Genomic DNA, 1,092,580 nt, shown 5'->3' on the forward strand with positions numbered 1-1,092,580 from the left:
CACACTTGTCCACCAATCTTGATGCCAGTTTACTATATGTCCTTGCCCTATCCCTTCAACCAAATAAGCACTCTAATCTCTCCCAGATTTTGACATTGGTTTCCCTCCCGACTGTACTATCTTCCCTCCACCGTGGCTTTCCAATTCACAAATAACTCTTAAGGAACCACCTTTCCTGGCTTGATTCTTCCCTTAAGACCCAGATTTCCTTTCTTGCAGCCTAAGCAGTGTCTGGCCTAGTCTGTGACAGCCTTAAAGGAAGAATCTAACCACTTAGACCCAAAGTCCGAGACATACCCCAGGAATGACAAACAGAAGGCTTTGCAGGCATATGGCACTCCCACTTCCTGGCCAGCATGCTAGTCGGTGAGAAAGACTTCCTCCAAGCAGAGAACGCCAGCCCAGAAAGCCAGGTGGCAAATATTTAAGGGTGAGATTACCAGCTTTGCAGGCACCCATCTCCCCCGACCCCGACTTAGTCCTAGCAGCTGTCCGCTTCTGAAGGCACTGGCCAGACCCAATGTCTATGCCTAAACTCTTCACAGAGCTGCTGGGATTCCAATTGTGGGGTTAGCCAAATTTATGGCCTAGCAATTTTCAGGTGAAACAAGGTTGATCACCTATCTGGTTTCCTCTCTAACCAAGTGCAGGAATGATCCTCAGGACAAGCCTGAAGCCTGGGTCTATAGAGAAACACTCTCTTAGAAATAAGTCTTTCCTTCATCTCGTCGTAGTCATCTGCTCAGGGATGCATATAGGGTTGTTTTGCACCATTTTCTTCTACTTGGAAAATAGGCAGACACATAGCCAGAGTCGCAAGAGGAGCCAAAACAGTCAGTAGGGAAGGGAGGCCAGGAGAGTATTAAAACAAACAAACAAAAAAATACAAACAAACAAAAATAACTTGAGAATGGCAAAGAGCATCCTCTTGCTACACAGAGGATATCACCCACAGCCAAGACAGGCTACAGAATTTCATTTTACAGAAATGAAAATGCAGGACCACTTGTTAAAAAATTATTAAGAGGGGCCGGCCCGGTGGCGCAAGCGGTTAAGTGCGCGCGCTCCGCTGCGGCGGCCCGGGCTTCGCTGGTTCGGATCCCGGGCGCGCACCGACGCACTGCTTGGTAAGCCATGCTGTGGCGGCGTCCCATATAAAGTGGAGGAAGATAGGCACAGATGTTAGCCCAGGGCCGTCTTCCTCAGCAAAAAAAGAGGAGGATTGGCGGATGTTAGCTCAGGGCTGATCTCCTCACCAGAAAAAAAAAAAAAAAAAATGTTTAAAAAAAAAAAAAAATTATTAAGAATTTCAAGATGGCCACAGGAGATCATTACACCAAGCGCAGGGCCCTTCAGCACAGGGGCCTATTCTACTACACAGCCCACATGCCCATGAAGCCATCCTTGACCGCACCAGTACATTCCCGCAGGGAACTCTGGTGACCTGGGAAACCATACCCCACTTCCAGTTGCTGGCTGTGGCATCTCTTGTTTTATGTACACATCATGCATTTTTCTATCCTTTGGCATTAAAACAGCTCAGAGCTATCAATCCCTCTGCATCAACCACATTCCCATCTCAATGTAACACACTAAGCGAGCAGGAACATGAGCAATCCCATTCATACTGTCAGGGGATGGCCAGTTCTAAGCTTTTATAAGGGTCTTGGAAGAAATGAAGGGCAGACAACTTTCCAGAACTTGACAACACATTGCATCAAGCAAAAGAGAGGCTTTTTTAGGAACCAATCCACAGAATCTTGGCTCCTAGAGCAAGCTAAAGAGTGTTGCCCAGGTTCACTGTTCCCTGTAAAAGCAGGGGGTATGGACCCCGATGATGACAACCTCACCAAACATTGCCCCCACCGCAACTCCCTCAGCAGTGCATTCAGTGGGACAATCAGCTCAACACCAGCATGCACCTGCTCACTGGTCTTGCTGGGGTTCCAGTCCAGTCCACTCCTAGAGTTGATAAAAAGCTCAAATAGCTAGTAGTATTTTTATTGAAAACTAATTTAGAATCAGAGCTATCAGGAAGGAAGCTAAGACATTGCTTCTGAGAGCTACTATGAAAGTCACAGCTTAACTATAATAAGAGTGACCATATAAAATTCATCAACCAAAACTAGGACCCTTTTAGGAGTGAAAGGAGGGACTGCTAATAATTATACCAGGAGAGTAGGCATAATCCAGGACTGTCCTGGCACGCTGAGACATACGGTAACTGCCTCACCGTTTTCTACTATACTCATGCAACAGTCACTGTTCCCTAGCTCATATTTATGCAGTTGGTTTTTCTATCTAAATAATCTGCGTATGTAATTCACATAACCTGTACTTTTGAAATATTACTCTACCTGTGCTTGACTATCCCTCTAACTTCTAAAGTCATTTCAAGTTAGAATCTTAGAATCAAATTCTAGCTGCTAACTCTTCTCTTTCCTTCCTCAATAATAGACCTAACTAGACAGATCATTCAACTGGCTATAATTATATAAAATAAAGCTTCTCTACTCAGTAAAATTCCAACCTCCTCTTTCTAAATGTTTTGTTGTCCATGACAATGATGCCAGTTTCTTACATCAATCACTTCTCAAAGAGAAATTAAAAAATAATGATAAGACAAACTTACAGATGGGCAATCCAAAATTAATTCTTCAACAGTTACTAAGTCCAGGCCAAGCTTTTCAGATAGAATTTCAAATATATATTTGTATAAAGGGTCAATTTTCAGTTTTCGGCTTTCCCTTGCATCTCTAAATCTTGCCTAAAGAAAGAAAACCACATGTAAAAATTGCAATTATGAAGAAAAACCACCAAAATATTTCATTCGAAATAAAAGTGACACATATAAAAAAATCTTATTATAAGCAAAACCTGTCTCTCTTTTAATGTTTCCTGTAGATTTGGAATGCCACTCATGCTTCGGCGATATTTGGAGGATCTGTGGGAAGACTGAGAGAGCATTTCAGAAAGCGCTGATTGCACCATTCGGGGTGCAGGCCTAGGTCGAACTCTATGTGGATCCGGCTCATCATCGTCTGGAAGAATTATCCTTTCATCAGAAGGAATGAGATTCAGATAATCACTTGCAGAAGGCGAAGGACCTTTTTCGGAAAGAGAGATAACATCTTCTGCAGAAGCTGCTTTTCCTGGAGGGGGTGGGGACTTTCCACCCGAAGGAGGAGGACCCTCTTCTCCCAGATCAGGAAGGGCAAAATCTTCTGAAGGAGGGGTTGGCTCCTCCGAAGAGGGAGGAGCTGCTTCTTCTGGAGCAGGAGGGCCAACTTGTCCAGCGCTCATGTTATCCACTCTTTCCTCCTGCAGAGCACTTTAAACTTCAAAACCTAGAATTATAAAATGTTTTCTTTTCAAACTGCACAATAAGGTGAGTGTTATGCGTTAATTTATTGCTCCCCTTGAAGCTAGACAGGTAGCAAAATCATTTATTTCTTCCTTACTACATTATCTAAAGAAGCTAAGTTTATAGGGCTAGAGAAATGATTTTTTTTAAGGGGACAGCACATACACACACAACCTAGGGGCTTTTTCAAACTATAATTGCTCCTCCTGATTATGATATGACCGCAGGGGACTGCGGCTCCACACATATCCCATCCCTGTCATAGTAACCACTGCAGCTGATGGGAGGGCACCTGTCTTCAGGTATATAAGGGCTAAAAAAAGATTGACAGCCACTGTATTAGAGGACCAACGTGATCACCGCTGACATACTCACTTATCCAAGAGAACAAGCAAAGAGCTACACAAACTGAAATGTTCCTTGCTTGGAGGAACTCTGTGATACGATACAATTCACCAATCAGACACTCAACTGTCTAGCCATCTATCTCATCTATATGAGCATAACCAAGAAACCCGCAAAAGCATAAAACATTCTCTCAGCAGCCATAATGAATATCCCAACTCTAAACATAAAATTCATGCTAAAATGTGATTGTGACGGTTTATTGAAGCAATGGTATCATATAAAGTATAAATCTGACCTACCCAATCAGAAAAGCCTAATTATAAAAGAGTGTGGAAGTTATCATGAGCACATAACCAGGAAAATTTGGTGACACCAATGGAACGGGAGAAAACGTCAGTTACAGAAAAAAAATCATATTATAGGACAATAATTAAGCAGCCATTGAAATAAGCTTTCAGGATATGGCTAAGATCCAGAAACCAAAATAATACTAAATTCTTAAGAACAAAAGAATAAATTCCAAAGCAAATAATTCAAAAGAAGAAGACAGAGAAAGAGGCTTTCTAGTGAGAAATTCTGAGGACACTGGAGCAGACCTGGCCTAAGTAAGTGCTTCTTATGGAGGGACACCAGCAGTCCTCTATAAGAGGACAGAGACAGCCTATAACCTGTACCCCACAGCTCCTCTCTCCAGGTTTTCCAATGAACCATAAACAGCTGAAATTGTTTTATTTGATATACTAAGTTGGCCTGCTCAAGAACAGAAATACCCAAACTGACTATCTTTTGGCTGCCAGCTAACCAGTTTACACACCCACCAAGATGTGCAAACAAGAACCACTGTTCCCAAACTGTCTGCAGTCTTTTTTCTCATCCTTCTCTCTTCTCTCTTTTATAAATCCTGAGTTTTGTCTTTGTTCCTTGGCCACAACTGTCTATCATCTTCACATGTAAGTAAATATGCTTGGAAAATAACTAATTAAATGTCCCTGAGTTATTATTGGATACAACGGAGATATACAATACCCAGGAGTTGTGTGTGCATTACATTCTCATACTTGAAATTGGCCTAGAGTTGGTCATGCCATCAAGAACAAGTGTAATGATACATATTAGTGAAGTCATATCAACTGCCTGTCACTCTGCTCAAATTTATGCTTTTAAATTCTGTGAAGCAATTCACTTTAAGAGAATTGTGCCTTCTCTCAAAGGTTTTTGATAGGCATGGTTGTCTGGCTTCTGAAACCAAAGCAAAATTTACTTTAATTTCAATATAATGGTAAAACACATGTACTGATTGAGCTCAGTAGGACTGGAGAGCTTCTCTGTGGGCAACCAGTGCTCTTTCTAGAGCCACACAGTTATTTAATCCACTACAGAGCCACTATTATCTACGCCATCAAGGAATGGTTAAAATTGAATCATGATATTTTGGTTAAGAAATCAGGGAAGTATGCAATAAATCTTAATGAGTTTTCCATCTAAAAATGGCTACTATTATTTAAGTGTTGGCACAAATTAAATTTTCAGAAAATGTTATTATCCAACACAATTCATTCCCTGAGGATTCCAGATAGTTGAGATTCACGGCACATAATTTCAGAACTACGAAAAACCCTTAGAAATCATCTAGTGCAACTCGCCCTTTTTACTGATAATGAAACTCAGATCCAGAGAAGTTACAGGCCTCATTCAATTACACAGCCAAGAATGATCTTTTTAAACTTCAGATCGTATCATATCACTGCCCTATTTGTAAAGTCCTCCTCTGGGTGCCAAATACAAACTCTTGAGTCCTCCAGGGCTTTCCCGACTCAGTTCCAATCTTTCTCTCCAGTTTCTTCTATGGCCTTTGCAGTCTGTGCTGCCTGGAGTCACAACACTTTGGCATTTCCTGAAACAAGCACCGTTCTCTCACCTCTAGGCATTGGCAAGGAGCTCACAGTCTAATGAGGGAGGCAAACATACCGACAAACACTTATAGTTTCACTGGAACCAGCCAAAGTGTGCACAAGAATCTGCAGCATCAGAGGAGAAAGTACAGGAGGGAAATCTCTAAGGAGGAGCTGTCGCTTAGTCTTGGTAAGATACATACAAGTTCCATGGAGAAGACTGGGGAAGTAATATTAACTGTCAACAATTAAATGCCAGATTCTGTGCTTGGTGATATATATAACTCTGCTTGATAAAAAATATATATATATACACACACATATATACAGAATAGAAATAATATATTAATTTTCTATATATTTAATGTTCAATACATTTAATATTCAACATATATATCACATATATTCAATGCATATTTTTTGAGCTTTTTTTTTTTTTTTGGTTAGGAAGATTGGCCCTGAGCTAACATCTGTTGCCAATCTTCCTCTTTTTGGTTGAGGAAGATCGTCGATATGCTAACATCCGTGCCAATCTTCCTCTATTTTGTATGTGGGATGCCACTTCAGCATAGTTTGACAAGCGGTATGTAGCTCCGTGCCCAGGATCCAAACGTGTGAACCCTGGGCCGCCAAAGCAGAGCACACAAACTTAACTACTACACCACCAGGCCAGCACCCTTTGAGCATTTTTTATAACACTAATAAACCCAATGTATTTCAGTCTTTCAACATTTACGTTCTGCTAAGATGATGAGTTTCATTTCTTTTAAAAATAAATGGCCAGTTGGAGGACTCACACTCAACAATTCAAAAACTTACTACAGGCTACAATAATCAAGACAATGTGGTTGGCATAAAGACAGACATATAAACAAATGAAATAGATTTGAGAGGCTAGAAATAAACTCATACATTTATGGTCAATTGATTTTTCACAAGGGTACTAAGATAGTTTGATTGGGAAATAACAGTTTTTTCAACAAATGGTAGTGAGACAACTGGAAAAACATGTGGATACACATGTAAGAGAATGAGTTTCGATCTCTATTTCACATCACATACAAAAATTAACTCAAAATGGATCAAAGACCTGCATGTAAGAACAATAACTAAGAAACTTTTAGAAGGAAGTGTAAGTGAAAATCTGTGTGACCTTAGATTAGGCAGAGTTGCCCAAATCTCGGATTAGAGAACGGTTTTTTAGGTATGACACCAAAAGCCACAAGCAATTGAAGAAAAAAATAAACTTCATCAAAATTAAAAACTTTCATGCATCAAAGACACTATCAAGAAAGTGAAAAGACAAACCACAGAATGGGAGAAAATATTTGCAAATCATATGTTTGATAAGGATCTAGTATTCAGGATATATAAAGAACTCTTACTCAACAATAAAAAAGACAAATAACCCAATATAAAATGCGCAATTTAAAAATGGGCAAAGAACCAAAACAGACATTTCCAAAAGAAGATATACAAATGACCAACAAGCACATGAAAAGATGTTCAACATCATCAGCCATTGGGGAAATGCAAATCAAAACCACAATAAGATAGCACTCTACACCCACTAGGATGGCTATAATTTTTTTTAAAAAGACAATAAAAAGTGTTGGCAAGGATGTAGAGAAATCTAAATCTTCATACATTGCTGGCAGGAATGTAAAATAGTGCAGCCTCTATGGAAAACGGTCTCGCGGTTTCTCAAAAAGCTAAACATAGAATTACCACATAACCCAGTAATTTCACTCCTAGGTGGAATTCTACTAGCAATTCCACCCAATAGAATTGATGACATATGTTCACACAAAAATTTGTACACAAATGTTCATAGCAGCATTATTTATAATAGCCAAAAAATGGAAACAACCCAAGTGTCCAAAGAGGTGATTAAATGGATAAACAAAATGTGGCATATCCACATAATGAAATATTACTCAGTCATAAGAAAGAATGAAGAACTGCTACATGCTACAACGTGGATAAACCTTAAAAACATCACATTAAGTGAAAGAAGCCAGACTCAAAAGGCCACATATTACATGAGTCTATAAAATGCTCAGAAAAGGCAAACCCATAGAGACAGAAAGTAGATTAGCGGTTGCCAGGGGATGGGAGAAGAATTGGGTCTAACTGCTCACAGGCATGGGTTTCCTTTTTGGGTGATGGAAATGTTCTGGAATTAGATAGTGGTTATGGTTGCACAACACAGTGAATATAATAAAAACTACTGAAGTGTACACTTGAACATGGTGAATTTTATGTTATGTGAAGTAGATCTCAATTTTAAAATGCTGTTTAATAAAAAGACAAGAAAACATGTGTCTTGACATGAGTACAGCCATGTTTGGCCACTCCATTGACCTACAGCCACCAGCACAAAAAGAAATATAAAAGCTGCTTTCTGCGTTGTGGGAACTGGCCCTTCTCCCATGGAGATAGTTGCAATGTGTAAAAATTTCAAGGCCTTTTGGGCACCGCAGCCTGGGACAGACTGGCCATCTGTGCTGGGCTGGGATGATAAGCAGGGTAAACAATGCACGTACACAACTACTGGGCTGGGACGATAGCCAGGGGACTCAGTGCACGTACACCACTGATAACCATTTGTGCATGGAAACACTAAGTGCTTGCTCTGTAAACTCTGTAACTGCTTATATAAACTGCTGAAAACCGAGGCCTGGTGAGAGTTCCACCTGTGGAAGGGACGCCTTGCCCAGGACATGTGATCCTTGCCCAGCCGTGTCGATTGACAGGACTCTCCCGGCAGTGGGGCATGGATGTTGTGAGTAATTGATTTATTGTAAAGTAATTGATCTGATGTGTTCTCTTTTCGGTCAACCTGGTGTTTCTCTTTACGGTTAATTTGTATCATTTCCCTTCAGTCGATCTGGTGTTTCCCTTTCCAATGGATCTGATGGTTTTCTCTCTTATTATATGACCTATTCGAATCTGCTGCTATCTCAGCCGATGTGGATGTTTTCCCTTTCTAGTCGAGCTGGTGTTTTTTCCCTCTTATTATTTGACCTATTCAGATCTGTTTGCGGACTATCACCTTTACTAACCTCTATATAATAAAATATACCTTCGGTCCATTTGTTTGGAGTGGAAAGTTTCTTTTACATCTCCGATCGAATCCCCAAACCTCTCATAACATAATTGGCGCTGTGAGCAGGATTCGACTAAGGAGATGGCTTTCCTGTTCAAACAAAAGGTAACTGAAGCCAAGGTGGAAGAAATTCCAGGATGGGAGGACCCTCCCTCTTGCACTCTGGCTGGGGAGTGGACTTATAGGTCAGGATTATGTGAATCTTGGGATGTTCGTCTGCGAGATATGAATCATTGGATGTGACCAAAGCTTTGCAGACGGTGGGGAAAAAGAAAGAAAGAGATGATGTTTCTTTTCTGGCACGGCGAGGTTGGTGTTCATTGACTGCTTATCGTCGGGCTATAGAAGATAGGGATAAAATACAAGGGAGAAGGTACTCTTGGAAAAAGAAGTTTCAGATTTACAGTCCCGGCTGATGTCACCCAAAATAGGAAGTCTCTCCTTGCCATGAGCCTGGCATTCTAGTTTTATTTGGCCCCTCTTATGTGACAAATAGAGAGCCTGAATATGTATCCAATAATAATTTGGCTAGCCAGCCGGGAGGCCCTTTGTCTGTGGCTCGGTGGCCCTGGGCTGGGTAGGATGTCCTGGGAAACAGTCCAGCAGCTGCCTAGGTGATTTGCCCTAGGGACTCCTCCCAGTGCTTTCCATCTGACCCGGCACCGCTGACCCTGGGCATATTTTTCTTATGACAGGGAAACAGGCTCCAGAATTATTTGCTTGTTTGTCTATCTGTTTGTTTTTGCTTACACCGAAAACTCCTTCCCCTCCATCTGGAGTTCTGTCTCTTTAAGAGGCAGGGCTATCCCTACTGGAGTGGGAATAGTTGTAGGACTTTTACCTGGAATCTGTTAGATGCATCTATCTGTTCTGTTTGGGATCCCATTTGACTGTCTGTTCTGTATGCTTGTAATTTTGAAGGGGGGGAGTTCCATCTGTCCCCAAGAAAAGCCCTCTGGGCCACCTCTTTGCTAAATGGGCTATATTCAGCTAGGAGACCACGTCCAAGAAGAAGATAGTTTTTTCTTGTAACACCACATGGCCACAATATTCCATAGACTCCAGAGAAAATGGCCAAAATGGGGCAATTTCAGTTTACCAAAACTGATGTATTTGCTTATGCAATTGAAAAAAGCCAGCTAAAAAGTTAAACAACTAGTGGGAAGCCTATTTTAATCTTTTGAGGTTTTTAAATAAAATCAGAAATACTGTACTGCCTCTTTAAAAAAAATAATTAAGTTAATTAAACATGCCAGCAGCCTAAGCTGAATCTGCTGCTCCTCTCCCCTCTCTTGCTGAGCTTCCCCGCTTCAACTCCCCCGGAATTCCTGATCTGAAATTAAGCAAGTGAAAATAAGTAAACTTTTAAAGTAATTTAAAATTGTGATGGCCATTCTGGAAAACTTCTGTTTCAGATGAGTTCACCTTAAGGGTCACCCTTAAAAGAGAGGATTCAAAACCTCTCACGATGAAATGCAATCCTTAATTAATACACAGAAACTTCTAAAAGACAAAGTTATTTCAAAAACAGCTTCCAAAATCTTTTTGGTAACTTGAAGCTTTAGAGTTTTGCTAAATTAAGTTAATAAAAATGTATTGAGTCACTGGGTCATTTCCACATAAGATAAAACATTAAAAATTGGTTACTAAGCATAGATTTGTCTGCCTTTGGTTTCTTATCTCAGAGAAACTAAAAGATGCGTTTACTGATAAACATGTTCTATACATGTTAAAAAATTTTCTATAAAAAAGTACATATTCCTAAAAAGTCTATATACAAAAAAAACAAAATGTATGTTATCCATTAAAAAGATATAAAAAATAGAGATATTTTTATTTATTTTATTTAAAAAAATAATTTTGTGGGCCAGCCCAGTGGCTTAGCGGTTAAATGCGCGCGCTCCGCTGCTGGCGGCCCGGGTTCAGATCCCGGGCGCGCACCGACGCACCGCTTCTCCGGCCATCCTGTGGCCGCGTCCCACATACAGCACCTAGAAGGATGTGCAACTATGACATACAACTATCTACTGGGGCTTTGGGGAAGAAAAAAAAAGAGGAGGATTGGCAATAGATGTTAGCTCAGAGCAGTCTTCCTCAGCAGAAAGAGGAGAATTAGCACGGATGTTAGCTCAGGGCTGATCTCCCTCACAAAAATAAATAAATAAATAATAAAAAAATAAATTTGTCCTAAAATACTAAAAAGAAAAAACATAAAACAAATTCTAAATATAAAAAATAAATGACAAAAAATTTATAAAAGTAAAGCCCTAAAAACTTTTATACAGGTCAAGTTGGCTAAAGTAAGCTGATAAAAAATTAGGATGTGGCTTTCTCTCTTATAAAGATAATTTTCTTAAACTTTGGGTCTGCTCTTTATATAAAGATTAAAAGATATTCTTTTTAGTAAATCTATATAAAAGACAAAACATCTATGTTTTATTAAAATAATTTCCTATGTTCAAAAGGACCAAAGTCTCTCTATTAAGGTTTTTCTTTTTGTTTTTTGACTGTTTTAACTCTCTGTTTGCCTTTGACTGTTTCTGTTGTCAACTTGATTAAATAAATAACTAGGAATTGTTTCCTAATTGACCAACTGTTTTAAAATCTTTTAATATTCTTGATAAACTTTTGCCAAAATTAAAGTCTTTTTTTTAACTTAAAAAAAAATTATGTAGGGGCCGGCCCCGTGGCTTAGCGGTTAAGTGCGCACCTTCCGCTGCTGGCGGCCAGGGTTTGGATCCTGGGACCGCACTGACACACCGCTGCTGAGGCCACGTCCCACATACAGCAACTAGAAGGATGTGCAGCTATGACAGACAACTATCTACTGGGGCTTTGGGGGAAAAATAAATAAATAAAATCTTTAAAAAAAAAAAAATTATGTAAAGACATGTGGTCATGGTGTCAAAACACAATTGTTACTATATTTCATGTTGATGCTCACAGTTCTTTAATTTCTACAAAACAAAAGTATAATTCTTATGCTGATCAGCTGGTGCAAAGTCATACAACGCACAACCCAGGCTTAACACGATGAGTCCATAAAAAGAGTGGACACTTGGGAGAACAAACTTCATACAGGTGGGCACAACAAAGGGAAATCCTTGTCACCCATGATGATATTCCCACTACAGTACAACAATGTCAGTTATGCCAACAGTTAAACAAACGGGGAGTTCCACACCCCTACCAAGGTCATATCCAAAAGAGATTATTCCTCGCTCATACCTGGCAAATAGATTTTATTGGACCATTGCCAAATTCTTGTGGATATATTTATGCCTACACTGCTGTTGATACATATTCTGGTTATTTATTAGCTATGCCAGCTAAAGTAGCCACCCAACAGAGTGCCATAAAATTATTAGATACAATTAAGTTATATTATAAAACACCAAAACAGATTCAGAGTCACAACGGTTCCCACTTTACAGGTAAGTTAATTCAAACTTATACAAAAAAAAGTCATATGGAATGGATTTATCCTATACCTTATTACCCCAAGCTGCAGGCATCATAGAACGAATGAATGGATTGCTTAAACAACAATGGAGAAAACTCAGTCATGGCTTATTAAAGGGGTGGCACAACCATCTAAGTACTGCTCCTCTGTCAAGGTTATTACCAGCAAAGATTACAGAAGTGGCAGCCGCCACCCATGAGCTTATGACCTTAACCTATTGGCCCTTGACTCAATCTGCTAACCTGCCTTTTCGTGCCACAGCCGAAGCGGCTGGATTGGACTTATCCACTGTTTATTCTATTCAATTGCCCCCTAAGAAGCAGTCTATAGTCCCTACTGGGATAGGGGTACAATTCCCCAAAAACACTTTTGGTTTGTTAAAAGGACACTCTGGACTAGCGACAAAAGGTATTGATATACTAGGAGGAGTCATTAATCCAGATTACCAAAAATAAAATAAAATTTATATTATATAATGGTAGTGACACAATACTAACTATAGAGTCTGGAAAACAAATGAGACAATTATTGGTACTTCCCCTCCTGACTCCCCGTGTGTCACTGGGACAACCTCCAACTAAATTAACTAAAAGAGGAATACAGGATTTGGGTTTACAGATGGATGAAAACCTAAAGCAAAGTGTGGGTGACACACCCACCCAATGTGGCTCCCCATGCCACAAAAGTAGTGGCCCAAGGGCCCGCTGCAACACTCACAGTCATGTATCCAGAAAGTGAACAATTATATCATGTTCCTAAAAATTCTGTTTCTTTACATAAATAGATATTCCTGCTGTGCTCGCTACACTATGCTACAACTCCATGTCTGCTGCAGACCTACACACCAACTAATGTCCCGTAGGACAACCTTTGACCCTGAACTGTTAGACCAACTGCTCTACACCAGTGGGACCTGTAACCTGGACTACAAATGGCCGAGAAGTTTGGTCTCAGAAACATCAAGCAACTTCTCAATATAAGCCTATCTCTGATGCATTACACAAAACTAATTATAATTTCTCTATTACCCTGCCTTCTGCTACCCTCTGTGATGGGAACTAATCTAGACTTCTCCAAGCTAATTTGTTAGGCCTAGATGTCATCTTAACTAATGTTATCTTTGAAAAATCAATTGTTTAATTGATTACCTTGGGGTTTAGGTCCTTTATTACAAAATAATTTTATAATGATTATGATCATTGGATTTTAAATTCTTGGATATGTCTTAAATACTTGTGTACAAAGTTCACTGTCTGTGCATATGGTGTCTTATGGTTAATCGAGACGGCCACGGCCAAAAATGTCTTGACATGAGTACAGCCATGTTTGGCCACTCCATTGACCTACAGCCACCAGCACAAAAAGAAATATAAAAGCTGCTTTCTGCGTGGTGGGAACTGGCCCTTCTCCCATGGAGATAGTTACAATGTGTAAAAATTTCAAGGCCCTTTGGGCACCGCAGCCTGGGACAGACTGGCCATCTGTGCCGGGCTGGGATGATAAGCAGGGTAAACAATGCACGTACACAACTACTGAGCTGGGATGATAGCCAGGAGGCTCAGTGCATGTATGCCACTGATAACCATTTGTGCATGGGAACACTAACTGCTTGCTCTGTAAACTCTGTAACTGCTTATATAAACTGCTGAAAACCGAGGCCTGGTGAGAGTTCCACCTGTGGAAGGGACACCTTGCCCAGGACGTGTGATCCTTGCCCAGCCATGTCAATTGACAAGACTCTCCTGACAATGGGGCATAAATGTTATGAGTAATTGATTTATTATAAAGTAATTAATCTGATATATTCTCTTTCGGTCAACCTAGTGTTTCTCTTTCCGGTTAATTTGTATCATTTCCCTTCAGTTGATCTGATGTTTCCCTTTCCGATGGATCTGATGTTTTTCTCTCTTATTATATGACCTATTCGAATCTGCTGCTATCTCAGCCGATGTGGATGTTTTCCCTTTCTAGTCGAGCTGGTGTTTTTTCCCTCTTATTATTTGACCTATTCAAATCTGTTTGCGGACTATCGCCTTTACTAACCTCTATATAATAAAATATACCTTCGGTCCATTTATTTGGAGTAAAAAGTTTCTTTTACGTCTCCAATCAAATCCCCAAACCTCTCATAACAACATGGTAAACACTGCAGTAAGGAAATGACCAATTTAATGACAGTCTATCAGGAGGTCTTCATTTGGAAAACTTCCTCTCAAACCTACCAGGAAAAAAAGCATTTTGAAACTAAAGAAGAGAGAAAGGTAAAAAAAGATACAATCAGTTAGGCATTGAGGAGCTGTTAACCATCTGTAGGCATCAGTTTCCCCCTTTGCTCAAACAGCTATTTGTAATCTTGCAAAGAAAGGATATTAAAAGCTAAAAATGCTTAAGTTAGTCCTGAATACCACCAGTTAGGTTAAACAATAACTATGGTTACTAAGGTCAGGCTGAATCCGTAGGCTTAGAGAAGGGAAACTGAAAGTAAGTAAAAAGGAAAGGAAAAAAGAAAAGGAAAGAAAGCTAGGAGGAAGACAGAGTAGAATGAGAAGAAAAATATGAAGTCCTCTCCCTCCGTCTCTGTGCCACAGCCACAGCCGCCATATTACGTGCCCAGGGTTATGATATTCACCCTGGGAGACAGAAAACAAGACAAGGCTGTTGTCCTCAAGAATTAATTCACAATCTTATTGGGGAGACAAAGTAATCCTCATGAATCAATCAAGAGTATAAAATTGTGGGGTTCTATTGGAAAAGGAGTTTAGAGAAGGAAGAAATGAGTGTGGAGAAAATAGACAAAGAGGATGATTTCATGGACATAAGTTGGACTTGAAGGATAAGTAGGATTCAGTAAGAAGCAGAGGGAGGATATCTAGAGAGAGAAGCAAAGAGGTAAAGCCATGAAAAGCCATGAAGAGGTCAAGAAGGTCAAGAGGTCAATTTAGTTGGAAAAAAAAAGTTTAGAATTATGCCATATCATATTTGTTCCTCCAAAAGACCACAAATAGCAAGGATTCAGAATCCATTGAAATAAGTAATAAAATGTGGTTTTTCTACAAGCACAGATTCTTAATGTTAACATGTTAGGGAACAGGCTCAGCTCTACTCCGTGCTTTTTGCCCAGCACTCCTAGGTAGTTTTTGAAAATCTCCTAATCGAGAATTTATCAAGTTTATAATAAAATACACTGAAAGAGGTCATTGTGATTTACTCTGCTCATATGGTAATCTAATAAACATAATCTATAGCCTTAATTCAGGTAAACATTTAAATATAACAGACATATACTTTGCACCTGTGTGTGTGTCTTCTTATCTCAGTTTCCTTGGGATTTATGTAAAGTTGTTTAAGGGAAAAAAAAACAGCATTTAATTTCTGAAATTGATTAAAATACTCCTCACAGAATACGTGTTCTATGCAAAGAGTTCAATTTGTGCTCTGTTAATTGAGTGCTGACTTACACATATTTCAAGCCAAGGACAGGATAAGCTCTCATTTTGTGAACATATAAAGAGTCTTTATGTTAGTAGTCTGTTAACACTAAATATAAGGAAACTGATAACCAGGTATTCACTATCATGACTAAGAAACAAATAAGTTCTAAATAATTTGTTATGGTTTAAAATTTTTTAAATAAATCATATATTTAAGACTTTCTAAATAAATAATTTAACCATTGCCATTTTGGAGAGATTTCGCTCAGGGAAGTTGTAGAATTCTTTCTCTGACAAAATAATTTGAGATACATTTTCTACATAGTTTTTAAATGTCAAATCATACTTGGTATGTAATGAACTCTAAATATTAAAATATCAGCTTACCACTTCCAAAGAGTGACGCAACTATTTAAGTTAGAAAATGTCTACAACTAGTTTATACAGAGGAATTCCTAAAAACTGTAGCAATACTTTGAATAGATTACATAGTTAAAATGGAAAAATCTTAGCAAATATAAATGAACTTACTACATATACACACTATATATATACACACACAATATATATGTGTGTCTATATGTACGCATACATACACACAAGGTTGGTTGTTCACTGCAACATGCTTGTAATAGCAAACACAAGCAAGAAAACAAACACACTCTGTGGAAATAACCAAAACGTCCCTTAATAAAGGACCCATTAATTGTACTGTAGGACATTGTTCAATAAAATTTTAATGCAGATATTAGCGATAAAAAGAATGAGGTAGAGCTATATATACAAATATAAAAAGATCTCCAAGACATATTGTTACACGGAAAAAAAAAAACAAACCCCAAGGTAACAGTCTATTGCATAATGATACCAAGTGCATAAATTTTTAAAAGTGTATATACACACATATATGGTATTTCATCTATTCTAAGATGCACACCTTAAAAAGGTTTAATTAGCAACACTTGTTTCTTTCCTCACATTTTTTCTTTATGCAATTACATACATTATGCAATCTGCATTTATATAATTACATAAAACTACAATCAGTAATAGTTTAGATTAGATAAAATACATTGAAAGCTCTCTAGGGAAGATACACAATAAATTATTAACAATGATCGCCTTAAGTGAGAGAGCCTCGAGGAGGGAAGTAGAGGAAGAACTGTACTTTTCAATTTTATACCTTTCTGTATAGCTCTTTAAAAAATATAATCATGTGCATATTTTACTTGTATTATATGTGTGTGTATCATACACAATAACATACACTATGTGTTTATATTTTTTCCCCTGTATATCTTCGGACTTAAAATTTAGAACCTAAAATTCCCTATGAGTTTTAGGATTTCGCAAGATTACTTCTGCAATGAAGAGGCGGGTCCTTACTCCAGGTATTCACACGTCTCTGTCCATAAGAGCACAGAGTGAACGCAGGATAAACACTTGTTCGTCTTCTCCCTCCCCTCCTCCCATCTCTTCCACAGAAGACTTGCTGCTGCATGCAATCATTCTAAATTCCCACCACTCCTGCTCCTCACGCTCAATTTTGGAGGTTCATTGGACGTCTACAAAGTCATCCCTAGTCATTTGCAGGAGCAATAGGATGTTGGACGACTGCATGCATAGAATACTGAAGTAAGAGAGCAAGTTGCACAACTGCGTGCTGAGTGCACAGCCACTTCACACCCCTTTCGCTTGTGCCCATTTCTGAAACCCTTTCCCTTCCTGTATTGGTTCATTGGTGATTACTGAGGGTCTTCTGTGGGCTTGGTTGCTGTGGCTACAGATAAAACTAAGAAGCCCCTCCAAAGCAAAACGCACAAACTGGGGAGACAGACTGTTAAACACACACAGGGTGATCAATGTCCAGAAAAGGTGAATTAACAAAGGTCTGAGAGAGACTGGCAGGAAAAGAAACTTCTGGAAAAGATTTGACACAGAAGATGATATTTGAGTGGCGTCTGAAGAAGAGCTGTCATGAGAGGATGGGAGAGGGGAGTATTCCGGGCAGAAGGTGGGGTTAGTGATAGGCATAGCTTGCTTGGGAAGAGTGGTAAATGCAGCGATGAAACTTTCCAGGTGTAGAGAAGTGAGGAGGAGAGAGGAGCAGAAAATAAGCCTGGAGGGATAGGTATTTTGTCTGTTTTTCTGTTGAATTCTTAAAAGGTGGATTGGGGTCTGATCTAGTGAGAAGACTGGGATTTACAAAGGGCAGTGACTTAGCTGGGGGTTTGCAGCAGGGTGTTAACCAGGCTGGTTGGAAGGATTAGTTGAGGATGGGGAACTTAATTTTAGCAAAGACTCCAGTCCCCCAAAAGGGAGGAAAGCAGGCGCGACCTCAGCGGGCCAGGAGAGCCGCCGCACCTGCGCTCGGAGCCCGTCCCTGCGGCCGCCTTCACCCGCCCTCACCCGCCCCGCCGCCCTCAGCTCACCCAGGCCGGCGGGAGCGCCGCGCTGCCCCGGGGAGCTGATCCCGGCTCTGCGGCCACCGAGGCTCGGCCGTTGGGAGTTCAAGGCCGGTTTGTCCCCGGGCGGCCCGCGCGGGCGCCGCAGGGCGCTGCTCCCCGCGGGGTGCGGCCGAGGGCTGTGTGGCGTTGGCTGGACGCGCACGGGCTCCCCCCACCCCCTGCTCCTGTCCCCTTCCCCCCAACCCCACAGCAAGGCACTTAGCGCGGGGACACTCACTCTACCAGCCAGACAAGTGAAACATTGTTTAGGGGCCCGGGGCCACTGAAGGAGCAGCTGCCCAGACATGGAAATTTGCTGGGGGGGGGGGGGGGGGCTTGAGAGGATTACGAGGTGTGCTTTGCGGGGTTTGGCATGCAAATGCATAAATAAATAAAATAACGTTTTCTATGACCTTTACATTTTCTGAAGTTACTTAGAGTTTTGCTTGAGAACATTAAATGTTTTCTGTTGAATTCGTTTGCTCGGAAACCTATGACTGGTAAGACAGAGAATAGAAAGACTCTGAAGAAAAACTGACTTCTTTTCAAAGCCCACTCCCCTCTCCTTTCCGGTACATTTCCGCTTTTCCTGTAACTCCCTGACATGGTGTGACGTGTCCCTTTTAACTAGGTGTTAAAGTCAATCTTTGAATGTAGAGCAGATCACTCTAAAATGAGGACTGGAAGATCTGCCAACTGAAAAATAATTGACAATGAATATAAAAATTACAAGCAGGGCCCAGCCCCACCGCAGGGTGGTTAAAGTTTAGCAAGCGCTGCTTGGGTGGCCTGGGCTCACTGGTTGGAATCCCAGGCACAGACTTACTCCACGCACCAGCCATGCTGTGGGGTGTCCCACATATAAAGTAGGGGAAGATTGGCACAGATGTTAGCTCAAGGCCAATCTTCCTCAAGCGAAAAAAAAAGAGGAAGATTGGCAACGGATGTTAGCTCAGGGCAAATCTTCTTCAGCAAAAAAAAAAAAAAAAGAATTACAAGCAAAGTTTAATAAACCGTGGTTGACTCATATTAAGAAATACCAGAGGCCGGCCCCAGTGGCCTGGTGGTTAAATTCTGGGGCTCCCTGTCAGTGGCCAGGGTTTGGCCCCCCCGGGGCGGACCTACACCCCCCATCTGGGGCCATGCTGTGGCAGAGACCCACGTACAAAATAGAGGAAGATACGCAGAGATGTTAGCTCAGGGTGAATCTTCCCCAAGCAAAAAGAGGAAGATTGGCAACAAATATTAGCTCAGCGCAAATCTTCCTCACCAAAAAAAAAAAAAAAAATGTGGAAAAGAAAAAGAAATACCATGCAGCAACTATACAGTATGAGGTTATGGGGTGAGGCAGTCCCTGTGGGCCCACTGGCCCCTGCACATCTTGCTGAGCATGCCAAACTGCAAGACCTATCTGTCCTCTGACCCTGAGCCATTTCCTTAGGTAGTGTGTAGGCAATTAAGTAGGTCACAGCGAGCATGGTGTGACTAAGGAGCAACTGCCAGCTTCCCAGGGGAGGAGGAGTCCTTGCTTACTGCTTGTCACAAAAGATGCTGAGCTCTTAGCCCTGGATTCCTCAGCTGCCTCACAAACCACTGTGCATCTGGGCCCAGGCTGTTGCCCAGTGAGGCTTATGGGTAGAACTGGCCTCCTGTGTGATACTCCTGCTGTTTGTTGGGCTGTGAGTAATAAAGGGTCTCTCTCTGGTCCATTTTTGTCTGATCTTCTATTTTTGACACTTATGGCCATGGTTCGTGGCACCGTGATCCATGCAATAGTTTCATTAACTCTGGCAGAAAACTATGCTCATGGAATACTGCCAAATGATATTGTCGACTGGAATAAAGAGTCTGGGTGAAGGTTTATTAAAGGAGTCTATTTAATAATTAAGATGAGGAATTCGAATCTCAGGAAACAGTCCAACAGAGTATTCTGAGGAACCACTCCAAGGTGTGTGAGTTTAAGTGCAGCTTATATCTCTTTTACAAAACAGCGTACATGCAGGGAAGAGGCAAAAAAACTTACAACTAGATTTCATATATGTCAAAAAAGGGATAGGGTACATCTGGTTTTTCTCTAGATTATACATTAAAGGTAACACAAACAAGAATTCCTTGGTTATACATCAAACAAGTTCAGAGATGCTGATGATATCTATGTGAGGAGGGAAGCAAGAGCCAAGGTGGTTATTTCATCCCTCAATCTCCAAGAAATGCAGCTGCGGACGTAGGAGCTAGATACCCTTTATCTTTTCCTGTTGCTGATTTCTCCAGCTGGCGTCTTCCGTCATGAGGTACGAGGTTGCAAGGCCATTTTGACACAGGCTGAAGATGGCCTGCATGGCTGCTTCACAGTACAGCGTGGATTCTTATTGTACTGACTTAAAGCCTATGCAGTTTGCTTGCTAGATTCGCCTGTTAGACCAGAGAGAGGGGTCCCAAAAACCTGTCTGCAATAGCGCTCCTGAGGATGCCTGAGATGTGAGGAAAGTACACCTTCCACAAAGTTCTCTTGAGGCTTAATAGAAAGAAAACATCATGTAGTATATAATCTATATAAAACATTAAGTGGTTAGATTGCTCAAGACCCTAAGAATTAAATATCACTGAAAATACAATGAGAGAATGTATATAAAAACACTTAGTGCAGTCATACATGATAATGGCTTAATCAATGCTAGTTGTTCGTAGTAGTAGTATTAGTACCAGTCTATGAATTAAAGAAAAAAAAATACCGAAGTGGTAACCAGGGGACCTGAGTTTTAGTCCTGGGACTGCTCATTAACTCAACTAATTAGCTGTGAAACTCAGATTGTGAAACCGCTCTAGTACTGGGTGTCCTCCTTTGTAAAAGAAAATGTGGGAGATGAGATGCTATCTAAATTCCCTTCCTGTTCCAAAAATCTATAACTCCATAATGAGTTTGGTTTCAAGCCTCATCAACTGATAGAAAGATGATACTATTGACAGAAATAAAAATGTCAAGACAACCAACTGGAAATGTCTAGATGTTGTAGGGAATATGTAATTAAAGTACACAGATAATCAATATTTGTCATGTTATAATTGTCCTAACATAGCCACATGATCATATTATCAAATAACAATTTAAGTAACCAGTCATTCAAGTAAAATATATATAAATATTGAATAACTATCCACAGTTCATTCTCTCGAGCTTTGCTTTCAGGATTATTGGTTTATGGCTGAAACAGCACATGTATACCCTGTTTAATTGTCCATTCTATTTGGTAAAAAAAGAAAAAGACTGTCAATGCAGAAATCTAAAACACTTGACAATAGGAACCTAGGCAACTAATAAAATGATGTTCATTAAGGAAAGTTAACAACAAAAACGTTTTAAACATACCCTGAATAGATTTCCTAATTTTAATTTTACTAACAAAAAGGAAAAAACATATATATGCCCCTTGCGGTAGGTTGAATTGTGTTCCCCCAAAGTATGTCCAAGTCTTAACTCCTGGTACCTGTGAATGTGACCTTATTTGGAAATAGAGTCTTTGCAGATGTAGTTCAGGATCTCAAAGTGAGAGCATCTTGGATCTACAGTGGGCCCTCAATACTATGACTGGTGTCGTTAGAAGAGAAATGAGAGAGAGATTTCAGACACAGAGAAGAAGGCCATGTGAAGACCGAGGCAGAGATTGGAGTTATGCTGCCACAAACCAAGGAACACCAGGAGCCACCAAAAGCTGAAAGACGCAAGGAAGGATTCTCCCTGTGGACAGATTTTTGGGATGCCTCTCTCTGGTCTAACAGGCGAATCTAGCAAGCAAACTGCATAGGTTTTAAGTCAGTACAATAAAAATCCACGCTGTACTGTGAAGCAGCCATGCAGGCCATCTTCAGCCTGTGTCAAAATGACTTTGCAAGCCCATATCTCATGACTGAAGATGCCAGCTGGAGAAATCAGCAACAAGAAAAGATAAAGGGTATCTAGCTCCTACTTCCACAGCTGCATATTCAAGGGGAAAATAACAACTCTGGTCCTTGCCTCCCTCCACACATAGATGACATCAGCACTCCAAGCACTGTTTGATGTATAACCAAAAAGCTCTTCTTTATGTTATCTTTAAAATAAATGAACATTAGATGTGTGAGCACTTTCCTGCACATACGCTGTTTCGTTAAAAAGTATAAAAGCTGTACTCAGATCTGTAGACCTCGGAGCGGTTCCTCAGAATACTCTGTTGGACTGTTTCCTGAGATTCGAATTTCTCACCTTGATTATCAAATAGACCCCTTTAATTGACCTTTACCCAGACTCTTTATTTCAGTCGATATCCCCTAAAGCCTTTGGAGGGAGTCTAGCCCTGCAGACACCTTGATTTCACACTTCTAGCCTCCAGAATTGTGAGAGAATAAATTTCTGTTGTTTTAAGCCACCAAGTTTTTGGCAATTTGTTACGTCAGCTCTAGGAAACTAATATCCCTTCTACCAAAAAATGAAACACTTCTAAAATCTATTTGGAATTTTTGTCTTCTCAAATAGTGACCATTCTAAACTACTCCCTCCCCACTATTGCTATCTTCTCTTTTGTTTCTATATGTGGTGTTTATTACTTTTAAACTTTTAAGAAGTATATTATACAATATTTAAGATATACAGAGAGGTATAAAGAATAATATAGCAACTGTCCGTTTATTCAACATCCAGTTTACATTATGAAACAACATCAAAACATTTAAGTCTCCAGTATATCCCTCCCCTATCGCTTCCTCCACTGCCCCTTAGAGGAAATCATGCTCCTGAATTTGGAGTTGTTTATTCCCAGGCACTTCCTGATCCCATTGTAAGTGAGCATAAGTAAGGCCATCTTGTTACACTAAATAGCCCCAGCTCCTCCTCTGTGTGACTACTTGCTGCTCTGCACATACTCTAAAAAATTCACATGCTCTCCTGATTTATGGCCTCCATTACGTATGTACTCCCTAATAGCTTGATAAGTTAAAAACTTTGTTCTATGAGTTTCTTTCCAGGAACAGGCTGACCACAGGCAGGGAACACACCGACAAGGTCTCCATCACAGCTGACAGAAGAATAGAACAGTGTGATGCCTGGAGACCATCCTAGACCCCCTCCTTACTGCCCATTTTCCCTGTATAACTGCCTCAAGATTCTGTAATCTTTGAAGATGGGTCTCTGAGACATTAGTCACCTGTCTTCTGATTTGCTGGCTAATCTAGCTAAACTTCGTTTCTCGATCTCTAACTCATTTTGATTAATCACATGGCCCACACTCCACCAGGCCATGTAATTAATTGGCTCATGTTGAAGGTCTATAGTTCCAGTACATTGAGTTTTGATGAAATATCCCTCAACAAGTTAGTACCAGGTATGCACAAAATTTCTGTTGAAATTCTTATCCTGCCCACCTTTTTGCAGTGGACATCTATGGTTCAGTTCACCCAGCAACTCTCTCTTCTTACAAGAGCACTGTCTCTCTTCTTTTGGGGAACTCCTTTGCCTCCCATTCCAACCAAGTGATTCTAATCCAGGCTGCCAGTCACAGTGACCTGACCATAGGAGTAAGCACAGGTGCTAGTCTAGGCAAATCATAGCTCCTCCCTGGATTTTATCAAACTGAAATTCGGGGAAGAGGTTCACTCCCTCTCTGGTGAGAGGCTGAGCAGCTGAGAGCTCCAAGTTTCTAGAGCAAGTATGTCTGACAAAATGAAGCTGAGATGAAGAAAGAAGTGGAGATGAGAGATGGAGACATCTTGGTGGTGGCTGGGTGCTGGTGCTAGATGCCTGGTGCCCTGCCCTGCTTCAGTTTGATTAAGTGAGCCAAAAAACACCCATTTTGCCCAACCCCTTGCACCCAAAATTCCTGACACCCATCTTTCTTGTTGCTAATTTACACAGACCCTCCTATCCACTTAAAAACTCTGTCAAATCTCATTCCTCTTTCATTAACACAAAGTCCTTTTTTAAGTTATGTTTACACCAATCATGATCAGTTAGTCTTCTAACAACAGAAAGGACTTATTGAGCATCTACTATGTACCAGTCATCAAAGAGCACAGTGATGACTAAGTCTTCCAATGAACACAATTAAAACACGTGCCTTGGCAAAATTAACATAAAACACACTGCAAGTCATGGACATTTGGATCACAGGTAGTGAAACCATGACTTAAATCTCATTTGATCCTCACCAAAATCCTGCAAGGAAGCTCAGAGAGGGGCTAGTAATTATTCCAGCTTTAGAACCAATAAATAGTGGACCCAAAACTTGAACCTAAGTTTTTTACTAAGTCAGAGTTGCTTTAGTTGTCCTGTGTTGCTTAAACTGAGAAAATAAATAAAGATTTTGGGATCCTTATAATTTAAAAAGAATAACTCCCAATTTTCTTTCCATCAGATTCCAATTTCTTACCAAGTTTAGGCCTGATGTATATAGATGGTTACCGAATTTTAACAGCTAAACAGAAACAGAATTAGGTCATCAAGCAACACAGACATACCATGCTTTCCGGTCCGCAGGGGTTTTCCCCCCCCCCCCCCCAAGCAGGCCTCCCTTGTGCGCAAGGCACCTTGGGAGTTGTAGTCTTGGGACATAGAGCCCTGTGGCCGGGGCGCTGACTCACTGAGACCCAATCGGCAGAGAGCCAACTTGCTCTCCGCGCAGCGATTGGCTGGAAGTCAGCGGCGGCCCGCCCCCGGCGCCGCGGCGCCGTGGCTAGTCGAGGCAGCCCTGCAGCCCGGCAGCGCGGCGGAGTGTGGGTGGCTGCTGCGTTCCCGGGGAGCAGTCCGTGATTCCGCAGTGCGGCCATGGCAGACCCGCAGCCCGCGTCCAGCGGCCTCAGCGACGAGGGCGCCCTCAGTTGCTGCTCTGACCCGGACCCCAGCACCAAGGTGGGCGCGGAACCCAGTTCTCTCGCGTCAGGGCCCCGCGTGGCGCGGCTGGGGCCCCCGAAGGGAGCAGATCCCCGGACTCAGCCGGGTCCGGTCCGGGCTGGATTCAAACCCCATCCGGCTACCGCTACAGCGCTGCCGGCCTTGGAAGTTGGCAGGGAAGAGAGCTAATGGGGTCTAGTGGGGGTTCCGTGAGAAGATCCATTTCTTCAGGTTGGTTCAAAGACTGTGACCCCACTTGCATTAACTTTTTTATTTTGGGACGGTTACTGGAGGCCACGGCTAACCCAGGGTCAGATACCCTATCAGTGGTGTGCGAGTTCCCCCGGTCAATAGCCATGGCCGATGAGAACAGTTTCAGAATTCCCAGTCCAGGTTCCAAAGTCCTCTCCATGCCGGCCCCTCCCGGGCTGGATCATTTTTCTGCAACTGCCCTGGCTCCAGGCTTAACTACTCCAAACTAATTTGATCTTGCCGAGTATAGCCGCGCCCAGCATTTCGCTTTTGCTTGGGTTTTACGGTTTCTCACGGCCGCACTCCTGCCCTCCCTGTGCCTGGTGGCCCCCAGGAGAGATGACAGAATCATGGAGCTTAGATCCTAAGGGAATCTTAGAAATTCCTTCGCCGACCCTCTCATTGCAGCTGAGACCCAGTGAAAGGAGCGACTTATTGCATATGACGCCTTTCATCCCTCCAGCTTGCTTAACATGTCTCTACTAAGAGTCAGTGTAACTCACTCAGGTGTGGTGCCTCCGTGCTTTGTCAAGATGAGACACAACAGCCACTGGGGTGGGGTTGGGGTTGGGGGTTGTTCCAGTGTACGCGTCAGTGTCAGTAGATGCCTTTGTATTTATTCTTTAGACTGGGGAATCTCTAAATTCCTTGAAGATTGGATATGTGCTTTATGCAGACCTCTAGAGAGGTCAGTGGCTTTGGTTCCTGCTTTTTCTTTGCCTTCAGGATGAAGAGTCAGACACCTCTAATTGCTAAAGCCTTTGACTAGCACCTGGTTCTTAGCTTAGGAAAAAATGTTAGTCACTGCAAAGTTAAGAGAGAATAAATAAATAGATAAATAAATATGTATTTCCTCTCACCCTCATCTTCCCTCTAATAGTATTACCTAGTTATTTCACATAATATAAGTTGAGTCATTCAGTATAAATTAATTTCTCAGATAACTGGGGATTTTATGTACTGGGCAATTAAAAAAAAAGATTTCAGGGAGATCTTTATAAAATATATTAAATACACTTTCTTGCATTCTTAATTTACACTCCACAGTCCAAATTTCTCTTGGTGATTTGGAGTAATTATTTTTTGAGATCAGTAAGTTTTGGCCCTTAGAATATCATCTGGGGGACATAAAATGGAATATGTAATAGCAGCTGGTACATATTGAGTATGCCAGGCCCTGGGTGGTTGTTTTAAGTACATTACTTAATTTAATCCTCACAACAACCCTATGAGGAAGGCATAATTATTATCTCCACTTTACATATAAGGAGACTCTGGCATGGCGGTGTTGAGTAACTTGGCTAGGGAGGAGCCCACACTCCCAGCCTCTGCCCTGCTTCTAGAGTACTGACTCCAGCAGTAATTTTGAAACTTGACATGAAGGAAAGTAAAAATCCTGAATGAATTAAATTCAGCCTGATCACAGATCACCTGCTATGTGTAAAGAATGGTACGTTTTGGGAATACTGGAATGAACAAGATGAGATCCCCTCACCAAACATACACCAACTCTAACCTAGGATGGAACTGGGATTAATGTGCTATTGAAATTACAAAGCACCTTGGGAGCACAAGAGGTGGAGATTTTCAACGGTAACATCTGTGGTATGGTGTATGCACAGGGTGTTTGGAGCCTGAAGACCTGCATTTGAATCCCCAGTTCTGTCATTGGCTTCAGTGATCTTAGCAGGGCGCTTGGGCTGAGTTTGTAAAAGCAGCATAAGGAGAGTTATTATGAGGATAAAATTGTATCCATGTTTTCTAAACTATGAAAAGTGATACAATTCAAGGTTGTATTTCAAGTGTGGGGATCAGGGAGTGCATCAAGCAGAAGGTGGGGGTGGGCCCACGCCTGGAAAGATGGATAGGATTCCAATACCACATGGGAGATGGAGTCATATGGGAGGGCAGTCTAGGCGGAGGAACCATCTAAAAAAATGTGGTGAGATGGCTAAAAGATGCAGTGTGGGGTGTTCTCCAGATGTTCTGGAGAGGTGACCTCTGTGTTTTGGGTTGAAGTTCAGGTTATCTAAGCAGTGGAGCAGTGGTGGAGAAGACTGGAATGGTAGGTTGGAGCCAAGTCATGGAGAGAGCTTTGCAAGTCACATCTAAGAAAGTTGGATTTTATATAGGTAGTGGGGAACCATTCGGAGTTTCAAAACATTCTATAGAGTAGATTGGAGGGATCCAAGCCTGGAGGTGATGAGGACACCTAAAAGGCTCTTCCAGCAGGTGAGATAAGTGATGACGGCCTGGTTTGGAAAGGAGAGAGCAGCAGTGCTGGAAAGTCAACTTGCTTGTTGATCATTTGCATCTTTGTCATAAAAGCAGGCCAAAGAGTGTACGGCTGCACCACCTCCTGGGCAGTCTTACTTGGCTAGCTTTCTCATAAGGCCAAATACTTCTTTTCCCAAGTGGTGACCTCCTGAAATTCATTCTTTTTACTGTCTCTATCAGTGTCCTTTGATAGCATAACTTGGAGTCCCATCCCATCTGAGTGGTAGCTAACAGGATCAGGGAAATCTTTCTGTGTTGCTGACACTTAAGCTGAGTTTTACCAAATACAAAGAGGGTAGCCAGGTAGAGTTGGGTGTGGGGCAGGGATAAGAAAGAATGGAAAGGAGGAAGGAAGAAGGACAATGGCCAGATGAATGAATGACTGTTCTAGGCAGAGAGAATCATAAGATATATATAAAAGCACAATGACATCAGAGAACTGATGCAGCGACCTACAGGTAATACAGTGAGACTCAAGTTATAGGCAGTGGGAGTTGAAGGAAAGGTACACAAATCATTGGGATGCTCAGAGAAAATATGAGCACTTCCCTTATGTTCATTTGTTTTTCTCACCCTATAAAGATTTCTATTTGGTAAATTTATTTTGTAATATGTGTTTTATTATTATATTTGTATGTGTATATAATTAAAATAAATATGCATTTATTGGGAGTGCATGCTCTTTTTTTTTTTTTTTAATTGATAAGGGTGTAAAATCAAAAATGTTTGAGATGACCAGTTAGGGGAGTGGTGGCAAAGATGAAGTTAGAGAAGTATGCAGCAATATGCTTGCTTTTGGGACTTTCTCCTAAAAGCTCTGAGGCATCACTGAAGGACTGATTTTTAACCCGGAAATGACATAGTTGGGTTTTCGTTATAGGAAAATCACTCTGGAGCATTTGGGTAAGCCTGCAAGAAGCAGAGACCAGAGAGGCTATGACAATCGTCCAGGCAGGAAGTAGTGAGGACATGAGCCAAGGTAGTGATCCTTAGAAAGGAAAGGAGAAGGATTCCAGAGGGATTTACACATTCGTGTGGATAGGACACTTGGATTGGATTACAGAGGAGTGGAGAAGGAGGAGTCTAGGAAGAGTCTAGGTGTTTGACTTGGGCTAACAAGGGATTCTAGAGGCATTTCCTGTTGGGAATACAGGAAGGAGTATTTATGTGGGCTGTGATGAATTTGATATTTTGACCCAAGTGGAAATGATGAGTAGGCTGATGGAGATATAAGTCCAGAGCTGAGGTTAGAGGTATGGACTGGGGAATGCAGATTTGGGAATCAAAAGCAGTAGTTGGTAGTGGAAACTCTGAGTGTTTTTTATAATAGTGACAGCAAGAACAATAATAAGCAAAGTAGCTTGATCTGGGCTAGGTGCTATGCTAAGCACTTTCATGCTTTATCCCATTTACTTTTCAGCTCAACTCTAGGAGCTGAGAGCTACAATTATCCCCATTCTAAAGATGTGAAAACTGAGGTTCAAGAAGAGTAATAATTTACTCAAGGTAACAGTGGTAGAGTCAGCATTCAAACCATATCGCCTCTGTGAGAGAATTATTTCTCTCACGCTTGTGTGTTTTTTCTCCCTTTGCGTGAGATTTGAAAGACCTCATGATACTGAGGGCTTCTAGGATTTTCCTGTTTCTCTTATTTATTGTAAGAGTGGTCTGGCAGATGTGTTTACTAATATCACAGGTAACTTTTAAATTTAAAAAATTTTCCTTTTTGTGTCCTAGCTATGTCTGTCTCTCTTATCTATAGGGTAAGTATACTTGAAGTATATTGTTGACTGTTGAGTTACAGAGTAGGAAGGAGAGAACCAATTGTTTTCTAGAACAATTTGTCACATTCTGACATAGGTTGAGTCAGGGAAGTAATATTAGAAGGAGGAAGATAGCAAAGAAAAAAAAAATCACACCATATTGTACATAAACCATGTGCTCCAGCTGTCACGTAGTAAAACAGTCTTGTTCCCCTCAGATACACTTATATTTCCAAAACTATCTTTTATTGAAGGCAATTGTGATTTTTAAAAGTCAGGAAAAAACAAAACTTTCTCCATTTTTGTTTTATAGCAGATATGACGCGTAGGGGTACAGCATTAAGCCCTTTCCTCTTTGGTGAGAATCTGACCTTTGGTTAATTCTAGCTCTGTTTCCCAAGAAACAATTAAAAATGGTGTTTGTTACTTGGCGGTGTTGGTTATGGTAAAAATAACTTGATTGTTAAATTGCATCTGGAGAGGGAAAATTATAAATACCTAATAGGAAACCATGGCTTTGGGCTTTCCTGAATGCAGTAATCTTATAACTGTCCCTTGTAGAGATCCTAGAAGCTATGCCTATGGAGTTGCTAATAGGGATATTGGCTCCTGTGGTGGATGGGGCTTCTACACCAGGGTGATTCCCCCTTCTGCCCAGTATGGATCTTCTCCCTGTACCTGACTGTCTTGTGAGTCTGAATGTTTAGTTGAGCCTTAAGAAGACTCCCTGCTGGGGATGATGCAACACCTTTGAAAATTCACTGGGAGAGAGTTGATGGGTTCCAAAGGGAGTTGGCCTCACTGTTATTAAGGCCAAAACACACACTTTACGCCAAAGAAATTTTAAAATTTCTGAAAATTTGTCTAATGCAAGTTTGAAACTTCTCTTTTCTGAAGACTGAAGGTGATAGAGGCAATAAGATTTTGATTTTGAGTAAGATGTAAAGATGTCTTACAAAGCTCCTTTGTAACAGTTCTAGAGAAATGAGTGTCTTCGTTACTAGAAAGAATTCGAGAGGTAGAAAACACGAAGTCAAGCAACTTTTTTGCCATGGTGGTGGCTTTTTGACAAGTTTTGATTTATTCTGAAAGCAGATATATAGTGACCAAACATATCCCATTGTTGGAGGCAACTGTCTAAAATCCACTTGGAGACTTCTGGGAAGATAGAGTGCACATACTTTTCCCTATTCCTCCTGCTAAGTACAGCTAAAAACTCTACACATTATATATAAAACAAACACAGGAGGACTGAAAAGTGAAGAGATGGCAGATTGGCTAGGGACCTTGGCTTGGAACAACATGGTGGTGAGTTTCCTGGGTTTTCTTTTTGTCTCATATAGCCCAGACGTGGAGCTAAAGAGCTAGCAACCAGGAAATGCCAATGGATGCAGACAAAGCCCATTGCAAGTCTGCTTTCTCTAGCCACAGGACCAGGAAATAGGCAATATTTCCTGACAAAACAGAAAACTTTTAGACAATAATTGCTCTGCTACTACCAAACACCATGGAAAAAACTGGCCACAGCCCCACCAAGGCCAGGAAAATCTGAGTGGAGAGCCTAATCTTCCACCCAACATTCCCATAATGAGGTGCCCACCCTCCCCTGCCAGGGTGGTAGCAGAGAAGGCTGGGTAGGGAGCCACGACTTTAATCTTGCCAGGCAATAACGAGCTTTCCCCCCTTGTTGTATCAGTGGAGAAACATGGGAAACCTGAAATTCCACCCCAACCCAGCAATAGAAATATTTTAAGATAACTGTAAATGGGAGAGAGTAAAGGTATGTAAAGAGAGGTAAGGTTTCTACACTCCCCTCAGACTGACAAAATGATAACACCAAGTGACTGTGGTAAGTTACTTACATATAATGGAACACCTACAGCAACTGCTAAAAAAAGCTATACAAAGAGCACATGCAGGGCCAGCCTCGTGGCTTAGCGGTTAAGTGCACACACTCTGCTACTGGCGGCCCGGGTTCTGATCCCAGGTGCGCACTGACACACCGCTTGTCTGGCCATGCTGAGGCGGCATCTGATGTACAGCTACTAGAAGGATATGCAGCTATGACATACAACTATCTACTGGGGCTTTGGGGAGAAAAAGGGGGGAAAAAAAGGAGGAGGATTGGCAATAGATGTTAGCTCAGGGCCAGTCTTCCTCAGCAAAAAGAGGAGGATTGGCATGGATGTTAGCTCAGGGCTGATCTTCCTCAGAAAAAAAAGATTGCGTGCAAAAACACTGTAGATAAATCAAAATAGAATTATAAAAAAGTGTTCCAGTGACCCATAGGAAGGCAAAAAAACAAAGAACAAACAGAAAACAAAACAAAAATAAAATGGCCAACTTAAGCCCTAACATTTCAATAATTAGACCAATTAAGACAGAGATTGGCAGAGTGGATTTCAAAAGATGTCCCAACTTATCTATATATGAAGTGATGGATGTTAACTAAACTTATTGTGGTAATCATTTCACAACTTCTGTAAGTCAAGTCATTATGCTGTACACTTTAAACTTATACAGTACTGTATGTCAATTATATCTCAATAAAACTGAAAGAAAAAGTAAAAATATGCCCCAACTATATGCTGTCTACATGAAATTCACTTCAAATATAATGATAGAGGCAAGTTAAAAGTAAAAAGATGGAAAAAGATATGTTATGCAAACAATCAAAAGAAAGCAGGAGTGGCTATATAGGCATACCTTGGAGATATTGCAAGTTTGGTTCCAGACCACCACGATAAAGCGAATATCACAATAAAGCAAGTCACACAAATTTTTTGGTTTCCCAGTGCACATAAATGTTATGTTTATACTATACTGTGGTGTATTAAGTGTGCAACAGCATTATGTTTAAAAAAACAACGTACATGGGGCCAGCCCAGTGGCATAGTGGTTAAGTGCACGCACTCTGCTTCGGTGGCCCAGGATTCACAGGTTCAGATCCCAGGCACGCACCAATGCACTGCTTGTCACGCCATGCTGTGGCGGCGTCCCATATAAAGTAGAGGAAGATGGGCATGGATGTTAGCCCAGGGCCAATCTTCCTTGGCAAAAAAGAGGAAGATTGGCAACAGATGTTAGCTCAGGGCTGATCTTCCTCACAAAAAAAAACAAACAAAAACAATTTACATACCTTTATTAAAAAATGTTTTATTGCTAAAAAATGCTAACCATCATCTGAGCCTTCAGCAAGTCATAATCTTTTTGTTGGTGGAGGGTTTTGTAAAAAGCAATACCTGCAGAATGCAATAAAGTGAAGTGCAATAGAATTAGGTATGCCTGTATTCATAGCAAATAAAGTAGATGCCAGAGCAAAGAAAATTATCATAGATAGAGAAGTATGTTATATGAGATAAAAGGGTGAATTAACCAAGAAGACATAGCAATCCTAAACGTATGTGCAACAGACAACATAACTGCAAAAATGTGTGAAGCAAAAACTGATATAGACTAATCCACAGTTATATTTGGAGACTTCAGTACTCCTCTCTCAACAATTGATAGAACTAGACAGAAAATTAGCAAGGATATAGACAAATTCAGCAACACCATACAACAAGCAAGATCTAATCAACATTTATAGAATGCTCCACCCAATGACAACAGAATACACATTTTTTTTTTCAAGAACAAATACCAAGATAGACCATGTCATGGACCCTAAAACCAACTTCAACAAATTTAACATAATTGAAATCTCAGAGTATGTTCTCCAACCACCACAGAATCAAACTAGAAATCAGTAGCAGAAACGTAGCAGGAAAATCTCCAAACACTTGGAAACTAAATAACACATTTCTAAATAATCCATGCATCAAGAGGAAGTCTCAAGGGAAATTTTAAAAAATACTTTGAACTGAATGAAAAAAGAATCTCAGCTAAAACAGTGATGGGGGGAAATTTATAGCACTAAATACATACATTATAAAAGAGGAAAAGTCTCAAATCAGTAATTTCAGTTCCCACCTCAAGAACCTAGAAAAAGAAGAGCCAAATAACCCAAAGGAGCAGAAAGAAGGAAATAATAAAGAGCAGAATTCAATGAAATTGAAAACAAAATGAAAGAAATCAATGAAACAGTTGGTTCTTTGAAAAAAACTGATAGAATTGACAAACTTATAGCAAGACTGACAAAAAAAGAGAGAAGACACAAATTACCAATATCAGGAAAAAAATAGGGGACACTACTACAGACTCTGCAAACATCAGAAAGATAAAGGAATACTAAAAACAACTCTATATACATAAATTTGGCAACTTACATGAAGTAAACCAATTCCTTGAAAAACACAAACTACCATAACTTACCCAATATGATATAAATAATTTCGAATAGCTCTATAACGTAAGGAAATTGAATTCATAGTTAATAATCTTCCAAAAAAGATATCTCCAGGCTCAGGTGATTTCACTAGAGAATTCTTCCAAACAGAAGAATTAACATCAATTCTACACAATTCCTTCAAGAAAATTGAAGAGGAGAGAATACTTCCCATTTTATAAAACTAGTTTTACCCTGATATTAAAACCAGATGAAGACACTAAAAAAAAAGAAAACTACAGACCAATATCCCTCATGAAGATAGATGTAAAAATCCTTGACGAAATGTTAGCAAATAGACTTCAGCAATAAATAAAAAGAATTACACACCATGCCTAAGTGGAGTTTATTCCAGGTATGCAAGGCTGGTTCAATATTCAAAAATCAATCAAAGTAATCTACCTTAAGAGGCTAAAGAAGAAAAATCATGTGATCATATCAATTAATGCAGAAAAAGCATTTCACAAAATTGAACACCATTCATGATTTAAAAAATTTTTTTCAGACAAATAAGAATGGAGGGGAACTTCAACTTGATAAAGAGTATCTCTAAAAAACTTTAAGCTAACATTATACTTAATGGTGATGCTTTCTCCCTAATTTAGAGGAACAAGGCAAGGGTGTCTGTTCTTACTACTCTTATTCAACATAGTGCTGTAAGTTCCAACCAGTGCAGTAAAGCAAGAAAAGGAAATGACAGTCATACAGATTGGAAAGAAGAAATAAAACTGTCCCTTTTTGCAGATGACATGATTGTCTACATAAGAAATCCTACGAAAAAGTCTTGTAAAACTAGTAAGTGACTTCAGCAAGGTCATAGGATACAAGATAAACATAACAGAAACCAATTGTATTTCTATATACTAGCAAAGAACACATGATCACCAAGATTAAAAATACAAACCATTTACAGTCGCTCAACAAAATTAAATACTTAGGTGTAAATCTTAAACATGTACAGGACTTGTATGCTGAAAGTTACACAGTGCTGATAAAAAGAAATCGTGGAAGATCTAAATAAATAGAGAGAGATACTGTGTTCGTGATTGGAAGACAAACCATAGTAAAGATTTCAATTCTCCGTAAGTTGATATATGTGTTTAACACAATCCCTATCAAACCTTTTTTTAGATATAGGCAAGATTATTCTAAAATTTATATGGAAGACAAAAAACTAGAATAACTATATTTTGAAAAGAATAAAGTGGAAGGAATCAGTCTGCCTGATTTTAAGACTTACTATATAGCTATAGTATTCATTACTCTTGGTATTGGCAGAGAGATAGACCCAGATCAGTGGAACAGAGTAGAGAACTCAGAAATAGACCCACACAAATATGCCCAACAGATTTCTGACAAAGATGCGAAAGTAGTTCAATGGAGAAAGGATAGGTAGCCTTTTCAATAAATGGTGCTGGAGCAATTGGACATCCATAGGTAAAAAATGAAGCTTTACCTGAGTCTCTCATCTTATACAAAAAAATCCATTTAGAGGTGCTCGAAGGGACCTTGACCCTTTGGTTCACGTCCATGCCCCATCTTTATAGTTTTATCAGGATTGTGTTGTAGGCACAGAGGACATGCATTGGAAACATCCTTGATTGTACCGTTAAAGTTTTTTCACAGTAGTTTTGAGTTAATTAAATTTGGACAGTGACCCCCAAAAGCCTGATTATTTCTATTACTCTTCCTTTTTATAAGGCAAAGGAGCAAATCTTCGTTACCTCAGTAGCCATCCCAGAAAAGCCAAAGATAGCTTAGGCATAAAAGACATCTCACTTTTATTGTTCCAAATTTAGAGCATGATAAGGGAAAGACAAAGTTAAGAACTGTCTGATAAGACAAGACATGAACATAAGTCTTACTTTTTAAACACAAGATATATTTATTTTAAACAGTATTTTAGAACATAGGAATAAACAGTAATTTTTAGGAACTTTTTAAGAAAGGGACTTTTTCTTAAGATCATTCAAGTGTTTACAAGAAGTACAGAGAGTTAACAGAATATTTTGGTGATAAAAAGAAAACTGTTGTCTGAGCTTAGAACAACTTGATCATTTTATAAAAAGCAAGTCCTGCTTGTTTTTTATATCATCCAAATAACACTTTTGCAGCAAAGGGATTATAAGCCTGTTTTTAATAAATAAATGCAGTCATATTGAATATACTTTTAATTTTTTTGCCATGTATACACTTTTTTTTTAAAGGTTAAAAATGGTATTAGAGTTTATATTACATCTATACATTTACTTGGAAATAATCAATCTGTTCATCATATTGAGTCATCTCAATCAGAAAAATGGTATACCTTTCCAGTTTTTCTTTTTTTTTTAAACTATCTTTTTCCAGCTTTATTGAGGTATAATTGACATATAACATTGTGTAAGTTTAGGGTATACAACATAGTGATTTGATATATCTATATACTGCAAAATGACTACCACAATAAGGTTAGTTAATGCATTCATCACCTCACATAGTTACCTTTTCTATGCGTATGTGGTGACAACTTTAAGATCTACTCTCTTAGTAATTCTCAAGTATACAATATAGTATTGTTAACTACATATAGACTTTTTAAAGTTAATTTTAATATTCTTTTACATGTATTTATTTAGATAGCTATAATACATAGTTATGTTAATAGATAATAAAGACTAACATTACTTTTAGGATTTACTCATTCAGCAAATATTTATTGGTTACCTACTCTGCAGGTTCTGTGCTGAGATACGTCAGCAAACAAAACAAACATCCTTGCCCTCCTGGAGCTTGTATTCTAATGGGGGAAGAAAAACAATAAAAGATAAATATAGTAAATAGCAGATTAAAAGGTGACAAGTGCTATGGGAAAAGAACATGAAAAAATAGGATAAGGTAAGGGGATTGAAGTGGAGAGTTATAATTTAAGGTGGTGAGGTAAGGCCTCATTGAGAGGATGATGTTGAGCAAAGAATTAAAAAGATTAGAAGTGGCTCTGGGGAAAGAGTGTTCCAACAGAGGAACTGTTGGTGCAAAGGTCCTAAGGCTGGAACATGGCAGACAAGTTCAGTGAACTGTTCTGAAGACGGCAGTGAAGCAGAGGGAGTGGGCAGAAGGAGAGGTCAGAGAGGCAACAGGGGCCAGTCATAGTGGGCCATTGTGAGGAGTTTGGGTTTCACTCTGAGTGAAATGGGGCGCCTTCTCAGGGTCTTGGAGCAGAAGAGTGACGTGATCTGAATTAACTTTCTAAAGGATCTCTGACTGAGAGTAGATTGTAGGGGGCAGGGTGAGAGAGAGGAATACCAACCGGTCTGGGTGGGAGGTAGAGTAGCCAGATCAAGGTGCCAGCAGGGGAGGCCGTGAGAAGTGTAGAGTCAAAGAATTTAGGGAAATTAGCTAGAGGCTGTGTGTCCAAGAAAGGAGAATTTTGCTGATAGAATTGGCAATGGTGAGGAAGGAGACTAAAAACTCATTAAAAACTAAAATAAAAACAGGAGTTCCAGGGACAGTTTCAATATAGTGACAAGTAGTACTGAATGTACCAGTACCTCCTGTATTACATTGGAAGAGAGTAATTGGTGTTTGTAGAAATGTCCTTGAATCATCAAAATAAGATTAAATTCTGTACGTTTTTAGGGCAGATAAGTAGATAGCTGAGGTTTTCTTTATGCAGGAGTAACCAACATTTTCAGATAGTTTTTTTTTTTTTTTAAGATTTTATTTATTTATTTTTCCCCCCAAAACCCCAGTAGATAGTTGTGTGTCATAGCTGCACATCCTTCTAGTTGCTGTATGTGGGACGCAGCCTCAGCATGGCCAGAGAAGCAGCGTGTCAGTGCGAGCCCGGGATCCGAACCCGGGTCGCCAGCAGTGGAGCACACTCACTTAACCACTAAGCCACGGGGCCGGCCCACAGATAGTTTTAATCATTTGAAAAAATCTGTATATAGATCACAACCTACGTCACCAAAGTTATGGACTTCTGTTGAGATGTGTTAGTTTTCCGTTGCTGGTAAGTAGCTTAAAACAACATAAATTTATTACCTTGTGGTTCTGTAGGTTAAAAGTCTGACATGGGTCTCCCTGGGCTGAAACAAGGTGTTGACAGGTCTGCATTCCTTACTGGAGGCCCTGGGGGAAAACCCGTTTCCAAACTTATTCAGGTTATTGGCTGAATTCAGTTCCTATCAGTTGTAGGACAGACGTCCCCCACATTCTTTGCTGCTGTTAGGGGGGGGTGCTGCTGTCCTTAACTCCTTGCACATGCGCCCCTACATCTCCAAGCCAGGATGGCAAATTGAATCCTTCTCACACGTGGAATCCCTCTGACTTCCTCTTCTGCCACACCTTTCTTCTACTGCCTTCTTTTGCTGGATCTCTCTGTCTCATCTGCCTTTGTCTTCTGGTTTTGATGTCTCACATGATTACATTGAATCCACCTGGATAATCCAGGCTACTCTTCCTATTTTCAAGTCAGCCGATGAGTAACCTTAATTTCATCTGCAGAGTTCCTCACAGCAGTATGTTTGATAGAATAACCAGGAACTTCATTAGAATTTAGTCCTTGCCTGCAGCTCCTTCCAGAGACCGCAGTGCTTTGGCTGTGCACCAAGTCTGGTGTGAGGAGGGCAGCTGTCCCCCATGAGGCCTGCCAGGTCCAGCCTTTGTAATTAGCTATGGTCAGGTTGGAAGATCACACGTGGGATTTTGGCCTAGAACCGGCCTCCTCAAGCAAATACTGTGACTGGTAGAGAAGCAGCAGTCTCTCACATTAGCCGGGAGAAGGGAATATTTGCTATTTTTGTAGTGTATACCAAGCCTTAAAAACCGTGCCTTGTTTTAATCTGCTTAAAGAAGAATATGAAGTGGAATTTTGTTTGGTGTCACTTCATTGCGGTCACAGAGTGACTTTGTAGCTGTTTTTGCAATTATGTTCCACAGGAGAAAACCAAGGCCAGTTATGAGTGCCACGCCAGTGCCTGATGTCAGGAGCTGCTTGTCCCCTTTTCAGCTGCTTGCTGGAACTAGGACCTTTAGGAGTGTAGCACTTGACTGAGAAAAGCAATCCAAATATTCTAGAAACATGTAACTTCAGAGCCAACTGCCTTGTATATGGTTATAAGCTGTAAATGAAGAGTTAAGTTATTCATTAAGATCAGTTTATTAAGATAGTTTTTAGGCTAGTTTTGTTTTGAATGAGTATTTTAATGCTTAAAATGAGTAGATTTTGGTTACTTAAAACTTTAGCAAAATAGAAAAATATTGTTTCCTAATGATGCTAAGTGAATAAAACATATTTGTATTTTGTATGATGTAAATCATAGTGGGGAGATGTCTGTGTGGCTGCAAAGGGAGAGTTCACAACTTTCAGGCCTGTTCTGTCAAGTCCGTGAGTGTGACAAGAATAAAAATCTGTTAGGAAGCACAAAAGTAGTTAAGACTCATGGTCTGGAAGGTACCTATGATAGAAGGAGACCTGAACTTAGAATCAGAGGGCCGATTAATTTAATCACCCTGAGTGTGTTTCTCGTCTGTAAAATGGGGATAGTAATACCTATAGATAGTAATACCTCATAGTTGTACCTAATGAAGTCAGACTCCTAGACAAAGTATTATTATTAATGCTAATAATAATCTTCACTCCATGAGTTAATATACTCTCTGCCCTTTTACCAGTTAAGTCAAGCCTTCTGTTTCCTGATTTGTAAATTGGACAGTTTCACAATGGTGTTAAGAGACAGTAACATTTTACCCTTTTTGTTACTTAGGAGCCTAGGATCTTGTGAGTAACTCCTTGCTTGCCAATAAAGTTCTGGAAGGGCGTTTATGCAGCCATTCAACAAATTTTACAGTGTTTGAACCCTTTATTTGTAATGTCACTGTCTTAGTTTAGTCACCCAAAAGCAGACTGGAGATAAGAGTTTGGTTGCAAGTAGTTTATTTGGGAGGTAGTCAAAGAAAGCTCTGAGGAGTGGAGAAGGGAGGCCATAAAAAGTGAGACTGGATTACCACTGGGGGCAGCTGGGCTTCAGTCTTGCTAGGAAGCCTCTGAGAGACTGTGTGGAACGTCTCAGAATTGTCCTACTAAGGGGCAAAGAAGCCAGGTTTTTTATCCACTGATGGTTGATCGTCATTCCTGGGGTGTAAACTCCCGGGCACTTTGGACATGCCCCACATGGGGGCCTGCTCTTGTGACCAGAAAACACCCTTGGGCAGAGAGCCGTAGGAAGTTGTAGGTGGTAGGTATGGGAACTGTTTCCAGGTGATTTCCATGGTGGGCTGAGAGGACAGAGTTGCTTTCTTCTTAAATATTGTGTTACAATGGTAGACTGTATTTTGTTACAGAAAGCACTATTAGTGTTGGTAACAAGTGATAAAAGTTAAGTTGTTTAATATATACTGTTTGTCCTTAGGACTTTTTGTTCCAGCAGACCATGCTGCGCATTAAAGATCCCAAGAAGTCATTGGATTTTTATACTAGAGTTCTTGGAATGACGTGAGTAAACTATTTATTGGCACCTGTAATAAATACAGTTTTTGGCACCGGTTTAAATAAATAGCTTTGCAAATACAGAGAATGTTTTCAGATGCATTTAAAAAATGGATTTAAGGTTGGGCGCCGGCCCGGTGGCGCAAGCGGTTAAGTGCACACGTTCCGCTGTGGCGGCCCGGGGTTCGCCGGTTCGGATCCCGGGTGTGCACCGACGCACCGCTTATTAAGCCATGCTGTGGCGGCGTCCCATATAAAGTGGAGGAAGATGGGCATGGATGTTAGCCCAGGGCCAGTCTTCCTCAGCAAAAAAAAGAGGAGGATTGGCATTGGATGTTAGCTCAGGGCTGGTCCTCCTCACAAAAAAAAAAAAATGGATTTAAGGTTGGTCCAGGGCCGGCCCCGTGGCTTAGCGGTCAAGTGCGTGCGCTCCGATGCTGGCCACCCGGGTTCGGATCCCGGGCGCGCACCGACGCACCGCTTCTCCGGCCATGCTGAGGCCGCGTCCCACATACAGCAACTAGAAGGATGTGCAGCTGTGACATACAACTATCTGCTGGGGCTTTGGGGGAAAAGTAAATAAATAAATAAAATTATTTAAAAAAAAAAAAAAAAAAAGGTTGCTCCAAAAGTCCTTTTGGACAGGAGTCTGGGACTGGGCTTGACTGGCCAGGGCTTCTGTCAAGTTCCTCTCTTCCAACATTGGTCATAGCAATGTCTTTTTGAATATCATGTCTCCTCAGGCAAGGGAAACAAAAAAAATAAATAAACAAATGAGACTACATCAAACTAAAAAGTTTCTGCATGTCAAAGGAAGCCATCAACAAAACGAAAAGACAACCTACCAATTGGGAGAGGATATTTGTAAATCATATATCCAATAAGGGGTTAGTATCCAAAATATATAAAGAACTCATACAACTCAGCAACAAAAAAACAAACTACCCAATTAAAAAATAGGCAGAGGATCTGAAGAGATATTTTTCCAAAGAAGATATACAGATAGCCAATAAACACATGAAAAGATGTTCAACATGACTAATTATTAAGGAAATGCAAATCAAATATCACCTCACACCCATCAGAATGGCTATAATTAACAAGACAAGAAATAACAAGTGTTGGAGAGGATGTGGAGAAAAGGGAACCCTCATACGCTGCTGGTGGGAAGGTAAACTGGTACAGCCACTATGGAAAACAGTATGGAGATTTCTCAAAAAGTTAAAAATAGAACTACCATATTATCCGGCAATTCCGCTTCTGGGTATTTATCCAAAGAACACAAAAACACTAATTTGAAGAGGTACATACACTGCTTTGTTCATTGCAGCATTATTCACAATAGCCAAGACTTGGAAACAACCTAAGTGTGCACTGATGGATGAATGGATAAAGAAGATGTGGTGTAGACTCACACACACATACACATGTGTACACACACACACACACACACACAGATACAATGGAATACTACTCAGGCATAAAAAAGATGAAATCTTGCCATTTGCAACAACATGGATGGACCTTGAGGGTATTATGCTAAGCAAAATAAGTCAGACAGAGAAAGGCAAATACTGTATGATTTCACTAATGTGAAAGATAACAACAACAAACAAAATATAGATACAGAGAATATATTGGTGGTTAACAGAGGTGAAGCGGGGAGGGGAAAGGGTAGGTAAAAGTGGTAAAAGGGCACATTTGTATGGTGACAGATGGCATGGAAACTAGACTTTTGGTGGTGAACATGATGTAGTCTATATAGAAGTCAAAATATATGAATGTACACCTGAAATTTATATAATGTTTTAAACCAGTGTTACTTTAATAAAAAAAAAAAATTCTTCTCCTCTATCCCAGCCAGGCTCATTGGACAACAAGATACCAATATTTGCATTTGCTCTGACTCCTTTCTCTCCCGGAGCTGCCAATTAAATCCTTAATGTGTCCAGACACTTTTGATTTTATGGCCACCTTTAGCCTTTTTATTTTTCTTGATTTGTGTCCCTAAATAACATGAGGGTTTTTTGTTTCTGTTTGATAATATAGAAACATAAAGAATAAAATGATCTTTAATGTACTGCCTGGATAACCTCCAGTGATGTTGAGAGAAAAATTCAAGTAATACAGTATATGTTTATGTTTAGAAAATCTAAGCAATTCAGAAAATACAAAATGAAGAATGATAGCCTACCTCTCCAAGACCTTCTCCCCAAAGATTACTGCCAACAGTTTCTTGTAATTCTTTCCAGAAGAAGTAGTTTTGCATATATCTATGGCGTATTTAAAGGACAGAATGAAAACATACGTATTGAACACTTGCTATTTGCCAGGGACTTGACATGTTATTTCATTCTGTCTTCACAGTAGGTTTATGAGGTAGCTTACATTCCCATTTTACAAATGAAGGAAGAAACCAAAGCTCAAAGACATCAAGTTACTGGCCCCAAATCCCACAGTGGGCGTGTGGCAGAGCTGGAATTCAAATCCAGGTCTGATTGACTCCAGTGTTGATCTTGTTTTTAAAGAGCCCCCAAAGAGGATGCAACTTGACACTGTACTGAAAGATGTGCTCAGCTGAGAAAAGCGAGTACAGCAGGTTCATGTGCTCCAGCAAATCTTTTTGTGATAAGTTAAAGCATAGATCTTAGTGGGCCAAGGCGTATGTGATAGCAGTGATAATTAAAAGATTTGGAACAGAACTCTAGAAACTTTCCATTTGCTATGCTTCAGTCATTCACTCTTATTGATTATGAATGAGGTCATCTTTGAGCATTTAATCCTCAGTGACCTAAAGAAACTTTTATTGTACGCATCCTCATTCTACCCTACTCCTCACAAAATCATCTTATACTCTTTAAACTCACTTTATAGTGAGTTTCACTATAATACTCACTTCAATTATCTTTTTTAAAACCTCAAGATTGGTAATTCATTCACTCTTTCTCTCATATCAGTCTCTCCTTTTCCACTGGCTTTTTCCCCTCAACCTTCAAAAAAGCTTAAGTCTTCTCTATTCTAGGGTAGTTCTTACCCTCTGTTCTTGCCCTCCTTCCCGTCATCACCCACCATCTATGTAGGGAGAGCACACTTGCATTTTACTTACTACCTCCCGTTCTCTCCCAATCCAGGGCAGTCCAGCTTCTGCTGCCCCAAGCTACTGAAACTGCCCTCGAAGGACCTTTCCACGTCTAGTGACCAGTTCAGTCGTAATCCTATTTGACCTTTCTGCAGTATTTGATACTGTTAACCACTTTATTGTTGACATTTATGTGTTCTGTGATATTAACCTGCCCTTCCTTCTCTCTTACCATCTATCCTCAGTTTCTTTTCCGAGGAGTTTTGGCATAGTAGAAACTCAATAAATTTACTTTATTTAACTGAATGCCACATATCTGAAAAAACAATAAGGTAATGCATTATATTTTTCACTAAAAATAAACAAAATTTTCTTTTGAAGATACCTTTTGCCATTTATAAACAAATACTATATTTCCAGCTAGATTTCTTCATATTTGAAGAAGTGATGAATTACAAAAGTTTGCTTTTTTAAAAAGTGTTTTATTTCACTGATATTTACAGGTGAATAGGTATTTTTAAAGGGATTTTTTCATTGATTTCCCCCTGATTTTTCTATTAAAATAGCCTCACTGCATACAGCTCCTATTCTTAGTGAAACTTGAATATTGTCATGTTGATTTTTGCTTGAATCAGTCTTTCCTGTTATTAATTGATTCAGACTTCTTGTTGTTTAATTTCAGGCTACTCCAAAAATTAGATTTTCCCACTATGAAATTTTCACTCTTTTTCTTGGCTTATGAGGATAAAAAGGACATCCCAAAAGATAAAGATGAAAAAGTAGCGTGGGTATTTTCCAGAAAAGCTGCACTTGAACTGACACAGTAAGTATGAGTTTTTATCTTTTTATATATTCTGTATTTTTTTTTTTTTTTTTTTGTGAGGAGATCAGCCCTGAGCTAACATCCGCCAATCCTCCTCCTTTTTTGCTGAGGAAGACGGCCCTGGGCTAACATCGGTGCCTATCTTCCTCCACTTTATATGGGACGCCGCCACAGCATGGCTTACCAAGCAGTGCGTCGGTGCGCGCCCGGGATCCGAACCAGCGAACCCCGGGCCGCCGCAGCGGAGCGCGCGCACTTAACCGCTTGCGCCACCGGGCCGGCCCCTATTCTGTATTTTTTTAAAGCTCATTTTTTAAAACTTTTTCCCTTATTTACCAGCTTACTTCAAACCACATCTGCCTAATCACTTTGCATTTGTAACAATACGTTTGAGTGTTTTTTCATGCATCTTTTGGTCTTTGTATTGTTCTTGGCATAGGTAGGGCAAGTGAGATCATTTGCCTTTTAGATAGAGAATATGAGTGAAATAGCAAGGTATTTGCCAAACTAGCTAACGAATGTTTAGGTACTATAACTAAGGTCTGCATAATTTCAACATTTAAAAATGTTGAAATCGGAATTCCCTTTTCTTTTTTATTCTTTATGTTGTTCCTATCCACTCTTTAACAACTAACAAAAGAGCGTTTGTTTCAGGGTGTGAGATTTAGGGTGTGTGATGTCTTGGCTCTGACAATAGCTCTGGGACCCTGAACAAGTTCTAACACCTCCTTAAGTGGCAGTCTCATTTATAAAATGGAGACTCAGATCTAGCCCATGGAACTGTGTTGAGGATTTAATGAAATATAAAGTACTTAGCACAATAAATAATAGTTGGTATTATCTTCATTATTGTTCTTATCCAGATGCCTAGTTTTACCGTCTCCTTAGTCTACTTAAAATCATACTTTGCTCGTTTGCCCTTTCTGTAGTTGAAAACTTAATATTTACAGTAGCAGAGATTAGACCAAGTATATTAAGTAGCATATATACATGGTAAAAATTTCAGACAGCTTGTCACAACTTTCTTTTCAGAATATTTGTTCTACAGGTCACTTGTAATTATGTTTTCCCTTCTTTTGTAGCAATTGGGGCACTGAAAATGATGAGACCCAGAGTTACCACAGTGGCAATTCAGACCCTCGAGGATTTGGTATGTTTGCTTATTTGCGTGTAATGTTTATAGATTTGTGTGATTTTGCATTGTGTACCTATTTATGATTTTAATAAACCTAAAACATTAACTACAATCAATTTATTAGGAGTATGGTTATTTTTATTCTCCACAAATAATTTTATTTAGGAGTTGTTTAATTTTATAGTCTCAGTCTTAACTTGACCTTTACTCTTTCACAATGATTTTACTTTTCAGACTCAGTATTGTATTTCCAGTAGACTTTTTAATTTAAAAAACAAAAGCAAAATCTATGGTTAATAAATAATCCCTATTTCTGCTAGCATGCACTTCTACCTTGATCTAAAATCTCCCAATCAAGGGGCCGCCCCGTGGCATAGTGGTTAAGTGCTCGCGCTCCGCTGCTGGCAGCCTCGGTTTGGATCCGGGGGGCGCACTGATGCACCGCGTGTCAGGCCATGCTGTGGCGGCGTCCCATATAAAGTGGAGGAAGATGCACACAGATGTTAGCCCAGGGCCAGGCTTCCTCAGCAAAAAGAGGAGGATTGGCATGGATGTTAGCTCAGGGCTGATCTTCCTCTCTCTCACACACACACACACACACACACACACACTAAATAAAATAAATAAATAAATTTAAAATCTCCCAATCAAGATAACAGGATTACAGGCTTAAATTGGCTGCTATATAGGCAATGTCAACAATAAGCATGTTGAATATGAGTAAATGATTACTGTTTTTTGATGTAGGTTATTCTTAACAGATTGAACTATGTATGAGCCAATACTGGCTTATTTTAAATAATATATAATTCAGAGCAACTAATTAATTTTACGCAGCCAGTTAGACTTAGATTCTTGTTCTCTAATATACGGTATTATAGGTTTTGAACCTACTTGTTTCAGTCTGCTTTTGAGTGCCTTATGTGTTTTGAAATAAACTAGTTTTGGAAGCTACTTGTGGTGCTTGGAGACCCCGTTATAATTATTTCTTCCTTCTCTCTGCCTTATTTTGTGGGTGGTCACCTAAGGTCACATTGGAATTGCTGTTCCTGATGTACATGCTGCTTGTAAAAGGTTTGAAGAACTAGGAGTCAAGTTTGTGAAGAAACCTGATGATGGTGAGTCTGCTACTTGTTTTCTTCAGGGCTCTTTAGTTACATAACATTTTTAAGCACCCACAGAGGGAACTGTTGTAGTGAAATCCTTTTGGTTGCAAGTAACTTTGAAGAAGTCTACTTCAACCAGCTTAAGGAAAGAGAAATTACTGGAATTGAACCGGGTATCTTAGGGAACTGAAAGACAGCAACGAGGGTGGCTTCACTAGGGACTAGCCACAGGATCTGGAGAGCCACCTAAGACCTGGGCTCCCTCCCACCCTTCAGCCTTACCACACTCTCTCATTGGCCACCAGCTTTCACTATCTCAAGTGTGTCTAGCCACCCCAAAATAAGTTCTTTAAAGTCTGTTTTATCTACTATTAATATAACTACACCAAATCTCTTAAGTTAATAATTGCCTAGTATTTCTTTTTCATCCTTTTACAACCTTTACATGTCCTTATGTTTTAGGTATGTCTCTTGAAATAGTATATACCTGGATTTTGTTGAATTTACATGTATTAAAATTATTTTACTTAGATCTGTTTCTGTCATCATAATTTATCATTTCAGTTTACATTTCACACATTTCACTGTTTCATTTTAATCCTTTCTTTTCTTTTCAATTAGAAGATTTGATATCCAAATCTCCTCCTCAGTAAGAAAACAACTTGCTGCTCTTTACCACTATCGTGTTATTGTTACACAGACTGAGATATTATTTTTCCTTTTTCTTTGGCCTTGGCTTTTTTTTTTTAAAAAAAAGATAATAAATATATCAAGGTATTTGATCCCCTTTTCTCCATATATCTCTTGCAGCATCCTTTGCATTTTTCTGTCCCTTTGTTAAAAAGTACCTCAACCAAAACTGTTTTCAAAGGGTTTGTGAGGCAGAACTTTTGAGGCTTTGTATGCTGAGAGCTATGCCTTTATAAATGAATTGACAGTTGTGTTGAACATAAAATCTTAGGTTTATTTTCCTTCAATCTTGAAAATATAACTTCATTGTCCTATTTTTTTCCATCAGTGTTGCTATTGAAAAATCTGCTCTCTGATTCTTGTGCCTTTGTGTATTATCTTCTGTTTTGTTCTGGAAGCGTTTTATATTTGTTATTTCTTTGTACTTGCATTCGTGCATTCTTTCTGGGATATTTCCTCAAACTGTCATACCAATTAGCTAATTTTTCCTCAAATGTATCTGTTCTGATAGTCATCTTTTGTGTTTTCATCTATTGTGTTGTTATTTTCAGCTATTATATCTTTGATCCCTAATTTTTGCTTGGTTCCTTTAATAGTTTCTTGCTCTTATCTCATACTGGTTATATTTCATATTCTTCATCACTTTTACATGTTTTAGTAGTTCTCGGTCCATTGGTCTAATATTTGTTCTTCTCTTTGAATCTATAATCCATTGTTTGGGTTATGGTTATGTTCCTAAAATTTTTATTTTGGTCTCAGAGGTTTTTTTTTACTGCAGCTATTAGCTATTCTAATCCATCAGGCAATGTGAATGGGGGGAAGGCCAGACCTCAGTCCTTAACAACCCAAATGATCTCAGGAAGATGGGCTGGGCAGAGATCTCTAGGCATCTTTAAATGAGAGTTAATCACTCTTCAGGTCAAATCCTCCGTCTTTGTCCCTCAGGGAAAGGCAGTGTTAGCAGGAAACACTTCTGAGATTGTCATTCCCTAACCCTGGTTGTGTGGAGACTGAAGGCTGGCAGAGATGAGTTGATTCCCACCTGTTTTTCTCAGTCTCTCACAGGCACAAAGCTTCTGCACTGCGCTTATTTACTCCCGAGGACATCTGAACTGGTAGTTTGAACCCCCCACGGTGTGTGGGGAGTAGGTGCTGATGCTCAAGGCACTGGGAGGAGCAAGAGCCAAACTAACAAAGCTTCTGTTTATTCTCCTACAGCTGTGATGGACTGCCTTCTGGTCCAGGCCAAAAGTACCCCCTTCCACACAGACCAGGTTAAAACAGTCACCCATCCCATCCCCACCATTCCTCTCCCTAACCATCACCCCAGGGGTTTCTTGCTTTATTTTTTCTCCCCCATTTTCCATCTGTGTTCCTCTGGAGTTGATCTTGGGGAAAGGAACCAGAGATAGGAGTCAGACTATTCAGCACTTTGGTCCCAAAATAAGTTTCTGAGGTCACATTTTTCCATTTAAGCAAGCAACTCTGCTACTAGACCTACTAGCGTCTCAATCCCAGTTATGAATTCCTGGGAGAACGAGTCTGATTGGCAGAGCTTGGGTTACGTGGAATAGTGTTTAAAGGGTTCGTATGACCCAAGCATTTGGGTCTTTTGGCTGTGGGGGTAAGCCATACCACCTGCTGCCTTGAGCACCTCCCTATTTTCTTTTTCCTCTTTAAAATAGGACAACTGATGTGACTTCTCAGCTGGTAGCATGAAGTGATAGGGTGAAGGTGAAGTAAATACCCGAGATACCTAAAGATGCAGTCAGTCCCACAGTTTGTTTTGGGAGAGTTGGTTTCCAGCTAGGTGTAGAAGATAGACTGTTAGTCATTCTGAAAAACATGCATTTGGGCAACACTGACAACAGAATTTTTTAAAGTTAAAACTGTAAACAAAATATTGTACTTCATTAAAGTGCAAATTAAAATTTGAATTAATAAAAATATTTTTTAAATTTTTAAGTATTTTTTTTAATCTTTTCAATAATGAAAATCATTTTATTTTACAGGTAAAATGAAAGGCCTGGCATTTATTCAAGATCCTGATGGCTACTGGATTGAAATTTTGAATCCTAACAATATGGCAACTATTATTTAGTTCTGTGAGAATACTGTTTTGAGATTTCAGTGAAGACATTATGGGAGGTCAAAAAGGAAACAATGTGATTCAGGATATTCAGATGACAGAAGCATCTAGGGCTGATGGATCATGTCCCAATTCAAATTACTTTTCAGTCCTTTTTCCTTTCCTATTTCAGCTGTTTTTCACCTAACTGTTCAGTCATTCTAGTTTTAAAGCAGTGCTTTGTCTTATGTCCTTGAATGTAGTTGTATAACTTTACTTTTTTAGGTAATAGTTAGAACAGTTCCCTTCAGAAGCTGCATTTGCCTTCTATCTCCTAAATATGACTTCTTTACAAGTCTGCCTTTGAGTCATCATTTTCAAAAATAACATTTAAAATGTTTTTGTTGTAGTTACCTTCTGGGGTTTCAGTTCCTCAGAAATAACTTTGCACAATGGAAAGTAAAGAACACTGAACAAAAATGAAACTTCATGTGTACTTCAAATATTAGAAAGTGTTTATTTTACAGAAGAGAAGGTACTCTTGGGAGCAATTCAGAATCATGCTGACAAGGATGCTGATAGACAAACTAATTTCTTCTTATTTACAAAGTATTTTCAAAGTTCAAAGACTACTAACTTCTTTATTTTGGGATGGGGAGGAGGATGGGAATATTATTTGCTGGGTATGCAGACACTGGAGTAGGCTGTCACATACTTTATCTCATTTAATCCTCCCAACTGGCCTGTGATTTCTCAGGCTAGACATGCAAACTAACTAGAATGAACTGAAGGCAACATAAATAGACTCACGTACTCAAGATCTCATCATCATTTTTAGTATTTAAATTGTACCTCAAAAATTAGCACCTCACAATCCCTCATCTGCTAGTCTTCTGTTGTAAAAACCTTCAGTGAATTTGACCGTTGTCCTCTCAGCTCTCGGGCCTGAATACCACAGTGAGGGGAGAAGCAGTGGAGGAAATCAGTAGCACACGACTGCTCTGGGCTGTCCACTTGTTCCTGCACAAGTGGTGCTTGTTACTTGTGAGGAGCCCGTATCCCAAGGTCTTCCAGATGCCAGTGATCATGTAGGATAAATTACGTTCAGTGATAACATAACTTAGTTATCAGAAATCAGCTCAGTGGTCTTCCCTGCCATGATTGACATTTGATGGGTTTTAAAAAAGCAAACTGATTTTGAAAATGTCTTATGGCCCAGAGAATAAGAATATCCAGTTTGTGGTTTAACTACAGTTAGATTTTCTATAGACTCTAGTGAAAGACCTTTGGGTAGGCCATGCAGACTGTGCTTATACTGCTAGAAGCACTTTACATTTTTGGATGGAATGGATTCATGTGAGCAATTCAAACAAATAGCAGTACTTACAGACTGAAATAAAGTAAAATTTTAAGTAAGACTATGTTTAATTTGTAAACTTCCATCCAGCATGTTCTTTCTTAACAACAAATAAGGCTGCCCTAAGGGAGTAGTGTAAGGATTTGAAGGGGCTTGCAGGCTCATTCTGAACTGGGAATAGTTGTAATTCTGTACACCCTGCAAAGCAGATAATTTCTATGGATAAGGGAAAGGTGGGAAGAAGAAAGTAAATAAGGAATAAAGGATTGTGGTAGAAAAAGTGCAGAGAAGAAAGGCCAAATATCAAAAGGTGAGTTGTGGGAACCAATAAAGACCAACTTCACATGTTGGGTACTAGAATTGTCAAAGGGGATGGTTATTAGATTCATAAATTCAGTCACTTAGACCTTATTTCCATGGAAAGAAGCCTTCTCTTCTTGCTAAGTAAAATTTGCCACAAGACAGCCCTTGCTTATTCCTTAAATTCATCCCTTTATGCATTGAAGAAATACATATTGTATCACCAGGCTTTGCTAGGGATTAGGACAATTCACTTACTTCCAAATTAACTTCCCTGAGAAGTGGTGATATAAAAGGGTGAAGAAGAGCACAAGAAGTTTTCTTGTTTTCCACGATTGGACAGCAATACCGTGTAGCTTGCTGTCGATGTAAAATGATTCACTCTCCCATGAGCCCTGCACAGCTAAGCCTGGGACTCAGTTATAATACAGGTGGTTGGAATTAGGAGCTGATGGCTGAGAGAGAATCACTTGTGGCTTCCCTATACAGCATTCTGACCAGGATTGCATACAGGGTATATAATATTCCTTAGCAACACAACTACTTGTGAAGAGGGTTATATCAGTAAGGATGCTTGCTGCTGACGATAAGAAATGATCCAACGCTATCAGATGTAACAAGCACTTCTGAGTTTTCTGAAATGGGTTGATAGAGGGTTCAGAGATAGCAAGAACCTCTGTTTCCTTCCATCTTTCCCAACTTGTCATTCTCAGTGTTTTCTTTTGGGCTAATAATATTCATGATCAAAGATGCCTATGGTGATTCCATGTGTCATGTATACACCAACAGTGTCCAGTGAAAGAAAATAACCTTTTGTTCCTTGTGTCTCTTTAATGGGTATAAAACCTTTCCCCAAGCTCCTCAGCAGAATTCCCCTCATGTCTCGACCAGAACTGGGTCACTTGCCTGTCTCTAATCACTGGCAAAGGGAGTGAGACCACTCTGACTTAGATGATCTTATTTCCCCAAGTTGCCTGCATGAGGGTGGACGGCTGGATCAAAACCAAGACTGCCAGAATGGAGTAGCAAGCAAGGGCTTCTGAGCAGGCATAAACAGAAACTGCAGCAGGGTGAAATTAAATATTGAGAGCCTAGTTGGTGCCGGGTGCTGTAAGAAATCATAAGACATTTCCTGCCCTCAGAGAGCTTGGTCTAAGATTGTGGTTCTCAACCATATCAGAGTTAGCAGACTCTTTCTATTATAACATGGGAATATTTATAACATCTATCACAGCCACTATCCTAAAATGAAATTCATATGTAGCTCACCTATATAAACAGTTTCAAAAAGGGTCAATTCAATGCCTTTATTGTAATATAAAGGAGAAATGAAATCAATTTGTAATAAGATTATGCATTTCAATATGTAAATGCCAGAGCCTACTGCACTGAAAACAATGGAGGAGTCAGGTGCTTGCTCTTAACTATGGAAGAAGTAAAACTGTTCAGCAGAGTATAGTTAACACTATTTGATATTTTAAAATAAAAACTGAATTCATGATTCATGAAGAGCTATAATGTTAATTTTAAGTGCATACTGATAACAGGTGTGTTTTATTGGTCACTCAAAGAACATGAATGTTACTGTTGGAAACATCATTTTCCAAAATGGTGATCCTTGTTGAAGTTTTGGATAAAAGAGTAATATTCCTTCTGTTTATAGGATAGTTTTGTCCCTACTGAATATTAAAATTATATATACAAATAAGTAAAATAGAAGTTCTAGGCTCAGATAATAAAAAGGCTTTATAAATTTTTTTGAAATATAATTGACATATAACATTGTGTAAGTTGAAGATGTACAGTGTGTTGATTAGATATATATTACAAGATTACCATCATAGTGTTAGCTGACACCTCTATCGTGTCACATAATTATCATTTCTTTTTTTGTGGTGGGAACAATTAAGATTTAGTCTCTTAGCAACTTTGAAGTTTATAATATAGTATTGTCTGTAATCACTATGCTGTACATTATATCTCCAGGACTTATTTATCTACTAGTTACAAGTTTGTACTTCACAACTTTTAAAAAAATTTTAGAATAGTTTTAGATTTAAAGAAATGTTGCAAAGATAGTACAGAGGGTTCCCATATACCCCATACCCAGTTTCCCTTATTTTTAAAATCTTACATCAGTATAGTACATTTGTCACCACTAATGAACCTATATTGATACATTATTATTGACTAAAATCTATACTTTATTCAGATTTCCTTAGTTTTTACCTACTTTCCTTTCTCTGTTACAGGGTCCTATCCAGGATACATTACATTTAGTCATGTCCCCTTAGGCTCCCCTAGAATGTAGTAGTTTTTCAGACTTTTCTTGTTTTTAATAACTTTGACAGTTTGAGGAGTACTAGTCAGATACTTTGTAGAGTATTTCTCAATTGGGATTTTCTGAATTTTTTCTCATGATGAAACTAGTGTTAGGCCTTTTTAGGAGGAAGACTACAGAGGTAAAGTGGCTTTCTCAGTCACTTCTTATCAAGGATACATACTGTCAACATGGTGTATCACTGATGATGTTAACCTTGATCACCTGGCTGAGGTGGTATTTGTCAAGTTTCTCCACTGTAAAATTATTCTCCACTCACCCACTTTCTATACTGTGCCCTTTGGAAGGAAGTTAATATGTGAAGTGCACACCTAAGGTGTGGGGAGTTATGCTCCACCTCCTTGAGGGGAAAAGCAGGCTTTTTTTTTTTTTTGGTGAGGGAGATCAGCCCTGAGCTAACATCCGTGCTAATCCTCCTCTTTTTGCTGAGGAAGACCGGCTCTGAGCTAACATCTATTGCCAGTCCTCCTCCTCCTTTTTTTTTTTTCCTTCCCCAAAGTCCCAGTAGATAGTTGTATGTCATAGTTGCACATCCTTCTAGTTGCTGTATGTGGGACGCGGCCTCAGCATGGCCGGAGAAGCGGTGCGTCGGTGCACGCCCGGGATCCGAACTCAGGCCGTCAGTAGTGGAGCACGTGTGCTTAACCGCTAAGCCATGGGGCCGGCCCCAGGCTTTTTACCTATATGAATACTCAGTGAGACTTTCCAAAGTTGTGCAGGACATTACAGGGTGTCTCACATCCCTGTCCCTCGTCCACTAAAGACCAGTAGTGAAACCCAACCAAAAATGCCCCACAAGTTTCCAGAACAACCCCTAGGGGTCAGTACTGCCCTGTTGAGAACCACTGTTCTAAGATATCCAATTTTAGTTTCTTTAAATTGGAGAGTGAACTTGAAGCATTTACAAAGGAATCTGAGTTCAGAATCCATAGTTTTCTTCCTTATTTACATATTTTTTTGCCTCTAATTCAGCAGCAATTTATTTTAGCTATTTGCCTTTGAGAGTTCTTCAGAACGTTCAACTTTTACATAAATTCATTTTATTGTTTTATATAATATTTCATTAAATTATATGTTTATAATTACAAAGATAACTGGCTTGAACACGTTGGTAGTGGACACAACTGACTTGATAAGCACACAACTCATCGGGGAAGTGGAAATGCCCGGGTGTCCAAGAGAGTGGCTAACTAGATAGTTATTCAGCCTGCCAGGACATCAATTCTTTACTGAGTCAGGTTAATCCAGTGATTAGTGAAGTGGAAACAGGTTAAGAGAGGTTTTACTGTAAATGCATTGATTTGAGTCCTATCAATATTAGCAAAGTTATAGAAGATTTTTAAAATACCAACACCTAGGACTGCTGTAGTTGTAATGAAATAGGCACTTTCATAGATCTCATCCAAACTATTGACACATCAATTTTGCCATAGGTTTCAGGAGTCGTTAAAGACTTTAAAATGTTCAGATCCTTTTAACTGCGTAATATTGTGATATTCTGAGTATTCTGTATCCTAGAAAATCAGAGATTTTAGTTTTTAAAATTATATCCAATTTGTTGCTTCCGTCATTATTCATAATAGCAAAAAATTAGAACCAAATGTCTAAAAATGGGGAAATAGTTAACTATTATAGCACCCACATATGACAGAATATTATCTATTTTAACACCATTAAATTGTGTTTTCAAAGAACAGTTAAAGATGTGGGGAAATGCTCATGAGATATTAAGTGAAAAAAGCAGTATGCAAACTTATGTACATTATGTTGTTGATTTTGTTTAAAAAAGAAACAAACATGCAAAGAAGTGACTAGAAGGAAATGTACCAAATTGTGATACTACTGGAATTACCAATGATTTTATTTCATTCATTATATTTTTCTATATTCAATTTCTTTAAAATGAGCAAGTATCACTTTTATAATCTGGAAAAATAAATAGGAAATATTGCTTATAATTTTATTTATTTTTTCCCCCAAAGCCCCAGTAGATAGTTGTATGTCATAGCTGCACATCCTTCTAGTTGCTGTATGTGGGATGCAGCCTCAGCGTGGCCAGAGAAGCAGTGCGGCAGTGGCGCCGGGATCCGACCCCGGGCCGCCAGAAGCGGAGCGCGCGCACCTAACCGCTAAGCCACGGGGCCTGCCCGGAAATATTGCTTAATTTGCTAACATTTACTTTTCTCACCTTTTGAATAAAGTGAAGTATTTTAACAATATGTTTTTGTCTGCTACCCAAACTTCTATTTAGAAGGGTAACATATTAAAGATTAGAAGGTGCTTTTATATTAAGTTATTTAAAACTCTTTACATGGTTAAAAAGACTTAAAATTCTAAATAAGCAAGTTCAATTCAGTGACATTCAAATTTCTTTAAACATTTATAGATAATGTTTAATTAGGTTTTAAAAACTGAAACAGGTACGTGATAACCCATGAAGGAAATTAGACAGCATTATCTTTATTCACACTGCCTGCTCTTAGCTGACTGATTCCGAATGAACTTTCTTTGATGCTTATATTCGTTTTGTATTTTAAATTAGTCTAAAACTGTACCATAAATCTATAGTACAATTTGGACATGAGCATCACCCTGTGTTTATTTTATTTATTTATTTATTTTGTGAGGAAGATCAGCCCTGAGCTAACATCCATGCTAATCCTCCTCTTTTTTTTTTTGCTGAGGAAGACCGGCTCTGAGCTAACATCCATTGCCAATCCTCTTCCTATTTTTTTTCCCCAAAGCCCCAGTAGATAGTTGTATGTCATAGTTGCACATCCTTCTAGTTGCTGTATGTGGGACGCAGCCTCAGCATGGCCAGAGAAGTGGTGCGTTGATGTGCGCCCGGGATCCGAACCCGGGCCACCAGTAGCGGAGGGCGCGCACTTAACTGCTAAGCCACAGGGCTGGCCCCACCCTGTGTTTATTTAAGAAAGTCCTAGTCAATATTGAAAACCAATGTAGTGTAGTCATCTTACCAGTATTTTGAACAGCTTCACTACTCCAATGGTGGTCCCTATACCAGCAGCAGCAGCAGCATCACTTGAGAAAGAAAAATTAAGACTTTCAGGCTTCACTGCAGACCTACTGAATCAGAATCTTTATTTTCAAAGGATCCCCAAGTGATTTGTGTGCACAATAAAGTTTGAGAAGTGCTGTTGTACAGACTCCGTTTTTTGTTTTTTTCTTCTTTTTTTGGTGAGGAAGATTAGCCCTGAGCTAACATCTGTTGCCAATCATCTTCTTTTTGCTGAGGAAGATTGGCCCTGGGCTAACATCTGTGCCCCTCTTCCTCTACTTTATATGTGGAACACTTGCCACAGCATGGCTTGATAAGCGGTGCATAGGTCCGTGCCCAGGATCCGAACCTGTGAACCCCAGGCTGCAAAGCAGAGTGCACGAACTTAACCACTATGCCACTGGGCCGGCCCCCAGACTCCTTTTTAATGCCACTAATATCAGAGAAGAATATCTCCAAAAATATGAATTCTTTTCTCCCACTATTATAAATATAGTAAAACACTCAGTATTTGTGGTAATGAATATAAGGGATATGTATCTAATCCACAAACTCAGGGGTGTAAGAAGTGAAATTTTTATTTTATTCTAATTACACATAATTTAAAGCCCCCGCCCATATTCTGAGGAGGTAGGTAGAAACTGAGTCTCAGTAAATTCAGGATCTCGCCTGCTGCTTTTCTCTCAGGTAATGTCTTAAGTTCTTGTAATGTCTGGATAGTTGGAGGAAGGTAAGCATCTGATCTTCCATAGGTGAACCATTCTATTAGCATTTGCTAAAACGTCAAGTATCCTATTTGGTCCTTTGTTGTAAATCTATGTTGCTTGCTGTTAGATCATCATTCGTTCTTATTGTTGAGGCTACTTCAGGTCTGGCACCTCCCTTGCTACTTCATTCTGCTATTTCCATGCTATGGCAGCCTACAGGGAAATCTTTGGGGCCAAGACTTCTCCACAACATTGACCCAGGGAGCTTTGGATCATTCCGATGCTTGTACATCACATGAGACCATGAGAAACTAAGTCTATAAGGGTTACATAAGGTCCTATCTAGTAGGCACCTCTCACAGGCATTTCTTCTCAGGGATCCTGTTGACTTCCAGGGCTTCTATCTGGGAGGCCAAATATAGGGGCCCTCTCCTTTTAGATCGCCAGACACCTATATCTCAAGACTCTGATTTCCCTTTATCCTAACCCACAGATACAGAGGAAGGTAGTGCCTCTTTATAGGGACTCACCAGGTCTCAGAACTCTCCCTCCCAACTCCCCACCTCACAACTCAAAGCATGAAGGTTTAGATTTTTGAAAGTCAAAGGCCTTTTTTCTATTGTAACATCCCCCAGCCCATGTTCTAGCTGCCTGAATGGGGAAGGGCCATGGGGTACAGAAATGCAGGGAGAAAAAAGTTAAATTTTTAAAATATGCCACATGAATAGCAGGATATAAGGACTTATATTATTATTACCTTAAAATATTATAGCGGAGTGTGCACAGCATGACTGGGAGCACACAATCATATTTGAGTATTCTCATAGAACAAGGAGGCTGGAAGGAAGTATGAGACAGGGATCCTGTACTGCGAACATTATAATCTGTGGAGGCAAACTGCACAGAAAACTAGAGCACAACAGCAAAGCAAAACATCAAAAAGAGTAAAATAGGTTTAAAAGCAATACTAACTACCCTGTTTGGGGCTATTAGCGGCAAGCATCTGAAGAACTAGTTTGAAGAGTCCACTCCTAAGCAAGTGATTCTCAAAATTTGCTTTGCATCCAAATCACACGGAGGGCTTGTCAAAACACAGGTGTCTGGGCTCCACTCCCAGAATTCTGATTCAGTAGGTCTGAGGTGGGGTTTGGAATTAGCATTTCTGACAAGTTCCCAGATGATGCTGATGCTGCTGGTCGTGGACCACACTTCGAAAACCATCGCCCCAGGGGCCGGCCCCGTGGCTTAGCGGTTAAGTGCGCTCGCTCCGCTGCTGGCGGCCCGGATTCGGAACCCCGGGCGCGCACCGACTCACTGCTTCTCCGGCCATGCTGAGGCCGCGTCCCACATAAAGCAACTAGAAGGACGTGCAGCTATGACGTACAACTATCTACTGGGGCTTTGGGGGGAAATAAATAAATAAAATAAAATAAAAAAAGAAAACCATCGCCCTAAGTGTCAATATCCTCCATGGGTTTGCGGGTTTAATTCTACAAACTCACTATAAAATCTGTCCATTCAGTAGCCTTTCCTGATATCCTTTATCCTTTCACTTGCAGACCCACCTGCCGTAATTAACATGTTTCCCTTGGCTAGTCCCAACCTCCTTTCCAAAAATGACGTAAATGAAATCTCTATTCCCAATAGTCCCTCTTCTGCATTTCTTTAAAGCTCAGAAACATACTCCTTGCTCTGTTTCCCCTCCACACTCCTGTTTGTTCCTCCCAGTGTACTACATGGAAACCCTCTTCCATTGTGAACGTATTCTCCCACATTCTCAGCATTTTGTTTTCACCTGTTTTCCTTGTTCACTAAGATTTCCAGAACCTGCTTCCAGAATCTGAGCGAATATGACACTTGCAAATGGACTGGAGACCAGAGAGTGAGGAATTAATAAGTGAATTTAGCAAGATTGCTTGATATAAACTCAATATACAAAAATCTATTGTGTTTCAATAAAATAGCAGTAAACAATTAGAAAATGAATTTTTAAATGACTTTACTTAAAATAACATCTAAAACATCAAATACCTAGGAATAAATCTGACAAGATATGCAAGACCTCTATATAAAACTATAAAACTTTAATGACAGAAATTAAAGAATACTTAAATAAATGGAAGGATATACCATTTTTATAAATTGGAAGAATCAATAACAAGAGATAAATTCTCTCTAAATTGATCTTTAGATTTGATAAAATCCCAAACTCACAGAAGGATTTTTATGGAAATTGACAAGCTGATTCTGAAATGTATATGGAAATGCAAAGGGCCAAGATAGCAAAATTGAATAACTTTCTCTACTAGACGTCAAGATTTCTTATAATGCTATGATAATTAAGGCAGTGTGGTATTGGTATAATGATAGACAAATAGATCAAAGGAAAAGAATAGAAAGTCCAGAAACAGATCCTCATGTAATGGATACTTGATTTATGACAAAGGTAGCATTGTAGAGCAGTAGGAAAGGGACAATGTTGTAGGTAGGTTCCCAGGAAACAGACTCAGAAATGGAGATTCATGTACAGATGGTTTATTTGGGAGTATGTTCAGGAACAACGTCTGTAAGGAAGCGAAAAAAGCACAACTGGGTAAGAGAGGTTTAACTGTAATGCAGTAGCAACGAAGGCCTCATCCAATTCCATGAGGAGCTCTGAAGCTGGGACAGTCTTTTAGAGATGTCGCACATTGAGGCAAGGGGACCAGGCCTGGCCTTTATACCCCTACACTGACCAGTCATTGGATGCACGCTGCCCCCAAGGAGGGAATCCAACCTTGGGTAAGGCAGCTCCCTTCTGCTAAGGAAAATTACTGGGGAGAGACACTTGTGAGCTATCCAGCAGGTGGAGGAATGAGTATCTTGGTCCTGAAACAGAGCTGTGGGCAGTGCACCATAGCAATATAGTCCACCCCTTGCACCACTTGGATCCACGTACTTTACATAATAAGTTTAATCCATCTAGGAACTATTCCTCTAGGATTCTGATTGGTTCTTTTCCTGGTTCCTGGAGAAACTTATAAGAAAAAGGTTAAGGGGAACCAACTACTCTCCCCACTACTGCAGCTGGTCTTGTGACCACAAATGACAGTCATTATCCTTTTCTTCTACTGCCATTCTAGATTCCCTTCATCCTTGACTAGCACATCTGCTAGTGTAGGTGGCTAACCTTGTCAAGTGACCCAGACTGTCATCCCTGAGGGGTCTGAGCCCCTGCACACCATGTGCTTTTCAGGCCAGCCAGGGTTACTGCACTTGTCCATTTACCATCAAAATCGGGCATGAGAATATCAACAGGCACCCAAGTGGACCACATGGATGCTAAGCATACTCCTAGTTACCCTCCTTGTGTAGCAGCAGCCCTAATTCTTCCTAGTGATCAGCGTCATTACTCCTGCCAGAATGGTGATTCTTTTTCCTGTCCAAAGCAACAGGGCAGCAACCATAGGTTAAAAATTAATGGAAGCCCCCCCACCCAAAGCAATCTACAAATTCAATGAAATCCCTGTCAAAATCCCAATGACTTTTTTTTTTGCTGAAATAGAAAAATTTATACTAAAATTCATATGGAATCTCAAGGGGCCCCAAATAACCAATACAGTCTTGAAAAAGAAGAATAAAAATGGAAGACTCACTCCTTCTGATTTCAAAACTTACTACAAAGCTACAGTAATCAAAACAGTGTGGTATTGGCATAAAGGCAGACATATAGACCAATGGAACAGAATAGAGCCCAGAAACAAACCCTCACATATATGTTCAAATGATTTTTGATAAGGATACCAAGACCATTAAATGGAGAAAAGACATTGTTTTCAATGGTGCCAGGAAATGGTGCCAGGAAAACTGGATATCCACACACAAAAGAATGAAGTTGGACGTTTACCCTATACCATATAGAAAAATTAACTCAAAATGGATCAAAGACCTAAATGTAAAAGCTAAAAGTATAAAACTTTTAGAAGAAAACATAGGGAAAAGCTTCATTACATTGGATTTGGCAATGATTTCTTGGATATGATACCAAAAGCACAGGCAACAAAAGAAAAAATAGATAAATTGAACTTCATCAGAATTTAAAACTTTTGCATTAAAGGACACTATCAATAGAGTGAAAAGGTAACCTACAGAATAGGAAAAAATACTTGCAAATCATATATCTGATAAGAAATCAATATCAAGAATATATAAAGAACTCCTATAACTTAACAGCAATAAAACAACCCAGTAAGAAAATGAGCAAAGGACTTGAACAGACATTTCTCCAAAGAAGATATTCAGATGGCCCATAAGCACATGAAAAAAATGCCCAATATCACTAATCATTAGGGAAACGCAAATCAAGACCACAATGAGATATCGTTTCCACCCATTATGAAGCTATTATAAAATAAAAAACCCTTCCCTTCATCCTTGATTAGCACATCTGCTAGTGTAGGTGGCTAACCTTTCTAAAACAGAAAATAGCAAGTGTTGATGAAGGACGTGACGAAATTGGAACCCTTGTGCGTTGCTGGTGGGAATGTAAAATAGTGCAGCTGCCGTAGAAGACAGTATGGCAGTTCCTCAAAAAGTTAAACAGAGAATTACCATATGATCCAGCATGTCCACTTCTGGGTATTTACCCAAAAGAATTGAAAGCTGAGACTCAAACTGATATTTGTACACCAATATTTGTAGCAGCATTATTCACAATAGCAAAAGGTGGAAACAACCCAATTGATGACTGGATAAACAAAATGTGATATGTACATACAATGGAATGTTATTTGCCCTAAAAGGGAATGAAATCCTGACACATGGATGAGACTTGAAGACATTATGCTAATGAAATAAACTAGACACAAAAGGACAAATATTGTGATTCCACTTATATGGGATACCTAGAGTAGTCAAATTCACAGAAACGGAAAGAATGGTGGTTTGCAGGGGCTGGAGGGAGGAAGAAATGGGGAGTTATTGTTTAATAGGTATAGAGTTTCAATTTGGGGAGATGAAAAAGTTCTGGAGATGGATGGTGGTGATGGTTTCACAACAATGTAAGTGTACTTAATGCCATGAACTGTATACTTAAAAATGGTTAAAATGGTAAAGTTTATATTTTGTTGTTGTTGTTTTTTTTTTCTGAGGAAGATTCGCACTGAGCTAACATCTGTTGCTATTCTTCCTTTTTTTTTTTTTTAATGTGAGCTGCCACCACAGCATGGCCACTGACAGATGAGTGGTGTGCTTCCATGCCTGGGAACCAAACCTGGGCCACAAAAGTGGATCGCGCCGAACTTTAATCACCTGGCCGCCGAATTTGAACCACTAGGCCATCGGGGCTGGCCCATGTTTTGTATATTTTACCACAACAAAAAAAATTAATGGGACTCATACTGTGTCCCCTGGTGAAAGTGTTCCCCTTTGGGGAAGAAGGACTTCTAGATAAGTAGAACTTAGAGTTGTGGGGATAGGAAGCACAAATGCTCCAAATAGATAACTAGGAGCAATGATGATAAGAGGGGCTGCTCATATTTCCCCCTTTGGTAATACCTGTTAATACCCATATACTACCTGTTGGGAGTACAGCACTAATAGTGATAATTGATTTAGTGTATATAATGTGTCCTGGCAGATGGCATCTCATCATTGCAGGGTATCATCTCCAAGCTGGCACCTCAGCTGCACCTGCAGAAGACCATTTCACCACTCTCTCAGACCAGCAGCTTCTGGGTGATGCAGTATGTGATAGGTCCAGTGGGTCCCCCAATCATGTGTCCACTACTACACCTTCTTTGCGGTAAAATAGGTCGCTTGGGCCGCCATCACGAGAACATGCTCCAGGGAGTCATGGCCTTCCAGCCTGGATCCCAGAATGGGACACATGGAGCAGAGCCATCCCAGATGTCCCACAGCCTGAAGCAGAGTGACCTTAGCTGATATGCATGAGCACAAAATAAATGCTTACTGTATGCCACTGACATTTTTGGTTCTTTGTTACAAAACATTTTTGTGGCAATTACTGAATGGCACACGTCTGTATCTTCCCCCTACAAATTTCTTAGTTTATCTTGTTCTTATTTCTGCCTTCTTAAGTGGAATGATTACTTTGCTTATTGACAATATTTTTAAATGTCAAAAGTGCATTTTAAAATATTATTTTTTCGGGCCGGCCCCATGGCTTAGTGGTTAAGTGCGCGTGCTCTGCTGCTGGCAGCCCGGGTTCGGATCCTGGGTGCGCACCTACGCACCGCTTCTACAGCCATGCTGAGGCCACGTCCCACGTACAGCGACTAGAAGGATGTGCAGCTATGGCATACAACTACCTACTGGGGCTTTGGGGGAAAAATAAATAAATAAAATTATTAAAAAAAAAAGAAAAAATTAAAAAAATAAAATAAAATATTATTTTTTCCTCAGAACTGTTTTGGTCACATACTACAGTTTTTAATATGTAGGCTCTCATTGTTATGCTTTTATAAACTTTTTTCTGTAATTTCAGTTTTAATTCCTCCTTAACTCAAGAAGATAAATTTTATTCTATCTTTTTAATGTTAATTGTAGTTTACTGCCTTGTGGCTAGTCAATGTGAACTGCATCATTTCTTCTTTTTGAAATTTACTGTAATTTTCTTTGTGAACAAGCATATGCTTGATTTCTGTGACTGTTCCTTGGACAAGAACAGTATGTATCTTCTGTTATGGGAGACTAAGTTCTATTTAAAACCATTAGATCCAAGTTGCTGAGAGTTTAATTAAAATCTTCCACAGCCACTGCTATCCCCTCCCCCTCTGCCTTCTTCTCATTCTTCTTCTTCTTCCTCTTCTCCTTCTTCCTCTTTTTTTTTTATGTTTTTAAAGATTTATTTATTTATTTATTTATTGTGAGCAAGATCAGCCCTGAACTAACATCTCATGGCCAATCCTCCTCTTTTTGCCGAGGAAGACCAGCCCTGGGCTAACATCCATGCCCATCTTGCTCTACTCTATATGGGACGCCGCCACAGCATGGCTTTGACAAGCAGTGCGTCGGTGCGTGCCTGGGATCTGAACCTGTGAACCCCGGGCCACCGAAGTGGAGCGTGGGCACTTAACTGCTATGCCACCGGGCCACCCCCGTCTTCTTCTTATCATTATTTGTCTACTCAGTGCCTCAATTTCCAAGAAACATATATTACTGTTCCCTAATACAATTGTAGTTTTAAGAAAATCTCCTTATATTCGTTAAAAGTTTTTGCCTTATGTAGTTTGCTTCTATAGTGTTTGCTACATAAAGGTTTATAACAGTTAGATCTTCTTCATTTATTGTGCTTTTATTATACAAAATATCCTTTTTTTCTGTGTAGTGCCATTGGCCTTGAATTCCATTATATCTGAAATTAATATTGCTACCTTTGTTTTCTTTTTGTTTGCATTTACCTGAAATTTTTGCTGTCTTTTTAAAATTTTCTGCTTTATTATTTTTAGCAAGTCAAACAACCAAAGTATATAGAAAAAAACTTAATGGTTTCCCTCTTCTTGGCCAATCACATCCATGTTGAAGAAGCTTACATTAAAAAGTTGGTGTATAAACAAGTGTAAACAGGTTGTGGTAGGCTGAATAATGTCCCCCCAAAATATCCAGGTCCTAATCTCTGGAGCTTGTAGGTGTTACTTTATATGGAAAAAGAGTCATTGTACTGTGATTAAGTTAGGGATCTTGAGATGAAGAGGTTATCCTGGATTATATGAGTGGGCCCTAAATGCAATCATAGGTATCCTTGTAAGAAGAAGACAGAGGGAGATTTGACACAGAGGGGAAAAGATGAGGTGATAATGACAGTAGAGATTAGAGTGATGTGGCCACAAGCCAAGGAATGCTGGCAGCCACCAGAAGGTGGAAAAGATAAGGAACAGATTCTCCTCTAATGACCCTGGAGAGAGTGTGGCCTTACCCACACCTTGATTTCAGCTTAGTGACATTGATTTTGGATTTCTGGCCTCCAGAAGTCTAAGAGAATAAATGTGTGTTGTTTTAAGCCACCAACTTTCTGCTGCTGTAATATGTTACAGCAGCAATTGAAAACTAATATATAAGTCAAAAATTTCCCCCTTATTTATTTTTTACGTGTGACATCATGCTCTTCCAGTGCTCTGCAACTAGGCTTTGTCCTCTTAATAATGTATCAATTACATCTTTATAGGTCAATGTCTATAGATCCCATTCTTTTTAATAGCCAAATAACATTCCATAGTATGGATGTTTCATAATTCATTTAACCATTTCTCTATGGATGGACATTCTCTCTGTTTCCAGTTTCCTATTGCAAACAGCGTGCAGTGAACATCTCTGTGTGTGTTTTATATGTTGGGATTTTTTAAGGGGAGGGGACAGTAGACTCTTATGAGGATCTAGGGGTAAGCACATTTTAAATTTTCGTAGATGCTGTCAGATTACTTTCCAGGAAGGCTGTAACAATTCACACTCTCATCTGATTTGAATTTCCCTCAGTACAAGTGAAGTTGAGCATCTTTTCATATTTTCTGCCATTTTGCATTTTCTATTTTATGCAATGCATGTTTCGTTCCTTTGCTCATTTTTTCTTTGGATTATTTGCCTTAACTCTTTTTCTGTCATAGGTTTTAGAAATATTTCTCTGATCTTTCACCTGGTCTTTGATTTTATTCCCCTCCCATGTTACTGGAACAGAATTCTCCCAATTCTTGCCCACTCACATCTAAAGAAGGCTGAGAATCTAAAATATCCTCCCCTCTATTTCTAAATCAAGAAATCCCACCTGTCAGTTCCTCTAATATAGTATTTTAGAACAGATATTTCTCATTCTAAATCCACCATTGCCTGCCTGTTGGATCTCAGTGGCTTCATCTGCACAGATGCTGAAAGAATGCACGTAGTATCAATTAGTATAGGCTAGGTTGTGCTGCAGTAACAAATGAGCCCCCAAATCTCAGTGGCTTACAACAAAGGTTTATTGCTCCCTCACACCATGTGTACACTGATTGTCTCAGCTACAGCTGAGGATGCAGTCTTTATCTGGAATATTGTTGGTCATTTTGGCAAAGGGACAGAGAGTATAAAAGCTTCAGCTGTGACTGACACACACTGGTTTTGCTAACATTTCACTGGCCAAAATTAGTGACACATGGTCACGCTTGAGTTCACCAGAGCAAGGAAATGAAATTCTTTACAATGTAAGTCACTGAATATCTATGAAGAGTTATCAGTCTATCATACACACACTGATATGTGCAGGCAATGGAAAAAATCACAAGTCATATAGGTGCATTCAATGGCTTCAAGGAAGTAAACCAAGACAAAAAAACAAAAAAAACCCAGGCAACTCCTGGTGTCAGGGGATCAAATGGCTTCTCTCAGAGTTGCTTTTATCCTTCTACTGAGGTACACAAGGGTCAACTTCCTGGGGCCCTTCAAGCAGCCACTGGACTGAATATTCTTCTCTCCAGGTTCAGACAGAGGCAGGACTCCTCTGAGGCTGCTGGCTCCGGAGTCTTGCTCTGGCATAGTAACATCAGTGCACAGATGTGTCCCTGTGCCTGTATCCCTATAATGCCGTATATCATCCTCTCAAGAAAGAACCTGAAGCCTCAGATAAGATCCCTTTTAGGATCAAGCTTCCCTCTAGAAGAGAGAGGCAGTCAAGGATGTTCGTCCAGAAAACAACTCTAACTCAACATTCTGTTCTTGGTCATTTCATCTTGGCTTCTTTCTCCAAGCCAAGAATTTTTCTAAAAGCTCACCCTAATCCTCCATATCTCTGCCATCCACCACCCTACCATGTGTTCCTGGAGGTCTCATCTCTCTTGCAGCATGATTGCCATGTTTTCTTTACCATCACTGGGGTAATCATTAGTGCTGCTCACTGATATCTGGTTCTCTTCTCCTTCTGGACACAGAGTAGGATACACATCCTAGCTCCCTTGAGGTTGGTTCTGTGACTAGTTCTGGCATGAACTGTGAGTAGAAGTGGTGTCTGTCACTTCTGGGATAGAGAATTTGCTAGTGTGTTCACTAGCAGAGTTCTCTCTTTTCCTTCTGGAAAAAGCCACTGATATTTTGGCGTTATTTTTCACTGTTGCATAGCCTAGCCTATCTTGACTGAAACCATCCCATACCTTTTTCAGGTATTTAAAATATACATGACAAATTGACAACACTTGAATTAACAGTTGATAAGTCTTTAGACACATAATGGGTACACAATGCTCCATAACTCTCAAGACAAACATAATCCCAGGACTCGTACTTCTCCACATCAGATTTAAATTGGCTCAAGCACCCAGATGTCATCTAGGCAGGAAGTTCAGAATCACTCTGTTGGGCTATTCCCACTCACCCTACGTTGATTTTTCTCAATGTGCTTTACACACCTTCTGTATCACAATCACAATTTAACAAACAATATTTGTTAAGATCAGACTCCACGGTACCCCTCAAATCAGAATCTTGGGCAGTGGTTCCAACATGCCCCCAAATCATTCTTACCACACTTCACGCATGATCTTTCTTAGTCTGAAATTACCTTGCCCTATCTTGTCTGATTCCCATATGACTTCTAGACCAGCATTATCCAATAGAACTTTCTACAATGATAGAAACGTCCTATACACGTACTGTCCTACACAGTAGCCACTAGTGACACGTGGCTATTGAGCTCTTGAAATGTGACTAGCATGACTGAGGAACTGAATTTTTAATTCAATTAATTTAATTTAAATAGCCACGTGTGGCTAGAGGATACCATATTGGACAGCGCAGTTCTAGACTGTTAGTCCTTGAGAGCAAGAACTCTATCTTCAATCTCTGTATCCCCTCTGTGCCTGAAACAGAGTAACCCAGTAAATAAAAACTGAAATAGGAAATAGGCCTGCACTATTTCCAGTTTTTGAGGTTCCTGGTATACCAAGAAAAGAATAAATGCCAAAACAAGATTACAAAAAGTATTTTCTGGACAAACAGAAAACGTTTTAAATGTTTACCTCACATTTACCAAGCAGCTTTATTGTCCCCTTCTCAAGATAATTACAGGATTGAAATATTAAATCTTATTCACACTGGTGTCTGATGACAATGCCTAATAGTCATGGAGTACTCAGTTAGCTTTCTACCTTTGATTTAGCAAATATAAAAGAGGTATTAAGACAATGATGAATCCTGCTTAGGATCTTTCTATGTACCTTCTGTTAAAGTATATATGTGTGTTTATACGTACCAGTGAATACAAATCAGATCACTAATACATGAGGTAGAAAGGAGTTTAAAGCACAGAATGTGATTTAGATTAGATAAGGAAAGCTAATTTTTAAAATTCTGGCCTAGTAGAAGAATGTACTGAGAAAGGTTGTGAGAAAATTATTTGACTGAAGAATGTGGGACTTGAAGTTTCCCACTTATGCTTAGCAACCATTACTTTACCTATCTATCTCCCTCAGAAGAAAAAAACCAAAGTTAAAAGAATAACATTCTGTAGATTTGCAATAACATTAAAATTTCTTTGAAAATAATTTATTGTTCTGGCTCTATTTAGCCAATGTAAAACCCTGGAGTCTTTATAAACAAGACATTCGTATCAGCATGAGAGGGTGCGTAAGTTTCAACTCTTGCCTGAAGTAAGAGCAAGTGACTGTGTATAAGGTAGTCGTTGTTAAACATATTTATCATTCATTCCCTAGCTTTTCCATAATTAACTTGAGGTGACTACTGCAATCATACATAGAATGTAGATGCTGGCGGCCCGGGTTCGGATCCCGGGCGCGCACCGACGCACCACTTCTCCGGCCACGCTGAGGCCGCGTCCCACATACAGCAACTAGAAGAATGTGCAACTATGACATACAACTATCTACTGGGGCTTTGGGGGAAAAAATAAATAAATAAATAAAAATACATAGAATGTAGAAAATTATAAATAAACATGAGCAAGAGAAAACCCAAATTTAAACAGAGGGTTAGGACCAGGGAACAAACTAGAATGCAAGATATGCAGGCCACAGGTTCCTATGCAAACACTAAAGCTGAGCTAAAATTAGACTCAGAGCTTCATGACAGCCAAAGTGAAAAGGGAAACACACCCAGTTACATAATGTACTTGTCTGTAAGGAAGACACATCTGTTACTCAAGTGTAGCCAAAGATTTCATGACAGTTGGCTCTGAAAGAAAATTCTCTCTTGGAAATTTCCACAGGGGACGTAGAATGACTGAGTGCACAACAGCTCTACGGGCATTGCACTAGCAGGCTCTGTGGAGTTGAATCCTTTAGTGGGATTCAATATTCAAAAGACAAGTCAGTGAAACACTCCTGGTAGGGGGTGAGGAAGGTTTCTGTGTGTATGAGCTCAGGACAACATGGTCAGGTATGCAGTTTTCTCATGGACCAGCTAATATTCTGTGGCTGACTAAAGGTAGATATATACTGTTTAGAATTCAGTAATCTGATTAGCAGATGGTAGGTGGCTGACAGCCTTTCGTGAAGAGTGAGTCATCCCATTGAGATTCTCACCTAAAGAGGAAGATTTCTCTCTACATGATGGTGGACAGAGGGAGCACCTGCAGATAATTCAGGATTTTCCTTAAAAAACAACTCTTCACATAAGAAATATTAATCAGAAATTAAACATAAAGATAAGAAAAATTAAGTGTTTAAGTCTGTAAAGTTCTATCTAATGGAGCAGAGGGTCTGCAAACTCACAGACAAGTAATTTTTTTTTTTTACAAAGTTCACATTAGTTACCCATATTTATTTATTTATTTATTTATTTATTTATTTATTTATTTATTTATTTTGTGAGGAGATCAGCCCTGAGCTAACATCCGCCAATTCTCCTCTTTTTTTGCTGAGGAAGACGGCCCTGGGCTAACATCTGTGCCTATCTTCCTCCACTTTATATGGGACGCCGCCACAGCATGGCTTACCAAGCAGTGCGTCGGTGCGCACCCGGGATCCGAACCAGCGAACCCCGGGCCGCCGCAGCGGAGCGCGCGCACTTAACCGCTTGCGCCACCGGGCCGGCCCCTATTTATTTATTTTTTTAATTTTATTTATTTATTTATTTTTCCCCCAAAGCCCCAGTAGATAGTTGTATGTCATGGTTGCACATCCTTCTAGTTGCTGTATGTGGGACACGGCCTCAGCGTGGCCAGAGAAGCAGTGCCTCGGTGCGTGCCTGGGATCCGAACCCGGGCCCCCAGCAGCGGAGCACGAGCACTTAACCGCTAAGCCACGGGGCCAGCCCTAGTTACCCATATTTAGAGATCAACAGATTTCAAATGTGGCAACCCCAGACGCTCACACCACCACTTGGCAACAATCTCCTGGGCTGAGGGTAGAGCACTTACCCACCCTTTAGGCATTTGAACGCCCTGTCAGAGAATGAAGAATTTGACTGAAAATTTTTCAAAGAAGAAATTATCAGTTGCTCACTCTGGCTATAGAAAATTCTGAATAATGCTCCCGTGAAATGTATGGCTTTTAGCAAAATAACTGGCCAGGAAATCTACCTGTAAGAATTACTTGCAAAACATACCCTTAAGTAAAGAAATGAATCTGGTCTTTAGTTACTGGTTCTAAGCAATTAAATTTGCGGACATGGGCCAGCCCCGTGGCTTAGCGGTTAAGTGCGCTCGCTCCGCTGCTGGCAGCCGGGGGTTTGGATCCCAGGCGCGCATCAATGCACCACTTCTCCGGCCATGCTGAGGCCACATCCCACATACAGCAACTAGAAGGATGTGCAGCTATGACATACAACTATCTACTGGGGCTTTGGGGGAAAAAAATAAATAAATAAAATTATAAATTTGCAGACATGTAGCCACATAATTATTTTAGTTTTAGAACAGGTGATCTTTACCCATTCTTTCTGACAAATGGTAAATCACAAAATCAAATATACGTTAAAGTTCATTACAATAAAATATCATTAGCATTAAGGAAGACAATGGACTTTTTTATCTCTAAAGGAAGGTAGCATATGCCCAAATGATCCAAAAGTGGTTTCAAATTATTTAGATATAGGTTAAAAGCAAGGAGGGCCACAACTTGCCTATTTTATCCTACTTGAATCTGTCTGAACACCAATTCTACTGATCTGGACTTTCAAGGTCATGTAGAAGTCTTCGTTTTACAAGAACTAGGATTCTATATTGAACTCATGGAATTTACCCTTCTTGTCCACAGAGTCAAAGCCTAAGAAATCATGAGAAGCTGCAAACATTCTTTTAAAAACAAAGTTTACTTTTTCTGATTATAAAATAAATGTACACTATCAACAATTTAGAAAATGAAGAAGAATTCAGGTTATTTCTCCCCCCAACTTTTTATTTTGAGAAATTTCAAACCAACAGAATACAGATATGCAGGCCAAGGGTCCTCTCAGTTACTAACGCTGAGCCACAAATTTACTCAGAGCTTCTTGGCAGTCAAAGTGAAAGGAGAAAACAGCCAGTTGTATAGTTCACACTGCCTATAAGGAGAAAACATATCCGTTACTCAAGGGTAGTCAAGTGTTTCAATGACATTCGGCTGAGACAGAAAATTCTCTTGGGTTCATTTAATAAGGACTACAAAGCCCTATCACACACAACCACCACCCTACAGTAACTGCATTGGTGAGTTCTGTAAACTAGGTGGTCCAGAATCCCTCAGTGTTATCGGAGGGTGCGCGGTATGAAGGCAGCAGCCCGGGAGTTAAGAGCATGGACTCTAGAGCCCAGCTACCTGGTTTGAATCCTGGCTCCATCACTTATTGTGTGACCTTGAGTAAATTACTTTACCTTCTACGCCTTAGTTTCCTGACTTATCAAGTATTGTGATTAATAAGATCATCTACCTTAAAGGGCTGTTCTGAGGCTTAAGTGAGTTAATACCCATAACCTGCCTAAAACAGTACCTGGCGCATAGTTAGCATCATCATCATTACAGTAAAAGCTAAAATAAAGGTGTGCACATGACGTAATAGTACAGAAGAAGGGCTTAAACCAACTAAGGGTCTGAGGGTAGGTTTCCTGGAAAGAAGATGCCTGTGCTGGGTCTAAATCTTGGTTTGCTACTTAACTGCTGATAGTATGATCTTGACCACATTACTTTAACTTTCTATCCTCACCTGCTTAAACAGAGATATAATATCAGCTGTTGACACAATAAGCCGATGTTTGCAAAATTAAATGAGATAATATATGAGGATTAGATGAGCAAATGTAACACAGCATGGTATGTATAATAAATAAATGTTTCTTCTTGGATCTGGTGGAAAAGTAAATAAACTACTCGTTTTTTTTTTTTTTTTCTGTAAGGAAGATCAGCCCTGAGCTAACATCCATGCCAGTGCTCCTCTTTTTGCTGAGGAAGACTGGCCCTGAGCTAACATCTATTGCCAATCCTCCTTTTTTTTCCCCCTTTTTCTCCCCAAAGCCCCATAGATAGTTGTATGTCACCGCTGCACCTCCTTCTAGTTGCTGTATGTGGGACGCCGCCTCAGCATGGCTGGACAAGCGCTGTGTCGGTGTGCACCCAGGGTCGGAACCCAGGCCGCCAGTAGCGGAGCACGCGCACTTAACCGCTATGCCGCGGGGCCGACCCCTAAATAAACTACTCTTGCATTCAATTTTTACATGTTGTTATTTTGTCCAATTAAACAGTGTACTTAGTTTAGAAGTAGTTGTACATAAATATTCATTCAGATCACAACAAAACTACCTAGAATAAATGATAAATGAGCAGCATCGGCTTAGCACAACTCCCGTTTTTTGTTTTTTTTCCATCACCATGGAAATGCCTTGGTATAGTTATGTCCATTTTTGAGGCACACTGTGCCAACCTGTGGGAGTTTGTATCATCTGTATCACTTTACATAGCCCTCATTTCACTTTATACAGAATTCTACTTTAGCATGTAGTATATTATAGCTACAGTTCATTCAATTTATACTCACTTGCTTCATTTAAAAAGAACTATGGTAACTAGTTACATACTTATGTGTTTATCTCCTTCCTCAAACTGAAAGTTTCTTGAATAACTGTATCATATCTATAGCATCTGGACAGAAGCTGGCACTTAATATACTGACTCTCAGGGTTTGGTGAAATGCTCTGACTAGGATTTGAAATGATCTGTTATAAACAAATGAGTCTAATATAAAGTTGGGGGGATATTCTAGGAATTTATGTGAAAATTTATGTGAAAAATGATCCTCTCCTTTGGTAAATGAGAAAACCAAAGTCTTAAATAGTTAAGTGATTTGCCCAAGGTTATCTAGCTAGTTAATGGCCAGAACCAAGACTAGAACCTCAAACTCCCATCCACCATGCCAGAGGCCAATCCACTATACTGACTTCCCCTTCACACCCCAGTAATTTGGTGTCTATCTCTACTACCTCACTAAAGCTGCTATTGTTGGTCACCAATCACTTTTGTGTTGCTAAATCCAGTCAATGCTTTTCAGCCCTTGATATACTTGACCTATTTGTTGTCTCTGACTCTGCTGACCCCCTCCCCATCTTGCAATTCTTTCCCACCTTGGCTTCAGACGACTTACTCTCATCTAGTTTTTATCTCTCTGGTCATTCTTCCTCAGACTTCTTTGTGGGCTTCTTGTCATCTACCACTCCCTTTATTTTTTTTTCTATAATTTTTATTTATTTATTTTTCCCCCTCAAAGCCCCAGTAGATGGTTGTATGTCATAGCTGCACATTCTTCTAGTTGCTGTATGTGGCACGCGGCCTCAGCATGGCCAGAGAAACGGTGCGTCGGTGCGTGCCTGGGATCCGAATCTGGGCCGCCAGCATCGGAGCGCGTGCACTTAACCACTAAGCCACGGGGCCGGCCCTGCCACTCCCTTTTAAAGTTAGTCCTTCCCAAGACTCCATCCTTGTTCTCTTTATTGTTTCTTCTATATTTTCTGCCTGATTGATATCATCCATGCCTAGGACCTAAATTACCAATTATAAGTTAATGTCCTCCAAATCTATTTTAACTCAACTTTTCTCTTTATTCATAGACCTCTGTAATTTGACTGCTTATTGAGTATTTCCTTCTGGATGCGGAGGTTCCCTCCATCAAGTCAGTCACAGTCACAATGCAGTAATCTTTGAGGGAGCCTATAAAATTGCACCCTTCTTTTCCAGATAAAGGAGAACGCAGCAGGAGACCAACTATCATCTTTACTACTGACTGTATTAGTTTCCTATTGCTGTTGTAACAAATTACCACAAACTCAGTGGCTTAAAACAACACAAATTTATTATCTTACAGTTCTGGAGATCAGAAATTCTAAAATCAAGGCGTTGGCAGGGCTGTGTTCTTTCTGGGGGCTCTAGGGAAGAATCCATTTCCTTGCTTTTTCCAGCTTCTAGAGGGTTCCTGCATTCCCTGGCTCCATCTTCAAAAGCTAGTAATGCAGATTCTTCAATTCTCTCTTTCTCTCTGACCTCTGCATCCATCATCATAGCTCTCCTTCTCTGAGTCGGACCCTCCTGCCTCCAGGCCAGCAGTATAATCCAAGATAATCTCCCCATCTCAAGATCCCTAACTTAATCACATCTGCAAAGTTCCTTCTGCCCTGTAGGTTAACACATTCACAGGTTCTGGAGGTTAGGACACGACCATCTTTGAGGGGCCATTGTTCTGTATACTACAACCGACAAAGCTGGTAGTGGATATTACCTGTGGACAGAGGGCTTCCTAATGCTAACTATGGAATTAAATAGATTTACTAACTTTGTAGTCCTGGACCAGGCACCCTCAACCCCACCCCCAGGTCCTGCTCCTGGGGAAGCAGAGAATACCAGGACAGGTCCCTGGAGGCAGCTTTCTTTTAAGAGAAAAAAATGGGAGGGGGTACACATGTTCAGTTTCTCCTTTTAAATTCACCAATCAGAAAGTCACTGCTGAGGCCAGCCCCGTGGCTTAGCGGTTAAGTGCGCACACTCCGCTACTGGCGGCCCAGGTTCGGATCCCGGGCGCGCATCAACGCACCGCTTCTCCGGCCATGCTGAGGCCACATCCCACATACAGCCACTAGAAGGATGTGCAACTATGACATACAACTATCTACTGGGGCTTTAGGGAAAAAAAAGGAGGAGGATAGGCAATAGATGTTAGAGCCGGTCTTCCTCAGCAAAAAGAGGAGGATTAGCGTGGATGTTAGCTCAGGGCTGATCTTCCTCACACACACAAAAAATAAATAAATAAAATAGTTTAAAAAAAAAAAAAGAAAGAAAGTCACTGCTGGGGCTGCCCCTTGGCTTATCGGGTAAGTGTGCGTGCTCCGTTACTGGCGGCCCCGGTTCAGATCCCAGGCGCACACCGATGCACCACACTGCTTGTCTGGCCATGCTAAGGCAGTGTCCCATACACGGCAACTAGAAGGATGTGCAACTATGACATACAACTATCTACTGGGGCTTTGGGGAGAAAAAGGGGGGAAAAAAAAAAGGAGGAGGATTGGCAATAGATGTTAGCTCAGGGCCAGTCTTCCTCAGCAAAAAGAGGAAGATTGGCATGGGTGTTAGCTCGGGGCTGATATTCCTCTCACACACACACACACAAACACAAATAAAATAAAATAAAATAAATAAAAAATAAAAAAAAAGAAAGTCACTGCTCCAGCGAGGAGTGAACTGGGGGCAGATACAGTGAGAGGCTGGGAGTATTAATGGCTGTCATTCCATATGGAAAGAGTCATCTTGAGTGGAGAATGCTTCCCCAACAAATATATCCATATTTGAACTCATCATCATATGGCACAAATCTGATCACCCTCCTAGGACTGTTACCACCACTATCTAGTAACTTAGACCAGAAACTTGTGGATAATCCACACTCACCTTTCTTTGCATCTTGCTAAATGTTTCCACCATCTATCCAAGCACCCATACTAGAAACTTGACCTACTCATTTATCTCCCACTCAGTGCAGTCAATTCTACCCCCTTAACAGCACTCACATCTCTCTCTTCCTCTACGTTCCCACTGCTAACGCCTTGGTTAAGGCTCTTATGGCTTCTTATCTGGACTACAGCAGTGGCCTCAAAAGTGGTCTCCCTGCCTCAAGCCTTGCTCTTCCTGACCCTTTTCACTTCCATACCTTTACTCATGAAGCTTCCTCTGCCTGGAACTAACTTTCCAGTACTCTCTGCAAACCCCCACACCCAGGTCAGCGTGCCCCAGGGTCAAGCAGAATTGACTATCCAACATTAGCTAGGATCAGACTTGAACCTAGGTTGCTCTGACTCCAAAATCTATGCTCTCAACTGCTCTTGCTCGACTGCCTTCTCTTACAATAAAGATATTTTCAAGTCTAATGGGCTTTAAACTTCACGATGCACCTTTGTATACATTATTTCCTTTTAGCCTCACAACGCTCCAATGTAGGCAGGATGGGTACTGTTATCCCTATTTATAAAATGAGGAAACTGAGGGTCAGGGGAACTCAAGGCTATACCCTACTGCTGGGTTAACGAGCGTCACTCAGCAGTCTTCCACGTTAACCGCGCACTGGGCCCCTTCTGCTCCCACTCCTTGGAGAACCTTCCTGCACTTCGCAGAAGTAGCCGATGGGGTCCGCGCCAGTCGGGAAGACGCCACTGCTCTCTCCACCACCGGCGCCCTGGCACCTCGCGGCGGCGACCACGGCGGGGACCTTCCTCTCCGCAGTGACGCGATCGGTGACAACATACAGTGACGTGTGCGACGCGCTGACCCGGAGCCAGCTGCCGGCAGGACAGCCACACCCTGGGGGCCCCTGCTCAGAAGGGCGGCAGCTCGGGCGGGCGGGGAAAAGCCCCAAACCCGCCTGGGGCGACCTCTGCGCCGGAAACCGTCGGAGCCCGCGGGCCCGCCGCCGATCGGCTACTAAGTGACGCCAGCGCGCAGAGGCGCGTGCGCGGCCACGGCGGTGTGCGTGGGAGCGGGCGCGCGCCGCGGCGGCGGCGGCGGCGAGGACGGCGGCGACGGCAGCGGCCGAGGGGGCGGTGGCTGCGAGGGGGGTGCGAAGCGGCCGGAAGAGGCGCCTGTGCCGGCAGCTGGGTCGCAGAGGAACATCGTTGGGGTGAGTAGCCGCGGCCTCGCAGGGGAAGCGGGGCCCGGCCGCACCTGCTGCGCGGGCGCGGGGATGCGCGCCCCCACCGTACCCGCGCGCGCCGCTCCACGCCCCTCTGCCGCTTTTCCGGGGGCGGGGAAGGAGCGGGGACGGGGGCTGACGAGGGTCAGTTCCTGGACACGGGCCCTCTGGGGCGCGGCAGCGAGGGGCGGGCGAAGACGCTGTGGTCGTGGAAGGTGTGGGGGGAAGTAGGTGTCTGGGGGCTTCGGGGTGGCTCTGCCAGGCTCCCGAACGGAGGAGTCGGAATCAGGAGAAGCCCGGATTCCCAGAGCAGCCTCGCATCCTGCCTGAGACCGAGAGGACGCGCAACCGGGGCCGCCGGGTTTGGGGTTCGGAAAGTTTGGCACTGCTGGGGCCTTCATCGCCCCTGCCCTGGCCGGGCTCCGAGGAGGAGCCGGTTGTTATGGAGAGAGTTGTGAATCAGTGCCTGCGTGCGGCGTCAGACACACCCACGACCCAGGGAAGGCGAGCTGTCAGTATAGATGGGGGCGGCCAACCTGTTGCCTAGAGTTTCCATCTTCACGTGTATGTGCACGTGCTTAATGCACATATGAAACTTTGTCTGCCCTAGGCATTTTATCACATTGTTGCTACAGATTTTGTTTTCAAGGGGCGGATATCCATTCTCAGGTCTTACTTCTAGTCTCAAACCAGCTGTTGTATTTCCCAGAACCTTGTTGTTCTCTCATTATTAGGGCCAACGACATATGGAGGCACTTTTTTATTTTCCTTAAGAGTAGTACAGACTTGCTATTTACTAGGCAGAAAATACAGATTCTGTTCAACATGTAGAGTAGAAAATGTTGATGGTTGGACATGTCTAACTGTAAGGGTGCAACAAATCATCAGCCCCAGTGCTCTCTTCTCAGTGCGCTGGACTCCCTCATGGGTAGATATGTGGTGGTTGTAGTTAACATCCTCGCGAGAAATGAGTATTAGAGGTAGGGAAGAAGTCAGTCTTTTCTGATGGTTGGCTAAGGCAGTGCCTGGTACTGGTAGAAAGACGGTACTGACATTTAATCATGATTTGTGCAAGAAAACAACTTCTAACTTTTCATTCAGCTTGAAAATTCTGTGATTCAGTTTCATAACTGAGGATCTGTAAGGACGTTGCCTGAGATTCTTACATCTTGGAACCAGTAATAACCCTGCTGTGTAACACTTAGAGTACTCTGAATTCAATGTCTCTTGCTCTCTGGACTATAATAGCTTTTAGGACAGGAATCATGCTTGTTTTCTTCAAGGCCATATCTCCAGCACGTAAACGAGTGCCTGCTGCAGAGGAGGCATGCAGTAGATATTTGTTATACGTATTATCACGCAGTGTGTAAGTGGTGTGTCAATGGATAGCAAGCATTTAGTTAGTCCTTCACGTAGTTAATACATGTGCCCCCTCTGCCCAGTTATACTATGTGTTGGAGGAAGATTGGGGGATTACAAATGACATAGGAGACCTGGCTTTTTGTGTGTGTGTGTGTGTGAGAAAGATTAGCCCTGAGCTAACATCTGTTGCCAATCCTCCTCTTTTTGCTGAGGAAGATTGGCCCTGGGCTAACATCCGTGCCCATCTTCCTCTACTTTATATGGGACCCCGCAGCATGGCTCGACAAGCAGTGCTTTGGTGTGCGCCCGGGGTTCTGAACCTGCGAACCCCAGGCTGTGGAAGGGGAGTGCGTGAACTCAACCGCTCTGCCACTGGGTCTCACCCTGGAGACCTGGCTTTTTTTCCTTTAAGAGCAGACAAACAGTCCAGCTAGGAAAAGAAAGTACATATATATATATATATATATATAAAGTAATTATGAAACCAAATGAGGTAGTCTGTGAACAAGTGCTATATATGACGTGCTATACTTTAAGTGCAGTAGAAATTTAGAAAAGGTAAGACTTGTGGTGGGCTGAGTTAGTGAACTCTTTGGAAGAGGTAAGATTTGATCTGGTCTTTGAAAGAAGTGTAAAATTTGAATTAGAGAAGAGATAATACGTTGAGAAAAGAGTGTGAATTCGTCATTGGGGGATATATTGAGGAGACTTAATGTCTGGTCAGTGGAGCAGAAGGTCTCTGATAGGGGAATATTGGAGAGATAAAGGTTTAGCAGGTTGAGAAGGGAAAGTGTTAAGAGTAAGGTGAGCTTATCAGCATCCCACTGATAACAATATAGATCCTCCTTGCTGAGTGGATGGGAGTTGTGGTATTCAGAGTAGGCTTAGACAAGAATAAGTGTTATCCTCACTTAAAGGATATTATAGTTGAACCAGGTCAGGTTTTTGTATACTTCTGATTTCAATTACTAATTTATGTAAATGCCTCACTAATGTGCGTGTATGTTATATATTTAGTCAGCAGCTCATGTCCCCATTTCTAAAATCTACCTGATGTGCTTGGGCCATTTCACTGGAAATTTACTAAAATAATGAACTCAAAGCATTAATCCAGCTGCTGTCAGTGACACAGTTTTGCTTGGGATTATCTCTTATAGTGGCCTCTGAGGTTTGTAGTTAACTGCTGATCCTATAAAAAATACAAATAATGTAAGCTGGGAAAGGAGTCTGTTTGAAGAAGGATACTCAAAAATATTGACAAAAAGATTTGAGAAAATTAAAGATGCTGCTGCTGAATATTGAACCTTTGGTCTTTATAATATCTTTTGTTGTTATGTGAAAATTCTTTTGAGTGGTACGTAAACCTGAGGTTGAATTACTAACCTGTGTAAAGTTGCAACACCAAGTGTTGCATTATTTAACAACTCAGCAAATATTTATTGGGTGCTGGCTATAGCTAGGCACTGTGTTGGGTGCTGGGAAGAGAAACAATGAGACAGGGTATACCCCCTGAGATACTCAGTGTTCGTCAGAGGAGACAAACCACTAACCATTATATGTTATGATAAGAGTTAATCACTTTTGGAGTGAATAAAATGCTAAGGGAGTAGATCACTTTTGGGGAAAAAATTAATAGAGTCAGGGAAAGCTTTAAAGAAAAGAGGACGGAACTTAGCCCTGAAGATTAAGTAGAATTTTGCCACATGTAAAAGGGAAAACAAGCATTCCAGGCAGAGGGAAGAGCACAAGCGAAGTTGGCCAAGATTAAAATTGAATGGGCCTTTTGGAAAACCTTGACTTGTTTCTTGTAGGCTTCTTGTATGGTAGAAGTGATGAGACAGGAAAGGTATGGTTGGAGCCAAATTATGAGGGGGTCTTCCATTCCATTCTAAGAAGCCTAGACTTCCCCCTTGTACCCCCAGCCCCGTGTTAGGGATGGAGAGCCTTGGCAGATAGAATAATCAGATCAGAAAGTTAACTGGCAGTTCATATGCAGAATTGCATTAGAGTGGAGAGGCAGGGAGACCAGTTAGCATGTAGGTGAGAGGTGCTGGGAGCCTGAAGAGGGACACTGGGAATGGATGGATTGTAGATGTTAAAATCTCTAATGTTATGACCAGCTAGAGGTGAGAGAGAGTGAGAAGTCAAAGATGGCATGTCTGGCTTGAGTAACTGGTGATTATAATGACATTAAATTAGAAAACGCAGGAGGAGAAACAGATTTGCAGTGGAGAGAAGAAATGATGGCATGTTAATTTTAAGGTCCCTGTGTGGAGTTCAGAGAGATCCACTAGGTAATTGAAAGTTCTACTCCAGAGTTTATGAGAGTTTATAAATAACTGTAACATTAGTGACAGCCTTCAAGGCTATGGAAGTAGTACCATTCTAGGAGTTAACACTGTGGACTTGGGAGTCAGGAAAACTGACGGTCAAATCTCTGTTATGCCAATTATTGATTGGGTTGAGTGACCTTGGGCAAGTTATTTAACATCTCTAAGCCTAAATTTCTTCCGAAAAGTGGGGTTAATAATACTTGAAAGAGTTGTTGTGGAGAATAAGTAAGATAGTATGTGTGGAATGGTTAGCACAATGCCTAGCTTATAAATGCTTAATAAATGACAGCTGTTGCTCTTAGTAGTGATAATAGTTACAGTTATAGAGATAGTAGGAGAAGATATAACTACACAAAAAAGTGGAGAGTGAGAACAGGAAAGGGCAAGGAATGGAACTTTTAGAAATCAACATCTGAGCATGCATCAGAAATACCTGCGGCCGGCCCCGTGGCTTGGCAGTTAAGTGCCCCCGCTCTCCGCTGCTGGCGGCCCGGGTTCGGATCCCGGGCGCACCGCTTCTCCTGCCATGCTGAGGCCGCATCCCACGTGCAGCAGCTAGAGGGATGTGCAGCTATGACATGCAACTATCTACTGGGGCTTTGGGGGGAAGAAAAATAAATAAATAAAATCTTAAAAAAAAAAAAAAAGAAATACCTGGAGGCCTTGGTAAAACACATATTTCTGGACCCCACCCCCATAGTTTCTGATTCAGTAGGGCTGAGGGGTGCTCGAGAGTGTGCATTTTGAACTAGTTCTCGGATGATGCCGATGCTCCTATTCCCAGGACCACGCTTTGAGAACTGCTGACACAGAGGGTGGATGAAAGAAGAGGAACCAGCCCAGAAACTAACAGAGATTGAGGTAGATGGAGAACCAGGAGAGAGTTTAGAAAGATAAGGAAGTAACAGCCTGCAGACTCTCTAGATCCACCGTCTGCTTTCCAATTCCATAGACCTCATCTCATTCTTATTTCTGTCTTCTCCAGCATTTGGTATAATACTTGGCATATAGCATTGTTTGAACGAACCTTTGAAGCTTCTTAATACTGTCCTTGGGCATGATGCCATGTACTTCACACACAGATTTCATTCATCCTCTTATGTTTCTGCTGAGCCACAGAGAAGGTGCTGTTTCTAATTTTACGGGCACACACACACACGCACACACGCGCACGTGATAACTACAGGAAATTTCTTTCAAATATCTGATGCATAGCTAGGTGCTTTGACTTTGTGTTAGATGCCCTGCCCCCCTTTTTGTATTTTTATTTATTTTTATTTTATTATTTTTTATTGAAGTATAGTTTACATACCATATTATATTAGTTTCAGGTTACAACATAGTGATTTGACATTTATATACATTGCAAAATGATCACCATGACAAGTCTAGTAACCATCTGTCACCATACAGAGTTATTACAGTGTTATTGACTGTATTCCCTATGCTGTACCCCTGTGATTTATTCATTTTATAACTGGAAGTTTGTACCTCTTAATCCTCTTCTCCTGTTTTGCCCATCCCCTACACTCTTCTCTCTCCGCTTTTTTAATGTCAGAGAGTCCAAGTTGCAAAATAATTGTCAATAACAAGTGTCAAGATTACAATCTGTGTCTTGTATTAGGCGCTTGGCAGCTTTATAAGGTAAGCAAATAATATACTCCCTGTCCCTGAGATGTTCACAGTAGGATGGGCAAAATGGGCAAAACCCAAAAGAAAGGAACAGGAGAAGATAAAATCACAGAAGTTGGATGGAGAGGAAGCTGAATATAAGGACTTACTTCTTGTTTGCTGATATACTTTGGGTCTTCCATGTCTCATATACTGAGGACTTTTGGTGCATAGCACAAATGTTAGTGCTAATTTCTAATTGCAAGTTATAAGGGAGTTCCGCTGTATAAGGAAATCAAACAACGGTTATGCAAAGATATAAGCACATTGTAGAGAGATTTCAGGAATTAAATTGTAGCTTCATGACTGACTGTTTAGCTGCTCACCATGCTTGCTAGGCTGCTGTTCTCTCTCATTTATTCTTTCTGCTAGTGTTCATTAAGTATTTACTGTGTGCCAGAAACTGTGCAAAGTGCTGGGCATAGAGAAATGGTAATTGCTCAGGGCACAGGTAATGTGGTATAGAGAATGTGGCATAGAGAAATGGTAATGGCTCAGGGCTTTAGTTAGGAGGTGTGATACTGTGTGACTGAGTGTGCACACACATTGTCAGGGGGAAGATCTGATGCCTGAATTTTGTAATCTTTTTTTTTTTGGTGAGGAAGATTCACCCTGAGCTATCATCTGTTAGCAACCTTCCTCTTTTTTTTGCTTGAGGAATGTTAGCCCTGAGCCAATGTCTGTGCCAGTCTTCCTCTATTTTGTGTGTGGGGATGCCTCCACAACATGGCTGATGAGTGGAGTAGGTCCATGCCTGGGATCCAAACCCGCAGACCCCAGCCACCGAAGCAGAGTGTGTGGAACTTCAACCACTTGGCCACGGGGCTCGCCCCTGAATTTTATAATCTTAACAATATACTGATATGAGCAGACATCAAGGACTTGAAGTTAAATTCATTCAGTCTTATATATGCAAAGAGCCGTGAAAAAATACAGAGATGAACACTTTTTTTTTTTTGTGAGGAAGATCAGCCCTGAGCTAACATCCAATGCCAATCTTTCTCTTTTTGCTGAGGAAGATAGGCCCTGGGCTAGCATCTGTGCCCGTCTTTCTCTATTTTATATGGGACGCCGCCACAGCATGGCTTGACAAGTGGTGCGTTGGTGAGCGCCCGGGATCCGAACCTGGAACCCTGGGCCACCGAAGTGGAGCTTGCGCACTTAACCACTGCGCCACCGGGCCGGCCCTGAACACATTTTTTTAAGCCATTAAAGAATATATTATTTGGTAGAGGAGAAAAAATGTATTTACAATACTACATAGAATATGGTAAGTGCTGTATAAACATTGATCACCGACTAGGTTCTCCAGTGCTTGATGAGTGCCTGAATGTTCAGTTTTGATTTCAACTCATAAGCTATTATAATGTTCCAGAAATTAAAACATGTCATAAATCCACATTAATCTCCTGGGCTGCCTTTTGCATCTTTGTAAATACAAAAAAATATTGTGGCAGCCTCTATCCTTGTTTCCCTACTGTTTATTGAGTAGCTGCATCATGCTGGGCTTTTTCTATATGTCATTTAATCCTTATAATAACAGCCTTATAAATTGGATATTATCCCCATTGAGATTCAAAGTGGGGAGAACAGTTTGCCTGCCGTTTGTGGCCCGTGAGGTGGGACAGGGCCCATGAGGTGTGGACTCCAGAGCCAGTGCTCTTCACGTCAGCTCCTAGTGTCAGCATGGGGCCCTAGCCTGCAAATGTCCAGGTGGAGAAATCCAGTCTTGTTTCTGCTTATTTGGGAAAAGTTATTGGAGGAAGTTAGAATTTTAATAACTGAATGATTGAAGACAATTTGATAATTTTGTTAAGGATGGTGGGGAAAAGGAGGGGGACATTTAAAGGCCCCAGTGCTACTCTCCTGTGAAGACATGCTATATTTGACCCCAAATTTTTTAGTTGACTGACAAGAGATTTTACATAAACATTCAGATTTCCCAGTTCTCTCTGTATAGGTGCAAAATCTTCTAGAGGAGCAACTGTACTTTTCCAAGCTAATGATATTTAAAGTAAATTCAGAACTTTTTTTTAATTACTTAGTGAAGAATATCTTGCTCCTCCCCCAGACAATGTATAGTTGAGATTTCTCAGCTAGTCTCTCTTCTGTCCACACCCCTTATTCCTCCCATCCACCCAAGTGTTTATTTTTTAATCTATTTGCAAGTTGAGTGCTTGTCTGTATATTCCCTTTATGGTTTGATATTGTTGTTCTGATTTTATTTATCTCTTTTGGGTCCTATTTTTTCCATTCCTGGAAATATCAACTGTAACTATCTTTGTAAAGCATAGTCAATTTCAGCTAATTTCACAATATTTCTATGAAATTATAATTTATACAAATTGATAAATATTAAACCTTGTATTAGTTATCTATTGCTATGTAACAAATTACCCTGAAATTTAGCAGCTTAAAACAACAAACATCTCTTACCTAACAGTTTCCGTGGGTCAGGAATTCGGTTGTAGCTTAGCTCGCTGGTTCTGGCTCAGAGTCCCTCATGAGTTGGGGTCAAGCTGTTGACCAGTGCTGCAGCAGTCATCTGATGGCTTGACTGGGGCTTGAGGATCTGCTTCTAAGTGGCTGTTTCACATCGCTGTTGGTACGAGGCCTTAGGTCGTTCATAGGGCTGTTTGAGTGTCCTCACACCATGTCAGCTGGCTTCACCCAGAGCAAGTGGTGCAAGAGAGAGCAAGGAGGAAATCATATGCCTAATATGTCCTATCTTGAATGCACATACTGCCACTTCTGCTGTAATTCTGTTTGTTATAAATGTCATTAAGTCCAGCCCACACTCAAGGGAAGGCAATTAGGCTCCACCTTTTTTTGAGGGGAGTGAGGGGGCATCAAAGAATTTGTAGACATATTTTAAAATAAGCATAAATCCTTTGTCATACGAAGCCGTTTCCTCAGCTGAAATTGATTGTCTATGTTGTAGCACATGCTGTAATTTTTCTGACTTGTGTATTCACAGTATTTTCTGGAAATGCTGTGAAGAAAAGGTAGTGGTTTTTAAAATCTAAAGCAAGTTTTCATAAATTACAGATTTTTTGATGATTTCTTTAAGTTTTGCTTCTATCTCATTAGCTTCAGTTCTGCTTTCATTTTTATCCTATTTTATGCATTTATTCTTGTATAATTTCATTTACACTTATTTCATAGTTTCCATAATTTATCTTAAATAGAACCAAACATTTCTAAGTAAGATTAACTTATCTTTCAAACTTTTAGAGGAAAAGTACTTGCTTAAGTGTTGTCTGAAGGCATGCATTTCACCTTCCACATAGCACGATGAGTTGGGGTCACATGGCTTAGATGAATCTGTTAACTTATATTAAAGTCCTTTGGGTACTTTAGAAACTCTTCTTTTTGAGTAAGGTCCTAAAGTAGATCCATTTTATTCCAAATCTCATTCTTTAGAAGGTGTATATAGAACATAATTGGTTTAGTCAGGGAACCTTTTCAGAACACATCACAGTTAGGTTTATATTTTGGCACTTCATTTCTTTAGATGTTAGCCAGATGTTGACTTCACCATCCCTACCCCCAAGAAGTATCAATTACCTGCTTACTTTTTCTTGTAAGTTTTTATTTTAACCTAATTTTAGACAGAAAAGAATTCTCATATAACCTTCACCACATTCCCCCACATGTTAACATTTACCACATTTGTTTTATCCTTTTTTCTCTTTCCATATGTATTTTTTCCCTAACTGTTCAAGTGTAAGTTGCAGATATGCCCTTTCACCTCCACGCTTCAGTGTGCATTTCCTAAAAAAAGGAATATTCTCTTACTACCTTCTAATCATCAAAATCAGAAAATTAGTATTAATACAATACTATTATCTGCTCTACAGGCCTTGTCGTCCCAGTTGGCTTATCCATGTATACCCATTATAGCAACGACAAAAACCCAATACGCAAAAATAAAACAAAAAACCACTTATGCAGCGCCTTGTTTGTTTTTTCCTTTGGTTTCCTTTTTCTGGAACAGTTCCTCAACTCTTGTCTTTGTAACATTGACATTTTTGGAGAGTGTAGGCCCCTTTTTTGTTTTGTTTTTAAATAGAATGTCTCTCATTTGAGGTTTGTCTGTTGTTTCCTCAAGATTAGGTTCATGTTAATGCATTTTGGGCAGGCATACGACAGATGTGATGTTGTGTTGTCCTTAGTGCATCATTTCAGGTGGCCAGTGATGTTGATATGTCTCGTTACTGATGATGTTAACTTTATCATTTAGTTAAGAGGATTCTGCTTGGTTTCTCCACTGTAAAATTACTATTTTTTCTTTGTAAGTAATAAGTGTTTTCTGGGGAAATACTTTGAGATATGTAAATATCCTGTTACTCTTCAAAGTTTCACCCACTAGTTTTAGCATCTGTTGATGATTCTTTCCTGAATCAATTTTGCCAAATGAATATTTTCTAATTCTCTCATTCCTTCTACATTTGTTAGTCGACTTCCCCCCATTGATTAATTAATATCACTATGAACTCACAGATTCTTATGTTATTGAATGGGTTATAATTTTTTACTATCATTATTTCTTTACTCAAATTGTCCCAGATTCAACCAATGGGAGCCCTTTCAAGCTGGCTTCTGTCTTTTTGACGTGTCCCTGTTATTCTTCAAGCACTTCCTTATTTTCTGGTACAACAAGATAGTTCAGGTTCATCTTGTATTTTCCCTGCCTGGCAATCAGCTGCAGGGAACCCTTACTGGAAAATGGTATCTAGAAATCGAAATCTCAGTGCTAGGTGTGCTCATGGCTTTTGGGATGTCATTCCTTCTAGGCCCTCTTAGCAAACAGAGGTGTGTGTGTCTGTGTGTGTGTACCCTACACACATCTGTGTCTATTTTCATGTATCTCTATCAGTATTAAACCCATGAGTTCACACTGACACTTCCAATTCTAGTCCTATGCCACACGATTTTTCTACCCATTCCCCTTTTCGTATTCGTAACTCTCTTCTCCAACAGGAAGAGCCTGGTTCCCCTCCTGGACCCCATGTTACTTATTTGTACGCTCCTAATGTACCTAGAAAGTAGGTCAAAATTGCTAACCTGTGCCTCTGTGAAAATGAAACCTACTGACTAGAGTGCAGTATTTAATATTACTTTAAAACAATAGCCTGAAGGCATATGGTACAAATACTTTGTTCAAAACTGACATGGGTTATGTGACCCCTTCAGTGTGGTGGTTATTAGTTTGAAATACAGTTTGGTTCATTTGCTTCTCTGTATTTCATGTTACCCTCTCGCATCCCCATCTTTGTTGATTTTACGTACTGTCCTTTTTTGAGTATGTGAAACATTAACATGGTTGCAAAAGTCAAAAAGGCGTTCTTCGAGAAGTGTCACCCTCATTCCTTCCCTTCTTTCCACCTACCCACCCCCTGTAGATAATCTATTCATTGTCTTGGCTTTCTGCTTCCTGTGCTTCTTTTTGCACAAATAACCAAGTATATGTATACTTTCTTGTTTCCCCTTCTTTCTTACACAAAAGGTGCCGTAGATATTCTTTTGCATTTTGCTTTTTACATTAAGCAATACATCCTGGAAACTACCTCACGTCAGTTCATAGAGAGCTTGTTCTTTTTTACAGCTGCATTAAATTCTTTTGTGAGGCAGTGCTTACTTTTATGGGGTTTCTTATATTTACATAGTACTTTTAGAGCACTTTCCTCTTGGTGCCTCATTCCATTCATGCTTCCCTCTACTTTGCCTCTCTTAGGATTCCTTACTCAAACTCTCCAAGCCATAGATTAATTTCTTATCAGATTGAACTTGCTTTTCCTCCCCCTCAATTCCTTATCCTGATGAATGGTACGTTATTCATCTAAGCTGAAAACCTGAATGTCCTGAACTCCTCTCTTGCACCCTCATATGCTGTCTGTACATCATCCCTCATATCCGTTTTCTCCTCTCCATTCTTGCTGCTTTTACCTTCGTTGAAATCCTTGCAATTTCTCACCTGCATTATTGTATTCGAATCCTTAACTATAGAGCAGTAGTTCTAGGACAGCATTAAAGTCACCTGGGAACTTGTTTGAAATGGAAATTCTGGGGCCTCACTGGAGACCTCCTGAATCAGAAACTCTGGGGCTGGGGCCTGACAATCTGTGTTTTACCATGCCCTCCAGCTGGTTCCGGTACATCTAAAGTTTGAGAACCATTGGGCCGCCCCGTGGCTTAGCAGTTAAGTGCGAGCGCTCCGCTGCTGGCGGCTGGGGTTCGATCCCGGGCGTGCACCAACGCACCGCTTCTCCGGCCATGCTGAGGCCGCATCCCACATACAGCAACTAGAAGGATGTGGAGCTATGACGTACAACTATCTACTGGGGTTTTGGGGGGGGGGGAAAAAAAGGAACCATGTACATACAGTTTGTAAAAGTGTAGAAGGAGCTTTTAAAGAAATTAGTAGATGTCAAAGTGGAGAAGGAAGTGAACAAGCTGGAAAAGCAGGAACAATTGAACCAAGCTGACCCAGGCACGAGGTGCCTCATTCATTTCCCTCCTGGCCTTCCTTTTTTGTTCTGCAGGGCCCATAGTCTTTGGCCTGGGATCCTAGAACCCACACTGAAGCTTTTTCCTTCCTGTGTTCCAGCTTGCATAGAGAATATCTTTATACTTTTAAACTTTTGTTTCCATTGTTGAATATGACACACATATGGAAAGGTACATGGAACACAAATATTCAGCTTAATGAATTATTTTAAAGTAACATCCAAGTTATTGCCACTCGGGTTGAGAAATAAAACACTGCCAATATCCAGAAGCCCCTCAGGTTCTGCTTCCTAGTCATAACCTCTCTCCTAAAGGTAACCAGAGTCCTGACTTTTATAGTATTACTTCCTTGCTTTTTTTAAAGTTTTAGCCCCTAAATATACACTTTAAATACTTACAGGTTACTTGGCCTATTTTTAGACTTTATATAAATGGAATCATATATGTGTAGTCTCAGTGTTTTGCTTTTTTAGCTTAATATTAAATTTGTGATATTTTGTTACATTGTGCAACACCTTGTTGCATACAGTTAATTCTGTCCATTTTCACTGCTATGTAGTATTCCATTTCATGACTATACAATTTATCCATCCTTTCTGCTGCTGATGTGTTTTAGCTATGACATTCCTGTATATGCTCATGAACACATTTTAGCTTTGGGTATACCAGAGTAGAATTTCTGGGTCATATGGTATGCACATCTTCAACTTCGGTAGAGAGTACCAATTAGCCATTTTTCTAAAGTGGCTAAGCCAGTTAAATCTATTTATTTTTGAGCCTTCATATTAACAGCATGAAGCATCACTTATATCAAGCCTGCTAATACTTGAGCTATACTTTTCAGTACTTTGCTAAAGTCCTAGAGGTAGAAGGCAGCTTAATGAAGAAATCCTCTTTGTAACATCTCAGCTAATATCAACTCATTGCCTTTTTTAAAGAAATTACTTTTTAAGGAGGTAGTATATGAACATGGTACAAAATTCAAAAATATGAAAGGGTATACAGTGGAAAGTCTGTCTTCCTTTGATCCTTACCCCACAGACATCCAGTTCCTCCTTCTGGAAGCAGCCACTCTTACCATTAATTCATTAATTTATTCAACAAGTTTTTATTGAGTGCCTCTTAAATTCCAGGTGCTGTTCTAGTATTTGAGGATGGAGGGGTGAACAAAATAGGCAAAGATCCGCTTTCATTCATGGAGGCTTCCATTCCACGAGAGGTGATTAAAAGTAATAAAGTTTCCTGTGTATCTTTTCAGAAATATTCTGTGTGTATACAGCATATTCTCATGTTTATTCTTTGTCACCTGCCATACTTACTTTACTGCATCTTGCTTTTTTCTCGTTATGTCTTCGAGACTATTCCATATCAGTACATGAAAAGGCTGCCTCATTCTCTTTAGCAGCTGCATAGTATTCCGTTGTATGGGTGTTGTCAGAAAAAATTGCAAAAGACTGAAATGGGCCCAAAAGATTGCTAAATGTGCTATCTAGTGCACTCTTCCAGATTATCAGTACCTTTCCTTGACTTTGAGCTATTTTATAACTCTGTAAGTTGTAGAAAATAGTTGTTGATAATAATGCAGATGATTCTCGTCCATAGAAGCACAAATGGATTTTGTCCAGTGTAATGCAATTGAATGTTGTCCTGGGGATATTGAGCAGTTTTGCGTCTATTTATAAAGCAGTTTCATGGGGCCGGCCCAGTGGCTTAGCGGTTAAGTGCGTGCGCTCGGCTGCTGGCGGCCCGGGTTCGGATCCCGCGTGCGCACCGACGCACCACTTCTCCGGCCATGCTGGGGCCGCGTCCCACATACAGCAACTAGAAGGATGTGCAACTATGACATACAACTATCTACTGGGGCTTTGGGGGAAAAAATAAATAAATAAAATTATTATAAAGCAGTTTCAGGATTCCAGGTAGCCCATATATATGTGTGTGTGTTCTTTGAACCCATTATAATATCTTACTGGATGCTGCATTTATTAATGAGTTATTAATGATTCAAATAAAATCTTTGACATGTTTTGTATTTGTATGTGTCATTATTTAACTTTTTAAAAAAAATTACCTTTTAACAGATATGTTATCACAAGTCCCTTTTTGATGGACATTTCATTTCTTTATAAAGCAGCTCATACCAGTTTTAATCACTAGAAAAATCTGTGTTATCATGAAGCAGCACTTTGTGATGCTTTCCAAGGAGAATAATGGATAAAAATTTTGGTCATTCTTCCATCAAACATTGTGACCTAGTCCCTGCCCTCAAGGAGTTTATAGTCTATGAAGTTGATAGTTTACGAAGAATAGCAGGGATACTGGGTAATTTGCTAAGGGAGAGCTAAGTTTAGATTCCCCTAAGGGTAGGAAAGAACTGCCTGGACTTGCTTTCCCCACAGCATCTGCTTTTTCTCATAGGCCCCTGGTCTGTGCTAGCTGAAGCAGAACTGGAATCTCTTTCTTTGGGAAGCTGGGTGCCAGTATTCTTGTTTTTAATGCTAGCTGTAGATCTAGTCAAGTCTTAGAGACTCACATGGAATCCCATGGCTCTAGTTACCAGCACAGTGATTTATCTGTTCTTACAGATGGTGACATTAGCAAGAGAATATAATGGAGTTGTATAGTTGGGATGGGAGTGGGGTTAGTGGTTATGTTCTAAAGTCAGGACAAAATGTAAAAATCAAATACTGTCGAAATTTTCTTTAGAAGATCCTTTAATGCCTGCAAAGTGCCTTGTCATGTTTTTCTTAATACAGGTGTGTCCCAAAATGAGCTAATATGGATTGTGAGAGTTTAGTTTTACTAGAAGTTTTATGTGACACCCCTAATTTGGCTTATCAGCACCTCACTTCATGAGTGCCGCCATTACTAGGCATTTCCTGGCCTGCCTGAAAAGCACCACTATGAAGCTATGAAGCTAGGTTTGCAGTTATCTAATTTGTAGTTTGGTAGAGTTCTCTTAGATACTTGGTTTGCTGTTCTGTGGAAGTGATAATCTTGTGTCCATTTGCATTTTTTCATTGATGTCTTTGCTTTCTCTACTGTTCTATCACCTCTCCAGTAAAGGTTTTATCACTTAAACATTAACATATATACATTTTGTAACTACTGAAGTAATTGTGTACCATTTATTTCACTGGTTATTAAATTCTTTTGATGTGGAGAAATCACTCACTGAGAGTTTTTAAAGGAAGAGTTAATTCTCCTAAGGTGGGATAACTCTGTTTTACCACCTTTTTACATCTCTGTTGTCAGTGTTTCTCTAAAGCCTGCAATTAATTCTTTGCTGCCTCCACTTATTTACTAGTGATTGAGAAACTTCTAAAATCACTCATACCTTTTGTTTCAGACTTGATTACAGCAAAGAGCATATAGTCATTGAGTGGAGTGGTGGGGAGCTCCCGCTATATCTAACTCCTCCTTCCGTGTAAGTAGTTGAATTCACGTACGTTAAATTTGAGTATGATGTGACTCTTTTATGGTAAGAATTGACCTAATTCAGATGGAATTGGGGAGGAGATTCCCAGGCAGCTTCCCTTTCATCCATGCAAACATGTGTTGACCTCCTAGTAGATTATATTAATTGCTCTGGGTACAAAGGAGAATAATTTATATTCTCTGCCCACAAAGAACTTGTAATCTCGTGGGGGAGGTAGATTTAAAGGTAGATGTTTGTAATACAAAGTGGTAAGTGCTGTGATAGAAATATATCCAGAAGACTATTAGCTTAGAACTTACATGCCATGAATATAACTGTCTATCAGTACTTCTGAGGAGACGTCTATAAACTCTGATGTTCAGAGAAAGCTTCCTGATAAAGGTGACACCTCACTAAGCCTGGAGAATAAGACCTTACCTATGCATGCCGTGAAGGGAATGTGTACTTTTGGCAGAGAGATAGCAAAGTGTCTCAGGGTAAGTGGTTACTAAGTTTAGTGTTGCTGAAGCATAAAGTGAGAGGCAGGGCATCCTTAGAGAGGAGGCTAGAGTGGTAAGCAAGGGTCAGTTCGAGGAGGGCTGTGTATGCCCTCTCTGTGAACTTATATACTATCCCAGTGACCATAATACGATCATGATGATTGTATTAATAACATGATCACTAATAACTACCATTTGTTAAGCACTTACTATATGCCAGAAACTGTATTACGTGCTTTATAGTTATTATCTCATTTAATCCTCTGGGACATTCACAAGTGAAAATATGGAGGTGCAGAGAAGTTGAGTAATTTGTTCAAGGCCATGTCTACTGAGTGCATTCCAAAGTGCAGAGGTCTATGTGACACTAGAACCTTTTAATTGGAGAATCATTACAAAAGCATGAGTATCTTCTATATAAGATATAATCTATATTATATTTTTATTTATTTTTATTTATTTATTTTTTTTGTGAGGAAGATCAGCCCTGAGCTAACATCTGTGCTAATCCTCCTCTTTTTGCTGAGGAAGACCGGCTCTGAGCTAACATCTATTGCCAATCCTCCTCCTTTTTTTCCCCCAAAACCCCAGTAGATAGTTGTATGCCATAGTTGCACATCCTTCTAATTGCTGTATGTGGGACGCGGCCTCAGCATGGCGGGAGAAGCGGTGCGTCGGTGCGTGCCCGGGATCCGAACCCAGGCCGCCAGTAGCGGAGCGCGTGCACTTACCACTAAGCCACGGGGCCGGCCCAATATATTATATTTTTAGATTGATTATTCTGCAGGCCGAGTGGAGATGGAGACAGAATGGGAGGCAGGGAGATAGTTGAGAAGCTGCTGAAGTAGTCTAGGTGAGAGGTGATTGCAACCTGAACTAGAATAGAAGTTATTAGATAGGCATAGGAGGGATGAATTGGAGGAATATTAAGGAGGTGAAATTAGAAGATCTAACTAATTATTAGAGGGAGAGGAAGGACTCATGGGAGTCTTACAGGTTTTTAGCATGGATTACTGTGTGGTGATACCATATATTAAGATAAAAGACGTTGGAGGAAGATGTGCATTAAGAGAAGATTAGTTCAGTGTTGAGTATGTGGATTTGAGGTGCCAGTGGGGACAGGCAGTGGAATCATATTGCAGGCATATGATTCTGTACCTATGAATCTGAAATTCAGAAGAGAGGTCTGGGCTAGAGATGGAGATTTGGAAATTAGTACCTGGCGGTTGAAATTAGGAGGATGGATAAATAAACTCACCAGGAAGGTATAACCCTGGGGAACAGGACTCTTAAGGAGATGGTAGTGAAAGAAGAGACACACAGAGGTAAAAGGAGAACCAGGAGAGGAGAGTGTCACAGAGGCTGAAGAAGTAGAGTTTCAAGAAGGGCACGCTCAAGAGTGTCACACGCTGTGGAGAGATCCAGAAGGTAAGGACGGAAAAGCCAATCTTGGGTATTCCAGTTAAGAGGTCATTGATGACCTTCTAGGAGTGGTTTCAGTGAAGTGGTGGGCTGGTTGTGAGACTTCAGGGATTCACGTGAATTGGAGGTTAGAAAGAGGAGGCCAAGGGAATAGATAATCATGAAAAGTTTGAATAAAAACTGGAAAAGCGATTAGAAAGTATGTATGAAGTATAAAGTTAAATAAAATTGTGCTAAACTTATAGTAAACTCTGCGTACTCTCAACGTTGGGGAAGCTGATTTGGGCTCAGTGCAACAGGTTGACAGTCCTTGAAACCTTTGGGGAGTATGGACAACTCCTGAGAGTTGGGGTCAGCTGCTTCCTCTGTAGCCTCCCAGTGAGTCCTTCTATTCCCGGATGAACCATAATTTGCTCTCATTTGTTGTCAATACAGTATAGTTCAGAAAATTATCACCAAAGTGCATCATCCTAAATATTATTTTGACCAAAAAAAAAAAAAAAAGAGAAAAAAACTGATTAGGAGATTGGGGGAGGAAAACCTAGGAAGGAAAATGATGTTATGGAGTGGCTGTTAAGTGTCAGGCACATACTATGTCCTTAATGTGTTTTATATTATTTTATTGCATCCTCAGCCACCCTATCAGGGGTGGGGTTATCCCCATTTTCTAAATGGGGAAATTGAGATCCTATTATCTCTCCTTGTCTTATCCCAGGTTCTGCAGCTGATGACTGTGACCTTGGACAAGTCTCTCAGTTTCCTTATCTGTAAAAAGCTGTGGTTATAATCCCTAAGTCTTTTCTAGCTCTAAGGTCCTAGGAATCTGTGAATATTTATTAATACTGTTGCTGTTTGGGCATGAAAACAAGACTGTTCAGGGAATTTCCCCCCTCTCAGTGAATTAATAACTTAATAGTAACACTGTCAGGTTGTCTGGACTAAATAATTTATTTTCCCAGTCACAAAGTGAGTACTCATTATGCATGTGGCCTTAGAAGGCTACTGTAAAATAAATCAAGTAAATAGGCTTGGTGACAGGCTCTCTATCAATGTTACAAGCCTTGGGCACATGGGCAAATAGCTACCTGCAGGATTGTGTGATGCTGTTAAAGTGTATTATAGGTTAAGTGCTAACTATTTTTTATTAATTTAGGAAGTACTTTTGGCATGTGGCCTTTAAAAATTACAGTATTATATTATCATAAATCTTGATTAAGGCAACAAAATGTATTTACTATGGCCAGCTTCACATCTGGGGTGAAATATTTTATAGCATGTATAATGAGCCACTAGATGATGGTGATTCTCTGTTCACATCTGAAAAATGAGAGTTGGGAAATGAATTAGAAACTTTAAAGGTCTATTTAATTGTGAAAATTAATTTCAAGGAACAGTATCATGTGCCCAGTGAGTACTTAATAATTGAAGAGGAGGAGGGAAAAAAGGAAATTATGAAGCTTTCAAACCTTCTTAATTCCATTTTGGAAAAAGATTAGAATAAAAATATAATGCTAATGTGACTGTGAAAGACATGCTTTACAACATGATGTATTAAGAATCAAAATTAGCAAATACTAGGCATTTTAAGATTAAATATTCTTCCAATTTGGAGCCAGTGTGTTCTAGGTACACTGATTCTCACAAGCCAGAGGTTCTCAATGGATATGGAATCGCCCCTCATAGGGCATTATGAAAATTTATAGGGGCAATTTTGTTTTCTAATGTTGCTTAAATGCATATTATTTTATTACAAGTTATTTTCTTTTGATTTTTCCCTTATAGCTAATGTATTTTTTTTAAAGTATTTATTAGTAGGTTCTAAATCTCTGAATTTTATTACAGAACAGTAGGGGGCGTTACAAGGCATTTGTTACAAAAAGTGGGCATTGGGTGTGATAGGGTTGATGGCTACTGTATTAGTTTTCTATCAGTGCCTAACAACGTGTCACAAACGTACAGTTGAAAATAACAGCCGTTTATTATCTCACATTTCTGGAGGTCAGAAGTCCAGGCATAATATAGCTGTATTTTTTGCTCAGGGCCTCACCAGGCTGAAATCAAGGTGTCTGCAGGGGCTGTGATCTCATCTGAGGCTCAGGGTCCTCTACCAAGCTCATTGGTTGTTGGCAGAATTCGATTCCTTGGGATCATATGACTGAGGTCCTCATTTTCTTGCTGGCTATCAGCGGGGCGTCACTCTCAGCTCCTAGAGGCCACCCTCAGGTCGTAACTCTATGGATGGCTTACAACATGGCAACTTACTTCTTCAAAGCCAGCAGAATAATCTCTCCAATCAGCTATACAGTCTCGTATAAGATAGCCTAATCACATGAGTGACTATCCTATATTCACTGGTACCACCCCCTCGCAAAGGGAGGGGATTATACAGGATGTGTGTACCAGGTGGTAGAAATTGTGGGGGCCATCTTAGAATTTTGCCTACCACTGCCACTAGTATCAGATCTTCATACCTGTATCTCTTATTATGTCAGTGGAGTTCAGTTATTTGGAACAGGACCACACTAGCTACTTTAAGCATTCGTACAGGCATTGAGTACCTACTCTGTGCCAGTTACTTTTCTAGGCACTGAGATGAAAAGGGCAGAGTCCTTGCTCCTGTGGAGGTTATCTTCTAGTGATTAGTGCAGTGAAAAAAAATGGAGTAGAGGGTTAGAAGTGGGGTGAGGGTGGGTGTTCTTTTAGGTAGGGTGGTTGGAGAGCAGAGACCTGAATGGTGAGTAGCCAATAGTGGGGACTCTGGGAACAAAACATTCCGGCAGAGGGAAGGTAATTATAAGGACCCCAAATCAGGGCTAAGCTTGTCTGTTCCTAAGGAGCCATAAGGCCAGTGTGGCTGGAGCAGAATGTACGAGGAGAGGGGTAGGAGATGAGTTCAGGGAGGTGGTTGGGTGACAGCTCATGCAGAGCCCTGTAGGCCTTGGCAAAGAGTATGATTTTTACTTAAAGTGACATAGGAAGGCATTGAAGGGTTTTAAGCAATGGAGTGACTGATCTGATTTACATTTTCAAAAGATTTGTGTTGAGGGGCCGCCCCAGTGGCGCAAGTGGTTAAATGCGCACACTCGGCTTCGGCAGCTCGGGGTTCGCTGGTTTGGATCCCAGGCGCGCACCGACGCACCACTTGTCAAGCCATGCTGTGGCCGCGTCCCATATAGAGTGGAGGAAGATGGGCATGGATGTTAGCCCAGGGCCAGTCTTTCTCAGCAAAAAGAGGAAGATTTGCAGATGTTATCTTGGGGCCGATCTTCCTCAAAAAATAAATGAATAAATAAATAAAATAAAATGAAATAAAAAAAAGGATGAGGAATAAGAAGAGGTACGACTTTAAAAAAAAAAAAAAACCCATAGCCAAGAAGTGGAAGCAACCTAAGTGTCCCTTGACTGACGATTGGATCAAGAAAATGTGGTATATATATATATACAATGGAATACTATGCAGCCATAAAAAAAGACAAAATCGTCCCATTTGCAACAACATGGGTGGGCCTGGAGGGTATTATGTTAAGTGAAGTAAGCCAGAAGGAGAAGGACAAACACTGTATGATCTCACTCATATGTGGAATATAAACCAACACATGGACAGAGAAAACTGTATTGTGGTTACCAGCGGCAATGGGGGTGGGGGGTGGGCACAAGGGGTGAAGGGAGTCATATATATGGTGATGAACAAACAAAAATGTACAACCCAAAATTTCACAATGTGAAAAACTATTAAAACATCAGTAAAAAAATAAATAAATAAATAAAAAGATTTGTGTTGAGAAATGGCATCTAAGGTGGGGGGATAAATACAAAAAGATGAATTCTATGAAGGAAATGAATACAGTTATATGAGTGCAGATGACAAGGGACCCTGCCTAGACTGAGGTCAAGGAAGGCTGCCTGAGGAAATGGCACCTGGAGGGTGGAAGCTGAAAAGAGGAAGGGTGGTCCCAGCAAGGGAACGGCTTATGCCAAGGCCCTGTGTCTTTAAGGGAGCTTGTCAAGTGCCAGAGAATGTTAGGGGAAATGACAGTGGAGTTAGACAGGACCAGATTCTACAAGCCTTGAAGGCCTAGTTAAATGTTTTTCCTGTTGTTCTTTCATGTTAAGAGCCTTGGGAAGCCACTGAAGGGTTTTAAGTGGGAGTGGGAGTTATGGAGGGAGAGGTTGAGGGAACGATTGATAAGCCGTTTTCTAACTTGACAGACTCAGTCTGGCTGCTGTGTGGAGGACAGTTTGGATTGGAAGCAAGGAGATGGGTTAGGAGCTAGTTGATGGTCCATGTGAGAGACAAGGGTGGTGTAGACTAGAATGGTAGTGTCGATGCAAAATGACTAATAACTGTTTTATAGATAAGAGAAATAAAATGAGTTTACTTGAGCAAGAATGAGGATTATAACCCGGGAAGGCCTTAGAAAGCCTTCCGGAGAAGCATGGTTTACAGTCCTGTCTTAAATCTTTTTAGAACAAAGAATATACATTAAACACACCCAGGATACATGTTCATCAAAGTTTCAAAGAGGTATTCAATTGCAAATTAACAGGTCAATGTGACTGTGATGTCCGGAAAGGGACTAATCCGGGCGTTACCAATAGGGCGTAGGAGGAGAAGTGTGCATTCTTATCTTAAGAGAGTGTATTCTTTACTTTAGTGGTTAAGCAGATGTACACTGTATGTTGGATAGGCCGTAAGTCAGGCTTTTTAGTGCAAGCCGAATCAGTTTTGAACCTGAATAGTTACCCCATATACCTCAATATGTGAAAATCTCTTGTCAGTAGCATAGAAGTTGCTAAGAAGTAAATCGATTTATGAGTTCATTTAGGAGGTAAAATCAAAAGATTTGCTGATGAAGGGGCCGGCCTGGTGGCGTAGAGGTTAAGTTCTCTGTGTTCTGCTTCGTTGGCCCAGGGTTCGCCGGTTCGGATCTTGGGCGTGGACCTACTCACCACTCACCAGGCCAAGCAGCATGCCATATAGAAGAGCTACGACTCTACAACTATGATATACAACTATACCCTGGGGCTTTGGGGAGAAAAAAAAGAGGAAGATTGGCAACAGATGTTAGCGCAGGGCCAATCTTCCTCAAAAAAAGATTTGCTGATGGATTAGGTATGGGAGGTGAAGTTGAGGGAGGTGTCATTCTGGTTTCCATAATTGGATTCACTGAGCTGGGGGACATTGCATGAGGACGAGGTTTTTTTAGTGGGAGAGAGGATCTAGAGGTATGAAGTGAGTGTTACCACACCAGGTCCATTTTGCGGCCGCCCAGAAAGCCAATCCCCAAGACGACGAGATTGCAGAGAGAGAGCGTTTATTAATCACAAGGGAGCCGAGTGTAGAAACGGGAGAATGAATCTCAAATCCGCTTCCCCGAAAATAGGGACTCGGGGATATTTATGGGGTAGGGGGCAAAGTGGTCTGAAATGATTGGAGGTGAGGAGAGCTGAGGTAATTGATGATCTGCACAGGCGTAGTCAGGCTTCATGCCTCTTTGTAGGACGTAGGACGCATGTTCACAGATTGGCGGCATTAGCATGCCCTGAGGGTGTTCCAACCTCTTGCCGTCTGAAGGGCCCAGTGATGGGTTGGTTGTCTCAATGCAGCCTGAAGTGGACAATGGGTTCAGTTCCTGAAAAAAATAGCTCAAATACCTATTACCATGGTGACCCCTGGCTCCAGGGTGAACCTAGTGGGAGTCAGATAGCATATCGCCTAAACAGCACAGTTAACAATGGGTAAGTTTATCATGCAGATTTAAGTCCTCACCTTCCGTTCTGATAAGTTTCTAGGTAAGGTCATTCCCCTGGTACAGGGAAGAAGATAACCTTTGCAAATGGAGATTTTCTTTACAAATGTAAATGTGTCTCATAAAGGGCAACCAGGAACTAAGAATGAGCTTAGCACAGACCCAACTAGATACCTGGAGATGTCTGTGGTAATGGCCTGTTCTGGGGGGCAGGCCTCCCATCCCAAACTCCTTTGGTTAGTTAGTTGGGGTGGAGGCCAAAGTGTCATTCAGGCAGAGACATTTTTTTTTTTAAATTTTTTTAATTGATGTCTTAATAGTTTATAACATTGTGAAATTTTGCTTGTACATTATTGTTTGTCAGTCACCGTATAAATGCCTCCCTTCACCCCTTGTGCCCACCCCCCACCTGCCTTGCCCCTGATAACCACCACACAGTTCTCTCTGTCCATGAGTTGGTTTATATTCCATGTGAGTGAAATCATGTGTTGTTTGTCTTTCTCTTTCTGGCTTATTTCACTGAACAAAATACCCTTCAGGTCCATCCATGTTGTTGCAAATGGGACCATTTTGTCTTTTTTTATGGCTGAGTAGTATTCCATTGTATATATATACCACATCTTCTTGATCCAATCATCAGTCGAGGGACACTTGGGTTGCTTCCACTTCTTGGCTATAGTGAGTAATGCTGCACTGAACATAGGGGTGCATAAACTTCTTTGGATTGTTGATTTCAGGTTCGTTGGATAGATTCCCAGTAGTGGGATAGCTGGCTCCTAGGGTATTTCTATTTTTAGTTTTTTGAGGAATCTGTGTACTGTTTTCCATAGAGGTTGCACCAGTTTGCATTCCCACCAGCAGTGAATGAGGGTTCGGTTTCCCACAACCTCTGCAACATTTGTTGTTTTCTGTCTTGGTGATTATAGCCATTCTAATGGGTGTAAGGTGATATCTTAGTGTAGTTTTGATTTGCATTTCCCTAATGGTTAGTGATGTTGAACATCTTTTCATGTGCCTATTGGCCATCTGTATATCTTCTTTGGAGAAGTGTCTGTTCATTTCTTCCAGGCAGAGATATATTTTGAGGTGGGCAATTCCGATCCCCCATAATTGCTAGCTGCTTAATCATCAATGGCAAACTGTTTGCCGATTTCATAAGTTTTGAGGTAACTTTGAAGTAACCAAGTGGAGATGAAAAGTAGGCAGTGGGATATAGGGATCTGGAATTTAGAGAAGAGATCTGTTAATATCTATATGGCCTTTTCTTGTTATTTTTGAGGACTTAAATATGCCAGGCGCTGTATTAGGTTCCGGGGATGTAAAGGTGAGTAAGACATTCATTCAGTCTTTGTTGAATGAATACGGGCACTGTGTTGTGGTTATTGCCCTCTGGGAGTTTACTTACCAACAAGACAGTAACAAAATCACTGTGTGGTATAATGGGGGCAGTGATAGAGGGAAGCAGAAGCTGATTCCAGAGTGTATAAAAGGGGCACCTGACCTAGATTGGCAACATCAGTGAAGGTTCTTGCTGAAGGGCATGAGGCCTATTCTGAGTCTTGAAAGAGGAGGCAGAGTTAGCCAGACAAGGGGAATATAAGAAGTGCCAGCAGTAAAAGCCTTGGATGTATGAGAGAAGATGATGACATCTCAGAGAAGCCAACAACTCCAAATCCCTGGCTTTCATGGTAGGCTGGACCACTGGGAAGGCAATGTCTGTGCTGATGTTTTTATGGTGGTAGTGGAGAGACTCTTCTGTAGCCTTTTGGAAAGAGGGGAGAAGAGTATTCATGGCTGGAAGGGGCTTCAGAGAACATTTAGCCCTTTCTTCTCATTTACAAATAAGGTTACCAGTAGTCAAAGAGGAGAGCTGGCTTGCAGATACCTTATCAGCAAGTCCATGTCTCCCTGAGGCCAGGCTTCTTTAGCCCTTTACAGGAGCAGCGGTGCCCTTTGTGTATTTCCACATTCTCTCTGACATATTTATATGGAGAGAGAATGTCCCGGAAATCCCAGGAGGCTGCCATTGAGTAATGCAGGTCTCCATATGGGCTGTGTCTTTGAAGCTGATGCCAGCCTAGAGTTAGTTTTTTACTTGTGTGGCAGGGTGGACCTGTTCCTTCATGAGTCTACTCCTTTGAATTTAAACGGAGCATTTTCTCTGGACTGCCTATATTTGCACCCTCCCTCCATCTTTCTTTCTAACCACTTGTGTCTTTGTCCTTTTCTTCATCATGTACTGGTAGCGAATAATAATAGTATAGTTGTGGTAGCGGTGCGAGTAGTGGTAAATATTTATTGAGCATTTATGATGTGCCAGGCATCATAGTAATTGCTTTACTTTACCTCATTTAATTCTACCAACAACCCTCTGAGGTAGCATTTTATTATTACCACATTTTACAGAAGAGAAAATGGAGGCTTAGAAAGAGGTTAAGTAATGTGTCAGAGGTTACACAGTAGTAAATGGTGGTGCCAAGGTTTGAACTTAGGCAGTGTGACTTTGGATAAGCTACTGCCTTTCCTAAGACAATCTCTAAAGCAGTGCTGTCTGTTGAAATATAATGTGAGCTACAAATGTAAGCCATGTTTGTAATTCAAACTTTTCTAGTAGCCGTGCTGAAAAAAAAAACCAGGTACAATTAATTTAAAAATATTTTTTAAGCCCAATATACCTAAATTATTATCATTTCAACATCTATTCAATATGAAAAAAATAAATGAGATATCTTACTAAGTCTTTGAAATACAATGTGTATGATACTCTTACAGCACATCTGAATTTGGACTAGCCACATTTCAAGTGCGCAATAGCGACATGTGGTGAGTGGCTACCATTTTGGTGAATGCAGCTCCAAAGGGAACAGGAAAGTGGTGAAAGTTCTGACTACCTTCTACTGCTTAGTCAGCCAGAGAGAGAAAAAACTCTGCTGAAAATCAGCGGATGAAGGAACTGAAGGAGGAGAAGGCAGAGCAGTAATTCCTGGGTCTGACCCAGTGAGCAGTGGTGGGTAGAGAAGGGTTTTCTCTCCTATTGCCCTGAAGCTAGTAAGGTATCTTTTTTCTTGCCAAATTGAGACTCAGCATTTTCCCATATTGTTACTCATCGTAGTTAGTTTCCATGGTGGTCCTTTCCTTAAAGCATTTTGGGAATAAATAGGCATTTGTGATTGGCCATCACATATTGTAACATTATTTCTATGGAAAAGACTTAATTCTAAGGCTTATAAATAACTTGTTTTTAGAATATCATCTGTTGTTAACTGTGGAGGAGGTGAGATTGGAGAGGAAATTGTAGTGATCATTTGCTTTATGATCTCCAAGTTACAACTGTTACAGCACAAGGAGAAGAGTAACTTTTTAGTTCATGTTTATGGATAATGCTCATCACCTGTTACTTCTCCCTATAGGTAGGCTCGTAGTAAGGGTTCCCTAGTTATTTGTTGAGTTGAATATCAGCTGAGGAGCAGATATCCCTAGAACTGCTATTTGAATCGTTTCCTTCATGAACTTCCATTCTTAAACACTTGCTTCCTGTGGGTCCTACCCGTTATAAAAAGCAACAGCCTTATCCTAACAAACCAAATAACGTAGAAGTGTAGAAGGAATGGACAGCCCTGTCCATCCTCTGTTCTGAAAATGCAAACCTGTGCACTGCCTAAAAACACATCAACAGAAGTTTAATATATTTGTGTAATGGAAAAATAGAATAGTGATATATCAGAGATTTTTAAGGGATTGTTAACTCTTAGGATTATACTGTTGTTAATGTTTATATAAATTCCATTGAAGTATTTATAGAATGTACAATTGAAAAAATCATAAATCATTAGCGACTTGGAGAACACCAAGAAAGGTGCTGCTTAATAATTAAGTGGTTTCGTAAGTTTAAAAATATTTGAAAAACATTATGCAAAGTGTGACATGGTAGTATAACCTTGGTTACTAAAGTGGAAATTAGGAAACCGAATACTTGCTGAATATTAGGGGGAGGGAGAACTTCTTCATGAAAACATTTGATTATAACTAGTTGAGAGATATTTTTAAGATAAGCACATATATTTTTATAATCAATTCCTGAGAATGACGTGGAGTCCCACATTTATGTCTACAACCTATGCTTAAATCATTTCATTTCAATGCAATATTTGTTTATTGAATGCTGTCCTTGTGGGACACCAGGGAGAAAGACCTAGTCACTGCTCTCCAGGGATTTGTGTTTTGACTCATTTTTAGCTAATTCTTAAAAATCTCTTATTTACTAAATTTCTTTCGGCATCAGTGTTTGCTCTTTTCTCCTCACATCGCTTCTCAGTGAAGTGCAAAAAGTCAGAGATCATCTATATCAGTGTTTTCATTCTTTCCTTAAAAAAACAAAAACTCCTGGAGCCGGCCTGGTGGTGTAGTGGTTAAGTTGGGCGTGTTCTGCTTCAGCCACCTGGGTTTGCGGGTTCGGATCACAGGCACGAACCTACGCCACTCATCAAGCCATGCTGTGGTGGTGACACACATACAAATTAGAGGAAGATGGGCACAGATGTTAGCTCAGGGCCACTCTTCCTCAAGCAAAAAGAGGAAGATTGACAACAGGTGTTAGCTCAAGCCTAATCTTCCTCACCAAAAAAAAAAAAAGGAGCCACCTCCTTTTGATAAATGTAAATAGCTCATCATCTTTTTTGTTTCCACTTTTTAAAATTTCTTGAAATATCATTTATATAAAAGATAAATTGATTCTTGTTTTACAAGAAGGAAACAGGGGCCAGCCTGTTGGCATAGCGGTTAAGTTCATGTGCTCCACTTCGGCAGCCCTGGGTTCACAGGTTCGGATCCCGGGTGTGGACCTACACACCATTCAAGCCATGCTGTGGTGTCCCACATACAAAAAAAAACAAACAAACAAACAGAGGAAGATTGGCATAGATGCTAGCTCAGGGCCAATCTTCCTCACCAAAAAATAAATAAATAAATAAATAAATAAATAAATAAATAAAAGAAGGAAACACTTCAGAAGTACATTGAGTTTACACATAAAACTTCCTATTCCTTCCCTTTTGTCCCCTCACTCCCACTCCCCTCCCTGGACCTCACTGCTGTTAACAGTGTGATGTGTGTCCTTGCAGTCCTTTTTCCATCTATATATTTACTTAATTGGTTAAGTAGGTATTAAGTGCCTTCTTAAATATATACATACACACATATATATTTTTTCATAAATGAATCCTATTTTACTGAGGCCTACTCTTTTCACTTATTGTGTTTTGGAGTTCCAGTTAGGACATTCAGATTTATTCCATTCTTATTAATGGCTGCATCGTCAGGATGCGTTAAATTTATTTCCACTTGCCGTATCGATGGACTTTTAGTCCCCTAGCTTTTTCCTATTACAAGCAATGCTGAATTAATAACCTTAGAAGTACAGTTGCATGGTTATAGGAAATGTATATTTAAAAATTTGACAGATTCTGCCAAACTGACCTCCAAAAAGCTGAACCAGTGTATAGTTCCAGTATGTAAGAGCATTGTTTCATACATATATGATTTAGTTATAGAGTTTCAGAACTGGAAAGGACCATGGAATGCAGCCCAACCCCTCCCACCCCATTTCCAAGGTAGAAACTGAGTCTTGGGGACTTGAAATGATTTGCCCAGATCTTATCCAGCAAAACTATGAGTACTTCCCAGTCTCTGATCTGTGTTCCCTTGGAGGCATCTTAGTTTAGATACATTTTATATTGCAAGGTTCTACTATACTGTTTATCTGTTTCTATCTCTTCTTCTCTGCTTTTACTCAAACTTCCTTTCAGTCTCTCATTTTCTGATAGTGCCCCAAGACTCCTGCCCTTGCCACCTTGTCTGCATGGAACATCTTTCATTTAATATCCTTAAAAAGCTGCCTTCTTCCACTATTTAAAACCCACCCTATCCATGGGGTGTATGGGTTGCTTTAGATTTACCCATGGGTACCGTGTAGCAAAGGAAGTGTCTTATGAGTCTTGTTTCCTCAGCAGCAGGTGACCCCACCCTGTTGGCCAAGTAAAACATAAGCTTCTTTGTTTACAAACTCAGAGAAGGAAATAGACTGCAGGCATCAAATGATCAAATGTAGCAGCACATTTCTGCCACATTTGATCATTTTATGTTTGTTAGATAATGTGAGGCCATTTCAATTAAATGAAATCCAACTTAACATTAAAAATTTAATAATCACAGTTTAGTTTTTCATTTAGAAATGACCTTCAGAAAGTATTCTGCTTAAAGAATATAAATAGATTCTCTTCCTCTTGTGTCAATATATTTATTCCTAAGGTGCCTGCATTGTAGGCTTGTTTCTCTCATAAAGGCGTGGTCCTAGTATCTGTCTTTTCTTGATGGGCTATGAGAATTTGTGTCGGTGACATCCTAAGTTGGTGCTGTAGCTGAGCTGGTCATGTATTAAGATTATGACTTCAGGTAAAGAATCAACTGATGAAATTCTAAGGAACAGAGATCAGCCTTGATGCATATTTTGATCACGACAAAAGAAATAGAATGCAATATTAGATGTGAATTAAATTTGGTCCATGAATGTTGTTGAAAACTGAGGATAGCAGTCTAATCATAAACTCATCAATTATTCAGTAGCAGCTTGGGGGTATTACTGCACAGAATACAGAAGACCATCCACTACCCTTGAGAGTTCTTGTTCTAAAACAGAAGAAAAAAACAGACATTATTCTCTTTTTTTTATGGGTTTTATTCTTCCACAGCGTAAGTGAAGTTTATATGTGCACCAGAAGAGGGTGAAAGGCAGGCCACATATTTGCTTATTCATGGGGGTTTGTGGAAAATTTGGGGTAAGATTAAGTTTGGAACATGAAAAGGTGACGGTTTTACAGGAAAAGTTTGTTTTCCTAATCTTAAGAGACATAGACTTTTTGAACTTTTTGCCTAAATTTTTCTGTTCCTAAAATGAAAGTTATTTGCTTGGCTATGTACTGTTCATGCCCGTATTCTTACATACACGCTGTAGATTTGGCTTTGGCTGTAGATTTACATCAGTGGCTGTTATTTGGACAGTAACTCCTAGACTACGTAAGGATAATTATGTCTGAGTGAGTTTCATTCTTTTTTTTCCTTTTTCATTGCAGTAGAGAGTGGTGTTGGAGGAATAAAGACAATGCTCATAAAGCTGAAGGAAAGAGATTATATAGGGGAAGAAAACTAGAAGGAAGACTAGTATAATTTGTGAACATTTCCTTTAGATTATGTGCTAGAATGGCCACAAATAAACTTATAAATCAAGATTTTAGGTGGACTAATTTCTCAGATTTGATCTTTTTTTCTATTTCACCATTTCACGGAAGATAGCCAAGATATCGGGGTTTAACAAACTGCTTCAAAGTATGCACAGTAGAACATTTTTATAACATCTACAAATGAAAAGCCAATTTCCTTTACACAGACAATAATGCAAATGTTCACAGTAGCTTTGCTACAAAGGAATTAAATTGTTGCAATTGATGAGTCCACTGCTTTAATGGGGAGTTCATGCTATAATAACCTTTATTAATTAGGAAAATATCATATAATTTAAATCTAGGCAAGAATATTACAGACTCGTAAGTTGCCACTGAAGAAATTAAACAGAAATGGCTTGTCCTATATTTTCAAATATTATTACAACTAATAACCTCTGCATTCATCATGACTTTTTCATTGTTTTTTGGCTCTAGGTGCATATGTTTTTCTGTTCCCAGCATACAGTTCATGCAGTTTTCAGTGGACTTGGGCCCAGTAAGGCTGAGAACCTGAGAAAGGATAGTTATATAAACTCTGAGATCTGTAAGTGATAGCCACTTAGAGTTGCAGTCTGTGACTTGTTCCTAAAAAGTCATCCCATCTTGTAGAAGGTTGTCTTACAGGCAGTTATACAGAGGAACAAAAAAGAGCTGAGAGACCAAGGGAAGGTTGGTGGCTGGATAACGTAGGTCTTTGGGTAAACGTTCAGAATTTAGGTTAATAAAATCTGAGTTTCTGTACCGTATCTGTTTCTGAAGCATAAGCTCAACAAGGTACTTTGTAGGGAAGAAAGAAGAAGAAGCAAGCTTCAGTATTTGGGGAAACTTTAAAACATAATAGAATGAAGCTCGCTTGGGTCATTTTATATTTATTTTCTTCTAGGATATCTGATTTGAATGCTTTTTTTGTTTGCAAATATTTGGGAAATATTGTTTTAATTAAAGATTGGATCTAGAGAAACTGAAGAAGCCTTGAATAGAAAATAAAAGTAATACTGCAAGTTATGTATTGGGCTGTTTTTGCCTTGGGAGTCTTAGATATTTTGTGATTGAATGATAGAGTAGCTTCTCCCAGCCAACACAGAATTAGATATCATTGCCAAACTGAGCCAGAAACATTGCCTAGTCTAGGAGAACACTTCTCAAAAGATGGCCCAACGCCACTGGTGGGCCCTGATCAAAAAATATTGGCAAATTTCAGGTGATCTCATAGTCTTTCATTTATATATATCCTTTGGAAATTACTACTAACTAATCAAGTGAAGCATTAAGGGTATGCAAAATGTGGCATTCATAAGTACACATTAGCATAATACTAGAGAGAAAGGATTCTGATTTAGTATTCTACTAAGAAGTCTGGCTGCTATGCAATCTGTAGCAACGTTGCAAAGCTTGTAGTGCACATATTAACATGCATGCATTGTTCGAGTTATTTTACATTTTTGGAAAGATACATATCGTCAATGTTTGTTGAGTTGATTGTGCTTTTCAGTTGTTTCTATTCTTGTTTTTTTATTATAAATTACTGTTTAGCCTTATCATTATCAATTTAATTTGTTATAGGTTGTTCAGTTAACCCTGTAGCATATATTGATGCATGTTGTATTAACAATATTCTTAGTCTGTAATTTTTCAATAACTAGAGTTTAACTGCATTGCAGTTAAAATATGAATTATTCTCTCCGTATTAGTAAAGCAGATGTGTATGTAATCTCCAAAAGTTGGCTTGGAAAATAACACTTCATTCTTATCACCCATGGCATATTTTACCTGGTCTGAATAAGGATGTGTTAAAAAAGTTTGAGACTTGCTGGTATGAGGAGCTAGTTACTTGCTGGTATGAGGAACTAGTTGGCAGGTCTAGGAGTCAGAGTTAAAATCATTTCTGGTTTCTTCCATGTCACTACAGCATAGCTCTTATAAGTTCAGGACCTTGAAAGACCTTGGTTTGAATCTGCTATTTATTGTCTGTGTCCTTGGACAAGTTGCCTGATCTTGTCTGTCTCAATTTCCCATCTGTAGAATAGGATTAAAAAACAGTATCTACTTAATCCAGTTCTTTGAATATTACATAAGATGTGTGTATAAAATGCCTAGGACTCTGCCTGGCTTATAGTAAATCCTCAATAAATAGTAACCATTATTATTAGATGAGAAGTACTTTCTGTGTCCCGACTGCAAAATGGTTAATTTGCTACTAGATTGTAATTTTGTGTTAAGCTTCTTTTTGTGTTAAAACATTCAACTAATATTTATTTATTCAACATATGTTTTAAAGCCCTCTGTGTGGAGGTTCATTGTTAATAACAGTGTATGTTTCAAATGATCTTCATGATTATTTCAAATTTGGGGGTCACTTTTTAATTGAAATATATTTGACATATAACATTGTAAATTTAAGGTGTACAACATGTTAATTTGCTACATTTATATATTGTAATATGATTGCCATTGTAGCCATAATTAGCACTTCTATAACATTACATAATTATCATTTCTTTTTAGTGATTGGAATAATTAAGTTCTAGTCTCTTAGTAAGTTTGATGATTATTATACAATATTGTTGTCTATATTCATTATACTGTGCATTAGATCTCTAGGACTTACTGGGGAGTCTCCTTCTTATAAAATCTGATTACTAAGAGTAGAGTCGCCATAATGGCCATTTTCTTGTTGTTTGTGTTAGCACGGTTACATTATCTTGAATCAGTGGTTTCCTTGCAGGAACCTTTTTTAATCCACTTGTCATTTTGTGAGCACTAATTTGGAAATTCATATAAGTAGACACAGGTAAACCTGATACTTCCCTTGAACGCATGAGGACACTACCTTCAGCTCTGCCTCTGTGGAATTCCCACTCTTCTCTCAAGACACCCATTTATCTTATGAGACAAGTGACTGTTTTTGACATACAGATCATGAGAGGGAGGCAATGTCCATCCACATATTAAATATTACTAAAGATTAATTTTTTTCTAATTTTTCTAGGTTAATACATATCAGTAGAAGTTTTAAGGTTTTCTTCCCAGATGTGTGTGGTTTGTATTGCACTCTCCCTCGGATGTGAGCACCCTATTTTGGAAAGCAAGTAGCCAGTTATCAGAATAGTAACTCTTATGCTGATACAAGAGTCTAACAGATAATTTTCTGAGTTCCTGTTCATTTAATATTGTGTTTAGCGTAGTTGTAGTTGTTTTGGTATAGTACTTATGGAAAATAACTGTATTTGACTTTCTAAAAATCATAAAATCATGGCCTGCTAGTTCTAGAATTGACATTATTTGTCATCTAGTCCTACCTTGCTCAGTAGATAGTAGACAGAGTTCTTCAAAGGTAGTGACTTTATCTTTTATTAATCTTTGTGTTTCTGTCACCTAGCACTGGACCTGTATGGTACAGAGAGCTCTATAAATTGTTTATCAAATGAATTATATACAGATGCAGAAACTAGTTTGTCCCTTGGCAAAGATATGGAGAATAAATGTGGTAATTGGTAAATGGAGTTACATACACTCTCAATAAGATAATCTTGTCAAATATTTTGTTACGATACAGTTCTGTAGTGTTCCAAGCTGAGCATATCTATAAATATTTATTTATAAACATATAAAATCATAGAGTGACAAGAATTTGGAGCTGGACTGGACGTTGGAAATCATTTAATCTTTTCCAGAGAAAAAAATTTCAGGAATCTTGAAAATAGAAAATGCTCATGAACTCCAGTCATGGTTCTCACTGTAGCACTTTACTGCCCAGGTGATATCACTCTTCTGCAGGATTTTAAATTGCATTTGCAAAATATCACAATCAAGGTTATATCTACCAGTATGGTCAGTCTACACCTGTTTATTCAAACTTTTGGATGACAAGGGTAGAGTATATATCAAAACAAGTGCGGTATCCTTCCCATGAGAATGTGATTTTTTGAGTGTTTAAGATGCAGACAGGACATCATTTATCTCCCCAAGCAATATTAATTTAAAGTTTAAGGAATACTACTTCAAATTACACACCACATGGGTACCAAGAGCAGAAAGAAATTGCTAAACCATATGCTTGTAAATGCCATCTCTTTCCTCAAGAGAAAAATCATTTATATTTTGCAATTAAAGAGCAGAAGGTCTTTTTTCCCATAAAGGCCTTTCAGTCAGGAAATACACGGGGCGGAGAGGGCTTCCCAGGGGACATTTATATAGCATTCAAGGACTCATTGGCATCTCCACCTGGTGGAACTTTGCTCTTTGTCTATTTCCTGATTAAACTCTGGAGAATAAACGTTAATTCTAAAAAATGTGGTAAGCCCTTGTTAAAGAAAAGTTTGTAAACAGTTTTGCTAGAAGTGAGCTTTAGAAATCGATATTTAGGTCGACTTGGTTTTTTCAGACTCCGAAGAGGCAGTTATAACATTACAACGTTATGAATACATATGGTACTCTCACTTTATTGATGGACATTGTTTATTATTTTGGTTAGAACAAATTGGTGTGGGTTTCTTATTGCATAATAAGCAGTCAGTAACCCTGAGAATTTTATTACTGCTGGTTTAGTCATTTTTTTGATTTTTGATGCATTTGAATTCATGAATGTTAACCAATCACAAAAAGAAGTGTAGTTTCTATACCACCATCACTGGTAAATAAATCCATATGAAGTCCCAGAACCCTTAACTAATAATTGTATGTAGTATCATGAACGATACTGTATCCTGGTTGATGTATTCCTGCCCTCTCTTAGAGTCAGTCACTGTTCCCCCTGCCTTCCTGCACTTCTCATTCCTCCCACCTTGAAGGAACAGCTTGAGGGCATAGATTACCCTTGCTCTGTCCTGTGAACATCAGCAAGTTTAGGCTCTGGGGCTGTCAACAGGACCAAATCTCAGAGCACTTTGTTTGCATCTGAGAAAATCTGCCTTAAGTCTAGAAAAAGTCATACTGAAAATTTCTAAGGTGAAGATCGTTAGTTGGGATGTATCAGATAGAGTGTTCTTAATAGGCCATGCTGCCCGGGTATCTGATATTCATTACTTTTTGCCTGTCCTAGTATAATGAACTTTTTGTCCTTGCCTTCAAGTTGTTAATTAATTTTTATCTATGGAGATAATGTATAGTCCCTCTGCTCACCATTCTGTCTTGGTCACTAAGTCAGATACTGCTGGTTGTGGTAAATTAAAACACTAGCTGTCTCGTACACACACTAATTTACTTTGTAATTTTAGTGGCCAAAGTTATTGAAATATTTGTACATGGTTTTATTACAAATAAGAAATGCTTGTTATTAAAATTTTGAACATTACAGAAATATGTAATGCACTGTGTAAAATTTTTCCCACAACCCTGATCCGTTGGGTTAACCCTTGTTACCAGTTTGGTGTTTGCTTTTTATTTAACAAAATAAAATTGTACTGTAATACTGTTTTGTAGCTTGCCTTTTTGCGTGTAAATATATATATTGAGGATTTTTTTTCAGTATCAGGAGTGTCTGACGTTATTCTTTTTAAATCATTGTATAATATTCCATTGTATGGACTTGCTATTATTTGTTTATCCAGTTCCCTTTAAATGGGCGTTGAAGTTTTTTCCAATTTTTTACTGTTACAGAAGGTGCTGAAGTTGACATCCTTATGTATTTAATTTTGTGCTCGTGTGAATATCCAGCTTACTTTTTTCAAAATGGCTAGCCAACATCTTTTATTGAAAAAAATCCATATTTTCTCCCACTAAATTGAAATGTTACATTTATATATGTACTGAATTCCTATGTCTACTTGGGTTTATTTCTGGACTAATATGTTCTAATGATCTATCTAATATAACGTTGTTTAATTGCTTTAATTATGATTTGCTTTCCTGTCTAATAAGCTGGCCCCTCTCGTTGCTCTTCTTTTTCAGCATCTATGCCAGATCACACACTTATTCTTCCAGATGAACGCTCTACTCCAGCTTACTTTAAAAACTCTGTTATGATTCTCATCAGCATTACTTTTAGTTCCTGTGTTAATTAGAACTGTGTCTGAAAGCTTAAAAAACCTCTTGATAAATATAAAATTCTCACTTCTCATTCTCAGTGTTCTAATATGTGTGCCCGTTTATCAATTTTGTTTAACCATATGTCCCTACCAAGAATGTTTTGTTAAATCTTTTCTGTTACTAAAGTATTGTTTTTGTTCACAATATAAAGTACAATAAAATAACAAATACACTTTTTTCACATGGTGGTTTAGAGATGATTGGTCTCTTTACAACATTGGATCTTCCTATCTCCCAACGATCTATGTCTCTTCATTTATTTTTCTTAAATCCCTTAGTAGAGTTTTATAGTTTACATGTTCTGTGAGTTTATTCCTAGGTATTACATGTGTTTTGCAGTTATAAATTGCAAATCTTTTTCCTTATATTTTCTAGCTGGTTGTTTTTGATAAGGAAGAATACTATATATTTTCATATAATAATTTTATGTGGTCACCTTAGTGAACCTCCTTTATTTTCTCTCATATTTTTTCAGTTGATTCTTATGGATTTTTCATGTAGGCAATCAGATTATCTGCAAATAGTGATTATCTTGCCTCTTTGTTTCCTAATCCATTTGCCTTTAACTTGATTTTCTTAATTGCGTTCTCATTTGTTCCTGAAAAATGTTAATAGTGATAAGAGTAGATGTCCTTGTTTTATTTCTGAACTTTCTAGGAAGGTTTCTTGTGTTTTATTAACCAGATGCTTACATCTGTTACAGTTAGGTTGCGTATGTGTGTATCAAGTTAAGGAAGTATCATTTTATTTCTATTCAATTAAAACTTTTTTCTATAAATCTTATTAATGATTGTTTAAAAAGGTATTCTGCTTTTATTGAGCTAATTATATGTTTTTTTCCTCCTTTGACCTTTTAATTTGATGACTTGATTTTTCCTAATATTCATCTGTCCTTGGAATTGACCCACTTTGTCATGAATCCTTCTGTTTAATTCTGTTTTGCAATATTTTACATAGGATTTTTTTTCATTTATACTGGTCTTTGAGAGTGTGGGTGTGGTCACATCTTTGTGTCAGGATTATATTGGCTTTGTAAGAAGCAGCAGAAAACTTTACCTCTTCCCATATGCACAGGAATGCTTTAGATAACGTTGGAATTATCTGATCCTTGAAGTTTTGAAGAAACCTGTCCATAAAACTGTTTGGATCTGGCATACTGGGAGGTCAAGGGTCAGGAATACGTTTGGGCAGAGAGGTGGGTTATATTCTTAGTATCCCTTTCCTTTATCCAAATCTAGGATTAAATAAGCATATCAGATAGGTTTTTAGACTCCTTGTTTTCAGTGCTTTTGGTAAGATTATTAGATCCCCTGGTTGTTTCTGGAGCTATACAGAAAAAAGTTAACATGGCAGGACTGAACTGCTGTCTTAAGAAAGGCCTGCTTGCAAGGTGGCCCGTGTCTGGCATCTGGGGACTTAGATTATAGAAGGCTTCCTGCCATTAATTGATAAGAGTGGCTCACTTAAACTGTTTATACAAACAGTATGGTTTATGTTGAACACAGCTTTCCTTCTGGGAGTCTAGAATTGGGATACGTGCCAGGTAAGGGCTACCTACAAGAACAGCCCTCATTAAACACCCTGGGCATTGAGTCTTTAACAAGCTTCCTGGTTGGCAGCATTTTACGAGTTGCTGTCACAGCTTGCTGGGAGAATTTAAGCCCATCCAGCGTAACTCCGCCAGCCCTGGTGCTCTAGTGGTTAAGATTCTCTCTTGCTCTCACCACTTCAGCCGAGGTTTGTTCCCCGGTCAGGAAACCACATCACCTGTCTGTCAGTTATCGTACTGTGGTGGCTGCATGTTACTGTGATGCTGAAAGCTATGCCACTGGGATTTCAAATACCAGCAGGGTCATCCATGGTGAACAGGTTTCAGTGGAGCTTCCAGACAAGACAGAGTAGGAAGAAGGACCTGGCCACCCACTTCCGAAAAATTGGCCGTGAAAACCCTATGAATAGCAGCAGAACATTGTCTGATAGAGCGCTGGAAGGTGAGAGGATGGTGCAAAAAGATGGGATAGGGTTTTGCTCTGCTGTCCACAGAGTCGCTAGGAGTCAGAATTGACTAGACGGCACTAACAACAACAAGAAAATGCAACTCCATTGGGAGAGGACCCTTTGGAAACTTATGTTTGGTTTCCCCCAGACTTTGCCCCATGTGGTTTTTCAAAACCTTTGCTGATTTTGCTTTGGATTCTCTTGCCGTAATCAATCACAACCATTGAGTACAATCATATGCTGAGTCGCGAGAGTCCGTTTCACATGACAGGCCAAAACAGTGATATTAAAAGGCAGTGGCAGAGTAATACAATATAACTTTAAAAAAACTACTATAACCATGTCATTATAACTGTGGAAACAATCTCATGGAAGTTAGAAAATTTGTCCAAGATCACATATGTCGTTAGTGGCAGAATAAGTTTTGAAGATTAAGAAACAATTCAGTAAACAGTTTTACTCCATGAACTTTAAAATGTTTTTCCAATTTTATTTATCGAATTAAAATTGGTGGTTTAAAAATGAACTTTATTGATATATGGTTTCTAAAACATGCTTTTTAAAATGCAAGTAGGTGGACCAAAACTATCAGTTTGTAGATCGGCCTAGGGCATCGGGTGAAAATATTTTCTGCATACAAACTGTGGCATTGGTAACTTTGTTAGCACCATTTGCCTCTTTGCAATAAGATTCAAAATGGAATCATATCCTAAGTGAATTTTCTCGGCGGATATCTTGTTTGTATGTTTGTGCACCTGAGTAAGGGATGTGAACCTAGAACAACAGAGTCCGAATCAGTGGCTCTTTTCCAGGCTGCTCATTAGAATCATTTTAGAGTAGTGGTTCCACATTCCAGACCAATAAATCAGAACCTCTGATGGGTAGGGCTCAAGCATCTTTTTTCTTTTTTTTTAAGCTCCCATGTTATTCCAAGGTGTGACAAGCTCATTGAGAATTACTGGTCTAATTAAAATTATTTCTATATGCCAATAAAAATTGTGTTTATTCTATACTAAGTGGCTATTTTCTGTACCTGGTAATATTTGCTTTATGTCTCTGGTTGGAAAAGCATAATTAAAATTAAAATTTAGCAAAATGAAATTGTTTTAATGAAGTACAGATCTGGAGAACCTATTAAGAAAGATATTTATATAGTATTAATGTTTATTATGTATCAGTTGAAGAATTATAGATTTACCTTTGAGCTAGTTAACCAGAAATCAATCATTGTCCATCAAAAGTCATTTAGTAGGCCGGTCCCATGGCTTAGTAGTTAAGTGCGCACGCTCCGCTGCTGGCGGCCCTGGTTTGGATCCCGGGTGCGCACCGACGCACCGCTTCTCTGGCCATGCTGAGGCCGCGTCCCACATACAGCAACTAGAAGGATGTGCAACTATGACATACAACTATCTACTGGGGCTTTGGCGGGGGGAAAGGAGGAGGATTAGCAATAGATGTTAGCTCAGAGCCGGTCTTCCTCAGCAAAAAGAGGAGGATTAGCACGGATGTTAGCTCAGGGCTGATCTTCCTCACAAAAAAAAAAAAAAAGAGTCATTTAGTAAATCATCTGAGTCTTACTCATGACCTGGATAAAATTTTAAGAATATTATACTGGGTATATACATTGCATCCTTTCAGCCAGGGAAAGTGTTTTGTTTATCATGCACCGTCATTGAAATACTAGATTAGTGATGTGAGAGTTTGTGTTGAAGAGGAATGGGATTTTGAAATCAGGTACCAGTAGCTTTCAGAATTTCATGACTAACATTGGAGATGACCATGTTATTTTGAACATCGATTGGGTAACCCAGCCAGAAAACAGAACAGTCTAACCCTTTGTCTAGAGTACAGTCAATCCTTGATCATATGTTAGAGCAGGGGTTGGCAAGGTGTAGCCTGAGGGTTAAATCCAGCCCTTTTCTGTAAATAGTTTTATTGGAACATAGCCAGGTTCATTCATTTACTTATTGTCCACTGCTGCTTCTAGGCTCCAAGAGCAGAGTTGAATAGTTGTGACAGAGACAGTATAGCCTGCAAAGCCTAAAATATTTACTTTCTGACCCTTGGCAGAAAGTTTGTCAACTCCTATGTTAGACGGTTGTGTCACACATTAGATGATTGAAACACACATGATTTGCTGATACTCCTAAATAGCTTCTCTTTTTTTTTTAATCATTTTATTTATTTATTTTTTAACTTTTTATTTATTTATTTTTTTCCCCCAAAGCCCCAGTACATAGTTATACATCATAGTTGCACGTCCTTCTAGTTGCTGTATGTGGGACTGGGCCTCAGCATGGCCGGAGAAACGGTGCGTCGGTGTGCGCCCGGGATCCGAACCCGGGCTGCCAGCAGCGGAGCGCGCGCACTCAACCGCTAAGCCACGGGGCCGGCCCTAAATAGCTCCTCTTAAGCTGAATTTGGTCTTTCATACACAGGTGATTGGAGATGATTCAGTTTTTAGGGTTTTCAAAGGGAGGTTGCAGTTGAGGGAGAGGGATTTGCCTTGGCAATGAGGGGAGTATGCTGGTGGTCCTCTGATGCTCCTACTCTAGGGGGCCAGAAGTTTGTTTAATCACCTGAGGAGGGTGTCTTCTTGCCTAATTCACCCTCCATGCTGTTCCACAGCACATTCCTTGCTCTTGCTCCCTCTGCTGGGGGTGGGCATGGAGTAGCAGGTGACTGGAGAACTGGAGAACTTCCACTGCAGTCTCTGGGGATAAAGACGATTTTTCACCCACCTTGATAATAATGGATCTGGATGTTGAAGTTTAAAGATTAGGAATGGCTTAACCTTTTTTTTTTTTGTGAGTACGATCAGCCCTGAGCTAACATCCATGCCAATCCTCCTCTTTTTGCTGAGGAAGACTGGCCCTGGGCTAACATCTGTGCCCATCTTCCTCCACTTTATATGGGACGCCGCCACAGCACAGCCTGACAAGCAGTGCATTGGTGCGTGCCGGGGATCTGAACCCCAGGTCGCCAGCAGCGGAGCGTGCGCACTTAGCTGCTACACCACGGGGCCGGCCCCAGGAATGCCTTAACCTTTAATCCTGGTCCAAATGGAGAGTTCAAGAAGGTGTGGAGGTCTAGTCAAGAGAGCATATCTGGCTCAATTCCCCTAGACTCTGGTGCAGTCGAGGGGTAGCTGCTCACCTTTGAGCTCTCAGCCAAACCTCCACCTCAGGCACCTGATTACTGGGGAAGGCTCTCATCTACTTGCTGGGTTACTTACACCTGAAAAACCAGTACGTGCAAATACAGCAGAGATTTAAGAATATAAGCATTTTTAAGTTTTCGAAGAACATAACCCCCCTTTCTAATATGTAAAGCTCTTAAGTTTTAGCTCTTTGATTTTCAGTTACATTTGTAGAAAGGCATTGCATACAAAAGCAAGGAAGTACCTGTAAATAAGATTAAATGTGTAATGATGTTCTGGTAAACACAGGCAACCTGATCATCAGAGCTGCAAGTTTCTTTTTTATTTAATTTAAAAAAATTTTTTTCCCCCAAAGCCCCAGTAGATAGTTATATGTCATAGCTGCACGTCCTTCTAGTTGCTGTATGTGGGACGCGGCCTCAGCATGGCCAGAGAAGCGGTGCGTCGGTGCGTGCCCAGGATCCGAACCCAGGCCACCAGCAGCGGAGCGCGGGCACTTAACCACTAAGCCACGGGGCCGGCCCCCGGAGCTGCAAGTTTCAACTGAAAGTTATAGTTTTGAGAAAAATATTGGGGTTATTCTTTTTTTGAGGGGGCTTAGGATGCTTACTGTAAACTTTCATTAATAAATGTCAAGCTATTTATGACTTCAGAAGATTATAATTTTTTATAAAATATTTAAGCTGGTTTCAGGCCAAAACCTCTGAAATTATTTGAAATCTGATGATTTAGTTTATTCTCTTTGTGATTTAGGTCTAGATCTGTGCCTGAATGACTTTTCTACTGAGTTTAGTTATACCCAACCTTTAAAAATGTATCGATAGGGGCCAGCCCAGTGGAATAGTGGTTAAGTTCCCACACTCTGCTTCGGTAGCCCAGGGTTCACGGGTTCAGATCCCGGGCATGGACCTATGCACCGCTTATCAAGTCATGCTGTGTGGCAGGAGTCCCATATAAAGTAGAGGAAGATGGGCACGGATGTTAGCCCAGGGCCAATCTTCCTCAGCAAAAAGAGGAGGATTGGCAACAGATGTTAGCTCAGGGCTAATCTTCCTCACCAAAAAACATAAATTAAATAAAAAATAAAAATATATCTATGCTAAAAGAGGAGTTCTGGTTGTTGATTTTCCTTTTCCAGAGGTACTGAGAAATAAGGAACCTGTATTTGGGTGCAGTTTTCTAGATTGTGATGGCCTTAAGTGCTATTGGTGTTTGAAGACTTGCACTTTTTGCTTTTTTTTAAGTATTTTAAGTTTTTACTTAGCTATGTTTATGGTATGTGATTTTCTAAGTATACTCTCCTCCCCCTACTAACTCTCATCCCTTCTTTATGTAATAGATCAGCGACTATCATCTCTTCTACAAGATGAGTAACAGCCACCCTCTTCGCCCCTTTACTGCAGTGGGGGAAATTGATCATGTGCACATTTTGTCTGAACATATTGGTGCCTTGTTGATTGGAGAAGAATATGGCGACGTCACATTTGTTGTGGAAAAGAAACGTTTTCCTGCCCACAGGGTAATTTTAGCAGCGAGGTGCCAATATTTTCGGTAAGTGTGTAATACTTTTTGAAGATTCAAGTCACTTGTAGAAAGCCCTGGTATTTTCTACTCTATGAAAAATATGTAACAAAGCATAACAGTAAATTCTAGGAGTGCTTCAATTCAACATCTATAAGAATTTCATCTTTGTAGACTTTTTGTTATTTTTTGAAAATCCCCTTTTCCTTCAGGAACCGTCTTAGAATTAAGGCGTTAGAAGACTTCCCAGGCTAGACTGTACCTGATCAACCATTTTTCAAGGTCTCAAGAATATTTCTCAGGCTGAGTCTTAATTGCCCTCGCCTTCTCCTTACAGCTGATGACTAATGGAACTTATACTGACTTATTGGCAGATAGGCTTCTGGTTGTATAGGTAGACTGACTCTAGACTTGCTAATGAGCATGTATACCTCTTAGTTTCAGACTACTGAGGTCCAGGACCTGTAGGTAACCCCACTGATCTGTTTCTAAGACATGCAGTTTGACAACCGTAAATTAAAGGAAACTTAAGTATTTGCTGAGACTAAGTTTCATAGTTATATTAGAACTAAAACTAAACAAAATATTTGTGTATTAATTAATGTAAAAATCCTACTAATACTTATATGTAGCTATTGTTTTTTACTCAAACCCTTAATTTCTAGGGTTATAAATGTTAAACTGAACTCTAATTACTCTACATTTTACCTAATGTTAGTTAAAATGGACTCATCACTGAATTATTGACTGAGTGATAATTTATTCTTGATAAGTCCATAGAGTCCATATCCATAAAATCATGGATTTGCCTGGGAAACTTGATCTAAAAATTGAGATGCCAGTGGCTTAGAGAAAATTTCAGTTACCTTCTAGTGAAAACTATAGGCTGATTTTTATAATTAGAATTAACCGAGACAGCAACACAGCAATACCTAGAGTAGTGAACTTCACACATTGCAGTGAAGTTTGTCTCTTGGAAATATTTACTATTTAGCTAGAACTCGTACAGTACTTTATACACATTTTTAGTACGTTCCATCTTGTACATATAAAATGCCACTGTAGTGAAGCTAAGAGCTTAAAAAAGAGAGGAGTCTATTAAGAGTTCTAGCCACCACTCTCCTGTTCCCTTATAGTGCTCACCGCTACCAAGGCAGCTGGCCCTGGTCTAGTCATTATTTGTTACCAGCCTCTGTCCTCTGCACACTTTTTCTTTTCTGTTTCTTTTCTTACTTTTGGTCCATTCATTACTATTAAAGTGTTTTTTAAGAGTCCATTCTTTATTAAGTCAGAACTTTTCAGCCATATGTTTAATATTTGTTAATATTATATACCTTACCCTCTTTCACAAATAATTAGAGACAACTGTATGTAGGTATCTTTTAGGTGATCAGTATATTCTTAAAAGAAACTCAGATATTTTTAGAAATTTGAAGATCACTTTGAGTGAATGGAATATATCCCCCTCACTTATTGACCTTGTTCTTGATGTGTCTTTGTGGATATTGAACCTTTATGATATCTGATGGCTCACTAGGCTAAACTCAGAGCCATTACCAATGCTATCTTAGACAGATTCTCATTGCTGACGCTGTTCGTGTGCAAAGGAAAGTTAACTGTTAGCAGTCAGGAGAGGCCTGCCTAAGTGTCATAGAGCCTGTCAATTCCAGATAAGGACAAGCTAACTGTACAGGAGGGAACTTTCCACAAGTTGGGGGGCTCATATTTAGGGTTCCAAGGCAGCCTCATTAAACCACTTTTAAAGCATTGAGAGAATCTAGGTAAATACCATCGATCACACTGGATTGGGAGTAGATCTTGGCAAGATCTTAAAGTCATGGTTGGATGCTCTGAATTAATGAGAACCTTCAAAGATGTTTTAGGCAGCGTATAACGGTGTGAAGAGATGTGCTCAGAATATTGGTGAATCTTTTGCTGGATGGTTTCATCTATTTCCCTGAAGCAAGCAAGAATACCAGGTCCTGGGGGAGAGTGGGAGGAGTTCCAGGCAGGTATGGAGGGAACCCTTGAAATGCTAGTCCTGCTCTGAGCTCTTAGGAACAGGGGGAATCTTTTTTGCCTCCTTATTCTCTTGCTCTCACTTTTGCACATTTTCTTTATCATTCTTTACTCTTCCTTGTCTGCACTCCTCCCTTGTCCTCCTCTGGCCGCCCTTCCGTCCTGATGGATTGGAGATTTAATTGGCTCATATTATTCCTCCTAGGGTAGTAGAGGTAAAAATTCAAATTCATTACCTGACTGGATTGTCTAGTTCTTATTTTTTAGATGAACAGATAAGCAATAATGTGGGGATTTTTTTCAATCTGAAAAATACTGAGAGACAGAAATAAAAGTCAAATCATCCATAATCCCATCACCAATTTCATTTTTAATTTATAAAGTAACAAATGAAAGTCCTTCTCTCCCAACCGTCTAATCTTATTCCCCAGAGACAACCACTGTTAACATTTTAATATGAATTTCCCCTGATTTTTCTCAATATAGATAGGTATTGTGTATACACATATAAGTATGTGGTATACACTTTTTTCCCTGCACCACTTACAGATCTGCAACTTGACTTACTCACCTACTATATCCTGGACATCTTTCCAAGACAGTATATTGATCTCCCTTGATCTTTCTAATGGCTACATAGAATGTGTATATCACAGTTTTTTCAACCATGTTCCTGTTGATGGACATTTAAGATTTTTTTCCAGTGCTTCCATTGTTGCAGAATATATTGTAATACATTTATTTTTACCTTGCTGAATTATTTCTCTAGAATTGAGTCCTAAAAGTGAGATTACTGAGTTGAAGGGTATGCACATTTTAGATTTGAATAGATATTACTTGAATTGCTTTCCAGAAAAAGGGTCCCCATTTATACTCTCAAAGCAGTGCATGAGAAAACCTGTTTTTCCATTTCTTTTGCAGCACTAAATATTAACAGGCTTTTTAATTTCTGCCAGTCTGACAGGGGAGAATGGCACCTGAGTGTGTTTGTTTTTATCTGATTATATGTTTTCTTGTAGAGTTTTACTTTTCAAACTGCGTTATTGACCTTTAACATGTTTATATTGATTTCACTGTTCCTCTTAAGAGAGCACTTGCATCTTTCTATTTAATGAATGTCTATTACGTATGTTGAGCTCTCAGGATATTTCATTAGTCCAATTGTTTATAGAATTAATTCAAAATAGTTTTAAAATCATTTCTTTAGAGAACTATTTAAAATGATAACTGCATTTCTTCATATGCACTGAATCTTTGTGAGATTAAACAAATTTATGTTTGTATAATGTTCATAACCGTTATTTCATAATTTTGTAGCAAATCTTATTTGAGGTTTTCTTCCTGTGTTTCTTCTCTGATGTGCAGAGCATTACTGTATGGTGGAATGCGAGAATCTCAGCCTGAAGCAGAAATCCCTCTCCAAGACACCACTGCAGAAGCATTTACAATGCTGCTTAAATACATCTACACTGGGCGGGCGACGCTGACAGATGAGAAGGAGGAGGTGCTGCTGGACTTTTTGAGCCTGGCTCATAAATATGGCTTTCCAGAGCTGGAGGATTCTACCTCTGAGTATCTCTGCACCATACTTAACATTCAGAACGTCTGTATGACTTTTGATGTTGCCAGTCTCTACTCACTTCCCAAGTTAACTTGCATGTGCTGCATGTTTATGGACAGAAATGCTCAGGAGGTGCTCTCAAGTGAAGGCTTCCTCTCCCTTTCTAAGGTGTGTCATTGTCTACAAGTAATTTGCAGGCGTGCATTATTTTATTTATACCTCTACAGTAAAAATATAGCAATTCACTAAAAATAAAAAAATAAAAATCATCAGTGTGAAAGAGGCTGTCTATCTAGCCACCTGCCTCTAGCTACTGAGACTCTGGATCGTATAAGAGAGAGGCAGATTGCTTCTGTTTTCTTTGAAGGTTCTTCTAGTAAATTCTCTGTGCAAAAGTGACTATGCTGCTGGTGGTTGTTTTCAGTGTGTTGACAGCAGATAGGCTCCTTTGTGGTGTTGCAAACTATTTTTTGGTTTTGTATTTCTCTGACAGAGAATGCAACTAATAATTCCTTCTAATGAGAGAGAAAATTCATAAAGGAGATCTGATGCATCATTGGATGTCTTTAAGTCACTGCCTTTTTTTTTTCTGGTTCAAAATTCACTGTTATATGGTGTAAAATACGTGTTTTGCACTGTATAATAGCTAGAGTAAAACCATTTTGCTCCAATCTTTCTCTGAACCCTGGTGGTTGTCTCTCCTTTCCTTTTCTGTGTTCCTCTTAGGACCTGAATATTTCAAATGAGAAAAGCTATTTGAAAAGCTACATATCTTGGTTTGAGTGTAAACTATGATTTTTATTATCCTACTTAATTTTTTGAGGCAGGAGTCTTCGAGGGTTGCACCAGTGTGGCTGGAGGTCAGTCTGGAAATCTGAAAACCAAAAATATGGTAGTGCAGTAATACTGTGGAACAAAAGATTTTGAATTTTAAATGCCAGATGTATCTTACTGATTTATAAATGTAAATTCTGAAGGACCTGTAAGGACTAGCAGCGTTTCATGTTGCCTCTTTTCTTCTTCTTTTATTAAAGATGGGGGTGGATGTGTTGGAAAGACTAGATGTTTGATGTAGTGGTACAAGATGCCTATGGCTATTCACACAGCCATAATGGACAGGAGAGTGTGTGGCACAAAGAATAAGGAAAGAAGAAGGTCAAAAAGAGTTAATTGTTTAAATATCAGTTCTGTAAGGTTTTACTGGTTGATCATGCACATGGTTGAGCTCCATAATAACTCAGATTTTTCCTTTTTATCCTTTTCAGACAGCACTTTTAAACATCGTATTAAGAGATTCATTTGCAGCTCCCGAAAAAGATATTTTCCTAGCCTTGTTAAACTGGTGTAAGCACAATTCGAAGGAGAATCATGCTGAAATCATGCAGGCTGTGCGTTTACCTCTGATGAGCCTCACTGAACTTCTGAATGTTGTGAGGCCTTCGGGACTGTTGTCTCCTGATGCCATTCTGGACGCTATTAAGGTTCGATCAGAGAGCCGGGATATGGACCTCAATTACAGAGGCATGCTCAGTGAGTACTTGTTTATCCTAATCTCACCAAGAAGTTTTGTTTGCATCTTATGAGTCTCAGCTACAAAACTATAGTGCAGGTGTACGTGGTGTCTGTGGGTCTAAGAACATAACAGTTCTGCTTCCTATGGGATGCCTTTCCCTGTCCCTTCTGTTAATTCCTCCTGAGATTGCCTAGCCTTTGTAGACCCCAAAATAGGTATTTCTTGCCGTTCCTGGATAAATTTCTTCAGCTGCCCCCTAGAATGTCAGTAATAGACACTTTCCTGAAAAGCTTGTTCTCATGCTGACACCTTTCCTCCCTTCCTCCATCAAATCAATACTGAGTACATGCTATGTACTTATTGTTATTTTAGGTACCATGAATATGGAGATTCTAAATAACAGTAATAATAGCTAACACTTATGTAGCATTTCCAATGCTTGCGTGGTAATTTTTCTTATTAATAAAAATTATAGCAATTAACACTTATAAAGTGCTTATTTGTATCAATAACAGTCCTACATGATCATTTAAATCTCACAACAACCCTTTGAGGTAGGTACATTATGCCTCCATTTTACAAATGAGGAAACTGAAGCACAGAGAGGTTAAATAACTTGCCCAAGGTCACACAGAAAGATGCAGAACTGAGAGTCAGACCTAGGTAGTTAGGCTCCAGAGACTGCATAATTAACTGCTAAACTATGCTGCATAAGTGCAAAATATAGTCTCTGCCTTTGATCCTTTTAATTTCATTGTGGAAATAAGACATACTCCCATGAAAAGTTAAATGCAACAATGGTCGAGATGGGTACATACTGCGGACTTCAGAAGAGGGCGTGGCTTGGAATGATTTTGGGAGATTTCACGGAGCTTGTGAAGCTTGAGGTGAGCCTTGACCTTTGATTTGAGTGGCATCAGGGTGGGGTGCATTTGAGATGGGAGGACTGGTGAGGAAAATAGACCGAGGTTAGAGCATTTGAAGGGCCATGAACAGAAGAGCTTGCCTAGAGTAGAATGTTTATGTTGATTAATAACAAAATCTGTAAAGGTCAGCTCAGGCAAAATCATGGAAGTCTTTGAAACTAGATTGGAATTTTGCTTATGCACAGTGAGAAGCTGATTTTAGAGAGGGGGAGAAGCATGAGGACAGTCGTGGTTTTGAAGTATTGATCCATGGTGCTGGACTTGATGATTTGGAATAGGGGAAAACTGGATTCAGGGAGACCAGTGAGGAGGGTATTTAACTTGTACACTATTGATACAACCTTAAAGTAGGTGGCAGGGAAAATGAAAAATAATAGATGTGTAGAGGAGATACTTTAATTTTTTTTTAAAAAAATTAGAGCTTAGTGATTCTAGGGATTTAAATTTGAGGATTAAGTTTAGGAGGAAGTTATTTTATCAAATCTAAGAAACCAGAAATTCTGAGGCATCATTGTTCTATGTACAACTAAGAAAGCAAACAGGGCCGGCCCTGTGGCTTAGCGGTTAAGTGCGCGTGCTCTGCTACTGGCAGTCCAGAGTTTGGATCCTGGGCTTGCACCGACGCACCGCTTCTCTGGCCATGCTGAGGCCGCGTCCCACATACAGCAACTAGAAGGATGTGCAACTATGACATACAACTATCTACTGGGGATTTGGGGAAAAAAAGGAGGAGGATTGGCAATAGATGTTAGCTCAGAGCTGGTCTTCCTCAGCAAAAAAAAAAGAAAAAAAGAAAGGAAACAATCTTGCCAATTAAACTGTGACACACTAGTATGTCTATATCCCAATTTCAGAAATGTTAAAATTTGAAAAAATGTGTGTCTTAGAATAAATGGAACATGGTAGTTCTTTGAAGAAGATGCTGAACTTGTCTTTAGACTTATTGAGTTGGAGGGTTTCCAGGACATCTAAGTTCTGTCTCACATTAGTCATTTCCCTGAGTGATCTTTTCCTTGACCGTGGCTTCAGACACTCTTCTTGAAATACTGATTGACCTTAAATAGATGTCCTAGGCCTGGACTTCTCTCCTGACTCATCAGATTTATATTTCTTTTCATTGGGCATAGAAGAGAAAGCATAGGTTTTTGGAGCCAGCCAAATTTGACTTCAAATCCTGAATTAGTCACTCCTGGTTGTATGACCTGGTATTAAATTCAATAAGGAATTTTACCTTTAGTTTTATATCTCCTAGTATTGTTATGAGAATTAAATGAAATAATGTGAGCAAATAATATGTGTAAGCTCAATATAGGAAACCATTGTTATATTATTATTTGTGTTCTTCATTTGTGTAGGAATTATCATGTTGTTTTAACCATTTTTGTTTACTTATCTTTGGTCCTTGAAGGCAGAGATGATCTTTGTAAGGCCTATTGATGTTTATGTCCTCAGAATTTTACACACTGAATAGCATACAGTAGACACTTGGTGAGTGAATGCAAGGAGAAATGTCTAATAGCAGTGGAAGCACGTTACTGTGTTTAAAAAGCAGTCAAAGCTGGTGATAAAGGAGTTGAAATCTGGGCTAGAGTACAGAGAAGGAAAGTAACGGTCAAAGTCTGGGTCTTGGAGAAGACCTATAGCCAGGGGGCTGAAGGTAGGGAAGGAAGAATTCGAGAGGTAGGAGAAAACTGGGATAGGGTTACAGAAGTCAACAGAGGAGAGAGCCTTTGTATGGAGAAGGTGGTCGATGGTATCTAGTGATGCTGGGAGGTCAGGAAGAATGAGAACTGAGAAAAAACTTTTGGATATAAATTGTGGTGAGTTGGTAAGTAGTCTGGATAGAAGCTTGGCTAAACAGGGAGTTAGGCCATGAGTTTGAAAAGATAGTAAATACATCTGATGTGGGAATTGAAGTGAAAGGTAGTAGAGAAACAGTAACTAGAGGGATCAGGTTGGGAGAGGTCCGGGAAGAGCTTGGAGGTGCTAGAGAATGGTGCTAGTTGAGGGTCAGCCTTGGATAAATGTGGGAGGATGGAGTGGGGACAGGTAACAAGATGAGTGATATAATTTTAGCCTTTCTAAATCCTCATTGGGCTGGCCCCGTGGCTTAGTGGTTAAGTGCGTGCGCTCCGCTGCTGGAGCCTGGGTTCGGATCACGGGCTCGCACCGACGCACCGCTTGTCAGGCCATGCTGTGGCGGCGTCCTGTATAAAGTGGAGGAAGATAGGCACAGATGTTAGCCCAGGGCCAGTCTTCCTCAGCAAAAAGAGGAGGATTGGCGTGGATATTAGCTCAGGGCTAATCTTCCTCACACACACACACAAAAAAAAAAGAGGACCCAAAGGAGGTTTTTAACTTACCAGTGATGGTTCATCTTTCTGGGAAGATGAACTAGTTTTATATATATTTATATATATTTTGGACTAGTTATATATATATATAATGATGAACATTTGTCTATACACTTGGGGAAAGGGAACTAACCTTTTATGACATTATTTTTTTTCCTTAGGGTATTTGAACTTGTACTCAGATGATTCCCTTACTGTTTAGTTTTGTCTTGGCTGTGGAGATACTTCTGCCTTGAAAGTTAGTGCTTTTTCTTTTCAGGCTGAGTTATACTTTGTTTTGTGTGTCTCGGGTTTTAGACTTTGGGAAAGAGAACAGTAATTTCTTGTTTCTTCGTGTTTATAGCAGGGGCATATCACCACTTCCATCCTCGAGATTTCTTTATTGGATAAAAGTCAGTCTGTTCGTAGGCCTGCTGAGTTAAATTATGGGTTAATATGTAAATGTCTGTGTGTATTTCAGTCTGTGCTGTAGGTACAAGGTACCATGTACCTATTCCCATAGTTTCCAGTACCACAGACCGAGGGAACTTGCCACTGTGATATTAGAATTGTTGCTTTTCTTGCCTAGACTCGTACTAGACTGAGCTTCTTGAAGACTGTAACTGTGTCTTCTCACTTGTATTTTCCAGCATCTAGCACAGTGCCTGAATCTAGACTTTTCAAAATAAATAGGTGACTTAATGAATCCATCCCTTGCTTCTAAACTAGAATTTAAAATTTATCTCACCTATCGTATAAAAACAGTAATAACAACAATGAACCTTTAATCTTTTAAAACTCTTTGACTTCTATTACTATTTGTCTTCCCAACTATAGTTTATGGTATGTTCATCTGTAAACTAGGGGTTCACAAGTCATCTCTACTGAGTCTTCCTCTGTGGAGGCATTTGCTGTCTGCTGTGTATCTTGTTTCCATTGGATGGTGAGCTGTTGGAGCGCTGAGTCCAGCTCAGTGACCAGCACATAGAAGGCAGCTTAGGAATTTTTTCTTCTTTAAGTAAGTAGGGTGAAGGTCCCATTCAGCTCTTATGTGTTTTCATTCTGTGATATTTATAAGTAACTTGCCTAAAGTTAACAAGTGCTGTTGATGCCCACGCTGGAACCAAAGTGCTGATCTCACTCACATGACTAGTGCTTGATAGATTCTCCTGCCTGGGTTATTTTCTATTTCTGTTTTGTGGGTCTTTGAGTACCAGTTCAGTCTGGTATGAAAGGAGGCCTTCAGACAGTGGAGATACAGCAAAGGTAAGGTAAGACAGGAGTTGTCATGACACTCATTGGTAATGGCACAGGTACTGAGGGGAGCATCCGTACATCTTCAGGGAAGTCGAGTTGGGAGTAGAAGATGATTTAGGAGAGAGAATGAGTAAAGAGATTGCAGTGGGCAGAGAACTGAGTGTGGATCCAAAGGATCAGTCAGGGTGAACAACCGTCTCAGCCTAGACGTAACAGCGAGTTCAGGAAGGGATGATTAAGAACGCAAAGCAGGGCCGGCCCCGTGGCTTAGCGGTTAAGTGTGCGCGCTCCGCTGCTGGCGGCCCAGGTTCGGATCCCGGGCGCGCACCGACGCACCGCTTCTCTGGCCATGCTGAGGCCGCGTCCCACATACAGCAACTAGAAGGATGTGCAACTATGACATACAACTCTCTACTGGGGCTTTGGGGGAAAAAATAAATAAATAAAATCATTAAAAAAAAAAAAAGAACGCAAAGCAATTGAAGAAAAACACACGACAATCCGTCTAGCGCCACTCAGATTCTGGCACTGTGTGGCGAGGGCAGGTCTGCTCCATTTCTCTGTAGTTTTTCTTTTTAATAATTGGCTTGTTTCCATCTAGCCTGTAGAACTTCAAAGCTTAATTTTTTTTCTTAATGTTTGTGAAATGCATCAAAAATTACAAATGTGAAGAAAACTATTGTTATTTACTATCTTGTTTAATCCCTACCACCCTAAATATTTTTTTTAATAAATTTATTTATTTATGTATTTATTTTTCCCCCAAAGCCCCAGTAGATAGTTGTATGTCGTAGCTGCACATCCTTCTAGTTGCTGCATGTGGGACGCGGCCTCAGCATGGCCAAGAAGTGGTGCGTCGGTGTATGCCCGGGGTCTGAACCCGGGCCGCCAGTAGCGGAGCACACCTAACCGCCAAGCCACGGGGCCAGCCCAACCACCCTATATTTTTTGAGAGCTCTTGTCTCTACCGATAGACAAATATAAGAAATAAGAATATTTATGGTTTATTTTATTATGACTTGAATTTTCTTATTGCTTTTTCTCTTAAATTCATCATTTAACTATAGATTTTGCAAAAAATACTTGAAGTTGTGTTTTTGTCCTGTGAGATACTCAGATTATAGTTACCATGAGAGAATTTCCACTTGTGTAAATGTTCCCCATTTTGAAGTGAAAGATACTTTCAGGGAGTCTATATCAGGAACAGTGAGAAAAGTTCTCAAGTACTCTTGAAATGAACTTCAAAAGAAGACTTAGACTTGTAGTAGAAGTCTTCCATTTTAGACTTTTAGTTACAGTCACTTGGAACTCTTGTGCCTAGTATGTTATTCCTAGCTTGATAAATTTTAGAGGCGAAGAAGCTTGTATTTAGAGAAAATCAAAGGATAGCAGCAGTTTCTAAATCTGAAAGCTTGAATATTCCCCTTTTTGTCTTGGTCTTGACTGGTGGTGTCAGAACTGGAGGAGGTGGTTCCAGTGGTCAGCTGCAGCAGACTTTGGACCGGCACATTTTATACCTAGCAATCAGGAAACAAATGTTTCTTTGTGTGTGTGTGTGTGTCTTCCTTCACTCCTCCGAGAATCTCTGCCGGCAGGAGGGCTCTGGGCCCCAGGAAGGCACCTGGAGGGAGAACTCAGCCTCCTTGGTTTTTTTTTTTTTTTTGTGAGAAAGATCAGCCCTGAGCTAACATCCGTGCTAATCCTCCTCTTTTTGCTGAGGAAGACTGGCTCTGAGCTAACATCTATTGCCAATCCTCCTCCTTTTTTTTTTTCCCCCAAAGCCCCAGTGGATAGTTGTATGTCATCGTTGCACATCCTTCTAGTTGCTGTATGTGGGATGTGGCCTCAGCACAGCAGGAGAAATGGTGCGTCGGTGCGCGCCCGGTCCGAACCCAGGCTGCCAGCAGCGGAGCACGCGCACTTAACCACTAAGCCACAGGGCCGGCCCTAGCGTATATTACTGTAGTATGATATTTACAGTAAGCCTGTGAGTGGGTTGGGCAAAGTATTATTATTTTTAGATGAGAAAGCAGATTCAGACAGACTAAGAGGCTTCACTCAGGAGTAGTGGGTGGTAGAGCCTGAGTCTCAAACTTAGGTTTTCTCACTTTAAGTCCACCTTTTTTTTTTTCCCCCTGTATCAGACTGTTTCTTTCCTCTGGGACTTAGGTAACCTTAGAAGGAAGGGGTTGGAAAGAGGAGGAAAATATGCTTTTCCCATTAGAAACCCTTCATGAGGGAGGTGGCAGAGCAGAGCCCCTGGAGACGGACTGCCTGGGTTCTAATCACAGCTCTGCTACTTGCTGGCTATATGACCTTGGGCAACAAAGTCCTTTTAGCCTTTCTCTGCCCCCAGTTCCCCATCTGCAAATGGATGTAATAGTAGTACTACACTCAAAGGATTATTATGAGGAGTAAGTCAAAGGAATTAATAAGGTTTGTTAAATAAATGAAAAATAAATATGAAGAATGTGTATGATTACTGTGAGCTAATAGAACTTAGGAAGTTATAAATCTGTAGCACTTAAGCTTCTGGTGGTGAGAAGTTGAGCATGACTAGCGTTTGTTTTGTTTTTTCCTGAGTTGCCTTAGTCTTTTGCAAGTTAACTAACCCACTCCAACCCCCATTCACAGCTGCATTTATTGTCATCTTCTGGAGCCACTCTCTTGTCTTCATTTGAATTTTTTTTTTAAAACCTACGTTTTCCAAGAAATTTGCGATGATGAATTACTTACCTCCTTTCCCTAAGAGCCTAATTATAGTTCATACTCCCTCCTATTCAAATCACATAGCCAAGATGTATGTGTACTATGAGAATACAATATTTGTTTACAGTCTGTAAACTTGCCTAGTTCTCTTTTTATTGTGTGATTTTTAATATATTTTTCATAATAATAATGGCAGTCTTTTTTTAGAGCTTACTATGTGCTTTGCAAACATCATCTCATTTAATCCTTAAAACAAATAAACAAACAAAAACACCTAGGGGATAGATATTGCCCTATTGAGAAATTGAAGTTCAGAGAAGGTAACTTTCCCAAAGTGATACACCTGGTGAAAGGTGGAGCCTCTATTTAAACGCTGACTTTGAAGCTCAAGCTCTTAACATCTACTTGATGCCACCTCTTGTCTTTTCATGGAGAGTGTTGGTTTTAGAATGTTAGTACCTGGAGGACAGGTTCCAGATCTCGGAAGCAAAATTTGCATAGAGGACCTCAGAGTCTCAGGAACATTTGACACTTAATAAATCTCATCTTGCAGAGTGGAGGAGGTTTAATTATAACCATAATATTGATTTTGATGATAGACTGTCTGAATTTTCATTTTTAAAAATACTCAAATGAAGTAAAAATATATCTTCTTTTAAACATATTCTTGTTTTTTAGCTAGATGAATTGATTCAGCGTGTCCATGTATGACCAACAGCTCTGCTATGTTGGAACCTTTCTTTTTCTGTTGTTTTATCAGATGTCTGACCTGTCTGCTTTGCTTTTATACGTTGTGCTCAGTCCAGAAGGCAGGCACAGGTCATCTTACATGTTATTTTTGTGTAGTAGATGTTAAATTAAAGATACTAATAGGGTGAACTCAGCAGAGTTGATTTGTTTGTCCTAGTACATGTTTTTTCTAGTGTTATCAACTTTTTCTTAATAACATTAGTCCCAGGCACTTTGTGGCAGTGATGCTGGCATTAAATTTAAACTGTGAGTAGTGTCTTAATCCTCGTAGACATTTCATATCTTCTAGCTCCATAGACTTGTCTCTGCCATTTTTTTTAAATTTTTATTTAATTTATTTATTTTCCCCCCAAAGCCCCAGTAGATAGTTGTATGTCATAGCTGCACATCCTTCTAGTTGCTGTATGTGGGACACTGCCTCAGCATGGCCGGAGAAGCGGTGCGTCGGTGCGCGCCCGGGATCTGAACCCGGGCCGCCAGTAGCGGAGCGCGCACTCTTAACCGCTAAGCCATGGGGCCGGCCCTCCCATTTTTAAATTAGATGCACATACTAGAATCAGCTGGAATGCTAGAATTTTATCTTTTTCCCCCAAATATAGAATAATTTAATAAGTAACTGTTAACCTTGCTTTTTCTATTTTTAACTATAGTACCAGAAGAAAACATTGCAACTATGAAGTATGGAGCCCAGGTTGTGAAAGGGGAGCTGAAGTCTGCCTTATTAGATGGAGATACTCAGAATTATGATTTGGATCATGGGTTTTCTAGGCACCCAATTGATGATGACTGCCGCTCTGGCATTGAGATTAAGCTCGGTCAGCCATCCATTATCAATCACATACGGATACTCCTGTGGGACCGGGATAGCCGGTAAGTCATTAGCATGACAGGGAGAGAAACTGACATTATGTTTGATTGAGATGGCTTAACTTTGTGGTTATCTACTTTGCTTTTACAGATTTGATGGTTTATTTCTTTGTGATCACTTTGCTATTTCTCTTGAAGTTTAGTTCAGGGGGAAGAGTTACAGAGTATATTCCTTTAAAAAAAATAACATTTTTGGCTTTTTTCTGCTTATAAAAAAAATAAATATATGTTAATTGTGGAAGACGTAGAATATATAGAAAAGCACAAAGAAGAAAATAAAAATTGCTATTAATCTCACCACCAATTAATCTTCGTATATATCTAACTGGTGTTTTTTTTGTTTGTGCATAGTCACGCAAATACACATAAAACAGAAACCTGTAAAACCATACATAGTTTTACAAAATAAAGGTTAGATGTGTAAAAAGCTAACTTCACTTTTTACTGACTACATTGTGAACATTCTACCATTTAAAAAATATTTCTCTAAAAGGTTACTTTTAATGACTGGTGCTCTACCATATGGATTACCATTATTTATTTACTTGATTCTTTGCTAACTTCACTTTTTACTGACTACATTGTGAACATTCTACCATTTAAAAAATATTTCTCTAAAAGGTTACTTTTAATGACTGGTGCTCTACCATATGGATTACCATTATTTATTTACTTGATTCTTTACTTTTGGATACTATAGTAATTTTTTAAATGTATTTTATCCTATGGATAAGGAAGAAAATTGTCTTTTAGTGTGTGGATAAATATCATCTTCAAAACCAAAGAAATTTGTGAAAAAAATTTGGTGGCCTGCAGCCTAGGAACCCATCAAGTTTCGTTTCGCAGTGGCTTCAAGATTCTGCCTCCTTCTAGCCACTCTGATACTTTCACCCGCTGTGGTAATTAGGGTCCAGCCGTGATGGCAGAAGGACCAGAGCAGTGTGGGTGACCAAGAACTGAACTGTCTCTCTTACTCCTGCTTATCATTAACCTAAACTCCACCTCCCCAGAAACTGGCATGCAGGGTCTCCCAGGCCTCACTCATGCCTCTGAGGCTGGGCATGAAGGGCTGAATAGTAATGGTGATGATACCCTGCGAATCTTGCAGGTTAGTTCGATTCTCTTGTTAGCACCACTGGCCACCACCCTGGCCTTTTATGCCATTTGAGCCAAGTATGACGGAAGCTTTATGAAGTGAAATGGGAGTCAGCATTTCCCAAGCGTATGGTGCTGAAGGTCCCCAGGTTATCTCTACCTCTTTCTTTTTTATTAAGAATATATTTCGTGATCTGTATCTTGATGGATAGAATATGATGTTTAGTTGGCAAAATGGAACTAATTCACGTACCATTTCCACCAGTCTCTGATTAATAATAACAGTATAATAATAATAATAATACTTATATAGCACTTTCATTACTTCAGTGTGGTAGGCACTGTTCTGGAAGCTTTATGTATATTCACTCATTTAATTAATAATGAAATTAGAATAAAAATAATAAAAGGTTAGTATGTTTGAAACTGAAAGTAGTTATCGTCGTTTTCATGCTGTTAAATATTTATAGGCCACTTTGTTTTAGTATGTGCGTTACATTCACAGGGGATTTGACTTTACCACATAACAGTTCTTTTCTCACAGGAGTTATCATTCTAAGCAAAGGTGAAAAATTCAGAATCTTAAGCCAAAAAGATTCTGACATGTGTTGTAAAATTATATCCTGCATTACTGATAACCCAGAGAGGTTCAATAAAAGGTTATAACCAGTTTGAGACGGAGCAATAAAATGAATGGGAGTGAGGGGACAGCAGAAAATGAGAGGATGACACAAAATAAGCTGACCTTTTCTGGTCACAATTGTTGGTTGCTGGCTGACATTTATGGTCACCTAAATCTTCTGAGATTGTTCCTGTTGATATTACAGTACAAGTAATAACTGCACCTCAAATTTAAATTTGGCTTATGACAGGGCACTATAGAATTGGTCAGTGTGGGTCCAGCATGTAATGGTCCAGGGTGGCTGACTAGGGGAGGGCGATGGGCTGTTTTCATTACTGCCAGATTATTAGCTGGCAAATTTTAAGTTGTACCCGAAAGAAACACGTATTATCTGTTCACCCATGTCGTTTATGTTTCTGCAGGCTGCATGTATGTGTGGGATGGTAGGAGACAGGAAGGGAGCAGGAGATAAGCTGGCCTCTGTGGGGAACCATTCCGAGTTGGCTGTCCTCCTGACAGAGTAGGGCTGAGCACCCAGGCCAGGGAAGGTGGAGGGAGAAGGCACACCTCCTACTTCTCTATTTTCTGTCTTCCCTCTGTCATGGATTTATTAATCTGCTCATATGGTACAGCAAGGCATCCTGGCCCTATTTGAAAAGGAACAAATGTCTTCATGCTGTTATGTGCCAAGCACTGTGCTCGACTCTGGATATATGAAGATAAATATGGCATAGTCCTTGTTCTTAAGCAGCTTGTGATCTAATAAGGCAGGCAAACATGCTGAGAGATCGTTTCAGTACATTGTGGTGAATGCTACAATGGATGGATCTATACAGATTTCGTCATTATCAGAATGGGATTGTTATGCAGAAAATGTAATTCGTGAATAGTGTATTTTTTGTACCTTTTAATGTTTTATGAAAGTATAACTTTGTGTTGTTCTTTTAATGTGGTGCTTTTTTCCTTTTGATTCACAGGTCTTATTCATACTTTATTGAAGTGTCCATGGATGAACTTGATTGGATCAGAGTGATAGATCATTCGCAATATCTGTGTCGTTCTTGGCAAAAGTTATATTTTCCAGCCCGTGTCTGCAGGTTAGTTCTCATGGCTAACAAATGATTTTGATGTTTATTTTGAGAAACAGGCTACATTTTTCTGTCTTATGGAAGAAGAGTTTTTCAAGGTATCAGCTACCAAACGCATCCCAACTGGAAAACTTAGGGAAACTGTGGAAAACTAAGCATCTTAATATTTAGATGGTACTGTGGAACTATACCAAGGTGTTTTGTACTGTATTTGTGTAGTAGACATGTAAGTGAATAAGCAGGGACAGGGAGCACTGGGAAGTGGAAATGCTGTTTAAACTCCACGCTGTACCTTGAAAGCAGACTTATTGTTAGAGGATACGTTCTTCCCACAAAAGCCATGAATGATATTTCTGGAGGCTTCCCTGGCAGTCCTCAGAACCAGGAGGAGATTTTTTTTTTCTTTCTTTTTTTTTTTTTTTTTTTTGTGTGAGGAGATCAGCCCTGTGCTAACATTTGCCAATCCTCCTCATTTTTTGCTGAGAAAGACTGGCCCTGGGCTAACATCCGTGCCCATCTTCCTCCACTTTATAGGATGCCGCCACAGCATGGCTTGCCGAACAGTGCGTCCGTGCGCACCCGGGATCCGAACCGGCGAACCCCGGGCTGCCGCAGCGGAGCCGAGCACTTAACTGCTTGCGCCACCGGGCCGGCCCCTGGGGGAGGAGATTTTTGGATGCCAGTGTGCATGTTCTAAGTATCTGTGTTCTTTTTCAAGGTCAGTGGACATCAGTGGTGTTTGATAGAGCAGGGGTTTCTAGTGGGGTTGAGTTTGGGGCGAGGGAGGCTGAGATTGTGTGGGTCCAGGCTCAAACCCTCCCTTCAACCAGAGCACCTTAGCTTTTGTTGTTGTTATTTATTGCAGCCCCATGTAAGTTCGTTTTTAAAAAGTACTGATAAGCTACTGTTCTGATATTGCATATTCTTCCTTTAGGTATAAGCCATCTTTTAAATGTTCTTTCTGAAATTCTGTGAAACCTATACGAATAATGAATTTGGGAGTTGAGAAAGGTGGTTAAATTTAGGCCCTCAAAATTCTGTTGTATTTTTTCTGTTGTAATTTTCCCCTTGGAAATTGCCCTCAGATATTCTTTACCTTAAAGTCAAAAGATCAAAGGCAGAAAATGATTGTTTCGTTTAGTCAGGTGTGGCAAGAAAAGAAGAGAAGGGATATGGTGGACGTAAACCAGAGAGAATGTGGACCTGGCCCCTCACCCACTCCCCTCCCCTCCCCACCCTCACCCATGACCCCTACCAACCTCACATTGTGGCTGCATTGGAGCAGATGGAGATGCCCCACAGCACTTAACTCTCTTGGTCAGAAGACACCCTTATATTTATTAAACTCATGGTCTAACAGCATCAGGCTGAATTCTTACCTTCACCTCAGGAACTCCACAAAACCTTTCAGCCTCTGGCACAGTAAAGAATGTTGCCTACATTTTTTTATTCTGAGTACGACCGGACACAATATTGTTGCCCAGGGATCGTCTTGTGTGAAAATGAAGAAAATCAATTTCATTTCCCCAAAGAGGGACTAAAGTGTCTTAGATCTGGCAGTTGCTCTTTTATCAGAGGAGTTTTGAATGGATTAAAATGAGAGGGACAAGAAATTGAGTGAGGATTCCATGTCTCACAGTTGCCTAGGGATACTTTGCAAGTGACAGAGGGGCCCCGATGTGGAGGAGGAGATTGAGTCTGCATCAACTCAGGTTATTACAGTTGTATTAGGATTAAAAAGTAAGCAGCATAACAACCAAAGTGTCTGATGTGGACCGAAAGACTGTGTATTTGTATTTAATTTGAAACAGTAGGAACATGCCTCCCAGAACAAATCGTCATGAATATAATACCAGCCATGACAGAGTCTGTGTGCTTTACCCACCTGAAAACTCCCTTTGTGTGGAGGGAGACGTGTGCCCTCAGTCATGAGCTCTGGATTTTAGAAAAATATACTCGCTGTTATTTGTTAATGGGCATTGTTTATACTCCTCTTTCCTTATCTTGTCTCTCCCATGTGGCCTTGGCTTTGTTGATGTAGCTTTTCTGTGTAGAGCCTAGCTGTATTCATGATGGTGGTTTTCATCTTGGAGTACCCAGCTTCCAACTCTGGTCAAGAAAAATTGAGCAGGGCTGGCCTCGTGGCTTAGCGGTTAAGTGCTTGCGCTCCGCTACTGGCGGCCCGGGTTCGGATCCTGGGCGCGCACCGACGCACCGCTTGTCAGGCCATGCTGAGGCCGCGTCCCACATACAGCAACTAGAAGGATGTGCAGCTATGACATACAACTATCTACTGGGACTTTGGGGGAAAAATAAATAAATAAAATTATAAAAAAAAAGAAAAATTGAGCAAAGCTCATATTAGAGATAGCAAGAATAGTGATAGCAAGAAAAGGAAGGAGTCTTGATATCCATATTAGTAAGAAAAAAAATTTTTAATATTTATAACCACTTTAACTTACTATATATTTTTTTTTTTTTAGTTTTTATTTATTTTCCCCCAAAGCCCCAGTAGGTAGTTGTACATCATAGTTTCACATCCTTCTAGTTGCTGTATGTGGGACGCGGCCTCAGCATGGCCGGAGAAGCAGTGCGTCGGTGCGCGCCCGGGATCCGAACCCGGGCCGCCAGCAGCGGAGTGCGCGCACTTAACCGCTAAGCCAGGGGCCGGCCCCTAACTTACTATATTAATTACTACATTCCTTTGTAAACTCTGCCTATTGTAATAAGTTGGAATTTTGGTAGTGTTTAAAAATGAACCTAAGAATAAGCCCCTATTGATTATCCAAGGATGTCTTATACTTTGTGTTTCTTATCTTAACAATCATTTATTGACTACCTAAACAATGTTCTCAATACACTTCTTCCAGGAACTTCACTGGGCACGTATAAATTCTTTATTTTCCTAGCACATAAGTGTTCAGTTTGCATTATGTTAGTTAATTTGCACATTCTTATATCACCTTTGTTCCTCACTGTCCTTTGCATGTTTGTCTTGCCTCTGATACTAAAATTACAAGCTCTTGGAAGCAAGGAGTATGGATTCTAATCTTTTGGTATTCTTGCATGGTACTCAGGCTATGACCTCGTATGCAGTAGGTACTCTATAAATGTTAGCACAGGTTTCCTGGGGTCAAGGCACTGACTAGATAATGAAGAGAGATTGATTCAACATTAATATGTATATATATTCATTGGTACTTTTAATCCATGTATTTGTTAAAATGTATATCAGTGCTGGAAAACTCTCTGGAGTGGTAAATGGTTCTATACTGTTTGCAAAGGTTACTTTCTGTTTTTTTTCAAGAAACTAAATTTTGAGGTTAATCCTGAAGGATGTATGTGTCATGTATTTATGAAAGATTACATCAAACATATTCCGGGAAAAGGAGAGACTTTGTGAAGTGGGGAGTGTGAGATTTCCCAGCCCTCTCTCTGAGTCTAGGCAGAACTGCAAGTAAATCAGCATTGTGCAGTGCAAAAACCATGGGCTGCGGAATTAGATAGAGCTATTCTCAAGTCCTGGCTTCATCTAATACTGGTGGTGTGATCTTATAGTAAAATTGTGCCTCTCTGAGCCCTCGTTTCTATACCAGTGAAAAACGGGAATGGCAACACCCTTCATGGGGTCTGCGATGGAGGGTTAGATGACATAGCATATAGACAAGTATTGAGCACAGTGCCTGGCCCAAAGCGGAGGCTTGGTAAAGAGTTTTTATTATTTTTATTATTTTTTAAGTTGTTTATATTATTTTTTTCTAATTTCTGAGACTCTCAACTGGTGTTTGACCTTCAGAGAAAGAGAGCCATCCCTGCCACCCTTTTGGCTATGGTGTCTCTCCCGGAGGAAACTTCCTTACCTCGGGCCTAGTCTTCTCCACACTTTCCCATATTGCCAGTCCATACATAGCATCCAAAACATGCCTTAAATGGTTCTCTTTATCTTAATCACTTGGCCATTTGTGTGTTTCCAGCAGTTTTTATATATTGTGGTTTTGGTAAAGCATTGTTTTATTGTGGTAAAATATATATAACATAAAATTTGCCATGTATGTATCTTGTGGAATGTAATTCAGTCAGCATTTCACTTCATCAAGATAGCGGATGATGACTACTGGCAATAAGGATAATGTGAGGCGTCAAAGCCAGAGTGGTTGTTCCAAACATAGTGGTGAACAGAGAGAAATGATCTTTCTGGGTCCTTTTTAGGAATGCATTGTGGGTTAAGTGAGGACTGCTCTCTGTAGCCAAAAGCTTAGACTAATAACTCTTCCCCAGCCCCCAAGTGGGATGGAGAAAAGTGACTTATCAATTTCGGTGCAATCTTTCATATGCACTCAGAACCATGTAATGTCTTATCAGCTTTCTCTTTCTTAGGAAAAGGCAATTTCTGCTTTAGCCATAAATTCTCCCACCTTCAAATTGTCTTCTTGGTTATCTAGTAAGTGCTCTTCGAGTTCTTCCACAGCTTTCTTGGGTGGTGGAGCCTAGGACTGAACAAAAAAACGCTAATAAAGAGTGACAAATATTAAGTGCCCTTGAGGTATTTAAAAAAATTTTCTAGCTGTTTCTCAACACGGTGCTAGTAATTTGGCAGCCATATAATATTGCTGAAATATGAGAAGACTTAAAAACATGCGTGTGAATGGGTAGAGGTAGATTTCAGAGCCTGTACGTGGTTGGTAGCTGGAATTAGAAAAGTGACCTTGATGTAAAACTTGGGAGTTGAGGGAAAGAAAGGAATAGTGGGCCTAAAAACAAAGTCCTCAAAAATACACCTGTTGAGAGGGGGAAGAAAAGAGGAGATGACAGACGTGTTTATTGCAAGGGCTGGTCAGAGAGATTAGAGGAGAATCAGGAGGAGCACGGTTTAATGAAGACAAGACCGGAAAGGGTGTTGAGAAGGAGGTGGCTTGATAATTTAGAACATGGCACAGGAGGTATGAACTCAGTTAACACAAGACTGGGCTTCTTTCTTTCCCTTTGTTTTTAATTATCAACATGGAAATGCTTTTTTTTATGACATTTTCATTATAAAATTATAATGTAGTACACATTTTAAATATGATAAGGCTTGCCCTCTGGAAATGTTTATCCAATTTTTATCAATAGCACATAAAAAGGCCCCTTTCTCTGAACCCTCACCAACTCAGGCATTGTCAACATTTTGCCAATGTGATTTATGATTTATAAAAAGTGTCTTATTTTAATAAGGATTTCTTTTATCATTAGTGAGGTAGAGCGTCTTTTAATACTGGCTGTTATTTCTCATTTATGAAAAGTCTTTTTTTTTGTCTTCTGCATATTTTTCTTCTGGTGTGATTATCTTTTTCTTTTTGGCTTGTGAGAACTTTATTTTGGTATATCAATATATACACATTGATATATATATAAAATGTCATATATACATGTATGACATTATCCTTTTGCCTGTCATGTATTATGCAATTTGTTATTAGATTTTTGTGTTTTATTGGTACTTTTTGCCATATAGAATTTTACTTTTAAAAAAGTGTAATCAAATCTGTCAGGTTGTTTTTATGATTTCTGGTGATCTGGTATCATGTTTAGAAAGATGTTCCTTACTCTAACATTAAAGAATATTATATTTTTATATATTTATATATGTTATATTTTTCTACTACTTATTTTTAAATTAGATTATCTAAATATTTAATCCAACCAAAATATTTTTTTATGTATATTTTCAGGCAGGGATAGTCTGTTGACTAAGACCATTTATTTAATAATCATTCCTTACCACACTCATGTGAACAACCATATTTATCATGTGCTGAATTCTGGCATATACTCTACTCTGTTCCATGGATTTCTTTGACTGTTGCTGAAAATGTTTTAATTACTGTAGTTTCCTTTCCCTCCTTTTTTTCTTTTCTTAGAATGAGAAATTATAACGTGCCAAATGTGTCATGGAAAAAAGAAAGGGTGTTATAGAGCATCTGCCAGCCTGTGTTCTGCTCTCAGTGGTCACATTAGAGGCCATAAGTGATGATAAACATCTCACTACAATGGTTCTACTGTCACTTACAGTAAGAAATTTAGGCATGCTTCACCAGCTAAGGAAATAAATAAATTCTTCATTTATTCACCTGTTTATTCATTCATCACTCACTCGTTCCACAAATAAGTTCCCGCTTTGTGCTATACCTTGTACCTCGTCCTGAGGCCATAATGCTGAAGAATACTGCCAAGGTTTCTGCTCGCGTGGAATTTGGGAGAAACAGATAGAAACAAACAAATAATAAGAGCACATCAAGTAATTATAAGTGTTGTGAAGATGGTACTGTGATAGTGACAGGGGTCTAGGGGACTCGGGGAGGGGGGTGGTTATTTTAAGTAGGAGTCAGGGAAGGCCTGAGAGAGGAGGTGGGTGTTTTAAGCTGAGAAGGGAGCGATATTCTCTGGTCGTTGTTTTAGATATTTAGGCTTTCTTTGGTGTACATTGGATGTTAGTCTACTGTAGGAGGCCTCATTAGATGAATACTGAAACTTTAATCTCTTAAATCACTTTAACTTCTTTTGCTGCTGCCGTACATTCCAGGTCCCCTCTCATTCCTGCCATCAGTAGATGCAGCATAATTTTTTTTTACTCATCTTCATTAGATGATAGTACCTACACAATGGTATATATCTACAAGACATAAAACAAATGAGAAAATAAACATTGCTATTTATGAAGCATTCTTTCCCTCCCCTATTAACGTTGTACAAAAGCATGTATGTCTTCTTTCTTTTCTCTTTTGTTTTCCCCCTGCCCCCATAACTGGGCATTGATATTTATTTACTTTTAAAGGGGGGCACTTTTACATTCTTCAGTGGTTCACCAGGATGCTTTAGAATTGTAGCTCGAATTATGCTGAGCCTTTACTTTCTTTATATGATTGGCATCTTCAGAATTCAAGAAATGCCTTATTCAGATGTAAAGGAAAAAGGGATAGTTTCACTTTTAAAAAGTAATCATTTTAGTTTGTGCTTAGTTTGACTTGTACCTTTACCTACAACTTGGATGTCATAATGGGACTAACAGAGCAACCCTGCATACAGAGAAACATTTTCTTCTGAAAATGCAAAGCAAAATGTAGCCACATGGTGTCACTAAATCATAACAATTTTACTTGGTGCCAAAGAGAGGTTGAAATTGCTTTTTTTTTTATAATGCCATATTTAAATATAAATTGTTCTGAAGTCTGTGATTTGTGAAATGACATGTGAAACTATTTGTCCTGTTTAAGTCTTGCTACTCGTGTGGAGCATTAATTATGCCCCAAGTCCATAGACGGATGTTAAGGTGCTCGCCAGCTCTTGACTCGTCATCTGCAGAGTGGAGCAGATGTGTGGGCTTCTGTAGTACAGTTATTCAGTTCCATACAAATAAACTTTTTAAAAATCTTCCTTTGGAATTTTGAAATAAATAGAAGAGTAACTCAAAGGAGGTAGATCCATTAAATATTTGTAAGGAGTCAGGGAGCAGAAGAAAGGAGGGATGAGGAAAAGTGAGAGAGTTAACAGGCCCTCAGGGAGCCAGGAGGGGAACGAACAGTCTACATTTATTGAGCATCTGCTATTGGCCAGACACATTGTTACCGTATGTAATTCTCACAATAGCTCTATGAGAGAAATACCACTACCTACCTTAATTTTACAAATGAGGAAATTGAGCCTTGAGAAGCTAAATTTGTAGGCCTGTTTGCACAGTTAACGTCACTGTCATACATTGCCTCTGTAGGATATAAGGTGAAGAAATAGCTCTACTTGAGAGTAGGAAGAGGCATGGAGCCCTGAAGAAGCTCTCATTGCCTCTTTGGCAGGAACAGTTTCCAGGAATGCTGGAAGAGAGGGCCCGGATGACCACACTCTGCTCGTGCTGGTCACAACCACCCAGACTACAAGGATACTAATGATGAGGAGGAGGAGGAGGAGGATGAACAATTGGGGAAGTTTTCTCTTTTAAAATGCTCCAGAGTGAGTGTAGCAATCCTTTATCTAGGTATGTTTTGTCGTTTTGTCAATAGAGCTTTGCATTTTCCTATCCCTTAGTTCCCATAAGATCATTTTAGACTTTATTATGAGAGTGAACCTGATGTTCTTAACTCCTGATTTGTTTTGCTTCAGCTGTATTTAGAAATAAATTTCATATATTATGGAATTTCTCTTCACAAGATCTCTTCACATCTTGAATTGACTTTTTTTTTTAGTTAAGAAATTTTTTGTTTATTATTTTCACCCAGAATCCTCTTATTAGGAAAAAAAATCCACTGTGTTTTCTATTCAGTAAGACCTTTGAGACGTGGCTGTTTGTGCTTAAGTTATTCAATCGAATCCAGGCTTTTTTGTGTTATTTTATTTTGTTTAAAGGATAATAACATTTTGAGCTTCTTTTGTGTGTAGTGGAGAAATTGGAACATAAGAAAATAGAACAGGGTTGTCCTTTTCCTTTGCATTTTATTTTATAATTTTAGAATATAAATTAGTGTCTTTTAATAAGCCCATTGCATGAGATGGTAACAACACTAATGACATGTTGTTATTACCACAAACAGCCGTTGTCTATTTTTCGTTCTGGAAGCACAAGAACTATTTTTGGTGGTGCTAACAGTTGCTTCCCAAGTGGTTAGGTCCAGATTAAGTTCAGATAGCGCCTTCCTAATTGATCATCAAACATCCTTTTTCTCATGCTTTCCTTCTCCTCAATACTACTCTGTTACTTATAGGATTTATTTATTTAGACATTCAGCAAACGTTTACCGAACACCTGCTGTATTGTAGGCATTTAGTTTAGGTGCCAGGCGTAAAAGGATGAACAAGACACCGTTCTGCTCTTAAGAATTTCATGATATAGTAGGATTGACAATCTTCTAAAGACTTGTAAAGTAAAATATGATTGGTGCAGTAATAAAGATATATATAGAGTTTGCAGAGGCATTGTTGTGGGAGCTCCTGCTGAAGAGAGGATTTCAACTGAGTCTTAAAGGACCAAGGGATTGAGCAGGCAAAGTAATCTGTATGCCAGATACTTGCCAAAGGCAGAGTCTGCATTGGACTTGGCCAAATGTAAACTCTTCACGCAAAGCTCTCCATCATTGGGTCCTTCTGCTTCTCTAGCTTCATCCTTGGCTCATATTAAAAATGCCCTGTTTTGCCTGGAGGGTATTATGTTAAGCAAAATAAGCCAGAAAGAGAAAGACAAACACTGTATGATCTCACTCATATGTGGAATATAAACCAACACATGGACAGAGAAAACTGTATTGTGGTTACCAGCGGCAGTGGGGGTGGGGGGTGGGCACAAGGGGTGAAGGGAGACATATATATGGTGATGGACAAACAAAAATGTACAACCCAAAATTTCACAATGTTATAAACTATGAAAACATCAATAAAAAAAAAATGCCCTGTTTTGTCTCACCAGTCAAACTCATCTATTTACCATCTACTCATGCCTCCTACCTATGTCCCTAAGCTCAGACACTGTACAAGAATGGCAATCCTTCTCTCTTTATGTGACCTTGTATACCTGTTTCAGGTATCTGGGACTTGGTTTTAGTTAAAGTTATATTTTTTTTAAAAAAACTTCTTTCAACAAGATTAGAAGACTGTCTGTGAAGATCTGTAAATTAGATTAATTTTCACAAATAATATTTAGAGAATAGTAAAAATTCCCAAGAAGTGAAGAAAAAGTCCCTGGTTTTGGAACCAGGATTTGAGTCAGTGTGTCTTTTGCTTAGAAAAATAACACACTTTCATAGGTACTTCATTGTTGGGTACATGCTGCATGTCAGGAAATTGACGTTAGTATATTAGTTTTCCTGTTTGAGATCTTTTGGAATCTGTTTTGGTACTGCAGCTCTCCCAATGCTTATTTATGAAACTTAGGAAATCCGGAACCAGGAAGCCAGGTACTGAGCTATTGGGCGTGGGACTGTGGATTTATCAAGTAGGAAGCAAAGAAGGAATAGAATACAAAGCCACTGGGACTCTAAGCTCCTTAATATGAGCCAAGGGCCTCCAGCATAGGGAACAGAGACAAAGGTGAGCTATGGAACTGAGAACAGGAACCTAGGAATTAATGGAAATGGTGGGGCAGAGTCTCCAGGACCTCCAGCACGGCTCCTGGAGTGAATAAGAAAATGCTATCAGTAGAGTAAAGCCCCACTGTCTTTGCTTTTTGGAAGATGGAGAAGGAAGGACGGCTAGATCTTGGAGGTCAGAAAAAAAACTTGGACACGGATTTATGTGTGAATTAAAAAGTCATTTTCCAATCCTGTTTGGTCTGGAAATGGTAATCTAAAGAAGATATTGGTTAAGTAGTTAATAATTCTCTCAGTGGAGAGTTAGGCCTATGTATATTCAAATTTCACCCCACACTGCCTAGCATTGATTGCTCTGACCTTTCATAACATTTATAGCTTGCTTGCATCACCTAATTTAGCCATTAATTAGATAATATATCTTGTATACCTCTCTAATTATTTTGTGGTTCCTGGACCTTGGTGTATATTCCTTTGGTCGTAGTTGCTCATCAGATATCTTGTTGAATCTCTTTAGCCTTCTTAAATCCCTGAATGCAGGTACCTGGATAATAATCAGTTTTTCTGGAAAAATCTTTTTAACACTGCTATTTTCTTTTCTAGTGTTAGAGGGAGATACTAAGAAACAAGAAGATTTTACAATATTTCTTTCCACAGAAAATACGCTTAAGGAAAACTGTATGTACAAGTCCTATGGTTAATAAAATCATCAGAGCTTTCTCAGTGATCATTATAAACGGTACAAGTCCCTAGATCAGGGTGCTTTCTGCAGATACAAGGTTAGCTTAGGGGAGAGTGGACCAGAAGTGAAACCAGATTGCTTGTCAGCTGCCAGCAATTCTGGGCAGAGTGCCAGACTTGGTTCACCTTCTAAAAATTCATCTCCCAGTATGAAAATAGAGGGCTCGATCCCTGCAAGGAATGATGGTAGCATGAACACTTCGACTTCCTTCAGCCCAAAGTACTTCATTGATTCAAGGAAGGGTGGGGAAACTGATCATTGTGGACTGGCGGCTTTGACCTCATTTAAGAGCTCTAATATTTTCTTTAGCAACCTTACTTCATTATGTTTCAAATTGTAATTTCATAAGTTAATAATTGTTCTTTCAAATAATGTGGGTCATATATACACATGAATATGTTCTGCCTGATAGGAAGCTGTAGGTTTAATTTCTAATAGTCATAGAAATTCTATGCACATTATGAAGCTATTAGGATATAACAGCTGTTTTAGTTCATTTCACCCTGCAAAAGAAATGTGATGCAGACTAAAATGATCAGTAATTGTGTATTTTGAAAGCTAAACCTCCAGTTATAGAAAGAGCTAATTTACACATTAGATACTGATAAAACTACAGTATGCTATGAGTTTCAAAGTTAGTGTCATCTCCTGTGTAAGACTGTGAAAGAGAATCTGTGCCAAAAGACATTTTTCCATCTTCGAAATCCTCTTTTGCATTGCCTATTGTAATTTTGAAGTTGCAAATCAACAGTAATGAAGAACTGCTTGATATTTTTCTAAAGAAAAAAATTAGAAGAATGTTAAGAGGGAGTAGGATTTAGAAGGATTTTATTTTATTTCTGTTGATCAGTGCCTGCCATCTGCCTCCTTTTTAATGTTGTAGAAGCATGCATGCGTTTCCCACTTCTGAACAGATGATGTGCATGGTTTGTTGAGATATATGTGTATTCTGGATGTGTGTGTGTATATATACCTATGGTGCTTAAAATCACACTTGAAGTGTAAAACAGATAATGAGTCTCCATTTTGAGCTAATTTGCATATTTAGCTCTTGTACACAAAACAAAAGACTACAATGACACTGATTTTCTTTTCTACTTTAGAATCGGCACTAACCAGCTGTCAACAAATATTTTGATTAAACACTTTTCTTTATTGGGGAACTTTGGGGCACATTCTTTGTAAAACATATTGTTTTCTTTGATTTCAAGGGACATATTTTCAGTATGATTCATGGATGCCTCACACCGGTAAGCTGTCACGCACAAAAATATATTTTTCTCTGTAAACTTCCTTTTTACCATTGATTTCTCTAGGGCAAAAATATGGCTCAGAACAGAATATTCCAACTCAGGATATTTGCCTGAAATAAAGGTGGTAAATAAACGTATAAGCCTGCTTTAGGTAAACTGAAAAATTTAGAGTACAGATTCATAAGCTGGACTTTCCCAAGAGATTTTTTAAAGAAGATTTAACAGGGGGCCGGCCCCATGGCGCAAGTGGTTAAGTGCACGCACTCCGCTGCGGTGGCCTGGGGTTCGCCGGTTCAGATCCCGGGCTTGCACTGACGCACCGCTTGTCGAGCCATGCTGTGGCGGCGTCCCATATAAAGGGGAGGAAGATGGGCACGGATGTTGGCCCAGGGCCAGTCTTCCTCAGCAAAAAGGGGAGGATTGGCAGATGTTAGCTCAGGGCTGATCTTCCTCACACACAAAAAAATAAAAATAAAAAAAAGAAGATTTAACAGTTCCTCTAATACATTTAAAATATGATTTGAATACAGAAATTTTGTTAATATTTTGACATAAAGTCATCTAGTCTTTCTTCTCTGTGTAACTGTACATAAACATGTTATTGACAAAAATGGTATCATGTAGTACATACTATTTTGAAACCTTACACATATATATTTATATTCATTGTGGCTATCGTTCCATGTCAGTATTTAAATATCTGCTTTATCCTTTTTAACAACAGCACAGTATTCTAAATGTACTGTTGTTTACCTAACTAGTCCCCTTGAGGGACTTTTAGGATGTTTCCAGTTTTGCTACTATAGAACAGTGTTGTCTTTGACAGTTATCTGATGATCTCTTCATATAAGCAGAGTCAGAGGATACAATCATCTTAAAATGTGAAACATATTGGTAAATGCCATCCAAAAGCATTGTACCGGTTTACTTTCACCATATACAGACTTGGAGCTGAAAAAGGAGATCTGGGTTGGAAATAGAAATTTAAGAGTTGTTGTCTCAGAGGATGGTATTTGAAGCCATGGGAGTTGATTAGATCCAAGAGAGACAGAAGGTAGTAGAGCATAGAAGGAGAAGAAAAGAGGACCTAGCACTGAGTCTGAGGTGCTCCAGAGTTTGATCAAGTAGAAGAGAAGCTAACAAAGGAAGTGGGGAGGGAGCAGCCAGCAAGAGAAGGACAAGCAGGAAAGTGTGGTTTTAAGAAGTAGGGACAGGTCAGTAATGCCAGATATTGCTACAGGGTCAAGTAGATGAGGAATAAAAAGCATCCATTGGCCTTGGTAACAGAGTTCACCTTAGTAGCAGTTTTTTGTTTTTTTTGAGGAAGATTGGCCTTGAGCTAACACCTGTTGCCAATCTTCCTCTTTTTCTTTTTTCTCCCCAAAGCCCCACTACATTGTTATATATCCTAGTTGTAGGTCCTTGTAGTTCTGCTGTGTGGGACGCTGCCTCAGCATGGCTTTATGAGCAGTGAATAGGTCTGCGCCCAGGATCCAAACTGGCGAACCCCAGGCTGCTGAAGCGGAATGCGCGAACTTTACCGCTATGCCAACAGGCCGGCCCCTAGTAGCAGTTTTACTGACCTGGTAGGGATGGAAGCCAGATTAGAGTAGGTTAAAGAAAGAAATGTGTAATTTATAGTAAAATTAAAAATGCATGTACCAATTGAGGCAGCAATCCCCCTTTTGGTAAAATTAATTCCAAGGAAATACGTACGTAAGGATGCTTATTGCAGCACTGTTTGTAGTATCAAAGAGGTGTAAGCTACCAAAATGCCCATCAATAAGGGAATTCATTAAAATTTAAAAGAATTAATTATATCCATATGAATTGACCTAGAAGGATTTCCATAAAAATTGTTAGATGAAAAACACATGATGCAGATAGTGTGTTAATTATGATGCTTCTTTTTTCAGCAACCTTATGTATGTATATAAATGTTTGTATGGATTTATAGAGCATAGAGAATGGTGTAGAAGGATACACATGAAACTTGAATATTGGTTACTTCAGGAAAATGAAGATGGGGTAAGGAAAGTAGATAGCACACAATTTTTATCTTTTATTGTACTTGCTATAACATCATTTTTTAAATTAAAAAAGGAGTTGAACTTTAAAAAGAAGCTCTGGGAGTTGAGGAAATGGAGAAAGAAAGAATAGATAACTCTTTTGAGAAACTTTGCTGTGAAGGTGAAGAAAGATACAGACAGAAGCTAGAAGTGGATGTGCTTTTTAAAGATGAGAGGTACTAAAGCATTTTTAAATGCTGATTAAAAAGATCCGAGAGAGAGATCAAAGATGGAAAGAGAAAGACAGCCATTGGAATGAGAGACACCTTCATTTTGTGTAACAGGAGGAAAAAAAGAGAGGACAAATCTGGTTCCAGACTGCAAGTGCCAGTGTGATGGCTTTATTTCTGTTAGGATTTATGGAACAAAATCATCAGCTGAGAGTGAGAGGGAAGTTGGAGGTTTGAGTAGAGTGGAGGAAGGTAGGAAACAGTTGTTGTAGATAGTGAGAGAGTAAGGTTACTAGGGAAACTCTGTAGCATGCCAGGCAGGTTCCACTGTCTATTTGAGATTGTTAAGCATGATCTGCCAGTGGTGATCTGCCTTGTTGTGAGGTTTTCTCTGGTGAAATTCAGTTGCTCAGATTAATGTTCAGAGAAGTCAGTAGTTGAGAGGTGAGTGAGAGTTTGACTGATCCAGTGTAATAGAAGGTGGGAGGGTCAAGAAAGTGGAGAGTATTTCTAAAAACTCAAAAAGAAAAGTCTAGAGATAATTGCTGCTGGGACGATAATAATAATTGCTCAGATCCAGGTACTGTTCTCTAGTTTCTGTTTTTGTTTTATGTTGACACCGCTGCCTTGACCACCACTACCATTTTTAAATGGATGTAAAGAACAGCTCGGGCCGGCCCCATGGCTTAGTGGTTAAGTGCGCGCACTCTGCTACTGGCGGCCCGGGTTTGGATCCCGGGCGCGTACTGACGCACCGCTTCTCCGGCCATGCTGAGGCCACGTCCCACATACAGCAACTAGAAGGATGTGCAACTATGACATACAACTATTTACTGGGACTTTGTGGGGGGGAAAAAAAGGAGGATTGGCAATAGATGTTAGCTCAGAGCTGGTCTTCCTCAGCAAAAAAGAGGAGGATTAGCATGGATGTTAGCTCGGGGCTGATCTTCCTCACAAAAAAAAAAAAAAAAGAACAGCTCTTTTGACCTGACTGTTAACTATGAACAAGATGTTGCTGTTTTCTGGCTTTCTTAGAGCTCTTGAAAGCAGATCTTGGGGCTTATCTTTAAATAGAAAACTTACATAAACCTGTATGTGTGCCCAGAATCTGGAAAGAAAGCAAACTAAGAAAAAGTAGTAGATTTACGAAACTGAGAATATGGTCCAGGTGGTGCTCATTGCCATTGTCTACACCGTACCTGGAAGGATGGTGCAATGTTTACAAACTTTTTGATCTCTTGGTCAATTGAGAGATTATTTTTAGCATTGTCATTGAACAGTAATCATTATTTGGCTATTATTTCATTGGTTTTATCAGTTTGTTATTTATGTTGTCATCTTAGAGAATACATGACCAATAGATATGACATCTTTGGAACAGACCTTAGGAATATGTTTTATTGCTGTCATAGTGTGTTTTAAAATATACCCTACAGAATCCGGGTCTGAAGGACTGAATCAGGTATTGATCTTTACAGGTTTTGGGTTTGCTTTTTTTTTAAATACAAATTGTTGATGTCTTATTTTAAAAATGTGGAGTTTTGGTAATAAGGATGGATGCCTTCTGAATACTAGGTGCTTTAACATAAATTACTTTTTTCAGTTCTTAAAACAACTTGTGGATATAGGTTTGATTATTCTTATTTTACAGGGCCTCAGAAAGGTTAAGTACTTTGCCCAAGATCTCAAAATCGGAAAGGTCTAGGATTCTAACCCAGATATGTCTAGCTGCAAAGATAATTATATCATACAGTGTCACTGAGAGAGAACCCATTCACGTATCTAAATAACTTCTTTCCTCTTATTTGTAAGCCTTAGGAGATATGTGCTTGAGTCTGGGACCTCGCTGTTTTTTGGAAGCTTTGTTTATAATACTGGCTTTACCAAGGAATTCTGACAAGTCCGCATAAGGATATCCTAACATCTTGTTTTTATAGATAGGTAGAGCCTCATCAGACACTTTTGGAGGCTTTTATACTGTCATAATGCCTGGAGAAAGGAGGAAAGTTATTGCTTATTAGCTAAGATATGATTTATAGCACAGGTGATGCCCACAATTTGCCAGACACTTTAAGTATTTCATTTGGTCTTACCTGGGAGCTAAGCATTATTGTCCAACTATTGTATTTCACAGATGAGGAAAGTGAGACTTAGGGAGCATAATGAACTTAAAATCACACAGCTAGAACACAGCATCTGGGATTGAAGCCCAGGTCTGTCTGACTCTAAAAGTCTTTGTTAACACATAGTGCTGTCATTTCCATCTCTGTTTATATCTTGTGACATTATCTTTGGTTTTTTGTGAGGCTTCAAAGATAAAAAAATTTGTTTTATTCTGGACTTCAGGATTCTGAAGTAATAGCTTTTCCTGCAGGGTGATCAAAACACACATACACACACACACCTAAACACACACACGCACATACTTTATAGGACAAGGATGATATCCATATGCTACATATTTTTTAATCTTCTAAAAGCGCTTAATAACCTCAGTAGGTCCAGATTCTGGCAGCTGCCAGATATACATTTGGATGCTTAGATTAATAAGTCAAGATTTTAATTTTGCTGCTATGGTTAGTAGATGGTGTCAGGTTAAAGTCATTTCCATTATCAAAGAGTGAGATGCATACTAGGTATCATTTTATTCAGTGTGTTTATACTATGATGATAGTGCATGCAGACAAGCAGTGTTACCAGGTAGAATGTTAGGATGTGCTTCTAGTCCCTTGAGAAACTTTTCTAGTTCCCGAAGACAGAACATTTCTGTGATGACTGTGGCCTTTATGGGTGCTCTTGTTATCTGAATATTCATTATCTCGTGCCTTGCAGTCACAAAGGTTGCATTGGGAAACAGAAGTCATCATAACATAAAAATGTTCACTGATGAACTGTCCACGTGTAAAATTAGTTCCCACTCAAACATTCATCCCTGATGAATACTATCTCTGCCCATCCTGTTAGTTACAGTGTTTCACTGATTGTTGGGAAGATGTGAAATCTTGTGCTCAATTGCAGAGTCAAATGGCAGATTTTGCAAAAATACAGGAAATAAAGATTAAATGGAAAAAAAAAGTGATGTTGAAGAACTGCCAGACTTGCATGCAAAGCCGTTGGCAAATGAAATTCTGGCAATGTTAGAGCAGCGAATGACCAAAGAAGAGAAAATCCACCAAAATAATGACGTTAGGCGTTTCAAGAGAAGGATCTGACTATTAAAAATTAAGGGAAATTTGGTGATGTCCAGGTATTTTTGGAAGAATCTCTCTCACTATAATTGTGCTAAGAAAGTTAGTTAGGGAATGTCAGAAAAACTATACCAAAAGGTATCTAACCATTGTTTACTACCACTAGTACTACTACTACTACGACTATGACTACGACTACGACTACTACTTTGGTTAGCACATAGTTGCATTTACTATCTAAATTTTGTTAACTAGAAGATAAAATACGCTTATATTTGATCTCTCAATTTTTTAACTGAGTGAAGCCCTTTCTTTCCACATTCACTATGAAATTTTGGTGCCTATTTTAAGTGAACTGATTTTAAATGTCCTTTTTCAGGTAACTGTTGCCCTCAAATAATGAGAACCTCTTGTAATGGGTTATATGGTTGTGTGTATGTATATGTATGTCGTTCCTCTCCAGTTAATGCTGGTAATGAACAGCCACCGCAGACACTGGCCTGGCGAGTTAGAGATACAGGTGACTCATCCTGAGTAAAATTGTCTTTTAACCAGTGAGGCAAAGAAACAGAACCTTGACGAGCGATAGTCACTTGTAGAAGAATGGCTAACCAGCAAATTACACTTCTATCTTGGAGAAAGGACTTCAGGCCACTCATTAAATCAAAAGGCATTCTATAAATACAGATTTCCAGTTTGGGGGTGGGTGAGGGGAATGCAGTAGTCGTATTTTTCAAGTCTTTGTTTCAGTTCTGTAGCATTGCCCATAGCTTTAATGTGACTCACACTCCAAGATGAATACATTTTGGAACTTCCTAATCCATTTGAAAAGAAAAACATGTTTGTAACTTTACCAGCCTTAATTTGGGCCCCTGGTAGACTTGGCAGGCTCAGCTGAAGCAGCAAGAGTGGAGTCTGATGTTTCCTGCTGGCTGCTTTCACTACAGCCAAGGTTCTGGATGCCCCTTATTTCTGAAGATGATGTTCCTTTTCAGATTTTTTTTTTTAAATCTTGGAGTCTGTGGACTACCCCAAGGTAGTGGCAGTGTCAGAAAATTCAGTATTATCTAGGTTGTGAAATATGTGTAAAGAACATATAGCAGTTGGAAACTATAACGTATAGTTGATTTTCTGGTAACTTCCAACAACATGCAAGCCCTGTTCTAAGCAAAATCAGAAGATTGTTTTTTTTTGAGACCTGCGAAGTAATGTATACCTTACAGCCATTCTCCAAATAGAGCTCATTCATTATGGCCCCTATTTACATTTATGCTTCCCTTGAACTTAGGCCAGAATATTTATCTGTGCAATTTAAGTAGCAACACGTTAGTTAAGTGCTTGATTTAAAGTAGCTGGCATTTCAATTTATTTTTCTTTTATTGGAAAAGTTCATCCCTTTGAGAGGGGTTGAATTAGTCATTGTGTGGTTTAGATAAGTGCCTGGATCTGAGGACAAAACATTTGCAGGATTTGTGGAGTTGTCTGTTGTACCTGTGTGAGGGACACATCATGAATCTCTTAATAGTTGTGAGATTGCTTTTCACTGAAAAGTATGACATGTGTGACTGGCTCCTTCTCCTCCATTTTATGGCAAATCATGTAGCTCATATGTCATGCTAACCATAAACCTTAATTTATATTTGTTCAAGGATTTTACTCTGAGATTCACCTTCTCAGAGCTGAGAAGGTTCAATACCATATAGTTTCTTTTTATTAGTATGATTAAGAATGTATTTTCATCAAACTATACCTGTTTGTTATGAGAAGAAAACAGTTAAATACATTGATATATTTACTTCTGTTTTTTTTCTTTTTAGCCTTCCATTTAACTAATAAGTATAAATCTCTTAGATTGGATGATTTAGAAAATATTTTAGAAAATTTAAAAATGTAGGTTTTGAAGCAATAGCTCCTCCAGGGCAGGTGTTAGCCATCTTTTTGTCCCACATATACCTTGCATTATGTCACATAGATAGTAAAATTTCAGAAAATGTGTCAAAGTGAAGTTATCTGTAACTAGGGTGTTTTATGTTATATTATGAAACTACAGAAGTACGTTCTCTGGTTGGAATTACATTTGGCAGACTGAGTAACTGATGGATTCTTACTCCTGGTCCAGTGCTTGGCCCAGAGCTGACATTCAATGACTGTTTCTTGACTTAGCTAATTAATTAATTGATTGATTTGGGGGATAATTTAGTCTGATGACTAAATGAGATTTAAGAATAGTCATGTAACCTTTATTATAATGATGTGTTTTAATAAACTTGCAAAAACAGAAATTGGAAAAAACTTGCTTTGTAGTAACTTTACAGTATGTATAAGGGTATGAAATATTCTCAAAAACATAATTTATTTTTTTCTTGTATTTACTATTTAAACCTCTCTCAAGTTTTGCTTTTTTTTGTTATTCTTTCCATTGAAGCTCATAGGTAATAATCTTCCTGCTTAGATCTCTGGTGTTTTTAAATGAGCCTTCAAGGGTCCAGTTTATATATATATATAAACCCAAGATCACTTGGAGTCTTCCAGTCCGTGCAGTCTAAGTAAGAGTGCCTCAAACCCCCAATTCCATGGTCTTAGAAAGTTCAGAACTTCTCTTAAGGTATCTGAGAAATCCCAGGACTTATTTCATTTCAGCTCTTCTGCCTCTGGTCTCCTTTAGCCTCATGTGCTAAACTTGTGCTGTGTTGTGTTGTCCCAGATATGAAACTCACACAGCTTCCAGTTCCCCCAGAAGAGTCCTCTTCAACAGAAGCATTAGTGACCAATGTAGACTTTTCTGAGGCTTTCACTGAGAGAGATAAGGAAAGGTTTATCATTATTCACCCTGTTATTATTCCTTATAAAATCTGTATTAGACATTATTTTTCATTATTCATTGAAAAATATTTAATGAGTCAGGCAGTGGGTACTCAGGGATGAGCAAAAAGTAGACAAGTCCCCATTTTCATGGAGCTTATAGACCAGCAGGGGAGCCAGGTAGTTAAGTAGGCACACAGATGGATGTAAAATTCTGTGATAAGTACTGCGAAAAAGAAGTGCACAGTACGTTTAATGGAGAGCTTGGACCTTACTGGGGATGGGGGTGGTGAAGATTAAAAGGAATTCTCTGGCCAAGGAGGGCATGGGGGTGGAGAAGTGAGAGGCAAAGTCAAGTTTTTAGAGTCTCTTCCCCATGACTGCTCTCTGTTTTTCCTCTTCAACACTTCTATCTCTCAGTGTCCAATCTTGTTAGCTGCCTTCTCCTCCAAGATTTTCCCTTAGAACTTCCAAGTTCTTCTTCCTCTGTTAGGCAGAACAGTTTGCTATCTCTAGGTCCTATCCAAAAATTAATTAATTTTTATAAAACACTCCATGTTCCTGCCAATATTTTACCCCTAGATCAAGGGAACTATTCTAAACTGCACATTGGCAACATCATTCATTCATTCAACAAATATTTATTGGACACTTGTTCTCTGCAATTTGCCTTGTAGGATCTGGGGATATAATCCTCAAGTAATTTACAGTCCAGTGGGGAGAGCACTAAGTTAAACCTCCTTACAAGACAGTTGGGCTTATGAAAAGCAAAAATATTCTTTTGTGACATACGAAACAGTTACATATATATCATAGATGGATCAGAATGAAACATAACCATGTACACCTGAAATTTATACAATGTTATAAACCAATGTTACTGCAATAAACAAAAAATTAAAAAATAAAATAAAGATAAAAAAGGAAAAAAACAAAACAAAGAATGAAACATAACCAAAAACTGTGACTTTCAAACTAAAATAAAATTAAAAATTTTGAAAGTTGCATATGGTTTAATTTTCCATACTATCAAATCACCAAATTAAGTACTATGTAAATCTTTTTAAATTTATTTATATATAAATATAATTATTTTAAAGTAGAGTTGCCTGTTGTTGTTCCATCATTTCTGCCCAATTGAATTCTACAGGAAATAATGTCGGATATGTAGGTGATTTTTGTCATAATTAGAAGAGTTTTTTACATTCTTGTTTTCTCTGAGTATATATGTTAGCAAATTCTCATTTTGTTTGGTATTATATATATATATTTTTTGTGTGTGTGTGTGTGTGAAGAAGATCAGCCCTGAGCTAACATCCATGCCAATCCTCCTCTTTTTGCTGAGGAAGACCGGCCCTGAGCTAACATCTATTGCCAATCCTCCTCCTTTTTTTCCCCCCAAAGTCCCAGTAGATAGTTGTATGTCATAGTTGCACATCCTGCTAGTTGCTGTATGTGGGACGCCGTCTCAGCATGGCCCGACAAGCGGTGCGTTGGTGCGCGCCCAGGATCCGAACCTGGGCTGCCAGTAGCAGAGGGCGTGCACTTAACCACTAAGCCACGGGGCCGGCCCCCTGTGTTATATATTTTTAAAGACAGGTAGGCTATATTAAAATCATTAACTTTGTTTAACCCAAAGACATACTTCCTTGATAAGACCAATGAGCTTTTCTAGAGGGATCATTTGGTATGAGTGGTGGTGAGGGGTAAGCCTCTGTAGCAGAAAAATTGATATTAAGAAGACTAAGCCATTAAACAGTATATTTTGTTAAATGTCTTCCCTGTGCCCAGTATTAAGAACAGTCTAGAAGTCTACTGGACCCAGAACTTCCTCTTTCCAATGGCTTAGATCCTTTAAGTTGTATCATTTAGCTAGATTACTAATGGGAAGTCTTGCCATCATCTCTGTTTATTCAAGGATGGAAGGATTATGATCTGTTGGCTTTTATGCCAGACAGAATCCTGTAATGTCGAGAATCTTTTAAAAAGACTTTTTGCCCTTGATATTCTAGAGAGGCCATGTGTCCCACCCTCAACTAATATTACGAACTGAGGTGTAAAGTCTATCTAGTTTTTTATTTTCCAACACTCAAAATATCAGCCTTAAAGATGCTAGAATTCAGGTAAGGCTGGCAGAGGTGACAGCTTTTTTCTTGGATCTGTTTCAGTGACCAGCCTGCCCCCTCCAAATCTATTCAATATTGGGTGAAAATTATAGGCTCCTCACCACTGTCTTGGAATTAATTTTACTTTCAGATTGACAGGCCATTCCTTGGTGATCCTGTTTGTGTTTTGCCCCCTTCATTTTCATAGCACTTAAGTGTCTGGTGGCTTTTTCTTTTTTTTTTTTTTGTGAGGAAGTTCGGCCCTGAGCTAACATCTGCCAATCCTCCTCTTTTTGCTGAGGAAGACTGGCCGTGGGCTAACATCCATGCCCATCTTCCTCCACTTTATATGGGATGCCGCCACAGCATGGCTTGCCAAGTGGTGCGTCTGTGTGCGCCTGGGATCCAAACCGGCGAACCCCCAGCCGCCGCAGCGGAGCGCGCGCACTTAACCGCTTGCGCCACCGGGCTGGCCCCGTGGTGGCTTTTTCTAATGTATTAACACATATGCTGTTATAAATGGTTAGAGTCCAGGACATTGGCTAAGTTTACCAGTGAATGAGGCTGGTGGATATTAAGTAATCATGCAGCCATAGAGTCTTCTGTCTTTCATTTCCTTTATCTTTGAGATTGGGCTGGCCTTGCCATCTTGTTCTCCCTCTTGAGCGTTTCCTGCCTATAAGAGGTAGTCCTGCCATCACTTTCTCTTTCTGGACTGCTTTTATACTTCCTCCTTCCATATAGTCAGTGTGGTAAGTTGAACCAGAACACTTCATGTAACCCAGGCATTCATCCCATGGTCATCTCATTCTTGGTCTCTCTGTACATAAGCCTAAGTATGCTGGACAGTGCTTCAGGTTCCTGTACTTGTGGTTGGCCTGAAGATGGGAAAATCCCAAGATATATTGAATTGGACTTAAGGAAATATAGAGGGCCTTAATTGCATCTTGATCCTAAGCCAAATGCTCTGATCCAGCATTACTAGATTCCTGCTTTGTAGTAGTTGGATGCTGTACCAACTAATGACAGAGTGATACTTTGATTTTTATTCAGCTTTTGATTTCTTTTTAATGTACTAAGTATATATGGAGAGAATGGTAAATGGCAGAGCAGGAATTCCTATGTCTTCAGCCACAACACTATCAAAACTCCTAATAATTTTCTACATTCTGAGTGTTTTTAAGATCTATCCTTCCTCCTTTCTACTTCCTGCCCTAAGTTCTCCCTTTAGCATCTCTAGCTTGAGTCTTGCTGTTCTCTTTGCCTTTCTCTAGTCCTTTCTCCATAGTGCTGTCAGAGTCATCTTCCTAAAAGGCAAACTCATCTTGTCATTCCTCAGTGTAAAACCTTTCAGTGGTCCCTCCTTGTTTATACCATGAAATCCAAGATCCTTGGCACAAAGGCAATATAGTGTAATGGTTAAGAGTGCAGTGCTAGAGCTAGTGTGCCTGGCTTTAAATTTGCCTTTCATTTGTTAGCTGAGTGACTTTGTCCAGTCACTTAGTCTCTGTGTCCTCAGTTTGCACACTTGTAAAACAGAGATAACAGTAGCGCCTTCTTTGTCGGAGAAGGATTGCTATGATGATTAAATTGCTTAAAAACAGTGTGCAAACGTTAGAAAAAAGAACTGGAACATAGTAAATGCTTAGTAAGTGTTAGACCTCTGCGTTCTTAGTCTCACTTCGTGCTGAGATCTTAAGCCAACAAAATCAAACTGCTTATAGATTCCAGATGTGTACTATACAAGTTCATTCTTCTGTATCTTTAAACATGATATACCCTTTGTGCAGAATGAACCTTCACCTGTGAAAATTTCCTAGACTAGTCTGAACAACCTGAGTACTATAGGCAGTAAAGATTTAGCAAAGTCCAGATTGCACAAAATGCCTGTCTTCATGGAGATTATGTTCTAATGGGGAGAGACAGACAGTAAAAAATATAAACAAGTAAAGCAGGGAAGAGGGACTAGGATGTTTATGGGGTGGGGTTTGCAACTTCAAATAGGCAAGGCCTCATTTTAAAGGTGACATCTGAGTAACAACCTGAAGATTAGAGAACAAGCCAATGTGGGCAAAGCATGTTCCAGGCTGAAGGAACAGCAACTGGCCCTGATATGGGAACGTGCCTGGTGTGCTCTACAAATGGTAAGGAGGTCACTAGAGCTGGAACAGAAGGGAAAGTAGTAAAAGATAGTGGCAGAGAGGAAAGGGACTAGATTGTGTGGGGCTTGGTTGAGTGCGATGGGGATCCAGTGGAAGGTGTTGAGCAGAGGAATCATAAGATCTGATGGTTCAAACTGCTGGGTGGAGGATAGGCTGGAGAGGGGTAAAAATAGACACAGTCTAGCAAGAATAATTTCGGCAAAAAATGGTGGTGGCTTGGATGAGGGTAGAAGCAGTGGAGCTGGGAAAAATGCTTAGATTCTAATGTATTTTGAAGATAAAGCTAGTGTCATTGGCTGGTAGATTTGATATGCCATAGGAAAGAAAGAAAGGAATCAAGGATGACACCAAGGCTCTTGGCCTGAACAACTGAGAGGATGGAATTGTGGTAAACTGTTACAGAGAGGACTGTGAAGAATAGGTTTTAGAGTAGCTCAGTTTGAACATTTTAGATTTGAGATACTTTTTAGACGTCCAGGTGGAGATGTTGAAGAGGCATTTGAATATCGATCTAAAGTCCAAGTGTGGGCTGGATATACAAATTTGGGAGTTATCAGCATACGATGCTTCCTGAACCTGTGAGACTGGATGAGATCACCAGTGTCAAGAGGTTGAGGACAGAAGAAGGATCCAGCACACAAGACCAAGAAGAAGCTGCTGGTGAGGCAGCAGCGAAGTCAGGTGAGGATGGTGTCGAGGAAGCCGAGGAGTGGAGTGGCCAACTCGGTCGCGCTGCTGAGAGGCCACGCGGGATGAGGACTGAGGACGGATGATTGATGATTGGATTTGCCCTTGTGAAGGAGTTTTAGATGGGTGGTGGGTTGAAAGCCTGATTGGAGTCGGTTTAAACGAGAAGAGAAGAGAGGAATTGGGAACAGCATATGTAGACAATGCTTTTGAGAAAATTAACTGTGGAAGAAAGGAAATAGGTTGGGCGGTGGTTCCTTACTTTCTGGAGGCTTGGCTACACAGTCACTTCTGGTAGCAACTCTCTGGAAAAAGTTATTTTTGCAGAAACCTAGTTATTATTGTTAAGACTTTTTTCTTCTCCTGACAGCTGTCATTTTGGGTTGCTTCCCTTCTTTTCCTCAGACAGTGCTTAAGTTAGGACCTACTGAAATCTCGCTTTCTTTCTGATCCTCCAATAGGACACAAAAATACTGAGCCAGCCTCTGTTTGGGAACAAAGGTACTGTCCTCCAAAGTAGGTTAACAGGAGTGTTAGTTTGGAGACGTGACATTTCCTATGACATTTCCTAAGACTTGGGGCAATGCCGTGTGCACAAAGAAGGATAGCTAATATTTATTGAGTGCTTCCTCTGTGCCAGCACAGTCTAGTGTTTTACATCATTATTCATTTAACTATAATAGCTACTTGGGGTGATAGAGCTGCATAAAGAAAATCTTACAGGTAAATAACTGGGATTTGTGACAACCCTCTTAGCATTGTGTTTTATCTTACCAACTTTGATAGCTCATTAGAATGCCCAAGGATATTTTATGAATGTCTGTGAAGTGCCAGGCGCATTTATGAAACTGGGGACAGAGGTATTAAAAGGAGTCACTTTGTGGGTTACTTTTAAAAAATATTGTGAACTTCTGGTTAAGAAGATAACCTTCATTTTTTTTTTTAAACTGAGAGGCTAGATTTTGGGGAAAATACCACAATCCAATGAAGATCCTCCAAAAGATCTTAAATCCTTAGAATTTACGGGTCCCCTTTACTCATGGGATCTGTTGTCCCTTTCTGCAGTTATTGATTTTTCCTGATGCATTTTCTATAATGTCTGTCTGGCCGTATCCGCTTCTTTATGGATTTACTGCTCATCTTTTTACCTGCTGTCTTTAGAGGAATACTGTGTCAAACTTTTATCCCTTCCATCACGTTACAGCAATTTAAAGGTAGATTGTGCTCCTGGCCAAGCATGTTGACAGTGACCTTTAGTGATATTTAAATCATAGTGTGGTTTTCAGTTAAGCATCTTAGTATACTATTTTCTTCCTATGTATGGACCTCGCTTCTTTACTCATTTACGTATCTCTAGGGAAAGATAAATGCCTCAATTGGGCAAAAAAGAAATTTTGCTTTCAAATTGCTCTATTTTTTTTTAAGGTGCCATCTAGGAATGCACTACTTTAAAATTTTGAACTTTGTAGGCAAATTTTCATTTTAAAAGAAGAGGGAAAAATGACTTTTAAAAATGTGTTGGCAAAACCTGAAAAGAAAGCTCTAAAAAAAGAACTCTAGCCTGACAAGAGAACAGGAAGAAATGATTACTGATGATTTCAATTTTCAGTAAATTACAAAGCATACGTAATAGGCTTCGAAGAGAGATGATTCCTATGGCATACTTCATGCTGCCTTCACAGATAAGTGTGTAAATGAAAGGGAAATGAATTGTTTCAGCCTGGCAAACCTATACTATTTTAGTGGAGTGAAATTGAAATAATTCTAACGCTCCTTACTGAAAATAAAACATATAAATGTTTTTGATGTATTTCTGGAGAAGAGCGTACTTGTAGATTTGCTGCAAAGAAACATAACACTGAATCAGAGGTAACTAAATAAGTATCAGAAATAAGGATATAATAGTGTTGTATATAATTTACACTGCAAAATTGCAAATACTGCTTTGTGGCTAGGAATGATTTTTTAAAACTCCTTAGAACTTAGCAAATTTTTCACAATGGGAAAAAAACTTGATTCATGTATTCATTTAACAAATATTTATTGAAAGCCTACAGTTTGCCAGATAATATTACTAATAAAGCAGAAAAAGTCTCTGCCGTTCAGGAGCTTATATTCTAGAGGAGGAAACAGATAATAAACAGTCATGTAGATAAATTGTGTCATTTCACTTATCACATCATAAGGGCTGTGAAGGAAGAGGTCCTCCCTAGGACATGATGTGTAAGCTCAAACTTGGGGAATGACAAGGAGGTAACCAGGTAAAGGGGAGGGGGAAGAGGTTCAAAGAACTGGGAGAAGCAGAGACTTGGGCAGTGTGGCAAGTGAGTGAACACGAGTAGAGAGGTACAAAGTGAAGCTGGGGTAGTGAGCTGTGGACTGCTCTCATAGAGAGCCTTGTAGGTCATGCTGTGGATTTTGAGCTTCATTCTGAGAGCAAGGAGAAGCTATTAGAGGATTTTTAGCAGGTTTGCATTTTTAGATGATCACCATGGGCGAAGGACTTCAACAGACATTTCTCCAAAGAAGATACACAAATGGCCGGTAAATACATGAAAAAATGCTTCAACATCATTAGTCATTAGAGAAAGACAAATCAAAACCACAGTGAGATAATACTTCACACCTAGTAGAATGGCCATTATCAAAAACAAACAAAAATGGAAAATAGCAAGTGTTGACAAGGATACGGAGAAATTGGAACCCTTGTGCATTGCTAGTGGGAATGTAAAATGATGCAACTGCTGTGGAAAGCAGTTTGGCAGTTCCTAAAAAAAGTTAAATGTGGTTTAAACATATAAAAAATTTTTTGCTTAAGAACTTTTGTTTAAAAATATGCATAAAAAGTTAAACATATAAACAATAAAAAGTTAAACCATATGACCCAGAACTTCTACTCCAAAGTATATATACCCAAAAGAATTGGAAGCAGAGACTCAAATAAAATCTTGTACACTAATGTTCATAGCAGCATTATTCACAATAGCTAAGAGGTGGAAACAACCCAAGTGTCCATTAACAGATGAGTGGATGAACAAAATATAGTCTATGTATGCAATGATATATTCTTAAGCCTTAAGAGGGAATGAAATTCTGATACATGCTGCAGCATGGATGAACTTTGAAAACAAATATTTTGAAGGTAGTAAGGACAAACATGATAATAGAGTGGATATGGAAGATGAAGGAGACGGGGGAGAGGGACGCTTCATCCTTGATGCTGAATTTCTGGCATGAACAACTGAATGAATGGTGGTCCATTTCCTGAAATAGGAAAATCTGAGGAACGGCATATTGTGGGTGCAGGAAGACCAAACATTTAGTATTGAGATTTTATAGGTTTGAGATGCCTGTGAGTCATCTAAATGGAGATTTCTGCAGGGAGTTGGATGTAAAGAACTGGTGCATGGAAAGCAGGTCTTGATTAGAGAGACAAATTGGGAGTTACTGACACATAGTTGAGTTGAAACTTTGGGAGTAGATGAGCTCAACTAGGGTGAAGGGTTGAGAGAGAGTAGAGAAGAGGGCAGACTTAGAGTCATAACTGTATTCTCTTGATAACCATCTCTGCTCTCCCTCTTTCTATACTCCCCCTGTGTAAACTTAAGGGTTAAATGTGTTTAAATTTATACGTTTGCTGCTTGAGAAAATCAATACTGCTTTTATCTTTTTAAAATGTAACAATGATCCTAGGAGCCTCAGGAATTCCAACTTATAAGGAGGAGTTACTCATATACAACTAGAAGAAATGGCTGGTTTTATATTAAACTTGCTAGAAACAGAAGAAGAAAGCAGGACTTTGACTAATTCTGAGTAGAAATTTCAGGGTGCGGGCCAATCCCAGAATAAAAATTTTATAGTTGGCCTCTATGTCCATGTTCCACTTATAAAATTCCTTCCTGTTTGAATTCTTCCCTCCTCATTGTCCTTCCTCCCACCTTCCTCAAATATTTGAGTGCTGTATGCAAAGCATTGTTTAAGCATAGATAACATAATAGTAAAAAAATGAAAACAAAAAACATGAAACTTATTGTCTATTTTCAGTAATAATATATGTTCAAACATTCTATTATTTTGACATCCATTTTGTGATTTTTTTCATGCTTTTTATATGGGAGTGTGTAGTGTGGGAGACCTAAAAATAAAAGTCAGAATAAATACGAATAATATGCATTTCACTTTAGGAGTTTTTCACCTGAGACTATCAAAAACTTGATCATTAAGTTTCTATTTACCATTTCACCTTTGTCCAACGTTAAGACAGCTATTGTGTTTTCTTGACTTGCCGTCCTTCTGATCAAGCTGTGAATGTATGTGAAAGAGAGGGACCCTGCTCAGTACAGACCACGTGAGGGTGGTGCTGTGTGCAGAGTATCGCCTCTCTAGCCTTTGGCCTCACAGAACACAACAGGAGATACATCACAGCTCTGCTTTGCTTTGGAGTTAAATTCAGAGTAGTGATTTTATTTTTTTTAAATTTATGCTTAAACCTTTGGGTATCTTAACACTTGCTTCCAGTGAGGCACCACCGAAGCTCTCCTGCTAGTTGGCCCAAGTCTTTGGTGTTCAGAGATAGCAGTGTTTTCTTGAGATAGACTTTTTATTTTATAAATCTTTATAAAGTTGGCCCTTTAGGTTGACCTTCAGGTATAAGATGTACTGCTTTTGTTTGGTGCTTAAAAAAAAGAACAAAAAGTAAATCTGAACAGAGCCAGGCTTTTCTTTTTGTTAGAATTTTGTATCTGCTTTTATACCGTATGAACACCCAGAGGCATCTTAAGATGGACATGATTTTATAAACCTTAAATAAAAAATAAGTGCTTTATAGCTTGGGGATTTGCAAGTGTGAACATGCTGTAAGTCAGTGAATCTGTTGTAATACAATAAGGTTTATTGTAATACAAACCAATTTATCAAAAATATGACTCATGGGTTACTAACCTGATCCATAAAATGGGCCCCACTATGGAGCATTTCATATTAATTTATCATACCTCCACTACCTGTATTATTACTTAGCACTTATTAAAAGCCAAAAATTTCTTAGGCATTGAACAAAACCAGAAGATGGAACTTGACCCAGACCAAAACGTTGTTTGACGCACTGGCACGGGAGCAAGGTGGAGGAGGAGAAGCCCTGCTCTTCTGTGGGCCTCCTGTTTGGTGCCTGTGCCCCTCCTATCCTATTGATTCCTAAACTATTTCAGTCTTGTTGTTAAGTTTGGAGTATATACAGCAATGCTCGTGATCCATGTGTCCTATTCATTATAAGTATTAATGAAGAACCTTCACTTTTAAGAGGAAAGCACTAATACCGTCAACATCCCTGCCCTTCATTCTGTGAGAAACCTTTAAGACTGGCAATCCAACCACCAAGGGATTTCTAGAAATATTTATTTCCCTTAGCTTGTGACCTCTTAATATAGCACAGAATTTTTCCGTAGTTGCATCACTATGAGTCTAATTCCATGTAGAGCCTAATACAGATTCATTTTTTAAAATATCTTATTTTTTAATGCATGTAGTCAAATCTCATTTATCTCTTAAAAATTGCTCTGCTTTCCATTTTATTTGTGGTGAATTTTTATACCCACGTTGAATTGGTCCAGCTGCAAGTTATGTTCCGATCATTTGGCTTATACCCAGGGACTGCAGGTCATTTTTCACATTATCCTGAAAATAAGGTAATCAAATAAATGTTGTCAAAAAATTCATAGACATTTCAAAGCCAACTAGAAGTGATTTGCAGACTGCTTTTGATCATCTGTGCTTCTGCCTTCAGTTAACATAAATAATCAAAAGTTGGCTGGGGCACAGTGTAATTCTTGAATGGAACAATGGTCATCTGGTTATAAATACTTTCAAGACCAGCCATCTGTCCTAAAGGAATTCGGGCACCAGAGTCTCCAGTCCTGTACTTCACTTCTGCCCATCTTGGAAATTAGTGTTAAGCCTGAGTTCATTTGGTTAGAGAAATAAATGCATTTAAATAAAGCTGATGTTGGTAATATTTGTTTGAACTAAGATAGAACCATTAGTTAATATTACATTAGTTGTTGACGGTAATTGTTGATATTAGTTAAATGTGATACAAGTGATTAAAAACTTGGTAAACAAAAGGCTGTAGACTTAGTAAATTTAGATTAAAAAACTGATGTAGATCATAATTTTGGGTATCAAAGTTACTCCTGCTTATATATAAGAAATATTTAAAGAATGTTATGTAGATAACACCTGTCACTCCTAAAATGTACTTGGATTTCAGAGTTAAAATCACAATGAATACTTTTATCATTTACCTCACTCCTCCCACTCCCATTTCCTTTTTATTGTTAGTGTTGACAATGCGTATGCTCCTCAGAAACCCCCTCATTTCCCCAAAGTAATTGGTAATTTTCTTGTCTTTTGGGTTTAATACTGTGGACTCAACCATTACTTTTTTATCTTAAGAAACTAATGAATTCCTAGGCACCAAGTGTGTAGGAATAGATCATACTAGGTGATTTTCTCTGCCAGACTGGTCCCTCAATACTGTGAATTTGCAGAGTGGTTGTGGGTTCTAACAGCAGTTCTCATGTTTAATTTTATCAATATCTGTATCTGTAAGGGTACAGATTAAGCTATTGCATCAAAGAGACCCAGTGACTTTGATAAAGATAGAAGGTTATTTTTCTCTCCCTTAACAATCTAGGGCTGATAGGCAGGCTCTCCCTCACGACCTCATGGATCTCAGGCTGGCAAGGCGGCTCTGCCATCCTTTAGATGTGACTTCCATGATTCCTCTGGTGAACTCCATAATAGCAGAGGAGCACATGCCCAATGTGTTAAGACCAAGGCTTGAAAGTGTTGTTCATCACTTCCACTCATATTCTCTTGGTGAGAACTTAGTTACTGGCCATACCTAGTGGCAAGAGAAGCTGGGAAATGTAGTCTCAGTTGGGTAGCCATGTGCCAGCTAAAATTTGCTGAACAGGGGAGAGCAAGTTTTGAAGGTCTGCCACTCCATCTTATAGCTAATGTCTTCTTTGTTCATAACATAAAATTCAGTGTCATGTTGTTAGCACATGGTAGCTAAAATGAAGCACTTTTCTTAACTCTCCCCCACCTCCACCTCTCAAAAAGAAATAAAAATGAAAGAGATATGCTTGCCCTTGTGTTAAAATGGAAGATTAACCTGATACATTAGATCTGCAAAATCATCGGAAATTGATAGAATTGCTCTTTGCCCTGCAGGAGTCTTTGATAATCTGTGTGTATTTACATATCCAAAAAAATATGTCAATCAGAAGGCCTGTTGGCCACTTGTGGAAGGATAATAAAAGGAAATTCACTGAAATAAATTCCAAGAGAGCATATCCAAGCACTTCATAGGGGAGTGGTTGCTTCTAGTCCCAATAGTAAGACTGTTGTAGTCTGATGCCTTTGCTCATTTGAATCCTATCTCTCTTTTTGGAAGTACAGACTCATCAAGCCACCTTCCAATGCAGTTTTCTATACACAGAGAAAATATACCAACCTTACAATCTATAAATATTTCTGATTTCTATGAGAGTGATTTCTCATGATTAAAAAAAAAGTAGTTGGAAATCATGGTGATATATTCCCTCCTTCTCTTGGAAATTAGTTTCTTATTTTGACTTCTATTGAAGTGGCTTAAATACAGGGATGGAATTTGCTGGTCATGCCAACATGTATTCTTTCATCCATGTGAAAAAATATTTTTTATTGTAAATTAATAAATCATTCTAGTGCTTACTTCAGTCTTAAGTGAATTTTACTAAGGATGAGTCCATCTCTAAGACTTGATCACCTGGACACTGAAAAGATAGCCGGATTTAGCTGGCTTTCCCTTGTTTGATACTCTGACCCTCTCTAGATAGAGAGACAGGGGAGGAGGATGGGGATGAATTGCTCTGATCTCTGTTGACTCATGTCTTCATCTTGAGTCTTGAAAAACTTAGCTAGAGGGCAGAGACTACCTCTTTGTGGTTTTATTTTATAATGTTTATCAAGTAAGAGTGGTTTAAGAAGTAATTGAAATTTTTCCTAAATACTGCCAAAATGAATATCAGCTATGCCAAAACTAAAACTAGTTTCTGAATCGATAGAACTAAATAACCCTATGTTATTTAGTCAGTGTGTTCATTTTTCAGAAGGCTCATAATGTTGGACTTACTGGAATACAGTTCTGCATAAAAATTGTGTTCTACAGGAGACAACTTAGATAATTTTGTGGTCAAGGTAGCTCATCCACTTGTTAAGTAAACATCGATTTAAGTCTTGCTGTGTGCTCACTATTCTAATAATAATCCTTTTCTCTACTTTCAGGCAAGACTACTCAATGTTTCCTAGGCATTTTTTATTCTTAGGGATCCTGAGGAGGAGAGAAATTCCTTAGCCTGTCTTACAACATTTCATAATATATAAACACTAAAAAGTTTTTCCCTGATATTCCATATTTATGGTTATGTTCTATCATCTGGACATGGAAACTCAGCCAATAACCAGCTTTCTTTTAATAAACCTTTCATACTTGGGTTCGTTTGAAGTCACCTCCCAGATTTTAAAATTTTGGCTACTCTTATTTCTGTCTCTTTCTTTTATTTTTTATTTAATAAATCTATAAACTAATATTTACTGATAGTGATTAGTAACTGGAGAAGTCTAATTAGTGAAGGTTCACCTCTTGCTTTCTAAGTAATTAGTCTAGTTGAGGAGAAAAAAACATAAGTATATCGTGTCACCTCCTAATAGTTGAAGAGATGTCTCAAAGCAGCTTGTTGCCAAATGAACAGTATAGCCAGAAATGCTGAAGAATTCCAGATAGGCAGCAGAACACAACAATTTAAGAACACAAACTTTGGACCCACACTGCCAGGGTGTGAATCGTGGGTCTGCTGCTCACAAGCTATATGTCTGGACAGTTGCTTAGCTTTTCTGTGCCTCAGTTTCCCTGTCAAATACAGATAGTAATACCCACCTTACAGCATTATTGTGAGATTTAAATTAAATTAGTTAATATATGTAAAGTGCTTAGAACAGTGCCTGATACATAGTAAGCATGATGTAATAATAATAAGAAGAAGAGTAAAAAACACTCTGGACCAAAATGCTGTTGGAGGATTGTGTGGTGGATTAAGCTGAGATTTGAAGGACAGATAGAATTTGGATAATCTTAGAGAGGAGAGGCCTGTCCAGGCAAGGCAGGGAGATTATAAGATGCCTAGAGGGCACTGAGTGGACTGATTTGGTTGGGACAGAGTTGTCTGAAACATGAGGCTTTGAATGCTGGGCAGAAAGGAAGACTCAGGCCCAAGTCTCAGAGACTTTCAATGTTATTGTCAGGAGTTTGGATTTAATCTTTGTAGGGGGTAGGGTACAAGCATTATTTTAATTTTGATATGAGGTAGTTTGCTAGATTGGTGGAGATGGGTGGTGAGAGTGGTGGCAGATGACGTTATAGCCATGGCACAGGCCTGAACTGGGATAGGTACAGTAAAAATGGAGAGGAAGACACCTGCAAGAGGCATCGTCATGGAAAATGGAAAGGATTTGCTTGCCTTCATTTTTTGAGCAGTTTTCTCCTGCCTCATATGTGTTCTCCCCTCGTTTGGTGTCTTTAACTACAGAGGGAAAATCAGAATAGGGAGCAGTCTGTGGATAGGATATCGGATTTTTCAGACATGCTGAGATGGAAGGGCTAGTTGGAAATGCCTGATAGGCAGTTGGAAATGAAGGACTGAAACTAAGGAGAGTAGTCAAGGCTGGAGTTAGAAATATGGCAGTCATCTCTGCAGAGCTAATATTGAAGCCATGGGAAAAGTCAAGATCTTCAAGAGAGAGAACAGTAAGAGCTGGGCCTACTCCTTGAGGAACATCTGGTTTAAGGGAATGTGACAAAGCAGCCAAAGAATTGGGAGAAAACCAAGATGGTGTTAACAGTTTACGTTAAAGAAGAGTGTTTGCAGAAAGAGTGCATAGTCAGCAGTGTCAGAGGTGCAGAACAAATAGAATGAGGCCTAAAATAGTTATTGGATCTGGCAACAAGGAGCCCATTAGTAATCTTGGTAAGTGAAGTTTTAGTCGAATACAAGAAACCAGATTTGGGGACTTTTATTTGAGAAGTATAGATGTGAAAGGAAGAAGGAAAACAGGATGACTCTAGTAGGTTCAAATTAAGTTTTTTTTTTTTCAAAAAATGAGAGTTGTGTACATTTCCAGGGAAAGAGAGAGAAACCAGTGGAGAGGGAGAGATTAAAGATAGGAGCAGGAGGTGGAATGAACTGTCAAGGAGCTAGAGCAGATGGGAAGGATAAGGTGGAGCCTGTGAGCTTAGCTTTGGAAAGGAGCAGTCCCATACTCTTGGCCAATGGCATCTTGTGCCTGGGACAGTGCTGGGCACCTAGCAGGTATTTGGAAACAGTATATAAAGGTGTAACTAAAAGGAAGAAGGCAGGCTAGGTGTAAAAATAGATATTCAGAAATAGAAGGTGAAAATGAGTGAGTTAATAAAGGCTGATGAGTTAAATTCTGTTATTAAGATAGGAAACAAGGTCATCAGACGAGGTGTTCGGAGGATGATATTGACAATGGTTAACATCTACTATGTGTTGAGCACATTCTAAGTGTTTTACATGTATTATCTCATTTATTTCTCAAACAGACCTATAAGATAAGTAATATTTCCCCATTTAGTATATGGAGAAATTAAGGCAAGAAATATGAACTAATTTGCCCCAAACCAGACATTTACTAAGGGCATAGTGGGCCTTTGAAGCAAGATAGTCTGACATCACAGGTCATGATCTGAACCATTGGGCTACTGCTTCCCAGGCTTGGGGAATGAGTGGAAGATTTCAAACATTCACGAACATTTGGAACATTTATGGTAGGGAATGGTGCCTAGGAAGCAAGCCATAAGATGTATTTTTTAAAAACTTTATAGCAGTGAATTTCTTAAAAATTACTTCTTTTTTGGTTATTCTAAAAGTAATATATGCTTACTGAAGAAAACTTACAAAATAAAGAAAAGTATACATTTGAAGAAAATAATTCTAAACCCAGAGATAACTAATAGTGACCATTTTGTATATTTTCATGTAACTTTTTTTAAGTTTATTTTTTCTTTTTACAAAATTGTATCATAATTGTGTGTGTGTGTATACACACACGTATATATAGTTTTGTATATAGTTTTGTGGGATATTCATTTAAAATTTTATCAAGAGTATTATTTTATGTCATCAAATATACCATAAAAATTTCACCGTTTCTCTTTTGTTGAACAATTGGGTCATTTCTGTACTTTGTTCTTATAAATAATGCTGTAGTGCCCATCTTTCTTTGTCTATAGTTCTTATTATTACCTTAGGCTGGTATATTAGTCAGAACTCCTAGGTTTGTAAGTGATAGGAACCCACCTTGAACTAGCTTAGGTGAAAACAGAACTTTTTGGCTTAGATAACTGTGAAATGGCAGGGATGCAGCTGGGCCTCAAGGGTCGCTGGAGCTAGGGACAACCCAGACACCTCAGAACCCCCACTCCTTGTCCCTGGTTCTTTCTGCACGTTCGTTATTTGAAGCTGTTTCTCTCCATACCCTGGGAAACATGACCACAGACAGCTCCTGGGCCATATCTCACAGCGTTGCTAGCAGAGTGGGACTGCAACTTGCTTTTTCCCAAAACGTTTTATTGTGAAATTTTTTAAACAAAAAGCTTTACCATGCAAGTATGTTGCTATACTTGCTTTGTCACAAATCTGTCCATCTATCAGTCCTGCTCTCCATCAATGCATCTTTTAAAAATACATTTCAAAGTAAATTGCAGACATCAGTATACTTCCCCTTTCAGCATGCATGTAACTTAGAGTTAAAATTTTTTTTTGCATTTTTTCTTTGGATGTAAAATTTATATACAAAGAAATGCACAAATCTTAAGTTTACATTCGCTGACTTTTGACAAATCCATACACTGGTGTAACTCAAACCCTTATGAGACTCACTTTTTATAATTTTAAGATTAAAAAATCCCAGGAAATTGCTCTGACTAGCCCGCTTTGGGTCTGGCGCCTATCCCTGACCTCAAAGAGTGAGGGAAGCAGCATTTCCCACATGCAAGAGGATGCTGGGCAGATAGAACTATAGATATCTGCAGAAGAGAGCTTCCTGGAAGTTGAATTACACTAATTGAATTTAGACAGCATGCCTTTATGCTGTGCAAAAAGCATGTGTATTGGTTTCATCTCCTTTAGAAAGCTGCCTCTGATGTCCCAGAGTAATGATTTCTTTATTCTGTGTAACTGTGCTTCATCATTTTTCTTTAATTGATATATCCTGTGTTTTGTATGTCTTTTTAAAAAAATAGATTGTAAACTCTTAAGGGCAAAGACCAGTTCTTTTCAAATCTAACTTTATCCCTTGTATGATGGCATGTGACGGTAGATACTCAAATTCTTCTCCAACCAGCCAGATCCTTTAAACATCAGTGAAGGTGCTTTTAGCTGCAAGTAATACGAAATCCTGACTCAAAGAGGCTTAAATAATAAGGAAGTATACTTCCTATGTAAAAGTTCAAAGATTGATTGGCCAGCTTCATGGTTGGTTAATTTGTGGCTTAATGAAATTGTCAAGGACCTAGTCTTTTTCTGTCTTTAGACTCTGCCATCATTGCCTTGTCAGTGTTTGTCCTCAGATTGTATCCTTCCATGGTTGTAGATGGCTGTTACAGGTTCGGGCATCACATCCAGATGCAGTAATATCTCTTCCTTTCTGTCTCTCAAAAGAGCTAAGAAACCTTTTCCAGAAGCCCTCTATCCGACCTCCCTATGCCATTGGCTAGAACTAGTTCAAATTATCAACCCCAAATCATTCACTGGTGAACATAATGGAAGCATGGTGATTTCTGATCAAGATTTACCCCTGGATAGGGCATCCCTCCCGTTTTCACATGGGAAAGAAGTGGACATTGATAGAATGAGTCTGCTAGTAAGAAAGAAAGGAAGGAAGGAAGGAAGGGAGGGAGGGAGGGAGGGAGGGAGGGAGGAAGGAAGGAAGGAAGGAAGGACCTTGTATAGGCAACAGATAGTGCCTGTTACCCAGCATTATTCCTTAATGACAATGCCTGATCTTGTCCTCTGAAGTTGGTGGTAGTGGGGCACATTGAAGAAATTCTGTATTTGACTCTTGCTGCAGCCTGAATGCTTTCTCAGTTGGTGACATTTGATTCTGGATTGTCCCTGGTCTTTTAGGTTTTAGGTGCTTAATATTTTTCTCTACTTATTACTAGGATTTATCAGTGTTCGACTCTTATTGTATTTAAAAAAATGTGCATTTTAATTATGTCCTCTTAATTTCATCTGGAATTAATTCCTATAAGCTTAATGTCTAACCCTGTGTTCTCTAGAAAACAGAGCCTGAGGCAAGGGTGAAAATGTTGACGCTTTCTTTGAGAGGTGCAGGCCCAGATCTGTAAGAGTAAGGGCAGAAGGAGGAGAAGCAGGGAAAGATGCAAAGAAACTGATTTACTGTACCGTAGAGCTGGCTCTTGCTTCACCGCAAGCTGTGAAGAGACATAGCAGGTCACTCAGCAGGCATGTTCACTTGCCAACAGGGTTTCTCTGAAACGGTGGCAGGGAGGAACTATACTTGGAGTAGTGCTTGGAAAAGAGAGGGAAAGGGAGAATTTATCTGCCTGGTTTCCTCCTGTCTCCTGTTCCCAATTGATGGCAGTTTATCTAGTGAGGAGCTAACTCCGCTGCACTCCCAAGCTGCATCATCCAGGCCCTGTGTGGCTACTCAGGGTGCTGGATCCCATGCCCTGCAGTGCGGTATTTCATCCAAGTACAAAAGTAGTTGAATGAGGCACCAACTGAGAGAGAGAAAGAGAGACAGACAGACAGACATGGAGGTAGTTGCAGGTATCTGAGAAGGTACACAGGTTTGTGTCCAGTACACCTAAGAAGGTTGAAATTGAACTTTTTTGCCGTAGCATTACTTTGGTATTTAATTGCTTGGAAACATTAGTTTCAGAAAGTAAGCCAGAGACCGCTTTTGCTATCCGCAGCTATAAAGTTTAAGATAATCACCTTATGAAATATTGTAGTTTTCTCTAGTCTGGGAGTCTTATAAGAAGTGTTGGCAGTGTTCCAGAGCTCACAAATCATGTTGGTTGTCATGGATCTAGGTCAACATCGACTTCTTCATAGTCATCCCAAAATGTGACTGAGGCTGAGTACAGTGGCTCTGGGTACCCTTAGATTGTTCAGTGTTTCCAAGTTTATCAAGATTGATGGGTTTTTTTTGGGACTCCAGACACTTGGACATCCTCTATTGGCTTTGAATTCTGAAAGTTCTTATAAGGCCAGCTTTTTTTCAAGGAGAGCCGTTTTTGCTTTTTTTTTTTTTTTTTTTTTTTTTTTTTTTTTTCGTTTTTGCTTTTTATTCAGAGTGCAGAGAGAAAATTGTGTTAAATTGGTGGCAGAAGAGACACAATCTGATGGAATGAAGGAAAGAATGTCCTTTCTGGGTTGGTTTGGTCTTTGCATTCCTCATAGCTTTCTTCCATTTTCTTGGGTTAAGATCTCTGTTTTTTTTCCCATTAGTGTGCTTTACTCAGATCACTATGACTGCTTAATAGGTATTACAGAGTAATGGTGGCTGTTTTTGTGTGGGAGATTAAAGGACGAGCTTGTCAGAGATGAATGTTAATTGGGTTCATCTAATAAGCCTGAGGAGGCTTCCTGCCTCTGTGTCGTCATAGGAACTGAGGCAGAGCATTTGGACATTCCCGGCATGTCGCTAGCTGATCGCTCTTGACCCATTCTGAATTGTCTGCAGTGGGTGGCACAGATGACATGGGGCCACGTAGCCCTTTGAGCTGCACTGAAAGCATGAGAATTCCTTGCCAGTCTTTGGTTTGTGCTATCCAGATTTTTGAAAGTGTTCTGAAAGGATCTGTGTTCTTTCACCAGACTTTACCATCTGGACTTAACCTAGGGACTTAAAGTCACATTAGGTCTGCAAGTGTTAAAACACAGAGTTCTACGTGTATCTGGTTCGTTGACCCTCTTCTTCCTGTTATTTAAGGTTAATGGAATGACTGACTGTTATTTATTTTATTTAAGATAACTTGGAGAATAAAAAGCCCCCCTCCCATTTTCTAGTCCAATGAAGATGATTGCCTTTCTTTTCCATTCCCCTTGGACACCTGTGACCTGCCTTCAGGTGTGAGGCTACTCGTAGGGCTAATATAAGGTGAGATATTTTCTCCTTTTTGAGGCCCTACTTATGAGCTAGAATCATAAAAATTCAAGAATTGTGCCAAATGTTCTTTTGTTGATGACTGTGATTTAGTCTGTTATGTAACTGTAATGTATAATTTACACATCCTGAAGATCATCAGTCTCTGTACAGAGTGACTATATTTAACCCTCACTTCTTTGGAAAAAGAGAACATTACCAATTATCTTTGAAACTATATTTGTGAGACAATGCACATTGATCCACCCTCTGTCTCCATTTTTATTTTTTGGTGTGTTAAGTAGTACTTTATGATTTATTCTATGCTTTTCATGTGTAAAGGCTCAGAGGAGAAAGAGCTTGGTAGCTGGTGACTATACCTTCAGACCTTTATTGCTTATATTGTCTAAACCAAGAACGGCAGACATAATATCCCTGTCATCTCTATTAATATACAGGTCCAGAGAGAACAAAAGGGTAAATTTCTTTCCACTATTATCTTTTAGTTGCAGAAGGGGAGTGAGGAGAGGATATTGAAATATTTAATGGTGAACAGTTCTACACTCAGAAGCAAGAAAATAACACTTCCTTTTTCCATATTATGATGCCACTAGGGCTTGTGTCATTTGAAGAGTTTTTGAGAAAGAAAATGGTTAATGTTGGTTTTCTTTTATCTTAACCTTTGTAAGTTAAGTCCAGTTTTAAGCTCAAATTCCATTAGGGTGGCTTTTAAACAAATTCGCTTATTTACCACTCAACATTTTGCCTCACTGCCCTGCCACAGGCTCTGTTTATATGAAGTGTCCTGATGTAAGAGGAAATGTTGACTGTGTTCACATAGGACTGTGTTCCCTTAAGAAAGAAAGCTTTGAATAAGAAAATGATGTTCTCATTAAGTCAGCTCTTTAAGAGTAGGTGGGAGGAATTGCTATCGAGCTAATGGATTTAATAGTTCATATACAAAGTCTGTGGAATAGAAGTAATATTCTGCAGCTGAGTAACTCTAGATTAATCCATCTTCAGACAGAATTCTGGAAGCATCTGTAAAACTGGAAAATTACTTTTTCTTTCCTTTTTCAGGCACAACTGGACTAAATGTATTTCCCAAAGACTTTGGAATTAAATTATATCCACATAAGTAGGTCTACTAAAAATTATATGAAAAATTGAAGTAAAATCATAAAATATAAATGTTAGGTTCTTCTTGGCTACATTTGCTCTGGTGCTGGTTTGTTTGGAAGGGCTGCAGTGTTGAAGGGTAACCAGAGGTCACTAGTAGAAATTCTTTCTTTGTTAGGTGGTTCTCTAATAACTAGTGGTGGTCTATTTTAGTTCAGTTGGATGAAGTAGTCCTTTTAAGGTGGGTGGTGAAGTCAGACATTTAAGCTTCTTTTCAAGCTTTCCCTTTCAAAACCTTTTTCTTTTATTACACTCACTGAAAGCACATCACCAAGCCCTCCTTCTTTGTCAGAAAAGTCCAGCCATTCCCTTTCCCCTTCCCGCCCTCACCTTTAATGAGTGGTTGGTTCTGTGAAGATATGGGGCCTCCCAGGACATGTGAGAATTTTGATAGACACTAGTGACATTCTGTGGATGGAAATGAGGTGGGCCTTGTTCATGTTTCATTCTCATATAAACTGCACGTTCCTTTCATGCTTTACACCTACAAGATAGTTTAGGTAGTGTTTACTATTTGAAGGTTCTCAAGGAAATAAAAAGTAAAATAATAACAATAACAAGAATAATATTAACAACTACAACTCTGTTTCTCAGAAATGAAAAAAAGCAGAAGGAATTGGGACTTTTGATAAATTTACAACTAAAAGAAGAATAGACCCATATTAGGAATAACAGCAATACCATGTGTTTCTTTAGAGCACTGCAGTTTATAAATCACTCTTCATCTGAGTTTACGTGGCCTTATATGATAACAGGGGGGTGGATTGGTTGGACTCCTATGGTTTCTTTAGCCTTAAGATCTCCAGATCTAAATCTTCACACCATTCATTTTAATGGGCATTGTTGCCGCATTGTGTTATTAGACTGCTTCAATAGTCAGATCGTCTGCTGTTGGTGGCAGCTGTTCTTCTTCATGTTTAATCCTTTCCCTCTTCTGCTTCCCTCTTCGCTGTCACTTTCCAGTTGGAAAACTAGAGCATATGTAGCCATCTTTATTTACTTTTGTTGTATGCTAGCATTTGCCTTCTACTAAATGAGGTTGTTCTTTATGAGACAGCTGGCAATTTGTTTCTACAGTCAGGGCTCATATACTGCATTTCCGAACCTGGGATATGTTAGTAAGGCTTCAAAAATAAAAATATCATCTGAATGAGCACCACACTGGTGCTGGTGAGCTACAGACAACCCTCCATTGCCCTCCCTACCCCCCAAAAAGCCACCACCTGAGTGTGTCTAGTTGATGGCATTGGTGCTTCTGCTTGTCTGCCCCATCTCTCCTAATAGTTTTACAATCAACAGTATACTGTGAGAATGGCTATAAATAGATAGTATGTGTGTATGTCTTCATATTAATCTCTTTCTCCAAAGCAGAATCATTCCTTGGGTTCATTTTTATGAGCAGTACTCCTAATTTGATTTTAATATCAGTCCAAGGAACATTTTACTCTCTTCCATTTACATTGGGGTTGTTGAAAGCATCATGAAACTTTTAAACCAAGATGGGAGCACTTCTTGTAACATGTTTTTATTAAATCAACCTTATAAGAAAAATTCTGTAAGTGAGGTAAACTCCAGGGTTCCCTGTGCTCTAATGGGGTTCATAAGCATTGGCTTAAGGATGGGGCACCATGAATTCCTCGGAATTTTACTTGGACTGTATGGTCCAATCCAGTCAAGAACCACTGCACTTGTTAATTTATAGCTTTTTGATTGCATCCTTGTTATATCTTTGTTTATTTTGGTGCTTTTAGACTATACATATTTTAAAATCTTGTTATTTTTACATTATATGTATCATAATGTTAAACTTCAGCATTAGCGTACAAGGAAGTACTTAAGTCTCAACCACAAAATTCTATCAGTATAGCAGTTAGTTAAATATATTTATATAAAGAATAGTTTATAATGATATGAGTTCATTTTTTAAATCCACTCCTTTAGAGTTAAAAACTCACTTCTTAAGGGTAATGAAGATATTTCTGAAATTTATGGAACTATTGATGACTGCCTCTAAAAGGATTATTTGTTCGTTTTGGTTTTTTGTGAAGGGGTCAGGCATAGTAGTTTACCTTCCAGCAACACATCTGCTCTGTTATAGAAGCTGGTAAAGATTCTGCAGAACGTGTTATGTAAATTTATTAAAGAAGAATTCATGTCAGTTCAGTAAGCAAGCTCCCACCCGTTGCTTGCCACTGGAGAGACAGTGGAGAATGAGCCCACATCCCTGTTCTTAAACAGCTCACAGTTTACTGGAAGAGTGAGTTTTATGTGGGCCATCTCAATTGATGACACCTAATTGGCAGTCACCATATGGTGTTGGTGTGCACACATTCCACGGGGTTACTCCACAATTAAACAGGTGATGTGAACCATCCCATCCCTCTCCTGTAAAACTTAGTGGTAGTTTTTCATTGCCCTGTGGATCAGATTCACAATCTTGAGCCTTGAAAAGGGCCAAGACCATTTCATTTACCTTTCCTGTACTTGTACACATCTAAGGTTAACTCTTTCCCAGAATTGCACCTTACGCCCTTCCTGTCATTTATCCAAGCAAATCCTCTTCCATGTGAAAAATTTCCAAATGTGAAAAAGTGGATGCTTTCCTTTCATACTTCGAAGTGTGCATAATGAATATGTAGTTAATCATCATAATTCAAACAAGATTCAAATACACTAAATGTATTTACAAAATACTATGGAAGAAGAACACAGGGGAGGAAATGATTGATTATTTCTAGGGAATTCAGAGAATATTTTGTAAAGAAGATAATATTTACCTACGTCTTCAAAGATGAGTAGGAGTTTGCCTGGCGGGAAAGTTATTTTGGGCAGAGGGAATCATATACATGAAAAGTTACAGCATTATGAAAGAACATGGCATGTTTTGGGAACGTGGCTGGACTGTATGGTGTGCACGTTTATTTCGTGGTGCTGGTGCTGAGAGACAGTGCCACTAATAGGATTTGTATGATAAGCCCTGAAATGCAAAAGCCAAGCCCATGTGGTTCTTTTAGAACCACATTACTAGCTGGTTTAGGAACTTGATAAATATTTTTTTGATGAAACACGAGGCTAAGACTTGCTAGCTCTTTGATCGGGGAGGAAAATGTGAGTAATACGTTAAGAACCATGTTCATTCATCATTCATCAGGCATTCATTCAACAAATATATACTGAGGCTGCTGCACTCAGAGCAACAAGGGAGATATCATAAAGATGTTTCTGCCCTGTTTGTGCAATGCCTCTTCCCCAAATTCAGGGTTTTATTAGATTTTTCTTTTGAGAAGTGTTAATTCTATGCCGTTTTATTACGTTTTATGCATGCTTGCTACTAAAGCACTGTATAGTTATTGCTCTCTCTGAAAGGTTCAGAACCATTTTAACCCACTCCACTGCTTTATTTTAGGAGTTCTCACTCTGCATTTTGAGGAGAGTACAGGTGCTCAGATGGCTGACATTTTTCTACGTGTTGTGCCTTTCTAGCCAGTATTTATAAGGTCAAGAAGGCGGAGCATGCGGTGTTACAGATGTGAAAGCTGATTTGTACTGAACATTTTGGGCCTAATGTATCTTAGCTGCCATTCTTTACTTATAGTTGATGCAAAGGAATATAGTTTAACTGTAGTGAAGAAAAACTGAATAACCCTGAAAGCAGAATAGAAACTTTATTCTTAAAGATTGCACTCCTGGTAACATGTCCTTTTATGTGTATATGGGAGAACATTCAAACCGGTCCTTGAGGACTATTTTAAATTCATTCATCTCTTCTCTTTCTTCCTCCCACTGTCCTGTTCCCTTTTTTCCTTCACCACATATTTATCGAGTAACTTCCATGTGTCAGCACTCTCCTGAGTACTGGGTTTAAACAGTAAACATCATGCTCCTTGTCCTCAGGGAGGGTACAGCAGTTATTCTCAACCCTGGCTGTGCATTAGCTATACATGTAAGCCTTAAAAAGTACAGATGCTGGGGTCCCCTGCCCTGGAGATTCTGATTCAGTGGTTCTGAGGTGGGTAGGTTGGATTACTGACAAGTTAATAGGCCATTACAGTTCTCTGAAGTGGGGCTATAGGATAATTAGTACTAGAGAGGATCACCTAGCCTAGTCTTGGAAGATCAGGGTTGGTGGAGGGGCGAGAAGGGTGTGGGTTCAGAGTGGAAGGCAAAAGCTTGTCTTAGGCTTTTGGGAATGACGTGTATGGACTGCAAGAAGAGAAAGCATGAGAAATTGGTATTTTATTGTGGTTGGAGCATAGAAGAGGAGGCACAGAGTAGTGAGAGACGAGACTGGAGAGGCAAGTAGGATCCACATCATTCAGGGCTTTGTCAGCCAGGCTAAGAAATTCGAATTTTATCCTGAAGATAATTGGAGCCGTTGATGAGTTTTAAGTAGTGGAGTGATGTAAAATTTATTGTGTTTTCATATAATCACTCCTGCTGCTCTATGGAGAATGGCTTTGAGGGAGATAAGAATAAAATTTGAAGACTTTTGCAGAAGTCTAGGCATGAAATGCCAGTGGCTTGAATCAAGGCAGTGGCAGTGGAGATGCAGAGAAGTGGACAATTTAAAGAAATATTTAGTTGTTAAAATATACTGACCTTGGTTAAAAGTAGATATGTTGGGTCGGGGGGTGGATAAGAGACATCAGTGTATCAAAGACTAGGTTCCTGGCTTGGGGTCATAGGATGGTTGGAGGAGGTACCATTCACTAAGATGGGAATACAGGAGAAGGGGCAGATTTGGCAGGGAAAAGTGATGAGTTCAGTGTAAACATATTGAGTTTGAGGTGCCAGTTGGACATCCAAGTAGAGATGTCAGCTGGGCATTTAGGCAAATAGTCTGAAGCATGGGAGTAGGATCTGGGCTAAAGATAAAGATTTGGGAGACATTTGCATATAGATAGTAACTGAAACTATCTGAATGCATGCGATGATTCAGTGTGTTTAGAGAGAAAAAGGTCTGGGTTAGAACCCTTAGGAATACCAACATTTTAGGAAAGGAGGAGAAAACGGGCAGCCTTAGAAGGATATTGAGAAGGAGTAGTAAATGTAGGAGGAACATCAAGAGGGTGAACTGTCATATAAGCAAGAGAACTTTTTAAGAAGGAAGGAGTGGTCAGCATGTCATAAAGAGGTCAGTAAGAATTTCCATTTGCTTTAACAAGAATGTTCTTTTAGAAGAAAGAGCAATTGCATGGCATGGAGAGAAGTGGGTTGAAGGGTGTGTGGTAAAATAATCATGAGTAATATCAAGTCATCATATTGTACACCTTGAACTAATACAATGTTATATGTCTATTATATCTCAATAAAACTAGAAAAAATAATCATGAGTGGACAGTTGTTTCAAGAAGTTTGAGACAACAAAGATAGGATGGACGGGTGGTAACTGGAGGCAGAGAGGTTGAAGGAGAATTGTTGAGATATGAGAAATTCGATCATTCTGTTGATTCCCTCCTGGAGTAGTCATTCATTAAAGGTCCTGTGTGAGCCGGTAAAGGCCCTGTGTGAGCCAGACTCAGTGCTCCATGTTGAGACTAGATCCTGGTTCTCATGGATTTTTTTTTTGGTGAGGAAGACAAGCTCTGAGCTGACATCCGTTGCCAATCCTCCTCTTTTTGCTGAGGAAGATTAGCTCTGAGCTAACATCTGTGCCCACCTTCCTCTATTCTGTACGTGGGATGCCTCCACAGTGTGGCTTGATAAGCGGTACGTATGTCCCCAACCCAGATCCAAACCTGCGAAGCAGAGTGCATGAACTTAACCATTACGCTATCGGGCTGGCCCTCTCATGGATCTTAATTCTAATGGAATAACTACTTACTAACTGAATAACAAACAAAAATAATTAGAAGCACTATGAAGGAAATAAGCAGGATGCTGTGGCTAAGAATAATTGTCAGGACCTATTTAAGATTGTGTGGTTGGGAAAGGCCTCTTTGAGGTGGTATCATTTTAAATTGAGATCTGAAGGATAAGAAGGAGACAGGGTGTAAAGAGCCTAGGAAAGAGTATTTCATGCAGAGAGAGCATTAAATGCCTTGGTCCTGGGATGGGAAGGAGCTTGGTGTATTCCAGAAACCAGCAGGAGCGGAAGGTTTTTGTGGCCACAGTGAGATGAGCTGGGATAGTAGTATGAGTTGGGTCGTGGATGCATGGTGTTAGTTTGTATTTTATTCAAGAACAGTGGGAAGCCATTGGACGATTTTAAGCAGAATGACACAATCTGATTTAAGTTCTAAAAAAGTTACAATAGCTGTTTTTTGGAGACTAGATTACAAATGGAAATAGGACAAGAATGGAAGCAGGGAGATCGGTTAGTGGTTACTGAGATTAGGGTGGAGGTAGAGAGGAGAGGATGGCTAGTGAGATATATTGTGAAGATTGAATCGACATGATTTGGCTGATTGAGGGGTCAGGGACAGGGATGAGGGAGCACTTTGGTGTCTGGTTAGTGTCTGCATAAATAGTGACACAATTGACTGAGGGGAGAAAACTGAGAGGACCCTAGGTTTTTAGTGTAAGTTGGGGCTGGGAGGACATGCAGAAGTAAGAGTTCTCATTTTGTAGATGCTAAAATTCAGTTGCATAAGAGAGAGATTTTAACTCAGCTATTGAATGTAGATGGAGGAAAGGTTTGGTCTGTAGATAAACATTTAAAATTTGTTGGTATATGGATGTGTTTCAAGCCATAAGAATGGACAAGATCACCTAAGAAGAGGATATGGGACTAAGCCCTGAGGAATGCCAGAATTTAGAAGTTGAAAAGAGGAGGCAGAGCTTGCAAAGAAAATTGAGAAAGTAGCTAATGAAGTAGGAGGAGACTCAGGAGAAGATGGTATCATGGAAGCTGAGAGAAGAGTGTTTCAGGAATGAGGGGAGTAAGCAACTCTATTGAATCTAATAGGGTCAGAAAAGTGGCTATGGATTTGGCATCATCTAGATTAATGGTTACCCTTGGAAAAGCATGTTCAGTGTTGTGGTGGGGACAGGAGATGAGTGAAAGCAAGTGAGGAGGTAGAGCTTACCAATTGCACTAGATCTATTAGAATCGATCTAATTTATTCTTTTAAGGGCTGTATGATGGTCCATGGTATAGTTCTATCATAATTTCTTCAGCCTTTTACTATTGGCGAGCATTTGCTTTGTTTTCATTTTTGCCGTTAAAAATAAGGCTGTAATAAACATTCTCCTCCCCTCGCCCACCCCTCCCCCCCAGCCCCATGTGTGTGTGTATCCTTCCTTACACATTGGTGTATTTGTATAGGAGGGATTCAAGGAATGGGCTTACTGGGTTGAAGGAGATATGTATTTTATGTAATTTTAGCTGCTATTGCTACTTACGTGCCCAAAGGCTGTAAAAATTTACATTTTCACCAGCAGTTTATGAGAGATTTATGATACGGAGAAAGGGGGTCTAATTGAAGATCAAAAGTCCCTGAATAGGTAAGAGGAGATGTGGTCTAAAGTACCGGGCTTTGGTAGGGAAAGGACACTTTCTCCATTGTAATGGGGTAGGAAAGAGAAGAAGATTTTAGATGCTGTAGTTTTGTATTTTTGGTGCTAGTAACATGAGGAAGTTCTATAGTCTCAGTGAAATAAGATATGAAATCATCAGTTGAAAAGGAGGAACTTGGAAAGCTCAAAGTATGAAATTGTTTCTAGAAAGTCTAAAAGGGTTATAGTAAGATTGCTGGGCCATGATGAATTTAAAATGAAGTCTGATTGTGAGGTTTTTCTCTAGTCGTATACCCTTACTTGGGTTTGTGCTCAGAGAAAGTGGATACTTGCGATCATCTAGGGCAGGAGTTTGCCAGGAAGGTGTGATGGAGAGAGAGGGACAAGGGAAGTAAGGGTACTCTGCTGGGGAATGATTATACATAGACCATAAAATCTAAGCTGAGCAAAGGAGACAGAAAGGGGTCATGAGATTGTGCCAAGATCAGTGGGTTAGAAGGTTCAATGAGGGGGAGAATTTTTAGCAATGGAGATACTAAAGCAAATGAACAGGAAGGATGGGAAGGGGTGTTGGAACGTGGGGTGTTGGAATTTAGAATTTTGGCACGGGTATGGTTTCTGTTGACCAAGTCAAGGAGTTGTCTGTGGATTTGGGTCACTGAGGTACAGTGGAAGAATGGTCCCTGAAAGAGGATTTCAAGGAGCTGGGAGGCCAAGATGTTGTTTGCATAGTGTACATTCTTGTTGACGTGTGAAGGACAGGAGTGGAGTGGAGCCAGGAGTACAAGTCTTCAGTTTGGTGGAGTGAGTGTGCGGTTGGTAGATAATGGTGACAGCAGGGGCGGGAGGGGCTTGAGCTTTGAAAGAACAGGGGGAATTGCAGGCAGAATGGGAAGAGGCGGACTGGGAGTAGTGATGGGGAACAAGGATAGTTGCCTCCCTTACCTCTTGGCCCTGGGATTGATGGGGTATTGAGAGAAAAAAATAGTTACTTCTTGAGAGGGCTGCTGGGGAAGATGTTTAAATGTTGGGATAAGAAATCACCAGCATGTGAGTGAGGCAGAGGTTGGGAGAGACTGGAGAGCAGGGGTTCCTGAGAAGGGAGAACAGAGGGGCTGTAGAATCTTAGTGGAGACATCAGCCTTGGCCTCCTCATAGATGGAAGGGGGAGGGGCAGCAGGCCCAGCTGTGGGATGAGTGGACCAGAGGCTGGTGCTTCTCTCTCTGCTCTGCAGAAGGCGGCAGGAACAGCTGATGAGGGTAGGGCTGTAGGGGATTGGATAGGAGATGTGAGAGGAATGGAGGAGATTTGAAATAGTAGCTGTGAAGAATGGAAAAATGGAAGTGACACATAGAAGGATCATCAGGAGATGGTGAGGGCTCAGCTGAGATTGGAGATTATGAGTTAAGCATCAATATCTCTCTTCCCTCCCTTCCCGTTACATACGTAATGTCTATTTTCCCCTGTTCCCACCAAACTGACTTAATTGCTTTTTCATCTGTTTCCATAATATTAAACACCTACCTTTATGTCTATTATCACATTGTGTTACAATGATTTACCTGTTTTCCCTTGTAGAGTATGAGTTCCTAGACAGTAAGGCTTGTGTCTCGTTTACCTTCTCGTCAGGATCACCTAGAGTAGTGACTGGCGCTCAGTTAATATTCACTGAATTGAATCGAATTACACAAGGATGGTCATTTCATTTTTCTAGTAGTTCTTTTCCTTCATTGATCTGACACCATGTATTCTTTTTTTTTTTTTTGAGGAAGATCAACCCTGAGCTAACATCCATGCTAATCCTCCTCTGTTTGCTGAGGAAGACTAGCTCTGAGCTAACATCCATTGCCAATCCTCCTCCTTTTTTTTTTTCCCCCCCGAAACCTCAGTAGATAGTTGCATGTCATAGCTGCACATCCCTCTAGCTGCTGTATGTGGGACACGGGCCTCAGCATGGCCGGAGAAGCGGCACGTCGGCACGCGCTCGGATCCGAACCCCGGGCCGCCAGCAGCGGAGCGCACGCACTCAACCGCTAAGCCACGGGGCCAGCCCGGACACCGTGTATTCTAAGCAACTTCCTGGTTTCTGAGGGCACAGTATGCTCAATAAGGGTAAGCCATCCTATTTCCATGCTATGCAAGAGCAAGACCTGTGCAGAAGATTAAGATATCCCACTTGTCTCTACAGGTTTGGCGTGAATTTATTTGCCTTCAGAAATTCTTTTAGCAGAATCTTTGTTTGCCTTGCTATTGACCTTACCATTTGGCAATAAGGACATTCTTTGAGAATATAGTGAATGGCCATATTCTTCTGAGTGAATGGTGCAGTGCTAGCATTTCTTCCCTTCAGAGTGAGTGGTACTGTGCTATGTGATTTGAAAGCTGTGGGATGCTTGACACGAGAGAGAGAGCTTTTCTTATAAAAAGAACCCAATAAGCAAAATTAAAAAGTCCCCTTGCTTCCAAAATGTTGTACTGACATGAAGATCATACAACCATGGAAGAATGTTAATTTGCCCATTAACGTGCTCGTATTGTTTTGTGGGTAAGAAAATGAAGGTACATTAAGTATTATTCATATTCCATGTCAGTAGCCACAACTTTGGTATGAGGCTTCCTTAGTTTCCCTCTAAGAAAGAATTACAGAATCTCACGTTATAAAAGACTGTAGAGAGCAGCTGGTCCAGCCACCTAATAGAATATTTTAATCCTCTCTTCACCTCCCCCACCAGGTAGGTGTCCAGCATCTGCTTGTATACCGCAGTAGTTTTCCTGAGAACAGGAACCAGATTCTGCGTCGACACCAGGACGTTGCTGTCTCTGTAACAGTAGTTCTTAAACTTTTGTTCCCAGGGCCCTTTATACACTTAAAAATTATTGAGGACCTCAAAGAGCTTTTGTGTATGCAAAGTATACCTATCAATATTTATTTATTAGTTAATTTAAAAATGCAATAATAAACCTATTACATGTCAATATAAACAGCATTTTAATGAAAAATAACCGTTTTCTAAAACACAATAAATTTAGTGAGGAAAGTGGCCTTGCAAATCTCCTTAATACCTGGTATAATAAATAGAAGACAGCTTAGATTCTCATATCTATTTCTCATTCAGTCTGTTGTGATATCGTAGATCATGTAGCCTCTGCAAAGCTCAGCTGTACATACATGGGAGGCAAATAACTTCGTAGAATTAAGAAGCTTTGACCTCATGGACTTCCCAAAAGGGTCTCAGGGACCCCTAGGAGTCCCCAGACCATACTTTGAGAGCTGCTGCTGTCTAGTACACAAGAGATGGGAGAAATTGATGAAGTAAACTGGTAGGGACCGGAATGAAAGAAAAAACAGATGCCAACGGGACCAAGAAAAATGTACTCACACCTGTGGTCAGCAAATATTGAGTGCCTACTGCGTGCCTGACTGTAAAGCACTGAAGATACTAACACTCATGTCACCTGTTCCCTGTCATCTTCAATATCAAGACTCACTTTCACGTCAAAAAATATTTCAGGATTGTAAATTGGCTGTTTTACTTACTGCATCCGTTAATTGAGAAAATGGCAAAAAGCTACTGTGAATTTAGTTATGGTTTTTAATAAATTTCTATTTTAATCATCACAACAGTATCTGTGGACATTAGAAAATGAATATTGTGTCTGTGTTTTTATACATTATGCAGTTGGTCTGCAGGCAGTGCTTGGTGTCCATGAGGACTTGCAGATAACTCTGTGCCTGGCCTGTGTAGCTGCCCCCACCACACATGATCCACAGTTTGGGAACCATGGTTCTATGTGTGATTTTTTTTTTTTCCCTCAGAAGTCGTTCATCAGTTCTTGTCACCAGCGTTAAAGGTGTTGAGTGATAGAGTTTTGAAGCCATTGTGACTTTTGGTGCCTCAATTAAGATGACTGGGTGTTAAAAAGAAAAGCCAAAGAGAGATAAATGCGTGTGCATCTGGGACTTCCGGTTCTCTTCACTTGGCGTCCTCTTGCCAAGAGCAGTGGGTGGGCACGCAGATTTTGCACGTCTCCCCTGCCCTGTGAAATGTTGCTGAGAGGTAATGGAAGAGAGTTGTGTTGAGAGAGTTAATGCTGAGTGAGAGAAAAGTGAAAGTGTGGTAATAGTGCAAGGGGAGGAGTGAGAAATTAAATGGTATCTTTTTAGAAGTCTGCCTTATTGCAGTCTGCATTGCTCCTTGGGGATTTTTCTACTGAGTACAAGAAAATCAGCAAGCACTTCTTGAAAAACCCAGATGAAATTACTGCCATAAATTTTTATTTTTTTTTTCATAGTATAAAACCCTTAATTTAGATGGGGAGGGTTTATTACCAGTGTTTTCTTGGCATGGGTAAGTTCAATTAATTTCGGATGACAAGCTCACCACCCCCCCTTGCCTTTTTCTTTTTTTTTTTTTTTCCAATATGTGGAAAGTACAATTTGTTATTGGTTTGCCTTTGGCTCTGGAGACCTCATTAAGGGCCTGAGAATGGGATTCTATCTCTCTTTCTTTGACACCTTTCTGTTTTCTGCAGGATTCAGACCATTTGCATTGTCACATGGAAAGTGTGGATGGTGTGTGTGAAGGGAAGGTTAGCAGATAAAACTGGTAGTATTTAGGCCTATTAAATATTGATTTTAAATGACTATTACAAGTTAAGAAATTGTTACCACAGTGTTCAACTCAGATAGGGAGCTCAGCTTAAGATGAAGTCTCTGAAAAGAATGTGGGCACATTTAGACAAGAAAAGTTATTTAGCTGTTCTGACAGTTCATATGTAACATACCTGGTCGTTTGAAAGCAGGAACAAGATGTCAACAGAATATTGTGTTTACCCACACTCCTAAGATGGAGCATGCTGCACCTTCAAGTTCTTGTTCCTCTCAGGATACTGTGAGCATATCTTGCAAACAAGGGAAATAATCTATGGTGTTTTGTTTTGTTTTTCTCAGCATGGTAATATAGAATCTATTGTAGTGTGAATAAAAGGAGTCGCAGGAGATTCATTACTGTTTGTGAAGTGTACTGTCTGTGTCTTTCGGCATGTGGTTCTTTATTTTACTTACAAAGCAGATATAAAAATTAGAATTGAGGTGATAGAGAATATATATTGCATAAATAAGCAATTCAAACAAAAGTTTTACCATTATAACAAATAAATACCCTGCTTCAGAGGTTGGAGATTAGAATCCCGTTACATTAAATGCTTGACAATTAATTAGCTATTGTCTCTAAAGTCCCCAAGATGACAAGTTACTTAAATACTATTATTAGGAGTAGCTGAGTTAGTAATAATAATGTTCAAGTGCCATTGGCAACAATGAGGGGGATTTTAAAAATAAAGCTAAATGTGTGTGATCACGGTCAAAGTGATTTGTGTGCTGAATGCAGAGCAGGGATCCCTGTGCGCGGTGTTTTCTGAGACTGCAGTGTGGAATGTGCAGCACTTGGCACCATGTTCTGAGGAGGATGAGACGAAAGTGCTTCATTTGTTAATATTTTTTCTTTGCTTTTTGTGTATTGCTTAACCCCTTGTCAAAATAGTGTTCACATAGCAAAATTAAAGAGAAAATAAGGAAGCTGACAGAAAGTAGGCTCGGCAGAAGGCCCAGCGTGAAAGATGAACTTCTCGCAGTCGCTGACAGGCACTGTTTAGACTCCAGATACGCTAGATCATTCGTTAGTGTGCTTTTTAAAAAAATATGGTGCATAATTGGTATGGAGAAAAACATGTGGGGATTTAACTTGGTTGTACAGGTTTCTCTTCTGTGGAATATATCCTTAGGGCCCCATCTGTTTTGGATGTAATTTTGTGAGAATATCAACATGGAACCAAGAACTGGCCCAGTATTAGTAGTGGGGGAAATGACCCAAGGAGATGATACACGTGATCCTTATTATGGAGAGAGAAGCTTATAAGAGGATGGTGTGGGGCTTCTTGGTCTTTAGAATCAAAGAATTTTAAAATTGGATGGTGTGCAGAAGCAGTAATGCTCGTCAACTATCTCATATTCCGCTTAACGTTACCCAGCCTCTGTTATTACCCAGCCTCTGTTACTGTCAGGTTTGGGCCATGTGACCAGCTCAGGCCAATGGGCTCTGAGTGGAAGGGGTGCATGGCACTTCCTGGCCAAGACATTTAAAAGACAGCATGCCCCTTCCAATCTTTTCTGGGTAACTTCCTGCTCTGTATTGTTTTAGTACTAGATAACATAACAAAATAGAATGATATACACAGTTTTGAAATATATATATGCCTCTAAATAGACAGAAATTCATCTTATGTTACATATACCTGTTTAGCACAGACTACTATTTAGAAGTATGCATAGCATTCTCTTCTCCATGAACATGCAATGTGGAGACAGACTAGTTCTGGTGTTATGCCTGATCCTTGATACCTCATATGAGGTAGGACTCATATGAGTCCTGGAAAAACCTCACTGTGGAAAAAACTGGGATAGGCTGAATTTGGTTTTAGATGTTATAGACAGGTCCCTTAGACAGCCAGATTCATATAGTAAAGCACTTTTATAAATGATCAGATTTCTGTTTCTTATACTTTGTTGGGAATCACTCAAATATTGATTTTACTAAAGATTTTTATTAATATGAAAGTAACTTTATAGTTAATGTCTCCGTAAAGCCAACAAAATTCAAAAAAAGCAGTGTTGAGACTAAGGGACACCTCAGCCTTAAATCTCTTTGTTTTCAGCATACCTAACACACATTCTTCTCGTTGAATGCCTCTTTCTATAAACCTGGCTGTTGCCACCTTGGTTGGTTGCTTGCAGTTTGACTCTAGCCAAGCTTGTTTAATTAAGACTTTAAAAAACACCTCAGCCCTGCCTGGGACTTGAGAGAATAGCCAGATCTTAAGCCTTTGCTTGCTGTAGTGGTTGCTCGGCTAGTTAGTTGGAGTTTTATAGGAACAAAGTTTGGAAGTCCTGTAGTACATGCTGAGTTTCATTGCGGTAGGTCTAGTTGTGAGGAGTAGTCATCTGTATTGATAATAGTTCTTTCTTACTGAATATTTCATTCTTTTCCTCTTCTCTGCTCTCTCCTTGCCTTCCCTCTCCTCCCTTTCTCTCTCTCTCTTTCTTCTCATATAATGAACTGAGGAACTTGAGGAAAGGAACCCCATACTGCTGCCATGTGTGGGGTCCAGGAATCTTGATCATTTTGAAGAACTAGCTGGTTCTAACTCCATGCTTAAGAAATGTCTTACTGAATGTAGCGTCTTTAGTGATGGATGAAATGATAAAAGAGGGAATGCAATTTGAAAAGAAAATAAAAGAAGAAAAGCATATTCTTGGACCTACGTTAGAGAATATAGATCACAAATCAATATAAAGTTCAGATAATACTTTATCCAGAAATTGTATGTGACAGCAATGGGAGGTGGGAAAAGTTCTCTCCATGTGTACATTTTGAGAAATACAGTGTTTTTATTTGGTACAGTTGCATATTCATTTCTAACAGACTGCATCTTAAAAGGATTGGACTTTTATAGATCCTATGAATATTCAGAGAGTCACCAAAACCAATTCTGTCCTTTACCTAATGCATCTAGACCCATCTGTCATTTGCTTGCTAGATGGTCCTAGCTCTGTATTGTGAGATTTCCCTTTTGAGAAAAAGATAATTCCATGTAGATGGGGGGGTGCATGCTGGTACCTTTGCTGCCCTGGTTGAAAGTTTCTGCCCTCAGGATGGATTTTGGAGTGTGTGTGTGTGTTGTGTCTGTGTGTGTGTGTGTGTGTGTGTCTGTGTGTGTCTGTGTTGCCAGGCCCTGCCCACTTTGGGATCTGTCATCAACTCTCTTAAGCTTTTAGGGCATTGTTTAGGACACTGACACAGCAAGGGAAGGCATAATGGCTGTTGCCACTAGTAAGTCATGACGGTACTTGGCAAGCTGGCAAAAGCTGGAAGCCTCATCTATTTGCATTTTAATTGACGTGACCATTACCCTAAAGCTCAAATTTTGAAAGTTGTCCCTTGAGCCCTTTCTCCCTTTTACCCTCTCATTTTCCTGAAGCTGATTTGCATCTTCAAAAAACAAGTGTTCCTCAACATTTTAAAACTCATGTCCTTTTTGATAAACTCAGAAATTTTACACTTCCTTTAATATTATTTAAAACATCCATTAAAAAGTAAGAATTATAACAAAGAAATCAAGGCAATGACAGTCTTAGAAGGATGCCTTTTTTAACTTCAGTGCCATGAGATCACTGTGAAAGTGAGGTCTGCTTGCTTGCCCACAAGCATTTCTCCTGTTCTTGCTAGTGACGGAGCACAGCATAGGTCACTTTCACATCAAACCTGTTCAACTGCTTTGTTTTCATGGTCACAAAGGGCAGAGAGCCTGCTTTGCAAATATAGTCTATTTTATTATAATTCTGAAAATGCATGTTCAGTTTACACATGCACCCCTCTTCCCCAGAAAAGATTTTGATATGACTCCCATACCATCTCCCACCACCTCACTGCTTTAAATACTTAACTATGAAGAGAGAAACAGATGAAAGTAATTAAGATGGGATAAGTAAGACATTCTTATTCATGAGCACATCGTGTCTCTCAGCCACCATCCCCGAGGGGCTCTGTTATCGCTCCTCCTCTTCGCTGTTCTAACCACCTCCAGATCCACCTGCACGGTCAGTTGAGCCCTGTCCTCCAGTCTTACTTGGGCAAGAATAAGCCAGCATCACTGATTCCCGTCACAATAATTCCGCTGGATAGAGACTTGTGGTGCCTTAAATAATAAGATAATGTATAGAAATGCTTGGTGCAATGAGTAGCATATGAAGCACAGAACAAATGCTAGTTTTGTTCCCTTTCCTTCGCTTCCTGGAATTCCGTGGTTTTGCTTCCAGAATCATCTTTGTGTCTTCTTATATCTGATAGTAAAGGAGGACAGGATTTTCACAGGGGAAATTCTAAATGGATTTTATTGATTCACACATGTGACTCCATATCTCCCAACTCTGTTCCAGTCCTCCTTGTGGGGAGATTAGTTCTTCTGCATTCTTTCAGTGGAAAGAATGGAGAGAAGAAAACTAGCCTTTGAGGATCTTCTATGTGAGTGCAGGCACTGGGCCGAGTATTTTACTTGCATCATTACACTAAACCTCACAACATTCCCATGAGATGGGAATGATTATCTCTGTTTCATAGATGAAGAAACTAAGGCACAGAGATGTTATTTGCCTAAGTAGCTTGCAGCAATGGAGTCAAGTCTAAACCCAAAGCCATTTCTCTTTACATTTTGGTTCCCATGAAATGAATGATCCTTTCAAAAACATGTTCAAACTTTTCTGTTCTTTGGGTAGGCAGAAGAAGAAAAAAAATTTAATTAGATAATCATTATTATTCTTTTGAAAATAACTGCCTTATTCTACCTAGTGACTATTTACTGTAGAGTCGGGGCAATGTTTTCGTACCTTGTGGTTATAGAGTAGAACACCAAGGATATTATAATCATTTCACTATTTTCGATAGTTACTATAAATAGAATTATCTGTGTTCATATGAGGAAATCAGTGTATTTTCAAGAAGAGAAGTATTGTGGTTTGGCCTAAGGGAGCTTTTTTGATCATCTGTAAGGGTGACTGTCTTACTCTGCTTCTTTAGAATAGTATTTGGAGCCCTTAACTTTGGATCCATTTTAATAGGAGTCCTAACGATGAACAATAACATACATACAATGAATCTTTTTTACTGTTGTTAAAAATGTTCACATAGCGAAAAAAACGAGTAAAAGACATTTCTATAATTTTGAACTTGCCATATGTGCTAATTGATTGTGTAACAGGCAAAAGAGAGTTCCATAATTTTTATAATCTCACTCCAGAGTTTAGATTTTAACACATAAAAAGTAGTCAATACCACTCTAGTGCTAACATCTCAGCCATTATTCTAGGCTTATAGAAAATAATTCACTCATCCTTGCAATTGTGTCTGTCCATGTAGGGTTTTGTTTTGTTTTACTTTCGTTTCTGTTTTACTCTCCAGAACATTTCTTAGGAACAAATTAGATTTGAATAAAAAACTTAAATTTACTGAGGGAAATTTAGCACTCGGAAATATGGTCAGATATTGCAAATATGTGCTGAGATAAACCATTGTATTAAAAAGAGGAGGTAAGGTTGTATTATCACCATTCAAAATGAAAAGCTGAGCTACTGAACTTTGGCCTTTAGAAATTGCCTTTTGAGCCTCTGACCACTGGAGGGCGCTGTGCTACTGCAAACTATTCAAGTCAGAAGTCATCAAATCTCTTCCATTTGTTCTTCTCCCTAAAAAGATAAAGGATTTATATTCTTGTAATGCCAAATCAGTTCATACTTAACATTCACCCTTTAGCTGTAGAAACTTGTTTGAATGACAGTAATGGCTTCATTTCAAGTTATTTAAATATTTAATGCTGTGTAATTTACTCCAATGTGTATAATCCTTTATTTAACTAGATGAAAATAATATACTGTTAACATTGTTTTTAGCATTAATTAATGTGACTAATTGAAGTTAAAAACACTAAAACCATTTTCCCTGTTTGGTTGCATGATCAGACTGTAAAGCGGTTTCCCTCTGGCCCAGACTGATCTCTGTTCGGTGCTCGTCCCCCCTCAGCCCTGCTCTCTGCCCCACACACATTCCACCCTCTCCCTGCTATTTCCGTAGTTAATTTGATTTCAGTATACCGACAGCCACAGTTGGTAGCAAACCTGATTAACTCTAGATCGTTTTCCCTCCGAAAACTTGTCTTTGCAATGCATTATGATAGGAGCTTCCTAATGTTATTTTCTTATTCCAAAATGAATGTAGTAATGATTGAAATCACTAAATTACCATAAGCACTCAAAAAGAGGGAGAAAAGATGGAGGTATGTGTTGACATCACTAGTCCTGGCAGTCGGGGAGAACTCATTTTCAGCAGGAAACAGTGGAACCTCAGTATTCCTGCCTGAAGACCCCATCAACACAGCTCTTGGTGCCACTGACTCGCAGTAATAACGAAAAACAAAACCAAAAGCCCCTGCTGTGTACAAAGCTTTAGTTTGGTCTCAGAAATCAGATGAGTATAAGTCAAAGCCAGGTAACACCTTTCTAGCAGCTTGCTTGCACTGCTGTGATGTGTTATATTAAAACTGCCCATTACAGCTCTCTGTTTGTAGGCATAAATAATTCTTCCTCATTAAACGTTGTTCCTCCAGGGTGCTGGAGAAAGGAACATTCTCACCTATTGTAATTGTTGATAAATATCCTTTATTCAAAGTAATTGTTAGGTCACAGCATGCTTTGTTATTATTCTAAACTCCATGGAAGTTTTGTCCATAACCTGGACAATTTTAAGGGTTAAAAATGCGGAAGTATCTCATTATTTTTAGATTCGATTCTAGATTAGAATTGTTGTTTTCGGTTTAAAAAACACCTATAAACAGTATTTGTCAACTCCTTCTCATAGTATTTTATATCATCATGTAATCCTTTATAGGCAGTGGCGCTATTTTATTTTGTGAATAAAATCTTAAATTGAAAGCCTAAATTTAATTTCATGAGCAAAATCAATATTATTTAGCACATTGGCTCTGCTTTGTTTACCAACAATTTTTTGAAAGAATTTATGTGATATTTGTGCCGCACCATAGTTTTCCTTATCATAATTATAAAGATTATATATGTGTTTTATATATATACACATATGTATAAAATATATATATGTTTTAAACATATTATTGTGTGTGTCTGTGTATACACACACACAATAATTGAAACAAACAAAAAAAAACACAAAATAATTGAAACAAAAAATTATGCTTATTCTTTTTTTAAAGATTTTTTTATTTATTCATTTTTTTCCCCCCAAAGCCCCAGTAGATAGTTGTATGTCATAGGTTCACATCCTTCTAGTTGCTGTACGTGGCGCTCGGCCTCGGGTTGGTCGGCACTCGGCCTCGGGTTGGTCGGAGAAGTGGTGCCTTGGGGCGTGCCCGGGATCCGAACCCGGGCCGCCAGCATCAGAGCGTTCGCACTTAACCGCTAAGCCACGGAGCTGGCCCTGCTTATTCTTAAATATATGCCAATATAGCACTTTTAGGAGATGAGCGTATGAAATTCCTTAATGGCAGAGTGATTCAACTTTAGAAATCATTATTTTAGTTGCCTCATTCTTCTCTTTTGAATCCACAATGACAAGAAAGCCCAGCACTTTATAAAGAGCCCTTCCTTCCATCTGATCCTTACCAACACTGTATTAGGGAGTAGATATAAATATTGTCCCCATTTTATAGTGAAGGAAACAGAGCTATCAGAACATTAAAATTACTGTTCCAAGATCATAGCAACAGCATGGCATAAAGCTGGGGCAGACCTCAGTTTCCTGCTCTTTTCTGCACCATCCTCCTTCCTTGGAAGGCTGCTGGGAGCCCTGAAGGGAAGCTGTGGACAGAGATCCCAGGAGAGGCCTTCTGCACAGCAAGGCCAGCATTTGTTTCCCTGTGTATTCTAGACTTGCTTAGACTGTTCTGTGTGTCAACAGTCTCATCTCTGAAATGGGATCTAGGGGCCAGCCTGGTGGCGAAGCGGTTAAGTTGCCACGTTCCGCTTTGGGGGCCTGGGGTTCCCTGGTTCAGATCCTGGGCGCGGACCTGCTCGCCGCTTATCAAGCCGTGCTGAGGCCGTGCCCACGTGGAAGAGCCGCAGCTCCACACCTGTGACGCACAGCTGTGCACTGGGGCTCTGCGGAGAAGAAGGAAACGGGGAAGACTGGCAGCAGAAGTCAGCGCAGGGCCACTCTCCCTCCAAAAAAATAAATAAATAAAATAAAATGGGATCTAGTTACTCTCTTTCCAGTTTTATCCAAGACAGGGTAAACAATAATGAAGTTTTAATTTATTGAGAATTTTGAGCCTGGGGGTAAAAAGCTATTTACAGTGTAGTCTTTACCCTCTGTGTTTTTAGAAGAGGGAAGTGCCTCTTTTCATTTTCTTTACATGAAAGACAAATAAACAAGCTTGAAAAGGAAGGTACTGGAAGTAAACAGATGGATGAGGCATCCTCTATCATTGAAACACAGGGAAGTATCTCTGTAATTATTCTTAATAAACCTCATTGGGCCAGGTGGAGGAGTCAAGGTTTGTTTTTCTTCCTTCATTGCTTCCTAGCTTTGCAGTTTCTTTGCAGTCGTTTTTTTTTGTGTGTGTGAGGAAGACTGGCCCTGGGCTAACATCCGTGCCCATCTTCCTCCACTTTATATGGGACGCCGCCACAGCATGGCTTGATAAGCGGTGCGTCAGTGCGCGCCCAGGATCCGAACCTGCGAACCCCGGGCCACCACAGCGGAGCACGCGAACTTAACTGCTACACCACCGGGCCAGCCCTCCGCCCTTTTTTTTAATGTATTTATTGGTGTGTGATAATAGATAGATTGATTTCTTTAAGAGATGCAGTGTTATTAGTGTTTGACTGCTAAGATTAAATTAAACCATAAATTAGTACATAACACTTGCTAAAGACATTTTATGTTTTAATCAGTGCTAAGGTGAAAAAGATAAAGAACTACTAAAGTAGTCATAAAGTGAAGAAAACAAAGAGGTGTTATTACTTAATATTATGCAAGAAAAAATAAATACTAGTTAGTTAGTTACCAAATAAAGGTAAGGGCATTAATGTGATTTCTTGTGGTCTTGTGTAACCTGGACTCGGGACTGTTTGGTGCTACTGTTATTTAACTAGCGCTTTGTCATTCTTACCAGCATCATAATACTTCAGAGCAGGTATTATTTTTCATAATATTGTATTTGCAGGTACTTCACAGGGACTCACTTTCATTTCTACTACAACCCTGCCAGCCTGTTCTTGAGACCATTTCTTCTCATAAAGTTGAGTGTCACTGTCTTTTGTCTCTTTTTGTCTCTGTGGTGTAATTCATGCCTGCCCTCAAAGAGGTCTCTCTCAACATGATTCTCATAGTACCTTTCCCTTTCACATCAAACTGGCACCACTTTTTCTCATCCAAGTCCCTTTTTGGGTTTTTTTGTTCTGGCTTTTATGCTCATATCCAACGTTCACAGTCCCCCAGCTGTCTCAGAGGAAACCACAGTAAGGTTACCTGGTGCCTTCTCAGGGAAGAATCTACGCGCTAGTGTCAAGCTCTTTTTTCAGCTCCGGTTCTCTCTGCCTTTGACCCTACAGATCATACTGACTTACTTGACATGAATTTCTATAACCTACGTGTTGAGAAGGCTACAAGTTCTCTCCTGTCAGACATTCCCTTTTACCATCTCTCATCTTCTTCATTCTTCCCATCCACAGGTCTCTCTGGGGTGTGGATTCTAACTAGCCTGCAACATCTAGTACTGAGTTCCCTTCTTTCACGTATCAAGTAAAACTGAGCCTTGGAACTGGACGTGTCTTTTGAGATTGTAGTGTCCGTGCCTCTCATTTTATAGGAGAGGTATATGGTGCCAGGAGAGTTTGTGGGATTTGCCTAAGGACATGCAGCAAGTGAGCAGCAAACCCAGAACTAGCGTCCTAGCCCCTGACTCTTAGTCCGTCCAGTAGTGTTTCCACCACACATTCCTTCCATTTGGCCACCATTGAGCAGAACCTCTGCAGGCTGTGCAGACTTGGAAGACTTACTCTGGCTGCTTTCTAAACACTAATTAAAGATCATTGCCAGCTCCAGCAGTTCATCCCTTATATGGCCCCACATCAACATTGGGCTATTACTGATCTCTATCAGAATCACAAAGAACAAAAGCAGGGCATTTGACTAGATAGAAATGCTACAATTTCTGAAGTTATAAACATCAACAAATTTAAAAAGACAAAATTAAAAGGCAAATGGCAAATTGGGAAAAATATAAAATATATGACAGAAAAAAGGTTAAAATCTTTACTATTTGGCTCTTAAAAATAATAAGATGGGGCTGGCCCAGTACATAGTGGTTAAGTTCGTGTGCCCTGCTTCGGCAGCCTGTGGTTTGTGGGTTCAGATCCCGGGCATGGACCCACACCCCGCTCATCAAGTCATGCTGTGGCACCACTCCACATATAAAATGGAGGAAGATTGGCACAGATGTTAGCTCAAGGCCAATCTTTCTCACTAAAAAAAAAAAAAAAAAAAAAGAATAAGGTGAACACTCCAGAAGAAAAATGGGAATAGGACATGTGACAGTGGGAATAAACGAATAGACAGTCACAAAAGAAGCATATAAACAAATGCCCATGTGAAGAAAAGACCAACCTCATTATGAAGCAAAGAAAAACCATTTTATGCTTGTCAAATGGGAAAATATTTTGAATTATTTTCATAGTCATATTGGTGAGGACGAGGTAAAACATTCTCTCATACATGCTGGACCTGGAAGGATTAATTAGTTACAGAAATTATGATACATACATACATACAATAGAATTACAAACCATTAAAAATATTTTAGAATCTTATATGACAAAAATGCTCACAAGTTGACTTGTAACAAGTCAAGTGGAAAAAAAGATACTAAAATAAACAATATTCTAATTTTTTTTAATGACATATGTGTATATGCATTTTTTAAAGCTGTAAGGAAATACACCAAATGTTAAAAGTTTTTCTCATTGAATGCAAGGATTATGAATGATTATTCTCTTTAGATTTTTTATGTTTTCTAAATTTTCTGTAATTAATGTGTACTACTTTTGAAATTAAAAAAAGAAAGAGATTGGGGCCAGCCCGGTGGCGAAAGCGGTTAAGTGCGCGTGCTCCGCTTGGGCAGCCTGGGGTTCGAGGGTTCAGATCCCAGGCGCGGCTGACGCACCAGTTGTCGCGCCATGCTGTGGTGGTGTCCCATATAAAGTAGAGGAAGATAGGCATGGATGTTAGCTCAGGGCTAATCTTCTTTGGCCAAAAAAAAAAGAGGTGGATCAGCATCAGATGTTAGCTCAGGGCTGATCTTCCTCACCAAAAAAAAAAAAAAAAAAATAGAGATTAAACATTTTTTGTAAGAGAGATTGGGATCTCACCTTAGATCACATGTTCTTTGCAGAGCCGCTGGTTCTTGTCTGACCTTTTAAAAAGCTGTCTCCCGCTCCTCAGTTTGCTGAGCGTGTCTCTAGTGAGGGGAAGGCCATGTGGCACAGTGAGAATAGACCCGGCCCGGGAGCCAGACGTACCACTGTGCTCTGCGTGCACACTGTGGCCTGAAGAAGGCACTGCCCCCCTCGGGGAGGTTTCTTCACTTAGGGAGTGAAGGTGTTGGTTCCTAGTTTCTGTAAGACCCCTTACAGCTCTAAACTTGCATCATTCTGATTTTTCCCCAAGCTCTTCAGCCCTCTCTTTTCCTTTTTGTGTCCCCTTATATCATCTCATTGATCCTAGGTTGGGAGGCCAGGCCTCTGTAAAATCTGACTCTGGGAAGTTTTGTTGTCCATGGTGAAAAAATAAACAAACAACCGTAGATACTTGCTAAAACCTGTAGGGAGTCGCTTATTTCTAGGCAGGTATTTTATTCTCTATTATAACTATTTTGTACTTTTTGCATCCATTTTTAAGTTCTAGACCAGGGGTCAGCAAACTTTTTTGGTAAAAGGCCAGATAGTAAGTATTTTAGGCTTTCTGGGCCACACAAAGTCTCTGTTGTATGTTCTTTTAAACAGCTCTTTTAAAAGATATAAAATTCATTCTTAGCTTGCAGGCCATCAGCAGGCCGTGATTTGCTGACCTCTGTTCAAAACCTTAGAGGAACAGAAATTATTTTGTCATGCCTGGTAGTACTTGCAAACTTGTTTTTCTTTTCCCATATTTCTAAGACAGGTCTTCAAACTATAAATAAAGTAATCCTTCAGGATGACAGTGGAGAATTTATATAATGAGTAACCAAAAGCACATTATTTTGCCTAGTTCATCAAATGTCTGTATAACCAAAAGCTCAAAGGTAGAATCTCCGTTAGAGGACTGTTTTAAGTTGTTCTTTATATCATGTTCTTTGTACTATTCCTGAAAATATGTTGGAATCCTACATTTGGATAAAGACTTAAAAAGTTGACCCTCATGCTTTCAGTGGGGCTACATCCAGTGCTTTAAACTCCCTTCTAAACATGGTGGTTAAGAGCACAGATGTTGTAATCAGTGGACCTGGGTTTGGTCCCAGCTTGGTCAGTTATCAATTGTGTGGCTTTTTCAAGTTGATTAGCTGTGCTAAGGCTTAGTCTCCTCATCTCTAAAATGAGGACAACAGTAGTATGTATCTCAGAGGCCTGCTACAAGTGTCAAAGGAGATCGGGAGATCAGGCTTGTAACACAGTCTTGGCACAGCTCTTGGCACATATGTGGCACTCAATTGATATAGGATTATCATTATCCTTTTTTGTTTTAAAAGGATATTCAGTGTTCTTCCTCAGAAGCTGATTGTAATCTCAATCCCAGAAGTGTTTTCATAACTCTAACCCACATCTCATCTACTCTAGAACTTAAACCCAGTCTACTGAACTTGTAGTCCATTTCTTTTTATTTAATCCTCATTAGACATAAAAAAAAAAAAACTAAACTAGTAGTGACCCCCTGAAGAATGAAAATAAAACACTTCCTCATTAATTTTAGTTCTGTTAACCTTTTGCCATAAGTCTGATTTCCCTGTGCAGTAGTTATTTTTATGTTTCAACTTCACCCTTCCTGTGCCCTTCTGCAGTTGAAGAGCAAAGAGCTAAACAAGGATTTAATTGTCATTCCCTTCATCTATTCAGTAGATGTTTACAGAACGTCTTTGGTGTACTAAACACTTATGCCTGGAGCTAGACATACAGCAGTGAATGAGACCAGGTCTCGCCCTTGTGCAGCTTACATTCCAGCAGGAGAGGTAGACAAATGAGACGTGAAGAAATAAACATGATTCTGGCTGGCAGAGTTTTGAAGAAATGGGAATGGGATAATGAGCTAGCAGGTGACTGCGTTTGGGGAAGGGGCAGGTGAGCAGGATGATCAGGATGGCCTCTCTGAGAAAGTCAGTTGAGCTGAGACTTAAAATATCAGAAGTCGGCCATGGAGAGAGCTAAGAGAATAGTGTTCTAGGCTAGTGAACAGCAAGGATAAAGGCCATGAAGTGAGAGCTAGCTTGGGGTATTTGAGGAACAGAAAGAAGGCTGTGTATGTCTGAAATCTGGAGGGAGAGAGTCTGCAGGGTGTTGGGAGAAGTTATGGCTAGAAATGAGGGCAGAGAGCAGGCAGGAACCAGGAACTACAGGGCCTTGGTGGTGTAGAATTTATTCTAAGGATGCTGGGAAGCCATTGGAGGGTTTAAGTCAGAGGAGGAAATAACTTGGTCTATACTTTTGAAAGATCACTCTGGCTACTGTGAGAATGGACTATAAGGAAGACAGGAAGTTAGGCAGGCAAGGAAAAGTGAATAGAGAAAACTGGAAAGGGCTGCCAGTGAGGCAGGAAGAAAGCAAGGAGAGAATTTTCATGGAAGCCTAAAGAAGACAGTCTTTCAGTTTGGGCAGAGGGAAGATGGGAGGGGCAGTAGAGGCTACACAAGACAAATAAGAACAGAAAATTGACTAATGGATCTAGCAAGATGGAGCTTATTGGTGACCTCACTAAGAGCCAATTCAGTGGAGTTGTGGGAGGAGAGAATGGAGGGTAGAGAATAGGGATAGCAATAAATGTAGAAGATGAAAGGAGTATCACTGGGAAGAGAGGCAGAGAAATGACACAGAGGCTAGTGAGGGAATCAAGGTCAAGGGAGGATGATATTAAGGTATGTTTGTATTCGAATGGAATGATCCCACGGGAAGGGAGGATTTGATAATACAGGATGCAGGAGAGTGGGTCTTTGCAGAGGCCAAGTCTCTAATATTAGAGAGGGGCTGGGACCTCTAGCTCAAGTGGAAGATTGGCTGTAGATAGGGATGGGGTTACTTCTTCCCTTGTAATAGAAGGAATGGCAGAGTATGTAGAATGGATGTGCATGGGAAGATTGAATGAGGCAAAAATGGAGGCATTACCTTCACATTCACAATCCTTGCCGTTTGCGGGGTCTCTGTGGTATGTTATGGCCCTCTAGATCTTTTTGTGCTGTTGTGCTGATTTATTTGTGCAATATATTTTTTTCTCCCTCTCCAGGCCATGTATCTCACATACAGATCTGTTTACATGTCTGTCTCTCCCACTAAACTGGCATCTCTTCAATGAGAGTGGTTATCTTTGTATCTCCAGACACAGCTCAGTGTTTGGCAAGAGCGGAGTTGAAGGAATGACAGCTACATCAGTACAAAGGACTCATGGAACAGCCACACAAATGTGCAATGGGAAAGAAAGTAATTCGAGAACACGAATAAAATTAAGTGTTTACGTTACTTAGAAGAATTAATGTGATTTCTTTTTTTTTAAGTTGAATGAATTGTTACTGATTACTCAGTAATCAATGAATCAATGAATTGTTACTGATTACTCAGTAATTGTTACTTTGTTACTCAGAGCTGAGGAGTAGCTGAGAGTAAAAAAAGGATGACCTCAGTAGCACTGGAAGAAGGTGGGATTGTAACAGCCCCTTGAGGAGGGATGCGGTGGCGTCTGGCATACTGTGGTGGGAAGCACAGCTCTAGGTTCAGGAGACAGTGAGACCCAGACCTACATGGGAAAAGCAAATCCCAGAGTGGTCAGCTTGCTTGTGGGGATCTCAGGATAGCGGAGGAAGTCGTGAGTTTAGAACACATGGTAAAGAGATATGACCTCAGCAGATTTGTGCCGCAGTGAGTGAGAACAACTTCATAGAAGGTTTCAGTTTAGCACAGGTAGCTCTTTCCCAAATGCTTTCTACTTGGATTGGGGGAAAAAACACAAGAAAACAAAATAGTTATCTTTCCACTTTGACATTATGCAGCACATCCTAAATGAAACATGGCTTTCTGAGTTACAAGCTGCCCCTGGCAAAGAGGCCGGTTGTAAGAGCATAATCTCACTGTGTGCCCTGAGATTAATGTTCCGTGGGCGCTCCAGATTTGTGTGACGTCCCGTAAGTTATATCCAGCCCAACTGTTCTTTTAACCGCTTGCATTAAGTATCATGAAATGAGTTGCCCTGAAAGGAACCATCTGAATAAAGAAGCTTTTATGCCTTTATTCCTGCTTACTGCATGACCCCAGGTCACCACTGTTGATACTGGGAGCTTTCTCTCCCACTTTTCACTCTCTTGCCTTTAATAGATGGGAGGTCTCCACTCCAGGCTGGCTTTCTCTCTCTCGGCTGCCAGGTGCTGGCAAATGGTGCTGCCATCCCCATTGTAGGGGATGGAGGCAGACACTGGCCTCTCCATCATGTCTGTCCCCTTCCCAGAGTTCTGTGGGATACCAACTGAAGAAAGGTCACAATCAGAGCTGCCCACCCCACAGAGTTATTTTTTCCAGATTCATTAAAATGCTGCCTTTGTCTTTCCCCTGGATTTTTCCTTTTCAAAACACTTTCCTATGTGCGACCTCATTTTATTTTATATTAAGCTGACAACCTAACATCTTACCAAGTATCAACTGGGAATACAATTCTGCCCTCACTATGCTGTGCCATCTTGCTAAGTTTTGTCTTTGTTACTCAGCCCTCATTCAGAAAGGAATTAATTTGAATTACATGACACTATGGTTGTCTCCCCAAAGAAAGCTAGATTCTTGCACACCTTGGGAAAGTATCTATCTGTGAATAGATACTTCTTGAGTCTTACAGATTCTGTGCCATTCTTCTCTTTTCTTTCCCTTTCACATCATCAGGAGTCCCCTCATGTTGGAATTAAATCTTCCTATTTTGCCTCTCCCTACTCAAGGAGATTTTACTCAAGGGGCCCATGGCTTCTGTCTTCATTTCCTTTTACTCAGCAGAAGCTGATACAAGTGGAAAGGCGTTTTTTTAGCCTAAAGATAAGGCTACTACCATAAGAGAAGAGAATTTTTACACTGCTGAAGGTGGCCAGGTGTTAGCTTACTTCCCCAGGAGAATTTTGAACAAGATTGGATTCGGAAGTGCACATTCTTGTTCCGGGGTATGTTGATTGAGCAGTAATGGCAACATCAGTGGCCCAGTCGCACAGATGTGGTTCAGAAAGGGAGTGTTACCTTGTACAGCAGTGATTCAAAAAAATCCCATTTCTTTAAATGGGATTTTTTTCCTCCAAAGATTTTATTAACTTTGCCATTGTACTGTTAACTCAATCACTGCCTCACAGTTGTCATGTAACCAGTTTATGTTTTTACTAACATGAAGGGCAATATTCTTTTCTTTTCTTTCTTTTTTTTTTTTTTTTTTTGTGAGGAAGATAGCCCTGAGCTAACATCCGTGCTAATCCTCCTCTTTTTACTGAGGAAGACCGGCTCTGAGCTAACATCTGGCAATATTCTTTTTATGCTTTCTTCTTTTTCTCTTTCCATTTTCTCCCTTCTACACTGTGGATTATCAGATAAACTTAAGTAGGAAGGTCGATGCTAGGTTAACCAGAGTTTGGATAACACTGAGTGAGTGAGAATGGGGGTGGGGGCGGGGACTGGATGGGTTGTGTGTCTGAACTCTAGTCACTTTGATGTCCTCCACACTGGGCCCCCGTTGGCTTCTCCTTCCCTTTTATTACGTGTTTGTAAACTATCTTATAGCCAGAACAAAGCCCAGGGAAATCTACTCTTACAGTTTGGGTTGTGTTCTTGTGGTTTTCATGTGATAACAACATAGTTTAGGGAGAACTTTTCTAGGTTTTTGAGAACTCCTGAGACTCTTATTTTGTCTTCGCCTGCAGCCAAGATAATTGAAGCATTGTCCATCTATTTCAGGGGCACTTCTTCAGGTAGAATGTGGAATTTGGGATGTTCAGATAGACCAAAGGGAACACAGTTTGTACCTCTTCTTGGAGCTATAATTCTGGTTCCATGTATGGTGAAAACGAAATGGAATTTTAGCCCACAAGACATACCAAGGCAACTTAGTCATTATATGGGGATAGCCTCTCTTGTAATTTCCAAAGTCTGATTGTTAGTCTGGTGATTGTTCATTCCCTTCTTCAAGGAGAAGATTCCTCACCCTTCCCTGTGGTTGCTGAAATAGATTCACAGAGCTTGAGGGTGAATAAAGTAGGGCAGAGCCCATCCAGAAGCCAAGAAGCCATGTTTCTTCCCTTCTTCAATTTTCTGCTTTGTCTGCCTGTCTATATTTCCTCTCAGTGAAGAGAAATGAGAGGTGGTCCTCCAAGGAGAATATGGGAAGAAACAGAGTCAAATTCAATGATGTAGAAAGGGGATAAAATGGTATAAATGAATGATGAGATTTGGCGCCATCCTCACTGCCAGCCTTGTAATTCTCTAAAAAAAAAAATGGGAGACAGGATAGAGATAGTCAAATCATACTAACAGACTATTTATCAAGCGCTCACATGCCTGGAGATGCCTAAAAGACCAGTAAATGGAGGTGTCAGATGATATATGTAGGTAAATTAATATGATATTCAAATCAATACAGTAAAAACAAAATGTTTTAAAGATGGTAAGGCTCATGAAAGCACAGTCCTCACAAATATATAACCTTTCTCTGCACACGCTCCCTCTCGCACACATTTACCCACACAAGCAGGGACTGATGGTAAACGCTTTGAACCTCTGATCCCTCCCTGGACGGCATCTGAGGAAGCAGCACGTTGACCACATGCTGCTTCCTCTTAGGCACCTGCCCATACTTCCGTCTCACCTAATCCCGTACAGCATCCTTGTGCAGCAGGGGTATTCTCATTTTTACAGATGAAGAAATTAAAGTTTAGAGAGATCATACCATTTAAAAAAAAAAAGTAATGAGACCAGATTTCAAAACCAGATCTGCCTGACTCCAAAGACCTTGAGTGGATTCTCTTTCAGCTAAACTGCGCTGCCTCATCCGAAGACTGACTTCTTTACTTGATGTGTTTGTACCATCTTTGCTCGATTAGAGTCAAGTTAGTGATTCTTAAATGACTCCAGGATAAGAGGACCTCCTGTCGAGGCTTCACAGAAAACAAATATGCCCAGTTGGTATTGCTTTCATTTTCACTTTCTTAGCTATAATCAGCATTGATTCTTTCTTATTCCCTGATAGCATTAAGTTATGATAACATTAGGGTGACAGAAAATAAAATCGGCAAATATAGATACTGCTTAGTAGATGTGAGAACTGGCAGCAAAGTAGGTCTTATCTAAAAAGCGTGGACATAAATACAAAGCACAGCCTTGAAAAGCGTTTCAGATAAAGATAACTTTGTTTGCTAAACAAGCTTTTTTTAGGTGTAAAGGAAAATACAATCTTGCTTCTGAGCATCTTGTTATAAGCATGATTTTGCCTCTGGCATGTCTTATAGATGAGAGTTTGCTCTTATAAAAGAAGCCATATCTGTTCAATTTTATTCAGACCTCACATCTAGCACATACTAGGTACTAGGTAAAGGTTATGTTACGGACTGAATATTTGTGTCCTAAAAAGCATACGTTGAAGCCATAACCCTCAATGTGATGGTATTTGGAGGTGGGACCTTTAGAGGTAATTAGATTTAGATGAGGGAATGAGGCTGGGTCCCCCATGATGGGATTAGAAGAGAGACCAGAGTTCTCTCTCCGCCATGTGAGGACACAGCAAGAAGGGGGCCATCTGCAAGCCAGGAAGAGGGCCCTCACCAGGAACCAGATCAGCTAGCACCTTGATCTTAGACTTCCTACTCTGCAGAACTGTGAGAGAGAAATGTTTTTGTTTAAGGCACCCGGTCTGTGGTGTTTTGTTGTGGCAGCCGAGCTGATTTAACACAGGCTCGTTGAAATGAATCGATCTCACTCTCTAATGTTGCCACCTTTCAGCTACTTCATTTTGGTTCTGTTCCTTTCACCCCTAAATTGCTGTACTCTCCTCTGATTTTGACTCTCATCCCCTGTGATTAGAGAAAGAAAGCACAGATTAAGGTTTCCCTTTTGTTTCTCCAAATTCTGCCTCAACGGAGTTCGTGCCGTTTGAGGAGCTCTTCCATTTTAGGAAAGACATCTGTCTTTGTCGTGCATCCCCAGTCCTCAGCCCTTATTAATCATCTTCAAAACCCCACCCATCCCAGGTGTCATCTCACTTAAGCCTGGACGTCATTGGCAGGACCCTTCATAGTGTCGTTGCTGGCCCCACTGCCTGTGTATATTTTAAAAATCAGTTAGCAAAAGTTCCTATTTAAAAGCTCCAAGGGAAAATTAGGCAGAGTAATAACATTTTCTTATGGTTATTTGCCATATTGGCATTGAGGCAGAGAAATCTGTTAGAAAAACTGTTTGCTCTTTTCCCATGTGTCCACATTGAATAATAGAGCTGGATATGCTGTCTCTATTCTGAAGCTGTCATGTGTTGTAATAACTGGGTTGACACTTATTATCTTTTTTAATGCAAAGAGGAAATTGTCAGAGTTCGCAACAGTAAAAGAGATCCTTTGTTATTTGTATTATTTTCTCTTGAAAGTATTTTTTACTGTCTTTGCTTTGATAAAACTGAAGTTTATGTGGTAAAAGACAATGGCATGATATGAAATGCCAGAATTTGGACAGTATCAGAGCAGAACAGGATTCAAATGAATCATTAATTGGTATTTTTTAGAACCAATGTTTATAAGCAAAGCTGTCAACTCAAATCACAGCCTAACCTCATAGGATCTTGGTGCTTTATCAGAATAATTATTCATCAGTGACTTTAATATATCTTCCTGGGGTGATTAAAAGCCAGCCTTTCCACGCCAGTTCCTAAGCACATATCACACACTCGGGCTTCACTCAGGCCTCTGTTCATGCATCGTAGGGGTGTCAGGAGGGAAGATGTAGCCTCACGGGTACACTGAATTATACTTTTAATTTTATATCCTTGGGAGGAATTCGTGATCAGATTATTGTAGTCTTTGTGCTGTGCTGCCTTGAAAACAGTTTCTAAAGTACCTAATGGTTAAGCTTAAAAACTGCTTTCAATGAAACTTTGATATTTAGCAGTTGGATTAAACAGAGTGAAAAACACAATGGCAATATCAAATTATTTTTCACCAGCCTGTCAAATGGACGTTCAAGAGATTGAGTGGACATTTCCAAACTTGCTTGCCAGTTTACATTCCTTGAAGAGTTATAGAGAAGGGCTCTTAGAGTTTGCTGCTGTAAAACAGAATGGGAATAAAACCACTGAATCTGAGCCATTGCATTTCCAGGCGTGGCTCTGCCACTACCAGTGCCACTGCCTCTCCCAAGGACCCACAGAGTCTCTCCATACTTTTAGAACTCAGTGTTCTTTTTTATTAATTTCAGCAGTTGAGCTAGACCCCCATCCCAGGTCTCTTCCCTGCTCTAACCAACTGTGGTTCAAAGTGGGAAGTATGGCAGTAGCTTTTGGCCAAAAAACAGCAGGGACCCGGGAGATCATGGCCATGCTAGTCTTCTGAGAGCCGAATAATGGCTGCTGTATGGAGTAACTTCGTTCTGAGCAATCAGCAAATATTAAATGCCTAAATAGAAGATGCTGCACTTGGTGCTGCAGGGCAGGATGAAAAGCAAAAACAGAGTCAGTTTGACAGAGAAATGAGAGCTAAAGGCACAGACAAGAGATTGATGAGGCAATGCAGCATATGTTATGTCAGATGAGTGCTTTGTGTAGTAAATGTTGAGAGCAGGAACTGAGATACTAAGGGAGGCCTTCTCAGCCTCAGAGCTGCAGAGCAGGAGTATGCCATGTACAGGCAATGGTAGAAGCAGGTCCATGGGAAACAGAATCACAGACTGTTTTTTGTGTGTGTGTGTGTGAGGAAGATCAGCCCTGAGCTAACATCCATGCCAATCCTCCTCTTTTTGCTGAGGAAGACCGGCCCTGAGCTGACATCCGGCCGATCTTCCTCCACTTTATGTGGGACGCCACCACAGCTTGGCCTGATCAGCGGTGCGTCGGTATGCACCCGGGATCTGAACCCCGGGCCGCCAGCAGCGGAGTGTGTGCACTTAACTGCTACGTCACAGGGCCGGCCCCTTTTTTTTCTTTAATAGTTGTTTTGTTTGTTTGTTTTTGCGTTTTTTTGGTGAGGAATATTGGCCCTGAGCTAACATCCATTGCCAGTCTTCCTCTATTTTTGCTTGAGGAAGATGGTCCCTCAGCTAACATCTGTGCCAGTCTTCCTCCACTCTGCCAATGGGACACCACCACAGCGTGGCTTGACGAGCGGTGTGTAGGTCCGTGCCCGGGATCTGAACCATGAACCCTGCACTGGGGAAGCAGAATGTGTGAATTTAACCACTACGCCACCAGGCCAGCCCCAAGAATCACAGACTTTTGAGCAAAGATGTAAGGGTAACACGGAGCCAAGCTGAAGTTTTTTCCTTTTCAGTATAACCATTGTTGGGAGATTTTTCTGAGAACAGAAGTATTACTATTGTAAAAAATTTGGAAACTAGAAAAACATTAAGAAAGTAAAAATCACCCATAACCTCACAATCCATAGATCACTGCTTTGATCTTTGATTCATTTCTTTCTGGTCATGTGTATGTGTATATGTGTGTGTTTTTTAAAAATGAACTTCAGATCATATTATATATGTTTTATGTTTTTTTCATTTAATGTTGTATTGCTTTTTGCCATATTATTAAATGTTCCTTGAAAACTTTTTTTAGGACTGTATATTATTTTATTATGTAGAGGTATCATAATTTGACTTTTTCTGTATTGAAGCACGTATAGATTGTTTCTGTTTTGATAGTATAAATAATGCCTATTTAAGAGATGAATAGTCATATGTAAATTTTTGCTTATTTTTATATATAAATTATCTGATTATTTGAGATTTCAAAAAATTATACTTCTACTTTCACATAGAATTTAATGTGGTAGCTGAGGAGTTTGAATTTTAAATTGCAGACATTAGATACCATCTTTTTTTTTTTTTTTGCTGAGGAAGATTGGCCCTGAGCTAACATCTATTGCCAGTCTTCCTGTTTTTGTTTGAAGAAGATGTGCCCTAAGCTAACATCTGTGCCAGTCTTCTTCTATTTTGTATGTGGGTTGCCACCACAGCATGACTGCCAACAAGTGGTGTAGGTCTGCACCCGGGATCTTGAACCCCATGCTGACGAAGCGGAGCGTGCTGAACTTAACCACTAGGCCACAGGGCTGGCCCCCCATCTAAATTTTTTTTATCATGATTGACTAAAAGTTTGACTCTAGAAAATGTAATTGTGTCTTAGAAAGAGACTGGGGGATGCCTTTACGCTGGGATGGGTAGGAATATCATGAAAGAAGACTGTAAGAACTGATGCTGATATCTAGTTATTGATTCATTCTTTTATATGAACCAGGACCTGTGCCACATCCTGGGAATGAGGGGACGGCTTGGGTTAGTTTAAGTCACTGTCAGCTCTCTGTAGAACTACTGATGTAGTCTCCTAACTAGTTTTCCTGCTTATACTCTTGCTCTCCTCTGTTTTTCATGCAGCATCTACAGAGTTCTTTTTAAGACGTAAATCAAATCATGCACATAACCCTTTAGGCTTCCCGTTATACCAAGGATAAAATCCACTGCCTTAGTCTGGCCACTCTACTGCCCATTTGTTACCTCCAGCCTTACTGGTCTTTTTTGCATTTTCTAAAATGTACTGAGCTCTTCTCTCCCCTTGGGTTTTCCCACACGTTGCCTCTCTTCCCAGCATACTCTTCCCCCAGTCTTCACCTAGGTACCTCATACTTACCCTTTAGTTGCAGCTCAGTTTGCACTACTGGAGAGAATCCTTTTTGAGTACCACCACCCCTTACCTTAATTAAGTCCTCTCGTAGAACCCAGGTCTTTTTCTTTAAAGCCCTTACCACAGTTTGTATTGGTACTTTTATTTGTGCATTTATTTAATGTGTTACTCCCCCACTAGACTGTAAGCTCCATGAGGGTAGGGACCATGACTCTCTTGTTCACTTTCATCCAGTACTTGTCACCATCCTTGTCATATGGTAAAGGTGAAAGAATAAATGAAAGTTGAATAAGACAGACATAGTCCCAGTCTTAGAGTTTATAATCTTACTGAGCTTCCATATTGGTTTTGAGGGTAAGAAAAGAGGAGGAATCAGAAATGGTGAATGCAAGGACTTCAATTTAGATGGTCGGTAGGATAAAGATGTCATTGACAGAAATGGTTAGGCTAAATCAAATTAGGAGAGAAATGATTAATCCAATTGTAAGCATGTGAAATTTAAGGGTGAAAATGGGGTAAGTGGAATAAGCCATTGGAAGAATCCAGCATGCAGACACCAATCTATTGCCTTAATAAAACAAAGCCTTAATCCAAACCTATTGTTGATTTTTTATTTTGGGATATTATTCATGAAACAAAGCTCTTTTTTTTTTATTTTTTTATTGAGGCCCTGAAGCCTTTTTTTTTTTTTTTTTTTTTAAGAATATTGCATTTATCCTAAATTGCAGATGAGGAAATAGAAAGAATAAAGCCATCATTTTGGTGTCACTTGAAGACATGGCAGTCTGCCATCTCTATTACTGAAGCCCTGACATCTCCCCATTTTGTTTGGAGGAGAAAAAAAAAGTTGGAACTTTCTTTCTTCTCTCTTACCCCAGCCGTTACCATCAACTCCCACTTGAATTATTTTGGAAAAATATCTAAATTACAAATTTGGGGAGCTTCTATAGTGTTTCATATACTACCTGGGATCCAACCGTAGTACTAGGCTTGTGGTAATTAGATTTTGAATATAGTGTTTAAAGTCTTGGTATTTTGCAGAATTGCAAAGATAAATTTAAATTGGAAGCTGATTTTTCTCAAGAAATAATAGAAATATTCTTGCCCTGTGAAATGTGAGTAATGCAAGAATGGACTTGATTATGACTTGAGCAGGATTGTAGATCTTAGAAAGCCAAACCTAGATATAAGCTCATCTGTTCACATTATAGACCTAGCATATTTTTAGAAAATGAATGAAAATATGAACCAAAACCCCATCTCATGTAGGTACCTTTTGGCCTTGTGTCTATAGAAGTTATAAAATTTATCTCTGGACTAGTTGGTTATTTTTTACTTGTTTTCAAGACTGAGGCTGCCTTTGAGATGTTAGGTACAATCTGGAGGTCATACATAATTTTTTAAAAGTTGTTTAAAAGACTAGGGTGTTGTCTTTTGCTGCCTGGGCACCTTTCTATGACAGTGCCCAGCTCTCCTTTTCAGTTTCCGACTCAGCCTGACACAGTGGTACTTGCTGCTTAACGCTCTGTAAAATGTTATTTAAATATTTCTAACTTATTGTTTCATGCTGGGTTTTATGGAACATAAATTTCTATTTAGGCTACTAATTTACAGTAGAAGTTTGTTACTAATATCACTGCAGGCTCCATCCATCTAAAAATATTGCTCATAACCTATGCTAAAAATATGTTATATATTTGCACTGTATGTAAACAGTGTTGTGTTTTATTAGTGTGCAGAGCTTTGTCTGTGGAAATGTTGGTATTGCCGCATATATTTAGCGGGGATAGGAACTCAAGCATGGTGGAAAGGCTACAGAAAAGTGAAATCCCTGCAGGATGGGATTTATGGAATTTTCAGAGCACCTTGCAGAAAATCTACATATAGTAGCAACATTTTCTACAAAGACAAAGTAGAATCTTCCAGAATGTTCTGGAAGCTCTGTTATTTCATGTAGTCTCCATATTTCTTAGTGGTTTATAGAGGATTGAAACTGCAAATATATTCATCTCAAAAGAGGCAGTTCTTATTGCTTTAATAACCATTTTTTTAACTTCAAAAATTATTTATTAAATGGACCAGAAATACTGTAAATTGGATATTCTTTCTGGTAATGAAGAAACATAATTCCAAGGAGTGACATTTTGTTTTCTTTCTCTAAGTGTCCTTGAGCTGGAGGAGATGATTTAGGGGATGGAAGGTTTAACACTTTGAGAGATTCTTTGAATCATATTGAGTGACCTTCAGTTACTATGAGTCATTTAGACTGGTTACCTGAAAGTATTCAATTCTGAGCTCTAATCCTGTTCTTCACTAGTAAAAATGAGGGAAAGAAAGTAGATTCATTACGACTAAATCCTAGTTATATGAGTTAGTTTTGTTCCTGACATCCTGATGGGTCTGATTCCCTGGGTGCAGCAGCCCTTGCGCTGACCTCATCGTCTTCGCTTTGATAGCAGCACAGCCACTGAGCATCACCTAGTGAACCCAAAGTTGGTACTTGTTGACTAGTTGAAAAGATGATTGTGTCTCAAAACCAGACTGATTCAAGTGGCCAATTAAGCCACCCAGAGATGAGCTTTTATCACCTTTCAAGGGTATGTTGAGATTTGATAGCCAGATACATAAATGGAAAATCTTATAGCTTGTTTAAAATACATTTGCAAAAAATTAATGCCCCTAAAATAGTGATGCTGTGGTACAACATTTACCATCCTGTATTTGCACGGTTCCCCAGAGCTCCGAAAGCCATCATCTGTGATGAAGATTTTTTACAAACAACTCCCAAAGAGTTTTAATGTAGCAAATGAATCTTGGAAAACTGCTCTCTTTCTAATTTACTACTTCGTTCAATGCATATTAAAGAAGAAGCAGTGAATCATATAATTAAATGTGATTTTTAAGGCCTCTGAGGTGGCACTTTCCAGTTGATACTCACTGGCATTTTACTTGGCCTGTTGGGCTGAGGCAGGAGGTCCTCCAAAGCCCATTGCTCCTGAAGGCAGGCTAGGTGTGAAGGATGCTTTATGAGCAGCGTGCTGCTCGTTGTGCCTTTAGATGGCCCACGCTCTCGTGCTGTCATCACCTCATTCTACACAGGCACAGATTCCACCACCTCTTCTCTTGTTGTCGTCTTTTACTTAGAAAATTAAAAAATGTTTACATTAAAATGATAAAGCATTTTTTAAAAATGACCAGTAGATCATTAAGAAAAAATGGGATAGGATCTGAGTAATAGTTTTTCCAAAAAGGGCCTTTTTTCTAAGTTCACAATAAAATGAGCACTTCCTAATCAGCATTTATATCCACAGACAAGGCATTACCTACAACTTCCTGAGCTATAATCCACCCCATCTTCAACCTATGCTTTTGTTTTCAAGACCAAGACATGCTTTGGCTAGATGGAAATCCTGTGGCCAGGACCATGGTTGCCCTCTCATGTAAGCTTGGCATCCCATCTAAGCTTAGGTCTGTGCTGAGCAGGATGATAAATGTGAAAATTGGACTGCATTTCATGACCAGGCTCTTCACTTTGTCATTTTCTTTCCTCCCCTGGTTATTTCTTCTATTCTTATAGAAAAGAAAACAAAGCCCATTTAACAACTGCAAAGCACACAGTCTGCAGAGGCCTTAAAGATTACTGGCAACAAAACATATTTATGTCTTTAATAAGGAATTGAAATTTACCACTCACTAGATAAATTTTCCCTCTCTGTTCTTTCTCTCTGGAAATTGTTGGTGTTGGGTGAAACAATTTTGTCTACAGGATATTACATTCATATCTTTTGATTTCTGAGGAAATATTTTATAGTATTTCCTGCCAATAATAGAATTTTGAGATAATTCTAAATTCTAGTATACGTGGGCAGTTTTGAGTTAAATATTAAAATATTTTCTATGACTTCCAGGTGTCTGAAGACTGAAAGAGTACATCACATGTAGGGAATGCAGGTGGATATGAGAGTTTATTGAAAGGGCAAAGATGTGGCTGTGGAATACAGGTGATACATTTCAAGATGAAAATTGAGTGATCATTTGTAGAACCCACATTAAAATCACTCAGATGAAATGATCGTGTTGCCTGTGTAAGGGTCTTCTGATGGAGTCTTTCTTAAGAGAGAGGAAAGTTACAATGCCATGATCAGGCAGGGTATTTTAAGAGAGGGCTATGTGATAACTCTTGATCCACCTTGCCCATACTCCTCAGGATACATGGTCAAGCAGGTTTCACAGACTTTATTTGGAAAGGAGGGATCTGGAAGCACTGTTGAAAGTCGGTGGAATGTGGTGAGCTGGGCCATCCACTGCTTTTGCCTCATTCAGAATATTTGCTTGTCATCCAACATTTCTGAATAGGCATTTTTTTTCTTTCTTTGGATGCAACTTTAGATTTCTACAAATATACAAACAAGAATAGTAGGCCTGACAAATTGATATTTTATGTTCTTATTAAGGAATGGAATTCTTTTTTTTTTTTTTAATACTTTGATAATCTTCTGAGTCTCAAATCCATCCTTGGGATTTCTCCTGCACAGTCAGACATGGTTAAATATTTTGGATGGTTATTAGGGAAGTAAGGTTAGGAGAAGTTTTGCTCAGAGAGAAGTAGTCAAATAACCTTTGAGGAGGAATATGGAAACTATATTTCTACCTATAAATTATTCTTTAATTAAAGTTTTTCATACTGAGGTTGTGATATTCATTCATTGGCCATTCTCCAAATGTTTGAGTATCTTCTCTGGGCCTGCAGTGTATACTGCACGTAGTAGAGGGTTCAGTCTCTTTTGAGTTGAATTTTCAAATACTGTCCTAGGGAACCTAGAGAGTTACAGAGGAGAATAAAACATGATTCCTGCCTCCAAGGGGCTAAAGGAAGGAAACCAATATTTGCAGGGATAATCAGGGAAGGCTTCCTAAAAATTATTTATACTAGGCCGTCTGTCTGAAAAATCTTGGGCATCTTTCAAGGCCTAAAATAAATATTTTTCAGGAAACCTTCCGTGATTATCTCTGCAGTGCACTTGCCACTTCCTAAATATGCCCTTTCCCATCCCCTGTAACTCTCTAAATGGAGGAGGATGGAAAGTGAAGATGTAGGAGTCAAAGATGAATCAAGTTGTTAAGCTTGGGTAATTTAGCAAAATTGTGGAGCCAGAACAGAGGGAAGTCAAGAGGAGGGTGGAGAAAGCTTTTTTGGTGAGTTAATGAATCTCTTGGACATTTTGAAGGTGAAGCGTCAGCAAGATATCAATGGGCTTTGTGTGGCAGGCAGGTGAAAATGTGGAGTGGAGTTGCATAGGGCAAGTTAGGTTCTCAGTTGACCCTGCACAAGCTGAAGCTATGGATGTGGATGGAAGAAATTGCCTAGCAAGTTCTTATAACTCTAACTTTCTGTTACCTAAGTTAAACTATCCCTAGTTTTCTTGATTAATATCTAAGTTGGTATTATGGCCTGATATTCTGTTGGTTGGGTGGAGATAATTTCTGAGATTTCTACCTAGGATTCTTAAGTGAGGTATTTGTATACAGAGATGCTAGTAGTTAGAGCTGTATAAATTCAGAAACAGATAAATAGTTTTATGTTTGTCCTTGTGAATATGACAGGCTTCTCTTCCCTAGTTCTAGGAGAAGAAACCTTGAGGAAAAAGAAAGGCCTAACAGTTTCTGGAAGCTAAAGCTGAGAGGGACAAAAATAGAATGAGATCTTTTTCTATAGCATTCTGTCTCTGTGGATTTGGGAAACTGTCTTAATAATTTTTTCTAATTCTGTAATCCCTTTTTTTTTCTTAACTTCAAGACCACAAATAGAAAAAGCCATCACTTGCATTTTGGTTTAATCAACTGTCTCATTAGCTCATTTTACCGTAAGTGTTCCCTGATTTTTTGACTGCAGTTTACTGGATTCTGTATGTATGTTTGGTTATGCACAGATTTATTACTGTTGTTGTTTTTGAATTTTGGTGTTTTTATTTATCAATAATATAGCTCAGTTGGGTGTGAGGAGTGTTCCAGATTTCAAGAATTTTCTAGTTTCTTTAAAATATTGAAAAATGCCCGATTTTTTTTTTTTTTTTTTTTGCGAGGAAGATCAGCCCTGAGCTAACATCCGTGCTAATCCTCTTCTGTTTTTTGCTGAGAAAGACCGGCTCTGAGCTAACATCTACTGCCAATCCTCCTCCTTTTTTTTCCCCCCAAAGCCCCAGTAGATAGTTGTATGTCATAGCTGCACATCTTTCTAGTTGCTGTATGTGGGACGCGACCTCAGCATGGCCGGAGAAGCGGTGCGTCGGTGCGCGCCCGGGATCCGAACCCCGGGCCGCCAGTAGTGTAGAGCGTGCACTTAACCACAAAGCCACGGGACCGGCCTGAAAAATGCCCATTTTTTAAATGAGTGGCGGTTATTTCTTTTTAGCTCTTTCATTCAGTGTGACCTTTCTTTTAGGTCTTAGCACTGCCCTACTACACACCTATGCCTTTGGCTTTTCTACCTTGATTTTTGTGTTTTTGAAATATTGAACCATTTATAGATAAAGTGCATACCCTGATTAAAATATTTTATCTTTTTATAACTGAATTGTACCCATAGAAAAATATTTTGAAATTTTAGTTCAAAACTCCAAACAAACCAACAAAAACAAACCAAAAACCCACCTTACCTTCTTCAAGAAGCAAAAGGAAGTGTGGAGCTCAGACTTTCAGTCAACTTGGAGGAGGGTGACATCACTACACATTCTACAGACATTAAAAGAATAATAAGAGAATATTATGAACAATTTTGTGCTAATCAATTAGATAACTTGGTTGAAATGGACAAATTTGTTGAAAGATAAAATCTACCTAAGTCACTCGGGAAGAGACAGATAACTGGAATAGCCACATATCCGTTAAAGAAATCAAAATTTACAGCTAAAAACCTTCCCACAAAGAAACACCAGGCCCAAGTGGCTTTACTGATGAATTCTGCCACACGTTTCAGAAAGAAATGACACAGATTCCACACAAACTCTTCTAGAAAAATTGGAACAGGAGGGAATATTTCCCCATTCATTCTGTGGGGTCCTAATACCAAAACGGACAAAGATATTACATAAACATAGAAAGAAAAGTACAAACTCATATCTAGTTTTCCCTCATGGAACACAGATAAAAAATTCTTAACATTTTAGCAAAATGAATCTAACAATCCATAAAAAGGACACTACATCATAATCAGGTAAGGTTTGTCCCAAGAATGCAAGGCTAGTTTAATATTCAAAAATCAGTTATAGTCATGCATCACTTCATGATGGGGATACATTTTGAGAAATGCATTGGTAGGCGATTCTGTCATTGTGCAAACATCATAGAGTCTACTTACACAAATCTAGGTGCTATAGCTTACTGCACACCTAGGCTATATGGTACTAATCTTATGGGACCACCGTCGTATATGCGGGCCCATTGTTGACCGAAATGTCATTATACAGCACATGACTGTAAATATAATTCACCATATTAGCAAACTAAAATGGAAAAATGATGTGATCATTTCAATAGAGGCAGAAAAAGAATTTTATTAAATCCAACATCCATTCGTATACTCTTGGCAAATAGGAATAGAAGGGAACTTTCTCACACTGATAAAGGGCTTCTATGAAAAGCCTATAGCTTTTCATAAAGTATTTCATTAAGTATTAAGTCATAATACTTAATGGTGAAAGACTGAATGCTTTCTCCCAACATCAGGAACAAATCAGGGATGTCCACTCTCATGACTGCCGTGTAGCATTGTACTGAAGTTCTTAGCTAGTGCAATAACGTAAGGAAGAGAAATAAAATGTATTCAGATTGGAAAGAAAGAAGTAAAACTTTTTTTATTCTCAGATAACATCATCATCTATGTAGAAAATCCAGTGGAATCTACATAAAAGCTAATAAAAGTAATAAATAAGTTTAGCAAGGGTACAGGATACAAGATCATTGTACAAAAATTAATTGTATTTCTGTATAATGTCTACAAACAATTGGCAATAAAAAATTTTAAAACAATACCATTTACAATAGCATCAAAAAATTTGAAATACTTAGAGGAAAAATCTGACAAAAGATATGCAAGACACTGAAAACTACAAAACAATGCCGAGAGAAATTAAAGAAATAAATAATTTAATTGTTTATTAAAATAAATAGAGAAATATACCGTCATGCACCTCAAAGACAGACTACGTATATAACAGTGGTTCCATAAGATTAGTACCATGTTGTCTAGGTGTGCAGTAGGCTGTACCTAAGTATATTCTATGATGTTCATACAACGGCAAAATTGCGTTAACTACACATTTCTCAGAACGATTCCCCATTGTTAAGCAACACATGACTGTACTGTGTTTATGGGTCAGAAGATGCAATATTGTTAGGATGTTAGTTCTCAAATTGATCACTAGATTCAACACAATCCCAATTAAAATCCCAGCAGGCACTTCTGAGGAAATTCTAAAATTCATATGGAAATGTAAAGAGGCTAGATTATCAAAACAGCTTTGAAAAAGAGGAACAAAATTGGAGACCTAACACTATTTGATTTTAAAACATTATAAATCAAGACAGTATGGTATTGGTGTAAAAGTTAGATAGATCAAGTGGGACAGAAGAGAAAGTCTGGAAGTAGGCTCACATAATTATGGACAACTTCTTTTCTTTTCTTTTTTTTGGTGAGGAAGGTTGGCCTTGAGCTAACATCTGTTGCCAATCTTCCTCTTTTTGCTTGAGGAAGATTGTCACTGAGCTAACATCCGTGCCCATCTTCCTCTAATTTGTATGGGACGCCGCCACAGCATGGCTTGATGAATGGTGTGTAGGTCTGCACCCAGGATCCAAGCTCGTGAACCCCAGGCCGCTGAAACAGAGTGTGCGAACTTAACCACTACACCACCAGGCCAGCCCCTGGACAACTTATTTTCAACAGAGGTGGAAAGGCAGTTCAGCAGAGAAGGGAAAGTCTTTTCAACAAATTATCTGGAACAAATCGTTATCCATATGCAAAAAAAAAGGACTTCAATTCATATCTTGTACAATAGACAAAAATTAATTCAAAGGATCATTGATCTAAATGTAAAAACCTAAAATTAGAAAACTTCTAGAAGAAAACGTGAGAGAAAACCTGTATGACCTTGGCTTAGGCAAAGGTCTTTTAGGTACAACACCAAAAGCATGATTCATTAAAAAAAAATTATTGAATTAGACTTTATCAAATATAAAAACTTTGGCATCCCTAAAGACACTGTTAAGTCAATGAAAAGATGAGCCACAAACTGGGGGGAAATATTTGCAAATCAGATATCTGATAAAGAACTAGCATTCAGAATATATAAAGAATCCTTATGGGGCCAGCCCCGTGGTGTAGCGGTTAAGTGCACGCACTCTGCTGCTGGCGGCCCGGGTTCGGATCCTGGGCGCGCACAGAGGCACTGCTTGTCAGGCCATCCTGTGCTGGCATCCCATATAAAGTGGAGGAAGACAGGCACAGATGTTAGTCCAGGGCCAGTCTTCCCCAGCAAAAAGAGGAGAATTAGCATGGATGTTAGCTCAGGGCAGATCTTCCTCACAAAAAAAAAAAAAGAAGAAGAATCCTTATAAATCAATAATTAAAAGGACAAAAACCCGAGAGTAAAAGGGCAAAAGATTTCAACAGATAGTTCACCAAAGAGGATATATGAATGGCAAAGAAACACATGAAAAAATGCTCACTATCATTAGTCATTGCAGATTAAAACCAAAATGAGATACCACTACTAGAATGGCTCAAATTAAAAAGACCAGCCATACCAAGTGTTAGTGAAGATGTGAAGGAACTGTAACTCTCATACCCTGCTGCTCTGCTGGTGAGAATGTAAGGTGGTATAACTACACTGGAAAACAGTTTGGCAATTCCTAAATTGGCAATTTCCTAAAATGTTAAACATGCACCTACCGTATGATTCAGCCATTCTACAACTAGATATTTACCCAAGAAAAATGAAAGCATATATCCATGCAAAGACTTACACACGGATGTTCACAGCAGCTTCATTTGTAATATCAAAAACTGGAAACGACCCTAATATCCATTAACAGATAAATGGAGTAATAAATTGTAATGCATCCATGTGACAGAATATATGCAGCAATAAAAAAGAATGAACTATTCATACATGTAACAGCATGGGGTGAGCCTCAAAATAATTATGTTGCATGTGTTAAAAGATAAACTGAGATACATTAAATTTTTGAAGAGTTTATTTGAGCAAACATAGATTCCAGTTGGGCAGCCCCAAACCAAAAGTGGTTAGCAGTGGTCCACCAATAAAAGCTAGGGGCAAAATTTTTATAGAGGAGACATAGAAACAAAGCAAGGAAATTATTTGATTGGCTGTAGCTTAAGCATTGTATTATTTGGGAAAGCCTGATTGGCTGTTTGTAACTGGTTATTCTTCTTAGCTTTGAGTGATTTATAGGGGTTAACTCTGGCTTAGGTTTGGTTTACTTACATAGACCACCAAGGTATTAGAGCCATCTCCTTGTTTGATTACTTCAACAAGTAAAGTAAGCCAAACAAAAAAGAGTACATACTGTATGATTCCATTTATAGGAAATTTTAGAAAATTAAAAAATAATCTATAGTGTCAGAAAGCACTATAGATTGGGAACAGGGAAGTGGGAAGTGGGGAGATATGGGAGGGAAGGATTACAAATGGGCCCAAGGAAACTTTTGGAGGTGATGGAAGTGTTCATTATCTTGATTATAGTGATGGTTTCATATATCAAAAATTATCAGCTTGTACACTTCAAATATATGCAGTTTGTTTCAGTTAAACCTCAATGAAGCTGTTAAAAGCAAAAGAAACCACTTTCCTTTCCTTTAAGAAGGGAATGGAATTATGAAGCTCAGAATTTTTACCAACCTGGAAGAGATGTCTAGAACTCGAGTGTGGATCCAACTTGCCTGAGGTATTCCTGATGAGACATCAAGGTATGTGGCTATAAAACCCAGAGAGTGAACAGAATGAGAGTGAAAGTCCTAGTCAGGATGAGGGAGGTGATTTCCTAAAGCACAAAATTTAATTACTTTTATAGTTAAGTGACAAAAATTAAAAATTTCATCAATTATGAAGTTATCCAGCTTAAAAAAAAGCCCTGACTGTGAAATAATTAGTAACAAATTCCAAGAGTTGGCTGAATGTCTATATGGTATATGAAGAAACCTTTCCTTTTTTTTTTGTTATAAATTCACTAGCGATTAGTTTAAAGTGTCCCATTGTTCTTATATTACTCTAGTAAATTCTTTTTTCTTTTCTCTTGGAAGGAGAAATAAATACGCGGCTGCAGTGTGCATAATGATGTTCAGACTAATGTTACCAACCAAAAAACAAATAGCAATGTGTTGTCAGCTTCCTGGGTAGAAATGACATGAGGGGCAGACTGATTTTATCATTTCTCGGATCTGACTGTTTGATGATTGCTGTGATATTGCTAAGTTGGAAGGGAAGAAAACACAAAACTTAAATACGCAGAGAAAGGATGTGGCAATAAGATTGTTTGCATTTTCTTCTTGTATAAAGTTTAGGTGCAGACCCTCAGAAGTTTAGTGTTCTAATGAGAAGTCTGTTAACTTGTGTTCAAGTGTAAGCAAACAGATTATCTCTCTGAAGTAATTATATTAGCATTGACTCCCCACTCAATTAAATAGGCTATTTTGGTAGGATTTTTAGTTGGTATCTGTATCATAAGCTAGCTTGAGATGATCCCCTAAAGATGATGAAACAAATGAGACAACACAAAGCCATAACTCTGTCTATGGAATGCTGCAAACCACAATATACAAATGAATTCAGGAGGTAACAGTAGGAAATAAAATGGCTCTTTTAAGATCAAAGACTGCATGCTGAACTCTACTTTAAAAGAATTAGTCATTGCAAATAATTATACTTGCAAATTAAGTATACGTTTGTGCAGTGTGAAATGGGTTCTTTGACCAAAATTAGTCTCTGAACTTATCTCCTCCAGATTATCCATAATGATAAATGTGATTTTCAACTGTGAAGGTGTATTAATAAGAATAGGCTAAACTGTGTTGAGCAACAACAACAAAATTAAAATCTCGGTAACTTGGGATAGCAAGAGTCTTTTTTGTTGACATTGCATATCTACCATAGGTCAGAGATTCTGTTTCATATAGTCTCTCAGGGACTGAGGCTGATGGAGGCTCCACTATCATAGCTGTGTCGTCTGGAACACGTGGCCTCCTTGGTCGCTGTAGAAGGGCAAGGGGAAGTTGGAGAGTCACATACTAGCCTCTTTCAGCATGGAAGTGACATAATTCTTGTACTCACAGCACTTGGGCCAGAACCAGTAATATGGCTCCACCTAACTGCAAGGTAGCTGGAGAGTTGTGGGGGAGCCCACGGATATTCAGTGATAAGTAAATGTCTTTGCTAAAGAGGGATGGTCAGATTTTCACATAACATTAACTTTGCCTGGCACCTTTGAAATAATACCTTTAATAGAAAGTTTAATTTTAAATAATTAAAGTATCCAACTGGTAAAGATGCTTATAAAATGGCCTTTTTATGGTACACTTGTTTGTGTATTCTCATTTGTTAATAAGGAGAGAAGAGGGAGAAGAGAATCAATATATTCTTTATTTTACTGTTATTCATATAAATAGTAAATTGCCAGTTTCCACTTTCCAAACAATCAAAATCACCTTGCTTGTGACCACAAAGTGAGATTTTTGTGTTGTATGTTTGTATAGAAATATGTGGCTACAGTGAAAACTCAGAATATATTTTGAAAACAGCTGGAGTGATTTCAAGTGTCTTTGATTAGGAGTTTCTCCTTTTAGGGATCTCTCAATTCCAGTTCTTGCTGAGTTATTATGTTGCTTTTCCCTCCATTAAAGATAAACCCTTGAGAAGGAGAATCTCATATCATGACAGAATTATCTTGAACTTTTATTTAGGTTATTTCCTAAGTCTTTTATGGGGGACAAATCAAATGTGGAAGGAATCTAGGGTAGCAGTGGCAGGGGCTATTGGAGTCCCTTTGCCTTCTTAGGAGCGCCAGGGAGATTATTTATATTGAGAACATCAAATCCAAAGATATTCAGTCTCAATTTAGCCTAGTCATCTGAACTATTAACTTGTAAACTTGAATAAAGAGAAAACTCATTATTTTGCAGGTAGGAAACTAAAAAGTAATAGAAAGGAGAATCCTCACAAAAGTTCTAGTTGAAAACCAACTTCTTTTACTTGCAAACAAATAATTTAATCTGCTGTTTTGAAGATCCCCTTTTTGCTTGAGATACTAGTTTCCCATCAGGGACACTGCAAAATCGGGCACTTGAAGCTTCCACTCTGGGACTACGGTTTCCTTAGAGCTGCTCAACCTTACCACTCCAGTACACCTTGGACATCCTGATGTTATCGTCCCTCACATATTATGCCTGTGACAGTTCCACAAGCAGTTATTAAGTATCAGGCACCAAGATTTGTTAAATACAGATGTGAAAAAGACATGATCTGTGCACGAAGAACTTACAGGCTAGTTGGGGGAGAGAGACATATAAACTGATATTTCAATATAATGTTGAAATACTTCAAGGCTTTATCCTGAACTCCCCTCTTTACCTACACCCTCCCTTCTCGTACATATCTATGTTCTAGCTCTCAAATTTCTCTCTTTGGTCCAGCCTCTCCTTTGTGCTCTACCTAATGAGTTGAAATCTCTACTTGAGTATCTCTCAGACATCTCAAACTTAACATGTTTCAAATGGAACTCTTGATTTTCACTGCTCCAATCAGTTATTCTCCATCCTAGTACATGACGCTCTTATCCGCCCCATTTTCTTGATCCTTAAGCCTAGGAGACATCTTTGATGCTTTCAGTTTTCTTATTCTCCACGTTTCAGAGTGGAAAGTCCTGTTGGTTTTACCTCTAAAATACATCTTGAATCCATCTGCTGCAGTCATTCTGAACTGCCACCACTGCAGTTGACACCAACATCATTTCTTACCAGGACTGTAGTGGTCTTCTAACTGGTCTCTTTGCTTGCCCCTCCAATTAATTCTTCATGTGCTAGCCAGATATATCTTAAAGTTAAGGAAGATTGAATTACTTTCTTTGCTTAAAACCCTTCAATGGTATCTCAGCTTCAAACTCCGCTAAGGCCTGTAAGACTTTACATGGTTTATTCCCTGCTTCTCCTTCTTCATCTTCAGCTCATGCTTCTTTCTGCCTCCCTCGCTGAGCTCCAGCCATGATGGCTTACCTTTTTTTTCCTTGAACTTGCCAAGCTCTTTCCCACCAAAAGGTGTTTGCATTGTTCTTCTCTCTGCCTGTCTGTTCTCTTTGGCTTCTCATCATTTGGATCTCAGCTCAAATATCACCTTCTCAGAGAGTCTTTCCTGATAACTCTATCTTTATCATATCACTTTATTTATTTCCTTCAAAGTGATTATTAGAATGCCCTGCCAGAAAACTTAGTGAAAGGCTGTGACAAACTGTCTGAGCCAGAGGAATGATTAAATAAAAAAGCTCATATTTGAGAAGATGTGTAAAAAAGACTACAAGGGGGAGAAAATATTTGCAAGTCACGTGTATGGCACAGGACCTGTATCCAGAATATATAAAGAACACTCAAAACTCAACAATAAGAAAACAGGCAACCCAATTTTTTTTAAGGCAAAAGATTTAAACAGGTGCTTCATCAAAGAAGATATCCTAATGGCAAATAAGCACATGAAAAGATGTTCAACATCATTAGTCACTAAGAAAATGCAAAGTAAAACCACAATGTGATAACAAAAAGCACAATAAGATACCACCACACACCTATTAGAATGACTTTAAAAAATAGCAACCAAAAAAACTGACAATACCAAATCCTGGCAAGGATGGGGAACATATGGAATTCTCATTCATTGCTGGGAGAAATGCAAAGTGGTATAGCCACTTTGGAAAACAGTTTGGCAGTTCCTTATAAAGTTTAACATACATCTACATATGACCCAGCCATTCCACACAAAAACCTGAATAAGAGTGTTTATAGCAACATTATTAATAATTTACAAAAACTAGATATTAACCCAAATACCCCTTCAATTGGTGAATGAGTAAACAAATTGTGGTACATCCAGATTATGGACTACTACTCAGCAGTAAAAAAGGACAGGTTACTGATAGATACAACAGCATGGATAAATCTCACGTGTATTATGTTAAGTGAAAGAAGCAAGATTCAAAAGGCTACATACTGTATGCCTCCATTCGTGTGTCATTCTGTAAAAAGCAAAGCTATAGCAATGGAAAACAGATTGGTAACAGCCAAGATAAGAGGCTGGGGAAGGTTTCACTGCAAAGAGAGAGCAGAAGGGCGTGTTTGGGTGATGGAATGTTCTGTGATTGTGGTGGTGGTAGTTTCTTAAATTCATAGAACAATACACCAAAAAGAGTGAGTTTAACTTCTGTTAATTTTAAAATAAACTTAAAAACAAAAAGATCATGGGATTACTCTGTAAGTATTGGGTAAACCTTAACTTTGGTTGTTTGTTTCATCATGCTGGTTGCTGTACTGCCAAGCCAACAAAATTCAGTTTTTATCTTCTTTCCAGAAAAGAGGTATCTGGTGACAGGAAGTGTTGGTTTCCCTCAGGCAGCCCACATGACAATGACATTCTTTAAGCTGATAATGCTGTATTGATTCTTCTCATTTTTTATTAGCTTTATTTAAATGAATGAGATTTTTATTTTCCTACCATGAATTTGAGTTATTATTTCCAGTATTTAATTTTATAGTAATGATGCTTTTTAAAACTACTTTTGGAAAGATATTTTTTAAACTTGCATTTTCCTAAGAATGAGATGATTTTTTTCAGTGCTTTATGAACTAACATTCCATATATGAACTTTAAACTCTTTAACCTCAAAAGTAATTAAACTTAGAACTTAGGTACATAATACAGTGTTTCCCCCAATTTTTAATACTTTGTGCTTCTCTATAATAAAATAGCTGTGTCCTCTAGAGGATATGAATATTGAGTTAACATTTATCAGACAGTGTTTTGTACGCTAACTTCATTATATTTTGTCGCAATCCATTGTGCAAATGTTAGGTTAATTACTTGAAACCCAGACCTACTTGCTTGAAGAATTTCCATTTTGAAGTACGTCAGAGTCATTATTCACTGCACCTTTTGATCTCCTTTGAAAAACTTCCCAGCATTTATTTTTCAGTTATCTCCCTCAACAAAAGGAAACCACTTTTTGTCCTGCTGATGTGTGACCTGGTGTGGATAGCTCTGTTTCATGAGTCTATAGAATACAAGTTTGGATTTGGAATGTGTTCTCAACGTTTCTGCACCATTTGAAATTTATCCCATTTTCTGATATCTTCTCTTTCCAAAAAGCAACTTGATTTATTTATGTAACAGCTATTGCAGTTGTAGCGTTTTAATTCCCTCCATCATATTCTCTCTCTATTTGGGATGATATGCAATATGCAGGGGGACATTTGATGTTCCGGTAGATAACATAAGAGAATGTTGAAGAGCTAAGTGGGGAATATTCTTCATACAGAATCTATCCAGTTATCAGGCAGTCCTCAATCACTGGGTGGTACGTAGCTACATCCTCACCTTTATCATAGCATTTCTTTTAAAACTTGTCATTTAAAAACTATAAAACCAAATATTTAAAAGCACTCTGGATGTTTACTTTGCTGAGCCTTACTGTTGATTTTGTTGTTTTATGGAATGCCGTAGAGGAGTCCATTGTTAATCATATCCTAAACCTATAAAATATGTAACAAGCTGCTGAACAGAATGATGACAGCAGACAGAGAACAGAGTTTCATTTGAATTCATGCAAATGTAGAGGTTTCTCCAAAAGCCGTTTTTAAAGTATGAGCCACGTTTTGAAAATAAAACAAAGAATAATGCCTTGGAGTAGAAATCTGTAATGAAACCCATAATAGCTGAAAGAGTACAATAAATTCTGCAGGGAGAGCTTTCCATTTTCTGTTCCTTTTCAAATTCTAATACTAAACTCTATTAGTAGTCAGTATAAAATAATGAGACATGAAGCCCTGCTGGTGTAAAACTATTACTAATCTGTTACTTTGCATAAATTTTCACTCAAACGATTGTCTGTGGTCTTCTTATGAAGGACCTGTTATACGCTTTCCAGCTAAACAGATGAGACCTATTAACCATCTCCTTTGAGTGGATGGTATTGGAATTTGTGGGCATTGTACTTCTTACAAGTTGGGAAAAGAAAGGGATTGCGTGCAAGGAACACAAGGGTATTTGCTCCAATCAGAGATCAGTGTTCTTATGTGAATATGTGAATTGAAGTCCTTTTCATTAGTTTTAGCGTCACATTAAGGAAAAGCATTTTTACTCTTATTTTAAAGATAGATATATTCTAAAGTGGTCACCTTTCTACATCTAGGTCACATCATTATTTTACTTTTAATAATTATAACAAGGAATTAATCATTTCCTACCTCACAAACTCTGATCTTGCCCTTATCTATCCTATTTCAGTTCACGTTGTTTCTTGGGTTACACAGACTTATAATTTAAGTCAGCTTTGATTCTTTTTCTCTTACTTCATATGTTTAAGCAGTTGCCAAGTTCTTTTGATTCATCTTTCATAATTTCTCTCATATCCGTCTCATTTTCTGTTCCCATTGCCAGCATCCTTCTGCAGGCCGTTATGGACTCATGCCTAAATTATTACATCTTTAATTGGTTTCCCAACCTCCAGTTAATTTCTTTTCAATCCATCCTGCATATTACCGCTAGATTTATCTTGCTAAAACATGGCTTTTCTTACACTTACCAATTTGAAAGTTTGGAAGTGATTACAAAAATAATTGAAGCTATTGGTGTTATTAAGAGACAGCATAGTATAGTGGTATTTTGGCTTTGGAACCAGATAGACATGGGTTGGAATCTCACATTAATCCCTTAGTGGTGGTATGACCCTGGGGACTGAGTTACTTGCCCTTTTTGGACCTCAAGGTCTTCAAATGAAAATAGGGAAAATAATACCATCGTTATTGTAAGGAGTAACCACAATATGTAAAGTACCTAGCTTAGTGGGCTCAATTAATGATTGTTATTATTAGTAGAAGTATTGTTGCTGGTATTGTTATCTTTAGGACAAAATGGAGAAAAGAAACAGAGATTAGAAGGTGGAACCAGGGGTGATGCCCCCAGTTAGAAAGCGTAAGAGAAAAGAGCCCTTCTGCATTGTCAGGTGCATCTGAAAGAATGAGGATTTTAAAAATTTGTATTTCTTATAATGTTCACATTTTTTGTATATCTAGATCTCTTCTCCTCAAATAGACTACAGTCTGTAATTTTTCAGATACATGAACTAAGACTTCTTGGCAAACCCAAGGATCAAAGCCATTGGTTTTGGTGATTAGAAACTTAATGCTGACTTTCCAGATTGCAGTTTCATATACAGCAATAGGTGCTAGATGGAAGCGAAAAAGAGATGGGTGTAAGAGAAATTATCAAAGATGAATCAAGGGAACTTCACAGCAAATGCCAGGAGTAAATTGTGATAGAAAAGTGGAGGCAGAGAGTGGTAGACCTTTTACCCGACAAGTTTAGAGTGAAAAGAAGGAATGAAATAGCGCACTAGCTGTAAGTGGCAACGGGGATAAGGGGAGGCTTTTCTACCACGGGCTGGTGACATCAAGTATTTAGGAGACTGGAAGGAACGGGTGTTGAGGATCAGTGTAGAAGGAAGGACCTCCATGAGTTGGAAGGGCTAATAATACCGTTTTTACATGACACTTGGGTTGCTCTTGAGCACTGTTGCTGTCTTCATGTGTGGTCACCATCCTTGTACCACAGAAGAAATGGAGCCTGCTACTCTTTTGCCTCTCTTCTGCAACTCATGATCATTCTGATCTTTGAGGAATCTCAGAATGTCTGCCATTTACAAACATGTTTGAGGGACACATTTAAGGGTAGTGGGACTTCTAAGAAGTAGTGGTAGCTACTAGATGAGACAACTATTTGTAAAAATGCCATATTGCCTAAAAACCCAGAAAGAAAATGACTGTTACTCGTCAGTTAGTTTGATTCAAGATTTCTCAGACCTGGCATATTTAAGCACCAGGCTAGGACCACAACGCCTGGAGATGAGCACCTGCCTTCACAGAGCTCATACTTAAGTAAGCATAAAATATCTACAATATAACACATTCATTCAGCGAGTATTTGTTAAATTTATGTTTAAAATAAAGTGTGTGCCAACTTCTGTGCTAGGAAATGAGGATAAAATGAGGAGACACAGATCTTTCCCTCAAAGTATTTGTAGTATATAGATACGTATTATTAACTCTGTTTTGTAGTAACAAGTTCCACTGGTATGGTACAAAGTAGGGATACAGTTTAGAGTAATCAGGGATCACATGTGGTTGGAAAATGAGAAAAGAAATCGTTTATCATTCGTTTAAGCTGAATCTTGAAGGGATGGATAGGCTTTCAATAGATAAAGAGAAAGGGTTAGTGAAACTTGAGTGAGGGTGTTTTTTGACAGAGGTAACAGCAAAAAATGATCAGAGCAGGGAAACTATTTGGACAGCCTGAATGGTATTAGAGGATAAGGGATAGATGAAGCTTCAAAGGTCACCTAGGCTAGTTCTCAATCGGGAGTGCACATTAGAATCAACTGGAGAGCTTGTTAAAATGCAGATTCCCAGACATTTCTCCCTTCTGAGTCATGAAACCTGGAGAGTGGTCCAGGAACTTACATTATTTTCTGAATTCCTATGATTTTCTGTTTAATAAGCATATCAGGTGGTCCTAGTTCAGTTTGTTCTTGAAGTACACTTAGAGAAACACTGATGTGATCCCAAACTCTCAATCAGTGCTTAAACCCCTTTCTAAGCATGTCTGTTAAGTGGTTGTCTACCCTTTTCATGAACTGGGACTCTGTCTTCTGAGGCAGCCTATTCTGTCTTTGAATAGCCCTGCTAAGCAAGTTTTTCCTTTTATTGAGCTGAATTTTCTCTATTCTATCCATTGATTTTAGCTCTCTCCCCTTGAGGCCACAGAAAACAATAATCAGCCTTTTCCCATGTGAGAACCCTTAAGTATTAGAAGCCTCTCTTCTGTAGGCTGAACACATCCAGGTCCTCATTGGTTTTGAGTTCTTTCCCTGTCCTGGACACTTGCCTCTGAATGCATTCCAGTTCTCTGTGACCTTTGTAAAGGGTAGCACCCAGAACTAACCATTATTACTGCATGGTCTCTGAGTTGTGAGTGAATAGTACCCAGTTGGGCCATGTGGTTTTATCAATTATTTCCTCATGTGGTCCTCATAAATATTGTAATAGAAACATGGGGACAAAGGGTTGATTGGAATAACCTTTATTAAGAGTTTATATGCCATCCACAGAAAGAACGGACTGGAACTGGCTTGTGTGCTTGGTACTTGTCAGCTACTAAAGTTGGGAATGAAACAGAATGAGAGAGAATACTGTCCTTAATTTTACTTTGCGTTTTGGCTGATAAAAAAATGCATCTCTCACCTCCTTCTTCCCTCTTATGGCTTTCTTTTCCCCCTCTCCTTCCCTTTTTTGTCTTTTCCTATCCATATCTTATGTGTTAAGAGTTTTGCGTGTGTCAAGTGAGAGAGGTTATCTGTGCTTGCATCTCAGTCCAGGTGCTTTCAGGTAGGGCACAGTGGAATACAAGCCTGGAGAATTTGGGTGGTGGAGGAGGGGCTTCGGCGGTGGGGACAGAGCCAAGTCAGCCATTTCCATCCCTGTTCTTCCTCCAGTGAGGCCCTTGACACACCCTGATTACTATAGAACGTTCTTAGGCTTGGGCTCTGGGGTTAAGTTAACCAGAGCTGCAGCTGAACAAGTTGAATTTAAATCATAAATTGCCTTTTGGAGGGTTATGTAAATGTAGGTCTCGAGGTCTGTTTTAAAGCTATCGAACGAGGACCGAAGAATGTTCACCTGTCTTCCTGCAGGCACCGTTCTCCTGTGGATACAGTTTTAACTCAGTTTTTGTTTGAATTTACCCCCCAAAAAGCTAAATACCCATTGTTTCAAGCTGAGGTGTTTTTCCAACATGGTAAACTGTATCATACGCCTTCTTCTAATAAAGAGGCTGGTGGGTAGGGAAAAGGGGAGGGAGAGGTACAGTATTTTTTTCCTTTTCCTCAGGAAGCACTGTAATAATTTTTCTTCTTTTGTAATCTTACTTATTGAGACAAGATGTCTAGTGATTAGCTCTTTTGTGTCCAAGTTCAGTATGACTGGACAAAATCTGTGCTCTGACATCCTTCAATTTTTCCACTTTCTTGCCCTTTAGCAATATGCTAAATTTGTTGATAACTATTAGAGCTCTTGTTTTTTCTCCTGCTGATATTTTTCTTCTAGAATAAGGATGTGAGTGAGCTTTACATGAACTCAATCACTGTTCCAAATATTACTAATGTTTTAGTTTTTTTTTGACTTCGCTGAATTATTTGCAACATCTTTTGTTGGTTGTTTGTTGTACCAGGTGGTTGGAAAGTCCCTTGAGTCTCTTCCTATCTTTCTGATCCCCAAATTGACAGCCGAATTATAAGAAATTGCTATCTACACTGACCTAAATTCTCTATCTCTAATTGATGGGTCATACATACTTGCATGAGTGTTAACAAAGCAGCAGGATTTTTCTGAGTCTTTACTCTACTGTAGCATTTTCTCTCCTTACTTTTGACTCTATAAAAAGTCAACTTTTATAGAGCTTGATATACTTTCATTTGCTTTAAAAAAAAATCTATCACAGTTAAGTACTCTTGGCAAAAATCCAAGCAATGACAGTTCTTTTGATGAGTTGTAAAATTGCCCTTAATAAAGAAGAAAAATATGAATTACACAGGAAGAGTTAGTGTTGTTGATTTTTTTTTAAACCAAGGATTTTTTAAGGATCATTCAGGCTTTCTAATTAGCCAGGTACGTAGGAATTTTGCCTGCCCCGGTTTAATTTGTCTAGATTTGTGTGCAAGATTTGACTTAGGACTTTGCAGTATGTGTTGGAGAGACCAATTCCACTCTGCCTAACTAGTGTAGTGTAGCGCAGTGAGCATTTGCTTTGGCATTAGACAGACCTGGGTTCAAGTTCAACTGTATAACCTTGGGGAGGCTACTTCTCTAAGCCTCAATTTCTTTATCTGTAAACTATGGCTAATACTAGATCCTACCTCCTAGAGCCCAGGATTCAATGAAATCATGAATGTAAAGATGTACTCAGAGCCTGGCATAGAGTTAGCGCTCAATAAATGGCAGGTATCAGTGATGAACAAGAGTGTTCCATGAACAGAGTCCACCTCACTGTCTGCTGATGGAGACAGACACTAAACAAATCCTTGTAAGAGTAGTTGTTTAATTATGATCAGCTCTGCAACATGGGCAAAGTACAGGGTGTATTTAAAGAGGCTGCTTTTCTGTGCTCAGTCTCTTATGATGGTTATGCTGACTGAATGTGCTGTCTCTTCAGCTAGGCAGATCACCTTTCTGCAGAAAGGAGGCGAGTCCCCAGTTACCTGAGCCATGTAGGAAGAGTCCTCACCACTCAGGTGTCTTGCTTTTTGTTTTGCTGTCATATTTTACCCTTGGGTTCAGTGAGAACTTTCCTGGCAAAACCAGTAAAGCCTCTGTCAGCAGGGAGAGGAATTGCCTTACTGACATTTGATATACTCTTTCAACTACCGTCTAGATTGTGTGCTTCTAGAACTGAGTTTAAAATTTTTTTTTTCTCTTCAACAGTACTTGGCATGGTGTTCCAAGTATAAACTCTCAGTAAATTTTAATAGCCAAGAGAGAAGCATATGGTCCTCCGTTCCTCCTGACATACCCATCTTGCCAGATGATGTGGTAACAGTGTCAATACAAATGTCTCCTGGGATTGTAAATTCCATACATTCATTTCAGGATCTGCTGATGTTATTTTTTTATTTCAATATGTAGTCATTCAGACATTTTTCTTTTTCTGTTCAAGTGTCTGCATTTAATGAAGAAACTGATAATATAGATAACCCAAAAAGAAGATTTTTAAAAAATATATCTATTTTAAGAAGTTTTTTATAGATAGAGAGATAGAATCTCCAGTAGTCTTTGAATGTATAATACTTCAGAGTACTCAAAATGATAATGGTAGAAAGAATAACTTGAAGGAGGGCCTTGCTGGATCACACTAACTCACTATCAGGCTAACACATCTTTAGGTTCATACCTCCTGGTTGGTCAGTGTCTTTCCTGGTAGTCTTTGACTTCCTTTAACCTTTTATTAGACTCTTCAGCTTGACTACTGGACAAATATGAGGGCAGTCAGCAGAAAAGGAGTTAGGACCAAAGAATCCTGTCTAGGTTCCTTCTCCTATGGATCCTAAGAAAATAAAAGCCTTCAGAGATTATTGTGTCAGTCAGAATAGGTGGGGTTATACTAAGGTAACAAACAACTCCAAAATCTTAGTGGTTTGTTTCTGACTCATATAACAAATTCTCTGAGAGTTGGCACGGGGCTTCGTTCACTGTCGTCGCTCAGGGGCTCAGACTGACAGAACTCTATCTCAGTACATGCTTACATGATCACAGAGGCAGGGGAAAGAGGGTTCTGGAGGGTCGCACTCCAGCAGTTAAATCTTCCAGACTCAGGTCACTTCCACTCACAACTCACATGGCCCCACCCAGCCACAGAGAAATAGGAAATTCAGTCTTCCATGTGCTCAGAAGGGGAGGAAAACTGGATATAGATATCAGTGGGTAGAAATAATGAGTACAATTATGAATAAGTTAATGAATCTTCTTTTAGTTAGTGAAAAGTTACCTTGTGTGTGTTGGGATTGAGAGGTTAGTTTTTTAGCACTGTGTTTGATAAGCCAGACTGTTTCTATAAAGCTGTTTTAACATTTACTTTGTGGCATACACATAACAAAAAATATAGTAATAAGGGCCAGCCCTGTGGCGTAGTGGTTAAGTTCGCATGCTCCGCGTCAGTGTCCTGGGGTTCACAGTTTTGGATCCCGGGCACGGACCTATGCACTGCTTATCAAGCCATGCTGTGCAAGTATCCCACATATAAAGTAGAAGAAGATGGGCACGGATGTTAGCCCAGGGCCAGTCTTCCTCAGCAAAAAGAGGAGGATTGGCAACAGATGTTAGCTCAGGGCTAATCTTCCTCACAAAAAAAAAAAAAGAAAAAAAATGTAATAATGATAGTAGTTAACACCAACATAGCACTTACTGTATATCAGGTCCTATTCTAAGCATTTTACATATTTTAGTTCATTTAATCCTTACAACCACCCTATGAAAAAGGTATTATTTTAATCCCCATTTTATAGATGTTTAACCTGAAGCACAGAGAGGTTAAGTAAGAAGTCCAAAGTTGCGTATCTAGTAAGTAACAAAGCCTGGATTTTAACACGAGTAATCTGGCTCTGGAGTCCAAGCTTTTAACCACTAGGATATATAGTACTTGAAAATTTTCACAGCAGACCATTTTCCTCAGAAAATTGATTTCTTAAATAATTATTCTCTATACTGTGATGGAGACTCCTAAGGCTAGAAGAGGAGAATTGAAGTATTGGCAGAGGGCTGGACTAGGTGACCAAGAAATTTCCTTCCAGCCATATGATTCTATTATGATTCTGGAGTAAACTCAAAAAATGTTTGTTGAATGTACCAGGTGCTGAGCCGGGCTCTGGGGACTTACTGTAGTGAATAAGACAGACATGGTCCCTATTCTCACGGAGTTTTTGTTCCTGTGGAATAGACAGCCATTGAAGGAAAGCACAGAAAGTCCAATGGAGGCATATAGGCAGAGGATTTGATGTTCTCTAAGAGGGTTAGGGAAGGCTCCTTGTCACTGGAGCTGAGGCAGACAGGAGGGGAGAAAGGGATGTACAAAGAAGGCCCAGCACTGAGGAGCAGGTGGCCACTTGAGGAAGTAGGAGAGGTCTGCTGTGAACAGAGCACAGAGACCAAAGCAGGGGCATCACATGGATGCAGGCCTGTAGATGCAGGAAACGATTAAACAGGGAAATGACATGACCAGATTTATATGTTTAAAAACCACTCTTTGGAGAGGTATGGAATGGATTGAATGGAAACAGGAGTGGAGCGGGGAGACCAATGAGACTGTTATAGTGATTTTCATGGGTGATGCCAGTTAGGGGACTAGGGTAGTGGGAGATGGTAAATAGATTTGAGAACTTTAGAAGCTAGCTGGTTTAGGACTTGATGATAATCTGGATGTGTATGGGAGTCAGAGATGGTAATGAGAGGGAGGGAGAGAGAGATATTAAGGCCAATTTCCTGATTTCTGGCTTGAGCAGCTCAGAACTTGCTATTCCCTACAATGAGAGAGAATGGTGGAGAAGCCTTTGGAGGGGAAGATGAGAAGGTAACGTTGTATACCCATATAGTAGGAAACAGGAGTAAAAATGCCAAGATAAGGGGAGAGTGAGGCAGTGACAGGGTGTGCATTGTGAAATGAACGTGAAAACACTGCCAGAAACACAAGTGAACAGCTCGGCGTTGACACGTCTAGGTAATGAGACATGGGAAGGTTGAGCCAGGGAAAATCACATTCTCATCCCTTGACATGGACATGAGACCAACCTAGAAAATCTAGCGTGTTTTGTGTACTTACTTTTCTGTTCCTAGAGGACATTTGTCTGTAATATCAGGGTTTCGGTCTTTGTTGGTATCCTTCACAGAGGCCTGAATCTATTTTTCTCTGATTAAATCAGTATGGAAATGTTATCTAGGCTTGTTTGGGAAATTGTCCATGTGGCCCTTTGTGTCACAAGGTCATATCACCACAGTCCATTTGCCTGCTAAGTAAATATTTGCTTGACGTGCAAAAGCAGAAATCAAAATGGTTCTGTCCAGCTTGAGCTCCTTACAATGTTTGGTTTTTTTTTTAAAGCCTTGCTTCTTATATATTCAGTATCACAAGTGAGACTATTCTACGGTACTCCCTGCAACTTTCCTTCTTCATAGGAAAGGGGCATCTATTGCTGAGCAGAGGATGGGGTAAAGCTTCTGATGGCATCATATTAGCATGGGTGTCTTCTTCTCTGGGTACTCAGTACTTTTGTTTATATTTTATACGTAAATACAACAAGATTCTGTTATTATATGAAATCAAGTCTGTTACAGACTAAACCTTGTCCTCACAAAATAATAGTTGAGTCTAACAAAAGCCTGCTTCCCACCACCAGCATTATGAAGGAGCCATGATTTTGTTATATGTCTTTCTATATGTTCTAGTACCAGGGAGCCGTTCTTTCTTGCCATAGTTTTGCCTGGGCCCTTATAATAGGAACTTGTCCTCCCTGAGGGATTTTGGGGAGGAAAGCTTCCTGCTTTAGAGAGTGACTCTGGAACCAGACTGTCTGGGTTCTCTCCCAGCTCTGTGCATTCTAGCTGTGTAACTTTGGGCTATATAACTGTATGACTTTAGCTTTTGTTTGTGCCATATGTAAAACTGGACTGTTGATAACATCTCCTTCACAGGCTGTTGTCAGGAATAATGAGGTACTGTATGTAAAGCCCTTAGAATAGTATCTGGCATGTAGTAAAAGCTCAGTAAGTGTTAGCTACTACGGCCTTCCCTGTATCCTCCTGGATTGCCTCTCTGTAACTCTCTCTGACATCTAATGTAGGACTCTGTATTCACAAACCTCCTGCAACCTCCTTTCCTCCTAAAAAATTGTGGGAGTTAGTAAGAAATGGGGAGGGGCTCAGTACACCCAAAGGAACTATGAGCACCCAAGAGAAATGAAAACCAGCCTGTAAACTGGCCCGTTTTGAGTGGTGGGCAGCACCGCGGCACTGGGGTCTGGGATTGGGTCACCTAGCACTCGGTGCTCCCCAGGAAGTTTCTCTTTTACCTTAGTGTTAACTTTGAGTTCTAGACAATAGTGGTTTTTACACTCGGGGTTATAATTCTCTTTATTGTCTTCATAGGCGGTCACCTAGCTTCTCTACTTCTCCACAGGGTGTCTCTGGGAATAATATGATAAAATCAGCTATAATTTTCTATAGGAAAAATGTAAGTGTAAATTACTTTGCTAACTTAGAACTCAGTATCAAAAAAATTCTAGATTTGGCCAATGCTAAATTGGAAGAGCAAAGATACATCAAGTAAAACATCTTTAGCCCCTTAAAATTGCTAAAAGTCATATGACTTTAAGGTTGCAAAGGACTTACAAATGATCTAGGCTAACCCACTCATTTTAGAGATAATAAAAGAGGCCCAGAGATGCTAACAATTTCTAAAATGTATGCAGCGAGTTAAAAGAAGAACCAGGACTAAAACCCAGATCTCCTGGTTCTCTGATCAATATTCTATGTATAATATCACATTATCTCTCCTTTAAAAGTTTTATAAAATATACGTAAATGTTTAATGGGTGTATGTGGTACAAAAGACCCTAATGTGCTATAAAGTAGACATTAAACACACTAAAAATGTGTCTGTTATCCTATCAATTTGACATTAACCTAAAAGTAATATGTTAGCTATAATACACACTAAACATTTCATGAACACTAATGTTGCTTGCCTTTTTACAATTTGGAAGGGACTTGAAGGGAGGAATTTAGATAGCTTGTCTGAGAATGTTCGACACTTCCCAGAAATATTAAGAAAGTTTTCCAGAAGTTTTCCTAGTCTCTCTCAAACCTGTTGCAAACAGGCTTCGCCTCATGAGACCCCTTCAGCTTGCCCTCATCAGGGTCACCAGTAATTTCGACAGTGCCAAGCCCAGCGATCTGTTCTGGGTCCTTGTCCTCCTTCACTTACCAGCAGCAGTAGATTAACTGATCTTTGAAACACTTCATTTACCTGACTCCGGGACGCCAGTCGCCCCAGGTTTTCCCCCCACCTCACTGGCTGCTCCTACTTTGTGTGTCTCCAGTGCCTCCTTATCGCCCTGACCTCTAAAATTGAAGGGCCCTGGACTCCGTCCGTGGCCCTCTTTTCTTCTCTCTTTATACGCATGCTCACACTCTTGGTGATCTCATCCAGGCTCAAGGGCTTTAAAGCATTCCTAGGCTGAAGACTCCCAAATTTAGATATCCAGCCCAGACTTCTCCCTTGACTCCAGACTCATAAATTCAGCTGCTTGCTTGACATCTTTACTTGAATGTCTAATAACATCTGAAACGTAATATGAACAAAGTCACACTCCTGATCTAGCTTCTGAAATCCCCCTCCTGCAGTCTTCCATATGGTAAATAGCAACTCCATCCTTTGGCTCAGGCCAAAAACCTTGGCATCATCTCGTCCGTCCGTAAGTCCTCTTAGTTCTACCTTCAGAATACTTCCAGAACTTGATCTTTTCTCACCATCTCAACTGCCCTCACCCCTCTTCAACAGCTGCCCCCGTCACCTGCTGGGTTGTTACGACTGCCCAGTGGCCGAGATTCACTCTTGCCCCCTGGAGTCTTTTCTCATCCCAGCAGCCAAATTGATCCTTTTAAAATGTCAGACTGTGTCACTGCTCTTAACACCCTTAGTCGTGTCTACAGTGATTTCCCATCCCACCCTAATTAAAAGCCACACTCCTTACACTAGCCCACAAGGCCCCACACTATGTGGTGCCTCATTCCTTCTTGGACTTTCTTTTTTACTACTCTTTTTCCTGTTTTCTTCCCTGCAGCCACACTGACCCCCTTGCTGTTACGTGAACACACAAGGCATCCCCTTGCCTCAGGACCTTTGACTTTGCTGTTCCTTCTGTTAGGAGCTTTTTCCTCCAGATATCTGCGTGGCTCTTTCCTCACCATCTTCAGGTCTTCAGTCATGTCATTTTCTCAGAAGACCTTCCCTGGTTACCCTAGTTTAAAAATTGCCAAACACCTATCTTCCTTCACTTTTATTTTTCTCCATCACCACATGCCGGATATATGTTACTAATTCATTTTGTCTTATTTAATTTGTTTATTGCCTCTTTCTTCCCCACCAAAATGAAGCTCCCCAGGACCTAGAACTATACCTGGCCCATAGTAGGTGCTCCATAAACATACTTGAAAGATTGAAAGAATGAACTCTCCCTCTTCCTTTGTAGTTTTTAGAGGAAAGAATCTGTTCATCTGGTTGAGGCCTGAATGACCAAAAGGTTTACTTTGTAGGAGTGTTTATATTTGAAAATACTGTCTTACTGGTAGTACCTGGGAGATGTTTTGTATAGTGCTTTTTACTTATTCCCTTCTGAACTCGTGCCCCACCCGTCGCTCCCGTAGCCCTGCCAGAAGAAATGGAGTTACCGTCTTGCCATCTGTTAGCTCCCAGGGTGTACCTTGCATAGTGATCATCATCTCCCCACTTCAACTGTTTCTCTGCTACCCAAGCTTGTATTGAGGGTCCAAAGTATGTGAAAGGAGTTTTCTTATGTACTAGATTGCCATATAGCTGTAAAACAGTGGTAGCATTCTTAAAGCCACATACTTTCTATAAACGTTTCAGAACTTCATAGTCAGAGCTGCCGATGTAGGTGAAGATGTCCTTCCTCCCTTCTCTCCCCAGAGATCGCTGGGTTTTGGAGCCGGGTTGGGGTGGGGGGAGGTGTTTAGATTAGAATTCCAGTTGCAACATTCATCCAGCTCTGCGACCTTGAAAAAGTTGCTTAGAATATGAGACTGCATCTGACATATCACTCTTCAACACAGGTTACTTCTCTTGGCATTTTCTGCTTCCTTTTCCCTCTTCTCTTCCCAACCTCCACTCAGAGAAAGGCTTTATTGCTAGATTTTTCGAATACCGAGATCCCCATCTCGAACATTGTCCCCTGCTTTAAAATGGTATTCTAGGTTAATCTTGTACATTTTGGTGTGATCTTTCCCCCTTAATTATTATTAATGAAACCGTCTTCTCTACGTGAACTATATACTGAGCAGAAAGGCTAGAATCTTCACTTTACCAGCATTGCAAAGTAAGACAGATATGTCTTAGATATGAGATTAAAGATGACTGCATCAGAAAACATGTGGAGAGGATATTACAACTTTCACAGTCCTTCTCAAGATGTCATTCTTTTTCAAAAAAATAACAATAAACCCAGAAAAAGACAGATAGTATTTTCACGCTTCTTTTCAGCGAATGGAGGTAAAAATTAATAATAATGGGAAAAGAACATGAATCCAAATAAGATATTTGCGTCTTCCTATATTTCTTCTTCCTCAAGCTGTGGAAGGTGACAAATCCTGCAGTCGATAAATCTCAGAGCCATGAGGCCAGAGGCAAGTTACTGACTAGGACCCCCTTCCCTCTTATAAGGAGTTGCCAGTTGCTGTCACCCTCCCATGGCTACCCTAGGGCAGTGGGACACATCCAAGGGCGCTTTGTCATTAATGTCCCTGTTCTCCCTCCATCTTTGTGTCACCTTGACCTTTCAATCTTAAAATATATACAGGGAGTCATAGTTGACTTTGCATTTATGTATTATACTCCTTGAACCTTGGATTTGTTGTCATTTGTATTTCTTAACACATTAGTATTACATTAATGGTATACATTATCACCAACCCAGCCCTTTTTGATACCATGTTTGATTCTACATCTTTAGGAGGACAGGGGAAACTGTCCTGCATTAGGTATCGCAGGAAATCAGGGGAAAAGCTGGATGCTCTAAGAGTGGTACACACATACATATTCCTGTGACTATAACTATCCTCATTGTAGACTTGTAATCTATAGCACTTCCTGTGTACCGATTCTGAGAGGGGCTCACTCTGTGACTTGAATAATGCCAACAGCTGACTCAAACAGATAGGGATTTGGGTTCTTGAGGAGGGAAGAAAAACGCAGGACTAGGGAGCAAGGCATCCAAACCTGTCTTGCTCCTTTTTTTTTTTTTTTTTTAATGAAAAACTACATGAATGAGAATGTTGATGTTAACATATATCCAAGTTAGAATTTGGGTGGCTATTATTGCTTCATTAGTTTCATTTATAGAAGATTCTGTAGCCTTTCCTTGTAACGTTAGATAATAAAGTATTTGGAGGGAAGTGCGTGGAGATTGGGATTTAAGATGGGAAATTGCAATGTGTCTTTTTGGATATTCCTCACTTGACTGCTTCCATTAGCTATGGGCAGGAATCTTTAACTCTTAGCCTCATTTTTGACCTTTAATAAATGGCACCTCCTATTTATCTACTTATCAGTACTAGGCAGAGATTCTGTATAACTTTCAGTTTCAAGATACTTGAAGAGATTTATGCCATTTAATGATTTTGCTCCAAATTGTTGACTTTATATCCAGAATGTTAATATTGAACATTCCTTTAGATCTGTGGTTATACCAGAATACTCTTATGCCTCAATGTATTCTTAGAAAGACAGCGATCTATGGGGTGCTTCTGTGGTAAAGGTTAATTATTTTTGTTTTTTAGTGTGTTCTAGATCTTTTTTAAGAACAGATCTTTAATCATTCTTTCTCTAAGATCAAATTTAATAGTCGTCTGTGTCTCATGCTTGTGAAAGGCTGAGAGAAAAACTGTGTATACAACATGAGTTGGTAACGTTTTTCTGGGCTAACAGTGAGCCAAAGGAACATATCCCCTCAGCTATGACAAAACAAGTCAAACCTGTAGTAAGTATTGTATATGTTTCTAGAACTTTGAGGATACAGAATAAAAGCATATTTCCTATTCTCTGAAAGTTTCTACATGAAAAGATATAGATATCGCCCCTGTATCCTTATCTATATATCTATTTTGATATATACACATGTCTGTATCCTTATCTATATCTATATGTTGGCATCTTTGGATATCCATATATATGTTATCTATATCTCTCTATATATATCTATACACACACGCATAAAAACATACATGAAACAACTAAAACAAAATTTAATGTGTAATCACAGACCTTCTAAATGCAGACTAGTACTGAGGAGAGAGCATGAGAGAAAGCTATTTGAATTTGGATGCACTCATTCAACAAATGTTGATTGACTGCCAGGCACTCAGTGTTCCAGTCACTGAGGATACAGCAGTGAACCCAACAGATATGGTCCCTGTTGTTGTGGAGCTTATATTTTATGGTGGAAGAAAGAAAGACAGTAAACAAACAACTAAACGTGACAGTTTCAGATATAATGAATGCTAGAAGAAAATAAAACACAGTAGAGGAATGGGAAACTTTAAATTGGGTGGTCAGAGAAAATAAAATTTGAGTTAAAGCTTAAATCACAGGAAGGAATCAGGTAAGTAAAAAACTCTCAGGGGGAAGCATTCCAGGCAGAAGGAGTACTTTAGAAAAGCCATAGGGTTAGGATGAGCTTGGTGTGTTCCAGGACCAGAAGGAACGCCCGCGTGGCAACATAGAGGTGGTAGTAGGTAAAGCTGGAGATGTGGCTGGGAGCCTGATCATATAGGGCCCTGTGGGCTATGTCAAGGAGTTTGAGTTTATTCCAAGTGAGATGGGATGCCATTGGAAGATTTTAAGCAACTTCTTAAAAATGTCTACTCTTGTTGCAGTAGAGATATAAAACAAGAGTAGAAGCAGAGAGACCATGGCCTGGAGGAAAAGTGATGGGAGCTGGGCCTTGGGTGCTAGTAGTGGAAATAGAGAGCTATGGTCAGATTCAGGACATGTTCAGAATTTGTTGATGGAGTAGATATAAAGAGGGAGGTGAGAAATTTTGGTTTGAGTAAGTGGATGCATGATGGTGAGGAGGATCATGGGGAGGAGAGGGTTTGAGGAATGGGAATCAAAGAGTTTTGTTTTAGCCATGTTAATTTTGAAATACATGGTTCTGACATTTACTAGCAGGGGAATATTGAATGACTTGTTTCAATGTCCTCATCTGTAAAATGCGGGGTGGTAATAATACCTATGCCATTTGTTTGATGTGAAAATTAAATGAATTAATACCCCTGAAGCACTTAAAACAGGATTGGACACACATTAAGTTCTCAGTAAGTGTTAGTTATTGCTATTGCTACTGTTGTTAATATTATTATTATCAATAATAGTAGTAATAGTATATATCCAACTGAGATGTTGAATAGGCAGTAGGCTCAGGACAGAAGTAAAGACTGTAGATAAACTTTGATAGTTATCAGCATAGAGGTAGATAATTAAAATGATGGGACTAAATGAGATTGCCTGTAGAGAGAGAAGAGAAGAGAAACAAAAAGAAGAGAAATGAAAGGGGACAAGAATTGAGGAATGGGGCCCTCCAATTTTTAGAGGTCAAGAAGAAGAGGCAGAGTCAGCACAGAAGAACTGAGAAGGAGCTGTCAAGAGACAGGAGAGAAACCTGACAGATGTGGCATCATAGAAGCAAAGTATAGAAAATGTTAAAAGACAAAAGTTGACCATATCAAATGATGCTGAAAGTAAAGTAAGAGTAAAAAGGAGGACAGACCTGACCATTGGATTTGGCAAAGGGCAAATTGATGGTAACCTTGACAAGAGCCATTTCAGTGGAGAGGTGGGAATGAAATCCCTATTGGAGTGGCTGGAGAGAATGGGGAGTTAAGAAATGGGGCAATAACTAAAGAGGGATGGAGGTTAGGAGATGACTTCAGAAGGTTATTTTAATATGAGAGTATTAAAACATGTTTGTATGCTAACTGGAATGATTCAGTAGAGAGGGAGAATTTTATGATATGAGAGAAAGGGAATAATTATAAGAACAAAGTCCTTGAGTAGTCAAGAAAGGATGTGATCCAAGAGAGACGCTGAAAGGAAACAGATACCTCTTTGTAAATGGAGGCCAGGCAGAGTACGGACACAGCCAGAAGTAAGGTGGTGGATTTGGGGGTGGAATGATGGTAATTTTTGTTTAATTGCATACCTTTTAAAATGAAGTATAAGGTTAAGTCATTAGCGAGTAAGACAGAGCGGGGAGGACTTGAAGTATTCACAATGAGTTGAGGATCTCGACAAATGTTATAGACGACAAAAATCAATTTTAAGAAATTTCAAAGCTACATTCTGAACAATAATGAAAAAATAAGGAAGGGATAGTCCTCACATAGCAAAGATGACCTGATGATATTTGCTACCAATGATAAAACAGAATTATTAAACTCCTGTCTTACTTCCATTTTCTTCAGTAAGGAGTTTGGCCTTCAAACAGGAAAGGAAAACACAAACATAGTTGAGAAGGAATTGAAGCCCAGGGTAGGTGAGAGAGTCAAAGGAGAGCAAAGAAGCATCTGCTGCTTGAGATTAGTCCTAATGTCTAGGTGCTGTTAAATTACGTCTCAGGGGGCTCAGAGAACTTATAGATCTGATTTTGGAATTTTCATTCACCATGATTTCTAGCCAGAAAGCTAATACTATAGGTGATTTTTTTCCCCCCCAAAAGGAGAAATTCCATATACAAATAGCAATAGGCGTGATTTTTATCCCTGGCAAAATTCTAGAACTAGCAATTAACGTGATGGTTTATGAGCCTTTAGGGAAAAATGCATAGTTCTAGTAACCAATTTGCGTTGTCTAAAAATAAGTTATTCCCAAATAAATGAATTTTCTGTTAGAGTTTTTGTTGGAAAATCAGGGCATTGCTGTAGATGCAGTGTACCTTGATTTCAGCGAAGTGTTGGATGGAGTTTATGACATTTTTTTAGATAAGAGGAAGGACGAGCTAACATTTAAGTCTCTATGTGTGCAAGGCACTTGATAAGATGGTGAAATTACATTCAGAGTGTTGGTTCCTGAATCAGTGACCCTCGTAAGGTCTCTAGTGGAGCATCACAGAAATCTGTTCTTGGCTCTGTCCTAACGGTCTTCAGAAACCTATGAAAATGTAATGGGCACGTGGAGAGAACTAATGCAGTAGATGACAGAGTCAAATGAATAAATCATCTCAATTACTGGAGAAACTGTATTATTTAACAGTCATTCGGGAACCATTCATTAGTTCATTCATTATTGGTATTTATTGAGAGTTTTGTGTCAAATACTCTTCTTGGTGTTGGGAATACATGGGAAAACAAAGAGAAATGAGTCATGGTCCCAGCCTTCAAGGACCTTATAGTGTGCTAAAAGAATGCATTAATAGAGCAGTTTTTAACTTAGAGGAGCATACAAAGGTCTTTTAGGGCCTAAGGAAGGGAGTGGTCAATTCAGCCAGGGTGCTGTTCAATGCAGTGCTGCCTTTTCTTTCACGAGCCTAGCTCCTGCAGAAGAGTCATCTCTTCAAGCTCCTCTGCCCCTTTTTAAAAAGTCCTCTATGAAGTACATCTTGATGTTTAAATGTCAGGGGTGTATCTAATTAATCTTTGCAGCCCCATGTTTTCTGCCCCACCCTCACCCCCACCACCCTTGACAAAGCACCCCCAGAACCTCTGACCTTGGGAGTAACTGTTCTTTGTTCCTCATACCTTTGAAGGGACCTGGTTACCTCTTTGTATGCATAGATAGAAAAATACCTTCACTTATGCAAATATTGAACATTAACACTTTCTAGTGCCCACGAGCAATGTTCCCTCAAACATTACACTGTTCTGGAGTAACAAACTATGAAGGTTAAGCGTACAGGAACAGTTTAATCTTGTAATCAAATAAAACTTAGTCTAGTTAACGCAAAACACGTAATAATGTACCTTATCATTATTGTGCTGCATTGTAATTAGTCAAATAGAGAATGGTTGACCTAAGAGAATGCAATTAGCATTTCTTTTATACTCGAAAGGAAATCTTTGTTCGTTTTCTTTTCTTTTTGTTAGTTCTCCGTTACCTATAATTATCTTTACTGTTGACAGTTTTTCTTGAGACCAGTATAATCTAATCGTTTTTGTGCATTCATACACACGCACAGAAATACTTTGACACCCAGGTTAGAAAAACAAAACTCTAGTACTTCCAGCTGCCGGGATTCCCTCTTCTTCCTTGCAGGGAGGTGTCTTTTCTGTGCTTGGTTAATGCCTGCCGTATGGTTGCTCTTACTCCCTGGTGTAGACTTTTCTCAACTCCAGCTGTGCACTGCAATCATTTGGGAGCTTCTACAAAATCCCATTGCCTAGATCCCACCTCATCAAGAGTCTGGCTAAATTGGTCTGAGGTAGGCCTGCCATCAGTATTTTTTTTAAACTCCTCAAGTAATTTTAATATGCAGGTGGGGCTGAGCATCACTGGCCATAAAGGGATAGAGGTACAGTAGTTTCTTGATGTGTCCCAGGAGGGTCAGTGTGAGCATCATGGTCCTGCTGTAGAGGGTAGAGGGGTCATGCCAACCTGGGATATAGGATGCAGAGAGTAGAGAGACTTCACCTGGAAATCTGGGGAAACCAGGAATTGAAGCTTCATTTCAGGCATTTAAGGGAGTGTTGAAGGCTGGATGGTTCTGTCTCCTAGTCCAGACATCGTATCACATCAGACATTCGTCATTATTTCCTGCAACACTTAGGAATAGGCATGTTGCACCTCTAGACAGCCCCTCTTCTCCTGGAGGCCTGTCTTGACCTTCCTTTTTTATAAAGGCACCAAGAATTAGATCTGATTTAGCTTCTGGGCAGGGCTTGCCAATAAATACAGTGTGATTGCAAAAGGCAATCTGGAACTTCCTCTCCCATTCCTCCGCCTTGGATGGCACAAAAATAATGATTTCACATAGAATCTCAGAGCTTGAAAGGAGCTTGAAAGATGATAAGTCATCCTTCTCATTTTTAGGTGAGACATTGAAACCTGTAGAAATTAAATGTACCGCCTAATGTCACACTAATGTTGTAAGTGTTGGAACTAAAATGGAAACCCACTTATTTTGGCCGCAAGTTCATTGCTTCTTCTATTACATCATACTATCTTCTAGTATATTCTTCTGAATATTTCCAGTAGAAAATATCTCTATATTTTGAAGATAGATTAACTTTTGGAAACTTTTGTAACTCATTCAGATTCAAGCCTAGTAGGGTGGGAAATCTACCTAATATTTGCGGTCCATAATTGACAGAAAATTTACAATGAGCTAGAACATTCTCATCAAGCCAATTGGGCAATATTACATTTTTTCTGTATTGCAGAGAATTTTTCAATCGCTTCAGAATTCCTTCCTTATAAACTGAGTATGACCTTGTGGGATGAATTTTGAATGGACTATGCCATCTACTTGCTTATGCTGGAAGTTCCTTTAAAGGAGACAAAGATTTCATTCCATAATTAGAAGTAAAAGCCTTAAGATGCAGATGCCTCTGAGACATAACCCATTGAAACTCACTCACTCATTCACAAGTCAATCAGTGAATATAAAAATAATCCTAGTGGCCATCATTTATTTAGTTCCTCTTAGGTACCTAGGTCCTAGACGCTTTGCATACTCATCTCTAGTAATTCAGAAAAAAGTTAAATGTCAGTATTATTTCTGTTTCACAGATAAGGAAACCAAGCTTCTGAAAGGTCAAGTAACTTGTCCAAGGTCATGCAGCCAGTAAGTGAAAGTGCTGAACATGGCATGGACCCTGTCATGAACTATTTAAAAATATAATCATTTATTCATCTTGGATGAATAGGCCAAGAGATATTGATTAATTTTTTAAGATTCCAAAAACATTCTTTTAACCCATTTTGTTATCTGATTTATCATTTTTTATTATATGATTTAACTACAGAATTCCAATACTTTTATCCTTTGGCCTGATGGATTTCACCTTTTGTTAACCATTTTGACTTTCTTTAGTTGTTCAAGTAAAAATGAGGAGTTTATTTATAATAACTTGTTTGGCATTAGTGTATGTGTCCTTTGGTCATCTTATGGTAATTTATAAAGGAGTTAATGGATTTTGATAAAATCACTTAAAGCCCTAAAGGATATCAAGGCATACTTATGCCCAGAAAACTCTGTGTAAAATAATTGGGTGGGCAAATTATGGCATCTGAGAAAGGTTTTCAAATGGGGATATTCTCAGTGATCGTCTTGAATGAATTTTGTTTTTAACAGAAAATCTAGTCTTAGGATGTTAAATCCCTCTTCAACAGGAGAGAGTACCACATCCTTATTTCATTTAGAACATTGGTTCTTATCTCCATCAGGCCCAACATTCCCTTTTTATAAGAAATATTACGTAATGCCCCTTACCATTCTGAAATAAAATTCGTAGAAAATACAACCTACCCGCAAAAATAAATTGAAGAAAAATCAATATAGCCCCAACTGGTTTTTTGGTGGAATTTAATAGGCTGATTCTAAAATTTATAAAGACTTATAAAGGGTCAAAAATAACACCTATGAAGGAGAAGAATAGGATGGGAAAACCAGCTTTACTGTCTATCGAGACTTAGGAATGGACACATGAGGGGCTTCTGAGGTGCGGGGTAGGGGTTCACTTTACAACTGTTTGCTAAGTTGTACCTTTATACTTTATCCATGTTTTTGTATGGAGGTTATATCACAATGAAAAGGGGGTTTGAGTAAATCAATGTTATGCTCTTGCTGTGGCATAAAGAAGAAATGAAAAGAAAGGATTAGACTGAAAGTTAAAGGTGCTCCCACAGATTTCCAGAGTGCCCCCTAGAGTGCCCCCACTGAAAACCTCTGATTTAGGAAATTAACTCGATAGGGAGGTTTTGCAACTGTATTTGGTGGCACTGTGTTTTTTTAACGAGTTGAAGAGTTCTTTCTTAATTAGTTATCCCTAGTCCCTCATACTTCATTCTAAGCTCATTATCATGGCTGATCCTTAATGAAACAGAGAGCAACTGATCATTATTTTTAGAGGCAAGTGTATTTTTGGTCAAGCTTTCTGTATCTTTTATTTATGCTTCTCATTTCCTTTCTTTGATTCTTTTGCTTTAGTGATGTGCCCTGTACTTGTTATTAATGAACTTATTTATTCCATTGACAGTTTAGCTTTGATCAGAACTTCTAGTGTCTGACTAATGCCTTACTCTTTGGTGTAATCTCAGAATTCAGCAGAGTCTGCTTCTCATCCATTTATCTGGCCATGGATGCAAATGTTAAACATGACTGGCCATATTACTGTGAACCACTTAAATCCTTTGCTCCTTTGCTCCATGTGCCTCTATCCTGAGGCTGACATACAGAAACAGATATCTTTGAGATGGGCTGTCCATCTACAATGCAGCCTAGGACATATATATACGTACAAAGGAAATTGGCTAAAAGATAAGAATCAAATTTAAAACAAAAACAAAAACAAATGAATAAGATAATCTTGCCTTCTAAAACTGTAAATGTTTTCTAAAACATTTTTATTATTAAATATACTTTAAGACATCATAAAAAAGGAAATAAGAACCTTACAAGCTTCATCCAATCTTACCACTAACATTTTAATTTTTTTACCTTATTCAACAGTTGTAAGATCTTTTTAAATTTTTGTGCTTTTCTTTTTCTTCTAGAATGTTATTTCTTTTTATTTTAAAAATTTTTTTAATTGATTTATTTTTTCCCCCAAAGCCCCAGTAGGTAGTTGTATGTCATAGCTGCACATCCTTCTAGTTGCTGTACGCAGGACGTGGCCTCAGCATGGCCAGAGAAGTGGTGCATCTGTGCGCGCCCGGGATCCGAACCCGGGCCGCCAGTAGCGGAGCGCGTGCACTTAACCACTAAGCCACAGGGCCGGCTCGTAGAATGTTATTTCTTAAACCTTTTCCATGTAGCCAGCACAGGTACCAATTTTAATGGCTTCGTGGTATTCTATATTTTTGATAAAAGCCTAACTGTTGACCTTTTGGTAGTCTTGGATTTGACAAGTCAGAAGCATTCACAAAGGTCTATGATCCAGGAATTTTAACGAGGCACAAGTTTGGGTCACTGCTGGTGTTACCTCCCAGGTGCCAGATGAGTTTCTTACCTAGTGAGTGAGCAGAGTCCCCTGCTCAGCATACCATTGGAGTGCCACCTTCTTTTTGACTAGTTCTCGTGGGCACAGTAACTCTTATAAATTGAGTAAAGAAAAATACCCTCACAGAGTCTTATAAGTTCCTGGATATTGTCACCATAGTAATGATGCAGAATAGTGTTCATTTTAGTGGCAAAATTGGCTGTAATTAGTCTTATAAATAGGTATCGTTTTCTACTTATGGAATAATTAAAGGATTAAAAGGATTAATTTTTTTTTCCAGTTTTATTTTTTTTTGTCAGGGAAATGAGATATTGTCAGTCAGTGGTTTTTCGAAATCTGTAGATTTATGAGTATCTTAGGATAAATCAGTTTTGACTATTTCAAGTCTTGTGTAATTTATTTATTTTCCCTTGTTATTGAGCATGTAGTTTGTAGAGACAGATGACTGTTTTGAGCACCATAAAAAGTGTTAAAATGTTTTCTTGTAATATTTCTAAGCCACTATTGTAGTCTTCCAAAATGAGTATTTTTCTGTTCTTTCTGGACTAGATCATACTCTGATTCTTTTTCTTTCTTTCTTTTTTTTTTTTGTGAGGAAGATTAGCCCTGAGCTAACATCCGATGCCAATCCTCTTCTTTTTGCTGAGGAAGACTGGCCCTGGGCTAACATCTGTGCTCATCTTCCTCCACTTTATATGGGCCACTGCCACAGCGTGGCTTGACAAGCAGTGCATCAGTGCACACCCGGGATCTGAACCCTCGGGCCGCCGAAGCCGAGCGCTAGCACTTAACCTCTATGCCAGTGGGCCAGCCTTCTCTGATTGTTTTAATCACCATTAATTTGAAATTTCAGGCCAAATAAAAGGAACTGATCAGAGGGTCTCATAAATGGGATGTCCAAACATTTCTGAATTACAAGCATGACGTTTTTTTTGGCAGCAGCTCTACTGACATATAATTCACATATCGTACAATTCACCCATTTAAAGTGTACAATTCAGTGATTTTAAGTATATTCACAGAGTTATGCGACCGTCACCACAATTAATTTTAGAACATTTTCTTTGCCCCAAAAAGGAACTCCATGCCTTTAGCTATCACTTTCCCTCTTTCCCCATCCCTCCCAGCCTCAGGCAACCACAAATCTTTTGTCTCTATAGATTTGCCTATTCTAAATATTTCATATAAATGGAATCATAAAATATGTGATATTTTGTGGCCGATGTCTTTCATTTAGTGTAATGTTTTCAAGGTTCAACTGTGTTGTAGCATGATACGTGTTCTGATGAGCTCTTCATTCCTTTTTATGTCCGAATAATATTCCATTGTACAGATATGCCACATTTTCTTTATACATTCATCATTTGAAAGTATGATTCTTCAAGAGCTTGAAATCTCTGACCCTAGAACTGATGGGGCTTACTTGGTAATAGGAATGGATGTGGAAAGTTCTGCCCATAACCAGCTTCCAAAAAGGATAATCAGCAAATGGAAATGGTGTCCTGACCTTTTTCTATAGCCCTTCTTAGGAAGAGACTGCAGGCAAAAATTGAATCTGCTCATAACCGGCCCCCCCAAACAGAATCCCCCTGGGGCGTCAGGATGGTGGGAGAGGAAGCAGAGAACATGGGGCTCTATCACATTGGAACTCAACTAGGTATAATGTCAGTAGATCTTAAGTCAAGAGACAGGAATGCCATGCCATCTAAAAAGATTATGAAATATATAGTTTACTAAAAGAGTAAACTAGCAGTATTCCTAAATAAAGGTAAGTTCCGTGCTTGAAATTAATCTCACTTATTTTCCTTAAATGTAAACACATAGTTCTTTTATAAGAATGGGCTTTGTGATCTCTGGGCTACCTTGCTTAGGAACAGTGGTTATCATATTCATATCTTCTAGTCCAGGCATTCTCATCCAGGGGGCTGTCGCCCTAAAGGGGTGAAAATTGGCTCTTGACGTCAAAAAGATCTTAGTCTTTTTATGTATAAAGCACAGATATATATACGGTAAAGAAATATATTGTTGTGCTACTAAAATTTCATGGCCGGGATCGGGATGGGTTGCCAGTTAGGAAAGAAAAGTCTAAAGAAGTTCCTTAGGGGGCCGACCCAGTGGCGTAGTAGTTAAGTTGGCGCGTGCCACTTCAGCAGCCCAGGGTTCATGGTTCAGATCCCCAGTGCAGACCTACACACTGCTCATCAAGCCATGCTTTGGCAGCATCCCACATACAAAATAGAGGAAGATGGGCACAGGTGTTAGCTCAGGGCCAATGTTCCTCAGCAAAAAGAGGAAGATTGGCAACAGGTGTTAGCTCAGGGCCACTCTTCCTCACCAAAAAAAAAAAAAAAAGCCCCTCAGGGGGGATGATAATGAAAAACATGTTGAGAAATACTGCCATAAGGAAGAAAATCATTACTCTGGAAGGACCTGGGAAATTTCAGACTCCATTTGGGGATTTTCCTAAGGATCTTCTGTAACAACCAGGAAACTCACTGGCTCACTCCCTCTACTCGTACACATACACACTCTTTCCTCCTCCTCATCTCATCCCCCGCCTCCTCCGCCCCTGGTTTTAGAGATGGTGGTAGGAGGTGTTGGGAGTGGTAGAGACAGAGAAGAGAAAAGGGCCAGGATACACTTGGGTAGGTAAGTCCAGACTGTCTGATTTGTAAATGGACAGTCTTATATACAATTAGGCCAATTTCTGCATTTGGGTCTTAATACATTTACACGGTAGTTGTGCAACCCTAAACATATTTCTCCCTATGCTTAGAGTTAGAAAGAGTGATTTTGTGTAATTTATTTCCCTTGGAAGGCTCATCTCATACCAACACTTTTGTTTCATCAAGATCCTTTATATTTTTCCCTTAAATTTTCAATGCAGTTAAATCTGACTCTTTATGGGCCATAAGCAAAGACATAAATGATAATAGAAAAAAACATTCTTCAATTATAGCAGGGAAGAGTTCTAGGGTACATTGTTCAGCTGTTTTTTTTTCCCATGGTAAAAAGCTGATAAATGACTTTTAAAAGATTTTCCTTTTTTTTCATTTCCCCTTTGGGAAAAAGATAAGCTGTGATGATCAGTTACCTAAAACAAATGTTACTCATATTATGGGAAAATGAAAAAGTCAACCAAAACTAGTATCGTATACTTATTTGTTTATTCAACAAATGTTTGAATACCAGTTGTTTGTCAACACTTTATTAGGTACTGGGGCACAGAAGTGAATAAGACACAGTCTCACCCTCAAAGAGGTTGCATTCTAGGCAGAGGAAATAGATGAAAAAACAGTCAACCCTTACATCTCAGTGAGATAGGTGCAGCAATAGAGAGTGTCCCAGGCGGTGTAAGAGTCCACGGGGAGCACCTGACTCAGCCGTGGGGGCTAACCCAAGCACTACCTCATGGGAGCTGCCCCTACAGATACAGTGGTGCTTGAGCAAGGGATGGAACCTGGGTGACGTAGGCAGAGCGACAGAATGAGAGAACATAGCTCCCAAGTCTGGGGCAAACCAGTTATTTCAGCACCTTCTCTAGAAATATCCTTTAATAGTACTAGAGATGCTGAGGGCTAGAGAGGAAAAGTGCTGAGCCCTCTGTTGACTGTGTGCCAGATTACAGAGCCTCCCCAGCCATGCTCTGTTGTTAAAGCCATAGCCCTTTCTTAGATGACAGTTCATCTGTGCCACTCAAGAATGGCCCTAGAGGCTTTAACCCATTCCCACCTTCCACACATCCCAGTGTTTTCCTCCAACCGCATAGAGTGCTTGGTATTTTGGAATTCGATTCAGTGTAGTTTTCCTCCATCTCTTTACGTTTCTAGCAATGTTTAGTCCCCAACAATGTTTTAATGCTCCATCTAGCCAATCTGTATTCTGGTAGGGTTTTGTAGGCCCTACTATGGTGTTTGAACTTGTCCCTGAAGTCATTGAGGAGCCATTTGAAGAAAGATGATCAGGAGAGGAATGCTTTTTTTTTTTGCTTTTTTTTTTTGAGGACTCCTCTGGCAGGCAGCAAGTATCATTGAATAGGAATGAAGTTGGATGAGAGTGCCAAACTAAAGACAGAAAACTGGTAGGAAACTGTAATCATAGTCTAGACAAAATGGGATGAGGTTGTGATAATGGAGATGAAGACAAGGAATTGGATTTGAAAGTTATTGAGGTGATAAATGCAGTAATACTTAGGGAGTAATTGACTAGAAGTAAAGGGTAGCTCTCCAGACTGCCTTTGGTGTTGGATTACTTTCCTGTTGCTGCTATAAGAATTTAGCATTGTTTTGGCTCAAAACAACACAAACGTGTCTTACAGCTCTGGAAGTCAGAAGTCTGAAATGGGTCTCACTGGGCTAAAATCAAGGTGTCACCAGTGCTGCGTTCCCTTCTGGAGGCTCTAGGGGAGAAACCATTTTTTTGCCTTTTTCCAGATTCTAAAGGCTGCCCATGTTCCTTGACTCATGGTCCTCTTCCATTTTCAAAGCCAGCAATGGCTGGTCGATTCTTTCTCATATGACATTCCTTTGACTCTGGATCTCTGCCTTCCTCTTCCACATTTAAAGACCTGTGTGATTACACTGGTCTCACCCAGATAATCCAGAATAATCTTCCCATCTCAAGATCAGTTGATTAGCAACTTTAATCCCTCTTTTCCGGTAACCTAATCTATTCACAGGTTCTGGGGATTAGGACATGGACATCTTTGAGAGGGGGCATTGTTCTGCCTGCTACGAGTGCTTATGTCGATAGTGATGCTATTGCTATATCGGAAAGGAAAAAATTTGGAATGGGAGCGTTAGGTTGATGATTTCTATCTTAGATATTTGGGGTTTAAAGTGCCTGTGGAACCTTCCAGGGGAAATGTCCATTAGGCAGGTGGAAGTCTGGGTCTGGAGCTTAGTAATTATTAATTTGGGTATTCTTAATTTAAGGATAGTAGCTGAAGTCATGATTATGGATGAGATTGCTTAGGATGGCCATGTGGAGTAAAAACAGGAGAAGACCAGATGGGACTCTTGGATAACACCTGTGTTTAAGCGACAAAATAGAGGAAGAGGACCTTGCATAAAAGAGAAAGATACTAATGAAGAGCACAGGAAGAGGCAGGAAGAATAAAAGGAAAGAATGGTGCCACAGAAGAATGCACAGCAGTCAGCAGGACTGAAAAATATCTAAACAGGTTCAGTGGAGTGGTGGGGGCAGAAGACCAATAGCAGTGCACTGAGGAATAAATGGGAAGAGGGGAAGCAGAGATTGATGTGAAAGAAAGAAAAGAGAAAGGGCAGTAACCAGAGGGAGGATGTAGATTTGAGAAAAGGTGTTTTTTTTGTTTTTTTTTTTTAAATAATAAATGGTTGGGATAAAATGATGAATTCAGATCAGCAGGGCCCTGTGACTTGCATCCTCTATTATTCAAAGAATTAGTAAAATTTACTGGTAGAGCCACTATTAGCTGTTATTTTTGAGATGCCATGGAACACAAAAGACAGCTGTAAAAAACTAGAGAATAGCTTCTAGATGACCCCGGTAATTATAGATGTCTTCCTATTCCTGATAGCAGGGAGCATATTACAACATATCATCAAACAATCCACTTAAAATAAGCACCTTGACAAACACAAGGCACTGAATAGCAATGACTGTGTTTTTGCAAATGGCCAATTTTTTGTCAGTTGTTAAGTCTCCTTCAGTGATAGACAGGCCATGGACAAAGAAAGAAGATAAATGTAACACCTAAACTTTGGTGAAACTTTTAGAGGTATTCTGTATTGTACGTATGTTAAATGTGCACATAGCTGACATAGTAGCTGCAATCATAATCAGTATTAGTCACTTTGTCTGGTAAGTTTATCTATGTGCCAGCCATTGTGCAGGATGCTTTACACATATCAGATCATCCAGTCTTCATGACAGTCCCATCAAGTAGATACTATATTATTGTTCCCGTTTTAGGGATGGGGAACTTCTCCAAGTTCACTGGCACGGAAGGGCTGAATCAAGCATCAAAGGAGCTGGCTTCCAATCTGAGCTCTGTTTAATAATTAAAAAAAGTAGTTTTGTGACTGTGGGCAAGTTCCAGCATAGGATGGTGTGCTACACCTTTTCTTTTCTTTTTTTCAAAGAATGAGATCCTAGAATGTTTATACAGGAAAATGACATGTAAAACTAAGATGTCACACTGTGCACCAGTCACATCACATTCTTAGAAAATTATGTCTCTTTTTGATCTCTGTATTTTGTCAAGTGATGAGTAACTGGCTGGTCTAGAAAAGAACAACCCAGATGATTAATTGGTTAATAAATAAGCCCCCTGAATAAGAGCTTACAAACTAGAGGTTAACAGCGGCATTTTTGTTTGGCCACTACAGTGTAAAGAAATCTGAATTGGATGTTAGCTTTTAAAAATTGAGGAATTTCCCATAAAAGATCCAAAGCACCAGCTGCTCTTAAAAAATAGGGAACTCGATCAACACCAATCCTCATTCCCTCTTGGCTACAGTGAGTGTAAGTGTATGTTCTCCAGTATGCCCTTGGGCCTCCATGCATGCCTCCTACATGGACGTTTGTTTGCCCTTCCTAGTTTAAGCCCTGTGGCTGGAAAGGAGTCTAACTTTGAGAAAGAATGCTTTTTAAAAGAGAGATATTCTTGTCCTCCCTGAGGGAATAGTTAAGAAAAAGAAAAGAAGGAAGGAAGGAAGGAGGGAGTTGGAGGGAGGGTTAAGGAGGGAAGAAAGAAACTTAATTTGAATCAAAATAAGAGTTTGATAGGAAGAAATGATTTCCTAAGGGTTAGGCAGTTGGTAGCAGGGCCTACACTGAGCAATTCCTGTAGGTACCACTTTTTACCACCCCTGTAAAAGTTGCCCCTTGGGGTTGTACATACCCATCGTATACAACTGTATGCAGTGGCTGGTTGGGGATTTCTAAGGCCGCTTACAGAATTTCCAACTGTGAAATTTTTTATATAGCCCAAATGGCTGCTGGTTTCATGGTGACAGTACCCTGTCACATAGTAGCAAGACCTCATCCCCTCCCTGAAATGTCCCCTCAAATGCAGTTCCTACCTGCAGTGTATGAGAGGGCCTGTTGCCACACAACCTTGCCAACAGAGTGTGTTTCTCAAACTTTTGGAAATCTTGTTGATGAGAGATCTTTATTTCTCTCATCAGGAGGGAAGTTGAGCATATTTTCATGTTTTGGGGATGCTCGGCAATTCTTCTGTGAACTCTGCTCAGTTCTCTCTCCCAGTTTTCTACACAAGTTTTAGTCCTTATTTGTTTTTAAGAGTTCTTTATATGCTAGGAATACTAAACTCTGTGTGTGAGAGGAGTTGCAGATATTTGTTTTCAATTTGTTATTTGTACCTTTGTTTTGCTTATGGAGTTTTTTTTTACTATGTAGAATTTTGTTTTTTATGTAGTCAGATTTACCAGTCTTCTTCCTTTATGCTTCTGGATTTTGAGTCACTTAGGAAACATTTCTCCACTCCCAGAATGTAGAGGAATTTACCCATTTTTTCCCTAGTACTTAATATTTTTTTCATTTTTTATATTTAAATCTCTGATTTATTAGGAATTTATCCTCATGTAATGGTGTGAAGAGTGTTAACTCAACACTACTTACTAAAAAGTCAAATCTTTTCCAACCCTTGATCTGAGATGTTGCCTCTATTGTATAATATGCATATATTTTCATATGCAATTTGGCTCCATATCTTGGATTTTCTGCTCCATTCCACTGAGCTGTGTATTCACGTGTTGATATCACATTATTTATTTATAAAGGCTTTTTAATATGTTTTAGTATCTACTCTTCTTTTTCAAGGTTTTCCTGACTGTTCCTGCTTGGTTGCCCTTCCAAATTAGCCTTAAAAACAACTTGTCAAATTCCAGGGGAGGGTGGAGGGGGTGGTGATGGTGTGGGGATGTTAAGTGAAGAATTAACGAGTAGTGAGATCCATGATTTTGGGTCTTTCTCTCCAAGAACATAGTATGTCTTTCCATTTGTTCAAGTCTACTTTTATCCCGTGTTCTTTCTTATACATTGTTGCCCCTCAATTTGGGCCAGGTTGAATTTGAAGAGCTTAGCTGGCCAACACTGGAATGTGGACAGGAGGTCTCAAAAGAGAGAGAGATTGGGTTGGAGAGATATGCTGGGAACCATTTTCATTAATCATATATGATTTCATGAAATGACATTTTCACTGTTGCTTCTTTAAGTTAGTCATTCGGTAATATTCTCTAAAGAACTTGCTCATTGAAGACATTTAATTCATAGTAGATATATGACCTGGTAGCATTTTAATATTTTCTTATTAATGAAAGAAATGTTTTAGAATTGTTTGTTTTTAAATCCCATGTAGCACAATTTTTCAGTTTCATGGAATAAAAAAATTAAGTTTTTGAGACTATTTCATTGACTAAATTTTTGTTTCTAATTCCAAGATAAAAAGATAAATGTTTTGGACTTTATCAATAACTGTACAAAAATGTTCAAGTAAAAACCCTTGGTATTTTTTAAATCATCGATTTCTTAGAGCAAAGAAAATGACAGTGTTTTTTAATAAAAACTCATTGATGTGCTATAGCCCAGAAAATGTAATAGTTTAGTTTCAGAGCTTAATAACTATGGAATTGGGCCCACTGTAAGGAGATGACTAGATGAATTAGTTTGAGTTATGCCTTGCTTTTTGTTTTATACTCAGGAAATCAAACACACATACAACCACCCATAAAGTCACATACTATAGAGATAGCCTTTTCAAGAAATTCTTAAACAAAATAGAAATACCTTATGATCCAGCTATCCCATTACTGGGTATCTACCCAACGAACCTGAAATCAACAATCCAAAGAGGCTTATGTGCCCCTATGTTCATCTCAGCATTATTCACTATAGCCAAGACATGGAAGCAACCCAAGTGTCCCTCGACTGATGATTGGATAAAGAAGATGTGGTATATATATACCATGGAATACTACTCAGCCATAGAGAAAGACAAATTTGCAACAACATGGATGGACCTGAAGGGTATTATGTTAAGTGAAATAAGCCAGAAAGAGAATGATAAACAAGGCATGATTTCACTCATATGGGGAAGATAAACCAACACATGCACAGATAGAACTGTTTGGTGGTTACCAGGGGCTGGGGGGGTGGGGAGTGGGCACAAGGGGTGGAGAGATGCACTTACATGGTGACTGATAAACAGTAATGTACAACAAAAACTACACATTAAAAAAAAAAAAGAAATTCCTAAACAGAAAAGCAGGAGTTATGAGCATCTGTTTTTCTGTATTTTATAAATATTTTTTAAGATTCAAAATAAGAATTAAAAAAAACTGCTGGCTACTCTATCTTATGCATTATCTTCCATTTCAAAACTAGTTAACACCTATTAAACCTTTACTGACCATCTCAGGAATGCAATGCCCTGGTGCTGCAGATTAAGCTTGCTTAAGGAATTAAGGTAATTCACTTTACATTATCTGCCACCAGACTTTTCTCTATTGGATATTTGTCTCGGTATCTATTTTTTCCTAGCACCAATACCTGCGGTACTACCTAAATCAATGGAGCTTCATATCACTTTCTCTCTCCATATTTGCCTTGGGCTCTGTGTGTGCTGAGAATGGATGGGATGGCTGGGGGGAGGGTGTAAAGATGCTCCTACTTTTAGCCTTAGTTTCAGAGAAAGAGTGGTAGAGACAAAAGTAATTTGGACGTCCTGTTGTCAGCAGGACTTAAGAAATAATAAAACTTGTTGCCTCGTTGCATACATATCTCTTTTCTTTATGGATTCTATATAGAAGCTGATTTCTTTGGAGTATTTATAGCTTGTATGTTAAATTGTTTTTCAGGAATTTTTCATGTTAAGCCAATATGCAGACATAATTACCCTCATGACTATATCTCTTGACACAAGGCTAAGGTGTGAATGTAGAATTATTCACACCTTATTTCTTGTTATCTTAGAATTATTTCAACCCAGGCAGAAGAAAAACAAACTTTGGTGGGCCCATCTCCTTATCCATATTACAAAGCTTTGGATTCTTCAATCTTCCATGCATTTAACCTTTGTGCATTAGAATAGTGGGCAAAAGGAATAAGGGAATGTGAGAACATTAAAAAAAAAAGAAAAAAAGTTGGGGCCGGCCCAGTGGTGTAGTGGCTAAGTTTGTGTACTCCACTTCAATGGCCCAGGGTTCGTAGGCTTGGATCCCTGGTGCAGACGTACGCACCGCTTATCAAACTATGCTGTGGCAGGCATCCCACATATAAAGTAGAGGAAGATGGGCACGGATGTTAGGCCAGGGCCAATCTTCCTCAGCAAAAAGAGGAGGATTGGCAACAGATGTTAGCTCAGGGCTAATCTTCCTCACCAAAAAAAAAAAAAAAAAGGTTGGAAAATATATAGCATGTTGCATTGTCTCTCAGACTACGTAACTTGCAACTAAACAGAGCACCATGTGCTCTGTTTATATGTGGGACTGCCTTTGGAGACAGAGATTCCCAGGCAGCAATGATGGAAATTGGCTTCTATTCCTGTCTGTGGGGCCACCGCAGGGAAGTATGTTGTTCACTTACTACTTAGATGCCATAATTTTAAATCATGGCATTCAAATGTGAATAAGTAAAACAGCTTACTTTTAGGTTATATGTTAGCTGTTTTGTTGGGACTCTTTTTCTGGGGGAAAAAAATCAGTTATTTCCAGAAAGAAAGCAGAAGGTACTTGCCTTTGATCACACATCTCAGAGTGGGCCCATTCAGGTTCCTGAAGGCAGAGATTCTTGAATCGATCCAGATGGCTAGGCAAGCATCATGGATATTGTTAGTCTTCTAATTGAATCCAGTTTTGATATTCGTTTGCATAGTTTCTTCAAGGTTTCCTATTGATTATCTTTGTAGCCATGAACATAGGAAAACATTGGGAAAATATCCTGGGAAAATGAAATATTATTTTGCTTTTTGTTGAAAACAATTCCTTAAGTGGTTTTGTCTTGCATATTTCCTCACATTTAACCATCCAACCTATCTCCCTTTTTCTAAATTAGAACTGAAGTCTAGCACGTTGAGAAAATGACTTTCTAAGTGCATGACTGGAATTCTGCAAAACCCCAGCCAGGGTTCTCAAGGGGATGCTGCAGATTGTACACAGGAAGCACTGTGGCTGGTCTGCTGCTTGTCCTGATTCATCCACAGCCAGGCTTGTGTGCAGGAATCAGAAATGGTAAACATACATGATAATTAATTGGTCTTGAACATAAAATTTCAAAGAACCAGAATTCAAAATTGATCCCCTCCGAAAAGCTTCCTCTCTTATTGCTCAGAAATGATCTTTCAATTTGGGCTGGTTCTGAAAGCTGCCATTTGAATTGGACTGGGAACAAATGTTGAAATTTACTGAAAACAGCTCATTGCTTAATCTCTGGCAATTTTGTTTTATTGTGTGATCAACAGATGTGTTGCAAGTTGGATTCAAAATGAAAATAAAAGTTTAAATAGTTAAAGTGTGGTCATCAAATCATTTTCCAGACCTGTCGGAACATAAAATGAAAATCTGTTTTGAGAAATACTCAGATGCAACACAGATTTTTATTCTGTTCTTTGTTCACTCCTATCTCTACCCCCTTGGTTATGTTTGTGTTTATTTACAAAAGGCAGTCAGGTAGCAGGAACAGAACAAGGAATTTGAACCCTGAAGACTTTGTTTCTGGACCTGGCTCTGCCACTTATTAGCTGTGCGAATCCTTCTCAGACTGGTCACCGAGCTTCCTTGAGCAAGGTGATAAGAGTGCTGTCCTACCTCCCTCACCAGGTGATGATTGATTTCAGATGATATGATGCGTTTAGAAACTTTGATTTCCTGGAGTGTCATTCCTCTTAATGAGATCACACATCCAGGGTCAGTCCTTTAATCTTCTGACATTGTTTTTGAGAGTAGGAGTATCAGAAAATTATTTTCCCAGTCCTTCTGCTTACTACTGAACTCTCTGGAATTGGGAATGCCAAGTCCTTACTGTAAGAAAATTTAAGTCCCTAGTCTATTTATTTATTTATTTTTTTGTGAGGAAGATCAGCCCTGAGCTAACATCCATGCTAATCTCTTTGCTGAGGAAGACTGGCTCTGAGCTAACATCTATTGCCAATCCTCCTTGTTTTTTTTTTCCCCCCAAAGCCCCAGTAGATAGTTGTATGTCATAGCTGCACATCTCTCCAGCCTCTGTATGTGGGACTCGGCCCCAGCACGGCCGGAGAAGCGGTGCGTCGGCGTGCGCCTGGGACCTGAACCCGGGCTCTGAACCCGGGCTGCGAGCACTTAACCGCTAAGCCACGGGGCCGGCCCTAAGTCCCTAGTCTAAGAGGCCTTTCTGTGTGCCATTTCTGACAGGAAACTTAATGGAATGGTAATATATGTATATTCCTATATAGTGTGATGTGGGACTTGCTTAAACTTGCTGATAGTAGAATTTGGAGTTTTTTAAATCAGTTCTTAGACTATAGATCAAAATTTCAACAGTACTTAACAGCTTGGCTAAGAATTTTGCCTTTGGTCTGTGCTGATGCTCCTTATAGTTACTCTTCTCTGGGACTGTAAAAATATTAGAGCTGTGTTGGAGCCAATGATTTGTAAGAAGGTGCTAGATCACCGTCCCACAGAATTACGGAGAATTTCTTTCCTTGTCTTCCCCTGCCCTGTACCTAAGGACCTATGAACACCTGTTGGATCTAAGCTGAAATTCTGGGTTAAGAGGCCTAAAAGTTAGCCCACTTGAAGGGTAGCATACTAATCATCTGTCTGCTGGTCCCATAGCCTTCTGACATTCTCCCCGCTGTTATGAGCTTTGAAACCCTTGTACTTCACCACTGCTCCCCAAAATCTCCTCCAAGCTCTTACTCCCCAGAAGCTTTGTAAGAATGTAATTTGTAACTGTTGCACCCATGTGACATGTAGGATTAGTCTAAATGCTGAATTGTTTAGCATCTTAAAAATCACCAGAATATTTGGGACTATAATATGGAAACTCAAGTAGGCTTTATGACTACTTTTCCTCATTGCACTTACTTCTATTCATTTGAAGATATTCAGTTTTTAGAAATTATAGGACAGATTTGGATAAAATAATTTGAAGGTGCAGTCACAAAACAATATATCAGTTGCACTGGGAAAGCAACACTGTATTTTCTTTTTCTTTTTTTTTTTTTTGCAACAGGACCAATAAAATGATTAATATGTGTTTTTTTTGCAGGAGCTTATTTCTCACTATAGCTTCAATATTAGAACATAGATTAAGCTTCTGAATTCGAATCCGATTTTTCAGACTTCCAACGTCCTATAAGTTTTTATGTGCTGATGCGGGGTTGCTGTTTTTAGGTCATGGCGATTTGGCTTTTCTAAAAGCTATGCTTTTGCTAAGTGACTGACAGGAATCATTAGTCTCTATGGCAAGAAACCAGAAGTTGGCAGGAGCCCTACAACGACTGTCCAATTCGGTTTATTTTTTTAACTGTTGTGCCAGTTTCCAAATTATCTTCAGTTATAGGGCATCTGTTTTCTTAAAAAGCTTCAAAGTGGGTGATACACATGTAGTGACAGCACTGCCCAGGTCAGTTGTGAGGGGACAGGCCCTTCCTCAGACAAAGACTTTCTATGCAGCGCTCTGGACAGAAGCGAGAGATCACAGTGCATTCCTAGAATTGCACAAGTCACAGCCACAGCCATCAGGCAGTTTTGTATTTGTTCCTGAAACTCTCCCATTGTGACTTTGATTCCTTCTGATTGTTTAGAGGTAGGACTCTGACAAGGATCGCTTTGTAAGGATTGACAATAACCACTAAAAGCCTCAGTGATTATAGCAATATTTCCTACCTCAGCCGCTTCCTGGTATGAATTTTAAAACACTGAAAAGGACCAGGGCTCTAATCTGAAGAGGTTTCCGAGTTTGCCTCTTTTCTGAGAGATAATTGAGGTAGAAAGTGTTTCAAGTGAGGGCCACTCTGGAGCCAAGCTCTCCCTTTTCACCTAGAGTTAAACAGTCTCGCTTTATCCCCTGCTTGCTAGCCAGGGCCAATTTGATAATAACAAGCCCAGAATGAAACACATCTGTTTATTTTCCCTTCTCTGCTGGTAACAACTCAAAATGCTTTTGCTTGTTTGAGCTTTGCCCTCCCCAGAATCTTGGTGTTTGTTTTGAATTTGGTTTTTGGCAGAATGAGCTCCCATGCAGGCCAGGCAGGCTCAGGGATATGTGTTTAGTAGTGTGGGGTTTTGTTGTCTTTTTATTGACTTCTTCCGGCCGAAGCTTTCAGTTTTTAAATGTCTGACTCTTCTCCCATTGTCCTAGCTGTGCTGTCAGTAATGAGTGCATCCTCTATTTTGGAACTGTGCTGGATGAGTTGCGAATTTGTCTATCCTGTTTCTTTATCTAGTGAGTTTACCCAACTGGGCCTACTGCTGTTTTAAAATGTTAAAGACTCACAAAAATTGTTCCATTGTAAATGAAGAGTACTTGTTCTCCAAGTCTGCTGAGGGGACAAAATGGGCTAGTGCTCTAAAGGAATAGATTTATATTTGCTACTTTTTTTAAAAATTATTTTTTTATTGAGATATAATTCACATACCATAAAATCCACCGTTTTAAAATGTACAATTAAGTGATTTTTAGTATTTTCAGAAGGTTGTGTAACCATCACCACTATCTAATGTAACATTTCTATCACCTCCAAAGCAAACCTGGTACCCATAAGCAGTCACTTCTCATTACCTCTTCCCCCCACCACCTGGCAACCACTAATCTGCTTTTATATCTCTGTGGATTTGCCTATTCTGGACATTTTATATAAAGGGAATCATGTAATATGTGGCCTTTTGTGTCTAACTTCTTTTACTTAAAATAATGTTTTCAAGGTTCATCTGTGTTGTAGCCTGTTTCAGTTCTCCGTTCTTTTTTATGGCTGAATAATGTTCCATTGTGTGGATATACAATATTTTATTATCCTTTCATCAGTTTTTGGATATTTGAGTTGTTTTCATCTTTTGGCTATTATAAATAATGCTGCTATAAACATTTCTGTACAGCTTTTTGTGTGAACATATGTTTTTAGTTCTCTTGAGTATATACCTACGAGTGGAACTTCTGGGTCATATGCTAACTGTTTAACTTTTTTTTTTTTTTTTGAGAAAGAGTGGCCCTGAGCTAACATCTGTTGCCAATCTTCCTCCTTTTTTCCCTTTTTCTCCCCAAAGTCCCAGAAGTTGTTTGTCGTAGTTATACATCCTTCTAGTTGCTCTGTGTGGGATGCCACCTTAGCAGGCTTGATGAGCAGTGCATAGGTCCGTGCCTGGGATCCGAACCTGCAAACGAACTCCAGGCCGCTGAAGTGGAGCATGCGAACTTAACCGCTACGCCACTGAGCCGGCCCCTCTGTTTAACTTTTTGAGGAACTTACAGACTGTTTTTCACAGCTGCACCATTTTGCATTCCCACCATCGGTGTGTCAGTGTGTGATGGTTCTGATTTCTCAACATCCTCACCAGCACTTGTTTTCAGAATTTTTGATTATCGCCATCCTAGTGGCATGGGTATGATTGGCATCACGTTGTCGTTTGATTTGCATTTATCTGATCACTAATGATGTTGAGCACATTTTCATGTCCTTATTGAGTGTTTGTATACCTTCTTTGGAGAAATGTCTTATTCATATCTTTTGCCCATTTTTAAATTGAGTTATTCATTCTTTGTTTATTTGTTCATTGTTTAATTGGGTGTTTGTCTTTTTACTGTTGAGTTTTAAGAGTTCTTTATATGTTCTATATACTAGACCCTTATCAGATATACGATTTGGAGATATTTTTCTCCCATTCTATAGGTTGTCATTTACTTTCTTGATAATGTCCTTTGAAGCACAAAAGTTTTAGTTTTGATGAAGTCAAATTTATCTATTTTTTTCTTTGGTTGCTTGTGCTTCAGATTTCGTGTCTAAGAAACTATTGCCTAATCCAAGGTCATGAAGATATACACCTATGTTTTTTTCTAAGAGATTTATAGTTATAGCTCTTATGTTTAGGTCTTTGATCCATTTTGGGTTAATTTTTATATGTGGTGTGTGATAGGAGTCTAAATTTTTTCTTTTACATGTGGATATCAAATTGTCCTGGCACTATTTGTTTGTTTTTGTTTGTTTATTTTGTTTTGTTTTATTTATTTACATATTTATTTATTATTACTTTTTAATTTTTTGTTTATTGCAGTAACATTGGTTTATAACATCGTATAAATTTCAGGTGTATGTCATTATACTTCTATTTCTGCATAGATTACATCATGTTCACCACCCAAATACTAATTACAACCCATCACCACACACTTGTGCCGAATTATCCCTTTCGCCCTCTTCCCTCCCCGCTTCCCCTCTGGTAACCACCAATCCAATCTCTGTCTCTATGTGTTTGTTTGTTGTTGTTATTATCTACTACTTAATGAGGGAAATCATATGGTATTTGACCTTGTCCCTCTGACTTATTTCACTTTGCATAATACCCTCAATGTCCATCCATGTTGTCACAAATGGCTGGATTTCATCGTTTCTTAACAGCTGAGTAGTAGTCCATTGTGTATATATACCACATCTTCTTTATCCATTCGTCCCTTGATGGGCACTTAGGTTGCTTCCAAGTCTTGGCTATTGTGAATAACGCTGCAATGAACACAGGGTTGCATGTATCTTTACTCATTGGTGTTTTCAAGTTCTTTGGATAAATACCCAGCAGTGGAATAGCTGGATCATATGGTAGTTCTATCCTTAATTTTTTGAGTAATTTCCATACTGTTTTCCATAGTGGCTGCACCACTTTGCACTCCCACCAGCACTGTATGAGAGTTCCCTTCTCTCCACATCCTCTCCAACACATGTTGTTTCCTGTCTTGTTAATTATAGCCATTCTGACGGGTGTGAGGTGATATCTCACTGTAGTTTTGATTTACATTTCCCTGATAGTTAATGATTTTGAACATCTTTTCATGTGCCTGTTGGCCATCTGTATATCTTCTTTGGAGAAATGTCTGTTCAGGTCTTTTGCCCATTTTTTTATTGGGTTGTTAGTTTTTTTGTTGTTGAGATGCATGAGTTCTTATCCGATGTATGGTTTGCAAATATCTTCTCCAAATTGTTAGGTTGTGTTTTCGTTTTGTTGATGGTTTCCTTTGCTGTGCAGAAGCTTTTTAGTTTGATGTAGTCCCATTTGTTTATTTTTTCTATTGTTTCTCTTTCCTGGTCAGACATGGTGCTTGAAAATATGTTGCTAAGACTGATGTCAAAGAGCATACTTCCTATGTTTTCTTCTAGAAGTTTCATAGTTTCAAGTCTTACAAGTCTTTAATCCATTTGGAGTTAATTTTTGTGTATGGTGTAAGGTAAGGGTCTACTTTCATTTTTTTACATGTGGCTATCCGGTTTTCCCAACACCATTTGTTGAAGAGACTTTCTTTTCTCCATTGTATGTTCTTGGCTCCTTTGTCGAAGATTAGCTGTCCATAGATGTGTGGGTTTATTTCTGGGCTTTCGATTCTATTCTATTGATCTGTGTGTCTGTTTTTGTGCCAGTACCATGCTGTTTTGGTTACTATAGCTTTGTAGTATATTTTGAAATCAGGGAGTGTGATACCTCCAGCTTTGTTCTTTTTTCTCAGGATTCCTTTAGGTATTCGGGGTCTTTTGTTGTTCCATATAAATTTTAGGATTCTTTGTTCTATTTCTGTGAAAAATGTTGTTGGAACTTTGATAGGGATTGCATTGAATCTATAGATTGCTTTAGGAAGTATGGACATCTTAACTATGTTAATTCTTCCAATCCAAGAGCACGGAATATCTTTCCATTTCTTTGTGTCTTCTTCAATTTCTTTGAGCAATGTTTTATAGTTTTCGGTGTACAGATCTTTCACCTCTTTGGTTAAGTTTATTCCTGGGTATTTTTGTTGCAATTGTAAATGGGATTGTATTCTTAATTTCTCTTTCTGCTACGTCGTTGTTAGTGTATGGAAATGCAACTGATGTTTGTATGTCGATTTTGTATCCTGCAACTTTACCACATATTCGTTTATTACTTCTAAAAGTTTTTTGGTGGATTCTTTAGGGTTTTCTATATATAAAATCAGGTCATCTGCAAATAGTGAGAGTTTCACTTCTTCCTTTCCAATTTGGATCCCTTTTATTTCTTTTTCTTGCCTGATTGCTCTGGCTAGGACTTCCAGTACTGTGTTAAATAGGAGTGGTGACAGTGGGCATCCTTGTCTGGTTCCTGTTCTTAGAAGGATAGCTTTCAGTCTTTCACCATTGAGGATGATATTAGCTGTGGGTTTGTCATATGTGGTCTTTATTATGTTGAGGTACTTCCTTCTATACCCATTTTATTCAGAGTTTTTATCATAAATGGATGCTGTATCTTGTCAAATGCTTTCTCTGCATCTATTGAGATGATCATGTGATTTTTTGTTTGTTTGTTTATTGCAGTAACATTGGTTTATGACATTGTAAAAATTTCAGGTGTACATCATTGTACTTCTATTTCTGCATAGATTACATCATGTTCACCACCAAAATACTAATTACAACCCATCACCACACACGTACCGAATTATCCCTTTCACCCTCCTCCCTCCCCCCTTCCCCTCTGGTATAATGCAAAGTGAAATAAGTCAGAGGGAGAAGGTCAAATGCTGTATGATTTCCTTCATTAAGTAGTAGATAATAACAACAATAAACAAACACATAGGGATCATGTGATTTTTATTCATCATTTTATTAATGTGGTGTATCACGTTGATTGATTTGCGAATGTTGAACCATCCCTGCATACCTGGAATAAATCCCACTTGATCATGGTGTATAATGTTTTTAACGTATTGTTGTATGCAATTTGCTAGTATTTTGTTGAGGATTTTTGCGTCAATGTTCATCAGTGATATTGGCCTGTAATTTTCTTTTTTTGTGTTGTCCTTGTCTGGTTTTGGTATCAGGGTAATGTCGGCTTTGTAGAATGAGTTAGGGAGCTTCTCCCCCTCCTCAATTTTTTGGAAGAGTTTGAGAAGGATAGGTATTAAGTCTTCTTTGAATGTTTGGTAGAATTCACCAGGGAAGCCGTCTGGTCCTGGACTTTTATTTTTGGGGAGGTTTTTGATTACTGTTTCGATCTCCTTGCTGGTGATTGGTCTATTCAAATTCTCTACTTCTTCTTGATCCAGTTTTGGAAGGTTGTATGATTCTAAGAATTTATCCATTTCTTCCAGATTGTCGAATTGGTTGGCATATAGCTTTTCATAGTAGTCTCTTATAATCGTTTGTATTTCTGAGGTGTCTGATGTAATTTCTCCTCTTTCATTTCTGATTTTACTTATTTGTGCCTTCTCACTTTTTTTCTTGGTGAGTCTAGCTAAAGATTTGTCAATTTTGTTGATCTTTTCAAAGAACCAGCTCTTGGTTTTATTAATTTTTTCTATTGTTTTTTTGGTCTCTATTTCATTTATTTCTGCTCTGATTTTTATTATTTCCCTTCTTCTACTGATTTGGGGCTTTGTTTGTTCTTCTTTTTCCAGTTCCTTTAGGTGCATTGTTAGATTGTTTATTTGAGATTTTTCTTGTTTGTTGAGATAGGCCTGTATTGCTATAAACTTCCCTCTTAGAGCTGCTTTTGCTGTATCCCATAAATTCTGGCATGTTGTATTTTCATTTTCATTTGTCTCCAGGTATTTTTTGATTTCTCCTTTGATTTCTTCGTTGACCCAATCGTTGTTCAGTAGCATTTTGTTTAATCTCCACGTATTTGTGGCTTTTCTGATTTTCTTCCCATAGTTGATTTCTAGTTTCATACTGTTGTGGTCAGAAAAGATGCTTGGTATTATTTCAGTCTTCTTAAATTTAGGGAGACTTGTTTTGTGGCCTAATATGTGATCAATCCTGGAGAATGTTCCATGTGTATTTGAAAAGAACGTGTATTCTTTGGTTTTTGGATGGAATGCTCTGTGTATATCTACTAGGTCCATCCGTTCCAGTGTGTCATTTAAGGCCAATGTTTCCTTATTGATCTTTTGTTTGGATGATCTATCCATTGGTGTAAGTGGAGTGTTAAAGTCCCCTACTATTATTGTGTTACTCTCTGTTTCTCTTTTTATATCTGTTAATAATTGCTTTATATATTTAGGTGCACCTACATTGGGTGCGTAGATATTTACAAGTGTTATATCCTCTTGTTGGATTGTTCCCTTGATCATTATGTAATGCCCTTCTTTGTCTCTTTTTACAGTTTTTGTTTTAAAGTCTATTTTGTCTGATATGAATATTGCTACCCCAGCTTTCTTTTCATTGCCATTTGCGTGGAGTATCTTTTTCCATCCCTTCACTTTCAGTTTGTGTGTGTGTTTAGGTCTGAAGTGTGTCTCTTGTATGCAGCATATATATGGGTCTTGTTGTTTTATCCAATCAGCCACCCTATGCCTTTTAATTGGAGCATTTAGTCCATTGACGTTTAAAGTAGCTATTGATAAGTATGTACTTACTGCCATTTTTTAACTTTTTTTTTTCTCAGTGTTTTAGTAGTCTTTCTCTGTTCCTTTCTCCTTCTCTCTTTAGTTTGACCTCTGTCTGAAAACTCTACTCTTTAACTCCCCTCCTCCCTCATTTTATGTTTTTGATATCATATCTAACCTCTTTTTTGTGCATTTGTATCCATTACCCTCTTATCATGAAAATAGATAATTTTTCCTATTTGCGGTCTTCTTTTTTCCCCTTAAATCAGTCTCTTTAACATTTCTTGTAGCACTGGTTTTTTGGTGACAGACTCCTGTAATTTTTGCTTGTCTGGGAAATTTTTGATCTCTCTTTCCATTTTGTTTTTTTTTTATAATTTTATTTATTTATTTTTCCCCCAAAGCCCCAGCAGACAACTGCGTGTCACAGCTGCACATCCTTCCAGTTGCTGCACGTAGGACGCGGCCCCAGCATGGCCGGAGAAGCGGTACGCCGGTGTGCGCCCGGGATCCAAACCCGTGCCGCCAGCAGCAGAGCGTGCGCACCTAACCGCCAAGCCACGGGGCCGGCCCTCTCTTTCCATTTTGAATGATTACCTTGCTGGGTAGAGTATTCTTGGCTATAAGTTTTTTCCTTTTAGCACTTTAAATATATGTGCCACTCTGTTCTAGCCTGTAGGGTTTCCACTGATAAGTCAGCTGATAGCCTTATGGGGTTTCCTTTGTATGTAACTTGTCTTTCTCTTGCGGCTTTTAGGATTCTGTCTTTATCTTTAATTCTGGACATTTTGATTATGATGTGTCTTGGTGTGGGCCTCTTTGGGTTTATCTTGTTTGGGGCTCTCTGTGCTTCCTGCACCTGGATGTCTGTTTCCTTCCTTAGGTTAGGGAAGTTTTCATCTATTATTTCTTGAAATAGATTCTCTCCCCTTTGTCTCACTCTTCTCCTTCTGGGACACCTATAATATGGATGTTAGTGTGCTTGATGTTGTCCCAGAGGTCCCTTAGACTGTCCTCACTCTTTTTAATTCTTTTCTCTTTTACCTGTTCAGCTTGGGTAATTTCTTCTAGTCTTTCATCCAGCTCGCAGATCCGTTCTTCTGTATCCTCTACTCTGCTTTTGAGTCCCTCTAGTGAATTTTTCATTTCCAGTATTGTATTCTTCATTTCTGATTGGTTCTTTTTTATATCTTCCATTTCTTTGTTGTCATTCTCACTGGTTCATCTATTCTTCTCCCCAGATCAGTGAGCATCCTTAACACTCTTTGAACTCTCTGTCGGGTAGATTGCTCATTTCTGTTTCACTTAGTTCCTTTTCTGGGGTTTTGTCCTGTTCCCTTACTTGGAATGTATTCCTTTGCCTCCTCATTTTGCCTCTTTCCCTGTGCTTGTGTGTCTACATATTAGGTAGGTCAGCTACGTCTCCTGCTCTTGGATAGGTGACCTTATATAAGTGATGCCTTAGGAGGCCTGCAGTGTGCTTCCCTCAGTTCTCAGTGTTCCGTGGGTGACCCCTATGTGGGCTACGTGTGTCCTTCTGTTGTCGCCTGTTTGCTCTCCCTGTAGGCGCCCAGGGAGGCCGAGTTATGCTCCTGGCCAGCTGTTGTAATGCTCAGCTACTTGTAGTTGTTGTGGGCCCTTCAGTTTCTTTATCAGGTGTGGGGAGCCCCAGCACAGTTGGCTGCAAGTTCTAATACCACATTTGTGTTGCAGTATTTCTTTTAAGTGAGTAGGCCCCCAGCATGGCAGGTTGTTAAGCTCAGGGGCTTACAATTGCTATAAGCCTCTGGCCTTTAGATCTGTTGTCAGCTCTCTGAGGATTGCAGCTGGGTGGGGCTGGCCTCAGGCACGGGAGCACCCAATCGTTTCAGGCTTTGGAAGGTGGGGCAAACCCCTATGTGGGTCTTTGAGAAGCACAAGTCTTCTGCAGCTGACGAGCCCTGCCGCCCACAGGTCCACACATACAGTCAACACAGTCCTGCCCCGTGTGCATGCCCCAACCTCCTGAAGTGGACCTAGTCTCTCCACGATGGGAGCCCCACACACTCCGCCACTGCCCCACACTCTCCACCTGCTCCTTCTGCACATCTGTCCCACTGAAGTTGGCTCAGTTGCCAGGCTGCAGAGAATCCAGTCAACAATCTGTGCAGGCCCACAAGTTGCCTGAGAGCTTGTTGTTGGGTGGGGCCAGTCTCTAGGATGGGCTGCCTGCCCTGGCTGAGCTGGATTAAATCGGTGCTCTAGTGTGTGGGGCATACCTGGTCTAGCAGGCCCCAGGGAGAACTCCAATGGCGTCTGTGTCAGCACGCCCACACCAGGCCACAACAGTGGCTGCCACTAATGTCCCAGTCCCTGGAGAGGTCTCACTTCTCACTGCAACGTACTCAGAGCCTATCAGCTGAGTCTCTTTTCACCAAAGCACTGCACCTTTCTTTCTTGTGATTTTCGGTTGCTTTCTGAAACTGGTGAGTTTGCACGTGGGCCCTTTAAGAGCCGGTTTTAATTTCTTTGTGAACCAGCTTTTCTGGGGGTACTCCCCAATGTTTTAGTAGCAGGCAAAGTCAGATATTATGCCACTCGTCTCGCTTATGCTGGGTCCACAAACTGGCACTATTTGTTGAGAATATTATTCTTCCCCACGTTGAATTGTCTTGGTACCCCTGGCAAAAATCAGTTGACCATAAGGCTAGCTCTGGTGGCCTAGTGGTTAAGTTTGGCACTCTCTGCTTTGGCGGCCTGGGTTCACTTCCCGGACACGGACCTCCACCACTCATCAGTGCCATGCTGTGGCGGCAACGCACGTACAAAATAGAGGAAGATTGGCAACAGATGTTAGCTCAGGGCGAATCTTCCTCACTAAAAAATAAAAAAATCAGTTGACCATAGATGAATGGGTTTATTTCTGGGCTCTCAATTCTATGCCATTGATATATCTGTCTGTCTTTATGCCAGTACCACACTATCTTGATTACTGTGGTTTTGTAGTAAATTTTGAAATCAGGAAGTGTCAGTCCTTCAACTTTTTTCCCCCCAAGATTGTTTTGGCTATTTTGGGTCCTTTCCTTATGAATTTTAGGACTAGGTTGTCAATTTCTACAAAGAAGCCAGGTGGGATTTTGAAAGAGATTGCATTGAATCTATATATTGTTTTGGGGTGTATTGTCATCTTAATGATATTAAATCTTCCAATCCATGAACACAGAATGTCTTTCCATTTATTTAGGTCTTCTTTCATTTCTTTAAACAATATTTTGTAGTTTTCAGTATACACATCTTTCAGTTTTATGAAATTTATTCGTAACTATTTTATTCTTTTTCATGCTATTGTTCGCTTTCATATTGTTCATTGCTCACATATAGAAATGCAGCTGTGCTTTGTATATTAATTATAGTAGCTACTTTTAAGACTATATTCTTGGTATAATTTCAAATATATTGGAACCAATTGATAAAGCCATTTGTAGTCTTTGGGATTCTTTTAAAGGTGAGTATATGTATAGCTAATATTTATTGGCGCTTATGTATCATGCACTAAGGTATGTATGTTACATTGAATTAGTCTCATTTAATGCTAACCTCTGTCTCCATTTTACAATGAAAAATCTTTGTCCGTAGTCCTCCTGTTAATAAATAAGTGGCAGAACTGGGACTTGAACCCAGATCTCTCATCCCCAAACCTGTCTTCTTAACATCTTGACCATATTGCCTTTGAGGAACAATTCATAATAGTTCTACCTTGGAAGCCAGGCAATAGATTAAGTAACATGGAAATATTTTCCAGGTCTCTAATCCTTGTTTCTTGTCAGGGTTGATTGTTTTACTTTTGTAAAATGGTGATTCTCTCCCTCCTTTGGGGAATTTAATTTCAGAGAGATCCTTCAGCAAGAAAGTGTGAGCCATTATAGAGCCTGGAGGCAGAAGGTTTTCTTAACAGGCTGGAGATGATTAAGTAACAGTAGAGAAGGGTCTGGCTTTGAGAGACATTTTGAAAGTAGAATCAAGAAACCAGTTATATATGGGGAATGAAAAAGAAAAAGGAATGAAAGATGACTGAGGTTTTTAGCTTTAATGACTGAATAAATGATGATGGCATTGACTGGAAAGTAGATTAGTTAGATGGGAGAGGATGGTGGGTTCATTGAGCCAGTAGAGGGAAGCTGGTGATGTAAAGGTTGGAATCCTAAAGTATAGTAGAAAGACGACCTGATTCCTATAGGTTCCTAGTAGGTTCCCTTGCAGCTACTTAAAAGCTGAGTTCAGAGAGAGCCTTCTTTATTGCGTGTGAGCGAGGGGCTGTCAGTATGCCATAAAGAGCACTGTTTGAAAAATGTTCTTTGAAGATGTTTCTAATGAGCTGGAAGCAAGACTCTTTCTAGTTCGTCACTTACTACAAGTTATTTAATTTATATAGTCAACAAATATGTTGCTGATTGCATAATGGTAAATAAAACAGACGTGCTCCCTGTCTTCGCGGAACTTACACTCTATTGAAGGAGTCAGACATAGTAAACACAAAATATATAAAAAGCAATTGTGATACATACTGTGGAGGGAAAGAATGGGATGCTGTGAGAGAGTCATATGAGGTCCTGATCTGCAAAGGGGGTCAGGAAGGAAGTGACTCAAGCGCCATGACCTGCCTGAAGTATGGTAGGAATTAGCTTGGCTTAAAGTGGGAAAGAAGCCTTCCAGGCAGAAGGAATAATAGATATCTCTCTCACAGGATTCTGGTGAGGATTAAATAAATAATATACTGAGGATTCCTAGACTGGGCCTGTCACAAAGTAGATGCTTTAAAAAAACTTTTTAAAAGATGGTTACAGTGAGCATGAATACTTTCATAATCAGATAACCAAATAAACTTTATTGTTGAAAAGTAGCTGAAGCTCTGAGAGAGACTGAATTAGCCTTGGAGAGCGTATTTGCTAAAACAAAAGAGGATCTGGGATCATATCCTAGGGAGTGACCATTGGGGTAAACCAAAGAGGAAGTGAGTGCAAAAGAGCCTGAGAAGGAATCGTCAGAGAGGAGGTAGAAGACCCGGGAGAGTGTTGCAAAAGGTGGAGGGAGGGAAGGCTTTTGAGAAGAAAGGATGGTTAATCATACTAGATGTTCCTAAGTGGGATAAAGACTGAAAAGAGGTCATGGGGTTGGCCTTCAGGAGGACATTGGATGACCTTTAGGATCAGTTTTAGGTAGAGCAAGAGAAGAAGAGGGCAGATTAAGAAGCTAAGTCTGAAATAAAGAAGTGAAAGGAGTGTGTATGAACTGTGAGTTCAAGAAGTTTGATGAGAAAGGGAAGCACAGAGGAGGTGATTGCTTACAGAGTGGATAGGGTGAAAACAGGTGTGCTGCTTAAGGATCTGGTCTGAGAGGAAGTGGCTAGTGGAGGGAGACCTGTTAAAGATACTAGAGAGATGGAATAACTGACATGGCAGATGGAGGAAGGAATGGGTGAAGGAAGCAGGACAGGGAGGGGTCAGGAACACAAGTGGAGAGGTATGCATTAGAAAGGAAGAGTGATAGGAAAGGGGAAAAGAAGGAGAGTTGGAAGGCACCATGTCTGATGGCCTCCATTTTCTCCATGAAGTAGGAGGCAGGTCACCTCTGAGAGTGAATGGGGCAGGGGTTGAGTAAGAATGCTTTGGGAGAGAGGTAATGGTTTAGAATGGTCCCCATAATGAAGAGAAGCCTACAGGAAAAAGGAGTTGCTGAACGACTCTAATGGCCTTGCAAAATTTGGTACCATACTAGAAAGTATGGTAATATTTTTTTTCTCGCATGGTATTAATTCACGTTTGTGTAGTACACTTTATAGTTTACACAGTGCTTTTACATATCCTGTCTTATTCTGTCCTCCAATAAAACTATGAAACAGGCAGATGCCTAGATGCATTGATTATCACACCTTCATTTGTCTTTTCTTCCTCCTCCTTTTTCTTACAGGGAAAGTAGTCAATCATTGTACAGGTATGTATTATCTACTATGTGCTAGGCACTGTGGATTCAACAGTAAATGAAATAGACACAGTGCTGCTCTCACCAAAATTAAAGTCTACTTGGGGAAGCAGACAAGTAAACAAGCAATTACAATACAAGCGTGATAAGTATTAAAATGAGGGAAATATATGGTTTTATGAGACCACATAGTAAGGGTACTATATCAGCTAGAATTAGGTTCAGTTGCATATAACAGAAAACCCAAGATAACAATGGCTTAAGCACACAAGAGTATATCCTCATGTGAAAGAAAGTTGAATATAGGCATTCTAGGACTGATATGGTGACTCCATGAAAACATGAAGAACCAGATTCCTTTTATTTTTCTGTTCTGCCGTCATAAGTACTAGCTTCTATTCTCAAGGTTGCCTCCTTGTCCAAGATGGCTGTGGGAACTCCAGCTATCATGACAAAATTCCAGACAGCAAGAAGGAAGAAGGGAAGAAGTGCATAAGAGTGTGTTTCTCAGATGAGTCAGCAGCTGCCAACCCTCCTCTTTTTGCTGAGGAAGATTGGCCCTGGGCTAACATCTGTGCCCATCTTCCTCCACTTTATACGGGGCACCGCCACAGCATGGGCTGACAAACGCGTCGGTGTGCGCCCGGGGATCTGAACCTCGGGCCGCCAGCAGCGGAGCGCGCACTCAACCGCCAGGCCACGGGGCCGGCCCCTGTGTCAGCAACTTTTAAGGAGCCTTTCTGGTTATTTTGCACTACCTTCCTTCTTATATCTCTTTGGTTAGAATGTAGTCAAATGGCTACTCCTAGCTAGCCACAAGGGAGTTTGAGAAATGTAGGTTTTATTCAAGGGCAGCTATGTGCTCAGCTTGATTAAAAAAAAAAAAAAAAGATAAATAAGATTGTCTTACTAAGGAAGAAGAGGAATAGAATCTGGGGTAGGCAGTTCACAGTCTCTGCTGTAGATAACCAAACCCATCTAGGGTGGTTGATGAACATATATAGAGAATTAGAATTATTTACTAGCTTACCAGTAACCTCCTTTTACTGACAAGTAAACTGACACTCAGGAAGGTAGTAAGTTGGCACAGTTCACACAGTGAGTAGGTAGGATAGCAAAACTCAGTCTTTGTTCCTCCCAAATCCAGCATTCTTGCTCTTGCACCATTGCTATTCATGTGATTATATGCGTATAGTATTTGTAGTTCAACTAATAGATACATTTAAGATTTAGAGCTTTACTTCCAAATATTCTAAATATTCTAAATCTAGGTAGTATTATATGCATTATATTAAAGTCTAGAAAGATTAAGAAGTCAGTGGGATTTAGTTGTGGTCCACTGCAAAGCTTTTTATAATGGGTTTAATTTAGTTTTTGTTCAGATACTCATTTGGCGTTTGAGACACAGTCATTTCTCAGTGTTTTGCAAAGTGTTTGCAAATCTTACCACCATAGGACCTGCTATTATATCATAAGGAACACTGGTGAAGGCTATTCCTGAACACCATTTATTTTTAAAACAAACCTTTTCCTAGTAAAAACAAATGTTTCTCCATCTTAGTGTTGTGAAATGTATTTCATCTTAGGAAACCCGTGATGGAATGAAAGTAGTGTGATGACAAAAGGCTCTGAACTGAGGAGCAGGGAGTATGTGACTTTGGGCAAGTCACTTCTCCTAGCCACAAGATAAAGTTATTACTTTTTAAAAAATGAGTATGAGAATAAATTAGGGAAAAAATGGTAAATGCTTAGACTTACACATTTGATAAAAGCAGATAATGTTAAACTGTCTTTCAGCCATTAGCTTAATTTTCTTCTCCTTCATTGTCATAGTTTGTTTGGGGATTTCCTTCGTTTCCTGACCTGTTTGCCTGTGAGGGGAGGATAAGTGTGCAGTGGAATCATTGAGAGCTGAAGAGCAGGTGGATAGAAGATGGTGAAAGGGCCCAGATGAGGCCTCTGCTGGATAATCAGCCTGTGACTTTCATTGTCTCTTTATAGTTTGAATTGTTCAATGACAACCCTCAAGAGGGTATTTACTTCCTTTTTGCTGAGTATTTTGCCTGAATGTGTGATATGCTACTGCAAAGTGAACATGGTTTCCTTGGTATGCCCTAAGATTCCTAACATTCGGGGCTACCATGCATATTATTACCTGAGAGTGTGTAAATTAAGAGGAGGGATGCGGAAGGAGAGAGAGAGACTTGTGAAACTGGCAAGAGTACAATTTTATACTTTTCTCACTAAGCTTTTAACAGTAGACTGTTTAGGGCCGGCCCTGTGGCTTAGCGGTTAAGTGCGCGCGCTCCACTACTGGTGGCCTTCGGATCCCGGGTGCGCACCGACGCACTGCTTCTCCAGCCATGCTGAGGCCGCATCCCACATACAGCAACTAGAAGGATGTGCAACTATGATGTACAACTATCTACTGGGGCTGTGGGGGAAAAAAAAAAGGAGGAGGATTGGCAATAGATGTTAGCTCAGAGCCGGTCTTCCTTAACAAAAGGGGGAGGATTAGCATGGATGTTAGCTCAGGGCTGATCTTCCTCACAAAAAAATAAATAAATAAATAAAACTGTAAATAAACAAAACAGTAGACTGTTTAGATTTTAAGACCCAGAGAAGTCATCTAGTCCAGTGGTTTTCAAATTGTGTTCCATTGAACCCAGTAATGTCAGGGCCAAGTGGATGGGGGCTCCTTGGAGTTAGGAACATGTACCTTAAGGAATGTTGTAAAGATTAAATGAGGCCATGTCACTCCTCCCCTTAAAACTTTTCAGGATCCTTCTTTGCCTACAGAATAAAGTCCAAGATCCTTAGCTTAAAATACAAAGCTCTTCATGATCTGCCCACTCTGTGCCCATGTGGTTTCTTCTGTTCCATTCCTCATACTTTATATTCCAGACTCCTGCTGCTTTCCTGAACTCGTCAGGCTGTTTCACAACTCTCTGCGTTTGCACTTGATGTTTTTTCTACATAGAATGCTCATTTTCTCTTTGTCCAGCATTCTGCCTTGCTCCCATCTCGGTTATCCCCAGATTTAAGTAGCCTCCCAACCCTATCCCATCGCTCACTGTCCTTGGATCCTGCTCTGTTTCTGGTATAACACCCAGCACAATCTAGAACAATATGCGTAATGTGTTGTATTGTTTGTGTTCTCTGCATTCCTCACTCTGCATACTCTCCCCAGGCAATCTCATGGGCTCATGTGGCATCAGTCGATCAAAGATCTTCATCTCCTGCCTAGGTCTCTCTCCTGCACTTTCAGACAGTCCACTGAAATGGCCACTGCCGAACTTCCTCAGAGTGACCGGACAGCGCCTCAGATTCACAACAGAATGCCTCAAGCTAACTAATCCTACCCTCCAACGTGTTCCTCGTCCCGTGTTCTTATCTCAGTGAAAGACATCCAGGTGCCCCATCCAGAAAGCTGGGGATCATCTTTCATTCCTCCCTCTTCCACATCTAATCATTTCACTTTTGGCCATTCTTTCTCCTGAAATTCCTTTCAGTCCATCCTCTTTTCTACATCTCCATTGCAACAACTAGCTGCCCCTTTTTTTGCCCCTGAATTACTCACTGTATCATTCCAGGTCCTCTAGAACATTGCTGTCTGATAGAAATATATGTTATTTTTAATTTTCTAGTAGCCACGTTAAAAAAGCTAAAAAGAAACAAGTGAAATTAATTTTTATAAAGTATTTTATTTAAATCAATATGCCCAAAATATAATCAATTCAACATGTAATCAATATTTAAAATGATTTATTATTTTTTTAAACTGTTTAGGTGGGATTAACAAATAACAAATAACAAAAAGCTGTACACGTTTATTGTGTACCGCTTGATGAGTTTGGAGATAAGTATATACCCATGAAACCACAATCTATGCCACAAACATATCGTCACGTCCAAAACTTTCCTATTGCCCTCTTTATTGATGATGATGATGATGATGATGATGATGATGATGATGATGATGATAAGAACACTTAACATAAGATCTACCCCCTTAGCAAATATTTAAGTATAACAATACAGTATTGTTAACTAGAGTCGCTATGTTCAGTAGATCTCTAGGTCTTATTCATCTTGCACAACTGAAACTTTGTACCCCTTGGTTAATACCTCCCTGTTTCCCCCTCCCCCCACTCTTGGCAACTACCATTCTACTCTCTGCTTCAATGAGTTTGACTGTTTTAGATAACTCATATAAGTGATATCATGTAGTATTTGTCCTTCTGTGTCTGGCTTATTTCACTTAGCATAATATCCTCTAAGTTCATCCATGTTGTCACAAATGGTAGGATTTTCTTCTTTTTTTTTAAGGCTGAATTATTTCCATTGTTTACCACATTTTCCAATATGAAAAATTATTAATGAGGTATTTTAAATTCCCTTTGTTTAAATACTAAGTCTTCAAAAATCAGTGTGTATTTTACCCTTACAGCACATCTCAATTTGGATTGGCTACATTTCTACCTCTAAATAGGCAACTATAGTTAGTGGCTACTTTATTCAATGTCACAGCTATAAAATATAGAGCCTGAAGCAAGGGTTAAAGTGCTGACACTTTGTTTGGTAGATTCCAGCCCAGAGTATTGAGGGTAAAGGAAAAATTGGTGAGGGTAAATGTCAGGTAAGGAAGATGTGATGCAGTGCGTTACCATGCTGTCCACACCTCACATCCACTGCAGAGACACACAGCGGGTTGTTCAGCAGACATAATTCCCTCCCATTTTCTTTCCCATTGATCAGGTTCATCCCATGGGAAGCTAACTTCTCTGCACTTCCTCCAGTCCTTTGACAGCTGTTCAGAAAGCAGTATGACGTTTTATCCAAATCCACAAGTGAAGGGTGACTCAGCGTGGGTTAGAGAGAAAATTGGAGGAGGTTGAGAGCCACTTGAGAGTCAACAATAGGTTTGCATCCAGTACAGTGACTGAGCTTTTTCACTCTGGTTTTCTCTCTCTCCAGTGCATTTTCCAAACTATAGTCAGGTGCTCTTGCTAAATGCCGAGCTGACTCTATCACTTCCGTATTTCAAAACCTCCAGTGACTCTCCATTGTTTTCAAGATAAAGTCCAACATCTGTCTTGTTCAAAGTTGTACTTGATCTGGCCCTGCCTACATTTCTAGCTTTTGGTCTCTGCAGCCTCCCTCCCATCTTGAATGCTAAGTGTGTTGCTTACCTATTGCTGGGTAACAAATCACCCCAAACACAGTGACTTAAAACAACAATAAGCATTTGTTATCTCACAGCTTCTATGTGTTAGCAATTTGAGACTAGCTTAGCTGGGTGATTCTAGCTTGAGGTCTCTTATGGGATTATAGTCAAGATGTCAGCCAGGGCTGTAGTCATCTGAAGGCTTGACAAGGCTTGACGGATTCACTTTTATTTTATTTTATTTTTGTGTGTATATGAGGAAGATTAGCCCTGAGCTAACATCTGTTACCAATCCTCCTTTTTTTTTTTTTTTTTTTTTGGTGAGGAATATAAGCCCTTGGCTAACATCTGAGCCCATCTTCCTCTGCTTTATGTGGGACGCTGCCACAGCATGGCTTGGTAAGTGGTACGTCGGTCCGTGCCTGGGATCCAAACCTGCGAACCCTGGGCTGCTGAAGCAAAGCGCTCGAACTCAACAACTATACCACCTGGCCAGCCCTGGGATTCACTTTTAAAAGTGACCACTTACATGACTGGCAGGTTGACACTGGCTGTTGGCAGAGGCCTTAGTTCATCTCTTTGTTGTCTTCTTTAGAGGGCTGCTGGAGTGTCCTCACTGCATGGTGGCTGACTTCCATCAAAGAAAGTGATTCAAGAAAGAGCAAAGCAGAAGCTGCAAAGCAGAAGCCACAGTGTTTTGTTTTGTTTTTTAACCTAGCCTCGAAAGTCACACATCATCATTTCCATAATATCCTGTTGGTTGGTCAGCTCTGTTGGTATGGGAGGGAACTACACAGAAGACAGCCATTGGGGGCCATACTGGAGGCTGGCTACCACTGAATGATGCGTCTGTAGAATTTCTTTCAGTCCTTCTAACATGCCCTGACTTGTCTTTGAGAATTTCCACAGACTGTTCTTGCTTACCACGAAAGAATTTTCTCATCTGTTTCTCTTACCGTTGTTTGCCTTTCTAACTCCTATTTATCCTTCACCAATGGCATCCTTATTCCATGCTGTCAGAGTTCCCTGTCTTTCTCCTGTCATAGCACTTATCATATTTTATCATAGTTGTCTGTTTCGTGGCCTGTTTCCCCCATTAGACTCTGAGTTCATGAGAGTAGAGCATGTCTTTCTGGTTCATTGTTGTATCCCCAGTGCCCAGCCCAATGCTTGGCAATGCATTGCAGATTCTCATTAAATAGTTGTTGGTTGGAAAAATGAAGGAAGTGATGGGTGAATGGATGGATGAATGATTTGCCAGACATCTTGTCTCTTCTACTAGACTCTGAACTCCTAGAAAACAGTACGCTGATCTTTTCATTTCTGTATCTCCAGAGTATAACACAGTGCCCAGAAGCTAATAGGCCCCTTATAAATATCCCTTTCTCTTTCTCTCTATTCTTTTTAATGGAATAAAGGTTTTGAGAGATTCAGCATCTCCATGGGTCTGTCATTAGTGGTAAATCTGATTATTTACAAAACTTCACCTCTTATTTCACATTTCAATTATTGCTAATATTCCCTCTAAGTCAATATTATAATACGATTTCAGTTTTAAGATTATGGTTTTAATAACCATAGCAGTGTTCATTCAGGCTTAAGTGGGTACCTTGAACATGGAATGTGTTTTGTGAATGGTGAATAAATTTAACATATTGATATAAGTGCTTTTTACTGAGTAACTGTGGTGAAGCTTCAGACTATAAGAAGTGAATAGTTTTTCCTAGATCTTGATTCTGTTAACACAAGGAATTACTGACATGTAAGTTGAAATAAATTGTTTCTTTTTCTGGATTTTAAGTTTAGGAGAAAATTGACCTACTACTGTGGCATTTGATTGTTTTTATAGGCCAGTTCTTTTCAGCTACCATTGCTGGCTATGTGGAAAGGCATCAAGCGAAAGGGAGGCATGTTGTCAACAGTGTTGGCCCTGCCTCCTCCCCTCAGAATGTGCAGAACCAAGGGTCAATTACAAGAACCCACTGGGGTGGAAGCAATAACCTGGTAAATAAAATGAGGCTCTGTGTTCCTTTCACTCTTTTCATTTCCTCTAAAAATCATTGTCTTATTTTATATTTTTCTTTATTTTTATACTTTATAAGTTAATTCTCTATTTGTTTTTTGCCCAAATTTCCTACTAAAGGTTAATTAAAAGGGCATGGGGCTTTGGAATTGAACAGAACTACATTCAGATTCTTACTGGCTATATGTCCTTGGACTAGTTACTTTATGTCTCTGAATGTTATTTTTTTAGTGTGTAAGATGAGGATAGAAATGACCCATTCATATGATTGTCATCAGGCTCAATATGATATCAGTACGTCAAGTGCCTCTGTGGTCTTTGACATATAGTAGATGCTCAGTCAAGATTGGGTAATACCTCTCTTCCCTAGGCTGGTTTAACTAGCTTGAAGCAGTGCTTAGCGGTATGTTATGATGATCAGAGTCATGTTGCCCCAGCAATAAGTGACTAATTAATTCTGACAGAGAGGTAGTTCCCTAGACCATCTGACAAAACTCTAGTCAGCTCTCTTACTTAGTTTTCTTCCCAACCAACCAAAGTAGTGCAACCTGAATGAATTGTGCTTTTACTATGTGTGTTTTCTTTTCTCTCCTTTTTTCCCTTTCCGTCTCTAACCTTGTTTTCTTCTCCTTCTCTTTGGTGATGATGGATATTTTCAGATCCCTGCTTAGTTATACTTGCTGGTATCACCAAGATTAGTTCCTCACCCCACCTGCCTTTACCATGCCGTAGAATCTAGACTCTGCAAGAAGGACCCTCCTCCTGGGAAACTTTTGCTCCTAAGACTCATGGTGGGATGACCCACTCAGGGCTTTACTTGGTGCCCTGCCAGGAAGTGGTTGTTTGGATGACGTGTCCTTATTTTTCTCCATATGATCTTCAGAGAGATCTGTCTAGGAAGAATGTGGTGGGCCCCACAAATAACTGTCTAGGGTATCCAAATCATGAGTTGAGTGGCCTGTTAAAACAGGTCTGCGTCAAAAGTGATGAATAGTTTTTGTGGATTTTGAGCAAGTTGCCAATGGATCAGCTACTGTTTAATGAGAGAGGCACTGTAAGAGGAAAAAAAGCCCAGCTTCCTATTCGGGAGCCACCTGCCTTTTCTCTTTACTTCATTTTCTTGCTAATGAAGGAGCCAGTTGGTTTAGAGCGATCAATGCTGACCTATTAGGATCAGACATTGTTTTGGCATTGCCAAGGCAATTAGATTCAGCAGGGTGAGGATTAGAGAGAGAAAGCCTGTGAAAAAAAGAGAAACAAGAGACTTTTATTCAGAAACAACCACTCTGATGTTAGAGGTATAAAAAGGATTAGTTAAAAAAGAATTAATCATTAGAGCATTTTTCTTTCTTGGTAAAATAATCAGAAGATTTGTTGACATTAGTTCTTAGATTCAGGGAGATAGGAAACTGCTTCGCCCATCTAGCTTAAGGTACAAACCTTTATTATTGCCCTCTTTCCTTTTTAAAGCTGTGACTCATCCAAAAAGCCTTCTCTGTGAGACTGTATCGTGTGGTAGGTGCTATGACCTGTATGTGCTAGGTTTTCCAAAGCAGCCCTGATTTTAAATAGTCTGGCTCCTCATCATTCTGTTAACAGATGATGTGATTCAGAAATTGTTAATCAGTCTATCACTGAAGACTTGATGGAGAGCATAGTATATAAAAACCCTTAGGAGTGGGGTTCATGATCTAATTGTCTTGGCACACACACTCCTCCACCTAATTCTTTCAGACAAGCATAGTACCTTCTACTTAGATGCTCAGTAAGTATTTGAGTAAGCTGACTGACAGACCGACTGAATGAATGAATATAAGATTGGGCCTTTAAAAACGGGTAGAATTTGAATGCTTGGTATTCCAGAGTTAGGGAAAGAGCAGTAATAAGTATCTAAAAGCAGGAATGAGTAGAGTAAGTTAGGGACACCATAGGTCCTTTCTAGAATGGAAGGCATCTACTAAAGCAGGAGTTCTCAGACTTTTAGATTTCACCAACCTGTGCAATTTCCAAAAGTAATTTTGCTAAGTCAAAATTTTGACTGTCACTGTTGTTCTATAATACCAAACTATAGAGTGGATATAATTTTGTTTAAAAATAGGGCAGTCCTTTAAATTGCTTATATTTTGCTATATTTTAAAAATTCTTTGTAATTCTTTCTGTTGTGTACTAAAGAGAGCTGTGTACACAGACATAGGCAATGGCCTCTAATGTCTTGGTCCTTGTACAGTGCCTCCCTCAGAGTTGTCACGAAGGTTGCCTTTCATGGACTGCTGATGGTGTGCCCAGGAAGTGACTAAAGCATTGCTGTGGCCACCTCTTTGTAATGAGAGTGGAGCCGTGCATCAGCTTAAGCAGTGGTGACAGTGAAGGTGATTCTCTACATGTTCCTCAGAGTTGTATAACATCCTTGCCTACATCTGGTTGATCTTTGCTTCCCCAATGGTTTCCCATGCTTTTTGGCTTGTTTGATATGTCATCTATGGGTGTTCCTTTCTTATTGTCCATGAAGAGCTAAATGTCTTGAATAGGAGCTACTATTTTTACTTCAGAATGCTCTCTGGGGTTTTCATTGGATAACTGGCCCTGAAATGGTCAGAGAACTTTATACCAGTGGTCTCACAACTTTTTTGATCATGTACATCATTAGTAAAAAAAATTTTGCACGTGAAAAGATGATCAACATCATTAGTCATTGAGGAAAGCACATCAAAACTATGATGAGACACCACTTCTTGCCCAGTAGGTTGGTGGGAATCAAAAAAGTCTGATAACAGCAAGTGTTGACAAGGATGTAGAGAAATTGGAACGCTTATAAACTGCTGGCGGCAATGTGAAAATGGTACAGCCACTTTGAAAACAGTCTGACGGTTCCTCAAAAAGTTAAATGTGGAGTTATCATTTGACCCAGCAATTCCACTTTTAAGTGTATACCCAAGAGAAATGAAAACATATGTCTACGTGAAAACTTGAACATGAATGTTCCTAGCACCGTTATTCACAATAGCCATAAAGTGGGAAAAACTCAAATGTCCATCAACAGGTGAATGGATAAACAATATGTGATATATAGCTTTATGTGATATAGCTCTGCCATTAAAAGGAATGAGGTACTGATATATGCTACAACGTGGATAAACCCTGAAAACATTATACTAAGTGAAAGAAGCCAGTCACAAAAGATCACACATTATATTATTCCATTTATGTGAAATGTCCAGAATAGGCAAATCTATAGAGACAGAAAGTAGATTAATGGCTGCTTAGGGCTGGGGAATGGGGGACTAGAGAAGTTCATAGCTAAAAGATGCAGAGTTGCTTTCTGAAGTGATGAAGATGTTCTAAAATTGATTGTGGTGATGGTTGTACACCTCCATGAATATACTATAAACCATTGAATTGTATACTTTAAATGGGTGAATTATATGGTTTGTGAATTATATCTTACTAAAGCTGTTACAAAAAAGATTTTCCAAGTGGGCATCCCTGATATAAATATATTTATTCATTTACAAATTATATACATGTATAATTTGTACTCCTGTACTATTACAGTGTATAGTATATAAACTATATATGTATAAATATATATATTATAAAACATAGAAAAACAGACATTTTAAAGGTATATAATAAAGGTAATGGTAATTTGAATTCTACTATTTTCTTTTTATAACTAATGAATCAGAATCTTACAGTCTCCTAGAGTGCATGCACCGCACTTTGGAAACAACTCTTTTTGACCACAAGATAGAGATTAATGTGTGTGAGACAAGCCTGTGTAGGAAGGCGAGGTTTCCCAAGTCCAAAGAGCCTGATAACAGTCATCTTGTGAAAATCTCTGGAGTGACTGTACCTCTCAGGGAGAATGAAAGTCTTCTGTGTTCTTATAGCCCAGCACACTCGGATATGTGATGACACCAGCAGAGAGGTATTTCCAGTCGCTTCATTGTACCATCAGAAAGAAGTTTGAGTGGCATGTGATGACAATCAATGATGCCCCTATAACCTCATATTTCATAATTACTACTAGAATATATTCAATATGTATGTAGGACTCTACGGGGAGAGAAAGGAAAAATCCTATTCGCAACTGAATGACATAAAGCTGCATTTTTATTAAGAGCTTTGACTGACAGTATAAATCATAAATCACCAACCTGAAGCTTGAGGCACCAGAAACCAGAGAGAAAACATAACCTGTAAAATATACCATCCTGGCATAGTTTAATATTCATAGTGCCCAGGATTTTAAAGCTATCATGTACTAAATTAAGGCATCTAATTTTTTTATTCAATATTTTCTTTTTTCAAGTGAGTTAGTCTTCTTGATCCTTTGTGCCATTTCTCTATCATAACAATAATCAATTTGGGTATTTCCATATTTGAGTGATTCGTTCTTGAAAAAGGTGGTGAATAATTACTGCATATTTTTCATTAATCTTTGTATACTATGACGTCACTCTAAAGGACAGTCAGTTGTGAGTGAATGTGAACACCCAGTGTCTAGCACGGGCCTGTAAGTGTAGGGCAGGTGTTTAATACATGTTTATTGGTGGTGATATTGATGGCAAAGAGTTAAAAGGAGAGTATTTTGAAATTTCCTGGCTCTGTTTGAAATATACAAAGAAGATGGTGTTGCATTTGCTTGTTTTCTGGTGCAGTAATGTATCATTAACAATTTATTGTGGTGTATCAAGCCATGAAACAGACCACATCTTGAGCATATTTCTCTGGCAGACAAAGGTGCAGATATTATGTATTGAGTTAAAGCAAATGAAACTTTCCCAGCAAGGGTAAGCAGAAAGAAATTTGGCTCTAGATATAATATATATCTTTAAAATGTGGTGAAAATGAGTTAAAAAGATTTTTTATTAAATCCTCACCTCTATCAATTAATCTCTATACTATAAATTATCACAGATTTCCTGCCAGTTAAAGATAGTTAAAAGATCAAATGGTAAGTTTGGTACATTACATAGTTCTAAAAATAAATTATTATTGTACTATTGTCATTTTTCCCCTTTGTTTAAAAATCTTTTTTGTTAGTATAAAACCTGTGGTGTAACACAACTCAGATTTCATTCTTGAGAAAGGACGAGACAATGCATCATAAAACACAATTTATGTAACCCCTTTAAAAATGTAGCTTTGATGATGACATTTTAATATTTCAGAAGTCGTGAAGGTTTAATTTTAAGTTTCAGTTTAAATGATTCTTGGGTCTTGGTATTAGTATTTATTAGAAACAGAGTCATTTCAAGGTTAAAGTTTAGAAACAGAATAGATGTTTTTATATATAAACAAAAAACTAGTGGCCAAGGGATTGATGGGGACTGCCGTTTTCAACACAGTTCATTTGAAAAGGACCATATCGAATCTCTAAACACACTAAATTCAGTTGGTATTTTCCCTCTTAGTCAATATGAACTCTAGTAATACAATGCAGAGACAGGAAAAAGCTAATACACCATGTGTAGAAAATACACAAATACCTCACTGTGCCAAAGCATCTTTTTTCCCTTTTCCTCAGGGACAAACATAAAGCTGTAAAACAAATCATTATAAAAATCTAAGTAGACTGTAATCCTAACAGCTAATATAGGTACTAAGTTATACCATCTTCCTTTTTTCTTTTCTTAAAAAGTGAACAAAACAGCCCCGAATGTTGGAGAGCTGATGTTGCTGTCATTGTACACGTCAGATAGGAGAGGGGCCCTAGTTACTGACAACACGATCTGGCTCCAGCCAATTAAACTGGGAACCTTAAAGCTGTTTTACTAAAGCAGACTTTTTGTCGGGGCAGTTATACTAGAAGCATTTTCTTGGCACAAAGTGCACATCTGAACATTTAAATCCAAATATGCTAACAGATGTCTCTTGAGCAAGAGCATCATAAACCAGATTTCACTTGAGTGTGGAAAATACTTTTTCCATCATTTCATATTTTTCACTTGGAGATTACATTTCACTTTAGATGGTAGCCTTATGGACTGTGATTAGAAAGGGTATCTGAGAAGGTAGAATTGGTACATCCTATCAGTGTGAGGTGAGCACATGCATTTCAAATCAGAGTGATGCTACCTAGTGCTGAGAACATGGAATGCTAATGAAACAGACTGTTGTTTTTCTCTCTTGGTTTTCAAGCCTCTGCCACAAATGTCTGACACACTGTGAATTTGCTCTTCTCCTTTATGATTCTGCATGAATGTATTTGGCATCTGGGCAAGTCCTTTTCCCAAGAGTTTACTGGAGTAGCTTATCGATTTGGCTGATTTCTCCTCTGGGTACAGATGGAACAAAGTGAATGATATACTTTTAGAAAGTTTCTCTCAAATTCATATGTTAGATCTTGTGGCCGTTACTCATAATCTCTGTCACACTGACCAGATACTGACTGCTGAATAATGCATATTAGAGACATGATCCCTAGTATAATCTCTCCCTACAGCAAACAAACATGTAAAGATTTTCATTCAGAAACATAATAGTAGTTGAAAAAGAAATGTGATTTGATTATTTAACTTGAAGTTCCTAGTAAGGTGAATGTCCAAGAGTAAATTCTTAAATGCTTCATTGTTCATTCTATCTTCAATATCCTTTCTTACTACATAATATAGAATGCCACTTGACAGGTACTTTGGATACATAGCTTGGCCAAATGGAAAATTGAGACCAAAAATATCACCAACTTAGTGGACTTTTCACGAATAAGAATTAATCTGAAAATGTATCCCCAATATAAATATCATTATAATTTTATTACATTTTTAGTAGTCAGAATTTTAAAATTTGACCTAACAATGTAGGAACCAGAATTCTCAGCACTATCATCTGTTAAATTGATCCTGTGAACACTATATTGGGTGATAATAGACACTTTCAACTGAAGTCTGAGGAAGGAGCAAGATGTTTTGGGGCTGATTCATTTTTCTCTAATTTTGAGTTCTTTTCTTCCTTCTTTTGATGTTTATTCCATTTAAGTTGAAGATAATTTATCATGGATTTTTATTATATGTTATTTTGGAATCTTTCCTCTTATGAAATTTTGAGCTGGAAAGTTGACATCTGTGTTAAATTTGTCCTTATATAACATGAATATTTCTCAGATTGTTTCTTAAAACTCATATCCTATGTGGAATAAAATAACTAAAATGAAATAGAGGTTTTTCGCTTAAGGTTATGAATAATAGTTTGCCAAATATTATTATAAAGATTAGAATTATGATATTATTTAGTTTCTAATAGTTGACCTGGTATTTTTAAAAATTTTATAGGGATATTTTGATTCAAAAAGCATATGATGTTTTTCCTAAAGATATCTAGCAAATCTACTATTTCTTAGTATTTGCAATATTAATCTATCTCCTCTTTTATTTGACCATTCTGGTTTTTAATAATTAATTTTGTACATAAAATTAATAATTTTCATACAATAATCATTATTATTATAGCATCTTACTCTTGTAGTAATAAACACAAATTCAAACTTCAGCTGACTGTTAAGATTTCAGTATCAAAAGTACAGAAGGAGCTTTTCAAACCTAGTTGCATCTAGCATGCTTACCTCTATTTGAAAGTGAATAGTCAGATATTGACTATAACTCCAAATGGCATACCTTGTTCATGTTAGTTTGGTGGTTATGTTAGATTTTACAGGAACTTTCATGTCATGTGATTATTGATCATGAATACATTCAGATGCCAGAAATGACTGAAGCAGACCTTTTTTAAAAAGCAGGCTTTTAACACCCTTCCAGCAGCTAAGGTTGAAGCCAAATAGCAGATCGCTGAGGTCAAAGCTAAAAGAATCCTGAACATTTCGGTTTGATATGGAGCAAGTGTAGTTTTGTCAGTATATTCCATGCAGGATGAGACAAAATTCCCAGTGAAGCCTGGAGGTCTTTTATCCTGGGAATGTTCTTCTATTGAATTGGCCACCATATTTAAGCATTGTCTTCTTGTGACATTTGAAGTCGTTCAGGAGTTATTGAATATACCCCAAACTGTTTTCCAATCTTCTTGGGCCTGAAAACACTATGATTTCCCTTTTAAATTATGTGACTGTTAGGACACATGAGTTGTGAAGACCTTCTAATATGTATCTTTTGGAGATGGGTTATTCCAGTTTGTAAATGCTAACTGATCTAACTTCTGTCTGAGCTAAGCAGGCAATTGCTGGTAGGATGCATTTTGCAAATCCAGAAGAACTATTTGCCAAAGGCCTAGGCTCAGAGGAAAGATAAAAAGGAATTTATATCTGATAGCAATCTTTGTCTTTTTTAATACCATTTTATTGAATTCTTCATAAGGTGAAAACTACACAATGAGTCTAAAGATATACAAATTAGGCCTGGAGAATCAAGCACATTTGATGTTATAGCAGAGAAGCAGTAAAACTTTATATAATGCAGTGTGCTTTATTTTTGTATAGCCTAATTCACAGTATCACAAGACACGTTACAGAAAAAATCAATTGCAAACTTAAAAGAAAAAGGAAACTTTTAAGGTGAGATGTAAGGACAGAATATACTCTAATTTTGCACTTATCTTGCAGCTGAGTCAGAGTCACTGTGCTTTATGTGCTGCCATTAAAATTAGGCTTAAAGTTTTCCTACTGAACCCTCTGATGCCAGCCTGCCAAAGAGGGATATTGTATGACTGAGGAGGGGTGCCGTGTTCCCGTGCAGCTCACCAGTCATCCAATACAAAAGGTACCATCTCTGCTATCATCCTTGGATTTGGGCAAAATTCTACCCAAAGTCCAAGCCCATATTTATCTTCTTAGTTATCAACCCAGGGCTTTTGCATTTGTATTTATGAGTGAGAGCAACAAGAATTTTCTTGTACTTTCTTTGTTTGATTTTGTTTTCAAGTTGTTTATCAGCCTCATAAAATGCGTTGTGGAGTATTGCCTCTTTTTCTTTCCCGTGAAAGAATTTGTATATTATTAAAATTGTCTGTTTCTTGAATGTCTGGTAGAACCCACCTGTAAAACCTGCTGGGCCTTGTAGGAAGACTATTAGCTGTTAATTAAACATCTTAATATTTATAAGGCCACTCTGGTTTTCTGTTTCTTGTTGAGTCAGTTTTAGTGATTCATCTTTTCTAAAAATTTGTCTATTTCAACTAGGTTTTCAAATTTATTGACTTAAAATTATTCATAATTTCTTATCTTTTTAGTCTCTTTAGCATCTGTAATTATGTTCTCTCTCTCATGCCTAATATTGTTTATTTGAACCTTTTCTCTGTTATTCTTGATCCATCTTGTTGGAATTTTGTCAATTAACCTTTTCAAAGAACCAACTTTGGTTTTTTTGATTCTCTCTATTATATCATTATTTTCTGTTTCAGTATTTTCTGCTCCTATCCTTATTATTTCTTTTTTCTACTGCTATTGTTTTTCTGACAACAATTTTAACAATAATAACAACAAATTAAATGTCTAATTCAGTAATTTGCAGTCTTTCTTATGTCCTGATATAAGCTTTTTAAACTCTAGATTTCCTGATATAAGCTTTTTAAACTCTAGATTTCCCACCAAGGACGACATTGGCTAGAGCCTACGTGTTTTCAAGTTTTTGTCCAGAAGTGGAATTGTTTGATCATATGGTTGTTCTAGTTTTAATTTTTTGAGGAACTGTCATACTGTTTTCCATAGTGGCTGTACCAGTTTACAATCCCACCAACAGAGCACAAGGATTTCCTTTTCTCCACATCCTCATCGACATTTGTTATCTCTTGTCTTTTTGATGATAAGGTGATATCTGATTTTGATTTTGATTTGCATCTCCCTAATGAGTAGCGATGTTGAGCTCACCTAGTGTTTTGACAGTTTCTTTAAACACTTGGAGTCAAAAAAAGAAAAGAAAAGAAAAACCTCTCCCAGATTGGCTCTGTGTTGAGGCACTGCTTCAACACTTAGCCAGGCTGTTTACAACCCTACCTTAGCCTTCACTTCCTGTTTGCCTGAAGACCAGCCAGGAGTGAAAGCTTAGGGGCTTTTCAGGCCTTTCAGAGCGTGCACCCAACCCTTGGAATGACTGTTGCCTTCTCTGTTCCTCTGTATATTCAAGAGCGTTTATAAGTGCCCCCTGTATCTCTTCTCCTAATCTCTTCCTTCTCAGCCTATCGTTTGTCCCAACTGTTGTCCCTTACTCCAGGCTGCTGTCGCCAATAATTGTGCCTTTAAATACTTTTGGTAAAAGCCACTCAGGAGGCCACCTGAGCCCTGGGAATGTTCCAAGTTGGGCAAAAGAAAGGCAAACCTTGCACCAGTCCTTAAGGGCACTACCAGGTAGGTTGAAACCCACACCCACGATTCTTTGGGAACAAGGTCCATATTGTTCCCCCTGGCACTAGAGACCTACACCAGGAGTGTGGGCTGCCATCTTCCTGGCTGCTGCCAGTCTGAGGTGTGAGGGATGGTAGCTGGGCAATCCGAAACATCACAACATTCTCTTACTGGGGCAGCTTCTTTTCTTCACCAAGGCTTCCCTTGGTTATTGTAAGTTTTTGACTAGGTTTCAGAGTTCTGCAAAAGTTGGTGCTGACAGTTTTGCCAGCTCATTAGTTGATTTTGTGAAGAAATGGAGCCTTGGAGTTTCTTGCACCACCGTTTTTCGTAATGTCACCCCATAAGTTTTAGTAAGTGTTATTTTCATTGTTTTTCTTATCTAAGTATTTTCTAACTTCCATTACTTATTTTTTTCTTTGACACATGGAATATTTAGAAATATATTTAGCTTACAAGTGTATGTAGTTTTTTAAAGTTATTTTTAAGAAGTGTGTGTATGTGTATTAACTGTTTTCCAGTTAATTGATTGTGGTCAGAGAATGTAGTCTATGTGATAATGGTCCTTTAAAATTTGTTGTTGCTTCCCTACAATGTAGTCTTTTTTTTCTTTTGTAAATAAATGTCTTTTGTGTGCTTGAAAAGAATGTGTATTTTTTAGTTTTGGGGAACATTATTCTCTTTATGTCCATGTTATTTTAATTGTATTGCTAAAATATTTTATATTTTTTCTGACTTTTTGTCTGGTTGATGTATCAGTTGCTGAGAGAGAGCTGTTAAAATCTTCCAATGATAGTGGATTTGTCAATTTCTCATAGTTTGTCACTTTTTGCTTCGTAAATTTAGAAGCTATGTTATTAGATACAGACACATTCAGAATTGTTAAATATTTCTGGTAAAATGAAACTTTCTTGAGTAATGCTTTTCACTTTCATGTTTATTTTGTCTAATATTCTTTTAACTTTTGCATATGCACCTGATGTATCTTTTTCCATACCTTTAGTTTCAGGCTTACTTTGTGCTGATGTTTTGTGTTTCTTGTAAACAGCATGTCATTGGATTTAAAAATTTTTTTTTGTTTGGCTATCTTGTCTTTTAAACCACAGAATTTAGTCCGTGTATATTGGTTGTGATTCCTAATATGTTCGATCTGTTTCTACCATATCATTTTTGCTTTCTATTTTTCCAATTTTTTTCTTTTTTTTTTTTTATAATTTTATTTATTCATTTATTTTCCCCCCAAAGCCCCAGTAGATAGTTGTATGTCATAGTTGCACATCCTTCTAGTTGCTGTACGTGGGATGCGGCCTCAGCATGGCCGGAGAAGCGGTGTGTCAGTGCGCGTCCGGATCCGAACCCGGGCCGCCAGCAGCTGAGCACGCGCACTTAACCGCTGAGCCATGGGGCCGGCCCTAATTTTTTTCTTTTAAATTTCTTCTTTTATCTTTTCTTGCCTTCTTTTATGTTGAGTTTTGTTATTGTTGTTGTTATTTCTTCATTCTGCACACCCGCCCCCCCAACTAGTTTGGAAATTACGCATTCCATTTCCATTTTAGTAGTTACATTAGATTTTGGAAATTTGAACATGCATTTTTAACTTACCAACCAAAAATAAATCTTTATCTTTACCATCCTCTTAGAATCTATAAGGACCTTAGAATACGTTTATTTCTCATCATCCCTGATCTGACCTGTATACTGTTCTTTTCCAGAATTTTATGTGTACTCTGATTTTTTAATCCCACAAATGTGACATATTATTATTTTAGTCTATATGTGTTTAGCATTATCCACACATATTTTATATTCTTTACTCACTATTTCTCCTTGCATCTCAAATCTTCCTTCTGGGATCATTTTCCTCCTTTTGGAAATATATCGTTCAGAATTTCCTTTAGTAAGAGTCTGTTGGTAATGGATTCTTGTCATTTTTCTTTGTCTGAAAATTATTTTGAAATTCTGAAAATTTGGTCTTTATTTCACCCTTATTCTTGAAAATATTTTAATTTGGTATGTGTTTAAAATTGTTATCTTTTTAATTTTATCAAAGTAATACACACGTATGGTTTAAAAAGTCAAATAGCACTAGAAAGCATATATAACAAATACAGCAATTCCCACACTCATTCACCCTCATTCAGTACAGACTCCATCTCTAAAGGTAATGACTCCACTCTTCTAGCTTTTTCTTTGGGCATTTACACATATCTGTAATTTTCTATGTGGTGCGTATTTCTTTGGTTAATCAATTCTAGTCATTTTCTGTTAATGTCTTGTTATGGTTATAGATGAAGGTTTGGTTCCCTTAACTACCGTCTTCTATTCCTTCATTCCCCATCCTCCCAGTGTACTTATATTACAATTTGTGGTCCAAGTATTTTTTACTGTTGTCATGAAAATATTATTCACACTCGAGCATATGTAATACAATTGTTTCCTTTCTTATTTTTTTGTTTTCTCTAGAGTTAGTTTTTAGTAGCTATTGATGATTTTTTTCGCATCTTCCAATAGCCTCTAAATACAGTTTTCTTTGGGCACTCTGTCAGTTTCTTTTTTTTCCCTTATAGGTATCCTTCCTGGAGACCTCTGTTCTCCTCCCGTTGCTGTCTAAGCCTTATACACAGCTGTTATTCTGGGCTCTCCTTTGTTGTTATCCTTGGAATTCTCTTTGCCTTTCTTCTGAATTGGATTCCCTATTTCTTTGATTTCCCATCTCCCATTTCTTGGTTCACTCCCTTGTTTTAGTAAAGCACATCCTGCAGAAGATTTGTCAGATTCCAAAGATTACAGTGGCCAAAGTGATGAGAGGCTTTGAAGTTCTTGTCTTTGAGGTGCACTGCTCTGGTCATTCAGACTGGTTGCCCTCTATGCCTGGGGTACGGTGGTCGTCTCCCTTTACCAGCATCCTGGAGATTCCCCTTGGTTCTCTTCTTTGTTGGATCTCCTCTTTCCTGTATCCCAGGATTTGACATATGTCCTCGTTTTGGTAAAGGATACCCTTCAGTAGTTTTCTGAGAAAGAGTCATGGGAAATAAACTTTATGAGACCCTACCTGTCTGAAAAGGTCTTTATTCTACCCACACAACTTGCTTGACAGTTTGGCTATGTGTAGAATTCTAGGTTGGAAATTATTTTCCTTCAGAAATTTAAAGGTATTTTCTAATTGCTTTCTAGCTTCAGTATTCTTGAGAAATCTGAAGCTATTCTGATGCCTGATCTTTTGTATGTGACCTGTTTTTTTTGTTGTTGTTGTTTTTCTCTCTGGAAGTTTGTAAACCTTTCTCTTTATCGCTAACACTCCAAAATTTCACAGTGATGTGCTTAGGCTAGTTCCATTTTTGTCATTGTTCTTAGCCTTTTAAATATGAAAACCTACATCCTTCAATTTTGCACATTTTCCCCTATCCATTTTCTCTGATGTCTCTTTCTGAAACTTCTGTTATTTCAATGTTGGCCTTCCTGGGCTAGTCTTCCAATTTTCTTATCTTTCTCTCCTATTTACCTTTTTTGTTTGTTTTTGTCTTTCAGCTATACATTCTGGGTTATTTCCTCATCTTCATTTTCTGACTTTTATTTTTTAAATTTCTGCTATCCTGTTTTTAATTTTTAAAAATTCAGTTTTACTCTTAAATAATTATCTTAAGGTTTTCTTTAGAGTTTCTTTTTCCTCCATATTGCTTTTTTCCTATTTATTTATTTGTTTTTGTCTCTCTCTTCTGTTTTAGAGGTTTTCCTCATATGTCTGCTTAAGCAACCCTTGATTTCCCTCTTGTTATTAACAGTAGAAGACCGAAAAACTGATTGGAAGATTTGAAATGTGTCTTTGAGCTTCATTGTAGGGCAGTGGTTCTTAACCATGGCTGAACATTAGAATCACCTAGGAAGCTTTTAAAAATCCCAGCTCCTAGCTCCTCCATTAGTCCCCCTCCAAGACTAATTAAATCAGACTCTCTTGAGAGTGGAACCCAGGCATCACTATTTTTCAAAGCTTCCAAGGTGGTACCAATAAGCAGCCAATTTTGAGAACCACTGGTGAGCTATTTGTTATGGAATCCCAGGTGTGTTAAGGGATTTCAGAAGGATCGAACTTTCAGTCAATGCTTATTTTCCTCATAGCTCTTTGATATTATTACAGTCTTCTATTGTTGTTGTTCAGAAGTCAGCTGTCAGTCTTATGGTCTAATAAGCCTGTGCACATAATCTTTTTTCTCTGGCTGCTTTCCAGATGTACATTTTGGTTTTGATGTTCTTTAATTTCACTACTGTGTTTAGGTATGGATTTCTCTTTGTCATGCTTGGGGGCCTTTGAGATTTCTTTATCTGAGGATTAGTGTCTTTCAGTAGTCTGGAAAATGCTCATCTAATACCTCATTTAATATTGCCTCTCATTCTTCATATTTGTTCTTTCTAGAATCTTGATTAGATTACATGTATGTTAGGCTTCCTCACTCTGTTCTTCATATTTCTTAATCTTTCTTTTATATTTTTCATTTCTATATGTCTCTATATGGCATTCTGTGTAATTTCTCTAGCTCTATATTCTATTTTGTTAATTCTCTTCAACTGTCTTTGATCTTCTGGTTAACTGATTCATTAGATTTCTATTTAAATTATGTATTTTTATTTCTCTAAGTACTGTGTAACTTTTCTTAAATATGCTTTGTCAACTTTGATAGTCTTGTGTTGCATTATCATTCTTTCAGTCTCCTCTTTCTTTAAATATATTAAGCATGTTGATTTATATTCTGTATCTGATAATTCTAGTATCTACAGAATTTGCTAGTCTGGTTATGGTTTGTTGTTTCTGCTGACTGTCACTCATTGAGGCTTCTTTCTGCTTGTTTTTAGTGATTCTTTTATTGTGGGCTCATATTCTTTGGAATTTTTTTATGGGAATTATTTGAGACCTACATGTAGGTATGTTCTTACCTGAATGACTTGGTTAGCTTCTCTCTAGTGCCCAAGGGCAGACTTCCAAGCAAAGATCGTTTAAAACTTAATTTTTAATATCAGGCTTTTCAGGCTATGCTGGTAGTATGGATTCTGACCTGAAACCTGAATGAGAGTGAACTTGTGCTTAGGAATTTTCAAATGGATATTTTTTTTTTCCTTTTCATATGTATATATTATATACATATATATATTTTGTTGTTGTTGTTGTTCCACTATGAGTCGAGATCCAGTTAAACAAGGCTGTCTCCTTTTGCAAGACAGATTTCTTTCTTTGTTTCTTCTTTTTCCCTTCTTTCCTTCCCTCCTTCCTTCCCTCTTTCTTTCCTTTCTTCCTTCCCCACTAAATGTGTCATCCTTCACAAGTCTGGGCTTTTGTTCAGGGTCTCTGGTTCAACATCTCACCCTGTTCAGACCCCAGGCTTTGTCTCCTTACCCCATACACACACATGGTCTGTTAAAATCCACACTGCTACCAGGGATCAGCAGATGACCTCAGGATAGGGTGGTCATATATCTTGCTATGCCTGGAAAAGTGTCAGTTTATTAGCGCTTAATTATTTATACTCAGAAATGTCTTGGTTTGGGCACTAAATTATATGATCACAGTACCACAGGGCAAACACCACCTCTAAGACTTGTTCATCCCTGGGGAATGGTTCTTTTTCAAAGATTCTTGCCTCTAGTAATTTCCTGTACTTTACTGCCAGCGTAACCATACTTTTAAAAGAATTAAAAGATATGTTTTATCCATTATTTTTAGATATTCTTCATGAGGAGGAGTTTCTTTACACACAAAATCAGCTATGTTGCTAGAAATAGAAGTCCTGCCTATATCTTTTAAAAGATCTTTTCCAAGAATGAATCTAAAGATTTCTTTTCTAGGAAAGAACTTGCTGTATTCCTTCCATATACCACCCTGTTGATTGTATAACATTTCATAGATAGAAAAATTAGTAATTCTATTAAAATGAAAAAAATGTACTATGTAGAAAATTAATGTTTTAGGTAAACGTGATTATGAAAAAAAGAGAGGAGCATTTTAACAATTAACCTTCACAAATATTGTTTGGAAATTGTCTTGGGCTGGCCCCGTGGCTTAGCGGTTAAGTGCACTCGCTCTGCTACTGGCGGCCCGGGTTCGGATCCTGGGCACGCACTGACGCACCTCTTCTCCTGCCATGCTGAGGCCGCATCCCACATACAGAAGGATGTGCAGCTATGACATACAACTATCTACTGGGGCTTCGGGGAGAAAACAAAGGAGGAGGATTGGCAATAGATGTTAGCTCAGAGCTGGTCTTCCTCAGCAAAAAGAGGATTAGCATGGATATTAGCGCAGGGCTGATCTTCCTCAAAAAAAAAAGAAAAAGAAAAAGAAATTGTCTCAAATATTGTTTGGTCTCTTCTGGACCCAGGAGAGTCCAGAAGTATAAAAGTGAATGAGAGAGAGTTCTAAGTAAATCCAGTAGAAGTGTGTACCTGCATGCATGTGTGTACGTGTACATGTTCGTAATTTTTTTTGAATCCAGGAATGAAATACACAGTAAACTGGGAAACAAAAACCCAAAGTAGAGGTTAAATCTTGTTCCTTATCTTTAGACAATAGATTGCTTTGGCCCCAGCTATAACAGCTGTATACTATCACTGGTTTCTGATACTCTTAAAAGGTGCCATAATAAATAATGTCTGTCTGTTCATCCCAAATAGAGAAGATGATTTCATTCTGTTATGAGTAATTGTTTCCAATGGAAACGTTGGTCCTAGCCACAGAGTAGCTTCCTGGCTATGCCTGACATGGCTTCTTCTGAGAAGAATGTATTAGGCAGCAGTATGTAGTTATATACTCAAATGCATCTTCCACAAAAGGGTATGAAATCATTACATAAAGTGTTTACTTTTCATTTATCTGCATATCAAAATAGACTTGCAACAAGTTTAACCAAAAATTTATGTACTTTCTGAACAGAATAAGGTGGTTATAAAAGAAATATAGTAGGTTCAAGTAAGTGAACCTGATGAAACATTGGAGACCTCCCATCAACTCAAGAAATTGGTTTAGACAAGCCCAACTTTGCTCAAGAAACTTATCTCTGCCCTGGAGAGTAGCCTTTAGTACAAGGCAGGTGGGAGGGGTGGGTATCACCGAGTAGGATAATGCACTTAAAGGAAATTATGACACAGTATATTCAGATGGCAGTCATTGTAATTCTAATTATTCAGTCCATTCAGAGTACTGGATAGCTTTTTATGATTATAACCACTCCAAGAAGGACAAATATAAGGTAATAAGCATACAGAGCTATTGAGCACTCAGAGTGCATAGACTAGGTAAAATGAATGATATCAGAATACATCAGCTTGTCTCCAATTTTCTTTGTACACAATTGCCATAAAATTTGATGTGCATTGCAGGGTGTTAGGTTTCTTAGTGGTTAATGATTTACATAATGATTTCCCTTTTATCAGAGAGTTAACACAGCTCTTGTTTCTGGATTTAGAATAATTTTATTACAGCTTTCATTCTGTTTAACTTAAATGTCTATCTGCATCTTCATCATTTGAGATGTGTGTATTTTATACATTAACCTCCATACATGATATTTATGTTACGTAGATTGTGGGCAAGTCGGACATTGAGGATAAATTTTCCTTCCCTTAATTTCATTCCTATTTCTCCTCAATTCCCTGTTTTCTACCACACTAACAAATATTACCAAAATAATTTCTTCATCTTTGGAATACCCTTCAACATTATTTGTAGAGAGCAGGTGCCTATTTAGTCAGCCCTTAGCCAAACTATATGTGCTTAACTGTTTGCAGCCTTTCTGCTTGAACGTTCCCTCTGAGCTTTTCTTCACATGCATTGCTTTCTCTGAATTTTCTTCACTTTGTATAACATCTTACTTTTTTTGTTGTTTAAAAAGGAACTTTTCCTTTGTGGCTTCCCATGCTCATTAAGCAGCAAGGGATAATTTTGAGTTTGCATTTTGCCCCAAAATCTTAGGTATGCTTTCGAGTTGTATTGAATGAGACACAGAAGATTGCAGTTGGTTTTAGTTTCCTGTCATAGTTACCCCTCCACATTTTTTTGGTTGGCTCAAGGTTAATTGCTTTGGGAAAGTTTTAGCTAAGTCCAAATTTACATTTTTATTTTAGTAACAAACTGATGTCCAAAACATACTACTTCTATTTTAAAAGAACTAGGATTGCTCAGTGTGCAGTGTGTGTGTGTGTCCATCCCTAGCAACTCAAGCATGACTGAATTTTCCAATTTGCCCTTTCCCACAGACCTCGTCTTCCTTGAAGAAATCTGTTCAATAATTCAAATGGTTAAATTCCTCTGAGCAAGAAAAGGTCTGATATTGTTGCCAGAGTTCAAATATCTGGTAACCCTTCATGCTATGGTTAGCAGTGATAGACAGCAGTACAGAAGACATTGTTCCCAGCCTCAGCTCTCTGACTGAGGTGCTTGCCGACTTCCCACTCTCTATAGTAGCTAGATGCAGTGATTAGCATTTGGTACTGCTTGAACTTGCCTAGAGGATGTAAGCACTTTCAGGGCACAGACTCTCTAACTTATACTAAAACTTCTTAATCCCAACTCCTAGCGCAATAGCATGCATCTTATGATTGCTTAGTAAATATTTGATGCTAATAAAAAGCAGAATACAAGCAATTCACTTGTCCAAATAAGCCTTTCCACAGTTCCTGTTGAACATGATTTTAACCAAATTTATATTTCTTTATTATATTGATTGTCAGTGCTTTGCATTCTGGGAAAGAAATCATGTGAACAACTCAACAGCATTTCTTCTGTTAACTTTCCTGGTACTTATCTAGTCCTGGCACATCTCACCTCCTGACTTTTCCTTCAATGCCAGTTGTATCAAGGGACTTAGAATTCCATAGATGGAAAGAATATTGAGAAGTGATTCAGTCCATAGTCCTGCCTTAAAGCAGGAATATATGAAAGACAACTGTAAGCCTCTTTTTCCCTCTCAAATCTCCAGAGTGATGGCTATCACATCTCAGCTGCTCCTGGAAACTGCCTTGTGGTTTTTAGACATTGTGTTCCAAAGATCACTAAAATGTTGCTGCTAATTCTGAATCCCTTTCCTTGTCACCATAGTCAGGGGAAAAAAGCCAATGACACTTTTCTAAGACACACTAGGTGTATCCATAGGTCTATCAGTGCTTTCAGGGCCACATAAAAGGTATTGATTTCGTGCTGACTTCCATGCAGAGTTAGTTCTCTCTGTAGGTCTCTATTGTGTGTGTGTTTGTGTGTTGGAGGGGTAGTATCTGTCTGCATGCATGCATAACTTTTTTTTCAAATAACTTGTTCTAAATCAAAACATTCCATCCGTTTGTTCATTCTGGTGATTATGCTAAAAATGAGACATCTCAGGGAGACAGTTCTTTTATTAGAATACAAGCTAAAATAATTTATTAGATTTTCAAATAACAATATTTATAATAATCTAGATATTTCTGAGTATCAATAAATCTAGCTCTGAAGTTTTCAGAATATAACTTTTTTGTGCTAACTCCTCTTACCCTTATGTAGTTTGAGTGTTGATATTTACTTTTTATTTATTTTTGTGTGTGTGTGAGGAAGATCAGTCCTGAGCTAACATCCATGCTAATTCTCCTCTTTTTGCTGAGGAAGACCAGCTCTGAGCTAACATCTATTGCCAATCCTCCTCCTTTGTTTTCTCCCCAAAGCCCCAGTAGATAGTTGTATGTCATAGTTGCACATCCTCCTAGTTGCTGTATGTGGGACATGGCCTCAGCATGGCCGGAGAAGCAGTGCATCGGTGCGTGCCCGGGATCCGAACCCAGGCCGCCAGTAGCAGAGCGCGAGCACTTAACCGCTAAGCCACGGGGCCGGCCCTGAGTGTTGATATTTAAAAAACTTATTTTTTAGGAAGATGCTAGGCGTTGAAACAGAGTTAAATGTTGCTTACCTTGATATCTATATATTTCTTTTCCAGTTTTGATTTTTAATATTAACTTTTAAACCTGAATGTTAAACCAATATTAACAAACTTGTATGTACCTCCCAACACTCAGTATAGCAGAATGCTTTCTTGAAGTGCATATTTTATGGTCTCATTAAAAAGGTAACTATCGCAGGGGCCAGCCCGGTGGCGCAAGCGGTCAAGTGCTTGCGCTCTGCTGCGGTGGCCCGGGGTTCGCTGGTTGGGATCCTGGGTGCGCACCGACGCACCACTTGGCAAGCCATGCTGTGGCGGTGTCTCATATAAAGTGGAGGAAGATGGGCACAGATGTTAGCCCAGGGCCAGTCTTCTTCAACAAAAAAAGAGGAGGATTGGCAGATGTTTGCACAGGGCTAATCTCCTCACACAAAAAAAAAAAGGTAACTATTGCAATAAGTTTCCTTCAACACAAACTGGGTATTTAAGTAATGTATTAATAACGTGGGAAATACAAAGATGACTTAATCATGATTCCTATATTCAGTAAACTTAAAACCTGTTAAACAAAGTCCAGAGCTTAATCAGGAATTTTTCTAAATTCTAGATTATTTTCAGTGGTGTCCAGGGGATCTCTGGAAACAGCAAAATGATGCATTTTACTCTTGATCTCTTGTGGCTGTGCAGATTCCTGAGGAGAGTAGCCAGCAAGAACCAACACCATGGCCCTTGTCAAATGATGGTCCCTACATTCTTGGTGCTGGTCACCACACAGGTAGCCCGAGTCCCTTAAGCTGCAGGAAAGCTAATAGAAGGACCTAATTCTACCCCTCTCCCAAAGATAAAGAAACGCACACACATACACAGGCAAGGCGTACAGAGAAACTTAGAGGAGGTGGTGGAGAAAAACATGGAGAAAGAAACAGCTGGAGAAGGAAGTCCAGCTTAGAGTTTTCATAGAATCTGACAGACTTTTGCTGTACTTGTTTCCTGGCAAGTGTAAGATGCTTTTGGCTAGAGGGGAAGACATTTGGATATATCATAGGCCGAAAGTGATAGAAATCATGTCAGTTTTGGGAAGATTGTTGGAAGGAAGACTAGAAAGAGGCTCATGTGGTCTGAGTGGAGGGTACAGAGGAAAAAGCCAGGAGTCTGAACAGCCCTTCTAGGACTTTCTAGCATCAGGTAGGTGGGCCGTGGTCTCAATGCTGAGAGTGTCAAGGATGTATCCTCTAAAAAAGAAAAATAAACACAGAAAATGATAAATTTGTTTTTCCTGAAAATATGGATGAAACGGGTTTTATCCTGTTCTGCTTCATACTTTAAAGTGTTCTTTTTTTTTTTCCTTGAAGGATCTGTAGATTGATGGAGCAAGCTATTCTTCTAGCTGCTGTAGCACTATGTTTGATTTTTAGAAAATGGGTTATGTCAGTCCACACCAACCCACTAAAACCCCAGCTCACTGCTGCAGAAATAGCCTGAGGAAGTGACAAATTAGTGTACCTCGTCAAACTGTGATTAGGCTTAGCTCCTTTTAGTAATGAGTGTGACTCCATGTGGGAAGAGAATAAACTGGCAGTTTATACAAAGATATAATTTCCCAGGGTTTTTGGTGATATTTAAATTTAATTACTTTAGATTTTGGGTTATGAGTGAGCCGAAGATATGGCTAAAGATTCTGTCCATCAAGGCCCAGAGACGCTTGTCTCATTGTTGACAGATGCGGCTGATGGCCCAGGAGATGCTGAATTGTGTGCATTGCGTCTTCTTGTGGGAGTCTCGGGGGAGGACATCTAATTGAACCTAGTTCTTTCACATTGAGGTGTTGTGATTTGTTGTTGTTGTTGTTGTTAGTCTGTGGGTAAAATCACCTTGTTTTATTCGAGTTGTTCAAAACTATGTACAAATCTCCCCTTCAGTTTTATAAAAATTAGAAACAGACATTAAGGCCATAAAAGGTACAAGAATTTTTAGATTTTATTTTCCCAATTGTAACCTCAGGTTAGATACTGATATAACAGTTTGGAGGCATGAAAGAAGATCAGCCACGTCATACTTATTGGATTCACTGTGTATGCAGTCCTTATTTTGTGAGCTAACCTTGTTTACATTATTTTCAACGTGCCGGTGTGCAGATTACAGAAAGATTGGGAAGCTGAGAGATTTATTATTTACAGAAAGTGGACAGTAGAGTCTATTGCTTTAGGAAAACATACAGCTCAGAGCAGCAGCCTGTCTGACATTAATGAATCATGGCAATGGCAGTGACCTTGAGAAATCATCCATCTCATTCACCCCGTGCTTCTGCCCAGGTCTGTGTCTCACAAACATCCCTAGGCAGAACGGGCTTGTCTGTCATGTGCTGGAAGAGATCCTTGGAAGGAGGAGGGCCTGCAGTCTCCCCTGGTCCTGCTGGCCAGTGATTGTCTCATAATCCTGAGTGGTCTTAGCATCTATCACAATCATACTGGGCTGATTTTATTCATTGCTCTCTGAGTATTGGAACACTTTCAGAGTTTAAATTTCTCTGTCTTTTGGAGAGAAAGCCAAAGTTAAACTCTAGCAAAATAAAAAGTCTCATCTGTGCACAATACACAGAATGGTAAATTGTCCCAGGCGGACTGGATCACCTTTCAGTAAACTAATACTGCTGAGATCCATTAAAGCCGTGGGGGGCTGCCAAGTACTCACATCCTAGACTCATCAACTTGTTTTTTTGCTGACCACTCAGTCAGTCAGCAAGAGCAATGCAATAAGTCCTGGATGATAAACATGGTTCTGTTGCAGAGACAAAATGGATGACAGCAGAGAAGAAAAAATGTTTCAGATGAGAAAAATAAATGCCAGGAGGAAGGTCCTTTTAGATTAGAGCAGGTCCTTTCAGATCCAAAAGAGTCTCATTTCCCATATGGAAAAAAAAATGTCCCACCCCAGGCCCTTAGCTTCTGACGCCTGAAAATATAGAATATCGAGGGAAACCCTTGACTCTGTGGCGTGTTAAGGGCAAATTTCAGTACTTGCTTAATAGAGTAGAAACATTTGTTGCAATGAAATGCAGATCTGCTGTTAGTGTGAATTTATTGTGCTGCTATAGCATCTTTATTATTTCCTATAAAATACAATCTGATTTAAAAATAACTGGTCCTATGACACTTACAAGGTTGAATCTGATGGGATGTCCATTGCAGATGAATAGCCCTGTAAATAATTTATGTCTTTTGTTACTTGTGTGTGGATTCTCTTAGACCTACAGTAATTAGCAATAAGTTCTGGAGTAAACTAAAGAGTGAAAGTACCAGAAAGTCATGTAGGTTAGTGAGTTCTATTGATTCTTTAAAATAATTCTATAGTAATGACTATGGGAAAGAAGCCAGAGTTTTTCCAAGTCTGATTAATAGCTGATTTAATTCATAAGCCTTAAAGCCCAAAGCAAAGATTCATTTGTTTTCAATTCTGTTTTATGTGTTTTGGAGCATTGAAGCTTGGATAGTTTATTTAAATGAGGTACATTTATGACTTTTAATATGATTGCTCTCCCATTTATACAGAAAGTAATATATTATATTGAAAGAGGCAGAATGAGTGAGTAGTGCTCACAAAATAAGGAGATCTGGATTCCATATTGGTTGTCAGTTCTCTACTAACACTGACATAATCAAGTCCCTAATATTGCAGGGAATAGAAATCTACTCAGACTGGCTGAAACAAACTGGGAATTTACAGTCAGGGTACAGGGATAGCTGATGGAACTAAGGAAGGAAATGTGGTCAGGCTTCATTAGAGACCAGAATAGAGACTGGAAAGTGGTCGTGAGCTGGTGTTACTTTTGTTCTCTTTCCATAGCTGTACAGTCTCCTGTCTCTGACCACTGCTTCTGTTTGCAGACAGACTTTCTCTTCTTCAGTGAGAATATGTAGCCAACCATGGTTGCCTTCATTTCAGATTTATATTACTTCCCGATTCAAGAAATACCAACCAACTAGCTAGAACACTGATTCCTAATTCCAAATTCCTGGGAATAGAATCTGATTGGCCCAGCTTGGTCAGGTGGCCAAAGAGCTATGGCCAAGAGGACAGGGTAGTCCAGCACCAAAAGGGCACTAAGGCTAAAGCTCCAATTTTGCCTAAGGTATTTCTTGTTACTTCTCTTCCCTTACTTACCTCTCTTCTTCTGTGAGTATTACAAACATTTTTAGAGCCTTTACTTCACAAGGTGCAGAAGGGAGGAAAAGATAACTGAAGATGTTTCCATTAGAGGAAATGGCAGGAATGTGAAGTTGCACAAAGTGCTGAGTGAGCTGCATGCAGTTGACACTCGTCGAGCATCAAATGGGGAGTGGGAATGGCATGAAAATGAGACTTGAGGAGCGCGTGATTTGGAGACTTTCTTAGGAATCTAGGACTTTGAAGGCCGGTGTGTATTTGTTTGTCTGTCTTGTGTCCTCCCACCCCCCCGGGAGTTGGTCATTGAAAAATTTTAAGCAGAAACTGACAGTTAGATTTTGCGTTCTTAGAAGTTTACTTGGGCAGAAATTTGAAGAATGGATTGGATGGAGAAGGGCAAGAGTAGAGGTGGAGAGAGCATTTGAGTGTCTCAGGTGGGAGATAAGGACCTGAACTAGGGCTGAGTGATGAAAGGGAGGGACAAATTTGAGAAATATTAGGAAGTACAGTGGGCAAGACTTGGTGATTGAATGGCCTGAAGTTAGCAGAAAGGAATCAAAGATAATCCAGATGTCTACCCGGGAAACTAGAGAGAGAGAGTGGCCTGAACTGAGTTGGAATCCAGAATTAGGCTTGAGTGGAAGACGATGAGTTCAGAATTGGACAATTGAGTTTGAAGTATCTATGGGAGATCTAAATAGATATTTCTAGCAACCTAAGCATCTGAGTCTGAAACTTGAAGATCAGTGCTCAAGGTATGACTTGGGATTCAAGAATACTCAGATGGCAGTTAGAGGAATGAGAATATATGCAGTCACCCCAGGAGAGCATGCAGAGCAGGGATGTTTAGCCTAGGGTCCATGGGTAGGCTCCAGACATTCTAATGAATGCTCTGATTGTGTATAAAATTTTATACATATGTATTGAGGGGAGAGTCAGTGAGGAAAAGGTCCATAGCTTTCATCAGATTCTCAAAGGGATCCGTGAATCAAAAATAGTTAAGGAGCTTTGGTGTAGAGCATGCATTCTGAAAGGGGGCAATATTTCCTCCCAAGGGGGCAGAAATTGGTTCTTAAGGGACAAGAAAATCTTACTCTTTTTTTTTTTTTTTACCTTTAGTGGCACTTGTTTCCTGTTTTTTTTTTTTTTTTTATTGATGTTTTAATGGTTTCTAACATTGTGAAATTTTGGGTTGTACATTTTTGTTTGTCCATCACCATATATATGACTCCCTTCACCCCTTGTGCTCACCCCCCACCCCCTTCCCCCCACCCCCACTGCCCCTGGTAACCACAGTCCAGTTTTCTCTGTCCATGTGTTGGTTTATATTCCACATATGAGTGAGATCATACAGTGTTTGTCTTTCTCTTTCTGGCTTATTTCACTTAACATAATACGCTCCAGGCCCATCCATGTTGTTGCAAATGGGACGATTTTGTCTTTTTTTATGGCTGAGTAGTATTCCATTGTATATATATACCACATTTTCTTAATCCAGTCGTCAGTTGAGGGACACTTAGGTTGCTTCCACGTCTTGGCTATGGTGAATAATGCTGCAATGAACATAGGGGTGCATAAGCCTCTTTGGATTGTTGATTTCAGGTGCGTTGGATAGATTCCCAGTAGTGGGATGGCTGGATCATAGGGCATCTCTATTTTTTTTTTTTTTTAAAGATTTTATTTATTTATTTTTTCCCCCCAAAGCCACAGTAGATAGTTGTATGTCATAGTTGCACATCCTTCTAGTTGCTGTATGTGGGACGCGGCCTCAGCATGGCCGGAGAAGCGGTGCGTCGGTGTGCGCCCGGGGTTCCGAACCCGGGCCGCCAGCAGCGGAGCGCGCACACTTAACCACCAAGCCACGGGGCCGGCCCTAGGGCATCTCTATTTTTAATTCTTTGAGGAATCTGCATACCGTTTTCCATAGAGGCTGGACCAATTTGCATTCCCACCAGCTGTGTATGAGGGTTCCTGTTTCTCCACATCCTCTCCAACATTTGTTGTTTTTTGTCTTGGTGATTATAGCCATTCTAACAGGCGTGAGGTGGTATCTTAGTGTTGTTTTGATTTGCATTTCCCTGATGATTAGTGATGTTGAGCATCTTTTCATGTGCCTATTGGCCATCTGTATATCTTCCATGGAGAAGTGTCTGTTCATTTCCTCTGCCCATTTTTTGATCGGGTTGTTTGTTTTTTTGTTGTTCAGTTGTGTGAGTTCTTTATATATTATGGAGATCAACCCCTTGTCAGATGTATGTTTTGCAAATATTCTCTCCCAGCTGGTTGGTTGTCTGTTCATCTTGATTCTTGTTTCATTTGTCTTATAAAAGCTCTTTAATCTGATAAAGTCCCACTTGTTTATTTTTTCTTTAGTTTCCCTAGTCTGGGTAGGCATGTCATCCGAAAAGATTCCTTTAAAACCAATGTCAAATAGTGTGTTGCCTATATTTTCTTCTATGAGTTTTATAGTTTCAGGTCTCACCTTCAGGTCTTTGATCCATTTTGCGTTAATTTTTGTGAATGGCGATAGCACATGGTCCACTTTCATTCTTTTGCATGTGGCTGTCCAGTTTTCCCAACACCATTTATTGAAGAGACTTTCCTTTCTCCATTGCATGTTCTTAGCACCTTTGTCAAAAATTAGCTGTCCGTATATGTGTGGTTTTATTTCTGGGCTTTCAATTCTTTTCCACTGATCTGTGTGTCTGTTTTTGTACCAGTACCATGCTGTTTTGATTACTATTGCTTTGTAGTATGTTTTGAAGTCAGGGATTGTGATGCCTCCTGCTTTGTTCTTTTTTTAGGATTTCTTTAGCTATTTGGGGTCTTTTGTTGCCCCGTATAAATTTTAGTATTCTTTTTTCTATTTCTGTGAAGAATGTCATTGGGATTCTGATTGGGATTGCATTGAATCTGTAGATTGCTTTAGGTAATATAGACATTTTAACTATGTTTATTCTTCCAATCCACGTGCATGGGATATCTTTCCATTTCTTTATGTCATCATGGATTTCTTTCAATAATGTCTTGTAGTTCTCATTGTATAGGTCCTTCACCTCCTTGGTAAGGAAAATCTTACTCTTTTTATGTATAAGGTACAGATATGCATACAGTACATAAACAGATATAAAGTACATCTGTGGTATTAAATTTTCATGGGGGCAGTTGGAAAGAAAATGTCTTAAAAGGCTCCTTAGAGAAATGATCATGGACAAAAGCATACAAAGCCTTGGTGCAGAGTAAGAGGAGCAGTGGGTTCTCCTCTGTTTTACTATCAGTGTCTAAAAGCTGAGGACAAAAAGAATCTATAATTGTGATTGCTGACAGCAGTATTGCTATACCACACCTTTGCCTCCTATTATCGCATCACCACCACCCCCACCACGCACGTATCCAATATATACCTTCTGAAAAGCTATATTACAGTGAACTAAGTTTAAAGGGAGTAAAGGAAAAACACTGCATTTTCCAGGAAGGGGTCTTTTTTGCCATTTCTGGTGGAACACTCATTCAAGATGATACCATAATGACTGTTATGAATTCATATCTAGAGTTAGAAGCACATTTTAAAACCAATATTCCACATTAATAGATTATGTCTACTTACCTGTGTGCTGACTGAGAAAGAAAGCACCATTTGTGGTCTGGGGTTGCTAGAAGCTTCCAAGAATTGTACTCTGTTGGGCCTTTTCTCTACCTCCTCATTTACAGTTAATAATTTTCTCCACTGAATATCTATTGAGCCCTCACTGTGTACATGACACCAGATCTAAATGTTGAATAGCTTTACAGAATTCAAAGAGGACCTCAACTTCCTTTGAGGAAGTTGTCTTCCCCCCAAAAGTAAAAGCAGCAGTTCGTTTCAGGGGCAAGCCATTGCTGCAGTGTAATTGTCAGAAATCATGCTCTGAGTCCCGTCTTCTCAAGAAAACCTAAGTCCCTATAAAGTATCAAGAGGCTGCCACTTCACTGTGTAATATGTATATTTCTAATCTTAATTCTTTTATAAGTTGCTTATGAAAAAAGATGGTCAAATTAACCAAATTTCACTAATCGTCCCATTCTTTTATTTTAATGTAAATTATTAGCCACCCTTGGGGCCAGAGCTGAGAGCAGCAGGTTTTGGAAGGGGAAAGCAAGATCAGCAGGTTTCTGGCCACTGTGGTTCATTAAGTCAGAAATCGTTTATCTGCGTTAACTCTTGTTCTAAAGTGTTCACATTTTTAAACATATGTGGATGAGGGTTTTCATAGGGTAAGTGTCCACTTCGTGCACTTCAAGAAAAACAACTTGGCCCTTTGAACCTATATTCATCTTGAAACCTTATTACTGAAGATGAGGCTATTATCAGGCCTCCACAATCAGGACCTTAAGAGCATGCAATGTGTGCTTGCCTTACCTAACCAAGGATCAAATGCAGCAAAATTGTGATAGCAACAGTATGGGAACGTTAAAAGAAACTGACATTTATCATAGAAGGAAGGATCATTCTTCTTCCTGTTCCTAGTGAATGGTCATAAAGCTGAAATTCTTTTTTTTTTTTCTTATTCTTCCAAAAAGGCCCTGTACGCTAAATCACCCTTACATTTATCATTCTTTTCCACTTTATTTCATGGGATCAATCATGATTGTATGCTTGAAGCTATTTGGGAGCATTTCGATGTTTAGCAATTTCCAAAATATTTTATTTTAATTACATCTTTTGGTTTTAATTCATAAGCTAATAATTCGGTTTTGTGAAGGGAAGGCCGGGCCTCTGTTTTAGGTATAGGTTCTGCCCTGTAATGAAGGGTACAGTATATATGTGCTTTGTATGACGTGCTTTGGGACAGCTTTCCTTTTCAGATGCTGCTTTTTGTGTCAGCTGACTGGCACCCGCAGTGCTGGGGAAATGGAGTGGTTCCTTGGTGACTCCAGATAGCTGTCAGAATTAATCTGTAGACAGGAAAAGATTTCCTTGAAGAGAGCTGGGGAGACTGCCAAGCAATGCCTGCACATCATTCTAAGGATACACTTATTACCATGATGGAGGCAAGGAAGGGGGATGCTTATTTTGCAAATTAAAATTGTGAGCTTCTTTTCTTGACAAGTGAAAATCAGATTCAGTGAGTTTTGAAAAATATTTAACTTGTAAGTTTTTTTACAGGTTGGTAAGTTAAGCCTATTCACTTATGAAGCAAGTCATACTCTCCTTTTAATTCTGAAGAAGTAAAGCTAGCATTTTGTCACCCTGAAGCACTAGAGAACCAGGTAACCTAAGGAAGCAAAGATGAGAGCCAAAATTTAGTGTAATCTCTTCCTTTTGAGTGAGAGATATCCAGTTAACAGGAAACAAAAATCTTTGTTTCCTATTGTTTCTTCTAAACCTGGTTTCTGGAAACCAGCAGTTGTCTAATTTGTGAGCAGTCCTTCCTTCCATTTTTTAAAAGCAGAAATTATTTTTTAATAATTTATCTACAAATTATTTGTTAAGGAGCACACAGAAATGTTACTTATGGGTTGACTTGGCCTTGAGGGATTGTATTATCAGTTGTAGTAGCCTGTTACTCCTGCTAATATGTATAGCATGATTAGAAGTGAGTCAGATTTTTACTTCTTGTTTTAGTTGAGTCCTTATAGCTATGCAGATTAGCCCACAGGTCCATGGCCTGGGATTTACAGACAAATGCAAGTTTAAGTTAAAAAAAAATGAAAAGGAAACTATGACTTAACAGCCATCACTGTTCTTTGCTGGCCAAGCAGTTACAATGTACCGAAACATGGCCTTGATGTTCAGCCTGGCTCAAAGCACAGCGCTTTACTTCCCAGCTTGTGAGTCTGAGCAAGTTAGTTCAACACTATGATTGTGCCTCAGTTTACTCATCTCAAAAATGGGGATAGTGATAGTGCCTGCCTCATAAGTTATGAGGATTTGATGAGATAAAATAGGTAAAATGGTTAGTGTAGTGCCTGGAACAGATTCAGTGTTCAATAAATGTTAAGTGCTTTTTTTCCCTTGCCATAACATTGTAATGTTGGCATTATGAGCTATTCGACATTAGCCTTGTTGTAAGTGTTACAGTTTAGCAAGGTCCTGGAAACACCTTTGGAAGCTGGATTGCTCAGTCTCCCTCAAGTACTTTGGGATTTCTGTTATCATAGGATTCAGTTTTCCTAGGACTTGATTCATTTACACAAAACTGGTACCTTCCTGAATGATTCTGAAGAATCTCTGGGAGAAGTCTTAGAGCAGGGAGAATCCATCACCTCTGAAGATCTACATGACTTTGTCTTATTCATCAACCTGTTTGGCTTAGTTTTTCTCCAGTCTGTGATACGTCAATATTTTCATTTTATCCTGTTAGAAGAGCTGAAAAAGAGTAAGGTTAAAGGATTTGCTCTAGGTTTAACCTGGGTTTGGTAGCAGAACTACACACAAAACCATTTTGACTGCTCTTTGTGGATGTGGTTTATTACATAAAGTTCTTCCACAGCTTAGGTAACGTATGTGCCATATCACATTAGCTGCCAAGGTCAGCCAAGGAACAGTGCAAAGTTTTTTATCTCATGGATTGAATTGCTTAAATGTTATTTCTAACCATTTTATCATAAATATTTAAAGCAAATAACCAATTTCCACTTAATCATAAAGCACAACTCTTGTTAGTCTGAAAGCATTTGCATGGAAAATTACACATCACTTTAATGTATTTTCTGTCTGCTTTTGTGTCCATGTAAAAATAAACAAACCACAGATGCATGATGACATCATCGTCACTGAACCAAAGAAGGAAGAAAAGGAAATCATTTTGTGAGCTGAAGATTTGAACTGTTCCCTGTCAGGTCACCAGTGCTTTTCTTAATATTTTTAGGAGGGAGTTCCTGTGTGTAGAGACAGCTGCGAGGTCAAGGACAGTTGACACTCATTCCTGCAAAATGACTCCAAAATTTAAACACAGTGTCCTCCAAATGTCCCTTGGCACCAATGAATGTGATTTTTTTTTTAATGCTCCATTAGGTTCTCTAGCTCATCCCACTCAGCTCCATTGCATTTTCTCTAATGTTGTGTCCAATTTTAAATGATTTGAGTGATGGGCCTTGTATCTTTTACCTGGCCAATGTAACCCCAGAATGCCCAGGATTCACAAGGCCTTATTCCCTTGGTAGAACTCAGAAAGGGGTGGCAGAGCTCACGAGGTTTTAATTGCTGCATAATAAGCTATAGCAACCTGAGCATTTTATTAAGAGGGCATTTAAAATTAACATTATTATTCCAGAAGATGCTTTCACACTGCAGTAAAAATCATGCTGAGAGAATGTCTGATATGGAACCTAATTTCACCAATTTCTTAATTTCTTCCCATTACTCTTAGTAATATACTTCTCAAGCCGTTTTATCTTCTTCTCTTTGTACTTCTCTGATTACGTAAATCATTGTATCTCCTTCCTTTCTGTTTTTCCCAGTTATATTTGCCCAGAGTATTCACGATAAGCATAATCCTGCCAATAGAATTAGAGTGCATTACATGCAGACTTTTTAGAATTAGAGTAACTTTTTAAAAGTGGATGTTCATGAATCCCATAGAAGTAAGCAATATACACTTTCTCATAGCAATAATCAGGATAGTTTTGATTCTTTTAATTTTACCTTCATCTCCTTCTCTTAAATCATTCCATTCTGTCATTTCCAGGCCACTCTCTCCTGTTACTGACACTCCCATGAGTGAAAGCCGGATTTCAATATCATCATCTTTCTAGAGAGGAATTTTTATCTCTCCTCTCTGATGATATGTGAGCAACTCTGCCATCATACCATGGTTATTTAATTCTATTGTATTTATAAGCAATTCTCCAACCTGCTGACGGTTGTCACTTAGAAGCCTTACTTGTATTTTTCCTTTCTTCTGCTGTACTCATCAAATCCTGCCACTTTATTCCTGCAACCGCGCACTGTCCCACCAGTATATGGCTACCTTGTAAAAAGAAGTTTAGAAAAAAAAATACTGTCTAATTGAGACTTACGTATACCAAAACATAAGCATATAGTTTCATACTCTCTAATACCACTGGAAAATTCTTTGTCCTTTGCTCTTTGGGAGTAAGAAGTAATTTCACATAAATATTACTTGCTTTGATGAATTTTAACAATCTTAAAATTCTTATATTCTTAAATACAGTTCTTGTAATGATTACCTTTTGTTTATCCACTTTGATTCATTCATTTAGCGAACATTTGAGGGCATTCAGTGCACTCATTTGGACACTGTACGGGGCACTTTGAAAAATATAATGAATAAGGAAAGGTCTCTGTTTTCAAAAAGTTCAGAGTCCAGTGGGGAGGCCAAAAAGTGGACACTTAACTATCACACAATGTGAGACGCACCATAATAGAAGTTATGTGAACTAATGAGGGAGAAATTAATGCTTTGGGATAAATCAGTACTGATAGGAGACTACACAAAATGCATGCCATTTGAGCTTGGCTTTCCAAGAGAAATAAGGGTTCACTAAGGGACTGAGAAAGGTATGCCCAGGAGCAGAAACCACGTGAGGAAGGCATAGACACCTGAAGTACACTGAGGACTGACCCGTGATTTAAACAAGGCGTATGATAGAAGTAGCTAGTAATGGAGCCCGAACAATAAGTGGAGGTACACTGAAAAAGTAGAACAGCAGTCCCACAATCCAGAGGAGCATTAACCCCAAAGTAGTTAATCTTTGCTTTTGAAATGTGTATTTTTATTTAATTTTTATTTAAATGTGTATATTTACTTATTTATTTATTATGATTTAGACTAATGGTTCCTACTCCTAGCTATACATTAGAATCTCTGCCTCATTCCAAATAAATTCGAATCTCTAAGAGTGGCATCCATATATTTTTTTAAGCTGCCCAGGTGATTCTGATGGGCATCCAGGATTGAAAAGAACCACTGATCCAGACCCCCTCAACACTTGAACAGGTTACTGAAGGCATCCAGGGAGACCCCGATTCATTTAAAACTGGAAAGAACCACTCTACCCTTAGACTGGTAGGAAGCAGCAACCTCTACCTCTCCACTCAGCTCTTTCCCCTGTAGCATTTAGACTTGCTCAAATCACTTCCCTTACTAATGAATGAAACAGACCCCTCTCTTGACTCTACGGTTTCCCCTAGCCATCATCCTGTTGTTCCTCTCTTCATAGCTATGCCCTGTGCTTCCAATGTTATTTCTGCTCCAGCCCAGTGCAGTCTAGACTCCAGTCCCCCTGCACTGCCCACAGTCTTCCCAGCATTCCAAGGTGTCGCATTCCTAGGCTTCGCACATGCTACCCTTCTCCTGGATTTTCCTTCCACACGCACTTTTTCCTGGCATTACCCACTCATCTTTTAGTACTCAGTGATCACATCGGGAAGCCTTCTCTTGCCAGTCTGGATTAGGTGCCATTCCTAGTGCTGCTATGCTATTTTGTGTAGAATTTGTCTAGTAACATTTATTAATATATATTGTAATTACCTGTCTGCATTAAAACAGTAGGCCTTTTAGGAATTGACTTAAGATTTGTTTCCTATCTAGTGCCTAACAGCGCTCAGTTATATATATAGTTATATATAGGTCCTCAGTAAAAAAATTGCTAAATTAATGATGTTACATATATTCATTTAACATTTTTGGTACTTAGTATATGCTAGCTACCAATACCTGAGCACGTAGTATGTGCCTGGTCAAGTACTGACCACTTAACACGTAGTTAATCTTAATATAGTTAGTGGTTGATCTTAATGTAGTATTAACCCCCCAAAGTTAGGTCCTGTTATTTTCCCCTTTACAGCTGAGGAAACTGAGGCTTTGAGAAGTTATGACTAAACCAAAACTGAACTGCTCTTTCTGGTATCTTTCTCAAATTGGTATTTCACACTTAATGTGAACTGGAGGAACTTCTTTAATTTAGGCTGTAAAGTTTTTAAAGCACAGTGTATAATCATCCACTTATATTTATTTTGTAAATTGGCAGCATTACCACTTGTCTCTGGTGTTTGTCAAAGGACTTTTTTTAAAAGATGATCTAATGGGATTTAACTAGTAACTTTTTTCTTTTTGTCTAACATTTATACTTTTGCTTGCCCTTCAATGAAAATAGACGATCAACAATTCATTCTGTTGGGGAGTTAAGAGAGACCAAATGATTAAAATCAACAGATAGTGCCCCAACCCCCAATTGTCAGTCCTCTCTCCTCACCAAAGAACCTCTTGAGCCAGTAGTTTGAACACCCTCCCTAGGAAACCAGCTCATATAATAGAAAAATCGGCTAGTTAGACTTTCCTCTCCTTTCCTTCCTCCTCCTCCCTGCTAATGAGCAGTGAAATGGCCTAATGACTGGGGCCAGAGGAAGAGGGGAGCAGAGAAGAAAGCCTGAGTAATCCGCACTCTGAATTATCAGCCTCTGAGTAGTTGAGTTTTCTTCGGCTTCCTTCTTTTCAGAGTTCATCGTTTTAAAGTTATTGAGGGATGCACGGTTTCTCCAGGCACTGAGATGAGCCGTGTTTTCAGCTTCTGCCAGGATCGTTTTGATTCAGTTGTGTGGGCTAGGAGGCTTGTGCTTCTGACAGGGACTCCAGAAAGGAAGCTGGGAGAACTCTGAATGACACTATTCCCTTTTCCACTGCGAGTCAAGCACAGAATGGCCTTTTAACGCCCTTGTCTGTTAGACTGTGCGTGATATAGGCTGAAGAGCGTTTGTGTGGCAGGAGCGGCCCAGAAAGATAAGGAAGATGCTGAGCGGAATATAAATGCAACCCAGCTTCATGTAAGCCCCAGAAGGGGAAAGAGCTGTTGGTGGCGTAGGGTGAACATCTATCCTGGTTTGTCCGAGACTGAGCAGTTTCCTGGGCTATGAAACTTTCTGTACTAAACCCAGCACAGTCCCCGGCAAACCTGGATATTGGGTCATTCCGTGTGCTTTCCTTAGCTTAACAAAAAGTTCACAATTGGTTGGAAATCATTTCCTACTGTCTTCAAATCCTGTCTGACTCATTGAATGAAAAACAAAAAACTTGAGAATTTCCTTGGACTCCCTGGAGTAAGCAGTAGAATTGAATGGACCCTTGTTGAAAGCCTTTTTCCTCCTCCACCTGCATCTTGCTCTCCACTTGTCTGATTTAGAAGCTTGGCCGCCCTGCTCCCCACGCCTGTGAGGTATTTCTTTGTTCTTCCTCCCCCGCTCCTTTTGCTGCTGCTGCAATAACTCCAAGGATTAAAGAGGATATACAGTATGTACTTGCTCCTGCTTTGGCACTCACTTCCCGTGGCTCTGCTTCAATGCAGCTGGCTGAGCTGGGGGCGTTAGGAAGCCTCCAGGCGACCCACAGCTGAATCTGTGAGGTCCCCTAACAGCAGCTGTTATCTTAACCAACTGGGTCGCGCCGACAGCAGCAGAGGAAGGGTGCAGTGCGAATGTGCAGGAAGAACACCAGACAAGCCTGTTTCTGCTCCAGAGAGTTTAAATCACCCCATCTGCATGTGGAGCATGGTGATTGTTCTAGAGAGAGTGGAAAGGGGAGGAGATGGTGTTTTTCCACAGTTATCAAGATAAACAGAGCAGCCAGTGCTGTCTGTGCAGCTGTTTCAGTGTGAGGATGAGCTGAATTATTTTGTTTTTACTCAGTGGGAAGTAACACCCCACCCCCCACCCCCCCTTTTAGAAAGAGGGAGACTGTGGCTAACAAAATCACTCAGTGATTTGAATCTTTCTGCAGAATGGTGATAATTTATGGTATTGTCTGGACATATCCCTGTTTGGACATTTAATTAGTGAAAAGCCAGTCCAGAAGATAAAATAGCTAAATAATCTAAGACAGCCATTTGAAAACCTGGTAGAAGGAATGGGACAAGGAAGGCGTTGGAGGAGCAGCAACAAGGTGAAAATGTTGTTTCAAGACAAGAAGGAATAAAGAGTTGTAGCCCTCAAGCTGAAGACAGGGAAGGAAATGAAGAGGAATGGTTATTATCTCCTGTATTATTGTCCTAAGTACCAGACAGTTGTAGAGGTTGTACCCTTCTGGCCATAGCAGCTTGGAAGACCCAAGGTCTCAGACTCAGTGAGTAAGTCCAGCAAAGATCCTTGATTGAACCTTTATCCTTATAGGAATAACCACAGGCATGGACATACTCTTGTGAAAAATAGTTAAAGTTTCAGGTAATAATAGCAGAATGAACACATATCGATTCTCACGTCCTTTGGAATAAAACCCCACTAAAATGACAGTAAAGGGATTTTTTTTTTTTTTTTTTTGGTGTTAACCTACAAGGAGAAATAAAATGTGAAAAGGAGGTAAAAACATGAAAGAGGAAGCTGTAAAGCAGATGAACAATTGGTAAATGATTAAACAGGCTTAAGAGAACTGAATCCTAAGTCACTGAATCCTCAAAGACTTAGGAATTAGAGGCACCAGGCACCTTTGAAGTGAGGATTGGCTAACTATGTGTTTATGAAACAATTAAGAACTCCGGATCGTCTCCCCCACTTCAGAAAACTTTGACTGCTTCTCCTCCACTCTGATGGAAAACTGGAAATTTATTCTAGCTTTGTTGAGATGTAATTGATGTATAACATTGTGTAAGTTTAACATGATGATTTGATACACTTATGTATTGTGAAATCATTACCACAGTAGGATTAGTTAACACCTTCATCACCTCACATAAGTACCTTTTTTTGTGTGTGATGAGAACATTTAAGATCTACTTTCTTAGCAACTTTCAAGTATATAATACAGTTTTGTGAACTGTAGTCACTATACTATATATTAGACTCCCAAAACTTACTCATCTTATAACTGGAAGTGTGTAGCTGTTGACTAACATCTCCTCATTTCTCCCATCTCCCAGCCCCTGGCAACACCATTCTATCTGTTTCTATGAGTTAGGCTTTTTGAGAGTCCATATATAAGTGAAATCATACAGTGTTTGTCTCTCTCTGTCTGACTTTGGAAATTTATTCTTTGATGAGGGTAAAACAGAGGGTCTCTAAGCCAGAAAAATACCATGCATAGTTGAGAAATGTCATACTGTAGGAAGATTAAGTGGTCATATGCTGAGACCCCATCTCTCAGTAACAGCCCTCCTCCCCCCCCAGACAAATACCCCTGCCCTGTTTTACCACTTAGCTTCTGGAACTCTGAAGAGTCAGGGCCAGATCTTCCATGCAGAGGATTGGAAATATCTTTCTAGGTAATCTAACCAGCCCAAGAGGGAAGAGCTAAAGAATCTGAAAGTAGGGTTTTCCTGATAGTTGGCCCACTCAGGCAACATATATTCTCAGAATATCCTATTGTATGTCCAGGTTCCTTCCTGACAACCTTCTTGACAACCGGATATCTGAGGAAACTGATATGAAACATAAAGACTGAAAAAAACAGAAAACAAAAAAGCTATATAGGGAGATGAAAACTTAAAAAAAAAAGTCATTACTATCTTCAGAGAGATTAAAGTAAATATGGCAATTTTAGACCAAGAAGATGCCACAAAAAAGGAACATTCAGAGAATAAGAATTACAGTTGGAAATTTAAAATATTAAAGCAGAAATGAAAAACTCGGTAGATAGCACAGATGGTAAAGTTGAGGAACTCTCCCAGAAAGTAGAACAAAATGACAAAAAGGTGTCAAATAGAGAAAAAATAAAAGTGCAGGTAAAGATAAGGAGGTCCACTGTCCAAAACTAAGAGTTTCATAAAGAGAGGCTGGAAAAAATCCAGGGGAGGAAGTCAATAACAATAATTCAAGAAAACTTACCAAAACTGAAGTACATGGGTTTCCAGATTGTAAGGGTCTCTGAGCGCCCAACCCAGTGGAAGAAAATAGACCCACACAAAGGCACATCATCATGAAATTTCAGAATACTAGGGGTGCAGAGAAAAATCTACATGCTTCCAGTGCAGGACATTGTTTTTTTAAAAAAAGAAAGAAACCAAGTCAGGTGTCATAATGACTTCTATTTTTGGTTATATTTTGATGAGGAAGATTGGCCCTGAGCTGACATCTGCCAATCTTCCTCTATTTTTTTGTATGTGGGATGCCGCCACAGCATGGCTTGATGAGCAGTGTGTAGGTCCGAGTCTGGGATCCACACTCCTGAACCCCGGGCTGCTGAAGCAGAGCGCGCCAACTTAACTACTACACCACAGGGCTGGCCCCCATAATGACTTCTTAATAGCAAAACTAGAAGCTTGACAGGTGGCAAAATAAGACCTTCAAAGCTCTGAAGGAAAACTATTTTCAACTTAAAATTCTATACCCAGCCAAACTACCAAATATGAAGGTAGACTAAAGATATGTTCAGACAAACAAAGCCTCAAAGTTTTATCTCCCAGATTCGTTTCTCAGGAAGCTATTGAGGGGTGCTCACCACCAAAGAAAGAACACAGCATAAGATACAGGATAGGGGAAATTTAGCACAGGAGAGATGAAAGGAATCCCTAGAATGATGGTGAAGATAGATCCCAGGATGACAGCTTGCATCAGACTTAGAGGGCAACTAGACTTGATTGAACTGGCCAAGAGGTCTGGGAGGACTTTTTCAAGAAGAAGCCACTGCTGGAAATACCTGATGTGTCAGAATGTTTTGAGAGGAGCTTTAATTCAAGTAAAGGAGAGTTGGGAGAGGAGGTGAATTAGTATTGAGTGCATACAAAACTAATCGCAACAAAAAATCAAGACTATTTCTAACTCTAGAAGGGAAGAAATTTTGCAGGAAAGGAAAGTACACCATATATTAGTTGTGAATCATGTTTACTTAATCATAATGTACTCACTGAATGTTGAGTCAACCAAAGTTAAAATCTAATCTAAATTGGAGGGATGGGAAAGAGTGCATGTGGAAAGGAAAGAGCTAGATACTTGTCTTCCATCATAGTAGATTGGTAGATAAAGCCTAAAACCAAAAAATCAAGAAGTAGCATTAAAAGAATGGTAATTACAGATGTGAAATTAATCCTAAAACAATCCACTAAAACAGGTTAAAACGGTTACCTTTGAGGAGAGGAGGAAATGGAGCATAGGGGGAGTATTTTTCATAATAAACCTTATAGGCTATTTGACTAAAAAAACTGTGTATGTATAAACTTTATTTTAAAAATGTAAGACTAGAAAAAGAAATAGTGAAGCCAGTTATGTTTTGTTTTATTTTAATAAGCAGTCCAAACACCACAGCAGTAGCAGTGACTATTAGTAATATAATAGAATCTTCTTGTTTATTAAAAAATAAATCCTCTCTTAGAAAGTACACATTTTACTTGATGTGCATTCCTCTCCTAAGTTTTTCTTTCCTTGAATTTCTGAAACAAGTGTAAGGATTGACATTTTCTTTCTGATCACTGGCTTAGCACTAATGCTGTACCAGTAAAGTCTAGGTCATGAATGGTTGAACTCTCAAGAAGCTTTGGGGAGGGGAAAAAAAATCCTTGCCAAACTACTCTACCTCCCAACCTGCTTGCTAATCCAGCAGAAATATGGATTGGGAACAGGGCTTCAAAATTGAACTTAAGCAGTGCATGGGACTCCTAACACAAAAGGTGTGAGTGTGGGGAAATGGCTTTTAAAATGATTGGGCAGACTGTTCAGAGTGAACCTGTCCCATGTCTGCTCAGTCCCTACTATAAGCTGCAGACTCTGTAGACCACCAGAGAGTGCCACTTGGAGCATCTTGCTATTTTCTCTTCTCTTTTGCTTGTGTTAAAGGTCTAATACATTGACAGATTTTAGCAGCAAAATCTCTATAGTGCTGAAATTAGTAATCCTGCATGCTATTTGGAAACTGGAGTACGGGCCTCTGCAGTGAAATCAGTCACGCACTTCTGAGCTTTAACAATCCCTGAGATAGTCCATTATACATATCCACACCAGTTTGGGCACCTAGGACAAAAATACTTCTCTCTCTCTCTCTTTCTCTCTCCTGTTGTTTGCATTCCCTGTGCTGCTGGTGATGAGCATTCCTCTCAAGTTTTCCGTAGTATTATTTTTATTTACTTTAACTACTCTGCCTCTGGTTGGTAGCTTGGTACATAGTTATACCGATGCTTGCGTTATGTGGTAAGTAAATCTCTGGATCTTTTTTTTCCTGATCCATCCTCTAGGTAAAGGTCCAGAAATTGCTAAAGGGCAAAGGAGGGTCCGTGAAATTTTCCATGAGGATGGAAGCAGTCTGGGGATAGCAGGTGGCAAGTGTGGGACTTTTATGGGTTGGGTTTGTTTTCCCCAAATACATTTCAGTTGGTTCTCTGAGGAGCTATTATTACCTGGTACACAGGTTCCTTTATGTAGCTCATAAAGAATACAGAGGCTTTGAGGGACGTATGTTCTGTTGAGCTTTGAAATTTCCAGCCTGACTGTATGAATGTGTAGGGTATGGCTTCTCTATGAAAGGAAATAATGCATGCAAAGGCTGGCACATGGGATGTGTTCAGAAGTTGTTGGCTTTTATTTTAATTCCAGCGCTAGTGTCTCAGGGGTCTGGAGTGAAGATTTGTGATTTCCTTACTCCCTATGCTCTCTCTATTACTGTCTTGACTTGGATGCTCAGTTTTCACTTCTGTTGTTCTGACCATCTTGGGCAATTCCTATCTTATTTCTCAGTGTGTCAGATGTTTACCGTATTAGAAAGATTCTTAGATTTTTCTTTAGAGAGAGGCAAATTCTTTCTCCTTCTGTTTGCCTTTCTTCCTTCTGTATTTAACCTTCTACTTTAAAAGGAAAAAAAAGAGGGGGGTGCTCTTCCAGGCCTTAAAACTTTAAGTTACAATAAATGGCATATACTCACCATAGTCTTAGGTTAAAAAAAAGAGAAATTTTCCTTACCCACCATGTTACTAAAGCAGGCTTGCTACAGGTCATAGTGACCAAATGAGTTCTTACAGATTCGTAGGGAAACTAACAAATTTAATTTTCTTCTGCTTTTTCTCTAGTGCACAATTCCATTAGACTCATTTGTCTACATTCGTGGAAAGACACAGCCTATTGGATAAACTGAAAAAGATAATGTAGCCATTTTAAAGATAAAACTAGTGAAATTCTCTCCCCCACCCCCAGCGTCTTGGGCTAGGGGAAAAGTTAATGAAAAAATGCAAATGTTGAACTTTTGGTAATTTAGTTCCATTTCTTAAAATATACTTTGTGTTGGTTTCAAATGTTTTATTGAGTAATAAAATTGGTTAACAGTATTCCCACATGGGGATTTGTTCACATTAGCACTTAACAGAGACAGAAGAAGGGATTGACTTAATCATATTCATGCTCTGTCTCCCTCTCCCCCACTTCCTTTTATCCCCTTCTCTCTTTCTCCCTCTTCCCCCCCACCCCTTATTCATTTTTCATCTTATATCCTCCACTTCCCATTTTGTCTCTCTATTAATCTCTTGAAATTACAATCTGAAAAAAAAAAAAGATAAAAAGAAAAATAAACCATGAAATAAATAAGACATTTCTTCCCATGAAATTCAAATCAGTTCCTCTTTCCAGATCCTAAGAAGCCTACTTAATTAGATTTTTGCCTGTATCCTGCTAAATGTCTGTAATAGGTGTGCTGTGTCTACACCCCAGACTCATTTACAGTGTGTCCATGTTCTCAGGGAGAGCTAGTTGTACCTTCCCATTTGACCCTTCTTTATTCCTGCTGGGAGAGATTTTATAACTGTTTATCCTTCCAATTTAGCAAGTTTTTCTATAAAGTTCTATGCTAAATAGATCACCTACCAACCAATGGATAATTGCTTGATTTTTTTAATTCGTTGTCTGTCTGTCGATGTGAAATGTATATTCCATGGGGAAGAGATTTATCTGTATTGTTCAATCCCATATCCTAGAACCCAGTAACAGTAGCTGGCACATGGTATGTAAATACTCAGTTAATATTTGTTGGGTAAATTAGTGATCATTTGTGTGAGTGTGGGGGAGGGGATTATTTCTCTTTCGGCCGTGTTTGTTTGGTTTTGGTCTTTGAAGCAAGAGTAGTTCACAGGGAGGACTTCTAAAGTTCATGTTGCTAAATTTGGTGTTTTAAGCTTAGGCTACCATGTGTGAATAGATAAGAAGCTCTTCTGTCTTTCTCCTTACCACTACCACCAATGTGGAGCTAAGACTGAGAGAAATTAAGGAACTTGCCCCAAATTTTATATCTAATGTGTTGTGAAGCTCTGACTAGAACTTAGGTTTTTCTTTCTTTTGACTGACTTCTGTCAAAAGTCATATGGTTTGATGGGTCTTAATCTTGCCTTCTAAACTACACAACAGACTCCCCCAGATGAAGTTTTTTGTCCTGTTTCTCTGGTCCCTTCCTCACAGTGCTTAGCACAATTTCTTGTATCTAGTAGGTGTTTGGGATTTACCCAGTATACCTACAAGGGCTATTGACAGGTAAATGTGCAAGCAGGAAACTTAAATGAATTAAATTTTACATCTTATATCACTTTCATATGTTTTAGGTAAATATTACAATTAAGTTCTTTTTGTTATATTAATTTCAAATATAGTTTCATAAGTTGAAGGCATATTATTATGGCAGGTTTTAAGTTCTCCATATTTGGGTTGGGGAAAAAAAGCCTACTAATCAAAATTCACATTTCCCCAAAATAAAAAAACAACACTTAAATATTTATCTCTAATCTTGGAATGACTGTCTATTTTGGTAGCACAGGGTTATGATATGTTAGTAATTATTTACCCATCTTATCCCCTCTGCATACTTGGTTCAATATAGCATCAGTTTTCTCTGAAAAACAAGGTGACTTCTTGTTTCGTTGGCCCTTCAGGTTGAGTAGTGCAGGTGCTGGAAGCTGATTGCTCCCTCTGCTGGACTAACAATTAGACCACATCAGGGCTGCTCTCGCAGACGTAGCCTCTGCTTAGGCTAACTCTGGACACAGAGTGTTTAACCTTTCAATAATTCTTCCTCTTCCAAATAAGCAAAGGCTGCTGGGGCCCTTTGCTGAAGTCAGTAGAGGAGAATCTATAGCTCCACAGATCAGCCAGAGGGAAGGTTTGCTAAGAGTAGCAAATCTTTTCTGTTGCAACATGCTTTTTCTAGAAGCTTTTTGTCATTCTGGCAGTAAACTGTTTTCCACTTGCTGCCTTAGCAACAAGACCTGAAGTCACTTGCACCTCCAGTCTGTGGTTTGATTATAAGAGCACTAACATTGTACCCAGAACTAGAAGAAAAATACCACGCTGGGAAACCCATGGTCATTACCTGCTTCTTGGGTTAGAGAGTTATTTATGTACATTCTTAGTATCTCTTTGAAAGGAAAGGTCAAATAGGAAATCTTGGAAATGGTGGATCCAAATCCCACATGGTCCCAAGTCCCTAGTAAATGCTGTAGCTAAAGTTCTTGTCAGGTGACTGCCTCTGGCCACAGCAAAGAACAGTTTTTCTCCTCAGAGTTCTCTAGGGCTACCTCAGAGGAAGAGTCAAAATGTTAAGAATCCCTTCTTGTGCACCTGTCTTAGTCTAGTTTTCTCAAGAGTCTTTGTTGAACCAAAGAATATGAAGTTCATTTTGAAAATACAACTTTGTTTACCAAAGAATAAAATTCTAATGGATTTTGGCTTTCGTTGCTCCCTTGAGAGCTCATTTAAATATTTCTTACTGAATTCAATTTTATCTTGTAGTAGAACCTGCTCAGCACGAAAGTTAGGTGATCACATAACTAGAGGCAAAGGTTGAGGATTAACTATAATCACAAGTAGGCTTGTGGTCCACCTGAACTAAAGACTAGAGAATACCAAGGGGTTTAAAGTGGGAATGTACAAGTTGCTCTTTTTCTATATTTTCGTTAGTTTGTTAAAGATGTATTTTTTGTGACTTAGAAATTAAATCTGGTAGCATCCTGACAAAAAATGATGGAAAGATAGGTTAAGTAGACTTTTCTAAAGACTAGGGGCTTAAAGCAGGAAATACCATTGAACCGGGTAATCTGCATTTGGAATGTAGTTTCTTTTTGTGGCCCATAGTGCTTATAGTATGGTGCCCTAAGAGGAAGGACGAGACCTTGCCTGCCTTTGGCCTGCCTCCTCATAGAGGCACCATTTTAACATCCACAGTTAGGAATGCTCTCCCAGGCAACCAGCATTCTAAAATCCAAACCAAGAAATTCTGCATCCAATAATTTACGCTTTGAATTTCTATTTAATGATGTCCTACTCTGCCAAGCACTGCATTAGACACTTTAAATACTCATCTTATTTAAATATCCTATAAGATTTGTGTTATTGACCTCATTTTATAGAGAAGGAAACTAAGGTTCAAAAAGATTTAAAGCATTTTTTTCTCCAAAGTGACACAGTTAATTAAGTGATGAGGCTGGGCTGCAAACCTGGTTCTGTTGGACTTTAAAGCACGTTCTTCCAAACTCTATAGTGCCTTTCAATTTCAGAGTGCTATCCTTGCAGGTTTTAGGTTTAATTTTATTAAAGAGGACAGAATCTCTTTTCACCCACAATATTATAGCTCCTAGAAACTTCTGCATTGAAACATCATGTTCTGAACTGTGTTGAGGATCCAGTCTTTGTCAGTGACTAGACAACAGCTAACATAGGGAAGGAAGAGAATATTGGAAACAGTCTGTTACACTAGGGCTCATGTGGACAGCATTCATCCTCATCAGAAATGGCCAATCTGTTGCATATCTGCCTTCCTCAGCACTGTTTAAGTTTTAATTATCTTCCAACTGTTTGAGCTGCTGTTGAGGACCTCAGAGAGAACAAAGGAGAGCTGTTATATTTTTCAGCAGTGCTCTTCTCTGCACACTGATGAAGTCACTAGCTGCCACTGCCCTTATTATCAGGTTAAATCAGAGTCTGGCTGGGCATTGGAGAGATGATGCTGAAAGGAAAAAAAAAATTCATCTTAAGCTTTACCTCTTATTCAAAAATCTTTTGTGACGGAGAAAATGTGGTATCGACTTCTCCTGTTGAGGTGTTATGACCCAGGAACAAGTTTTGCTTTGTTTTTCAAAAAAAGTTAAAAAAGAGAGAAAGGATTCTCTCTCATCCCTATCCCTTGGATTTTCAGTAGCTTTGGTAGTAATAACTTCTCTTCTGCCTTGGGATTGCTCCATTGTGAGCCCCGTGAAGGAAATCTGCTGATGATGGAGGGTGGTACTTGTGCTGCTCCCTCTCCGTTCTAGTCATTGCTCATGGATCAGGGCACTCCTTCCCCTGAGCTGGACCGGGCCTCTGAGTTCTTTGTGTAGAGCTCCACGCTACCCTACCAGTCACTGAAGTTGAGAGTTGGTTAAAGCTTATTTGGTAATTCTGGTTGAGATCTTTAGTAAAGGACAGAGTCCTATGCTAAACAACTCCTTGCTGCAGAAAAGGAGCATGGCTTCTTTCTTGTGACTTTGTTACCATTTTTTTAAATGTATATTTGAATAAGGACTTTATGCCATTTTTGTAAATTATGCTATAATTTTATGGAGACTTAGAAAGTATTGTAGACCTAGAATAATTAAACATGTTATGAGCATTACATATAACAGGCTAATCAAGAAGTGTGATGTACAGTGGTGAATTGCTAATTTGACCTCAGGATTATGCAGCAGAGATAACATTATCTTCATTTATGCAGAACTTTTTATCTGGAGGCATCTCTCAGTGCTTTTCCAACCATATATATTAACTTGTTTGTTATCACAAACACTATCATTAAGGCTGTAAAATGTATTCCAGTACAATTTTTTATTTTCAGTTTCTTATAATTGGGGGACGAGGGAGGGGAAGCTTGCGTATTTTCTCCCATTCCTGATATTTGCACCAGGGTAAAATTTGGGAAATGACTATTATCTAAACTTGGAGAGCCTGGTTCCATATAATGTTTTATGTGGAGGCGGGAGGGAGGGAACGTCACTGCCTCCCCTTAGGTCACACCAGACTATTAACTTTAAGAACTGCCAGTGGGGAAATGCCGTATTAGTCACTTCCTGGCTCCTCTACTTTGTACAGTATTAGGAGAGCTGTCTCTCCTTTGGAAGAGTCTCGACCTCAGGAACAGGAAAATGATCTGATCAAATTCCACCAAACCACATTCCCTCCATTCCCTCCAAGGTTGCAGACAGCAGCACTCAGGCTGTCATGACCATGTGCGGTTGAAAATGCAATGCTGGTTGAGTTCCTGTGGGTTTAAGAAAATGGACAAAATTAGATTCAGGCCAAGGCGCCAGGCTTAACGCACCCCTTCCCTTCCAGAAAGCACCAGAGCGATTGTCACTGACTGTGGTAAAGGCCAACACAATCTGTTCTACCCAATCCATTAAGAACTTATTTTAAATGAACCCCACCGCCCACCCAAACCCAATAAAATCAGCACCTTCTGTCTGCCTTGAGGGCTCGAGAGAACAGATCAGGGCCAACTTCCTGCTTACCCAGAGGGTTTGGTGAGTGTGGCAGTTGCCCTGACTCTCCACACAGGAAGAGTGGTGTCTCCCTGCAGTGGGTGTGGGCACACTGAACAGCCAGTCCAGGGGATAGCATTTGTATTGGTTGTGAAGATGAGTGATCAGCTTATGTCAAGGAGCAGATGGCTAAATGAGGTGCACAGGGGATGCCATGAGATTCAGGCTTCAAGGAATGGGAGAGAAAATAGTCCATGATATAAAAAACCCAGATATAGTATCCCTCAAGTGAATTTTTTAAATCGGCATTTACATTATACAGTTAACTTGGAGTGATGAGAAATGTAAAGAAATTACTGGATTAATGAACAGTGATTAACTCAGAAGTAAAATTACATCATCTAAGTCAAAGGTTGTTTTACACAGCAAAGGGAGGATATTACTAAAACCTTACCCAGTCTGTCATCTCCTAATTGAAATCTGTTTGTTTAATATGCCCCGTCTTTCAGAGTGCATAGTTCATAATTTTGGATAGCGTTATCAGTTAATCTAGTTATCTTTCCTGGTTCTTCCTTTGAATTCCAGTAAGGCGGTTTGTGGCACATTCTCTGTGGAATTGTGTGACACTCAGAAGAGTGAATTTGTCTGTTCATTAACCTGTGAACTGTCAGTCCCCTTGGAGAGTGAAAGGAGCTACTTGCTCCAAGGTTAATGCTTGTTTGTTGGAGGTGAAGCCTCCAGGGAGATACAGAGGGTGAACAGGCCGAGATGCTCAAGACCTGCCCTGTGAAACTCTGCACTGTGTGCAGATGCCAGATCCGTGTGGCCAGGAGGGAGGCTGCAGAGCAAGCTGGGTCACCTCTGCAGATCACTTCCTCTGGTCAGGAGAAGGCTTCCCAGCAGTCAAATGGGGGGCTGGCGTAAGTATATAGGGTTAACTTCCTAACAAGGATTTAGGAGCAATCTTAAAATACAAGAAACTGAGTGGTTTTCAGTAGTTCCTGTGGATTTTCTTTTAAATGAGAAAGCAATATTGATTTCATGCATCTGTCTCCAACGGATGAAATCTTTCATTGAGTTGGAAAGCGTTTGATTTTGCGTGTTAGTGCCCCTGTGCACAGGCACATTCCTAACCACAAGGTGAGGATAGAAGCTGTTTGTTATTCTCCGGCGTAAGTGTCTCATGGACATATAATTGTACTGACATGCAGGGGTTGAATTGAACAGTACCTGGTTTGATTTTCTGGGTAAATCAAATCCAAGTTATACTTAATTCTCCAGAAAGTGGCATCTCCCTAATTTTGCTGTAATTCTTCTAGGCTTGGTTGGAGCTAGCCCTGAGGAGCAGGTACAGGGTCTGAAGTCAAGTTCAAAGTCTCCTTTAGTCCATGCTCTGGTACACTGTATGTTTACATATTGTATCTTATTCTGTTATCTTTGGACCGGCTATGATAGAAGCTTGTTTTCTTCAACAGATTTCCTTTTCTTTTTACCCCCAGGTATATTCGAATAGTTGGGACTCACAACACAGTGAACAAGATTTTTCACATTGTGGCTTTTGAATGTATGTTTACAAACAAAACCTTCACTCTCGAGAAGGGCCTGATTGGTAAGTATTACAATTACATTTTTGTATATGTACTTAGATATTTTATCTTCAAATATTTTGATATTCCATTAACTCATCTTAATCCACCTCTTAATCAGCTTTGACGAAGAACTCTGGTTGATTTGAATGCCTTGTGGCTGAGTGACATAGAGGAGGGCTTATATTTTTAGAAGTAGTCAAAATCATATGTCCAGTAAACTTAAAAGAATATAAATATTGTACTAGTAGTTAAGAATTGAAAGCGCTCTAGTGATTTATTCAGATTTGCTATGTGAGGAATGTTTATGATCGTCAGGTAAAGCCTTTCATACCAAAGGCTTTTCTATATTTAATATTGGGTAAGTTCGGGGAGGAAGTCTGTACAGTATTGATCCAATGCTCTTACTTTCCAAGGCTGTGCAAGTATTTTGGCCTTTGATTTGATATGAATGGTCTTCTCAGCTGGGAGAGTATCTTCTTTTCATAGACCCGTCAGTCCACATGTGTCCTGTTAGCCAAGTTCACCTCAAGAAAATGCCTGCATATAATTTAAATAAGACTAGAGTAACTGAACTGTGATTGTGCAAGTCAGGTTATCATGTGGGAAATACTGCCTGACTTATCTTTTGAAAGTATATTTTTAATTTTGTTTTAGTTGTTTGCTTGGTTGTTCCCTGTTGTGTTTTGAATTTTAGGTAATATTTAGTTTGGCATTGTGTACAGTCCACCTTAGATCTTGACATTCTAGGTATCATGAGTGGCTTTTCCCTTCCAGACTGGTTGTTCCTTTTCCCCATGCCCACAGGTTTTTACTCACCTCCTGTAAAGATCATAGTTTCACTAATTAGATCCTTGAATCTGTGCCTTTATTGCAGCTTCCTTTGAAAAGTGACTCTGTGTGTTCAGGTGGGGGAGATAAGATGCCCCTGCATTGGTGTACCTAAAATAGAACAATTTGCCTTTACAAAGGGACTCATTTCTCGTCTCCGTCTCAAGTCCTGTCTGTGCTGGCACTCATAGCATATTGACACATGTCCTAAAAACACAGTGATGACTAGAATGGGAAAGATGAGTACAACTTACAAATATTTACTAATTCTTTGATTGGTCATGAGTCTAAATTTTCTTAACACCTGCTGTGTCCTAAACATAGTTCTTTACTTAGGGAAATGTAGGAGAGAAATATTAATAAAGTAGCAGGAGTAGAAATTATTCCAATGTATAGAGAACTTTTAGAGCTCAAATAAAATAAATTGGTTTTAACTTTGTTATAGATATAGTTTTTAATATTAAATATAAATGTTAATAATTCTTGTGACTTAAATAATTAGAACATTAACAATGCTGAAGCATTGTCTGATATTGTCAAGGCTTTTAATTTGGTGGACTGTATGGAATTTTGGTGATGGAGGATGGTGGCGAGGGCACTCCTTTGCACCTGCTGCCCAGGTTCTTTTATAGATTGTAGGCCTCACTGTGTGTGAGATTGTGTAGTTAGGGGAGTCCTCACTGAGAAGGGTCTGAGAAACCAAACCACCTCATAGTCATAAGATGTGTAGCATTTGACTATTCACTTCAGCCCAGTGCACTGCATTTTTAAACATGCTGCATAGAAGGTGCTGCCTACTTAAATCAGCCCCCCATTCTTATTGGAAGAAGAACAGATCTGTGGACACTGTAATTATCAAAGAAACAAGCCTATCAAGTGTGAGAGGCCATTACAGAAATGAAACTCAGGATCAGTTGTAGTGAGGAATGCCATTGTTAGTCTGCATGTTTCATCCAGACTGACCTAGTCAGCATTATCAGAAGCCCTATTAGTCTCAGGTGTGTCAGAGGATGAACGAGGATTGCAGAGATGCAAGAAGTGTTTTTGGTGTCTGGTCACTTTTTTTCAGGCCCTTTTCTATAATGCTCACAAGTTTGACTGCAAAGGGCACTGCAATCATCTGCCTGTCATCGTCCCTCAACCGAATGGGAGCAATGGTGCAGGTAGGCAGATCTGTGCGTACACTTGCCAGCAGATGGCCTGCAGTGGGATTCCCTCTGGCCCTCCTCCTACCATCTTTACAGCTCAAAGCTGCCCCATGCTGGGCAGACAGGGAGGTGATATGAGTCATGAAGGAGTACAAGGGGATCTCATTATCCTTTGTCTAACATGACAGCTCTGCTTAGTTGAAAGGGGTGTTTGAAATAGTAATGGCCAGCTTTCCATGTGGATGATCTCAGCTACCTTTTGGCTGCACACGGGCTTTAGCCAGTCACCCTACAGGGACCTCCAAGAAAGGATGGTCCTCTAGTAGGGGCACAGTGTTTGTCAGAATCACTTGGAGTTATTTTTCAACTGTAGCTGCCTACTAACTCCTTCCTGTATCCTGTGAAATATGCACTCCTCCCTTGAGAACCACTGATATAAACTCCAGATTTCCATGGGGGAAAAAAAAGTAAAACTAAAGTAGTGTCACCATGAATAACTAATAGGATATCAAACCCTACTTTTATGTTTTGAGATTTAGATCTTCTTTCACAGTTCCTGGTCTTTGTTTCATGGTTCAGGCTATTCTGATTAGAGTAATACTCTCCTTATAGGCCTTAAAAATTACTTTAAAAATATTTGTATTGTTTTTTAAAATCAGATTTTAATGTTATTACTTAAAACGTGTAATGATGCCAGGAAAAACCTAAATAAAAATAACTGCATCAGCTTTATAAGATTTTAGTCTCCTTGTTCCACGAAAGGCTTTCTTTCCCATTTTTGTTGACAGCTTGTCATTCTTTATGCTGCTTCAATTGTACAGATTCATGGGGAAGCTTTGGAACCCTGCGGGTTCATTTGTCCATGAGAATGGCCCCAGCTCAGCCACACTGACCACACTGGGCTTCAGACTCCACCCACACTTCTCCCACCTTATCTGCTGCTGCCCTTCTCATCTGTTGGCTGCTTCTGGATTGTGCTGGGATGTATTCTTGCCTGGGAGAGTCAGCCTGTGATGACTGTCTCCTCTTTGTTAGGAGGCTTTCTAGAAAACTCAGATCTGTCTTACCAGTGAGACGTGGAAGGAATAATTAGAATAGATGTGACTGTCATTTTATAAGCATTCAACTTCCCAAAGAATGTGTTTGCTTTGCCTTGGCACTCCACTTTATGATACATAAAGGCATTTGCTAAGTCCTTTTACTTTTTCATAATAATTGCCAAATCTTCCTTTTCATTTAATCTTGTGTTTAAGTTCACTTCTCTGAATACCCTGCTAGTTATTCAGGTAGAGAGAATAGTACCCATTACTCAGCTTAAACAACTATCAACTCACAAAAAACCTAGTTTTATTTATATTCTACCTACTTCCTCCCCAATAGATTATTTTGAAGCCAATCCCAGACATTTTATTGTTTTATCCATAAATATTTCAATATGTATCTTTAAAAGTCAGGCCTTATTTTTGTAACCATAATCACAATATAATAGCCCAAAATTGAACCGTAATTCCTTATGAGTATTAAATATCCAATCAGTGTTCAAATGTCCCTAATTGGATCAAAGTCTGGAGTGAGTTTATGTGTTTTTTGCACATTGTTTAAATCAGAATTTAGGTAAGACCCATACTATCAATAAATAGTTGTTGTGACTTTCAAATCTCTTTAAATATATAGGTTTCCTTCCACATGTCTGTCTGTCTCTTTCTTTTTTTTCCTCTATCTCTAATTACAATTTATTTGTTGAAAAAGCTAGGTTTTTGTCTTGTAGAGTTTCTAAGAGCCTGGATTTTGTGATTGAATCCTCATGGTAACGTTTAACATGTTCCTCTGTTGTATTTCTTGTAACTTGGTCATTAGAGAGAGGCTTAATCTGATTCAAGTTTTATTCTTTTGTAAGAATGCTCTGTTGGTGGTGGTATATGTGTATCAAGAAGCACAGAAAATCTGGTTGTCTCTCTTTTTTAGATATTCACATTCATTCATGATCATTTCCTAGATTCGTTATTTCATAATTCGGGATTGCAAAATGGTTATATTCTGTCATTCCTTCTTCATTTAATAGCTAGAAAGAGAAAAATTTCCTCAGCACTCATTTGGTAATCCTGAGATGCAGTTTGCCCAGGAAAGGAAAGATATTATGTTATATTCTTTCTTTTTATTTACCAATTTTCAAATTAAAGAGGTGGTTACCTAGCATTCTCCAAGAGTGATCAATGAAGTTTGTTTCTGGATTTTTTTGGGGGGGCAGGGATGATGGGAGGAATATGTATTATTTCGATGTATTATTAAACAAATTGGATATCTTTTAATCACTTGCAGCTATTGTTATTGATATTCAAATTATCTCCATCTTTAGCTTCTTCATATTGGCTCTTGAATTCTTCTGACATGACCTCAGTAGTCCTCAATAGTTCCTTGTGATTTCTGGCATGACAAGAGGTATCAGGTTCATCTTGTACATTTCCTGCCCCTGATCCAGAATCAGTCATTTCTTCAATAAGCCCTGGTTCCGTTTAGTGGGAAATGACATTTGGAAACCTCAATCTGAGCACTATAGATGATCCTTGCTACTGTATTGCACTATTTCTAGGCCTTTTCAGTGGACAAAACTAGGAAATATGCTCATATATTTATTTATATATCATATATTTATCAGGTAAAATATATACGTGATGAGTGCATGCTGACACTTCTAATTAAAATTCAGTACACAAAGTTTTTGTTTAACCTTTGATCTTTAGTCTCCCTTTTTCCCTACTGAAAATCTTGGTTACCAGTGATGCAACACAATAATTTATTTGCTTTGTCCTCAGTACATACAAAATAGTCTCAGAATTACAGTACCAATACCACCATGTACCATATAGTATAAGAAAATAGTATAAGATTTTTGAAATTATTTTTGGGGTCCTTAGGGTTTATCCCACTAGAGATATTCAGGAAAATTACTGTGTTTTAAAGTCACTTAGAATAATTCTGTGTGGTCATGCCACTGTTTCAGTATACAGTTAGATTCATTTGTTCCATTTTTCTTTCAACGTTTAGGGATTTCCTTTAAAAAATTTTTGTTTTATAACCATGTAAAATATATACATGGTTGCAAATCAAATCTACGAAAGAATTGTATTTAGAGGAATTAAGCTTCTATTCCTGTTTCCTCTACTCCTACAGGTAATCTCTTTTTCCCCTTTAGTTTTCAGGTTATCCTTCTATTTAAAAAAATGGACAATAAGTAAATATATATATGTTGTATTTTGTATCCTCCCTAACATTCTTAAATAATTGGTAGCACACTATATGCTATACATTCTTTCTTCACCTTGCTTTTTTGTACTTGACACTTATCCTAAAGCTAGCTATAGAGAAAGATATTATTCATTCCTTTTTATAGCTGCATGGTACTCATTAGTGTACATGTACTGTAGTTTATTCAACCAGTTCTCTATTGATGAACTATTTGAGTAGTTTTCAGTCTTCTGCTGCTACAAATTGTGCTATTCCCCTATGCATAAGTCTTTTCTTATTTTTGCTAATGTATCTTTAGGATAGATGCCTAGAAGAGGGGTTACATTGTCAAAGGGTAAATGCATGTATAATTTTGCTAAATAATGCCAAATTCACCTTTATAAGGATTATATCATCTTTAAATTCTTATTGGCAATATATGATAATGACTGTTTCCCTACAGCCTTGCCAATGGAGCATATTGTCAAACTTCTGGATTTTTGCCAGTTTGATAGATGAGAAATGGTATGTCAGTGCAGTTTTAACTGCATTTCTCTTATGAGAAAAATTGAGCATCTTTTCATATGTTTAATGGCCATTTGCATTTCTTGTTTCTTTTTAAAATAGCTCTTCTTTTGAGTCCTGTGGATGAATAGATAATATACTTTTAGTAAGACTTAGGGGAGCAGTAAGCACTTTACACTGATATTAGAGTGTGATATTTGGCATTACAGGTGCCTGGTTTCCCTTCTTAAAGTCTCCTGGTTCTTCTGGAAAACATAAGTTCTCATAAGTCCCTCTCCATCCTTATCCTTGGCTCTACCTTTGCTTAGGAGATAGTAGTAACTAGAGCATGGAACTCTAGACTCAAAACTTAAGGTTCTTTAACCTTTTCAGAGAACGAGAAGATGCTTCCATTACCAGCTCTAGGCTGTTAAGTATTACCTCTGTGTCTGCCGGTATGGATCCACGAAGACTGGCGGCATTTTTGTTCTAGTTTGTTGGTACTGACTGATGTAGGGCAACCAAAATAGGCAGCAAAAGCACAGGAACTGTGTGTTGCTGAAGCTCTGGGAGCACTCACTGCTGCTGCCACTATGGAACTGGGCTGTCTGAAGGGAAACGCTGGAGCCGTATTCATCTGCTGCTCTGCCACCTGCAGTACCACCAAAAGCAGGTAGAAAAGAAACGTTTTCTTTCTTCCTCCCATTTTCAGTCTCTCACCAGTTTCTTTTATTGACAGAACTTCACCAAAAACCCAAGCTGGCAAGTTGACAAAGGCACAAGCAGTGTGGAGAAAGGTTGAATATTTAGTTGAGGTATGAAGGAACCCAGCATATTTTCTTGCCTAGTAAAATAAGGCTTCATGAAGAATGATATTTTGAGCTGGGCCTTGAAGAATGCAGTAAACAACACAGAGTATTACACAAGTGCTAATTTACATAGCAACAGAATGGCTGACACTCATTTCCCCTTGGAAGAGCTGAAGGCAGGAAATAGAAATAGGTGGTCTATAGTTGGTACTGTCATTTAAAAGTATTTTGAAATTTTAACAGTATGTTTAGAATTCTGTAAAATTCCTGGGAAAGTAAACAGAGTTGGAAATCTGTGCTGTGAAGGGCTTTTGGCATCCATGGAACTAGAGATATGACTTCTGTGCTATACAACTGTGTTTCAAAAATAGGTGTCCTCTGGAACAGAAACATAGATTTGGGAGTGGGGTAGGTAGTTCACTAGGGGGTGAAGATGTTAGAATGTGGCAAAGAAATAAACTTGTTGGAATAGCAGAGGGGCCCTACAGACCTTAATGCAGATAGTTTTCTAAAAGGGCACCACTGCGTCTGGACTAGTGTAGACTGAGTGGCTATGCTTTTCTCAGCCTATTTCTCTAACCAGATATTAAGGTGGTTCTAATTGTCAGTGAAGCTTAACTTCTTTATCTACTGTAAATTACTTGGCATTAAACAGACATTTATTAAGAGACTGCCAAGTGTATCTTAGGCACTGGGGATAGAAAGATACACAGGTATAGTTTCTGCCTTGGAGGATCGTATGAGTTAATGGAGGAGAAAGACACTTGGATAGAAGATGACAAGTCGTGTACTGGGAGATTTCAGCAGGTGCTATAGGAACACCGGAACAGGGGCACCTAACCTGGGTTGGGGGCTGGGTCAAGGGAGACCTCCCAGTGGAGGTGATGAACGGGCCAGTCCTTAAGGAGAGGAAGAAGGTGGAGTATCAGAAAATTGTTATTTTCTCACAAGATTTTAGAGTTTTACAAAAATTCAGATAAAGTAAATGCCCCACGATAATGCGTACAGAAGATAACACAGTTTGTTTGCCTCCTACCCTGGGGAGCTGGCGTTCTCAAACGAGAACAGGATACAGTTGTTATGTGGAGGAGGGAGTGGGGGCTGAGTAGAGAGGGACTTCCTCAGTCATTTAGGAGTCTCATTCGGTGTGTGTTCATTTCAGTGCAGTTATGTTTCATTATCCTTTTGTTTTTCTTTTTTGAGAAAAAGAAAAGACTGAAAAAGTTTTTATTGCCCTTATTTTAGAGGATTTACTCCTACATTTTACAGGACTGAAGTTTTTGGACCTTACTTATATATCCCCTCGTTATAAAGGGATATGGCAGGGTGTATGTCCAGGTAAATGTGAATGTGCACAGCTTGTTTTTAAACGGGATGTCTTGGGGCATATATCCAGTGTTATACACCAGTATCACTCTCTCACAAACCGTGTTTCTGTTCAAACCGGCATTATGAATAGCCAAGTTGTAAATGGGTAAGATGTTTCTCTGGCACTGACTGTGAAAGATGCTCTGGTGGTCAAGGGGACATAAAAATCTAATTTGTTGGCCTAGTCCCTAATCCCAGTGCCCCAATCCTCCACACTGAAACTTGGTAGGTAATTTTTTAATTTAATATTTTAAGTAGCTATTACAAATATATATTCTTATTCCCCCCCTTTGTATTAAAAAAGGTAGCACATATATCTTTTTTCAGTTAACAATGTTTCTTGAACATCTTTCCTTACCAGTACATATAGAGCTTTCTCATACCTTTTTACATTTGTGCAGTAATCCATTGAATAGAGGCGCTGCTATTTGTTTAACCAGTCCCCTTTGATAGACGTGTAGGTGTTTCCAGTCTTTTAATATCAAAAGCAGTTCTGTAATGAACCATTTTATAAATAGTGAGGTTTAATCAGAGGCAGTTCCAATAAAGCCTAAAACAAAAAAATAACCCCCAGGGCCGGCTACATAATTTGCAGGGCACAGTGCAAAATGGAAGTGTGGGACGCTTTGTTCACAGAGCAGGAAAAAAGTGCTGTTAAAAGTACTTTAAAAAAAAAAAAGGTTTTTTCTTTCTTTTGTAGTCTCTTGACTTGTCATGGTGTTTTATTTGCTATTTAATGTCATTCTAAATAAAGAAAAATTAAACTTTTAAATTATTAGCATGAGTTTTTTATCATTCATCTTTATATTGTGCACTGGTGGTTTTAAAGGCAAATATAAGAGCATTTATCTTATATGCAGAATCACTAAAATTACACGAGTCACATTTGGTAGCTAATACATGTGTATGTATTTAGCTCTTACCAGAACAGTGGAAATTCTGCACAAAACTAAATTGTTTTTATTTCGCTTCTTAATTCATGCACATTCGACGAAAACTCTGCTGTTGGCTTACTGAGTAAGCTTCCTTCATAAGGAAGAACTGAAGGGAAAAGGAACCATGAGTCGCCCTATCTTTCCCTTTCTTGCTCTGTCATTATTTTCATCATAAGTATTTGGCTGATATAGGGAAATCACATATGATAGAGTTCCTTGGTCGTTAGTGCTTCTTGGAACACTGTTGCCTCCTTTCTCCATTTGAAGCAAGTTCTGGTTGGAAGGGAAAGTGTGGCCTCTCCAGGCTGTCAGCAGCCCTGCTTACTCAGTGACAGCCATGACACGTTTATCTTGTCCCTGCTTGGAGTCTCAACTCCCAGATGTTGTGGGTACATTGGAATTCTGTGCTCGTGGGGCATCGTGAACGCTATACACAAACTGGGGCAGCGTGGAATTGTGGACGTATGTGTGTTGCGTATCTCCTTTGTTCATGGACTTGCTCCATTGCCCTATCAGACTTTACTTAAAAAACATCAGTTTAGGGGCTGACCCGGTGGCGCAAGTGGTTCGGTGCGCGCGCTCCGCTGCGGCGGCCTGGGGTTTTTCGGTTCGAATCCCGGGCGCGCACCGACGCACTTGGCAAGCCGTGCTGTGGCGACGTCCCATATAAAGTGGAGGAAGATAGGCACAGATGTTGGCCCGTGGCCGTTCTTCCTCAGCAAAAAAAGAAGAGGATTGGCAGATGTTAGCACAGGGCTGATCTCCTCACAAAAAAAAAAAGGGCTGATCTCCTCACAACAACAAAAAAAAATCAGTTCAAAGATGAGATTATTAAGAATTTTAAGACAGAGACAGTAGAGCGTTAAACTAAGTGTGGATCCTTTCTGAGTGCAGGCCTGTCTGAAAGCACAGGTTGCATGCCCGTGAAGCTGCCCTGATCACCACTTCTATTTAACATTGCTCTGGAAGTTCTGGTGGAATGGGGGTGGGGGGTAGAGAGAGGAGGGGAGGGAGAGGTAGAACAAGAAATAGGTGTCATGAGTACTGGGGAAGAGGGATCAGATATTATTTGCAGATGTGATATGATAATATACCCAAGGAAATGAACTGAAAAATTACTAGAACTAGTAAGAACTCTAAGAAATGTAGCCAGATATGATAATATATATAAAAATCAAGTTTTCTCAAATATCCCAAATAACCAGTTAGAAAGTATAATGGGGGAAGAAATTCCACTCATAATGGCAATAAAACTATAAAATACCTGGTAACAAATCCATGAGCCATACTTCTCTTTATACCTAGTCCATCCCTAGCCATATTACCAAGGATCACCCATTCCTGAATCACCTTATGCCATTAGAGGTGGGATAAGGGTCTGGAACAAAGGTGGGAGGCAGAAGGATGATGTGAGCTTGTAAATAGTGTGGATATGAGGTAAGCATGCCAGGGAGATCTGCTGGAATCTTTTACCTTTTTTTCCCCCACAAACAACAAATACCCACTAGGAATAAAGTTAATAAACCCACAGGTTCTAATGTAAAGACACTATAAATCTTTAAGAAACATTGAATAATGGAAAGACATATTCCTAGATGGGAAATTTTAATATAGTAAAGATGTTGGTTCTTCCCATCTTAATCTACCAATTTAATGTAAGATTACTGAATCCCAACTGTGCTTTTTAAAAAAACTTTGACTAAGTTCTTCAAAAAAATTTTCTAAGAGAATAAATAAATGGAAATCACTTCCCCCAAAAAATAAAAAATAAAAGTGAAATGAGAGGTCTAGTACCACCAGGTATTAAAATTAGTGCTACATACTAAAGTAGTATGGCATTAATGCAGCAATAGACTGGTAGATAAATTAAGCAATCGTCCAAACTCTGAATTAAATCCCAGTGTATGTAGGAATATGGCGCAAGATAAAGATGACATTTCACATCAGTTGAGAACGGAAAGGTAATATAGCAAATGGTGCTGCACCAGTTGACAAGTGAAAACACTTGGGTGAGAATCTTTCCTCATACTATATGCCAAAATAGCTTCTTAAGAGTTGGATTTTGCAATATTACTCCAAAACAACTATAGAGAACTGTTAATAAGTATTTATCTGATCTCAAGATGAGGAACTACTTCCTCAGCATAAAAGCAAAGGCAGGAATCATAAACAGAATTCAAAGGTGTTTGACAAACTGGGAAAAAATAATTGCAACATACATGACAATGAGTAATTGTCTTTAATATATATGAAGTACTTTCAAATAAGTAAGAAAAAAACATGAATTCCCAGTAGGAAATGTGTACAAACAGCAATTTATTAAAAAAGAAAGAAAAAGAAACATAATAGTCAATAAACTTGAAAGAGTTTGTCCTCACTAATAATTAAAGAAATACAAATGGAAACAAGATACAATTTTTTAGCCTGTTTTCTTGGCAAATATTTTTAATTTAAAATTTTTCATTTACATAAATAATACAACAATCATTTCTCAGCAAAAATCAAACAATAGGGAAGTACATACTATAAAATATTTCTGCATTTTATCTTGCATTAGCCTAGATATTCCTAAAAATGAGTATCTTTTTAAGTTTCTTGGCCATGTCTATTTTTTTTTATGAATTACATCTTTATATTCTTTGTCAACTTTTTTTTGATTGCTTGTGTTTTTGTATTATTCATTTGTAAATTATGGATATTCATTCTTTGTCTTTTATATATTTTGCAAAGTCTTCTCCCAGACTGTTACGTTTTAACTTTGTTTGTAATGTCTTTGTTGTACAGAAGTTTTTTATTTTGGTTTAGTCATATCAGTCAGTCATTTCTTTTCTTGCTTCTGAATTTTGTAACTTGCTTAGAAACTCCTTCCTTAGCCCAAAATATAAAAATAAGCTCCTCTGTAGTAGTTGTCAGTGGTTGGTTGTTTTGTTATTGTTGTGTGTTTTTAGCATTTAGCTCTTTAATCCACTTAAGTTTTATTTTTGTTTGGTCTGGGGTGGGAGTTACCTTTCATTTCTAAAATATGTGACCAGTTGCTTTGAAATCCTTTATTGATTAGTTCATCCTTTCCCTCATTGATTTAAAATAGCATATATCATGGATCTGTATATCTATTCTAGATTCTGTGTCATATCATTTAAGTAACTACAGCTTTATAATATATTTTGCTATCCAGTACTACAAATCCACACTCATAGCTATTCTTTTCCTAAATTTTCTAGGCTGTTTTTTCAAATTTTCTTTCCCAATCAACTTGAAAATCAGCTTGTCAAATTTCATTTTAAAATCCTGTTGGCAAAGATGTTGTAAATGAAAATACTGAGCATGAGTGAGGCTGTCATGAAATGGGCGGTGTCATATACTGCTGAGATATGTATGGTACAGGTTTTCTAGAGGGCAGTTTGGCAATATGTATTAAGAGTCTTAAAAATACCCCTTGATCTACTACTTCTACCTTTAGTAATTTATCCTAAGGAAATATTCAGGAAGAGCATTTCTTCTACATAAGTGTTCAGCACAGTGTTATTTATTATAACCAAAAAAGAGGAAGGGCTACAAATGTCCAACAATAGGGGCGTAATGAAATAAATTATGGCACATTCATACATCAAAGTTTCTGTACAGCCATTCATAACAGAGGGAAGTGCCCATAATATAATGTAAAATAAAAGAAGGTAGAATACCATCTTTATAGTCAGATTGATGCCAGTATTTTTAAATTGAAGATAATATATGTATTTTTATATATGCACATATTAATTTGCTAGGGCTGCCATTAAAAAATACCATAGAACTGGGTGGCTTAAACAATAGGAATTTGTTTTCTCACAGTTCTAGAGGTCTAAAGTCCAAGATCAAGGTGTCAGCAGGTTTGGTTTCTTCTGAGGCCTCTCTCCCTGGCTTACAGATGGCCATCTTCTCACTGTGTCCTCACATGGCTTTTTCTCCATGCACTCCCATCCCTGATGTCTCCTCCTCTTCTTACGAGGACACCAGTCAGATTGGATTAGGCCGCTATCCTTATGACCTCATTTAATCTTAATTACCTCTTTAAAGGCCCTATCTCCAAATACAGTCACATTCTGAGGTACGAGGGGTTATTGCTTCAACATATGAATCTGGGGGGGACATAATTCAATCCATAACTGTACGTGAAAAAAAGACTATAAGAAAGAACATCAAAATGTTAGCAGAGGTTTTCTGGATGGTGGGATTACAGGTGATTTTTATTTTTTTAATTATATTTTTCTGTATTTACATGTTTTCTTCAGTGAATATGTGTTACTTTTATAATCAGAAAAAAATTAATGTTTCTTCTTCAGATAAAGCTGTTTCCACATTGCCTATCTTAAGTGAGAGACAAGGCAGAGTGGACAAGGCCAGCACTGATGCCCTCCATGTGCCTCAGCACCCCGTGTGCTCCCAAATATAGCCTACTAAATTAAGAAAAGTCCTGTTTCTGGATTAGGTAGGGGAATTGCTTCATGAAGTACAATGACTCACCTAATGATTCTATTGAGTAAACCAAGAGTCCTTGAGAATCTAGATGGAAGATGCCAAACAAAGAGTATATACTGTATGATTCCATTTATAAATAATTCTAGATCATGCAAACAAACTAATATACTGACAGAAAGCAGATCCACAGTTCTCTGGGGCTGGGGGAGGAATTTCAGTGGGGCATGAAGGAACTTTTGAGGCTGATGGAAAGGTTTGTTATCTTGATCGTGCTAATGGTTTCATGGTGTGTACATATGTCTAACTCATCAAATTGCACATTTTAAATATGTGCAGTTTATTGTGTGTCAGTCGTATCTCAAGAAAGATGTTTAAAAATGGGAAGAGGGAACTGGAAGGAAAGACTTCAATAGCGTTTGGGCATTACAGTGTTATTTATTAGATAGTGATGTGAGGGCTATGGTTTTGTGAATCAAATGAGACCTTTAGGAGGCTGTTGGAGCAGACTGTATGGAATGTTTAGGGAGGAGGCCTCTAAACCAGATGGCTCTTTCCTGCCTCATAATTCAATGTTACAAGGCTTGGGCGTGTCACTGATTTGAGTACAATCAAGTGATTGTATGATAGTGGATGCCTGGTCATAATTCAATGTTACAAGCCTTGGGCGTGTCACTGATTTGAGTACAATCAAGTGATTGTATGATAGTGGATGCCTGGTAGGTAAGCCAGTCTGGGACACAGCAATCTTTCTGAATTTATTGGCTCGTTAATATTGTGAAGACGGGTATGTTTCTTTTATAGCTGCATTCGATACTTATCTTTTTAAAGGCAGGAATCAGTACAGTGCTACAAGAGAGAAATGTACTTAAAAATCACAACATTACCTCTGGTAAAATTATCATAAAAACTACCTCGTACTTGAGCAGGGGATTACTTCAATTCTGCCCTCATAATGACAGGAAATGGTCGTTGGTGAAGTTGTTTTCTATGAAGCTGTGATGAAATCAACTAAAATGGTAATAAAGTGGGGTATAAAAGTGAGGGACTCAAGTGAGATGTAAAAGTGCAGAAGGTGTTAGAATGTTCGAATTAGAATCTTCAGGAAATGATTTGGTAAAATATTAAAAATGAATTGATTGAGTTCTCAGTTCAGAACTGTCGGCAGTGCAGGCAGGTCTCATGGCTGTGGGAGGGGGACTCCTCCCCACACACACCCGCCCCTGTCTCAACTGGGCAGCTACCATTTTGCTAATGGTCTGAGGATCTGAAGGACAGAGAAATAGTCTTTGGTGTCAAAAGATAGTTTAGGAAAGGGCTTAGAGCCCTATTTCCTTCCTTCTTGCTCAAAACCAAGGAGCCAGTTGCCCCAGGAGCGTTATTATACTTTTTTCCAATGAACCTTTGATGAATTAATGTTCAGTACTGCTTGTTATAAAAAATTGGAAGCTCTTCTCAGTAAAAACCTCAGTGAGCTGTGGAAGCACACTAAAATATGTATCATCAGAGATATTTTTATAGTATGGAAATAACTTGTATATTGACACTATATTCCAAATGTCAGATCTATTCCCTCCTTGCCACCACCGCTGCTGCCACCCTCGTGCAAGTCACCACCATCTCTCCTCACTGTTGTCCTGCCTGTCTGCTCAGCAGTGTCCCCACATCCTCTCTAGTCTTTCTCATTGTTCTCCACACTCCAGCTCCAGTGATCTTATCGGAACACTCCTTTGTTCAAAATCACACAGAGGCTTTCTACTGCTCTGAGGGGAAAGTTCAGAATCTTCCTTGGCCCTCAGGCCACGCGTAATCTGGTGCCTGCTTATTTGCTTCATCTTGTACAAGTCCCTGTCTGGCTTTCTACCCTCAGGCCGCAAGCCTTCTTTCCATTCCTAGAACGCACCACATGTTCTCTTACCTCGAAGTGTTTGTGCTTACCATTCTTTCTGGAATGCCCCTTATCCTCTCTTCATTCGTTTTTTTTTTTTTTGCTGAGGAAGATTCGCCCTGAGCTAACATTTGCTGCCAACCTTCCTCTTTTTTGTGTGTGTGAGTCGCAGCCACAACACAGCCAGTGATGGAGTGGTGTAGGTCCATGCCCAGGAACTGAACCAGGCCTGCTGAAGCAGAGTGTGCAGAACTTAACCACTAGGCCACTGGGGCTGGCCCACCCTCTCCTCATTCTTAACCTCACCTTATCACACTCCACTCCCTTTCCCTTGGTAACCTCCTGTTGATCCTTTAAATTTCAGCTATATGTCACTTCTTCAGAAAAGTTTTGCCTGACTCCCTACCCCCAGTTTAGGTCAAGTTTCTTTGTATGATGCTAATAGATCTGGGTTTTTTTCCTTTAAAGCACTTAGTTTCATTTGTAACTATACATTTATTCACATGGTTTGATGTGAATCCTTCTATTAGGGACTGCTGTATTCCCAGTATGTAGAATCCTGATACTCGAAAAATGTTTACTGGATGGATGGATGGATGGATGGATGGATGCATGGAATGATGTGTTGCATTCTGAGGACTGGAAGATCAACCCAGATTCTGGTTCCCACTCTGCTGTTGATTTGTTGTGTAATAAATAAGACACCATCTCTCTGAGCTTCAGATTTCTCAGCTATAAAATGAAAAAACTAGGGGGCCAGCCCAGTGGCGCAAGCGGTTAAGTGCACATGCTTGGCTGCGGCGGCCCAGGGTTCGCCGGTTCAGATCCTGGGCACGCACCCGTGCACCACTTGTCAAGCCATGCTGTGGCGGTGTCCCATATAAAGTGGAGGAAGATGTTAGCCCAGGGCCAGTCTTCCTCAGCAAAAAGAGGAGGATTGGCAGACGTTAGCTCAGGGCCGATCTTCCTCACACACAAAAAAAATGAAAATGAAAAAACTAACCTAATGATCTGTTTTTTGTTTTTAAACAAGTACCCTTTCAGTGTAGATGATTGTGTTAATCATATACCTCTGATCATAATATATCATCCTCAGTGGTCCAAGAAAGGCCTTCTCTTTTATTTATATTTCTTTTTCCGTGAACCCCACTCCTTTTCCCCTCCTCTCATGACACCATCTCTAGTATGTTTGATTATGTCCTTAATATGTACATATATTTGTAAAATCTATAATGTTGGGGATGTTTGTACATGTGTTTTAACTTTCAAAAAAGTTTTTATGCTATAAATCTTATTCTTTTTCATACTTTTCTGACACAATATTATAATATGTTTTTAAGACCTATATACCATTGCTTCTTTTTTTTTTTTTTTTTTTTTGATGTTTGATATGGTGCTTTATCTAAAATATCTGAATGGAAAAAATCCACATGTGCAAATTGTCTCCTAAAGAGTGAAAAAAATCTAATATAATCAAACCACTTAATTTCCATTTTCCTTTTGAATCCCACGTTTGTGCCAAATGAGAGCTGCCCCGAAAATAACGCTGCCTTCTTAATCCTGGACCACATTAACAATTAAGACACATTGTCTAATGTCTTCCTTAAACACAGTTAAATGTGAGTAAGCCTGCATTTTCCTTTTATGTTGGCCTATTCTGGCCATCAGTATCTCATTTTTCATTTCATATGTATCCAATCTGTCTCTTAATGTTTCCTCATTTCTCTTAAGGAAACCTCTCTCCACTTTTAGCTTAATTATTTTCTCTGTTTTTTTATTTTATTTTCATTCTGACAGTAAGACAGAATCCACTCTAGTTCTCTGTTGATTTATTTGCAAACTTGATTTCCAGAGGCAGCGCTCCAATCTCAGGCCTTTTAAATTGCTTTCTTTTTTTTTTTTTAATTGATGTCATAATAGTTTATAACATTATGAGAGATTCCAGTTGTACATTATTGTTTGTCAGTCACCCTATACATGCATCCCTCCCCCCCTTATGCCCACCCCCCAACTCCCTTAACCCTGGTAACCGCCAAACAGTTCTCTCTGTCCATGTGTTAGTTTATCTTCCACATATGAGTGAAATCATGTGGTGTTTGTCTTTCTCTCTCTGGCTTATTTCACTTAACATAATACCCTCCAGGTCCATCCGTGTTGTTGCAAATGAGACGATTTTGTCTTTTTTATGGCTGAGTAGTATTCCATTTTATATATATACCACATCTTCTTTATCCAAATATCTGTTGATGGACACTTGGGTTGCTTCCACGTCTTGGCTATGGTGAATAATGCTGCAATGAACATAGGGGTGCATAAGCCTCTTTGGATTGTTGATTTCAAGTTCTTTGGATAAATACCCAGAAGTAGGATAGCTGGATCATAAGGTATTTCTGTTTTTAATTTTTTGAGGTATCTCCATACTGTTTTCCATAGAGGCTGCACCAGTTTGCATTCCCACCAGCAGTGAATGAGGGTTCTCTTTACTCCACATCCTCTCCAACATTTGTTATTTTTTGTCTTGGTGATTATAGCCATTCTCTCATGGGTGTAAGGTGATATCTTAGTGTGGTTTTGATTTGCATTTCCCTGATGATTAGTGATGTTGAACATCTTTTCATATTCCTATTGGCCATCTGTATATCTTCCTTGGAAAAATGTCTGTTCATATCCTCTGCTCATTTTTTGATCAGAGGTTTTTTGTTTTATTTGCTATTTGTTATTTGTTTTTTGTTGTTCAGATATATCATTGCTTCTTAATGTTACTTAGTATTCCATCATAGTAATTATAAATATATTATTAGCAAATTTATATAGTCCTTACTATTTGCCAGACACTGTTCTAAGAACTTTACATAAAATCATTTAACCCTCAGAACAGTCTTGTAAGGTAGGTACTGTGACTATTCTCACCTGTTTTATTCATTCATTCCCCTGGTGATGGACACCTAGGTTGCCTCCAGCTCCCTGCTCTCAAAAACAATGCTGCAATGCATTCCCTTGTATCTGTCTCCTATGCACCTACATGAGAATTTCTCTGGGACCTGTATCCAATTATGATTTTTTTTCTTTAATCCACTGAAGTGGTAGATGTTCTGATGATGGCCCAGACTTGCATTCCTAGGATAATTGCTACTTGGACATGATGTATGTTCTAAATAATTATTGGATTTGGTTGGCTAATACTTACTTTAGAATTTTTACACCTGTTTTCATAAATAAAATGTGCCTATAAATTTCTTTTCTTGATCTGTCTGTAAGTCATTTTACAACCCAAGTTATATTAAAATGACTTGAGCAGCTTTCTCTCTTTTTCTGTTTTCTGGATCAATATGTAATAAGATATAAATTACCTATTCCTTGAATGACGTGGTCCTCAAGATTCTTTTCTAGCTATAAATTTGATGACTTGATGAGCTCCTGTAACCGTGACGTTCTTACCACTGCTTACTGGTTGTGTGGATTTACCAAGGAGATTTACATGGATCTAAGACCTCAGTGATGTCAGAGGGGGTTAACCTACTAGGTTCTTTGAGCCTAACAACAAACAGATTGCCAGAAGGGGTGGTTTTGGTGAGAATGGAATAGTGGGTAGGAGAGGGAGGGGATTTGGTCTCTGCAAATTTGGCAGGTGATAGGAAAGAAATTCTCATGCTGGTGCGTAGTTTCGTGATGGAGAGATTCTGGGGTAGACACAGGGTGTTGGTGTCAAGCCCTGGCAGCTTTAGAGAACTCAGGCAGTGCACACTCACTCTGGTCAGTTTAAACTGCATCAGTCAGCTTTGCATCATGGTTCTCTGAAGCTCACTCTCTGAGCTGGAATGAAATCAGAACAGGGGACATTGATATTCAGACATCTGCCATTCTTCTTAGGACATGTTACTTTAAACCATAATGCAGTTTTCATATCATGTTATGTTTATTTCTCATTTGGCTGAGGACACAGTGCACGCAGAGAAGATTATTCGTCAGACAGTGACTACCTGGCACACACAGTCCATATAATGACAGTTAAGCTGAGATCCAGAGACTGACAAACAAGCTATAAAATCTAAAAGGCAGGATTTCTTGTGGTAGATTGGTTATAACAATTTTATGTCTCAGTATTTTACATATGTGACATTTTGTATAATAAACAATTAACTGCCTGCTTTTGACATTTGAAAGTTAACGTGAAGAGAGTTATAAAACAGACACTGTAAACATCACCTCCCAAAGTGCAGTGTAAAGGGCCATCGGCCTATGGGAGGGGAAGACCAAATGATTCCTCACAGTGCACTCTGTTCCTTTTTACTGCTGGTTTGGGCTTCATTGTTTTTGATAAACAAGATAATTGATATAAATGAATGTGATCCTGTAAAGTGGTTCCCCAATTGCAGATTTTCATGCTGGAGGTATAATTTTCCTTATGGCACATTACTGTTCATCTTTAAATGGGTAGATTGCTTAATCTGCCTTCCGCAAGAAGACATTAGGTGAGTCGCTCCTTATCAGAGCTGATAAAAACATTGGGTTAACCAGGGCACAGGAAGAGATGACTAATGGTCACATTAGTGAGCAAGAGCATGTGGATTTTTGAGTGCAGGGTCTAGAGATGGGACTGCAAGAAATGTCTTGGAGTTAAGGAGATGCAGTTCTCCTCAGGAAGAGGACAAAGGCGGTGTGTGCTAAAAAGGGAGCTCTTGCCGCTCCGCTTAACCCCCTCCTTCCCCAGCCCCAGCTCCTACCACTTAGAATGCTGGTTTTGCTGCACTGACTGACTTACAGGCTGAGGATCTTAAACAAGGAAGCCCTAATGTTCTTTCTCCCTCTTATTTGATGGAAAAGGACTAGGGCTTTGCACAACTACCATTTTGTTCCGTAAATTAATACTCAGCATTCTCGATCCTCTGTTGGAGGGCTCTCCTTAGGAAATGTGGAGGGCCAAGCAAGCAGAAGAGCATGTAAGTTTGCATCCCATCAGGAGGTCTGGGGTAAGGTTGTTGACAGTCTGCTTTGAATAAACCATTTTTCTTTACACATAAAGTACAAAAGGAAGAATGAGTGAGAAAGAAAGTGAGCAGACGCTTAGGAAAGAGTGTAAAATGGCGTATCCATGACTTCTCTTAGAAGAATGTTGTGCCACCTCATCACTTGGAGTCATGGTGGTTTAACAAAGTAATTAATAATCATTTACTTGTCTAGGGCATTCTGATATTTAGTTTTAAAAACTAATTTACTTATGGCAAGAAAGACGATGGTGAAATGAGAGTTCTTCCAGGGCAGTTCTCTTTGGCGGTGTTATCACATAGCCTTTCAAAGATCCAGCATGCTAAGGGTAGTTTGCTGTCCAGTTTAATGTCATCTCTTCACCAAACGGATGGGCTGCCTCCCTCCTCCTCTCCCACTCTTGAAAGGTTAGCCTTTCTTCAGAATAGTACAGGTTTTTCCAGCAACATCTGTCAGCTTGGCAATGAGCACACCCTAAGGAAATTATGAACATTTGAAGACCATCTAAATACTGTAGAGAACCTTTCCTCTCCCTCTTCTCTCTCTCCTTGCTCTCCCTCCTAGCTTCCCCCAAGAAGAGTGGGGCAGCCACATGGTAAATTACTGTCTATCTCACTGATAAATTATAAGCTCATTTGTGTCTGTGATTTTTTTTAATGTGTTTTGATTTGCTCACTCAATTGTGATAGGTCATGAAACCTCAAAGCAGTAACTATCCTAGAAGGCAGGCTGTGGGCAGACCCCTTTGTTTAATGAAGAGAGATCCCTAGCCACTGTACTGTTAGCACAAAGAGGCTTCGTTGGTCTAATGACTGGGATGATCTTGATCTGATTCATAGGTCAGAAATTGCTGTCCCTAGCAAATATCGACCGGAAGGGACTGCTTTCTTGATTATTCTGAAACTGCTAGCTACATATTACACTAGCAGGTGCTAATAGTCTTTTACAGGTCGATAGAATTGTTATTGATTTTTCCTGCCGTTACCCACTCTGCCTTTACAATTACAAGGTGGCTCATGGGAATACAAATCTCCCCATCTTGTATAATATCCAGATTTCTAAAATGCTGGTCTCACCTACCCTTTCCACATGGAGAAGAACCTGGCTCTTCATGGCTAGGGAAGTACCAAGCGTGGGTCTTGTGTTTCTCTGAAAATCTCAAGATGCTTTTTTAAATATCATCTAATTTATTCTGTCAATATTCATAAGAAGGTAGAGGGAAGAAGGGATTATTCTCATTATAGGTAAAGACACTGAGTCACGAGGCAGTTTCGTGGCCTCCTCCAGATTGCCTAGGAAACTATCTGCGGAACTGAGGTTAGGTCTTTGGGTGCCTGCTTTCTAGTCCTTTGCCTTGTCCAGTTGGAGCTGAAGGTGGGCAGGGGAGAGCAACCGTTTCCCCTCTCAGAATTAAAGTATGTGGACATGATGCGAACAGAGCTAGAACTCAGAAATAAGATACTTTCTAATAGGCAGGTCTGAAAATATTTATAGGAAAGTTCCATTTAAAAATACTTGCATCAATTTTTCATTTCCCAAAGCACTAAATATAAACCATTAAAAGAATAATTGATTTAAAATAGTAGTAAAAGGCTCTTTTTAAATTACCTTGTATTGTATTTTAGACAAGACTTTTTTCATCACGCACTATAATCTACTGGAAAAATATAGCGCGATTCTCTTTGCTCAACTTTGGCCTCCAGAGGTAGTATAAATTGTGTTTTGCTGAGGTTTTTTTCTGATAACTGTTTTACTTAGAAGTATGAATAGAGTTGTTCAGGTCACTTAGAAGACTCTGATTGTCAGTCTTTGAAGCTGGGTAGCCATATTCCCCCAGGGACCCCAAGTTCACCCATTGGGAGGCATCATCTCAGTCTCACCCAGGGGATGCTTAGCTTCCCCTCAGGCTAGAACTGGGAGAGCACCCAGGAGGCAGGTTCTCCCTCAGGCATCCTGTGTGATTTGATTACAGAGTCTCAATTCTGAGAGCCCAATATTAAGAAGTTAATACTTTACCCGCATATTTCTTCTAAGTTCCAGTCTTGCTCCCTTGAGATTCTCAGAGATTCGTTCCTTCTCACACCACTCAATCCAGGATGCTTTGTGCGAGCTAAGACGTGAGAATTTGGCATCATCTCCAACCTTTTCTCACTGCCCCCAAAAGCTGTGGCAAGAAAGTTCTGACAAAGCTGAACTGTTAGAGCATACTTGTCTGATTGGGACATTTTCTGTACCATTTCCAGGGCTTCGCTTAATGTTTGACCATTGATACTACTTTTAGTAAAAACTCAAATTTTATTGTTATTGATGCATTTTAAGGAAATATCATTCAAGGTCTTAAGACTCAAGCATTATCCATGATTCCAGAATCCATCTGACTTAAAATTGTTAAAGCTTTAACTAGATGCAAACTCCAGTTTAAAATTAGAAAAAGAAAAGAAAAGCTACTACTGTTACTGAACCAGGCTCATTTTGCCCACCGCACAGTATGCCAATCACCGAGACAACAAGTTTGCATCAGAGAAAGGGTTTATTCACAAGGCAGCCAAGCGAGGAGATGGGAGAACAAGTCTCAATCCGCCTCCCCGAAAATGGGGATTAAGGATATTTATGGGATTGAGGGACAGGGTGGTCTGAAGTGTGGAAATAGATGAATGGAGATGAGGAGAAGTGAGGTAATTGATGATCTGCACAAGTGCAGTCAAGCTTCATGGCTCTTCATAGGGTGAATGTTCACAAAATGGTGGCATTAGCATGATCTGAGGGTGGAGTTTTCAGCCTCCTGACATCAAAGGGTCACCTATCAGGCATTCACACTGGCCTAGTTGATGAGTTGGTGGTCTTAACCGGCCTGAACTGGACAAGAAGTCAACTAAAAGCAACTTAAGCACGTGGTTACCTTAAGTATTATATCACCATGGTGACTCAAGCATCAGAGATTTAGCTATAGGGTGGGCTTTAGTAATGCATTATCTAACTACTTTTGCAAACAGACAACTAATTGAGTATAGTTAAAGCAAGTTGGCCCCGGGTTTCACTACTTTATTAAAGAGATAGTTTAAAACAAAAGAAACTTCCTTACAAAAAAGTATTAAGCAAACCACCACTTCTTTTGTGAGGCTTTTAAAAACCTTTTGCACATCGCTTGTTGTGTGCTCAACATGAATGAGAAATATTCCCCAAGCCATGGTGACATCTCTGATCTTGAGACACACAATTGTTGTGGCCTGACAAGACCTTTCAACCAGTAGCGTGGAACAAAAATAACTGTTGATTTCAACATCTTTTAGGACATAAAGAAAAATAAATCCATGTAAAACTCTTATGATACTACTCATAGAAAAAGATACCCTTTACATTATAACTTTTTAATTTTTTTTGAGAAAAAGTTTCCAAAACTTGCAAAACCGGTTTCAATGTCTCTTTGTGTGTTAGGTTTGTTTTCCCCCAGATCAGCTTGAATAACTTATCCTGTTGTAGGGGGCAGATATAGAGTCTCTTTCTCTGACAGATTTTGTCTAGAGAAAAGAAAAAATCCCCACAATAAGATATTGCCTATTAGTTCAAACGCAGAGCTGGATGTTTGGGATGGCTTTTTTCTTACACCTGGAAATGCATTTGTCCTAAATTTCAAGGCCTCGCCTACAGAGTGAATCCCCCTTTGATACACTGCAGTTGGTTACTGCTGTTAAACATCTGATGCTTGATTCTTTAAGGTCTTCTTGAATTGAAGATTTTCACAGCTAAAACCTCCAGCATTCAAACTACACACATAAGAGAGTAAATCTCTTAAACAGTTAGTTCTGGAATGGGCCTTTCCTTCATAGGCCCCTGTGTGAGGAGAGAATTCAGTTGATCCCGGTGAACTTGTACTTTTGAGATCCACTGGCCCTGCCCCACCTCACCTTTGCCCCTGGGGATAACGGCTCTGATTTCTCATCTTTATCTTCTAGAAAGCTGCCTTTTCCTCTGAAATGTTTGGAGCTATAGCTTCATAAAGTTTGCATATGTTTGGGAGAGGGAGGGCAAGTTGGGGGGACCACCTTTGAGGTTTGGAAAAGTGTTACCTGTTTCTCTCAATGGCTAAATAAAGCCCAGTGTGACTGTCAAACCCTTATAATCTCAAGATACGATGTGATTTGGGCAGCCTTGGTGATGTCAGAACTGGAGCTAGAATAGGAATGATGAGAACACTGAGAGTAACGCTAGTTAAAACACATGAAAATGAGAAGCAAAGAAAAAAAGAAAAGAGGCGCAGAGGAATGGGGCTCCAGCATTCAAAAGGCATGGTCTGTTTCTTCCCGTGGGCTTCCCCTGCAGGTACGGAGGGGTGGTCATGACTGAATCCTTTGGAATTGCATTGGAAAGCAGCTCTCTCACGGAGCTGGGACCTGGGGGAAAATTTGGGGAAGGAAACGTTTAAAAGTTGTGTGTCAAACATAATCGATGGTTTTTCTTCAGCGATGTGATGTAATATATGATTGAAAAGTGATTTTTTTTAACCTGATAGATAAAACTAGGAATTAGTGTAACTTAGTGCCAGTGTTGTAGAATACATTTTTGTAGCTTTTTGATAGTTTCAAGAAAGATGGGTGTGTGTTCTAATTAGCTATTGTTCTTTACAGCTGTTCAGATATAACAGCTGTGGATGTTTTTTCCTTTAGAATAACTTCACAGAAGATTGGGTTGCACTTGGGTTGTAACCTTGCTGGTCAGCAACACTGCCTATATAGGCCTGGGGATAGGCTCCCAGGGTGAGTCCCCCTGCAAAAAAATAAAAATGTATGTCTGTAGGGGAATATCTAGGTCTGACTTAAACTTAATAGCCTTAGTTGTCTTTTCGAAGGAAATACTTTGTATCTCTGTGAAATTCTTGGCAATAGAGAAGAATCTACTCTGAGACTATTAAGCACTTGTGTGCTGCGTGAACCACTGTCCTGTTAGAAAACAGTTGTAATAAAAAAGGCCAGGGAAACATTTAATGAGGCCCAACAGAAGCACAGTTTTTCAAGATGACAGTCCTCTCTAAGTGCTATTTCATTTTTGAAAATTTGCTTCAAGTGGGTTTTTTTCTCCCACCTCTCAAAGATGATCTCTGGAGACAGTTAAATAACATGTCAGTCTTATCTTTAAATATAGCTGGTACAGGTGGCCCTCAGGTCATGTCCTAGTGAAGTAATACTGCCTTTTAAAAAATTTATTACTCCTGAATTAAATTTACTGGCAATCTGTTGGCCACTCCTGGTGCTGCGTAAGGACAGCGAACAGTAAAATTGTTTTGAGATCGCTTTTTCTGCAGTTTGCCACAGTCTGAGTCATCCCAATATTCATAGACTTGCAGAATATATACACTTTGTTAACATGCAACTTTTGCATTCAGAAGCAGCAAATTAAATTTGTCTGAGCAGAATTGCTAGTGCACGGAGGGGGACAAGTAATTTCTGCCCAGGCAGTTCCCCTTTGCCTTTTGCTCCTAGCACAGGCTATTGTAATAGGTATGTGGCTGAAGGATGGCAAAAGAAAACCAGAAAGAGACAGACGTAAGATGCTGGATTTTGGCAGTATGGTTTTGTAAACAAAGTGACACAAATTGGAGCAGAAATTCCAGTGGGACAGAGGAGGAAACTGGAAGGCTGGCAGTACAGCACAAAGCTGAGTCCCATCCAGATGGTGTTTTTAATAAATTTATCAGACACGTATGAAAGACGGTGATGAACATTCAGATGGGGAGTGGCCTGGCCCCTGCGGGAAGAAAAACAGTATGGCACCTTCTGTGTGTTGCAGTCCGTCAGAATCAGTCTCTAATTTTTCCCAGTAAAAAAGACCACAGAACTTATTCAGACCATTGCATAATTATTAGGCAGTCCAACGAGGCAAGCTGAGGTTTATGTTTCTAGAAAGAATTAGTAATAGAATTATTTTCTGCTGGAATGGAGGAAGTGGCCTTATGTGTTAGTAAACCCAGCGGTGACATTTAGGACAAACCTCTTCTGTGAGAACTCCTCTAGTGTGACTAAAGCAGAATGCTCTCCCCTCAGGCATAAAAGAGCTTTTATATTCTTTAAAAGCCATATTGTTATATACGTTCCTCCTCTCCTTCCTGCTCTGCCCAAAACAGTTTCTCCATCAGAAAATATTTTAGTCTACCATGAGAGACCAAACTTTCTGTATGTGGGATAAACTTTTAGGGGAGGAGCAGTTGAGAGAGCTGAGGGTGTGTGTAATGCTTATATAGCAGCTCTTCCGCAGTGGGCATATTTGTTTTCTTTTTCATGTTTAGGTCAGGACCCAGAAATTGATCATACTTTACTTTTCTAAGAAAACTTTTACTGAGAAAGCAATTTTTTTCTGCTTTATTCAGTAACTTAGAATTTCTAGCTTTTGGTAAGGAACTATGTTAAGCAAGGTTAAGTGCCACAGCCTACATAGGCATCCTTTCCCAGCTCTGATGCATTCATTCAGCAAATATTTATTTAACACCTGCTATATGATAGGCACTGTTTCTTGGCAGTTGGGAATACAGCAGTGAAAAAAAGAACCAAATTTCCTGCCCTTATCAAACTCACGTTCTAAATCTCCAATTGTCAGGTTAGATCAGATTGAAATACTGATTTGAATATTAAGAACTGGCTCAGGGCTGGAATGATCGTTTCATCTTGGTTGTTTACAGAGGGTCATTATTCACTGGGTGTGTGCCCAGGTCCCTGCTCTTCTCTTCTTTCCACTTGTTGGCGCCATTTGGTCATTATACTGTTAATTTGACTCATTATCAAAAAATAGGCATGAGAATTAAGAGAAGCAGTAATCTTTTGATTTTGTACCTTATGGAGTAGATACAGTTGCTTATCAAGTTGCTAGTAGAGTTCTAGCAAAAGCTATTTCTTAAAAGGAAATTTGGGACTTCAGTAGATTTCACTAATATAGTCCATCTCTGTATGTATATGTTGAGGTGTTTCTGTGTTGGCACCCTTTGTAGACATTGACTAATAAACATTAATGAATAATTATGTCAAGATCAAAGCAGAAACCATGGTTTGCTATTCTCTAGCACATAAATATAGGATTCCTTGTTAAGAAGGCAGAATTCTTTAATGTAACATATAAGTTAGATCACCTCACGATTCTGGAGGGTCTGAAGGTGATATTAGTAAGACAGTTTTGCTTAGAGAAATGTTAGAGTATGAAATAATCTTTGTTAATAAACCCATTTATAAATGTGTCTATAGAAAAGGAGTTCTGAGTGTTTATCCTAGCCATATTTACCAACGAGCTTGAAACCATATCAGTAATGATTTGGGGATAGTCTCTGGTGCTGCTGCACTAATTGACCACTAGTTAAAACCAGATTAGCTAGGGATAAAATTGTGAAGCAGTAAGGTAAGGTAGGTGGAAATTGACAAACTCAGGGAGAGTCAACAAAGACAACTGATAAGACCTGGTGGAGGCTACAGAGGAGGAGATCAGTGTTCAAAATAATCATAGAAGGTTTTATTCTTTCAGAGGCTTGCCATCTTTCTGCTTTTCATAAAAACGGTATTAAAATGTGTGAAACTTAAAAAAAAAACTCGTATTCCCAATATGCAAAAGAACACATATGTAAAGTTTGGAGAGCAGGAACACACATATGCTCACCACCCTGCTGAAGAAATAAAACACTACCAAAGCTTTAAAGCCCTTGTGAGTCCCTCCCCCAGTCATATCCCCACTATCTTCCTATCCGGAGGTAACCATTCATCTGAATTTTAGTGTTTACTGTTCTCTAGCTTTCCTTTCTAATTTCACCACATAGGTATGTATCACTAAACAATAGAAGTGGAATCGTATTTTTTTTTTCTGTGACTTGCTCTTTTTAACCAACTGTCTTTGAGAGATTGACTCTTGTTGGTACACATTCATTTATTTTTAGTACTGTGTAGTTTTTGTTTACTAGTGAAATTTTAATAACTAAGTGGACAGGATAAATAGCAGCTTAGATACGCCTAAAGATTATTAGTGAACACAAATAGTAATTTTAAGAAATTACCCAGAATGCTTCAAAAAGAAGTAAAGAGAAAAAAAATGAAAGGAAAGTTAAGAAATATGGAGGATGGCATGAAAAGTTCCAAAAGAGCTCTAATAGGAATTCTAGGAGAAGAAGAAAAATAAAATGAGGGAGAATCAATACTCAAAGAAATAATGGCCAAAATTTTCCAGACTTGATAAAAGCCATAAATGCTCATATTCAGTCCTGAGCAGGATAAATTTAATCTACATCTAGATACAGCATAATAAAACTGCGGAATATCATAACCAAAGAGAAAACCTTAAAGTAAACTGTAGAGAAAAAACAATTACAACAGTTAGAATAGCAGACATATAGTAGAAGCCAGAAGACTATGGTATAATATCTTCAAAGGGCTGCGGAAAAACTTTTAACTTCAAGTTCTATGTCCAATTAAACTATTTTTCAAGAGTGGTGGCAAAATATACTTTCAAACAAAGACTTTGCTGAATACTAATGGATGTGTCTTAGAAAGAAGGAAGTTGAACCAAGAATAAAGGAGACTATAAAAAAAAAGTAATGGTGAATAAATTGGTAAATGTGGATAAATAAGTTTTGACTGTATGAAATAATAATAATGATGACTGATTTAGAGAGTATAAAACAAGGTGGAACTAAAATGTTAGATAACAAAACAAGTAAGCCAGGAGGCAAGTGATGTATATTAAAAAGTATTAAGGTCTTTTATATTGTTCCAGAGAAGGAAATATATGATTTTTAATTTTAAGCATTGTTAAGTCTGGTATGCATATCTAAAATTTAATAAGAGAACAGAAATAGAATATATAACTTTCAAACCAAATCAGTAGAGATAGCTGGAGGGAGAAATAAAGGAAATGCTCAATCCTTCAGAAAACAGAGTAGACAGAGAAGTGGGAGAAGCAGCAAAGAAAAAACTTATAAATAGAAAGTAAAAATGAGTCTAACTAATAGTAAAAACAATTATTGTAAGTCACATAAATTATTGTAAGCCAGTTAAAGACAAAGGACACTGATTTTTTTTTTTTTAATCTAGTTTTCTGTCATTACAAGAGACCAGAAAAATAGAAAGTGGAGTGATACTAAGGAAATAGTAGCCAAAATAAAGGTGCTAGTTATTTGACATCAGACAATATAGACTTTAGGGCAAAAGCATTATTAGGGATAAAGAATGGTACTACATAATGATGAAAAGTTTGATCCACCAAGAAGATATAATTCTAAAATGATATGTGTGAAATGACGTGATCTCAAAATATATAACGCAAAAATTGACAGAATTATAAGGAGAAATTCACAAATCTACAGTCATAGTGGGAGATTTTAACAAACCTCTCCCAGTAGTTAGTAAGCACATTAGTGATTTGAACAGTAATTAATGTTTGATATAGTAGAGATATATAAAACCATACATATCCCAAATTAGAGAATACACATTCTCTTCAGGCACGTATAAAATATTAATAAGAATTAACCATGTACCAGGCCACAAAGTAAATCCCAAGAAATTCTGCAAAGTCAATATCATACACTTTTTTATTGATGTAGCAATGTAATTAAAAATCAGTAATAGAAAGATAACTTGAAAAGTTATATTTGGAAAGTTAAAAACATACTTTGGAATAATTTATGGGTCAAAGAAAAAATCATAATGGAAATTAGAAAATATTTAGAAGCGATCAACTTTAAAAACACTATATATCAGACAATCCCAAATTGAGGGACATTCTACATAGTACCTGACCCCGTACCCCTCGAGACATCATATATCAAAACTTAAGGATAAAGATAAAGCAGGACTTAGAGGTAAAATACTAGCTTTAGATGCATTTATTTAAAAAAGAGGAACAATTAGTGAGTTAAGTATTCACTTTTAAGTAGTTAGGGAAAAAAATAGAAAAATTCCAAAGGAGTAGAAGGAAGAAAGGATAAAAAGAAGACCAGAATTTAGTGAAGTAGGAAATAAAAGAATCAGCAAAACCAAAAGTTGGTTCTTTGAAAACACTAATAAAGTAGACAAACTTATATAGGACTGATCAAAAAAAAGAAAGAAAAGGTACAAATAAAAATATTTGGAATGAAAAAGGGAACATGCTCTGAAAACTTTTATGCCAGTATATTTGAAAACTTAAACAAAATGAAAAATTTCCTAAAAGGGCCAAGTTATTCTTACAACTACAAGCCCAGGCAGATCAGTGAAACATGGTACAGATCTTAAAAAAAGACTCGAATGTATGTGAAAACTTTGTATGTGACTAAAGTAACAAGTTAGTGGAGAAAAGGGTTCATTAAAAGGTGCTGAGGAAATTGACTAACCTTATGAATAAAAGATGAAAGGAGATCCCTAGTTCACAGCATACCAAAAATAAATTCTAAATAGATTAAAGAACCAAACATGAAAAGCAAAATTTGAGAACTTTTAGAAGAAAATATAGGTAAATATCTTTATGAATTCAGAGTAGGAAAGAATTTATAAACAAGAAAGGAAAAGCACAAATCATAAAGAAAAAGAGTAAATATTTCAACTCAGTACACTAACCAACAGAGAACTGGCATCCTGCAAGTCAGTTAGAAAGACAATGGGGCCGGCCCCGTGGCTTAGCGGTTAAGTGCTCGCGCTCCGCTGCTGGCGGCCCGGGTTCGGATCCTGGGCGCGCACCGATGCACCGCTTCTCCGGCCATGCTGAGGCCGCGTCCCACATACAGCAACTAGAAGGATGTGCAACTATGACATACAACTATCTACTGGGGCTTTGGGGGAGAAAATAAATAAATAAATAAAATTAAAAAAAAAAAGACAATGGAAAAATAGACAAAGGATAAAAGTAGATGGTTTGCAGAAGAGAGATGGAGAAGAATTCCCGAGGAAAAAAAGAGAAACAAATGTTCAACTTTATCTAACAAAAAAACGGACAACTAAAACCACATTGAGATATCATGACACACACATCTATCTGACATTATCAAGAGTTGATGAGGATGTGGAACAATGAGTTGAGAGTGTAAATTTTTACAACCACTTTGGTGAATAATTTGGCAATATCCAGGAAGTTGAAGGTAACTCATAGCCATGAGTGTAATTCTATTTTCATATTTATGTATAAATCTTATGTATTCCTTGAAGAAACTCTTACCCATGTACACAAGAAGACACCTTTGTAATTGCAAAGGAAACAATGTTAATAATCCAAATGTCCCTTAGTAGGAGACTAGATACAGTTGGCCCTCCGTATCCTCAGATTTTGCACCTGCAAATTGAACCAACCTCAGAGTCAAAGGCCTACAGACGTAGTTTGGGAGATGTAGGTTGCGTCTGTACTAAACGCGTACAGACTGTTGTCATTATTCCCTAAAAAGTACAGTATAACAACTATTTACATAGCATTTACATTGTATTAGGTACTGTAAGTAATCTAGAGATGATTTCAAGTATACGAGAGGATGTGCTTAGGTTATATGCAAATATTATGCCATTTTTTATAAGATACTTAAGCACCCATGGATTTTGGTATCTGAGGGGAGTTCTGGAACAATTTCCCGCACGGCTACCGGGGGACAACTGTATATAAATTTTGGTATATTTATCTATTGAAGCATTTTATATACTTTACACAACTGAACTAGATTTATCTAGTTGAATGTTCTTTCATCCTGATTTAATGTTTGTGGTAAATGTTAATATTGTTCACCAGACATTCCTTTGCTTCTCCTGGGCACACAGCAGGGTTGTACTTTCCTACCCTCTTTGAAGTTAGGTAAGGCCCTGTGACTTGCCTTAGTCAACCAAATATGAGCAAAGTGATGTGTATTACTTTTGGGGAAGAGTTCTGAGAGCCAATACCCAGCTCACTCTCTTCTCACTGCTGCTGTGATTGAGGAAGCACATATCAATCAATGCAAATCCTCTGTCACTTTGATCCCTTAGTGATACAATGAGCAGAGCCACTTTGCTGATTGTCATTGAATAAATAGGGTGAGCGAAAAATAAACTTGTGCTGTGTTAAGCAACTGGGAGAGGAGGGCTGTCTGTTACTGCAGCCTAAACTACCTACAGTATTATTTTATGGCTCAGCTCAATTTACTGTGCATCTTATGCCACTTCCTTAAGTTTTCTTCCAAATCGCAGAATACTTCCCCTTTTCCATAAAATAGAGGTACCATGACTTAGCCTCTTAATAGAGTCCTTCATCTCTGTGTCTTTCCAAAATGATGGGGAGCTTCTCTCAAAGCTCCTTCTCTGTCAGTCCTTACAGATCATTTCACCAGTGTTTTTACTTGTTGCTTTGGAGTTAAGCTTCACAGTCAAGGGATTTATCACCAGAAAATCCATCCTCTCTCCCTTCCTCTTTCCTTTCTCTCTTATTTATCCGTGGATGGCTTTCATCATCTGCAGAGAGCAAAGCAGTTAGTGAAGGTATATGAGATGAGGGCTCAAGTACAGGCATGCCCAACTTTGGAAAATGAATGCATTGCATAGAAGATACATGTAAGATTATTTACTCCACATCATTATAAAGCTAGAAATGTTTTGGCATCGTGGTAGTACTGCTCACCCTCTCTCTTTTCAGAGAATATAATATTATACTTAAAAGTACAGTGTATATCTAATGAGAATGTCTTTTTTTCCCCAATCTATTTTAAGATTATATGTAAAGTAAGCTATAAATCTTGAATATAAGTAGCTAGGGTTAATTGTAGATTTGGGTTAAATAATGTAAATGTCTGAAGGAAGCCCCGGCACTAGGAAATGCACAGAAAAGGTCCCAGGGGACTTAACAGGCCTCACCTTTTATCATTCTCTTCTCAGTGTTTGGAGAATCTACGTCATTTTTGGACAGCTATCATTTTGTGGAAACTCTTGACTTTTATAAATGAACAGGTTGATATGGATTTGAAGTATAGAGAGAGACTCAGAATCAAAACAGAGCTGGTGTTTCAAAGTACAGCAGTTCATGAACAAAGAGCGTACATGTTGAAATAGTAGAATGTGTAGAATAGTAAACAAACAAAAAAGAGAAACGAATCCTGGCTGAGGGCAGGTGTATATTCTGAAAAGGCATTGGTACCATGTCCTGGATCACTTTCCTGCTCTATGAATTCTAGAACACTGAATCTACATATATCATGTTTTTTTAAACAAATTTATTACACTTATTTAGTGTAATAAGTGTGTACAGTTTAGATAAAACAAGTGCCTATGTACCCATTACGCAGCTTAAGAACAGAACAAGACCAGTACTGGGGCTGGCCCCGTGGCTTAGCAGTTAAGTGCGCGCGCTCCGCTGCTGGCGGTCCGGGTTCAGAACCCCGGGCGCGCACCGATGCACCGCTTCTCCGGCCATGCTGAGGCCGCGTCCCACATACAGCAACTAGAAGGATGTGCAGCTATGACATACAACTATCTACTGGGGCTTTGGGGGAAAAAAATAAATAAATAAATAAATGGCAAAGGAATTAAAAAAAAAACAAGACCAGTACTTTTGAAGCCCCTGCAAGATTTCATCTTGGAAATGAAATCAATAAATGTTTGGACCCGTTGTTGAGGCTCCCTCTAAGATTTCCTCTCTCCCCTCCCCAGACAAATTATCCTGAATTTTGTATAATAATTCCCTGGATTTCCTTTTTAGTTTTACACTTATGAATGTATCCCTAAACAAAGTATATTTTTAGTTTTGCCTTTTTTTAAACTTTGTATAAATGAACTCATACTCTGTTTTTCTGTGCCTTGCTTTTTTTCACTCAGCATTATGTTTTTTGATTCATCTATTTGTATATAGCTGTAGTTCATTAATCTCAATTACTCTGTAGTTTCCCCCATTGTAGTAATATTTCACAATGTATTTATCCATTCTATATTTTGTGGGGTATCATGTTTCTTTATAATAAAATACCATCGGGTTAATTGCTACATGTGATTTGGTTTGTTCCACCCTTAGGTTCAACTCTTTTTTTAAAAAAAAAGCTATTTGGCATGGAAAATGTGTTCATATCTTGAGATAATCAAGATATTCTAATTTCCCTTTTATCATTGATTTGAGATAGTAATTAATTAATTTTGTTCATAGCACACTATTGGGATATATTTGGCTTCTCTTATCTTGATGCTGAATCTTGTGTTGGATTCACAGTTCCCATGGAGAATGTTGCAACAATTGCTGATTGTGCCAGTGTGATTGAAGGAGTCAGTCGGAGCCGAAATGCCTTGCTGAATGGGGACACCAAGAATTATGATTGGGATTCTGGCTATACATGTCATCAGTTAGGAAGTGGTGCGATTGTGGTTCAACTAGCACAGCCATACATGATCGGGTCAATACGGTAAGAAGATTCCTTTTCATTCATTGCTTTTAAAATGGAAGACACGTGCAAATCGTGTTTTGGTACAGGCATGATCCTGATAACGTCAGTGAAGACACTTCTCTGTTCTTTGCTCTAAATATCGAGGGAAGAATGAAAGAGGGAGGAGAGATACAGGGTGCTTGTTTGGATTTTCTGGAGGAGAGATGCACCAGAATTAGACTTGGGGAGGGGCTAGACTGAGGCTTCTCCCTGGATATGGCTTACCTCCTTCTCAAGTCTCAGTTTGTATTGGGTAGGGACTTAACGGATATTGTCAAGAGAAGTTATATAGAATCAAAAATCATTTTCAACCTTAATAAATGACTTTAAATATGAACCAAACAGTTCTGAATATTAGACCTGGTTCTAAAAGATCTTCTCTTGTGTCTGGGTTTTTGATTGTTGTTTTCATTTTTTGTTTTGTTTTAAGAAGAGAACTTTAACCCAATATTGCTTGATTTATAGGATCATATAATTTTAAAACGTGAGACTGGTGACATCCCCTAGAAGATATACTTTTAGTTCAAGAGTGCCATCTGGATCTTGAATAAGCTGCCCTTTTTTAAGCTTCTAAAAAGGTGTCTGAGAAACTAATGTGATATATATCTTTACATATATATTTATATTTAATGTTAGATGAGATATTTTACATTATATCTTAGCCTGCCAGGGGTAGAGATGTTGGCAGGACATGACTGCCTTTCCCCTATCATGCGCCACCACATTTGCTTTGTTGTTTCCTAGTCTCATTTTAAAGTCAGTATGTATAAACAGAAATAGCACAAAAAAATAAGGTAGTAGGATTCTAATAGACAAAGGTTTACTAATGTTTAGGCTAATAACCACAGAGGTTATTGCTGCTTGCCAGTTCCAGGGGACACCCTGATGAGTGATGCTGGATTTCTTGGAGAATTCAGACTGTTGATTTCTTTATTTAAATTGTCAACCCCTTTTCATAAAGGGCCACATAAAGGCTGAGTACCATAGGCAACAAATCACAGACAGAGAAGCCTTGAGTTCATACTGCAGACCAGACAACTCACTTTGTGGTTAGGATGGGGAAAGAGACAAGCCACAATCAGTCTGGACAAACTACTAGTAAAAATAAACTTCCATCACGTAGCAAACAACACCCCCTCCTTCCTTTTTCTCACCTGCATACATTAACTAAAGTAATCATAAGCCATCTATTTAATAAGCCATTCTAGAATTTTTGTCATAGATGGTGTGAAACTTATCTGAATATTTCCCATTACAGTCTATTCCCCTTCACTTTAAAAATCTGGGAAACAGTTGTCCTTCTCTTGTCACTGACACTCCTTATAGTCTCCACAGTTTCTTGAAGATTACCAATCGTGTCTCTGAGATTACATCTGCAGTTTCTTTCAGCAGGCTTGGGGTGTAACTCATCTGAGCCAAGACACTTGAAATCATTTAAATTGACTAGATACTCTCTTTCTTTCACTTCACCTATTTGGGACTTCAATTTTCTCTTTATTATGTTTGTTCTGCCATTTCTAACTTGAGGACCGGTCTCCTTGTCAATGAAGATGGAAGCAAACTGGCAGCTTAGTAGCTCTGCCCACTCTCTTTTAATGTTCCCTGTGTTCTCTCTGCTTACCAGGTACCCCACACCGCCCCACCCCCACCTAACAATGTTCCATGTGCATCTCAAACCAAGATGTCAGAAATGGAATTCCATTATCCTCCTCTTCCCCTGCTCAAGTCGCCGAACACTGTGATTTCCCCGTCTCATTCAGTGGCACCATTCATCTGTCTCTCGACTGAGCCAAAAACATGGGAATCTCTCTAAATTTCTTCTTCTTCCTCACCTCCTCTCTCAACCATTCGGCTGTAAAGTTCTGTCAATACCAGCTCCTATCTCACAAATCCTTCCCCTCTTCTCCATCCCCACTGCCATTACCATAGTGCACCTTTGTAGTTTCTCTTCTCTACCTGGTCTTCCAGACTTCCATCAGGCCCTTCCTTCCCCACCTGCAACCATCTCCCTCACTGTTACCACAAATCCCATGTGGTCACACCCCTTCCCAAGAGGATTCGTGGCTATTCTTTGCCTTCAGATGAAAGTTCAGACAAAGGCATTTAAGAACCATCTGACTTGCTTCTGTCTGTACAGCCTGTCTCCTGCTTCTCCACTCACCCCTACACATACTCTGTCTCAGCCTATCCAGCTACTTGCAGTTTTATACGTGTGTCACCCCTCTCTTATCTCCATGCCTTCAACTTTTTGAACATGCTGTTCTCACTGCTTGCGTCTCTCACTACCTTCTCGTCCCTCGCTTTTTACCTGACTCTTATTACCCCTTCAAGACTCCACTCCACTCCACTCTTAGGGAATGCCTCCCTAACCTTCCTTCCATCATCTCCTGGGCTGATTTAGACATCCCTCTTCAATGATCCCATACATTCTGTATGTAATTCCTACTGGACCAGTTGTCATATTTGTATTATAATTGTTTACTTGCTGCCTCCTCTTAGCCTCACCTGATATAGAAAGCCTGTGGCAACTCAGAACAAGCATCTCTTGACAGATTGAATGTGCAGATGAGGTAGTCTGTCAAGATAAAGGAAAATATAGTAGGTTTCGGTAGGAGATCTAGAATTTTTAGATGTAGTAGGGACCTCATGAGATAGTTGCCAAGGTGACATCTCAGAGAGAGATAAACAGTCTCTTCATGTGGCAAGGCCACCTTGGCCTCTAACTCTACCTAAAGAATCAGAGGTGTTGAATCTGACTCCAGAAAAAGGAGCTTTAAGTAAGAGATAGCAGTGCCCATTTGGTTTTCTTTAAATGTGGAATGAAAATGGTTCCCCCAAACAATTTTTCTTTTCCTGACTCAGAGGGGAAATGATGAGCATGAGCACAACCAAAGGCAGAATTGTATATCTCAGCGCAGTCTGAAACCTCCAACTTCTTTAAGCCCAGCTATTGTTTTCGTGGTGAGAAAATCCATGCAATTGAAGCCCTGTATAACTGGCTGAGCGCTCAAAGAAACACGTCTCTGTGAAACGAACATTATGTTGTCAGGAACTGCATTTGCCTCTTCTGTGACATTATTAAGAAGAAAGGGAGAGGGATTTCTTAACCACCAATGCCCGTGGACAATGCTGGGTATCTTGGCAGGCCATGGTTAGCAGCAGCTGATGTGGCCAGATAGATATTTATTGATAGGAAACTAGATCAGTGGCAGCTCTTCATGGGGATGGGTAATTGACCAATGACAGGTTGATTAGTCAGTGACATTTGACCCACAGCTTCTATTGCTTGTGATGACTGACTTGCTTTCCTAGTCACTGTATCCAAGAAGCCCAGTGATTCTGAATCAACACCTGGAGGGGGAGAGTATTACAGAGCGAGAGTAACACTTTCCCCATCTCAGAGGCAGGAGACGTGGCAATCCTGGAAACTCTAGGGGCCCAATCACAAGGAACACGGGCTTTACAAATGCAGATTCTTTGTAGATGGTGACTAGAAGGGCAAAGGTCTCAAACATGAATTATCTTGATCACTGCATTCTTTATTCCTAAGAAGGGACGTAATTATTTTGTGGATAAAGATTTCTTTTGTTTGTCTGTTTGCATGCACAGAAACCATTTTTCCTTTCCGGAGAGTTTACCCTATAACTGGATAGGCAAGCAGAGCCTTCTTTCTTGACAGACAATGCTTGCACCTAACCACAGTCGGCCAGAGCCTAATCCTGCTAGTGTGTCTGGTACCAGTACCCTTGTGGTATCCTGGAGAGACTGATCTTAAAACATGATCTCTGACCATCTCCCCCCATTTTCTTTCATTCATTCAACAAACATTTATTGAGCCTTTTTCTATGTGCCAAGCACTGTTCTAAGCACTGGGGATACTGCATTGAGTAAAGAAAACAAACATCGGTGCTCTCAGAGAACTGACATCCTTGTGAGGGAAGGATAAACAATAAACAACACTATTTGTGTTGCCAAGCTATTGCTCAAAATACGTCAGATATTTTGAAGTGCTATGGAACAGTCACGGGGGAGGACTAGGGTGTGGAGACAGGGCAGCTTGAAATTGGGTGGTCAGAGAAGGCCTCACCGTGCAGAGCCTGAAGGATGGGAAGAGCAAGCCATTTGGGGATGTGGGGGGGTGAACATCACAGGCAGAGTGCCAAGGCCCCCAGGGGGAACATGTCTGGCAGGTTGTAGGAGCAGCAAGGAGGCCAGTGTGGCTGGGGCAGAGTGAGGGGGGGAGACAAGGCGCGAGAGGTGACTTTAAGAGGTGACAGCCCTGAGAAGTTTTGTTGCTGTTTCTATATTCAGTCACCATCTCCCAAAGCCATCCCACCCACCACCACAGCCCCCATCCCAGTGTTTCCTTAGCACGATGAGAGGGGAGTTTTCTTTGCTGAGGAGAGGAGGGGCAGGGCTGAGGAGGCCAGCAGGCTTTTAAAAGCCACCTTCTTTGCTCCTGGCCAGCCTTTATCCAACCAGCTCCTGGAAGGGAAACAGCAGGAGGCGTCCTAGTCCTTCAGTTTAACAGGAAACTTTCTCCCCGTCTTGTGCGTTTCTTTTCTCTTTCCCAAGAGCTTGAGCAGGCTGTATAACTGGAAAATAAAGGAGTTTGTCTTTGTTGTTGCTAGGTTTACAGGCACAGCAAAAGTTATTCATTTTATTTGAGAGAAAAAGAGAGAAATTGCCTGGAATGTGCCTTAAAAGTGGGTAACTGAGTAGTAATTATATCATTTTCATGCCATTTTAAAAACATTAAAATTTAAATAACAGGAAATCTTCAGAGGCCTGACCACATAAAAAGACCAGGGTAGAGTCATAATAACTAACCAAATCTACCTAATGTCTTAGTTTATAGTCCCTCTGTCACCTTAATTTAAGACTTATTATCTTTCTACTTGCTAATCATGATATCCTTTACGGTGTTCTCAGGCTAGTATGAGAAATCACATATGCTATGCATTAAGTATGCCTATCACCCAGTCTTTTTCAGCTAATAGATGATAGCATTTTGTTGAAACCCTAATTATAAGATAGTCAATTAAATTAACAATTTTTACATTAGCTTGAAAATGATGGTTTTGTAATTGATATGTGCAGTACTGTTAGTAAAATACCCATAATACTGTAACAAACCTAATTGTAACTAAGTAGGCTGTCCAGAGATGAAACAGTGCAGTAGATGCAGCTAAATAAACCCACAGTCTCTCTGAGTGTTGTGAGGATTAAGGAGTTAATGACACAAAAATATTTTGAGTTCCTCAGTTGGAAAATGTTATATGAATATAATATATTAGGACAAAACGGGTCTAGCCCAAAGTACGTTCTTGATGGGTATTCATAATCTCTTTAATCTGGGAATGAGTCTTTTTATTTTGCAGTAGGAAACACACACAGTTCTACGACTTAACAAAAGTTAATCTGGCACAGAATGTCTGAACCACAAATCAGTTTATGTCTTGCAGTTATTAAACATAGATAAAATGAAGCAATAGCAAGCTGATCCTTTAAAAAAAAAATTAGATATGCTGCTGTGGTCCTTACTCATCCTGGAATATTTTTCTTTCTCCGTGAGCTGTCAAGCCCATGCCCGGTTCAGTTGCCCTTTCACTATTGTGTGGCTACAGCCAACTCTAGATTATCTATTCAGTTTATAAATTACTGAGGCCCCTTTTTGACTGCTGTTTTTCTTTCTTCCCACTGCTTACCGCCCTGCCAAGCTATTGCTCATCCACTTCCCTCGCAAAGGATAGGCACGGAAAAGAAAAGGGAGAAGAATCACATAGCATCCAATTTTGGTTCCTATCTAATAGCTCCAGATGAAGGCTTAGTCGATAAGAGTGGGGAGAGGAATTGAAGCTAATGACTCAAATGATGTTTTATAATTATTTAAGTATTTTCTACATCTGTGCTGCCCTCAATCTCTCATAGGACTACAGATAATCTTGTCTTTGCAACGATTTCCACATGCCTAATACAGTACTCTGTGCTGTGGGTACTCAGTGAACACTCCTTGACTGAACTGACAACCGAGTATGTTAGTGCAGCTAAAGGGGGTTCTATCTATCAACTAAATTGGACATCATATTTGCTCAGTGTGTCTGATCTAAGTGTGTGTGAGGAAACTGCTATAGATTTGCCATCTCCAGCAAATGACTGAGATTAAGCTCTGGTGTTAGACGCCGACGTTAGCACAGGTAAGGACGCTTGTTCCCGCCTTTCATCCTGCTTTCCATTTCATTCTGTCTGAGGGCTGCACAAGCATGCGGTCCATTTATTTACATTAGCACAGCCTTCTTTGCAAGCCAGAGAGCTAGAAATTCCCTTTTTACAGTCTAAAGAATACAACAAACATCTAAATATATGACTCCTCTGGCTTGGATTAAGATTGCCTATAATTCTAGTCAAAATTGGAAAGATATTTTACAAAATTTGCTTCATATCAGTCATGCTGAGCGTCATCTGTCACAGCCCTGAGCCAAGGAATTCTTCCTTGTCTCACTGATCCATGATTTATTTACCAAGTGTTGTTTCTCTCTCAGCCTATCTGCATCGCACTGAAGTCTTCTTATCACCCTCAGACCTCAGAACTCTACTTCCCAGAAAAATTGTTGAATAAAAAATTATGTCTGTGGTTCCCAGTAGATGTGGGAGTCTGAACTGTGTGAACACCTAGGGGACCAGAAATCCTGGAGCCTAGAAACATAGTAGAGTTTGGGGGCATGGTAAATATGTCTCAGCCAGTTTCATCCTAGAGGTATTTCAAGACCAGAAAATATTGCTATGGCAACTAAATTGCGTGTTAAAAATACAGGAGGGGTGCTAGAATTCAGATGTTCTTTGAAAAACCAGGAAAGGTTAAATGCCCCCCAAAAAATGTGTGTGTGTTTTTGTGTTTGATTTACCTCACAACCATTTGTCTCCCTTGAGTGATTAGGGAACTTGACAACTAGTCATCATAAAATATAGCTGGATATATGAAAAGAAAAATCCTTTTAGTTTTCAAAGATTAGCTTATCAAGAAGACATTTTTACAGAGTATATCAACCCCATTTGACCCAGTATTTCATGCACAAATGTATGTTTAGTAATTATCCAGAATTGTTATTTAAGACCTCTCTAAAACAAATAATCACTTCACCAGTAGTGCTTTAAACAATTAAAAACCAGAATCATTCACCTTGAAAGAGCAAATGAATGGGAAGCATCAACCTCCTCCTCCTGTGGTTTTACTTTGGCAGATATTTACACACTGCTACCCTCGAAATAGGCCACACAGGGTCTCGGAAATGAGGCTCTTCTCATGAGGGCTAACAGAAGTATAGGACATGCAGCAAATTGACGGAAATTTCTACAGGTTTAATATGTCATATTGCTTGAATATATCTTGAATAGCAAGTGGATAAAGCTATTCTGAAAACTGATGAACGGTCACAATCATTTAAATTTTATTTCAAAGCAGTAGTCTACCTTTGAAAAACTTCACTTCCCCAGGCACTCTTGAATCAGAGATTTTTTTTCCCTAGGAGCCCAATTTTGTCACCTTGTTAAGATGCTTTTGGTGTGTCTTGGTAGCACCTGATGTCAGTCTCTCTCTCTTTTTAAGCTTAGCCCTTTGTAAACTGGTAACCACAGAGGCACTTGACCCAAACGTTCTTGTGTCTCTAGTTAAGAACAAGCAGAAGCACTGAGATCAGGAGAAACGCGTCCACCTCCCCTTCTTGCCTCTCCCTCTGTCCCCCTCCATCTACATCCTTCTCCTAGGAAAAATGATTATGACGACAGGCTAGTTGGTGCCCCTCAAGCACTCCTTTCAGCAACTTTCCAGGACGCTCAGGCTTAGCTCCAGCTGAGGAATCATTATTTTTCTGCTGTGTTGCCTCTTTCAATAACGTATCAGATTCAGTATAAAAAGTATTGGTTATGTAGATAAACGCAGAGTTTGCTTTTACTTCTCCCTGAATTTTCTTTCCTTGCGCCCTTAAGACCAAATGGTAAGGATCCTCTTCCTTCCTTTTACCTTATGATGTCTGAAACCGTGTCTCTCAATGATTATGACGTTACCAGCCCTGCTACGTTATCCTTTTACTGTAACTGAACACCAGTCAAGGCGGTTTAGATTCTCTACACAGTTTAATGTTTAGAAATGGCTAGTGGTCCTTTTCCTTGCCGTGTCTTACAGTAGCTCTGGAGCTTCAACTGCTTCCCTGTCTCCACGCAGGAGATGAAGAAACCAAAGTATAATTTGAGTTCTTTCTCTTTCTCTCCACCATGAACATGGCAATGCAAACAGTGCTAAAACTCTAGCTCAGAAGATTCCAGTTTGTTGCACAATCTGGCCTTAAAAAGAAAATTAGAGAGGGCACCTGCACCTTCTGGTCAACCTACTCTTGCTTTCCTAAGGTTGTAAATTATAGAAACTTCCATTAAACGTTGTGGCTAAGACTTGACAACATTTATTTGTATTACTCGCACTCATTTGCTCCAAAAGAGCTTGCATTTGGCTGCAAGTAACAAAGAACCTAATTAAGAAAGACTTTTAAAATGTTGGTTTTTAAAAATTTTTTTGTTTTGCTTTTGTTTGTTTGTTTTAGTCTCACATAATAAAAAGTCCACAAGTGGGTGACTGCTATTATTAGTTCTGCAATTCAGTGAGCTCTTCAATTTTCTTGGTCTTTTCCACGTGTATTTTTGCCTCAGAGAAGCCAGACAGCTCCTACAGCTTTAACTCTCATGTCTGCGTTTAGCCAGGAGGAAGGAGAAGGGCAAAGGGGTACAAGGGTAAAGAGCCCTGCCGGCCAAGTTTGTCCCTTTTTATTAGGAAAAGCCAAAGCTTTATTTAAAACCCCACCTAGGCAACTTCCACTTCGTTATTAGGTAGAACTGTCAGTCAGTCAGCCCTGCCAGGGTTGGAAAGAAGTTGAGGGTCATGGTAAGGGGTTGGCTTACCTAGTCAACAGCTCTGCCACAGAACCCGACCTCCTGCTTGATGTTTCACGTCTACTTTGGAATTTTTATAAATCTCCATATTTTACGTCTTCTGTTTGTTTATTTATTTATTTATAATTTTTTTTTTTTGCTGAGGAAGATTTGCCCTGAGCTAACATCTGTTGCCAAGCTTCCTCTTTTTTTTGCTTGAGGAAGATTAGCCCTGAGCTAACGTCTGTGCCAGCCTTCCTCTACTTTGTATGTGGAATGCCGCCACAGCATGGCTGACAAGCGGTGTAGGTCCATGCCAGGGATCTGAACCTGTGAACCCGGGCCGCCAAAGTGGAGCATGCCAAACTTAACCACTATGCCATGGGGCCGGCTCCCTGTTTATTTTTTTTTAGATCAGTTTATTGAGATATAATTAATATACCATGCAATTTGCCCATTTAAAGTGTACAGTTCAGTAGGGAGGTTTTTTTTTGGCTTGATGCCCTTTAAGCCCACAGCTTCTGGGTATATCCAAAACAGTACATATAATAATTGTATTTTATATTTTTCTCAGCTTCAGAAATGTTTTGTAAATAAAAAGCCTATATCTACTTACTGGGTAGTTCTTATCCAACATGAGAAGCGTTACTAATTATATATGTTTGATTTTTTTATTCATGAAATTTACTTCTTGGAAAAAAAACAAAGTTTCTGTTACAAACTGTTACCTGGCATGTAATTTACTGGTTTCCTGTAACTAGTTTTCAAACTTTAGCAGCACGGTGATAGTGGATGCACCTAATGAAATTTGGGAGGCAGGGCAAGATCCCAGGTACTTTCTGATAGATCAAAAGGAGAATAAGTTTTATTTGGTGTGGTTTTACTCTAGCTAAGTATATTTTTATCATATTTGAATTCTCGTTAAAATTGGCAATCCATACGGAATCTGTTAACCAGACATATTTCATGACCAAAGCACCTGTTTACCTAACCAGGTTATAGAAAGTTGACTTTTCTTCTGTACATATAAAATTCTCATATCAGAAACTTCACTGCATATCCATGTTATTTTGTAGTGGCAGGTTAATTATGTCAAAGTCCTGCTAGAAATAAAATTTTTAGTCTTTAAGATCTGGAGTTAAAACAATCATACCCATCTGCGCTAGAATGAAATGATACATTAAAAGACCTCTGACTTTCAAAGGGGATATTGGGCAACAACTGTCATACCACCAGGGTCTTTTCCTCCTCCAATTCTTAGAACGTAATGTTCTGTTTGTAGGATTACAGTGAGTGTTTCTGGCTTTGGAAATTTTGAAATGAGAACTACAGTCAGTGGGAGGGTGATAATAGCTAGACCACGATTTTAGATTTTGGGAGAAGAAATTCAAATACTTCTGCCTTTCCCTCCACTATTTCTTTGTGCCCTCCCCTATTCCCATCTTCACTCCTCACCAAAATGGTGGTCATGGTCAAGGCATTTAGTTCCTTTCCAGGGAAGATGCTGATCAGATTGGTGAGTTTGCAGGACTGAGGGTGGGCCACAGTTCCATGGAATCACTTCTTGTGTCTCATCCCCCGTTGGGCCCTAAGTGACATGGGCCAGGACCACTGCTGCTAGAAAGAGGCCTTTCCTTCTGTCTTCGTTCCTACCTCTCTGCCATCTCTCCCCACTCCTCTCCTCTCCTCTGTCCTCACAACAGAGTGGTAAGCAGACCCAGCCTTTTCTCTCCTTGGGCATTCTTATTTCCTCTTTTATCTCTTAGGGCAGCCAAGGTAGGGTTACTGCCTCAGCCCAGGGACAGCTCAGTGCTAGGCAGCAGGAGACAATGATCTCTCCTGTACTCACTCTGTTTCTGTGGTACTAGAATGTGTATTGGGTTGATCCTTCCTTAAATTATAGTGGTAAAAACCAACAGTAAGTTTTGGGTATTGAAAAAGGGACAGAGCAAGCCTCTTAGCTTGCTTTGGTTGAAGCTGTTCAGACATAACCAACTTGGGAATAGGGATTGCTCCATGTCCTATGCTTTTTGCATTAGAGTTTTGGGCCAAAAATTCTACTGGCAAGGAAGTGTCCCTTTGCTTCTCACTTTGTGGGACGTTTCTTGGCATATGGTTACCTCAAGAACCTTGTGGGAAGGGGTGGTTGTGGTCTAGGATAATAGGTCTTGTTCCTAAGTCTCTTAGGCATATACCATTTAATTGTCCCCTGATGTCTAATGCAAACCCTTGTCAATTCATTCCTTGATATCTAACCTTCTGTAATCATTTCTTCCCTGAGGTTAAAAAGATAATAAAGCATCTATAATCAAGTAGTGTCTTTAATAGGAAGTTCATAGTAGCCCTATTAGAAACAGATAAAGAAAAAGCATTATCTATAGAGAATTGTTTGAGAATTGGTGGTAACCAGATAAATAATATTTTGTTGATAATAGCCTTTTTGGTAGAATAGGTAAATGGCTTTGTCATGATTGTGTTTGCTGTAGTGAGATTTTAGCTGTATATGTTAGACTCAGAGAAAAAGTAGAGAATTCATGAAAATTATTTGGGAAGAACATTTTAAATAGAGTCATCCATTTAAAATTGGTTTCATTAAAGGTTCCAAATGAGTAGTTCTGTCAAAACACCAAGCACTATAAGGTTTTTGTTGTTCTGTGGTCAGAGACTGCCCTGGCCAGCTATCTTGTAAGATGCTGTTTATAATCACAGTAGACAGAGCTGGAGAGAGAGCAAGGGGATAGATCCATATAAATCCATTTTCCACTGGTGACCAATAAACAACTCAACACTGTCTACCTAATTGGTGTGGTTTAGTCTGTGGTGTCATCTTCCTCTATAACTGATATAATATTATTTTGCTACTATTATATTAACTACCTTTTCAATGACTATATAACTTTTTCGTGTATTGTTTATTGACTTTAAATGTCTCTATAACTTCTTTATCCTACCCTACTGCTTCCATGCCCTTTAGTAGGGATCTGGAGGGTGGCTGTCAGTGACTATCCTGTTTGCATATGTCTTCAATTTGAGAATGGAGCTCCTGGGCACTTCGTCAGTTCAGGGAAGAGGGAGGGTTTGGGAATGATTTTTAGGTTTTCATTTTTAATTGGAGCTATTCTTTTTTTTTCTGGTCCCATTTCTTTTCTTGTTCTTTTACTCTTAGGAGAAATACCAGAAATTTGGGGTAAAAGGCAAGCCAAGAATTGTCAGTACAGTTGTCACAGTAACAAAGATGGGATTAGGACTATAGCAGAATCCAAAAACTCCATGTGGAATTTGCTACATGAAAATCTGTTGAAACACTTTCAACAGAAGAGATTTTAGACATTTCTAGGCTAAACTCAGCCTTAGTTTAAACTATACCTTTATTTCTTGCCTTGGGGCCAGAACTCTTTACTGCTCAATAAGAACAGCTTTAGTTTTCTGTCCATTCCTGGTGTCAGCAAACATTTTCAGTCAAGGGCCAGGTAGTAGATATTTTAGACTTTGTAAACCATAGTCTCTGTCACAACTGTTCAACTCTGCCAAGTGGGCGTGGCTATGTTCCAGTAAAACTTTATTTACAAATATAGGCAGCCACAGGACATAGTTTACCAATGCTTAATCTATTCAGCTCCTTTCCTGGGTAACAGCCCTGGTCCATATAGTGAATGCAGAGAATTAGGGAAGTCCATTTGTATTTCATGGTTTCAAAAAATGTGAATAATAATACTTATAAGCCTGTTATTAAAAGATATGAATGTTGATATCAACATGTAATTTGGGGACAAGATACACACCATGACCCAGTGGTTTTTCTTGCTGTGTTTTGTTGGCGATGAACCTTGGGGGCTGCCACAAGGAGGGGCCGATAGGAAGCCTGGCAGATGAGACTTCAGCCCCAACTCTGACCTTAGTAGAGCAGTTCTCCTTTTATCTGTTATGCATATTGAGATCCTTCCAAGATGTTGTTTGTAAAAGGAGTTCTGCTACTAAAGAACATTTTTGACAATATTGGTTTACATTTTTTGCAATTAGTATAATACCTTTTTATAACGGATGTTTTATAAGTACCAAAGGATTTATCAAGTATTACTTTATAATTAAAAGAAAGAAAAACAGATTCAAATAAAAGGAACCACAAATCATCTAAATTAAAATCTATCTCCCTCTTTTCCCCTAACTTCTACCCCACCATTTAACAGATTATAAATCTGAGGGGATAAGGTTGCAAGACAGAGACCAAGTTGGGATTCCTGTCTCCGTCTGATGCCACTGCTACTAGTTATACCTCATTGCCTCGGAATGTCCTTATGTCCGTCAGAGGCTGCAGGAAAGTCAGAGGAGCCCTTCATGGTCCAAATAGGCTGAGGAGATAACTTGGCCCTGAGTGTCATGGAAGCCATACTGTTTTCTTCTTCCCTTTTCATGCTCCTTCCTTTGAGCAGCTAAGAGGCCCCAAGCTCCTGAATGCCCCAAGCTGTTAGGGTACAAACTGTGCTTAAGGCTGTAACAGTTTCGTTATCAGCTCCTTGGAGATTACCCAGGGGATGTCTCTCAGCCCCTGACACCTAAACGCTGATTGTCTGAAGAGTGGTGGTTAAGACAGTCTCACGTGTGACTCAGACAGGCTGCCTTAGCCAGGTCCCCTTCTGCATCTCAGCATGAATCTCAATATTGACTCTTGAGGATTCAGTGCCAGAATGGGAGGATCCTGAGAAATCCGAGATCTCACCACCTTGGGCATGATTCCTTCCCTGGCTTGTAAGAGTCCTTAATCTTTTCTGTCTATACCTTTCTGAATGTGAGTCAGGGCAGTGATATAGAGGGGTGGGGGTGGGGGGGAGTGTGCGTGCACACGCACGCACACAGCGGGTGCCAGGACTGTGTTCTCAGGATGCCTGTGTAGGTCCTATCAGCCAACATAAGAAGAAGGTAAGAAGGGGTCCGGCAGATAGGGTTAGGGGCATAGGGGAGATAAATGTTTATGCTTCTTAATGAGGAAGGATGAGCCAGATACACAAAAGAAACAGTTTAATTCACAGAGGGCAGTATTCTAATGAAGCCTCATGCTGTGCTTCAGTCAAAGAGGCAAAGTCTAGCTGCAGCAGGGCCTGAGACAGATATGAGTGATTTATTCATCTCTGCCTCCTTCGCTCAGATTTTCTTCTTTCAGCCATCCATTATCCATCACTGGAAAGCCCAGTTTCTGTACAGGAGTTTACCCTGGTAGCTTGCCTGGAATACATTTTGAAGGATCAGTGTACGTGGCATGGAGACTGGCCCGTGCCCGATACACTCTGGTGAATATTCATATCGGCACCTGGGAGGGTTATTTCTAAAAAGACAGCTCATGCAGAATACATTCTAAAGAAGGAGTGTTTTTCTCTTGTCTGACGATCCTTCAACCAAACAAATGTAGGAGGGAGGGGGAAGCTACTCTGCAATTCTAGTGAATATTTATGAGACAAACAGCATCCTCACATCTTCTGCAGGAGTGGAGAGAACCCTGCCCCCTCCCCATTCAGAGCCTTTGCCTGGGCCTCCCACTCTGGGAGAACAGTATAGGCAATTCCAGAAAAAAAATGGCAACTGCCCATTTAACCTTTGGTCCTGTAACCCACACCAGTTTGATTTAATTACCACTGTTTAGCAGTTAGAAAAGTTAGAGTTATTAATGTTCAGCTGAAAACATTTGAATTAAAACTTACGATCCCAGCTTTGAAGACCTGGATCAAGAAAACTGTACTGAGTGGCCAGTGATCAAAAGAATTCCATTGAAAAACATAATTAGCCATTTTTCCCTCTAGCCATGACAGAAAATTACATAAAATCTTGCTTTTTTTCTTGCTTCTTGCCATTCTTCAAAAGATTTATCACATAGTTACATATTAAATTGATTAATTATCTTTTGTTTATAAGAATTTATAGTTAGGATCCTCACTTTTATATATTGGTGGAGAAAATGATACTATTATTATTCTCATTAATGTTGTCTTTATTTTAATGGTAAGTCATGTACCACATGGAAGATTATGATTTGTTAGACACCTCCGACTTCAAATAGAATAAACTACTTACTCTAAATGTTTTAATTTTATAGCACTTGCAACCTATTATAGTTTTATTTTTCTGTTTTAGAGGGTAGTTGTTTTCATGTGAAAGCTTTCACAGAAGAATTTCGTGAAGGAAGTTCATTAGAGAAGTGACTTAAATGGAGGAAATTTAGACCAGGTAAATATGAGAGAGTGCGGATGAGCATTTCATTGTACAGGACATAACAGAATAAATATGAGATTTGGGAAAATGATGGGAAGAAGGCAGTAACTTAGTAGAGAGAGGACCTGAAGGAGGAATGAACAACAGCTGGCACAGGTGTTACAGCTGAAGGAGGATGAGGGTCTGAATTGGATGGGCAAGTGTTTTAAAATCATTTTCAGCAAGAGCTCAGGACTTTGTAGATTGTGCCCTGTGGGGGAAAGATGATTCAAAGCTAAAGCAAAGGTTGAAACCCAGATCTGATTTGGGTGAAAGGTCAGGCTGATAAGAAAGAGAGAGAGAGATGTAGGAAAATAGTATTGGCTGTGTTAAGAGAAACCAGAGAAGAGATTGAGAATAAAAATAAAGAGATTACATGACTGAATAGAGTTTTGCCTTGTAGTTCATCCCTGCTGAATGTTGTCTTGCCTATAATATTCAGAGTCAAGCCTTCCCACCTTGTTTTCCCCTTCCATTCTCTCCTTTTATTGCCAGGTTGAGAGAATACAAAGATCTGCCGGTAGCTAAACTGTCAAGTTTCCCACAGACACGAATTCCTATGAAAACTTGACCCAAGGGAATAGAAAGGAGCCATGGAGCTTATTAAATTTCTCTTTGGCTCTGCTTCTTGGTGCTTTGTAGGCTGTGTGCATGTGGGCACATATTAGCATGTGGTCAGAGGAGGGGCAGGAGAATAAGCTCAAGAGATGAAATAGCAGTCAGAGTTAATATATTTCATAAATTATCTCTTAAGTGAGACTCCCCAAAATGGTGGGGGGTGGAAGGCTGGCTCGGGGGTGTTTTCAGATTGAAATGTTATTCAGTGTATGGAGCATTAAAAGATGCTGTACCGGGAGGAGCTACCTGGGTTTATTGAAAATGATGATTTATCTGTAGTTCCCTGTCCTCTTGCCATCATCCTCTCCTGTCTTGCTCCTCATGTCTCCTTCTGTTCAACTCAGTAGAGCTTATAATGTGCTGGGGACCATAAGGAATACCAAGACTGCTAGCCATGTGTGGTCCCTGCACTCTAGAAGCGTGGTCAGGCTGGTTCCTCCTGACTGGACTTGGTCCTGAAAGCTGAAGGGATGGGCCTTTGGATGGTGTTATGCAGGGAACCTGGAGCCAGGTGATACTTTACGCCCCTGCCTGTTGGGTGAAGACTGATACTGGGGCCATTTTATTCCATAGGAGTCATAAATGTAGGTAAAGATCCAAGGAGTAAAATCCCTAACACTCAGCTGGTAGATTAGTGAGTTCTGAGCTCTTTAACATGCCTGTCCCTTCTTCTCACCCCCCTAATAATTTCATAGAATTGGGGACAGGGAACAGAAAAGTTCACACAAATGCATACTGCCTTCAACCTTTAACAGAAGAAACTGGTTCTGGCCTTTTTAAATCAAACAGCCCCTAATAGCCTTCCTAGCAAATGAAGCTGAAAGTGAGCTGGACTTGATACCTAGTAAGCTAAGCCCTGTGGTCTGGGCAGAACCTCTCCATTTCTACCTCTTATACGTCCTTTTCCGATCCTGCCGGTGAGCCAGAAATCAGGCCCATCTCACTAATTGTGTAGACGCGTCATGATGAGGAAGCTGCTGAGATCAAGGAAGACGGCCTTGCTGCAGAGAGGGAAATTGATGATGCCAAATTTAAACACAGTGAAAGATCTGTAAAAGCTGCATACCTGCTTAGTGTGTCACTGCCAAAAAGGTCTCTAACATAATGAGACTTCACCTTTTAAAATATAACAAGACCATTTGAAATGGTTCCCAATATTTTTGATGCCAACATCTTGCTTAAGGAAGGGGCTATATTGGAAAGAGTCGCCTTGAAAAATAGGAGAAAACTGCTTTTCTTCTCAAGGGCTTTGGCTTGGATGAAATTTTCTCATATATCCACATTGAAAGCATAAAATGAAAGAACTTTCATCCAATTGGACTGTGTAGTATGAAATCTAGATCATAAGCCTAGGCTAAAACTTATTATTAATAAAGGGTTTGCCAAGTGATTGAATAATCTGTAAAAGAATGCTTGGGCAGTGTTTAGCCCCTATAAGAAAATTAACCAAGTAACTTAGAAAAATAGATTTGCATTGAAAGCAGGAAATGTGCTGATTATAAATTGTTTTTTCCCCAAATGTGATAATGTATGCAGAAACATTTTGAAACCGGTGAGGTCTGTGTGAATGTGAAGTGGGATTATGACTAGTTGTTCCCCATTCATTCCCCACTCAGTATTTATTGAAAGTTGCAGCTGCAGCCATGCTATTTGGTAGTATGGTGTTACTTTTTTTTGTTATCACGTAAAACTTGAAGTTAAAAACTTAATCCCTCCAAGAAATGATGGTCTCAATTAGCAGTAAAAAGTTGGTGGTTTTGTATTGTCTCAGACTTTTGGAAGTTTTGTCCCGTGCAGCTATCCATATAGCCGTATCCTGCAGGCATATTCTCCATTGACCTTTCTCTACTTTCATAAAATTTACCTGGATTATACTGTATCGAATGTAAATTTTGATGAGAGTGAAAGCCCCTCATCTTATTCCCCCCTTTCTTGGTGAGCCAGCCTACACGGTGAAGCCCAAGTGTATATTTTGCCGTCTCCTCACTTCTTTTCATCCTGTGGCTTCAGTGACTAAACGCAAAAACTGGATACGCCAGACAACCAAGAGCTTGTACTTGTCTTTTCCCTCGCCAGTTGCAAAAGAATATTGTGAGGCAGTGCCGTTTTTACTTCCCCTCTTAGAGAAAGCACCCCCTATGTCTGAGATATGAGAGATTAAATGATATCAGATGGTACGTGGACTCTCTGATGTCCCGCGGCTAACGTATTTCCCAAGATCCCATTCCATCTGGTGAGCAGCCTGTATCTCCCTCCTCCTGCTGTTAGAAGAAGGCTGATGTTCCCTTGGCCCCGAAAGGTTGTGGCCCACTTAGAGACGGGGCCCGCATGGTGTAGCTCCTCGGGAGTTCTCACGTCTGGAATCTGCAGGGCAGCCACCTGGTCCACTTCACACTCTTTTGATAAAACGCTGTTCCTTGGTTCCAGTTTCCTGCTGAGAATCTCGTTTTTGGCCTTGCAGTCCTCCGGCAGCTCCGATCAGCTTGACCTTGCTCTCCACCTGAGGAGGAAGCTGCATAATCGAACCCTGTGGCAGCCAATGATAAGGGTCCCTCTCATCTTTGGGAAAATCCCAGTTTCTCGCCAGTAAAGTTGTTCCTCTGAAGTTGTGTAATTCCTTCCGGCAGCTGTTACAGGCTCCCTCCTGCCTCTCACTAGCGGAGATTAGAATAGAGCCTCCAACATGATGTTTGTCTTTCTGCTCCTCATTCAGAAGAGTGAGAGCTGGACTCTTCTGAATGAGATGAAAGCACTGAAATTTCCCTTTGTGACCACACTTCTTACCTTTCTCCCTCACCTTCATGTCTATTGCACCTCTTCTTTTGCTCCGTGACCTCCAGTCCCTCTCTATTGTGAAAGTTAGTCAGCCCCCTCTGACCCCACTTAACTCCTCAGCAGCCTAGAAGCGGTAAATACTCTTAACTGGCCCTTCTTTTCTCTGACCCTGCACTGTGTCGTCCTTGTCACTGTCGACCCTGCTTTCTTCTCTCCTGCTCCCTCAGTGCTGCTGCTAGAGAGAATTATAAACTGTGCTGATTGGTCCATCTTTGGAAGGCCCCTTCCCTGCAGTTCAGCTGGCCCCATGGAACCTATTCCAAAGCCTGTGTTGCCTTTCCAACCCACACTGTCGTCCTACCACTGTCAGCTCTGCAAAGACTCTTCATACTTGCATGAAAAGATTGCCATCCAAAATGAGCTTCCTCTCCGTCCCTGTTCTTCACTTCATTGTCTCTGGTCCATTCTCGTCATCAGAATACCTGCTCTTTGTTGAGTACCTTTTCTGCCTAATGCACTCTGCTAGGAGCTTGTCTTAGGCCCTTTTAGTTCCAAGCTTCAGAATCCAGGTAAAGATGGCTTAAGCCATACATGGTGAGTTTATTAAAATGATTGGGAGGTTCTCATGGAACACTAGGTCATACACTCTGGTGTCCCTCATAGGAACTAAAATCAGGTATTGAAATTCTGCCAGGAGCCTGACAACCCTCCCTGGGCCACACTATCTGTCTTCATTACTTCTCACTGCAGCTGACTTTCTTTGCTCTTTGTGCCTCTGATGAAAGAGGGTCACCCCAGAAGGCCTGCATTTTCATCATGTCATTTTAAGTTGTCAACTTAAAAAAGCAAATTTGCCTGTTATTTTATCTCAAAATGAGTTTATTTGGGAATAGCGAAAAGAATTGCAATTTGGGATATGCATGCTATGGCAAACCATAGGGAAATCCAGAAAACAAAGGAGGAGAGCTGAGCTGCCTTTATAGAGGAAAAGGGGGAGTAGGCAGGGGCTGTTCAAAAGGAAAGACCATTGGGGAAAGTAGCAGTTCAAGGCAGCAATGGCTTCTCATTGGCTGGGCTGTTGCTGGGTAGGGAGAGAAGTCTTCCTTCAGCAGTAAAGTAGTTTTACTTCCTGTCCAAGATGTAAGCCTCCCTCTCTTCCTGTTTGGTGTAATTGACAAAGTGTGATAGGGTGTGAGAGCTTCTCCTACAGGCCTTTCCTACTCCAATTTAGTTAAGGTTGTTTTTATTAATGTCCACGAAATGAACAGGGCCAGTTAAGCTAGAATCTCACAAAATTCTGAATTTTGGAGAGACGAAATCTGATTGGCTCAGCATGGGTCACGTGTCTTCCTAGAATGCAGTCAGGTCTACAAACCAAGCTCAGAACCCCCTGTGTCCACCTCAAGGTTGAGCCAGAAACAGTTCTCAAAGAGAGAAGTTACTGTGTAATGGACAGATATGCCAAAAACAAACCAACCAAAAAAACCCACCTCTACTGCATATACAGTTGTAGAGAATTATAAAATGTTAGAACTGGAAGAGCCCTGAGAAACCATCAAATCTAGACCTTTAATTTCAGAAGAGATGAAACTGAAGTATAAGTAAGTTAAGTGACTTACCTAATGTCACTTAGTCAATACTCAGTAAATATTTGTTGAATTGTTGAATGGAAGACAATTATTTCTAAAGAACTTAATTTCTGAAGATCTTTAACACAGAATAGTCTGTACAGATTTTTTTTTTTTTTTTTTAAGATTTTATTTATTTTATTTATTCCCCCCAAAGCCCCAGTAGATAGTTGTATGTCATAGCTGCACATCCTTCCAGCCGCTGCATGTGGGACACGGCCCCAGCGTGGCCGGAGAAGCGGCGCGCCAGTGCGCGCCCGGGATCCAAACCCGGGCCGCCAGCAGCGGAGCCCGCGCACTCAACCACCAAGCCACGGGGCCGGCCCCTAGTCTGTACAGATTTTTAAGGTCAGAAGTAGCTTTGATTTTGACTGAGAAATTAGAAATGGATTTGATGGTATAAATTATTATTATATATATTACTAATATCCTGGCAGTTGATCTTCCCTTAGTTGTCTGTTTTCACCCAAATGGGAAAACTCTGCAACAGCAGCAGTTGTGGCCCCATGCCTTCCGCTGGAGTCTCCCACAAATGATGGACGTTTAGAAACAGGCAAAACAGACACTTGCTGCTGGTCTAAAAGACACCGGTTCCCTGGAGAAGCTCCTTGATCTCAACTGTGAAACCTCAGCCATTGTTCACAATCTGGCACAGAATTAATCCCTTAAGAAAGGGATGGAAAAAATGCCATTCAGCACAACATAGTTTGTCATCGCATGCATAATGCAGACTTTCCAATTAGAATGCTACAATTTGGAAACTTTCTTCACAGACTGATGAGAGAGCAATTATTCTAAAGAAGGGAAAACTCAGTGCACTGGGTTTGCCTCAAGTCACTTCTGACTCAAGCCGCAAAGACAAGAGTTTTGAAAACATATTTGCTATCGAATTTTGTATCAAAACACCAGCAAGAAGAGCAATTAGTTGCTGTAAACGGAACCTCGGTAATCAATGGTATGCAGCCAGCCAGAGCATTTATGGAAGATGTAAGCAAAATCACATCTGCTAATCAATTAAAAAAAGCCCAGCCCTTCACTGCTTTTAAGGGGAACTCCACAATGAGAACAAGGGAAGATGGAGGAGACCACATTTAATTTCATCAGGCATTTCATGCAGTGCTCATTAGGTAGAGGGATTTGTGGCAATAGCTAAATAGAGACCCGATCTGCATCAATAGATCCTGGCCAGAGGCTTCCTTTATTCAGCCCCTTTTGAAAATGGCTTCTGGTGTATGGGTGGAGATGTGTAGATGTGGGGAGTATATTTGAGGCGCTCCTGTCAGTTAAAGTCAGAGGGAGCATGTCTGTCCTGGGCGAGCTCACTGGGCAAACATTCCCCAGCAGATTACAAGCCAGAAATATCTCTGTGTTGTTGCGGGTGGAGAGATATAGGAACAGACTTTGCTGGCAGGGAAAGAAGTGAATGGAGTTGATGGGGTTTTCAGTTGTGTCTTATTAGAACAAAATTCCTCTCCATGGAAAAAAAGAAATTGAGCCAGTTTTTCCTTTGGTGTCCTTAGGCTGTGCTAGGTTTTTTCAGCTGAATCAACAAAGGGATTTTTGTTCCTGGCTAAGCCTATATTCCAAGCAAATATGCATCTTGGCACATAAATTAGAATCTCTCTTAAAAACTCTGAAGTGTAGGTGAGTCTGAGCCCTCAGCTTGATAACCTAAGATCCATCAGTGTCTCTTTTCCACTCAGAAGTCACCATGACCCCACATTTCCAGCCCCCAGGGACTCTTAATAGAGGAATAGAGAAGAGATGTCTCAACCAGTGTATGCATTTGGCTGCTGTTCAGAAAAAAGAATTTAGGCCAGGAGAAATTACTGAGGTAAAGATCGATAGACTAGGCTAATAAAAATTAATATCTTCATGCAAATTATGATAGGCAGTGGATTAATATCCTTTAAATGTAGAGGGCATCTTATAAGTCATTAACAAAAGGATAAATATAAGCAGAAAATGGGTAAAATGTTCAAGTTCAGTGATAAATAAAAAAAACTGCAAATTAATGAGATATATTTCATCTAATTGGCAGTATTTTTAAAAATAATACACACTATTGGTGATGATGCCCAGAAACAGGCATTTGTTATACACTGCTGGTAGTGTCAGTATAAATTGGTATAGACTTTTGTTTGGGGAGAGGGGAGTGGTGTGCAGCTGTTCTGGAATATATATCAAGGCCTCACGTGCCTGCTCCAGGAGTTTCATTTACAGAAACTTTCAAAGGCAATAATCATAGGTTTAGCTTCAGACTGTTCATCAAAGAGTTTTCTTAACAGTGCAATATTATCAACTATCTAAGTATTCAGTAATAAGAGACTAATTAAATAAAAGGACATCCATACAGTGAAATTCTGTGAAGCCAGTACAGATGATGAGGAAGAATATTTGATGATACAAAAAAGGTATTCATAATAGATCATTAAGCAAAAGAAGCAAGTTACAATTTGTACCACATGCGTGTGTTTACAAAATTACTGGAATTACAGGTGATTTTTAAATAATAATTTTAAATTAATAAATTATAAAATAATTTTTAAATAATAATTTGCCTTGAAACAAATTGGAGGACTTTATAGAATAAGCTACTAGGAGACAAAATATGCACAACTTTAAAAATTCTTTTAATATGCTGTCACTCCAAGAATCTCTACTAGAGCATTTATGATACTCATAATTGGTCTTCCTTTTTGTGTTCTCCTTATCCCATATCCTTGGGGCCGTCTTTTTCCATGAAATATTTTGAGATCTGGTTAGATCTATCCCAAAAGGTACTGATTATTTTCCTCTAGATACACTGGTCGAAATGCTAGCTCTTGATTATCCGGAAGGATAGGGATTAGGAGAAACCTGGCTCTCCATGAATAATCCAAAATCCCAATGGGGCAGTAGCCTCAACATTGACTCCCAAAAAGCCTGTTACCAGGGCTGTTAAGTGAAGACAATGATGAATTAATTTGGAGTTTGTTTCCTGGTTTTAATCTATTCTGGCAGAGCTATGAATGATTTCAGCCCAGAACATGTATGAAACATATACTATGAACAGAGCCCACATGTTTGGAGTAGAATTTTTTAAAAAGAGAAAGATCAACGATCTTTCTAAAAGGCTTGTAATCATTCTGAGAGCCAAACATAAAGCAAAAACTACACTTTTACGTTACTCAAATATAAATTAATATAGGCTAGCTGCATGAAAGTGCTGAGAGACTAGAGTAATATTCGAGGAAATGACTAATGAGGGAAATGATTTACTTTCTTATCAGGCAGGCTGGTATAATGTAAGAGTAGAATGATTGACACTTAAAAATAATAGGGTAGAATCCTGTCTGATTCTCTCAGAGTACTTCGAGAGATTAAATACTCAGGTGAATTAAAGGGAATCAATAGGTATAATCTGTTTATGCTTTCTGAAACCTTTCTAAAAGCTGCAGACTGACTCCACCTTCTCTCATCATCCTTTTGTTTGAGGATTCACTTTCTTTCTCTAGTTCTGGAGGTGCGGTGGGACAAAGGAGACAGGTAGGAGGGATAGAGTAGACAGATTCCCTCATGCCTACAGCTTAAGGAAACAGCCAGTTAGAACATTACAGCATTCTTGTGTTTTTCCCTTTATTCAGGTTATTGCTTTGGGACTGTGACGATCGAAGCTATAGCTACTACGTTGAGGTTTCCACCAACCAGCAGCAGTGGACCATGGTAGCCGACAGAACTAAAGTCTCCTGCAAGTAAGTTACATCATTTCAGAAATTTATTCCAATTTAAAAGAGTTTTTCCGATGGATTCAGAAGTTTCCAATGAAGATTCATGGAATCACCAAATTATATTCTTATTTAGATGTTGAAAACATTCCTATGATCTGTTACTTCAGTTTTGACTATTAAGTACTTAGATGAGAATTTATTTTATATGACCAAACAAGCTTTCCTTATTTTGTGGTTTGAACTTGACTTTTGAAAATGGCATGGACCTAAGCAGAGAAAAGAAAGATGCTTTCCATATGCAATCCTCTCTTGGGTCCTACCCCTACATCCCACACTACCCCTTTAGGACTTCTTTCTTCCTTAGAGAATTTTGCTGATGCAATACACACTTTAGGAGTTATTCTGGTACTCTATCCCCTGTTCCCCACCCTCATATCATTCTCAGGGTTAGCTTTAAATTTATCTCATCTCCATGTTAGCTACACTGTTACCTAAACTAAGGAAAGCTTGTACCTTAGGTCGCTATAGATGAACAGAGGCATTTCATGCATATGGGATTGGGGCTCCTTTTGGGCTTACCTGGTTGTGAGGGAAGCCAGGTGGAAGGATTCTGTGGGTTCTGACCAGCCTAGAATCATGCCTAGAATGAATATTTATATGTATAGATACCCATGTGACCACCATTCAGATCAAAATTAGCACATTTCCTGCATCCTAGAAGATTCTCTCATACTTTTTCCCAGTTATTACCTGAAAAGAGCTCAGTGCCTTTTTGTGTAGAGCCATTCTCTGCGAGGCAAGATAAAGCAAATAGCTGAGGTTTCTTTTCTTTTCTTTCTTTTTTTTTTTGTGAGGATTATCAGCCCTGAGCTAACATCTGTGGCCAATTCTCCTCTTTTTGCTGAGGAAGATTGGCCCTGGGCTAACATCCATGCCCATCTTCCTCTACGCCGCCACAGCATGGCTTCACAAGCGGTGCGTTGGTGCGTGCCCGGGATCCGAACCTGCGAACCCCGGGCCACCAAGGTGGAGTGTGTGCACTTAACTGCTGCGCCACTGGGCCAGCCCCCTCTTTTTTTTTTTTTCAATTGAGTTATGATTCACATACCATAAAATTCACCCTTTTACATTCTGCAGTTCAGTGGGGTTTTTTTTTTCCCCTCCCCCAAAGCCCCAGTAGATAGTTGTATGTCATAGTTGCACATCCTTCTAGTTGCTGTATGTGGGCGAGGCCTCAGCATGGCCAGAGAAGCGGTGCGTCGGTGCACGCCCGGGATCTGAAGCCGGGCCGCCAGCAGCGGAGCGCGTGCACTTAACCGCTAAGCCACGGGGCCGGCCCAGTTCAGTGGGTTTTAGTATATTCACAGAGTTGTGTAACCATCACTACTATCTAATGTTCCAAAACATTTTCATCACCCCAAAAAGAAACCTTCTACCCATTAGCAGTCTCCTCATTTCCCTCCAGCTCCCACAGCCCCAGCACCCAATAATCTACTTTCTGTTTCTATGTATTTGCATGTTCTGGACATTTCGTTTAGATGGAATCATATAGTATGTGATCTTTTGTTCCTCGCGTCTTTCACTTAGTGCAATGTTTTCAAGGTCCATTCATGTTGTAGCATGTATCAGTACTTTATTCCTTTTTATTACTGAACAATATTTCTTCAGATGGAAATATATCACATTTTTTTAATCTGTTCATCAATTGATGAACATTTGAATTGTTTACACTTTTTGGCTATTATGAATATTGCTACTGTGAACATTGCTGTACAAGTTTTTGCGTGACATATCTTTCCATTTCTCTTGGGTATATACCTAGGATTAGAATTGCTGGGTCTTATGGTAACTCTATGTTTAAGTTTTTGAGGAACTGCCAAACTTTTCCAAAGCAGCTGCACCATTTTGCATTCCCACCAGCAATGTATGAGGGTTCCAGTTTCTCCACGTTCTTGCCAGTACTTGCTATTGTCTATCTTTTTGTTCGTAGCCATCCTAGTGGGAGTGAAGTAACATCTTGTTGTGGTTTTGATTTGCGTTTTCCTGATGACTAATGATGTTGAACTTCTTTTCATGTACCTATTTGGCCAAGATTTCGTAATTGCACTAATGATGGCTTATTTGATGCAATGTCTGACACTCTCACCATTATTATTATAGTATTTATCATACAGCATGTTTATATTGGTTGAGGTAACACTTGCTACTATAACAAATAGTGGCTTCAACATTTCAGTGGCTTAACACAATAGTTTATTTCTTAGTCATGTAACAGTCAGTATGGGTGTTCCTGGTTGTCAAGAGGCTCCTCTGCGCAGGTAATTAAGGTATCCAGGTCTTCTTTCTTGTGGTTCCGCCTCATCTAGGGCCTCTTCAGCATCATCTGCATCTAGCTGGCAGATGGGAAAAGAACAGAGAGAAGGCATACCTGGTTCTGAACAGCCTTGGCCTGGGTACAGTGAACATCCCTTCCATTTGCATTCCATTGGGGAGAACTAGTCAATGGCACACTAGATGCTAGTAGGACTGGGAAATGTAGTCAGTTCCTGGCTGGGCAGCCACTTCTCAGTGGAGCACACATCTTGTAGCCACTCTGCCATAGCATAAGAAAACTAACAGTTACTTAGTAACTAGTATTCCATTACTTTCATGTATTTAATCTCGTTTTGTCCTGAATACAAAACACCTTGTAGGATATTGTCCACATTTTATAAAAGAAAATGAAGAGCTCTTTCCATTCTACCACATTGCCTCCTAGTACCCCAAATCATTACTAAAGAGGGCTAAACCAAGCTAGATGATGAAAACTAGGAAATGAAGTCATTAACTTATTTCCAAGCTCCTAGAACCCTTTTTATACAATAAGATGGCCTTCAAGGCCCATGAACAACCACCCATTTATCTTTCCAGAGTCATTGCTTATTGGGTATATAGCTCACAGGCCAAACCCTTTGCTTCCTCATCTTTTACACGTCTAATTGGTTACCATCACCCATCTCTTCTGTCATTGTATGTGTTATAAATTGGATTCCTCATCTCTTTCTTTTATGTCCCCTACTGAAGGTGTTGTACAATATAGATTTTTAACAAGAACTGGTTGACTAACTACTGATCAGATACATATCATAATGTTTTATATTTATTTAAATGGGTATTTTTATTGATTCAAAAACCCATTCACTCATTAGATCTTCTCCCATTAGGTTATCAACATCTTTTTTTCCTCTTTTTTATTTTTTGTTTCCATTAGTTGGTGGATTTAAATAATTTATATGTTTTTAAGTTTGTATGTTAGCCCTTAGATGCTACAGCAGTGTTTTACAAATTAATAAATAAATTATATACTAGAAGAATGAGTAGGAGCAAGAAGGCAAGTGCCTGTTAACCCTCTAAGAGCCAGTGGAGCCAAAGGTTATGATTTCATGTCTATAAGCATAACCTGAATCTCTTGTATCTCCCATTTTTGAGGTAGGTCTTAAGAAATATAATAGAAGATATGCAGAGGATAGAAGAGGAAAGCCTTTCCTTTTTAACTAATATACTCCAGAGCAGTCCTCAAGAGAGGACTTCAAGAATTATAGCCCAGGGGCCGGCCCCGTGGCTTAGCGGTTGGGTGCGCGCGCTCTGCTGCTGGCGGCCCGGGTTCGGATCCCGGGCACGCACCAGCACACCGCTACTCCGGCCATGCTGAGGCCGCGTCCCACATACAGCAACTAGAAGGATGTGCAGCTATGACATACAACTATCTACTGGGGCTTTGGGGGAAAAAAAATAAATAAATAAAAAGAAAAAAAAGAATTATAGCCTGTTTTTTTATTGAAATAAAGTATGAGTCATGGTATAAATGAAATTCTATAGGATCTTTAAAGATCATAGCTCTGCCTCTTGATAGCATTCTACCTAGTCAAGAAGTCAGAGGATAGATTTTTGTTATCCTCTGAAAAATTCCCAGGGAATGAGATTCTCCAGTGTCTCCCTGTGAGTCCCTGCTCCTGGGGCGAGGTATTTTCCTTTATTGGTATCTTAAGTCCTTTCTGCTACTGTTGGAGCCTTCGTTGTTTTGCTTTCAGGATGAAGGCTCATTTTCTATCATAGATAACCCTGTTTTAGATTGTGTGTGATTGTGTGTGTGTGTGTGTGTGTGTGTGTGTGTGTGTGTGTGTGTAAGATCAGCCCTGAGCTAACATCCATAGTAATCCTCCTCTTTTTTTGCTGAGGAAGACGGGCTCTGAGCTAACATCTATTGCCAATCCTCCTCCTTTTTTTCCCCCAAAGCCCCAGTAGATAGTTGTATGTCATAGTTGCATATCCTTCTAGTTGCCATATGTAGGACACGGCCTCACCATAGCCGGAGAAGCGGTGTGTCAGCGTGTACCCGGGATCTGAACCCGGGCCGCCAGTAGCGGAGCGCGCTCATTTAACCGCTAAGCCATGGGACCGGCCCGAGATAACCTTGTTTTTGTATTGACTGATTTTGGCTTTTTTCAAGCTTATTGAAATATAATCGATATATAACATTGTATAAGTTTAGGGTGTACAACATAATGATTTGATACGTGTATATATTGCAAAATGATTACCATAATAAGTTTAGTTAACATCCATCACCTTACCTAGTTACAATATTTTTCTTGTGATAAGAACTTTTAAGATCTGCTCTCTTTGCAACTTCCAAATATACAATACAATATGGTTACCCACAGTCACTGTGCTGTACATTACATTCCCAGAACTTACTTATCTTATAACTGGAAGTTTGTGCCTTTTGACCACCTTCACCCGTTTCCCCCTTCCCCACCCCCCTCCGTCTGGCAACCACCAGTCTGTTCTTTTTCTTTAAGTTCGGGGTTTTTTTAGATTTCACATATAAGTGAGATCGTACAGTATTTGTCTTTCTCTGTCTGCCTTATTTCACTTAGCATAATGCTATCAAGGGTTTATCCATGTTGTCGCAAATGTAGTGACTGATTTTATAAAATTACTTTTTACTACTCTTTTTTCACATAATCTAATCCTATACCATTTAACCTTATTTCAAAAGACTTCACTTGCCAATCATTGATTCCTTTTCTCTAATGTCCTCTAAATTGTTGAACCCTAACTCTTGTGTCAATACAGTAAGATCCCAACATCAGTTTTTTTATTATGCATATAAAATATGCACATGGAAAATTAATTTAAACAATACAAGAAGATATAAGTGAAAAGTAAAATTTTGCATTCCCATCTTCTGTTCCATTTCTCAGAAGTAACTACTTTTGACTATTTTTTTTAGTTTTTGTAACTTCCCAGCTATAAATAATATTTTTATATCTGTTTATTAGTTTATCAATTTTATTAACTCCTTGTTATTAAAAAATGAGGAATTTAGCTCACTTAACCACTCCTTGTTTTTTGTTAGTTATGTTTTTCTTTTTAGTTCTACTATTACTTACCTTTTAAAATTAAACAGTATACTTAAACTTCTATTTTTTGATCCATCAACTGCAGACAATATTTCTTGTTAATGAAGAAATTACCATCCCTACATTTCCTTCTGTCATTCCCCATCTTCTATTAGCTGTCTGACCACGTTGACATTGTAAAGATTTATGATACTTATTTTCTGTTCTGTAACTTATAGTTAAATCTTCCATGTGTTAACTATAAATTGATCCTGAAAAGGGAAAATTACTAAGAACTAATTATAATATTATAATTATATAAACATGTTCACTACAGATTTAGTAATTCCTTGGATCTCTGACGAGGGAAATATTATTCTATGTCACTAAACTTGTGCCCCTCTTGGAAGAATTGTACTGTGTTCGGATCAAGTAGATTCGATTTTCTTACTCAGAATTATTCCACAGATAAAAATAAATAGCTTCGGGGCCGGCCCGGTGGCGCAAGCGGTTAGGTGCGCGCGCTCCGCTGCGGCGGCCCGGGGTTCGCTGGTTCGGATCCCAGGCGCGCACCGACGCACTGCTTGGTAAGCCATGCTGTGGCGGCGTCCCATATAAAGTGGAGGAAGATAGGCACAGATGTTAGCCCAGGGCCGTCTTCCTCAGCAAAAAAAGAGGAGAATTGGCGGATGTTAGCTCAGGGCTGATCTCCTCACACAAAAAAAAATAAATAAATAAATAAATAAATAAATAGCTTCATATTAGCTAGGTTTTTGTTTTCCTGGAGTTCCTAATTGCTTCTTTTTCCTGTTAGAGAAGCTTCTGAGGCATTCTGTTTGTTTGTTGGTTAATTTTGAACAGACTGCTTCCGAGGCCTACTCTACAGCTGTGATCCTAAAATTTCTTTTTCTTTCCTAAGTTGGTTCCACTATTTCTTATATTTCTTTTTCTTTTTGTAGAATGTGGGTAAACAGAACCGTTTTTCCTTTGCAGTGAGATACTGACCTTGGGCCCCTTCTAGATCTGTTCCCCTGAACACTTGATAGAAGTGGAATGTTAGCTGTGTTATTAGGCAACATTGCTTATGATAAAAATTACCCCTGATTGGTAAATTGCATCTGGCCTGGGAGGACTGTAAATATCTGGTTGGAAGCCATGCTTTGGGCTTCCTGAATGCGATGAATTGTGACTAGGCATCTCCCCTGTGAAAATTCTGGGCTGTATGTTTATGGAGTGATTACAAGAGATACTAGTTTCCATTTGGAATTTAAGACTTCTAAGCCAGAGAGGCTCCACACCTGCCCAGTGTGCATCTTGTACACTCTCACCTGAGCTGTCACCTGCATGCCAGTGGGAATAGCTCTGGTACAGTTGTGTAGACTGCTACAAGGACTCCCAATGAGGAGAAATACCTGCTGCTACCCTAGTGGCATGCTATGTTTCCTGTTCTCTCTCCTGGGTGAATCTGAAGCCAGATATGACTTGGTTGGGTCTTAGTTAAGAGGATCCTTCATGGGCATTGTGCAGAGTAAATCTATAGGTAATTTTTTTCAGAAAGGGAATGTGGAAAGCAAATTTTGAGAATTCTTGCATGCCTGAATCATAGTTTGACTGGGTGTAGAATTCAGTTCCTTCAGAATTTTGAAAACTTAGTTTTATTGCCATCTAGCATCTGATGTTGCTGATGAGAAATGATACCAATCTGATTCTTATTCTTTGTAATAATTTATTTTTCCCGATAGTAGCCTTTAGGATCTTCTTTTCATCCTTAGAGGTCTTAAATTTCATGATGATATGGCTGGATTTGGGTTGTTTTTCGTCCATCTTGCTCAGTTTGCTTCAATATGGAAATCTGCCAGTTCCCCTCAAATTTATGGGTAATATTTCATCCATACCATTTTCTAGAAATTCACCAAAATCTTGACTTGCTAATATCCTTCCCTACAGTTTGCAACACCTTTACGAATGTATTCCCTTTGTATTTCTTTGATGTCACCTCGTTGGTTTCCAGGAAGGGAGAAAGGTAAATGTGCCTGCAGTGTCAGCCATCTTGAACCTAAATTCCCAAAAGCTCTACTGCGTGGGCTATTGATACTCCACTCCCCAGGGATCCCAGATCTGCTTCCTTTCCTTCTTAGTGCCTGGCTCCATTTCCCCCATGTTATGTAGCTGTCTTGTTTCCTCCTGGCATGTACTCCTTAGCGTATTGACCTCATTCATGTTAGTCATTAGCATTGAGTAATAATTCCATCTGCCAAAGTGGTGGTAATCTCAGCCATCATCTGTCCAAGACTATGCCCTTGGCAAATATTTTGGCAGATGTAGATGATTAGATATAAAGAATTGGGTAATACTGAAAATTTTCTTTTTCCACTTGAGAATTCTGTGGTCATAATCTAGACCTACCTAGTATTTCTAGCTTTTAGCTTAATTTTCTCACAGACTTTCTGTCTGCCTGCCAGATACACTGTTCACATTCCCTTGTGAATAAGTTTTCATCTCCAACCTAAGTGTTCATTAAACATGATGTTGTAAAGAGTTTTTAATAACTTAAGAAAATACTTACATAATAAGATTTTTTTAAAGCAGGGTACAAAATTATAGAAGTATTATTACAAGTAGGAAAAAAAATTGTGGAAGAAGAAAGCCAGAAGGAAATATGCCAAAATGTTAATAGTGGTTGCCTTTGGGTATTAGGATTATGGAAATTATTTCTAGTTTTCTAGATTTTTGACCAATTTACATGTATTTCTTTTAAAATCAAAAAGAAAACTTTATTTGAAAAAGATTTTTTTCTTGCTGCAGCCATGAATGTCTTATCCATGTTTGTCCTTGCCATTATTTGAGTAGCATATGCTGGCAGGGCGGCATGGCTTATTCACTGCCAGCAATAAATTAAAGAAATTAAATAAGTGCTGTACACAGCAGTATCCTAGTAGCTTTTCAGAACCTTGAATCCACTTACCCTGTCACAAGTTGTGTTTCCCTGAAAAGGACACCTGAGCTGCATTCTCCTCATGCTTCTCGCCTGGGGCCTCTTAAAACCCAGGTCTCCCAGAGTACTTCTGCCTACTTCCTTTCCCCAGGACTTCAAAAGTTCATTTCCACCTGGGTGTCCTCTCTCAGAGGGGCCTGGCCTACTTGAGACCTTGGAGCAGGCAATTTCTCCAGCATCCTGGCTTGAGCAAGTTTCTCCCGTGTGCCTTCCCTGAGAAGCATTTTGACAGTCTCTCTGTCACCTGGAAAGGCCTCTGTGGGATCAGCTTTTCTGCTCCCTGGTCTTCAGCATGATGGTCTTCGTATCTGAGAGGCAGCGTGTCCCCCTTGCTGACTATACTGTCATTTAGTCCCGGGGAAGGGCAACGGTCTGTTCTGAGCTGTTTCTGTAGCTGATGCAATTTATTCACTAGGAATCTTAGAACAGGAGTCATGTTTCTTTTTCAAAGTGCTGCAGTGGTTGAGGACAATGGGATAAATTAAAGGTGGAGAGTTACAGCCTCAGTAAGCTCTTCCAAAGTGTAGCAAGATTGAAAAACAGGACATTTAAACCTAGACTATTTACCTTGCCTGCAATTTTCTACATCATCTTTGCCATTGTTAGTGATAAAGTAGAGAAGGCTTTCTTTGCGCCAGCTTTGTTCCTTAGCCTGACATTTAACAAAACAAGAATGTTGGGTTAGTTCCAGGAGGTCACTGCGAACCATGTGACCTGGGGGTTGTGTTTAGAGGGCTTGGGGTCACTAATGTGATGCAATAGAAACGAAGTGGGTTTTAAAGGAGGAAATGTCTTCACCATTGAGACTGCTGATGAGAAGAAGTTCATGTTGAGTGTCAAGTTTTAGTTTCCAGGATGAGATTTCAGCTCTTGGCTGTCACATGGGTCCTGTATTGAAATATTACCATTTCTTCTGAGTCTCTGCTGTGGTAACAGATGGGCTGCTCTCCTCAGATCCCTTCCCTGGGAGGTTGGAGGAGTGTGCTTGCTTGCTCCTGCTTGAATTGTGAGTCAGTTAATGGGCTCTGGTTGTGTAATTGTCACCTTTAAAATGCTCGATGGAGATTTTATTTTTCTCCTTTCATACTTAATTCCATTTTTCTACACAACATTTGACAGTAATGAAAAAAGCCAGTCATGTTCTTTCCTGTGTTTTCTTTTAAAGGGCAAACATTGGGTGTTAATTTTGTCAAGAGTTTTAGAACTTGAACGATAAAGAAACATGTACCTGTAAGAGGAATAGCAAAAAATGAAAAAATAACAGAATTCAGGTAACACACACAAACACACACACACACACACACACACACACACACACACACACACACAGAGGGCAAGTCTGATACTAGGCAGACCCCTGTGTTAATGATAAGATATCAGAGACTGCCCTGTAGAAGGCATCTATCTGTTAGACCAGACTTGGAGACACATATTAATCAAACCATTGTTTATGGGGTTATGAAGTACCATGAATAGATGAATTTTTGGAGTAGAAAAAACATCAGTAGGGAGTCAGTGACTCATACCTGCCCATCTAGAGAAGGGATTTATCTTTTGTACTGCAGAAAGTTTTTATGCAAAAATTTACCCATATGTTGGAAGCCATGTGGAAAGTAAATTTTGATGCTAATTGTGTGAACTGAGTTCTAAATTTAGAGCTATCAGCAGGTTCCATGGACCACCGGTGAAGTGGCTCCTCCCCACCCAGAACATTTGACAGGTGAAGGAGCTGGAAGGAAATGAAGTCCCCTTGGATAGCACATGTTCAGGAGGGAGAGGCTGAGAGCTCTTTTTCCCTCTTCCTTGCTTAACCCAGGAGCCATGTTATTCTGTGACGATAATAATTTTTTCCATCCCTATTATAAAAAAAAATGAAGCATATCTCAATAAAACTTTTCTCAGTGAGCTATGTGAGCACACTTAAAATATATGTGGTCAAAAAGATTTTTCTTTTATTATGGAAATAACTTTCATATTAATATTATATTCCAAATAACAAAAATCAGTCAAGACTACACTAGTCCAGCTGCCATCATCTCTATCCTCTGTAGTCCACTCTACTAACTGCCCCAGCTCTGCACATTCTCTCTGCACCCTCCTCAAGTTTACTTTACTTTGCTGTATCCAGAGTGGCATTTTTCAAGCACAACTCTGGTATTATGCCTGCTTAGAACACTTAATTGGCTTCCCCTTGCTCTCTGGATAAAGACCAGAATTCTTCCCAGAGCCTAGAGGGCCCAGTCTGGCCCTGTCCTGCCTCTCCAGACTCCTCTTGCATTACTCTCCCTGTGCTCTCTGTGTTCACATCACCCTGGCCTCCTCTCACATCCTACCATGCATCATGCTCTGTCCTCCCACAGAGCCTTTGCACATGCCATGGCTCTGTCTGAAGCCCACACCCCTGCCCTTTGTCTGGTTGACCCCCATTATCCTTTGTTCTCAGCTCAGAGGCCACTTTCTCAGGAAAATCTGCCCTGACCACCCATCTCAATCAGATCGCTTTGTTATTCCCTCTCATAGAACTGAGATGCTTTCCTTCACAGCTGATATTGCAGTTTGCAATGACCCATTCCTTAACGTGATTATTAAGTTAAATTACATGATTGTTCTTCCCTGCTAGAATGTAAGCCCCATCAGAGCAGGGATGTGGTCTATTTTACTCACTCTTGTCCATGGTAGCCTAGCAAGGACCTAGCACTTGTATTGTTGTCTGAATGAATGGATGGATGAGTGCTACCACTCTGTCTCCAATCATGCATACATGTTGGTTTCATTTGTCCTGCTACTGTCTGAAGCTGTTGTCATCACAGGGCTTAATCAGGAGGTCTGTCCATCCCAGCTCAGGTGCTGTCATATGGAGCAAGGAAGAGTTTGTGGGAGAGAATAAAAGTTGCTCGTTGCCCCTGACAAAGTAGTCCTTACAGACTAGGAATGTGTCCAACTTCTCTTTATTAATCCACTATTAATCTGTCATCCTTGATTCATTTACAGCCTTACTCTACACATTCAGTCATTGCCAGAGGTTCGGTTTTCTCTGGTTACCACGTCTATCCTTGCCCCTCAAGTTAATGACTTGGATTCCCCAGTAATAGTTTATCACTTGAGATTGGTTACTGGCTGGAAGTCCATTATGTTTATTTTTAACGACTCTTAGAGAGAGTCAAGTTTTTCTTTATGGAGGGGCCAAGTGCTTTAAAAAGTGTTTGCAAGCTGTGCCCCTTTCACTTTGGAAATTGATTTGATTTGAAATCCCAAGTTTGTCAGGTTAATATGGTTCCATTGTTTCTCTGGATTTTCTGAGTAAAAGGTTGGAAAAAAAAAAGACTGGCCTTAATCTCTGGAGAGGAGCTCTAAACCACTTGCCAAAGCGTTCCGTGTACCTGTCCCAGCAGGGTAGAGTCTGTCTAACAGAACAGACGTTGCTCTGGAATTCTGGCGTTCTGGATCCTTCCCATGGTTGCAGGATGGCTGCAGAGGGTCCAGCCCCTGCACTGTCCAGAGGGGTGCTTGGGAGATACCCCTTACCATGACCATGCCTTGATTAACCCCTTGCCTGAGATAGGCACTGCCAGTAAAGCAATGCAGACTGCCCCTCAGTGGGCCTCTAGTCAGAGTCACAGAATCCTAACATAGCAAGCAAGCTGAGCACACAGAGACACCAGAATAACAGTCGTCATAGAAGTCCATTTATAAAGACGAATGGTCAGCATGTGCATCTGCAGAAAAGGAACGTAGAGCCTGTTAGTCAATGAAGAAAGGCAGCAGGAAGGAAAGTCAGTGCAGTTTTGATCATATCTTCTTGTCTGCTGTCTTAGTAATCATGCCATGATTAATACTGACTCAGCTCTATCCCAGAGTACTGAGAGGCTCGTGTTTTCTTCCTAGAGTGAAAAAAAGAAAAAGGGAAAAAAAAGTGTTCCTGAGTTCAGGGGTCCAGCATGCACGTAGAATCAATTTTTAGAGCTACCAGGGCACTCTTCCTTGATGACCTGATTTATTCTTTTGGCTTCAGTTGTCTCTTCCATTCATATTTTCCGTGAAATGCTGGCTCCTTCTAGAATGGCTTCTCAGACTCAGCTTGTTTCAAACTAAACTCATTACTGTCTTTCCCCATAAAGCAGGTCCTCTCCTTTAATGTCCCTGCTTGTGTTGTTGGCAACCCCCTTCTCCTGGGCATCTCTTATGCTTTTGACTCTTTCTTCTTCCTTCCCTCCATAGCCAGTCAGGTACCGTATCTTTTCTTTTTTACCCTTTCTTCCTTTATTTCTATCCTATTGCCTCTGTTGGAATTCAGACCTTCATACCTTCCTCCCAGAGTATTATAGTATGCTCTAATGGATTACCCTCAGTCTCTACTCCGATTGCATCTGTTTCTATTCTAGTGTCTGGAACACTGTTGCTGGGTTGGTCTGGCTGTGATTCCTTACTCCCCTGTACAGGCATCTCCAGTGGTCTACTGAGAAAAGCCTCAGATCCTTGCCCGGGTCATCTTCTATCACTACATGACCAGCTTTTCCCAAACATCTTGTTTTCAAATATTCTGCCCCATTGTTAGACGTCATGTCCAGATTTCAAATATATAATTACCATATCTCTCTGACTCTCACCAAACTTTCTAAGCTTTATCTCTTTAATTATCTCCTTAGACGTATCCTGCTTTCCTTTCAATCTGGCCCAATTTTTATTGCCAAATGAGTCCATGCTTTAGATCAGCTAATTGTCTTTATTTCCACTGGCTGATTTTCAAGTCTCTACCCATCCTAAGACCAGCCAAAAATGCTCTGTGAGTTCTTCCTTGATCTTTCTCCTCCCAAACACAAGTAACTGCGCCATTATCTGAATGTTCAACATAATTTGTTTACATATAACTTGATAACATTTACTTTTTCTTGGGTCTGTTTCAGACAAGGGAAGAAGTAAGGGGCTAGGCTGGGAGGAAGTTTGCTTTTTAAAAATATAGCCATTTTTCAAAGTACACCAGGACTTACCCTCTTGGAAGTATAGGGCCAGATATTCCCAGAGTAGCCTCTAGTGTATGATCAAATGCATGGCCTGCCCAACTCTGATTCAGGCTAGGTTTGTTGAGTAACCCTAGTATATGTAGCCTCTATATTATACCTACATTAGCCTAAGGTAGACGCTACATTATAAGGGAAAATACTGAAGAGACAGGAAGACATTTCTCCTCCAAAGGAACTTACAGGATATACACAACTTCCAAACATTTGGGAACCATCACACACACACAAAGTGTAAAACACAAAACAGGATCCTATAATCATAAAATGTTGTAACTGAAAGTACTTTGGGAATCATAGTCCAAGCCTCTCATTTTACAGATGAGAATCTGAGACAGAAGGTACAAGTGCCTTTCCCAAATTCTCATCTAATGGAAGGGTCCAGATTAGAACCCAGATCTCCTGATTCTGAATCTTTTTTTCCCCGTAATTTTGCATGGCCTATAAGCCCATAGTAAGAAACAGACATATAAGGACTATAAGAATATAGACATGATCAGAAAATGGCAAGGAGTTAGGGAAGTCTTTCTGAAAAGATGTATTTTGAGCCTAGCTACCTTACTACTGGCCCACATTATAGCTGGAAAAACTGGTAATTTTGCAACCAAAGGACCCTATGAACTTCAGATTTAAAAAAAGGTACAAGTCAGAAATAGACTCACCTTCCAGAAGGTATGATGAAGACTACAGATTACAAACAAATTCACTTATATTTTCATATGATTTCCTACCTTGCTATCACTACTACTTCCTCCGCAGAATATTAATTTGTCCAGCCTATTAGCTGTATCATAATTCATAGTTTAGAAATTGGTTTTAAAAATATAGTCTCTACACCAGTGGTCAAGACTAGATTACCCAGGGCCTCATTATCCAGGTTGAGGAGTATAATAGCCTCTGATTTTCTTCCCTTTTCCTTCCTATTGCCTACTTAAAAAAAAAAAAAATCATTACACTGTTCATTAGGCCATTTATTAGACTATTTCCTCCTAGCAAAAGAGACTTGTATGTGTGGTTTTTCCCTCTGTTTTAAGCCAAGATCCATAAAACGTATTTTCCCCACAGTTGACATCTTCTTTTCACGTTCCCTTGAAATGTAATGTAAGTGAATTTCACTATTGGTGTTGTAAATTATGTACTGAGTATCGGTAATAAACATTTCTTACAAAGTTTTAAAGTGTAGTTTCAGAGTGGTGATCATCTGGAATTGCACACATTTACCAGCTGCTTTGGAGGGAGTTAGTGAGGGTTTTCTGCTCATACACTTTTCACCTCTTTATCCAAATTTATACAACAGTATGGAGCACACGTAATAAACCTAAACCCAGCAAAAGAACGTTAGTACTCTTAGTGATGTGGCTTAGCAGTCTTGACCCGGAGGGGAGAATAGTCGTCGTCTTGTTCGCCTTTTACCTCCAGGCAGAACTGCACATTAAACTGTCCCAGAGAGCTCGTGATTTTCCCCTGCTGAAGAAGACTGGATAATCCCCCTTGCTCCCTCATCTCCAGTTCTCAGAGCTTTTAGTGTAAATTTCCTATGTGGGGGTGATGCTCAGGCAAAGGAGGGCAGCACAGGTTGGTGCTGCTGCTATTAGATGAAAGTAACTTGTTTATATTGTTCCTTTTTCCTTCTTAATTCTCTAGAGAGTTACTGAATTCTCTGTAGGATTTGGCAGTGGATATATAGGCTTAATAGAAATTCGGACTGCTGGAGCTTTGCAAGGTATACTCTTTTCTCTAGGGTATGCTGGGGGTGGGGAAGGGAGGGCTCATGGAAGCTTGTTTGTTGGTTTCACATTTCTGAATCTTCTCAGTTCATTTTTCCTGATTAAAATAAAAATCCAAATCTAGACTAATCTAATGTTGAGATCACAGGTTTAAACCAACAAGAGGGTATGATTGGAGGTAGAAGGCGTGTTCTCACAGCACTACTGAGGCTCTCATATCGCAGCCTCTGCCTGTTTGTGGGTAGATTCATTGAAAGCCTCAGGTGCACACAGATGTGGTTATATTGCCCTGTGAGGACAGCGAGCCCCAATAATATTAAATAGTGTAGTAATCAAGTTTTTAGTAAGACATGGCATGTACTGTGACCTACAATTACAATTGCGTTCATTTTTTGATTTCTAGTCTTATTTTCAAATTTATACCTTCACATTGCATTAATATCGTATTCTTACATTAATATTAATTAACTTTATAAATTTCTCAGGAGGTGAGAAGGGAATACAGGGCACAGTCTTCTAAGCCTTTCATATTTGGGGGTGGAACACTGATAATCTCAGGCACTATTTTCTCCATTGCTACTTCCTTAATTAAGACTATCATTCATCTAATATTGAAGCATTGCCCTGGTAAAACCCCCAATTTGTGGGGCATGGGCCGATGATAACTCAAAAATGTGTTATTTACCCATCTGTTAACTTAGCAGACTTATTTTGAGCCACTACTTTGGGTCAGGCACTGGGCTGGGTACTTCCCTCCTCTCATGGGCTCACTGCTTAAGCTTCCCCAGTCGGCTCAGAACCAGTAGGAACTGAGAGGCCTTGATCCAGATGTAAATAGAGGCGTTTGTAGATTGACACACCTAGATAGACCACCTCTTCTCTGAGGGAATCAGGAGGGATAACATTTACCTGAACAAGCAGCATGAAAGTGAGCTTGGCCTTGGTGGAGAAAGGAAGATCACTCCTTCTCCCTTTAGCCTGCTGGAGGGAGGTTCAAGTGTGCCTTTGAGCACAGAAGATCTTCCGAGAGATGGCGGGACTGCAGCCGGCACACCCCGCCAATCCACTTCTTTGTTACCTTTGTATTGGAAACAATAGCCTCAGCCAGAGGGAGCTCAGGACGTTGAGCGTGTTTTGCTGCGCGCCCGCGCCAGTGTGCAGGCTGCCCTCTCTGATGATAAGATAAGTGTGATGTTCAGTTTGTAATGAGCACTTGCAGTTTCTGTAAACTGTGTAATACCATATAATAAGCAGTAATTTTCCACTTATCCTTGATAACAGGAGGTTTCTACTTGGCTTTTAGTGATAGCCAAAATGTGGGTGGTTTTTCCCCCTCACCAATATGATGAATTTTCAGAGGCATCTTTTTTTCACAATATAGATTGAAAAGTTGTTTTTCAAGTGTGTCCAGAATGTGTAATGGCGAATCTTGCCTTTAAAAAGTCAAAGTCAAAGAAAATGATTCTGAAGTAGCCATTTATAATAAAATGACTATGTACATTCTTAAGCTCATTTTAGCTGTCTCCTGGCTGTGCTTTTTCTCAGGGGATTAGTAGCTTGAAGCTTAGTCCAATAGCTTGGATGATAAAACTGCCAAGTCGCAAGTTATTGTTTTAAATTTCCTATAAGAGATTATATCTTAAGTATAAAGTGAACTTGCCCTAGAAGACTTGGTGCTCTTCCCTGGGAGAGGAAGAGGGCCATAATGCTGTGTACTCTTCTCCCTTGCGTCACACGCTGTCAAGATTAGATGGAGTTCTTGCTCTGATTTTTTTTTTTTAATCATTGGGAATTACGTTTAGTAAAGACACAGCTGCAAGCTTTACGTTGTGACTCTCCGCACCTCCATTTAAAGTCATCTCTTGACTTTCCCTTGATGCTCAGAACACCATGAAATTCAGTGTTTTTCTTTAATAAATTAAGATTTCTTTTTCATCAGACTGTCTTCTCCCTTTCTGAGATATGGCTTGCATTATCTATTCATTCATTCTCTGTAGGCCTCTTGGTAACCACTTACCCCTATCAGATGGCTTGAGCAAGACCAACAGCTGTTGATTTTGTGATATCAGAGAAGTCTTATGAATCATGTTGATGGGAGCCCTGGTTCTCCCGTGATCACTGGACACTGCCATTTATCTGTCACGGAGCTGGTCTCCTGCAGATTTCTTGCCTGGCACTTCGATGTGTCTGACTTGCTAAAACCAGGATATCACTGAACGGTGGCAACTAAGATGCAGAAGGGACTGGAGCTGACCTCACATTTAAAAGAGGATTGTGCCTTTTTGGCACAAAAGGTTGGATTTGTTCATCAGAATGATAGATTGATCCTCTCTGGGTGCGGAGCTCTGTGTGAGGTTATAAAGAAAAGAGAAGATAGACCTCTTGCTTATAGTCTAGTTCGAAAACAACACACGCATCAAAAAAGACTCTCCTATCAGCTGACTCTAAGTGTCACCTAAAAAGCAAACTGGACTCAAATGATTGCCTACTGTGTCTGCTTAAAAATTCATCCAGATCAGAGAAGTACTAGTGTGCAGTTTATGAAGACAGTTTTTTAGAACTAAAAAGCAAGCGAGTCACACCTTTACAAAGTCAGTTTGCTGATCAGTGAGATGTGGGAGAAGTGTGTGCCTGGGCAGAGACCAGGCTTCCTGTGGACCACAACATTTACAGTGTTGCTCAGAGAAAGTGCTTCTCATTCGTTTGGCACATCCATAGCCCTTTGTTTCCCAGATCCAAAGCCCTTTGTTACCCCATCTCAATGGCTCTGGGGTTTCGGGAGCTATTGTTTTTGTTTTCTTCCTCCCACAGGGCCTTCCATTGAAAGGCTACTCTGCATGTGGAACTGAATTGACTCTGCACATGAAATGCACTGACCCAGGTGGAGGCAGATTTTTAATCAAATACCGGTAGAACAACTTATTTTCTACTGAAATCTCTGGAGTCCTAGTATCACTGGTGCCCACATTTTCCAGGTGTTTACTGGGATTTGATTTCTAGCCCAGCACATTGTCTTTGGGGTTTACTCAGATCAGTTTAATTAAATTAGGATTTGTAGTTCTCGTGATCCTTTTACTTAGGACCTTTATGGAGAGACCCACCCCCGACACAGTTACAACATTGTGTGTTGGCTGACAATCGTGATCAAAATGAGAGTCTTTTCTTCAAAGCAGAAGGGGTTTGCCCTACGTTTATTTTGGATGTTACTGTTAAGCTTCTTTTAGGATGTAGGGTATGTGGATTTCAGGTTTGGGGGTAGCTTTCCAAGTTGTCTGAAATGATGTCACCAACCAGTGTTCTCCTTTAGAAATGTATAGGTCACATGATTTGTTAATTTTACTTCGATGAAAAGTAAAGTAAGGGGGGAAAAGCTATGGAAAACTCAGGATTGTATTTTCAAAGAAAGGACCTAAAATTTGTGCCTGTGTTGCCAACTCCTGGTCTCCACTCTGTTTAGAAAGAGGGAGTCAGGAGGAAAAGCACATGGCAGAGAGGGTGGGGGACAGGGTGTGGGGAAGCAGGGTAAGAGCTGTTGTCATCCCTATTACTTCTTAAATGAGGCACTCCTTTCCTTTATTTGTTTTATTTATTTTGTGTGTGTGTGTGAGGAAGATCAGCCCTGAGCTAACATCCATGCCCATCCTCCCCTTTTTTTGCTGAGGAAGACTGGCCCTGGGCTAACATCCGTGCCCATCTTCCTCCACTTTATATGGGACGCCGCCACAGCATGGCCTGACAAGTGGTGCAGCAGTGCGCGCCCGGGATCCAAACCCCGGGTCGCCAGCAGTGGAGCGCGCACACTTAACCTCTGTGCCACAGGGCCAGCCCCTCCTTTCCTTTAATAAGAACATCTAACATGTTTTCTTGAGAAATGATGCTTCTGGCTATAAAGAGATCCAGGGTCTCAGGTTCCAGGTTGTAAAGTCTTGTCCAATGCAGCACAGTTATGCCAAGTGATGAGACCTGTCCTTCTTCCCTCAGATCAGGGGTCTTTCAGTGTCATTTTGCTCAAGGGGTCTGTGGATAGAACTTATTTCACTATCATTGGTTTCCCTGTGTGTTCTGTGTTATGCATTTGAAATAATTCTGAGAACGGGTTCATAGGCTTCGCCAGACTTCCAGAGATCCATGGCACAAAAAAGGGAAGAGCCAAGGGTCGAATGAATACTCACATATGAAAACCTTTGGATAAAGCAGATATTTCGATAAAAATAGGACATGTCGGTTATGGACATCTTTGTTATCGTGTTTTTCCTGATTTCTTTATTCTTTATTCTCCTCTTGTTGTTCCTGATTCCTTTACCTGATTTCTGGTTGATTTCTTGTGACCTTTTCCATCTGGTGTGCACCTCAGGTCTGGGACCATTTGCCACTAAGATGAGCATGTCAGGCTCATCTTTGTCACTGACCTCTCCATCTTAGACCTTGAAATTGGTGATCTCAGTTGTTATGCTTCAGCCAGTGGTGCTGGGAATCAAATGAAGTTCACGATAGAACCCGAGCCCTCCTCGCCAGGCTCAGATTTCAGAATCTTTTCTCTCTTTGCAGCTGCATTGGTGCATCAGTCCTGAAGGTTTGTTCTAAATGATCAGGGCTGGGGAAATGTGGCCAGCCCTTGGCTTTGCTTGAGCCCTTCCTCCAACCCTCCAGACCCGCCTGCCTTCTTTCAGGACTCCCTTGTTACTGACAGGAAACCTATGCAGACTTTTATCCATTCATTCAACCCATTTTCATGAAGTACCTACCGTGAGGTTAGTACTATGCCGGGCAAAAATCTGCCTGACCACAACACTCCAGAGCCCATAGGAGTGGGCTGATGCTTGCATTGTGACTGCCCCGGGTGACTCCCAAGAGTAAAGTGCAGAATCCCTGTGGAGGAGCAGTTTGCTGTGCATCCACTGCATCCCAGGCACTTGGCTGTTGAGAGTTCAGAGCCCCAACCCCAAGGAAAGCGCAGGCTGTTGCGTGAAACCATGCATGGATGAAAGTGAAATCTGTGTTGGAATTGTTTGTGTTTAATGTAAAATTATTTCAGTTGCAGCCTTTATATTAGTGATTTTGTTCTTGCAATACTTACCAGTATCTTGCCACCAGAAAGAAAAGTGCACAGTACGGCAACATTAACTGCACACAAATGAAGTAAAACAGGCAACATAAAAATCCCTGGACTAGAAATCAGGAGGCCTGGCTCTCAGCCATGGTTCTGCCACTGACTAACCGAGCGTCCTTGGGCGAGTCCCTTCCTCTCCTTGCACCTCTGTGTCCACATCTGTAAAACACATTCCTAAAACAAGGCTCAGAGCTGGGCCCCGAGGGCTGTTTTTATTAAAATAGTACAGTTTATTGTTATATTATCAATAAAAATGTGAAATAGTTATGTAAAACAGAAAATACAATGGATTTACCTCTAAAGCTCCTTCTAATGTTTACATACCCTAGTTGTAAAGTCCGAGGATAGTGTGTTGGCTGGACAGATATGCAGGCCCCGACATACATGTATGCTATACATATAAAATATATATGTGAGCTTTTAACTCTTACATATGCAGTAGAATCAACCCCTGCAGCTGCCTCTCCCCATCTTCTAGCCCCTTGAAACTATCATTAACCATCATGTGTGGGCCCAAACAGCTACAAGGAGCTCCACCTCTAGACAAAAGCTTGCAACCTCAGATATTTTTGTTGCGAAGTGAAAAAAATAAATAAATAAACTGAAATATATTAAATACCTTGAGCTTACTGGAGATGAAGGCTATAAGATATATAGTTAAATTATATTTGAAAGAAATATAGTCATGTAGAACAACAAATAGAGGTGCTGAAGCACAAGGTTAGATGAGTTTGTGTTGAAAGAAAGGTCAGGGAGTTAGCCTTTTCCTTCTAAAATCACTAAGTAGGTACCTCATACCTGGAAGCCTTTTGCTAATGAAATATTAACATCCATTAGATAGTGGGTACGCATTAAAAAATGTCTTAACATTTGTATTTTTAGCATGGACACAGTGGTATCAGTTAAAATAATTAGCCTTTGCCTGTAATCTAAAAGCCTTATCTCTTTACTCTTACTTTTGTAGAAGGCAGGTGTTTTAAAACTGATTTGAAAATCAAATTTGCCCTTCAGTGATTTCATTTGGAAGAAACATAGAGGTAAACATTATAAAGAAGGCTTTTCGGTACATTATGCATGCAAATGTGGCAGCCGAATTCAGGTTCACAAGTGGAGGTGGATGACTGTTCTGGTGAGAAAGGTTGAGTTGTTTAAATGAACACAAAGGTCATCGGCCCTCAGAATGTGCTCGTCTGTCATTTAGTAGCACGGCTCTTGCTTCATGTTAACTCTACCTGCCAGAAGGGGGGAATTGAAAGGCTCCAGCAGGCAAAGTGAGGCCTCATGGGTAGTGTAGTGACTGTTTCAACAGTCCGTGGAGCACTTTTATGGAGCCCTTGCTCTCTGCCTAGTCCTGTGCTGGATGCAAAAGTATGCAGTTAAGGGGGCTTTGTGCTCTTCCCAGAATACCCCACTCCTGGTGTTGAGAATTTGGAAGCTGTGGTCATAGGAATTAACTACATGCTGTGAAGACTGTCTCTGATATGTTTATGGGTTTGTCTCATACCCCTCAAGGGTCAGGGACCATGTCTTCCAATCACCACAACTCAGCACAGAGCCTGACATGTGGTGGGAGCTTAGAAATGATTCGTGAGCAAATGAATGAATGAACTTATGAATGAATGAGTGGTTATATTTTGGGGGCAATTTGGTTTTTTTAATGGAATTTTAACACAGATTTGTCAGACTTATAGTGAATTAGATAAAGGTTATCACTCTGGAAGAGCAGAAAATGAGATTTAAGCTAATCAAACCAAATTCTTGCTTTCTGTCCTGAAGATCAAAAACTTGAGCCCTACCAAAGGTCTGGAGAGAAGAGGTCTTCCGCCCAAGGAGATAACCACCCTGCCTAAAATTTGAATTAAAAACTCAGTTAGGGGTCGTCCCGGTGGCGCAGCGGTTAAGTGTGTGCACTCCACCTCGGTGGCCTGGGGTTCACAGGTTTGGATCCCGGGTGTGCACCGACGCACCACTTGTGAAGCCATGCTGTGGTGGCGTCCCATATAAAGGAGAGGAAGATGGGCACGGATGTTAGCCCAGAGCCAATCTTCTTCAGCAAAAAGAGGAGGATTGGCATTGGATGTTAGCTCAGGGTTAGTCTTCCTCACACACACACACAAAACACTCAGTTGGATGACCTCAATAAAGTAATTAAAAAAAACAAAACAAAACTCAGTTGGTTCAGCTCCTCAGTGGGTGGATTCAGGAAGGGGATGGTCCCATGGGTGAGCAGAGCATCCCCTGGGAAGGGCTTGCTGGAGTGGGCAGGGCTCAGCCTGAGCTGTAGGAGGAACCCTGCTCTCTTCCTGTGATACTAATCCATGATCCACAAAGACTCATTTAAAAAGGCCTCATTAAATGAACTGCAGCTGGAAAGTCCAGCGACAGTCAGGAACCTCCTGGGAAGAGCTTTATGCTACGCTACATCTCTCTTGTATCTTTTATCTCTTTTCTGTTTAAGAATCGTTATTTATCTCAGGTTTCTCGGGGAATGTGATGAAAACTTTTGTGGGCTGTTCTTCTCTAGTTTCCACTCTCCTTTCCTACTAGGAGGATTCAGATTGGGGCGAGGGAGACCTGTTCCATTTGAAACTCATATTCCCTTGCTGCTTGCTCCTTTTAGCACGTTCCTCAGCTTCTGCAGACAAGACTGCAGTTGCCTCTGATTTTGAACTGCTGCTGATGGCTCCCAGAGTTTTTCCTGAATACATCTAGCTGAAGCTATTTATGTGTCTCTAACCATTGGAAATTATAAAAGGGACTTCTCTGAACAAATATTTGAGCACCCACTGTACTTGATGCACAAAGTTGGCACTACATTGATACTCAATGCCCTGTTTCCTGGGTCAGGTTGATAATTCACTGAACTCTTTCCTACATCGTGGAAAATGGATTTTCTACATCTTAGGCCTCCTTAGGAAGCCCTTGGGAGGCAAGACTCTCAGCAGCCTATTAAAAAATGAACAAAAAAAGTCAGATTTCACAAAAGCAGTAAGGGCACTTCTCTGGTTTTCTTAAGAACTTAGTCACTCAATGGATAAAAAGATGTGGTACATATACACAATGGAATATCATTCAGCCTTGAGAAAGGAGAATATCCTGCCATTTGCAACAACGTGGATGGACTTTGAGCACATTATGCTAAGCAAAATAAGTCAGACAGACAGAGAAAGACAAGTATTGTATGATATCACTCTTATGTGGAATCTAAAAAAGTCAAACCTGTAGAAAAACAGAGTAAAATGGTGGTTACCAGAGGATGGGGAGGGGGGATAAGATTGATGGTGTTTAAGGGTACAAACTTGTAGTGAGTAGTAAATAAGCCATAAAGATCTAATGCACAGTATAATGAATATAGACAATAATATTCTACCATAATTATGTAATGTGGTATAAATATCACTACAAGTCATATTACAGTATATAAATGTATCAAAGTAACACGCTGTACACTTTAAACTTACACAATGTAACATGTCAGATTTATTCAATTAAAAAATATTGTTTATAAAAAGAGAACTTAGTTATTCAGGAAAGAAAAAGGGGTGAGGTGGGAGAGGTTGGGGGTGTACCTGCCAGTTGCATGGCTGACTGATCTGTTAGGAAGTAGAGACTATGCCAGCCCCACTAATGTGTCTTTGTATCCCTCATAAGCTGGTATGTGTAGGGAGATAGTGACAGAGAATATCTCATGGTTTCCTTTAGAATTGAGGCACTCTGGTAGACATGAGCCAAGAAAGCTAGCGCCAGTGTTGTCCATTTTACCCCTGCTGGTGAAGGGAGCCTCTATCACCAAGGGACGGTGGCAGCCTGTGGGGTTCTCTACTTCCAGAGAGAGGGGATGGGGAAACCTCCATGGCCAGCTTCACACGATGACCTACATTGTCTTCTAACAAGAAGCCCTGAGTGGGCTGTCTCACAGGCCCCTCAGAGTCACTCATCCTAACCTCCTTCTCCCCCTACACAAGCTAATGCCTTTTTCTATATTCACATCCATTTATTCCTTCTAGAAACATCTAATCATACTCAACTCATTTCTCTCAATTGCCTGTCGATTCTGTGTACTTGTCTTCACTCATTGACTCTCAGCTGGTCTCTCCTCAGCCTCTCCCTCCACCTCCAGTCTCTCTTCCATTCTGCCTCTAAGTTACCATTATAAGACAGAGCTATCACATCACCACTTGCCCACAATCCTAATGCCTCAGCCTGACATGCAAAATCTTACAGCCTGGCCCCAAATTTCTTATCTACTTCATCTCTCCTTGCTTCTGTATACACCCTCTGCTTTCACTATTGGGGGCTACTCCTTGTTCTCTGGACACAGTCTGTGCTTTGTCATCTTTGTGAAATTTCCATATACTAATGCCACTATTTGGAATGCTGGTCTTTATTGCCCATCCCCACCCCCCGTCTCTGACTGGTGAATTATAGGTCATCTTTATGACCAATTTCACCTCCTCTGTGAATCCTATTCTGACCCCTCCAGACTAAACTTGAAATAGCTAGAATCCCCAACTCAGGCTAAATGTGAGAAAGACCTTTTCTGCTCTTCTTGATCAGTCCTAAAACTAGACTCACAGACTTGGCAAAGGAGGGGAGCATTTCAGGCCTGGTTAAATGATGAAACCACTTAAAGCGTTCAAGAGAAAGTGTTTTAATTGCACCTGTCTTCTCTGGTGAGAAAGGAGGAACTGAATCTGGTTTGTTCACTGCTACATTCCTGCCATTTGTTAGAAACTCAGTAATGTTAATGTGCATGAATGATCCAGGAGATCATCTCTTTCCTAATCTAGAATGTAAAAGTCACACCTGGAACTTGAGGAACTCAGGGATAACATAATCATTAAAAAGAAACTATGGGACCCAGGAACCCACTCCCAGGTATATACTCAAGAGAAATGAAAACATACATCCACTTAAAAACTTGTACATGAGTGTTCATAGCAGCACTAGTCATGATAGCCCCAAATTGGAAACAGTTCAGATGTCTATCAGCTGATGAATGGATAAACAAAATGTGGTATATCCGTGGAATATTATTTGGCAATAAAAAGGAATGATGTACTGATCCGTGCTACAACATGGATGAACTTTGAAAACATTTTGCTATGTGAAAGAAGCAGGTCACAAAAGACCATATATTGTATGATCCATGTATATGCAATTTCCAGAATAGGCAAATCCATAGAAACAGAAAGTAGGTTATTGGTTTCCTGGGGCTGAGGGTGTTGGGGAGAATGAGGAATGACTGCTAAAGGGTAAGGGGTTTCTCTTTGGAGTGATGAAAATATTCAAAAATTGATTGTGTTAATGGTTGCACAATTCTGTGACTATACCAAAAACCATTGAATTGTATGTTTTAAAAGGGTGACTTTTATGGTATGTGAATCATATCACAATAAAGCTGTTATTTTTAAAAAAGAAAAAAGAGTCTGTGTGACATTTCCAGACCAGGGCTGAAACTACCCTTACAAGGACTCTCCGTGTCAGGGACCAGGGACAGTGCTGTGCAGTAGGAGGACCCTTATTTTGTCCTGTTTTGTTTACATGAATACTCCAGATTATAGACCCCCTCCAGCTTTCGGCTCACAGAAGGACCACCTTGCTATTCTTGGGGTTCTTAGTTAGTTGAAGGAGGCTAGACTAAAACTCAGCAGAGAAACATAATTTTTCTCTCCACTGCATTTTCTCTGCCTTTTCCTTGCAGTTCCTTTGAGAAGGAAGAAGAGAGGTGTGGGTAAGAGATTCGCTTTCCCTTCTCTCCTTGCCCACCTCTTCCTTATTTCTCACAGCTCTCTCTCTACAGATGCGTGGCTGGACCAGGAATTACTGCTTTAATGCATTTTTAACGTACATATTCAAATCTAGAGATTTTATTCTGGGGCTTTGGGTGAAGGGGCAAAAACACAGACTAGAGGGCCCTGCTGTCATAGTAAAAAGAGTGGTCCTATCTTCCTCACATGTGGCTGGGCCACAGCAGACCACTGGGGGCCAGTGCAGGCCTCAGGAGGGTCAGTGGCATTGGGGTTGATGAGCTGCCAGGCTCTTGATGGGCCATTTCAGCCCCTTTACAGCCCACTTTATGTGTTGGCCACTAGGTCAACAGTATGAGTTCCTACTATAAATAGAGTCTTACACTGGCATTGTAATGGGATTCTAAGTCAATAAAATTCAGATTTTGAAATCAGAATGATCTTTGCCCCTCATGTTATCCTGGAATAAGTATGTATAAATGTAGGAGTTAGAGACATTTACATGAACTTGACCTGATTGAGCAACAGCTTTCATAAATGGCTCTTTTGATATGAAAACAATCTAATCCTGTAACCACAGAGCTACATATAACATGTTAATTCTGCACCGACACCATAGAGGTCTCTCATAGTGCATGGTTTTTAAGTAGCATGTCTGTATTATCCCACATAATGCATTTTTACTACCAATTATTGTCTGACCTCACTCAATGCTGGTAATTCAATTTGATTCTTTGATGGCATCATAAAATATTGATAACGAAGTATATAATAATAATGGTGTAAGAATGGAACCAAGAACCATTTTTATTAATGCAGGTGAAGTCATAGCAAATATATTTGATTTCTCCTGATTTCATAATTCTCATTATTATTCATTCATTCAACAGATAAACAAATTGAGCACCTATTAAGTGTTAGGCATTAAACAAGGCAGACAAAATTTCTGCTTTCATCAAATTTACATCCTGTGGAGGGAAATAGGCAATAACAGATCAATAAGAAAGTTTGAACTACTGATAAATGCTATGAAGAAAGTGAAAAAGGGTGGTAGGTATTCAGTGATGAGGCTGTGGTAGGCAAGAAGCAGCTGCTTGAGGTCAGAAAGGCCTCTCTGAGATAAGTGATACAGAACCCAGGCTTACAAAGGCTTGGGGAAAGAGATTTCAGGAAGAGTTAAGGCCATTTAGTTTGTGTGCAGAACAGAGGATGGCTAGTGCAGCTGAAGCTTTGTGAAGGAGTCAGAGAGTGATAGAAGATGAGATAGAGAGGCCAGTAGATCTCAGATCATGTATGACCTTTAGGTCTGAGTAAGGAGTGTGAATTTTATCCTAAGAGCAATGGGGAATTATTGTAGAGTTTTATGCAAAGGAGTGGTATGAACTGATTTCTGCTTTTTAAAGATCACTCTGGTTGCTGTGTGGAGAATGAATTGGAGGGAGGTTAAATATAGAACTGGGAGACCAGTAAGGAGGCTGTTGCTATAACCCAGATAAGAGATGACAGGGTCGTGGACTAGGGTGGTGACGCTGGAGATGGTGAGAAGTGGTTGGCTGTGGAAAACATATTGCTGATGGACTGGACTAGGGGCCAGAGTGGGGATGGGGGAAAGGAGAGAAAGAGGTCTTGATATGTACCTTCTGGCTCTGTCCTTGGTCCTGGACATTTCAACATTTCACTGCTTTTATTCAGTGTCCTGAAAGAAGACAGAAGGCATGCTTCTTGGGTTTCTAGATGAGACAAAGCTAGGAGGGATGACTACTATGATAGATGACAGATGTGAGATTCAAAATGATGTCTCCAGCCTCTAATGTGGGACCAAACCAACAGGATGGGATTTAATGGGGATAAATGTGATGCCCTCCATTTAGGTTCAGAAAATCAATTGTACAAGTACAGTATGGGGGCAGTCAAGCTTGAGAGGAGTTTATGTGAAAAAGAGCTGTGGTTTTTAGTTGGCCACAAACTCAGTATGAGGTAATAGTTAGGATGAGGCTGCTACAAACCTTGGGCAGTCTTAGTCTACACTGGCTGCATAGTGTCCATACACCCATACAACCTTCCTGTTATGCTCTGTGTTGGTCAGGACACATGCGCCCATGCGTAAACAGGTACCTTGAAGATGACTAGGTGATCAGAGTTCAGGAAGCTGTTTCATGGGGGATCAATTGAAGGAACTAGGGATAAAACAAGACCCAGGTAAGACAAGACCAAGGGAGTTATGAGGTCATGATAATTATCTTTAAATCTGTGCAGAGCTATCTTGTGGGAAAAAGACTCTAATTCTGTTAACCCCACAGGTTGGCACTACAGTTTTTTATTCATACCTCCAGCAAGTGCTTGATGAGCATCTACTCTGTGCCAGTTACTATTTTAAAAAAAAGTCCCTGGACTTACGGCACTCACCTATGGTCCAGAGAGACAGATATATAAAGAAGTGCGATAGAGTATTCCAGATGCCACCCTAGAAGTATTCATCAAGTACAGGGGGGACACGGTGAAGGGAGTGATGTTCTACCTGAGAAGGGTTGAGAAAGGTCTCTTGGTGGAAGTACCACTTATGCAGAACCTTTTTTTTTTTTTTGTGAGGGAGATCAGCCCTGAGCTAACATCGATGCTAATCCTCCTCTTTTTGCTGAAGAAGACTGGCTCTGAGCTAACATCTATTGCCAATCCTCCTCCTTTTTTTCTTCCCCAAAGCCCCAGTAGATAGTTGTATGTCATAGTTGCACACCCTTCTAGTTGCTGTATGTGGGACGTGGTCTGAGCATGGCCGGAGAAGTGGTGCTTCGGTGTGCTCCCGGGATCCGAACCCGGGCCACCAGTAGCGGAGCGCGCGCACTTAACCACTAAGCCACCGGGCCGGCCCCTATGCTGAACCTTAAAAGATGAGTGGGTGCTGGCTGGAGCATCATCTGGGGTGGGGAAGGGCATTTGGAGGTGCTTCACTCAGAAGGAACAGCGTATGCAAAGGCATGAGGTATGAAATAGCTTGCTGCATTTGGGTAATTAAACATGGTTTGGCATGACTGGATAGCCGGGTGGGAGGTCCAGGGACTGCGCGTTCTTGGTTCGAGGTGAGGAGGATTTGCCAAACAGTGTGCCCTGGGCTGCCCCTGAAGTAGAGTGTGCCAGCAGGGAGTTAGCTGGAGGGAAGGCTGGAGGGACAAACTGGGACCAGACTGTGGAAGTCCCTGGATGCCATGTCAAGGAGTTTAACCCTGTTCTTTAGGCAGAAGAGAGGACTGATAAAGCTGTGCTTTATCCAGGTAGATTGTTCTTACAACAGTAAGTGAAATGAATTGGTAGTAAGACAGACTGGAGACAGGAAAACCAGGAAGCAACCAGGGGGAGATGAGAGGTAATGAGAGTCCAAACTAGAGCGATAGCAGTTGGGAAAGAAAGCGTTCCAGGTGAGAAGCTGAAGCGGGGTGGCCCCCTTTAGGGAGGGCAGGAGAAACTCTATAACTCCGTGTTCTAGTGCCCCGGGGCAGACAGTGGGGCAGAGTTGGGGCAACCAGTCATCAGGCTGACAGCCAAGGGCCAAACGGTCAGAGGCAGAAGGGCATCATCTGAGGAAAGTACCACACATCATTCCAGAAGTGCTAATTGCGACAGAACACACTGTTCTCGAGGCTGTCCGCTAATCCGACACGAGGTGCCTGAGTTCTCGGCGTGGAAGGACTGGCAGCCCCCTGCTGCCGTCCCCATTGCGCTCTCACTCAGAGCTCCGTCAGCAGGAGGAGCTGCAAGCACGGAGGAAAGTGATCCCCGTTTTTCTCATACACGTGCGGCCGGGACCTTCTGCAGATGTCTTCACGGCCTCTTCTGAAGCACTCTCGAACATATTCCTGAGCCAGCTAACTCAGCCTGCCGCTGTGGCCAGCCAGCCCTGCTGTCTCGGCTGCCTTCTGCTGTTGGGTCACTTTCCTTCCCTCCTGTCCCATCAGAGGGGAGGGGACAAGGACAGTAACTGACGTGTGTGTCTGGGGCTCTGTAGCTTTCAGCCAAGCCTCATTGTGTCTCTTTCTCCAGCTGTGTTTGAGAGGCTCATTGTTTAGGCCTTCAAGAATCTTTGGATTAGAAATCTGAGGAATTTGAGTCCAGAAAGGAGAATATAAGCTGTGAACCACATAATAAATATGTGTCCTTAAAACAACATTAAGTGGCAACACTGATGACTACAGCCAGGACTTCAAAGGACAAACCCCAAAAGTGGTCTCATTTGGAGAGAAATCAGAATCCCAGAATTCTCTGAAAACTTGAAGAAAGAAACATCTGACCGCCTTTCTAGACGATGTTCTGTGTCTCCTTGCAGGATAGCATTTGGTTTCCTGTTAAGTGACTTTGCAGTGGGGGAGACTTGAGGCACATGTTGGATGAGAAAGCCACTCCACGACACACTTGTTAAGTGGTAACCCTCACACTGCCCAAGCGTCTGCTTGTCTCGTCTGTAAAATTCTGGGTCAAATTCTGGTTATCAAGTCAATTGCTTCCAAAGCAGCCTTGCCATCTTTAGGTCTTTGTTTTATTCGGGGCTGCTCTGTCAGCTGTAGGCTTGCCTTTGATGGGCCACAGCAGTGTTTTTCATGTCTGACTAGTGTTTTAATGTTTGTGAGAGACTGTGGTTAATTGGATCCCCATGGTACTGCAAATGGCTTTAGAAGCTTCTTATGTCAGGGGAGGTAATTCTGTGACTGTGTGTGTGCGTGCGTGCGTGTATACACATGGGCCCTCACACCTGAGCAAGCACCATGAGATTTAAGTGCTTTTGGCCCAGATTTCATGTTTGAGAGTTTTTAATACTTGTTTTTTTCCAAAGTCAAAATCTTGGCATCACCCCTAGATTCTTAACCTTTCTCTTCTCATATTCTTTCATAGTGTGTGTTGTTCTGGGGCCAGTTGGAGCTGCCCAGCCGAATGCGTCTTGATTGTGTCTAATCCACACTCACAGATCTGTTATGCACCTGCACCATCTTGCTGCCTGCCATCCCGTCCCCATTTACTGACTTGCCTCTTGCAGGGTTTCAGCAGCAGCAAGGCCCTCCCACTCTCTCGTCTCAGTAGTGCTCTGCTCAGTTACTGTGAAACCTTCCAAGTGCCTGCCTGTTGCTCCGTCTTGAGAAGGGTGACCACAGGCCTTATGCATAGGTCACCATGCTTTGAGTTGTGCAGTCTAACCACCTAGGTAAGAATCGGTGTTTTATCAGTTCTCCACAAGAGAGAGGGTTTCACGCTCCCATCCCTTCTCTGAAACCTCAGGTGACCTATTCCTAGTAACCTGAACGAGCCTAACTAATATTCCAATGGATGGAGCTGAGAGAGTCAGACAGGGCAGGTTAGGGCAGGTGTTATTGTAAGGGAACAGGCAGGGCACAGGAATAGCTAAGTACCTTGGGGCAAGACAGGCTAGTATGCCTTAGGACTTGGGACACCTGGGAGTTGGAGAAGCTAATCCACCTCTGGCCTTTAGCCTCATATTCCGTCCCAGCCAGTGGACTATGTTCCCTCATTGAGCATTAGACTGTTAGTCTTCTCTTTTTATGTGTGTGTCATATCTGCCTCAAATGAACTGGTGTATGTGGAGGTAATCTGTAAGTGGTAACACTCCATACAAATGTAAGATATCATTAGATCTCTTCAACTAGTTCATAAGCTCCTTGGAGCCCAAGGTTGCCCCTGGTGCTTGTTTGTACTCTCATAGGTAGTCCCTAATCTCTCTGCTTGTTTGTACTCTCATAGGTAGTCCCTAATCTCTCTGCTCTTTGCCTGACTGGTTAAATGACGATTTCCAGCCAAACTAGAGTTAGCCTCCTCTGTTATTCTTTCTCATAGTGCTGCGTTGTTTTCCTTCATAACATCTGTTACAATTTATAATTTTATGTTATTTATAACTTACTTATTAATGTATGTCTTTCCCATTAGGCTTTAAGTTACATGAAAGTAGGGACCCTGTCTGCTTTGTTCATATCTACATTCCCAGCACCTGTATAATACCTGGCACATATTAATATTTTTTGAGGTACTGAAGGAATGGTTCCCCAGAAGACATTAGCAAGTTTAAGGCCAGAGAATGTCTCTCTTCTCCTGGATGTTACCAACTGGGGAAATTCCTTGGCCTTCACCTTTGGGTTCTGCTGGGCTAGCTTTCTAATGTACCCTGAGTATTCTGCCTCTTTCCATTACCTCTGAATTTGACTGCTGATGACTTGATTCAAATGAATCTCAGAGCCTCTAGGACACATCACTGGGCAAGAGGCGGCAGCTACCTGAGCTGATTTGTTCTTGGTCCATTTGTCCATGGTGTTGTGGGGAAAGAAGGGATGGATGGCTTTGGGGCTCCAGATGCAGAGAGGTGGCTAAGTGGACTTCTGACCAAGCATGTAGGGGTGAATGCAAAGGCTGCGCTGAGGGGAACCCACAGAGAAAGCATGCTCCTTCATATCTTCCTTTCCATGGTGATGATATGTGCCCATCTCATAGGGGAGCTCATTAAGACATATGGTCAGGGCCAGCCACGTGGCCTAGTGGTTAAGTTCAGCGTGCTCCATTTCGGCGGCCCGGATTCGGTTCCCAGGTGTGGACCTACACCACTCGGCTGCAATACTGTGGCAGTGACCCACATACAAAATAGAGGAAGATTGGCACAGATGTTAGCTCAGGGTGAATCTTCCTCAAGGAAAAAAGGGGAAGATTGGCAATGGGTGATAGCTCAGGGTGAATCTTCCTCAGCAAAAAAAAAGAAAGACATATGGTCACTATATACCAGTAAGAATTCCATCAGAAGTTAGTTACCTTAAACTAAATGTGACTCTGACCCACATTTATGGATTTACCCTAATTAGATTGTAGAATTGCAGCATCACACTTCATTATTACCTCGAAATTACAATTTCATTCTGAATGACCAAGCCTTGTAAGCAATATAAGCATCATCTGACACACATGCTCTGAAACAACAAGCTCCGTGTTAAGCTGCAAGTTCGTAATGGGTGATATTTGGATAAATGATTAAATATATAAATCACGAAAATCAGAAATGGGAATAAAAGTCAACTCTGTATTTGAGCCAGCTACATACTGGTCTTTGGTTTGTTAATGGATCATTCTCTCTCCTGCAGATCTTGGTCTTACACAAGCTTTTCGTGTTACATTTCTGCCTTTCTTTCATGGCCCTTCCTTACCCCAGTTCAGACATTCCAGTAGACAGACCTCCTCCGTCTCTACTGTTGACACACTGAGTGTACTTTGGCTGGTAATCTCTAAAAGTCTTTGTGCAAGGTTTTAAAGTATTTTTCATCCAACATTGGTTTTGCCCCAAGGATCCTCTTCCCTCAAGCAGTGGCACTGGAGTCTGACAATCCTTTTCTTTTTCATCGTTATGAGATGGCCCTCGTCCAGAAGTATGCTCGTGGCCATATCCAAGATTAGGAATATTGCTGAGAAGGCCAGGGGCTTGCCAACTGAGCCAGGCAGACAGATAAATCCAAGAAGAGGCATGACAGCATAGAAAAGGAGGTTGTGCAGGCTATGAGACTCAAATAAATCTTATTACGGAATTATCCATACCTCAGAATTGTAAAGAATTCCCAGCCACTTCAGAAGACTGTAGGAAGAAGTAAGACCAAGACAGGGATTTCCAAAGCAAGAAAAGAAATTGGGAAGGTTTGGGGAAGATGTTGGGGCTGGGTGTAACCGATTTTTAAAAAAAAGAAAGAAAGGAAAATAACAATAACAAAGGGGAAAAGAAAATGTTTGGCTGAAATGGTAAAATTGAGCAGGAATGTGACAGGGTGAGGGCAGACCTGTGATAGGTGAGGAATTGGGCAGGAAGGAAAGTGACTGAATATTTAAATTCAGAATTCCTGTGCAGGAGTACCTTTCCGTGTTGAGAAGGGTGACCATATGGCATATGTATAGTTTAGTGGGATCAACGTGAGAATGCTGTTAAGTTGTTTGTTGTGATAATCTACAGATCTTCCCCCCAACTCAGGATTAGAACTTCATTTCTGCTGGCTTGCCCACATTAGATCTATTTAAAAAAAAAAGAAAGGTAAAGAAGAAGTAAAAAAAGCTAGAATGGGATGCCAAAAAGAACACGTGAGGCCACACACCTGCTTGCATGTGTGTAACACATCTAGCTACAAATGTATGCTTTACATGTCTGTCTGTCTACTTTACATTTGATGTATGTAGGTGTTCTGTGAGAGACAGAGATGAGTGTTATCTATTCTGCAACTAGAACCCCCACAGAATTCTGTCCATTATTAAAATCAGTGTTCTTTTGTTAAGTGAGTGAATTATCAGTGCTAATTTAGTCCTTTTTCCCTTCATCAGTGTGATTTTTGAGCATTTTTAAAATACTTTTAAACATTGTATGTGAGTGGCTAAAGCCTTGTTTTTTAAGACAGATCTTATATTTCATTGTCAAATGTATCTGATTCATGATAAGTGCTTAGACCAGTCTTTTACCTTCTCTGAGCTTCGTTTCTTCTTCTGAACAATGAATAATTATTCCAGCTCCTCCCTACACTGTAGGGAGATTTGGAAGGTAGATGGGATCATATCTCTGACAGCATTGCCTGGTCTTCAAAGGAATCTGCAGTATTGTTATGAGGGCGTTATTATTGTTCTCTTCCAAATTGCACACCACGTAATGCTTGTGGCGCCCACAGTCTAGCTGGGCTTTCGCTGGCAAAATGATTTAAATGCAGAGGCTCATCACGAGCTGTGCTTAGGTTTCACTGTGATATTCTGTGGGCAGGAGTTTAGTGGAGCTGTTGGCCTGTATGTCTGTGCATCGAGGTGTTGGATGTCTGAGACTGAGGCAAAGATGGTGGCCAGGGCCTCCTGGGTGGAGGCTTTTGGACTGGAGGTGCTGGCTGATTACAAGAAGGCAGATGCTGATTTACCTGTTTGCCAGTTTATTTTCTTTTGGAAGGCAGTGTTTCAATTTACTGCATTCCTTGGAGGTTTGACATATCAATTAGATGTTATCGACAGTAATAGAGGGGCAGTTGCTGTAAATGTGAAGTTTTTACTGGTGGGCCATGAAATGACACCCCAAGGGACGGTAGCAGAGTGGCGTGATAAATATCATGCATGTTACCTGCACACGGGCAGTGGGACTGATTAATAGGGGAGGATGATTCTATCTCCTGCACTAAAATGTTATTTATTCATTTGCTGTCAATCAAACCTTCTGTTCTAATTGGCTGAAAGGTTAAATCATCAGGATCTGCTCATAAACCAAGTTAAGGTAGGAAGAAAAGCAGCATTAAATCATAATCAGTAGCTTGTTTATTTTCTGCATTATTGCATCGGTGTGACCTTGGAGAGCCTTTCTCTACCCTCTGGGTACAGTAGCAGCCCCGAGCTGGGGACTCACATGCATGGGTGGAGGTTGCTGGAAAGGAGGAGATGTTTGCCATGCCCGGTGGTGTGGCCGGAATTTGAAGAAGGCAGTGGTAGTGCAGAGCAGTGTTGCCTCAGCATAATTAGACCACTGCTACTCTTTCTGCTGGATTTTTAATGTGTGGCTCTTGTGTTGCACAACACTTGTAAAAGGAAGAATTATTTTCGAAAAGACAAATATATTTCCACACTAACAGTTTTATAAAGATGTCAGTGCGTAAGTATAGGCATCATTAAATCACATTTTAAAGGCAGCCTTCTCATTGTGATAAATCTGCATTATCAAGTCTCATTTCTGAAATGAATCATACCTTGTAAAACTTTATGAGAGTTGAGTAAAAGGTCCCTTGTTGGCCAGTACAAGTGTATGTTGTCAAATCATGCAGAGGGGATAACTTCAAATCCCAGGGAAAACGCTGATAGGGTTACACCCCTTTCTTAGAAGCAGTATTTCAAATACAAGCTACTTTTGGGTGGTAAGGAGCTTTTCTCACTGCCAAAGGAGCTTATTCACAGACAGCCAAGAGTAAACTCCCCTTCAATGGATCTTTCTACTTAGCTTGGCGCTGTGAGAACACAGTGCTCCTCAGTGGAGCTGGTAAAGGTCAGTGTCTCAGAACCACAGTGCTGAGGAAGGTGGGGCCTGCCCTTTGAGGGGCACGCCTACCCTCTAGGATACTTTCCTCACCAGTGTACCACCCACCGACGCACCCTGGGCTTCCTGCTCACTTGCTCCCACCTCTGCCGCCACCAGCCCGGAGAGGCAAACACTGCAACCCAGGAAGTGGGCTGCTTTTCCATTATCTTGATGTTTAACAAATTCACTTCCATGGTGGTTTATTTGAGTATATTAAGCACAGACAGCCATGTCAGCTCATGAATCTGATATACCAATTACCATATGAAATACCATTGGTATACCATATTAAAAATAAATTAGCCCAAGAGGGTCTAATTGTCCACTCTTTGGAGAGCGCCTCTGAGATGAGCGGGGTATCTGAATGTCTTCCTCAGTGTTTGAAATTACTTGTATTTGTGTATGGATTTTAGGTCATCTTTGTGGAAAGGTGTAACAAATGTTTATTGGTGGCTCATATGGCAAAAATGGCCAACATTATCTGCTTTTTCATCTTTTAGTGACTGCTGAGTTAGTTTTACTATAGGAACACACACCCATCTCAAGACCACTTGGCCTTATTTATCCTTAGTGAATACAAAACTTTACAATTGTGTTGTCCCACAGTCAGATTGCATGTGAAAAGTGTAACCATCAGACTCCTAGATGGTATGACAAAATTGGAACATTTCAAGTCAGAGAATTAATCAGAAAGATGAAAGTGAAGAAGTGGACTTAGGTGGCTAATTTAGTAAGGAGAGAATATTTAGTCTAAAGAAAGGAGAGTGATAATGTCCTTATCCTCCTTCTGAAGGAACAGACTGAGCAGCACTTGTCTGTGTGTTGCTTCTTACTAGACCCACGCAAAGAGCTAATCAGTCCTCAGTAGCACCAAACCTGGTGCACCGTCTGGGTGGGCGCTTAGAAAAAGCTATACGAGAGAGAGTGGTCAATTTAGAAAGTCATACTCAACATATGGATTGTTTTTCCCCAGTCAGATAAAGTGTCATATGTAATTAGAAATTAAATTTCATATATATAGAAATTAAATGTAATATATAAGTAGTCATTTCATTTTTGTACCTGAGAAATAATCTATTAACCACTGAGATTTGAAAAGAAAATTAAGTCAAGATGACCAGTGTTTCCTTTATGAAGTTGCCCAATGATAGCTTCAATGTGGCTGTCCTTGTTATGAGCTTCTGTCCATGCTACACACACTCAGCGTAAGGATTAGAGCCCAGGCAGTTGGTGGTAGACATTCCAGACTAGGAAAGTCAGGACCTGAACACAGGCCCAACCTACTGGGATGGACCAGAATATTTGGGAAGGCCTCTGCAGTAGCAAGGGGTAAAAGTCAGGATAAGCAATCCTAGGGGAAATCTGGCAGGTCCAGGGGGTTGTTCCAGACAATAGCACAACCTAGAAGCTGGCACTTAGGGAGTGTTCCAGGCAAGTGGCAGGAACCAAACCTTGGAAACTGGGGTTCAGAAACAGACTGTAGCCCTAGGAGGGCTGGAAAGGTTATGCAGGACCTTAGGACCTTAGGGAGTCAAGGGGATTGGGTAGAGCAGGGGTCAGGGCCAAATTTGGCCCACAACTCTAAACTAAGAAGGGGTTTTATGTTTTTAAAACGTTATAAAAAATAAAGAATATGTGACAGGGAACTATGCGGCCTAAAATATTTATTTAGCCCCTTATTCTCAAAGTTTGCCAACCCTGGGCATATACATAGACTTGAGTATGGAATAATTGCTGGAACCAGGGGTATGACATGCTTGTTGAATGACCAGGATTGAGGTGAGAGCCAGTTCCTAGGACCCAAGTACGCAAGAGCGGGATCCAGAGCAGGGCTCACCTAAGTGCTGAGCGACTTCCTATATTCCCCCTTACTGAGGATAAGATTGAACCAGCGCCTGGGTGGAGTCCGCAGGTAAGGGAGGGTCAGGTGGGTTCCTGCAGCAGGCCGGAAATCACTCAAGGACACAGGTGGTGTGGCAGCAGAGGGATACCATTTATAATGACAGTGTACAGAGTGCTCGCCCAGCCTCTGCCTCGTTTGACTTTTCATAACTACCTGCAGGATAGATATTTTCCAGGTGTGATGGCAAAGGCTCCAGAGATCAAGTGATTTACCCATGGCCATGCAGCTAGTGAGTAGCAGAACCTGGGCCAAAGCCCAGATACTGTGACTCCTGGCTGTAGACTTCCTGCTCCAGCATGGCCCCTCTCCCGTAGTGGTAATCCTTGGCCAGCAAACCTCTCTACCTGATCACCTCTGGAGTACTTTTGAAAGCTAGACTTGGAATCTTCCAGCCCACAGCATCACCTCCATCTCAGTCCTTCACCCCCACTGCCACTAAAATTATCTTCCTAAGTCTTCCTGATTCCCTTATTCTAAAATCTCCCATGATTTTTCCCACCTGTGCCTTTTACCTTAGTGGAGCATAAGCTTGTCCTCTTTGTTATAGAATAGAACAGCGAGTCTCAGAGTGTGGTTCCCAAGCCTTCAGCATCACCTGGGAACGTGTGAGAAATGCAAATTCTCAGGCTCCACCCGGGAACTACTGAATCAGAAACTCTGGGGGTGGGGGCTGGCAGTTTGTGTTTAACACCCCATCCAGGCGATGCTGATGAGCTCAAGTACAAGACCCCCTGGAACAGTGCATCAGGATCACTTATGGATGCACATCTCCCCACCTGTGGGAAGCCCTGGACTAGAGCATCGCCAGTGTTCCCTCTAGAAGGTGGTCGCTGTGTTCTTCACTGACTGTGAAGGCGTTAGTGATGGTTACAGCACAGGTTATCATATATTGGTTCTGTTACAAGGACCAGCGAGAATTTAACTGCCACAGCAGATTCTTCAGGTGCTGTCACCAGCTGCTAAGCACTCCTGTACTGGGGGGCATAATAGAGTTTAGGAGTATGGGACACAAACCTGCTACTATACATGCAGAAAAACCACTTATCCAGGGACCAAGACTTGGGAGTCCTAACATCTAGATCTTCGGGGGAAACCTGTGTTTCCCAAATGCTGCATTTCTGTAGAATGCATACTAGTGCATCTAACTAGACTCCTCCTACATAAGGGGGCCTCGACCAGGACTCCCAGAAGTGTTCTACAGAGCCTAGACCAAAATCCACCTGCTAACTAAGGCATTTTGACCCAAGGTCATGATCTTTCCCAGAAAGGTTATAAAACTGAAGATAAGGAAATGAAAATCATGAAAACAAAAATAGGTATCCCAAAGGTATAGCCATCGCCTAGTCACATGCTCTGAGTCAACAAACTGTACAGTGTCACAGTTGCATTCTTAATTTAGTGTGGTTCCCTTTCATGATGTTTTATCACATCCAGAAGAAATGGTTCCAAAAGGACATTTGTCATCTTTAGTTATAGAATGGAGCAGTGGTCCTTCACAAAGAGTGAAGGGTGAAAATACAGAAATCCTCCCCCAAGTCTTAAAGTTGATATGGAGGGGCCTGCTCCCTGGGGCAGTATTTAGGCAAGGGATGGAATTGTTATCCCAGTGGCAGTGGTGTTAGGGTTTTTTTGTTGTTGTTAATTTCTAGGTTAAAGGCTTAACAGTAAAGTTTCAGATCTAGAGTTCTGCTGACTTGATGGAAAAAAAAAAAAAAAGCTGAATGACAAAACAGCTGAAATTTCATCCGTTGCTAACCCATCTCACACTCCACAGCCCTCAGGACTGCCCAGCAGGACACCAGTGTGATCCTGACGGGAGCAGAGCCATAACAAAGGGGAGAGATGAGTAAGTCATCTAGCAACTTTAGGAAAATGTACTTTGTGCTTTCACAAACTTGGTTGAACTTTTCAAAAATATTGACTAAACCCCTTGCCAGCTGTGATTACCAACAGCTCTATTTGACGGCCTTTGACAGAAAGCCAATGGGCATATGCAACGTCATCTAGCACGAACAGGACCTTCATTAGCAGCTGTAGAGGGATGAGTGCTCTCCTGGACCCGGAGGAGCGATTCCTGTCCCCCAGTGGTGTTCACTCGAGCGTCAGTAAACTGTTTGCTTAGTGAACCCAGAGGCAGACATGAAGCCTGCCTGTACATCTCCATCACTCTGAGGGTTTTTTATGTTCCGATCTCCAGGAACACAAATAATGTTCTTTCTAAGGCGCTCCAAAATACAAGTGATAGAAAATATCATGGAAAAGGTGAATTGCCAGACAGTAAGCCCTCATGACCGAGAGCTTATTCATAAAATGATGACAAATTTATGGCACACATTCACTGCTGGCTTTCTGAGATTAATAGCTGATCTATCTGATGTTAAAGGCTGACAGTGGAATCAGAAAGAGTTACTGGTCAGTTTTCTCAGCCATCCCCTTCACCCAGCAACCTTCCTCCCCAAGAAATAATACGGAAAAATAAGCTGATTTAGCTTCAGCAACAGTCTTACAGTATTTTATTGCAGGAGATTTCCATGTGCCAAGGATAACTTTTAACCTTGTTGAATGCAATTTGACATCTTGGCATCTGCCTTCAACTCTGCAGAACCCTCAGGGCAGAGGACTAGCACCGTGAATAACTAGGGGTAGATTGAAACACAACCTGAAAAGAAGCCATATTTTTGTGTGTGTCTCATGGCTGCTTGTTTACTATGAGATAGTAAAGAAGTCATTGTTAGATGTTTTAGCCTTGGGGGCATGAACAAAATCCAAAGCAGGTGTTAAGAAATACGCTGCATCAAATCTTGGGCATGCAAACACACACACAGACACACAGTCACACACACGAAGCCTAGGTTCACAAAATACGGGGAGGGACTCTCTGAGGGGAATCAGGGATCATCACAAAGAGTGAGATGCCTGCTCTGCAGCCTCCTTCTCCCTGATTCTGCTCCAATGGCTAATTACACTGCTCTGCTGATACCTTCTGGCCTGCTGTACCTCCAGCCTCTCTCCTTGCCCAGCCAAATCTGCCTACCTGTCTTGGCATTTGAGTTTTGTGTCATAAATTATCTGAATTATTTAATTTATGTACTTAACACATGCCCTGGTTGTCTCCTGTCCTGTTTCGTTGTCCATGACGCTCTGTGAGTTCACAGGGAGCCAGCGGCTGCCTCTCTCCCTGCTGCACTGTGGCCGCCTGGCTGAAGGCGCTACGATGGGCAGAGCAAGGTCACAGGGGAGGTTCATTCTCGCCTGCATGTAGGCCAGTGTACAGAAAGCGTCCAGGGAAAGGGTCAGAGTGACTTGGAACCAACCCATGGAGAGCGAGGGTCCTGCAGGAGAACACGCACCTCTTATAAGTCTTGAGAGGTCTAGGACAACAAAGACTGGACCCAGGAAGGCATTGACACCAACTTGAGGGGGTGGTGGTGATTTTTTTAATCAAGAAAGTGTTTGAAAAGAGGGAGAAATGATTTAAGTTCAACTTTTTTGTTGACAGCAAATGTCCCAGAAGAAAGGTTGTTACCTGCACCATACTGCCTTACATCGGCTTGCAGGTCATTCACTGTCTTGTTTTAATTGTGTTGAATGTGGCAGTTTATGCAAATTCCGGAAAGGGCCTCCATGGGGCCTGCCGTGAACACTTGTCACCTTTCCATTACAGAACTCATATTCAGAGATTCCAGTGCGTTCAATGGCTCTAGGCTAATCTTGGGCGCTTCTGCACAGAAGAGTAATAGTTTTCATCACAGAGAAACATTTCTTTGTACTCTGGAGATTTTTAAAGCTCTCCCAGTGCCCCCAATTTCTTATCTGTTCAACTGCAAATATCGGGCCCTTAATGGCTGAGGAGGGAGAGTCTATTTTTAAGTTTCCTTACTGAATATCTCTCTGGTGTTCGGTGCTGAACGAATTTGGCGTGTCATCAGATCTGGAATACCCACAGGGGCTTAGTGTAATTTTTAGGTATGAAATGGGTCAGGTTTGATTCGGAGAATGTCTGGCGGTCCTTCTGGAGGGCCACTGGCTTGCTTAGCTGAAGTGAGTTTCTGAGGTCAGGGCCAGGTTTTGTTCTACACAGGCTGTTGGCATGAATTTCCATAAAAGCAGCCTTTTTTTTTTTTTTAACCTGAAATTCAGGGGGCATTTAGTCTTCATTGTATTCTGAATCTTTTTGGTATTTAAAACACTAGGAAATGAAATTGCCAAATTCTTAACATTTGAAAATTGGCTCCTGCCCATGCCTAGCCCTCACATTTCCAGCGTGCATCTCGGAGGGAGTGTGCTTCTGGGGGAGAAATGGAGGTGGCATTGGACAGCCACATGGAGCCAGGGAGGAGGCGGCATTCTCCTCGGAGGTGGCACTCTCCTTGGAGACAGTAGCCCCTTCAGAGCAAGCCTGCTCTCCTCACAGGCTGAAAGGAGCCACTCACGTCATTAAATCAATAATTCTGTTGAGCATTGTGCTTGCTGGGGACAGAGAATCCTCTGGGGAACAGCAAACTGACTCTGCCCTCTCCCCCACCAGCCTCCAGAGCTCCCTGCTGGCAGAAAGTGTGGCCGAGGTGCCAGCTCTTCCATTGCCATTCAATGGAGACTTAGACCCAGGTGGTTGCTACATTTCAGGCAAATTTTAGCAAAATTCCCAAGTGCCTGGGCTAGACACTGAGAAATCAAAAGTGAGAACATTCCTAATGAACAACATGGAGCAAATTAAGGTATTTGGAGTGTGCAGGGCCATGAGGAAGGAGAGGTGAGTCTCCCTCACCCCTTCTCAAGCTCCCACCCCGCCACACACACGGGCCTGGCCTAAAGTAGCCTAGTCTGTTCCAGATAGGAACCTCACAACTTATGAAACCACAGCCCCAGATTGGCCCTTCAGCGTGGACATACCCAGTGCTGGGTCCGGATCATTCTCCCCAGCTGCCATCACTGAGAGAGGTGAATGACCAGCCCAAAACCTGTGCCATAGATGGAGAGCTCTTGCTCTGAAAGGGTTTTGTCGAGGCTCTTCCGCTCTCCTCTCCTCCAAGGGAGGGCCATGTCTGCGTTCCCCTTTAACATCGCCAAGGACAGGACTCCACAGCCTCTCCTGGTCCCCACGTTGAGTGCTTTCTAATTTCTCCAGTGGGCCAAGAGTTACTACTCAGCTGCCAGAAGTGGCAAGTTGCTGATTTCCTTCCTGCACATCAGCCAGTAGTGGGCCCAGTCACATCAGAAGCATCAGTTGGTGAACTCAACACAACGATGGCAAAATGTTGGTCTACACTACGCTGCCTGGTTCCTGAAGTCTGGTCCCAGTGTTTTATCTCCAGGGACAGCTAGGAATTTTGGCCTCCCAAACAAGCAGCAGCAAGAGTCCCTTTATTTCTTAACTATACAGACACACCTGTGTTCAACCACATCCAGCCTGTCCCTTGCCAGTCCGGGGACTACTTGGTGGTATTTATTCAGAGGGGAAAAAAAGATTTTTGTCTCTGATGTGGACCTAGAACCATATGAGCAAAGAATTTTGTCTGCAGAAGATGGATAAGTGATAATTGGCTAATGGATAATCCTTCAATATCAGATAAGGTTGAGCCAAAGTGAATTTTTTATACAAAAATCCGTATTTATTGGAGCCTTCAAGGACTCTAAGGAAATGGACAGAACCTGGAGAATTGGGGGGTGAGGACCTTCCATCTCTGCACTGTATCTCTTGAATTGGTTTGTTGAAGTTCTTTCAGGCTCTAAATCTCTAAACTCTGAGCAAGATTGTCTTGGGTTCAGAAATAGCTACTGGCCATTTCTTATTCCTTTGTTTAAAAATCTTCTTAAAGGAATGAACTTTGGAATATGAAATCTTTGTGCCTAATCAGCTCAGCTCTGTTGGCCAGCTTTACCAGAAAAACGAATGGACAAAGGCTGCTGAAGAAAGCCTTTTGCCCTGAGGGAGGAAGGGGAGGAGAGTTATTAGCCCCAGGAACTCAGATGGCGTGCTCCCCAACTGGTGTTTGGGAGGGTCTGTCGGGACTCCTGACACTGTGTAGCAGTAGGCTTAAGACACACCCTCCCTTGGAAGAGCCCCAGGTTTCTCTCTCATACCTGATGGTCTCTTAGAGGAGGCAGATAATAGGCAAGGGTAAAGGTCATTAATTATAAGTTCCAAGTGTGACAGAAACCCTATTAGAAAGAAAACATCTCCTCAGAAGACTTACCAGACACTTAGAACTGTTTCAACAGAGTTTAAATTTGCGGGGGAAACCATTAAACCTTGTAAGAAAGAAATGCCAGACCAAGAGGGTGCTTTATAGACACTAATTTGATTGACTAGGCCTCCCCTGTTTCTACACCACACAAAAGCTCTTGCCCAGATGCTAACGTGCACGCGTGCGCGCGCATGCACACACACACACAACACACCAACTGCCACCAGCAGTTGTGTACAAATATGAATACAGAGGCAGGAAGAAACATGAATTTTCTTCTTTTCTGCATGATACTCGAAACCATTGCGTTTCTAGCACAGCTGCTGCAAGAGAGAGAGAGAAAAGCACTTGGCCTCAGAGTCCGTTTATGTGTTTGAGTCGAGAAAGCGATTTTTGTTGCAAGGAGCTCTAAGTGAGCCAGACAGAGTCAGAGAATAAGAGGGAGAGAGAAAATTATCTAAATTATGTTCGTGCTGTTATCGAAGACGAATATAGTTAAAATGTAATTAAATATGACGGGCTAGCAGGATGTAAGCCAAGCTTTGGAATGCTAATCATCAATTACTCCATCCCCGTAGGGGAATCAAGGCGCGCTGTATGACAGAGAGTGGGAGCGGGGCGTGGGGATGGGGCGCCGAGTGAGATGTAGATTACAACAGCCCCTCTCTGCCCCGTCTCCCCCACAGACTCACTCAGACACTACACGACTGTCCCCGGGACACATACCTCTCCGTAGCTACCCAGGGTTAGAAGCTTTCAGCTCAACTCGTATGAGGAGCTGGAGGGAGGGTTCTGACCTTCTCTTTGAGAGGAAACCTCTCTAAAAGGGAAAATTATGCTATGAGCAGGGAAGATAAAACCTAAGGCCAGCAGTAAATGCAAGTGTGTTCACTAGAGAGAGGCCTGCAGTTCCCCTCAGCCAGAAAGTGTAAAATGCCCACCTAGGTCCAGAAATCCCAGGGGCAGGAGGAACGTGGGGAAGGCTCATCTGGACTATAATTAGGACAGAAGATGACATGTGTCCATCCCAGCAAGCTGCTCGCCACCAACCATCCCCAGCCCAAGGAAGGGCTCTACCTTGGCTGTACCTCGAAAGCACCTGAGGAGTTTAAACAAGACTCATGCAGGGCCTCCCCCAGAGATTCTGAGTTTTAATTGCTCTGGGGTGTGGCCTGGGTGTTGGAATGTTTAGAAGGGCCAGAGAATAACCTTCTACTAACCACAGTCAAGGGGAAGGCAGGCAGCAGCAACTGAAGACTGTGTCAGCTGTTAATGCCCTACCACGAACCTCAATTGTACCTGTCTCAAGGCCGAGAGGAGAACAGTGTAAGAAGACAGATTTTTTTTTTTACTGAAACATAATCTGTATATCAGTTCTGATGCTAGATCCCAGAGAATTTTGAGGTGGTGGGATTCAATTCCTGTGCAATTGTTAGAAACTTAATTCGCTCCATTTGAACACTGCCTGAGCTTTCTCTAAGGCTAGGATAGAAACCTGGCCACCTCCTTGGCCAGGTGGGTGATGTGAGTGAGCAAAGCAGGCCAGGGCAGACCAAGGAGTGATGGAGACCACCCAAGAGTGGGTGAAAGAGGACCCTAGGATACCAGATCTTGCTTGTCAAGAGAAACCAGAAATTTATATTTTTACATGAAATCTCCCAATCTTTAAGTGGCGGCTGGCTCAAATTTTTAAAAATACTCAGTAAACCAGCAAAATATGTCTATGAGCCTCCCATGAGCCTCCCATGTGCGACCTTTGTTCTAAGTTAGCATTTGGCTGATCAGCGTGTGACTAAATGATCACTAATACCTGTGGCTCCTAACTGCCTGTTTTCCTGCCCCCTCAGGTCTGCAGTCAGGTTAGACAAACTTGGCACCGTTTTTCCTAAGCCTGGCAAGTAGAGGGCTCTCAATAAATAGTTGTTGAATGGATAGACAAGGTGAATGAAGCGAGCCCAGAATTCCCTGTAAGTCAGGGCAGTGGGACAGCTATAAAATCCAGTTAAGCATCATGCAGGACGATGGACCTTACTCCCAGGGTGCCAGGTTAGACAGTGAGACCTACACCGAAGCCTCACTTGAGACTGGCCTCAGAGATCTGGGCAGCAGGGAGCCTTCAGAAGGAGCTGAACAGGATCTGGGCTGACTCTGCCTCTTTGCTGCAGAGGAACCCTCTCTGCTCTGCCTCTGGGGCAAATGAGGGGCTTCCAGGATGTGTCAGGCTCCAACCCAGTGGGAAAGAGATGCAGGGCCCAGTTTAAGGGCCGTGACAACTCAAGAATTCCCACTTTGCCCAGTGTTGTGGAAGATGTGCTCTCGCTCACGTGCCCACTGCATAGCACATCTTTAGATATGATTAAAGAGATGAGTGTGGTCCTTTGTCCATCGGACGAGGCAGACAGCAAGAACAGCATGCTCAGAAGGACGGCAGGCAGCTGTGGGGTCAGCTTGAGAGGCACTCGCATAAAGAACTGTCAGAGGGCTCTTCAGGCCAGTCTGGAGGCTCACTCAAGGCCTTTAATACCTGTCATGTTTCAGTGCCACACAGCTCGGAGAGGGCGCCGCCATCACGGCACAAGCTCAGTTGATAGGGGACAGCCTTTATTATTTCCACCCATTTCGAGAATCTTTTCTGAAGGTTCATGTTTGCCTTCCAGCCCTGCTCCCAAAGGTTGTAAATAAATCTATTCCCCACGTAGCCTTTCCATTCCTCGTCACCACAGGCTTTGCTCCCTTTCTTGGCTCTGCTTTTTTTTTTTTTAACTTTCGAATTTTTAAAATTTTATTGAATTGTACATGTACATAGTTTTAAAAGCTAAGTAGAAGCACAAGGCTTATAACAAAAAGCAGCGGTGCCCTGCCCACCCGGCCCCTCCCTACCCCGTGTCCCTTTCCCTGGAGGCAGCTGCTTCCCTTCGTTTTCTTTAAAAAAAAGTTAATATTTTAAAAAGATAATACATCCAAAGAAAATACATTTAATATGGTTTAAAATTTTAAACCATAGACAGTGAAATGTCTCCCCCCACCTCTTCCTCCAGAGAAGATAGTTTATGCATAAACAAATTGTCCCCGTTTTTTTAATACAAATTTTTCTATATGTTGGAGATCTCCAGAATTTCTCCCTCCCTCCCTCGCTCCCTCCCTCTCCCCTTCCTTCTCTCTCCAGCTGCGTGGTCTTTCATTGTAGGGATAGAGATGTACCGTAATTTACTTAACCACTCCCTAGTAAAGTGCTTTTCAGTGGTTTCTCTTCTCTTTCTGTTCGAACAATGCTGCACGAAGTCCTCCCTCCTTTTGGGTTCCCAGCTCCGAGCAGCTCATCAGCTAAGTGATGTAAGAGGAACTGCTGGCCCGAGGGGTACGTACATTACAGCGTTGCTGGTGGGGGTGTGTCAGTTCACACGTCCTCCAGCAATGTGTGCAAGTGCCTGTGTCCCTCACTTGTCCAGCATAGCATGTGATCACACTTAGATTTTGAGGCAAGCATGTTCATTTCTTTTCGACCTGCTTTTAGTCTGTACCTTCATGTTTCTAAGCATGCTCATTTCTTTTAGACCTTCTTTTAGTCTGTACCTTCATGTTTCTAAACTATATGCTTATTCTAGTTCTTAATTTTATTACAAGAATTATCTGTTGTCTTACTAGTTTAAGGATTTGGCTTTGTTACCCTTCCCCCTTGCAGGGAGACTTATGCTCCTCCTCTCCCCATCCTCCCTCTCTAGTTAGATCACCGTTTTTCTTTATATCATTTATTGTTGCCATTAGCGTGACTATGTAACTATAGTTCAGAGCTAAGCCATGTATAATGCTTGACTGTGTAACTATAGTTCAGAACTAAGCCGTGTATAACGCTATGATCACCTTTTTTTTTCATTCGTTTTTTTCTGGAGTTAAAAATTACTTAGTTTTCTCTCTATAAATAAAATCTCATTCATTAATTTTCTATATACTTATCACTAATTCTTTCTCCTAACTGTTGTCAGAGCAACAGACACAAAGTCCTTCAACCTGGTCTGACACATTTGGTAAATCAGGTTTTTTTTCCTCCTCTTGAGACACCCCCTTGGAGCCCCTGCTTTGCCCCTCTGTCTGGGCTGGTTGCTCTCTGGGTCTATTGCACAGCTCTCCTCTGGAGTCTCCCTTCCCATCATCCTAGGAATTTGCCTCACCTCCGTTCCATGTCAGATCCTCTGTTTTCTGGATCCCATAACTTTCTTAGCCTTAGTTTAATTCTTTGTTTTGGTGGAGCACACTTTCTGGTAGTTTCTTGTGAATGCACTAGAGGTTAATTTTTTGAAATTTATGCCTCAATGAAAATGTCTTTATTCTATCCTGATGTGTGACTGTTAGTTTGGCTGAGAATAGTCTTCTGGCTGGGAACTAATTTTTCCCTCGGCATGTGGAACCAAGGGCTCCATTATCTTCTAACTCCCAGTGTTGCTTTTGAAAAATCACACATGATTCTGGTGCGAATCGCCAGAATGATTCCCTCAGAAGCATTTAGATCTTCTCAAGTTTCTCAATAATATGCTTTGATGTGAGTGTTTTCTTGTTTATTGTAGTGGCCTCTTTAACTTGGAAACTTATGTCCTTCATATCTGGAAAAATTTCTTGTGTTACTTTGACAATTTTCATACCTTTTCTGCTCTTTTTTTCTGGAACATATACTAATTGGATAGTGGACCTCTTAGTTTGATCCTCTCTCTCTTATCCTTTTTCTTCTATTTTCTATCTTTGTCATTTTGTTTGACATTCTGGGATATTTCCTCAACTTAAGCTTCTAACTATTTTGTTCAATTATTTATTTCAACTCATAGTTTTAATTTACAGTAGCGTTTTCTTGTTCTCTGAATATTCCTTTTCATATCATTTAATTCTTATTTCAAGCACATAATAATACTTTCTTTTATCTTTCTGACGGTAATACAGGTTTTTCCCTGAAGTTTTATTCTGCTTGCTGAATTATATCTATGTCCTCTGAGTTATTTTTCTTTTCTATTTGCTTTTGGTCTCTATCTTTCATGTTAGAGTCTTTGGTGATCCTTGACAGGCTGTTCACCTTTAAACAGTAGGCGTTGAGAAAACTGTCTGGAAGCTTTTTGTGTGTGGATGGTTTTGTGGGCTTCAATTGAAGGTCATCAGATGGGGATTACGTATTTCATTGGGAGACCCCTGCCCACTCATTCAGATCCAGCACACTGGCTGCCTGCTGTTCATTCTCACTGGAACTTCTTCCAGATCTGCATGGCCGTTTCCTCCCTTCATGTAGGTTTTAGCTCAGTTGTCACTTTGTCAGAGAGAACTTCCTTAAAATGTTATCTAAAGCAATGTCCCCCTCCCAGTTACTCACACTGCTTTATTTTTCTCCATAGCCCTTCTTTAACTCTGATAGATTTGTCTCTCTCCCACTAGAATGTAAGCTTCTTCAGGGCAGACTCTAAAACAAGGCCTCCTCCATGGTAAGAACTTGATAAACATTTATGGAAGGAAGAATGGAGGCACAGAGAGAAGGAAGGTAGATCACTATCTCTAGGTCTTTCCTTTTGGGCTGGTCAGAGTCTCCAGAGGGATCTTCCAGTCTCCTGCCTGGGGGTTAAGCCTGGATCACAGTGCCCTGAAAGCCGACAGACGGATGGAAGGGGCCTGGAAGTCTCACCGTCTGGGATATTCACTTCCATGTAATCCCTCACTCTCAGCCCCCACAGGATCCCACTCTCTGTGTGCCTGGCGCCCCTGGAATCCAGACCCTCTCTGTTCAAGGTCTCCAGAGTCAAATCCCTGTCTCCTGCCAAGGTGGAGGGGGGGCTCATCTCCACTGTGCAGGGAGAAGGCGAGGGCAGTTGGGAGTCCTGCTGCTCCTTTTACCTGCTTTCAGCCAGTGCTTGCTTCAGCCGCCTGCACACCCCCATCTGCAGAGGTGGCTGGTGACTCAAGGACATGAGCCTTTCTAGGGTTCTGCAGGGCGAATCTGCTTTTTGACACAGAGAGATGGTAACATGTCCTCTTCTTTTCCGTGTTTTGTGTTTGTGTGTGTGTGTGTGTATTATAACACATATTTGATATGAAACATTTATTAAATGTCCTTCTTGCCCTTTTAGTGGAGGGAGCAAAGATTAACCGAGTGTTCAGTTTGCCATGTTTAACTGTCAGTCTGGCCCTGGCCAAATACTTTCTTGTCTCCACCCCCCCAGTGTTCACCAGGTCTGCTACAGAAAAATTTTGACATTTGCATTATCTTTATAGTGTAGGCATCAGAGTCACGGAATTTCCCAGAGCTGAAAAGACCGGGTACCCTTGGCGTAAGATCCACATAATCCCCAGAGAAGGCAGGACGAGGGTCAGGATGGAAAGCCATTCTTGGCTGAGCCCTGCTGCCTTCCTTTCTCCTGTTGCCCTTGGGGCCCGCGCGTTGTTCTCATCACCCGGAGCCACTCACACAAACCCTGCCCTTACAGATGGCGACTGTGCACACTCGTCCCCCACCCAGCCGGTCTCCTGTCCTCGCCTTGCTTCCCGCAGAGACGCAGCTGTCCGAAGCCAGTGCACCCCCTGGCAAACCCACCCCCACTGAGGGACTGACTCCCCCTTTCTCCCTGATCTTTCTATTTGCAGTTTAGTTAATTCCACCTCCAGCAAATTCTTTCTCACATAAACACAGACATGGTTGTCATCCCTTTCTTCTCCGTCTTTCTTTTTATTTATTTCAAGAACAGTTTAAAATACAGAAAAGAATAAAAAGTAATATAACATTCACTCACATACTCATCCCCAGAATTGACTGTAGTTAATAATTTTCACATACACTTCAAGTCTTTTTTATTTTAATCAAAGAAATGAAACATTCCAGTTAATGTTGAAGTCTCCTTTGTTCTCCACCAGCAATCCCATCCTTCCCCTGCCCCTCAGAGACAAGCACTGTCATTCAGTGTATCTCTTTCTAGGATGTTTAAAAAATACTTTACAAGCATGTATGTTATCACGAGTACCCCGTGAACAGTTTGTGTGTAGTGCCACACTGTATCTGTCGTCCTGTAACCTGCTCTTTAGTACCACCTTAGGCATTTTAGGTCTCTCCGTACTGGTCTCTGTGGAGAGAGGAGCAGCTGTCGAGCCTCTGCTCTCCTCTAGTTTCCGCGTGTGTGAGTGTAAAGATGTGAGAGTCGTAGGCCACAGTTACTGTGCTTTTACCACATGCTGAGCACTTTCTGTTTGCTCACGGGGTCCTCACAACCCTAAACAGTAAGTATATACTGTTGTCACCCCCATTTCACACAGGAAACGGAGGCTTCCAGGGACTGTCATTTGCCTGAGGTCAGCTTGTGATCCACTCGTGTGTGATCTCCAGCCCAGAGTTGTGACACTAGTGCATAAGTGAGGTGTCAGTAATATCAGGGACCCAGGTGACAGTGAATAGTCAGTGCCCCAGCCTCTCAGTTATTGGAAATTTCCTCCTTGTGCCAATTTTGGAAAGAACACAAACCAACAGTCATTAAATCTGCCTTCTCTTGTTGACTCTACACCTGGCTGCTCTGGGATGTTGGCAAATCTCTTGTCTTCTCTTCCTGCCTCAATGTCCTCACCTCTGAAATGGGGTTCCCACTAGCTGCTTCCCTGCCTACAGATTGTGTTGGGAACCAGGTGAACAGATCATGGTGGTGAAGCACTTTGTGAACCACACAGGGGTCTGCAGATGGGAGACTTTTAGGAGGATAGGTCGTGGCCCACTTTCTCACTCTCCTTATCAACAGACTGCCTGCCATATTCTAGCTACATCCCCATGTTTGTGTGCATTACAGTATTTAATCCTCATTCCTCAAGCACCAGCTTTAAAGAGATTGTTTTAAGCTTGTTTAATTACTACTGTGGCAACAACATCGTTTTTTTCTTCCTTTTTTTAGCTTTATATATACACAGTATTTTAGCCTCATTATGGGTTAAATTGAGTTTTATGGGTGGGCCTGGGAACCCAATCAAAATTTATAGCTTTATTTCTGTGGAAAAAATTGCCTCCAAGCTTCAAACAACCAATTACAAGGGAAGTTTTGGAACACCACCAGTTTCTGAGTTGGGACCACTGTGCTGTTTGCATTGTTCTCTAATTAGTTTGTGGAAGGATAGCTGATCTCCCCAGAGAGGTTATAAACGTCTAAGAGCAAGCACTACGTCTTGCTTGGATCCCCCATGACACCCAGCAGGTGCCAAGCTCCAGAGTGTATTCAACAAAGACTTATTCATTTCCTCCAAAGCCCAGCCACCTTGTCTGCCTCCAAGAAATGGGTGCTGACGGGAGGGCCTTGGGTGCTCTGGGAACCTCTGCAGTAGTCATTAAATCATACACTGTCAAACCTGAGGCCCAGGGAAGCAGTGGGTCTTGTCCAGGCTCATTTGGCTGAATGGTAATTATAGTAGTAATAACAGTATCAGCTTTTTTTAGCGCCTGCTATATTCCAGCTCTGTTCTAGATGTTTTACATTTGTTAATGTATTTAATCTTCAGCAAAACAGTTTAGACATTTTTATTATCCTCATTTTACAGATGAGGAGACTGAAGCCCAGAGAGGTTAAGCAGCTTGCCTAAGGTCACAGCACTGGTAAAAGTGCAAAACTGAGATTGAAACAGGCAGCCTGGCTCCAGAGCCCATGCTGTCAGCCACTGTGGCACACTACCTCCAGCCCACGAAAGGCCGGGATCAGAACCTGCGGACTTGACTGTCACCCCAGTGATCCTCTCTACTGGGAGTATTTTGCATAATACTACAGTGCTGGCATTTCGCTTCCTGTCATGTGATCTGTATTAAAAACCTTGGGCAGTAGGCAGGACAAGTCCTTTTTTTTAATGCTTACTTGTACGTTCTATTAAATTCAAACAGTGTAGAAAGGTACAAAAATACAATAAATAAATGTTTCTTGAAATTCTCCCATCCAAAGGTAAGATCTTGATCAACATTTTGGCAAACATTCTAACAGACATCTCTCTCTGAATGCATGTGTGTATAGATACGTATTTACAGTTTCACGTAATTGGAACCTCATTCCAGATGCGTTTCTGTAGCCAGGGGAGTGGTATTATTTCTCTCAGCGTTGGACAAATGAGGAAACTACAGCCCAGGACAGGGGAGGGATTTCTCCGCTGGGGAGCCAGTGAGTGCAGGGTTGGGACTTCAGTCCTGTGTGGGTTTTTCTGTTTTTGAGGGGTAAGCTCTCCAAGCAAAGACCACATGTATTTTTTGACACCCGTTGCTCCTGTGCAGACACCTCCTCCCAGACCCAGTCCTGGCTTTGAGCTAAGTGGGTGCCATGCCCTGAGGCTCTGTCGTCTTCCTGGGAGTGTTGCCTACTAAAGAAGAGATTCAGGTTTCTTGGCCAGCAGGAGTATTTATACAGCTCTCAATAAAGCTCAATAAAAATGGCAATCGAGCTGTTGTGTAGACTAAGTGATGGTGGCTGTTTCCTGGCCCTGTGAAATCTCAGCTGAGGCAGCCTCCTTCGAGGTCGCACAGCACTTGCAAATGTGTCTCTGACGTGACAATGACCGTTCCAGTGCCACCTTATTTCCCCATCAAGCAGCATTTAAAGTTGTCTGAAGAAGTTGAGGGGAAATGGAATCTGATATTTGGGGAGGGAGAGAGATCTGCTCATGACCTCATGCTGACCAACTTCCCTTCCTACTGACACTTTGGTCTTGGGGTTGGTATCCAGTTTTGCTGAAAATGAAATCATCTATTTAACTCGCAGGCTGTGTTGGTGAAAATGAACTCTAATGTGATTAGATATTCATGCAATGTCATGGAGGATTGGTATTAAATTGAGGCCTTCTGACCTTATTACTCCACAAATGCTCTCTCCTGCTCAGGCTGCTGTCCTGTCAACCCTGCTTCCCCAAGCAGAAGTAGGGGGCAGCGGTGCCAGAGCCCTGAGCCCATCGTGGGAGCCCAGTGTAGGGAGAGAAGAGCGGAGGGGTAGATGGCGAGAGGAGCAGCAAGTGAGAGAAGGGACACCCGGGTTCAGGCCCCGCTCTGCCCGGGGGCCACTCATAGCCAGACCTCACCTCCTGCACTGCCTCGGGCCTCTGTAACTTCATTGTGGAGGGAGGAGGGGTTGGGCCCAGGAGGCGTGATTCTGGGCCTGCCTACACTCTCAGAGCAGTGAGTATGTTATTGAGGACCGTGAGCTCACAGATAACAAGTTTTACCTTTATGTCCAGAAGCACTTGAAGATTTTTTTGATAGGCATAGGGCTAGAAAGCTAAGAAGAACAAAACCTTTACCTCCTGCTCCACTCCCACCCCCTCCCACCCCAGTCCCTTTTGTGAAACTGACTTGAGCCTAATAGGTGTCACTGGCTGTTGTCACTTGTCCTAGTTCTGTTTCCCTTTCCTGGAAGGGTGGTCTGAGAAGCAGACGGTGGACCAGCTTTGGTATGTGCTGTAGCTGCCTTTAGAGTGGGGATGGGATTCTGATGCCCCTTGCAGTGTGGACCCCTCGCTTCCCCTGCCCTGCCGGAGGAAGGATGCCAGTCTGTTGGTAGTTACACGGCTTAGCTCAGGAGTGACAGCTAGGCCCGTGGGAGCCCAGGTCCAGCGCTGAAGCCCCACAGGGCCTCCCTCGTAGGCCTGCCCCAGCCCATGGGCTGCATCCCACCCCCAGACTCCCCAGGAGAACCATGTGGGTCTGGGTGCAAAACAGTCGCCCACCAAGAAAATGGGCCGAGAGTGCCAGCTCCGGGGCTGGTCAGATGGCATCACTTTCACGTATGAGTGACAGCATGTTCACAAAGAGAGTGATTTTTCTTATGCTGTTTCCAGAAAACTGCTTTCAGAGGCACAGACTTTGCACACAGGATGGTAACGACTTTTTAATGACCTCAAGGGGCCTGGTGTCCAGGCAGCAGTGAATCAGTCTCAGTGGGAGGCTCATAGTGAGAGAGAAGATGGAACACCTGAAACCAAAGGGAGAAAAACAAACCACAAATACATACATTTTCTTTGGTAGCGTTACTTGGTAATTAGACAATTACGGGAAACAGCTTCCCGGCAGCTGGCGTTTCCACTGTGTGAGCGGAGGAGGGATGGCAGCAACTGTGAACTCCTCACATTTATTATAGAAAATATTACTGGAGTTTACAGTCGTGGGTGCCGCGCTCTCCTCCGGTGCATTCTGATGAGCTGTGAGCATTAACCAAGCGCGGAGCTCCTCCTCTCAGGGTTTGTTTAGGGCCTGCTCGGCTGGGCTTTAAAGGAGCTGGCCCAGCCCCTGCTGATTGATGAGGAATTGCCTTTACAATATTGGGGCTGCTTTTGAGCCCCCCCCCAGACTGGGCGGTCCTGAGAATGAACCATGTGGGGAGATGCATTTGGAAGCAGGAAAGGAAGGGGCCGAGGCCTGTGGAGGAAGTGGCTCTTCCTCCCCAGGTGCCTTCACTTTCATGGGGGCCGGGGCTGTGGGGGGGGGCGTGTCACACCGTGGTGAGTGCCCCGCTCCTCTGGCTTCTCCGATTGCAGTGCTGGGACTCCGCAGCCCTCGCCTTGTCCCGCCCCGCCCAGCATGCACTCCTGCCCTGATTCCAAACTCTCCTCCCCCCAGAGCTCTCCAGTGAAGTCACTGCACCCGCAAGGACGTGCCCCCATTCAGCCAACAGTCCTCAAGGTGGGCCTGTCATGGCCCCATTTCAGAGGACGAAATGTATTTTATGAACTCCCACCAACCTTGGTCTCTTTTCTGTTTGGCCACACTCTTGTCACAGTGTGAACTCGCTCTGCACTTGGTGCTGGTTTCTGGAGAGCTTTGTAAGAATCCCAAGGCACGTCACAGAAGGGTAGGAGCACCTTCTTGGACGAGACTGTAGGCTCTCAGTGGGAACACTGTGTACTTGCTGCCTCCCTCAGGCACACATTAGGTGGGCCCTGTCCTGACCCCATCCCTCCTATAGCACCGAGGAGAGGAGGCCCTCCCTCTCAGTCCCATTGTCCGTACTTTGGGCAGGGATGACCGTACCGTCCAACCAGGCAAATGGTTGTGCTTTCTCTCACAGGTCCTGGCAGTCAGTAACTTTTGAAAGACAGCCTGCCTCCTTCATCCGCATCGTTGGAACACACAACACAGCAAATGAGGTAAGAGTCTCCCTTCATGAAAGAGCCCGTGATATGTCATGATGTTCAGGTAAATACCGCATCCCGAGTTAAGTGGAACTGTTTGTTCTACCCGCTAATGGCCTGTTGTTCAGACAGCTTGGTACAGAAGAAAGTCCTGCTCTTGCACAGTGGGGGTATCATTATCGTTTCTGGATGTCTCCTCACTAGCAAATGAAAGCCACCTCCTATGGCTTTGCTTACTCCTACCAGCCTCTGCGGAATCGGCCACCACAGAGACCTTGAGAGGTCAAGCGCCCTGTCCTCAGAGTCCTCGCCTTCCCAGACAACAGCTATTTCAGAGGTCTCTTAGCCCTCTGAGCGTGGCACTTAAGGAACCCCAGCCCCCCGGGGGTGGCCGTGGCACACAGTTGCTGGTTTTCTCTGTCTGTCTACTCAGTCCTGTGCTGGGCTGCACATAAATGTTTATGGGTGAGCCTCTTCTTTCCAGGACTGTTCCTCCCCTGGCACCTGGGCCCTGGATCCCAGGGGCAGGCAGTCATTCCAGGGGACCATGCTGTTTGTAGATGTCCCTTCGCCTTTGGATTTAACAAGGGAAGAGTGGGAGGGTTATATTCCCCCATTTTTGGTACCCACGGTCAGGGCGGCAGTCACGTGAGGTGCCTGGGCCTCAAGTATTGCTATGCTTTGTTCTCTGGAATGGAAATGGCTCCGGAGAAATGCTCTGGGTTCCTCTGGATCAAAAAAGAGAAGACAATGCCCACAGTGAGTAGAGAAACCAGGACACTTAGGCATGAGGGAGGGCACTATTAATAACTGCACCAGGACAGCAAGGGTAAGCCAGGACTGAGCGAGGCCTGCCTGGACCGTGGTCCCCTCAACAGCATGGATGCACAGCGGGCTCACAGAGGTTCCTCAGGATTTACTTACACCATGGAAGGTGAGAAGAGCGTTTGTTTCAATTTTTAGATTAAAATAATCCACAAGTTAATTACTTACCTTTTCTGTTCTTCAAGTGGGTGTTGAGTGAGCACTCCTGGTGAGGGGTTGGTGTCTAGCAGATGGCCACGTTGTCGACTGAGTCTGCTCATCACGCTCTCGCTCTTATCTAGTCACGTGTGTTTGGTGCGCACCTCTGACGACCGCTGGTGAAAGACAGGAATCATAGGAAACTCAAGAGGTGAACGAAAGGCATAGAAAGAGTAACAGTTCTGCAGTTTCTCCTTAACATAATCTTTCTCAGATCTGTACAGGACCAGCTTCTGGGCACGTGACCAGGGCATTTGCGTGGGGCTCCGCACAGGAAGGGGACTCTGTGCTTGGGATTTAATGCTCTCCAGCACCATCTTACAATTCTTAGTGATTTTACCTTTGAATTTTTTGTTATCAGGGAAGCCCCACGGGCAGTGGAGCATGCACAGGGGCCTGGAGCCTCAGCTTGCACAGGCCTGCCTCTGCCCCTTCCTGCCTCCCCAGGATGGGTTCTCAGCTGCCTGCTCCCTGACTCCTGTGCCTGGACCTGCCCAGCCTCCCCCCTCAGCCTGCCCCACGACCACCGCCCCACTCCACTCCCATTGGGGCCCGGCGTGCGTGCAGGGAGGGCTGGGGTCTGGTGTGAGTCACAGGAGAGGGCCCGGGCTCCTGGGAGGGTCAGCCCGGCCTGAGGAGTGTCCCCGTGCCGGGGGAGTGCAATGTTAAATGGCAAATGAAAACCCTGTGACAGGTAAAAGGGAGACTGTGGGAGAAAAGAAGCAGCTTTCTTCCTGGTTTTGAACAAGGGGCTCTGCATTCTCATTTTGCCCTGAGCACCGCACATGACACAGCTGCCCTGGGTTCATGCGCTGTGTTCATCCAGTCAGAGTCTCTAGAGCACATCCAGGTGTTTCTGGTGCTTCCAAAAGCATTTTAAAAATTGAAAATATTGTGATGATTTATGTTCATTTTGCTTTTTTATTTATTTAAAATAAAAATGATAACTGCCCACAATGTGTTTTTTTAGAGAAGACTTGTAAACAGAAGCCTGAAACTTTCCCTCCTACCTCCTCATTTCAAAACAAACTTGAAAATGATAAAAGTAAATCAACTGATATTTTTTAAAGCCCAAAATTAAAGAATTCTAAACACTAGGTCATAAAAGCATTTTTTTCTTTTTTTGATGATGTAACAGAAGTAATTTGAATCTATATTTTAATATTTTATTGATCCCCAAACCAAACATCATATTTTTAAAATTTTGCCAATAAATCCCAATTTTTCTTACCAAACTTAGGTTAAATTGTGTGTGTATTATTTGCTAAATTGGAAAACAATTTCAGTTTTATCTTTATATAATATATTGGGCTAAAATTAAATATTTTCATTTGCAGTCACTTGTTTCTTATATAACATATCCAAAAAATAAAAAAGACCAGTTTTTCCTTTAATTCCTAAATGAGCCCCTGCAGTTCTGTATTATCACAGTGGTCAGAGAAGGCCGAGAAGCACTGGAGTGAGCCTGCTCAGCGTCGTCTTCCAGCTCGCAGCCCGAGCCCAGCACCTCGGTGAGCAGATGAAGAATTTCCCATTACAGATCTCTAAGGTTGGAGTGCAAGATCTCTCCCTGATGAGTTTCCCAAAAACATCTGTGCAAGGAGCCCCACCCACTTTGGACCAGCTGGTTTGAATGGGTTGACTAGTGGGTCACCAATTAAGTGGTGATCTGTCGCATTTGGCTGGTGAGCGACTTGCTCAGCTGCCTTATTGAGTCAGTTATTGATCAGGGAAAAAAGCCTCAATGTAGTGTTGCCAACTGGGAAACATCTTAAATCATAAAATAAATAATGACCAGGATCGTAAGGCAAGATCCATAAACTGTATCATTCTCAGAGCACATAAGAAGGCACAAAAAAGTGGAATTTCCCTGGGCATCAAGAATACAGCAAACTCGAAGAGAACGTTCTTGACTGTAGCACACTGGGCTCTGGGACATCATTTGGAAACAGTAGCATCACCTGTCTTAGAGGATGGCGGGGGCGGGGGGGGGGGGCTTGGGGGTGGGGGAACATGCATGTCAGTCAGTGTGGCGAGGCTCAGAGGTGCAAGGGACAGGGGTTGCGTTAAGGGAAGGGGGTGACTCAGGTTGGTTGGGCAGGACTCCTGGGGGAGGCAGCCCTTGAGGAGAACCGTGGTGGCACAAACCGCCAGGAAGGGAGGCTGGGGCTGAGTGGGGAAACCAGGGTGGCTGCAGGTGCAGGACAGCCCTGATCCCCCAAACTATGCCATCAGAGTATCGGGGTCGGGCGCCTCTTCCTCAAAGTGGAGGGTGGTGCAGAGGGAGGCAGGGTCCTCAATCTGTCACCATTGGTTTGCTAAGCAACATCAGAGGTCTTCCTTTAGTCCGAGCCAGGACCTGTTTCCCTTTAGATACTGAATGTTACCGACCCAGAGACTGTTCTGTGCAGGTGCCGCCCCATCCAGAGAGGGAGGGTCGCAGCAGGCGATGGTGGGGCAGGTGCAGCTTGGAGGCGCCTGTGACTTGAAAAGCATTCAGAGGAGATGGGGTTGGGCTGTTTTGGCAAAAGGTGGCAAGTGGCCTGCAGAGTGTGTAAGTGGCCAGAGCTGCCAGCAGCTGTGTGACCGTGGCAATGGAAACTGCCCTGACCTCCGTCCCAGCTGCTGTTGGGATCGCAGAGCCTCCCGAGCTGCGGCGGGTGGGATTTCTTACCCGATGTAGGTGTGTGTCTGTCTGGCGGCAGCAGCCGGGCCTTCCTGCATGCGCGGCTCAGCGTCTGTCTGCATGTTAATTCCCCCACTTCCCTGCGATCCGCCAGCTCTCAGGTGGGCTGTGGAGGTTCAGACTTCCCGATCACCTGTTTTGGCACGCTTCTGATTTCCTGCAACATTTCATCCCTCTCCTCTGGGAACTGTATGTCTGCTGCTGGCGTCTGTCTCTCATCTTCCTTTGTGAGCACCACAGCAATGAATTCATTTAATTTTTTAGCTGCGTTTATGGCTTCTGTCAATAAGTTCCCCTAATGCTTACCTTAAAGACTCCACCACTTCCTTCAGTGACCTCCTGCTCCTTGTATACTCGGTGCCGTCCTTGTCATTTATCTTAACTTCTCAGAACATTTCCTTTCATTTCCACAGTGTGTTTGTCACCCTCTGCTCCTCTCTGCTCTATAATCTCCCCTGTGCTTGGCATGGTTCTCCCATGTCTTGTGTTTCTCTCCTGTACCCTTGGGTGCCTGTCCTGCACATCCTCTCTCGGCCCACTCTTGGGGCTTCCTTTGTCTTCCTCTCAAGCTCAGCACTAGATGGCAGGCACACGTCAGTGTGTCTCTCAGCAGGTCCCCTCCCGTCCTGCTCTCCTTCAGTTGTTCTCATTCGTCTGATTCTCCCCAGTGCCTGTAGCCAAAAAGGTCCTTCTTGGCTATTTCCTCAGTCACTGTAGGGTGGTCTCAGTCGCAGCCTGGCAATCGTGTCGCCGCTGCAGCACAGTTGCCCACGTGCCTCCACGCAATCGACTCTGAGCTACTCAGGTGGCTGACACTGCTCCTCTTTCTAAGTCTCTCATGTCTGAAAAAGGTTAGAAACTGGGCCCCGTTGATACCACCACCAGTGTCATGGCAGATCTGAAGTTTCTCCCCAGTGACTGTGCCACAGCGCCTCTCACAGACTTCATTTCTGTTTCTTGAATTATCGTGTGAAGTAACAAAGGCTCACTCCTACATCCTTAAAGAGAGCAGGCTGGGTCGCAATGAGATCTGTCTGTGGACCTAGGAACGTCAGTGTATTAAAAGAAATAGAAGGTGTGCCTGTTTCTTTTTATGGCTTTTATGAAAACCTGAGTTTGAAAGCAAGTTCTGGAGTGACTTTTCAGTAGGCTGAGAGCTCAGGGGCACAAGCGGCCCTGGGGGTTAAACAGGACTGTAGAAAAACTAACTTTCTGCAATATAGAAGGACTGGGTTCCTGTTCACAAGAACCCACATGAAAGCCTTTGCCAAGTCAATAAAAACTGAGGGTGCTATTGACAGACTGTAGGCGGCTCTCAGGGTTCCATTTTACTTACTGAATTTATGTAGCTGAGGAGAGAGGCTGTGTCGTATTTATCTTTGTATCCCTGGCACCGAGCATGGGCCTGGCGCGTGTAAGCATAGAGTACCTGTTGGCTGAATGAGTGAATGAATCAGTCTGTCCATCCATCTCTCCCTCTCCCCATCAGTCAGCTAAAGAAAGAAAAAGATTTAGTGAAACAATGTCTCATCATCGAGAAGCCATGGCATTCCAAGACAGAGTTTCCATAGTCATACTGAGGAGTTTGTTAAACCAGAAACGTCTATAAATGGAAAAGTATGTATGCCAGATACTTCAGTATCTCCTAGTTTATGACCCTTATAATAATAATTATTATTATTGTAAATTACAATAGCAGCTAGTGTCTACTGAGCATTTCCTATATGCCAGGCCCTATTCCAAGCCCTTTATATTTATTACACATTTAACTCTCATATATGAAGTAGGTTCTACTCTCACCACATTTTAAAAACGAGGAAACTCATTACCAAGTGTTGGCGAAGTTGTGGAGCAGTGGGCAGTTCTCCTCCAATGCTGTGGGAGTGTAAACTGATATGGACACGTTGGAGAACAGGTGGTGTGATCTACTAAAGCTGAATCCGTGCACGCCTGCCCACTGACTAAGCATTTTCACCCCTGTGTATATTCTCTAAAGAAACTCTTGATACTAGGTCAGGATGCACGAATGAGGATGCTCACAGCAGCACTATTCATACCAGACCCAGATGGACACCACCCAATCGTCCATTCATGGGACAGCGGAGGAGCAGAGTGCAGTATGTCCAGGGGGCCGTGGTCCACGTGGATGAATGTCAAAGCATCTTGAAGAAAGGAAGCCAGACACAAAAGAATACATATAGTAGGGTTACCTTCACATAAACATCAAAAACAGGCAGAACCAAACTATAACATTTAAGGATGCATACACAGATGGTGAAACTATTTAAAAAAAAAAAAGCAAAGAAATGATGATATTATCAAAGCCAGAATTGTGGTTTCCTTGAGGTGGGGAGGCTTGGGTCAGGAAGGGCCACATGGAGGGACCGCGAGACACCAGTGACGTTCCTGGTTCTTGACCTGAGTAGGGTTTACATGGTGTTCACTACATAGATAGTCAACAAGCTTTACATCTGTATTTCATGCACTTTTTAGTGCATGGTTTTCACAATAAATAAGTTTGTTTTACACAAAAAGGAAAAATTGATGAGGAACCTGAAGCTGAGTGAGCTAAGGGATCTGCACAAGCTCACCTGGCCCGTGCGTGGCAGAGTCAGGATTTGAATCCAGGCAGTCTGGCTCTTAACATCCAGGCTGCTCTATCTCCCAAAAACGCATGATAACCAGTAAAGCCGCAGGAACGAGCCCAGCCCTGCCCTGGCCCGGCTATCTGAGTCAGGCGTTGGTGAGCAGATGGTTCCTGTGGGCGCATTTCAGGCACCAGCCCGTGCTAGATCTGGGAGAGAAACTGAGGCAGGGCCCTTCCTTAGGGGCATTGCAGCTTCACTGCCTGATACAAGTCAACCCGCATGGAGAGCGCCTCAACTCTAGTGACATTGCCAGTAGCAGTCGATACTGTAGATTGTTCGAGATGAAAGTGCAGTGGAGTGAACCGAAGCAGCGGCTTATGTGGATGGATGTAGGGGCCGGGTCCTGGGGGTGGGGGGTTCCTCATCCATAAAATAGATCAAGTGATCCTGGCCCTTGGGACTGGGTAGACAAAAATGAAACTATGTTGGGGGGGGTTTGGAGGGTGGGGGGTTACAGATCTCTCTGCACACTCGATGTTTGCCGTGTGGAGAATAGTAATCGGCCCAAGAGCTTGCAGCAGGAGGGTCTGCATGAGCCGGCATCAGCAGGGCAGAGAGTCTGCAAGTGGCTGCTTGAGCTGCCCTCCAGGACCACTCAGCATGGAGCCTGGAGTGAGGCAGAATTTATTTACAGGTTTCTATCAGCCCGGTGAGTGGCTGTGAGCTCCCAGTGCCATCCTCGTTCCCGTAGCAACGTGTGGCTCTAGTGAAGGAAAAAAAAGCAAGAATAGGGAAACAGAATCTGTAAAAAAAAAAGCTCTTTCCTGGCCTGGTGATAACTATTTCCCAGACCTCCCACCACCAGGTGTGATCCTGCCCCCTCTGGCTCCCAAGGGTTTCCCCTGCAGCATCCTCTAGAGAATGTCCTCTACGCCTGCAGGGCACACCTCAGAGCAGTCCTCTGCTGGCTCCAAAGGCCAGAATTGCCGGTGGGTCAGCACCGGGATTGAAGGAAACATCCCGGCGGCAGAGACTCCGAGAGATACGGAGCAGAGGGACCAGCAAGCCCCTCCCTCGGAGGGGGACGAAACGAGACCCCGTTCCAGCCCTCAACCTCCACTTCTGCCAGGGAGAGAGAACCCCACCGAACAGGGGTTGCTCGTGGCAGTGATGGGGAAGGGACACACACAGAGAAAACCTGCTCGGGGTAGAAATAACCGAGACAAATCCAGGTTTCAGGTGGCACCTGGATGCCCTGTGTGGTGTATGCAAGGCTGAGGCGGCATTTGCGGGGGCAGGACGAGGTGTGGGCCGGAGAGCAGGTAAGCACAGGAGCAGCAGGGCCTGAGCACAAGGACAGGTAGGCCAGCCTGGCTCCTGTGAGTTTATATAATGGTCCTAGCAGAGGCTCTGCCTGGGTCCCCACTACACCGCGGTTACTGAGGGCAGAGACCGTGTCGTGGTATCTTCATGTCCCAGCAGCCAGCCCAGTGTCTGGCACACAGTAGCTCCTCCATAAATCAGACCAGGGGCCCAGTGGAGGGTTCTGAGGGAAATCAGCTCTCAGGAATCACTTGTGACAACCTGGACCTGAGGAATGAGGGAGAACTGAAAGTCGCACCAACGCTGTAACCCCCTTGACCTTGGAGAATGGTAGGGCTTTGGTGGCTATGAGAAAATCTGGAAGCATTAGTTGCAAGAAAATATAAGATGGGGTGGCGTGTGGTTAAAGGTGAGCCATTCAAACAAAAATGTGGATTTAAGGACTACACAGGCAGATAATGATTAAGGTCAGGTGCCTTGGAAGAGGCAGGCTAAGAGAAGAGGGGTGGGGAGGATCTAGAAGTAAGCTCTGAGAAACAGCCACAATGCACTGGGCCAGGACGTTGGGGGAGGTGGGGAATGCGCCGAGGAGGAGAGAGAAGTAGGGGGAGGAGGCAAGGGGCCTCGTCGAATGTGCACCGGAGACCTCGGCACTGGTGCCAGCCTCACCCCCAACCAGCAATGTGACCCCCAGCAAGTCAGTTCACCTCCCTGGCTCTCAGAACACGTGTCTTTAAAATAAGGAGAGTGAAATAGATGGGAAAGGTTCCTTCCTAGTGAGACAGAAAAATATTTAATTTGTCGCATAATTATAAAAGAATACCTTTACAGACATCTCTATACTTAAATGTCTATTATGAAAGATTTTATTGGGTAAAGAGAGGGAAAGTGACACAACAGTAAGCATGTCATTGTTCCGAACACTCCACAATCCTTATGCCTATTCTATTGGAGGAGCAATAATTCTGCATCAAACAACTGGGCGAAGGTGCTCCCAGAACTGAGCCGGTGAGGCCTGGAGCTGCCAAGCAGCGAGGTGAATGGAGACACCCAGCTTGTGAGGATTTTCTCCAGCGGTGCCGCACTGTGGAGCCAGAGGTTAGGAGTTAGGCCTGAAATCTCCCTGCAGCTGGAGCTCTTGAGACGGAACAGACACACATCACCTGGATGAAGCGAAGAACCGCCCAGGGCGGCTGGGGCCACGCGCCAGGCTTGAGAGGAGAGTGGGGCCACAGCCAGTCTCTCCTGATGCCTGTCCAACAGGACGGGGGCCTTGATAAGGCCACATCTACCACATTCTCCCTGGGAACTAGAACATTTCCCTTTTTTTTTGTTTCTTAGTTTTACAAAAATAAAAAGATACTTCTCCTGTTCCAGGGACAAATTAATTAAGAGAAGGAATCACTCTCCCCAGAACTCTGGAATGTGCACACATAAAAAACAGCAGTCAGGAATTCCAGGGCTGCCTGGGGTGAGATGTACTGGAAAGACTCTTTTTCCAGAACTTTCCAAGCAGTGGAGTTCCAGTTACTTGTGGGTGCACTGGCCTACATGAATATGGGAAAGTGACATTAGAAAGTTAAAAAAACTGTTGCCATATATAAGCAGTGTCACCAAGAAACTCCCGTACCTAGTGGAAATAAATACTTGTGCAAAACTATTTGGGTATCCTGTCACCCCTAAGCAATACTGAAAAATTGTTGCTCACAATCTGGAAATGTCTCCCTGTGAAATTGGTTCCTTAACTGAAAACAATGTTTTGGGCTGTTTAGATGTACGTCTATAAAACTTTGGTTTATAAAAAGCCATATTTTGTTGGAAACACTTGGTCTTCATTTTTAAAGGAACATCCTAAAAATAAAACATCTCTGCAGTCTATAGATGGACTCTCAACTTCTCCTAAGACGAGTGTAAGAAAGATGTTAATTGTCACCTCATGAGGATCAGTGAACATTTATTGAATGCTGAGTGGGTGTGTGATGCTGCCACACCAGACACCGTGAGAGAAGACGAGGACGTCTTCAGGGTGGTATAATTCAGAAGTATGTCTTTGTGTCTGACTTACGGACAGGTATCATTGAGAGGTAGGTGTCTATGTTATAAAGATGCGTCACCTTGTAAACGTAAGTTGAAACCTTGGATCAGAAATCCTATTTGTATTGGTTGGCATGAAAGCAGTCTGTGAAAATTACTCGGGAGAAACCAGAAAAGCAGGGTAGAGCCATTGATCAACATTTATTAAATGTTCCCGATTTCTGCAACAGTTCACAGTGGACTCTTATTAGGGCAACTCGGGAAAATTAGCAGAGGCTTCTCTGCTTTTAAAAACCTTGAAGATACATCTAGCAACTTGTGCTGGGGGAATTCTTCTAATGAAAGGTGGCAGACAGCGGCCAGCCAAGGAATTAGTCTGATCACCAAGAAGAGGCTAGTGCATTGTGTACATCCTTTCCAGTGTTCATGGAGAAAAGAACACCCCAGATTATCTCAGACATGTCAAGAATTATGGCTCCCAGAGAGGAAAGGCAAAGTGATAATAAACAGCAGCTACAAAAAAGGACACCCGGGTAGTGACTAAGGCTGTGTGGGATTCATACACACGACTACATTCCAAATTAGCCGGCTCCTCTCAGGGGACAGATCCAGGAGGCCATTGAAGCTGGTTCAGCGAAGGTGCCCCTTTGTGAGCAGCGGCAATCAAACAGGCTAATGGAATACATGATTGCCGAAAAGGGGAAGGGAAAATGATGCGGTGACTGTGGTAATGGTTTTGCATAAATCAGTAGTGCGACTCTGCCTTGTATGCCTCATTCACTTTTGGTCACAGCCTTTCCGAGGGGTGTTGCAGTCTTGGGACAGATTGGAGGAAAGAAATTGAATCACACCAGCTTCTGAGCAAAGAGAAACTCAGGACCTGGCTGTTCCCCCTGGAGGGAGGCCTGCGGGTGCTGAGTGGGAAGAGGAGCTTGGGGGTGTGGTGGGAGAGGAGGCACATTTCCAGATGGCACCCCTACCTTGTGGTAGTGAGGACCCCTCCACGCCATGGGAGACCTCCTCCAGTTCCCGTGTGACAAGAGCAGAAGCACCGCAGCCTCTCTTCCGTTGTGCACCCCTGCCGGGGTGCGAGGCAGCTTTGGGGCCCAGCCCTGATCACGTGGCCACCAGTGAAGAAGCCGGTTACCTCACAACAGGTTCACTTTAAACCCCCCCCCCCCCCCGGTCCAAGAACCTAGTCAGGATTGTTCACAGGTCCCCTCTGGATGTGCATTGGCAACGTGCACATCCAAAGGTGCCCAAGGTCCCCAGGGAAGGACCCCCAGCCTTGCACAAGATGATGTTGGTAAGGTGCACACACACCATGATGGCTACTCCGTGTCTGCCGTGGTCCAGGGCCTGACTCTGTGTTGGCTTTGCGCTGGTGCCATGTTAGGTTCAGGGCTGGTGGTTGGGTTATCAACTGAGATGACTGAGCACGCTGTTCTACAGAGAGGGGAGCAGAGCCTCTCACCATGTGACCCGGCCCTTTGTCTGGAAGCCCTCCCTTGGCCCCTCCTGCCACACCTCCTGCATATGTCACGCTCGCTCTGCCCTCTGCGCCTGGCACAGGGAGGCCCCGTCCTTTCCCAGCTTCCACCAGCCCTTAGCCTGCTCACTCTCCCGCCCACGCCCACTGCACACTCTTCCTGTTCTTTGTCTCTAGCCCTCACCCACTTTTCCATTTGTAAAACACCCTTTTTCACATAGAATCTTCACCACACCGTTTGTGGCTTATAAAATTAACTGTTTTCTGTGTGTTGCCTTTGAATCCAGCAGAGCCTGCTTTCTCTCTGGAGACACTCAGGAACCCGCGTTAACATCAGTTGGTCCTTTAGTGACACCCTGGAGACCCTGGGGTCACAGACTGAAGCACGGCCCTCACTCCTCGTGTCTGGTCGCTGCCCCCTGGTCACACCGCGCCCACCCAGAGCCGCAGGGGAGCTCAGCCAGGCAGCGAGTGGCTGGGGCTTCCAAGGGCTTCCAGGGGCTTCCAGGTTCCTCTGCCTTAGATGGCGGGGTCTGCCATGAGCTCGGTGGTGTCGGGGGAGGAATGGTTATGATTTCTCGAGGAGGAAGATCCATAGGAGAACACCAAAACAGCCAGCTGAGATTGCTTCAGTATTGTTAGGTGTGTTGGAAAAACAGCCATTTGCATTATTACTTTAAAACAGGTTGATTAAATGGGCTCAAGACGGTTGTGCCGTTAACGCCACCCTGGTTAGAGGAGAGTCAGGCTGGAAGTGGGAAGGACAGCGGGAACGAGGGACAGCAGGAGGAGTCAGGCTGGCGAACATTTATGAAGTGCTCACTGTGGACGTGTCTGCCCACCAGCACGGGGCCAAGCAGAAAGCACCCTGCCCCTCAGGATCGCGTCGCTCGTGGGCAGAGGCACGTTCTGAAGAACTAGCCGTTAGCCAGAGCCCGGCCACACTGAGATCTTGTTTAACTTTGTTTTTCAATCTAGGATTTTTATGGATTTGTTTATTCCTGTGCAAGGCCCTGAGCCGGAGAAAGACCACCAGCCTTGGTCCTTGAGTCAGATGGGAACCGGCAGATCGGTCGACAGAGGCGAGAGGGAGGGGCCAGGCCTTGGGGCAGGAGGCGCCGTGAAGCCTCGCAGGGCTCAGGGCTCGCCTGGAAATTAAGAGGACTGAAGAGAAGCTTGCAAGAGCAAAAGGAGAGAAAACCCATTTAAGGAGAGGGGGAGAGCTTGAGGAAAGGTAATAAGGAGTAGGACAAATGTAAGTCAGTTCAGGGATTAGCATCAGCCGGGGCTCCGAGGAGTAGCCTCCAGAGATATTGACGGAGCTCGGGCGAGCGGGGATTACACGAGTAACGGATTAAAGGACACAAGGGGGCAGGATAAAGAGCTCCGGGGTCAGGCGGGGGAAGGTGCAGTAAAATGCAGTGTGTTCAGAATGTCCGTCGTTCAGAGAAGATGGAGGCATGGGCGTGGGGATGAAGTAGGCTCTGGGTCATATTGAGAAAGAGAACAGGAGTCGTTCGCTTACAAGAAGCTCTGGGGAGAGGCTTGACTGAGAGTGCCGGGTGGGATGTGAGGAAGCGCAGGTGTGTTCTGCGGCATGGCCCTGGCCACTCGGCAAAACTGCCCCGGTGCATCTCCCAGCCCCCGTCTGGTGCTTGGAAAGAGAGGTGTTCATGAAGCACGAGACTGTGGATGACTGCCAGAAGATGGTCCTGTCACTTCCGAAGCTTAAAGAACGTTAGGCTGATGGAAGAGCAGATTGATAGTTGCCACTTAGATTTTCAAATTTACTCCGTGCAGCTCAGGTCAGAGCTAATGGCATGCAGTTTTTAAATCTCCATAAAAGGCCCTCCCATCTGGCTGTTGACAGGTAAGCACCTTCAGATGGGCCCAAATAGGGAGCTCTGACACAAAAGGAAGGGAGGAAGGAAGGAAAGAAAGGAAAAGGAAGGAGAAACCAGGCTGACGTGGGGCAGCTGCAGCCCTGAGGGCCCGCAGGAAGCACCCCCGCCGGGCCTGAGCTTTACAGAGAGACATCAGCTCACTCTGAGAGAAAGTCTGCGCAAACGCAGACGACAGACCAGAAGACGTGTGGCCTCAGTTAGTCTTCATATTAGAGTTTGAAAGGTGAAATTTGAAACAGTGGTAGATAAATAAATTGGAGTGGGGATGTGGAAAAAATAGTGATGCAGGAAGGGAAGCACGGAATTTATATTTTAAATATAATTTCACAGTTGATATTACATTGGTCTTCTCTGTGAACTTGATTCTACAGTAGAAGGGGTGTGTGTGTGTGTGTGTGTGTGTATGCACGTCTGCGTGGTGTGTGTACATACGTGTGTGCGTGGTGTGGTGTGTGCTCGAGCTGTGGAGGATGTAGAGCTCTCGGGAGGAGGCAGGAACAGCCCCTGTCCCCCTGGCTCTGCCGCAGCTGCACCTCCTGAGCCCTGCAGCCTCCTCCACTCAGCACCTCCCTCAGGGAGTGTGGCGGCTGTCCAGAAGCCCTACCCTGCATCCTGCCCACTCCCAGGGTACCAGTGCCTTATCCCCTACGGATGGGCCCTTATCCAGGAATGGACTCACCAAACTTGGGCAGATCCAAAGTTCAGTGGCTCCTTTCCAGCCAGCAGGCCCCCACCCAAGGGAGCATGAGGGTTGCAGTTCTCCTGGGAGCACTGGGTGGCCAGGGGAGGGCCAGCAGTGTGTCTCACCCTCATGGGCTCAGAGTGTGGCCGTGCCCCTGTGCCATGTGGCCTGCCATGGCTGTCCACACAGGCTCTAGGCACCCAGCGGCCCTTTCCAAGCACATCACTACCAACCAGTTACATACTTACAGTTGAGCCTCAGCATTTGCACCCAAGTTCAATGACAGCTTTACAAGCTGCATCACCTTACTTAGCTAGGGCCTTTGGCTGGTTTAGGAGGAGCCTGGAGACCAAAGGGAGAAAGCCTTGGGATAAAGTAGCGACGTTTGGAGAGTCCGGGCCTTACTAGGTGTTTGTCCAGGATGCTCTGGTTTTAGCAGCTGGTCTTCTGCTTCCTGCTTCCCCAGCCCCAGGCCCTGGTGACCGAATGGCTCCCCCAGCCTCAGTTCCTGTCACATCACCAGCCCACCACACCACTTTCTCTAAGACGCTCTTGCGCCATCAGGCCCCTCAGGAACTGGACTCACCCCTAAATCCAATTCCAGCTGCAGTCTCCGTCTTCGCCCTGCTGCCACCCTCACTGATCTCAGCCTCCTCAGCCTCTCGCTGGGATCCCCCACTGCCAGGCCCCTCCTCAGGCCCCTCGGCCTCCCCAGTGAGCCTGTGCAGCCGCTCTCATCCCCTCAGCTGCCCAAGCTCCAGCCTCCTGCGCCAGCTCACCTCAGCCTGAAGTTTGGGACCTCTCTTGGATTGACCCATTCCTCTCAGTAATGCTTCTGGAGGGACTCAGTGGTGGGGAGGCAAGCTTTCCCTGGCTCCGGAGGGTGGCCCGCTCCTCCACTTGAGGGCAGGGCGTTTATTCCAGGTTGGCCCAAGCCATATCGGGTTGAAGTCCCCTTCCCAGTGCTGCTGCCCAGCCGATAATTGCACATCAGGAGCTTGTTCCCCTCCCGGGGGCCCAGGGGGAACATGAGAAGGACGTGCTGGTTTAGACCCTTGGAGATAAGCCTGGGTGCTCCCCTGGGTAATGCCCTGCTGATTTTTTTTATAACAACTTTATTGAGATATAATTCACATACCATCCAATTCACCCATTTAAAGTGTACAATTCAATGGTTTTAAGTATATTCACAGAGCTGTGCAATCATCACCACAATCAACCCCTGTTGACTTTTGTTTGTGTGTGTGTGTGTGTGTGTGTGAGGAAGATTAGCCCTGACCTAAGATCTGTTGCCAATCCTCCTCTTTTTGCTGAGGAAGATCGGCCCTGGGCTAACATCCGTGCCCATCTTCCCCTAATTTATATGTGGGACACCACCACAGCATGGCTTGACAAGCAGTGCATCAGTGTGCGCCCGGGATCCGAACTTGAGAACCCCGGGCCGCCAAAGCGGAGCGCATGAACTTAACGGCTATGCCACCGGGCCAGCCTCCCCCCCTGAATTTTAACCCAACTGTCAAATGCAAGAATGAATGAATTAAAAAAGAAAAGGAGCTCATGTGATAAAAGTAACCAACAATGGAGCAATCCAGTGAGACCATCTTACCGGAACCCCTGTCCAGCTGTCTGTAACTTCAGACCATCCATCCATTGGCCTGTGCCTCTGTTTACCACCTTCTACTTGCTGTCAGGCATCTGCGCCAGGGGTGGGGGGAGTGGGAGGGAATTCCTCTAACTCCCGTGTGGTGGCCCCCAAAGCTGGGCAGGACAGTGTCCCAACTCGAGGCAGTCCCGGGTGGGACACTGACCAGCACTCATGGGTCTTTGCCTTCTCTCCCCAGGTGTTCCACTGCGTCCACTTTGAGTGTCCGGAGCAGCAGAGCAACCAGAAGGAGGAAAACAGCGAGGAGTCGCGGACAGGGGGCAGCAGCCTGACTGGTCAGCAGCTCGACCCCCACGCCCTGCAGGCCCCCAGCGGCAGCTCACTGCCCTCCAGTCCAGGCTCCAACTCACGCTCACCCGGCCGGCAGCACCAATAAAGGAGGCGCAGATGTGGAGGCAAGATCCAGTGTCCCCCCAGGCAGGGATCTTTACTGACTGCCCTCCCCCCTCCCAGGGAGTAGCAGACCTGGCTGCAGAAGCAGACACAGAACAGGTTTTCTCCCAAGGACAGAAAGGGGCTGTGTTGTTTTTCTCAATTTGTTCACATCAGGCTGGTCTCCAGGGGAAGAAAATGGTCTTCAGTCTTCATCAAGCCCGCCAGTAACACCCTACCTCTCTAATCTAAGCCAGGCAAGGGAACAGAAGGAAGGAATAGACAGGTCCATGTTGGAATACAAAACGGCATGTGAACACTCAAAGGGAAGAGCATCTACTCGGCCTCCATTACCTGGAGGCAGCCTTGAGGAAGTGGGTTTCGTAGAGTGTTGACTGTTATGGAACACATTAGCCTGGCAACTAAATGATGTTTTATTTCTTTTAGTTATTCTACATTTGCTGAATCATAGGTGTTCTAGATCTTTTTGAAATGCTCAAACAGCAAATCACTTGTTTTAATCCCTTTTGACTCTCTAATTTTCCTTCCCTAGTTTGGAACAGTTAAGCATGGGGTACAGCTGAGAAATAACTGTGCGCATTTCCTCAGTGAGGCACAGATGCGGCTCGGCACAGCACCTGGATGACGAGGAGAACCCTTTGAGGAAGTTCAACAAAATACCCAATGAGCAAATCAACCCACGGACACGAGTTAATCATCACTCGAATTGCTGAGTTATTAACCTGTCACTCCTGCAAGGTATCCAGCCTTTAAGCTTGGGAGGCTGACAAGGAAATAGTTATTATGCCACCTGCTAATTGAACATTCAGAATTACATGTATATAAATCTCTACCAGCTGTAGGTCGGGCTGAGCCTGCTGGGAACAGCCACAGGTTGGCCGAGCGATCAGTGTCGGGACACAACCCTGAGCCTGTGCCGCACGGTGCGGCTGATCGGTGGCTGCTGTTTCCCCCAGACCACAGCACTCCACCGAGGAGGGAAAACAAGCGGTTCTAAGAAGCTGTTCTCCTCATCCTCCTCAAAACAATCTCCTCTGACTCTTATAGCTGGGTCTGGCTCTGCTGTGTCCCTGACTAAGTCATTTCCATTCCAGTGCTAACTACCTTTGTAACTTTATCAGATTCTTGCCTGGCTTTGCTTATCTCCAGAGTTTTCTGTTGGCTGTTGGTGGCTGTCGCAATCAGCTCCACATGAGGCTCCGGGGCTGAGCCGCACCGCGCCCCTGGGTCGTCCAGACGCAGACTCGGGTCCCCTGCATGCCCTGTGACCCCGCTTAGAAGGAGCAGTGGGGCTTATGGGGGGTGGGGTTTCTTTCTGGTCCTTTCTGGTGTCTTAAAGACACATTGGTTGTGGGTGTACAAAAAGCCAATGGGTCAACTAACTAAATGTTTTCTCCTCGTATAACTTAGTTTGAGTGACTTTTCAATATTGGAGTAATAGAGTAGCATCAAACTGCATGATTAAATGGGAAGGTTGTCTTCCTCTCTGCACACAGGCCAGGGAGGAGATAGTCCTGGGGAGGAGAAGCCCCTGGGCCAGCCTTCTCCCCACGCCCCGGGGGGGCCAAGAGTCTCCCTCTGCCTCTCAGCTCTCCTCTCTGTCCATTTCCCCATTGTGTGGGGTCAGCGGAACCCCCGAGGGGTGCCAGGCAGTTCACAGTGGGAGGGAGCTCCGGTAACAAATGGCAGGGCCGCCAGCTCACGGTGAGTGGCCGCTCTCTGTGGCTTGGCCGCTGCCTCCGTCAGCATCCAGCCCGAAGTTGCCAATTAGCATCGAGAATTTCTGTCCACTCAGCACCTCCTTCAACAGTGACTCACTGCCCGATGGGGAACAAAAAGAGCCAGATAAGTCAGAGCAAGGGCAGAGTTCAAATGTTTTGAAAGTTTTGTGTAGTCAAGGGCTTCTATTTAAAACTTTGGGGTCACCTGTCCGAAGAGGAGACCCCAGGCTTGGAGGCCGGCACTGCTGACCTGGGGAAGTAGGGGGTAGGCTGGGGAAGGATCTGGAAGAGTTGACCCAACCCTCTATCTCTAGACCTTTTGGTTCCTCTGCCCCAGGCAGCACACATCGCCATTCCAGGCACAGGTAACTAAGTGCCGGCCTGGCAGCTCAGCTTCAGGTGGCTTGCTTCCTCCCATCTCCTGTGAATTCCTGATTTGGGGAGCCAGAGGGCTCTTTCTGTATGCCTGGCTGGGCCAGTGCCTTCTGGAGGGGGCGTGGAGACCCCAGTTGAGTGCATCACACCAGACAGGCCCAGGACAAGACCTGGATCTCCAGGGAATGAGGGATGAGTGGGCAGCCGAGAACATCAGGTGACTGATGTTCTCCAGAGCCCTGGCTGGTCCCGAGGAGGACTTTTCCCCTGGAGCCCCCTGGACCAAAATGGCCCCCAAACTTGAAGAGACTAAGGGAGCTAAATGGGAGTGCAGATGATAAGATGGGCTGGTGTGCAGCTGGACGGATTCCCAGTCACCCAGGGTCTTCAGCCCAGCAGAGGGTGGAGGCTGGTTCTGCTGGGAGCTGTGGGTGTGACGAAGGAGACTCGGCCAAAGCCAGAGGTGGGGCAGGGGCAGGTGAGGGACTTTGGCTCCCCTACCCCACTAAGGATGCAGCCCATGTGGTGTCTGGTTTGAGGGGGGTCAGGTGAGGCCAGACCCTTGGCGGAGACAGACAGGGGTGCTTCATTGTGATGGTTCTTAATTACAAACTGTGAAATGACACTTTTGTAACCACCACCCAGGTCAAGAAATAGAACACTGCAGAAACCCCTGCCATTCATTTTAGATCATGTTTTTTGGGAGAGTAAAAAGCAAACTTCATTGGGGCTTTTGGGGAAAGCCTTCAAAGTCACCTTCTGGCAGCTCCTGGGAGGGTCGGTTGGGCTGGCACTGAGCACGCCAGGTGGGGCGTGTGCCCTGTAGGGGGTGTGCCATGAGGGGCATGTGCCATGAGGGGCTGGCGCCCCGTCAAGGCAGTGTTAAAGGCGGGCGTTGCTGCTGAGCACTTTAGACTCAAAACAGGTGTAATAATATAACACACACACACTTGTTTTCCCATATTCTCAGTGCTTTTTCTATTTTTCTTCTGATTTTAGTTAGAACCATGAGCCCATGATAGATGTGGGACTCTTCTCAATTGCTCTTTAAATTGTCACTTTTTTAATCTTATTAAATGAAGTGTCGATTCCTGACAAATACATTAAAAGTGTTTTATTCCTAGAAGAGTTGGGAAAAGAAATTATTTTCAGCAAGAGTGGGATGTGTTTGTTTGTTAGACTGATTCCTTGGCAAAAAAAAAAAAGTTTTTCAATTGTGCAAAAAATTGCTCAGTAGTTATGCTGTCGCCCCAATTGTCAAACCGCTGTGCAGACAGCGCCAACCCAGTCAACTTCAGCTTTTTTTTTTCAATTTAGAAGATAACAAAACTGTAATCACTTACTCTTTCTAGAGACTCAGGGAAAAAAGGCAGGTATAACCTGTGATAACAAGCCTCATGTGTGCCAAGGCCACTTGCTCATAAAGAGAGGGGGCGTTCCCCATTGCGGGCTTCAATTCAGAACCTCCCTTTGGACAGAGAAGAAAGTGTCAAAAGAGGAAAAGAAAATTAGTCTCCTTCCAGGAGTTTTTTTCCTCATTCATGTTTGCGTTTCAGTGTTGTCATTTTAATCCTGCCGTCTGTGCGGGTGACCAGTTCCTCTGGATGCTGCCTGGCTGGCAGCGGGGAGCAGGCCCGGTAGGGCGCCGTCAGTGGTGGTGGCTTCAGTGGTCATGGCTGCAGTGGGCACAGGCCATGCTCTGTTTGTTTTTGCAGCTGCAGCTATCAATTCTGCGTGTTTGTCTTGACAACAGCTCCAGCAGGAGTTCAGTGCTCATTAGTGGCCCTAGGAATTTAAAATGCAGTTCACGGTTCTGTATCGCCCTGGTTTTTATTATTATAATATTAAATTAGAAGTTGTCCTGGTGCCTGGTGTCTGCTCAGGAGTTTCTGGAAGAGGGGAAGGGGCTGGTTTAGACAGCATGCAGGGCAACTAGGCTGTGCCCGTTTCTCCTCCTCAAAGTTGGCCCGGTCATCCCTGGTTACTGGCCAGGGTTCTGAGGACCCTTCTTTATGCAGAGAATGAATGGAAAAGGTGGCAAGAAGGGTTTTGTTGGGAGGGTAGACCGACTTCCGATACGCCCCGGCCTGGCCCATGGTGGGGCTGTGGGCGGAGAGCGAGGACGTGTGATTCTGCTGGTTTCCATCAGACTGGCAGAGGGGCCATGGCTTCCTCCCGGGCCCAGGGTCCCACCTCTCCAACTGTGGGGAGCTCCTCTGGTGCACGCTCCCCCACCAGACACACGCCTCAAGGCAAGGCTTTCTGCTGGACTGATGCGGGCTGGTACCCGCCCCCATTGCAGGGGTTGGGGGCAGGTACACAGAAGAGCCCCCACACACACCTTGTTTGAAAATCACTGTTCTCTCTTTAAATTACTCATTAAAAAATATATTAAAGTAATAATGCTCATGGAGTAATTTTCCAACCTAGCAGAGGGGGTGCGAGTGCCCTCTCTCTCGTCTCGTTTGGCTCCTGACCTAGACCTGTCGTGCGCGTCCTCTGTGACTGACTCATCAAGATGGGCGGCAGTGCGCCCCATCCCCTGCCCCATCCCACCAGCGCCCGGCCTCTCCTGCTGGAGCCAGACTCTGAAAGGGGCCCTTCCACCCCATCGGGTTAGTTTCTTGTTTTTTTAAAGAACTGAACTATTCCCCCAGAGGCCTCATGGCCTGAAGACTCACAATCATCCACCTGTAATTTATGAAAAGTGTCTTCAGCATTTACCATTTGCATCCAGAGTATTTATAGCCCTGAGCCAGGGAGGGCGAGGAGGAGGCGGCCCCGAGCCACACACCTGTCTCCACTATTGTCTCCTGCTCCGCTGTCACTGTGGCTGGGGCGGCTGAGGCGGCTGAAGAATGACACCTTTGAGAGCCAGCAGACAGTCGCTCCGTCCCACCTAGAGGCGGAAAGCCCGGAAGCAGAGGCCCTGGGCCCCGGCACAGAGCAGGCAGCACTAACCTGAGTGGAAGGCATGGAAGGAAGTGGGTAGGAGGGTCTGCAAGGCCTTCAGGGTGGGGATCTGGGCCCAGGGGCCTGGGTTTCCATGAACACCCTGGGATCACTGGCGACATTGACTATTACAATCCATCTGTCACCAAATAGCCGCCTCCTGCCTTGTGAACCCCGGGGGTTTGGGCCTGGGAAGGTGAGCGCTCCTGAGCAGAGGTGGGGTAGACTGGACCAGTCTTGTCCAAGTCGCCATGCCCGTCCCTGGGGGAAGATGGCCTCCACTTTTCCACACTGGGTGCAGGGGGCAGGCTGGTCCTTCCCATGGCTGCTTCTCGCCCTGGGTTCCCAGGTTTGTTCCCAGTACACGTCTCCTTCCACCTGGGGCCTGACAGTGGGGCAGTGCCCCAGCCCAGCTTCTACAGTTGTTCCCAGAGACCTGCCCCAGACCTGGCATGGTCTTGCTGGGCCCCCAGTCAGCGGCTCCCAGGGTTGATGGGACAGGGTGCTGACGGTGAGCTCTGAGAAGCTTATAGGAGAGGACAGCAGGGAGCACAGAGCCAGCTGACCAGGGCCAGGCCTGCTCAGGCCTCAGAGAACCAAGGAACAGGCAGAGCAACCCAGGACCTTGGGGCCTGGCCTCTCCCAGCCTCCCTCTGGCAGAGGGCAGCTCCAGTTCTCAGAACAACTCCCTTCCAGAAGTGATCGGAGAGGCAGTGCCCACTCTGAGGAACAGTCAGGAATCTCCCCATCAGGCTCTCCCCAGCACTGAGGTCCCAAGGCCATCCTGCCCCCTAGCACCTGGAAAAGCCAGAGGAGAGTGAGGCCTCAGGCTCAGCCTCTGGATGGGTGGGGGAATGGTGACAGCCTCAGGGTTGTCATGGGGCTTGGTACATGAGCTACTCTTACCAAACTTGCGTATATCCTGAATTCACCAGAGAATGTCACCCTCCTCTATCTTGGGGGTTTCTGGGCCTGCAAACGTTGGTGGGTGCCATCCCCACTCCCCTCGCCGGGCCTCTGGGTGTAGGAGAGTGGGGGCTGTGCTGGGCCAGAGGGTTGGGAATGGCTCTTCCAAGCCATTGGTAAAAGACTCTGTCCAAAACGCTACAGAAGCCCAAAGGGCAGTGTTGCTGTTTGGAATATGTATTAATTTGTGGGCAGGATGCAGCTGCTTCCTCATTTTGCAGAGCAACCGAAGTGAGCCAATATACAAATTGTGTGTGTTAGAAATAACCCCTAAGTTGGTGTCTGTGAGACTGCTGCTGTGGGTTTCCTTTTAGAAATAAAGTGATGACATCTCATGCCTGTGTTCCTCGTCCCTCTCTGCAGCCCCTTGCTTTCTCTGCCTCTGGGTGAGCAAGAGGCAGCTGTCCGAGCAAGCGCTGCCTCCTTCAGTGCCCACACAGCCCTCAGAAGTGGACCACGTATCAGCCTGCCCACACTTGAGGACAGCGAGGCGCGGAATGGCTGACTTGTTCCAGGACAGTCAGAAAGAGGAATGTGGGCCCACGCTGTGACCACAGCTCTGCAGCTCTTTCTCAGAGCAAAGAGGCTCTAAAAGCGCCTTTCCAGGCTCCTGTGCACTGGAGACCCCCACCCCCACCCTCGCCACCATCACACCCTCTGTACCCCAAGATGGCCTATTTGATGCCACTTTTGGTGGAAAGAAAATTCCATCACCTTGAGCGGACAAGGTCCGCTTCTCTTATCATTTCTCAAGCTCTGAGTTCCATCCCACTGTCGGGTTTTTCTTTTTCCCTCCTGTCTTTCTTCTTCGATATACAAGCTCGCAGGTATTAGACAGTGGGTGTCAGGACCCTCGGTGTTCTCTTATTCAGCACCCTCTCCTTTGCCTGTGGCCCCAGCATGACACGATGCCCACAACTGTGCACGAGTCTCCAGGCAACTCTGACAGTGCCAGAGGGTCCGTGACCCGCAAGAACACGGGAAAGTACTTGGCTACCTCAGGTCTTGGCCTCATAATGAGCTACTTGTTACTCAAAAAACAGTGTGAATCTGGTAGGGGTGTGTTACCATTCCCTGTAGTTTCTTTTCTGAACCTAAATTCAGGAGTTGACATTTCTCTTTAACTTCCACCTAGTGGTTTTAGCCTAGCACTGGAGCCTACTGTCAAGGCCATTTTGAAACTTGATTTAGGCATCGTCGTGTGAGCTAACCCTCCCAGCTTTGATCATCTTGAACTGACCACGTTTTCAAAAATCTGTTGATGTGTTGCACAAGACAAAACCAAATCCAGAGAGCGCTGGGGTTCGCCATGCAGCTGCCCCAGTCCCCTCGGGCTGCAAACACGACCCGCCCCCTCACGCTTGTCATGCAGCACAGTGGGCTGAGCACCTGCTCAGGCTGTTTTCTGAAAAGTGCTCCGAGCAATGATCAAAGAGGACTAAAGAGACCAATGTCCTGCCCTTGTGGCACTTACACTCCAGACAACAGACGACATACATGAGTGTAAATGTGGGCGTGCCCCGTGTGCCAACCTGGAGGAGAAGACAAGGAATCAACACACAGGTGGACATAGACCGTCCAGGGAAGCTCCCCAAGAAGGCAACAGCTGGGCAAAGCCCTGGGGGAAGAGACCAAGACTGGAGGCCTCTGGGGAGGAGGGAGTGCGAAGGGGAAGGCCCTGCTGTGCAGAGGGGCTGGCGTGGCAGGGAATGGCCAGGGGCAGGGGTGGGAGATGAGCCGAGCGGGCCGGATTCAAGGGGCAGGGGAGGCTCCTGGATTGTTGGAGAACGCTGGGCTCTTCTCTGAGTGAGATGGGAGCCAGTAGAAGGTTCTGGGCAGAGCAGGGCCCTGATCTGACTCACACTTGAAGAGGCTCACTCTGGTTGCGGAGAGGAGAATTGCTATAGGGGGAGGGGGAGATGGGGAGCAGTCGGGGAGGGGGAGCTGTTGCAGCAGTCCGGGGAGAGGTGGGCAGTGGAGGAAGTGCAGTCTGTTGTGCAGGCAGGGCGGTGGGGATCTGTGAATGGGATAGGGTGTGAGAGCAAAAGCAGAGTCAAGGTGGACTCCAAGTGGATCAGTTCCCAGTGTGCTGGGTTTGTCAGGGAGAAGGCTGGACCTCAGAAGGACCGGCTCAGCAAGCACAAAACCCAACAAGTATTTAAGGAAATGACACAAACTTTACAAGGTGGTCAAGTTCGTACTAGTCTGTCTGTGATGGAAAAAGAACAGTCTCATTTATCTCAGCCCCAAAGGTCATGACTTTTTTTCATACATCAACTAAGCAAGTCAGGGATAAAACTGCCTTAACACAGGGAGTCTCCGGTTGTGGGAAATAGTCAAGATTTTATTAAATGGGAACCAGAATGAGTCAGGATGGCCCTGTTAATTTCAGTTTAGCCCAAGGTATAAATTGCTTGGTTTTTGTTTTTTTTCTGAGCATGGTGTGGGAGGTGCTCAGTCATCATTATAGCAGGGCAGAGTGTCAGGTTTTGCTCCTAGAAGTTTGAGATTACTACAACAGCAATTCTCAGACTCTGTGGGGCATAAGAACTACCTGGGACCCTGATAAGATGCCACATCCACACCTACCCCACAGGTTCTGATTCATGGCTGGTGTGGCCCAGGGATTTGCACTCTTAGGTGCCCCACTGCTTCTAGTTCTGACAACCTACCCAGCCTTTGGAGGAATGCTGAATTAGACGTGAGCAGCTGGGAGCCGGAGCCCCGAGAGGAGGCCAAGATCTAGGCTAGGGGTAGTGTTGTCAGTCACCAGTGTTTATGGTGTTTAGAACCAGGAGCCAGGAAGAGATCACCAAGCAGGTAAGAGACAGGTGTCCAGGCTGAGCCCTGGGGCCCCCAGCAGGTAGAGCCTGGGGAGGTGGGAAAGGACAGCAGAGGTGGCTGAGGGCCTGGGAGAGCCTGTGCCTGGATGCCTGGTGGTGACAGCCCACAGGGAGGGCAGCTCAGTATGTCAAATGTGCTGAGGGCTCAAGTAAGATGAGCGCTGAGGACTGACTGGGGATTTAGGGAGCCTCTGATTCTGGTGGACTCTAGTTTTCTGGAATTGACCACCTTTGGGACACTCCCTGAGGCTGGTTGTGAGCTCATGTGTGGGTACCTGGGATCCCCTTTCCTTTCTCAATGTTTATAATCCTTCTAACACACTGTTCTTTCACTTTGCTGGGGATTGGAGGCAGACTTGAAGGACGGCCTTTGCCTGCCTCTACGAGTCTTACCGTTTCTTCCATTGACAAGATTTCTCCACCAAGGACCAATGCTTGTTATCTTGCAACATCTGTACCCAGGATACACTTGCCCAGGACTGAGAAGGAAGTGGCTACGGGTTTCACTGTCCCTTCTTCTATCTGGGTCCACAAAACTTCCAGGATATTCTACTTGTTTTATCTATTTAAATTTTAAAGATCTAAAGCCTTGGACTTGGAATTCAAGATGGCAGACTGCTAGTTTGGAGGGCAGTTCAGCACTGTCGACCAAAATTTAACATGTGCAAAAGAGGCAAAATGAGTATACGTTGTTGCCTTCTCCTCCTCCTCTAAATCACAAGTAATGACAAAAAAAGATATATAGAAAAAAAGAAAACAGAATGGAAAATAAAGAAGGGATGCCAGAAACTCAGGAAATGGTGAAAGATAAGCAACAGAGGGATTGCCTAAAATCACGGTGGGCTTGATTTGACATGTACATGTAGAAGACGCTATACAACAAACGGAGGACACGATTCTCTTCGGATACACATGAATGATTCAAGTGGCCACGTCTCCGCTAAGGCGGGCCCACATGTTGCCAAGGCAAAGGAGATGCATAGCTCCTCCTTCCCAGGCCCCTGCTCACTGCTCTCGTTCTGTGGAGAAGCAGCATGGCTCAGGCAGACGCTTGTGTGCCACGAGTGACGTCACCTCTCCAAGTCTCGGTTTTCTCGTCTGTCAAGTGGAGCCAAGAGTAACATTTCACAGGACCGTGAGGATTAAATAAGACAGTGTTGAAAGGCTCCTGGGCCAGTACTCAGCAGGAAGCAGGTGTGTGATACATGCCAGCTGTTCTGACTACCTGTTAACCTTACTCCATTGGCCTAAAGCACTGGCCCTTTCTATCTGCATTTTTCTATTCCAGAAATAGTTTTAAAACCCCATTTCATCATCAGGTACATTTCCCCTTTCCTGACCACTACAAACTCTAAAATGGCAGGGTCCTTTGTCCTGAGATTCCTCCACTGGTCAGTTTTACAGGGAGGAACAGCTCCCGTCTTGCATCCTCCAACTTCTTAGTAATGGGCTGAGAAGTGGGCTGGGGTTAATGGACCCTCTGCCAGTGGTCTCGGGGCATCATTGGGTGCAGCAGAAACACAGTCGACACCTCACCTTGCCATCAGGCGTGGCTGGGCCACCACATCCCTCCTGAGTCTCTGTCATTCCCTGCAGGCTTTGGGGCATCTGAGTAACACTCTCCTGGGCCTCGTTGATCCAGCATTGTTGATCAAGTTGTGTCCTTCTAGTCCCATCAAAGGGCCCACCGCACTGGGGTCTGTTACCCCAAACACCCTCAATCCCGGTGCCCTCCATCAGGTTCACCTGCTGGGCTTTCCCTACAACAGCTGCTCAAGGTCAGCAGTTTGCCCCAGGGCCCTGCTCACCCCCAAAGGGATCACACAGCCCTGAGGCAGATGTGCTCAAGAGTGGACTGTGTGGAACCTACCAGACATCCATGGAGGAAAACCGCACTGCCGTTTGGGGCCAAGTCTGATGTTATCTGTCATATACTCTCGCCCAACTTCTACAGGTTCCAAAGGTTTAAGAGGAAAAAATGGGAAGACACTTTGGAGGAAATCCACCCAGTACCTTCTTAATCTGCAAACTAGGGAAAGAGGCTATTAGCAGGGGTATGCCAGGTTGAGAATTAGTGTTTCAGATGGCTACAGATAGACTCATTGTGCACTCTTGCAGTGGGGCAGGAGCGACGCTGCATTAGAGCAGTGGCCTCAACCTGGCTGCATCTTGGAATCACCTCGGCAGTGCTGTAAAAAAACACCTATGAGGATACCCACCCGAGGTATTCTGGTTGACTTGGTCTTGGGTGGATCTGGGGATGGAGATTTTTTAAAAAGTTCCCCAGGTGGGGCCGGCCCAGTGGTGCAAGCGGTTAAGAGCGCGCGCTCCGCTGCGACGGCCTGAGGTTTGCCGGTTCAGATCTCGGGCACACACGGACGCACCGCTCATCAAGCCATGCTGTGGCAGCATCACATATAAAGTGGAGGAAGATGGGCATGGATGTTAGCCCAAGGCCAGTCTTCCTCAGCAAAAAGAGGAGGATTGGCAGATGTTACCTCAGGGCCGATCTGCCTCAAAAAAAAAAAAAGTTCCCCAGGTGATTCTAAAGGAGCCATGGCTGAGAGCCACCAGGTGAGTGTCTGGGATGGTTGAACCTTCCACATTCCCCCGCTGGGGAACAGGCCAGAGGGAATGAGTCAGAGGTCTCCCAGACTGGGAGAGGCTGAGCTGGACCAGAACTTCGTCCTGAATCCCAGTCCAGGGCTGCCTTCCCTGCCGCAGGAGCTGACCAAGTGGAAGGGCCATGAGGACTGGGAGGGAAGGGTATTCCATTGAGGACCTCACTGAAGGTGCCAGAATCCACTGCCTCATCAACACCTTCTGCTCATCACCACCTTCAGTGCCTCATCAAAACCCTGGGCCTTGAGTCCACCAGGAGGGCTGCGGTCACCTTCTTGCCCCTGATCACTTTAGGCCCCCGGGGGGTCCTCACCCCGAATCTAATGCCCCAATAGCTCCCTGGACCACTGTCCTCGCCTCGTACAACCACATTTGTGAGACAGCTCCACCCTCCAAGAACCTGGGTGACTGAGCCCTCTTGAAATCCATGATGCTCAGAGGGCCAAGAGCTCCCTGCAGTCTTCTGACATCTCCTGTTTCAGTCACATCGCTGCAGACCAACCATCCCAGGACTTAGTGGCCTAAAACAACATTAATTTTGTTCACAAATCTGCAATTTGGTCAAGGATCGGCAGGGACAGCCCATCTCTGCTCCACTTGGTGTCAGCCGGGTCAGCCGGAAGGCTGGGCTGGGTCATCTGAAGACTCACTCACTCCCCATGCATCCAGTGTGTGCCCTGGGAAGACTGACAGCTGGGCTCCTGGACTTCTCTCTGTCTCAGTCTGGGCTCTCCACATGGTCTCTCCAAATGGCAGCTTCAGGGTGGCTGGATTTCTCTTTTAATTGAGGTGAGATTCACATCAAATCCACCATTTTAAATGAACGATTGGGTGGCATTTAATACAGTTACAATGTTGTGCAAACAGCACCTCTATCCAGGTCAAAAACACCCCAAAAGGAAACCCCTCACCCATTAAGCAGTCAGTTCTCATTCTCCTGTCCCCCCACACCCGGCGACGACTCATCTGCTTTCTTTCTCTATGGATTTATCCATTCTGGACATTTCATTTAAATGGAATCTTATAATGTGTGGTCTTTTGTGACTGGCTTCTCTCACTTAGCATAATGTTTTTGAGGTTCACCCATGCGGTTTTTGAGCATGTCAGTACTTTATTTCTTTTTGCACCTGAATTGTGTGAATATACCACATTTTGTTTATCCATTCCTCCCGTGGTGGACACCTGGGCTGTTTCCACCTTTTGCCTATTGTGAATAGAGCTGCTGTGAACTTGTGTGTGCACAAGCTCGAGTTCCTGCTTTCAATTCTTTTGGGTGTATTCCGAGGAGTGGAATTGCTAGGTCATACGGCAATTGTTTAACTTCTTGAGGAACCACCAAACCATATTCTACAGCGGCCACACCATTTTACATTCCCACCAACAATGCTCAGAGTTCTGATTTCTCCACATGCTTGTCAATGCTTGTTAATTTCCATTGTTTGATCATCACCATCCTAGTGGATGTGACTAGCCAACTTCTCACATGTTGGCTCTGGGCTCCTGAAGCACATGTCTCCAGAGAGCCAGGTGGAAGTCTTACCATATGCCTTGTAGATCTAGCCTGGAGCAAGGAAGCACCACCTCAGCCATATGCTCGTCATCAGAAGCGAGTCACCAAGGCCAGCTCATATTCAAGGGGAGGGGCTCCACTGTTTGATGGGAGGAGTGTCAAACAATTTAGGAACATGTTTTAAAATCATGACATCTCCATGACATTTCTCATCCACTCTCTTAGACCAGTGCTACTCCGAGTGCCAGTCTGTGATAAGGAGCTTACACCAGAAAATAAATCAGCACACTGCCTCCTTCATCAGGAGTCTGTCAGCTGACCTGTGCAGGTGCTCAGCTACACAGCTGACTTACATTCAGACCCGAGCCCCTCATCTCAGCCTGAGACACAGTGGAAGGACCTGTGGGCTCCTGTGAGTAGCACTGTGAACCTAAGTGACCATTTCACGCCCTCAATTCTCTCCCAGGTTTTATGGGGCCTGAAGTTTATACAATTTGGGGGCCCCTCTTTAAGAACAAAAATATGACCACAAAACTAGGTTCAAAGGTGACTATGAAGTATGAGGTGTCACAGCAAATTACACATTTTTAAAAGTTGACAAATACCTAAACATCAAAAAATCCAGAAACTCAACACAACAGTTTTAGTGATTGTGACACACCTCTCTAACACAGTCACATGCTACACAATGACGTTTTGGTCAACGACTCACCGCATATACGATGGTGGTCCCATAAGATTAGTACCATAGAGCCTAGGTGTAGTGGGCTTTACCATCTAGGTCTGTGTAAGTATACTCTATGATGTTCACACAACAAGGAAATCGCCTAACGATGCATTTCTCAGAATGTAGCCCCGTTGTTAAGCGACACACAACTGTACTGAGACCTACGGTGATTTGGCTGTGTACTCTTTGATCACCCCTCCACACGGTGATGATTTCATAATATCGTGTAAGAATAGGATTCTTCAATCTTTCCTCTAGCGTGGTTGATAAAAACTGGTTTTGAATTATTGATACTTTAGAAAAGTTTCTTTCATCTTTACAACTCACATTGGCACATAAATTTTAAGAACTGTTGTCAAATGCGGGGAAACTGTTATCAGGTTTCTTTCATGTATGAGCTGTAAGATTCCAAGACACATCAAGAATTCCTAAACTAACCTTTAATACTCTTTGCATTGAAAAAGGTATGGTGCATTTATAGTAGTACATGCTGCATTGCCGAGCATATTCCTGACAAGAGCAAACTTCTGTTTTGAGCAAGCATGGATGAGAATCAAGCCTTCCTCTTTAAGTTCACACATCCGATGACTGGAAGAATTTTCCACAAACTAGCTTCTGGCTCCATACATTTCAAGTCTTGTCTCCCCTCCATGACTCACATACTCCCTGTGCCAGGTTCTGTGGGACATGTTCATATCGCAACAATCTTGGCCTGGCGCCTTCAAGTGACGACATAGGGTGATGGGCAGAGTGGGCAGTAGCAGTCTTCCCAGAAGCCATCCCTACCCCAGGATGATCATCAGTAACCCAACTAAACACCCAAGTGACTGCAAACCACACAAATATATCCCACTAACTCAAATTAAATACGTCCCCAACTTGAATTCCCTTTAGCCAGATCCCAAAAATGCCCACGTGGCCTCAGGACCACCCAACAGAGGAGGAAGTGTGATGGAGGGGAAGTTGAAATGGAAAGAGGGACCAGTTTCAACCAACTACAGTTAAAGTATCTTGCTCTTGCAAATTTTATAAAACCTTGTGAACATGTGAACCCGTTGCTAAGGCCCAAGGCAGCACTTGGAAGGGGTCTCGGCAAGGAAGGGGCCTCCAGCTAAAACTTCATTTCACTGTAACTCCACCTCAGCTCTCATCAAACCTCTGATACTCCCTTATCCAACCTCACATGCATGCCTCTGATGACCCTGCTTCCTATTTCCATGAGAAAACAGAACAGAGAGAACTGCCACAAGCTCCCACTGCCACTTCCACCCACCTGCCTGTGCCTGCACACCTTGCCTCATCACAAGCACCACTCTAGACTTGTCCCCTCTCTCCTACATCATCTATCTCTCCCTCTCTACTGGGTCATTCCATTGGCATAAAAACACACAGTAATTTATCCCTATTTAAAAACAAACTCTCTTGCCCCCACACCTGCTCCACTACTGCCCATTTCTCTGCTTCTATTACAGCAAAACTCCTTGAAAAGGAGGCTCCTGTAGCTAGGCTTCCCAGTTTCTCCTACTCAGTGACCAGACCCAGACCCCTCACGCGGCCACACCTTTCTCCATGAAACACATCAGGACTCCACTCTCTCTTGGTCTCCTCCTTCCTTGTTGGCAGCTTCTTCTCGGTCTCCGTTGCAGGTTCCTCCTTGTCTCCCTGGACCTCGTAATACTGAGATGTCCCTGACAAAAGCGTTGGTCCATCTCCTTTCCTCCATCTGTATTTACTCCCTCCCTCCCTTCGTGACCTCCGCCAGGCTGGTGACTTTAAGTACTAGCTCTACACTGATGACTCAAAAATGCACATCTCCAGCCAGGACCTCTCTACTGAGCTCCCGAGCTGTGTATCCGGCTTCTTCTCCACATTTCCACCTAGATGTCTAGTCTACACCTCAACTCAGTCTGTTCTGATCCAACCCCCAATCCTGCTCCTACCTGAGTGCTTTGTTAATGGCATCTCCATCCTTCCAGTTGTTCAGGGCAAAACCATGAAGTCACCCACAACTCCTCCCTGTCTCACCCACATCCAATGTCAGTTACTCCTATTATCTCTAGCTTCAAGATAAGACCAGAATCCGACTCTTCTCACCACCTCCCCTGCTACCTGAGCTCTGTGCCATTACCACCTATTACCTGGATTATCAAGTAGCCTCCTCCCGCTTCCTCCCTTGCTCCTTTCCAGGCTGGTTTCTTTAAAATCCAAGGTAGACCACATTCCTCCACAGCTCAAACCCTCAATGGTCCCCACCTCAGAGAAAATCCCACAGGCCCTCCATTTCCTAAACCACCCCCCTACTTATTTTGTATTGCATAATATTTATCCCTTCTAATATTCTTTGTACTTACTTTACTTTGCCCCCATCCTCCCTGCAAGGTAGGCACCACTCTACACCCAGTGCCTAGAATGGTGCCAAGCGTGTAGCAGGCGTTGAATGAGGGCCACCACAGCCAGGGCTCAGGGCTGAAAGGTGCCCCTGATGGGGCTCGCAAGGTGTGGACCAGGAGCTTCCACTTTTCAAGCCTGTCCCCTGATCACTGCCCCTTCCCTTTTGGGCACTATGTCACACGGAGCAGATCCCTCTCCTCCTAGTCTGGGACTCCCTCTCCCACAGCTCCTCCTGCTGCCTGGTGGGCCTGGGCCTCTTGATTCCAAAGACCACACCAGTGCTCCCTCCCTTCCCCAGGGGGCTGGCAAATTCTCACATCTGACTCTGTGGCCCTCCTGCTCCCACAGCCTTGCCACAGCCCTGGCCCCCAAGTCCACACTCCTCCCCACAACAGCTCAGGCACTTCCTACCTCCAGGAGGAGGGCAGGATGGGGCTGTCTAGAGGAGGTGCAGCAAAGAGGGCTCTGGAACCAGCCCTCGAGCCCAGCCTCCCATGTCCGTGAACCCAAAAAAGTATTTTATCACCTGTCATTCATGAACACGAGTCCCTGGTCTGGCACCATCTCATTTGCCAATAGCTTAATCACCAAAATCTGTGGGACCCACCCCCCCAGAGCCCAGTGGCTTTGCGTCCCCCTCTTCCTAGCCCGGCCCTCTCTCGAACACCTTGAAGGTGACCCATCAGTTTTACATCTTAGGCCATTTGCTGAAGCATGCCGGGGCCTGGCTACAGGCCTGTGAGCAGGGCGGAAGCAGCATCTCCAGGGAAGGAGCCTGGTCTGAAGCCCACTGGACCCCACCGTCTTGCTCCTGGCTCACTATCCATCTCAAACTCCCTCCAGTAATTGATGGGAAACACCCTTACGTGTAAAGCTGGGGAACAGAATTTAGGCCAAAGGAAAGGTGAAGTTCTAGGAATCAGCCAGCAACCCCAGCCAGGAGTCTGGGGTGGCGGGTTGCTGGGACAGTGTACCACATATAAGCCGGAACCTCTGGGCTGGCCCGGCTAGAATCAACCCTAAGTTTCTCCTCAAGAAAAACAGAAGTGCTCAATGAACTGGCGCAACTTGTCCCAAAGCGTGCTGATTAAGAGAAGGTCCCACGGTAAAAATAAGTCATGCACTGCGCGTTGTGATGCACCAGCTGCCTGCATCTTCCAAAATGTCTCTGACCAGGAAACCAGTATTCCACTTTGCATCGCTGGGGACCTGAACTCCCTGGGGAGTGTGGAGACAGGCTGGTTTCTGAAGACTCAGTGTCCCAACATCCTGCGAGGGCTGGTCCCTTTTGTCTTTTTTAATTTGAATTTTTTAAATCAACATTATACATGTGCATAGTCATAGTACTTATAATAATAAATATAATAAAGCTTACTGCATTCCCATTCTTTATCCCCAAAGAAAACCACTGAACTTTTAGCTTTTTCTTCTGCATTTACCTCCACATTTCTAAATAACATGCCTACGTTGCTCTCTTGAATTTTCAGTTTTAGACATTATTTGCTGACTTCCTACCAGGGACGATGGGAACTCAGCTTTCTTATACTCTACACACACACTCGCTTGGGTTCCTAATCGAGTTCCATCATTAATTTTTACCAGAGCAACATTCATCATTATTTGTATGTGTTTACATTATTGTTTGTATGTAAATTATCTTCCACAGCTGAGTCATGTAGAGTCCATGGTTCCTCTTCCTTCCTTAATATTTTTTGTTTGACAGTAATAAATTGTCTATTTTTATTTGCTTAATTTTCTAGCTCAGATTCACGTCCAGACCCTGTGACAGATGCATGAATCAAGTGTTGACACCCTCAGTCTCCTCAGACTCTCTCGCAGGCCCGGTGTGGCCGGGATGCTGTGGGCTCCCCGGTGCAGTCCCTTCACGGCACTGTCTTCTGTGTCCGGGACTCCACGTCTTTCTCTGCTTACTCCTCTTTTCCCGGAGCCGTCTCTCAGCCAGCTTTGAGAAGGGCTGAGGAGCAGGAAAATTTTCTGAAGCCCCTGCAGACGTTTCTTGGGTGTTTCTATTGCTCTGGTGCCTGTCTGGGGTCCTCCCTTCTCTGCAGCAAGAGAGCTCTCAGTTCCCCAAATGTGTGGCTGACTGCTGCCTTGATGACCACGTCCCACTCCCACCCAGGGCTTCTTGTTCCTCACTGCTGCCCCCCGGGAAGCTCTTCTTCTCTTTTCACCATGCCCTCTTCCTGGTGTGGGCTCTTGTAGGCATAAACAAAAGGCCTCCCTGATCAACTGGCAGATGCTCACGGGGAGGCACGGGGGTGCACAGTCCCACTGCTCCTCACCAGGCATGGCAAGTTCCAAGGCCACCAGACCCCTGTGCTCTTTGCCCATCTGCTTGTTAGCCTCCACCATGCACTTCTGATTTCCTGAGGATTTTTCATCATCTTCACGACAACTGTGTCGTCAATATTTATGCCTTAAACGTGGTCGGGTTGGGTACCACTCCTCTGCCACACCCCGCCAAATGTGTTGAAACATCTTAAGACGTATTAAGTGTATCCTCTACACCAGAGAGTTCACACAGCATATATACATCATTCTGCTTCTCTCTTCAGGGAACATTTCACCCTTCACCCTTCAGGCCCTTCTTTGGGTGGGGTTTGGGTCTCAGAGATGGGCCCCCCCCTCCTCCCCAGAACCCAGGGACACCTAGGGGCCCTCAAGGCAGGTACTCATTTTTTCCCATCTCCCCCAGATCTGTAACCTCCTTGTGCCAGTGAAGACTTGGCTCAGCAGACACACCTTCACCCAGTGCCAGGCCTCGTGACCTCCCAAAGCAGAACCAACCAACAGAAACCAGGAGAGCAGCTATTTTGCCTGGACACTTACTGGACACATGATCTCTAGACAATGCAAACTCTCTGCACTCAAAACTCTCTGCACACAAGAGCCCCCCATCTCTTGTGGCCGAAGGAGACTTTTTACTATTTTTCCAGTTATCCAGGTGGCACTTAGGAGAACCGGCGAAACAGAAATCCAAACTTTCATACGATTGGTTTAATTTTTTTTCAGCAGGAGAAAAAAGAATAAAGTTACAAGATTCTTTTAATATTTTCACAATGTTAAAACTAAAACTGAGCTCTAGGCTATGTGTGTAAGTAAATCTAGAACATAAAAGGGTTAAATAAGATTTTCTCTTTTAAAGATACAAGAATTTAAGCTTTCCTTACATTTAACAAACTTCACAGAACAGATACTGCAGGGGAACAAGCCCTTCCCCCCCACCCCCAGCTCTACCATCAGGAAGTGAACATGGGCTTCGAGCCCTGTGTGCCGCCGGGCTCCCCAGAGAGCCTGCTTCCCGTCGCTGCAGCAGCCGACGGGACCTGAGGAGGGCCAGAAGGGCGCGTGGCTGGCCTCTTCAATCAGAGCTTCGCAGGGGGCCTAGGCGGGGCCGCCTCACTGAGGATGGCCATGTACTGGCCAGAGGGCCGTGGCTTGACAACAGTGGTAAACGCGAACAGACCTGGCCCCTCTGCCCTGGGCTGCCCTAGAGCAAGACACCGGTCTGGGTCCTGAAGCAAGAATTAAGGCTGGAGATTTTGCAGTGGATTCCACTCTGGTGGGGGTGGGCTGGGAGGAGCAGGTTGGGAAGAGCATGATTTCCTATTTCAGTACTTCAGATCAAAAAATATTTGTAGTTGTAGGTGTTTAGCTGTTAATTTGCAGACAGAGCTGAACGTTTGTTGTGGTATAAAAGGGATAGTTGCTGGGTTAAACTATTCCAGTACCTCGTATGTGGGGAGACCCAAACTGCCCCTGCAGGAGCCTCCAACTCTCACAGACCTGGATCAGACGGGGGCTCTGGGCTACTCACCCCTGCTCAGGCTTTCAAGGGACTCTTAATCCTGTCTACTGACCCCACCCCCACCTGACTGGTGATGATTTCCTAATATAGGCAAATAGGCCCATCACTACCCTTCCCAAGCTACTGAAGCCACTGAACTCCTCCCTGCCCACGTGAAGAGGCACAGGCTGAGAAATATGCCCTCCCACCCCCACCCAGTGGAGCAAATGTCTTTCTCGGAGCTGAGCCACGGCCACAAACCACTGTTCTAGACAGGTCAAACCCGCAGTCCCTGTGACATACGCTGCCTGCCCTTACTAAACCGCTATGTGGTACATGTGGACTGGTTATCCTCGGACTACGGGGCTGCACAGACACGAGGCGAGACCACAGCATCATCCTCTTGGCCCCTAGAGGGAGAGGGGCTGAGCAGGCTCCTGCTGGAAAAGGCAGCAACTTCCCCAGGTGCTCCCCAGCACTTCTACTGATTCCTCTTGGCTATGAAACGTCTTTTAAAAAACTCCCAATATAGAAATCTAGCTGCAGAGGCCAGTTTGTAGACCCCAACGGCAGCTGCTGTGCTGCAATTAGCCTTATTTGATCAACTGCCAGATCCCTGCACTTGGCAAATGGCAAACCAGAGCCAGCGGGGTCAGGGTGTGCCCCTGGTGGCTTCTCATGACCATAGGTCCTGTGTAGAAAAGGTGGTCTCCTTCGTGGACTAGTCTTGAGTGGAGCTAATTTTCAAAGTGAGGTTACTGTTTCTCTTCTTGCGTGATCAGAGAGTTTTTTCATAGCAAGTCAGATAAAAAATTTTCATGAGAACCTGCCCCCCACCCCCATTTCCAGCTCTGTGGGAGAGCAAGGCCACCACCCAGCCCAGTCACGTGGCCAATCTCAGCAGCCTCCTGCAGCCCAGGCACGCGTGGCCATCAGGGATCCTGGCTACTGGGACTAAGGATAAGTGAAGAGGTGAAAGGCCGAACATTAACCAGAGTTTCTGGCAAAGCCATGTGCGTCGTGGGGACTTTAACACCAGCTTCTACTCCTCTATTAACTCAGAGTCTCCGTCTGGAACACTTTCCACTTAAGGCTTTTTTAAGTTTGACTCCAGCAGTGACAGGTATGTGTTGTTTTAAATCCACTAGCCATGCTCAAAAAAAATATTCTTCATGTTTTAATTTTATACAATGGCTAGCAGGCACCTTAGTAACCAGCCAGAAATCAATTTCAACCACCATCAACCCCTAAACTACAGTACCAGGATGGCTGGCTAAAGAAAGGAAACGGACTGGCTGTAGTCTGACGCGTGCCCAGTACAAGGTGTCTGGCTGACTTTGTCCTAAATAAGGCTAACATTAGTGAACTAAGAACAGCGTCATGTGGTGGCCGTGCCTGGCCTTCAGGAGCACCCCTCCCCGATGCGCTGGCAGGAGCGCCCCACTTTCCGGTCCAGTTTCACCATTTTCATGATGGCTTCCTCTCGGCCGCGGCCCATGTGGTCAAATGTACAGTCATGCTGCTCAGGGAGGCGATGTAACATACAGAACACGTAACCTGCAGTAGCGGGGAGAAGCAGAGAAAACAGACTGTTAAGGTGGCCTCCAAATGCCTAAAGTCCAGCCCTCGCTCTGGTCCGGAAGACAGGAGGGGCATCTCAGTGAGTGAACAATGGCCACAGCAGGGGCTCCTGCTGCTGAAGAGAGTTTATTACCACATCCCCCCACCCTTTAACAAGAGGGCCAGCACTTCACATTCCAGAGCTCCTCCTCAAGTCAGTCTCCAAGAGGCATGACTCCTGCCAACGGCGGCTGCTTCCGCATTCAGTGCTCCTCCTGCCTGGACCCTGAGGTGGAAGCCCAAAGGCGACTGCTGCAGTGAGACAGCCCCTTCCCTAGGAAGTGAGTGGGCTCTGAGCCCCTTTCCTCTCAGCCACCATGCAGGTGGGAGAGCACAGAGCTGCCAGATCAACACTTTCCCTGGCTTGGGCAAAGTGTAATATCCACCATAGGATACCCACCATTTCTAGAAGGCAGAAAGGGAGCAGAAATGATTATGGCTTGAATTACATTCTACCTCCTGTACAGCCAAGGCTTGGGGGGCAGAGGGGTCGGAGTGATCAAACCCCAACCCACAAGTGAGCAGGGAATCTCAAAGGACAATGGATTATTTCAAGTGCTGGAAAAGTATTACATATAAATAGAGGAAAGAACAGAAATGTTGAGCTCTAGACGCCATCTCAAAGGAGCCTGGTGCTTCTAACTCCACCTGGTAGGTAGGAGGTTGAGGTCCCCACACTCAGGGCTTCGCACTTGCTCTACCCTCTCAGAAGCAGAGGAGGCTGCAGGGCTGGTCCTCTCTTTCTGGAGCAGAGACGTCCAAGGGAGACACTGGTGAGGCTGGTGGAACAAAGGATCGAGGACAGGCTGACAGAGCAGCGAGATGGTACAGATGAACTCCCTCTGGTAGGAAACATTGAGAGGAGGCCCTTGGGGAGTTAGCAGAGAGGCTCAGAGGACAAAGGGAACACAGAGCTGCATCAGGATGTGGCCCTTTCCCTCTCCCTTTCTTGTCAATTTCTAGGAATGCTGATGGGTGTGTACATGTGTGTGGGGGACAGACACTGATGTCCTCTGGGTCTGTCTGGTCTGCTCTTTCAGGGAGAGGGGGAGGGAGAAGTTCTGGGCTAGGAGACACTTGCCAGTTCTGGCTGGCTCTTTGCCACCACCTCATCCCATCAGTTCTATCTGACCACACCTCCAGGCCTCATGGACCTAGACCAGGTCCACAGAACCAACCTGTAAGTGAATCCGAATCCTTTCCTAAATCTCCTTTCCCTGTGCACCTGGAGCAGGCATCTCACAGCACCCTGCCAGGCCAATGCTGTCTTTACTCATTGTCTAAGCGAATGGCATCTCTTCTCAGAGATTTCTTCCTTTTAAGCCTAGATCCCAGTGGTCAGAGTGAATGTACAGCTACTCCTTGCAAACTGTGATTCGTTCACCTCCCATATATCAATTTCTTTTAGTTTCAGAGATGAGGGGTGGAGGGAGTGATTTTAGAAGACTAGCAGAAGTTGAAGCAAAGTCTGAGTGGCCAGGATAGACAACAGTTTCAACAGCCTTAACTTTTAAGATTAAGTTCACCCAGAGAAGATTCCTCAGCTGACAGGCACAGCCCTGCACTGATGCCTTGCGCTCATGCTGTATATGGGCACGCGCACATGGCTCAGGGGCCTGAGCGACCAGGCTGAGCCTGGACCATCCATTGTGCGAGAAAACACATTATTAACTGCTTCCCAGAGAGAGCAGGGCAATATGTTTGATTCTAAATTGGGACTGGGTTTAAGGAAAAGAACAGAGATGAAATTTTTGTCTCCAGAGAAGCTGAGCTCCCACTTGGTCCGAAAGCAAAGTTAAGATTAATGAGCTCATGTGTTATATTTACTGATAAGTTCATTACTCGAAGATATTGGATACCAGTTGTCTTTCTCCTAAAGGATTTCATAGCAGAAGTGTGGATGGCCTCAGTATGCATCCTCCATCTAATAAGCACAATCATCTTTTTGGACCAAAGCCCACCGGGTGAGGAGAACCTGCTGCCAGGTCAGGGCTTGGGGTGGAGCACCAGCAGTATGGTGGCAGGAAGTGTCGGCAGACATGTTTGTCACCAAGTCCTGACATATTTCCATACCCTCAGCATCCATAATAAGGGCAGGAGGACCCCTGCTGCCCCTTCCCTTCCCTTTCTCCAAGACATTGGGATGATGCAGAAGGTCCCAGGGGCTCTTCTCTCCTTCTGATGAATGGAGTTGGCTGAATAAAAGTAGCAGGAAACGCATTACCCCTGAAATTAACTCGGCCTTGGCGCAGCCTAACGCCTCATTAGTCAAAGGCAGATTGGGGTGCAGGGGAGCGGCTCCAGCCTTGACCTCACTACGGCCCCCACAACTTTGCTCAGCTTGCCTTTTGCCAGCTAGTGAACAGCCAACTCGGTGGGTTGAGAGCCCCAGGCTCTGTCGGGAAAAGGAAACAGGGCATAATAGCCACAGCCACTCCCTGATATCCCCTCTTCCCACCCAAGGATTCTCCACCCAGCCAAAAACACTTGCTTTCTCTCCCTAAGTTCTGTGTACCTCTGTTAGACATACCTTGACACATGGCTTTCATTTTTGATAGGTGAGAACCACTGAATGGCAGCTAAATTTTGGGAGCGGTGCTGATAACAATTAGTATATCTGGTACTGTAATTCACTGGGGGAAACTCTGGAATGCTAACTTCCCAAGTTGCTGCATTGACATTATTAGATGACATAAATTAAGCTCAATCCTTCTCCTGTCAGGATCACTCACCAAGAGGCAGTTATATGCTGGAATTTGTCCCAAATGCTGAGTAGGTATTATCCACTGACAGTAGCCAACTGGCTAAACGCATTTCGGTGTCAGTAGTCAGGAGTGGGCTGCTCTGGATATGGGGGACGGGGGTGGAGGAGGGTGGGAATGACTGGTAGGTGGGATGAATCTGTATCCTCTTCTCTTGGTAACCGCAGATATGTTTCCAGAAACCACTGCAAGTGTCATGAACTGTCAATTACTCTCTGATTGAATTCTGGAGACCAAGCTGGGTATGGAAAGAGATGAGTTCAGGCTGCTGAGGAGGGTGACTGTTCTTAATTTCAGTGATGAACACAGTTTTAAAGCACAAGGAAATTTACAGCCTCTGTCTTGGCTAGGCCATCCTCCACGCTGTTCATTAGAAACCATTCTGGGCCTTTCCAGAGAAGGTCAAACAAGGCAGTGTCCAGAAGGAATGAAAGCACCAAGGACACTGACTGAGCAGCTGAGCTGCAACACAGGCTTGGGTGTTATCCCCCGTGGTATTATGTAATTCTTTTTTTCCTGATTTTATAAAGATATGTAGTAAAATCAAATTCACGCTCTCATTCGCATATATACAATCCATATCTACACTCTCCTTATGGCCCCATAGTTCAGCACCATGTTGTTTTAAAAACAATTTCAATATACTTTTGCTTATGAAAGCTATATATCATACAGTGCTTTGGAGGGATAAGGAGAAATAGGGGTAGGAGAATATGATTAAAAGGATGCTGACCCCCAAAAGAGAGGAAAACACTCACGGCAAAAGTTTTTGAAAATATGATCTGTCTGCTAAATGTGATTTAACCTCAGCCCTTTCCCCTGCTATGTCCCATGACTGGCTGTCCTGCTCCTTGGAGCCTGGGATTACTGGTTTTCCATGAAATACTGGCCTAGGGGAAAGCCAGAGGGCTCCTTTAAGACTGCTGGAGTTATTTTCAGTAAATCTGCACAAAATGCTCAAGAACTTGTGTGGGCATTGCCTTACTTGCTGGCACTGAAGACCAATTTGGCATGAGCCCTTGATTAAAAAAAGAGGGTGAAGAAGCAGCTCTCTAAGCACTTTGTCCCAGGGCCCACCCTTGCATGCCCCTCTCCACCTGCCAGCACTTGGCTTCTGACAGGCCATCCCGGGCATGGGAAGAGGGAGAGGAGGCCCGACCACAGCAAGTGATACCACTCAGCCCCTGCCCACTGGGCTGGAAGGTCTCCAGAGGATCTCCAGCAGCTACACCCTCAGTTTGAAAAAATCTTCTCCAACTAAGTAGGCAGCATCAGGAGGGGAGGACGAGGATGTCTGGCCAGACAGCCACAGTGGCTGCACCACGGGGGGCTCATCCCAGGGCCCTGCCCAAGCCTGTGGCTGTGGACAGCAAGAGATGGGGGGACAGCAGGAGCTTCCCTGACTCTGTCACTATCAGAGACATAAGATTACTATGCATAAGGCAAAAAAATACAATCCAAGACCTACCTAACCCTCTGTCCTGAAAGGATCCCATGTGAATGAGAAACGCAGAAGGCAGCATTCAGGTCACACTGAATAGAGAGGCCAGGGGGGAGTCTTCTGGGAGGACAAGCATTTCAACGGACGTCACTCATGGGTATAAATGAGCACGTCTGGACTTGGACCTCCTGACGTAGACCCAGGGCCTGTGGCCCCAATGAGCCATATGCCATACAGACCTGAAGATGCCTAATACCCAATGGCCCTAAAAATACATTTCCAGCAGAAAATGAACTGGGCTCATTCTTCCAAGACTCATAAAGGTCTGACATGCAGGTTTCTAAAAATGTTCATTTAGTGGAAACCATACTTCTGACCTGACCCTTCAGCTTTTACAGCTAACATCTGAAAGTCATATAATTCATTTAGACGCCTTCATCCACAACTAAATCTCACCTCTGCTTACACAAGGAGGGGGTGTGGGTATTTTGAGACTAAACACACATGATCAAGGACAATTTGCACAAATGCCATCATTAGGCAAAGATGACATAACACCCAACACCTTGCTCTATGTGCTATGAAAGTTGTAACAACATTTCCTGTTTCACTCACTCGTTTACAAAAATCCCTGACAATCCCTGCCCAAGAGGAACACTAAGAGGCCTCACCCAGGGCCCGAGAAGAAGGGGTCTTGTGTTCTCTACCTCTCAGTAGCACTGGCAGGCAGGGCCCTGAGGGCAGCTGACCAAGATAACTGGCCTCATCTGCCAGTTCCCTTCCCTCCACTGATCCCTGCACCCACAGGCCACGGGGAATGGCTACTGTACCAGGGGTGTGGGGAAGGTGGGTCAACGAGGAGCTGGAGGGCCAAGGGTGGGAGCCCACGTCACATCCTGCAGGCAGTGCAGCCTCTACCCTGGGTCCCCAGGCCAGCACTTCCTCCAAACTCTAAGAACTGAGCAAGGATGGGGCCGGCCCAGTGGCGCAAGTGGTTAAGTGCGTGTGCTCCGCTGCAGCGGCCCGGGGTTCGCAGGTTCGGATCCCAGGCGCGCATCGACACACTGCTTGTTGAGCCATGCCTTGGCGGCGTCCCATATAAAGTAGAGGAAATGGGCACAGACGTTAGCTCAGGGCAGGTCTTCCTCAGCAAAAAGAGGAGGACTGGCATCAGATGTTAGCCAGGGCTGATCTTCCTCACAAAAAAAAGAAAAAAAAAGAACTGAGCAGGGGTTGGAACTGTCTTTTTCCGTGGAATTTCCTAAGGGAGACAAAGAAAGTGATGCCAAAATTCATATTCAAAGTCTGAGCCCCTGACATTTTCACTCAATCCCTGCCAGACAGAAATGTTGCTTCTCGGCTTTATCTTGGAGTAAAAAGCACCATTGCAAGTTGGCAAAACTGGGCAGCTCTAGATAATTCTGGACTTCAATTAGTTAAACATTTGTTTTCTCGCAGATTCTCCCACTCAGAGGCTCCCCCAAAGCGGCATTTCAGTAAAGCCACAGACCAGGGCCGCAGCTCCAGCTGCTCCCGTGTTTTTACCTCACTTTCAAGAAATGTTCCACACTCTTGCTCATTTGAATTTTAAATTGTCAAAGGTTCAAGCAGAACCTAAAAATACTGACAAGCCTTGGGGAACGAGGCATTGTAAAATGATCCGCTGGTGTGCAGCCTGAGGGTAGCAGTACATGTGTGCGTGCTGCCTATGCACAGACATGTCTGTCCTGGCGCGCCTGCCCACCAGCCCTCCCAGCCTCTGCTGGCTGCAGCCTGGCGATGAGGCCCAGGCAGGTGTGTCTAGTTTGGAGGAAAGTCAGAGACTGTTCCTACAGATGCACGCAGGCTCCCGCAAAGAGCCTACTCAAGACCTCCCAAAGCTTCCTGAGAAACCTAGGTAAAGGACCCTTTAAATGTCAACTCATCAACAGGTACCACTTGCTATCTAAAGTGTATATTTTTACAAAAGAACAACAAACATGCCTGACCCATGTGTCTGAAAGGACCAAGCAAGCTCGCTGGAAAAAAAAAAAATCACATTTTTCCAGCAAGGTGAAAGTTTCTTGAAGCTCAGGACAGCTAACTGACCTCACAGCTCATTTGTAAGTGCATGCTGGGAACAGCAGGTGGCTATAGGAAAGCTTGTTGGAAAGCATTAGCCATTTATACTTCCACCAGCAGCAATCCCTGGATTATACCACATCCCCTGCCTGACCCAATGCCCAAGGCAGAATTCGTAGCACAGAAATGTACTCAAGGATCTTAATGCATTTTATTTCATCAGGCCCATGGTACAGGCAAAGCAGCTGCAGGTGTTTCAGGAATGGAATGTGTCTGCTTTACATTCTCCTCCATCCTTGGCTTTGCATGGTGGAGGGAAAAGCATCACACTCCAAGAAACAGACCTGGATCCTGCTCACTGAGGTGGTTGACACAGTGCTCGGCTGGGCTGGGGGAGAGAATGGGCGGATGGACAGAAGTCAGCTGCCCAGGGCGCTGGAACCAAAGCTAGAGTGAATCACCAAACTGGGCATGAGTCTTTCTTTTTTTTTTTTAAATATTTATTTATTTATTTAGAGTGAGTGAGTGTGTGTGTGCGTGCGTGTGTGTGTGTGCGTGTGTGCATGTGTGTGTGTGTTTGCGCGCGCGCGCGCGGAAGATCAGCCCTGAGCTAACATCCATGCCAATCCTCCTCTTTTTGCTGAGGAAGACTGGCCCTGAGCTAACATCCGTGCCCATCTTCCTCCACTTTATAGGGGACGCCGCCACAGCATGGCCTGACAAGCAGTGTGTCGGTGCGTGCCCAGGATCCGAACCCGGGCCGCCGGCAGCGGAGCCTGGGATCCGAACCCGGGCCGCCGGCAGCGGAGCGCGCGCACTTAACCACCAGGCCACGGGGCCGGCCCCGTCTCTCTGTTTTTCAAAGAGAAGGAGAATTTGCAATTTAGAAGAGCCACTCTACTCAACAATTTAATAACAACCATACTGAGACAATTCTAAAACTTAAGCAATCATTTGTTTTCCCCTAAATCAATTAAAATATCAGTTAGATACAAGCTACATGTTAGAACAAAAAGCAATGTGATAGAAGGCAAAGACACAAGGGTCCTGTGCAATAAACTGCTAAGGTAGCTGTGTACACTCGGCAAACAGCTCTGAGAGAGCAGTCAGCAGCGAAGGGAAATGAAACTGTGTCACAGTCCAGCTTAATGAAGCTCCTGAGAGTTTGTACACACATCATTTTAAAGGTATAAAAAATTTACCACTCTTGGTCTCCTTTTTGTTGTCTCTCCAGATAGCCCCATTCTTGCAAAAATTCTAATGACCTCTTTCCTCTCGTCTGCGGGGAATGTCTGCCCTGTTCCAGCGCCTCACTTTACCTCACATTCAGAATCAAGTCTTCCTACCTTTCATTCTTGCCTCCACTTAGGTAAAACCTATTCCTATTTTTGCTACTGTGGGTGGGAGGTTGGGGTGGGCTGGGACCGTGGAGGGTGGGTGCCTACACCATGAAGGATACTGTGCCATCAACTCTGACTTGTGAGAACCCTCCTCCAAGCAAGCGCTTTAGCTCTCTCAGTGCACGAGAAGGAGGCTGGCTGCAAGCTCACATTATGCTAGGCTGCTTTCTCCATAGGAATAATGACTTGCTCTTTCAAACATTATTTCATTTCAGTAGCTGCAAGGAGGCAGCATTAGTCTCTTGGTACCTGGGACAGTTTTTAGGATCTGAAAAACCCTCGAAGGTGCCTGCACTCCTGGCCTCCTCTCTGTCCCCCAGCTCCCATCTAGCCTCTCTAGGGGCCTCGGGAGAATAGTGAGGTACTGGCAGGAAACTTCTGTTTTTTGGGTGACCTTCTCCTCCTCTCAGCAGGCTCCTGATTTGTTTGGCCTTCTCTTTCAGCATTTCCTTGTCCTTTAAAAGTTTATCTTCTCAAACAGAGAAGTCTCCTAGAAAACCAGCTCCAAATCCACAGTGAGGGCAAGATAAAGAGCTGCACCCATCCTACCCAAGAGCCGCAAGGGCCTGGCTTGAGCCCATGGGGGCAACTCAGTCACCAGGCTCCTAGCACATGGCTCACCAGGGAACTGTGGCCTGTTTAGCCATCGCTGAAGGCTAAACTGGCAAGAGCTAGTTCATCCAAGTCACAGAATGTCCAACTGGCAATGCCTTCAGGGGGCATCAGATTATAAATGCCATGTGTCTTTCTCCACAACAACACTTGGAAAAGGAAGGGACATTTTCCCCATCTTTCTCTGCGGGCCTTTCATCCACATGCGAGGGCTGAAGGGGAGTACAGAGACAACAGACTGGAGCTGGGAGAGACCTATTGCTAGTCTCTACCCCTGCCACTATGGCAAGTCCCTTAACAGGGGAATCTCAAGTGCTCTTTCTGGATAATCCAGTGAGGAGCTTCTGCTTTGGAGCCCAAGTACTGGATTCAAGTTCCAGCTGCACTGCTTTGACAGTTGTGTGGCTGTGAGGAAACCATTTAAACTTTCAGAGCCTCGTTGTGTTGCCTATAAAATGGGGTTGTTACGGGCATTAAAGGAGCTAGTGCATGTGAAGCCCCTGGCACTGGCTCAAGGAAGGTCGGCCGTTGTGGGATGGCTCCTGCAGCTCTTGTCATCTCTCACACCTTACACAGTACAACTAACACACTTGGCTTGAAGGCTGGGAGTCCCTCCTTCCCCTGCTCCTTCCTCCCCGACTCCCACGGCTCTCTTTCTGCTCCTCCCTCTCTTACTTCTTGGTCTAGACTCTGGTTCCCTTCTCCTTTGAGAAACCGCTACTGACAAAGGAAAATGAATGTGGAAATCTTCCTCTGAACGTGTGATGCACAAGTTTCCTCTGGCCCTCTCCACAAACCTCTTTATACAGACTATAAATGCATGGTAAGTGAGAAGCTCAGTAAAGACTTCTGTTGAAGTTATGCAAATTTTAGAGAAACCTGATTTAAATATATGAAGACTACACAGGGCAGCCTGGAAAGCATTCAGTGGTTAGGGACAGCATGAAAGAGACACGGAAACTTTCCAAGGACAGCAGAGAGCAGCTTCTCTGATCCTGAGGGGGTTTCTCCACATGTATGGTTGAGAATTCTGCAAGCCTCTCTCATAAGCAGAAGCAGAGCATGTGCGTTTCCAAGCTTGGTCACGAACTGACCGTGTGTCAAAGAACGCCCTATTTCCCTGCGACTGTCTGGGAGCTGTAGTGAAAGGATGAGCGAGAGAAAGGAATGGGCTGTAGACACTCCGCAAACAATCTGTTTTTACCCAAACTGTGCCAGCAACACGTGCACTTGTCTTATGTGCTTCTCTTAAGAATGAAAAGTCTCTCTACATGCGTCTTGTTTTCACAACAACTCAAAAAGGTCATTCTGAGGAGCTCAAGAGTGTAAGGATACTTTTGTCTATTTTCACAGAATTTTAAAGTCACAAGTCCCACAATGCCTGGTGTCTACTGTTACAGCGTGTGTGTTGGGGTCGGGGGTAGAGAAGCTGGCTTTTTGATTCTCCAGGTTTAAAGTTAGTTTATTTAAGCATACCTCCCCTGGAGGAGAAGAGGCTTACTGAGTGGCAGAATGTTTTAGCCACAGACATGAGTTCAAATTTGAAGTCAGATTATGGACTATACATATAGTTACAACCCCCACTGAATGGACAGCCGCCCCAAGATTCTAGAGACTTCCTGCCCAGATGGGTGGGAGGAGCTGACCTCATAGTCCAGTTCCAGTTCACTTGGTGAGTGGGCAGAGAGGGGGCTCAGATATGAGGACTTCACCAAATGGTTACAGTCTGGGTATAAAAAACACCATGAATGGGGGACCGGCCCTGTGACATAGCGGTTAAGTGCGCATGCTCCGCTGTTGGCGGCCCAGGTTTGGATCCCGGGCGCACACCAATGCACCGCTTGTCGGGCCATGCTGTGGCGGTGTCCCACATAAAGTGGAGGAAGATGGGCATGGATGTTAGCCCAGGGCCAGTCTTCCTCAGCAAAAAGAGGAAGATTGACATGGATGTTAGCTCAGGGCTGATCTTTCTCACAAAAACAAAACAAAACAAAACAAAACATGAATGGAGCCTGAACACTGTTAAATCCAAGGGCCCTTTTCAGTTCTCAATGACAGCATCTGGAACAGCTGACACTCCCAAGGGCTCTGAGACATACTCCTTTTCTTGTTTTCCTTCTCTTCTCTGGTAGCTCCTCATGTACTGTCCTTTAAATATTAGAATTATTCAGGGCTAGACTCTCTTTTTGTCTCACCCTACACTCCCCAAGTTTAAAATTCTAACTATATGCTAACACCTCTGAAATTTACCTTTCTGCCCCAGACTTCTCTTTGGAGTTGCAGGCCTCTCTATCCAATTATCTACTTGGTATCTTGGATATCTCAGACTTAAGATGTCCCAAATGGAACATTTGCTACTTCCCTAGAAAGCTGCTTCTCCTTCAGTGTCCCCCATTCTAAGAGAACGGGGCCACCGTGCAGCCAGTGGCTCATGACACAAACCTGGAGGAGTCATCACTGGTATCGTCTTCATTCTTCACATTCAGTTACCAAGTCCTGTGGATCCTATCTCCAAAAAGCAAATCCATGCTCTTCTTTCCATCTCTACTGCCACCACCTAGTCAAAGCCACCAGTATCTCTTACCAAGGCTCCTCTGGGTGGTTGCCCACATCAAATCCATCCTCCTCGCAGCAGCCAAAGTGATTCCATACATCCCACTCCTATCTGCAACAACTGCGCACTTTTATTGAAACCTTTAATGGTTTCCCATGCATTACAATAAGCTCCACCCTCTTAGCATGCTCTCGGTCCTGCTGCCTCTTTTGCTCCCCTTGCGCCATTCACCCCGGAGTACTCTATGTTCCAGACACACTGACCTCCAACAAAATTCTTGCTTCTTCAGGCCTCAGTTTCAATGGCTCTTCCTCAGGAAGACCTTCCTAGATCCTCAGACTAGGCTAGGGCCCCAATATATGCTTTCATGGCATCTTGGACTTTTCTTTCAATCACTAGTCACAATTATTCATTATAGAGTCATTTGTGTAGTTTTTTCATTTAACTTGTTTCCCTTACTAGATTTCATGAAAGCAAGGACCATGCTACTGTAATTTATCACATATCCCCTATGCCTAGAATAGTGCCTGGTGCACACAAAATATTTTGGTTGAGTGAATGAATGAGAGGTTACTTATAGACTGCGTTCTCTTAACCCCAGGGGACAAGTAAAGGCCAATTAAGAGCTCAAGTGGCCAAATGCAATATCCTTACCCTAACCTCTCAGCAGCATTTGTCTACTTTTCCCTCTTTCTTGAAGTACTTTCGTCTCTCATCTTCTGCGATATCACACTCCTGATTTTCTTCCCACCTCACTGGTTGCTGTTCCTTGGAATCCTTTACTGACTTCCCTTCTGAAAACCACAGAAATGCAGTCCTCCTGCATTTTCTCCTTTCATATTCCCTCTTTTAAGTAATCTCACCCAGATCCAAAGCTTTAAGAATAATCTAAATGTTGATGCCTCTTAAATTTATTTTATTATTATTTTTTTTTTTGAGGAAGATCAGCCCTGAGCTAACACCCACGCTAATCCTCCTCTTTTTGCTGAGGAAGACCGGCTCTGAGCTAACATCTATTGCCAATCCTCCTCCTTTTTCTCCCCAAAGCCCCAGTAGATAGTTGTATGTCATAGGTGCACATCCTTCTAGTTGCTGTATGTGGGACGTGGCCTCAGCATGGACCGACAAGCGGTGGGTCAGAGCGTGCCCGGGATCCGAATCCGGGCCGCCAGTAGTGGAGCGCATGCACTTAACCACTAAGCCACGGGGCCGGCCCTTAAATTTATATTTCCATCCACAAATTCTTCCCCTAAACTCCAAACTCCTGTATTCAACTGCCTACTTTACAAACACTTCCAAGTGGATTGGCTAATAGGAATCTCAACTGTAACACGTTTAGAACTCTAATCCTCTTGACTCCTACATGAGCTCACTGCCTGATCTTCCCTCCTCGGTAAATGGCACCATATCCACCCAGCTGCTCAAGCCAAACCCAGGACTCATTCTTGAGTCCTCTTTCCCTTACTCCTCATACCAACTTTATTAGCAGTCTTATTGGATTTAACTCTAAATGATGTCCTGAATCCACCCTGTTTCTCTCCATCTCATGTAAAGGTCCTGTTGCAGGAATAAGCTCAGCATGCTGATGGAACAGAAAGAAGGCCGACAGGGCTGGGGTGCAGTGAAGCCAAGCCTCCACCACAGCTTGCTAGAGCCCACAAAGAGTCACCCTGCTTCTGCCTTTGCTGCCCTCCAAGCCTTCTCCTTCACAGCAGTTAGAGGGATTTCTTTTCTTTTTGGGGGGTTAGGGGGGAGTAGAACTGAGATGTACTTGTTTTACACTTGTTAATTTATTCTTCTTTGAATAGGTAATACATGAATATAATAGAAATTCAATTTGTATAAAATAATATTCAGCAAAGAGTCAGTCTCCCATTCCATTCTCTGTTACCCTCCCCAGAGGCAAAGCAACCAACACTACCAGTCCTATGTAATCTTGAGAAGCTATGCATACACAGCATTTATGTTTATCTCCCAGAGGGCTATTTTAAAAATGTAAACCAGATCATGTTATTCCTTTGCTTAAAACTCTTCAATGCCTTCCCACCACTTGTAGAATAAAATTCTAACCCCTTGCAAAGGCCTACTAGTCCCCATCTGGTCCCCGCTTGCCTTTCCACTCTCATCGTGCACTGTGCTCCAACCACACTGGCCGCCTTTCTGGTCCTCAGACATGCCAAGTTTGTTCCTGCCTCCAGAGCCCTTGTTGTTCTGTCTAGGACACTCTTCTCCTAGCTCTCTGAAGGGCTGGCTCTCCCAGCTTTCATGCCTCAGCTCAGCTTTCACATCCTCCCAGATGCTGGCCTCCCATCCCTACTTATGGCTCCCCCTTGCTCTCCTCATTCTCTGCCATTCTATTACATCATGGCACTTACTCCTATTAGAAAGTTATCTTGTTTATCTGTTCCCTTGTTTACTGCATCTCTCTCCCAAAGAACAAAAGCACCATGTGGTCAGGGACTTTGTCAGTTTTAGTCCCTGCTGTTCCTCTGGAACTCAACGAAGATTAGTAAGTAGACTGAACTAATAAATAATTTGAGCCAACATTTAACTCATTAAAAATAGAAGAAAATTACTTCTAGCAATAAAAGAATATTAAATGCTGGTGACTGTGCCCCTTACTCCACTCCTGGAGAGGACCACCACCACACAGCCTAATTTCAATTACCCAGCTGAACAGGGGTACAGTGAGCGCAATCTAAAAACAACTATTGTCTGGCTTTGGGTATATTCCATTCTTTTACACAGTAGCAGGTTTACTTTCCTAATTATGCTTTTCTATTGCCATTATTAATATGAGCCTATATTCGCTGAGCTCACTCTGAGAGGCAACCCAGAAATGTCCAAGATGGCATTAGATGCTCTCCTGAAACTAAAACTGCTGTAACTTGTGATCACAAATAAGCTGAGTACAGAAAATGAAAAACTGAACATAATCACACAGGTTCCCACTGACATTCGTTTCCTACTCTACCCTGGTATTTTGGTCTATTACTCTGGATTCTGTGGAAAATTAATCCTGGGGTAGCAGTTCAGTTCAATAAAAGAGCAATTTAATTGATGCAAGGGTATTAACACAAACCTTACCCTTTAATTTATAAATCTGAACTTTTTCCCCTTCCCAGGTGAATCTGTAACACTCAAGTGCACAGCTCTAGAGAGTACATGTCATCCCATGTATTAACCACAAGGATGCACAAACTCCATCGTGTGCTGACTCACAGCTTCCATCTCCCAGGGGCTACTGGGCTGACATGGTTCAAGCAGAAGCACGCGTGAGTGTGCGGACAGCAGTGGCCTGCTGTTGCACAGCATGTGTCTTTACCACCCAGTGAGGAAGAGGCCTGCCTAGCTCCTTGAGGCACAAATGGGCTGCAGCTAGACTAAGCCTTCTCCTTGACCCACAGGAAATGTCTTCAATGGCAGTAACCACTGCCTGCCACATCCCACTCTATAGCCCAAGAACAACTTATCTCCTGCATCAAAAGCACTCTCTTGACTGATACTTAATAGGAAATTTTGGCCAGAGGAGAGCATCTAACACCTGCACGGTACACTTCCCCCTAGCACCCCTGCAGCCTCAGAGTACTTTTCTGGAGGACTCATTGGAATAAATGAGGCAGGCCTGGCTGGCTGCTGTGGAAGACAGCTATCGGGTGGAGTTCCCCACAGGCTAGCGTCATCTATCTCCCAGTCATCCACCCAGGCACAATACTCTGCATGTACAACAGCTGGTGAGGCCCTGTGATTATGTACAAGGAGGTACCCAAAGAAGAGGGGCACTCTTGCTCATCTCTTCCTTCCAACTCTGTTCCAGGTACTGTGTTGGGGTAGAGAATAAATTAGACAATATGGGCTGCTCTACCTCTCAACTCCACAGGCAACAACAGAGAAAGCGAACGCCCTTCCAATCTCAGGAGAGAATAAGCAGTGCCACTCTCTGAAGCTCACACCACTCCTTGAGTAAATGCCGGTGGACTTCCCACACTCCACATCTCCATTTCTGTCCTCCTCCCATTTCCTTACATTTCTAATCCTTGTCTACTTTGTTTCCTTCCTCTTTCTCTCCAACACCTTTTTTCCCCTTTTTTGTTTCTCAAGGTGCCTTAGTAGCTATGGTTGCCTTAACTCCTGATCTGACAGTGGGAGGTATTTTCTGGAATGCAGGCTCAAGGGCAGGCCAAATTTGGTGACACTGGTGAGTATCCACACCAAGCAGCTTCTATGCACGCACCTCTCATCTGTCTGCAAAGCCCATAGAAGATGCTTTAATTTCCTGCTGCATTCTGCCTAACCCTGAATAGAGATGGGAATAATGTCTTTACAAACAAGGAGATGTGGAAAGGTGAGCAATTTCCTAGAGAAGCCAGCTGATCCAATTAGTTTAGGCACTTCTTCAATGAATTATAGGGCTGTCTCATTCACCTTTTTTAGTTTTTGGCTTCTGAACTTTGCTGCAATATTTCCTGCTCAGTCTTGACTACCCAAATCTGCAGTGTGAGAGCTCCTCTTCCCACTAGCTAGGACAGCGCCATCTTCCAGCACTTATTCTCCACCTATCCAGCACTTGTTTCTTTTGAGTCTCTGGGCCTCATGCCCTTCGTAGGTTCTGTCCCAGGGACCCAGGTCCCTAGCAGCATGACTTTCAATCTCAGAGACTGAACAGTTCTAGTGCCCCAGAGTTCTATTAACATCAGGCATGTGTGAGAGCCACCCATGAACACTGTGCATGGAGCTCTGGTAGTGGGCAGATGTATTGAGCTCTAAGGCAGCCTTCTCCATATCTGACTTCCAAAAGATGGCAGTGTCCCCCAAACACAAGTTCTCTTTTTGTAACACTGGCTACAATATCACTCAACACTGCAGAGCTTCTGTTGCTATTTGTCACAGTCTTACTCAGGATCACTACCGGCAACAAGATAGCAAAACCTGAAGTGGTGAGGCTTTTCCTGGAGTCTGCATCTCCAGGGCCCAATAGTTGAGGAGTAAGGGCTATCATGTGATTTTATCAGAACCTTGGTCTGCTCAGGTAAAAGCACTTTCCAGAAGCAGAAACAAACTTCATTGATATTGATCTCTTCAGAGGAAAGGTGCTATAGAAATCTCATCTAATAAATAAAGGATTCAGGCTCCAGTGTTAGGCTGTCAGTCCAGCAAGGGAAAGAAGCTATCAGACTCAAGAAGTCAAAAGTATTTATTGGTCATCTGTGCACTGTTTACAGAGCTCTATTCTAGCGGCTGGGTGGAGGAGAAGGAAAAAAAAGAAGTCACTAGTTCCTGCCTTTAAAGACAGCTGGAGGTGCACAGAGAGGAAAACAGCTGAAGGACACAAGTAGCAAAGCAAGAAATCAACTGCAAATAAAATCAATACAATCCCACTATGTGTAATAAATCGGGGGCACTGAGGAGAGGTCAACTGCATAAGGTATCCTGGAGGAGATAAGTTTTCAAGGAAAATGAGGACACGAATTAGCACTCAGGAGAAAATGGAATGTACATGTCAATAAGGATTAAGTGCCACTGTGTCTCGTATTACCCAGGGAGTGGGAGACAAAAAGGTGGCAATGCCGTGGACCCTGTCCTTCAGTAGGCTCTTGTCTAGATGGAGTGACAAGTGGCATGTGGAACACATCTATCTGAAAACAGTGCACTGAGATGACCAATTAACACAGTCTCAAGTGGTTCTCACCATGGTAGGTCGCATAAATTTTTACCACTCAATGTTCAATAAAAAGTATCTCTGAAATGGGGAAGTGCTTAAGGACTAGGCTGAGCTCTTTACGGCTGAAAATATAGATAACTCATGCTGCAGTCATCTCCTCATTGTCAAGGGCACCCCATGAGCCAGCCTGGGGACATGAAAAAGTGGTGGGATTCTGGGAGCTCAACAGACCTGGGCTCAAATGACAGGTGCTCCCTTAGTATTTCTGAGTTACCTAACTTTAAAGCTTGAGTTTTTCAGCTCTGTAAAAACGGAGTACCATTTGTCCAATGATGCTTTTGTAAGGGTCAAACGATATAACACAGGGGCAGACATCCAGTATATAACAGATGCTCAATAAAGCTGTTCTTTTTCCTTTACCCAGAGGATCACAATTGGGATGGTACAGGGTTCACTCATTCATTCAAATGTTTACTAGGCATCACTGCACACCAGGGACTGCAGGAGGGGCTGAGAGCCGCCAAAGAACATGATATGGTCCCTGCCCTCTAGTGCTTAGGGTCTGGGAGGAAGGACAAACATGTAGACAGACAATTTCAATATGTTCTGAGAAGCATAGCAACAGAGGCCAACCACGGACTCCACAGAAGAGAAGACTTTTGAGCAGTCTCAGAAGGAGATTAGCAGGCTAAGGGTTTTGTTAAAAAAGACACCCAGAATTTGTGAGGGCCTCTGATGAGAAAACTGTAGAGACAAACACTGAGCCCAGTCTGGCATTCCTGTACCTTACCCTGTCCTTGATGTCCCTATACCAGTTCTTCAGTCCCTGTGAATACACTTGCTACTGGAGGAACTAGGATGCTGGAAAGCCAAAGCCCCTGCGTTCAAATATCTGAGGAGTGGGGCTTGCAAGCGAGAAAGACGGTTTGTATAGGTTGCTCTGGAGGGCAGAGTGAGGAGGAACGAGGACATGTTACAGAAGGAGGCTGTTTCAGTTCAGTGGAGGAAGCGCCTAGTCAGTCTAAGCTGCCTAGCAACAAGACATGCCACACTTCCCCCAGGCTGGAGATGTACAAGGTGGCTGGATTACCTGCCAGGGCACTTCTGATATAGTTTTTGCAGCATCAGTTCAGGGGGCTGGACTGGCACCAGATGCATAACTTCTAAATCACTTAAGTGCTTGGATTCTACATCAGAGAGTGACAGGTTAGTTGGGCAGGAATGAGAGACTGGTGTGGCTACATGCAGTAGGTTTGTGACCTAGTAGTCTCTGTGACCTCTAAAGAGTCCATCTTATTCATGTGCAAGATGAATCACAGGCTTTATTTATACAAATACACCCATCCCCAAAGTCGAGTATTTAATTAAACCACAAGCATATCAAATAATTTTAATTAGATCAAGCGAGTAATGCTACCCTATCTGATGGTATACAGTATATGTCTTGTCTGCTTTTCTCCCCCTCTACCAATAAAAATTCAAGTCAGATAAAACTATGTAAAAATAAATAATGCTAAGGTTCTCTATCTAGACCTATTCCTTAAGCCAAATATTCCATTGGGAAACCCTCAGGTTGCACAGCATACCCTGGCTTCAAGAATTTACATGGAGAGTGCTCACACATTTTCTCTCACCTGCCTGGGCCTGCCTTCAAATACTACTACAAAAGGGCTTTCCCCTAAAGATAACCAGCAGGCTCACCAGAACACCACATTTCTTTGATTTCTCATTTTTTTCTCGTACATTATTAGTCATCACTGACTGGGTACCCACTATAGGCCACATACTCTAATAAGGGCTGTGGGGAAGCTACAGAACAACACATGGTCCTGGCCCCTAAGGATTTTAGAATCTAGCAGGGGAGAGGAGACCAATGGAGGAAGGCATACGCTAAACACTCAGAAGATGTAAATCCCTAAGTGAAAGAGAATGGAGTTGAACAGATCTGATACAAAACCTCTATGATATGGGTCACCTCATTTGAAATTTCTAGTAATTCTATTTGTTCTTAAATTACCTTTGCATTTCCAATGAAAAAAATGAGCTATTAAGTGTATAGACAGTATATCAAACTTTGGAGTATATTAGAATTACCTGAGCAACTGCATTTTTACTTTCTAAAGAAGCAGCACCCTCCTCTGTCCAGGGACTCTCAAGTGCTGGTCTGAGGCCCACACTTTTTAAGTAGTACTGCTCAAGAGGGAACCACATAAGAATCTACTAGGAAGATGGATAGTGTCTAGTAGCAGATATTTGCATACAATGTACTGAACACAAACTAGTTTTAACTACACACATTAAAGACTCTGGAAAGACATTTCTTTAGCAAAGTTTTGTGAATAATTAATTTGTTATCAATTTGAAAGAAAAAAATTTTTAATCCTATTATTTTGACTAAATACTAATAACTATTTTTACCACAACTGGTCTAATTTGATGACATTTTGCCACAAAGGGCCCATACAAGAGTCCCAAGTCCTGAGCAAGGTTTTAGAGGCTGAACTAAGGTTAAAAGAGCCAGGTGCATTAATTTGGAGGAAAGACCAAGAAATCTTCCGGGTACTTCAGAAGAGAGAAGCTGGGTTCAGTGGAGACGACAGAGCAGGTGTCTAGGGAGGGATGGGCATGAATATGTGATGAGGAGCTGTAGTTAGTGGGGACTGAAACTTACGCTGATGGGAGGAGTGGGCACTGTTGTGAGTAGTCATTTTGGTCAGAAACTCTTCAGCAGTCCTCGAGGTTTAGATCAAAGGCTGCATGAAATACCAATATTTAGCACACAGGTATGATCTGAGGCTAGTGTCCACTTTTCTGATCCCACTTTCCACATTTATAAAGAAAATGGGGTTGGACTAAATGACTGCTAAAGCTCCTTCTAATCCTGGTGGTATATGATTCTATTATTTATCTACCCACAAATTTTTATGTTTTTTTCTTGTGGTAAAAGCATTTAATTCAAACAAAGCATTTCCAAGCATCTCTCAGTGTGGTTTGCTTTCATTACTTCAAGTGAGAACAACCCAGAAAAGCATCTTGGGTGTCTGTCGTGATATCGGTTTGAGAAAAAGAGGAGTACTCTCAGGTCACAGGCTTTCCCTGCTATAACTAGACAGACACGTTACATATGACTATCAACACAGGGAATATGCTTCAACTATAAACAGAAATGAATCCATGGGTTGGCAAAACTCTTTAAAACACAGCTTTGTGGACCTTTTTTAGGCCATATGGTAGTTCACGAGGGGCTATATCATCTGTTTTGGGGAAATGTATTTGAACATTTCTTATGTTTTCCTAGAATGTATTCAACAGCCACAATATTAAAATTTGTTGGGGTGTGGAGACAGGTGGCAGATAGTCATAAAAAATCTTCAGCTAAATCATACTTAATTGTGAAAGACTGCATGCTTTCTACTGAAGATCAAGAAAAAGGCAAGGAGGTCCATTCTTAACACATCTATTTAACATTATGCTAGAGATCCTAGACTTTGCAATAATGCAAGGAAAAAAAACAGACATACAGATTGCAAAAGAGTAAAATCACCTTTATGGACAAATGACATGATCATGGATGTAGAAAATCCTAAGGAATCTAGAACTAGTAAGTGAATTTAGCAAGGCTGCAGAATAAAAAATCATATACAAAAATTGTATTTAAAGTGGCAGCAAAGAACAATCTGAAAATAAAATTTAAAAATCCTATTCACAATAGCATCAAAAAATTACAATACTTTGGAATAAATTTAACAAAAGATGTATACTGAAAAATACAAAACACTGCTGAGAAATTAAAGAAGACAAATAAATGGAGAGACATATCATACAGGTTGGAATAGTGTTAAGATGGCAATTCTGTAAATCTTCTAAAATTTGGGCAAAAACTTTAAAAGCACGAACAGACTCTTCACAAAAGAAGATATATGAGTGGCCAAAAAGCATATGAAAAAGATGTGTAACATCACTGGTCATTAGGGAAATGCAAATTAATGTGCCACAGTGAGACAGTACCACAGACCCACTAGAACAGCTCAAGTTAAAAAGAACGACAATACTAAATGTTGGCAAATTATGGAGAAATTGGAACCCTAATACACTGCTAATTGGATTTTCTTAAAATGTAAAATGTATACTGACCATTCAACCCAGCAATTCCACCTCTATGTATCTACCCAAAAGAAATTAAAACACATGTCCACAAAAAGAATTGTGCATGAATATTTATAGCAGCTCTATTCATAACATCCCCAAACTGGCAACAACCCAAATGTACGATAACTGGTAAATGTTAAATAAACAAATGTGGTATTATCCATACAATGAAATACTATTCAACATTAAAGATGAGTGAACTACTGACACGTAACAACATGGATGAATCTCAAAAACAACATGCTATGTAAACACACAAGACTATATATATACTGTATGAATCCACTGATATTAAATTCTAGAAAACGCAAAATTATACCAACAGAAAACAGAGCAGTGGTTGCCTGGGACTGGAGTAGGGGAGTGTCGGGGTTGACTGAAAAAGGGTCCATGGGGAACATTTTGGGGTGATGGAAGTATTCTAAAATTTGAATTTGGTGATGGCTGCACAACTTTACTAAAACTCACTGAACTGTAAAATAGGTGAATTTTATGGTAAGTAAATTATATCTCAAAAAATATGTTTTAAAAAAAAAACACACATTCCTTGCTGGGCAAAGAATTAAGTGAAACTATTTACTCTTGGAATTAAAACAAAAAACATCAATGATTCATTTCCTTTTGCAATAATCCATTTTTTATCCCCATAAAGAAGTATTCTAAGCAAGGTAACGTATCCAAATAGCTTTGATAAAGTTATTATTGTGCTGTTATTACTGGTAAGATTGGACTACAGAAGTAGTTGCAAATTTGCTACGCAGATGGAAAATATTTCGCTTTCTGGGACAAGGGTCTCCCAGCTCACCTGTCAGTAGGGTACGAGACACAGGCTTTGGCAGATGTGCTCTGTACATTTTGTCTTCTAAAAGCTCAATCTTTGACGCTCCTTTGCTGGGGAGGGGAGCTCTCCACGCTTCTGATATCTCTCTACAGCCTTGTCAAAGGACATATGGTAGGGTAGATCTCTGGGACTGTGCAAACTACTGGACTAAATACACGGAGTGAGTGTTCAGTAAAAAGTCTGATTTGTTTTGCTTTAACACCTCAATCTGCAATTTATGGAGGAGCAGCACAGGACTAATCTGTTTGGTTTTATTTTATTTATTTATTTTTTTGTGAGGGGATCAGCCCTGTGCTAACATCTGCCAATCCTCCTCATTTTTTGCTGAGGAAGACTGGCCCTGGGCTAACATCCGTGCCCATCTTCCTCCACTTTATATGGGACGCCGCCACAGCATGGCTTGCCAAGCAGTGCGTCAGTGCGCGCCCGGGATCCGAACCGGCGAACCCCGGGCCACCGCAGCAGAGCGCGCACGCTTAACTGCTTGCGCCACCGGGCCGGCCCCTAATCTGTTTGGTTTTAGACTAAAACTCTTACTCATTAAAGATTAAATGAGGAATACAGATAGCAAGTTCCTGTTTAGGTAAAAGTATAGTCTACGTGAAAGGAACAGAGTAGCAAAGGGAGAAAATTTTCTCAAATCTGCCTCAAGATTTCCAATTACCCTTAGCTCTCACACATACAATAAACTTCCATCAAAGAGGTTTTTATTTTGGGGAGGGTGGGCAGGACATCTCTTTCTCATGAGCCATAGGTTAACATATACCCAGCTTCTGTCTTAGAAGTACTGGAGAAAGTGTAGCTTTTCACTGCCAGACTCAGCATAAAAAAAAAGAGCTCCTAATGGGCTGGGGGGGGGGGGGTCTTGGTAACCACTCTCTCTCTATAACACATGGCAGAGCATCATGGACTCTCCACTCAATGGCAGTAATGCTAACACCTAACAGGCAAAATCAATTTGGTCATGATAAAGGATCTCAGGTGTTTCCCTGGGTAGCAGGGTTTTCTGACGGATCCAGGCTAGAACTCCGTACACAGAAATCAGGCATTTTATAAGAAGATACTGCCTCACTTTCTTTTAGAAACATAGGACAGAATGCTAAATGCACCCGACAGGTTCAAATCACACCCGGACAAGAGTTAAAATAAAGGCACAGACATGTGGGCTTATTTGTGATGATTTTTGATGCTGGTGAAATGGACCAGCCTGGTAATTTCATGTCACCAACGTGCTTCATAATCACCACAGCTCCTTCCCCCACCCTGGACCTTAAGATATCACTATTCATTCACTGTGCAGTCCCCTGTAGTGGAGGGGACGGCTGTGACACACGCATATTCCTTTCCACTTAGTGAATCCGTTCACATTCTTCCTAGATCATTCCTCTAAAAAGATTCAACAGCCTCCTGGACTTTCCCATGTGCTTAATTAAAAAAAAAAAAATCAAATTAGATCATGTTGACCATATTCAAAATCACTGATGGCTTCTCAGTGCAAATCAACATCTAAACCTTACAGCCTGGAATCTGGAATCCCTTCCCTCCCTTTCTAGCAGTCTCCCCTCACTTGACCCCAAGGCTCCATCCAGCTGCACAGAGGTGACCTTCAGAACACCAGCTTTGTCCAAACATTCCCTCTTGCCCCACATCTAAGTCCCATCTTTCCTTTTAAAGCCCCAATTGTGGAAGCCTGTCCAGAGTCCTCCAGTTGGAACTAATCTCTCCTTCCCTATATTCTTATAACGTACAGCTTGTACCTTGGCTAAAACTCTTAGGTAGGCTGCCTTGGATGCCAGTTATTTTATGCGTGTGTCTGCCTTCCTTTCAGGCCCAGCAAATCTCTACGTTGAATGCATATTAAAATCACCTTGGGAATCCTTGGAAAAGTGGCTGATTCCAGGACTGGGCAAAGGTAAGTACAAGATGCATCCAGAATACATCTTGTTATGCCAGAGAGTAAGGAAATGCTCAGAAAAAAAAAATTGTGGGGGGGCACGTCACAAGGATACGGAAATCAGCTTGAAGGAACTTCCACTGGACAAATCTGGGACAATTTGAGACCAAAATAAGTATAGTAATGAATTATAAACCACTGAAAAATATAAGAGCCCATGAGTCCATACCAGTAACAGATAAATAAATGGGGGAGGGGGGTTCTCACAGAAGAACACTGAGTGCCAAATGGTAAATATAGAAGGAGGGCTGGAGTTAGAAAAAATCATCATTTTGCAACCATCATAGTAAAGATTGGTTTAGGCAAAAATCATCAATGGATGCTAAATCTAGGAGACATTTTTGATGAGAAGTAGGTCACTTACGTGGTCATAAAATGTCTTCCCACAGATTGCCTACTAGTTGCAAGGGCAAAAATAGTAACTATACAGTGGAGAAACTGGATAACACCCTGACTGGGTGATTGAATCAAAATTAACAGCAGCAATGAGGGCTGATGGACATCTCTGCCTCCCAATGTAAAACCCTGAGAAGGACATATCACTTACGTAGCATTCTGGCTGGGAATATGTAATTTGAATATAATCATGAAGAAACATCAGACAAACCCACAATGAACAGTGTTCTATTAAAAAAAAAGTGTAGGGGCAGAGTTGGGGAGATGTGGCCTTAAAAAATGTCAGTATCATTAAAAACAAAGACAGGCCATGAAAACGTTCCAGGTTAAAAGAGTCTAAAGAGACATGAAAACTAAATGCAATACCTGATCATGGACTGGATTCTGTACTAGAGGGGAAAAAATGCTTTTATAAACGACATTATCAGAACAACTGACAAAAACAGAATATGGACGAGAGATTTGATAAAAGTACTGTATCAGGGGCCGGCCCGGTGGCGCAAGCGGTTAAGTGCGCGCGCTCCGCTGCGGCGGCCCGGGGTTCACTGGTTCGGATCCCGGGCGCGCACCGACGCACTGCTTGGTAAGCCATGCTGTGGCGGCGTCCCATATAAAGTGGAAGGAGATGGGCACAGATGTTAGCCCAGGGCTGTCTTCCTCAGCAAAAACAGAGGAGGACTGGCGGATGTTAGCTCAGGGCTGATCTCCTCACAAAAAAAAAAAAAGTACTGTATCATTATCAATTTACTGAAACTGATAACTGTGATTCTATAAAATAATACCCCTACTCTTAGGAAACATTCATTGAAGTTTATAGGGATAAAGGGGCCATGATCTTTTTGCAACTTACTCTCAAATGGTGCTGGAAAAAACTTTTAATTTCCAAATAAAAAGTTAAAAACAATACCTGGGGACTTTTTCTGATTTACTTGTTTACAGTGAAGCCCAGACACTGTATTCTTTAAAAGCTTCCCAAGAGTGAGAACTGCCGAGAGCAGCAGTTCTTAAAGCATGGTCCTTAGACCAGCACATCAACATCACCGAGGCAAGAATTTGTTAAATATGCCCACACCTACTAGATCAGAACCTCTGGGTGTTGGGCCCAGTAATCTTGTTTTAACACATCTTCCATGTGATTCTGATGCCCACTCAAGTTGGAAACCACTGACCTAGACTACAAGCTCCTACATTCTATATTTCTAGCTTCTATGTTCCCCACAAAACCTAGCAAAATGCTTTGTGTATAGTCATATCTCAATAAATGCTTGCTGAATTTAGTCTGACAGTGAATGATAAGGCAAAAATGACCAGTGAGGCACTTAGAGATGATAAACTACTCTAAAGGTCCCAGCTAAAGCATTACTCTGAGTTTCTAAAGTGAATTTAAAATTTATTTTGAAAACAATAAAGGAAGTTGGATTACTCGAGAGGTTAGTAAAAGCACTGTTGTCCCAAAAGGGAGCAGATCAGCTTACAGTTTGTTAAGTCACTGTCAATTGAAAATATGCGATAACTTACGAAGGTCTTGGACTGGTATTTAAAAATTAATTCTGTGGTTCTGGGAAGCAATGCACAGTGATTAAAAAGCCATGCTGTGTGTTACCATGCAAGATCTGCTTAGAGAACACAGCATTCACATGGCTGTGATGTGGCCCAGATTTAATGAGGATGGCCAGATTTCAGAAGAACATCCTCTAGGTGGCATTTGGAGAGACAAGACTCCTGTAATGAGAGTGAGCTGATCAATTTGCCTACTGAGTAGAAAATGAAACAAATAAATCCATTTTTATGCAATTGTTTTCTAGCTTGAGAAGTTAAACTGTTGAAGATACTCTAGGATGCAGGATATTATCCCAGCCTCACCAAATGCCTTTCCTAATTGGCACCCTGAAAGATTTCACAGGAACAGGGTGTTACTCAGGTATCGTTGATTTAAAGGTTATCTAGTCACAGCAAGGCAGAGGAGAATTCATCTTCAAAATTCACCTCCTTGTTGAAAGCCCACAGAGTGTCTTGGCAATTAACAATTCCTATCACCTCTAGCTGTTCCCTATAGGAGAAGCCTCAGAACTCGCCTTACAAATTGCTCTTTTGAAGATCAAAGGGAAGCTGAATGTGTCTGTGTGTGCTCTTGATGAGACTGTGATTTAATGGAATTTTTAGAGAAGGCTTGCTGGTAGTGTTTGGATGACAGCCCTGGGGCTGAGGATTCAGGGGAGCTTGGCTACTCTTCCCTCTGGAACATCTTCCCTGTCTTTAATTGGCACCTCATTAGAAATTAATGAAAATGACATCCTCTGTTCTTCCTGCTCTAGGCATCGAATGCTACAAAAAGGCCCATCACAATTCATAACACATTCAATTTATATAGCAATGGCTCTTAAGCATTATTTATGAGATGTGAATTTCTTGTCAGCAGTTAATAACCTGTACAGAGTGTAAGGGGAATGGAAAAAAAGATTGTGAATATATATATATATATATATATATATATATAAAGATTTTCTGCAGTGGATAAGTGTTATGTTTGAGTTCAAACTATCTTCCTAAGTCTTCACTTTTAGTAGTAAATTACTGTTTCCCCCCACTCTAAAACCTTTCAGGGCAATTAAATGTCTCTCCACACTCCATACATCCTGAAGGAAATAACTACACAACTCACCCTTTCCGAGAGAGATCCAAGCACACAGGCACGAGGAACACAAAGCTGTTTGTCAAAGACACTCCCAGAAGTGTATGTTCCCATTGCTGTCCTTCATCTTTTAAAATGTGGCAGTAGACTCAGTCATTTTTCTGGGCACATAAGTGTAACGCTCTCAGTGGGCCAAATTGAACTCCTAGCTCTCTCTAGGAAGGCTACACCTGGAGGGACTGTAGAAAGCTCAGGGCTTTCTTTCCCAAAAGAAAAATCAAATCTCTCTATAAGCAGACCCTCAGAATTGGGCACAAGCCAAGAGATTACATGTTAGCTCATTTAAAAAGAATGCATGTTTGTGGCAAACCCAATTGGCACTTAGAAATCCAGCCTCCTGCCCAGGGGGTAAAGAGCACAGCAGAGTAATCTGCACTCACCAGAGACAGTCAAGTAAGTTGGCTTCACTCAGGAGCACGTGATATCATCTAACATGTATTTCTAGATTTTTTTCAACTGAGTGCTTAAGACCTTAGGAAATTAGGTGGCCTGCATCAAAGCTGAAGGGTAAATTGGGCAACTCCGGTTGGTTACAACACCTCTGGATCTCTCAGCGCTAAACTGTGAATTCTCGCTGCTTGCCTGACAAGGAGAGGAGGTATTAGTCACTGCCAGAGGCAAGATAGCACACTTGATGGACCAATGGCTTGATCCACTAGGGCAAATCCTGTGTGTAGCCAGGATTCAGTTACTTTCAAGAAGGAAACAAGAATATAAGGTACAGGGAAATCCCATGATTCTAATTTAGGAACAACCAAAGGCCCGTGTTATAAAAGCAACAGCCAAATGGTCAGGTAGGCTTCACAACACTGCTAAAAGACTGAACTACTGAAATCCCCCAATAGTTCAAAGACCAAAGCAAGAATTTGCAGACTATAAAAGATTAGACAAACCCTTCAATATGGGCAAAGTTGGTTAGCCATTAGGCCCTAGAGTTTCCCTGGCTAACCACAGCATTCCTTCTCTACCTCACCAAGAATTTAAAATTACCTGGCAGGGTTAAGATGCAGCCTAAGAATAAGGTTCTGGGCTCACTTCGCCATGCCGCATGCATGAACACAACTAAAGTTTGAAAAAACTGCTGACAGCCTCTTCTCCCATCTCTCATCCTACCTCTCTTCTTTACACTTCCACTCAAACATTTAATAGGATAACTAAATGCCAAGCTAAAAAAATAAAAACTCGTCCAGTGACACCTGGATGCCCCATGCTGGTCCCCATTTCTGAAGCTGAATATAAGCTTCTGATCTTAAGTACCACATACCAGAGTGTGCAACAAACAGATTCCTAGTCATGACAGGAAAAGGAGTTCTAACTTCGTTTCCATGAGAAGCTGGTACTCCCTCCTTTCCTCCTCATTTCCAACAGGGCAGATAATTGACAAGAGCAGCAATGGCTGTCTCTTAAGAAGATGAAGGACTTTGAGTAACTGTAACTTTATAACTGCTGAGCGATCATCTAGTCCTGACCACCAGCATCAGTACTCGTAGGATATCTACAGCTATCCCAGAGGTGAAAGGAGGCTTCTAAAACTTACTCCTAAGGATAAAGGATATAGGATTCGCCGAGGCTAGAGCCAGGCCTCAAAGTCTGCCTGATGACACCTCTGTCCCACAGAACAATTTTATAATACTATGCTTTAAAATCAGGAAATAAAAACAGGGACAGGAAAACTACAAGTTAGCCGAAATAACGCAGCTACACAATTTTGTTCCTATGTTACACGACAGGCCCCAGTTTTGTTTCACTGTGAGTAGGCATAAAATTTTAAAAAATACCTCCCTGTACAGCAATTCTAAGAGTTCGTATTACACTGGATAATACAGAAGGAAAGGTTACTTTAAAGCTATTTCAAAGGGTTAACTGACAATAAATTATGGTTCAATAATTTTCTAGCCAAACTTTAATTTAAAAGGGATATGGGGGGAGAAATCTTCCATTTATTATACATAGTAAGAAGCTCATTCAAAATTAATTTAATGTCTGAATTACATGGTACATATCCCAGAATTTCGCTGGTTTGGTTAATCTCTAAATAAGTCATCAAAGAGGAGGAGCCAGAGTAATACGCAGTGGGGAGAAGCTGAAAGCAGTAAGCAGTGACAATGCAACTCTAAAGAAACACGTGTAAGAGTAGTTGGGGATATTTTCGCCTTTTTAGTACGTGTGAGAGGAAATCAAGGGTGTCTGGAAGTAAGAATCTTCTCCTGATTTCTCAAGCTCCAAACCAACAGCTTGCAGAAGAGGTACTCAGGAGAAGAATGAAGGACTTCAGTCTCTTAGGAATAATTTCCAAAGCTCCATCAGGGTGTCAAGGACACAGTCTCCATCAGGCCACTGGGGGAGATGCTTACCACAGCGGCACGATCCCAATTCCTGCTGCACCAGCTCCAGTTTGGTTTGGCACTGGAAGCACCGACGTCGACTCTTCTGTTTAGATCGGCTGGTTTCCTCGGATCGTTCAGTATTCTCCAGTAGTCGTGGCCGTTTCACTGGCGAAGCCTCATTCTCAGACTGTGAATCTGACCAAAAGAAGACATTTGGGGGTCAGGGTTAGTACTTGGCCTGGCAAGCACAGCTGATTAATGTACTGCCAGGCATTCTTCTGACCAGGTTACTGCCCTTTTCCAGGAACTGGACCTGTGTAAGCAAGAGCCAGTTCTGACTGGCCTGGTTTATACTGCACAAATTGTGACAAGCATGTACCTTCAGGGTTGACTTCTAACAAGCTAGGCCTGAGCTAGGAGAGGAGGGTGGGGTGGCTCAACAAAAATCAGTTCTACGTTGTTGGTTTTAAAAACAGCTGTCTCTATGAGGAGACAGCTGGAAATGGGATCATTTCCATTCAAGCTGGAAATGGGATCCTCTCTTTATCTGTATCCCTTCTTTTGGCCCTGGCTGTTTACTGCTTATATTGGTTATTTACCCCTTCTTGGACAGTTGCTTGTCTTCAAGTAGACTGTAATTCTTTAGAGAGGGGCTATATTTCTTTATATTGCCATGCTCAGCACAATTCCATACCTAAAGCTAAGGTTTGATGGGTGATCCATAATCTTTTCTAGTAAAAATACTCATGTTTCTACTCCTAAACATACAAGAATCAGCTTCTAACACTGAAAATTATTCCAACTTTATTCAGAGTGAAGGGAGTATGCTTCCTTGTTCACAAGCAAGCTGCCCCATGGCCTCCACTGTGGGGTGGTAGAGGCAGCACCTGGCACCACAACTCTAGGGTTGGTGCCAAATTGGCAGGTGGAGGGAGGTGTAGTGTGTGACGACTTGCGTTCTGTATAACCTGTAAAAAAATAACTAAGATGCAATAAAGTTCATGTGATAGGCAGACTGTAAATAATTCTTGCCTTCAAAAAAAAAGGCAGCACTTGGGGGCTCTGTACTCCCGGAACTGCCACCACTGCATACTGAGGATGCACCTCTAGTCAAGGTCCCAAAGTGGTTTGTGCTAAACCACCTCTGGAAGGGACTCTCCCAAACCATCTTCTTTAAAACAGATCCATGGCCAGCCCTGTGACTTAGCGGTTGGGCGTGCGCACTCCGCTGCTGGCGGCCCGGGTCCGGATCCCGGGCGCACACCGACGCACCGCTTCTCCGGCCATGCTGGGGCCGCGTCCCACATACGGCAACTAGATGGATGTGCAGCTATGACATGCAGCTATCTACTGGGGCTTTGGGGGAAAAATAAATTAAAAAAAAAAAAAAAAAAAAAAAAAAAACAGATCCAGATCCCACCACTTCTCACCCCTCTACCACCACTATGCTGATCTAAGCCATCACCATCTCACCCAGCCTAGTACAACAGTCTTTTAACTGGTCTCCCTACTCACTCCCTTACCCTTACAATCTATTCTTCACACAGCAGCCAAGTGATCCTGTTAAAAATCAAGCTAGAATCACTTTACTTCCCTGCTCAAAACCCTCTAATAGCTCCCCTTCTCAGAGTAAAAGTTCAGATACTTACTATGACCCTCAAAAGGCCCTGTATGATTTGCCCTCCTCTCATCTCTCTCACCTCATCTCCTGCTGCTCTCTCCCTTTACTCCATCCACACTAGCCACCTTATTGTCTCCTACCTCTCAGGGCCTTTGCACCTTCTGTTTCCTTTGTCTGGAACACTCTTCACCCAGATCTACATGGGATCTCACCTCTTTTAAGTCTTTGAAGTCACATTTTCAATGAATCTTCTTCCCTGATCACTCTATCTAGATCACTCTTGTCCCCTCTTCCCCTAGCACTGCTCTTCCTCCCTTTTCCTGCCTTTTATTCCTTCATAGCACTTATCTTTTAACATGATCCACCAGAAGAATATAAACTCTTGGAGGGCAGGAAGTTTCACCTGCTTTGTTCACTAATATGCCCCCCATGCCTATAACTCAGTAAATATTTCTTGAATGAATGAATCTTCTCCTAGGCAGTCCTGATTTTCTATTTAAAGTGGCTCCAGTGAGAAGCAGCAGACTATTGGATGTATTATTTTTTTTTTTTTACAATCACAGTGGACAATTTTAATCCACTTCACTCAGTAAACAAGCTAACAAATATTAGATGTATTTCAATGAAGTCTGTCTGTATCCCTTTCCCCAGCCTCCCACTGTGTGAAGAAGATGCTGTACTTCACCGAAGAGCACTCACTGGCACCAAAAGTGACGATGCTAATGGTTTGCTCAGAGCCCCCAGCCCACTGCATTGTGCGCTGACTTACAGAAGGCACGCATGATTCTTAGCAATTGTAAACTTCATTTTTTATCTCATTTAGTTCTTCCAGTCCTACGTGACATTTTCCCCCAATACGATCCAACTAAACAAGGCCTTTGATGAAAACAATTGAAAGCAAGTTCAGCCTATTTCCCAGCTCTGCTGAACGAAGCTGTCCTAACCCAGTGTGATGACTGAGGCAGCCACAGACATGCCAGGCCCCTTCCCCTACAAGAGCAACAAGCAACAATCTAAATGTAAATCATTACAAAGCAGCCAGCCAAAAGGAATTCACCTTGTATGAGCCACATTGCTCTCTAGAGGTCTTTTTTCACAAACCAGCAATGGCACTATTTGTATTAATAACCCTATTTAGACATACTTTTTTTTTGGTAACAGGAAGAGAAAATTCTAGAGTAAAAGCCTGAACAAAAAAAATGGTGTTTGTTCTGAGACAAGGTCCTAAATGGGAGCATCCTTATAAGAAATTATCCCCTGATCCCGGGGCTGGGGTGGGGGAGGAGAAAGAGAAGGGTCCACACAAGAAGGGGAGGCAGTTGAAGCCTTTGCATTGTTAATATTGCTAAATTAATAATTAGTAATTATTAACAATTAATATTGTTAATATTGCAAATCTAGAGGGCCTTGACATAATGCCAGCACACCTCTAATGTAAAAGAGGACCACTCAGACCCTAAGCTTCTTTCATTCACACCACCATCTGAAAGAACCAAGCGTGTGCCTGGAAATGCAGAGTTCACATTCAAAGCTGTTTTCCACATGAGTCTGTCCCAAACTGTCAAACGTACTGTCTACCTGCATAGCACCCATCTCCATTTCTAAAGCAAACCTTTGCTACAAGGAGAAGACAAATTTGCTTTCAGTGTGACAATGCTATCCATAGCTAATTATTTTCAAACAAGCAAGGGAGTGATATGTGAAGAAAATATTTTTTAATGTATGATTCCTAAGATTGGGAAATAGAATTCGTATTTATATTATCATAATCATCATTAGTCACCAGCAAACAACCCACTTGATGAGACCTCCCCCACCAAATTAGGAGACCTGTCTAGGCATGATCTCTTTTCTTCTACTTTCCCACCTGTCTGACCAATGAGCATTCAATAATAATACTAAGGAATAAGTCTATGCTTAGGTCTCATGCTGAAATTTTCCTTTATCCATTCCACATTATACATAAAGACCACTGAGTTGTTTGTTCTGGTAGGCAGGAGGCATAGGATATTCCTGAAATAATGGGTCCTATGGGGGGTTTCTGATGCTGCCAATAGCTTCTGGCTGCACTGCACTGCCCATCCTAAAAGAACACCACTCAGCCCTAGTCAGTCCTCTGAGAGTCAACGTCTCGGCATCTTTACAAGTCTAAGACCAAAGGCATCCAACCATGTATAGAAAGTCTGAGCCGTGAGAAGTAGTCCTCAATGATTCTAAACCAAGACAGACGAAATGTTTACCAGAATGTGTTATTTTTTAGAATCAAGGAACTGTTCCCAGACATTAAAAGATCCATAACTTTTATGCTCTGGAATACACCCACTTAACCTTCACTCAGTCTATGATCTATTAAATGGAAAGGAATCCTTGTGCCCTCTAGTGCTCCCTACCACAAAGACAGAGGGAAAATAAGCTTCTTAAACTGTTTACTACCCTGCACACGCTGCCATCTAGGAAGGTGACTGTGTTATATATAACTTCTTGGTGAAGCAAACCATTCTTTGGCATTTTCTCACAAGTCAACTTAGTGTTTTAATTAGAAGCTAATGAAATAAATAGCAGTCTACAGGATCATCATCATGTCTGCATAAGAAATTTTACATCTCCTCTGCTAATTACTTAATGAAACTTTGTGCCATGGGGTGAGTTGCCTAAATAAGAGAAACAGATGTCCAGGGCAGGGATTCTAATTACGTAATAATTAACTAAATAATTCAACCATTCAATTATAAATTTTATGTCAATTAAAAAAGGACTACTAGAAAGAAAAGATTCAAACATGGTCAACACTAAAGGAACCCTCATCTACTGTCCATATTTGAATAAATTAAACTTTGATCATTTACTTTTTGCTAAAATCATCATTCCTGTTACCCTGAAGCGTTTTTAATTTCCCCATCAGTGACAGAAAGCACTGAACAGTCTACTTGCATAATCTGAACTTGGGCAGTAAGGGTTAAACGTGGAGAGAGAGGTGAACAGAAATAACTCTTACGTGCAGTTTTAACTGTCAGAAGAAATGAGTCCTTGCAAGGAGCATGCTCATTAGCAGCAGGAGAAGTTGTAGTGGCAAGCTAGAAATTGTTCCCAGCCCAGGAGTTAAGAGTGACTTTTAATTAAGGTCCTTCACAAAGGGCCAACAAAGCACATTTCTTCCAGTACGCTTTTTCTTAAGAGCATAATCTAGTCTGTATATACCTACACAAGAGCTACCCCACTCCCATGCCAGGTTTAAGTTCTTGGTACTCACTGGACCTCCTTCCTCTGCCTATGTTTAATAGAATGAAAAAGATATCACATCAGATCTTCCAGACAATGGAAAGTTTGATCAAGAATCATAATGTGATTAAATGAGAAAGGAAAATCTGAAGAAAAAGGCTTTTACCTATCAGCTTCCAAGGTTTGAACGTAATTACTGCTTAATTTGTGACAGAGAAACAAGTACAGTGATTTTAAAAACATATAATCTTCTGAAGAGAGAAATTCTTCTAATTGTACTTTCCTAGCCAATCACAGAAAGTAGTCGTAAGACTTTCAATTTAGCAACACAGTTTAAGTGGAAAGCTTGACTGGAGACAACAAACAGAGGTACTTCTTTTAAAATTCTTTTTTTTGTCTCTGACAGAAATTCACATTTGTTCCTTACTGTCACTGTTCTTGTCTTTATTACTCATGTTCTCTCCCGAAAATCTCCAAATAAATTGTGTCAGGCCTGTCAGAGTTGAATCTCAATCTCTCTTAATCTCCCGTCACCGTGCAGCTGGCAGCCCGCACACACCCTGGGCTGCTAACCATAACTGCGGCCTTCTGACATCTCAGGCAGCTCTTAGCCCTCTGTAGAAGCCAACATTCACAATTTAGAATAGGAGAAAGGGAGAAGCAAAGTGGCAACAAAGAGAAGGAAGCCTTCTATTCGCTCCACCCACACCTTCCCTCACTTCTAAGAAAGAAAGATGAATCTGTTAATCTCAGGCTCTATGACAGCTTTTGAGGTACTCAATCATTTTTTTTAGAACCTATCACAGTGTCTTGACAGATTGACATTTATGATCCCAACAGCCTGTGCAAACATCAGTAAGAGCAATAATTAACGAACCCTCACACATCACTGCTGTCTCTCCTTCGACCATTTAAAACTAGCTTAAGCTGCTAAAACCTCTGGTCATGAAAAACACCACACTCTCACTGGAAAAACTGATAAAAGAGACTTTAAAAAAAAAGCTGTTTTATAGGTACTTTCTCTCTGCATCTCTCCTCATGCTTTGCTTTTAGAGTGTATGCAGGAATTAGATTCACCCCTGCCTGGCATTTTACTATGTGCGCCATAAAAGATTTTAGGAGAGAAAACTCCCTCATTATCCATTAACAATTTTTTTTCCACTTTGTTCAACTGGACTTCCCCCTCCTTTTTTATCTTCCTAATGGCCCTAGAACAGTTCTGGAATAATGCACCTGTTAAAAAGCTATTACGTGGGGGCCGGCCCGGTGGTGTAGTGGTTAAGTTCGTATGCTCCGCTTCGGCGGCCTGGGGTTCACGGGTTTGGATCCCGGGCCCGGACCGACGCACCACTTGTCAAGCCATGCTGTGGCGGCGTCCCATATAAAGCAGAGGGAGGTGGGCACGGATGTTAGCCCTGGGCCAATCATCCTCAGCAAGAAAAGAGAAGGATTGGCAACCAATATTAGCTCAGGGCTAATCTTCCTCACACACACACACAACAAAAAGCTATTACGTGGACAGAGAAAGAAGTTCACGTCTTTGGAAGAGGCTGAGGATTAAAATTTTGTGGAGAATGCCTTCATTTTTATTTGATATATGATATGGAGATGAATCTAGCTTGAGATACACCTAGGAATGCCATGTCTTATATCATAACATCATTTTAAAGGTTAGTTTTTCGCAAACTGCCAGGCAGTACTATTCTTAAGCATTAATCTCTCTCTTCTCCTTCCATCTCTACCCCCATCCTCCCATTTTTTCTGGCTCTCTCTCTTGCTGTTAGAGATATCTGAGGGTGGTCTCCTTCTCTATCACAATCTCAAGACTTAAAGCAGACCTCTGACTCTTCCTCCCTGCTGGAAACACAACACTGGGAGACCTGGGGTGGCTGATCAGTAGTGCCAACTATCCTGGGAGTGCCCTGAACTTTTGGGGTCTCTGTCCTCTTCAGTAAGCTCAAAAGACATAAGGCATCAGAAATCTTCTTGGGGTTAATTATATCATCTAACCATCTGATTTTGGTCCTCACGACAGCAGTGCAGAAGCTGCTTCTGGAGGGACTTTTTCGGATGGAAGAAAGCTTAAAGAGCAGCAGAACACATGCAAGTCACGAGCCATGATTTGTACCCTTCAGGAGACGAGTACCCACATGTCCCAAAGGCATGTTGTAAAGACTGGGATCAGATTTATCACTTCTGCATAGCCAATCTTCCCTTCTGATTCCCGCTGGACAGGAAGCTGGAAGCTGATTTCGGTAGCACATCTTGGCAACAGAAAAAAGCAATTATGAATTCATTAAAGGATCAAGTAAGAAAAGCTAATGGGCTGTGGAAAGAACAGCTCTCCATTAAATAAAAAAATCTTAAATAAAATCATGGCACCAGAGTCCAACAGTTCTAAAGGAAGGGGTTTCCGTCAACTTTGCTTTCTTTCTTTCTTTCTTTTTTTTTTTTTGTGAGGAAGATCAACCCTGAGCTAACATCCATGCCAATCCTCCTCTTTTTGCTGAGGAAGACTGGCCCTGAGCTAACATCCGGCCGATCTTCCTCCACTTTATGTGGGATGCCTGACAAGCGGTGCATCCGTGTGCGCCCAGGATCCTAACCCAGGCCGCCAGCAGCGGAGCGTGTGCACTTAACTGCTACGCCACGGGGCCGGCCCCAACTTTGCTTTCTTTCTAATCTGTCTGTCTTTTCTTTCTTTTTCTTGCCTATTGTACTAGCTAGGCTTTCTAGTATGATGCTGAATAGGAGTGTTGCGAGTGGACATCTTTGCCTTGTTCCCAATCTCAGAAGGTTAAGTATTCAGCCTTCATCCAACTTTTTATTTTGAAAAATTTCAAACATATAGAAAAGTTCAAAGAACAGTACAATAAACACGTGTGCACTCCACTGAGATTCAATAACTGTTAACAATCACATTGCTTTATCTCTTCCTTCCATATTTATACTTTTTCCCTCCAAACCACATGAAAATAAGTTGCAAACATCAAAATACTTCACACGTACACATCTAACAATAAAAGCATTCCTTACATCAACAAAGTATCACACCTAAGAAAATTAAGAATGCCTAATGTCACCTAATAGTCAGTACATATCCAAATTATCTCCATTGTTTTAAAAGGCACGTCCAATCAAGTGTCACGTGTTACATTTGGATCTTATGGCTACGTCTCTTTTACTCTAGAAGAGTTCGCCCCTCAAACTGTTCCTTCCTTCCTTCCCTCAAATGACAGGGACTTTTTGAATAGTATTGGTTAGTTTTCCTGTGGAATGTACCACATCCTGGATTCTATCTATCTATTTTTAATGGCATCATTTAACTTGTAAGGAAGTAGATTTTTAATTGTACATCTCCTCTTCCATATTCAAGACCAGAAATTAAAACTTCCAGCAAGCACCCGACAAATCCACATGGTTGGAGGGTTGGCACAAGTAAGGGCAGGCGAAGAAGGACAAGTACTGTGTAATCAGCCCAGTTCCTAGGGCACCTTGGCAGTGGGAGGAGGAAGGGTTTTCCTCTAACTGCCTCCACTGCACCCCTGCCAAACACTGGATATCAGGACATAGTTCATCTGTGCCCTGGCAAGGAATGGGTGCTTAGTTGAACATTAGGAGATGAGCTAGCTACTAGTGTTTTAGCCCATGATTTCTTATAGTCTGATGGCACTGCCTGTGACTGAAGTTGGTCCCAGAAGGCCACAAGTCATTCCTCCAATAGCTTCTTGGCTTTTTTCTGACTGCCTTTCCCTCCTGACTGACTCTACACTGTCGCTAATTGTTGCTATAAGACATCTCTTCACTGCTGAATCACTCAACTCACTAAAATTCTTCCTTATTTTAAACCTAAGGAAAAATTTCACCAGAATAAAAAATATAAAGCAAAAGCCCAGGCTCGTTTGCAAAAATAATCACAATCTCATTAAGTACAATAATATTCTCAATTTATTTGGTCTGTCTAATTTATATAGGCCTCTAGATTAATGATCACTCCATTCAGGGCCCTGACAACAGTCAACATTTCATTAATTATTTCTCAAGCGCCTACTGTGTACTAGGCACTGGGCTTTTAACTGGCAAATGAGAACTGTGTATGGCAGTGATCTCTCCCTTCAAGGAGGCCACAATACAGAAGGAAAAGCATATATGCAAATAAACCTACAGCATAATAAGCAGCATATTAATATATGATCAGAATGCTATGAACAAAAAACATGGAAGTGATAAATTCTGTTGGGGGGGTTGACTAAGATTTAGAAGAGGGAAAGGTCAGAAAAGGTACCTCTTGAACTTAAGAACTAAATTGTACATACGTAGACAGGTGATTTTTAGTTCACATTTGTCATCCCCACATTCTTCTGAGGGGCCTGCTTTCCAGAATATCATTTGTATATAAGCTGTTGCTCATCTACCTTCTACCTTCTTCTCTTTACCAAAAATCATATCAACTAATAGACCATTTCACAGTCTGGGGAGCAAAGGCACTTGGAGAACACCAGTTTGATGGGTTTTTAGAGAAACAAAGCTGCTGTTTCTTTTTCCCTTCTCTTTGACCTTAACTGCTTCAAATCTTTTTCTGGAGGTTCACGAACATCTCCCTAAAATGTCAATGACCAGCTCACAGTTTTCCTTTATCATGTTTATTAATCTTAATATTTGTCTGTCTGTCTGCTCAGACATGTAGATGGCTTTAACTGCCAATTTTTCTCTACCTATTAAGAATCTTCCAAGCCCATTTTCTTTTTATTATTAAACGATTTATTTTGAGATAGCTAGGTCCACAAGTAGCTATAAGAAATAATACAGAAAAACTCCACGTACCCTTCACCCTAGTTTTTCCCTACAGTGACATCTTGCAAAACTCTAGTACAATATCACAACCAGGATACTGGTATTGATACAGTCAAGCTATAGAACATTTCTATCACCACAAGGATATGGTACCCTTTTATGCTGCCCTTTTACAGCCGTGCCTACTTTCCTCTCTCCTCCCTTGCTCCCTGGCTACCCCTGGCAAACACCGATCTGTCCTCCATTTCTATAATTTTGTCATTTCAGGAATTTCATATCTACGGACATATACATGGACATATAAACGGAATCATATAGTATATAACCTTTTGTCCAAGCTCATTTTTAAGGCCACTCATCACAGTACATAGGTACGACAAAAGAGATTCCTTAAGTTAAGCTTCAGTAATAACGGCAATTAACAAGCAATAAAACAAAAGCACTTATTCTGTACCAGCACTTTCTAAATGCTTTTACATATATTAACTCATTTAATTTTTATAACAAGGCTATGAGGTAGGTACTATTACTACCCTCATTTTAAGGGATGAGGAAACTGAGGCACGGGTTGAGTGAATTGCCAAAGATCACACAGCTAGTAAGTAGAAGAGTCAGAATTTGAACGCAGGCAGCCTGGCTTAGAGTCCTTGCTCTTAACTACTACGCTATCCTGTCTCCAACTGTTGTTATACTTCAAGACTCTACTTCCGCTCTTCCATGAGAGTACCTTACTACAAAGGTGAGTTTCTGCAACAAAGACCCAGCTGCCTCTGGGATGAGGATAGGGGGCAGATCCTGGGCCAAATATGGGAACAAAAATAAGCACTGATCTCTGATCCACTTAGAATCTTGTTATCCAAATATCATGGTGCAATTTCTCTAAGATACGTCTCTGTTGAACAACCCTACTTGTCCTCTGCTCTTAGAATATGACTTAAAAGACTTACTCCTCATAAGACTTACTCCTCATACATTTTCTTCCCATTCCTACTAAATCTCTGCATTTCTGTGGTTTGTAGTGATAGTATTTAATTTATATAAAACCAGCTTTATTTTTTTCTCACGTTATTTTTTTTAAAAATCTGTCCAAAGAAGTTTCTTTACTGATTATTTATAGGATGATACAAAAAAGTTTTCTTCCCCAAAAGCAAAAGAAAAGCCAGTTATCTTTACTTAAAATTTTATTTCTTGTAATACTCAGAAAATGTAAAACATGCCTTCTCGCCTTTATATGGGCCCCACAGGCAGAAGTCAAAGCTTCCTCTTCTCAACCACCCTGACAGCTTCCTACAGCTCATACACCAAGTCTCCTTAAAGAAGCACAGGTAAGGGTGAATAGCCCATAAACCCATAACCCACTCCCGGGTTCTACTAAAAACCTGCAGCCACCAACCCTGTTTGTTGAGTGCCGTTCCTACTGCACTATTTACTTAAAAGCTATCACCAGGAGCTAAGTTCTGTAGAGGGGTCGCTGGTCAGCAGAACCTATCAGACCAGCAATACAGTAGTCACCCTTTGTAGCTGGCAACTGGCCTGGCACTAGTTCCTTGTTTTAGCTTCTCCATTAGCAAGACCTGTCCTGCCTGGCCAACTAAACCATATTACTTTTTTTCATAGATTTTTCAGTTACTCATTGTAACTAACAAATTACCCTCAATAGATTATCTTTCCTTTTTATAACTTGCTTGGGTATTTTAGAGTTCAACAACATTACAATGCATTGATTTTTTAAAATATTACATTTATAGCATCAATAGAGAACAGAATAAGGTAGCACTATTAAGGTGAGAGAAATAGAGAGCAAAGCACGATTAAGAAACCAAAGAGAAAGATATACTTCTCAAAGGCCATATGCCCAAGTTCCCTCATTTCTGTTCCTTGACCACAAATCATGATATATGACAAAGTGCAAGGATTCTAAGACTCTTACTCTTGAATCTAAGGATTCAAGACTGGTCTTGAACTTCTGTTCAAGTATTTCCAGTATTTCCAGAAAACTAAGATCAGCCACAATTTCTTTTCATTTATCCAAAGAAGGGGAAATCTGAGAGAATCCATGAAATATCTACACATCCAGATTTATTTTCATATAACTGTATACAAGACAGGCAATACTGTTTTCATTTAGTTTCCTAGAACACTCATTTAGAAGTTAAACTGCCTAAAAATATGGAATAAGTCTTCTATTTACTCTGTAGTTACATGAAGCCTAGAGGTTTTCAAATTATGCCTTATAAGATTATACAATTGTTGTGAGCAGCTGGGCAACACATGGACTATAGCCACTTCTTCCTACTGTTGATTTATATTTAAAGAGGCCTGAAGGAAAGGGATAGGCCAGAAGTCTTCAAATAATGTTGTACCTCCCTCTCTTAGTCTCCAAAGAATGAATGGTTCCCCCAGGGGTTAACCTGACCTGGCCCTGGGTCTTCTGCCAGGAAGACTGAAAACAAGTGTCCTTTACGGAAAAACACTGAGTATGGGGGATAGGGTAGGGAAATGGACAAAGAAGAATGAGAGACTAATTCAATTTTTCTGATTTTTTTGTTAAAAACATACACACAGACAAAAATTCAAATATTTCCATGCAAATCATTTTACCCCTATAAAGCTTAACTATCCTCCCTGTGGGTGTTTTTAATTTTCCAATTATTTTGTCTGTCTGACTTATAACACAAGCCTCTAGGGGCAGGGGCAGAATTGGCTATGTTTAGTACTCCACTGGTGCTCAACAACAAAATAGTAACAACAACAACAATAATAATAATAAAGAATATCTCTATAACAGGGGACAAGTTCCTAATGATGGTAATCTTGCAATGAGACTGTCATCCTGTGGGCTGTGCTCCAGGTTTAATGTAAGCAGAAAAAATGTTTGAACATTTATACTTTGCTATTTAAAAAAACCCAGCATGAATGCATAACTAAGTAGATGCTAAAATTAAATAGCTGATTTGTTTTTAAACCATTTTTGTTTCTAATTTTGCATCAGCTTAATTCAGTTCCTTGCTCTACCAGTATCACTTAGTTTCTTCCACCAAAGATCTAGTCTTTTGACTCATTACTCCCAGGGTAAATCCCTGAGCTTAAAAATAAATACTTCTGTGCCTCATTTTAACTCTTTCTGATGTGAGGCTAAATGAACCTAAAGTTAGAACTTAACATATGATGACAAAGAGTGCCCAGAGAAAGCCTTGTTGTTTTTTTTTTTTTTCTGAATGAGTACAACATTAGGCATTCATTACTCAGGGTTGTATCAGTGTTGATGTAAGTACTACCAAGTGTTTAGAGGGCTAAAGAAAGACAGCTTAAGAAAATGGCTTATGAAAGAAAGAGAAATAACCCCCTTTGTAATAGGAGCTGCTGGAAAATCAGAGGCAAGGTATTTTGCATAAAATCATTATGAAAATTGTTTTCAGTCCAAATTTGAAACATGAAAGGAGCAAGCACCTAACATTTTAACCTCAATTCAACTCTTCACTGAAAGAATTATTATTTTTCAAGATGTCCACGCCATGAACCACCATACTCAAAAATAAACTGTAAATTATATCAATGTGAACTTCCCAATTTTGAAAACTGTACTGTGGCTATGTAAGATAATACCTTGATTTTAGAAATTATACACTGAAGTTTTTAGTATAACAAAGGCAACTTACTGAAATGGTTAGGGATATGGATAATAATACACACGCACACACATGGGGGTGGGGGGGTTGGCAGAGAAAGCCAATGTGGTAAAATGTTAACATTTGGGGAATCTAGGGGGGGCGGTACCTAAGAATTCTATGTAATCTTCTTATAACTTTTCTGTAAGTCTGAAATTACGTTAAAAAATAAAACAAAACAAAACTATATTCCAGAGTAATCATACTTGGAGATGACTGGCTAGAGTGCCTGCTGAATTCTTTCCCGGAAACAATGACATTGCTTAGGTCTGATGGGAAAGTGCACGACAAAATGGTCGTAGCAGGTAATCAACAGTAAGGTCAAAGCTCATGCTTCTCTAGGTTTGTAGTGAAGTCAATATTTATCTGTAAGCACATGTGAATGATGAGTCAGACTTTTACATGTCTCTCTCTTAGTCTAAACTTCCTCCAGTCCCTATAAGGATCCATTTTTTAATTGCATCAATTTCTGCAACTGCTATTCCAGGAAGGATGATGATCAAGACCTCAAAATGTGATTCTGATCTTCCAGAAATGGATTTATCAACAGGACGCCAAAGGAAAAATGGATTTGAATCCCTGTTAGTTTCAGGAACTGTCAGTTAATGCCAAGCTGGAAAAGAGACTGCTGCAGCTAACACCTTCCATTCAAATCGGTACCACGTAAGTTCCCTCCTCCCAGCCCAACTTTCTTTTAAAAGCCATCCTGCATATGTGGACATATAATTCAAGTTGTAATGTAATAACATATTTGAAAAAGAGTTGTTCAACTTTCTCTAGAAAAAAAGAAGCAGCACACAGTATATTTTTTCAAGAAAATATTGGCCCACATTCAAGGTAAAAATCTTAAAGACTGTCTCTGCTGTATTCTCTTTCTCTATCCCTTGCTAAAGTAACAGAAAAATTAACATAATCTGAGTTAAATGCCCTATTTTCTTGCTTATATATGTATACATTTTTAATAAGTTTTGAAAGGGTGGATGGATGTGGGAAATGCATAGCATGTAACTAATTCCCCTGTCCATTGAGCTAATAGAGATGTGGTTTATTTAAAATTCTGAGTTCTGGTTCTGCTATTTGGGAATGGCTTTCCGAAACTCTGTGGGTGGATACTGGTAATGAAACAGAGAATCCAGAACGGTGGGGAGCATAAGGCCAAATAAGCTTTTATAGCAGAGTGTGTGTATGCACTAAAAATAATTATACATATGCAGTGGGAGGCTGGTTAACCGAGCCCACAGAGGCACTTGGCTGTTCAGATAACTAATCACAATATGAAGTCCCCCATGACAAAAATGCTTCCAAGGTTAAACCATCTGATTTTTAAACATAAAGAAGTGAATTTACTGGCTAAAGTTCTCTCATGTTGGTTTGGATGCAAGTCAGTCTTTTGTGTGTATGTGTGTGAGGAAGACTGGCCCTGAGCTAACATCTGTTGCCAATCCTCTTTTTGCTTGAGGAAGATTGTCGTTGAGCTAAAATCCGTGCCAATCTTCCTCTACTCTGTGTATGGGATGCTGCCGCAGCATGGCATGATGAGTGGTGCGTAGGTCCTTGCCTGGGATCTGAACCCACGAACCCCAGGCCACGGAAGCAGAGCACACAAACTTAACCACTACGCCACCGGGCCAGCCCCAACAGTCAGTCTTTTTATCCAGATTTTAACCACAAGAAAACTATCAACCCTCTGTGGCTCCTACATTGCGATCTGCCCCAGAAAAAAGAAGAGTTGTCAATTATAAGTATAAAAGCTTAGAGAGGAGCTCAGGAAATAAGAGTATTTATTTTTTTGGAAGGCAAGCTTGTGAAATCTCTGTAAGAATTACTTTCCACCAATACATACAGTAAAATTTTACTTTCAAAACAAGGCCTAGAAAGAAAACAAATGGAACAAAAAAGAAGTTTGATTTTCTCAGTTCTGATTCCCAATTTTCTTAAGAAAGGGTTTTCTGGGCTTCCTGTCATTCACACTCTCATCTGTTCAAACAAGGGCTGCTGACTGCTCTCTCCTCTCCCCTTGACCTCACGGACCTCCGGTCCCTTACTACGTTGCACTCTCCAGTCTGCTTGGCTTCGGGTCCTCATTACTAGTTCTGATTCCACCTCTTTCTCCAACCAGACTATCTGAGTTGTGTGAGTTCTTGCTCACTTTTATCTACACTCCCTCATATTCCTCTTCACTCTCCTTTCATTCAGATCATCAGGTACCTTCTGCCCACATCTCTATTAACTATTGAGCATTCATCAAGCACTGTGTTAGGTGCTTTAAATGCATTATCTCATTTCCCTCATAAAAACTCTATGGCTGGGTCTATTATTCCACAGAAGAGAAAATCAAGGCACACAGAGAGGTCTAACAATTCTTCCTGTTACGTGGTTGGTAAGGGGCACAAGAATGTGAACCCATGCAGTGTGCCTTTAGAGCCCACATTCTCAACTGCCAACCTCTGTATGTCCTCTCCTTCAGGGTTAGGGGCTTTAACTTGGGTACATTCTCATCCCCTAGACTTCCTATGAACCACAACATTCTATTGAGGCTACCCTTTCCTTTTGTGCTCCATCAATGATTAAATCAGAAGGGACAGTCCTGACTTTGTCCCAGATAACTTTTAGTTCAAGAGGACTAAACACATTTTCCTCTGACCCCACCCCAGACCCAAGTGAAATAAAAGCACAGATATAACAGGAAGAATGAACCCATTGTAATAAATATAATTGTGTGTGTGTTTAACATAATCAATAAGAGATTTTAAACAAATTTCTAGATGTTAACAGAGATGGGAACGGGTTGAGGCTAAACTTGGTGACTGCAGAGATGGCAGCCACTGCATGCAAAGAAAGTCTTAAAGGAAGCAGAATGAGAAGCAGGGAAGAAAGCAGGGGGATCCACCGAAAGTGTATTTGTAGAACAACTGTACTGGTTTACACCTCCCACCCTTGGCAGCAGCCCACTTTTACCTGGCAAAAATCTGGATAGCTCTTCTCTAAAAAAACTGAATGACCCGTCTGGGCAAAGCAGTTTCCACGGTTCCTCATAGTCAACCCTCCTTCTCAATTTAAGAGCCTGACAGCAGGTTCTCAACTTCCTCACAAGAAGTTCTGCCAGTTAATGTCTCTACCTCACTCCACCCCACACAGAGCCCCCAGTAAAAATTCCCATTCAAGAAAGAGACACGGTAGAAACCCTTCCAACCCATCTAGGCCTTCTTTCTTAAAAGTCAGCAGAAGGGCCGGTCCCATCGCTTAGCAGTTAAGTGCGCACGCTCTGCTACTGGTGGCCTGGGTTCGGATCCCGGGCGCACACCGACGCACCACTCGTCCGGCCATGCTGAGGCGTCATCCCACATACAGCAACTAGAAGGATGTGCAACTATGACATACAACTATCTACTGGGGGTTTGGGGAGAAAAAGGGAAAAAAAGGAGGAGGATTGGCAATAGATATTAGCTCAGGGCCGGTCCTCCTCAGCAAAAAAGAGGAGGATTGGCGTGGATGTTAGCTCAGGGCTGATCTTCCTCACAAAAAAAAAAAAGTCAACAGAATACCAAGATTCACCAGGCAAATGAGGAGAACCAGAAACATGAAGGAAAGAACTAAGACGAATAATAAAACTGGCTTCAAGGCAATCACAGATAACTCAACAAACAGAAGAAAACAACAAGTAACCACTAATTAATATACTCAGAACATATTACTAAATAATAATATTACATGCATAAACAAGAACAGGATACTATGAAAAAGAAACCTTCATAGAATAAGAAACAAGCTTGTTAAAAGTATGACTGTTGAAATACAATCAAACGAAAGGTTGGAAGACAAAGTCAATAGAAACATCCAGAACACAGAGGAGATGGAAAGCTGAATTCCCTGAGAAAGGAGTTAAGAGAAAGATCACCAATCTAGCAGGTTCAACTTCCATACTATGAGTCTCAAAAGAGAAGAGAAAACTGGATTAGGGGAACATCAAAAACAGTCCACAGCTTAAGGACATCAGTCTTCAGATCTTATGGGCCTAGCAAGCATCCAGCATCTTGAACAGGTGAAAAAAGGATGACCACTAGACACTTCATTACAAATTTCAGAACACCAAGGATAAAAACAGGATCCTAAGAGTTCTGGAGGTGAAAAAAATCCCAGATATATTAATTATAAAAATGAAAATCAGGGGCCGGCCCCTGGCATAGTGGTTAAGGCCAGTGTGTTCTGCTTTGGTGGTCCAGGTTCGTGGGTTCAGATCCGGACACAGACCTACACCACTCATCAAGCCACACTGCAGCAGTGACCCACATACAAAATAGAGGAAGATTAGCACAGATGTTAGCTCAGGGCTAATCTTTCTCAAGGAAAAAAAAAAGGAAGATTGGCAACAGATGTTAGCTCAGACTGAATCTTCCACACCAAAAAAAAAAAAAAAGAAAAGAAAATTGGTGGCAATTACTGATTGCCACCAATCATAATTACTGACTTCTCAGTAATAACATGGACCCTGCTAGAAAACAAGGAAGCAATGATTTTCATCCAAGAATTCTATACTTTATTTTCCATCAAGCTGGGGGCAGAAAAGACATTTCAGATATGCAAGAACCCCAACACTCTCAGGAACTTATTTAGGGGTTGTATTCTGAAAAACGAGGGAATAAAAGAAAGAGAGAACAGTGAAGGGAAATTCTGGGGTGACACAGCAGGCTTAAAGAACACCTAGCCCAGATTGGAGCAGAAAGATGGTGGGATCCAGGAGGGAGGTCTTGGGTAAAAGGTGTAAATACACGTTAGAAAAAAAATATGGACATAAAACCAAATATTGCAAGAAAAAAGAAAGGCAATTATAAATTCTAAGAGAAAAACTGTATCAAAAAGTTAAAATCTAAATATAAAGCAAACAAAAGCGTAGCACGATTTTTGAGCACCTGATGAAAAAACAGATTTGCCACTGATGTAAAAACATTCTCCTTCAATGGCCCAGGGACTGTGACGTTAGACCCATACAAAAAGAAATTTATTTCTAGCATATAACTTGGCTGCCTGGCAAAGAACAACATTTACAGAGCCATAATAATGTAAATGTCATTTACTGGCTGTCAATTTTTAGAAACAACCTATGGACATAACATGGATGATGTGCTTGTGGTTACAAGGCCCGACTGTAAATAGTTAAACAACTGTGACAATATAAAAAGTACAAGTAGCTGACAGGAGGTATAAGAAAGTATCTTTAATCAGAGGTACTAATATTCTCATTAAGAGATGGTGCTGAAAGTTGACAGATCAAGAAAGAGAAGAATGAAAACAAATAATATAAATACCAAACACTGAGATGAGGAATAGTATGAGCTAAATCTTCATATTTCACACCACTTGACGTCACAAAAAGTAGAGATAAAAGCCTTTTTTTTCCTTCCACAGTTAGAAAGGTAACCTATAAAATGAAAGTACTAAAACAGAAGCTGTCAAGAGAGAAAGGCTGGTCAGTTTTGTGAAGCGGGATTGTCTCTAGACTATTACTTTCTCTTATAAACTATTCTGTGTTATGATGTGCTACCATGTGTTACTTTTGTGAAAATGAAAACATATAATTAAAAAACAAAGAAACGAGCACCACATGTTCTCTACTTGTTCCTTTCTTCTGGGTTAAATGTAGTAGCCAGAGAAAGGCTCATTTTGGCCCACTATAAATTTAAACTATTTAATGACGGTCTGGATTAGCTACTACTTCGAAATCCTGTTTTCCCTCCTCAGTCCCCAACAGTTCTCTCCTTACAACCTCAGTTCTCTGCTGCTACTTACAGCTGATGGTATTATCTATTTACTCAGAAAATGATGACCTTCTAGGATGAACTCCCTGGTTCATCTTGTCTCACCTGTCTGTACATTATAGGAGAAAATCTATTTATCTATACCTGCATCTCTTTCCTTATAGTCTTAGAGGGAATTAATGCTTCTAGGTTTTGCCTCTAAAGAATCTTGCTTGTGTATCTCTTCTATTTCTCCCCTAATATTTTCTATTTCTTTCTCTTTCCATGTACCTTTCCTTTGTTTCTTCTTTATTTTTTTATTTTTGTGAGGAAGATCAGCCCTGAGCTAACATCCATGCTAATCCTCCTCTTTTTGCTGAGGAAGACCAGCTCTGAGCTAACATCTATTGCCAATCCTCCTTTTTTTTTTTTCCTTCCCCAAAGCCCCAGCAGATAGTTGTATGTCATAGTTGCACATCCTTCTAGTTGCTGTATGTGGGACGCGGCCTCAGCATGGCCGGAGAAGCAGTGCGTCGGTGCGCACCCCCATCCGAACCCGGGCCACTAGAAGCGGAGAGCGCGCACTTAACCGCTAAGCCACGGGGCCGCCCCCCAACTTTGTTTCTTAACAAAGGCAAATTACTCCCCTGTCTTAACCACCTCCACACAAAGAAATGCCTGACCCTTCCCTCCAACTACCATTATTTATTGGTTTTTAAAGGCTCCACTAACTCCTTAACTAAATGACTTCTGTCTGCTGCCTTTATTTCTTTGTTATTCAAGTGCCTCTTTAATAACCTTCCACCAGGCTTTGGTTTCTCACCACATACACTAACTTCCTTCAGGTTTTCCAATGATTTTCTGTACGCCATAGGCAACAGCTTTCCTTAGTCCTCATGTTTCCTGGGCCCTCTTATGCATCTTTCATGATCCTGTATGAAGCTTTCTCCTTTCTTGAGCTTCCTTAACTCTCCAGCTTCTTTTTCTCTTTCCCAGCTCCCTAAGTACAGTCCTTGGTCCCTTGTTCATCTGTATTCATCCCCTTACCCACTTGTACACCTTTAATCATTGCTTTTAGATTGATGATTTCCAAACTAGGCCTATAGTTATAATTTTCTTCAGGTCTATCTATAATAACCTAAAATTTAGCTCACCAGAAACTGAAAATAGTTTCGACCAGTTTTTCTCCCTCCTTGTTCCCTGCCATCTGTCACATCTGTCTTCCCTCGGTTCCCCAGGTTTATAACTTTGCATTCTTTCTTCAGCCAACTCTAATCAGCCATCAAATCCTGTTGTTATTATTTTAAAACATTTTTCTCAGATTCATCTCTCTTCCTCCATTCCACTAGCCACTACCCACAGAACACTCCCTGAATAAATGGGATAAGCAGGAATTGATTTTTTGGTAAGTCAAATATTACTTTATATGCAAAAGGAAAAACTTATCCATATTAACCCAGTGGCAAGACATTTTATAGACTGAAGGACTCTCCTAAACATTAATTCTTAGTTTATCTGGTTTGTATTATTGAAATTATCATATATCAGGCTTCTTTAAAAAGAGGTACACCTATGCATAACTTAAGGCATCAAAGAACTCCATAAAAAACTACAATTTCTCTAACAGCAGGAAGTCTCCTGATAGGTTGCTTCTGAAGGTCCTGCACCTATTCATTTAAAGGCACAAATGACAAACAACTGAACTCCAGAATGCTCATAAACTCCGGGATCAAACTGGGAAGCCCTTTTCAAAGCATTCCTCTATGGCTCTGCTACAGATTTCTCCTCTCTCAAAGCTCTAATTACTATGGTTTAGTGAAGTTGAGTGATCGAAGTTGAACAGAGCTGTATCTCAATTTTCCCAAGTCTTAGGTGCTACTCAAAACCATTGCCAATATCTGCAGTTTTCCATTCACTAGAAAACACAATCCTATTGCTTGACTTTCCCTCCACATTCCAGTATCCCTTTATCACTCCTCCCAACTCTAAGGAACTAAATTCTAACCATTTCACCAGGAAGATAATTCCTTAAAAGAAAAAGACCACATGAGTATTATATTTGCTCCTAATGATTAGCATAATTTATCCTCCCTGTCCTCACTTTTAAAAACAAACATTAGTTATGTTTCTTGCCCTCTAAAGCTGGAATTAGCTGTATTTATGTTTCTGTACTTATTCTGTCTCTTTATGGTATAAGCTCCCAGGGGCAAGATGCATGCTTATCACTTATGCATGTTCCTACAGAATCTACTATAGGACTCTATCACGGCGGTCTTGTAATAAAGTACTGGACTGGCTGATTAACTACGGTGTCTCTGCTGGTCCTATATTCCACATAAGCAACCACTTCTGAAGGTGTGATCTATAACCATGACAGCAGGCAATACAATAAGATTATGGCTTTAATTGGCCATGATTATGAAACATTTGTGAAGACTCTTCATGAGGGGGGTGCCTTAGAAGCAGACACAGGTATGAGGAATAAATGCCAGCCCACCTGCTGGCAGGAGAGGCATTGGGACTGTCTCTTCAGATAGATGAGCAAGCAGGAAAACAGATAACACAACTTGTCTTGGAAGCAAGCAGTACGATGAGGCAGTAAAAACCCATCAGCATATATCATCCTATCATGGCCTAGTGTCATTCCCAGCCTCTATTAGCCCTCGCTGCATCAGCGCAAGTCCCAGACACTTTATCCTGTTTATAATTGCTGATGAGCAGTAATAAGGCCTCCATGCCTCAGCTCTGTCCGTTCCACTTCAGCACCCACCTATTAGGTAATAACTTTTATTTACAGCCTTGCTTGATATGCTGTTCTATTAGTACAGCCAGGAACTGAGTAGGGCAAAAAAAAAAAAAGTCTCCTTAATGGGCAGTATCATTGCGAGGCTTAGATGATTTATAATGCAGCTTTGTGGCTGTTCTATCATGCTCCTTCTGGTGAGACTGCATCAGGAAAGCTACATTTGTATCATGCTGTCCTCTAACAGACACACACGTGCTGTAGAGCAGCACCTGAAAGGCATCCCCCAGATCCACCCCCCTAAAAACCCAAAAGTTGCAAAGGAGGAGAGGGGTATTAAATTCCCTTGATATCCTTTTTAAATAGTGTTGGCTCAGGCATTTTGCCCCAGTGGAGCAATAGAACAGCTAATTAATGGAAGTTCAGGGCTTTTCTCCTTGGTAAGAGTGCAAGCTATGATAAAATAAATGACCATAAAGGCCAAAAAAACCAGTTGTAACTGCATTCAAGGATCCAAGCAAACTGAATTTGCACAAAGCATGTGGAGCATGCTTGAGCAGCTCAACACGAAAGCCTAGGCTTCTCATATACACACACCCAAAACAGCAATAAGCCTCATCACATTTCCTTTTCCTCTTTATACTGAAGCGCATTTCTATCCTTCAAGTACAAAAATTTCTCTTGATGAGACTGGCACCCTGGCTTGATATTCACTTATATCAGCCTTTTCTCAGAGGGGGTGCGACTGCTTCTCACAAGTAAAACCCAAACCAGCCCTCTGAAACAAGCTTCTGACGTCAAGTTCAGCAAATTTACGCGTTACATGTCTCCCCCACCTGTAAAACAAACACAGCGATTGGTGGCAATGGCACCTAACTCTCATTTAAGGGTACAAATGAAAAATAGTAAGTTCTCTCTAACCCTTTATGAAATCTATACATTGTGTGAGATGCTTTTAAATTCACCTGCTATTATTTACATACTGAGTATCAAATCATCTAATTATATAGTGCACCTTGTGATCTCATTCGATTAATATAAAAAACAACTCGGGCAGATTAAAGTTTTTACAGAAAAACACACACACACACACACACACAAGAAAAATCATTTAGCAGATTATTTCCCTTCCCTAGTTAACCACTCAAAGGCCAAAAATCACATACTGTCAGTAAACAGCCACTATGGCATACCATGATAACCTGTGGGTTTTTTCCTATGGTAAAACATGGCAAGATGGCACCTTTTAGATTAGAGAAATTTTTGCCAAATGTTTGGTATTCATTTTGTCCCCCACTCCAGAAATCAAATGAACTCCTTCGGGACCCAAGACGATGAGTGCACAAGGTAAAACATTTTTTTAATACTTTTTTCCTTGCGATGACAGATTTACTGTTTTGCTCTTTCTTCAATGGTTATATTAAATGCTAATAAAAAATGAAAGGTTTATATCTTCCCTAATATTCTCCTGATGGGAACTTGCATATTACATGAGTAGGTCAAATTTCTAATTTTCTGTCTCAAATGCTGATACTGCAGACCTGAGGGAAAACCTATACCTGAAGGACTAAAAAGAAAGAATGAAAAAGAACTGAATTACACAGTTGAACTCACACCCAAAGCCACCTTCCTTCAAAGCTCCACAGAGTCCTTCCTAGAACAGTCACCTACAGTGTGTGATATTGACCAATACAGTCTGTAGTCACTGACTCAACTCTCTAATGCACTGATTGAAATGTTTCCATGAATATTGACTCTACTAGCAGATAAAACACACAACTGTAGGTATTTCCTAAGATTCACAGGGCCACCTCTGATTTAACACTACCACCATTTAGCTTCTGAATCAATTTAAAACATCTTATATAAACCTCTTGGTAACATAATGACAATGCAACATTTCCCTTTAACTGGCTTCTAAACACTGACATTGAGAGTGTTTAGCAAATCAATCTTCTCTTAACTCTCAGGTGAAAGGGGGTTTCTTCTTTTGTCTTTGTAAGAATAGACAATAATATCACAAGCAGGTCGCCTGAGAGAAGGAGTCAAGAAATGGTTTGGGGTGGGGGGCTGGGGGGGAACAATGAACAACACAAGGCTATATTTAGTTCATGTCACTGTTTATCACACTGAAAGGAAAATAGGTGACCCAAAAGGATAAACATGTGCTTTCCTAAAGAAAAGAAAAGAAGAAAAAGGAAAAGAAAACTAAAGAAAGCAGGTAGGGGATATACAATTAAACTGAATTAACATGCTTCTTATAGAGTGGAAAGATGATATTCTCTGGAAAAACTTGCCTTGATGTTTAATGGGACAGTTTCTAGTTCCACCTGCTTTCATCTCAGGCTATACTACAGCCCCCTTATGGCCCCACAAATGGCTATTTTACTTGCTATTCTACTAATCATAATCACATTTTTAACATACACATAGCATTTTAAAACCAACATTTTTCAAGGCTATCAGAGAGAATGTTATTTACTCAACATACTTAGAGGAAGAAGAACAAAAGGGAATATAGATATAGTGGAGCAAAAGTCTGTTGATAGTACCTTCAAGTCTGTAAACTTGTCTATAACTTTTTTCTTATCTTAACTTAAAAAAAAAAGAGACTATAAAATGAAAAAAACAAAATAAAGCCATATAAGAGTGGTGAACTAGGTAGGGAAGGAGCAATTTCCTTTTTTTGTATGCTAAAAAGTCTACCCCTTAATATATTCAACCTAGGGCCTAGAGCTAGGAGTTGGTTAATGCCCCACCTGGAAGAAGCAGGGTCCTTGGGTTAGTCACTGTTCAAGAATCCTGCTAGAGAGAGACTGTTTTTCCAACAAAATTTAAGACGAGACATTGTTCTATCCATCCATTGTGACTTAAATTTTAGGTTCATCAATAGCAAGCTCCAATAAATGAAATACAAAATAACTTATTTCTTCTCCTGTAACTCTGCAAATAAATCTTATGAAAAAATAAGAAATCCTAAGAAAAGACAACGAACTTCTCTTCTTTCCTACAAGGCACTTTAAACATAAAAATATGACCTCATGAAGATGTTCACCTCAATACCCAAATATCTTCCAAATAAAGTTGTCCAAAGCAGATGACCATACCTCAGATCATAACATTCTGGCTGAAGGTATAACTTGATAGTAAGAAAAGATGAAGGACAAAAGGGAATCTTCTGGTGGTTTGTTGCCAAGGAGAGCGAACTCCTTCCTTCACAGTATACTCACTCTTGGCAGGAATGTTGTGAAAATTTACCAGAGAACATGTGCAAAACATTCTGAGCTCTTTGAAGAAATGTTGACTCTCTCTAGTAATCTGAAGGTGTGATATGCTTTAACTCTCACATTCTAAACAAAAGCAACCTGGGACTTGGCAGCACTTTTTCAGCTCTTTGCTGACTGTAGATATCCAAGAGCTCTACAAAGCCACACACACTTTTGCTTAATTTTTCCTCTGCTTAAATAGCAAAATGATCATGATGCTACTGTTTTTTTCCATCTAAAGATTACACAGAATTTAACCGTTAATAGTTCTATGTGGCTAAAAGCCAGCATCTAAAGAAAAGCCTTTCCCACCTAGTTCACAAATACAAACTGATCTTTCATTGCCACTATTGCTACTTTTTGCAATGTGCTTCTTAGACTCACAGTTAATGCAAAGCAATTTCTTAAAAAGAGTTTCCTCTCTCATTTTGATGGTTGCAGACCAGCCACTCTACACTGCTGTCCACCTCTCTAAATTACAATACCCTCTGATCAAACAGTAGTCACGTGAAACATAGAGACATTAATCAACCACTCAGGCTTACATTCAGGCCCTGGCTTATTCAACCACATGATACAGGGTCTAATGCTAATCTTTAGATCTAATTTTCAAAGTTCTAAAAAGAAAATGACCTGTTTACTCAAGAGATCACTAACCATTTTTGAGTGTATACTCCTATCTCAGATATGTAGCCATTTACCTTTAATATGTATATATTTGTATATGTATTTGCTGGTTTTAAATTAGTATGGACTAATATATAATTATGAAATGAATCCACAAAACAGAAATTTTAAAAGGCTGTGATAAAGAGCTTTTACTATTTTCTATCCATACCTCAAAGATTGTACATCATATATGCCCTTCTTCAGAGACCGCTGACTTAACAAACCACTTTATTCTAGCCTAAGTATCCTTTTTCTAACACACATCACTACTAAGCTGGAGGCTGCTTTAGGTCCAAACCTGTATAGACAGACTGGCTGGGAGGGGATTGATAAAATCTAATTCAGAGGCTTTCACGCTACGGCTCCTAAGAAATGACATCACTGTAAGGTAATTATTTACTGATCATCTATGCCTGCAATCATCTAATCTCTGTGCTCTGGGAGAACTACTGTCACTATGCCCCTTATGGTAGAAGCACCACAGAGCATGTGTTAGAGGCAAGAGTCCTACTCTTGAAGAAGCCAGACATAAAGAATACAAGAGCACTCCAGCAATGTAACACGAATAATCGGTGATGCTAAGAAAAATGCTCAGAATCCACACCATGGGCAACCTGCTGATTCCAGAACAGACAGAAAGATGGAGACAAAAACAGCCAACCTATGGTTCTCAAAGGAAATCAGTTAATTTAGCTCTGGAAATCAGGAAACTCTGTCCTCTAGAGTCAGGACCATTATTTAAGGCTGAGGCAGTATAGCTAGCTCAAGAAGCCTGAGGGGGCTCAGACAGGCTTCTTGAGAAGAAGTGCAGCAGGCTGAACCTGATGGCGTTTACCGTCTACACTGAGAAATCTCAACTTTCCTACAGGCTTTTTAGGAGATGACCTGCATATTGCATTAATTTCCTTCCAAGCTAGAAAGTCTCCATCTTTTTCTAGAATTATGAGAATTATGTATTCACCTAAAAGAAGGCCTGGAAATGTGTGAATGAGAACTCAATGAGTTTATCATTTCACATATGGAGACCTAAAAATATTACCCTCAGTTCCTAGTTTCAGTGTCTAAGCTGAGCACAGGAGCCTCTAAATCTCTCAGGATGACCCAATGTGCTCGACGCTCACTCCTTGACTGCCACCTGATCATGTCAGTAGTGCTAACAGCAAACCCTGCCCTGAGGACCGAGAACAGACGAAAAGAAGAAAGACTGAAGTACACCGTGTGTGTGAAGTGTTGGACCCGAAATCACCGGCTCTGAACGTTTTCAAGCTTCTGGCTGGAGTGGGTAGGAAGCTGGCTCTCTGACTTCCCACTGGCTAATCAGGACAGTCTGTCTCACTCCAGGGCACAGTTCTCTTCTATCTCAATTAGGAACTACCCAGTGGAGGCTGGGTACTGGGCACAGGAGGCATGTGACCATGCCAAGACTATCTCACATAGCCCTGCCTTAAAACTGATCATCTGGAACAGAAGAGTAAAATTAAATTCCTTAGAGTTCAATGCCTGAATGTTACTCTGGAACTGTGCAAGGACAGGCCTATTTGAGGTTTAACATCAAAAGTACGAGCATTTAAAGAGGCTGAGGTTTCAGTGTAAATTTGTACACAGAAATAGTTTGTGATTTTTCTGTTGGGGAGTTAAAAGGACTTTTTAAGTTATGAAAAATACTTTGTGACCTTTAGAAAAACAAAATAATTACTTTGACTCTTCTAAATATAATCCTTAAGATATTTTAAATAGCAGGCTGCATTATTAGAAAAGACAAATATTGTTTAAAATAAATTAAGCTAGAGGCTAAGGGAGCAATGGGCATTATTATGACTGCTCTTTAGAAAGCTACAAGATTCATGACTTCATGTTTAATAAAAATGTCACAGAGGCACAAAATTCTTTTGGGACTCCATGCATCTGAAAAGAATGATTTCAGCATACCCCATGGCTTTAAGACAAATGAGAGAAAATAATTTCCTAAAACTATTAAGACATTATAATAGCCAAGTTAAAACACTGATTATCTGTACTACAACTTCATTCACTGTACAGCCTCCATTATTTAAATAATGTTTTTTTAGTAAGTCCAAGACTTAGACAAATGAACCACATGCTAGAAACTGGGCAATGATCCACTAGGCATTTTCTGTATGTTTCATGCCTTAATAATATTCTTCAGACATTAGGAAGTTGGTGAATTTTGATGTTCACCTTCTTAGTTCTAGCTGCCAGCATTAACTCAGTCAACCTGACTTCCAAGAGCACCACTCTGACCCCTGCTCACACTCTACTCCCAACACTATGCACGTATACATCACTTCACAACTGATGGAAGAAATCAGAGTACCCTGGCAAGGACACCACGTTAAAACCAGTAGCTAATTTCTGTGAAGAATTCAGATAAGCATGAATCCAGATAAGAATGACGTACATACCTGTACCACAGGATCTTTTGGTTGGTGTGATTAACGAGACATGAGCTGTGTCTGAGCATGGCCCACCTAGAAACATAAAGGCAGGCACATCAGTCAGGACATATCCTCTACATGCCCATGGCTGCTATCTTGGATAAACAGAAACCTAAAAAGGCAGGGATCAACCTGCAAATATGCATAAGGAAGGGTAGTGGGAAAGGTGGAGGTGGTAAGGGTAGGTTAACTCTAAGGATCTATTTTAGTTCAGCAATTTAGCCTACACATCGATATTCTTTCTACATTATAATGTGTTTTTCATAAAAAACAACTGAGCCTCACATAATGTTAAGAAGTTAAAGGATAAACTTTTAACTAGAATTCAGATCCAGGTGAGAGGAAATTAGCCATAAGTTTGGGGAGATGAGTTTTTCCACAGAGCAATAAGCAGGAGTACTCCCTCTTAGGTTGATCACCCTACCTTTGACTTTATTGCAAAACTAGCCTTATCTGAAAGAGGGAACTCCTTAAGGAAAAACAAACTGTTTGTCAGAAGAAATAAAGATCATTTTAATATATAAAGAGAGCATTACTGACCAAAGAAGAAAATCTAGTTTAATTCTAAGAATATTATAGAGGGCCTTCATGGAATTTTTATGGGCTCAAAGATCTGCTGGATAGGTGTAATTCAAGAGTATGCAAGAGATCCAGTCAGTCAGTGGGTGAAGGCTTGAAAAGCAATAATTTCATTCCGCAGAATCAGAACCACCAACAAATTCTTAAGTTGATATTGATAAATACCCCAACAGTCTCCACCAACCATGCCCTACCTTCTGAAATAGGAAGTTACTGTATAAATATGAAGACCAGTGGTTCCTGACATGCCTTGGGATGGGCAGTGGTGGTGATCACAGTGGAAGAGAACACACAGCAAATGTTACATATATTTTGAAAAGGCTCCCTAAGTGACTATGACTAGCAAAGGGAAACATGGTTACTTGGCATAATTGTATGTCACCCATAACAAGATTTCATATCACTAAAGTCACTCATCAACAAGGAAGGAAAGATGAAAGAGCTCTGAGACTGGTTCCTAGAGTTGAAGATCCATGGGTTTAAGTACCTGAAGATCCCACCTAAGAAGCTCCTTGTTAGTCTACTCTTTCCTATACTAAGGTCGTAACAGCAGCAAAACCTAGTAGGTGTAAGACGGGGGGAAATATGAAAAAGGGGGAAAAACCAAGTAAGTGTGTTGTTTATGTCAAAGGGCACTTAGTGAAAACCTGCTGTGTGCCACCATGGGTTAGTTTCATGCTTAGGGAGCTTATAATCTTGTTAGGAAGACAAAATTTGTGTAAAGAAAGAAAGAACAGTACATGGCAGCAAAAAAGAGCTGAATGGAAAATGATCAAGTGCCAAAGAATATGAAACAAGTAATAAATGCTAATAAGAAAGAAGGATATTCATCATTGGCTGGCATCACCTGGAAATACTTCCCAAGAATTTGAAAATGAGGCAAGAATAAATTGAAAGTCAGAAAGACCAAAAGAGTAGGGAATTTCAACTGAAAAAATCTTCTAGAAACATTACATTCACCAGAGAAAGCTTAATATACTAAAATTCCAGAGGTCCAAATGGGCAACTATGGCATGAAAATAAGCAACATGGAGAGACAATGAACCGCAGGAAAACCTAATATCGACTCCACATCCTTGAGAACTCTCTGGGCACTGGCTTCTATAGCTCCATAAAATGCTATAGCTTCTGCTTCCATGTGAAGGTTTTTTGTTGTTGTTGTTAATTGAAGCATTCTTATTTCTGGGAAAATATAGGCTTTTCTAAAAAGTCTCAGTTTAAGTCCTATAACTACTCCCTACTTGCTGAGTAATTTGGATAAATGGTCCTCAGTTTCTTTAACAAAAAAATGGGGATAGTAAAATTGCCCATAAACCACAGTGTTGATGAGATCATCTGTACCAAAAGACTTCATCAACTATAAAGCTTTATATTATGTAACATCACTTTTTCTTCCACCAGATTTTATACTCCCAAGGGTCAAGACCCACTATGTCATCTACTCCAGGATCATGACTATGTGGACAGTGGGCATTTAATAGTGTTCATTAAGTGACCACCGCAAGCTGCTTGACCAAATCAGGAGAGTAATGTACATTTTTTAAAAGCTTTTTTTATTGACGTATAACATACAGAGAATAAAATACTAGAATGAAGTAAACAAATCTTAAATATATACCCTGAAAGGTTTTAACATATATACACCTGTGTAATGACCATCAGATAAAAATATGAGCACATTTCCAGAATCCAGAAAGTTCAAGGGAGTATTTTAAAAATACAGATTCCCAGGCCCTGACTCTGGAAATTTTGACGCAATAGGTTGTGGTGGGCACAGGAAGAGATTAGAGTACATTTTTAAACCAGCTGAGCACAATGTAAATATTAACAACACAGTTAGTTCCAATCTCTGATAACATTTCCTTTAACTTGCAGTTCAATATCTGGCTAAGATCACTGAGTTCCCACAACACTGAACTGCACAGAGCACAAGGGTCAATAACAGCTTAACTACCAGAATACTTTTTTAAAAGGACATAAAATAATTCATCCAGTAAAATTATAAGAGAAGGAATAACTGGTCAAATCAAAACCCTTGAAGAAATTTGGCTAGGACTCATGAATTAACACTCCCACGTTTACAAATGCAATCTTTACCTCATCTGTAGATTGAGAGTTTATCCTCTCTAAAATTCCTAACGAATGAATTTCTGCAGGTTTTGGCAAATATGCAAATAACTTTAAGGCCACCTAGCATATCTCAACATGCATCATCATGAAAGTGTTCTCCAGAGAGCTTGTTAAACTAACAACCCAATCCAATGTATTCACTACATTACAGTAAAGTACAAACAGAACTATAGTTGAGCCAAAACAAATTGACAACAAGAGTAACTGGCCACACACCGACGCACCGCTTCTCCGGCCATGCTGAGGCCGCGTCCCACATACAGCAACTAGAAGGATGTGCAACTATGACATACAACTATCTACTGGGGCTTTGGGGGAAAAAAAAAAAAGGAGGATTGGCAATAGATGTTAGCTCAGAGCCAGTCTTCCTCAGCAAAAAGAGGAGGATTAGCATAAATGTTAGCTCAGGGCTGATCTTCCTCACAAAAATAAATAAATAAATAAATAAATAAATAAATAAATAAATAAATAAATAAATAAATAAATAAATAAAATTAAAAAAAGAGTAACTGGCAGTGATAATACATCCCAGCTTTGATAACTGGACAATATTATAAACAGAGAGCTTGGAATTAAGTTTGGTCAGGCAGACTATAACCTATGAAACTCTTTAAAATGCAGAATAGATGCTTGTGAGCACCATATGTATATTCTACACTAATTGTGCTGTCATACAAAATTCCTATATTCTAAGATAAAAGGAGTAGCCACAAGAGATTACAATATCTACCCCTACACAATTAATTCCAAATCAACTCTGTTAAAATGAATGCAGGAAGTTAAGGGTCACTCAAGGGGAACCTTTTCAGTTTTTTGTCCACAACAATAAATATATAACATGGGCCCCATGTGGTTACAGCAAACAAAATAATTTTGAGAGTTGATGGTAAGGGTCAAAGTCAGAGCATCTGCTCCACCAAGGAATGGAGCTGGTTTTTCTTTACTGGGCTTTCTAAGGCCTGAGAGAGGGGCTGGCATATGGTCCCATAAATCACTGTAAACTCTGCTCTTATTCGTGGCCTTTCTTCCTCTTCCTTCCAAGTAGCAGGGTGAACATAGCTCAAAACTGAAGAGCAAGGTGAGGAAGCCTCTTTATGACTGGGTTATATAGGTGAAGGGGAAAGAGGGAGAGAGAGGGAGGGAGAGGGAGGGAGAGGGAGAGTTTGGTGGGATCAAGGTTGGGCAAATAAATGTATTTCTAAGCACAGAACAATTCAGACCATTACCCTCTAGCCTATATTAGTGGCAACTGAGTTTGGAACAGTAAGTTTTGTGTTTTTAAAAACTAACAAAAAATCATAAAGTTCCTTGCTTAATATGACAGGCTCTGGGGATTCTGAATCAGATGATATCAAGATTAACTAACCTGAACTTCTAGCCAATCACCATGAGTGCTTTTTGCTTTCTTTTGATAAAGCAAATTAAATATCTGAATTTTTTCAAGTTTCTTTATTATCTGGAGATATTTAATAACAGACTATCATTTTTTATTTGATATTACATTCAGAGGACTTTTTCCTAAGTTTCAACAACTCATAGTCTGGAGTTTGCAAGTAAATAATGTCTGTGGTAGCTTGTGGTTTGTGACCAGAAGTCTGAATACTCTGTCTTGTCTTCTGGCGATGCTTCTATTCTTGTATTAAAGGTGTCATACATAATGCAGCACTATGGATCGCATTTGCAATTTCACATGGGAGCCATGAAATGAAACTCTTCAGCTGTATTCCTAACAACTAGAAATCGTTATAGCATTTGCAATAGGGTAGTAGATTTTCTTGGGGAAACAGTACTGATTTCAGCCCTGTAAAGTGGAAGACAGGGGTTAAATCTGCATACTAACTTCACTGTAACCTGCAAAACCAGAAGGACTGAATAGAGGTACCCCATTAACTATCAACATTCACATTTCAAGCCAAAGTAGCAGAATTCTTAAATTTTCTTTTTCAGCCTCCTGTAGAGTTACTAAGCATGTCAAAAAACTCTGAGCTACCATGTAGTAGTCAATTCCATAGACTGGCTGAAGATTATGACTCAAAGAGGAAGTAGAGAACACAGGTTTGGAGGGCAGCTGCATTTAGGCTGGCAATCATCTTAGGCACTCAAAATCTAAGGCTGAGTAAACACAGAAAAATAGTATTTCTCCTTAACCTTGAAAATAGAGATCAACAATCAACCCAGAAAGGTTCTGTTAAAACTGCCTTGATGACTGGTTATTTTTGGCTCCTGGTTCCACTAGCCCTCATTGGCTGCAGTTATACCATGTGCTAAAACACATCAATTAGGAAAAATGAACTGTCAAGGAGCCAGTCAGCTAAAAATTGCCAGAAGCTCAATAATCAAACAAATATTCTAGGATCAGCTCTTTTACGGTAACTGGAAAACATTAATATACAAAAATAGCCATTCCTTTTGCAGATTTATAACACTTCAATATTCTTGCTTAATTAACATTACATTTACATAACAGTATCTAATTAATTTCCAACTAAAGACACTGTGGGCTAATTAGAAATGCATCATCCTTTTTTAACCAGCTTGTCAATTCCACTCTATCATAACCTGCATATTGTTTACCTTTGCAGCATCTCACTTTTCCACACTCACTGTTCGAATGGTAATTTCAGACAACAGATTCAAGGGCTACAGTTCTCCTCTGTCTCCAGAGATCATAATATGGAGAGTTTTTTGATGTGGCGTCTCAAGAAAAAAATCTATGCAACGGACATAGTGAAATAAACTCTACACTGTCTCCTGATGTGGCCATACTAAGAATGTAAAATCATCTTTTAAAAATATTTAAAGAATCTATATTTCTTCAGCAGTAAAGTATTCCCTCTTTAAAAGCCTTCAATATACTTAAAATAGTAAATGGTAATAAATGAATATCAGGTACAGATCAGAATGCACAAGAAAATAAGTCATCTCTTCAGAAAAGAGAACTCTATCCTCCAATCTCACCCTAAACCTGCAATTCATGAATTGTTTTAATCAGGAAGGACATACCTAATCTGTCTACATAATTGAGTTTGAAAAGCACCATCGATTAAAAACAAGGATACATAAAGATATAACGAGTGGGAATCTAAGTTTACAGAAAATCTTCAGCACAAATACTAGCCCTCCCATTTCCCCAAATGAAACTTTCAAATTAAACCATTTACAAAGCTTGTTACAGAATCTAAGTGTTAATCTCTTAGTTAGAAGTTCTAATCCTAACTCATTGCATGACCTCTCACATCACTTAGATCTAAATTAGGGATTTATGAGAAGGGAATTTTCAAAGTGGTTAGAAGCTGCTATTGGTAGCTATCTATTTTGCTCATAAAGGGTTTCTCAACAAAATTTTATTACCATTCTACCCTTACCCCCCTAAATAATTACAGCGCTGGGCAGCCCCACAAATATTTGTGTGTGTGTGTATGTATGTGTGTGTGTGTGTGTTCTTAGCCTATCTGCTCAATAGAAATAAAATTAAAAATTCTCCCACACCACCTTCCCCAGGGAACACTACTAGGAGCAAAATGAAATCAGGAATGTTTTGCATTTGCCCAGTACTGACAGACTATTTTACAAGAGAGAGTGGACATCCCTACCGGGACCAGAGGATGTGTTTTGGAAGAAATGCTTTCTCCTGACTCAGCAATGGGCTTAATGGAGTGAGCCTCAAACGTAGGGGCAAAGTCTTACTCATCTTGGTATGCTATCTAGCATATCAGGTGTTCAAAATATATTTTTCAGTATTGAATGAAAATGATCCAGGCCAAAAGCAACTATTGGACATACACAGCCATTCAGAAGGGAAATGCAACTATTAACAAATACAGTTGATTTTTATCATATTTACATGTTGATCTAGCACAGTAGTTCTCAAACATTTTGGTCTTGGCACCTTTTTTACATTTAAAAGTTATTAAGGACACTAAAGAGCTTTTGTTTATGTGGGTTATATCTAGTGATATTTACCAGATCTGAAATTAAAACCGAAAAAATTTAAGAATATATCTTCATTTAAAATTCATAAAAATAATTACATGTCAATATAAAAACATATTGTTTTATGAAAAATAGCTATACATTTATAAAAAATAATGAGAGCAGCCGGGCTTAAAGGAAGACACTTGGATTTTCATATCTGCATCTGCATTCAATCTGTTGCCATGTATTGTTTATATGAAGCCTGTGAAGAAAACCACCCTCACACAGCTATGTAGTTGGAAAAGGAAGGACCTTGTGGACACCCTTAATGGGTCTTGGGGACCTCTATAGATCCTTGGACCAAACTTTGAGAAACACTAGTATAGAACAAAACAGTGAATCTAAAGATTAATATAATTTCCAATTTCTCTATACTTTCCTCACAGGCCAATTGGCTTATTCTAGTCTTGCAAAGACCAATCGATGCACTAGTATAAATAATATAAAAGGTTTGCCTAATTCCAACAAAATGTTAATATTTAAGTAACTAAAGGCCAGGGATAGTAGAATAAACTCTACAAGTCATAATTTCAACCCAGGACATTCTATTTCTGCTACTTATGTAGGAAGAGTAAAAACATGTTTCATGGAACTCTGAGCAAACAGTCAAATTTGTTCAATTTTAGTTTTTCAGACACAATCTCTCATCTAGAACCCTTACAACCAAAACAGAGCTTCCCATATGTTAAGATACTGACAAACACCCACCACCAATACTCCAAAATGTGATGAAGTCTAACAGTAATCAACACTTAAATTCTAAGACAGCACGATCTGGGGATCCAAACTAGAATCTTTTCTTAAGAGGTCAAAATATCACCTGGCTAATAAAGTCAGTTCTATTTTTAGACACTTGTTTCTCTCCGTGACAAAGCATATTTAGCATGGGTATGAAATCAGGAGCTGTCACTTCTCCAATTTAGGCTTTTCAGTTCTGACTATTTACAGGCTTAACTAAGGCCCAACTCAGATTTCTATATTTGCATTTTACCATCAACACGAGCATGAATCTTGTACCAACATTACTGGTGAAACCACTCAGTATTAGAAGAGCTTTTATTTTTTTGACATAGTTCAGCTACCAAGAGTGTTTTCATAAATCTTGGCTTGCATGAGCAACTAAAAGGCTCAATGCCTTCCTCAGAAAGGGAAGTAATTTGTGCATGTTCTTCATAAAAGGGTTCCGAGAAAATGGAAAAAGACATCTATTTAGGCCATAGGTATTGCCCCGTGGACATTTAAAAAGAATTTTGAACACAGGTGCCCTTCTTCCCTGAGCCTTTGCTGAGCCTCTCCTATGGGTAGCTGTACCACAGCTGGCAACGTGTTCAGAGTTACACTAAATAGAAGGTATCTTAGTCCAACCTTCTTGTTTCACAGAAGTGAACACTAGCAGGTCTTACTAATAGGACCTCTCTTTGCAAATAAAAGTTGAAAATGTCACAATCTGAATTATGCAGAGAAGTATTTATATTGATATTTTGCAATTTAAAAAATTCCTTTCCAAGGTGGCATCCTATAGTTTTTATTAAATCTAAAGAATCATCCTTTTGATAAATCAAAAAGTAAAATGGTTTATCAAGTAACAGAGCACATGAATACAAAATGTAAAGTTATATGTAGTCATTTTTTGGCATTGGCAGCTCTAAATTTTTGGAGAGAAGTTCACAAACACAATTAAAATATATTCATGCAAGGTTAAAATAACTACTAATATACCCAAACAGATGCCCCTATTATAATATGATTATTTCAGCCAAACACTTCTGTCATAATAAAGCTTAGATTTAGTTTAAAATCAGCACAGTGTAACCCACGACCTGTATCTACACAAAATAAAAACAATGTAACAAGTGCAAAAGGTTAAAGCTGTGTGAAGTGTGGTTGTTCACTGTGACCTTTATTTTCACAGCAAAGTATAGAGCATTTCATTTAATAAGAACATTAAAAAAAAATCTGCATTTGCAAAGAGGGGGACAGTGATGCTGCTGCTTCAAGAGCTAGCCTGAATATCAATAACTGTATAATCTCATAGGTGCCTGAGGAAATCAGGAAACCAACCTTCCAGACTAGCAGACTTCTTCAGGGATCCTTGAAAATGAGTGTCTCAAGTTTGCTAGTCTTCTCTCTTGCCAAGGGGAATCTTGAAGCGGGAAATTCAAGTGATAAAAGAAACACCTATGAGCAAAAGCTGTTATTTCCACGAAGCAGGTGGCTATTTGCACAGTTAAAAAAAAAAAACAAAACGTGTCTCCCATTATTCTGAAAGCTCTGTTAAGAGATGAATTGTCACCACAAAACGACAACCAAATTTCAAAATTTGGTAGGGAAACTACCTTTTTGAGTTGCCTCATCTTGAGGTTACTGAATGGCATAGAAAATAATAAAAGAATATTAAGTAGCTATTCAAAACAGGTTCAGGCAATGAGAAGCCTCTTTTTAATGTATCAAAACACATGAAGTTTCCTAAAGTAAGAAAAATTAGAAAAATTTTCTAAATATTTAAATCACTAAGCATTTACTGAGTACTGCCTTGCCAAGCACTGTGCTGGCTGCTCTGGGGCGAGCAAAGCAGCATAAAATAAGGTCTCTGCTAATTTTGGGTTTAGCCTCTAAACTGGTACAGAGAGATGACATTCTCATGTCAAACCAAGACAATATGTGATTAGATATTACAAGTAGGAAGTAGAGGAATTCCTTGGAGGAAGCAATCAGCATGGATGAAATGGTTTTAAGGTGGGTTTCCAAGAGCATGAATAAAAATATACTATGAGTATTTGTTCTGGGGACAAAAGGAACTGGTTTGGTTCAGAGCTGAGCATTAGTGCTGGGAAGGGTAGCAAGGTCAGATACAATGAGGGTCCAGATTATGGGGGAGAATGGCTGATACAAGATTAAGAATCTGGATGACCAAATAGGCAGTGATGAGTCAATGAAAGAATTGCCTTTTCTGTTTAACATGATATCAATGGGAGATTTTAGCTGACAAGTTTATGGACTAGGGCAAGATTAGAAGCAAGAATCGTCTAAAGATTATGGCTGTAATCCTATGAAAGCACAACAGTAGCAGTGACAACTTCCCAGACCTTTAATATTTCTCCACTGAACTAACTAGAGGATCATAAACAATGACGATTAGGAAATATAAACAATATCAGAGTAATTAAAAATAAGACTTAGTTTGTGTACTTGGTAAAATACATACTGTAAAATTAAAAGGACCTTTAATACAAGAAATTTAAAAGATAACAATATTATGCATAATTTTATTGCAATAAATTTAGAAATCTAGATGAAATGGATGTTTTAATAATAATATTAATTGCCGAAATTGAATTTAAATGAGGTAGAAAACATAAATAGTCCAATATCAGATATCAGGCCAATCAGTTTTTGAATAAGTTCTTCAAGCTTTCAAAGAATAGATATGTTACATAATATTAGAACATAAGACGGCTGTGTTAGAGTACAGGAAAAGAAAAGTTAAAGAAGAAATCCATATGACCATCTCAATAGATGCTGAAAAAGCTTTTTATAAAATTTAACACTCCTCTCTGATGAAAAAAAATTAGCAAGCTATAAATAGAAGTTTCCTTAACCTGATAAATAATATCTACAAGAAACCTATAGCAAATATGATATTTGTAAAATATTACTAGAAGTAGTCTCATTAGAGTTAGGAATGAGAAGAAAACCATATAAAAATGTAAACAGGGGGCCAGCCCCACGGCATAGTGGTTAAGTGCGCTCTGCTGCTGGCAGCCCGGGTTCGGATCCAGGGCGCACATCCATGCACCACTTGTCAGGCCATGCTGCAGCGGCATCCCATATAAAGTGGAAGAAGATAGACACAGATGTTAGCCCAGGGCCAGTCTTCCTCAGCAAAAAGAGGAGGATTCGCATGGATGTTAGCTCAGGGCTGAATGTTCCTCACCAAAAAAAAAAAAAAAAGTAAAGAAGAAATTCTAGCAAGAAATGTATAAGGCTTATATCATTTTTTAATATATCTTTCTCAAAAGAATATCCAAGAAAGTTTGAATAAATTAAGATAAACAATATTCTTACATGAGAAGCCCCACTAGTGTATTAAAATGTCAATTATTCCCAAATAAATTTATATATTCAATGTAATCCCAATCAAAATCATGCTGTAATGTTTAACAGAATTTGACAAGTTGACTATAAAATTCATCAAGAAGAGAAAATATGAAAGAATAGCCAACAAAATTTAGAAGAAGAAAAACTAAAGGGGACTAGCTCTATCAGATATCAAAACATACCACAAAGCTATATTCCAGTCTCAGGAATACACAAGTAGACCAATGGAACAAAATAAAAGAGCCTAAAAACAGATCTATGTTTATATAATAATAATGGCACTTCAAACCAGGCCTAAATAAATGGTTTTGAGATAATCAGTTATCCATTTAGAAAAATAATAATAAATCCCTGTATCTCATACCATATATAAATTCCAGATGGATTCAAGAGCTAAATATAGAAAAAGATAAACTATAAAAGTATTATAAATACAGAAAAAAATATTTTTATAACCCTGTGATGGAGAAATCTTTCTAAGAAAGACACAAACCTAGAAGACAAAAGACAACAGACTTGAATTTAAAAATTTGTAAATTTTCTAATGGAATACAAGGCACCCAAATCAAAATTAAAAGCCAAGTGACATACCAGAAGAAAATATTTGCAAGATATGTAACAAAGATTTATTATCCAGTATATATAAGGAGTTCCTACAAATCAGTAAGAAAAGGATGGCTAATAAAAAAATAAATAAGCAAAGAATACAGATTAGGCAAATCACTGGAGACATAAATAGCTAATAAACATACAAAGCAGTGCTCAATCTCACTATCAGGAGAGGTCAGGAGAAGGCAAGTTAAAATGAATTATTCTATTGCCTATTGCCAAAAAAAAAGGAAAGGAATACTTACCACTGGTAAAAGTATGGGAAACACTCTCAAACACTATTCTTGGGAATATAAAGTGGTAATGTCATTTTGGAAATTAATTTGGCCATGTATAACAAAATTTAAAATACACATATTCTCTGACTTGTTAGTTCCTCTTCCATGTGTTTATCACTGAAAAATGACACATGTGCCACTAGTCTCATTCAAAAATGTTTACTTCACATGGCTTATGGTAGTGAAATATTAGAAACAACCTCAAGAGAAAAGGGAAAAAAAATAATACGGAACAGGCATATGGAATAATATGGAATATCAGAAACAGCCTCAAGAGTAAAGGAAAAATATAATAATATGGAATACTATGGAATAATAATATGGAATATGGAATTAGGCAGATCTCTGTGTGCTGACCTGGAAAGATCTTTAGTACATATTGTTAAATAAAAAAACAAGTTATAAAACAATATGTATAGTATGTTCTCATTTGCATAAAAATAAAGAAAACCTTGTATGTAAGTAAACATATATATAACTGCATAAAAAAGAATATATAACTCAAAATGAATAAACAGTGGTTATCTCTGGAAACCACAGGTTGGGCTGGGGTGGAGGTATTAAAGGAGTATTTTCACCTCCTATTCTATATAAACCTGTATAGTCTTTGCTTTACTTGTTACTTAAAAAGTAGGATTAGGGAGCTGGCCTGGTGGTGTGTGGTTAAATTCGCACACTCCACTTTGGTGGCCCAGAGTTCGCAGGTTCAGATCCCAGGTGCAGGCCTATGCATTGCTTATCAAGCTATGCTGTGGTAGGCATCCCACATATAAAGTAGAGGAAGATGGGCATGGATGTTAGCCCAGGGCCAATCTTCCTCAGCAAAAAATGAGGACTGGCAACAGATGTTAGCTCAGGGCTAATCTTCCTCACCAAAAATATATATATATATATTTATAGGATTAAAATTTAAGGAAAAGAAAAAAAGAAGCCAGCAAATGAGTAATTTAAGAATCATGATTTTGCTTTAATCTGGTCTTTATTTTGACTACAAGTTGAAGGTCAGATGACACTACAAGTGCTTGAAGAAGTTCTGACCCAGCTAACATTATGGAATAGAAATAATTTCCAAAAGAAAACACTGCTAAACTGTCAAGTCCCTCTGCATTGTGACAAAGATTAATTTAATGATCCCATACATTGATTCCTGGTGACTTACAGCCATTCAATTCAATACTGCATATAAGTGTACACTATCATACTATACTACAAAGTATCAATCTTTTTAGAACACAGTCCTAATAAGAGCAGCATGCTTTACAGAATGAGCTTCGGGACAGATAAGTGCACGGAAAAAAAAATACTTTTAAATTAAAATCAAAAGAGACATTTAAAGTTTGGGCATTCTTCATTATGAGAAAGAATCTTCCACTTGGAGACTATTATATATCAGAAAAGCTCCATCTGTTGTATAATTATCTCTGATAAACGGCCTGATGCTTCGAGCTTCATTAGAGAAAAGGGAAGAGCAAGACATACATAGAGAATTGTAAATAAATCTCCCCACCATATTTCACTTAAAACCAGCCCAGCAGGAAGTCATAAAATATTTTTTAATAGGTAATATTTTCTAAATGTTCTACTAGAATAAGCCAGCCTGTGTGCCCAATATCTGGTCTTCTGAAGCAGGCCTAGTCTGAAAAAGGGAAAACTAGTTTCATTTAGGGATTATTAGCAATTTAATTGGTAAAACAAATAAAAAGTTTAGTCACTTGATGGCAGTGATGTTAGTTTTCCAGGGGACAGATAAGGGCTTGTCAGACAGGAATGAAGACTAGTCGCCAACGGAGCCCATTGCATGATCAAAGATCCAAGGGCAGTCTAGCAACGACATCTGTTAAAATGCACTAACATTTTATTTTTTAAATGCCTGGGGGAGCTAAGGTATCACCAGCAACCAGTTTCCAAGGCAACAATGGAAATCTCTTTGTTCAACCAAATTAATTTAACCACAAATAAAGAATGTTCTCGAACTTCTATTTGGGGACTCACTGTCATATTAAAGGAAAATCCTGCAAGCACTTAGAAATAAAGCTTTAATCATCAAAAATCTTCACTAACATTTCAGTTAGTATGATTCTCACTTTTTCTGTATATCTTCTTTTGGCTACAACAAAAGTATCTCTTGGGTAGAGGCAGTAGAGAAGAACAGGAAAAAACTGGAGCATTATGGATGAAAAACACCCAGGGCTGAGTTCTAGCCATCATGTCACTCACAGCAGGTCACCACGCAAACCTTTTTCTCATCTGTAGGAGAGGAAGGAAAATAGCTGTCCAGCCTATGTGGCAAACTGTCAGGATGATCCCAGGAAAATAATGTCTGTTAAAGTGCTTTGTACAACTGTGGTTGGCAAACTTTACAGTGGTTCTGTAAAGGACCACCGGGTCTCTGTAGCAACTACCCGATTCTGCTGTTGTAGTGCAAAAGAGCCACAGACAATGCACAGATGAATGAGCATGGTTGTGTTCTAATAAAATTTTATTTATGAACATTAAAATTTGAATTTCATGTAATTTTCACATGTCACAAAATACTGTTCTTTTTATTTTTTTCAATCACTTAAAATCATTCTTAGCTTGTGGGCCATACAAAAGCAGGTAAAGGGCCAGATTTGGCCCAGGCCTGTAGTTTCCCAACTCCTCTTGTAAACTATAGTTTTAAACATGTGTTGGTTGCTGTTTACTTCTTGGTATGTGCCTCTATAGAGCTTAGGATAATGTTCTGTATGAAGTGGGCCCTCTCCAACTGATAGATTAGAAAGTCAGAATATTTGAAAACAAACCCATTTCTTGCCATTACTCTTCCTTAGTAGCAGGTGTCAGTTCTTTTCCTCTCCTGACTAGAAAGAAACAGACAAGCCAACTCTCCTCCAACACCTCAATTTCCATCCAATATGTAGCGGCATTGGGGAGAAAAAAAGCAAACACAAAACCTTGGTAGGCATGTACATTCTAAGGCTCCCAAACAAGTCATAAGTAGGGATGCCCAGGCCTTTAAGAGCATAACAGGAAAGCTGATTTATAGAAGAGATAAAGGAAAAGGCATTTTCTCATCGTCTAAGTCCAATCTGGTAAAACTCTGACTTAAGCTGATCAGTCAACTACCATCATTTAAAAACAACAACTGGTTTCAGTGTTCTATCTACAGCTGACATAATCCTTTCTCTCTTCAAAAGTTGGGTTTATCACACTTTATCTCCTCTATGAAAAACTCGGAAATAGGGACAACAGTAAATAGGTAGTAGCAAAAGCAGAAAGAAATGTTATTTTGTTCTGTTTGTGCAACAACACCTCTTCCTCTGTAGTTTACATTTGTATGCAACGTCCTTTATTCTACAAATCACTATAGAGAAGGCAGCTATGTGGTGTGGTGCTGGAGAGCCAGGATATTCTGTGATCTTGGGCAAGATACTGAATCATCCTGTGCCTCCATTTCCACATCTGTGAAACAGATATGTTAACAGTACTCAAATCTTACAGTGTAATTATGAAGATGAAGTAGGTTAATATGGATAAAGTATTTGGAATAGTGCCTAGTACTTGATGAGTACTCTAATGTTAGCTGTTACCATTATTATAGCATTTAAATGCTGTGACAAGTCTTTTGGTCACTATTTGAATTTTGTTTCCTCTGTTTTTTGAAAATGTTTCCAATGGCTCAAGTTCCATGGACTCTTCTGCAGACACACATAGGATGGGAGAGGAAGAGAGGTGTACGTGTTCAGACAAAGAAATATCACTTGGAGCTTTTGGATATGTTTTATTTGACCTTCCATCAGGTGTTGTAAGAAATTCTTTTGGATAAAAATCTGTCCTGTTTCTCTGCTTTACACACTCTTGTCAATTGTTCTTACTCTATCTGCAGTCTTTTCAAAACAGCATTAAGGTACCCAGACTCTCACCATCTTCCTGATCATATATTTAACAGTGAGAAGTAGAAAGCAGATATAAGCAATACTTACTCCCTTGATTATTAGGAAAAAAGTAAAACCTTTTTTCAAGTCCCAACGAAGACAGAGCACTTCCAGTTCTACACAATAACAATGGATCCATAACTACTGTATAGTTTACAAACTATGTAGTACTTGGATTTGGAATCCCAAACCCATTTCCCAGTAACTCCCACACCCTACTTCTCCATACCTCGCTAGGGAAAGCTAAGAAGGACCAACAGATAAAATTCTGGTCCCTTGAGGATTACTTATATTAAAAGATCAATACAAGTAATCCCCTACTGCCTCTTCCTCCATCTTTCTTCTCCTAGGTAGTTCACAGCTGAAGAAAATTGCAACGTGTCAATGGATCACATCGTCTAATCTCACCTGGGTCTTCACTGCTACTCGGCAATCACTTAAATTATCTCATGTTGATTTATAATGCATCCGCCCTGACACTTTTGACAGCTTTAACAAACCTTTCTTATTTTTCTCATCTCTATATCCTTCACCCACAAACCAGGTACACACCTCCTCACTCTAGCATAGTTTTCAACCTAGGTGAGGTAGCAAAACCCACCTGAGAAAGCTTTTGCAAATGATATGCTTATTAACCACCACTCCTGCTGCTGCCTCCCATTCACCCCCAAATTCTGATGCACTTGTTTGGGAGAACAAGCCAGAATCTCAGGGAGAGGCATATATATTTTTAAAGGTGACCTCCTCGTGAGTAGAGACCTAATCTTACTCATTTCTGTACCCAGCACTTAATCTAGTGCATCACATATAGTAGGCTCTCAGCAAAGAGTGCTAAATGAAGATACAAACCACTGAAACAGTTTATTAAATCCATCTCATGACCACCAAATCCAAATGTCCAGTTGACAGTCTCTGCAGCATCTTCACAACGTTGAGGCAATATACTACAGTGGCTGAAAGCATAGGCTCTGGAGCCAAATGAGTAGGTTAGAATGTGAGCTACACTGCAAAGCAGGAGCTCTGCAACTTTGGGCAGAAGTTACTGAACCTCTCTATGCTTCAACTTGCTCATCTGTAAAAGAAAAGGATAATAAAAGCATCTACCTCATAGGGTATTGTGAAAACTACATATTAGTACATGTAAAGACCTTAGAAGAGTGCTTAGAATATAGCCAACACTTTATAAACGTGAGCTAATATTTTCAATATTATTACTAAAGCCCACATCATAAGTTGAAATTTGTTTCTTGGCTTTTGTGACTTCGCCCACTATCACTCTCCTCCTCTCTGACTTCTTCAGTTGTGTCCTCTGTTTTGGTGTCACTCACTGCTTTTCTTTGCTCTCACCCTTGGCAATCTCATTTAACCCCTCAGCCTTCACCTATCATCTCCATGTGGATGAAGCTGACTTTGACTTCTCTCCAACTCATACTGCCCAGTTGAACACTTAAATCATTGTCATATCTCTGATTAGCAAATCTCATTTCCCCAGATCTGTGAAAACCCAAGGATTACAATAACAAACCCCAAAAGAATTAGGATATAAAATTAGCTTCACAGAGTTTAACATGAAGATGAACAGACAATGGTGTAAAGCAGTGATGTCACCAGAAAGAAAATGGATCTGAAGCTAGCAGAGTTAGACATCCTTAATCAGACTGAAGGTATTTATATATCAAAAGAAAAAACATGGCAGTCTACAGGGGCCTAGACTGGCAAGCTGTGGAAACACAGGAAGTATTGTGTCCCAGGGGCTCCAGACTTCAGGGTAGGTCTAAGCCCAGGCAGAGGAAAAGGAAAAGGGTATATAGATGGAATCTTGCACTGAATGCAAGATCTTTCCTATATGTCCTTAGAGTGCATCTGACAATCAGCCTGACTCAATTAAAAGTTCACTTCACCTAACTCCACTTGTTCTGAGTCCATGCTTTGCCATTTGCTATATAAATCCTTGTTATGGGTTGGCTTCCCAAAAAAGGTCTGCCTCCAGAGAAAATGTCTGTCACATGGATATATTTTTATTTCCAATCCCTGTTACAAGGATTTTTCATGATGAATTAATAAAGTAACTTTTGGTTATGATTTGAGTTTCCACATACCTTAATTACAGAGAGAAAGTGCTGATCTTGCCACCATGAATATTTCTATTCTCTGGGGCAGTTATATTTCACATTGTGAATTAACTTATAAGCATGGATTCTGAAGCCAAATGCCTGAATCTGAATCCTGGTTCTGGTATCTGCCATTTTGTGACCACAGGCAAATTCCTTGATCTCCTTGTGCCTGTTTCTCTATCTACAGAATGGAGATAATGATAGTATCTACCTCCTTGCCTTCTCATGAGGAATAAAAGAGAAAATATACAAAACATATAGAAGAATGTCATGCATATAAAGCGCTCAATAAATGGTAACTATTGTTATCTCAGTCTCACATGCATTGTGGCTGCTCAAATTGGTTTGTTGTGGCCTGATCCTGGTATGTGCTGATCCAATCAGATGCGGTTCCATCAGATGAGATCCTGACCAGCTCCAAACTTTCCCTTAGACAAGGAGTTCTTAATCTAAGGGCCATAGTGAGCTTTAAAAACATTTTATTCAAAATTGAGCATAAATGGATTGTGCAGTATGTATTTTTCTGAGACAAGAAGCCATAGTTTTCATTAGCTCCTCGATAAGTACATGACCCCCAACAGATTTTTAAAATTAAAACAACATTAACACTTAACATTACCACTACGATTTTCATCTTTTTTTATTCTCTTAAATGATTTCTACCCCTTCCCCTGGGCCTCTATTCAATAAGTTACAATATTTAAAAAATCCTCTCTTTGCAATGTTATTCTAGTATAGTCCTTCCCATTTTCAATACTGTCAGGTTACCTCTCCAAAAGAACAAGCCTTTATGACTTCACCATAATCTTCCCTTCCAGCCTTGTCCTCCACAAATGGCCCTAAAGGAGTCACTTGCCATTGCAGAACTCCACGCAGCTGTCTTCCATAGCTCATTCTACTCTGTCTAGAATGTCTTTTCACCACCTTGTGTCTGTCTTCAACACTACTTTCTCCAGTAAACCAACACCCTTCTTAAACAGTCACTGACTTTAATACACAAGAAAGGGGCCGGCCCCATGGCATAGTGGTTAAGTGCGTGTGCTCCACTGCTGGCGACCCGGGTTCAGATCCCGGGCGCGCACCGACACACCGCTTGTCAGGCAATGCTGTGGCAGCGTCCCATATAAAGTGGAGGAAGATCGCCACAGATGTTAGCTCAGGGCCAGTCTTCCTCAGCAAAAAGAGAAGGAATGGCAGATATTAGCTCAGGGCTGATCTTCCTCACACACACACAAAAAAAAATATAAGAAAGACCATTAAAATGGGTGCATACAACCACGTATCAGGGTTTCTCAACCTTGGCATTACTAACATGTCAGGCTGGATATTCCTTGTTGTGAAGGGCTGCCCTATGCAGTATAGGATGTTTAGCAGTGTGGCGGAGGGGGGATGCAAAATTATTCCTGGTTGAAAACCACTAATATAACAAATATGTTTATTTTCCCCTGGTAAATAGTAAATTCTTTGAGGACAGGGACTATGGCCTTCTTCTTTTTGTGTGTGTGTGTGAGGAAGGTTAGCCCTGAGCTAACATCTGTTGCCAATCCTCCTCTTTTTGCTGAGGAAGACTGGCCTTGGGCTAACATCTGTGCCCATCTTCCTCTACTTTCTATGGGACACCGCCACAGCATGGCTTGACAAGCAGTGCGTCGGTGTGCACCTGGGATCCGAACCTGCGAACCCCAGGCCGCCACAGCAGAACGCAGGCACTTAACCACTAAGCCATCAGGCCAGCCCCTGGCCTTCTTTACTTTTATATTCTCAATTTTACCTAGTATCGTGGTTTATGATAGGTTTAGATAAATATTTTTTCTCTGATAGTCTTTCCAAAGTTAGTAGACAGAACATTCTAACCTACCATAATCCAAAGATTTCTAGATATTCATTAAATTGTCTAGATATTCATTAAATTTTAAACACCAAACTTCAACCTGTTAAGTAAAGCTTTTTAAAGGCAAAAACTGCTGTGTCATAACATCTCTATAATTTTTAACAAATGCTGTCAGTTATATTTGTGCCCTAAAGGAGATAGTTATAGTATTATAAAGATTAAGTGGACAATGGCCTTCCATATCACATATATGATGATAGTATTCTACCACTGGGGGCTTAGAGAAGAGTAACAGAAACCATCTCCTCCTCCCTTCAAATACCCTATGTTCTATGAAGTATATAGTGTTACTGTCTCAGTTAATTGCCTAGAAACATTCAAGGCCCAGTTAGTGACAGAAGTAAGGTTTCAATCCAAGGTTCCTAAGTCAGGGGTAAATTCCCTATACCAGTGGTTTTCAACACTTGCTGCACATTAGAGTTCTCTGCAGAGCTAAAAGGAACAGATTCCTGGGCCTCCCTCCACACCAATTAAATTAGACTCAGGGAATGATGCTGAAGATTAAAATTGTTTTAAAAATCCCTAGTGGATTCTAATTTGCAGCCAGAGCTGAGAACCACTGCCCTAGACTGGTTCAAAACCTCATTTACTTTAACATTTAACATAAGAGGCTACCTTTTAAGAAGACCTTAAGCTCTATGGAATGGCTGAAACTTATTCTTCAACTTACTGACTTGGGCCTATATTAAACTCGAATTAAAAGATCTGCTATCTTTTTTTCTGGGACAAGGCATTACCAAGAAGCTCATGATATAATTCTTGGGCTGCTTTCTCTACCACTTCACAGGATCTGGGCACTTACACTCCTCTTTACTTGGTGAAGTTACATTCAGTTCTGTCGGAAGCGGCTGCTGGCTGGGACTAAGAGTTGGCGTGGTTATCGAGGTATTGTTGTTGTCACTGGTGGTCTCTTCAGAAAACAAATCTGATTGGCTGTTACTTGTACTTGGAGTGGAATCGTCATCTGGTTGTTTCTTTTGAAAATCTAAAGAGAAAGAGTGCGAAAACCAGATTAAGGAGCTCACAATCTTCTCGGGTTATTAGAAAACAATGAAAGTTAGTATAAAAATGAAATGTAATAGCAGCAATAATAAAGACTAATTTGGGTGAGTAAAAGATGTAAGTTAAGGGGCCGGCCTGGTGGCGCAAGCGGTTAAGTGCCCGTGCTCTGCTGCAGCGGCCAGGGGTTCGCTGGTTCGGATCCCGGGTGCGCATCAACACACCGCTTGTCAAGCCATGCTGTGGCGGCGTCCCATATAAAGTGGAAGAAGATGGGCATGGATGTTAGCCCAGGGCCGGTCTTCCTCAGCAAAAAGAGGAGGACTGGCAGATGTTAGCTCAGGGCCGATCTTCCTCACAAAAAGAAAAAAAAAAAAGGCAGTAAAATAACTGGTCAAAAACATAACAATAGTGGAGGGTGACTGGAATTAAAGCTTTCTAAGGTCTTTATATTGTTCAGAAGAACAGTAAACGTACTGATTTTAACAAAACACTTTACAAAGCCAAATGAATGTTAAAATTTTAAGGGTAATCAGTAGAAGGAAAAAAGGAATAAAGACAAGTTGTTCAAACCAACGGAGGACAAGTAAGAAGAAAAAAAAGCAGAGAACAAAGCAGGGTAAATAGAAAAGATGGCAGAAATAAGTACAGATGTATCAGTAATGGTAATAAATGTAAACAGACTAAGCTTAGCAGTTAAAAGACGAAAAATTCAGATTGAATAAACAAAGTCCTATTCTATGCAGTTTACAAGAGACATACTAAAAACAAACATGAGGATAAAGAAAACTTTAAAGTATATTTAAAAAAACCAGCAAATACACATGATTAAAAAGCCAGTAATAGCTATAGTATTGTCAGAAAATGTAAACTTTAAGACAAAAAGTGTTATTAGAGATAAAGAGGATCATTATCTAATAGTAAAAAGAAAAAAAGGATTTACCAGAAGATAAAACAATTCTAAACCTGTATGCAGCTAATAACAAAGCCTCAAAATATGTAAAGCAAAGATGATTGTATTTACAGGAAACAAATTTACTATCATAATGGGAAGATTTTAATATACCTGTCTCAGACAAAATAATTAGCAAAATTAGAGAAGATTAATAAGCATACATGGACTCATTACCCAACAATTAGATAATCAATTATTTTCAAACACATGTGGAATATTTATAAAAACTGACTAAAACTTGGCTAAACCTTGACCACACATTAGGCTATAAAGCAAGTCTCAAGAGATGTCACAAAATTAGTAAGATACAGACATTATTAGCTGACCACAGAGCAATTAAGTTAAAAATTGACAACAAAAAATTCTATATATTTGGACATTTTAAAAATACACTTTAAACTCATGGGTCAAATCAGAAATTATAAAATTATAAAATATTTATAATTAAATGATAATGAAATGACTACTTGTCAATATCCAGTAAAGATAAAGATGCACATACATTACCTATACCCCAGTCATTTCAGTCCCAGGTATATGCCTGAGAGAAACTCAACACACATGTACAAGGATGTTAATTTTATATTGTTTGTAATAGTAAAAAGTCAGAAACAACCTAAAAGTCCATAAATTGCAATAAATTCAAACAATGGAATAATGTACATAATAAAAACAAATAACTATTGCCACATACATCAACATAAATGAAATCTCAAAATCATTATGTTAGGGGCCAGCCCGGTGGCATAGTGGTTAAGTTCAGAGGCTCCACTTTGGTGGACCAGGGTTCAAGGGTTCAGATCCTGGGCTTGGACCTATGCATCACTCATCAAGCCATGCTGAGGCGGTGTTCCACATAGAGCAACTATAAGGATGTACAACTATGACAAACAACTATCTACTGGGGCTTTGGGGAGAAAAAAGGAAAAAAGGAAGAAGACTGGCAACAGATGCTAGCTCAGGGCCAGTCTTCCTCAAAAAAAAAAAAAAGAAGAAGAAGAAGAGTGAAGCCATGTATTCAAAAAGAAAAATCATTACGTTAACAAAAAAGTAAGTCACTAAATAACACAGTAAGATTGTACTTACATAAACGTTAAAAACAGGCGAAACTCAAATAACACATTGTTTAGAAATATGTATGTTTAAATCATAAAAAAATATTAACAAAATTCAAGATAGTAGTTACCTTTAGAGGTTGAGGGAGGGGGATGTGAATGTGCGAGTTATGCAGAAATATTCAAAATTATAGGTAATGTCCACTGACAGAGACTAGATTAGAATGGTATATTCAGGTATATTTATTCATATAATGCAATGTTCCATGGCAGTTAAAAAAATGAATAAAGCTACAAGTATAACAGAGTAATCTCAAAAACAATGATGAGAGAAAAAAACAAGCTATAGAAGGATATACACAGTATAACAATATTTATATAAAAATTTTAAATATGTAAAAATACCACATATTGTTTATGGATATATAATTACAATATAAAAATATGCGTGGAAATGATACACCAAATTCAGGACAGTGGTTATCTCAGATGGGGGGAGAAACAGGGGTCTTCAATACCCTCTGTAATGTTTTATTTCTTAAAGCTGGTGGTGGGTATATGACTGTTTATTATGTATAGTCTCTGTATGTTTCATTTTAAAAAATCTAATGCTAGTCTATGAAGTACAGATTATACTTTACTACACCAATTCAGAGAAGAAAAAGAAGATTCTGACAACTCCACATAACCTTATCTTTTGATCCACAGAGAAGCTGCAGCTTTTATGCTCTATAACCTCATCATAATCACTGTTTTGACAAGTTGCATTTACCACGTGCCAGGCACTGAACTAAATGTTTTATGTATATAACTCATTTACTTTAATCCTCAGGACAACCCTAACAAGGGAGGTATAATTAACACCACTTTATTGATGAAGAAACTGAGGCTCAGAAAATTTAGGTAATTTGTTCCAAGTTAACAGTTAAAAGGATCAGGATTTAAATACAGGTCCATCTGACACCAAAATCCCTGGTCTTCAATCACAACAACATATAGAATGGTGAGCACTAAACTGATGCAAGAAAAAGGCCCCCTTGTCAAGTCTTCACCCATTTACAGCACCAATGGTGAGTACAATGGATTTAGCCAAAGAATCACTAAAAATCCAAAGAATCACTAACCTGCTGCGCACACCAGTGATCTAAAGCCTCTACTGCTTCTTTTCTGTGTATTTACTTCTCCTGGCCACTTTCTTATTCTTTAGTGTTTTGACATTTTAAAATGGCTTATTATCTCAATGTTATTTGTACAGCACCTTCAGAGAAAAACGTGCTACATAAATGGAATAAAAATATTGCAATAATCATGCTTCTTTTTTGTCATGTCATTTCACTAGCTCTCCTATGTCAATAATTGTGTTCCTCTGATAACTATCTCTCTACTATTTAATTAGAAACGTTATAAGGCCCTAAAAGAACTGAAACTGAGTCATCATTGTGCCATCTAGCACAATCCCCAATGCCTTGAGACAGACACACACACAGACTCACTCACTCAAGCACAATAATCCTCTGAGGTTAAAGGATGTTGGTGTCTAAAGACAATTACCAGGTTCCACCCACACACATCTCTAGCCCATGCTTGCCATGCTCTGGTACTTTTCTTTTAAAAGTTTTCTTCTGTGAATCTTCATTTGACACAATGTACCTTCTTTTAACCCATCCTCCCACTATGTCTTTTCTGCATCTCAGGCACAGAAAAGGTGTGAAAAAATCATTAGGCTAACAGTCTTCATTACAACCCAAACTGGCTGCACACAAGAGAACTACCAGAAGCTCTACACGTTCTCTGCTTCAATTCAATAAAGAACCCAGGAATCACAGAATTTCACAATCAGAATTAACTTTAAAGATCCAGCTCAACCCTCTCATCTTACAGATAAAGAAAGCAAGAGCCATGAAAGTTAAAGCAATTCACCAGAAATTCAGAGTTAATCCTAAGAGTTTTCTCTTAGGCCAAAGTAAGCAGCTTGTACAATACAAAGAGCTTTAGAGTTGGACTGGATTCAAATCCTGACTTAGCTATTTACTGGGCACATGGCTAAAGCAAAGTGTTTAATCTTTCGGAGGCTTGTCTGTAAAATGAAGGGAGGGAGTTATTTTTATCTCTCAGGATAACGTGGATTAAATAAGATAATGTACGTCAAGTATCTGGCACATAGGTATTTAACAAATGACAGTTATTAAAAATAAAATGTAGGGCCAGCCTAGTGGTTAAGTTCAGCTCACTCCACTTAGGTGGCCTGGGTTTGGTTCCCAGGTGCAGACCTACGCCACTTGTCAGTGGGCATGCTGTGGTGGTAACTCACATACAAAATAGAGGAAGATTGGCAACAGATGCTAGCTTAGGAAGACTCTTTCACAGCAAAAAGAGGAAGACTGGCAACAGATGTTAGCTCAGGGTGAATCTTCCTCAGCAAGAAATAAATAAATAAATGGATGGATGAATGAATGGATGAATGAAAGGTATTTTCCTAGTTTAAAGCAAAGGCCACTGAGTTATCTCTTCCTTTTAGCCCTGATGTTCGCATCATAGTTCTTATTCTCTTGTTCCTTTCTTTCTGAATCATTTAGCATCCAACTTTTGACTACTGACAAAAAAAAGAAAAAAACCAGAAAGAAAAAAAAAATCCTAGAAGTCTACTCCAAGGACAAAGGGGAACGGATTTATATCACATGTGAAAAAGTAAACAACAAAATAGGCTGCGAGACTGTCTCTCATCACTCTACTCTGGAAAGCGGTGCAGGAAAGGTATAGAAATAGTCACTTCATTTGATCCTGACACAGTAAAGACTCGTTCACTTGTTGTTTTACAATTTTCATATAAATGGGAAAACCAGAAATCTCTAAGCTTGTCTATCTCTATGAGAAACAAAAATTAGGAATAATTATCTATTTCTGTAAATTGGTAGAGTTAATGGTATATCCAAAGGTGTAAACTTGATCTTAAAATGTGAGTCTGAGAGAGATTTATGTGAATAAAGCTTTTCCAAAATAAACTGTTATTTGTAAAACCTGGGTAAAAACTTTTCAACTTAAATGGGACTGCTGTTGAAAAGCGAACAGAACCCAAGATCTTGGCAGCCTACCTTATTAGCAACTATGGGGAAAAACAGTTTCTCAACAAACGTACTCTTGGAACTTAAAGTATCCAGAAATGGGATGTTTCCACAAGATAGAGAAAGTGACCTGATGGTACCAGCTGAGTCAAAATGGCCAGTGAAGTCCCTGGGGCTGGTTGCACACGTATTCACTGGACATATTTTTCTTGTTTTCAGAATGATTTTTCTCACAGGTCAATCTTCTTACTACAAAGTGTACCTCAAAAGACTGAGAGCACCAAAAAAAGCACCTCGCTCTGCTCTGCTGACAAGCCCATTCACCTGGGCAGCCTCACTGGAACTACACCTTATCTAGTCAACACTCAGAACTTACCTTTGATATGTATATGCCCAACTGTTTACCTCTCAGATGTACTATAGAGATTTGGCAAGATGCTTAGCTCACTTAGACTCCCACCTCACTTCCAGATTATGACAATAACTATGTCTTTTTTGAAGGACTTCTTCAAGGCAGAGAATACACAGAAGTGATTTGGAACGGATTTCACTAAACTTGCTTTCTTTGAAAATAAATTATCTTTCTTTTTAACCCTCTTCAGAAACCTAATTTTTGCTCTTGGCAACATATCATGAATGCTTTTTCTTTGTCACATACAGATCTGTGTGATCACTAATGGGTACACAGTATGTCCATTCATAATACAGTACTTAAGCCAATTCACTATTGTTATAGATTTGCAGTTACCAATTTTTCACTATGAGAAGGAAGATTTCATTAAACTCACTTAGGTTTATATAGCTAGAAGTAGATCAACTGGGCAGGAGAGGATGCACATTTTTATTTTTTATTATTATTTTTAAATAATTTTATTTATTTATTTATTTATTTTTCCCCCAAAGCCCCAGTAGATAGTTGTATGTCATAGCTGCACATCCTTCTAGTTGCCGTATGTGGGACACGGCCTCAGCATGGCCGGAGAAGCGGTGTGTCGGTGCACGCCCAGGATCCGAACCCGGGCCGCCACCAGCAGAGTGCGTGCACCCAACCGCTAAGCCACGGGGCCGGCCCAGGATGCACATTTTTAAAGCATTTCGTACATACTGTCAAATTCTCTTGGCACAACACCCTGTGATTTCCCATAGCACAAGACTTACTATGTTGTGTAAGAATCATCTGTTCACTTGTCAGTGTCCCACATTATAGAGGCCCGGGACAAAAAGAGTGCTCGATAAATGTTAACTGAATGAATAGGTGGCCAAACGTTTTTCTGTAGAAAGCCCATCACTGCATTGCATTTTAAAATTATTTATCAAGTCTTTTTAAACCTTTCACAAATTGTTTTGCGTGTCTTTAAGGGCACTCCTAGCATCATCTGGGTTAGCATTTCTTGAAGACGAACTGCTCAATATCTGTGAATTTCTATTTTCATAATCAAAGGTAGAGATGAGAAATTCAACTGCATTTGTTCTAACTCACTCATTAAGGCTATCTGGCCACTAATAAGGCTTCTATATTGTTATAGACACTAAAGCTGGTACAAAGAAAATCAAATTAGAGAAAGAACAACTAAGAGTTAAGTGCCTACTATGAGCAAGGCACTCTGCCAGAGGCCTTATGTTCATTCTCTCATCTCATCCTCAAAATAAACTCGGCAGGAGATGTCATCCCCACACTTCAGCAGAGGACAGTGGGGTATGGCAAGGTTGAGCAACCTGCCCCCTCCCAACAAGTGCTGGAGCTAGGATTTGAGACCCAGGTTTACACGAGTCTAATGTCCACACTCTTCCCACTACAGCATGTATCACACAGGGTTTCCAGTTCCCACATTACCATTCCCAGTCTCCAAACCCCATCTGACTCTGTATCACAGATTATAACTCCGTGTTCCCACGGGAAGCTTTAATTTGGTATTTAACACCATAAAATGCTTCATATTTCAAGTAGCCAATCAAAGTAAAATGGAAATGTTGCAAATGAAAATTTAATTCCAATATCTTGAGAGTTTGGTTCATGTGAGGCATTGTATAAAAGGCCTCCTTTAACAGAACAGGGTTCTTTTTCCTCTTCTTCATCCCTTCTCTCAATTTATGTCCATAATAGGCTACAGCCTCCCTACATAAGTATATTTCTAGGTTTTTTTTGTTTTTGTGAGGAAGATTGGCCCTGAGCTAACATCTGCCAATCCTCCTCTTTTTGCTGAGGAAGACTGGCCCTGGGCTAACACCCACGCCCATCTTCCTCCACTTTATATGGGACGCCTCACAGCATGGCTTGACAAGCAGTGCGTCGGGGCGAGCCCGGGATCCGAACCGGTGAACCCTGGGCCACAGCAGTGGAGCATGCACACCCAACCGCTTGCACCAACCGGGCCGGCCTCATATTTCTAGGTTTTTAAAGCTATACATTCCCATCCCCACCTCAATCACAAACTTTAGATATTTTAAAAAGCTACAAAGCCATTAGCAGTAGACAGCATATTCATAAACCAGAATTTTAGCCTTCTGATTAAAATCTTTTTTTTTTTTAATTTTTATTTATTTATTTTTTTCCCCCAAAGCCCGAGTAGATAGTTGTATGTCATAGCTGCACATCCTTCTAGTTGCTGTATGTGGGACGCGGCCTCAGCATGGCCGGAGAAGCGGTGTGCCGGTGTGCGCCCAGGATCCGAACCCGGGCCGCCAGCAGCGGAGCGCGCGCACTTAACTGCTAAGCCACGGGGCCGGCCCCTGATTAAAATCTTAATAAGATTCTAGTAGCTGAATGTTAACCTGCATTAAGAGCCTCAGCAAGCACAACTGGTTTAAACAAGAATTAGCAAGAATCAAAGGACTGGTTACTATTAAAACTTTGAAATGCACTCACCTTGTATCTTAGCTTATAGGGAAAACTGTGATCTACTCAATGTGGCTGGGTTCATTTAAACTTCCTTTCATAAGCAATCTCTTCTGGCTTCTTTAACGAAAACAGAAACCTTTATCCCACCAGATTCTCACCTACGCTCTCATGATGATTCCTTTTCTTTCAAAATCAGACTGTCTTCACTGATCTCAGAATAGACAGACTGATCGATACTGTTTTGATACCGATTGATACTTTCAGACAAGTTTAAAATACACACACACACACACCACATACATATATCCTATTAATGATAAATGACTCCTGTCCTGTGTTCCCTATCTAAGCCCATAAGATAGATCTTGTCTTCTGCCCTTCTCCCCAACATTCTCCTAGAGGCTGAAGTCAGAAGCCTGGGAATCATCTAAGACTCTACATTCTCTCTCCCTTAATTCTACATCTCAAAAATCACCATGTGTAGTCATTTACAACTCCAAAATATCTCTTGAATCCATCCACTTCTCCTTTACCACTCTAATCCAAGTCATCATCATCTGTCAGATTCCTTCAATAGCACCTTAATTGATTTCTTTGCACCCTATCCTCTCTTGGCCCACTCTAAATCATTCTCCACAAAGCAATCAGAGTGATGTAAAAAACAAATTCCAATACAGTCATTTTCCTCCCTAAAAAGTTGAACAGCATCCCATTCAGATGTTGGGCCTTTATAATCAGATCCAAAATCCTAAACATGGCTTAGAAGTCAGAAGTCTCTTCAAGAACTGGCTTCTGGTTATCTCTTCAGTCTCATCTTAAGCCACTGCTCCTCCTCTCCCTCCCCCTGCTTCAGCCATTCTGGGGACCTTTTGGTTTTTCAAACACTCCATGCTCTTTCTCAGTCTGGAGTACCTTGACCACGACACGTGGGAGACTATTTTTCTTCATCCTGCTATTCACTTTGGTGACTCCTACTCATATTTGTACCTTAACATAAGCACTACTTCCTCAGCGAGGCCCTTAAGGTTATCCATAGAAGGCACTTAATAAACATTTGTGAATGAATGAATGTCTTATTCACTGAATACCCTAGCCCCTAGCAAAATGCCTGCCACATAACACACAATATAGATTTGCTGAATTTAACTTATTTGATACTGGTGAACATAAGTTTAAAAATACTCTTTCCCTTGGACATTAATGGACTTCAAATTGCTATAAAATTTATTTACAGGAAGGAAGAATGCTTCTATATACAGTAGAAATATTAAGCACCCTTATCAATAGACAGCTGTTTGAATTTTATAAACTGTTCCTACACATATATAAATTTTCTTCCTTACTACTCACCACAGGTAACTGGTTCTGATAGGACTCAAAAGGTATCTCAAATCCTGTTTGCTTAGATTCAGACCACAAAACTGCAAGCTTTTATTTGAGAATAGAAGTAACATTAGATTGGCTCCCAAAAGCATGTTTTCATATGCTTCTTGCAAAAATAGTCAACAAGAGAATATATGAAGTTGACAGAGCTTACAAGGAAAACTCTAATCAAGTTTTATTTACTAATAAGTAATTAAGCTTATTTTATAATCTGGTTTATCACTGAAATTATACAGCCCCTAGATTGTTCGCACCTATAGAGCCTACTCCTCAGAAGTGTGAACTAGCAAACAAGTTATTTGGAGGAAGGCTTGTTTCTTATACAGCATTTATTGTGCAGACTATACAGTTTTCCCAGTAATAGTGTCTCATATTCACTTACAGGGCATAAATTAACATGTTAACATTACAGCAAATATCTAACAATCCATTAGTACTACAATAACATGCACAAGAGACACATTTACCGTATTTGGGTCTAACACAAAACGTGTCAATTTTTTTAAAAATTGAAAACACAGGGAAAAGTCTTCTTGATATTGTGACATTAACCTAGTTTCAACAAAATGAGCATTTGATGATATGTGTGCATATACACACATCCTACACATCCAGCTCAACCATCAAAATTACCAACAGGGCTAGGCATATTGTAGAAATATTAGGCAAAGCTGACAAAATAAAACAGGCAAATTAGAACCTAAAAACAAAACAAAAACCTCTAACCTGTCTGTTTACAGCTGAACCTTGGTATCATTTAAAGACCTCCCCTCAAGTATTAGTCCTTACTATCATTCATGAATCACTCCAATGGCACACGTGGCATGAACATAACTGCTGGAGAGGCTGGAGCCTAAAAGATTTTTTTCAGTTCAGACCTAAGGTTTCAAATGCTCCATAAAGACTTCAATGACAACAGAATAGAGAATTAGAAAAGCATTTGGGAATAAATTTTTAAAAAGTCAGGTTACTCCCTTTTTTTAGATCCCTGCTTGTTTTTACAATTATATCCACAGTCTTCATGCTACCAGCTCTTCATTTTAGAAGATACAAAAAAAAAAAAAACAAACCAAAAAACACCTCCCACTGGCCCCTCCCTTTCTGGGAAGGGGGAGGGGAGCAGTGTTCATGTTCCTGCCCACTAATACCTTTGCTTCCTCCATCTACGAGCACAGCTCTTGCTTTTAATGAGCTATTCCCACCGCTGATACTTCATTTCCACTCAGTTTTCAGTCTCATCATCTCATATCTGGGTCACACACCACCAATCTTCAGTCGTCCTGCATGTAAACCCTATTGCCAAGCTGACCATTTCATTTGTTTCAGGAAATTCAACTCACAGTGGTAGTGTTAACTTTTGAGAGACACTTTCCCTTAAGATAAAACGTGCAAAATGTTCAGCACAAATAATTATTTTTCAAACAATGAAATATGGTATATTTTAAGAATGTCAGTTTCTTCCCCAAAGAGTAAAAGACCACACAATGATTTAAACTGCTAAGAGAAATTTTTTAAAAGGATGATATGATGGGTTTACTAACATTTTCTTATTACACCTACTAAAGCATATCAGGAGAAGCGTTATCAGAGAATACCATGATTTTCACAAGATCCAAGATCAGGGCTAACTGACTAATTTTTAGCCAATGAACCCAAGGTAGCAAAAGAACTTATAACGTCTATATGATTCACAATCCCCAAAAGGCATGCCTAATAGTAGAAAGAGCAAATGTTCTTTCTGAAGAACTCTAGGATAGTTATGGAAAATCAGTAGCATAATAATAAGGTAACGTGTCCTTCACAAAAAGGCTGTCAATTAAAGACCTAAGAGATTTCTCCACTCATGAGAAAAGTTCGTGCACAGTTATCTACGTACACTCTGTCATAGTATGCTGTTTAGGAGTACGGAATCAGACTGAGTCTGATTATGAATGAAATTATGGCTCAACCTGTTAACCACTGTGTGACCTTTGGCAAGTTATTTAACTTCTCTTGCTTTGGTTTTCTCCTTCTCTAAAATGGGAATAATAATCATATGTATTTCATAAGGTTATTGTGTGGATTATGTTACGCAATACATGTTAAAGTCTTAGAATGATGCCTGACACATAGTAAGTCTCAAATTAACTATGATTTTTATTATTCCCCTTTTGCCTCTTTGCACACAATTTAAAAATTTGCTAGCTTGATACTGTGGCAAGGAAAAATGAAAAATAATTTCTTTGGTGCCAATAAACGATCAGATGGGAATTACACCTAACTTGGCTTCATTAACAATGTACAGTAAAATAAGCCAATCCTGGGGTTACAAACTCAAAAGTTTTCAGGAACCAGGTAGATATTATAAATGTACAAAGTCAGCTGGCCTAAAACAACAGGGAGCAGTGGTTATTGTGCCTAATTGGCAAGTGTGAGCCTCACCTAAAAGCATGTGATTTCAAACTTAAAAACAAAAATAAAAACCTCCAATGTACAACATCTCTGTGTGCTGCGAGCCAAAAGTTTAAGACTTCTGACTTAGAGACAAAATATTTATTATATAAAAGTTTTTTTTTTAAGATTTTATTTATTTGTTTTATTTCCCCCCAAAGCCCCAGTAGATAGTTGTATGTCATAGCTGCACATCCTTCCAGTTGCTGTATGTGGGACACGGCCTCAGCATCACCGGAGAAGCGGTGCGTCAGTGCGCACCCGGGATCCGAACCCGGGCCGCCAGCAGCAGAGCACACGCACTTAACCACTAAGCCACGGGGCCGGCCCAAAAGTTTTGTACACTGAATTATTAATTCTGCATCTTGGCAAAGAAATGATTCATTAGATATATGTGAAATAGATATAAAGAGCAAATAGAAAAGTAGAGAGATATAATACAAAGAGAATCAGACAGACCTATGTTTGAATCCCAGCTAAGCTACTAAGAAGCTCTGTGACCACAAGAAAGTTACTTAACCTATTTATAGTTGTTTTCTGATCTGCAAAAACCTTAAAAAATCTACCCTGTAGGATTGTTGTGAGGATGGGAGATAATGCAAGTGTCTTTCATAAAACAGAGGTGTTGAATAAACTTTTAAATTAATGTCAAAAACCTCATCTAGATCTAGAATAGAGACTCTTAACCTAAGACTTCTTGTATCAGCTTAGGCTAACTTATGCTGCAATAACAAATGACCCTAGAATCTAGAAGCTACACAACAATAGTTGTGTTGTTTTTGCTCACACGTGCCTTCATTCCAGGAATCCAGAATGAAAGCGTAGCCCTAACTGGAACACTACTGGTCTTGTGGCAGAGGGAAAAGAGAGATATAGAATTACACCATGGTTTTTAAAGTTTCTGCTCATACATGGCATATGAACTTTTTCATTCACATTTTATTTGTTAAAAGATGTCACATGGCTGAGCCTGATAATGAGGATAGGGAAGTATAATCCTTCCACTGAAGGGGGCAGCAAATATGTGGGAACCATAATACAATCTAGTGTTCCTAACATGTGTGCACAGAAAATTTTCCATATAATTCTGGGTTAATCTTATGAAATTATATGCAATATTGTGTATGCATACAGGCCCATTATCCCCCTCAGAAAACAGAACATAGATATTATATTCTGATAGGTATCACAGACCAAAAGGGCCTAAAAGAAATCAGATTGCGTTTAAAAGAAGTCAGGTCTCAAACATATGGCCATTACTAGTAACGTTACAATACTAGATCAATATAATAGTCTTAACTCTGATTTTCCCAGTTGCTGATAACTGGACAATGGGCTGGGGAAATAATCTGAACTTTCTACCAGGCTGCAATAAATTCTATTACAGTAGTTCCCCCCTTATCTGTGGTTTCGCTCTTGGTTTCAGTTACTCGTGGTCAACTACAGTCCAAAATACTAAATGGAAAATTCCAGAAATAAACAATTCATAAGCTTTAAATTGCAGGCCATTCTAACTAGCCTGAAGAAATCTTGCTCAATCCCACCTGGGCCATGAATCATCCCTTTGTCCAGCATGTCCAGGCTGTATGTGCTGTCCACCTATTAGTCATTTGGTAGCAGGTCTCAGTGATCAGATCAACTGTCAGTTATCAGAATGACTGTTGCAATATCACAGTGCTATGTTCAAGTCACCCTTATTTTACTTAATAATGGCCCCAAAGGGCAAGACTAGTGATGTTGGCAATTTGGATATGCCAAACAGAAGTCGTAAAGAGCTTCCTTTAAGTGAAAAGGTGGAAGTTCCTGACTTAATAAGGAAAGAAAAAAAATCATACACTGTGGTTGCGAAGTTCTACAGTAACTTTTATTACAGTATATCGCTATAATTGTTCTTTTATTATTAGTTATTGTTGTTAATCTCCTATTGGGACTAATTTATAAATTTAACTTTATCATAGTTATGTACGTATAGGAAAAAACATAGTATATATAAGGTTCGGTATTATCTGTAGTTTCAGGCATCCACTGGGGGTCTTGGAACATATCCCCTGGAGATAAGGGGGGACTACTGTATTGCCTCCTGAAAATCTGAGTATATGAATTTAAGTAAAACTGTATTAGGCTGATACTGGTTTATTGAAAATAAAGTCTTCTCTGAAAAAACTGTGATTTCCAGGCAACTGAAAACTCTGTTCTTTATAAAATACAAGATAGTATTTTGACTCTAATTCAAAATTTTGTGTTTTAAATTAACGAGGTCAAGCTATGTTTATTTTATTTTACTTTCTCTTTTAATGATTGCAACTCAGGCTTGCTTCTGATTCTCAAATGGACAAAGCTACTAAATCAATGTATTAAAATATTTATACCTCTCTATAAGTAGAAAAAACAAGTTACTAGGAAGTCCTTCTTAGGAACCAATTGCCTTATACTAACTAAATAATCCAAATTGATTTTGTCTAAAATTCATTTAAGACAGGTGAAGTATGGCATAACTAACACACTTAAAAATATATTTTTCATTTGGGAATATGCTTTTTATTTCACTCCCAAGCATGGGTAAATGTATTTAGAATGGGATGAGGAAGAGAAGGAAGTTATCATTTTAAAATTATGTTTCAAATATTTAATGGCATGTGGAATAGGCATATTTCTCCTTTTAAGGTTGTATTAGTACTAAACAAGTTAAGTGACAATGTTCTATGAAGACACAACTCTAATTGTCCCTTACTCTTATACTAGGTAGCACAAGAAGCCTTGTAAATCGAATTCTTTATAATTTCTTCTAATTTAGGCAATTAACTGGGTTTAGATCTTATATTAGTCTGAGAGATTGTGTTTACCATTAATTCTGACCAATGAGAAAAAAGGAAAATGAGATACTATATTTTAATTGTCACCATTGGTACTCACCTTTCATAGCAAATGCCTTTGGCTTCTTATCAGGGATGTTATAAGAAATTCTGAGTCGTGTGAAACACACACTATTTTTTGAAGGACTGTTATTGAGAACATTATTCACTACTCTTCTCACTATCCACTTTGGAGCGCATGGATATTGACCTTTGAACTGTTTGCATTTCCCTTTTTGCTTTGAAGCTGGGAAGCTCAGATCTCAATCTACACTCTGTCTTTAATGATTATACAGATGTTTATGGTAAGAATTTGTGTTCAAATTCCTCTTGTCTTCATCTTACTAATCGATCTGAATTTTCCCTTTGTCCTGATTTCCTCATTTAAAAAGAAAAAGTTTATTGACTCTGTATGTTATTTTTTACTAAACTATCATTTTTTGGAAAGAAGTAGTGATCATTAAATAAAAATAAATATCATAATCTCATTTTTATGTGATGATTTCATCAAGATAAATATTTGTAAATAATACATATTTATGTCTATCTACATTTTAGTGAAGACTACTAATAAAACCAAAAGTGAGGAAAATTACTAGAAATGTATGAATATATCAAATTAGGAATAAAATTCTACATGAACTGCATTAAAATTTCTGCATCAGGAGACCAAAGTTATGGATTTTTTTTTCCATTTTACCTTTCAGGACAAAGAATGTATGAAGAAGAAATATCAACTAAATAGAACCAAACATGTTTTAAGGCAAGACATGCCACAGCTAAGTAATAGATCTAAAAATGTGAGGAGCTGAAAAGTAATGGACAAACAAAAATGAACAGACGGTTAGGAGGCAAGGTTCAACAATGCCAAAGCACTACAACAATTTCCCTTGCAGGTTAGTTACACTTCAAGTGTCGCAGCACAAATCATAGAAACCTAAGAAGATCTGCTCTGAAAAGAAGGAGTAATTCCTTTTGCATCTTCAAACGTACTTTATCAAGAGCAAAAACATCTCCCCAACACAACCAGCCCCAAAGCTCCCATTTCATGAAAGCGATTTACCATTTCACTTGGCTCTATATGTGACTAACACTGTAGTGCAAACTCAAGGGGAAAGGCTAGCACGTCAAGGAAGGCTGCAGCACATTCTCAATTTCTCTTTTAATATTGTGTTTATAAATTTGATTGATGTTCAATTCCATTCATCTTTTTTGCTAAAAACCAGAACTGAGAGTGACAAGGAAAATTACATTCTCCTCAGCCAAGTTCTTGCTGAGGTGCTGGAGAGGCTGGCACACCTAGTCAAGAGTGAACTGTGGCTCTAGCACTCAGGAGGCTCAAATTCTTCTGCAAGAGGGCTCAAGAATGAGTTTTTGTTTCAATTTTATTCATTTCAGACTGAGAAAACACTACAGTTACAATCTTATTTGCATAAATAACATTTCCCCACAAATCTTTAAAAAAGTAAGAGCATTGACTAGCCTTACTTTCAACCAAATTAAAACCCAGCAATAAGTTTTTTTTTTTTAATTAAGCTTTTTCATTTAGTCATGGTCAGAAATAAACATACCATAGGTAGTAACTAGAATATTGCTATAGATAGAAAAAAAAAGAAGAGGGTGCGGGCCGGCCCCGTGGCTTAGCAGTTAAGGGCGCGCGCTCCGCTACTGGCGGTCTGGGTTCGGATCCCAGGTGCGCACTGACGCACCACTTCTCCGGCCATGCTGAGGCCGCATCCCACATGCAGCAACTAGAAGGATGTGCAACTATGACATACAACTATCTACTGGGGCTTTGGGGGGAAAAAAAGGAGGAGGATTGGCAATAGATGTTAGCTCAGCGCCGGTCTTCTTCAGCAAAAAAAAGAGGAGGATTAGCACGGATGTTAGCTCAGGGCTGATCTTCCTCACCAAAAAAAAAAAAAGAAAGAAAGAAAGAAAAGGGTGCAGAGGGTCAGTTTAAATGGGGAAAAATAGCAAAAGTGGCTTATACTATCAGTGATTGTAACTGGAGGGACAGATTAAAGACTTGCACTAGATTTTTATTGGATTGGTTTTTGCTGAATTGGCTACAACTATCTATACAAGAGAAGCTGTTCTTTGTGACTAGCCCCATGATGCACTGTGTCCCAAAATCTATATTTTTCACTTGGTCATTTTAAAATAATTTTACAGAATATACTCATGTAATTTTGGAGCTGAAAGGCTTTCAGAAATAATCTACTACAAGGTTTTCAATCTAAAAATTTCAAAAGTACCACTAGCATTTTAAAGAAATAGAATAGAAAAGAAAAGAGAGTGCACGGGAGATAATAAGGTTAAATTTTCCTTTATAAAATTTTTGACTTTGTTATATATATGTATTATGCACATATTTATGTGTATATTGGATCACAATGTAAAATGTATTTCTTATTATAGGATGTAGTAAAACAAGTTACAATAACAATGATCTAATACATCTTCACTTTATATAGGAGGAAACTGAGGCACAGAAAAGGAAAGAAATTGACTTGTTCTGGGCATCTTAATCACTGCAGTAGGAGCTCAAATGAGAAACACACAAATGTCTGATTCTAGAAGGGAAATGCATCCCACTATGGATGCTAATCCATAACTTCCCTAAGTAGGTTTTTGTTGCTTAATATAAATTATACACTGTTAATTGTCTATTCTTTAAAATACACCCTAAAAGTCTCGTTCAGCCATCCAGATAGTTGTGCACTATTAGTCCAGAATGGCACTGAAAGAAAGACAAACCCTTCTGTCTCCCTTTCTTGCAAACGTTTCTTGCAAGTGAAAGCCAATAATGACAAAAATCTCCTTATGCTTCTTAAAAAGCAGCTCAAGAAATATATATTGCAAGTTTAAATGAGCACACTTCCCCCCATCCCAGCTGGCCACAGGTTTAATGTATTTAGTCCACACATTATTTGAAACGCACATACTTTTCAATCCAGTACTTTAAAAAAAGGAAAACAAAACAAGTACAAAAAGATGTATATATTTTAAAAATAATGGTGACATAACAAAAAGACACAGAAATCATCTTGAAGGGATTCACAGTGGCCAATCTGGGACAATTTGAGCATTAAAAAAAATATAGTAATGGATTTTAACTTATTGAATAAAATAGAAACTCATGGGTAACTTATTAACTAAAACAGAAATTCATGGTTCATATTGATAAATTTAAAAGTGGGAGAAGGGAAAACTCTTTTGTTACAGTAGAAAGCAAACTAATAAATACAGAAGAAGTGATGTGGTTAATAAAAATCATTAATGGATGCTAAAACTAGTGGGTGAAATTTTGATGAGGAACAGGGTATTTACATAGTCTCCAAGCACCTCCCCACAAATTACTTATTAATTAGAGAGGAAACAGTAATTTTATCATAGGAAGACCTGGGGATACCACTTTAATCACATGCCTCCTGACATGATGGTATGAAGACACGTCGCTTTCATCTTTTTCTCAAAAATGCATAACTTGAATCTAATCATGAGGAAGCACGAGACAAACACAAACTGAGGGACATTCTACAAAATAATTGTCCTGTAATCCTCACCAAAGTCAAGGTCAAGAAAAACAAACAAAAACCAGCTAAGGGACAATTCCAGGCTAAAGGAGACTAAGGAGACATGACAACTAAATGCAATGAATTATACTCTGATCCGGGGGAGAAAATAGCTATAAAGAGTATTACTGAGACAACTGACGAAACTCATGGTCTGTGGACTAGATAATAAAATGATATCAATATTAGATTTCCTGATTTTGGTCATTTTACTGTGGTGGTTATATAAGAGAATATCCTCGTTCTTAAGGAAATACACACTGAAATATTTAAGGACAAAAAGGCACAATGTCTCCAATTTATGCTCAAATGGTTCAGGAAAAGACGCATGTTGTGTGTGCGTCCATAGATACATATATAGAGCGATAAAACAAATGAGGCCAAAGGTAAACAACTACTGAATCTGCATAAAGGATATATGGAAGTTCCTTGTTTATTTTTACAGCTTTTCTTTTAAGTATGAAATTGTACCAAAATAAAAAGTTTTAAGAGGTGTGTACATGAAGCAACCCAAGTGTCCACTGATGAATGAATGGATAAATAAAATGTGGTATATACACACAGTGGAGTATTATTCAACCTTAAAAAGGAAGCGAATTCTGTCACATGCTACAACATGGATGAACTTTGAGGACATTATGTTAAATGAAATAAGCCAGTTACAAAAAGACAAATAGTGTATGATTCCATTTATATGAGGTACCTAGCGTAGTCAAATTCGCAGACACAGAAAGTAGAATGGTGGTTGCCAGGGACTGTGGAAGAGGTGAATAGAGAGTTGTTTAATGGGCACAAAGTTCAGTTTTGCAAGATGAAGAGTTCTAGGAGTTGGTTGCACAACAATGTGAATGTACTTAACATTACTAAACTGTGCACTTAAAAATGGTTAAGATGGTAAGTTTTACAGTATGTGAATCTTACCACAATTAAAAAATTTAAAATACACATAATGAATTTCTTACATAAGGTATGTATATAAGAATGGTCACTGCAATCTTTTCTGTAACACTGTTAACCAAAATGTCCTTTAAGGAGATAAGGCAGATCTATACGTACAGACACAGTGGGGAAAAAATGAAAAATATAGGCTTACAAAATACTATATTTAAAACACTACGTACAAAAATTAAGTTTTTTTAGTTCTTTTATCCGTTTCTCCCCCAAAAGTCTAATAGAGATGCACCATAAGTTTAGGAGTAGTAATATCCAGGTAGTAGAATTAGGAAGGGGAATATTATTTTCTATACTTACGTCATGATTGGTTCTTTATAAAAACAGTAAGTATGTATTTTTAAAAATATTAAAAACAAAACAGAGAACATCACAAATACCTGTATTCTCAACACTTAGAATTAACTAATTTTAATATCTGTCTTACTTGCATTGTATGTAAACATTTTTAAAAGTATTATCAGTAAAGTTGTGGTCCCCCTCACTAGTGCCATTCTGCTCCACAGACATGACCGTTGTCATGGATTTGAAATGACTACTTGAAGGTCATTTATTTATACTTGTAGTAGCCATGTAATAAATAGTACAGGTTTTTAAATTCTACATAAATGTTACTGTACTGCATCTCCCATCCCATAAATAGCTTTTCCTCAATGTTAGTTTTTACATATATCCATGCCGATACCTACGCATCTATTTTTTTCATTTTAACTTCATAAGTACTACTCCATCTAATGAATATATTATATTCCCCTCCTGACTCCCTCTGAGGCAAATCCCTGGGAAAATTCTACAAATCTTTGACAAAGTTAGAATGAAAATAGGTATAGAAAGAGTTAAAGAGAAGAGAATGCTCAATCAGGCTCTTCCACATATGTTTTGAAGCTGATTACAGACCATTTTAACCCTCAAGTTGCTGGAAATTGTTGATATCAGACAAGCAAAACTCTGAGATTCTACACACCCTTAGATCTTCTCATTCTTCCCAAACAATCTTTCATCTTGTAAGACTGCCCTTTGGTAAGGAAGCAAATTTTAAGAGGGATAAGACACTAACTTGTAGAAACCAGACTTCACATCTTTTTAATTTTATTAACAAAATACAAGGAAATACTTAGAGAAAGAGACAACTGGTTAACTCCTTTAGGGCCAGGTTTCTCAATCCTGTGAAATTTTGGAACACTGACAATACAGCCTGGTGATCCCAGATTGAGAAACTCTGATCTAGGTTTTATCTCCAATCTTATATTCAAAACAAAACAAAAACCCCCAAACCTGTTCACTTTAAAGTCCGTGGTTTTACTTCTACCGTAAAGGCAAAAACAGCCAGATCCCAGTTAGCTTGACCTTTAGACCAAGCAGGTTTCAGGGTATGATCCAACAGCTTCAAGAGACAGTGATCCCCGCAAGCTGACTATACAGTAATAGATTTACCTCCCTTTTTTTTTTTTTTTTTTGTGAGGGAGATTGGCCACGAGCTAATATCCATTGCCAATCATCCTCTTTTTGCTGAGGAAGACTGGCCCTGAGCTAACATCCGTGCCCATCTTCCTCCATTTTGTATATGGGACACCACCACAGCATGGCTTGATGAGTGGTGCGCAGGTCCGCACCCAGGATCCGAAGCCGTGAACCCTGAGCCGCCAAAGCAGAGCACAGGAACTTAACCACGACGCCACCAGGCCGGCCCCTGATTCACCTCCTTTTTGATGTGCCTTGCTTTCAAACCTTTGAAACCTTTGCATCTAGAATGACATCTAAACATCTGAGACTAATATTATTTGGCAAAGACAAATGACTATGAAGGTCTATTGACAGTGAAAAGGTACAGGTAACAACTCTGAATCTTCTTAAGTTATGCCATAACACCTTTTTTTTCCTTAAAAAAAATTAAAGCACTAGGTGGGGGGAAATGACTTTCAGCTGACATTTCCCGTATGAACATCTTTAGAGACCCTGCCTCAGAACACTTCCTGGAAGCCTAGGGTGAACCTTGCCATTTAAAAATATCCCATATTATAAATAATTTCTCTTGTACATTCTTTCCAAATCCAATTAAAATGGTATATTTGTTTGAGTTTTAGTTGGTAAGATTCATTTAAAGTTCACACATTTTAAAATATCTGTATGAAATAAAAAGTCATGAGCCCTTTCATAAAGAGCTAATGGAACAACAGGCTAAGCAGAATCTCCTGTTTTGACGGCAAACAAAAGGCTGCACTGCATGTATCTTCTCTGCCTTTACCACACAGGAGAGAGCAAAATGTGTCATCAACAGGCCAGAGGGTACTAAAGCTACTTCTACTTTTAGGGTCCTCAATACAGCAACGGTAGAGAAAAAAGACAGGATGGGATGCATAAGACCAGAGGACTCAGACAGCTGATTAATCCTTGAAGCCTTGCCTGGTTGGGCTGCACAGCAGACCTGGAAGCCCCCCTTCGCCATAAGTGGATTCCTACGAAAAAGCAGTGTGGCCCTCTACTCTGCTTTTACTCTCTACTCTCTCTGTTCTTTGGCACTTGTACTAATTAATTAGCTCATACTCTTCCACACAACCCCCTCACAGATAATACATAATAAGATCACGTGAAGGAAAAGTCACTCCCTACAAAAAAAGATTAAGGATGTGCAGTTTGGGAAATTAATCTTTTATTCACCCCATTTTGCAGTAAACATTCAGGAATATGCTGGGTTTATTATCAGTTCCTTACTCTTGGTGAACAGGCAGCCACTTGGCTGCCCAGAAGAGCAGGGAGGGGACATGGGACCACAAGCTAGACACCTATCCCTCAGGAGAATACCAAAGGCGAGCTTGGACCTAAAGGGTCCTCATCCTAATTAAGGAGTACTGGCAGTGACGGGGTGCCCTTGTGTGACTACTCCCCATTGGAAGTGCTACTGTGCCCCCTGCTCTGGGCATGCATAAGTTGTTTCCTTTATCTACATTAAAGCATATATCTTTTACTTATCAGTTAAACAAGCACCGAGATACTTCTTTTGAGAACCAAAAATCTGAATTGTGACATACTCTAAATTCTTCCTGGAGACAAGTGAATACTGGGTCAGCTTAAAGGAAAATATAAGTTATATACTTATTTAAGGATGAAACTGTTTGACACAATTTATTCATGAAACCACGACACAGAGGGAAAAAAAAGATTTTCAAGTCTTTATAAGCATTCCTGCATTGATATGCCTATCTTCTTTAATTAGCTAAAGTACCCCAACCATACTTAACCTGATCAGAATGTTCCACTTCGTGATTTGAAAAATGTGAGATGAGAATATGGCAAGAAACAGTATTTACTGACATCCCAGGAGGTGAATTACACTCAACTACCCTCGCCAGAAACTCTGTTCTGCTTAACCCCAGATGGCTAGCTTATGTCAGACATCAGGAAGACCACAACAGGAGGGCTACACCAAGGCTTGCCTGTCACTCAGATAATACAAAAAATATTTCCTACGCATTTTCCGATAATTTATGTTGCATGAGCTTACCCATACACTTTTAACCCTTTAAGAGGTTCTAAGCTAGAAACAGCCATGGGATACCTATTCTGTATTCCTGAAAAGACTGAATAGCTCAAAGAAAAAAATATATATATTGAGTTAGCAGGATATCATATGACTAGAGTTGAGATCCTGCTCCTTAAGCAAAAACCACATTATATTTCACACAAGCTCTGAAGCAACTCGGTGTCTTATAAAAGCCTAATTAAACGGGAAAATTCTTGTCTGCCCAAGTAAGAAAAGTATATATTATATATAAAATGAACTGTGATTTTATAGTTTCTGGATATCCCATCAGGTGGTTTACGTTTTAAAATATATTCATATATTTAATATTACATGTTAAAGTCTGCTTACCAAGTTAGCTTCTGAAGTCTCTATTTCCATTTGGTTCATTTTTATAATTTCTATCTATTGATATTCTCTATTTGATGAGTCATTGTAATCATACATTCCTTTAAACATACTTATAATTATATAATTTTAAACATTATAATTTGAAATTATTGTCTAAGTCCAACATCTGGGCTCCCTGAAACGCATTTCTATTGCCTGCTTTTCTTCCTGCGTATGGTCACACTTTCCATTTCCTTTGCATGTCTTGTAACTTGTTGTTGAAAACTGGACATTTTAGATAATATATCATACCAACTCTGGTTACTCTCCCCCTTTTGGCCGGGGGGGGGTGCTTGTTGTTGTTTGGCTGTTGAGTGGCTTGGCTAGACCAATTCTGTGGAGTCTATTTACCCTGCAGTGTGTGGCGTCTGATGTCCCTGCTCAGACTTCTTCTCTTGTTTTTATCTTTTAGCCTAGATTCCCAGGGGTCACCCCTGGGTCCATATAAAGCACTCACTGGTCAAAGGTTGTACTAAAGCCTCCTTAGCCAGCTAGGTTTTCACCCTTTACTGTTGAATGTGTGTGTGGCTTGGAGACTGCTTTTACTTTTCAGTGAATTTATGATTTTGTCCTGCAATCAACCAGGGACTAGTAGCTTGGAGGTGCTCTCTCTGGTCACTACTCAGAGAGTACAACCCTGGGCATGCACACAGTCTTCCACACCACCAGGGATGAATGTGGAATGTGATTTTATTTTTAATCCTGGTCTTCCAGGAATCTCCCCTGGGTCAAAATAAGTTATCATTTAGTCAGTGCTTGTTCACAGGTTATGCTTAAGCCCCTTAAGCCACTAAGACTTCCACATTTTGCTAATGGATGTGTGTGTGGCTTGGGGAGCATTTTTTTTTTTTATTGATGTTTTAATGGTTTCTAACATTGTGAAATTTTGGGTTGTACATTTTTGTTTGTCCATCACCATATATATGACTCCCTTCACCCCTTGTGCCCACCCCCCACCCCCACTGCCCCTGGTAACCACAGTCCAGTTTTCTCTGCCCATGTGTTGGTTTATATTCCACGTACGAGTGAGATCATACAGTGTTTGTCTTTCTCTTTCTGGCTTATTTCACTTAACATAATACGCTCCAGGCCCATCCATGTTGTTGCAAATGGGACGATTTTGTCTTTTTTTATGGCTGAGTAGTATTCCATTGTATATATATACCACATTTTCTTAATCCAATCGTCAGTCAAGGGACACTTAGGTTGCTTCCACTTCTTGGCTATAGTGAATAATGCTGCAATGAACATAGGGGTGCATAAGCCTCTTTGGATTGTTGATTTCAGGTGTGTTGGATAGATTCCCAGTAGTGGGATGGCTGGATCATAGGGCATCTCTATTTTTAATTCTTTGAGGAATCTCCATACTGTTTTCCATAGAGGCTGCACCAATTTGCATTCCCACCAGCTGTGTATGAGGGTTCCTGTTTCTCCACATCCTCTCCAACATTTGTTGTTTTTTGTCTTGGTGATTATAGCCATTCTAACAGGCGTGAGGTGGTATCTTAGTGCTGTTTTGATTTGCATTTCCCTGATGATTAGTGATGTTGAGCATCTTTTCATGTGCCTATTGGCCATCTGTATATCTTCCTTGGAGAAGTGTCTGTTCATTTCCTCTGCCCATTTTTTGATCGGGTTGTTTGTTTTTTTGTTGTTCAATTGTGTGAGTTCTTTATATATTATGGAGATCAACCCCTTGTCAGATGTATGTTTTGCAAATATTCTCTCCCAGCTGGTTGGTTGTCTGTTCATCTTGATTCTGGTTTCATTTGTCTTATAAAAGCTCTTTAATCTGATAAAGTCCCACTTGTTTATTTTTTCTTTAGTTTCCCTAGTCTGGGTAGGCATGTCATCCGAAAAGATTCCTTTAAAACCAGTGTCAAATAGTGTGTTGCCTATATTTTCTTCTATGAGTTTTACAGTTTCAGGTCTCACCTTCAGGTCTTTGATCCATTTTGAGTTAATTTTTGTGAATGGCGATAGCACATGGTCCACTTTCATTCTTTTGCATGTGGCTGTCCAGTTTTCCCAACACCATTTATTGAAGAGACTTTCCTTTCTCCATTGCATGTTCTTAGCACCTTGGGGAGCATTTTGAAGTCCACCCCACATCCTGCTCAAATTGTTCCTGAATGGGTACAGCCTAGTGCATGTACACAGCCTTCTAGATCCCAAGAAATGGCTATGATGCCAAGAGGGCTCTTTTTGGCTGTTTTTTTCCTTGGTCTTGTTAAATTTCTGGTTAGTTTATCTTTTTGCTTATTGCTAGCTACCTTTTCCCTCCTAACTGTGCCACTGTTTTCAACAATGCCCTTCGGCATGAACTTCTCTAGACTTTGTTCCAAATGAAGTCAGTGTCTCCACCTTTCCCCAGCCTAATGCGGGAACCTCTACCACTGCACAGGTGCTGAGGGTGAGGAGAGCAATTCACTTCTCCCAGAGTGACACCCTGGTTCATCTTGGCTTGTCCCTTCTGACATAGAACCTCTGCCCTATGAGCAAGCTGGGGCAAGGGCAATCAGGGGTCCAGTACTTTAGCTTGTTATGTCTGGGGCAGAGTCCTTGCCTTATGAGTGGGAGCTGGGGCAGGGAAGGAAGCCCGTCCTCTCAGCCACCCCTGTCCAGAACAGTGCTTCTGTAACATAGGGCTAGAGGCAGATAAGAGATGCTAGCTGCCTGTCCCTCGTAGGGAGAAACCGTATCCCTAAACTCAGAGTTGGGGGAAGAAAGAGCTCTGTATTCTTGGCCGAACCTGCCTGGAGTAGACCTTCTGTAACATGCAGCTGCGAGAAGCAGTAGATGGAGAGCAGGTTGTGACACAAACGCCACAGGCTCTTGCTGTTCTGTACAAAATTTTTGTTGAATAAGTGTTTCTTCATTTGCTGTGTGCTCTTAGGACAATTTCCAGAGATTCAAAATTTAAAAAAAAAAATTTTCACTAGATGGTTGTTTCACTAGGGAAAGGGTCTACCAACCTTCTTACACAGCTATTCCAGAAATTCCCACCCTGAACTATTTCTAGAAAATTAAAACATGGACATGAGATGATAGAACCTGCACCTTTCCTAGATTAGTGGTATGTGTTTGCTCTGTTCTTGAATGACTCAAAACTGTTTATACAACAGTTTATATTATAGAAAAAGAAAATACAGAAATCTTTACAATAAGAATTATGTTAATGAGGAACTCCCAAATACTAATTAAGCAACATAAATTTACTGTTGTCTGTGCCTAAATATAAAGATTACTGAAAACTCAGAACGTGGGGACATTAGAAAATGTACCATCTTCCCCTTCTCAAGGATTATTTTTAAGGATTTCAAAGGTAAAATACACCATCACTTAAATTCTGGACATACATGCCCAGCCATGTATCACCCTGGTTGCCTAGAAACCCTGAGGCATGGTCTGAATAAGCAAAAGTAGAGCAGCAGAAGGAAGAAACCCTTTGTTAAAAAGAGGTTCAGAGAAAAATGCCTTGGCTATAATTGCATATTTTGAAAATGAAACTGCAAAGTAAACAAACATAATGGAAGGTTTAGGATGTCATATGTGAAGATGCCTTCTGAAGCAAAAGCACTTTAATTCCTACCGCTCTTGAGTTACACACTTCATCTCAGTTGTAGTTCACCAAGGAAAAAGAACTTTAATGCATGTATAAAATTTCCAGAACCCCATGCATCAAAGTGTCAAAAAACCACCAAGAAAGAAAAGCTGACCTATATTTATGAACTCCAAAGGTCAATGTGCAATCAACTTTACATTAGGCTCAGGACGTGTAAAAATTAATTTCCACTCAATTCTGACTATTTAATAGCATAAATTAGATGTAAGGCAACTCATCAACAACCCTGTACATTTACCAGTAAATTTCAAACCTGATTATATTCAAAAAGACAAAAGAAGACCTGCAAAGAATGTAGTGTCTCTAATCACATAAAGAAAACATTTCCTTAGATTGGTTCTAGTTTATATTATCTATGAAATATCCATCATAATTTATATTTGGATATATCTAAGCAAAAAGTGATCTTTAATAAGTAAATGAATTTAAATTCTAATTATTGGTATTCACTCTGGATCATGATCCTCTCAGAAGATACACGTGTCTGAGTTTAAGTACTCAACTTCCTTTAAAATAAAGCATAATAAAAAAATTATCAATTGCAAGAGCAAGTGGCTACCTTGGCTAAAGCTAGAATTTTTCAAGCAACAAAACAACATTCCATTCTATTTCTTATCTATCTATCTATCTATCTATCTATCTATCTATCTATCTATCTATGTATTTATTTAGTGTGAGGAAGATCAGCCCTGAGCTAACATCTACCAGTCCTCCTCTTTTTACTGAAGACGACTGGCCCTGGGCTAACATCCATGCCCATCTTCCTCTACTTTATATGGGACGCCACCACAGGATGGCTTGACAAGCAGTGCGTTGGTGCGCACCCAGGATCCGAACCAGTGAACCCCAGGCAGCTGCAGTGGAGCGTGCGCACTTAACCGCCTGCGCCACTGGGCCGGCCCCTCTAGTCCTTTTTAAAAGGAGAGGAGTGAAATGATTTTTAAAGTTGCCAATAGTTATAGTTCCTGTAGTGGATAGGAAAATTACTTTAGAAACCCATAAAAAATATCATATAAAATTCAGAAATTCTTGAGCTTAAGTCTCTCTTACAGACTTTTATGGTTCATTTGTTTGTGAGCTACAAATCTTCGGATACCTACCCAATTTGCAAATTGTGCTCATTTTCCTGGCTGTACAGAGATCAAATTAAAAGAAGAAAAGGACTCGCCACCCAAAAAGGCTAGTGGCCCCTCCTGTATGTTCTAAAGATCATCAGAGGGATCTCTACGCTTCTTTGTATTTAATAGCGTTGTCACCACACAACCTGATTTCCACTTAACATTTCTTGATCTTTCTTAAAACACAACAGTCTGAAATTTCTGAGAAAATGGACTATTTCCTATTCCCCTATATTCAATCTAATTCTAGGGCTAGAGGAGTTTTATTTAGGGTCTAATCTGACTTTCTGTTGAGTTAATACATGTAAGGCATACAGAACAGTATATAGTATATAATAAGTAAACCCAATAAATGGGAACTGCTATCCTCATCCTTATCCTGCAGACAACCTTCCCAACACAGAAGGCACCGAGCACCTTTCCTTCATTTCTTACGATATTTATCTCCACTCTACTTCAGCCAACCATTTACAGGCAATAATCTGACCCTCGGGACCCCAAACAGCCAGCCCATTTCAGACAATCTTAAACTCACCATCACATACTGTGACCACAATCTACTTTCCTTCCACAGTCTGTACTCCTTTCCTTTATTCCTACTATTCTTTCTTTTCTTCCCCAGTTCCTCTTAAGTGATCAAATTCTTGCCAGTCTTATGTCCTCATCCAACTTAGCCCAAATTCCTATGGTCCATTATTTGGACCACTGTCACCAATCCCTAACTCTCTTGCATCCTTGTCTTATGTTCCACAGGCCCTGCAACCAAACCCCAACTCTAGATCAATCCCACAATCTGCTCCTAATCTAGACTGCCAAATTCTGCTAGAAAGATTTATGCAACTAGGTGGATTAGGGCCACGTTGAGCCAACTAGCCCCCCTTCAACTCTCCCTATTTGTTGGTTCTTTACCATCAACATGTAAATATGCTAAAATCTGTTCCCATGATACATGCTGAAAAACAAATGAAAAAGCTCTGTTTTGATCCTTGACCCCATAGCTATCGCTCTTTTTCCTTTCTCATTCAAGATTCTCAAGACAGAAAATCTAGATGACCTTAGGTTTGACGAGGACTTTTTAGATGGAACACCAAAGGCATGACCCATGAAAGAAAGACTGATAAATTGGACTTCATTAAAATTAAAAATCTCTGCTCTGTGAAAAACACTGTCAAGAGAATGAGAAGAAAAACTAGAGACTGGGAAAAAATATTTCCAAAAGGCATATCTGATAAAGGACTGTTACCCAAAACAAAGAACTCTTAAAACTCAATAATAAGAACACAAACAATCTGATTAAAAAATGGGCCAAGACTTTAACAGACACTTCCTCAAAGAAGATATACAGATAGGAAATAAGCCTATGAAAAGATGTTCCACATCATACGTCATCAGGGAAATGCAAATTAAAACAACGAGATACCACTACATATCTATTAGATCCAAACACTGAAAACACCAAGTGCTGATAAGGATGTGGAGCAACGGGAACTCTCATGCATTGCCCATGGAAATCCAACGTGGTACTGCCACTTCGGTGGTTTCTTACAAAACTAAACACACTCTTACAATAAGATGAAGCAATCAAGCTCCTTGGTATTTACCGGAAGGAGTCAAAAACCTACATCCATACAAAAACCTGCACACAGATGTATAAACTTTATAGCAGCTTTATTCATAATTGCCAAAACTTGGAAGCAACCAAGATGCCCTTCAGTACGTGAATGGATAAACTGGTACATCCAGTACATCAATGTACAATGGAATATTATTCAGCACTAAAAAGAAATGAACTATCAAGCCAAGAAAAGACATGGAGGAAACTGAAATGCATATTACTATGTGAAAGAGGCCAATTTAAAAGGCTACATACCGTATGATTCTAACTATATGACATTCTGGAAAAGGCAAAACTATGGAGACACTAAAAAAATCAGCGGTTGCCAAGGCCTACAGAGAGGGAAGGATGAATAGGCAGAACACAGAGGATTTTTAGGGCAGCAAAACTACTCTGTATGATACTGTACCAGTGGATATGTATCATTATACATTTGTCCAAACCCACAGTATATAACACCAAGAGTGAACTCCATGGACTTTGGGTGATAATGATCTATCAATGTAGGTTCATCAGTTGTAACAAATATACCACTCTGGGGGGATGTTGACAATGGGAGAGGCTGTGGATGTGTGGGGCAGGGGGTATATGGGAAATCTCTGTACCCCTTCCACTCAATTTTGCTGTAGACTTAAACTTCTCTAAAAAATAAAGTCTATATAAGAAAAGACGATTCTCGGGGCCAGCCCGGTGGTGCCAGCGGTTAAGTGCGCATGCTCCGCTGCAGCAGCCTGGGGTTCGCTGGTTCGGATCCCAGGTGCGCACCGACACACTGCTTGGCAAGCCATGCTGTGGTGGCATCCCATATAAAGTGGAGGAAGATGGGCATGGATGTTAGCCCTGGGCCAGTCTTCCTCAGCCAAAAAAGAGGAGGATTGGCAGATGTTAGCACAGGGCTGATCTCCTCACACACATATACAAAAAAGCGATTCTCAAGATATGCATTCTTGCTCGATTTAAGCTTAAGAAGAGATGCACACAGTAATAACATCAGAGGAAGTAATACCTACATGACATGGATTAACAACTCAAAACCACCACCATCACCTGTTCACTGAGTAATTAATTATTAAGGGTCAGATACTGTGGCTAGTGGTTGTACCCTATTTTGAGGAAGTAAGGGCTCAGAGAGATGAGGAAGTAGGGGCTCACAGCGATTAAGTAATTTGCCTTAAGTCATACAGCTAATAAGGGATAGAAACAAACAGGACATACCCCCACAGAAAACAAATATGGATTGAAAGAAATAATAATATTGGGAAGTGGTTTCCTTAAAGCATTTATACAGTTCCCAGAGGTGAAATTCCTCAATGTGAGAAACTGGTTTGGTAACACTGGCGAAGAGAGGAGTGCCATGCTTAACTTAACAAGATTTGATTTCAAGTCAATCTAGCAATAAATATGAAGTTCTACCACCACAGTTATTTTCCTTGACGAATCCAAGATTCTAAATCATAATCTGCCTTGTTAATTTAGTCTTTACACCATGATACAGTTTGAAGATTAAATCCACAAGTTCAAAACAATTCATTATTGCATAATACTTTTTAAAAACTCTTTTTAGGGAGTAGTATTAAAACAATCGTATTTATCAAATTAAATGCACTGTAAAATAAATACCATTCAGTAAACAAACGACAATTCTCATTGTTCACTTTAGTTCTTCTTTTAAAAAATGTCGAGGTCAGGACCAGCCCCGTGGCGTAGCCGGTAAGTGCATGCGCTCTGCTGCGGTGGCCCTGGGTTCAGATCCAGGTGCGCACTGATGCACCGCTTGTCAGGCCATGCTGTGGCGGCGTCCCATATAATGTAGAGGAAGATGGGTAGTATGTTAGTCCAGAGCCAGTCTTCCTCAGCAAAAAGAGGAGAATTGGCAACAGATGTTAGCTCAGGGCTAATCTGCCTCACACAGGCACAAAAAAACGTCTAGGTCAACTTTTAAAAATGCTTACTAAAGTCACCTTATTTTGAGAATCATTCTTTAGAACTAATAGTTTTTTATACACCAAAAGCCACTACTGGGGAGGAGGACCCGTTATCGGCTTTTGACACAGAATCTTTTATCTTTCTCCTGGTTTTATTCAACGTCAATTTTGAAACCACATTGGAAAAATATTCTTGTTTCTTTTTATCTACTTTGGTCAAGAATCTTTAAAAAGACACTGAATATTTTTCAAGACAACTCAGCAGCCACAAGATGTGCTCCCTCTGCTGGCTTTGTAGTAGTTCTTTTGAAATGTTCCTTAACGCCTTGAAGGGGAAATGCAAAATACTTTTTTTCTAATAAAATAACTAGAGAAGGGTGGCACATCCCATTATAATGTACTGGCTGTCCTTTCAGCAAAGCAGATTCAGCAAGGGTCTATTAGACTAATCTCAATGGACTTTCTCCTTTCTTACTCTGGATGATTTTCTTATATTTTAACATCTTCATTTCTCATATGGGCTGGGGTGAAGAGGGGAAGATAAAAGCTTCATACAAAGAGAAAGGAGAGGGACTAGTTTTGTTCACTAAATAAAAACACTGAGGCATGCAGTTTGGCATATCTGAGTTCACACAAAAGCTGAAATTGAATGTAAAACATAACTGGTAAATTCAAATCTCTTTTAAAAAGCTGAAGAAACCACTGCTTCAGTAAAAAGGCCAACTTTGTATTAACATTTTTTCAAATCCCAAAGGGGACAGAAGGTTAGGAAATCAATGTAAAAGCTAAAAAATATTCTTTCATTAGAAGTTATATTTTTTAACTCCTAGAATTTTAAGTCATTTGCAAAATAAAATTTATTTTGAAACAGTATCTAGAAGTAGGGTATTTAGACAAAAGCTCCAACTCTGCTTACTTAACTATCTACAGCTATTAATTTGCCAAGTGCCATTAGATGAATGTCATGAGAGTTGTTATAGACATGCCCTATGATTGATGGACTAAGCCATCCCTGAAAGGCTTCCAGGGAGAACATGAAAATCTACCTGCTTCTTGAATATCAGTAAAATAAAAGATGAAAGGACTTTGAACTCAAGGCACAGGTGCTAACTGTGTAATGAGTACAGTACCTTACCACAGACAACTAACTGTGGATTGGCATGTAAAATTCAGCACAGAGAAATGTGAGTAAATGGAAGGGTAAATAATCCTTCCAGACAGAACTGAATTACTGCTTTAAACTACTGGCCGTCACACACATGCCGTTCTTATGTTCTCCTGTGAGCCTCCTATAAACGACAAGCTTGGTCTCACAATGAACTTATGCAATAAATACAAGTCCCATTAACTAGATCAAACAAGCAGCTGGTGCAACGATGTCAACTCTAGCTAGAAAAACACTGCAACTTGATTTACACGCAGAAAGGTAAAACTTCCTCCTTTAAAAAAAAAATGAAGATTGGCTAAGTTGGATTGATATTTTCTAACCTATCCCTGAATTCTATGTCCCTTCTCATTATAGAGTCTATTATTATATGAAGTTTAGTTTCCATAAGGAATAAAAGTAAAGCCAAGCTAAGTCTTTTTCTATCTTCTCATATTAGATATAAATAAGTTATTTCGAACTTAGATCTCAGGAATCTAGCTCTTGGATAAGGGTTTCCTTGTAGCCATTTTGGCTAAATTGTTTAAATTTTTCAGCTAGCAGGTTTCCATGTCTTTTCAATAAGCTTCTCATTAGCTTTATACCAAAAGGATACATCTATTTGCCAACAAAGTAAGTATAATACACCAGCCTTTGTATTAGCATTTTGGGGGACAACCAAGGAATAGGTCTTATACAGAGCAGCAACATGAGCTCTGCATAGTAAATTCACAGTCACAAAACCACGTCTGATCTTCACTTTCTAGTTCCTAGATTTGAATAGATAATAATTAATTTAGAACATGACTTTCAATCAAATACTGATTGTAAGCCAAGAAGTATGCTAGGTTCTAAGTAAAATAAGACATGGCTCCTACTTTGCAGGTACGGTTGAGCTGAACAAAGTTCAGGGACTCCTTTGGGCTTTGGTCACTGTTCTCCTCCAGAGTTATTAGATAAACAACTTCTCTCAGTTGCTTATTTTTTTGTGTGTGAGGAAGACTGGCCCTAAGCTAACACCTGTTGCCAATCTTCCTCTTTTTGCTTGAGGAAGATTGGCCCTGAGCTAACATCCGTGCCCATCTTCCTCTATTATGTATGTGGGTCACTGCCACAGCATGGCTTGATGAATGGTGTAGGTCTGCAACTGAGATCTGAACCCGCAAACCTGGGCCACCAAAGTGGAGCACACTGAACTTAACCACTACACCACCAGGCCAGCCCCGTCTCAGCTGCTCTTAATTCTAGCTTTTAAAAGAGATGCAGATATTTACCAAACACCTTTTGAAAACAATCCAGACTTCTGCCTTCCCCAGAAGTTCCTCAGTACACTTGAAAGGAAATGGGTGCTCAGAGTTTTGTTCTCTTTGGGGTAATGAAGTCCATGTCTCCCCATAATTTCCTCTGCCACTTAAGGCCCCTCCTTTAATACTTCCACGACCACTGAGCAGAGCCAAATGACATTTCTGATACAACTGTCTCAAAGACTTGACAAAGATGTTCTCCACAGGGTTTCTATTGGTTAAACTTTCACTGAGTTGATATGCTCAATGAAAAAACGATTAAAGTATAGCAAGTCCATATAGCCTGGATTATCATACTACCATTACGAACATTTTCAAAGATTATTATCTCTGCTATAAGATGAAATAGTTATTATAGTTACTATATTGATCATATTACATATGATCTATAACAGAATTATTAGCATTATTATATTAACATGGATAAACGCTCAAGATAGAGCAAAAAAAATGCAGGATACAAAACTAAAGTAGGATTCCAATTATGTAAAAGATATATTAAAATGTCTAGGCAGGAATTCTATTGGGCAGTTAAGTGCTAGCTCAATTAACCAACAACCTTTTGAGGTAGTTATAATTATCTTCATTTACAGTTGGAGAAACTGAGGCTCATGGAAGTTAGGAAATTTGTTCAGAGTCACAGAGCTAGAAAGTGCAGAGTAAGGATACAAGTACTAAAGTCTATGGGACTCCCAAGTCTGAGTACTTTCCTCTATGTACCAAAGTAAGATTCCAAAACTGAGACAAGTTTGCAACTAGATCTTGAACTGAGGACTGAACATGCTACGAGGAGTTTGTTGTTTCCAGAAGGGCAAGATAAGAAAACGTAAGGCTGAGTATAGTGGGGTTGTTAGACACAGGTTTACATTTGAGGCATAAAACACATCCTCTGAATAACAGGAGAACAGCAGTTGTAGAAGATAAACCTGAAACTGTATTGAGTATTGAGGCAGCTAGTCAGGAGGTGAATAAAAGTTGTAGTAAAATCCAAGTATATGATTACAGAGTAACTATGTATCATTTTAAAGGAAAAGACAGGGCACAAACAATGAAACAAACAAACAGGTGGTAGCACCAAGAATGGAGAAGAAACAAAAAACATTATGTAGTGAAAAAAGCAGCAACTTGGATATAGAAACACCCAGGTTCTATCCTGGCTATAGAACCTTGAGAAAGAGTTTTCTCTTTTGGTTGTATCCTTCATCTATCACATTCTTCTTCAAATTATTATTTTTACCTTATCTCAGATACTACTAGAACCGTAGCAGGTTTTTACTCCATCTATTGCCCTTCTTCAATTATGTTATTGTCATCACTCCTTTTGGTTCTACGTCTATTTTAAACTCTGGAAGACACAGGAATTGTTAGTTTTCACAGTCACTATTCATTTAAATTAGGCCACAATTTTATTTCACTCTTTGTTGTTCATCTCCTCTACCAGCTTTTTTGTCTGGCACTTTTTTCCCCTCCTACCTGAAGGCTTTCTTTCTTTTTTTTAGTATTTCTTTTAATGCAGATCTGAGGGTTACAGACTCCCTTGGTTTTGTTTTCACAAAAATGCCTTCTCACCTCTGTTTTTGAAGGATATTTTCCCTGTATTTGAATGACAATTTGATAATTATTTTCTTTCTGCCTTTTTAAAGATGTCATCCCACTGCCTTCTAGATTTTACTGTTTCTGTTGAACGATCAGCTGTTGGTTTTAGTATTGCTTCATTAATGAAACGTGTCCCTTTCCTCGAATACTTTAGTTTTAAGCAGTTTTACTTTTGCTGTTACCCAATTCTCTGTGCTGCCACAGTCAGTTTTACTATGATAAGCACTGGTATGGCTTTCTCTGTATTTAATGTTTTGATGATAGAGCTAAATGGAAATTACCCAAATTGGATCAAAATGAGAAAAAAGCACAGACAAAAAAGAACAGGGTATTCAAGTGAGGTCAAACAGATAGTCTTACATATGTGTAACTGTAACACTAGAAGACTAAGAGAAAATGGGGCAAAAATAATATTTGAAGATATCACAGTTGAGAATTTTTCAAAATTAATGATACCAATCCCAGTCCAAGAAGTTCAGAAAACATGAAGCAAGATAAATACCCTCCACCCCTCCACACACACATACACATACACCCCTAGGCATCACCTATTCAAAGTGCTGAAAACCTGGAATAAAGATAAAATCTTAAAGACAACTAAAGAAAAAAGACATGCTGAAGAGCAAGATAAGAACTACAGCAAACCATCACATCTGAAACTATGAAAGCCAGAAGAAAATGGAGCAACATGTTTAAAGTGCTGAAAAGAAAAAACAGTCAATCCATAATTCTATACCCAGGGAAAATATATTTTAAATATTAAGGATGAATAAAGACCTTCTCAAATACACACACAAAAAAGGTGAAAATTTATTGCCAGATCTGTATGACAAGAAATGTTAAGGAAAGTTCAGTAGGCAAAAGAAATTTGATACTAAATAGAAACTTGGATCTTCACAGAGAAATGAAGAGGGGAAGGGGGGAGGGTAGAGGGTGAAAGGGGTAACATGGCATATGTGTACGGAGACAGACAGTAATTAGTTGTTGAGTGGCGAACATGATGTAGTCTACACAGAAATCAAAATATAATGATGTACACCTGAAATTTATATAATGTTATAAACCAATGTTACCTCAATTAAAAAATTTTTTTTAAAATGAAGAACAGGAAATATAGAATTATTTAAAGTAAATATAAACTTAATGTTTCCTTATTTGTATTTGCTCTGATAGGCAACTGCTTAAAGCAAAAACAGTAGTGATGTATTATGTGTTTATAGCATATGCAAAAGTAAAATATATGACAATTTACCCTCCTACTGGAAATGCATGAGGACTACTGTTGGGCTACATCCTCACCAACACTTCATACTTGCTCTGTACTTCCCTGATGATTAAAAGTTCTAAATATTTTTTTGTATGTTTCTTGACCAGTTGGATATCTCCTTCTGTGACATGCCCGATTTTTGCCTATTTACCTGCAGAGGTTTTTTTTGTTTTCAGGAAGGTGTCTTCTTTTCTTATTAATATGTAGGTATTCCTTATGTATTCTAGATATGAGTCCTTACTTTAGTCATTGCCTAAGAGATTACAACCAAAAGTGCTGTTGTTTCAGTAGTATTACACAGATCTAAATGAATAACAGTAAGGTAAGAAATCACAAGGAAGACATTTTATTACAGTCATATTTAAAGTGTTTTGTTTGTTGATATTTAGTAGCAAAGAAACTGATAAAGTAGAAGTAAAAGCAAAAGGTAAAATCAGAATTGCTACCCTTCTGGAGATCCAGAGGCTGAAAATTTGTACAATCAGTTTATAGGATGACTGTCAGCCTGGGCAACCTTAGAGTAGCAGTCAGAAAGAGGGCCATCCACCTGCAATAGTTCGTGGATACATCTTAATGGAGATATTTCAAAATAGTTTTAAAAACCGTAATGTTTAGGGGCCGGCCTGGTGCCGTAGCAGTTAAGTGTGTGCGCTCCGCTGCAGCGGCCCGGGATTCGCCGCTTTGGACCCCAGGCGTGCACTGATGCACCGGTTGTGGCGGCATTCCACATAAAGTAGAGGAAGATGGGCATGGATGTTAGTCCAGGGCCAACCTTCCTCAGCAAAAAGAGAAGGATTAGCATCGGATGTTAGCTCAGAGCTAATCATCCTCACACACACACACACACAAAAAAAAGGAGGATTAAAAGTTGAAAACAACTAACAAAAAAAACTGTAATGTTTAAAGATGAGTAAAGAAGCCTGACAGAATATTAATGGCTTCCTCTATAAACCCCAATTTTCTCAAGGTAGGTGTCTGGATAAAACTGAAATAGCTAGCCAGGCCCAAGACTGAAGATTTGGGTCCTACTGACCTCCCAGTTCCTCCATTGGCTATTAAGTAAGGCTCAATCAAGACAGTCAAGCAAAACAGATGTGTGTATGATAAGAGTCAAGGTCAACCTCACAGAAAACACATCTAATCAGAGGTCATTAAAACAATTCTTTACAAGCAAAAAATAGAGCTTGATTTTGAGTGGGCTATTCTGCTCCATGCTTTCTTCATAAAGAAAGGAAAAAGCCAAGTCACCTAGCTGTACTCTATAATGGAATTCTGCATGGAACATATGAAATCTCTCCATGGTAAACCAGAAGCCAGGGCAAGATTCCACAGCATTACTTCAGGCAAGGTGAAGAGCTACAACTTGAAATTAATCCACTGGCACATTAACATTGACCTTATTTTGTTGCCATACTGTTAAGGAGAGGTTAAGTGAATTCTTTACTACCATAGTACTTAGGTCAGGCAAGCTTTAGCTGCAATGGGACATCATCTTCTGAACCTAATCAAACAGATCTGCAGTTGTCTGAGGAAATTAACTCAGAAAAAAGACATCTTGACTAGACAGTAAATACAAGCATCGAACATAGACCGTTGTATATTCAAATGGCAGTTTATTAAGGCTATCCAGAGATGAGTTTTTTTTAAAAGATAAAATGAGAAAGGAATTTTTTTTGAATTGTAATACAATAGAGAAAATTTGGTATAATGTTTACCTAAAACTTTGTTAATAATACATCACACAAACATTTAGGTCCTACAAACCCTACCCAATTTATAACGGAGGTAGAGGCCTTTGTTTTCTAATTCACATACACTGTTATCACGTAAAAGTATGCCATATAACTATGTGCTCTTGAGTCTAAACTTCAGTAGGAAGCACAAACTACAGCACAGAGAAATGGAAAGGAAGCGACTCAGCCTGCTACCGGGCTTGATGATACTGCTGAGATGCTGGCTAAAGGGAAGCTGACACCCCTCCTGCAATAAAGACCTGAAGACAATTTCCAAACACTCTGGCAGCAAATGTGCTCTTCTTCTTTGTTTTTTTTTTATTAATTTTTATTTATTTATTTTCCCCCCAAAGCCCCAGTAGATAGTTGTAGGTCATAGTTGCACATCGTTCTAGTTGCTGTACGTGGGACGCGGCCTCAGCATGGCCGGAGAAGCAGTGCATTGGTGCGCGCCCGGGATCCGAACCCGGGCTGCCAGCATCAGAGCGCACGCACTTAACCGCTAAGCCACGGGGCTGGCCCAAATGTGCTCTTCTAAATGGAGTGACAACTTGGGGAGAGCAAACAGTGCCCTGGGGAATGTTGGTTAACCACCTTCAAGCCTGAAAAGCAATGTTTTCCAGTCCCTGCAACAAGAGGTCTGCATGAATTACCGAGAAAACAAAAGCAAGGCTGCAGAGCAGGGGCAGCTCAGATGAAATCAGCTGTGCTCCTACCTTGGCCTGTAGCTGAGGGCTCCCTGAGATGTTTTGCTGAGTCAGAGTCTTCCACTCACCCTACCACACCCTCCTAAAATATCCAGATTGGTTTCAAAGCCTCTGCTGACAGCATCAGCCTTTTGTACAAATATTAATATTTTATAGCTACCAAGGCAGCCAGCCGTGAAGAACAGTTTTTCTTCAAAATTTTGCTTTGATTCCTTGCTACTCTGTGTGAGCTACTGAAAGCTAGATAGGTTACACACACACCGCTGGGTGTTTCAAGCCTTAGTATACTCAGTAATATTTTATAGCCTTAATTCCAAGGCAGCTAAACAATATATTCTATTAAAAACGCTCTATTAAAAAAGAGGTACCATTAGAAGGGCAAGCTGCTGCCTAAAATATACTTACAAAAGGAAAAGTTAATCATGAAAAAAGGTATCTGCATATGCTATTCAAAGCTCCTTGGTTCTTTTGAGAAGGACCTTAAAGATTCCATGAAAATTCAGCACGGGGTTTCTGTATAAGGACTGAAGGAGAACAAGAATGGACTACTTGGAAACAACAAAGCATTTAAAGGACTTGCTGAATTTATATTTAGGAGAAATATTTGAAAAGCAGGAGGTAGAAGGACATGGAAGAAAATCACTACAATCTACTCTCCTAACTAGCCCTTATGTCTTGAGGGACTAACAGATGTTTGAGTCCACATAACAACACCATTTTGCTTGTGCGCGCCGTTCATTATCCATCACTAGAGCCCATGTCCTTAGAGCCCTGCAGGCTCTTGAGGGTCTCATTTCCTGGACTGGGGATTGGGGAAAATATTCACGAAATGGGACAGGAATTTACTTAGTTTCAAAAGAAAAAAGTCAGTAAATCCATTCCTTATTTAGTAAACATTAATCAATTAAAAAACTTGAACCTGGGATTTCATCTTTAAGAGAGAAAACTAGCTAATGTGCAGGCAGGAAATAAAACTAAATTTGTTTCCCAAATAGAGCACCTTTACCTTGAGAGAGAGATCTAGTTTATACCATACACACACTCATCTATATATATAAAATTAGGTTATTTTATTAAAATATAAAGAGCCATAACACATATCACACATGGTAGACGCGAGATGTCCACTGTCAGATTTAAAAAAGCAGGTTGAGCTCATCTAAAGAGAGATCCTAAAACAATACAAAAAATCAATGCTTACATAACGTGATGCATAACTTCAAGGCTCCGTAGGCATACTCTGAGTCCTTATATTGTTACCAAGCATTTCCTAAGTCTTCTGCGGGTAAGCGGGTAAACAAAGCCCCTGATCACAGTGCTAAACAGGGTGCAAAAGAAGTTGTTCCAGGACTTGGGATTAGAGAAGCAGGATTCAAAAAGGAAAATTATACAAACAATATATCAAGCATAAAATGATCCAGTGGTTTAGATTCGCCGCTCTCACTGCCAAGGCCGAGGTTCATTTCCCAGTCAGGGAACCACACACCACCCTTCTGTCGGTTGTCATACTGCGGCAGCTGCTGTTGCTGTGATGCTGAAAGCTATGCGACTGGTATTTCAATTGCCAGCAGAGTTGCCAAAGGAGGACATGTTTCAGCTGAGCTTCCACACTAAGAGGCCCTGGCCACCCACTTCCAAAGAACTATCCATGAAAACCCTATGAATAGCAGCAGAGCACTGTCTGATGTGGCGCCAGAAGGTGGGAGGATGGCACAAAAAGACAGGACAGGGTTCTGCTCTTCTGTCCATGGGGTCATTAGGAGTCAGAATCAACTAGACAGCTCTAACAACAACAAATAAATTAGATATGTGAGTGTTTAAGGGACAGAGAGATTAAGAGGTTTCCTTTAAGAATTAGATTTTGAAGTGAATCTGGAAAAGGATTTGTCAATAATTTATAATTTAAATAATGGGTCATGTCTTTTTGTAACAGCTTTATTGAGATATAATTCACATACTATATAGTTCATCCATTTAAAGTATACAATTGAATGGTTCATATTCACAGAGTTGTACAACCATCACCACAATCAATTTCAGAACATTTTCATAACCCCAAAAAGAAATCTTGTACCCATTAGCAGTGATCCCCCATATCCATCCAACCTCCCCTCCCATTCCCTCCCAGCCCTAGGCAACTACCAATCCACTTTCCGTTTCTCTAGATTTGCCTATTCCAGACATTTCACATAAATGGAATCATACAATATATGGTGTATCGTGACTGACTCCTTTCACGTAGCATAATGTTTTCAAAGTTCATCCATGTTGTAGCATGGCTCATTCCTCTTTATGGCTGAATAATATTCCCTATATGGGTGAGACTGGCTAAGCAATTATAATGTAAGCAATTGTCAAATTCATCTTCTCTTTAAAGGCTAATACTTTGTAGTCATAAATACCACTAATTCTGCATCACTAAATATTTCTGAAGAACAAAAGAGACAAAAAAGAATGATGAGTTCACAAGAACGATGCAATGACATTTTCATGTATACTTTTTTTTCGGTAATCTGACCACAACATTAATTCAAGTTTCAAAAAATAAATAAAATCATTCAGAGAATTCTCTTCCTCACTTGATGTACATGACACGCCATTTTTCTTTCTTGACTTGGATATTTTGCCTACTAAAAAGAAGATGAAAATAAATCACGCCTTCTAATTAAGACGTGAAAGCATCCTAAGTAATTATGAAAAATATACTGATGTGACCAAAGGAAGGCCTCTGCCTCTCCTTAGTAATGTCCACTCCTAAAATATGTGACTTGTGAATTCTTTGAGGAAAATTTTTTTAATGTTGCCATGTTTATAGCAACTTAATTAACACCCTTGAGTCCAAAAATAAAACTTATTTCTAAAGCAAAAGAATGTAATACATGGGTCCAATAATAAAATGTACTAAAGCCAACACTGAAATCTGAAAAGAGCATCTCTCAGACGATTATGTGACATGTGAACATGTACCAGATACACTAAAAGATTCAACCAAAGGAGAAATAATGAATATATGTGTATTTTTTATTGAGGTGAAATTCACATAACATAAAATTAAACATATTAAGTAAACAATTCAGTGACATTTAGTACATTTATAATGTTGCAAGACCACCAACTCTATTCAGTTCCAAGTCATTTTCACCACCCCAAAAGGAAACTCTGTCCCATTAAGCAGTTGCTCCCCATTCCCCCTCCCTGTTCCCCCTGATAACCAGCAATCTGAGTTCTGTCTCTATGGATTTACTTATTCTGTATATTTCATATAAATGGAATCACACAATATGTGACCTTTTGTGTCTGGTTTCTTTCACTTAGCATAAATGTTTTTGAGGTTCATCCATGTTTTAGCACACATCTGTACTTCATTCTTTTCTTTGGCTGAATAATATTCCACTGTATGGGTACACCACAATATGTTTATCCATTCATCCAATGAGAGACATATGGGCAGTTTCCACCTTTTAGCTATTGTGAATGGTGCTGCTATGAACAAGAATGTACACGTACTTGTTTGAGTACCTGTTTTCAATTTTTTAGGGGGCAAATACCTGGTAGTAGAATTGCTGGGTTGAATAATATATCTTTGAAGAAAAGGAATACCAAATACAAACAGTTATTTCTACAATTGGCCAATATTATTAATCGGATTTTTTTCCTAATAATGGAGTAGTTTAAACACTAATAGAAAGTATTAGAGACCAAACTGAGTAAGTAGAAATACCACTTAAACTGTGTGAAATCTTTTGAAAAGCTATTTTTCCCTTGAATCATTCCTGATTCTTCCACACAAGTAATGACATTTTTCTTGTGGGTGTACAAAACTGCTCTTACATTTGGATATTTTCTTCTTGCCAAAATGAAATGTTTCCTCCTTGGCTATGCCAAAAAGTCAGATTATAGACAGCTTAGAGGCAGCACATTCTGGATTTTTCTTTAGAAGAATTAGCTTTCAATTCTTCTTTTAAAATACAAAAACTTACATGTTGTTATTAAAATGTCTTAATAATTGTTAGCAATAATACCTCAATCAGACCAACTAATGTTCAATGAAAAGGGGAATGTCTACCTTAAATGCATTTTACACACACATGCATAGCTCTCTCTCCAGAGAGATTTTCCAAATAAAAAGTATCAGAAAGATTAAAGTGTCTTTAGTTCAGAGTGTTTGGCTAGCTCACCTCTGAAAACCCCTTTTAGCCTTACAGATTTGTTGAAAGGTATTACCAATCACTTTTTCCCCTAGTAAATAACAAATTGAGAAATTCAAAAAGGATAGTACACTCTAGTAGCAAATCTGATTCTACTTATTTGCAAAGGATATACAGATTCTTTGTCTTTAAAGCTAACTCCCCCCCAACTCCAACACTTATACCTGGCTCCCTAAGTTTACAAGGGAAAAAACAAGGCCAACAAAACTAAGAGTCACCGAGTTAGCTAGTGGCAGAATTATACTAGAATCCTATCTCCTGAATTCCAGTCTAAGACTGTTTCCACCAAGTCGTATTGTGCCATATAAGTTCAAAAGAATGATAATCCTCAATTCAAATATTCTGAATTAGTAAAAATTATACATTTCACCTACCTGCTCTTAGATAAATTCTGACCAAACGGCAGAGGAACAGAAAAACACACCGACTAAAGAAAGGGCTTCGGGCTCAGACAAACGTAGGTCTGAATCTCAGCCTTAATACTTAGGCAATATATGACCTGACTAAGTCACATTAGAATTCTCCAGGCTGATTTCCTCATTTAAAAAAAAAAGGGGAAGGGGAGGATGTTGTAAGGATTAAATCAGAGAACTTTATAAACCTAATATAGTGCCTGGAACATACCAAACTCTTCATAAATGATAGCTGTTATTATTAAAAGAACTGCAAAACAAAAAGGGGACTTACTTCTGTTGCAGAGATTAGGTAGAAATAACTGCCTTTATAAATAGCATCTCCAAGAAGATGCAGAAACAGCACCAAAAAACGTGGCATTGCAATGACACTGAAGTCATGATCACGCTTCCTGTTGGTGAAATAAAAGGCATTTTCTTTCTTTTTTAAAACCTTCTTGCCTATTTTGAACAAAGGGAAAAACATAGTAGATGCTGATTTTAGAAAAACAGGCTATGGTTTATAGCAGAGCTTTTCAAACTTTAATGTGCATTCAAAAAACTTGGGAGTCTAGCTAAAATGCAGATTCTGATGTCGTCCTTGGTAGGTCTGCGGCAGGGTCTGAGATTCTGTACTTCTAACAAGCTCACAGGCTGCTGGTTTGGAGATCATGTTTACAGGATACCACATTCAAACAATAACAACAAAAACTAACTTTGATTCTGATACCAGACACTTGATTTCCAAATCACAGGATCAGAATGGTGTTGATACCATCCTAAGTCTGCTATGATATACAGATCTATATTTAAGTATTGATGGTTTCTTAAATACTCATCTAAGCCAGTCTTTCTCTGCCAGGGCACACACAGCTTCAAAATGGTGCTAGTACCACTCTCGTGCCTCACATGAACGTCTCAGAAAACAGAGGCACTTGCGGCTGAATGGGGAAGCAGGGACTCTCTTGGGTAGCCCTCTGAGTCAGGGAATCGAGGGCTACAACATCAGCCCAACTCAGTTTTCCCTTTAACGACGCATGCAATGGGTAAAGAGGAAAAGTATTGCCTCTACCACCACCAATTTTTCACTCATTCACAATTAGACATCTGCCCCAAGAGGAGGGACCATGGTACCCCAACTTATCCAGGGAAAAGGGAAGAAGAAAACCACACCTACATCAACAGGAAGACAGAAGTGAGAACTTTCAATGTTATATAAGGAAGGTGGTTTTTTTCTAACCCCTCCTTCTTCCACGTTTCACCCTACTTTCTCTAGTCAATGAAAAGTTCTAGTCCTTGGGGGTATAACTGAAATTTAAACTTCCTTGGTTTAACCATGGGAGAAAGAGCTAAGGAATCACTACTTCATATAAAGAAAATAAGCATTTATTAATGAAAAGCATGGTCCATCCTTCCTCTCTGCCACCTCTCTCACCTCCACCCTTTTAAAAAGGGCACAGTAGCAGACTTAATGCTCAATGGCTTTCAGAGACAAATCATTAATCTTCTCCACATTACTTATCACTGCAGCTAGGATAATGTTTGCTCTAATCTAACATTTTCATTTCAAAACCAATTGTAAAGCTCAGCAGGGTGCTATATACAACTTTAATGAGAGCTTCTTACCCAAGACTCCTCCAATATGTGCTTGTTCAGAATTGTTGAATTTTACTGGTGGAGGTTGCTGAATGAAGTAAGGGAAAGGTTAACCAAAAAACAATTTAAAAACCAAAACTCACTTCCTTCTATATCTTTTCTATTCATATAAGTATAAAATAGTAACAAATTGGACCCAACTGATGACAGCATTTAGGTTTACCTTCTGTGATACCTGAGCCAGCTCTATGGATCCTTTATGGACCCTTTTACATTGTATCCTATGGCTCCCTACAATTAATGCAGAGCAACGGGAGTAGCTCTGTAAACCTGCTGACAGTTGTTTAATGGGAGAAGTGGAAAGTAGTGGACCTATCCTGGCAGTGCACTTAATGGATACACAAACACCACAGTCATCAGCCTGAAGTGATTCTGGCAGAAAATTAACTTAGAGATACAAAACTTATTTGGTAAGAAGACTCACAGCAATCTCGACATTATCAGACTGTGTAATAAGGAAAGGGGCAAAATAAGAAGGTGTGTTTTCTAAACTCCTCTTTAAGGAAAAAGCATTAAAAAAAATTTTTTTTTCACACACCATCATGTAGCTTTCTTGCTTTAACATATAAGCCTGCAGTTGCCTCCTCTTTGGAAAGCAAATGCTATTATTTAATTATAAATGATGCAATGGACAGAGTATGTCAGAGATCTGTCTGTTAATATCAAAGTGTCACTAAAGCACAGTATTTTATGAGATAATCTGGAACACGTTTTCATCATAACTGATTCTACCTTTTTAATTTTCCCCTATCACTGTGACACTTAGGTCAGAGGAAGGAAGAAAACTAGCGTGTGTTGGATTATAAATTGTGACACCTTGCTCTAAGAATATAATTAATATTTTTCTTCTAATTTTCATAACTACCCCGGAGGTAGGTACAATTATCCTTATTTTACATATGAGAAAACAGAAACTTAGATACTTAACCTGCCTATCTCATAGAGTAGTTAGGTAACGGAGCTATGATTTGAACATTAGTCTGTATGGATCTACAATCTATGCCATACAAGCCATTCTAATTAAATAGCAAAGGCTCTTATGAGAAAACCAAAAATGGTGTTTTGATATTAATGTTCAAGATGTCTTTTGTTGATAAAAATAAGCCTATTTAAACATAAAAAGCAAAACCAAAAAAGTATTAAAAGAAAAGATGAAATTCTTTTTAATTTCAGAGGACAGCCTTTCAGTCTGACACAAAACCCAGAAGCCAAAAAAGTAAAAACTGATAAATTTGACTACATAAAAATAAAAACTTTATGCATTTCGACACGTCAAATGACAAATAACTGGGGAAAATATATGCAACACATAGTACAGAAAAGGACTCATTTCCTTAATATAGAAGGGTTCCCACAAATAAAAAAGAAAAAGACAGAAAGCCTAATAGAAAAATGGACAAAGGACATAAACACACAATTCACAGAAAAGAAATCTGAATCACTCTTTCAGTGCACGGAAAAATATTCAACCTCAGGATATATGAACTAAAACAAAATAAAGTTATCATTAAAAAAAATCTAGGGGCCGGCCCGGTGGCGCAAGCGGTTAAGTGCGCGCGCTCCGCTGCGGCGGCCCGGGGTTCGCTGGTTCGGATCCCGGGCGCGCACCGACACATTGCTTGGTAAGCCATGCTGTGGCGGCGTCCCATATAAAGTGGAGGAAGATAGGCACAGATGTTAGCCCAGGGCCGTCTTCCTCAGCAAAAAAAGAGGAGGATTGGCGGATGTTAGCTCAGGGCTGATCTCCTCACAAAAAAAAAAAAAAAAAATCTATTAGATTGGCAAAGACCAAAAAGTTTGTTCTCTGCTACCAAAATGGACTAAACCAAACACTGCTAGTGAAAGTATAAATTGTTGCAACCTCTATGGAGAGCAATTTAGCAATATCAAAATTAAAAGTGCACATACCCAATGACCAATCAATGCTACTTCTAGTAGCTCATCTTATAGACATAATCTCGCATGTGCAAAGTACCCAAAGTACATAGATAATAACTTCCACATTGTTTTAGTAAAAGCGGGGTGGGGGGTGGATCTAAATATACAACAACAGAGAACTGGTTAAATAAGTTCTAGCATAATGTAAAACTATGCAGCCATAAAAAAAGAATGTGTCAACTTCAACTCTATTTGTACCGATATGAAATGACCTCCAGAACATAATGAGTGGAAAGAACAAGGTATAGAATGTGTGAAAAGCAAAATGAGTATACATAAAGGGAGGCAAACTGTGTGGATGAAGGTCAGAAGGAGATTTACCCTTTTTGTGATGTACCCTCTTGTGACCTTTTTAAAAATTTTGCAGAAGGTATTTGTACTTCCTTTTCAAAAAATAAATTAGTGCTTACATTTAAAAAATGAAAATATATGCTTTGAAAAGATAGTGAAAAAAGAAAAACATATTGAGATAGCTTAATTGTAACCATTTATGATGTGCTATAATATGTAATATTTTATTTCCAGCTTTATGGAGATATAATTGATATAAAACACTGTGTTAGTTTAAGGTGTACAATGTGTTGCTTTGATACATTTATATACTGCAAAATGATTACCACCATCACGTTAGCTAACACCTCCTTCTTGTCACAAAATAACCATTTTCTATGTGGTGATAATTTTTAAGATCTATTCTCTTAGCAACGTTCAAGTACATAGGGCAGTATTATTAACTATAATCACCATACTGTACATTAGATCCCCAGAACTTGTTAATCTTCTAACTGAAAGTTTGTACCCTTTGACCAGTATCTCCCCATTTCCTCCACACTCCAGCTCCTGGTAACCACCACTCTATTGTTTCTCTGAGTTTGGCTTTTTTGATTCTACATATAAGTGATATCATTCACTATTGGTCTTTCTCTGACTTATTTCACTTAGCAAGATGTAATGTTTTAATTTTCTTTGTATTTTATTTCAAAATGCAAACAACTAAAATATTTTCTTTAGTCATATGAGAAGATATTAAAAGAGTATGTAATATCAGCAGATCCCTTTTATAGTAAAGACTATGAACAAGGCTAAGAACCATCTTATAGACTGTTATACTATGTTTTAATTATTTAGGAGACAGGTGACAAGTGACATTACCTAACCCATCTTATTTTGAAAGCCACATAAAACATGTTAAATTCATATTCTATTGAGATAACTGGCTCTTCAGCTGTGATAGTCCACCAAGGACAGCAAAAGAGAGCTGACCGTAAAAGTCTGCGAAAGGTGGAGAAGCCAGGGGAGGAGGGGAGAGATAAAAATTTATAATTCGTTTTCCAGGAAACTAGGAAAAGCACACTTTTGAGAATAAAGGAATAGAGATTTGGGGGAAAGGGACAAAACTCAAAACCAGAGATCCAAGAATGCTGACATGAATGTTATTTTCTGTTTTTTGAGAAAATATACTCAGTTAACACCTATTTCCATAAAGGAAACAGCACAGACGGAAAAAAACAAACAGGCCCATATCTTCAGCTAGGAAAGTAAAAGATGAAGGAAGTTCCTCAGAAGAGAGACGGAAATTATATCTAGAAATGTATGGGTTTTTTTTTTTTTTTTTGAGAGGAGGGGGTATCCTCTCCAGTGAGACACAAACACTGTCTTCCCCTCCCTCAACTTTTCAAGTATCAAAAATAGAAATTCCAAAATGTATATTCACTTTGAGAGCATATCGTTTACTTTGCAGTTTAGTATTCACAAAATGAAAAGACAGGCTCTGCTAAAGTGCCTTCAGAAAAAATATGAACAGTGGTTTAGTGGAACTAAGCAGATCAAGCTTTCAGACTTTATTTTAAAAACACTGAGATACCACAGGAATGCATGGCTCACTGGGCACACTAATAACGAGCTTCAAATACCAGTTGAAGTCATTGTGGAATGCAAAGACAGTGAGCTTCTAACTGAATGCCAAACAGTCCCTGCCCAGATCTGCCCACAGTGGATCTTCCCTCCTCTTCTTTTTCCCAAAGCTTCCTGCCTCTGTGAATTGTGAGCTACCTTTTGGGCTCGTGTTTGTGGAAGTCATCAATCCATTGGGAGAAGCTAGATGAGGAAGTTGATCTATTTCCACCATAGAGCTGGACTCAAAGAAACCATTCCTTCACTCCCCTTGGCTTTGGGCACCTGCCACACACCCACAACTCTAAAATGCCTCTAATCCTTTCACTGAGAGGTCTTTTAAAATGAAATCTTCTCAGATGTCAACGTACTCCCATCCACCTCTCAATTTGATGAATTTGATCAGAAGGCAAGCAATGCCAGGTTAGGAAAGTTCAAGACAGTTAAAAAAAAAAAATCAAGTTCTACCTTATTCTTTCTTCTACACAGAGTAAGGAGGGACCCCCTGACTAGATGTCTGAGTTTGGCTTATGAATACAATGTTTCTAGAGATCCCTAAAGCCAGTTCTCAAAAGACAGTTAAAAAAACATATTAACAATAATCCTATATTGAGAATTTTAAAAATCACCAAAAATATCATCTTCACAAAAAGGATTTTTTTCAGTTCATGAAATACCATTTCATCTGTTATACCTGTACCAGTTTTAATAAACCCATACCTGTTTTTATTCATAATTTTCACTGCACAAATCCATTAAGGATGGAGATTTCAGGTGTTGAAAAGTTGTAAGTAACTGACATATTTTTAAGGAACTTTTCCTTTTAAAAAGCAACGGTTACCCAAGAGGAAAGCACAATAACAAAGTTAACCTCAATGATCTTTCATAATTAAGTTTGTAGGTGGATCTCAGTACAGAAATATAACTCTAGGGGCCGGCCCGGTGGCGCAAGCGGTTAAGTGCGCGCGCTCCGCTGCGGCGGCCCGGGATTCGCTGGTTCGGATCCCGGGCGCGCACCGACGCACTGCTTGGTAAGCCATGCTGTGGTGGCGTCCCATATAAAGTGGAGGAAGATGGGCACCGATGTTAGCCCAGGGCCGTCTTCCTCAGCAAAAAAACAGGAGGATTGGCGGATGTTAGCTCGGGGCTGATCTCCTCACAAAAAAAAAAAAAAAAAAGAAATATAACTCTAATATGGTCTCTAGATTTTGGCATGGATTTTTTATTTTAGAAACTTTAATTACACCAGTCATACAGAAAACAAGCAATACTGGTATGTAACACATTGTCCCCACAACGCCATGAATCTCTACTGAAGGATCCCTCCTTAAAACTAGAATTATTTAATCTAGGCGGTTAAAGGCTAAGTGCAACAATCATATATTGAGCGCTTACCACCTGTCGCATGCCTTTTTTCTTTTTTAAACCTACCTCCTAGGTAGGTTTGATTGCTACGTCACAGATGAGCATACTAAAGCCCAAAGTCAGACAGCTGAGTAGATAAACTGGGATTCTAACCCAGATGTATATTAGACTGCAAAACCTACATTCTGAACCACTGCCTTTAGTCTCAGGGTTACAAGCAAGAACTGGTCTGCTGTTCTACGTTACTACTGATGACTGAATTTGTGGCACCTTATGAACATGCTACTCTGAACGTATCTAATCACATTATTTATAAATATAGAGAAAGTTATAGAGAATAACACAATGAACTGCTATCTAGCTTTGTCCAATCTTAACATTTCACTATATTTGCTTCAGAGTCTTAAAAAGAAAGAAAACATTACAGGTCAAGTTAAAGGTCTGTGTGTACTCCCCCCCAATCTCATTCTCTTCTCTCTTTCCCAGAGGTAAACATTATCCTAAATTTGGTTCAGGATTTGCATTCTAAGGCATGTTTTTATACTATTTCTATTAACAAGCATCTATTTAAAAGCATGATTTTTGTATGTTTTCAAACTTTATATAATGGTATCATACATATATATCATTCAGAAACTTGTTTTTCTACTCAGTCATGTTTTTGAGATCTATTCCATACTGCACTATATTCTAGTGTATAAACAAACTACAATCTTCATTCATCTGATACTGGACAGTGATCTCGTTTCTAATTATTCCACTAATACAAATATTTCTTATACCTGTCTCCTTTGCACAAGCATTACAGCATTTCCAGGGTATAGACTTAGAAGTAGAATTGTCAGGCCAAAAGGAATGCTGCCTTTACCAAATACTGTCAAACTGCTTATAATATGCAATTCATACTCCTACCAATAACAGGACCCACCCATCTTTGCCAGCACTTGGTACTGCCAGACATTTTATTTTTTGCCAATATGATGAGTGTGAAATTATTTTTGTTTTAATTTGTATTTCCCTGATTAGTAACGAGATTGAGCATGTTTGCATAATTACTAACCACAATTTAAAAAAATCAACAATAGCACAGTTAACTAAGCATCAAGGGAATAGATGTAATAGAAAATGGATATAATATAATAGTAAATATTCAATTTGAATTCTAGATAATAAGAGAAACAGTAAAAAATATACTCCCCTTCCCCTGAGGCCTTAAACTCTAAGTTTTCATCCATCAGTCTTAGTCATTATACTGGTAAAAAGCAGGAGGGTAAATTAAATAATCAAAGATATCTCCTAACTAAAAATGTAATTTAGGGGCCAGTCCCATGGCCTAGTGGTGAAGTTCGGCATGCTCCGCTTCAGTGGCCCGGGTTCAGTTCCCAGGTGCAGACCTACAACACTTGTCGGTGGCCATGCTGTGGCGGCAACCCACATACAAAATAGAGGAAGACTGGCACAGATGTTAGCTCAGGGCGAATCTTCCTCAGCAAAAAAAAAAAAAGTAACTGGAAATACAGTCAAACTCAAGGGAGCCAAGAACATACAATGGAGAAAGGAGAGTCTCTTCAATAAATGGTGTTGGGAAAACTGGATAGCCACATGCAAAAGAATGAAAGTAGACCACTATCTTATACCATACACAAAAGTTAACTCAAAATGGATTAAAGACTTAAATGTAAGAAACCATAAAACTTCTAGAAGAAAATATAGGCAGTACACTCTTTGACACTGGTCTTAGCAGCATCTTTTTGAATACCATGTCTCACTAGGCAAGGGAAACAAAAGAAAAAACAACAAATGGGATTATATCAAACTAAAAAGCTTCTTCTGCACAGCAAAGGAAACCATCAACAAAACGAAAAGAAAACCTAACAATGTGGAGAAGATATTTGCAAACCATATATCTGATATGGGGTTAATATTCAAAATATATAAAGAACTCATACATCTCAACAACAAAGAAACAAACAACCCAATCAAAAAATGGGCAAACGATCTGAACAGACATTTTTCAAAGATATACAGATGTGCCTTTTCATGTGCCTACATGAAAAGATGTTCAACATCACTAACTATTAGGGAAATGCAAATCAAAACTACAATGAGATATCACCTCAAGCCTGTCAGAATTGGCTATAATTAACAAGACAAGAAATAACAAGTGTTGGAGGGGATGTGGAGAAAAGGGAACTCTCATACACTGCTGGTGGAAATGTAAACTGGTGCAGCCACTGTGGAAAACAGTATAGAGATTCCTCAAAAAACTAAGAATAGAACTACCATACAATCCAGCTATTCCATTTCTGGGTATTTATCCAAAGAACAGGAAAATACGAATGGGTAAAGATACACGCACCCCTATGTTCACTGCAGCATTATTCACAATAGTCAAGACTTTGAAACAACCTAAGTGCTCAGTAACGGATCAATGGCTAAAGATGTGGTATATGTACACAATGGAAGACCACTCAGCTATAAAAAAAGATGAAATCTTGCCATTTGCAACAACATGGATGGACCTTGAGGATATTATGCTAAGTGAAATAAGTCAGATGGAGAAAGTCAAATACCTTATGATTTCACTCATAAGTAGAAGATAAAAACAACAACAAACAAATGCACACATACAGAGATTAGACTGGTGAGAGGGGAAGAGGGAAGGAAGAGGGAGGGAGGAGGGAGGGAGGAAGGCGAAAGAGGTAACAGGGCACATGTGTACGGTGATGGATGATAATTAGTCTTTGGATGGAGAACATGATGTGGTCTACACAGAAATCGAAATACAATGAAGTACACCTGAAATTTATGTAATGTTCTAAACCAATGTTACCTCAATAAAAAAAAAAGAAAGAAAAGACAATCAAACTCGTCTATGGGAAAATCATATAACTCCATGTATGAATGAATGGATGGATGAATCAGACACTTAAAGCAACCAGCAAATTTCTTTGTGTTTAGAAACCTTAATTATTTTCTTAATTTGCAGAATTGTACCTGCATCACCTTTAGGCACCCTAGAGGAAATAGTATTTTGTGCCTATGAAAAAGAAAGAGACAAAAAGAGAACCATCTTTTCTATATCCTAGAGAAAAAAAAGGAAATGTCTTTTCTCTTTAGGAAATAGGGCCCCAGGAGGAAGAGACTTTCAGATAAATGACAATATGAATAAAAAGAGAAGACTGAAGCCAAGAGGCACTCCACCCACCCCAGCATTGTTAAAAATTAAAAACAAAAATCTCTGTAAACATTTTACTAAAGATCTGAATTAACAAACTTTTTTTTTTTACAGAACTTTTAAAAAGTTTTATAAAGTTTTCTAAACTTCTACAGACAAGTTAAAAGACTAATACAAGGAACTCCCACATATCTTTTACAAGATTCACCAATTGTTTACACTTTGCCTGATTTGCTTTATCATTCATTTTCTCCCTCTGAATATTTTTTGCAACCATTTGAGAGTAAATTGAACGAATATACAAAATACAAACAAAAAACAAAGTATCTCTTTAAATAGCAAATATCTGGATGTTAAGCCTGTTAGATATTTATAGGTCTTAAGCCATCAAAACCTCTTGCACCTGACTTGGGAAAGATATTTTCCCATAAGAAGCAAAAGTTCTAAATGTTGCGAGTTTAACTTTAGTACCTATGCATTATAGGTTAAACAGTACAGCGGTTCAGAAACTGCTTTCGATTGGAATCATGTGGGGATCTTTAAAAAATACTAATGCCTGGCTCCCATCCCAAATACTTTAATTGTTATGGGGTGCAACTGGGCACTGGGATTTTAAAAATTCCCCAGAGTTTTAAAATGTACACCAAAGTTCTGAAATCAGTTCTAGGGACTAGGCACCTAACTGCTTCTAAGAAAATATGTTACAGTTCCAAGCAACTGATGAAAATAAACAAGGAAAATATAATCAAACTGCAAACTGAGGCAGGCAGAAGCTCTCAACAAACGGTTTTAGGAAAATAGTGTGTGCTTTCTACGTGCTGTTCTGGGGCTGCAGGATATAAAAAGGCACAGCAAAGCTAGGAAATAGGCCACGCATAATAACCACGGCAGAAGACAATAAGAACTATATTAAAAATATTTTAAGACTGATAGGAACACAGATTATATTTACTTTGAAGGTTCACAGGAACGGTGAGTAGTCCAGAAAGAAAGTGATATTTGAAATAGTCATTAAAGGATGAAGAGGACTTGACTGGGCAAGATGGAAGCAGAGTGAAAGAACATTCTGGGAAATAGCATCAGCAAGAACTCTGTGCCACAGAAATGTTAGAGAATGATCAGCGTTCCATTAAAACCCCAAACGGGGTTGAGTAAAACACAGGCCATAAATCTTGTATATAGGAATCAATGTAACTCAAATCTGTATTTTAAAGATTAGGGATAGTGTATATATATATTTTTTTTTGGTGAGGAAGATCAGCCCTGAGCTAACATCCGTGCTAATCCTCCTCTTTTTTGCTGAGGAAGACCGGCTCTGAGCTAACATCTATTGCCCATCCTCCTCCTTTTTTTCCCTTTTTCTCCCCAAAGCCCCAGTAGGTAGTTGTATGTCATAGCTGCACATTCCTTCTAGCTTCTGTATGTGGGCTGCCGCCTCAGTATGGCCGGAGAAGCAGTGCATCGGTGCGTGCCCGGGATCTGAACCCGGGCCACCAGTAGTGGAGCGCGTGCACTCAACCGCTAAGCCACGGGGCCGGCCCAAATTCTACGTGCTGGGATAGTGTATTTAACAGTGCCTGGCACACAGAAGTGATCACCAAGGGGAGCTTTCTTGTCTCTGAGTCTCCCTTTTTATTTCTCTGGCTTAAAACAAACAACACAAAAAGTTAACTGAATAAAATTCAGAAAATACAGAAAAGTATAATTATCAAATAAAGCCATCCATAATCATACTACCCAGAGAACCAAGGTTGATATTTTAGGTAACTCCTTACTGAAGTTGTTCACCAGTCCATATATTTTACTCTGAAATAGAAAAAAGAATTCTATAGAAACAACGGTGAGCTCCTCAGCCACTACCCTTTCCAATATACACTAAAAGAGGATCAGTTAAAGTTGCAATATGGCCATAGCAGCCACTAGAGGGTGGCCAAGTCTGATGTATCCATCACCCTCCCCTACTTTCTCAAAGCCCCTTAATTGAAATTCAGGTTAAGATTTCTGAACCCTAACACCTCATTACATAAAGATTAAAAATTGGTTTCAAACAGAAAGGAGAGATTCCCTCAGGCCAATGAAGTGTTAACAGTTAGGATATCAAATTTGGCTGCTCAGATATTTTACCAAATGTCTCCCTCTACTTCTTGGAATTTCTCCAACAGAGATGGGGATATTTGCATTACACAGACAAAATGCAGCAGCACTACACTACTGCCTGCCTCCCCCACCACCCCCACTTAATGTACTGAAGCATATTAGGCTAGAAATCTCAACTCTGAATATTTCTACAGAATTTGCCTCAAAGTACTATACATATTCCAACTATAAATGTCAAATGTGAGTACATCTTCTCTTTTATATTTTAAACTTTCACATTATAGTTTCACCAAAAAAACAGAATGACTTAACGAAATATAGCTATGTATCTTTTAATTAACTGAGAAAAAGGTTAAAATCAATTTGAAGATTTATGAGATTTTTTTTCCCCAGAATCCTAATTGATAAGGTACAATCACAAAGAATTGTCCTAATGATACAATCATTTACAGTATTTGATCTTATTTTAAGTATAATAGATTTATAGACAACCAGAAAACCAATTAATATAAAATAATTGTGCTGCTTTATTGTGGAGAATCAAATTATGTTCTGAGAACATAAAAGTTACAAAGTAAAATGGTAATAGAATCTGGAAAAAAACCCACAAAACTTCTTCCTATTTGGTGCTTTTAACCAAGTGCCACAAAGTCCAGATCCACATCCATTAAAAACAAACTTTAAGGAAATGCAAATTAAAACCATAATGAGACATCACCACACACTCACTGGAATGGCTAAAATTTGAAAAGATTAACAATACAAAGGGTTGACCAAGGATGTGGAGCAACTGGAACTCTCACGTTACTGGTGGGAATGTAAAATGGTATAGCCACTTTGGAAAAGAGCTTGGCAGTTTCTTATAGAGTTAAGCATATACTTGCTATACTTGACCATATATATAATTCAGAAATGCCACTCTTGTGTATTTATGCAAGAAAGATAAAAGCATATGTCAATACAAAGATCTATACTCAAATGTTCATAGCAGCTTAACTCAAAATAGTCCAAAACTGGAAGCAACCCAAATGTCCATCAACTCACAAAACTGTGGTAAATCCATACAATGGAAAGCAATGAAAAGGAACAAACTACTGAAACATGCAACAACATAAATGAGTCCCAATATTCCATACAATGGAAAGCAATGAAAAGGAACAAACTACTGAAACATGCAACAACATAAATGAGTCCCAAAGATATTATGCTAAGTGAAAGAAGCCAGAAACAAAAGACTAAATACTGTGCACTTCCATTGATATGAGTTTTTAGAAAAAGCAAAATGATAGTGACAGAAAGTAGGTCAGTGGTGGTCAGGGACTGTGGGTGAAAGAAGAGTATGACTATAAGGAAGTAGGGGAAACTTTCTGGGGTGATGGAAATGCTACACAGACCATGAGCATGGCAGTGGTTACACAACTGTATACATATGTCAACACTCATCAAATTATACTCTTAAAATTAACGAATGTTATTTAAAAGAAATTATATCTCAAAAAAAGCTGATTTTTAAAATTTCCTTTAAAACCTACAAAATAAACTGATTCTGACCCTGAATAATAGGTCAAGACTTAATAAATTAACCAGCGGGAGAATGAAAAGAGATGGTCAAAATGAAGGCATACATATAGGGAAATAACTTCTCTCCTTTGGATCTTTAAAGGACCAATTACAAATCTTTACAGGTTCCGACACGTAAAGATCTACACATGCAAGACACGCATGTGTATAGGTGGTAATTATTTTACTATCCACAACATGGAGAAGCATTCAGTCACTGTTGCTTACCACATTAAGTCTGGAACATGTCTCTTATCACTGTTCTCACATGGTCATTGCTACTGGCCAACCATGGAACCCTCAGAAACAAGCCCAGCTTTCCCAAAAACTCTGCGTCCTAATCTTTAATAAAACAAGAATGAGTTAATCCATTCATTCCATCTCTAGGGCCTGCCCTAATTACTCGGCAGAACAGCACAGCATGGGAAGCACCAAAATGACCAGTTTCCTACACTCTTACTACAGTGTCTAAAACCTCCACCACTAGAGTCACTCGAGTTATTAAATGGTGTTCAAGAGGTCCACAACTATTGAACAAAATATGTGGTTAAGGATCCACATTAAGTATGATCAAATCAATATAGCTTATGGGTATAGAATTTCTTTTTCGGGAGATGAAAATGTTCTAAAATTAGACTGTGGTGATGGCTGCACAACTCTTGTGAATATACTAAAAACTACTGAATTGTAAACTCTAAATGGGTCAATTTTATGGAATGTAAATTATATCTCAATAAAGCTGTTTTTAAAAAACCAACACAGTTTATCATGTCAGTTTAGATCTCAACACCGGAACCAGGAAATTTTTAATGTAGCATGAAGGCACTGGTTAATGACTGGGAAAAAGACAGGTGTCAGAGGGAGCCTCAGTGACCACTGGGAGAGGAATGTGGAGGGGCAGAAAGGAGACAGCATGCATTGGCTCAGGATTGGGAGAGTGAGCCTCAGGAAGGAATGCGGAGAGGATGCCTAAAGGCACTCCAGGGTTGGTCCTGAACACCTGTTGTCCTTAATATAAATTTGTTGCTTTTCTACTAACTATGATTAATGTTTTTCTTCTCCTCCTTCCAACTTCATGATTATCAAGTTTTATTTTTTCAATCATCTACTAAAGTATCTTAGCTCATTTACTTCTTCATCTATGAAACTGCCCTGAACTATATAAAATTAGATGAACAATCACAGAATATTAAGAGACCTTAAATAACACATTGCCTATTTTCCTATTTTTACAGAAGAGGAAATTAATGCACAGAAAAAGTGACTTGCCCAAGGTTATCAGCTAAAAATGGAGTAAACACTAGAACAGACTTCTAATCCAATGCTGATTTTATATACCGGCATACACCATCTATCCTAGAAGTTCACAAAGGGTGTTATTTCTTAAAATCATGTACCTATGTAGAAAATTATTTATACATATAGAAAATGTTTTCTTAATCTACCCCAAAAGAACTATAAAATAACCAAATATGAGCACAGGCACATCCAATACACCAGTACTGTCAGTCATACTCAATTCAATTGGTAAAGGCAGGCTTCGCTATCAAGTTGCCAATTTTAACAGAATGGCGCAATAAACTATAAGTTCATATTCTTTTCAGGGTTCTAAGACATTCACAAACTATTAGATATGTAAAGGATAGCCCTATGAGAACACCTATCTTCAAATGTGACCTTGCAATTAATTAAGCATTTGCCAGCTATCTTTCATATTCTGCACACAAGGTATCTAGAGAACAGTTCAGCTAAATTAAACTAAAACAGAAAAGTTACAGCTTTTCACAATCTGTCATTACTACATTCCCACAGAAGCTCCAGCAAAGGCATGAAAAGACTAACAGCTGCAGATGAAAGTAAAAAGCACACTACTGAACCTGAATTAATCTAATCAAAATGATGCTATTATATATAAATTTTCAAAATCCAGTTAAAGTCCTGTACTGAGGCTTTGGGCTCCAAGGCATCCTGTATCCTTCTGGCCAGTTAGCTGACAGAAATGAAACAAAGTAAACTCTTTTTCTCCACAATACCCTCCCCCTAAATATTCTTATTTCCTCAGGAAGACCAAAACAAATGATAAGATTTAAATTTCAGAGAAGGTAATATAACTGCCACCTTTTTTTGATTACACACTGTAACTTAAAAGGCAGTGAGAATTATCAGTCATAACATCTGCTCCCTTAAAATGTGTCCAAATCAGAGTGAAGAGAGGTCTCTATCTTGGTGTGTGAATACAGTTGGAAGGGGGAGACCTAATCTGGCCCAGGAATTTCTTAGGAAACCCCCTCTAAAAGTAGCTGAACCAAATCCACTTTCAAAACAAAATCTGGATGGTGTCTACATATTTTAGGTTATGGCAGGGTCCTATTAAGAGTTCCGAATACAGTTTTGGCAGGCTCTTGCAAATTAACAGATGTATGAGAGAGATTTGGAAGATGGCTTCGTCTTTCTGGATATAACCATTGTCAGATATTTACACAAGACTGCAGGGTGGGAGATAAACACTAGCTCTCTTATAACCTGATATCCAGCAGTGTTTTGGAAGTTAGTTACCGCGGAGGGAGAAAGAAAAGAAATCCACCACCAAAAGTGTAGGATGTTAGTGGCAAGTGAGGCGAAAAGCATTCATCCTTTGTCAAGATGTCATCCAAACCTCGTATTTTCTCCCCTTCCACACAAAAGTGCCTGGCATCAGAAATCACACACTCCTAGCGAAGAAGTTTAGAAATTTTTTTCTTTATATCTGAATTTTATTTAACTATTTGATTAGTAATATATTCATTCACAGGGCTCAAAATTCAAAAGGCACAAAAAGGTGTACAACAAAGACTCCCTTCTGCTCAGACCCTCCAATCATTCAGTTCCTCCACAAAAGGGAATTCAGGTACTTACTACTTACTGATAACACAGGTATAAGGGAATCAACTCCAGTACAGGAGTAAGAGAGCCAGTCTGTGAACAATATGCTTTGAGGTAAGCATCATCAAGGGAATTCTTAATTAATTACAGCAGACTAAAAGCTCTGAACCCAATATACAAGCATAAAGAAATGACTATATATTTAAATATCTATTACTAGAAATTTCATTGTGATTCTTACAGATCATGTCACACTCAGCAGGTCTAAACCTATGCACTTCAACTGGCCTTTAAAAGTGAGCAATAGTCTTTGTGTAAGTACTAGACAAAATCCTCAAGCAGCTTACTTAGTACTGTCCTCAAGAAGTTTAAATTTAAGCTGTCTAAAAGTGAAACTATTTGCTGAGTGGAGAAGAAGAAAGAAAGAAAAAAAGGGATGGGGGAGGGAGAAACAGGGAGGAAGGGAGGGAGGATCTCCCCATTGCTACACATGTCCAAACAGAGCAGAGTTCTCCTGTTCAAAATGTTCATTGTAAACAGAACCCTGAAACTGGCTGGGCTGGAGGGGTAGGGGGTGGAGTAGATAACTTCTAAGGTGGTTTGCAACTTTTTCATTTTTATTTCAAAATTCCATTGCTTGTTAACTGTTTAGTCCTAAAATTACAGCACAAATTTCACGTTCCTCTATTTGCAATTGTACCTAGGTTTTCCTAAACATAAAACTAGGCCTGAAAAGATAAACCTTAAAAACAGCTTCCAGGGGCCGGCCCCAGTTTAGCGGTTAAGTGCACGTGCTCCGCTGCTGGCGGCCCGGGTTCGGATCCCGGGCGCACACCGGCGCACCGCTTGTCCGGCCATGCTGAGGCCGAGTCCCACATACAGCAACTAGAAGGATGTGCAGCTATGACATACAACTATCTACTGGGGCTTTGGGGGGGAAAATAAATAAATAAATAAAAACTAAAAAAAAAAAAAACAACAGCTTCCAATTCCTTTAGATTACCAATTTACATCCAATTGATAAGCTAATTATAAGTCACATTGTCATTAATATTGGTGTCAATCAAGGCCTCTCTATACTACATTTTTAGGCTAATTTTAGTCGCCTATTTCCTCTAATAATCCTTGTTTTGGAACACTACTCGTTAATTAAATAATGCAAAGGATATGTGAAAATTACCTAAGTGAAACCCCTTTCAGAAGGGTCCCCTAAATCAGTATCTAACTCTGCTATGCACGTGAAATCACCTGGGACTCTTGTTAAAATGCAGATTCGGATTCAGGAGGATTGAGATGGGACCTGAGATTCTGCATTTCCAGCAGTTCCCAAGTGATGCTAAGGTAGCTAGTTCCTGAATTATACTTTGAGTAGCAAGGCCCTAAATCATTCTTCAAGATTTCAAAGTATCCATTCCACAATCTCAAGGAATTCTATTTGTGAATAATTCAACATGGCAATGTACACTACCCACCCTTTCCGAACCTACTGAAAGTGACTTGGGTTGCTTTCTCGGTTGTGTTCAAATTTTCTATAAGCCTCTCTAGTTGCTGAACCTAAAATTAATTAAAATACTATCCTGCAGCAGTGCTTACATCAGGTAAGAATTTTGAGCTGCTACAGGCTAACAACATAGTTTTTAATTTTAAACTGTTACATTACAGTTCAAGTTCATTATGATCACTTGATTAGTAATTCCTAAATCCTGGGCCATGGACCAGGTAATGAAATTTTTCATTCAAATGAAAAGAGAATAATAATCAATTTTTCATAAAGCTACATATTCTACTGTTACATATTATGTTTGTTATTATTTATTTTATTTATAACTCTATGTTGGTGATTTTCTTTTAAAATGTCCAACTGAATAAAATAAAAGTTGGCAATCCTATGTTGGTCACTTGCCCTTCTCTCTTTTTAATTTTAACAACTTAATGTGATCTAAAGTCTGAGAACCAATAAATTCAAATAATTTCTCCTTACCTCTCCCTTCTCTGGGAACTAGGGGTGCTGCACTCTAAACAGGGTGTGTGTGTGACTGCAGAAGCAATTAGAACCACTTGTGGCATTTTTTAATCCTCCCTCCACTCCCCAAGTTGTGAATTTATTTACTAATGGAACTGTGCGCTCCCTCAGGTGATTCTGGATGGGGACCGGTGAGTGTTAAGATATTTAGACATACTAGGTGAGGCAATTCCTAAGGTCCTTGGAACTTTGACAGCCTATGACTTAAAGGAATCTACATCTTTTGTTCCTCCCTCTTCTCTGAACAATCCAAAGCTGACAAAACCATCAGTCAAAAAAATCTCATCCTCTACTCTGTAGGCTGAGCACATGTAGATTATGCAGAAGTTTTGTTTTCTCCTGAGGAAAAGCATATGGCTGTTTTGTACCCTGTGTTATTCATAACAGAAAGAAGCTACCTTTTAGCTGGGTGCAAGCAGGTTATTTTGCATTAATAACTTTGAATGAGGACAAAACACTCAGAACAGCAGAGTTCCTGAAGAAAGCCAAATTTATATTTAATTTAGAAAGGACAGCTTCTTAATTAGGCAAATTTCACATGTTCTGTATAAAAAAGAAACAATTAGAATTATTTAGTGTGAAATAAAATTAGTGTGAAATTTCTCACCATCCCACATTCTATTACATTAAATGTAGAGTCACACAACAGCTGGTCAATTTAACTTACATTTTCTGTTATTAAACATTACCTCAGGTCCATTAAACTCACTTTCTCTCCCAACTCCTTCCCCCACAGAAGACTATATATATATAAATTGTATACTGTGTGTCATATTGGGAAGATGATGACCTTTCTCTGAGGCATAATGCATGTTGATGCTATCACTACAGGAAACTGAAGTAAAAGTAACCTATATTACATATCCTCAATGTGAGCCTCAGAGCTACACCTTGCAGGAGAGAGCTGCTGAAGCTAGCTGGCTCTGTCTTCGTCTGAGTTCAGTTAGCACATCATGAAAAGGCTCTTCTGGTTCAATGATCTGTGATTACCTAATTAGTAACTTTTTAAAGGGATTTCAAAGGACCAGAATTATGGGCTTAATAAATCTGCCAAACGTCCATATATGTGCTCATGTCTCCTGAATTGTACATTCAGTTTAGTGTAGATTGATAACACCCAAGTAGTCTACTTAACCTCATACATAGAAAAGAACTATAAAACCACAGTAATATTCTGAATCCTATCCTGTTCTAGAAACCTGATCAAATTAAGATTTTTCGGCTGTAATATTCTCCTCTTGGCGAGTCACACATTATTAACTATGCAGAATGCAATAACTGTATAATTAAAAAGATTTTTTAAAAATCCATCATTATAAGAAAAGTGATTATTTGATTTCATGTGTTCAAATTCTTGTGTAACACTGTATAAATGGAAAGCTATTTGTCATACTGGCAAAGGAAGCAAAATTACTCTGATTTCAATGAGGTTTTGAGAAAGGTAGCTTCTGTCAACACTGTTTTTCTACTTCTTACAATCAATAATTCTGCCACATATGCTGAAAATATACATGATCATGACTTATTTAGAATCAAGTAAACTTCTTACTTAAGAAGTTTGGCCATAAGAAACTTCTGCCATCAGAGAGAATACCAAAGAGGGTCAGATTTAATCAAACTGGTACTTGCCTGTTAAAATCTAGAAAACACCTTTGACTTCAGTTACTTAGTAATAATTGTCCTTCCAGAAATCCATCTTAAATGCTTTTGGCTAAAAGGAATTAAGGGTACAAAACTAGTTTTTACCCCTTTCTTTCCTTTCTTTCTCTCTTTCTTCCTTTTGGTCTCTTTTTTTTTTTAAGAGAAAGACCAGGAGAAGTGCATGACTAATTTTGAGTCTAAAGGAAAAAAATACAATCAATACAGTGTGTAAAAAAAGAGTAACTGAATTGTTCAGGAGACATAAGTCACGGTCTTGGATCTGCAACGTACTAGCTATGTGCGACAGATCTCAGTTTCATTAATTCTAAAATAAAAGAGTGTAGAAACTAGTTTCGTAAATAATTTTAAACTATTGGATTTTTTTCTCTTCCCAATCAGAAAATGGGCCTGTGACAGTACCATGACCACGAATTCTTTAAATACTATTTTCAAAATGCTTGAATATACATCATATCATTTTATTCTCACAAGAATTCTACAATACAAACAAAACAGGTAGTAGTAGTATCATTCTACAAATAAGTCAACTGTCTCTTGGAGTGGTTAAACGACTTAACCAAGAACCCCACACTGAGAGAAGGATGGTGACTTGTCAAACTTGTTTACGAGCTCCTTCTACTACACCACATGATTTTGATCTAGAAAAGTTGAGTGCTATTAAAAGTATATTTTTGGCAATCAACTGTGAGTTCTTATTGGCAATGTAATAATACATACCCATACTCGTTTTATATACTGGCACTATAAAAAAATTATGGTTTGATTGCAAGAAATTAGCCTTAGAAACCATTTGTCAATGTCTGCCATCTTTTGGTAAAGATATTAAACCCTGTCTTTGAGATTTCAGTACCATATTTCAAAAAATGCTTAGACAGATCTGTCCGGTGAGAGTAGATATATATAACATGCCCATAACAAGCCAAAATGAAACTATCCTATGTGGAGCTCCTGGGGTTTGAAATGGCACTAAAGAAATTTATCAAAGATTCTCTGCAAATCTGTTGAGCAGACTCTCATTTTCAATCTTCCTCATATGAAAACTTCAAAGCCACTGCTCTTTCAGAAGCTGATTATCTCACTGAAGATTATCCATCTCTTCTTGCTACACCTTGAGCATTTCACTATTCACATATATCTCAACTAATTTGTAATGCCAAGAAAATCACCAATTTTCAGAGATGGAAGGGATCATAATGATTTTCTAGTTCAAAACTTGTATTTTATAGACTTTAGGTAAGCCCTGGCTGATTACTGACTGAGCTCCCCAAAAGAACTGTCACTCTATTTTCCAGTCTGCCATACCTTTAACACATGAGGCTGATCTGTTTTACAGCTAGACATTTAATGGAAGAGATGAAAGTTTTAACTTTAAATGGTTAAAAATAAAGGTTGAGAATTATCTCTGGATCTCATTTTTCCATACCATTCCCATTCTACCACTAAAAATTCAAGTTTGAAGGTTATGAATTTATATGTTGTACATTCAAATGTTCAAAATTAAAAAATTATAGGATCAAAAGTACAAATGAAAAATTTATTACATTTAGTATTATTCACTTCCATCTGAATGAACAGCTACCTACTTTTTCAAAAACAGATTAAGTTTTTGAATTTACAATAGTGTGTTGCCTTATTAGAACACTGCTGTCCTAAAGCAACCCCAACAAATGCCAAAAAAAAAAAAGAAAAGGAAAAGGAAAAGGTAAAGGAAAGAAATCCCACAGAGGAAGAACAACGATCACATCTCCAAGGTGGGCGATATAATGCTAAGAGCTAATGTGCTGGAAATCAGACTCCTCCTCTGCTAAGATTCTACCAAATATCTACTATCAGAAATCAACTTCATAATACACAGAAGTTTTCTATAATCACAAGATCCCAAACTGAATATATCCAAGTTCTAGGGTATTACATAGCCTCTCCCCATCTTCTACACCCAACTCCATGTTACCAAATTTTTACAATACAGTACTCCAAAATTCCTCCCAGGGACCACAGTACAACCTAGAAAGCTGATCCTGGAAAGCTGAATGATGAGCCTTGGTCATCCTTCAGACTGACATGAAATGTAACAAAATTAATGGGGAAAGCTGAAAGGAAGAAAGAGTGAGTTGCCAATCAATATTAGAGCCCTAAAGAAAAAATAGTGTTTTCATTCAGAATACAGAAGATGATAGCTGCATTCTAGAGAACCACAGAAATAAACAGTGATTCACAGGTGCCCTGAAGGCAGAAGGAAGAAGTATAAATAGGAATCTTAAGGTTCTGCATAGCTTTTAACAGTACAAGTTCATTTACTCAAATTTCATTAATTCCCAAATACAATATAAAAGATGTTTTAATAATTATAAATTAAGTTAAAATACAATGGTACAATTAAGAACTAGACTCTAAGCTTCCTGATGGTATCACCTTTATACTCATAATGTCTTCATAGAACTTGCCAAATGTTTATTGTTGAACTTAGCCTAGTTTATGTTTATATAGGCTTATATAACACATGGACACTTATAGTATTATATTTTATTTTAAAGAAAATCATATCTCTTCTGAGTATTCTATAATTCAGGCTTTTATATTAAACAAAACTTCTGGGGCTTCCTCTATTTAAAATATTGACATTTGATTGTATTTTCACTGGTAAAAACATATATCCATCTGGTAATACAATAAATTAGCTCAATTTTTCCTTGCCTGGTAATCAGAGACCAAATATCTTGGTCATAAAAGAGGAAAGGGTACTTGTTACTGAACAACCACTGTGTATTACCTGCTAGTCACTGGGTCAGATATTCCAGCATCACACCTTCAAGGATATTAAAATCTAGTTAATCAGTCAATATTTCCTTTTAATCATTGAGCAATTTGATCTTTGAGTTAGTCTTGTTTTCACATTCATATGCCAATGATTTCAACAGATAAACAGAAATATCAGAAACCCAGTAGAACTGTAGCCACTTTAAATCAAATCTAAACCAAAGATTCAGAGTAGACAGATCTTGAGTCCTAAAATTACAATGAGTTTGGCAACTATTCTTATCTATATTTCAGATAATGGGAAAACTAAAACATAATAACCAGAGAATCAAGCATAAAGGCAGCACATGATTGTTAAACTGTGTGTTCACTTAATATATCAATATTTAGACTAAAAGAAAAGGGGTAAGAACTCAGGCCAACAGCCATAACTCATTTCTTTTGTGCTCAACTAGTTTTTATTCCCAGGGACAAAGACGTTACCTTTACTTTTATTCCTCTACAGAGCTTGTTGGGAGCTATGGGAATGTACAAATACATACTTATCCATGCTTTGAAAAGGTTTTCCAAAACTAGACAAATCAGACATCTCGCTACACCAATTACATCGTACGAATTTAGGATAGTTACCTACGACCATGGGATGAACGAACAGCAAAAAAGAACAAATGCCAATATCAAGCCTGCAATTTTATGGCATAAAAAGTAATGCTATACTCTCTAAAATCTAGAGCTCTGAATCTCAGGCCAGAAGTCCACTAAAAGATGATATTCTAAAATACAGTTTACGCTGTTCTGCTCAATCGAAAGATCCCAAGAACACAAAATAAATTGAGCAGGAAAGAACATCAGGATGGAGATCATTTATAACGGAACACAGACTGTCTCACAACATACATTTGCATCAGCCCTTTAGTTCTCACACCCAACCATAGTTTCAGGGGCACTCTGTACCTTCCAGAAGGTTGGATACTAATAGAAATGGACTCATGAAGAGGGGAACAGTGAACCAGTTTCACAAATAACTGAACTTTGTTTCTAGGGGATTAAGGATATTATTCAAGTTGGAAGTTGGTACTATCCTCTCCAGGTCAAGAGAGTATGATTTATTTAAGCATAATGAATGAATAAAGATGAGTCAGAATGCTTTCCATACTAAGGCTCAGAGTTTATTCTGGAGATTAAAAATTCTCCCTTGCAAAAGGATACACAGCCATTCTTGCATTTCTAAATTACCCTGCATTCTTCACCCCGTTCTCCTTCGAGTGTAATTAGAGCCAACTTTGAGCTTTATCCAGTGCATCAGAGGAGGATTCAGTGTCTACAATTTTTTCATTTATGACTACTTCTAACAATACATAAAAAGAAACAATTATTAAGTAAAGTAGAAGGTAAGCACAAGACCCAGAATCAGGATCTATGGAGTTTTCACTCTTTCACAAATTTGTTTGGAAGGCATGGGAAAACCAGTTTTTATTTTTCAATTTCAGAATTAGATGAAAAGAGTTTATAATTAATTAATAGGAACTGCTTGGGTCTTGCACGTGATAAATATGAGAATAAAGATAATTCTCATATTAGAATCTCTAGGATCATCACAGGAAGCTTTTTGATTTGTTATCTGAATTTGCTTTTATTTTTAAAAAAATTTTAAATTCCATCAGAGGATAAGTATTATCAATTATAGCTGTGTGCCACTCAGAAGTTTGTTTTTCTTTTTTAAATAAGTTTTATTTTTAGAACAGTTCTAGATTTATAGAAAAGTTGCTAAGATGGTATACAGAGTTCCTATATATCCGGAACCCAACTTCCCCTATCATTAACATCTGACACTAGTACAGTATATTTGTTACAATTAATGAACCAATAGATACACTATTAACTTAGGTCCACATTTCATTCATATTCCCTTAGTTTTTACTAGTTCCTGTTTCTGTTCCAGGATCCTCTCCAGGATACCACATTACATTTAGTTATCATGTCTCCTTACATTGCTCTTAACTCTGACTATTTCTCAAGACTTTTTCTTGTTTTTGATGACCTTGACAGCTCTGAAGATTCCTGGTCAGGTATTTTGTAGAATGTCCATCAATTTGGGTTTGTCTGATGTTTTCTTCGTAGACTGAGTTTATGGGTTTGGGGGATGAAGACCACAGAGGTAAAGGGCCATTCTCATCACATCATATCAAGGGTATATGTTATCAACATGAATTATCACTGTTGATGTTAATTTTGATCACCTGGCTGAGGGAGTGTTTGTCAGGTTTCTCCATTTTAAAGTTACTCTTTCCCCCTCTTTCCATACTGTATGTACTCTTTAGAAGAAAGTCACCGCTCAAAGCCCATACTTAAGGGGTGGGGACTTAAGGCTCCTCCTCCTTGAGGGAGGAGTTACTACATAATTTGTAATTCTTCTGCACAGCAAATTTCTCTCTTTTCCCACTTTTATTTATTTAATCAATCACTAATTATATTAGTATGGACTTGGATATTTTATACTTTCAGTACTTCATTTTGTTGCTCAAATTGTTCCAGCTTTGGCTGTTGTGAGGGCTTTCAGTTGGCCTGTATGTCCCTTTGACACACTCCTATCATTGTGGGGTTTTTTTTAAAGCACTTCCTTTACTTTCTGGCATTACAATATGCTCTGGGCTCATCTTGGATATTTCCTGCCCCAGTCCTAGAACTGGCTGTTTCTCCAAGCCCTGGTTCCTTTTATTGGATAATGGCATTAAAAACTAAGATCTGGGTGCTAGGTATGCTCACTGTTACTGAGATGTCATTGCTTCTAGGCCCTCTCAGTTGACAAGAGTAAGGAAACGTGTGTATATCAATTTATGTGTACATATATCTATAAATATTTCTTTAAGTAACCATCTGTATCCACAATAAGCTAAACATGAGTTCTTACTGATGTCTCTAACACATACATCATTCTAACCTCTTCCCTTTGCTTATCTGTAAACTCTCACTCAGACAAGTAAGAAGAAACCCGGCTTCAACCAGCCAGCCACTATCCATTTACATAATTGTTCAATTCCAGTATCTATGTATAGTAATATCAGAATTGTTAACCTGTACCAACATGGAAAACAACTTTACCAGTTGGAGTCCACTACTTATGTGCAAGACAAAAAGACTTACAGACTCCACTTACTTCCAAAGTTACTTAGGTCAGCACCTTTTGCTCCTACCCCCTTCACTGAGGTTGTTTCATATATTTGTAATACAATAAGTCTGTTTTGTCACATTCTATCTTCCATCCTGGGATCTCCCCATTCTCTAAATGATTTTTTTTTAATTTGCATACATTAGGTGCACTCTTTGTGCTGTAAGGTTCTATGCGTTTTGATAAAAGCATAGCGTCAAGTGGCCGGCCCAGTGGCACAAGCGGTTAAGCGCACGCACTCCACTGCGGCGTCCCGGGGTTCGCCAGGTTGGATTCCCGGGCGCGCACCGACACACGGCTTGTCGAGTCATGCTGTAGCGGCGTCCCATATAAAGTAGAGGAAGATGGGCACGGATGTTAGCTCAGGGCCAGTCTTCCTCAGCAAAAAAGAGGTGGATTGGCATTGGATGCTAGCTCAGGGCTGATCTTCCTCACAAAAAAAAAAAAAAAAGCATAACGTCAAGTACCCACCATTCTAGTATCATACAGAACAGTTTCATTGCCCTGAAACTTGCCCCATGCTTCACCTATTTAATCCTCCTACTCTCCTCCCAAACCCCTGGCAACCACTGATCTCTGTCTGTACCATCACTTTAGTTTTCCACTTTCCAGAACATCATATAATTGAAATCATATAGAATGTACCCTTTTCAGACCAGCTTCTTTCACTCAGCAATATGCATTTAATGTTCATTCATGTCTTCTTGTAGCTTGATAGCTCATTTCTTTTTATCACTGAATAATATTCCATTGTGTGGATGTATCAGTTTGTTTATTCATTCACCTATGGAAGGACATGTTGGTTGCTTCCAGGTTTTGAAGATCATAATAAAACTACTACAAACTTTCGTGTGCAGGTTTTTGTGTGGTTTTAAGTTTTTAAAGAAGGTTTCAATATAGGAGTTAACACCATCTCTTCTTCCTGAGCAACCTTCAAATTCTGTTAACCATCCACTGAAGCCATCAAAATTTCTTCCCACCAATTTTGTACATCTTCCCAAATAGCCTCAAGTTGTCTAGTATAATTTTCACTGCATTATCTGCTAGCTACTCTTTTTTCAAAAGCTCACTCGTGAATTTAACTCAATTGAATAAGCACTTACTAAGGGCCTACTATGTGCCAGGCACTGTACTCGAATTCAAAGGAGGAATGAAACAGTGGTCTTGGCCCTCAACAGGGGAAGTAAAGCACTTCACCTGGAGCATAAAGAACCATAGGAGTGCTTCACAGCGTACCCAACCTTGCCCCAACACTACCTCTCCCTACAATGGCTGTCTTAACCTCAAGTAGGAGCTAGCTCGGGGCTCCCTAGAGATGTGAGTCTCTCCTCTTCTCCTGCCCCTATGCATCTGAACGGGCTAAATTCCTAGCTGCCTTGCAGGTATGACATAAACCCACTGTCATCATAGTCAACAGGCATTCCTGAGCCGCCTTCTATCAATACAATTTCATTCTTCCCACCATCTTATTTTCCTTATAAGGCTTGGAATCATATACCAGTTACATTCCTGAAAATATAAAAACTAAAAGACCCTGCCACAGAATGATAAAACTGAAATGCTACAGCACTTCTAATTTAATATTCCTTATATCTCTGCAATTCTTACTTTTCCCAATGGAAATAAGAACACAGTATAAATAACTCAACCTCTTTCTATTGTTTATACGCAAAATGACTAGATAATGCAAAATTACTTTATAAGGAATATAACATATTTTATTCTGAAAATTTATTTCTCCCTACCTAACTAACATAAAGGTATTGCCAGGCACAAACTAACATATGATGTTCAAGAGTATATCTGACCCACTTCTGGGAATTTATCCCATAAAAATAATTCAACAGAAAAAAAATATTCTATATAGAAAAATAATCATTACTACATTATGTATAATAATGAAAAACTGAAAACAACTGGAACAATCCCAGCGTAGAATGAGCAAAAGTGGATAAATAGGTCAATGGTATAATATGTAACAATTCAAAATAGTTTGGAAAAAAAAGGGAAATGTCAGATACAATGAGAAATAGTAGAATATAAGATCACAGATGCATTTACACATTGCAAAAATATGTCTATATATATATGGAGAGACTGAAAGGAAATATATAGAAAATGATTTAGATAATGAAATTAACCACATTTTTCCTTAAATTTTTTCTTTTACAATAAAAGTTGGAAGAAAAAAAGTTAGTGTATTTCTTTACTTTAGATTGAGTTTTGCAGGTTCTTCCAAATCATAGTAAACAGAAAGAAAAGATTCTTTTACAATAAAAGTTTGAAGAAAAAAGTTAGTGTATTTCTTTACTTTAGATTGAGTTTTGCAGGTTCTTCCAAATCATACTGAACAGAAAGAAAAGAACGGGGTGGGTGGGGGGAATAATTGAGCCCAAGAAATAAAAGGAGCTAAAACATCAGCCTGCCTGGTTTGAATCCAGGCTCTGCCAGCTATTAGCTCTGTAACCGTGGGACAGTTACAGATCTCTAAGAGTTCCCCTATATAAAATTTACTCTTAAAGTTTTGTCATAATAAAAAAGAAATAAGTGTATAACAAGTACATGATAAATGTAAGTGGTTATTATTCCATTCACATATGTGTTGATCAGATAACAGTGTTGAAAAGAAAAACTGTGAAGACTATCAATATAATCCTAACGCAGCACATATTTCATGTTGATTATTTCTCTGGTGTTGGCAAGACTACAACTTTTGAAAATCCTGCTCTTAAAACTTTTTCTGTAAGATGAGTGCCATTGTTTAATTTTCTTTTTACTTACAATAAATTATTTGGTAGTATCCTGTAAAAAAATTACCTACTGACTTTCTGATATGTCAAACACATTTTTACCCATTTCACCTGTTACTTTTTCTTTTACTTTTTGTACTCATTAAAAGGCTTTTTAAAAAATAAAATTTCACTCAAGGAAAGGACTCTGCTTTACTCGTCTTTGTATTTCCCCAGCACCAGGCCACAGTACACAACATACATAGTCAACATTCAATAAATATTTATCAATTAAATTCTTTAAACATTTTTTTATTCCCATTGCAGAATTAAATTATGTAACAATCTGGCTAAGGAACAGCAATCACTGCAGATCCCTAATGTTATTTTCCAAAAGGGAATTCCTATTTTATTCTAGAACCTTTCATTAATAGAAACCTAGAAACGATGTGCACAAGAAACCAATAGAATGGGGCTATCTAGAATTGACTGCATTAATACATACCCTGGGTTGCTAAAGGCAACTCAGGTTGAAAATTTAACACTTGAAGACAGCAAGTTCTCCTAAAACCCTTGCCCCTACAATTGCAAATGAGACTGACACCCAAGACAGAAGTTCCCCTCATCTTAAGAAAGCTGAGAGAAATAAATTTCTACTAAGCAAAACACCTAAAAAGGAGAAAAAAATCTGGTTAACAGGACCTACCAGGAGTCAATAGCTGCCTTTCTGTCCTTTGCATAGCACACTGCATTAATGGAACTAATATTTTCACACAGGTGTCTCCAGCATTACGTCACCTTCCTGTTTCTACCCTTGTGTTTTACTCGCTCATGCATTTCACCGTCAAATTCAAAGGAGCTGTTCAACTGCTACCTCACTGCTAACAACAAATGCAGTCAGAACCATTGGATCAGCTAGAAACAACATTCTAGAACATGATCATTAGGATCACTCCTCCTCTCTGAGATAGGAAACTTTGGGGCTGGTCCCTACTATACACCATTCTACTTGAGAAACCTGACTGAAGTCTAGCCACTAAAGATAAATGCTAACAAGGCAGAGAAAAGTACCTGCAAAAATCTGGCCCTACATTTTTGGTAAAGCTTCATTGTTTCAAATTACTCTAGGGAGCCACAGATGTAACAAACTGCTTAATCCAGCCTGATTTGTAACTAAGCAGCAGTGCTCTACTGATGGAAATTGAAGGGTAAGAGTTACAAATCACATATGTAATATTACAAAGGCATCTACATTGTATTTGATAAATACAGACACCCTTAAGAAGTACAGAAGTACCCTACACCCTGCCAAGCACACAATGTCAAAACAATGAAAAATGTTAAGACTCCAGCTCATAATTAGTCATTCTACTGCTAGGGAGGTGATGGCAGGTAATTTCTGTGGGAAAAGTAATGTCTGAGCTTGGAATAAGCAGTCTCTCTCTATCGAAGAAGTGGACACTTAACAACTGCTTCAGCCTGTTCATAAATATCTCCATTCACTCAGAGACAGACACCAGGTGGTCTACCTAATCTAACTGATTCTGAGTAGGAGGCAATGTAAGAAAAATAAAATCAAAGAATAAGTGTTTTCTCATTTCCCTGGTCCATTAAGGGGAAGTAAGGCACCTGTCCTTTGAAGACACTTAAGGATTCTTCCTCCAGTGGCTTTAATCTCTTTGTTCCATCTTTGAGATCATAACATTATAATCATTATATAATTATCATTTTTTCTAACAGAAGCCAACACACACACATACAGCATAAACTTGTTCTTTGAATCACAAACACACAGTTCTAGTAAGTGAATGTAAAAATGCAAAAAGTTAGAAATCAAATTCTTGTGGTTCTACCACAAGCTCTGTTTAAGTGGTAGTTCAATAATGATTTATTTTTACTGGTGACATTCATTCTTTAAAGGAAGATTTCCATATCTTTGCAAAAAATGAAAATATCACAGTCAGCCCCAAGAGTTCAGAATCACATGCTAAATAAATAAAACAAAACACTACTATACTATGCTCTGTAATATAAATATGCTTAAACCAATCATTACTGTGACAATTTAAAATTTTTTTTTAATAATTTATTTATTTATTTTTTCCCCCAAAGCCCCAGTAGATAGTTGTATGTCACAGCTGCACATCCTTCTAGTCGCTGTATGTGGGACGCGGCCTCAGCATGGCCGGAGAAGCGGTGCGTCGGTGCACGCCCGGGATCCGAACCCAGGCCTCCAGTAGCAGAGTGCGCGCACTTAACCGCTAAGCCACGGGGCCGGCCCAATGTGACAATTTAAATTTAAGTTAACGACAAGCTATTAAACATTTCAGAAAAGTTTTTTTTTTTTTTACTTTAAAAGTTAAATTCCTGAGCTTTTAAAGGAAATTGATAGATTTGCACCAACACTTTATTGTTATTAGTAACAATAAACAGCTCATGTTACCAATAATTTGGATCAAGAAATAGTCTCTTTAAAAATAAAAACATTTTTTAAAGATTAAGGGAAATGAGCAAAGGCTGTATTTCTAGATCTATGGTTCCATTATGCTTTGGGTCACATAAAGGAGACAAAAAAAGTGTGTTTTAGGCTAATAAATATCCAGATTTTTTCCTAGATTGAATAGCTATTTCTTGACCATATAAAATTTAATGTAAAAGTGAACTTGGATCCGACAGATTACTTACAGATGGAAAATATATGTGTACAACGAAGCAATCTAGTGGTCACCAACTTAAGCAAGTGATTGAAGTTAGCTATTTAGTACCAAGAGTAGCATGACCTGACTTTATGGAACACCTGATGTGATGCAATAAGTAATACATGTCATCTATAAAGCATCTTGCAAAAAAATATTTAAGCTGAATTTAATCATGAGGAAACCAATTAGATAATTCTGGAATGCTAAACATTGTATAAAACTTAAAGCTCGACCAAGGCCATTCTTAAAAAAAAGTCAGGAAAAACAAAGCAACAAACCAAAAAATGGCAGAGAAACCACTGTAGATTAAAATAAAGAGACATAATCAAATGCTTGAACCTTGATTGGACCCTGGATTAAAAATAAAATTTAAAAAATGCTATAAAAAACATTTGGGGGATAATTAGGGAAATCTGAATAGGAACTGTGTATTAAATGCTATGGAACTGTTGATGTTTTTCTTAGGTATGATAATGTTATTGTGGTAATGTAAAAGAATATCCTTCTTCTTAGGAAGTACATGCTGAAGGATGAAATGTCAGGATGTCTGCGACCTGCATGCAGCAGGGCAGCAGAGAAATAGAGGGAGAAGGAGAAGAGAAGGGAAGTAAATGTCGCAAAATCCTAGTAATCAGTCGGTCTAAGTGAAGGATGTACAGGTATTCAGTGCTCTTGTCTTTTAACTTTTCTGTAAGTTTGAACATTTTTTAACTATAAAGTTGGGAAAGGGGAAGAATGGGTGCGGGAGCTCCAATGTTTTCATCCACCTGCAGTACTGTGGTTTGCTTACATCCCCAAACAACACCCAAATCATCGTTTCTTTTCTTTCAGCAGCAAAAGATGATGCGTTAAATGCTGATGCATGATGGGCAGCACAGATATAAAATTCTTTTTCTAAGCACAGGAAATGCTGCCTAGAAAAATAAATTCAGAAGAGAGCCCTTCAAGGGTGAGTGAATTTAAAAGCCTGGTCTAAGAAACAACACAGTTCCCAAACCTTATTACATAAGTTAAAAGAAAAGCCCCAAACAATTTAAAGAAAGCCAGTCAGCAAGGTAGTAAAATATTTTCAAAAAATGCAAATCATATTGCCCATTTATAAATTTAAAGCCTTTATCAAACATGATTTATCACTACGGGCAATAAAACTTTAACATTTCATTTGTTTATCTTCAAATGGGTTAAGTGTGAAAAGAATGCCGAACGAGTATAAAAATTTTAATAACCAGAAATCTTTTTTTAGTAGGATTTCATTATGTTGCTTACAATATGTAAAAGCTAAAAGATTGAGAATAATCTTTTAAAAATATGAAACTCCAAAAGAAGATCCATAAATAAGAAAACTGTGCCATGGACATAGTGGGTACTCAAATATTTGCTAAATGAACACTTACAGAAGACACAAATATACCATATGCCTTTAAAATATGCTACTGTACAGCAAAATAGGGGCATGGGAAAATTCTTCCCTAATTAAGACTGCAACATTGTAATAATCAGATACATATAGTATACCCTAGCAAAATTCTAACCAAAAAATTGGTATAGTGGCTGTTTGAAGAAGTATATTTACTCTACCAAAAATTAATCACAAGTCCTAAGGGGCTCCTCCTTCACAAGAAAGATCCTCCACAGACACACAGACGGGAAATGTCTCTCCCATGAAATAGAGGCTGAGTTCAGGAAACCAACGATAACACAGGCTTTTAAGAATCAGTGTTATTCCTTATACCTCTGGAGGTTTCCAGGGCTACTTTTCCAGTGAGAAATACTCAAGCCTGCAGAACTTACAAGAGACCTTTCAGAGAACATTGGGTTCTAATGTGGCACAACATCCTTGGAGGAAACTGACTCCCAGAAATATGATCTGCTGTCCCTGACTGATCTCTTAAAGAGACAGAAAAGCCTATATCCAGCTCAAGGACACCTGCCATGCCTGGGGTCATTCTTTCTGCATCAGATAAACTTCACTTCCACGTCTATAACTAATTAGACCAAGAATCAGTACTTGAAGCAAAGTTAGACATAACAGAGGTGGCCAGGAAGACAGGGTGAAGAGGAGTGCTGGTTAGACTGGCACTGTCTAAAACGGTTATCATTGGCCACATGTGGCTATTAAGCACTAGAAACTTGATCAGTCTACATTGAGATGTGCTGTAAATATAAAATACCTGCCAAATTTCAAAGATTTAATTTGAAGGAAAAAATGGAAAAAAAATTAATAATTTTACATTGATTATATATTGAAATAATATTTCATATATATTGGGTTAAATGATTAAATTTAATTTCCCCTTTTATGCTTTGCTTTCTTTTTTAATAGGGCTACTAGAAATTGTAAAACTACATACTGCTCATATTACATTCTTATTGGACAGCACTAACACTAGGACCAAAAAGAGAACTTGATAAAAGCAGCAGCAACTTATATTAGGGATATTTACCATGTTTCAAGTATGTGCTATTTCAAACACAGTATTTCTTTTAGTCCTTACAGCAGCTCTAAGAAATACATACCCTGGTTCAAGGAAAGAAAAATGTGGCTTGATGGAGAGTGGGGAAGGGAGGAGAGACAAAAAGAAAACAAAAAACAAAAAACCTGCCCCAAATCACAGAGCTAGTAAATACCAAACAGGGATTTGAACTCTAACCTTCTGATTCCAGAGCTTACGACCTGAACCCCTACCCCAGCAGTTCTCCAGGTGTTGTCCAAGGACCATCAGCATCACTTGAGAATTTGTTAGAAATGAAAATTCTCAGGCTGTACATCAGACCTTGAGAATCAAACTCTGGAGATGGGGCTTAGCAGTCTGTATTTTAACAAGCCCTCCAGATAATGCTGATTCAGCCCCAAAGTCCTATTGCCCTGAGCTATACAGGCAACAGCCAATCAAACCCTCTCAAAGCAGGATAACAATGAGAAGTCCAAGAAAAAGTAGTCCCTGTTACTGTATTCTTTGTTGAAGCTCTTCCAGAGACCTGCTCTATCCAGCAAGCACTGAGACTCTGCAGTTGCATCCTGACTTTCCAGGACATTCCTTCAACAAGCCCATCATCTAGGGCAGCATTTCATTTCATTTAACATGCAGATGTATTAAAGATTTAAATGCAAATAAAATCACAAAAGTACTAACAAAAAATACATAGTTTTTTAATGATGTTAATGAAGGCCTAAGTATAAACTAAACCCTGAGACTATAAAAGACTAATTCAGTAATACAAAAAATCCAACCCTGAATTATACAAAAACACCATGAGCAAGGTTTAAAAACAAAAACAACAGGGGCAGGGTGATTTTTGCAACAAATATCACAAAGGGCTAAATTCTTAATTTATAAAAAGGATTCCTACAAATCAAAAGAAAAAGAACCACCCAAAAGAAAAATGCCTCTCCAAATTAACTAATTAAAAGAGATGGGTTACAATAAAAGAAATGCAAATAACTAATTTTATTCATAGCAAGAGAAATGAATATTTAAATGAGATTTTTTTTCACTTCTCAGAATGGCAAAGACCAAAGGGTTTGAAAACCTGTCTAAAGATAAGCTTCTAATATTCTTGCCCTACTCCTATACCTTCTGCAATTCAGTTTGTGGTAATTCCATTTAGGAACTGCTCAGGCAAAAAAATCTTATCACATTTGATATGATCTCTGTCTCTCTCTGCTTCCCTCTTCCCCTTTCCCTCCTCCCCCACATCTGATCTGCCAGCAATCCTGCCAACTCCATCTTCAAAAAAAAATTCCAAATTCAACGACTTTTCATCACCCTTATTGTCAACACTCTGATCCAAGCCATTGTGAACTCTCCCCTGGATTATTATAGTAACCTCCTAACTGCCCTGGCTCTTGTTCCCTATCATTTAACACAAAGGAGTCGCCCTAGCTGCTAAAAAACACATCAGATTATATCACCACTCTGTTCAAAACTCGTCAATGGGTTTTCATCTCAGTCAGTAAAAGCTGAAGTCTTTACCATGATACATAAGTCCTCACATGATGTGAACCGCTTACCCCTTGACTTCATCTCCTCCTACTCACCTTTTGCTCTCTCTGCTGCAGTCAAACTGGCTCCCTTGCTGTTCTTAAACCTCAAGAACACTTCTGCCTCTGAATCTTTGCACTTGTGTTTCCTCTGCCTGGGAGGCTCACTTTCTAGATATCTACATGGCTAGCTCCTTCACATCTTTCAGATTTTTATTTTAAAAGGCCTTCTCTGGTCACCCTATCTAAAATTTTACTCTCCAGCCCTGACACTTCATATATTGCTTTGAAGGCATCTCTTCATTGATTCACGGCATCCAATGGTGCTAACCAAGTCTAGCTGTGTGATCCTCCTTAAGTAGGGAACCTGGTATGAAATTCCTTTCAGAAGCATTTATTTATCTGTTGAGTTATGAAATTTTATCAGGTTGTATCTTATATGGTATCTCACCTCATTTATCTTATTATTTGGTGTGGGCTCACTGACTTTTAAGATTTCAGTCTTTAACACTGGAAATTTTCTTTCATTGCTATTTTGACCCTCTTCCCATTTTTTTCTGCTTTCCCTTTTTGGAACTCCTGGTTAGACAAAAGTTTCTGAGGGAAAATAATTTTGAATTTAGACCTTTATACCCAGTCAAACAGCATTCATGCCAAAGAGCAAAACACTAACATTTTCCAACGTAAATTTACCACAAAGATATTTCTGATAACAATACCAGAGCATTTTCTCCAACAAAAAAGTGATTCTCAGCAGTAGGAAGATGTGAGATATAAGAAAGAGTTGTAAGCAAACAAAAAAGTTAAATTCATGGTTATGTCTTAAAAGATCACTATTTTTGTTTGTTTTTTAACCAAGCAAATAGCTAACTCCAAAAAAAAAAAAATGTTTGTCAAAAAACTTTAGGTGTCCTTATCCAATTTAATAGCATCTCAAACTTAACATATCCAAAACCCATCAGAACTGCTTCTCTGGCAGCCTTCTTCATCTCAGTAAAAAGCAATTCCATCCTTCCAGTTGCTTAGGCTAAATATCTTGGAGTCATCTTTGATTCTAACAAAAAAATCCTGTGAGATCTACCTTCAAAGTATATCCAAAATCCTAACAATCCTTCCAATCTCCACATGCCCTGGTCTACACCATTATGATCTCAAACTTGAATTACTATAATAATCTCCTAAATAATCTTTCTGTCACCTCCTTTGTGCCCATAAAAGCCCAAGTAACTCTCTTAAAATTAAGTCTGATCACATTACTCCTTTAATGTGATCAAACAAACTATCCTTCACTGACTTCCCATCATATCCAGAGTAAAAGCCAAAGTTTTTACTAAACTCTACATTGACCTCCTATCTTATTCAGAGTAAAAACTAAAGTTCTTACTAAAGCCTATAAGGACCTCAACGACTGAAGCCTCTTGTTACTTCTGACTCCATCTTTCACGAGTCTCTTAGTCTTTCATACTATACTAGCTAACAGTGGCATCTTCCTTGTTCCTGGAACACTTCTTGAACACTTTCCAGCCTTAGGGCCTTTGCACTTGCTGTCACCTTTGCTGGACACTCTTCCTCCAGATAACCACATGGCTTGGTCTTGAACCTACTGACCTCCCCTACCTAAAATAGGAAACCTACACATTCATATATCCCTACCCCTAGCATCTCGTCTCCCTTTAATCTTTTTTTTCCATAGCACTCATCACCATCTGATGTAATATATATTTATATATTTATCTCTCCTCCCACAAGAACATAAGGTCCTTGAAGGTAGAGACTTTGCCAGTTTCATTTTCTGCTATATTCCCAGTGCTAGCATAGTGCCTAGTATACATTAAGTGTTAGTTATGTTATTTGTGGAATAAATAAAACCTAGGCACTTTAAAAGCATGCAAGCTTCTCACTGCTTTATTTCTGGAGCCTAAAAGAGTCCCTGATATAGAGCATACTCAGTAAATATTGGAGAGAGGGAGAGAAGGAAGAAAGAGCTAACAATCTAAGTTAAGGCCACATCCTTAAATGAGCAAGAGGAACAAGAGGAGTTAAACGAAATATGTGAACAAATCAATGTCAAATATTTATCTCAGAATAACGGCTGGCTTCAGAGACATGGAGCTAAGAAAAGCATTTAGGAAGTAGTATATTTTAATTTTGCAAAACAAAACCAAAAAACCCAGTAAGTTTATAGTTAGAAACTGTATTGAAAGAACGTGAACAGCTTGAACTACATGGGGAAAATAATGCAGAATATCAGGAATGGAGAGACAAAATAACAAAATAAATTTCAGAGCAGTAACATTTCTGGCAGGGGGTGGTGGGATGGGAAAGAGTTTGCAACAGATATAGAAGATACCACAGCAAGGATAAAATTTGGCAGGAATAGAAAGTATAAAGGTCAAACTGGAGATACATATTGAGACCACCTATTTACACAGCTTACTGGGAAAGTAGCATTAAAGTTCATACCCAGTGATACAGAAAGAATTCTACGTGCTGGGCTGGCCCCGTGGCTTAGCGGTTCAGTGCGTGTGCTCCGCTACTGGCGGCCCAGGTTCGGATCCCAGGCGCGCACAGATGCACCGCTTGTCCGGCCATGCTGAGGCCGCGTCCCACATACAGCAACTAGAAGGATGTGCAACTATGACATACAACCATCTACTGGGGCTTTGGGCAAAAAAAAAAAAACAAGGAGGAGGATTGGCAATAGATGTTAGCTCAGAGCCAGTCTTCCTCAGCAAAAAGAGGAGGATTAGCATGGATGTTAGCTCAGAGCTGATCTTCCTTACAAAAAAAAAAAAAAAGAATCCTATGTGCTTCTATGGTTATCAGGAAAAAGCATTAATCATACAGACCAATGGGGTAATAATGCAGCTGTGTGAGGGCAAAGATAACATTCTACGGGAACTTTGCTTCTTTTTTTCAACTTATCGGCAAATTAACATTTTACTTCTAATGTAGCATTAAAAACTTACAAAAAAACTAACATATAGTATTTTCTCCCAACTCCAATAACCTTAACAACCAGTGGTTTTCAAAACCATGCTCTGTAACGACAAGAATATGCAAGTAATTAAAACAGTTCTAGACTTGCCTGAGAAACTCAGAATTTCTTCCCAGAAAATACCTATTAAAAGACATTATTTTAGGGGCGGTTCGGTGGCATAGCGGTTAAGTTCTCACGTTCCGCTTCAGCGGCCCAGGGTTCGCCAGTTCGCATCCTGAGCGTGGACCTACTCACCACTCATCAAGCCTTGCCGAGGTGGCGTCCCATATAGAAGAGCTACAACTCTACAACTGTTAATACACAACTATGTACTGCGGCTTTGGGGAGGGGAAAAAAACAGAGGAGGACTGGCAACAGATGTTAGCACAGGGCCAATCTTCCTCAAAAAAAAAAAAAAGACATGATTTTAAAGAGAATGTTTCATTTTGAAGGCATGTCCAACAGTAATAATGAAGGCATGTCCAACAATAATAATACTCCCTTTTAAAGCAAGAGCAGTTGAAACCAAGCAAATCATGACCTAGGATCATTAGATTACACCAGTTTCTAGCAAGAAGAGCTGGAATGTCACCTCACCGATCCGGCTCTTGCTTCTCCCCTCTCCTCTTAATCTTAATTCAACAGAGTGCACGCAAATAGTCTCAGGAGTTCTGCATCACGACAGTAGTGCTTACACAGGGGTTAAGATTTAGATCCAGTAAGTCTGTATCAGAGCCAAGGTATTTAGAGTTTACAAAAATTCTGCAGGTGACTCCAAACTACCGTTTGAAAGCAGACAATTACCGCATTGAGAATGCTTGCAATTTTTTTAGGTTTTTATAGGTTTGGGTTTATAGTCCCAATACTACACATGAATAGAGCTATCATTTTTCTCAGAAAAATGCACTCCAGGATCATATTTTATATCTCTATAAAGTGAATTGTTTTTTCTACTAACTTCCAATTTGATTGTAAACTTTTTGGCAATAAAGTTATCAATTAAAGAAATGCTAGATATTGTTACTGGGAAAACTTCTAGAGCAAATTCAAAACTCTCGAACCAGTTTTTCAAAATCTAGAAACTAATTCCTAAGAATGTCATCACCTGTAACCTCTGACTCCTCATATCACAGAAATAAATTTATGTCATGCTTGGAGATTTGCTGGCTACTCACTTCAACTCCCCTCCCTTGTTCTGAGTATTTACAATATTTCCTAGAATTGGGATTAAATTGCAAACTTTGCCAGCAGGTTCAATAATCTGATTCAAAGTAAAACCCCTCTCCAATCTAAATATTCTTGAATTTTTTCAAGACCACTGGATCTTCAAGATAAATCACTGATCTACATTCAGGAGTAAGTTTTAAAACTGATAAAACACAGGCTGAGTGAGATCATATGTTAATAATCATCTTTATATTCCCCATGCCTGGAACATTTAGTAAACATTCTGAAAATTGTTTTCAATAGCACAGTTATGACTTAGATTTCTTAATAATACGTTGAGTATGAAACAAAGTTTGCCTTTAACCATACAATAAAGGAATAAACAATGAGGGAAAAAAATATCCTCCTTTCTGGTTAAGTATGGATGGTTAAACAATATAACATTCCTACTTTCTTCAGAGATTCATCCCTTGCTCTAATGATTAAACTTTCTTGGATGGAAAAATAAAAGTAAATGATTCGCTAAAAGGCTTTAAAAAAAAAAAAAAAAAGGTAAGTCAATGTAAAGCTGGACAGACAGAGGACTCAGGAGTTTTTACTAATTAAAACACTTATTTTCATCCACTAAGCTAAATATAAGAAACCTACAACTAGGAGCGAGCCACTATATGTCATTTAAGGAAATTGGTGGAGTTATTTCCTCATTCTTCAAAGAAGGTATTTCTTATGCGCAGGTGGTACTGGTAGCAGCTTACTAAGCATAATTTTGGGTGCCTATAATTACATTCAACCACTGCCACCACTCCCAAATCTTTTTAAATCCTCTCCTAGGGAGTAGCTGATGAATCCCATCAGAGCTCAGTCACTTAAGGGCACAGGTTACAAACTCAAATGTCTAGAGGAACTGGACAGGCAACATAAGTGAGTAAAGAGAGCTAGCTTCAGAACAACATGGAGTAGCAAGTCTGTGGCAAACTCAAGAATGCCTGCCAGCCTAAAGGGGCAACATCTACTCAACTCCAGCCAACTGGAGCCAAACAGAAAGTAAAAGAGAAAAGAAAAATACTACACTTTGTAAGAAGCCAAACACTCAAAATTTATGTGAAATCTCCCACAGTTTTAAAACACTGCAGGGCCAAATCAAAAACATCTGTGGACAATCTCTTCTTTGTGTTTCCTGTTAAAATACAAATGCTCCTGAGATGGAACACTTCCCAACACATTCTATGAGGCCAATATCACCCTGATACCAAAGCCAGACAAAGACATTACTAAGAAGGAAAACTACAGACCAATATCCCTGATGAACATAGATGCAAAAATCCTCAACAAAATATTGGCAAACCAAATACAGCAATACATTAAAAAGATCATACACCATGATCAAGTGGGATTTATACCAGGGACACAGGGATGGTTCAACATCCACAAATCAATCAATGTGATACACCACATTAACAAAACAAGGAACAAAAACCATACGATCATCTCAATAGATGCAGAGAAGGCACTTGACAAGATCCAACATCCATTTATGATAACAACTCTCAAGAAAATGGGTATAGAAGGAAAGTTCCTTAACATAGTAAAGGCCATATACAACAAACGCACATCATACTCAATGGGGGAAAAACTAAAAGCCATCCCTGTGAAAACAGGAACAAGACAAGGGTGCCCACTCTCGCCACTCTTATTCAACACAGTACTGGAGGTTCTAGCCAAAGCAATTAGGCAGGAAAAAGGAATAAAAGGAATAGGCAACAAAGAAGTGAAACTCTCATTGTTTGCAGATGACATGGTCTTATGTATAGAAAACCCTAAAGAATCCATTGGAACACTATTAGAAATAATCAACGACTACAGCCAAGTTTCAGGGTACAAAATCAACTTACAGAAATCAGTTGCATTTCTATATACCAATAACAAACTAACAGAAAGAGAACTCAAGAAGACAATCCCATTTACAATTGCAACAAAAAGAATAAAATATCTAGGAATAAATTTAACCAAGGAAGTGAAAGATCTATACAATGAAAACTATAAGACATTATTGAGGGAAATCAATGACGACATAAAGAAATGGAAAAATATTCCATGCACTTGGATGGGAAGAACAAACATAGTTAAAATGTCTATACTACCTAAAGCAATCTACAGATTCAGTGCAATCCCAATCAGAATCCCAAGGACATTCTTCACGGAAACAGAAAAAAGAATACTAAAATTCATATGGGGCAATAAAAGACCCCGAATAGCTAAAGCAATCCTGAGAAAAAAGAACAAAGCTGGAGGCATCACAATCCCCGACTTCAAAACATCCTACAAAGCAACAGTAATTAAAACAGCATGGTACTGGTACAAAACAGACACACAGATCAATGGAACAGAATTGAAAGCCCAGAAATAAAACCTCACATCTGCGGGCAGTTAATCTTTGACAAATGAGCTAAGAACATACAATGGAGAAAAGAAAATCTCTTCAATAAATAGTGCTGGGAAAACTGGACATCTACTTGCAGAAGAATGAAAGGAGACCATCTTCTTTCACCCTACACAAAAATTAACTCAAAATGGATCAAAGACCTGAAGGTGAGACCTGAAACTATAAAACTTCTGGAGGAAAACATAGGCAGTACACTATTTGTCATCAGCCATATAGAGATCTTTTCGAATTCCATGCCTACTCAGACAAGGGGAAAAAAAGAAAAAATAAACAAGTGAGACTTCATCAGATTACAGAGCTTCCACAAGGCAAATGAAACCAGGATCAAAATGAACAGGCAACTCACCAGCTGGGAGAAAATATCTGCAAACCATACATCCGACAAAGAATTAATCTCCATAATATATAAAGAACTCACGCAACTGAACAATAAAAAAACAAACAACCCGATCAAAAAGTGGGCAGAGGAAATGGACAGTTTTCCAAAGAAGATGGCCAACAGGCACGTGAAAAGATGCTCAACATCACTAATCATCAGGGAAATGCAAATCAAAACCACACTAAGATATCATCTTACACCCGTCAGAATGGCTATAGTCACCAAGACAAAAAACAACAAATGCTGGAGAGGCTGTGGAGAAATGGGAACCCTAATCCACTGCTGGTGGGAATGCAAACTGGCACAGCCTCTATGAAAAACAGTATGGAGATGCCTCAAAACATTAAAAATAGAAATACCTTATGATCCAGCTATCCCACTACTGGGTATCTACGCAATGAACCTGAAATGAACAATCCAAAGAGGCTTATGCACCCCTATGTTCATCGCAGCATTATTCACTATAGCCAAGACATGGAAGCAACCCAGGTGTCCCTCGACTGATGATTGGATAAAGAAGATGTAGTATATATATATACCATGGAATACTACTAAGCAAAAAAAAGACAAAATCCGGGGCCGGCCCGGTGGCGCAAGCGGTTAAGTGCACGCGCTTCACTGCGGTGGCCCGGGGCTTGTTGGTTCGGATCTCGGGCGCGCACTGACGCACCACTTGTTAATTTAAGCCATGCTGTGGAGGTGTCCCATATAAAGTAGAGGAAGATGGGCACAGATGTTAGCCCAAGGCCAGTCTTCCTCAGCAAAAAAGAGGAGGATTGGCATCGGATGTTAGCTCAGCGCTGGTCTTCCTCACAAAAAAAAATAGACAAAATCGTCCCATTTGCAACAACATGGATGGGCCTGGAGGGTATTACGTTAAGTGAATTAAGCCAGAAAGAGACAGACAAACAGTGCATGATTTCACTCATATGTGGAAGATAAACCAACACACAGACAGACAGAACTGTTTGGTGGTTACCAGGCAAGGGGGTTGGGGGTGGGCACAAGGGGTGGAGGGATGCATTTATATGGTGACTGACAAACAACAATGTACAACAAAAAATGCACAATAAAAAAACAAAACAAAAAAATACAAATGCTCCTGGAACAGTCGGTTATCAACTTCAGTCTAGGGATATCAGCTTGATGCCCTTAGCACAGTAGGTACTCAATAAAGACTTGTTGGATAGATGGATAGATCTGAGATTACAAAATAATTCAGATGTTAGAAGAGACTAGAAGAATAAAAAGCAAAGTTCGCATCGCTTCACAATTTCACAGAGATCTGCCTCTCCTGTCCTGCTTACCTCTTCTATATCTTAATTCTCCTTTATCTGTTCCCCTTTTTCCTTCCACAGTTGCTTGTGCTTTGCTCTGTTGGTGGCACAAATGACAGAAGAGGTAACACCTACCCAAACTTTACTGATGACTTTTTTTACTTTAAAAATTAAAGTGTCAGAATAAGGATTTAAATAAATTCTAAGGTTTTTTGGGGGCCAGGATTATTATATTCATGTATCTTCCAACTACCACTTCCTTATTCCTGGCCCCACCTGAGTTCTTAATATATAAATATTTATTAAACTGAGTTAACATCATTACAAATACATTTAAAAATTTTTATTTTGCAAAGGGACTCCCTTGAGTATCACATTCCTCCAATGCCTCACATATACCTGGTGCTCAATAAATATTTGTTCCCTCACTTATAGATCTTTATTTACTAAGAAGAAGTTGAGGGAAATAAAACTAAAGTCCTGGAAGTCTTACACAATTGAACAATTACAAATGAAACATCCCTTTTAAGTTTTTTCAAACTATTTTCATATTCAACTTGTTGAGACTATGTTTAAAAGAAAAGTACAACTGCTGCAGCAGCCCCATGAACACATAACGTATACAATAACGTCCTCTCTTAAAATTAACAGACCAAGTCCTAGGCTCTCATACTCTCAAAAGGGAGATTCACTGACAGCAACTACAACTGGCTCACTGTCTTAGACAGGCTTAGTTCGACCTCGCCTTGACCTCTGGAAGGCAAGACTTGCTTTCATAGATTGGAGTTGCAATGGACATGTGGATGCTGGAATGTGGAAGTCCATCCGGCTTCAAAAGAAGTTTTAAACAAATCATCCTTTCTTTGAAAAGGTCAAAGTTTCTGCCAACTCACCATCATTAGTGCATCAGGGATGACATTGCTTTGTTCAAATTATGTTATCAAACACAATTTAAAGGTTGCCAGAGAGTGAGATCTCTATACCCTGTCATCAACTAAAGAGCCCATAAAGGGAATGACTGGTGTTCAAATTTTTAGTTTGCTCTCTGACACCAACTAGGAGAACGTGGAAGCTAAGACTGCATGTCTGATCCTCACTTCCAACCCATTCCAACCCACTGATAATCCACTTCTGCTTCTCTTATGCACAATGGGAGACCTAGACAGCTTTACCTTAAAAGCTCTTAACCCTCAGTTCATTGCACCCAATTTTAGTTTTCAGTTTTTCAGCAGTTCTAATTAATTACATGGATTGATATTTATTGACCTTTATTCTTTCTTAGAGTCATTGAAAGAAATTTCATGCTCTATCTTGCAATTACCATATTGGTCCACTGGGCCCATTTTATAAATCTAAGACACACTGTGGAAGTTTAGTGATCTTATTTTTCTTATATCTTGAAACATTGTGCCATTTCATCATCCTGGGAGTTATTTTATCATTATTCATCATTATTCAACAATTATACCCAACTATGCTTTAAAAAAAACCTACAATAATAAAAAGAAAAACAATGGAATTGCCTACATTGAAGGATGATGCAACAGTGAAATAAATCATATCCTTCAGTTTTCTCACTGCATTGTCCAAAGTATCTGCATCATCTTTCAAGAAGGAATAGAAAATGGGAGACACCACCTTTGTAGCTTCCAATGAATACCGCTGAGAATTTAGAGTTCCTTTTCTGCCCATGATGTCAAAGAGAAGAAAATTAACGGAGAAGACGATCCACAATTATTAGACAAATCAGATAAATGCAAAGAGACAGAAAGCACTCTAGACTCTAAGAATATATTTTTAGAGATAAAAAGAAAATACAGGGGGCCAGCCCGGTGGTGCAAGCTGTTAAGTGTCCGTGCTCCGCTGCGGCGGCCTGGGGTTCGCAGGTTCGGATCCCAGGCGCGCACCGATGCACCGCTTGGCAAGCCATGCTGTGGCAGCGTCCCATATAAAGTGGAGGAAGATGGGCATGGATGTTAGCCCACGGCCAGTCTTCCTCAGCAAAAAGAGGAGGATTGGCAGATGTTAGCTCAGGGCCGATCTTCCTCACAAAAAAAAAGAAAAAAGAAAATATGGTATTCTTATCCAGTCAATCACTTATCAGGAAGGACACTGTCACACAATATTTTGCAACAAGAATACAGACCACCCCATTCTGCTAAAAGTACACGTGACAGTATTCTTTCATTTTTTATGATGTTTGCATGCCAAAATTTACTTGATACAAAGAAGTTTACTCCATTTAAATTCTAATTAAAATTCCTAAAAGTTTTTCACTTTTTCTTATTTCTATAAATTATTCATAATAATGACTTAAAATATAAAAAAAGAATATCTACTGTACCCAGATGATAAACGATGATTATTTTTCCAACTTACCAGAGATTCTCAATTTTCCTCATCCTACCCCCTACACTCACCCTCTTGAAGGCTGCTACACTTCTTATAACATTTACAAATATAAAAATGTATATAATTGGCTAAATTTTTATTATACAACTCATGTTGACTTTCCATAAAGAAAAATTTTTAAGTTATTCATATATGTTATATTTATATATTTATATAGTACATATATTTATTTTACAAAACTGAAATATGATAACTGTATTTCAGGTTGCTTTTTTCATTCAAAAATATAAATATTTTAAAGTAAATTAAAATTCACCTCTTAGTTTAAATAATTACTCTAAGATCCCTCCTACAGCAGCAATTAGCATTCTCGATCACTTACTTAACCTTGACTAGAAATCACCAAAATACCCTGAGATCTCACTACAGAAGTCACAGACCTGAGACTCATCTCTGCTCCCCTATGGGTGAAAACAATAACTTGAAAAAAAACAAACCAGAACATTCACAGAAAAGCATCATTTAGTCTTGAATTTGAAACAATAATAACAGCTCTCTTCTTATTCCTGAGTCCTGATTAGGCAGTACCCTGATCAGGGACTACCCTGATTTATAAGTGTTAACTTCATGATGTAATTTTTAAGTGCCCCTAATTTCTTGGAATAGAAGAAATATGTTATTCCTATGAACATAATATGATAGGATCCTAAGTCAGCCCATATTCTTCTACCTATATATCTAACATCACCCGCATTTCTATCAGCCTTTAAACTGGAAGCACTCTCTAGGTGTGGTTCTGCCAGGCTCAGGCCCCTGATTTTATTTCTCTTTTTGGAAAACCCTATGCACTTTAAATTTACCACCTTCCCTTGCTATATTCTCCTCGTGCCCTTTGAAGTATATTTTAATGGTGCTTTTTTGTGCACAAGAACAAGTAGAAAGCAGAGAAATTCATGTTATAATTTTTTCAGGAGGATTCTACTTCACCAAGCAAGGTACTGCTTACCATACAATTAATTTTAATATTGTAGCAGGGAAGATTTTTTCCTTTATGTTTTAATCTGGGGACAAGAACAAATCCAGTAATAGAACGTCAACATTAATTTGAGGGGAGATGAAAAATGACTTAATAACATTGCAGCAGGATTAACATTGTACAATAGATCATGGAGCCATAAAACTCTTGACAAATTCATTTTTGTATCTCTGCATATTCTTGCTAATAGGGCAGGGCACAACAGAAAGGCTGTTAATACCTTACTGCACAAATGCAGATCAAATTGCACTGCAACAGGATGTATTCTGCAGAAGGGAAAAAAGAGACTTGTCCTCAATCATCTGCAGCTTGCATTTAAATGTAACAAGGAGAAGAATAAAGGCAGAGTGATTACAAGCAGGAAGCTAATGCTTCCTTGAAATCAAGTGGCACAATTTAGAAAATGAGTTGATGGTTACCAGAAAATTTGCTTCCACTTCAAGATCCTCTAGCCAAGGAATTAAGAATAGAAAACAGATCAACAAATGATACAAGATAGATTTTACCCCAAACAGAAACAAGGTGCCAAGCCAATACACCAAATAGGGGAATCCTTCTTTGACACAAAAGAAGCTATCAGATCCTTAAACAAACAAAAAAAAGAAGCTATCAGATCTTTACCCTAAAAGTAACTTCTGCTTCCAGCAAAGATGGACTAACAGGAACTGGATTTATCCTCCTGCTTGAAACAACCAAAAAACCCAGAAAACAATATATGAGACAACAGTTTTCAAGACTCTGGACATCTAGCAAAAAAGGACAGTGATTTCTGAGAGATGGGAAACAAAGGAGACAGGCCCTATGACTGTCTCTACTGCCTTGAAGAGTTACCAGGCCATAGAACAAGGAAGAGAAAGTGAGGTGAAACCTTCCAGTAGCCTTTTCTTCAGGGGCATGCGACCTGTGCGGCTGCAGCTCAGAAGGGACCTGTGCTTGGTTTAATGCTCTGCTGTTGCCATCCTGAAATTCTAAATTTTTGGACCAGGGACCTACATTTTCATTTTACAATGGGCCCTGCAAACTGTACAGCTGTTCCTCCCTCATAGATGCTCTGAGCTGAGGAAATGAGCTGAGAGGCCGGCAAGACCAATGCAGCTAGAGTTTACAGGACAGAATAACAGAGTACAGATCAGCACATGTATATTAAAAAAAACTATCTGAGTGAGGTCAGGGAAAGAATCACCCAAAAGGATTAGGGGGATAATACCTTGTCACGCTCACAAGGCTGGGAATAGGGTCTGTTTCCAAAGGTCAGACCAAGAAAACTCATAATTCAGTGGCGATGAGTAAATTACTCAAGACGACCTTGTCTTGGAAGTGGAGAACAATTAACCTGAGCACCACTAAAAAAATCCACCTAAAAAAAAAAATCATAAAAGCACAACTCCAAAAGATGAAATTATTTCCAAGTAAGTTAACTGCATCCCAGAACAAAGCTCAAGAAGATGTGTAGGTAGACAACAATATCTAGCATCCAACAAGGTAAAACTCACAACATTTGACATCCAAACAAAGACTATCAGGTATACAGACAAGTAGGAAAACACAACCCATAATAAGAAAAATAATCATTAACAACTGCTATGGTCTGAATGTTTGTCTCCCACTCCAAATTCATATGCTGAAATCCTAACCCCAAGGGTGATGGTATTAGTAGGAAGGGCCTTTGGGAGGTGATTAGGTCATGAGAGTGGAGCCCTTATCAATGGTATTAGTACTCTTATAAAAGAGATCCCACAGAGCCACCTAACCTCTTCCATCATGTGAAGATACAACGAGAAGTCTGTGATCAGGAAAGGAGCCCTCAGTCCACCACACTTGCACCCTGATCTTGGACTTTCAGCCTCTAGAACTAAATATATAAAATAAATGAGAAATAAATTTCTGTTGTTTATAAGCCACCCAGTCTGTGGTATTTTGTTATAGCAGCCTGAAAGGACTAAGCCAGTAACCAACTCAGAACTAACACAGATGTTAGAATTAGCACACAAGGACATTAAAAGAACAACATAGCAGAATCTGTAGACTACTGCTAAAGCAGTACTTAGGTGGAAATTTATAGCATTAAACATCTTTACTAGAAAAGAAGATCTTAAATCAATAAACTCAGCTTCCACCTTAAGAAACTAGAAAGTGAAGAACAAATTAAGCTCAGTATGCAGAAGAAAGGAAATACAGATTAAAGTAAAAATCAAAAAAATAGAAAACAGGGGCCAGCCTGGTGGCGCAAGCAGTTAAGTGCATGCGCTCCGCTGCGGCGGCCCAGGGTTCGCCAGTTTGGATCCCGGGTGCGCACCGACGCACTGCTTGGCAAGCCATGCTGTGGTGGCGTCCCATATAAAGTAGAGGAAGATGGGCACGGATGTTAGCCCAGGGCCAGTCTTCCTCAGCAAAAAAAGAGGAGGATTGGCAGATATTAGCTCAGGGCGGATCTTCCTCATTAAAAAAAAAAAAAAAAATAGAAACCAGAAAAACAATAGAGAAAAGAAACGAAACCAAAAGCTGATTCTTTGAGACAACCAATAAACTGATAAACCTCCAGCCAGACTGACTAGGGAACAAAAAGAGAAGACACCAATTAGCAATATCAGAAATGAGAGGTGTCATCATTACAGTTTTATAGATATTAAAAGCACAATGGAATATTATGAACAATTTTATACCATAAATACAAGTTGCGTGAAATAGACAAAATCACGGAAAGACAAGCCACAAAGGCTCGCTGGAGAAGAAACAGAGAATCTGAATAGGCCTGTATCTTTATTAAAAGTAACTGTGGGGCCGGCCCCGTTGCTTAGCGGTTAAATGCACGCACTCCGCTACTGGCGGCCTGGGTTCGGATCCCGGGCGCGCACCGATGCACCACTTCTCTGGCCATGCTGAGGCCACATCCCACATACAGCAACTAGAAGGATGTGCAACTATGACATACAACTATCTACTGGGGCTTTGGGGGAAAAAAAGGAGGAAGATTGGCAATAGATGTTAGCTCAGAGCCAGTCTTCCTCAGCAAAAAAGAGGAGGATTAGCATGGATGTTAGCTCAGGGCTGATCTTCCTCACCAAAAAAAAAAAAGTAACTGTTTGTAGTTAAAAACCCTCCACAAAGAAAACTCCAGACATAGATGGCTTCACTGGTGAATTCTACCAAACATTTAAGGAAGAAATAATACCAATTCTAAACAAACTGTTAGAGACAATTGAAGCGGAGGGGATACTTCCCAACTCACTCTATGAGGTCAGAATTTACTCTGACAATAAAACCAGACAAAGACATTACAAGATAAGACAACTACAGACTAATATCCATGATGAACATAGATGCAAAAATTCTAAATAAAATACTTTCAAATTGAAACCACATTATCCATTAAAAGGATAATGCAACACAAAGTGGGACTTATCTAAAAAAGAAAGGGCTAGTTTAACATTTGAAAACCAATCAGTGTAATTAACTCACTAGATTAACAAACTGAAAGAGAAAAACCATATGATCATCTCAATAGACGCAGAAAAAACATTTTACAAACTTCAACATTCATTCTTGATAGAAACTCTCAGCAAACTAGGATAAAAGGGAACTTTCTCAACCTAATAAAGAGCATCTATAGAAAACCTACGGCTAACCTCATATTTAATTGTAAAAGACTGAACACTTGTCCTCTTAGATCAGATGTCTACTCTCCCCACTTCCATTCAACACTGTACTGAAGGGTCTAGCTGGTACAATCAGGCAAGAAAAAGAAAGGCATTTAGATGGGACAGGAAGAAGTAAACTCCCTTTATTCACAGAAAACATGATTTTTTTATGTAGAAAATCCAATGGAATCAATAAAGCTACTAGAACTAACAAATCAACAATAAAGCTACTAGAACTAATACGTTAAGTAGTTTACCAAGGTGACAAAATACAAAATCAACATACAAACCATCAGGAATAGAAAAAACCTTAAGTACCATTTATGATAACACAAAATATATTAAATGCTTAAGAATAAATCTGATAAACGATGTGAAAGACCTATACAATAAAAACTATAAGATATTGCTGAGAAAAATGAAAGACCTAAATAAAGGAAGATATATATATATATATATATTTTTTTTTTTTTTTTTCTGCTGAGGAAGATTCACCCTGAGCTAACACCTGTTGCCAATCTTCCTCTTTTTGTATGTGAGCTGCTGCCACAGCATGGCCACTGACAGACAAGTGGTGAGGGTCCACGCCCAGGAACCAAACCCAGGCTGCTGAAGTGGAGCGCACCAAACTTAAACACTTGGCCACCAGGACTGGCCCGGAAGAGAGATATCTCGATCATGGATCAAAAGATTTAAGATTGCTAAAATGTCAATTCTCCCCAGTTTGGTCTACAGATCCCCAGCAATCCCAATCCAAACTTATCAGGGTTTTTTGTAGAAATTGACAACCAGTCTAAAACTCACATTGAACCTAGAATAGGCAAAACAACTCTGAAAAAGAAAAATAAAGTTGAAGAGTTAACACTACCTGATTTCAAGAATTATTATAAAGATTCAGTAATCAAGAATGTGGTATTGGCATAAAGACAAATAGATCAGAGCAACAGAATATAGAGTCCAGAAAACAAATCTACATATAAATGGACAACTTTTTTGACAAAGGCCCAAAGGAAATGCAGTAGAGAAAGAATAGCTTTCTATTGGTGCTGGAAAAAAGATAAACTTGGATTCATACCTCATACTATATATAAAAATTAACACAAAATAAATCATAGTTCTAAATGTAAAACCTAAAACTATAAAACTTCTTGAAGAAAATACAGGAAAAAAAATCTTTAAAAGCATAATCTATAACAGAACAAATGAATAAACAGAATGTCATCAAAATTAAAAACTGCTCTTTAAAAGTCATCGTTAAGAAAATAAAAAGACAAGCCACAGAGTAGGAGAAAAACTTTACAAAGCACGTATCTAAAAGGGACTTGTATCCAGAATACATAAGGAATTCTCAAAACTCAATAATAATAAAATGAACAATTCAAATTAAAAATCAGCAATTTCAACAGACAGTTCACCCAAGATATACGGATACCAAATAAGCACATGAAAAGATGCTCAATGTCATCAGAGAAATACAAATTATAACCACAATGGGATACTAGTACACACCTATCAGAATGGCTAAAACTAAAAAGACTGACTATACCCAGTGTTGGGGAGGATATGGAGGAACTAGAACTCCCCTTCACTGCTGGTGGGAGTATAAATGATATAACCACTTTGGAAAAGTTTGGCGGTTTCTTAACAAGTTAAACATACACCTATCATATGATCTAGCCATCCCATTCCCAGGAATTTGCCCAAAAGAAAAGAAATATAAGGACTATATGTCCAAATGAAGACTTTTAAGTGGATGTTTACAGCAGTTTTATTTGTAATAGCCAAAACCTGGAAATAACCAAAACGTCAATCAACATATAAATGGATAAGTAACTTGTAATATATCCACACAATAGAATACTACTTAGCGGTTGAAAGAAATCAACTATGGATACAGGAAATCATATGGATGAATCTCAAAATAATTATGCTGAAAGAAGCCAGACCTCCCCCCCTCAAAAAGGAGTATGTATCATATGACTCCATGTATATAAAAGTCTACAAAATGAAGAAAACTAATCCACAATGACAGAAAGCAGATCAGTGGTTGCCTGAGATGAGGGTGGAGCAGGAGTGGAGGGAGAGATTCCCAACGGGCAAAAGACAACTTTTGTAGATGATGAATATGTTCACTATCTCAACTGTGGTGACAGTTTCACAAGTATACACATATGTCAAATAGAATGAGGTTTATTTTTTTTTTTAATAATTTTTATTTATTTATTTTGCTCCCCAAAGCCCCAGTAGATAGTTGTATGTCATAGCTGCACATCCATCTAGTTGCTGTATGTGGGACGTGGCCTCAGCATGGCAGGAGAAGCGGTGCGTCTCCTGGGATCCGAACCCGGGCCACCAGTAGCAGAGCGCGCGCACTTAACCGCTAAGCCACGGGGCCAGCCCGACTGAGGTTTATTGAGGTAAAAATACCTCATAAAGCTTTCTAAGAAATGTACAATAAACATATTTCAAATATAACCCACATAAGCTAATTCAGACCACTATCCTGTCTCCATTAATAACAACTTCTCGTTTTTTTTCTTCAGCATTTACAACACCATAGTAGCCACCCTTTACCTGCAGTTTTGATTTCTGCGGTTTCAGTTACCTGTGGTGAACCACGGTCTGAAAATACTAAATGAAAATTCCAGAAATAAATAAAATTCATAAGTTTTAAATTACGCACAGTTCTGAGTAGCATGATAAAATCTCATGCTGTCCTGCTCTGTTCCGCCCTGGATGAGAATCATCCCTTTGCCCAGTGTATCCACGCTGTATACACTACCCACCCATTAGTCACTTAGCAGTGGTCTTGGTTATCAGATTGACTACTGTGGTATCGCAGTGCTTGTGTTCAAGAAACCCTTATTTTAATTAATAATGGCCCCAAAGTACAAGAGTAGTGATGTTGGCAATTAGGATATGCCAAAGAGAAGCCATAAAGTGCTCTAAGTGAAAATTCTCAACTTAATAAGGAAGAAAAAAAATCATATGCTGAGGTTGCTAAGCTCTACAGAAGGAATGAATCTTCTACCCATGAAACTGTGAAGAAGAAAAAAGAAATTCATGCTAGTTTTGCTGTCATACCTCAAAGATGTATGTATATGAAAAATCATAGTATATAGCATTCTGAACCATCTGAAGTTTCAGGCACCCACTGGGGGTCTTAGAACGTACCCCCCCACACAGATAAGGGGGAATTATTGTACCACTAAAAGAATTTCTTAAACTAGAATAATGTCCTTCAAAATTTCCCTCAGCTTCCTGCATTACAATTAGGAGTGCTTTTATACCTAAGGAAATGTTTTAGTGAGTCCTTCCACCAAGCTGATCTTCCTATATAGCCTATTTATCTCAGCAGTGGATTAATCCGCGTTATGCATAAAGCAAGACTGCTTTGGGTAAGACCCTATTTACAAAAAGGCCAAACCAGCCTTCACTTCACAGTGCTTGCTAAGAATCACTTTTCTGATTCAGAGAATGAACTTGAGTGAAACAGTTATTTCTCTTCATTACTTATACTAATCTTAACTTCACAAAAACAGATTTCTTGCCGCTATAGTATGAGCAAGGAAACTGAGGCAGCAGCTTAGAATGAAGCAGATAGAAATGTGAGGAGGTAGCTCACCAGTTCATGGCTAACTGGCCAGTTTCTTGGGGCAAGTATGCTCACTTCATCCCATATATGACCAAAAATTATTTCTTTTGTACACTGAATTCTATTTTCCTGTTGATTAACATAGTTTCACTTCCAGTTGACTTTCAATTGACAACTTGAATAACTAACTTAAGGTTAATAACAAACTTTAGAGGTGCTAGTTAGAGGAACTTGTGAAGACTACCTGGAAAAGCAAGAATACTTTTATAATGTGAAAAATTACTCCCAAATTTACCTACATATTAAATTTTGCAAAGAAAACATACTTGTAGGCAGAAAATTTTTCCGAGAAAATAAGTAACGTAGGTAAAGGTGAAAACTATGGGAAGTAGCCAAAAGAAGAATCATTTGCTATGAAAAAGCAAAAGCTGCTATTTCCACTTCCAAGTCCAGCAGTTTTGAGTAAAGCAAAAGTTGATTATTTTCCTACAGATAATAGGCAATAAACTCTCAGCTCACTAGAACTGTCTCTCCGAGATAGAGAACTAATCTAACCTATACCACAATATACTGACTACTGTATTGCTCATCTAAGATCATAGTAAATGCTTTACTAAGTAGACGAGAAAGAACATTTCAGAACTTCCCCAATGTAAAAATTGGGAATAGTGGAAGACAGTCCTTAATTTATTTTATGGAAAAATCAAGCAGAGTAACTCCAGGCAGTGTTTAGGTCTTCAGCTCCAAGAAAATCCCAGTGGGATCACCTTCCTTCAGAACTAGCTTAGGTACTCAATATAATGCTCCAGAACTGTGCTAATACAAAGTACATCAGCACAGAACTGTGCTATCAGATGTGGCTATTTAAATTACATTAAAATGGAAAATTCAGTTCCTCACTCACACCAGCCACATTTTAAGTGCTCAGCAACCGCATGTGGCTAATGGCTACCATACTGGATAGCACAGATACAGAACATTTCTACCATCATAGAAATTTTTATTGAATAGCACTACTCCCGAGTGACCAACTTTAGAGTAAGATGGTGGCTCTCTTTCACAAACTCTTTATTGATTTAGGTATTTTCATAAATGAGGTTTCATTTTTATGTAAATGATATTTTCATTAAAAAATATAGTTTTATGAATCCATGCTTTTTAAAGCCCAGGTACTAAGGCCACCCAGGGAATGAAATTAGCTTTAGACACCATCAACCTAGAATGTACCCCAGAAAATTTTTTTAATCCTATAAAGTTTCCTCTACCTTGGGTTATTTAACTATGTGCAAAGTGCCATTAATAATCTACGGCACTCAAAGTTGTTCTTCCCTCTTTGGAACATTTGAAGGCTGACAGAGAAGAAAATCATGACAGCTTTACCAAATCAGCAATTCAGGAACTGAGAAAAAGCAGTCAAACAATTAAATGTCATGGATATAGCGACAGAAGATCTAATGACTTTGACAAATGAACTCAGGGGAGTGAAGTGCCAATGAAACTCAATAAGTGCAAAGTTTTTTCAAAATAAACTATCACTTTATTAATGGATATAAATGTTGGTAAATTGCATGAATAATTCAGGTCCATTTTCATTTAAGTGAAATCTTCATTGAAGCCATACATTATTGACTTCACAGCACCTGTCTTCCAGTTGACTGCTAACAAAACTACTCTAATCCCAGTTTGGAACCAACAGTAGAGATGAATATTATCTATCACTCACCTACCTCTTTTACGTACGTCCCTCTGCCAAAATAAAATCTTGCTTCAATGTCATATATAACTTAATAAGGCCAAAAATCTTACAAAGGGAAAGAAGGGCATAAAGTATAGCACCTGGTGCCAACTATCAATCTGCTAATAACATAATCCCATTCAAATAAAGTAACAGCTATTGTGACACAGGAGTTATTCTTTGATGTTTCAAATCATACTCTGGTAAATCCTAACTCTGTATAGATCCTCAAGATGAACATCCTCACAATTCCATATACCTGCAAGGGTCCAAAAAGGCTAGGCAGCCACATCTCTTATATTCTAACAACATAGTTAATGTGCATCAGACATCTAGGGATGTATTTTCATTAACAGAAGAATCACTGATTAATTCTGAAGCCTTACAGAGGCAAGTATAGACTTTAAATGGCTGACAAAATAAAAAGACTGGTTTGATAAACTGAAGCTCTAAGAGCGCAGTTTATGTGCTGAACCCAGCTTTATGTGGGTCCTCTGGGTGCAGCGGGAAGAGCAGATGGTGCCTAAGTCACTGTAAAAAAAAAAAAAAAAAAAAAGGTACCACACTGAGTGAATTGTAACAGCTGGGTCTTACCAAGCCTAGTAAATAGCTAACAGGTTAAAAAATAGGAGGCAGGTTATTTAACCTAGAGGAGCGAGGCACGACAAAAACTCAACGCACACAACTAACTTTGGTCTTCCATTTTCCTTCCTCCTGTGCACCCCAAAATCATTTGGGGAATCCACTATTTAATAAGGACAAGAAATCGTTAGAGGAATTTGATACAAATGAAATATGAAACCTTCATTTCTGCTATTAAGCCAGAGGGAAAATAATGCAAATATGGAAAGCAAACATCATTGATTGAGAAAAACCTTAGGTAAATCTTAGAAATAAGTGTGAGGCTGCTGACTAGAATGAATCAAGAGTAGATTTAGTCATTTAGAAGAACTTAGCAACAAGAGGAAGTGTGCCCAAAACTTCATCCAGCTATCAGCAACAAATTTAGAATGTGTTCATCATGTTACTCAGAAGGCGATCAAATCAACAAATATCAAAAGCAAAAATTTAATCTCAATTAGTGAGACAGTTGGCCAAACCAGGACTCACTCCTTCAAGCAAATACACAGAACAGCATCTCTTTCATTTACAAAAAGTGCTTGAGTGTATACAGAGGGCTGTGAATTAATTATAGTAATGAAGGGCTAGAGCACTAGATAGCTTAGAAAAAAGTCACATAACCTAAGGCCTAGATTATGTGTTCAACAATAACAAGAATTGCAAAAGTACTCTGCTCTATGTAAAGTATTTGCTTTGAGAGGAGTAGAGACGAAAAATTATACTCAAATGAAAGCTAAAAGATATTCCTGATGCAGGCTGGATCAGTCAGATCTCTGTTAACAAACACCTTTATCAAAATCACAAACCATATCACCAATCCAAATATTCAATGCGGATCATCACAGAGAGACTGGGAAGGAACGAATGCGAGTCCAAGAACAAGGCTTGTCTAGTCTTTTCAATTACTGAGAGCTTGCATTCCAACTCTCCTGATACTTGAGTCAAGACCTTGGACCTACTGGGTCCTTGCCCTCAGTGGTAGGGTACTAGGTAATTCTTGCCACAAAACCAAATTCTGTCAATATTCAGTCACTGGAATGGGCTGGAATCTTAGAATGCAAATTTTTTTGTGTGACTTTTAATTTTTACATAATTTCAAACCTTCAAAAACTACAATAGTACAAGGAACTGCCATATACCTTTTACTCAGATCCACCAACTGCTCACATTTTCTTGGCATGGAAAATCTGCTACATTTTTTATCTCTGAGCTGTATGTTTTTTCCTTCTGGAAATGACTTTACATTCTAACAAGTCGTCTAACTTCTCTCACTACATCAATTCAATAACCACAAGGGGATTTGACTGCTTCCTAAAGATAAACACTGAGCAAGAACTTACTAAGCAAGGTTCCCATCAAAGAAACAGTTTCCCTCAGATAGGGAGTAAATAACTCCCAAATTACTGAATTCAGGTAGAGGGGGACAGAAAAAAGTTATGAATTAATCAGAGCAATTTCAATAACTACTAGACCAATTTTCCCCCATATCTTGAGTTTTTCTGAGTAACTCATTACTACTGTATATTTGATTCACCAATATACCTTTCTCTTACTTAAAAAAAAAACCCTCCAAATAACATATAGTTTAATTGCACTGAATTACATCTTTAAGAATTTTAGGGGTAGGATTTCACAATATCCCCAAATTACTGGATACTCTCTGCAGTGTTTCAAAAACAGGATCAGAATAAATTTTATCAATTTGGTCTGATGTGGTCCTGGGAATGAACATACTCTAGGGCAGTGTGCCACCTTGCTCACACACTGTCTAGTTCTCCCTGCTAAGAGATTTAAAACCTCCCTCTCAGTAACTTCTAGCCATCCTTCCTGCTTATTTTCCCTGTGGAACAGCACCGACCAAACATAACTGTCATCCTACCCTCATATTAACGCCCAGCTTCATATCTCCTACTGATCCTGTCCGATTGTCTACTTCTTAACCCTTCCAAGAAGTCTCTGCATCTAGTTTTCCCTAACCCAAATCTCCATCATGTTTGGCTTATTGAATGCATAATATTCTGCCAATGGTTAAGGGCTAGCCCAATCAGTCCCTTTGGAGAAGACTGGTTTTTTCCCATCCATTCCAAGCCCTCTTACCCATCCAGGAATCTACCTCATTCTACATCTTCTGCATAACAGTAAAACTTGTTTTTCTTTTTAATGTCTAATGAGACTTCTAGAGACAGCCCATTAAGCCCCAATTTCTTGTCAAAGGAACAATTCTAGTTGTGTGATAATTTGCAGAATACAAGTTACTGACCCAGGCTGATCCCAGGAAATGTCATTTTTCAGCTCTAATGTTCAATTCCTCCCACTTAGATATTTTAGTTGGTACTCTCCTACCAGCAGGACAATCGTTTCAGAGAACTCAATGTTGCAGTTTATATATAGTAGCAAAAACACCAAAATAAGAGGACTGAGATAGTATAATACAGTCATTATAAAAATTCATTTGGGAGCTCAAGTTGAGGGAAGATGGTATCCCACAGTGGGAGAGGGAAAGTGGGGAAGTGTCTGGAATGGGGAGTCAGAGCCCAAGGAGGAAAAGTAGGGCATCCATGCAGGGGAGGAGATAGTGATAGAAATGGGAGGTTGGTAACATACAGGGCAAGTGATCACATAGTAAATGTATTAAGGACAATGGAAGCCAGGTTTCTCACTGTAAGAGAAGGGCATTACAAAATAAGAAAGAAACAAAACTAGAATGAATCCTGTGGTATTAGATTGGAATTGGAGCTAATATGAATTCATGACTTTCAACATACTTAAAGATATAAATAAATATAGAGGTAAATGTGTATGCATCCACTAAGAGGGTCTGGGAGCAACAATACTCCAATAGCAATAAGCACATTGATCACCCAGATCTTGGCTTCTGAATACTATTTTCCACTAAAAAGAACCAAGCTTCCTTGGACAAATGACTAATTCCAGGGTTAGGGCCGGAAAAGTACAAGATGAGCCTGAAATATCATCTTGTGCCAGAAAGCAAGAAAATGCTCAAGAGCATTTTGTTAAGGGACATGTCAAAAAAGACACAGAAATCAGCCTGAAGGGGCTTCTCATTGGCCAAATCTGGGACAACTTGGGCATCAAAACACATAATGGTAGTAACAAATTATAACCCTTTGAATAAAATAGGAAAACATGATTCCATACAGACACAAATTTAATGAGTAAGTAAATAAATAGTGCCACGGAGATGAAGTAGTTACATAGTTGTAAAGCACTTTCCCACAAAACATTTATTAATTACAAAAGTGAGAAGAGTAACTTTACAAGTTCAGCAGACAACACCTCAATACAGCAGTCAAAGTGGTCATCATTAGTAATGGGTCAAACTGAAATTGTATGACATGTGACAGGGTACAAGAAGAAGAACATCATTTATGTGATACTCCTCCAACAGTATATAACTTGAATCATGAGGAAATAAAAGATAAAAGCAAATTGAGACATTCTACAAAATAACTGCCTTGTAATCTCCAAAAGTGCCAAGTTCACGAAAGTCAAGAAAAGACTGAGGAACTATTCCAGAAGGAAATAAAGAGACATTGTGGGGATATCTACTATAAAAGACATCATTGGGACAACTGGCAAACCTGAATGCGGTCTGAGGATTAGATAATAGCAACGTATCAATGTTAATTTCCTGATTTTGATCACTGTATTTTAGTTATGTATGAAAATGTTTTTGTTTTTAGAAATTAAACACTAAAATATATGGAAGTGATGGAGCATCAGGTTGGCAACTTACTCCCAAAGATTCTAGAAAAAAGTCATTTGTGATTTTTTTTTTTTTCATATATATATATATATTTTTTTTTTTTTTTTTTTTTTTTGTGAGGAGATCAGCCCTGAGCTAACATCCGCCAATCCTCCTCTTTTTTTGCTGAGGAAGACGGCCCTGGGCTAACATCCGTGCCCATCTTCCTCCACTTTATATGGGACGCCGCCACAGCATGGCTTACCAAGCAGTGCGTCGGTGCGCGCCCGGGATCCGAACCAGCGAACCCCGGGCCGCCGCAGCGGAGCGCGCGCACCCAACCGCTTGCGCCACCGGGCCGGCCCCTCATTTGTGATTTTTTTTAAGGTGAAAAAAGAAAAAAAAAAAAAAACCCACTCAGGAGTCTGGCAAACCTAGTCTTAAAATCAGGTTCAGCCACTTACATACTATTAGGCTTTAGACAAGTGGCTTAATCTCTCTAAATCTTGTTTGTTCATTTAATAACAGGGATCAGTCTAATGATCTGTGGTGAGAATTAAGTGAGATATGTTTCTAAAACACCTTAGCACAATGCCTGACACTTAGTATGTGCTCACTGACAGTTATACTTTCTCTGAAGATAAAATCTGATAATGCTTCCTTTCCCCTAAAATACTTGAAAGAGAATACCCAATCCTGGCTGCATCTAACATTCTGCAGACTTTGGGTTGTCAAACACAGTTGCTATTTGTAAAACCTGCTGTTTGCAATTCTGTACCACAGATGCATTGTCTGTCACGGCCTTTGCAGAGAAGGAAAACAAAAATGCCAAGCTCCCCTATCTATGGTGTCCCCATTTGTCCACAAGCATGCAGTCTGGTTTTAGGTTGTGCTCTCGGGGATCCTTAAGTTATTATTCTGCCCATGACTGCTTCACCTCAGCCCACAAGGCAGTAGCACTCAGCATCCTACTCTCATCCACTTAGCAGAGATGAGTTGTCCAGGACAATGCATGCTTATCTGGACTAGAGGGAGCAGAGTTTTCTTATTTTTAAACTGAAGAGCAACTAGGGAATTGCACAGCTTAAAGGAAAAGAACAACAACTTCACCACCTGGGAAGGGGTAGAATAATAATCATATAAGGAAGGCATTCCAGAGGCCTCAGATATCCTTCATACACTGTCCAGGTCAAGAAATGGATTTGAACTGCTAGCTACTAAATGTTATAATAATAGTTCTGTTTTGTTCCTCAACTACATGTTAGTGCATATATATTCTGCCTTTTATGAGATTGTCCATATACACCAAGACAGGGCTACTCAAAGTATGGTCCACGGACCAGTGCTGCTCTGCAAGTATTAACGGTCTATAATGAGATAAGTAGAGATAGTAAGGGTAAGAATTTGGAAAACTTTAGAATAACCTGACAGAATAACTTTTAAATATAATATATTAATATAATAGATAGGACATATATCTATAAATTATATAAATATAATATAAAACAGGACTTATATGTCTAGTCAGTGATTTTTTTTATTCTAGTAATTCATTTTTATTGTATTTTATAAAAATATTGGATTGTGACAGATTGGGGAAAAAAAGAACTAGTCTTTCACCACAGTCTGAAAAGCAATACACTAAGATTTTCATATCCTAAGTTTGTACACAACAAGCTAACATTTATTGAAAACTTACCACATGCCAGGTACTATTTGCCTTACACACAATACCTTATTAATTCCTCATAGCAAGCTAAGTCCTATCTCTACCCTCGTTTTCCAGATGAGAAAACTAAGGCAGAGAGTACAACCTGGTACAACTTGCTCAAGTACCAGAGTAAATGTCTGACTTCTGAACTTAAGCCCTAAATTACTAAACCATAGAGTCTTGAAAACAATACAAAGCATGAAGAGAAGACAGTCAACTTAAAAATGATGGGAGAAAGAATTCTTGAATATATGATGGATCAGTTGGCGTTCACTGAACATGGGTATTTTGGCCTAGCCTCCGTTGTGTGTAAAAGAGAGAAAGTAATCCACTTAACCTATCCCAAGTAAAGGTAGAATGGGTGGTCACGAGAATAAACACATCTCACAGGGATCCAATAACAGGACCTAGGTCACTGTCAGAAACCAAAGCTGGCTGGCTGTCGGTCTCAGGGGCTGTGCAGTCATTGATATTATGCATGCTTCTCCTTTGCTCTCTCTGCCCAGGGCTTCCTCTGCTTCAACCTGCACACAACCAAAGATGGTCCAACCCAAGCATACCTGACCATCACCAGTTTAAATTTCCCTCTGCCTCTCTTAGAAGTTCACACTTCTCCCACAAGCTACACAGGTCAGAGGTTAAGGGTTGGCTACCTCATGAATCGCTTCTAGGTAGTTTCACCATAAACACATTAGTTATGCAGTGAAAATGCTTGCAGCAAAGATGTTTGCTGCAATCTTTTATGGCGAAGATTTTCATGGTGAAAACTACTAAACACACATGAATCAGGCACCTCTTCTGGTCCAGTAGCTTGGCGTGGTGGTCAAGTGACACAGAACCTGGGTGAATCCATCTACAATTGCTAGGGGTCAGGGTAGGACTATCAAGTCCATATTTCTTCTACTATACTACCTGATCTTTGAGAAGATGGTAATAGTCTATAAGGTCTAAGGAAAGATTTGGACTCAAGGATTTGTTTCATTTTCTAGGACTTGGGGAGGGGAGGATAGGAAAAAAGCAAGGAATGGAACAGAGGAAGAAACAATTACAATAGAAAAAATAAGATATGGAAAGGCTTCTAATATATGAAACACTGGCCCAAGCCAAAAACAGTTGACAATACTTCCATAAAAGTAGGATTAGTAAGATAACAGACCTCATAACTGAGATCCTGAGAATACTACAGGAAAACATGCAGTTATATATCCACCTTATGTACCCTATGTTATTGACTAATCTTCTGTTGCAGTATGGTAGAGTACTATATCCAACAGAGAGATCTTGGATGGAAAGATTTCATACTTAGATCAACAGAATAACATTAAGTTCTAGGTTCAGAGGGAAAAGAGCAGAAAGTCAAAAAAAAAAAAAGAAAGGACTTGGAAGAGAAGGCTTCCACATTCAGAAGTAGACTACAAACCTTCGTAGGAAAAACTTTTGGTATTGCTGTTAAAGCAGGAGGAAAACCTAAGAACCAGAAACAAATCATAACCTTAATTTTGAAAAAGGGGCAAAGAGGGGCACTCAGGGCAGATAATTGTCATTTAACATGGAGATCAGCAAAAATTTCAGTAAGAGTAGTTCCTGTAGGTAGAATGAATCAACAAACAAGTGCATATGGCAGCCTTTTCCAAACTTCTAAATAAAGGGAAAGTATGCCCATGGGAAAGTAGTTCCAAGGTTCTGAGATAGCTGCTTGAACACCAGCAGTGTGTGTACACGCTAAAAAGGATGTAACTCATGGAGAGTGAGCAGTTCTGCAAAAGGGAGGAGGTTGCCATTCTCAGGCAAACTTCACTAATGGCACTCCTGTTCACCTTCTGTCCAGAGAGAAAGGTGTATATGAATGTGTGCTGGCAACAGAGACCTGAAACATTTGTTACACTAAACATCTGGCATTCAAGGATTTAACACTTGGGGTTTCGAGGTTCACTAAATGTAATAAATTATTTTGCTAAGTACGAATTTGAATTGTGTTGCAGGACAGCTGTGCAAACATGAGTTACCTGGCTGATCAGTGAGCCTAAGCAGCCCAGCTCAGTGTGGATTTACAGTTTTTATTTAATAAAGGCTCTCAAGTAATTCTTACAATAATTGTGAGAGGTAGGGTATTATCACCCACATTTTATAACTAAGAAAACTAAGAAAAATATATGCTACACTGGTATCTTGAAGGTTTCAGAACACATTTCCCACAAATTTCAAGGGTCTACTATACTGCTGTTTCAAGGTTTATGCCTGATCTCCTGAATTAGACTCTGAGGTCTTTGAGAGGGACTATATGTACACTTCTCCCTACCAAGCTTAATATAAAGCAATAAACACAGCAGACAGTCAAGAAAATTATCGTTTGAACAAATGCAATTTATTTCCATATAGCACTTCTTTTCAAGTTTCAGAGGCCCTGATTATAAGGGTTCTCCTTAGAAGGAAACAGTTTAAGTTTAAACTGGAAGCCTGAAGAAGTTGCCTCTCTTTGATCTCAATTTAATTCTGGATCAGGAAGATAAAAGTTATCCCAATTCAATGGAAAGATTTTCAAAGTACAGATATAACCAGGAAGCAGCTCCAGAAAATGCTTGTTTATACAAAGCAAGGATCACAAGGTTAAGGTCTTTCAGTAAGGCCCAATAGTGTTCACATCAAATTTTTACATATTCAACTATTTATATATTTGACAATTTATGTGGCATCATTACCGTTTCTATCCATAATATGCATCCATATTATTCAAACTGACATCCTCTGAATGGTGAGGCAACGCAGATAAAATACCCCCACAGCCAACAGAAAAGAAATGGTTATGTTAACTGCTTAAAACTGTAGATTTTTAAAAAACCTATTTTAAACATTGTGCATATAACAGGAGCAAGACAGAATTCCCAGATTTGAAGCCTTCTATGTGATTCCAATGCTAACATTTCCATCTTGATGAAGTCAGGCTAAATGCATGTGTAGGAAACCATCACTACTCTGGAGAAACTGTGCTGATAACACTGAAACAACATTTTCTGTTGCTGCACATTAATGTCACAGAGCTAGACTGAATCTTGATTTATGGACCACTGTATTGTGTTAGGCTAGCTTGCATCATGTTGGTTAAAACTGCAGCACAAAAGCAAAGCCCTACATTTAAGAGAATTCTGAAAGTGAAATGGGCTGCCAAGAATAGCATATCTCTGTACTCACTATTCCATTTCTACTCACCATGGACTTAGCTCTTTAGTTCTTCACCAAGTAATACCTTCAATGAAGCCTGCAAATGGGTACTGAACCTGAAGATGACTGGTACTGAAATCTATGGCAGGATTTTGGTTCCTTTAGCCCTTTAACCATTTTTGTACATTAAGCTAAGACTCAGATTTCACTTTGCAGATACAATTAAGGGGCCCAATCATCTTAAAGCTTGGAAAATACATGAAGCAAACTTAGGAGAGAAATTTTACCATAATCACACCTACTTCTGTAGAAACTTAACTTTGTAAAATATGAGCAATGTAAACATAAGGTACATTTGCCCATCTGGGAGTTGTGAAAAGCCAGGCAAGGTTTCTTAAAAGTCATAAGTGTGGAAGAAGAGCTGATGTATACTCATCCTGAACCTTACTGTTAGAACCATGTCAGTTCAATTTTTTTCTAAACAAAAATCAAATCAAGGCACCGGCCTGGTGGCACAGTGGTTAAGTGTGCGTGCTCCGCTTCAGCAGTCTGAGGGTTCATAGGTTCAGATCCCAGGCTTGCACCAATGCACAGCTTGTCAAGCCATGTTGTGGTGACATCCCATATAAAGTAGAGGAAGATGGGCACGGATGTTAGCCCAGGGCCAATCTTCCTCGGCTAAAAGAGAAAGATTGGCATCAGACGTTAGCTCAGGGCTGATCTTCCTCACCAAAAAAAAAAAAAAAAAATCAAATCAAGTGCTCAGTATCTTGGATCAAATATTTAGCTTACAGGATTAATTAGAGTGATGATAGAAGGAGAGCATAATAAAAAATAATCTCATTTACATATAATGATTGAGTAGACCTAAAGCAATCTTTCAAAAATCTTATTTTTATACTGAAAATTTACAGATCTGAATAGACATAAATAAAGAATAAAGACAAACCCCAAAACAATATTTTATGGCTACTTTTCTGTCCACAGTCACATTATGAATTCTTTCCTTCAGAAAAAAAAAAATCACAACTTTGCTTTCTATCACATTGATCTGGTACAATCTCCCTATCTGATTTGTGTACAAGATTTTTAGACTAAATATAGTGAAGCAAATCACAGACTGTAAACACCCTATATGTCACATATATAGCATATCTGAGTTTTCTCCAAAGACATATGAATAAATTATTCCACTAGGAATATTTACAAGAGTCGTGCTGTCTTTCCTCATAATTTTAGTCTAGCTCTGTAATGCAGTTAACATATGAAAGCAAAGACAAGTTTCCTAGAATAGATCACATTTCCTTAACAACTAAAGGCAGAGTTCTACCATATTCCTTAGTTTCGTAGAAAGTAGCTGGCAACACTATTTTCATTTTGTTTTCTTTTTCCAGCTTTATTAAGGTATAATCGACAAAAATTGTACATATTTAAGGTGTACAACGTGATGATTTGATACACATATACATAGTGAAATGGTTACAGAATCATACAGAATCATGCTAATTAACACATCATAGTTTTACCATTTTTACCACATCATAGTTTTACCATTTACCACTCACATAGTTTTACCATTTGTTGTGTGTGTGGTGAGAACATTTAAGATCTACACTCTTAGCAAGTTTCAAGTATATAAAATAGTCATGTACTACATAACGACATTAACAAAGGACAGCCTATACAATGGTGGTCCCATAAGATTAGTACCATATAGCCTAGGTGTGTAGTAGGCTATACCATCTAGGTCTGTGTACCTAGGTCTGTGTAAGTACACTCTATGACGTTCGCACAGTGACATTCGCCTAACGACACATTTCTCAGAACATATCACTGTCATTAAGCAATGCATGACTGTACAATATTATTAACTATAGACACCATGCTATACATTAGATCCCCAGAATTTATTCACCTTATAACTGAAAGTTTGTACCCTTTGACCAATATCTCCCATTTCCTCCACCCCCCAGCCCCTGGGAACCACCATTTTATTCTCTGCTTCTGTGAATCTGACTTTTTTAGATTCCCCATGTAAGTGAGATCACACAGTATTTGTCTTGCTCTGTCTGGCTTATTTCACTTAGCATAACGTCCTACAGGTTCATCCACGTTGTTGCAAATGGCAAGTTTCCTTCTTCTCTATGGCACAAGCATATCACATTTTCTGTATCTGTTCACTCACTGACGGACACTTAGATTGTTTCCATATCTTAGCTCTCGTGAATAATGCTTCAAAGAACACGAGAGTGCAGGTATCTCTTCAAGATACTAGTTTATTTCCTTTGGATATATACCCAGTAGTGAGACTGCTGGATCATATGTTGGTTCTATTTTTAATTTTTTGGGGAACCTCTTTACTGTTTCCATCATGGCTGTATGAATTTACATTCCCATCAACAGGGTACAAGGGTTCCCTTTTCTCCACACCCTCACCAACACTTGTTATCTGCTGTCTTTTTGATAATAGCCACCCTAACACATGTAAGGTAATAACTCATTGTGGTTTTGATTTGCATTGACCTGATAATCAGTGATACTGAATACCTTTGCATATACCTGTTGGTCATCTGTATGTCTTCTTGTAAAATGTTTATTCAGGTCCTTTGCCCATTTTTAAATCGACTTATTTGTTCTTTGGTTATTGAGTTCTATGAGTTCCTCATATATTTTGGATATTAGCCCCTTATCAGATATATGATTTGCAAATATTTTCTCCCATTCTGTAGACTGTCTTTTCATTTTGTTGAAGGTTTCCTTTGCTATACAGAGCTTTTTAGTTTAATGTAGTCCCACTTGTTTATTTTTGCTTTCATTACCTGTGCTTTTCATCTCATATCCAAAAAACCAGTGCCAAAACCAAAAAAAACCAGTGCCAAAACCAATGTCAAGAAGCTTTTCCTCCATGTTTTCTACTAGGAGTTGTACAATTTCAGGTCTTACAGTTAAAGTCTTCACTCTATTTGATGTTAATTTTTGTGTATCAGGTAAAATAAGGGTCCAATTTCATTCTTTTGCTTGTGGCTGTCCAGTTGTCCCAACACAATTTATGGAAGAGACTATCCTTTCCTCATTGTATATTCTTGGCACCCCTGTCAAAGATTAGTTGACTATATACACAAGAGTCTATTTCTGGTCTCTTGATTCGGTTCCACTGGTCTATGTGTCTGTGTTTAAGCCATTACCAGACTGTTTTGATTACTTTTGTTTTTTGTGGGTTTTTTTGAGGAAGATTAGCCCTGAGCTAATATCCGATGCCAATCCTCCTCTTTTTTGCTGAGGAAGATTGGCCCTGGGCTAACATCCGTGCCCATCTTCCTCTACTTTATATGGGACACCGCCACAGCATGACTTGACAAGTGGTGCATAGGTCTGCGCCCGGGATCCAAACCTGCGAACCCCGGGCCGCCGAAGTTGAGCGTGCGAACTTAACCACTATGCCACTGGGCCGGCCCCTACTTTAGTTTTTTTTTGTTTTTGTTTTTTTTTATTGATATTTTAATGGTTTCTAACATTGTGAAATTTTGGGTTGTACATTTTTGTTTGTCCATCACCCCATATATGACTCCCTTCACCCCTTGTGCCCACCCCCCACCCCCACTTCCCGGGTAACCACAGTCCAGTTTTCTCTGTCCATGTGTTGGTTTATATTCCACATATGAGTGAGATCATACAGTGTTTGTCTTTCTCTTTCTGGCTTATTTCACTTAACATAATACGCTCCAGGCCCATCCATGTTGTTGCAAATGGGACGATTTTGTCTTTTTTTATGGCTGAGTAGTATTCCATTGTATATATATACCACATTTTCTTAATCCAATCGTCAGTCGAGGGACACTTAAGTTGCTTCCACTTCTTGGCTATGGTGAATAATGCTGCAATGAACATAGGGGTGCATAAGCCTCTTTGGATTGTTGATTTCAGGTGCGTTGGATAGATTCCCAGTAGTGGGATGGCTGGATCATAGGGCATCTCTATTTTTAATTCTTTGAGGAATCTCCATACCGTTTTCCATAGAGGCTGCACCGATTTGCATTCCCACCAGCTGTGTATGAGGGTTCCTGTTTCTCCACATCCTCTCCAACATTTGTTGTTTTTTGTCTTGGTGATTATAGCCATTCTAACAGGCGTGAGGTGGTATCTTAGTGTTGTTTTGATTTGCATTTCCCTGATGATTAGTGATGTTGAGCATCTTTTCATGTGCCTATTGGCCATCTGTATATCTTCCTTGGAGAAGTGTCTGTTCATTTCCTCTGCCCATTTTTTGATCGGGTTGTTTGTTTTTTTGTTGTTCAATTGTGTGAGTTCTTTATATATTATGGAGATCAACCCCTTGTCAGATGTATGTTTTGCGAATATTCTCTCCCAGCTGGTTGGTTGTTTGTTCATCTTGATTCTGGTTTCATTTGTCTTATAAAAGCTCTTTAGTCTGATAAAGTCCCACTTGTTTATTTTTTCTTTAGTTTCCCTAGTCTGGGTAGGCATGTCATCCGAAAAGATTCCTTTAAACCCAATGTCAAATAGTGTGTTGCCTATATTTTCTTCTATGAGTTTTATAGTTTCAGGTCTCACCTTCAGGTCTTTGATCCATTTTGAGTTAATTTTTGTGAATGGCGATAGCACATGGTCCACTTTCATTCTTTTGCATGTGGCTGTCCAGTTTTCCCAACACCATTTATTGAAGAGACTTTCCTTTCTCCATTGCATGTCCTTAGCACCTTTGTCGAAAATTAGCTGTCCGTATATGTGTGGTTTTATTTCTGGGCTTTCAATTCTGTTCCATTGATCTGTGTGTCTGTTTTTGTACCAGTACCATGCTGTTTTGATTACTATTGCTTTGTAGTATGTTTTGAAGTCAGGAATTGTGATGCCTCCTGCTTTGTTCTTTTTCTTTAGGATTTCTTTAGCTATTCGGGGTCTTTTGTTGCCCCATATAAATTTTAGTATTCTTTTTTCTATTTCTGTGAAGAATGTCATTGGGATTCTGATTGGGATTGCATTGAATCTGTAGATTGCTTTAGGTAATATAGACATTTTAACTATGTTTATTCTTCCAATCCACGTGCATGGGATATCTTTCCATTTCTTTATGTCATCGTGGATTTCCCTCAATAATGTCTTGTAGTTCTCATTGTATAGGTCCTTCACCTCCTTGGTAAGATTTATTCCTAGGTATTTTATTCTTTTTGATGCAATTGTAAATGGTATTATCTTTTTGAGCTCTCTTTCTGTTAGTTCATTATTAGCACATAGAAATGCAACTGATTTTTGTAGATTGATTTTGTACCCTGCAACTTTGCTGTAGTTGTTGATTGTTTCTAACAGTTTTCCAACAGATTCTTTAGGGTTTTCTATATATACAATCATGTCATCTGCAAATAGTGAGAGTTTCACTTCTTCGTTACCTATTTGGATTCCTTTTATTCCTTTTTCTTGCCTAATTGCTCTGGCCAAAACCTCCAGTACTATGTTGAACAGGAGTGGTGAGAGTGGGCAGCCCTGCCTCGTTCCTGTTCTCAGAGGAATGGCTTTCAGTCTTTCCCCGTTGAGTATGATGTTAGCTGTGGGTTTGTCATATATGGCCTTTATTATGTTGAGGTACTTTCCTTCTATTCCCATTTTATTGAGAGTTTTTATCATAAATGGATGTTGTATCTTGTCAAATGCCTTCTCTGCGTCTATTGAGACGATCATGTGGTTTTTATTCTTTGTTTTGTTGATGTGATGTATCACGTTGATTGATTTGCGGATGTTGAACCATCCCTGCGTCTCTGGTATAAATCCCACTTGATCATGGTGTATGATCTTTTTAATATATTGTTGTATTCGGTTTGCCAATATTTTGTTGAGGATTTTTGCATCAATGTTCATCAGCGATATTGGCCTGTAATTTTCTTTCTTTGTATTGTCTTTGTCTGGTTTTGGTATCAGGGTGATGTTGGCCTCATAGAATGATTCAGAAAGTGTTCCATCTTCCTCTATTTTTTGGAATAGTTTGAGGAGGATGGGTATTAAATCTTCTTTGAATGTTTGGTAAAATTCACTGGAGAAGCCATCTGGTCCTGGACTTTTATTTTTTGGGAGGTTTTTGATTACTATTTCAATCTCTTTACTTGTGATTGGTCTATTCAGATTCTCCATTTCTTCTTGGTTCAATTTTGGGAGGTTGTATAAGTCTAAGAATTTATCCATTTCTTCTAGGTTGTCCAATTTGTTGGCATATAATTTCTCATAGTATTCTCTTATAATCCTCTGTATTTCCATGGTATCCGTTGTAATTTCTCCTCTTTCATTTCTAATTTTATTTACTTGAGCCTTTTCTCTTTTTTTCTTAGTTAGCCTGGCTAAGGGTTTGTCTATTTTGTTTATCTTCTCGAAGAACCAACTCTTTGTTTCATTAATCCTTTCTACTGTTTTTTTGGTCTCAATATCATTTATTTCTGCTCTGATTTTTATTATTTCTCTCCTTCTGCTGGCTTTGGGCTTTGTTTGTTCTTCTTTTTCTAGTTCTGTTAGGTGTAATTTAAGGTTGCCTATTAGGGCTTTTTCTTGTTTGTTAAGGTGGGCTTGTATCGCTATGAGTTTCCCTCTCAGGACCGCTTTTGCTGCGTCCCATATGGTTTGATATGGCATGTTATCATTTTCGTTTGTTTCCAGATAGTTTTTGATTTCTCCTTTAATTTCATCAATGATCCATTGGTTGTTCAGTAGCATGTTGTTTAATCTCCACATTTTTGTCACTTCCCCAGTTTTTTTTTCCTGGTTCATTTCCAGTTTCATAGCCTTATGGTCTGAAAAGATGCTTGTTATGATTTCAATCTTCTTAAATTTATTGAGGCTTGCTTTGTTTCCCAACATATGGTCTATCCTAGAGAATGTTCCATGCGCGCTTGAGAAGAATGTGTAGTCAGCTGTTTTTGGGTGGAGTGCTCTGTATATGTCTACTAGGTCCATCTCGTCCAGTTTTTCATTTAAGTCTAATATTTCTTTATTAACTTTTTGTCTGGATGATCTATCCATTGCTGTAAGTGGGGTGTTAAGATCCCCTACTATTATTGTGTTGTTGTTGATTTCTCCTTTTAGGTTTGTTAATAGTTGTTTTATGTACATTGGTGCTCCTATGTTGGGTGCATATATATTTATAAGTGATATGTCTTCTTGATGGAGTGTCCCTTTTATCATTATATATTTCCCTTCTTTGTCTTTCTTAACCTGTTTTATCTTGAAGTCTACTTTGTCTGATATGAGTATGGCAACACCTGCTTTCTTTTGTTTGCCATTAGCTTGGAGTATTGTCTTCCATCCTTTCACTCTGAGCCTGTGCTTGTCTTTAGTGCTAAGATGTGTTTCCTGAAGGCAGCATATTGTTGGGTCTTGCTTTTTAATCCATCCTGCCACTCTGTATCTTTTGATTGGAGAGTTCAATCCATTTACATTTAGGGTAATTATTGAAATATGAGGGTTGAATGTTGCTGTTTTGTCACTTATTTTCTGGTTCTTTTGCATTTCCTTTGTTTCTTGTCCCATTTGTTTTGGACTGCCAATTCAGTTTGGTTGTTCTGTCTTATGATTCTTCTGGTTTTCTCTTTGTTTATCATATGTGGTTTTAATTTGATTATTTGTTTAGTGGTTACCTTGAGGTTTGGGCGAAAAATCTTCTGTATGAGATAGTCCATTATCTGATAGCCTCCTATTTCCTTATACTAAGTCAATTCAGTCACTTTCCTCTTCCCCTTCTAAGTTGCTCTTGTTATACCTTATTCTATCTTGTGTTGTGGCTGTGTGTTTACAGTGATGAGGTTAAATTTATTTTTGGTGAATTTCTTCCTTTGATCTTTGAGTTTAGTATTTAAGTGGTTGCTAACCTATTCCGGTAAAGATCTACTATTTCTCTGATTTTGTCTACCTACTTTTCTCCTTACTCCAAGCTTTGTGTTCCCTTTTTCTTCTTGTTTTCAGGCCTGAGGGCCTTCTTGAGTATTTCTTGTAGTGGCGGTCTCGTGGCCATGAACTCCCTTAGCTTTTGTTTATCTGGGAGAGTTACTATTTCTCCATCATATTTGAAGGATATTTTTGCTGGATAGAGTATTCTTGGCTGAAAGTTTTTGTCTTTTAGTATTTTGAATATATCATTCCAGTCTCTTCTAGCCTGAAAAGTTTCTGTTGAGAAATCCGCTGAGAGCCTGATGGGAGTTCCTTTGTACGTTATTTTTTGTTTTTGTCTAGCTGCCCTTAATATTGTTTCTTTGTCATTGACCCTGGCTAGCCTTACCACTAGGTGTCGTGGTGAAGGCCTTTGTCTGTTAATATATATAGGCGTCCTGTTGGCTTCGCTTACTGGTATTTCCTGCTCCTTCCCCAGATTTGGGAAATTTTCAGCTATTATTTCCTTGAATAGGCTCTCTGTTCCTCTTTCCCTCTCCTCTCCCTCAGGAATACCTATAATTCTTATGTTACATTTTCTAATAGAGTCCGATATTTCTCGGAGTCTTTCTTCATTTCTTTTTAGTCTTAGTTCTCTCTCTTCTTCCATCTGGAGTATATCTGTATTCCTATCCTCTAAAGTACTAATTCTTTCCTCCATATTGTCAGCTCTGTTCTTTAAAGATTCCAGATTCTCCTTTATCTCCTCCATTGTGTTCTTCATCTCCATCAGCACTGATAGATTTTTCTTTATGATTTCAATCTCTTCTGTGAAGAAACTCCTAATCTCATTTAATTGTTTGTGTTGTCTCGTATTTCGTTGAGTGTTTTTATGATAGCTATTTTGAAATCTCTGTCATTTAGTTTATGGATTTCTGTGTCTTCGGGGTTGATTTCTGGGTGCTTGTCATTTTGTTTCTGGTCTGGTGATTTCATATATTTTTGCATTGTGGTTCCTGTGTTGGTTTTGATTTTCCTCATCCTGGAAGTCTCTGGTTGCAATTTCCACCTGCCGCCACTGTCTGGTGGTAAAGGGCTGTGTAGTCTAAGCCCCCTGCGCTCTGCCCCAGTTTTTCTGCTGCGATCCGCAGTTTTGTTTTGTTTTGTTTTGTTTTTCCCCACTGCGATCCACGGGTCCAGTCCAGTTTATTCAGGTCTGCCTCGGATCGCTAGATCTGGTCGAGCTGCAGACTCCGGGTTGCGGGGAGGGGGGAGCTCTCTCTTTTGCCCTCTGGGTCCCTGACGTGGGAGGCTTCTCGTTTGCCCCTCTTTATCCGCTCTCTGGGTTGCTCAGATGTTGATGGTAGCCCTGTGGCTCCTCTGAGCCCTCTGTGCGGGAGTTTCCCACTGGCTGAGAGAGCCCGAAGAGCTACAGTTTTCCCGCCGAGGGCCGCCCCTCCCCCCTCTCTGGGAGCCGCGCGGACCGGATCGCTGATCTGATGGGGAGGGAGCGGAGTTCTCCTTACCTCTCCCCACTTCCTCCGGGGGCCCAGCACGTTCCGCTCTCAGATGTGCGGCAGTGTGGATCCCTCCGCTCTAACTTTTCACTGTCTGGGATTCCGTTGTTGGTCTGTGGCTGTTGCTTTTGTTGTATCTTGTGGGGGAAGAATTCACGGGAAAGCTCACTCCGCCATGATGCTGACGTCACTCCCCCCTACTTTAGTTTTTAATACAGTTTGAAATCAGGAAATGTGATGCCTCCAGGTTTGTTTTTCTTTCTCAAGATTGCTTTGGCTATCTGGGTCTTTTGTAGTTTCATACAAATTTTAGGATTTTTTTTTTCTGTGAAAAATGCCATTGGAATTTTGATAGAGATTGCAGTGAATCTGTAGATTGCTTTCGATAGTATGAACATTTTAACAATATTAATTCTTCCAGTCAATGAAAACAGGTTATCTTTCCCTTTATTTGTGTTTTCAATTTCTTTCATCAATGTCTTACAGTCTTCAGTTCTTATTTGTTTATTTTAAACCTATGCAACAGTTCTTCCACACCAGCTTCTAGTTTCAAGATACTAGAGCCAAATTTTCTACTTAAATAAAAAACAAATCTAGACTACCTTAGCATTGCTTACCAATATGTTTTATTACACTGTGTCTAATAAGAAACTTACATGTATATGTACATGTAGTATATATACGTGTGTATATATATATACAGTGTACTAAGTGTCTTACAGATTTATTTAATCCTTAAAAATCCTTGTAAATCAGATTATCATCATCCTCACCAAGCAAAAGAGCAAACTGAGATTAAGAGAAACACCAAGCAAAAGAGCAAACTGAGATTAAGAGAAATTTCAGTCAGTTGTCCAAGGTCACACAATGAATGAAAGGAGAGTGGGAAGTCAATGAAAAACATTTTGATGCCAAGTCCAGAGCATTTGACCAAGGATACAAGACATACTGAAATGTTTCTACTAGAATTGGCAAGTGATGGAAAAATAATTCAGGTTCTTCCAGAAAAAAAATTGTTTTTCCTAAAAAACAGAAAGACTCTAACACACTGAATCACCCCAAACACAGTCAACAGTTCTGACCCCTTCAGAATTGAAAGATGGCAAAGGAACAAGAGACCAAGAAAATAAGTCAGGAAAGCCATGGGTCATTTCAGTTTTCTGAAATGAGAACACTTTCCTTCATGGCATCCCTAAAAGCTCAGCGAGTTGTACAGACTGCCACAGGCTTATTTTAAGGACCTCCAGGAAGGGAAATTCCACAACCATCAGTCCACTCACAATAATCTTCACAATCATGAAGGACTGTCCATTCCCATAATTACTTCCTCCTTCCTCTCCACTCTTTCTCTCTCATAATCTGGCTTCCACATCTGTCACTCTTAATGAGACTACCCTAAAACAGAATTCTTGACTTGGACGCACGTGTCTCAATGAAATTTATGAACTTGCTAAAAAATGTATGTAAAACTATAAGCGCACATGTATGTACATTTTTCTTTCTTTTTTATTTTTCTTTTGAGGAAGATCAGCCCCAAGCTAACATCCAAGCTAATCCTCCTCTTTTTGCTGAGGAAGACCGGCTCCAAGCTAACATCTATTGCCAATACTCCTTTTTTTTTCCTCCAAAGCCCCAGTAGACAGTTGCATGTCATAGTTGCACATCCTTCTAGTTGCTGTATGCGGGACACAGCCTCGGCACAGCTGGAGAAGCGGTGCGTCGGTGCGCGCCCGAGATCCGAACCCAGGCCGCCAGTAGCGGAGCGTGCGCACTTAACTGCTAAGCCATGGGGCCAGCCCAACGTACCTTTTTCTGAGATAAGAATCCACAGCTTTCATTATTTTCAACAGTCTGTGACTCAAAAAAAATAACACTGCTATGTAAGGTCACAAATGACAATACTATTCATTAAATGTGACAGTCATTACTCAGTTATTCATTTTCCTCTCTCTACCTCACTTGATACCACTTATTATCCAAATGTGAAATTCTGAAATACTTCCTTCCTAAAATCTATATCACTGGTGTCATCTAGTGACTGGTGGTCACTACTTCTGTGAACTCTGTGATTTATCTCCTTTTCTTCTTCTTCCTCCAAAAATCCGAGCACTCCTTTGGGCTTTCTATATTCACTTCCCTAAGTCAGTGGTTCTCAAAATGTGGTCTCCAGACCAGCAGCAGAAGCAGCATCACCTGGGAATTTATTAGACATGCAAATCAGTCCAGCCCCAACCCAAACCCACCAAATCAGAAAATCTGGGGGGCGGGGCCCTGCAATATGTACCTTAAAACCCTTCCAGGTGCATGCTCAAGTTTGAGAACTACAGCCCTGAGCACAATAAGCTTCAACTATTAGTTTATTTTATAGTCTTTCAAATATTTAGTGAACACTAGCTGTGTGCAAGGACCATCTTAACATGGCAATTTTTCAAAACTGATTTTAGACCTTTCACACATTCTCAAATTCTGAGTTGCCTACAGAACATATGCAGTTCCTGCATTACCTCAAATTGAGTCCAAAACCCAAATTCATCAACACCCCCACACATGCACATAAACACAAAAACACAGGCACAGAACACAAAATTTTCTAATTCTGTTCAGTGGCTGAAAACCTTGCAGTCACATATATTTCTTCATATGAATCTCAACAAGGAGTCATTGATTCTTTATCCCCACGTAATTTAGCTACTCCCCTTGTTCTCCATTCCCATACCACTACACTAATCTGGGACTTGACTATATCTGTTGCACAACTCTAACTCATAAACTCCCCAGAGTTAAGTGGCAGAGCTAGGAAATAAACCCAGAAGCTACTTGACGCCAGACTTCAAGCTCTCATTCATTAAGCTCTACTGCTTCCTTGAAGCACAAAGAACTGATATCATTTAACTACCTACTTAAGATCCTAAATGTCTTATAATAGTTACTGAGTCGCAGCTGAACTTATTACTTTGACACTCATAACCAAAATACCTATTTCACTGACGTATCCACCATTCTCTTCCTATGATCCAACACTGAGCCTTTCTACAGGGGAAGGGGGAATGAAAGGAGAAGGGGAAGTTCTGGGGAACTTCATCCCCTTAGAAGCCCCAAAACAACCCATTTGTGCTTAGTACAGTAGGAATGAATGGCACACATATCAATAAAGCAAAGGTGTAAACTCACAGGACAGCAGAAAGTCCCCCGAAAGTAACCAATCTTTGATTCATTTGAGATTCTCTCTCAGAACTAAACAACAAATCCTTGAGCCTTTCATACTAATTTTACAAATATTATTTAGAGAACTTCTGCTCCTAGCTAAGATGGAGCAAGAGGGACTGGATTTACCTGCTTACCTGAAACAACCAAAAAACAGGCAAATATATGAAACACTTTTCAAGACATCAGATATCAGAAACAAAGGATGGACAGTGACAGGAAATTGATAAGGTGGATGAATCCAAGAAAAGCCAGCAAACTCCCAGAACTGAAGATACAGAACTCAAGAGTCCACAGAGACCAAGACAGCTACAGTTTACTGGAGGAAAGAGAACACAAGAGACTGCAGAGGGTCCCTTTTGAGTGTTTAGCTGAGTACTGATCAAGAGCATGTGTGTGGGACCAGCCCCGTGGCTTAGCGGTTGCGCACGCTCTGCTGCTGGCGGCCCGGGGTTCGGATCCTGGGCGCGCACCGACGCACCGCTTCTCCGGCCATGCTGGGTCCGCATCCCACATACAGCAACTGGAAGGATGTGCGGCTGTGACATACAACTATCTACTGGGGCTTTGGGCGGGAAAAATAAATAAAATCTTTAAAAAAAAAAAAAAAGAGCATGTGTGTGAGCAATGAACCTGACGCTAAGAACCACCCAAAAGGATGGAACAATGCCTGGTACTCACACAGGACCAAGAAAAGCGCCTGTTCCCACCAAACAGAGATGAAAACTTCATACATCATGAAAAACTGGGTTGAGTACACAAAAGTGTCTTGCCTCAATTGAGTGGAATAATTAGCCCTACATGCAGAATTGCTCCAGGGCTGCATAACAAATCTTAAAATCAAGATCACAAAAGATTGAAGTGTTTCCAAGTAACTTAATGGCACCCCAGAAGAAAGCATAGGAAGGTTTATAGTAATAGAAAAATATCTCACACCCAACAAGGATAAAATATGACATCTGACATCAAATCAAAGACTAACAGAGCATGTAAAGAAGCAGGAAAAAAATGACTCAAAATGAGGGAAAAAAATCAATCAAAACTGATCAAGAACTGACAGATATTAGAACTGGCAGACAAGCACATTAAAACATATGAAATAACTATATTTTGTAAGTTCAAAAAGTTAAGATAGAAGAGCCAGCCCTGATGGCCTAGTGGTTAAAATTCAGCGCACTCCACTTCAGCAGCCCCAGTTTGGTTCCCAGGTGCAGAACCACACCACTTGTTTTGTAGCCATGCTGTGGCAGCAGCTCACATAGAAAAACTAGGAGGACTTACAACCAGAATATACAACTATGTACTGGGGCTTTGGGGAGGGAAAAGAAAAGAGGAAGATTGGCAACATATATCAGCTCAGGGTGAATCTTTCCTAGCATAAAAAAAAAAAGAACTTAAAAAAAATATATACATATATACACACACACACACACACCTCCACATTATTCTGCTGTTGTCTTTATAAAAAGGGGGGGTGGGGGAGGCCCAGCCCCATGGCCTAGTGGTTAAGTTTGGCATGCTCCGCTTCGGTGGCCCAGGTTCGGTTCCCAGGCACGGACCTATACCACTTGTTGGCGGCTATGCTGTGGTGGCGAACCATATACAAAACAGAAGAAGACTGGCACAGATGTTAGCTCAGAGCGAATGTTCCTCAAGCAAAAAGAGGAAGATTGGCAACAGATGTTAGCCCAGGGCGACTCTCTCAGCAAAATAAGAAAAAGAAAAAAGTTAAAACAGAAGACACAGAAGATATAAAAGACCCAAATTGGACTTCTCAAGATGAAAATTGTAATGTCTGAGATGAAAAATATACTGGATGGGATTAGTGGGATATAAGAAATTACAAAAAATTAGTGAAAGTAAAGTCATAACAATAGAAACTTTCTTAAAAAAAAGCAGAGGGGCCGGCCTGGTGGCGCAGTGATTAAGTGCACGCGCTCTGCTGCAGCAGCCCGGGGTTCGCAGGTTCGGATCCCAGGCACGCACCGAAGCACCGCTTGTCAAGCCATGCTGTGTCGGCGTCCCATATAAAGTAGAGGAAAATGGGCATGGATGTTAGCCCAGGGTCAATCTTCTTCAGCAAAAAGAGGAGGATTGGTGACGGATGTTAGCTCAGGGCTAATCTTCCTCGGGAAAAACAAAAACAGAAAAATGAGAGAGGGTAAAAAAAAAAATAAGGGTATCATTTAGCTGTGGGATAACTTCAAGTGACCTAATATACATATAACTGGAATCCCCAAAAGGGGTGAGGGGTGTGCAAAACTACTTGAAGAAATAATGGCCAAAAGGTTTTCATGTTTAACGAAGTTTATAAACCCACAGGTCCAAGAATCTCAATGAACCCCAAGCATAAGAAACATACAAAATCACACCAAGGTAATCAAAGCACTCAAAACCAGCCATAAAGAGAAACATCTTTAAAGCAGCCAGAGAAAAAAGGACATTATATATGGAGGAACCAAATTGAGGACAACAGATTTCTCATCACAAACAATGTAAGTAACAGGACAGTGGAGAAATACCTTTGAAATATTAAAAAAAAAAAAAAAAAGCCATCTAGAATTCTACACCCAGTGAAAATATCCTCAAAACAGGCCAAATGAAGATTTTTTTCGAAGTTATAAAAACTGAAAGAATTCATCACTAATAGCCTCCCCCCATAAGAAATGTTAAAGGACATCCTCAGACAAAACGAAAATAATACCAGATAGAAATATAGATCTATAAAGAGAAATGTCAAAAGCAAAGGAGACAGTTATGACACTGCTAAATATATAAGATTTTTTCTTAAGTCTCTTTAAAAGACAATTGACTACTGAAACAAAAATACTAAAAAAGCAGTAAAAGTTTTATAAAAGTTTTATAAAATGTAGTAAAAAAAGTTTATTTTATAGTAAAATCTATGACAACAGCATAAAGGTGGGTAGGGAAGAAATGAAAAGTATGCTATTATAAGGCTTCTATACTATAAATGAATATAATATCACTTGAACATAGACTGTGAGAAGTGTGTATAGGACACATAACTAAAGTAAGCACTAAAATAAAAATAAGTCAACAAAGGTGATATAATAGAATCATTAAAAATGTTCAATTAATCCAAAAGAAAGCAGGAAAAGAAAAGCAAATAATAAATGGGATACAAAGATAAATAGGAAACAAGGAACAAAATGACCTTTAATAGATTAAATATGATCGATTTAAACCTAATCATACCAGGGGCCCGCCCCGTGGCTTAGCGGTTGGGTGCGCGCGCTCTGCTGCTGGCGGCCCGGGTTCGGATCCCGGGCGCGCACCGACGCACCGCTTCTCCGGCCATGCTGAGGCCGCGTCCCACATACATCAACTAGAGGGATGTGCAGCTATGACATACAACTATCTACTGGGGCTTTGGGGGGAAAATAAATAAATAAATAAAATCTTTAAACCTAATCATACCAATAATCACAATAAATATAAATGGTCTAAATATCTCAATTAAAAGGTAGAGACTGTCGATAAAGACAGACCCAACTATATGCTTCCTGCGAGAAATGCATTTTAAATATAAAAATACAAATAGGTTAAAAGTAAAGAATAGAAAAAGACATACCATGCTAACACTAACTGAAAGAAAGCTGGAGTGGCTAAATTAATCTCAAAGTAATTTTCAGAACAAATACTACTACCTAGGATAAACACAGTCATTTCATGATAAAGGGATCAATTCATAAATATGTAAAAATCCTAAACATTTATGTACCTAGTAACAGAGCTTCATAACACATGAAGCAAAATATGAGAAGTATATTTAAAAAAAGAGAAATTCACATTTATAGTCAGATATTTTGATATCCCTCTCTCAATAACTGATAGAACAAGTAAGCAAAAAATCAGCAAAGACACAGTAGACTTGAATAACACTATTAACCAATTTGACCAAATTGATATTTATAAAACACACCACCCAACAATAGCAGAATGCACACTCTTTTCAAGTGCACACAAAACACTGACCAAAACAGATGATATTTTGGGCCATAAAACAAGTCTCAATAAGTATAAAAGAACTAAAATCACACAAAATATATTTTCTGAATACAATAGCATTAAAACAGAAATAACAGAAATATCTCTGGAAAATGCCCAGGGAAGGAAAAAAGAAAACGAAACACCATAGTATACTATAATGCCCCAGAGATCATAATATTTATGTACCCATAATAATGTAAATACTGAAGAATTATCTAACCACAAATTGCACTATAAATATACTTGGGGAGGAAGGGATAGGACAGGATGGTCTAAGAAAGCAAACATTTTACATATCATAACAAAAAGTAAAAAACTGTCAAAAACTAGCAATATATGTACTTTAATCATAAGTATGCAGAGTATAAATTTAGAAGAAACAGCAAAAAGAATTGAAAGTAGCTGCTTCTGGGGAAAAACTGGAGATAGTAGGGTGGGGTAGGGCATTTGTTACACATAATATTTTGACTATTTAAACAATGTGCATGTAGTACTTTGACAAAATAAATACTTTAAACAGAGATTTCAGGGGCCAGCCCAGTGGCATAATGGTTAAGTTCACGTGCTTCGGTGGCCCGGGGTTCACAGGTTCAGATCCTGGGCACGGAACTATGCACCACTTATCAAGCCATGCTGTGGCAGGTGTCACACATATAAAGTAGAGGAAGATGGGCACAGATGTTAGCCCAGGGCCAATCCTCCTCAGCAAAAAGAAGAGGATTGGCAACAGATGTTAGCTCAGGGCTAATCTTCTTCACCAAAAAAAAAAAAGAGAGAGAGATTTCATATACATCATTTGATTCCTAGTGAGAGAGGTATAATGATCCCCATTTTACAAATGAGTTGACTGCTAGTCCAGATAAAGTAGCTTGCTCAACGTCAAAGCCACTACACTTTCTTTGATAATTATATACAACACTTACCATGGCATCATTTAAACAGATAATTAAAGGAGGAAAAAAGAAATTGTTTTCAGTTTTCATTTTTATTTATTTCTGTAAATAAATAATTTTTTTCTCCTCTACTGAAGATGACTAGTTTATTGGTTGCATAGAACAACAAGGAATATTCACATTTAACCTTCTGTTAATAATAGATTTTTAAAAGAAATTTGAACAAAGATTGATTCTTGGCAAATATGGAAAACAAAATTGCATTCAAAATCCAAAATTAAACACTTCTTTTAATCATTATTTTTAATTGTAGTAAAATACACATAACATCAAAGTTACCACCTCAACCATCTTTAAGTGACACTTCAGTGGCATTATGTGCATTCACACTGTTGTGCAATCATCACCACCATCCATCTCCAGAACTTCCCATTCTCCCCAACCTCCAGCCCCTGGCAAGCACCATTCTACTTTCTGTCTCAATGAATGTGACCACTCTAGATGGTCATTAAGTGGAATCATAGGTAACTGATTGTCCTTTCGTGATTGGTTTATTTCACTTAGCATAATTTTCTCAAGGTTCATCTGTACTGTAGCAAAACTTTTTTAAACTGCTTTCCAAAGCAGAAAAACCTAATTCCTTGATAATGCTGTAAGAAATTAAAGCACAAGCAAATTTAAGTGTGAAAAGAAAGAAAACCTTGTTTAAAATGGAGTCAAGAAGCCCTGTAGAGGGAGCTCTCATGCACTGCTGCTCGCTGTATCTTGGCTGACCATAACAGGAAGAAACGTCTTTTATACACCCCAGCAAGAGGAAGGAAGATTTTTCTCCTGGCCCAGCAACAACCCAGCCAATGAGAAGCACTGCAGTTCACCCAATGAGAAGTTGTCACCACTGTGAACTCTCATTCTCCTCCAACAAACTTTCATTCAAAAACACCCCTCCCGCAGGCCGACCCCATGGCTTAGCGGTTAAGTGCGCGTGCTCTGCTGCTGGCGGCCAGGGTTCGGATCCCGGGTGCGCACCGACGCACCACTTCTCTGGCCATGCTGAGGCCGCGTCCCACATACAGCAACTGGAAGGATGTGCAACTATGACATACAACTATCTGCTGGGGCTTTGGGGGAAAAAAAAAGGAGGAGGATTGGCAATAGATGTTAGCTCAGAGCTGGTCTTCCTCAGCAAAAAGAGGAGGATTAGCATGGATGTTAGCTCAGGGCTGATCTTCCTCACCAAAAAAAAAAAAAAAAAAACACCAAACACCCCTCCCAACACTCCTTTCTCTGTAAAGGCAAGCTCCTCTTCTTTGTTCTCTAGACTGGCCTGTTTCGCCATACCTTGCCTGTCCTGAATTACAATTCTCTGCCATTCCCAAATAAACTCATTTTGCTGGTAAAATAACTGGCTATTTTATTTTTAAGGTTGACAAGAGATACTAGTTAAGAAAAATTAATATTCCTCTCTCAACCATGATCAGGGCACAAAAGAATAAGTCACAATGTTAAACAATTGAGAAAGGGTATCTTGGTACTTTATAATGTACACGAAGGAAGGAAAAAAAACCTAGTTTTGTTTTTGAAAAATCCAAACAATTACTTTTCCTCTAAGGTTGGTGCTCTTTTGTGTTGTGCAGCAAAGGTCTATAAGGAAGGGCTTCTGTAAATGCAGACTGGGTCTTTGTTTTCTATTTTAAGGGTGGGGCCACTCAAAGGATAAAAGTACTAACAACATTAGGTGTTCACAAAATACTGAGTCATGGTAAATATTTTATAAATCAGAAGCGAAACAGCCTCCATTCAGTCACACAGAACTCAAGTAGGAAATACACGAAATCTGACCTTTACAATATACTTTGAAAAGGTTCCCTTGATTGCAGTTTAAAAAAAGCAAGCTTGTTGTGTGCCTTTAAGTTCCCCTCCATTCTCTCACTCTGAATCTCTGCTCTGAAAACCCTGCACTTATTTCCATTTAAAACTCACAAAGAGGTCCCAGACAGCCTTTCAACGGAGGTGCCAAACAGAAAAGCACACCAGTACTTTGAGATATCAAAAACCTCACTCTGATATTAGGGTGCGGCTGGTTCTGTGAATTTTGATTTATGATGCAACTAGAGTCACCCACAGAATTCTAACAAGGACTGATAACCAGTAGTGCCTCAAGTGTCCAGGTGTCTGACAAGCTCTTAAGCAAGAGCTATGCTATTCGCAGGCTCAGAATATTAACACCAAAAAAGAAAAAAGTCTGCTTAAAACAAAATCAGGTATTTTATATGCCAAATATATAAAAAAGTGTTTTAAGACATTCATTTTTGTTTTATAAAGATTATACCACTTGGCATGTCCAAAAATAAGTGATTACCACTGCTAACTAAGATAAGACTATGTCAGTGACGTTCCAACGCAAAATTTCCCATTGTCCAAAATTATCTGCTTCCCTTGCTATTTTTCTAGATACTCTGTAGTTTCCCCCAACTTCTAAACAAAGTATTAAGTATCCAGTGCTGCCATTACCTTAGTTCTTAAATTGCTACACAAGCTTTAAGTGGCACCACTCTATGTGACACCCACTGTAGGTCAAAACACAAGACCTTAGTCACCCCAAAAGAAAAATGAATTTGTTGCTTTTGCCTTTCCTTTCAATGAAGGCAAATTTTGGCTTGAGGGAAGCATATAAAGTTTTTCCTCTTCTCTTTTTTTAGACTCCTCCTCCTGCAGGGCCTTTTAAGAATTTTGAGAGAATTTTCTCTGGTTTGTGATATCTTACAAAAACCAGACTACTTGATAGAAGGACTCCATAAAAAAGGTCCATTCCCAGAAGGCATATATCTTAGGACATTAAACACTTTATCTTGGATTGGAAAAAAAAAGAAAAGAAAAAGCTATAATAAAGACTTTTGTCAAGCTCAGGGGGATTTCTTTAAGGCACTAATGATGTAGAAAACATTTTTAGGACATTTTAATGATTCTCTAACTGCTATATGGGATAAAATCTCATATATAATGCAAGCCTCATATTTAAGAAAATTTTTAAGATTAAAAAATTGTAATCAATATATCTTAAAGGATACATGTGTGCGTGTGCACACATATACACACAGTTGTCAACTGTACCAACTCTACTAAACAATGAATAAACTTCAGTAACTTTGTAGAACAATCAGCAAATGAATTAACAGATAATAAACAGAAAAACGCATACACGGGCCAGCCCCGTGGCTTAGCGGTTAAGTGCGCGCAGTCTGCTACTGGCGGCCTGGGTTCGCAACCCAGTCACGCACCGACGCACCACTTCTCCGGCCATGCTGAGGCCGCGTCCCACATACAGCAACTAGAAGGATGTGCAACTATGACATACAACTATCTACTGGGGCTTTGGGGGAAAAAAAGGAGGAGGATTGGCAATAGATGTTAGCTCAGAGCCGGTCTTCCTCAGCAAAACGAGGGGGATTAGCATGGATGTTAGCTCAGGGCTGATCTTCCTCACCAAAAAAAAACCACATACAATTCCTTTAACGTACCCACAAATAAAAGTGTTGCTGCCATTTTGTTACAGATTTCTTTCTAGTCCTATCTTCAAAATTACTAACGTAGTAGAGTTACATTGGAAAGAGAAAGGAAATTGAGGTTGAAAGATACACACAAAAGATGAAAACACAAGCCACTTTATTCCCACCACCTCAGTTTACTTCGAAACTCATTCGAGTTCAGTAGACATTTGGAATAAGCACCAGTGTTTTGGACAGGAAAGGCTCTAATATTCCTTCCAATCAAATATTCTGTGATCATCATTTCCTAATATCACATAATTCATGGGATTCAATACTTCTAAACTTCCTAAAAACAGTGCTACAAAACACTTGTGATGTACACTGAGTAAATGAACAGGCATAGAAGAAATGAACAATCTGGCTTTCATTTGCCACTGGAAGTCTAGGACCTGTGTTAAAAGAATTTTGAGAGAGACTCTTCATGACATTAATTTGTACCTCAAGCATGAAGATTAACAGCTACTGGATCTTAAACCATATGAGTCAAAGAAAACAACATTGTCACTTTATGCAAAGCTGGCAAATTCAGTGATTTCTGAAGATGTTGGATATTTTCAAAGTTAACTAACTGTCCTGGCCTGTTAGTTCAGCCACAGGTTAGAACAGTGTTAAGTAGAAGGTAGCAGCAGACTTAAGCCTTATTATTTTTACTCAGAAAATTGTTCAAACTTTCAAAGAACATTGTTAGAAATTAAACTAGCTTCCTCTAGTACCAAGCTCATTTTTCCAGAAACAATTTTTTTCAACAGGGTACACTTACATAATTTTTATTTGAATTGTTCCATAGAAATGTATTCCTCTTGTGCTCTCTTGCTTGTATAGGTTAATAAATGTTAAAATGTTGTTTACACCTTATCAAGTCTTTATATGTCTAACTTTCCTCTTGGCATCTTTATTTCAAAGCTTTTGACATAGTCCTATTTTCTCCTTCAATATGAGTCCTATGGAAAACAGAAAAAACATAAGCAACTTCATGCTTCCTTGTGCCAATGCTGAATTCTAGAGTTTATTTGATACATCAGCTAAAAACGGAACTCTATTATTTTTAGCGTAGATACAAATACAATACTGGAGCCAACTTATGAGGGGGTCTATGGAGTGAATTAGTAAACTATCAGCATACGAAGATCTAGTCAAAGACATCTGTCCTTTAAATGTTTGATGAAAGTACTGCTAAAATTCCAAATAGCCTTAAGTCATGGATGGCTCAAAATTCTATTACCATCTGAAAATAAAATAATATCCAAACACTAATGGCAAAATTTTACATTCTTCCTTATAATTTTCAAGTATCTTTTGAGGGTTCTCTTTTACATTGAAAACTTGGCTTGAGATATTAGAAAAATAAAGGGGCTAATATAGCTATGGTTTTATATGCCCTCACCTTCCTAAACATGAATAGTTCAAAATTCAGAAGCTGCAGCAGCCATTGGTTAAATACTCTGGAATTTAGAGAATTTTGATAGCACATGTCTCAATCACAAAGAAAAAAGTGGATCTGAAACAATAAACTTTTAAATTTAGTTAGTCCATGAGGAAATTTACATAACCATATTTTATGGAAGTAAATCTTTACTATTCTTTCTCCAAAAAAGCGCTGATCTTTAGTAATGGTTCTTCTTTGTGAATCAAAGAGTTAAAACCATCTCTTTTACTCTCAAATGAGCATCAGTCCTACTCAGAGGTGCCATGTTTTATTTAAAACATACTTTCTCAGTAACCACTTTGTTCTAATTGGCAAGGCAAAGCCAGGTCCCTAAAGCACATAGCTCGTTACATTCAGTTTGGATTACAAAAACACACGATGAAACAAACTGCATCGAAATGTACAAATTAACGGCACAAGAGTATGGGACAGGGAGGTGGAATTAGATTGTAATGTGGAACAAAACCCACGGGGAGGCTGGGGAACAAATCACTAGTGTCTCCACAAACTACACAAGGTTTCCAAATGAGCAAATACACAAGGCAGAGGACAGGCTTTTCCATAACTCAACCAAATTGCTAAATATGGATGCCACAAAACAAGACTTTTTTTTTTTAACACTATTATGCACACATGGAGAATGGGAATATCAACAATAAGGTTTAACAAATGAAACCTGCAGGTTGCACTGTCTAAATATGAAACTCATCTTTGCCTTTACACTGACAATGTGCAAAAAGCTTTGCAATTAAATCACACCTCCAAACATTTTTTTAAAAATCTCCTGTGAAGCTAAACCCAGGAGACTAAACTAGAAATGGTGCTTCACTATGCAGTGCAGAGAGCAAGGTTAATAAGCTAAAAGTTATATGAACAAGAAAGATGTTAAGAAATGAAGATCTTACCACCAAAATAGAAAATGCGTTAGAAAAAACACTTCCTCCAACCACATATGCACATCTTTTCCCAAATTGGTTACTCTGTGAAGCTTCCAGCACTATTTCTCTTGATTTTCCCTGGATATCTCAAGACAAACTGCAATTGAACTACAAGAAAAGAGAACGGGAAAAGTGTACACCCCTAACCTACACACAAAGGCAAAACAATGCTACTGCTACATCCTCACAGGGTTTTTACAGTACACGCCCATCTGAACCTACTACCTTCATTCCTATCAAAAATGAATAGTGGGAGATTAGGATTGGTGTCTAAACAGCTAAAATCAAATCTCAGCTCTCTGCTTTAAAATTTACTTAATCTTGGGAATATTATTTAATCCATTTGAGCTGCAGTTTCCTTATGTGTAATATGGAGATACAAAATCACCACCAAAGTTGTAAGGATCAAGTGAGATAATATTGTGCAAAATGGCTTTATAATATAAAAGGGCTGCAGAAATCTTGGTTACTATTGCAATTGCTTCATCTCAGGGTTTTACTGCCTTGTTAAAAACATAGATATAATTGTCCATGCCCTTCTTCCATCTTATTTCACGAAGAGTAATTCTTTTTCCACTTCTAATTTAATTATCTTTTTTTTTTTTTTTTTTGGCATTCCCCTTTTAAGATTATGCACCCTTGTTATTTTTCTCCAAACCAGAAGTCTTAGGTTAAGGTATTTTTTTCTTCTCTATATCCAATATTTAGTCAAAAACTAAAATAAGAAATTTAAAACAAACCTTTAGTAAAAGTTAAGATTGTTAACATACAGTTACTTCTACCTTATACACTAAGAACCAGCTGAGCAGTAGAGTTTTTAAGTGATATAAAATTTTGTATCGTTGAAGATCATATTTTAGTTATACATTAATGGCTTGAAAATAATGCCCTATCATTTTACCCACCATCCCTACTGTGAACTAAGAGTTAAGTGCAAGGAGGTTATAACCAGGAAAAGCGTGAAGAAGCAACCTCACTGTAACCCTCTAATTCAAGCACAGAGGGACAGCCAGATCAAGAATTACTCTAAGTATCTGTAGCATAGTGGAGTCAAGACCACTGAGGCAGAAAAAAAAAGTCTCGTGGTGCTTTCCTGAGTCTATCTGATAAGTTAACCATATTCCTGCCAAGCCTAAAAGGAAGCCCATAAACCTAAACCTGATCATTCTGACTTAGTTTGCAATACTCGACTTAAGAACATTAAACACAGGAAATACTAGCAGTTAATTCTTATATCACTTTTCATGTCACAGAGTGTTGCCTATTACATGAAAAGGGGCCAATCACATCTAACCCAAGCAGGTCTCAGAACTAGGGGTCTCCAAGCTTCTTTGATAGAACTATACCATCAGAATAAAATTTGAGCATACACCTCTTACACATCTATTTGTTTTAAAAATAGTTATATATTCCTGTAGAGGATTGAATGGTGTACCTCCTCCTCATCCCACCAAAAAAAAAAATTTTATGTCTATATATCTCCACCTGGAACCTGTGAATGTAACCTTATTTGAAAAAAAGACCTTTGCAAATGTAGTTAAGGATTTCAAGATAAGATCATCCTACAGAAGGGTGGGCCCTAAATCCAATGACACTTGTCCTTGGAAAAGACAGACACACACAGGAGAGAAAGCCATGTAAAGATGAAGGTAGAGACTGGAGTAATGTGTCTATAAGCTAAGGAATGCCAAAGATTCTTGGCAGCCACCAGGAGCTAGGAGAGGCATGGAACGGATTCTCCCTCAGAGCCTCCAGAAGGAACCCACCCTGCTTGCTGACACCTTAATTTCACACTTCTGGCCTCCATAACTGTGACAGAATAAACTTCTGTTGTTTTAACCCACCAAGTTTGTTTGGCAACTCTAGGCAAGTAATACCAATAAGATTATGTACATTATAAAAATCAACACTATATAAAGGATGATAAAAATAGATATAAGTAGAAATTCTAACATTTTCTCTCTATGCCTCAAGAGATAATCCTGTGCACCATTATGGAGACCACAGCTTTAGACCAATGCGGGCAGAAATAAAGCCAAATGACAGAGCCAAACTATCTTAAAAGACCTAATGACTATTAAATTTCTCCCATTTCTCCTAAAATACTGACAAATTTTCATAATTTTTCTATTTAAAGCCTAAAGGAAGCTACTTTTCTGCTACTTACAGCACTGAGCATTTTGTTTCCCATTAGTAAGGCAACAATTATTTTTGATATAATTTCCATAACAACATCATCTTCAACACATTGCTTCATTTATCTTGACTAGCATAATAATTAACCACACAATTTAAGAATGCTTATTAGTGAGACAGCAAACTACTACAGACTAAGAGGTCAGAAAGAGCTAACCGAGTTCAGCTTTGCAAATCAGTTAAGGACCTACTGCCCTTGTCTTGCTTCCATTTGAGAGCAAGGAAGCTACATCACAAAGAATAGGGTTTCTAATAGAGAAACAGTCTTAACGTATTCAAGCAAGCGTAAAAAAAAATAGAGAAAACGTGAGGTTGCAATTGTGGTATAAAAACAGTAGTTGAAACAACTTACACGTCCATCAGCAGGGAACTAGATAAACTGGGGCATAGTATAATGAGGGTGACCAATAATTTATCAACCAAACTGGGACACTTTGAGGAATACAAAGGGATGTTATTAATTTCAGTGGCACAAAAAGTATAAATTGAAGACTGTTCCAGGTAAATCAGGACATTAATTATAATAAAATATTATAACAATTAAAATGAACTAGAGCAAAATGTGTCAAAATGATTGGTTTCTAAAAGCATTTTTAAAAAAGTTGTAGAATGACTGGTGCAACATACCACTCATACATTTTTAAAATAGAATCATACATTATTTATATAAATACCATTCATAATAAAAACTACACATACAAGGATAAGGACAGTGCTCGTCTCTGAGGTGAAAAGAGAATCACTGGCGTAAAAGAAAACTACTATGAGATTTCAGTTTACTTTTAAATTTATAAAGACAAAAAAAGGGACAAAACATTAGTATTTGTTATTCTTGGCTGGCTTATGGATAATTATTATATTACTCTCTATAATATTCTGAATTTCAGACACCCACAGCACACAGATACCCACCAATGGACACACAATGGTTGAGAGAATCCAATGAGCTGAACTCTTTTTAACAAATACATGACCAATGTGTGTGCGTTATACTTGAGAAATCTTTCTTGGACTTTCAGCTTTAAAGATATCAAAGAGTATACACTGGTAATCAAGTCAGAAGAATTAAAAAGACAGCAATACCCTATTCAAATGCTTCATTTTAAGAGCAGCAGCTGCCTTTCTTCTGGGAAAAGGTGATTTGAAAAATCAAGGTATGGGCCAGCCCCGTGGCTTAGGGGTTAAGTGCGCGAGCTCCGCTACTGGCGGCCCGGGTTCGGATCCCAGGCGTGCACCTACACACCGCTTCTCCAGCCATGCTGAGGCCGCGTCCCACATACAGCAACTAGAAGGATGTGCAACTATGACGTACAGCTATCTACTGGGGCTTTGGGGAAAACAAAAAAAGGAGGAGGATTGGCAATAGATGTTAGCTCAGAGCCGGTCTTCCTCAGCAAAAAGAGGAGGATTAGCATGGATGTTAGCTCAGGGCTGATCTTCCTCACAAAAAAGAAAAAAAAAATCCAGGTATGACGAGCATACAGATTCCACTATCCTACCCAAACCTCACCATGCTATAAAATGACTCACTGGAAGTGGGTATTTTGTATTATAATATATTACTGATGGGTACAGGGTTCCCACAATTTCTAAAAGGAAACATGCACAACAAGAAGTGCTTAAAAATTTCAAATTCACCCTGTTCCTCAAAATTCCACTATAACCTACAATTCTTCCCTTTCAAAAGTAACTAGAATCAGGCCACTTCTATTTTGAACTTCTAACAGGGAACGGAAGCAGAAAAGAGATTACAGTGTAACTCCAAGCAATGAGAGTTGCAAGTTCATGAGGAAATGCTTTAATTTACTTGCTATGAAACGGGAATTTGTTACCCTGTTCTGGAAATTACCATGAAACTCAAGTCACCTTGAGGAAAAATGTTCACATTTTGGTTTACCTGCCATTCCACCCCATACCTGGCATCGCTGTATCATCAACCTTGGATGTCAAGATTCAGATTCCCTATGCTGCAAGCTACAGCCAACTTTATTTTGCTCATTCCAGAAAGAAACTAACCACTTCTGGTGTCTGTCAGATATAAGTAGAATATATTTTACTTTTCTAAATATGATTTTTACAATTACATTAATAATAAAAGTCTGAACATATAGACAAACAAAATCAATTAAAATCCTCCCCAAACACTCCTACTCTGGGACTATCAAAATTAAATTTTTCATGTACCTTCTTCCACCTTTATCCCATACAACTACATACATATAAATTATGTGTAGTCTAATTGAAAACAGGATACTACACATATTGCTTTGTAAGTATTCTCAATCAGCATTTAATTAACGTCCCTATGTTATTTTTAAAAGGGAAAAAAATCCCAAACAAACTAATGGCAGGTTAAGAGCATAAATTATGGAACTCTGTTATTCAATAATAATTTTGGATTTAGATAGAAAATTTAACAGCAATGAACAAGATTGATAATTTTCAGATTGGATACAAAGTACGCAGCAATGGAGAAAATGAAATCCTGCTTTAATAGTGGCTATTTCAATCCCTTAAAGACTACCCAAAGTCCATTTTGAATTTAAAACAATAACTGTATGACAACATCAAGAAATAATAAAGCGAAAATGAAATTACTACACAGAATTAATAGTTTTTCCCCCAGCTGACAAAGGCTAGTAACAGAAATATATTACTTATAATAATATTTTCTCCAAAGTTAAATATCAGAACCCAGCATGTACGATTATTCATTTGAATGGGTACCTGAAAACAGATTCCTCCAAAACTAAGTACACAGCTCTAGAATCATACTACAATATGCTCCCTATATGACATGTATCATTTTCTTTGTTTATTGCAATACTGTTCACCAATAAAGAGGCATAAGACACAAGTTAACCATGAAACAAAGGTAAGCTTACTTAACTATTGTCCCATGAAGAGATACATGTATTTGAAAAGTTATATTGAAACTAATTTTCAGAAAATTAAATAACTTCACCATTAGCTTACAATTTTAGAGATGCTTTATATGCATTTTTAATTAATCTTCAACTGACAAGAGACTCCTTACACTTTAGTTCTTCTAGTCTTATCCTTTTCTGTAAACTGACATAGTAATGTATTAAAAGTATTCCTTTTGAAAGGAACCAGTTTGTAAAAGGCAAAAAAAGAAAGCTTCTTGCACTGTGAATAATCATCTCTCCCTTATTTATCTAATTTTATGTAAATCATAGAATAGCAAGTCTCTAAAAAGTCTTAAATGGAACAATATGTTCAAATCATGTCTACAGTTTAAAAGAAATTGCTTACTTTGATTTCTCAATGAAGTACTTTTGTCATAGTCTATAAATAATAGACTTTTATTGTCTTTTTTTAAAGAAATTAATGAAAATTATTAAAAATTAAATACATACAGATGTCTAAAAGTCCACAGGACCAACTGGTTCTTTTTACATTGAACACATCTTAAGTTTGTCTTCTGATAAGCATCTGTCATCAGTGCTACTCAAAGAATCTTCCATCCCTTGGGATATTTCTTCAAGCTCACTCTTTCATAAAGTATAAAATGATCTATAGATTGTAGCTACTTTCTAGTCACCACACTTCTCTGTCCCCAACAGCAAGCGATTCTAAGGGTGTTGGAAATAATGCCACATTGCCGAAGGAGTAACTTCAGTCAATTTTTTAAAAATTTCTGCCTTCCCCTCTTATCATTCTGTTTGGTGTTTCTGTCATCCACACTTTTATTTAGCAAAACCATTCTGTGAAAAGCACTACTTTAATGATAGCTGGGTTTCAATATGGTAGTACAGGAGGTTATTGTAAAGTACGTATTAAATATCCCTAAATATCAAAGACCAATTAGTATCTAAGTATCATTTCTACCTTTGTAAGAGGCAAGACTATCCTTTAGATGCTATGTTTGACTTTTCATATATATTTTAACACAGCAGTCGGCAATCAGGTTTAGTTCATGCTTTCACAAAGAAAATCACGTAATCCCAACTAGTCAAGAGCTCAGAATGGACAAAGGTCACAAGAAATCAATTGGTTAACCCCTTGCCTAAAGACAGAAAGGAAATATGACCTATTTTGCAAAGAAAATGAGATCTCAAATAACTCCGCAACTTTCCAACGAATTTCTGCAATTCAGTGGTTTTCAAACTTTTTAAATCATACCCATGGTAGCACATATTTACATCACAACCTATTACATGTTATTTTCATTTATATATGTAAGTCAAAGAAAGGTTTCAAAAACAATACTCACCCTTAATATTTGTGATGCACTCTGATTTTTTATTCGACTCAATTTTTTTTTTTTTGAGGAAGATTGGCCCTGAGCTAACATCTGTTGCCAGTCTTCCTCTTTTTCTTCATTTTTTTCCTCCCAAAAACCCTGGTACGTAGTTGTATATCCTAGTTGTAGGTCCTTCTAGTTCTTCTATGTGGGATGCTGCCTCAGCATGGTTTGATGAGTGGTGAGCAGGTATATACCCAGGTTCCAAACCTGCGAACCCCCGGCTGCCAAAGTGGACCATGTGAACCAAACTGCTACACGACTGGGCGGGCCCCTCTACTCAAATTTTTTTTTTTTTTTACTGATGTCTTAATAGTTTATAACATTGTGAAATTTTGGTTGTACATTTTTGTTCGTCAATCACCATATACATGTCTCCCTTCAACCTGTGTGCCCACCCCACACCCCCACTACCCCTGGTAACCACAATACAGTTTTTTCTGTCCATGTGTTGGTTTATATTCCACATATGAGTGAGAGCATACAGTGTTTATCTCTCTCTTTCTGGCTTATTTCACTTAACATAATACCCTCCAGGTCCATCCATGTTGTTGCAAATGGGACAATTTTGTCTTTTGTTATGGCTGAGTAGTATTCCATTGTATATATTTACCACATTTTCTTGATCCAATCATCAGTCAAGGGACACGTGGGTTGCTTCCACTTCTTGGCTATAGTGAATAATGCTGCAATGAACAAAGGGGTGCATAAGCCTCTTTGGATTGTTGATTTCAGATTCCCACTAGTGGGACAGCTGGATCATAGGGTATTTCTATTAATTTTTTGAGGAATCTCCATACCATTTTCCATAGAGGCTGCACCAATTTGCATTCCCACCAGCTGTGTATGAGGGTTCCCATTTCTCCACATCCTCTCCAACACCTGTTGTTTTTTGTCTTGGTGATTATATATATACAGCCGTTCTAATGGGTGTAAGACGATATCTTAGTGTTGTTTTGATTTGCATTTCCCTGATGATTAGTGATGTTGAAGATCTTTTCATATGCCTATTGGCCATCTGTATATCTTCTTTGGAGAAGTGTCTGTTCATTTCCTCTGCCCATTTTTTGATCAGGTTGTTTTTTTGTTGTTCAGTTGTGTGAGTTCTTTATATATTACGGAGATTAACCCCTTGTCAGATATATGTTTTGCAAATATTCTCTCCCAGCTGGTGGGTTGTCTACTCATTTTGATCCTGGTTTCATTTGTCTTGTAGAAGCTCTTTAATCTGATGAAGTCCCACTTGCTTATTTTTTCTTTAGTTTCTCTACTGTGAGTAAGCATGGCATCCAAAAAGATTCCTTTATGATCAATGTCAAATAGAATGTTGCCTATATCTTCTTCTATGAGTTTTATAGTTTCAGGTCTCACCTTCAGGTCTTTGATCCATTTTGAGCTAATTTTTGTGAATGGCCATAGCAGATAGTCCACTTTCATTCTTTTGCATGTGGCTGCCCAGTTTTCCCAACACCACTTACTGAAGAGATTTTCCTTTCTCCATTGTATGTTCTTAGCTCCTCTGTAGAAAATTAGCTGTCCCTATATGTTTGGTTTTATTTCTGGGCTTTCAATTCTGTTCCATTGGTCTGTGTGTCTGTTTTTGTACCAGTACCATGCTGTTTTGATTACTATTGCTTTGCAGTATGTTTTGAAGTCAGGGATTGTGATGCCTCCAGCTTTGTTCTTTTTTCTTAGGATTGCTTTAGCTATTCGGGGTCTTTTGTTGCCCCATATGAATTTTAGCATTCTTTTTCCTATTTCTGTGAAGAATGTCATTGGGATTCTGATTAGGATTGCACTGAATCTGTAGATGGCTTTAGGTAATATAGACATTTTAACTATGTTTATTCTTTCAATCCATGTACATGGGATATCTTTCCACTTCTTTACGTCATTATCGATTTCTTTCAATAATGTCTTATAGTTTTTATTGTGTAAGTCTTTCACCTCCTTGGTAAGATTTATTCCTAAATATTTTATTCTTTTCGATGCAATTGTAAATAGTATTATCATTCTGAGCTCTCTTTCTGTTAGTTCATTATTAGCATACAGAAATGCAACTGATTTTTGTAGGTTGATTTTGTACCCTGCGACTTTGCTGTAGTTGTTGATTATTTCTAATAGTTTTCCAAGGGATTCTTTAGGGTTTTCTATATATAAAATTCTGTCATCTGCAAATAGTGAGAGTTTCATTTCGTCGTTCCCTATGTGGATTCCTTTCATTCCTTTTTCTTGCCTAACTGCTCTGGCCAAAACCTCCAGTACTACGTTGAATAAGAGTGGCGAGAGTGGGCAGCCTTGTCTCGTTCCTGTTCTCAGAGGAATGGCTTTCAGACTTTCCCCGTTGAGTATGATGTTGGCTGTGCGTTTGTCTATAAACAGCCTTTATTATGTTGAGGAACTTTCCTTCTATACCCGTTTTGTTAAGAGTTTTTATCATAAATGGATGTTGGATCTTGTCAAATGCCTTCTCTGCATCTACTGAGATGACCATGTGGTTTTTATTCCTCGTTTTGTTGATATGGTGTATCATGTGGATTGATTTGCGGATGCTGAACCATCCCTGTGTCCCTGGTATAAATCCCACTTGATCATGGTATATGATCTTTTTAATGTATTGCTGTATTCAGTTTGCCAATATTTTGTTGAGGACTTTTGCATCTATGTTCATCAGCGATATTGGCCTGTAATTTTCTTTTTGTATTGTCTTTGTCTGGTCTTGGTATCAGGGTGATGTTGGCCTTGTAGAATGAGTTAGAAAGTGCTCCATCTTCCTCTGTTTTTTGGAATAGTTTGAGAAGGATGGGTATTAAATCTTCTTTGAATGTTTGGTAAAATTCACCAGAGAAGCCATCTGGTCCTGGACTTTTATTTTTGGGGAGGTTTTTGATTACTATTTCAATCTCTTTACTTGTGATTGGTCTATTCAGATTCTCTGTTTCTTCTTAGTTCAGTTTTGGGAGGTTGTATGAGTCTAACAATTTATCCATTTCTTCTAGATTGTCCAATTCGTTGGCATATAGTGTCTCATAGTATTCTCTTATAATCCTTTGTATTTCCGTGGTATCCATTGTAATTTCTCCTCTTTCATTTCAAATTTTATTTATTTGAGCCTTTTCTCTTTTTTTCTTAGTAAGTCTGGCTAAGAGTTTGTCAATTTTGTTTCTCTTCTCAAAGAACCAACTCTTTGTTTCATTAATCCTTTCTACTGTTTTTTGCCTTCAATTTCATTTATTTCCCCTCTAATTTCTATTCTCTCCTTCTGCTGACTTTGGGCCTTGTTTGTTCTTCTTTTTCTAGTTCTGTTAGGTATAATTTAAGGTTGCTTATTTGGGCTTTTTCTTGTTTGTTGAGGTGGGCCTGTATTGCTATGAATTTCCCTCTCAGGACTGCTTTTGCTGCATCCCATATGAGGTGGTATGGCGTATTTTCATTTTTGTTTATTTCCAGCTCTTTTTTGATTTCTCCTTTAATTTCATCAATGATCCACTGGCTGTTTAGTAGCATGTTGTTTAATCTCCACATCTTTGTCACTTTCCTAGTTTTTTTCTAGTGGTTGATTTCCAGTTTCATAGCATTATGGTCTGAAAACATGCTTGTTATGATTCTAATCTTCTTAAATTTATTGAGGCTTGCCTTGTTTCCCAACGTATGGTCTATCCTTGAGAATGTTCCATGCGTGCTTGAGAAGACTGTGTAGTCAGCTGTTTTGGGATGGAGTGCTCTGTATATGTCTACTAAGTACATCTTGTCCAGTTTTTCATTTAAGTCCTCTGTTTCTTTATTGACGTTTTGTCTGGATGATCTATCCACTGATGTAAGTGGGATATTAAGATCCCCGACTATTATTGTGTTGTTGTTAATATCTCCTTTTAGGTTTGTTAACAGTTGCTTTATGTACTTTGGTGCTCCTATGTTGGGTGCATATATATTTATAATTGATATGTCTTCTTGGTGGAGTGTCCCTTTTATCATTATATATTGCCCCTCTTTGTCTCTCTTAACCTGTTTTATCTTGAAGTCTACTTTGTCTGATATGAGTATGGCAACAGCTGCTTTCTTTTGTTTGCCGTTAGCTTGGAGTATTGTCTTCCATCCTTTCACTCTGAGCCTGTACTTGTCTTTAGAGCTGAGATGTGTTTCCCGGAGGCAGCATAATGTCGGGTCTTGCTTTTTAATCCATCCTGCCGCTTTGTGTCTTTTGACTGGAGAGTTCAATCCATTTACATTTAGAGTAATTATTGATATATGAGGGCTTAATGTTGCTGCTTTATCGCTTATTTTCCGGTTCTTCTGCATTTCCTTTGTTTCTTGTCCCATGTGTTTCAGACTGCCAATTCAGTTTGGTTGTTCTGTCTTATGACTCTTTTAGTTTTCTCTTTATCATATGTGATTTTGTTCCGATTATTTGTTTAGTGGTTACCTTAAGGTTTGTATAAAAAATTTTGTGTGTGAGATAGTCCATTATCTGATGGCCTCTTATTCCCTTATACTAAGTCAGCTCACTCCGTCATGATGCTGACGTCCTCTACTAAATTTTTTAAAATGCTGATCATGACCCAATTGATTTCTCTACCCACTAATGAATCACAATACGCATAGTTTGAAAAACTGCAATAAAAAAGTGTTTCAACCCATAAATGTTTATTCATCATAATGTAACTATAAATATCATGTCATGAAATTTTGTTGCTTTCCATTATAGACATTTACTAATTCTTTTAGTCAAGTCATACAAACAATATAAAAAGGTTTAATGAAAGAAAAGGACAGTACGACAGGTAGAATATTATCAAGGAAATAGAAAAGTTAAAACTAGACAAAAAAAAAGATCCTTAGCTTTAAAAATTGGAAAGATCTGTGGCAAGATCAATTGATAACTTATGTTCAAGGTGCTTAAATGCCATCCATTTCAACAGTTTAGACATTCTTTCCATAACTTCAAATAAACTGCTAATCTGTTAAGCAAATCCTTCCTTTCATTTAGATAATATAAAAATAATTAACCCTCTTGACTGGGAAGGATAATATATCAACTCAAAGGTGGGAGAATCCTTACCCAAACTGCAGGTATTTCTGGTTTCTGCTCACTGCAGGTATTTCTGGTTTCTGCTCACAGAAGAGTCTTAATCTTAAGAGAGATATACCCAAACTTCCAAAAAAATGTACAAAATTGTGATTTGAGTAAGAAAAATACAGAACATGTGAAAGGCGGATTGATGAGGAAGGTAGAAAAACAGCAAACACTTAGAGGAATGGAAAACAATATAGTATGGTAAAATCACTCTTGCCTGTTTGTGGGGTTTTTTTTTTAGACTACATAATAACCTCAGATAAAGAGAATCAAGAAGAGCATTTTAAATCCATTGTACCTCAAATCATAACACTAGAGCCAATCATTTATTGGTGCTTCCCCAGAATACTTCCTTTAAATGTCCTAGTGATCCTGGCATAAATAGAAAATCTTGGATGAGAAGGCTCTTCAGGTCAAAGGCCCTTTTAGGCTAAGAAAGAAGCATTACACTTTTGTGAAAAAACTCCCAATGATCTTAAATCATTTCAGCCTGGCCAAACCAGGGTTCAAGATGAGAGTTGTCAAAAAATAAAAATAATACCCTCTCATTTCACAGACAGGAATTTTGGTTGAGCTGTGAGCTTTTAGCAAGCCAGGTTGGACACCCTTCTATATACATGCAAATGGCTGACACAGACATTTCTTATTCTGTTAACAATACAGAGAAAAACTATTATTTGGTATATAATTTACCAGCAATTAACAATTCAATGGTTTTTTAGTAACTCTCACTTTCCATATACTCATTTCCTTTCCCTTGTTATTCCCTTCCAACGACTTCAAACAGCCCAAGAATCTTTGATAAAGAAAAGGGAAAATATCTGAAGTGATGGTAGTTATGGGGGGGGGGGGGGTACTTACCGTTTGGCAGAATATTTCATCAGAGGCAAACAGTTACCAAAGTTAACTTTAAACTAGTACCCACAGTTCCTAACCTAGTACCCTACCATCTCAACAAAACTTCAAATATGTTTTTACAAATTTCATTCAATTTTATGTAACACGTTACAATATACAAACTCACTTTTTCACCACATAGATTTTGAAAAAGAATCTTGAAAAATCTCTTACTAACCTAATGGTACACAATAGCTATTGTTTAAAGTGATTTTTCCTTCTTTTAAAAGTACATTGTACACTTTACAATACACTTTAAAAGAATATTTTAAATCACAGTGCCTTTGGCCAAAATAACTTAAAGTTGTCTCGCACATCTCATGCATCTGCCACAATGCATTTCTTTTTTTTTTTTTTTGTGAGGAAGATCGGCCCTGAGCTAACATCTGTCAATCCTCCTCTTTTTGCTGAGGAAGACTGGCCCTGGGCTAACATCCATGCCCATCTTCCTCCACTTTATATGCGACACTGCCACAGCATGGCTTGACAAGCGGTGCGTCGGTGCGCACCCGGGATCTGAAGCGGCGAACCCCAGGCCACCGCAGCAGAGCGCTTGCACTTAACCGCTTGCACCACCGGGCCGGCCCCCACAATGCATTTCTATACTCTTATCTTCATATGGGAACAAAATCTGCAAATGCTTCTTTAAAGTTCAATGATCTTTTTTCTTTTGAATTTCAAAAAGAACACCAAATGCTGCTTCAGCGAGCAGGATGTTATTAGTAATTTCTTTCAAATGATGTTGGGGAAATTAGCAGTGTGGAGGTAAAGACAAAGAGGAAAGAAGGAGAGAGTATTTTCTTTACACACTTGAAAATATCCTCAATATTTTTAAAAGCAAAAATGGCAAAAGTAAAGAGTACTCTTTACTCTTGTGTAAAGAGTACTCTTTACTCTTGTGTAAAGAGTAAATGGACATATATCACCAAAGAGACAATAAATAATTATAACCATAGAAAATTTAACTGCAACAAGTCCAAAGAAAAACCAAAGACCACGCCTAAACTGTCTTCACTGGTAATTGTTTAAACTTTTATATTTAGTCAGGGACATGAGACAGTCTTCTCAGCATTTGATGTGAGCTGCCTGCCTTACTCAAAGGCGCCTGGCCTTCTCCCAAAGCCAGACTACTGAATTATAAGGGGGAGCTAGCTCTACGTGGAGACAGTCCTACAATCTAATGTACATTTTGTCTCATGGCTTCTTTCATCTTTACTATAAAGTTAAACTCTCATCAGGGAGGAAGCATTTCTTCATATCTATAATCGTAGATATGCAGAGTAAGAAAAGCAGAACATATTCATTTAACACGGCAGTGATATTGTTAAAAGTTGGATAAAAATCAAACTTATCAATACTTTTTCCCTTTCAAAGACCTAAAGTATTAGCCAAATTCCAAACTTTTAACAGATACCAACTGCCAGCTTTCCCAACCCTCCCAACTCCTTCCCACCTATTCCCTAGTTTAGGCATAAATGTAAAGGTCTAAAGCTTACACTATGATTATTTCCTTGCCCAAATAGCATAATGAAAACAAGATTAAAATTGATAAAGATTCTCTCCTTGATCACACTCTAGCCAGGTTCTTCTGAGCCCTCTTCTCAAGTAGGTCTAAACTTTGGTCTATAAAAACCAGACTCAACACAAATGATTTCGTCCACTCCATTCCCCCAACATTAAAAGATTTAAACAAACACTAACACAGTTTCAAGACCCCATCCCTAGGATAACCCTAGCCCCTCTTAAAGTGCCTGCCTGAGAAAGCTCAAAGCTGCGCTGATATTGTGATTTACAAGAAATACATATATATTTGGTCATTCAGATAACTGAAATATACTTCTCAGATATATTTGGTCTTCATCCACAGTTTCTGACTCACAGCTCCCAAACTCCTTGGAATTTACCCCCACCCAAAGAGGACCAGCCACGTGATCCGAGGATTGTAACTTTCAGTCCCACCCCCTGATTTTGGGAGGGGGCTTGAGGGTGAGTCAACTGCCAATGGCCAATGACTTAGTCAATCATGACTGCCTAATGAAGCCTCCATAAAAACCCAAAAGGACAGCTCGTCGGCCCTTTTTCAGAGAGCTTCCATGTTGGGGAACCAGAACGCTTCCACTCGCCACCTTGCTGGGTCGCATGCTCCATAAAGACAGAAGCTCCTTTGTTAAGGACCTCACCCCATCTATCTCTTCATCTGGCTGTTGATTTGTATCCTTTAATACCCTTTGTAATAAATCAGTAATCTAGTGAGTGAAGTGGGTTTTCTTGAGTTCTGTGAGCCGTTCTAACAAATTATCGAACCCAAGGAGGGGGTCGCAGGAACCTCTGATTTACAGCCAACGTTGGTCAGAAGCACAGATAACAACTTTGGCTTGTGACTGGCGTCTGAAGTAGAGAGCGGTCTTGTTGGACTGAGCCCTTTACCTGTGGAATCTCATTCTATTTCTAGGGAGACAGTGTCAGAAGTGAATTGAATTACAGACACCCTGCTGGCGTCTGAGAACTGCTTGTTGGTATGTGGAAGCGGGCATGCTGACACACACGTTGGAATTGGGTCCAGGAACCCCTTTGCAGCTGTCAAAAGATTTTAAGGTTTGTTCTAGCCAACACCTGACTACAGGCCCCTGACCACCCTACCCTAGAGCATTTACTGAAAAGAGTTTAGAACTCTGCATCCTTCCCCTGTCCCTTTGAGATGTATATGGATCTCCTACAACTCATGAGTGTCTTTCTTAAGGAATGAAAACCATTCCTTTAAAACGTAATCATCAGGAAAGATAGGGCCTCAGTCTCTCAGTCTCTGTAGCAGGATAGAATCCTAACTTCATAACTGTCAGCAAGCAGACACAGCCGGCCTAATCATCATTTACACTGACCAATTCTTTGTCATTTTCACTTCCCTGACTTTACTAAGCCAAGCTAGCAACCCCTCCCCAACTCCTTCATTCTCTCTTTAAAAAGCCCAGTCATCTCTGTACAAACCGAAGTTCAGTTCACACCGGACCCTCTTCCCTATTGCAGCAGTGTATCACTGATTAAAATCTGGCTTATCACTTTAACAAGTGTTCAGCTTTGTTTATCTTTGACAAAACGAAGTAATAAAGTAGGAAAGTTAAACATATCTCAATTAGTTACTTTATATAAGACCATTAGATATAAAGTTCTTTTAAAAAAAAAATGAAGCTTTCACCTTCATAAAGGAGTCGTAATTCAAGGAGTCAACCAATCAGCATTTGGGGGCTGGAAAGGGCCCTTGGCAAACATTAGGCCCAAGCCCTTCATGTTACAAACGATGAATCTAAGGTCCAAAGAGATTAAGTGACTTACCCAAGGTGATTTCAATGAGGGACTGGATTAGAAAGGAGCTATTTCAGCATGATTTTCTTCCTGACTCCAACATGAAAATATTCTTTCTCTTGTATTGTTATTGGTAAAAGCAACATTCACCATTAATCATTCAAGTCAAGATCAGAGGTGAACATTATTATCCTACTACAATACAAGTTTTTACAATTCCACTGTATGCCAACTATACACGAGGAAAGTTTGTTTGGTGCAAGTACAAATAAGATTTCCCTTCACTCAGGGAAGACTTTCAATAGTCCTAAGCAAACAGATGGAGCACCTTGGTAAGGAGAAACTGCTTTCACACACAAGCAAAGAAAACAAAACCCCATGCATAACCCAAAGGAGGGCCAAATGATTTAGATAGTCTTAAAAACAACCAAAAGAAGAAAAATAAAAATAAATTAAAAAACCCTTTTTCTGCACTTACCAGCAAAGCATTTGGAACAGAGATTCATAGTCTTGCTGGACCTGGGGCAAAAAAAAAGAAAAAAAAGAAACAAGAGCTAAAAATTCAGTATCACTCTAATCAAAACATAAAGATGTCTGAAATGTAGGCAAAGAATTTCCTGGCCAGGCAACTCAATTAAAATTAATGATAAGTTGCTAACCAGCCACCCCTCCCCCACAACAAAACAAAAACAAAACAACAAAAACAAAATATAACACTTTGTTTATCTGTGAATTAGCCAATGCTTTATTTTTTGTGATTAGCAGCTTATGTAGCAGCAAGTTCACAAATACTGTAACATGCCCAGAAGATGACACAGGAGTCCATTTATCCCACACAATTACCAACATTCCCTCTGTTCACACTGGAACATATACCACAAAGTTATCATACAAACAACAAAAATGTAGTCTGTAAAACTTTCTCCTCATATACACATTCATTTATCTCCATAACATTACTTGAACTTCTATCTCGTCTTCTTTTCCCTCATTCTAGTCCTATTTCAGATCCTGGTCACATTATCACCTTGCTGTTGTTTAAAACTCTTTCTTCAGATGTTCCCAGTCAAATTATTTTTCATGTCCTTTCATTTGTTAATAAGGGTTACAATTCACTGAATACTAACTTGGATGGGCACTTAACATACATTATCTTATTAATCTTCCCAACATCCCTGAGATGGGTATTACCATATTGCTTTGCTTCTAAAATATGCTTTTCAAAAAATTACATTAACATTTCTAAATGAGGAAACATCACACAATTGGCTACAAGTGATGAATAATTTAACGAGGCAATGTTCCCACCACCCCCTCCAAGGTGTTATTAAATTGAGGGGTCTTAGAAATCAAGGACATACAGTCTCATCCCAAGGTCACACAGCTGGGGAACTGCAGAGGAAGTACCTGACCTCAGGTGTGAGCCAACTCGGAAGGCCATCCTTTGTTCACAACAAACTCATTCTTATAGCTTTCTTCCAAAAAACTCCTACAATACTTTATGTTGAGTAAGCTGACCTATTTACAGCCTCATTCCTCAGCAACTCCGGTCCCAGTACCTTAGTCTTTGCGCAGAGCTGCTCCTACATGTTGAATAAGCCAACTTTCTTCTGCCCTCCTTAGTAAATTTTACAATTAATGAAAGCCTCCCTCAGGAAGTATTTCCAGTACGTTGGGAATACTGGGGGGCGGGGGATTACTTCTCTTTCCCAAAAGAGAGGCTACGTTAACAGGTGGATCTTTTTTTAGGACTCTACTTAATATAAAGACATCAAAGGAAGTAAGGAAATTTAAGTATCAATAAATGAATAAAAATGAATAAATGGACAAGGAGATGTATTAATAGTGGAATCTAACATTTATTATATGCCTACTATGTGGTAAGCATAATACCAGACGCCTTCAACCCCATTTTACCAAATGAGGAAACAGGCTCCAAGAGGGTATATAACTTGCCAAAGATTACAGAACAAGTAAGTGGATGAATCTAGTCTGCCTAACTCCAAGGCCTGTGTTTTCACCAAGCCAAACTAGGGCCTCTGCTCCCAATACAGAAGCTGAGGGAGTCAGCAGTCTGGTAGTTTGGGAGAATGGCCCCACAACTAAAGACTTAGATTTAATGTATGGTAACCAAGTCAGCTCCCTGAGAAAGTAAAGCCTTTCATCTGGAGAAAGCACAACCCCTGCCCTCCCCCAAATACACATACACACACAGGGAAGCAACCCAAGGCTGCCTGTCATTTCAGTTCCAACTTAAGGAAAAGCTGGGGACGAAGGAATTCCTGTGTTACTAGAACTCCTCCCAGGAAAGCAGGCTTCTTCCAGATGTGGTCACTATCTCTTGTCCATGCAGTGCCACAAAGAGCCAGAGGTAACTTGTTTATCACCTCTGCTTCTCTCCATTGTCCAGCAGGAATCACGGAGCGCCAGCAGAGAACAACTGAGGGCAGCTCAACACCTAGTATGCGGTTTTAACACTTGTGTTCCACAAAGTTGGTAAGAAAAAAATGGCAAAATAGCATTTTTCTCTGCATTCCCTTATCTCTCTTCAGATAGTTTACGTATTTAAAATACCCACTATACCTATATACTATCTAAATAATATCCATTCCACTTTCTGAGTAGGAATTTTTCAGCAACATGGTTATGAGGTTATGAAAGACATAATACAAATACTGATATCATTAATCAAAACAGAGATGTCTGAAATGTGAAATAAATCAGATTTGGACTACAGAAATAATGGCCACCGGTAATGCCAACTCGGATCACACAGGTCAACAACACTGAACTCACAAGAACTGGCAGAGGCTTCTGAGAACTTTGTTCCTTTCTCATGTTCAACATGTAAAACTTGAAGCTAACCACAGGCATACTACTACTGACTGCCCATGGAAAAGCAGTGTGATCAACTTGCAGGGTCCTGGGATAGACAACAGAGTTCTCTATGTGGCAGCAAATATGAAAAAAATATGATTCTCTTATGTCCCCACTGCTCCAAAGAAATTGCTCTTATTGAGATCTCCAATGGCTACCACAATTCTAAAACCAAAGTTTAACAGGTTAATGATGGCCGCCCAAAAGTATCAAATCCTAATCCCTGGAATTTGTAATCCCTGGAATTTACCTTATTTGGAAAAAAGGTCTTTGCAGATGAATTAAGTAAGGATTTTGAGCTTACCCTGTATTATCCAGGTGGGCCCTAAATGATATTACAAGTGTTTTTGTGAGAGGCAAAGGGAGTTTGGACAGACACACAGAGGAGAAGGAGACGTGAAGATGCAGGTAGAGACTGGAGGAACATGGTCACAAACCCAGGAATGCTGAGGCAGCTACCAGAAGCTGAAAGAGGCAAGAGATGGATTCTCCCCTAGAGCCTCCTGGAGGGAAAGCAGCCCTGGCAGATTTTGGACTTCTAGCCTCCAAAACTTTGAGAGAATAAATTTCTGTGGTTTTAAGCCATCAAATTTGTGGTAATTTCTTACAGCAGCCTCAGAAAACTAATACACAGGTAGGTCTCTGATCTCATCTTACTCCCTCTCTCAGCAGCATTCGACCAGATCCATCCTTCTTGAAACTCTCTCTACTCTTGCCTTCTTGTCACTCGGGTCCTAGAGTAAATCTACTCCCTCTCCCTCAGTTTTCCTCCCACCTAACTGCTCCATTTTAGCCACCTTTGCTGGCTCCTCCTCCACCATCAAGACCTTTATCTGGAGGTCCCAAGACTCGGTCCTCATTACCGCTCCTTCTCACTTAGTGATCTCATGCAGGCCCATGGCTTTAAATACATCTATACACTAAAGATTCACAAATGGTCACCACCATTCCAAACCTGTTCACCTTGCTCCAAACTCATATATCTAACTGCCTATTTGACATCTCAACACGTAGCTCAGACTCAACATTTCAAACTACAACTCTCAGTATTCCCCCCAAACTTGGCTGACCCATTCTGTCCACCTTTATAAATGGCAAAACCTTCTTCCCAGTGGCTCAAGTCAAAATCCTAGAAATCAACTTTTGACTTCTCTCTTTCCTACAGTTTCTCATACACAATACTCAGCAAGATCCACTGGCTCTATTTCCAAAGAGACTTCAAATCGACTTCTCTTCTTTGTCAGTGCTTCTACTCTAGCCACCATTAACTTTCACCTGGGCCACTGTAAATGATCTTTAACTGATCTCCTCATTCCTACTCTTGACCCTTTACAATGAATTTCCACACAGCAGCCAGAATAATCTTTTAAAAACAAGTTAGATCATGCTATTTTCTTGCTTAATGCCATCCCACAATTTTCTACTGCATTTAGCATAAAATTCAAACTTCTTACCAAAAAGTTTCAAAGTCCCCTCAGGATCTTGCTCTGCCTATCTCCGCTGTTCTGTTCTTACCACTTTGCTCCTCTCACTTACGACTTTCCAACCACACTGGCCTTTTTTCTGTTCCTAGAACATGCTGCAGAGCTCTTGCCCATGCTATTCCCTCTACCCTTAAATCACTGTAAGACTGGCCCTTTCTTGTCGCTCAGATCCTGGTTCAAACCTCTTAGTAGGTTTCATCTGACCACCCAATTTAAGTCAGTCCCTCTTCCTGTTTTGTTTTCTTCACAACACCTCATTTTTTATCATCTCACCACTGGCCTGTTTGCTTGTGGACTATCTTTCATCACTAGAAGGTACGTGTCATAAGAGCAATGGTCACTCTTGCTCACTCTTGTTTGGTACTTAACTGGTACACAATAAATATTTGTTAAATGAAGAAATGAATACTCTCTTGAAGGCACGAACCATGAAAAATCTAAGTAGATTTAAAAAATGTATTTTGTAAAGGTCATTCAAACACCACCTAGAAGACAGGGCACCCACAATTCCTGTAGCTGTCAGCCTGTCATCTCTCAGGAGCTCTGTCACACTGTATTACCTACAACTGGTAGATAATGCCACCCTGTGTATCTGGCCATGATTTGTCACTCAGGAGATAACAAGTGGCAGATACTTTCAGAAGTTTCTTTCCAATGAGATGGTGTTGGAAAGAAACTAGCTTAATTTTATTTTTCTTCTTTCAATAGATAATGTTTAACGATATTTTCTGGTTTTGAAAATACATGCCCCTTGCAGAGAATTTAGAAAAACAACAGAAGAATTTAAGCAAAAAACAAAAATCACTGATAATCCTACCCCCCCAAAAAAGAACTGTTAACATTCTGAAATGATTCCTTTTTATCTTATGGATAGATATATATAACTAAGAATTTATTATACTTAATCATATTGGTAAAGTTGTACAGTATGTTCACAGGTGTGCATGTTCTTATGCTTCATAACATACGCACATTACACATTTTCTTTTGTATATAACACATATTTCATAAAGAAGTGTATTATAAAATTACATAAATTTCATTTTTTCATTTTCTATTTACATTTAATATTTCCCATGTCATTAAATACTCTCCAAAAACATTTTTGTTGCTCTGTAATAGCCTATTACATGCTAATATTATAATTTGTTTAGTCACTCTCTTCCTGTTGGATGTTTAATCTTTTTCCCAGATTTTTTCTATTATAGATACTGCTATAATAAGCATTTTTGGACATAAACCTTTGGTCATAATCTTTGAAAAACTTTCTTTAAAACTGATCCTGAGAAGGAGAATTACTAGATGAAGAAGTATGATTTTGGTAAGTATTGCCAAATTACTTCCCAAATAAGTTCTATCAATTTACACTCTTATCAAAAGCATCTGAAAGTACTTTTTTCAACGCTCTCTCACCAACATTGAGTAGTATTACTTTCAAATCTTTGCTTGATGGGAGATATGGTTATCTTGCTTTAATCATGTGTTTTCTTCTGAAATAAAAAATTTTCCAATTTTGAAGGATATTTTTTAATGACAAATGATAACCTTCCAGCTAACTCATCTTCAGGAATTACAATAACATTCGTAATTTCTGAGAATTCTAGAAACATTTTATTTATAATATTTTCCTGACATCCATACAACACTACTATCTCTTGCCACCCAGGGAAACATACACATGCCAGGTCTTCCCAAAAATATTTTAATATAAATGTGGAAATAAAAAACCCTGTCACTATATCAATGTTCTTCAACAATAGTTTTTTTTTGTCCAACAATGAGGAAGAAACTAGGGGACAAGAAAAATAAAGAAGAGTCAAAATGAAAAACAACAGTATCAGCACCTAAATATGCCAAGCCCTTCCAGTCTTATGGTCCCTAAATTTCTCTAGGTTAGGCATTGACCACAAAACTAAAAAAACCTAGACTACAAAGGGATCTCCTTCTTAATGAAGAGAACCAATCTGTAAAGATCAACTAGTCGTATTTCCCAATACAATCTCCTTTAATAATCCAGAGGAAGGAGAGGAGGAGAGGGAAAGGGAAGAGTGGGGAGATGGAGCGGAGGAGGTGAAGGAAGACAGGAAAAAACAAACCTGTCTCCTCCACTCTAAAAATCACTCCAGTTGCCTTAGAGATAAGATTAGATGATTAAAGACTAGAAACAATCTGCGTGCCACCTCATACACTTAAAACCAGAAAGTCTAACTTCCTACAACAGCTGGGAAGCAGCAAACAGTTCTACTGAATCATCCCTCTTTGCTCACCCCAGGCAAACAAGAAAAAGGCCAGTTCAAACAGATGACATCGTTGCTCGCAATGACAAAGGAGGCTTTCAACAGTGCATCTAGCCTGTCTGAACTGTTACACATCACTCTAAATCATTCAGATGATGTCTGCAAAGTTTTCTTTTTAAGGGACTATTACAAAGGAAAAGATGGAGTTGTTAATAAGGGGGATTAGTTTCTAGAATATAGCAATATGGGTCATGCTACTTTAAAAGCTAATTTCAATGTAACAATTTGGATTCCAGTTGGGGCATTGTAATGAGCAGCGTCTTAACATTTCATACCCAAATTCAAGGACACAGCATACGGCTCTGGTTTTACGTGTTTTAAATCTCTGCACTAAAAAGATACAGAGATGTAAAACAAGTCACCTTATCATCTGTGGCCCTGTACACATTACTAAAAGCTTAGTCCAGCAGCATGTAACAATTAAAAGAACATGAGGCGTGGCCATCAATAAACAAAAAACAGTTTAAAAAAGGAGAATAAAAATTAAAATATATAAAAACCCTGTAGAAAAGCAGGAGAAATAAAATACAATGAACTAAATTAAAATGCCAAATTAATTTTTCCACGTAAGAGAAACTTAATGACACTATCAGCTCTAATACACAATGTATACAGTGGCTGCAGCTGTCTTAACATATATGCCCAAACATAAAGAAAAGTTTTCTTCCCTAAATTTATCCTTGAAAAAGGAATTGCTTTACACTTTTTACTTTTGAGGTAGGCACCAATAATTTTATACTAAATACCAACAGGGGAGAAAGAAAAAAAGAAAGAAAAAGCCTCCCTAAAACCTAGAAGTAAAAAAAAGAAAGAAAAAGCTTCCAAAAAACCTGGAAGCAAAAGATCCAGGGGTGCAGTCAAGCCTAGGGGAACAACAAGTGGGATTTCAAGAGGATGACCGTGTCAATGGAGTCAAACTCCCAGAGGCACCTACCCAGTCAGAGTCTGTGAAAGGGGGTGAGACAGTGAACTCTCATCTCCAGGCAGAAACACTGAAGTCTGGAAGGATGTCAGACAACACTAGTGTTGGATGCTTTGTCAAGGTTACTACGCCAACAAGTTTTAAAAGGAAGTAAAGTATAGTTTTAAATGCAGATTTAATACTCATTTCTGGAGTATGATCTCACAATTCCAAGAAGGTAGCTGCCACTGAAAAAGGCCTTTGAAGATCATTTACAAAGCAATTGCAATAAAAGTTTTGGAATGTTAGGAAGACCACAAATAACATTAAAAGGATGGCAACTCTCCTAAAGTTATATGAATGGATTCTTGTGGCTTCGGATAAAATTTCCAGTCAGAGCAACATTTATGGATTTTTAAAGTGCTCTATCTCAAACAACTTTTAAGGAAGTAAATAACGGTAAAACTGTGGTCAATAACTAAACATGGTTTTAATAAAAAAAATTTAAGATATTTACGTCTGTGAAGATGTGGAGACTTCAAATAAATCTGTTTTTTATGGAAAAAGTAACATTTTATAATTTATATTAGGAACATATACAAACTCATATAATTTTATATAACCTATGATCTTAAATATTCATGTGCAGTTACCACTGGGGTAAACTAAAGAATTTGAGATCTCTCTGTATTATTATTTTTTTTTACAACTGCAAGTAAATCCACAATTATTTCAAAATAAAAAATTAAAGAAAAGATTTTTAAAATACGTATGTAGAATTAATATTTTAATTAGATATTTTACTATTTCATCTACACCCCTAAAAGTTTCTATACTCAAGCTGACTAAAACATTTCTTTTCCTTATTGAGATAGTAGAGGACTGCCTTATATGTGGGTCTCTTCATTTGCAAATACATATATTTTAAGAAATTCAAACCCTGTGGATAGAGTAAAACTAATGCTCAGCAGAATTCACTTTTGTAGTAGAGAAAACAGCAGCAAAAAAGACTAAGTTCACTGCTATCTAGCTATCTACCTAGCTACCTAAAGAAATTGTATACAAGTTGCTTATTAAATTTCTCACTTAAACTATTCCCATCCACTTTATAAAAATAGTTTTTTAGAATTCTACAGCAATGGAGGGCACTTTCTGGAATGATGAAAATGCTCTATTAACTTTACCTGAATGATGATTACTTAGGTGTACACACCTGTCAAAATTCATTACATCATAGACTTAAGATTGTGCATTTTACTATATATAAATTACAGCTCAATAAAGTATTATTGGTACAAAAAATAAATTTTTAAAATTCTACAATACATTACGCACTACTGCTGGTCCATTACAAAAGGTATTCTTCATGTTGCTATGAAAACAATATTACAGAAGATTTCCCAACCATTTGTTATAGGAGGAAAAACCTGAGAATTAAACTGAGAACAAAAAATTTAAGAGAGATAACAATGATGTACTCCCTAGCCTTATTTTTCTCCTGACTAGCTATGATGCTGACACAAATGGGTGGCGAAGAGAGGACACTACCTTTATGGAGGTCAGAGTGTTTTTTCCTGAATAGTGGTCAACATAGTTAAACAGCTATGAAAATTCTGTAATGGGCTAACAATTATACTAAAGAACCATTTCTTTCAAGGCAAAATACTGAGCTTTGCATTTTCCACCATCTTTGCGACCATCATTACATTAAAAGTACTGGAGAATTATATATGCACCTGTCCTACCCAAGTGGCAAATATTTCTGCTTCATCCTGGTGAAGTGTGCATTTATCTATCTTATTATTAAGATACTTTAGGCTTGCAAGCAGAGGCATTCACTTATCCATATTTATGGAAAATCAGACCAAACGCAGGATAATTTTAATGAAAGATGAAAGGTAAACCTAACGCATTATTATTAGATCTTCCTTTGTCAGAAAATGAGACATAAACCTGAGAGACGATCGAGTTACAAAGGTTCAAACTACAAGATTAAATAGGCTAGCAAGGGTAGCTGTACAGCTGAGGGAAAAAAGTACAAGGTACTTCTAGCAGCTGGAAAACATCCAAATAAAAAGACTTCTTACAAGATGCAACATTTTCAGCTCATGTCTTTCAGGTAATATGCAAGTACCAACAGAACATCTATAAATACGGAGGAGGAGAAAGCAACATCTAGCAATATACAAACACAACAAAAATTTAAACGTGCAGGTAACGTCACTGACATTAAAAAATAAATGCCTTTTATACTTCAATAGTACCTTTCATTTGTTCAAATTCTAAATATTTATATATCAGTCTTCTAGGATATTCTCGAGGTTAGGTGGAAGAGTGGGGATCACACCTACCTTGAATCTAGATGAGAAACGGTTGAAAGGTGATAGGAGAAGAGAAACTGCTCTCCTTATTCCCAGTCCAACGCCCGTTGAAAAGGAAATAAGTGAAGTTCAAAGTTCAAAATTTCCATTTCCTGACTATTTTAGTCATTCACCACACAACAGATGATTTAAAGTCTACAAAAGAAAATTCTCCATGTAATCAGCAACCTTGAGCATTTATAACACCCCAAAAGAAAAAGACAGAGTTAGAAGGAAACAGTACTTCTTTTCTGTCTCTGCCCCAACAAGACTTCATCTAAAGTATTCCTGTTCTATAATCACTGGAGATTCCACTGCTCCTTTTTTATCATATTTCATTGCCTCCCAACCCTCAAAATCATGAATTTTGATTTATAATGTTTCACACATTATAACCTCCCTACTGTTGTAAACGCCTTTATAATCTTGCCATCAGTGTAGAAACATAGGCTGCTTACAGGGGTAGTGGCAAAAGCAGTGACTTGAGAGGAAAGAGCCTGGCTTGAATGTGTGACCTTAGGTTTGGGTTTTCTCATCTATTAAAATAAGGGAGGTTACTCAGACAAGTGACCTCTGACATTCTATGATTCTATGATCACACAATAATATAACCATATATAATCTAATAAAAGAGCTACTAAACTCTCCATTATTTCTAGGCTAAATATTTACTAAAACCTTCTGATGGTGACTATTTCCTAATTTTTCAGTTTTCTCACTCTGGAACATTTTTCTGAGATCTTCACTGAATGCTTACACTGTGATGGTCTAATACTAAATAAAGTGAAGGGATGGCCCTGTGATTTCTTTAAGTGTCATTCCAATTATATGACTTGTTATCAATAGTTTTAAATGCAAAGGCATCACTGACTCTTATTTAACTGTTTTTCTTATCACTCTGAAATTCTTTGTGCTACCAATGGTACAAACCCAACCCTACTCCCATACTGAATTTCCACAGCTGTTTACTTCCCTTAAGAAAATTATCTTGCCTTGATCCTGCTGAATGCCATACTACGGTATATTCATCAACTTTTCTAAACTATCAGATATTCTGATAGATTTTTTTTTTTTTTTTTTGCTGAGGAAGACTCGCCCTGAGCTAACATCTACTGCCAATCCTCCTCTTTTCTTTTTTTTTTTTTGGTAAGGAAGATCGGCCCTTAGCTAACATCTGCCGATCCTCTTCTTTTTTGCTGAGGAAGACTGGCCCTGGGGTAACATCTATGCCCATCTTCCTCCACTTTATATGGGACGCCGCCACAGCATGGCTTGACAAGCGGTACATTGGTGCGCACCCGGGATCCGAACTGGTGAACCCCGGGCCACCACAGCAGAGCACGTGCACTTAACCGCTTGTGCCACCGGGCCAGCCCCCTCTTTTCTTTTTTTCATGTGAGCTGCCACCACAGCAAGGCCACTGACAGATCAGTGGTGTGGGTCCGCACCTGGGAACCGAACCCAGGCCACCGAAGCAGACACCAAACTTAACCACCAGGCCACCAGGCCGGCCTCAGATATTCTGAATTTCAATCCAGTTGTCCACTGAGCCACCTATCCCAGCCAATTTGATTGTTATTCACAAACTTAATGAGCATATTCTGTCTGTCACCATCTAAGACTCTGGAGGAAATATTTAAAAGGTCAGGACTCATCTGATAGAATTCAACTTAGAGCCCATGGCTCCTTCCACAGCACTGAGGACTGGTGTTAAGCCATGCCTAACTGTTCTAAGAAGAGCTTGATAATCATGGGTAAGTCTACCTTCTTGGCCACAGAACTTGCCACCTCTGATAAACATATGCTACCTAAACCATCACAAGAAAAACAAGATGAAAGTCTGTAATCCGGCAGAAAACAGACCCATAACAAATAACCTAGAGCAGGTGCCCTAAGATGGTGAGTCTGCAACAGCAGCATCTTCTTCAAAGAACATAGCAGTGGTTTTCTTTGCGAGACTCCACTCAACTGGCTATATTCACCTATGCTCTTGAGACCTTCCGTAAAACAGACTGACATGCCCACAGTTTGCCAAATGCTCTCCCAGTCAGCAGAGCTATTTTCCAATAGCTTATTTCCACTCCTATTTGTTGAGTTGAATGTTTATGAAGAACCAGTTGTTTTTTGTTCCAAAATCTGTCTAAGCATTATAATTATGCCTATTTTACACTTGTTGCTGTGATCATAGTTGACTTACCACCTACACCAATAGGTACAAAAAGAAAGTACTATTTCTATGAAATCTATGTTGAATATTTTGAATAGATTAAAAGATATGTTGCTATTAAAAAAAAAGGATGCTGTCAGATTAGGCATGAGCAAAACAACTTAAAGAATGAGGAACAAATCATGTAAACCTAAAGAGTACCCTCAGATTGCTTTGCAAATGTCTTTGATTCTCAATCCACTTAAGGAGACCAAAACTGGACGTTAATTAACCAATACTTATGTAGGCACTTATGTGCCAGTCACCAGCAACATTAAATGAGTTAACCATTTTAAGGTAGTATGTGTTTTACAATTACTAACTTATTGCTGTTTTTATCCACATTTTACACATGGGGAAACTGAGGCACAGAGAGGTTAAGTAACTTGCCTAAGTTCACATTCTAGTAAGAGGCAGAGTGAGGGTTCCAGCCCAGAAAGCCTAGTCCCAGAGTCATATTCCTATTATGCTAAGCTACCACAGATGGTGTATTATTTGTGTGGCTTATACAAGAAAAAGCATATGGCTCTCAAATCAATTGACTGACGTGCAAATAAAGGTCTTAACCCACCACAAAAAAATACAAATTATATATATTTGTGTTTTAAGTTAAACTAAATCATCTAAGTTAAGTTTTAGGATTCATGCTTTAATACATTTTTTTCACTCACCTATCAGTCTCAATAGAATAAGAGACTTCTGGTATACATTTCTCATGGTGTGGGGCAAGCCAGTCACAATCCACAATAACAGAGTAAATGGCTTCACATTAATTACTGACATTGTTGACATACCATATTCTCTTTTCCCAGGAAATGAAGGAAAAGCATTTACAGGCTTAAATGTAACATTCTGAGATTCTACCCACGATTAATCAGCACCATAATACTAGCAATTTCAGGTATTTACAGAGGGCAAAACAAACAACTCTACCAAAATCTTAAAAAAAAAAAAGAAACGCAGAGAAAAAGAAGTAAACTATAAATAAAATTCTTTTTTTTTTTTTTGAGGAAGAGTGGCCCTGAGCTAACATCTGTTGCCAATCTTCCTCTTTTTCTTTTTTCTCCCCAAAGCTCCAGTACATAGTTGCATATCCTAGCTGTAGGTCCTGCTAGTTCTGTGTGAGCCGCTGCCTCAGCATGGCTTGATAAGAGCTGAGTAGGTCAGTGCCCAGGATCCGAACCAGCAAACCCCGGGCCGCCAAAGCGGAACGCGCAAACTTAACCACTATGCCACCAGGCTGGCCCCTAAATAAAATTCTTAACATTCAGAAACAATTAAATCTGGTTTTTTGGATGAATTCATTGATTTATAAGTTTATTTAATATAGAGAAAGTCTTCCTTCTTACTGGATTCCATTAATTTCTCTACTATCTTGCTGAATGCTAAATTGCAATCAAATATCAAAAGTTACTTCTAAAACATAAAATCCATCCATCTCCACATCTTATATACTACCACAATAAATTCCTCTCTGAAACTTTAAGTACAAACTACAATACAATGAGTCAAGGAGACAACTGGAATATACTTAACCAAGCATAGAAACCTAAGGAAGACAATGCAAAATATCTTTTCAATTATACAACTAATGAAGTTATTTTTAAAAGCGTTCTATGCACCTCCCCTCCATGTAGTAATTACTTCAAGCGACGGATGCTGAAACCGTGGTGAAAGGTTATTCAAGCATAACACATCATATGGTCTCAAAATCTCATGCTACAAATTATTTAATAAATACAAAAAGTCATACCTTTAGAATCTGGCACTCAATACCTTAACTAAGTGATCAAATTTAGCTACACCAGTAAGGAGACAACCTGACATTATGTTCATCCTGACACAAGTACATTTACGTTTTAAATTAAGGAATTTAAGGTATTTTTATGATTCCATATTTTAACTCACTTTTTTACTTAATCACTGTTGTATAAAAAAGTACACAACCTCACCTATTAAGTTATCCTTGCCAAAAACGTTCAACTTAAATCATGAGAAAGCAATGACACAAATCCAAAATGTGGGATAACTGGCCTATATTCTTCTAAACCTCACTGACACGAAAAACAAAAAGAGGGAGAGGAACTGTTTTAGATTAAAAGAAGCTATAGAAATAACAACCAAATGCAATCTATAAATCATTTTTGGATCCTGGATTAGAAAAAAAGGGGTAAAAAAAGCTCCAGAAGACATTTTTGGAACAACTGGGGAAATTTCAATATGTATATAAAATAGCTGACATTATGAAATTACTGCTAAATTTTTTTTAGCTTTTTTTTTTGAGGAAGAATGGCCCTGACCTAACATCTGTTGCCAATCTTCCTCCATTTTCCTTTTTTCTCCCCAAAGACCCAGTAGATAGTTGTATGTCATAGTTGTACATCCTTCTAGTTGCTCTACGTGGGACGCCGCCTCAGCATGGCTTGAGGAGCGCTGAGTACATCCACGCCCAGCATCCAAACCGGTGAATCCTGGGCCACGGAAGCGGAGCGCGTGAACTTAACTGCTACGTCACCCGGGCCAGCCCCTGTAATTTTTTAAGTCTGATCATGATATTGTGATTATGTATGTACTCGTTCTTAGGAGATTCATGTTGAAATACTTAAGAGGTAAAGTGTCATGATATCTGCAAATGGTTCTGAAAAAGGTATATTTATAGAAAGCAGTAAAAGCATGGGTAGCAAATGTTAATCAGTCAATCTAGGCAAAGAGTATACCGATACTCATTTTACTACTTATCTCAATCTTTCTGTGGGGTTGAAATTTTTCAAAATAAAAAGTTGAGGGAGGATGTCCACACAAAGACTTGTACATGAATTTTCATTATTCATAATAGCCAAAAACTAGAAACAATCCAAATGCCCATCAACTAGTGAATGGATAAATAAAATGTGATATTATCCACAGAATGGACTACTATTTAGCAAAAAGAAACACATTATAGATATTTGCTACAATATGGATGAACCTTGAAAACATTCATCTCAGTGAAAGAAGCTAGTCTTCCTTCTACATATTATGATTCTATTTACATGAAATAATCAAGAAAAGGCAAATCTATAGAAAAGGAAGCAGATCAGTGGTTGCCTAGAGATGGACACAGAAATTTACCACCAATAGTCCTGAGGAGTCCTGAGGAAACTTTTCAGGATGATGCAAATATTCTAAAACTAGTTTGTGGCAATGGTGGTACAACATTATAAATTTACTAAAAATCATTGAACGGTACTGTTATAACGGGTGAATTTTATGGTACGTAAATTATACTTGAATAAAGTTAACAAAAAAGTTGGGAAAAGAATATTCTATGATCAAAAAAAATCAATATAAAACAATGATAATTTGGAAACGAATAAATTTGGTTATCTGCTAGTGTAGACAGGAGACAGGGCGTAAGACATCAGGCAAGCTATATAATTAAAGGGAGTTACATTTCTACAAAAAAAGATAAAAATAAAATATTCAATAAAACGTTATTTAAAAAGAACTCCAATCCCTTATTGTTATATTCCCAAATATATTTTTATATTCCCAAATAAGGCCCCAAAGGATGATACATAAATTAATTTTATAATCAAAAGACTCTGCTCCAACAACAAAAAGACAAACCATCCAATTAAAAAATGGGCACAGGATTTGAAGAGACATTTCTCCATACAAGTGGCCAATAAGCACAGTGAAAAGATGCCTAATGTCATTAGTTGTCAGCAAAATGCAAATCACAACCATAATGAGAAGCACTTCACACCTAATAGGATGGCTATAATAAAAATTTTTAAAAAGTGTTGGGCAGGATGTGGACAAATTGTAACCCTCAAACATTGCTGGTGGGATGTAAGGTGGTGCAGTCACCATGGAAAACAGTTTGGCAGTTCCTCAATAAGTTAAATATAGAATTACCATATCAACCAGAAATTCTACTCAGGTATAAACCCAAATGAACTGAAAACAATGGTTCAAACAAAAACTTGTACATGCATGTTTGTGGCAGCACTATTCACACTCGCCAAAAGGTGAAAATAACTCAAAAGTCCACCAATTGATGAATCGATAAATTGTGGTGTATATCCATACAATGGATTATTATTCAGCCATAAAAACAAATGAAGTACTGATAATGTGCTAGAACACAAATGAACCTTAGAAACATACAAAGTGAAAGAAGCCAGATACAAAGGGCCACGTGTTGTATGATTCCATTCATATGAAGTATACAAAATAGGCAAATCCACAGAGACAAAAAGCAGATGAGTGGTCGCCAGGGGCTGGGGAGAGAGGGAAATAGGGAATGACTGCTTAATGGGTACAGGTTTCCTTTTGGGGTGATAAAATGTTCTGGAACTAGATAGTAGTGATGGCTGTACAACATTGTGAATGCACTAAATGCCACTGAATCGTATGCTTTAAAATGATTAAAATGGTGAATTTTATGTTATATGTATTTTGCCACAATTAAAGAAAACCTTTGCCTATGAGTATGCAGCATATTTAATTATTGTTTAATTTAATTATTTATTATAATTTTTCTACTTCTTTGGCTTTTACATATACCATAGAGCATATAATATGTATGCCATAATATCTAACATTTATTGAGCACTCACTACATGCAAGGTACATGCTAGACATTTTTTGTGTGTTTTAATCCTAAAAAACCTATAAGGTAGGTAGGTATTGTTACCCCCTTTTACATACAAGAAACCAAGGCTCAGAGAAATGAGGCAACAACTCATAAGTTGTAGAGCTGGGATTCAAACCCTAACATTTCTAAGATTAACTCAAACATAAAAGGAAGGGAATAAACTAAATGATTTCTAAGGTACGTTCCAGTAATACAACCCTATGAACATGCCACAAGAAAAAAGAAAATCATATCCTTCCCCAAACTGTCCTGATAGTAGCTTTCTGGTGAAATATATGGACAGAAAGTCAACACTAGTCCTACAAGACCTTCAGTATGACATATGCTAGCATTTCTTTCCCTCTACCAGGATAAGACCAAGATATTAGTTATTGCGCTGGTTATTGTTTCCAAAGAATGCAAAAGGTCCAAGGTAATTGCTACCACTTATTTCAAAGTAAATCATGGAGGGGGTTCTGGGGGAGGGGTGCAAAGGGACTGGCTGTACATAAGCACCCAAAGAAAGGAAATTTTTTAAAAATATAGATTCCCAGACTCCAACCCAGATCTAGTGAATCAAATCTCTGGGTTAATGTCCAAGAATCCTTATGTTTTCTTAAAAGCCCAGGTGGACAGCCTAGTTTGGGAACTGACACCGTCAGGTGAAAAAAAAAATTTTTTTTAGTCAAACAGAACAGAAAAGCCTGGTTTATTAGTATTGATTTTAGACTACAGGAGTACAAGACTTATTTATAATCTAGTTATGATGTCAGATCTTTTTACTTGCACACTTACATTTCAGAGAACATGATTCTACCCAAAATATACTTGAACCTTTGCATTAATTCATGATACTCAACGTATCAATTGTACCTATAACGCATTTAAGGAATCTTTTATGGATTACTTCTAGCTACACACATATGTATACGTATATTATTTATGTATACACACACGCACACATTATATTAGTAACCTTATACAACATTTAGCACGGTGCCTGACAATCCAGCCTCAAATAGTTTTCAAATAAACAAACACAAATAAATCCAATAAATATTTACTGACACCCACATTATATGCCAGGCACTGTGCTAGGTGCTGTGAATATAACCAAGAACAAGACATACTCTCACAACACTTACTAGCAGGGACATCAGTCATTAAGCAGTCTGATATGGAAGTATCCATCCCTTTTCATCATTTTCCTTATTTTCCTTTTAGATGTGAACATTCTGCTTCATCCTTCCCTGGGGCATTATAGGATTCTCACATATCAATCCCTTTAAATTCCAATTTTCATTTTACATGGGGAAAATGTACATCCAAGCAACCTCTGTTACTATCTCAAAGCAACTGGAAAAATCCCAGAATCCACATTTCCATTGGGCTGAGACTTTCCAATATGCCTAATAATGATACTTTATGGCCTAGAAGTTCCAATGAATTGGTAGTAAGAAAACATTGATCTGCTTCAGTGGCACTGTAATTGGGATGGTGATTAAATGCATCATGTTAAATTTACCCTGGGCCTTTTCCAGTGTGGCAAATATAAAATGAGCTATCAGCATCAGCAGAGCCTAAACCACTCTTTCATTCTAAACTGATAGTTCTCCCGCACATCAAAGGTGATATGTTTGAGCTTCTCCATTAATAATTAGGTGGAATAACACGACAAACTCTATACACCCATTTGGCTTCCACAGGATGTACACTGCCCAGCATGGTTTATTGTATTTAGCAACTTGGGACAACCTTATGTATGTCAGAGCAGTGCATTTGCACCACTATAGTTAATGGTCTGTCAGCATTTCCATTATAAAGCAATTTTCAAAGGTTTAATGCTCTGCTGAAGAATTTCCTCTGAGCTGAAATTTGGCATTCCAGAAAAGCAAAAACTGTAGCCGGCAGTTGTTTATTTCCTTCCAAGTAGGCCAAGTAGTTTGTTTTTTTTAAGTTAATCTGGCCCTTTATTTCAGAATTTCCTCATAAAGCCCTTTGGGAATAGCCACAGAATAAACACCTCACACCTCACAAAGGGACTATTGTTTGGTAATAGAAGCTAACAATCTGCAAGGTACAGAGCACAGATTCCAACTTATTTATGGAAAACAATTTTTAAAAAGCAAGCATATTTTTGATGAACAAACTACAAGTTGAAGAACTTTTTCATCAGTTTACCTAGTTATATTAAATTATTCGTGCTATTAGAGTACACTACCACTGAGATTAAAACCAATGGATGACTTTAAAATTCTCATCATTGTTAAACCTCCTTCTATCCTTCCCACTCAAGAACCACAGCTACTACTGACCTAATGTGAATTTTACCTACTCTCAATTACCTCTTACCCTACTAATTAAAGGGAATAAGTAAAAGCTAGGTAGCAAGAAAGGATATATAGTACATAGGAGAAGCTTTAAAGGCAATTTAGAAAATTCATAAAATGATGATCAGCCCCTGAATGACAAAGATCACAGAAAACAATTGCAGCAATCTACAAGATTGGTACATTAGTGATAAACTAACAATTTTATTCAATCTCTGGAAACTGTTCTATTAGCCTGAAAGCTTGCCAGAATATTTCATGCATCAAAGAAGAAATCAACAATTCCAGTATTTTGGTTTCTTATTATTGAATCTAACTTGAAAGCTTAAATATTTACACTTTAAATTACAGGGTTTTTCAATTATACAGCTAATTATCATTCTGATACAACTTTACCCAATGAATAAAGGAATTAAAACATAAGAATGATTTTCTAAGCTTAAAAATTCTCATTATGGGGGCCAGCCCAGTGGCGTGGCAGTTAAGTACGCGCGCTCTGCTTCGGTGGCCCGGGGTTTGCAGGTTTGAATCCCGGGCATGCACCAATGCACCGCTTCTCAAGCCATGCTGTGGCGGTGTCCCATATAAAATAGAGGAAGAAGATGGGCACAGATGTTGGCCCAGAGCTGATCCTCAGCAAAAAGAGAACGATTGACATCAGAAGTCCGCTCAGGGCCAATCTTCCGCACACACACACAAAAAATCCTCATTATGTACAAATAAAGACCCTCTAAAACTTTGGAAATTGGTGATCAAAGCAATCTTTTAAAAATGAACACTTTTAGAGAAGTGTAAAGATTCATCCTAAATTATTACTGATACAGCTTATATATTTTGTCAATTTTCCAAATTTCGATTACTCTGAAGACAACTATAATCTCCGAAATTATTATTTAAAACCATCTATGAAACCACTTCGAGACAAAGTAACAACACAGAATAATGTTGTAAAATGTTAAGTAAATGGGATCCAATTCATGATTACAACTATTGGAAACACAGATATGAATGCACCAGACAATGACTAGAAGGGTGTACCAAACATTAAAAGATATAGGCAAAATTTTGTTTTATGATGTTTATTGATGTTGCTATATTCTTTTTATAACATATTTTATATTCAGATTCCAAATTAATCCCACCTTTATCTCTGGCAGGCATTAACCATACTCGCCAAATTTACAAGTATAAAAGGTAAAGTGAAAAAAAGTTAAAGTCACCAAAGACAAAACAGAATAGGGTCATGTGTCATTTAACAATCAGGATATGTTCTGAGAAATGCGTCGTTTTGTCATCGTGCGAACATCATGGAGTGTACTTAAGCAAAACTGGATGGAATAGCCTACTACACGCCTACGCTACATGGTACTAATCTTATGGCACCATCATCATATATGTAGTCTGACATTGACCAAAACATAGTTATGGGGTGCATGGCTACTCAAGATTAACCCTCAATAGCACCAGAGTTACAAGTTAATTGGTTTGATGTATAGAATCAGAGATCTAGGTAAGGAATCAAGTTACTTTTATCTTTCGCAATTTTGTTAAAGGCCTCAGCTAGAAGGTCCCTCCAGTTGTTAACCCAACACCTGTGAATCCCTTTGGCTTTTGTAAAAGAAACCTCAAGTCAGCCTGCAATGGCAGTTCAGATATTTTCCCCCAGGGATTTGCTCTGGTGTCTTGTCTTAAATCAGGTGGCCAAATATGTGTGGGTCTGTTTCTGGGTTCTTTATTCAGTTTCACTGCTCTGTTTGTCTATCTTGGCACCAATGACATAATGCCTTTATTGCTGTAACTTTCAGATAAGTCTTGATATCTGGTAATACAGGTCCTCCAGCTTTGTTGTTCTTGAAGATTGTCTTAGCTATTCTGCATTCTTTGCAATTCCACACAAATTTTAGAATCAGCCTATCAATTTCAATTAAAAAGAAGTTGTTGGGGTTTTGATTAAAATTCTGTTGAATCTGTACATCAGTGTGGAGAGAACTGTCACTTTATCATATTGAGACTTCCAACTGTGAGCATAGTAGATATACCTCCTTTTATGTAAGTGTTTTTAAATTTCCCTCAGTAGTGTTTTATAATTTTTGGTGTAGCAGCCCTGTATATCTTTTAGATTTATTTTTTGGTATTTGATTTTTTGTTTTGTTTTGGTGCTGTGGCAAATACTACTGATTAAAATTTCATTCTTTACTTGCTTGTTCCTTCAAATGTAGAAATAATATTTTTGTATCTTAGTATCAGATAACGATGTTTCAATGTAGGTTCATCAAATGTACCACTCTGGTGTAGGATGTCAACAGTGGCGGAGGCTGTGAATAAGAGGAAGCAGGGAGCACATGGGACTCTCTGTATCTCCTGCTAAATTTTGCTATGAACCTAAAATTGCTCTAAAAAATAAAGTTGATTTAAAAAATAAAATAAAATAACAAACGTTAAAATACACATACACACATTCCATTTACACAGCACCCAAAAAAGTACCAAACACCTAATAAAAATCTATGACATATTCACAAGACCTCTTTTCTGAAAACTATAAAATGTAATTGATAAAAATTCAAGAAACTCTAAATAAACAGAGAGATACCTTGTTCATGTCGAAAGAAGACAGTTCTTCCCAAATCTAAAATAATCAATGCAATCCCAATCAAAATTACAATCAATTCTTGTACAAAAACTGGGATAAGTTGATTCTAAAATCTATATGAAAAAGTAAATGGTCAAAAATAGCCACGGAAATCTTGAAAAAAAACAAAGCTGGAAGGCTTACTCTATCAGATATCAAACTCACTATACACTATAAAACTACAATAACTAAACAATTTGGCACTAAAACAAGTATAGAACAATAATCTATTGATTAATATATTAGAATAGAAAATCCAGAACCAGACCACACGCATGGACATCTCATTTATAAGGAAGGTATTACTGCAGAGCAGTGGGGGAAAGAGGGCTTTATCAACATGTAAATGATGTTGGCCCATTAAATATCTATAAGGAATAAAATGAACCTTGATCCCTACCTCACTTCATACATAGAAATTAATTCCAGGTGGATTACAGACCTAACTGTGAAAGGCAAAACAAGACAGCTCCTAAATGATAATATAAGAAAAATGTCTTTATGTGCTCTAAATAGAGAAATATTTCTTAAAACACATAAAGCACTAACCGTAAAGAACTATTACATTGAAATACATTAAAGAATATCTTTTCATTGAAAGAAACGATAGAGTAAAAAAGCAAACCACAGATTAAGAAAAACTACCTGAAGCACACATAACTTAGTGCTAATATCCAGAATGTATAAGAACTCCTACAAATGAATGAGAAAAAGACAAACCAAAAGAAAAGGGGCAAGGGCCTTAAATAAATACTTCACAACAGAATGTTTTAAACATACAAAAAACAATGCAGTAATGGGGAAATATAAATTAAAACCACAATAAGATAATATGACACTATCAAGAGAATGGTTAATATTAAAAAGAACCACAATACCAAGTGTCAGCAAGAATGTGAAACAACCAGAACCCATATGTACAATTTCGGAAAATAGTCTGTCATCATCTATTAAAATAGACAATATAGAAACCTATGTCTTAGCACTCCTAGTTATATACCCAACAGAAACACATGCTCAGGTACACTACAAGACATGTAAATGAATGCTCATAGTAAGCAACCCAAACGTCCATCGACAGTAAAATCGCAAATATACGGGTAGGTTCCTAGAATGGAATAGTACATAGAATGAAACAACGTGGTTACATCTCTGAATATTGATTAAAAGAAGTCAGACTTGAGAGAGGGTAAAAAGTGGGCTTCTGGGATGCAGACAATGTTCTATTCTGTGTTCTGGGCAGCGGTTACACAAAAATCTAATTTGTGATAGTTCACTGAGATGAACCCATCAGTGGTGTACAATTTTCTGTATGTATGCTATACACATATTTAATTTCACACACAAAAAATGAAAGAAAACAACTTCCACTTTTGACCAGTAGAATAACAAGAACGAGATAAACTCTCCCACTTCAAACAACAAAATAAACAAAATACATAAAAACAAAGGTTCTCAAGATACTGAACATCAGAAAATTAAGGTCAGTGATCACTGAGAGACAGTAAACAAATAAAGGGAGCTTCTGATTTCTCCATTTTACAGAAGAGAGTGAGTGTATCCAAGCCACAGCACAGGACATGAGAGCCTAAGAGGGCCAAAGCAGCTAGTTTTCAAGACAGTTACGAGACAGGAGAGAGCTGCACAGAGAACTCTGGAGAACTACAGAGGGTCCTCTCTGAATATTTAGCTGAGTACTTATCAGTGCGTATATGTGAGGAAGAGAAAAGAACCACCAGAGAGGACTAGAGGGAACAATAGCCATAGCTCATACAGGGCCTGGAATAGTGCCTGTTTCCATCAATGAGAATGGAAAACCTCACAATCCACAGGGCAGTGGGTAGAGTGCTCAGAAAGGTTTTGTCTCAGTAGTGGAGTAAATGAACCCTAGATTAAACACTGATCTGGTACAGCCTAAAAAAGCTTAAAAAACATGAAATGATCAAACTGTTTCCAAGAAATTCAACTGCATTCCAAAACAAAGCTCAAGAATATTTATAAGAATATAAAAATATCCATCACCCAACAAGGTAAATTTCACCATGTCTGGTATATAATAAAAAATTACAACAAGCATGCAAAGAAACAGGAAAATATGACACAGAGTGACAAAAAAAAAATCAAATCAATCAAACCAACCCAGAACTGATGCAGATAATAGAATTAGTAACCAAGGACATTAAGACAATTTATTATAACTATATCCTATATGTTCAAAAAGTTAAGTAGAGACTTGGAAGATATAAAGTACATTGTCTTGAGATGAAAAATACACTGGATAGAAGTAACATCAGAGTAGACATTGCAGAAGAAAAGATAAATGAACTTGAAGATCTAGCAATTACAAATATTCACAATGAAAGAGGAGAAAAAAAGAAGAAAGAAAAAGAACAAGGTATGAGAGAAAAAACTTCAGAAAGCTTAATATATGTATAGCTGGAGTCAATGAAAGGGTAGGAGGGAGACAGAAAATATACTTAAAGAAATAATAGCAGAAGCATTTTAAAATTTTATTACAACTATAAGCCCAGTGATCCAAAAAGCTCAATGAACTCAAGCTCAAAAAATATAAAGAAAACTACACCAAAGTATATCATAATAAAATTGTTTAAAATCAGTGATAAAGACAAAATCTTAAAAGCAACCAGGAAAAACAGACAAATAGGAAAAAAGATATGGATGACAGTAGATTTCTCATTGGAAACAATGCAAGCTAAAAGTGGAGCGATGTCTTTAGAGTAGGGGGGAAAAAAACTATCAAGCTGGAACTCTATACTCAGCAAAAATGTATTTCAAAAATAAAGGAGAAATGGACCTTTTCAGACCAACAAAAGCTGAAGGAATTCCACACCAGCAGACCTACACCACAAGAAATGTTAAAATAAGTATTTCTTTTCTTTTTATTGTTGTAACATTGGTTTATAACATTACATAAATTTGGGATGTACATCATTATATTTCGATTTCTGTGTAGATTACATCATGTTCACCATCCTAAGACTAATTACAATCTATCACTATATACACGTGCCTAATCACCCCTTTCGCCTTCCTCGGTCTCCCCTTCCCCTCTGGTAACCACTGATCCAAACTCTGTCCCTATGTGTGTGTGTGTTGTTGTTTTTATCTTCTATTTATGAGTGAGATCATATGGTATTGACTTTCTCCCTCTGACTTATTTCACTTAGCATAATACCCTCAAGGTCCATCCACGTTGTCACAAATGGCCAGATTTCATCCTTTCTTATGGCTGAGTAGTATTCCAGTGTGTATATAAACCACACCACCTTCTTTATCCATTAGTCCCTTTTTTTTTTTTAAGATTTTATGTATTTATTTATTTTCCCCCCAAAGCCCCAGTAGATAGTTGTATGTCATAGCTGCACATCCTTCTAGTTGCTGCATGTGGGACACGGCCTCAGCATGGCCGGAGAGGCGGTACGTCAGTGCGCGCCCGGGATCCGAACCCAGGCAGCCAGTAGCGGAGCGCGCGCACTTAACCGCTAAGCCACGGGGCCGGCCCTATCCATTAGTCCCTTGATGGGCACCTAGCTTGCTTCCAAGTCTTGGTTATTGTGAATAATGCTGCAATGAACATAGGGTGCATGTATCTTTATATATTCATGTCTTCACATTCTTTGGATAAATACCCAGCAATGGATCGTATGGTAGTTCTACTCTTAATTTTTTCAGAAATCTCCATAATGTTTTCCACAGTGGCTGCACCAGTTTGCACTACCACCAGCAGTGTATGAGAATTCCCTTTTCTCCACATTCTCTCCAACACTTATTATTTCTTGTCTTATTAATAAGTCTTTCAATGAGTAGGAAAATGATACCAAATGGAAATATGGACCTACACAAAGGAATGAAAAGCATGGAAACAGTGACTATGAGAGTAAATAGACTTTTTTCTAATTATTCTTATCTCTTTAAAAGATTTTTTAAAGCAAAAATAACAACAACATAGTATGGATTTTACAACATATGGAGAAGTAAAAGTACATAATAACAATAACACAAAGTTCAAGAAATGAAAAAGAGAAGGTCCTAACACCATACATAAAGTTGTATAATATTGCTTTAAGACAGACTGTTATAAGATAAAGCAACCACTAAAATAATACAATAAAAAATTATACCTAGATGACTTTTATCAAGTTGAGGAAGTTCTCCTCTATTCCTAATTTGTTGAGTGTTTTTATCATGAAAGTGTTGGATTTTACCAAATGCTTTTTCTGAGTCTATTGAGATGATCATGTGATTTTTATTGTTTATTCTATTGATATATTACATTAATTTCAGATATTACACTCCTGAGATAATCCCACTTGGTCATGGTGTATAATTCTTCCTATATGTTACTAGTATTTAGTTGATGATTTTTATATTTTTGTATCTGGTGAAAAAAGATAATGCTATGAAGTCTTCTTGTGATATCTTTGTCTAGTTTTGGTATCTAGGTAATACTGGCCTCATAAAAATGAGATGGGAAGTGCTCCTTCTTATTCTTTTTTTTTTTTTGAAGGGTTTCTGAAGAATTGGTGTTCTTTAATTTTTCTTTAATTCTTCTTTAGACAAGTATTTATCAATTTTCTTGATCTTTACAAAGAACTAGCTTTTGGTTTCACTGATTTCCTCTATTGTCTTCTTCTTATCTATTTCATTAATTTCTGCTCCAATCTTTATTATTTCCTTCTTTCTGTTTGCTTTAGATTTAGTTTGCTCTTCTTTTCCCACTTCAGGGGGAAGGCTAGAGCATCGATTTGAGATCTTTCTTCCTGCTTAGTATAGGCATTTACAGCTATAAATTTCCCTGTAAGCACTGCCTGAGCACATCCCTTACATTTTGATATGTTGTATCTTCATTTTCATTCATCTCAAAGTATTTTCTGAGTTCCCTTTTGACTTCTTCTTTGACCCACTGGTTATTCAGGAGTATGTTGTTTAATTTCCACATATTGGTAGGTTTCCCAAATTACTTCCTGCTATTAATTTCTAATGTCATTCCATATTGTAGGAGAACATAATTTGTATTATTTCTAACCTTTTAAATTTACTGGGGTTTGTTTTACCACCTAGCATATGCTCTATCCTAGAGAATGTCCTATGTGCACTTGAGAATAACGTATATTCTGTAGTTCCGTGAAGTATTCTACAGATGTCCATTAGCTCTAGTTGGTTTATAGTGTTGTTCAAGTCTTCTATTTTCTTTGTTTATCTTCTGTCTAGTTGTTCTACACATTATTGAAAGTGAGGTTTTGAAGTCTTCAACTACTATTGTTGAATCATCTATTTCTCCCTTCCTTTCTGTCAGTTTTGCTTCATGTATTTTAGTAAATAGAAAGCAGACTGACTCCAGCAAAGCAACGCTTGTATGTGTTGTCAGCTGAGACACAAATATAGAAAGAACTAAAATGATTCTTGCTATTATGAGCAGCTACATGTATTTTTTTTAATTCCTGTTTCATCCTATCTAAAAGCAAGAATTGAGCGCTAAATGTAAGCAGCAACATAACAAACTACAAGTAACATAACAAACTACAGAACAAACACAACAACTACCTAGCTTTTCAAATGAACTATCATGAGAAGTACCCAAAAGATGATGGATGGAACACGTCTTAACACGCCAAATCATTTCACTTTTCTAACACAGCTGCAAAAGTAATCAGAAAAACATCAAAATAAATCACTGCTTAAAATATATTCTGTGTAGCTTCTAAAACTGAAGCATACATTTGAAAATAGCAAAAATATATATTATACAACTAAGGTTGTATCAACAAACAAGAATACATTTTCTATTTTTTCAAGTCTGGCTGGTTATTGAATCATGGTTCAAATCAAATACACTCCAGCCAGCAGGCAAGTATTATATAGGAAAGCCACGCCCAATGGCCAATTCCAGACTCACCAAGAGGGGCCCAAAGCCCAGTATCAAGAACACTGGGTCTCAAAGGCATTTACTGTTTTCCTCTCACCTTCCTGTGCCTTTCTTAATTATAACACAAGAAATAAGTTATTAACTTCAGTGCCTGAGACTCTCAGACTGACTTCTATTCTTGGTGTGGCAGATACTGTTGGTAATATACCCAGCCATTCCTCCTTCCACTTCACTCATAAAATTCCCATTTTCTTCTGGTGACCCCAGGTATAGTGCCAGGGAAGAAATCAAGATTGGTCTTTGCCAGTATGGCATCCATTGTTCCTCTCTGCCAACAACTGATACAAATGTGGCTATGTGACTCAGTTCTGGCGAATGAGATGTAGATGGAAGTTTCTGGAGGTGGGAGGTGGCAAAGGAGCTACACTGGGAAAAGCTTTATTCCCTAATAATATAGAAACCAGAGCAAAAGGAGAAGTCTGTTTTTTCTTCTTCTCCTTCCTTCCTGCTTCAGATGTCCTCATATGAAGGGGAATACTTGGAGCTGCTGTAGCCATTTTATGACCATAATGGGAAGGACAAGCAAACTGCAGAGCTGCTGAGCCTACCCTGCAACCAGAGACTCCAGACTTCTTGTTAATGTCTGTATGGTTCAAGCCTCTGCTACTCAAAGGGTGATCCACGGACTCCTGCCAGTCTGCAAAATGTGTTTCTTGTCCACAAGGAGATACATATAGAAATTGAGACAAGCATTCAGAAACTTTATAGTAATTTTATATTCCCACATTTTTACTATATTTTACAAAATATAACTCTGCAATGAACTGAAAATTAAAAACAAAAACAAAAAACTAATCCTTCACCACATAGTGAAAAAGCATTTGTTTAAGCCACTTTTAGTTGGGTATTAAGTCACTTGCAGCCAAAAACATACAGGGACTCAGCAACATTCAGGAGAAAGTAGTCTGTACAAGTCCTCATCTATCCTCAGCCATCTTAAGAGCAACTTTTCAGCAAATAACATACCATGTGAAATTAAATAAAAATAGAAACGAATATGATCTTGAAAACAGTATTTTGGTCTCTCGTCTAATCAAAAATTTCCAAGGATCCCAGACCACTGTAGAAAAGAGGAAAGGGAAGTCATTAAGAAAATTTAATGCAGGGGCCACCCCGGTGGCATAGTCGTTAAGTTCGTGTGCTCCCACTTTGGTGGCCTGGGGTTCGTAGGTTCAGATCCCAGGCACGGACCTGGGACCTACGCACTGCTCATCAAGCCATGCTGTGGCGGCATCCCACATACACAATAGAGGAGGGTGGGCATGGATGTTAGCTCAAGGCCAGTCTTCCTCACCAAAAAAAAAAAAAGAAGAAGAAGAAGAAGAAGAAGAAAATTTAATGCATAATCCAAATGACATGAAAAAATTAAGCTCTAAAAGAATAAACCATAAATGATTGAATTATTATGCATTCCTACTGATGCCATAATTATGCAACTATATTTTAGATGTTAATTCTCTTTAGAATATAATATCTGACTTCATTAAACTAGTTCAGAGCTCAGTTGAGCTGATCCATTATAGTATCAGAGACCGAGCTATGTGACATTCAAACTTGCCAGTTTGGCTTTAAAGGAAGTTAAACAATGCACAATGGAAAACTTTTTTTTAATCCATTTATTAAAATTTTTTTTTCTAATCACAATCTGCAAAAATTTTAATCATACTCTGAAATAGAGAAGCTGAAACACATATATAAAAAATTTATAGCTATAGACCTAAAAAAATAATTACCTGGAAGATGGAACACAAATAAAAAAAGATCTTAACTCATGGTTCCATCTTATGGTCTTTTCCTATTCAGTAAACTAGGAAAACGCATAGGAAGAAGAGTCTATGAATATCTTCTCACGGACAGTCAAAAATGATAGATGAAAACATACAAGTAGAAATCTCAACACAATGAAAAGCCCAACTGCACCTGAGATAGCATGACTTCACAAATCTGTTTGCCAAGGCCATTTGTTTTTCAAAAGGCTATATACATTAATTTCTCAAAGAATAATCCATATTCTGTAATTAGCAGCTAAAAGAGCTTGTCCCGAAATTATGGGTGTAGTTAACAAACATTTTAACAGCCTAATTAAATTAACTCTCATTGATTAAACACTTAGCTATTAAACAAGGCAACTATATTTTTTGGCAAAAAATGCATATATGGTATACTTACGGAAGCTGCATCTAGCACCAACTAGAGTTCTCCAATTCAAATAGAAACAAAACTGAAATACAATTTTATATTCAAATTTCCTTGGACTTGAAATATGCCACAGACAAGATTCTTCCATCAGGGAATATAATTTAACGTGAGTTTTTCCTTTTTATCACAAGTTCATTCCCAACACCAGAAGTTCCAATTTGGTTATGACTTTTCTCATAATACACATTCAGGTTACTTAACTTGTTTAAAAGACAGATATTTCTTTTAATAATCCTAATACAAAGCAAATGCTTTAGTTGGTACAAAGTACTAATGATTTTTATTTTAAAGAAGAAAGTCAAGATGATTACATATTTCAGACAAATTCTTACACATGCCAAGAACAATAAATGCATTTCTTTTAAACTGAGAAGTAGCTCTGATGTACTTTTACAAGAGAATTACTTCCATTACTCTGCAATTTCACTGCTTTCAAATCTCAGAACAAAATTTATATCTAGAATGACATTTAAAAGTGAAAAGGTTTTGTTTCACCACATCACCCCACTTCCTACTTCACTAAAACACTCTGTGCTTTACAATTTTCACTGAATGAATAGTAAGTTACCAGATTAAGGAATAGAACATGATATACAACCAACAGCTTCTTGATTATAACATCCATAACATGTAATTCTTACTTGTAACATATACATGGATATTCATATGCACATAATACTAAGCCATCTTAAGTTTTTAAGGTAATGGCTTTACTGAAAAAAGGTGTGCTAAGAGATCAACGTGGAATCAAGGGTCTTTTCCATGCTATGACAATGGAAGATCTCCTCCAATTAGAAATCACTAGTCCTGCCCAAACAATCTGTACTCTTTTAGAATTCAGCCTTTCAAACCAACTAGGCTTGTGTTTTGCCAGATCGAGTCTAAACTTCTAATTGTCCACACAAGAAAGTGAGGCCCAGAGATGCTTCAGTGACTTGTCTAATGTCACATTACTCCTCAATTAAAATCTATCATTGGTTTCCTTATCATCTAGTTTGGTTGTAGTACTCAAGGCTAAATTTTGGCATATTCTTTGGACTTAAAAATATTTTTCAACACCCAGTCAATTGAATATCGTTAAAAAAGAAATGAGCTATCCAGCCATGAAAAGACATGGAATAACCTTAAATGCAGAAAAGGCCACATACCGTATGATTACAACTATATGGCATTCTGGAAAAGGCAAAACTATGGAGACAGCAAAAGGCTCAGTGATTGCCAGGGGTTGGGGTGGCAGGAGGGATGAATAGGCAGAGCACAGAGGACTTTTACGGCAATGAAAATACTCTGTATGATACTATAATGGTGAATAGATGTTCTTACATTTGTCCAAACTCATACAAAGTACACCAAGAGTGAGCCCTAACGTAAACTATGGCCTTTGGGTGATTAAAATGTGTCAATGTAGGTTCATCAATGGTAACAAATGTACCATTATGCTGAGTCATGGTGACAAAGGGGAGGTTATGCATGTGTAGGGGCAGGGCGTATATGGGAAATCTCTATACCTTCCTCTCAATTTTTCTATGAACCTAAAACTGTTCTAAAAAAATTAAGTCTTTTAAAAAAATTGAAAAACAAAACATTTGCTCAGCTGCTTCTACTCAGAATTAAGACTTTTTTCCCCTTTCTCGTTTTTTTCTTAACGAACTGTATACCCAATTAATTGCTGTCATTTAAAGAAGTAATCTCAAGGAAGTTATTCTGAACATTGAGGCCATTACTCAAAAACAATGTTAGAATTCTTCTTCAAAATTGTCTTCAGATCTACATTCACAAACCATAAGAAAGAATTAACATATGTGTAGGCCAGCTACAAACCAGGCACTGAAATTCTTTATTTATCCTTCATACCAATCCTATAAAGTGGACATGCTCTTGGTTTTAGAGGTCAGACAAGTCTTATAGCTGCAAAGTCCCTGGACACACCACTGACTCCTTTCAATGTTCTATAGTTACCTCAATAGAGAACTTAAGTATTCTTCAACTTAATGATCAATCTTTTTTTTTTTTCAGTTTTGTCTCTAAAAAATTTGTTAGTCATTTCCCCCACCCAAAGACATATCCAAGCTCTAAGAAATGATTGGCCACAATAAATTATGAGCAGTCAGAGAAATGTTCTTCAATCCCTGAAGACAGACCCAAGAAAGGGACTCCCCAAAACATTTTGAGCAATGGTGGCACTGCTGGAATAACTAAAGAAGCTCAAACCAAGAGTTCTGAAAAGCAATCATGTGAATATCTGTTACAGAAGGCTTGTTAAGAACAAATATTTACTTGTGCCCCAGAAATGGAATTTGAAGGTGGAGGAAAAATAAGATGCTGTCAAAATTCCTTCCCAAAAACTCACATGTGGATTTGGAAACTACTACTATCTGGCATGAGCTGGAATGACTGAACTATGATAAATGTTCTCTATGCAACAGAAGCCTGAAGAACCCACCAATAGTTTTTTTTCTTCATTCACATCTCTCAGAAAAGTGTTCTGAGTGACATCACTGCATACTTGAATGACTCTACAATCTAATTTGCTTGTTGGTAATCTTGGCTTCCCATTTAACATCCAGAGTAGTAAATAAATGATACAAATGAGAGACTTTCACAAGTATCTTGTTCTACAGCTTGAGGCCACACTGGAACCATAGTCCTCACAATCTCTCAAAGGACAGGCAACCTTACCTGATGCAGTTCTCAATTTTGTGAATCAAGACATACATCATTTTCAACCAACTGTAAAGTCCTGATTGGTTCCAAACAACATCAAAACCATACCAAAAAACCTCCCACATTTATGTGATCAAGTTCAAAATTAATCTCCATTACAAGAGCTATGCATATGCCAGAACTCTAAGACATCTTTCTATCTACATGAGTTCTTAAGGTCCTAGAGTTCTTAAGGTCATCCAAGTTTTCTCCACAAAGGATGAGTGTAACCTTTAGAAGCTCTAACTAAAGGTTCCCAGGCCTGGAAAATCTCCAGAACATCATAACTACTTGGGTGGGTGAGGGAAGGGAAAGCAGACAATAAAAAGGATATACCAGTTAGGTATGGGGTAAATTTCTAAAGGCTTAGCTATTTAAAAACATCTGCAAACAAAACTCACTTGTAATCTATTTTCCATACTGTCAACAGGAAAAAAAGAAAAAAGAGAGAAAGGGAAGGAAGGAATGAAGGAGGGAGAGAGAAATAAGGAAGAACAGAAAAATCCAATGTTAATTCTCTCCACAGTGACAATTCTACTGGTACAATGAGATAAAATTATCCTAGGACACACTCAGCCTTCAGATGTGTCTTGTCCACTTCTTATACTATTTGTGACTCACATTACCAATTCATTAACTAGAACTGTAAAATGTTTTAAATATAACCATATACTAGATAGTGCTAGTGAAACATTAAGCAACCACTGGAATGTCCTGAGCAGGAGTAAATGTTTATGGGAAAAACAAAAAAATTCCAAAGTCCCACAATGAACAAATATAAAAAGACACAGAGGATTTCTGATAAGAAATACCAAAAGAACTGGCCAACTACTCTCTGTTCTTCATCTTCATATGTAGCTCAGCCCAGGAAGTGGGCTAATCTAGTCCTGACGCTTACCTAAAATGTCAAAAGGGAAGGTAAAGACAAACTCTCCATGCTAAACAAATGGGCACAAGGCACATATCAGTGAGGCTGATGTCTCTGAATTATACAGGAGTTATACTCATCTCTGCTTTCCTTCTCCAGAGAAGTGCAGCAGCAGGGAATGATCTCTAGGACTGGAAAATGTACTTTCCAATGCAATCCTTCTTTCGAGCGTTAGAGGCACCCTAGATCTTGAAGCCCTAGCCTTAACAAATACCCCACCCTTGGGCAAAGGAAGAGAATAAGAGGGCTGTACAATGCTTCCAGTTTGATCACTGCCCCCTAATAAAAAGAATCTGAAGAGCCTAAGATTAAGTGCTTAATCTGGCCACCCCATAATGGAAAAAGGTAAACAAGAAATCATTGCTAGTACAAACAGCTTTAAACGTTTTTACCTAATTCAGCGTTATTAACCCAAGGCCATTGTTGGTCTTTCTATTTCAGAGGAAGTTGGACTGCTTTAGTGACGGACACAAAGAGTAATACTTTTGTTAACACTGGCCCTACAGTAAAATCCCCTCCCCCCTAGATCCATGTCCAGGGACCTAACACACAACTGGCCTGTCACTGAAAAGCACCCTAATGTCACAGCTATCTCTACACTAGCCATGCTTTAGAGAACATGGAAAATTCAACATTGGGCACATTCTACTGCAATACCACTGAAATTAAATTGGCTATTAAGAAGTGAAAAGAACAAAACTGTCCTGACACAGACCACCTGCTAAGCCCTGCACCCCAATGACCCATAGTCCTCATGTGCTTATACAGGGACCTTTTTGAAGTTATTGTACTTTTTAACCACATACTAACATCTAGAGGAATGATTTTTTTTAAAACTACATTTGTTGAAATTCTAAATATGAACAGTCTTCAACTCCACTCCTACCCCAACCCTCATCCCTGCAGTCCTTGCTCTCTCAACACCAAATCTTTTCTTTCAAACTCTAAGGAACCAGGAACAAAAATCTCTATGAAAGTTCCAAAGACTTAAAATTCTTGTTTTTACCCCTTAGTAGTCTACTGCTATGTTCAAAACCCTATATAGCAGGTACCTTTTGGCTAAGGAGATCTGAAAACAGCAAAGCCCCAGCAGCCCAGCTGTTTTCTTTTCTAATTAGTGAAAGGGGAATCTGTGGAAGAATTATAGACTCAGCCTTGCCCCAGTGCTAATAGCCTCCCCCCAGCAGCAATCCTATCTCTTGCTGGCCTAAGCAGCAAGACAGAACAGGCATTCAAATCTAGATCTCTGGTATCATTTTACAGGACATATTTAACAATGACCCTGACAGTCTGTCCAGCTACCCACCAGCTCTTCAATTTAAAGGCCATAATAACCCAGCCCTCCCTTGCAGACTATCTTTTATGATGCACTAGCACACAGCAGTAGGGGATCTAATAATAAAATTTTCAACACATATATAATGGAACAGTAATTTACGGTCTATAACTATATAGCTTTTTTAAAAAAATATTTTCCATTATTAAATACGTCCTTCACTAAAAATGTTTATAAAGCACAAAACACACCTGAAAAACTCAATTTTGGACAAATGATTTTAGGCAGTATTTTCTCAAAACCTGTAATAGAGACTTTTTAACTCCTTTTAAAAATTTTCAGTTCAGGGGATCTATCTCATCCTCGAGGATTTTTCCAGCTTGATCTTCAATTCCAAGTGGTTCATTCAAGTCAACTCTGGAACATCTCTAAGTGAAAGATTCTCACTGAACTCCCTTAGCAAGTTATTCCATTGTCTGACTGACCTCACTGTCAGGTAAAATTTTAGCAGGAGATTAGAACATTTTTCTTTTTCAGTTCCAGAACAAAGTACTTTTCAGATCAAAAAGAATTGCTGCACCATCCCTGCTGACACAATAGGATAAAGCCAAGAAGAAAAGCACTGGTTAATACCATTCAGCTACTGCAGAGTTTATTTCTAAAGCTGTAAATATAGTTTTGAAATATGAAGCTGAAAGTAACATGGACAGCCAGAGTATGTGGGTTTTGTTGCTACATTTTTTAAATTAAATCCTTTAATGGCTATTTTGTCCATTCACCTTTTTGTTTTAATACCAGCAAAGGGGAAAAGAAAAACATTTCATGTTAGTAAATGCTTTACTAACCTAACTCTTATCTGAACAAAAATGACCCATATCACACAACCTCTAAAAGCTTGTGGATTTTTTTAAGCTACATATACAAAACATCACATGCAAAGATTCTGCTTTTAATCCTTAGAATACAGCCAGGCAGCTAACACTAATGGTCTGTCCCCATGCACAGCCTACTACACAACACCTTCAAAAAGTTCCAAGCCAATATCTTTGGGCGATCCCGAAAATAATACAATATTTAGGTCAAAACAATTAAATATCAAATATATCTGGTTCCAAGTGTTATTTAGTTTTGCGTACCCAAACTCACATTCTAAAGATCTATGTAAGATGCAAGATATCTTCTACCAACAATGAATTTACTGTCATCCATATTAAGATAAAAAGCATGTTCATTCATCCACTTCATTCAGCTATTTGAATACTCTTAAAATGTGCATTAAACACAGGCAAAACAAAGTTCCAGACGGACACATTTAAGTACCTTTGATTATGCAGTTAATTCATTTAGTTGGGGTCTGGTACATGGATATACCTATATACTTGTCTGTTACACATAGAAAAAACTCCATTTTGTAGCCACAAGAAATAATTACCCCTAGTATGCAAATCCATGAGGGTATCAAAGATAATAAAGATGGTACCAATCAATCCCCCTCACTTTCTAAAATCGATCCCACCACCCGCACTCCCTAAAATAACCTCTTCTGCATTGGGAATGAACATTAGAGGTGGAGCAGAATCCTGTTCTTGCTGGATCAAAGATCTACGAAGCATCCTACCACACACAAAGATAATTCTCAGCAAACTTGTCCCAATCTATTCTCTCTTTGCCATCCTAAACCACTCTCCATTTTAATTCCTCCAAGGTGTTACTTTGTTAGGAACACAAAGACAGCACTTACACAGCTCACAGGGGTTTGAATGAAGAACAGTAAGTTTACTCAGGCTAGTTGTCAACCACACATAGGCTGGGCATAAAGGATTTCCTTCTGAAATTCCTGACTCCAACTGTGACCAACAAGTATGTTTGTTCCACACACAAACATGCTAAATCAATCCAATCAAATTCTGTCTGTAGAATTAATTCAAAGGGGTGAGAAGGGGTTATCTGGAGCAGTTAGCTCTCCTGAAGCAAAAATGAGACACTTTTCTAGCTATTTAAGAACCTCATCAGGAACACTGGGGATTGAGTACTACCTGTGCAGTGAATGAAGCAAATTCCTCTTTTGACTTCTCATTCCATTCCTGTGATTATCAGGTGTCTCTTCCTCGCCACTCTGAGAAACCTGACCAACCAGATTAGCACAAAACCTTCTGAGGAATTAATTTCCAAACCTAACAGCTTGAAGTTGCTTCTTTTCTCTTATTTCTCCTAGTTTTAAACAAAATATCTACACAACCAGAAACCAAGGAAATAATCAATTTCCATGGTAATCTGAGGTTCATATTAAATATCTACAGAATAATAAACGACAATGCTGCACTAAAGAATTTTTCTCTTCTCCAAGCATGGGGAAAATATCAATGAAGCAATGCTTCCAAATGAGAAGTGGTATGATTTGTCCATGCTTGGGATAAACAATAAAAATCACAACTTTATTGATTCCTATTGGAGAAATGATGACATATTATCAAGAATGTCTTTAAAAATATATATATTTTGGACACCTATACAAAACTCTCCAGCTCTCCTTTCACTTGCATAAAGTGCTTGCATAAATATATAAACAGTAAAACCCAGGATCCATGTGTGACTCAAGGAAATGATTGCTGCAGGCACAGAATTAATTAAAACATTTCCAGAGTTTCCACAATGAAGCAGGAATACCTTCAAAAAAAAGGAATTTAATAAATATGCATAAAAATAACTAAACATCTAAAATAACTAATTTCAATAAGCCAATTTATATATGTGTGTACCCTAATCTCAGAAACAAGGCTAAAAGATCATGCAATGACCATCCCATTCCAAGACAACAGGGACACAGCTCTATATAATAATATCCTCACATCAATATGTGCATAAGAGGCCAACTGCTCTTTCTACCACACTCCAAAATGCCCTTTGCCTCTATCATAAATAGTATAAGACACACACCATAACTGACTTTTGTTCTTTATAGACCTTTAGGGGCTGATATGAAAGACCAACCAGAGATAAAAGTAACTATCTCATTACCTCCTCAAAAGAACCACAGATCATTTCAACTACATGAACAAATATAAGAAGTGCTACAAGGAAAACATATTCCAAAAATATAGCCTTTAATATACAACAGAGATAGGACCCCTCCTTTACTGTATTTCCTTCTATACCTTATCAGCACAGTCAAGAAGTGTCTACTTTAAAATTTTTCTAAACTTACTTGTTTTCCTGTAAAGCTGACAGAGATGCCTTCTCTTACCACTAACATGTAGGCAAGAAGTTCTTTACCTGTTCAGGAGCTACTAGTAACTCTACTTAACAGCTTATCCCAAGAAATAATAAAGAGTGACATATCTACTGAAATTGAAGGTAGAAACAAATCAGCATCCATACGATTCTAAAAGTCGCCAGGGAAATGAAAACAAAACTTGGATAACTAGTAACTTGAACTGATTTCATTTCTGCTGTGCCTTCCCCATCAGTATATTAACTCATTTAAAATAACCAATTTCTGGGGCTGGCCCCGTGGCGTAGGGGTTAAGTGCGCATGCTCCGCTGTTGGCGGCCCGGGTTCGATCCCGGGCGCTCACGGACGCACCGCTTGTCAGGCCCTGCTGTGGCGGCGTCCCATATAAAGTGGAGGAAGATGGGCACAGATGTTAGCCCAGGGCCAGTCTTCCTCAGCAAAAAGAGGAGGACTGGCACGGATGTTAGCTCAGGGCTGATCTTCCTCACACACAAAAAAGATAAATAAAATAACCAATTTCCTTCATCTCCTGCCTCACCTCTTCCTATTAAGTTATATATGCTAAACTAGCAATTTCCAAATTTTCAAGTAGTAAAAAACTTCCTTTCAAATGAAACCTTACAAAGAACATGAATATAAAACTGAAAAAAAGTGTTCCAGGGTAAATATATTTTCTAAGTTCAAATGTAAAGTCTTCACATATTATAAAGTGAAAGACTGAAAAAAATAAGGCTAATCTGATTAACATAAACCGAAATCAAGGGTTATGGATAAGAATCATATACAGAAATTAAATACTATATAAACAAGAACTAATATACAGATGGCAAGCAAGAAAATCCTGATTCACACACAAGTTACTAATGATAACATTGATTTTTATTTTAAACAGGTCACCTCAGAGCCTGGGGATGCTCTTTAGATTAAACAGAGATGGCAAAAAAAAAAAAACAACCATTTTGAGATCTGCACAAAAATGACTTAATGTAACAGCAACAATTAATGCATTAATGGTAGCCAATGTATTAAAATTGAGTTTATTTTTAAAATAAAATTTCTAACAAATGTTTATGAAAGCCTTTAAAGCACCTCCACAGAACAGTGAGCAACCATTTCAAATCACTGTTCTAAGCCACCTTCTATTACATTACGACTCTGACCCACCTCCCAGGAACATCTCCAATTAGACTAGGGGATTGGGGGGCGGGGGGGTCTGTTCTTTCTAAGATTAAAAACACAAAAATGGTTATTTGAACCTGAACTCTAAATATGTCTAAGACGACATAATCCTACATACTCAGGTAAATCAGTATAAACTGTTCTCCCTGTTCAAAGATGAAACTGATGACTGTTCCTCTGGTGAAACTGAAGAGTCCACAAGATTAGCCATCTCACTCAAAGATGCACCTAGACAAGCCTTTTGGGCTAGTAAATCCTACAGGTGTCATCTCTGACCCAATCAGATAAGCCAAGGGCCGACAAAGCGCAGCCAGCTGGCCCACTCTGGCCTACCACCTCTTTTTTAATGGCCCACAGCTAAGAATGACGTTATGGATTGAACTATGCCCACCCCATGCCCACCCCACCCCCTAAAAAGATATGTCGAAGTCCTAACCCCCAATATCTCAGAATGTGACCTTATTTGGATATAGGGTCTTTACAGAGGTAATCAGGTTAAAATGAGTCATCAGGGTGGGCCCTAATCCAATATGACTGGGAGCTTTGTACACAGAGATGGACATATACAGAGGGAAGACAATATGAAGAGAGACAGAGAGAAGCCAAGGAGAGAGGCTTGTAGATCTGTAAGGAGAAATCAACCCTGACAACACCTTGATTTCTGACCTCTAGCCTCCAAACCAGAGGCAAAAAATTTCTGTTGTTTACGCCACCCAGTATGTGGTACTTTGTTACAGCAGCCCCAACAGACCAACACAAACGGTTTTTACATTTTCAAGCGGTAGAGGGGAAAAAAAAACACACCAAGAATGTTATTTTGTAACATGTGAAAATTACATGAGCTCACATTTCAGTGCTGATAAAGTTCTACTGAAAGACAGTCACACTTATTCATTTATGTATTATCTATGACTGCTTTTGCATTGCACTGCCAGAGTTGAACAGCTGCAACAAAGACTGTACGGCCTAAAATATTTACTGTCTAGCGCTATTCAGAAATGTTTCCCAATCTGAGAATAACTAGCGTGTCACAAAGCATCATATTATATAGTGTAGATGGACCTCAAGAGAGTCAATGTTACCATTTTCCCTCTTTCAGGTGCTCTTCAGTTTCCAGTTTTTCTTCTAAAAATTAGCTACATCACGTCTACTTGCCAAGGCTACTATGTGTAGATCAAATGAGTGATATAAATGTAAATGCCTCCGTAAACTACAAAATATAATAACATGAAAATTATAAAATTCTACCCACACAAACATAAATAAGTTGTAACAAACAATTTTAAGGGCAACAACTTACATATTCCTGGACCAAGAACCTGATAAGTCCATCAATGTTAGCAGAACTTATTTGACTGATAAAACCAGACAGAATACCTCATATGACTGTCAATGACACATCCAAGAATCATAATTACATAAATGATTTCCACTAAAATTCAATTAGCCGAGGCAAGCAAGTCAACAAGTGTTATATATGAATTAAGGCTATGTTTACCTTTTATTACCAAACTCCCAATTCATCGATCAAACACTAGGGGCTAGCACATGGGAAGAATGATAAATTGTGTTTGCAATAACTCTTTGGTTCCAATTTCCTAAAAGCTAAAACTTCCTAATATTTGTTCATTCAAAAAACAATTAGGTACCACTGCTTTGGTCAATTGCTTGGCAGTATCTACTACAGCTGAACAAAAGGGTCATACCCTATCACCCAGTAATTCAATTATTTGATACATATCCAATAGAAATACATACATCTGTATATCAAAAGCTATGTAAAAGACTGTTCAAGCAGCACTTTTTTTTGTAACAGGCCCCAAATGGAAATAACCCAAATGCCCATTTACAGTAGAAGAGATAAATGAATTATACTTAATTCACACAATGAAATACTTTTCAGCAATGAGAATGAACTACTCCTACATACAACATGGAATAATCTCACACACAAAGACAGGCACTAGACAAAAAGCAAAATATATTAATAATATCATTTATACAAAGTTCAGTAACAGGCAAAATTAATCTATGCAGGAGAAGGTAGAAGAGTGGCTACTTTGGAGAGGCAGGCAGGAGTAGTGACTGGGAAGGGATATGCAAGGGGATTCTGAGGTGCTGGTAATGTTCTATTTCTCTCCCTAGGTCGTGTTCAATTTGTGATAGCATACTGGTGGCACTGTGCGTGTGCATGTGTATGATATATCATACTTCAATAAAATGGTTAACCAAAAAATTAAGTTCCACTTCCAGGAGCTGCTTCCTAAGATTACTGGAAGTGGAACTTAATATGCTCTTAGTGGACCAACTGTCTCAAAGATAACTATAAACTCTGGACAAAATATAAAAAGTAACTACCTGAAGGTACTGGAGAGCAATCAAAAGCAGACAGACACTGTAGGGGAGTCACTAGAAAAAAGGAACAGCACTGAGAAAGTTCTTTCTTTGTTTCTTTCTTTCTTTTTTTAACGGCTTTTTGCCAGAAGGCATGCCCAGTTAAGCACTGTTAGGTAGTTGAATTTGGATAGAAACCACACTCTTACTGGCATAAAGAACCAGAGGACAGAGTGCAGAACGACCCCACCAGGCAGAAACTGAGGGGTGAAATCAAGGAAAGGAGAAAACCACAAAGGGAGAGGTCCAAAGTCTACATATAAACTTGGCTCTAAATCTCTGGCTGATCCTGGAAACAAGAATGTGTGGGACAGACAGATAAGACTAAAAACTGAATACGGATTTAAACTGCTGACCAGGGGCCGGCCCCGTGGCTTAGCGGTTAAGGGCGCACGCTCCACTACTGGCAGCCCGGGTTCGGATCCCGGGCACGCATCGACACACCGCTTGTCCAGCCATGCTGAGGTGGCGTCCCACATACAGCAACTAGAAGGATGTGCAACTACGACATACAACTATCTACTGGGGCTTTGGAGGGAAAAAGGAAAAATAAAAAAAAAGGAGGAGAATTGGCAATAGATGTTAGCTCAGGGCTGGTCTTGCTCAGCAAAAAGAGGAGGATTGGCATGGATGTTAGCTCAGGGCTGATCTTCCTCAAAAATAAATAAATAAATAAATAAACTGCTGACCATGGAGGAAAATGATTTGGAGTTTGAGCCCACCCTACTAAAACAAAATAAATCAATATTCTTTGGAGGTACACAACAGATCCAGAATCTCTATAACAAATTGTCCATAATGTCCAGGATACAATTCCAAATTACTAGACATTCAAAGAAACAGGAAAACATGACCCCTAGAAGAGAAAAGACAACCAATAGAGAACAACACCAAGATAACCTGAATTAGTAGAGAAGAATTTTTTAAACTACCTTTACCAAGGTTTCTCTAATGTTAACATCTTACATAACCCTTCCACTATAGAAACCAGGAAATAAATTAATGATACAATACTCAAGTAATTTACAAACTTTATGTGAATTCTGTCAATCAATCCATTAATATCCTTTTTCTGGCCCAACATCCAATCCAAGTCTCACAATGCATTTAGTTGTCACGCTTTGTTACTTTCCTCCAATCTAGAGTAGTTCCTCAGTCTTTTTTTATAGACAATAATTTTAAAAGCAGCTACTAAAACCATGCTCAAGAATTAAAGAAGAAAATATGCTCATAACAAATAGGAAATCTCAGCAGAAAAATAGAAACAACTAAAAATAACCAAACAGAAATTCTAAATTGAAAAACACAATATCCAAAATAAAAACATTCACTGGATGCAGACTAAAGATGGCAGAAGAGTCAGCACACTTGAAGAAAGACCAATAGCAACAAGTATCCAATCTGAACAATGGAGTGGAAAAAAACAACAATAAGAAAACTGAACAGTCATATGCGGCACAATACCAAAGGTCTAAACTTACGTATAACAGATATAATTGGAGTTCTATAATCAGAAGTGAGAGAGAATGGAGCAGAAAAAGTATTTGAAAAAATAATGGCTGAAATTTCCCAAATAGTGTATAACATGGAAATTTATAGATTCTAGGAGTTCTGTGAACCACAAGCAGGACAAATACAAAGAAAACAGCTAAGCACATCATAGTCAAACTGCCAACAACCAAAAATAAAGAGAAAATTATTAAGACAGCCAAAGAAAAATGACAAATCACATAGAAGAAAATAATAATATGTATTACTTCTGACATAAAAAGTAATGGAGGTCAGGGGCCCGCCCGGTGGCGCAAGCGGTTAAGTGCCGGAGCTCTGCTGCGGCAGCCCGGGGTCCGGGGCCCGCCGGTTCAGGTCCCGGGCGCGCACCGACGCACCGCTTGTCGAGCCATGCTGTGGCAGTGTCCCACATAAAGTGGAGGAAGACAGGCACGGATGTTAGCTCAGGGCCAGTCTTCCTCAACAAAAAAAAAAAAAGAGAGAGAGAGGAGGACTGGCAGACATTAGCACAGGGCTGATCTTCCTCACACACACAAAAAATAATAATAATGGAGGTCAAAAGGCAGCGGAAGCACATTTTAAGTGCTAAAAGAAAAAATCTGAGAACCCAGAATTCTATATTCAGCAGAAATATCCTTCAAGAACGAAGACGAAACAAAAATATTTTTAGAAAAACAAAAGCTAAGAGAATTCACCACCAGCAGACCTGCGCTAGAAGAAATGCTAAGGGAACTTCACTTGGCAGAACGCAAATGATACAAGATGGAAACTCCGATCTTCAGAAAGAAATGAAAAACACAGAAATGGTTAAGTATGTGAATAAATATACAAGGCTATTTTTTCCTCTCAACTTCTTCAAACACATGTAACAGTAATAAAAATTAAATAGCACACTCCTAATAACCAATGGGTCAAAGAAGAATTCACACAAGAAATGAAAAATACTTTGAGATAAATGAAAATGAAAACCTAACATATCAAAACTTCTGGGATACAGCTAGAGCAATTCTAAGAGTGAAATTGATAGCTATAAAGGACAACATTAAAAAAAGAAAAATCTCAGATCTATAACCTAATCTTTCAACCTTAAGACACTAGATAAACAGCAGCAAGCAAAACTACACCCAAAGCAAGCAGAAGGAAGGAAATAAAAAGATTAGAGCAAAAACCAATGAAGGAGAGAAAAGAAAAACAATAGAGAAATATCAACAAAATCAAAAGGGGGTTCCTGGAAAAAAAATTTTTTAATGTCAAACCTTTAGCTAAACTGATCACCAAAAGACAAAAGAATCAAATTATTAAAATCAGGAATCAAAGAGGGATATGACTACCCACTTCACAGAAATAAAATGGATTATAAAGGAATACTAATTTAGATAAACTCGATGCCAACAAATTAGGTAATTTAAATGAACTGGACAAATTCCTAGAAAGATACAAACTACCAAAACCAACTCAAGAAAAAACAGAAAATCTGAATAGATTTTTACAATCTCTCTTTTTAAGATCAAATTCTTTCCCACAAAGAAATACTAGGCCCAGATGGGTTCACTGGTGAATTCTACCAAACATTTAAAGAAGAAATAACAGGTATCCTTTTGGGGGCCAGTCGGTGGTGTAGTGGTTAAGTTCATGCGCTCCGCTTCGGCAGCCCAGGATTTGCAGGGTCAGAACCTGGGCACGGACCTATGCACCGCTTATCAAGCCATGCTGTGGCAGGCATCCCAGATATAAAGTAGAGGGAGACGGGCACGGATGTTAGCCCAGGGCCAATCTTCCTCAGCAAAAAAAAAGAGGACTGGCAACAGATGTTAGCTCAGGACTAATCTTCCTCAATCAATCAATCAATCAACCAAGAATTAATACCAATTCTTCACAAATTTTTCCCAAAACATGTTAGAGGAGGGAACACATCCCAACTCATGCTATGAGGCCAGCACTATGCTGAGACCAAAACCAGATAAAGACATCACAACAAAAGAAAACTACAGCCCAGTATCCCTATGACTACAGACATAAAAATCTTCAACAAAATACTAGCAAACTAAATCCACCAAAAAAACATTATACACTATGACAAAGTGGAATTTATCCCTGGACAGCAAGGTTTAACATCAAAAAATCAACTAATGTAATACACCATATTAACAGACTAAAGGACAAAAACCATATGATCATCTCAATAGACAAAGAAAAAGCATCTGACAAACCCAACACTCTTCCATGATCAAAATATTCAACAAAGTAAAAGTAGAAGGGAACTTTCTCACTATGATAAAAGACATCTATGAAAAACCCAGAGCTAACACTGTCACCAATATGGGGCCAAGGACCAGGGTAACAACATCATACTTAATGTTGAAGTACTGAATACTTTCTCCCTCAGATCAAGAACTGTGGTAGGATAAATAACAGTTCCCCAAAGATATTCATCCCCTAATCACCAGAAGCTGTGAACATGTTACTTTACATGGCAAAAGGAAATCTGCAGATGTAATTAAATTAAGGATCATCAGAAGAACAGATTATCAGGGTGGGCCCAATGTAATCATAAGGGTCCTTATCAGGCAGGAGGGTTCAGGAGGGAGGCAGGAGGGTTCAAAGACATAGAAGGCAGGGGCCAGCCTGATGGCGCAAGCGGTTGGGTGCACGCACTCTGCTGCGGCGTCCCAGGGTTTGCCGGTTTGGATCCCCAGCGTGCACTGACGCACCACTTGTTAAGCCATGCTGTGGCGGCGTCCCATATAAAGTAGAAGAAGATGGGCACGGATGTTAGCCCGGGGCCAGTCTTCCTCAGCAAAAAAACAGGAGGATTGGCATCGGATGTTAGCTCAGGGCTGGTCTTCCTCACCAAAAAAAAAAAAAAAAGAAAAGACACAGAAGGCAATCTAACGGCAGAAACAGAAGTTGGAGTGATGCATGCACTCTGACAATGGAGGAAGGGGCCACAAGTCAAGGCATGCAGACAGCCTCCAGAAGCTGGAAAATGCAAGCAAACAGATTCTTCCCTAGATACTCCAGAAGGAACCAGTCTTGCCAATACCTTGACTGTAGCCCCGTAAAACTCCTTCTAGACTTCTGGCCTCCAGATCTATGGGAGAATAAATCTGTGGTGCTTGAAGTCACTAAATTTGTGGTAATTTGTTACAGTAGCAATAGGTAACTAATACAAGATCAAAACAAAGATGTCTATTCTCCTCACTTCAATTTTACTTTGTACTAAGAGGGTCTAACCAGGGCAATAAGGCAAGAAAAAGAAATGGTATCCAGAGAGGAAAAGAAGAAAAGCTACCTCTATTTGCAGATGACATGATCTTGTATACAGTAAATCCTAAGACATCCATTCAAATACTATTAGAACTGACAAACAAGTTGAGCAAGGCTGCAGGACAAAAATCAACATACAATAATTGTATTTCTATACACTAGCAATGAACAATCAGAAAATGAAAATATGAACATAATTCCATTTACAATAGCATCAAAATAAATAAAACAATTGGGTATAAATTTAATAAAAGAAGTGCTAAGTATGCTAAAACTATAAAACATCATTGTAAGAAATAAAAGAACTAAATAAATAGAAAGAAATTCCATGTTCATGAATTGGAAGACTTTATTGTTAAGAGGGCAATACTCTCCAAATTGATTTACTGATTCAGTGTAATGCTTATCAAAATCTGGCTGGCTTTCTGAAGAAATTGACAAGCTGATCCTAAAATTTATATAGAAATTCAAGGGACCCAGAATAGTCAAAACAATCTGGAAAAAACCACAAAACTGGATGACTCACACCTCCTGATTTCAAAACATACTATAAAGCTACAGTGATTAAGATAGTTTGGTAGTGGCAGATAGATATATAGATCAATGAAACAGAACTGAGAATCCAAAAATAAACCCTCTCATTTATGGTCAATTAATCTATGACTAGAGTGCCAAGACAATTCAATGCGGAATGAAGAATCTTTTCAACAAATGGCACTGGGATAACTGGACATCCACATGCAGAAAATAAAGTTGGACCCCACCCCACACACATAAAAATAACACAAAACCTATTACAGAGCTAAATATAAGGCCTAAAAATATAAAACTCTTAGAAGAAAACATAGGCGTAAACCCTCAACACCTGGGATTAAGTAACTATTTCTCAGATACGCCACCAAAATTAGACTACACCAAAATTAAAACTTTTATGCTGCATACTATCACAACCCACAGAATAAGAAAAAATATTTGGAAATCATATATCTGCTAAAAGATTATATCCAGAATATATAAAGAACTCTTACAACTTAATAACAAGACAAATAATCCAATTTAAAAATGGGTAAAGGATTTGAATACATTCCTCCAAAAAAGATAAACAAATGGCAAATAAGCATATGAAAAGATGTCCCACATCATTAGTCATTACTAAAATGCAAATCTAAACCACGAGATACCATGATATACCTGTTAGGATGACTATAATCATGAAAACATATAATAACAAGTGTTGGTAAGGACGTGGAGAAATTGGGACCATCATACATTGCTGGTTGGAATGAAAAATGGTGCAGGTGCTTCAGAAAACAGTTTGGCAGTTTCTCAAAAGGTTAAGCATAGAGTTACCATATAACCCAGCAATTCCGCTCCTAGGTATATATTCGAAAGAAATGAAAACATATATCCACACAAAAACTTGTATAAAAATGTTCATAGTAGCATTACTTATAAGAGCCAAAAAAATCAACTGATGTATAAATAAAACATAGCATAATCACACAATGGAATACTATTCTGCAACAAAAAGGAATAAGTACTAATATATGTTACAACAGAGATGAACCTTAAAAATATTTTGTTAAGTAAAAGCAGGCAGGTGTAAAAGACCATATATTTTATGATTCCATTTACACGAAATGTCCAGAACAGGCAAATTCAGAGACAGAAATTACACTAGTGGTTGCTTAGAGTGAGGGCAGGGGGATGGGAGGAAATGAGGAGTGACCATTAATGGGTATGTAATTTCTTTTAGGGGTGACATAAATGTTCTAAAATTAGACTGTGGTGATGGCTGTACAACCCTGTGACTATACTAAAAAACACTTCACGGTATATCTTAAATGGGTGAATCGTGTTGTTTGTGAATTGTATCTCTAGAAAACTGTTAAAATAAAAAGAGGTATAGCAAAAATGCCAATAAACTAAAATGAAATCCTAAAAATGTTCAATTAACCCAAAAGAACCAGGAAAACATTAAGAAAGGAACAAAAAAGAGTTGGGACAAATAAAACAAATAGTAACATAGTAGACCTAAATCAAGCCATATCAATAATTACATTAAATTTTAATTGACTAAGCACTCCAATAAGAAGATAGATATTGTCAGAATGAATTTTAAAAAACAAGAACCACATGTATGCTGCCTAAAAGAGACACACTTCAAATACAAAGAATCAGACAGGTTGAAAGTAAAACCACGCAAAAGGACACACCAAGCAAGGGGTAAGCAGCAGAAGAAGGCTGGAGTGGCTACAGTCATATGAGAGGACATAGACTGTATTATCAGAGAGAAAGAGGGCATAATGATAAAAGGGTCAATTCATCAGGAAAAATGGCAAGAATAAGTGTATATGAGCCTAATATTAAGGCTTCAGAATACACCAAGCAAAAATTTCTAGAATCTTAATGACAGAAAGACAAATCCACATAGTTGGAGATTTTAACACTCTTCTCTCAGCAACTGATAAGACTAGATTTACAAAATCAACAACAATATAAAAGGTCCAAAAACACTACCAATAACCTTGAACTAAATGACACTTATAGAACACTATACTCAACAACTGCAGAAAATACATTCTTTCCACCAAGACCAGCACACTTCTAAATAACCTATGGATCACAGGAAACAAGTCAGAAATGAAATTAGAAAATACTTTAAACTGAATCAAAATAAAAAATATAATATACCAAAATTCATGGAAAACAGCTAAAGCAGTACTGAGAGAAAAATTTATGCCTTTAATTGTCAATATTTGAAAAGAAGGATATAAAATGCCTGAGTCTGTCCCCAAGAAACTAGAAAAAGAGCAAATAAAACCCAAAGTAGAAGGAAGGAAATACAAACAGGAGCAAAAATCAGTGTAACAGAAAAACAGACGACAGAGAAAGTGAATAAAGGAAAAAGTTGGGTTTTTTAAAAAGATTAACAAAATTGATAAACACCTATTACCAATATCACAAATGAATAGGCAATATCACTACAGACCCTACATATATTAAATGAATAATAAATGAATATAATGAACTTTATGCCAATAAATTCAACCACCTAGATGAAATAAATTCGGTGAGAAATACAACTTTAAAAAACTGACATAACACAGACTAAAATATCCTAATAGCCCTAACTCTATTAGAGAAAGTGAATTTCTCATCAAATGAATTCTCACAAACAAAACCAGAGGTCCAGATGGTTTCACTGGCTAATTCTCTCAAACATTTAAGGAATAACTAATGCCAAGTGAACACAAACTCTTCCTGAAAACAAAAGAAGAAACAGTTACCAACTCGCTTTGAGGCCAGCATAATCCTCAAAGCAAAACCTGTCAAGCAAAACTACAGACTAATATTCTTCATAAGCATACATGCAAAAATCCTTAACAATACACTATCATATTGTATATATTAACAATAAAATATTCCAATTAACAAATGGAATCCAGTAATATATTAAAAATATGATACATCATGACCAAGTGAGGTTTATCCCAGGAATGTAAAGCTGTTTTAACATTAAACAAAAAACTCATCATCATCCACTCTACAACACTACAGAAGAGATCTCTTTATCACAAGTCTAATAACAGTCCCTCACTTGCTCAAAACTCTTTGGTGGCTCCCCATACCCACAAACAAGCCAGAAACTTAAACACAGCATGGAAGGCTCCTTTCAAAACCCCTCCCCTGCACAGCAGCTACATCTCTGGCTACCAATCTCCAACATGCATCCCATACTCCTGCTACAACCGCCATGCCCTCTGCCTAAGATGTGCTTGCCACTCCCCTTCCTCCTTCCTTCCACTCACAAATTCCAAATCTCTACCTCAGCAGAGTTCCTCTGAAAGCCTTCCTGACCTTGTCAGGTTTATTTCATTTCTTCTCTCTACATTCCCACTGCATCTTTTGTAACCCCCAATTACAATAGATATTACCATTATTTCTTTGTTTTTTCCCTATTGAACTATTACTCCTATAGCAGGGGGCAAATCTTTTTACCATATTTGCAGACTAAAGGAAAAACTCATATGATCATGTCAATAGATGCAGAAAAATCAGTTGACAAAAGTCAATACACATTTGTGAAGAAAAAAAAACTCTCAGCAAATTAAGAATTAAAAGAAATTTCTTCAACCTAATAAAGGCACCTAAGAAAAATCTACAACATGATACTTAACTGCCAAGAAGCATTAACCTCAGTAACAATAAGCAACATTTATATGTGCTTATTTATCTCTCACTGGTCCTCACAACAACCTTGTTTAAAAGAGGAAAAAAAAAAAAGGTAGGGAGCTATTATTGACCCAATCACGTAATAGCAACTCTGGGTCAGAAACATTAAATCTTATACACCCAAGTAAGAAAGCCAGTACAATAATCCAGTCTTTGACCTAAAGTACTTTCCCACTATAGTATGCTGTATCTCGTCTTCAGGCTCATGTCACAATGAACAACTAGTCCCTCCCACAAACCATACTTTGGTATCCTTGTCAAAGGAGTGTTGGTACCTGGTGTGGTAATTCTTAAAGTTTCCTTAAAATGCCACTGGTTTAGGTGATTAGAGCAAACAGTAAGATAATCAAACAGCTATAATATTTCATGAGTTGATAAAAAAGGACAAGCAACACTAAAGTAGAACGAAAAATTTTAAAACACACATTAACAAGAACTTCAGATCCCCTTGCCTCAAAATGGCTTTGCCCCACAGAGGAAAGGTCACAACCATTGGTATATAATCTTTCCCTTTATAGGTCTAAAATGCAGCAGATAAACAGGTAATTCAGGGCCTTATTTGAATTTGTATCAGTAATCTACCTGTCAAGGCCTTAATTGAGCAGCGGTCAGCTGGAAGCTAAGGACACAGCTCCTTAACAGAGAAACCAGTGACATGGCCACTTCTGAGCTTCTGTTTCTGATTCATATGAATTTTTCATGCAGGAAAATATGAATGCTGTCTTAACATCTTTCTATTTGTGATACACTCACAGCCAGCAAGTTCCACAAAGAGGCTGGATTTGCTTCTTCACTGCACAACATGCACTTCACCTCAAAATACACAGGGAAATCCAAGCCTATTCAAATAATCTGTTAACAGAACTACAAAAAAAGATAGGATTTTTCTTTAAACTCGCTTTGCCACCCAGCTGCCTCTAGATCAATCATTTCTATACATCCTCCTTTGTGTCTTTTTGTGTTCCCTAAAGTGAACATTTGACTTTGAGTCATCATTTGTCTAGGACAAAACATAAAACAATTAAGATAAAATAAGCCTTCTCCACAACGAACTTACCTTCTGTGTGAACATCCCAGGTCCTCATAAAGAAGCCCATATGATTCAAAACACAGTGCCCTTTATACACGAGTTCCTAAAACGCTCACCGAATTTCTTATCTGACCTTACTACTGTTGAAAGTCAGTGACCACAGAGGTATCTCTCCCTGACATTTACTGTGATTGAAGCAAAAATAAGGACCTCTTTTCTTCAAGTGACACAGAAAATTCAAAGGTCACTGGATACTACACTACCAAGCAGAGTGCACCTGTATCTCAGATACTTCTGTACTCAAAATGTCTGCTTTCAACAATTTTTGGGAGTGTGCTATGAAAATCATTAATTAAGCAGTCAACAAAATAGCTTTATCATAACTACTTTATGAATAAGCCAATATTATAACTTCAAACTTCTCTTTAATTCCAAAAAGAATTCAGAAATGTTTCGATAATGTCTTTAAAAACAAGACACCCTGGGGCCGGCCCGGTGGTGCAAGCGGTTAAGTGCGCGCGCTCCGCTGCGGCGGCCCGGGGTTCGCTGGTTCGGATCCCGGGCGCGCACCGACGCACTGCTTGGTAAGCCATGCTGTGGCGGCGTCCCATATAAAGTGGAGGAAGATAGGCACCGATGTTAGCCCAGGGCCGTCTTCCTCAGCAAAAAAAGAGGAGGATTGGCGGATGTTAGCTCAGGGCTGATCTCCTCACAAAAAAAAAAAAAAAAAAAAAAAAGACACCCTTTTTAAATTTAATTCTTTTCTTCTTAATTATCTAAGAAACTTTTCTTATCAATAATCTAAGAAAAAAGGGGGGGTGGTTATCAAAGTAATTTAGAATTCCCTCAAGTACCACATCATGTAACAATGTTGAGCAAACTATAGACCAACACTCCTAACTTCACAATACCACCCTCAAATCTAAGTTCAGGTAGAAATTTAAAACATTCAAAGAATAATAATCTCAACCAACCACTTTCTAACACGGTTTTTTTTTAACTCGCCTCTAACTGAATAATTCCAATCAACCATCTCACCGTGAGCCTGGGGCTGGCAGAGCTGCTGCCAGCTCCAAGTTAAAGTTAGGAGCTGCCACCTTAACAACAAGCAGGAGTTGCCACAAGAGACGTGGCATTGAGGCACACAGACCAGAAATTAAGTAAAGCAGCCAGAAATTCAGGGAAACAGAAGGATGCAAGTCCCCCTCCCAGTTTCACAGTTGGAACAAAGAAGAAATTTTTGCACCCACCATTCTACCCCCAAACCTGCCTCTGGACCACATGCTCTGTGACCCACTCGTAGTCAATCCAGCTCTCCATTTCCAATGGCAACATACCTCCCTCCTGCTTCCTCAGGACCATAAAAGCTCTAAAAAAAATTGTCCTTTGTGTCCCTACGCTGCAGCTGAACTCTTAGGCCAATTTACTTTCTCCATTCAAACTGCTCAAACCACATCTCTAACCAATATAGTCCATTTCACATAAAATCTGTTTAAAGAAATAGCATAACAGATATTACAATGCATGTAAAATACGTAGTTTCTAAATTTTCAGCAAAAAGGGAAATTCTTCAGTTAAAAAAAAAAGCTAAGAAGGGGCCAGCCCAGTGGCATAGTGGTTAAGTTCAACACACTCCACTTCGGTGGCCTGGGTTCATGGGTTCGAATCCCAGGTGCGGACCTACACCACTCATCAAGCCATGCTGTGGTGGCATCCCTTTTACAAAATACAGGAAGATGGGCACAGATGTTAGTTCAGGGCCACTCTTCCCCAAGCAAAAAGACAAAGATTGGCAACAGGTGTTAGTTCAGGGCCGCTCTTCCCCACCAAAAAAAAAAAAGCTAAGAAAATTATTAACTGCAAATATAAATATTACTTTATCTAAGTTTAAAAAGCAAAATTTCAACAGAGAAAAAATTATATAAATATATATATGAAAACGTGACAGGCCTTATTTTACATATATGTGTGTGTATAATTATCTTGAACTGGTCTTCATACCAAAAGGGTGTTCAACTCTTGTGCACTGTTGGTGAGAATGTAAAGTGGTGCAGCGACTATGGAAAATAGTATGGAGGTTCCTCGGGGCCGGCCCGGTGGTGTAGCAGTTAAGTTCACGGTTCCACTTTGGCGGCCCAGGGTTTGCCAGTTCGGATCCTGGCCACAGACCTACTCACCGCTCGTCAAGCCATGCTGAGGCAGCGTCCCCCATAGAGCAAGGAGAAAGATGTACCACTATGACATGCAACTATCTACTGGGGCTTTGGGGAGAAAAAAAAGGAGGAAGACTGTTAGCTCAGGACCAATCTTCCTCGAAAAAAAAAAAAAGTATGGAGGTTCCTCAAAAAATTAAAAATAGAACTACCATATGATCCAGCAATTCCACTTCTGGGTATTTATCCAAAGGAAACAAAATCACTATCTAGAAAAGAATCCGCACCCCCATGTTCACTGCAGCATTATTTACAATAGCCAAGACATGGAAACAACCTAAGTGTCTATCAGCAAATAAATGGATACAGAAAATGTGTTATATACATGAGAAAGAAGGAAATCCTGTCATTTGAAACAACATTTTGGTGCTTATTTTTTCTTCAATCACAGATGGACCCTGAGGGCAATATGCTAGGTGAAATAAGTCACACAGAGAAAAACAAATACTTTATGATCTCACTTATATGTGAAATCTAAAAAACAAACAAACAAACTCATAGATACAGAGAACAGATTAGCGGTTCCTAGAGGTGGGGGGTAGGAGGTGGGTGAAATAGGTGAAGGTGGTCAAAAGGTGCAAACTTCCAGTTTAAGATAAGTAAGTTCTGGGGATGTAGTGTACAGCACGACTACAGTTAACAATACTGTCTCATATAGTTGCTAAGAAAGTTGCTAAGAAAGTAAATCTTGAAAGTTCTCATCACAAGAAAAAAAATTATAACTGTGTGGCGATGGATGGTAAACTTACTGTGGTAATCACTTCACAATATATACATAAATAATAATGTTGTACACTTAAAACTAATACAATGCTATATGTCAATTATATCTCAGTTTATTAAAAAAGACTATTCAACACAGACATAATACACTTGACAATCTGCTATATCCCCTCTCCTAACCATTCCTCATCATGTCCCATAGGGAAGAAGAATCTTGCACAAAATCTATAATCTTTCCCACGCAGAATTATGGTAACTACTAAACAGTTCTCATATTCAATTAAGAAACCGTCATTTTGCTTATCTTAGATCTCCAAATACGTGTGTAATTATGGGGAATGATGTCTGGTAAGAACACAAAGGGAAACTGTCTACACATGTGAATGTAAAAAGAAATCGTGGAGTTAGAGTCAGGCCTCAAAGCAAAAGCCCTATTTGATTAATTTTTTTATTTAAATTCAAAAGCAGAACTTTTAAATTATTGCTAATCTTAAAATTGATCAAGGTATGTTTCAGCAACTTTATAAACCTGGTAAACATTTATCTTTAAATGATCAGTTGGGAAAGAATAAGAGTCCCTACCTTAGTCCTCAGTCATCTAAACAATCCACTGCCCTCATGAAGCTTAGTTTACATTAACAATCCAATTTATCCACCCATTTTAGACAAAAACAATTTGACCTGACAGAATTCAGCAAATGGTCCAAATAGCACTTGTCCTGGACTGTTTGGTTTGTCTCCCAGACCAGACGGATGCCTAGCCCTAGTTAGGCACTTATAATCAAAGCCACGACTGCTTACCCATTTGAAAATAGGTTTGAGAAACCATGTTGGTTAAACTGGATGGAAAAATCTGTGAAAGCTAAAACTTTTCAACAATAACACCAAAAAAGGTCATCATTAAAAATCAAAGAAATCAAAGTGTAACTTAAAGAATAAAAGTAAAATCACACAAAATTTTCTTTTGCCATTTCCTCTTTGAGTGCATTTTTAAAAAGAACTCTGAAGTCAGATCCAGACTCAACAGGAAAGAATGCCATGGATCAATTACCCCATTTCCACCAGTGACATTGGTGGAGAAAGGGCGAGCAGAGCAGCAGAACACATATAACATATTTTCTATCCCTACTACCAAGAGTTCAATAAAATTTTAGCAAGCTCTAAAAACAGTGAAACGTTAGAATAAAGCTCCAGTTACCCATACTTAATGCCTACTAAGAAATGTTTCCAAATAAATTCTGGAGCGTGAAAATCACACATCTACCTATGCTCCACGGCCCTATCCAACTCTCTCTTTCATTGCAGCCAGGGAAGCGTAGGCATCATCTGCACCCAGACAGACACAGGATAAATCCTAGAACTTTCATAATTTGTAAATGGAAATGCTAACAATAGTTTTAATCCCTGTAAGTCTTACTTCATCTATGAAATGTAGAGAGTCACACCACACCAGATGATTAATGTGAGGATTACCTCAAATAAGTGAGTAAATCTCTTGGGACAGTGCTTTTCACTGCAGCCTAAATAAATTACACTAATATCCTACTCATACCTTGTTGTCATGTTGTTTCCTCTGCCAGAAATGCTTGTCCTTCTCCTCCTCCCTTCTGCCTAGCTACTACTAGAACTACATCTGTTCTTCAGTCTTTTTCAAGTCATTCTTGAAGCCTGCCTTATCTATAACACCATGATGGCCTTCCTCATCTTTAGTATCCAATTGTTTACTGCCTGTAACATTCAACATGCTATTTAATGAGACACTGCTCTGAATTTTGCTTAATATTTCATTGGCATGTAGTATAGCTCTCAAGCAGTGGAGAAGCTCCAAGCCTTCATGGTATATCATCTCATCCTTCTATGTCCACCTCAACACCTATCAGTGCTTTACAGAAACTAAAACATTCAGTAAATAATTGCCACATGAAGGAATGACCAAAAAAAAGCACAGAAACTACAAGCTGTTCTGTTTGGGAAAAAAACTGAGTGAAAAAGGTAGCTGAGGTGGCTCTTGGGAAAACAGAAGAGTAAATTTATGATACCTGCTATAACTAAAATCTAGTTTACCTTAAAAAAAAAAAAAAGCTAAACGAATATCCTCTGTATTAAATACCACTGCAAACAAGTTACAAAAAAGGAAAGATATAATGCAATCAATGCCTTACTCAAAACGATACCTCCTATACAGTCACTTCTTCAGAGAATATAAAATTTGACAGATAGTCTCAGCTTAGAATTAGGATTCTTTTCCCTAATTCACTGTTTTTCTAAAGAGTCATCCAGCAGGAGGAGTGCAAGTTCGTTAACACTGTAGTCACAAAACACAGCTAACAAATTTTTGAAATTATGAAAATATTTTTAAAATTAAACTTCTGAATACTAACCACAAAAATCACTGGAGCCCATGTGTTTGCAAATTATAATATTTCATAATAATATTTCTACATCATATAAATACTCCATAAAATTGTCACTTCTTACCTCAAGTTCTTCTGTGATAGATACATTCAAAAAAATAAAATATAACATATATCCTTATTAAAGGCAGAAAAATAAATATTAATCAAAATTCAAATGACAATGGAGAAAAGCTGCTACTTTCTAAAATGCTACCCAAACTGAAGTACAAGGCCAGTCTCATAATCCCAGCAGCCACTCATCAATTCAGCCTTCATCTATTGTTCATCCCAAAGCCTCACCTGCTGGTCTCCAGGCTGCTGCCATCATGACCCTCTCCAATAAGCAAGCCCCATTCTTAGTCTGTGACCATAAGATTCCTCAGAAAATAGTTAAGGCCTTAGAAATTATATATCTCTGAGATACAATTTTAGCAGCAGCACAGTCTCTGCTGACAACTACAAACAAGCATGGCTACAAACGGTATGGGGAAAGGAGTGACAGGATAGGAAATACTGAAGGTCAAATTCAAATTGCTAGACTACTCAGACAAAATTACTCTAAGCAAAAGTGAGTCACGATTGTGTCTTTAACAAAAAGCACTGAGACAGAGAAACTAAACGTAACACCCAAATTTTCTCTGTTCTGATTAAAACGTACTTTTATATACATTACCATATTTGATCCTTACAACAACCCTTCTGAAAAGTAGGTAACATGCCTATTTTACAGTTAAGGGAACTAAGATATGGAGAGGTTGTCTTATTCAAAGTAACAAAGCTAACAAGTGGTGGGGACAAGATGTTAACTTGGGCTTTCTGGCGCCAAAATCAAAGCTCTTTGCATCACAACATGATGTCTTCCTGAAGCAAGGCTGGAAAATGTGTATCAGAAATGTGGCTGACCTGCACCCACAAGCACAGAAATTTTTTTTCAATAATAGATACATAAACGATTATATGCCAGGGGCCAGCCCAGTGGCATAGTGGTGGGGTCACGCACTCCGCTTCAGTGGCCCGGGGTTTGCTGGTTCGGATCCTGGGCAAGGGCCTGAGCACTTATCAAGCCGTGCTGTGGCAGCATCCCATACGCAGAATACAGGAAGATGGGCAGGGATGTTAGCTCAGGACTAATCTTCCTCAATAAAAAGAGGAGGACTGGCAATGGATGTTAGCTCAGGGTCAATCTTCCTCACCAAAAAAAAAAAAAAAAACAATTATATGCCAACAAATTGGACAACCTAGAAGAAATGGATAAATTCCTAGACACACACAACCTACCAAAACTGAATCATGAAGAAACAGAAAATCTGAACAAACCAATTACCAGTAAAGAGATTGAATCAGTAATCAAAAACCAAAAAAGTCTAGGACCAGATGGCTGCATTAGTGAATTATACCAAACATTTAAGGAAGAATTAATACCAATCCTTCTCAAACTCCTCCAAAAAAAAAAGAAGAGGAAGGAACACTTCCCAACCCATTTTACAAGGCCAACATTACCTGATACCAAAACCAGACAAGGACACACAAGAAAATTACAGACCAATATCCCTGATGAACAAAGATACAAAAATCCTCAACCAAATATGAGCAAACTGAATTTAACAATATATTAAAAGGATCATACACCATGATCAAGTGGGATTTATTCCAGGGATGTATGGATGGTTCAACATCTGCAAATCAGTATGATAAACCACATTAACAAAATGAAGGTTAAAAATCATATGATCATCTCAATAGATACAGAAAAGGCATCTGACATCCATTCATGATAAAAACTCTCAACAAACTGGGTATAGAGGGAATGTACCTCAACATAGTAAAGGCCATATATGACAAGCCCACAACTAACATCATACTCAACGGTTAAAAGCTGAAAGCTTTTCCTCTAAGACCAGGAACAAGACAAGAATGCAAGCTCTCGCCACTTTTATTCAACATAGTACCAGAAGTCCTAGCCAGAGCAATTAGGCAAGAAAAAGAAATAAAGGGCATACAAATTGGAAAGGAAGAAGTAAAACTGTCTCTATTTGCAGATGGCATGATATTATATATAGAAAACCCTAAATACTCCACCAAAAAATTATTAAACTAATAAACAAATTCACTTTAAGTTGCACAATACAAAATCAATATGCAAAAACCACTTGCATTTCTATACACTAATAAAAACTACCACAAAGAGAAATTAAGAAAAGAATCCCGTTTCCAAATGCATCAAAAAGAATAAAATACCTAGGAATCAATCTAACCAAGGAGGTGAAAGATCTATACCTAGAAAACTATAAGACACTGATGAATGAAACAGAAGATAACACAAAAATAAATGAAAAGCTATTCCGTAATCATGAATTGGTCGAATATTGTTAAAATGTCCATACTACCCAAAGCAATCTACAGATTCAATGTAATACCTATCAAAGTTCCAATGGCATTTTTCACAGAACTAGAAAAAAAAAATCCTAAAATTTGTATGGAAGCACAGAAGACCCCGAACAGCCAAAGCAATCCTGAGAAAGGACAACAAAGCTGGAGGCATCACAATTTCTGATTTCAAACTATATTACAAAGCTATAGCGATTAAAACAGTATAGCATAAAAAGAGACACACAGATTAATGGAACAGAATAGAGAGCCCAGAAATAAACCCCGGCATATATGGTCAATTAATTTACGACAAAGGAGCCAAGAATATACAATAGGGAAAGGACAGTCTCTTCAATAAATGGTGCTGGGAAAACTGGATATTCACATGCAAAAGAATGAAATTAGACCTCTATCTTACATTATACACAAAAATCAACTCAAAATGGATTAAAGACTTGAACGTGAGACCTGAAACCATAAAACTCCTAGAAGAAAACATAGTAGGTAAGCTCCTTGACATCAGACTTGTCAAATGATTTTCTGGATTTGACTCCAAAAGCAAAGGCAACAAAAGCAAAAATAAGTAGGATGACATCAAACTAAAAAGCTTCTGCATAGCAAAGGAAACCATCAACAAAATGAAAAGGCAACCTACAAATGGGAGAAAATATTTGCAAATAATATATATATCTGATAAAGGGTTAATATCCAAAATATATATAGAACTGACACAATTCAATAGCCAAAAAAAAACTGAATAAAAAATGTGCAGAGGAACTGAATAGATATTTTTCCAAATAAGACATATAAATGGCCAACAGGTACATGAAAAGGTGATCAACATCACTAATCATCACAGAAATGCAAATCAAAACCATAATGAGCTATCAGCTCAGACCTGTTAGAATGACTATCATCAAAAAGACAAGAGATAACAAGTGTTGGTGAGGACACAGAGAAAAGGGAACCCTCATGCACTTTTGGTAAGAATGTAAATTGGTGCAGCCACTATAAAAAAGAGAACAGAGGTTCCTCAAAAAATTAAAAATAGAACTACCATATGATCCAGCAATCCCAGTTCTGGATATATATCCAAACCAAACAAAAACAAGATATCAAAGAGATAACTGCAATCCCACGTTTACCAAAGCATTATTCACAATAGCCAAGATATGGAAACAACCTAAGTGTCAACAACAGATGAACAGATAAGTAAGATTTGAAAGAGAGATATATATACACATATACACACACACAGACACTGAAATATTATTCAGTCATGAGAAAGAAGGAAATTCTGCCATGTGTGACAAGATTGATGGACCTTGAGGGCATTATGCTAAGTAAAGTAAGACAGACAGACAAAGGTAAACACTTCATGGTATTACTTATATACGGAATCTAAAAAAAAAAAGTCAAACTCATAGAAACAGTAGAAAAGTGGTTGCCAGGGGCATGAGAGAGGATGGTAAAAGAGTACAAAATAATAACAACAACAATAACAACAACAACAGATACATGAATAGAAGTCAGTGTGACATGCCCAATGCTGGCCCTGGTAGCATATCCATTCTTTCTAGCCCTTCCAGTCCAAAGAAATGACAGCGCAGTTACCTGTAAACTCAAAAATGATGTTTGCAGCAGAGCACTGTAAACACAAAAGAGCATTAACAGCTCCTCAAAGAGTAAACACATTGGTCTTCAAAGCACTACACAAAAGATTGTTCTAAAGCAACAGCTTAACCTTTTATACTTTTTCTTTACCTGGTTTAACAAACAAGTTTCACTCACACTCAAGAAATACTAAATATATAGCATTAGAAAAGCTGGACAGCAATACATGCCATTCAAGTTCAAATCAACAAATACGAATATATAACAGGATGTATTTTATACTCAATGCCCCACTTTTCAGTCATCTAGGTAGGAATGTAGGCTTTTCTTCTATTATTTGCAAATTAAGATTTTTTTTTAAGAAAAAACTAACCTCCACTGGCAGAAGCGATCCTCTTTCATGCGCCTAAATCCTCAAGAAAGACAGATTTCAAAGCCATAATACTCCACAATCCACTCAAATGCTTAATCAAACCTTTGTGCACTTCAAGTCCAACTCTTTCTCCCACCACATCTTGGCATTCTGGTAAGAAGTCTTGAAAGGTCCTCAGTATCTACTGCAAACCATCTACAATTTACCATCCTCCCCCTAAGAAAAGCACCTCTTGAGAGGTTCTTCTGGCATAGTTGCCTGTGTCTATCAGTAAAGATGACCCTGCTATTCTCATCGTGCCAGACTAAACCAGGGATTGGTGCTCCAGCCTAAGGCAGCCATGGACTAACTGAACACTTAGAGTCAAACTTGGCAGAACAGGGGTAACTGCACATGAAATGGTGACAAACCTATCCAATCAGACCCTCCAGTAAACACCAGGGCACAGAGAAGGCAGGTCACTAGGGTTTATGCAGCACTCCAAGTGATTCTAAGCTCTCCATAAGGACTACTCCTTATTCCAGCCTGGGAAATATTAGAACCCTGAGTGAATGCACAGTTAACAAGCAGACAATATCCTCCGCACACTCCACTCAATAAAGCCCCATTCCTGAAGGTCTCTCTTCCACACAACCCTAAAAAAGTCTAGCTAATACACTGATCTACTTCACCAACATGTTCACACATCACATCCAAGACCTGGTCAGTGAACAGCCAAGCCTTCACACAAACCATTATGCTCCTCTGGCAGTGGGGACAGGTAAAGTTGAGGTTAGATCCTTACCATTACCTAAAATTCTCCCTCATCACAATAATCTATAATAATCCTGAGCTACTTGACAACTCATCTCCTTCAAGACCATTCCAACTGACTGATCCAAATGACATTCAATTGCTCCTTTACTCTGTGATGCCTCCATATACTTACTGTGTTCTATAAATCACACGTGATTTCAATAAGCTTTTCAGATTCAGTCCAACCTACAGTAACAGAAATTGCCTATACTAAACATTTGAAATTTGCTGGGCCTCAATGTCCCTTTTTTAAATAAAGACCTTTATTCCCACATGGTTTGACTGGTATAATTATTTACAATTGTTTCCACAGTACCATGTTCTTCAGATTCACTTGTAATTCACTTTGTAATTATTCACTTGTAAAAAGCATTTATCTCCCCAATACGAGGCAAATAAACTGAAGTCTTTACCATGTCTATTCTTTTATATGTTTCCACAAAATCCAACAGTGTTTTACCCTTAACAAGTGAAAAATTTTGTTAAAAACATAATATTTATCATAAGCAAATTATTTTGAAGGACATTTGAAAGTGGGATATTTTTATTACTCCATTATTCTGGATTTTCTAATACAGTTGCACAAACATGTAAAAAGGACAGTTATAACCATGGATTGTATTTTAGGTACAGCATTTACCATGTTAATTATCATTATTAAATACATCTTCATAAAATTATTGCATATAAACAAATGAGAAATATGTGTATTTCATTATTTAGAAAGCACAAAGGTATTAGGCAGTGAACATAATGCACGATATCAAGAGAACAAAATCAGATTGTGCCCTATGGAGTTTAGAACTTAAGAGACAATCTAAGGTAAGTACAAACAGTATGCATGTAGGGGTGGAGGCTGCCTCTGACTAAAAGGACAGGGAGTTAAGGGAAAATGAAAGTCAGCAGGTGGCGTTTGCTTCACTGAACAAGTGGAGCTTTGAGTATGACCTGAAGCAGTCAGAAAAAGCTAAATATGTGGTATACTGAAAGAAGCAGTTACCTGGCATAGCTAGAAATGGACTATCAGGTGCATAGGAAGAAGAGTAACATGGATCCAAGAAGAATGTTTCTACATGAAGCCATGCAAGTGAGTTGATAGAAAATAAGAACAGAGAAGAAACAGAACCAATACCAAGGTTTACACAAGGATGGACTAGGTCTATAAGAGGGAGAGAGGAAAATAGAGAGGGTTATGCATCATCCTTGCATGCAATGTCAGAGTTCAAGAAGAGTGTAATGCAGTATTATGCCTGAATATGAACAATGTCATTACTTCACAAAGTTTCTATCCAGAAAGAAAATTCTTCCTAGTTATTCCTCAAAGAATGAGGCAGCAATAATTACAAAGTACATTAACTATGTATATTCACAGTCCATAAAGTTTTACATATGCTCTCCCATTTCAAAATATAATTTAGATTTTATATTCATTAAGTCATTGCAACCCCCCAAAAAAAGGAAAGAAAAGGTGTTGCTTTTCATTTGATTAACAAAATCAGAGTACTCGCTCTCTGCTCTCTTCAAATTTTAACCTTCGAAACACATATTCCTGGTAAGAAAAAAATTCCTAACATCAAAACCAATTTGCTTTCATCTTTCACTAGGTGCAAATAGCTGTCAAAAATTAGTATGGCCAAAAAAAAAAAAAAAAATCAACCACTGTATTAAATTATGGACACAAATTTCAACTGTTGCAGAATCCAAAGTGACTCCCTCAGTGCAATCTTCCAAAAAGCAGGATTTTAGATGGTTGCTATCAGAGAGGATCACCTAGCGATGGGAAAGGAGAAGAGGTAATTAATAAATTTCCACACCACAATCTAGTAAGACCTCAAATGCCTCACTGCAGAACTATTATATTTCTCCTGTGAACCTCAAATTTCTAATACTTTGTCTCCTAAACTACATTTATTACTAATCTATTGGCTTTAGTTTTTTTAGACCAAAACATATATAACTTGAGAAGCTTCTGATCAGCATAAACAACCCTAATTATAAGTGACACAATTTTAGGCCAGCCCAGTCCTCACAAAAAAGAAAAAAAGAGAAATAATTTTTGTTTAAACTTGACATTTTGCCTATGTCATCTCATTAATATAGTAGTTAAAAGAAAGTGTGGAATCAAACACATCTGTTATAATCCTGACTCTGATCTTGGGCAAGTAATTTGAATCTGGGTCTGTTTCCTCATCTATAAAATATAGATATTACTAATACCTATCTCATAGAGCTGTTAAGGCTAAAAGGAAACAGTACACGTAATACTCTTTGAACAGTGCCTAACAAACAGAAAATGTTCACTAAATGTTTTAATCACTATTAACATTTCTCTAGGCTTTAAAATACATTAAAATAACCTACTGACCTCCACTACCACCTCGAAGAACCTCTAAGAAGTAGAGGGACCTGAGGTTTTATAATCATGTTCAAATATGTCCTCCACTACATTCTGAAATTAAATCAATAATACACTTATTACCTGAATTCATGCCTCCCTAAAGACAGCACACTCAGAAAAATGTTTTATCTGTTGTTTTCTCTCTGCCTGGTGGACTTATAGTGGGTTAGCCCAGTAAAAAAGGGCAAAATCCCTAATTTTTCGTATTTGAGTTTCGTATTTGAGTTTTCTATCTTGAACATGCATTACTTTTGTAATCAGAAAATACAATAGATATTATAAGATTAGTTCTTCCCCTCAAAAATTTATTTTGGCAGTCAGAAATTCTTATGCAATCTACTTATTTATTCAAGTGCCTAGTAAAATAGCTTAAATTCTTAGAGGTTTTAGTTTAAATTTTCTTCCTACTTCTTATACCTAACACATTGCTCATGAGCAAAGGCTTGGAAACAAAACACATTTACTAAACCATATTATATAAGTAAATTTTATATATCAGCAGTTCCCTTTTAGAGCACAATCTGATTGTAATTCAATTGTTTGGAACTCAGAACTCATTTTCCCTTAAAAACAAGGTTGTTAAGCATGGTTAAAGTTCCTAGATGAACCCAAAAAGATTATGTGGACATAGTATTCCTGAATTCCAGCAATAAGAGCTATTGACCTAGGTTGTAAAATCCAGGATCAAGCCATACAACAGCAAGAAACAGAAGTTTAAAAAGCCCAGTTTCAGGGTCAGCCCAGTGGCACAGTGGTTGGGTTTGCGTGCTCTGCTTCAGCAGCCCAGGGTCCGCAGGTTCGGATCCTGGGTGCGGACCTACGCACTGCTTATCAAGCCATGCTATGGCAGGCATCCCACATATAAAGTAGAGCAAGATGGGCATGGATGTTAGCCCAGGGCCAATCTTCCTCAGCAAAAAGAGGAGGATTGGCAACAGATGTTAGCTCAGGGCTAATCTTCCTCACCAAAAAATAAAAATTAAAAAATAAAAAAGACCAATTTCTTTTTTGAAGCTCAGGAATAGCCCCTGGCAAAATTTTAAAATAGGCAGTTTGTCCTGGTATCTGTTGACTGCCCTCTAGTTTGCGCCCCCGGGCTCTCATGTTGCCCCTTGTGCCCACCTATTATGGAAACCCACCCAAGCCTGGTCTCCCATGTTGCAATCTTACTCAGTCCTCTTCTCCCATCCGTCTTGCCAGGGTAACTGATCACATTTAGGTATTAAATACAGAGTCATGTGAATGAACCAACACACAGTGAACCCCTTAATTCTAACCTGGAGCATTTCTGGTGATATAAAATGAAGTGAAATATTTAGGCCACGTCAAAATAGGCATTAATTAGATGATGTTTCTATGACCTCAATAAAAGTAATTTTTAAAAGACATTATTGACCTAGAAGGGCACCAGTCACAACCAGCTTCTCACAACTCTTATCTTACACTTCTTTCTAAGCCGACCAGGTTTCGAAAAGTACCAAAACCCTCAAAGACATCTATAGCAAAGATCAGAAGCAGAGAGTGGACACCCTTTGAGAAACTTAAAAGTTTAGGAAATACACATAAGAACATGTGAAATTAATGAACTATGATTATTTAGTCTAAATTAACACCAAATGCTAAGGGAATACAAAAATTATGTCTTAAGAGAGATTATAAATATATGAGGAGGAGGCAGAAAGTTATTCCAGGAAGAGAGAAAATGAGAAGGCAAGGAGTTTGGAAAAAGCAAGATACGTGTATGAGGTGATAAAAGACACCACACCAGGATAAAAGAGGAAAGAAGCATGGTTTTGATCTGGAAGTATATGGGGCCAAGCAGAAAAAAGTCTTCAAGCAAATAGGTACAGTTTAGATTTGAACAGACAAAAAACTGAGCCACTGCCAGGTAATTCTTTGTTGTGGAGAATGTCCTATACATTACAGGATCTTTAACAGTGTACTTAGCCTCCATCCACTTGATGCCATTAGTACCTCTCTCCACCAAGTGGTGACAACTAAAAATATCTCCAGACACTGTGATATGTCCTCTAGAGGACAATTCCAACCTTCCCACACCCATAGAGAACCACTTATCTAGTCCAAGCCCCTTTATGAGATAAAGAAACTAAGCCTCAGGGAAGTAACATAACTTGCTAAGGTCACACAGCGTAGTTTTGGTTTCTCCCGAGCCAGAATATAAGCCAAGCCAAGCCAAGCAATGTGTTACATTAACCTTTGAGATCTTCCTAAATTATGCTTAGAATGGCTTCAAATGATTCTTTAGAAGTTATCACAAAATTATTTTTGATGCCTAAATTGAACATTTTACCTGCAACATACACTGTATGTGCTATAATATCTTTCCATTATTTATGTACTGCTTTAAAGAATCAATCTTTAACCAAAAAAAAACCGCAAAACAAAACAAAAAATAAACTAAGCTATCAAAGGAACCCAAGCAGACAATGTGCAACTGCTACACTAAAACATTAGCTGGTCAGCCATGAGCACCTGAGTGTTCCAAGAAGCCAATTTTTCTAAACAGCTGAAAATCTGTCCTTGTAATTACCAAGTATTTTTTTTTCCAGTTTTAACTCTGTTGGACAGATAAACTTTTATATATTGCCTTTTATATACTGCCTTGCCCTCTTAAGTGAGAATATCAAAGACAATTTAAACTCTATTTTAAGATTCAGGATCATTATGAAATCTATTCATAATAGTATTATAACACTTTGAGATCCTCAGAGAATATTATAAATAGGGAACAACAATTAAGTTTTATGTGGCTCAAGGAGAGTATATGTGGAAAAAAGTGGGAGATTAAATGAAATAGTACAGTTTGAAGCCAGAATAAGGAGTTTGAATTCTATCTCAAAGAGTAAGCACTCATCATGCTCTTTTGGCAGGTAAATGACATAAACAGGTCTGTTTTCTGAAGACCACAAATGAATAGAACAGAGGAGAGAAAGACTGGAAGCCAGCAAGAAGCTCCATTTACAGGTAAAAGGCCAAGCAGGAGGCAGAGGCTTCCTCAACTAGGGTGGTAACGATGACAAGGAGGGAGAGACTAAATATAAGATATAGCTGGAAGACTAACTTGGTGAATGATGGGTGGGAAACGGAGGGGGTATAAAGAGTCAAAGATGACACCGGCTTCCAGCTGGGTAGACAGAACTAAGTCTGGGAAAACAGTAAGAGAACGTCATTTCCAAGGAAAAAGATAATGAGCTAGATTTGGGTTTTAAGGCCTAGCCTCATGACCTCCGTAACGTAGGCTTTACTTAAGCAAGAAGTTTCCAATAAATTTCATCCTCAGTAAGACAGGGAAAAATAAAACCCATCCAATTTGTTTGTGAAGATTCAATAAGACAGTAAAAGCACTTTGGAAAGAACCAGTCTAGTATAAGGAATGAATATTCCTCTTTTTTTTATTCCTATTTTTTTATACCACTAAGTACAATCTTCATCAGGTAGCTTCATTTTCCTATCACAAATCATTTCAATCACCACCCTAAATAATTCACACTAAAGCCACCAATGGCTTCTTCCTGGCCATTTCTGTTCTATTTTTCTGTTTTTTTTTTTTATGTCACCACTATGTTTCACCTATGCCTTGACATTCTTTACAGCATCTGTTTCAAGAAAACCATACTAAGGACATTAACTCTGAAAATTTCTTTTCCATTAACACATTTTTCATCTCTACATGTTTCTTCTACTCTATCTTGTCTACTCTATTTCCTACAACACCAGTCCTACTTCAGATCTACACTATTTCAATAGTCTTATGGCCTCCAACATCTTCCCCAAGGTTAAAAAAAAATTCACCCCACTGCTCCCTCCACCAAAAATCTTCCTGGTTGTGAGGATCTGACTAGTCTGGTTAAAGAGGAGAATCACTGAGGTGAATGTGTGTTCCTTTTTGTGTTTAAACCTCAGGACAGAAAAGTGTTGTAGGAACCTGGAACACCATACCCCTTCCTTCCCAAAAGAACCTCCAAAGCTGACTCCGACTTTGTAAAGAAAATAAAGAGTTTTACAAAGAATAAGAAAGGGTGGATAGAAAACAGAGAGGCGAAATCAAAATACAGAAAAATAAATGACTGCAACACAATCTGCCGCAGCTGGTTAAATGTTTTATGGGGCATGTTTCATGGCCTATAGCTACCTTCATACCCTTCAAAATTAACTGTCCCCCCCCAGAAAACTTTCTGTTTAGATGAGGGATGGACATCACACATCCCTGGTGGCAGAAGGAAATTAGAAAACATCCATATGTAGTCAGAGGTGAATCAATTTAGAAAATCCCTCTAAGGAACTTACTAAGGCTCTCAAAGTGTGGTCCCCAGAAGAGCAGCATCGGCATCTACATCACTGGGGAACTTGTTAGAAATGTGAATTATTTGGCTCCATTCTAGGAATGGGGCCCAGCAATCTGTTTTTCAACAAGCCTTCCAGATGACTGTGATGCACCCTAAAGTTTGAGAATTACCAAGGGATAAACACTTGCCTATTATTAAGGTCCTCAGAGCCCCCTTGAATCCAGGTTTATTAGGAATACCATGGATTTTACTCCTGGATTAATGTGAGATTTCCCTGTATCCTTGAATACCTAGAATAGGGCCTCACACAGAGAGCCTAAGTAAATGTTTGTTGAATGAATGAGTGAATGGCCCTAAAATAAACCTTTCCTCTTACTAGTTGTTTTTTTTTTTAATTTTTTTTATTTATTTATTTTTTCCCCCAATGCCCCAGTAGATAGTTGTATGTCATAGTTGCACATCCTTCTAGTTGCTGTATGTGGGACGCGGCCTCAGCATGGCCGGAGAAGCAGTGCATCGGTGCGCGCCCGGGATCTGAACCCAGGCTGCCAGCAGCGGAGCACATGCACTTAACCACTAAGCCACGGGGCTGGCCCCTAAACTAGTTTTAATGGAACTGTTTCTTGTAACCAAAGTAATCTTAATTAGGCAACGTGTATGGGGAGTGGGAGTGGGGAACACACAAGATGGCCAGAGTCATTTGGAGCTAGCCCATAGGGCCTTAGAAAAAGCCAGGACACTGTTTTGAGAAGAAAGAGCTAAGAAACCTACCCTGTCCAAAAGAAAAAGTGAAGGAATTTCAAGGGGTAAAATTCAGAATTTAACAACAGGGTCAAGGAAACTGTAGCTAGAAGGAACCATGATTTGACCTGCACAAGGCTCTGAGGCCAAAGCAGAAAATTACCATGCTCTTTCAAGGACCTAGGATGTTAATAAATAAAAACTTTGACCTCTGCCTCAATGAAGAGTGACAAAAGTCTGTATCTAATGGTTAACCTGATCTGCATATAATTTATACCTTAAGATTCCATCACACCATGGAAATAATTTATGCTTTTCAACTCTGCTGTAGCAGACAGAAAAGGGCAAGACCCATGAAACATAAGAGTAGCCAAACTAAATTCAGAGAGCTCTTAGAAGCAGATTTTACCTTCTTCCCTATCCCCTGTTGATACTCTGAATATTGACAGCAGAAATTTACTCCCCAAAACACAAAAGAATAAAAAAAAAAAACACCAAAAACTTTCTTGGGTGGGGGTCTGCCTCTATTGTCAAATCCCTTAACTCCAATTCCCTGTATGTCATAGAAAGATTCTTCTTTCTCAAATACTGTATTAATAATATTACAGTCCTTCAGTGTTCTCCTAATGAGACCATCTTCCCAATGGTCTCATAAATTGTATTTAAACTACTCACCATGACCATTTTTTTTTTTAAGGGAGGCATTATTCCACTTAGACTATTTCCCACTATACCCCCACTTATGCCCTGTGCTACAGTAAGTAACTGTATCACCTAGTAGATGTGTCACCCTCATGTAGACTACTTGAGGGCAGGGACTTGTTCTTGTATCCCCAGGGCCTAGAACCACGACGGGCACAAAGCAAACAGTAGAATATTTGTTGACTGATTGACTCCCATTCCCACACCCATTCCTAATCCCAGTTTTAGAAAAATCTATTAATTTTAATCTATCCTTTCTCAGATAGAAAACCTCACCTTTTCCAAAAAGCGTCGCCTGTCGGACCAAAGAGCTTCAACTGAAAGAAAACCATCTTGCTTCTGTTAACGCATATATACAACTATCACTCACTATATGTTTCAATCATCTATGTTTTATTCTTGTGTATCTCCCGTCTTAGATAAGATACTCAAGGGCTAGAAACAGCCCCCACTGAAGTAGTAAACCTACTGGGGATGTGCCCAGGGTGAAGGCAACGTTCTAACAATCCACTGCTCAACTTGTTGGTTAGATACAACATAGCCATTTTACAGGTACCTGCAGCGGGCCCTAGTGGCAGCAGCAAGAGGGAGCAGAGAGGAAGGGATATAGCAGAGAAAGAGAGCACACCTAGATGAGACTATGAGAAAGGAAGGGAGAGAGTGGCAGAACCCACAAAGCCTCACTCAGTCTTTCCTCAGGACATCATAATCCCTCCCACAAGGCACTTAAGTTATAAGTAGTCCATCACCTATCCTTCAGCACATTTTCCTGCTATTATCACAACTCTATTCCATCTTAAACATGGTGAAGTTTTAAGCAAAATCAAAACACTAATGGCACAAGCACAAACTATTAAATGAGGCAAATCATTTGGGGAAGATAGGTGATTATAAATTACTTACCATGCCCCTCCCTCAAAGAAGGGGTGCAGGGAGAAAGACAAAAAGAAAAAAGAAATAGCACAAAGCAACTCTAAAAGGAGAACTCTGGCTCTAGGACGTGGTACACCTGTACTCCCCACTCTCTCCCCCCATCTCTCTCATCCTCCATCTTCACTCCAACTTTCTGGCCATCTGCTGCTATGCTGAAGGGCAGTAGGAATGTAGAATCTGAGCTAACTCATCTCAACTTGCAAGGCAGTTTGGTTTAATTACCCGAATAATACAACATTATTGGCTGATACGCCTTAAGACTTCTGTTAAACCATGGAGTTGATTTTTTATTTCAAGATCTACTTCTACAGGAAAACATGATGTTGAAGAACCTCACTTGTCAAAACTAGATCAAAGTTATAAAAGTTCCATACAAAACAGAAGTTTAAACGAAGAAGTTGACAGCTTCCTCCTCAACAGTTCTCTTATCCCTATCTAACTGTCTTCAACTTCATATAATACAAAACTACCAGCATTAAGGCAGTGGAACACATCCCTTTCCTGTTTTTTCAAACAAGTTTTCCTTGATAAACTCAGTCATTTTCTTAGCTAGATAGCTCCCTCTCCAGTTTAAAAGTTCCACGGCTGGTTTAAGTTATGACGCTCAAGCAGTTCTATTTCTGCATTTCCTAATTAAAAACTTACCAGAAAAACAATTTTTAACCAAAGCCAAAAAGAGATTAGAGAATAATTTATGATGAGGCTACAGAAACAAAGGGACTATTCCAGAGGCAGACTACTCAGTTTCCCCATTCAGTGCTGCAGCTCCAGGAGGCTAATGATTCTTCATTTATTCAAAAATAAAAATGATAATAAAATTCCCTGGTGCTGACAGCAGGTGATTTTAACTTCACCGCTGCCTGACAGGCACCTACAGGCTTTACCTGGCCTCAATCTGTCCGGTTTGGAACTGCCAATTAGTAGCTTCTCAAAAGCAAATCTCAATGTAAGCCATTAAAAAAAAGTGCTTTTCAAAGTGTCAAATACAATGGATTAGTCAAACTCAGCACATCAGAACAAAATAAAACCTGAGTGCCCAATTCAGGCTTCAATTGTCAAAGCCAAGAGACAAAAGAACATCATTCCAGAACAAAGGAAGGATCAAATTCTCAAAACAGTTGTGATACACATACTCGCCCTCTTAAATACAAAGAATGCTGCAGCAATCTAACAGGTGTCTTCACTAGTAATCTTAGCCTTTCTCAATTGAGGTTCCAAAGCAGAGAATTAAGCACTAACGCCCTTAGGCAAAGGCTGGCAAATCTTTTCTGTAAATATTTTAGGCTTTTCAGACCACATGGTCTCTGTCACAACTACTCAATTCTGCCACTGGAACTCAAAAGCAGCTGTCAACAGTTAAGTAAATGAATGAGTGTGACTGTTCCAATGAAACTATTTATAGACACTGAATTTAAATTTCATATAATTTTCACAGAAAAAAATTTTTTTTCAATGATTTGAAAACATGAAACCATTCTTAGAAAAAAACTTTCTTAGTTCTTTGGCTAGAGTTGTCTCTAGGTTTGCCGACCTATTCCCTAAGGTACCCTTTGTATGTAATAGATTAACTTCTCTCCCACGCATCTAGAATGGTACTAATTGTGTACCATACTAGAGAATTGAGAAAACTGTCAAATCATTTTGTGCGTCTACAGTGCTCTGATTATCTAATAGAATACTCTGTCTAGTATGAAGCTAACTGATGAGATTTTATTAGCACTTGTTAACTTGGGCAAACAACTTTACACAAGTTATTTTTTTTAAGTCTCAAAATATACAAACAAACTTTCACATCCAATATATTTCCAGTGGATGATATAAATCAATGTTGCAAATTAAATCTCTGGTTAATGTATTGCCAGAAATAAAGAAATTCTTTTAGTAAAGCCAGGATTTCAATTACTCTTTCAATTTATTTTGTATCTTCAGATATTCTGTTTCTTCTTAAAGCAGAACCTACCTGAATAAAAATGACAAGTATAAATTACAGTATTGCCTCAAACACTTACATACTAGATTTAAGTACCAGTTGCACCTCTTTCTACATGAGTGAGCTTGAGCAAGTTCCAGACTCTCTTTACTCATCTGTTAAGGAAAGGAAATACCTGCAGCCCTCCAGGGGCTGTGTACAATTAAACTTAGGTGAAAGAGTTTGTATACTATACAGTGCTACAGAAGTATCAGCTGCCATTATTAGGTCTCAATGGCTTTCTTCATATTATCATTTTCCGCTTTTTTATAAGACTTGCTGGTTTCTGCTAAGCCTCAAGTTTAGTGCAATACTGTGCAACTAGGAGTATATTCCATTCAACACGTTTAATTTTTTTTTTTTGAGGAAGATTGGCCCTGCGCTAACATCTGTTGCCAATCTTCCTTTTTTTTTTCTCCCCAAAGCCCCAGTACATAGCAGGATATCCTAGTTTAGAGCTGTAGCTCTTCTATGTGGGACACCGCCTCAGCACGGCTTTATGAGTGGTGAGCAGGTCTGCGCCCAGGATCCAAACCAGCAAACTCCAGGCTGCTGAAGCGGAACGCGTGAACTTTACCACTACACCACCAGGCTGGCCCCTCAACACATTTAATTTAAGCAAAGCATAACGTGAGGGACTGTGGAGGAAATAAAGATGACTGAGATGGTCTCAGCATTCAAACAGCTTAACATGAACTCAGACATGTACACATGATAAGTCAGCACTGTAAGAGAAACAAGCGAAAACCAAGAAGAATGTACTGTGGAATCAGAAAGTTTTCACACATTATTTAATAAGGGCCTGGGTATGTGATGGGAGACATACTGTAGCAGGGGGGATTGGTACAGAGGTGAGAGAACACTCTGCACACCCTAGAATGCAGCGTAGTTCAAGTTCTAAAACAAATTCCAAATGAAGTTTTTAAAATCTAACCAGGAAAAGAAAAACCTTACTATTAGTCTTTAAACCTCTGAAAGTAAACATCTTCAAGGAGAAGCAAGGGCTCATTTTAAGCTAAAGAAATGGAGAAATTACAAACCATGCTGATTTCAATCCATTTCATCACCATTTCCCAAAGCACTTTACAAACATTATCTAAGAGGATATGTTCAGAGGGGACTGAGTTACAGGGATGGGATAAGTGTAGCCTAGCAGGTCTTTGAGAGAGTGGGGACTGACATTCTCAGCTCTCTTGATGACACATGCAATATATGAACGTGCTCCAAAAACCATTTTCTTAAATTCTGCAAGTTATCACAGTTCTCAGTAGGAAAAAGCAATATGACAAGTTAGTTCTTAAAAGAATAAGCTATGGGGCCGGCCCCATGGCTTAGCGGTTAATTGCGTGCGCTCCACTACTGGCGGCCCGGGTTCGGATCCCGGGCACACACCGACGCACCGCTTCTCCAGCCCTGCTGAGGCTGCGTCCCACATACAGCAACTAGAAGGATGTGCAACTATGACATACAACTATCTACTGGGGCTTTGGGGAAAAAAAAAAAGGAGGAGGACACTTTGGTCTTCTTATTTATGCTCTCAGAGTTGACGTTAGCTCAGAGCCGGTCTTCCTCAGCAAAAAGAGGAGGATTAGGTCGGATCTAAGTTAGCTCAGGGCTGATCTTCCTCACAAAAAAAAAAAAAAAAAGAATAAGCTATGTATGCTTCCTTTGGAGAAGAGGGGACTAGAAAATCTGACATTCTTCTAGTTTATTTTCTTATCTACATTATTAAAAACCTTTTCCATAACCAAATTTTATTCATGTTTACCCCTCTGCCAACAACAACAAAATAAGTTTACCTTGGAGCTGTGCCTGGGGATTGTAAATTTTAACTCAGAAGAAAATTTCTAAAAAAAAAAAAGAGTGATAAGGGTGTTCTGTAATTCAGTTACCTCTCACTCCTAAGACTGCCACTGCACCAGTCATGCCACCAGTGGAAGGTTAAGGATGACCCCAAACTCTTTGCTACTCCTCTCACTGAGAGATGGAGTCCAACTCCCTCCCCTTGAATCTGGGCAGGCTCTGTAACTGTTTTGACCAGTAGAATAAGGCAGAAGTGATGCTATGCCAGTTTCCAGCTGAGCCTGTCAACTGTGAGAAATGATGATAAATTGTTTTTTAAGACCCTAAGTTTTGGAGTGGTTTGTTAAGAAGAAACAGATAACTAGAACAGCCACCAGATCACAGCTCCAGCTTTCAGGCCTTTCACCTCGCCAACAGCCAAAATGCTGTTTCACTTATAAAAGGAAATAAAAACTCATGAATTATAACGTTTGGGATAGGTTTTGAACAGAATATGCCGTCAACTCGGAGAGCATAAATAAGAAGACCAAAGTGTCCTAACTCCTCCTAAGAAAAGCAAACTGCCAAAAAAGAACGTCAGTCAAGTTCCAAAAGGAAAGGTTATAAAAATCAAACTCCTGCATGTGATGCATTTATTCTTTACACCAAAGAAAACCCTCTGGTCTAGAAGGTTAGACAGATACCAAGAAGGAGTCATCTCCAGAAAGCAGTATTTGGGAAGAAGGAGAATAACAGTCATCTTTATGCTTTATACAATTCTGAATCGCTTGAAATAAGCACATAATACTTTAAAAATTTTAAAAAGATATTTCCTTTGAAAAACAGCAAACCACTGTAGCCCTAACAAGTTTTAAATGTCTTTTTGGTACATTAAGAATGATAGCGGGCCGGCCCCGTGGCTTAGTGGTTAAGCGCGCGCGCTCTGCTGCTGGCGGCCCGGGTTTGGATCCCGGGTGCACACCGACACACCGCTTGTCCGGCCATGCTGAGGCCGTGTCCCACACACAGCAACTAGAAGGATGTGCAACTATGACAAACAACTATCTACTGGGGGTTTGGGGGAAAAATAAATAAATAAATAAAATTATTAAAAAAAAAAAAAAAAGAATGATAGCAAATGCCATTCTTAGCTATGCTTTCATAGAATGAAGGATGGTGTCAGCCCCCAAATGGATACCTATTTTTAACAATGGGTAGAGCCTATGCTCTCTCTAACTTGTATCTCTCACCCCACCAGCCACATGCTCTTGCACAGTGTCGCATGCCCAGTTAGCACAGTGACCAGCAAGGGGAGGAGGACTGTGAAATTGCTCTGACTTTCTTCTTTCAAGCTTTGAAGGGTACTAGGTGAGAGGAAAATAGTTTCAGAACATCCCCCCATACCTCCAGCAACTCTGCTAGGATTCCTTGCAAACCATTTCCCGTGGTGTTCTCCTCTCCAAGCCTCTGCCACATTCTCAACCCCAAGATAACCGGCAAGATGGTTGGATATATATGAAAGAGAGTGGCAGCAAATCAAATCGGAAAGATGCAGGGCAGAAAAGAAAAAGATATTCAAGGGAGGAATTATTTTTTAAGTTTTCATAAACTATCCACATCTCTAGCCTCTTCTCTTTATACCAATTTCTTGCTCCTAAGAAAGTCCATCAGGAGACAGATAAGTAAAAGATGAAATTCAGAACATTTCATTCTGCTTCTGGTTATTAATGTCAAGTACAGTACTAAAGTCAAAAGGAAATCACCAGAAGGAAAGCTACAAGGTTTTTAAATTATCACAAGGTTTTGTTTAGGTTGTTCTTCCACGTTTCATTAAGGGTTGAGAATTCACTGTTATCTAGAAGCGCTTCCAGGGGCCCTTCCCAACCCTCGGTTTATCAGAGTTCCTAAAAGGATAGAAACACAAGTTCAGCAAGTTCCAACTACTAATATTTCTTCCAAAACATCATTTATTAGAGTCCTATGATCTCAGATTTAAGTTTTTCTCTTTACTAAGCCCTGATACTTCAATTTAGCTTCCACCTCTCATAGGAAAATACAAATACATAAATCAAGATACAAAACGAACTGATAAATCAGAACAAATTCTATAAAAACTAGACATAGAAAAATATAAGTACAGTTTAGTAAATTTAGGAATAACACATAAAACAGATTAGTGAAAAATCACCAAAGGATCACCCTTGCTAAATACATTAATAATACAAAGCAACTTGAAGAGCAGGAGATGGAGGAAAGGGAATCGTGGAGTTATTTTCAAAGCAGTATAACAATATGTAAAGTTAAGAAATGATCTTATTATATTCAGCATTAGTTGGACATTTATTAACTTTTGGGATATGTTCCAATCACTTTTGGGATAGGAGAGGGGAGAGAGACTATAAGGATCCACTGATGGCAGAAAAATTATCAGAGGTTTGCAAATGTTAAAGGAACATGGGCTGTCTGATCCAGAAAAGAGGTCTCACTTACTAATGATTGTTGGGTATATTAAAGAGTTTTTAAGAAGGAAAACACTGAGTAATTGCAAAAAGAGGCTCAAATGTCAAGTCATTAAGATCATTAAACACTGGTCTCTGAAGAGGAATACAGTGGACCACACAGTTCCCAAAACAAAACTGTCATATTAGCTCTCAGTCTTTGGCTGTCTTGGGCTTCAGGGTGACAGGCAGAATTTTACACAATTGGATCCTCAAAAAAATCACCTTACTAGTCAGGGCACAGTGAGCTAAAGGCATTAAGACTTTAAAAATCATCCCTTAGTAGAAATCAATACATAATGGATGAGATGGCTTGGAACTGAGGTCCTCACGTGTGCTCATGGGTCTAGAGTATCTCCCAAACCATACCTAAAATCAAACCAAAGCAACTAGAAAAAGCAAGGCTGGAATACAAAGTTATCTAAGAAAATTACAATCTATTCTAGTCCATTTCCTGATGTCAGGTAAGAATGTCTGCTGATAAGTGATTTTTGTATTAGTATTGTTATCATTTAAAAGCAAATTAAGGTGTCTATAAACATAACAAAAAAATAGTAGCATAATCATACAATGGAATAATACTATTTAAAAATATGACATAACAAAAAGGAATGAACTATTGATACACACAACACTGATGAATATCAAAAACATTGCAACTGAGTCAAAGAAGCCTTAACCCAAAAGAATACACACCATATGATTCCATTTACATGACTTTCAAAACAGACAAAACTAATCTACAGGAGGGAAAAAATTAGATCAGTAGTTGCCAGGGGACAGAAAGAGAGAGCAGAGAGGCAGACCAGGAAGGGACACGAGGGAACTTTCTGAAGTTTGAGTAACATATAATACAGTTTAGTATAGTATAATATTGATCTTGATAGAAGTTTGGGTTACACAGGTGTATACATTTGTCAAAATTCATCAAACAGTATACTTAAGATTTGTATTTTTCACTGTATGTAAATTGTACCGCAAATTAAAAAAACAAATGTTAAACTAGTTAATAATACGCATGTTGAAGCGTTTGGAGATAAAATGTACTGTATCTGCAATTTACTTGGAAAATAAAAAAATTAGATGGATTAATACAGTCATGCACTGCATAACGACGTTCTGCTCAACAGCAGACCACATATATGACAGTGATCTCATAAGATTATTACCATATAGCCTAGGTGTATAGTAGGCTATACCATCTAGGTCTGCATAAGCACACTCTGATGCTCACACAGTGACAAGATTGCCTAACGACGCATTTCTCAGAACATATCCTCATCATTAAGCAACACATCACTGTAGATAAATAGGGCAATAGAAAGCAAATAAAGCAAAATATTACAGAATCTAGATGGTAGGTAAATGAGTGTACAATTTGTGTATAACTCTCTCAATTTTTGTTTTTCATGATAAAATGTTAGAGAAAAAAGGAAAACCAGATATTAGAGAAAGTCTCTTTCCATTAAGCTATTACTCAAAGAATTAAGGCTCATCTGGAGCCTCTTCCTTCAAACAGGGACTATCATTACCCTCTTCCATTACTGGAGTAAAATATTTACTCAAGATCACCCAATTCCCTCTATACTGATTCTTCTATCACCCAACAACTTTCTGAGTAATGTTTCTCAAGTGTCTTGAAATCACAAAAGGAATGCCCTGGACTGAGGCAAATATATAAAGCATTATAGTCACAAAGTATATCCTAAAAAGTTTTTAATCAATTAGTTCTGTGCTTTGTTAATATAATTAATCTTTGTTTTACCTCTGATTTTTCTAATCAACTGGTCCCTTACGAGTTTGGTTAGCATAATCACCTCCCCAAAAGTCTTAGGAAACCTCCAACAAAAGAGTTTCTGGTTTTGGAAGCAAAGGACCAGACTTTGGACAGTGATATCTCAAAAAATTACAGCAACCCTGTGAAGGCAGCTGTGCCTGAAGCAGCCAGCTGGTTTTCTCATCTGTAAAATTCAGACTGTATCTGTCTTGCCTACAACAGGCTTGTGAGGATAAATGAGATAACATACATGAAAACATTTTAAAAATAAAGTTCTACACAAATGTAATATATTATTATGGTTCCATGATGTTACTAACGACCTACTGAAACCACCTGTTTACTGGACAAATAAAGGAAGAAATATTTAAACAGATTACTACCATAAAGGAATAAGGTCACTTAAGAGAACTTTCCAGTACAAACACCTGACCCACAGTGATTAGTGTTGACTCATATGGATATCTGTCTGAGTCAAGAACAACTAGTCCCAATTTACCCAACAAGTCTTCTTGTTTCACCCATATTCAAGCACACAAAGTAAGAGAAGAGACCGACAACTGTTGAGTATAATGGCTGGTGGCATACTTGTGGGAGTGCTACTAAATATCTCTTGCAAATCCAAGATTTGCAAGATTTGTGTTCCAAGTAACACAACTAAGCAATTACAAAGGCCCTAATTCAAGCAGTGATCATCAAGTAAATTATCTTGTCCATTTCAGACAAATCCCCAGGAAGTTCAGCAGCAGTACCTAAGGGTTTATATCAAGACCTCTTCCTGGTTTTGAAAATAAATTTCTCCTCAATCCGTATAGCTACTCAACCGATTCGGCACAACTTTAAGATTATTCACTTAAATGAGAAATACTATCATACTTGAAGGCAGGGTCATTTGCAGAAAACTGAGACATACTTAAGAGTACAATTTCTCTCCCTCTTTTTTTTAAACGAATGAGTGAAGGGGGAAAAAATCAAGTTTCATTTAAAAGTTTTAGTTTGAGCCTAAAATTCTAGGCTACAGTAACCACACACTGTGTGCACAGAAGAAACAAACAGAAAAAGGAGCTGATCAAAGCTTATCCCAAGGCCTTCATCCTTTGGTACTTACTGATTAGTTATAATGTGCTCCACATCATTATATATTACAAAGCATACAAACATGTATCCTTTATACAATCCTGTAACAACAGGAATCTGGTAAGAAGCATGAAATGCATGCTAATTCCTTTGGGTAATTTTTCAAAGCGTCAACAGGGCTCTTCTCTGTCTCACAAGCAATTCAATTGTACAGAAAAATAAAAAATAAACATGAAAATATTTAAACACTTGCTCGCCAACACAGCAATGGCCCACCTAAAACAAGATTTAACAAACTGTGGACACAAGTTATCTTTCATATCAGAATCTGAACACAAAACACCACCTAAAGCTGTTTATTGATTCAGCAAGGCTCCCACAAAACACACATTTAAAAGCCAAGACCAGCCAAAGTCCTTGTAACAGTTGAGGGGTAAAAATCTAAATCTCAAATGTTTAAATGGAAGAAAAGATGGCATTCCATATGTGAATATAATATGGCAAGTATTAAATAATGCAGTCCAGCTACCTGCTACTGCCTGCATATTATGAAAATATATTTAATCTTCTATTTAAAGGAATCACTACTATTTCCAAGTAGGTTAGAGTGGAACTGTTGCACAGGGGGGAGCAATACAAGCTCTGAAGAGAGTAGGGCCACTGACTTGCTATGTAAAACCTTAGAAAACTGACTAAGCCTCCATTCCCTTCCCCTGTCTGTAAAACAGGAAACCACTATTCCATCAATCACACAATTCCCACAAGGATTAGGAAAATATCACATATAAGTGACTGGCATCCAGTAAATGGTAGCAATTATTACTGCTTCCAGTACCAATGCATATTTTAGCTAACACATTAAAAAAAAATTGAAGCAAAGAAGAAATTGCAAAGGAAATGAGAAAATACTCTGAGAGAAAACCACATACCAAAACTTATGGGATCCAGTTAAAGCAGTGCTTAGAGGGAAATTTATACCTGTAAATGTCTATATTAAAAAAGAAAAATCTCAAGTCAAACTAATCTTCTACCTTAAAGCATGAGAAAAAGAGCAAACTAAACCTAAAACAAGCAGAACAAAGGCAATAATAGACTTAAGCGGAAAGTAACGAGATAAAGAAGAGAAAAACAACAGAGAAACAGAGATTTAGTAATAGAAAAACTTTCTACAAAGAAAAGCCCAGACACAGATGGTTTCACTGATGAATTCTATCAAATATTTAAAGAAGAATACCAATTCTTCACAAACTTTTCCCAAAAAATGGAAGAGAAGGGAACACATCCCAACCCAATCTATAAGGCCAGTACTACCGAGTCCAAAACCAAAGATATCACGACAAAAGAAAACTAGAGACCAAAATCTCCTATAAATATAGATATAAAAATCCTCAATAAAATACCAGCACAACGAAACCCAGCAACAAATAAAAAGGATTATATGCTAGACCAAGTGGGATTTATCACAAGAATGTAAGGTTGGTTCAGCATCTGAAAATCAACCAAAGTAACAGATCATATATTGATAGTTTAAAGGACAAAAAACACATGACAATTTCAACAGACACAGAAAAAGCATTTGAACAAATCCAACACCCCTTCATTAATTAAAAAAAAAACCAGGGGCCAGCCCGGTAGCATCGCGGTTAAGTACACACGCTCCGTTTCAGCGGCCCAGGGTTCGCAGGTTTGGATCCCGGGCACATATCGCTACACTGCTTGTCAAGCCATGCTGTGGCGGCGTCCCATATAAAGTAGAGCAGGATGGGCACAGATGTTAGCGCAGGGCCAATCTTCCTCAGCAAAAAGAGGAGGATTGGCATCAGATATTAGCTCAGGGCTAATCTTCCTCAAAAAAAAAAAAAAAAAAAAAAAAAAAACACCTCAACAAACTAAGGATAGAGAGGCACTTCAGCCTGATAAAAGGCATTTACAGGGGCAGGCCCAGTGAGGCAGTGGTTAGGTTGACGCGCTCCACTTCGGCAGCCCAGGGTTCGTGGGTTCAGATCCCAGGCACAGGCCTATACATTGCTCATCAAACCATGCTGTGGTGTCATCCCACATACAAAACAGAGGAAGACTGGCACAGGTATTAGCTCAGGGACAATCTTCGTCAAGCAAAAAGAGGAAGATTGGCAATAGATGTTAGCTCAGGGCCAATCTTCCACACCAGAAAAAAAAAGGTCATTTACAAAAAAGCTAACATCATTACCCCAGCTAACTTCATCACTAATGGTGAAAGACTGAAAGCTTTCTTCCTAAGAGCTGGAACAAGGATGTCTGGTCTCATCATTTCTACTCAATCTTGTATTGGAGGTTCTAGCCAGGGCAATTAAGCAAGAAAAAGAAATAAAAGGCATTCAGATTGTAAAAGAAGAAGTAAAACTATCCCTATTTGCAAATGACATGATCTTGTATGCATAAAAACCCAAAGGAATTCACTAAAAAACTATTAGAACTAATAAGTTACGCAAGGTTGCAGGATACAAGAACAATACACAAAAATCAATTGTATTTCTACACACTATCAATGACCAATCTGAAAATGAAATTAAGAAAATAATTCCACTTATAATAGTATCAAAACACAAAATGGGTATAAATTTAACAAAAGAAGTGCAAGACTTGTACACTGAAAACTATAAAACATTATTGAAAGAAATTGAAGACACAGATAAATGAAACAATATCCCAATGTTCAAGGATAGGAAGACTAAATACTGTTAACATGGCAATACTCCCCAATTAACCTACAGATGCAATGCAATTCCTTTTCAAATTCCTAGCCAGCTTCTTTGCAGAAATTGACAAGCTGATCCTAAAATTCACATGGAAATGCAAAGGACCCAAAACAGCCAAAACAATCTTGATAAAGAACAAAATTGGAGGACTCACACTTCCTGACTTCAAAACTTAACTACTAAGTAAGTGGCATAGATCAATAGAATAAAACTGAGAGTCCAGAAATAAACTCTTACATTTATGTTTAACTGATTTTTCAGAAGGCTGCCAAGACAATTCATTGGAGAAAGAACAGTTTTTCAACAAATGGTATGGGGACAACTACATATCCACATGCAAAAGAATGAAGCTGGAACCTTATCTCACACCACGTACAAAAATTAACTCAAAATGGATCATCGATTTAAATGTAAGAAAAGAGCTAAAACTATTAGACCATTAGAAAAAAACGTTGTAAATCTTCGTGATCTTGGATTGGACATTTTCTTAGATACGACACCAAAAGCACGAGCAACCAAAAACAAAGATAAATTGGACTTCATCAAAACTAAAAACGTTTGTGCTTCAAAGGACACGATCTGAAAAAACAACCTACAAAACAGGAGAAAATATTTGCAAATCATATATCTAATATGGGACTAGTATGCAGAATATATACGTATAAAGAACTATTACAACTTAATAATAAAAAGACATATAACCCAATTAAAAAATGGACAAAGGATTCGAGTAGCCATTTCTCAAATAAATATATAAATGGCCAATAGGCACAGGAAAAGATGCTCAACATCATTAATCATTAGCAAATGCAAATCAAAACTACAATGAGATACCACTTCACACCCAGTAGGATGGCTATAATCAAAAAGATGAACAATGACAAATGTTGGCAAGGATGTGGAGAAACTAGAACCCTCATACATTGCTGACTGAAATGAAAAATGATGCAGCTGCTCTCGAAAACAGTCTAGCAGTTATTCAAAAAGTTAAACACAGAGTTACCATATGACCCGGCAATTCCCCTCCTAGGTACATATCCAAGAGAATTGAATACATGTATTCAAACAAAAACTTGTACACAAATGTTCATAATATTATTCATAAAAGCCCAAAGTAGAAATAACCCAAATGTCTACCAAGAGTTGAATGGATAAACAAAATGTGGTACATCTGTACAATGGAATATTACTCAGCCATAAAAAGAAATGAAGTGCTAACACATGCTACAACATGGAAACCTTGAAAACATTATGCTAAGTGAAAGAAGCCAAACACAAAGGCCATATATTTTATGATTCTATTTATGTGAACTGTTCAGAATTCGTAAATCAATGAAAACAGAAAGCAGATTTGTGGCTGCCAGAGTGAGAGAGGAATGTGAAGCACTGCTAATGGGTACATAATTTCTTTTTGAGATGAAAATTTTCTGGAATTAGACAGCAGTGATGGTTGCATAACTTTCTGAATATACTAAAAATCACTAAATTGTACACTTTAAAAGGATGAATTTTATGGTGTGTGAGTTGTCTCAATATAAATAAGGTAAGCAAAAAAATGATGAGGAACAAAGCATCTGAAACTTACTTTCTACATTCAATAATGCTGTAGCATGAAGGCCATATCCAAAAATTTTCAATCCCCTTTCAAACCTTTTGAAAACGACAATCTCAAGGTTTCAGCTAAAACAAAGAGCAGCAGCAGCTCTTCAAAGATACATCTAATTCTGAGCCAGGAACCCAAGTACCAACTTGCTAATCTTTCTGGGTTAAAATGCAGCAAACTGTCTTTGTCTGCAGATCCAGCCACTGCCCACATTACAGCCCAGGGCCCTCCTGTCTGTCACTATGTTGTAAAGCAGCAGTGAGTCAAAATAGCTTCAACCTCACCCTCCTGGTCTCTGATATTTCTAAAAGGAAGCAACAGTAAGTTGCCATTATACTTGAGACTATTAAACTGTATCGATATAATTTTAAGCAAATTTAAAATGTATCTTTGTGTACACTTACCATTAACACGTATTTTACATCAACATATTTACCATTAACACAATGGTATACAACTGCACTCTAATAAGAGTTCATCTACAAATTCAAATGGCCCAGATGTGCTTGATCAGAGCTCAAATGCTGAAATGCTTAAAATTCCTTAAAGTCAGAATATAGCAGTCATATAGCTAAATAAACTGAAGACTGTTTATACAAAATAACATGCAGTAAAATAGTATTTTCAAAATATCTGAAAAATTCAATTTGACCTTTACTCTCAATCCCACTATGTGTGAACTAATATGCCCTTTCTTCTTCTGTAATACTGACACATACAACCCATAATCATGAATGAAACAGTATAAATCAGTATCAGCCAGAAGTTTACCCCCTCATCTTACTTCATATCTCATCTAATTTTTCCTATATATTAAGCTTTATTTTTAAGAAACAAATTTTATTACTTCCCACATAATCAGTTCCTTTCTATCCCATCTCTATACCCTGGAACGGGGGGGAGGGGGGGAGTATTTAGTGTCTTTTCAGTGACATAGACGCACTTCAAAAAAACATAACACACAAATGGAAAGACTTCAGAAAAGACATCTGAATATTTACAGGGATGAAAGTCCAGACTAAATAAAAGGGACTTCTTCCTAGAAAAACAAAAGCTGAGAGTGGAGTACATCTATAAAATTAAGTAAAATATCAAGACAGATGAGGTGAGTGCATTCTTGTCCACCAGGACCTATAGACTATAAGGACCAAGTACCTCTTCAAACCTAAAATGTTAGAAGTTTAAGTTTTGTTTTTTTTAAAAATCTAACACAAAAATTTAAATAATTTTATTACTGGAAGAGAATTAATAGAAACCAAAATTATAAACAGATTCAAAAGTTTCTTAATTCATGATTTACAGATTCTTGGATCATTACCAGAAGTTGTTAATTTCTGGTACACATGGGATATAATTATGGCAATTTTCCATAAAAGGTATCTTGGTATCATGCTGGGCCAGAACATTGCTGAGATGCACAATGTGACTAAAAAGGCATTATTTAAATTCTTCTAGCAATCTTAAGCAGCAGAGAAGTCCTAATCATCATCTTACTTGACCACTCTTGGCAGCATGACCCTAGTGCCACTTCCTCATTGAACTATCCCCTCTCATGGTTTCAATGACCCTACACTCACCTGATTTCTCCTATCTATGTCCATCCATCTCCACCCCACACTCCTTATTATACTTGTGTTTCTGAGGGTTCCATCCTCAGCTATATTCTCACTCTAAACAACTGGATCTCAAAAGGAAAGTGACATATAGGGGTATAAGTCAAGGGATGGAAGAAAAAATTCTCAGATCCCACACTAGACATACTAAATTAGAGCTGAGGGAAGCAGCAGTAACGTGTTTTTTAGAAAAGTCTACCACAGTGATTCTGACAACCCCATCCCGACTCCAGAGAGAACCACTGGTCTAACAGCACTTTCTATGTGATCCTACCTGCTCAGTTGTCTTCAGCAACAACCTATGCACTCATGTCACCCTAAATGGTACAGTCCTGGCTTTCCCTCTCTCTTAAACTCTGGACGTCTAAGGCATTTCCACATTTAAATGGTCTATAAGCCCTAAAATTCAACATACCTGACACCATTTTTGTAGCATAGTAATAATAATAATAATATCCATCAAGAAGTGACTAGATAACCTGGTTAAACTAAATCTAGCATGTGCACCTATAGGAATACGCCCTGCCATTTAAAAGCAGCAGCAAGAAATGTATATGCTGATTTGCAAAGAACTCTAAAACATAATTAAGTAAAAAGAGCAAGGTACAGAATAGTGTGCAGTATGCTACTATTTGTGTTAGAAAAAAGGATAAATGCAGTGTATGCACAGGAAACTCTTGGTGGGATACTCAAGAAACTTAACCACGATTCTCACTAGAAAGTGGAACTAAAGGTATGGTGTAGGAGGCAGACATCCCTTTCACTGTATACCCATTTGTGTTGTTTGAATTTTTTAGTACATGAACACATTCCTTTTGTAATTTAAAAAAAGAGATTTAAAAGATACTACAAAACTATATAGGTACATTTACATGCTATCTGAAAAAGCACTCATGTCCAGAATACATAAAGAACTCCTACAAATGAATAAGAAAAAAAGCAGACAACCCAAAAGAAAAATAAACAAAAAGTCTGATAGGCATCTCACAACAAAGTTTAGCCAGACGGCCAACAAAGAAAGGTACTCAATTTCATTAGTCGTCAGGCAAATGCAAATTAAAACCACAATGCGATAACCCTACACACAACTAACAAGAGAGAGACAGTCAATATCAAGTATTGACGAAGATGCGGAATAACCAGAACTCTCATATCCTGGTGGTGGGAGTATACACTGATACAACCACTTCAGAAAAGTGGCAGTATCGACTAAATCCAACCATATACACACACACCTTATAACCCAACAATTCTACTGCTGGGTATATACCGAAGAGAAACAGGTGCTTATGTCCACCAAAAGACACATGGAAGAATGTTCACAGCAGCATTATTCATAATACCCCCAAAACCAGAAAACTCCAAAAAGCAGAATGGATAAATCATGCTATCATACAATGGAATACAACAAACCAATGAAAAATTACTACCTCTCTACACAAATGTAAATGAATCTCATAGTCATAATGCTGAGGGAAAGAGCCAACACCAGAGTAAATATTATATGATTCCATTTACATAAAATTCAAAAACAGGCAAAACTAATCTGTGGTGACAGAGGTCAGAATAGGTTGGAGGTATCAACAGGGGTAAGGCACCAGAGACTCCTGCCAGGGGACTGGAAATGTACTAACTATATGTCAGTCTGTGTAAGTGGTAGTTATTCAAGTATACACATATGAAAAAAATCAAGTTGTACATAAAAATTCATCAAACTTAAGAGAAAGAGAGGACAAGCCACAGAGAAAATATTTGCAAAAGACATATCTGATAATCAGAGGACTACTATCCAAAATATATACCATGAACTCTTAAAACACAATAAGAAAACAAAAGACCTGAACAGACACCTCACTAAAGAAGATGTACAGATAGTAAATAAGCATCTGAAAAGATGCTCAACATCATATATCATTAGGGGATTGCAAATTAAAATGAGATACCACTACACACCTATTAGAATGGCCAAAATCCAAAACACTAACACCACCAAATGCTGGTAAAGATGTGGAGCAAGAGGAACTCTCATTCATTGCCAGTGGGCATGTCAAATGGTACAGCCACATTGGAAAACAGCTTGGCAATTTCTTACAAAACTAAACACATGCCTATCATACAATCTAGCAATCACACTCCCTGGTATTCACCAAGTTGAAAACTTACGTCCACACAAAAACCGGCACATGAATGGTTATAGCAGCTTTGTTCATAATTGCCAAAACTTGGAAGTCACCAGTAGGTGAATGGATAAACTGTGGCACATCCAGACAATGGAATATTATTCAGTGCTAAAAGAGAAAGGAGCTATCAAGCCATGAAAAGACATGGAGGAACCTTAAATACATATCACTAAGTGAAAGAAGCCGATCGGAAAAGGCTACATACTATATGACTCCAATCATATGACATTCTGGAAAAGGCAAAACTATGGAGACAGTAAAAAGATCAGTGATTGCTGGGGGGTGGGGATATGAATAGGCGTAGCACAGAGAATTTTTAGGACAGTGAAACCATTCTGCATGATACTAGAATGGTGGATACAAAACCCACAGAATGCACAACAGGAGTGAACCCTAATGTAAACTACGGACTTTGAGTGATAATGATGTGTTAACGTAGGTTCATTGACAGTAACAAATTCTGGTAGGGGATAGCGCCAGTGAGGGAGGCTCTGCACGTGTGGGGACACAGTGTATGGAGGAACTCTCTGTACCTCATGCTCAATTTTGCTGTGAATCTAAAACTGCTCTAAAAAATATTTTTTTAACTCATCAAAATATATACTTGAACTGTGAGCAGTAAACTAAGTTATGCCTCAACAAAAAAGTGGACAATAAGACCTAAGAAAAAAAATTTTTAAGGTAATCTATGGCATTAGAAGTCAGTATAGTGATGACCCTTAAGGAAGAGGGCTAGGTAATGACTGGAAGAGCATGAGCGGGGGCAGGGCTGGGAATGCTATTTCTTGATACATGTGCTGGTTATATGGGTATATTCACTTTGTGAAAAAATTCATTTCACTACACACTTAAGATTTACGCATTTTCCACTATGTACGTTATACTTCAATAAAAAGTTTACCTTAAAAAAGGATACAATAAAAGTATGTTGAGGGGCCAGCCCCGTGGCTTAGCGGTTAAGTGCGCATGCTCCACTACTGGCGGCCTGGGTTCGGATCCTGGGCACGCACCAACATACTGTTTGTCGGGCCATGCTGAGGCCACATCCCACATACAGCAACTAGCAGGACGTGCAACTATAACATACAACTATCTACTGGGGCTTTGGGGAGAGAAAGGGGAAAAAAAAAAAAAAAAGGAGGAGGATTGGCAATAAATGTGAGCTCAGGGCCGGTCTTCCTCAGCAAAAAGAGGAAGATTGGCATGGATGTTAGCTCAGGGCTGATCTTCCTTACAAAAAAAAAAAAAAAAGTACGTTGACATGCTATCTAATTCACCAAAAAAATCTACTCAACTTGTCTAAAACTAATCATCTCTTCCCTACAACCCACTCATCATCTTCCATACAGAATCACTTCAACTTAGAAACTTCCAAAGTATAAACTTTCTTCTACCAAACAAAATTCTGCACACCACTGACAGATGCCAGTAGCTGCTGCTTCTAAAATTTCACTTTGGACTTAGGAATAAATGGATTCACAAATGACCTTTCAAAATCTAGCCAGTTTATAAGTAGAACTTCTGTACCCACCATATGTGATGGACACCATCTTTTACCCAGTTGCCCATGTCAGAAATCTTGCTGCCTCTCTTCTCCTTTCCACCTCCCCCACCCTATCCTCCATCCAATCTGTCTCTGCTGTTATACTCAAGCCCTCCTTCTCCAGTCCTCACTGACCCAGTACTATGGACTGAAATGTTTATGACCCCACCACCCCCAAAATTCATATATTGAATCCTAATGCCCAATGTGCCCAAAGGAGGTGATTAGATCATGAAGGCTCTTCCCTCATGAATGGGATTAGTGTCCTTAGAAAAGAGGCTGGAGAAAGGTCCCTTATCCCTTCTGCTATATGAGGTTATAGTGAGAACACAGCGTCAATGAGGAAGCTGGTGCTCACCAGACACCAAATCTGCCAGTGCCATGATCCTGGATTTCCAGCTTCCATAACTGTGAGAAATAAATTTCTGTTGTTTATAAGCCATCCAGTCTATGGTATTTTGTTATAGCAGCCCAAATGAACTAAAATAACCCGATTTCAGCCCCATTCTCAGCTCTCCTACTAGGGCATTCACTCAGGGTTGCTTTTTCTAGGGTCCACAGAGCCCACAGTCCATGGATAAAAGTGTATTTAGATCTAAGTGGTTTCCTTCATAATCACAGGAATTTTATTTTATGTATTATTCTGAGAAGGGGTCCATGGGCTTCATCAAATTGCCAAAGGGATCCATGGCCCAAAAACATTTAAATGCTCTAACTGGACTCTGCTTCCATGCTTATACCCTCCAATTCTACTCCACACTGCCATCAAAGTAACTTTTTTGAATATAAATATCATCTGTCATTCATGTTTAAAATCCGTAAATGGTCCCAACTGCTTCCACGATGAAATCTAAACTCAATATAGCACGGCAATCAAGTATGTTCATAACTGCCCCCTGCTCATCTCCCCAGCTTCATCTTGCCTCCTGCCATACACTGCAGCTAACATACTGCGTTGTATTTGCAATTCTCTGAACTCAGCATGCCTTCTCACTCCTCTCTGCCTTTGCACAAGCTGTTTGAAATGCCTGGAAAGCCCTTCCGCACCATCTTCACATGGTTAACTCCCGCTCATCTGTCATACCCAGCTTAAACACCATCTCCTCAGAAGCCCTCCTGGCCATCTTCCACTTCCAATCTCAATAAGATGCCCCATCAGTGCTCTCACAGCACTCTGTGATGATCTCCCATAGCACTTTCCTCACGGTGTTTTGTCAGTTTATTAGTCTGCTTCCCCTTCTAGACCGTGAGCTTTCTTAGGGCAGAAGACAGAGCAGGGCATATCATGTCTAACAGAGCTCAAGATACACAAGAGTGCTTAACAAATGCTTGCTCAACAGGGGACTGGCTCTGGAAAATACACAAACTGGCAAAGGCCAGTCAGGAACCTCATCAACTAACTAGGTGGCACTAGTCTGGAGATTACCATAAATACAAATTGCCCAGTTGAGGCGAGATACTTCTGCATCTATTAATCCGCCACTAACGCTCTTTTATTCAAAGCTGGGAAGTTAGCCCTTAATAAACGTAATTACCATGGTCAGGCACTGTGCCAAGGGGTTGACAGGCATTAGAGCTTACTAAAACTTAAAGCAACTCTAAGATACTCCTTTTAAAGACAAAGAGGCAGAGAGGTAAATTGCCCAAAGTCAAGAAAAAAGTTATAGGGGCCGGCCCTGTGGCGCAAGCAGTTAAGTGCTCACGCTCCGCTGCGACGGCGGGGTTTACAGGTTCGGATCCCGGGCACGCACTGACGCACCGCTTGTTAAGCCCTGCTGTGGTGGAGTCCCATATAAGGTAGAGGAAGATGGGCACGGATGTTTAGGGCCAATCTTCCTCAAGAAAAAAGGGGAGGATTGGCATCGGATGTTAGCTCAGGGCTAGTCCTGAGTTTAAACAGAAAGTTATAAAGGCAGGTTTTAAACCCAGGACTTAGATTCCAAAGCCTCTGCCTAACCATTGAGCTCAGCTGGTTTTCTGGAGATAAGAGATCAGCATGCCCTTCGTTCTTGGAGGTGTTTTGAAAGAGCCTGGGTTTGACGAGAGGGGGCCCTTCATTAACCTCTCAGCAAATGAGAAGGTCTTATTCCCCAGGTGGCACTACTAGTAAGATTTAATATAACCTCTTCCACATGTATTAGTTGCAAAATCTTTTAAATGAGAAGGGCTTGTGAGAACTGTTTTTCCAAGAACAGCACAAGATGGGTGAAACTTGGTTGAAATCGCCACTAGGCTTGGGGGTTGAAAAGGGAGAAGAAAAGTCAGTCCCAAGAAATGGAGCTGGTCATGGCAATACCAGCAAAGGAAAGAAGCGGACTGAGTCTCCATGGCGTGCTGCAAAGAAACACCATGACACCCCATCCTTTGACTAGCTGAGAAGGTACCTTTGGGCTTAGCAGATGAAAGAGCCCAAGGAGTTCTAAGAGATGGAACACCAATTCTGCTGAAAGCTGCTGCTGTTTCCACTAAACTTTAGTTTGGAATCTGCACCACAGCTCTCATCCTATGATCTTTAGCAATTATCTGTAAGACCCCAGAGGACTCACATTCTACACTGCAAGATAAGACAGAATGTTTTCTTGAATCCCGCCCACCAACTGTTCACATTAGTTTCTCCAGCCCTTACAGATGTGGCCACCTCTCATATTTTGACTAGAAATTGGTGCTGGTGACCACAAGTCATCTTCATTCCTAATTACCATCACCCCACTTCCATCCATATGTCGCCATCCTCATCCCCTTTGCACTCCAGTCTTCCCCTTGACCACGTTCTTTGTCCTCACTCTTTCAGCTCACCTCCGAATCTGGTATCTGATACATATCTGTCCACTGACTTTTCTGTACCCCAAGTTTAAACACAAAACCAACACACTCCATTCTTTCTGTCCCTAGCTCAACCCAAAACACACACAATGTAAGTATCTAATTTATCCACAATGAAAACTATTCAGGTAAACCTAGAAGGCTTTCAACTATGGGATTAGAGTATCTAATTACTAAACAGTTTAAAACCAAGAGGAACAAAATGCAGTCTTTAGGGAAATCCACTTCCATATAACAGGTTTTACTATGGTTATCATTTTCTGAATTAATCCATACTGATCTTATTGAGATTATAAACTCCTAAAAGACTCTAATATACACCATGCAATACTCCACACTTTCACTCAAGATTGTATCCTTATCATTCAAGTCACAGCAACTGTTCCTTGATTAGATCCTGCCCAATATGCACCGAACAAAAAGATTAGCCTTACATGGATGACAGGAGAGCTAATTAACAGTGACCTATCGACAGAAACAGGGAATACAGGCCTCAGAGATTATATGAACACGTCCCCCCAATCCACAAAAGAATAAACAAAAGTTCTCCTTAGCAAGCATTTTTGTGGATCAACACCCAAGAATACTCCTTTATTTTTAAAGGTGAGTAGCACAGCTTTGTTTTCTATTAAAAGGGAAAGCCAAACTAGATAAAACTGTATAAAGTCACGCACTGTGAAGATTTTGTACATACACGCAAAGTTTCATACACAAACATACAATGACTTGAAAAACCTGGTTTTCTGGATTTTAGTGGCATCTGAAGAAGAAAATGAAGAATATCATCCATGATTCCCGAGGACAGAAACCAAAAAATCATAATCTAGAAACATCTCACACTGAAATACACCAGACCTTCTACCTCTAGTTTATTTTTTATTATTTTTTCATGGTTAACACATTTCGACCAGTTTAAGAATGACTATATTATTCAACCTACTTTATGTCTCATTCGTTATGTCAAAAAAGAATCCTTTCAGGAGATAACTTTGCCGACACATCTATCCATATAAGCCACCCTAGAAAGGGCTGAAAATTGAAAAATGATGACCTGAAATAGGCAGAGACTTTGAAAGCACAGACTTGATCAGCAAAGCCATCCACCCAAACTGTGTTCAATTCTGCCCTCATTCTTCTAGTTCAGTACCATAAGCTACAGAAACCTCCTCACACCATGTTCAGGAATGCCACCAACTCAAGCATACAATAGAAAAGCAATGCCTGGCCCAAGAACCTGACTGTGAGAAGAGTTATTTGTGATGTTTCTGAATGGTCAGAATACTTGCAGGAAGTGTCGCTGAGAGTGTGATTATTTTATATAAATGCACTTCAACTTACCAGTGTATAAGAGTCCAAGAAGTAGACAAGACATCAACAACTGTTACTCCACACCACTCCACTTTAGCAGAAAGAAATGAGAAAAGGCACTTCCCAAAACGTCCCAAGTACAATGTCACCAACCTCACTCTTTGCCGAGTCATTAATGAGGCGGTATTGAGGCTCAATAGAGCCTGCCCACCTAGAAACACAAAATGCTGTGGTGTGATGTGATCTGCCCCTACCCCTACTCCACCCCCACAGACCAGAGTGGTAGGTAGCAAGCTGCATCAGTGACCTCTCCCAGGACATTCTTCTGCCCTAATACAAAATGGCACCTGCCTATGGTACAGAACATCTGATACAGCTGAATGAACAGATGCAGTCACCTAGTACTGCCTCCTCTTCCTACTGTATTCTTTCTTCCCCTAGCTAACAGCTGCAGCCACAACCTCAGATGTCTGGCACTGTCTGCAGCTCTGTCCTCTGGCCTCAAGGATGACACGGCATTTTCACTCATCTTGTGCCATTCCCTCAGCCCGGTGCATCACATACCAGTTTGGTTTTGCCCACTGCTGCTGGATATTCCAATATACTCCAACTTCCTCTGTATATAGAGACTTGAATCTACCAGAAAATCCAACGCATTTATCCTTAATCACATATCAAAAGCTGTCATATGAGATTTACATTTGTGAAAACAAATATTATTCCTCTACAAAAGTCACAGTTCAAGGTGAATAGCTTCAAAAATTCTCTCACTAAAGAGAAAAAAAAAAAAATTGATTCTCTATTAGTCCAACACCTCCCTGTATAGGCCTCTGAGATTGCCAGTTTAATAGTGCTAAGAAAAGAGCAAAGACGATTGACTCAAAAACTAACATGAAAAAAAAATGCTAAAATTATAAACTAACTTGTACTGAAATTCTAATTCCCAAAACTGATCAAAGGAGCACTTCCCAGTAATCTGGATTAAAAGAAGTATTGCTTCCCCCAATGGAAATAAAATATGTTAGAGCTGGAAAGAAGCTTAGAGCTAAATTAGACAAGTCCTTCATTTTCAGAATATGAGAAAAGAGAGATCTGGAGAACTCAAAAGAAAATAGGCTTGAACATCAATTATATCTCAATAAAACTGGAAAAAGAAAACAGGATAGAAAATCCTGGCTGCCTATCAGGTAAAACGTTCTAGAAGAACATTGTCCAACAGAACTTTCTGGGAGGATGAAGTGTTCTATATCTGTGTTCCCCAATAGGGTAGCCACTAACCACTGAGCTAGTGAGTACCTCAAATGTAGCTAATGTAACTGAAGAACTGAATTTTTAATTTTATTTAATTTTAATTAGTGTGAATTTAAATTGCTACATGTGCTAGTAGCTACAATTCTAGAACATGGTCTTCGATTCTGGTTACTAAAAACTTCAAATAAAGTTGCTTAACCTCTCTTCTGCATTTAACACATATAGGAAACTTCTTCCTTATGTCTAAATATCTCATTCAGCAACATAATCTTGTTATAGAGGGACGGAGTCCAGAGCAGGATCAGCCTGTTTCTCAAAGCCCCTAGTAGAACTGAGTGACATCAGAGTCATCCACCCAGTTGGAATGAAGATCCTCTTTTACAAAGCACTCGGACACAAAGCCCCACAACACCCAACAAGCCTGAATCTGGACGATTTTTTAAGCGTTTCATTAAAATTATACAAGTGCTGGGTTGTGACCAATCACTTCCTACATGTGGCTTTGCTGAGATACCAAACTTAACCTTTCTTCAAATAGAAAAAAGAATTTTTAACCTTAATCTTCATCTATGATTATTGTAGGATTTCAAACTTTGTATCAGTTTGCGCAGACACAACTTCTTTATGACCTAATAAAAAATTCAAATTATATTAGTTCTCACTCTCTTAGTACTCTGTTATCAGTAAATAATATTTAATACACAGGGTTTTTTTTGTAAGGACTTTATTCATGTCAAAGGATTCTCAGCCTTCTGATTTTTCCAGCTAGGAAAAGGTTTATTTGTGAAAACTAACGTTAACTTTAATATCATTAAGGATTATGAAGAGATTTTTAATCAAAACTTTTCAGTACAACTTAAAGTACTAAGTTCTCTTCTTTTTTGGGTGCAGAGGAGGGTGCTGAATGGGAAGAAGGGTGAATGCGGAGAAGAGGTTGATACCAAAAGAAGTTTATGTCCCATATGTTAACTGGATCTAATTCTAAAAGGCTATTGCCTCAAACCAATGTAAACAAAACACCAGGTTTTCTTTTTCTTTTTTCTTTTTTTTTTTTTTCCTGGTGAGGAAGATTAGCCCTGAGCTAACATCTGTTGCCAATCCTTCTCTTTTTGCTGAGGAAGACTGGCCCTGAGCTAATGTCTGTGCCCACGTTCCTCTATTTCTTATGTGGGACGCCTGCCACAGCATGGCTTGATAAGCAGTGCATAGGTCCATGCCCGGGATCCGAACCTGCAAACCCCAGGCCACCAAAGCAAAGCACTCAAACCTAACCACTACGCCACCAGGCCAGCCCCAAGACCATGTTTTCTTAAAAAAAAAAAATTATCTCCCCGTACTCCATCACATCAAAGGGGCAAATTTCATATTTTCTGGATGCCCCAAATATAAGCAGGAAAACGAAGCAAATAGATATACATAGTGACAGTGAATACTTTATTTAAATCATGTTGTATCTTCAGATGCACACAATACTCAAAGATGCAAAGTGAAACCGCACAAACAAGCTGTTCTGTTTTAAAGAGAATGTTTAGGGGGGTTTTATAATCAAAGGATAATTACTGACATCACTGGAATGTACAGTCTACTGATTAACTAGTGATTCATGCCGTGTTCTCATGAACTTGAAAGCCCAGGTTAAGCTGGTTGAAGCACGGCAACATGTTCCAACTGGGAGACTGAGACTGAAGAATCTAAAGCAGCGTGAGGGCCACACACTGCTGGCAGCCAAGCACACTAGCCAGATGACTCGCAAAGTGACGGAAACAGAGTTCCACCTCAACTCCCAAAGCTTAGGCCCAGAGAAAATAAAAGAAAACATACAGATCGGTAGATAGATAATCTAACTGGTCAGTATCTTGTGACTGCCAAAAGTAAAATGGAATAAAACAAATCATGTTAGGTGTTCAATCAACTTTCTCTAGAAACCATATCAGGAATGGAATTTATTTTGAGAGACTTCTCTTAAGCTCTGCCTAACCCCATCTTTATTTAACATACATCATTATCTAGCAGATCTAGTTGGTAAGTAAAATGCTTCAAGAGAATAGATCACAAAAATAAAATACTAATAAAATTTATTTCCCTAAAGAAAAATGTACTTCATAGTACTTCTTTTATGACATGATTCATTAGAAAAAACAGCTTTTTTCTTATCAAAACAATGAATAGTTTACCTAATAAATTCCATATTTAAATACTCCATTATTCCCTAAATACCAGACTGAACATTTATGTCTACTATACTTTAAACTTATTTATGAAAGAAATAATACTTCCCAAAGTTTCCATAATATTACATTGTGATAGAGATTGTTTCCAATTGTAAAAGCAAAATATAATAGTAATTGGATTTTTATACTCACTAAGTAGAATTAAGGAAAAAAAGTCCATCTTTCCCCATCCTACCTAATTATCCTAAAATATAGTCAGTATATTCTTACTGTCTTATTCTTCCTATCTTTCTTTATAATATTTTAGGTCTGCTCTTTCAACAACTTTTGAAAATATCTGTGAAGAATCTACATACCTCAGTACGTTTTAAATGTCTAAACAATGGAAAATGCAGCTTCAACTAACACCACTTATATCTGTATAGTTTAAAAATGCTTTTGTGTATGTATATATTTCAACTAAACAAAAGGAACTAATTGTACCAATGTACTAACATAACTATTTCATTTCAGATTTGACAATTACAAACTTGTATGTTTTTTGCATGATTACTAAATGCCTAAAATGAGCCAAGAAAATGCTCATATTTCACTAAAAGTTTTAAGTCCATGTCTCAGGGAAAAAACTTTATATTAGGGTCATTAACCCTAAAAACATTGTATGTATGTACTATACAAACAACTTCCAACTTGTATAAAGAGGTAAATCTTCAACAATTTCCAAGATAGCAAAGTTTCCCAGTGGAGAGATGGTCTCTCTATAAAATGATAACTTAATTACCTGCACACAATGACACAATATAAACCAAGAGGGAGAGAACTAGAACTTCACATGCTCTAGGCACTAACACATTTCCATCGTATGCTCCTCTAGGATTCTCCTTTCTAATTGTGTTCCCACAAGAAAGACCTCAAAGCTCTCCTACTTAACCAAGTCCCACTGATTGATGTCCTGACTAGACAATGCTGAGCAGCAAGTGCTACAGTCTAAGGCACCGGAGAGAAGAGCAATCTTAAAGGAACTGCCTTTAGTCTGCTGGTGCCAGAACATTCTGCTGAGAGGCTCCTCTGCAAAGGGCTGGGTATGGGCCCTGGCTAGCTGACTTTACAGACCTATGGCTTCCACAGATTGCAAGGCTGACTGAAGTTTTTAGAGAACACACTCACCTTCATTTTCATGAAGGGAAAAGACAAAAGATACCTCCTGAATGGCTTTCACATCTATCTACTTCTCTCCATTCTCTCTGGCCACTATACCGGTGCAGGCCATCATCACCACTGGCCTGGATTACTCTTCCTGAGAAGTCTCCTGTACTTGGCAACACCCTGCGTACACACATACAACATATTCATACAGACACACACAATCATACCCACACACCCAGGCCACTCTCAAGATCATCCAATAATCTTTCACATGGAAGTAAATCATGTCACTACCCGCTCAAAGTTCTTCAACAGCTCCCCAGTGGACTCAGGATAAAGTCCAAAGTTCTGAGCATTACCTATGGGGCCCTGTACCACCAACTGCTCTCACCATCTCAGTCTCATCTCTAGTCAATTCCCCTTCACAATCTACCAATCGACCTCAATGAACTTTCAGTTCCTCAAAAGTGTAGCGCTCTCTCTCACATCCAGGCCTTCACCCATGCTATTCCTTCTGCCTGAAAGAAACACTCTTCTCCCTATTTCCATTCTCGTAGCCTTCCTGCAGGACTAGGCAGGTGTCACTTCCTCCAGGCCACCTTCCTCTACCTCCACCTCAGCTAGTGTAGGTGTCCCTCCCATTACACCCTGTACCAAGCCTAACACACTTTATTGTAACTGTCACTTTACTTCTCTATGCCCCTTGCTCCCAAAGGATGAGGCCAGTGTCCCCTCATCCACCATTATATCAGAGGCACTCAAATATTTGTTGAATATATTCTAAGTTTACTTATCGAACATAAAATGAACATAGCCCACGCAATAAGGGAAACATGTTCAAAGTCAGTTATGATATGATGGAAACTAGGCAGCAATTTCATTACACTTCGGTGTAAAATGGAAACTACACAGGTGCCTACAAACACCTTTCGGAAAGGTTAAAGCGTTACATGTTAAAAAGAACACTTTTCACCGTAAAAAAATATTAGTTTTGTGTTCACTACTCCCGTTGAGCAAACTGCAGTTCATAAGAAGTGCCAGATTGAAAGTATCAAGAAAGATGCCCTGGTTGCTTATGGGTCAAGTATGGCATCAGTGTAACTACTCCTCTCTGCTACTACCAAACTCTCAGCATTACTCAGAACTCTGCTGACTAAAGGTAAAAGGCTATTCTATTTCCTTAGTTTCTAAGTCTTGCTGCAAGTGTTTCAATAAGGGTTCCACTCATGATAACGGTCCCAAGGACACAAGCATGTTGCCAGGAAACAGACCTCTGATACATCCCAGGCATTAGTTGCCACTGGCAGCTACTTTCTCTGAGCCACATGTCTTCTTACAATGAGTTACAATCTGAGGCTTGTGACACCAGATTTTTCCAGGGCAGCAGACTGATGTCATAAACATGATGATGCTAAGCAATCTAAAGAGCTCACCAGCTCCACCCTAAACTCCCTGTGTGCAAGGGGCAAGTTATCCACGCTCCCTAAGCCTCAGTTTCCCCATCTACAAATAAAGAGAATGGTTCCTACCTCGTAAGATTCCTATGGGAATTAGATTGTCCATGAAAGCACTTAGCAGACAACCCAATTACTATTTTCAAATCAAAAAGGGGAAACTATAAAACCTAAAATATTTTCACATCTTCAGCACTTTCGGTAACGCCATAACTTACATTTGACTAATGTCCTTCTGGGAATTTTTTGAGAAAGAAAAAGAAGAAAGATGAGTAAATGAGAATCTATTTCTTTGTCATAACCTTTGGATTTGACAATTTCCACAGAAATCTACATTAAGATCCACTTTCTAATCTTTCTCTGCATTCCCAAAAGTCACAGCCTTAATTTGTACCTTAACTTTTCCTAGGATCTGGGAGATAGAAAAGATAAAATACTCCAATACATCTTCCCAAGATGTCCTCACCAGAAATATCATTTCCTTAGTACTTCTATGTACCTCAGTGTACTTCGAAAAGTAGACTAAGTCTTTGGAAAATAAAACAAAAAAAAAGGGCTCAATCACAAAAATTGGACTTCATTCCAAGTCTCCAGTTTTTTAACAAGAAAATTAGTCATACGGTATGATGGAGGCACCTGTTAGGTAAGAGGGATGGCAATCCATGAAACTCAAAAGTGTTACAAGGAGAATTTAAACTGCAACTCTAGGTGAAAAGTCGATTTTCCACCTCATATTTTTTCACTCTAACACAGGATGGCCAAGTAACAATATATGCTAGCCAATGTGAACATTTCTATCATTTTAAAAAAAGATAAGGAGAAGGGAATTTGAGCCAATTCAGCAAATTGGCTCTCACGTTCCCAAGCCAGACTGATTTTGTTGTTGTTGTTTTTCTGACCAAGAAATTTTACGGATCTTCTGAAACATGTTTTAAAATAAAGGTGAGACCTCAACAGTCTTATAACTACCCCAGGCTGGGTTCTGGGATCGACTGTTAAAAATGAGTGACGTGTGAACAGCTTCCTAAAAGCAAATGGGGCACTGGGATATAATTTAGGAAGTGATGATGCAAGTCTCTTGGGGACAGGGAGGAGGGGAGGTGAAAAAGTCAAAGGAAATACCCTCCTGGTGCCTGGACACGAACTCATATCAAGGGGGGAGGAAGGGCTGAAGGGCTGGCCTCCACATGCCAAGGGATGGGGGCACCCAGCTTCACCCGAAGGTGCCAACGCCGCCCCCTCATCCCTCCCCGCTGCCCTGCCCCCCTCACCCGTGGCCCAGGCGGCCCCTGTTGCCCGAGGCTCGGGCAGGCGAGTCCCCGAGGGTGGCAGCGCACCCCGGGCAGGGCCTTCTCTGCCCACCTCAGCTCGCCACCCGGCGCCCCTCCCCGGGACGCGGCCCCTGCCCCCTCCCGGTAGGCCCGGCTTGGACCCAGCCCCGAGGGTTCCGGCCTCCCCGGCCCCGAGGCCTGCCCGGCAGCCCCGGCGCCCGCGCCCCCGGCCCCCGCCCCCCGCCCCCACCCCCACCTGGCCCGGCACTCACCCCCAGAAGCCGCAGGGACAGCGAGGCGGCAGGCTGGGCGCTTTGCTGCGCTCGCTCCCGGCGTCTCCCATGGTGCTCGGCGGCGGCGGAGCTCGGCGGCGGCAGCGGTGGCGGCGGCTGGGCCTGGGCCCCGCTCGGAGGAGGCGGCGGCGGCGGCGGCAGGGGGCTCGGGGCGGGGGGAGGGGGAGGGAGCGGGCGCGCGGGCGGGCGCGAGTCCGGGGCTCCGAGCCGGGATTCCAGGCCGGTCAGCTGGAGGCGGGCCGCACCACTCGGCCTGCGGAGACGGGGGGGCCGGGGGAGGCGCGGCGAGGAGAGGGAGGGGAGCTGAGGAGGAGGGGCGTGCGGGTGAACCGAGGACCGCGGGGGAGGAGGGAAGACCCGGCGCCCTCGGCAGCTCCCACTGCCGCTCCCGGCCAGAGCGATGTCCCGTGCGGCGGCGCTGGGAAGGACCTGAGGCCCCCGCCGGCTCTGGCGCAGCAGCGGCGCCTATCAAACCCCGGGCCCCGCTCGCTCCGTAACACTCTCCCCTCCCCCGGAGGCTGCGCTGACCGGACAATGGGCGCTCCGCCCCCTCCCCTCCTCGCGCACCCCTCCCAAGGAGTCACAATGGTCTCGCCCGGGGGAGCCGCCGCCAAAGCCCAGCAGCTGATCAGCTGGGATCCGGGCGTGCCACTTTGTTCAGCGCCTCAAAGGCAGAGTACACAGGCTGTGGGCAAAGCTGAGAGCGTCGGACTATCACTCGGCGACAGGCCTCTGAGGTTTTCGTATTCTTGGAACTTTTAAGATTTGAGACAAACTTATCTTCTCCCCGTTTGAAGAAGGGGAGCAGGCTTCTAGGTATTCTGGGGCGCGTTGCCTCCCCCCAAACGCTAATGGTACGCCCCAAGCGGGAGGGGGAGGAGCAGATTAGTTGTTTAGGGTAACTGGGGCCAGTCCCAGAGCGACGGCCGAGCGCTGCGCATGCGCCCGGAGACCCCGTAACCGGGTACAGGGAGGGGCCAGGAGGGAGGGCTTCCAAACCCGGAAGTGGGTCTCGGTCTTCTCGGGACTGCCGGAGTCTTCAGCTGCCGAGGAGGTCTTCGAACCTGCCGCTGTGGGCCCTGGACTATGCCAGAGAGCATTTCTCCACAAACTGCCAACCTCTTCTTTCTTCCCAGTCCTCCCACGCCCACCCACTCTTCCAGTTCCACCCGGAGAACTGGTCTCCACTGAGCAGCAATGAACTTCTGGGAAATGTCCCTCCGCTCCCCCCACACAGCAAGGGTGGGCCGAGAGGGTAATAGCTCGGTCAGTTTTCGTGCTCCTCCCCCCCCCATCGGTGCCCCCAGCCTCAGAGACAGAAGTCCACTCCCTATGCCTACGTTAGGAGAACCTCTCTTTCTAGAGTGGACATGTTTGGTTTTTAGGGGGAGCTATGGCCAAATCAGTGATAGAAATCGATGTGGCCCAAGAAGTTTGAGCCACTAAAAAAATGAGTCCTTTAGCGCTCATTGTCTTTGATCCTGAACTGATTGTGAGCTCCAGCCAATCGGCAGCAGAAGGCGATTGTTGATGGCTAATTTTAACGCGGAGAAGCTTCCTCCAGACCTGGGGAGGTGATCACAGCACACCCTCTAAGTCCCTGCTACTTCCAGGAAGGCTTCCTGGCTCTTAGAAATAGCTGCTGTGTACCCTCGATCCGCCGGGGATAAGAGAGCCTTAGAGGGTATTACCTAGATTAATTTTATTACTAAATGTTATTATTTTATTTCTAGACATACCATTTTGTTTGTGTATGCTCTGTGGACTTGTTTACGATGATGTCGTTTCTTTTGGCCTCCAAAGAGCAAGGATTACATTTAGTTTAGCATCCTTCTAAAGATGTTGTTGATGATGAAGACATGATTTCGAATATCAAGCCACTTAGAGCCAAAGCACCCCCAAATGTGACAGCTGACTTATTTTGTGTAATATTTAGTTTCGACTTTGTGGATTTTCACGAGCCTTCAATAAATATTTCTATCAAAAGTCCATAGAATGGATGAAACCATACAGCACACCTAGCTCTCACTGGACTCATATTGCCCTTAAACTTAACTTCATAAAATTGCCACATTCGTGAAAGACTTACAGTCTTTAACAAACTGAGATTAAGTGGAACTCTTTCTCTATTGGCATCTTGATGATTGTATTTTATATATGGAAAAGGAAACCCTAAAACCAAAAGGAAAATTTAATGTAAAATGTGGTTGTCATCTTACAAACTGCTTGCCTACCTATTTGCCAGTTTTTCAATTTAACAGGCAGAGAACCAGCAGGGATTAATTAGTATCTATGAATCCCAAATCCCAGGAGAAAGAACCTTATTGGTCTAGCTTATGTCAGGTTGCTTATTCTTAGTACAGTCACCTTTAGCCACTGGAGCAGTATGTAGACAAGGCTCTTTGTTTTGTAAAGCAAACATGACTGTCAGAGGCCCGTCCTTGTAGCCTGCAATTCTCAAAGAAGCTTGGTTATGTTCTTGGCAAAATTTCCAAAGGTGTATGCCACAGACCAAAAGAAAGAGTAAATTGCAGCCTGAAATTCAAAAGCCTAAAGAACAATGAACATGATCAAGAATTTTCCAGGGAGGCCAGCTCGGTGGTGTAGTAGTTAAGTTCATGCTCTGCTTTGTTGGCCCAGCCCAGAGTTCTCAGGTTCGGATCCTGTGCACAGACCTGCGTACTGCTCGTCAAACCATGCTGTGGCAGGTGTCCCACATATAAAGTAGAGGAAGATGGGCACAGATGTTAGCCCAGGGCCAGTCTTCCTCAGTAAAAGGAGGAGGACTGGCAACAGATGTTAGCTCAGGGCTAATCTTCCTCACCAAAAAAAAAAAGGAATTTTCCAACACACTAACTCCCACTTGAACTATTTCTAATAGTTGAATAGGCCTAAATTTCAATGACACTCCCTCAAAGAAGCCATCACTGACCCTCAGCTCCAATTAAAATTATGTTGCCCCATTTTTATCTCCTATGGCACCTTTTTCCTTGGTAGCACCTACCACAGTTTATAATTAACTATTTATTTGTGTCTCCTCTCCAAAGGTCATGTCTGTTTTGTTCACTGCTATATACACAATGCCCAGGGCACATTTGGTAGGCATTCAATAAATATTTGTTGAATGAATTAAAAAGCACAATAATTTGTTAATCAATGTGAAACCCATATATTAATTGGCATCCTAATCAGACTATCCTGGGAGAATGTCTCCATCATCACCCACCTTCCCTTAGAAGACACTGAAACTCACTGCGAGATTTTTTGTCACACTGTAGTTGTATGAAATGAGACCCAGTGTTCATCTGCTTCCTGTTATGATGTCCCTGGCCAGCTAACTCTTCACTCTTAGTTCCCAAGGTTTCTTTCTGAAGAGCCCTTGAACAAATTTTCTGTAACATGCCCACTTAGTTGGCCAAAAGCTCAGAGAGGACATAAAATTTCAGGGCATCATCAAATTAGGGGACCAAAGTGTAGGGGTAATTGGCAGAAGTGCTTTTGTCATAATTGTCTTGACTATTTTCCTAGTGTGGATTACGTTGCAGATGAACCTGTGATGTGCCTCTTGGGGGCAGTTTGTAATCATCATTGGCCCAAAAGGAGCCATCTCTGTGCTCAGTAGGGTCTAGTAAAGGATAATATTAATGCTTCAGCAGCCAGAGCTCTTGAAGTAGCAACTGAGGTTGTATGAAAAAATCCTAGTGTGACTAAGAGCAGGGGTACACAGGAACTGCTTTCTTGGTAATACTGAGTCCCAAGACCTTAGCCCTGGAAGATACAACCAAAAAGGAGGAGCTTGTAGAGACTGAGGGAAAGCAGATGGTCCTCCAACTCTGATTCTAATCCTTACCCCACAACTCTAACTCCCAGTTCAACCCCTTTCATCATTATAATTCATTCTCACCTGGTATTAGCCCCAATGTCCAATCCAAACTCTAGCCTCAGTCTTAATCCTAATCCTAATATCATCTGTAAAATTTAATCCTAGATTTCAAACCTAATCCCAACCCTAATTCTATGATCTTAACAAAGGCACCTTGCCTTGCCAGTGCGTTATTTTCCCCAGCTCTTCTTTCTGGTGTCCCTTCACCCTGACCCACTCCTGGGAACAGAGCCCTATAACACCCTGGACCTCTGGGGAGAGTGGGAGCAGTTTCAATAATTTTACAAAAGAAAAGAGCCTGGGGCTGCTGGGAAAAAGTAGAGCATCTCACCTGCGCAGGACGCAGAGACCCTGCACAGTCGTAACACGTCTGTTGCATAATTCAGGAGCTGCAGTCTAAGTCACCTGTGTAGACTCAGAGCAGAAGACCTGAGACCCTTCTGCAAAATGATCGGGATCGGGTTAGATTAGATGAGTGGCTTTTAAACCATCTTCTCAGAGCAAGAAGTCTGGTTTCTGCTTTTCTCCCTCACTTGGGTTTTGTTTTCCAAAGGAAAAAAGAAAAACAACAACTTTTTTTTTAAAGTCATGGAACCAGACCCTCTCTAAGGTTTCTTCTGGCCCTCCAGTTTTCTGATGTGCAGTTGATTCTTTTAGTCACTTACAGTCCAGTTGGCATGGATAAACTTTCAGAGCCAAGGGAAAAGAAGAGCAACCAAGCATACCGTCTCCAGCCCTTCTCAGGAAACTAAAAATAAATTAAAGAAAATGAAGAGTGTGATGGGGAAGAGTGGAGGAGAGGAGAAAATGCTGCCATTTCACGTCCTGGGTTCTCACGTTCGTGAAGCAATTGCTAATTTCCCTGCTGCTCACACCCATCTTGGTGTAAAATTTGATTTTACTGACTTTTAAATTTCTTTTCAAGAATGGAAATAGTGTTTTTCCCAGAAATACTTGACCTTTGTGGGGAAAAAAATTCAAATAATGAGAAAGCAAAAGTCGTCCCTAACACCACCCGCCAGAGATACCCTTTGTTAGTGGTTTGGTATGTAGCCCTCCAGGCTTTTCATTTATATATGGTTATATAAACGGGGTCATTCAGCACATAGAGACTCTAGCTGATTATTTTTAACTTAGAAGTATGTCATGGACATCTTCCATATCTATGCATGTAGCTTTGCAGTACTGTCTTGTAGCTAAACGTATTAGGGTTCTCTGGAGATATATATGATATATATATCCTATTGGTTAGGGTATATACAAAACCATATATATAAAGTATCATGGCCTTTTGATCTACTCAAGTCTTTAACAGGTTGGACGACAAGTCCTGCCCACATTGGGGAGGGCAATCTGCTTTACTCAGTCTACTGATTCGAATGTTAATCTCATCCAGAAACACCCTCACGGATACACCCAGAATGTTTCACCAGATATCTGGGCACACCATGGCACAATCAAGTTGACATGTAAAGTTAACCGTCACTCTAAAATCGTGGGCTCCAAAGTCAAGTTGCCTGAGTTCAAATGTGGTTTCTACCACCCACCACCTCTGAGACTTCGGGGAAGTTAGTTAGCCTGTCTGTGCCTCAGCTTCCTCATCTGTTACAGGAGGCATCTGTAATGGGCTGTGCCCAGTTTCTCTTTAGTGGTCCCACTTCTCCTTCTCCCAGGCCTTCTCAAAGATGCACACACTAACTGCGTTTAGTCAGGGAGCCCTATACTCTGGCCACAGGAATTCAGATCGGCTGAGGGAGAGCCAGGGCCTCCCTGGGCTGACTTACTATCTTTGCCTTCTAAGATCAAGTGTCCTTAGGATCATGTAAGCCCAGAGCTACTGCGAGACCTACCATGTGGAGCCAGGCTACCTGAGGATGGAGCCAGCATAGAGGAAAGAAGAGAGATGGAGGGAGAGAAAGATTAAATCATCAAGACATCGTTTGAGTCCTTGAATCCAACTAAGTCTGAACCAGAACTACCCTCTAGACTTTTCAGTTACATGAACCAATAAATTCCCTTTTCTTGGCCTAAACTAATTTGAGTTAGGTTTCAGTGACAAAAGTCCTGACTATGCATAATAGTATCTACCTATGTCATAGGTTTATCGTGAGGATTAAATTATATAATCCATGAGGAAATCTTAGCATAGTATGTAGCATATACTACAGGCTCAATAAACAGTCACTGTTATTATTATTCATTTCTTTTTTAATGGCTGCTGACCACTCTACTGTATGGGTAAACCATTTAATGAATCCCCTCTTAATTCATTTATCCTATCAGTCATTCATTTATTCATTCAGCAGACACTTTTTGAGCACTTACTATGTGTTAGGCACTCTTTTAGGCATTAAGGATGCGATGGTGAATGAGACAGATAAGCTTCCCTACTCTAGCTGTGCTTATCCTCTAGTGGTGGAGGCAGGCAATTAAAAAAATTTTTAGGGCTGGCCTGGTTGCCGAGTGGTTCAAGTTCTGCCTGCTCTGCTTCGGCGGCCCAGGTTCGCAGGTTTGGATCCCGAGCGCAGACCTACTCCACTCATCAGCCATGCTGTGGAGGCATCCCATGTACAAAATAGAGGAAGACTGGCACAGATGTTAGCTCAGGGCTAGTCTTCCTCAAACAAACAAAAAAAAAATTTAAATGTCTTGAAGGACAGGTCCAGCTTTCCACTTTTATAAAATATTTTACAGTGAACATTTACATGTTTGTCCTATTGATGTCTTGGAGAAGTTTTTTAGAAAAAGAATTGCAATACCATTTAACATTTGCTATATATAGCCAAACTTCCCTCCAGAAACGTTGTACCAATTTACACTCCCTCCAACAGTGGAGAAGGCCAATTTCCCCACACCTCAGTAGCCTTGGGACATCATTATTCTTTTTAATTGGTGCCAATGTAAAAGGTAAAAAATGGCACCTAATGGATGTTTTAATTTGCAGTTTTTGTTTATTAATGAAGTCTAGATTATTTTTATATCACATATATGCCATTTGAATTTGGATTTATTTTTGTGTGCATTATGTTTGCATTATCCGTTTAAGTCCTTTGTCTATTTTTCTACGATTTCTTTTCTTATTTAGTTTAAGATATTAATATTGATATTAAGAATATTAACCTTTTGTCATATGTACTGCAAATGATTTCTCTGTCGTTTGTCTCTTAACTGTATCGAGGCTTTTGATTTTCAAGAGTCTAAAATGCAGGAGAACTATGAGAATTGACCTTGGCTACTGTTTGAATTGCTAATATGGGCAACTTTTTTCTTAAGACCTCTTCTTGCTACTTACAGACAAAAAAAGAAAAGGAGAGAATTAAAGGGGAAAAGATAGGAAATTGCAGAAGATGGGGGGCAAGTGCTGAGGGGAACCCCATCCCCTTGGCCTACTCAACCCCATCTCATCTTGGGCAGGTTCAGCTCCGAGGCAAATGGCCAAGGCCTCCATGGGTCAGCCCAGCCCCTTGTGCTTGGTGCCAGCCCTGAGCTCCCTGGGGTGAATCATCCAGGACATATGTCTTAGCCTTCCCGATTTCCTGTCCAGAGGTGGAAAAGCAGCCAGAAGCTGTGGCCGTATAGCTCTGTCAGCCCCCAGGAAGCGGCCTAAAGTTGCCCATCAAGTCCCTCGCTCAAGTTTGCAGAGGTAATTTCTAGGCACCATGTGTGGCCAGGCTGGGCTCCAAGAACTGACCCAACGAGGAGAAGCAAGGGTATTTGAGGAAGGGGAGTGATTAGGAAAAGAAGGGTTCAGATTCATTGTAGGATGAAATTCGGGAGGGAGCCAGAGTTGGCTTGGACTGGAGAGTCAGGAGTAGGCATTTAGAATGCCAAGCAGATTAGTATCTCAGGGAAATGGTTATGATTGAGAAAGGGGCATAGATGTCCAGGATGGTGTTGAAAGGCTAAGGCTGGTGTCTTAGTGTGGACCCTCCCTCAGAAGCTGACCCTGCAACAAGAATTGGGGGGTGCAGAGAACACTTCTAGGGATGGCAAGGTAACCAATAAAGGTTGTGTCATCAAGCTAGCTCTCACTGGGAGTGACTAGAGCTCAGGGACCTGTGAGGACTATGTAAAATCACACCTCGAAGTTATCCCAAGTGAGGGGCGGGGGGACTGAGTATTTACATCCACTTCTGTTCATAGTTGACAGCTGCTCACAGCACTTCAGCCTGCCTTTTGCTGGCAGAGCAACCTTCCATCTTTCAGGGAAAGCCCTCAGGCAGAGAGGGACAAGGACTGGACATTAGAAATTAGTGGGATCACTCTGAAGTGGTAAGGCCTGAGGGATATGGATGGGGCACCTGCAGTGTTTGCCATAGCTGGGGATAGTGTGTATACATAGATTTGGGGAATGTAATATTTGGTAAAATTACCCAGGGGTTTCTTCCTAAGGCTGTGTTGCCTTCTGATTAGGAGTCAGGGAGAAGAGTTAAGGTTACGATTGGGATTAGAGCATTGGGGTTCTGTTAGGAGCAATCAAAGAAGCTATTCATCCTGTCCAAAGTTACACAGCTAGTAGGTGGTGAGCCAGGTCAGGATGTGGCCTGGTCTGTGTTGCTCCAAAACCTGTCAAGAGGACAGAGTACAGGATGGCCTGGTGAAGGGAGGGAGGTATCCACAGGATCCTTGCCGCCTGGGCTTCTTCCCCGGCAGCCAGGGAGTGGGGCTAGGAGGGGGCTGCGCAGCTGCCATCTGTTCTCTTGGCTCCACTGCCTGGCAACTGCCTGCCCATTTCTGCTCTCTGCTCTGGAGGAGGAAGCATTCCTCCACGGCCCATCGGGCAGGACGAGGAGCTGTGTCCTCGCCAGGGCTGCACCACATGATGGATTCAATGATTATAACTTTCTGATGTGGGGGCTGCTCAGTCATGTAGCAGACCCAATCCCATCTGGTGTATCTTTCTTGAAAAAGCTGCTGGAAGGAAAAAATCTGCGTAGCGCTTCTGCTGGTAGGAGTGTGTGCATGTACACAAATGTACAGGTGTGTACACAGGTGTAAATCTGGGTATGTGTGTGTGCACACACACAGGTGTGGATGTAAACATTGGGAGTTCAAAACCATTATGGTTCTATATCCTTCTCAGAGATCCCTTAGGGAATAGGTCATTAATAAATAATAATGCTCTTGTTTTTTGAGTACTTTCCACATGCCAGTAACTGTGGCAGGTGCTTTAAACACGTTGGTTATTGTAGTTAATATAAACCTTACAACTACCTGCAAGGGAAATTTTATCTTCTTCATCCTGCAGGTGAGGAAACCAAAGTTCTCAAGGCTGAATGAGCTACTCGAGGACTTAATTTTTAAGTGGTAGAGCCAGGATTTGAGACCATGTCTGTGATACCACAGTGCATGATATTTAATTTTCATCTTCTCCCAAATATTCTCAGAATGAGAATGAACAAGCAGGCTACTGCTACACACAACAATATAAATGATCCATATAAAACTAATGTTGAGCAAAAGAAGTCAGACACAAAAGAATACCTATTACATGATTCCATTTATATAAAGCTCAAAAACAGACATAAATAATCTATGCTGTCAAGAGTTGGGAGAATGGTTACTCTTGCAGAGGGCAGGGAATGACTGGAAGGGGGCACTGGAGGGACTTTTGGGGGAGCTAGTAATAGTTAATATTTTATTTCTTGAGCTGGGTGCTGGTTACATAGATGCATTCAGTTTGTGCAAATTCATTAACTGTGTATGTATGATTTATGCACTTTTCTATATGAATGTTTCACCTCAATAAAAAGTTCAAAATGAAAAAAAAAAATCTTGCCAGAGGCTGTGAGGGATTCAGAGAAAAGAGGCACCACAGAGGCTGCCCTTGGAGGGGGCTCTTGTTCTAATCAAGTAACACAGTCTCAGCCTCAGGGAGCTCTCAGGCTGTGGAGTGGGGAGGGGTGTTGAGGTTAGTGGACTCCAAGCTGAATGCTCCAGAGGGGCTGGCAAAAAAGAGCGAGAAGGGCTGAGGATAGTTATAGATGGTACCGAGTCTAAAGACCACGACAAGAGAGAAGCTTTCAAAGGTGGTCACTGTGTAGTGGCCAAGAGAAGATGGTGGCCTTTGAAGCCCAACAGACCTGAGTTGACCTCCTGGCTCCATCTCTACTGGCTCTGGTACCTAGAGAGAGCTATTTATCCTCTCAGAGTCTTGGTTACCTCCCCTGTGCAATGGGTCACGGATACCAAAGACTGCTATAAGGGTTAAATGACATGATATAGTTAAAACATTGGGCACAGAACATGGTACATGGCTGGCATTCAGCAAAGGTATGTTTGGAAAGTGGAAGAAAGGATGCTCTGGAAGCTGAAAGCACCTCAAATATCAGATGGTCTGGCAGGTGGAAGATGCCTCCCACTCATTCTGAGTGGCTGTGGCCAGAACAAAGTGATTTATTATCCATGAGGTAGGGCCTGGACTGTGATGGGTGGGCAGGAGTGAAGTTGGTGGTGGCAGCTGAGATGGACTGATCCACTCTGCAATGCAAGTCCCACTGGGAGAGATCCCAGAAAAGAGACCCAGGAAATGGATCCAGGCTTAGGGCAGTGGGGAGAGGTTTCCAGGTTGACATTCCAGCCAAAGAGGAACTTTTGGGGAGAAGAATCTGATTTAATGGAGGCTTATGAAGCTGTGTGCTGTGGAAACACTTGCCCTAGGAAAGTGTTTGGAGTCTACCGCTCAAATTTTTTCCACAAAATACAGAGACTGATAGAATTTGTTCTAAAAACTGGTGAAGGGACCAAGTTTGGCCAGACTGAGAAAGCATCAGCCCTCTAAAAACACAGCTCACAGATGAGATACCTAAGGAAGAACTTTCTAACTCACCTCTTAACTCAAATGTCAACCACCCGAAGAAGCTTCATTCCCCAATGTCTCACTTAGAATTGTGCGCCTTTTCTTTCATACTCCTGGAGCATACTGTACACACCGCACGGCCTATAAGACATTCTGCCTGGAGAAGGGAGAGAGCCTTGCCTCAGTCATTTTTCTTCTTATAACGTAAAACCCAAACAATAGTGGCTTAAACACGACAGCAGTTTATTTCAGTTTCATTTAAGAGAAGTCCATAAAAACTTGTGCTTCAAAGGGCATCATCAAAACAATGAAAACACGAGCCACAGACTGGGGGAAAATATTTGCAAATCATGTGTTTGATAAAGGACTGGTACCCAAAATATATGAAGAATTCTTGAAAATCAATAATAAAAAAATTCCATTTAAAAATGGACAAAGGATACAAAGAGACATGTCAGCAAAGAAGATATGTGAATAGCTAATAAGCACATGAAAAATGCTCAAGATCATTAGTCATTTGGGAGATGCAAACCAAAAGCACAAGCAGATACGACTTCACATCCACTAGAATGACTATGAGCAAAAAGACAGACAATAACAAGTCTTGGTGAGGACGTGGGAAAACTGGAACCCTCATATATTGCTGGTAGGAATGTAAAATGGTACAGCCACTTTGGAAAGTTGTTTGGCAGTTTCTTAATAGATTAAACACAGGTTTACTATACAACCCAGCAATTCTACTCCTACGTATCTACCCACCAAAAGAAACTACGAGATATGTCCCTGCAAAGACTTGTAGATGAATTTTCATAGCAACGTTATTTATAATAGCCAAAAAGTGGAAACAACTGAAATATTCCTTAACTGATGAGTGATATACCCACACATTGGAATCCGATTCAGCAATAAAAGGAAAGAAGCACTGATACGTGCTACAACATGAGTGAATGTCAGAAACATTATGCTCAGTGAAAGATGCAAATATCCGCATATTTATGACTCCATTAACATGAAATGTGCGGAAAAGGCAAATCCATAGAGGCAGAAAGTAGATTTGTGGTTGCCTGGGGCTGGGTGGGCATGAGGGCAAACAGTACAAAGGTTGTAGTGAGGTTGCACACCTTTGTAACTTTTTTAAGTTACTCCTGTTGTTCCTTAACTTTTCTTAGTTTTTATTGAGGTATAACATACGTACAAAAAGGTGCACAAACCTTAAATATACAGTTTGATTTATGCACACACACACACCCCTGCATAACCACCACCCATATCAAGATAGTGAACTTCTCTGGTCCCCCAGAAGTCCTCTCCTCGCCAGTCCCCCACAAAAGTAAGCACCATTCTGTCTTCTTTTATGATAGAGGAGTATTGCCTGTTCTTAGAACAATACTACCCCAGAGCAGGCACTCAGTGGGGGTCACCCCCCCATTTTCTGCTCTCACGTGTTTGCCTTGATGTTTGCCCTGGGCTCCTTGGCCACTGTCTTCTTCTTGCAACACTCTGCCCCACACTGGACACCACCCCTCTTTCTTCATCCCCTCAAAGTGCCACTAACACATCATGACAGTGTTGATTTTTAATGAAGATTTGGGGTCAATTGAGAGTAATTACAACACAGGGCAGAAAGCAACCTAAAGTTCCTTGTTAGGCATCACAAGCCCTAGAATTGTATTGGCCGTTCTCTGTCATTGGGTAGGTCCCACCCTGGGTTCCTTCTCCATCATGTGATTGCCTGTCCCCTGGCCCCAGTGAGGATCACAAACTCCAAATCCTACACGGGACAGGAAAGTAACATCCAAGGGTGAAATGGCCTGGGTGTAAGGAGGGACAGTGATGAACTCCAGGGTACAGGCCCCGTGAAACAAAGGCAGCCACATTCAGCTCCAATCCTGTTGCTCAGGCAGGAGGAAGAGCGTGTTTTTAATGAAAGTGGTCTACATTCTGCCAGTTTGCACTATCAGCTCCAGACCCTTCTGGATTTTCTGTCTCTCCCCTTTTCCCGGCCTCCCACTTCCCCTACTTTGCTGTGCAGAGCACTTCAGTTCCTCTTAGCCAGCGTCTCCCCATCCAGGCTGGGCCCCCAGTACCTCCTCATTCTCACTGAAATCACCTATCAAGACTCCCCCAGGTGTTTTCCTAAATGAAAGAGCCATCTACTCAGGAGGTAGAAGAGACTGGATCCACTTTTTAAAAAGTAGCACTTTTGTTTTTCCTGCTTGAGTCTCATTTTAAAGATGAAGAAACTGAGACCCAGAGAAGTTAAATAACTTGCCCTGAGCAAAAAAACTCTTAACTGGTGAAACTGGAAGTTGAACCCTGACTTCAAAGTTCACAGAGGTGGCTTGTTCATCTCTGTGTCCCCAGAACTTGGGAAAGCGTCAGAGCTCAATTCATGCATGTTGTCGTTGAATCGAATTAAAAGATGGATTTGCAGGAGGAAGGCATCCTAGGCCTGTGAGGAAAACTGGAGAGGAGGAAGGACAAATTGTTTAAGGAGTTGGTGGAGGGCAGTGAAGTGAGAGGGGGCTGGGCCCCTACCCTCTGGCTTCCTGCAGTGGGCTGCCCCCTCACTGGTTCCTCTGCCTCCTGCCCAGCCTGCCAGGGAGACTGGCCCTCAGGGAAGAAGATGCTGCCATCATTCATCAAACCCTAGCAGCCTGAGGAAGTTCAGGGCCTATCCTGTAGGACACTTTCAATCAACTTTGGTTCAATTTATTCCCTCTAAATGACTCTGAAATGTAAATAAAATTAAATTAATGCTACTGTATTTGTCTCTGGTTAGGGCTGTAATGGGCGGCGGTAATGCTGCCCCTGAGATCAGCCATGGAGCGAGAAGCCCAGACAACAGCTGGGTGGGCAGCTTCGTGTCCTCCTCACACAACCCCCACCCCCATCCTCCCTGCTCTGAAAGGACAGACTACACTCTACAGATACATCTATTTTGGGGAGTGAGGAGAGTTCATATCACTTCCGCCCTTTCTTCTTCCACCTCAGACCAAGCCAACCCAGACCACCTAATTACTCCCCACAGGTACTCTCCACAGCATTCCCACTGCCCTCCATCACCCTCTCAAAGTTTTCGAGCTTGAGAACAGGGCAGAAATGCTTTTTCTTTGCCCACCAAGCCAAGAGCCACAATGGCACCCTCACCAGGACTTGATCCCTGGGGCTACTCACCCTTCCACAGAATGGGCTCCATTGCCCTAGATTGAGTTTTCTGAACTTCAGCACTATGGACATTCTGGGCCTGATAATTCTTTGCTGGGGGGGCTGTCCTGGGCATCATGGGATGTTTAACAGCATCCTTAGCATCTACCCATCAAGTGCCAGGAGCATCCACTCTCCCAGTTGTGACAACCAAAAATGTCCCCAGATATTGCCAAATGTCCCCAGTGGGGCAAAATCACCTCTAGTTGGGAATCTCTGCCCTAGAGGAGGGGACTGGGGGGATCGGAGAAAGGAGGCAGCATGAGGGAGGGGTGGACTACAAAATCCTCCAGGGCACATGTGTCTTTTCACTCTCCACCAGTCTCTCAACATAGTTTCTTAAAATATAGTTTCTTGTCCCAAAATAGTTTCTTAAAACATATTAACATTGTTCCAACATAAGTAATAAATGATCAACCAACCTTTGGACTAAAGACCAGGAACAGCACCTGCCCTCTTCTATCAAGAAGCCTGGCTCCACCCTCTCCCACTCCAGTCCCCCAGTTTACCTAGCCCAGCCTCAAGGACTGCACACCAAGAAACCAAGAAAGGGGTTTTCTTTTAGGATTTATTCATTGGTAGAGATGCCCCAAGTGAAGGAATTCTCAGTAGATTGGGATTCTCCAAGGAGGAAGAAATTTCAAAGAGGAGATTCCCGAAAGAAGGAAATTCCAAATAGGAGGCGATTTTCCCATAGAAGACGACCCCCAACACTTTTTGCAGACTGGGCTATTAGAATTCCTCAGTATCTTCCTAGTACTCAACTGCCAGAGTCCCCTGGTAGGGCAGGTTGGAGGCTGGCAGAAAGCTCTCCCAGAGTGCATCAGGAGGAAGCTGAGAAGGGAGAGGAGCATTATCTTCCAGGGTTCAGAGGTCCTGATAGCAAAGGCAATAGCCATGAATTTGTCCTGGAAGAGGGGGGACAGGGGCAAGTCCCCACAGCACAGTGCCCTTCCACCTCTCACTTCAGCCATCTCAATTTACAGAAGGAAATGGTGGGAAAACAATCTGGGATTTTAACTCTATTTTTAAATCTCTTAAAGCTTTCATGTGGTTCTGAAGAAGATCTCGCCAGAGCAGTCTAGCTTATACAGAGGAAATGAAGAAAATGAGTTATAATCACAGGACAAAGCCTGAGCCTGGAAGTCCAGGAGCCTGGGAGGCTCTGACCTCCCACTGGATCCATTATCACAAAAAGAATTAAAATCCCACCTCCCATGCTTGGATTTCAGCATAATCTGATTTGTGTGTACGTGTTCACTACAGTTCTACCTTTTGCCAAAGTCTGTTCCTAGCAGAATTTCTGATCTTTGAAAGTCAGTAAAAACCTCAGTCCAGAAGCACATTCATCACCTGGAGAATGTCCGTCAACCAGCTCCGTGTTTGTAGGATGTTTGTTTGACCCATGTCTCCTGGGCTCACTAACTTACCAAAATATGCTGATCTGGACCCAACCGCAGTTGTGCTGTCTTTTGAATTTCTTTTCTGCTAATTCGGTCATGCTAGGAGACCCTAATGCAGATGATAAAGAATCACTGACAAGACAGCAGGCAAGCATTTCACACATCTTCACGTCCATCAGCACAGCGGTGACTTCCAAGTACAGCCTCCGCCACTCCCAGGTACAGAGGAGCTGCTCTGATCACTCTGTGCTGGTAGACACCGTGCACCGCCCTCTGGAGGACAGATGGAAGGGAGTGGGTTTAAAGTGCAGTGGGAAAGCTTGAAGCTGTGCTGGCTCTCAGTGACTCCTCCAGCTCCTCTATGGAATCCCTCTTCGTATCAGACTCACGGGCGCCTGGGCCTCTGCCTGTCTGCTCCCTCCTGCTGCAGCCCTCCCTGTGCTGTCCCTGCCTCCCAGCTCTGGATGGAGCCTCATTCCTAGGGGCCAAGGGCTGGGCCTGGCACACAAAGGGAACTTCATGGACCCTGTGTCTCCCTATCACATTCCAGGAGGCATCTGGAAATAACGCTGGACTGTAAGGATTTCAGATTATTTTCCAGACCCTTCCTGGAGAGCTGGGGTTAAATCTGTGCCTCTTTCATTTCAATGCCCATTCAGCACAAACAGGATTAAGGGAGACTCTCTCTGCCCACCAGGGCCCCACCCTCCAACCCTGTCTCCCCCAACCCTATGGTCCATGACCCCCAGCCTCTCTCCAAGAGCCTCCTCCAGGATGAGCCATTAGCACGTTATTGATGACACAGCGCTTGGTCACAGTGCCAGTTCCCGTTCTAGACTTTGATGGATGATGAGTGACTGGAGAGGGAAGTGTGTGTGTGTGTGTGTGTGTGTGTGTGTGTGTGTACTAAACAGATGAGGGGAGGGGAGGCAGACAGACACAGAAAGAGGACAGAAACAGGAGGCAGAAGGAGAGGCCCAGATATGAAAATTGACTGAGGAAGAAAGAAAGAGGTGGTTTGGGAGAGGATGAGAACCAAAAGGGGCTCTAACAGAGACCTGAGTGGATCTAGAGGAGCCTGAGGAGTTGAGTTTATTTCCTACCTGTGCCTCAGTTTCCTCATCCATAAAATGAGGACAATAATAGTAACTACCTTATAGTGTGATTGTGAGGATCAAATGAGTTAAGATACCTACAGTACTCAGAACAGTGCCTGGTTGTTTTCTTTTGTTGAATATGAATATTAGCCGTTATTATCATCATCACTAATGTCAGTATCATGGTCACCTCTGTGTTTCCAGCCTTGGGGCACAGGACACATGGGGAGAAAGTCAAGCCTCCTTTGGCTCCGCTTCCCCATCCTCCTTGCTGCCTGTGTCCTTCTTGCCAAACATACCCTCTGCCAACACTTCTTAGCACCACTCTCTATCTCCGGGGACACCTTTTTTCCTGAAAACTCTCAAAGTTCTCTCTCTCCTGCATTTCCTCACTAAATGGGACAAGTAGTTCTATTTATCTGAACTGTGTGTCTAAAAAAAAAATGGACACATTGGTTGAATAAAGTAGGAGATAAGGCTGAACAGACAGTTTGGATTCAGTGTTGGAGGGCTTTGAAGGCTAGGCTAGGGTTTAGGTTTGTTCTGAAATAAATGGGGAGCCTTGAGTGATGCCTAGAGAAAGAGCCTGGTGTGGTCCGGGGTAAGCATCCACAGGATTGGCTTTTAAGGACTATTAAGTACAGGGTAGTATTTTAAGCTCTTCTCAGTTATTTACACGTCTGTGAGAGTTTCAAATACTTTCATGGGAGCAGATCTGATAGCAGAGAAGAGGAGAGAAGGCATGAGGGTTTGGGACAATTTGGCCTGGGGACAGTTGGCCCTAATGTAGGGGCTTCTATAGACCCCAGGTAGTCAGGGCCAGGCATTTTATCCCAGGCACTTTTCTGTGACTGAGAGAATGGTACACACCCGAATTGTGCTATGTGTGTGTGTGTGTGCTTGTGCATGTGGGTCGGGGGCCAAAGCTCAAACACACACTTTGGGACACACAGTAGAATCTCCTTCGCATTGTAAGGGTGAGGAGGTAGAGCACCATGATTACAAAAGCATAATCTGACACCATACTACCTGGATTCAAATCCTGGCTTCTAAGTGTGCAACCCCGACTAAGTGAATAAAGCACTCCGTGCCTCAGTGTCCTCATCTGTAAAGCGGGTGTGAGGATACCACCTACCTCACAGGGCTGTCTTGAAGAATAAATGTTGGTACACTTAAATTGCTTAGAACAGGACCTGGCAACAGCGTAAGTCCTCGATACAGCATGGTCCCTCCCCTTATAGTTATTATTCCATTATTATTAATATTACCACTATTCCATTATTATTAGTATACCACTATGATTAGTTGTAAGGCACCGAATTGAGAATGAGGATACCTTGATCTCATCTTGATTTCTGAGATTTCGCCTTCTTAGTTCCCACACTCCTGTGGGGCTGTCCCTCCTCCTTCCTTTTACAGGGATGGTCTCCAGGGGCCAAGTTAGTTTACTATGGCCCTGCACACTGGCCCCTGGGATTGGATCAGGGATGGTACCTGCCCCAAGCTTTGACATTCGGAGGCTCTGCGTAAGCATTTGAAATTGAGAGAGAGAAAGAAAGCTCTAGGGAGCCTGAGTCAGACCCAACTTGAGGCTGGTCCTATAATCTAAGCTCATCGGGGGCAGAGACCTCATATGTTGGGGTCCAGCTGTGATGGTACCTGTGGATTCCACAAGATACTCCTCTGTCTTTATAATAATAAGTTTCCCCTTTCTTCCTTAAACTAGTTTCTGTTGCTTGCAACCAGAGTACTAACAAACACAGTCTTATATGTGTGTATAATTTTATTCTCTTTGTGTGTAAGTATGTGTGTATATGTGTGTGTGTTTATATGTATACTCCCCTCCAAAACACACACACACACACACACACACACACACACACACACACACACACACACACAGACATTTCCCACTTCAGTCACCTGTCATTAATCAAGGTCAGGCCAGTACTCTGGACCCTGTGGCCAAAAGATAGACAGCTCATGGCTTGCAGCTGCTTCCTCCCACGTGGGCTCCAGTCCTAATGGCTTCCTGAAGTTCCATAAATATGACTCACGCAGCCACACCTCCACGCCCTTGCACATTTGGTGTCATCTACCAGAATGCCTTCTCTTGGGGCTGACTCCTCCTCCAGTTTTGAGACTCAGCTCCAGCATCACCTCCTCCAGAAAACCTTCCCTGAATCTACCCTTCTTCCCAGTCTGCACTCCTCCTTCTCTATCAGGAACTCCTCCTTTGTGCTTTGGTGATAATTTCACCAACTGGGCACTGGCCACACTGTGTCTGTCTACCCAACTGACTTCCCAGGGACTGGGAGTCCCCAGAGGATAGTGACTGCACCTTCTATTTCTGAATCCCCAGGGCCCAGTTTCAGACGCACAGCGGATGCTCAGTGCTGTACCGAATAAGTACAGACGTTGGGGTGGGGGATGTGGACAGATGTTTCTTAGTATTTACTGTGCATGCTAGACTTTTTCTGTATGTTACCCCCCTTGATCCTCCTCAGAGCAGCCTTCAAGGTAGACATTGTTATCTCCATTTTACAGACCAGGAAACTGAGGCTTAGAGGGTATATTAGTTAGCACAATGTTCTGTTGCAAGTAACAAAGACCCCAAGAGAGAAGTTTATTTCTTGCTTATGTGAAAGTCCAGAAGTGAGCTGTCCAGGCTAAAGTATGGCAGCTCTGCTGTGTCAAGTCCTCAGGGCTTACTGCTCCACCATTCCTAGAGTGTGGCCCTTATTATCATGGTCCGAGATGGTGGCTAGAGCTCCAGCCATCACATCTTTGTTCCAGGTAGAATGTGGATGAAGGGAGAATGAAGAAGAGGGCAAAGGATGCTTGACTTTTAAGGAAGGTTGCTCAAAGCTGTCACATGACATTTCTTCTCATGTCTCATTGGCCAGAACTTAGTCACATGGCCACCTAGGTACAAGGGAGGCTGGGAAATATCTTCTGGGTGGCCATGTGCTGATCTAAAATTTGGAGGTTCTGTTACTATGGAAGAAGAGAGGCAGCACTAGCAGTCTTTGCAACTGAAAGGTTAAGTGATCTATCCAATGCTGTGCAGTGGAGAAGTTGCCAGAGGTGAAACTCAAGCCCATCCCTGTGAAACATCAGACCCAGTGTTCCTTTTGGTAAATCGTCCTGCTTCCTACTATCAGGAGGACAGGACAAGGTGATTACAAAATTTTTTTTTTTATAATTTTTGATTTATTTATTTTTTCCCCCAAAGCCCCAGTAGATAGTTGTATGTCATAGCTGCACATCCTTCTAGTTGTTGTATGTGGGACGCGGCCTCAGCATGGCTGGAGAAGCGGTGTGTCGGTGCGCGCCCGGGATCCGAACCCGGGCCACCAGCAGCAGAGCAAGCGCACTTAACCGCTAAGCCACGGGGCCAGCCCTGATTACAAAATTTTAATGTGGTAGAGCATGATAGGGGTTGGAGATAAGGAGAGTTCTGAGATCAAGATCAACAGAAACATGTGCATTATAACACAAGTTTCTGAGTCAGCCCCACAGGGATGGACAACCTCCACGTGAGGGGCTGGCAAATATCACTTGGCCTGAGCATCCTCTCAGAGGAGGAAACCAAGGCTCCCAGAAGGACTGAGGTCACTTCCTGAGTGATAGTCTCAAAGGGCAGAATCTTGTACCCCAAGCCCAGACAGGACTCTAGGGAGGATCTGGGAGGGGGCGAGCTTTCCTCATGATGGTCTTAGCCCTCCAAGGTGGCCTGGTGCTGGGCTACAGAGTGGGATTACCAACTATTAATAGGAAATTGCTGGATTTCACTGCTAGAATGAAGCCTCAATCACTTCTTGAGTAAAGGTTTGCAGGCTTAAGCCCTTGGGGATTGGACATGGTTCTGTTCTCCCAGGGGGACCCTCTAGTCAAGGTGAGGCACTATGGCGCCAGCGGGGATGAGCAGGAGGGGGCGAGGGAGGATGCAGCCTCGGCCAGTGGAGGCAAAGGTGTTCCCTGCCTGGAGCTGGCTGCCGTGGGGAGTGGGAGCATGCTGAAGGGCCTCTGAATGATGATTGGGTTCCAGCACACTTGCATCCTCTTTCAAGCTCTCCAAACACCCTCTCCCTCCAAAAGCATAAATAGTGCTATTTCCAGCTATGTGACTGGGCCAGTCACTTCACATCGCTGAGCCTCAGCAACTTCATCTATGTAATGGGCAAAAATACTATTTTGAGGTCAGAATAGAGGTTACCGACAGGGGTTATTGGCTGGGATGAAGCATGAGGGAGCCTTCTGGGGCACCGGAAACGCTCTGTATCTTGATCTGGGTATGGTTATGCAGGCATACGTAGAGGTAAAGATTTGTCGAGCTGTATGTGCACTTAAGGTTAGGGCCCTTTACTGCACGTAAGTTATAGCTCAATAGAAAAGCAAAGAATCAGAAAAGATGCCCCTCATTCTCAAGTCTAGCCTGAAGGGTGGTTGTGAGGATTCACAGAGAGGGTGAAAGCAAAGCATTTCACACAGTCTGTCTGCCACAATCATGTTCTCTCATTCTCTATTTGCACCCCTGATGGATTTGTAAGACATGATCTCAAAGAAAGTAGTTTCTCCGAGTCCTTCTGGGGAACAAAACGGGAAGTGTGATTAACTACATAAATCAACCAGGAAAACTTCCCTGACTTCTCAAACTCCAGGCGTAAACCCAAATAACAAATGAGATATCCTGGCTTTAGGCAGGAGCGGTCTCATCATGCCCATTTTGGAGTTAGCTGAGGCGCAGAGGGAGAAAGGGACTTGCCCAGGGCAGCCAGCATGTAGGGGGCCCCGGAAGATCTAACACCCAGACCCCCTGACTCCCAGTCCAGTGCTCTTCCCAGCGCAGCGACAGCCAGGACAGCCGGAATGCCAGGCCTGGCTCCCCCTCGCCCCCCTGTGGCCAGCCTAGGAACATTCGTGTTGCTAGGCTGCCGGGACTGTCTGTGCACAGATGGGCAAGGCAGCAGCTGCCCCTCCTCTCTGGAACCCTCTGCACTCATTACAACTCAACCATGAGTCATCCCAAAGGATGAATGAGCTGGAGAACCACCCTACCTCCTTGAGGTGGGGGCAGGAATCCCAGAACAGCTTCCCTTCCTTGCTGCACATTCTTTGCAAATTTGCTTGCTAGGCCCTTACAGAGGGAGAGATGGCAGTGTTATCTCCCAAGTGCCCTGGCTGACCTCTTGACCCAGCCAGCTCCATGCTGAGACTCTAGAGCCTGCATATTTAATGTGTCCCGGTGAGAGTTCATTCATTGCCTGTAGGGGTCCCCCACCCTCCTTAGGCACCTGCTCCCATCCCAATGCCTCTTTCTCCTCCCTACACCTCCTTCTCCCTGCTCCCTAACATGTACTCTCTGACTTAACCTCATTCAGCCAAGAAACCCTTCCTGGCTGAGATGAGAGCCTGCCAGGGACACCCTCAACTCTGCAGTCCCACCCAGCCAGTTTCTCCATCCCAATAAATCCCAGTTGGTAGCCAGTCTAAAATAAGGCTTAAAAGCAATTTTGGTGTGAATGCCTGCGTCTATTTATTCACTCCTCCACTCAGTCATTCAATAAGCATTTATTGAGTGCTAACTGTATGCTAGGTATTACGCTGGTTACTGAGAATGCAAAGATACCACGCATGGTCACAGTCCCTAATTTGGCACTCAAAAATGTTCCCTTGCACTCTTCCTCCTTCCCTTTAAGAGCTCTGGTTCTGATTTTTTTTCCTGCTTACTAGCTGCGTGACCTTGAGCAAAAAATGAACAAGAATAAAAATCATTATTATAGATGCCAAGTACTATGCTAGCTGATTTACATCTGCCATTTAATTCTCCTGACAACCCTATGAGGTAAATATTATTATTCCCATTTTTCTAGGTGAGGAAATAGAGGCTCAGAGAACTTGGATAAACTTGTCCAAGACCACACAGCTAGCAGCTGGCAGAGCCATGATTTGAACCTAGGTCGTTCAGCCTCCCCAAACCTCTGTTTCCTCATCTGTGAAATAGTATCTGTGCCATAAAATCCATGCTAGACACACCCGAGAGGGTTTTAAGAGCTTTTTCTGCTTTCGCCTGCCCCTAGGTTCTGGGTACAGACTTTGGCCAGGATCTCAGCTTTGCCAGGAGAGGCACGAAGATCCATAGTTGGAGGCTTATGAGGTCTGTTCAGGGATTCCTGAGGCTGCCTCTTCTCCCACAGACACATCCACACTACGAAGTTGTAGTAATCTCACCCCAGCATGGCACAGCTCTGCTGTGGAGGAAGTGGCAAGTGGTATACTGTCGTTTATTTTACAAGTCAAGTGTGTGTCTCAAAATAATGTTAATGGATTCATCAAAAGACAGGTACAAGGGGGTTCAGAGCAGCTTCATTCCTAATAGTCAACAACTGGAAACAACACAAATATCCACCAAGGAGAAGTTGAACAAATAAATTGTGATTATTTATATATTATATATATTTATGTTTGTACCATGAAATACTACTTGGTAATGAAAAAGAATTCCTATAACCACATGCAACACCGTGGATGAATCTCACAGATATAATGTTGAGTGAAAGAAGCCAGGCACACAAACATCACATACTGTATGGTTCCGTTGATATGAGGTTTGAGAAGAGGCAAAATTAATTTATGGCAATAGAAATCACAATAGTGGCTACCTTTGGAGGGGTGTTGACTGGGAGGAGGCATACACTTTTTGAGGTGCTGAAAATGTGCAAATATTCCATGTCTCGATGTAGGTGGTGGTTACATGAGTATATCCATGTATAACAATTAATTGAGCTGTATGCTTATGTTTCATGTACTTTACTGCATATATGTTATACTTCAATTTGAAAAATAATATTTATGTCTCCCAGAGTGTTCCCCATGCCCTAGCATGCTCCCAGATTCCCTCAACACACCCTCCCAGAGGACCACCTGAACAGAATGGATAGATGAAAGCTTTGCCTAAGGGAGGGGGGTGTCTGGGCAGGTGGGGAGAATCGGGGGCTCTCTCAGGGGAGAGGGCAGGGTGGGCGCCACTATTCTCAGACTCCTCTCCATTGCTTTAAAAGTGAGGGGGTGCCCCTTGCCTTCGCCATCCCCTAGGTCACTTTGAGGGGGTATTGCCCTTGGTTTGTGGGGTTGTACCCTGGGGTTCTCTCCTGACACACTAAGTGAATGGCACTGACAATCTGCAAATCCAAAGAAATATTTCTTTTAAACAGAGACAGTGTTCAGGGCCCTTGCAGGGCTCTACCTCGTTTAAACCTCTGGGGTTTATTGGATTTTACTGCTGAGGAAAGAAGCCCTGAGAACTGAGCAGCTGGTCGAAGGTCTCCTGGTGAGTTAGTGGGGAGCTGGGTGGGAGCCCAGCCTCTTCTCTCCCTGCAGCTGGAGTAGGATGCTGGAGTTGGGGGAATTTCTCCTGGGTGGGGGGGTCTTTCAGAGAGGGGTGGGGCTTCTCCATCATCTGGTGAGAAAGCTGGCACCTCCGCGTGGGAACTTGCATGTGGGAAAGAGGATATGTGGTGACTGGGCTGACTGTGGGAGTGTATGGGGCACGTAGAACGCAAGGACTTTCCCTCCGCCCCACCCCAAGGGAGGAGAGAGCTGGAAGCTTTCCTGCTGTTCTGTATCCATGACACCCTTTCCTCCCACCCCTCCCCAGGCCTCTGGTGCTGCCCTGGGCGGTGCTAAACTGTTTCAGTACAATTTGTGCCACGGTTGGTTTTTGCTTTAAGCGGATTTCCCTTTTTTATTGGCTGGTGGGAGAGCTCAGGGCGGAAGCTAAGGCCAGAGAGACCTGGGGTGAGAGGCAGCACTGCACAGAGAGGAGGGCTGCTCACACTCTGATGTGGAGCCCTTCAGACCACACTCCTTGATCCTGGTTCAAGGGAAAGAACACCCACAGTTCATCTACTGCGCAGGAAAGAGATGAATAGACACAAAACCTGCCCTCCAGCCAGGCTTGAGGTACTAAGGATGGATGACAGAGAAACAGCTCAGCCCTTTCCTTCTGGGAAGTTCTCTCTGTTGTCTGACTTTCATCCCTCCTATTAGAGTTTCCTCCCAGCCCTTTTCTTCTGTCAGTGGAAATGGAGAAGCTGAAAGTCAGTGGAGCAGGGAGGCAAAGAGATGCTCACTCCAAGCCCCTCTCCTTGCCTTTCCTCTGAGTTCCTGAGAAATCTCTCCTGGACCTCCTCATTTGGGGAAGACCCACCTGCTTGCTTTCTGCACCAGCCCCTTCGGGTCCTTCTCTGGGTCTGAGATGGTGCCTGGTACAACCTGGGTACCCCCAATGGGTGACTGGAGGTGGGCCCAAGGTCTGGACATCCCAGGAAGAGCGGGGGGCAGTGGCAAGTTGCTCCAACCAAACCCACACATTCCACCCTCCAGGGCTTCTTTTTTTGTGAGGAGATCAGCCCTGTGCTAACATCTGCCAATCCTCGTCTTTTTTTGCTGAGGAACACTGGCCCTGGGCTAACATCTGTGCCCATCTTCCTCCACTTTATATGGGACGCCGCCACAGCATGGCTTGCCAAGCAGTGCGTTGGTGCACGCCCGGGATCCGAACCGGCAAATCCCGGGCCGCCGCAGCGGGGTGCGAGTACTTAACCACTTGCGCCACCGGGCCCGCCCCCCCAGGGCTTCTTTAATTATCAAATATTTCCCACTTAGTTTTAATTATAAATTTTTTTTACTGAATAGGTCCCCAAATCCAAAAGACACAAACTCCCTCCACTCCTATCCCCAAACACTCCATTCTCAGAGACAACCAACTTCATCAGTTTCTTGAGTTTCCTTCTGAAAATATTAGGTATAGATCCATAAATACGTGTATATTCTGTTTTCCTCTGTTTTACACAAACACACACTGTGCTTTTCACAGAGTATCTTGGAGGTGGTTCCACATGAGTACATATCAAGCTTTCCTCATTTTCATGCAGCTGCATCGTATTCCCTAGTGTGGATTGTAACATATGTACAAAGCACCTACTAAGTGCCAGGCACTAGGCAGTGGGGTTATAATAGTGAACAAGCCAAAGTTCCTGCCCTCATGGGGTTTACAGTCAGGGAGACAAAGATAAGAACACTGGCAAGTACTTTTGCTGTATAATAAGTTTTGTGATGGGAGAACTGTGTTTTAAAATAGAAAGCCAGGGGCGTGCGGGGAAAGGCTTCTGAAGGAAGTGACATCTGTAGTAAGACCGAGTGGGCATTAGCCAGATGGGGGTACGAGTGGGGAGGGAAGAGTTTTAAGCTGAGGAAACAACACGTGTAAGAGGCAGACATAAGATATTCTGGGCACTCGGTGATTCAATATGGGGCGGGGTGGGGAATGAGGCTGGTGTGGTCAGAGGGGCCCCAATGGCTTCCCTTGTCAGCCTCGGAGGAGGGAAAACTTTAGACTTGATCCATACAGTGGGGAGCATCGAAGGGATTCAAGCGTGACTGACGTGATGGGGCTTGTTTTGGAAAGATCCCGGTGGCTGCTGTGTGGAAGGAAAATGGATGGGATGAGGGACCACAGGAGCAGCAGGGAGGCCGGCTGGGTACTCCATCCACCAGGCCTGAGACCTTGTCCTGCTCACTGTCTCAGCAGCCCTCCCCTCCCCCCTACCCCCCTTTTCCCCTCCCCAATCCCTTCTCCAGACACCCTTTCCTACCTGGATGCTTTATGCAGACTGTGTGCCCTTCCTGCCACGAAACTCTGCCGTCTCTCATCCCTTTTCAAGTATGTCAGTGGTTGGTGCCTGGTAATCACTTAATTAGCTCCTTCTCCTCCTCCTTCCTCCAAACTTTCAGGCAGACTCTTGTTCTCCAGGGAACCACTCACTCTTTCCTGGTTGGTTATTCAGCAATTTCTTGGAGTCTGGGTTTCTCTGGTTCCCTGACTGATGTCTGGGTCCAAGGATGCCCAAACTTGGTACCTCCCTATCAGACAGGAATTGGTGCCTCTCCTACTAGACAGGAATTGGGTTCCAAGTCAAGGGGCTCTCCCTTCCTCTCCCCTCTAGACTCCACAGTCTCTATTGGATCCAGTTAGCCCTTTCTCAGAAGGCCCCCAGGAGAACTTTCCATCTCCTGGTTATTCATTCCCTTTCAGATCCATTTTCTGCCCTTCCCCACGTTGCTTTGTGCGCCAGAAGGCTGACCCCTACAACTGCATCTTTTGAACTCTCTACCCTCTGCCTTCTAGTTGAGTTCGGCTGATGGGAGGCACCAGCAATAGATCTGAGAGCCTGAGAGCAGGAGGAGAGAAAGCCTCCTCACAACCCCCCACTGCCCCACCCCTTCCAGGCTGCAGTTTGGGCAGTGGCTGTGTGTCTCCACCAGGGCGTGGGCTGCAGCTTCTGTTGGATGGGCTGCCAGCTCCCACAGCTACAGTTCTCGCCAGCTCTCTCCCTCTCCCCCTTCATGCCTGGGATGGTAACTAGCCTTGGGTGCTTCCTCATCTCTTATTAGTTTCCTTAAAGCTGCCCACACCTCTGTAAATAGTCCCTTCATTTATATGCCTTCAATTAAACCTTTGAGTAATCCCTGTGTTTCCTGCTAGGACTGATGGCTACATCCCTGAGTCCCCCACCCCATCACGCTCCCTCCACCCTGTGCTGGGGGAGGAAGTTTGTGTCTCTCCCCTTGGGCATTGATGATTCTTCTCTTCGATCTTGAACAAGTTGCTTATTCTCTGTTTTCTGGAGGGTAGATGGGGTTAATGGTCAGACTTCATTCCCAGGGTGTTTGCAATGATCCAGTATGTCTAGCACCGTGTCTGGTATATTCTAGAACCTCCCTAAACATTGGGTTCCTTCCTCTTTGGGAAGTGGCTTCCACGCTACGTCTGTCTCCACTTGACCCAGGGAGAGATTCCCTCTGAGAAAGGAGCCTGTGCACCCGAGAGAGGGAGGGAGTTAGGGACTGGAGGGAGTGTTCTGATGAAAAATCCTGTCCCCAAACCGTATGTGAGACTCCATTAACCTAGAGAGTGCCTCTCAATGCTTCGTTTGCCTTTTAAATAAAGAGCGGGGTGGGATGTGTGTGTGGAGGATCTGCTCATTACAGGAGGACCCGAAGAGGCTGCTTCCCCTCCCCAGGCCCATGCTGTCACCATTAGCGCAGACTGGCCAGGCGCTGCTGTCACTCCATTAGCCTTCAGGAATAAGAAGAACGATTTCTCAAGGCAAGAATAATTATTTCAACCAGCTTTCCTCCTCAGCTTGCTGCTGCGCTGGCTGGACTGCGTGTGCTAACTGACAAATTAATTTCTATTATTTATATTGGGCTAGAGAGGAGCCACATGCCTGGGGAATAGGGGGAGCAGGGGGATGCTGGGAGAAGAGATGGGAGATGGAGATGGAGAGATGGGGACAGGGAAGTGGAGAGAGAAGAGCACAGGGGAGGGGCAGAGAGAGGGAGGGGATGGGAAATACAGAACCAGAAGAAAAGACAGTCAGATGGTGGGATGGCAAGAAGCAGAGGAGGATGAAGGAGCCAGAGGGAGGGCAGGCTGAGTGGGCTCCAGGCTTGGGAGGGCCGGGCCAGGGCCCTGGGGGTGTGGGCACTGGCTCTGCTCCCTGCACCTGTGAGGGAGGCTGAGTCTGGGCACACAAGCCTGCAGGAGTCTGCCCCTCCAGGAAATCTGCCAGAGAGCCAGCCTCCAGGTCCTCCCCAGCTGGGACATGCACCCGCATATCATCTAGCACTCAGGGCGAATGCTCAGCATGACCTATCAAAATGCACAGAAATGTCTCCTTCTCCTCCAGCCTCCCAGGCTCCTGCCAGCCCCTCACCTCCTCCTGAGAGACTAAGAAGCTCTCGCTGAACTTATCCCACCCAAATCAGAACCACAGGAGGCTTGGAGGAGACGTGCCCCTACCCACCTCCACCTCCCCTTCTCTCCTCCCTGTTCTTCCTCCCTCCTTTCCCTCTCTTCCTCCCTCCCACTTCCCCTTCCCCTCCTGAGATGAAGGGGGCACTAGCCTGGCAATCACCTTTCCAAGGGGGAGAGACTAGGGGGGCACAAGATGCAGACACCCCCTCCCTCTATGCAAAGACTCAGGATCTCTCCCTCCAAAAGGAGAGTAGATCAGGGTCTGCCTCCCCAGCCCCACTTCCTGCCAGGATGCAAAGCCAGAGTTTACCTGGCTTCCTAAATTTTGGTCCTGTATCTTTTCAAATGATATATGTTACACATTTGTTTATTCATTCATTTTCTTTCTTTTTTATGGAGGAAAATCTTAAGAGTGCAGCCCAATGAGTTTTTACAAATGTATACGCATACTCGTGTAACCAGCAACCATTTAGATCAAGATAGAAAACACTCCAGAAGCCCCCTTCATGCCACACTCCCTGCCTATGCCCACTCCACCCCTACCACCTCGAGGTAGCTATTATCCCGACCTCTATCACCACAGGTTAGTTTTGCTTGTTAGTGAACTTCATATAAATAGAATCATGGAGCATATACCCTTTTGTATCTGGCTTCTTTTGCTCAACATCACCTCTGTGAGATTCGTCCATGTTGCCGTTTGTGGCAGTAACTCATTGTTTTTCATTGCTATACTCTATTGTATGAATATACCACGGTTCATTCAACCATCCTCCTGTTGTTTTTTTTTTTTTTTTAATATTTATTTATTTATTTTGTGTGTGTGTGTGAGGAAGATCAGCCCTGAGCTAACATCCATGCCAATCCCCCTCTTTTTGCTGGGGAAGACTGGCCCTGAGCTAACATCCGTGCCCATCTTCCTCCACTTTATATGGGACGCCACCACAGCATGGTCTGACAAGCAGTGTGTCAGTGCGCGCCAGGGATCTGAACCCATGTCGCCAGCAGTGGAGCACGCACACTTAACCGCTATGCCATGGGGCCAGCCCCAACCATCCTCCTGTTGATAGATATCTGGGTCGTTTTCAGTTTGGGGCTATTATGAATCAAGTTCCATGAATACTCTCACACTCTGCACATAAGAGCAGTGTAACCTTGGTACACTGGTTACCTAAACTTCTCTGAGCCCCAATTTCCTCATCCTTTTCTAAAATGAGAGGGACGGAAGATATTAACCATCCTGATAGTTAATCATGAGGATTAAATAATATGTGCAAAGAATCCAACACACTGCCTGGCACACAGTAGGTGCTTAATAAATGCCACTTCCTCTATCTTGTTATCTGTTGGGAGCTGGGACAGGTGGTTGCAGTATATAGTTTCTAGCCTGAGACCCTGAGGTGAGAAAGCTATCTTAATAGTAACCACCATCACAACAAAATAATAATAACGGCCCTGATGACTATTTTCTGAGCACTCACGTGGCAGACGCTCTGCTATAGACTTTGACTGGTATTCCTGCCATCATCTGTGGCTGCTCCTTGAGACCCAATTCTCTGTGACCTTTCAGGTTTCCTAGAGCATTAGGTATGATTCCCATTTTACAGATGTGGAAACTGAGTCTCAGAATAGTTTAAAGGATTTGCTCCAAAACACTCATCCATTTGGCCTGAGAGTTAAGACATGTCTCTTTCACTTCTGTGCCTTCTCGCACCCCGCAGAGGGTCTGGCTCAGGATCGGTGCTCCTGTTGGTGAAATAAGCAGAAAATGAAGTCCTTCCTGTGCCCAATCCTTCCTCCGGGACAGCCTTTATTGGGGAAGTATAGCTGCCGCCTGCCACCCCACTCTCTGTACGTGATTTCTCCCCTGGAGAGGACTCCTTTGCCTTAAACTGCTGTGCAACAAGCCATGGGGAGCTTTATAGCCAGTGTTGAAAGTGAGCTGTGTCGCCTCATTTGCTCTTGCCTTGCGTATGGGAGAACCCCAGCATCCTGGGCAGATAGGAAACCCCTAGGGGTTGTCACATTTGGCCTCTGGCCTGGGGCTCAGTCCTAACCAGGTCAGTGGCCTGCCTGCTCCCCAAAGCCCTTAGAGAAGGGGCTGCCTTTCCTAACGCTGGGGGAGGAAGCAGAGAGACCTGAGGCTGGGGACGCAGTGCTGGGAGGCTAGGCACCTGACTCCAATTTGGCTTGTCCCACGGCCTGTGTGGACTCAGGTAAGCTTCATGTCCTCTCTGGACCTTGCTTTCCTTGTCTAGGACAGGTCTGGATGAATTCAAATCCTTTCCAGCTGCAAAATACACTTTGGAAGAGAGACAAGGGCATTTTCTCTCCACTTCAGAGAATTTGATGAGTGAGTGTGAGTGGGGGAGTAGTGGAGGCTGCTGCAGTTCCTCTCAGGGCCTTGGGCCTTAGATGCCCCATGAAGCTTTCTCCCCTTGCTGCAGCCATTCAGAGAAGGGGCTGCTAATTGTAAGGTAGAGGGCCGCTAATGAGCCAGCTGAGGACCTCAGAGACGGCTCTGATGGTGCTAAAGGGCTTCCCTGAGTTTCCTTAAAAGCCCTGGCGGCAGTGAAGCCTCCATTAGTGCGAGGATTAATCACCAGACAGGTCTCAGCCACCTCCTTCCAAGGTGCCCCTAGCTGTCCCAGCTGCCCCCAGCTGCCCCTGCTCCTCCCTTGGGGTTTAGAGATTCCCTCACCCATGACCCGCCCTGTGTGATCCCAAATGAGAGAGCAGGGCAGGGAGATAGGAGTCTGTGGAACTGGGCCTGGTGGACATGGGAGACAGAAGGATGGGAGATGGAGACCTGAGAAACAGGCAGAGGCCTCTAGGGAATGATTGCAGAGGTTTTGACAGACCCCAGGAGAATGCAAATGATATGCAAAATATGCAAACCATTAGTGATTAGTTGTGGGTCAACAGCTTGGGTCCTTTGAGTAATACTAGTTGACAGATCTGTGCTCTAAGCCTCTGATGGGGCCCAGGGGAGGGTCAGGCGGTATAGCCTTGGTGGGCCAGGACCAGCATCTCTGACCCCTCAGCTTGCCAGCCCCCTGGGGCACCTTCCCAGCCCACCCACCCTGGGCAGTGAGGGGTTCAGGCAGCCAGAGGCTCAGAGAAACCCCTGTTCACACTGCAAACTGCCCCACCCTCTCCAGATCCTGGGACAGTCCTTAGCCCTGAGGTGGCCATGCCAGGCTCGCTGGCTCCATCTCCCACCTCCTCCCCTGCCTTTCATGGTGTGATTTCCCTTGTCTCCCCCTCCCCTTTACCCTGTCCTTTGCCCTCTAGCCTCTCAGTCTGTCTGTCTCCTCTCTGTGCCTGCTCTCTGGTTACCTCCACCTGCTTCCCTCTCTCCCCCTGTTAGTTATTCCTGGTGACCTTGCCTAGGTGCTCTTGATGAAGAATTTACCAACTGCAATGCTCTTGTGCCTCAGTCACTTACTTTGCACCTGGTTCTCATTTGATGGGTTCTGAGGCCCCAGCCAGCCCTGATGTAGGGGGGACCTGCTCCATCATCTCACTTCATCAAGAAAATTTGCAGCTACCAGTCATGCCTGCTTCTGAGGGCAGCACAGAGGGAGCCCTGAGAGGGCACCTTGCCCATCTCCCTGTCTCCCACCAGGCCATGCTGGACAGGCAGAGAAGCCTTTCCATTCTGGCAGAACCAGGAGTCTTGCACGGCCTTCTGAACACCTCAACCTGCTCCCAGCGCCTGTTTGAGGGGGAAAATTCTTCCTGGAGTCTTTGCCAAGGCAGGAGGAGAGCAGAGAATTAATCAGTATTTGCCAAGTCCCTGCTGTGTGCCTGGCAGTGTCTAGGTACTATAAAATGAAGTGAGGGGAAGAGGAGTGGGCAGGGTGTCTTCAGAGAAGCCACCTTCCTCCACGTGCCCCGCCAACAAGGGGAGGTCTGTAGGCCTGGCGGCCTGAGGAGGGAGCTCCTCCTCTGGGTCATGTCTCTGGGAAGGTGAGGGCCCTGAAGCAGGGCGGTTTGAGGGAGACCCTCAGAGGGCAGGGAGAGAAGCAATTGCCTGACCTTCACCCCAGGGCAGGGCGCTGCAGGGGCCTGAGGCCAGTGACACTGGACCCCACCGTCTGACTCTCTGTAGTGGTGGCCATGGGTAGCAAGGGGGGACCAGGCAGGTCTGAGCAGAGGACAGAGGGTATGGACCGCCTACCAGCCCCATGCTGGCTCCTCCTCTGGGCTCCTGTGCTGCCTCCATCAAGTGCTGACTCTTGGAAGATGAGCTGAGGTTGGTATTGGCACACATGGTAACACAGTAAGACATGTTGTTGTGGGAGGTGGCAGTAGTGGTGTTTGTCCCTTATCTGGCCCAGGGACCCTCGCCTGTTCCCTGTGTCCTCCATCACTCTCCCTTTCCTTCCTGTAAGAGAGGCCAGGAGGTGAAGAGGAGGGAACTGGGAGATCTGGGGCCCTGAGCCATGATGGCAGTTGGGACTCCCTGCATGGAGGGATTATCCCGCCTGCCTCCTGGGGTTGTGGTGAGAACCAGAGGAAAATGTTGAGGGACTCTGGGGACTTGAAAAAGCTCTGCAAGGGTAAAGTCTCCAGTGCATAGCCTCCCACGAGGACTGCTTTGCAGGCTCATGTAGATGTATAAGTTATAGTGTGCTTGTTAAACCTGCCCTTCTCCTTCTCCTGCACTCCGCATTCTGAGAACTCTGTTACACACTGCCTCCACTCTCCGTCACTCCCCTTACCCCCCAACCTCTGGGATGGAGACCCCCATTTCCCACTCTTTTTCTCCCCTCCCACTCCAACCCCTCCCCCCAGCAGTGTCCTTTGTGACATTGTTAGAATGGCTGAGAATCAGACCCCCACCTCCCAAGGGCCTCTCAGCGTGTGAGCAGCATCAGCTTTCCAGCATCCCCCTCTGCGGTGGCCCAGACACCGCTGGCTGCCCCTGACCTTCAGGCAGTCCCAGGATCATCTTTCATCTCTCCTATCTGCTCCCCCTACCTCTAGCCTGAGGCCTCCCTACTTGCTGCCAGGCTGTAAGGCTGGCTGTCTGTGCAGCCCCGAGGGGGGATCAGGTGTGTCGGGGTTGGGGCTGGACTCTCCCCTGGGGCCTGGGAGGAACTGAACAACTTCTCTTCCCTTCTCTGACTGGGCAACCTGAGCCCCCATCTCTCAAACTGGAGCAGAGAAATGCATAGCAGGGAAAGGGCCCACAGAACATGTCTGGATTCTGGGCAGCCTAAGGCCCAGGATGCTTTACTGGGCTGGACTTGAGGCTAGAAGGGGTGGGCAAAGAAGGAAAAAGAGATAGGGGCTGGATTAGGATGCTTCACTCAGCTCAGGCGTAAAATTTAAGGGGCACCAAAAACTTAGTAATCAGGAGAAATTATATTTTCACAAAACATTTTTAAAAATCCAAATTAATGCAAAACAAAATCCATCATTGTGGTAGGCAGAATAATGCCCCCTCAGCCCCCAAGAGGTCTGTGTCCTAATCCCCAGAACTTGTGAATATGTTAAGTTATATGGCAAAGGGGAATTAGGGTTGCAGATGGAATCAAAAGTTCATCAGCTGACCTTAAGGTAGGGACATTATCCTGGATTGTCCCAATTCAGAGGGCTTTTTTTGAGGGAAGGGTATGTGTTTCTTTTTTTTAAAGGTCCCTTACTGGTCCTGTTTCCATGAGTGGCTGTGACCAGGGGAAAAGGGAAGGGGAACCAGGTGGTGCAGGGAGGGTCCCTGGGTGGGACCAATGAAATCACAAGGGTCCTTAAAAGTGGGAGAGAGGGGCGGAAGAGCCAGAATAAGGGAAAGAAGTGTAAGGACAGGAGCCGAGTGGGAGTGATGTGATGTGGTGTGTTGTGATGTGATGAAGATCTTGCTGGCTTTGAAGATGGAAGGGGGCCATGAGCCAAGGAATGCAGGCAGCCTCTAAATGCTGGACAAGGCAAGAAAACAGATTCTCCTCTTGAGAATCTTAGCCTCCAGAAAGGAACGTAGGATAATGTCAGACTCTGTCCTACAGAAATGTAAAATAACAAATCTGTGTTGTTTTAGGGGCCTAAGTTTGTGGTAATGTGATAAAGCAACAACAGGACACTAATGCAATGAGGAACCAAATATCAACATTTTAAATAAAGACAGGATCAGGAGACTCTAGGCCCCTGGCAGGGAGTGTATGGATATGTATGTTGAGATCTTGCATGTCTGAAAATTTCTTTATTCTACCTTCCCTTTGGTTGATAGTTTTGCTGGGCATGTGACTTTAGATAGAAAACCATGTTTCTCAGAATTTAGAATGCATTGATTCATTGTCTTCTAGCTTCTACTGGTATGGTTGAAAAATCTGATTCCATCTTGATTCCCTTTTCTTTGCAAGTGACCTATTTTTTTCTCTCTGGAAGCTTTTAGGATATCTTTTTTATTACTAGTGTTTTGAAATTTCAGAGTGATGTGGCTTTGTAAGGGTCTTTTTCTGTTCATTGTTCTGGATGATTTCAAGCATGTCTTTTAGTACTGGGAAATTTTCTTGCGTTACTTCTTTGCTTATTTTTCCCCTCCATATGCTGTGTTTTTCTTTTTCTGATACTCCTCTTAGTCATATGTTGGATTTTCTCACCTGATCTTTGAATTTTCTTATTTTGTCTCTCTCATTTTCCCACTCTCTGTCTTTTTGTTCTACTTTGTGGAAGATTTCCACAACTTTATTTTTCAAGGCTTATACTGAATTTAAGCAGTTATCTTGAAAAATTATTTTTCAGGATAACTGCTTATATAGCCCCTCACTTCCAGCTGGTGTGTTATCCCTGAGACCAGGTGCCCTTTGGTTCTCTCTCTCCTGGGAATAAACCTCCAGTCTTCTGCTGGGGTGGGCACAGGGTAATTGGCTGAGGTCTGAGAGGAGACTCAAGGGCTAATTGCTCCTACTAGAGACTTTTTAAACCAGTCTTCCAGTGTTCAGCCTCACTCTTTGCCCCCATCTTCAGTGGAACTTGGTGTCTTCAGGGCTCAAGCCTCGCTGAGGTTCTGTGGTGTGAATCGTCTGCCTTCCTGTTGGCATACTCCCTCCAACTCGTGGACTTAAAATGCTACTTTTTACAGTAAAAATCCATTACCACCCATCTGTCAGCTTTCCAACTTCCAAAAATTTTAGTGACATCTCTCATCTGCTATCAATTGTTCTTCCATTCTCTTTCTCTTTTTTTTTTTAATTTTATTTATTTATTTTTCCCCCAAAGCCCCAGTAGATAGTTGTATGTCATAGTTGCACATTCTTCTAGTTGCTGTATGTGGGACGCGGCCTCAGCATGGGCGGAGAAGCAGTGCGTCTGTGCGTGCCCGGGATCCGAACCCGGGCCGCCTGCATCGGAGCGCACGCACTTGACCGCTAAACCATGGGGCCGGCCCTTCCATTCTCTTTCTTTTTGTGGGTTTTTACCTTTAAAAATATCTTTAGGGCCAGCCCCGTGGCTTAGCGGTTAAGTGCACACGCTCCGCTACTGGTGGCCCAGGTTCAGATCCTGGGCGCGCACCAACGCACCACTTCTCCGGCCATGCTGAGGCCGCGTCCCACATACAGCAACTAGCAGGATGTGCAACTATGACATATAACTATCTACTGAGGCTTTGGGGGAGAAAAAGGAGAAGGATTGGCAGTAGATGTTAGCTCAGAGCCAGTCTACCTCAGTAAAAAGAGGAGGATTAGAATGGATGTTAGCTCAGGGCTGATCTTCCTCACCAAAAAAAAAAATCTTTGTCATTTAATGGTATTTTAGGAAGGAGCAGAAATAAATGTATACATGCAATTACTTTGTTTAATCAGATGATTCATATTCTTTTTTTTTTTTTTTTTTTGGTGAGGAAGATTTGCTCTGAGCTAACATCTGTTGGCAATCTTCCTCTTTTTTTTCTGCTTGAGGAAAGTTAGCCCTGAGCTTCCTCTATTTTTTGTATGTGGGATGTCTCCACAACGTGGCTGATGGGTGGAGCAGGTCCACTCCCGGGATCCGAACCCAAGAACTTGGGCCGCCAAAGTGGAGCACATGGAACTTTAACCACTTGGCCACGGGGCTGGCCCCAGATGATTCATATTCTCAATTTTAATTATTTGATTTTGGTTGCTATAAGAAAGGTCGTGCACTCTCTACTTTGCCACAGGCCTCACCACTCCCTGCAGTGACGTACCTGGTCTGACTGGCACATTTATATTTCCCGCCTGGCTTCCTCCTTTTGGCGTCTACATTTGTTATCACTTGCTTCAGGTACCCTCAGAGATCAGAACTTCAGAGAACCATGGTGAAGGGGGTGTATTTAGCAAGACAATTTCTGTCTCATTTTCCCCACTTAAAAAATCCAGGAACTGAGCCGGAGAAGTAGAAAATATCAGAATTAGAAAATCAGGGCAGGAGAGGAAGGACTTAAGAACGGCTGACCTTGGCTTGGTTGAATTACTGATTTCTCGGTTGTATAACCTGCTGGCTCCTGCTTTTTACCCCCCGGCCTCAGTCTTCCCATTTGGCTAATAGGCACAATCATCTATGCCCAGTGGAGTGAGGTTGGCATGGAGAGATAAGACATAAGAAGCCTCAACAGAAGGAAAGCTGGGAGCTTTGCTACTTTCAATTTTATCTGTATTGTTACGTGTTATCTTGATTGGCGTTGAACTATATTGTTCAGATATATCTGCTCCTCCCCATTGGAACTAACTTCCTGGGCCTTGTTGCCTGGAACACTGTCTGTTGGAAGGAGAAATCTTGATACTATGAGTCAATGGTTTGGGAGTCCTGTTTCTGGAATTGGCGCTTCCCAGCCGGGCGACCTGAATACCACACTCTGGGTTCCTTGGTAGTCCCCACACCCATCTGCCTCCAATACTGGAGGGTGTAGTGATCCTCCAGTCACTGAAGAGACAAAAAGCCGTGAGAAGGATTCTGGGAGGAGCTAGAGATGCAGACGTGGTTGAGGCCCAGGTTGAGGCTCATTGCTGTCTGGCAGGGCTTTGATGAGGGTGCTGAGCAGGTGCTGCGTGTGGGAAGGGGAGAGGAAGGTGGAATTCGCTACACTTCTCCAGTGAGGGCCAATGAAGCGTTGGTGAAATAGTCAACCACTCCTCCTCTTTCCATCCCTCTCCTCCTCCCTAAAGGCCCAGGGGCCCCTGCCAGATCTTCACACCATGAAGGAGTTCTCATCAGCGGGTGTTGTTGGTTGGGCTGAGTTGAGTGGCTGCATCTCAACATTCTCCATCCTCGCAGGAGGCTGGGACCCAGGAGAACAGGTAATTTAGTCCATAACTGCTGTCTCCAAAGGGCCAGCCAGGAGCAGCCACCTGCTCACTACCCACCAAGTCTAGTGCCCCATGGCGCTGGTCCTAGGCCAGGGAGCCGAGGGAAAAGCAGAACCCGACAGCCCCAAGGCCCTGCCTCCTCTTCCTCTTCCCTCCTCCTCTCCCCTGCCCCTTCCTCTGCCATCCCCCAGGAAGCAGCAGAAACAATCAGCAACTTTAATTTTTTTTAAAAATAAAAATGCACTTTAGGGCTTTACAGAGGAGGCTGAGCCCATTAAGACACAAATTAAATCTTTGTGGGAATAGCCAGAGTGCAGATTCCCTGTGTGAGGAAGGCCCCTCACTGGCACAGCTACCGCCAGCCCCAGGCTTCCTCGGCCTTGGGCCTCATGTCCCTCTCCTCTTCCCCCCAGGATTCAAGTGCATCTTAGCGGTTGAAGGAAAATTAATCAGTCCTGGCATTAAGTAGGTTATAGGGCAGGGCTAGAGTTGGGTAGGAGGAGAGAGAAAGAAGCAGGTAAGGGAGTCGAGGAGTGAGGGGAGGGGCAGAGGAAGGGAAGGGGGGGGCACTCTGCCAGACACTCTCCATATTGCTTTATTTATCCCTCTCACCAAGAGTAGGAGGAAACTACTATTGTTAGCCCCCATTTTACAGACAGGGAAAACTGAGGTTCTGAGAAGTTAAGTGACATGACCAAGGTCACACAGCTAATGTCAGCTGGGATTTGAATCTCCTTTTAGAGGAGAGGGGAGGGGAAAAGGGAGAGAGAGATACACACACGCTGTTTCCCCTCCCTCCGTCTTCTCCATCTACCCCCAGAACATTTCTTTGCAGTCAGTTCAGGAGCCAGGAAGTCTTTCTAACTGTACTTTCCTGTGACCGTTCACTTTTGAGGGTCCCACAGAGAACGTGTACTCTCTTTGGGCAAGGGCATATATGGTACCCATGGATGGATGGGTGTGTGGGGGCGCCATTAGCCAGTCTACCCAGTTAACCTGTTGGGAGCCATGCCAGGCTGAGGGGTTTCTTCATTAGGATTTGGACAAAGAGGGAGAGGCTCAGACTGAGAAGGCCTTGGGCCCCGCAGGATCAAGTGAGGGGGTTGGGTGCCAGTGGGGGAGGATGGTCGGGGGGAGGTTGTCATAGAGCCTCCGGGTCCCTGGCTCCCTTGCCTTCCTCATACTTGTGGGGATGCTGACCCGCTACTCATCCACTCACTCAACAAATGTTTATTCAGCACCTGCTGTGCAGCTGGTGGGGGCTAAGCGCTTCAGTTAGGGAGCAATAAGAATAAGAATAGTGTCGTATTTCATCTTCCTGTGAAGCACATTTTCTCCACAATTTTAACATTTCTGAAATCAGGATGCGTCTTACAAGCAGTGAATGTTACAGTTATTTTCAGTGGTGTTTTATTTTTCTTAGAACACGTAAAGTCATGGTGCATCCAGACCATAACAGCTTAGATTTGATGAAGTTTGGTAATAGCTATGCGTACAGTACTTGCTACCTGCCAGGAGTGGTTCTAACTGCTCTCCGTGTATTAACACCTCAGGTCTTCCCAACCACCCCTGAGGTGGGAGTTATTACTGCTCTCACTTTAGAGGTGGGAAAACTGAGGCGCAGAGAGGTGAGTTTTCATCTCTCCCTCAAGAAGTGCCCATAGGTTTTGACAAAGCCCCATAGGCGGCCTTGTCAACACCAATGCCAGGCTTGTAACCCCAGCAGAGCTGTGTGCGGAGCAACAAAGAGGACCCCAGAGTGGGGAGCCCACCCTGGAAACCTCCAACACAGAGCTGGCTGTGGGGGCCTCCCCACTAGTTGAAGAGGCCTGTCTCCTGGCCCCCATTCATCTCTCCCTGCCCCCACTCCCCTCTCCTCCGTGTGTGGGGTACAGTGATTAATCACAGAAGCAGCTGTCACTCCTATCAGCTCAGCCCAGGCTACAGGGAAGGGGAGGACAGGGTGGAGAGTGGAGCTGCAGGGCGGGGAGCCACAGAGAACCTCAGAGAGCTGGAAATAGAGCGCCTTGTCGTTCCTGGCCCCTCCCTGGAGGAGACACATGGGCATTCTCAGGGTTTGCATCTCTCTTTTTCCTGGTCTGACTCAGGCACATGCTGATGGGGAGCATTTACAGTAGGGAGGAGAAAAGGGAGAGAAGTTACCAGAAATCCTGCCCTAACCCTCGCCCCACCCCGTCCCCGCCCGCCCGCCCCCATACCATCCATACTCCAAAGCAGGCCAAAAGCCAGGTTGTGAGGCAGAGGGCCTGCGGTGTTGCTGCCCCTGCTCCAGACTAAACCTGTGCCCCCAGGGGAATCTCTGTGCCTCTCTAGGCCTCAGTTTCTCTATCTGGACAGTGGGATTAATTCCCCACAAGAGACCCTGGATGGGGGGGTGCCTGAGAAGCACCCATTCTCCAGGCCTTTGTTCCTCCTGTCTTCTCTCTCCTGACTACTTCCCCCGCCCCCTGCCACTCTGTTCAGTCCAACTCCTTCCCCAGCCTGACTCTGCCAAGCGCTGGGAAATGAAGACTTCACCTGCCAAGAGGAGCTGGGAGGGCCGCCGTGGGCCCTGGCAGCAGCCGGGAGCTGTCAGGCTGGCGGCCTTCTCTTGCCGGTGCTGGAGGTAATTAATTAATCGATCCATCCGGAGGCGCACGGCAGCATCTCCTGGACTCAGCACAGTGGACAGAGGCAGCCGCAACTCCGATGGAGTTAGGGCCTGGGAAGCCCTGCCAACCTCGGCCACATGGACCTTGTCTGAGGGGAGGATGGGGGGTCATCTTCCCAAGACTGGTGTGTTTATGCTTGTTCACTCATTCAACAAACACTGTTGAGTGCCTGCTGTGTGTCTAGGGTCAGATTCCTTGAAAGCAGAGCCTGAGACAGGGATTCAGACACACATGGTTCATTAGGGGGTGCTTGCTTTTCAGGAACCCCTTGTAGAGGAGGGAGCTGTCTTAGTCTGCTCGAGCTGCTATAACAGAATGCCATAAGACTGGGTGGCTTCACCAACAGACATTTATTTCTCACAGTTCCGGAGGCTGGGAAGTTCAAGATCAGGGTGCCGACTGATTTGATTCCTGGGGAGAACTCTCTTCTTGGCTTGCAGATGTTCACCTTCCCACTGTGTGCTCACATGCCCTCTCCTCAGTACATGATCATGGGGAGATCTCTCTCGCTCTCTCTTTTTATAAGGGCACCAACCCCATTATGAAGGTCCCACCCTCATGACTAATCTAAACCTAATTACCTCCCAAAGGCCTCCCCTCCAAATACCACCACATTGGAAACTAGGGCTTCAACATGAATTTGGGAGGGCACAGATATTCAGTCCATAGCAGGAGCTGAGCAAGGAGGTGGTCTCAGCTAACGTCTAGCCTTGGCCTGATCTGCAGAGGGCTTGGCAGCATAAAACACACTGTGAAATTGTCTGCCCCTTTGAGAGGAGGGCCAGCCCTTTTCACCTCCTGATCAGTCAGTTATTGGTTGGGGGCTATGGGGGACAAGTAACCTCCAGGACAAGGTGCTTCCTATCATCCAGCAGAGGGAGATACTCCAGCAAAGGGGCAGCTGGGAGCCGTTAACAGCCAATATCCACAGCAGCTGAGGGATGGTGCACCTGCCCAGGTGCAGGGGATCTGGGTAAGGAATCAGCAGGTTCTACTACACCAGTGGTTCTCAACATGTGGTCTCTGGACTAGCAGTCTCAGCATCATCTGGGAAATGAAAATCCTCAAGCCTGGTCCCAGAGACCCTAACTCAGAAACTTTGGGAGTGGGGCCCAGCAAGCTCTGTTTTCACCAGCCCTCTTGGTAATTCTGCTGCCTGCTTACTCTGGGGAACACTGAACTACAGGGTACACGGTGAGTGATGCAGTCACCATCCAGTGCTCATGGGTCTTAGAGCCCAGTGTGGCCAGACCAGCAGGGTGCACATGAGTCTGTTTGTGGACCCAGGTCTGTGGCTGGTAGCTCAGCTGGTTGAGTTTTCCCAGCAGTGGTGAGACTCCCCACTATCCCCCCACAGATCTTCATCCTTGCAGGCCTCCACAGCCTAGGACCTCATTCCTTATACCCATTGTACAACACCCTTCCTCCATTACCCCACCATGGCACCACTATAAGGGGAGGGCGTTCATATTCAACCCACATGTATTGAGTCTCTTCTGGGCTCTCTCTCATAAGCTATTTTATTTGATCCCTCCCTACAGCATCCTGTTGTAGATATTAGCATCCCGGTTTTACAGCTGAGGAAACCCTGGCTCAGAATAACTTGCTAAAGTGACACTGTTCATAAGGGGATAAGAACTTGGGCCTTCCAATTCCAAGCTCAGTGTGTATTCTGCTGTAAACAACTTTGGCAGAAGTCAGAACAGTGGTTGTCTTGAGGCGGGGGTAGTGGTGGTATGGGGTACACAGGGGTCTTCTGTGGCACTGGAAGGGCCACATCTTGATTTGGGTGCTGGTGACACCCACGTATGCATAGGTAAAAAGTCACCGATCTTCACGCTTAAGGTTTATGCACTTTATTGTATGTAAATTGTACCTCATTTAAAATAATTCAAAAATAAAAGCCCTAAACAGTTACAAAAAGGCAAAGTATTATATGATTAAACCTATATGAGGTATCAGGAGTAGTCAAACTCACAGAAACAGAAAGTGGCATGGCGGTTGCCAAGGGCTAGGGGGAGGGGGAGAAGGGGAGTTGTTGGTTAATGGGTAGAGTTTCAGGTTTGCAAGAGGAAAAAGTTCCAGAGATTGTTGGCACAATAATTTGAATATAGTTAACATTACTGAACTGTACTAAAAATGGTTCAGATGGTAAATTTTATATTATGCGTTTTTTATCACAATTAAAAAAATATTAAAAAATAAAGCCCTCAAAATTTTTCTTTGAAATGTTCCATGGAGTCAAGAGGCGCGAAAAGATAAATGGTTGCCCTGTAAGTGTACTGACCACGGATTGGCCTCCTGAATGAACCGGCTAGAACTTTGGAATCTTGAGGTCAGAGAAGGCAAGGCTTCCCAGTTGATTCCTGAACTCTCTCCTACAACATCCCTGCACAGGTTCCTAGCCTGTGCTTGAACACCTTCTATGACAGGTCGCTCACTCCATCCACACTTAAGACAAAAGTAATGCAAGATAATGCTGGATTCTGAGAAGATGCAGACGCACACCGAGAAGAATATCTGTCCTTCTTTGCGTAGCTCTATTAGAAAGTCTATTCTTGTAAGAAGCCCAACTGCCCTTTGGTCTCTGTTCCAGCCCTTAGGGCCAGGGAGAGCGAGTGACACCTTGCACAAGACGGCCCTGTAGAGTATTGTTTTGTTTTGTTTTTTGCCTTGTTTTTGGCTCCATACCTTTCACACTAGATTTCTTCTCCACTATCCCCATACTTCCCGGGTCAGGCATACAGGGCCCACACATGTGGACTCTGCCCCTTTGTGTCCTGTTGCCGAATGAGTCAGCACTGTGGATGGTAGGAGTATTTCTGAATGTCATCCCTGCACCGGGGTAATAACACAACCATAACATGGAAGTGACTGTGAATGAAATAAACATATCCACTAACCCCAACCTAAATGGGTCCCTTACTTAGTTTCCCCTGAGCTGGATCCCATAAATTCCCATGGCCACTCTCATACTGCCCAGCATCAGGGAAAGTGTGATGAAGGGGAAGTCAGAGTGGAAAGAGATAGGGATCTTAACTGATTACGGTTCAAATATCTGTTTGAAAATTTTACAAAGTCATATGATCATGTGAATATTTTTGCCAACTCCCCTCCGAAGATCTTGGAAAGGGTGTACTTAGGTGAGGGGCCCCGAAGCAGAAGCTACATCAGCTCCATGGTGAATCCATCTCTGTCCGTGGGCTGTGAGTCCCCAGAGGACAGGTTTTTTGAAGACCCTGACCATCCTCACCCCTGCTGCCACCCCCAGACATCTCTTTTCCTGGTTAAATATGGCCGGTGGTACTACGGTTCCTCAAAGACAGGTCCCTGGTCCCTGTCTGACCTGGTGGCATTTTATCTACATCCCTTTAAAAGGGTCCAGAACTGAGTGGCAGGCTGCCGATGCCACCTGCCAGAGCAGGACATCCAGGTCTGCACATCCATTGATTTCCTCACATGGCCTTGGGACCAGGGTGTCACAATCAGACACTGCCCCATCCTTTATTCAAGGATTAATTTGGCAACTATTTCTGCGTGCTTTTCCTCTGCCATGCCCTGAAGTAAGGCCTGGGGATCCAGAGACGAAACAGGAGGGTCCCTGCCCTCGGGGAGCTTACATCTGCCCCTCACAGAGCTGCAGCTGTAAAGTTATGACTTCCACCCCATCCTGTTTCTGCGAAGTTGGCTTTTAGCCCCAGTTGCCGGGCCTTCCACAGATCCTTGACTCAATTTCGTCTTATTAGATTTCCTCCACTTGGCCGTTCTGCCAAAATCAATTTGGATCTTGCTTCTGTCATGCCCTGTCCTCCCTCTCCCTCCCGGCTCCACGTCGTCTGTGAATGTGATAGCCTGCCTGTTATGTCTTCATTGCAGTCCGAGATAACAGTGTTTGACTGCCCAGGACAAGGACAGAGCCCCGAGGCATTAGAAGTTTCCCTCCAGGTGGACACATATTCCTTAATCAGCACCCTTTAGGGACAGTGGTCCAATCCACCTAATTACACAGTCACCCAGCCGTATTTGTCCATCTTGTTCACAAAGACATCATAAGATACCTTGTCACATCCCTCAGTGAAGTCCAGACACACTCCGTCTGACACAGTTTCCTCTCTGTCAGTCCAGCAATCCTGTCAAGAAGAGTGGATTCTGTTCTCCAGCCACCAATACCACATCATTTTTTTAACTTTTTACAGACGCATGCATTCAGAAAGGCCCCAAATCGTAAGCGTACAGCTCGACGACTTTTCACAAATGACACACCATGTCATCAGGACCCAGATCAAGAAATGAAACAATACCAGCCCCCCAAAGCCCCCTCATTTTTCCTTCCCGTCACCTTTCCCTGCCGTGAGTAGCCCTCTTGTGACTTCTAACACCCTAGATTAGCTTCTCCCATTTTTGAATTTTGTGTAAATGGAATCATAGAGGATGTGTTTTTGTGTGTCTGGTTTCTTTTGCCCAAGATTACATGTGAGAGTCATCCATATTGTACGTAGCTGTAGACGTTCATTCTCTCAGATGCGTAATATTCCATTGTACGCATACAGCACAATTTATTTATCCCTTCCACTGTTGATGATCAGAGTTGCTGCCAGTTGCGGCAATTATGAGTAACGTGGCTATAAACATTCTGTTATTTATAATTTGGTGCACATATGTACTTATATTTTGAGCCTATCCCTAGGAGTGGAATCTCTGGGTCATGATGTGCGTATTTTGTAGATATTGCCAAACGGTTTTGGAAAGTAGTTGTACCACTTTATACTCCCACCAGAAATATATGAACATCCTCACCAACATTTGGTATTGTCAATCTTTTTAATTTTATGCCTTCTGTGGGCGTGAAGTGGTATCTCATCAGTTTTGCATTTCCCTGATGACTAATGATGTGGATCACCTTTTCATGTGCTTATTGGCCATTTGAATGGCCTCTTTTGTGAAGTGTCTGTTTAAATCCTTTGATCATTTTTCTATTGGGTTGTCTGTCTTTTTCTCATTGATTCATAGTAGTTTCTTTTTTATATTCTGGATGTGCACTGACTCTCCTCTTAACCTCACCCAATTATTTTTGCAAATGTATTTGATCCCGGGAGACAACTGGGAGGGAACGAGTGTCCCTCTAGTGAGAAGCCACGTCACGGAGGGGCTGGTGATTCTAGTTGTCATTGTTCATAATCAGGCTGCCATGTTGCTAGTGAAAAGTGGTGAGAGTATGTGGAAGACAAAAGGATCCAGAAACCACACATTGAAGGAAACAGGGTGAAAGGGCAACCACAATAGCCTTTGTGGGGGACTTTGAGGTTCCTCGTCAGAAACCCTGAGCTCGGACCCTGGCCTCACCACTTCTGAATGTGCAATCTTGGATATGTCACTCAGCCTTTCTAAGCATCTGTTCCCTCCTCAGGGAAATAAAGATGACAATATCCATTTCACAGGGTTTCCTGAGCTTAAATAAGAAGGCAGTTTATCTAATGTAATATTCCATGCAAATGTCATATATGTCTTGGAGGTGGGAGGACGCCACAAGTCTGGCTTAACATAGTAGATGCTCAATAAATATGCATTGTTCAGTGCCTGATGTATACTAGGTTGGGAATCTAGTGGTGAAGAGGCTCTGATGTCAGATTACCTGGGTTCAAATGCCAGTTCCACCACTTATTAGCAATGTGTCTTTAGGCAAGTTAATCAGCATCTTCGTGCTTCAGTTTCCTTGTATGTAAAATAGGGATAGTATCGTACCCAACCGCATAGCATCCATGTATGAATTAAATGAGACCATTTATGTCAAGACCCGTACGTACCAGGCTCATAGGAGGCACACATATGTTAACTATTACAATTATAATCAGGAGCTTACAATCCATCTCATATTTTCATCCTAATAAAGCAGGGTGTGTGTTGTCATTTCCATTTTGCAGGTGAAGAGAGGTTAAGTGAATTTCCAAGGTCATGTGACCTGTAAGTACCAGAGCTGGGATTTGAACCCAGGCCTCTGTGGGTATGTTGCTGTTTAATGCATCTAATTGGACTGCCATGTGGCTCATATATCTCCACTCTATTTCCAAAGACATTAGGAAAGCCCTTGTCAAATGCCTCCCTGGATTTTTCGGGGTGGGGTCAAGAAAGGCCTGAGCCCCCGGACACAGCTGCAGGGTAGGTTGGTTGTGCCAGGCCTGATGTGCCTGGACGGGCTGAGTGGGGAGGTTGGTGAGTTCAGGAGTGCTGAGCTGCAGAGCCATCAGGGCTGGGAGCTCTGAACCGGTGGCTCGCCTCAGCCCCAGGCCAGGCAGCCCGGGATAGGCCCAGAGTTTTCTGTAATGAGACTGCCACATGGCTGGACAGAGACTTATGACTTCTGGTGGTTGGGCCACCTCCTCCCGTTTGTCCTCCCTGGTTATTTATCACATTTGTCCCTTTGGCGAGGCAGGGACATTGCTTACGCTGTCCAGAACAGGGAACACAATAAAGCCAGTTCTATAGGAGGTCCTGAGCCCTGTCCCCTTCATTGAGGGCAGGAGGGGGCACGGGGGCTCTCCTGGTGGGGGATGGGGCAAGGCGCCAGCAACAAAGTTAGCCTGAGTCCAGCTTCCCAGCAGGTCTCCAGCAGCATTGCCAGGACTGCAGTGATGGACATCACTCACCCAGCCACAGCCGAGCCAGCAGTAACAGGATCACTAACAGCATCCCAGCCCCCACTGCTGGTATCACCCCTCCTGCCACCCTGGGGCACTGCTGCCACCTGTAAGACTAACACCGTCACTGGTGACGTCACCCTCATGCTGCCACAGCCAGTGTCACTACCACCACCAACACCACCATTAACAGGAAGGTAATTGCCAGCCTAGCTTCGTTACCCGCTTGAGCTTGCCTCAGAGAAACAAGGTAATCAGAAATTTTATGGCTGTTTCTGCCTCCACTCCCAATTTCTGCCACCACAAGGGACTTCCACGGGTCCTGGAAGAAGTAGCATCCTCTTGTCTGGCTTCCCTGCTTCCATGGAGATGGAGTGGGGTGATGAGAGGAGCTTGGCTCTAGACAGACTTGACTTTGGACTCGTCTGTGCCGCTGACCAGATGAGAAGCCCAGAGCCAGTCACACGCTCCCCCATGCTTCAGTAGCCTTATCCGTAAAGTGGAGATAGTGAAATTTACCTCAGCAGGTTACTGTGGGGATAACAGAGCCAAGCATCTGGCACATAGTAGGTGCTCAATGCATTACACATAAAATTATTGTTATAATCATCATTATTCCAGGGTGAAACTGCTCTCCTAGACACCCAGTCCCCCAAATGGCAGCCTCTCTGCGTCTGCCCAGAGAATTTTCTGGACCCCTCCATCCTGGTCACCTAGCCCAGGATAGTGTCTTCTTTCTCCATCTCCCTCTGCCTGACCCAGTTTCTGTGAAAACCCAAGTTTCACACTGAGCAGGGACGGCAGAGTCACATCTCCAGGTCTCATTGTCCTATTAGGACAACATCAGTGTAAACATTAGTTATTCACAAACCCAATTACATTTTGATTGCTCTGACCCAACTGAGATTGGGGTTACTCTCAATCCACATTTATTTTTTGGCACAAGCTTCCTAAGGTTCAGGGAGAGGAAAACAACCTCCCTCCTCCTCCACTGTACTCAGGCAGGAATCTTTTCCCCGGTCCCCTAACTTCTAGTCTTTCTCTGCTCCAGAACACAAACATACCTGGGCACTCTGCCATTAAATGGAGAGCAGGAGGGGCTGGCCAGGGGGAGAGGGAAGTCCAAAGGTCTTTAGAGCAAAAGGAGAATCTCCACCCAGGAAGGGAGGAGGAGAGCACAGGAGGGGAAGCTGGAAAGTCTTCGCCAAGCCAGGGAGACTGAGAGAGGAGCTGCCTCTATTTGGGGTTGGGGTGGCAAGCTGAACTCCCAACACCTGGGACACTGTGTGTGCACACGTTCTAGGCTGCGCCTTTACTTAACATGTTCTAATTTGAACTCTGGATTTTCCCCCCAAAGCTGCTTCTCCCAATGTCTTCTCCATCTCAGTAAATCCTTCCAGTTGCTCAGGCCACCTTGGAGTGGTCTATAATTCCTTTCTTTCTTCCACTACAATCTATTAGCAAATCCCGTTGGCTCTATTTCAAAATATGTCCAGAATGTGGCTGTTTCTCACCACGCCCTCTCCTCCCACTTTGGTCCTAGCCATCACGGTCTCTTGCCTGGCTGACCCCGAAAGCCCCCTAAGTGGTGTCCCCTTCTATCATAGTCTATTCTCAACACAGCCGCCAGAGTGATCCTTTGAAATGTGTGTCTGACCAAGTCACTTCACTGCTCAAAATGCTGCAAGGAAGGGGTCCCTGTTTCACTCAGAGTAAAAGCCCAAGTCTTTAAGCTGCCTGCAAGGCCCTAGCTGACCGGGCCTCCCGCCTTCTCTCTGGCTTTGTCGCCTTCACTCTCCTCCTCACTCATTCTGCTCCAGCCACAAAGATGCCAAGCACAGCCCTGTCTCTGGCTTTTGCACTTGCTGTTCCTTGTGCCTGGAAAGTTTCCTCCCGGATATCTACATGGCTTGTCTCTTATCTCCTTCAGACATCTGTGCAAATGTCATCTTATCGCTGAAGCCCGTCTGTCAAGTCCCAGTGGAAAAGACGGCACACTCAAATTCAGATCCTTTGAGGAGAGCTTACAAAGGTGAGGGCAGGGTGTTTGGAAACCACAACGGAAAATGCAGGACCCCTAGGCTATTAGCAGTGAGGGGCTGGACCATCCTGAGGACAGATGACGAGTGGGGAGGTTGGGTTGGAAGGAGGCAGCTGTCTTAAAATCCAGGAGGCAAAAACCACTGAGTGGAAAGGACAACCTGACAGAGGCAGAGGTCTGTGGTAGAGGGCTGCAGCCAGCCTGGGTACCCTCCCCTCCCCTCTGACTTCCTGTGGGGCTCCCCACTGGCCGGACTTAACAGAAGCCAGGGAGCAGGGGGCCGGGGAGATGCAGTCCACGCGGGGCAGCCTCCTGGGGCACAGAGCCAGGCGGAGAAGGGTGGAGAGTGGGTCTGGAGAGGCAAAGGGAGGATGGTCAGGTCATGAGCCATGACTGCATTGTTTAAGTCTCGCTCCCAGCGCCCTATCCCTCTTCCCTGCTTATTTTTCTGTATCCCACTTACCACCTTCTAAAGTACCATAGGCTTTTTGTTTGTGTTCATGCATTGGATTGTAAGCTCCATGAGGACAGGGATTTTGTTAGTTTTTGTCCACTGATGTATCCCCAATGCCTAGAACAGTGCCTGGCATATCATAGGTGCTCAACAAATATGTAATGAAGGAGCAAATGAATGAACAGAAGGGGGAAGCGATGGGGGAAGGCCCGGTGGGATCTAATGGGGCTTGAGATCCCTGGGTTTCACCCTGGAAATTGCCATCCATAATGGAGAAAGAATGCATTCCTTGTTCAAGTAATTGGTAGTAACTGATGGTAATTTCAAGTAATTAAACACTAATTAATTCAATGAGTCAGTAATATATTTATTTATGGTATCTGTGTTTGTTCCCTTATAAATATTGGTATTACTTTTGTCAGGCAATTAAAATCCACTGGGGAAGTCACCGAGGTCCCTGGAGGTTACAGAAGCTTGGCCTGGCCTGGGCCAAGAATGAGTTGTGAGACCAAGGTTGGGTGCAGACTGAGGCTGGAGCTCACATGGGGAGGAGATGGGCAAAGCAGACACTGGTAAGGGGTTGTGTGTGTGTTTGGCTGATGTTGGTTTGTGATTGGGGATTAAGATGCTCAATCACTAAATCCTTACCAACTTCTTGACTTCTTCTTTTATTCCCTTCCCCAGCACGGAAGTATTCTTCCATGGGGGACACTGGGTCTGGGAGGTCCTTCTCTCCCCTGACTTCTTCTTCAAGAGAACAGCAATGTCCTGAGCTCTTGAACTTCCGTCCTGAGTCCCGATCTTCTAGGCATGAGACCAGCTAATTCCGGGCTGGCGAGAAGATGGAGAAGGAGAGGAAAGGGGAGACCCCAGCCTACAGGCCACAGAGGACCCAGAGCAGGGCTGAGAGGAATTGTATGGATGTGAGGGGCGCTAGGGGAGAGTTTGAGCCCATAAAAGGCAAGTCCGAGGCTCTGGAGCGGTCTCGATGACTTTGGGCCAGGCAGGTGTAAGTATCCCGGTCCCACAGATGGACTGGCATGGAAGGACACACAGCAATGGCACCCATAGAAGACACTGCCCTCCTCTTTCTAGATTCCCAGCCCAAATTCCCCCAACCCCCGTGTCAAGCCTTAGGCCACAAAGTAAACTTCCCTTCCTCCACTGTACTTTGCTTTTCAGATCTTCCATGGCCAGTTGGCAAATTAAGCTTATTACAGGTTAGAAAAATACCGAATGGGCATAGAGAAGGCAGAGAAAGAAGTGCGGGCAGGGCTGGGTGTCTCAGAGGCTATAGTATGTAAGAGATCCCCTCTCTCTTCTCCTCCAGGACTGCTGTCCCCCTTCCCTGGGAGGCCTTTCCCCCTCCAAAGTGGCAGTGGGGAGGCGTTAAGCCTCTGGAGTCAGATGACACGGGGTCAGATTCTGGCTAACTCTACTACTCCCTCACCATGTGATGTGTTGGGCAAATTACTTAACATTGCTCAGCCTCAGTTTTCTCATCTGTGAGATGGGGATAATACTAGTCCCTGTCCCATAGAGCTGTTACGACGTTTAAATACACTCACGCATATAAAACACTTAGCCCACATAACCTGGCAGGCAGGAAGTGCTTAATCTCCCATAGTTATTTGAATAACGAATTTAGGTGTCCAGCCACTTGTGACTCACTTTCTGCATTCCAGTTTGGCCTCATCTTTAACCTCAAAGAATCTCATACCCTCGTTGGTCCTGACTAGCCCTAAGAATTCTTCCAAGGGCTCAAAGGAAAGAGCCTCGTCCTTCCAGATCTGAAGTGGGCATCTTCTTTGCGGCAGACCTTTACTCCTGGCCCCTGAATGTCGGCAAAGAATTTTCTTTCCTCTGCCCTGCCCCTCCTCTGCAGCCCAGCCTCTGGAGTGGCTCAGCTGTGGAGTGACCTTGAGCGTCAGCGTTCTTACTGCGTCTCTGTGGCTCGCCACCATGGCAGTCTTGCTCTATCTCGCTGTTTCTGTCTCGCTGTCTCTCCGGCCTGCCTCTCCTTTCCCCTCCTCACTTTCCCTTTGTTCTCTGTTTGTCTCCCTTAATTAGCCATACTTTGAAACTGAAGTGTTCTTATTATGTTTTATTTATTGAATGGCTGTATGTTTCCTGTTCTTAATTTAAAAGGCAGATCGATAAAATGCTTTATATTCTTTGCTTAAAACAAAACAGAGCTAAGTTAAGTTGTTCTTTGTTCGGGTGGCTCTTTCTTGTTTATTTGTTTTTTTTACGGGAAGGAAAGATTCCTCATCCCTATTCCCTTAATTGACAAGAACACTTAATTCACTCACTGGCTCATTCGTTCAGTTAGTTATTCAGTAAAACAGCTATTGAGCCCCAGTTGTGTGCCAAGCACTGTGCCGGATTCAGGGGACATGTAGATGATACAAAGCAATATTCCTGCCCACAAGAGGGGAAACTTGTCTGGGCACTGATATGTGCCAGAAAATGTTAGAGGTGCTGTGTCAATGTGCAATAGTGTGGATGTCGCACAAGGGAGGGACTGGGAAAGGCTTCCTGGGTGGAGGGCAAGTTGGGCTGAGAATTCAAAGATGAGTAGATGTCTTGATTTGGACTCACTCAGAAGCAGACCCTAAGACAAGGAAAAGAGTGCAAGGAGTTAATTTGGGAGGATCCCAGGATGCACTAGTAGGGGAGAGGGGAAGAAAGACCTGGAAGGAAGGGAGTCGATACAGGGTACCTCAAGAAACAGGTTACCACTGTGGGCACCTGAGGCTCATTCCCTCTGAGGACCTCTGGGGTACTGGGTGAAACACGTCTCAGAGTTGTCCCAACTGAGTAGTGAGGGAGCTGGGGTATTTATACTCCTGTCAACTCGTATCAATCATTGGTGAGGGCCGCCCTGGGAGGCATTAATTCCTCCACACTCCTGGCCTGCTGCACAGATGGCTAAGTGGGCTCTGGTGGCCAGAGAGAGACTTCAAGCAAAGAATGCAGATTCTGGCAGTTGGGAGTCAGGCTGGTGGGCACTGAAGTGGTAAGGACAAAGGGGTGCAATGGGGGGCTGACATCATCTGCTGTGGTAGGTGTTGGGGGAGGGGAAGGGCATGCCAGAGAGGTGGAAAGTGTGAGGCAGAGCAAAAGGTGTGGTGACCCCAGGAGCCCACACATAGTTTTGGATGGTTCCAAAGTTCAAGTCAAGGAAGTCTGGCTTTGCATCTTCTGGGCCTTAGCCTCTTCATTTATGGAAAGGGGATTAAAAACACCTTCCCTACCCATCCAAGATGATTTGAACAGACTCCCCAACTTGGACCCTGCAGAGAGAGCCTAATTTGGCCCTTTCCTTGAATTTCTCTGCCATACCTCCTGCCAGCCTCCGAGGCCCTGGACGTGTGAGGCTATTTATGATGCCCCGTCGATATCTGTCTTGGTGGAGGAGCGTGGAGGGACGAATGGAGCCTGGGGTCCTATCCATCAGTCACTGGCTGCAAACTCTAAAGAGATTTTAATTGTGAGCTCAGATTTACTCCAGTCATCAGTAGTGCCTGCCTGCCTCTTTACCAGCAGAGAGCGGGGCCTGCAGGCCCGCTGTGGTTTGCCAAATGGACGTCTTGTAGCAACGCTGAGGAAATATTTGCTGCAGTGAAACAATGTGCTCAGCGGAAAGCAATCGCCCTAAATCGGCCCCTGACAGCCCAGCAGAGCTCCACCGGGGGCTCCTTCCACCATCCTTGCAGCTTTCTTTCCAGAGCTGTACCGCTGCTACTTGCCCCGGGAACACGAATGAGCGCCTCAAACCGGAACTGGAGGGAAACTGAGGCAGGGAGCAAGAGTCTCCCTCTTCTGGGACATGTAGAAGAGGGGACAGTAAGAGAACAAGGTGGGGTGGGGGGTGGCTTGAGACAGGGAGCCCTGGGTTAGGAAGACCTGTACTGGGTGCACCCTGAGCAAAATGCACAGTAAATTTTAGCCCCATTTATAGCTGAAGACACAGAAGCTAAGAGAAGTGGGAGGATAGCCTGAGATTGCACAGCAAGTTATAATGGAAGGGGCTGGAAATCTCGAGCTTTGGTCTTCTGGGTTTTTGCATAAGGTTTTGTCTTTGGATCCCTTTCTGAACTCCCTTTCGTGTGTCTCAAGGCTTCTTCCCTCCCTCTTCAGGGGACCAGGGCCCCTTCACACTCAGGATTTGCTCTGGGGAAATGACCCGTTTCAAGGGGCTTGTGCCTCTGAGTGGGTTTAAGTGGTTCCTCTCCTAGAGGTGGCCAAAGTCATCTCTCCACCTGTGGGGTAAAATGACTTGCATCCTGATGAAAGGAGAGCCTCCAGGGGAGAGGAGGAGGAGGGGAAGAAGAGATCCTTCCTATTCTGCGATGTCACCAAATAAGGGCCTCCTCTTCTGCCTTTATGGGTCAGGACTCAGGACCGGGTCTGGCCTGAGTGCACATTCTCTTGACCCAACCCTATTTTTGCAGAATTTATCCAACAGAAGAAAAAAAACAAAGCAAAACCACTAGCCCACAAGAATCTTATACTTGATGTCTATTGCCACATTGCTGGTGATAGCAAAGAGCCGGAAACGTGAATGTCCATTAAAAGGAGAATGGTTAGGGCCGGCGCCGTGGCTTAGCGGTTAAGTGCGCACGCTCCGCTACTGGCGGCCCGAGTTCGGATCCCGGACGCGCACCAACGCATCACTTCTCCGGCCATGCTGAGGTCGCGTCCCACATACAGCAACTGGAAGGATGTGCTACTATGACATACAACTATCTACTGGGGCTTTGGGGGAAAAAAAGGAGGAGGATTGGCAATAGATGTTAGCTCAGAGCCGGTCTTCCTCAGCAAAAGAGGAGGATTAGCATGGATGTTAGCTCAGGGCTGATCTTCCTCACAAAAAAATTAAAAAAAAAAAAAAAAAAGGAGAATGGTTAAATACATTATGGTCTGATTTTGGAATATCATGCAACTGTTAAAAAGAAGTAGACCTAATTGTTGACTTGTAAAGCTGCACATGAGAAAATCAAGTTGCAGAGTAATATGTGTGTTTGGATTCCATTTTAAAAAATCTGGATATGTCTGTATTTTGGAGGTAGGTAAGGAAAAGCACATGGGGAGGTCAGATTAGGATTAGTTTCCGTTGTGAATGACAGAAAAAAAGACTACAAAACAACAGTGTTTTAAACAGGATAAAGTTTACTTCTCTCTCACTTAAAGTTCTGGAGGTAAGTGGTTCAGGGCTGGTATGGTAGTTCTATTCCATGAAGTCCTTCAGGTTCCTTCTATCCACCATGAGTGGCCTCCATTCCCAAGGTCACCTCATGGCCCAAAACGGCTGCATTAACTTCAGCCATCACTTCAACATCCTAACCAACAGGAAGGAGGAAGGCGCCAAGAGTAGCATACCTCCTTCCCTTAAAAGGTCACTTCCTCAAAGTCTCATATATTAATTTTGGTTACATCCCATGTGGGTCCCATAGCCTTATCTAGCTGCAAAAATGGCTGGGAAATGCAGTCTTCATTCTAAGTGGCCATGTGCCCAGCTAAAAGTCTTTTAGGAAAAAGAGTATGGATATGAGGCATAACTAATTGTCTCTGCCCCGGGGAAGGAAACAAACTTTATATTGATGGCTTGAGGGAAGGAGTTTGGGAAGTGGCATGGAGAGTAATCGAATATTAATTTTTTTTTACATCCTACATTTATTACTTGACCTATCTGAATTATTATTTAAATTCAGTTAAATTATTTGTACTTTGTTACAAAAGTACAGTAACATTTTTTAAATAATAACATATTTTTTAAAATATGTTATTATTTGTAACATATTTGTTAAAAACCTCTCTGATGGCTCTTGTTATTCTAATATAAACCCTAAATTTCTTAGCATGGCCTTCAAAGCCCTCTCATATCTTCCTGAGCCACACTTTGCAGCTTCCTCCCCGCTCCCTGTACCTTGCTATGGCCACACGGAACCTCCCACTTCTCCCCATGAACTCCCCATCTCTGTGATTCTGTATATTCTGGTTCTTCTTCCTAAAATGCCCTTCCTGCTCCTCATTTCATCTTTACAGATGCCACTCAAAACCCAAGGAGGGAGAAATCTTCCCTCCTTGCCCCTGGTAGTCACCCCTTTCCCCAGGCCTCTGCTGCCTTCAGTCCTCTTTTAGAACATGCACTGTGCCATCTGGTGGTTTATCTCTTCTGCGTTCCCTTTCCCCATTAGACCGGGAGCTCCTCAAGGGCAGGGACTGTCACTCATTTGTTCACATCCTCTGGCATCCACGATAGAACCTGTTACAGAGTAGGTGTTCAATGAATGTGCCAGAAGCTCCTTGCAAGCATTGTCTCATTTAATCTCCACATCAACCTGTGAGGTCAATACCATCAGTGCCCATTTTCCAAGAGTGAGTGGCAATACTGTGTAGAGGTTGTAGACGAGAGCCAGGCAGCCCTGGGTTCATGTAATAATACCCGGGTAAATTACTTAACTTTCAAAAGCCTCAGTTTCCCCATCTATAAATTGGAGCCCATGATACAGGTCGGCACACAGTAGGCACTCAGTAAGTGGTAGAGATTATTGACTATTGGCTGGGGCTGGGATCTTTCTGTCTTCCTTCCTCTCTTTAGCCCTCCTCCAGTAGGGTGGTGTCGTGCTGCCCATATCCTGTGTCCAGCCCTGCTGCCAGGTCCAGGACAGGTCAAGTCAGCCCCAGCCCGTCCTCCCACCAGCCCTGACATGGAAGCTGCAGGAACAAGGGGAGAAGGAGGAGGACAGAAGTTTGATGTCCTTAGGTGATTACACCCTCTCTCCAGCGCATTCTCCTGCCGCTCCTTCTAGAACTCAACGGTCTGGACAGTGTCTTTGCTGCTGGCTCTGGTTCCCTTCTCTACCCACAGGACCTTGAGTCACCCTTCTGGGGGTGGGGTGGGGCAGTAGGCAGATGCAGTTCTCCAGGACCTTGAAGAGAACAGGTGCCCAAGGTGGGGAGAGACCCTTATCCCATGACCCCCAGTGCCAGCCAATACCCACTTTGGCAGCCAACCCCTACAGCCTCTGGCTGGGCAGCCCTCACCCCCATCCTCGGGCACCCATTCCCTGGGTCTACCACCCCAGGAACAGAAGTCATCCTGAACTCTGGGGAAGGGACACACAGAGGCTTCCCATGCACAGGAGCAAGATTCTAGTCTAAGCCTGGGAACTCTGTAAATCCAGCTGGTTGATTTCCAACTGGATTCCACACACACACACACGCATGCACACACACAGGCCAGCAGTCCCTCCTTGGGGATCCCACAGCTCACAGCTCCTCCCCAGAGTCCTGTGTGGTCAGAGGGCATCAAGCATCCCACTCTCTCCCCGTTATTAGAGGCCATGGGGAGAAAAATGCTGCCCCTCCTTGTCCTCTGGCTTCTGCTATGTCCAGAATCAGTCTCATTCAGTGACTCCTGTACTCAGACAAGCAGCTGTTAGAAAACTGCTGAACCAGGCTCGAACTTTGGTCACACACACACCAAACAAACATGAGTAGAAGCATTTGGGAGGCAGGAGGTCAGAGCAGAGGATTCTGGGAGGATCTCCCATGGGTCTCCCCAGGTGGATGGTAGGCTCTGCAGCTGAGTGCTGTGGGGGCAGGTGGGGGTTCATTCTCCTTCCTGAGTGGGGGAGGGGAGCCTATGGGCAGAGGCGGGTGACCCTTTACAGGCTGACCAGGTGACTTCTGGGTTCTGCGTTCCGAAGACCCGGCTGCCACGTCTCACCCTCTTTTGTCACATATTTCCCTGCTTCTGAGACTGTGTCTTAATGGCCAAGTCTTGACTATTCCTCCAGTCTCCTTCCTCAGACAGGTGGGGGTGGGGTAGATGTAGACACTTTAGCCTCCTTTACTGGAAAGTGGCCTCCGGGGAACTTGGCAAAGGCCGGAAGAGGACAACTCTTCCTGTCACACTGGCCACTAATTCCCAGAGTCCTGCCTCCCCCATCAGACCAGGCACCGGCTCTGGCCTCAGGGGCTGCTCAGCTAGGGTGGGGTGGTTAGGGCAAGAGGAGGCAGGAAGCAACCCCCTGTCCCTGCCCTCTGCCCCCACCCCAAATTGCCTCCTTCACCTCTCCCAGGTTGCGTTTACCTTGGCCTCCTCCCCCTGCCCTGAACTCCCAGCCGATCTGATTGCTGTAATTAGTTAATCAGTAACTGGCATAATTTCCCCCTGATTAATGCAGGAATAATCACCCGCCGGGGCTGCCAGCAATTTGCTTATCAGAGTCACTTTGAAACAGCTTTGAAAATGAACGATTGGCACCTTCTTCGGGGTTAAAATTAGAGCCCGAGGAGGCCGCCCTCTGCCATGGGCGTCTGGGATGTGGAGAGGGGCCGGCAGGGGAGCCCCCACCCCACTCCCTGTGCCCCGGCCTCGGCGGCCTTGGGTGGGGAGCAGGCAGACCCTTGGGACGCGCGGTCCCCAGGTCTCTCGGCTCCCTGGACCCTGAGCAGTCAAGGTCCTCGGGGCTGGTCCCCATCTGCTGGCCGTTGGCATTGGGCTCAGGGCCGCCCCGGGCAGCCCGCAGTCTCCAGAGCTAGCGGGCGCCATGATTCCCACGGCATCTGGCTCCAAAAATGTTTGCTGAGTGGATGGAGGAGAGATGCTGTTCCTGCTCCCTGTGTGCCCGCCACACGGGGCTCCCGGGGACGCAGGGAGACACGGCACACGTCCTCGCTCGCTCTCATCGTTTAGAGCCCTGCGGTCATTGCAAGGGCGGATGGCGGTGCTGCAGCGCCCTCCTCTCTGGGCTGGAGCTGGCCGGCGGAGACCAGGACAAGAGGCTTGTCCAGGAGTGGAAGGGATGGGCTGACAAGAAAGAAGGGGCCTGCTCTAGACAATAACAACAATAATAGTACTCTTAGGAGCAGCAAAACCGAAACCATCTCTACCTTTCACAGGGTACAGGAACTGCTCTAGGTTCTTTACATACATTATCTCATTTAATCCTTAGGAGATAGTAATAAACACTTACTGAGCATGTACTGTGTGCCATTTCTGCTTCTTTATTTTTATAATTTTACTTTTAATTGTGGAAGTTTCCAAACACACACAAAGAGAGAATTGTAATAATGAACTCCTATGCACTCAACGCCCGGTTTCTACAATCTATCAGTATTTGTCTAATTGTGTCGCCTCCATTCTTGTACTTGTTGTTCAAGCATTTTAAAACCAGTCCTGGACGTTATATCATTTCACCTGTAAAATGAGATGCAGATAATAAGAGCATCGTCCTCACAGGGTTGTTGAAGGATTTAACGAGACGTGCATGTTCAGGTCTTAGGACTCATATGCACTCTGTAGATTTTGGTTAATATTATTACAGATGTGGGGGAGCATTGAAATCTTGTCTAAATCTGTAGGGTCTAGAGGAGAAGCAAGACAGAGCCGGGGGCTGGTGCAGGGGTTGCTCAGACAGCTCTTGGGGGCGTGGGGCAGTAGAGGCTGGTGTGATTGTTGTTAATGTTTCCTGTGCGTGTGAGTCACTTATGGAGCTGAGATCGGGGACTTCGAGAGCGATGACAGGGGATGCAGCGGCCTTAGAGCTGAGCTCTGGCCCCCTGGAGTTTCCATTTGGCTCATCAAGTACATGCCTCTCTCTCCAGCTCTCCTGTAGTGGCTTGAAGAGCGGACTGGACGGAAAGGGACAGGCAGGTAATCCTGGGCACCGGAGGACTAGTTCTAATTCTCTCAGAAGGGGGTGTCACAGCATCAAGTCAGAGGAACTCTGGGCGGTCCCCTGAGCACCTCTGTGCACTGGGAGGCTGGGGGTGCTCTGTGGTTGAATTTGTCCCCAGGTGCACCACTGGGGAAGGAGGGATATGGGGAAGAGCTGGTGGAAGCCGCTGCCCCTGGCAACCAGGAGCCCACAACCTCGTCGGAACACAGTGAGTTAAGCGACGATCTGTAACAAGATGCTGTCACATGGTGGCGTGTGGTTGTCCAAATCAGTTCCCAGGCCTGGCCTGCTGAGGCCGTGACCTGAGCATGGGCATGTCCGTGTGTGCACATGTGTGTGTGCATGCATGTGTGCACATACGTGGACGCACACTCCTGCCTTGCAAACGCGCTGTCCTGTGCAAGCATCGTCAAGGAACGCCTGTCACAGAGAAGCTTTTGTCAGGGTGCAAAATAAGAAGAAGTTAATTTAGAAACATCTCCCTGTCAAATAGGTGAGACTGTATGACTAGCTGCATTAAAAAAATAATTTAAACTCCACAAAAGAATTTAAAAATGGACTTTATTTTTAAAGAATCAGGCTGTTTTCTGTGCTTGGGCAGCTGCCATTGGCCAGTTTGCAGAGCGTGTAGGTAAATAAGCTTGATGGATTAGGAGTGGGAGGGAGCGTATGTATTTCTGGAGGTGAGGCTGTGCGCCCCTCCCCCGCTGTGGGTAGGTCCCACTTCCTGTGGGCAAGGTTTGCCCACTCCCTTTGCACAACATTGACACTTTGTATCCATCTCCTTCCTTCTTGAAACTCGCACTCCCCCCATTTTGCTGACACTGAACTCCTTCGCTTCTCCTCCTCCTCTTCGGTGGCTCCTCCTCCTTCTCATCCACCTGCTCCTCCCTCTGTCCCCGCCTTCAATGCAGGCAGCCCCTCTGAGACCCCACCTCCAGCAGAGGCCATTCGGCACCACACGCCCCCCTTTTGTGATCTCTTGGACTCTGTCTTCAACTCCTGTATTGCCACCAAGCAGACTCCCCAATAAATCCTTGTCTCTCGTCCTGAGCTTTCTCCAAGGACGCCGGCCGCCGTCCCCCTTGTGTACTGGACACTTCCACTAGGCTCTCCTTGCTAGAACCTCACATTTAATTTGTCTATATCAATTTGTCAGAATCTTCTTCTGCAAATTAGATTATCCTTCTGCAAGCCCTAAACCCTCAACTGGCACCACTGGCCTTTCAGTCCCTTTATCCAGAAACTTGGGAGTCACACCCAGCCCCCAGCATAACCTTGTGGATCCAGGGGTTCCATCCTGAACATCTCTTCCTTCTATCCCCTCCTTGCCATCCCCTGACCACCCTCCTGGCTGGAGCCTCAGCCCTCTCGCAGGGACTCTGCCTCTCATCTTGTTCCATCTCCCAACCTTCCAAACCCTAACCAGAGTATAAAGTCCAGACTACTCAGGAAGGCACGTGTGAGCGCTCTGTGGTTGGTCCCAACCACCTCCTTCCACTTCATCTCCCTGTATTCACTTCCCTCTCCTGGGACCCTCTGTCCAAGCATCACCCTGGCTGTGGCAGCTTTCCCAGAACTCACCAGGCACCTGCATACGTTTGTCTCTCACCCAGAGAGGCTCTTCTCTACCCCCTCCCCCATTTCTACCTATCCCATTCCTACCCTCTTTATTAGTTAGCATTGGGTTCAGCTGCAAATAATAGAGGCCCCAATAATAGTGACTTAAACAAGGTAGATGCTATTTCTCTTTCATGTAGAAGTCCAGATGGAGCTCTGCTCCATAAAGTCTTCAGGGACCCACTCATTCCAGTTTACTGATTTGTCATCCCTAGGATGTGGTTCCCATCCTCATGATCTAAGACAACAGCTAGAGCTCCAGCCATCACCTCTGTGTTCCAGGCAGCAAAGAGGGCAAAGGGCATGTGTGACTGCTTTTAAGGAAGGCTACCAGAGGTACCTCATTGCATTTCCACTTATGTCCCATTGGCCAGCTGCAAGGGAGGATGGGATTTTTTTTGAATCATGTACCTGGCTAAAAATCCAGTCTGGGGTCTTACTACTAGAGAAGAAAGGGAGAGAGGATATTGGGGAACAACTAGAACTTTCTGATGTCATCTGACAGAGGCCCATTTAAGTGCCTCGCCCTTCAAGTGCCTTCTCAGAGCCCCAAATGGAATTAACCACTTCTTCCTGGGCCCTTGCCCACAGCACTTACCAGAAATTCTCTCTACTATGTATTGCAGTCAGTTCTGGAGTTGGTCTTCCCTCCTATGCTGTGAGCCTCTAGAGGCAGGGGCAGTGTCTTCTACAGCCTTGAGCCTCCTCCTGGCCAGTCGCGAGGGGGGCGGAGAAGGCGCTTGGTGAGTGCGTGTTGACCAAAATTGAGCCCTTAAGCCTCTCAGGTCCTTCCTCCCTGGGGACCAGTGGCGTGGCTTTGGAGGTGCCTGCTCGCTGTCAGGATCGCAGCCTGGGGCTGGTGCCCATGTGGACCTACTCTGTGTCTGTGGTTTGTTTGCATTTTTTTTCACTGAGGAAAATTTGCCCTGAGCTAACGTCTGTGCCCATCTTCCTCCACTTTATATGTGGGACATCACCACAGCATGGCTGATGAGTGGTGTAGGTCCGCACCCAGGATCCGAACCTGCGAACCTGGGTCGCTGAAGCGTAGCACACCAAACTTAACCACTAGGCCACGGGGCTAGCCCCTGTTTGCTTTTGTGTAACAGCACTTTATTGAGGTATAACTTATATACCTTAAAGTGCCCTAATCTTAAGTCTACGTCAGTGACTTTTGACAAATGTACACACCCATGTAACCACCACTCAGAGTAAGAGAGAACATTTCTAGCACCTCAGAAGGCACCGTTGTGCCCCTTCCTGGTAATAGCCTCCGCAGAGGTAAACATTATTCATGCTTTGTGTGTGGCTATGGTTATATTGATGCTTATATTAACTTCAGCAACAACTGGCTGCTTGGTGACTGTGAAGAAAGCAGGAGCCTGGATTGGGCAGCATCTATCTCTCCAGCTCCAAGTCTTCTCCCACCTCTCTATGTGCCAATCACACTAGTCTTTAAGTTTCTTTAACTCACTCAGCTTTCTCTGGCCCCAGGGCCTTTGCACATGATGTTTCATCTTCCTAGAGCACTCGTCCTCCATGCATGACCTATCTAATTCCTATTTGACCTTCAGATCTCAGCTCAAACATGAGGCTGTCCCTGTCTCACTCAGACTGGGTTATACACTCTGGCAGCACCTTGCACTTTTTCTTTTGTAGCAGTCATCACCCTTGTAACTCTTTAATTCCTTCTGTGGCAGACACACCCTAAGATGACCTCTCAATGAGTCACATCCCTTGAGTGTGAGTGGGACCTGTGATTTGCTTCTAATCAATAGACTATGTCAAGGATTAGAGGAGTTTGCAGTCCCAAATCAACTGAATGTGAGTGAATCGAAAAGGAGATTTTTCTGGTTTGGCTTTCCTTAATCAGCTTAAAGCCCTTACAAAAGGGACTGGGGGCCTCCCTGAGGTCAGAGACTCTCCTGCTGGATTTGAAGAAGCAAGTCACCTTGATTTCCACCTCTACAAGGAAATTAATTTGGCCTGAGGAAACTTGGAAACAGATCCTTCTCCAGTCAAGCCTCTGATGAGATGCAGCCCAGCTGACCCCTGGATGTAGCCCCATGGGACTGTGAGCAGAGGACCTAGATAAGCCAAGTCTGGACTCTTGACCCACAGAAACTGTGAGATAAGAAATGTCTGTTGTTTTAAGCTTCTAAGTTCATGATAATTTGTTACACAGCAATAGGTAACTAATATATCTGCCTTTCTCTCTAGACTATGAGCTCCTTTGGGTCAGGGACCTTGTCTTATTCTCTAGTGTGGATATTCCTGTTCTCCAATCTAGAAGTTTCCAAACTTTCTTGGTTCATGATATCCTTAATGGCTTAATTATTTTCATGATGTCCCTAGATCAAAAGAAATACTAACACTTCCATTTATTAAGTAGTTATATCCAAACAACTTAATAAGTATTTATGTCCTAACAACTTAGTAGCCATTTGAAAAAATAACACACATAAATTAAAAGAAATTAATTTTATTCTTAACCACAATTACTTGCTTGTAGGATGTGTGTACCTGTTGGGCACTGCACAACTTCTCAAAACTTGGAATCAGATTGGAAACCACCACCCCCATGCTCATATCCTGTTCCACATTGATTTTCACCTGTACGAAAACCTTTCTGCACAAAGGTATGACATCATTGAAAAGAATGTAGTGCAGTCTAATGTTTAGTGAGATGTGAAGTACCTCAAGCTAGTAGCATGCGTGGTGTACAACAGATGTTGCTGTATTTTCTTTGAAAATTTAAAATATCCCACAGTGCCCCTGTGAATTCACTGAGGTGTCCCAGGGTACCTTGACTCACAGTTTAGGAACCACGAACCTGATACGTGGAAGAGACTCAAGAAATAGCCATTAACTGAGTGACTGACTGCCTGGATGAGTGAATGAAATGTGGTGGGAAGAGGAGCCCAGAGAGGAACAGAGAGAGCTTTGGAGTGAAAAGGCCCCTTTCTCCTCTCCTAGCACAGTGGCCCTAGAGGGCTATCAGTCAGAATCCAAACAGGAAGGCAGATGCCACTGCAGATGTTTCAAACAGGAGGAACTTAACACAGGAGACTGGTTATACAATGGTGGAAGAACAGAGAAGCCGAACAAGGGATAGTGAAGTGACTCAGAGATTTGTGAGCACAGGAAACTGCTATTACCCTTAGTCTGTAAAGACAGAGGGAGGCCCAGGCCCTAGGGAACCACAGCAGGCCTGTTGAGCAGGAGTTGGAGCCATGAAGGAAATGCAGCAGCTGCTAAAGACACCAACCAGGGCAGAGAGACAGGACACAAATACCCTGGCTTTTGCCTTCTTTTTGCCTTCCAGTCTCTTACCAGTGCCTCATATTGACCAAACCCAGCAGGAAACCAGTTGGCATAGAGCCTGATAAATGCAGCCTGCAGGGGTCAGCTCCTGTTACAGAGAAGAATGCGGGAAGGATGGATATGAAAACATGCCCAGGATCTGCTCAAGACGGACTGAATGAATTGGTTATGTATGGGACACAGACTGGGCTAGGAAGAGGGTCACTTCACCCAGGTCCTTAGCCTGGCTTGGGAACAAGCTGGCATCGTTCTGAGAAGGGCCAGCATGTCCAGGCCTGGGCTAAAGTGGACACCTTGTATTCTCCCAGACACCGGCTATGCCCCTCCTCCCAAACCTGGAACTGAGACCAAGCCCAGATTGTAGGCTTTGAAGACAGACCTGCAGCCAGGAGTGATTTCCATCAGGTTGCTCAACCACTCTGAGTTCTGGTCTCCTCTTCACTGTAAAACAAGGGCTTGGATAAGATGACCTCTTAGATTCCTCCTGTCTTCATCATCCTTTGATGTGCGGCTAAGCAAGACTTTGAAGGTGGAAGAAGTCCACAGAGGGTAGCTTGTAGATGGGGGAATGGGTGGGTAAGAAGGTGGGGCCAGATTCCACCCATTTTCTAGGAAAGCAGGGGCTGGAGGTGGGTCACCAACAGATTGTATGCATCTGAGCCTCACTGGCAGGATCTTGGGGAATTGTCTTCTTCCTGGAAATATTGCGGAGGCTCAGGAGCTTTCTCTGGAGGGAGAAGAGGCCCAGAACAGTCTACCCCTTGGCCTCATCTCTCTTTTTCTTTCTTTTTTTTTTTTTTGCTGAGGAAGATTCACCCAGAGTTAACATCTGTTGCCAATCTTCCACTTTTTTTGCTTGAGGAAGATTAGTCCTTCCTCCGTGCCAGTCTTCCTCTATTTTGTATATGAGTTGCTGCCACAGCATGGCTGATGAGTGGTGTAGGTCTGTGCCTGGGATCCGAACCCACGAACCTGGGCCACCAAAGTGGAGCGTGCCAAACTTAACCACTACGCCAGGGGGCTGGCCCCCTGACTTCACCTCTTAAAAGGTAGAGGGAGCTGGGCATCTGGGAAAAGGGATCACTTAACTCTGGAGGCATCTGCAATGATGCCAGGGAGGGAAATAGAGCTTGTTTCATTAAAACAGATTCAAGGGGCCCTGAAAGATTGGAACAGGAATGGGGAGGAGTTAACTAGACCAGAAGTTGTCAAATGACTCATAGACCTGGAGAATGTCGGAAATGGAATATGCCTAAACATATTACCTAGTCCAGTCCCGTCACTTTACTGATGAGGAAACAGGCCCAGAGAAGGAAAGTGATTTGCCCAAGACCCCTCATCTATTAGCAGCCAGCCTCCTGACTCCCAGCCTGGTTCTTTTCTGAACTACAGCTCCCACCTCACCCAGATCAAAACTGACTTGATCTGTGTCCCTTTCTCCAGGGGCTCTTCTGGATTATCTGTTGCTCCAGAGAGTGAACTGCACAGTGAATTTTCATTAAAACATGAGTTTAATATGTGGTCCTACTGGGATGTCAGCCCCACGATGGCAGGGATGTTATTGGTTTTGTTTCCCGTGTATCCCCAACACCTGGAACAGTGTCTAGCATGTTATAGCAGCTATCTCAGTGAGGAGAATTTCCACTCTGAAATCAGAGTCTGTTAGGGATGATGTTCTAGACACAAACTTTCCCAAATGCCAGGCATTTCAGGCTTTGGTTGGGGAAGCTATTTGAGGTTTTACCCCCAAATCAGGAGGGCTCTGTTCCCCATGCCAATCCAGTGGGAGGGGGTTCACCCATCCCGCTGACCCCCAGGAGACTGTTCTATCCTTCCTCAGTCCCCATCCCTCAATATTCTTATCTTAGAATTTCTCCAGCTGGATCTGCTATACCACAGAGTCTCTCCTTCTCCTTTACCCCACCTTCAAAGCATCTTGTTGAGCCCCATGCAGGAGCTTAGGAGAACAGTACATAACACTCTCTCCTCCCTCTTGGCCCCAGCCTGGCATCCCCCTTGGAGCTGTCTTTTCTGAAGACGTTATTTTCAAGCTCCAAGCCTACATTCTCAAACGCTCATTAGGCATCTCCTTCTGGATGGTTGTTGTGGGTTGAATTGTGTCCCATAAAAAGATATATTGGGGGTACATGTGAATGTAACCTTATTTAGAAATAGGGTCTTTGCAGATGTAATCAATACTGGATTAGAGTGGGTCCTAAATCCAATTTCTGGTATCCTTATAAGAGGAGGGAAATTTGGACACAGATTTGGCCATAGACATGGGGAGAAGGCTGTGTGTCAACAGAGGCAGAGATTAGAGTGATGTGTGTATAAGCCCAGGAACACCAAGGATAGCAGGCAAACACCAGAAGCTGAGAGAGGCAAGGAGGGATTCTCCCCAGAGCCTTCAGAGGGAGCATGGCTGACATCTTGATTTTGGACTTTTATTTTAGTTTTTCTTTTTTTGGTGAGTAAGATTGGCCCTGAACTAGTATCTATTACCAATCTTCCTCTATTTTTTGTATGTGGGACACCGCCACAGCATGGCTTGATGAGTGATGTGTGGGTCCACGCTGAGGATCCGAACCTGTGAACCCCGGGCCGCTGAAGAAGTGCGTGCCAAACTTAACCACTACGCCATGGGGACTTCTAGCCTTAGAACTGTGAGAGAATAAGTTTCTGTTGTTTTAAGCCATCCAAGTTTGTGGTAATTTGTTACAGTGGCCCTAGGAAAACGATACCATGGTCTACTGGTACCTCAAACTCAACACATGCGGGACAGGGATAATCACCTTCCTTTTCACTCGGACTTGAAAAGTCTGAACTCCCTCCTCATTCATTCCTTGGCAAATCACTGCCAACTCTTGTTCTTTGCCCCACTCGTCTGTCTCTCTCCTCCCTCCCCCTGCCACTTTCTTAGCTTAGATCCTCGTTCTGGGCTCGTAACCCCTGCTCCAATCCATTTCATGTGGGATTGAAGAATTAATTTTCTGTACTATAGCTATTGTATGATACCCCACTGCCCCCCTTGCCCCAGCTAAAAACCAAAACAAACAACCTTTGCAGGGGACCCTGCTGATGGTGCAGCACGTCCCCTTCACCTGACAGGTGTGCTCCTTCCCCAGCTGCTGTGAGTGTTCACTGATAATAACTCAACTGTTCCTTCTTAGGTGAATTGCCCTGGGCCACTGGGAGCCATCTTTTCCCGAAGGCTATGTCCTTGCCGCCAGGGGCAGCCCACAGCCAATGACTGACTGAGGCAGGGGTACAAAAGGCCAGCCCTCTTGCCTCAATACAGGGCTATGTCTGTGGTGTGATTTATTCTCCAGAGCTTCCTGAGGGAATAGGCTGAAGCCAGACTCTAAGTGGAGACGACATCCTTGCTTAGCCCCTTCCCCTGCCCTGCCTTGCTTCTCCTCCCCTCCTTTCTCCTGAGAGTTTTCCCTCAATAATCACATCACTTGAATACCTGTCTCAGGCTCTGCTTTTAGGGACCCCACCTAAAATGCCCTTCATTAGAGCAATGGAATCCCTTAGTAAAATCCACACTCCTTTGCTTGGCATTCAAGGCTCTCTATGATCAGACCCAGAGCACCCACTTTCCCACCTTGGCCCCTACATCCCCCTTCCCGATAGTAGATCATTGAACTGCACACTGAGTCGGCATATGTTCCTTCATTTCCCACCTCTGAGCCTTTTCTATGCTTTTCCTCTTGCAGGGCCTCCCTCCTCTGCCTCCCTCATCCACGCACATTGAAGCACTACCCACGCTTCAAGTACTGCCTCCAGGAAGCCTTCCCTGCACTCAAGCCAGAAGTCCCATCTCCCTCCTTTGACCTCCCAGAGCACTTCCTGTCTCTCTCTAATGACACGAATCACTTTCTACTCAGTAACTCTAGGTTAACACCAAGTAAAATGGCACTATTTCTGTCTCAGTTGAGGCCCCGAAGTCAACAGGTGCCAACTGGTCCACATCCAAAGTAAGGTGCGAGACCACCCCAGCAGGACTTACAAAGGAGGTGGCCGAGAGCTGGGACTGTCTGCCGACCCTTCACCTCCAGGCCATTAGAGAGGCTGGGAAGCTGAGGGAGCTGGACGTTAGGAGGACAGAGCTATTGGTGAGCTGAGCCTCGTCTCCACATATGTGGAGGGTGGGATATGGTGGCTGGGGTTAGGACTCGTGCCTGGGAAACCTAAAGGGTCAGGGGCTGCTCTTGGCCACTTGCTTTGATGGCAGATGAACCAGCATTTGTAGGGGCGAAGGATGCTGTGAATTTCCCATGGAGCACCTGGGGGCCAACTGGGATTGACTTATATTCTTTCCAAAGGGGTGAACCAGCAGATGCCCAGAGATTGAGGGCAGATGAAATGGCAGCTGGAGAGTGCCACGCTGATGTCAGGGAATGACGACAGGTGAGAAAGCCCAGCAATGAGTAGGGAGGGGGGTGTCTCCAAAGAGCCCATGAAGGTGCCCATGAGAGGAAGAGGCAGCTTTGCACACATGCCAAGCCCAGGAGACCTCCACTAGAGTATGTGACAGCACCAGGCAAGAAAATCCTTTCCTGCTCCATACCCCCTCCCCCAAACTTGGAGGGGCAGAAGTGGCCCCATGAGCGCGGAACAGGAGAGGGGGCTCTACTAGGGAAAGAGGAGAAGCAAGTGAGACATGTCCCTCCCCTTCCCGCAGCAGGGGGCTGACAGAGTCAGGCCCACCTGGGCAGGCAGCCAGGGAGGTGCAAATATGCATGAAGGTGTCTCTCTGGCAATAGGTAGACTGGACTTAAACAAAAAAAGCAAACCGGGCTGGCCCTGTGGCTTAGCGGTTAAGTGCACGCGCTGCGCTGCTGGCGGCCCGGGTTTGGATCCTGGGCGCGCACCGACGCACCGCTTCTCCGGCCATGCTGAGGCCGCGACCCACATACAGCAACTAGGAGGATGTGCAGCTATGACATACAACTATCTACTGGGGCTTTGGGGGAATAAATAAATAAATAAATAAAATTATAAAAAAAAGCAAACAAGCTTTATCATGGAAAATTTCAAACATATCCCCATGTAAGGAGAATATTAGAATGGACTCCTGTGGACCGTCGCTCAGCTTCAGCAGTTATCAGCACACGGCCAGTCCTGTTTCATCTGCATGCCCACCCTTTTCACTTCTCCGTTTTTTGTTACACAAGTAAATGAGAACTTTTTACTGCCTAAGAGTTGTTTTGGCTCTGTGCAGCCTTGGGATAGCGGTTTCCCCTCTCTGTGCTGTAGTTAGTACAAGGTCACGATCCCTGACCTTCTGACCTCATGTAAGATGCTGGTCATGGAGGTCCTCTGGGAATGATTGAGTGCTGGGTGGACGGGAGATGAAGATGAGGACGATGATGACTCCAGGATCAGAGAGGAAATGGACGGCGTGTGTGGTTGGAGTATGGGCGCCATGCAATTGGCATGGGGGTGTGGCATTGGTGGTGCGTGGGTGGAGTGTGGTGACGGGTAGTCGTGTGCTGGTGTGTGGTTGGCACGCGTGTGGTATGTCGGCGGGAAGTTGGGTGCCGTGCGGTTGGCACGTAGGCGGTGGCCGGGGAGTGAGGTGTGGGTGTCGGCTGGTTCACTCTGGGCTCAGGGTGTGTAAGGATTCATCTGATTTGCCCTCCCTGTGTCTCCCCTCCCGACGGCTGACTGCATCTCATACATACCAAGGTTCTTATCACATCAAGAATTCATAATCATCCCAAAATATTCAATGGGGATATGAAATATTTACACATGAGGCACCAGATGATGAAAGAAACGAGCCCGTCCCCAGACCCTGGCAGAAACCTCTCTTCTGCAGGGATGGGAATGGGGCTGAGAAGTGGGGGCGACTTCATGGGTCCCCATCTCTCCTCCCAGAGCTCTGGGGCCCCCGGGGTGCATACTGTGTGTCCTTGTTTGGTGGGGAGAAGCAGATCTCCAGACTCTTCCCTGCTCCCTGGGTCGCACCCCTTCCCTGACCCTCCCCAGGGGAGAGGATGCAGGGGATGGCTGAGCGGAAGGCAGGAAAACTGAGAGGGGCTTGTGCTGTATCACAGGAACCCAGAATCTTGGAAGTGGAAGCAATTGCAGAATTCATTCACCCTTTTCTCCACAGAATGCTTCAGGGACCCTCATTTATCTGCTTGTTTAACTCTAACAACAGGCAGCTCATTACCCTCATTTAATAACTTTCTAATGATGAATTTCTAACTCATTGTTAGACAGCTCTTCGTTGTATTGAAATGCGTGCAAACTCCATTTGCCAGTCCTCTTAGCCCAACAACCCTTCACTCCCTCTGAGGGTCACCTTGTCCCTCCCCCTGCCAGCCTGAGTCCTTAGTGTCTTGAGGCCCCCAGCCCTGCTAGCTGCCCTGGGATGCCCCAGAGCACAGATGGGCCCCTGAGCAGCTGTAATGGCCTCGTCTGTTTAATTAGCATGCAATTAGCCTAATGCATATTTTAACATCACACCAGAGCTGCTCATCAATCATCTGCAGCCAGGGACAGGCAGACAGACAGTCAACCCGCAGAGCAGGAGGAAGAAGGTCTTCTCAGTGACTTTTTAGGGGCACAGCACCCCCAGAGGGTTACACAGCAGCCTGGAGGGCTGTGCCGTGTTAAAAGGCCTAAAGTCCTTCCCTCCAGCTTCCAGGGCAGGAAGATTGGGGAAAACTGAGGCTCAGGCCTCAGTTTCCCCAATTGCAGCTCTATCCCCACTTGGGCCAGCAGAATTGGCTGTGGCTTCCTGCTAGTAATGTTGACTCCTCAAGGATACTGCTTTCCCCATCAGGCTGGCAATCCTTTGAGAACAAGAACTCTGTCTTCTCTCTCCTCTCCTGTCTTTTCCTCATGCCACCTGGAATTCCTGGCTAAGAACTTTGATCCAGAACAGAAAGAGCGCTGGACTGGGAGTCACGGAATGCGCGTGTTATATTGACCAAACCGTGTCTTCTGGCACAATCCGTCTTCTGGCAGAGTCTGTTTCCACCGTGGTGGAGTAGAGAGAACAGAGGCTTGCAAACTAGATCAGTGTTCCATTTCAGCTCTACCACAGGCTAGCTGAGTGACCTTAGGAAAGCGTCTTAACCTCTCTGAGCTTCCATTTCCTCAAATGCAAATGGATTATAATAATACCTACCTTATGGGGTTGGTGGGAGAACTAAATGAGTTAACACAGTGACAGCACTTATAGATGTGTAAGACACAATGCTTTCCTCCTTCCCTCCCTCCCTCCCTCTCCTGCTCTCTCTCTCCCTCGATTCCCTTCTGTCTCAGACTGTCTTGAATTCACAAGCCCCTCCATGGACTCTGGCCACTTTGCTGGTGGGGAAGTGAGACAGTAGACCCCTGGGGGACAAAAGCACCTATTGTTGGTGCTAGGTGGAGCCCTGAGTGGGGAGAGCTGGGGTTTGTGCTGAGGGGGGGTTGGGTGAAGCCTTGGGTGCGTGAGGCAGGACATTCCTGATTGACACATCTTCTATGAGGATAAACCAGAATGTGACACTGTTAACTGTCAGACCCTGAGCAGCAGAACACAGAGGAGCCTAAATATTTCATGGTCAAATTCATCAATAATGGAGACTGAGACTAAATTACATAACTGTCACCTTTCTGTTAAATAATATTTTCTGCGGGGGGCTGGGAGGGGGCCATGGAAGCCTTTATTGCAAGTCATGAATGATTTAGGCTAGCGAATAAAAGGGATCAGGAAGAGAAGAAGGGAGAGGGATTTTCTAGGATCACCTCACTCATCATCTAGGGATGGCTGGAGGGAATCCGAAGGTGAGAGTGTCTTGGGGAGAGGGGGGTGGGTCTCCCTACAGGAGGGCTTTGGGGGTTGAGACACACCTTCCAGAGCAGGATAGGGTGATTAATATGCTAACCTGAGTCTCACTGTCAAGTGTTCCTTTTACATTGAGATGGACAGAAAGAAGCTCAGAGACACCCAGAAATCAGGGGTATGTGTTCCCATCAAATGGAGAGGTACTCTGAGTGCAGGAGTCTGTCTCCATCGTCAGACCAGGGACTCCTTGAGGCAGGAGCTTGTCTCTCCCATCAGACCAAGGGCTTCCTGAGGGCAGCAGCTGTTTCTTCTCCATCAGAATTGGAGCCCTTGTAGGCAGGAGTTGTGTCTCCCCCTAGTGAAACTGGGGGCTCCCAAGGCCGGGGCTTGTGCCTTCCTCATCAGAGAGCTCCCTGAGGGCAAGAGTGCTGTCTCTCCAGCAGACTTGGGAGCCTTTGGGGGCAGAGGCTGTGCTTCTCCAACAGACCCAGGGCTCCCCGATGGCATCGGCATGATCTGGTGTCTGCCCTGATGTCAGATCAGGGGTTCCCAGAGGGCAGGTATTCTGTATCCCCAATCAGAGTGGGACTCCTGTAGGCAGGAACCGTGTCTCCTCCATTAGTCTAGGGTCTTCTTGAAGTCTTGGCCTATGCCTTCTCCGTCGGACTTGGGAGCCCCTGAGGGCAGAGGCAGTGTCTCCGCACTCAGACTGGACGCACCTTGAGGGAGGTGCCTGAGTCCTTTTTCCTCCCCTTCCTTTTTTGCTCAGTGGAGGAGGGAAGGGATGAAGCCAAGTGGCCTGGTATCTTGGAGTCTTGGCAGCAGGCAGGCCCTTCCCTCCCCAGGAGGGAGCCCCAGTGGGCGTGTGTGCAAACTCACCCTGCACCGTCAGCCCTCTGTGGGAAGGGTAAGGACTGGGAGCGCCGTGCCCGCTAAGTGTATAATTACACAGTACTTGGGGTAATTTTCCTCTTCCTCAAGAAGCACACGTTGGCCCTGATTTTCCTATCTGCAGATTGTAAGCTCGTAATTAGCAGCAAATTACCCACACAAGTGACAAATTTTTGTGCTTTCAAGTAAACAGACAAAATACCCACAGTTCATAAATTGCCTCTTGGTGCAGCAGGCACCTGGCTCCTGGCGATGCCCGGCCGGCCCACACGTGGCAGGGAAGGGGGGCAGAGAGTGAGGGTGAAGGCTGAGGCTGCAGTTGGAGGGATTAAGGGTAGACTGGCTGGCCTCTAGAATCAATCCTTCCCGCTCGCTGAGCAGCATCAGCAGGTCAGAATCCTTGGTCCAGATCAGCTTCATGGTCCCCGACATGGACGTGGAGCACTAGGGTGGCAGAGCCAGCTCTGAGAATAAGAAATAGGCCCCCATGTCCCCGTCTGTCACCCAATAGCTCATTGAAACCCGTCCTGTGTCTTCTCTCAGCCATCACCTCTCTGAGCACCTCAGGCCTGCTGAGCACCACCTCTTACTTGCCTTTGAACACAATTCTTAACCTTTCTTTGTGCCATGGATGGATCCTTTGGAGGTAGGGCGTTTAAAGAGGTAATTAAGGTTAAATGAGAACATAAGGGTGGGGCCCTAATCTGATAGGACTGGTGTCCTTATAAGAAGAGGAAGAGACACCAGATCTCTCTCTTTCCACGTGCACACAGAGGAAAGGTCACGTGAGGACACAGTGAGAAGGCAGCCGTCTACAAACCAGGAAGAGAGGCCTCACCAGGAACCAACCCTGCTGGCACCTTGATCTTGGACTTCCAGCCTCCAGAACAGTGAGAAAACAAGTTTCTGTTGTAAAACCACCCAGTCTGTGGAATTCTGGCAGCCCAAGCAGATTAACACACCAGGTAACTTTTCCAAGCCTGTTTCCTCACAGGTAAAATGGGGGTAACCGTTGAGCCTCCCAGTAGGATTATAAGGATTACATGAGCCAAGGTATGTAAAATTCTTACCAGTGTCCCAGCACACAGTAAGTGCTCAACTGCTGTCCTGTTACTAATATTTTAGGATTTTGGTGAGTTAGTTCTTCCTCTCTTTGCTCTTCCTCTTCCTCTTCATTCATGTCACTCCCTACCACACTCCCAGATTTGATGAACACTTAAGATTCAATTTCCTGTGCTCCCCAATACTCTTAAGCTCCCCCATACCATCCACTAACTGTAATGCCCCTACCTTCCTGGAGAGGAGATGCCTTGCCGCTGGAGGCAAATAGGCTCTAAAGCTTACACGCTCTGCCAACCTCTCCGATCTCAGCATCTTCATCTTTAAAATGGAGTTATGAACACCTACCTCAACAGGCTGAGAAGGAGTAAAATTTCAAGATGCCTGGCCCAGGTGCCTGGTACCTGTGGGCACAATGTAATGAGAGCTGTGGTCAGTGATATTGTCCCTGGTAATCTGTTACTTTGGTGGCCTCCAATGAAATACACCTCCATGCACTTGCGTACTCCCCTCCCACGTTGATCCTGGGCTGGCCTGAGACCTGCCTTAACCAACAGAATATGGCAGAAGTGATGTTTGGGTCAATTCCTGGCAGAAACCTGAAGAAGGCCTGGCAGCCCTGGTGTGCTGGAGCTGGCTCCTACTGGCTGGCGAGAGCTGATTATTAAATTTTCAGGAATTTTATGAGCTGATTGACATCGAGTTGGTAGCTTAAAATTGGTCTTGGAAGTATTTACACCACAGAAATTGGCAAGTACTACAAATCAGGGACCTGCCTTCCTTCCCTCCCTCCTTTTCCTCTTTTTTTCCTTCCTTCCTCCCTCCCTTCTCTCTTTCCTTCCTTTTTCTCTTTTTGTTTCCTGTGAAGCAAGTTACCAGCACACCACTGCCTGGCAGCTTCCACTTTTGAACCCTCATGAGCTCTAAACCACCGCATAAGAAATTCAGACATCTTTCAGGAAAGATCACCATGTGGAAAGCCCCATGGAGAGGGAAAGGCCCTGAAACTACATGGAGGAGAACCAAGGAACCCAGATAAATGACCCAGTTGAACATTCCAGCCAGCCCCCAGCCTTTTGAGCCCTCCTAGCTGAAGCATCAGACCTGTGAATGAAGAGGCCTTGGACATTCCAGCTCCAGGAAACGTCGTTACATGGATCAGATATGAGCCGTGACTGCTGTAACCTGTCTGAATTCCTGACTCACAGAATCATGATCAGAAAAAAGGTTTGTTGTTTTAAACTGTTAAGTTTTGGGGTATTTTAGGATGCTTCACTAGGTAGGACTGCCTTGGATCCCGAGACAAAGGGCCGTGGTCTCGTCATTGTGTAGCTTCTCATTCCCTTCGACATTACCTGGGTTCCGGGAAGCTCAAAGGAGAGGTGCAACTCTCCACACCACAACAGAGGCAGCCTCACTTGCCCCTGAGCCACCCTCATCTTCCAGGAATCCCGGAGGGCATCCCCACTCACACCCTTCCCCATCCCATAGGAGCAGACCAGAAGACGTGGAGTGAGGGATTCTACCGGGGAGGCTGGTGCGGAGCTGAGAGCGGAGTGGAGCCCCCTCCCTTCCCTGCTGACATTTGGGAAGGACAAAATTAGGAGGAAGGTAAATGTTACTCTTTTCTTCTCCCAGAGACCAGGGAAGAGAGAGGCCAACCCAGGGTTCTGATTGTTTCAAGTTTGGTGAGAGTGCTGGGGTGCTGGGCATGAGGTCACTGCAGGCTGAGGGGGTCGTTGCTGGTGGGCTTGGCATCCTGCATGGGGGTTACCTGGGACTGGTGTGGGGCAAGACTGCCCTGTCCATCCCATGCCAGCGCCCCTGTGGCTGGGTAAATCCACTGCTTCCAACCAGGGGTGATGCCACTGGTCTGCATAGTGTTACCAGATTCCTGACAGCTACTAATCCGGGGGACTTCGGAATGAGAAATTGGAATCCTGAGAATTCTTGGAAATTTCTGAAATCATAAATTAGTCTGTATTTTCCGTAACACTATATTTACGTGTTTTAAATAATGAATGACTGTAAATAATAAACAGTGAATCATTTTTCTATATAGGGTTTTGCTAAAAGTCTCAGAGGTCTTTTGTTAAAAAAAAAGATAGAACGTTAAATGCATGGTTTATTATTACTATGAACCACTATATTTTGACAAGATTACGTTTCAATAACATACAAAATTTCTCCCTTCCTGATATAGACGTTTGATAAGAAAAAACATTAAAATAAAGAAATATTGGGCCGGCCCCGTGGCTTAGCGGTGGAGTGTGCGCGCTCTGCTGCTGGTGGCCTGGGTTCGGATCCCAGGGGCGCACCGATGCGCCGCTTCTCCGGCTGTGCTGGGGCCATGTCCCATGTACGGCAACTGGAAGGATGTGTGGCTATGACATACAACTATCTACTGGGGCTTTCGGGGGGAAAAATAAATAAATAAAAATAAATAAATAAAATGAAATAAAGAAATATTAACACAAAATTAATGACACAAGTTATTAAAAAATTGAAAGATAACACAAATATTTAATATTTATAAATTTTCATTCTTTTTTGTGTGTGTGTGAGGAAGATTGGCCCTGAGCTAACATCTGTTGCCAATCTTCCTCTTTTTGCTCAAGGATGTTTGTCCCTGAGCTAACATCTGTGCCAGTCTTCCTCTATTTTGTATGTGGGACACTGCGACAGCATGGCTCAATGAGGCGTGTTTCTGTCCGCTCCCGGGATCCGAACCACCGAACCCGGGGCTGTCGAAGTGGAGCACACACACAAAACCACCATGCCACTGGGCTTGCCCCTAAATTTTCATTCTTAAAATGAAAATTTTTTTTTACTGAGTTCACATTGGTTTATAACATTTTGTAAATTTCAGGCATACAGCATTCTATTTTGGCTTCTGTATAGACTGCATCTTGTTCACCACCAAAAGTCTAGTTTCCATCCATCACCATACATATGTGCCCTTTTATCCCTTTCACCCTCCCCCTACTCCTTTCCCCTCTGGTAACCATCAATCTGTTCTCCATATCTATGTGTGTGTTTGTTTTTTAATTTTCCACATATGAGTGAAATCATACAGTAATTGTCTTTCTCTGTCTGACTTATTTCGCTTAGCATAATACCCTCAAGGTCCATCCATGTTGTCGCTTAAAATGAAATTTTTAAAACACACCAAGCATTAATTGATCTATCTGACAGTCTTGATCTTTGTTTTGTAACAAATATTCCAGACATAAAAAAAAAAATCTTTTGTGTTGGCATTGTTTGGATCATCAAGCAAACGTCGAAAAGTGTCTTCAATGGGGGTGTTAGGACACATATTGCTTCATGTAAGCTCTTTTTTCTTTTAACAGTAAAAATACTTTATCTGCTTGCCGTGGTTTTCTTTTTGCCATTGAAATTGATCTTGCTTTTGACATTCAGATTTTGGATCAGTTTCTGATTTTGTTTCTGAGAATTCCACAACATTCCTATGTTCTTCTCTTTGCATTTCTTCCATAGCGAATATTCAAACACTGGAAATGCCAGTGCCCATGACTGGATAGTGCTTGAAGAATGTCACGTTCGGATCCCAGCAAGGTTAACAGCACTACACATACAAAATTGCCAATTTAAGGGCTTGTTTTGCTTCCAAAACTTATTTCTTGGAATATCGCTCATAGGGTTTGTATAAAGTATACTTTGCATATAAACTTATTAATATTTATTTTATTTGTAAGAATGACTCACCGTTGGCAGCAGACAGGGCCTCAAACATACACTAATACAGTGGCAACAGCTACAAGCAAGACTGACTAATTAGACGGTGAGATCCTCACCTATGAGCTCCTGCCCCTGTTCCCAGAGATGTTGATGTTAACCTTCAACTCCATGTGTCAGAGTTTCCAGGACTTGCTTTCAACCTGACATCAGTTGATCCTTTCAAACCAGTAACATCTCTATGTTGATTAGGAAGCTTTAATTCTTGCAGGAGAATTATATATTTTTATTATATATTAATTTAATTTTTAATTTAATTTTAATTTATTATATATTAATATATATTAAAATATATATTATATATATATTTTTCCCACTTTTCAGTTTTCTCCACTGACTTTTCTTAGGATTTTGGATTCGAGAAAGGGAATTCCTGAGAAATGCTGGGAAGACATTACTGCGTTGTAACACTAGGTCTACAGCACAGTTTAAGGGACGTGAGCTGTGTCCAAGGAGGGTAAACTCTTGACATGCTTGCCCCTGGATGGCATGCTGTTGCCCAGAGGTTGGAAAAGTCATTAAAGAGAGAGCTGGACTCCGGTAGAAAGACCACCCAAGCCCGCTGGCTCCCTGGTTCCCTGCCTCCCCTGCTGAACTCTTACAAGGACACATTCCCCAGGGATTTGTTTTTAGTTCTCTTCTGGCCTTTGTCTTCATCCTCTCTGGGGCACCCCATCTATGATCCTGGTTTCAATGCACTAATGAAACCCGAATTCACATCTCCAGCCAAGACATCCCCCACTCTTCTACCTAAACACCCATTTGCAAGTTTTTTGCTTCCTATCCACATGACCCCAGACTTTGCTGGTTTAGAAGTCTGAATATCCAAGGTAGGAATGCTTCCAGCAGGGAACAAAATGGTTCCATTGAACTGGAAGGTGAGTTTGTCACCAGGCCCTTTTGGTTTCTCGTGCAAAAAGGGGGATTATAGTGTTGGCTGGGGCAGCTGACCCTAATTATCAATGGGAAACAATGAGCCCAGGGAGGTGTGTGGGGCATTTCCTAGTACTTCTAGGTCCAGTGGGAGAAGTTAATGGAAGACCATAGCAACCCAAACAGGCAACACCATCAAAGGCTCAGCCTTCTCCAGACAGAAGATTAAGATTGCCCCACCAGATAAAGAACTCTGACCAGGTGAGGTATTTGTGAAGGGCAAATGAGACATGGGATGAAATGACAAATACCAGCTACGGTCTTGCGATTAGATGCAGAAATAAAGAACTATAGTATCCACCCATACTGCACTTTTTGCTTTGTTATGGATATATTGATCTATTTTAACAATATTTCTTTTTCTCTCCCATCCTCATTCCTTATCATTTTTATACGTTTTTGATGGTTATATTTGCAATTTGTTGCATGGATTATAGAATATCAAGATAGGATCATGATGGAATTAGAAGGAGAATGGACATCCCAGTTATCCTGGTGTAATTACTGATATGAATTTGGGTTGTAAGTTTTCAGTTGTGAGGAATAATTACATTATGTTAGGTGGAAGCAGGTTGTGGTGGTGGTGGTGGTGGTTGCAGGTAAGTTTAAGAACAGAAGAAAGGTGTATGTTGATGTTGATGCTGGGCAGCCAAGAGGTGGACCGTAGTGGACATCTATGGTCATTCTTCTTGGCTTTAAACTTTCTTCCTTTATTTGAGACCTCCATACCTTGTGTGTCTGCCTTTCTCCTAAGTAGAAGCCAGAGCTCACTTTCCCAGGATGCCTTGCACCAGGCATGTAACTTAATAACTAACATTTATGGAGCACGTGGATTGTGCCAGACACTGTGCTAAGTACTTTTCCTGCTATATCTCAATTCTCACAAGTACTTTATGTGTTAGGTACTATCCTTAGCTTCATATTGGAGACAAGGAAACTGAGACTCGGAGATGTTAATTAACTTGTTCAAGATCACACAGCTAATGATTGGTGGGGCTGAAATTAACAAGTAAATGGTGGACCTGGGGCCATCTGACTGCAGTGACTGTGCTTTTAACCATGTGCCTCCAGGCAACATCTGTGTTTGGTGGGAGAACAAAAGTAATGTCATAATTTTAATGTGTTAAGGGTTTACTCTAGGAGCATGGAGGGGGAGCACTTAGTAGAGATCCAGGAAGACTTCTGGGAAGAGATGTTGCCTAAGCTGCGTCATGAGGGATGTGGGGAACTGGTTAGACAAAGGGGGATGGGCAGGGCACTCCAGGCTGTGGGAACTGCATGTGCAAAGGGCCAGAGGAATGAACTGGGGTGACTGGAGTGGCCATATTGCAGTGTATGGTGGGGGAGGAGCAGAGGGAAGGAAGGCAGGGCCTGGATCCCACAGAGCGCAGTGTGCTAAACTGAAGAGTCTCAACTTGGTCCTGGAGGCTGTGGAGAGCCACAGAGGGATTTTCAGTGGATTTGCAATTCGGAAATCTCTGGCAGAGGAGGAGGTTGGTGTGCAAGGTGTGTGGGCTGGAAGCAGGGAGCTATCGGAGGCCTTTGCATAAGCCAGGTGAGAAATGAGCACAGTCACACTGAAGAAGCAACAGTGATGGGAAGAGAAAATGGACAGAGGGGATGGATACAAGAGACATGGAGAAGGGAGAATCTGCAGGACCCGAATGTGGATTTTCAGAGGAAAGGAAGAGCTCAGGGTCCTAGGTGTCTGCCCGGGTGATGGGAGAAATGGTGAGCCATTCACTGAGTTAAGAAATGCAAGAGGAAGAATGAGGTTGTAAGTTTTAAGCACAATAGTGGGCAGCCTCAGGGATCCCTGGGGCTGAAGACGCAGCTAATAACAGCTAACAATTGCTCAGCGCATACAGCATGCCAGGCCCTGTGCTAAGACCCAACCTCACAGGGACAAGGCGAAGATTAAATGAGTTAACACACATAAGGGGTTTAGAATAGTCCCTCTCACGAAGTAAGCACTCTGGAAGAATTTGCTATTATCATTACTAGCTTTGTTTTACAGAAAGGAAACTGGGCATAGAGAGGTAAGGTAGCTTGCCCAAGGTCATGCAAGCAAGAAGAGGCAGTCTGACTCCAGGGCGGTGCCCTTGACCTCACACCATGCTCTCTGCAGGTCACAGGGCATGGCTGGTGATCAGAGCCGTGGGGTGGATGAGCTCACACAGGGGGAGTGTGGAAAGGATAAGAGCTGGGGCCAAGAGCCCAGGCCCGGGGAACACTGACAAAGCTGCCCCCAAAGACCCTCAGTCAACTGTGTGCCCCCTGGAGTGCCTTTTTTTTTTTTTCGCTGAGGCAGATTGGCCCTGAGTTAACATCTGTTGCCAATATTCCTCTTTTTGCTTGGGGAAGATTGTCCTTGAGCTAACATCCGTGCCAGTCTTCCTCTATTTGTCATGTGGGATGCCGTCACAGCTTGGCTTGATGAGTGGTGTGTATGTCCGGGCCTGGGATCCAAACCTGTGAACTGTGGGCCACCCAAGCGGAGCGCTCAAACTTGATCACTAGGCCACCGGGCTGGCCCCAGCCCCTGGAGTGTTTTTAAGCAATATGTTCCCAGTATATTCCTGCAGCCCACCCAAGAACCTCTGCTTCAGTCACTCTGGAGGAGTTGATGTCCTGGGCCGACTTTGAGAGACCCTGAGGCTCACAGTGATCTCCTCCAGCCCAGGAACGGTGCTGAATGTCCCTGCTGAAAGGTGGGGACAAATGCAGTACCTCTTAAAGGGTATGGTGACGACTGAGATAATGCCGTACATGTACCCCATAAAGCTCGGTCATTGTTATTATTATTGGCCACTATCGTTGTTATTATTGGTGCTCATGTTTGAATCTCCAGGGTTTAGCACAGCATCTAGGACTTAACAAATACCTGTGGAATAAAGGTCTGATTCAGAACACCTTGGTTCTGATTCTGGCTTTCCCCTGGGCGAGTCACTCCGAGCCTCAGTTTCCTCTTCTGCAGACTGGAGACACTAATCCCCACCTTGCAGGGTTCCCAGGATTAAATGAGAGGATACAGTCCTGTATTTTGAGGACTGTAGAATGTTCTACAAATGCAATGCTCAGTCATGCTCTGTCTCCCTTCCCTGGAGGGGGCTGGCGACAGACTGGGGAAGGTGAGTGGGAGGCCTCCTTGAACTGGTGGGAAGCTCAGTTCCTTGTCAGACAAGTGGGGTGAGGTCGGCAGGGTGGCTGGGAGGATGTGGGCCAGGTGTGGGTTGCCACTGCCTCACCAGGTCCGGGAGGGATGGTTGAGACTAACGGACTATGGCCTCCCCCATTCCTGCCCCAGCTCATGTCTAATGGTTTGGCATTCAGCGCTATTGTATCCTGGCCTCCGCACATGTGAGGGTATACGTGTCTGGGCGTGCACACTTGGGGGAGGCTCAGTGATCTCCCAGAGTAAGGAGGCAGCGAGTTTGAAATCTTCAGTAAGCCTCCTCTTACGTGTGGTAGAGATAATTGGAGTACTTGGAGCATTCGTGTTTGTTTGGGTGTCTATCCTGATATCTGTAAGCCCAGCATTGTACGTGTGTGTGTATGGACTGTTTAACAGTGCCAATGAGCCTCATGTGGAGCAACGACGGGGCCGGTGGTGATGAGGAAGCCAGCCTGGTTATATACCGTGACGTACACTGGGGGTAATGATGGTGGTGGTGTTGAGGGTGAGTTGGTGATGGCCTCTTGGCTGCCCCTTTCACACATTATAGACGTGTTTCCTGTAGGTCAGGCCTTTCCTTGAGAAGGAACAGTGATGATGAGGAGGTGGGAGGAGGAGGAAGGATGAGAGGAGTCCTCATCTCTCAGTACCCAGTGTTCACCCAGCAGCCTCTCCCCAACAATCCAGCTCTTGCAATATTGATTTCTTCCTCCAGAAAGCAGTTCACGTTTGCTGTGTGACTGGGGAGGTAATAGGTGGGAGCAACTCCCTACTATGGCATTTTTATCCAGGTGGAGTGAACACACTCTGCCTGGCCCTCTCTCTAGACCTTTGCTCAAACTGTCTCCACCACCTGGAACATTCTCCATTCAGGTTGACATCTCTCCTACCCTTGAAGACTTAGCTCAAATGTACCTCTTTTATCAAGCCTTCCCAGGTAGAATTAAATTCTCTCTTCTTGGTACTCTTAGGTTGCAAAGACAACTGTAGTTCTGTGTGGCTCTGAGGCCAACAAATCTGGGTGGGCCAATGTTACATCATGAATTGGGTCAATGTCCTTCTCTGTTTTAGACTGTACATTCCTAGGGTTCAGCAAAACACCAGGGCCTGGTACAGTGGTGTGTTGGTAAATGTATAACAACTAGCTCTCTGGGGGAACGGCCCTGATTTGTAGCAAATGCCAATTTCCATGGTATAACTACTCCTGCCATGGCTGCCTTAAAGCTACCAACGGGACCCCATGAAGGTGCAGGTGAGAAGAGATGCACATGATCAGCTCTGTGAGCTGGCATGAGCTGGTCCCAGTTCACTATTGCTGATTCATGTCTATGCTCCATAAATGTGGATGTCAGCTAGTGCCTGGCACGTAGTAGGACCACAACACGTGTTTGAATGAATGAATGCATGAATGAACAAATGAATACATAAATAAGTGAATGGATGAAGAGCTGGATGAGTGGGTGGAATTAAATCGAGCTGCTGGAGGAGTGGTGACTGGTGGCTGGCTTTGGGGGAGTGGGGGTGGGAGAACAGAAGAGGTTGTTCTGTGTTGGGCAGGGGCATTGGTGGCCAGCACCAGGCAAATCCAAGGTATCCCAGTCCTCCACCCAGAGGTTCTTCGTGCCTCCCCCAGGCTTCCCTCAATGCTGAGGCTGCTTTGCATTCTCTCATAAATAACCTGTAATGCCGCTGAATGTGGTTTTCTTGTTGGGGCTTTTGTTTCTTCAGTCGTGACAAAAGCTGCACTAATGAGTTATTGGAAAAACCAAGCCCCGCTCCAGGCCAGAGAGTCTGGATGAGCACAGAGAGGGAGGCGCGGAGTGAGGGGGAGGCGCAGAGCATGGCAGCTGAGGCAGGAGGCTGAGATTCCCTCAGAGAGTGTGCTAGATTGAGAGAGAGGGAATTTAAAAAGCCCTAAAGGCTCCTGTGTCCAGGGTTTTCCAGTTCACGTAGACAGTCTTAAGGAATCCTTCTCTACAACCCAGCTGTGCGGGTGTCATTAACATCCCCCTGCTCCCAGATGCTTCCACCCTGGGGCCTTTGTACCTGCTGTTCCCTCTGCCTGGAACACCCTTGCCCCCGTATATCCACTTGTCTCCCTCCCTCCCGTCACTCAGGTCCTTGACTGAACCGAACTCACCTCCTCAGAGAGACTGTCCCTGACTACCCCATCCAAAGTAACTCCTTCTCTACCCCCTTGTCCTACTGGAATTTTCTTTTCATAGCACCGGTCATAATCTGATGGCTTAGGCTGGATTTCCCCAGAAGAAGACCCAACACAAGGATTCAAGGGCAAACAGCATTTGGTGACTCCAGGAAACACCCAAGGGGAATGGGGAAGTGATACAGGGAAGGGACGGTAGCCAATAAAGTGTACATTATTTATCCAGTTACCACTGTGGGGAGCTGGAGCCCAAGACTGCAGGAACTCTGGGAGCCAGGGTAGGACACATACCTGCCTGAGGGTGAGGGAGCCGGGGTGTTTATGCACCAGCCCTGTGAGTCATTGGCTCAGGGCTGCTCCCTGGGAACTGGGAGTCCTTGGCCCTTCTGGCTACTATGTGGGCAGGCAAAGAAGGCCTGGGGCAAAGGCATTTGGGTGCTGGCAATTAGAAGTCAGCCTGAGGGCACTGAAGTTAGTATGAGAGGATATGGGCTGAGCACCAACAGCATCTACTAGACCCGATATGACATAACAATGTTATCATCTGTCTTAGCCACTAAAGTGGAAGGGAGGAACTTTGTTGTGTTCACTGGCATATCCTCTGGGCCTGGAACAGTGACTAGCAATCATGACACAGCTGTTGAAGGAGTGATGCCCATTTTCCAAATAAAGATGGTCAGGCTCAGAGATGTGAAGGACTGTGCCCAAGGTTAGCTTCATTCACAGCAGAAGTATTTACCGAGCATCTACTTTGGGTCCAGCACTTCGGTATCTCTGACTCCCATTCCTGGGCTTCCCTTAGTCACTGCCTCCTCCTATGCCCTGTGGAGGGGGAGGTGGAACTTCCATGACTCCATTCCAGGGGGTACCCTGGCACATAAATGCTCCTCTGCCCTCCATCTGACCTGGCAAGGAGAGGCCTAGAAGCCTTCAGCTGAGGTTCAAGCATGAGTTGTACAGCCAGGATCTACGCTGAGATGTTATTTTGTGTATTCCCGTTTCACTTGGAATAATGACAGGCATTTCTCCCTCCTCCACCCTAAGAAAGGAACCAAGGTCAGTATCTAAGTCTGGGCTTTCTTCCCTCAGGGAGCTTGGGTTTCGTTGTCAAAGCATCAGGGACGCCCCCAATCAGTTAGGTTTGGGAGGTGGAGGTCTCTTGAGGGGGAGTGAAGAGAGAGCGGACTAGAGAAAGATGAGGAAAAGTGATCTCACCAGGAGGGAGAAGGGAAATGGGCCTCTCTAGCCCTGGAGGGGACAGAGATTTGGGGGCCCTGTGTCCCTCTGGCCTGCAGTGCCAGATGGGGATATTTGTGGAGGCTGATGATAAGTGCTGAGGCCCCGAGGGTCTCCGGGCCCACTTGTGGTTGTTGAGAGGGCTGCTGTGGAGAGCTCTCAGGGCCTGTCCAGGGCGCCAGGGCCTGGCCCAGGCTTCAGGAGCTAAGGCAACAGGAGTCAATTACCATGGCAACCACAAGGCCCAAGACCTCTTTTCCTGGGTCCCAGATCCTTCTATGACCCTGGAGTCTTCTCCCCAAACATAACTAAGGCTGATTTCTCAGCATTCTGGCAATTGGAGACTTGGGATCAGAATTTATTTGACTTGAAAAAATAAAACAGTGTGACATTTATTGCATGTGGATGTTGCTGAGTAAATTCAAACCCACTCCAGTGCCGAGGGACCTGAGGGCCTCTGGATGAAGAGGACGGAGCTGAGAGGCACACACAGGCCTCCTGTCTGCTAGCAGGCCTGGCCAGGCACAGCCAACCCCAGGTCAGGCCTCCTGACTGCTTGGAGGGCCGAAGAGACTACAGGGAAACACCTGGGGAAATTTATTTTTCTAAAAAACATATTTGAAAATCACATTTGTTTATTTCTGATTGTAAAAATAATATATGCTGCTTGTAGAAAATTGGGGAAAAATAGAAACACATAAAGACAGAAATGCAAATCACCTATAATCCCATCGCCCACGATAATCATTAAAATGGTATTATCTGTCCTTCTCATCTTTATTCTATATACAGCATTTTACATCATTGAGATCGTACTAACATTATTTACATGACTTATATTCTATCCATAGCAGACAACAGGTCCCCAAGTTCTGCATGGTGAACGAATGAGGAACACACACACGTAAACACTCCCACACAAACACACACACTCACGCATTAACTTGCACAGATAGTGGAGGATAGAGCAGGGGAAAGAACATCAAACAGTAATAAGTCCTACCCTGCTACTAAACAGCATCGTGACCCTAAAGAAGTTACTTCACCCTCTCTGCGCCTCAGTTTCTTAATCTGTAAAATGGGGTTGACGAAACCTCATTGAATTACCTCCTAGCATTTTAGCGAGGGTCAAATGTGAGTCCTTTATCAGCTGTACAAGTATCTTTAGGCTGTGTGGGGGAGTAAAAAGAATTAGGAGTCCCAGCCGTGGCATTGAATTTGCTGTGTGGCTTTGAGTCGGTTCCTTAGTTTCTCTGGTCCTTAGCTACCTACATAATTACACGAAGGACTGGACCATGATTCCTAATAATAAAACTAATAATTTTTAGAATGCTTACTACGTGTCAGGCACTGTACCGAGCACTTCATATGCAATTTCTCATTTACTCCCTCTAACTGCCCGACGAGGTTGGCACTATTCTTATCACCGTTTTACGGATGAGGAAACTGAGACACAGAGAGGTTAAGTGAATAGCCCACAATTGCTCAGCTAGTAAGTCGTGGAGCTGGGATTAAAATTAAGGACTTGAACACTCCTGTCAATAAAACTCCTATGATGATGGGAATGTTCTATATCTGCCTTGTCCAATACGGTCACCCCTAGCCACCGGTGACTGTTGAGCACTTGAAACGTGGCTAGTGTGACTGAGAAACTGAATTTTAAGTTTTACTTTATTTAAACTTAAACAGCTACTAGTAGCTAGTGGCTGTGTATTTAGCCAGCACAGCTCTAGGTTGTCAGCTTTTCGCCCCTCTTCTTTTGTGAGAGGCAACACCAAGTAGCTTCAGGTGAAGAGTACAGACTATTGTCGCTGGAGCCAGATTCTCTGATTTGAACACCAGCTTTGCCACTTACTAGCTGTGTGACCTCGGGTTAGTGACTGAACCTCTCTGTTCCTCAGTTCCCCCATCTCTAAAACGATGATAAAGCTACTTACCTCACACCGTGGTATGGCTGGGCATTTTATGGTTATGCGATTGTCCACACTCCTTCAGATAAGCCCTGGGTTAGGGGATAGAAAGGGCCAGAGGTGGGACTAGACCATCCTCACCGGGCAGAGTGAGAGGGTCCCTTGGGGACCCCCTTTCACGCCCGAGGCCAAATGTGCCTCCCCAAGGGCTCTGGGACGGTGGGTGTGGAGGATCCCTGAGAACTGAGAGAGCCAGATAATGAGACCAAGTTAATCAAAAAGGCAGCGAGTCCCCAGGGCTGATGGTGTGTCCAGAACAACAACCGTGTGAGGCAGGGCCGGGACCCCTCCCTTCCCCCAGTGCATCCTGCGGGGGCGCTAGGCCAGGCGTGGCCCTGAGGGTGAGGGGCCAGAGAGGAGCTGGGAGCCAGAGGGCGCTGGGGATGGGCTGGGAAGAGAAGGAGCGGGGGAAATGATGTGCAAGGTAGGATAACACCAGCTTGTCCTGAGGTCGAGTCAGAGCAGAGGGAGCTGCGGCAGGGCCACCACATCGCACGCTGGGCGTGGAGGTGGGCGCCGTTCCTGTCATATTCTATGTGAATGGCGCCCCCTGGAGTTTATGCCTTGCAGCGGCCCTGTCCCGTGTGTGTGTGTGTGTGTGTGTGTGTGTGTGTGTGTGTGTGTGTGTGTGTCTCCAAATTTCCTGCCACCCTCCCCTCCCCCTAATTTACATGGATCAAAAAGAGGTGATGGCTAAAGGAAAAAGAATTTGCTGGGGAGGTTAAAGAGAGAGAGAGCAAGGAGAACCACGGCCCTGTCCCTGGCCCCCTCCCTGCCCCTGACCTCAGCTTCACCCCTCCTCCCCTTCCCTCCTTTCCCCTCCCATCCCAGCCTGTCTTTTCAAGCTTGAGAACATTTGATCCTGCTTCCGAAGAGCTGCCCTGGAGGTGAGAAAGACCAGCTCAGCGAAACTTGACCCGCTGGGCCTCCTGGTGCAGACGCCAGAGGACAGAGCCACCCAGCCAGGCAGAGCCCCCACACCTTCAGGAAACACAACTGCCCTACACCTGCCCTCCTAGAAAGCATCCAGAACCAGGCAGCAGTGGGTTACTTCCCACTGCTGCTTGTTAACACAAGGATTTCCCAGACCCTTCCACTCCTCACTTGCCTACTTCCCTTCCACAGGAATTTGCTTCCCCTCATCCTGTACATAACTCAAACATTTTTTCGTATAGATTCATTATTTCTGTCTGTCTCTAATCTACATATTGTCTGGATAATTTGGTCTCCTTTGTCCTGATAATTCAGGGCTTTCCCAGAGCTCCTTTGTTAGTCAGTAGACTCCAGTTCAGTTCATTGTACCCAGCAGACGGCGGCGACCACGTGCTCAACCTGCAATGGTGCGGTGAGTGATCCCAACAGGTTTAGGACACCCACCTGCCCATGAGCTCACAGCACACATGGAAACAGCGCACGGCACAGATGCCACTCTAAGCTGGGGTCGGGGGTGACATCCACGACCTGAGTAGCAGGTCGAGGTCTTTGGAGATGAGCTGATCTCCACGTGCTCTGCGGTCCCCTGAGCCAGATGGTCTCCCTGGGGAGGCCAGTAGAATGAGGCAGGGATGGAGCGTCTTGCCGGGGTGAGGCTTGGCCCCAGAGAGGGTGGGGTCTCCTCCCTGTGGGCGCTGACCTCCACGTGCCAGCTTCACAGTCTGGCCTTCTAGTAGGTGTGGTTCCCAGAAGCCCAGAGAGACTTTTGCGTTAGAAGAAAATCCCCAAATACAACACCAGGCTGCTTCCTCTGGGCTTTGTAGAAACTTGGAGGGCTGCAGGCTACCGGCCTTAAAGGGGAGGAAACAATCTTGCAGTGAGAGCCAAGAAGTCAGAGCAACCAGCCCCATGCCTTCCTTGTTTTCGTCCCCTTAGCCCTTACCCATGTACTGAACACTTTAGTACTGTTACAGTGTCATCTGTCGGTTCCTAGATCTATTTCCTGCCTCCATTTTTACACCAGGATCTATAACCCTACAGCAAAGGTCTCCCCACTCCCACTGGCGGCCCTGAGGGCAGGGCTGTGTCTCCCCTCAGACTGGGGGCCCTGAGGGCAGGGCTGTGTCTCCCCTCAGACTGGGGGCCCTGAGGGCAGGGCTGTGTCTCCCCTCAGACTGGGGCTCCCTGAGGACAGGACTGTGTCTCCTCCCTCAGACTGGGGCTCCCTGAGGGCAGGGCTGTGTCTTTACCTGTTAGATGTCTCCAGCAGAGTATCCAGTGTGATGAAGACACAATGCCTGGCTCAATAAATATTTGTTGAATTAACAAATAGTCAAGAGAATCTGACTTGTCCAGCCGATTCACCCCCTTCCCAGACCAGCTCAGAGTGGGAAGACCATATGTTTTCCAAGCCAGTGTTAAAACCAAATTACTTTTGATCCCCTGAACCAACAGCTCAAAAAAGTTAAACAAAAGCTCCCCTGTTCCGACATCAGTGTGGACAAAGGGAGCTTGGGACAGCCCAGGTGACTGTCACTTGGGAAATGGTGGCATCCAGATAGGCCTTGGACACGGCTCACAAGGCTTTGGAGTCTGGCTGGGAGCAATCTTAGAGGCGGTCTAGGCGCATCTGCTTATTGTGGAAATGAGAATCTGGAGCCCAGAGAGGGAACATCACACAGTGAGGCAGACAGCAATTGTGACACAGTGGCCAGAAAGTGGGGAGGGACCCCTCCTTTGGTATCCCCACCCCCATCCTTCTAGGTCTGGTATTTTCAGTAATGCACTGTTAAGCCAGGCAGTGAGTGTCTCTTTGCCTCACTTTTCACATCTGTAAAATGGAAGGGGCCACATGTCTTAACTTACCTCACAGGAACATTTTAAGGACCAAGTAGGATAGTGGGTGTGGAATTCCCTGGAAAGTTCAAATGTGAGGGCACCCTTCGTGATGGTTGTAAAATAATTTACAAGAGAATCCAAATAAATCGGCCTTTCCAAAGTGAGCACGGTTCCCAGTCTCACCACCTAGCCCCATCAATGTTCGTTCATCAATTCACAAGATAAGCATTTACTGAGCACCCACTAAGTGCCTGGCACTGTGCCAGGCGCTAGGGATACCGTGGCACCCCCATCAATCAGTTCCTCACACAAAGCCAGAGTGAGCCTGCTAAATTAATGTCAGATCCTGTCCTCCTCTGTTCAAAACCCTGCCATGGCTCCCATCTTACTCAGTAAAGCACAACATCCTACAATGACCCCAAGGCCCAAATGACCTGCCCCTTTAACCTCTCTGATCTTGGCTCCTCTCTGCTCTCCCCTCCCCTACTCAGCTACGGCCAAATCCCCCTCACGGCTGCAGGCCCTTTGCACTGCTGCCCCCTCTCCCTGCAATGCTCCTCTCCCAGATACCCGCACAGTTCCATCCTTCTCCTCTTTAAGGTCACCACCCAGACGTCAATGGGATCTTCTCCGGACACCCTCCGTAACATTTCAGCCCTCACATTTGCTACTCTTCTTCCTAGCTTTAGTATTTTCCTTACTATCTGAATATTATTTTGTTTCCTTATTTATATAGTCTTTGTCCATCTCTTCCCTAGAATGTAACCTCCATGAGGGCAGGGGTTCTTGTCTGTTGTGTTCACACTGAATCCGCAGTGCCTAGAGTAGTCCCTGACACATAGTAGGAGCCCATCAAATATACGTTAAATGAATGAACAGCGACATGCAGACAAGGTCCCTGCTCATGAAGCCTGCATTCTGCTAGCAGAGGCCTGCCCAGGGTTTGGGATGAGGAGGGAGCGGAAGGGGCTACAGACCCCAGGCTATAGAAGTTTCTGGGGCCCCTCTTCTCCAAGGGTGTCATTGTGGGATTACATTACCACTAGTCTTGAGCAGCAGGATTTATAACAGGAGTTAACTGCTTACTAATTAGCAGCTGGAACCATTAATTGGCTATTTGTTAGAGCCGGAATTAATAAACTGGTCTTTCAGAGGGGTCATAACTCTCCCCGTTTCTCAGCCCCTCCCAGCCAGCCTGCCCCTACCTGACCAGAAAGGTCTTGCCCTGAGATTGAATCGATACCTGCCACTGTATGATTTTCAGAGACAATTTCCCTCACAAGGTGATGATACCATCCCCACAAAGACTCTTCCTCTCTCTCTCCCTTTCTCCTCTTCCAGGATCTGACTTGCTGGAGGCGAGCAAGAGAGCTGGCAGCTGGAGGAGATGGGGGAGCTTTCTAGTAACGTGCTCTCACAACAAAAGCCCAAAGCTGCCCTGCTTGGCCGAGGTTTGGGACTCCTGGTTCTGCGGCCCGTCACACACCCCCTCAGTCAGCAGCTAATTCCTGAGACTTCCTGGACTCCAAGGGCTGGGCTTTCTCAGGGGCAAAAAAATAGGGTTTTTCTTAGAGCATCTTGGGTGGAACCCAAGAGTTGGCAGTTGGGTGTTGACCTCTGAACCTCTAGGCAGCCCGGCCTCTGTCCGCCTCAGGTCTGGTGGTCTAGCTCTCATGCCCCATCCCCCAATTTGCAGCCCAGAGAATTGTTCTCTGTGTGTGAAGAGAATAGGAAACACTTCTTGTGAAAATACTAGGTACTTAGGCCCTTAACGTCTCTTCAGTTTAGAACAGTGGGAAAGAGCAAGGTCAAAGCTCCGAGGCTGTGTTAAGTCACTAAATCTTTCTATGTTATTCCATGAGAAGAACAGTCCTATCTCACATAGTCGTTATGAGGATTAAATAGTCAATACCCATGAAGGGCTTAGAACAGTGCCTGGCGTGTGGTGTCAGCTATTATTATTATTATCACTTCTCTCAACCACTCTGAGAGGGACCCTACTCATTTTACAGCTGAGGTTGAAACAGGCCAGAGAGGTTAGGACAGAACTCAGGCCTGATGGCTCCCAAGCCCAGTGCTCTTTTCCTTCTCCCCACTCGCCTCCCATCATCAGACACAGGGCTCTGTCAGAGGCAACAGGCAGGGCACACTAGTGGGAGGGGATGACTGAATTTACAGGCACACGCAAACAGGCTGTCAAGGTATTTACACTGCATACAATTAGCTGCAGAGCATTCACAAGTGGATTAGCTACAGCAAATGTTCAATCCCAGACAGGCTGGAATTCTGTCCTCTGCTCCTCCCCTCCCCCAGTCCCTTCCCGGTCATGAGTCTTCTCTCTCCTCCAGGCCAGTGTAGGTGTTCAGAGACTGCAAACTCAAGACAATGTCACCTGAGTCAATGGGGTTCCCTGCCCCTCAGTAATGCACCCCAAAGCCAAAGAGGAGCAATTAACTACTATTTGGGGTTGGACTAGCCAACTGAAAAATAGGAAGGCAGTGTCCCATGGCATGGATAAGTGCTCATTCAACTCAGAATGGGCAAAGCCAAGGAGAGCTGGAATCACTGTGATCACCCCCTGAGAGCTTCCTGGAGGAGATGAGGATTTCTAGGAATTTTCGAATAATAGGAAGAAGATGACAGTAAAAGAAGCTACTCATCATCACACCCTCAGTTGGTGCCACTGCCTTTTCAGACTGGGTGGGGGAGGTGGGTGGGAACAGGTCTGACAGCTCTGTAACTCTGTGGGGGCAGAAAGTGGATTTTTCTCTTTGGGGTAATGGTTGAGGGGTGGGGAGTAGAAAGGATGGCTGCACTGAGGGTGTCCTAGGTCTGGTGAATCTGGCCTATGATGGGCATCATTCATTCATTTAACAAATCTTCAGCTGGCATCTGCTGGACGCCCAGCACTAAGTTGTGTCTGCATCCCTTATTCAGCTTTGGAGCCACAGGAAAGGAAGGAGAGAGAAAAGGGGTGAGGGGATGAAGGAGGGGCAATCAGGTGGAGATGGGCTGGAGAATAAGATTCTTCAGATGTTCTCGGACTTCCTGAGAAGGACAGAAAGGGAGCTGAGGAGGTGTCAGCTGATGGTACACCCCCATGGCGCCTGGCCTTTCTCCAGACATCTCCCACCCTTGCCCTGGTAGTTAGGGGCACATACTTCTGTGGGGGTCAGCCCCTGGAGGGTCAAGGGAGGAGGGACTCAGCAGGAGATGGGTACTGGCAAAGGGGTGGTTTATTATCTTTAAAATTTATGTTTTAATTTGCACACCGAAAAATTAACTCATTTTTGGTGTGCAGTTCTTGGAGTTTTGACAAATGCATAGAGTCGTGGAACCAGCATCACAGCCAAGATACGGAACAGTTCCAGGGGGTAGGGGAAGGAGGGTTTATAATCTCCCCCCTCGTTAGCTGCTGCGGTTGTCCGCGCTTCCACCGGCCGCCCTAACACAATCCCTGCGCACACGCCGAGATAAATAACGGCGACAGGTGGACCAGGGGAAATGAGCAGGACCTGGGTAGGGGGACGCGACCGGAGGCGCGGGGGAGGCCCCCCGCGTCGCTTCCCAGCCTACATCCCTCCTTGGCGGCATTTGGGAGGAGCGCCCTCCCCATTCCTGCTCCGAGAGGGCCGGGTTGAGGCAGCGGAGTCCCGGAGTGCCGGACACTCGCAGCTGGAGCGGGCCCGGGCTTGGCTGCCGGAAGAGAGTGCGCCCCCGGGGCGCTTGGGGGCGCCTGAGGTCCTGAGGGGAGGCAGGATGGGGAGAGGGACGAGCTGGGGAGAATGGGGGGGGTGGCCTAGGGGAGCTCCGGCGGAGGGGTCTTGACAAAACCTGTTGGCAACCTGTGAGCCGAGGCGAGGGCACGAGCTCCAACCCTCTCCAGCCCCGGCTCAGCCAGCTGCTCAGGCGGTGGCCCCCACGCCCTACGCAGGGAGAGGCGGAGGCGGCCTGGAAAGGGGCGGGGGCTCGGCCGGGGGCGGAGGGACTCCGGGGCCGCGCAGACAGCCCTGCAGACCACAGCAGGCGGCCGGCTCGCGCGCCTGCAGGACCCCAAGGGCCGCGGGCGCCCCAGCCTTTCCTTCCCTCCGACCCCCGCTTCAGTCCCGCCCCCAAAAGTACAAAACATTTACAAACTGTGCAGTACCCCGCGAGCTTGTGTCCCCGGGGCGAACGGCCGTGCTTGCCCCGCTAGCGTACTGCGATCGGTGCACCCGGCTCGGGCAGCCAATCTGGGTGTGCAAGGGCGGGCGAAGAGCGAGCGTGCGAGCGCGCGGCTGCAGAGCCCGCGCCGAAACCCACGTCCCTCCGCCACTGTCCTCGGGATAGATGGATCCATTTCTGCTTTCTGACATTTTCCTGCCGGGGGGTAGGGGGGACGCGGAGACAGGGAGAGAAGGGGGGAGGGGCAGAGAGAGAGAAAGAGAGAGAGAAAAAAGAAAGCAGGCAGTCTGCTTCCCTCAGCCCTGTTTTGTTTTCTCTAATTGGTCCTGGGGGAGGCGAGGAAATTGGACAGAGGCTGGGCCGGGCGAGCTGGGCTGCCTTTAATTGGCTCCTTTTTTTTTAACTGGAGGGGAATCAAACAGGAGAGCGAGCGACAAAGGGTGGGAGAGCGAGAGACCGAACGCGGAGACGCGAGGAGGAGGGAGGAGGAAGGGAGGGAGGCGGGGAGAGCGCGGAATGAAAAGCTCCGAGGGGGGAAGAAGCAGCACAGCGAAGCCTAAGTTGCCGAGCGAGAGGAGCGCTCCCGCGGCCCGGAGCCCAGCGGCCGCCGCGCCCCGGAGCCCGGCCCGGCCCCGCCGGCTCGGGGCCCCCGCCGGCCGAGGCCGCGGGGCGGGGGCAGGGACGACCAACTTGGGGCCCGACGCAGCCCCGCTCTCCGGAGAGCGCCGAGCCCGGGAGCGCCACGGCCGCGGCCAGACGGCGGGAGCGGAGCGCGGCGGGCGGAGGCGGCGAGCGGCGCCCGCGCCGCAGCCAGGGCCTCGGCGAGAGCGCGAATATTTTTCAAACGACTCAAACTTTCCTCCTTTCCCCGCTTTCTGGGGTCTTTCTTGGCTGGAATTGCTCTCCCGATTCCCGCGGGGCGCCGGGGCGCGATTCCTCCCCGGGGTTCCTCGGTGGCTCGGCTAACTTCGCGGACCCGGGGACCCGTGGCTCTCGCCCCTCGGCCGAGCCCAGCCCGCGCTGCTCCCCCGCTCAGGAGGGCCGGGGCCGGGGCTCCTTCGACTCCGGGAGCGCACCCAGGCCAGCCCCCCTGGGTCGTGCCGTTGAGCCCCCAGCACCCTCCGCAGGACTGGAGACAGCGGATTAACTGGAGCGGAGCCCCGGCCTCCCCGGCCCTGCCCCGCGGAGGGGCGTCCCCAGGGTGGGGAAACAAGTTTGCCAGTCTTCGGTGGCCTGTTGGATCGAAGCGCCGCCCCTGCCATAGACGGGTCCCTGGCGCCCAGCACCCCGAGCGGACAGCCCTGGGGACCCGGGGCGGTTCGGCCCCCGGGCTCCTCGGGCCGGGGCGCTGGCTGCTGCACCGGGCACGCCGAGGCACCCGGGGCAGGGCCAGCGCCCCCTGCGTCCCCACGCGGGCAGCGGCCCCGCCGGAGGAGAAACCCGGGTCGCAGCCGCCGCCTCCTCAGTCTCCTGGTTTCCATCGCCGCCGCCGCCCCCTCTGTCGCCGCTCGGGGAAGGGGGAGACGCAAGGGGCATCGCGGGGCCCTGGCGGATGCGCCCCCCGCCGCCTCTCGGGCTGCGCCGCCTCGCGGGGATGAAGCACCGGCCGTGAAGATGGAGGTGACCTGCCTTCTACTTCTGGTGCTGCTCCCCTTCCACTGCCGGGGACAAGGAGTCTACGGTAAGAGCCCGCTCCGGCTCCACGCCGGCTTAGCCCCGCGCGGAAACTTTGCAAGAGGCGCAAAGTGCGCGCTGCCGGGGTTTGGCGGGGACCCTGGCTCGGACTCTGGAGTGGATGCCCGGGTCCCCGCCCTTTTCAGGGCGCGAGGAGATTGAGCTAGCTGCTTCGGAGCACGGAGACGGGTCGTAGGGTTTGGCGTGAAGCCCGGGATGCCAGGGGGAGGTAACCACTTTGCTAAACCCTGCCAGGGGCAGGAGTGACTCCGCGAACCCTTGAGAGCACCCAGTCGGCTCCGGACACTGACAGCCCTCCGGATCGGGGGCTGAGGAAGCGCCTTGCACCGAAACCTCGTCCTACCCTGACTCGGCCTCCGAGCGATGCATGATCCGGAGTTGCGCGCGGCTTGCGGGCAAGCTGGCTGCCAGCACCGCGGCCGGGCAGCGAGCTCGCCTTCCCGGCTCTCGCTGCGGCTTCGCTTGTTTTACTCGCTTCTTGACAGCTGGAGCGGATGCCAGCATCCCCTGGATAGGGCACCTAAAACGCCGGCATCCCTTTTCGGACCTCTCCTGAGCCGGTTCTTCCTGTCCCCGGTTCCCAGCTACAAAACCCCAGCCCCACCTTCCTTCTCCCTGCGCTCACACACAGACACATTCAGCCACCGTCCCCAGGAAACGCAAACACGGCACGCACCCATCGGGCGACGTGTCCAAACTCTGCCTCCTGCCACGCAGCTTTGCTCCCGCGTCCCCACGCCTCGCGCTCCAGCGACCAGAGGACTCTGGTTACCCCTTCTCTCTTCTCTCCCGCGGGTTTTCCCGGGGAAGGGTCCCAAGAGCAGGCATTATCCGTTCAGGATCGCCCGGGCTCACCCCTCTCAGGGACCCTCCCTCCGAGTTCTAGCAGCCAATGCCTTGACCCCACAACGCTAAAAGTCAGTCTCCTGGCCCAGTGGCCTTTACTTTGCCTTTTCCTGATTGCAGGGTGGTCTGTGTAGGTCACTTTTTAGTGATGTGTATCTGGGGTCGGGAGGATTCTCTTTCCCTCTTTGTTTGGGATAGAGGGCCTAATTATTCCCCTTTACATTAGAGAAGAGTTTGTTTTGTTGGAGGGGGAGGCAAAGGCATTGTCCCCCCTGGCTGCCAGCCTCAGGTGCAGATGCTAAATGCACCTTCTGGGGGTGCCTGGCCTGTCTCCCCATGCTTTGCAAGAGGGAGAGTTGTCTGGGAGGTGACATGCCCCTGGCCCTACACAGTTAGCTGCCTTGGGCTTAATTCGCTGGGGAGGCTGGCCCAGGCATCTGGCCAAACTCTGCTGCTTAGTGAGTTTGTGTGTCTCTTACTGCCTGGCCCTTTCCATAGGCCAGAAAAGGAGAGAAGGAGGAAGAATGCAGCAGGGCTTGAGGGAGGCTGGGCTGTGGGCAGGAGGCCACTGAGTGGGTCCCAGAGGCCGTGGTCTCCTCAGGGCAGATGAAGACACCAGGAGTTTGAGCTCTTCCTTCTTTCTCCTCAAGGTTTCCCTACAGCTTCACTGCCTCCTTAAGCGGTGGCCTAAGGAGGGACACTGCTGAGGCCTTACCTCCTCTACCACACCCCAGGGCTCTGGAGAGTGATGGAGAGCCCTCCCTGTCTGCTGCTGTCCTCACCCTGCCCCTCCCACCGAGTGTCCTTGGGCAGATCTGGCAAGCCCATCTCCTGGTCATTCCTCTCCTCTGTCCTCTCCAGCTTCTCCAACCTTCTCCAGGGCTGCGCGGGGTCCATCATGGAGAAGATCCTCTGAGCCTAGGCTGGAAACCCTGGCAATGAGGGCAGGGGTGGGGGATTGTGGCAGTGGTCTCTGGGGACCCTGACTTCAGAGTACTTTGGAGCCAGTATTTAGTCATTGGCTTATCTGCCCCCTTTTCTTGGTATTTTCTCCCCTCCCTCATGTGAGTGGGTCCTAGCTGCTCTCAGAGCAAATCAAGGTGAGCTGGGTGCACTGGGGCCAACCCCAGGCTCTTGGGTGACATTTTCTCCACCTGCCCTTTGAGACTGAGGCTCCAGGGAAGGCTAGGTCCTCAGGGGAGTTGCGAGGTAAGGTCTTTATCGAGGTGGATGGAGAGAGAGAAAGATCTGGTATGAGGAGGAGGACGGCAAGAGGCTGCTGAGTTCCTTGTGATGCTAGAATACAGCAGATATTTGGCCAGATACAGCAGAAGGGAGAACCATTGTAGGACGCGATCTGGGTTAAGAAGTAATATGGAGAGCTAGTGCTTCTGCCCCCCAGTTTTCCTCTATACCCGAAGGAGACAAAGCAGCTTGAGAAAGAGTAGAGTGTAGGTGTGAGGGATGGTCACTCATGCCCATCATTGTACGCCAGCACCCAGCATGGTGCCTGGCACCCAGCAGGCACTTGGCAAATATTTGTTGCACAAATAAAGGGCCATGGTTGGGGGGAGGTTGAGGAAAAGCTTCTTGAAATTCTTTCTCCCCAAGAAGTCTTCTAGAATGGTTTCCAGCAGGGTAGTGGCGCACTCTTTGAGGGTCTCTGCTGAGGGACAGTCATGGAGTCCTAGGCTGGCAGCCATAGGGGACCTCAGGGAGGAGAAGAGAGGAGAGGCTGGAAGCCCAGTGCTGCCCTGGCGGGTAGGAGGGAGGCAGAAGTTTTCCTCAAGGCACAAAAGAAACAAGCGTGCCCTGGGGAGGGAACCCCAGCCCCTTCCACTCTGCCCCCAGGCCTCTGTGGCTGAGAGAGGGGCCGACTGACATGGAAGCTGAATTGAGGAGAGGGAAGAAGAGGAGGATGTGGAGGGCAAACTCGACTGGATCTGGCCTGGACTGTGAGTCTCTGCTGAGGCTGGAGGGAGGCAGGTGCCCGGAGCCCTATGCCCGGCTTCCCTCTGAGGGTCCTCGTGCCGGCTCTGAGGTCCACTGTCTGCGGTAGGACTAGGGAGGTGCTCTCAGTCTGGCCAGGTGGCTTCGCTCTTCTTTGGGGCACAGATGCTACAGCAGCCGAGTACTAGACCAGATGGTCCATTTGGAGCTGGTCCTCTCTTCCCTCCCCACCTCCCAATCTCCTGGCCCAGTTGGTTGTGCTCTGGGGTGGATCCTGTAATCTTCTTTCTGGCAGGGCAGGGGGGTGGGCTGGCCCCCAAAAGCCTACTTCTGGGGCATATGCAGTAGCCAGGTGATGGAAGAGGGGCATCCTGCATGTGGATAGCATCAGAGAATACCCCCTCCTCCATCCTAGCTTCTTTTCCTTCTCTTATAGCTGCAGGACTTCCAGCCAGGGGCAGGTGGGTGGGACTCCTCTCCCTTACAAAAACACAACAAACCCCTGGATTATTTAATATGCAGGAGTGGGAATTGACATTATCCTTAAGACAGGTTGTTTGCAACTTACTGGTGGAAGTCAAAATATTTCACTAAAGGTGTCATCAGAAACTACTATCCTATGCTAATTTTTGTGGGAACATGAAGACAGATGTTGAATAATTTGACAAGAGCAACATAGCTTACAGAATTATCACCAACTCAGGTTTTTTTCCCTCCTCTGAGGAGTGCGGAGAAGGAATTTCAGGAATCGTGTCTCCTGGTGCCGTCCTCTGGGTGTTGATCTGGGTAGTAGGTACTCTTGGGATTTTTCACTAGAATTTATACCCCATGCCTTGACACTGCCTGTCCATAGCTGACTCTCCCCCTGGAGAAGGAAAGCATCACATCAGAAACTCTGGTTCCCCTAGGACAAAGAGAGGCTCCGGGGTTTCTAAATGCCCTCAAGAAGGTCCCTGCCTCTGTCCCTTCTTCCGTCTCAGTTATGGAAACTGCATGAGGGAGAGAGACCACCTTGTGTCCACAAATCCAGGCTGTTTTGTTTACTTGGCCAGCATTGTCTGTCCCTCCTCCCCAAATTGATGTTGGCCCCTGAGCCAGCCTGAGGGCTCCCCATGCCCGGTGTCACCCTGGAGAGCCCCCTTAGGGTCAAGATCTGCATGATATCCCCTCCTACACTGCAGGCTGGGAATTTGAGCTTCCTGGCTGGGTGGGGGCTCTGGGGTGGGGGGAGTGGGGGTGGTTAGAGAGGATTTTATTAGCCAGGAAAGCACCCTTGAGGGGGCGGGCTGGGGACATGCCGAGGGCCCAGTTGTAATTGGCCACGCCTGGCGGTGAGCTGCTGGGGCCGAGGTGGCAAAGCCTCATTTAGAGCCTGGTATTAGCTCTGCTTTGCTGGAACATGGAGGGACGGGCGGGGGGCTCCGTAGAGAGATTGGAGGGAGCTAATCACAGCCGCCAAAGCCCGGCAAATGAATGATGCAGGAAATCAATACCTGGGGGTGGGAGTAGAAATCCGGCAGTGGTAGCAGTCCGGCTTCTCTGGCTGCCCAGGAGGCATGGGCGGGCCTGGGAGGAGTGATACAGAGGCTGGAGTGTGGAGGACCCTCCTGTACCCCAACACGTTCTCCTCCTTTCCTTTCCCCAAGTTTGCCCCCCCCCGGCCCCCCCGCCTTTCATCTCCTTGTGGCTGGGCTCAGGGAAGGGACCTGGGCAGAGGCAGGGGACCTAGGAGATGGGACCTTGGGCCTCTGAGTCGGAGAAGAGGCCTGCCCCGCCCCTGCCTGCCTCTGGACGCCTGAGCCTGAGTAGGCCCCAGGTGCCGGGGTGTGTGCCTGGGGACCCTGCCCTGTGCAGCTGGCACTGCCACTCCAGATGTGGCCAGCAGGGGGAGGGCTTGGCCACCACATTGCTTCTTGCCTTTCCTAGGCTTCCTTGGCCTCCTGCCTTCCGCCTCCTGGTGGGATGAGAATTATTTTAATTCCTCAGCCTGGGCCCACGAGAGCTCCTTAGCACCTTCTGAAGCTCCAGGCCTCCCTCCAGCTACCAAGTATTCACCCCAGTGTCCCAGGGCATTCGCCTGTGGCCAAAGCCACAGTTCCTGCACCCTATGCCAGAGGAGAGCTCTATGGTGGGGCTCAGCTTGGTGGGCTCCTGCTCAGGTAGGGCTGTGTGCAGAGCACAGGGCTCCTGCCCTGGCAGAGCTGCCTCTTTGTGAACCTGGGGCGTGGCCCCTCTTCTGCATCTTCCTCCCCGTCGTTAGAAGACCCCGCTTTGCAGGCATGCTTCTGCCAATGGCAGGTATAGGTACTAAGGGGCCCCTGTTGCATTGAAGTGCTGACACGGGAGCAAGAGCGATGCTTAACTCAAAGGAATGATTCTTTTTTTTAAACAATGGAATCTTCCTTTTCCTCAAGTCTATGAGTAACATGTGCCTTTTGCAAAACAATCAGAGAATACGTGAAAGTATAAGGAAGAAAGTAAAACTCACTTGACATCCTGCCGTGTGTTCGGTGATGGTTCTTTCAGGCATCTTTTCGTGCAAAGAGGAATGAACCTTTTAGGGAGAATCGATGGTTATAACAAGAATCCCTTATAGGTGTGTCAGTGCCACGTGCCTTACCAAGAATTTCATGCCTCTACCTCCTTCGATTCCCGAAACGTTCTGAGATCTATGCAGAAATAGAAGTATAATGATGTACACCTGAAATTTATACAATGTTATAAACCAATGTTACTGCAATAAACAAAAAATTAATAAAATTAAAAAAAAAATCTGTACCATTAAAAAAAAAAACATTCTCAGAGGTCAGCACAGCCAGTCCTATTGTCCCCATTTAACAGATGAGGAAACCGAGGTTCCAAAAATGTAAGTGACCTGCTCTAGGTCACACAGCTGGTAAGAAGTGGCTCTGAGTCTCCATCTCAGTGGATCTTCTGATTTGGGGGTAGGACAGCAGTGTGGTGTCCCTCTCACCATTCATTAGGTATTTACTGAGTACCGCCTTTGAGCAAGGCCCAGTTCTAAGCATTGACAGGGCTCCTGAGATGCATAAGACAGTGGTTCTACCCTCAAGGAGAAGGGAAGGGGCATCACATACAAGGTGGTGGTTCCTGGAAGATCTTGATAAATGCCATGTGGCAAGGGAGATAAAGGACTGTGGGAATTCAAAAGGGGAGGAAATTACTTCCAAGGCCTTGTGGAGGAGGCATTTGAACTGGCCTTGACAAATGGAAGTAAGGACTGAGAAGGACAGCCCAGGTGGGGGGCTCATTGTGGCAAAGGCACGGAGGCTAAAGAACCTGAGTGTATGCGGCCAGTGGTGAGTCTCTCAGCTGGGCTGAAAGGGAATTGGGGTAGTTAGAGTGGACAGTAAAGCAGTCAGAATAAAAATTGCTAATGTTTGCTGCCCGGCCTGAGATACAAATGTGCACTGTCTTCTTTAATCCTCACCACACCCCTTGAGAGAGTCATTTATGAGCCTGTTTTACCGATGAGGAAACTGAAGGCTCAGAAGCATGAAGTGACTTGTCCAAGTGGCAGAGCTGGGCTTTAACCTAGATCTGCTGATTGCAAAGCCTGTGCTTGTGGGCAGTAGGCTGGAATCCTGGGTTTGGGAGGAGCTGTTGGGAGGGTCTGGAGCAGGGAAATGGGGTGATGTGAGCCATATTTCTGGCCAGGTAGCCGTGCAGCTGTGTGTTTGGGGAAGTTAGGGTCAGGAGGAGGGATACTGGTCAGGAGGTCCTGCAGTTGTCCGAGGAAGTCGTAGTAAGAACGTCCTGCAGGGTGGTGGCTGTGAGAATGGACAGGAGGGAGTGGGTACAAGAATTGCAGTCACTCAACAAACATGTGAGTAAAGGCTCTGTGTGGTGCACTTGAGATATCTGGGGGGAGAAACAAGCTCTTGCTCTCTGAGAGTTTACATTCAAATTGAGGGAGACAGGCAGTAAACAAGTCAATGAATAAGTACATAATGCATCCTATGGTGATATGTTCTATGAAAAAGGGTAAAGCAGCTAAGGGGACAAGGAGTGGTGGACTGTGGTTCAAGTTCATGTACAGTGTTTGGGGGTCCTCCTTGAGTAGGTGCCACCGGAGCAGAGGGAGGAGAAAGGAAGCCCAGTGGATATCTGCAGGAAGTGTATTCCAGGCAGGAGAATAGCCAGTGCAAAGGCCCAGGGGTAGGAGCATGCCTGGCCTGTTTAGCAACAACGAGGAGTCCACTATGGCTGGAACAGAATGAGCGATGGGGAGAGGAGTAGGAGGTGGGGTTAGATAGTTAGTGGGACCAGATTGTTTGCAGCCTTGAAGGCTGGATGTAAGGACTTTGCCTTTTATTCTGACTGAGGTGGGGAGCCATGGGAGGATTTTGAGCAGAGGAGGGACATGAACAGACACTTTTTAAAATAAAATCCCTCTGGCTGCCATGTAGAGAAGAGACTGTAGGGGGTTGGGTGTGGGGGAAGGGATTCAGTTAGAGGCTGTTGCAAAAGGCGAGAAATGAGACTGTATCATCATTAGGTCCTAAAAGTGCTTCAGGAAGAGCTCAGGCAAGGGGCAGGAGCTGGAAACGGCTCTGAGATTTGGCATTGGAGGGCTTGGCACACAAGGGCACCGAGGTAGAATAATGGCCACCGGACGTCAGACTGGTTTGGGGCAGTGGAGTGAAGGAGTTAAGAGCCTGGACTTCTGGGTAAGAAACCTGGATCTGAACTCCAGCTCTGCCCTGCACCAGCTGCGAGGGCTGGAGAAGTTACATCTGCTTTCTAGGGCGTGGCTTCTCCGCTGTCAGATGGAGATAATGGTACCCACCCACCATGTTGGTTTGTGATAAGCATGCACTGAGACAGTGCCTGGGAAGCCCTGAGCACTGTGCCCCGTGCTCAGCAAGGCCTCAGTAAATAGTTCTATTTTAATGACCATGCCAGAGCAGTTTTGAACCTCATGGGATTCTGGTTTGGGGATGTCTGGGAGAGATGTTGAGGAGCAGGTGGACATGAGTGTTGGTGCTCAGGAGAGAGATCCGTTCTGAAGAGCTAGATTTGCACATCTGAATTTATGTGCACGGAACGATGTGAGTTGAAACCGTGAGGTGGAATAAAATTGCCGGGGAAGAGAGTAGAGAGAGAGGAGACTGGGCTGAGACCAGTGGGAGGAGAAAGAGGAGACAGAGCAGGAGGCATCAGGCAGGTAGGAGGAGACCGGAGAGGGGACAGGGACCGGAAAGCCAGGGGAAGGGACAGAGTCCTTGGGCGGAAGGGCCATCTGAGGTGGGGGAGGAGACGGAGCACGGGCCATCTGGGGCCTGGGAGGCTGGCGGGGAGGCAGCTGAAGCACAGAGCCGGGCTCCTTGGGATCCAGCAGGAGTCCCCTGGGGACTCTGTGAAAAGGCAGCGTCTGATTCAGCGGGTCTGGGCTAGGCCCAGGTTCCGCATTTCTGACAAGCTCCTGGGGGACGCCGATGCTGCTGGCCCACGGGCCACTCTTTGAATAGCAAGGACATTCTGGAAAGAGGATGGGACTCAAAGGGGCAGACTCAGGGTGGAGGGCCCGGTGGGCAGCTTGCTGGCCCAGGCGCCTCACCTATCGGAACCTCAGTTTCCCTGTCTGGAAGGCTCGTTCGGGCACGCTCACCTCTTGGGGTTGCGGAGAAGCCCGGGAGTGATAGCACTTGGTAAACTCTCCGACAAACCGCGGGGACTTTGTTTCACTGGAGCAGAGGGGGTGGCAGGCAGATGGCAGGGAGCCCCGGGTGTGGGTGGCGTGTGGAAGCAGGAGGTGCAGGCTGCGCTTTTGAGAAACGTGGCAGCCAGGCAGGGCCAGGACGGCAGTCCCCCCATCCCAGGCCGGCTTTCTGCCTGTGGGAAGCTGGGGCCGCAGGGGGGGGTGACCTCGGTGTGGGGGGTGGTGACTCGGGCCGGCGTGAGGGCGCTGCTTACCCAGCTTTGGAGATGCCACCCCAGGCTCTTCTTGGTTCCTTTCCAGTCCCAGAAACTCGGCGAGATACACTTTGATTGTCTGGAGGGTTGGAAGCTGTGCAGAGAAGTGGTTCTCAGCCCATGTGGCATGTCTGAACCACCTGGAGAGCTTTGTCAACAACAGATGCCTGGCTCCGCCCCGGACCTCCTGATTCAGAAACTCTGCAGGTGGTATCAAGGCGGCTGTGCTCGTGAGACCTCTCCAGTTGATTCTCCAGCACAGCTGGTGTAGACAGTGCATCCGAATGAGTCAGGCCCAAATAGATGTCTTCTTCCCTTGGGCTTTCTGAGGGCATTTCTGGGGTTTTCCAGGTCACTGCCCAAGCTTTGTTTCAACCAAGCTCATGGGGACCCTGGGGTTTTTTAAAAACGCACACATTGTTTTTTAAATTATGAGCAGGGAGACTTTCTCTTTTAGTAGTGCTAACTGGAAGGTCCAGATCAGGAGCCTGGGAGACTGGCCCCTCTCTCAGCTGCTAACCAGGGAATTTCCAGTCCTTGAACCTGGAGAGACTGAAAGAAATTGCCCCCAAAATGCTGTTTTCATTGACTTCCAGTAGGTAAAACCGTTGCGTTTTTGAAATATGGCCCTTTTGTTTTTTCTCTTACCTGTTTGGTTTAGAATCAAATGAAAATTTCAGAGCTGGACTGCATTGTAGCAATTCGGTGTAAACCAAGCAAATATTTAATGAGAACCTGCTAAGCATCTGGAAGGATGGTGGGTGCTGTGGCCGCAGAGGTGAAGGGCGCCTGCCTCCAGAGACCTCGCAGTGGAATGATAGAATGCAGTCTCTTCCAACGCCTTCATTTCCAGATAGAGGCTCAGCTGGAGCGACTTGCCCAAGGCCCTCCAGTTAGCAGGTAGTGGAGGCCTGATTTGAACTTAAGCCTGCCCAATGCCTAGTCTAGTGCCTGCCCACTGCCCCAGGTGTGAGGTTCCTGACAGCGAGATCTGGCCATTTTTGTTCCCCAGCCTGTGCTGTGGAGGATGGTTTGACGAATGGGAGCAGCATGAGGACCCCCCATTAGGAGTGAAGAGACACAGACCTGTCTACAGAGGCTCCAACAAATTAAAGTTGACTTTCTTAAGTCTCGAGGTAGACTGTCCCAGCCTGGTATGGCAGCTCCTTGGTCATTAGAGAAAGGTCATTTCTCCTTTTATCTTGTTGCTCTTCTCTCCTTAGATGGTGCTTCTCAAACTTGGCTGCATGTTAGAATTACCTGGAGAGTGTTTAAAAATCTTGATGCCTAGGTCTTACCTCATACCAATGAAATCAGAATGTCTGGGAGTGAGAACCAGGCATCAGCATTTTTTTTTTTTTAAAGATGCCCAGGTGATGCCAATGGGCAGCAAAGTTTGGGAACTCCTGCCTTGGAGCATTTTGGCTCAAAGTCACCAAAGGGCTGCTGGGGCTCAGCCATTACGCTACATTCCAGGCAGGAAGAAGGGAGGAACATTTAAAAAAGGCAGGCCTACCAGCTGAGTCAGCTTCCTTTAAAGAACTTTTCCAGAAGTCCCCCCCCAATGACTGCTGCTTACATCTCATTGGCCATTCTTAGCTGCAAGGGAGGCTGAGAAATATAGTCTTTTATTTATTTTTTTATTATTTTTTTGTGTGTGTGAGGAAGATCAGCCCTGAGCTAACATCTGATGCCAATCCTCCTCTTTTTTTTCCTGAGGAAGACTGGCCCTGAGCTAACATCTGTGCTCATCTTCCTCTACTTTATATGGGACGCCGCCACAGCATGGCCTGACGAGTGGTGTGTCGGTGTGTGCCCGGGATCCGAACCGGCGAACCCTGGGCCGCCACAGCGGAGCGCACGCACTTAACCGCTTGTGCCACCGGGCCGGCCCTGAAATATAGTCTTTTAGATGGGCACATTCTCACCTAAGAGAGTATCGGGGTTAGAAAGGAGAGGGGAATGGATATTGGGTAGGTAATGAGCAGTCCTTCCCACAAATCCCCACCTTGGGGTCAGATGGCATTTCTGAAGTGAGAAAGGATTTAGATGGATGTGGACACTGCTCTCCTTCCATTCACCCCACCCTGCCAGCCTAGCTCGGGTGGGTGGGAAGCTCTGGCTGCTCTGAAGATGCCCAGAAGAACCTCAGAGAAGATGGAGACCCAGAGCAGGGAAGAGACTTGCTTGGAGTCACCCAGACATTCATGGGAGGGGCCGGCTTCCCTCTGCCCGTGTTCTCCTTCCCTCCTCCCACCCCCACACACCATGCATACTTCCATGAGGTGGTTGATTTCCGTTGGTTGGTACCTCTCTCCTCTAGCAAGTGGCTCCTTTCAGTCCCAGCCACAGGAGAGCTCTGTGGACCTTCCTGATTTCTGGGAATAGAAACTGAGGGGCTGTGCTGAGCCATGGGCCAGAGAGTACTGCCGAGGTGATCTAACTCATCTTCTGCCTCTCGGCAGGCCCGCACCCACTGAGACCAGGTGACTCCCACTGCTGTTTGCTCGGTGTCTCTGGTCCTTCGTTGTTGGGAAGTTCTTCTCATTGTCTGACCTTATTTTAACTTGCCTGAGGTTGTCTGATAAGAGGTAACATAACCTCTTATCAGAAAGATTCAGGAGCTGAGGCCTCTGAGCTGAACTTGAGTATCTCCTTGGCCCTGAGACCTTCCCTGTGTGATTCTTCAGAAACTCTTAATGAAGGCACTTTTTCCCCATCTCTGAGAGGGATATTGGGAAGGTAGAGGTGGGGAGGGAGCTGAATTCTGGTGGCCTCATCTACCTGGGTTTGGTTCTGGCGTTCCAGTAAAGTGCAGGGGGACCTCAGGGAGGTCACTTTACCTTCCGGCAAAATACATAAGCCCACAAGGCAAGCCGAAGTTCCTTGTTGTGGCAAGATCTGGCTTGACTCTCCTTTCTGGAATAAGGCCCCAGGGTAGACAGAGAAGGCCATGAGATGGGGTGCAAGGGTGTGGCAAGGAGTAAGTTCAGCTGCCAGCCAGTGGTCTTAAGTGACCTAGAGGCAGATCTTTGAGATTCAGTGTAGGAAAAGACTGAGACCAGAGAAGATAAATGGCTTGTCAAGGTCACACAGCAATTAGGTGCCAAGGCTGAAATTAAAAGCCATCTCAAGGGACTCTACAGCTGGATCTTTCTCATTCTCCTACAACGTCTTGTGGGCTCAGGAGAAGCCAGGACATGTCTGCATGGTATTTATAAGCTCATTTTATGCCCACATCTCTATAATCCTCTCCTCACCCCTGTGAACCCTATTTCTTATTCCTGGGCCTCATTGCCTCCAGACTACGGGATCTGGGTCTCACTCTGGGTCCAGGACTCCCGGTGAGATGTTAGAAGCCCTTAATGGAAATGTCTGGGAGGCCCCGCCTTGCAGATGGAGGAGGTGGCCACCAGTCTTCACCAGGTCCAGCATCTCTGTCACATTGCCTAAGTTCCGCCCTAGAGTTATCAACAAGTTGGCCTGCAGAAACATGGCCACTGTTTCTGGAAGGTTGCTCTGGGAATACCCAGCAGCCCTCAAGCCTTTTCCCAGTGGCCCATGTTGGTTGATCAGATGAGCTGGATCTTGAAGTGTTGGGATTCAGGCACGGAGGTTTCCAGGGGAGTAATGGGTAGAGGTAGGGGAGTGAAGTAGGGTATTTGATGTGTGTGTGTGTGATTGTCAGGCCATACAAGGGCCCTGGGTTGTGGCCGTGTGGGCGATTTAATAGTGGACATTGTGACGATCAGAATTGGCTTGGACTCCCAGTCTTAGTTTGGGTTCCCCAGAAGAAGACTGAGATAAGGAGCCGAGGGCTGGTAGTTTATTTGGGAGGTGAGCCTGGGAAGCTCTGGTAGGGGAGTGGGGACCTGAGACAGGAAAGCAAATGGAACCAAGAAAAGGTGCATTGTCAAGCCAGTCACCACCATGCCACTGGGGACCTCTGGGACACTGTATAAAGCACACACGTCCGAGTTCTCCCACGTGGTGAGGGAGCTGGGGCATGTGTACCCCGGCTCCCGTCTGTTGTTGGTGGAGGGCTGCTCCTGAGGGTGTTAATTTCCTGGTACTCGTAGCCCACTGCGCACACAGGCAGTGTGAGCTCCACAGCCAGAGGCAGCCTCTGCCGGAGAGAAGCAGGTGCTGGCCCGCGTGCACTGAAGTGGTTAGGGGAGGGGATGCGGGTGGGGGGCACCGACAGCCTGTACTACATCCTGCCTAAGCCATCAGTCTTGCTTTTTCAGATCCAGCCTGTTTTGCTGAGCTCTTTGTTCTTAGGTCTTCTGGGCTGCACGTATAAGCCCAGATTCCAGGCTGAAAACTCTCCCCTGTGGCTATCAGACCCGTGAGCTGCTCATTTACTTCCTTGATTCTGTGACCAGAACCCCAGCAAGTCGATTTTCCCAAGAACTTCTTGATAGAATCCAGGTTCTCCCTGAAAGATTGAGGGGGCCTCACATCTGGGGAGGGTGGAGTTGGGGGATCACTGAGGACAAATTCAGAGTCTCCAAGGTCCTTTGGACATTGCCACGAGAGGCACGATCAGTAGCTCCCCACCCACTGAATTCAAAACTAAGAAAGAAGAGGGGACAATGTCTGAGACTTCAAGATTGCCCCTTTTCTCCGCAGGCAGGATTCTGTGTGGATAATAAGGTTGATTGAATTCTGTCCACTTCCCCCTCCAGAAACCAAACCTCTCCCATGGGCCATGACGGGGCTGGCCTGCACCCCCAAAAACCTGGGCCTTACGGCAGATCAGAGCAGCACCTCCATCCTGTTGTGAATTTTTCTCTCTTCACTACCAGCTGGGACCTGAGATTAATTAACTAATTAATCAAATATTTATCGAGCACCTTCTGTGTGCCAGACACTGTTCTAGGTGCTGAGGATACAGCAGAGAGCAAAACAAGGAGATGATCTGGAGTCACAGACTTGTAGAGTGACAGAGCCGGGAGGGATCTTAGGGCAAATCTAATCATTTGAAGGAAAAGAAACCTGAGGCTGAGAGAGGGCGAGGGTGAGACAAGTCCTTGGGCCACACAGCAAATAGCGAGCCCAGCTTGGAATCATCGAAGGTCAGAGGTGATGGGCTTAGAGGTTATGTAGCCCTAACCGCTCACTTGTTAGAGGCAGAAACCAGTAGCCAGAGGCAAAGGGTCTTGCCAAGGTAGTGGCACTGCTGCCTGCAGTGAACGCACCGTTCTCTCCCACATCTATCTCCCAAGCCAGACCGGGGCTGTAATTTACCCAGGGGAGAGTGTATGCATGTGTGTGTGTGTGTGTGTGTGGTTTGGTGTGAGCTAGGGCAGCAGGCAGGAGACATGAGTGGCTGATCAAGCCATCCCACCTCCCTCTGGGGCGTTCAAAGACTGCAGCGAGCTCTCCCCTCCCCTCCTGCCTCCCTTGCTCCCCCATACAGCCATGGCCCCTGGCATTGCCCGCTGGCACAGTGGCCGCAGGCGATGCCGGGAGGAGCTCGGTGCTGAGGGATGCCCTGATGTGTCTGAAGCACCAACACCTCTGTCTGGCTCACCCTTTTCGCTGTCTGGGGAGCTGAGGGAGCAGGGGCTGTGAGGCTGTCCAGGATGAGGGTGGGCTGCATCCCCCGCAGTCTCCTCCCCCTCATTCTGTTGTAGCTGGGGCAGGTGTAGAGAGTGGCTCCTTCAGGCTCCTCTGCAGAATTTAGAGTCAGGCTGAGGGGCGAGAGGAGGTGACTGGGTGGGGAGCCCTGGCTGCTGGTGGTTAGTGTGTGTGTGTCTGTGGGTGCAGATGCGTGTGTATGCTTCTGTGTACTGAGAACCATTGGCATGAGATAAAGTGCTCTCACTGGGTACCTCGACAGGAGCTGAAATACATTCCCCCTGTTCTCTCTACCCTGTGCATGTGCACTTTATCTGTATTTTTTGTGGGCTTGCATGTGCTGAGGGTGTGTGTATGTGTGTGTGATGATGTTGCACACAAGAACATGTATATATGTGCAGGGGGCCGTGTGTGAATGTGTAGGGGGACTGCAGACCTCTTTGGGGGCTTCTCTGGGTCCACCTGTATCCCCTCTAGGCAGCCCCTAGCCGCCTTTGCCGTGGTTCCCAGGCAGGGGGTGGGGGAACAGGCATCCAGCACTCTGGGCTGTCGGCCTGGTGCTTATGTCCAGCCTGGGGTGTGGCTGCCCCCCACCCCTTCTAGGAGTCCTCAAGGAGGGGGCCAGGGCAGGCCGAGTCTGGCCTGGAGCTCCTGGCTAATTTTCCCAGCCTCCATCGATCCAGCAGCTTCTCCTGAGTCTATTAGAAGTCGGCGAGTGAAAATATCCCCCATTGCGAGCCCTGACCTGAGACAGGGAGGAATCCATAGCAATTTGTTCAAACAGAGGAAAGCGGTTCCCTCTGATTTGTATTCCAATTTGTTCCAGGCAGGAAGGGGGTCAGAGTGGGGGGGCGAACCCTGGCCCGGCCAGAGCTGGGCCCAGGCCTGCCCCCTGCAGCCCCCCATGCCAGCCAGGGTGGCAGCTGGTGCTCCCCGTGGTTCCTGGGGGGGCCGAGGCGGGGAGGGTGGGCCCCAGCAGGGGGATGGGAAGAGAGGCCTGCCAGCCTTCCCAGCAGGCCCTGCTTGGCTGGAGAGCTCAGTTGTGGATTTGGTTTTCACAAAATACAAAGCCGCCGGCTTGGAGCCTCTCTCCCAGGCGCTGGGGCCTGTGCCAGGCGTGCGCTCACCCGCTGCGCCCGCGCCAGGGTGGGGGCTGGGCTGGGTGCATGGACACAGTGGCCCCAGCTGGGCTGAGTGGCAGGGGGGCCTATTCTTCTCCACAAGCCCTGCCCCCGCCGCCCCCCAGCCAGCCTAGCGGGAACAGAGCTGCTGAGGCTGAGAGGGGGGCTGGCACCTCCGAAGAGCTCCTGTGCAGGGTGAGGAGCCCCTCACCACGGGAACCCCGAGCGCATCTCCCTGACACAGTGCTCATGCTTCGTGCCTGGTCTGAGCAAACTGGGACTCACTGGTGTCCTAACCAGGATGTCTCTTTGGAGCACCTACAATAGTGGCAGCTCTGGCTGACGTTTATTAAGTACCTACTATCTGCCCGGCACTGGGCTAGTGCTGCCAAGTACCCAGTCCTGGCAGGGTCCAGTCTTCCTCTCGTGCCTCAGTTTCCTCACCAGTGCTTCCCCCACCCTTCTGCATACATGTCACTGCCCTCGCCCATCTCTACTCAGTCTTTCTCACTTCCTCCTGGGAATCACTTCTCCCTTCTGCCCAAGAGTGGCCCTGGTGACTGAGGGTCTCACGACTGACACTCCGGTAGCCCCCCCTTTTCCAGAGGGACCCTACAAACAGGCTAACTCTCTTCCTGGTCACTTCCTTGGGCCCCACCTCAACCTCCCCTCCCCACCAGGGCGGGGCCTCTGCCGAGGTGGTGCCATGGCAACGGGAGAGGAGGATTCTGGGAAGGGTCAGCCAAGTGGTGCTGCAGCGTCGGCCGCTTTGCTTCCCCCCGGGAGGGCAGGAACCGGAGAAGTTCTTCACACCGAGGTGTCAGCGACTAGCAGCTCTGAGGTCAGCTGTCGCACATGACTTGCCAGGCTCCATGACACCACCAAGGTCTAATTTCAGACGCAAGCAACTAAATATATCCAAGTCGATGAATAATCATCTCTCACTCAGGTGGGAGTGTAGGGAGGCAGTGTGGCCTGAAGGAGCAGAGGCTTCTGAAACAGATCTGGGTTCAAGTTCTGCCTCAGCCACTCTGGCTGTGTGACCTGGGCACGTTATGCTCTGTGCCTCAGTTTCCCCACACACAAGATGGCGGTAATATAGCATCTTCCTCGGGGAGGGGGGTGGGGCGGTGCTGAAGAGGAAATGGGGAACTCGTGAAAAGCCCTTCTTAGCCCAGTGCCCGGCACATGGGCAGTAAATGACTGCAGCTGCTCAGAGGAGGCCCTGGTGAGTGACTGATTCCAGCACCTGGGCCTGGCTTAGGAAGCTGATGAGTCACAGAGGCTGCCACCAGGGAAGTGGCATGTGTGGCTCTGTGTTCATGTGACACATTACTGGGGGAGAAAGGGAGCGAACCCGAGACCCTGGCTCAGGAGAAAGCGTGACAGAATTCCAGCCCTCCTCCCGTTTTCCTCTTGCGGAAGTTAATAGCAAGTACATTCCCTTTGAGCTACTTTATAGATTGGGAGACAGATGTGTTTGCACCTAGCCGGTTACTGCCACCCACATCACTGCCCGTTCCCCACCTCGCTTTCCTCTCAAGAGGCAGCCCCCCTCCTCCGCAATCCTCAGCCCCTAGGAGCCTCCTAATGGCAGTGACTTTTCTGTCCCCGGCTGTGACTGAACTCTGGTCTGATTGGCCTCCCCCATCCCCAAGTCCTTCACTTTTCTCCCCAGCCTACTGGGTTTCAAGTCATTTACAAGTCGTTCAGAGGCTCAGCGTTATAATCAGATCCTACGGTGCATGCCACTTATGTGGCTTCTAAAATTTTAGCCAGAAAAGGAGAGAACCCCTTCAATGATGGAGGAAAAAAATAATGAGACTACTTAAGCCGGGGGGTGGGGGGGCATGTATTGCATTTCCCTATTTATAAATATGCCTGACGCTAAAGAAAATATGTTCCCAAACTTTATGCTTCCTGAATTGACTCTTGAAAACAAAGATTGTTCATCCCTTTCAGAGATTTAATGTGCTTTCCCTCCCAGGGGTGTTCGCCTTTTGAAAGGGACAGAGAAGGAGAATGAACAAGTGACTGTTTAATATGCCGAGTGCTGATGAGTGTTACGAAGAACACACAGAGCAGGGAAAGGGATTGAGAGTGATGGGGGTGGGAGTGGGCAGCTGTCGTAGGGCGGTCGGGGAAGGCCTCTCTCGGAAGAGAGCTGAAGGAAGTGATGGAGTGAGCTCTGGAAATCTGGGGAAGAACAATCCAGCAGCGGGAGCTGCATGTGCAAAGGCCCTGAGGTGGGAATGGGCTTGGCCTGCTTGAAGAACAACAAAGAGAGCAGCGTGGCTGCAGTGGGGAGAAGGGCAGTAGACTATAAGGTGAGGATGGGAGCAGATGACAGAGGGCATGGCAGGCTATTGAAAAAGTGTTGGGAGGGAGCCATGATAGAGTTTTGAGCAGGGAAGGGATGGGATCTGACTTAGTGTTATCAAGGGATCCCTCTGGCTTCTTGTGGAGAATAGATTGTACCAGGCAAGGGAGGAAGCAGGGTACACCTATCAGGAGGCTGTGGTAATAATCCAGGCAGGACACGGTGATGGTGGCTAAGACTAGGGTGGTATTGCAGGAGTTGGATTCAGGATCAGTTTCTAAGGTCAAGCTGAGAGGGCTCGCTGGTGGACTGGGTGTAGGGTGTGGGAGAAGGAGAGGAATCAGAGAGGACTCCCAGGTTTCCGGCTGACACTTAGTCAGCAGGGGACATCAGCAGGCTCTCAGGCCTTGGGGGCTGGGGGGCAGTAAGTGCTGTCCTTCTTGGGTCAATGGATGTGGAGAGAGGCATAAGCTAATCAGGCCCTTACGTCTCCCTGCTTTTTAAACCTCATTTTTAAAGCTAATCCTGCGCCCTCCCCCTGAGCTGGGGCGAAGGACTGGCCTGGAGACACTAGGCAGAGGTGGCTTTAAGAGGTTTCAAGCGGTCAGGTTGTGGCACTCATAATTCCACCCCACAGCCGGGTGGGATGATGCCAGGACTGCACAGTGGCCTGGGGTAGGGGGACCGGAGTGCTGCCAGTGGTGGTAGGGTCTCTAGAAACACTGTCCTTCCCTCCCCTGCCCTTCTGTCCTGGGGTCTAAGGCCCTACCCGCTCTCAAGCTGCAAGATTGATTTTGCTCTCAGGGTTGTTATTGTTATTATTATCCACTTAAACAACTTCATAGGAAGAAAAAGGAACCCAATGACCATCAAACATTAACCATTCATTCTAAATTCCCTGCCCATACCTGTCAATATATTTTTACATAGCAGGAAACAGTGGTCCGTTCTGCTTTCTCGGCCGACTTTATCTCCTACACACGTCTCCCAGTATTGACTGAGCCCTCAGACCTGTCACTTTAATGGCCGCAGGCCACCCCCTGCATCGATGCACTGGAGTTTGGTTACCATTTCTCCATTGCGGGGCGTTTGGGCAGGCGCCAATTTCCCCTTCTTCTAAATGGCCCTGCCGTGAATATCCTATGTGAATTACTTTCTTCTTTTAAATTATTTCCTTGGGGCCTATTCCCCAAAGTGAGATTGCCTAATAGGTCATAGCATGGGAACAGTTTTATGGTTCTCATTTCGCACTGCCGGGTTGTGCCACAAAAAGTTGGAGCCAGCCTTGCGCGTAGCCCAGCCACAATGGCTTTTATCATTTTAATTTATTTTTACTGGTTTAATAGGTGCGTATGGCCTGCTTCTTAGCTTCCAATTTTCACTTCCTGAAGCCATATTTGGGTCTTTCAGCACCTAATAGGAACTGATCTGTGCAGAACTTTATAGTTTACGCTTTCTAAGTCATCTCATTTAATAAGACACGATGAGCCTAATCTCATTGGCGTCTGTTTTATATGGTGAAATGGGGGTTAGTCAAGTTCAGTGCTGTAGTGGAGCTTCCAACCAGTTCTTGCAGGTTTGCTTGGAAAGGACACCCCTCACCTGCCACCATCCTGTTCTTTCTGAGGGCCCAGGTCCCCAGATGCCCACTTCAGCCCATATGCAGTGCCTCAGCCCTGTTGTCTCCCCTCAGCTCCCACAGCCAGCCTGGGCCAGACCCCAAGCTGTGCCCTCTGCTCCCGGTTGGGTCTCAGCTCTGTGGGGCTTGGAGGAAGCCACTGGGCTTTTGGGTCAGGTGGGACCTTGGGGGTTCTTTGCTTCAGCAAAGCCTCTGCCCCCTCCATTCCGTGGCCCAGGACTGGCCCAGACTCCACGTTCTGGGTTGGGGGCCTGGACCTGGCAGTGTGTCTCTGGTTCCACCCAGGATGTGTCCCATCCCTAGTGTTAGTCACTGGAGCCTCAGGCTCCTAGGGACAGGGTCACTCAGGGGGCTGTCAGGCTCCACATTGGAAGCTGCAACTCTCAGGCTAGGGGGACTTTTTCATGGTGAACACACCCTGAGGTATGAGTTTGGTTTTATTCCACGCCCTTCTAACCATACTTCTAGAGTATCTACTAGGCAGCATGCGCTAGTGGTGGATTGGTGGATCCCATTCCATTCTTATTGTATTTAACATTCACAATAGGGAGCACTCTCATGCCCACTTTACAGTCAGGAAACTGAGGCTCTATTCTAAAGGGTTAAATAATTTGTCCCGGGCCACACAGAGTTACTGCAACAGCCTGGACGAGAACCCCATGCCCAGGGCTGTGTCTACTCCAGCCCTGCTCCTCCCCTGGGCTTGGGTCGATAGGTATGCTTTGGTGGGTGGGGGCCTGGTCATATCTAGTCTGGGCCGCTGCAGCAGCCCAGGACCAAGTGAACTGCAGTGATGGGGTCCCCAGGACTGGCAGAGCTTAGTGGGGCTGGATAGCTGGGACCCAGGCAGGAAAATTTTATGTGAGTAAACCCGTGTCCGTGGGACAGGCAGGCTCAGGTCCTGGATTCCAGAAGCCATTCTCTGCCCTGGTGAGTGGCAGCCTCTCTCTCCTACCATCATCCTGTATGTTCTCTTGGGGAGATCTTTCCTTCCAGTGATTACCTCCTTCAGCCCGCCTTGATGTTCTGGTCTCTCGGGATTACAGCTCTTGGCATCTCCCCAAAGTGGACCTCCTCATTCACTTTCACATTTCCCTCCTGTGAGCCCTCGGAAGAGGTTCCCAAAGGGTCCTGGGCTGTATTATCAAGTGGAAAAGGAACTGAAATTTATTGGGCACCTGCTAGATACTAGTCATTGTGCTGTGTACCCAATGTGCATGATCCCATTTAATCCTCACAACCCAGAAGTTATTTCCACTGGCCTGAGATGTAATATGATCCCCATTTTGCAGATGAAGAAACTGAGGCTTCAAGAGGTTAAAAGACTTGCCCAAGGTCACATAGTCATAAGGTGCGAGAGCCCTACCTCCTGCGCCTCATACCACACCCTCTGGGCAGCCCCCAATCTTGCATTTACAGCTTCCGATCAAGCAGTGCCTGACTCGAGGCAGGTGCCTTTCTGCTCTCTTCCCTGAGTGTCCTGCCTACACTGGTTAGAGCTGCCCCAAGTCCCCTTGTTGTTGAGAGTTTTGATCCTGGTGTTCTGGGGCCTGCCAGGGAGAAAGGCCCTTTATAGTTTCCCCCAGGGGACCTTAGTCCTCATTTAGAGGGCTTTCCCAGTGGCCTGGCCCAACATCCCAGAGTTCCACAAGCGGTGTGCATATTAAACTTCCATTGATACACAGACAGTGAAGATTCTAAGAACATAACCTGGTACTCCCAGAACCTGAGTGCCTTCTGATGAGGCCAGGATGTGGATGCAGTGGTGCCAAACATTCCAGGGACGGGGGCACGGAAGATCTGGCCACCTCTTTCAGCAGAGGAGAGTTGTCAAGAGTGCCAGGCTCTGCCAGAAGTGTCAGGCTCTGCAAACAGTACCAGATCCTGCAAACAGTATCAGCTCCTGCAGATGGTACCAGGCCTTGCACTCAGGAGCAGGCTCTCAAGCAGTATCGGGCCCCGCGTCTGACTGTGTGAGCAGAACCTGTTTTTATGCTCAGTTGTGGTGATAGGGTGGCAGGCTGTGCCCTGATCCTTTCAGCTGTGGCCGCTCTCCATATTCAGTGACAGCACCCTGTCCTTGGAGGTCAGAGATACATACACTGGGGTTGCGGAGAGTTTTTTGCAGCCAAAGGAGAGGTTGGCTGAATATAGGTTTGGTTTTGATGAGCAAACATGACCTTGCGGTGGAGAGCAGACTCTAATGTGGTCTGCAGCAAGGCCAGGGCAGAGGTTCTTTGTTGAGGAGGGCTATGCCTTATTTGGCTGTGTGTCTCAGTGCTGAGGGTGGGCCTTTTACACAGTAGGTGCTCAGGAAATGTTACAGAACAAATCAGTGAATCAATGGCACATTAACAGGCGATTGTGTGTGCCCTCTGAAGGGCTGGGAGGCCAGGGAGCGAGAGGGAGGATGGGAAGGGAATCAGCTTGGACGGGAGGTCTGATGACCTGACAGGATGACCAGAGGGGGACAGGGCAGAGTGTGTGGTGCTTCCCCTCGAGACGACCAGCATGAAGGCGAGGCCAGAGGAGGTGGTGCGGGGTGGGTGGGACTGTTTCCCAGCACAGAATTGGAGCCTCCTCCAGACTCGGAGCCCTCCTGAGAAGGCACCTGGTCCACCCTCTGCTGGTGGGGAACAGAGGACAGGCTGCAGCCAGCTGCACAGACAGCCCGGGCTGCAGGAGAGCAGGGCAAGCCCCGCTGCGGAGAGCACAGAGGGCAGGGGTAATTTCCCCGAGAGGTCCATGTTCAAATGGCCCATGGTCTGCAGGAGACTCGCAGCATCCCTGGCAGGAGGAGGCCCAGGCGGAGCCGGCCAGGCGCCTGCCCCAAGAGCCTCCTCCCAGATCCCGGCCGCCATTCGCTGAGCAGCTAATTAAAAGAGAAAAGCCTGTTAATATTTCAGCACTGTTAACTCTGGTAAATTATTAAGTGTCCATTTGCATTACGTGCATACAAGGATCAATAAACACGTGCATACCAGGAGCTGGGAGGGGGAGGGAGGGATAGTTTCTCAGGATGCAGCACGGGACTGGCCCAACCAGCGACTTGGAAACTTATGTCCTGCACCCTGAGCCCCGAGTCCTCAGCACTGTGCCAGGCACTCAGGAACTGGAAATGCATGGGGCTCAGCACAACACCCAGAGAGTCAGACGGACTCCAAACCAGCAGGGCGTCCTTGGGGAACTTACTAACCTTGCTAAGCCTGGGCTTCCTCATCTGACAAATGGGAACAATAATAGGCGTGTTATGAGCAATAATAATAGAGATAAAGCACTCAATACATGCTGGCACAGAGTAAATTGTTACTGTTATATTATGTATATATTTTTATGTTATTATATTATGTGAGTAGGAGGGAGACCTGAGACATAACTCTAGCTCATGGCAATCCCTCCCTGCTTCCTTTCTGCCTCTCAGCAGGCCTTTATAGGCATCATTCTTAACCCAGCTTTTGTAGACTGTATACTTCCCTAGTGCAGGACCTGGGTGCCGTAGCTCCCCGCACCCCCAACACCAAGCTCAGCACCTCACACTCATAAGGTTTGTTGAATGACTGTCTGATGGAAGTCGGGACCAGGACACAGATCCAGATTCCATAGTGCCTGGCCCAGAACACTCAGTGATGCTTGTGGGAGGTGGTTAGGGTGGTGGGACTTGCTCTGTCCTCTGGTAACTGGGCAGATAGACCAACTTCAGGTGGGGAAGTCTGCAGCCCCCCTTCTCCTTTGCTCTCCTTGCCCTCCCCCACTCTGCTCTGTTTGGAAGTTCCCGCAGCCTGCAGACACATATGCTTCCCCTGAAGGAGTCAGAAACAAGAGGCAGGACAACAGCTCCCACTTGACTAGGACCTTTTTAAATGTGGAGTGGAAAGGAAAACTGATGGGGCTTTGAATTAAGCTTTTCCCTTCATTTTGCTGTCTGCCTGCCTTATTTGGCTCTGCGTCCTACTGTGGCATCTTTGTGCGTTTGACAGCACCCCCTACCCCTTGACTACCAACTGGGGAGGAAATTCTCTTATGGGGAATGGGGGTCCTTGATGAAATTCCCCTTCTGGGTTCCACTGGGAATTCTCTCCGGAAGCCCATTGGGTAAGTTGGAATTTGCCTTCACATGAGTCCTTGAGAGTTTGTGGCTTCCTCACTGGGCCTGCGGGGTGCTGGCAGTCCCCACCTCTACCTACAATTTGGGGTGTTCACTTTGTGGGGAAGAAGGGAGTGAGCTGCTAGGCCAGAAGCATTCTGCTGGGGACTCGCTATTTCTGCCTGAGCTGTCCTTATGATGCTGCCCTGTGGGGGACATCTCTCATGCCACTTGGCTATTCTCAGCCAAAGGGCTGGAGAGGGGCATGTCACCTGACTCCACAGCCGTTAGTTTTGTATTGAGCTTCGGATCAGCATTTCTGCACTTGTTTCACGCAGCGCTTCTCTCTCTCAAGATGTTAAGAAAGGGCTTCATGGCCAAATACGTTTGAAAAACACTGGATTAAACCAAGTTACATGGGTATGTTGACTGCAGGACTTTTCAGAGCATTTGACAACATACTCTTGTGTGCAGAGACTCTCTGAGAAGGGGAGGAAGATGCAGCATCTTTGTTTTGCAGTGGACTATCGATGAACACTTTATGGCACACGGATTGGGAGACACTGTTTTCCATGGGGGTTTGTTGATGGAGCTCGGGAGAGTGAAATAGGGAAAGTCTCATAGACCAGAGGCAGGGAAACATACTAGGTTCCCAAATCCTGTTCTCTTTTCTGTCCACCAGTGTGGTGTCAGCAGAGATGATCAGATCCAGTGGTGCCTCTTAAATTCCCAGGGAGCTTGTTACAAATACAGGCTCTGAGGCCCGCCCCCAGAGGAGTCAGGGCTGCTGGTTCCGCATGGGCCTTGGAATCTGCATTGCAGCAGGCTCCTCTGATGACACAAGGCAGAGGTGGAGGACTGGGACAGTGAACTGAGTTCTAAGCTAGCAGGTGGCAGGCCTGGGTTCAAGTCCCGGCTCTGCTACTGCCCTGTGTCAGTGAGTGACTTAGATGGGGCTTTTCCTCCTCCAGGCTTCAGGGTCCATCTCTGCCAAAGGAGGCTAACTAGGACTTGCCCTTTCTGCCTCTCAGAACTGAGGCGAGGAGCTTGGAAATACACAGTGGACCCCAGGAATGTATCGCCCCTCACCATCTGTGGCAGGTGATGCTGGGGCCTTTCATGCAAAGGGCTCGCAGCCCCCGGGGAGGTGGGTTCCTGAGAGGAGTGCAGGATCATTTATAGAATCATACTGCCGGCTAACATGTTTAGGTTGCTTCCTGTGTACCAGACACTGTCTTAAACACTGTTCGCGAGTTTACTTATTTATTCCTCACAACAACCCCATTTTACCAATGAGAAAACTAAGCCTTAGGTAACTTGCCAAAAGTCACCACGTGACTTGCTGAGAGCTAAGTGTGCTGGTCTGGTAAGAGGGATGCTCAGAAAAGGGCCCCATCCTCTCCCCTGTTTTCCAGCTCCTCTGAAGCCCTGCACAGCCCTCAACATAAATTTTGAACATATTCATGAAACATCCCTATCAATTTAATGCCTGGGATATAGAGGGGGCCACAGAGGGTGGTCTCCTGTCCCCATCTCTTGCTCCTATTTAATCATCTCAGGAGCTGTCGTTTATTGAGAGAGCACATACTATTTGGCCAGATGTTTTACATATATTGTATTAAACCCTCACACCAGTCCCGGGAGAAGGCAGTATCGTTCCCATTTTACAGATGAAGGGGCTGAGGCTCAGAGAGGTTAAGTAACTTGCCCAGTGTCACCCAGCTAGTGGGTAGCAGAGCCAAGGATTAGTCCCAGATTGTCTGCTCTTTCCATCTCTCTAAAGCAGACCTCTCCTCTGCCCACTGTTCCTGGTCACGGCCCCTGCTTAGAGTCGTCTTAGCTCTTACCACACTCTGGAACCATCCCGTCCATGTATGTTTCCTTGTTTGCTATCCGTGTCCCCACCAATGCTCTTTCAGAGCTGGCCCTTGTTTGCTTTTCACGGCAGCCTCTCCAGCACCCAGCACAGCGGCCAGCTCGAAGCATTTGTTGTTTGACAGACTGAATGAAGGGATTATGTTGTGGTGCCTCTTGACACAGGCCCCGGCTGGGTTGCCTCTGGAGTGAGAAGATGCTGCTGCTGGCAGTGCCTTCCTGGCGTGTGTGGAGTGGGCGGCTGAGGTTAGGTGGGACAGAGCCCTTTGGAGGCCTGTGACTTGCTGGGGTCTCTGTTGGTTCAGGGTCAGAAACACGGTTCCAGCCACTGCAGGAGTGAGCAGAGCAGGGGAGGCTGATCATGTTAACGAAACTCAAGGGAGGGTGATGGGGGAATTGAAATGCCACGGCCAAGGGGGCCTGGGGACTTTGCTACTAGCCAGCACTTGCTCCAGAAGGAAAATCTACATCTGGAAGAAGTCAGCCATGGGAAGCATCTCATCAAGTAGGAGTCAGAGTGAAGGGAGTGGGTAGTTGTAATGGTTACTGTCGTCACAGGAAACTGGATAACCCATGGGCAATGTCATCAAAGAGGGGTGGATGATCTTTTTTTTAATTGAAGTGTAACTTAGATATGGTCAAATCTTTTTTTTTCTTTTTCGTGAGGAAGATCAGCCCTGAGCTAACATCCGTTGCCAATCCTCCTCTTTTTTGCTGAGGAAGATTGGCCCTAACATCCATGCCCATCTTCCTCTACTTTATATGGGACACTGCCACAGCATGGCTTGACAAGTGGTGTGTCAGTGCACGCCTGGGATCCGAACCTGCGAACCCCGGGGTCAGGGAAGGAGAGCGTGCGCATACTTAACCGCTACCCCACCGGGCCGGCCCCCAATGTGGTAAAATCTTAAGCAAATAACTAGATGCATTTTTACATGTATATCCACCCATATAACCACCACTCAGATTACTCCCCAGAAACTTCTCTTGTGCCCTCCACAGTAAATAATCCCCACCCTCACCCAACGGCAACCACTGTCTAGATCTCTGTTACTATAAGATTGGTTTTTCTAGTTTTGAATTTCAAATATATGAAATCATACCCTATTTACTCTTTTCTCTCTGAGTTCCTTGGCTCAAATTGTGCCTGTGAGATTCAGCAGTGTCGCTGTGTCTATCAGTAGTTCATTTTATTTATTTATTTTTTACTTCTGTGTAATATTCTGTTGTATGAATATACCAGAATTTATTTACCCGGGCTGCTCTTGGTGGACATGTGGGTTGTTTCTTGTTTTTAGCTATAACGAATAAAGCTGCTATGAATATTCTTGGACCTATTGTTTGGTTGTTATAGGCACCCATTTCTATTGGGTACATACCCAGGAGTGGAATTGCTGCGTCATGGGGTATACATGAGTAGGTGCTGCCAAAATGTCTTCCAAAGTGGTTCTATCATTTTAGAGTTGGATAGTCTTAATAGTTAATGTTATCAAAGGGAGTTGGATAATCTTAATGATGTCATCATCCATGACGCCCACTCACAGCCCCATCTCCATCAAGGAAATGCACCCGGCAGATGGCCAAAGCCCTTGTGTCTGCTGGCTGGGCCCCATCTTTTCTGGCCTCTGCTGGCTGGGCCAGTTCTCCAGCTCTTTTTCAATATTCCTTATCGGTCACCAAAGCTTCTGTCATTACAACACTGCCTGGCTACGGGCAAGCCACAGTGTCCAAGATTACAGCTTATCTTCCACTGGAGCCTGTTAAATCAACGTCTTCCTTGTTGAGAGGCACCCTAGGTCTCTTGCAGACATTCATGCGGCCTCTTGGTCTTATCAGCAACTGGCATGTACATCATGCATTGGTGGGTTGTTTCCTGATGAGATTTCCTGAGGACCTTGGCCACAGATAGCTCTCTCTTCCACGTTATGGTGCTGTTCATGCATTTTCATCGCAGGGGTTGACAGTTTCAGACCTATTCCCCAGATTCCAGGGTGCGTCTTATATAGGGACTATGCGCTGATTACAAAATTCATAGAAAGTGTGAGTTGAAAAAGACCTCAGAGGTCATCTAATTCATTCCCCTCTTATAGGTGGGGAAACTGAGGCCCATGAGGTCTGAGTTGCCCAAAGTCGCACAGCTTGTCTCCTGACAACTAGCTTAGGTTCATTCCTCCATGGAAGCTACACAGGCAGGATGGACACTCAGACTCTGGGTTGGTGGCAGCTGCCGCTGTTTGCAGAACCTGCTGCTGTTTGCAGAACCTGCTGCTGTTTGCAGAGACTCTCAGGGTTAAAAGCGGCCCATATCATTCCTAATTGCTGCCTCACCAGCTTCCTGACCTGCAGCCAGGCTGCCTCTGTGGACGAATCTCTGTCATTAGTTCATGACTGCCCCGTCAGTGTTGTCTGGAGAGACTCAGTTAAGGGGCTGCCTGTGGCAACTGGGGACCTCGTTACAGTTCTACTAAGCACTTCTCATTGATCCCGGGTTATCGTCACATCCACCCTTGGGAGTTCTCACAGTTGGCAGCGTTCTCTCCATTTTAGACATGAGAAAATGAAGGTCCAAAGATCACTAGTGGTTTACCCCGGGTGATATACAATATAGGACTCTGCCCTGTCAACCTGCACGAAGCCTGCTTCAAATGCTGCATCTTCCATAGAGCCTTCTGTGATTCTTCCTCCAGCAGACAGAGCTGTCTCTCTCTTCTGACCTCCTAGGGCCTTCTATATCTCTCCTATGATACCCAGCAACTTCAACATGGGATATTCTTGTGAATTCATTCATTCGGCATTCACTGAGTGCCCGCTATATTCAAGGCCTTGTGCTGGGGATACCAAGATGGAGCTCACGATCTGGTGGGCAGAAAGACAAGAATCTGAATTTGGTAGACACACAGATTGACGCTTTGTTGTTGCACCGGGGGAGCGATGGATACAGAAGGAGGGAGGGCACAGGTCAATCATGGGATGCTTCCTGGAGGAAGTTACACATTTTATGTACAGCTTTTATCCCACCTCCGTGCGTCTCTTTAGGGCAAAGACTCTATGTTTTCACCCCCTTGTGTCCCTCACGCCCTGGATTAGCTCTCCCATCTCTACTCTCTCCGCCCTCAGCTGTGAGCAGACAAGTGTGAACTTGGGGGCCTTGCCTTCCTCCCCAGAGCCTGAGCGTTGGTGGGCTGGAAGCTAGTTTGCCTTTAGGACAATGAGGCTAGACACTGAGGGAGGGGCTGTGAACTTTTCAAGTTCAGTCATTTTCCCTTTGGGTCCCCCAGCCATGTCCTAGCTCTGGTCCCCCAGCCTGGCCAGAGCCCAGCCCCGGGTACTCGGAGAGAGGTCAGTGGGGAGCCACAGTCTTTTGAGAGCTTCCAGGCCCCTGGTCAGAAATTTTGTCCGTCGGAGAAGAGGATGGCACAGGCTCAGGGAGCAATGAGGGACAAGTAACAGGCCTTTGGGTGAGGGGAATGTGCGGTCTGTGGGGTGGGGAGATATCTCAGTTAGGCTCTCTAAAAGCAGAGCCTGGGATGGTTGCAGGGGTGGGTGGGCTGCAGCTCAGACAAGTGAGAAAGTGCTTGCAGGAGAAACTGTAAGGGGCAGCAGCTGGGCAAAATGTGGTTCAGTTGACTTAGCCTCAGCCTGTTCCCAGGGGGCCTCTGGATGATGAACAGCAGCACAGTCATCCCTCGGGGCAACGGGGCTGGGCGCTTGCACGATGTCCAGCAGTCACTGGGGTGTGTGTGTATTGGAAAGAGGGTGACCTTCTAGGCATTTCTGGCCCAGGAGGCTCCCACTGGCTAAGGGCACTTTCCTGGGAAGGTGAGCTCTGTGCACCTAGCAGCTAACACCCACAGCAGCTGGGGGATGGATGCACCTGCCGGACACGGGGAGCTAAGGTGGAGGACCAGCAGCCTCCACGACAGGGGGCTGCTAAGACAATGATGCTCGCTGAGTGAGCTGCTAAGACAATGATGCTCGCTGAGTGATAACCAGTCTGTACAGATTACAAAGCCCCTCACACTCATCAGCTGATTGAAGAGCACAGATCTCTCACCAGGGGGGTGGGATGGGGAGAAACTGCCCCTTTCCTGGGTCCCTGACCCTTCCGCTCTGGCCTGGGGCCCTGGGATGATTCTTTCCTGAGCTCAAGGGGTCAGCCTCTGAGGAATGGCCTGTGCAGCCATTCCAGGGGTCTGGCTGACCCCTGCCCCACACACTCAGGAGGGAGCCTGCCACCCGCTCTGGCCTCGATGCTTCTTGTCTAAATCTCCCCCTCTCCCGCAGCTCCAGCCCAGGCTCAGATCGTACATGCAGGCCAGGCGTGCGTTGTGAAGGAGGACAACATCAGCGAACGCGTCTACACCATCCGGGAGGGGGACATCCTCGTGCTGCAGTGCCTTGTCACCGGGCACCCTCGGCCCCAGGTAAGCCCCACCTGGCCTTGCGTGGGCCCCTCCTGCCTTTCCCCCTCACTCCCTGTCCTACTCTGGGATTGGAGCTTGAGAAGAGGCAGCAGGAGCTGGGACAAGGGGTGGACAGCGGCAAGTAAACAGAAGACAGGAGACCCGGGCTGGGGGAAGAGCTGGAAAATGAACTCGGTGGGGAAGGACTGGAGGCTGTGGGCTTATTCACCTGAAAACATTGGCGGCTGAGGGGAAAAACTGAACATCGGTTGTTCAATTCCACTCCATTCCATGTATCTGTTGAGCAGACACTCCCTCAGATGCACCTTTGACCACCGTCTGAGGGCGGACCATGTGCCAAGCACTATGCTGGGTATTTTCTCCAATGTTTTCTCTTTGGATTCTCACAGCCCTGCTGGGAGGAAGGCATTAGGGCCTCCATTTTACAGCTGAGGAAATTGAGGCTCAGGAAGGTTGGGTGAACTCCCAAGGTCACACAGCTCTGAGGGTGGAAGCAGAATTTGAATGCAGGACCAGTGTTCTCTGTAGCTCAGCACGCTTCCTCCCAGTGTATCCGTCTTTGGTTGGGGCTCCAGGAATTACCAAGAAAATCTAATACAATCTCTACCTCAGGAGGCTTCAGGTAGGCAAGCCCCACACTCCCGAGGTTAAAAGACTCAAAGCAATTAGAAAGCAACAGAAGATGAGTCTCTGGAAGGGCCAGGTGACTTTGGTCCCAGACCAAGTGTATGGTTCAGGCAGGAAATCTTGGCGGTTATCACTGAGAGCTGAGGGGACGAGGCAGGAGGAGGTGGGCCACAGGGGTGGCTGGAATTTGCTGGTGAGCTGCTGTGACCTTTAAGAACAGCAGAAAAGGTTTCGATTGGTTCCTAGGAAAGACAGTGAAATGTGAAATCTCTTTTCCGGGGATAATTTTGGGAACAGGGACAGCTTTAATAGGTTTGGCCGTGAGACAAGCAGATGGACAAGGAAACCTCTAAAGACTCTTTCAACCTGAAACTATTATCACCACTTGCTGCTTCTCAAAGGCTTGTTTAGAAGGGAAAACAATGCTGCCAGTCTTCAGGTTGGCGTTTGTATCAGATGTGACTATTAGAATGGTCCTCCCTAACGCCAGGGAGGCAGCTGGGCCATCTCTCCCTAAGGCTGCACTGGCCAAGTGTGTGTCCCCTTGAGCATCGCATGTATGAGTCATTTGGGGCTGTGGCTATGTGTACACGCACCTATTTTTCTATTTCCATCCGTGGTTCCATTGTTCTTCCTGCTACCCAAGCTCAAACCTTTGGGCTCCTATTTGACTATGTCCCATCTCTTCCCCACTTCTAGCCAGCCTCTGAGGCCTTTCTTTTATGTCTCTTGCATGGATCTTCTCTTTCTATTCCTCATTACCCGTCTAGGTCAGACCTTCAGTCCTACCTCTGGGACCACTGCAGTAGATCTAACTGGCCTCCCATTCTCCCACTTCTCCCTCTCCAATCCATTCCTGTACCCTGCTCCCAGAATCATCATCCTCAAACCGGCTACATCATATCACTCCCCTGCTCAGAAACTTTCGATGGTTCCCCATTACCTACCAGACCCAGTTCAAGCTCCTAGGGGTGGAACTGAAGATCTCCTGGCCCCATCTACCTTTCCCGCCTGATCTCCCACTGCCGTCCTCCTCACATGCTGTACTTCAGTGGAATTTGCCCAGGTATACCCTGTTCATTCCTGCTTCAGCCACTGCTGCTCACCTCTCCTGAAGTGCCATCTACCTCTTTTTTTGCTCATTTCATTACAACAAATATTTATTGAGCATTTGCTGTGTGATGCACTGTGATGGGTCCTGAACATACAGCTACAGTTCCCGTTGTCATGGAGCATCCAGTCTAGTTGGGGAGCAGGGAAGTAGCATCTCATGGCCTACTTTGTGGTCGGGACAGGGGGCTGTGTGGGCATGGACTTCCCCTCTCCAAACAAATAGCAAGAGAAAGGGAATCTTGAGGGTCAAAATGAAGACGGCATCTCTAGTGATGGCAGTGAGCAGAAGTAGAAGAATCTGGTTCTTGGAGAGACGTGGACTGTACACTCATGTCAGGGTTAGTAGTATTAATACTCATACATAGGGGGTATGAGTTGAGTCCCCAAGTCCATGTATGGCTGGGAGCTGGAACTGGACTCTACCTAGAGCTGGATGCTTGACAAGGGTGGCACCATCCCTTAATGGGGACCAGAAGGTCCCACAGCCCAGAGTCACAGCAGAGAGCTGACTCTGCTTCATAGTGTGGGTACAAACAGAGTCACCTGAGTGAGCATAACCCTAAGCCTGTCTGTGTTTTGCACTATCCAAGTGGTGAGGAAACCCTAAGCTGAGAAACTAATATAAAAACTGGTTGGAACCTGTGAACCCATACATCTTGGGCATAGGCAACCATAAAGCTACACCACAGATAGGCTTGTTAGGGCCAAGCAGGACTTCTATGGAAGATAATTCCCACTGAATACAGGCCTGTGGAGTAGAATTTTAAAACACATTTAAAAATACAGTGCCAGGAGAGCCAGTCCATGGACCCAAATAATTGAAATTTTACGTCTGAGGAAACAGACATAATAGAGCAATCCTGAAAGGATCTTTAAAATAAATATGTTTAAAATGTTAAAAACGTAATGGAAGGAATAGAATCCACAAGACAGGAGATTATACAACCTGATCAGTCAGATATGGAAAAAAGCAAATACAAATCTTAGAAATAAAAATAATATAGTCTTTTGAAAAATTTGGCCTCAATACGATAGAGATAGCTAAAGAGAAAATTAGTGAATTGGATGATAGGTCTGAGGAAATCAGCCACAATGCAGTCTGGAGAAGATAGAGATGGAAAATGTGGAAAGAAAGTTGGGAGATGTGGAGGATAGAATGAGAAGCTACAACATAAACTCAGGCATTCTAGAAGGACAGACTAGAGAAAACTGAGAGGAGGCAATATTTAAAGAGATAAAGGCTGAGAATTTTGTAGAATTGAAGAAAGGTACGAACCCTTAGATGGATAAAACAAACCAAGTCCTAAGCAGTTTGTAAATAAACCCCATCTAGATAAATCATGGTAAAACTGCAAAATGTCAAGTGCAAAATGAGAAAATATTTCCTTGGCCTTGTTCTCTGTCCAGAGCACCCTCTGATTTAAGTATGAATTGCCTGAAACTGCCTGTAGCCTTCCCCAAGTTTTGTAATCTCTAACTTCATGAGGGTAGAGTTGAGGGTGGGGAGGGGATGAAAATGAGTAACAGTAAGGCCTGCAGTGGCCCCTCCCTGCATGAGAAGGTTGCCCTTTCACCCCCTTCTCGCCAGCCTTGTTGTCTCTATGGCCTATGGCCTGACCTAGCCACCAGGATCAGGGGCCTTGCCCTGTCTCAGTAATAAGCAATCCTCCCCAACAGTAAGATGGAAGCTTCCCTACCCCATCCTCCAAAATTTTTGACTTAAAAATCTGGAGCTGATCTGTTTTTCTTAAACCTCTGGTACTTTGAGCAGTAGCGCCAGTTTCTGGTGTGATCCTTGATAGCTTCCCATAATCTAAGGCAATGTTAATAATAATAGAAGTTTGCTGAGTGACTAACATATCCCAGGAGCCACACTTAGGTGCTTTGCATACTTTGTTACCAAACCTCACGGTGACTCTGCAAAGTGGGTATTATGCTATATAATAGTTAGAGTTATCTAGTGCTGCATATCAAATGCCCCAAAACTTAGAGGCTTAAAACAGTGAACGCTTATTGTCTCACAGTTCTGGTGGGTCAGGAATCTGGGAGCAGCTGGCTGGTTCTGACTCAGGGTCTCTCATCAGACTGCAGTCATTTAGAACTGACTGGGTATGGAGGATCCACTTCCAAGCTAACTCCTGTGGCTGTGGACCTGAGGCTTCCCTTCCTCCTCTGTGGGCCTCTCCATAGGGCTGCTCGTGACATGACAGCTGGCTTTCTTCAGAGCGAGCGATACAAGAAAGTAACCAAGATGGAAATCACAGTCTTTTATAACTTGATGTTGAAAGTGACAAACCATCACTCCCACCATACTGCATTGGTTACAGACCATCCCTGGTACAAAGTGGGAGGGGACTACAGAAAGGTGTGTATACCAGGAGGCTGGCTACCATGTAGACCTCTTTTACAGATGAGAAATCTGAAGCTGAGAGATGAGTAACCCATCCAGGGCCACTAAGCTAGTAAGTGGAATAACAGAACAATGTTCTCAAATTCATAATCTTCCAGGCACTAAGTATATACGCATTTAATCCTCCCAGTAGCCCTAGGAGGGGGGTAATATCTAGTTTACGGAGGAGGAAAGGAAGGCAGGAGAGGCTGGGTAACTCGACCGCAAATCCATGCTCCTAACCATTGCACTATACTGCCTTATTTAAAGCCGCCATCTGACCCCAGATTCCCCAGGCTCTTTCATTGAGGTGTCCTACCCCATCCATGCATTCCCACGAGTCTGTTTGGGTTAGTTTCCTAGGCCTGTGTATGCCCCACGTGCGCTCGCGAAAAACTATGGGGGCAGGAGGGGAGGCGCAGTTGCAGGGCCTTCAGCCCTGAGGCCCCTACCCTCTGCCGTGTCTGACTCCGACCCGCCTGGCCGGCCCAGGTGCGGTGGACCAAGACAGCAGGCAGCGCTTCTGACAAGTTCCAGGAGACTTCGGTGTTCAACGAGACGCTGCGCATCGAGCGCATCGCGCGCACGCAGGGCGGCCGCTACTACTGCAAGGCCGAGAACGGCGTGGGCGTGCCCGCCATCAAGTCCATCCGCGTGGACGTGCAGTGTGAGTCGGCGCTCTCCCGGGGCGGCCCCCGTGGGGGCTCGGGATGGGAAGAAGAGTGTCGGGGGCGGGGTGGAAAAGCAACACCTCTTTGGGGGAAAACAGTAGAGACCTCTCTTCGGAACTAGACAGGCAAGTCTGATGTTCCTCCAGTGTGTACCACCGGATGCCATTCACACATTCCCATCTGTAATCCCGCATGGACCTGGCAACATCCCTGTAAGGTGGTCAGGGAGGGCAGGACGGGTTGGGTTATACCCATTCCACAGATGAAGAAACCGAGGTACCCAGCGCTGTGACTTGCTCACCCATATAGGTCTCTTGGCTCTGGTCCAGCGCTCTTCCCACAGTTCCTCATGTCTCTGCTTTTGTCGCAGGGGCAGCTCTGAAACATCCCTTCCCTACCACCTGCAGGACCAAGCACCCTCAGTCCTTGCTGCTGGTTGAGTGGGAAGCCCCCAGTCCCTACCTGCCCTCCATGACTATGCCCTGAACCCCAAGAGGTTATTTCCCTGCTTGCCACCCTGCTCTGTGCCCATCTAGGCTGACCTAGGTACCCAGAAGCTGTGGGGCCAGGCCCAGGGGCCTGTCTGGCGCCACCTTAATATCTACAATGAACTGTTAAATATGCTGCATGCCCCCTACGTGAGACCCGATAGAATGGTGAGCGATGGAACCCAGACCCTCTCTTCTGTCCACCATCAGCCACCCAGGGGCCTGCCAAACTCTGGGGCTGAGGGTCATTTTAGAGTTATTGGTGCTGGAAGGGGCTGGCGGGCATGGCCTGAGCTTCACCAATGCCCCACCTGCACCCATGGTCTTGGATTGACTTCTATCCGAGTGGGCTTTGGAAGGACAGAATAATGGGATGTTGGAACGTCCGTTGTAGGATGTTAGAATGTGCATTGTTGGTGCCTTTGGTTCACAACCCTAGCTGCACATTGGAATGTCTAGGGGATCTTTAAAAAAGAATACTGATGCCTGGGTTGCACCTCCAGAGATTCTGATGTAATTGATTGGAAGTTGGCCCCCGACATGGGGATTTTTTTCTTAAACTTTTTTTATTGAGGATTAACCTACATCCAACAGAGTGTACTAATCTTAAATGTACACTCAATGACTTCTTGCATATGTATGTGCACGTGTAAACACCATCCAGTTCAAGGGCATTTCCAGGACCCCAGAAAGTGCCCTCCTGCCCCCTCCCAGTCAATAACCTCCTTGGAGGCGATCACTCTTCTGACACCGTCAGTGAGCTCTACCAGGCATCAGTATTAAAAAGAAAATCTCCATGTGATTCTGTTGTGCAAACAGGGGCGGGAACCACCAATCTATTCCAATTTACCAGTGATGAAACAGCCCCAGAGAGAGAAGGGACTTAGGCAGGTCACACCACAAATTCACAGCTAACCTGGGATTTGAGCCAGGGTTTCCTGACTGCCAGTCTGCAGTTGTTTCCTCCGTCCCATGAAGGGAGGGTAAAGATAGACACCCCCCATGCGGGTCCCTGGGGAGGGACAGCTGGGAAGCCATCAAGTCCAGTCCCCTGCTTCAAGCCTTCAAGCCCAGTCCCCTGCCTCTAATGGGTTGGTCAAACGTCAGGGCTGGGAGAGCATCTGGCTCTCTGGAAGCATCCTTCAGGGTGGCTTAGCTTTCCCTGGGGGCTGCCGGGAGCCCAGGCCCCCCACCTTGGGGTCACTCAGCCCTGATCCATTGGGGCTGTGCCCTTGCAGACCTGGATGAGCCGGTGCTGACGGTGCACCAGACGGTGAGCGATGTCCGAGGCAACTTCTACCAGGAGAAGACGGTGTTCCTGCGCTGTACTGTCAACTCCAACCCGCCAGCCCGCTTCATCTGGAAGAGGGGCTCTGACACCCTGTCCCACAGCCAGGACAATGGGGTGGACATCTATGAACCCCTCTACACCCAGGTCAGGACGGGCAGCAGCTGGCCTGGCCACCTCATGGCTGCACTCTTCCTCCTGCACCCAACAAGGGAGGGGGCCGTGGGGACGGAGGCCTCACAAACTGGGGTTCCAGGGACTGCCCTGACTCCAACAATTCTGTTCTGACTTCAGAAATGTGTGTTCTAATTGCACACCTGGGGCAGGTGAAGTCGGGACAGAAAGGTCAGGGAGCAGTGGTGAGGACAGGAGAGTCCCCAAGACAGCACGTCCTCCAGGAACATTGCTAGTTAGGAAAGGCACCCCCTAGGGGCAGGCACGTTATCCCTGCCCGCTGCTGGCTGGCAGAGTATTGGGAACCCAGGGGGAGGCATGGCAGAAGTTGGGGGCAGAGAGATGACTCTACTTCCCCTGGGTGCCCTATAGTCCCAGGACACGGTGATGAAGCCATCCTGCCAGGGAGGGCTTTCAGAGGTGGCTATCCTAGGTGGCTGTCAGAGCTCCACATGTGGCCATGGCCTGTGGGCCAGCCCCATGTTTGTATGGGTTGTAAGACAGCAGGATTCTCTCCTTACCCTCCAGTTCCCAGAGTGGGGAAACTGAGGCCTGGTCCTGGCCAGTGTGCACCAGGACAGCCTCAGACCCAGAGAAGCCTAGGGGATGGAGAGTACAGCATCCACCCCAGACTCAGGGTCCCTGGGGATAAGTGGTATGGAGGTGGGGAGAGAGAGGAATTAAAATAGGAATTTGCTTTAGCCTGGTGCTGGGTGAGTGTGTGTGGGACCCCTGGAGACCCAAGCAGGCCCCTCACTCCAGTGGTCCACTGCTGCCTAGGGGGAGACCAAGGTCCTGAAGCTGAAGAACCTGCGGCCCCAGGACTATGCCAGCTACACCTGCCAGGTGTCTGTACGCAATGTGTGTGGCATCCCAGACAAGGCTATCACCTTCCGGCTCACCAACACCACGGGTACAGGCACTTCCCCGCCCACACCCCTTGCCTGCCTGGGCTGACTCCCCGACCAGGCGGCACTACCCCACCCCACACAGGACTCTAGGCACATCACCGATAGTGCGTCCCCTCCTCCCCTCCGCCTGCTCCCTGCCTTGTCCCCTCCCTTCTCCCCCTAGTCCTTCCCTGACCCCATTTCCCCTACATCCAGCCCTGCCTCACGGTCCCCTAAGACCCCACCTCCTTGTCCTCTTAGCACCACCAGCCCTGAAGCTGTCTGTGAACGAAACTCTGGTGGTGAACCCTGGGGAGAATGTGACGGTGCAGTGTCTGCTGACAGGCGGTGATCCCCTACCCCAGCTGCAGTGGTCCCATGGGCCAGGCCCACTGCCCCTGGGTGCTCTGGCCCAGGGTGGCACCCTCAGCATCCCTTCAGTGCAGGCCTGCGACTCTGGCTACTACAACTGCACAGCCACCAACAATGTGGGCAACCCTGCCAAGAAGACCGTCAACCTGCTGGTGCGATGTATGTGCCTCCAGAGGGGTGGGAGGGAACTTGGAAGGCAGACAGGGTCCCTGTCCTCCAGGAACTACCAATGAAATGGGAAAAGGGCACTGGGCTTCCTTTTGGTAGGTGAGACATGCTGACGAGGCATGTTCAGGTACTTTGATTTCCCTGCAATTCAGGTGTCTGCCAGCAGATGGCGGAACTAAAATTTGTATAAAGTTATTTCCAATTTATAATCTGCATTTTCAAATATAACCTCAACAATCCAAGAAGTAGGAAGGGCTGGTGTTGATTACCTATATGTATATATTTTTTTAGATTAGGAAACTGAGGTTGCAAAAAGCTAAATGTGTTACATTCCAGTCTTCAAGAGACATTTCCTGGCTTTCTTCCTGTACAATGATTTCTACGTGATTAACGGAATTAAAGTGAAAATAACACACATTTCCATGTACCTCATAAGTAAATCTTTATTAGCAAAGCATTTCAGGGAGTCTGAAGATAATTACTAAGTGTAAAAATCATAGAAAACTTGGAATCCGATTAAAGAAGTACAAACACTTTCCTTTTTCCTTACTAAACCTCAGCCTCAGTTGTTACCATTAGCTGCTCAGTGTGATCTTGACTTTGCTCCTCTGCTTTAAAGAGAAAACTTTAAATTCTTCTGCTTGTGCAGCTTTCGGTTGTTTGTTTATTTATTTATTTGTATATTTTTTTGGTGAGGAACATTGGCGCTAAGCTAACATCCATTGTCAATCTTCCTCTTTTCGCTGAGGAAAATTAGCCCTGAGCCAACATCTGTGCCCATCCTCCTCTGTTTTGCGTATGGGATGCTGCCACAGCATGGCTTAATGAGCAGTGCGTAGGTCAGCGCCTGGGATCCGAACCAGCGAACCCTGGGCTGCCGAAGTGGAGTGCACAAACTAACCACTACGCCACCGGGCTGGCCCCTGTTTGTTTATTTTTTAAAGATCCAGGCTTGTTTCCAGCTCTTTAGCACTTGAAAGTAAAGTACAGCTTCTGTCAAATTCAATTGAGAGTCTTCTGATGAAATGGACTCTCTTTTTTGTTCATTTCTCACCGACCGTCTCTCTCTGGCTCTTCTCACAAAGGAAGCTAGGTCTCTATGCTTTTTACTTAATCAGAGCCAGAAAGACAGCAGCCAGATTGTTGTATCTGATGACTACTTTTTCCTTTGATGGTACTTTTCCCATCAGAAGGTGATTTTTCTCCACTTGATTTCATTTGGCCTGTAAAACCTGGGTTGATGAGATCGCAATTTACATCAAATACTTATGGTCACCTCTTAGGGTGACATACAGCCTGCTTTGCTCAGCCCAGTCCTGGTTTATGGCTGTTGTACTAGGGTCCTGTCCAATTAGCACAAAATATTAAGAATTCTATATAAGTCTTGGCTTACATCAGACAATATTCAGACTTTTAAAGAGGCCAGACCCTTTTCTTTCTAAACTCTTGTGTTTTTATGTAATTGGATGTAAAATGATTGTATTGGGCTTTTATTATAAAAATTGCACAAACTTGTTGCAAAGAGCCAAACAGCACAAAAGGGTAAAGTGTGCAAATTAAAATTTTCCCCTAATTACCCTCAGCCCCATTCTCTAGATAGAAGCACTATTACATTCTGGTGCATCCTTCCGAAATTTGTATTTTGCAAATTCAAAGTTTAAAACAAGAATAAAGATAAAGCAGTGTAGTGGTTAAGAGTGTGGGCTCTGAGTCTGAATTCGAGGTTGGCTACTCCTTTGGGCAAGTTACTTAAACTGTCTGAGCCTCAGTTCCCTCCTTTGTAAAATGGGAACGATAAAGTGCCCACTCAAAGCTGTGGGATGGGTTAAATGAGTGACCTGTGTAAATTAGAACAGTGCCTCTCACAGAGTGTATCTTCAGTCAACAGTGGCTATAAGGATTACTAAACCCACTTTTCTACAGCCAGCTTCTTTGAACTTTTAAAAAAACATCTGTATGTCAATTATTTCTCAATAAAACTGAAAAAAAAAAAAAGGCATCTGAGCAAGCAGAACAATTTCCAAGCAAAGTCATGGTTTTCCTGGGGGTGGGGTGGGGAGTTGTAGCCCCCAACCTCCAGGAGGGCCAGTTCGAGGGGAGAAGCTGGATCTGGATGGGAGTGAGACATAGGCCCCTGGCTTTGGGCCAGCCCCAGCCACCCTTCCCTCCCCATCCACCCATAGCCATGAAGAACGCCACGTTCCAGATCACCCCAGATGTGATCAAAGAGAGTGAGAACATACAGCTGGGCCAGGACCTGAAGCTGTCGTGCCATGTGGATGCAGTGCCCCAGGAGAAGGTGACCTACCAGTGGTTCAAGAATGGCAAGCCAGCACGCATGTCCAAGAGGCTGCTGGTGACCAGAAACGACCCTGAGTTGCCCGCCGTCACGAGCAGCCTAGAGCTCATTGACCTGCATTTCAGCGACTATGGCACCTACCTGTGCGTGGCGTCCTTCCCAGGGGCACCAGTGCCCGACCTGAGCGTCGAGGTCAACATCTCCTCTGAGACAGGTGGGCAGCTGGAGGGGGATTGGGGAGGTGTGAGGGAGCTGGAGAGGCCCACAGAGGGGAGGTGGGGGCAGCAGCTAGGGAAAGGGAAGCCAGAGTGAGGACAACACCATTTGTTCATGCCATACACATTTATTGAGCACCTGTTATATACCAGGCACTGTGCTAGGCACTGGAGTAGAGTGGTGGGCAAAATAGGCTCTGCCCTCATTGAACCAAGTAGGAAGGCAAACGTTTTCCAGAGAGTTTCACAAATAAATATATCACTGCAATCTGTGATACATGAGAGTCGGGAAAGAGTTTCCTAAGATAGAACGTTGGATCTGCAATCGGACGGAGGGGCAGGATTTTACTAGGCAAAGGAGAGCAAGGGAGGGTGGAAGAGAAAGGCAGGCCAAGGAATCAGCATGCACAAAGGCACTGAGGAAAAAGTGCAGGGCCATTTGGAGAACTGAAGGAAGGAGAGTGTGGTTGGGAGGATGGAGTGAGATGAGAGTGGAGAGGTCATAGGGGCCAGATTATGCAGGGGATTTGGGTCTTTATTCCAATAACAATAAGTAACAATAATGAAATAATAATGGCTAACATTTATTAAGTGTTTACTATGTGTTCTGATGGTTTTTTGTTTATCCCATTTGCCTTCATGATTTACCTTATGGGGTAGATGGTTTATTTTCAGTTTTTAGAGATGAAGAAACTTAGGCTCAGAGTTTAGCTTACGGTTTAAGAAACTTACCTAAAGTAACACACGAATAAGTGGGGGAGCTGGGATTCGAACCCAGGCAGTCTGACTTCAGAGCTTGCTCTCAGCCACCACTGAAGGGTTTATACTTGGAGAATGGCAGGAGTTTGGGGCGGATGACTTTGGAGAGGGTCCCTAGAATCTCATCTCCAGCCCCACCCCTTGCACTGAGGAGTTGGCTGACTTTGGCTAAGCCTCTTCAACCCTCCAGGCCTCAGTTTCCCCTCTGTGAGAGATTGAACCAGATGGCCTTGGAGGCCCCTCCCATCCTGACATCTGCACAGGGAGAGACCAGGTGAAGCTGGAGGGGTCAGGAAAGCCTTCCAGAAGGAGACCGACCTGAGCTGAGCTTTGGGAGTGGACCAGGCCTCCAGACTCCACAAATCCGTTTCGCAAATCGCTGTGTGCCAGGCCCTGGGCGAGGAGCTGGGGACCTAGACATGAACGCCACAGCCCCATGCTCAGAGCTCCCTGCCTACACAGACCTGTTGGGGAAGGGGTGGGATAAGGCAGGAAATGGAAAGGCAGACCTTAGAAGTAGGACACAGGAGCTAAAGGCAGGGTCTGCAGAGCATCCTGGGGACACGAGAGAAGGAGCAGCAGGCTGCGTGGGGACGCCAGGGAAGGCTCCTCAGAGGAGCCGTGCTCCATGTGAGCATTTGCTAGGTGGGGGGATACAGAAGGAGAGAAGGGACGGCGAGCCTACAAGGTGTATGAGACTTGGTGTGTCCAGGGAGTGTGTTCCTTACAAGTGAATCCCACAGTTGGGACACAGGATGGGAGAGGGAAGATGAGGCTGGGTGTGGCAGAGGCTGGAGCACGAGGGCCTTGTCTGCAGAGCCAAGGAGTTTGAGCTTTAACCTGAGGGCAGTGCAGCCTCAAAACAGGGGACACTTTAGCAGTGCAGGTGCAGAAGGGTTGGGAGCTGGGATGTTTCAGAAACAGGGAAATCAATGGGCCACAGGGCCATTTCCTACATTTGGCTCGTAGCCTTGAATGCCTAGGGAATGGAAGCTTTTTACGGGCCTCTGGAAATGGTTTAGACCTGGAAAAATAAGTTAATTGGCTCCAGAATACAAAGAGAAGACTGCAAAATGAAAGCCAATAAATGTGTAAGTGTCTACAGAGTATAAATTATGGTAACTAGATAACTGGACCTCAGCATGCCTCGTAGAGTTATTGACAATTTATATTTAATGTAGGACATTTTAATTTCTTTGATGTGATGTGGGATGGGACCCATGGAAATCTTTAAAAGACCCTCCATTTGGACGATGTGTTGAGTTGGATTAAGTCTGGCTGTGAATAACAGAAAATCCCTAAATACTAGTGGCTTAAACAAGCTAGATGTGTATTTCTTCGTCATGTGAGTGAGCAGTCCAGGCGGGAATGGTGGCTCTGCTCTACCAAGTCCTCAGGGCCCCAGGCTCCTCTTGTCTTGCTAGTCCAGTAACTCCATCCTCAGCATGAGACCTACGCCCACCCTGGTGGTTCCAACTGCAGCCTGCAGGAAGGAGGAAGAGGGGCACACCTCTCCTTTTAAAAACCCTTGTTTTCCCACACATCCCATTGGCCAGAATTTAGTCACATGGCCACAGCTAGCCATAAGGCACCCTGGGAGACATAGTCTTTGTTCTGGCTGTGTGCCCTGCTAAAACCCAGATACTCTATTACTTTGGAAGAAAGGGTAAGGATGTTGGGGGACAGACTAGTGGTCTGTGATAACACTCCAGGAAAGAGAAGATGGAGGCTTTAACTAGAGCAGGGCCAGTGGGCAGGAGAGAGGGGATTGAGAGAGGAGATACTTTGCCAAACTGTTTCAAAGGTGGAATCCCCAATACTTAATAAAGTGGGGCTAAGAGGAAAGAAGGGATAGGCCAGCACGACTTCGGCTCTCTGTCTGAGTTGGGAGACCCTGAAGTAGAGACCCAGGAGAGGATTGGGTGAGTTCTGCTTTGGAGGTACTGAGGGGTCTGCAGGATGTCTGGGATGGGGAAGGGAGGCTTGCACTAGGGGGAGAGAGACAGAAGCCCCAGAGCAGAGGTGGAGGGGGGGGGAGCTCTAACCCCGCTTCTCCCTCCCTTTTCTCTCCTCCCCCTGCAGTGCCGCCCACCATCAGCGTGCCCAAGGGCAGGGCCGTGGTGACCGTGCGCGAGGGCTCGCCCGCCGAGCTGCAGTGCGAGGTGCGCGGCAAGCCGCGGCCGCCGGTGCTCTGGTCCCGCGTGGACAAGGAGGCTGCGCTGCTGCCCTCGGGGCTGCCCCTGGAGGAGACCCCAGACGGCAAGCTGCGGCTGGAGCGTGTGAGCCGCGACATGAGTGGGACCTACCGCTGCCAGACGGCTCGCTATAATGGCTTTAACGTGCGTCCCCGCGAGGCCCAGGTGCAGCTGAACGTGCAGTGTGAGTCCCACCGCCCCACCCGGACTACCTTCCCAGCTGCCCCTCCCGGTTCCCAGGCTGGCCTGCCCCTCTTAACCGCTTTATTTACCCCAGTCCAACAAAACCCCTCCACCTACTGCTGATACCCCTAAATCCTCCTTGACACCCCTGTGCTCTAAGACACGGGGGTCTGTGACTCTTGTCGTACTTCCACCATCAAGTGTCCTCCCATCTTCATTCCCAGGGACCCAGTGAGCCAAGAAATAACTGGTTTTGACAGGTGGGAATGGGGATTTGAGGGAGGAAGGACGTTCAAGGGAACACACCGTGTCTGACAGTATAATGATAAGAGTTAACTCACCACGTGCCAAGCACTGTTCTAAAACATTTCAATGCACTAACTCATTTAACCCTCCACAGCGCTGTGAATAGTGTCTATTATTCCCCCGTTTTTACAAATAGGAAAACCGAGTCACAGAGAGGTTAAGTAACATGCGTCAGGTTTCACAGCTGGTTAGAGGCAGGGCTGGGATTTGAACCTAAGCCATCTAGCTCCAGGGATCATGCTCTAAACCCCGACATTATGCTGCCTTTCATTACATGGGGGATGTAGGAACCATTTAAGTCGTGAGTGGAGGCCCAGTCTGGGAAGCATGGCTGGAGGGAGTGGCTGGAGGGGGTAGGTATCTACAGGTCCGAGAGAGATAAGCGTAGCTATTGTATGAGTGTGTTGCGAGTGTGTATCTGCCCTGAGACCCTTCCACGCTGGGGGGCGCGGGAGTAGGAACGAGTGCGTCGCCCCCCATGGGGCCGCTCCTCAGACCCCACTGAGTGAGGAGAGGCCCTGCTGACTGCCGCCCCCACCCCCAGTCCCGCCGGAGGTGGAGCCCAGCTCCCAGGATGTGCGCCAGGCGCTGGGTCGGCCCGTGCTCCTGCGCTGCTCGCTGCTCCGAGGCAGCCCCCAGCGCATCGCCTCTGCCGTGTGGCGCTTCAAAGGGCAGCTGCTGCCTCCGCCGCCCGCCGTCTCCGTCCCCGCCGAGGCCCCTGACCACTCCGAGCTGCGCCTCGACGCCGTCACCCGCGACAGCAGTGGCAGCTACGAGTGCAGCGTCTCCAACGACGTGGGCTCGGCGGCCTGCCTCTTCCAGGTCTCGGGTGAGCGTCCCCTCAGTCCAGCCCCACCCAACCACGCCCACCTGGGGCCAGGCTCCGCCCCAACTCCGGCCCTGCCCACTCCCGGCCTGGGCCCCGCCCCTTTCAAGCCCGCTTACACCAGTGTAGGCTCCTACCTCTCCAAGACCCGCCCATGCCTCCCGGGTCCAACTGTGACCTCCTCCTACAGCCGTGTCCCCTCCACTCAAGCCCACTCCAGGTCTAGGCCTTCCCCTTTCAAGGCCCGCCCACACCTGTCCTAAGCCCCGCCCCTTTTAGCTCAGCCCCCTTCCTGGCCTCTTGCAGCCCCGCCCCTTTCAAGCTCCTCCTTCACCAGGCCAGGCTTTTCCCCTCCAGTCCCGCGAGCACCAAGTGTGGGGCCTTCCCTTTAAGAGCCCACCCATACCACGCCTGTGCCCCGCCTACATTAGGCATTGGCTCCACCCCTTTCAGCCTCGTCCAATCCCAGATCTCCGCTTGCAGCTGGTCCCTTGGCAGGAATTGCTTCGCCCCCTCCGGCCCCGCCCATGCCAGGTTTAGACCCGCCCCCTTAAGCCCTGGGCACCGCCCCATCTCAGCCCCAGAGGCTGCAGATGGGGAATCCCCTCGTCTCGTGGCGGCGTGTCCAATGTGAGGGGCCTGAGCTGTAGCTTAGGCGAGAGAAGACGCCCCTCGCCAGCTTCTCTGGAACGTCGTGGGTGATGCTGGGCCAGCCAGCACACATTTCCGGAGCTGTCACCCTAGAGGTTCAGGCCCCTCCGTGCCCCATCTCTTCATGTCATTCTGGGTGGGCTCCTGGGGTTGCAGATGGGCATGGGTGGGTCAGAAAGGGGTGTAGGTCGGGATGAGGGCCGAGGGGAACCGAGAGGGGCTGATGGATTGCCAAACCCCCCTCTCTCTTCCTGCCTTCGGGGAGAGTGAGTTCCCTGTCAAAGCTGGTGGCAGTGCCCCAGAGGAGAGCCCCAGGCTTGCTAGTCCCCCACTCCACCGTACCCCCAGCTCTCCCCACAGCGCCTGCCTGACTGGGGCACCTTTAGCTCTTGTTTGGATCTCCTGACTCAGCAGCAGGGGGCTAGGACCACAGGTCACTGGCCACCTCCTCAGCCCCTCCCCACCCCACCCAGCCCTACCAGCCAGAGGCCCCTGTGACATTTCCCACCTCCTTCCCCTCTTCCCTGTTCTCCCACACTTTCCCTGTCTACCCACCTTTTTGCCTCTCTCTATCCCTCTCCTCTCTCTTCTCTTCCTTCTACCTCAATATCCTGACCCTTTTCATGCCTTTTCCCCAATCCTCTTTCCCTGTGTCTTCTCTAATTTCCCTTCTCTGTGTCTTCCCAAATGTCCCTTTTCTCTTTCTTGTCCTTGTCCTTTCCTCTCCATTCTCACCAATGCCACCTCCTGGAATTCCCGATCTCCTTTTTCTCCATCTCCCATCTTCCCTCCTACCCTCCCATCATCCTCCCCCATCTCCTCTTCTCCCACCATCTCCACTCCTCACAATATGCCCTTTCTCCTTGTCTCCCCATACCCTCTTTCTGTTCCACTCCATCCTCTTCTGCCTCCCTCTCCCGTGCCTCCTCTCTCTGTGTCTCTCCCCGTCCCCCACCCTCCACGGCCCCATGCTCCCCTCCCCACCCTCTCAGCCAAAGCCTACAGCCCGGAGTTTTACTTCGACACCCCCAACCCCACCCGCAGCCACAAGCTGTCCAAGAACTACTCCTACGTGCTGCAGTGGACCCAGAGGGAGCCTGATGCCGTCGACCCTGTGCTCAACTACAGACTCAGTGTCCGCCAGGTGGGCCAAGAGGGACAGGGGCCTGGGTGCAGGCTGACCCTGGGAATGCTTCTCAAGCCAGGGGAAGGAGTTGGGGACAGGGCTTGAACACATTGACTCTCTTATAAATAACTCTTCAGAGCCAGGGAGAAGGTGTTCTGGGACAGCAGCAGGAGCTAGGAGGCGCTAGGGACTTGTCCCTTCTGGACCCATGCTCTGGGCACAGCCCAAGGGTCTGCTGGGTTCATACAGGGAGATGGGGGCAGAGCCACTTATAAAGCATAGAATCTAATCTTGGGTCAGGAGCTGAAGGCCAGGGGTCAGTCTCATCCAACAGAGTTTCTAGAATGCAAGGCCAGAGCTGCTATGCTAGTCTCGTGTCCAGTCTGATTTCGTGGGGTTCTGCCCAGCCTAAGGGGCAGTTGGTGTGGAGGGTAAGAGTGTGCCTACGCCAGAATCCAGCTTTGTATGAGCTTGGACAAGCTACATCTGTTTGGCCTCAGTTTCCTTATTTGTAAAATGGGACTAATTATACTCTATAGAGTATACCCCATAGAGTAATTATAAACCACCACTCATAGGGTGGTTATTCTGAGGCTTAAATGAGTTAATAATGGCAAGTCGCTTTAAACGGTGCCCAGCACACGTTACTTGTTCAGTATGTGCTGCTATCACTTACTATTGACAGCCCTGGGAGGGAGGCATGGAAGGGGTGATTGTCCAGTCTCACAGATGAGGAAACCGAGGGCCAGGCTTCCTAGTCCTTTGCTCTTTCCGCTGCCCGACACTGACCACCCCCACCCCCAAGTCACACCAGGGTCTGGGCTGGTGCTCTGGTGGGGGCGTGGCCTGCTGGGCATCTGGGAACTCCCTGTGTCTGCAGTTGAATCAGCACAACGCCGTGGTGAAGGCCATCCCAGTGCGGCGCGTGGAGAAGGGACAGCTGCTGGAGTACATCCTGACGGACCTCCGCGTGCCCCACAGCTACGAGGTCCGCCTCATGCCCTACACCACCTTCGGGGCTGGTGACGTGGCCTCCCGCATCATCCACTACACGGAGCGTAGGTGGTGGTGGCAGTGGGAAGGGTGGGTCCATCTCATGCCCAGGGAACCCCCTCCACCCTCCCCATGTGGTTCCTGAGCTTGGGGCTCCCCACTGTGCAGTGTCCTACCCTGTCACTGCAGCTCAGGCCCCTCTGGCTCCCAGTCCTGGCTCTGGGGACCCTGTCCCCTGGTCCCAAGGCTGGGTACCCTCTGCATAGTCCCATACCTTAGTTCTGACTGGTTTTCCTGCTTGCTTTCTCAGCCATCAACTCTCCCAACTTGTCAGGTGAGACACCCCCCGCCCCCAACTCCCCTTCCCTTTAGGGACACAAGGGCTCCTCTGGTGGGAGGAAGGGACCCCAAGAGATACCCAGAGAGAAAATGGGGTGGAGACCAGCAACTGGAAGGAGAAGCAGAAAGGAGCAGGGCTGGACTTGGAGATGTTTGCATCCAGGATTTATTTTGGGGCTTAAAGGCAGGGGACAGGGGTGGAGTAGGAGGGACATCTCTAACTCAGGGCCTTTCATCCTCACTCAGCACCATTCACTGTCCCCACAAGAAAAATGGAGGGGCCAGGCTAATCCACATCCCCTGTTCCCTGGGGCAGGGATCCTCAATCTGAGATCCATGGACCCCCCCCAAAGGATCTGTGTGTAGAATTCAGGGTCATGAACCTGGAACCTAGAAGGGCATACAATTACTTCTTTATTTTCCCTAACTTCTAGTGGAAATTTAACATCTCCTTCAGTAATGAATGTCGGCAACTAACTACAGTAGTGTAATTGCTGCCCATGACTTTGTCATCAGGAGAAATCCGATGTTCTCACGTCACTTGAAGTTGTTGCAGCATCTCTAAATACCATTTACAGTCATTAGTATTTCAAAACTGTGGTAGTTGTTAGACCTAATACTAGATCTTGCGATTTTATTAGATAATAAAGAAGCCCACATTATTATATCACACATTTAAAAAAATATTTTGACAACTGTGTTTCAATATAATTGATTTCCTTTGTAACCCTGTGTATTTCATTTTATGCATCGAAAATCATTATTCTGAGAGGAGGTCCTTAACTTCACTAGATGCCAGAAGGGTCTGTGGCACAAAAATGGTTAAGTCCTGTTACAGGAACAGATTTGTCAGGGGCTCCACTGCCTGGTGTCTCAAACCCTGGAATCCTGGGCCCACTGCTTGGATGCTGGGGAGCTGCCTCAGGGGGAGCCAGGAGGGTGAAACAGAACTGGAGGGCCTGAGGAGGCTGACCTCTTTCTCACCCACACCCCCCGCCCCAATGCAGACAACACCTGCCACTTTGAGGATGAGAAGATCTGTGGCTACACCCAGGACCTGACAGACAACTTTGACTGGACACGGCAGAATGCCCTTACCCAGAACCCCAAACGTTCTCCCAACACCGGTCCCCCCACTGACATCACTGGCACCCCAGAGGGTGAGGACATGGCCTGCTGCTAGGAATGGAGGACTGCTTCAGGGAGGGGTCTAGCCCCAGGGAGCCCCAGTCTGAGGGGGAGACACAGCCCTGCCCTCAGGGAGCCCCAGTCTGAGGGGGAGACACAGCCCTGTCCTCAGGGAGCCCCAGTCTGAGGGGGAGACACAGCCCTGTCCTCAGGGGTCCCCAGTCAGAGGGGGAGACGGCCCTGCCCTCAGGGAGCCCCAGTCTGAGGGGAGACACAGCCCTGCCCTCAGGGGGCCACAGTCTGAGGGGAGACAGCCCTGCCCTCAGGGGACCCCAGTCTGAGGGGAGACACAGCCCTGCCCTCAGGGGGCCCCTGAGGGGAGACACAGCCCTGCCCTCAGGGAGCCCCAGTCTGAGGGGGAGACACAGCCCTGCCCTCAGGGAGCCCCAGTCTGAGGGGGAGACACAGCCCTGCCCTCAGGGAGCCCCAGTCTGAGGGGAGACAGCTGTGTCCTGAGAGGATCAGGAAGAAGAGGAACTGCAGTGGAGCTAAGGACTCATGCACACGGCCCGGACTCCTGTGCTGTGCGGCAGGGAGAACAGGGTGGGATGGGGTGAGGCGCCTGGGATTCAGACAGCTGAGGCTAAGGTAGAGAAGGAATCGGGTGGAAAGAGGCCTGGGTGGGGTGAAGAGGAGGCTGTTGGCACATCTCCCCCTTCCCTGCAGGCTACTACATGTTCATTGAGACGTCAAGGCCCCGGGAGCTGGGGGACCGTGCGCGGCTGGTGAGTCCCCTCTACAACGCCAGCGCCAAGTTCTACTGCGTCTCCTTCTTCTACCACATGTATGGGAAGCACATCGGTGAGTCGGGGGACCAGGTAGTCTGCCTGAGTGTGTGCTGGGGCTGGGAGGAGAGGGGTCTACAGGAGGCCGGGGGCTGGCACACGTGAGGCCTGGGCTTCCCAACTTGGCTGAGTCACAGATCCTTGTGGGGGGTGTGAACAGAATCTGGGCAAGGGGGGAAGTCCCGAGGCAGCTTGTCTGTGGTTTTGGGATGATCAAGGCTTCCTGAGTCTGCAAAGAAAACAGCTCCAGCAGGATGAGATGGAAGTCTTTGGAGGGGATAAAGAAGATGGCTAAGAGGTTGCATGTATTGAGTGCCTGCCAGGTGCCAGGTGACATCCTGAGTGCTCTACATCTGTGGTCTCATTAACCCTCACAACCACCAGGTGAAGGATGTTACCATATAAATCAGAGAGGTTAAGCATTTGGCCAAGACCACACAGCAACCCAAGTCTGTCTGACTCTCCCAAGCCCTAAACACAGGGTTGGAAGGGTGCTGCTTTGTGAGCAGTGAGAGGAAGTCCTGCTTCCTATGTGTGGGCATGACCCTAAGGAATGCCCTTTGGGAAGAGATGGCACTGGTAGGAGTGTTGCATGAATCAGTGAACTCATCAGGTCAGCCATCACTTCCAGAGCCCCTGCTCGGTGCCAGGTATGAGCTGCTGCAGTGAACAGGATGGACAAGTTCCCCGTCCTCGTGGCACCTACAGTCAAGTGGGAGAGACAGACATTCAGTAACTAATTGCAGCAAATAGGATTTAGTGACCACCGTGACACATGTCTGCAGCAGCAGGACAGGGCCAAGACAGCTGGTAACAGGGACCTGTTACCAGGGGTCAGCCCCCAGACCTGACCGACTCTGGGGGCCTGGTTATGGAAGACTCCAGTGAGGAAGTGACAATATTTTAAATTTTTATTTATTTATTTGTTTGTTTACATATTTATGGGAAAGGTAATGTGTTTTGCTAGGTCGAAAGGTACAAAAGGTGCATAATGAAAGTCCCCCTCCATCCCAGTCCTGCTGCCACCTAGAGCCCCTCCACAGAGGCAAATTTCCAGAAAAACTTTATGCATATAGAAACCACTACATATATATATTTTTTCTTTTTTTATTGTGAAATTTTTGTTGTACATTATTGTTTATCAGTCACCATATAAGTGCATCCCTCCACCCCTTGTGCCCACCCCCACTCCCCTAGTTAGCCCCTGGTAACCACTAAACAGTTCTATCTGTCCGTGTGTTGGTTTATCTTCCACATGTGAGTGAAAGCATGCACTGTTTGTCTTTCTCTTTCTGGCTTATTTCGCTTAACATAATACCCTTCAGGTCCATCCATGTTGTTGCAAATGGGACAATTTTGTCTTTTTTTACGGCTGAGTAGTATTCCATGGTATATATATACCACATCTTCTTTATCCAATCATCAGTTGAGGGACACTTGGGTTGCTTCCACATCTTGGCTGTAGTGAATAATGCTGCGATGAACATAGGGGTGCATAAGCCTCTTTGGATTGTTGATTTCAGGTTTGTTGGGTAGATACCCACTAGTGGGATAGCTGGATCATGGGGTATTTCTATTTTTAATTTTTTGAGGAATCTCCATACTGTTTTCTGTAGAGGCTGCACCAGTTTGCATTCCCACCAGCAGTGGATTAGGGTTCCCCTTTCTCCACAGCCTCTCCAGCATTTGTTGTTTTTTGTCTTGGTGATTATAGCTATTCCAACGGGTGTAAGATGATATCTTAGTGTGGTTTTGATTTGCATTTCCCTGATGATTAGTGATGTTGAGCATCTTTTCATGTGCCTATTGGCCATCTGTATATCTTCTTTGGAGAAGTGTCTGTTCATTTCCTCTGCCCATTTTTTGATTGGGTTGTTTGTTTTTTTGTTATTCAGTTGTGTGAGTTCTTTATATATTATGGAGATTAATCCCTTGTCAGATATATGGTTTGCAAATATTTTTTCCCACCTGGTGGGTTCCCTATTCATTTTGATCCTGGTTTCATTTGCCTTGTAGAAGTTCTTTAATCTGATGAAGTCCCACTTGTTTATTTTTTCTTTTGTTTCCCTTGTCTGAGTAGACATGGAATTCAAAAAGATCCCTTTATGGCTGATGACGAGTAGTGTACTACCTGTATTTTCTTCCAGGAGTTTTATAGTTTCAGGTCTCACCTTCAGGTCTTTGATCCATTTTGAGTTAATTTTTGTGTATGGCAAAAGAAGATGGTCTACTTTCATTCTTTTGCAAGTGGCTGTCCAGTGTTCCCAGCACCATTTATTGAAGAGACTTTCCTTTCTCTACTGTATGTCCTTAGCTCCTTTGTCAAAAATTAGCTGGCTGGCCATAGATATGATGTTTTATTTCTGGGCTTTCAATTCTGTTCCATTTATCTGTGTGTCTGTTTTTGTACCAGTACCATGCTGTTTTTATTACTATCGCTTTGTAGTATGTTTTGAAGTCAGGGATTGTGATGCCTCCAGCCTTGTTCTTCTTTTTCAGGATTGCTTTAGCTATATGGGGTCTTTTGTTGCCCCATAGGAATGTTAGTATTCTTTGTTCTCTTTCTGTGAAGAATGTCCTTGGGATTCTGATTGGGATTGCATTGAATCTGTCGATTGCTTTAGGTAGTATGGACATTTTAACTATGTTTATTCTTCCAATCCAAGTGCATGGAATATTTTTCCATTTCTTTATGTCATCATTGATTTCACTTAATAATGTCTTATAGTTTTCATTGTATAGGTCTTTCACTTCCTGGGTTAAATTTACTCCTAGATAGTTTATTCTTTTTGTTGCAATTGTAAATGGGATTGTCTTCTTGAGTTCTCTTTCTGTTAGTTCGTCATTGGTATATAGAAATGCAACTGATTTCTGTAAGTTGATTTTGTATCCTGCCATTTGGCTGTCGTTGTTGATTATTTCTAATAGTTTTCCAATGGATTCGTTAGGATTTTCTATATATAAGATCACGTCATCTGCAAACGGCAAGAGTTTCACTTCTTTGTTGCCTATTTCGATTCCTTTTATTCCTTTTTCTTGCCTAATTGCTCTGGCCAGAACCTCCAGTACTGTGTTGAATAAGAGTGGCGAGAGTGGGCACCCTTGTCTTGTCCCTATTTTCAGAGGATGGCTTTCAGTTTTTCCCCACTGAGTATGATGTTGGCTGTGGGTTTGTCATATATGGCCTTTATTATGTTAAGGTACTTTCCTTCTATACCCATTTTGTTGAGAGTTTTTATCATAAATGGGTGTTGGATCTTGTCAAGTGCCTTCTCTGCATCGATTGAGATGATCATATGGGTTTTATTCCTCATTTTGTTAATGTGATGTATCACATTGATTGATTTGTGGATGTTGAACCATCCCTGTGTCCTGGTATAAATCCCACTTGGTCATGATGTATGATCTTTTTAATGTGTTGCTGTATTCGGTTTGCCGATATTTTGTTGAGGATTTTTGCACCTATGTTCATCAGGGATATTGGTCTGTAGTTTTCCTTTTTAGAATTGTCTTTGCCTGGCTTTGGTATCAAGGTGATGTTGGCCTCGTAGAATGTGTTGGGAAGTGTTCCATCTTCCTCTATTTTTTGGAATAGTTTGAGAAGGATAGGTATTAAGTCTTCTTTGAATGTTTGGTAAAATTCTCCAGAGAAGCCATCTGGTCCTGGACTTTTATTTTTTGGGAGGTTTTTGATTACTGTTTCAATCTCTTTACTTGTGATTGGTCTATTCAGGTTCTCTATTTCTTCTTGATTCAGTTTTGGGAGGTTGTATGAGTCTAGAAATTTATCCATTTCTTCTAGATTGTCCAATTTGTTTGCATATAGTTTTTCATGGTATTCTCTTATAATCTTTTGTATTTCTGTGGTATCTGTTGTAATTTCTCCTTTTTCATTTCTAATTTTATTTATTTGAGCCTTCTCTCTTTTTTTCTTGGTGAGTTTGGCTAAGGGTTTGTCAATTTTGATTATCTTCTCAAAGAACCAGCTCTTTGTTTCATTGATCCTTTCTACTGTTTTTTTTTATTTCAATTTCATTTATTTCTGCTCTGATTTTTATTATTTCCCTCCTTATGCTGACTTTAGGCTTTTTTTGTTCTTCTTTTTATAATTCTGTTAGGCGTAGTTTGAGATTGATTATTTGGGCTTTTTCTTGTTTGTTAAGGTGGGCCTGTATTGCTATGAGTTTCCCTCTCAGGACCGCTTTTGCTGCATCCCATATGAGTTGGTACGGTGTATTTTCATTTTCGTTTGTCTCCAGATATGCTTTGATTTCTCCTTTAATTTCATCAATGATCCATTGGTTGTTTAGTAGCATGTTGTTGAGTCTCCACAGCTTTGTCACTTTCCTGGTTTTTTCCCTTGTACTTGATTTCTAACTTCATGGCATTATGGTCTGAAAAGATGCTTGTTGTGATTTCAATCTTCTTAAATTTATATAAGCATGCATTGTTTCCCAACATATGGTCTATTCTTGAGAAGGTTTCACGCATGCTTGAGAAGAATGTGTAATCTGCTATGTTTGGATGGAGTGCTCTGTATATGTCTATTAAGTCCATCTCATCTAGTTTTTCGTTTAGGTCCATTATTTCCTTATTTATTTTCTGTCTGGGTGATCTGTCCCTTGATGAGAGTGGGGTGTTAAGATCCCCTCCTATTATTGTGTTGTTGTTAATATCTCCTTTTAGGTTTGTTAATAGTTGCTTTATGTACCTTGGTGCTCCTGTATTGGGTGCATATATATTTAAAAGTGATATGTCTTCTTGGTGGAGTGTCCCTTTTATCATTATATATTGCCCCTCCACTACATATATATTTTATTCCCCCCCATTTTACACACGCTGGTCTGTGCCTGGCTTTTCCCTCTGAATCGAACGTCTCGGTAATCATGCCTTATCAGGCCCCAGAGGCTTCATTGTTTTCCTCAGCTGCACAGCAGAGGAAGGGACTTTAAGCAAGAGTAGACCTAAAGGCCCATTATGGAGAGATCTCTGCAGCTTGAGTGATGGGTCAAGCTGAACTGATAAACTAGAATGCATCCATTGGGGTCCCCCAGGCTATCCACACAGACCAGTTCGCCTGTGGCTGGGTCTGGACTTCATGAGAAGCTTCATGCCTGTGGGATAGGTGGGGTGGGTGACTAGGACTGCCTTGCCCAGCCCTCTCATTTCCATCAGGCTTCTCCAGCTGGAGTAACCAATTCAGACGGATTCTGGTTTACCCCAGCTTTTCCCACTATTAACACCAAAAGTCCCACATCCCAGGCAAACCAGGACTGTTGGTCACTTTATCCTCAGCTTAGGAGGGGCTCTGGGGACCCAGCTGGGTCCAGCAGAACCCTGGGAGATTAGGCCTTATGAGCTGGGATGCAGAGAAAGCCCTGAGGGAGCAGTCTGTGCTACAGAGTTTGCTCAATGTCCCCAGGGGGTAGAACAAACACCAGTCAGTGAAAGCTTCCTGGAGGAGGCGGATTTGAATTCTACCTGAGGAAGACCCTGTTGGCATCAGATCTGCCCAGCACAGGAGTGGGCTATTCTGTCCCTGGACAAGAGGACTGTCTGGCAGGGATGCTGTGGGGGGGACCCCTGTCCCAGGTCATGTTACTCACCTGCTCTGTCCTCTTCCATCACCATCTTCTCCAGGCCTCCCATACCTGACCCAGCCCTGCCTACTTCTCTGACCTCATTCTCTGCCACTCCCCCGCACCGCCTCCACTCCGCTTAGCTGGAGCACACTCTTTTCCTTAAAGACTGAGGCAGCTTCCTGCTTTAGAGGCCTTTGCTCATGATGTTCCCGTGGCCTGGAACGTTCTTCTCCTCCCTTCATTCAGGTGTCCTCAGAGAGGCCCCTGACAGCCCTATCTAAAATACGCCTCTGTCTCTTGCCCTGCATTATTTTCTTTATAATGCGCATCACCAAGAGAGTCTAAGCTCCAGGCGGGCAGGGGTCTTTGTCTTATTCACGGATGTATCTCTAGTGCCTAGAACAGTCCCTGGCACCTAGCGGTGCTCAATTAGTTGAATGAATAATGAATGAATGATAGGGCGGTCTGGGCTTGATGAACCCTGAGGTAACTTCTCACCCTGAGATTCTATGAAAGTCCTTCTTCACTCCTGATGACAGTCATGGAAAGTTCTTTATTCAGCATTTAAATATTGAGAAGGGATAGGAATTTGACGGAGACTTTCCCTCAAGGAGTCAAATAGGGAGGGAAGATATGAATTCCTATAACTGCCACACTACAGAGCAGGGTGGTCTGGGCACGGGGAGCTGCAGTTTAAGGACTTGGAGTTCACAGTAAGGACAGAGGGGTCCCAGCACAAGCCTGGGAAGACTTCTTGGAGGAGGTGATGTTTCAGAGAGGCCTCGAAGCATGAAAAGGATTTGGCCAGGGGAGCATCTCAAGCAGGGGGAACAGCCTGAGCAAAAGCCCAGAGGCTGGAAAGCTGGAGTATGTCCACGTTGGCTTTGGAGGTGGCGAGGAAGGTAGAGAAGAATGTAGTGAGCAGGCCCTCCCTTAAGGGAGGTTGAAGGTTCTGACCTTGGTGAAAGGCTGTCAGGAAGCAGGGGACATCTTGGAGCTGATGGGGGCAGAAATTCAATTTTTGTTTGAGCGGTGAAAGGTGGGGTTCCCTCATTAGAGTCCTTGGGGCAGGGTGGGAGAGGAGGAAGAAAAGCTATGGGGATTGAGGCTGGACCCCAGGGGGATCAGAACGGGGGAGGATTTCCAAGAGGAGGAAGAGAGAGAGAGGTCCCTTTGGGGTTGGTGGGGAGCCCGAAAGACATTGGGGCTTGGGCCCTGCCTAAGCCAATGTGGCACCTCCTGGCCCCCTGGGCACGGGTTGCAGCCCTCTCATGGCCCCATTGGCTGGTGAGGGTCCCCCACGTGCCTTGAACCTTTGGTGAGCGCCTCACCCAGGCCTGGGTCTACTGCTGGGGAGAGGGGTGTTTCTTGCTGTCTTGGTCCCTCCTCTCCCCTCCCCCCCGACTCCACCAGCTCTGGGCACCAGCTGTCCCCAGACTCTGTGTCTCGCTGACTCTCCTTGGTCCAAGCCAACTCCTTTCGTCTTAGGCAGGTAACATTTGGTGGCTCTCCCCCACCAGGGGTCTGTCTATCTGGTGTCACAGATGGTGTGGCTTTGTCTGTGGGCAGTGCCATGGAAATGCCAGCCACAAGGCGCCATCTAAGATTGATTCCCCTTCCCTCCAAGTCAGGTCTTTCACATCACCAGGGGCTCGAGGTGGGCTGGAAACACCGGGAGGGGGCACTGACATTGCCTGCGCCCTCCTAGCCAAGCCTCGATCCCCTCCTTCTCTCCCAGTACCCCTCAGCACCTCCCGAATTCCAGGCCCCTGTGGCTGTGGGCAGACAGGCTCAGCACCCACAGGCTAATACCTCCAGAATTTCACTTTTGCTACTTTTACCACAGCTATGTAGCACATATGCTGATATCCTTCTTTAAATTAACTCACTCTTTTTTTTCTTAGCTTTGTCCTAAGCATCAACATTAGAGAAATCGTGGGTTTGAAGGGCTAGCTTTATTCACCTCTTAAAACATACATATAAGTATTAACATTTTTTTATTGAGGTGTAATTGACATGCAACCTTATATTAGGTTCAAGTGTACAACATAATGGTTCGATATTTGTATATATTGCAAAATGATCACCACGATAAATTTAGTTCACATCCGTTACCATACATAGTTACTGAATTTTGTTTCTTGTGATGAAAACTCTCTTAGCAAATAACAGTATTATTAACTATAATCACCATGCTGTACATTACATCCCCAGGACTTATTTCTTTTATAACTGGAAGTTTGTACCTTTTGACTCCCGTCACTCATTTCGCTCACCCCCCACACCCTGAGTATTAAAAATTTAAAGTCTGTTCCTGTACCTCCAGAAATCACGTTCCAGGTACCACCAGGGGTATGCATTGTGCACTTTGGGAATCCTGCTCTGTGCTCAGACATAGGCCTCACTGCCCTGGGACAACTCCCTTGTTGTCCCTTCCCAGAGGGGGAAGGGTGGTGTGTGTGTGTGTGTGTGTGTGTGTGTGTGTGTGTGTGTCAGGGATAGGGGGATTAGCTGATTAGGAAGGAAGGGAAGAAAGGAAAGAAAATGTGCAAATTGTCCTGATGAACTGAAGCCCTGCTGCCGTCTTCTCTCTTTCCCATGTTGAGGTCCCCCCTGGGATAATGGGACAATGAACCAGTCAGCGATGGGAGAAGGTCCTATCCAACGGGGACAGTGCTGTGGAGAGGGGGCGTTGGTGAATGTGGAAGGGTAAGGTGCCCTTGTCCAGACCTCACTGCCCCCCTGTCTTCACACTCACCACAGGCTCCCTCAACCTCCTGGTGCGGTCCCGGAACAAAGGGGCCCTGGACACGCACGCCTGGTCCCTCAGTGGCAATAAGGGCAATGTGTGGCAGCAGGCCCATGTGCCCATCAACCCCGGCGGGCCCTTCCAGGTGAGTCCACTGGGCCCAGAGGCCCCTCCCAGGCTCCCCCAGCCCTTGGGCCGTCGCTCTGGCCAGGAGGCACTTAGGAAGACCCTGTGCTTGTTCCTGGGAGCCAAGGAGGAAAGCAGGCAGGGTATAGGGGTGCTTCCAGGAAGACTGAGGGGAAGGAGTAGGGGGCCTCTGGTGCAGAACCTCCCTAACCTCCGCTCCCTGCTCTCTGACTCCACCCCAGATTATTTTTGAGGGGGTTCGAGGCTCAGGCTACCTGGGGGATATCGCCATAGATGACGTCACACTGAAGAAGGGAGAGTGTCCCCGGAAGCAGATGGATCCCAATAAAGGTGCAAGACAGGAAGGGGGTGGGGAGCCGAATCTGGGGGGGCCTGTGGGTGGGCACCTGTCTGGGTCGGAGGAGGGCGTTTGTATCTGAATGGAGGTTCAGAGTGGCTGGGTGAGGTGATGCATGTGTTGGTGCCTTTGTGAACACTTGGACCCCACCCTGGCTCAGGCTGTGGGGCATGTGTAGGACAGTGAGAAGACCAGACCCTGCCCTCCTGAGAGCTTGCTGAGCTATTTACAGTACCAGAGCGCCCCCTGTGGCTGTGTCTGGGTAGGTCTCTGTGTGTTTGGGTCCAGAGGTGAATGTGTGCCTCACCCCGGGGCCAGGTGTTTGCAATAATAACAGCTTGAGTTTACTGGGCAATTATTATGTACCGGGCAAGGTACAAAACCCCATGTATGCGTGATCTCATTTAATCCTCACAGCAGTCTTCTGGGGCAGCTCTTACCATTAGACTCATTTTACAGATGAGGAAACCGAGGCCCACTGAGGTTAAATAAGTTGCTCCATGTCTTAGCTGCAGAGCCAGAATTTGGATCCCGGCAGGCTGAGTGAACCCCAACACCACACCACCTCACATCTGTGCTTATGAACATGTCTGTGTGCACTGAGGGCAGTGTCCACCTTCAGATGTCTGGGGGGGCGGGGGGGCGGTAGAGTAGCAGGCCCTCCCACAGCCTGCCTGCCTGCTGTGCCCTGGCCCTGCTGGGCTGACCAGAGCCCTGGCCTGTCTCCCTTCTCTCTCCCTTCGCAGTGGTGGTGATGCCGGGCAGTGGAGCCCCCCGCCGGCCCTGCCCGCAGCTCTGGGGGCCCATGGCCATCTTCATCTTGGCGTTGCAGAGATGATGAGAGCTGCATAGCCCCCCCACCCCGCCCCTGGCACACCAAAGTGTCCACATCGTACCAAAGACTGACCCCCGCCAGCCGGGGTGCCCAGGGGCAGGGCTGGCCCGCCAGGGAGGGGCCCTGCGTTGGCTGCGAGGATGAGCAGAGAACAAGGACAGAGGCCCGGCGCTGAGGCTCTGGAGACGGTTGTTCGACACATGCACACACACACCCCCACACTCACACACACAGAGATATATTAAAGCACAAGTTTCTATCCGACCTGCCAGCACCTTCTTTACTGCGGAGACAGGGGACTCGTCTGAATGGCATCCGCTACCCCAGGGACCTCGGCACCATGTAGGCCTTGTCCTGGCTGCACCTGTGGTGTGTTTCTGCCCTTCCCCGTCCCTAACTCAAGGCTCAGCTCCAGCCAGTGGCTTTACTTGAAGAAGCCAGAAGGGGAGCAGCCGTGGGAGCCCCACCCTTGGCCGGACTCTGGGACTCCCTGGGATAGGGGAGGCCAGAGTCAGAGGGGGCCAGATGGATCTTTGTGAGCTCTGTGAATGTCCCCGTGCAGGGGACGACGAGGGAGGTGAGGCACCTGCTGCATGCAACTCTGCTCCCAAGGCGAGGGCTGGAAGGTGAGACCCCAGGTCACCCTGACCTCTTCCTGGGATGTCATATTCCCCCCTCACTGTGCCCCTTCCAAGGGACCCAGCACAAGGTCTTGGGCCTGGGCAGTCTGAAGACTGCCACCTCCCCCCACCCCATCCCACCCCACTCCACCTCGCAAGCAGCTGGATTTCTGAGAGCACAGTCCCTGCCCTAGTCGGCTGGCCTCACCTCAGCCCTGGCTGCATCTCCGAGGAGCAGGGGAGTAGTGGCAAGGCGATGTTCTGGAGTGAGGCTTGACTTTGAGAGGGGCAGAGGAGAAGGCCTGCTTTCTGGATTTCACACCTGCATATCGGACACTGAATTTGGCAGCAGAGAGGAGCCTCCATTTCTTATATACTTGGCAGGAGGGGATGCCCTGGGTAGGAGGGGGTGTGTAGGGGGTGCCCTCCCCCCTCCACTGCACTCTCTAGTTGTCTGTTCCCTTCCCGCCCAGGGTCAGTGAAGGAGGAGGGGTTTGTAGAGCTGCGGGTGGGGGTGGGGCAGTTGCTGGTGCCCATGTGCCCTGGGAGCTGAGCCTCATGCCCGGAGCTGTGAAAGGGCTCCCTGTCCTTGGGTCCTGGGCTGGAGCCTGAGAGGGGCGTGATGGGGTCTAGACCTCTCCTCCTCAACATCACCTCTGAGCCCAGCACCCAGCGGTCCATGGGAGAGAGAAGGCCCAGCCCCTCCCAGGATGAGTCTTCACGCATGTGTGCATGTGGCCGTGTGTCTGTGTGTGTGCATGCACATGTGTGCATGTGTGTGGGCTCGACTGTGTGTGTGTAGCACTATGGGTACATCTCTGGGCAGGAGTGTGTGCAAATATGAGTTTGTGTGTGCAATGATCCATACCTATCTGTGAGGCTGCTCTACACTTCCTCTCTGTGAGTACCTGTGTATGTCAGCATGCGTGTCCGTCTTCATGAGTGACGTGAATGTGGGGTGCTGGCCAAATGTACCACTTCTAGCCCTATCCTGTAGTTCCAGGCTGCCTGCCACCGCCTGGATTTCCACCTTTTGTCCCCTGTGGATGACAAGGAGCTCACAGATGACCCTATTGAAATGCAAGCGCCTTTGGTGGGGGGTGTCACAGGGGTCCTCCTGGAGCATTTGGTGGGACAGCTGCAGAGAATAGGCAGCACTGCGATGCCAGGAGGCAGGCAGGGAACCAAAGCAAACGCCACCCATCTCAGCGCTCTGCCAGGCCTGCGTGATCATCACCACCAACAGCTGGTGGGTGGCCGGGCCAGGGCTGGAGCCGGGCCTCTGACACCCAACCAGCCTGGCTGCCTTCCTGGCCCAGCCAAGGCCTCTGTCCCAAATGAGTGGCTCCAGGTTCCCAGAGTATGCGTCCATCACGTCTGCCAGGCATTCTTCCTTAATTGTCCCATCTGTGCAGGGTCTGTTGCCCCAACTAGACTGTGAGCTCCTCCTCTGAGCCTTCCAACCCTCTCTCCTCCCCCTCCCCCGCCCCCACGCCCAGCACAGGTGGGCCTGTTATGGAAATGGCTCGGCGGGCTTTGCCCAGTGGAATGGATTATATAATTAAGTGGTTCCCAGCCCTGGCTGCAGAGTAGGACCACAGAGGTTCCCTTAGAAAGCACTGATGCTTGGGTACCACCCCAGAGCTCCTGATTTAATTGGACTAGAGTGCAGCCTGGCACGAGAAATGTTTAAAAGCGCCTCAGGAGAACCTGAGAGTGGGAACCACTGGCCTATCGCCTGCTGGATGCTTCCTCTGTCCCCTCGCTGGAGTGGGTGCCTGAGATCCAGAGATGAGTAGCCCGGAGTGCTTCCTCCTTGGGGCTCCATGGCACCCTATGCCTACTGCCCTCAGATGACCTTTGAATACGTCTGTCCCCCGCCCTGGCTGCTCCGTGATGGGGACCCCGTCTCTCCTGTTCACCTCCATATCTGCAGAGCCAGACAGAAAGGCGCTCAGCATATGTCCGCTGAGCTGAGCTGAACCGCGCACACGCAGCCCCTGAGCTCCTGGTCTGTTTGGAGAGAGGCGACATGGTCACATGGACAAAGAGTGACAGGGAGCACTGCCAGGGAGAGGTCACAGTGGGCCAGGGGCAGCCCCAGTTTGAAGGAGGCTTGAGCTGGGCTAACACGGTGTGCCTGAGTGAGATGCTGAGATCCTTGATCCTCGTGTGCAGATGGGTGAGGTTGATGCGCGTGCCTGTGTGTGCTGGCAGGTCTGCAGGGGATGTGGGTGTCAGTGTGTGCTAACACTAGCAGTGTGTGGTGTGAGCGCCTAGGGCTGTGCCAGTCTGTGTGTTTGTGTGTGTGTCAGGGAGTCTGTGAGGAATGAGTGTCTTTGTGTGTCCCTGGGTGATTTGTGTGACAGTGTTTGTGTGTGCCTGTGAGTCAGCACCTCTGTGTCAGTGTCACCTGTGCCGTGTGTGTCTTTCTGTGCCAGTGGGTGTCAGCGTCTGTGTGTTGGTAGGTGGACCACGAAGACCCCCAGCCCTGGGGAGACCAGGCTGGCTGGATCCAGTGCATCTCCCCAGTGGCAGTCTTGCCCTCTGGGTCAGGGTGGCTGAGGCATTTTGTGGCCTTAAAATGGGGAGTCTAGCCCTCAGGGTGTTGGGGTCCCTCCACCCCTGTCCCCTCCAGGTTGGTGTCTAGGGGAGAAAGGGACTCTGAGGGCCAGTGCTGTACAGGTAGGAGAGGGGGAATCTCAGCCTGGCTGTCGTTCCCCTGAGACCACAGCCAGTCACCTGGGGGGCGGAGCTAAGTCTGCAGAGCAAGCCCCTCCTCCCAGGATGCTCCTCCATCTTCACCCTCTCTGGGGTGGCCCTGACACCTCTGTCCCGTTCGTTCTCCTTTCTCCCTGTGCTCCGTGAACACCCCTGGCTCGGCTGTCAGTCCTGGGAAGGGCCTCAGAGGTCTGAACCCGTCACAGCATAAATGAGGAAGGTGAAGCCCCGGGGTGGGGGTGGGGACTGGCCTGAGGTCACACAGCGCGTGGGGTGGAGCCGGCCTTGGAAGCCAGGTACTACAGCCCTGGGGGTGTCACACTGCTGGTCACTGCCCCTGGGGTCTCCTGCCAGGCAGCAACGAGGAGCTGCTCTGCCTGTGGGTGCTGGTACAGATGTGACAGATGTTACTGGGGGCCCTGTACTGGGAGAGATACCATGTCCCTGCCCCCAAATTCTGGCCTCATCCCGGGCCATCACCCCTCCCACCCCAGATCAGGCCTGGCTGCCACGTGGAGGCTGCCTCTCTCTGCCCACACTGGCTGTAGCTGCTGTCCAGGCTCCCTAATAGAAGGGACTCTATTTTCCCCTTCCCTCCCCTGTCTTCACAGGAGCCTGGGCTGGGGATGGAGGTCGATGTGTCCTGATGTCCTCATCCTGTTGACTTCCCAGGACCCGGAGGGCCGGAGGGGGTGTGCAAATCCTTGTGTTTTCCTCTCCCTGGAAAGACAGCTCAAGGGACATATGGGGTATTTCAGGGTCTGTCCCCAGGAATGGGGTGGGGGAACCTGCTCTGGAGAGACCCTGTAGGGCCACTGGTTGAGGTTCTGGGTTCAGGGGAGCCCTCCTTGCTTCCAAAGGCAGGGTAGCACCCCCCTCTCTGTTGAGTCAGTGCTGTGTGTGTGTGTGTGAGGGGTGTGGTGTGAGAGTGTGTGTTTGAGGGTGTATGTGAGGGATGTGTGTGAAGGTGTAAGGGTGTGGTGTGTGAGGGTGTGTATGTGAGTATGAGGGCGTGTGTGTGAGGTGTGTGCTGGGGCAGAAGGGCCACTCTTTCCTGGGGACCCCTGACCCTTAGAGCTGGAAGGGACCTGAGAGACCATCCAATGCAGTGCCCCCACAGTACAGGTGAGAAAGCTGAGGTCCAGAGAGATGGCACCTGCCAACGGCCCCCTCCTCCCCCTCATGTTGCCTGTGTTAATTTCCTGGGGGTCCTACTGGGAACGCCCTCCCTCCTGGCGCCTCCCCCCCACTCCCAGCGGCCCACATAATCACCATCTCAGCCCAACTCTGCTGCCCCTCTGTCCCAGCAGTCTCCAGGCATCCTTCCTGCCCCAGGGTGGCCAGCTCACCGAGGCCTTTATCCCCAACCCAGGAGAGGGGCAGGGAAGGAGGGGACTGCTCCAGCCCGAGGCCTCAAAGACTTGGGAAAAAAGCCAACCCCCCATGCCCAGGCCCCCCCCACAAGGTAAAAGCACAACAGGAGACCCTCATTAACGGGTGAAAGGTATTGGGGTTGTTTTAGTCACATAACCCCGTCCTCACCCCTTTGCCTTGCTCTCTGTCTCCACCCCAGCCTCTGTCCCCATTTTGTCCCCTTCTCACCCCAAGCCCCCTAAATGTAACCTCTAGTCGCGGACACGGTTGTTTCAATCAATAAAGCTGCAGTGTTCTAGCGCTCTGGGTCTCTGTGTGTGTCGGCGGTAGGTGGGCAGGCAGGGAGGCAGTGTGGGTGAGAGGCTGGGGGCTCCTCCCAGGTCCGTGGGGGAAGCCCTTCTTCTCTTTGGCACCTGCTGTCATGGATCCTGCTCTGCTGCCCAGACAGTGGGGAACTTGGCCTCCAACCCAGTGAACTTGGGTGTCTTCATTCATTTGTTTCTTCAACAAATACTGGCCAAATACTGCCTTCGTGGAAGCTCCTGTTTGGTGGGGGAGATGGCCATGAAGCCAATAATGACGCTGGGAAATGTATCATTACAGATACAAGTAGGACCGCGAAGGAGGGTGCTGTGAAAGAAGGTAAGAGGAGGTTCTTATTTGGGTTGGGGCTTCAGAGAAGATTCCTCTAAAGAAGAGATGTTTATGAGAGAGCTAAAGGATGATTGGAGTTAGGCTACTGGGGCCGAGGGAGTCTTCCAAGCAGAGGGAACAAAAAATGAAAAGTCTAGAGAGGTAAAAACAAAAACAAACTTAGAAGACTCAAGGATAAATAAGGACAAAGAAGAAGGAATAAAGTTGGTCAATCGCCCCTACCAACTTTGCCCTTTTCCTTCTTGGACCCAACCCCACCATCCCTCCTACATGCTCTTACTCTCCCCATGATCTGTGTTCCTATCCTGGCCCCACAAACCCTACTCTGCGCTCTGCTTGGGGCTGCCTCCCTTGTTCACCACCAGTTAACTGCCCACTCACCCCAAAATCATTTTGTGCCAAATGTTCCCTTTTTTCCAGACCTTTCAGAGTCCTAGAATTTCAGAGCTGGGAGGTCCTTAAAGGTCACTCATTTCAACCATCTACTCCTATGTTTTCTTTAGGACAAATAGCTTGCCAAGATCATGGGGGCAGGCAGTGATGAGGAAAATTCACTCTCCCGTGAACGTTCTCGAAGTGACCCCAAATCAAGGGCATGGGTGTCACTGATATGAACTTCAGGAAGACCAGGCAAATGACAGGAAGAGAGTCTTTCATGTTACTTGGTTATGATGACTCTGGTAGTTAGAGCAGATAGTTTCAGTTCTGTGTTCGGGTGGGAAACTGAGGCTCAAAAAGGTGAGAAGACCTCACTTTTTTTTTTTTTTGTGAGGAAGATCAGCCCTGAGCTAACATCCACACCAATCCTCTTCTTGTTGCTGAGGAAGATTGGCCCTGGGCTAACATCTGTGCCCATCTTCCTCCACTTTATATGGGACGCCGCCACAGCATGGCTTGACAAGCGGTGAATCGGTGCACGCCCGGGATCTGAATCCAGGCCGCCAGCAGCGGAGCGTGCGCACTTAACCGCCACGCCACGGGCCCGGCCCCAAGACCCCACTTGTATCAACTCACACCTTGGGTAACTTCTTGCTGCCACATGCAGGATTTCTATTCTAAGAGCTCGAGACCCGCCACTGCTTTGGGTTGGCTCACTGGGTACAAGGACGAGAGACCCACTCAAGCTCACTCCAGTACAGGAGCATTGTTGTGAGGGAGACAGACACTCAGAAAGTTGAACACAGGAGCTGCAACAGGGATGAGTTTCTTGAGCCAAATAGGCATTCTGGATTCAGGTAGCTTTAGGAGTTGATGGCTGTTCACTTTGGCAGAGTAAAGATGGCCGCAAATCCTTTGTTATCCTGCCGATAGAGAGGGAGAATCTAATTCCCTTCCCCTTGAATCTGGATTGGTCTTAGTGACTTGTTTGGACAATCGAATGTGACATTCTGTGTTGAAGATGCCTTTCAGCTTCAGCTCAGGCCTCTTGGAACGTTGTCTCTGGGCGCCCTGAACCACCATGTAGGATGCCCAACTCCACCGAGACTGACATGCTGGAGAGGCCGCGTGAGGGGCTGCAGTTGACTGTCCTAGCTGAGCCCAGCCTTCCAGCCATTCCCTCCAAAGCACCATACATGGGAGTGAAGCCACCTTGGACCTTCCAGACCAGCCCATCCACCAGCTGAATACCTCTGTCGATGCCACATGGAACTGAAGAATCGCCCAGCCAAGCTCTGCCCAAGTTCCTGACCCAGAAAATCATGGGATATAATAAAATAATTGTTTTGAGTCCCTGGGGTTGGGGGTAGTTTGTTACAATGGCAGTAGATAACCACCCCAGCATGATTCAGCCACTTTCCAGCATCTGCTTCTTTTTGCCCACGGGGTTCCTCTCCTGACTCATGGTGTCTGCTCCCTCATGACTTCAGCGTTCCGGGCTTATGGCCACTCCAGCTCCCTCACAACCTTCCAGTGGCAGCTCCCAGCATTCACTGACTCAGCCCCTCTAGAGAAAGGGCCCATTGGACTGGCCCACCATTTTGTGCCCAGTCACACATACATCACTGGGCAACCTGTTGATTGGCTACCCTTGGGTCAGATGCCACGGCTGATCCGATCAGCTGGGTTGGAGGAAGGGGTCATGGGTATAACGCATGGCTGCCTGGGCCCGCTTCAGAGGGGCAGGGGGCTGGCAGTCACCATAACCTACCTCCTTGGCCTCCTCTAATGACCATCTATTCCCAGGGGCACAGTTGTGCAGTGTCTGCACCATGAAAGTGTCCCCCTCCAAGGGCAGGTCCCAATGTAAACCATACAAGTAGGTTAGGTAACCTGCAGGAGCACAGTCTTATGTCACTCACCTATGATGACTCAGATATTTTTATTTTCATGTTTACAGATGAGGAAACCGAGGCTCAGAAAGGTGTTTGGTTACCTAAGCTCATAAAATTAGCATGGGGAAGAAGCTGGAGGCAAATCTAGACGTTTGCTTTCTGGTGCAGTGTTTGTTCACGTCAGCCAGATCCTCTTCTCTTCTTCTCTTGTGGGATCATTCTGCTTTTCTCACCAGCTCACCCATAGGGGCTGGGACACGCAGGGCCCTTCCGTGTGTGCGGCCCTCCACGTCAGATGGAAATTGTCCCTGATTCTGACTTTCTATTTCTAGCTGCCTGACCTTTTTGCATATGTCCTTTGTGGAAAGCTACTATAACACCTTTTTAGAAAGAGATTGGGTATAAATAAATTCAAGAAAAAAAGTCGAAACTCTTCTCCTTGAAGTCACCCCAACCCCGGTGGAGGTATCATACCCTCCACGCTGCTTCTCGAATCCTGGACTCCCAAATTCATCTTTCCCAGGGGTGCGGCCCCATCAGCGCCCAGCATGTCTCCTGCTCTAAGGTCAACCTGGCAGGCCCCCGAATGCAAATCCTACCACTGAATCCATCACCCCATCTCTTTAGCAGTTTTGGTCTTTAAAAATGTTTTGAGCTTCCCATTTCTCTCAGGCCCCCTGAGGCCAGCCAAAGCTCAGTCAAGTGGACTTAGCACTTTGCAAGGCCTACACAGCATCTGCCTACACATGCTGCCCTAAGTAGAACCACACTCTCGGTGCCCCCAAACCCCCAGAACGATCCACCAATTCCCTCTCATCTGCGAGGCAGTGAGAAGTAGAGTAAAATACATGAGTCAGAGAGGCTGAGTGCCAAATGTCCACACAGTGGGAGTCGCCTGCCAGTTAGAGATGTCCACAATATATTGTTGCGAGAGAAAGGCAGATTAGAAAAGAGCATGCCCATTACTATCCCGTCTTTTTATATAAAAATATCCATGTGTATATGCGAGTGTGTGTATTTTTTTTAAGTCTAGAAGAATATTCACGGGGAGGTGAACAGGAGTTATCTCAGTGGTGAAATTTCAGAAGCTTCTGACTCACATCTTTAGACTTTTCTGTATTGTCTGAATATTTTTACATGAACATGTATTATTTTTAATAACCAGGAAAAAAAATCTATTTTCTTGAGAAAAGAAAAGCCAGAAGTCATCAAGGACTACAGATTAGAAATAAAGGTCACTTTCTGTTCTTAGCATTATTTTGATAACTATACATCACAAAGATTGGGAAAGGGCTTTGAACTTAGGCCTTGAAATCTTTTCCTGCTGATTTATTCAAATACAACTACTCAGACAATTGGGAGGAGAGGGAAAAGAATTGGGTTGTGTTGGCCACGGGTGAGTAAGTGGGGGTGTCAAGCCAAGGCTGGAATGAGAGAATCCCTGGGGAAGAACACTACTTCCAGCAACAAACACTGACATTTGAGATACGCCCAAGACCTGTGCCTGTGTGAGTGTGTGCTAGTGTGCATGGGTGCTTGCACACGTGTGAGTGCGTGTGCGCACTCCCTTTGGGACACTGTGGCACTGGCAGCCCCTGTGCAGTGCTGGCGTCTCCCTTCCTCTTGTGTCTGTAGGGCCATCTAAGGGGGCCTCACTCTGGCTAAGGTGAGTGTGTGAGCAGACACACCCCTCGGTGAGGGGAGCGAGAGGGCAGGGCTGGCCTGTGCAGCCTCGGGAGGGCCTGGAGGGGAAGGGGCCAGAACTGCGGTTGGGTCCTTCCCAGACCCTCCTCCACCCAGCAAGCACAAAGCAACCTTGGAAACTCTTGGACCCTTGACTAGAAGCATCCAGACCTCTGCTGATCTCTGCTTCAAGATTAGGACAGAGAAAGCGTCCTGATTCCACTGGAGAGAGGGAGAGAGGGGTTAAGGGAGGTGGATAGAGACAGAGACAGAGCCCAGAGAGTGGAAAGAGCACTGTGAGGAGGGGCAGGGACACCTGGACCCAAATCCTGGCTCGTGACCTCGAATAAGCCAGCCCCATCCTGGCCTCAGTTTCCCTGTAAATCGGGGGAGGCGTGGGGAAGTTTGAACTTGAGGATTCTTCCAGCTCTAGGATTGAATGAAATGAGGGCATGGGTATCGCTAAGCAATGCAGAGAAAGGGGGCCCCACAGAAGGGTAAATGGAAATCCCTGACATAGCCCTGTTTCTGTTTGTGGGACTGAGTGTCTGTCTGTCTCTGTCCCCCTTCCCAACACTGGGGACCCCGTTACCCAGGCCTAGGTGGAAGCTAGTCAACCTGCTCCCCCTGCACACTCTCAGTCCCTGAACCGAGCCCCACCCCTGCCAAGAGGTGGGCAGGTGACAGGAACAGCAGCGAGATGGAGTCTTGGCGTGGTGCCTCACGGGGCGTGGGCACAGAGCGGGACCGCAGCGGCTGAGCCCTGCAGACGAGGGGGCGGCGGGCGCGAGGCTCCCGACTCCGTGCCCGGGGGCGGGCAGCGGGCTGCGCACCAGCAGCACTGGCTGGGGAGCTGAGGATGAGCGGGACCCGCAGGGGTCTGGCTGAGTCCGGAGGCAGAGGGTGAGGTGGATGTGAGGGTCACCGGAGGCTGAGCCAGAGACAGAGGAGGAAAGACAGACAGTCCGCAGGGAGGATGTCTGCAGGGTTGGGGGAGGCTGCAGGTAGACCTGGGTGTGGGGGCTGGCAGCTACTAGGATGGGGGAAAGGCCTGCACTCCATGGCTCCCCAGCGGCATCAGAAAAGCCCAGTCCAGCCTGGCTTTTCTACCCTGGTGGTGGGGGTGGCCCAATAAATGCAGAAGCTTCCCTGGAGATCACTGGCTAGCTCTGGACACCCTCTCTTGGAGTGAGGGGGGAGGTGGTGGAAGGTAGGGGTTACACCAGGCCTCAGAAATGTCCCTTCACCCTGGATCCAGAGATAGGGACAAGATGGGGTGCAGTGGGGTTGGAAAGTCCTCATTTGCCCTCCCCCAAAGCTGGGAATTTGAGGCCCTTTTCTTTGTCTGAAACTTGAGGAGTAGAGAAGATTCTGGATGGATCAGTCTCCCATCCCCCTACTCCCCACAGGACCCTACTCCCCTGGGGACTCTGGAGGGAGGTGTGTGCAGCATCCTGGTGACTTCTGGCTTGTGAAGTGGTGATAGTAGGGGTGGGGGATGGGGGTCCAGGTCTTGTCCCTCAGACCACATCCTGAACCTCTGGTGAGCAGGCCTGGCTCTGAGGAAGTGGTGTCCCCTTCTCTGCTGGCCTTGACGGCACCCTGCCTGCCCCAGGGCCTGCCTGGCACAGGGCCACACCTTTAGAGGCCTCCATACCTCTTTCTTCTTGCCTCTCTCACCTATCCGTCACCACGGGAACAGCCTCCAGGGCTGGCAGAGGTGTCTGTTGCCTCCAGACCTGAGCAGGGCCTGGCCCCTCCTGGCTGGTGAGAACTGAGTCAGGCTGGAGATGTTGCCAAGGGTTTCAAAGTTGAAGGGACCCTCTGGCCACCCCCTCCAATGGCCAGCCAGAGTCCTCCCTACACTATCCCCCCAGCCCCACTTGAACTGTGCCAGTGACCAGGAGCTCAGCTCTTTGCAGGCAGGTCACTCCCCACTGGCCAGCTATTGTCCCCTCCCAACCCTCTGCATCCTGTGTGATGGTTGGGAGAAGGCCGTGGCAGAACAGGGATGGGGGCCTTGTTCTCTCCCCAACATTCCGGCATGGGCTGGGGAACCCCAGGCTGCCCCGTTTGAGTCACTCCATAGAGGCCATGGCTCTGCCTTGAAAAACAGTGTAATGCCCAGTGGGATGGGCAGACACTGGGGTCCCGAAGTCTGGGTTCTGGCCCAGGCTCTGCCCTGGACTTTCTTTTGCTCCTGTGCCTGGGCTTCTATCTTCCCACCTGCAAGATGGAAGGAGTTTGGATTGAATGATTTCCTTAGGGCCCCAAAGCTCCGACTTCCGGTGTTCTGTGTTTTATTTGCTATTAGGGTGAAGGATTGGGCATAAGGAATCATCACTAGTAGCCAAAATTGCTTTTTGGGGGGGCCGCCCGGTAGCGCAAGTGGTTAAGTGCGCGCGCTCCACTGCAGCGGCCCGGGGTTCGCTGGTTCGGATCCCGGCCGCGCACCGACGCACCGCTTGTCAAGCCATGCTGTGGCGGCGTCCCATGTAAAGTAGAGGAAGGTGGGCACGGATGTTAGCCCAGGGCCAGTCTTCCTCAGCAAAAAGAGGAGGATTGGCAGATGTTAGCTCAGGGCTGATCTTCCTCACAAAACAAACAAACAAACAAACAAAAAAACCAAACAAAATTGCTTTTTGTTTGTATCTCTGGGCTAGCAGAGGACGGATTCCTGCAACACTCATTTAATCCGAGGGCCACTGCCCACGTCTGGGACCCGGCACCCTTGCCCGTCCCCGCAGGCCCTGTCCAGGTTCTTAAGCTCGACTGAGCCCTGTTCTCTTTTCCAGGAATCGCATCCTCTCAGGCCAGGGTGGATTTCTCTTTCTTCTCTATTGCCCCGCCGCTCACCCCCGCCTAGCTTCTGGGTGCCCTATCCATCCCGGATCCATCCAGTCGGTTCTAAGCCGACTTTCCTCACCACTCACCCTCACTCCAGGAACTCTGACCTTCTTGCCTCTAAACCCCAGGAGAATCTCCATCCCTTTCCCTCCATTGTCTGCTTCTCCCTTCCTGGAACTTGACCCCGGGAGTTCCCCCAACTACTAAGGCTGGGGAGGACATAGTTGCCTTTTCACTATACAGTGTTTGTTCTTTCATTCACTCATCCATTCATTCACCCACTTAGTCACTGTGGCAGACGCTGTTGGTTACTGATGCTGTTGGTTACTAACACGACAGTCACTCTCTTCTTTTTGCCTTCTTCCCAGTACAGAGCTTGAAAAACTGAGGCACTCATTTCTCAGCCTCCCTTGCAGCTAGAGCTGGCCCACGTGACCTAGTTATGACCAATAAGATATAAGAGGAAATCTGCCGGGGGCTTTTGGGAAAGTTTTTCCTCCCTGTTGAAAGAAGGAAACTGAGGAGAATAATCCTATCTCACCTCCCTGGCCCTCGCCCCGCTTCCTACCCACGGGTATGATTGTGTGATGCTGTGATGTCTGGAACAGTGGTAGCCATCTTATGACCATGAGGCACCAAGCCCAAGGATAAAAACCAACACCCGGAAGATGGTGGAGCAAAAAGGTAGAATGATGGGGCCACCCTGGTGGCGCAAGTGGTTAAGTGCACGTGATCCGCTGCAGTGGCCCGGGGTTTTCCAGTTCAGATCCCGGGCATGCACCGACGCACTGCTTGGCAAGCCATGCTGTGGCAGCGTCCCATATAAAGTGGAGGAAGATGGGCACGGATGTTAGCCCAGGGCAAGTCTTCCTCAGCAAAAAAAAAAAAAAAGAGGAGGATTGGCAGATGTTAGCACAGGGCTGATCTTCCTCACACACACACAGAAAAAAAAGGTGGAATGAGCCTGGGGTCCTTGATAACGGTTGAGCTGTTGAATCATCCCTGAAATCGCCCCCTCTAGATTTCTCATTAGGTAAATAAATGTCATAACAGTTAATACTTTATAAATGAGGTATGTTTTTTTGCTGTCACCATAACAGTGATAATTTAGACATCCACTCAATCGACCGTTCACTTACTCATGATTTCAGTCATACATATTCCCCTTCTTGCTGTATTGATTAGGATAGAGGTTCAGATGCTCTAACAAAGACCCCTCATAACAGTGGCTAAATTAAATAGGAATTTATTTTTCTCTCACCTAACAGTCTGAGTGTAAGTAGTTAAGTGCTGGGATGGCAGCTCCAAGATGTCAGGGACACAGGATCCTTCTAGCTTGTTGCTTCACCACCCCTGGGGTGTTCTCTTGTCCACATGCTCCAGGATGTCCCCACCACATCACATTTCAGCTGGAGGGAAGGGGGAAGGGCAAGAGAGGGCCTGGTTCTTTCTTGCTCCTTTTTGTTTGTTTGTTTTTTGGTGAGGAAGATTGGCCCTGAGCTACTGTCTGTGCCAATCTTCCTCTATTTTGTATGTGGGATGTCGCCACAGCATGGCTTGATGAGTGGTTTGTAGGCCAGCGCCTGGGATCCAAACCTGTGAACCCCGGGCCGCTAAAGTGGAATGCGCGAACTTAACCATTACACCACTGGGCCAGCCCCCTGATTCTCTCTTTTAAAGGTGTGATCTGGAAGTTACATACGTCACACTTTTGTTCACAGCTCATTGGCCAGAACTCAGTTATATGGCCACTCCCAGCTACAAAGGAGGCTGGGAAAGGCATTCTTAATTCTAGGTTGTTACTTGTCCAGCTATAAATTACAATTTTTTTGTTTACTATAAAAGAGAGTGAAGACAGACATGGGGTACAATCGGCAGTCTTACTGATTTTCTTCACTCATCAAACATGTATAAATACATACTTTGCAGAAAGCACTGTGCCAAGTGCCAAGGCCCCAGACTTTAGGCTGCTCATGGTCTAGTGGGAGAATAAGGCAAATCTAGACATTCAAATCCAAGAAGCCTTTGTGAGCACCTGCTTTGCCCAGACATGCATCCAAACGGAAAAGCAAAGAACTGCAGCGACATTCCATTTGGTGGGCCACGGGTCGGCCCACCCATCCCCTCATGTCCTCTACCTCTACTAAGCCCAGGGATGGGAAGAAGGGAGAACAGTGACAACGGCAAGTGAGAGCATGTCCCTCAGACCAAATCTTTGCTTAGAAAAATCCTTCTTAGGTTCTAAGGAGGATCTTGCCTGCTGAAATGTACAGTTTCTTTTTGTTCTTGGGTGTGATGGGCGCCAGTACCCGCATCTCCCCCGGGCCCCCTTCTGATGCCTCTGAAGAAAGGCTGTCAGTCTCCCACCCTCCGGGTAGCGAGGTGGCTCACTTCCTTTGGGAAGCAGAGAACCTGTGTGATGGTTCTCACCCCATGCCTGGCACACAGCGAGTATGCCACAGGAGTTTGATAGATGGATGAATGCGGAATCAAGGAGTGTGTGGTAGATTGTGTTTTCCAAAACAGCAATACTTCTGGTCCTGTGTTAGCTCTTCCAGGACCTAGCCACTCCTCATCAAAAGGTGTATCTATTTTCTCTCTTCTTGAAATCGGGCAGGTTTGTGACTGCATCTGCCAATAGAATGAGATACGGCTCTGCCTGGGTCTCTGTCTCTCTCTTTCCAGTTGCTCACCTTGGGCACCCATCTCCATGCTGGGCCACATGGACGGACCACATGTAGGTGTTCTGGAAGGCAGCCTTAGATGAGGTCTCAGCTGATAGCCAACACCAGCCCCCAGACACGTGAGTGAATGAGCTTCAGATCTTTCAGCCCCCATCCTTCGAGCCACCCCAGCTGGTGCTGGGTGGAGTAGAGATGACCTGTCCCCCCAAACCCTGCCTAAATTGAAGATTTGTGAGTAAAACAAATGTACTCACTGTTTTAAGCCACTCAGCTTTGAGGTGGTTTTCTATGCAGCAATAGATAACAGAACAGCATGGTAGAGTCTCAATGGCCGCAACTGCTTTGTATCTCCTCCCATCAAGAGATGGAGTCGATTGCCCAGCCCTGGAACCTGGGCTTTGCCCAGCACGACATAGCAGAGGGGATGTTGTGCAACTGCCAAGCCCAGGACTCCAGGGCCTTGCAACTTTCATCCTCCCTTCCTTGCTGCCCTGAGACTGCCGTGTGAAGGAGACGAGCTATCCTGCTGGACGCTGGAGACACGAGGTCCAGCTGACCCAGCACCGACCTCCAGACGTGAGTGAGTTCATCTTAAACCATCCTGCCCCAGTCCAGCCCCTGATGCAGCCCCGGGAGGGAACCCAGCAAGAACCCAGCCCAAACTGCTGACCCCCAGGATTGGAAGTAAATAAAATGGTTCTTGTTTTAAGCCACTAAGTTTGCTGCTTGTTGATAGATAACTGATAATATCAGCTTCCTGTTTCTGAATCAACGTATTAACCCGGAGGTATTTGAGTGCCCAGTGCTGTGCCAGGTGTGGAGACAGGTATAGGGGACGAGATTCTTGGCCCCCAGGAGCTAACTGCCTAGGTGAATCTCAGGGAAAATCAGGTCTCACACCGGAAGAGATTGCTAGCTGACAACCCAAGTCCATTCTCCCCTCTTCGTGGTGATGGGGTTGTAGCCTAGCAGCACGTGGCGGCACAGCTGCCCTTGTTCTCAGCCTCCCTCGCATCAAGGTGTACCATGGGACTAAGTTCTCCCCAACGGGATGTGGCAGGAAGCGATGGAGGCCACTCCAGGCCCGAGTCTTGCAGGGCAGTGGGGCGCTAGGGGGATGGGAGGAGCCAGGGTCTCTGCACTGCCTTTCAGAGGAGAGCTGCTCACCGCCCTAGAACTCAGACTGTATGAGGAAGTTAAAATCTTCTCAAGTGCATTCTGGGTTCTCGGTTATGGGAGTTCAGTTTTTCCCTATTCAGCACAGCCGGCCTCTCCCGTGAGGCAGCCCACAGTGGCCCAGGTCGCGTCTCCAGACAGGAAGCTTGGGGCTGGGCTGGGGTGGGGGGAGACAGCTAGTGTTCCTTCCTGCTAGAATGTAAGCTCCATGAGAGGAGGGACTTGTGTCCCTTGTTCTTTGTGTCCACACCTATGTCTCTGATCCAGTGCTGAAAACAGAGCATGACAGATAGAAGATGCTCATTAGTAAGTATTTGTTGAATGAGTGAGTGATCTGGGGAAGAAATAGTATTTCCTCATAATTCTGGGGGCTCCCTGAGGGCAGGGCTGTGTCTCCCCTCAGACTGGGGCTCCCTGAGGGTGGGGCTGTGTCTCCCCCTCAGACTGGGGCTCCCTGAGGACAGGGCTGTGTCTCCCCCCTCAGACTGGGGCTCCCTGAGGGCAGGGCTGTGTCTCCCCCCTCAGACTGGGGCTCCCTGAGGACAGGGCTGTGTCTCCCCCCTCAGACTGGGGCTCCCTGAGGGCAGGGCTGTGTCTCCCCTCAGACTGGGGTTCCTGAGGCAGGGCTCCCTGTTCTCTGTACTTTCTCAGGCCTAGAGCAGCTGAGACCAATGAGGGAAAAACTCTGGGGTCTCCCTCCCTGCCTCCCGGGCCCCTGTGATGAGGGCACTGACTGTGGCGGGGCGCAGATGGCATCCTGTGATGGCAGAGGGTGCTCAAGCACCCTTGGAATGAAGTTTAGCCTCATTACAGCTCGTTTGAGAGAAGAGCCAATTAAGGAGGCAATTTTCCTTGAGCAGTCTGAAGAATGGAGTAAAACGATACCCAATCAGACAGGAAGCCAGCAGCCGTTCCCACCTCGGCTGGCTCCATGGAGGCCCCTGCCTGCCCCCTCCCTCCCAGAAGTCCCCCCAGCCACCTGGATGTGGCCAGTGGGTAGAAAGGGACAATCGCGCCCCTGAGGCCTCGGGGCTCCGGAGGTCTTCACACCCAGCACCTCCCCCATGCAACCCTCCACTAACTTCACACATGGTGGAGAAAACGCTCCCCGCTTCTAAGAGCCTCATGCTCATGGCATTGGGAAGTTCTTCTTGATCACTAATTGCCCTCTTCGAGGCTGCAGCTTCTTTCCACTATATCCTTTGTGAGGAAGGAACAGGAAGCCCCTTAGGAGAGTCTCAGAGGCCCCCTCACCTCCCCTTCTCTGTCTAGGAAGTCCTGTGCCTTCTGTCACCAGCAGACGGAGGAAGGATGGTTTCTTGGGAGTGCTGTGTTGGCCAAGACTGGATGGGGAGCAAACGACAGAAACTGCGCTTAAAGGGTTGGACCAAGGCAAAAAAAAAAAAAAAGGAAGGAGATATCTCTCATAATCACAGGAAGGGAGGGACAAGCAGTGGGAGAGCCTTCGGGACGACTGGAACCCAGGACTCAAATGCTGCCACAACTTTCTCATGTTTTCCCTCTGGTCTCTATTCCTCTGCCTATTGACCGGAGTCTCTCAGACCCCCTCCTCCACACGTCAGGCACTATGGCTTGCTCCCGCCTGTCTCATAGCTTTTCCATCAGGAAGGAGCTGAACTTCTCCCAGCTCCAATTTGAAAAATCCCAGGGAAGAATTCTGATTGGTCCAGCTTTGAGCACAGGCTCACTCCTCAACTGATCATCTATGGCCAATGGGGGGCGGGGCGTGATGAATGCCCTCTACTAGGATCACAGACCCGGCAGGTGGGGTCAGTCCCCCAGAAGAAGGGGGATGCCAGTCCTGGGAGGAGGACAGGGGCTGGGAAGACCATATAATAGTTATTAATTATAGGGCACCACTGTTTCCCTCCCTCACTGTGTACCTGGCATCTTGTCAAATAGCTTATCTATCTCATCTCCTTTATTCCTTGAAACAAACATAAGATAAGTTTCTATTATCATCCATGATATACAGATGACGAAACTGAGGCTCAGAGAAGTTAAATAACTTGCCCCAGGTCACACAGCTGTTAAATGAGAGCCAGGACTTGAACTCAAAACTTTTGGTGGCACAAGTAGGGGAGAGAGGGAGATACAATCCAGATGATGAGCTAAAGCTTGGACACGTGTAATGGACCTCCTAATAACAGGTGGTCTGTGCCAACTGTCCAAAGCAGAGTTTACACAGAGCTGAAGGGAGCCAGATCCAGGGGGCAGAGTTGAGCAGCCTCCAGCAATCAGGGTAGGCTTCCTAGAGGAGGTGGCATTTGTGAGCATAGCAGGATGTTTGAGCTGCTCCAGGGGGCTCGCAGGCAAAGAGGTGCAGGTGCTGGCAGCTGGAAGCTGGGCTGGTACATTGCAGTGCATAAGGGGGAGGGGGGACATGGCAGCTTCACAGCATCTGCTTCAGCGGCCAAGTCAGAGGGGTATGTGGCCCAGGTCAGAAAGGTGGGCTGCAGAGACCCTGTGAGCAGGGCTGGACTTCACCCTGATGGAACTAGGACATTGTGGATTTTTAAATAGAGGTGCTGGGGCCAGCCCGGTGGCGTAGTGGTTAAGTTCACGCGCTCCGATTTGACAGCCTGGGGTTCACAGGCCCGGATCCTGGGCACCGACACGTGCACCACTTATCAAGCCATGCTGTGGCAGGCGTCCCACATGTCAAGAAAAAGTAGAGGAAGATGAGCATGGATGTTAGCTCAGGGCTAATTTTCCTCACCAGAAGAAAAAAAAAAATAGACGTGCTGACAGGAGGGAAACAGCATTTCTGGAAGGTGGGTCTCAAATATTTATTGACAACAGCAACCCACAGCTTGAGCTAAAGCGAGGAACAAAGCAGTGGGAGTTGGGGTCTCTGCCTGCCCTGCACCCAGCCCGAGGCAGCGTGGGGCTCAGACTTGGACGAGAGCCCTCTCTCTAGCTGAGTCACCCTGGAGAAGCAGCGCCCGGCACAGCGCCAGGCATACAGTAGGTGCTCAATAAGGAGGAGTAACTATTACCAGCCTAGGTGGTGACCACACTGCCAGGCCTCCTGTCAGCCTGGAATGTGCGACGCAGTCTGTGGGACAGAACACTCTCGACTACCCAGCGCCAGCTGTATGCCCCAGCCTTAGTGCGGCCCTCCTGCAGAGGTGAGTCCTGAGAGCAGAGATTTGTCTGTTTGGGTCACGCCTCCGTCCCCAGCCTAGAACAGTGCCCTGCACAGAGGAGGGGGCTCTCCACATATGTAGTGAATCTGCAGGGTAGGCCTCACAGTCCCCATTTGACAAATGAGGAAACTGAGGCTCAGAGAATTAAAGGGACTTGTCCAAGGTCACATAGCTAGAAAGCGAGGGAATCAGGCTTTGCTGATTTCCCAAAGCCATTTTTTCAACGAGCAACCCCAGCTGCCTCCCCCGGATTGGGTGGTAGCCAGGCAGGGGAGGGCGGGGCTCTGCCTCCCCCCTCAGACTCCCTGATAAGAGGTCGCTTTCGCTCCCCCTCCACCCTTACTCGGCTCAGCTCAAGGTTTGAGCTCTTCGAGAGGGGACCTGCAGTGGCTTCGATGGCCTGGGCCTGTGCCCCGTACCAGCCGCTTCCTGGGGAGTCTGAGGGAGGCGGCCTCAGCAGCAGGGGCAGCCTGCTAATTAGGACACGGTCTTTATGACTCACTATTCCGAGATGTCATTTTCTAGACGTGGGGCTGGGGGTGGGAGTGGAGAAGGCACACACAGAGTTGTTTTTAATTACATTTGGTTTGCTAATTTCTGATAGAAAATAAATATTTACTGGGAGCCATATTTCTTCATTTCACGCCGGCTGACTCCCGAGTTTATCTATCGGGAGCCCAAACAGGCGCCTCCTGCGCACCTCCCGGCCCCGGGAGTCCCCACCCCCGCACCGGAGTCACACACCCGAGCTGAGCCGGAAGAGGTGGGGGAAGGGAGAGAGAGGGGGGGGAGATGGAGAGGCGGAGGGAGGCCTGGCCTGCCTTCTGTGGGCGGCAGGTCCACTCTCAGGTGGACGGAGGACGTGGGGGAGCCCTCCCTCCTGATGCCCAGGGGCTGGGGCACGGGCTGGGAGGCTGCAGGCTGGAGCCCAGCTCTGTGCCAACCAGGCGTGAGCACGCCCTCCCTGGGCCTGTTTCTACCTGTCAAGATGATCTCTAATGACCTAACGTGGTGATGGGTCTCTCCAAGGACTGGGCTGGGAGGCCTTTTTGGGGTGATGGGGATGGCAGGGAGCATTGAAAGGTCATCCTCTCCACTCCTTGGCCTCCAGATGGAGAAGAGGAAGGAGAGAGGGAAAAGCTCTGGGGAAGAGAGGCAGGAAGTGAGGGTGAATTCCCTGGCGGCTAATAGGTGGCCCCCAAGAAGTAAGGTCATCTGCCCTTCTCTCTACTGAGAGTTGGGGTCTTGGGCTTTACAGGGGACACATAAAAAGGAGGTGAATCCCTGATGCTGGAGAGGGGAGTGGGAACTAGAGGCCCCTTAGGTGAGGGCTGGGGACCGCAGCAGAGCGGAGAGTTGGAGCAGGGCAGAGTTTCTCAACCTCAGCACTGTTGACAGTTTGGGACAATTCTTTGCTGCGAGGGGCTGTCCTGTGCATTGTATGCCTGGTCTCTACTGACTAGGTGCCAGTAGCACCCACCCCCCAGTTGTGACAACCAAAAATGTCTCCAGATATTGTCAAATGTCCCTTGGAGTGTGTGTGTGTGCGTGCGTATGCGCGCATGTGTGCAAAATTGCCCCTGATTGAGAAGCACTGTCTAGGATAACTTGGGGGGTAGCGGGAAAAGAGGAGCCTCAGGATGATAGAGAGGAACTTGGGGGGACTTTTGGACTCTGGAGTCTGGTGATGGGGCCCCCCGAGGAATGGGGAAGAGATAAGGAGATTTGGAGGCTGCAGAATGGAGCAGCCCCTGCCCCCAGTCTGGTTTCTAAATCCATGTTAAGCCATGATTTTTTTTTTCCAATTACATTTCAATTTAGCTCAATTACTTTTCCATTATTGTTCAAGCGACTCGGTTTTAATTGAAGCTGCTGGTTCTTATCTCTCTCATACCCCCACATAGAAGAGGGGAGGGAGGAGGAGGGCAGGGGTTAGAGGAAGCCCAGGTCGGTGGAGTTCTGGGGCAGTGGGCATCTTCAGCCAAAGGGCCAAGGCCTTGAGGGGTGGGGCACACCCAGGAGCTCTCTGAGGTACCCCAAAGTGGCCAAACAAATATGCAGGGGGAAAGGGAGAGCTACAATGAAGGAAAGCTATGATAGTGACCTTGCCAAGTACTGGACATTTTTGTAGCTAAGACCAGTAAGTATGTACTATTATGGTACCCATTTTACAGATGCGAAAACTAAGGCACAGGGAAGCCAAGGAACTCGCCCTGAGTCATACATCTGGTAAGTAGTGGAACTGGGAGGCATTCCAGCCCTCTGGCTCTTGAGTTTGAGTGCTTAACCCCAGGCTATACTCTCTCCCTCACAATTATACCCAGTGGCCCTCTCCCAGCCCTAGCCCCAGCCCCATCTCCCTGACATTCCCTCCCTCCCAAGCTCTGAGGCTTGACTCAGTTCCCTCTAGGGTGTTTGACTTTCCATTCATCTCTAATTCCTCTCCAGCTTTCAAGGCCTGGCCTTCCCCACCTCTTCCAGGAAGTCTCCCCTGATTGCCCCTGCCCTCATGTACTCCCACAGCCCTGAGCTGCCTGTCTACCTGCCTGTATTACTAACTGCTATAAGGCTGGAGGTGGAGGCAGGGAATGGGAGAAAGGTGGGGGGTTGGAAAAGGCAATGATCTGGAGCTGGGCAGATCTGAGTTAAGTGAATTAAGTCACCTACAAGCTGTGTGATTTGGGCAAGTCACTGAAGCTCAGGGAGCCTCCATTTCCTTGTCTGTAAACTGGGTGTTACTAACACACCCCTCCTGAGGGTGGGTGTTCTGAGGATTAAACGGAATGAGACGAAGTCTGTAAAGCACCAGCAAGGGGTAAGGCGTTTTCTCAGCCAACCCTTATGTTGACCCTGAGACACAGGTGCAGCAGCGATGGATCTCCCCACTTCACAGAGCAGCAGATGAGCCCCAGAGATGTGCTCAAATCCTGCAGACAGGTGGAGCAGAGACTTGGCCTGAAGTCCCCTTCTTAACCCTGAGTGTCACCAACCCTGTGACAGAGGAAGTGAGGGACGAGTATAAACAGCTGTGAACTTTCTGAGCCCATGGGGTGAGGAGCTTGGGTCTTCACTCTTCCCCCACCTTCCTCGTTCTGCCTGGGAGCCCAGTGAATTCCCAGAGGGGCTGTCCCTGTGCCTCTGAGGGTGGGTGAGTGATAGAGGTGAGAGTAGGCAAGCCCCCTGCCATGCAATTGTGGTGTGTACATGGTTTTCTCAGTTAAGAGAGATGCCTTCCACTAGAAGGAATAGAATATTAGGCCCTGAGTGGCTTGAAATAGTTTTTCTCAAATAGCAAAAAGTCTGGAAGTGGGTGGTTCCAGGGTTAGTCAGTGACCCAGGCTCTTTACAGATCCCTCTGCTCTGCCACCTTCAGCATGTCCACAGTGCCACCTCATGGTCACAAGATGGCTGCCAGAGCACAGAACACTACATCACAGCTTCCCAAGACAGCATCTGGAGCTGAAAGGAAGGAGAGAGAAGAAGGGAGCCTTCCTAATGCCCTCTCTCATTTCGCCAGGGAGAAGGGTCTTTCCCAGAAACTGCCCAGCAGATTTCCCCTATGTCTCATTGGCCAGAACTGAGTCATACAGTTGCCCCTAGCTGCAAGGGATTTGGAGAACGCCAGTCTCAGGTGCCCTTTGGGGCCCCAGCTTGATGTGGGGAGGGTCTCCTGGAAGATCCCCCTGGTTGGGCCTTGGTGGACCCTGACTTCTTTGTCCCTCATCTGGAGCGTCCCTTGAACTGACGCCCAAGTGCGTGGTGTCTGCAAATAACCTCAGGATAAGCAGTTTTGGTGCTTACCTCTCTGATATAAGCTTTTATCCCAAAATTAGCTTGGCATTCCCTGCTGCCTTTTCATCCTTTTTGAAGCTTTTAAGTTTATTTCTTAAAATATATTTTGTTCAGTACTTTTTGTTGTTTTTAGGAGGGTTGATCTGAAAGACCCAGCGCATCATTACCTGGCATGGGAACAGCAGTGTCTGGCAAAGCAGAGTAGGGTGTCATACTTGGCTTAGACAGTGACTCATTCCCCGAGGCTGGGCACAGTGCTGAACTCCAACAAAATTGGGGTGCTCTGAGAGAAAGGGGAGGGGAAATGGCTGCAACGTGGCTGGCGCCACAGCAGTGATAATTATTGCTGAAGCCACTGGGTCAGGGCATGGGGGACAACTGAGGAGACTTGCCTGCGAAATGTGCCTTTTTGTCTGGACTTCGAGGTTTATTGATGTTTTGCTCCAACAAGCATTTTATTTTTTATTTTGAGACAATGACAAACTCGTGGAAGAGTTGGAATTATGGTACAAAGAACATTTATTTTCTGAATCATTTGAGAAATAGTTTGCAGGCTTGATGTCCTATCACCTCCAAATACTTGAGTAAGTATTTCCTAGACACAAGGGCATTCTCCTGCGTTGCCACAATACAACCATCAAAATCAGGAAATTAAAATGGATGCATTACTACCATCTGGGAATATGAGGGGAATGGATTCAAGTTTTGACAGCTGTCCCTATAATGTCTTTTATAGCAAAAAGATTCAGTCCAGAATCATGTGTTGTCATGTCTCTGTCATGTGAGGCTTCCTTCAGTCCAAAACAGTTCTTTGGTCTTTCCTTGATTTTTATAACTTCGACATGTTTAAAGATTACAGGCCAGTTATTTTGTACAATGTCCCTCAATTTCAATTTGTCTGGTTCCTCATAATCGTATTCACTTATGAATCTTTGGCAAGAATATCAAAGAAGTGATGCTGTGTTCTTCTCATTGTGTCCTTTGATTTCTCAGTGTCCCACAGCTTCTGTCCAGACCTGCATACATAAACCAAACTGAGGCCAAGGCAAGCCTGTGCTAAATTGCGTGTTTTGGGCAATTCCAGGGTTTATTCATTCAGAGGAGAGAGCAATCAGGGAGGGCTTCAAGGAAGAGGTTGAGCATGGCTTCCAAGAATGGGGAGGATTTGGCAGGGACTGAAGTGAAGCATTCCAAGGTAGGAGGGAGATTATATGTAAAAGCTTAGAGCTGAGAAGGGTTGGGCATGTGTGATAGAGACAATGTTATGTATTCAACAAAGCTATGTCATTTCTCCCTTAGGTACACAGAAAGACCGTTTCCCAGACTCCCTTGCAGTTCAGTTGGGCCATGGGACTGAGCTCTGGACAACAAAATATGGATGAAAGTAATGAGCACTGCTTCTAGGCTTCCCTTCTGCACGATCCTCCACGCTCTCTCCTCCCCTTGCACGGTCACCTTGGAGACTGCAATTTGAAGATGGTGGCGGCAAAAGATGGAGAGAGCCTGGGTCCCTTAATGACTGTGTGGGACAGAACTCTACCCCTCCCCCACTGCCAACCACATCAGATTGTGACGTGAGTGGGCAATTAACCTTGGTTGTGATAAGCCACTGAGATTTTGAGGTTATTTATTACAGCAGCTGGCATACCCTAACTAAGATAGGATGTGATGGAGACATCAAGAAAACCAGCCTGGTTAGCACAGAATCACAGGGAGACATGTGAGACAAGATAAATCCAGGTTACAGCGGAGTTTTAAACGTCAGGCTAATGAATTCGGAATTATTTTCAGTAGGAAATAGGGAGCCACTTACGGTTTACGAGTCAGGGAAAGACATAAAAAGGTAGTGTTTAAAGGGGAGGTAGCTTTTAGGATACCTTAGGGTTTGCAAGGAAAGAAGCAGAGAGGTCATGTAGAGGCTCTTGTAGTCATCCAGGTAAGGGGTGATATTAAATACGGGTAAATGCAGATTGATCGAAAACCCCAAACAACAGTGGCTTAATCAAGATGAACATTTGTTTCTCTCACATAAGTGAAGTCTGAGGGTGTCAGTCCAGAGCTGATGCCCAGGCCTCTTCCGCCTTGTTGCTCTGTCATCCTCAGTAAATGGCTTCTGTGTCATGGTCCAAGATAACTGCTTGAATGCCAGCAATGGGTCACACCCACTTTCTACCAGCAGGAAGAAGGAAGGGGCAAGGAAGTCAGTGCCACTCCCTTTAAGGACATTCCACAGAAGTTGCATGTACCAATTCTACCTACATCTTCATCACATATAGCTGCAAAGGAGGCTGGAAACATTTTTCTTTATTCTAGATGACCCTAAGGGCCCAACTAAAATTGGGAGTAAGAGGAGAATGGATTTAGGGGGATAATTAACAATTTCTGCCGTGGGGGTGGTGGGGATTAGGTTTCGGGGGTGGTGCTGAGTTTAGAGAAGCAAAGATCCAATAATTATGAACAACTGGAACAAATAGTCCTGGGTTCAAATCCTGGGTTCCTCATTTTACTAGTTATGTGATTTAGTCAAATTTCTTAACCTCAGTTTTTAATTAGTTAAAGAGGAATGATGCTACTTCCTCCATTGGGGGATTAAATGAGATATTAAATGTTAAATATCTGGCACACGGAGGAAGCCCAATAAATGGTAAACTAATTTAGCCTCTGAAAGACAAGAAAGGAGTGGGGGAAGAGGGGCCACAGGGAAAGAATTAGATCTTAATATCATTCGAATATTCATTCACGCATCCACTCATCATCCCTTCATTGATGTGCCAGGTACAGTACTGGGCTCTGCAGATAAGTAGGGAACAAGGCTCTGGTCCCTTAGAAGAAGTTCCCCAGATAGAGACAGACAAGTAAACAGGCAATTAAATCACGACCAGTGGAAAGCCTGCCCCACAGAGGTTTACGGCTCTCCGTCCTCCACAGAAGGGCAGTGGGAGCTCTCCAAGGTCCTGAGTTGGGTCCACCACTCCATCGCGCGGGTCCCTGCCAGCCGTTGCCGAGGAAGATGGAGTGTCATCAGCGGGAGAGAGTTCCTCCCTTCTGTCTCAGGGTGCGGTAGAGGAGGGGTGGAACTTTCCCTTTGAATACAAGAGGGTTATGAAGGGGCTGAGTGGGGAAGGGGGGGAACCCGGTTGTTTGTGTCAGTGTATGTTTGTGGCAGCTTGTGCCTCGGGGTGGTTGTTGGGTGAGTTTATAGGCAACGTGGTCCCTAGAAGTAGACTGATAAGATGACTGCCATTCTGATGGGGTTCCCTAATCGTGTAATTTCAGACATCAGCAAAAAGAGTTGAGTTTTTCCTTTTTTATAAGAATTTAGGTTTTGGTCCTGAGGAGACAGAGTAAGCAGGCCCCTACCTTGTCTCTCCCACAGCATGAAACTGCAAATCCTGAATTCATGGGGAAGCTATCAGAGGATTCTGAGAAATAAATGGTGGCAAGTGGGTTAAGGAAGAATTAGAAGTTTCACCTCTCTGGCATTGCCCATCCTGGACTCAAAGACAGCCTGAAGCTCAGAAATGCACTTTGGGTGTGGACAGAAAGAGCTCCATGAGGAGCTATTTCTGGACTAAGGACTGAGAAAGGGGACTCCCATGGGTTATCCACAGTAGAGGAAATCCCTTGTTGTTTTTATTTTTTTCCCCTTTTTTTCAGGCCCTAGCTCCCAGGCAATACTGTGGTGGCAACGGTGGTGGTCGCACAGTGATGGTAGATTTCGTCAGCAGGCCAGATACCTAAATCTCTGAAAGAAGGGAACTCTTATCTTTACCAGACTAGCTGTGATCCCGAGAGCATAGGGTGAAACTCCATTACTTTTTTCTTTCTCTTTGTCCTCCCACTATTTGTTCTTGGACACAGAGGCAGTAGTGGAAAGAACGTAGCAGAGTGGGGAAAATAAATCCCCAGATTTCTGGCTGGAGGTCTGGGAAGGGAGGCTCCGGGGATCTGGAAAGTGTCAGGTGGATCATGGAGAAGAGGGAGCTCAAGAGAGTAATCTCATAAAGTTGTGTGTGAGTTGCAGGCCTCACCTCTGAGCTGTGTATGCCTGGATCTGATACTAAACAGCTGATTACAGGTTTTAAGAACTGATCTACAGCACAGATCACCAGCCAGGTCCCAGACTGGCCACTGGGTGGCACATACATGGGACTGTCCCTCAAAGCACTGCGAACACGTTGAAAACTAAACTGACGTTGGAACCACAGCCCACGGGAGGAAGGTCAGAACTTGCAGCCTAAGTCGTGAAACCTTGGTTGATTACTTGCTAACAACAACTACAACACAAACAAAAGAAAACCAAAACACTCCTAAGGACTTAAACAAGACCCCAAATGTCTAGGATAAAATCCAAAATTACTTGGCATGTGAAGAACCAGGAATATCTTAACTCACAAGGGAAAGAAAAGCAACAGATGCCAACCCCAAGATGACACAGATGTTGAATTATCAGACAAAGACTTTAAAGAGGCTATTATAATCACGCTTCAAGAAGTTAGGGTGAATACTCTTGAAAAGAATGGAAAGGCAGAAAGTGTCAGCAAAGAAATAGAAGACATAAAGCAGAAGAACCAAACAGAAATTTTAGAACTGAAAAATACAATAACTGAATTAAAAATTCACTGAGTGGGCTCAATGGCAGAGTGAAAACAGAGGGAAGAGTGAATGAATTTGGATGATTAATAGTTATTTGATTTGAAAAACAGACAGAAAAAAGATTTAAAAAAATGAACAGAGATTCAGGGATCTGTGGAACAACACCAAAAGTTGAACATTTGTCTTAACAAATTTTTAAAAATTGAAATCAAAGTATGTATTCTGGCCATAGTGAATTAAACTAGAAACGAATAACAGAAAGATAACTGGAAAATCTCCAAACACTTGGAAATTAAACAGCACATTCCTAAGTAATTCATGGATCAAAGAGGAGATCTTAAAGGGAACATATTTTGAACTAAATAAAAATGAAAATAAAACATCAAAATGTGTGGTACGCAGTTAAAGCACTGCTTAGAGGAAAAATTATGATATTAAATGCTGGTATTAAAAAAGAAGAAAGGTCTCAAATCAACAGTCTGATGTTCCACCTTAAGAAACGAGAAAAGAAGTGAAAAATAAAGTCAAAGTAAGCAAAAGGAGTCAATAATAAAGATCAGAGCAGAAATCAATGAAATTGAAACCAGAAAACAATAGAGAAGAATCAATTAAACTAAAATCTAGTCCTTTGAAAAGATCAATAAAATTGAAAACCTATGACTAGATTGACATAGAAAAAAAGAGAATAGGCACAAATTACCAACATCAAGAATGAAAGAGAGAATGTTACTACTGACCCCACAGACATGAAAATAATAAGAGAATACTACAAACAACTCTATGTACACAAATTTAGCAACTTAGATCAATGGTCAGCATATTACGGCCCATGGACAAAATCGAGCCCACCACCTGTTTTAGTCAATACAGTTTTACTGGAACACAACTGTACTGGTTTGAGTCGTGCCCCCCAAAATCCATGTTCAACCAGAACCTCAGAATGTGACCTTATTTGAAAATAGGGTGTTTGCAAGAGTAATTAGAAAAGATGAGGTCACACTGGATTGCGATGAGCCCTAAATCAAATGTGACTCATGTCCTTATGAGAAGAGAAGTGGAAGATTCGGATGCAGAGAAACACAGAGGGAAGAAGGCCATGTGAAGACTGAAGTAGAGATGGGAGTTATGCTGCCACCAGCCAAGGAATGCCTGGGGCTGGAAGAAGCAAGGAAAGATTCTTCCCTAGAGCCTTCAGAGGGAGCATGGCCTTGCTGACACCTTGATTTTGGACTTCTAGCCTCCTGAACTGTGAGAGAATAAATTTCTGTTGGTTTAAGCCACCCAGTTTCTAGTAATTTGTCACGGCAGCCCCAGGAAACGAATACAACAGCCATGCTCATACATTTATGTATTGTGTGTGGCTGCTTTTACACTACAAAGACAAAGCTGAATAGCTGTAACAGAAACCGTATGACCCAAAAAGCCTGCAATATTTCCTATCTGTCCTTTTATAGAAAAAGTTTGATGACCCTTGACTTAGGTGAAATAGACCAAGTCTTTAAAAGCCACAAACTACCAAAATGCACTCAAGAAAAATAAATAACCAGAATGATCCTGTATCTATTAAAGAAATTAAATTCATAGTTTAAAAACTTCCAAAAAAGAAATCTCCTGGCCTGGATGATTTCTTTAATGAATTCTAACAGACATTTAAAGAAGAAATAACGCCAATTCTACACAATCTCTTCCAGAAAACAGAAGAGAAGGGAAAACTTCCCAACGCATTTAATGAGGCTACCATTAGCCTAATGCCAAACCAGAGGAAGACGGTAGAAGAAAAGAAAACTACAGACCAATATCCCTCACGAACATAAAAACAAAAATCTCAGACTAGATACTAGAAAATTGAATACTGCAATATATATGAAAAAGAGGAACACACCATGACCAAGTGGAGATTATCCCAGGAATGCCAGACTGGTTCAATATTCAAAAATCAATCAGTGTAATCCATCGTATTAACAGACCAAAGAAGAAAATCCACATGATCATATCAAACTGAGATAATAAATGTATGCAGTTTTAAGCTGCTGAGTTTTGTGATAACTTGATACTTAGCAATCGATAATTAATACTAGCAACACACTGGATGCCCCTTCTATTCCTCCCATATTTCTTCCCCCACCATCTCACATCCCAGAGAAAATATTTTGGTAACCACTAGGTAACCACTAATCTGAACGTATTGTTTATCTTTCCCATGCGTTTCTTTATATGTTTACTCTAAATGCATACACCCCCAAACCATACATGGTATATTTTACACATTTTTAAAGTTTATATAAATGATATCACATTGTATGCAATTCTTTTGTACTTATTCTTCTCTTAATATTGTACTGGGAGATTCATCCATGTTATGTGTGTAGATATTGTTCATCCATCCTTACTGCTGTATAGGATTCCGCTGTAGAATTATGGTACAATTTATTTATCTGTTCTGCTATTCATGAACATTTAATTTGTTTCCAATATGTTGCTTTTCCAGTGTTTCTGGAACCTTCTTGTACGTGTCTCTGTAAATGTGTGGGAATTTCTCTAGAGAGGGGAAACGCTTGGTCTAATCCTTGGGTGTTAAGGCTTCTTTTCTCCCAGAGTCCATGAAGAAGTGGTCGCAGTTGAGCTGAGTGGGATGTGTGTGTGTGTTTGTGAGGTTGGGGAGGAAGAGTCATAATAACATAACATCAAATGACAATGACCACGAGTCGCTGAGCCCTGTGTATGTACTTGAACTAAGCACTTGAAGTACTTATCACAGAACGTCTCCATTGGAAGGGGATTTAAATGCTATTTGTCAGCTTTCTGGGGATCTCCGTCTCTCTTCCTACTCCCGCCTTGCCCGCGTGGCTTCTTTCTCACTCACTCTCCCCTTCCAAATCCTGCAACTTTGTCAAGGGCTCAAGAAAAGATTAGGGAGCAGGAGGGGAGAGGAGAGAGAACCATTCCCCACAACCTCTGCCGTGAGGTTGGGACTGCTAATGAGACGGGCTGAAGAAAGAGCGTCAGGACACTGAGAGAGAAAGGAAGAGGCGGAAACAGACGGAAAGGGGCGTTCAAGCCGGGAAAAATGTCCTCTCCCTCCACAAAGCTCACGAGCACCTCTATCTGGACTGGCATTACCCAAAGTGTATGTGGATGTCACAGGTCCCCTGAGATGCCACAGCACACTCACTCGCAACACACACACACCCTTATAAGCAAGCACACACAGCATGCACACAGACACACATGTATATAAACACACACACACACGTACACTGCAAAACACCTGTGCACACAGCGATACACATACAACACATACACATCCCACATGTGCACATGCACACACACCACACACACCTTCTTTGTCAAATAAGATTGAGGAATGTTTTATCCCCTGATCTTCCTTTGTGTGTTCCTGGTGCACATCAGAATATCAAAAACAAAGACTTCGAGAAGTTCCCATGAAAGAAATCTCCTTCCTTCTGTTTAGGACCCTTCACTTGTTTCACATCATTTACTTCCTAATTGTGTCCTTTGTGTTGTCATTTGTTTTTCAACATAGAAATAGTTCATATTTTTTTTAATTAGGAAAATAATGCATGCCTATTGCAAAAAAAAAAAAAACCCACAATGTATTAAAGCACAAAAACAAAGTAAAAAAAACAGAGGGGAAAACCCTCTGTTAGCATTTCAGAGTTTATCCTTCATTTTTTCTCATAACTATGCACATGCATTGCTCTTTTTCATTAATGTTTCACAACTTGTTTTTTGATTTGGTAATATACATTAAAAATCTCATAACGATGGCATGATTTTCCATATTATACATGGTGGCAAGTTGTATTTTCCAAAGATGGCTGCAATGGTATCTCACATCTCACAAGCTCTTCCAAAACCTTGCCACTCCCCCATCAATAAGTTTCCCTCCCCTGGAACCTGGATGACCTCTGTGACTGCCTTGGCCACTAAATGCTATAGGATTAGTCATGAAAGTTCTGCCTTGTCCTCCTGGGATGCTGGCTCTTGGGACCCAGCCACGATGCTGTGAGGAAGCCCAGGCGGTCATGAAGAGGCTCATACGGAGAGGAGCAGAGGCCCTGGGGCTGCAGCCCCAGCTGAGCTCCCAGCCGACAGCCAGTACCAGCTTGCCAGCCGTGTGAGGGAGTCACTTTTAAGTGACTCGTCCAGCCTGAATGGAGCTCTGCCAACTGGTGCCACATAGAGCACATAGCGGCCTTGCTGAGCCCTGCCCAAATTGCAGATATGTGCGAGAAATAAATGATTGCTGTTGTCTTAAGCCACTACATTTAGGGTGGTGTATTACACAGCAACAGACAACTGAAACGTGGATATATCATACTTTATGTAAGCGTCATACTATTTATGCATATTTAGGTTGTTTCTGATCCTCTAGCATTGGTGTCTAGCTTTCTACTTCAATCTGTCCTGTCTCCTGGGTGGCTGCAGCCCCATCACATATGTCTGAGATGCCCAGTGCTAGGTTGGGTGCATACAGTAGGAACTCAGTATGTGCTTATTGCAGAGGCTGGCGAAGGGAATGGAGGATCTCCTGGGGACCTGGGAGGGGACCTGCCTTCCCACCCCTCTACTCCTGGGACATAGCCTTTTGTCTGCTCCTGCGAGGGCACCTCTCTCACTGCACATGTCACTGGCTCCCATGGGTCCCTAGGAAAGGCAGGCAAACATAACAGAGGTACGGACAAAGGTGGCCTTAGGGATGATGGAGAGCATGAATGAATGTGCCCCAGTCTTCCCCCAGGGGAGCAAAAACAAACCTCTGAGCCCACGGAATCCTTCTGGAGCCTGGCCTCCTGGAGTGAGCTAAGGGCAGAGTGGTGTAGAACTAGGTTGGTGGTTCAGAGAGAGGCTGCAGTTGCTGGCAATGGTGCCCACAGTCCTGCTGAGGGGTAGGGATCATGGCCTCTCTGGCAGGAGGCAGTCATCCCCCTACACACACACACACACACACACACACACACACACACACAGAGCCTCCTGCTGCCACGAGGAGGCTAGGACACTCTGAACTGGCCTGAGGGGTGGGCAACATCTCTGGCCATCTGAGTCACCGTTCCCCTGGGTCTCCTTGTGGCCAGGAGAAGGGCCCTTCTCTGCCTGTCTGCCTTGTGCTGGGCTGCTGAAGCAGCAGCTGGGTCAGGACTGGGTGGTGGGGAAGCTGGCCTCAGAGAGGGGCAGGCAGTGGGTGAGCATCTGGGAGGGAGGGCACTGCAGGACCCTGGAAACACAGCTACTCCCTGGCAGACCACCTGCCTCTGGAATTTTATGGGTTGGGGGATCTCCCTGCCACTCCAGAACCAGGCCCCCACCCCTGGACTCAGACTGCTGCTCCTTCCCAGTTTAGGGCCCTTCCCTGCCCCAGATAAGAGTTCTCTGTTGCTAGGTGGAGAAATCCGGGAGCTTTCTTCATCACAATCTCTGAAGCCAGCTTCCAGAAAATTCTATTAGCAGAGTTGGGAGGGACCTCAAGTCTATGGAATCCAGGACTTTACCTATTTGAATGTGCACACGAATCACCCAGGATCTTGTTACAATGCAGATTCTGATCCAGTGAGTCTAAGGTGAGGCCTGAGATTCTGCATTTCTAACAAGCCCCGGGTGATGCTGAGGTTGCTGTCGGTGAGCCCCTCTTTGAAGAACAAAGCTCTAATCCACTGCTGAGAGCTCAGGGGCCCAGGGAGGCAAATGGATGGGCCCGAGGCCACAGAGAGTCAGAACGTGGGCCCCCTCTGACGCCCACTCTGCACAGCGCAGGCCGGGTACCACACTCCTCTCCAGCTGCCCACACCAAGGAAGAGATGCTGGGAGCTCTCACAGGTGGCCCAGCTGAGAACACAGGCAAGCACTTACTGGGAGTGGTGGGGCAGGCCCATGGTGGGAGACCCGCTGGGGCTGGGGAGCCCTTTCCCATTCCCAGAACAGGAGAGGCAGGTCTCTCTGCACACAGGATGCCATGTCTGGGGCACCTGGCCTGGAGCAAGAAGGGGATGAAATAGCCTAGAGGTGGCTTCTCAGCTCCCGAAGCCCCTGTCCCATCCCAGTCTCAGCCCACCTGCACACACACACATACCCCTCCATGGTGAAATCACTTGGCAGCCCCCTTGTTAACGAGCAACAGTCTCCCACTGCTCAGTCTTGGCCCAGCCACTCCATCACAGTCTAAATGCTTAGACAGGAAAAAACCAAGAAGCCCAGGCCCCAGGCCCCAGGGCCAAGGGACAGCACCGAGACAGTCCTGCTCCAGGTGCATTCAGGGTCTACCCAGCCCCTGTGGCCTGGATGGAGGGGAGAATGCTGGGGAGCCCCCAGTCTGAGGGAAGGAGCCCCCAGTCTGAGAGAGATGCACTATCCCTGCTCTCAGGGAGTCCCTGGTTTGAGGGGGGAGGCAGAGTCCCTACTCTCAGAGAGCCCCCAGTCAGAGGGAGGAGGCACAGCTCCTGCTCTCAGCCACTCCTAGTCTGAGGGGAGCTCCCAGTTTGGTTGGCTGTCAATTCTGCACGAGGTAGGGAACTGAAGATGCTGGGATACGAAAGATCTCTGATTCTAGACCTAGGGTCTATGGAGACAATTGTGGCAGGTGAGAAACCACTGATTTCTGCTTCTGCTGGGAATGGACTGACATGGCAGAGAACTGGAGGCAGACAACAGGAAGGCCTTCCCACCCATGAGAAATGAAGGCACTAGGATGGTGGGTTTTGGTGCAGAGAGGGATCTGCCCAAGTGGTAGAATCTCTCCCCTGGTTGAACATTTACCCCTTGGGCTCAGGTGCCATCCAGCATGGAGGCAGTGGGAGGGCCCAGCCACCTTTCAAACCTTCTTTACTCTGAGGAAGCACTGTCCTTGAAAACGAACAGGACCTAGCAAGAACCCCTGCTCAGGTGTTCAGGAAAAACAGAACTTCCCCCACTCCCAGTAGCACAAGGGCCAGAACTCTGGCTGCCACCAGGAGGCCTGGGTTCAAGTCCTAGCCCTGTTTCTGGTTTGCTGTGTGACCCTTGGCAAGTCAGTGAACCTCTCTGAGTCTCATCCAGCACAGATGATTGTTGTGGGGTTAAATGCCATGCTGTTGGTGAAAGCAGCTAGTAGGCCGTAAATTGTCACATAAGCACTACAGGCCATTACTAAAGTTCAATTGTTATCATGTGCCTCACCGTGACCTCAGCATCCTGGGTCCCCTGTCAGGGTGACGTGACAGCTGCCTGCTCTCTGCAGTTGCGGAGTCTCAGGCAGGAACACGGGCGTTAACGCTTGGATTCCTCTCAATAGCCAAGGCCCATCTTCAGGAAGCCAGTTAGGACCCGCTGGGCCCCGCACCCACAAAATTCGTGCAGCCCCTCCATGTGGACGCTGGGGCTGTGGAAGCCGTGTCAATCTGCCTGTTCAGCCCCTTCCCTCAGGCCCCAGGAGCTGACAGCCCGGAACACTGAGTATTAGCTAGTCACTGTTCCTCTTTCTAAAAAACACAACTCTATTAAAATAACAGCGTGATTTAGTTAATTATTCTCCATAGTAAGTGGGTAACTGTAGGAATACAATTCATCCAGCTCCCTGCTGCCTGATTGAGTTTCCTAAAATCCCACTTTGCACTTGTCACTGCAGCCCCTCCCCCAAGAGCTTTCAATGGCTCCCAAGATTGCATAGGATAAAGCCCCAAACCCTAGGTCTGTGATTTCGAGACCTCCACCATCTGGGCCCTCCCTACATCCCTGCCTCACTGACAGGACTCTACACTCTGGACAAACTAGGCTGTCTGTTCCCTGTCCTTGTCTCTGCCTCCTTCAACTCAGCCACTATATGACTCAGGTCAAATCCGGCTTCCTCCATGAAGCCTTCTTTGATTGCTGTAGCCCAGAGTTTCTTGAAGTGGAGTCACCATTGCATAGAATCACGTGAAATGCATGGAAGGCAGGGGGTTTAAAATGCTGATTCATGGGCCCCACCTTGGATCTATTGGACCAGGCTCCCTGCGGGGAAGAGATGTCTGGGACTTTGCTCATTTAACAACCTCCACCCCCACCCATCATGCTCCACTGCCCCAGCCCTCGGTAACTAGCTGTCCGGCCCCGAAACCTCTTGGACATGGACCTGTCCTCTTGTCTAGACATGGACCTCTTGTCTAGACACATCACATGCAGGTACATGATGGACTAGACATTCCAAATGGCCCTGTTTATAAAACACTCAAATCCTTAATAAATTATACGTAATGACATGGGGCCTGGGAGAAGTCAGGGGAATCTTCAAGACTGCCCTGCAGGAACATGCTGATATCTGCTCTATGGTAGGATACAGTAGGATAACTGCAAGGAAGGCAGACCTGACACTCCTGCTTTAACCAGGGACTCAGGTGACCAGTGTCCCCTGGCTTCCAGCAAAAGTTATTGCAAAACCTGTCAGGAGGAAAACATTCCAACTTAGTCCCCCAGGATTCCCACAGATTAGGGTTAAGCCAAAAAAAAAATCTCACGATCCAAGTTCACCAAACGCTTACGAAAATGAGCCACCATAAGTGAGAGCCAGCAGAAACTATAAGCAGCATATGTGAATTCCCAAGGAGATCAGATACCAGGATAATTAGACACAGGTTACAAAATAATTATGCATAAAATATTTTTTTAAATTAAAAATAGAATGGCAGAGACAATCATGCAACAAAAGTCTGAAAAATGACAAGGAAGATTTTTTTAAAGGACTGAATACACCTCATAATAAAACAACCCCAATAGATGGGTCAAACAGGTGATTAGATGTAGCTGAAGAAAGAATTAGTGAAGTGAGGACTAGAGCTGAAACCACACTTTGATGTTTTTGTTTTCGCTGAGGAAGATTTGCCCTGAGCTAACATCCGTGTCAATCTGCCTCTGTTTTTTAGTATGTGGGCCACCAGCACAGCATGGCCCCTAACAGAGTGGTGTAGGTCTGTTCCCCGGGAACTGAACCCAGGCTGCCGAAGCAGAGCACGCTGAACTTAACCACTAGGCCACCAGGGCTGGCCCAAGACCGCAGCACGGCAAGTCAAGGAAATGAAATATGAGGACGGGTGAGGAAGAATTAGTGCAGTCTCAGAAGAAGAGAGGAAATGGAGAAGAGAAAATATTTAAAACAATAATGGCTGGAAATTTCCCCTTTTGATTAAAAATGTGGATTCATAGAGACAGGAGGCACAATGAAAAGCAGGATAAACACAAAAGACCTCATCTGGACCACCTGGCCAGGCTGCCTGAATTTTGTGGGTTTGGGCCCAGTGGGTCCTAATTGGCTTCCTAAAGATGACCCTTGGCTGTTAAGAGAAACTCATTGTGCAGAACGTCAAACAGAAAGGGAAAATCCTAAAAGCAGCCAGAGAGAAAAGAGATCTTGTCTCATGCCTCCTTAGAATGTCAGTTCATTAAGCAGACGAGCATGTCCAGTCTCTCCAGCCAGATCAAAGTCCCTTCAGGCCCAAGCCTCTATCATCTGTGAGCCCTCGGGTACATCATGAACCACTGAGTCTCGGGTTTTCCACGGGTAGAAAGGTGGAGGGGCATGTTGCAGTATGGCGGGAAGATCAGGCAGGCCTGGGATAAACTCCAGCTCTGCTACTCACTGCCCGTGGTCATTTTTGTTTTCCTGGGGCCAAAGCTCACAATGACAAGCTAGTCATTAGCTTGTGCGTTGTCGTTGAAGTTAAAAAGAATGAAGAGCCAGACAACAAAACACTCACGTGAGGATTCCAATTTTTAAAAGATTGACTTAAGTACCCCTCTGTGCTCAGACATTCCTCATACATTCTCCTTTACAGGGAGCCCTCGCGACATCCCTGCAAAGTGGTCATCATTTGGGGAGGGGACCTCAGGGCCCAAGGCACAAGAACATCACCCCCCTGGGCTCATGTGTACTTTCGCTGGGCTGTGCCAGACCCCTCTCTCTTCATTTTCTCTCCTCTCCTCCATCCCTGACCCCTGCTCTCATTCTCTCCCTGATACCAGCACACATTCTGATACACTTGATATATGTTCTTGAATATATGTGTCTATCCTCATTAATATGTAGTGTTGATTTGCCTGAGAACGTGTTTCTAATTTCCATAAATGATATTGTGCTATGGACCTTAATTCTGTTTCTTTCTTTCCCACCCAACACTATATTTCTAACATCTATCCCTGTGTCTGTCTGCATATCTAGTGTGCTCTTTTTCATTGCAGCTTGGCATTCTGCAGTATCCCCACTTCACAGGTGAGGTCCCTGAGGCTCAGAGAGCCTAGACGACCTTGCCCAAGGTCACATGGCCAGTAAGGGGCTGGCTTTGGTCAGAATGTTCACAGTAGGCCTCTCTCCCTTTGTAGATTCAGAAAAATATGTTACACAAAGGTATGTTTACATGATGTTCCCATCCCTCCATTTTTATGCAAATACTAGCATACTCTATACTGTTCTACAGGTCACTTTTGTCATTTCAGACTGTATCTTGGGGATTGTTCCACATCAGTACTCTAAAAGCTCTGCTTTCTTTATGGCTGCATAGTATTCCATTGTGTGGATGTACCATCATTTATTCAACTAGGTCCCTACTGATGGACATTGTCCAATTTTTTGCTAAATAAGTTGCTGCAATGAACATCCCTGTGCATGTGTCATTCCTCATGTGGGGAGTGGAGTGGATATTTTGATGCCCTGCTCAGACTCCTTTAGGACCGGGCGCTCATTCCCCCAGCTGCTGGGAGTGCTGGCTGCTAACAGCTCACAGCTGCAAACCTCTTCAGGCACTGCTCTCCACTGACCCTTACCCAGGGCTATGCCCCTCCCTGGGGAGAAAACATCCACTAACTGGTCCACAAGGGCCCATTTGTCTCACTTTGGGACATCCCTGCAGGGCCCTTTCATCCCAGAGCTCCCTGGGGGGCTCTGCATGGCAGTTCGACTCCTCCCTCTGCCCATGCTGCCTCCCTCCCTCCCCTACAGGTGTCGTTCCCAAGAACGCTCCCCAGTTAGCCTCCTGTGTGCAGATCTCGGCCTCAGAGACTGTTTCCAGGGAGTCCATCCAAGACAGCAAGTCTGTTTGTAGGATAAACGCCTAGGGAGGGAATTGAAGGACCAATGCGCTTGTAATTTGGGTAGATCTCAATGTGTTTTCCAAGGACGGAACAAAAGAACATGTACACGGCTGGTGTGCAATAAGTGGCCTGAATGGAGCCCTGCCACCTGGCCCAGGTTAGAAGGTGCTTTTGTGCAGATGGTCACACAGGATTTTCTAGCTTCCCTGCGCGGCAGGCAGGACAGACAATCCGATACTTTGCAGCTGCGGAAGCTAGGTGGGGAGGGGGTTGCTTGCTCAAGATGGCACAGCTGACACAGCTGGCATAGCAGAGGCAGGGTCATCCTGGTTTACACCAGACGTGGGGATGCTGAGATACTCGTCTCATCCGGGGACTGAAGGAAAAATACACATAATAGAGGGTGCAGCAGGGGGGTGGGAAGGCAGTTTGCAGGACCTCCTAGTTAGGGCCCTGCCCTTCTCTGGTGCCCCCAAAACGCCGAGTGGCCCAGCCCTCCCTCTTCTCGCCTGACCTTCCCCTGCCCCTCACACTGTCAGATGCCCGGGAGAAACTAATTCAGACTAACGTGAGAGCCATGTGCAACCTCTCTCAAAGCTACTCAAATATCTGCCTGATTTTTAGACTGTACAAAAATAAGCTTATGCACTAAAATCACATTCTAACCATTTATAACAGCCCAACTTACTGCTCGACCCTGACAGCCATATTCGATATGTGCCGTCAGCCCGGAACGGCCTCCCCATCTTCCTGCTCTTCACCTTCATCCTCCGACCCTCACCCAGGCGCTGCCTCCTTTAGGAAGCCCTCCCCCATCTTCTCAGGAGTGTGCTCTCCCTCCCACAGACCCCAATAACCGCTGCTGACACTCAGTGTTATGGGCTGAATTGTGTCTCCCAAAATCATATGTTGAAGTCATAAGCCCCAGTACCTCAGAATGCGACCTTCTTTGGAAATGGGGTCGTTGCAGATATAACAAATTAAGATGAGGTCATACCGGAGGCGGGGGAGCCCCTAAGCCAGTATGACTGGTGTCCTTATAAAAAATGCCACGCGAAGAGAAAGAGCCACGTGCAGAGGGAAGATGATGTGAAAATACCAGCTACAAGGAAAGCCAAAGGTGGCCAGCAACCCCCAGAAGCTGTAGAGAGGCCTGGAGCGGATTCTCCCTCACGGCCCTCGGAGGGCACCCACTGCTGACACCTTGATCTTGAACTTCCTTCCAGCCTCCAGAACCATAGGGGACTAAACTTCTGTTGTTTAAGCCGCCCCGTCGGTGGTACTTTGTTACAGCAGCCCTGGGACACTGATGCACTTGCTGGGCTCTGGGTGCTCACATGCCTGTACTCAGCTCCTCCCAGGATGAGCTAAGGCATCCTGGGGTGCTGGGTGCTATCACTGTCATTTACATTTCGGGAAACTGAGGCTTAGAGCTGGCTAAATGGTAGAGCCAAGACACAGACTCGGGCCATCTGACTCCAGAGTCTGTGTGTTTATCCGCTCACCTATACGTCCTCGTAGTAGGAATTAGTGGTAGTCATATTGAAGGAAGACTCACAGTATAACTCCAGGCTCTGGACTGAGTGCTGATGACTCCCACAGCACCAGAAGAGAGGAAGAAATCTTCCGGCAGCCTCAGGGGCTTGCCCAGGCTCCTTGCCAGTAAGAAGCAGGCCCAGGATTTGATCTACAGGGTCCTCTGTCTCCGATAGACAGACACTGCATTGCAGCTCCGAGCTGGTGTGCATGTCTGTGTCCCGGCCTAGCTGTGTGTGCCCTGACAGGGCCAGAGCTGGGCATCCCAGCCTCGGGGCCCCAGGGCCCAGCAGGGTGCAGAGCACACAGCAGGTGCTCCATGATGTGGTGGGAAGAGAGAACCCGGGCGTGCCTCCGACGCGGTGGCTTCCTCGGGTCTCATAACAACATTTCATACACAGCTCTGAGTATCGACAGATTTTCATCTCAGCCTGCTAAATGCCTGCCTAATTTTCCACTCTATTGACAGACTCCATTTTACTTAACTAGCCCCTATTGTGTAGCAATTGGATGGTTTCTCATCCCCTCCTAAATGAGGGGGAGGCGCCAGGGACGGCCAAGCTGTGGTGGTGGCGCCTTCTGAGGGAGCCAGCCTGGGAAGAACATTTCTGTGCCAGCTGGAGAGAGGCTGGGGGACAAGCCTGGACCATTCTGGGGGCATCACCCTGTCCCCAGTCACCCTCGAGTCCTGTCCTCAGTCCCTACTCACCTTTGCTGACCCTTTGAGGGAACAAAGGACAGAGCTCCCACGTGGCCCACCCTCTGCCCCCTCTCATCCCGCTTGACCTCTACTCTCTCATCTTCTCCGTATTTTACATCTTCCAACCCTTCTCTGAAACAGAATTCTGGAATTCTTCTGGTAGTATTCGCTGAGTGCCTTACCTGGGGCCCAGCGCTGACCCAGGTGGTGGGGATTCAGCTGTGAACAAGAGAGACAGTGTCCCTCCTCACGGAGGTGACATTTCAGAGCAGAGAGAGGGATAAAAGGCAGAGAGAGAAGTGGTCTGTCAGGTGGTGATAAGCTCTGTGTAACTGGGGAGAGGGATTGGTCATTGAAATGGGGTGGTCCAGGAAGGCCTCTCTCAGATGAGCAGAGAGGGAGTCAACCATGTGGACATGTGGAGGAAGAACTTTCCAGGCCAAGAGAACAGCAAATGCAAAGGTCCTGAGGCCGGAGATGCTGGCGTGTTCCAGAAACAGCAGGGAGGCCAGTGTGGCTGACGTGGGTGAGGCCACAGCAGCCATATGGTGTCAGGCTTCTGGACCTTCCTCGCAGCTTTGGCTTTTTTTTTTTTTTTTTTTTGTGAGACAGACTGGCTCTAAGCTAACGTCTGTTGCCAATCCTCCTCCTTTTTGCTGAGGAATATTGGTTCCGTGCTAACACCTGTGCCCATCTTCCTCTATTTTGTATATGGGAAGCTGCCTCAGCATGGCTTGATGTGTGCTGCACAGGTGCGTGCCGGGGATCTGAACCTGAGAACCCCGGGCCACTGAAGCAGAGCGTACAAACTTAACCACTACGCCACCGGGCCAGCCCTGCAGTTTTGGATTTTACGCTGGGTGAAATGAGGTTTGTGCAGACGCAGGGCTTGAACCGGCTTGTTTTAAAAGACCCCTCTGGCTGTGTGGAGAGTAGACTGTAGGGAGGACAGGGGTAGAAGCCGATGCAATAATCCAGGCAAGAGACAGTGGTGACCTGGACCAGGGTGGTGACAATGGAGCATATGTACACACACACACACACACACACACACGCAATCATTCTGGCTCTATTTTGAAATTAGGACTGACAGCATTGTCAGATCTAGAAGGATCTTCAGAGATCATTTCTAGCCCCATTTGATAGACAACAAAACTGAGGCCCAGAGAGGGGAAGTGACCTATCTGGGCCATGCACGCTGTTGGGACCATAGACCTGGAATCAGGGCTTGGCACCCGGCTCCTATGCCCTTGCCCTGACATCTCTCTCTCTGCCTCTTGGGAGTTTCATGGTGTGTCTCTTCCCTCTTTATCTCTCTGTTCCCAGCCCCTGTCTCTCTATCTCTGCAGATGCCTCCGCATTTATTTCTCCTCCTGTCAGGCCCAATTTGGAACATTAATTAGTGGTGAATTAGCAACGTAAGTCCCAGCAATTGCCGTCGCCTGGTGCCCACGGGCTCTTGGAAGGGACCTTGCAAATCTGATCTTAATACCTCTCGCCTCCTCTCCTAGGGCAATTACTTCTCACATCATTTGTCTGCGGAGGCTGTGGCCACCCCCCACTCTCCCGCCCGGCTGAGGACAACAAGTTCATCTTCGTCAATTAATTATTGAACGGTTTATTTCACACTGGGAGGTGATAAGAGAAGAGAAAGCCACATGTTGTGAAATCATCACCGTAATTATGCAGACGCTGCCGCGGCGCCCAGCATCACAGCGCCGCAGGTGCCAGTGGGCGCGGGGAGAGAATAAAGGACAGATGCCCGTCGGTGGGCAGGAGGCCTGGCTGTGTGGCCTTGGGATAGCCGCTGGGTCTCCCTGGATTGTGATCAATAGACACACCCATATTGAGCTTTCAGAGTCCAATTCCACATGCGGAGGGGGACACAGGGAATTAAGCAGGGTCACAACCATGGGCGTCGGCCCCTGCTTCCCCATCTGGGGTGATCAGAATATGGGATGGCTGAGACCATCCTTATTAAGTCCTTCCCATCTGAGCTGAGGAACTCCACAGCATGCACAAAACACAGTTGCGTGGTAGAGGGTCTTTAAGACTCTAGCAAAAAAACCTTACAGTGGCCCACCCAGAGCATCTGTCCCCCACCACCCCATTACCTCTCACTTTGTCTCTGACTGCTATCCCCTTTGCTCACTCCACTCCAGCCACACTGGCCTCCTTGCTACTCCTTGCGAACAGCAGGCACACCTCCACCCCAGGGCCTTTGCATGTGCTGTTCCTTCTGCTTGGAGAGCTCTTTCCTCAGAAATCTGTATGACTCACTCTCACCTTCTGCAGGTTGTTATCAAGCATCACCTTTCAGTAAGACCCTCCGTGAGCACCTTATTTAAAGTTGCAACCCACCTCCTCCCTGACACAAACATTCTCTCTCTCTCTTCCTGCTTTATTTTTTTCCAAAGCATTTCATCACATTTGACATATGATGTGTTTTACTTATTTACTTGTTTATTCTCTCTCTCCAAAGTGTGAGCTCTACAGGGGCTGGGATTTGGGTCTGTTTCCTCCTGGTTCCTTCCCCTTGTCTCCCATCTGTGTCTGTAGCACTAGAAGAGGGCCTGGCACAAGATAAATGCAGAGTTAATCACTGTTGAATGAATGAATGAATGAATGAATGAATGACTATTTGTGTGGGATGGGGCCTGGATGTGGAAAAGCACAGGAGTGAGTTTCTTTTCACCAAACAGGCTGGCAAGGTCCTCTGCAGCACCAGGAATTTAGGAAGATTCTTGGCAGAGACGCAGGACCCTGGCCAGGGAGGAAAATTGCCGGAAAAGTCATTTTAAAAGCGAGTGTTCAGTTGATTTCATGTCTGTGCACGCCTCCAGGCTGGCAGGTTTGATGCCGCCCCTCCACCGGTCACACGCAAGATGGTCCCTACCCCCCTCCAAACTCTCCCCGAGGAGGGGACAGGAACATGAGAAGCTGCGGACACTTTGATTAACTCTCCAGCAAGAGTCCTCACGCCTGTCTTCTTCTCTCCCTCGGGCTGTATGGGCGGCAGTGCGCTGGGAGCTGGGGGGGCATCTGCACAATGTGTGAGGAGGGGGAGCTGGGGCGTGCAAGGGGAGGAGTCGCGGAGGAGCAGAGTGGGACAAGGGATAGGGCTCTGCCCCACCAGGAGGAGGCGGAGGGGGAATGGGCGGAGAGAGAGCCGGGATGTGGTGTGAGGCAGCGCCTGCGATGGGTAGGAAGGAGGCAGGCCTCTCTCCACTGATGGGGGCAGGCGTGGGCCCCAGGGGCAGCAGCTCTTCTTCCAGGACCCTCTCGCCCTGAAGCTCAGCTCCTCTCCTCTCTGCAGAGCTATGTCGCCCTCCCCCCAGAAACGAAGATGGTGATTTTTTAGAGCCAGTTTTCCCCCAAATCTCTGGAGATGCCAGAGCTGCTGTTTCCATGGAAACCTTCCCCCGCCAACCTTAGGAAGGAGGAGCTGGGCAGCCGCCCCTGCCCCCACCACCCCCACACCGCCCCTGCTCCAGCCTGCAGGTGGGCCCCAAGTTGAAAATAATCCCCCTCCCCCAGATTTTCCCAGCAGGGGCTCTGCTTCTTCACTGAGGGGAAGGCAGCTGGTTCTGTCTGTGGTGCTCAGGCTGAGATGTGGGGACACTCAGACCCAAGCAAGAGAGAAATGGGGCAGCTGGGTGGGGTGTGATGGTTAGGGCAAGCTCTTTCTTTGGTCATCACCCCCCTGAAATGACTGGCCAAGGGGCCAGTCCCCAGGGAAGGGCCCAGAGACAGGATATCTCTTTCTCAGGGAAGCCCAAAGATCCCATTTCTCTCTGACTCTGTGCGTCCCTGGGGAGTTTCCTTCCCCAGACCTCAGTCCCACCGGAACTCATCAGGGATCTCATTGCAAAAACAAAACAAAAAAAAACTCTGTCCAACTCAAATAGGAAAGAGCTGTACTGGGAGGACACATCAGGTAGCTCCTTGAATAGATGAGACAGCTGGAGAAGCAGGCTCGGAAAACTGGCCAGAAGCAAGAAAGACTGGTGATGAGGGGAACACTGCTGACTCTGGACACTGGTCACCTATGGCCACTAGGATGTCTGGACTGGCACGTCGTGAACAATTTGTAGTGGTCCCAGCTTCTCCGTGTCACTCCCTGCAGGTCGTGATCCTGGGCAAAGGGCTGGTGTGAGGGAGTTTTTTGGGTGACGGCACTGTTCAGTCTCCTGATTGTGGTGGTGGTTACATGAATCTCCACGTGTGTTAAGATCTGTAGAACTGTACACACACACACACACACACACACATCAATTTTACTGTATGTTAATGTAAAAAATAAAATCCTGGGCAAAAACATCCTCTGGCCAAGACAGCTTGTGTGCCCATAGCCCAGCTGCTGGGGCCAGGGGAGGGGGCTTGTCTGCACCCCTTTGGCTTCTAGACTGAGTCAGGGCTCTGCCTCCCAGCCAGACTCACACACTGGGAGATTCCATGAAGAGGGAGGGAGCTTGGGTGCTGGGCGGCCAGCAGATGGGTGATGTCCACTTCACCAGGCACTTGGGAGCTTCTAAGGAAATTCACCCACCACAAAGGCCCCGCTTCAGTCAGACCAGCAGCCCCTGAAGGAGAGGCGAGAGCAGGTTTCTGACCCAACCGGCACAAGAGAAGCCAGTCCGCATTCAAACAAGCACACACGCAGTGCATGCAAACGCCAGAGCGAGTACACACACTCAGGCTCCTATACGTGTTTATAAAGCCCCCTAATCACTAGTCTGATCAGCAGGAGACTTTGGTCCTAGCTTACTGCGTGATCTTGGATAAATCCCTCTCCCCTCTGGGCTAAATCCTCTCCTCTGTAGAGCGCGAGCTTCTTGGCGGTGCTGTCTAGCTCTGGCACGCTGAGTAAGAAGGCCCGAGAATGAACGGAACTGCACTTGGGAAGCCTGGGTTTCTAGTGTGACCCTGTTTTGCCACTGTCCTGGACTCCATCAGTGGGGTAGAGAGAATGATCCCATGTCCCCGGGAAACCCCTTGAGATCCCACCTGAGAAGGAGCACTCTTATGCCACAGGAAGAGGCTCTGGTGACAGGGAGGACCCTCCCCCCTCCAGCCAATTGGAATGCAGTGCTGGGCTGGGCCGTGCCTCTATATTAGCCAGTGCTCCGTGCTTCTCTGGGAGCCTGGGGCGGGGGGGTGTGCAGTGCCTTCTCCAGGCCTGGGCCCAAGGGAGGCTGTGTGCCCTGAGACCCAGCCCTTGAGGGTAGTGGAGAGTCTTTATTAAGGAGCTTAGGACAGCCCAGCACTGGGCTTCACCCACTCCAACTCTAGTATCTCAGGAGATCAGGGAGGGAAGGCCCCCCCCAGCCCTCCCCCAGCAGTGGTCCCTGGCCCCCACTAACCCCCACAAATTCTACCCAGGTCTGGGGTGGAGCCTACTCTGGTTTCCAATCAGGAGCTTCCTGAAGGCTTGGAGATGATGCCCTCCCTGGAAAAATGCAATTCCTGCCTCCTTAAGCTGTGCGTGGAGCAGCAGGGAGGGAGAGGTTCTGGAACGAGGACACCATGAGTGTGCGTCCCAGCTCCTCGCCCCTCCTTATGCCCCTCTCCAGCCCTGGAGCTGTCTGAGGGACTTGATCCCCCTGCTGGCATCACGAAGGAGGGGGCTGCTCCCCCCAACTGCTCTGGAGGGAAGTGTCTAGGGAGGTTGAAGGCAGGGGGAACAGCTATGGAGTGGCTTCCTGCACCGTCCCAGAGGCTGGACCAGATGACTTCAGCCAGATGGCCCAGAATCCTGAAAAAGCAGGCAGGGGAGAGGGGTGAGAGGGAGGTGGGGGTGCAGGGAGACACATAACCCATCTGATGCCCTGTCTCCTACCTTCACATGGCCCTGGGCCCTGTTCCCTCCCTGCTCCTCTGCCCCCGCCTGGAGCCCTGCTACCTGGGCCAGGACCCCAGACAGGGAGGTGGGGAGGGAAAGCAGCAAGGGTTCTCCAAGGGGGCCTGTCCTTTATGGCAGGAGTGGGGGTAGGAACGTGCCATGGGGCAATGGAGGGCTTCCCCTGTGCTCATGCACCAAAAACAGCAGAGCCTTTTCCACAGTTTTAAAGGTCACACATCGACTTGTCATGTTGTTAAGACTGCATGTGAAAGCTGAGTGACAATAAGACCGAGAGACACCAAGCTGACTGCAGAAGGGGCTGCCTTTTTCTGGCCTGCTCCCCCAGCAACCACAGGGCGCAGCCGCCAGGCTCCACCAGCTCCGGGAGGGGGTGCGGAGATGGGGAGTCTGAAACTGTGGACACCAGGGGAATGGAGAAAGGACAGGGGCAAAACGCCACTGGGAGCCAGCGCTTGCTGAGGCCTTTGTGGCGTCTCTGGCAATAGAGATAAAAGGTACATCCCAGTTCCTCGGATGCTCTGGCTCATGGGAAGCACACAGAGCAGCAATTAGGATTCAGAAAGTGCAGTTAGGGAAGGTAAGCACAGGAGATGGGGGCTTCCAGGAGGGAACCCACTCCACCGAGGGAGGACAGGAGACAGAGATGTGAGCCTGGGAAGATGTAGGCGAGACAGGCAGGAGGGGGGAGTGAGGGGCACCTGGGAGGCAAGGAGCGGGGAGGGCCTCATAATCAGACCTGCGCAGCATGAAGCCACTGGTGTTGGCACAACACCTTCCACTTGCTTTACATTAGCTGATTCTTGACACAAAGTTAGCATGACTGGAATGTTCTGTATCTGCCCCGTCCAGTCTGGTAGCCACTAGCCACACGTGGCTCCTGAGCACTGGAAATGTGGCTAGTGCAGCTGCGGAGCTGGGCCTTAATTAATATGAACGGAAATTTAAATAGCCGCCTGGGCCTCCTGGCTACTGTATTGGACAGCGCAGTATAGAGACACCGGGATATGTTGGCGATATTATGTTCCCATGGGGAGACAGACATTAAACGAATATCTCTGTGGTCTAGTGTCAGTTGTAAAAACCGCTATGGGGAAAAAATCAAGTCACAGAATGATGTAGCGGGCTGCTATTCTAGAAAGGGTGGTCAAGGAATGTCCCTCTGAGGAAGGAATAAGGGAGAGAGCCAGGGGTCACCTGGGGAAGGGCATATCAGGCAGAGGGAAGTACAGCTGCAAAGGCCATGAGGTGGGGATGTGCTTGCGGCCTTGGTGAGGCCAGAGCACCAGAGCCCTGAGGGCGGGGCAGGGGTGGGGATAGGACATGAGGTCTGAGCAGACCCAGGAGCCAAAGTGAGTCAGGCCTTGTGGGCCACGGAAAGGAGCACAGCTTTTATGCTGTGAAGTGGAGCGCTTGCTGCTGTCAGCCGATTGGACCAGGAATTGGTGCCTGAGCCCACCCTGGTAAACTGGCTGTCCACTTACTCTCTGCCCACACAGGCCGCTGTTTCTGTTGTGGATAAAGGAAACAGACACACTGGCTGTCACTGTGTATCTAAGCCGCCTAGCTCCTCCTCCTGCTCACTCCTGCCCCTGCTCTCACTCTCTTGTCTCTGCCCTCGCCTATTCCCATCTCCCTTGCTCCCTGCCTCTGCCCGCCTCTCCAGCTGGTGTCAGACAGGTCTCTCTGTTGCTCTGTCCCTCTGGCTGTCACATCCTCCCCTTCCCCTGGTGGCTCAGCAGAGACAATGAGGGCCTGGCCCCTGGGGTGGGGCAAGGCATCCGTCCTGGGGAGTGATGGGGAGCCCAGCCTGGGTGCAGAAGAAAGGCGATTCCAGCAGGTGGGGAAGGGTGGTGGTGAAGGCTGTGGGTGGGGAGTGCTGTTGTAGTGACAGAGCCAGGATTTGCCCAGGACCCCGGAACAGGGGAGGCAATACAGGTCATGACCCAAGGTAACTGAAATGGGACAACTCTTCTCATCTCTTTCCCAGCTCGCAGCCTCCATCCCACAGAGACATGGGGGGCTGGGGTGAGGGGGCGTGAAGGAGTTCCCGGGTCTGTGAAGAGAGAAATGCAGATGTGGAGGGTATTGGTTTTCTTGTTGCAGCTGTAAAAAATTACCACAACCTTAGTGGCTTACAACAACACACATTTATTCTTACAGTTCTGGAGGTCAAGAGTCCAAAATGAGTCTTAACGGAGCTAAAATCAAGGTGTCAGCAGGGCTGCTTCCTTCCGGAGGCTCCAGGGGAGAGTCTGTTCCTTGCCTCCTGCAGCTTCTAGAGGCTGCCAGCTTTCTTTGGCTTGTGGCCACATCACTCCAGTCTCTGTTTCCACCATCTCATCTCTGACTCTCCTACGTCTCTCTTTCACTTATAAGGACCCTTGTGATTACATTGGGCCCACCTGGATAATCCAGGATACTCTCCCTACCTCAAGAGCCTTAATTTAATCACAGCTGCAAAATCTCTTCTGCCAAATAAGGTAGCAGTCACAGATTCCAGGCCGTGGAATTCGGGATTAGGACGTGGACGTCTTTGGGGGCCATCATTCTGCCTGTCACAGGGGATCCACAGAGGGTATCCTGCCACAGGCACCTGACTATGAGGCCCTTGAGTTGGGAGGCCTGTCTTTTCCCGCTGCCATTCCTGCCCTCCAGAGTTTGCACAGGATCGCAAGATCACACAGGATCTGAGCCACCTGGATTCACTCCTGCTCTGCCTCTTCCTGGCGGTGATCCCTGGCAAGTCACTTAAACTTCCTGTGCCTCGGTGTCTTTATCTGTGAAATGGGGATAATAACATTCCCGGCCTCAAAGATTTTTTTGTGAGGATTCGATGCATTAATCCATATGGTGCAGGAGCCTGCCCTGGAGTGTTAATAAGTGCTGTGATTAGATGTCCAGTGCCCAGCACACGGTGAGCATGTCAGCTGCCATCATTATGATGATAATTCCCATTCTCATGCCTCCGATGGGTCCAGCCCTGTGATAGGTATATGGGAGTTACTGAAGAAGGAAGGCAGGGGCCGCCGGGTTGCATAGTGGTTAGGTTCAAGCACTCTGCTTCAGCAGCCCGGGGTTGGCTGGTTCAGATCCCGGGCACGGACCTATGCACCGCTTATCAAGCCATGCTGTGGTGGCGTCCCATGTAAACTAGAGGAAGATGGGCACGGATGTTTGCCCAGGGCCAATCTTCCTCAGGAAAAAAGAGGAGGATTGGCAACAGATGTTAGCTCAGAGCTAATCTTCCTCACAAAAACAAAAAAAAAAAAGAAGAAGAAGGAAGGCGCACTCTTGTCTTCAAGGAATTTACAAGGTGATCGGGAATACAAAGGCTTGTAGAAACATACAACTTGTTTTTCTGGAAGGACAGTGTCTAAAAATTATCTCCCAAATGTTTATGCTATTAAAGTTCCTTCTTTATGCATCTGTGATAGTCATTAGTGCTATTAGCCAAGTTTTTCCAGCTCTCTGCCTTCTGGGCACGTGGTTGAGTTGCACGTGCAGGCCTCGTTGTGGGTGGGTGGGTCCTGGGGTTGGTTCTGGCCAATGAATTGTGAGCAGAAATGAAAGTGGCACTTCCAGGCCTAAGCATTGAATTGCTGGTGCAAGACCCTCCCTCCCGGGTTGTCTCTTTCATAGCTTCTCTTTCAGCCTGATTCCCCGAGTGACTAGGAAGAACATGAAGAGTGAGAATTCAATTTGGTTGCTTTAAGCCCTTGCGATTTAGGAGTTACTCGTCACCTCAGCATGACCCAGCCTCTCCTGACTGATTCAGCACCTAAGCTGGTTGACAGAAAAAAAAATCCATCCAACACCATCACACTATCGTTGATGATTCCCCAGTCAGTTGTGAGCTCTGCACCAACACAGAGTTTACATAGTTGCAATCCATGAAGAACATCCACTCCTATGTTCCACTTTTCCACTTAATATTTTCTTCCTACGTGCACATATTTCAGTGAGAATTCAGGTTGGCTGTTAATGACAGAAAACTCAAATTAACGATGACTTTTTCCAGAAGTAACACTCAAGGTTACTTAAGTGCCTCAAGTAAAAACTCTAGAGGTAGGGAGTCTAGGGCTGATATGGAGACCTCATGATAATCTAGGCTCCTTCTTACGTGTCACTTTGCCATTCTCAACAGATGGCTTCTCCCAAATGGCTAAAATGGCTGCAGAAACTCACACTCTCACATCTGCATTACAGCCCTCGGGAAGGAGGAAGGCACGGGGTTGGGGGAGGGGGATGCTCCCTCTCTGTATTGACGTGTGACATATGACAGTCCTGTTTATATCCCATTGGCTAGAACTTGGTCACAAAGCCACATCTAGCTGCAAGGGAGGTTGAGAAATGAAACATTTATTCTGGGCAGCCATGTACGCTGCCAGTTTTCTTTCTAAGGCGGAAAGAGAGAAGGTTCCATGGAGGCAACTCACGGTCACTGCCACGGAGTAGGATGGTATTCTCTCACACATAAGTTTCGTGGTTTAATGACCAGTTTGGGCCTTTTCTACCTTTTTTCACCTTCCAGATAACCATATTAGTGCAAATTGCTTTTCTCCATTTGTGTGATTTCCTTGAGATTTATTTCCAAATGTGCGATAACCCGCCGGTTGAAGGGTGTGACTCTTTCTCTGCGGCAGCGGCCGTGGCTGCGTTTTGCTGGACTGGGCTCCCCAACAACAGAGCCATGGGGCGTTTACAAGCCGATGCTCCCGTTTCCTCCCAGCGCAGCCGATATGGGCTTGTGCCATTTTACTCTCTTTTTACTGATGTAATAGGTGTGTTGTTCAGGGATGTGTTCGTTCTCGTGTCGTTCTTTAGCAGCCAGTGGAGGTTTGGGCCTTGGCTGGTTTACAATCTACATTTTCTCAAATAGCAACTATGTTTTTCCAACTGCAAGGGAAACTTAAAAGCCCATTTTAGAATTGAGAGAACTGAGGCCCCGAGGCGGAAGTCACAACCCAGTTATGGCAGAGGCAGGACTGGACCCCAGTTCTGACTCTCAGCCCAGGGATCCTATGAAAAGAACCTGTTTAAATAATAAAGCAGGAATGGGACGGATGCTGAGGTGCAGTGGAAACCACTGCACAGGGAAGTGGCCCCCCTAGATGAGGTTCGGTCCGACTAATTATCTCCAGTGGCTTTGTGCAGGCTGCTTCCTCTCTCTGGGCCTCAGTTTCCCCGTAAACAGAGTAGAAGGGGTGGAGCAGACCCCCTCTGAGGCCCCTCCAGCTCCGGATGGAAAGTGCAGTAATAAACGCTGGCAGTTTAGGGGAGTGGGTGGCGGAGGGGAGGGGGGAGAACTGACTCCTGGGGCGTGGGGAAGGTGGGGGGACCTCGGAGAGGGGTGGGCTGGAGTGAGTCTGGTCTGCCCCTCGGTGTGCGCTGCGTGGTCACCGTGTTTGTCCTGAGTCTCGAGTCTGGGCCGAGGGTCAATTCTGGAGGTGCAGGAGAAGACTGGCTCTGCCACTCCTTCCCTCAGCCCAGGGAGGGGGGCAGGGGCTGAGGGTGGCGTCTGGGCCAGAAGGGAGGGGCAGACAGGCCTGTTAGTGGGGGGTCCGGGGGGAGCCGAGGGTTGCACCCTGACCTGCTGTCCAGCTCCAGCCCTGGTGACCTTCTCACAGGAGGAACGTTTCCTGGACGTTCAGGGTCACTGAGGCTGGTGGCCGTGGAGAGGTGGCACCAGGAAGTCCGTGGGTGCCCATGAGACCCCAGCCTCCCTGGCCAACTTGTCCCCACTCTGATCCGGTTTACAAGACCCTCCCATGTGCCTGACTTCACTTCAGTCCACCACCCTGTAAGGTGAGGGCTGGTCTGACTCCCAGTTGTACAGCTGAGGAGACTGAGGTCAGGGGGCTAAGTGACCCCACTTAGCACAAAGGAGCCGAACCTGGGGTCCCCGAGGGCTTCCCTGATGCTGTGGTTGAGGCCACGTGAACAGCAAACTTCACGCAAACACTTCGGAGGGACAGGATGGGGGAGCGGGTCCAGGAGAGCTGGGGGCAGGGACAGAGTGAAGAACAGACAGCCCGTGGCCAGAAGAAGGACAGGTGGACTGGAGCGCTGACAAAGAAAGGCCAGCCTAGGGAAACTGTGTGTGTGTGTGTGTGTAGTGTGTGAATGTGTGTGTCTGTAGTGTGTGAATATGTGTGTGTGAGTGTGTGCATATGAATACGTGAGTGTGAAGGTGAGTGTGTATGGGCGAGTGTGTTTTGTTGAGCAGGTCCTAAGGGTCGAGGAGGTGGAGGATGAGACCTAAGTGGTTGAGGGAACCGGGGCTTTGCCCTTGACGTTAGGTGAGGGGTGGGGATGGGTGTCATTTGAGGGGTAGATGAGAGGAAGGCAAGGGCTTCAGCGGAGCAAATCCAGACCCAAAGGGTCTCAGACACCAGCTGAGATTGAAAGAGCGGCAGTTCCGACCTGACTCCTGGAGGCCAGGTCAGGAGCCCAGGCCCAGACGGCGGAGAGGCCACGACCAATTAGAAACTGAGGGTCCGGAGCCGGCCGGGTGGTGCAGCGGTTAAGCACACGCGCTCTGCTTTGGTGCCCGGGGTTTGCAGGTTTGGATCCCGGGCGTGCACTGATGCACCGCTTGTCAAGCCATGCTGTGGCAGCGTCCCATATAAAGTGGAGGAAGATGGGCATGGATGTTAGCCCAGGACCAGTCTTCCTCAGCAAAAAGAGGAGGATTGGCATGGATGTTAGCTCAGGGATGATCTTCCTCATACACACACAAAAAAAAGAAACTGAGGGTCCGAGCTGCAAGAGGCCCAGCGGGGATCACCCCCTCCCTCAGCTCCTCCTCCCGCCTCCCTGGATGCCCCTCTCAGTCTCCCTTGCCACCTCTCCCCATCTCCGGGGCCCCTCAACATTGCAGTGCCAGGCTCGTCGCTGATGCCCTTCTCCGCTCCACCTACGGTCACTCCCTCGGTGGTCCCAGCAGTCTCCTGCTAGAAATGCCATCTGTTTGTCAACAACTCAAATTTATTGCCACCGCTCAGGCCTCACTCCTGAACTCCAGACTTGTATGTGCGTCTGTCTACTCGACACCTCCACTGAGATGTCTAATGGGCATTTCAAACGGAGCCCTGGTCTTTCCTCCACAAACCTCTCACACCCAGAGTCTCCCTTCTGAGTACATGGTGACAGCATCCTTCCCGCTGCTCACAGCAAAAACTGTGGAATCATCCTTGACTCCACTCTGTCTCTGTCATCCCCATCCGTCAATCACCAGAGAATCCTATAGACTCTACCTTCCACACCTGTCCAGAATCCACCCACTTCTCACACCTCCACTGCTGCCCCCGACCCCGGTCCAGCCCCCACCACCTCTGCCCTCGAGGACTGCAGAAGCTCCTCACCGGTCTCCTGGCCTCTGCCCTTGACCTCCTATCATCTACTCTCAACACAGCAGCAAGAGATATTCTTTAAAAACATAGGTTAGGTCACGTCCCTCTTGTGCTCAGAAGGGTTCCTCATGTCACTCTGAGTAAAAGTGCACCAGTGGGCTCTGTGCATCTGGCCTCTCACTACCTCTCGCTTTACATGCTATCACTCTTCCCCTCGTTCACCCCACTCCAGCTGCCCTGGCCTCCCTGATGGTTTCTCGAACACACAGGCATGCTTTGCACTGGCTGTTCCCCTGCCTGTAAGCTCTTCCCTAGACATCTGCAGAGCTCGCTCCCTCACCTCCTTTGGTCTTTGCTCCAATGTCTTCTTCTATGACCCTGTTCAAAACTGTAACTGCACCCCAATCCAGAATTTCTTATCCCTCCTACCCTGCTTTATTCTTTATAGCACTCATACACTTTAATGTACATATAACATGATTATTTCTTTTGTCCCTATCAGCTTTTCTCCACTAAACTGTGAGCTCCCTGAGGGCAAGAATGTTTGTCCATTTTGTTCACTGATGTCTCCCCAGCACCCGGGATGATACCTGGCACACAGTAGGTGCACAGGACATATTCGTTGAATGAGTGGATGAATCTAGTCCTGCCCCTCATTTTACAGATGAAGAAACAAAGGCCCAGAGAGGGGGGCAGTGCCCCTGAGCCACACAGAGAAAATCAGTGGCAGGGGGGCCGGCCGGGTGGCATAGCGGTTAAGTTTGTGTGCTCTGCTCCAACGGCCCGGGGTTGGCCGGTTCAGATCCTGGGCACGGACATACACACTGTTCATCAAGCCATGCTGAGGGAGCGTCCCCCATGGAAGAACTAGGAGGACCTACAACTAGAATATACAGCTATGCACTAGGGTTTTGGGGAGGAAAAGAAAATCAGTGGCAGGACCAAACATTTCCAGACTCACAGGCCATGCTCCTTCTGCCCGTCCAGGTTTGGTAAACTGAAGGTGACAGACGCCGGTGGGGCCCCACGAGATCTCCTCGGACCCCTGTAAGTGGTCTGTGTGTTCGTCTCCAGCTTCCACGTGCTTTGCAGCTAATGTCTGCCACTGACCTTTTCCAGCGCTTTCCCTGGGGCTCTTGGAGCCACCTCATCTGTGAGGAGAGCTGGAAGTGTCTGGAAGTTTGCATCCCTTCCCCTCCACACACATCCAGGCAGCCTGTAGCCAGTGACAGGTGCGAGAGTGAGAGGACCCGCAACCTGGCCTTGAAGCTGAACAGACCCTGCGGTGTGATTACGCTCCAGAGTTCCAGCAGGACCTCAGGAAAAAATCCTGGGCGCTCTGAGCCCAATTTCTCCCCCTGGAGAAGGGCTATGAATGGTGTCTTTCTGTGGAGCTGCTGGGAGGATTAAACGAGATAAAATAGGAGAAGCACCTTGTGCAGAGGGCAGCATATAGTAGTTGTACAATAAACATGAGTTCTTCTCGGTCTCCCATTTGTGGTCTGTTTATGACCCCACCTGCCTGTCTGCATGCAGTTTGGGCTCCAAGATTCTTCCCCAGCAGCTGAGCAGACACTGCACAGCTTTGAGTGCAATGAATTAGAAACTTGTGGCTTCTTCAGGGAGTACTGGGGACGTAAAGGAGGGGCACCCCGAGGCCGTTGGGGCATCTCCCAAAGGGCAATAGGGTGAGGTCCAGGGTGAATAAGACTGTCTGGGAGGGAGCAAAACACACACACACGCACACACCATGGGTTCCCACACCTCACCACCAGGAAAGGAAACGTTGGCAACCAATTCCAGATGGTAAAAACCGGTCCTTAGCTGGGTAGGCAGCCTGCCTTTGGTGACGTAATGGCACCAACAGCGGATGGTGGTGGGACCCAGGAGCCCTGGAAGTCGTGGAGGAGCTGAGGTCAAGGAGACCTGGGTGACTGTGGGATCCTAGGAGGTTCCTCCACTAGCGTCCACCTCCCTCCCATGTGCTGGATTGCTCCCAGTCTGACCCCTGTGCCCTGTTTATCGCTTGCCTTCTGGCACTGTGTCTGCAGCCTGTCCCCACAACCCCACTGCTGCCCTGTATCCGTGTCCAGGCATTCTTCTAAGCCCAACTGCTCCCCAGAAGCAAGGGTCAAGTTCATCTTTCTTTCTTTTGGAGTATAAGTACAATGGATTATATTTTAGAGCTATAATTTTATCACTCATCAGATCCAACCCTCCTCTGTATTTTGAAAACATGACAACAGAAGCACAGACAGGAAAAGTGGCTTTCTCAGGATCCCCCAGTGAGTCGGTGGCAGAGCCAGAAGGAAGTCCCTGATGCCATTCTATTTTATTTTGCCACCACAGGCACATCGTTATAAGCTGGGGAGATGAGGGCTATGCCAGAGACATGCCCAACAAAGCCTCTCAGGAGGTCCTGCTGCTGGGATGGGCGGGAGTGTGGGCCACACGGAGCCGTCCTCCATCCTACTTCCAGGTTTTATCAGTGGCTGGAGGAAACCCTAGGGAAGAGAAAAGACCACTATAAAGTGCCCGCCATGTGTTGGGCACTGCACACATACCGAGATACTAAAACTGAGTTTTCAGTGGAGTTGCCAACATACAACAGAGGGGAAATTCCAAAGTCAGATCTTACATACAGAATTTGCCAAGGAAATGTTCAAGAACCAGTTTCATAATTTGTAGCACCCTCAGCCAAGCCCAGGACATATAAAGAGGACAGTTAGAAGAAAAGCGGATTTGGTGAAGAGATTACTTTGGAGGGAGCCGTTGCTATGCTGTAGACCCATCTCACACCCACTAGGACGGCTGTAATCAAAAAGACAGAAAGTAAGTGCTGGCGAGGATGTGGAGAAATTGGAACCTTCGTACACTGCTGGTGCAAATGTAAAATGGTGCAGCTGCTGTGGAAAACAGTCTGGAAGCTCCTCAAAATGTTAGTTACCATTTGACTCAACAATCCTACTCCTAGGTATAATTCCAAGAGAAATGAAAACATATGTCCACACAAAAACCTGTATATGAATATTCATAGCCTCATTATTTATAATAGCCAAAAAGTGGAAACAATCCAAATGTCTACCACTGATGAATGGATAAAAAATGTGGTATAGCCTTACAATGGAATATTATTGAGCCATAAAAAGAAATGAGATACTGACCCATGCTACAACATGGAGGAAACTTGTAAACATTATACTAAGTGAAAGCAGCCAGTCTCAAAAGTCAACATATCATATGATTCCGTTTGTATGAAACACCCAGAGTAGGCAGATCCATAGAGACAGAAAGTAGATTAATAGTTGCCTAGGGCGGGGGATGGGGTGTGGGAAAAGCAATGGGAAGTGACCACTAATGGGTAGACGGTTTCTTTTTGGGATGATGAAAGTGTTCTAAAGTTGATTGTGAGGATGGTTGCACAACTCTTTGAATATACTAAAAACCATTGAATTGTACACTTTAAAAGGGTGAATTTTATGATGTGTGAATTATATCTCAATAAAGCTGTCATTTAAAAAAAAAAAGTGACAGCAGAACCATCACTTACCCAAGAGAGAGCAGAAAAATCACGGGCCTGTCGGTGTTTTCATTTGTGTCTGGGGAAGGTAGCCTCACTGAATAAATTGGAAAGAGACGGTGGGACACGGTAACAAGAAGATGCTGTGTTGGTTTGTCACACCGCTTAGACACACACCATCTTGTTTAAGGTGCTTGTCCAACCTGCCTGGGACTGAGAGCTGCCAGAATCCAGTTTTTAAAAGACCTTGACAGGGTGAAATACAGAAAAATGAAAAAGATTGGGGAAAAAGTAATCTCGTGTTTAATATCTGAGTGAATTCAGAAGAGGGTAGGGATGTTAAGTTCAGCAGAAGTTTGTGTGAGAAAGACCTGGTTTTAGTTGACCGTAAGTTCAACAGTTGCTAACCATTGGATGTGACAGCCATAAAAGCTTGCTCCATCTTAGGTTACGTTAAAAGAAATAAAACCACTGGGTCAAAGGAGGTGATAGTCCCAGTATAGGGAGAACCTAGCTCACCTGTTGTGCTCTGTTCTGAGCGTCATGTAAGAACACTGGGAAACATTAACCAGTCCAAAAGAAAGTGGCCAGAAATGTCAAAGCCTGGAAACCATGTCAGATGAGAACAGCAAAAATATCTGAGAGTAGTTAACCGGAACATATGAGATATAGCTGGGAGCCATATACCCGTCGCATGAAAGGTTGAGTAGACTCACGCTACGCCATTCTTTAGGGATGAGCAAGGGTCATGCATGTAAGTTATACAAGGTAGGTCTGGGTTGAACATAAGGAACTAAACTAGTTATCAAAATAGGCTACCTCAAAAAGAAATTATACTAGCTACAGTTTATTGAAAAATAAATGAAAGGCACTTACTTTATTTGCTTATATTGCATAGGTAATACATTCACATGGCTCAGAAAGCAAAACAAGACAGAAAGGTTTACAATGAAATGTCTTGCTCCTATCCCAAGTTGAACTCTCCACCTCCGTCCTGAAAGCTTCCATGCGCAAATAAAAACACATATTCTTATCCCTCCACACAACAGGTCACCTATGATACACACAGCTGTGTTTTTGCTCCAGTCTGGATATTTCCTATTGTCATGTTACAGTCCTCTTTCCTGCTGTGTCTAATCTGATGTTAAACCCATATATTGAGTTCTTAATTTCAGTTATTTCTCAGTTCTATAATGTCCATTTGATTCTTTTTCATAGAGTCTATTATCTGATGAAACAGTCCATTTTTAAATGTTTTTTCATCTCTTCTTCTGGTTTCTTGAACATATTCATCATAGCTATGTTCAAGTCCTTAATATCTAGATCAGTTGTGGGCTTGTTTCTACTGTATACTTTTTCCCCTTAATTTACGTGATCTGGTAATTTTTTACCAAATGCCAGACATTCTAATTTTAAAACTTCACAGTATAGCCTAAAGATCTTTCCATTGATATACTGAAATTTGAAATTTTCCTTTTTTTTTCCTAGATAGGCATTTTATAAGCAGTGTCTTCAAACCATACAGCAATTCTGCAAGGTGTGTATCTTGCCTGGAGAGAGTCTCACAACTAAAACCAGCAAGGATGGGATTCATGCTCAAGTGTGTCCAGCTCCAGAGTGGATGCTCCCCCTGTAACACCTGTGAACGGCCATCGAAGGTGGGGTCCGGTGGATCCTAGAGGGCCAGCTATTGTAGAGACGGTTCAGCCAGGCTCTGCTGGATATGAGACCCACTCAAATTAGCTCAAGAATAAAGGGTCATATCAGTTAAGAATTCTCGTGGCTACAAGAACTGTGTGTTGGTCAAGATCTTAACGGAAAATAAGTGGCACACTCAAGTTAGGATCATTTGAGGAGGGCTTATTTACAAAGAGATTAATTACAAAAGTGTGGGTGGGATATAGGTAGACCACTGGGGAAGGTGAAGAAACCCAGGGTTGGCAGCAATGGAGCTGTCACCACCCCAAAGCTCAAAGGCATGAGGGGTGGGAGAGGTTACCTGAACCTAGAGAAGAGAGAGCCATGGAGAACAGCCCACCTTGAGAGGAGCAGTGACCTTCAGCCAGCCCAAGATAACCTTGCAGGTAGAGAGCCAGGGGAATAAATAACTCCAATGTCACTTTTCTCCTTTCTGGTCTTTTGCCTCCATAGGGCTCCCTGTTCAGAAGGAATACGGCTCAATAGGGCTCCCCAATCAGAAGCCTCCTGAGGCAAAGAGGAGGATGGAGAAGAATCTAAGTGGATCTGGACAGGCAGGAAAATATCTGGCATAGACAAAACACACACACACATACACCAGGGGCCTGAGTAATAAAGACATTTAATTGTGTCACGTGTAAGTCTATGGGTAGGCAGTTCCAGCACCATTCAGTGGCTCAGTGATGTCACTGAGGACCAGGCTCTCTGTATCTTTTCACCTCACCATCCTCAGGATGGTTAACTTTTTATCCTTAGGCTTGTTGCCTCACGGTCACAAGATGGCTTCCACAGCTCCAGGCATTACACCCTTACTCAAGTGCATTCAAGACAAGAAGAAAGGGCATGCTTCCTTACCTGTTTCCTTTGATCAGGGAGTAGAATCATTCACAAAAGCTTCCTTGTCCCCAGCAGCCTTCGCCTTGCATCTCCTTGTCCAGAACTGGTCACATGCCCATCTGTGAACCAATCACTGGTAAAGGTGGATGGGAGTACCTTGGTTGGCTTAAGTCAACCATGTTTCATCTCCTGGGGCCAAAGATTGGGTTCACTTCCTTGAGCATGTTGCTCCCCGACAAAATCAGGGTTCTACAGTCTAAGAAAGAAGGAAGGATGGTGTCAGGTAGGTAATCAGCCATATCAGCCACAGGTTTTTTACTTTCCCTCAGGAAGCTCCAGGCATCTCAGAGATGCTCAGGGAACTAGAACCCACTGAGGTTCTGGATGGGCCACAGCTCCTGCAGCCAGTCTCTCTGCACTGTGTGGTCTCCTCTCTTGGGCTGGCCACTGCTTCTCTCCGTGTGCCCTCCTCTCTCCAAAAGATTCCTCTGCCTACTCGTGGCTTCCTCTCCCCAAGACCTGAGCCTCTTCAGCCCCTCTCGGCCTGTTTCAGGGCAAAGCCCTCCTGTAGCTGAGGCTGGGGGGTGGGATCATGGGTGCAGACAGCACAAGGGCAGCAGGGGCTTGGGGTAGGGAGACAGCGTCCCCTGTGAGGGTCCGTGCAGAGGTCAGGTGAGGGCAAAGCAATGGGATAGAACTGACGCCGATGTGAGTAAATGCGTAATGAAACCAGGGTGTGTTCATGCATTTGAAAGAGGGTAATTCAGTGCAAAATTGAAATAAAAACTCCTGACTGGTACCTTTGTGATGCCCTCCTAGGCTGACAGCTGGGGACAAGTGTCCCTTCTGTCCTCCCTTCTCCACGCCTCTGGGACAGGCTCAGAGCCACGCCTAGTTTGAGGGGCATTCTGGGGGGATAAGTGGATGCAGCTGGCGCCTGCCCAGATCCCCTTTATCAGGCCCGTACATCCAGCCCCCGCCGCTAAGGGCTCACAGCGCCCCCTTTTCTGGAGAATTACTCTCAGCCAATACTGCCGCCTGGCCTAGATGTCTGGGAGGTCCCCCTTGCCTCCTGACTGCCTGATGGAGGGGTAATAAAAAGCTGGTCTCTTACCCCCAGGGACCAGCTCTGCAGTCTGCTCATGTTCCAGAGTCTCCTGTGGGTCAGGCCTCACCCTGGCCTGGCTTTTTCCCCTGGCCCAGCCTGCCCCTCCCCTCTTACTCCCACAGGAAGCCACTTGCAAAGAATTCCCATCTCAGGTTCCACTTGGAGGGAGAACTTGGAGGAGATATCTAAGGCCGGTCTACTCTGAGATTCGGGGGCCTGGGGTTCTCTATCTCACGGAGCTCTCCAGGGGCCAGAACCGGAACTCCATCCCTCCATCTTCCTCCTCCGTCGATAGCTGCACAGAAATTCTTAGAGTGCCCACCATGTGCTGTGCACGCTGCTGGGCTCTGTAAGAAGCCCAAGACATGGCCTCTGATTTCAAAGGGTTTAAATTCTAGTTAGTGAGGCAGGACATGCCCGTGAAAAGGGAAACAGTCATAGCGAACAGCGTATGCTGAGGGCCAATGGTTGGCCCAATGCTGGACAAGAGTCCAGCAGGTGTGCAGAGAAAGGAGATGGCACTGCAGTCAGGAAGGGCTCCCTGGAGGAGGTGCCAGTTGGTTAAAACTTCCATAAGCAGGAAGGATGCCGGAGGAATGAGCTACGGCTCGGGTGGCCCAATGCATGTGCCATTTGGCAAAGTGGAACTCTCTGCAGGGAAGCCAGAGAGATAAGATGGGAGAGGCAGGTGGCTGCCTGGGGGTAGCAAGGGGACAGGATGGAGGATGAGACCAAGCTGGAGTGATTGGGGGAGGCTCAAATGGGGAAGTCTAGTTCAATGTCATCCCCACTTCCTCCCCATGAAGGCTAGCACAGTGCTGGGCACAAAGCAGGGGGGTTGTAAGTGTTTGCTGAACATGGGGGCCCCTCCTCCTCACCCTTTTCTCTGGATCCAGGCTCCTCCGAGCAGGAGCAGGGCTGTGGGATGGGAATGGGGCTAGTGAGCAGACCTTCCAGGTCAGTGTGACCTGGTCCCCAGAGAATCGGGGAAAGAGGAGGCTGTCCCTTCCATCCCAGCAGGAATTTAATTAGGAGAGCTAATTAGTGGACCGGGAGTAAGAGACGGAGCACCGGCACCTGCGTGCATACATGAGCGTGCGAGCGGAGGATAATTTCAGGCTTATCTTCCGCAGGGAATGAAGCCGCGGGGAGCGGGGCTGCTGTGGTCCGACAACAGCCTGGGCCTGCGCTGGGCTGGCTCCATCCGCCGAACAGGAACACGCAGACTGGGCCCCAGGGGTGCACATGCATGCACACACACGCTCACAAACACACACGTCACACACACTCATAATGCCTATCACACACTTACACACCCTTGCATGTACTCACACTCACTTTCACACACTCATACACTCGTGCAATTCATACACTGACACACATACACATCCACATGTATATTTGCAGACAACCACATTATACACTTACACACTCATGCACGTGCTCACACAGTCACATACACGCACATTCACACACTCTCACAATACACTCACATACACACTCATACACTTCACACACACATGCACACATTTCCCATGCACTCATACACACACCCATACACTCACACACACACGTATGCATTCACACAGGAGGAGCAGTTTTGACTTCCACAGCTCCACACCCAACCCAGATCCCTGTTAACTGTGCTAGAATATTCTCAGTTGTGCCCCCAGGCCATTGTCAGAGCTGGCACCCTGCACCATACAAATACCAACCATCTGCCCTCACACCTAGGCCCTCAACAGGGTTCTCCCCTACCCCTTGGCTTTTTCAAAAGGAAAAGAAACTTCTCAAAGCAGATGCCACAGTCTTTCTTGCTCCCAGAGCCTGCACGTCCCAGTGTGAGGAAGTTCTTCCTCCCAGCTACCATCCATCCTCTGCAGAATCAGGCCAGCCCAATTCTCATGGACAGAGAAACTTCTCGCCTGACAGCACAGTGCAGGTCCCAGGAGAGCCTGAGCCACACTCCAGGGCCGAATTCCATGATAAGGGCAAGGGCTTGGGTCTGGGCTCCAAGGTTCTAACCCAGCTCTGAGCGATCTTGGGCAAGTTACTAAACCTCTCTGAACCTCAGTCCCCTTGTCTGTAAACGAGAGCAACCACGGTTCCAGTTGTGTGAGGAGTGAGTGAAATTATACATGCAACGTGCTTAGCACAGAGAGTGGTGCGTAGTATATGCTTGATAAGTTTAACACATCATCATGGGGGCCAAACCTAGCACTCCAGGCTTCCCAGCAGGGCTCACTCTTGCCCTCTGAGCCCACCTCCCTCTTGCCTACCTTTCCTGTCTCAGAATAAGAAGACAGGTTATTAGTACAAATTTGATCAAAATGACACATGGATTAGCATGTATGCTGCAAAGTCTAATTCTGTTTACCGTTCTAGGGGAGCATGCAATTATTACAGGAGCTGGGACAGAGTGTTTTTAATAACATTTCTTGTTAAGATTTAATTACAGGAAATTGTATTTTCTTAATCACTGAAAACTCAACTGGCTAGGAAAAGAATCGTGATAATTTTGTTTGCAGTTTATTAAATCCTTAGGATATTCTTTCTCTTACATTTGCTTTTATTATCTGCTGCTGCTAAGTGCTGTTTAACCCTTGGAGCTGTGAGGAGGGAGGCCGTGGGAGGCCAGCCCCTGCCTCTCCCACTCCAGGCCCTCCACTGCTGGCAAACACAGATGCCAATAACCCTATAAACCAAAGCAACTTAGGAAGCTGAGCTGTTTGGTTTCCTGTCCAGTAAAAAGAACAGGTATGTGGGGCCAGCCCAGTGGAATAACGGTTAAGTTCCCACACTCTGCTTCGGCAGCCCGAGATTCACAGTTTCTGATCCCAGGTGTGGACCTACACACCGCTCATCAAACCACGCTGTGGCAGGCGTCCCAAATACAAAATAGAGGAAGTTGGGCACAGATGTTAGCCCAGGGTCAATTTTCCTCACCAAAAAAAAAAAAAAGAACAGGTGTGTTCCTGTCTGAATTTGGTGGGCTCAGAAACCATCCTCAGACTATCTGGCCCTCACACCAGCCTCTCCTGGAAACCCAGCCCTGGGGTACCTCTCTGCCAGGAACCCTCGAGGAAGATTGCAAAAGTGACACTGTCACCCGCCTGCATTCAGAGGGTGTTCCTGACCACTCAGGAGGCCCAGAGCCTAGAAAAATGCTCTGAGGGTAAGATGGCTGCTGGAGAACTGTGGACGAAGTTTCATTCCTGTAACTGGCCTTGTATGAGACCCCTGTCCTGCCAGATGTTACAGAAATGGGGATGACAGAGTCCTGCCCACGGTGTCCAGAGGACCCTCCTGCTTCCCTTTCTGCAGCTTCCGTGTGTGTGTGAGGGGGCGCAGGGAGGCAAGGGAGCGGCGGGCAGAGGTTTACACTGAGGAAACGGGGTGTGTGAAAACCAGAGACACAAAGGAGCTGCAGTCTACCAGTTCCTCCAGGAAACCATGCTCAGGGGAAAAGGTGCAATATCATCAACAACATGAAGAGTGATGCTTATAAAACCAACAAGAGACGCCGGCCCCACAGGGATTTGTGCTGCCATGGTAGAGTAAGAATTCCTCAGCCAAAGGAAAGCATCTCCAACTGAGAAATCCTGTGATCCTAGAGTGTGTGTGTGTGTGTGTGTGTGTGTGTGTGTGTGTGTGTGTGTGTTTGTTGGTGGGGGTCCTCTTGGCCTCAGTCACAGCTCTATCTCCATATCTCCCCAACCCCATGACTCACCAAGCCTGGATCATCTTCATATAGATGCTGCATTCACAGGCATCCTTTCCTCCAGAGAACTCCACTCTTTCAGCCAGTAAGTCTCTCTTGTGTCTAGCCTAGAGCTCTCCTGCTGCAAATCAAACCCATGTCTTCTTGATCTTTTGAGAGGTGGGAGAGAGGGACAATGAGACAATGAGTGTCATCTGACACATCTCCAGGTCTTTCCAATCCCCTCTAAATTCTGAGCCCCCAGCTCTCTTAACCATCGCCCAGCGGCCCCTTGTTCCCTCCACGTCCCTTTGGTGTCTTTGTTCTCTCGGGCTGGGGAAAGCAGGCCTGACAGCGTTAACCCCCGATGGCAGAGTGCAGGACATCAAAGAGGCGGCAAGAGAGGTGATGGATAATAGATGGCTGGAAGCATGAATGATACATATGCAGATAAATGATGGATAATGGGGCCCGCATGATGTATAGGCGGTCACCCGAGTAATAGATGTGTAGATACATATAGATTGATGCAGAGAGCCAGTTTCGGAGACAACAGACACAGGGGCAGCAGGAACGACTGATTCAGGATCAGTGATAGATGCATTGACACTAGATAGGCAGGGAGATAAGAGGCAGGACCGCTACCTAGGTGACAAGAGGGAGGGATATACACAGAGAGGGACTTCCTGGGCACAGGGGACTAGAGAAAAGACAGTGGGCAACAGATGGACACCCCGAGCCTTCCACTGACAGCCACTGCTGCTGCCCAGGTTTCCACGATCGGTCCCAGGATAGAGGGGGTGAGCTGAAGGAGCCCGGGTGCACGGACAGGTGATGGATGAGCCAAGAGATGATGAAAAGATGGGGGAGCCCATTGATCAGGGCGCTTCTCCATTCTCCCCTTGGCCTCCCTCCACCCTGGACTGGGCTGCCAGGCCCCCGAGTGCTGCGCCGCTGGTGGCCGCGCGGGGGCGCCCACAGCCGGGGTACCCGCGCGGAGGGGTGGGAAGGGGATGCGGGCTGCAGCAGTGGGTCTAGCATCAGAGTTTGTTTCCATGACGGCCGGGCCCACGTGACCCTCCCCACTATCCCCTCTCCTTCCCTTCATAAATAATGTCCCTGGTTGAAAACTGCTCCCCACGGAAGGGCAGGAGAAAGGCTTCTTGCTGGAGCGAGTCTTTGAAGCCCGCCTGCCTTCCAGTGCTGCCCCAGTCAGTTTGCTCTTTTCCCTGTCACTCCCTCTGCTTGTCCCTCTTGCCCTGTTTTAAATCGTTTCCCTCTTACTACCGCCCCCACCTCCCACCCGCCTACCCCTCCCTCCAATCCTCCGGGTCTTCCCGAGCCCAGCTCCTCTCCGGAGCCAGCTGGTGGAGTGCAGAGACAGTGAGGGAAGCTTTTGTTCTGGAAAGGGCAAGGCAAACTCTGGGGAGAATGGGAGGGAGGGGGTGCTGGAGCAGATAAGACCCTCTATCCGCTGAAGCCGAGATGAAGCCTAGCTGGGGTAGGGGGCCTATCACAGCCTGAGTCCAGCTCTGCAGCCCCTCCCCGCCCCCCCAGACACACAGATGGGGAATAGATGCATGCAGGATGGACAGGTGTGGAGGGCCCTCCCTCAGCCCCAGCTCAGACCTGTCTCCAGCTTGGATGGTACAGAACCGCAGAGGGGGAGCACAAGCCCCAGTAGTGGTGGCCTCGGGGAGGGTTAGGGTCCTGGAGGTTCCAGGCTGGAGCTGGATCAAAAGACCTCTTACCTAAAAAGGTGCCCCTTGCGGGGACACTTTTCAGGTACTGGTCTCCCCTCACCCAATGGCTGAGTACCCACCCCTGCTTCACATACCCCCCTCCGGTTCATTGCCCCTGAGATTAAAAAAAATCTGGCTCCTTTGCCTCTGCCTGGAGGAGGTGACACCAAAAGAGGCTTTCAGAAGCAGTGGGGGCTGTCAAGGATTGGCCAGAGGTTAGAGGGGCAGAGAGGGAATTCCAGGCAGCAGGGACAGCATGGCAAAGGCAGAGAGGAGTGGAGTGTGAGGGAGTAGAGACTCTGTATTCCTGGGGCGAAGATGCAGCAGGCGCAGAAGAGATTTCAGGAGAAAGAGCAGAGCTCACATCACAGAGGTCTTGTTCTCCGTCTAAGAAGCTCGCGGTGGGGAGCCACTGAAGGGTTTGAGCAAAGGAGTAACAGGCTGAGATTTGTAATGTGGGGGGTGGATTGGAGGCGGTAGGTATGGGGACTGGGAGGCCAATCAGGAGGCTACTGTGACAGTCCCAGGGGAGGGGAAATGATGGGGAACCACCTCAAGTAATAAGGATTGAGGGAAGGGAGAGTCTAGAAATATTCTGGAGGGCAAAGCATCAGGACCCAAGAGGATGGACAGAGAGTGAGCAAAATTGAAGTCAAGGCTGATGCCTGGGTGGGGTGAAGGTAGTGCCCCCTCTGAGAGGTCACCTGGGAGGAAGAGCAGGCTTAGGGGAGACGTCCAGTTTGGAGCATGTTGAGTTTGAGGTACTTGAGGTGCCCAGACCCCCTGTCCAGGGGGTAGTTGGGTATTCCGGCCTGAGCCCCATGGGCAAAGGCTGGACCAGCAGTGTTTGTGGTGGCTAAAATCTCAAGGGAGAGTAGAGGTGACAGCCTGGGAGAGAGAGAAGAGCAGGGGCCCAGGTCAGAAGGGGCCAAGAAGGACTGTCAGAGAGACAGAAGGAAGTTGGTAGAGGGCTGTGTTGGGGAGGGGAGGGGGGAAGGGCTGGAGGGAGTGGTGCCAGGCCAGATGCAGCAGAAAGCCCCCATGAGAAAAACACTGAGGGTGCCCCACCGACTGGGCACTGGGCATCTTATTCTTAATCAGGGTCTAGTAGGAAACCCAGGGTACATTCAAACTGAGCAATTCAAAGAGAGTTGAATGAAGGTGGGAACAAGGTGCAAATGTGTGGGGAGGGTGTAGGGAAGCCAGCAGCGGGTGGCGAAGCTCCAGCGCCAGTAACAGGGGGGCCAGGCCCAAGGAGACCCAGAGGGAGAGCTGCATGGAGGGGCCGTTGGGCAGGAGCTATAGCCCGGTGTGGAGGGATACAGTCAGCCCGCTGCAGCTGTGCAGGGAGCAAGTCAGGAGATTGAATGCCTCAGCCTCACTCTCCTCCCTCCCTCTGTCTCCTGTGAGGCTCCCCACTGATGAGGCCCAACCAGAAGCCAGAGAGCAAATAGCCTGGGTCATGTAGCCCACTGACTTCAGTCCTGGAGCCCACGCACTAACCACCAGGCAGCACAGCCCTGGTGAGCAAGCAGAGAAACACACTGACCCCTGTAACCAGTAAGATGGGGGAGGCACTAGATCCAGGCCCCTCTTATTCCTTTCTCTCAGCTCTGCTTCTCTCTGCCTGACCACCCATTCCTCCACGGCAGGGCTAGCCCCACATCTAACCCCTTCCTGTGTCTATCACCCCAAAGGGAGAAGACGCTCTTCCCTGCTGGTTCCAGAAAGAAAGGCCCAGAGAAGGCGTCTGAGTGGTCTGGCCCAGGTCACATGCCCATCCCAGAACCAGTCACTCTGCCTGGGGTGGGGGAAGAGGAAAACTGTGCTGGGCAGTAGCCACCCAGGAGCACCCAGACAGGGCAGAGGGTGGCAGCTGCTGGGATGTCATGAGGAGGCAAACTGGGACCAAGATACGGCCCTTTGTGTTCCTAAATGAAACAGGAGGTGAGAAGGCAGCAGAGGGAAACTTTCCTTCTTCGCTTCCTGCCGGGCGTGTACCAAAAATACACAGAGATTTGTGCTCGCACACTCCCGTAAACACACATGCTTGCACACATATAACTGCAAATATATCTAGGCATTGACATGTGCCTACACAAACATGCTTGCTCGCTTCACACTCATGCACAGACATACACACAGTCACCGACACATGTACTGTATCAGTCAGGATAGGCAACGTTATGCTTCATTAACAAACAACTCCAAAATCTCAGTGGCTTAAAACCACCGAGGCTCCGTTCTTGCTCATGACCTGTCCATCACAGCCTTGGCTCGGCTCATCGCAGTCACTCCAGGACCCCTGCTGATGGCAGAGCCGTCAGCTCGAACCTTGCAGGTCACTGTGCCAGAGGGAAAGCAGACCTCTGAAGAGTCTCGCACTGGCGATTAAATCCTTCTGGCCAGAAGTGACACTTTCTCTCTGTTCGTTGGCCAGAGCTGGTCTTTTGGCTCCACCCAAAGAAGCCGGAGACCCACAACATTTTAGCAAATAACACTCATGACTACCACAACATTTCACAGGTGTGTGCTCATGCACACACACTCATTGCTCTTCCCATGGCTTTCTTATTTTATCCTTTTGTATCTCGGACTCCTAACAACTCCCTGTTCCCAGCAATCAGGGTCAAAAGTCCCCGGCCAGGCATTAGAGGTCGTGGAAACTTCCACCACTTTTATTTCAGGACTGCCTGTTGTCCCCAACTCTCCCTCTCACCTGGGGCCCCATCATCCATCTCCCCTCCACACCCTCTCTTCTCCACCTCCTCTGCCCCGGCATCTTCCCTCCTGCCTAGGAGAGAGAAAATGGACACTGCGTGTTTATACGGCACTTATGCTTCACGCTGATGCCTCACCACTTGCTTCAAGTCCTCTTGCTTCTTTCTGTGATTGCCTTGAGAGCTTCCTAAGTGTGAGCTGGTGGCACACCGAGAGGCAGGCTGCTACGGAGCTGGAGAGACCGGGAGGTGAGGCCCAGAGGGCCCTGGGGATGAAGAGAGAACGGGCAGACGCAAAGCTCCCCAGAGAGGGCCTGAGATGCAGAGAAACAGACACGACGGACAGAGGCAGAAAAGAGATGTAAAATGTGGCAGAGAGAGAAGCAGAGACGCAGTGAGCACAGAGGCAGGTGGAAAGAGACACAGTTTGTCAGAGACAAAAACAGAGACAGAGAGATGACAGAAATCGGTGGCTGGGCAAGAGAGAGATGACAGAGGCTAGGCAAGAGAGGTGAATGCAGAAACGGGCAAAGAGACAGAAAAGATTGTTAAGTTCCAGGGTGGAAGTAGGGATGTGTCCAGGGTGTGTGTGTGTGTGTGTGTGTGTGTGTGTTACCATATAGCTCTGGTTTTTAAGCCACGTTGTCGTTCATTGAAATGGACTCATGAAAGAGGGCACTGAGATATCCTCAGAGACAGGGAGAAGATGTGGCTCTTTTGAAGAAAGTGGCTGGGGTTTGAGGCCAGGCGGTAAGCTCAGGGGACTGGCAGGAGTTTCCTTGGAGGTTTCTAGAACTGAGTGTTTGGCTCAGTAGCACTGGCTTTGTCAATAGCGCTGGCTTTGTCGGTTGGAGGAGCCTGCGGGTACATTCTCCCCACCTCTGCCACCTGCTCCAGCTCTGGCTGGGTAAGAGGGCCCTGGAGGGAGGACAGAGGGGAAATGCAGTGCTCGCTCTGTGCAGGGAGTGTGGGGGGGGGGGTCCCAGATTGCAAAGAGAGGCAGATTCCTGCCTCCGGGGAGCCCCGGGTCTGAGTAGAGTTGTAAGTCGCATTCATTCCTTCACCAAACGGTTATGGAACCCCACCCTGTGCCAGGCCCAGAGATGGGGAGGACAAAAGCCATGTGCTCCCTGCACAGGTGTAATCTAGTAGAGCAGGCAGACTCCAAAGAAACTCCTGCAATTATATAATGACGAATCGGGTTAAATGCTGCGGAAAAGAGTCACTTGGGAGAGAATGATGGCGACCAGGGCTTCCTTAGACGAGGTGCCCAGGAAAGTCGCTCCAAGTGGGTGATATTGTGACCAGGACCTTCCTGATGAGGAGGAGCCAACCAAGAGGAAAAGTAGGGGTGGCATGGGGTGGGGAGCAGGGAAACAGGGCGCAGATGGAGGGAACCGCCCCAGCACAGGCCGCAAAGCAACCCCAAGCCTGGGCGCTACTCCAGACCCAAGGAGGGCCAGTATGGCGGGAGCAGTGAGCCGGGGGAGTGAGAGCGGCCACGCGGGCGGGAGCCTGCCAGGCAAGGCCTCCACGGAGTGTGGATTTTACTCTAAGGACAATGGGGAGAGATGTGAGTGGTATCCATCCATTCATGTGCTGGCACCTACTGCATGCCAGGCACCGAGCTAGGGGCTGGAACCCAGCTGAGAGGTTGGGATAGGAGTAAGGATTGTGGAGCAGAGGAAACCAACATTCTGATCGTGTCACTCCTTTGCTTGACTCCCTTCAGTGGCTCCCACCACCCTCAGAAGAAAGTCCGGACTCCTTAGCAGGGCCCTCCCCACCCCAACCCTTGCTTCCTCCCCGTCTCCTCCCCTCCTGCCATTCCTCTGCCTCAGACTCAATGCCCCCTGCCTGGAACGCCCTCCCCATGGCTCTCTCCCTCCAGCTGCCCAGCTCCTAGCCGTCCTTCCAGGCTCAGTCCAGTCTCCCTCCTCCTGGTGAAGACTTTGCTGAGCCTGGTCCCCTCCCCAATGAACCCGACCACTCCCACTTCGGGCCTCACACACCAGGTACTCAGGACTTTACTGCCCTCGTCTGTCTGTGCGTCTGTCTCCTGGATGGAGTCATGGAGAGCTGGGTTATGCCGGTCAGCTCAGAACCCCAGATGAATTACCTGTGGTCATTTGCTGATTAGAGCTACAGCTCTTGGTCCAAAGGGGTTGTTCCAATTGCCACTCCCCAACACCACCTCAGGATAATTGGAGCCGAATGCTTGTCTGTAGGGAGAAGAGATGGGGCACCAGAGTCTGGGAGATTAGTCTAAGACATTTTTCAAGCCTTTTGCCTCGTTGGGTCTGTGAAAGCAAGACGGGTCACCAGCGGCTCTACTGGAGCCATCCGAGAAAATTCGGCCAAGGTTCTCGCTCTTGCTGCATCTGCTCAAACCAGCACAGCCTGACCTGTAAATACAGCCTCAGTCTGTGCCCCAGTGTTTCCGTCAGTACGCAAGGGACATAAGCTTCATTAAGTTGGAGTAAGTGATCTTCCTTGTATGGATCAAGTAAGACATCTACCCAATGGCAGAAATGATGCTAGCTCTTTGTGCATAAAATTTTTTTGATTAAAAAAAAAGACATATGTTTAGGTAATGAATGTGGGTCAAGTTCATAAGAAAGGGCAGGGTTGTGGTTTGGCAGCAGGGGGTCAGGAGTCTGAACTAGGACATGGGGTAGGCTGAGTGGCAGGGGTGTGCTGAGGATTCTGGGCAATTGAGGGAGGGATCCAGGGAGAAGTTCGGGGAGGGAAGATGCTGCCCACTCTGCTGTCAGGTGCGAATGACTCAGGGCAGTGTCGGGAGGGCCAGCATGAAAGTCTGCCTAATCCCAGGAAAGTGAATCTGCCACGGAGAGATTTTTATCCAATTTGCCATCGTCTCCTCCAGGGACTTCATGTGCTGCCAGGACAGAGGCAAGGAGAAAGCCCATCCCCCAGGAGATGACCTCTCTGAGACTCCCACTGTGCTTCTATTTCAAGGAGGACTTAGGCCTCCGTGCCACAGCATCCCCTTGGGAGGACCTGGCGATGGGTGATGTGGGGCAGAGCTGAAAGTTGGGGAGAGATGGGGAGAGGTCAGGAGAAGCAAGGCAGGGGCTAGGGGAACCTGCGGAGAAGGAAATAGCACAGAAATGGTGTAAATTCATGAGGGCCCAGCCCCCGAGCACTGGGAGGCCACAGGAGGAGGGCCCATCGAGGGCCTGCCCCTGTGAGATAGAAAGCTGGGAGACAAAGGTTTTAGAACCCAAGGCTAACTGCTCCATGGCTCCTCTCTCCCTGAGCAGTACTGGGGGAAGGGGGATTTCTGAAGTTCAGCGTAGTTTGGGTTCCCATAAACCAGTCCCCAGAGGACCATACACCTAAACCAGATCCCTGGATGGCCAGACCACCCCTGTCAACATCAACTGAGTCTGGGACTGTGCTCGGCACCTGGAAGGAAGGCCCCACTCTGCCCTGAGCCTGACAGCTAAGACAGCTCCATTCAGCCCCGTTGGACAGCAGGGTGACGAGGCCTTAAGTGAGGGGAAAGGCCCTGAGTCAGAGGGCCTGAATGGAGCGGCCTGGCCCAGAGGGACATGGCAGCTGCAGGGAAGGGGACACAGACTCACTCCAGACCATGAGGCCTAGACAGAAGGATGGACAGGGAAAGAGACAGGCGCTGGGTGTGGGGAGGGGAGGGATAGAGGAAAAAAGAAGAGGCAACGCTAGCTGCTGTAACAGGCAAAGCCCCACGTCTCAATGACCTGAGCTGCTGTAACAGGCAAACCCCCACATCTCAATGACCTGACCTATAAAAGTTCATTTCTTCCTTGGTCACCCTCCAACACAAGTGTTGCTGTTGGGGTGGCCTGCTGTGTGGCCAGTTAGGGCCCAGGCTCCCTCCCTCTTGGGGCTCTGCCTTCCTTTAAGGTCCATGATTCCTCCTTGTTCAGTCAGCAGACAGGGACAAACACCCGGGAAGGTGCACCCAATTCTTGATCTTTCCGTCCAGAAGTGGCATGCAACCCCCTACGCACATTCCATTGGTGAGAACTAGAAGTGTGGCCCCACCTAGGTGCAAAATGGTCTGAAAAAGGGGGTCCCCGGCTGGGCAGTTACTTCTCAGCCAAAAGCTCCACACCATGGATAGAGGGGCCTGAATTTGTGGTGGACTGCTGGCCGGCTCTGCCTCCGTTACTAGCAGTTATTGGACATCTGTTCCGGGACAGGCCTTTTATGAAGTGTGATTTATTCTAGTCTTACAACAACCCCAAACACTGAAGACTGTTAGACCCATTTTATACAAGAAGAAACGGAAACTCAGAGAAGTCAAGAGGCTTAGCCCGAGGTGGTGAGGCCTGGGTTTGAACCCAGGTTCTTGCATGTCAAGGCCCACGGCATTTCCTTTTCCCAACTCACCAAGCTGTTTGTTTAGAAAATGACAGAGATGGAGACAGACAAAAAGGAGGGAAGTAGTGGATGTAGAGAGGAGTAAAGAAAAGAGACAAGGGCGAGAGGACGAGAGACAGAGGCACATGTAGAAAGAGAAAACCTGAGATTCCACAGAGGGGAACAAGTGGTGAAGCTTGAGACAGAAAGAGCTGGAAGGAGAAGCCAGGAAGCGCCTGGTCCAGACAGAGTCCAGAAGCCCTCCCACCTCCTCCTGCAACAATGAGCTGTTCTCGCAGAGAAAGTCCGGCCAGGCCTTTCCCCTTGTCATGCCTCTCCAGCTTCTGGGCCAGCTTGATGCCGCCTCCTCTGTGTGCCTTCTCTGCTTGGCCTCAGGGCTTTGAGGAAGGGATATGGCTTTAGCTAACCCCTCAGGCCTGAATTCGAATCCTGCCTCTGCACGTACTAGCACTGGATCTTGACTGGTTGAGGGCTCAGTGAAGATGTGGTGGGTGAAAGTGCTTTATAAACACCAACCAGAGAGGGTCCTGGGGTGCCTGTTCTGAGGGGTTTGCCAGAAAGAGCAGCAAGATGGGCAGCAGCCTGGGGACTGCAGGCTTCCTGCCCTGGACAGTGCAGGAGGGAGGGCAGGAGGTAGTAGGGCATTTAGAGGCCGCTGTGTCTCCCAGCTGCCCTAAGTCAGGAGCTGCTTTCCTGAGAGGGAGGGTGACTCGGGAAATGAAGAGTGAATGGGTTGCTAAAATGTTTTACTTCCCTGGCTGCATCATCATCGTTGGAGTGGGGACCTTAACGGGGGCCGTGCATCACCTGACCCCCTCACCCCCGCAGATGATACAGAGTGACTGCTTTCCCCTTGCGGGTCCCAGAACAACCCGCCACTGCACGGCTTATAAATTGTTATGGCCCAATGAAGAGCTCGCCCTTAAATGTCACTCATCCGGGAATTAAGGTGAAGACAGGCTGAGGGACCTGCCATTGGCACAGCCCGGGGTTGGGGCTGATGGAGTGGGAGTCAGCCTGCTCGGGAAGGGCAGTCGGACACTAGGTCTGGGGTTAATGAAAAGTGCCCCCTGTCCCCCAAGGGCGTCATTATCTCCAACCATTATCCCTGCTCCTGGGGGTGGGGTGGGGGCAGGGACAGACTTGAAAAGCTGTCACTAGACAGGACTGTCTAGGAGTCTAGACCCGGCACAAGGGCCTGGGGTCCTCAGCCTCACCTGCCTTCTTTCTCTCTCTCTGTATCTGTCTCTCCCCACCTTTTTTCTCTCCCCCTTCCTCTCCTTTTCCATTTCTCCCTCTCTCTCTTTCTCTATGCCTCCCTCTCCCCCAGCCCTTCCTGCTAATCTTCTCCCTCACTCAGGCTGCCTGCGTGGGTCAGGGTTTCTCTTTGCCCCGTAGACATTGAGGGCGTAATTGAAGACGAATCTTAATGAGTCTGACCCAAGCCAGAGGGCCCAGGTTGGGGGCACCACGCCAGAGAGATGGGCCAGCTTTGCTTTCTAGCTCCACTTTCTAACTTTGGGGGCAAGGAGAGGTCAGCTTCGAACTTCTCCCTGGAGGCCCGTGGACTGTGAGATTCGGGTCCCTCCCAGCGGTGACCCTTCACGCCCCTTCTCTCTGCCATGACCTTTGTTTTCCTTGAGAAGTAAATCTCGCATCCAGAAAAGGGTATGAGCAAATGTTCCATTTAACAAACTATTTTAAAGCAAACACGAGGGTAGCCACCACCTCAGCCAAAGACCAGAACACCGCCAGCACCCAGCGACCCCGTGAACCCGTTCCCAATCCACCTCCCGCTTCCCCCGAGGTCCCAGGCCATCGCCTCCTGCTTCTCTTTAGAGTCTGTGTGCTCCCTCAACAATATGTGTGGTTTCTGAACTTTACATAAATAGAATCGTATGGTATGTATTCCTCTGCATCTGGCTTCTTTCAGCCAACCTGGTGGTGTTTGTGCGACTCATCTGTGTGGTTGGCGTAGTCACAGTTCATTCATTCTCATCATCATAGAGAAATTGTCACTGTCTTCCAGTCAAAGCCCCACCACTCATCTCCCCAGCCCAGGCCTTACCGGCTGCAGCCCCTTAGAGCTTCGGGCCACCTGCAAGGTGGGGACGTGGCTGATCCTCACGCAACCTGAGGCCTGGGCAGGCAGAGTCCTCCGCAGCCTCTGCAGACAGTCTTGTCCAGTGGCTCCATCGCCCAGTGAGGAGGGCAGGGGCCGAACTGAAGCTCAGCCTCTGGGCCACGCACCCAAGCTCTCACACCCTCCTAGGGGTGCTGTGTGCTAACAGGGAGCCTAGGGAGACTTTGGCACCCATGGAGACAAGTTCTAATGGTGGCGTACGAGGCACTGGCACCAGTAGCTGGGGAGAGAACTTGAAATAGCATTCAGTGCCTAATTGTTGCCTGTTAGATGTTTGCTGAGTAACTGAATGACCGCCCTCCCTCAAACCAGACTTCTAGGTGATCAGTCTTTCCCTTCCTCCCAGCTGCCAAGCATACCAGCTTTGGCCCTTGCATCTTTTTCTGAGACTCTGCAGGCCAGCAGACCTCTCCCAGACTTATAACCTCCCTCCTGCCTTCCCTCTGGGTGAGATTAACTGCTCTGCACTTATTGACTGCCTGCTCTTGGGCCCAAGAGGGAACTATATGGACTGCTACCTGTCACCTGTTGCAGGTCTCCCACCCCCTCCTGCCGGGACATTCCGCTCAGGTGTAACCTCTGTGCCCCCACCCCGACTTTGCTGCTTTGCTGGATCTGATGAAGTTGGGAGAGAGGGAAGGTACCGCAAAAATAACACATGAACTGCATTTGTGAGCCATTTTCCAAAGTATGAAGCACTTGCTAATACACTAATTAGTGTGCATGGTTATTATCATCCTGTTCTAAGCATTTTACATTTTTCACTCATTTAACCCTCAGAACAACCCCTGCAGTGGGTACTATTATTATCCCTCCTTTATAGAGCAGGTTGCAGAGAAGTTAAGGACTTGTCCAAGGTAGAGTTGCCAGATAAAATACAGAATGAGCAGTTAAATTTAAATTTCAGACAACAAGGAATTTTTTAAAGTATAAATATGTCCCAAATGTTGCATATTGCATTCAAATGGGTATCCTGTATTTTCAATTTCCTCAATCTGGCAACCCTAGTCCAAGGTCACCAGTAAGTAATGGTTGAGTCCAGATTCAAACCCCAGCTCGCCCCTGCCCTCCGCTCCAACGGGATCTGCACAAGGGCCCTGGCGGCCGGCGAGAGGAGCAGATGGATTTGAGACTATTTAGTAAATCAAACCAGCAGGGCTAGGAACAGATTTGGTATAGAGGCTGAAAGAGGCCCAGCTTCTGGCTCCCATAGATAAGATTCAGAGAGACTTCTTGCTGGGGATCACTCAGCTCGGAGGAGCAGAGCCTCTGGAGGCCAAGGCCGGGGGATGTCCAGGTCACCTGGGGGCCGGTGGCCACACCCTCTGATCCATTTCTCCACCAAACCAGCAAGAAGGATGGCCCGGCCCTGCCTGGCTCAACCCCACGCACCCCAGTCCTTCTGGCTCTCCAATGGCCCCATTTCCAGCCTTAAAACTCGTAAACAAACCACCCCATCCCACCGCCAGGACCTCACCAGGACCTGCCCTCTGCCCTCTGCCCTCCATCCTGCCCCCGCCCAGGGCTCATCATCTTATTTAGATGTGATGTAGCCACAAGACTTTCCAACTGTAAAAATTGCAAAAATGAGCATGATGGTGCCTGAGGCTGCAAATGCGGATATATACTTTTATTTTGAACCAAATAACGCATTTACTTACTTCTTCGAGGGGCCGGCTGTTTGGCAGACAGTGGAGGCAATGCTAATAATGGCGCCTTGCACAGAGGGCCACAAACGCAGAGGAAGAGCCGTGCAAGGGTCCGGTTTCTGCTCCCGACAACGTGAAAGGTCGGCAAACACGGCACCTCCTTCCTCAAGAGCAGAGGGAACCGTGAAGAAAATGCTGTGGGTTTTCGCTTTTAACTCGCTGTTTTGATCCTTTCCAGCCGTCAGAATGGAGGACCCTGGAGAGCCTGGGGTGGGAGGTCGTCGTCTGTGGAAAGAGAGTGTGGAGGCGAGGGCCCCTTCTCCTCCCTCCTCCCACTCCTTTCCAAGGGCAGGGCCGGAGGGAGCCCCCAACATAATGCCTGCCCTGGCCGAGGCGCGATTTTGTGGAGAGCGTTGAACAGCGAATCAGGAGAATCCATTTTGCCAGTTTGAGCAGATTACGCTCCATGTCCTGCCTCCGTCCTGCTGGGGGGTGTTGGATCTCGTGTTCCTCATCTGTGAAATGGGGCTCAGGGTACAGTCCAGGGATGTTGTGAGGGTTAAATAAGTCACTTCATAGAAAGGGGCTGAGAACAGGGTCTGACACACAAGAGCTCGAGAAATTTAGCCATAACAACAACAATAAGAATAAGTATTATTATTTTCTGAACTGTGAGGGGTTTAGACCCACCCAGGGTCCAAGGAGATGAGTGTGTGAGGAGAGGAGGTGTGAGACCACAGGGAGTGGGGCAGCCTATAACAAACTCAAGACAGCAGCCGGTAAACAAATTCAAATGTAAATTTAAGAAAACACTGCAGGCCAAACAAAATGGGCATGTGGGCCACACACAGCTCTGGGACCGCCTGTTTCAACTTGGCTGAGCTTTAGGGTGCCTTCTACCGTTAAGAATCTCTGTGGTTTGGATCCAACCTCTACTGCTCAAATGTAGACGTCGAAGGTGCCTTAGAACCCATCAGGTCCGACTGACCCCTTCACCCCTTTTACAGATGAGCAAACTGAGGCCTGGAGAGGGGAAGTGCCTGGTGAGCGGCATCTGTGCTGGGACTCCAACCCGGCTGTCTGTCACCATGCAGGGCACTTTCCCATACGTCCCCTGGCTTGCGGCTGTGTGTTCTTGGGGAAGTCGCCGCACCTCTCCCGGCTCAGCTTTTCCTTCCGCATAGAATGAAGGGCTTGAATTAGATGCCAAAGCCGTGTAGGGAGACGAGCCAGAGAGACCTGGGTCTAATCCTGGCTATGACCTGGGCAACTAATGGCAGCCCCCTGAGCCATCCTCACCCTCCCACCACCGTCACCACGGCCAACCCTCTCTGGGAATTGCTGGTTATTCTAAGGCACCTTACTTGGATGAACTCATTTGTTCCTGACGACAATGCTGGGAAGTGAGTCCTATTATTATCCCCAATTTATAGATGAGGGAACTGAGGCACACAGAGGTCAGGTAACTTGCCCAAGGTCGTGTACCTCTTAGGTTGTCACTGGGAAGGGATCATTGTCCACTGCATAGCCCAGTGCCTGGCACGCAGTGGGCCGGGCACTCCCTAAGCATCAGTGCCCCCGTCCCCCACTATATTGAGTATCTTCTGGGAGTCTGTCAACACAGCCAAGACTCCCAGGAGCTAGGAGGCGTTTTACACACCATATGGCTGTAGAATTAATAAAGTGTTGTAACCAAAGATTGGAAGAGAGATTAGGGGACTCAGCTCCTAGAGTGGAGCTATTAAAAAAGAAAGAAGCCACTCAGCTCTGCCACGGAGGAGTGGGAATGGGGCCCAGGCCTCCTCTTAGACGCTGGGCAAACACCAGGCGAGGGAGCATCTCTAACCAGCTCAATGTGCCTGCCGTCGGCCATAAAGACGTGGCTTATTGGCGCTGTGGTGTCGGGAGAACCGAGGAGTAACAAACGACCTCTTTGGAGGGGATAAGGAGGCAGGTTTATCGCTCCGCAAAGAGGGATGCTCAGAGCTGGAATTCCCATCCCGATGACAGGAGACAGAGCCCACCTCAGTGGGCCTCAGGGCTGCGACCCTCTACCAACCTCTGGTCACAGGTGGGGAGATGAATCCAACTCAGCAGGTTCTTTGCTCCTCATCCTTGTCCTTCTGGGAACATGTCTACCCTCCACGCCAACAGCAGAGGCCAGAACGAGTTTCCTGACTGTTGCCATCCTGCATCCTCCCCTATCCAGGCAGAACTGTTCCCACCTGCGTCTTTCTTTCCTGATGCTACGGTTGACTGCCTGGGTTCAAATCCCAGCTCTGCCACTCACCGGCTGTGTGACCTTTTGCAAGTCACTTCACCTTTCCAGGTTTCAGTGTCATCATCTGTGAAAGGGGTATAATAACAGAAGCCACCTCACAGGATCAGTGTGGGGATTAATCACCTCTCTGGGCTTCAGTGTCATCACCTGTGAAATGGGTATAATAACAGAAGCCACCTCACAGGATCAGTGTAGGGATTAAATGAGGCTTGTAAAGTGCTTAGACCAGTGTGTGACACTGAGTAAGCCCTCAATAAATGTTGTTTTTTATTATTATTAAGACCAGTTCGGCCCTTACCATATTATATTATAATTTGATGATGAGTCTGTCTCCCCAACTAGACCTTGGGCTCTGGACTTCTCATGTCCTCATAACAACCTCATGACATAGTTATTATTGTCCCCATTTTAAAGATGATGACACTGAAGCTCAGAGTGATTAACCAGCCGCCTGCCCCAATGTCACACAGCTGGTACCAGACAGGGATCAGATCTCAAAAGTGGACTCTAGGGCCCATACACTTTGCTCCCAGGGCCTCAGCCTGGGCGACCTCCAGGGGCTCCCAGTTCTGCTGCCTCAGTCTGTGGTTCTGTGCTGGCCTGTTGGGCAGTAAATAGTAAGGTGCTACTCCAGACTTCAGGCAGGAAACGGTTGAGGAAAAGTAGCCTCAGCTCCAGAGGGCACAGAAGCCAGAGCAGGTCTGCAGGCCTCTGGTCTGTGGGGTCCCGGAAGGCTGGGATGGATCTGAGCTGGGGAGGGCGGCTGCCACCACTCAGGCAAGGAAACATCAGCCCGAACCCCTTCATCACCAGAGAGACGCTGCTGCTGAAGGAGCATGCACACACACAGATCCAGAGACACACACAGACACACATACAGGAGATAAATACACACACACACACACACACGGGGATACACACGAGCGCAGACACACTCTCACACGCCTACTCACTCCCCTGCAAAGCCGTGTCAGAGGGAACCATTGCGCCCGCCTCCTAATGAGAGAGAAAGAGAGAGAGAATAAGCGGGATTAGAGTTTCCTCAGCAAGAGCTCAGTGTGAAAAGGTGAGAGGTCAGGGAATCTTGGGGTTAGCTGATCTGATCTCCTCTGACCGACATCCATCCAAACCAGTCTATGACCCGACCCTTCCCCTCCGCCCACAGAGGCTTCAGATTTTAGTGGATTCAGATCCCCCTAAGGAGCTAATTTAAAAATTCAGATTCCTGGGCCACTCCACCAGAGGTTATCATCTCCATTTGGCAGGTGTGGAAACTGAGGCCCAGAGAGGCTAGGTAACTTGCTCAGGACCACACAGCAGAGCAGAAATGTAACTCAAGGGCCCAAGCTCTGAACCACTGTGCCAGGCTCTGTCTCAGGCACCTGCAGACCTGGTGAGGGCGTCTGAGGAGGCCACAGGCCATCCCTTTGGGGAGCAAGACGGGAAGCTGGAGGCAGAGCTGGGCAAAAAGAGTCAGGACCCCAAGCTCAGAGGTGGGGGTTCCAGGCAGGGCTCTGTTTCCACTGGAGGATGGAGACTCAGGGAAGAAACCGAGGCACAGGTGCAGGTGCGTGGCTGGCTGGACCAGGTGGCAAGACAAGTGTCTAGTAGTCAAGGACACTGTGGGACCTTGGGCAAGTGACTCGGCCTTTCTGAACCTACAGGAAAGCCAGGAAAACAACCGTCCCCACCATAGAGGGTTGTCGTGAAGACTAAGTGAGCTAATGCACCCATCCTAGCACAGGGCCGGCCTGGGTGGGTGGCAGCTTATCCTCCTATAGATCCAGCCATGGGGGACCCCCTGGCGGGGGCTGGGTGCACAGCCCAGACGCTGCCTGAGGAGGGCTAGTCCACTCCTCCTGGCCCACCCTGGGCCACCTTGAAGCCAGCCTGACTCACCTTCCTCTCCGCAGGGAGCAGAAAGGAGGCCGCCCCTGGCTCCAGATGCAGCCGAGTCGGAGCTGCTGGTAGAGTTTCTTGCCCCCTTCCCCGGCTGCCATCTGTTCAGGGCCGGCCGGACCTGCCCGTCAAAGAGCGCGCTTCATTTATAACCCGCCCTGCTCCCGGTTTACACCGGGCCAGAGGGGCCCCAGCCGCTCAGCTGGAGAAGGAGAGGGGAGCAGAATCGGGATCCAGTTCCAGCTTGAAGGCCTTCCTTCCCGGGGAGGGTTAGTCACAGGGGCGTGGGGGTGAGGGCTGCTTCCCTTAACTCCATCTATCACAGCCTCGGTCGCACGTCTACACCTGGTTAATCTCAGCACTTTGCTGCGAGGCAGAAGGTGAGCCAGCAAGAGCAGGGGCTCTGCAGCCAGACTGCCTGGGTCCAGCCTCTGGTGCTTACCAGCTCTGCAGACTCGAGCAAGTTGCTTGCCCCCTCTGTGCCTCTGTTTCCTCATCCATAAGTGAGATAGTAACAGAAGCCACCTCCCAGTGCTGTTGTAAGGATTAAATAACAATGCAGATAAAGATTTCCAACAATCCCAGGCAAGTGGTAAATGCTCAATTGTCGTTATCAGCTGCTTGTGCATCCGGCATCATTGTGGGCGGGCGGGGGGGGGGGGGGGGGGGGGGTCTAGATATAAAAATGAGGCGGACGTGCCTCAAGGCCTCCCTGAGGGGCAGGGGAGGCATCTGACTTGTAGCAGGGTCAGGATTAGGGGAGAAGGGCCACACAGTGGTGGGGGGGTCTGGAAAGAGCAGCAGCAGAAGTCAGGGGTCTTCTAGGGAAGGGGACTGGAAGTCTGGGCTGACTGCCCGGCTTGGCTCCCGCCTTTCCCTCCTTCCTTCTTCCCTTTCTGCTCAGCTCCTGAGGGAGAGACAGACGCACTGAGAGCTCACCTGTTGTCGGCGTCCCAGGCTCGCAGGGCTGGCCTCAGGCCACAGCCATTCCTTTAGGGTCTCCTCCCGGGCTGGGCTGGCCAGGACTCCATCAGGGCAGTGTGGTCGCTGCCCTAGGGAAAGTGGAGTACAGAGCAGGAACCAGAGGCTCTGCGGACTTGAGGAGCAGCCCAGCAGGGGTCCCCATAAGAAGGCGTCCTATCCCAGCCATACATGGGGGTGCGGCTCCCTCACAGGTGGGGTCTCCCCACTCAGACTTCCAGCTCTCTGAAGAAATGGCTACTATTCTGTCCCCTCTGGGGTTCCCTGAGGCAGGGCTGTGTCCCCCCTCAGACTGGGGCTCCTAAGGATGGGGCTGTGTCTCCCCTCGGACTAGGGCTCCCTGAGGGCAGGGCTGTGTCTCCCCTCAGACCGGGGCTCCTTCAGGACAGGGCTGTGTCTCCCCTCAGACTGCAGCTTTCACAGACCTATCCCTGGCTTTGGGGGCAGGAAGAGTGTGGATGGCCCCAGAGGGAAGCTCCCATGGTGTGGGAGCCCAAGGGGCGTCTCTACACATGAACCACACAGATTGCTTGAGTTTGAGTTGCTGTCCAACTAGTGTTTGTTGAATGAATAATTGCAAATATGCTGGCCAGTTATTTCCCCAACCTAGATGGCTCACCTCTACCAGCCTCCATCTTTCTAAATCCTCCAGTGCCAGCCCACGTTCCCAACCAGTCCAGGCACAGATTCTCTCAACCTTCTCTGACCCCTTGTTGTGCTCAAGCGTGGACCTTGACTCCAGTCTTCAACCTTGGCACATGTTAAAGCCACCAGGGCAGTTTCCTAAAACCCTAATGCCCAGGCTCTAGCACCAGCGATTCTGATTTAATTGGCTGGGGGTGGGGCAGGAGGGTATTGATTCTGTTTAATTCCCTAGGTGATGCTAACGTGCCACCAAGGTTGAGAACCAAGGGACCAAGGGGCCAGGCTGTGGTCTCCTCCAGAGGAAGGGAGGCAGTCATTCATCTCTAAATCCCGGTGCCTAGCCCCATGCCTGGCTCATAGTAGGTGCTCAATAAATGCTTATTAATAATGATTCAATGAGGCCCGTCCCCTCCCTGGGGGTCCCTGAAGGTCAACCGGACTGGGGTCGTCCTTCCTCTCCTGCAGGTGAGGCAGTGATTAAGAGCTTATCTCTGTTGACTTAAAGACTGGGTTCGAATTTTGCCACCTCCTCAGCCTTGGGTAAGTGGAACCTCAGTTTTCTCATCTGTGAATGGGGCTAATAACAGCCCCTTCCTTGCAGAGTTGTTTGGGGGGGATGGAGAGCACATCTGCAAGGGCTCAGCCCCAGCTATTTGTGTTCACCTGGGTCCTGGTGGGAAACAGACGGTTCATTCAGACCACTGAGGAGAGTTCACCAAAGGGGTTGTCTGCAAAGACGCGGGCGGGGTTGAGGGAAGCAGCGAGGGACGGTGCAGGACCCCAGGGCTGGCAGCACTGGGGTGCTGTTAGCACCCCTAGGACATGGTGGGGGACATGGTCATGGAAACCCAGGAACAGCTGTGCTGTGGGAAAGAGGCCGAGACAGGCACCGCAAATGCTGAGGAAGCAGCCACTGAGTCCCATCATCCCTCCCCCAACACACCACCACCCCGCCCCCCAGTCTCCTGGTGGTGCCTCCCGTTGGACAATGCCAACCGGAGGAGGTCACGGGATCAGGGGCTGCAATCCACGGAGGTCAGCCTCCCCGGGGCACAGCGCGGGGCGGAAGAGGGCAGAGACTGGATCTGGAGGAGCAGACGGAAGGCACCCAGCACCCTGACATATGGTAAGCGCTGATTATTATCATTATTGCTGTTCATGTGGCTTGGGTGGACCGTCTCCCGACGTCTGACCTTGATGTTCAACAGTATGGTGTGCACAGGTCGGCTCTCCCAGCACAGCAGACGGCCTAGGGGCCCAGCCCAGCTCCTCAGCAGCCCGCACAGCAGGTGCCCAGGACACACTGGAGGGAGGAAGGACCTCGGGAAGGAATGACAGTACAGTTCCACGTTCAGCCGTGGGCTTCAGCACGTTTGACAAGCCATCGAAATGGCTTTCTGATGGCAAGCTTCATTAAAATGGAAGCACGGTGCTGCAGTATGCAGATGGGGCCACTTTATTACTTTTTAATTTGTTTACAGAAAGCCCATGTTTGGTGTACACCATCTTTGCAAATAGTAACAAATGGGCATGTTCGCTGCCTCCAAAGCGGTAGTGTCCCTGGATAAATAGGCCGAGACCGTGTTTGAACGCTGCGCTCAGTTACTCTTAATAGAATCTGACACGTTCTTCAAAATGTGCGGGAGGCTGGGGGCACGGGGAACCGAAGGGTGGTGTGTGTGTGTTTGGGCAACTCATGCCCTCTCTGGACTCACTTTCTCCATTTACACGATAAGTGGCCTGGGCCAGATGCTCTCCACGGCCTCTGCAGCACTCCTATCCATCACTTCGTGATTTCTCTACCATCCTAGAAGCTACAAACCTCCCTGAACCACCAGCTTCCCAATTCCCAAGGGAAGCCCACTTCACTTAAATGAAATAAAACCTGTAAATTACCAAATGCATTTTGAAAATGGGTCAAATTGAATGAAGAATACTTAATGGAGCATAACTATTCAAGTGACAGTTCAAATACTTATCCCATAGCCCCTCAAAGCAACAATATTCATAAATCCGTCAGGACCCTCAAATCCCAGTTTTTGTTATTAGCTGCGCGATGTTGGGAAAGTTACTTAAGCTCTCTGTGCCTCAGTTTCCTCACCTGTAAAGTGGAAGTAATGATACTCTCATGGGGCTGTTGGGGAAATTAGATGGGTCAATTCTTGCAAACCATTCAGAACAAGGTATGGCACCAGCAAGTGCTCAGGAATTGTTACCTACTGTCATTATTATTATGTGTGGTCCTAGTGTTTCTATTAAAGAGGAAGCACTTAGGACAATCTTTTACATACAGTTGCTCATTCAGGAGAATCTGTCCCATCCTGACCACGCCCCGGGAAGTGCCCTAGTCCCAAGTCACTGTCACACCTCCGGGTTTATTTTCCTTGAGGCACTTATCACGACCCCTACCCCCCTTTTTATATCTCTCTCTGTTTATTGTTGGTCTGTCTCCTCGCTGTGGGCTCCACGCAGGCACGAACCTTGTCGTTCTTGTTCACGGCTGTCTCTCCCGTGCCTAGAACGGCATCTGGCTGGTTCTCTGTAAATTCTTGTCCAGTGAATGGACATCTGCATCCCCAAAACATGCATTGTTGACAGACGTGAGGATGAACCCTGGAAACCGTCAGCCAAGGTCGGTTTGAAAGCTCATGTACGTTAATATGAAACATACATGTACTGCATGTTTCATATACACACGTCCAACCTCTTCAGTCTCAGTGAATGGGATTGTCCATTAACTGGATTCTTTTTTTTTTTTTTTAAAGGACGTGGGGGAGCTGGTGGGGGTGACGGAAACATTCTGTATCTTTTTTTTTCCCCCAAAGCCCCAGTAGATAGTTGTATGTCATAGCTGCACATCCTTCTAGTTGCTGTATGTGGGACGCAGCCTCAGCATGGCCGGAGAAGCAGTGTGTCGGTGCGCGCCCGGGATCCGAACCCCGGCCGCCAGCAGCGGAGCGCACGCACTTAACAGCTAAGCCACGGGACCGGCCCCTAACTGGATTCTTGATTTGACTTTTAGGGTAAAGCAAGATCAGAGAAGAACAGGAAAAAGGAACAAAACAACATTCTGTTCCTTGGGGTAAAGTCACAGACTCAATGCCCTTACACCATCCCCTGGGCCTCCCCTCCAGGGGTCAGGGATGAGGTGACTTCTTGTCCTGGAAATGGGCCCCCTTGGAGCAGAGGCTCCCTGGTGAGGACGAGGCACCCTTTTGGTGCCCAGGGCTTTCCAGTTTACAAAGTGCTCTGGGATCCCTCATCCCACCTGATATCTCCTTGTGAGAAGGGAGAGCCCACAGTCCATCTGGGTGTCATGACCCCATTTTATAGACACAGAAGCCGGAGGGATACAGGACAGACAGACACGACAGACTTGCCAGTCTTCCCACAGCCTCGCCAGGCTCTTTCTAATAATACCTTGAGGCTCCGCAGAAAGGGATACTAATTACCCTGCTGACTAAAGCAAGGAGAGGGGTTTGTGCATTTCAAATAAATTTTCAACTACAAAGGGGATGAAACTAAAAGGAATGGGCTACTCTCGGTTAACCAGAATATTCTACTAACCAGGAACATACGCACATCCCACCCCAACACTTTGTGTAGCTGGAAGCATACTCTAAAGATCATCCTGTTGGGTGCTCCTTGGGTGTGAGGAACTTATGTTTCTAACTGATCACTCTAGCCAAGATTCGGGACCAGCACAACAAAAACAAAGAGCCCACCTTTCCTGAGAAGCATTTAAAGTCATTCTGTTATGGTAACAATACCCCACACTTATCAGGTATGCACTCAGCACTCTGGGCACTGCTCTGAGCCCTTCAGGTCACAACCTTACGACATATCATCTTCCCACTTTATATAGGAGGAGACAGAGAGGTCAAGGAACTTGCTCAAGGTCACACAGCTGGTAAGTGGCCGAGCTAGGATTCATATCCAAGTAGTCAGGCTCCTAAGCTCATGCTCTTCGTGCTTTCTTCCTACCGTCTCTCCAAGGGAAAAAAATCTTAGTAACTTTCGAAGAAGTAAAAAGATACAGCAATATCGGTAGGAATCCATTTTATTGACAAGGTATTAAAATCACAAAGATAATAGTAGTGAAAAATCATGATTGTCCCACTGGGTGTAAACTTTCCTGGCAACAGCATTATCAGCAAGTGAGGCTGCAGCAGACAGCACATCACTTTGGCTGGTGGACGCGGCAGAAAGTGTGTTTGGGTCACAGTTCAAACATTGTGAACCACCGTGATTACTCCTGCATGCCAGGAATGGCACACTCATCTCTCCAATGTTCTCCTTTTATATATAAAAAAGCTGAAGCTCAGAGAGTTTAGGTGACTTGCCAGAGGTCACACAGCAAGTTAGTGGGAGAACCTACCTACTCAGTTCAATGAGCATTTGTATAACATCTGCCACATGATTGAGTTATGTTCTTTCCACTAGGAGCCAGAGAAGAAGCTGGAGGCCAGATTGTGGTGGGCAACTTGTTAGCCAGCAGAAGGCTAGAGCCAGCTCCTTCCATCGCCCCAGCCCCAGCCTGGGTCTATTTTCTGCCTAAGAGCAGCTGCCACTGTGGGGTAGTCACTTAAGGGTTTTAGCCCTTGGTTCTCCTCAGGAGAGGAAAAAGGAAAGGCCAGATGCCTACTGATACTTTTATTTGGGGGCCAATGAATCCCTTTCACCTCTCAGAAATTTCCAAATAGTCCTCTCCCTTCCAGTAATTCTAGGAGAATGAAAATGGACTCCCACCTACTTCTCCTACCACCCTTCAGGCTAATCGCTTAGGGAGAGGCCAAGGACGGCTTCTTGTGTGCCTCTGGCCTCCTCCTCACGGGCTGCAGGAAATTGGTAATCCCCATCAGGGACGTCATAGCACTGGGTGATGAGGAGGCCACTGTCCTGCAGGGGGACATGAAGACACAGGTCTCCAGCCAGGCGACCAGGAAGTGGGGAGAGCAAAGGAAGGGGGCCAGGAGCTCCTCTGAGGGTCTGCGCTGGCGCTCTTGGTGAGGCGACAGCAGCTCATTACAGCTAATTCCCTTCCCCTTGCTAGAACTGCAGCACCACAGGGTTTTCACAGCATATTTGTGTATCTAGCTCTCTCAGCTCGCCTCCCCTCGGGGACCATAAGAGAAGCCAAGGAAAGAAACAACATGGTCTTCCATAATTTCAAAGTCAGTTCCAGAGTTAATAATAAATTAAGAGCTGGGGGCGGGTGGAGGAGGACTAGATGTGGAGGCCCACTCTGTGCCAGCCTAGACCGGCCCCTCCAGAAACATCTTCTAGGAGTCAGGAGAAATAATGGGACTGCTGGGGTCTGAGATGCTGAGGTAGCTTCCCCAAGGTCACATGGCCATTGGCCCCTGGATCTTTGTGGTACCAAAGCCAGTGGGTCCCCAGCCCCCAGGATGGCCAGGTAGGGGAGAGGAGAATTGAAGAGCATTCTCTCCCACTTCTCTCTTTCTCCCTGGAGATGGAGGTGGGGGCACTAGAGTAGACCCCAGACCCTCTCAGAACACCTGGTGATCCCACACTCTCTGAGAGAGGGCAGGACAGCTTTCAGAGAGAATTGGAAAATTCCTCTCCCTGGTAGACTTGATTAAACCCACTCACCTCTGAGGAAGTTCCTAGACTAGCAGCCACACCAGTGGGAAATCCAACAGTCCCAAACGCCTGTGTAACTTTGTTATTCATTTTTTTGGTCCTGGGAAGTCTATCTCCCAGACTGGGAGCTCCCTGAAGACAAGGCCTCTGCCATCAGACTGGAAACTCAATCAATTCTTGTCAGAGCTGGGATCGTGAGGGGACTCAGAAGCAGCGGTGTGCGGACACTGGGCAGGGTTAGCCCTGAGAAGACGGAGGGGTATGACAAGACGGCTGCCCTGAAATATTGGAGGGGCTGTCCTGTGAATCCTGTAGAATTCACTCCTCTGTGCTGCTCCCAAGAAGGAGAGCTAGAATTAAGGGGAGATGATACAGGAGACCAGACTTTGGTTCCAGGAAAGAATGAACTTTCTAAGAGAATGGGTGGGTGAGAGATAGCAAGCCTCCTACCACAAGAAGCAAAGCTTCTCAGGAGGGGCCTGAAGACCAGGTGGCATCTGGCCCCGGGGGCCTTCAAGAGCCTTTCCAAACCCAAGAGTCATCAGTCATGGTGTATATTCTGGTCTCACCCACCCCCACACCTGGGGCCGCTCCTCCTGGTTACCCCAGGGAGGGGCCAGAGGCAAATGGACAGGAGGACACAGGGACCTAGCCACAGCCACGGAGGCCACTAAATAAATGAGTCAGGCAAACAGCTACAACAGAGAAGGATGAACACAGCAGTGGCTGCTAGGCCTGGAAGAGGGCCCTGCTGTCTGCAGCCGGATGGACAAATAATAGGAAAATAAATCTTCCTTGCTGACCAGGCTAGTGTTCGGTCCTCGCTACGGCAGGGGAGCGAGGCCTCAGCTCACCCAGCGCAGTGCAGGGGACCCACTCATTCTCCACAAGGAAACCTGGGCCAGAGATGGGGAGTGACTTGCCCACAGTCACACAGCTAGCGGGGGACAGGGCTGGGCAAAGCCCTCCCTTGCCAGTCTCTTTGTTCTGCCCTTGGCTGCCCCCACAGCACCATCTGCTCCTGCCGCAGCTGGGATTCATTTTCAAAAATATGTTCATCTCAGGCGAGTCCCAAAGCAGACAGAGATGATGTATACGTTCTTTGCCGACCGAGAAGAGCAGGCAGAAGGAGCTCCTGGCACTTCTGGGATACCCGGGACTGCGTTACACGTGGGTTTCCACGTTCCCTCCCCACGCCGCATTCTCTCCCCGGCAATTGGGAAGCACGGGCATTTGTCATCCCTCACCTTCCCGTGCCCCTGTGCTTCCCTCCAGGAGCCCCCCCACACCTAGTTCCTCCAGCTGCCTGCTGGGCTGATAAACTCCTTCTCCAGAAGACAGTGGAGAATCAAAGTGTTGCACCGCCCCCACCCCGACCCCGCACCTCTCCTGGAGAATTTGCCTTTTAAGTCAGTCTCTGCTGGAGGGGAAGGCTTAATCTGGCATCGAGAACCTCGACATGAAGGACTTTCAGGATGACGTGGAGAGATGTGGAGGGTTCAGAGGTGCCTTCCCAGGGCCCCTCAGCTACTCCCTGCTTGGAAAGGAAGGCTGGGCTGGAGGTGGGAGGTGCTATCCAGGAGGGGAGACAGATAACAGAGAACCTGGGCACACTTTGGGGGGTTGGCAACACAAACTGCAGGACCGTCCCCAGACAGCAGTGTCCTGCAGGGACCACTTCCCTCTCCCTGTTTACTGGTAAATCCTGGAGAACAGGAACTAGGATGTTCAACAGCAATCCACATCTGGACAGACGAACCACTATGACCCACTGCAGACCGTCCTCCTTCATCCCCCAAAACAGACACGCCACCTCACTGACTTGGGTGCCCTCCTCAGGCTCATTAACCACACACTGTCTGACTGCCAGAGTCTGGATGCAGTCATCTCTGGGGGGTCCCTGCTGGAGGTTTCTGGCTCCATCAGTCCTGGGGAGCCGGAAGGGCAGAGCAGATTCTCTGTCGGGGACTCCTACAGATACCAACCAACGGGAGCTTGTTCACAGGCTCCAGAGCAGGGCGGGGAGCACAGCTCCGCTCCTGTCCCCTCCCTCCCGCCCCTCCATCCCGACCCAGGGCAATTTCCCCAGAAGTGTGCTCATGCTGAGCCCTGCGAGCATCGCAGCCAATTGACTGGATATCAATCAGAAATCCATCTCCCTTAAGGACCGCTTTGGAGAAAAGCAGAAGTAACCTGCAATCTAGATGCTGATGCCAAGCTATATCGGGGGAGCTGGAGAGAGGCCGGCTGCCCATCTCCAGCCCCCTGCCCCCAGCCCCCAGCCCCCAGCAAGGGTGAAACCAGGCATCAGCTGCCGCAGATTCAGCTCCCAGGGACCCAGGGAAGGGAGTAGCCTGATCTCTCTCCATCTCGGTCACCTGCTGGGACAGGCCAAACCAGCGAGCCTGGCCGAGGGGTTAATGAGCTGCCAGCAGTTGGCCAGGGTCTGGGAGCCAGCTGTGCCCCTTGAGCGTGCCCTCAGGGCGGTTCCCAGGGCACCCGCGACAAGGGATCCTATAGGCTGGCTAAAGGGGACCTGGGGTGTCCTTAAAAGCAGGAGGAGCCCCAAGCTCAGCAGTTCTCCCCACCCACCCACCCCCAACCTCATCGCCAGCTGCCACTTCTGTCACTGCTTCCTCTCCCGGCCTATACTGCGGTCAGGAAAGGGTCACTTGGAGAGAGGGGGGCTGCCCCAGTCCTTTCCCCCCAAGACCCCGCACCCTGCTGGCGGGGGCGGGGCTGCAGGGACAGAAGGGACCCCGCAGAGCGCTGGCGGCTGTGGCGCGCCGCGAGGGCAGCCTCCCTGGTAAATAACGCACTCCTCCCGGTCCCGGCTGCAGCAGGTAGTGCATCAAAATAATACCGCGCCGCCAACTGCAGTGTAATCGCCGTAATTTAGGGCCCCGTGGGTGAGCCCGTTTTGGAAAGGCTGCGCGCCCGGCCGGGCAAGGTGACTGGAGCGTCGCGCCGGCTTTGACCTCTGGATTTCCTCCAAGCTAAGTGAGGCCATAAAAAATTCAGAAGCCCAGGCTGTCTCCCAGCAAATGGGGTGTGGGCAGAGAGATTGTATTATCTATTCAGACCCAGCGAGACGGATGTCCGGCCGGGAATAACGCGATGCCGCTGTGCGCGCACAGCCAGACACATTGGGTGTCCGCGCGCTGCGCCCACTCTTTCCCAGGTGGCCGAGAGAGAAGCCGGCCGTGTGTCGAGGGCGCCCTGCCAGGAGCGACGAGATGTTTTCATTAGGACTTGTGCGGCCCCTGCCGCGAGCCCGCGGATCAGGCCCTCCCACGAGCTGCTCGGCAACCATCTTCCAGCGCCTCCCAGGACTCGGCTGGGCCGTGGCCGCTCCTCCCCGCTGCGCTAGGAAGTCGTCGGGGTATTAATATTCCTGCCCAGGTCTCCTGAGGGGCCTGCTGCCCGCCTCCCCGCCCCCCTCCCCATAACGGGAAATGTATTTGCAGGCTTCCCTCTAACTTCTAGATGGGAGCCAGCTGGAAGCGCGCGAACTGTGCTGTCCCTCTGCGCTCCACTCCTGGTGACCTAGGAGGTGATAATCATGAGCTTCTCTCAAGAAAGACAAAGAAATGGAAAAACTTATCTGGGCCCTGCAGCCCTGTCACGTTGCATTAGCAGAGAGCCTTGTGTCTGTGGCCCCGCCTGGTGCCGGAGGGGCTATTCCCTGTATCTTCAGAAGCCCCCCCATGCCTAATTGTCCCTATCCAGGAGTTCCCATTTGCTCCTCACCCCTCTCCAAATCATTTCATCTCTCAGTGAAGAGATGCAACAGACACCCAGCTTTCCTGGTCTCACAGTCTGCTGAGAGCCCCCAGCCACATTCCACCTGCTGGCTGTTTCTCTTTTGCCTGGGCAGTGAGCTTGGGAGCCAGCAGGGCCCTTGGAAACCAGCAGTTCTGGCTAACAAGCCATGGTGCATCCTTACAGCAGAACATTCTACAGCCGGCAAGAATGAAGGAAATTTATGTGTTTGTGGAAAGATGTCCAGGATATATTGTTGAACAGAAAAAGCAAGTTGCAGAACAGCATGTAGAAAACAATCTCATTTGTGTTACATTTTAAATAAAGGCTATATATACTCACATGCTTGCATATGCATAGAAAATGTCTGGGAAGATAAAAAAGAGTGTTAACAGTGGTTGTCCCACGGGATGAGGAGGAGAAAGGGACTTTAACCTCTCCTAAATTTTTGTACTGTTAAATTTTTTTCAACAAACAATTGCATTACTTTCATAATTTGAACATAATTCTTTCCAAAAAAAGAAAGGAAAGAAAAAGAAAAAGAAATCTTCCAGTCTTAACGCCTTCATTTGCAGCTGGGCCCAGAGAGAGAAAGGGACTTTCCCAGGTTGCACAGGGCTCACAGCCTGGCCTCAGTTCCTGTCCTACATTGTCCCCACATCAGGCTCCTTCCCTGGCACACAGCCCTGCCAGGTCAGTAGGCACACGAGGGAATCAGGGACCCCCTTCCCAGAGCAGGAAGGGCCTCTGACAGGAGTGTGACCTGATTTGAGGGAGCAGTCAGATAACAACAGAGGGAACCAAGGACACGAGTTGGAGACAGATCTGGACACCTGGCTGGGTGGCCTGCTCTTGCCCGTGGCCCTCTCTCATCCAGCCCCCTCAGGCCCAGTCTTCTGAGACAGCTGGCTTCTCTTGGTCAGCCTTAGCAGGGGTGGGGACTGAAGGGTCGTGCCTAGGGTGACCAACCCTCTTGATTTGTCCAGAACTGAGAGGGTTCCCAGGATGTGAGACTTTCAGTGCTAAAATTGGGACAGTCCTAGGAAAACTGGGACATGGTCACCGTTGTCGTGCTGGCCACGTCTGCAGCAACTCACTGAGAGTTTGGCAACGACACCCTTTGGCAACCCAAGGGTGAAGATTCTAGAAGGTTGTCTCCAGGCAAGAACAGCCAGCCCCTGCTCTGGCTTTTCTGAGAAGTGTGAAGCTGCAAGAGTTAATTTACATCTTGTCAGTTGTGATTTCCCCTCAGTCCACATACACACACACACACACACACACACACACACACACCCCTCCTTACCTCCCTTAGTCTATCTAGAGGCACGTCAGCCAGGGCCCAGATGTACCACCCAGAGCCCCTGTGCCTCTTTGAGCAACATAATCCTCAAGAAATTCTAGAGCCTTTAATTACACACGGGATGCATCGCAATTTCTCATCTCTGCCTCCCCACCTCAGGAGACAAAAAGGAAATTTCACACCCTGGTGAGCCCAGCTCTTCTCTTCCTCTTTGATGCCAGCCTGGGGTTGAAAAGCAGGGACAGACAACACATGCCTCCCCTGGGTCCTGATTCCTTTGCTGATTTTGAGATTCAAATCATGCCTCTTAAAGATCATCCTCTGATTTTGCCATGCCCGCCTTCCCAGCCAATGAATGGCCCCCCGGCCCCGCACTGCAGCACCCAGTGTTCTGCAGAATGCCACCTGCCACCCCCCACCCCCCTGCCTCTGGCCCCACCCGAGACTGGTAACCCAGAGGAGAAAAGGTTAAGGGAGTCGGGGGGAGTGTCAGAGAAGGAACGGGAGATCCGAGTACAAGTTCTGGTTCTGTCTTGGGACAAATTGCTAGCTGTGTGACTTCAGACAAATTGCTTCCCCTCTCTGGTCTTCAGTTTCCTCATCCATAAAATGAAGGGATTGGCCTAGGTGGTCTCTAAGCTTCCTATACACCTAATAAACCAAAATTCCTCAGCTTAAATCCTGGCTCCCTCTTCTAGCTGGGTGAACTTGGGCAAGTTAGTTAACCTTTCTGTGTCTCAGTGTCTTCATCCACCTTACCGAGTTGTAGTATGGATTAAGTGAGTTAATATTTGTAAAGTGTTTATAACAGTGTCCAGCACAGGCTAAAGCCCTTGTGTTAGAGACCTTGGTGCCCCTGCCATATGCCCTCCATGCTCACTAGTCCCGTGCGTGGCTCTTGGACTTCCTCCGGCTCCAAGCGCCCGAGTTTCTCTGCCTGACAGCTTTCTTTGATCCCCCCGCCCGCCCCCAGCCTGCTCGCCCTGAGCTCCAGGCAGGCTGGATGTGCAAGGAGTTTAAGTGCCCCAGAGCAGCCCTCGACCGATGACAGTAGGGAGTTGGCATATCAATACGCTAGCACCCTTGTCCCTCATTGGGATAACGGAGGCTTGTTCTGCACAGTCTCCTGGAGGTCCAGCAGCACTGAGCCCAGGATCCAGGATGGTAACTGCTCGTCCTCCTTTCCATCTCCCTCACCCAGTGCATCCCAAGATCGCCCTCCACATAAACGGCTTGCACTCAGATGCTTGCCTCTGTTATTACTCTGTGCTATTGCACTGTACAGACATTACCTTGACTCGTGGCAACAGCTGTGAATTGATTGTGATCTGTCCGTGTTACAGATATGGAGACTGAGGCCCACAGAGGTTAAGTGCCCTGCCTAGGATCACAGTCGGTAAGTGGCAGCTGAGATTTGAATCCAAGTGCGTCTGACCCCATCGGCTCTAGATCTCCATCTGCCTCCCTCTTCTCCCTCTGAGAGGCTGAGCCCTGCTTCAGGGACAGACACCTCGTTCCTTCGGAGTACAGCAGCGGGGATAAGGGGTGCACACGGGCATCTATGAAATTTCCTCCCCGGCAGCCGCTGAGAGGCCACCCAAGGACTCCTTTCCAATCACTCAGACTCCCACAGAGCCCTTGCGGGGCGCGGTCCTGGGCAGAGCAATCAGGGTCTTGGTGCCACAACCCCAGTTTAAGTGCAAACATGTGGGGCCCCTTGGGGGAAAGCGGCCTCCCAAGGTGCTGGAGATGGACGGAGCCGCTGCCTGCCCCGAGGGGGCGCCGTGCCTCCGGCCCCCAGCGGAGCCTCCCCTCAGCCTCCGGAAGTGCGCCCTGATGGCAAGAGCAATGGACCATATGCCTGAGCCTGGAGGAGCCCTGCCTCACAGACAAGCCCCAGCAGAGGCCTCACTGCAGACTTGGGCTCATTACAGTCCCTGATGTTCGAAGTCAGGTTTCATGCCTACCAATAGCTTTTATATGCACGTGGTTCCAAATTCACAAAAGCCTTCCTCCCTTCTCTGCACCCCGCTTTCCCTGCCTGAAGACAACAGCCGCTGCTGCTGATTTCCTGTGAATTCTTCCGAGGTAGTCTACGGATAGACAGACACACAAATGTAAGCATTCCAGCGCAATACATCTTGGAGATCTTTCCATAGGAGCATGTAAAGAACTTCCTCGTTCCTTTCTACAGCTGTCTAATATTCCTATGTATTGATGTCCCGTATTTGATTTAACCAGTTCCCATGGATGGATATTTTGAGTTATTTCCAGTCTTTTGCTAATACAAACCTTATACATAGTTATCTTGCACACTTGGAAGTATGTCTACGGGAAAAATAGCTAGAGATGCAACTGCTGGGACGAAGGATATGTGCATTTGTAATTCTGAAAGATGCTGCCAACTGACTTCCAAAGATGGGGAATCATTTACACCCGACCAGTCATGTGCCCTGCTGAGGGCCCGCTGTGCCAGGCATGGATGTGCATTGCTGACTTTTGTTCTCACAACACCCTGGGAAGGTGGCATTATTATCTTTGTCTGAAGGGAAAATTGAGAGAGATTCAATTTTGCCCAAGATGACCCAATAAACCTTTTATTGAGCATTTAATCACCAGCGCTGTGCTAAGTGCTTTACATTTAATATCTTGTTTAACCCTCTTAATAAGACTACGAGGCAGCTACTCTTGCCTTCATCATTCATTTTACAGAAGAACCAAGTGTTGGAACTCAGAGCGGTTATAAGCTTTCCCAGCATCACACAGCCAGTAAGTGACAGAGACAGATTTGAAATTTCTCAGTGTGGCTCCAGAGCATGGGCTGTAGCTGCTCCCAAGAGGTTATCCCTGACTCCCTGTTTACTGCCTTAAGGTGTGTCCCCAGCTCCTCTAGGCACTGTGGGTGGTGCACAAGCAGAGTCCCCTCGAGACATTAGACATATAATTGAGGAGCCAGAGACCGATGGATGGTCAGAGCTAGAGGGGCCGGCCCCATGGCATAGCGGCGAAGTGCGCACGCTCTGCTGCTGGCAGCCCGGGTTGGGATCCTGGGCGCGCACCAACACACCGCTTGTCAAGCCATGCTGTGGCGGCGTCCCACATAAAGTGGAGGAAGGTGGGCACAAATGTTAGCCCAGGGCCAGTCTTCCTCAGCAAAAAGAGGAGGATTGCCATCAGATGTTAGCTTAGGGCTGAGCTTCCTCACACACACACAAAAAGGTCAGAGCTGGAAAAGACCACAAAAATGCTTTTCAAAAAGGGGTCTCTGCCCCAGGGTTGGAAATGTGAGGGGCTGGTTCTGGTTGCTTCGATGCCTGGGGGCCCTACTGGGATGCTAAACTGTCCTGCCTGCATGGGATGGTCTCACACAACAAAGAATTGTTCCCCCCAAGATGCCCGCAGCAGCCCTATTGGGAAACTCTGGGACTGTATCATTCTGCAGATGAAGAGCTAGTGGGAGGGTCCGCTTGGGGCAGGGATGGGAGTACAGCTGGTCGGTCCACTCAGAGGTAGTAAGGACTGGAAGTCGCTCTGCTGACCCCTGGAGCAGAGCTCTGGAGGTGCTCTGAACGCTGCATGGCACCGCCTTCCACACACATTTAAAACAAAGAGAACCAGAGCAAGCAGCTTGGTGTGTGTGTGTGGGGGAGTCGGGGGGTCAGGGGGGTCATTTATTAAGCACCTGCTGCATACACATAATCATTTAAGTTCCATCATAACCCTATTGTTTTACAGTCTCCAGCTAAAGAGGGTGTGCTGGGAGTTGGAGAGCAGGGGGGTAAGTAAGTGGAAGCAGATTTGGCGAAAAGCCCAAAACCCAAGTAGAGGGCTTTCCATTGACTAGGGCATGGACTGCAGTGAGCTGACAGGGCTGATTATAGGCTCTTGAACCAGGACATGATGTGATCAAATTTGTGTTTTATGACACTAACTCTGGTGGCAGTGCTTTGCACATGCTGTTCCCTCTGCCTGGAATGCCTTTCCCAGGCTCGTATACCCCGAGAACTATAGCTGAAAGCTCTCTGTGAAGCATTTCCTGACCCTTGAGAGTTTGACCAGGTGCAGCCACACCCTTCGTTAGATGGGGGACCCTCGAAGGCAGTGGGTCTTATCTTTGTTTGCATCTCCAGACTCTGGTCCAGCGTCAGGTGCACAGAGGGAGCAACACAAATGCTTATGGAACGAATGAATGTATGAATGGCATGATGGAGGCCTGACTGAGACAGTGGCAGCAGGAAGAAAAATGAAATGTGAAGCCAGTTGAAAGAGGATGGACAAGGCCTCTTGACTAGTTAGATATAATAATAACAGCTTACACTTATATAGCACTTACTGTATACAGACCCCATAAGGGAGGTACTATTTTTTATCCCCATTCGACAGATGAGGGCACTATGGCTCAGAGAGATTACACAGGCAGTAAGTGCTTGAGGTCACAGCTAGTAAGTGGAAAAGCTGAGCTTTGGACCCAGACAGCCCAGCCCAGGGTCCATGCTCTTAACCTCTTGTCTGTTTTGTACAACTTACAAGGGCTGAAACAGGTGAGCCAAGTCAAAACCATTCATCCTGGGATAATGATACTCAAAGACTACAGGTCTTCTGACCTCTAACCTGTTACATTATCCCTGCCTGGTCACCTCCCTTCCATTCATCACCTCCCTGAACATTCCAACAGGACCCAAGCTTCAGTCGCTACAAAATGTACGGCCTGGACAGAAGGGGTAGAGTCCTCTCCTTTTTGAGGCCCAACGTACAGAAGTGGGGGCTGGGGAGCATGTGGGAGTGCTGGCAGGAATTGGAGGCCCACCCCAGCGGCTTTTGGCCTGCCCCAGTGGGCTCTGGGCGGACAGCCAGGCCAGCCTGTAGTGCCATCTCTCTGCTGCGCCTCCTCCCTCACCCAAGTCACACTCCACACACTCAGATTCCTTTGTGGTGGGTGTTTTGATTAATTTTATTCTAATTAATTCAGTAATCTCAAGCTGTTTGCAAAATCTGCACCGAGCGCTGCTCCGTGATGGATCTGCAGAAGGGGCTGCAGACAAACACGGATTCATTTCTCCGTTGGCGCTATATATATCTTACGGCTGGGAGAGGAGGGTGGGCTGGGGAAAGGAGCAGGAATGCTGCCTGCCTGCTGGCTTGTCAATGTCATTTCCCAAATGCCCTCCGCTCACCCAGGCCAGGGCTTGCTGACTGTGGTTGGAGGACGGGCACCCCGAAGGCTTTCTTGCAGGCAGGTGGCCAGGCTTGGTGGCGGAGATGTGAGCCTCTCTTCCTTTTTGTGGAGCCTCAGGTGGTTTGCTTGGGCTCACCAACTTCAGCACCCTCGCCTGAAAAATGGAGATGAAATGCCTGCCCTGGCCACTTCGTGGGCACTCAGAACCAGCTAGAGTGTGGGGACAGGCTTGGGAAACTGTAAAGACCTACAGAAACTCAGAAACTTAAAGTACTGCTGACGTCATTATTGGAGAGGGAGTAGAGTGTGATGGTTAAGACTCAAACTAGATTTCCTGCCTCAACCTCTTACTCTCTGGATATCTTGGAGAGGCTGATTCACCTCTTTGTACCTCAGTTTCTACATCTGTGAAATGGGGGTGAAAATAGCACCCACCTCATAGGGTTCTTATAAGGACTAAATGAATGTGGGCCTTTAGAACAGTGCTTGGCCTGAAGTCAAGCTCTATACAGAATAAATATTATTATGGTTATCTTAGTCATCTTGATCCCTTTAAAATCTTCCCAGTGCAACACAAATGCCCGGTCACACAGGAAGCCTTCTCTGATTAGCCGTAACACACTTTGCGCTCCAGTCCAAAGCACCCATCCTTCCCTTAGTTCTCCGAATGTGTTGAAGTCTTCATCCATAATCTCTGTGTCCTCCTCAGGTGGCCCATTTTTCTGCTTGCTCAGTGGAACACCCCAGATTACAGGGCCCATCTTGCCCTAAGCCTATAACTCCCACCATGGTGGGATTCAAGGGGTTCAGTCCTTGGCTATTCCAGAAGTCCCACCCCAAGGAGTGGCAGTATGATGATTAGAGGCAGCATGATGATTAGAAGGAAACTCATCTTTTTTTTTTTTTTTTTAATTAAGAAGTTGTTTGTTTTTTTTTAATTTTTTTATTTATTTATTTCCCCCCCAAAGCCCCAGTAGATAGTTGTATGTCATAGTTGCACATCCTTCTAGTTGCTGTATGTGGGACACAGCCTCAGCATAGCCAGAGAAGTGGTGCGTCGGTGTGCGCCAGGGATCCGAGGGATCCGAGGGATCCAAACCCCAGCAGCGGAGCGCGCGCACTTAACCGCTAAGCCAGGGGGCCGGCCCAGGAAACTCATCTTAAAGATGGGTTTGCTAAGTATACACAACAATTTTACTTAAAATCTAAATAAATATAGGAAAGTTTTTTAAAATTGTGGAAATGTCAATTGTCTACATGAATGATGATTTTTCTTTTATATGGAAGGACATATGGAAACAGTGGAGAAATCCCTCTCAATACGCCCTTAGAACCTGTACAAGTGCCATGAAGAGGAAAACCAACCAACCAACAAGGTAATGGAATGGGGAGGGAGGCAATGCTCTAGATGGGTGGTCAGGGAGGGCCTCTCTGAGTAGGTGACATTTGAGCCAAGTCCTGAGAAATGAGAGGAAGCCCATTCTGTGACCATCTGAGCAGCAAGCACTCCAGATAGAAGGCACAGTTATGCAAAGGTCTGGAGGTGGGAATGAGCTTGGGGTGTTTGGAAGACTGAGAGCCGTGGCCGAGGGGGATATCAGGATAAGTGAGAGTGGCAAAGCCACAGGGTCCAGACCAAAAGGCCTTATAGGCTGTGGTAAAGGAGATGGATTTTATTCTAAATGTGCCGGGAGCCTTTGGAGGGTTTTAAGCAAGAAAGTGACCTGATCTCACTTATGTTGTTAAGGGTCACTTTAGCTGCCTCTCTATGATCCATCCATCTATCCTTCCATCTGTTCACTAACAATATTTACCATGCACCTACTGTGTGCCATCGGTACCAGGCACTGGCAGTTCAGAGTTGAGTAGGATGTCACCCTCCCCTCATGGAGCCCAGCACTGATGAGAAAACAAACACAGAGCTGTTTTAAAGGCAGGGTAACAGGTGCCATGGTAGAGCTGTGTTCAGGGTTTGACCATGGAGGAAAGGACTGGGTGCCTGGAAATGGGAACAGGAAAAGCTATCAATCAGAGCAGCAGTACTCCAAAGCCAGTGGCATCAGAATCCCCTGGAGAGCTCATTAAACACAGATTGCTGTTGCACACACACCCCCTCCCCACAGATTCTGATTCAGTAAATCTGGGTGGGGTCTGGGAATTTTCATTTTTAGAAAATTTCCAGGTGGTGCTGATGCTGCTGGGCCAGGGACCGCACTTTGAGAACCACTGGGTGGGAGGGTTTCAGTTTCTATGGACCAAAGAGCTATTTTCGGTGAATCTATTTCAGCACTTGGGACCCTGGACAGCTCCCAGCATCTCCCTTCTGTGTTTATCTTCCACCCAGGCCTGAGACGGGGGAGCCCACTGAGTATAACCGTTTCCCCACCAACTCCTTCCACCCACCACCCCTTGGATTCCACTCAGATGTCACTCTCAGTTGCCTTCACTGATTCTTTTCAGGATGCAGAAGACCCAAGTTACCATTGCACCCGGCTCCCATCCAGCCAGCTGACAGCCTTCATCTCCCTCCTTCTCAAAACTATGCCCTGGGCTGGGGGATTCTATGTCCCCCAGCTTTCATCTGCATGTCACAGGCCCTGTTCATTTCACACCCTAGTGGTCAGATGTCTCCCCAGCCCTTCCTTCTCTTCCTGCCCCCTGCCTTTCTCTGAGCTCTGAATGTCCCCTTCTCTCCCTGTCATATTTCCCAGGCCCCCTCCCCTCCTCACCCTTTAGCCCATCCCATTTATGCTAAATTTGGTGCTCTCTCCCAGGAAAACCTAAATTACCATAGTTCCTGGTAACCTTGGCCTTTAGTTTCTCAAATAAACAGGGCTGACATCAGTCAGAGACCAAATTTCAAAATTTATAAAAATTTCGCAATTGGGGGTTTTCCCAACTATCCTTCAAGACCAGAACCCTCCTTAGATTTTCAGTGGGCAGCTGATCCAGCTCCCCTCTCCTCCACCAGATTGTAAACTTCCTGAGAACAGGGAGCTGGACTACTCCACTCCGAGGTAATATGCTCAGCAGCGCCCAGCACCTAGTAAATGCTCAGTAAACAGCCCCTTTATTACACTTATCATGATTGTACTGTTGTTGTTATTGTTACCTCCTCTCCCTGTGCCTTGCCCAGTGCTGGGCACATAGGGTCTCAATGAAGTCTTCCCAGTAAACAGGTAATGGGATGCAGAGCTGTCATTCTCACCTTGCTGGTCTCGCCTCCTACCGCCTCATTCACTTGTAACAACTTCTCCCTCATTTGCTTTTTTTTTCTTAACTGCCGCTGTGTTCCGAGCCAGAGCATTTGAACCATTTTTGTGCAATAACTCCCCATCCCCAATGCCTAGATCTTGGAGGCCTGGGAGATTAGTGTCAGGAGATTTTGTGGGTAATGGGTTTTGGGCAGGAGGAAACGACCCCCTTTACAGAGATACAGTTATACAGGTTACATTTCTCTGGCTTCAGACACAGCCACAGACCTTGGGGAACCTGGCATCAATGCAGATGGTGCGTGGGGCTACATTATATAGAATATTCTCCTCTTGCTGTAAAGCTGTTGACAAATATATATGAAATGAGATGGTTTTCTTTTCCTTCTTCTTCTTTTTTTTTTTTCCTTTAGCCAAACATTGCAGGCCCTCGTGAGTCACAAAAGTTTTGAGATATTACTCAGGAATGTAGGAAGAAAACTCTATATTTCCCCCTGTCAAAGGTTTGGTTTTCTTATTTATTTACTAGCATGCCACTGGGTAAATTGAACCTTGAACAACATTAAAAGGAAATAAACATATCTCTCAGCCGCTCCCGGACCTGGCGCTCGCCAGGGAGCTTGGTTATCAACAAGCCTCCCCAGCCAGGGATAAAGTTGCAGGCTGGAGGTGGGGTGGGGGTCCCGGGACCTTCAGTAGGGGACCTTCAGCTCCCCACTCCCTTCCCATCCACCAGCCTCCTAAGACCCACGACGGACAGACACCTGCCCTCAGCGTCCACAGCAGCTCTGGGCAGCGGAATGATTCCCCTTTTATCCCCATCTTTCTAGTCTCTGTGCTTCTCACAGCCCACCACACACACACACCAGCGATGACGAACAAACCAGAACTGTAGGAGGAATGTCATCTCAGAGTCATAGCTGCACGGTTGAAATCAGAGGGCGGGACTCCTGAGAGCATTCTTATGGCCTGTTTATAGTCGCTGAGAATCGATACTTACTTTTGGGAAAGAAAAAAAAAATATATATATATACACACACACACACACATATATACACATATATATATGGTGGTGGATGGATCCCTCTCACCCTGAAAACCAAGACAGATGGGTTTTGTTCTGACCTCTATGCATTTTAAAGTTGCATTTAAACTCACTAAATTAGAATGTGGGTCGGTGGTGGCACCCGCCCAGCCCTGGCCTGGCCTCCTCTCTCCCTCGGCAGGGGGGCAGCCAAGCAGGGCCTCATTCAGAATTCAATCTCTCCTGAGTGGTGCGACTGCTTCTCTTCTCTGCTCAGTTCCTGTGATGAGAAAAGCTGGACCTTCTCCCCAGGGGGGCAAGCCCGGGCTAGGTGGGTTTGGAGGGGTGAAGGCAGAGGCCCCACTGCCCTGTGGTCATCAGAGGCCCCAACCCCACCACAATTGTGACTCAAGGCTGATTGGGATCACGGCAAGCAGTCCACACAGGCTCCAGGAATACAAAACCCGTTCTGGCACTCATTCTCCTGCTCAAGAACCTGTGGTGGCTCCCAGTTACCCACAGTAACTAAGTTTCCTCTTAGTCACAAACCATAGGCATGGGCTGCCTGGAGCTTTGGGTTGAAAAGGACTCTAAGGCCCTGTGTGGCTCAGCAGGGAGAGTGTAGTGATTGATTCTCAGTGTCTGCCACGGGCGAAGGAGGGGAATTGGAGGCACCCATGCTGAGGCTGACTTCCCTGGATTACGGAACTCAGTCTGAATACCTTTGCTGCTCTTTCAAACCCCTCCACTGTCTGGCCTTTCTCCAGCATTATCGCCCTCTCCTCTCCAAGGCCACCCCACTCACGCCAGGCTTCACATTGTACCTGCATGTGTCCCCTCAGTCCAGCCTCTGTGCCTTTACTCAAGCAGGTACCCCTACCCTCCTGCCATCTCTCCATCCTTCACGTATGGTTTAATTCCTACTGCTTCTTAAGGTCCAGCTCAAATCCTCCTCTGCCATTAAGCTTTCTTAACAGCTTCAGTCACACTGCCTCTCCAGGCACTCAAGGGCATTATGTATATTGAAATATTTGAGTGTTAGACATAATTCTTATTTCCAAGTGCTCATCTCTCCAACCCAATTGGAATGCCCCCCCCCCACCATCTCTTCCAAATAAGAATCACATCTTAATTTCTTTTGCATCCCCCCAGCACTTCACACATTTTTTGCCCTTACCCAGCCTGGCCACCAGCACTTGCTGCTTACAAGGCCCTCCACAGGTTAAATAGGTGCTCTGAGATCTCTGGGGTCTGGGAAACCAAACCTGTGGGGTTGAACCTGGAGGCAGATGGACCTGCCCTGAACCGCAGTCCCCAAGACCCAAGTTTCATCCCTGACTTGTTGTGCAACCGGTAGCCTGGGTACAACTTAACTAAATTTCTGGGCCTTGATGTGCACATCTGTAAAATGGGCAGCCACTTTCTGCCCCCTCCCTCCCTGCCCACCAGGCAAGGGGCAGAGTATCAATCTTCACCCTGCCACCAACTAGCCAGGGACACAGGGCCAGGGACCAGGCATCCTTGAGCCAGTGTCCTCCCCTGTAAACTGTAACATTCTCATGGGGACTAGGTGTTGCTCTCTTCTCTTTGGTTCCACTCCCTGAAGCACAGTAGAGGGCGATGAGTGGGAGAGATGTGGGCCCCAGAATCTTCTCTTTGGTACCCCTGCCTTCAGAGCTCTCTTACTCGCTCCCCTCTCCCCCTGGGCTAGGAAAGGGTTGGGGGAGACAGATGTGCTCTACAGGGCCCACAAGGTGAGGGTGGGGGAGGCCTCAGGCTTCCACCAGCTGATGGGGGAGACGCCTCTGAGGCCTGGAAGTCAGTCACAGGATCAGACGAGGGAGGTGGGGAGGCTCAAGGCCCAGCAGCCTCCCTGAGAAGGGGGGTCAAACGGAGAGGGGCTGAGAAGACAGACCCCAGTTGGAGGGTCAAAGAGGGATAGGGAGCAAAGGTCACCCAGGCCAGCAGGGCCCTGGGGTCATAAGTCACGGCCCCTCCCAGTCACATGCACGAAGACCCTTCTTGACCCCATACAGGGACCACAACCCTCTCCATTCCCCCCAGACACACAGACCACAGCTGCTCTGCCCCGCCATCCCCATGTGGCCACCACAAACGATCACAGGAAAATGTCTGTGGCACAGGCAAGTGCAGAAAGCAGGACACAGCACAGTATGTGCAGTATGAGCACCGTAGCGTAGAAACATCGCGAGGCCATGTCCAGTAGAAGCTAAGAGGACAGGCTCTGGAGCCAGACCACCCGGGTTTAAATCCCAGCTCTGTCTCTTCCCACCTGCGTGACCTTGGCAACTCACTCGACCTGTCTGTGCTCAGTTTCCTCATCTGTAAACAGAGATGACTACTACGGGTACCCCTCTCGAGCGAGTTAATCCTCAGAAAGAACTTAGTGTAGGGCTTCCTATCACTGGAGAAGCCCCTGGGGTGTAAGTTCAGGAGGGTGCAGACTGTCTCTTATTCACTGCTTTATCCCTGCTCGTAGAATAGCGCCCAGCAAGGAGGAGGCGTCAATAAATATTTCTGAATGAGCGAATGCGGGTGGGGGAGCACACAGATCAATCAGAGGCTGCCACGCGCCCCCTCTGGCGGGGGAGCCAAACACACACTGACTGTCTAAACAGGTCTGTCTTTCCCAAACACTGAGCACTCGCTGCGTGCCGGGCAATGTGCTATGGGGTGGCACGAGCACAACTCAGGGATGAAGGAGGTCAGGGCACTGTGGCAGAGGCTCTAGTTGTCTCCATTCCATTCTGCTCTTCTCCCCTAGTCCTGGAACTTTGGGTCGATCACATGGCCAAACAACATAAAGACTACATTTCCCAGCCTCCCTTACAGCTAGACATAGCCGTGTGACTAAATTCTGACCAATAAAGTGTAAAGGGAAGCGTCAAATGACAGCTTCTGGAACTCTCTTTTAAGAGATAGCTCACACTCATTCTTCCTCCAGTTGACTGGAAAGTGGATGTAATGGCTGGAATTGGAACAACCATGTTGGACTGTGAGGGGACCCTGGTCATGGAATCCACCCACCACAGAGCAACAAGATAGTAGGAGCCCGGGTCCCAGAGGCCCAAGAGCAAAGCCACCATATGAGCCCCAGACTCCAGATTTTCAAGAGAGAAAGAAATAAAACTTTTAAATCCTATAAACCAATATTTGTTATCTGCAGCTCATCTCAATCCTAACTGATACTGACCACATCACTGGAAGCTCACAGTCAGCTGGGGGCGACACAAGGAACAGACCAACTCTGCCAAGTGTGGTGGTCACGGATATGCACAGGGCACTGTGGGAAGAAGCACAGAGGAGGAAGGGGGGTGGGGAAGAGATCCCAGAAGGCTTCCTGGAGGGAGTGACACCTACATCGAGTCTCAAAGAATGGGTAGGAGTTTTCAAGATGGTGGGAGTCGAGGGAAAGTGGTGAATGTGCTGTAACTGAGACATATGCTGAGAGTTTGGGGAGTCTGCAGAGATAGAGAGAGAGAAATTTTGTCCTGAGCGACCAAGAAAGGTTTTCCACAGTGAGTGCAGCCAGACTCCGATGAGAAGGAGTTTGACAGGCCAAGGCTGGGAGGAAGGGCATTCCTGGCTGAGGAACAGCAAGTGCAAAGGCAAAGAGGCCGTGAGTGAACGGCAGGGACAGTCTGGTGTGGTTTGAGCATCGTGTGCACAGGGATTGGGTGGGAATAATGGAAGATGAGTTACGTGTGTTTTCAACCCTGTATGGAGTACGACTTGGAAGCTGTGTACCAGGCACCTAGTGTTTTAAGTGTATAACATGTATAAACTCACCTAACCTCACAACAGCCCTAAGAGGCATGTACTCTCAGAATCTTCTTTTGCAGATGGAGAAACCAGGCCCAAGGAGATGAAACCTCTCGCTCCAGGCTGCATAGCAGTGAGAGGCAGGGCTGGAGTTGGAGTCTGAGCAGTGGGTCTCCTCAGCCTGCACGCTCCCCTGAGAACCCAACACCCTCACAGTGCCGTGGGCTTCACAGAGGGTCCACTCAGCCCTTCCTTCCGCCTGCCCTGCCCCTCACCCCTGCGCACACCCGGCATCCTCTGAGGGCTGGCTTACAGCGATATGGGGAGATTTTGATCTTGGTCCTGAAGGGAAAGGGAAGAGAAGGAGCGTCGGGGAGGCCCAGGGAGTCCAGAGCTGCTGGAAAAAGGCATGTCTGAAAAGGGAGGCCCAGATTTACTCAGACAGGGGCCTCCTTTCCTTTTAGGGGTGAGATTTCCCCTGGGGAATATCGCGTCTCTAATCTCATGTATACATTAGGGAGATAACAACCATCTATATATTAGCATCTTTCCTATGTTATCTCATTTATAACTCACATCAATTCTGTGAGGCTGACGCTTTCACCTTCATTTTACAGACAAGACAAGGCACAGAGATGGTAAGCAACTTGCCTGAGGTGGCCCAGCTCATAAATGATGGAGCCGGGAATGGCCCCCAGTCTGTGTGACCCCCAGCCCCTCACTCACGGTCGCCTCACTCTTACAGTCCTCTGTCAGGGATCTTTATATCCATGACAGAATTCTGTTCAGATGCTGCCGCCTCCTCCCTCCCTGTCCTCCCCTCCCCCTTCCATTCTGCTACCACAATCTGTAGTCAACATATGCCTTGAAAAGGCGACAAAGCCGCAGACGTCCTCAGAGGTTTTAAAAAACGTAGTATTATTATGCATGAGCTGAGAGAATCGTTGCTAGAAACACCCCTTGCCTTACTCAGTCCTGGCACGTTCGGAAAACCCATCCTAAGACATGAATCTGAGCGCCTTCGGGCACCGAAGACCTTGGACTAGTTCTTTCCTCCACCCCCTGCCTCTGGGAAGGAGGCCTCTTAAATACCAGCTGAGCTGGAAGGGCCTCTCCCTGGATGGAGATGTGCGCTTCCCCCTCTCTGGCCACAGGTCTGTAATAACCTCTCCATGGGGAGAGGCCCAAAGCAGGAGTGCCACATTGCACAACTCCAGGGGGCGCTGTTCCCACAGAGCGCAGCGTGCCTATGCCCCTGGCTGCTGCAGTCAGCCCACTTCCTCACCACTGGCCTCAGCCCTCCAGTGCCCCACAGCGCAGCCTGTCAGCCCTTCTGGGCCTTTGCACTGGCTCCAGGCCCTCCTGCTCCAGGCCTGTGGCATCTTAAGCCCAAACTTGAGTCTGACTGATGGCTGGATGCTGGGCGGCCCACACGTCTGGAGTTCTTCCCGGGAGAAGCCCCAAGTCCTGCCCAGTAAATCAATAAACAAATTAATAAGCAAATACTGCTGTCTGCTGAGCCGAGCTGGGACTCTCGGGCGAACAGATTTCAAACCAACAACAGAGAGCTACAGGGCATGCCGGGAACAAGGGCACCATTTCTGCGTGGGATTTTTCAAAGCCCCATTGCTCCCAGGACTAGAAACAAGGTTGGGGGTGGGGGCCAGCAGGGAGCAGCAGGGGGACAGAGGCTGTTGTCAGGGAAAACGCCTTCCATTCTGAGCTTCATCTTTCATCCTCACTTGCTCCTGTCCGCTGTTTCTGCCGAGAGCAGGCTTGGTGCACAGCTGGCAGGAGCTTTGATCTGGGTACCACAGATGATGGTGTGGGTGACAAAGGAGCCCGAATCACACGAGGCACCAATTAAGGGAGTTGGCCCTTTAATGCTGACTTGCAGCTACACTGTGGTGACAGCCTAGCTGCTTCTGTTCACTTCTCAGCAGGGCCTGCAAAGGGGAGAGGAGGGCCTGGCAGGTACCCAGAGGCCAGGTGGATGCAGGTCCTGTGGTAGGGGACTGACCGTGGATGCCACCCCGTCACCCCATTTGTGAGACAGTGGGCAAGCAGGGCACCTGGGCCTGGGGAACACCATGACTCCAACTCTAGGCAGCCAGCACCGGGTCCTCCGGGCAGGGAGGCCCTGGCGAAACCCTCCGCACCAGCCCCTCCCCGTGCACACGCAGAGGCCCACCCCCAGAAGCGCCTGGGGAGCCAGGGTCAGGATGCAAACAGAAATATAGCCTCAACCGCACCTCAGGAGAATCTCCAGCCAGGGGGCCTGAGGAGCCCTTTTCTGAAAGGGCCTCCTGACTGCCCACGTCTTCTCTTTTGTGCTCACAAATGCCACCCATTTGTGAGTGGTGCCGCGAGGCCACTGAAGCTGAATAATAAGGCAGAGCGGGTGTCTGCCTGGGGCGCTGGCCTCTGGGCTGTCTGCCAGGGCTGTCAGGCCGCCCCGACTGCAATACCAACAGAGTGAGGGGACAAGAAAACAGCTCCGGTAAAGGCTTGGAAGCCGGGGAGGGGAATGACCTGTCTTGTGAGGCAACAGTTCCGTCTGCCCAGGGCCTTCTGACACGAGGCTGTCACGAGGCCTGTGCCGGGGGCTCTCCCCCACTGGGTGGGCACTCTGGTGCCTGCAGTCAGCGAAGCCGGCCTTGTCATCGCTGCCCTGTCTGGCTGCTCACCGCTCCCGCTGCTAATGAGTCTAGGCCCGCCATTTCTTTTGCAGCCATTGGGGAGGGGTCTTGTCAAGCTGCTACAGCTCTCGGCAAACAGGCAAACACTCTTCAGAGAGGAGGGAAGATGCCAGCCCCAAACACCCGGGGAATCTGGAGAATTCTGATCATGAAATGCATGTGCTGAAAACCCTCGGATGACCCGCTGTTGGCCACAGAACAGTGTCAAAACTCATGAACATCACAACACTCCTTTGTTGATTCAAGCAATCATTGGGTGCCTGCTCTGCCCAATGAGGAAAGCGTCCAGGTGGTGACAGTGAGCAGGACGGGCGGCTCCGACCCTCCCTGAGCTTGCAGTGAGGAGGGACGTGGTGCTCAGATTCGAAAGGTGGGTGGGCAGGAGACTCTCGAGAGGGAGAATGGGATTTCAACTGGGCCTGGAAGGCCAGAGAGGGTCTGGCTGGGCCGGAGACAGGATTACGTTGCAGAGGGGGAGAGGGAGCTGGCAAAGGGCGGGGCTCAGAGCAGCCAGTCAGCCAGGGAGGGAGAAGAGGAGGCCAGCCTGCCGGAGAGTGAGTTCCAGGCCTGGTGGGACGACAGAAGGCCCAGCCCAGGCCCTGACTCTGCCTCCCAGGCCACTCGCCCTCGTCTGCTGCTCATTAACTGCCACACCACTGCCACGCTAGCCTGGGCCTGGACTCAGGTCCCATACCAATTACCATGTGAGAGGAAGAGAGCAGGAATGTGGAGAAAATGAGAGAGAAAAAGTGGTCAGCTTGGAGGGGACAGGCCTGAGTCTGCTTCCTTCCTGGCCCCAGAGAAGCTAAGAGAAGCTACATAGCTGTGGGTCAGAGCACAGACCCTGGGGCCAAATCCTAGCTCTACCCCTTACTAGCTGTGTGGGCTTGAGTGAGTCACTTCCCCTCTCTGTGCCTCAGTCTCCTCGTTTGTAAAATGAAGGTAAAAATAGTACCAACGTTCACAGGGTTGTTGTGGGGATCAAGTGAGTTCATGCATTTTGAGCACCTTGAGTGGCTCCCAGCAGGTAGTAAGAGCCACATAAGTGGGACTCGTTATTACTGTGAGAGAACAGGGTGGCCCGGCTTCCTCCAGGAGGAAGGTGCCCTCGGCCGGCCATTCAGCAGTGTGAGGACAGGGAGGAAAGAGAGAAGAGAAGAAAGGGAACAACAGACTGCTCCAGCCTCCTGGATGAACAAAGGAAGAAAAGTGGGAACTGGTTGGGCCCAGACCTCCGTGTGTGTGTGTGTATGTGTGTGTGTGTGTGTGTGTGTGTGTGTGTGAGAGTGCGCGCGTGCGCGCCTGCATGTGTGTATGTGTGATTTACACAAGTCAAATGCGCTAATCTTAAGTGTACAGCTTGATCAGTTTTCACCTCTGTGTACACTTGTGTAATCACCACACAGGTCAAGATAACATTTCCATCACCCCAGAACGTTCCTTCAGGGACACTGGTCTTCAACAGTCTTCATCAAAGCAAAGAGCATGCACCCCAAGGGCGCATGAAAGAATCTATTGGGGCGCCAGAGGAAACTAATCGAACTCCCACTTCTATCTATTTTATCTTATCCTTTTCAGTTTCCCTTTTGTGTGTGCTTTATAGTGTACATAATATATTAGCAGAGTTGTGCCTGTTTAGAATTTATTAATAAATAAACATACATTTGCTGGGGATACGAGCTGAATATCTCCTGCTTGTCCTCAGGCCCCCCGGGCCCTCCTCCACCTGAGGCTTTCTGCCAGGAGGTGACCTGGGCTTCCTGCCACGGGTTTCAGGTCGGATGTGGCTAGGGCTGGGAGGAGGAAGATGCAGTCCGGGAATATGCCCCACCGGCTCCCTTCCTGGGACCACCTCAGGTGGCTGTGTTCCTTTACCGGGAAGCTCCTCACAGGTAGGCTCTCTCCTTCCAAATTTTGATAACCACTCCCTCCCCCCTCCCGCGCCCCCCCCCCTTGGACTGAGGGGTGGTCACAGCTCTGCGTAGTGCACCGTTCCTTGTGGTTCCTCTACACCCACACCTTCACAGAGTCCTTTGTAAATAAACCTCCTTGGATTACCCTAATCTAAATGAGACATCTGTTGCCTGCTGGGACCCTCCTCAAAAATGTTTTACCCGCAGGGGTGTGTAATGGAAATATTTGGAGCTCACTGTCTCCTGCAGGGTCTGGTGCCCAAGCCCAGGGCTTGGCGCCCTGGAATCTGGACCCCTGAGGACAGTCTTCCTCTTCCTGGGGGAGGAGGGGAGGCTGCATTTTCAGCGTTGGCTCTCCCCTCCACGCTTGGAAGCAGCAGGGACTCAAACAGTCGGCTTTATAGACAGAGCTGACTGAACTCCCACTGTGGCTCACCAGGGGCTCCTCCTTCCGGAAGACCAACAGCCCTGGGAGTGGTGGCCACACCTTTCTGCTCCCTGAGGTGTGAGGTGCTCTCCCAGTGCCCATTTCCTGTTGGGGATTTCGCTCTTTCTCAAGTGGCTGCACTCATTCATTCAGGGTCCTGGGAGCAGCGTGATGACAGCCTCACCCTGGATAACATGAGGAGCGTTTAATTAAGGGTTTGTTTACAAAAGTGTAGGCAGGGTTTAAGGAAACCGACAAGGGCTAGGAGAGTGGGAGCTGGAGAGAGGGCTGCCTGACGGCAGGTACCTGTGTCACAGCCAACCCACCGCGACGAAGGTGAGGTAATACATTCCTGGTCCTCACTCCCCTCCCTTCCTCCAAACCCCGCTGGAAGCCAGAGGACGAGGGAACCCTTGGATGCATCCGGAGGCCAGGGAACAGGGTGTCGAAACATCACATCCCCGGCAGCAGGGAGCAGGGTGTTGAAAGGTGGGGTGCAGATCTGGAGGGACAAAAGGAAGGGTTCCCCCACAGCACGGAAAGTGACCTCTGCTGGGAAAGGCCCTGCCTCCACCCAGAGGGCTCCTTGCCCCTCAGGCCCTCAGAGGTTACCACAGCCCAGCTCCACATAACCCTCCTTCAGGTATCGGGAGCAGGAGGGACTCTGACCCCAAGAGGAGAGGAGAGAAATTGGAGGAGATTGGAGGAGTGAGCTGGGGTATCCAGGCGCACGTGGGATGTCAGAGGAAGTCTGAGCTTTCCCCGCAGGCAGAGCAGTGTAGGCAGCTGGGCAGTGATCCTGCTGACTCCAGGCCTGAGCCGGCACCCACCATACAAGGGAGTCCAGGCAGGAGGTGGAAGGAGGGGCGCGCGCTCTCTCCGATTCCTTACAGTCTCAAAGAGAGGAGGCAAGGGAGACGGGAGGCCATGGATAAAATCGCTAGTGCCTCCAGCAAGCCGGTTCCACGCTCCCTGAGCCTTTGTTCACTGCAAAACACACAGATCAGGTTCTGCTTCCCCTCCGGAGCAGGAGGCTCTGGTGTTTATGGCTTCGAACGAGGTGGGGAGAGGGGCGGAGGCGCTGGTGGAGAAGGGGAGGGGAGCTCCCTCAGAACCGCTCAGACCCACTCTGCTTCCTTCTAACTGTGTAGTTCCAGGCAGGTTCCTGCATTTCTCTGGGCCGCAGTGTCCTCATCTGGAAAGTGGCAAGAATAGCACCCACTTCCCGGGGTTCTTAGGGGAACAAATGTGACAACACGTGTGAAAGCATATGTTCCTCACCAGAAGAAACGGAGGATGGTGGGCTAGTGCCATTTTGTGGAATACCCAAAAAGAATACTCATTTCTAAATGTGTCTTGTTGAAATAACAGGACCTTTCCCTCCCTGCCCAAGGGTTTGCTGAGTGTAAACCGCCTTGCGGGCTGCCCTGGAGCACGGAGGAGATGGAGGCTGGCGGATGGGTTGGAGATCAAACAAACCCAGACGGGAAAGAGCGTGAGGACTCTGTGAGGGGAGCAGGATAGTTTCAGCCTATAGGAATCCTGAGAAGGGGGGAATTGGGCTGGAGAGGCAGGAAGTGTGGCTAAGCAGGGCTGGAGAGGTCAGAATTCCAAGTGAGAGGAGTCACCAGGTAGAAGCAGGAGCCTCCCCCAAGGAGGGAGGCAGGGCAGGGAGCTCTGTGTGCTGGGGCGATCTGGTGGGAAGGGCCGGCTATGGTTCCCGGAGTCCGTTCTCTCAAATACACACCATGCATCTTGATAGAGGAAGAGACCACAGAGGAAGAGACCCTACCCCACAGGAGCCCCTCCAAGCCCTTGCCCCTCTTGCTGTCTTTCTGCTACCCACTCCAAGCAGAGCCCCATCCCTGAATCGGTCCAGCCATCTGCTTTCATTCTCCAGGATGCTGAGATCAGCAGGAGAAAATGATACCTTCCTGTCGGTCCTGGAGTCCCTACAAAAAAAATTCATTCATTCAACAATATTTATTGAACATCTACTATTTATATCCACTATTCTAGGCCCTGGGGGACACATCAGTAAACTAAATGGAGCTACATTCTAGTGTAGAGAGACAATAAACAAAATAAATAAGCAAAATATATGGTAAGTGCTATGGGGGAAAAGGAAGGAGAAAAAGGGGCCTTGGGAGGGGGTTCAATTTAAAGAGAGGAGTCGGAGAGGATTTCATGGAGAAAGTGACTTCTGAGTAAAGACCTGAAGGAGGTGAGAGGGAGCCATGTAGGCATCTGGAGGGACAGCATTTCAGGCAGTGGGAACAGCAGGTACAAAGACCCTTGGTGGGAGTGTGCCTGGCACGTCTGAGCAACACAAAAGGCCAGTGTAGCTGGGGTAGAGTGAGAATGGAGAGTAATAGGTGGTGACATCAGAGAGTTAGTGGAAAAATCCAGTCGTGGAGGGCCTTGTAGTCTGTTGTAAGATCCTCATCCTCAACTGGACCCTCAACATTGTGTTTGGTTTCCTTCTTTCCAGCCACACTTCAATTATTTCAAAATTTCAAATTCCCTGTACCAATTATGGTGCATTCCGCTATAAGTAACAGAAAAACCAACTGGCAGTGGCTCAAACCATCAGGACATATATTATGTACTGGAAAAGTATCTGAAGGTAGTGGGTCCCAAAGCTAGTATAACAGTTCACAGATGTCATCAAGGACCCAGGCTTTTCCTGTTTTTCCATTCTGCCATCCTTAAGTGTCTCCTCATGGTGACAAGACAGCTGCTGCAGTTCGAAGCCTCACACCCTCTCCCAACAACTTCCCAAGTAGAAATGAAGGGGTCAGGCAGAGAAAAACGTATGTGTAGAGTGAGAAGACAGAAGATTTTCTCCTCATGTATGTCTCTTATCATGGAAGAAAACGGTTTCCCAGAAGACCCAGCAGACTATCCCTTATATCCCATTGCCCAGAATGGGGTCACACGTCTACTCCTAAGCCAATCACTGGCAGAGGGGAATAGATGGTCATAACTGATTTGTACCAATCATGATTCATCTTGGGGCTGGGAGCATTGACTCCTGGAGAAAACTGGGGCTCTGCTAGCAAGGGAGAAGGAATGCTGTGGAGTAGGTGGTGGACGTGTCTGCCACGCCCACCCCAATCCCCACTGCTCCCCTTCTGGAACACAAGGGAAACAAAGACCTCAGGCTCCCTCAACCGCCCACCTGCCTCCCACCCCATCTATGATCCCTCCAGCTGCACCCTGGAGCCCAGTCCTCAGGTTACCGCTCCACTGAACTCACCATCGTTCTTCCTAAATCAGGCACTCTCCCTGGCTCTCCTGTCCCAGCAAATGGCACCATCCATCAGTCTGAGCAGAAAAGTAGGTGGCTGCCTAGACTCTCCCCCTCACTTACTCTCCACATCCCCTCTTTAATCTTTTTTCTTCGTAGCTCTTCAAGATGTCACCTCTCTTTCCATCCTTACTGTGACTACTTTGGCTCAGGCCCTGGACCACTGCCACAGCCTCTTAACCTGGTCCCTGCCTCCAGTTTCTCCCCCTTCCACACTAGGGCTGGGAGTAAAGTGAGGTGAGCGAGGCCCCTAGGGGGCAAAATGTAAGGAAGTGCCCAGTCACAGGGTCGCGTTGCAGCTCTGCTCCCCACCATCCTCCACGCTGCAACCAGGCTGACTCGTCTAAAACACGAATCTGATCACGAGGCCATTTAAGCTCGGAACTGCCCAGGAGCTCCCCTCTGCCCTGGTAAGAAATCAAACTCCTTAGAACAATCTGCAGACTCCACCTGTCTTCCCAGCCTCTTCTCCCATTCCCTCCTTCCCCATGCACATCATGCCTCAGTCATTCTAGTCATCCTCACGCCATCCTCGTTGCACCCTGGGTGCATCCTACAACACCCTTTACCCATCTTCTGTGCTCCCCTAACTCTATTTTTCTATTGTGAAATATTTAAGACCTACATAAAAAGTATAAATAATAATGAAACTAACACCCTTGTACTGCCACCATCACCCAGCTTAAGAAATAAGACATCACCAATACAGTAGAAGTCCCCTGGCACCTGACCCTTGTCTCATCCCTCTCCCCAATTACTAGGATGATCATTCTTCTGCTTTTGATGTTTACTGTTTATACAGCATGTATTTGAATAGTTAAGCAATACACAGTATTGTTTTGAATATTTTGAATGTTTTGAAACTTTAGGGAAATAGTATCAGATGGTTTACATGCCTCTGCAACTTGTTTTTTCATACGACATTATGTTTGCGAGATTTATCCGTGTTGATGTGTGTAGCTCTAGATCAGAGGTGGGCAAACTTTTCTGGAAGGGAAAGATAGTAAATATTTTAAACTTTGTGGGCCCAACAGTCTGTTGCAACTACTCAACTCTGCCATTAGAGTGAGAAACAGCCATAGACAATATGTAAATGAGTGAGCGTGAGTGTGTTCCCATTCAACTGTACTGACAAAAGCCGCAGCAAGCTAGATTTGGCCTGTGGGCCTCAGTTCGCTGATCACTGCTTTAGACCATCATTGCTGCATCTTTCTTTCTATGACTACACCACAATTTATCACTCCATTCTTCTATTGATGGACATAGTTGATTGAATTATTGTTCCTAACGCTTTACCCCATGGCTGTCTAGAACTATTCATTCACACCCTTTGCCATGTGGAGTAGATGGAGAATATATCCCTGCACCATGAACCTTGGATTTGGTCTAATGGAATTTAACAAACAGAATGCTAGAGAATGTGATGCAATCAGAGGTTTGAAATGGTTTATCTTGGCCTCTTGCAGTCCTGCCATTTGCCACGAGAAGAGCAAGCTCCCAGCAAGCTGTTATCTCATCGGCCTGAGTCCCTGAATGAGAGACACATGGAGCAGATGTGAACTTGAGCAGAATCACTCTAGCTAACCTGCAATCCAGTGACAAGAAGTAAATGTTTGTGCTTGTAAGTCACTGAGATTTTTAGAATTATTTGTGATACAGCATTATTGCAGCAGTAGCTGACAAATACAATGGACATTTAAGTTGTTTCCAATTCTTTGCTATTGCAACAAAGTACATGCCTGGAATACATCAACTGGTGCACCAGTGCATCTTCAACTTTTCTAGTTAACGCTGATTTGTTTTTTTTAAGTTTTATATCAATTTACACTCCACCAGCAGTGCATCAGAGTTTCCATGGCTCCACATCCTTGTCAACACTTGGTTTTGTCAGATGTCTGCTGATCTGATGGTACGAAATCGCATTGCCTAACTCTTATTCATCTTTCCCTTTCTCTGAGCCTCCTTCCCTAACTCCTCGCTCTGAACTAGCGCCACATTCCCAAATCTATAGCTCCTTATGCTTGCCTCTCTCACAGTGCTAGTAATATAGCACTTGTCTTTTAGCCTGTCACCAGAAAACCCCTGTCCCTCAGCCTCAGTACAAAGCTCAGCACATAGTAGGCACTTAGCAAATAACTGTTGAATGAAGGTTTGATGAGAAACATTAATGAGGCTGGTCAGCTCCTGCCCTGGGGGAGTGTATGAGCTGACACAACACACTCATCACAGGTAGAATCCACACATCAAGGTGTGTAAGATGTCAGAGACTGATTGCTTTTCCTGTGGGTATCCGACTTGGGCTTTGAATGCTACTTGTTTTTATGCTAAAAATGTGATCAGACCAAGGTGGATCTCAGGGGACTAGCAGTAGCTAGAGAAGTGAGTGAAAGCTGAACCCTGAGGGTCTGGGAATGTTTTGTGGGCAAATGCAATATTTAAAAAGCAGGTTACTCACATAGTAAAGAGCTAGCATTTGTCGCACACTGTTCTAAGCCCTTTATACATATATGGAGCTTTATACATATATGGAGCCTTACAACAACCCTAGGGGGGTAAATATCAGAGGAGGAAACTGAGAAAAGCGACTTGCCCAAGGTACCCAGCTGGTGAGTGGATGACCTGGATTGGTTTGAACTCAGGCAGTCTGGCTTAAGGGCCCGAACTTTTTTTTGTTTTTTTTTTTGTGAGGGAGATCAGCCCTGAGCTAACATCCATGCCAATCCTCCCCTTTTTGCTGAGGAAGACTGGCCCTGGGCTAACATCCGTGCCCATCTTCTTCCACTTTATACAGGACGCCGCCACAGCATGGCCTGAACAAGGAGGGCATCAGTGCGCGACCGGGATCCGAACCCCGGGCGGCTGCAGGGCAGCACGCACACTTAACCGCTACGCCATGGGGCCGGCCCCGCCAGGCCCTGAACTTTTTTTATTTATTTATTTATTTTTTACCCAGGGGTAATCTCTGTTAACATTTTAATATGTTTTCATCTAGCTTTTTTTTTTTTAATTGATGTTTTAATGGTTTCTAACATTGTGAAATTTTGGGTTGTACATTTTTGTTTGTCCATCACCCCATATATGACTCCCTTCACCCCTTGTGCCCACCCCCCACCCCCACTGCCCGGGTAACCACAGTCCAGTTTTCTCTGTCCATGTGTTGGTTTATATTCCACATATGAGTGAGATCATACAGTGTTTGTCTTTCTCTTTCTGGCTTATTTCACTTAACATAATACGCTCCAGGCCCATCCATGTTGTTGCAAATGGGACGATTTTGTCTTTTTTTATGGCTGAGTAGTATTCCATTGTATATATATACCACATTTTCTTAATCCAATCGTCAGTCGAGGGACACTTAGGTTGCTTCCACTTCTTGGCTATGGTGAATAATGCTGCAATGAACATAGGGGTGCATAAGCCTCTTTGGATTGTTGATTTCAGGTGCGTTGGATAGATTCCCAGTAGTGGTTTTTTTTTTTTTTTTAATCATTTAAATTTTATTTAGCAAAGTAAAACATGCGTATGTTTAAGAAAAAGAAAACCTATACCCAAGAGCTTAAAATGAAAAGGAACAAGATTCCACCCTTAAACTCAAGAGTCAACATCTTGAATAGAAACATAAACATATCAAACTGACACTATTTGTTTTCCTCTACGAAAATTGAGTTAACAGAATATCCATCTAAGTCACAAAGACAGTTTACAAAATAACTTGTATTGCTCTTGTGACAGTGGAAAACAATTAATCATCATTGCAGAACATTTTAAAAATACACATGAGGAAATTAACATTTTGATGCATATCCATACATGCACATAATTTTTTTTAACGAAAATGAGATTACAGTGTACATGTGATTTCATTAAACCATACGTGATGCTCATCTTTCCATGTCATTAAATATCCTTCCATTTCACTTTTGGTTTGTTTTTATTTTAGTAGTATGATTCACATAAAACTTAAATGTTCTAAAGTTTAAAGAATCTCCAGCTCTTGCAGCAGTGTTGGGATCAGGTAATTTCAGTCAACAGTGGGAATTGTGTGTGAAGGTATCCTTCAGTCTCATACGGGCCACTGAGAACACTTAGTGTTTGAAGGGGCAGGGACTTAAGAGTCCTGCAGGGATTGCAGAAATCAACCGAAACTTAGTTAACAACTCAGCCTGGAAGGGAAAAGTTCTAATTATTCCTCAACATGTCAAGACTCAGTGGATGGTGAATGCGCCAGTCACAAGTCTGGAGTTTGTCCATTTTTTGGTGGGAGATAATCTCTTTTGTATGTTTATAATTCCCTTATAAATTATCATAAGCACAACTACTACAGTCATTAATGCAACTAAAAAAAAAAATCCAGCATCTCTCTCCCTTTTTGTAAGTCCTGCCCCTGTCTCGCCATCTGCATCCCGCTCAGAACCATAAGGGGCAAGCATTCAGAAGCTCGATGGCCTGCTGTCAGGCAGCAGTCTAAAATGTACCAGGGAAGGGCCGCCGGTGGCTTAGCGGTTAAGTGCGTGCGCTCCACTGCTGGCAGCCCAGGGTTCGGATCCCGGGTGCGCACCAACGCACCGCTTCTCCGGCCATGCTGAAGCCGAGTCCCACATACAGCAACTAGAAGGACGTGCAGCTATGACATACAACTATCCACTGGGGCTTTGGGGGAAAAATAAATAAATAATTAATTAATTAAAACGCACCAGGGAAGAAGCTAGTCTACCTCTTCCTTCATCTCCACTTCCTCTGTGAAATGAAAACACAATGATGCTACAAGCACACCAAATCTAGGCCGGGGATGTCATTTCCTCTCGGCACCCAGGACAATGGACACACCGGCCGCTACCAGCGTTTCCAGAAGATGGCGGCTGCGCTACGCTGAGTCTGGGCAGAGTGCGTCCCGGCCGGGGCAAGTTGGAAGTGGCATTACGGAGACTTTCTGGAGGGACTGAGTAGCAGAGGAGATCAAACAGAGAAAGGGAATTAAAGACGACTCTGAATACGAGAGCTAACGCCGGTGGCCACACACAGCGCTGGCGGAAGTTGCCCCGGCTGGGGCGAGGCCCTGAACTTTTAATCACCATCTTCTGCTGCTGTTCTGGAAACCGTCTCACACACACACACACATGCACGCACACAAGGCAATTGCTTTAGAGATCAAGGAACTTGGCACCTTCCAGAGACCCCTTCTCTGAACGCTGAGAACTCGACTGGATGGCATGGTTTTGTTTGATATGTTATATCAAGGTCATATCCAAAGGTCAGAGGTCTGAGAGATCCTTGGGAAGGGCATCTCTGCTGCCAGGCAGCGTGATGGAAATAACACAGGTCTGGGATTCAGGAGACTTAGGTTTTAATCCAAGCTCAGTCACAGTCTTAGTTTAGGTTATTTTTGTTACAAGAAGAAAAAAAATCATTAATAACTCCAAAATGAAGAGGAAAGATGTATTGTAAGCGATGGGTGGTGCTGATAAGACACTCAAAGGTTGATCCAAGAACTGGATCATTGATAGGACCACGCATGCATTCTGTCCCTTTCTCTCTGGGCTAAGACCAGCATCTCATTCCGGGGTCAAATTCCTGGGGGATGAAATCTGATTGGCCCCAGCTTCAGCTAGGTGTTTTTCTCTGGTCCAATCAGCTGTAATGAGGAAGGCGAGATCATATAAACCTCAGGAAAGGGGGGCCACTGTGAGCTAGCCAGATATCTCTAGAAGGTGTCTAACAAAGTTATTGATTCACTGTAGATCTTAGAGAAGCCATCTTCCTTCCTGGGGCTTGGTTTTCTCATTTGTAAAATGATAGATTTTATCTATGTCTTGTTCACCATTACATCAACTATGCCTGGCACATGGTAGATATTTGACAAATGTTTGTTGAATGAATGAACAGACTTGAGTGATCTCTATATTGCCTTCTGATTCTGATAATCTGTCTTCTAGAATTCTTCTGTGTGAGATGTGTGGGTGCTGGGAGCTGACAGTGAGGAAGAAGAGGGAGAGAAGGGTGGACAGACACTTGCTGCAGGTGCCCAGGGAAGCGAACTTCAGCAGTCTTTTCCCTGGGCATCCCTCCAGTGCCAATCCTCTGTCCTCATCAAGCAGCCTTCAGGATGGAATTAGGCTTCTCTAATGGACTCTGTGCCTAGAGGGATAGTGCCTTTTATTAGCAGTTAAATTTGTTTCCTGACAGTAGCCAGCACAGTGCCATCTGGTAAACATGGTCCAAAGGAGAGGACCCTGGATTGACACCAACGTCTAGAATCCCAGACTCTTCCAGACTTCTGCGACCTGAGTGGATCACTTAACCCCTCTGAATACCAGAGTCTTCATTGGCCAAACAGATATGAGAATATTTGTTCTGCCTCATTCATAGGAGTGCTTGAAGGATATTGTGGATAAAATTATCCAAAATAATTGAACTACATTTATGGTGTGCTAACTAGGTGCCAGGCATAGCATTATGGGCCGAAATAGATTATTTTGTGTAATCCTCACATAAATTTTATGAGCTACCTACTATTATTATCTCCATTTTACAGATGAGGAAATTGAGGCCCAGAGGTAAAGTAACTTGCCCAAAGTCACACAGTTGATGAGCAACAGAGCCAGGTGCCACCCTCTGAACCATTACACTCTACTGCCTTTGTTTGTGGCCCAACTGGAGAGAGACATAGAACCATGTAGTGGGAATTATTATTATTACTTCCCAGGGCCTAAGCCCCCTTGGATAAGCTAAACATTGAGGTTCCAGACATATGGACCTAGAAGACCAAAACTTTGACTCCAGGGAAGCAGAACTTCAGGGCTTATTCCCTGAGGGGAAAAAAACAAAAAACTCAGTCTAAAAACTATACAAATTAAGAACTCTCTGGGCTTTAAGAGAGAGAAACCCAGCTCAAAATAGCTTATTCAAAAAACGGGATTGGTTGGCCCCTCCTGGGAGGGGCAAGGGTGAGGAACCTGGAACCTGAGCTGCAAACATCTACAGGACACTCTCTCTCACCGTCTCTCGAAGCCGCCGCTGTATGCATGCTGCCTGCCTCCCTCATACTCCACACGAGCTTCTTCTCATGGAAGGAGACACAGCTACCAGCAGTTCCAGGATCACATCCCAACAGCTCTGCAACCAGACCTTAGATGGGATTTCATATCCAGCTAGAGATTAAAAATCTCAGTGAAGAACTCCTATTGGTCCACCTCGGGTCATGTGTTCTCCCCTCTGAACCAATCACTCTGGCCAGGAGCATGTAGTTCTATGATTGGCTGCCCAGCTTGGGTCATATGCCACCCATGTGATCAGTGGGAGTGGGTCTGTTGTTGAAAGGAGGGGGGTGTGGAGATGGCAACACAGATATGGACTCTGGGGGAATCTCTGAAGCCAGTGGTCATCCACACTTGTGTCCTCTCCAACTGGCGACTCCAACCTTCGTTTCCCACTTCTCAATCCACATCTGCTAATAAAAATCACCAAATGGGCTGTTAGTTTCATATTCCTGTCTCTTTCTTCAGAGGGGTTCAGGTGGTCTATACAGATGGAGGGGTGAGCCCGTGCTCTTCTGTAAGCCACTTCGTTCACGGATGTACCTCAGCTCCCTTATCTGCAAAATGGGGGTGATCGAGCCTGCCCGACTTTCCTTACAGAGCTGTGTGAGGATCCAAGAGCT

General features: G+C 42.6%; 4 protein-coding genes and 1 long non-coding RNA gene across 13 annotated transcripts; 3 read left to right on the forward strand and 2 right to left on the reverse strand.

Annotated features, from left to right (window-relative positions):
- The first annotated feature begins 24,792 nt into the window (after positions 1 to 24,792).
- Positions 24,793 to 49,390, forward strand: GLO1 (glyoxalase I). The gene is made up of 6 exons (XM_058554443.1): positions 24,793 to 24,931; positions 39,928 to 40,010; positions 43,766 to 43,906; positions 44,989 to 45,056; positions 46,070 to 46,159; positions 48,850 to 49,390. The coding sequence occupies exons 1-6, from the start codon at positions 24,848 to 24,850 to the stop codon at positions 48,936 to 48,938; spliced, it is 555 nt and encodes a 184-aa protein (XP_058410426.1). The 5' UTR covers positions 24,793 to 24,847; the 3' UTR covers positions 48,939 to 49,390.
- Positions 49,391 to 76,584: 27,194 nt separating this feature from the next.
- BTBD9 (BTB domain containing 9) lies at positions 76,585 to 471,700 on the forward strand. Of its 5 annotated transcripts, none has more exons than XR_009222005.1 (13): positions 76,585 to 76,672; positions 119,452 to 119,663; positions 123,018 to 123,381; positions 124,479 to 124,743; positions 133,352 to 133,571; positions 136,263 to 136,382; positions 334,850 to 334,959; positions 369,234 to 369,423; positions 393,251 to 393,358; positions 449,490 to 449,568; positions 460,984 to 461,338; positions 461,707 to 461,930; positions 465,124 to 465,173. XR_009222005.1 is itself a non-coding variant. In XM_058554444.1 (11 exons), the coding sequence occupies exons 1-11, from the start codon at positions 100,939 to 100,941 to the stop codon at positions 465,319 to 465,321; spliced, it is 1,902 nt and encodes a 633-aa protein (XP_058410427.1). In that variant the 5' UTR covers positions 100,803 to 100,938; the 3' UTR covers positions 465,322 to 471,700. The 5 variants fall into 5 exon arrangements, 1 of the variants encoding a protein (XP_058410427.1); XR_009222001.1 differs by lacking the exon at positions 76,585 to 76,672 and adding an exon at positions 100,803 to 100,974; XR_009222003.1 differs by lacking the exon at positions 76,585 to 76,672 and adding an exon at positions 101,000 to 101,338.
- A 12,741-nt stretch (positions 471,701 to 484,441) lies between these two features.
- ZFAND3 (zinc finger AN1-type containing 3) lies at positions 484,442 to 814,418 on the reverse strand. 3 transcript variants are annotated; one of them, XM_058554446.1, is made up of 6 exons: positions 814,284 to 814,418; positions 713,113 to 713,153; positions 564,286 to 564,468; positions 543,863 to 543,928; positions 515,752 to 515,919; positions 484,442 to 486,810 (listed from the first exon to the last, which is right to left on the reverse strand). In XM_058554446.1, exons 1-6 carry the CDS (start codon positions 814,352 to 814,354, stop codon positions 486,656 to 486,658), a joined length of 684 nt encoding a protein of 227 aa, XP_058410429.1. In that variant the 5' UTR covers positions 814,355 to 814,418; the 3' UTR covers positions 484,442 to 486,655. The 3 variants fall into 3 exon arrangements, with proteins under 3 accessions (XP_058410429.1, XP_058410431.1, XP_058410430.1); XM_058554448.1 differs by lacking the exon at positions 814,284 to 814,418 and adding an exon at positions 722,545 to 722,695; XM_058554447.1 differs by lacking the exon at positions 543,863 to 543,928.
- Positions 814,419 to 909,749: 95,331 nt separating this feature from the next.
- MDGA1 (MAM domain containing glycosylphosphatidylinositol anchor 1) lies at positions 909,750 to 1,009,727 on the forward strand. 3 transcript variants are annotated; one of them, XR_009222006.1, is made up of 18 exons: positions 909,750 to 909,817; positions 939,471 to 939,610; positions 944,232 to 944,406; positions 946,137 to 946,333; positions 947,141 to 947,273; positions 947,512 to 947,781; positions 949,974 to 950,303; positions 953,146 to 953,442; positions 954,292 to 954,576; positions 956,217 to 956,368; positions 957,231 to 957,408; positions 957,654 to 957,677; positions 958,690 to 958,842; positions 959,537 to 959,671; positions 968,001 to 968,131; positions 968,355 to 968,463; positions 969,217 to 972,301; positions 1,009,717 to 1,009,727. XR_009222006.1 is itself a non-coding variant. In XM_058554449.1 (17 exons), the coding sequence occupies exons 1-17, from the start codon at positions 909,751 to 909,753 to the stop codon at positions 969,306 to 969,308; spliced, it is 2,868 nt and encodes a 955-aa protein (XP_058410432.1). In that variant the 5' UTR covers position 909,750; the 3' UTR covers positions 969,309 to 972,873. The 3 variants fall into 3 exon arrangements, 1 of the variants encoding a protein (XP_058410432.1); XR_009222007.1 differs by lacking the exon at positions 1,009,717 to 1,009,727 and adding an exon at positions 973,258 to 974,320 and having other exon boundaries at positions 969,217 to 969,931; XM_058554449.1 differs by lacking the exon at positions 1,009,717 to 1,009,727 and having other exon boundaries at positions 969,217 to 972,873.
- On the reverse strand, positions 912,493 to 918,683 carry LOC131413702 (uncharacterized). The gene is made up of 4 exons (XR_009222009.1): positions 918,565 to 918,683; positions 915,116 to 915,296; positions 914,121 to 914,193; positions 912,493 to 913,492 (listed from the first exon to the last, which is right to left on the reverse strand). It is a non-coding gene; the product is annotated as an uncharacterized LOC131413702 (long non-coding RNA).
- Positions 1,009,728 to 1,092,580: the final 82,853 nt, after the last annotated feature.

Source organism: Diceros bicornis, chromosome 14 (genome assembly GCF_020826845.1).
Source record: "Diceros bicornis minor isolate mBicDic1 chromosome 14, mDicBic1.mat.cur, whole genome shotgun sequence".
Lineage (NCBI taxonomy): Eukaryota > Metazoa > Chordata > Mammalia > Perissodactyla > Rhinocerotidae > Diceros > Diceros bicornis.

Coding starts and splice junctions, on each gene's coding strand:
- BTBD9 (XM_058554444.1), top strand. CDS start 100,939: ATGCCAGGCGCTGTATTAGGTTCCGGGGATGTAAAG. Junction 119,664..123,017: donor GCGAGGTGCCAATATTTTCG/GTAAGTGTGTAA, acceptor TCTGATGTGCAG/AGCATTACTGTATGGTGGAA. Junction 123,382..124,478: donor GCTTCCTCTCCCTTTCTAAG/GTGTGTCATTGT, acceptor TATCCTTTTCAG/ACAGCACTTTTAAACATCGT.
- MDGA1 (XM_058554449.1), top strand. CDS start 909,751: ATGGAGGTGACCTGCCTTCTACTTCTGGTGCTGCTCCCCTTCCACTGC. Junction 944,407..946,136: donor CATCCGCGTGGACGTGCAGT/GTGAGTCGGCGC, acceptor GTGCCCTTGCAG/ACCTGGATGAGCCGGTGCTG. Junction 959,672..968,000: donor CATGTATGGGAAGCACATCG/GTGAGTCGGGGG, acceptor CACTCACCACAG/GCTCCCTCAACCTCCTGGTG.
- ZFAND3 (XM_058554446.1), bottom strand. CDS start 814,354: ATGGGAGACGCCGGGAGCGAGCGCAGCAAAGCGCCCAGCCTGCCGCCT. Junction 564,469..713,112: donor CTGTTCCAAATGCTTTGCTG/GTAAGTGCAGAA, acceptor CTTTCTCTTTAG/ATTTTCAAAAGAAACAACCA. Junction 486,811..515,751: donor ATTGGGATCGTGCCGCTGTG/GTAAGCATCTCC, acceptor CCGCTACTGCAG/GTTACGTGTTCTGTATGTTA.
- GLO1 (XM_058554443.1), top strand. CDS start 24,848: ATGGCAGACCCGCAGCCCGCGTCCAGCGGCCTCAGCGACGAGGGCGCC. Junction 40,011..43,765: donor ACTAGAGTTCTTGGAATGAC/GTGAGTAAACTA, acceptor GTTTAATTTCAG/GCTACTCCAAAAATTAGATT. Junction 46,160..48,849: donor TGTGAAGAAACCTGATGATG/GTGAGTCTGCTA, acceptor TTTATTTTACAG/GTAAAATGAAAGGCCTGGCA.